The sequence below is a fragment of the Halichoerus grypus genome, chromosome 8 (genome assembly GCF_964656455.1).
Source record: "Halichoerus grypus chromosome 8, mHalGry1.hap1.1, whole genome shotgun sequence".
NCBI classification, from domain to species: Eukaryota; Metazoa; Chordata; class Mammalia; order Carnivora; family Phocidae; genus Halichoerus; species Halichoerus grypus.
Genome location: NC_135719.1, coordinates 92,541,731 through 93,465,780, shown reverse-complemented (window position 1 = coordinate 93,465,780; position 924,050 = coordinate 92,541,731). Strand labels below are relative to the sequence as shown.

The following is a 924,050-nucleotide window of genomic DNA, read 5'->3' as shown; positions in this document are numbered from 1 at the left end:
GGGCCAGAGGAAGGAAACCGTTGTTAAAAACGTGTCTTGTGGCCTCAAAGTTAGGGTTGCACTCTCCAACAAGCTGGAGGAATTGTGGTTTCCTGCTTGGTTTGTCTGTGGTTTGGGGTGAGAGGACACGGGAGAGGCGGGCATGTTGTGAAGTGATGGTTGAATGAAAAGGGCTGAAGTGGATTCCAGTTGGGTGAGCAAAAAGCAATACCTGACTCCTGGCCTGGGAATGTTTACAAACTAAAACTTGGAGGTGGTAAACTTTTTGACTGAAGTACTATAGAACGGGATCTGGATGCTTACGTTCAACTAATGAATTCTTTAAGACACAATGTTGAATCTTCCAGAATTAAACAAAGAATTAAGTCCTCAATTCGTGTACCTCTGTGTTGAAACAAGAAAGGACTGGCATAATTAAATAGCTGCTAGTAATTCAAATGTGGTTTTCTTGTTCCATGTAACAGTATTGCTTTTATAAATGTCACCTTAACTCCTTCAGACACCAAATAATTATTGAGTACATACTATGTGCCTGGTACTCTTCTGGGTGTTTGTTAAGCAATGATAATGGATTGTTTGTTTTTACACATCCCCAGAGAATAGGCATAATATGAAGTGTTGACAGTTTCCCAAGTTAATGGTTCAAGTTAATGAAAGGAACTTACACTTTAGTAAGTGCAAAAAAAAGGAAAAGAAAAAAGACAAAAAAAATTGAATATAAATTGGTTGGAACAGGGGTGCCTGGTGGCTCAGTTGGTTCAGCATGGGACTCTGATTTCTGCTGGGGTGGTGATCTTGGGTCCTGAGATCAAGTCCCCCGTTGGGCCCCCTACTCAGAAGGGATCTGCTTAGGATTCTGTCTCCCTCTCCTCTGCCCCTCCCCCTGCTCTCTCTCTAAAATAAATAAATAAAATCTTTTAAAAAATTGGTTGGAACAAAATAGATTATAATATTCACAAACTCTTGGCTATTAGAGTGTAATGAATGGAAGTGCTCTAAAGAGGTTTGTTAAAGATTCAGCTTTGAAATACATTTTTTCTTCAGTCAAGGTCTGAATCAGATATTTACAGAAAAAGTACCACTGAATATATGAGACAAAAAGAGGAGTGGTATAATTTGTTAGAGTAGATGAGAAGGGCACTCCAATCAAGAATGGCCTCTGAAAATGTTTAGGGCCAACTCAAATTATGTGCAAAAGAAAGGAAAGAAAGTTGCTTTTCCTAGCTAAGGAGTAAGAAGAAACCAGGGGGGAGAGTGACCACAACATTGAGACATATCAAACCAAATAATGGATTCATTGGTTAAATTTAGAGAAAGTAATTATACTATTTTTCTCTAGGTAAAGGTACATTAACCCTAGTTTTTTTTAAAGCTCATGTGGGTGCTAAAAGACTCCTGGGTAAAAAGAAAACTCCGTGTTTTCTTTCCCTTCAGTAACTTGTTTTTTCTTCCACCTTTGGTATCCAGTAAGTTCAAACATTAGGCCTTTTCTCCCCAGTCCATCCTCTAACTTACCTGAAGTAACTAATGTTCTTTTCCTGACTGTTTCAGACCTCAATAGCTAATTTTTCCTCAAATCTTTTCCACACCACAGTCACTCATATATACATTTCTTTATTCTTTATCCTGCTAACAGTTGCCAGTCTTTAGGAAATGAAAGAGACCAATTAGAGCCTTCTTTCCTGTTCTCAAGCTAATTATCAAAGATGTCTATGCCTATAAGTTGGGCTTTTGCAGAAATTTGGCTAGGGATGAGAGGGAAAAGAAAATGAACTCTCCTCTTTCTGTACAGAGAGCAAAAGAATGTCTGATCATGAATGCTTTCAAGTCCACAAATATCTTAAGCCTTTTGCAATGTGCCAGGTACTCCACAATCAGTTCTGGAAATAAAATAATGAATAAAAATTTTGCTTACAAGTACCTGAGGATGCCATGTGCGTTTAGTCAGGGTTCTCTAGAGAAACAGAACAAGATTTTACATATATATATATAAATCAATTGTGTTTCTGTACACTAACAATAACCAATCTGAAAAGGAAATTAAGAAAATCCATTTATCATCAATAAGGATAAAAGGATGAAAGGCTTAGCAATAAACTGAGAGGTAACTTTTACACTGAAACCTATAAAACATTGCTAAAAGAAGATACTGTTTGTGAATTGGAAGACAATATTGTTAAAATATCTATACTACCCAAAGCAATCTACAGATTCAATGCAATCCCTATCAAAATCCCAATGGCATTTTTTGCAGAAAAAGAAAATCCTAAAATTCATATGGAACCACAAAAGACCCTGATAGCCAAAGCAAACTTGAGAAAGAACAAAGTGGAGCCTTTACAGTTCCTGATTTCAAAACATGCTATAGACCATAATAATCAAGTGGCATTTTCATGTCTCTTCATATAGTCTTCTGTGCATGTCTGTCTCTGTATCTAAATTTCCCCTATTTTATAAGGATATAATCATATTGGATTAGGATCACCCTAATGACCTCATTATAATTTTTCTGTAAAGACCCTATTTCCAAATAATGTCTTATTCTGAGGTATTGGGGGTTAGACTTTGCATCTTTTTTGTGGGGACATAATTCAACCCATAACAACACCTTGAGAAACATGAACATGAAAACACAACATACCAAAAGTAATGGAATGGAGTGAAAGCAGTGCTAAGAGGGAAATTCACAGCTGTAGATGTTTATATTAAAAAAGAAGACTTCTCAAATCAACAACTTAACTTTATACCTTAAGGAAGTAGAAAAAGAGCAAACTAAACCCCAAACCAGCAGAAGGAAGGAAATAATAAAGATTACAGCCGAGAGACATGAATATTTGAAAAATTCTCCTCTTTAATTAGATCAATTAAAAAAAATGAAGATGTAAATAAAATTAGAAGTAAAAGTGGGGACATTACTAGTGACCTTACAGAAATTAAAAGAATTATACGAGATATTATGCCAACAAATAATGAGATGAAATGGACACATTCCTGAAACACACACTTTAACCAAAACTTACTCTAGAAGAAATAGAAAAGCACATTAAAAGGATTAAACACCGGAGTACCTGGGTTACTCAGTCTTGGGCGTCCTCTAGATTTCGGCTCAGGTTGTGATCTCAGGGTGGGATCAGGCCCAGTGGCAGGCTCTGACCCTACTTGAAAGTCTACTTGAGATTCTCTCTCTCCCTCTGCTCCTTCCCCTGCCCCTACTCAGGCTCCTTTTTTCTCTGTCTGTCTGTCTGTCTCTCTCTCTCTCTCTCTCATAAATAAATAAATAAATAAATAAATAAATAAATAAATAAATAAATATTTTAAAAAAGGATTAAATACTATGAATAAAGTGGGATTTATCCCAGAAATACAAGGGTGGTTCAACATAATCCATGTAACACATCATATTAACAACAAAGGAAACATACCCACATGACCATCTCAACAGATTGTAGAAAAAGCACTTGACAAAATTCAACTTCCTTTTATGATAAAATACTCAGCAAAACAGGAATAGAAGGGAACTCCCTTGACATGATAAAAAAAATTCACGAAAAATCCACATATAACATTCAATGATAAAAGACTGAAAGCTTTCCCTCTAAGGTCAAGAACAAGACAAGGATGCCTAATATCATAACTGCTATTCAGCATTGTACTGGAAATCCTAGACAGCAATTATGCAAGAAAAAGAAATAAAGGCATCCAAATTGGAAGGGAAGAAGTAAAACTATCCCTATTTGCAAATGGCGTGATTCTACATAGAAAATATCCCAAAGAATCCACCAAAAAATTAATACATGAATTCGAGTTGTAAGTCACAGATCAATATACAAAAATCAATTGTTTCTATACACCAGCAATGAATAATCTAAAAAGGAAATAAAAAAACAATTACTTTACTACAACATCCAAAAGAATAAAATACAAGTAATTAATCAAGGAGGTGAAAGACGTGTACACTAAAACCTATAAAAACAATGCTGAAAGAAATGAAAGACCTAATTAAATGGAAAGGTATTCTCAGTTCACAGATTAAAAGACCACACAACTAAAATGCACTACTCTCAAAAGTGATCTACAGATTCATTGCAATCCCTATAAAAATTCCAATGGCCTTTCTTGCATAAATGGATAAACTAATCCACAAGTTCATATGGAATTGCAGGGAGCCTCAAATAGTCAAGATAATATTGAAAAAGGAAAAGCTGGAGGATGCACGTTTTCTGATTTCAAAACTTACTACAAAGCTACATTAACCAAAATAGTGAGGTACAAACATAAGGATAGACATATAGACCAATGGAAAGAATAGAAGGCCCAGAAAGAAACCCAAATGTCTATGGCCAGTTGATTTTTTACGAGGATACCAAGACCATTCAATGGAGAAAAAAATAGTCTCTCTCTTTAACAGATGGTGCTGGGATATCTGGATAACCTTATGCAAATGAATTTGGATGCCTACTTCATGCCATATGCAGGCATACTTCATTTTGTTGCACTTTGCTTTACTGCATTTCACAGATAGTGTATTTTTTACAAATTGAAGATTTGTGGCAACTCTACATCAAGTAAGTCTATCAGTGCCATTTTTCCAAAAGCATTTGCTCACTTTGTGTCTCTGTCACATTTTGGTAATTCTGCAATATTTCAAACTTTTTCATTATTTGTTATTCAGATCTGTGATCAGTGATCTTTGATGTTAGCGTTGTAATTATTTGGGCGGCACCAAGAACCATACCCATATAAAACAACAAATGTAATCAATAAATGTTGTATGTGTTCTAACTAGTCCACTAACCAGTCATTCTTCCATCTCTACCCCTCTCGCTAAGCCTCCCTATTTCCTGAGACATAACAATATTGAAATTACACCAATTAATAACTCTACAATGTCCTCTAAGTGTTCAAGTGAAAGGAAGAGTCACATGTGTCTCACTTTATATCAAAAGCTGGAACTGATTAAGCTTAGTGAGGAAGGCATGTTGAAAAGCCAACATAAGCTGAAAGCTAGGCCTCTAGAGCCAAACAGCCAAGTTGTGAATATAAAGGAAAAATTCTTGAAAGAAATTAAAAGTTCCACTCCAGTGAACACATGAACAAGAAAGCAAAGCAGTCTTATCACTGAAATGGAAAAAATTTTAATGGCCTGGAAAGAAGATCAAATCAGACAAAACATTCCCTTAAGCCAAAACCTAATCCAGAACAAGGCCCTAACTCCCTTCAGTTCTATCAAGGCTGAGAGGGGTGAGGAAGCTGCAGAAGGAAAGCTTGAGTATAAGAAAAGAAGGCATCTCCATAACAAAAGTGCAAGGTGAAGCAGCAAGATATCCAGAAGATTTAGCTTATTAATGAAGGTGGCTACACTAAGCAACAGATTTTCAATGTGGATGTAATAGCCTATTGGAAGAAGATGCCATCTAGAATTTTCATAGATAGAAGTCAATGCCTGACTTCAAAAGCTTCAAAGAACAGGCTCTTTTATTAGGGTCTAATGCAGCTGGTGACATTAAGTTGAAGCCAATGCTCACTTACCATTCTAAAGTTCATAGAGCCCTTAAGAATTATGCTAAATCTACTCTGGCTGTGCTCTAGAAAGGTAACAACAAAACCTGGATGATAGTGCGTCTGTTTATAACATGGTTTTTTTTTTTTTTTTTTTTTTTTTTAAAGATTTTATTTATTTATTTATTTGAGAGAGAGAGAGAGAGAAACAGCATGAGAGGGGATAGGGTCAGAGGGAGAAGCAGGCTCCCCGCCGAGCCGGGAGCTCGATGCGGGACTCGATCCCAGGACTCCGGGATCATGACCTGAGCCGAAGGCAGTCGCTCAACCAACTGAGCCACCCAGGCGCCCTGTTTATAACATGGTTTACTGAATATTTTAAGCCCACTGTTGAGAACTACTGCTCAGAAAAAAGTTTCTTTCAAAATATTACTGCTCATTGACAATGCACCTGGTCGCCTGAGAGCTCTAATGGAGATGTTCAGTGAGGTTAATGTAGTTTCATGCCTAACACAACATCCATTCTGTAACCCACAGATCAAGAAGTATTTTTGACTTTCAAGTCTTATTATTTAAGAAATATATTTTATAAGGCCATAGCAGCCATAGGTAGTGATTCTTTTGATGCATCCGGGAAAAGTAAATTGAAAACCTGTTGGAGGGGCACCTGGGTGGCTCAGTCGGTTAAGCATCTGCCTTCGGTGCAGGTCATGATCCCAGGGGGTCCTGGGATCGAGTCCCGCATCAGGCTCCCTGCTCAGTGGAGAGCCTGCTTATCCCTCTCCCTCCCGCTCTGCCTACTTGTGCTCTCTATCTCTCTGTCAAATAAATAAATAAAATCTTTACAAAAAAAAAAAAAACTTTTGGAAAAGATTCACCATTCTAGATGTCATTAAGAATATTTGTGATTCATGGGAAGAAGTCAAAATATCAACATTAACAGGTGCTTGGAAGAAGTTGATTCCAACTCTCAATGATGACTTTGAAGGATTTAAGACCTCAGTGGAGGAAGTAACTATAGATGTGGTGGAAATAGCAAGAAACCTAGAATTCAAAGGGGAGCCTTAAGATGTGACTGACTTGCTGCAATCTCATGATCAAACTTTAACAGATGAGTTACTTCTTACAGATAAAAAAAAGTGGCTTCTTGAGATGGAGTCTACTCCTAATGAAGATGCTGTGAGGATTATTGAAATGAAAACAAAGGATTTAGGATATGACACAAACTTAGCAGGGTTTGAGAAGATTCACTCCAATCCTGAAAGAAGATCTTCTGTGGGTAAAATGCTATCAAAGAACTTTGCATGCTACAGAGAAATCATTTGTGAAAGGAAGAGTCAATGGATGTGGCAAATGTCATTGTCTTATTTTAAGAAATTGCCACAGCCACCCAACCTTCAGCAACCACTGCCCTGATCAGTCAGCAGCCATTAACACTGAGGCAGAACCCTCCACCAACAAAAAGATTATAACTTGCTGAAAGCGTAGATGATGGTTAGCATTTTTAGCAATAAAGTATTTTTCAATGAATGCATATACATCGTTTATTTTAGACATAATGCTATTGCACATTTAATAGAGTACAGTATAATGTAAACATAACTTTTATATGCACTGGGTAACCGAAAAAATTCATTTGACTTTATTGTGACATTTGCTTTATTGTGTTGGTCTGGAAATGAACCCACAATATCTCAGTGGTATGACCGTACAAATATAATTCAGAATTGACCAACAACCTAAATAGTTAAAACTATAAAACTATTACAAGAAAATATCAGATTAAACTTTATTACGTTGAATTTGGCAGTGGATTCTTAGTTTGACACCAAAAGCATAAACAACAAAAGAACAAATAGATAAATTGGATTTCATCAAAATTAAAAATTTTTGTGCATCAAAGGACATTATCAAGAAAGTAAAGACAACTCACAGAATGGGAGAAACATTGGCAAATCATATATCTGATAAGAGTTTAATATCCAGAACATATAAAGAACTCTTACAACACAATAACAAAGAGAACCCAATAAAAATGAGAAATAGACTGGAATAGATAGAAGATATACGAATGGCCAATAAGCATGTGAAAAAGATAGCCAACTTCATTGGTCATTGAGGAAATGCAAATTAAAGCCACAATGTGATATCACCTCCTCACACAGACTAGGATGGCTATAATTAAAAAAAAAAAAAAAGAAAAGAAGTTTGGGAGAAATGTGGAGAAGTAGGAAGGCTTTACATTTCTTTGGATATATAAAATAGTACAGCCACTGCTGGGGCGCCTGGGTTGCTCTGTCCGTTAAATGTCCGACTCTTGATTTCAACTCAGGTCATGATCTCAGGGTTGTAGGATCAAGCCCCGTGTAGAGCCTGCTTAAGATTCTCTCTCTCCGTCTGCCTTTCTCACCTCAGTCTCCATCTGCCTTTCTCACCTCAGTCTCCTAAACTGTCAAATAAGGAATCGATTAGTCTTCCAGGTTTGTCATCCTATGATTCTAAAAAGTTAAAACAGGCTTCACTTATAGGAGCTCTTTTACTTAAACCAGTGATTCTCCACTAAGGACATTTTTGCCCTGAAGGGAACATTTAGCAATGTCTGGAGACATTTCTGGTTGTCATAACTGGGGATGGAGTTGCTACTGGCAGCTAATGGGTACAGGTTAGGGATGCACAGGACAGCCTCCCACAACAAAGAATTATCTGGCCCAAAATGTTAATGGTGCCATCGTTGAGATACCCTGACTTAATAAACAGAAAATTCACACCATTGTCACATATGCAATTTGTGACATTGAAGTTAGTGCTTTTCTAACTTCAGATATATAAAATTCCTGATCCAGCTTACCAATTGTTTACCAAAGTCAAGGATACTACAAGCTACTTACTCTGAATAATTTTACATTTTCATTTTTTTTGTATGGGTAGAAAAGCTAAAATTAAAATTAGAACATAATAACAACATAGTGATTCAGAAAGAGGCCTCCTACATTAAACATACTTAGGTTCAAAGAATACTTCAGTTAAATACTTAGTGTGACTTCAGGCAAGTTACTTAACTTGCCAGTATAAGATGAGGATAATATTTCTGTCATAGGGATTTGTGAATGAGATAATGGGTTATAAATAAGAGTTAAATGAAGGCTGTCATTATTCCAATTTACTAGGCAGGCTGAATATGGCTGGGAAGTTGCAGGTTGCTCTTCACTTTTCTAGAATCTCCCTCATTTCCCCCTTCCCAATTCTCTTTTAATTTTGTCTTTCTAATCTGCTGTGAACCAAGATATTAGACATCCACCCTACCAACCTTTTTAGAATTGGGTCTAAAACTAGTTCTAAGTGAAGGCCTGCAAAGCTCCTGGGGGCAAAGTGCATAGATTTCTGCATGTTGACTGCTTAGAGGCCTTAACTTCTAGGTTCCCAGCTATGTCCCAAATAACAGAAGTCTGTTATATAAATAACCTCTAAGTGTTGTTTCTATTACATCACAATAAAATATTGAAAAAAGTTTCCCAAGTAATTATTTTGTTCATACTGTCCAGTAAAATCCCTTGGAATTTAGAAATGCTCTGTTAGATGATGGGAAAATCTAATGCACCAGAACCTAAGATCTGTCCTAAAAAATAACATGATACCTTGGTATTTGTAAGTTATAAGCTATTGTGAGCTTAGAACAGTGATAATCAGACCCACAAATTTAAAACCTGTCTTTCACTTGCAAATAGCATTTCTTCAATACTTCTAATACTTCTGTAAAAGAATATTATGGAATAATAGATCTTTTGAATAGTTCAAGAGTTATAATCTCTTCTATCCATCAAGATATCTTAATCTTATGTCCATAAACCTCTCTTTCCAACTCTTCATCCTATTCCATGGATGGATTCCACATGTGCCAAATTCTGCATTTGTGTGTCCGTGTTTTGACACCTAAATAAAAGAATCTATGGGCCCACAGTGGCTATGTATCTTTCAATGAATGGTATCTTAAAATGTGGGTCCAGTCATAGTACAAGTACCACAGGGTTTTACTGTATTTTCTAGTAGACACTGATGAAGTAAACTTTAAATTTGAGGAAAACAAAATTTTTCAAAATGAGCACATACTGTCATTTTAAAATATAGCTCTTCATTCCTAAACTTTTCTCCAAAGTGGCAGATACTGCTGATTGTTTCCCAATATGTTCTCCCCTTTTTCCATAATGTTTGTTTTTGTTTTTTTCCTAGACTCACTGACACACAGCAAAATACTACTCTTTCCAATTTCCCTTGTACCCCTTATGGCCAAGTTCTGACCAATGAGATCTATGTAATTTTCAGGGCTTTCTTTACCCTTATCTTTCTCCTCTTTCTGCTGGCTGGAACCTTATTCATGGCTTACAACTGGGCTTGTGTAAGAGGGAAACAAATTTCTATCTTATTTAAGCCACTATTATTTTGGTCTCGAACAGTAGCTGATCTAATGACCCACTACAAAACTTTATTCCAAAAAAAAAACTGAACAAATTGTCAGATATTTAAGTTCAGTGAGGATTTTAAGGCTCCTGGCAGTTTAGTTTCTAGCCATTCTGCAACTTGATAGATAAATCAATACTTTAATTATGTTGTTCTCAACCAATATTAGGTAAATAATCAATAATGTAAAAATATAAGCTTGGGGGTGCCTGGGTGGTACAGTTGGTTAAACATCCAATTCTTGGTTTCGGCTCAGGTTATGATCTCAGGGTGGTAAGATCCAGCCCTGCGTTGGGCTCCATGCTCAGCGGGGAGTCTGCTTAAGAATCTCTCCCTTTCCACACCCACCCCCCAGCTCTCCTTCCGCACGTGGGGGTCTCTCTCTTTCAAATGAATAAATAAATAAATCTTTAAAAAATAAAATAAAAATATAAGCTTGATACTTTAGCAGTTTTGCCCTAATATCAGGACATTACAGCATTACATAAAATAATAATAGAGTAATTGTGATGGATTAAGTCTAGGGTATCTGAAATAGTAGGTCAAATAAATTTTACATTTTTTTTTTTCTTTTTTCCTCAGAGCTAAACCTTGCAGCATTCCAATACTGGCCACAGGCAAATTCGGCTGCAGATAAGGGATATATCCCATAATCAGAGCTCTCAGCACAGTGGGTATTTGCTGACTCTGGATCGATACTGGCTGACTCCCAAGCTTCAGAATATTCTTATACCTAGACCCTGTATCCTAACTATTCTAGAGGTATAGGACTAGTTTACATGTGATATCAGGCTTTGCTTTTTTTTTTTTAACTCAAAAAAATTGGTTCTAGCCCAAAGAGGTTAAAAATTGGTAGCAATTTGGGCGCCTGGGTGGCTCAGTCCTTAAGTGTCTGCCTTCGGCTCAGGTCATGATCCCAGGGTCCTGGGATCAAGCCCCGCATCGGGCTCCCTGCTCGGCGGGAGGCCTGCTTCTCCCTCTCCCACTCCCCCTGCTTGTGTTCCCTCTCTCACTATGTCTCTCTCTGTCAAATTAAAAAAAAAAAAGTTGGTAGCAATTTTCTAACGATATTTGGAACTATGTCTAGGAGAGTCTTCTCACTGAATTTACAGGTGTTGAGAGACTGAGGTCTTAGTGAGCCACAAATCTGCACCCACCTCCTCAGGATAAGATATTCAGAGATTAAGGTACTCATAGAATTGGTTAAACATCTATCTTTACACTGATCTGACTGGGGGAGAAAAAAAAAAGTTATCTTTAAATCTTGACCTGGGAGTGTTATTGTATTTCCTGAAATAATCTAAGGAAGACAAAATTTTACTTATATTGCAATATGGTGGGATTTCCTTCATTAGATTATACGCTTTATCAGGGATTTTAAGTGTTACATTGCCAGCACATAGGGAAGCTTTCAATGAATGAATGTAGAATTTGGTTCAGTGTATGCCTTGGGGTTCAATAGTTGTGACTTTTTTTTTTAACCTTAAAAAAATTCTCCACTTACATATGTGAATGAATGACATTAATTTGGGGGGGCATTTAATTATTTTAGGTTTCTGTGTGACAGAACGTAGTTTGGCCTGTGGCTAATTAAATCCACAATCCCATTGCAATTAGAAGAGGGAATCCTGGAATCAAATCCCAGCAATGTTATTAAGTCATAGTGTGATCCTGGGAAACTCAGTTTCCTCATTGGAAAACAAGGGAAATGTTTTCTATGAGCTCTGAAATTCTGATTTTAGTGCTCAGAATATAATAGGTTCTCAAAGTTTGTTGAATAAGTGATTCTATATTGCACTCAAGACCTCAAATTTAATTAGTAAAAGACTGAAACATTCCTCAAAAGCTTTTACTTTAAACAGCAAAAATTTCTGAAAACTATTTCTGGGTAAACATTCCAAACTTGGTAATTTTAGTCAAATATTTAATCAAATATGAGAAAATTTATTTTTGCATATCTGATCCATAAGCAGCAAGTCTACCCAATTCCTTACTTTCAACAATTTTGCCCATATCATTATTAACAGCTTTTAATAGCTCAGCCTCAGAAATAAAAACAAAATATGAAAGTAATTATTGTATTTTGCATTTAATTGGAAAACATTTTTTTAAGTTTTATTACATTCCTGATATTCAACTGTTTTTGGTTTTCAAAACTGGCAATTCTATATGGTTCAAACTGAATATATTTAGTATTAAATACAATGTTTAAGAAATAATATGACAATAGGGGTTCCAATCCTCTCATTCTACCTTTTACTGGTATCATCTCCTACCTGTTAGGGGTGTCGCAGGTATTTTTCTAAAATTTCGTAATATTGTGTCTCTCTTCTACATAGCATTTGTAACTTGTGGTTTAAAAATAGTATAAATCATTGCATTTTGCCGAATACCCTAAAGGGCTGGTACAAATAATGAAAGTTTTTATAGAAAGAATATCCTGATAGTTCCTTAATATTCCTTGATTATTTAGCTCTGTGCTTCACAAACTTTAACCTTCTTAACAAGCACTGGAGAACTTACTCAAACACAGGTTTCAGAGATTCTGATTCAGTAGACAGGGTAGGGCCATTAATTTGCCTTTCTTACAAACTCACATTACGCTTATGTTGCTCGATCTTAAGCTCAGACTTTGAGAAACACTGACGTGGAGTACTGAAGACACTTCTTTGTAACAAGGCCTCTTTCTTTTGGTCTTTCAGTAAATAAAACTCAAGCGTGATGAAGTCCCTTAAGCCAGTCTGTAAAGGACTACATTCACTTAGTTGTAAGGTAACTGTAAATTGGATTTGCTCGGACTTGGGTCTCTACAGCCCACAACTGCAGGACCGCTAACTCCAAGGAACGTGTTCAGCCGTCCGGCCTTTAGAACCTGCGGGAGCGCGGGCTTGCCGGGAGGGCAAGGGTCGCCCCAGCCCCGCCGCTAGGCCAGGCTCGCTTCTTTGCAAGCGTTATCAGAGGCAGCGCTTCCAGCCTGACAAACTGCAGGAGGCTCCTGATAGAGAAGCGCATGGGCGCCAATCTAGGAGACCAAACCCGACCCACCGCGGGCGGCCAACCCAACCCCAGCCGCGAGTCTTCTCTCCGCCAGGGTCCTTCCTGGAGCCCACGGGGCCTAGCAGGGGCGACAGAGAGCCCTTGAAGGGGTGCAGCGGGCAGGTTCGGACCCGCCGGAGATCACGCAGCGAGTCTGCGCTCTGAGCCGCCACCTCCGAGCAGTGGCCGGATTGCCGCCTTACAGGGAGCCACTCGGCGCAAGGACCTACCCAGCGCCGGCTCTCTCTCGATCAGAGCAATTTCTACAGGTCCGCACTGAGGCCGGCGAGCTCGCCTACTCTGCTCGGCCCACTCCGTCGTGCCCGGCTTGCGAAGATGTCCGCCAAGCCCGACGCCGGCTTCGTGAAAGAGGCTTCTCGCCAGATCCTGGCCGGTGGTTCCGCTGGTAAGGCCGCCCCGCCCCGCCGCGGGCCAGTCGCTTTTCCCTTCCCTTTCGCGTGTCCCGAAAACTTTCCTCAGACGAGTCTCCCGACCGAAGTTTCTCCTCTGAATCGCGCGCTGCAAACGCAGCGCCCGAGCCCGCCGAGTGCGAGAGCAAAGGAGGCCGGGAGCGGGCGGCGGACGCCGGGTGCCCCAGGTCAAGTCGCCGCCGCCCCGCGCCGCCGCTCCCGGGTGCCCCGCCTCCCGTGTCCCTTGCCTGGAAAGCGAGCGAGGCAGCCCCAAGGCCTGCAACTTGGACGAGGCCTTTATGCCTCGCTGGTTTCTTACTTGAAACGATCCAGTTTCTGCCAGACTTAGTGTTGCTCTCAGTTGTAGCCTTCTTCTGGGTAATTCAGGTCTTCCGTGAGTCCTGCCTCCCTCATTAAAGTACATACCTCGGGATTCCGCAGGTCTTCTCCACGCAGGCTGTGCTTGCTTGGGGCTATTCGTGCCTTACATAGGCATACTAAAATTAAATGCATATGTTAACACATATAAACACATTTGGTATAATCGGCTCACGTTAATTTGTGGAGAGATGCTGTGGGGAAAAAACCTTCAGAAAAAATTTGTTAGAACTAATCGTGGAAATAGTTACTAAGTGTGGCTAGAGAAAGTTACTAACCCACGAGGTTATGTTGTGTGAATGTGTGTTAAAGATATTTTAAAACATAAATTATGAGTTAATTGAACATTTTTCATAACTGATGCATTTTTATTTTAAATTTATAATTACTGTAATTCACTCATCACCATAATACATTTTTATAAATGTAAATAGTCTCTTAATAAGTTATACTGTGGCAACTCTACTAAATCATATTAAGAGAGTGATTAGGGGCGCCTGGGTGGCTCAGATGGTTAAGCGTCTGCCTTCAGCTCATGTCATAATCCCGGGATCGAGTTCCGCATCCGTCTCCTTACTCAGCGGGGACACTGCTTCTCCCTCCCCTACTGCTCTCCTTGCTTGTACTCTCTCGCTCTGTCAAATAAATAAATAAGATCTTTAAAAAAGAGAGAGAGAGAGTGACTAGATGTCTAATGTTTAACATCGACTAGTAAAATTAATTTTCAAACAAACTTGGACTTTTTATAAAGGCCTATTATAAATTATGACTAGTTATCAGTATGTCATGAACTACTTGCCTCTCAGGAGTTGCACATACTGCCAGATGTATCAGTTACAGTCTGTATACTTTCCTAAAGATGATACTTCATTAATATGGCAATCAAGGTATTCATCTTTTATATGTGATTGTGTTTTGTCCATCCATAATTATGATGTTAGTAGCCCCACTGTCTACTTTTTTAGTTGTTTCTCAGTAGTGATGATGAATTTTCACCAATTTACTCACCATTTTGGCCAGTTTCACAATGTCCAAGACTCTGCTAGCTGTCCTGACTCAGTTGATTCAGAATCCATGACCCTGATCAAAGAAAACTTAGCTGTCCCAGTAGGAGAATAAGGCTAATTGGTGAACATCCTAACCTATGACTAATGATTCAGAAGCATCTGTAATTGGCTTAGATGATCATACTCTATGCTAGACACAGCTAAATTCAAGGGATGTTAAGAGTAGATCAAACTATAATCGTACTTACACTGTTTTGTTGGATGATAAATATTTGGCACAAATATCAGGTGTGATTCCATCATGTAACTAATGTGAATGAAAATTAGTATATTTCTAAGGTAAATTAAACATAGTGTAGTTGATTTATATAGTTAGTACTATGGAATTATTGATAAATGATGAGAATAATTTGTACTTTCATCATAGTATAGAAAAACAGTCATGTTTTCTTCTACTTGGGCAATAACATTTTCATAAAATTTTATATTTATTGGACTTTAATAAACACAGACTAATCATATTATATATACTAGGTCAAGGGCCAAAAAGAAATTAATATACAAGAAAGGTAGAATTTTAATAAATATAGAAAATGCATTTGAATCTCTAGTGCTGGAGTTCTGACTACTGATAATGTCATCAAATGCAACACCTCTGTGTGTATATTATATGACCTTTGGAGGGTAAAGGTTAAAAATACATTCTGGCTTTCTTAAGGGGAAAAAAAAAAAGCTGGGGAGGTTTATTGGAGAAATACCAGGGTTTCTCGTGGAATTCAAGGTCTTGATACCTTCCTGGAGGAGACTGGAATCAGGAGCTAGAGCACTGAGGGGAACTCAGGAAGTGAACTCTTGCCATCTCTTACCCTTCCTCACTTTGTGAAATGGTTAAGCATTTCCAAGGCAGCAGGGTGGTGGTTAATAATAGGGTCACAGGTAATCCTAATACAGTTGTTAGGACAGCTTGCCATACTTCCGTAGATTTGCCTGGTAACGAGTAAATATGCCCAAATGGATTCAGACAGCTAATTACTTATAAAGACAGGAAAAGCAAGTCATTATGGTGTCAGTTCCCTGTGTCCCTTATTCCACGGAGGACACCAAACTGAAGAGGCCAGATGATACACGGTATGAGCGGTGGGTCACTCTGCTGGTGAGGAGACACCTCAGAACCACAGCCAAACAGTCTTATCCACTTACACTGAAGGCTGCAGCTTTCCCTAAGTGGAAGTGAGGTGGAAAGTCTTGTGTTCAACTGAAACTAGGGAGATAGATGAGAAATGGCCTATGGCAGTATTCCATGAGATAACGGGAGAAACCGCTTCTCAGCGCTTTCTCACCAGTCTGCTTATCTTCCCTCAGGGCAGAGGAAATCACAGGGCATTCTGCCAAGACTCGGCTCAGACTGTGGCCTAGCCCTACCTATAGGGTTATATGGAGATGTGCAAGGTTGTCAGCGTGCCAGGCTGTGGAGGTATTTCCCTGTGTCCTTCTGGTGCTTTCATCAGTCTTTTTGCTTACAATTGACTGCTGTTTGCTGCTCTTCCGTCCACGTGATGGAGTGTGGTTCCTAACAGCTCTTGAATTTACATGCTCTTGACTTCTGTTTTGTAGAGACAGTGAGAGACTGACTTCCTTTTTTTTTTTTCAGTTCTTGTGTAAAATCATGGAAAAGACTCAAGATAACCCAATTTTGGACAGGGGCCCACCTCTGCCATCAATCAGTTGTAGCCACTGCCCATGTGGATGTGTGAGTGGGGCAGCATTGGGCATGGGGACTTCAATGGAGATTTATTTTCCAGAGAAGCCAGACATGTCATGAGATGGCCAGTAGATGTCTTCCATAATGAGAATAGGTCTGTCTTTCATTAAAAGATGGTTTGTGATATTTGTATTTAAAAGACCAAAGAGATTGACGCACTGACAGTTGCTTGATCAATATACATCTGAAGACTGGCCTTGAGCTTGTAGCTATAGCTAATATATAGTTATTGTTACCAGTGGCAACTTTGTTTTATATGATGAAAGCTATGCTCAAGACAAGTCAGTATGAATTGAAGTTTTACAGAGCGGGCTTCTAGTCTGTATTTTCAGCTTCAGGTAATCACAAGATTCACGTGAAAGAATAGAAGCCAATGATGAGAGCTTCAGGAAGATCAGCAAGGCCAAACACTGCAGGAGGGATAAGGATGTGAATGAGAAGGGGCCATCATATCACACCCTTTCATTTTTTGATGGCCGTGTAATATTCCATTATATATATATAATGTATATATATAATATATACATATATAATATACATATATACACACACACCACATCTTCTTTATTCATTCTTCTGTTGATGGACATCTGGGCTCTTTCCATAGTTTGGCTATTGTGGACATTGATGCTATAAACATTAGGGTGCAGGTGCCCCTTCAGATCACTGCATTTGTATCTGTGGGGTAAATACCCAGTAGTACAATTGCTGGATCCTAGGGTAGCTCTATTTTCAACTTTTTGAGAAACCTCCATCTGTTTTCCAGAGTGGTTGTACCAGCTTGCATTCCCACCAACAGTGTAGGAGGGTTCGCTGTCCTCCATATCCTCCCCAACATCTGTGATTTCCTGACTTGTTAATTTTAGCCATTCTGACTGGTGTGAGTTGGTATCTCATTGTGGTTTTGATTTGTATTTCTCTGATGCCGAGTAATGTTGAACATTTTTTCATGTGTCTGTTGGCCATTTGTAGGTCTTCTTTGGAGAAATGTCTGTTCATGTCTTCTGCCCATTTCTTTTTTTTTTTTTTCAAAGAATTTATTTATTTGAGAGAGAGAAAGAGAGCACATGAGAGGGGGGAGGGTCTGAGGGAGAAGCAGACTCCCTGCTGATTAGGGAGCCTGATGCGGGACTCGATCCCAGGACTCCAGGATCATGACCTGAGACGAAGGCAGTCGCTTAACCAACTGAGCCACCCAGGAGCCCCTCTTCTGCCCATTTCTTGATCGGATTATTTATTATTTGAGTGTTGAGTTTGGTAAGTTCTTTATAGATTTTGGATACTAGCCCTTTACCTGATAAGACATTTGCAAATACCTTCGGTTGTCTTTTGGTTTTGTTGACTGTTTCCTTTGCTATGCAAAAGCTTTTTATCTTGATGAAGTCCCAATAGTTCATTTTTGTCTTTGTTTCCCTTGCCTTTGGAGACATGTCTAGCAAGAAGTTGCTGTGGCCAAGGTCAAAGAGGTTGCTGCCTGTGTGCTCCTCTAGGATTTTGATGGATTCCTATCTCTCATTTAGGTCCTTCATCCATTTGGAGTCTATTTTTGTGTATGGTGTAAGGAAATGGTCCAGTTTCATTCTTCTGCTTGTAGCTGTCCAATTTTCCCAGCACCATTTGTTGAAGAGACTGTCTTTTTTCCATTGGACATTCTTTCCTGCTTTGTCAAAGATTAGTTGACTATAGAGTTGAGGGTCCATTTCCAGGTTCTCTATTCTGTTGCATTGATCTTTGTGTCTGTGTTTGTGCCAGTACCATACTGTCTTGATGATGACAGCTTTGTAATAGAGCTGGAAGTCTGGAATTGTGATGCCTCCAGCTTTGGTTTTCTTTTTCAACATTCTTCTGCTATTTGGGGTCTTTTCTGGTTCCATACAAATTTTAGGATTATTTGTTCCAGCTCTGTGAAAAAAGTTGATGGTATTTTGATAGGGATTGCATTGAATGTATAGATTGCTCTAGGTAGACATTTTGACAATATTCTTCAAATCCATGAGCATGTTTTTTTTTTTTTTTTCCATTTCTTTGTGTCTTCCTCAATTTCTTTCATGAGTGTTCTATAGTTTTCTGAGTACAGATCCTTTGCCTCTTTGGTTAGGTTTACTCCTAGATTTCTTACGGTTTTTGGAATAATTGTAAATGGGATTGACTCCTTAATTTCTTTCTTCTGTCTTGTTGGTGTATGGAAATGCAACTGATTTCTGTGCATTGATTTTTTTTATATCCTGCCACATTGCTGAATTCCTATATGAGTTCTAGCAATTTTGGGGAGGAGTCTTTTGGGTTTTCCACATTGAGTATCATGTCATCTGGAAAGAATGAGAATTTGACTTCTTTACCAATTCAGATGCCTTTTATTTATTTATTTATTTATTTGGTTGTTGTTGTCTGATTGCTGAGGCTAGGCCTTCTAGTACTGTGTTGAATAGCAGTGGTGATAGTGGACATCCCTGCCGTGTTCCTGACCTTAGGGGAAAAGCTCTCAGTTTGTCCCCATTGAGAATATTTGCTATGGGCTTTTCATATATGGCTTTTATGATATTGAGGTATGTTCCTACTATCCTATCCCTACATAGTGCAGAGTTTTAATGAGGAAAGGATGCTGTACTTTGTCAAATGCTTTTTCCGCATCTATTGAGAGGATCATATGGTTCTGGGACATCTTTTTTTATTTCTCACAATGACCGAAGGGATTGGTAGCAACCTGACAGCAGTACTGATAGAATTCCCCCCAAACTTGCTAGAGTTCCCAAGGTCCCTTAGGCCTCAGTATTTCATATCATTACCTTGTCTGCTCACCAGTAGGGCTCCAGGAAGTTCCCCTTCTATGCACATCTCTTCCTTGGATTCAGGAACTTAGCTTTACCTCAGACCCTCCCATTCTCCTTAATAACCAGTTTGGGTTCTTACATGTGTTTCCAAAGCTCACGGGGTTCTTATTTCCCATGTCATGTAGAAGCCTTTTAGGCTCACTCAGATGGGTATTCTCCCCAAGTTCTCATTGGGCTTTTGCCTCTAACTTCAGAGTTTTCCAGGGTCTCTGGCAAGTCCTCATGGATCCTTGAGAGACCCTGCTCTCACCAGAGCCTGTCAAGGTCCTTCCTGAGGCCTAGGCCTTGTCCACACTGAATTCCCTTGCACAGTGGCATCTCTAAGGCCCTCTCCCTCCTGTCTCACAGAATCTCATACTCATATTCCCAGAAGTCTGCCAGTGCCACTCAGAGGACTTCCTAGAGCATTTCCCCTCCTTATAGCTTTTACATATCGCCATTCATGCAGGACACTGATTTGTTTCCCAAAATTTTCAGGCTCCTCTCCAGCCCCACCCTAGTTCTTTGTACATTGTAGGCACACATCCCCATCATATCTCCAATCACAATTTTTATTTTGTGTCTTCCTAGAGATATTTTAGTCAAATTGTGTAGTCAAAGTGTTCTGAAAACAAGTTTTCCAGTTTTGCACTAGACATAGTTCCAGTACTTTGTGCAGTTTTTCTCATTAATCACCTTCAAGGAGTCAAATGAGAAAGTGAAACGAAAAATCTTTTTTAGGTGGAAAGAAACCTGGGATTCATGGATAGGTCTCTGGGAAGTTAACTATTGCACAGTGTAAAATGTGCATTATACTGGTGGAAGAGTCAAGGCTTTCAACCTAAAAAGGTAACTAAAATGGTATTGCATAATTTCAAATCTTATTTTTTAAACTCCTAATCTTATTATATATCTTATGTATCTTCATTTTTTTACAAGATTTCTACCATTTTTTGCTTTAACCCATAGTAGTTAAAATACAGTTAAAAGAAGTACCTTAACAGGTAGTATGTATATTAGTAGTCCTCTGGACTTTAATTTGGTCTAAGTAATAAAAGGGTCGATGCACCGGGGGGTGATCAAGGTTGAAATTTTGATCAAGGAAAAGTCTTTTTCAGAATGGGTGCAAAGGGGACACACATGTGATATGGATAAATGGCACCTTTGGAACGTCAGGATTTGAGAAACTGCAAATGTTTGATAATAAATAGCAGGTTGTAGTGAAACAGGTGAGCCTTTATGACACATCAAAGGGAGGCTGGAACCCATTATCTGGGTAATTAGGGAGGAAAAATTCCCCTTATTTCAACCACATAGGAGGAAGCAACTCTGCTGCTCAAATTAATTATAAAATACCTTTAAAGGATGCATTTTAATTTCTCTCTCTCTTTTTAAAATTTTTACTTAAATTCAATTTAATTAACACATACTGTATTATTAGTTTCAGAGGTAAATTTAGTGATTCATCAGTTGCATACAACACTCAGTGCTCATTTCTTCAAGTGCCCTCCTTATTGCCCATCACCCAATTACTCCATCCCCCCATCCACCTCCCCTCCAACAACCCTCAGTTTGTTTCCTACAGTTAAGAGTCTCTTATGACTTGCCTCCTCTGTTTTCATCTTATTTTTTGTTCCCTTCCCCTATGTTCATCTGTTTTGTTTCTTAAATTCCACATATGAGTGAAATCATATGGCATTTGTCTTTCTCTGACTTATTTCACTTAGCATAATACCTTCTAGTTCCATCCACATCGTTGCAAATGGCAAGATTTCATTCTTTTTGATGGCTGAGTAATATTCCATAGTGTGTGTGTGTGTGTGTGTGTGTGTGTGTGTGTGTGTACACCACATCTTCTTTATCCATTCATCTGTCGATGGACATCTGGGCTCTTTCCATAGTTTAGCTATTGTAGACATTGCTGCTATAAACATTGGGGTGCATGTCCCCCTTCAAATCACTATGTTTCTATCCTTTGGATAAATACGTAGTAGTGCAATTGCTGGGTCGTAGGGTAGCTCTATCTTGTCTCTCTTAAAGAAAATCTAGTTCTCAAAAATATGAATTTAAGTAAGAACAAAATATGAATTGCATAACCATATTTCAAAGCATTTCTTATTTTACTGTCCTTCAGTGAAAGACATTTTAAAAGCATAAGTATAATGTGTGGGTACATGATTCAGTTGATGTAAAAACATGAATCAACTTTAACACAACATTTTAGGAACACCTGTTAAACCAGCACTTCCTCATCTCCTTTGCCTACGCACTGTGTTCCCCTCCCCTTGACTACAATATCTCAGAGCACTGAGAACCTGGTGTTTTAGGTAGAGCGTAGTAGATGCTCAGAAATGGATGTTGACTGTATTAATGACTAAATATCAGAAGCTTAGGCCACAGAATATATTCTTAGGGTCCCACTCTGAAGAGAGAAAATTATGCTGAGGTTCAAGTCATCAGACAACGAATATTTGCAACAGTACTTTCCTTTAACAATATTTTCTTATATTGTAATCATTCGGTAAACGAAGTGAAAAAATTATCTTCAGTTCTAAAATGTCTGCCACCTTCTGAGTGAGAAGTCCATGATAATTTTTTAAATTTATGTATCATCTTTTGTTCCAGGACCCCAAAATGAAAAGAGGTGCACAAATCATTTTCAAACATCTTTATGATTTAAATAGGTGGTATCTTAAAATGGCAATGAAACCAGGTTAAGGAACGTCTATGAGATTCTTAACTGCTCTAGATTTTAACTGATTTTTCTTACCAATTTCTTTTCCTTTTGGTTTTAAATTATTACGTTTGTGTCAGTTATTTCCATACTTTGATGTGATCATGGCTTACACACATTCTAAGTATTCTATTAGATCTGTATCTTTTGATCCCTTGTATTAGTTTGCTAGGGCTGTCTGAACAATGTACCACAAACTGGATGGCTTAAAATAACAGTAATTTATTGTCTCATAGTACTGGCAGTTAGAAGTCTGAAATCAAATGTGGATAGGGCTGGTTCCTTCTGGAAGCAGCAAAGGAGAATTTGGTCCATGCCTCTCTCAGCTCCTGGTAATTGCTAACAATCATTGTGTTCTTTGACTGTCATCACATGGCTTTCTCTTCCCATCTGTCTCTGTGTCTGTCCAAATTTCCCTCTTTTTATAAGGATATCATTGGATTAGGGCCCATTCCAATCCGGTATGACCTTGCCTTCACTTGATTACATCTGTAAAGACACTCTTTCTTTCTTTCTTTTTTTTTTTTAAGATTTTATTTATTTATTTGACAGAGAGGGACAGCGAGAGAGGGAACACAAGCAGGAGGAGTGGGAGAGGGAGAAGCAGGCTTCCCGCAGAGCAGGGAACCTGATGTGGGGGGTCGATCCCAGGACCCTGGGATCATGACCTGAGCAGAAGGCAATCGCTTAACGACTGAGCCACCCAGGCGCCCCAAGATGCTATTTCCAGATAAGGTCACATACAAGAGTTTAGGACTTGAACATATCTTTCTTGGGGGGACACAGTTCAACCCACAACAGGCATTTGATTGTATTTTTTTCTTTATATTGTGATTCTCAAGTTCATGTTCCATATCTCAAGCTATGGTCCTGTGTTTCTCTTCCTTTCATTGTCAACCTTTGTGAAAAGTTCTTCACTCAGTTTCCAACCTACTATAATTGGTGTATCTGTCTTTACCTTTGTGCTCAAACTGCTAACTACTGGTTTTCATTCTTAATTTTGCCTAATCTTTGTAAAATTTCACATCTCTGACCAATTTTTCTCTTTAAAGTTGTCTACTGTTGATTGTTACTCTCCTCTTCATATCCAGTCACTTCTTTATGTTTCCTTTGCTGGTTCCTCTTCTTTCCCTTTCCTCAAAAACTGGCATTCTGCAGGGTCCTAAGTTCTCTGCTCCATACACTTTTTTTTTATGCGTTTCAGGTGTCCAACATTTATTCAACATTTATATACATTACAAAGTGATCACCACAATAAATCTAGTTACCATCTGTCACCATACAGAGCTGTTACAATGCTATTAACTATATTCTCTAGGTTATACTTTGCAGTCTTGATTCTTTTAATGTCTGCAAAAACAGTTTATTGGGTCCGTATGCTACATAATCTTTAACTCTTCCATCTTCTGTAACGTGTATAAGGCTTTATTAAGTTGTCCCATAAAAAAATGTGATGAACTTTTTCACTATAAAAAGCTTTATCTATATTGAACAGTATCTTCTCAGGATTCTTTTCAAGAAATTGGGCCAAAGGAACAAAATAATTTTAAATTTTCTTGAAGTGAAATCAGTTTCCAAAGGGTTGGGATTAATATCCTACCTGGCAATTTTGTCCTATCTTCACCAGTACTGATGATGCCAGGTTTTTAATATTCTGCTTAATTCAGTGGATCTTGTCCTTATTTTAATTTTCATTCACTTCGCTACTAGAAAGGTTGAATTTTTACCGTATCAGCTGAATTTTCTTTTACAACTTATCTATGATTTACGCCTGTTTATTTATTGGAATCTTACTGGTTTTCTTTCTTTCTTTCTTTCTTTTTTTTGATGTAGTGTTCTGTGATTCATTGTTTGCATATAATACCCAGTGCTCCATTCAATATGTGCCCTCTTTAATACCCATCACCAGGCTAACCCATCCCCCCACTCCCCTCCCCTTGCTCCATACACTGTTACCTCCCTGAGCAAGCCCATCTGCTCTCTGGCTTCAATATTATCAGTTTGCACGTAACCCCCCAATCTATATTTCCAACTTCTCTGTGTCCTACAGATTCAGATTTCTAACTTATACAGTAGAAACAACATGGGAACAAGAGTTATGTGGATTTTTAGTGATTTTCAAAGGTAATGTTTCAGAGGTAAATTTTGAAACTAGTATCAGACCATCAAATACCATTTTCTCTTTGTTATATCATTGTACTCATCCTTATTTTGAGTTGTCTTTCTCATTCATTCTTTTTGTTAACTTAGCAAGTTACAAGCGACCTTCTCTGGGTGTTCGGGTTTAGATGGACCCTCCCTAATTATCTAGTTAATAATTAAGATCAGACAAACAGGAAACAGTAAGATAAATCTTAAGTGCTCACATTAATTGATTACTATGTATAAAGCACCTTACTTTGCTTAAATTATTGATAATAATTTGTAATTTCTTGAGGATGAGGAAAGTGAAGCTCAGATATATTAAGTAACTTGCTCAAGGCCAGTGACAGAACATGAACTCAAACTCTGTTTTCTTTGCTTTTAGAGCTTTTACTCCTACCCACTACCCCACCCTGCCTCAGAGTGTGCAAAATGAGAAATCAGGCTAGCAGCCCCATACAGAATATTGCCTTCGTAAGACCTCTTTTCCTTCAGGCTGGTTTAAATACTGTAGCTGCTCTAGAAACTCGCATACTGATGAACAATCAAGATCTGCCTTTGGCATAACCAGCATTTCTTGTTTTTGCCAGCCATAGTACAAGTATAAAATTCTCCATATCACCCATCAGGGGACTCTGTCAGCATTGACAAAGCTGCCTCTTTTCTGCCATTCCCTACAGGTGATTGATTAGGAATGGGTTGAGCCCCAATCCTCGGGTAATTGTTAAACAAGACTTATACAATTAGGTAAGCTACCAGAATGACTCACTGGAGTGAGAGCAACCCCAGAGTAGACTGGGTGAGCCTGGCTGTGAAAAAGGAGGGAATTTAAGTTGCATGAAATAGGTTTGTTTTGAGCTTTTTCATTTGCATGAATCTGGTAGCTTTAAGTGAGCCACAGGGTGAATTTAGTTGAATGTCTGTAAAATCTAGAATGGACTGTTATGGGGGGGGAATATAACTTTGGAGAAATAATAATGGAATATATGTTTCAGTAGAATTGAATGACACCTAAAATAGAATTAAGCTCAAAAAGCTCTACATTATGAGAGGGAGGGAGGGAGGGAGGGAAGAAATGCCAAATGAGCTAATATTTTTAAAAAAATTATCAATATTTATGGATCATCAAACGTACCAAAATCAGATTGATACAGTTATGGGAAGTATTATTTTTGTTCTTGTTGATGTAGTTGTTGTTGTTATTATTTGGAGAATGATTGTAGAGATAAGTTAAAATACTTTGGAATAAATTATTGGTACCTCTCCAGAGATTCAATAATGCGCAAAGTTATTTTGAAGCTTCCTTCTAGGGCAATGCATTTGGTTGGCTACTGCATCACAGTGGACAGTCACATTTGAAAAGAACACCATTCTGTCCTTGTGCAGACCTATAGATGGCACTGTCTTCCTATGATTTTCGTGATTTGCTTAAAAAAAAAAGAAAAAGAAAAGAAAAGCTTTCTGCAGACAAAGTTAGATGTAGAAGTGTCTTAGCTTCTAGTTAGATCCTACCATTGTAAAACACTTGGAACAGGTGCCTGGCATAGATCATAGAGAATTATACATTTGAAAAATGTAGATGACTGGACTTTGGAATTAATTTTTCTATTTAATTATGATTCTTAACTATGAATGGAAAAATAAGTTTATGTATATGAGTCAGAGAGGTGGGAGCAACTATTTTTATTGCTATAATAGTTATGTTCTCTGTGGTGGGTGGTCTTGCTTTTGAATTTAGAGTTTTGGATCAAAAAAAATTGTTGATAAGTTTAGCATAAATGTCATATTCATTGCTTTTAGGTCTTGGAGATTACCTTATGGAAATGAAACTCCTAGAATCCATAATTTTGTGTCTCTAAATTGTCAGGGTTAGAGTGTGTATACACTAGTAGTAAATTATAAGTTTCTGTGAGCAAGATCTACAGTGCCAAATGCATAGTTCTTTTTATCTATCCGGGGCAGCCACTCAAAATGCCATTTCTTGTTTTAATATAATGACCTTTAACATAAGAAAGTGAGGGAGGTGTATAAAGAATGTATTTTCTTAAGTTCCAAACAGGATTTCTTTTTTTTTTTTTTTTAGGTTAATGCATACTGTGTGTGGAATTAATGGAAGTACTGGGAAGTCCCTGCTACTGTAAATGAACTTCTAACCACAAGATGGCAGTGTAACTTGCCCATGTTTTTTTAAAACATTTTTTAGAAAAAGGCTTAGTAAATTAAACACATTATTTCTTTCTCTCTTAACGAGAACGGTATACAGCTATGAAATTTTAAGAAAATTATAAAGAAGATGAATATTGAAAATCCTTAACATAATAAGTACTATAGACCCCTTAGTGATTTATTTTGATTAGCAGGGGCTTTTTTAGTTGAGCTAAGAAAACATTTATTTCATATTCTTTTAAGATGAAAGTAGAAATGTAATCATATCAAAATTGGAAAGCATATCAGCAACTTTCTTTTACAGAGCAATATAGTCTCATGTTTGCCTGATCAAGCATCAAGGAAGGATAAGACTCTTTCTGTTTCCTTCATATTTTTGTGAAGATCTGCATTGGCCTATACCTTCTATTCTTCTGAGCACACATATGCTGGAGAAGGTCAACAGAGAAGCAAAGAAGGGAAAGAAAAGAAAGAATAGTAGAGACACTAGCACCTAAGTTATATGGAAAGAAAGCAGTGATGATGGTGTCTGTGTGACCCTTGCTAGATTTATATATTATATACTTCAGAAATGTATCATCTGTCCATTCAATAGGGGTTTTTAAATAGCCATTATCTAGTATTGTCTGTATTTACAATGTTTTCATTGATACGTTTACATATTATGTGGTATGTTTTACTCTACATGGATGCTTTTCACAATTTCTTTTGTTTTTTTGTGTGTGATAAATTTAAAAGATTACACTGGATTTAATTCTTGCTTTTTAAGTCTTGCAAAGAGTGAGCCCCATTTACGTAGGGGCCAAAAGTCTTATTTATTTTGTATCTGCAGGACTTGCGCAGTGCTTAGAATGTATCTACTCATTAAGTCTATTTTTATTCAAATTGCATTTGCCACAATGTGATACAATTCTTTTGAGACATATGTTGCTTTTGTGCCTCTCTCTGATCAGCCTAAATGTGGCAGAGACAAAGAAAATATCTTCTATTTTAAAAGCCAAGTGCTTTGAACTCATTCGTAGCATCTTATTTTGGTGTTAGTGGAGGGAATGTTCCTTGTAGGACTGATAGTTTCTCAGAGCTGCACTGAAAATAAAACTTCTCTTTTTTCTTTTTTTTTTTTTTAAGATTTTATTTATTTATTTGACAGAGAGAGAGATAGTGAGAGCAGGAACACAAGCAGGGGGAGTGGGAGAGGGAGAAGCAGGCCTCCCGCCAAGTAGGGAGCCCGATGTGGGGCTTGATCCCAGGACCCTGGGATCATGACCTGAGCTGAAGGCAGTTGCTTAACGACTGAGCCACCCAGGCGCCCCAAAACTTTTATTTTCTGACCTAAGTTATATGGAAATGCTAAACAGTGTGATTTGCTCCCTATAATGGAATATTTGACATAAAATCAATAAAAGATGTACAGTTTCTGCTTGTGAGCAGCTATACACAGAAATATATTATAAATTCAAAAAGGAGGTCTATTTTCATTATTCACATAAATTAGAAATAGATGGCAAATTTTTTTTCTGGGTAAGTTAAAATTTTAAAAAATGACTTACTGTTACCATGTATAGGAAAAACATACAAGACAAATATATAAGGAAAAAATAAGAAATGCAGTTACCATGTATGAGAAAAAATATAGTTTCATGTAATGCCTAAATGTATAGGTCAGGGTCCAAAAATCTGTAATTTTAGGTTAGTTGTTTGCAATCAGGATATGTTTCCCCCTAGAACAGTGTTATGTACTTTGTGCGTGAGCCACAAAAATCTATAACCCCTAATAAGTGTGAAATACCACTAATAGGAATCCTGAACCTTGGGACATTTAGGACCCTTATGCCCAAATATAGGGTCCTGTGCCCTTTTGAGTTTAGCTTTCCTGAAGGTTTCAAGGGCTGTAAGTAGTGGGGACTGAGAATGAGATGCTCATATGTGGAGACAGCCTAGTAGCTTCTCCTTGGCAGTTAACCAAGAGGGAGGGGTGCTAGCAGGACCAGCAGGGCCATTTGAATGGGGCCACACATTCACAAAGGACCTCCTAACTTAAACTTGACATTTCTTTCAAATAAAGCTAGACATAAAGTCATTGCCTTTCTCATGCAATTGTGTGTGTTAAAAGCATTAATATGTGATACGTAGGCATTTAAAATAAGCTACATTTTAATAACAGTTGGCATTTCTTTATTTTTTAATATATTAAGAGTCTCATGTCTGTTTCAACTTCTGAGAAACTCTCATCCTGAGGGAAAAGTGTGATGGATTCTAGAGGTTCTCACTCCAATTGTTCCTGGCACATAGTTGTGTGTTGGATGGATGGATGGATGGATGGATGGATGTTGAATAGTCAGACAGCAGAAGAGGACCACAGAGGAAGTGTGAAGCAAAGAACTGTAATAAAGGAAGCATCAAGGTTGGAGTAGATGGAGGTCACAGTGGTTATTGGTATATACAGGTTTTTAAAAAATTAAAACCATTTCTTCATTGGAAACTATCTGTATTTTTGTTATAATTTGTGCAGTTTATGTAAATTTATGTATTCTTGCATTTGAACATACATGAGGGAAGTCACATTTTTAATGTATGTTTTATTAACATTGCAGAACTGAAAAAATATCCATATATTAAATTTTTAAAGAAATCTTAGTTTTTATATTTTATTGACCTGTAACAATGACATGTCTATTTAAATGTAAGAATGCATAATATTATTATCTAAAGCTGATGTATAATAGTGACAGATATTAAAACATGCTCTTATTTCTATCAGTTGGTGATAAGCTTCCTGAGGATAAGAATCTTAGTCTGTTTGGTACCCGGCTATATCCCTAGTGTCTAAAACAGAAAATGGCACAGGATAGGTACTGAATAAACATTTGTTGAATGAATAGATGACTGAATGAATGTTAAATTTATTTTGGTTCCCAATTTTGAATGTTAATTAATTTAAAAACTTCTAAACCTTTCAGCAAGATACTAGAGCATATATTGCTTTCTAAATGATTTGAAGGAGTTGGTGCAGTTTCCTCCATACCCAATACATGTCATTGGTAGTGCTCACCTGTCACCAAATTCAGACATGACCCCAGGAACTATACACTGTCTCAGATGCACTATTCAATTTTATTCCTAATAGTGGCAAAGGAAGAAAAAGGAATCCAAAGGGTCCTACTTTTCCTGCCCTGATTGCCCTAAGAAGGAGTCAATCTTGGAGGGACTTTAATCCTACGTAGTCTAAGTCCCATTGATTCTACAAACCTGGATCTTGACTGTGCACGGATGTAGACCTGTTTCTTCCCAACACCTGCCTTCCCAGGAATGGTTATAAGAAGCATATGTAGCCTATTTGATTGTTGAGTTGCTTACTGCTTGGGGGTAGGTTTATTTTCCCAAGCTCAAAGTCCACTGTGCTGGTTGTAGTTTTTTTCCAGTCATTTATCATATATATACACATACATATATTTCATGAAATATATATATGTATATGAATATGATTTCATATATATATGAAAAACATTGGTCTACCTAAGTTTTGTTCTCAAATCTTTGTTTTGGAATTACATCGTTTTCCAAAAATAGTTACATAGATGGCAAACTTTTGAGTACACTATGGGAGCTTAGCAATGAAATAGTTACAACTGAGATCAATAAAGAAGAAAATGGAGCACCTCATCAAAAGGTGTCCATGTTTTAATAGTGAACTTTACTAAGAGAGTAGAGGTAATATAGGGAGGTGGCATCCTGTAGGGATTCTGATGCTTTACTGACTGGCATTAGATCCCAGCTTTGACATTCACTAGATGTGTTACTTTGGGCAGCTTAACATTTCTGTGGTTTATCCATAGGATGCATGCAATCTACTTCATGAGGTTGTTTGAAGGATCAGATGGGTTGATGCATGTAAAGGCTTATCATTGTGCCTTACACTTCGTAAGCACTCAGTAAATGTTAGTTACCAACAGAGAGGGAAAATGTAAAAGTATTTAGGTGTGCTCCAGGCATTTGAAAAAATTGTCATAGATGCCATATTATATGAATATATGCAAACTATAATTCTGTTCTACAATTTATAATATAAACTGTATTTTTCTGTTTATCTTCTAGAACCCTAACCTTATTTTGGGGTGGTGGAGTTTTTGTTTTGTTCTCAAACCTGGATATAATTAACATCTTATTTTTCACCAGAAATTTTAATTTTTTATTCCCCAAATGGAGTCATTAGGTTTCATTTTCAATATTCTGTAGTGGGCCTATAGGAATGATTCTCAGTTCATATCCCAGTAGTCACCCTATCAAGTAACTTGGGTCACTCCCTTCCCCCAAAATCTACTTTAAAAAAAAAAAAAAGAAGGACATTTATATTTTTGTAGGTATTTTATTGTATTTATCATTCATAATATCTTTGGCTGTCTTAAAATCATAAAGTATTATTTGGAGCAAGTGTATCAAGTATTATTAATCAATATAAGTCGTAAAGACCTTTCCTTTAATGTGGTTTTTTCCATATCCCAGGCCAGTGAGAAAGAGACCCACCACGTGATTGACAACCACTGATTTATAGATTAACAAGGGTCTGTTAGTCCTTTTCCCAGGAATTGAAGGCAAAATTATTACCCAAGTTTGTAATCAGCCATTCTCATTAGTGTCTGTATTTTTTCTAGTCCCTCAACCCCAAGGTTCAGTGTTCTCAGGGGCCTGTCCAGGGCTTCCCACCAAAGCACCCCATGCTTTTCTGACTCTCATAAATAGCTTCCTAATCTGACATTTTAAAACCATGATTTTGTCCTAGGAAAATTTTATTCTAGTAGCTAAATTGATAAATGTAATTAATTGTATTTTATTGTGTGGGATAGGCTCCAAACTGTGCCTTTTCTCCAGAAAAAGTTTTATAAGTTCTGGTAGGCCAATCAGGAAGAAGGTTTTGAGCAACCTACAAAATAAACTGGCTTTGTCTGCTTCATTGTCCCAAATGTTGAGGAAAGCCAAAGTATCCAATCCTTGCTGCTAATGATTATGGAATTATTAGTCAAATGCCTTCTCTTGTCATCCTGGTTTCTTCCAAGCAAACGACACACACACACACACACACACAGACACACGCACGCACGGAAATACTTTCTGGCTGCGCTGTAAGCAGCTATCCTATTATTTACATGCTGACATTATTATTATGTTTCTGTGTATACAATCTTCTATTAACACTATTTTTAAATTAATTCTTCCCAACATCCATGAATTCATTCAGAAAACATTTCTTACGTGTTTTGTATATATCAGGCCCTGTGATAAGTGTGGCCGATCTGATTTTAACCATGAGGAATGTTCACAGAAAGAGTGGTAATAGTTAACTGAGTCTGTTTGCCAGAAGGCGGGTGCTTAGTTCACCAAGCTTCACTAAAATTTGATATTTTGCTTTCGCAAGCTGGTTAGAAGCGTTGCATTAAAATACTGCCAAATTCTGTCCCTTTTTGTCCAAACTTTTTTAACTTGAAAAAGGAATTTCAGTGTGTAAAAATTTCCATTATAAGGCCACCTGTAAACTTAAAACAGTCAAACTGTTTTTTCAGCTGCCTGCAGCTCTGTTTCTCAACTGACTAATACTGACAGATAAAGATGGCTTTCCCCTGAGAAGGACTGTTTTGTTTGTGGTTGTTCTGTCACTACCAGGAGGGACAGCTCCCCTGATCTGTAGGGAATGCAGAGATGCAGTTTACAGACAGAGTCATATGCTGACTAGCAACTAAAAAATAATAGTCAAATAATGATTTCATTGTTCCTTCCTGTGTCCATGACAACTGAGAGGTAGGCAGCTAGACCAGGACACTGCCTGGGAATGTTCTTTTCCTCAAATACTACTATTTTGAGAAAGTTATTAATTTATTCTGACAATCAGGCTAAGGAGAAAAATGGGCATTTCCATTATCTTACTAATTTTAGTGTTTTTATATCCCTGAAGCTAATTCTTCTGTCATTTCTTCTATTCACTAGCACTCGGACTTGCCCTTTTAAAAAAAATCTGGCTTACGGCATAGTTTCTACCATGATGTAGTCAGTGATGAAGAGTTCCTCTGGAGGTACCCAGAGCTGTCTATAAGTTCTCTTTCAGCCAGTTAACAGCAGTGGGACCTTGGGAGAGTTTCTTAATCTTTGTAATCTCCACATCTTTATTCCTAAAGTAGGAATTAGTAACAGTCTTTCTTCATAAGATTGTTGTGAATTAAATGAGATAATGCACAGAAAGTGCTTAGCCTGCTGCTTGGCACAAGTAAGCCCTCCCTAAATTGATGGTTTGTTGCTATTATTAGCAGTCTCCTATACAAGACTGTAACAACAATGGTTCTCAGCCTTGACTGCACATTAGAATCACCTGGCTAATTTTAAAATCTCCTGATGCCAGGGCCACAGTCCAGATCAACTAAATCAGAATCTTGGGGGTTGGGTCCAGGACTTGGCATTTTTAAAGTGCTTCAGCTGATTCCAGTGTGCACCCAAGGTTGAGAAATACTGTCTCTAAAGGTGGGGCCTGTATTATATTAAAGCACTCAGACAAAAATGCACGAAAAACTTGCTAATATGGATATTTTGAAAAATAAAAGTCAGTACGATCTAGAAAAAAATAAAAAGTGACACATAGTACCTTGCATGTTTTGTCATAAGTATTTTGAGTGAATAGGGCAAAGCTAAGTTGAGTGATTTTTCAAGGGCATGCTTTTTATCAACATCATAATAGAGCAAATCTACTAAGAAAGAAATGGAAAATTGTAAAACATGTGGGAACCCAAAGTCTGAATGTGAAAAAGTTATACAAATGGAAACTATACTAAAGCAAAATTATTTTTATAACTTGAAAAAAGGGAGATAATTGACAATCGTAAAGACAAATCTGTACTATTTTAACACAAAGATCAGTATGATTCAAACACATTCCACTTAGTTCATATCCGTGTTTGTTTGAATTTGAGGGAAAACCAATGGCAACACGAGAATACATGCTTTTATATTGCTTATACTGAATCAGCATCTTTAGCCATTCATTATAGTATTAAACCTTTTGGAATGGGAAGGCAAAGATCCAGGAAAAACTCAATTGTATTAACTACATAAGAAAGCTTGAATTTCTTCCTGGTAATCCAAAAGACATTAATTATTAAGTTTTCAAGATCTTATAAAGTTAAAAAAAAATGAAAGCACAGGACTTAACTTTTCCAAAGGGATTTCTTAGCCCCCCCAGTTCTTTAACTGTATTTCCAAAGTGAATTTCTCTATATTTCAACATATCACATTATTTTGGTAAGCAAGTTATTTTAATTTTAAGCTTCTTCAAAAGAACGTTTTAAAATAAATACTTCATCTCACATTCAGTATCTGTTTCTCTTTGTATATAATTGTTGATAATCATCATAATAATCACACTTGTTTACTACTGCTAGTTTTCCAGATACTTCTGTATGTATGTTTTCTTCCAGTTCTCACAATACCTCAGTGAGGACACATTTCAAGAGTTAGCCTCATTTTTTAGGTGGGAAAACTAAGGCAGTTTATTAGTAGGCAGTTTCAACTCAACTAGGGCAAAGATTCTTGTTTTCTAGTCAGATATTCCTTTCATTAACTCATTCATGCATTTATCAAGCATTATCAAGCTGCAGATATGTGTCAGATGGAGTTCTAGTCAATGGGCATCCAAGATGAGTAAGACATACTTGTTGCCTTTAAGGAATTCTGTACACAGTGTCATGAGCGGACTTTGAAGTTCTTAGCTTGTGTCTACCAAGGCAGAATCCATGACCTGAAATGGCCAAGGCCAAAGCTGTCAAGTCTTCCAAGACATAGGCAGGAAGAAGAAAAGAGTTGAGGTGGTTCAGAAACCCATAATGACCACTTTTTATAGTTATATTTTGTGACAGCCTACTAGATGCAAGATCAGCTTGGACACTAATATCCCTTGCAGATGAATTTTCTGGTGATTTCTGCCACAGTAGGGAATGCTATGGTGTTTTCCTAAGAATATATTATTCAGTGATGCTTTAATTTGTTTTTCTCCAGCTTTTCAACAGCTAATGTTCATTTTAGTTTTGGCAGAAACTTTTGAAGATTAAGCATTTTGGTTTATTTTTAATGCTAATTCATCTCAAGTAGTTAACTGGTAGTAGTAATCCTGTTGCTGAATTTAAAATAGTTGCACTTACTAGACACAAATTAAATTCTACAGTAAGATATAGAGTTTAAGTAAACTCTCCTCAGAATACATCCATTTTTTGCTGATTGTAAAGTCTTGGAGTAAAGTTATTGTCATAACTGTCTTTTGTAATTAGCCATATTCATATTACTTTAAAGCATAAAGCAGGAGTCAGTTAAATGGATAGAACCATTTTAGTTCTTACTGAGGATTCATAGTTGCCCTAAAGGAAGGAAAGTTCAGAATGAATATTAGTTTTTCAGTTACTGAGTGGAAATATTTTATGTCTTGAAAATTTTCCTTAAATATTTTGCAAAAATAAAGAATATTATGAAGAGGTAAAGGAATAGTGTTTAATGTCGAAAAGTTGAAATATAAGCATTGTTAAGCAGCAAATAAATGAAATATATCTTTTAGTCTTGTATGAAACTATTTTAAGTTAATGTCAATAAAGTTTAAATTAGTTCAGACTTTTCTTATTAGAATAAATGTTTCCTTTTAAAATGCATGATAATCATAATCAAGACGAAATTTGTCCTGTTATTTATTTTCAAAATGATTGTACATGTTTAGCAGACTTTTGATTTAAATCCCCAGTGATATATTGGAGACAGATGTTTAGATGACCTCATGTTTAAAGTAATGTTATATTTGGACACAAGATTAAATTTTCCTTAAAATCTTTCCTTATAAGTTAAACTGTGTGGTAGTATACAAAAACTAATCAATGATTTGCAGTGGATTAATGCAATTCTTGTATTTTGAATAAAATTTTCTATTTTTTATGGAGTTCCACATAGTACAAAAGAGCTGATTATGAAACAGCTGTTTACAAATGAAAATATTGTTTTTGGCTGGCCAGCTAAATGGGAAACAGATTTGAAAAGTTCCATGAATTTGAATGCAAATTTACCATATCATTTACACTGAACCAAAGAACGTTGGTAGAAGACTGCAACATAGTTTACCAAAAAAATTCAGCTGAAGACTGTTTTGTATGATATATAATATAAACATTTTAAATAGTTTTTCCTTTTTCAAAAACTAATATTTCCTTGTGAAAATCAATATAACTATAATATGTAGTTAGTATATTGGCAAGGTTTTAAAGGAGCCCATAAACGATATTTGACATTTCAATGAGGAGAAATTAGCTGTTGGAGCAATTAGAAACATATAGGTAACTGAGTAGAGTGAAATTGATAAAATATAAGAGATATTGTTCAAAGACAGTAAATTACTGTATTGTGACACAGGTGTTTAAGTCAGAGCTATATAGCTATTAGTATATTGTCATTTTCATCAATAGCTCAAATATTTTACTGGATATTACATTGCTATGGAATTGTAGATCAACTGAATTTTTCAATTTTATCCAGTTTTTCTAGCATTAGGTAGACAGGTAAATTCACTGTTTTCTTATTTCTTTTTTCTTTTAAGTAAGCTTCATGCCCAACAGGCTTGAACTCATGACCCCAAGATCAAGAGTCATGTGCTCTACCAACTGAGCCAGCCAGGTGCCCTTGCTATGGAAATTATAATTTAAAAAACATGGTCTGCAAGGAAAACCTACACATTTTTTTCTCAAATTTTAAATAATTATTAAAATTATTTATTTTGGAAATTCGTTTACATAAAAATAAGACATAAAGGCCTTATCTTTTGAATTTTGAATGACTCCTTTGAATGCCAAAGTACATAATTTACTTGAGGTTGTAGTTCATGAGTTAAAACTTCTAGGAGAACTATTCTTTCTTTTTCTTTATCTCTTCTATTGTCTTTCTCCTTATCTCAGTGTTCTGAAGGTGAGATTGTGTTTCTTCAGTAGCTTTTTAAAACTCACCTGTGGAATAAATAAATGCCTTTTCGGGGGTGGGAATATTACATCTGGTTCTGTTGTCACTTTAATAGAGTAACTCCTAACTCTCTAAGTGGTTGATAATCACTCAAAGAAGCAAGTGGAGAATGTGCAAAATATTTTAAGAAACATGTTTTGGGGCAAAATGAAGACAAAAAGAATCTAGGAATCCAACAACATAAATAAAAGGGTTTTAAATGGAATATTATTTTTTTGACATTGATGAGTGTGTGCTTATCCACCTTTAGCATGCTTGAATTGTTTTATGCATTTTCTGTTGAGTGTCAATAGTTAAGGAAGCCCTGTAAAACTAATACTTTGACATACAGACAATTAACTGGTGTAGCAGACTATAACTTTTAAAGAAGGATTGGTGCCTTTTGGCTACTTTAATGATATATCATTTACCTTAAAGAGTTAACAGAGATAATTGCCAGATTAATTCCTAGGTAAATCAGACTGCATAATAGAGATGGCTTACAGCACATCATCCATTTCTTTTTGTCTTTACTCAAGGTCCTATAATATAGCAATGTATAAAAATCAGACAGCTGGCACAAATAAGGATCCATTTGGGAGCCACTAAAGGAGGTTTTCTTATTTACTTATATTTCAGCCTAATATATTCACATACTTGACATAAACAATAAGAAAGTTTTAAAATCAGCTGATGTTTAATGCTTCTAACAAGAACTAAAATTGGGATTTTTGCATATGGGCAAAATTAAATTTTGGAAAGAAATGTAGTTGACACAAATGAATAAATAGTAATACTTAGACATAAATGTAACATTTAAATATACTGGTTTTTAAAAATCAGCTCCATACTGATTTTGCCAAATGAGTAATGCCATTTAGCTGCATTGTTACAGTGTTACAAAATAGTTTCACTGCTTGAAACTCCCTTGTGTTCCACCTATTCATCCCTGCCCCCTCATCGGACAGTCGTGGCCTTTTTACTGTCTCTGTAGTTCTTCCTTTTTCAGAATGTTATATAGTTGGAATCATACAGTATGTAGCCTTTTCAGACCGGCTTCTTTCACTAAGCAAAATGCATTTAAGTCTCCCCATGTCTTTTCATGGCTGAATAACATTCCATTGTATGGGATATATCACAATTTATTTATTGATTTATATGTTGAAAGACATCTTGTTTGCTTTCAAGTTTTGACAATTATGAATAAAGTGTTTTTGATGATATTTCAAGGTGAGATAAACATAATTTGATACAATTAATAGTTAGGTGGGTCATCTTAAAGACAGTGGAGAACATAGCACATGGTAAGATGACTACTAGAGTATAGTCAGGAGATTGGAGTGTCTTCCTAGGTTACTTAAGGTTTGTTTCTAAGGTAGTTACAGTAGAATTCAGTTCTGTGCTAGGTGCCATTCAAAACCTTTGATTAGATGTACATCCTCTACTCCCCTCAACAACCAAGGAATTTTTAAGCTGAGACAGATAACATTAATACAGATATTCAAGACAGACTAGTCACTGAACTATCACAACTATATAAATGATAGTAATAGTTATTATCTTAGTGCCTAAAATTTATTGAGCATTTACTATGTGTCAGGTATTTTCTAAGATTAGAGCAGAATCAGGTTTTGTGGGTTTTTTTTTTTTTACAAATGAGATATTTTGTAAAATACGAATATTTTATAAATAAGGAAACTGAGAAGGAGAGAAGTAATTTTGCTCATGTTGTAAGTGGCAAACTCTGGGTTTGAATTCCATACTTCACTCAAAATCACAAAACACTACTTCAACTGTTAAACTAAATATTAAATAATGTGCAGAAAGAGTTAAGTATACTTTTTGGATCAATAAAGAGAGTGCCATAGGATTCAAACTTAGAGAAGATTTGGAAGTGGGGTGGACGAGATCCAATAAAATAATGAGTGAATTTGCCAAGGGCCAGGAGGCAGGAGTCGTGAAAGAGATGTAGAATATTAAACTTGATTATGAAACTCTCTTACAAGAGAATACTGTCTTTATTTTTTCCTGGAGTATTCAGTTTTTGAGTTCAGAACATTAAATCTAATCTAAAAGAGTCAGTATACTACAGCGGGAAAAGTACTGAATGTCAGCAAGCCTGATTTTTAGTAATAATTTTGCCATTGAAGATGTTGGGAAAATTATCCAAAGGTTCTCTTAATTCTAGATTTAAAATTTGAAACTTGAAACTTGAAAAATTTTTCACATATTTCTCACATACACTAAAGTTGGATTTGGTATAAAAGGACCCATCCCAGGGAAAAGAAAAATTATTTCATCTCCAAATTTTTCTAGTACTACCCATGAAACATGAACTTTCAAATCTCCCCCACACACAAACTTTGGGTTATTCTGATCCTTATTCTGTTCTCTCATAAAAACTGTCATTAATCTCTCTGGCCTACCTCCTTCTATTTTGACCAGCATTATTTTGGTTTCTTAAAGTTTCTTGACTAGATGACTTCAATAATTATTTAACTTCTGGGTCAAGCTTTTTTCGTCCTTCCTTTAATAAACATTGATTGCATTGAGTGTCTATGGGGTGCCAGGTGCCTAAGTATGGATATGAGAAGACAACATGGAATAAAGTGGGTCCTGGGCCCGGAGGTGCCCACCAGTACTGTAAGACCCAAAAGAGGGAGCCAGCAACAATGTTCCTGAGGAAGTAAATAATAGTGGTGGGCATTGAAGGGTGAGTAGGAATTTTCTGAATGAGCAAGGACGTTCTAGGCAGAGGAAGTGGCACTTGCAGGGACTTGAAAGAATGAAAGCTTATGGTCAGCTCATGGAAGGTTGAGAAGTTTAGTGTAATTGAAGTTTAGGGTTTAGAGGAGGAGAAAGAGGCAAGGAATGGTGGGAGATGAAGTTCGAGAGGGGAGTTGGGGCAGGTGTTGTGGTTCTTTTATGCTACAGTGGGGTTTCTACATTTATCCTCTAGGCAAGAGGGGGCTGTGAAAGGTGTTTACAAAGTGGGGGAGGAGGGTGCATGTGCAGTTTTTACTGAGGGAGCGAAACTGGTGGTGATGCAGAGTTTGAATTCGCCTAAGGTGCCTATTTGGAAGGTGGTTGCCATTATTCAGAGGAGAGAGGATGAAAATTTAGGGCAGTGGCAGTGGAAAAGAGAAAGAGGACTGGCTCTGGGGAAGAATCAATTGGATTCGGTGGTATATTGGATTTAGGAAGTTGAGTGAGAAAGATTTTCACAGTTGGAGACTGGGTAAAAATGGTTTCTGATGCCATGAACGTGGTGGGGAATATCAAAGAGGGACTGAGGAATAGTGACTTATGTTTTATGTATGTGAGGTTTGAATTATTCAGTAGGGGGTTGGAAAATAAGGTGAGCTGTCCATGAAGGTTTGTCAACCAGCATATTTGTCGGTGAGTCTTACATTGTGTGAGTATGGTGGGGGGGGTATCATGGTCACCTGAGGGGATTTAAAAAAGTACCTCCCCACTTGAGATACTTAAACATATTCCTCTCAGACCCTTCATGACCCTGTTAAGAATCACAGCTATAGAGAAGCCAGAAGGGCAGAAGAGGAGTAATTCAGAACCCTGAAGAACACCAGGGTAAGTGGAGGAGGGAAAAAAAAAAAAAGGGAAGAAGAGGAAGAGGGGGAGGCAGCAGGTACATCAGAGTCTGAAAACGGAATCACCAGAGAGGTGGAAAGAGAACCAGAAAAGGGTGTCCTGAAAGTTAAAGAGAATTTCAAGGAAGTCAGTAGTGTCAGATGCTCTTCTAATCCAAAACAGATACCTGAAAAATATTTCTTTTACATTTCACCCCATAAGTATCTGTCACCCACAAGTTAAAATGTCCTGGCTTGGTATTTAAAACTTCCACCTTTAAGTTGTACTTCGTTTCTGTGCTGTACTCTTCCGCCTTACCTGTGGGTATAGTGGGATGGAAGACAATCAAACTGCCTGGCTTTGAATCCCACCTCCTCCACTTGATAAGTGACCTTGTCAAGTTCTGTTAACCATGGTTTAGTTCCTTGTGTTTGGGATTAATGAAAGAATCGGTCTCATAGGGATGCTGTGAGGGTTACATGAGTTAATATGAATAATGTGTCTGACTCGATTATTTTTATGTGTTGAAACTAAAAACATCGGTAGTACAGTATTGTCCTAAGTACTCTTAGCATGTTTCAGAGTACTTCACTAGCAACATAATATCCTTAGTTATCTTCATCATTCAAGGTGGGGAAGAGAATATAAGGGCTATTCTGGAGTAAAGAACTTACTCTGCCTACTCCCCCTTCCCAAAATCACAGAAGTCCGTTAGTCATAAATACAGATAACTACAATCAGGATGAGTAATGCTGGCCTTCCTGAGCTTAAATGAAGACTCCAAAACAAACAAAAATGAGTTCTTGTTTTTGTTACCCTGGGGTGGAAACCGCCTGAGACTTTGGGAACCACTGATCTAACCTAACTTCTCAGTATGACCCTTTGCCTCTGGTCAGACATTCTAGCTCTTCTTAATCATAGGACCTTTCTACTCATTCTCATTTTCTCTTCCTGATGTTATTCTTACCTGAAATAGCTTTGCAATAGGCTGTCAACCTAAGTCCCAACCTGAGCAGTGGTTCTCATCCTTGGTTGCACATTAGAATCATCTGGAGAATTTAAAAAAAAAAATCCCATGGCCAGGTCACACCCCAGACTAATTAGATCAGAATCTCTGGAAATGGAACCCAGGTATCAGGTGATTTTACTGAGCAGCCAAGGTTAAAACCATTGCTCTAAACTAGTTACCTATCCTCGGAGAGTCTCTTTGATTAAAGTAATCTGAATGGTTAGTCATTCTCCCTTTAGCACTTACAATCTTAATACGAATTGCATTATTCTCCACTCACTGATATGTTGTTGCTTATAGAAAAAAAGTCATTTTTATGTCACTACGGGCGGAATACTTCTCTCGCCACCCTGGCCAGGGCAGGCAGCGCTAGGCATCTACAGGGTACTCTGCAGATGTCTGCTGGCTGACAACTGCATTGGTTAGTACCAAACAGTCAGACATAAAACATCTTGTTTACTATGCACCAGTGGGCTTGGACTAATGCCACGCCAGAATGTTCACAAAGGGACCTCATAAGATGAAATGTCACCACAACATGTGTCTGACTCAATGACATGCCCTAGTGTTACATACAACAAAGTCCTTTTTGTTGTTTCTTTCATAGAAACCCACGAAGATTCTGAGGTTAGTCTGTGTGACTTTCTGTTGGGGAGGCGGGGGTCAAATTTTAAGTATAGAGTTTGACAAATTATTCAAAATGTACAAACTTTGTAGCCATGATCCCAGTCAAGAAATAGAATATTACCAGTAACCGAGAAGGGCCCCTGGTCCCTCCCTGCAATCATTAGCTTCTCCCTCCCCTCCAGTGGTAGGGTATTTAATTTGAGCTTTTTTTTAGTGGCCAGATCCTCTCGAACTTCTTTTTCAATGAGGTGTATTTTGCTTGCCCATTAGGAGAAACCTTTTACAATCTGGCCAAAGCCAGCAGCCCTTTTCTATGGTTATTTTCCCCATCTGTTTAGAATTCACATCCACATTGTATTGTTGCCTCATCTAATCAAGCAAGGGAATGTCTCAAGAGTATGTGTTCCATAAACGACTTAATTTTCATTTCATTCACTTCCAGGGGCTTAATGAGAAACCACCAAGTCTTCTTTGGCTGTAAGTCTCTCAGGGCCGTGTTTCTCAAAAGAGCCACACTGTGCACATGAACTGTGAATTTTAAAAAATTTCCTCTAATTTTTTGCTTGAATCAGAGTTCCTATCATATTTGTAGTTGTGGTAATGAGCTTTATTATTTTCCTGTAGGTTTATGCTTTAAACAGCATAACATGTTGCAGATGCTTGTTACAGTAGAAAAGTTAAAAATAATAAGAGGATAGATCCAATTTGCATGTTAATGCGGAGCAAACATGTCTTTCTGCTATCTCAAGGGTCTATGTCATGATCTCTCTGGACTCAAACTGGCCATTGTTTTCTCTGAGTAGGGACAATCTGTTACAGAATGGGTCTAGGCTGCCTTAATAGAAGGACTCAGCTTTATTTTTACTCTTTGCCATTCTTATAGGATGCTATGGATATTGAGTATTTGTTTTAAAAAAAAGTCTTTTAAAAGTTTTTGGTAATGCCAGACATTGGTCTTGAGAGAAATTATTACAATAATTCTCAAATGTATTTAGAAACTAATTAAGGCAAGAAATGTAGATTCCTTAATTATATTTATGAGAATTTTGGACCCCTATAATATAATCAGAAAAGACTCTAAACCTATTTTGAGAACTCGAGGCACACATTTGAATATTGACTGTCCGTCTTGTGAGTGGATTGTTCTGAGCACTCTTATTTAAAATGTACTTACTACAGTGTTTCTGTATCCATGATAGAATATGGGACCTGGGGAAATGCACAGCTTTCCTCTATCCAGGATCAATGCTTTCATTATCTTGAGGACTTATTATGGCTTTTGAAAGGTGCAAGATTGCTGTTGGTGTAAAATATGCTTCGGGGTCACTTAGGAACAACCCTGAAAGGAGCAGTGGATACATTTGGGTCATTGCTGAAGGGGGAGCATCATGTTTTCCATTTTCTCACCCCAACTGTGTTCTAATCCAAACAAATTGAACTGCACAAGATAACTCTTGCCAACGGAAAGATCAGGACAATAGCATCTCCAAACTAGATGCTGATCTGCCACTGTGCAGAATAAAGCACCAGTTCTTAGTGTCTCTAGGTTATAAATCCAAGAAAGTGATATTTATGGGACTGTGGAGTATAGCTGTCATTATATGAGTGTAATGAAGTCAGTGTTGGATGAGAAGCTGGGAATTTCTTTAAATAGGAAGCAGTGGTTGGGGAAGTGGTTGTTCTACATCTCATCCTTCTATGCCAGCACTTTCCAGTAGACCTTTCGGCATTGATGGAAATATCCTTTATCTGTGCTGTCCAATGTAGTAGCTGTTGAGCACTTGAAATGTGGCCAGTGGGACTGAGGAAATTAATTTTTAATTTTTATTTAATCATAAATTTAAATAGCCACATGTGGCTAGTAACCACTGTGTTGGATGGCACCATTTAGGTTATGCATTTGTGCAAACCAAGAAATAATGTTTAAAATGTAGGATAATGGGCCATATTGACTTGTATATTTACTTTGGGGGGGATTCTTTTGTATTAACACATCAAAATAACATAATCTAATTCATGCTTCACTTTAAGAGATAAAATTCTTGCTAAACAACATAATTTGGCGGGGGGAGCTTAAAGCAACAGATATTTATTGTCGCACAGTTCTGGAGGCTAGAAGTCCAAAATCAATGTGTCAACAGGGTTGGTTCCTTCTAGAGGCACTGAGGGAGAATCTGTTCTATACCTCTCTTCCCCCCTCTTGGTGGTGCTGGTAATGCTAGGCATTCCTTGGTTTAAACAACGTAATATTTTTAAACCATTGTAGTGTGGGCATTTCTTAAAGAATGTCTGTTCACCTGAAAGTAAGGAGATGAAGAACGGGCATTTCTGTTTTAGGGATGGGTGTATTTACCACATAATAGACAAGAAAACTAGTTTCTGACTGTTAAATATAGATTATAACATAACTTTTCTCTTGGTAAATTTGCTTCTTGAATTCTAAAGTCCCTTCCTGTAGAATCCAATTCTCACAGTTCTTTGGCTGGTAACAAAATATGTGGTTTCTCCTACTCCTTAAATTTTTTTGTAGCCTCTTCTCCTTTGCCAACTTAACATGGTCTTTACCAAGTGTCAGTCTATCCCATCTTTACCAAAATAATTTTACCACCATTCAAAACTAGAATAAGAAATTATGTTGGATTTAGTCCACTTCCAGCTTCCTGACCTTCCAAAACTAGTTTTGAGTTTTCCATATGCCAGTGTGTATTGAGACAAGACAATTGAATGTAGCAGTCAGTTAGAGAACTGGTCTCTGTGCTCTTGAAAAGTTACTTTGCCTTTGATCAATGAAATTTTTTGATTTTAGGATTTATACGGGTAAAAAAGTACAATCTGAGACCATTCTGACTCTGTGCCAACAGTTGGTAATTGTCGCACACTCTTTCAAGCTTTCACCATTGAGGGGGCAGAAAAGCAGTAGAAGTCAATGACAAGGATCCAACTACAGAGTGGGTAAAAACTGAGAGGGTGCTGGAACTACATTATGCAGCGTTAAAGTTCAAGTCAAAGAAATTTGTTTTGGCCAAATGATAGGTAGCCACGTAGGTATCCATAGAGATATCTCTCTATAGAGGAAGCTAATGAGTGGAAATTTCTGCTGGTTGGAGTGACACATTCCTGGATTAGAATTCTGGTTCTGCCACTCATAGCTGTGTGACCTCAGGCAAATTTCCAAAGCCCCTTGGGCCTCAGTTTCTTCATTTGAAAAACAAGGGTAAAAATGCTTACTTTGCAGGGTTAATGAGATAATTTTTTTTTCTGGGACTGTTTATTGTAATATAATTAACATACAGTGTTATATTAGTTTCAGGTATACAGTATAATGATTTAACAATTCTATACATTACTCAGTGCTCATCAGGATAAGTGTACTCTCAATCCCCTTCACCTATTTTACCCATCTTCCCACCCAACTCCCCTCTGACAACCATCAGGTTGTTCTCCCTATTTGTCTGTTTTTTTATTTGTCTCCTTTTTTCTTTGTTCATTTGTTTTATTTCTTAAATTCCATATATGAATAAAATCAATTGGATAATGTTTGTAACATGCATGGGACTTGGTTGGCACTCAATAAATGGTAGTTATTATTAGTCGTTCCTAACCTAGGGCTATATCATTATAACAAGTGCTGCCTCTGTCACTTTTTTGTTTTTCCTTTTTGTTTCACCTTAGTGGAACATACTGTTCTCAGAACCAGGAGGGGCAAGCAATTTCATTTTAATATTAGTGTTGTAGAAACATGTGTTTCAGTAGTTTCCAGTAGACCCTGGCTGCTTTCTTTCAAATCAGATAAGTTCCATGGTCTTCCTCCCAAACACAAAACTATAACAAAAATAGAATTAATTCACTTTCAGCAAAACCTGTTTCTGGGAACTCTATTAAGGAAACAAAAAAAAGAACAACAAATTGATTTTCTAAGATTTTCTTTGTAAGGGAGACTAAAATATCCTTGTAAGTTCCTTGAGGGTAGGGAGGTGATCGCATCCTGAATGTCTCTTTGTGTTCTTTATCTAGCAGCCACCTCGTAAATGCTTGTTAAATTGGATTAGACTGACATGTTTATATAAACTTTTTGCTGTAATTGAACTATTCATGGTAAATTTGTGGAAATCAATGTGGTGATAAATAGCCTCTTATTTTTATGTTGCATTGCATGTGTTGTATAATTTTGCCAAAAATGTAAAACTGTACACATGTACATTCTTTCTTTCTACAAGTTCCTCTTAATGTCTTAGTAACTTGGAATGTGAAATGTACAGTTACAATGGTAATCTGGCATCATCAACAGAAAGTGAAGGATAAATACTATATGTATAATTAAATTCACAATGATAAGGGCATTGATACTGGTCATGTTTCATTTCAGTGGCTCCAGCAAAGCACCAGTGCTGTCAGACCTTGACTGATGGTTGTGTAATGGTGTCTTATTGATCCAGTGTTACCGAATTGCTACTTCTATGACAGTCAGCACAACTAATGATTATTCTAGTCCTTATTAATGGCAAAGCTATTCAGCTAATTGTAGTATATACACAGCATGTGTGCAAGGAGGAAAGCCATCAGCCAGGCCACAGTAGAGCAATGCCTTGACTTATAATTAAAATAAAAATGTATGGGCAGAGAACTTGAATAGACATTTTTCTGAAAAGACATACAGATGGCCAAAGTGTCCATTGAGGGGTAAATGGATAAAGAAGATGTGATACACACACACACACACACACACACACACACAATATTATTTAGCCATAAAAAAGAAGGAAATATTGCCATTTGCAATAACATGGACGGACCTAGAAGGTATTATGCTAAATGAAATAAGTCAGATGGAGAAAGACAAATACTATATGATTTCACTTATATGTGGAATCTAAAAAACAAAACAAACAAAACAAAACAGAAACAGATTCACAGGAAACAAGACTCTTGGTTACCAGAGTGGGGAGTGGGGAGGGGGACAGGTGAAATAGTTGAAGGGGATTAAGAGGTACAACTTTCAGTTATAAAATAAGTCATGGGGACATGAAAAGATGCTCAGCATCACTGATCATCAGGGAAATACAAATCAAAACTACAATGGGATATCATCTCACACCAGTCAAATGGCTAAAATCAACAACACAAGAAACAACAGGTGTTGGCAAGGATATGGAGAACGGGAAACCCTCTTGCACTGTTAGTGGGAATGCAAATTGGTACAGCCATTCTGGAAAACAGTATGAAGGTTCCTCAGAAAGTTAAAAATAGAACTACCCTATAATCCAGGAATTGCACTACTAGGTATTTACCCAAAGAATACAAAAATACTGATTCAAAAGGATATATGCACCCTGATGTTTATAGCAGCATTATCCATAATAGTCAAACTATGGAAACAGCCCAAGTGTCCTTCGACTAATGAATGGTTAAAGAAGATGTGGCATATTTATACAATGGAATATTACTCAGCCATAAAAGGAATAAAATCTTGTCATTTGCAACAACATGGATGGAGCTAGAGTGTATTATGCATAGCGAAATAGTCATAGAGAGACAAATACCATATGATTTCACTCACATGTGGAATTTAAGAAACAAAACAAATGAGCAAAGGGGAAAAAAGAGAGAGAGGCAAACCAAGAAACAGATTCTTAACTATAGAGAACAAACTGATGGTTACCAGAGGGGAGGTATGTGGGAGGATGGGTTAAATAGGTTATGGGGATTAAGGAGTGCACTTGTTGTGATAAACACAGGGTGCTCTATGGAAGTGTTAAATCACTATATTGTACACCTGAAGCCAATATTACATTGTATGTTAACTGGAATTAAAATAAAAACTTAAAAAATTTTTAATTAAAAAAATAAAACACATTCTATGAAAAAATGGTATTCTACAGTTGAATAAAACAGAATTATTTCTCTTCGAAGCAGAAAAATATGTCATGGGGATGTAATGTATAGCACAGGGAATATAGTCAATATATTGTAATAAATTGATATGTGACAGATGGTAACTAGACTTATTATGGGGAACATTTTTTAATGTATAAAACTATTGAATCACTATGATGTGTACCTGAAACTAATAGGGTATTGTATGTCAATTATACTTCAGTTAAAAAATTTATTTTTAATTTTTTTTAAAGATTTTATTTATTTGATAGAGACACAGCGAGAGAAGGAACACAAGCAGGGGGAGTGGGAGAGGGAGAAGCAGGCTTCCCGCAGAGCAGGGAGCCCAATGCGGGGCTCGATCCCAGGACCCTGGGATCATGACCTGAGCTGAAGGCAGACGCTTAACGACTGAGCCACCCAAGTGCCCCCAAAATTTTTTAAAATAAATATAGACAACATTTTTAGTTTGTGTAGGATAAAAAGAGATGTGATGAAAAACTTTGGGACCACATCCTCAAATATTATCCAGATTTTTGAAAGTTATGATATCATATGTCATAGGTTGAAAAACATAATTGCTCCTAATTTATATGAGTAAAGAATATCTCTCTTTTAAATTGTTAGGTATTTTCATACCTTTTGACACTTACTCAATACAATGAGATCTTGCCACAATATTTGGACAGCCTGCAAAGTAACTGAAATACTGTATATCCCAGTTGACTCCTTCTCATGGTGCTAGACCATAAACACATAATGATGTTTAATGGGTCCATAGACTTGGACTCTTTTGAAACATAAAGGAAAAGGATTTCTAAATACCAGAATCTTCATTGAGGACTGCCTGTTCCTAGTCCATCCTCATTCAAATAGAACAACAATAATCGTAACTCATAAAGTAAATATTTATTAACTTTCTAGTTGCCAAAAAGTGCTAGGTGGTTCCGTCTTCTGGAGCTAATTATTGTATGTAAAGTGATAGCATTTGAGTAACTGATTTTCTGCCTCTTAACCTAATCATAATTGTTTTGTTTTGTTTTTTTAAATAATTGCTATCCTCCCATCAAGTGGAATGCAGGAGTTACCCTCACTTATCCCTCCACCAAGTAACACAATTAAAGAAAATCTAACCCATTGTAAAACCAAGGAAGCCAGGGAATTTCATGTTTATTGCAATTCTTCGTCTCCTCTAGACTTCTGTTTCAGTTCCAAATCATAGATTTAGAGGTAGAATGGAATTTAGAGATCATCTAGTTCACCCACCTTGTTTTACAGCGGCCTAAGGAGATCAAATGATTTTCTGAAAATCATAGAGCTAGCTAGTGGCAGACCAGGAGCTTGTAGATGATAGATTCTGGACTCTTGGAGACTCTTTAAAGCTGTTACATAGACCTAAGTATCACCCTGTTCTCTATGTGACTCTAATATTTATGCATTTGCAGCCCTCTTATTGATAGAGTCCAGTTTACTTGGACAGGTAAATTGTCTGATTCCACAATTTTACACATACAGAAACTGACCCTCTAAGAAGATGTGACCAGTCCAAGGGTCACACAGCCTTTTAGTAGCATAACCAGGACTAGGGCTTTGGTGGCCTGACTTTTACCTAGTGCAGAGCTCTTTCTTTTGTATGGCCATCCATTCAGATACCATTCACCGTCTACCCTACATTTGCATATAGGTGACATCTGTAGCCACAAGTGGTCTTACTGATATATTCAGCCTTGGAAATCAAACCCTCCAGTTAAAGGAATCATTATAGCACAGCCCTATGTTCAGGAACAGATTTTTTTTTATCTTTGCTTATAGGTCACAATAATATATTGGGAAAACCTGTTAGCGTCATATATGCCTTGTAATACCCTAACTAATAGGCAAAGGTGATATGAAATTAAAAATTCTGTTATTATTCAATGTCCTAAGTCAGCGCCCCTTGAAGGAAAAATAAGATGAGAACATCATTTTATTTTTTTTTAAAGATTTTATTTATTTGAGAGAAAGAGTGAGAGACAGAGAGGTTATGAGCAGGGAGGAGGGGTAGAGGGAGAAGCAGACTCCCTGATGAGCAGGGAGCCAGACTCAGGACTTGATCCCAGGACCCTGGGATCATGACCTGAGCTGAAGGCAGACGCTTAACTGATGAGCCACCCAGGTGCCCGAGAACATTATTTTATTTATTTTTTTAAAGATTTTATTTATTTATTTGAGAGAGAGAAACCAAGAGAGCACAAGCAGGAGAAGAGGAAGAAGGAGACTCCCTGCTGAGCTGGGAGCCCGACGTGGGGCTCGATCCCAGGACCTGGAGATCATGACCTGAGCTGAAGGCAGATGCTTAACTTTCTGAGCCACCCAGGTGCCCCTGAGAACATTATTTTAAAACATCATTTTATTATGTTCAGTTAGCCACTGTATAGTACATCACTAGTTTTTGATGGAGTGTTCAGTGATTCATTAGTTATGTGTAACACCCAGTGCTCATCACAACCCGTGCCCTCCTTAATACCCATCACCCTGTAACTGAACATAATAAAAATAAAAATAAATAAAACACCATTTTATTAAACAGGCAATACTGAGAGCCTAGTTAGAGGGAGTATGTGGTGGGGCAAATGGCATTAAGTGGCATATTGGCTTGTAACATTTTTGTTTTTGTTCTTAGTTTTAAAAATTGCTCCATAACAAGGAAAATCACATTTTTTACTTTCTGTAGACTTGAACATTCTTATCTTGTCAGTCATACATGCTTGTTTTCATTGTTGATGATTGAAATTGAAGAATTGGAAGGACAATTACTCTAAAGCAGGCTCGCTCAGCCTGGCTCCATTTCAGTGTCACTCCTTTTCAGTTCCTTCCCCCAAGCACCCCTGATTAAGTTAGCCCAAGATGTCACTTAGGGGACTTTGCAACAATCTTGAAGTCTTTTCTTTTTCCAAGTGAAGTTTTTCAGGTACTAAAATGCTTTAGAAAACAACCGATTTATATTTTTAACATTCTTCTGACTCATGATATTATAGGAGTAATTTCTCATTATCTGTGAATATAAGCCCTAAGGATTCATAGGGCACATGTTTTACCCCACAATTATCCTCTAGAAAAGAAAGTATCTATTTGATATTGGATTTCAAATACTGAAGACACAGTGGCAAATTGTCATCAGGTATATACATAAGGATTCACATTGTTTTGTAAAAAACACTTTTTGAGCAATTTTGAAATTAGTGATACTTTCATTTATAGTATTTTGGAAAATAAGTTCTCTGTCACTGAGGGAGAAGAAAGTCAATGAAACATTTCACCACTATTGGCGTTCAGAGCAAAGAGAAGGAGGGTGCAGCCCCTCTTTAGTGAAATCTTCCCTGATAGACTCAAATGGAATTACATTTCCTTTTGTACGGAGTCTAAACTTTGTTTAGGATTAAAATGTTGTACTCATCATACCATATAGTATTATTTCTTTGAATGTGTCCATTCAAAGCTTCTACATGGGGCTACTCCATACACACAATGTGCAATGTGAGTCACACTCCTGGAGATGGGCAGTGTGTCTTCATCTACATCCCCCACAGAACAGTCAGCACCTTGACAGAAGGGATTGGGTTACTGCCATTTTCGTATGCCTTGTACTTAGCACAGAGCCTAGTTCATGATAGCTGTTCATTACTTCCTTTTGAATGAAGAAAGGAAAGAATGAGCTACTGTCAAGCCACATTCCTCTCTACTCCCCAGACTATATTTAGGTAGTTGGTTGCTCAAGTTAAGAATTTAGTTATGAAAATTCACTTGCACAAGCACTAGAGGATAGATTCAGAACTGATTAAAAAATGTACTGGAAAAAATTTTAAAGAGTTGTTCTTAATCTAACACAGCATTTTCCAAAATGTGTACTGTAGAACACTAGCCCTGTAAGACGCATCTTAGAAGAAAAATGTTTCTAGTTAAATAAATTTGGGAAACCTACTACAAAATATGTCATACTACATCCCTCCATTGGGGATTAACAATGTAAATTAGCATTTTAAAGGTTTTGAGAAATCAAGCAATTCCCTGTTTCTTTATATAACTTGAGTTTTCCAAGTTTATGTGACTATATCTATTTTTTAATTTTCCATCCGTCTGCCTTTCTGTCTACCTACCTTCCTATCTATTTTTACGAGTAAGCCATGTAGTGTGAGATTTAAAAGCTTGGGCTTTGGAACCAGATACACTCAAGTAGAGTCCTGGCTCTGTCATTTACTTATTGTTACCTTCAGCAAATAATTTTTTAAAACTTCAGTTTCTTCACCTGTAAACTGATGTAATGATAGCTCTACCTTAAAGGATTATTGTGAGGATTAAATAACCGGATATATAAAACATACCTGCATGATGCCTGGTACATGCTATGTTCAATTAATGTTAGCTGTTACTAGTTTTGTTTACTATTTGCTATATATACCCTGACCCAGAGACAGGCATTTGAAGGGGAGTTTTAGGATCCTCTGACCTTGATTTAGTCTTCTTCAATTATTTCACTGATTGTTAATTGATGACTTCTCAAGCCAGGTAATTGTTCCTTCCACTGTGCTTCTGTAGTACTTTTTCACTTCATATACTTGTTATTGTACTCATATTCATTGTCTCTTACAGATCTTTCTTTCCTGTTTCTGATGGGAAGATTTGAAAGATATTGATGAAATGGAAGATAGAATTAAATGGATGACAAAGATGATAAAGGGTCTAGAAGCCATTTCTTACGGGGGGGTGTTTAGTCTGGAAAATAAAACAGAATGAAAGATTGTACTATGGGGGTTAGATTAGATTGACGCGTAACTGTAGAATGCATAATTTAGATCTGTGGGTAAGAGTTACAAGGTGGTTTAACATAAGAGTTATAAACAATTAGAGGAATTCAAGAAAAAAAGAATTATTCCTTGTCACAAGAGACATTCTCAGAAACGTCAGGAAGGCGTTTGGAGGCCTATTAGGAGAAGGCATCATCCTAGTTGTTCTGGAGATAATCAAGATGGTTAAGTTCCTCAAGAAAGAAAAATGTTCTCATAACAAGAAAAAAAACCATTCTCGTCAAAAGATAAAAAAATGTAACTGTGAAATGATGGATATTAACTAAACTTAATTGTGGTAATCACTTCACAATGTATACATATATCAAATCATTATGTTGTACACCTTGAACTATTACAGTGTTGTCAACTATATTGTAGTAAAACTAGGGGAAAAAGAAGGAAAAATGTAAGATGGAGCATGAGAAGAGGGATAGAGAGTCTGCTGTCAGTATAGATCAGAAGAATTTACTTCTGCCTCTGTGCATTGGGGGACATCTGATGAGGGACATGACTTTTGAGCTGGTTCTTGAAAGAGAAAGATCGGAGCATGAGATGAGATGGCGTCCAAGGAAGAAGGGAGTAAGTTTCTCCAGCATGAATTCCCCACTCAGGGTATTCAGTGAAGTCAGCACTGTTCAGTTACAACAGGTTATGTGCTGGAATCCGTACATTGCTAAATTGTTAAGTGCTCCTCTCTCTGTTGACATTTCCCTCCTCTCCCTGCTATTTTATTCCCACCCAGTAGGTCAGTGAGATTAGGAACATTAAATTAATTGTGCTCATGTTCACACAACTTACCTCGGGGTAAAAATCATGCCCCTTCATGTAACCAGTCAAAAGAAAGGACCAAATAACTGAAGACATGATCACTCCAACAGGATATCCTGAAAACCAGGTCTACTTTTTTCAGGAATTTTAATAAACTGTATCTAGGAGCAAGTGGGGTCGTTAAACTGTTTGCCCAGCACAAGTGTTCTGGAGTTCTGAAAAAGTTTAGAAGTCACTTTAAAAAGCGTGCGTGGTCAGGGGCGCCTGGGTGGCTCAGTTGGTTAAGCGTCTGCCTTCGGCTCAGGTCATGATCCCAGGGTCCTGGGATCGAGCCCCACATTGGGCTCCCTGCTGGGCGGGAGCCTGCTTCTCCCTCTCCTCCCGCCTTGTGCTCTCTCTCACTATCTCTGTCACTATCTTTCTGTCTCTCTCTCAAATAAATAAAGAAAATCTTTAAATAAAAAAAAAAGTGTGCGTGGTCAGCCTCAGTATGCCTTTTTGGCATTTCCTGAAGTCACAAAGGGTAAAAGGCCTTGGCCAGGATACTCTTTGCAAAGAAAGGTGTATTTGGAACTTTTATTAGCTTTAGACTGTCCTGTCCTCACTTAGCAACTCAATTCTATAACCTCTATAACAGTGCTTTCAATTTTCCCTTTATAGGAGGAACTAATAGAAGGAGGTGACTGGCAGTGCTTATACCAGTTAGAATACATTCACTCTTCAAGGTGCAGAATATGTTTTTTTTCTACTGACTTACATATGGAAAAACTACTCTGTGGTGTTCTATTATTGCTGGGCCTGCCCATGGGAATGCTGCCACTTACTAACACCAAGAAGCAGCCACTAGGTAAAACAGCCCAACTCTGAATGTTTTCCCTTGACATTTTTTGTTCCCCTACAATTGAGCCAATATACCAGCTTGAGGAATGGTAGACACATGGTAGAGTGCAGCATCTTTACTCAAGTGACCAAGGGAAAGTCACCAGATACGGTGCTCCTTGCGCGACCTCAGGGGCCTCACCTACATCCACTGCATTGCAGTTTGGCAGCTGTGCTTGGTGTCCTTTGTTTCCAACTCTGATTAAAAGACAGAGAGGACTTCAAATCAGCACTGCTTTCTCAGAGAACTCAAGGCAGTATTGAGGAGCATCAACTAAGTTCTCTTTGGTCATTTAACCACAGTCATCATTTTTTATTTTTGTGACACATTTTATAATAAATTCTTAAGATGTTCTTTCAGGTAACATTAAATGCAAAGTAAAATGTATGCTTCTCACTAAAAGGTCTAAAGCCCAGATATTTAATACACAGATTGGTTAAACTTGGAGGTGGTAGGTGAAGAGATAATTTGCTCCAGTAACTTTAATATATAAAACTTCCTGGTGATTAGAGAAAGGGGAAACTTCTCTTGAGTCTGATTCGTTTCACAGTCAGTTTACTTAAAGAGAAACTTCCTTGAGGTTTTGAATTATTGAATTTAGAGGGTGTAAAAACATCGTATCATATTTTTGTGATTAAGTTTTTTTGGGGGTTAAGTTTTAATACAATTCTTGTAGCTTATGTGAAGTGTGTTCTTCATTTGATAGATTCACAAAAATGTTTATTTCCTATTTCTAGAGTCTGAACACTGAATCTCTTTCTACCATCCATGGCGTTTGAGAATTGGTCTGATAGGACTGCGTCAGTAAGAGTGAACACATCCTCTTTTTTCCCCCTCGGGTCAATAGCCCTTCTTGAATTTGAACCTGCCTTTAAAGACATGAGCATTTTGTGTATCCGCCAGGGCAATAGAGCTGTTCTGGTCAATGAGTAACCTGTCCAATGGCTAACATGGTGGTAGCTTCCCTTGTTTCTTGTAAGCTTCTCTCATAGATCTCAAGATATCAGAGGGAGAAAAGGTGTTTTGCTAAACAGGGTGAGAGTGCTTACGGTGGAATAATGCCTCCCCTGAACCTCTCATTCTCTCAGGCTGATTCTGAGTATATTCTTCTTTGCTTTGGATCTGAGAAATGACTGCAGTAGTAGTGATCTATTCAGTTTAGGAATGAGAAATTCCAAATTAACATTTTTGTTCTTTTGGAAAAGACAAATTGCTCAAGAAATTAGTGATAAAACAAATCTGGTGCTTTAATATTTATTTTAGCTAAGTATATTTTTTACTATTGTCAATTAAGATTATGTTGCATTGCATGCTATGTGGGGTTTTTTTTGCCTGAAGTCCTATAAATGTAATACCTAAATAATTCCCCCAACCTTCCCATTCTGCTTCTTACTTTCCACCCACTTACTTTGGTAGAGGCCTCCTCCTTGCCACAATGGTCTCCTCTCTTTTGCTAAATTCTTCCCTCAAGAAGGACTTAAGACTAGGAAAATCATAGAATTTATCAGAGTAATAAAATGTAGTTTTTAATAATTATTCTGGGACAAGAGGCATCAACTGGCACTGTCCAGGAACTTACTGTCCCCCTTCCGGAGAATAATACACAATAAGATCCTTGTAGTTGATAACACATTATAAATTTACCTCTCAGTGAGCTATTTGAATTTTAATAGAGCTCAAAGCTTTAAGTTAAAGAAAACATTCTAATGGCGGATTTTCAGGTATCAATTACTAGGTAAGGAAACTATTAGAGTGAGAGTCAGAGAATGAGAGCCCTAAAATTATAGTTCAGTGAATTCTCTGCCTAAATTTAAGGCTGGCTTTATCAACTACCTTAGTAGTTGTCTCAATGCTTAAATATCATCAAAATAAGAAAATAAGTTGCACTAGTATCAATAATAGGATGAATAAATTATAAATTATCCCTATATATTTTGCCTTTTTGGGAGGGGAGAATCTACAAAAAAAAAAAGTAGTAATTTTATTGGTAAAAATATTTGTTAATTTAATAAAGTGTATATACTATCTTTAGTTGTTGGACCTTCCTTCCAAAATGACAAACATGAAAGTTATGTGTTTGGTGTATTTTATGTGTCCAGTAGCTACTTTTTGTTTTGTTATCCTATATTTTTATCTTGAGATTTCTCCTTGTATTTCAGCATTTAAGAAGGAGATGGCAGTGTTGAGCCTCAGCTAGGACTTGACACTGAAGTAGCTTAAGATTTTTCATAAAGAAGTATTACTTTAGCTAAATGCAGTTTCATCTCTTGGGATTTTATTTTCTACTCTCACTCCCTTTGTAATCCCATATGGAGAATGAAAGAGTGTGCTAATATATATTATATTGGATCTGTCATACAAAGATACTATTAAATTACTTACACCCAGTTCTGCACATCTAAGAATGCCAATTTAGGGGACCCATAGAAACAACCTCCTAAAATAAAATGAGGACCAGCTCTAAAATGCAAAAGCGTGTTTACGATATGCCTGTTTTCCTAAGGCTTTGACAGGAAGAATTAACTTGACTTTTCCAGAACACAAAACACCTTATTGAGCCACATCTTATGGTAAATAAGCTGCTCTCTGGGAATAAATTTTTTACCATTTCTTTTTCTTCGGACAGTAGGCTACTGCTAAGAAAATGACTTTTTCTAGGGCTGATGCCCTGAAAAAAAGTTTAGGTGATGGGAGGAATTGTTTACTTAGTCTCCATTCACATCCACTGTTTCGCCTGCATTCCAGGTTTCAAAAGGATGATTCATATACCTTTTAGGTCTATGTTGAAAAACAAAATAAGTAACAGTGCCCTTTGTCAATATCAAAAGCAATTTAACAGTACATTTTTTAGGTTATAAGCCCTGAGAAAGATAGAATGCTACTACATAAAGTTGTAGTGAGTTGTTTTTAAAAGTATAAGCCAAGATTAGCAAACTAAGCTGCCATGTCAAAGGATCTGAAACAGCAGTTGGAATGGCACCCAATACTACAAGTTATATTTTGAAAAGCCATCCTGCCATGCTTAAAATATGTAAAAGCAATATTTTAACACTTGAGATTATGTGGTTTTCTTTGAAATCTGGGCAGTTAAATCACATGCAAAAAGTTGTGTAATTGTTTAGCTTGATTATCATTGATAGTGGGATTTTCTTTTGTACCTTAATTTTTATATGTTTAAAATTATTGTTGAAATGTTATGTGAAGAATAATTTATGGATTTAACTAAGCCAGCAAGCCTATTTGGTTTCCATTATAAGTGAAGGACCCAACAACAACATCTTCATTTCATATTGTTCCGATAAATTTAATGACATTATTTTTTTTTTTGAACTAAAAGGAAATTTCTTCTCAGCTGGATTCTTTCACTGTAGGTTTTAATCGCAAACTTTGAAAATGAGAACATAGCTATTATTTTTTATTAAAAGGATATGTTCTGGTTAGTTTGGAAAGGTTTGACTAGTAAGGGCTTCCAATAGCATGTCTAAGGACTTAAAATGTAACGCTGACGTTAGAGAATGGACCATATGCCTTTAGTACCATTGCATCTTATGTGTTGTCAGTTGCATGCATGGCAAATGTATAAGCATGGTGAGGCAGTTCTTACTACTTTCAAAACTCCAATTAAGAGTAGGCTACTTAAAGGTTAACTACCCTGGGTAGGACATAGGTCTATACAATCAGGACTAGGCTCATCCTGTGAGGTGGGTAGAAGTGAGAGGTTGTATGTTGTCTGCCATGATACTTGAAACACAGTGTCGTATTCATAACATGTGCTCACTTAATGTTTGCTGGCTGATTGAAGTTCTATGACTATCCCTGTTCAATAATTTCAACTTTTTTTTTAATAGCTCATCTTTAAAAGTCTTTTTTGAACTTTCTTACCTTTGTGTTAGAGTAGGATTGTTCTTCTGGACAAGTTCTAGTTTACATAAATAAATCCATAATGTAAATTTCTTTAAAATATATTTTTATTACATGTATTTTTGTATTTTAATTCTTAATGTAATTTTTAAGTGGAAGAAACACTTGAAATCTTTAAATATTTTAGCTAAAGTGCTGAATAATTACAATTTAGTATCTGAAGCATTCATTGGCTTTTAGCTAAATTAGAACATGCTTTAGACGTGCTAGAGCAATTCATTAGACTTAATGTTTCTGTCATGCTTTTGTTGTCTCACCGGTATTCTAACCTGCTAAATATCTTTGAGGCTGAATGCTCTGATAGGCAGAATCTCCTTAACTCTTTTCTCAGCAGCTTGAAAAGGCACGATATCAAAGTCATACACACTCCTAACCCTAGATGGGTTTCTTTCTTTTTTTTTTTTTTTTAAAGATTTTATTTATTATTTATTTGAGACAGAGAGAATGAGAGAGAGAGAGCACGTGAGAGCGGGGAGGGTTAGAGGGAGAAGCAGGCTCCCCGCTCGGCAGGGAGCCTGATGCGGGACTCGATCCAGGGACTCCAGGATCATGACCTGAGCCGAAGGCAGTCGCCCAACCAACTGAGCCACCCAGGCGCCCCCTAGATGGGTTTCTAAGGAGGCACAACTTATATTAGGAAAATGCTGTGCACTTGAATTACTAGTGTTTCTGCATAAAGTAGATAAGCCCCGAGGAGAGACTTTGAATATTTTGGAGTTATGAAGTAACGAGATTAAAAAATTAGCGAATTTTTTCTCCCTTTCCTACCAGTCCTTCTTGTGTCTTCCATGCAAAGGGCAAGCTTTATATACTTTTGCTCAGTGATGTGTGATCCTTGATCCTTATGGAAAAAAATCCCTCTTGATGTGTATTCATTCAAATGATCGTTGGACTTCTACAAACTAGTGATGCAGAGGAGGAGACCCGAAAAGAGCTCCGTCCTGTTTTCAATACTCCTTAGCATCAGTTTTTGTCAAACTTCAGTAGGGCCTTGGCAGTCCTGCCCTCCCAGACCTGTGCTTCATGATATTGTGCTAAGAGCCACCTCTTTTAGCCAGGCTTGACAGGATATAGCCCAAGGGAGAAGACGCCAGAGAATCTAGGACATTTGGTCTTAAAGAAACTCTGCTTGATTGAGTGGTCAGGGTACATATATTAGCCAAAAACTTGATGATATGCTGGTATCTGGCCATCCCGCATTTGGAGCAGGATATTATTCTGGATAGAAACGTCATTATTTCAATCTCTTTGGAGTCAGAACGATTGTTATCTTCAGCTGAAGTGCCTGGAGTATCTAGATGTATACCCAAAAGAACTCACGTGACATAGTTTTACCAGAATACCATAGAAACTTGATTTGAATACAAAAGGGAAACATCAAGATTCATCTTCTCCGAAAAACAAAAATGAAATGAACAATATCTCTCCAATAAAATGACATTCAGTTGTTCTACACTTCCTCACAGCTATGTTCTTTCATGTGCTGCTAATTAGAATGAAACTCTATGATATATTGATAATGGGAAATTAAACAGATTGTTTATTCACTCTTAAAAATAACATGTTTTGCTAGAACAAACTCAGAGGACCATTAAAGAAAATGATTTAAGTATTGCACAGCAACAAATAATAGTGTCCAGTGGAATTGTTTTTTTTTTTCTTTCGAAGTTTCTGATATACTTGGTCTATTTAGAAAACAAACGCATTTAATTGTTTCCATCTCGTAAATATGCCTAGTGAGTTCAGTTTTTAGTTGTTGTACAAATAAATTGGTCCTAGTTGCATTGCTTTCTTTCAAACATCATTTCAAATTAGGGCTTAATGTGGTTTGAACATTTTGCCAGAATAGTCATCCTACTTTTGTCTGAGGGTGGTTGATTACATCTATCTTTTCCAGCTTACAAATGCCAATATAATTAGAAGAATGCAACCCAACCCTGAGACCATTTGTCATCACACATGTAACTCTAGGTTTTATTATGGTACATAGGAGGAAAAGCAAACAATTAAAAGTCTGAAGAAAATGAAGACATGCTAAACATTTTTATTACATCATCGTGCTTAACCAACTTTTCCCTACCACTTTTAATGCTTAATTACCTGGATTATTAAAACATGTATAAATACTTTTACATGTTGGACTCAAAAATAGCTTTCTAATATCTTAGTTGCAAATATACAAATGGTTATGAAATACACAGAATGGAAGAGGGTTTAGCATATTATTTCAAAGTGTAAGTTTTAACAATTTACGGTACACAGTATTCTCCAAATAACTAGAGAGAAGGCTCTGAGGAAATAAGGCAACCTCAGGGATAAAATATAGTTGGTTTGCGCCTACATATACACTGTGCCCTGCGTCTGTGTTTGCCCCGTTGGTGTGCACTGTCTTTGTAATCTACTCTGTTACTCTTTATTTTATTGTCATGAGGGATAGAATTAAAGAGGGAAGAGACTAGAAATATTTAGTGCTACCCCAAATCCATCCCTCTAAATGAAATGGCAAGGTAGAGATGTTTGTGTGATAGGAAATAAAGGTGTATTTTTAAGCTCCGTATAATGGGAAACTAGTAGATAGCCATAGCTAATGTGAGTATGGTGAGTGATTTCAGCCTTGTGATGAAATTTCTTTTGGCCTGTTGAAATCTGACCTACCTGAATTGTCTATGGAAACCCTCAGAATCTCTCTACAAAGCTTTCTTAGTGGACTTGACACTTTAAGAACTAAGCTTTTAGTTAAGCTTTAAGCTTTAAGTTAAGCTAAACTCAGATTTTAGCCTTCATAACATCAAGGCAGAGGCACTTACTGGGTATGGTCTCTTTGCATCTATCCCTGTATCTTTGTTTCCATTTTTAAATTATTGATAAGGCAGAAGGAGCTTATGTTAGAGTATAATCTAAGATGCTATAACAAAAAGACACTAAAATACAGTAACTCAGAAAAGAAAGAAGGCAAACCAGAGTTTCTGTTCCATAAGATCAAGGAATATAGGTTACTTGCTTTCCACTGATTTCCCTAGAATGTCATCCCTATAAGTAGGGAGGGGAAGCAACTTCCTTCATAAAGAAATGACCTGAGGAGCGCCTGGGTGGCTCAGTCGTTAAGCGTCTGCCTTCGGCTCAGGTCATGATCCCAGAGTCCTGGGATTGAGCCCCACATCAGGCTCCCTGCTCCACGGGGAGCCTGCTTCTCCCTCTCCCACTCCCCCTGTTTGTGTTCCTGCTCTCGCTATCTCTCTCTCTCTGTCAAGTAGATAAATAAAATCTTTAAAAAAAAAAAAAAAAGGAAATGACCTGAAATTGCTTACCTCACTTCCTTTCATATCCCTTTGGCTGAAACTTAGTCATCTGGCCACACCTAGTTGCAAAGGATTTTGGAAGTCTAGTTGGGGGATGGGCAATTATGTGTTGAGCTAAAAGTAAGTGGTGATGGTGGGGTGTTCTATTACTGAAAGGAAGGAAGAGGAGAATGAACACTGGGAGGACAATTAGTGGTCTCTGCCAACATGGTCTCTGATAAATTGTGATCTTCTCTAATTCAGATTTCTGATTTTCCTTATTTCATCTCCCCTTTTCTCTTCTTTCTCCTTCTTTAGTGTTACTCTTATTTGCTGATTGTCTCCTCTCCCTTATTTTATACTATAATTATGACAATGCTATTATTCAACCTAAATAGCTAGTGTTCACTAGTGGCCTGCGCCCTACAAAGGAGCCTGTAGTCTTTCTTTGGGTCTGCAAACTATAGGTTAACTTTTTTATTCTGTTGGAATACTGCCCTCATTACCTTTAATCCTTTCTGGAATAAGGTAAAATATAGGGAAGGGAGGTAGAAAAGAAGGAAAGCAAAGAGGGAGAGAGAGGGGAGAAGAAAGGAAGGAGGGAGATAGAAATAGAATGAAAGAAAAAAGAGAAGGAAGGGAGGGAGGAAGGAAGAAAGGAAGGAAGGAAGGGAGGGGACAGAGAAAGAAAAAAAATATAGGAGATGGAATGAGAACATAAGTTTTGTGAAGACAGCGATTTTTGTTTTGTTCACAGCTATGTCTCCAACATTAGAATATTACTGAGCTCAGTGTTGGTGCTCAAATTTTATTTGTTAAATGATGAATAAACAAATTTATTTTTCCATCTCAGTATTTGTCCTCAAATTTGTTTCAAACTTCTAGCTCATCCAAAATTCTGGTTTTCCACTAGAAAAATCTTTCCTGAATGCAAAATAGTGGGTATTTGCTCTGTACAAATTCAACTTACTATTGTCTCAAACTGGTTCATAATAACAGACTTAATTTTGTTTTATTTTGGATTTCATCTCTGAATAGATGGTAATTAGTTTCTTTAAGGTATGTTTGACATAGAATTATTATGTACAAGAGAAGATGTGCAGGAGGCAACCTATACCTTAAACATAATTTGGCTCTTTGAGGAGAGTGAACTGGTACAAATAAGAAATATGACATTCATTACAATAAAACTCTTTCTAATTGACTCCATTATTTGACTGCTTTGGCTTTTGCAAACCAGAAATGAGTGATACAAAAAGTGTTCTCTAAAAAAAAAAAAAAAAAGGCCCCCAGTAGCCAAAATCTAGAATCACTGAGAGATGGCCATCAATTTCTTCCTTCTCTATCTTTCTCTTAAACTCTTTTCTAGAGCCTCAGATGGCTCACTATCAGTCTTTAAAAACTCCATGTCATCCACATGGAGTCACAGAAGGGACCTTAGAGATTCTAAACTTAGTGGTTTGCAGTCTGAATGGGGGGAGGGGTAGACAGGAAGGTGATTGGTGAAGCTTGGGTTTTCTACCCTCTTTTCCACCAGAGCAGGTTCACTTTTACAACAGGTTAGGGCTCACTAGTGAAATTTGTTAAAAACAGGTTCTTAGTCTAACAAAAGATTAGAAGCCTTCCATTGAACACAGCTTCCTTAATTTGTACATGAAAATCCTAAGGCTTAGAGAGAAGTAATTTTTCAAAGATACCAAGGCAGAGCCAGGTCCAGAATTCGTATCTCCTTACGCCTGAGATGGATATCTTCCCACTAAACACGCTGTGCACTGGCTCCAAAGAATTCTTACATCAGTAATTTGTCATTGTTATTCAAAAAATAAGTAGTTTTCTTTTTTGGGGTTATATAGTGAGGTTTGGCATAAAATATGACACCAAGGGGGTGCCTGGGTGGCTCAGTTGGTGAAGTGTCTTTATTTGGCTCAGGTCATGATCCCAGGGTCCTGGGATTGAACCCTGCATCAGGCTCTGTGCTCAGCACAGAGTCTGCTTGTCCCTCTCCCCTACCCCCTGCTTGTGCGCTCTCTCTCGCTCTCTCTCTCTCAAATAAATAAATAAAATCTTAAAAAAAAATAGGAAACCAAGTTCCTCAGCAGTTTGTAGTCTCTTAAAAAACCAAGTAACATGTACAGGTGTTGGTTCAAACCAGCTGTTTCTCCATTGTGAATGTTATATTATCGATTACTATATTGATAATATATATCAATATTATAAATTATTGATAAACAGTTGTTTGCCATGGATTTTATTGACAATGCTTGAGTACCATATGGTGGGGTCCCTTACATAACTGAATAATGGTGCCCAGAGCTTGTGTGGGTGGAGTTGACCCTGGCTCAGCCCATGAGCTGGCCTGCAGAGAAATGGGTTAGGAGTGACACCCTCATCCTCTCTACTGTGCTCTTCACCCCAAGCATGTGGTGCCTTCTTTGTACCTTTATCATGAGTTGTTCCTATACATGCTGTGCTTTTGGTTCTGAGACATAAGAAGAGGATGATTCTGGCGTGCTTAGGAGAGCCTGTGTGTGCCATGTCTCAAGTAGATGTGCTTAATACTCCAGAATCACATCATACTCACCTGTTCTCTGTAAGCCTATTAGATAGTTTTGGTAAATGTGAAAGTTGCCTTCATCCTGCTATTTAGTATCTTATTTTACATTTAATAATGAAGCAAATCTCTGGGGACTAGTTTTCTGGCTAACTAATGCCTTTGCAAACCAATATAACCTCTTAACATAAAACATAAGTAATAGAAGTTCAGAGGAAATGAGCTCTTGGTTTCCCTAGAGTATGGTTAGAAAGTCTGAAGTAGTGTTCACAAGCTATTGTTTTACAGCAGTTATACAATTTTTTTTTCACAAGTATGGAAATGTTCTTCATGGAAAGCACAGGTCAACTTAAAGTCAGAAGCTCTGATTCTTGGAGTACTATGATGTTATAAAAAATACTCATAAAATAGTTTCATACTATTGTAATAGTTTACTTTCATTATATACATTTAAGCTGTTTTGGTTTTAGACATGCAGTATAAATAATCTTCACATTTCTATGAGAAATCTAACTGGCAAAATATTATTTATTAAGTTTCTGTTTTTATTTTCTTTCCTTAAAGACCTCAAATTATCTCTAAAAAAGAGTTAGTCAACCATATGGCATTTTCACAATGTGAAAAAGTTGTGATGGATTGGAGGTATAATCCCTGCCATTATTTCCCACTCTGAGAGATGCCTCAGGAACCATGACAAAACCCAGGCCTCTGAAAACTGAGTGACTTCCTTGCTTTTGGGCAGTTAATGAGAGGTAGAGCTAAGCTAGCACACAGGTCTCCTGACCGTACGACATCATTTACTTTCACAACTGCTCTTTATGACAGATAAAGATAAAAAGATTTTTCAAAAAGCCAAAATTGCATTTATATATCTTGGCTTTGTAGCTCACATTCTAATGACTAACAGATCAAGACATTAAGGGAATGCCACAAATCTGACACTTAACGTTTTTATATACCAAGAGGTTTTCTTCCTCTCTCCCTCCCTCCTTTCTTTCCTCTCTCCCTTCTCTTCCTTCCTTTCTTCCTTCTTTTCCTTCCTTGGTCCTTTCTTTTTATGTTTGACCAGAGATTTATTGTTTAACTGAAGCAGAGTTCATTGTTATTGTGATGATTCTCCCCAAGGCCAGATAGAGTCATTCCCACAATCACCATCTCTTTGTCCCGTTCCGAAGCATTTAGTCAGCTCCTCTGTCACATGATGTATTGTGATCTGCAAAGCTGTGAATTTCACAGGGATCTATAGATTGAAATTTCTTGATTTGTAGGAGAGGAAACCATGACCCAAACTCCGCTTTTGCACAGTGGGAAAAAATTTAAGAAAAAAAAATTAATAGGATGAACATACTTAAATTTCTTCCCTTATTTTCTTTTTTTTTTATTTAAATTTTTTTATTGTTATGTTAATCCCCATTCCTTCCCTTATTTTCAATCAAAGAGATGAGGACATTGAGTGAGATGACAAATTGAAGAGGAGTAAAGGAAGTGTTAAACTGTGAAATAATGGCCAATATATCAGAAATTAGTGTGAGGGTCACCCGGGTGGCTCAGTCAATTAAGCTGTTGACTCTTGACTTCAGCTCAGGTCATGATTTCACAGTTGTGGGATCGAGCCCCACATCCAGCTCTGCACTCAGCTCGGGGTCTGCTTGAGATTCTCTCTCTCTCTCTCTCCCTCTGCTGCACTCTTTCCCTCTCAAAGTAAATAAATAAAATCTTAAAAAAAAAAAAAAAGAAATTAGTGTGAGGGAGTGAAGGGATGGAAAGCAGGGAACAAAAGTTGAGAACTGAGGAAAGATACAGAAAGATAAGGATATATACTTTTACACATTTTAGATGTTCTTCCTTCTGTTTTTATGAATTTTCATACCAAAAAGCCAGAATACAAAGAGATTCTCTCTCTCTCTCACACACACACCCAGATACATCCCAATGATTACACCTTTTAAATCTCAATAAATAAGTGATTTTCTTGAATTTCAACTCATTGCTATAGCAGCAATGTCTCAGTATACTTTTTCTTTTATAAAAAGAATCCATAGCTTTTCTTTCTGTTACTTAGCAGTACTAGCCTTATAAACTGTCTTTTAAATAACAAAACAGCTTATTCTTTTTATTCTGCTCATTTTTCTTGCTTATGTGGAAATAATGAGTCAACCATAAAGTGGATATTGTATAATGAAATTAGCAAAGCTCCCTTTTCAAGTTTCTTGACATAGTTTCTGGTTCAGTAATGATGGTTAAGAGTGGCTCAGTGATTTGTTTGTTTGTATTCTATCCTGACACCAAGGTTTCTATCACAAACGCTTGTTCTGTAATAATAAAAAAGGCATTATGTACTCATAGGCAACGAGTCCATTAACAAATGTAAAGCGTCCACCTTCAGGCACTGCACAGGATGGGAACACAGCAGTATGGAAGTTCCCAATACAGCTATCTGACATTTGTAGTATGTCCAAATGTCTTACATCCAGATTCTCCATAATGCCACAGTAATATCATCTTGGAAGGCAGAAAGAGAGCAAACATTAACACTCTCATTTTATAGGTAGAGAATTTTATGGATAACAAGGCTTAAGAGCCCCACCATGGTAGTAGAATAGGGTGTTTCTAACAGGTCACCCTATAATTTATTGCCCAAACTTGGACACTAGTGAAAGTGACAAGGGATGCTATTAGTAATTACATTGGGACTATAGGTATGAATTTGGACTGTTCCCAGGAAACTGAGACTTGTCACTTTTACTAGGATCTACAACTGACTCTCACATATTTCCATTTCTCTGTGGTTCTCAGACTTCCCGTTGTGTTCTTGCTAAGTATGTGAATACATATTATAGTCATAAGAGAGGGAATCCTCGGTTTGAATCCTGGAAACTTCACTTCTTAGCTTTGTGCTCTTGGGTACACCTCAAGCACTTTGACCTTTCTCTGCTTCAGTTTCTTTCTTAGTGAAATAGGGATGAGAATACTAATACATTATAGAGATGTTATATGGAGTGAATGAGTAACATTCTTGGAATAGTGACTAGCACTTAGTAGGAATTATATGTACTTGATAAATAAAAATAAAGGAAAAATTAGAAGCTATTTAGCTAAGAACATTCATTTCCAGAGCACATTTTCTGAATCAATTCTTAGAACATTGTGTACTTTTGGTATACTTTGAATATCTATACCTGAAATTACTAATGATGTGCTAGTGCTGTTGAGTGACATGATCTTATTATTGTTTTAGTGTATAGCACTATTAACATCTACATGGTAAGACAGCATTAGCAAGTTTATTCCATCTTGGAGCATTTTGGATTTGTGATGAAATGAGCCTTCATAATAGTCTACCACTTTTTTGACTTCTACTGAGAATTCTATTAATTCTATTCTATTCTACTAGTAGACCTTTATGTCTTTCTTTATGATAAGTAATCTGTGTTATGCTTGAGATCACATGGTTTCTTCATTTTAATAATTTAGGATCAGGGTTTTTTTTCCTTTTGGAATGGATAGCTTGATTTATTCCCACGCTGACTCTCCTCATTCTTTCTTAAAATTAAAAAGCACAGTCTAAGATGGAAAACATGCAGAAAAGCATTTCCACTGCAGTTTGGTTTACATTGTGTTGATTTGACTCTGAGAAAAAAGACCCACACTTCCAGCCCCACACCTCCAGCCCCACAAGGACACATTGGGCTTCTGTTTTGTATTCTGGACGGACATCTCATTTCCTTCTAGTCCTTTAGGCTTGCACTTTTTCATTCAGACCACCTCTGACTAAAGTCATTGCTGATTTGATGTTCAGAAAACTGAGATGTTCATTATCTGTTTTATTTGGTGCATGAGTGATTCCAAACCTAACTCTTTCCTGTGCTTCGGTGTTTGGCCTCACTCTCCATTATTTGGCTAAAATGGTGGCATACAGTTCTGAACTTTTTATTTGATCCCTCTTCTATCCCCTGCCTTAAACTACCACCCTTTTAAATATTCCCCAGCCTTCCCATTGACAACAATGCACAGCTAGGGGAGGTAAAGGAGCAGGAAATCCTAAAGAACTGGGCAAAAATCTGAGAAGAAAGAGCCCCACATGTATTACAATTTTTTATACTTTTTAAACAAAGTAAATTTTCTTGTCCTAATTGCTGCAATTCATACATAAAATAAAGTTATATTGTTTTCCAATAACTTAAGATTTAAACATACTTTAAAATTTTTCAATTATTTTTGTATCTGTTATCTCAACTGATACATTATAATACTTGTGAAACAGATATTCTCATTGTCCTTATTTTACAGACGAGGAAATTGAAATGTGAGGGAATTCACATAAGGCATTTAACACAGTCAATAAAAGTCAAAACCGGTACTATTGATGATAAAGAAGAAAATAAATATCACCCATAGGTCATTTCATTACTCAGATATAAGCACTGTTAACATTTTAGTGCGTTGTCTTCTTTTGCTTTTTCTGTACATATGTAGGTGTCTATATAAACATATTTAAGTACATAATTTAACATCATTAAATGAATTTCTGTATTCTGCTTTTTAAAATTATCATTATATCGTAATGTTACTTAAAAATCTTTGCAAGCCATCATTTAAAATCCATTGTTCAACTATGAAGTTTATTACACCATTCTTCTATTACTGAACATTTACTTTTTTCAAATTTTTATCAATTAAAATTATGTCTTTGTATGTGAATAGCTTCCATTTACCTAGCTATTGCATTTTAATAGATACCCAAGGGTTTTAAAGCATAGGCTGGTATCCTTACCCACTGGCATCTCTTGTGATACATTATTTTTATTAGTAACATTAGCCAAGAATTGGGGTATATTCTGCAGCCAATAAACAGGGAACAATCTGATTTACAAAGGGAATGAGTTTATGACCTTGGCCTCATCAACATTTGTGTGATCACACAGGGTCAGAGAAGAAAACTAAGAAGAAATAAGAAAGGAGAGAAATAAAAACAAAAACATACATTTTAAGCCTTGGAAGTTTTAGAGGTGAAAAAAAGAGGTATATCTATGTTGGGAGAAATTACAGATATGAGAGTTATGTCTGGTCAATTAATAATTGTGCTTGTATAATGTCCACAATAGCCAAACTATGGAAAGAGCCTAGATGTCCATCAACAGATGAATGGATAAAGAAGATGTGGTGTATATATACAATGGAATATTATACAGCCATCAAAAATGAAATCTTGCCATTTACAACCACATGGATGAAACTAGAGGGTATTATGCTAAGTGAAATAAGTCAATCAGAGAAAGATAAGTATCATATGATCTCACTGATATGAGGATTTTGAGAAACAAGACAGAGGATCATAGGGGAAGGGAGGGAAAAATGAAACAAGACGAAACTAGAGAGGGAGACAAACCATAAGAGACTCTTAATCTCAGGAAACAAACTGAGGGTTGCTGGAGTGGTGGGGGGTGGGAGGGATGGGGTGGCTGGGTGATGGACACTGGGGAGGGTATGTACTACGGTGAGCACTGTGAATTGTGTAAGACAGATGAATCACAGACCTGTACCCCTGAAACAAATAATAAATTATATGTAATAAAAATAATTGTGCTTGTATAAAAATCCTCACACCTGTTTGGTCTGTGCCTTTTTACGTAGAATCAACACATTCTTTGTAATAAGCAATAAAAGCCTTTCACCACAAAAGTATATTTGTGAAATCATCATATTAGATTGTTTTATTTAATTTCTTATTTTATAATGGCTAATTAGATTGGGTAGCAGTGAAAGCAGAACAAATGGGTTGGTTGATACAGAGAATGGTAACAAATAGCTAATATTTACTGAACTCTGTCTTTTAGGCACTGTTCTAAGTTTACATGTAATGTCTATAATATAAATTGTGTTTTGCAACCACCCAGTCAGATAGGTACTTTATTTTCCTCATTCCATTCATGTAGAAACTGAGGTTAAGTAAATTGCTCAAAGTTAGATGGGCTGACTGCAGAGTCATTCACTTGACAACTCTATTTGACTGTCTCCAGTGCACAGCTATACTCTACTGATCTGGGCTCCAAAGGGAATATACAGATTCAGTCAATAGGGAGTGGAGAAGTAGGCCTCCAACCCGAGTAGTGTTGGGTGGAAGAGGTAATCCGCTTGTTTCAACTTGTCCTATCTCCAGTACCTAGAATGAATAATGAATCAATGAATGGCATTTCCACCTCAATCTTAAATAAGAGCTATCCAATGTGACAGACATCTGTTAAGCATCTACTCTGGGTTGGGCTCTGGGAAGACAAAAATGAGTAAGACATAACCCTGAACTCAAGAAATGCGTAGTCTAAAAGGAAAACAGACGTGAAAAAATGATTATGTTACAGTGTGATATGACAAAGAAGGATGTGTAAGAAAGCAAAGAAGATTGAAACCTTCAAAGAGGATGTGACATTTGAACTGGGATGAATAAAGATTGCCAGGGAAGCAACGGTATAAGGCCTCTATACTCTTTTGGATATAACAAAGCCTCTAGCTATGGAAGCTGGACCATCACCTGTTGTTTATTTTTAATCTAACTTAGAAAGAATGCAGTGCCATGTTTGCAGTAAGTCACACCTAGGTTCTTATCAGTTATGTGATTTTAGGCCAATTACTTAATCTCTTATAGCTTTGGGTTCTAAATCTGGAAAAGTAGGGAAAAAATTATGCTTATCTCAATGGGAAGGTTAAAGAAGATACATATAAGTTCCTAGAACAGAGCCTCTGTTGATGGCTGCAAATAGTAATTATTAACATCCTGATTATGTAACTAAAAGAATGTAAGAAGCATCTTAGAACAAAGACTTTCTTACCTAAGGTGGAGGAAAAGAAAACCTGGCAAGGTCTACCAAATGAGTGATGAATAATAAGGAGAAAGAACTATCCTTCTGGAGTTCACATTCCATTTATAACTGCTAAACTGAGACTGCTAAGAATAAAAGGCCTTAACAAGACTCAAGAGGATTCTTGGGACAACAAATGACTGTTACAACGGAATATTTTGATGTGTTAAGTGTAAATTACTCAGAAGCATATGGATTAAATTTCCTTTCAGCAATGCACGGGTTTAAACGTTAAGGGGAAAGACGTGAGAACAGGGCCCTACTGGGTTAGGAACTCTCTGATGTTTGCCCCAGGAGGGTTTTAGGTAGACTCACAGAGAAAGGCTGAGAAATGCTCCCTGGGGAAGGTAGGGAGGAGAAGGAACAGGGAAAGGATACCATACCCTCTGCCCCAGCTCTGGTGAAGTCCAAGTTATTACAAATCAGTGTGGCCTCAACGCCAAACGTTTTAAAAAACATTTTAAGTCCTCTTAGAAGTTTATGTTATAGTCATCGGCCAAAGAATGGTAGATCATCTTTTCTTCATGTGAATGAAAAAAATTAGAGCTCTTTCTGTTTAGGAGATAATATCCTGGGAAACCAAACTTCTTTTGCTGGAAAAATGGACTTGAAAAGAAATCATGGTTGTGTTCTCTCATTTTATAGACAAGAGACAGGCCCCGGTGTGTGAAACGACCTAACATTCCCCAGTGGGTTCGTGACAGAGCTAGGACTGGAAACCAGATTGTCTAAGGAATTTCACACTCAAAGAAATTACTTGACTTGATCAAGGCCACACCCTGAGTAAAGTGGGCACTAATGGGATTTCAGCCAAGGTCTGTCTGACTCCAAAGGCCACACACTTCCTATGACTGCAAGCTGCTGCTTTAAAATTAATTAGGCATTCTTATTACAAAGGTAGCACATGTATATGTTAAATTATGAGAGTATAAAAGGATATTAAATGAAAGCTAAGAGTCCTTCTCCCTCTCAACAATCTTATCTCCCCTTGCCCCCCAGAATCCCTCTTATTTCCATTCCCTAGAAGTAAATACCATGAACATTTTTTTTTTTTTGGTATTTACTTCCAGAAATTACAGGGAAGTTCTTATTTAGAAAAAAAATCAAACTTACAAAAAAATTGCAATAATTTTAGAAAGAACTTTTACCTAAACTCACTGCTGACATTTTGCCCCATTTGATTTATCATTTGTTCTCTATAGTTGCCTGTCTACCTATTTATAAATAATCCATCCATTCATCCATCCATCCACCCATCCATTGATACTATTTTTGTCTGAACCAATTGAAAATAAACTGTAGACATTGTGGGCCTTTATTTTCTGTCTTGGTCCATTTGGGTTGCTCTAACAAAATGCCATGGACAGGGTGGCTTTTAAACAACAGAAATTTATTTCTCACAATTCTAGAAGCTGGGAAGTTCTTGAGCAAAACACCAGTAGATTCAGTGTCTGGTGAGGGCCTGCTTCAAGGTTCATAGATAGCTGTCTGTCTCTTTGCTGTGTCCGCACATGGGAAGGTTTGAGAGTGCTCTCTATGATTTATTTACTTATTAAAGATTTATTGATTTATTTTAGAGAGTGCACACGTGAGTGGGGGGAAGAGTAGGGGCGGGGAGAGAGAATCTCAAGAAGACTCCCCACTGAGTGCGGAGCTTGATCTTATGACCCTGAGATCATGACCTGAGCTGAAATCAAGAGTCCAACTGCTTAACTGACTGAGCCACCCAGGCACCCCTCTCTGGGATCTCTTTTATAAGAGCTCTACTCCTATTCATGAGCACTCAACCTTCATGACCTAATCACCTCTCAAAGGCCCCACATAATACCCTTACAATTAGGCATTAGGATTTAACTTAAGAATTTTGGGAGGACATAGTCATTCATTCTATAGCAACCTCTAAATATTTCAGTGCACATTTCCCAAGAATAAGGATATGCATAAGCATAATACAGTCATCAGTTTTGATAAAATGTCAATAAATTTGTCACTGATCCAGTGTGTTTGTAAGATTGATCCAACAATGTACTTTATAGACTTTTCCCCCCCTTAGTATCAGTTTAGGACCATGTATTACACTATCTTGTTACATCTCATTGGTCTCTGTTAATCTGGAACAATTCCTCAACTATTCCATGGTATTTATAACACTGACATTTTTGAAGAATTTAATAATTTAATCTTATTTTGGATTTGCCTGATGTTTCTTCATGATTAGCTACTGGCTATGCCTTCTTGGGTGGAATACTATATAAGTGATATTGTATTCTTCTAGGATATCACAACCAGAGGCTCACATGTTCATGTGTCTCACTTGAGATGCTAATTTTCAACACCTGGTCTAGGTGTTGTTCGTAGGTATCTTTTTTTTTAAGATTTTATTTATTTGAGAGAGAGTGAGCGAGAGAGAGCACAAGCAGGGGGGAGGGGCAGAGGGAAAGGAAGAAGCAGACTCCCCACTGAGCAGGGATCCCAACATGGGGCTCGATCCCAGGACCCTAGGATCATGACCTGAGCCAAAGGCAGATGCTTAGCCAACTGAGCCACCCAGGTGCCCCATAGGTATCTTTTTTATTCATGCCCTTTCTTCAATATGTTTTTACTGAATGACATAATTATTTCAAGTCAACAATATTTACTGTGTACATATGTGGCAAACACTCTTCCTAACCCTGGGGATATAGCAGTGATCAAAACACAAAATTCCTGCTCTGATAGAGTCTATATTCCATGTTGAACATATATTTTGTGTTTCCACATGTAGAGCTATTTCGTTTTTTTTTTTTTAAACTAGACACTAGTACTCTACTTTGTTGTACTTATGTACCATAGTTTATTCAAGCAGTCACCACTGATGATATTGAGCTTGTTTCCATTTTTTATTTTTTGCTATTACCAACCATGCTACAATAAGCACCCTGCGAATATAGTATATTCATCTGGATGTGTGTGTGTGTGTGTGTGTGTGTGTGCGAGAGAGAGAGAGAGAGAGAGAGAATGTATACCTGTGTATAGGTGTGGATGTGATTGTATGTGATTGTATTTTGTGTATGTGTGAATGTTTGTGTTAAGTATGTGGGTTTGTGTACAAACTCATTTACTGTAGGATGATTCCCTAAAAGTGAATTTGTGGGTCAAATAAATTTGGTTTATATATTCTGATAAATGCCATCATTTTGCTGCTTCTGTCTCCCAAGTCTCACCAAACTGGACACTGTCAAGGTTTTCATCGTTTTCATACTAACAGGCATTCATTACTGAATGGTAATGAAGAGTCTAGGTTTTGCCCAGTCTGGTGTGTATAGTGCCTGTTTGTGTTTGATTGCTTCAGCACTACTAGTCTTGTCCTCACGGAGACCCACCAGGAGTGAACAGAGAAACCAATCAGAGTTGCTATTTATGTCTTTAGAAAAACTGCATAATTCTTTTTCTTCCTTCCAGCTTTATTGAGATATAATTGACAAATAAAAATAGTATGTATTTAAAATATACAACATAATGGGACATGTGGGTGGCTCAGTCAGTTAAGCATCTGCCTTCAGCTCAGGTCATGATCTCAGGGTCCTGGGATCAAGTCCCTTGTTGGGCTCCTTGCTCAGTGGGGAGCCTGCTTCTCCCTCTGCCTGCCACTCCCCCTGCTTGTGCTCTCTCTCTTTCTCTCTCTTTCTCTGGCAAATAAATAACATCTTTAAAAAATATATATACAACATAATGTTTTGATCTATGAATATATTATGAAATGGTTACCACAATCAAGCTAATTAATACATCCACACCTCACATAATTACCTTTTTTGGGTGTGAGAACACTTAAGATCTACACTCTTAGCAAATCCTAAGTATACAATACAGTAGTGTTAACTACAGTCACCATGTGGTACATTAGATCTCCAGAACTTGTTTATCCTGCATATCTGAAGCTTTGTACCCTTTGACCAACATTTCTCCATTCTCCCTAGCCCCCGATAACCACCATTCTACTCTCTTCTTTTAAGAGTTTGACTTTTTTAGATACCACATATTAGTGAGAACATAGAGTATTTGTGTTTCTGTGTCTGGTTTATTTTACTTAACATAATGTCCTCCAGGTTCAACTATGTAACCACAAAAGACAATAGTTCCTCTTTTTCAAAGCTGAATAGTATTCCACTGTGTGTGTGTGTGTGTGTGTGTGTGTGTGTGTGTACACCACGTTTTCTTTATCCATTCATCCATTATCCACATAGGTTGTTTCCATATCTTGGCTATTGTGAATAATGCTGCAATGAACATGGAAGTACAGATATTTATTTGAGATACTGATTTCATTTCCTTTGGATATTTACCCAGAACTGGGATTGCTGGATCATATAGTAGTTCTATTTTTAATTATTTAAGGAACCACCATACTCTTTTCTATAGTCCTTGCACTGTTTTACATTCCCACCAACAGTTTACAAGGGTTCCTATTTCACCACAGCCTTGCTAACACTTATCTTTTGTTTTTGTTTTTTAATAATAGCCATCCTAATAGGTGTGAGGTGGTATCTTACATTGTGGTTTTGATTTGTATTTCCCTGATGATTAGTGATGTTGAACCCCTTTGCATATACCTGTATATCTTCTTTTGAGAAATATCTATTCAGGTCCTTTGCCCATTTTAAATTGGGTTACTTTTTTTTTTTTCTTGCTATTGAGTTATTTGAATTCCTTATATACTTTGGATATTAACCCCTTATGAGGCGGTTTGCAAATATTTTCTCCCATTCTATAGGTTATCTCTTCACTCTGTGGATTGTTTCCTTTCCTATGCAGAAGCTTTTTAGTTTGATGCAGAACCACTTGTCTGTTTTTGCTTTTGTTTCTGTGCTTTGGGGTTCATATTCAAAAAAATCATTACCCAGACCAATGTCAAGAAGATTTTCTCCTGTATTTTCTTCTAGTAGTTTTACAGTTTCTGGTCTTATATTTAAGTCTTCAATCCACTGAGAATTGATTGTTGTATGTGGTGTGAGATATGTGTCTGGCTTTGTTCTTCTGTATGTGACTGTCCAGTTTTATGAACACCATTTATTGAAGAGACTCCTTTCTCCTTCGTGTATCCTTCGCACTTTTGTCAAAAATCAGGTGACTGTAATTGCATTTATTTCTGGGCTCTCTATTCTGTTCTGTTGGTGTACATATCTGTTTTTATGCCAGTACCATACTGTTTTAATTACTGTAGCTTTGTAGTATATTTTAAAATCAGGCAGTGTAATGCCTCCAGCTTTGTATTTTTTGCTCAAGATCACTTTGGCTACTCAGGGTCTTTTTGGCCCCATTTAAGTTTTAGGATTGATTTTTCTATTCCTGTAAAAAAAAAAATGCCATTGGACTTTTGTTAGGAATTACATTGAATATTTAGATTGTTTTGGGTAGTATGGACAATTTAATGCCTCATTCTTGATTAAAGTCTGTTCTGGAAAGAAATCTTTTAAACTCTAAATTCTACACTTGACCATATTGCTGTGATGTAGGAATGTTACCTAGGACCTAGAAACATTTTAATAGGAAGCTAATGAAATAGTGTAATTATAGATAAGTAACTGAAAAACATACATTTAGACACAACTCTGTTATGTTATTTGCTATGTGCTATGAAAAATGGGCTATGATAGTCTCCAAAATTGCTAGAGTCTCACTCAAAGATTTCTGAAATATATAGTAAACTAAAGAGAAAATATTTGTTCATGGCAGATGACCTTAAAATTATTTGAAATGTTTAGCTAGATGGCCTGAACTCTCTTTAAGGTTATTACTAAGGTTTTTTTGGTAGGACGTGGTTGGGTAGAATTCCACCACCTTGGAAGAAAAATTCAGATTAAATGGTTTGTTTATTGAAGAAACCATTAATTTTTCCATCTACCCATTATCCCTTCATCCCCTCCCCACTTTTTTCCCTGTAAGTCCTCTCCCCTCCATTCATCCTCCAAAAAGGAGGAGTGGATATTTTGAAAAGGAAGCCTCTTTCTTACACGCAATGAATTTTACCCACAATGGGCTAATTGCCAAAGCAGTTGGCCACCTGTGGGAGTAATTAGTCACTTGTCACTCGTTCTGAGGTTAGTCAATTGCAGTTGCAATTTATTATACACACAGTTTTGCATCCACAAATAACCATGGCTGTTAAAACCACCCATAGAGAAAGAAAAGGCTGGGCAGGAACTTTAAAAAGTGGCATATTATTTTACATTTATGAATGCTTGGGTAACATTCAGCTCTATTAATTTTATCCCAATTTAGAGATACTGGAGTTAGGAATCCTGAAGAAAAAGTATTCCTAAGTTATCCTGCTTTGGGGAGTGGGCCGGAGACAAGATCATGCTATCTTTGTAATTTTAGTTGATAAAGTAAAAAATGATTCTCGCTCAGTTATATTAAGGTTTTGGTCTTCTATAATACAGATGTGCAGAATGTAAATGTATATTTAAGGTAATCATAACAAGTAGTTCTCACGGGCGAGTAGCAATACGGTAGCAGCGATTCGGTTAACCATTCTAACATGGTGTACTGTTTATGATTATATCCATGGAAGGTATTCTCCATTCTACTAATTAAGTTCAATATATTTATCAGTGGCTACTATTATTACTCATGAATGCCAGAAGGTAAAGAGTATATAAAAAGATGAGCAAAAGATAATTCACGTAATTGGTGTGTGTGTGCGTGTGTGTGTGTGTATGTGTGTGTGTTAGGAACAGGGGATAAAAACTAGCACATAAATATATCAGAATTCTCTTGGGTACAAGAAAAACAGAATCTTACCCAAATTGCCTTAAACAATGAAGGGCATTTATGAGTTATTGAATTGAAAACTTTTTAAAATAGAGTGGGGATAGATGTAAGACTTTCCCCCGTAGCTCAATGGTATCACCAAGGACTCCTATTCTTTACATTTCTCTGCTCTACTTTCTGTGGTGCCTGTTTTATCCTGAGGCTGGTTCTTACCGTGGCTGTCACAGGGATGAATCATTTTTGCTACAGGTGCTAAGCAAATATCTCCTTGTGTGTCATTAGCCCAAGCTAAATCATGTACTCATCCTTAAAGGAGTCACTGTGGCTAAGCAGACAACATGCACTAATCAGCTTAAGGCCAAGAGATTACTCCTGAAGATCACCCAACATAAACAGCATGGTGAGAAATCTGAGACCTACTTAGTAGGAGGATTGGGGAGATGGCTGCTAGCAATAACAACTATTCAGCAGAGCAAATAACAGTAATTCAAGTGCTGTAATAAGGTAAAGACACCGTACACAGTACTGTGTAGGATGGGCTGGGTATGGGTTGATGCTATTATTGCGGTAGTTATAGGTGCCATCAATGTTCATGTTTCTGGGATGCTAAAAACCAGAAACATATCTGTAGGCCTTTGTGGCTTACCATGTCATCAGGAAGTTTGTGGCCACCCCCTTTATCGGTTATCTCATGAAGGCTTTGCTTTACTTTCAGTCTGTAACCTTTGCTTACAGAGAGAAGAAACTCAAAGATCTTAAGTAGGAAATCTGACAGGAGAAAATATGTATAAATGCATGTATGGTAGATCCTCATTATTTGCAGATTTAGTATTTGTGATTTTGCCTACTTGATAAAATTTATTTGTAACCTCAAAATCAATACTCATGGTGCTTTCATGGAATTCACAGACAAGTGCAGAGTGGTGAAAAATTTGAGTCATCTGAAGCACCGAGGTCCCCTAAGGTTAAACAAGATGATGGCTCTGCCTTCCTGTGTCTACTCTTGTACCAGGAACAAGTGAACCTTTCATTGTCTATTTAGTGCCACACTTTTCACATTCTCGTGCTTTTTGATTGGTGATTTCACTGTTAAAATGGCCCTCAAGCATAGTGCTGAAGTGCTGTCTGGTGTTTCTAAATGCAAGAAGGCTGTCATGTGCCTCATGAGAAAATACACTGAGACAAGCTTCCTTCAGCATGAGTTACAGTGTTGTTGGTTGTGAGATCAGCATCAGTAAATCAACAATATATATTAAATATGGTGTCTTTAAATGGAAACACATATAAAACAGGTTACATACTGGGACGCCTGGGTGGCTCAGTTGGTTAAGCATCTGCCTTCGGCTCAGGTCATAATCCCGGGGTCCTGGGATCGAGTCCCGCATCGGGCTCCCTGCTCTGCAGGGAGCCTGCTTCTCCCTATCCCTCTGCTGCTCCCCCTGCTTGTGCTCTCTCTCATCCTGACAAATAAATAAATAAAATCTTAAAAAAAAAAAAAAATCTTTTAAAAATAGGTTACATATTGATTGGCTGATGAAAAGGTTGTGAACTGGGGCTTGCAGGAACTTAATCTTGTATTTCCTCTAGGAGCAGTAGGTTCAGTATTCCCTCATTCTGCATGCACAGTAACTTTATAGAACATGCCAACTGCAAATAATAAGAATCAACTGTATGTATATGTGACTACATTTAAGCAAATGAAGAAAAGATTAGCTTGGTCCAAATCCAGGCAGGGATTTAACCACAGAGTTCTAATATGTAAAGGGTTAAATACTTTTTATATTCCTGTTAGTTAAAAGGAAGAAGTTCAGAGTTTTTAAGTCCATTTGAGGAGACATAGGCAATCTATCGCAAGCTAGATTTCTATCTGGACCCTTACAAGTACATCCTCTCTACCTTCTCTGAAATGATAGGCAACAACTTACAGGCTTCCACTGAATATAGAAATGAACAATAATACATTATGAAATCCACTGTCTTGTCGAAGACCATATTTGTTCCCTTCCCCTCTCCCAGTTGCCCCCAAAGCAAATGTAGCAAAACTTTTTTTTTTTTTTTTTTTAAGATTTTATTTATTTATTTGACAGAGAGAGAGAGAGATCGTGAGACCAGGAACACAAGCAGGGGGAGTGGGAGAGGGAGAAGCAGACTCCCCACGGAGCAGGGAGCCTGATGCGGGGCTCGATCCCAGGACCCTGGGACCATGACCTGAGCCGAAGGCAGACGCTTAACGACTGAGCCACCCAGGCGCCCCAGAACTTTGAGCTGCAATAGGACATCGTAAGAATTGAGACCGGCTAACTAAATTGTGGTGGGTAGTGTGAGGAGGTGTTCTTCTGCATCTAGGGTTCTGCTTGCATCATTCCATTTGACTTTTGCTTCACTGGAGCTTGGGGCTGTCTTGCCAGCAGCAAGTATGCTGACTGAAAACTGTCACAACAGCGATCATTACGATCCGGGAGTTGAGTTTGACTGGAACATATGTCTTCAATTTTGATAGCTCAGCTTCCCAGATGCCCTAAAGGAGAATATTGCCTGAGAAGGAGCTTTTCATGTAAGAATAATTTGTGTTAAGTAGCTCAGTGATCTGTTTGTTAGGTTAGAGCTGACAGTTTGTTTATATTTCTAAAGGGGTATGATGAATGGGGGAGAAGTTGATGCTAATTAGCCTAAATTGTTCCTAAGAATGTAGAGGGCTTTGCCAGTTTCATTGTTTCTGTTTCTTTGCACATTTTAAATAATTGAATGGAGCTCAGACCATTCATCATAATTTCAGGCAAGATAGAAATAAATGAATTTAGCACGGGTCTGCATGTGTGATGGAAGATGTCACTTTAAAGGGCAATTAGATAAGACATCAACTTGGGGCTAATGCAGACCATTCTAATCTATTTGCATAAAAATATCAAACATGAACGTTTTCATTTACACCATTAATTATCTCTGTCATCATAGGAGGATACAGCCCTTCTTTTTGAAATCCCATCTATCTCTATTAAAGAAATAATGCTGTGGTATAAAATCCGGGCCTGTGCTTCTGGACAAAAGATCTGTGTCCATACACTTTAAGAACGTTCTTTCCCCACCCCTTGATGTCATCAAATGCCTCTAAGAAAACTGTTTGAGGATGGGCTCAAGCTCTGGCCAGCTAGATAATGAAAAAGGCATCAGAGAAACATTTTTGAAAGTTGGGAATCATATAGTGGTGGGAATTCCACAATAAGAGCTAATGTAAAAGTGAAGGCATATTTTCGTTATTTCTCAAGAGTTCTCATATATTTATTTGTCATAGATGCTGAGTTACATAGTGATATGATACTAAGTCTACGATACAGCTTCCTATCTAAGTTGAGCCAGCATTTCCTCTAGGTAATAAAGTTAACATAAATGGATTATTTTATGAGTATAGGAAAATATATATGGTTTGTTAACACACATATTTTGACAGTAAAAATAAGAAAAATGAAACTAAATTTAGAAAGTCTATGATTTTTTTTCAACCTTTTAATCCTTATTGCAGGCCATTCTTTTTTAATTTATGCACATAAAATACCACAGGAAGAGATGGTATAAATTTGTGGACTGTGGAGAATGAGTGAACATTTTTGAATCAGGATCTTTAAAAGGGGTGAAATTTGAGTATGATTAAGTTAGGAAAAAGCCTCGCTTACGGCGGAAGTCGGAGACTCTGTATACATTATGGGCATGTCATGGCTTTTAAAAAGTTATGTTAGACTTCTATACAAATTGTGAAGGAATTTGTATAACCCCAAACAAAATTCTGTGTGGTTCTGAACTTTTCCAAAGAGAGAGAAATAATGCTGGTTAGTATTCCAATCAGGAGCAAACCTTACTGTCGGGTGGGCTGGTTGCTTACACCGCCTGGGTGTTTTCTTGGTCACTAGTTTTCTCGGAAGGAAATGATCCCATGGCTTATGCTTGCCACATTTGTGCATATATGCACTGTAATTGGCATTTATTAAGGAGACCTTCAGCTTGATGGATGACTGTCAGAGCCGAGCCTGCTGGCTTTGAAGAGGGTTGACTTTGCTCAAGTTTTGTTACATTAACTCGTTAGAACTCTGCACAACTTCAACCGGCTCTTTGTTTACTTTCTTATAATTAAGATTTTTGAACAATCGATTTTCAGAGACTTGACAGGGCCCATTCCCTACTCGGAGACTTTGCCTGACAGAAAAGTATGCAACAGAACAAATATTCACAATAGAACCTGTGAGTATCAAAAATAAGGGCTTTGTACTCTCTTTAGTTAGCTGCCCAGTAAATTAATTGCTTTTAAACATTAAATGGTTTAATTATCTTTACCTTTTATATCATTAGCTGCATTATTCCTCAACTTCTTTAAAAAAGTGAATTCTATAAAAACAACAGCTATAGAAATATTTTCAAATCAGGGTATTTAAAATTAGACCTTGTATGTATTATACTTTAGCAACAATGTAAGCAAATAATTAGGAAAATGAAAGACCACCTGAATCTATTGATACAGATTAATATGTGCATTTAAACATTCAACTGTGAATAATCAAAAATACCAATTGAGTTGTTAATTTTATAATATGAAAATCTCCAAAGCTGTGGTGACACATTTAAAGTTAAAACTGGTATTTCACTTTCTCTTTTGTAACCTCAAAGAAAGTGCACATAAAAATGCTGAAAATGAGGATTTTTTCCCCATATGCTTTGCTGAGACAAACTCTATTTCCTGTTTGGCTCAATGTACCTCTCACACTACCTAGAGGGGCACAAAATGTTGATGTTGTGTTTGATGTGTGTATTTTTGAAATATTCTTAGTTGATATCTACAAAAACTAAATGTTTGAAGGAAAGGGATGTGCTTTTATAAAAAGCAAATATGGTTGGAGAGTGTTTGCCCTAAGATTACAGACTTACTCATGGTTGTCTCTTTTCTGACTTGTCGTTACTAGTTGATGAGTTGATTATCTGTGAGGTATATTTACCAACGATGGTAGCTTGATGAGTAGATGCATTCATCACGTCATCCCAATATCTAAATGAGTGGGAAAGGAAAATAAAGAATGAATGATGAAGGAAAAATAAACAGTGTCTATTTATGAAAATGAATACTGTACAGGGTCTTAATTTATAGGCAGTGCTCTAAGTACGAGTTCTTACAGTAATTTTCTGGGGACTGCTACTGTAGAACGGTACTAGATCACTTGACTCGCCTTCACAGAGGGGGGAAAGGGAAAATGAAACTCAGTTGTTTTTAGGTCACAGATAATTCGACTTTCCTTATTCTCTAAAAGGAACTTGAATTAGCAGAACAATATTTAGACTTCTTTGCCAATGAAGACAGCCTTTTAAGTTTAGTGATGAAGTTGATTCATTCGTATTTCATTCAGATGATGGAAAATACAACTAATTGGCTCCTCATTTGGTTCACGATGCTCAGTTAATGTATTCAAAGTTATTACTAGATTTAAAAAAATGAATTCACAGGTCAAAACTTCTTTTATTGTGGAGGAAACTGGCAGTCATCAAAAGGGCCATTAAAAAACAGTTTAATGAAGAAATATGTGACTGTTTAAGAAAAGCGTCTAGTCTAAACTTAGCAGGAGGGCCTTTTTTCTACTAGGCTGCAACAGTATAAGAAAATATTCTTGCATCTTTCAGGCTTCTGCATAAATTTTCATTTTAGAAAGCCATTACTTTAGCTGCACAAATAAGATATAATTACACATAGAAAGCCTGAACCTAAGATAAAGTCTTCTTACTAATTTTATATTAAAATGTGTGAAATGATGTCTTTTTATTTTTAATGATGCATTAATGTTAACTAAGACTCTTTAATTTTAAATGTCTTTTTCCTTTCAACCTAAAAACAATGGCCAGTACTTTTTGATAGTGTCCTCTGTAACAAGCACTGTTCTAAATACTCAACATGGATTAACTTATGTATTCATCACAACCCCTTGTCGTGGGTACTGTTATTATCTTCACTTTAAAGGTTATAAAACTGAGGTATAGAGAAGATAAGTAATTTGGCCAGTGTCATGCAGCTAGTAAATGGTAGGTTGGAGATTAAAGCATAGGCATTCTGACTCTATAGATTTAAGGCAGTTAACTATTCTGCAATGCAGGATTTGGTTTGGTTAAGTAGTTGAGGATCTATACACAAACATCTAAATCCACCAAACTTATTATTCAAAAGATTTTTTGGAACAGTATTCCAAAGATTATTTCATTATGTTTAGAAGCTTTTTCTAGAAGGAATATTATAATAACATACCTATACATTTAAAAATATCTTTTTTTTTTCCTTAACTTTCGTATCCCAGCACATGACTAACAAAAGGTTTATAGGCTAACAGTGTGGTCAAATTTATACTATGTGTGATTGTCATATTTTGGGAAGGACAGTATTTGACCTATGGCCTACTTAAACATTTGTAATATTGAACCATATTATAACAGAGTTCTGTTTTGTTTTAAAAATACAATGATTATTTTGAAAAAGGGGTAAAGCAACAATAAGAAAGAAGTAGTTTCTATAAAAATTTGTCAAGTTTTCAGAAGTAAATGTTTTAACATTTGTCTAACAAAATACAGCATTATGTAGGTTCAATGGAAGAGGCTGGTTTTTATCACTAGACCCGAGTAATGAATTCTGGGATAATCTAAGCTGATTAACCTTTAAAAATTACGTGTTTTTTTTTAAATAACATTAAGAAAGAGACATTGCAAAGTTGAGTGAATTATAGCTTATAAACCTCACTGAAGATAATGCAAAGGCGTAAAATGCCATACATACTTTTGCAGGTGTTTCAGACTCCTAAACAAAGGGATTTTGAATATCCAGACATATAATGTGCATACAGGAAATACTCTGATGAGAGGAGTGCACAAAGATAAAACCATCTTTTTAATCTTTTATGTGAAGAAATTTAAGCAGTAGGTATATTTTTTTGGTTTTTTTATTCACCAAAAATTGATTGAATATGTACAATGCATTGAGGGCACAGGAATGAGTAAGATAGATAACCCTTTAATGAATTAATATTCTAGTGGCAGAGACAAGAGTAAACAAACAAATAATATGATATCAGATAATCATAAGAGTTATGAAGAAAGTAAAACTGAGTAAGGGGATAGATAGAAAGTGATGTCGTGGAGGGACATGGAGTGGTATCTATTTTAAATAGAGTATTTAGGGATGGCTTCTCTAAAATGCTGACATTTGAGCAAAAATCTGGATGACAATATTGAGCACCAATGACATTTCTAGTATAGTTGCCATCTAGGATAAAAAAATTTTTAACACTCCCCTCCTCTTTAGACAAAATTATTTTTAATAATAATCTTGCAATGAAAAGGATGACAATGATGGCCAGAAAAAGCATAATGAAAAAAACTTATTCAACTTCATGTGTTATCATGCTAGTAGCAAAATTAATCTAAAAAATAAAATAAACATTACTGTACCAAAAAAAGGGAAAAGTAATAGATTCATATTTTTAATTGCATCTTTTTTTTATAAAAAAAGGAAAAATAACATACCTACATAGTGTACAGTTTGCACCATGTTTCACTATTTTAAATCTTTTGTGGGGGCAGCTTTATTGAGATACACATACCATATAATTCACCCATTTAAATTGTATGATCCAATGGGTTTCAGTATACACATAGAGTTGTGCAATTATCATCACAATCAATTTTAGAACATTTCATCACCCCTGGGGCACCTGAGTGGCCCAGTCGGTCACGCATCTCACTCTTGATCTCAGCTCAGGTCTTGATCTCAGGGTCATGATTTCAAGCCCCATGTTGGGCTCCATGCTGGGCATGGGACCCACTTTAAAAAAAAAAAAGAATGTTTTGTCACCCCAAAAGAGAAACCCCATGTTCTTTATCACTCACTCCTGTTTCCTCATACTACCACCATTACCCCTGGCCCTGGGAAACCACTTTCTGGGTCTAAGGATTTGCTTATTTTGTACAGTTAATATAAATGGAATCATGACTATGTTCTCATTTGTGACTAGCTTCTTTCACTTATCCTCTTATTCTTAATGTTCATCCATGTTGTAACATATATCATTAATTCTTTTTATTGCTGAATAATATGGATATACCATATTTTATTTATCCATTCATCACTTGATGGAAATTGGGTTGTTTCCAAAGTTTTGTTATTATGAATAATGCTGTTATAAACATTCCTGTACAAATTTTTATGTGAACATGTTTATATTTTGGCAAGTATATACCTAGGAGTGGAATTGTCTGGTCATATGGCAACCCCATGTTAAAATCTTTTGAGGAACTGCCAGATTGTTTTCCAAAGTGGGCTGCAGCATTTACATTCCAACCAGCAAAGTATGAGGGTTGTAACTTCTTCATGTCCTCGTCAACACTTGTTATTATCTGACGGTTTGATTCTATCCATCATAGTGGGTATGAAGTGGTAGTTTATTGCAATTTTGATTTGTATTTCCCTGGTGGCTAGTGATGTTGAGAATCTTTTCATTTTCTTATTGGCCATTTGTATGCCCATTTTTAATTGCCTTTTTATTATTGAGTTATAAGAATTCTTTATATATTCCAGATACAAATCCACTATCAAACATATGATTTGCAAATATTTTCTCACACTCTGTGTGTTGTCTTTCATTTTCTTGATGGTGTCCTTTTAGGCACAAAAATATTTTTAATTTTGATGAAGCCTGATATCTATTTTTCTTTTGTTGTTTATGCTGCTGTTGTCATATCTAAGACACTGTAGCCTAATCCAAGGTCACAAAGATGTACACCCATGTTTTTTTTTTTCCTAAAACTTTTATAGTTTTAGTGATTGCTTTAGGTCTTTGGTCCACTTTGAGCTGATGTGAGATGAGGGTCCAACCTTATGCTTTTGCATGTAGATATCCAGGTGTCCTGGCACCATGTGTTGAAAAGACGTTTTCCCCCATTGAATTGTTTTGGCACTTCTGTCAAAAATTAATTGATTGTAAATGTGAATGTTTATTTCTGGACTCTCAAGTGTATTCCACTGACATATGCCAGTACCACACTGTCTTGATTACTGTAGCTTTGCAGTATGCTTAGAAATTAAGAAATGTGAATCCTCAAGAAATGGGCAGAAGACATATACAGACATTTCTCCAAAGAAGACATACAAATAGCTAACAGACACATGAAAAAATGCTCCACATCATTCGGCATCAGGGAAATACAAATCAAAATCACAATGAGATACCACCTCATACCAGTCAGAATGGCTAAAATTAACAACTCAGGAAACAACACATGTCGACGAGAATGTAGAGAAAGAGGAACCCTCTGTTGGTGGGGATGTAAGTCTGGAAAACAGTATGGAGGTTCCTCAAAAGGTAGAAAATAGAACTACCCTGAGACGCAGCAATTGCACTACTAGGTATTTTTCCAAAGGATACAGAAATAGTGATTTGAAGGGGCACCTGCACCCTAACGTTCATAACAGCAATGTCCACAATAGCCAAACTATGGAAAGAGCACAGATGTCCATCAACATATGACTGGATAAAGAAGAGGTGATGTGTATGTGTGTGTGTGTGTGTGTGTGTGTGTGTACACACACATATATATATAATGGAATATTATATATATTATACATATTCTTACATATTATATATATAATGGAATATTACCCAGCTAGCTGCAAGACTGTTGAATCTCAGATCTGTACCTCTGAAACAAATAATGCAATATATGTTAAGAAAGAAAAAAAGAAGAAGAAGAATGTAGCAGGAGGGGAAGAATGAAGGGGGGGAAATCGGAGGGGGAGAAGAACCATGGGAGACGATGGACTCTGAAAAACAAACTGAGGGTTCTAGAGGGGAGGGGGGTGGGGGGATGGGTTAGCCTGGTGATGGGTATTGAGGAGGGCACGTTCTGCATGGAGCACTGGGTGTTATGCACAAGCAATGAATCATGGAACACTATATCTAAAACTAATGATGTAATGTATGGGGATTAACATAACAATAAAAAATTAAAAAATAAATAAATAAAAGAATTCACTTAAAAAAAAAAAGAATGGAATCTTGCCATTTGCAATGACGTGGATAGAACTAGAGTGTATTATGCTAAGTGAAATAAATAACCATATGATTTCACTCATGTGGAGATTAAGAAACAAAACAGATGAACAGATGAACATGGGGGAAGGGAAGGAGAAGTAAAATAAGATAGAAACAGAGAGGGAGACAAAGCATAAGAGACTCTTAACTATAGGAAACAAACTGAGAGTTGCCGGAGGGGAAGTAGGTGGGGGGTGGAGTAACTGGGTTATGGACATTAAGGAGGGCACTTGATGTAATGAGTGCTGGGTGTTATATGCAACTGATGAATCACTAAATTCCCCCCCTGAAACTAATAACACACTATATGTTAACTAAATTGAATTTAAATAAAAAATTAAAAAAAAGAAATGTGAATCCTCCAACTTAGTTCTTTTTCTTGAGACTGTTTTGGCTATTCTGGCTCCCTTGAATTTCCCTAGTTTTAAATTTTTTAAATTTTATTTATTTATTTATTTATTTAAGTAATCTCCACCCAACATGGCATTCAAACTCACGACTTCAAGACCAAGAGTCACATGCTGTTCCCACTGAGCCAGGCAGGTGCCCCTTATGTTTTAAATCTTAAATACAAATCACATTTCAAGAAGCCAAATAAAATGACAGAATTGAAGCAAGTCAATTTCTTCATCTTTACAATTACTGTGCTACCAAAATTTATTTTAAATCTGTTGTTTAAACTCAGGAATATGTGGTAACACAGAGGTTAGAGACAGGAACTACCCAAATTAAGCTATAACTCTTCTGTAGCTATAACTATTCTGTAGCTATTGGGAATTTTCTCTTGAGATAAATTCAAGTATCCATGTTTGTGTCTGTTGGGGGGCCACCTATGTACGTGGGAGTTCTCCAAATTAACTTCCGTGTAGTATACAATGTTTATTAAGGGACAAGTAACAAAACATTTTTCAAGGAGGAGCAGTATTGTATCACTAACATTATTTAACGTTGCTGGTGCATGGTAATAAATAAAAAGTAAGACATAATTTTAGTTCCTTTTACTATTATTTTAAAATACTCAAAATTGCCTGTATACAGTGAAGACTGCTCCTACCAGCCCACCTTTGAAATGCCGGTGAGGAGGAGCAAATCATTCTGTGATCTAGAGGAAGAGCCTCCCAGGCAGAGGAAATAGAAGTGGTAAACCCTTCCATGAGTTTGAGATTTTTAATGAACTGAAAGAAGGCCATTATTGTAGCTAGGACATAGAAGTGGGGGGTGAGTGGCAGGACATGATGTTGGAGAGACTGATAGCCAGGCCCTATAAGGGCCACCATATGATTTTTTGGTCTAAATTATAGCACTTCTGAGAGTGAAAGAGGCCACTGTTGATTACATGATGGGCTTAATAGGACTGTCCCTGGAGAATTAGGATGAATAGTCACCCTACTTAAAGGATATGGTGCAGAGTTTTTTTTTTTAATTATTATTATGTTATGTTAATCACCATACATTACATCATTAGTTTTTGATGTAGTGTTCCAGAGTTGTATTTTAACTACCCATAGAATCCAACTGAAGGACAATTATTATGAGGGCTAGAAGTTCTTTAATGCAGATGAGCAGTAATCTGACCTGACACCATTAGTGTATTATGAAATAGGAGGACTGAACAATGTGTATAGTGAGTGTTTTAGAGTAATGCTTATCAAACTTTAGCACACATAAGAATCATGTGGAAGCCTCATTAAAACATATGGCTGGCCCCACTCCCCAAAATTATGTTTGAGTCAGTTCTGTATTTCTAACAAGTTTCCAGGTGTTGCTGATACCGCCCGTCCACAGAGAACCAGACTTTGAATAGCACTGGTTTAGACTTTAGGGAGTGGACTCTAGAGTCAGACAGATTTGGTTTGAATTTCAGCTTTCTTGGTTACTAGCAAGGTGGCCTTGACAAGTTAAATACTCTTTCCACAGCTCTTTTCTTCATCTGGTAAAATGTGATTATAATAATCCCTGTCTTATATGAATGTTGTGAAGAGTGAATGGGATAAAGCCCTTGGCATTGTTTCAGGCATTTTTTTAAAATATTTTTATTTATTTGACAGACAGAGAGAGAGAGTGTACAAGCAGGGGGAGCGGCAGGCAGAGGGAGAAGCAGGCTTCCCGCTGAGCAGGGAGCCCAATGTGGGGCTCGATCCCAGGACCCTGGGATCATGACCCGAGCCGAAGGCAGACGCTTAACCAACTGAGCCACCCAGGTGCCCTTGTTTCAGGCATTATTGTAAGAACTTAGAATGTGTTATTTTTATCTTTATTATAGTTAGGAAGAAGAAGAATCATGGTGGATTATACTCAGTAGATTAAACTATGAACACATTTCAGGTTCTGCATTGTAAATCAGCTCTAGAAGTATATAACTGCAACTACGTTCCCCAGGACAGTGTTCAGTGCCTGGCACAGAGCAGGCTCTTGATACTTGTTGACTGAATAAACAAATTTGTGAATTCACTAAATAGTGCTATGTGGACAGAAATAATTGATTTCCATTTCAATACACCTCTTTTACTCTCAAAGCATACCTTACCTTCTGATGTTCAACATAGACCAGAGCATAAGAAAATCTTGCCTCTCAGCTGCAAACAATTTGATGTGTTAAACCAGTTAGGATACATTTGAACTTGAAATTGATGAGACAGTTACACTGTGAGTTTCTTGGTGTTCGGGCATACAATGAACTCTAGACCTAATATACTGTCACCAAATAAAGGTAGAGTAGTTGTAGAATTATACACTTAAAAATGAATTTTATTTAGATTGCTGTGCTGAATTATGACTGTGTTAAACACAAAGTCACAAAATGCCCTTTATTCATTATCATGGAAGAAATACAACAAAAAACAATAACTCTAATGTCTATAGGAAAAATAATAGACCAAACTACTATAAAGAGAGACCAACAGAATGAGACCTGCTAATATGAGATCTGAATGGTTTTTGTTTTGTCCCGTGGTTGTGTGATTCCCACAGCTTAAAGTAGGTACTTGAGGGTGGGTGGAGAAAGGAAGAAGGAAGAGAACTAACTTAAAAAATATCTATTATGGACTATCATTCACCATGTGCTAGGAAATTTACATGCCCTAATTCATTGCTCAGAGCCATCATATGAGATATCATCACTCTCTTTTTGTTTCTGAGGATTAAAGCTTTAAGGAGACAAGGGGTAATTAGATGGAGCCAACTTTCTTCTTCAGGTATCCCTACAAAGGCCACTCTCTTTTTAACTACTACCTTTGGAAAGGACATCAGATAGAAAGCCACTATATGGTTTTCCAGCATTGTGGCAGAGTTGCTATATTATCAGTTTCCTATCTCATTAGTAATGGCAACTTAGGTACTGAAGAGATTCTAGTGTAGTAATTGAATTATTCTTGTTGAGTTTATCCAGTGTTGATCTAATTTATTCCATAACTTTCTCTTCTATGCAGCATCTTAATTTATAATTTCCAGTGCTGGGATTTGAAGCATCAGTAGTTGAGGGGCAGAATTAAAGAGAACACCAAAAACGTTTTAATTCCTAATTGTTACTATATTTTATCACCCTAAGCAATACAGAGCAACAAAACTACTAAGTTAGTAATGACTTTTGGTTTAATAATGTAGCCCTATATTAGTAAGCCTTAAGCATAATTAAGACATGGAAAATTCTTGTTTGATGTAACACTCTTGGGACCATTTGGAAATGGTCATATTCTGATGGGCAGCGGCAAGGAGAAGAACATTATAAGTGGCTGAGTTCATGAGGGGAGACCACTGCACGTGGCATGCCTTTTGTTTGGATCATGTCTTGATTCAACTTTGGCACAACTGAGTCATTTTCCACACTGTAGCACTAATATTACATCTTCTATCAGTTACAGCTATCTCAAGGGTTACATCTAGTGTTCTATCTAACATCAGGAAAACATAACCAAGGGTTAGAGTTAAAATAAGCTTTTTTTTTTTTTTAACTGTTCCAACTAACTTAGGTGCCATTGTAATGCTATAAACCCATGAGTTTTCTCCTGTTCTCAAAGTTGAAAAAGTTCACAAAAGCATTTTAGTACTAACATGATCAGGGTCTAAGTAGGTCATTGATGGTAGCTATCCTTACAATTAGATTCAGGGATAAAGAAGAATAGATAGGGGGGCACCTGGGTGGCTCAGCTGGTTAAGCCTCTGCTTTCGGTTCAGGTCATGATCCCAGGGTCCTGGGATCGAGTCCCACATAGGGCTCCCTGCTTGGCGGGAAGTCTGCTTCTCTCTCTCCCACTCCCCCGGCTCATACTCTCTCTCTCTCAAATAAATAAATAAAATCTTTTAAAAAAAAAAGAACAGATAGAGGTAGTAAATAACCATTTAACAGCTTAATTTATTTATTTTACCCATGACTTTTAGATTGCCAAAGGCAAGTCTGTCTTTGGCCCTGGCCAAGCTTAGTTGACCCGGCTACCATCCTGTTAATAGAATTTGGGATAAGTGATGCCTATAAATGCTATGAGATGTCTTGATTATGGAGCATCTAGAATCTTAATTTCTATCTGGGATGGCTCATATTTCCTCTGTGGTAAATGAGCCGATCATTGATAACTGTACAGCAGATCACTTTGCCTGTTGTGCTGGTGAAGGAAGAAATACATAAACACATTCATTTGTTCAATGGGTATTTATTTTATTTATTTATTTTTTTAAAGATTTTATTTATTTATTTGACAGAGAGACAGCGAGAGTAGGAACACAAGCAAGGGGAGTGGGAGAGGGAGAGAGAGAAGCAGGATTCCCACTGAGCGGGGAGCCCGATGCAGGGCTCCATCCCAGGACCCTGGGACCATGACCTGAGCCGAAGGCAGACACTTAATGACTGAGCCACCCAGGCGCCCCCAGTGGGTATTTATTTTAAAGACTTACTTATTTATTTTAGGAAAGGGGGTGCTGGGCAGAGGGAGAGGGAAAGGAAGAGAAGCAGATCCTCCACTGAGTGCGGAGCCCAGTGTGGGACTCGATGCAGGGCTCAATCACATGACCCTGAGATCAAGACCTGAAGATCACAACCTGAGCCGAAATCAAGAGTCAGACACTTAACTGACTGAGCCACCCAGGTGCCCCCAGTGGGTATTTATTAAATACCTCCCAAGTACCAGGTGCTGAGTAGAAGTTAATAACACAAACATGGTCCCTGCCCTCATGAAACTGACTGTATAGTGGAAGAGCGATTGCACACAATTGCAATAGTATGTGATGAGCTATATACTAGAAGTTAAGGTGTTCTTCAGGCTTAGCTAGGGCCTTGATCTAGTTTGGAGCAAAGAAAGATAACCCTAAGAAAGTGATATTTGGATCAGGGATAGGCAGTGAGAAGAGCATATTCCAACTGAAAGCATGGCAAGTTTTAAGGGACTAAAAGCTGCTTGGTGTGCCTGGAAGGGGAAGTGAAACCTCAGCCGTGGAGAAATAGGCATAGGCTAAATAGTAAGAGTTTCTTAGGTTAAGGTGTTTGATTTGGTTAATAAGGGTGATGAGAAATTACTGATGGGCTTTAAGCTAGATTGTTGTGATCAGAGTTGTGCTTTATGAAGATCACTTCAAGAAAGATTACCCTGAGAGCTGTGTGGATGGTAAATGTGTAGACTAGGGAGTAAGGTCAGTGGCAAAGAGACTGGTTAGGGTGCTGTTTCAGCAGTTTGTCAGAGATGATGACCACTTTCGGGGACAGAGAAGATGGAGATAAATGGTTACTAAAGTGATATTGAGGAGGCAGATTGACAGGACTTGGTCATTAATTAGATGAGACAGAAAAGCCAGAGAGATCCTTGGATTAATGATTTGGGCTACATTGGGTAGACACTGAAGACAAGCAACATAGGGGAAATGCCTAGATAGGGAGAGAGCAAAGAAGGGCATGAGCTCACTTCTGAGCATGATGCATTGGAGGGCTTATGAGATATCAAGTAGGCTACTATCCATTAGGCAGTTGGAAAAGCAAGTCCAAACAGCAGCAGAACTGACTGGAGATAAAGATAGGAGGGTGACAAGTGCACGGATGCTCATTGAGGTTCCGCAAGTCATTGCGATTATTTGAAGTGCATAGAATGAGAAAAACAGAGGACGTATGACTGAGCCTTCAAAGAAGTATTGACATTTAAAGATCTTTTGCAAAGTGAGGATTTAAAGATAGTATTAGGTGAAAACAGCTTAAAAATGTTTTTAAGGAAAAGAGGAAGGCATGCGAGTCTGACAGTATCCTTTCTTTTTCAGCACTGATTTGCCATTTCCTCCACCTCAAGTGAAGCCATACACATTCTGAATCAGAGTCTCTTTTGTTGTGGTTAAATTGATTCTTGAACACAAACCATTTTAAAACATGCAATGAAAAAAGTGGAGAATAAAGGAAAACCAAAGCATCAAATTATCCATGGCTAAAACTTTTTGAATTTAGCGCATAATCAAAGCAGCCATAAAAGGCACTGGTGCCAACATTCAGTGATGGCCAAAGAAGGACTTTGCTTCTTGTCTCTCTTACCACTTATTTCCAATATCCTAACATTTTTTAAAATCCTTCAGAGATTCGGATCTCTTTGTATTCTCTCTCCCATCTTGATCTCACAGGTGTGTGGGAGAAACCAAGAGTAATGGCTCCCAACTTGTTCTTTAACTTCTTGTAAAAGACCTTTCACTAAATGGCAAAGCCACTCTCCTTTTTTATGTGGACAAATCCATGTCCACAAAACCTTGATTTTTGGTATGATTACAGTGGAACCCTTCCTCCTTTTTAAACACATGGTGGACCTATTCCTTATCCTGACATATCATCCAGCTTTGTTTCTGTTTTCCCCTCTGGGGAAGATAATGTGGTTTACATTCTTTTAGAAGTCTTGGACACCAAGAATGTTGAGGTCAGCCCAACTGGGGAAGTGAAGGAAAGAATGTCAGTTAACCCAATGGTGAAACCTCAGGAGTGTGCTTTGTAAAGGCCGTTTTCTCCCTCTTTTTCTTTTTACCCCTTTGTATATTAACCACAAATAACCACCAGCCTTTCAATCAGCTTCACAAGAAGCCACCAACAAATGTTTAAAGCATCTCAACAACGTTTCCAAGAAAGTCCTGAATAAAATTGTGTTTGCATGATAACCAATATATTAGCTTTATATTTTTTACCCACTGTTCCCTGTTGATGCAAATTCTACTGAAATCTCAAATTTTGAGAAATCAGGAAATGTAGCAGAAGAAATGGTGGTGTTTTTCTAAGGTAACTTATTTTAAATAAAATAAATGGTTGCTTAGACAGAAGAAAGGTCAGGGAATGAGAGACTTCATGCCTTCCAAAGTAATTGGACATTAGTGTGTTTTAGGAGCAATTCTCACTGAGTGTAGAGAAATACCTTTCTTTTTAAAAATTTAGAAAACATTTTAAAAATTTCTTTGGATTTTTTTGACCTAATGATTATTCTTTTTTTAATTTTTAATTTTTATTTTATTTTATTATGTTATGTTAATCACCATACATTACATCATTAGTTTTTGATATAGTGTTCCATGATTCATTGTTTGCGTGTAACACCCAGTGCTCCATTCAGTACGTGCCCTCTTTAATACCCATCACCAGGCTACCCCATCCCCCCACCCCCCTCCCCTCTAGAACCCTCAGTTTGTTTCTCAGAGTCCATAGTCTGAGAAAAAATTTCTTTGGATTTAAAGCCTTAGGAGATTTGGGAAGAAGGGAAGCAAAAGCCCAACAGAGAAGATTAACATTGAGGATGTTGTTCCCAGCAGATTTTATTAGTGGTTTTTGTTTGTTTGTTTGTTTGGTTGGTTGGTTGGTTGTTGGTTTTTTGGGGGGTTTTTTTTGTTTGTTTGTTTTGGTCAAAACTTGGGGATTTACTCAACACAATATTAAAACTCTCATTTGGATTTGGGCAAAACACACAAATGTACTCACATATACCCACATATATAAAAGTCCTTTCTTTTCCTTTAGGAGATATTTTTAATGCTATCCAGCAAAGATTGTGAATAACATGTAAATAACCAGCATAGGATGGTATGAGAAAAATGATACAGGATTTTGAGTATTTTTATAGAAGCATCTGCTCCTTATACACCTGGCCTTTCTTTTGAGGCATATTTCCATGTACTGTGTCACAGGTTCTAAAATTCCTTTGTTATTCATGCCGTAGAGATTTTCATGGGTTCACAGATTGTGCATGGGTGTATAAGTTAGTGTGAAGATAGTTAAGTAAAGGAATAGACAAAGGGAAAGCAAAGTAATTCACTTGAAATCCAGAGACCTTTACAATGCTGAAAAGTAAGTAAAAGCAGATGTTGCAAAGTTTAGAAAATCAAGACATTATTTTCCTGTTTCCATTGAATTTTTTTAAACACATTATAAATAAGCTTTGAAGTAATACAAAGTCCTCTGTTTGTTTTGCTGATAGCATCTTTTGTGAAAAACTTTATCAATGCTTGTTTAAGTTATAGACTAAATGATATCTCAGTTGGTGAAAGAACTGACTGTATCTGCTGGCAAATACAATGCTACAATGCTGAAATTATTTACAATGTCTGAGTAACTTAGATGTCTATTTGATTAGATCTTTGGGGTTTAATGTTAAACAGCTCAAATATTTTATGCTATGAGAATTCAAACATGGAAAACCCCAATATTTCATTATTCACACACTTGACATTTAATTTTATATTTTATGAAGACTTTATGTTACTCTGCAATAGAGAGAATTTGGTCTATTAATCTTTAGAATTATTCTGAAAAGAATAGCGTATGAATTTGAAAATAAGGCTATCTATGCTGCATTCTTCCCTTCCCCCTCCCCCATTCTCTAATACATACTCATATTAAACTTCTAAAAGTCTTACAATGCTGTCTGTAGATATGAACTGTCATTCTTCAGATTTGCTTCTAAAACTTAATATCTAGAAGAGCCCAGGGGAGAGTTCATAGCCAGAGCAAGGTGTTTGCTCGCTCAGGGAAGCTCTAGGACAGGTGCCCATCCTCACATGCTCCCACTGACCCTCATCATTTAGAGGCACTGAATGTCCTCCAGCTGTTAGAGAATATCCTGGGCTCAAAACTGCATCCCTGCTGAGGATATATTCAGGGTCTAAGCCAATTCTGGAAATGATTGGCTGCTAAAATATGGAACAAGGGAAATCAGTTCCTATCAACGACATAAACCATCATCTGTGAATGTAATATTCACTCAGCTGGGTCACATATGACCCAGTAAGCAAATTACCACCCTATATATCTTGAATCTGCATGTTCATTTGACCACCATGTGGACATGGGAAAACAAAGATAATCTAGGCTGTCTTCTCTTTATTTTGTTTCTTTTAAATATGTCTTTTTTTTCTGCATCTATAAGTAAAATGCCTATAAAATTTCAAAAATTACATAATATAGAAAGCTCAAGTCCCCAGTGGTGGCCTTCTGCCCTCCCCACCACTTGATACGTTGCGAACAGTTTGGTATGTATCAATTACTTCCTAATCATTAATGAGATCTTCTATTGTTAATACTGTACTAATACAACTGTGGCCTTTTAAAATTAATTTAAGTGAAAAATGATTTGGATCAAAAAAAATCTCTAAAGGTAGATAAAATTTAAGTGAGGAAAAATAAAGCAGTCTTTTTCTGTTATTTATGTTTCAACTTCTTTCAGGAAGCATTGAAACAGCTTACAGTAAAAACTAGGACAAAGGAAAAATACAACTAAGAACATTTATAAAGTATAAATGAGAAAGAAAGAGGAATTATTTAGAGAAGAGGAGAAATGTTAAGACATGCTAGTGGTAGAAAGCTATACCATTTGATATAAAACATTGCACAGAGTTTCAAAGTGGTCTTTCTAGTCTTACTGGGATGCAAACAAAACAAAACAAAACAAAACAGAAACAGTTCGTTTAAGAAGAACTTGCATAGGAAACCTTCATCTATGGTCAAAATGTGTCCTGCACGGTGTCCATATAATTAACAATGCTGCTTTCAGGCAGGGACGATGGTCACACAACTTTGTGTTTCTGGGACCTAGTGTCATGCTGTCCAGTAGCAGGCCCTAAACACATTTTATAGAACGGCAAAGGAATGAAACAGTGAATGAAGGAATGAGCGACACAGTTTTTGTTTGCCCATTAACTTCAAGGGCATAATGTTCAGTTCACTCACTTTTTTAAAACAAATATTGAGTGCCTAGTGGCACAGTTTTAGGTGTTATAAATACTGAGGTGTGTAAGACAGTTTGTGCCCTCAGAGAGCTTATAATCTAGTGGGGCAGATAGATAAGTAGAAAAAACAGCTATAATATGGGAAATCAAATAGACAAGTTCATGGTGCTGTGAGAGCTCAGAGGAAGAGTAGCTAATTCAGGGAAGTGGGAGAGTTGCAATCCTTTACAGGGAAGCAATTCTGCGGGGTGTATAGAGAGAGACATGGTTGCAGTATGTAGCTTCCTGGTGGTCGATCTGGCCTAAAACAGGGATAACGCTTAGGCTCTTAAAGAGCGACTGACATATATGATCCTCTTGACTATCTGATGTTTCAGGTGGGATTTGAACCATTAGCAGAATGGTTAAAGTTCTTTTAATTCTCTAACATTGAAGTTACTAGCAAGTATCTGAGGAAGAAGTATTCCAAGCTTTAGACTGAAGGAAAGTTCCCTGCTAAGCATTAGGTAATATTGTAAATCCGATGCATCAGTCTGGTCCCAAGTGGACATGGCACATTTGAAACAGCAAAACCAAAGAGAGATTGATGGAAGAACTATTGACAAAACTGGACATGTTTAAAGAACCAACGAGAGAGTGCTCATCCAGGACCAGGCAGCAATGGGAAGCCATTATCATCCTGGCAGCAGTTGAAGCAGGAAGAGAAGGCTGTCTTACAGGAGCTGTGGCCTTAACTAGCGGAACCCAATTAGAAGCCATGCTTGGAGAGGAGAGGGCTGGGCAAATGAGTACTCAGTCCTCTCTCCCCTCTTCCCTTTGAATTCTTGTAGGTACCTCCCATTGGTTGAACCCAGCTGGGAGGCAGTAGGCAAAAGGGAGTACAGTTGAATCAGTCCTTAGAAATCAGCCTCCTGGGAAGAAAGCCAGGTAAAAAGTGGAGAAGAGTGGATCTAGAGAGGCAAATGAAGAATATCTAGCATAACTGAGGATCTGATTTCTGATTCCGTCAGTGGAGAACTGTCCAATCTCATCCAATAACAGTTGTAAATTATAGGTTATGAAATATAGAAAACATCGTTTTCGATTCTAGAAAAGAGTACCAAATCATAAGAAACAAGCTTCTTGTGTGTGTGTGTGTGTGTTGTGGGGGGAGGCTGGGTGGCTCAGTCAGTTAAGTGTCCGATTCTTGATTTCGGCTCAAGTCATGATCTCAGGGTCATGAGATCAAGCTCAGTGTCAGGCTCCGCTCTGGGCTTGCAGCCTGCTTGAGATTCTTTCTCTCCCTCTCCCTGCCCCAGAAAAGAAAAAAAAAAAAAACAGAAACAACCTTCTTCTTTTCTTTTTTTCTCCTTCCTTCCTTCCTCCCTCCCTCCCTCTCTCTCTTTTTCTTTCTTTCTTAACGTCCTTTCTTTCTTTCTTTTTAGAGAGGGGGATGGGGAAGGGGGGTGGGAGGGGCAGAGGGAATGGAAGAGAGAGAATCTTATGCAGGCTCCACGCCCAGCAGGGAGCCCAGTGCGCGGATCGATCTCATGACCCTGAGATCATAACCTGAACAAAATCAAGAGTCAGACACTTAACCGACTGAGCCACCCAGGAGTCTTGTACTGATTTCTTGTTTTAGTAATATTTCCAGAATGGATTCTTCTTATGACTCTCTTTGGTTTATAGTCAACTAGAAGCCTTACTTCAGATAAAGCCCCTCTTGCCCCCTATTTCTGAGCATGGGAGGCTATTGACAGTGAGGCAATTTTCCAAAATTCTTCACTAATTTGAAGCTGCCTTTGAACAGCCTGAGAATATGTGGGAATCAGATCATGGGGCCTGGATGAAGAGTGATCTGTAAATTTGGGATTCATCTGAGAAAAATATGAGAATGAAAATACTGTATTTCATAGATTTTGAGATACATTTTCACCCACACTTTAACATCTCTGAAATCAGGATGTATTTTACAATTGCTGTAGTCTTACAAATAACTAGCAGCATTTTTCTTCTTTAGTGGCACATAGAAACAGTGGTACAGGGGCGCCTGGGTGGCTCAGTCGTTAAACATCTGCCTTCGGCTCAGGTCATGATCCCAGGGTCCTGGGATCAAGCCCCACATCGGGCTCCCTGCTCTGCGGGAAGCCTGCTTCTCCCTCTCCCACTCCCCCTGCTGTGTTCCTGCTCTCGCTGTCTCTCTCTCTGTCAAATAAATAAATAAAATCTTAAAAAAAAAAAAAAAAAAGAAACAGTGGTACATTTAATGGTTGATGGCCTCTTGGAGTAGTTAAAAAACTGAACGTTGAAAAGACATGTATCATATGATCTCACTGATATGAGGAATTCTTAATCTCAGGAAACAAACTGAGGGTTGCTGGACTGGTGGGGGGTGGGAGGGATGGGGTGGCTGGGTGATAGACATTGGGGAGGGTATGTGCTATGGTGAGCACTGTGAATTGTGTAAGACTGTTGAATCACAGACCTGTACCTCTGAAACAAATAATACATTATATGTTAAAAAAAAAAAAAAGAAGAAGAAGAAGATATTAGGAAGGGAAAAATGAAGGGGGGGGAATCGGAGGCGGAGACGAACCATGAGAGACTATGGACTCTGAGAAACAAACTGAGGGTTCTAGAGGGGAGGGGGGTGGGGGGATGGGGTAGCCTGGTGATGGGTATTAAAGAGGGCACGTACTGAATGGAGCACTGGGTGTTATACGCAAACAATGAATCATGGAACACTACATCAAAAACTAATGATGTAATGTATGGTGATTAACATAACATAATAAAAAAGAAAAAAAAAAGACATTTGTAAATATAATTCAGGTATTTCTCTATCTTGAGCAACCAGAATGTATCTCTGGCACTAGATTATAACCCAAGAAAGCTGAAAACTAGTTAATTACTAGTTAATGTAATGATAATTTTGTAATGAGTACCAAAAATACTGAATTAAAAAACGTTCTGAAGCTACATTCTGCCTTAAGAGTTTTTTCCATTTATGAAGTCTTTAATGGATGGAGGAATAGAATAATGGCTGCATGTGAGCCAGGCATTTACCTTCTTTCCTATAAAGTAATTGAAAAGGAATTGTCTACATGGAGTTTATATAAAAAGGGGAATTGGAAATTGATAACCTAACTGTTTAGCATTTTCCAGGTCTTTGAAAAATAGTATCTGATGGACACATGTTGTCTTGTAATGACACTGATGTATTCTGCATTAGGATTAATGTAGCATATTTTTTTATTTTTATCAATACCATGTAAACAACTTTGCTTTTTTTCTATACTTGCCAAGAAACCTTCGAATTAGCTTTCTGGAGGATTTATGCCCTTGAAGATCTGTTGGATGTTTTGTAAATGGGTAATCACTTTGGAATGTGGCTTAGTATGAGCACAGACAGACAAATATCCTAGTCTCTTTCTTCTTTACCATTTGTATGGTCACTGTACTTTAGCTTGTCTCATAAAATTATTTCAAAATTCTCCTTTCATAGAAACTCTCGATATTTCAGAGCCTTTTTTGAAGAGGCCTTCCCCTGGAAAGACTGATGTTGCAATTTGTCCAGTGGAGAAGTCAGTCCGGAATTAAGAGGTGAATCCGATAAGGGCAGCTTACTTCTGACCTCTACACCCTATCTTCACTGACAAGCACTGTTTCACCCAAAGCCCTTCTTGATTCCAGTGTATGTGGTGATTTCACAAGTATCCTAATCATTTCCAGGCTTGCTTATAAATTGTTTTAGAATAAACAATCTTTGTACCTCATTATGCACTGCACCAGGAACATGGTGTGCAGTTCTGGTCAGCTGCCCTCAATGAAGACATGATTGAAGTGAGAGGGTCCAGAGAAAGTTAGCTAACATGGGCAAAAGAATAGACTTCTAGATTGATTAATTGGCTTAAATTTAATTCATTAATTAAATATTTTTCTGAGTGCAGCATAAAAAGAGGAGGGCTCTATAAAGGAATAAGGCTGAAAGAGGAGATATGATTAAAATCTATAAAACTGTGAAATCTATGCTTTTCTTATTTATTGAATCCTGGTATACTAGAACTCAGGGCACTCTCAGAAGCTTGAAAGAGGTCTACAATGAATAGAAACTTGTGGAATGCATTATCCAAGATGTGTGCAGATTGAAAATATAAACAGATTTATTAAAAGTTTAGGTAGGTAAGCTCGTAAACAGGTTAGGGAAACAATAACATTTTGGGGTATGTCTACAACTCTTGAGGGAAATTAGACATATTCCTCCACCATACTTGCCTCAGTGTGCCCATCAGAGAAGGGTTATTATGGTGAATGGGTCATGGGTAGGATATATATTGGAGTCTGGCTAGGCAGGTAAGGCAAGTGCCAAAATGTGGAAAAACTGGACTCACTGAATTATCCAAGTTCCAAAGCCATGTAAATAAAACAACTGGATGTGAATTCTTGGGGCATTCGTTGTGGACAGCCTCTGAAAGAGTGTACCTTGTACGCTGGAAACATCCCATCTTTGTTATCAGAGGAGCATACAAGAAGGTGCATATGTTGGACACAGTCAGAATTAGGGGTCATGTAACTTTCTGTTTCATAGACCACCATGTTGCTTGTGTCAAGCCTTTTTTGTGCAAAGAACCAAGGTTTTGTCTGTAATTAATGCATAATAAATGAGACCCAGCCATATATATAAAAAAAGAAATAAAAGTTTCCTTTAAGCTATATCCTTTTAAAATGTTCCTGGAAAAGGGCCTCTATTCTTTTATTTAAAACAAAACTGGAAATGTGGTAGAAATATTTTTGTAGTAATTTTTTTTTTTACAAATAAGTTTTATTGGCATTCTTTGTTGTCTCTCCCAGTATGAATTAGTTCCTTACATGATTTACTTCTGTTTTCAACGAAGAAGGCTGAAACTCATTTAAATTAAAACAGCCTGCAGTTCTATTAGGATGCATGTGGTACTGTTTCTCACCTTCTATCTTCACTGATGATAATAATATATTTTTTCTTTCACAAATTTGCTGGCGTGTTTTAAAAGGATATCTCCACATGTGTTCATAAGCACATATTTGTACACACATGAGGGAAGAGGCATTTACAAATTATGAGGCATAATCTATTATTGCCACAGATTCTTCATAGTATATCACAGCCAAGTAATGCTCGCAGCATTTTATCTCATGAGATGGTGGATACAGATGGGTGCTCTTGAAAACCATCTCCCTGATTGTGAAAAAGGATCAACTAATATGATTATATATTTAAGTATGATAAATAGTAATGAGAAATACCTTAAGTTGTCTTTTGGGTTGTTGTTCTTGTTGTTTTGTTTTCTTAAGAAGACTTGAATTGCTTTACTTAGCTCCTGATGTTTTGGAAGTCTCAAGAATTATAAGAAAATATAAGATTGTGCTTATAGATCTTTTTCTACCATATTATTTTTTCATGGCGTTCTTATGTCTTTTACATGGGGTGTACATATTAGGTGTTAATAAAAAGTCAGTGCCTATGCAATACATTTTTCAACTGAGGATGATGTTTTGTAACTAAGTGGGCAAATAAATTACACTGAATATTAACATCTGGAAGCATTTTTGCCAGGCGAGTGACTACATGGGTTTAAATCAATTAACGCAATTAAATCACACCTAAAATTTGATACTAAATGATTTCAGTATAGCTATGTGATGCAATTATACAATTGTATTAATATGAAAGAATGCAACCAAAACTGAGAGAGTAGAATATACAGTTGGCTTTTGAACAACATGGGTTTGAACTGCGCAGGTCCACTTATACATGGATTGTTTTCAATAAATACAGCATAGTACTGTAAATGTATTTTTCTCTTCCTTATGATTTTCTTAATAACATTTTCTATTCCCTAGCTTACTTTACTGTAAGAATATAGTTCATAATACATATAACATAAAAAATATGTGTTAATTGACTGTTTATGTTATTGGTGAGGTTTTCAGTCAACAGTAGGCTATTAGGAGTTAAGTTTTTGGGAAATCAAAAGTTATATGTGGATTTTCAACTGTGTGGGGTGGCAGGGTGGTTGGCACTTCTAACCCTTGTGTTGTTCAAGGTCAGCTGTATAACTTTCTAAAACATTCATGTAATGAAAAATCTGCAAGTAAAATCATACCTTAATTTGTTGTAGTGCTTTTATAGTTTAAGAAACACTTTATTGTACATTATTTCATTTGGCCCACAGAGAACTCTATGTGAATCATCACTCCCACTTTATAGACAGAGAAAAGCACTTCCATCAACATGACAAAAAAATCTAATATCTCCCTTTCCTCAGGCTCTCTTCTCTATTCCATTTACCACATGCCTACCAGTGTAACCTTTCTCTTGCTGAAAATCCTTTGATGAATCCCCATTGCCAGTATATTCATGTCCACTAAGTGGTGATTTTGAGCCCTTTATTCTCCTGTGCCTACCCATGTTCAAGCTCAGGGGTTGGAAACTTCTGTCAGGCACTGAATAGCAAATATTTTATATTTATGCACTATATGTTTCTGCCACAGCTACATAACTGTTGCTGTAGCATGAAAGCAGTTATAGATAATATTTAAACAAATGAGAATGACTGTGTGGTCAGCCAGATTTACAAAAACAGGTGGTCAGCCAGATTTGGCCTGCAGGCCAGTTTGCCAACCACTAGTTTTATAATACAATCTCTTAGAATGTGGGAAAAAACTGTCAGAAGTTCTATTCGTATATTTTTAATCCCATCCTTTTTTAATTTTAATTTTTGCATGTGTTTTATATTATATATAATTATATTCACTATGCTTTACATGTATTCAGAGTATATGCTTAATTTAATTATTACTGATAGGATTTGTATTTGATAAAGTTGAGGGATTAACTCTCTGCTCCACCAACCCACACCCAAGCTTCTGGCAATTCTCTGGACATACCAGACTATTTCTTGCCTCTCTGCCTTTGTTCATGCTTTCCTTTCGTGTATTTAGCACTCTTTTTGCTTGTTATTCTTTCTTGCATCTCAGACCTGCCTCTCTGGGATCCCTTTCCTTGAAGTATATCCTTCTGAAATTCCTTTAGCTATGGTTTACTAGAGGAAAAATCTCTTTCTTTACCTGAAAACAACTTTATAATAAATACTTTTGCTGGGTATAGAATTCTATGTTGGTGATTTTCTCTCAACACATTGAGATTGTAATTCCACTGTCTTTTGGCTTTCATTATTGTTTTTGTCAGCTGTCAAACTTCTGTTGTGGAAGTAATCTGCCCTTTTTTTCTCTGAATAATTTCTTCTGCCCTATTTTCTAGTGTACTAATTTCCCCCTCATCTATGTCTACATTGATGTGGAATCCATTTATTGAGGTTATTTTTTAGCCTTTCTATTTGGAAATAACTTAAAATATTTAGAACTTATGGATAAGGTGCAAAAATAAAAACAGTGCAGAGAATATTTGCACACTCTTTGCCCAGATATACCTATTATCAAGATTGTACTCCATCTGCTTTATCATTTGTGCTCTCTCTTCCTGTCTATGTATAACTTTAATATAACCTGTATGTCATAATTTATATATATATATATATATTATATATGTAAATAATCTTTCTGAAACATTTGTGGGTAACTGACATACATCATGGCCCTTTACCTCTGAGTACTTCAATATTTATTTCTGAAGAATAAGGATATTTTCATGTAATTACAGTAAGTCATCAATTTCAATAATTTTTTATGGGATAAATTTAAAGTTAACAATTAGAAACTATTGCTACAGTGCTTTTATCTAATCTGCCAAATTTAATTTTTCAGTTGACTCAGTAATATCTTTTATAGTATTTTCCCCCCTCCCGTACAGTAGAGTTAGATACTACATTTAGTTGTCATGTCTTATAAGCCTCTTTTAATCTGGAACATTTCCTTAGTTTTTCTTTGTTTTTTTTTTTTAGAAGACCATAGCCCTCATACTTAACTTTTAAAAATAGAATATTCCTAACTTGGAGTTTGATGTTTCCTCATGATTTGATCCAATTTATGCATTCTTGGCAAGAATACTAAATCAATGATACTGTGTCTTTCTCAGAGTATCACATCTGGAGGTGGCAGTATTAATTTTGATCAGTCAATTTATCCAATTTCTCTTCTGTTTACTTACTTTTTTCTCTTCTCTTGCAACTAATAAGCAGTTTGTGAGGTAACATTTTAAGTCATACAAATAGCCTGCTCCTGTGAGAGGGAAATGAGGAGTTGCCATTCAGGTGGTGTAAAGTTTTAGTTATTCAAGACAAATAAGATCTAGAGATCTGCTGTATAACATTGTGCCTGTGGTTAACAATATTGTATTGTAAACTTAAAAATTTTTGAAGAGATTAAATCTCATGTTAAGTGTTCTTACCTCAATAAAAAAAAAATATATGTATATAAAAGATAACAAAATCAGGTAAATAAGTTAGCTGTGCATGCAAAAACAAATAGACAAAAACAATAAACCCAAATATCCTGTTTCTTATAAAAATGTCCCCCTAGATTTAGCATTCAGTGATGATTCTTGCCAGATCTAATCTTTACTACAATTGTTGCAAAAACTGTTCATTTAAAATTAATTTTATTTTCCAATTCCAAAGATCTGTCTGATTCTTTTCAATTTGCTAAGGTTATATTTTGATATTTTCCCTTTCCTTTTAAATTTTATCCCATTTTTTCTTTATTTCTTTAAGTACACTAAGAATAACTGTTTTATAATATATGTCTAATGATTCAATATCTCAAGTCTTTGAGGCTCTTTTTCTGCACTCCACAGTTTCTGCTGGATCTTGCTTCATGGTACCTTTTTTCAGTGATACGGATTTGGTCTTCAAATTCAATCTAAGGCCATCGTATGGTTAAACATCTCAGGGACTATTCCTGCTAATATGCTCAGGAAGGGACAATTTTCTTATAGTCCCCTGGGGTAGGGGATAGGTTAGGGCAAGTTTACTTCTAGATCATCCTTTCCCTGCAGGTGTAGCCCTTTGGAGAAAGAGTTTAATGTAGGAATCTCTTCAATTTGTCTTTCCACCTTATGGGATGTGAGCTTTGGTTTTGTTTTCTCTCACCCTGAGAGGTCTACAAATGAAAACTCAGACTTCCCTAACTGACAAATGTCCTGGAGCAAAAACAACTACAGAGCTGTGTTCACCTCTCCGAGCTCCTGCTTGACTTAGATTTTAGCCTAGTTATTCCATATTTTCTTCTCAGCTTTTTAATGGTTTTAAGAAGATATTTTTGTATATTATCCAGTATTGTTGTTTTCATTGAGAAGACTAGTTTGAATAAATTGGGCTTCCATATTCCCCCATGCTATAATCTCTACATTAAGTGTTTTCCTTTACCTGTTCTGTCTCCCAAAAACCCCCTTAAATTTAATATCTTAGTTCAAGTGTCACCTCCTCCATAAAGATGTTTCTGAACAAATCCCTCCCCCAAGATACAATAGTTTATTTTTTTATTCCAGCGTGCCCCAGCAAATATATTGCTTTGTTACGTGGTTGGTTTCTTTTGCCTTTCTGTCTGTCTCTTCCAAAGATACCATAAGTTCTTAGAGAGTAGATACCATATCTTACTCATTTTTGTATCCACAGGACCCGGTTTTATGGTGGTTTGTAATAGACCCATAGTAGATGTTTGTCAAATGAAAGAATGAAAGCAGATCCAACTTTCCAATTGACTGTACTCTGAGAACTGGTGTGTCTTATTTGTTTTTGTGTTTTCAGTGTCTAGTACAGTATCTGTCATGTACTAGTTGTCTTAATAACTATTTGTTGACAGAAGTTTTTTTTGTCAACATGGAATTGAGATAGGCTAAGGGACAGAAGCCATGGGACACAAGCAGGTTAATTCATAGAATGGGGTATTGGTGATGATGGTAGCAATAGTGGTAGAATTACTGTGAGTCCTGAAGGGACACTATCTTGTTTGTCTAACCAAACAGAAGCAAATTTGGAATTTTGAGGAATGTATAATTCACAGTTATTCAGAGATATGGACTAGAGAGGAAGATCCAGATAGAAGGCATAATTGAAGCAGCTCCAGCCTTAGAAAAGGTAGATGGTGACACTCAGTGGCACAAGTAGAGGTGTGTCAGGAAAGGTCTTCTTTGGCTTGCATTCTGGTCTTTTTTTTAGAGGGGTGGGGAGACCACAAACTAGGGGTTGGGGGAGGGGCAGAAGGAGAGGGAGAGAGAGAATCTTATGCAGGCTCCATGCCCAAGGCAGAGCCTGATCTCATGACCCTGAGATCATGACCTGAGCTGAAATCAGGAGTTGGACACTTAGCTGACTGAGCCACCTAGGCGCCCCACATTCTGGTCTTAAGATCTGATTGTTGTGTGGGACTATTCTGTGCTTTGAGCAATACATGGGCCAATTTTTAGGGCGAGCAAACTTCTTTTGTGTTAGCTATTACAATGAAGATGAAATTTTTTGGATGGAGGTTTTACTTCCACCAGGTCTGCTTTTAAGCTTCAGAATTTGGCTTCTCTTAGCCTGACTCACCTGACTGCCCCTTTCCAATAAGTGCCAGTCAAGCTGAAGTGTCCCCAGATCCACAGTAATTGCTGCTCCCGGGCCTCCCTCCAAAACACGTTCCCCAATGTGTGCCTTTGTTGTAATGTTTCCAGTTATAATGATTCCAGTATGCTTTTTTCTATGTCTACTCAGAGTTCAAGGCTCAACTAAAACTCAACTCTGCTAAGATACCCTCTGTATTACTCCAGCCCATTGACTAATCCTATAGATTAGCTGTACCCTCAACATTCTGCATTTAATTAAATATATTCAATTTTGTTATGCTCCTTAATTATTTTCTAAGGGTTACTCCTCTGTCCTAGGATTGATTGTTGGCTCCCTAAAGACTATCGTGTTCACCCTGGTGGGCCATTGATCTAGTTGTGGTACTGGTTAGACACTTAAGAAATACTTGTCGGGGCACCTGGGTGGCTCAGTCATTAAGCATCTGCCTTCGGCTCAGGTCATGATCCCGGGGTCCTGGGGTTGAGTCCCGCATCGGGCTCCGTGCTCTGTGGGAAGCCTGCTTCTCCCACTCTCACTCCCCCTTGCTTGTGTTCCCTCTCTCACTGTGTCTCTCTCTGTCAAATAAATAAATAAAATCTTAAAAAAAAATATTTGTTGAACTGCTGAGTATAGATAGAGAGCATCCCCACATCTCTTAAATCATCCTGTCCCATATGTGATAAAATCTCAGAGAATTCTAGGAGTTGGATTGAATGAGGGTCCTTTTTGCTTTGTTTTATAATCTTTGTTTTATAGAAATATGAGAGGATATCATGTGGTTTGCCCAACTTCTGGCATTTATAGATGTAAGTCTAGGAGCGACACAGCCAGAATTACAATCTAAGCATGATGACTGCAGTTTAGGACTTACTGTTGTCATGACTCTTCTGCAAAAACAGGCGTAGCATCATTTACCGGATACTAGGTAACGTATCGTGGGGATATGGTGTTGGTTTCCTTTCCTAACTTCCAATGCCTATAGAATTTGGTTTAAATCAACACATTGGTGTAAGTTATACCAATTGGATTTGTTTAATTCCTATGTAGTTAAAATTAAAGAGTCACCAAAACAAAGTATTTCATTACTTCTGTTCTGTTTACAGGTTCTTTTCAGTGTTTTATTTAGACTGTCACAGCTACTCTGTACATAGCAAAACCTATCAGTGGATTATTGTACATGGGGTTTCTCCAGGGGGGCCGTGCTGTTTGGACCATTTTCCCATGGAAAGTTCTGCCAGCCCTTATAGTGCCCTGGTGCTTTAAGTCTTCTTTTGGAGGTGGCCTTCCCTTAGGCAGTCATTCTGAAGAGCCTTTCAAGAACCTGAAATGTTGCCATTGGAGCGTTTCCCAGAAGGAAATTGAACCACAATTTTTTGAAGTGCAGAGAACTCTCTACCAGGAGTATGTCATGTGTCTAGACATATTCTGATGTGTTTTTCATTACAATAATGCAATAACATGGGCTGCACCAAATGATAGGGTAAATTCATTAAGACTGTTTTCTTGTCCATTTCTTTCACAACACTCGGTGTAAAGGACACTATGAACTATAAGCTACCTATGTGTAGCATCTGCCTTGTTTTCTTTCCCTTCTAATCTCTTTATACTTAATTTTTTCTTTGTGTTTTTTTTTTTTTGCTCCTCACTTTTCTGAGTAGAAAAATAAGAGTTTATCAATTCTACTATATTTCTCAGCTGATTAGAGAGAAAAAAAAATCAACCTGAGCTGACTAATAGAGAGCCAGGGAATTACAAATAAATCAGCAGTTACATAAGGGAAGGAATGAAATTTAACTAAGGAAATTGGGATCTCTGCTGCCATGAAGAAAATAAATGAGACAATGTAGAATCATTATAAGAAGACTGGGTGGTCTACAAGAAAGAGGGCAGATTGTGCAAACTGACATTTGAGGAATCAGCTTGAATGTTGTTGCTTGGGACTAGTGCTGTTCATTTGTGTCATAGCACAATGTGCTTTCTTTGTGGAAGAGTTGAGGAGCCGTGGCAGACAGGAGAGGCTCTGAAATATAGGAGGGAGCTTAACCTCCTTGTCTCTGAGGTGTGCTTCCTATTTAGAATGGAAAGTTCAGGGACCCTCACCATTAGAATCTCCCTGGAATCCCAGCTGGACTGTCTTTGCTCCAGCAGGGACAAGAGCACACCTGCAGAGAGAGGGCTTTCTTTTCCAACCACCTGCATTCACTTCCTTGAGTGTACTGTGGTTCCAGGGATGGCCACCACCCACTACCGGCTTCAGTTACAGTGATAAGTAAGGGCTCTATTGGGCGTCGCCTGGCTCAGGCTGCTCTCTGTGGTTTGGATTTCTGGTACCATTGTCTTAACCCACTGAACTTCCCGGTTTCTGGGCTCTGTCCTACTTTTTTACCTCAGGATCCTTTGCTTCTCCTCACCTTGTCTAACTTGCTGAATTCTACTCTCTGTTTTTATTTCTGACCACAAGTAATCATGTTTGCCCATGTAATTGTTTCCTGTTTTCTAAATGTTGGGGATGTGGAGTCTGTGTTCCTAGGTTGCAAACTGGTGGGCTGTGGGCCAAATCTGACCTGCAGCTATGTTTCGTTTGCCACATCCAGGGTTTATTTACATTGTGTGTGTGTGTGTGTTTAACTGAATCAGTTGCTAATATTTTAAAAATTGGAAGATTTCACATTAAAGTCTGGATTTCTGATGTCCCTTGAAAAACTGAGATTTGGCAACCAATGCCTGGAACAACAGTGTATCAGTCTCTCTTTTTAGTTCTTTGTAGTTTACACCATGCCCTATTTTTCTCATGGTTGTTATTTTTTAAAAATACAGGAAAGAGAGAAATGAAATATTTCTTTTATCCTAGTATTTGTAAATGCTTTTCTAACAAGAGATCCTTCAGTCTTGTTAGCTGCCTGAGTCCCTTAAAAGTTCTTCAATTTGTAACCACTACTTAGACCTTGCTGCTTTGCAGCTTGCTAGGTGTTGGCCCCAAATTTGGATCCGGACTGTTGCTTGGTGCTCCTCTGATTTCTATACCCACTCCACCAATGCCCTCCCCTGGCCACCCCCGACTAGCTAATAATGGCCATACCTAGGGGTGGCAGTATTGGAAGATGGCATTTCAGATGCCAGATTGCATCTACACAGGACCATATTCATACTCGCTAATTCTATGAAGAATTCCACTATAGAAGGTGATGCTTGCACGTGTGCCTTTGTCGTCATTTTCTCCCAGTAGTAAACACCAAAGAATCTATTCCTCATGCTTTGTTTTTTGTTTGTTTGTTTTACTTGTTTGCTTTCTTGTTTGTTTCAGTTAATCTCTCCTAAATGGAATTATTGCTATTTTTAAAAATACAGTTCTACTTTGTATAACTCCATGTGTTATCTGGAGGCCCAGTCTAGAAACAATATGCCTCAGAAGGAGAGGAAGAATAATTTGAGTGATAATATGTATCATAGTAACATATTAAAAGGTAACATATATATATATATATATATATATATATATATATATATATATATCACATAATAATTAACCAATACATAGTAGTTAATAGTGCAGACTGCAGACTCTGGAGCCAGACTCTTTGGATTCATATTCTTACCCTGTCACTGTCTAGTTGAATGTACCCATGGACAGGTTACTTAACCTTTGGACTCAGTTTCTTCATCTATAAAATGGTGATAATGACAGTGTATACTTCATGCTGTTGGGATAAGGGTTAAAGCTGTTATTTATAAATCACCTGCCACTTAGTGTATACTTGTAAATGTTGGCTACTACTGTTATTTCAATGTCTCCTATGTGGTAGGCTCTTGTGTTAGATACAGAGATAAATAAGACATGATCCTTACCCTGAAGAAGCTCATGGTTTAATATATGAGGAGATACTTAACATGGGAATAACCACAGATGCATTCAAGTTACAACAGTGACCAGAGAAGAGGGGACTCTTATCTGGAGAGATTGTGGACAGCTTCATGGAAATGTTTAACCTTTTTTGAGAGAATAATTCTTGAGAGAATAATTTGAAGGAGAAGTCAGGGGTCACCACTAGTTCAGATACCACTCACATTTATTTGATCCAAGAGTGCAAGGCCAAGTAAGGCTCTCAGGAACAGACCAACAAATGGTGCCAGTTTGTACATTCCTCTGAGTGGAAAGTGTTGGTCTCCAGAACAACCATCAACCTCAGCAGAGCTTGACTGCAAATGTGACAGGCCCTCACATGATCTTGCTGTGGCCTTTAAACCCTACTGTCCCCAAATCCAATCAGAACTTCAGATATTGTTACTGTGCAGCATCTGTCTAGACCTGATAATACTCCTTTCTACCAGTGACATCAGAATACATGTACCCTAAAACCAGAGGAAGCCTTAGATATCATCTGGTTCAATCCCTTCATCTTACAGCTGAGAACATTAAAACTCATGGAGGGAAAGCAACTTTAACTAAATGATTGATTACTATATCTGACAGGCCTGGACCCAAAAGACATATTGAGCAGCCTTTATTATTTCATGGAAATGATATAAAACAAAGATTGCCCCTGAAGGTCTACTTTAACAATAGCATACACAGGCTGGTCAAATGAGTTGTATCTTCATGAACTTAAAGCCTACCAAAAAGTGAGGATCACCCTAATGGTAGTTGAGATATAAGGGCTTTGTGAGGTAGTATAGATTATGTTTTTCATCATTAAATTTCTCACCCTTAATAAATATTGCTGAGTTGACTTTGAAAGATTTGATTGAATTGTTTGGATATTTTAGTAAGTATGGAGAATAATTTGTCATTGATATGCTTCATTTTTCAAATTATTTAATAAAATTTTAAAAGTTTTAGATGAAAAGACTGTAGTTCTACTGTGATTTGAGTCTGGGAAATTTCTGGCCATAGGATCTCATGAACACATTCCAAATTCAAATTGCACGGATATGATCATTGCTTCATGGGTAGAAAGCTGTTCATATGCCAAACATAAAATGCAGACCATTCCAGGCACCATGAGGTTTGGCTGAAGGTTCATCTGTGCAGTCTGTGTGGGTATCTGGGTTCTCAATCTTAATTTGTTAAGATGTAAGTGTTCTAGATCATAATATGCATCTGTTGTTAAAATGGATAATGTGTTCAAAACACTGAAGGAAGCTCAAGACAGTGCTAAAAATCCAGCAATAAAATATTTTACCAAGGAAAAGCTTTTACTTGTATGAAAACTCAAGTTAGCATAATAAAATGAAAAGTGACAATGTAATTCATCAGTAGAGAAAAAAAGAGAATAAGTTTGGGTTTAGTTCCGATTGTACATAAATATTCACTAGAATGAGTCAGTGCTGTAAGCCTTTTATTTTTAAAGGATTGTTATATTTTATCTTATTGTTGCTAAATGTCTGTTGATTTAACTGGGAGAATTTCAGATCCAGTAACTTTTTGGTTGAGGATATTAAAGGGGCTAGAAAAATCAAAGGAAATTGCACAGTTCACTGTAAAAATCCTCCACTTATAACTGTATTTGTTCTTTTTGTAACTGAACTTGCTAAAATTTTCCTAACCTAAATTTATAATAAAATTGATTGGCCAGAGCAAAAATATATTTTATAAAAGACAAGGAACTCAGGACCCACCTGGAATATTGCTTTTAGGTTCCAACTGTCATTGTATCACAAATGAAAGCAAAACAAAGTTGTTTCCAAAAAATGAGCTGGGGTGAGAAATGTCAAGACTGCAAAAACTAAAAATAGGGAGGCCGTGACTAAAGAAAGGTTATTGTAGCCATGTACACATATTTGAAAGTTCTAAATCCAAAGATGAGAAAGTAATGCTACATTACTTTAGATATAATGGTAAAAATTTAGAGGAGGATTTACATTAAATATCAAATAAAAAATAAGACATTTCTGACATTTAAAATGATCTTTGACTTTCTCTTGAGATGTTAAAAAAAAATCCAACTCTCAGGGTGTGGAAATTTATTTAAACTTCCAGGGAGGGAGAATGAGAAGAATTTTAAAGTGTTTCTAGTCTTTATGAATACAGGATTAAAGTCAATACCATGTCTAGATAAAGATTTTCAGAAGTTTAATATGGGGGAAAGAAAAGCCTGGTGGTTTGGAAAGGTGTGATGGATATGGATGAATGCTTGCCTCCTGTATATAAAAATAAATTATCTTTTAGTGTTGACCTGGCTGCAGACTCCTGGCTACAACTACAAGCCTGTAGTTGGAGGTCAGTGCACAGCAGGGTGGTCAGAATGTAGGGAAGAAAACTGCGGCAAGTCCATTATGTGTGGACCTGATGGAAAAGGGTGTGAGTCATTTCATAGACTTTAGAGAATGTGTGAATTATGAAGGGGTGTGTTTTCCATTTTATGGATGTAAAGATTGGCTATATTATTTTATAGAATTTATAATACTTGTGAAGTTTCATGGTGTCTTCTCTTAGGCCATTACCTAATCTTTTAAAGATCAGAGTAAGATAGGATTCTTTACCTCTGGTCTACAATTCTGGATGTCATTCACAAGTCTGGTGCCTTGATGGGGATGATTGAAAGACTAGGCTCAGCTAGAACTGTCACCTGGAGATCCTACCCCTTGCCTGTCCAGCAGAAAGGTCTCAGATTAGTTGGATTTCCATGTATGCCAGATCAGATCTACTAGAAAGAATGTTTCAAAAGGGCTAGGTGGAAGCTTCAAGTCTTCAAAGTTATAAGAAATCCTAAGATATCACTTCTACTGTGTTCTTTGGTCAAGGAAGTCACTAAAAGCAGCCCAGATTCAAGGGGAAGGAAACAGGATTTCACTGGAAGGACCAGTGAAGAATTTGTGGCTACATATAATCTACTTCAGGCTGCCCTTTGTCATAGAGTATATACATTCCTATATTCCTACTAAATGCAAAATATAGTTATCTCTTTCCCATTTCTCCCAAACTCTGATCTCATTATGGCATCTTCCTGAAGTCTAACACTCATTATCTGCTATTGACTGAATGTTTATGTCCCCCCAGGGTTCATATGTTGAAATCCTAACCCCAGTGTGATAGTATTAGGAGGTGGAGCCTTTGGGAGGTAATTAGGTCAAGAGGTAATTAGGTCTTTGTATCTTTCAGTCAAAGCTGATACAATTTCTTTTAAAAGTGTATGGGCTTTCAGGGGCACTTGGATGGCTCAGTGGGTTAAGCATCCAACTTTTTGTTTCGGCTCAGATTTTGATCTCAGGGTGGTGAGGTCAAGCCCCCCATCATCAAACCCCTCATTGGGCACCCCACTCAGCTTGGAGTCTGCTTGTCCCCCGCCCCCACTCTGTCCCTCCCCGTGCTCATGCTCTCGTGTGTGCTCTCTCTTTTTCTTTCTTTCTCTCTCTCTCAAATAAATAAATAAAATCTTTTAAAAAAAATATGTGGGCTTCCTGTGTATCAGATTATAATCCACTTAGTTAGACAAAACCTACACCTACATTTTATTCCAAAAATGTGCTCTTCTCAACCTTGATCTGAATGTCTGGGTACTGTGGGATAATGACTTTAAAATTCTTACAAGCTTATTTTTTAGTTGAAAAGATCTATGAGGCCCACCCTTAAGATTCTTGGAGGCTTAATTATCTAGTAGAGAAGGCCTAAGAGGCCTAGTAGTATGATTCTTAGAGACTCTACTAGGCATACCCTCAGAATGTTTTTGAGGTCTCACCAAAGGGCTCTGGAGCTACACTTGACATCTTAACTCTGATTCTAGGGCATCTTTGCCCTGAAACCATTTCTAACTGGATAATATTTTGTTGGGAGAGAGTAGAGATGAGAAACTGTTTTATTTAAACATAGAAAGTCCTAGATCTTTATCCCCCCTCTAAATTCTACTAAAAAACTGAATAATTCTTTTTTAAATTTATCTCTCTTCTGCCTTCCAAATTTCTGAAGGCCACAATCTTGTCAAGCTTTCTGCCACTATATAAGGGTGCCCCTTTCCCCAAACTCCATTAGCATCTTCTTTACTGTCCTTCAAGTCCTCGCTGACAGCGTCTCAACTACTAGTCTCTAGTACTACTAGTCACTACTCCTTGAGGGTCTTCCAGTTTCTGCTCACCAGCTAGTCCTAAAACCAATGTCACTTGTTTTAGGTTTTTGTTACTGTAGAGCTCTACTTCTGGGTATAAAAATCTGTTCCAATTATCTTTTTTTTTTTTTTTTTTTGGTAAAGATTTATTTATTTGGGAGAGAGAGAGAGAGAAAGTAGAGAGGAGGGGCAAAGGGAGAGGGGCAGAGAGAAAATCCTCAAGCAGACTCCCTGCTGAGCATGGAGCCCAACATGGGGCTCCATCACGGGACCCTGAGCTCATGACCTGAGCCGAAATTAAGAGTCAGGCACTTAACCAACTAAGCCACCCAGGCAACCCTGTTCCAGTTATCTCTTAGTGCATAAAAGCTATCCCAAAATTTAATGGCATAAAACAAAAACCATTTTATTATATCACATGATTTTGTAGGTCAGAACTTTGGGCAGGGCTTGCCCGGGTGATTCTTTTACTTCCATGTGGCATCAACTGAGGTCACTCAGTTGGTCTGAGCGATGAGATGGTTTGAGAGATCCAAAATGGTCTTACTCACGTGTCTGCTGACTCAGTGAATACGACTGGGAGGCTAGACTCCGTTAAACTGTCAACTGGAACTGTCTTACAGGGATAGCTCCGGTCTCCCAAAAACAGTGTTGTAAGAGGACCAGATGGAAATTGCAAGGCTTATTATGATCTAGGTTTTGAAGGCCCAGAGTGTTACTTCCACTTCATTCTATTGCTCGGGCATGTCCCTAAAGCCAGCCTATATCAAAGGAAGGGAATTCGATTTCACATCTCAACTGGAATACAGCAGTCCTGGTGTATAGTATTGAAAAGAAAAAGAAAAAGAAAAAAGAAAGAATCTGTGGCCATATTTAATCGACCACACTTGTTATTCTAAGGTGACCTTTTTTTGAAAGAAGGATCATTTTCAATTCATGGATTTCAATATGTTTGATGTGCTTCAATCCATTGCAGCCATTATTTTGGGTTGATCCTCAAATTGTCTTATCTTTGGCTAATATGAGCCTCCTGAAGTTGGCTTCTGAATCCTTTTGACCTGATCCTAGTAGCACTTAATAGCTTCTTTGTTATCTAGTATGACAAAATATTTCAGGCCTTCTTTTGCACATTTCTTCCCTAAACCTAGAGTCAGCTATTTATTCAAGAAGCCTCAGTATCTTTTTTTTTTTTTTTAAAGATTTTATGTATTTATTTGACAGAGAGAGAGACACAATGAGAGAGGGAACACAAGCAGGGGGAGTGGGAGAGGGAGAAGCTGGCTTCCCGCTGAGCAGGGAGCCCGATGCGGGACTCAATCCCAGGACCCTGGGATCATGACCTGAGCTGAAGGCAGACGCTTAAAGACTGAGCCACCCAGGTGCCCCGCCTCAGTATCTTTTAGTGAGAAATAGTATTTTAAGACCACCAAAAGGATTGTAAAAACAACTAAGCAAATTATTTTTGCACATGCTTTCCCTATTTCCTTCATTTTAAGAAATAATTGTACTGTAGCTATATTGTCAGAGTATACAGCCATTACATACATTTTAACCTTCCCTCTTAATTCTTATTTGATCTTAGTTCTAAAAATAACTACAAAACTATTTAACTGTGTAAATATTTAACTAAATAATTTTAATGCCATAAGAGAAGGCAATTTCAGGAGTCCTCTTTGTTGCCATCTTGGACTAGAATTCCCAGAAGTCTTTTATTAAGTGTCTATGTTTATTAATGCTTTTACTGATTGGTTTTAGAAATTTGAATAACAAATTATGTCTGATGAATACTTAATTTAAAACAGCATAAAAACAAGCATGGAAAAATAAAAACATTTTTTAAAGAACCAAGATATTTAACATTTAAAAGGGAAATTCTAAAACACTAGTTCCAAAATCTGTGTGTCACAGTCCCTGTGCCCTTCCCCTGAAGAGTCAGAGTCAGGGGTAGGGTGGGCAGATCCTCCTAAACTCTTTAGGTTTGAAACATTCTTCAGGTGATTTTTTTTTTTAATTTTAATTTTTTTATTTAAATTCAGTTAACATATAATATATTATTGGTTTCAGAGGTAGAGTTCAGTGATTCATCTGTCTTATATAATACCCAGTGCTCATTACAACACATACCCTCCCTAATGTCCATCACCCAGTTACCCCATCTCCTCACCCCCTCCCCTCTATCAACTCTCAGTTTGTTTCCTATGATTAAGAGTCTCCTATGGTTTGTCTCCCTCTCTGATTTCATCTCGTTTTATTTTTTCCTCTGTTCCCCTATGATCCTCCATTTTGTTTCTTAAATTCCACATATGAGGGAGATCATATAATTGTCTTTCTATGACTGACTTATTTCACTTAGCATAATACCCTCTAATTCCATCCACATTGTTGCAAATGGCAAGATTTCATTTTTTTGATAGCTGAGTAGTATTCCATTGTATATATGTACACTAGATCTTCTTTATCCATTCATCTGTCGTTGGACATCTGGGCTCTTTCCATAGTTTGGCTATTGTGGACATTGCTGCTATAAACGTTGGGGTGCAGGTGCCCCTTCAGATCACTACATTTGTATCTTTGGGGTAAATACTCAGTAGTGCAATTGCTGGGTCATAGGGTAGCTCTATTTTCAACTTTTTGAGGAACCTCCATACTGTTTTCCAAAGTGGATGTACAAGTTTGCATTCCCACCAACAGTGTAGAAGGGTTCCCCTTTCTCCGCATCCTTGCCAACATCTGTCTTTTCTTGACTTGTTAATTTTAGCTATTCTGACTGTGTGTCTTCAGGTGATTTTGATGCTTTGCCATGTTTGAAACCACAGGCCTAAAGTTCATAGTATCAATCTTCGATGTTTTATTACTCCATCTCTGTATCAAGTTATATGATCAAAACCACATTTTTTGTGACTACTAGAAATTTGCAAATGACACATATGACCCACAGTTGTGATTTGTTATCTATCTACTGCACAACATTGGTCTAAAGTGTGTGCCTTTTAATTATTATTTTAATAATTCTTGGATCCTTTGTGATCTGTGTTGGCTCTCAATCTTTTCTCATTTGTGATTTCTTTTTTCTTTTTTGACAAGACTTACTGACTTGATTTATTCAGTTACTTTGTGTTGGAACATTGGAACACTTGGCGGGTTATGTTAATAGTTCCTAACCATGGTTGCTTTATAACCTTGTGTAGAGAGATTAAAAATAAATAAAGATTACCTTAAACCTACCCCTGCAATGCAATTTCTGATTCAGGAGGTTTTTGGGTGGGTGGGTGGGAGGAGTGGTCCAATTTTTTCTTTTTTTTTTTTTTTTTGAGCTTAGGTTAGTACCTTCTCTTTTAACTAATACCAGAGTGCAGTTTTGGATCTTTCTGTGGAGATTTATAATTAGGTGCCTGTCAGCTGTCAGATATCATAGGCAGATAGCATCTCTATGGTTACAGACAAGCTTTGCATTTTTGAGTCGGTTGAATAATGTAGATCTTTTGAGGTGGTGCCATCTCCTCACTGGAGTGCAGAGGTACACTTTTTACTGCACAAGCAGGAAGGTGAAGAAATTTAGTACTGCCTTGTCCCCTCCCCAGATCCCATGGATTTCCTTAGGTAGTAGTTGATTGAGACTACTAGTGTGTGATGACAGTAGTTTCCTACCTATGTGTTATTAGAAAGTGGTGGCTAACATATGAAAAATGACATGGCCACTGGGAGAAATATGTATTTGTATGGTCTGCGTTAATCTTGCAAAATCTAAATGTGTTACTGTTCTCATGAGTTCTCAGGAGACAGCATTTTTCCTGAAGGTTTTCCTTGGCTTCCTTTCAGATACTATGTTGAGGGAGGAATGGACGTAGTGGTCATTTTTCAAAAGAACCTAAATAAATACATAAACATTGTAAACAATGGAAGAATTTTGTGGATGGACCTGGAAAGAAGATTTTATTCTTTTTTAAGATTTTATTTATTTGAGAGAGAGAGGAAAGAGAGTGAGCACGAGCAGGGGGAAGGGGCAGAGGGAGAGAGAGAAGAAGGCTTCCCGCTGAGCAGGGATCCTGATCCCGGGCTCGATCCCAGGACCTCAGGATCATGACCTGAGCTGAAGGCAGATGTTTAAATGACTGAGCCACCCAGGCACCCCTGGAAAGCTTTTAAAGAGTACTAATGAATTGGTGAACACTACATCAAAAACTAATGATGTACTGTATGTTGGCTAACAGAACATAATAAAAAAAAACAATAAATACACACACACACACAGAAGAGTAACTTTCTGTCTAAAATATAAGAAGAATCCTCATTCCTTGCATAATTATAGTGAGTTCCATATTAATTTTAAAATTTGCTTTTTTTCTTCCTAAAAATATGGCCAAACCTATACACACAAACACATACACGGTGTATGTGTGTGTGTATATATATATATATGTGTGTGTGTGTGTGTGTGTGTATATAAATATAAAATATATATGTATTATATAAATAATAAATGTATATTATATATATAAATACCTTAGGAATGGTATGAAATCCAACACCTACAATTCTGTACTGTTAATATAGTCTTCTTTTCCCTAATAAGCCTAATAAAGATAACTTGAAACCTGGCATAGAGTGGGTGATGATACATTGGGAACCATATTTACTTTGCATGAAATTCAAGAAAGGCTTGCTTACTGTCACCACATATGGATATTGATAAAACACTTTTTGTTTTCTAAGAGCAAAGCAAATCAAAAGCACAAAATTGCTTTTGGTTTTTAATCAATGGGAATTTCTTTACTGCCCCATTTCAAAACCCTGCTGGGGCTGATTTAATAGTTCTTGTTATGTTACATATTTTCTGTTTTTCTGGAATGATTGAGCTATTTGATAAACAATTATTTAGCAGTCACTCATTTATTTTTGCATTACCATCTGGGTTTGGTGAGACCCAGGGCCTCCTGCTTTTGCCTCTTAACAAAGTTCCATCAGTGGACCATAGTCTGCTCTTTGCTCCATTGCCACTTTAGGTCACGTTTTTCTTATTGCTCCCATACCTCTGACTTTGTTCTGGTTTCGCAGCAGTTGATTAGTGTCAGTTATCCTTGCGTTAGTGCACAAAATGTACACTTCAAAACATGTCTCAGTTGTCTGGACAGAGTGTCTTATTTGTATGTTCCAAGGGTCTGGACTTGACACCCAGGCTTCATTTCCTCTAGCCCGTAGTATGCTCTTCTTAATCTCATGTGGATTGATTTCCAGATTGGTCTGGGATTAATACGACCCCCACCAGTGTGCTTTTCTTTAGCCTCAATGCCTTTCTAAATCCTTTGGCTCATTATGACTTTTAGAAGTTATTGAAGTCTTAGCAGGAAGACTAGTTAAATTATTTCATAGTTCCTGTATGAGAGATTTCTTTGTGATTAGTGCAACTCAGGAGTTGCTTAGAGGTTTTTGAACTGTAATGTCTTAAACTATAATAAGGCCAAATGTTCCAGATACCACTGTTCTATTTGGCTCCTATCTAAAACAGACCCAGGGAATCTTTGGGGAGAAGGAACCAGGGACGATGTGGGGGACAGAAGAAGTTCAACATTTGCAGCTGCCTTCAATAGCCCAATACACTTTTGATTGTTTGCTTGTTTCTGCTGGGACCTAAGAACCCCGTATCCTCTACAGTCTGATGATAGAACTTCTAACTGGTGGGGTGGAGGTAAGAGGAGTAAAGGCAGAACATAATTATGAATGTATACAGACTTTAAGAAATCAAAACAACACCTACTTCATGGAAACCCGATCAGAGAATGCCCTGCAACAGGTTTTCCTTTATAAGCTGTTCTCTTGTTTGCACTTTGAGATTAATTGCAAAGTATCTCTAACAGAAATTTCAGGATTTGCCATTATTATTAAAATAATTGTATGGAGTAATATTTAACAACATTTTAAAATCCTTTTCTATTCTAAATGTGTGCATGTTGAGAGAGAGTCCATTTCAGTTTAAAACGCCATTTTGAAGCTGTTTCACCCTCTTGTTTCTCCAACTACCTGCACCCAGCAAAGCAACAACATCCCTCTTTGGGGGAAAAAGATAGATAAGGCCAGTAAATGCCCTGGTCTCTATGATTGTGGGAGAGCAAACCTAGTTAATGTGACTAGACAGGCAATTAAGAGATTATATATGCTCTAGCCTTCCTGTTCATAGCACCAGATCTGGGAAAACCAGACAGCTTCTCTGGAGAGAGAGTACAGCATGGTGAAGAGCTAGGACTCTGGAGCCAGGCTGCCTTGTTAGAGATCTGGCTCTGCTACTTACTAGCTGTGTGACTTTAGGCAAATTACTCAGCTTCTTTATAATTTTGCTGCCTCTTTTGCAAAATGAGGATTATAATATACCTAACTAATACGGTTGTTGTGGGGATTAAGGAAGTTAATTTATGTAAAGCACTTAGAACAGGTTCAGGCACAAAATAGTCCCTCAGAGAGGTGATAACTGTTGTTGTTTTTAGGTATCGAACAATATTGGTAATAAAGTATTGGTAATAAAGTATCAGCATAACCTTCTTTAGCATATTTCCCAGTACTAGTAGATAATATAATCCCTATAACCCCTCCATCATCCAGAGGGGAAAGATCACTTCACAGATAGTCTAGAGTGGAGGAATTGTGACTCTTTGAAAACTCTGGAGTGAGTCAATCAGAGAATCCGATTGAGAACCCAGGTTTGCTAATTCCCAGTCAGGTGCTGGACCACGATCAGGATGAATGATGTCAAACAATGGCTTTGCTGTTCAGAGCCTGACCTTCCAGGTCCAAATGGGGACTCCAAAACAAACAAACACGAGTTCTTGTTTTTGTTACCCTGGGGTGGAAACTGCTTGAGACTTTGGGGAATTAAACTCATTACTTTGAGTCTCTGAATGTCTTGGGGTTTCTTCAAATGGAGTTCCTGTCATTATTTTGTGGTTCTTAATGAAACCTGCTCTTTTCACTTTCCAATTCTGAAATATTAGTGAAGTTTTTTCCCAGCAGTTTGTCTTTTCATTCAACTATACATGTCTTCACAGACTCCCTTAAATGATGGAAAGTGATAGGTTAAAAAAATAATTACAGAAACATTATAGAATTCATTAATTCTAGGATGGTTCCCAGAGATCTCTCCTTCATAACTGTAGTAATTTAAAACACACCTATATTACACTACATACTTTCATGTTCCCTACAAAGTTCCAGTATAGAGATTTGATTATTTAGCCTCTCTTCTCTAGATAACTGCATACTCAGAAGTGTTTGTGAATTTTAGAACCATCTAACTTCAGATTTGAAAGGGGTCTTTGGAGATCTCCCACACAAGTGGTTTTAAACCTCTGCTCCACTGAATTCTTAGCACTTTAGAATCAGCATGTTGTGGGGCGAAGGGAGTAGGGCAGAAAAGTGTCTCCCTTTTTCATTTCCCCCAATATTTTTTAATGTTTTAGATGTTGGCCGTCTCCATGATATTTATTTTAAAGAAAGAAAAGTTTTTTTCAGTTGGAATAATGTTTAGGAAACATTGATCTAAACCAGTTTTCTCATTTTGCCTGGTAGGAAACAAATGGCAAGTAAACACTTTAATCTTTAGGTTTGGGATTTTGCCACAAATTAAAAAACCTAAAAAGTTGGAGATCACACTCCTTAAATTCAGGTTTAGGAGAATATTCATCTTCATAATCATAATCATTCGGTAGTCATTATGAGGTTTAATGTTTTACCTTTACTTTCTCTACAAGCCTGAAGTCTCTCTTGGTTTTTAGTGTTTCATGACTGTACCCTACCTTAAGAAAGCCCAATACTGTACATAGAAACTCAAGTTTCTAAAACTAAAGAGAATGATTAGTCACTTTATACAAAACCAGTGTTCCTATAAATAATGAGGCACAAGTTCCAATGGTACATTCAAAATTGGTATTTCTAAAATCTGCTTACTTATAATCTTTAATGATCTCCTTTATGTTATATATCAAAGTATGCTTGCATTGAAATTTCTGTGAATAGGTAAGTGTATCCTTAATTTAAAATAATAAGGACACCTGGGTGGCTCAGTCGGTTAAGGGGCTGCCTTCAACTCAGGTCATGATCCCAGGGTCCTGGGATCGAGTCCCGCATCGGGCTCTCTGCTCAGCAGGAAGCCTGCTTCTCCCTCTCCCACTGCCTGTCACTCCCCCTGCTTGTGCTCTCTCTCTCTCTGACAAATAAATAAATAAAATCTTAGAAAAAAAAAAAGACCAAGGGAGAACAAATATAACATATTCTATAGAACTTCTATTAAAAAAAATAATAGCCTACTATTGCTTTTCAAAAGGAGACATGCTTAAATTTGCATTTAAATAAGAAAAGTAAACATTTTGTATTTTTGTTTTCGTTCATTAACGCTAAAATTAGAGAAATTGCCTTTAATCTTTGGCTCATGTTTCTTTATGTATTTTTATTCATGCCTCTATCTACTGAGTGTCCACTATGCGCTAGATTTTGCTTTTAGCACTGGTGATGTAATGGAAAGCCAGGCATGGTTCCTGGTCTCAAGAAGCTTGTATTCTGGAAGAGGAGACAGGCAAATGAATAAGCAATTATAATAAAGGGTGATAAGTGCTGTAGTCTGGATAAGAATAGGGAGCTTCCAGAACACACAGGAGGGCACTGTCTTCTCTATGGAAGAGGTAAAGATTAGCCAGGGGAAGCTGCTTCCTGGAAGGGGAATAGCCTGAAACAGACATCAAAGGCAAGTACCAAAGGCAATTGGGAAAGAGCTTAAGAGGGTGGAAAATTTGTGTTAGGTAGAACAAATGAAGCGACAGTGAGGGAACACACAGGGCCTGCAGGTAACTCAGAATGATTAGAGCTCAGACTGGAAGGTGGAGGGAGTCGAAAGAGATTTATCTTGAAGTGTCTCTTATGCCAGGCTAAAGAGTTAGGCTTTATCCTGGAAAATTATTTAAGAATTTAGGCAGGGAATGGGGCACCGGGGTAGGTCAGTCAGTTAAGCATCTGCCTTTGGCTCAGGTCATGATCCTGGAGTCCTGGGATCAAGCCCCACATTGGGCTTCCTGCTCAGTGGGGAGTCTGCTTCTCCCTCTCTCTCTGTTTCTCCCTCTGCCCCTTTTCCCCCCACCCCTGTTTGTGCTCTTTCTCACTCACTCTCTCAAATAAATAAATAAAATCTTAAAAAAAAAAAAAGGATTTAGGCGGGAAGATTTACTTAGATTTGTAGTTTTATAGGATCATTGGCTATGGTATGGAGAATGAATTAGAGAAAGTTACAACTGGATAGTTGTTAAGGGAAGCGGGAAATGGAGTTGGTCTAAACCAAGTTGAAAAAGTGGAGAGGAAGAGAAGTGGATGCCTTTAAGTAGTATTAAGAAGGTGGGAACAACAGGACTTTGGTTATATTTATGGTTAAAAGTGGGGAGGATTTGAGAATGTCTGCAGTGTGCTGACTTGGGCTGTGAGTGGCTAGTTCATCAGTTTCCTGGAAGAAGGAATTGGAAGAAGAGCAAGATTTGGAAGATGGAGTGATGCTGTCAGTCCTGAATCTATTGGATTTGGATTTCCATGGGTTAAACAAGTGCAGATGTCTTATAAGAAGTGTAATATATGAATCTGGAGTGCTGGAAAAATATATGACTTGGTGATACAGAGTTGGTATTCTCTGGCATGTTAGGAGGAAATTGAATCTGTAAAGGGAAGCAGAAGAGACTAATAGTCTAGTATCACGGACCCATTGTTATAAAAGGAAAATTCCCACATGCCTTGGTTTGCACCATAACCCGTTTGCCCAAAGGAAACTTTCCAAGGCTATTGGAACAAAACTTTTATAAATTATTTTTTTTAGGTTCACTGAAGAGATTAGTATGTTGATGAATCTTGTAATGTAAATAATGCTTTTAAAATGTGATGTGATGAACACTGGATGTTATACACAACCAATAACTTGTTGAACACTACAAAAAATAAAAAATAAAATACAATTAATATCTGCTTAGTTTATCTTTTAAAGAAAAAATTTTACATATTCAGTTTTCTTAAATCAAGTTATATCTAAATAATATTTCTGTAAGGAGTTAGGAAATGTACCTGGAATTTGAACTACATTGTTGTTTTCTAATTTTAAAAAGAAACTTCAAAAAAATGAGAGTCTAAGAAATTCCTTTGGAAATTGTTAGACATCTTTGGGAAATGGTAAAATTAAGTTTGTTGTTTTTATTTCATTTGTAAGGTTCTTTACCTAGAAGAAATTGGAGGGTATTTTGGAAACAAGTTTGATGATATCAAGAATAAGAATTTTTTTCCCTCCACATAACTTAATATTTTTGCTGTTCTTGGAAATCAGAACAGACAGTTTGCTATGTCCTGAACTTAGCTTCCAACTAGCCATGTGGCAGTTGAAGCAAAAAAATTCACATTCTGCACTCTATTTGCTCGCCAGCTTTAAAAACATATCAACAAAGTGAGAGTATCGAATTCACATATCTGTTTTTCTATGGCAAGTAAAGGTTACCCCTTAATGTATTAAGGGGGAGAGATCATGGAGGAAAAAAGTTACACGGGAAGCAATTTCCCTAGCAGAAATTGTGTAAATCACAGCTTCTCTACTTGATGTGGTGAGAAAAATGAGGATTGATTCACTGAAGTTTTCCTGACCTCTTTACACTCATTTACCTCTAGTTAATCTAGTTTAAAGATAGAATAATATTTACAATCTTTAGATTTAATTCAGATTAGGAAGGCTTTCCTAGTTTTGGTGGGAGTGCTATTGAAAGAATTGGGATTCTTTATCACTTAAGCAAAAATGTATCCAAGTTGTCACCTGCTAAATTCTGCATGATGTGAAAAAAACCAAAATTGATGTTCATCGTGTTGTCTTAATTGTTATTTAGTTGTATATTTAAGACCGCTGCTGGATTTGACTGTCCTGCATTTTGCTAAAGTTATATTACTGGATTTGAAACTGGAAGAACCTTGCTCTTTTATATACCTAGTTAAATATCAGAAAAATCTGTAACTAGCAATTGTTGCTCTTACTCAACAGAAATAGATCAGATCTATGTGGTGGTAATAACTCATATCCTAGTACTCACAAACTGATTGTTTTAGTATTTTAGTACAGCACATGGATTGGTTTATCAGAAACAGCTAGTTATAGACCCAGCTTCATCATATTTCCAATTTGCAAATATGCAAATAATGAATTAATTTTGAACCCCTTCTCTGTCAGAGGCACTGAGTTACTGAAAAGCTTAAGGCAAAGCCCCTTCCTTCAGGAATTTACAAACTAAGTAAGGAGCAAAAATAAATATATAAGATACATAAGCTAATTTTTCTCCACAAAGGCAGTGTTTCCAAGAGCTGCATTTTAAGCCTTTTGCCCTTTTTCCTTTCTCTATCCTTTTCCTCCCTCAGGCCTATAAATATAAGAAAAAGTGTATTTCTGTCTCTGAAATCCTGCATAATCTAAACCCATGTTAATATTCATCTAAGTTCTGGACTTTTCCCTTCGAATGTCCCACACAACCTTGAACTCAAAATGTTAGAATGAATTTATCTTCCCCAGCCCTACTTTCATTTCCTGATCCATTGTCTATTTACCTAGTTGCTTAAGCCTTAAATATGGGAATCTACTTGACTGTTCTGCACATATTTAATCAATCAGTGAGTACTTAGAATTCTATTTCCTCTGTCTCTATCACTTTCCTTCTGGTCTGTCCACTTCCCCCAGTTTCTACATCCACGATCTGAGCCTAAGCCTTTATCCCCCCCACCTCATTTGGGCTACTTTGATCACCTTTTAATTGGTCTTTCTATCTCTGGTCATCTTTCAATTCATTCAACATAGTTAAAAGTAAATTTAATTATGTCACTCAATTGCTATTTAAATGCCTTTAATAAGTCTCAAGATATAATTTAAGCCTCTTAGCCAGCATAAAATGTCCTTCTCACTAGCTTCACCTGCCCCCACCATGCCGGGCATATAAAATGACTTGTAGTTCTTTGACTCATCCTGTAACAAACTGCTGCACATCTATCAAAATCTACCTCAAGTGCTAGTTCCTCCAAGAGGTTTTGCTGAACCTTCCTCCTTGTCTGATTTACATGGTCTTTGCTGAGGTTCCAAAAGCTTACCAAACTTTGCTATAATCTTCAAGTTATTTATGTGTCTCTATATAAGACACCATTTTTTATTTGTTTTATTAGTTGCAAATATTTTAGAGGATTTCACATTAAAATCCAGTTTCTCTCAAGAAACTGGAGACTGACAACAGGGAGCATCAACACACCAAATACCAAGACTAGAGTTGCATTTCCCCCTTTAGATGTCTGCCCTTTCCTAATGCCACAGTCCCCACCAGGCAACTTCTGTCAGTTAGGCTATGTGCTTGCCTTCTAATTGAGCTTGGAACCCCAATCTGAAGTGTTCAGCTACAAGATTCTGAGATTCTGAATTGAGAGGATATACTCCCAATACAAACTCACTCCCAGTATTGCTCTTCAAACAGTCGGTGTGTTTGGCAGTGTTTAAGTTTGGGGAAAATTTCTAACTACAACTTTTGCCTTGCACATAAAATCTATTCCTCATACTCTTTATTTAAAGTCAGAAGGGAATGCCTTCTGAGTCACCAATGCTCCAGGTTTCCATGTAGGGATGTTCTTTTAAGGGTTGAAAGCTGTGTATAAGACGCCAAGTTAGATCCATTCTAGCTGGGACTTAGCGTTTAGTGCCTGTATATTCCAGTGTCTAGAATAGCACCTGCCACAGTGAAGAGGCTAAATCTGCCCCTCTCAGATAGGCATGCACAGTGGAATACTGCTCAGCAATAAAAGCAAACATTCTAGTCATACATTCAACAACATTTTTGAATCCCCAAGTAATTATGCTGAGTAAAAGAAGCCAGACAAAAAAAGAGCACAGACTGTATGATTCCACTTATGTAAACTCCTAAAAAATACACATTAATCTATTGTGATGAAAAATGGATTAGTGACCATCTAGAGGGAGGTAGGAATGGGAGGGAGGGATAATTAAGGGGGACGAAGACACTTTTGGGGTTGATTAATATGTTCATTAGTACATTGACTTGTGCCTTGGCTTCACAGGTGTATGCAAATGTTAAAAATTACCAAGTTGTACATTTTTAAATATATGGTTGATTGCATGTCAGTTATATCTCAGGTAAAAGTAATGCCAACAAGAAGGAGGAATGAATGTCAGTGAATGTTTTTTAAACTTTATTGGGGCATGCTGTCGGGGGCTCAGGCAAAGAGGCAGGATCATATCAGCTAATAACCATGGTGCTTTAATGGTGGCATCTCACAGCATGCTTGGGCTCATAGTTCCCATCCCCCACTTATCATCATTGTACCTCCCTGATGACTACTAAGCAACTGTTCCATGCTTCTAAGACAGTGTCAGATTCAGCTGTTTGGGGTATTGGAAGTAACTAGAACTTCGGATCATGGGATTATGGATTATATTCTAGAAGAAGCAGAGGGGGCTTAAGGAGGGGCATACCCCTTGTCCATGTGGTGGTAGCAGAAGTGAGGGAGGCATATGAATGGCAATAATGCTAGGAGACCCAGGCCAGTTTGGGGGGCACAGAACCCCTGGCATTTGTGAATCTTAGGCCACAGGAATATTTGTATTAAGGAAAATGGAAAGGCAGATATTCTATAAGTCTCTTAGAAAAATACACCAAACAACTGAAGCAAGTTCACTTTACAGTCTATAAGACCAGAATTAAATGCAGCACAATTTTAGAGCGAAGGAGACTATTCTATGCCTTCCTCCTCCTACACAACATTCTTCTCACTTTCTGAATATTCTCTAAACTCTTCTCTCAGGACATACTTTTATTCCATAATAGGAAATAAAACTAATAAAATTCAAAAGAGTGAATATATTTGTGATAATTTCTGTTAAAAGGATAAATATCATCACATCTTGCTGTTTTCACCTGGACAAGTTAGAAATTAAGAAGACACATAATATCTGGGTTTGAGAAAGGAGAGGACTCTCACAAATGCTGAATGCTTTGAAGACACATTTTTCAGATGTTATAATTTTGTCAGTTTTATTATTATTCATTTTTGTACTGACAAATAGAAGGTGATTATATGCTATGTCCCTCAGAAATCTTGAGCCCAATGGATGGGACTAATATACTTAGATTACAAAAGACAAGGAATGGTTATTATGATATGCTTGGCTATCACAAACCAAAGAACATGACAGCCAAAAAAACAATTTCAGACTTTAGACAGGTAGCCATATTTCTTGGTTTTTTTTTTTCTCCATGTAATATAGTGAGCACTGAACTGAAAATTCTAGAAACACACAAAAAATATTTGATTATAAGATCATTCCATACTCATAGGAGCTTTAAGGTTAAATAAAGACAAGAAGATGTATGCAAATGAAATAAGAACAGAAGCAGAAGAATCAAAGGGAATATATAAACATCTGCAGAATATAGAAACATCTTCCTAAGTGATTTCTCCTGTCAATGTGCAAACAGGATTGTTGAAGTGATTTGGTTGAGCAGAGCCATGTGGGGTTAGTTTGGGAGATGGTTCCTGGCAGCATTCTGAAGGAGGAGGGACATGATTTGACATAGATGATCTATGAAGACTTCTGGGCTGGGGGAATGTAGTTAGGAGCAAGAGACTCTAAAATTCTCTTGAAATGTGAAATACGACAAGAATCAGATACTGCTGAAATGTAAGCTAGAAATGTATCAGGAGAACAGGATCAGAACACAAGCAAGAAAAGAGGGAAAGAAATCACCAAAATCACCACTAAAGTTTGGTGAAAAAAATTGTTAAGTAATAGGACAAAAGAAAAAGATGAATATAAGCATGAAAAAGGGAGAAAAAAGGAGATGGAACCCTAGCCTTAATTGATAAATTATCAAGTAAGTAATGGCTTCTTTCATAAGGAAGCAACACTGGTGACTTTAGGCTTTCCTTTTGTAGAGGATTCAGGTAAAACTCAGAATCAAGTTAACTGATCATTTGTAGCAGAAGATCATGGTGATGGTTCATTGTAAGAATAACCAGAACTCAAAAATTCTGTCAAAGGGGGCACATCGGTGGCTCAGTCAGTTAAGCATCTGCCTTTGGCTCAGGTCCTGGGATTGAGCCCCATGCCTGGCCCTTCATTGGGCTCCCTGCTGAGCAGGGAGCCTACTTCTCCCTCTCCCTCTGTCCCTCCCCCACCACGTGCTCTCTCTTGTACGCTATCTCATAGGAAGTGTATGTATGCCAGGCTAAAGTCATATACCAGCAAAATGACTTATCTGTTAGTAAAATATTTGAAAATTTTTAACTAATTTTGTTTCACCAAGAACTCTGAAACAAAGTTCCTCACAGCCCCCCACTCAACACTTATCTCCCTGCCGCCATTCCATCCTCGCCCCGACCCACCCCCTCCCTTCTGTTTAGAGATTGTCTTTGGCTTCCAATATGTTATGATGCATGTACCAGGGCACATTGTAAAATAATTCGATGTTCATTTATGGAGAGAGAAAACATTTCCTAAATCTTCTTTCCAGGCCACCTGTAAACCAGTGACAGGGCTAGCTAAGTAAACAGGAAAGCCAGCATCCTCTGCTTCAGAAACCAAACACTCACACAAGGACTGATTCTCTGGGTAGGTGGGTCAGTCATGTCTGAACATCTGCTTTTCTTAGTCTTTCCTCTCCTTTCCCCTCCCTTGGTGTATAAAGTCCTTTCTTTATTCATGTGAAAAAAGGTTCCCTTTGTTAACAATGGAATTGAAGCAGATTTGGATGACTTGAGCTTTAACATTTTGGAAAGTATGGGGAAGGGGTAGAAAAAGAAACCACCCAGATTCATTGATTAAAGATCATGCAAAAGAATATATTATAAAGAGATAGGCATTTTGGAATTTTTTTAAGTTAAGAAAATATTTTTTAAAAAAAGAAAAATAAAATATTTCATCTCGTTGGTAATTGTTGAATATGTATGATAACGGAGTTAACTGAGCAGGTGTATTTTAAAACTACCTGCAGCAATCAAAAAGGAAGGTAGAAATCCACATATTGCATGGGAAGAGTCACCTTGAACCTCTGGATTTCACTCCATATTCCTGATGTGCAGTTACTTTTTGATTATAGCACAGTCTTGGCAGAAGAATCCAACTTGCTAAAAGTGTTCAAAAAAAAAAATCTCTGGCATTTCCTGTTGGTTGGAAGCTGTTTGGCTTTCTGCATTACTATTTAGTGTTATCATTGGCCAAGTACCTTTGCTGGGTAGAAAAATACTGGTGCAAATTTTACTGGCGAGGTGGGAGTAGAAGCCATAAAAATTCTCAGTTTCCCTTTTAAAAACTTAACTCATTTGTCCAAGAGGAATGAATACAGAAGGACAAGAGATTTTAAACTTCCCGTACATCTGGGTACAGCACTGTATTTTGACTCCAAGCACAATAAAACAACCTTACTTGCTGGTGGTATATGACATAATGACCCAAATATGTTTTTAAAAAATCATTTATTGCTGTACATAAACAGCGAAGTTAGCGCAAGGGATGATAAAATAACACGGGTAATTCTTCCTTTAGCTGGGAACCATTGGCGGCCCATTAGGATTCCAGATGTAGCTGTGTGTGCTTTTCCATTTGTTTTCCAATGTCTAGTGCTTATGCCCTTGGTACCTTGACGGTGCTTGTCAGGCATGTTGGCTTTTCAGCTTGAGGTCTTCCTTGGAGAAACACACTGATCGGGCTCTGGGCTATAAAGCACACTATTGTCTTGGGCCCAGTTTGTTGAGAATATAAGACCCAGGGCAGCCTCCTGTCAAAGGTCAAATACCAGCTTGACCGAAGTTCCTCAAGTCAACACTGGACCTCCCTAGACAAGAGACACTTCAGCTCTTCCTGAAGAAAAAAGTGTTTTTATATTTTTATCACTCTATAATAACAGTGACCGTTATATAGTACAAATAAGCTGGAATGCATTTTGATAACTTATTTATTATAGTTACTCTCATGAAAAACAGCTGACATGGCCAGAAGCTAATAGATGAAATAAAAAAAAATGTATTCCAACGTTTTGGGCATTTAAAAAAGAAGCAGTCTCTCAGTCCAAGAAATAGTCTAGTAAGCTGTAATGGAGAGTCGAGTTGTAAAACTGTACAGATAGAATCATTGTATTTTAGGCAGAGAGAGAAAGCAGCTAAAAATAGAACCATAGCTAATTTAGCGAGCTCCCTGACTGCCAAACGTGCATGTCTGAAATCAGGTGGGTGTTTCTTTATGAGTCACTTAGCCAAATGTAAAATTTATAGCCCAGTCTTGTATAGACTCTCAAAAAGATTCAGAGCATCAGTTTATTACAGGGCTGCTATTAAGGATGCTTAAAATTCCCCAGCTTTGCACTCCTCACCCCAGGGGTCTAGCCTTAGCTAGTTATGATTGGGCCTGGCCCAAATGCTCCTATTAGACAGGGATTTAAGTATTCAACAATACAGTTAGGCCCTTTCTGTTGAGCTGAATGCTCTTCCTCCTGGGGAGCTCAACTCACCCCTCCTGTGTCCAACAACAGCAACTTCCCTTCGCTTCTTACCACTTTTCACCTGTGCCCCAGCTTAGCCAATTGAGGGAAATAATGCTTAAAGAAAACAAAATAAATAGCAGATGGCTGAGTGTACTCTGGGATGCATAAATTACGGCTGCAAAGGGGGAAAGTGAGTTGGTGGATGCACACTGCTGTATTTGTCGCTGACATACAGGATGCTCAGCACGCTGACCTCAACATGTACCAGGCCCACCACCATTAATCACTCCACATAATCTAAGCCAGAAATTTAAGGAGCCCGAGGGATTGGTGAGTCCTTGGAGTGGAGCTGAGCACGCTAACTAGAGGCAAAATACAAAGTGTGAAAGTGGCTCCAGATAAGATGGCAGTGGCTTCCCAATGCCCAAGAAACTCAAGTAAATTTGGATAGACTCTGTTTCATGTGGACTGGTGTAGTGCAATCATCTGAAGAACTACTTCATCTATGGTAGGTTCATGCTCTCAAAGAAGATAATTATCGGCACCCCCATGATATCACAGTGCCATCCTGGAAACTTTTCTAAATGGAACACAGTGCTCAGCCTTTTAGAAATCAAATGCATGCTGGAGTGGTGGGGGGTGGGAGGGATGGGTGGCTGGGTGATAGACGTTGGGTATGTGCTATGGTGAGTGCTGTGAATCGTGTAAGACTGTTGAATCACAGACCTGTACCTCTGAAACAAATAATACAGTATATGTTAAAAAAAAAAAGAAGAAGAAGAAGAAGATAGCAGGAAGGGAAGAATGAAGGGGGGGAAATCAGAGGGGGAGACGAACCATGAGAGATGATGGACTCTGAGAAACAAACTGAGGGTTCTAGAGGGGAGGTGTGTGGGGGAATGGGTTAGCCTGGTGACAGGTATTAAAGAGGGCATGTATTGAATGGAGCACCGGGTGTTATACTCAAACAATGAATCAAGGAACACGACATCAAAAACTAACGATGTAATGTATGGTGATTAACATAACATAATAAAAAAAATAGAAATACGCATTATCAAATTCGTCATCAACATAAACCACGAAATACCTGTAACACCAAGTTTCTTTGGTAAATTTGGGATTTAAATGTAATTTTTATTAATTTTTTTTTTAATCTGAAAAATTTGACACTCTCCCAATCTTTATCTATCCATCCATGGTAACTTTGTCTCAGTCAGGCTACATCTCTCACAGCTATACTTCTAGACTAAGGGAGTAGAAGTATATTTATATCCAATAATATCCTCTAAATAGTTTCATCAAAAAAGGTACCAAAATAAAAGGGGGTTAGAAAACAAAAGTAGATAAATAACAAATTTAGCTTCTTTTAGATCCACCGCTAATTTCCATTAGGTGTGCCTGGTTTCTTGTAGGTCCTGGAGTGATGAATGTCAAGTGGACAGCCTTTCTTGCTTTATAAGGCTGAATAAGATACCACTGGATGTATATGCTACATTTTCTTGTCCATTCATCTGTTGATGGACATTTGGGTTGCTTGTGCCTTAAAGTGTTCATCTTAATGTATTTTCTGAAGAAACTGAAATAAAAGATGCTATGAGGAAATCTCAACTAAGCAACAAGGAGAACGAATGGGTGTGCAATAGCTGAAATGAAGAAAATCCTGTCACGTGCTATAGCATAGTGAACCTTGAGGACATTTTGCTAAGTGAAATAAGCCAATCACAGACAAACACTGTATGATTCCACTTATACAAGATATCTAAAGTAGTCAAATTCACAGAAACAGAAAGTAATGGTTGCCCGGGGCTGAATGAAGGGTTAAAAGGGGAGTTGTATAATGGGCATAGAGCACCATTCTTACAAGATGCAAAATTTCTGGAGATCCATTGCACAACAATGTGAATATATTTAACGCTATTGAACTGATCACTTAAAAATGGCTAAGATGGTTAATTTCATCTTGTGTATTTTTTTTTTTACACAATTAAAAGAAAAGATGAAGACGAAGACATTGGTTGCATTCTCCTTTACCTTTCTGCTATTGATTAGAATAGTCCTCTGGTATATGTTGGGATTTGGTAACTATTTAAGTTCCCCTAAAAGGCAGTATATAGATTCATTTTTTTTTTTAAAGATTTTATTTATTTGACTGAGAGATAGAGAGAGCACAAGTAGGCAGAGGGAGAGGGAGAAGCAGACTCCCCGCTGAGCAGGGAGCCCGATGTGGGACTCGATCCCAGGACCCTGGGATCATGACCTGAGCCGAAGGCAGACGCTTAACGACTGAGTCACGCAGGCGCCCCTAGATTCATTTTTTAAAGTAAACATATGAAAAATTTCAAGTATTCACTGAATAGAATAGTGTAATAAATCACATATATCCATTCCAGTTACAATTTTATGACAGTTTCAATTATAATGAAAGATAATTACAATTATAATTTTGCCAATCTTGTTTCATCTGTTTCTCTACCTTTTGGGGGGAGTATTCTAAAACAATGAACAGATTCATTTTTAATCATAGACTTAGCACTTGTTTCAGAAACTCAGAATGCTTTGTTTAAAGACCTTATCACATAAAAATAATTTTTATGATTTAGATGTAATATTTTCTATAGTACCTTAATTTCTTCAAATGTAAAATTCAAATAGCTATATAGGAAAGATTATGGGGAATGTCTGATTAAAGGATTAGGAATGTTGAATGGAAATGATTAAAGCCTTATGATTGAATTTGGTACCATTTAGGAAGTGCTAAAGAGTAAAGGAATAAAATGTTTAATTTTAGGAATTGAGAATTCTCTAAAGAGAACATCTTCGTCTCTTCTGGATACAATGTGAGATAAAAACTTTAGAAAAATATGGTTGTTTTACCACTACTGCCTGGAAAAGAAGAAAGCTAGTCTGGGCTCCTCAACCGAGACCTTGTGACCTTGATTTTTTTTTTTTTTAAGATTTTATTTATTTATTTGAGAGAGAGTGAGGAGGGGGAGAACACGAGTGGGGTGGAAGGGCAGAGGAAGAAGAGAAGCAGGCTTCCCGCTGAGCAGGGAGCCCGAAGACATCACAGGGCTTGATCCCAGTACCCTGGGATCATGACCTGAGCTGAAGGCAGGCACTTAACTGACTGAGCCACCCCGGCACCCTGCGTTGCTTCATCTTTCAGGGCCTTAATACCCTCATATATGACATTATGGCTTTGGAAAGGATAGTTGCTAAGGTCTTTTCCAATTCAAGAATCCTATGATTTGAGAGTAGGAGTAAATATTTTACTACAAAGGAGTAGTAGTTAATTCATGGCTGAATTAACTCTAGTAAAGGTCGTAGCTTTTAATGTGGTTGCCATTATTCACAGGTTATGAAAGTTGAGATAACATTGCATATAACATCAAGTGAAGAAGTACCTATGATACAAAGTAATGTGTAAGTTAGTATAGAATAGTTGCCAAAATGTCTTTGTAAGTCTTTTATTAAGGTTTTATAGAAATTGATATGATATACAGTATTTTATATTCTATACTCATTTTGTATTCTAAATTTTTAAAACTTAAAATGAAAAAATATATATAATGAAATAATTTGAACTAAGGAGTTACTTGGTTACTTTTAACCAAGGACTTTTTAAAAAGAAATTTCTTCCTTAGAAAATTTAAGAGGAAAAGGAAAACTGCGTGGTAAATATGCTTTGAAATTGTTGGCTGCAAGGGTATAGAACTTTGTGATTGTACAGAACACTGTTCAGTTTAAGTGCAAATGTTCTTCAGGGTGGTCTGTGTATTCCGTCTATCTGATCTCACCTTGTCTCTATACAGTGTCATTCCTTCTTTTTTATTTTTTAAGATTTTATTTTATTTGAGAGAGAGAGCACAAGCAAGGGGAGGAGTAGAGGGAGAGGGAGAAGCAGACTCCCCGCTGAGCAGGGAGCCTGACCTGGGGCTTGATCCCAGGACCCTGGGATCATGGCCTGAACCGAAGGCAGACACTTAACCAACTGAGCCACCTAGGTGCCCCCAAAGTGTCATTCCTTTAATAAGCATGTGAAAAAAAGGCTTACTACCTTGGAAGATGGTTGGAATATGGCTCTGTGTTAGAGTCTTGAGGAAAATGGGGAAGAAGGTGAGGGAGGAGTTTAAAGAATGCCAGTCTTTCAAAAATCAACAGTGTCCCGCTCATCCTCAGGGTAAAGGTAAATGCTTAAGGAAACAAAGGAAGTAGAAAAGTACCATTTGGAGTGGATTATGCTTCCTAACAGAGAGCTCCCTGGTTGAATAAATTCTTCAAAACAAAGTTAGATCAAAGTCCCAGTCTCTAGTTACAGAGGCTGAAATATTAATAGTTGATTCTGACTACCTTTGGCCACCTGGTGCCAAATTTTGCTGCTGGGATTTAGAGACTGTTGACCAAACTCAAAATATCCAGGACCTTGACCTATGTTCAACTTGACAACTAGGAGCTTCTGTGGTTGTAGGAACACTTATCAAAAAATATACTCTGAAGATATGAGGTCCTCACTCTGTCACATCAGTCACCATGGGTGTCCATTTCCTCCCCTCCTGGTATGCCCTTTCTGAAGCTCAGCCCTAGGTCAGAAACATAATCTTCTAAGACCAACAAATTCATCACTGGTGCTCATTTCTTAGATTCTACTAGATTTATTCCTGGAATTTTGTCAAGAAGAGAGAGGAAAACAGTAATATCTTAGGAGACCAATCCAGAAAAAAAAGAAAAGAAAAAAATAAATACAGGGCAAGTCTTTTTCAGTGTGGATTCTAGAAAACATTTGTTCCCAAGATGGAACTCATGAAGATGTGACAACTAAAGGATTATTCAAGGAATGATATCCCAGGTGAAGAAATATCAGGAGTAATAGAACTAGAGACAGATCAGGGACTCCAAAGAAGTATTTGAGAACAAGATTGATTTTTGGAGAGGGAGTTTCTCCTTTCAGCACAAATATATACAGCATATACATCTGGAAGTACTGCTCGGACACGACTGGTGGAAACGTGTCCACAGAAAACTGAATGGTTTGACCTTATACTTTGACTCAGCAATTAAAGGTGCACTGTTTAAGTGGCTCTAACTGTGCTCCCCATTTTCTTTATAAATTTGACCTAATGACAGTTACCTATTCACTAAGATTTATGCAGTAACAACAGTAGTCTTTGTGTTTCTTGAAAGGAAACACTGACTATGCAAAGTGGTAGGACCATTCTTCTGTGTTACCCTCCTCAGATTGCAGACAGCTAAGAATGTAGACTGGCTTCTCGTGCCCTATCATTTTTGAAGATCTCAGTTAGTAGAATTTACATTAACTGTCTGAAAGGGAAAAATTAAACCTTCCTTTTAAATATTGCTTTTCACTGAGTTCCTCTCTAATCCTTAGGTAAATTGCACACTGTTGATCTAGTTCCACAACACAGTTTCTGAATGGAAACCCCAGACATGATATATTCTTCTTTTTAAGGAATATTGACCCCTAAGAAAGATCATAATGCGGAAACATTTTGGAGAAATAACACGTTTCTCTTATTCTGATGTGCTGGCAAGCACTAGTTAGAATAATTGGCAAGGACTAGCAAGAAATACAATTTAGACTTAGGAAAGCTACAAAACTATCCCACTGGAAAGGTAAATATGTCATGTCTTGCAGCCAGCAATAATAATTATAACAAGAACATCTGAGATTTTTCCCTGGGCTTTACACCACCCTAAGTAATTTTCTTTAAAATATTAATTTTCTGATGCAATCTTTTCTTTGTTCCTCTTTCCCTGTCTCCGTTTTTTGTTGGGAAAATTGAATGGACCTAAGTGAATTAAAATGCTCTAAAAATGTCAATTTATTGAAGACATGTTATTCTATATTTTAAGTAGTTGTTAGTGTTAGAAAATATTTTAATGTTATTGTTTATTCATGTATTTAAGTATCCTTATAGTGATATAATGGAGACAGGCTTAAAAATTAACAGGGGCCAAGACTTTCAGTCTTTGTTCTCTTCAAGAACTTAACATCTTGTGTCAGATAATAGCTTTAACTTTTTTTAATCACTTAAAAATAATTATTTGGGCATCATTGAAAAACAACAACAAACTCCAACCACCTATGCTTGATTTGTCCTTTGTTATTATCATAGGCAAGCTGAAACAAATAAAGGCTCACATAACAACAGAATAGCATGAATGATGGTGATAGAAGAATGAAAAGTCCACAAACAAGAAATGAAATTTGAAGTGTCTTGAGTAATTTAATTTACTCTGAATAGTGTTAAACATAGAAACCTCTTCCTCAAGAATGGCTTTACTATGATTCTTCATTATAATTTTTTTTCTTCTCAACCACCATAGTTTGCCAACGATGAATTAAAGAAATAAAAAGACTTACACTATTAAAATAGACTTGTTTGGGGGCTCAAGAAGTAGCTATTTATTGGCTACTCTTTACAAGAAAATCTCTATATACGAAAAAATGGTCTTTATTGTTATTTAGGATTTGGGATATAATCTATCACTCCAGTAAAACTTGAAAAACTTAGTGTTTTAAAGGTAAAATATTAAAATATTTCCTCAGCATAGATACTAAAGGTTATTACTATAATGTAATTACGTATTGTGTAATTATGCCTTGTAAGATTTAATCAATTGGTATTTGGAAAGGTTTATAGGTAAAGTTTTTAGAAGATTACGTTTCTGGAATTTTTTATACAGTGGAATTTCTGATGCTACAGTAAATTAAAAAGTTGGATGATTTTCATGTGATATCCTATTTCACTAATACAGAACAACCTTGAACCACACGAGAGCAATAATTACTTAACCTAAATCAGAGACCAAGCCAGGCCAAACAGCTGTTTTCATTTTGTTAGGAGATCCATTTGATTTACTCTTTTAGTCAGCTTTCATTACTGTAGAAGACAAAACTTCACTTGAGTTTTTAACCCTGAATTCTCTGCCTTGTTTGCTGCCTGCTGTAAAATTGCATGGTTGAGCTGCCACAGCCGCTGAACACGCTCCAGAGCTACCGTAGTGTTGTGGGAGGCTCCACTTGAGCTCAGGGAAAGAGAAGCTTCATGAAAAGAGATAAAATCTAGGTCCCTCCCACTGCCCTGTAAAAAAAAAAACCGGTCATCATTATTTTGATTACAAGAGAAGCCTTCTGGATTGAATACGTGATTTGAGTTCCTGTAGTAGCCGAAACAGTCATCTAGCCGTTGTTACCAACTGTGTCATAGCTCAACCATCTCGGCAGCTAGAGAAAGGAATGTCAGAGATGGAGAGAGAGGAAATTTGAATTTGGATGCGAGTTACTGGCAGTTAGATACAGATGTATTAGGTATTAAGTCATTACCCCTAAAATTTATCTCTTGCCTGCTATAGTATGCCCTCTTTTAAATTGGGAAACCAGTTTTCCTAGAATTTCTAGAAATGGGGATGTACCAGTGTTTTTGTGGTTTGTATCATGGTTTTTGTAATTCCATAAATGTGTTGTCCCCACTCTCTCCAATGAAAATACGGTGAAACAATATTGGGACCTTGTCAGGTCATGGAAAAGATAGCTTCAACTATTTCTTAAGATTGCTGTCCCTCCGATGGACTCTGAAAAACAAACTGAGGGTTCTAGAGGGGAGGGGGGTGGGAGGATGGGTTAGCCTGGTGATGGGTATTGAGGAGGGCACGTTCTGCATGGAGCACTGGGTGTTATGCACAAACAATGAATCATGGAACACTATATCTAAAACTAATGATGTAATGTACGGGGATTAACATAACAATAAAAAAATTAAAAAAAAAAAAGATTGCTGTCCCTCGGGGGTAAAAAATCCTTGGAATTGTTGGTGCTAATTAAGTCTGTTCTTTTCTTCCCTCAAAGCAATCTGTATCTACTCCTTAAACAGAACCTGGCAAGACAATAGGTTCTCCGTGGCTACACCAATTGGCATAAGTAGATTCAACCGCACAAACACAACTCTTACGTGGTCATGATGAACTCTGACATATTTCTGCCATGTTACAGATCTACATTTCTAAACCACATCTCTTCCAAATATTTATAGAGTTCCCTGAAAAAGACTTCCCTGGTCAAATAAATTTTGTAAATACTTTCTTAGAGCGTCACAATACTTGATAGTGTTTTATAGCTGAGAAATCCAGCAGAAAAGATATCACTTAAATGTAGTTTATTTCATTGTTTCTCAAACTTATTTGGATATGAAACCCTCTTTTTTTCACATGACACCATAATATCCCACACAATAGTTTTACTCTGGATGCTAGTTTGGGTTGGGGCATATCTTATACAGATATTATCTAATTTAATTATTTGTCCAAGTGCAAAAATACGTGGAATTTAAAGCTGGTGGGAGCAAGGAGCTCCTTTGGTGCCTGTTTTTTTTTTTTTTTTTTTTTTAAAGCGAGAATGAGAGAGAGAGAGAGAGAGAGAGTACATGAGAGGGGGGAGGGTCAGAGGGAGAAGCAGGCTCCTCGCCGAGCAGGGAGCCTGATGCGGGACTCGATCCAGGGACTCCAGGATCATGACCTGAGCCGAAGGCAGTCGCTTAACCAACTGAGCCACCCAGGCGCCCCTGTTTTTTTTTTTTTTTTTAATAACAAAATAATTTGGAGATTTTCCTAGCTATGAAAGACACTTAGGAGATTACCAGTTTGGCCAAAGCTCTTCATAAACACCTTTATTAAAGGGTAATCATTTTGACAAAACCCAGGGAACTACAATGATGCCCACTTTTTCTAGCCAACTCATAATAGTTTTGGGGAAGCATCTTATTGAAAATAATTGAGAACTAATGATATACAGAAAAACAAAGATTATTTCCTGTGGTGCAATAGAATCTTTACAAAGAGCCATGGATTGCACTTTGGATGTTAGCGATCTGCAAAGAGGGAAAGCTAGTTGAAGATTGCTTCTTTACTTAGGAAGTCTAGTCTTTAGGAAGATGGCTGGTATTCTTTGGGTGTTTTCTTGTTGCCTTAGACATAGTGGATTATGTCTGGGTTAGCTCTTGACCCCCATGGTGAAGTGTAAATGACTGACTGAGTGCCTGCTCTAGGGAGTTTTTCCTTTGCTGCACATTTTGGTATTTACCACATGGTTTTGTCCACACCAGTTTCAATTTATGTATTAGTCTCTATCTCACCTCTTTTCTTTTTCCTCTTCTTTTTTCTTTTCCTTTCCTTTCCTTTCCATTCCCTCTTCCTCTTCCTCTTCCTCTTCCTTTCTTTCTTTCTTTTTTTTCTTAAGAAGCTTGGACTGGAGTTGCTAAAATTGCATCTGCAACAAGCATATCAAGGAAGCCTAGGGCTGAAAATCGTGGTCTGAAGTTCACCCTTTTCACAGTCAATTTAATAAAATATGATTGACATTTGCAAACAAGTCTGTCCTACAGGAGTAAGAAGGAAGCCACATGAGACACGGACTCCTTAATTTGAAGGATTATGAACTAGTCTTTTTCTGGCAGAGCTGTATATGTGTTTATTATTCTCTATTTAAACTAATAAACGTTGTTTTCCTCTTGGTGTTGAAACAAATATTTCAGCCTTGCAGATGGCTGAATCTGAACAAACAATAATTTGCTGTTGTAGTAATTGTGTTAACTAACAGCACAGCATTAACAGTGCATCTGATGGCAAACATCAGGCCATTACTGCCATCCATCGCCATCGACAGCCATATGCCAAATAATAATAATGTCTTTATATTGTGTAGCTTTCCATAGTTTCATAATTACTCTAATTTATGTTATCTCATGTTCGTCTCAAAACAACCTCAAGACTTAGATAAGGGTGGAACTCTTATTCTATTTAAGAAATGAGCAAAGTGTGGTTCAGAAGGGTTCAGTGACTTGCCCAGTGTCACAGAGTTCATGACGGTGAAGCTGAGATTCAAACTAGGATTTTTTTTTTTTTAGATTTTATTTATATATTTGACAGAGAGAGACACAGCGAGAGAGGGAACACAAGCAAGAGGAGTGGGAGAGGGAGAAGCAGGCTCCCCGCTGAGCAGGGAACCTGATGTGGGGCTTGATCCCAGGACCCCAGGATCATGACCTGAGCCGAAGGCAGCCACTCCAGGCGCCCCCAAACTAGGATTTTTCTGATATCCAGTTTCTTTCTACTTCTCTCTACTGTCTAAAATATCATAGTTCATTGTAGTTTTCATTACATATTTTATATGCCATTAATTAAAAAAAACTCATTCCACTTTTAAGCCTTTATGGTGTAAAAAAAAAATTTTATAAATTTGACAGTGTTGATTTCAAATATAGTTATGTAGTCAATGCAGTTTTTTCAGTTATTTGCAAAGTGAATAACTGCTTTGTTAGTTGAAAGATTTAAATTTACAAAGGCAAAGTATTTTCTGAAATTTATGCTTCCTCACGAAACACAATAAGAACTTTTATCCCCATTTCTGAAACTACATAAGGAAATTAATTACAGTCACAGAATGACAAAAGATTAAGTCAAGTATTTAAATTTCTAATCTGTTGCTTAGCTTTTTAGATAACTTTGCTTTTCCTGTTTAGATCAAGTACAGATGAGCTAGAAAAGAAAAGATGCCAACAGATATATGTATTATAAATAACAACGCTGTTGGTTTAAAAAGCAACATTCTTGGGGGCCTGGGTGGCTCAGTCAATTAAGTGTACTCTTGATTTCGGCTCAGGTCATGATCTCACGGTTGCAAGATTGACCCTGTGTCAGGCTCTGTGCTGGGTGTGGAGCCTTCTTAAGATTCTCTCTCTCCCTCGCTCTGACTCTACCCCCCCAACTATCCCCACACTCACACTCCTCTCTCACCCTCTCTCTCTTAAAAAAAAAAAAAAGGCAACATTCTTTTCTTCCTCTAATAATCCTTAAAATCCAGTTAAGATTTATCTCTGTCCCAAAGGGTAAACGTATTGACTCACCTTAGTATATATATGTACATATTTATATACTATATATATGTATATACTATGTGTACATATTTAAAATTGTAGATCATATTTTTTTATTATTATGTTATGTTGATCACCATACATTACATCATTAGTTTTTGATGTAGTGTTCCATGATTCATTGTTTGTGTATAACACCCAGTGCTCCATTCAGTACGTGCCCTCTTTAATACCCATCACCAGGCTAACCCATCCCCCCACAGCCCTCCCCTCTAGAACCCTCAGTTTGTTTTTCAGAGTCCATCATCTCTCATGGTTCGACTCCCCCTCTGATTTCCCCCCCCTTCATTTTTCCCTTCCTGCTATCTTCTTCTTCTTTTTTTTTTTAACATATAATGTATTATTTGTTTCAGAGGTACAGATCTGTGATTCAACAGTCTTGCACAATTCACAGCGCTCACCATAGCACATACCCTCCCCATAGCCAAACTGTGGAAAGAGCCAAGATGTCCATCGACAGATGAATGGATAAAGAAGATGTGGTGTATATATATACAATGGAATATTATGCAGCCATCAAAAGTAATGAAATCTTGCCATTTGCAACAATGTGGATGCAACTGGAGGGTGTTATGCTGAGCGAAATAAGTCAATCAGAGAAAGACATGTATCATATGACCTCACTGATATGAGGAATTCTTAATCGTAGATCATATTTTTTAATTAAAGTATAGTTGACACGCAATGTTGCACTAATTTCAGGTATACAACATAGTGATCTGACAAGTTTACCCCTTATGCTGTGCTCACCACAAGTGTACTTACTACTGGCATCACAAAATGCTATTACAATATCATTGACTATATTCCCTACACTGTGCCTTCTTGCCTGTGACTTATTCTTTCTATAACTAGAAGCCTGTATATCCTCCTCCCCTTTAGCCATTCTGCTCATCTCCCCAACCCCTCTGGCAACTATCAGTTTGTTCTCTGTATTTATAGGTCTGATTCTGCTTTCTGTTTATTCATTTGTTTTGTTTGGTAGATTCTACATGTAAGTGAAATCATGCTATTTGTCTTTGTCTGACTTATTTCACTTAGCATAGTACCTTCTAGGTCCATTCCTATTGTCTCAAATGGCAAGATCTCATCCTTTTTATTGCATATTGTGTGTGTGTGCTCCCTGCATGCATGCATGTGCATATACCACTTCTCCTTTATCCATTCATCTACCAATGGACACTTGGGTTGCTTTTATGTCTTGGCTATTGCAAATAATGCTGCGATTAAGGGTGCATCTATCTTTTCAAATTAGTTTTCCATTTTCTTTGGATAAATACTCAGAAGTGCAATTGCTGGATCACATGTAGTTCTATTTTTAATTTTTTGAGGAACCTCCATACTGTTTCCCATAGTGGCAGCACCAATTTACATTCCTACTGAGAGTATACAAGGGTTCCCTTTCTCCACACCCTCTCCAACGCCTGGTATTTCTTGTCTTTTTGATTCTAATCATTCTGACAGGTGTAAGGTGATTTTTCATTGTAGTTTTGATTTGCATTTCTCTGATAATTAGTGATGGTGAGCATTTGTGCATGTGTGTTTGCGACCTGTATGTCTTTGGAAAAATGTCTCTTCAGGTCCTCTGCCCATTTTTTAATGGGCTTATTTTGGGTTTTTTGGTGTTAAGTTGTCTAAGTTCTTTATATATTTTGTATACTAACCCCTTATCAGATATATCATCTGCAAAAATCTTCTTCCATTTAGTAGGTTATCTTTTTATTTTGTTGAATGGTTTCCTTTGCTGTGCAAAAGCCTTTCATTTCGGTGTAGTCCCAATAGTTTAATTTTGCTTTTGTTTCCCTTGCCTGAGGAGACATATCTACAAAACTGTTGCTAAGGCCAATGTCAAAGAAATTACTGCCTTTGTCTTCTAGGAACTTTATGGTTTCACATGAGAGAGCCACCTTACTTTTTGTCTAGAGGATTATGCAGACTTCATGTGGAGAAACCATGGTGCTAAAAGTTGAATTTGTTGTGCAACTTGCTGACTTTGGTATATAAAGAAGATACCAGTGACTCGCTATATTAGTGAGGTATGGTCTTAAAATGCGGGTCCAGTCATGAGTTTCATAAGACCATCTACACACTGCCCTCAACTGACCCTGCTTAGAACCAATGGCATGCCCATGATAGGTGACAGGGATTAGGATGCAATTTTTGTCCTATGCACAAGAGGTGTAGGCTATGTTCAACATCAATATAAAACAGATGACTCAAGTTATAACACAAAGCACAGGAGAGAATAGGACTGCTCTACTGAGATCAGATTTCCATTAGCAAAGCTAAGCATCAGAATGAAATGATGGATTAGTCCGGTTAGGCAAAATCTTGCTTACTCACTTTGCCCAAATTAGCACATTTTTTGTCCTCAGTGATCTGGATAATTACTTCATTTCACTGCTGTCCTGTTTGTGAAGGCCTGGCCTTAGCCAGTAATTAACATGGCCTGAATTGCAATTTGTCAGTCTAATTCAATTCAGCAAATACATTTAAGGAACACCTAGTATATGTTAATTACTGTGCTCTGTTTTGAAACTCAAAGGTGAATAAAACGTGGTCCCTATTTCTCAGGAGCTCACAATCTGTGTAGGCAGGGAGAAAGCAAACTCATACCACTACTGTAATACAATGTGCTTAAGTGCTATATCAGTGATGGGGGTGGACAGGGAGGCAGGAAGACAGTGTTTTGTGAGAGTACACATAAGAGAATTGCTAATCGGAAGTCAAGGAAGTACTGTTTGAAGTAAGTGTAAGCAGAAAGTAAAGAGTATTTGGAAGGGCGTTCTGGAGTTTCAGCATTCAGTATTTACATTTGAGATTGTAAATGCCAAATAAGTAGAGAATTAAAGCTCTTGCATACAAAGGCAAAGATAGTTTTAAAGGAAAGTTAACTTACTGATGAGTCAATAGATGGAGAAAAGAGAACCCATTGGTTTTAAATTTCTTTGCTGTTGCTAAGGTAAGTTAGTGCTTCTTCTAACAGAGGAAGTAACTATGAACTCTTGACCAAAGGTGCAGGGAAATTGGATCTTTTTAAACATTGATTTTTTTTTTAAGGTCCCTCCTGAACTTTAGAGATGGAACACCAATTTAAAACAAACACACTATTCTTAAACATGGGTGCCCAATTGTGCCCTAAGGCTTTTTCTTCCATTCAAAACTTCAGTCTGAAGTTTCCTGGCAGCACAGAAAAGTCCCTACATAATAATCCATGCTAAGGAAAAGGTTGACTTTTGGAACACTTTTGGAATAAAGATTGACAGTGAGATCCCTTCCAAAAAATTGTTAGAGAATGTCACTCAGGTTTTCACCAGAGGAGCAAAACTGTCCTGGAGGTGTGTTCAGCCTGTTGGTAGTCGTAGTAATCAGAAGCAATGTTTGAGAGTTAGGGTGGTAGCCTGGAGAAGTGATACTGGAGAACAAAAAGGAGCTTATAGGGAATTACATTAAATTGATAATCATACCTGTATTAAGTGTTCGATTAGGTTATCTTCTAAAATGTTTTCCAGTTTAATAATTATATGCTATTGCTTTTATTCTTAGAGGAAAATATTGACTAACCAAAAGCATTTGCTGAGAATAGTTTGTCTAGATGTGACTTGTCCCAATCCATTCATTTTCTCATTCCTTTACAGATTACATTTGTTTTCAGAATATTTGGTCATAGTCAGAGGTCATTCCCTGAGACCACAGAACTAAGTAAAGGCAGATACCATTCCAGATTTTATTAATTCATGATTAATGTTTTAGGAGGATTAATTGGAAGTACGCATAGGCCAAAGATCTGGGGGAAAACTCAAAACAAAAAGTTTAGATGTAATGAAATAGTAATAACCTAGAGTAGAGGAGATAAATCCTGGTACTAGGATGATGTAGTAGAAAAAAAGTTAAAAATAAGAGAACCACAAAATGAAAGATGGATAAGATTAAGTCACAATTGAACGTAGTGGAATAAGGTGTAGAGCAGAGTTGGAGTACTAGTTACAGAGGCAACCAAGTAGAAAAGTTAAAAAGTAAAAACAATTTGAGGAGAAAAGTAGAAAAGATGAAGTGTTGGTTTAGGATAACTGGGATACAATTGGGAAGAGATTAATGAGAAGCAGAGAGAGAAAGAGAGAGAGGGAGGCAGAGATCTACCTTATGTATTGATAATAACAATAAAAATGTAGCCTGTTAAACTCAAGTGATGGTGTCCTATATGAAATTGACTCTCAGAAACAGTCTGGTTTGGAATATTGAATTGCCTTCCCTATCCCTATTCTTCTTACTATTCTATTTCAATAAACGTTTGTTTTAACTTGAACATAATGGTTTTTTTTTATAAGGAATATTTAAAACCACATCATGTTGGATTTTTAATAATGGAAATAAGCAAGAGTCAATTTCCTAATGTGATCAGTGTTGGTGTAATATGTGTAATACTCTTATCAAAATATAAGTTTTTAATATAATTAATATGCTTTACATCCTCCTTGTTATCATTGTTAATGATTATTTTCAGTGAGACCTGTACTGTACAAAAAATAATGGCACTCTCTCAAAACCCTTTCACATCATCCATGGATTTCTAGAGGATTTTTTTTTTAATAATAAAGGTATATGAAACTCTGTAAGTAAATTCCCTATGAGCCATCTAATTCTCAGAGGTTTATTTTAAAAATACCACCCCCACCTTTGTTATATACCTTTACTCTATCTTTTTTAAGGTGCTCTATTCCATTTAAAAATCTTATCTCCAAGAAGGCATTAGCCCAGCTTATTACTTTATACTTCTGATACTCTCTGCTGAGCTTGTTAGAATCCCTTGAGAATATTCTTCTGGGGAGAAAAATCTCCTTTGGAGGTACTTTTTCAATTCTTACTATTTCTGGACCTCCCCTCTTCTGCATCAAGGCACAGTAGTTACTGGAGAAAGTTAACAAAAACACAAATTGTGTTATAAGCTCTTTTCCTGGAATTTACTTTGGTATCAAACTTTCCTTCCTCCTCCCACTTCCGACCCCACCAATTTACAGGTTGTCCCAGCCTAACTCAAGCAGGGATTTAAAATCTGTTAGAGAGCTCAGCCTGTTGATTTACAGAGTTGAAGTCTGCACATAGGAATCATCTGTAATGGGATTCTTTGCTCCCTGGAGAGACATTACATAGCAGAGCTGTAAATTACTGAAGAAATAGAGGAGGAGGAAGGGGGGTGCAGTATGCTCAGTAAAAATAGGATATACTGTTGATCAGAGCAGTTGTCTTTTAACTTTTATTTTTCACCATAAAATTAAGTAGAAAAAAAGGAGAGTGGATATTTAAGAAATTGAGTGTACCGTATTTGTTGTCCCATTTATTTACTTAGTATCAGATAGTTTGTATAAGATTTGTTTGGTTTACCAGTTGTCCCCAAGTAAATCCTTTATTTTTTTCCCCCAGGGACTTATTTTTAAGGCATTAGTTTCTTTAAGTCTATGTGACAGTGTATTTGAATCTAATTTGTAGCCAGGAATCATCATAATCCGTCCTTTGCCCTCTGCATTATCCCTGAAGCAAACTACAATACTGGCTTGATCAGAGTAATGTACAAGGTATAGGTAGTAATAGAAAGTTCTAAGTGAAAATGTCCTAAATACATTGCCAGTGCAATGAGACTAGCCAACAGAGAAATAGATGACCTCAGGAAATGTCTGGCTTAACAAATGTATATCTTTAAATTGGAAATCTAATTATTTGCCTTAGATTTGTACTGCTGGGAACCTAATGCAAGACCATGTTAAATAAACTTATTATTTCCGTTTTTCATTTAACCTGTGGGTTATAGTATGACCAATCTGTTTTATATCCTCAATCAACAGATGATTGTATTTGGTAATAATTTATCAAGAATAAAAATCTGTTTTTGAAACTAATCACCTCATGTTAGGTCTGCCCTTTTTCAAAACCACCATCTGATATTCATTTTGTCTGCAAGACAAACATACTGATGAAAATGCATATACCACAGGATACAGCCAGTGGAATGAAGCATTTCCACTCTTTGTATATATTTAGAACATTTTCCCTTTTCCCAACAGATGGACCAAATTTTAGTATTAAAGAAAAAATCAATTTTACATAGTACAAACAAATGGAACAAGTACACTGTAGAGTTCTAATTACTCAGTAACAGAATGTCCAGTGGAATTTGGGGTCAAATCAGGTCATATCTAAACTCTGATTTTTTTTAAAAGTGACTTTTTTCATATTTACTAGTTTTTTTTCCAGATTATTAGATGAATTTCTGAATGGAAAATACTGAGTTTCATGTATTTTCCAAGTCTTTTAAAAATCTTTCAATTTAAGGGCTTTTCTTTATATACAAGTACCTTGAAGTGTTTTTGTTTTTCTCTAAGTCCAGGGACCTTACTATAAAGTTTACCAAAGTGACACATGGATTATAAGCATCAAAAATTTTTTTCTATTATTATTTAAGGCAAATAACTCTGCTCCTGCTCCATAAACTAACTACATTGCTAGATAAAAGTCAGTCACAATTTTGGTGCTAGTTCCTTTGGAAAATTCCCAAAACTACATTATTTTTAAAAAGTTAACTTCTTAAAATGTAATAGAATGTATACATATTTGCATGTATTTTTTGCCTATATATTCATCTTTAATTAAAAACTATACTTATTTCATCTCATGTTTTAGATGGTATTGTATATCTTTACTAATGAGGTGAGTTAGGGCTACAGATTTGTTTATTAGAAGATAGTCTCTAGTATTTTCTCCTCTTACTCCATCTGAATTATAAATCTAGTATTTCTTCATTTAAGTTTTCTGTGGCTCTCCAGTGTTTCTAGGACCAAAAAAGTCTCCTTAGTCCTTCACCACCTGATTGTATCTATGTTTCCAACCTCATGTCCCTGTTTGGCTCAATGACCCCTTCTTGTTTCCCTTCTCAGGCCCCAAATATACAATCTTCTGGAATTTGACATCCTTTTACATGCTTTTGTCCAGCTTCACCAATTGTCCCCTTAACCCAGAATGGCCTTCCTCATTTCCTTTCCTTGCTCATTCCCTTAAGTTCAGGACTTAATGCTGTATTCTAAGAGGTCTTTCTGACTTTTCAGGCATGACTTATAGCTCCTACTACCAATGCCTTTATTATGGCTGTGTTGCATAGTACTTCCAGAGTATTAGGAAGACAGATGACAAACAAGTAAAAAACCAATTTCAACTTGTGTCAAGTGATATAAAGGAAACAAGTAAGGCACAATGAGAAAGAAGGGTAGGAGTAGGCTACTTACTGGTCAAGGAAGGACTCTCTGAAAAAGTGACATTTAAGCTGGGACTGAAAATATAAGAAGGAGCCAGCCATATAAAACGTGGAAGAAAAAATGTTGCAGGCAGAGAGGCACATATAAAGCTCCAAGATGAAGAAGAGATTGATGAAGAAGAGATTGGTGTATTTGAGCGGCGGAGAAGGGGCCACTTAGCTCAAATATATTAATTGAGGGACAGTGGCATGAGATAAGGTTGGAGAGCTAAGTGGGGGCCAGATCAGGTCAGTCTGTACCACTGAAGGCTTTTAAGCAATGGGATGTCTTGAATATATTACCTCTCATGATGCTGTGTGGAGAACAGATTGGAGGGGAGCAAGAATCTGAAGGAAACCAGTAAGGAAGATATTGCACAGGTCTGGGCAAGAGATAACTTTCAAATGGTTGATCCTGGGATAAACCCATGACTATCTTCAGAGTAGTTATTAATAGTTGTATTTCTTAAACAGTTCTTTTGAAACCCAAGTGAGGAAATATTTGACAATAATATTACTATTGCTATTATAATAATAATGCCATTGACTGGAGAAGTAGTCAATGTTGAGACAATGCAGGTCGTGTAGGCTGAAGAGAGGAGAGTAGATTTTTTAAGTGCAAAGTGATACCATGAGGGTTTTAGGCATGGAGTGACATGATCCCAATTGTGTTTTAAAAAGGAGTATAAAAATAGATTAGGAAATTGCAAGAGTAGAAGACAACAAATTCATAGGAGGCTATTGTCAAAATCAGGTGAAACTGTTGGAGACTTAGATGGGGTAATGGTAGTGCTGACAGTGAGAAGTACACAGATTTGAAATGTGTTTAGGATTGGATGGATTGGAGGTAAGGAATACAATACTGGTTTCTTGAATTGAGCAAGTGATAGAGGTGTTGTTTAGTAAGATAGGGGACAGTGTTGGGGAAAAGATCAGTAGTTCAATTTTGGAGACATTAAATTTGAGGTGTTGGGCACCTGGGTGGCTCAGTCAGTTAAGCGTCCAACTCTTGATTTTGGTTCAGGTCATGATCTCAGGGTCATGGGATCGAGCCCCAGCACCCAGCTCTGCACTCAGTGGGGAGTCTGCTTGAGATTCTCTCTCCCCGTCCCCCCATGCTCTCTCTCTCCTCAAATAAGTAAATGAATCTAGAAATAAATAAATTTGAGATATTTGTGCTTAAATATACCTATGCATGTATGTATTTGTAAATTAGTAAAAGAGCATACCATAAATATTATTCTGCTATTTGTTCTTATTTATTAAAAACAAATTGTGGGAATTTTTCCATATCTGTATTATAGGTTTACTTCATTATTTTTTAAAATTGCATGATAGTAAAACTATACCATAATTCAATCAACAAATTCTATATATGGTCATCGTTATGTATATCATTACATAGTTTTACAAGTATTTCTGTAGGATACATTTTAAAAAGTAGAATTGCTGGATCAAAAGGTATTCACATTTTGATTTCAGATAGAAATTGCCACCCTTGAAAATAACTGCACCATTAACCATATATTAGAGTGTCAATTTCCCTAACATTGGATTCTATCAACTTACGTTACGTTTTTCAGTTTGAAAGCGGAAATTGTTATCTTGGTGTTACTTTATTTTTACCTTCTCCTGATCCATGATGTTGAGCATGTTCTCATATGTTTATTAGCCATTCCATTTTTTGGGGGGGTGGTTATGTGAAAAACATATGAAATGGTTCCAGAAATGGAAAAGCAAATAACATTCAGATATTTAAGAGAAAGTAAAAAATGAAGGAAGGAAAGAAGGTAGAAAATGGGAAAAAATAAAGGAAAGAAATGGAGAACTAATTACTGTTTATCTGTTTGTTTGCTATTGGATGACTTATGAGATTTTGGAGAGTGGTTGGTGGGGTGAGGGTTAAATAATTTATAAAAATTACCAGTTACACTTTTTTTGCTTGTAAAAGTTATACATTAGCAACATATTAAAGGTAGTTTTTGGAAGGTATTTTAGAGATCACTGTTTATTTATTTATTTTTTTATTATGTTGAGTTAGCCAACACATAGTGCATCATTAGTTTTTGATGTGTTCAACAATTCATTAGTTTCATGTAACACCCCAGATCCATGTTTAATGTCCAGTTTTGTTACTTATGTATTAAAAGACTTTTGAAAAATCTGCAAATGCTAAAGAAACATCGATGGTTAAAGTAGAGAAAGCCAAAAGGAGCCTGATGGAAGTATTCTTTCCCTTGGAGTGGCCCATGTACTTCACAGAGAAGCTGTACTTCTCAGGCAGCTACAGCAGTCACAGCAGACCCAGTAGGAGGTTGCCCACAGCCATGTGTATCCTGTTCTATTAATAAAGGAAATGTCAACTAGGACACTGGGGATTAGACACAACTAATTTTCTAAAATGCCATTAAGTTGATCTTTATCTGTAAAGCCAACACAGACATATGAATAGTTAAAAAGAGCTCTTTGCCTCTCCGATTTCAGTGGGCTAAAGCCTGGTGTTTTATTTCACACCCGCAGAACAGCAGATCTGAATGGCAAGAAATCTTTAGAAATCATATTTGTTGAAGCTGTTACTTTCAAATACTACCCAAATTATTAGGGTTCCTGGAGTATATATATTTTTAATTAAAAAGCAATTTAACTTTTGTTTAAATAGACTCTGGGCTCCACATTCCACCACTACCCTCCCTCAAGAAGTCTGATACTGTGCTCTCAAAGTTGCAAGTCCTCAGTGGTTGGACCAAGCTGGCATGTCCCCAAAGCACACTGGCCTTCTTGAGACTATTTATGATCAAATCAGTTTTGTCATTCTGACAGTAGGAATGACAAGCTAAAGACAGCCCAGCTCTGTGGATTCTTTGTGGTGACCCTTCTAACTTCAAGAGCCGTTGTTTTACTGAATGTCCTAAGTGGTTGGTCTATTACGAAAATTGAGTCCTTTAAGCCAAATAACTATTATTAAAATTGGGAAAGTTGGCTACCACACACACACAGACACTATTCTAAATATGTTACATGTATTAAATGATGGAATCATGAAATAAGAGTCAGCATTTGACTAAAATTTATCAAAATTCCAAAAAATATTAAACTTCTTTCTGTTGATGCCTTGAAACTGAGGTTAACTTTTCTGTGATAATTAAGAGTTATTTACTACTTTCTGCATGTACAGTTTATGCTATTTGTGGGCATGTTAGTACTCAGACATATAATTGAGCTTCTAATTTCCTAATCATCTCATTTTAAGGATGGTCGAGGCAGGAGTTGCAGTGTTAAATTTTTCTTATAGTAGGTTATTTGCAGATGTAAGGAAATATGGGAATTCTATGGAAAAAGTACACATTTGAAGCATCAAGAAAACATAAAGAAATTTGATAGTGGTGGCTTTTAAACTTTATTCCTAAATATTACAACTGTATTCTCATTATATAGACTACACATTATGCTGTCTTCTGACCTCAACGATCATATACAATAATAGACTTTTGGATTTAGTATCCTTGATTTCACTCTTTGTGCGTGGTCCGAAAGCCCTGACAGGTACTCGTCTGTCATTTTACTGAAGCATGGATTTGAAGTGCTTGTATAGCATGGGAGCAAATCACTTTAGTCAGGGAGTAAGCCCAAACAACTACTCTGCCACAGCTTCTCAGGGCAACTTGATTATTCCAATCAAGTCATCACTATATTATAATTCTTGTGAAGAGTAGAAATTTGGTTTATTTGTGAAAAGAGTCTGGAGAAAAAGCTAAGAGCTAATTGGTGAGTATGAGATGAAGTGAGAATGCAAAAGCCTATGAAAAGTGATGTTTATTTATTTCACCATGATTTAGGTATAGGAACCGAGCCTGTCATTTGCCTCACAGAGAAATAAGAAATGGTTTGTAAATCTGTGCTGGGAATGCTCTAGCCAATGTAAGATTGCTTTTTGTGTGTGTGTGTGTGTGAATTTCTTTTTATTTTTTTTACTTTTTTTTTTATTATTATGTTATGTTAATCACCATACATCATTAGTTTTTGATGTAGTGTTCCATGATTCATTGTTTGCAACCTCTTCGATCTCAGCTGCAGCAACTTCTTCCTAGACACATCGCCAAAGGCAAGGGAAGCAAGGGCAAAAATGAACTATTGGGACTTCATCAAGATAAAAAGCTTTTGCACAGCAAAAGAAACAGTCAACAAAACCAAAAGACAACCGACAGAATGGGAGAAGATACTTGCAAATGACATATCAGATAAAGGGCTAGTATCCAAAACCTATAAAGAACTTCTTAAACTCAACACCCAAAGAACAAATGATCCAATCAAGAAATGGGCAGAAGACATGAACAGACATTTTTCCAAAGAAGACATCCAAATGGCCAACAGACCCATGAAAAAGTACTCAACATCACTCGGCATCAGGGAAATCCAAATCAAAACCTCAATGAGATACCACCTCACACCAGTCAGGATGGCTAAAATTAACAAGTCGGGAAACGACAGATGTTGGCGGGGATGCGGAGAAAGGGGAACCCTCCTACGCTGTTGGTGGGAATGCAAGCTGGTGCAGACACTCTGGAAAATTGCTCATTAAGTAAGAAATTTTTAGCAAAATTGAAAAGGCCGTGGGATTTTTTTTTTTTTTTTTGGTCATTTTTGAGAATAAATGGGTTTCTATCTATCATGCACTTGCAACAGTATTTAGCACATAAACACCACACAAGTATTGGCTGCTGTGATGATAATGACGATTGTGATGTGACTCTAGATGGAACCATGATTTGAAAGAAAACCAAGGACCACTACAGGCATTTCCACACACCAAATATCAAGAGTCTCCCAGTTAACACAAGTGTTGTCTCCCAGTTTAAACAACTATGTAAAAGTAGAATGTTTGATGTAGTTGTTTGGGGTTTTGTTTTGTTTTGTTTTGTTTTTTAAGACTTTTTAAAGTAATCGCTACACCCAACATGGGGCTTGAACTCACAACCCTGAGATTAAGTCTCATGCTCTACTGACTGAGCCAGCTAGGTGCCCTTTTGATTGGTTTTATCAATTTATTCCCATTATTGCTAATTCCTATAGAAGTTCTCATAACCTAAGAAGACAAATATCTCTATTGCTTTTTTAATTAAAGATTATTTATTTATTTATTTGACAGAGAACACGCACACGCGAGCACAGCAGGGGGAGCTGCAGAGGGAGAGGGAGAAGCAGGCTCCCCGCTGAGCAGGGAGCCCCACATGGGGCCCAGGACCCTGGGATCGTGCCCTGAGCCGAAGGCAGATGCTTAACTGACTGAGCCACCCAGGCGCCCCTCTATTACTTTTTAAATTATCTAAGTTAGAGTCACTAGGGAAAAATGTATACAGTTATCAATAACTTAATATGGGCATATAAACCATACGAACTTAGAATTTAGGCATATTTAAAAAGAGCATTTTAGGGGCACCTGGGTGGCTCAGTCATTAAGCGTCTGCCTTTGGCTCAGGTCATGATCCCGGGGTCCTGGGATCGAGCCCCACATCGGGCTCCCTGCCCAGCGGGAAGCCTGCTTCTCCCCCTCCCACTCTCCCTGCTTGTGTTCCATCTCTCGCTGTGTCTCCTTCTGTCAAATAAATAAAATCTTTTAAAAATAAATAAATAAAAACAGCATTTTAAATATTTTAAAATATTTTAGAGTTTGGCTATTTCTTTAGGTTCTGTCTGGAAAACCCCCCGTTCCCTCTCACAGGTGCCTGGCAGATTCCTTCTCTGACTCCTAAGCCTCAGTCCAAGTCCTGTTCCTCACCAGAGCCTCCCTGGCTCCCTCAGACCCTTACACCCCTCTTCTCCCCTGCTGCTGCACTGCACCACCAGCCTGCTTTGTTGTGGCAATTATACATACACCCAAGATTGAAAAAATTTGCATTTCTCTCTTACTGCTAGACTGCAAGCCCGTTGAGGAAAAAAGTAGGTCCTCACTAAATTATATGAATGAACCTCATATCATTTCACATATGACAGTAGGAGTTAAGAGAGACCTAATATTTCAAACAGTGCAGATGTCAGGCCATGGCCATATCAGAAAGAAAAGTTTTCTTTCCCCCTCAAAAAGGATTTTAAGTTCTGAGTTGATAGCACACAGCTACAGTGGAGGAAAATTGTTTGTAAAATATTTATTGAGTATCTACTGCATTTCAGGGTACTATGCTATTAGCTTTTACGTGTTTCATATTGTTAATCCTCACAAAAATACCATCATGTATGTCTTGAATTTTCCCAATTTTTAGATACGGAAATTCAGGGTAAGAGAGGCAGTATGTTCAAAGTCACAGGTAATAAATGGCAGAGTAAAATTGGAACCAGATGTTATGATTCTAAGTTGAGTTTTCTCCCCACCATTCTACTCAGACCAAATTTTTAATTCTTATTCCACCTAGACTAGACAATTATTTGAGCTCTAGAGACAGTTTTCACACTGTCAAAATTTCTTAGGTTGTTAAAACCTGCAAAGCTATGATATATTTCCTGAGCCCTGTCTCTCCCCATGATCTATAACATGGATTTATGGTTGATTTTGTCTGTGCTATCCTGTCTTTTAAACAGTAATGCCTGAACTAGTTGGACCACTGAGAGTGTAATGTCAGGACATCAATCTATCGGTAACATTAATTGAACATTCTGTGGTGAAGCTGTTGCTTTCACTGGAGTGAAAAAGTTGCTTAGAGGATAACAGATGAGTCAGAGGATTTTCATTACATTTAGACCCTAATTCAGAGATGTCACCAATTATGGTAAGGTAACATTTGGGGACAAATGGAAGCCTCCCTTTTTTTTCTTTTTTCTCTTTTCCAGATCTCTCCACGTTAAGATTTTTCTTATGAAGCCAAACTAAGTTTCTTTATTCCTTAGCATTCCCCTCCCCCCGCAACCTTAGTTCCAAGGAAAAGCATTAAGTCTGCCATTGAGGTAAATGGATATATTGGCTCTAAGCAGCTGATGGTGTGAAATTAAGGAAGAGGAAAGAGAGAAACAAGAGCAGGTGTGGTAGAAAAGGAAAGAACTAAGAGAAGGCTTGTGTTTGCCCTGCTGTGCTCACCCTTTCCTGGTCCCTGGATTCCTGCTGCATGTTTATCTCCATTCACTTCCTTCTGCAAAGAATTACTCTCTTGGATGAAGGTTGTCTTCCATTTCAATTTGTTTTTTACTGGATTTCTGGTCACACAAAACATGTTATATTAGAAGCAGTGAAATATATTTGTAGCCTTTTCATGTAAAATTATTTTGTGTTATAAATAGCTCTTTACCTAACTTCACCATAAAATAATTGAGACATAAAACTTTGAGGGGAAACTTTGAAGAGGGAGAAAAAAATAGCATTTAATCAAAGCATCTTTTTTAGCATCATCTTCTAATTGATGATAAGCTGTACCTCTTTGTGAAGCCTCTGTATTACACCAGGTGGTTAAAATTATGGGATGTTGCTCTAGCAGGTGGATTGGGTGGTTGTAGTAAACTGTCATAAGATGAAGTTAAAAATCACTGGCAGGGAGAGAGTGGTTCAAGTGTAGGAGTATCCTAAGCTTACTTCCTCCTGTATACACACACCAAATCCATAGCTATATATGGATCAGTTCTCTTTGAAAAAGACCTAAACACTAGCTGAAGAGCTCTTCCACAACAAAGGATAAAAGGGCTACACTGAAATGGTTATTAGAGACAGAGAAGTGTCTCCTCAAAAACCCCACCTCCAGCACTGGCAATCCACAATCTGGAGGGATCTCACAAATATGTAGATTCTCCCTAGGGAGTGAGGAGTTTGTACCCCACATCAGATACCCAAACCCTTGGGACCTACCCTGGAAAAATGAGCCCCCAAAACACCTGACTCCGAACACTAATGGGGCTTATATCCAGGAGACCCAAAAGGCTATGGGGAACAAAGTCTGCTCATAAAGGTCTTGTATGCAGCTTAGTTACCCTGGGATTCAGTGCAGAGGCAGCAGTTTGAAAAGTGCCTAGACCATATGTGAAGGAGATTCATTAGCTAATCTCCAAGCATCTGATGGAGATGCAGGAGCCTGGTAGGACTTTCTCTGGGGAAAGAGGTATTGGTGGATGCCATTTTTTCATGCTTACTTCACTTTGCTAGTGCCAGTAGGCTTGCCTCATCCCTACACTCTCCTACAGCCCCACTGAAGCCCGTGGGTTTGCCCTGTCCCCAGTTCCCCTGATGCCCCATTGAGGCTGGCAGGTAGATGCAGTCTACACAAGGGACATCTTTTGAACACCTGACTCTGGTGGCTAGGCGGGCTTGTGTTGGAGGCCTTGTGGGACTGAAACAACCAGAAAGACTGTTCTTGGTAGGCTGCCAACCCCAGGACACTACACAGAGAGTAGGAAGAAACACAACCCTAATCTTCCTGTGAAAAAGGCCTATTTACTTGTCCCGGAGCGCCAGTTTGAGAGGCAGGCCTTAGGTTTACTACACATGCAGAGGCTATGGAGGAGCTCTCAGGGAATGTAGGCTGGGGGATGCCAGCTTTGCGTTCTTCTTTGGCCTCACTTCAGCTCACTGGTACTTCCTCAAAAGGAACTTATAAACTTTTCTGGAGCCCTGATTTTGGCAAATGTCACCAAGGGACACCTTCAAATTGCCTGATCTAGAGGCTAGCAGGAATTATGACTGTGGTCTCACAGGACTGTATATATTTGCATACTTTAAAAGCTGCTGCTTAAAGGTCCAGCTTCAAATCAGCCTGAAACTAGGTGCTGACTGAAATCCCTCCCATAGGAACACTGACAGGGCTTGGCATGACCTCAACAACTGGAACCTATCAAGAGTAAATCAAGCTGCTTAGAAAATCACAAAAGTTCAAGTGACAACTAAGAACTATGGCAAATTTGAACAATAAGTTTTATCTTCTACACAAGACCACCCCTTCAAGACTGGGAGAAGTAGCTGTTTCACCTAATACATAGAAACAAACACAGAAAGCAAAATGAGGAAACAGAAGAGTATGTCCCAAATGAAAGAGTGAGGTAAAATCCCAGAAAAAAAAATGTAATGAAACAGATACAGTAATTTACCTGATAAAAAATTCAAAAGTAATGGTCATAAAGATGCTCACTGAAGACAGTGAGCACAGTGAGAATTTTAACAAAGAGAAAATATAGGATAGTACCAAATAGAGGTCACTGAACTGAAGAATACAATAACAGAACTGAAAAATACACTAGGGGGGTTCCACACCAGACTGGATGAAGTGGAAAAATGGATCAGCATCCTGGAAGACAGGGGGTGGAACTCACCAAAACAGAACAGCAAAATAAAAAGGAATTTTAAAAAGTGGATATGGCTAACAGGACATCAAGGATTTTAAGGTCCAAGAAGGAGAAGAGAGAAAGAAGAAGAAAGAGGCAGAAAACTTATTTGAAGAAATAATGGCTGAGAACTTCCCAAAGGTTGGGATGGAAACAGATATCCAGGTCCAGGAAGCTCAGAGAGTTCCAAATAAGATGAACCAAAGAGATCTACACCAAGATACATTATAATTAAAATGTCAAAAGTTAAAGATAAAGAGAAAATATTTAAAAGCAGCAAGAGAAAAACAATATTTTGTTTTTATGTTTATATGTAACAATATATATTAACATATATTATGTTTATATGTATGTTTTTTGTGTGTATGGAGTCTTTAGGGTCTTCTATATATAGGATCATGTCATCTGTGAATAATATAAGGCCTATGTGGGTATAAGGAACATTTGTTTTTATGTTTATATGTAACAATATATATTAACATGTATTATGTTTATATGTAACAATAAATGTTACATATAAAGAAACTCCCATAAGACTTCCAGCTGATTTTTCAGTAGGTCAGAAAGGAGTGGCAGGACATTAAAAGTGCTAAAAGGAAAACAAACAAACAAATACAACTTCCAACCGGGAATACTCTAACTAGCAAGGCTATCATTTATAATTGAAGGAGATATAAAGACTTTTCCAGATAAGCAAAAGCTGAGAGTTCATCACCACTAAGCCAGCCTTGGGACTTTAAGCTGAAAAGAAAAGGCACTAACTAGCAATAAAAAAACAAAACAAAACCAAAAAAAAAAAAAAACAAAATAAAAATCTCACTGGGAAAGGCAAACTACAGTAAAGGTAATAGATTAGCCATTTATAAAGCTAGTATGAAGTTGAAAAACAAAATTAGTAAAATTAACTATAGCAATAATAATTTAAGGGATACAGAAAATAAAAAGATGTAAACTATGATACCAAAAACAAAACATGGGTAGGGAGGAGGGGATAAAAATGTTATTAAAATGTGTTCAAATTTAAGTTGCCATATACCTTAAAAAAACTACTATATAAAGAGACTATTATATGTGTACCTTATGGTAATCACAAAATAAAAACCTATAGTAGATACACATAAGATACTAAGAAAAGAATCTAAACATAACACTAAAGAAAATCATCAAACCACAAGGGAAGAGAGCAAAAGAAGAAAGGTAGAGGGGAACTACAAAAACAGCCAAAAAACAGTTAACAAAATGCCAGTAAGTACACACCTACTGATAATTACTTTAAATGTAAATGGACTAAAGGATCAAAGTGGAAATAAACAAAATAGAGACAAAAAACAATAGAAATGATCATGAAACTAAGAGCTGGTTCTTTGAAAATATAAAAAAAAAAAATGAGAAACTTACAACTAGACTCACCAAGAAAAAACGAGAGAGGGCTCAAATAAAGTCAGAAATTAAAGAGAAGAAGTTATAACTGATATCACAGAAATATAAAGGATCATGAGACTATTATGAACAATTATAGGCCAACAAACTGAACAACCTAGGAGACATGAATAAATTTCTAAAAACATATAATCTTCCAAGACTGAATCATAAACAGAAAATCTAAACTATTGCTAGTAAGGAGATTGAATCAAAATTTAAAAAAATCTCCCAACAAACAAAAGTCTAGGATCAGATGGCTTCACTGATGAATTCAAAGAAGACTTAATACCTATCCTTCTCAAACTCTTCCAAAAAAGTGAAGAGAAGGGAACACTTCCAAATGAATTTTATGAGGCCAGCATTACCCTGGTACCAAATCCAGACAGGGATACCAAAAAACAAAGAAAATTATGGACCAATATCGTTGATGAACATAGATGCAAAAATCCTCAACAAAATATTAGCAAACTGAATTCAATAATACATAAACAGATTATACACTATGATCAAATGGAATTTATTCCAGGGATGGAAGTATGGTCAACATCAGCAAATCAAGCAATGTAGTATGCCACATTAACAAAATGAAGAACAAAAATCATATGATTATCTCAATAGATGCAGAAAAAGCTTTTGACAAAATTCAACATCCATTTATGATAAAACCTTTCTACAACTGGGTATAGAGGGAAACTACCTCGACATAATAACATAATAAAGGCCATATATGAGAAACCCACAGCTAACATTATACTCAATGGTGGGTATAAGGAACAAGAGAAGCATGCCCACTCTCACCACTTTTATTCGATGCAGTTTTGGATGTCCTACCCACAGCAATTAGGAAAAAAAGGGAATGAGAGTCATCCCAATTGGAAAGGAAGTAAAACTGTCACTATTCACAGATGACATGATCCTATATATAGAAGAAAGACCCTAAAGACTCCATACACACAAAAAACTGTTAGGATAAATAAACTCAGTAAAGTAGCAGGATACTAAATCAATATACAGAAATCTGTTGCATTTTTATACACTAATAATGAGCTATCAGAAAGAAATTAAGAAAAGAATCCATTTACAATTGCATCAGAAAGAATAAAATACTTGGGAATAAATTTAACCACGGAGGTGAAAGATCTATACACTAAAAACTATAAGACATTTATCAAAGAAATTGAAGAAGACACAAATAAATGAGAAAATATTCCATGCTTATGGATTGGAAGAATTAATATTGTTAAAATGTCCATACTACCCAAAGCAATCTACAGATTCAATATAATCCCTATCAAAATCCCAATGGCATTTTTCACAGAGCTAGAACAAAGGATCTTAAAATTAGTATGGAACCATGAAAGACACCAAGTAGCCAAAGCAGTTTTGAGAAAGAACAAAGTTGGAAGTATCACACTTCATGATTTCAAACTATACTACAAACCTATGATAATTAAAACACTATAGTATTGTCATAGAAACCAACATATAGAAAATGGAACAGAATAGAGCTCAAAACTAAACCACACATATATAATCATTAAATCACGACAAAGGAACCAAGAATACACAATAGGGAAAGGACAATCTCTTCAATAAATGGTGTTGGGAAAACTGTACAGTGACATGCAAAACAATGAAATAAGACACTATCTTATACCATACATAGGAAGTAACTCAAAATGGATTAAAGACTTGAATGTAAGACCTGAAAACATAAAACTCCTAGAAGACATAGGCATTAAGCTCCTTGACATTGGTTTTGTGATTGAATTTCTAGATCCAACTCCAAAAGCAAAGGCAACAAAAGCAAAAATAAATAGTGAAACTACATAAAACTAAAAAACTAAAAAGCTTCTGCACAACAAAGGAAACCATCAACAAAATGAAAAGTCAACCAGGGCACCTGGCTGGCTCATTCAGTGGAGCATGTGACTCTTGATCCTGGGGATACGAGTTCGGGCCCCACATTAGGTATAGCGATTACTTAAAATCCTTAAAAAAAAATGAAAAGGCAACCTACTAAATGGAAGATTTTCACAAATGATATATCTGATAAGGGGTTAATATATAAAATACATAAAGAACTTATATAAGTCAACACCAAAAAACCCCAAATAATCCAATTTAAAAATGGGCAGAAGACCTGAATAGGCATTTTTCCAAGGAAGACATCAGATGGCAAACACACATGAAAAAGTGCTCAACATCACTAATTATCAGAGAAATGCAAATCAAAACCACATTTAGATATCACCTTACACCTGTGAGAATGGCTAGAACCAAAAAGACAAGAAATAAGTGTTGTGGAGGATGTGGAGAAAGGGAACACTCGTACACTGTCAGTGGAAATGTAAATTGGTTCTGCCACTATGGAAAATAATATGGAGGTTCCTCAAAAAATTAAAAATAGAACTACATATAATCCAGCACTTGCACATCTGAGTATCTATCCAAAGAAAATTAGAATACTAATTCAAAAAGATATATGCACCTCCATGTTTATTGCAGCATTATTTACAATAGCCAAGATATAGAAATAATGCAAGTGTTCATGGATGAATGGATAAAGAATTTGTGATATATATATGTATATATATAATGGGTAATAAAATATATAAAAATATATAATGTGTCTATATATATATATATATATATATAGAATACTACTTAGCCATAAAAAAGAAGAAAATCTTGCCATTTGCAACAACATGGGTGGACCTTGAGGTATTATCCTAAGTGAAATAAGTCTGATCAGTCAGAGAAAGACCTTGTTGAATGATTTCACTTATATATGGAATCTAAAACAAAACAAATGAACAAACAAAACATAGATACGAGAACAGATTTGTGGTTATCAGAAGGAAGGGGAGTTGGTGGGAGAAATGGTTAATGTGAGTCAGTTGTATGATGGTTATTTAGACTTACAGTGATGATCGGTTTGTAGTGTGTACAAAATTTGAATTATGTTGTTTACCTGAAACTAATATAATGTTATATACCAATTTTACCCCAATAATAATAATAATAATAAATCAATGGCAGAGGAAGTGCCTTTATACTGCTGTGGTTTCAGTTGCTGCAGGAGATTATGTGAGCTTTGGGCAGCACATCCTCTATTCCAATGGCTGGATACCTCCCCTCTCAACCTCCTTTGTCAGGTTCTGTAGGGTCAGAGCAGCATCAAGACTCTCTATCGAACCTGTAAACTTTTTAAACAAATCTGAATAAAGATAGTTGAGGCAAATATCAAGAATTTGGTTCAGCAATTCTGCAGAATAAACTCTTGTTTTGGAACAAAGAATACATGCAGTGATATTTGGAACACTGAGAAGCCTGGCAAATCGGTGTCATAGTATCTTCCAGTTAGGCTACTTCCATAGCCTAATCTTTCAGTTTTAGGCTCTCTGAAAATCTGTACAGTCCTTTTAGCCTGATGGTTTACTTGAGGGTGGTTTGTGACAAATTAAAATAATCAGAAGTAAATGCAGCATCTTTGAGATGGTAAAGGCTTTATTTATTTTTAAGATGATATAAATTGAATTTGGAATATTTTTAAATGTGCTTCTCATATTTCTTTTGTTGAAAAGATGAATGATTATGTACATGAATTAACTATCAATAATTTCTTCCCTTAAAGTGTGCCAGTAAAATCAAGATAGAATAACTTTTTTTTTAACTGAGAAATAGATTTCTTGGGCAAGTTATGCTAAGTGGCCTGAAAGTTCTGGCTTTTTAATGCCAAAATAAGTTCCAGGCCATCAGAGGTAACTTTCAGCCAAGACAATTGCATGAGTAGTTTCTGGCAGTGCTATATGTAGTCTGGCCAAGGTAATATAATGGCCAATTCTTTGAATAATAATGTGTCATCTCATAAGAGAGACCCTCTGCAACAGATAATTCATACTGTCAATTTGGCAACTACCCTTGTTATTTCTCAGTAAGTTTTTGTCTCTATTAATCTATCTTCTTAATCTCCAAATCACTCTCTGGTGTCTTCACATGGTAAGTGATAAAACTACTTGGCCTTAGTTGCCATTGTAAAAAAAAAAAAAAGTTAAAAATTGATTGGTTTCAGGATTATGCCATTTCTTTGTTTCAGGAAATTGTAAGGGCTCCAATTTGGGTAGGGTGAATAGTAACCTTAACAAGTATTACTGGAAGAAATGGCAAATTAAAAAGTACTTAATTAGGAGTTCCCTTTCATGAGTAATACTATATTTATTATATTTCTGTGATTCTAAGTCTCCATCACTTGTAAGATCTGACACCAATTTAGTATAGCCCATTTTTTAAAGAGGAACTACCATAAAATATATATACATACGTTGTAAAATAATCCTGATTTTAGAAATGTCAAAATGTGGGGGGAAATAGGAAGTAACAAAATTAAGGAAATAATTTTGTCTGAGGTTTGTCTGAGATTCTGGAGCAGTGTTTTAGGAAATTAAGGTTGATAAACTTGAACAATATGGAATTTTGCAGGCCCTCTTGTTTTTCCCAGCCAGTATAGTAAATTGTTGAATAGTTGTGCTAGAGGTTCTCTTGTTATCAGTTCTGGTTTTGCACAATTTTAGTAAATCTTTTCATGGGGACCTTTTTAGCAAGTTGCTTAATAAAAACATGAATATGTATGCTATTATACACATAAAATATTTTAAGATTGGGGTATAGCTGGAGGTAAAGGGAAAAATCGGGCTATTATACTTTAAGATAAAATGCCGAAATGCAATTTTTATTGAACATTTAAAAATGCTATAAAGGGGTGCCTGGGTGGCTCAGTTGTTAAGAGTCGGCCGTCGGCTCAGGTCATGATCCCAGAGTCCTGGGATCGAGCCCCGCATCGGGCTCCCTGCTCGGCGGGAAGCCTGCTTCTCCCTCTCCCACTCCCTCTGCTTGTGTTCCCTCTCTAGCTGTCTCTCTCTGTGTCAAATAAATAAATAAAATCTTTTAAAAAATTAAAAAAATAAAAATGCTATAAAAAGTTTAGAAAAGAAGGCAGATGACTACTCTTTATCATTAATAAGACATATCAATAATGGGAAAAGCCCACACTTCCCAAATATGGTACTGTTTATTATTCAAATATTTAAACATAAACATGTTTGTTTAAACAATTTACATTGTATTTTATGTGATGGTGTTTATTTTTTTTATTAAATGTCTTTAGAATAGTTGGTGGGCTGAAGCCAAGAACACAATAAATTTACCACTGCCTAGCAATTTTTTTTGGAAAATTGCATTGTTGTTTACTCAGCAAGTAGATAATTGGCTTTAGTTTTTAAGAAAAAAAATATGTTTTAGGGATACAATGACTATATGCTATGTTTTATATAGCTAAGTTACATTCTATCTTTGTTTTATGCTGTAGTACTTTTCATTTTGTGTGTAATGTGCTTTAATTCCACATGCACTGATTTTGTATGTCTAGCTTTAAAAGTCTTAACTTTGAATCACATCATATGTATATATATGTATATATGCATGAAAGGTATACAATATATTGATTCATAAGGGAATGTAAACTGCAAAATATACATAAAACAAATCTAATCCATAAGCGCAGTATTTAAAAACTAAAATGTATGATAACTAGGTAAGTGAACTCTATTCTTAACAGATGCGGTATTAGGTTTCATAGTTTGTAACAAACCTTGTTTTTTTTAAACTTTTGTGTATCATTATACTATCCAATCATGGCTATTTAATAAAGCATAATGAATGGATATTGACATAGTACTTAGAGAATAAGTAAGAGAAACCAAACAAGATACCACATTGGCTACAGATGGGAACTAAGAACCGAAAGCAAGAGGTTAATTTTCAAGAGCTGGCTGAGCTTCCTAGTGGAAGTCAGTCAAAATGAGATTGAACCTGAAGACTTCTCTGACCTTTGCTGCCTCCAGAATGCTTTTTTGTCATGGGGGGTTGGGGGGGGTGGTGGTGGGGGTGTGTGTGTGTGTGTGTTCGTTCATGGACACAGGAGGTGCAGATATACGGACAGCTACTTAGATGGAATAATTTGGAAGATAACATTCTGGAGAGCAGTATCCTTAGGAGATTTGGTGATTTTGGAAAATGTGTCACCTGGAGCTCTGCCTCCCACTGAATGGCTGATTGAGACCCAGAGCAGGGATTTGAAGAGTTGGGTATGGATCCTAATGAATTCCTTGGCTTTCCTCCTGTTCTTATTCCTTTTTTTCAGGAGGGCCTAAAAGGTATCTTAAAATGAGGAAGCTCTATAGTGTGATACTTAATGAGATTGGACCTTGGAGTCAGCAAACTTAGTTTGAATCCTGGCTCTGCCCACACCAGTTTCTCCCCAGCAGGTGCCTCCAACTAATGAGCTATTTAGTGGGCTCTAAAGGGTGGGAGGGAGGATGTGACCTCCTAAGGACTCTGCAGCTGGTCCGTCTTCTGGAGGAGCCCTCAGCAGGCTAATAGCTGCTCATGCCAGAGGAGAGAGGTGGTTAGAGAACGGCTGAAACAATCCTGGAGTTTGTTTTTCTCAAAGGTGTTTACCTGATCATTAGCCATTTGGTGACACAGAAAATGTTCAATCCATCCATCTTCCTGTCTAGTGGCTTTTTCAGTTACCCTGTGAATTACACATTTTCACTGACTTAACACATAACATTGGCCCAGGTGCCCTCAAATGCAGCACTAACATGAAATACATGTGTTGACTCTGCAGCCATTTTTATTTCAGGCCAGTAGGTAAAACACTCTTGACATCTTTAATAGCCTTTATAGGACCTTTTATAAATAATAGTTGTCAGTGATAGTTTTTTTTTTCCCCCAAGCATTGATGAGATTTCAAAATAGAATTTGGTGGGTGGCTGCAGGTTGTTTCTGGAAAATAAAGACAAGCTATTTACTTATTTTAGCATCAAATGCCTCTTTCATTATTTTGCCATTTTAAAAATGTTGTCTTAATGCCCCATAGAACATGTGGCACCAATGAGCTAATCAGAGTCAAAGAAAACATTGATTCAAGGAGTGGCTTGCAGCAATACTCCGTACTGGCATTATGCTTACAGAAGGAAGGATTGTTAACGCTTAAATTGGGTGCGTTCTCAGAGTGGTTGGCCTTGGGTGAGGGGACACACAAAGCTAAGAAACATGTGTCCTGGGTGTCAGGACAATGAAGAGCACCAAAGCATTTGAGGAGAGTGTTTTGTTAAAAATATACACTAAGTACATATCTTAATTTTACAGTTTGATGAATTTTTACCAACTGCATGTGCCTACCTGTCTAGTGCTTGGAGCAAGAAGCAGACATTACAAGAACCTCAAAAGTCCCCCCCTTGTAACTCCCAGTTATTATACCCCCTAAGAAACCATTATCCTTACTTCTAACATCATAGATTAGTTTTTCTGATTTTGAACTTTATTTAGATGCAGTTATAGAATATGTGCACTTTTGTATCTGGCTTCTTTGCTCAACATTGTTTCTGTGAAATTCATCCATGTTGTTTCGTGCAGTTGTGATTTGTTCATTGTAACTGCTGTCTAAGAATAAGAATGTTCAGCTTTAGTAGATACTGCCAGTTTTTCATCTTATCTGTTACCTTTTAAAAATGCAAGTAATCGGGGTGCCTGGGTGATCAGTCAGTTAATTGTCTGCCTTCGGCTCAGGTCATGATCCTGGGGTCCTGGGATCCAGCCCCGCTTTGTGCTCCCTGCTCGGTGGGGAGTCTGCTTCTCCCTCCCCCTCTGCCCCTCACCCCTGCTTGTGTGCTCTCTCTCAAATAAGTAAATAAAATCTTTTTAAAAATGCAAGTAATTGGGGCACCTGGGTGGCTCAGTTGTTAAGCGTCTGCCTTTGGCTCGGGTCATGATCCCAGAGTCCTGGGATCGAGCCCCACATCAGGCTCCCTGCTCAGCGGGAAACCTGCTTCTCCCTCTCCCACTCCCTCTGCTTGTGTTCCTGCTCTCTCTCTCTCTCTCTCTCTAAGAAATAAATAAAATCTTAAAAAAAAAAATGCAAGTAATCACAGAAGCTCTGTTGATATACCATGGTTTCTGAACTGTAAACTTAATAAAAAGACTGCATCAGGATCATGGACTAGCCCTTATATCTAATAAAGACACATAATTGTATATAGCTATATTATTATAGTTTCTATAGTTACGTAGTTTTCAATTGTTTTACCCGAGTGTTATTGTATTTTAGCTAACTGCTCTTATTTTTCTTGCTTTTTAATCATCTTGGTACCCTCAGCACCAATCACTGTGCTGTAGATACTCCTCTATTAACCCCATTTTACAGGTGAGGTACAGAGAAGTAACTTGATCAAAGTTATATAATAGGAAGTAGGGAAGAATGTGTGCACCTCCTTTATATGTAAGTCATACAAGATCTTTAAAAGTCTGACAAGGACACAATCCTGAAGACCAGACAGAGAAAGCTCATAGGGTTGGTAGAGCCCTTAATAATTCCACAGAAGATAAAGCAAATATTTAAATAGTTTACATTAAAATATCTGAGATGAACTTTCTACCTTACAGTATTTACCAATGCTAAATTCATACAAACCTCATTGTGGAGAGACATGGTTAAGGATAAAGGCCTTAGAACTGGAATGTCTGCATTTAAATCCCCAACACTCCACACAGAATCTAGTTCTTTGCAGAAAACACATCAGACCCCAACCTTTGCTTTTTGATGGGATCTTGCACTGTGCTTATTTCTTCTACGTCCCTCTGCTTGGTTGAGAACTCACTGAGTTGCTCGTGCCAGGTCATTTGTAATCCCTTACTGTGCCTAGTGCTATGCCTTGATGATAAATATCAAAGTATTTAAGGAATCATGAAATACTTACATTTTACATAACTTAACTATTTATACTTCATCTACTTCCCAAAGAACCAGAAACAACTTGCAAGGAGAAAAAATACAAAATATGGTATTTACATGTTTTGGGGCAATGGAGATAAACAGATCACAACATTTAAGTAATGGCTTTGACTAAAATTTCTTGCAGTCCAATGCAAACTGGAAAGTATTTTGAGTAAAATGATTTCTATTTTCTGAGAAAAAATAAATACGTATCTTGGATTTATTTATTTTTATGTGTGCCTTCCCCTCTAGACAGGGAAGCTCTTTTGAGTAGGGAATGTATCTTATTTAAATTTGTATCCCCAAAGCCAATCACATGCTTAACATGTGGGCACATGAATGAATGAATGAACGAACAAAAGAAAAAGAGGAAGGAAGGAAGAGAGAAAATACATTTCTGGGAACATTCATGAAAACAAAACTATAGAATGACTTGTACATATCTACCATAGCAACATAAGCAGAATATAGAGCACAGAAGTGCAGACCAGAGTTGGCCTGCTTGGGTTTAAAACCGGACTCCTTTACTTGCTACATGTATGCCCTTGAGCAAATTACTTCTCTGGGTATCAATTTCTTCATCTACAAAGTAAACTAATAATACTAACTCCCTCTTAATGATTATATGAAATAATACATTTAAAGGTCCTAGCATCTGACACACATTAGTAATTCATTCATTTGACACACATTAGTAATTCATTTAGCACATTTCTTTTTTCATTCAGTGTCTACAACATGACAGGTACTATTCTAAAATTGCTAAATGCTAAAGCTACAGAATTTAGCAAAACAAAGTCCCTAGTATTATGGAGCTTGTGTTCTTGTGGAGTATAGAGACAAAACAAATAGCTATCTATAAAGTGGCAAGTGCATGAAAAAAATAAAGTAAAAAGGTGGGGGAATCATGGTGGCGAAGGCCGCTCTTTTACATGGTGTGGTTAGAGAAAGTCTCTCACGTGAGGTAGCCTCTGAGAGAGACCTGAAGGAAGGGAGGTGTGGAGTATGGGTGTCCTGGAGGAAAGAGCCCGGGATGGAGAAGCAGCGCGTGTCAAGGCCCCGGAGTGTGCTGGATGTAACCATGGAGAGCAAGGAGCTGAGAGAGAGACACAGAGGGAAGTTGAGAGGGTGGAGCAAGAGTAGGGTCTAGCTCATGGTCCTGTGAGGACTTATGAGTTTGATGGGAAGCCATTGGAGGGTTTGGGGCACAGGTGTAATGGAACCTGATTTGTCATTGTAAAGGATAATTCTGGCTGCTCTGTGGAGAAGTGGGAGCAGGGTTTGAGACGTAACAGGAAGAACAATTAGGAGGCTATTGAGATAGGCCAGTTAAGAGTTGATAGTGGCTTAGACTAGGATGGTATCATTGGAGATGGGAAGAGGAGATCAAAATTGGGATACATATAAACGTAGACTTGATTCAGTTTACTATTCAATTGGATGAGGGTGAGAGAGAAAGAGAAACAAAGGTAAACTCCAAGATTTTTAGCCCAAGGAACTAGGTCAACTGGAGTGGTCATTAAGATGGAAAAGATGGGGGGCGCCTGGCTGGCTCAGTTGGAAGAGCATGTAACCCTTGATCTTGGGGTTGTGACTTTGAGCCCTATGTTGGGTGTAGAGATTACTTAATAAAAACTTTAAAAAAAGATGGAAAAGATGATGAAGATTTCCTCTGGGTGGTGAGGGTGGGTAGAGAGTTATCAAAGATTCTGACTTGAATACAAGGTTCTTTTATTCATTTACTGTTTATTGATCTCCTACTGTGTGGCAGCCACTGTTCTAGACTTGGGGTAAATCAGTTGGGGGGAAATGACAGTCTCTGCCCTTTAGAGGTTTAAATGAGGGAGGACAATGAATAATACATAAGTATTACAAGTACATAAGTAAACTTGCTGTTACTGCCTTGTTCCCCTTGTGAGTGCTCAAATAATCTGCTTCTAAAGGCGTTGGACCACAGCCTTTTCAGTTATCTCAGATGATACTTTCAGTTTGCATCTTTTTCCTCAGCCCTGTTCAGATGAAACAGACTGCTTGTCATACAGTTCACACCAAGTGCTGACTCTATACAGTGTTTATATCTGAATTCTCCATAATGAAATACACCTGTACATACTTACTCAGACTTAATGTTGCCTAGGTATTTATGGAGGTCTGGTGGTCTAGTTTAGGGACACCAGCTCCTCTCTGCTTAAGTTGTTTCAAGTGGATAATTTATTCCAGAATCATCTTGTCATAATTTTTCTACCTCATATTTGTATTTCTCTGCCCATACTCAAAACCTGTCTAGCTTCTTGTTCACCTTAATACACATTGGTCCAGTATTTTCCAGTGCATTCCATATTACTCCAGGTCCAAGAAATAGACCATGGAAAAAGTGTTCTGTGATCAAAGAAGAAAAGCCACATTCTATATACCCCACTTGGAAACTCACTTTGTAGTCTTGGAGAAGTCTAACAGTAAGAAACTTGTTTAAAGCTGTTCAGCATGTTCAAGACTTACTTTACCATAAAATAGAAATTTGCCAACATTCCACAGAACTGGTGTTTCAGAGTTCACACTTAGGGAAAATGCTGGATGGGCCAACAGCATCATTAGCAAGAAATCCAGATAAATGGGGCCCAGTGTAGAAGATGGCTTTCTTTGTGTGAGCTTAAGCAAGGCAGTTAACCTCTCTGTTTCTTAGTTTTCTTATTTGTAAAATGGGGATAATAACAGGCTCCCTTAAGTTTGCTTTAGGTTTCACTCAGTGTTACTAAATGTGTAAAACATGAATAAAAGCACTTTATACAAGTTTAAATAATATAGTTTTAAATCTTACTTTCTCTTTAATCAAGCATTTAATTTCCATCTCATGCATATTCTAAAGTAATATTATTAACGTGCATTGTAATTTATTGCCAAGTTAAGTTTCCTCTCACCAATGGTTTAATTTGTACTTGTTATCCATATTTCAGTGTAAATGACCTCCTATAGGAAGTCACCCTCAGTTTGGCCTCCTCTCTTCCCTCTTACTCTTCCGGTGACTCATTGAGAAAGTCTGCCTCTCCTCTGGTACATAGCTCTGCAAGGGCAAGACCACGTCTTCAGTGCCTGGCACGTAGCAGAGGTTCAGTTAATATTGAGCTGAATCCTAAATTGTTCAATTTCTACGAACTACATCATCCTGTTTTCAATTTTGGTACCCACAAAACTGGGGGAAGGGAGCTCTTGTTCCTTCATCTTGAGTGTGTTTATCATCAGGGTTCCCACAACATAATCCTTCACTGACTTTGCTTTGGTTCTAGTTCTGAGAACAAATTGTCCTGTGGTTCAGGGCACTGCCTGCTTTCCTACTGGGATTTGAGCTGTTTCTTCCCTTTTATTTTTTATTCCATAGTGAAGTCAATCATAATCGGTAGAAGTAGGAACAACTCCAAGGCTTCCTTCTTTCTCCTTTCTTTTGAGTTAATTGCTCCTCATTATGAACATCTTTATTTTGCCTTCATTTCATATACTCTCTCTGTACTTGTCACTACATTTCTGTTTAGAGACACTTGAAGGGGACAGAGCCCATAGCCTTGTCATTTACCTGTGGGTCTTAAGAATATTCTGACTTCCTGGCTGACTAATTTCTGAGACCACTCTCCCTCATCATCCTACTGTTCTCTCCTTTATTCCTTCAACTAATTGTTTTGGTTTCATTGCTTATAAGTTCTCTATAAGGCCATTTCCTCATATAAGCAGCAACCTATGGGAACTTGAGGGGAAATATTCAAACAGTATAAAAGAGGATGTATCATAGCTAATGTGACTAACCAACAACTTTTATGTGCTGCTCACAACAATGTATTATTGCCCCTATTTTGCAGATGAGGAAAGAGTCGCAAACAGGTTAAATAACTTGCCCACACTAGAAAGTAGAGAATCCAGGCTTTGAAACCTGGACATCTGGCTCCAGAGGCCACTTTTTAAAGCACTATATTATATATTACCAAAATGCAGTAGGAAATCCTTACTATCTGATGCTGAGCATCTGTGAGGACCTGATCAAGGCTGGCTAACATGACTTCAATACTGTGATCAAGTGAAGCACAGAGAACTAAGATGAAGATTTGGTGGACCAGAAGATGGCAGTTAGCCAAACAAGAATTCTAGTTACAAAGATTTCTGGTGTTAATGAAGACATTGACCAAGAAAAGACATGGGGATGTGATATAATGTGAGGGCAGGGGGAGTGAAAGCCAGCTATGGTAATGACAGAGTAGTTGGAGAGGTAGTATGTAGAATGTTTAAGAACTTTGAAGATCTGGGGGCGCCTGGGTGGCTCAGTCGGTTAAGCGTCTGGCTCTTGATTTCTGCTCAGGCCATGATCTCAGGGTCATGAGATGGAGCCCCACATCAAGCTCCATGCCTGCTTAAGATTTCCTCTCTCCCTCTGTCCACCACTCCCCTCCCACCTGTGCCCACATGAGCTCTTAAAAACAAACAAACAAAAAAAACAAAACTTTGGAGTCCTGGGTTAGAAACAGGGGTCTGCTAATTTTAGCTGACTGTACATGGCTGACCTACAGTAGTGCTCAAAATGCAGTAGTTGCCTATTCCAAGATCTGAATAACATGTGAGCATGTTATTGAGCATGAGTTAAGAAAGCATATACTGCTTTCTTAAAGATTTCTCCAAATATTTAGAGTCTCTATACAGTTTTCTGATAAACTCAGCAAGTTTGGGACAGGTTCATCAGCTAATAGAGCATCTTAGTTCCCAATGAGGAGAAAAGAAGTTTGGCCCAATTTGCAGTGGCCGGCATGGACCCTACAAAAAAGTGAAGTGTCCTATGTTTCTGTAAGTATTCCTATGCCAGGCAATGCTAAGTAGTCTCAAAGTCTGATTTTCAAGACTTACTCTTTCTGCAGGCTTCAACTCAACAAATAGGAGGGTTGTTGTTGTTTTTTTAAATAATACTGTATATATGGTTCTGGTTTACATTTGGCCTGAGAGATTTGGTTTGGTTTTGTTTTGTTTTACTCAAAGAGACATAGGAGTTCTGTCCGTATCTAGACCTCTGTGATAACAAATTACTTGGATAAAGAGAAAAACCAGAAACAGATTTTCAAAATTCACATTGAACTTACGATGTAGGAGCCATCATTTCACCCCTACTTGTTGTTTCAGGTTATAAAAAGGAAATGGACTTGTTATATAATATTGAAATTGAATTAAGAGCAGGAACAGTTAGATGGTTACCCAGGACACCAACACTTTACACCCAAGATCACCTCTATGGAGGAGTTGCTTAGGTGGGACTGCAAGAGGTATATACCATAATACCAATAGGACTTCCAATGACAGTGGGTCCTGTTACCTGTGGGCCTTCTGGTGTACAAATGTGGATTGAGTGGTCCTCCTCCCCCTAGTCTCTTCCTCTCCCTCAGTGCTTAGTTCACATCAGTGTTAGGTAAATAGTTAAACATCAGTGTGTCGTGAGTTCAAGCCCCACACTGGACGGTAGAGCTTAATTAAAAAAAAAAAAAAGACTAAAAAACATCAGTTTGAAGGGGCTAAATTATTAACCTGTGTGGGCACCTGGGAAATCCAATGTTTTGGTCACATGTGTGTACCATCTAAGGGAATATATTAAATGGATAAATGTTAATCTATTAATTCAATATTGCAAAAATGCAAAATCTAACAAGTTGGCTCTTTATGATGATCTTCCTTGCTCAGACAAGGAAATAGGATGAATAGTCTAGAGACTTATGTTCTAGTCCAGAGCTTATCCCTAAAGAACTCTGGGTACTTGGGCTAGTTGTGTGACTATTCCATCAACTGCATTTTTCATTTCAGTTCCTTTGTCTTACCTGTAATGCCTTAACAAATCTTAATGACAGGAGTACTAAGCAAATGTGTTGTTTTGGAAAATCCCAAAAAGACAGACACTTCCAGGTAGAATATATACTGAGGAAGAATATATGACAATGTTATAAAAACTCACAGCCTTGACTAGAGCACATGTTTTTCATGAATCCAAAGCATTTTACTGCTGAAAGGAATCTCAGAAAATATGTAGGATCCACTTTGCTTAGTACACTGAGGCCTAGAGAGGTTGCTAAAGGCAACAGAGCTTTGCCCTTATATTTAACATTGCCAAATGTTTGGAAACCACCTTCTCAAAAAAATGATTGCACCTGGAATTGCAAACAGGAACTGAAGGAGGGACATTTAGTCCTTTCCCCCAAGTAGCCGTTTGGTTGTTTCCAGTTCCTTTTCTTTAAATTTGAAATGAAGGAATGCATTTATGAGTTTTGCTGCCTAAATTTTGCCTTGGTGTTTATTTCAAATGAAACATCAAAATCTCAACTGTAATTCTCACTACATTCCCCCCGCTCCATGAATTTGGCTCAAAAAACCACACTACTTCTTAAACATTATATATTATTATAGAAAAAGGAAACCTCAAAACTGAATAGAAAACTAGCTTGAAGGGGCACCTGGGTGGCTCAGTCAGTTAAGCGTCTGCCTTCGGCTCAGGTCATGATCTCAGGGTCCTGGGCTCGAGCCCCACATCGGACTCCTTGCTCAGCGGGGAATCTGCTTCTCCCTCTGCCTGCCGCTCCCCCTGCGTGTGCTCGCGCACGCTCGCTCTCTCATTCTATAGCTGTGTCAAATAAATAAAATCTGTTTTAAAAAAGAAAGAAAACTAACTTGAATCAATAAAATTAATTTTAAAACCATATCAGAGGCTTGGGAGGTCAAGGTGACACTGACAGCTACTCCTTGATCACAGCCAGGTTTGATGCCCAAAGGAGTTAAATTTTAGGGGAAAAGCGGCAGAATGTTCTCTTAGTGTCCTCCCAGCAGATACCAAACTACGATTAGATATGCAAGGATTTTGCTAAAAGATCCCAGTGCCAGCCTCACGGGGGAGCTACCCGAGGAGTGTCACAGGACCCTGCATTTAGAACACTTCATTGGTGTAATGCCCTGCTACCCCAGGCTTAAAATTCTTAATGATTTTTGAACAGAGGGCCCCACGTTTTTAATTGGTACTCAAATTATGTAGCTGGTCCCGGAGGAAATGCCTGTGCTAGAAAATGGGGGAGGGGCCCAGAAAGATAGAATAGCTGTGTCCAACCCAGTGCAAATCTGACCCTGAGTGAAGGTGAGGGGAAGGGTGAGGTGAGGTGGGAGTGTCCTGGACTGCCGTGCAATTGAAAGAATGCTCAAAGGCCATCACAGGATGGAGTCCTTACCGAACTGGTGAAGTCAAGAGGAGCCCTGGGTCTCCCGGGAACCCGGCTGCCTCGGCAGGGCTGCTGGCTCGGTAGTTGGCTGGGAGCAGCTGCGGGAGGCATGGTCTCTGCACAAACACCAAGGGGAGTTCCGAGCAGCAGCTGGGGCCCTGGGTCATTTATACTCCCTGCAAGATGCGCTCTCAGGACCCCACATAACATTTCCTGTTACCCCTACCTCTGCCTGAGGCCTCTGGGAGATTCAAAAATTAGCATCCGTATCTGCACTATTTTCCTATTGCTGCCCTAACAAATTGCCACAAACTTGGTGGTTTAAAACAACACAATTTTTTTTTTTTTGTACAATTCTGTAGGTCAGAAGTCCAACATCGGTCTCATTGGGCCAAACTCAGAGTGTCGGCAGGGCTGTCTTTCTTTCTGGTAGCTCTAGGGAAGAATGTTTCCTTGTCTTTTTTTACCTCCTGGAGGCCTCCTGCATTCCTTAGCTCATGGCCTCGTTCCTCAGTCTTCAAAGGCAGTGATGTTGCATCTCTCTGGGCCTTTATTCTGTACTCAGGACTTCCTCTGACCACAGCTGCAAAGTGTTCTCTGATTTTAAGAATCCATGTGATTAGATTGGGCCTGCCTGCATGATCCAGGATACTATCCCCATCTCAAGGTCTTTCACTTAATTATATCTGCAAAAATTGCTTTTTTTTGTATGATATGCTTTTTATATGTAAAGAAATATATTCAGACTTCAGGATTTAGGATGGGACCTCTCAGGGAGCTATTATTTTGCCTACCACACTATTTTTCCCTTTAAACTTGTTTTTCTTCACAAATTTCTCTCTCTTTTTTTTTTTTTTTGCAAGGGGTGTTTTGATTTTGTGGAGAGTTAGGTATGAAAAAGGTGTCATTCTGTATATGATGACTGAATGAACGACTGCAGCACTCTGTTTCACCTCAAACTAGTGGTGAGACTCTTAAAGGACAAACGACAAATCCATTAACTGTGCAGGTGTATGTTTGTAAACTTTCATTCTAAAGCAGCAGTTCGCAACCTTGGACTTATATCAGAATCACCTAGGGGTGTTATAAAGTCCTGATACCCAGGCATACGACATACAAATCAAGTCAGAATCTCTGGGGCCATAGATGGCCTTAAAAAGCTTCCAGGTAATTCCCATATGTAGCCAGGGTTATGATGTTTTACAAACCTTAAACTGTGTGACATATTCTTAACTTGGGCAATGACAAGTGAAGAGCTTTTAACATTAGACTTTTCCATAGTAGGTGGTCTTTGTATTGAATAACTTTGACTTGTAAGATCCTGATAGATTGATAAAAAGCACATAGTTTCATTTATCACACGCAACCCATCACCTGTAGTCAAATCACCAACAGTTTCTTTGCATTTTTAAAATAATAGAGGATAAAAGAGCTTGTTCATGTTCTTTCTGCCAGAGCTTATTTATGATTATAAAAACCTGAAAAGCATTAATATTATAGGCCTTAGAACCAAAATAACTAATGAACCAATCAGATATTAAAAATGCACAAAATAGGTGCTTCTGGGTGGCTCAGTTGGTTAAGCGTCTGACTTTGGCTCAGGTTATGATCTCAGGGTCCTAGGATCGAGCCCCAAGTCGGGCTCAGTGTTCAGCGGGGAGTCTGCTTCTCCCTCTCCCTTTGCCCCTCCCCCTGCTCATTCTCCCTCTCTCTCAAATAAATAAATAAAATCTTTAAAAATGTACAAAATAGAAAACTCACAAATGGAAAACTTAGAATAAACATACATAGAGAATCCACAGTTATAATTAAGAAACTGTGGGGTATTTACCTTTTCTAGTGTTAAATTTGTATTATCCTAAAATTTGCCAGCCAGTATTACTTAAAGCTGGATAAAAGAGCACCACTTCAACACACTGGGAAGAATAACGGGACAACATAAAAGTAATTTCAAAAGAAGATTCTGGCCGGACATGCAAGGGTCTCATTTCAGAACAACTTGAGGAGCCATCTGACCCAGCATCAGGGAAAACAGAAAGAGAACTTCAGTCATTTGCTTATTTAACTATTTTTAAAGACATAATTAGTTCTATTGAATTATTGCAGCGGAGGAAGGATGGAAATACGAGAACTAGTGCAAAGTAGGAGGGGAAATAAAGGCAGTGGGAACTCAACTTGAAAATTTCAAAAGATAAATAATGTTGAAAACAAGGACCACGTTGGTTTAACATCTTGTTTCCTTTTGTTTATTACTGGGCATTAGAAGATTCGTAGACCCGTGTACGGAAGCAGTATTGGTAGGTTCAACGTTCCCGCCTTTCACTGATCCTGGTGTTGCTGAGGGTAGATCTAGACAGATGGTTGATAGAGCTGGTCTCTATGTTTGTTCTCAGATGATGGGTTCGCCTACTACCCCAGGCTCCCACTCTGCCTATTGTAAAATGGATTTAGTCCCCCTCTAGAGTATGTAGAGCTGCTTAGAGAGAGAACAGTTACTCGTCCTCTCCAGTGAATGGTCACATGAAGAAACAAAATCCATTTTCCAGCCATTTTATTTAATACACTTCACAAACTCTCAACTCCCTAAATAAGGACCAGTGAAAGGGAAATGTCTGATTACTTATTCTCCCCATTCTGGCAAAGCAATTGGTTTCTCTCCTTTTCTCTACTTTTTGTTCTGGCCCTCCTCTCCTGGAGGTATCAAACAGCACAGAATGCAGAATCTTTGGGACCACCTTTAAGATATAATGCATTTTTTTAAAAGACTTCTTTCCATCCTGTGAAGCAGATAACATAACATGGTTTTTGAGAATGACATCTTCCCCACTCCCAATGTCTAGCCACTCAGGCTTAATTTATTAATCAGTCATCACTCAGGGTATACCTGAGATAAATCAGTTATTAGAAAGTGAAGTGGTTTTTGTCTTTTGGGTTGGCTTTTTGGGGGGCGTGTTGTAGATAACTCGTTATCTTTGAGGTTACTAATATTGTGTGTGGTTCATTCATCATTATGTGTAAGCAAAAAAAAAAAAGCTCTTCCCTTTACCAACACAATGCAAAAACTCTCAACTCCTTCCAGTAAATGGAATGTTTTCCTTGTAGACTGATTTTATTGTTGTTGCACTTCTCATTGAGTATAGTTGTTTTCTGGGTTTATGATAAACTTAGGTGAAAGATTGTCAAGTAGCAGTTTTGGGGGGATTAATGAGGTGTTCCTTTCTCTCTCTATAAATTCACCCAGAAGCACACAAATTTTCTGTGGGTGTTTTTCCATGCAGAGGACTGAATTAGTCCCACATTAGTTAACATTTAAGATAATAATAATGATAAAATTTATTGTCTGGAAATGAAAATATCAATCCCTCATACCCAATTTGTCTGTTGTGCTTTGGTACAACCTCAATCAAAATTGACTTAATCAGGAGTGACCTCATAGGGTCACTAACTCTAAAATTAATTCTGGTTTTAATGATATATGCCTCTAATTTATACCTAAAAAGTGTGGACCACCTGTGTTGTTGACTGGTTGTGATCATCTTGAGACCTAAGGGATTTGTATCAAGAGAAAATCCAGACATACAGGATACATGTTTCTTTAAAATGATGCTATAAAAATTATTTTCTCGATTAAATCTGTTACTCATTTTTTATTTTGTGAAGCCATAAAACTCGTGGCTTTGAAATGACTGAATATATGCTTGTGATTTGTTTTCACTAGCCTCTTTCCTTATTCCCCTTCTCCAATGACACCATTCATGTAGCATAACCACAAGTCTTTTAAAGCACATTTCGTAGACAGGGCTCCATTTGGCACCAGCCTGTAGCTTACAGTGATACAATTTTATAGAAAATAACAGTATTAATTAGATATATGCTGGTGAGCTAGAAGGAAATGTTTATGATTATTGTCTAAAGCCAAACAGGAAAATGTAAAAGCAATAATAAATATGTTCTCTCTCATTCCAATATACCAGCTTAGGCAAATTTTTGGCTGGAAAAGCATAAGTGAGTAATTAGATAATTGCTGCCTTGATTGAGCTTAATAGGAAACATTTCAATTAGGCTAAAACTACACAGAAAGGAAGTGGGTTTTTTACAAAGGGAAACATTCCTTGTCATGCAACTGTCAGCTTGTGCCCACACTAAGAGATGGGATTAAGTGGATCTCTGCAAAGGAAACAAAAAAGAAATGATTGCAGTAATTAGACCTATACTTAAACATTGTGTCTTCTGATAGAATTTCTTGATGATTCTAGCCTCGATAACGCAGCCCCTATAAATGTCTTGCCTGTAACAAATTACTGCCTTAAATCTATGGCAAAACAAGTTCCTGGAAAAAAAAAAGTTATGATTTTCTCATACTACAAAAACTAACATTCTAGAATTGCAGGCCTCTTCACGAAGCCACCTGCATGCTAGCAAATCATCAGAAAAGCCATTTGGGGCTAGTTTGCATGGTTAATAGTTTCTCCTTAGCATACCTGAGTGTATGTATCCAGTTCCTGACTCAGAGCTGGAGCCAGATGTAAAAATGCTCCTTTTGGAGAATAAATGTCCAAAGAACAGTGCTATTATTAATGTCCTGGGAGCTGAGGTAGTGATATGACCCTTTTGGCCTGTCAGCATAGGGGTTTTATCCATTGGAGGGGCACATGGTTCCACCTACGGGTGGTTAAATTCATGGGAATGATGTAATATAGATGCCATTTCATGGCCCTCAGCAAGTTGCAAATTGCCCAGCCCAACGCCTCACACATACAGACCCTCAATAAATTGTTCATGTTGTTTTAATATTGCTTTTATGAAAAGGAGAATAGCTTGAGCTCTTGCTAAGTGAGAAGTGGAGAAGCCACTGATAAAACACCAAATTACTATACCACCTCTGTAGAAATGTCATCCAGATCTTGTAAGAATCTTGTCAAGACAAACATAGGTCCCATTTAAGGTATGCTACGGCACTGATGTTGCTGAAACAGCCCAAAAAGCAGCTGATTCCTTCTGTCTTTCTGACATCCTCTCTCGGTGTCTCTGCTGTACAGGGAAAGCAGGGCGAACAGCCCAGGTTAAGAGGCAGCAGCGTTGGTGAGGCCCTTGACTTCCTGGTATTGGGTAGTGCTTAAGAGCATGGACTTTAGAATCAGTTAAGCCTGATTTTAAATTTGGGCTCTGTTACTAGCTATGGGACCTCTGGCAAGTTACCTGACTTTTTCAAACCTCAGTTTTTTCATCTGTAAAATAGGAATGATAAAGTTAGCCCCCACCCCCAGGGTTGTTGTGAGGAATTGATGACGTAACGCTGGCTAGACCTTAGCACAATTAAGCACTCAAACATTCTTGGCTCCTCTTCTTACTAGAGGGCACGAGTTCTCATAATAGAGCACAGTGCTTAAGAAGTGCATTTTAAAGTCAGTGGTGCCAAGGGATTGCCTCTCCGTTCTCTTTTCCAACCAGCATCCCAAGTTCAAAAGTTTTGAAGGGGTGTCAGGGCCATCTCAGGTCTGCTCCAGTCTGCCTGAATATAAAGCTAGTGTGAAGTTTGAGGAGCCAAAATTGAGATGAACTGAAACCTTGCATCAAGGGGTCCCCATTAACAGCCCTCCCACTTCTGGTCAGTGTTACCCAGCAGTCGGACAGATGGGCGATCTCTTATTGTGGTCAGCGGCTTCGGACAGAAAGCAGCACTCCTCGCTCATCCCCAGGTGACACAGTCGGGTGTATGATATTCTTTCAGTGCTAATGACTAACAACGCTGCATTTGACTATTTACATTATTAGGATTTTTAACATAAAACAGGCTTCAGTTGTTGTTAACTTTTTAGAGGCCATTTGAAGGGAAAACTGGAAGCCGTTGAATAGAATGATTTGCACTGATTTGTTTCCCAGCACATCAGGGTAGGAACTCCAAGTCTATGACCATAAAGTTAAAGAGCTTGGGAGATGGCTGGGTTTAGGTTCTTAAAATTAGATTGTGACAAATCAGTACTTTGCAGTTTGGAGAGTAGACTTGGTAGTGAAAGTTTCTTTGGGAGATAAATTTATAAGCATTTCATATGCCCCATACAGATTTATTTCTAGTTCTTTTTTCAGACTCCTCAAAACCAACCATGGTAGGTTCAATGAGAAAGAATTTTAGACTCTCATTTAGTGGGTAAAACCTGAGTTCATTTTTCTGCCTTTGGGGAGGTGGTCTACTAAATGAGGATGTGGAAGAGGACCCACAGATCAGTTCTGTGGAAGAAGCTGGAGGCAGTGCTTTTGGGGGCTGGGAGTTATATAGCTTGACAGGCCTTTGCTTTTCATGATGAGGTGATAGAGATTTCCACATGCCCTGTCCCCATTTGTCCTTAGGCTGTTTATGACCAATTTTTCTATAGGGAAATGCCAACCTGGAATCTCAGATGGCAGACTCCACTTTTGTGGCAAGACTTAGGTGTTGTGTGCTTAAAGGACAGAGAAATGCTTGTCTTTTCTATTAAACTCTTTCTTATATGCTTTTGCATTCAGAAATGTGGCCTTTCCCTAGGAACCCTTTTTACTGAGAGTTCTGCTTTATGACAGCAGCTTGACTTGGTGCCAGAGAAGCTGGAAATGAAGGAAGTTTAAGATAAATATCAATGGTGATTTTTTTTTCTTGGTCACTCTCTCTCTCTCTCTCTCTTTTTTTTTTTTAACAGAAAAGTCATATGCTCATATCCTAACTTGTCCCAATAGAGGGTCAATTACAACCAGTTGACTGTAAATCCAATCCAAGAAAAACACTGAGAGAAAGAACTGTAGCAATAGATACCGAGGGTCTCTAGAATCACTATAAATGTTAAGAACGTGTCAGCTGTGAACTCAGGGCCTTTAAGCGATATATTAGGACCCAGCACTTCCTGACATGGCCCCCAATAAATAAAAATTATCCAGGCATTTTTGTATGGCTAAGGTTGTTTTTTTTTTTTTTTCAAAGAAATCTTTTAAAGTTAAAGCGAAGTCATAGTTAAAATTTCATGAATAACATGATTTAAAAAGTTCATTAGCAGGCTGTCAAAATTGAACTGTAAAAAGTAGGTTTGGTTAAGTCCTTTTCCTACCCAAGATTTTAAGACCATTATACCTCCACTATTGTGTGCCTAAGCAACTTTTAACATTCACAGCCCTCCCTCCAATATCTAAAGAAGAAGCAGTGTATATTAAGAGAGGGATGTTCACAAAGTACATTGCAATAATAATAATCACATTTTAGGAATCAAAAAGAATTTTGGAGGTAGCAATCCTTGGAGAACCTTTTTGACATCTACACCTTGACCATTGTACATCTAAACAGTTTTGAAAACCAAAAAAGTTAAGAGGACTCGATGTGCTGAGGAGAACAAAGATTGTATATCGCTCACTTCTTGGTGGAAAGAAAATGGCAAAGCAAGCATTTTTTAGCCCTTCATCCAGGTGAGAACTGAAATCCAGTTTCTTCATCCTACATATACTTACAATATGAAATCTGATCATTTGAAACAAGAGCAGTAAGGACCCCTTGCCACATGGCAGTAATTTCTTTCAAAAAATTGATTTTAGCATTTTATGAGATGTTTGTCTTCTATCTAATAAGCTTCTTGAAGACATTCTGGCAATGTGCTAGAATTCTAGGTTTTTATCCTGTTATTACCAAACTATGTGATATTTAGCAAGTAATTAAACCTCTGTAGGCCTTGATTCCTAATCTATAAATCAAGGTTGTTTAATTAAAGGTTTAGATGACCAATTCCAGTTCTTACATTCCAGAATCTATGAACCACGTTATCCATTAAACCTCAACCTTGGCAGTGAATCAGAATCAGCGAGGGAGCTTTAAAAATTACAGATACCTTGGCCCCATCCCACAGAGGTTCCAATTCAGTATATCCAATTCCACTCAGCTTCTGAGAGAAGCTTTTAAAAGTTTTTTAAAAGTAGATATATAACCAGAGGTGAGATTGCAATAAACATTTAACTCCTTGCCGGGTACTTCTGTGTTCCTAGATAGAGGAGCCTGATTAATCAGTTGAAACATGGTAAAATATATCTTATGGAACCTTCCTATTTTGGCTTCTATATCCTGGATGCCAGTCCTTTGGAAGCCCCATTCTTTCATGCTGCCACATTACAAACATGTAAGCATCTAATATATCAACTCACCTATCAGATAAATGATAGAAGGGTGCACATGCTAACTAACTGTGACCTGTGAATACTTTGACCTATGAAAGAAGCAGATCCTATTTTATCTAGCTCACGAAATCATCTTAAGTGTAGAGATTCCTTGATAGGAAGGACTAATTAGAGGATAAAGAAGTATCAGGCAATTTTACATTTAATCCTTGCAACCAGAGAGGCATCAATATTACTTTTTACAGATAAAGAAAATAAGTCTCAGTGAGGATTACCTCTCTTACCCAAGATTGCACAGGTAATAGGTGGATAGATATGTCTAACGTCAAAGCCTATGATCCCCCCCACAAGGCCATGTTACCACAGGGAATGGAAGAAGGAACATTCTGCACAGCAGGGCTTTTCAGATACTTCTATGGTCATCCTTGCACAGGTCTATGTAGTTGGGGGGCTAGCTTTAGTATCCCCAGGCTCTACTCCATAATTCAAGAGCCCTTTAACTTGGAACTTTAGGAAAATAATGAAAAGGAATACTTGAGAATCCTCAAACCCATATGGAAGAACCAGGGTAAAGACAAGATGAGACCAGCTCTCTTAAACCCAGCTGGAAGTAGCATAAGTTGGTACTATCTGTCTGAAAAGTAATTTGGCAGTATGTATGAGGAATCTTAACTACATTCACATCCTTTGACCTAGTGCATCAAATTCTAGGAAGTTGTTCTAGGGAATAATTTTGGTGTGGACTAACATTGAATAAAAACAATAGAACTTCTTTAGAACATTATGTATAATAGGCAAAAAGGGAAAAATCTAAATATTTACTGAAGGTGAATAGTTCACTAAACTTAAGTACATCCATATGATGAAATATTGTATAGCATCAAAAATAATGCTTCTGAAGAGATTTTAATGAGGTGTGGACATATTAATGCTATTATATGAAAAAAAGATACAAAACTATATGGTATGATCTCAACTATAAAAATAAAGGATGTAAGCATTAAAAACTCTCAAATAAAATGTTAATAGTAGTTATCTCCAAGTAGTAAGATTATAAATACAGTTCATTTTCTTTATGCTTTAATGCATTTAAATTTTTTTCTGAAATGATCATGAATTATTTTAAGAAGTGAGAAACGTTAAAATATACTTGTGAAAAAAATGAATCATAGAGTTTGGTTAGAAAAAGAAGATTGGACAGAAATTAATTAGGAATAGTAGACCAGAGACCGCAGTTCTAAATAATCTAAGCAAGCCCACCAAATGCCATTTACTTTGGTAGGAATCCATCTTCTCTGGGCCATGTTTTCTTCATGTGTCAAATTAGGGGATGGGATCAAAGGAATGTTAATGACCTTTTTATCTTTAAAATTAAAACAAGACTTGTTCTTATCACATCCTTGCTATAAAGAGTCCGTATTTTCTGATAAGAACAAAATAGAAGTGTTACCCAGTAATTCCTCTGGTCTCCCTTTTTTTTTTCCTGCTTTGAAACAGTAACCAGACTGTAGCAAAGCTTCCCGTGGTGTTTCAAGGGTATTAATAATTTTGGTATATTGGGCAAGATCAATATAGATAAGCATATAAACACATAAAGTATGGCTGATTAGATACTCTGAAAGGCTCCATTACTTAGTACAATTAAATCTGGATAAATCAGAAGCCTAACTCTCAAAGCATTCCCAGGACTGCAAGAAGCTAAGTCTTTAAGGGAGTCTTTAAAAGCAAAAACAAAGAAATAAAGAAACAAAGAATACCTAAACAAACAAAACAAGACAAAGCAAAAAATAACAAAAACAATAAAACAGAGAACACCCCACCCTTCAAATAATCTCCCCCCCAAACATCTGAGAACTGAAATCAGAAATGGGAACAATAAATGATTGGATCAGGAGACTTAGACTGAGGGTTGCTATAATATCAGATTGCTAACCTAAAATTTCTGGATTATCCAGGATCCTCTGTACGGGAATTTACATGATCTCACACTGGTTGTGCCATGGTCTCATGGTAGAAAGAAACCCAAATCTCTTTATTGGGAAGCAACCTCACTGTAGCCGTTTGGGATTCCCACAGATAAAATCCAATTAAATGAGTTCATAAGGATTAGCCAAGCAGCCAAGTGGGTAGAGGCCCAGCAGGATCAGGGCATTGGCTACATACAGGGGGACTGAGCAAATAAGTGAATAGACTGAGGAAAATGGGAATAAAATTTCTCACTTTTGGAGATGGATGAAAAGGGAGAATACAAAGCATACTCTTTGGCATTGGAATGGAACTGCAGATATTGGTGTGAACTCATGACTTCCAATATGTAGATAGATATAGAAATAACCATAAAAGGAAAAATGTGTATATATATATTTATGTATATGTATGTACATGAATATATTTTGTTGCTCTGTCCACTTGAGAGTGCCCAAAAGATCTCTGTAGTAAAGAGCACACGTAATACTGAGACCATGGTTTCTAAATACCATTTTCCACTAAAAGGAACTAGAGTTCCTTGGAGAAATGGCTGATTTCAGGGTTGGGGCAAGGGTAGTATAAGATAAGCTTGGAGGTCTTATACCAGAAAGTAAAGACATACTCAAAGAATGATGGGGACATGTGAAAAGGACATATAAAACAGTTTGAAAGGACTCTTATTGGCCAAATCTGGGACAATGTGAGCACTAAAATAATACTAATGGCTTATATCACATTGAATAAAATAGGAATCCAGAGTCCTCACTATATAAATAAATAGATTAATAAATAAATAGAGATAAAAGAAAGTTGTTTATGTAGAATGCTATTAAATGTAGAAGTAACATAATTAGAAAATTATAGTAGCCATTTATAAAAATAATTCAGTCAAGAAATGTCGATATATGCTAACATTTGACATCATGTGCCTCCTGATATATTGCTCTGAGGTAACAACGTAATTGTTTTAGAATCTGAATCTTATCATGAAGAAGCATCATAAAAACCCAAATTGAGACACATTCTACAAAACCACTGACCTATATTCTTAAAAAATGATAACATCATGAAGGTCAAGAAAGAACTGAAGAACTACTTGAGATTGAAGGACCCTGAAGAAACATAAGAATTAAGTGCACTGTGTGATCCTTGATTGTATTATTTGCTATAAAGTACATAATTAGAACACTTGAAAAAACTCTTGGAATTTGGGGTGAAGGGTTTAAGGAAATTCTTTGTATTATTCTTGCAATTCTTCTCTAAGTTTGCATTTATTTCAAAATAAAACATTTTAAGTATTATTGCACAATTTTAGAAATTCACCAAATAAGGAATGGAAATCAGTAAAAACAAAGAAGGACTTAAACCTATAAAGATTTTAGATATTTGAATTATAAAATTAAAAAATTTAAAATAGTTATACAATTTTTAAAGAAATAAAAGATGGAATTTAAGAAGTACACAAGGAACAAGAGACTTTTAAAAATTACTATTCAGGTTAGAAAAAGAACTAAATTTAACTTGTAAAAGAGAAAAAAAAAAAGTTGATGTTAAAAATCCAATGTACAAGCCAAACAGATCAAAAAAGTGAAAAGAACATAGTGAACTGGAAGAAAGAGCTAAAGAAATGATCAGAATGTGGCTCAAAGAGATGAAAAGGATTGAAAGTAGAATTGAGAGGTTAGGAGACATCAAAAATACAATGCAAAGATCCACTATACATCTAATAGAATGTCCAGGTGATATACTAAGGAGAATGGAGGAGCATCAATATTTTAAAAAATAACTGATGTTTAAAACAGATGAAATATAAAATTACACAGGTAGGGTGCCTGGGTGCCTCAGTAAGTTAAGTGTCTGCCTTCAGCTCAGGTCATGATCTCGGGGTCCTGGGATCGAGCCCCGCATTGGCTCCCTGCTCAGCAGGGAGTCTGCTTCCCCGTGTTCCCCTGCCCCTCTCCTCACCTCTCCACTTGTGCTCTCTGCTCTCTCTCTCTCAAATAAATAAATAAAATCTTGGGGTGCCTGAGTGGCTCAGTCAGTTAAACGTCTGCCTTCAGCTTAGGTCATGATCCCAGGGGCCTGGGATTGAGCCCCACATCGGGCTCCCTACTCAGTGGGAAACCTGCTTCTCTCTATCCCTCTGCCTCTCCCCTTCTTGTGCTCTCTGGCTCTATCTCTTGGTCAAATAAATAAATAAAATCTTTAAAAGTAAAATAAATAAATAAAATCTTTTAAAAAATTCCATAAGTAAAGGTAACACTACCATATCCCAAGCAGAAAAATTTTAAAAGTCTGTACATAGACGTATCATAAACTGCAGAACACCAAAGACAAAGAGAAGATCATATTGTAATTCTATTTTTAATTTTTTGAGGAACCTCCATACTGGTTTCCACAGTGGCTGCACCAGTTTGCATTCCTACTAACAGTGCCTTACCGTATGATCCAGTAATCGCACTACAGGGTATTTACCCAAGGAATATGAAAACACAAATTCAAAAAGTTATATGCACCCCTATGTTTATTACAGCATTATTTACAACAGCCAAATTATGGCAGCAGCCCCAGCGTCCATTGATAGATGAATGGATAAAAATGCTAAGTGAAATAACTTAGAGAAAGACAAATACCATATGATTTCATTTATATGTGGAATTTAAGAAACAGTACAAAAAAAGTTAAGAAATAAACCAAAAAACAAACTCTTAACTAAAGAGAACAGAGGGTTACCAGAGGGGAGGTGGGTAGGGGGGATATGGGTGAAAAAGGTGGAGGGGATTAAGGGTACACTTATTTTGACGAGCACCGAGTAATATGTAGAATTGTGGAATCACTATATAGTACACCTGAAACCAACATAACAATGCATGTTAGCTATACTGGAATTATAAATGAATAAATAAATAAATAAATAAATAAATAAATAAATAAAATCTTTAAAAAGACAAAGAGAGGGGCACCTGGGTGGCTCAGTCATTGGGCGTCTGCCTTCGGCTCAGGTCATGGTCCTGGGGTCCTGGGATCGAGCCCCGCATCGGGTTCCTTGCTTGGCGGGAAGCCTGCTTCTCCCTCTCCCACTCCTCCTGCTTGTGTTCCCTCTCTCGCTGTCTCTCTCTGTCAAGTAAATAAATAAAATCTTAAAAAAAAAAAAAAAAGACAAAGAGAAGAGGGTGCCTGGGTGGCTCAGTTAAGTGTCTGCCTTCGGCTCAGGTCATGATCCCAGGGTCCTGGGATCAAGTCCCACATCGGGCTCCCTGCTCAGTGGGGAGCCTTCTTCTCCCTCTACCCCTCCCCCCTGCTCGTGCTTGCTCTCTCTCTCTCTCTCTCTCTCAAATAAATAAAATCTTTAAAAAAAAGACAAAGAGAAGAACCTAAAAACAGCCAAAAAAGAAAAGATGAATCATCTAAAAAGAAGTGATAGTTGGATAACAATAAATTTCTCAACAGCAGCAGTGGAGGCCAGGAAACAATGGAGAACATTTTTTACAATGTTGTCAACCTAGAATTTTGTAACCACCAAACTATATATTAATAATGAGTACAAAATAAAGATATTTTCAGATGAAAACAGAGTTTATTTCTAGTAGTGTTGTGGCTGACTTGTGCACTCCCAGAATTTATATGTTGAAGCCCTAACCCCACTGCTTCAGAATGTAACTGTATTTGGAGCTAGGACCTTTAAAGAGGTAGTTAAGTTAAAATGAGGCCATTAGGGTGAGCCCTACTCCAAACTGTCTGGTATCCTTCTAAGATGGAGAGATTGAGACATACAAAGAGGGACACCAGGGTGCATGTGTGCACATAAGTACAACCATGTGTCGTCCATATGAGGACGGAACACTCAGAAAGTGGTCGTCTGCAAACCAAGGAGAGACCTCAGGAGAAATCAACCCTGCCAGTACTTTGATTTTGAACTGCCAGCTTCCAGAACTGGGACAAAATAAAATTCTGTTGTTTAAGCCACCCATTCTTGGATATTTTGTTATGGCAACTTTAGCAAACTAATATAAGTATTTTTTTTTTTTCCATTTACCAAAAGAACTTTAAGGAAGACACTTTATATACTTCAAAGAAGAAAATGACCTTATCAGAAAGGTTTGAGATGAAAGAAAGAATGGTGAGCAAAAAAACTGATATATATTTAAATATTTAAATAAACAGTGTATAAAATAATAGTAGGAATGGGTTCTGAACACCAGGATTGGCAAACCATGACTTGAAAACCAGGTTCTCTAGTTGTTTCTGTTTTATTTCCTTGTCTATCTGGTCTACCTTTGATGCAATGCAGAGTGTTTGCTGCAGCCAGTGTAATGTTGGTGGTGCTATTTAGCAAGTCACTCAAGAGTCAAGACCATTCAGGAGGACAAGAGTCAAGGGCCTGAGTCAGATGTTCCTCCCCAAGGGAAAAATCCTTCCTCATTGTCAACCTTGGAGGATTTGGATTTGATTTTCTTGAGTGAATCCAGTTTTTTCATTATACTCTTCAACAATATGTAAATTTTAAACTTGATCAGCTTTATCTAAAGTTATAATGACACGAACTGATAAACAAAAATAAATAGGAAATTGCCCTCTTTTCATTTTTTCTTAGGGGAACATCAAGCTATGCCAGGCTTTATTCTTTCTCTTACCTCTCTTAAGCTTGACCTATCGGTAAATGGGAATATTTCCACTGGGCAAGTCCCAATTGGGTGCAGGCAAGTGTGGTTTCTTTGAATATATAACGACCTTCATCTGTGCTTGAACTATATATTCATCACTTACCTGTGTCGGTGTTAAAACGTCTGGACAGCCCTGATGAGATCCCAGAGAGGAAAGGAAATTCTGAAATGTAATACCCGCCTTTTTGGGGGCACATTATTTCATACTCTTTCCCTTAGTCTCTGTATTTCAAACAATATCATAAGCAAATTCATCTAAAACCAGAGTCATTGCAATTCTTTGTTTACAACATTGTCCCTTAAATAGCCATGATGGGGCAAATGAAAGGAAAGACATTAGATTATATAGAATCCAATAGATTTTGCCACTATTTTTGGATTACCTGGAATGTATGTCTCTTAAATATAGGGTAAGAAAGGCAGAGTTAATATTAACCTATGAGGATAGGATTTTTTTTGTCTGTTTTGTTTATTGCTATATACTAGCCCCTATGCAAATTTATATATATATATGGCATATACATATATATATATATATATATATATATATATATATATATATATGGCATAAGTAGGCATCCCCCAAAATTTGTGAAATAAACAAATCAGACTATAATAGCCAGGCTATGATTTTTCCCTCCCATATCTAATTTTAGATTAAAAATAAGAGGAAGATGCAAAGCTATGAAAATGTGCCCCACCATATAGACTTTCACTGAAAATGCACTCAATAAGTATATGATGTCTAGAAGACCTTTATACCATGTTTCAGAGTCTTATATTCAAGATTCTTGAATGTCAAGTGAAGAGAAAAATAACTTTCTTTTAAAAAACTTTATGGGTATTAAAGTCCACAAATACTTAATATGAGATGAAAGACCAAATGTTTGTTTTGGAGCATTTTTCATCCATCAACTCGATACTCAACTCATCCATCAACTCAAAACGATCTTATCGTTATTAGCTATTCCTTTGGTCTATTTTGAAAAAAAAAAATTCAGAGGCAATTGGTGTCTTTAATGTAGACTTGGAAAAGTGAAGCTACACAAACAAGTGTATTCCCTTAAATAAGGAGAATATTACTCAGTAAAGTATATTTGCATTAGCCAATGTAAAAAACTCCTTAAAAATGTACTAGAATCTCTAAACCTTAAAAATTCTATTATTCACACATTTCTGTGTTTTTTTTAATTCTGTTCTTTATGTCATGTAAGAAACACAAACAGGATGAAAATAAGGTTACTGTGTTGTGATAGAGTAATATTTTACTATTTTTATACACTTGAGTCAATTCATTAAGGAGTGTCCACACTAAGGATGATACTATGAATAATACACAATGAATAATTTTAATTATTAAATGAGTCACACTTTCTGTGACAGTATATTTTAAAACAACTTCATGGCATACATTTTTTCAAAAGGAGTTTAACAAATTCTAAAATCAGTTGTAAAGTTCAGTTTGGTGCTGAACTTTTACTGTTGCTTCTAAGCACTAAGATCACATAGTTTTGATAGTAACAGATATTCTCCATGTTTTACAAGCACTTTCCAGAATATATGATTATATAGCGTCATTACATTCATATTGTAAAAGGCACATAATCACAGGGATGGCCAATAGAAAACTTACAGAATGTTGTTTGCATGACACCGAAACAGTCATTCAGTCCAGTAACAATGCAAGAAGTAAATTCAGTTAATAAATCAGCCTGTTGAGTATTGAGTAGAGCAAATATTCAGTTCAGTGTTTTTTTTTTTAATGGTTGTTTGTCATTGTATATACCCAGCTTATGCGTTAGTAAAAAAACAGAAAACAAAGAACAACCTCTTCTTCCATGATGGTCTCATCCTACAAGCCAGGAAAAAATGTCAGTGACGTTAGAGCTGCTGTGTCCATAACTACTATTAGGTTAAAGCTCTGAGCACTGGACGAGGTCTGGAATTACACTCAGAGGATACCCTGTCCCTGCATTTGAGTGTTAGTTAGTTTTTTGTTTTGTTTTTAGGAAATCTCATTGTTTAATTGAGAAAGAATTAACTTCCAGGAAGCAGGTTAGGAATTTGTGTTTCCTTTAAATTTGAGTCTCTGTGGCCTTAGAAGTTGCTGGATTATAGGTCTGCAGATCCTTTGCCATGCACAGAATTCTTCTCTCTCTGTACAGAAAATCAAACATGAAGATGTTAGCACCACATTTAATTTACACATAAAAATTTTTAAAGTGGGTTTTGATGGCCTCGATTTTTCTCCATGATTTGTTGTTTATTTAACCAAACAAAAGATTGTTTACCTTTAGACAGTATGAGCAAGTTTTAAAAAGTACTACCTCAGTTTAGATTACCTCACAGTCCTCTACATTAACTTTCACTGAAATTTCTGGTTGACTTGTTTTCTCGTGTAGTAATATAGGCTCTGAGGGAAAAGACCCCATGTTCTACTTTGTTGAATACTTCAAAGAACCAGGTACTTGGCAAATACTTGGGTTTTGCAAGTACCAGCATCATGACATCTAAACTGTTAGAGTATATTGTTATCTTATGGCCCACTGTCTCTTAAAGTTTAAGAATAGCTGCTTGATAGTAGTGACTGTGGTAAGTTATTCAACAATGCAGTGACCCTCCCAATGTGCCTGATTTACAGGCAATGAATAGCCCAGGTACTGACATCGCCTAACTCTCTGGCGAAAGGACATTCACTTCCAATCCAGCCGAGAATAACTAAGTCTAAACAGGAAGTGATGGACAATGTGCAAAACTCAACCTTCCAAGCCAAATAACTGGAATGTTCTAGAGCATACTAAAAGTGTGTGGGTATTAGGTTTTATAATTTTACATCCTATTAGATTTTATACTCTACTTTGAAGTATGAGTATCATTATGAAATAGAATTTATTTATATACATGGATTTATTTATATGCATTTATTATTTATATACAGATCAGTATTATCCATCAAAATTGCCATCTTAGAATTGTTGCAGCAGTCCTGCCGCTGCCCAGAAAAATCTTTGTTATACTTTTAGAGCCAGTTTGAGTCATAGAAGAAAACAACTAATCACTCACAGAGTAACTTTATAATCACATCTTGATTTTAACCAAATGGTATCTAGCTTGATCACGTTATTGCCCATGGTTGCCTCCAAATGACATTTGGATATTTACAAAATTCAAATTCATTCTCAAAGGAAAAAACTTTATGACTTTATGACTGAGGAGAGTATAAAAGAAAAAGGAGAAGAAAGGAAAAGCCTCCGAGGGCGTATCCAAAATAATTCCTTAAGTGCCAAGTGCAAAGAGAATGCTAATGATTTGCATTTGTCATAACAAGACTACAACTTTGAAGGGGACAGAGTATGTTTCAATGTTTTAAATTAAGCAATATCTTTCTATTTTAAGTACTATCTTCTCTCTTTGGGAATGATGTGTGGTATGGATAATAGTGTCATAGGCTGTGCTATATAGCGATAGGATCTAAGAAAACAAATTTTATTAGAAGGCACCTCTTGCGTTAGAACATATAGAAAATTATGTTGAAACATTTTTCTTCAAAGGTTGTCTTGCTGTAAAAGAGGAGAGGTAGCGACAATTCTGTTGCCTCAAGAGTTTGGGAGAAGGCAGTAGCAGCTATTACAGAGCTTGAGGTCCCCACCAGTGTTTGTGTATCATTTTTAGGGAGAATCTATATTATTTCTGATGCTGATACAGCAGACATTTTCAGTAAGACCTTTTCTGAAGACCTTTTGTTTTTTTTTTAATTTGTTAAAACACTTGAGCATTTACTGTGTGCCCGTGGGTCTGCAAAGACAGTAAGACTGAGTCCTCCCTCTCTGATCAATAACAAAAAAAAAAAATGCCTCATTCATATCAGGAAAAGGAAGGAAGTGTTCATTTAAAAATGAGCCAAATCTCCTCCTTCCAGGTTACAAAACCAAAACGTTGAGGACATATTAGTCAATGGATCACTAGATCAGAAAAATAAGCTAGGGCGCCTGGGTGGCTCAGTCGTTAAGCGTCTGCCTTCGGCTCAGGTCATGATCCCAGGGTCCTGGGATCGAGTCCCACATCGGGCTCCCTGCTCTGCGGGAAGCCTGCTTCTCCCTCTCCCACTCCCCCTGCTTGTGTTCCCGCTCTCGCTATGTCTCTCTCTGTCAAAAAAATAAATAAAATCTTTAAAAAAAAAAAAAAAGAAAAAGAAAAATAAGCTAAAGAAGGAGGAATGGAACAAATAATTAAATGAAGTTAGAAAAGAAATAATGCCTTGAAATCAAACTCCTAAGTAGAAAAGTGTAACGTGTTTAGGAGGAAATGCAGGTCATGTAAACATTCTGTCCTCCATGTACAGAAAGGGAAAACTTAGATCTGAAAAATTCTGAATAACATTTACTCCCAAGTACATGTGTTCTTGCTGAGAAAATGACTTGAGGGGCTGCGATGATGATTAGCTAGTGGGAGGTGAGGCCCAAGGACATGCATCCAGCAGGGAAACAAGAAGAGATGACTAGTACTTTCACACAAGGCTCTCAAAGCGAGAGGATCAAGCCCCATAGGGTGGCAGGTGTGGCAACAAAGTAAGGGGAGCCTATGTGCAGTGCAAATCCTGAATGAAACTTGGTTCCTCCTGAGGCCAAGCGTCTGCTGGCCCAGCTGGTACCTGGTGGGTGACTCAGCGATTTCCTAGGGCCTGAGCTTGAAGCAGCCTCACCCTGGGGGTGAGGGCCTCTGGAGCTTGGTGTAGCAGGATTGGTGAGAGGCAAATTCTCTCACCGTGTCCTGACCCCACACTGCACAGGTCTTTTGAGTTTTTTTTTTTTTTTCATCTACAGGCCACGTCTTGTTCTCAAGGAACTGCTGATTATTTAATTTCAGTGATGCCTAAAATATGGGCTATACAAAATCGAATGACATTCTCTGCAACAACAGAGAGAAGTCTGAGAAGTGACTGTGCAGCTATGGGCCTTGTGAAGATATTTGACATAGGTTAGGGTTTGCTCACCAAAATTACTCAGGTCCTTGGGAGACATTCTGACCATTCCGTGCCCCAAACTGATCTCAGCCTTTATGTGCTCTCATGTGCCATGTACACATGAGGGCCCCCCCCACTTGTTGGGGACCTGCCTACAATCATCTCATGGGCTCACTGCCTGTTCCTTCCGTCCTATGCTGCGTGATTGGTGGTCTGCTGTACACTGTGCAGATGTTCTCCTGTGCTATTTCATGATTATTTTTCAAGTGGTCTCTTAGTCAAGGGATGGCAGGTCAGCACATGGAAACATCTGCTCTTACCATTTTTCTAAGCAAACAGCAGATGGCATTGCTGCTGTCCTTTTGATCTGGAGCAAAAATTCCCATGGCCGGGGTGTTGGTTTACACTGATGTCGCCTGGCAAGGCGCAGCCGGAGGGTCTGCCTCCCCCAACGGTAGCACTGCTTACAGATGTTTTCTCTGCAACTCACATTTTTAGTTTGTTTCTTCCTGTGACTCTACTTCTGCAGGGTGTCTTGAACTTTGATTCTTCCTCCTGGGACTATTGCTAGATCGCTTCACTGCTATCAACCACGGTCCCCAGATTTCCTCCCATTTGTCACCTGTTGGGGTTCTACTAGTGTTGCCAGAAAGGAGATAGTAAAGGTGTCTGTGTCACCTCAGGATTTGCACACTGGATATGTATGTGCTGTGCACTAAACAAGGTTATTTAGAAAATAGTTGGACCACCAAGCTTTTTCTGGGTGCTTCCTTAGCCAAACAAAACCATCTTAAAATTGCATTTTTAACAGTTGGATTTGTAAGTTTTGTTAAGTGTTAAGTTTGTACCCATTGAACAGCTGTTATCTTTATAAACAGTGCAAATATACAAAAGACATTTCTTCGACTTTGTTTTCTAGATGGAGTGTTAGTATGTTGAAAGAAAAAAATTGGGGCGCCTGGATGGCTCAGTCGTTAAGCGACTGCCTTCGGCTCAGGTCATGATCCTGGAGTCCCGGGATCGAGTCTGCTTCTCCCTCTGACCCTCCTCCCTCTCCTGCTCTCTGTCTCTCATTCTCTGTCTCTCAAATAAATAAATAAAATCTTAAAAAAAAAAAGAAAGAAAGAAAAAACTTCTTCCTTACATTTTTCCTGGATTTATGTTTGATTTCTAATGTATATTTCCTTGTAATATAAGCTTTAGTCAACTGCTCTGCTTCGTCATTCTCCAGCATCTTTCTCTGGTAGGTGATTCTTCCCTGATGTCATTAGTCAAGTTTTTTATGTACGTCTTTACTTCTTCTGCCTAGTCTTGTATATCCTGTCAGGAGTGCCAGGAAGCTTCGATTTCCTCATCTGTAAAATGGGATGATTATTTTCCTTATAGGATTGTTGTGAGGATTAAATGAGATAATATGTGCCTCAAAAGTGCATTTGGTTTTTTTTTAGATTTTATTTATTTATTTGTATGAGAGAGAGAGAGAGAGAGCGCGCAAGCAGGGGAAGTGGCAGGCAGAGGGAGAGGGAGAAGCAGGCTCCCCGAAGAGCAGGGGGAGCCTGATGCAGGACTCGATCCCAGGACCCTGGGATCATGACCTGAGCCGAAGGCAGTCGCTTAACCAACTGAGCCACCCAGGCACCCTCAAAAGTGCTTTTAAAATGGCAGTCATCCTCATCATCTTCATCATCAGTCAAGGAGTCAGCTTGCTCATTTCCTTGCTGAAATGTTGGGTACTACTGCTATTTCTTCTTTCTCACTGCAGGTCCAAGTTTGGTTGCCTTTTATTATACTACTTCATTTCTTGTTTTATGTATTCAAACTCTGCACTAGTTTTTTATATCCCTAGAGAACTATACTCAGATATAGTTCTTGAACTTTGTTCATTTTACTTTGTATAAATATTACAGCTTATTGGCTCAAAAATCCCCAGGTTCACACTTGTAACTTTAATATGGTATAGTAATCATCACATTTAAAGATTTATTCTAATCTTTGCCTTTTGTTATTGGCAAAACAAACAAACAAAAGTCCAAATTGTTACAAACTCTCACAGAGAGACAGAAATACATTGAAGCCTGCTGCAGAGAGTCCAGTGCCTTTCCATATATTCCCAGTCTGCTCACTCTCTTGTCAGAGTTACACCCCATCTGATCTGCACAGCCTATGATGGTACAAAATGGTGGATGTGCCTGCAGGCTGCGTTGCTTCTGTGTATCAGATGGCCAGGCTATGGTAGCTCCATTGAATTTAAGTTTTATGCAGCCACTGATGTCTGTTTATATTCTCACAAAGTCAGACTTCAAAATGGCCTAATTCTTTAGGGAATGTAATTTTTCATAGCAAGGTATTTGGAGGCTCAGGAAGTACAAGCTTTCAGGATATTCAGCAGCCACCGAAAGTGATTAGAAAAGAAGAAATAAGGGGGGGGGGGGGAGGAAGGGTTGGCCTGGTGATGGGTATTAAAGAGGGCATGTTCTGCATGGAGCACTGGGTGTTATGCACAAACAATGAATCATGGAACACTACATCTAAAACTAATGATGTAATGTATGGGGATTAACATAACAATTATAAATTAATTAATTAATTAATTAATTAATTAAAAGGCAAAAAAAAAAGAAATAATACATGTGCCTCCTGTTGTTTTTTTCTTTTTTCTTTCTTGGCACCAGAGTTTAGAACTTCTAATTTGTCCCAAAGTGGCTGAAACAAAAATCATAATAAAGCAATTCTGCTTTCCTTTATACCTGTCAATGCAAAAAACAAAAAAAATAAAACTATTTGTAGGGGGAGAAATGGTTTTATACATGGGAAGAAACAATATAAATTCAAAACTTACAGATAAGGATTAGCTCTATCTCCCATCTCTTTAAAAAGTTTATGTGAATATCCAGTCAAAACCAACAGGGTATCTCCCTTGAAATGTTATCTTTATGAATTTCCAAGTAGACCACAGGACCATATACTGTCTTGGAATGTCCTCAGAAGGCTCTGTCTTTGATCAGGTAACAGAGTAAAAACCCCAGATTCCTTTTCTTTCAAATGGAAGAGGGAAAGACAGAGGGATGGAAAAAACTATTCAAACTTTGTCTTCTTTACATGTGCCTTCTGTTTTTTAAGACAGGTTCTCAAATGCAGAATTGTCAAAATGAAGGTCTTGGTACATGCCACTCTTTCAGAATTATATTACCAAATAAAGAGGGAGGAGTAGAGGGGATATTTAGGAGAAAGTGTGACTCATGTTCCTAACAAGAATAGGCAGTCACCAACTTTGTGTGGAAACAATGCAGGAGCGCGTCTGTTAACATCTAAGTCATTCTAGAAGTTGGGATTACCAAGAAGTCAGTGAACTTTAAATACCGGTGATTAGTTTATGTAACGCTGGAAAAACAAATCTCCTTCTATCTTTCAGACAAATATTTCTGGTGAGCCCATCCCAGTGTCCTTTTATTTCACTTCCACTCAACTCTTTTGGAGTTTGTCAAATCCTCTTATTGAAATGTTGCTCTTTTTTCCCCCCCTCGTATGTAGCCTTAGGTATAAAGCAGTCCCAGAGTCTTACCCGTTCTTAGCTAACTTTTTTCTTAATTTAGCAGCACATTTGACTTCATCCTTGCAGATTTGAACTTGAAAATTTGATCTGCCATACTTCCTTCTTCTGCCCTAGTTAGGCTCCTGGTCTTCATTCTTTAAATGCGTTCTCTTGCCCTATTTCTTTTTCCCCCTTCCCTATGAACTCTGTTTATTTCTTCATTTACTTTGTTTCTTTGGTCTTTAAAACTTACTTTACAATCCAGTTGGATCTGTTTAACTATATGTTATAATTTATCATACTTTAATCCTCCTAGTGAAAACCTTTCTTCTTCTTTGTTATGTAATATTTTCTGAATTAGTAAATCGGTCACTTTTCAAATCTAGGAGATGGATTCCAAAATTGGCCCGGGCCTCTCTCCTGAACCCCAATCTATCTTCCTCATCCCCTGCTATATATCCATACATCGCTATCCCTCCAACACTATAAACTCATCATGTCCCTATGTTTGGTAATGGAACCACCCATTCTTCCTACCCTGCAAATTTGGTGTTTTCTTCACCTTATGCCTCCTCCCCTTATCCCACATTCAAGTGGTCACCCATTACATTGGCCTCGGGGTGTTTCTTATATCTACTTGCTCAGTTTCATGTCCATGTCACTGCCCTCACCGCTCCTCTTATCCTCTGTTGTTCCTGACTTATAACCCATCTCTCTGCTATTACCATCACCCCCACTACATGAACCACCCTACATGAACCACCCTGCCTCCTACCACATCCAACCCATTTTACACATGATCACTAGATTTTCCTTCGTAAAATGTGGCTCTAGTTTTTATTTATTTTTGCCCCAAATCTTTCAGTGCCTCTCTACAGTCTACAGAATGAATTTGACGTGGTTAAGATTGTCCACATTTTAGCCCCATTTATTCTCCCATCGTCTCCTCCATGCCTTCCATACTCACATACTCCAGGCATTTTTGAATTTCTCTGAACTTGCTCTGCCCTTAAGTTTCCTCTGATGTGTCTTTCTCATGTTCCTTTTGCTCTGGTCTCTTTAAAACTTCCTCCCCAATTCCTGCCTGCCAAGATACAGGTCATCCTTCAAGGCCTACTCAAATACCACTTCTCCATAAAATCATCCTTGATTCTGGGCTATGTTGCCTCCCATGCCTGCTTGCCAGTCTTCATTTTACTTGTTCCTTTTTTCTAGTCTGGCAGCCATTACCTATCCTTATAGCTTATTGTGTTTCTTTCTTTTTGAGGGAGAAGAATTTAAGATCCATAAAGGAAGCATGGGGATCATTCCATGAGGACCATTGCCTTAATTATTCTTGTGTTCTCCATGGTGCTCAGAATAATGCCTAATATATGCTTGGTACTTGATAAATATGTGTATACATATATACAAACATATATAATTAAAAATTAATCTCCAATATCCCCATTTATTTGTTTCCTTTTTTATTTTTTAAAAGATTTTATTTATTTATTTGAGAGAGAGTGTGAATCAGGGGAGGGGCATAGGGAGAGGGAGAAGTAGACTTTCCACTGAGCAGGAGCCCAATGTGGGGCTCAATCCCAGGACTCTGGGATCATGACCTGAGCCAAAGGCAGACGCTTAACGTACTGAGCCACCCTTATTTGTTTCCATTTTTAAACACAACCAGTATTTCTTTATTTTTGCAATACATCAAGACTCAGGACCTCCCTTTCTCAACTGGGACTTGTACTTTGAGGAGGAAAGTGGGAAAGAATCCCTTAAAAGGGATTGTATTGTCATTTCTGGATTAATGGAGAATGCTGAAAGAACTGGGAAGTTTCGTTTCCATTTGCCTTGCCTAGTGAGCTTACATATTTACCTGAAGCTTAAAAAATCTTGAAGAACTTTATTTGCTTATATATATATATCTCCTCTGTAAAGATGTCTTTGAGTACCTATGGGCAGGGACTGGTTGAATATATTCAATGTGTGAATGTCAAAAGTACAAATGAATATATAAATACAGACTGTATAAATGTAAAGAAGCTGGAAATCTTAACATATATTCTTTTAAATGTCTTCAAAGAGTAATATATTAGCAATATGCTTAACCTATTCTAATGTGTTACCTTTACTTTTAGTTCAATACACGGATACCTACAGGAAAATATTAGGTTGAGTCATATGAAACTGATGATGTTTGAACATTTTAACAAAAACAGCAATTTCACATGGCTCAATCTACATGGCATAGAGTGGTTCTGTCTTGAATCTCTAGAACTTAAATGTTAGTGCTTAGGATCTATGTACATCTCGTTCTTTCTTTACCCTAAAGTGGTTTGTTATTTTACTTTTGACTCAGCCTATGGCGATAGAGTGCTAATTAGTAATGCTGTAGTAATGCTTTAGTCATTACTAGTAATTGTTGGCTTAAATCCCTGATAGTTGTTGGCTCGTATTAGTGCATTAATCAGTTGGGTTTATTATACTAGTAATTAAAACATAAAATTAATTGAGTATGTCCTTTACTTTGAAGTTGGCCTAAAGGTATGTACATGCCATGTCATGATCTTGACTCAGTAACTTTTATGCTTGTTAGTGAATTATGCTCTTAGACTCATCCATTTATTCATGATTCCATCAGCAAATGTTTCTTGAGCACCTGCTCTGGGCATACCATCTTAAACAACATAGGACTTCTGGCCCCAAGGAGAGAAGGTGTGAAAAGTGTTTGATAGATGATCTTTGCTCAACTGACAGTCACTGTGATAATCATTATTATGATGATGATTCCAGTCTTACTGATAGTTAGCTATATTTTAAGAATTTCTCTTAAAAATAAAAAAAAAAATCACTGATACATCTTTTTTTTATCCCTCTGAGATTTTCATGGCTAAGAACAGTGAAAAGAATCCAAAGGAGATGGCTTCATTAAGTAAACACTCAATTGTGTGACTTTATAGGAATTTATGTGGACCTTTGCTCAAGGTAATCAGAGACAATGGAATCTAGAACCTTGCCCTCTTGCTGTTTTTCCTCTGTCCTGAGCCTTTAAAATACCTGAGAAGCATTTCACATGTGAGAACATGACTTAAAACTTGTGCCACCCAAACCCTCCTGCTTGCGTCTGCCTCTGTTACCTGCTTGGGATGGAAGAATCAAAGTATTAAAGTGTGTGTCTAGGGCTTCCCTGGTCCCTAATGTTCAGCTCAATTGGTGATAATAAAAGGCAGAGTGTGATTTCAGGCCCCCAAGTGTCAAATAGATTCACTGTGGGGTACAGCCTCACCAAGGCCTTCCACAGCCCGCAGTGAGAACCAGATTGCAAGATAGGATAGGAAGAGCTAAGCACAACTACTCCCATCCTGGAAAAGCAGCTCAGCACATAAGCTCTATTAGCAAGGGCCTGGAACATCAAGCTTGGGCATCAAAGGCCACATATTTATTTACCTAAGTTGTCCATTTTATACATAAGAATCATATTGCCCAAACTTTAACTGGAACTCTTATGAAAATTCTTCAATAAAGGAGAAAGCTGAATTTTCAGATTTACTCTTATTTTCCACACCACTTTTTTCTGAAACCATCCTTTGATTTTTATGTCTCTGCAACTTTGTAATTTAAAAAAAAAAACAAGTCTGAATGAACTCTAAAGGGCTTTGTTCTTATCAGACTTATTAATTCTGCTTTATTGAGAAGACTTGACCCCTTGGCTGCATTATCTTGGGATTGGGTTGTATTTCACTGTATTTCCTTTGATATATGTACAGTAAAATACCAGACCCTAAAATAAAATCCCTTGCTGGGTTTCTTCTCCCTGGGAAAGAATACACTTTATGGCCAGATGGAATGGCATCATGTCTCACTGTTGGGGTAGCACAGAAAAGACAACATCGCTGAACGCTTTCCATTCTCATACAGTGGAGGCTCCTTAGTTTTGTCAGGTGCTCTAACTTGGACCCAACACTGAGCTGCAGCTCAGGAGACAAAACAGTTGGAAAACTTGGGGAAAGGCTCTAAGGGTCAGTGAAATTTACTGTGGGCAGCTGCTGCTTCAAAGCCACTCTCTGTGCAGAAGCCTATTAAGAAGTAGTAGGTTACGTTCCTGCCGTTTCCCCCAGCATGATGGATGATGCTCTGAAAAGAGAAAAGACTTCCTGTTCCATGGAGGTGGTTTTCCTCTAGGCTGCCTCACCGTGTACCTCAGGCGCTCTCCGTTCCGTTTCTAACCATTGAATTCACTGCTCCACTACATTTAATAATAACCTGGGTTTGTCAGGAATGACTGACTGTGTCTCACCAGTGACTGCTTGTCAATCAGCAGGACCTCCCACCTCAGACCAGGGGCTTAGCTGTGCTGTCAGTGCTGCAGAAGGGCTGTGAGGGAAGAGAATCGGGTTGCATATGGACGAAGAGCAGAAGTGGCTTCAAAGTTTGCTTGACCTTTATTGCCTTCAGAAACATTTTCACTTTACCTCATGTTAAGAAATTATTCCTCCCTGGCCTTCTCTCAGGCCCCGGTGCTTGCCAAGCTCCCTCCTGCTATAGAGCTTTTGTATACACTCCTCTCACAGCCGTGCATGCTCTTCCCTCCTTACTTTGCCTTCTTAGCTGCTTCCTCATTTTTGGAGAAGCCCCTCAGCCTTCTAGCTTAGGTCAAAGCTGCCAACTCAAGGTGCTCATAGGACAATGTCCCTTCCTTGATAGCACTTGTTTGAGTGACCATTTGATGGATGTCTTTCTCATGCTCGACATAATTAAGGCCTATGTCACACACACACACACACACACACATACACACACTCATATACACATACACACTGTTGCACAAATGCTTATGCTCCCCACCCCAACTGCAAGTTCCTCAAGGGCAGGGACAATGGCTGTCAGTCCTCCTCATTGTATTTCCAATGCCCATCACTCAATGCATATTTGTTGCTGCTGGATACAGTAGATACTTAATTTATATATCATTAGGAAAGCAGAAACTTGTTATTATATCCTTTTCAAAGGCATTAATAGACATACAACATTCATAGTATGAGATACCTTTAAGAGCAAGGCTAGTTGCCTACTTAGTAACAAGCATAGCAACTCCTCCCTTTTGTGTGGGGAGAGGTTGTTCGTAATTCATGGATATTTAAAATCTCAGCATTTTCAGATCAAATGAGTATACATATTTCAAATAAAGTTCTCTCTTATTGACCTTATCAAACAGTGGTTACAAGGTGCCAGTGTGTGTTTAGGACAGTCGTTTGGTGTTGTGTAGAGATGACCCACATAGACAAGTTTCCTGCCCTCCTGACACTTATCATCTGAGGGAACATCAGATAAAAACATGAGAAGAAAGTGTTCACTTGTGGAAATGTGGGAGAATCACAAAGGAGAGGAAAGTCTCATTCTCTTCATTTCAGAGGAGGGTTAGATCTGTGTAATCATGAAGGACAAAAATGTAACTGACCCTTAGTTAGTGGTGATTTATATAGATCTACAGCCTGTAAATCTTGTGATTACATTCTAAAATGACCCCACTCTTCAGAAGGAAGAAAAAAAATCAGGATTTCTTACAAGATTTGGGAGTAGCAGTAGGTACATTTTATTGACTTGTGTTTAGATGGAGCTAAGGAATTAAATATTTAGGGAAATAAAAATTCACATCAGAGTTTTCTCTTATTGCCTAATTTAGAGATTTTTCCTTCCCTGTGAAATCCCTATAAGGACTTCTGAAGGAGATGCCAGGAAAGGAGGAACTCGGGGATAAAGCTCTGGTCCTGCCAATCCTCCAACAAGAAAGGCTCCATGTTGAAACTTTTGTTTTAGAATTTCAGGATCTCATTCGAGGGAAGAGCTCTGCTGCTGTGATTTGCTAACTTTTCTTTAAACTGCAGATTTCAAGAATTCTTGCTCAGGGCAAATGACAATAGTTGGTTTGTTTGAGTGTCAGAGGAGAAGAATGTTATTAAGTAGGGGAGTGTGAGTAGAGTGTATAGACAAGAAGAGAAGCAGTAACATTTCCTATAAGGAAAGCAAGAATTGGTAAGATTTTGACACTCATCTATTGATCAATTGGGACATTAGGTGAGGCTGTGCTGAACCCACCACCCAAGGACATACAAGGGCTCTTCTTCTTAATTAAGCAGAAAAAAAGACTCTTAAACAATTTCTTTAATCAACTCAGGAATTTCCTCTAGTTTGCTTTCACATTGCTTAGAGGTCCATTCTCTGGGGTGGAAATAGTGAGAAGTTGATGGAATGTCTGTGAAGTCATAGATCACTGTGCTGATGGGCAACCTCCTCCCTCCTTTTTGGACACTTTCTTGAAATGTTTCTTTGGAGTAGGAGATGAAGCAGAAGAGCAGAGGGAGGAGAGAAGCCACCTTGAAAATGGTGATTTGGCTGTGACATCCCTAAGCCATCCACTTTCTTATGGTCTATGTATTTCTTATCTTGAGCCCAAAGTATATTTACAAATGTTTTCAGATGGTCAGGGCTTTCTTAAAGATTGTGATTTCTTTTTATTTTTAAATATCATATGAAAATATTATATTTTCACTTATTACAATATAATATTTTCATAAGAATATGAAAATTATTTGTCATTATTTAATGAGATTCTATCAAAGCGACAGAGTAGGGAATAAACCCAAAAGGAAACTATTTCTGGTCTAGTGCACTCCAAGAAATATTGGACTTGATCCAGAATATTCTACTTTTATTTCTGATAGGGATAAATAGGAATGCTATAGTTCTTATTTGGAAAGTATGTCTATATATAGTTTGTGTGTATTTATATACCAAAACCAAAATGAGATTATTTAAACATTAGAATGTTAGAGATTATGATACTCTGTAAATATCACTATTTCATGTGTTCTTTATCTTTTGTTAAAAATGGAGAAATTTAAATATCTATTGACAATCCTTAAAAACAATAAAAATCTGTATTTTAAAGTATCAAATCATAATGAAGATACACTGATCTAGTTGAGAGGAAATTTATTTTTAAAAAGAATGTAGCTTAAGATTTTAAATTTAGTAGAATGGAAAAGATGGACAATAACTGGGGAATTGTGAATTTATTATGTTTATAGGGAAAGTTGTGGCAATTGTGATATGAAATATGATGTCCTTTGATTAAAGTATAATTCTGTTCCATTAGGGCAGGACCAAAAGGAGCATTTACAGTTTACCTTCAATGGGATCAACTCTGGGCATTCCAAAAGGGAAGCAAAGCTAACAAATATTAGCAAAAAGAATCAAATTAGTACACCTGCTAGCATCAATCTATATCCTTCGTAAGTAACCACAAACATTTAAAATTGAATATGGAGTAGATTATTGGAAGACAAAGTCAGAGCCCAACCAGGATCCTTCATTCCTCTAAGTAACTTAGAAAATCCTTTTCTCAAGTTACAGAAACATCCACGTGGATAAAAAAAAAAAAAACTAAACTAATAAAACGAGAACTAAACTGATGAGATGGATATATGAAGATCATTACCCTCCCCATCACAAGCAAGTTTGTAATGCTGATATCATCAAGCTGAATAGATATGCTCATGTTGAATGTCTACCTTTGAATGTATAATTAAATTATAGTTGTGGGTGAGCACCCTGAGTGGGCTTATGTGATTATACTGCAGGCACTGATTCTACTTTTATTTATACTCACTTTTTCTTAATACCTAAGCGTATTGTTTGAGTGTTGACAAGGTACCAATAATATTACTTTGTCCTTTTACTGCACCTCTCACGAGAGGATCTTTAAGAGCTTAACTCACATTAGTGTGTTATTCCCAGGATTATTCTTCCTGTTTTATAACTGAGGAAACTGCTTCCCATGGATATAAGTAACTTGTTCAAAGGCTGCAAACTAGGTCTCTAATGTGACTACAAAGCTGCTCCTGATTCTAGGGCTTGACTATTCCACCCTCAAGATTAACACTTGAAGGAGGCATTTGGCGATGGCTCTCACCCAGAGAATGGTCATGTGGACCCCATTAAATTAGGAATTTGTGAACATACATGAGGGATCCACTTTGTAGATTCTGTACAGAAAGGGTTTGCTGAGCAAATGAAGTAATACAAATATAGCAAACTTGCTACATGGAAAGGTTGCCAAACATTTCATCTGCATTGGCTTATACCCAATATGCTGATTATAACCAAGCTATTGATTCACAAATTAGGATGCATATACTTAGAAACATTTTATTGGCTTTTGGTTTGAGTCCATGATAATTAGTATTTATGAGAAAGCAGTAAAACTATATTCATTTAAAAATATATTTACCCATTTTGGTTTTTCATGGATTTAGACTAGGAAATTATATATGTGTGTAAGAAGCCTTGAGAAATGAAAGCACTAAGTAGCCTTTGCAAATATAGCAAAAGTGCAATTTCAAAAAGAGGCTTCAAGGGAGAGATGGAGAAGAGTATTGTGGAATTTTGAAGAAAGCAAACCTATGAGACAGGAGAAGCCATTATTCACCGAGCCTTTTGAGTGTCCCTCCACTTCAGTTAGCTACTTTCTTCACAGACAGAATACAGTGATATTCTATCTATGGTCCCTTTGGGTTGCACCATGTAACAAGGGATCACCGGGGGCTCCTGGCACTCTTTGAGCAGACTTGTGAAGTTGGAACAAGCCTGGCTTGGTTTGCAATGAGGGTAGATGCAGTTCTCTACATGAACCTTTGGCAGCTCATTTTGCAGGCCGAGTTAAAGGTTGTAGCAACCTCATTTTCAATTAACAAAGAGTCAAAGCATGCCTTCTACCAAGAGGATGGAGAATCCAGGTAGAATGGCCTGCATGATCATGCACGATGCTTCAGCTGTCTATTTTTACCACAACCCCATGCGTGTTCTTCTATCTCTTTGTGCTGAAGGAAGATAGAGCTATTACGGTCCCTGCATAAATAATCTATTATGTTAAAATGTAAATTTTCCCATTACTCTGTCAGCCAAAAATACCTTCTTCACTAGCATGCTGTTTAGAATCATCATAATCTGGGGAGGGCCATTTTATATCCTCTGTTCACATGATCTGAGCAGTATGTTCATGACTTTGGGGAATAAAACAGGAAAAAGGGGAAAATTTTTTAAATAGAATAAGCTTAATGGCTTTTTCACTTATAGTTTCTTTAACCACTTTAATATACTATGAGGGGATATGTACTAACCTTTGATGGAAAAGGGAGCCTATTTTGTAACCAAAAGAAAGTGGAAAATATTTCTGAAACGTTTTTACTTTCTTTCAACCTCTTAAATAACTTTAAAAAAAAGTATGGAATAATAAAACAAAAACTTGAAGGCTGCCAATGCAGATCTCACAATAATTTTCCTGCCAAAAACTAAAATTACTGCTATTCATATTAATAGTTCTGCCTCACTACCAAAAAGAAAATTTCTGGCTCAGTCAAAACAACATATCTACTACCTCCACCCAAAATTCTAGAATCAAGGAAAGCAGTAAAATGATAAATTATTAAAAGCGAATTTGATTGTGTTTGGTACGTCTAACTCCTAAAAGACACTGTTATCCTTAGAAGCAAGATAAGCTGGATGGATACATATCCTACTGTTATCTTTCATAAACTGGAGAATGATTTCCAGATTCCTTTCTGGATAAAACATACACTGTTACTACTTTTTTGGTTATTTTCCAGATATTTCAGCTACTGATCTAAATGTGATGCTATTTGATTGTGTTTTAAAAACATTATGCTAAAGCATAACATGGAGCTGAGTAGACAGAAACAAGGATATTGACACTAATAAACAATTTATATGTGAGAAAAGTTAACTTTGCTAACAGACTAGAGAAAGATAAGTGGCAGGAGAGAGTGGAGGCAGCAAGCCACTTTGAAAGCTACAGCAATTGTCCAGACAAAAGATGAGGAGATCTCAGACTGGGACTGTGGAGATGGAGTTGAAATACTTCTCTTTTGGAGGGCGCCTGGGTGGCTCAGTCAGTGAAGCGTCTGCCTTCGACTCAGGTCATGATCTCAGGGTCCTGAGATCGAGCCCTAGGTCACGCTCCCTGCTCAGCAGGGAGTTTGGCTGTCCCTCTCCCTCTCCCTCCACTGCTCCCCCTTCTTGTGCTCTCTCTCTCTCTCCTGTGAAATAAATAAATAAAATCTTTAAGATAAAGATTTATTTATTTTGGAGAGAAAGAGAGCGTGCGCAAGCAGGGGGAGGGGAAGAGGGGAGGGAGAATCTCAAGGAGACTCCCCGCTGAGCACAGAGCCTGATGTGGGGCTCGGTCTTACCACCCTGAGGTCATGACCTGAGTCAAAATCAAGAGTCAGACACTTAACCGACAGAGTCACCCAGGCCCCCCAAGAGTTGAAATACTTCTAGGTGATGGCGCCATTTATACCCTGGCCTGACGCTCTAATTCTCCTTCTGTTATTGTTTCAATGGGAAATTATGTTGTGAGACATACAGGAAGGAGGGAACATGTCTGTCCTGGAAATAGCTCTCACCACGGCTTTAGCATCTGGTCAATTCAGGGAGTTCAGGGAATACTTCTCTCTTCAACTCAAGGGAAGTGTTGTGCATGTCCCCTTCTGGGACAACATTCATGTGCCAGTGGCATTTGGAAGGCACTGTTTCATCGTCCTGGAAGGGCCTGTATTTCCCTGGTCCTTCCCCACATAGACTGTAGCTTTGGGTGTCACCTGGTGAGCTGCCATCTCTTCCTTACCAGCAGTGGAGCCGGGATAGCAGGAAGGGGTATGGCCTGTGACTTGTGGGATAAGACTCAGGGTTGGTACCAGGCCTGGAACCAAAGTGATTCTCTTAGAACCGTCCCATCTTAGAAGATCTTCCAACCCTTGTATGGTTTGCTAAGAAAAATAGGCTTTTCTCAGCAAAGCCTCAGATCAGTGTTTTCCAAAGTGTGGTCCTTGGACTTCCCTTATCAGAAACACCTGGGGAAGGCTTTCTAAATCTATAGATTCCCAGGTTTTACCCCAGACCTTCAGAATCAGGTCCTCTGGGGGTGAGTTTTTACAAGCTCACTCAGGTAATTCTGCACATGAAGGCTTAAGAACCATCCTCTTAAACCTCCTCACCTTAACAGATTTGATGAGTTTAAAAACTAGTACATGGGCCCTGGGTGGCTCAGTTGGTTAAGCAACTGCCTTCGGCTCAGGTCATGATCCTGGAGTCCCTGGATCGAGTCCCGCATCGGGCTCCCTGCTCGGCAGGGAGTCTGCTTCTCCCTCTGACCCTCCCCCCTCTCATGTGCTCTCTCTCATTCTCTCTCTCAAATAAATAAATAAAATCTTTAAAAAAAAAAAAAAACTAGTACAGTGATGACAGCGTTATTGCTGTCAGAAGTCCATATGAGCAATTAGGTGTTGTGTTCTAGACTGTGTGAACCTTCCTTTTTTCTGATTACTGGCAAAGAGCAGGGGTTACGTATAATGAGAGTGGCGCCATGCTCCGGTGGCTTGGAGAGTGGATTCACCACGGCTGTTTGGATAGGTGTTCCCACGGACTCTCTTGCTTATTTTGGCCATAACTGTTTGGTGCTGCTGAGCAGGGCTGTGCGTATAACTACAGCCCATGGCTTTACATTTCTCACTCTAGAGGGATTTGCTGTAAAGGTACAGGCCAGAAGAGAAACTGGAGAATAATGGTGAGGCCATCTTCAAGGAGAGTCGGTCAGGGAAGGGAGGGATGGAAAGGTCTGAGGTGCAGGTTGGGGCAAGGAGGTTGGAGTACAAAAGAAAAGAGATGGTAAGAGAATGGCATCAGCACAGAGTCTGTATTATAAGATAGGAAATTTATACCCCCCCAAAAAAAGGCACTCTTGAGAAATAGAAATAATTATGATGATGATTTGAAAAACAGGAATTTATCTAGCATTATTTCTACTTTTCCTCCTCTTCTCTCCACTCCTCATCCCTAGCCCCAAACATAAAAGTCTAGTTCTGTTTTATGAAAGCAAATTTTCTCAATCCTGGTTTGTTCTCCATTGTTATACTAGATATTCCAGAGAGCTTTCTCAGTCACAAACACACGTCTGTGTGTGCTTAAGAGGTCAAATTACTAAAATGAACAATGTGTAGTTAGATAGGAATAGGATTCAAAAGTCTAAAAATGGGAATGACATAAATTGGTCAATGAAAATAGATTATGGCCATATAAACACTTAACCATATTTGGATTAAATTACTAGTTCCCAATTTTTTCTTCTAAATTAAAAAAAAAAAAAACAGGGGCACCTGGGTGGCTCAGTTGGTTAAGTGTCCAGCTCTCAGGTCTTGATCTCCCCATCATGAGATCGAGCCCCATGTGGGGCTCTATGCTCAGTACGGAGCCTGCTTGAGACTACCCTCCCTCCCCCTCTGCGCCTGCCCCCACTTGGGCACATGCTTTCTCTCTCTCTCTAAAATCAGTCAATCTTTTAAACCAAAACAAAAAAGGCACACCTATGGACCTCTCCGCTTTAGGTTTTTGTGGGTTTCACACACACCTCATCTCGTATGATGCTTAGATGGTCCTACAGGGAAGCAGGGAGAATATTCTTGTCCTAATTGAACAGATAGGGACCCTAATGGCCAGAGAAGTTAAGTGATCTGCTAGACATTTTATAATCAGCAAGTGGTAGAAGGATTCCAGCCCATTTCTTCTGGCTCTGAGTTCAATGATCTTTTCTCCAATGTGCTGCCTTTTTTCTTGTCTTTCTATTCCAGGAGAAGATAGATGTTCAGACTGCTTCTTGGTCACTGATTATGTTACTACTAATTAGGTGCTGCAACATCCATCATGTATTGGTCTGTATACTAGCACTTCACTGAGGAATTGGGGTCTAAACTGTGGAATCTAGATTCAGAAAATTCAAATAAAGATCTAAAGATGAAAATGAGCAAAAAATTGGGTTGCCCTTCCTTTTTTTTCTATAGGTGTTTCAGGTCAGTTGGTGGCATATGCCTTTTATTCTCCATCTCTTCGGCTTTGTGGAGAGTACTTTACCGGGCCCTCAGGCCTTGGGAAACACAGGCAAAGATTGGGCATGCCCAGGTGTGGAGACCTTATTTCTCAGGTTATAAAAGCAGGTGAAGCATCATCTCCTCCACTTGCAGTCAGTGGGGGATTATAGGGGATTAGAATATTTAAAGCCAGTTCTTGAGGTTTGTGTTTAGGAACAGTGGAGCGGAGGATGTCCTGATTTGAGGGAGCAGGATCCAATACAAAGGGCTTGGTACCTGGCAGTCAAGCCAGTCAACTCTACTGGCCTCCACTCCAGCATAGGTTTCTGGTGGAGGGAAGGAAGGGAGAAGAGTGGGGGCAGTTGGAAGAGGAAGCATTGTTCAGCTGCCTTCAGTCAGTGTACCGTGGAAAAGGGGGGGACCTTTGTTGTGGCAGCAATACCCACTGAAAGCAAAACAAAACCTTGAATTCATGGCACACACTCTGGGTTCCCTCGTAAGACATTTTCAACTGATAGTCAAAGCACCCACCAGAAGCACATGGTAGTGTTTCCCTCACTCTGTGTTTGTGTTTGGTAGAATCATTGATTTACTGGGCAACTGAAAGGCCAAGAGTTTGTGGGGCCAGTATGCACAGTTTAGCAAGACGGTTTAAACAGGCCTGAAGAAGTGTGTCAATCTAACAATAAGCAGGTTGCAAAAGGCGTTTTGGAGCATGCTCTTGTTTCTAGGGGCTTCTTTCCCGTGGTTTGGCTCCAACCACTGTGCTCTGATTCATCTATATGGTAGACCCAGAAGCTCTTGAAAACCAGGTGGCCTCACTCAGTGTCTTCCTCCCTCTGGCTCCATTGCGTGTATATGTGTGTGTCTGCACACGTGCGTGTGTGAGCTTGACAGAGCCACGTGGGAGGGGATCGCCAGTCTCCCATATCTGGGTAAAGCCTCATACCCAGTGACAAGGCTAGTTAATAAGACACAGTTAATAACTCTTAATATCTCCGTGATGTCAGGAAGCTTGCCTCTGGACTGGAGCTTCATATTCATTGCGTAAAGGACCATAATAAAACAAATACCTGAAGGAAGACTTCAAAAGAGTTTAATCTTTGAGATTCCTAAAAGGACACTTTCTTAAATGGTTTTTCAATTTGAAACTTGGTTCATACTCCCTTTTCTGTTCATCATGTGAAATAAATGTGTGCACGAGACAAAATATAAAACTGAATGTTGCTGGGGCTGTCATTGCTGTGTTTCTGAGTGAATATTGTCTGTCCTAGAGAGCTGGGCATGGTTACTTGTTTGTGCCATATGGCAGTTAGGCAACGTGGGGTGATGGAGGTGTTCTAATAGTTTGACTATCTGGGCAAACACACCTGGAAACGGCCTAGTTGAATGATCATCAGTAGGTGTTTATGGGTATAATAAAGCCCTAATTGCTGAGTAGAAAATGAGCCTTCATTTCTGAAGACATTCTTCCTTTGTTCTCTGCTACCATGTAATCCATCCATGTCCTATGTTATATATGTTCAGGTTGATCAACACTCTGTCATTTCCAATGGAAAGATTAGACTTTTGCTTAGAGTTACGCAGAATATATAAGTAAATATATATATAGATGAAACATAAACAAACTTCAACATAAATGAATATCATTATGAGAACAAGTGCTATATAATAAAACTATTTTCATGACCTCACCACAAACCTATACTAATGCTAATTGTTAAGGTGAGCATAATGAATATGTTGAAAGAGAAATGATTTGCTGTTTCTTGGTGTGTTTTTTTTAAGTAGGCTCCACACTGTGGAGCCCAACATGGGTCTTGAACTCAAGACCCTGAGATCAAGACCTAAGCTAAGATCAAGAGTTGAATGCTTAACCGACTGAGCCACCCAGGCATTCCAGAAATATTGCTGTTTTAATGTGATATTTTTGCTGGCAGTTGCATTTGAAACCCTAATCAAAATTAAATTTTGTTCAGGCAATGTGATTGGCTTCTCAAATTTGGGGGGTTTATGTCATTTTTAGTTGTGGTTGATGGAAGATTCGTTCTGACTATTGGTGCTTGTCTGGGGAGGGGACTATCAGGTCACAGAACTGTGGGGCAGGAAAGATGGATAGAGATCACCTGTGGTACCCAATCCCATATCCAACCAATTGATGTTATAGGTGAGGAGATTAAAATTCAGAGAGGTGGATTCCTTTATCTGTGGTCACATAACATGTTAGTGAGTGAACCTGGACAGGAACCCAGGCTTCCAGCCCAAGGTCAGCCGGTTTCCCCCAGCACCAGCTTTGAACACTGCCCATAGGCATCCTGGTAAATGCTGAGGAAGGTACCTCTTGCTCCCTATGGCCTCTTCAGGCTTGTAATGCCTCTTCTTTGGGTCTCTGGATCTTTGCCAGCAGTAGGGGGCCCTAGGGTGAGAGGGAAGCAGTAAGTAAGATAAGAAAGGAGGGGAGGGGAATGATGACTATAGAAAAGTGTCCTGTGTCTCTAAAACAATGAGATAGACTGTCTCTTGCAACGTGCAGAGGTTCTCTGATGCCCATTTCAAAGGCAAGGGTCAGAAATGCTTTGAGCAGCAACCAGCATCATTTAAATATGCATTCAGCCTTTCACTGTGGTGCCTTTGAAAAACAGTGCAAAATTGGATGAAAAACTCTTCATTTCTGTGTGAACACATCAGAGACATGAACTTGAGGGTGCTTAAGAATTGTGGCCTTTTATTTCTGGTATATTTATACATGCTGCTTATGTCACCATGGCCAAGCCACATGGCATAATATATAAAGGAAGAGATCTGTTTTGTCATTCTAAAAAATAATTGTTAGATGATAAGGCATTTAACATGAAAGTTTCATAAAACCAAATTCCAGGTTTTTTTGTTTTTTTTTTTCAGCTCTAATGGATATCCCTGTGATTAGTGAGTTGCTTCCACTGAGACCTTTAGGGGAGCTCATAAATATTGATAAAAATGTTTTGAGGTTCCATAATTCCTCTCCAGCCACATGAAGAAGATGTGTGATAATTAGTCTATTTGTTAAAAGAGCAAATGTATGAATGAATGAATGAGGGAATGCTCAGGAGTTAAAAATGGCTGACTAAATTAACAGAGATTGGGCTGCTTTGAAAAAAAAGAAAGCATTTGGCAACATTAGCCTGATGTTATTTGGTAGACACAGTAAGGTACAGTATGCATTACTAACCTCATTAAGTTCCAAATAAAACTCTGTACTTTACACCATTTCTACAAGAGGTTTTATTAGATTTCTTTAACTGGTGTCATATTTTTTGGCCAGGGCATTTTTAACCAGCTTCACATAAATAAAGTTCTATTTTGTCACCATGTCATAGTAAAATAAACTGCTTGTACTCTGCATCCCTGCCAAAGCCAGAGCAGACGGGGAAAGGATATAAATGTGTCAGTATTCAGGGAGAGAAAACACATAAATGCACATGGCGACTCTCTTAACTCTGAGGCTCAGCGTGATACTAATTCATTTGGGTGACATTTAGAAAGCTACTCCCAACATAAATAATATATATATGGTGGGGGGTATCTCTGACAGACACAAAGTTGAAAAAAAATGCCCTGAAAGAACGCACATCAGATTTTACAGGTGCTCAGAACATTAGTGTACAGTGATGGATGACCTTTTCGTTGAAGGTTGACATAATGTTGAATGGAATGTTTTGTTTATATCTGGTACCAAGTTTATTGACCAGCACCAAAGGGTAGAAATGAGATGGGATTTGAACACTCTCTACCTCTTTTTTTTTTTTTTTTTTTGGTGTGGAAACTTTTCTATGTCCCACCCCCTCACAGGCAACAGTTCTATGTCCCACCCCCTTACAGGCAACAGTTCTTAAGTTGTTTCACAGGTATCACTCCACAAGATGGATTACTGTCTTTAAAAAAAAAAAAAAAGAAGAAGAATCTTAAGCCTAAGTATTCATTACCAGAGGTGTAATTTTTGATGGGTAAATATGAAAAATTAAGCAGAAGAGTTTTTTTTCTTTTTACCACATTTATCATACATCTTTAATCTTGGTTTGTCATCTCTAATGTGTCTACACTTAAAATTCCCATGATTAATGGTGAGTTACTACAGAGAGTGCCTGTAGATAAAAATCACAAAATCCAGAAATGTAAGCGATTAACAAGTCAGCCAGGCCATCTGAATGACAGCATAGACTTGTCCCCACAGTGCCCTTTCCAGTATGTAGAAAACAGAGTTGCAGTAAAAAATAGGAAAAACTTTTAGTATCAATCTGAGTGTTAATTTCCTTTCATCACTGAATAGGAAATTATCACAATACAAAAGTAATCCCCTTGGGAAAATTTTCCAAGTACTTAGCATAAATTATTTCTTTCATAATGTCAGCCATTACATAGTTATTATAACCTCTTGAGCAATGCTGTACAGACTTCTTCCTTGATGGTTACACCTTACAAGTCAATTTTACCGTGTTCATCTTTAGTCACTTTTTGTTTGCCCATTTGTTCATTCTTTCATTTTTATTCATTCATTCATTCAGTATTTTTTGAATGCCTACACTGTGCCAAGTTTTGAGGAAGATACAAAGATGCATCAGACAAGGAACTTTCAAATGGCTTAAAAAGTAGTAGAGTAGATAAAACAGGTGCAAAAATGCCACAAGTATAAGGTAGAATGTGATCCATATCCTTGGAAAGTTACCGATAGTGTTGGGAGGGGCACATGTAGAAAGGTCTTTAGTTGTTGCTGGAGGACTCTGGAAAAACTCGTATTTGAGGCTGCTCTTAAAGGGTGCCTAGGATTTTGTACCTCCAGAGAACAGGATGAAGTAGGGGAAAGCTGTTGCAGTCATAAGGAAAGTGAAAGAAGGCAGAGGAAGAGAAGAAAGGGAGAAGTGAAGGAAGCAGAAAATAATGGAAACATAAGTTGGGGCCAGAGCAACAAGGACCTTGAGCGTCCAGCTAAAGATTTGAGGCCTTCTTCCCTAGTTAGTAAGGGAGAACTTAAAGTCCGTAGTATGTGAAACAGACTTGATCAGAACTGTGCTAAGGAAGAGCTCTCTAGGATGGGATGGAGGAAGGGAGACCAAAGGTGAAGTTGAGAAACCTTGAGAGAGGAGAGAATTCCTATGAAAGAACATGGAGGAAGAGGAGGCCAGTTTCTACAGTGAGTAGAAACATGAGACAGAGGTCAAATCAGAAGATCAGAGACATTTTTTATTGTGGGAATGATGCATCAAGATCGACCTTCAGGTTTCTGTTGTGTGACTGGGACAGTCAGTTAAAAATGGGAGCAGGTTTAGCAGGGATGGAATGACAAATTCGGTTCTGGACACCAGTATGATAATCTGGTTCTACAAGAATCATTTTGTATACATCTTTGAATCCCTAATCTCTAACAAAGTGTGGATGCTGAATAAAGTTGGAATATTATTTAACAAATTACCCCAAGTGAAGATGTCCGGGAGGCAGTTGGAAAATTGAGCAATACACAATCTGTTTCCTCTCTCTTCACAGTGTTTGGTACATAGGAGACACTTAAGCATGCATTAAATATCTAATAACTTTTCATTCTTAACCATAATAATATTTCATATTATTATATTTATATATTTATTTATAATATATATAATATATAATAAATATATATTATATTTCTATATTTATCAAATTTCTTAATAAATTCCTCTATCATAATTTCCAAAGTGATAGATTTATACCCTCTATTCTCTGTCAGTACTGAACACAATATTCGAATTATATGGTCTTATGCTGAGAAAATTTTTATGCCAAAAAACTTTGTGCCAAAATTAGTTTCTGCTAGTAAAGAACACTAACATTTAGTTATTTGTTTGCAATACAAAATAAATTATCTAAAAGTTTTCTCTCTGTTAACTTTGTCATCTATTGAATATTAGTTTTCATTAGGCAAGGATTCACATTTTTCAGTTTGGAGCTAACCACTTACAAACTTTTATATCCTGTTGTGCTCTATTTTGACTTTTCCTTTGTATTCCATATTTCTGATGTTACATATGCTTTAAGGTTTGTGACTCAATTTTATCAGTTGTTTACACGGTATTCATGTTACGAACAATATGCATCTTATGGGTTACAAAATAGAGATATTAATACAATCTTTGTTATTTAGTCCAGCTGTTATTTATACAAAGTAGCCCAAAAGTATCCTGCCATATTTATGTGAAGTTCACAAGATGATTAAGAAACATCTTAAAGTTGAAGCACATTGCTGATTAGTAATAGCTTATAGTATGTCTTGTTATCATTACCCAAATATTTTCTGACATTCAACCCCTGACAACCAAGAGCAGTGTTTAGACATGGACCATAATACAGTAAAATGACACTTCAAAACTAAATAGGTAGAGGCAGAGAAAGAATAGCAAAATGATAAAAATCAAATTCCACAACACCGCTGAAGGATCCAGAGAACACTGGGTAGCCACAGCTTGGTGATAGATGAGTAACCAGATCTAAACGTTCTGTAAATACTGTCATTTGAGAAAAGTGTTTTGTTTTGTTTTTTTTTTAATATCCTGTTCTTCATACCTGAAACATGACAACTTAGAGAATTAGTCCAAACTATAGAAGGTGTTTTTTTGCCCAAGGCCATGCACTTGTGCACTGGATAAAAATGGGATTCATTTGGGGCGCCTGGGTGGCTCAGTTGGTTAAGCGACTGCCTTCAGCTCAGGTCATGATCCTGGAGTCCCGGGATCGAGTCCCACATCGGGCTCCCTGCTCAGCAGGAAGTCTGCTTCTCCCTCTGACGCTCCCCCCTCTCATGCTCTCTCAGTCTCTATCTCATTCCTCTCTCAAATAAATAAATAAAATCTTTAAAAAAAAAAATGGGATTCATTTGTGTTGTATTTTTGGAATTTGTCTTTTTGGGATTTATTATTATGATGTTAAGGAATCTTTGTTTTTTTGTTTTGTTTTATTTCTACCCTTAATTATTGTAGCATAGAATTTCCAAGAATTGTCAGTTTGAACTTCAAATATCTAGAAAATGGTAGGACTTCCTAAGGTCCAAACTTCTTTAGTCTACAGTTTCTAAGCCTGATGTCACTTCTGATTATTTAGGATGAAAATTCCGCCATTTATTTAGTGAATATTTGCATGTGGTAATATAAGAGTAAAATTAAGGAAGAATTCCAACTTTTAAGCAACTTATCCATAGAAATGATAGGCATAGAGTCATGTAAATATAGGAATCTTTAAGAACATCAAATAATAGACTCCCCCAACTGGTACTCTATTTGCTGCTTCAGTAGCTGTACTGACAATAGCAGAAAGGAAGTAGACAATCATTCATTTCATTGTGGTTCTCTATTATTGGTCCAAGTTTACCCTGCATTCATTGTACCTGCAGTAAGACTACCTAAAGCATGGGCAAAAATGAAGCCGTTGCAGGTTCCCCTGCCTACACTGTATGTAATCAGTGAAGCATTTTGTGGAATTCTAGAATGCTATCTTAGGTGATGAAACCTGGCTAACTCAAAAGCCCATATCAGAAGCACCAAATTTATTCTATTTTTGCATGTAAAATTGTGTTAGATGTGCACAATGGCAGATTAAGATTGATCTGTCAGCCAGGTACTGCATTTGTAGGAAGTGTCAGGTTCCCTCAGCCATCTTTTTCCACAGTAGGGAAAAACAGGCTAACACATGGAATTGAGTAAGTGTGTTTGGTGTGCCTGGGTTTCATTCATTTATTTGTTTATTCCTTCACTGATTTATTCTCCCATTTATCCTTTCACTCATTCATAAAAAGATATCCAGAATTTATTATGTTAGGAGTCAGAAGATGAGTAAGATAATTCTTGTCTACTGGGACACACATAAATGAATATGATATAATGTTATTTTTTTTCTATAATGGAATTAATATGAGCAAAATGTTAAGGGGAATGGAGAGAGAAAATACCCTGGTAGGGTAGGATTGTGGAGAGGCTTTACAGTGTAAATCAGTGATTCCCAGATGTTGTTCCCTAAACCCATGCCTATCCAAAATGGAGTCTTCACTGGTTTGTGTCAAATAAGAAAAATAAAGAATACATTTTAATAAGATTAATTCTGATCAGCCTAAATAACTGTCATTCTTAAGATTCTGTCCTTTCTACTTCTTTGCTATTAAAAATTCCCTTTCTTTCATGAAATAATTGTAAGAGTAGATGATGGTAATTTTAAAATTCTTCTTGTTTGGCAATAAAAAGTTTGCAACTCTATGTTAATCTTCAAGATTTTTTAAAAATATTTTATTTATTTATTTATTTGAGAGAGAGTGTGCATGCACAAGTGGGGGCAGGGAGGCATAGAGGGGGAGGGAGAGGGAGGGAAAGAATTTCAAGCAGACTCCACGCTGAGCACGAAGCCGATGCAGGGCTTGATCTCATGACCCTGAGACCGTGACCTGAACCAAAACCAAGAGTAGGACGCCCAACCAACTGAGCCACCCAGGTGCCCTTGTTAATCTTCAAGATTAAAAAAATTTACTCATCTGTGAAATCTGGTAGTTCAGAAACCATGTGGACCGTATTTGAGGTGGGCCTTTGCTTTGGTTTCCATGTTTTCCAGATCCTGGCAACAGTTAGAAACTACTAAATCCAGGCAGCTTTTTTTTCCCCAAGAAGGAAGACAATCTGAGAATCTAATTAGATTTAAAGAATGGAAAGTACCTTCACAAAGTCACCACTGAACAGACTTTTTGGCAAGCATTCCTTTACTCGTCTTCTTTGTCAACACATGGTGCTCTACCACAGAATTGACCTTGGTTCAATATCAGGAACAGAAAATTTTGCAGCGTGGACTAATTGCTGCCTCCATGAGATATATTTCTGCAATAAGTGGATTTGTTCGTGCTTCTATCATAATCATAAAAAAAAGTCCAAATTCATCTGCCTCGTTGATAAAAAACCATTGGCCTAGGGAGGTTTCCCAACATCTGCCACTCATCTGAAAAGCCAAGAGTTTTCCTCACTGTGATCTGTACCCACGGTGGAACCCTGAAGATGTAAGCAGTTGATTACAAGTCTCACGTTCAGGGCTCTGGTGTGTGCAAGCAATAAATATCCAAACAGATAGGCTAGGCCCCACAGCCCCACTGCCACTGGGTCCTAGGCATGTCCAGTACAGACTGGAATTAAGAGCAATAAGTGTATCGTGAATGGAATAATTTTACTCTGCATTGCTACCAAAATGCCCATTCTTACACAATCACAAGGCAGAGTATTTTAAAACAATGTGAGCATGTACAGTAATATTAAAAAAATATTTAACTGTTTTTATACAAACACACACATAGTTTATTTGTATAAATCTCAGACTCATTCCTTCCAAGAGACTGGCCTTGTCTCTATTTCTGGACAGAAAATAGTAGCACACAGTTGGCATTGTTTTGCTTTTTCTTGCTTAAAATAAAACCCGTAGCTCAACTGGATAGTTTTGCAATGGCTAAATTTTAAGTAGAACTAGCATATTTTCTTAGTGTACCATGATTTGCCTAAAATTTAGAATCACAAAATATTATAAGAGGGAATGGGATTTTAAAGGTAGCTTTACAGTTAATTTAAGTTTCAAGAAGTAATTTTTCATTCAATCATGGCTTTTTGGGATATCTTAAAGATCAAATAAACTTTTCCATTCATTCCGAGTCTGAGGAAATTGAGGCCTAAAGAAAGGTAAGTGATTTTTTTCAAGAACGTATAAACAGACCTAGACTATATCATCTTTTTTTTTAAAGATTTATTTATTTATTTTGAGAGAGAGAGAGAGTGCATGCAGGGTGGGAGGAGGGGAAGAGGGAGAGGGTAGGAGAGAATCTGGAACAGACTCCCTGCTGACCACTGAACCCAACCTCACAGCCCTGAGGCCATGGCCTGAACTGAAACCAAGAGTCGGACACTCAACCAATGAGCGCCCCCCCAGCACCCCATAGACTGTATCATTGTAATAGCAATTGAATTGTTTTAATATTACTACATTTTAATTGTTTGTTGATGCTTTTGCAAAACAATTCTTTGCAAAAAAAGTTTCTTTCTTGCACAAATATTCAGATGAAATAAATGACTGTTTAATGGACAGGTTTGTGGATAAGGAAAGTCCTATTTCTTTTATTTGCTCCAGTGACATAGCAAGTAATTCATAGGGTTTATACATTAGTAGACAGCTTGACATTTGAGATGCAGACAGTTGCAGTGATTCAGAGACAGTACTGTGGAAAGAGTAGTAGAAATAATGCAACTAGTCAGCAGTTCCCAAATTCCCTAAGTTAATTTTATGTGTTCTCACAAATTATTGCTCACTTAGAGGAGAGGGGGAATAGCATGGTGTGCAGTTTTGCCACCAAAACATTGTCTCTGAGACCGAGAGAAGGCTGCCTATGTAGGGTGTGGGTAGATGGCGTTGACTTCAGATTGCCACCTTTCTCCTTCTGCACAGTGAAGGAGTAAAAAATGCTCACAGTGTGGTTTCAGCAACCAAAGCTGAAGAAATCTTAAGTTTAGGTTATGGAGCCTTGTATTTGGGCTCCTATAGAGCTGTTGTGGTGGAATGTTCTTTCCTTGCTGCCTAGTTGGAATATCTTTCCATGCTGTATGACAGTGGCGAAGGGACTCAGGCTCTGATTCCTGGAATTCTGTGTTTTTCCAGAAAATGAGAGAGAGGCAGGAGGTCCAATTGGCCCATTTCTTCAAGTAAGAATTTACAAAACAAATAAATTTGATTTTCCCCTACAATGAGAATGTAAATTGGGAGTTTAGGTTGTGGGGTAAGTTGTTGCTAACCTTAAGTCAAGCAATTGATTAGTCTAACAGCAGAAAGTTGGTATTTCCTACATTGCCCTGAACTAGAACGCAAACTCCTGGTGGCCAGGGACTGTGTCTGTTTGTTCGCTATTTGTATCCCTGAAAACATGATAGAATCCATGTGTTAGTCTGCTAGGGTGGCACTCACAAAAATACCATAGACCCAGTGGCTTAAATAACAGAAATTTCTTTTCTTTCTTCCTTTCTTCCTTTCTTTCTTTATTTCTTTTTTTTTTTTTAAGAGAGAAAGAGAGTGGCATGGGGGAGGGGCAGAAGGAGAGGGAGAATCTTAAGCAGGTTTCACGCCCAGCACAGAGCCTGACATGGGGCTCCGTCTCACAACCCTGAGATCATGACCTGAGCCAAAATCAAGAGTCAGACAATTAACTGACTGAGCCACCCAGGCGTTATTTTCTGCAGTTCTAGAGTCCAGAAGTCCAAGATCAAGTCCACAGTTGGTTTTTGGTGGCACCTCTCTTCCCTGCTTGTAGAGAGCTACCTTCTCACTATGACCTCACATGAGCTTTGGAAAGAGAGAACTCTCTAGTATCTCTTCTTCTTCTTATAAGGATATCAGTCCTATCAGATTAGAGCCCCACCCCATAACCTCATTTAACCTTAACTACCTCCTTAAAGGCCCTGTCTCCAAATAGAGTCACATTGGGGGTTATAGCTTCAGCATATGAATTTTGGGAGACACAGTTCTGTCTATAACAAGCTAATAAATTTTATTGCGTAAATGACTGCATAATAAATGGTGTTATTCAGTAATAACACAAAAGTGAAGGGTGATATGTGATTTTGTAAAGGTATCTTGTAGCAAATTCCTGGGTCCAGGGTTTCCCCAACGTGTTCTATGGGAAACAAGTATCTCAAAATGCTCTGTGAGAACAGGATTTACATGGCTTACATAAGTTTGGAGAACTCTACATACTACATCTGTTTCATGGAGAGTGAGATTATCCATTAGTATATTAAAGTTTCTGAGATATACTACAGAAAAGAAAGCTATTTAACTATATTTAACCCAAAATTTTCTCCCACATATTGGATAGAGAACCTTCCCTCATTTTTTTTTTTTTTTTTTTTTAAGAAACCTGTTGCTATTTGCCCACTTTGGAAAATGCTTCAACCCATGCTGAAGGGTAGCATCCTCAAGGCTGGTGGGGTAGATCTCTAATTTATCCTGTTTTCCATTTAACATCTGAACTCAACTCAGACTCTCAGAACATAGGAATCTAGAAATAAGTATTAATATATAAATTTAAACTTGGTGTCATGGCAATAATAATAAAAAGTAAAAGTTTTGTTAAGGAAAGAGTTGATCCCATAGATTATGGAAATGAGGGATGGTAGAGGGGGAAAAGGGAAGGGGTGACAAATTCCCGAGAAAGAATACTGGAGCTCATGTGAAAGGTGACTTAACCTTTATCGTGCTTTAAAGACAAGTTTAAAACTTGTTTATTTTATTTTATCTATTTATTTATTTTTATTGTTAAGCCAATGCGGGGCTTGAACTCATAACCCTGAGATCAAAAGCCAGATACCCAATGGACTAAGCCACCCAGGAGCCCCTAAAATTTGTTTTAAACTGGTTTGGTTTACACACTTGTTCACTTTCTAACTGACTTACTGCATGACATGAATTTAACAATCTCCCTTTGAAATCATACATATAATTTTAACAGTACATAAAAGGCATGTCTTGGGGTAAGTGTCCACCACCAGAATCAAGAGAGTGAAGACAGTTACATAGATGACTTTGGTCAAGGTCGCAGTTTCTTACATTACATTTCAAAAGATGAGAAAAGGATTTTGAAACTGAGAGTAGAATACTTTTGGTTGTGATGATTGAGACAAGTCCCTATCTCTCTTTCATGATAGTCTTTTTTTTTTTTTTTAAGATTTTATTTATTTATGTGAGAGTGAGAATGGGAGACAGAGAGCATGAGAGGGGAAGGGTCAGAGGGAGAAGCAGACCCCCCGCTGAGCAGGGAGCCCGATGTGGGACTCGATCCCAGGACTCCAGAATCATGACCTGAGCCGAAGGCAGTTGCTTAACCAACTGAGCCACCCAGGCGCCCCTCTTTCATGATAGTCTTATGGAAAGAAAGTTGGATGATGGACACTGGCCTCTGATAGAATCTACAGCTAATTCTGGGCTTAACCAGAACCCATTGCTTTATCTATCTGAGCCTCGACTCCCTTGTTTGTAAAATGTGGGGGTTTGGACAAGATGATTTGTCAGTTCTCAACCTGTTACCACATTCTGAGACTTTATCCTTTAGATCAAGTGTTGTCAAACAGATACATAATGCAAACCACATATGTAAGGTCAAATTTTCAAGTAGCCACATTAAAAAAATAGAAAGGAAACAGTGAAATTGATTATGTTTTTTATTTAATGTAATTAATTAAAAATATTAACTTATCAACATGTAATCAATTAAAAATATTAATGAAATAGTTATAGTCTGTTTTTTAATACCGTTTTTAATATTGATGTTTATTTTATACCTATAGCACATGTCAATTCAGACTAGCCATATTTTGAGTGTTCAGTTGCCACCTCGGGCTAGTGGCTATCATATTTGCCTGCACAGCTTTAGACCTATAGCCTTAGAAAGGCAAACTTTTCATCACTTTTGGATACCTAGGAGTAACTTTACTCTGCCTTTCAGTGTTATTAAATTATGCTCTACTCTATGTCCAGTTACTTCTATTATCTTCAAGCAGGTTTTTATTAAATGATTCTTTATTAGTTTTTTCCTATCTCTTTTTCTCTTGTGACTACAGAATAGTTTTCTTTGAGTTCAGATTTAACAGTTACACCAAACTAGCTGTGATGGATTTGTAACTTATCCTCCCTGAGAATGACAAGCTTAACTGAATCCACTTGTATTCTAATTTAACATCTGAACTCGTGCTACCATGTATATATGAGGAAAGAATATAAATCTATATACCAGATAACTTTAAAAATGTGTTGTTTTCTGACTTGTAACTTCCCAGATAAATAGGATAGCAAATTTTAAAAATTGGAGCCTTTGACTTTATATATGTATTCTGCACACCTGGACATGTCATACATAAGGCAGTACTTATGGCTGTGTATAGAATTAAATATGTGCATGACGTAGATTTGAAGTCATACTTGCACACCTCACAACTGGGATTTCTAGACTGATTTGTCCACACGTCCAACAGAGTTAAAGCTCCTTCATATTAATACTACATGTTTTTCTGTGCTCTTGTAAAATATTCATACTTTTAAGTAATGATGGTCCCTTCTTAGAGGAAAACTAAATATCTAGTTACTAATCCAACATTCCCTGAGAAGCTTTCACTATTTATTTCCACTACATATTATTTAAAATAGAGTAATGCCTAAAATGTTAAAATTAATTAATTAATTAATTAATTAATTAAAATAAAATGTGTTTTGGGTGCAGTACTCCTTTAAGTTTTAAAAACAGTCCCTTCTAAGAGGAAAAATGAATATCAGGTTACTAACCCAATAAAACCTGAGATGCTTTTGCTGTTTATGTTCAGATATATATCGTTTAAAATAAAGTACCCCCTAAAATGTGTTTTCAGTGTCACATTTGAGAGGGGAAATATGTGCAGGTGACCAAAACTCTCTGGTTTTAGTGGCACAAAAGTAAATCAGACCTAAAATATCATCAGATGTGTGTGTCTGTATATGAGAGAGACCATTTTGGAACGGTCTGTGTCATGCATTTCAGAGCAGACATGGTAAATCATCGTAAGCTGAGGACCACCACTGTGTTTGTGGAGCAAAAACCTAGCCTTTCTTTGCTGGATAATAAATGATTGCAAGACTGGAAAGGAGTCATATGTTTCAGACTGGCCAAAGACAAACTATCTTTGAATCCAGTCTTCTTAATTCACCTGTACACATCCCACATTATTACTCAGGTGCTAAGCAGAAGTGCCTTTTGTTTTCAAGGCTGAAAGGCCCTTTAGTTTAAATTACGAACCTTCTCTGGTCTTCTTTGAGAAAGTAAAATAAATGCTGTAGTGGTTACTAGTTGTAAAAAGTTGTTAAAATACACAAGTTCTGCCCCATTTCCAGTGAAATGCTGTGACTTAAGAATGCCTGTTTATTGTTACTTGGTGTGCAGCTGAGCTATGCAGGTAAATGTAATTGGATTCTCTTTCCCATTCCTTTATGCATTTCATTATCACTTCTGGGCTGTTTCAAAAGGTGAGAGTTGAAACAGCCTAAGACTAAAGTACTAAGTAACTTTTAGAAACGTTTGTGGAGCATGTGGGGTGGAGTGGGGAGGGCTGGAGGGTATGGAATAAGTAAGTTGTCAGCATTTAAAAAAAAAATTATATATATATATATAAAACGAAAGAGAAATCATTTTTAGAATGGGGTTGTAACAAGATAGACTGAAAAAAGTTGCAATATTCTGCCAAATAAACACATATAAAATATTAAAATATGGCCCATGCACAGGTTGGTTTGTGTTAATAGCTCATTTCCATTATCTGTCAAGTTAGATTTCATGCTCAGGCCATGACATGCTGACAGCCTGGAGGTATTATTAAGATTACAGGGGTGGCTATCTTTCACTGGGCTGCTAGGCTGGACAGTTGTTGAGCAAAACCAACTGTTACTTGGATTTTAATTAATTAGACATTTGAGAATTGTGACAACACATGTGAAATAATGATTTATGGAAGAGAAATTTCAACTATTCAGTATTTCACAGGTCTTTTTCTTAATGCCAATTATGTCAGGCAGGCAGATGCATATATAAAATAGAAGTTTTAGGGGCACATGTTAATGTCATTGAGAGATTTAAAAACACAAATGCAGAGCTTTTGCTGGAGTTATTATCGCTGTTATGTACCTATGTGGTTGTATATTGATTGGCTTTAATAACTGATAAAATATGAATTTATTTATGGTACATTTAATTAAACTTAATGAATTACATTTAAAGGAACCACAAACACTTTCTTCCTCCTACATTAATAATGGCTATTAGCTAGTAAATACAGATATTATTTAGAAGCAAGAGGACTTGATTCTTGAATGCACCTATAATTTGTGAGATCCTAGACACTGTTGAAAGCTTTTAACTGGGTGTTTTAATAATAAACTTTTTACGATATTAGTACAGTGTGAAAATAAAGAAGTAAATTTGCATTTGTAAACTCATTTCATATATTATTATTTATAATTGATAACATCAATCCACTTGTTTCTTGTTCTTAATCTAATTTTATTTTTATATTCATAACATCCTGGAGGTATTCACTAATTTACCTGATGCCTTTATCTGGCACTAACAGAAGCATGAATATTATTCACATCATAGGTACATCATAGATCTAGAGGGTATGTTGTTACCTTGCATATAGTTATACGTTCAAACTCCTAAATTTTGAATGATGAAATTTTTTTTCCAACTTTTTTTATTGAAAAATATTAGATATGTTTTTTATTGTGACGAAATGCACATATAAAATAAAATTTACCATCTTACCCATATTTAAGTGTAAAGTTCAGTGGCATTAAGTATATTCACAGTATCATGCAACCATCACCACCATCCAGCTCTAGAACTCTTCTCACCATGTAAAACTGAAACTCTGTCCCCATTAAACAATCACTCTGAATTTCCTCTCCTCCCAGCCTTTGGCAACCACCATTCTACTTTCTGTGTCTATGAATTTGATCACTCTGGGTACCTCATATAAATAGAATCATACATTATTTGTCCTTTTGTGACTGGCTTGTTTCATTTAGCATAATATCCTCAAGATTCATCTGTGTTGTAGCATATATCAGAATCTCCTTCCTTTTTAAGGCTGAATAATATTCCATTGTATAGATATACCACATTTTGCCTATCGATTCATCTGTCAATGAACACTTTGGTTGCTTCCTCTCTTCTAGTCCCTGCTTTCTGTTCTTTTGGGTAGATGCTCAGAAGTGGATTTGCTGGATCATATCATTGAAATTTGTTTTAAACAGACTAAAAATGAGATCTATCACTTGGGTACATGGTATCAATTCACATTTCTATCTCCTTTTGTAGCAATACTCCTAACTCCAGTGTCTCTCACTTTCTTCATTAAATGAAGAGAACTTTCCCCATTACCCAGTAGTTTTGAAATCATTATGGGAGCATTTTACAGGGGGAATGAGTCACTACCTCTGCTTACACTCACAGGTAATCCTGAAGAACTAAAAAATAGTAATCTGGGTCAGAGGAAATAAGATTTTTTGTTTGGTTTAGTTTTAGTTTTTGGTTTTGGTTGTCCTGAGAAGGTTGACTGGTAAAGGCACTCCTAGAAAAATGACTCTGGAGAAACAAACATGATTTGCCTGTTCTTAGCAACTATACCAGGGACAGTATGAAAAGGAAAAAAAATGATGATAAGGGATAATGTATTTTAGTTTGAAAATTAGAATTGATTCACACAACAAAAACAAGTGGGGTGAATCAGCTCCATGCAGCAGACCTAATTTGAGGGCACTCAGTCTTTGTTCTGTGTTTTGAAGCTCACAGAAGTAATGCTCATGGTACTTGAAAAATGGCAGGAGATAGAAGGGGCTGGGACAGAGAAAATTGTGCAATTCATCATTGCTAGTGAGGCCACAGGTAAATTCTGTGAGCTTAGAAATACTTTACAAATGTGCAGTGCTTTTCCTGTGTATTATATGGGGCAGTTGTCTTCACTTGTTCCTGCCTGTGACAGAGTGGGCCACTTGGAGACCCACCCTTCTGACAGATGGCTTTCTCCTCAGGCTATATAGCTTGAGCTGGAGAAGAGATCCCGTCACCATCTGCAGTGTGTCCTCGTACACAGTTTGCTCTTCTCCCATCATGGTTTCTCAAATCCTAACCATCTCCTAAGGCATAGTTACCTCCTTTAGGAGTCCTCATCACACCTTTATCCCCAAATCCACATCCCGAGCTGAAGGCATTTTCCTTCCTCTGAAGTCTCATAACTGTCTGAGCATACTGTGGCTATGGATTTTTTTCTGCTACTTATCCATGTGTTTACCCCTTCCACTAATGGCAGGCTCTTGCTCTGGTTCATCCTTGTCCTTGTCCCACAGTATGCTGGGCCAGGGTTCTACATGTGGACAGGGTTCAGGACATGATTCTGACCTTTGGCCCACTGGGAACAGAGTCCTAAACCTCTGGTCACTTTTCAGCAAGATTACCTGAAAAAGTAGAGATGGACACTGTGGCTCTGTGATATGATTGGAGTGGGATTAGGGCAGAGGTTGTATTTATGTGAATTTGGGGTTTCTGATGGAATTGGGGTATCCTTTGAAGAAAGCCTTTTCTTGCCAGTGACCTAAGACCTATCAGTTTCTTTTTCCCCTTTTTATTCCTTCTCTTATAAATTTAGTAGCGATAAATTCATATTTAATATAAAAGTCTATTACTGTATATTTTCTCTATCAACTCATCAAGCTTATTATCAAGAGGTTTTCTAGCCAGCTTTTTAAACAAAGGATACTTGCTAACTAGAAAGTAGAATCAGGAGGTCTAGGACTCAAGTCCGATTCTCGTTTCTAAGTCTTAGGTCAGGTACTGTGTGAGCTGCATGGAACCAAAGGGAACTGTATCACTGGGTTATCCAGAAGTTCCCTACAACTTCATGAAAACCAAAGTTACAAGGAACATTAGAGCTTGTTCTTATATTGCCCCAAAGCAGGGACCTCAAAGGACAGAAACAGCCCTCCAACAGGGTGATACTTTGGAAGAGTTCATTCATGTACTCTGACAGAAATTTCTAGATGTCTAAAATACGAAATGAAACAAACCAAATTACATTAGCTAAAATACCAGTTTTTAAAGTTGAGTAACAGTAAAGTATATAGGATAAGCATTAGGCACATGATTCGGTATGAGGTATCAAATTAATACAATAGGATGAAAATAGATTATGCTCCATGATTAAAGATGAGGAAAAGGTTATTAATAGACAAGAATGTATACATGAACGTCTTTCATCATGTAGTAGTTAAAAATTAAACTTGCTACCGAAAACAATGCAGCTGCTTAATCAAGGAAAGCAGACCTAGAGTAAATAATGGAGTATACTCATATTTAATAACCCATTTCAGTATTCAGTTATGGAAAACTTGACTCCTAACTTATTACAAGATAAGTCTTGGTTTGACCTTAGTATGATTTGACCCTTCTGTGTCTCCATCATAAAAAAATTACTAATCATTCCAGGAATACCAAGAAATAAAGGTATAGATGTAGTCTTTGTAACACTTACAAGGACAGTGAACTAAAGTCCATTTCCCAATGTAGAAAATTACTTAGGAAATCATAGAATCTCACAATTGGAAGGGACCATAGAAGTCACTTGGGAAACCTAACTGATGAATGACCCTTTCTGGCAAGTAGTAGTAATTCTGCCTTTGTTTGATCACTTCGGATGGGGGACTCATTCCTTCTAAGGTAGAAGTTCTCCACCAGAACCACACCTTTCCCCAGTCCCAAAAGATAAAGGAGGCAGGGCTCAAATTTAAATTTGCCCTGATACTGAAAAATACTATGCAGAAAAAAACACTATACCTCTGCACATAATATTGACATTTGAAAATTCCAAATTTAATGTTAAGCGGTACATGTGAGTCGTGTTTGGTGATTTATATCCCAAATACAGACAGAACTTAACAAATAGCCTGTCACTTGATTCACAAAGATTCTTTGCTTGACGGAGAATAGACTAGTGTGACCAGGTTTGGCAGAACATATCAAGGGAAAAGAAAATTGCACAATCCTTGTTTTTACTATGTTATATTTTTCACCACAGCTGGTCTTGTTCTTCTCTACCACCCCCACCTCTCCACATTTTCTTTTTGTCCTTGCAGGAAATGAAAATCATAGCATTTGGTTGCATACTTAGGATGAATTACCCCAGATACTTTTCATTTATCTTATTTTCAGATGTGTGTGATAGAAAGCATAGATTAAAATAATTAAAATATGTTGGTTTTTTTTTCCCCAACATGTCTCTGAGACCAAGGTAAAGACTCTTCTACCTCCTTCTCCACTAGGTGCCAGCACAGCTCTGCTCCCTGCTTTTGCTTATTTCTGGAGATGGTTATTTCAGCCAGTTCTCCAGCCTCAATAATATGGGCTTTGCATGTATGCTGTATTTTTGTTTGGTTGGTTTGGTTTGGTAATTTTGACTAAATTAGACCAAAAATATTCGTATTAGACTGGCTTTCTAAGGCTAAGAATTTCCATCTCAAAAACTATTCAAGGTACGATGAATTTAAGTCCTTCTGAAAGCAAGATCTTTAATACTTAGTCCAAACTTTTGCTTATAAGCTCAGTATTAATTGTGAAAAAATGAGTAACTGCCAAAATAATATAAATAAATTTAAAGTGGGGTGGTATATTTCTAAAAAGGAAGAACAAAATTTTAGATGTTTACCAGTTTTGTTAATTCAAGATATTAAGCTTCAACTGATATAGTTATTTCTTGTTCAGTGTTGTAAGTGTAATTTGATGTATCATTTGTTTTGCCTCATCTAATTGTGTTTAAAATTTATTTGAAAATACTCTTATACATTTCAAAATGAAGATAATGCTACCGTATTTGCACTTTTAGCTGCTATAGCATTCTATGTGTGTAACAGTCCCCCCAAATTATGCATTTAAGTACTTCAATGCTTACCTACTCTTAAAGTTTTCATTTCTAAATTTATTTCTTAAAATAAAACTTAAATTTTTTAATAATTAGCAGTTAATATTTTAAATACTAATGAAGAATAGCATGTAAAATTATTTTGTGTGTTATATTTAATTTTGTAAATCCTAAGCTATATAAGAAAATGTAATAAAGGGGCGCCTGGGTGGCTCAGTCGTTAAGCGTCTGCCTTCGGCTCAGGTCATGATCCCAGGGTCCTGGGATCGAGTCCCACATCGGGCTCCCTGCTCAGCGGGAAGCCTGCTTCTCCCTCTCCCACTCCTCCTGCTTGTGTTCCCTCTCTCGCTGTGTCTCTCTCTGTCAAATAAATGAGTGAAATCTTAAAAAAAAAAAAAAGAAAATGTAATAAAAATATTCCATGCCATAACTAAATATATATCACAGATTTTCCACCTAGAAAATACCATCAAAATCCATATTAATGTGGTGAAAGTATTTATTTAAGTGGTGGGAACTGAATGAATCAAGATTTACATCAGAATTCTATGAATTTCAAATTTATGTGATGTAGTCATCTTAATAATGTAAGTTAAAGCTACAATCAGTACAGTTGTTGCTGTCGTTCCTGTTATTTTAAATGTCAGTATATAGTCAGAACATCCTCTGTACAATTTTGTGCAGCATAATATTGTAAAATGATGAAAGCCATATAATGTTGACTATTTAAGCTCTATGTTTAGGCAAATGGGATAGCTTGATTTCTAAAAATGTGAGACAATTTCTTTCCTCCGTTTTATGGCATATTACAGGGTCGGATCGCTGTTCTTACTGATCATACACATGATCGAAAAGATCACTGTGTGCTCCCAGAATTTGGTTTGATGCTACTTAGTGTCAATATTTTGAGCAAAGCATGGATTATTCAAATTTCAGTAACTTTCTGGACCTATGTAGATGTAATACATACTGCATAATTCTATTATTTCCACTCTTAATCTGTAGAAGTATTTTTGTGTTAAGAAAAAAGGAAAAAGGAAAGCAATGAAGTGCTGTTTAATCTGAAACAGAGGTTTTTAAGTTCAGTCTCAGAAGCAAGATCAAATGACCTATCCAGTCATTCTATATCTGTAATTCCTTCACAGGACTTTTCTCGAGTTTCTCAGATCAGCCCAAATCCTGGTTGGAATACTGTATTCTGTACTTTGTCCATTTTCAGTATCAGACAATCAGTATGGTCAGGCTTCTATCCAACTTCAAAGATGGTCATCTGTGAGTTTGAAATTCTTTGTTGCTGTGAAGTTCAATAAAAAGATTTCAGCGTTGAATTCAACCCAGACCACAGAATCATTGTTTTTGATATGTTGCATGGGAAGAGATTATGTAATTGAGTTGCTTGCAACTTTGAAACTTATTTTCTTAAAAAAAAAAAAAAAAAGATCAGGCTATTAACTATACATAGCAATTAAAGGAAAGTGCACTGAATGTCCTGGCAACATATCACTTTTTTCTGTGTTTGATTTAGGCGTCCGTAAAAGGACACCACTCATGCGCTTATAGTTAAAATGCTGTTGTTTCCACCATAAACTCCTATTTTCAGGAGTTTTGGGTTATAACTCAACCATTTTTTAAAAATCCTAACCTACACTCAGATTAATAAATTTCTTTTTTCAGTCTAGAGAGAATTTTACTAAAAAGCTAATATCAATGTAGTTTCACTCCTTCAAATTTGGAAGAAACCAAATGAAAAAAATGTCAGTGGTTTCAAATATATTTTTCTTCTTTTTCAACTCCACACTAGCTTAGCTGTGTGGGGAAAATAACGTTTTAATGTATTCGTTCAAAGGTACTTCTGAGAGTGTTTGAAGTTGACTGAATTTAAGTGTAATTATGAAACTTTTGCAATAAACAGTTTAGAGTACACATTTTAAAATTTCTTGTTAAATTTTCTTTCTCTAAAACTATGTGGGAAAGTAGGTGTGTAATAGCTGAGGTGATTTTTAAAGTCAACTTCAGTACACAGTGAAGAGCTAATGGAGGCACAGATCTGTTTTAGGAAAGTCTCAAATGAAAAAGGACCCTGCGTGTAAAAAAGAAATGCAAAATAATCAGACTTCCTTATTTCTTAAAGTTCACATTAGGAGCAAAATTGTCCATGTTTTCTATTCATTCATTGAAGATTTTGCTCCTTAAGTGTTGCAAATGGTGCCTGTTCGAAGTTTCCCGTGTCTTTTGAATTCATTTTTTCCCCTTTTGTGATATTAATAAAACACAAATAGAGTTGTATATATACAACTTATTTATATATGTTTATAAACATTGAATGCTTTCCCCTTAAAAAATTCATTGATCTTTTTAAATATAAAATACACTTTTTAAAAAAGGCTTTTTCTTCCCCCAGACAGTAAGAGGCAGATTGTTATGAAGAAGGTGTGAGAAAGGAGATGGACGGGGGTTTGGGAGACTTGACAGAGCTCCAGGTAACCTGGAGGTGCTATGTCAAAAAGATTTAGGTGGGCAACAAGAAAATTATGGGTGTGAGAAAGAGGGACATAAGTTATGGTTACTTGACAGGGCCATTTGACAGAAATGCTGTCCTAACAAGCAGTGCTCATGAATATATTCTTTTCAATCATATTGCAGTCAAACCCCTCATGAAAGGAAATATGCGTGATAAGGAACTCCTATCTACATTTACCCCCTCTGATTCCAACTTATTGGATTAAAAAAAAAAAAACCAAGATGTCCCCCTCTCTTCTTTTAAATAGGGAAACGTTGTTTTCTAGTGTTTCTCCATAAATGAGTCTGATCACAAATTTAGGTTTACTAAAAATTGTTACAAATTACCTGGGAAACACACAATTTTGCAACGAAACCTCACTTTAAGCAAAATCTGTTCTGTGAAATTCCAGCTCTACACTGGAGATGTGTTTGACAGTACTTCATTGATTACGAACAGATTCATAATTCAAGTAGTAAACTCCGTTAATGTATTAGATATGATTAGATTTGCAAACTTTTGGTTTACATAAAACTTTTTAGAAACACAAACTGAAAGTAGTGAATGACTATTATCTAAAGCACGAGAAAGTTAAATCTGAATATATTACAGGTGGTTCTATTTCAACGAGGCAACGAAAAAAATAGATTTCTGATGTGTTTTTTATGAATTTGTGTTCTATCCATCATATATGCCATGCCTAATATACACATCCCAACTTGACTGTTTTTCATCAGGTTTTTGTTTAGAAGTTTATGAGATTAACTGATTGCTAAGGAACCAAAATTTTTTCATGGTTGATCCTGTTTGGTCATTAAAATGAGTAAAATAACCAGATGTGATCTTGGTGATCAAGTTGAATTGCCTGTGCAGTGATCCAATTGATTGTTTGGCAATCGTTTGTTCTTATGTATTGGAAAAAATCAATCAAGCAGAAGAATGCCTATTTGATCCCACATACAGACAAAGGCTTAGTGGGATGCATACTGAGAAGAGGGTGACACAGATGCACCAAGAATCCTCATCCTGCTGCCCCTCCAGTGCTGTCCAGAGCTTGATGGTCGCCAACAGTGCTTCATCCTAACACACAAGGCGCTCTTTCCCTTGTGAAGAGCATCTGGCATCAAGTACACCCGCCTAATTAGAGTCCTAGATCGGGAGACTTGGTCAAAGACCTGGGCACCATGCACCCTGGGCCATGGGGACTTGGTTTGTTGGCATCCATGGGTCAATTTAAATCAGTCTAGGTATCCCTGGGAGAAGGCTTCTCTGAGAAAGATGAAGGGGCGCCTGGGTGGCTCAGTCATTAAGCATCTGCCTTCGGCTCAGGTCATGATCCCAGGGTCCTGGGATCGAGCCCCGCATCGGGCTCCCTGCTCCTCGGGAAGCCTGCTTCTCCCTCTCCCACTCCCCCTGCTTGTGTTCCCTCTCTCTCCGTGTCTCTCTGTCAAATAAATAAATAAAATCTTAAAAAAAAAAAAAGAAAGAAAGATGAAGTAAGAAAGGGTGCCATAGTGGGTATGTAGCTAACAACATGCATTCAGTGGGCATGTTTGAGAAAATAATCTAAATCAGGAATAACACTGCAGACCTCATCACACCATTTTCCTGAGCACTCAAAAGAAAAACAAGCCAAACCTTATATTGAGTTCTCACCAAAATAATAACAGTAACAATAATAATAAAGTAAAACAATAATAATAATAATAATAAAGTGTTCTTTCCAGAAAATGTCTGAAATAATAGATGGTTTTTAAAATCAAACATACTTAGTGAACCTGTACTTTTTTGTTATATACTTTTGTTTCTTTTTTTTTATGTTCAGTTAGCCACTGTATGGTAAGTACATCATACTTGTGTTTATTTCTCAGCTATCCGTTAGAAACTCAATCATCAAAACAACAACAAAGAAACCCTTTCCTCTGTACCATGAGTTTAGTTTTTGAGCATTTTCTATTCTTTCTTACCTCATGGCCTTTACATTTCTGGTACTGTGTGCCAGCTTGCTTTGCTGGCTCCTTGCACGGCTAGTTCTTTTTCCATAGAGTATCTTATCTATAATGGCCTGTCCTCTCTGCCCTGTTACTCTATCCTGTCATTTTCGTTTGTTTCCTTCCTGATCCAAAATTATGCTGACATGGCTTCCTTTCTGTCCTACTCTCCACCGCTGTATTTCCTTCATCCTGCGCAGTGCCGGATACTTAGGAGACGTAGAAAGAATCCGATGATCGAGTGCTGTCCTCTAACATTTACACACCGCAATTGCCAGTAGGCAGCCCCTGTCCAAAGGACACCCGTGTCACTCTCCACTCCACTGCCCCCAACAAGTCTATTCCAGAAAATTGGTTTTTTAGTGTTGTTAAGCAAAAATATTTTTGTTTTTCCTTTTGCTTTATTTTGTCGGCGTTCTTCACTTTAGTCTGCTGTCCTTTGGAAAGAAAAAAAAAAGGTCAGTCAGGGAACACCTGTCTACTCCAAATTAACCCAAGTGGGTACAACACTTCTGGGGCTTTTCATTGGCCATATTCTTTCTAGGCGCCCAAGACAGTGTGGGACAGTGTGCCTCCAGCATCATTCCAGTTTAGTTAGACAGCAGTTTCGACAATGCAACTGTAGGGTTTTGTTCCACGACAGGCATTCAATCAACCAACCGGCAAAAGAAAACTTAGCAGTACTTTGAACAGAAACAAATATTTAGCAAACTCTCTTGCTTTATTTTTTCTTTTGTCTCTCGATCTGGAATGTAATATCTATCTGTCCTTGTACCATAGGAAGAGTTCTGGCTGTGTCCTTGTACCTCCAGTTACACTATTTTAAATGAGCCTCGAGAAGCATGAATATGCATACAGCAGGGTGGAGAGAAAACATTATGCTCTGTTCTCCCCTTGTATAAGCATATATTAGGATTCTAAGTGAAAATCAAAGTTTGTAATTCTTCTCGCATATCAAATTGAGAAATTATATGATTTTCTTCTAGATAATCTAGAAGGAGAAAGTAGAAAAAATAAAATTTGTTTCAAAACTATCATATTGAAATTAAAAAAAAACAACAACCCAGTATGTACACCTGTACAACTGTTCCTGGTATTCCTGTGGATTAAAGAACAATGAAAGTAGATCTGGTCTTACAATTTACCCATGCTCTGCAGATCTGTGGGTGAAATCCTTGGGAAAAGGTTCCCAGAGAACCTTTGGGTGACTTCCATTTATTTTGAGAAGTTCTGGTCTGTGATTTAGTTATCACTTTACGTTGTCAACACTTCTATCACAAATCAGTGACCAAACATGGAAAAATTGTCAGTGGCTTTGAAGGCTAATGCAGAGTGGTAGTAATCATTTAAAGGGCTTATCTATCTGCCTTGAGCAACACAGAAACTGAGAAAAGGCAAACAGTACAAAAGGTGGCCAGGGTTCGGGGAAATGGAGAAGGGATGTGGGCGCCGGGCTCATGAAAAGCATTCCAGTCTGTTTGGGTCCTTCACAAATCCTAATGAGATAATAGCTCATCCAGTCAAGCCCATTCCTTACGTTCAGGAAGTGCCACACAGGTAAATGAAGAAATTATTTGAAGAGGGATCATGATGGGTGTGGACTGTTTGTGATTCAGCTTGGAAGAAATGTAGATGTGAGTTTCTTTAGCCTAACTAGGATTGATTTTCCCTGATGGGGTTTTCTCAACTTCTGTGATTGTAGGCCTGTGGTTTGCAAAACTGATAGTACTGTTAGATAAAAACCCAGAACCAGTAGCTGAAGGAAATGTGAAATAACTTACCCTGGAGTGACTATCCCATTATTTAGAAACCAATTGTTTCTTCCTTGACATTGAAACCATGCAGAATTTCTACTCTTTAAACTTTTAGGATTCTCTAAGGTGGCCCTTGAGTATCCACATACATGGGTCTTTTAAAAGAAAATTTTAGGTCATGTTATTTTACAGACACTCCAAAATTTAAAATTGAGAAGATGAAAAATCTGTGACTGTACCTACTTGTTTTTTTGTTTTGTTTTGTTTTGTTTTGTTTTGGCAGAATCTCAGAATCAGATATAAAAAACGTTTATCATGAGAGTGCTGGAGGGTTCCCCCCCCCCACCACCAACCAGGTGTCTGCTAGATTTGCAAACAGTGTTTTATTCTGTTTCAAATATGCTACAGCCTGGTATATTCAAGGAGATGGCAATGAGGAAAACTTAGTTAAACCACCTAATCAATCAGATGTTAAACAATGACAATGAAATAATGTAGCTCTATGCACTAAAACATGATGATGAATGTAGATATTCAGTGGCTCCCATACGAACCTGTTTACTCCTAAAAAATAATTTAGTTCTCACAGATATGAGGAATTCTTAATCTCAGGAAACAAACTGAGGGTTGCTGGTGTGGTGGGGGGTGGGAGGGATGGGGTGGCTGGGTGACAGACATTGGGGAGGGTATGTGCTATGGTGAGTGCTGTGAATTGTGTAAGACTGATGAATCACAGACCTGTACCTCTGAAACAAATAATACAGTATATGTTAAAAAAAAAAAAAAAAAGAAGATAGCAGGAAGGGAAAAATGAAGTGGGGGAAATCAGAGGGGGAGATGAACCATGAGAGACTATGGACTCTAAGAAACAAACTGAGGGTTCTAGAGGGGAGGGGGGTGGGGGGATGGGTTAGCCTGGTGATGGGTATTAAAGAGGGCACGTACTGAATGGAGCACTGGGTGTTATACACAAACAATGAATCATGGAACACTACATCAAAAACTAATGATGTAATGTATGGGGATTAACATAACATAATAAAATAAAATTTAAAATAATAATAATTATTATTATTTAGTTCTCAGGGCTAACCTAGAAAGAGATTTTTACTGTGCACCATAACATCACCTTTCACATAGTCCGGGCAAGAGAACCCCTTCAAAATGGTTACCATATTCGAGTCAGGGTTGGGAGACAGGGAGACCTCTCAAGTCAAGCTCTGAGCCCTGCCTGACCACAGCTTGCTCCATGCCGGGATAAGTTGAAATAGAAAGATGTGAGGGATAGAGAAATTTAATTAAGATTCAAAATTACCCTGTTAGGAGATTCCTGTGAAACATTACAAGGCTTAGACAGAAGAGTGTTCTGGATATTGTATGGGCAGTTAGAAAATCTACCCCAGCCTAAGGGTTTAGGATCCTGAATAGTCATTTGGAGGTGGCAGTGGTAAAAGAAGGAGTTAAGACTGGACTGAGAGAGGGGCGCCTGGGTGGCTCAGATGGCTAAGCGTCTGCCTTCGGCTCAGGTCATCATCCCGGGGTCCTGGGATCGATCCCCACGTTGGGCTCCCTGTTCGGCATGGAGCCTGCTTCTCCCTCTCCTGCTGCCACTCCCCCTGTTTGTGCTCTCTCGCTCTCTCTGTCAAATAAAGAAATAAAATCTTAAAAAAAAAAAAAAGAAAAAAAGACTGGACTGAGAGCATTCTGTAATCTCTTAAATTATCTTACCCATTTAAAATATGTTGATAGAATTACTCAGGGTCCTGGTGATAGCCCTCAGGAGAAAGATGAGGAACCACAACGTTTTAGCTGCTGGGTCTTGCTCGCTTGCTTGCTTGCTTGCTTTTGCAGGGGGTAGTGCTGGGTAGGCAGTTTGAAGTACTTTGTGGAATGAAAGTCATAAAAATGAAAAAACAAGGCTACTAAAATGGAAACAGTTCATAGAAAGCATAGTAGGTGCTTAACAAATCTTAATAAAGTATCTTAAAGTGTTGGAAATAAAAGGCCCTAAACATATAAAAAGTTTCAAAATCTCTGCTGAGGGGTGTGTGTGTGTGTGTGTGTGTGTGTGTGTGTGTGTGTGTGTGTGTGTGTGTATAAAATCTAATTAGAGAGCAAGAGTGAGATTTTAACAAGTATATTTTATAAACTAAAAGCAGAGCATTCTACCACCTTCTTTTCACCCTGTAAGTCCGGGAGAATTGGAAGTTAAGTAGAAATGGCATAGGAACTAGGATCATTAATTTCAGTCAGTGGTTGGTGGTTGGTGATTTATAGCTTTAATATAAATGAAGAGTTAATTCCCAAGGGATGACATACTTTTAAATTTTTTTATGTCCCAAGATAAACTAGATACAGATTTGGTGTAAGGGAGAATTTGACTCTAAGAATTTTAAGACACTGGAAGGTATTGTTCAGAAAGTTGTGTAACTTACTAGAATTTGTGGGCTTGCTTTTGCTTAGATACTTTAATTATAGAGAGATTCACCTGCCTAAAGAGATTTATTCACCTTTCAACAAAAGTGTGTGAGGTCTCCTGGATTGTAATCAATAGTAAAAAGCATTTGCTTTGCCTGAGAGTCAGACAGCAGTTCTCTACTCCAGTCCTAAAAGATTAATAATAATGTAATTTCCACTTGTTATCCAAATAAACCTCTTTTTAAAACAATTTGGGTTTAACCAAATATGGATTTTGAAAACACTGTTTTGGAACTTAAAAACCTAGTTAAAGTTTGGTATTTTTCTAACTAATCTTTTTCCTTTATCCACTCTCCTGAACGCTGGCTTGTAGTTAAAAGTAGTTCCTGAAGGCTTGCTTTCAACTTTCAGCCATGCTTAGCATCAGAGAACCTTCTGGTGCTAGATTATTGGATCCAAAAATCTCTGCACCCATCCTTACCATTCATTCCCTCTTTTGGTAACCAAAAGAATTGTAGCGAGTAAGGTGAAAAAAAGGAAACCCCACTGTGTTCTCCTTTATCCTTTTATCTACAGTGCTGACACAGAAAGAGAAAGCAATACTGTAATATTGCTGTTAGTTCCCTAATCAGGAAGCTTCCCATCCTGGGACCCAGAGGAAGGGACTGAACAGTTTCCTGATTCTTCTTGCTGAGCTTAGAGATAGTTCTAATGTGGTGGCAGGTGGAGGTTTTAATAGTTTATTTCTCTGTTTGGTGATAGCGTCTGCTTTAACTTTGAGTATCTTAGCAAGAACATTTTGTGAGTAATTATCTTCTTCAGTAATAAAAATAAAATATATAAAAATAAATACAATAAAAAATATCTGGATATTTTATAACAGAACATTTGAAAAAAACCTATGCAGAGTTTTTGAGAAGAGACAAAGGGATTTCGGGATGCCTGGGTGGCTTAGTCGGTTAAGCGTCCAACTCTTGATTTCAGCTCAGGTCATGATCTCAGGGTCATGAGATCGAGACCTGCGTTGAGCTCTGTGCTGGGCGTGGAGCCTGCTTAAGATTCTCTCTCTCCCTCTCCCTCCCCCCCTAAAAATAAATAAAATTTTTTTAAAAAAAGAGGCAAAGGGATTTCATTACAGTTGACCTCTCAAGATTAACAAATGGTTCTGCTGTGAGGCTGACATGCATCAAATATCCTGGTATTGGAAACGTCCCTGCTTTGGCGCTAGAGAGCGGGCGGTAGAACCTTCAATGAAGGCATGATTCCAATTAGGAGTGAAACCAATTAGGAGTTTCTCCTGGAAAGCTGTAAGCCAGATGAAGACTCATTTTTAGAATCCAAGAGTGGTCAACCCAGGTGGGGCTCTTGCTCACCTTCCCAACTTTGTAGACACAAACAAGATATTTTGTAAGTTCTGTCCTGTGTGAGAAACCGTCGTTCAGTCATGCAGCTAATTCCAGTTTTAATTTTAGTTTCTAATTAGATCTAATTAGGGGTGTATCCTGATTTTAGTTATTCAACTCCTGCTGCTTTCATCTTGGGATTTAAATTTCCATTAGAATAGCTACAGTAGGCTTTTGACTTTAACGTGATTTTATGTAATGCTATCAAACAACAATAGCTAATATTTATTTAGTGCTTTTTTTTTTAAGCTCGAAGTATTTAATGTGCTTTTACTGATTTAATCCTTATAATATCCTGTGAGGAATATTAGAAGTAGGCCTTATTATCTCCATTTTATAGGTAAAGAAATGGAGTCACAAAGTAGTCAGGGAGCTTACAAATAGTCTATGAGTTCCAAGTGCACTCATGATGATTTTTCAGTTTTCCTGCCTCCCCTTCTCCGGGGACCTTGTTGCCTTGCTATATACTATAAATACATTATACAGAGTATAGTTTTACTATTCTCAGGCCCATCAAGTTTAATGGGGTAGCCTGGCATGGTTCCTAGAGCAGGATCATGTACATGATAAATATTACTTTATAAGATGATGTATTTTGGCTTGAATATGGTTTACAGTTTTTAAAAAAAATGCAACAAAAGGAAGCATTTCTCATTTTATTTTTTTCTCCAGCACCTAATGTGGTGCCTGGCACATAGTAGGCACTCAATAAATATTTGTTAAACAAATGAAAACACCTTGTTAAAAAGTAGCACAATAAAGAACAGAGGACCAGTAAGACAAATAAAAGGAAGTACTACTTCACTCAGCAGGAAGTGCTTAAATAGGACAACCTACCTCCACCATAAATCCCTTGGTTCTTGTTGAGGATCAACCACTGATCTGGGTTGAATGTAGCTCCAACCAAGTGTTCTGACTTATGGAGTTATTGATCTTTAGAGCTGAAAGGGCCATTTGAAATCATTTAAACCTTCTGCTTTAAAAAAAATGTTTTAATAGAGGAGGAAATTAAGATCGTATTTCATTTTACCTTTAGGAAACAGAAATTGCCACACAGACAAATTGACTTTTAAATTGCTTCATTGAATTATCTAGGAGGCACATATTTTTTATTTGTATGGAAGAATTTGCAAGACCAAAGCATAGAAAGTTTAAATGACTCTTTGGGATCACATGGAGAATTCATGGCATAACCCCCCAAAATCAAATTTCATGATTATTTAATAGCAAATGGACACCAGTGTCAGAATCATCTCTTTGAAAACATCATGCCCCTTGTATTACAAAATGTTTCTAAGTAGCTCAAAATGCATGATTAAATTCTCAGAAATCCTTGGAAATTAATTTAACTTTCTTTTAATTTGGCATTACCATCCACAAAAGGACTCAGAGCAAAATTCTGAGAGGCATTTTAGTTGCCCATCCCTTATATCCAGTCAGTTAACAAATCCTGTCAATTCTAATACCATGTCTTTTGTATTTACCTGAATTACTGAACTAGACTCCTGAGGGCTCCTCTCTGCTTTCTATCCCTCCTTTAATCAATTTTCCATACTTCTGCTTTCTAACATGTAACCCCAATGTTTCTCTTCTGCTTAAAATCTTTTAATGGCTCCCCACTGCCTACACAATAAAGTACATCCTTTTCAGAGCCTACCATCTTCTGGCTTCTGCCCATTATACCAACCTTACATTTTGCTCTTCAGAATATGAAACATTTGCCATTCTGATCTATTTAGGTTTCCTGAACTCTGTTTCTCACTTTTATAACTTTGCCAAGGCTTTTCCTTCTGCAAGGACATCTTTGCTCTCCACTCCACCTGGCAAGCTGTCTCATCCTTGCTAAGGTAATCATTTCTGAGAAGTGGTCTCATTTGCCTTTAGTTTGAATTACATGTCCCTCCTCAGAGAAACAATTTCCTACTCACAATTAGAAGTGATATTTATGATTTTTTTCATTGCATAAATGAGACTATCATGTCTTTCAATAATCCATTTATTCTTCCAAGGAATATTTATTGAGAGCCTAATATTAGCCTTCCTTACTTTATTTTTTTAAATCTTTTTTTAGAGAGAAAGAGTGAGCCTCATGCGGGGCTCCATCTCACGATCCTGAGATCATGACGTGGGCTGAAATCAAGAGTCAGACTCTTAACCGACTGAGCCACTCAGGTGCCCCTAGCCTCCCTTACTTTAAATAAGAAGAGAAGGAAATTAACTCAGGGTTCACTGAACTAACAAGTAGAAAAGCAAATGAGTACATTGGAACCCAGAGAAGAAGTGTCAAAATTAGATGGACCAGTTCAAGGAAATTTTCCTGGAAGAGGTGATTTTTTTAGTTTAATTTTGAAAAATGGGGGATGAGGCTTGAGAGGTAGGAGGATGCTTGATCATGAAGACCCTCATGTGTTAGACTAAGGAGATTAAACTTCATTGTAACAGTTATTGAGGGCCATTGAAGGATTTTAGGGAGAAAGGTGAGAGCTTGAATTTGGTATGAAAATGTTATTATGGTAGTGTTGTGAAGAACAGATATGGGGTTGGGTTATAGATGGTAGAGCAAGGGTTTGAAGGGGGTTTAGATGGTCTGAAGGAAGGAATACCAGTTGTGTAATTTAAACAAGAAGTTCAAATCTGGGACACCTTGGTGGCTCAGCTCAGTTGGTTAAGCATCTACCTTCAGCTCAGGTCATGATCCCAGAGTCCTAGGATCAAGTCCCGCATTAAGCTCCTTGCTTAGCAGGGAGCCTGCTTCTCCCTCTGCCTGCCTCTCCCCCTGCTTGTGCTCTCTCTCTCTCTCTGACAAATAAATAAATAAAATCTTTAAAAAAAAAAAAGTTCAAATCTGATACAAGGCAGTGCAATGTGGATGAGGAGGAGTGGATAGAATTAAGCAATGTTAGGAAGGTTAGGAAGCAATGTTAGGACCATAGAGAACTTGAGGATTGGTTGGATGAGGGGACTGAATGAAAGGGGAGAGTTTAATGTGACTCTCAGTTTTCTAATTTTAGCAACTTGTGTTATAGTGAACATAAGTTAGGTTCCTACCTTATTTTATTCTAAAATCTCACCAGGTTTCAAAACATTCAGTAATAGAAGAATATTAAATATTATTCTGAAAGCTCACTAATAATGATTTTGTTTGATGTTCTTAAGCTGGCCAGAACTAGTGGCTTAAAACAACCATTTAATAATGTATCTCCTTTTTCTGGGGATTGATAGTCTAGGCAAGGGAAGTCGCTTTTGGAAAGCAGCTGAATGCAATTGAGGCTAGAGCCATCAGAAGACTTCTTAACTCACATATCTGGTGCCATGCTATAATGACTGGTTGACATTTCTCTCTCAAGAGGCCTCTTCAAACCCTGTCTTGGGTTTCCTCACAGCATGGCATCCTCAGAGTAGCTGGACTTCTTACATGGTGGTTGGCTTCAATGAGAGAGAATGTTCCAAGAGACCAGGTGGAAGCTACAAGTCTTCTTATAATCTAATCTTGGAAGTCAAAATTTAGTCAATATTCTATTGATCAAAGCAGTCATAGACCAGCCCAGATTCAAGAGCATGAAAGAATAGGCTGCAGCTCTCAAAGGAGGGATGATTGCACATACACAGGAGGAGAGAATTGATGGTGGAAGAGCTATATTACAACCTCTTGTCACAGTTCCTTTTAAGTGAATCAAGGTGAGTTTCTTAAAAAAATTTTTTTCCATATCTTAATGATAGAAGATTTATAGAACCACTTTTTATTTAAAAGCACAGGATGTTTTCCAACATCACATATTTACATGATGTTTATTCTATTTAATATTATAGCCAAGTCCCTACTTCTAACCCATACAATTCCTATCACTTTTTCATTATCATACACATGAAATCTTCTTTTATCCAATATTCTCTAATTGGAAACAGACTTACTTTTTAAGAAGAAAAAAAATAATTGCAATGTTTACTTTTCCCATTCTTCTCCCAGTCAGGGATAGCCAATGAACTAAAGCAATGAAAAACACATTAAAATATTATTAACCCAAATAAAGTATATCCATAAAAGGCCCTGTTAAAAACTACTTAAGGTGGGAAGCTAATTCTCTACCTTTTTGTTGGGAACAAATGTCCCATGAACTGTGAGTGGGCTATTCCAGTACTCATTTGACAAATATTTATTACAGACTACTATGTCCCAGGCATTATGCAGGTAGTTTATTGTTTTCCAGGAACCTCAGTATATGCTTTCTTGTTTAGAGCAGACTTTTTTTTTCAATTTATTTTTTTGTGGCGGCCTTACATGGTGTTAGGTACTAAATTACCATTACTTTGAACTTTCCTTTAAAACATGACAGTATTAATGTAGCTGTTCCTTCTATGTCAATAGAGTTATGTAAGATTGTTCATGTGACTTGAAGTTTTCAAAGAATGCTCTCCAAAATAATAAATACAACAGTTCCATTTTCTATGTGTAGTCATGTCTAACAAGCCTGCCATTATGCAGAATGAGGGAATTCTTTCTTCACTTCCCTTTAAGTGCTGTTGATATTTATAGTGTTAGTTTTTCCTGCAAATAAACTTTTTGAACAACTAAGCAAACTGTTCACATTTCTTCAGAATGATTCTTAGCCAGGAAAATGGGGTACCTTTAGGAAGAGGATTTTCTTTGCAGGGATTTTCTTCTGATTGAATAACCAGATGGAGAGTCACGGATTTGAAAATGTTTAGCTGAGCATTTCGGCATTCTCTACTGGGTTCCACAGTAGGATGCCAAATAAAAATCACAATTTAAGCTGTTATGAATTAATGAGAGTCTGCAGTACACATACCTCGTCATTCTAACCCAGACCTAAATGTGCACGCATTTTGGATAAATACGTCTGAGGATCAACACAGATCCATAGTGTACAACACTAACCTCCCATTAGTTAACCATGGTAAAGGTTGGAAAAGTGCTTCATTATTTAAACACACACACACACACACACACACACACACACACACACAAACACTATACTTCGAAGCTTAATCCTGCCATAAAAATTGATTGAAATCTGGCAAAAAACAAAATAAATAGTAATCAAATTAAACACATTTTATTTAAAGCAAAACTATCATGTTTAATGCTTCCAACATTATTCCTTAAGTAAATTAGTCCTCTTTGGAGTACCTGTTTATTTTTCACATGTGACTATTATAAATTCTTCTGTTGTGACTATTATCGGGACTTATGAATTATTCTTAGTTGTTTTAAAGATAAGGGTTTCAACTGGTATTGTCATAATGAGCCAGACTATATCAGGAGGAAAAACCTCTCCCTGGGAAAGTTTGGATGCCTTAGGAAGTCAACAGTAATGCTTCTGGGCCTCCAAGGTATCATTAAGAAATCACTGCTTTGGGGCCCTCAGCTTCCAATGCCTCAGGTTATATGCTAAGTAACAAGAATACCTAATGAAGGCTGTTTTACATAGAGTAAAGGGAATAAGATTTTTTTCCAAGCAGTTGTTCATTCTCGACTGCAGAGGCTATTAGCTGTTGGTACTGTGCTTATAGACACCACAGAGCCGATACTTCATTATTCATATTTTTGGGGACATGGACAAAGCTAGATTCCAGTCAGCATCAGTTGATATTTCCATGCTTGGATTAGGTGAGAGCACTGTGGTTATAATGAATTTGCTTTAAAAGATGATGTTTTCTCACACAAACTATATATTGCACCAACTATATACTGGGCTGACTTTCCATATTAGTAGAGTTGCCTATTTCCTGGTCATGTAGACAGAGGTAGCATGAGAATCTATATTAAAGGGCACCTGGGTATCTCAGTCAGTTAAGCGTCTGACTCTTGCTTTCAGCTCAGGTCACAATCTCAGGGATGTGAGATGGAGCCGCATGGTGGGGCTCTGCGCTGGGTGGGGAGCCTGCTTAAGATTCTCTCTCTCCCTCTCCCTCTGCTTTTTCCTGCCATCCCCCATCACGCTCTCCCTCCCTCTCTCTCTAAAAAAAAAAAAAGGGAAGAAGAATATATATTAAGTAAAACAGGGACAACACAGTCAAAAATTTCACATGCATCCTGTTGCTGTAGACTCCCATGGGAAGTGCCTAGCCCTGTTGCAGACCTGTCCCTATCCCTGTCTGCCTGGAAAACAAAATAGGAGAGAAGCCCCTTTGTCCATTCATCTTTTAGTCTTTAAAAACTCCAAATATAGATGTGACTCTTGGAAGAAAGAATAAGTGATAAATAACAGATTCAGGCTATGTCTGGATTGAAATAACTAAAGATTTATTGAAAATGTTCAGTTTTGTTCAAATGTCTAAAATATCTTTTCATGAATTCAATAATTTGACTTATTTTTTACCATCAGCGGCATCAGTACAACCTAGGAAATACTTTTAATGTGCCAAATTGAAGAAATGAGACACATTCTAGAAGGATTTGTTTATTATAACTTTTCAGTGATAGAGAATTACTACATAAATGCCCTCTTTAGATTTAGTTGAAAGCAGAGAAGATAGTTTTTACCATTCATTCTTTTGGCTGGGGGCAGGGGTGGGCAGCATACAAAGATTCAGAATGTATTCCAAATATTTCTGCAAGTGCCAAGGTAAATACCCAAACTACTGTAGGACCAGTGTTCTAACTAGTGATCTCTTCCAAATCCACTGCACTGATCCTCACTCTGGTGCTCTTTCACATACACATTTTAGTGAGTTTCATTATCTTTGTTGCCTACCCTGTCTACTTGCTCTTTTATCTGACCTCTTAGTTTTATTTGGCAATTTAAGGTAAATGCACTCTATCTGTATCCTTAGATAGTTCTTAGAAGTTCCCTCCTAGTGTCTCCCCTACCTTTACTGATTTATTTTTCTTCTTCCTCTTCCAAGGGTTTTCTTCCTCTGCTCTCCCTCAAATGTCTTTGTTTAAATTAATCACTGTTTTTTTTCTTGGTATCCTTAATGCTTTTTGTGTGTTAGCTGAGAAATTGTTGCCTATCCAAGGTCAAATTTTGATATGCTGCATTATCATTATCATTCAGATAAAACTATTTTCTAATTTCTGTACGATCTCTTCTTTGTGATATGAGTTATTTTGAATTGTGTTCTTTAATTTCCAGATAATTAGGGATTTTCCAATATTTATTATTGTTTTTTAATTTAATTCAATTATATTTAGGAACATACTTTCTCTGATTTCAATTTTATTGAATTTATTCAAACTAATCTTATGTCCCAGCATATGGTCTGTTTTGGTAAATGTTTCATGTATACTTAAAATAACATGTATTCTGCAGTTGTTGAGTGGAGGGTTTTATAAACGTCAGTATGGTCAAGTTGGTTGATGATGTTCTACTCTTCTATATACTTGCTGATTTTCTGTTTTCAATTAAGTGTATTTGTGAGTCTATTTGTATTTTCAGTTCTATCTGCTATTGCTTCATGTATTTTCAATCTCTCTAATTAGGTGAATGCACATTTAGGGTTATTGTGGGGCTTTTTTTGATGAATTGGTCCTTTTATCATTATAAAAATATCTCTATTTCTGATAATATTTCTTATTCAGAAGTCTACATTGTCTATTATTAACATAGCCATTTCTGTTTTTTTTAAATAGTGTTTGCACAATGTATCTTTTTTGTCCTTTTAGCCTATCAGTGTTTTTATATTTAGAGTGGATTTCTACTAGATAGTATATAATTGGGGCTTACCTTTTTATTTAATCTAATTTAACAATCCCTGCTATGTAGTTGTTTAAATTTTTTACATTTAATGTAATTATTGATATAGTTGGATTAAGAATTATTGTTCTGCTGTTTTTTTCTCTGTCCTACTTTTATTTGTTCCTTATCTCTCTATTCTTGCATTCTTTTGGATTGAGTATTTTTTACTATTTTATTTTATTGTCTTTCTTACTTCATTAACTATACATCTTTGTTTTATTTCTTATAACATTATGCAGTTTTAATTGATGTACAAAAAACTGCACACATTTAATGTATACAATTTGATGAGCTTGAACATATGCATACTCCCATGATACCATCACTACAGTCAAGGTAAACACTTCCAAAATTTTCCCTGTGTTCTTTTGCTTGTGTGTGTGTGTGTGTGTGTGTTTGTATTAAGAACACTTAACATGAAATGTACACTCAACAAATTTCTAAGTACACAATACCACATTGTTAACTATAGGTACAATGTTGTATGGTGGATCTCTAGTGGAACTTATTTATCTAGCATAACTGAAACTTTATATCCACTGAACAACTCTCCTCCTGCCCCCATCCCCTGGCAACTCCCAATCTATTTTCTGCTTCTGTAAGTTTGACCATTTTAGATATATTTGTTCTTCTGTGACTGACTTATTTCACTTAGCATAATGTCTTCCAGGTCCACACATGTTCTTATAAATGGTAGAATTTCCTTCTTTTTTAAGTCTGAATAATATTCCATTGTATGTATATACAACACTTTCTTTATTCATTTGTCTGTTGATGGACATTTGGGTTGTTTTCATATCTTAGCTATTATTAATAATGGTGCAATGAATATGGGAGTCCAGATATGTCGTCAAGGTCTTGATTTCAATTCTTCTGGATACATAATCAGAAATGAGATTGGTGGATCATATGGTAGTTGTATTATAAACGTTTTGAGGAACCTCCATACTATTTTCCATAGCTGCTTACAACACCATTTTACATTCCTACCAATAGTGTACAAGAGATCCAGTTTCTCCACAATCTCACCAACACTTGTTATCTTTCACTTTGTTTTGGTTTGGTTTGATAATAGCCATCCTAACAAATAGGAGGTGATACCTCATTGTTGATTTGAATTTCATTACCCTGAAGATGAGTGATGTTGAACACCGTTTTATATATTTATTGGCCATTTTTATGTCTTCTTTGGAGAAATGTCTATCCAAAGTCTTTCGGTCATTTTTCAGTTGGTATTTGTGTTTTTTTGTTTGGTTTGGTTTTTTGTTTGTTTGTTTTGCTATTGAATTGTAAAAGTTCCATATATATTTTGAAAATTAAGCTCCTATCAGATGTGTGGTTTACAAACATTTTCTCCTGTTCTTAGGTTGCCTTTTCACTGTGTTGATGGTTTCTTTTGCTGTGCAGAAGCTTTTTAATTTGATGTCATCCCAGTTGCCTAGTTTTGTTTTTGCTGTTTGTATTTTTGGTGTCATATCCATGAAATCATTGCCAAGGGCAGTGTCATGAAGCTTTCTCACAGCTTTCTTCTAGGAATTTTATGGTTTCAAGTCTTACATTTAACTCCTTAATCCATTTTGAGTTGATTTTTGTATATGGTATAAGATAAATGTTCCATTTCATTCTTTTGCATTTGGATATTCAGTTTTCCAAACACCATTTATTATAGAGACTGTCCTTTCTCCATTGTGTATTCTTCGCATCCTTGTTCAAGATTAGATGTATGGGTTTATTTATACATTGAATAATAATAGCATTGAATCTGTAGATAGATTGCTTTGAGTAGTATGGACTTTTTAACAATATTGAGTATTCCAATTCATGAACATGGGATGTCTTTCCATTTATTTGTTTCTTCTTTAATTTGTTTCATCAATCCAAAGCCAGACAAAGATGGTACAACAACCACAACAAAAACTATCATCCAGTATTCCTGATGAACATAGATGCAAAATTTTTTGATAAAATACTAGCAAGCCAAATTCAACAGTACATTAAAAGCATCATATACCATGATCAGGAAGGATTTATCCCTGAGATGCATGAATGGTTCAATATATGCAAATCAGTAAATGTGATACACCACATTAACAAGATGAAGAATAAAAATCATACAATTATCTCAATAGATTCAGTAAAAGCATTTGACAAAATTCAATACCTTTTCTGGATAAAAATGCTGAGAAAACATTCAGAAAGAATGTCCCTTAACACAAGGCAGGTCATATATGACAAACCCACACAGGTAACATCATATTCAGTTGTGAAAAACTGAAAGCTTTTCCTCAAAATCAGGAATAAAAAAGGACATTTATTCTTACCACTTCTATTCCACATAGTACTGGAAGTCCTAAATAGAGCAATTAGGCAAGAAAAAGAAATAAAAGACATCCAAATCTGAAAGGATGAAATAAAATTATCTGTGTTTCAGTTGACATGATCTTACACATAGCAAACCCTAAAGAGTTTACCAAAAAGCCTTTAGAACTAACAAATTCTGTAAGACTACAGGATACAAAATCAACATATAAAAATCAGTTGCATTTCTATGCACTAACAATGATGATCTGAAAAGGAAATTTAAAAACTAATTCCATTTACAATAGCATCAAAAAGAATAAAATAGTTAGAACTAAACTTAACCAAGGAGGTAGAAGACTTACACACTGAAAACTGTAATACATTGATAAAAGAATTAATGAAGACACAAATAAATGGGAAGGCATCCTGTGTTCATGAATTTGCTTTATTTTTAAGTTCTTGCTTAAGAATTCAAAATATGTACTTTTACCTCAATTTAGTCTGCCTTCAACTAATAGTGTACCACATTCCATATTATGTAAGAAACCACAGAATGTTTCTATTTTTTGAATCCATTCCTTTGTACTACTACTGTCACGATCCTTACTTCTGCATATGTTATAAACCCTACATTGTGCTGTTTTTTGTTTGAAGCAGTCTATTATTAAGTAAAATTTTAAAATAAGAAAAATTCTTTTACATTTACTCACACATTGATCATTTCTGATGTTCTTCTTCCTTGTGTAGATACAAATTTCCATCTGCTGTCATTTTCCTTATGCTGGCCATATTTCTTCCTTTAATATTTCTTATTATACATGGGGATGCAGGCAGTGAATTTTCTGTGGGAAAACTTTATTTTGCTTTTGTAAAAAAAAAAATTCTCTGGAAATGGAAATCTAGGTTGTCTTTTTTTTCTATCAATACTTTAAAGATATTTGTCTATTTCTTTTGGCTTATAAACTTCTGATAAGAATTCTGTTGTCATTTTCATCTTTCTTCTTCTGTATATATGTCTTTTGGGGAGGGCTGAATGTAAGATTTTCTCTTTGTCATTCCTTTATAGCAATTTGGACATAATTTGTCTTTCAGTGGATTTCATTTTCTTTATTCTACTTGGGACTTTTTGTCCTTATTAAATACATGATTTATAGTTTTCCTTTAAATCCTTGATCATATTTACTGTAGCTGCTTTAAAGTCTTTGCTAATTTCATCATCTCTCATTTCTGGGTCTGTTTCTGTGGACTGATTTTTCTCCTGGATGTCGGTCATGCTTTCCAGCATCTTTGTTATTTTTGACTGGATGTTGGGCATTGTAAATGTTACATTGTTGAATGGTTGGATTTCAGTGTTCTCCTTTAAAAAAGTAATCTTTAAAAAGATTTATTTATTTGAGAGAGAGAGAGAGAGAAAGAGAGCATGCATGAGTGGGGAGTGTGAATGAGGGAGATGGAGAGAGAGAATCTCAAGCAGACTCCCTGCTGAGCGCAGAGCCCAACACAAGGCTTGATCTCATGACCCATGAGATCATGACCTGAGCTGAAATCACAAGTCAGAATGCTTAAACAACTGAGCCACCTAGGCACCCCTAAAAAAGTATTTTTAGTTTGTTTTTCAGGCAGTTATATTTCTTATGGGTCATCTTCATGGTTTCAAAGCTTGTTTTTAAGTTTTTTAAGATGGATCTAGAGTAACTCTTATTCTAGAGCTAGTTTAGTCCTACTAAAAGGTGTGACCCTTCTGGAATCTGAACAGAATGCTCCATGTTTTCAGTGACATCTTTCTACTCTGGCTATTTAAAATAACACATGAAAAGATGCTCAACATCACTAATCATCAGGGAAATGCAAATCAAAACCACAATGAAATATCACCATACATCTGTCAGAATGGCTAGAATCAAATAGACAAGAAATAACAAGTGTTGGCAAGAATGTGGAAAAAAAGGAATTCTTATGCACTCTTGGTAAGAATATAAATTGGTACAGCCACTGTGGAAAACAGCATGGAGGTTCCTAAAAAAATTGAAAATAGAAATGCTGTATGACCCATTAATTCCACTATTAGATATTTACCCAAAGAAAACAAAAACACTAATTTGAAAAGATATATGCACCCTTATGTTTATTGTAGCATTATTTACAATAGCTAAGTTATAGAATCAGCTCAAGCGTTCATCAATAAATCAATGGATAAAGAAGATGTGGTATATTCAGCCATAAAAAAGAATGAGATCTTGCCATTTGTGACAACATGGATGGACCTAGAGGGAATTAAGCTAAGTGAAATAGGTCAAACAGAGAAAGACAAATACCATATAATTTCACTTATATATGGAATCTAAAAAACAAAACAAATGAACAAACACACAAAGCCAAAAAAGCAGAAACAGACCCACAAATACAGAGAATAAATTGATGATTACCAGAGGGTGGAGGGAAGGGTGGAATAGGCAAAATGGGTGAAAGGGAATGAGAAGTACAGGCTTCCAGTTATGGTGTGAATATGTCATGGGGATAAAAGGTACGGCATAGAGAATATAGGCAATGGTATTGTAATAGCATGGTATGGTGAGAGAAGGTAGCTACACTTATGGTAAGCATAACATAATGTATAGAGTTGTCAATCGTTTATGTTGTACTTCTGAAAATAATGTAACATTGTATGTCAGCTATAATTCAATAAAAAATAAATAAAATAAAATAAAAATCTCCCAGCCCTATGTGAGCTCTGAGAATGTGTTAGCTCCAGTTTGCCTATAGTTCTTTGCCTGGTCTTGTAGAATTTTATTATACATAAATACATCCTATAGTTTATCAAAAAACCAGGAAGACCCCATGAAGTTTTCTGGAACTCCTTCTCCACATAGCTGATTTCTCTCTGGTATTTTGTCTTCTAAATTAGAGCTGCCTTGGCCTTCGTAAACTCTAATCTTTGTGTCCTTAATTCAACAAGACCACTGTACCTTGGTTGGATTGCTCCTTCCTACATGGGTCTAGAAATTTTTTCAGGAGGAATGCAGGGGTGATCATAAAGATAACTTCATGTTTCCCTTCTTTTAGGGAAAACAGTCCTGCACTGCTGGTTATCCATTTTCTGAAAACAGCTGCTCCATATTTTATTCAGTTTTCTAGTTGTTTCTGGTGGGAGGGCAAGTTTGGTTGTTTATAGTAGGAAATCAAATCATGGCCAGAATTGGAAATTTCCATACTATAATTTTTAAAGTGACTTTTAATCAAAGTATAGCATATTTCATATATAGAGAAAAATGAACAAGTCATAAATGTTCAGCCTAACAAAATTTTCACATGAACACCTATCTAATCCATCATCCAGAATACAGTCAGCACCCAGAAGTCCCCTTTTGTCCCCTTCAAGTTATCACTTTCTCCCAGGAAGGGTAACCACTAACCCAGTATCTACTACCCTGGATGAGTTTTGCCATCTTTTGAACTTAATTGAAATGGAATCATACAATAGGTGCTCTTCTGAAGCCGTCTTCTTTAGTTCAACATTATTATCCATCCATTTTGTATTATGTGGCTATAGTTCATTCATTTTCATTGCAGTATAGTATTGCAGTGTAAATATTTATTCATTTTACTTCTAATGGTCTGGTTTGAGGCTATTACACTTCTGAACGTTCTTACACATGTCTTTTGGTGACTGTGTATACCTCTTCCTGTTGTGTGTACTCCTAGAATGGAACAGTTGTTCCACATCCTCAGGGACATTTGGTAAGGTATATATGTTTCCATTTTAGCCATTTGGATGGATGTATTGTGAAATTGCATTGTGGGTTTAATTTCAATGAATTGGAGAATGTTTTCCTAGATTTGCATATATGAAATGACTGCTAAGTCTTCTGTCCTTCCCCCCCTCACCTGACTTTTCCTTATTGATTTGTAAGAGTCATTTACATGTTCAGGATAGGAGTCATTTGTCAATATACATATTTCAAATATCTTCTCCCACCCATGGCTTTCTCTTTCACTCTCTTAATTGTTCTTTTCATAGAATTTTTTAAAAAACTTAATGCAACCTAATTTATCTTTTTTTTTCTTTATGTAGCACTTTCTGTGACCCTTTTAATCAGTCTTTGTCTACCTCAAATTTCTGAAGATTGTCTTCTATGGTTTTTCTTTCAAGTTTTATTGTTTTACTTTTGATGTTTAGATGTACAGCCCATCTGGACTTGATTTTTGTATATAGTGTGGTATGAGTCAAGATTCATTTTTTGTGTGTGTATCCAATATCCAATTTTCCCAGTACCATTTATTGAAAAGACTGTTCTTCAGTGAAATATTAGTTAGAAATCATGTGGTTCTATATGCATTAATTTATTTGTGGATTTTTAAATTCTGTTCCATTGAATCTATTTCATTATTTTTATGTCAGTATCACCTTGTCTTAATTACTATAGCTGTATGATATATCTTGATATGTAATAGTAAGTCCTTTAACTTTGTTCCTTATTAGAATTGCCTTAACTATTCTCAGCTCTTGCATTTCCATGTAAATTTTGCATTTTCATGACAAGAATTAGCTTGTCGATTTCTATAAACATATTGTAATTTTTTTCTAATTTAATGTAATTTCATGAGGGTCAAGGACTCTTTGTTTTGCATCTGTAGGACCCAGTATGTGCCTTGCATGTAGAAAATGCTCAGTATGTTCTCATAATGAACAGATGAAATCTTATACACATAACTGGAAAAAATTTTAGTTCTACCATTTTGTTCATTGAGTATGGTCCAGAATATGACTAGCTGAACTTCATATAGAAGCAAAGTCAATTTACTATCAGTGTGGGGCAAAGTTCATTGGGCCACAATTTCTAGCTTGTATATTAGAAGAAGAGGTTGCTAAACAACCTTAAGGGAGGACTCAATTTTTAAGAATTCATTAGACCTAAAAAATCTGTAAGTTGTCTTATGGAACAGTTAAAAGCAAACATATCCACTTTCCCATATGACTGATTGTTTTTTGTTTTTGGTTTTTTTAAAATTTAAGATACTTTATTTTTTAATAAAGTTAGGATACTTTATTTTTTTTTTTAAATCTTTTTTTTTTTTTTTTAAGATTTTATTTATTTATTTGAGAGAGAGAATGAGAGAGAGAGAGAGAGCATGAGAGGGGGAGGGTCAGAGGGAGAAGCAGGCTCCCTGCCGAGCAGGGAGCCCGATGCGGGACTCGATCCCGGGACTCCAGGATCATGACCTGAGCCGAAGGCAGTCGCTTAACCAACTGAGCCACCCAGGCGCCCAGTTAGGATACTTTAAAACATTTTTTTTATAAAGCTGTTTACTCATTAGCAATGTTCCTGCTAAGTTATACATGTAAGTCACAAATCAATAATTATCAATAAAATTTCTTTTCCTAGTACATGGGTAGTATGTGACCAATATGCATTGAACAAAAAGAAATGATAAGTGAATTAACTTTGGTTAATATTAGAATTTCTTTTGGATTAAGTGTCATAACATTTCCCTTAGATCTGTAGAAGTGCTAGTGCTCCTCTTTTTCTATTTTTGTAGCTTTTATCTACTATAATTATCTATGAAACCCAAACTGCAAGAATGGAGGTAAAATAATTAACATTGTCATTCTGTGTAGCATCACTGTAGAAAACATATTTGCCTTCCCCTTCTTGTGGCATTTGTCACAGAGACACTTAAAGGAAGTGTGATGGGAAGCCTCTGCTTGGGAATGGTTCAGTTTTGTTTGTTTGTTTTTTTGTTTGTTTGTTTTTTAAGACACTTGGTACCTTGGGGCACCTGAGTGGCTCAGTTGGTTAAGTATATGACTCTTGATTTTGGCTCAGGTCATGATCTCAGGGTCATGAGATCGAGCCCCAAGTCGGGCTCCATGCTCAGCGCGGAGTCTGCTTGTCCCTCTCCCTCTGCTCCTCCTCCTACTTGTGTGCTCTCTCTCTCTCTCTTAAAGAAAGAGAGAGAGAGAGAAAGAAAGAAAGAAAGAAAGAGAGAAAGAAAGAAAGAAAGAAAGAGAGAAAGAAAGAAAGAAAGAAAGAGAGAAAGAAAGAAAGAAAGACAAACACTTGGTACCTTCTCAACATGTGGAGTCTCTCAAATAATATTTATATGAGTTTGTTTAGAGATTCTGTTAAGGTAGCTATCATGATTATAAAGAATATTTAACTTGCCAATAATTTCAAAATGATATAAATATAAAAATAGTTAAAAAGACTTGAATTTATACTTAAAATTTTTTATTAAGGTGTAATTGACAGATAACATTACATTAGTTTCTGTTGTACAAAATAGTGATTCAGTATTTTATTCACTGTAAAATGATCACCATAATAAGGCTAGTTACCATCCATCACCATACAAAGTTACAAAAAATTTTTTGTTGTGATGAGAACTTACAAGATTTACTCTTTGGCAACTTTCAAATATGCCATACAGTATTACTGACTATAGTCACCATGCTGTACATTACATCCCCATGACATATTTATTTTATAATTGGAAGTTTGTACCTCCTGACTCCCCCATCACCCATTTTGCCCACCCCACAATTCCCCTTCCACTTGGCAATCACCATTCTGTTCTCTGTATCTATGAATTTTGTTTTGTTTTATTTATTTTCTTTTTTATATTGCACATGTAAGTGAGATATTTGTCTTTCTCTGACTTATCTCACTTAGTCTAATACCTTCAAGGTCCATTCTTGTTGTCACTGATGGAAAGATTTCATCCCTTTTTTTTTTATTAAGTAGTATCTCATTATATATATTATATAGTATACATAGTATAGTAAAATATAGTATAAATGTGTATATCACATACCACAAAATCTTTATCCATTCATCCACTGATGAACACTTAGGATGTTTTCTTATCTTGGCTATTATAAATGATGCTGCAATGAACAAAAGAGTGCATTTATCTTTTTGAATTAGTGTTTTTATTTTCTTTGATAAATACCCAGAAGTAGAATTGCTGGATCATATGTAGTTCTATTTTTAATTTTTTGAGGGACTTTCATACTTCTTTCCATACTGGGTGCACCAATTTATATTCCCACCAACAGTGTATGAGGGCCCCCTTTTCTCCACATCCCTGACAACACTCATTATTCCTTTTTTTCCTTTTAAGATGTTATTTGTAAGTAATCTCCATACCCAATATAGGGCTCGAACCTACAACCCCAAGATCAAGAGTCATATACTGTACCAGTATACAACTGAGCCAGCCAGGTGCCCCAACACTCGTTATTTCTTGTCTTTGTTGTAATAGCTACAATGATATCTAATTGTGGTTTTGATTTGCATTTCCCTAATAATTAGTGATGTTGAGCATCATTTTATGTGCCTGTTGGCCATCAGTATGTCTTCTTTGGAAAAATGTCTATTGAGGTTCTCAGCCCCCCCTTTTTTAAAAATCAGAATGATTTTTTTTGCAGTTGAATTGCATGAGTTCTTCATATATTTTGGATATTAACCCCTTATCAGATGTATGATTTACAGATATTTTTTCCCATTCAGAGATTGACTTTTCATTTTGTTGATGGTCTGTTTTGCTGTGCAGAAACTTTGTAGTTTGATGTAATCCCACTTATTTTTGCTTTTGTTGCCTTTGCTTTTGGAGTCAGATCCAAAAACCGATTTCCAAGACCAATGTCAGGAGGCTTATCATCTGTGTTTTCTTCTAGTAGTTTTTATGATTTCAGGTCTTACATTCAAGTTTTTAACCCATTTTGAGTTAATTTTTGTGTATGGTATAAGACAGTAGCCTTGTTTCATTCTTTTGCGGGTGATTGTTCAGTTTTCCCAGCACTATTGAAGAGACTATCCTTTCCCTATTGTATATTCTAGTGTCCTTTACTATAAATTAATTGACTGTATATGCATGGATTTACTTCTGGGCTCTCTCTTCTGTTTCATTGGTCAATATGTCTGTCTTTATACCAGTACCATACTGTTGTAATTAGTGTAACTATGAAACATATTTTGAAATCAGGTTGTATGATGCTTCCAGCTTTGTTCTTTTTTCTAAAATTGCTTTGGCACTCCTGGGTCTTTTGTGGTTCCATACAAATGTTAGGATTTTTGTTCTATTTCTGTGAAAAATGCCTTTGGGATTTTCATAGGGATTGCATTGAATCTGTGGATTATGTTGGGTAATATGGATATTTTAACAATATTAATTCTTCCAATCCATGAGCATGGGCTATCTTTCCATTTATTTGTGTCTTCAGTTTCTTTCATTATTGTCTAACAGTTTTCAGTATACTGGTCTTTCACCTCCTTGGTTAAATTTATTCCCAAGTATTTTATTCTTTTTGATGTAATTGTAAATGGGATTATTTTCTTAATTTCTCTTTCTGATTGTTCGCTATGAGTGTATAAAAATGCATAAAAGTTATGTACCCTGCAACTTTACTGAATTTATTGGTTCTAATAGTTTTTTGGTAGAATCTTAAAGGTTTTCTATATATACAATTATATCATCTGCAAATAGGCCAACATTACCCTCATACCAAAACCAGACAAATAATAAATAATAAAGGGTACATTTTATTTCTTTTTCTTGCATAATTGCTCTGGTTAGTATTTTTAATACTATGTTGAATAAAAATGGCAAGAGTGGGAATCCTTTTCTTGTTCCTGATCTTAGAAGAAAAGCTTTCAGTTTTTCACTGTAGTGTGTGATGTTAGCTGTGGGCTTGTCATACATGGCCTTTATTATGTTGATGTACGTCCCTCTACACCTACTTTTTTGAGGGTTTTATCATAAATGGATGTTGAATTTTGTCAAATGCATCTTCTGCATCTATTGAGATGATCAAATGACTTGTATCCTTCATTTTTGTTAATGTGGCATATCATGTTGATGGATTGGCAGATGTTGAATCATCCTGTATCCCTGGAATAAGTCCCACTTGATTATGGTATATGATCCTTTCAGTGTGTTGTTGAATTCAGTTTTGTCTTGAGGAGTTTTGTATCTGTATTCATCAGGGACATGGTCTGTGAGTGTGTGTGTGTGTGTGTGTGTGTGTGTGTGTATGGTGTCTTTGTCTGGTTTTGGTATCAGGGTAGTGCTGACCATGTAAAATGATTGGAAGCATTATCTCCTTTTCAGTTTTTTGGAAGAGCATGAGAAGGATATTAAATCTTCCTTAAATGTTTGGTAGAATTCACCAGTGAAGCTGTTTGGGCCTCGACTTTTATTTGTTGGGAGTTTTTGATTCTGATTAAATCTCCTTATTAATGATTAGTTTATTCAGATTTTCTGTTTTTTCATGATCTAGTCTTGGAAGACTATGTCTTTCTAGGAATTTGTCCATTTCTTCTAGGTTGTCTCAATTTGTTGGCATGTAATTATTTATAGTAGTCTCTTATAATGCTTTTTGTATTTCTGCGGTATAAGTTGTAACTTGTTTTTCATTTCTGACTTTATTTTTTGAGCCTTCTCTCTTTGTGTCTTGGTGAGTCTACATAAACATTTGTCAGTTTTGCTTATCTTTTCAAAGAACCAGCTTTTAGTTTCACTGATCTTTTCTATTGTCTTCTTAGTCTCTATTTCATTTATTTCTGCTCTGATCTTCATTATTTACTTCCTTCTACTGACTTTGGGATTTGTTCTTTTTTTTCCTAGGTTCTTTAAGTGTAAAGTTAGATTGTTTATATGAGATTTTTCTTGGTTTTTTGAGGTAGGCCTATATCACTCTGAACTTCTTTCTTAGAACTGCTTTTGTGGTGTCCCATAGATTGTGGTTGTATTCCCACTTTCATTTGTCTCAAAGCATTTTTTTTTTCTCTTTTAATTTCTTCATTGACCCATTGGTTGTTCAGTAGCATGATGTTTAATCTCCACGTTTGTGGTTTGTTTTTTGTTGTTGTTGTTTTCATCTTGTAACTGGTTTTTAGTTTCATACCATTGTGGTCAGAAAAGATGTTTAATATCATTTCAGTATTCTTAAATTTATTAAGACTTGTTGTTTTGTAGCCTAACATTTAATCTATCCTGGAGAATGTTTCATGTGCACTTAAGAAGAATGTGTATTCTGCTACTTTTGCATGAAATGTTCTGTACATATCTGTTAAGTCCAGCTGGTCTAATGGTCTTTAAAGCCAACATTTCCTTTTTGATTTTCTGTCTGGCTGATTTATCTATTGATGTAAGAGGGATATTAAAGTTCCTACTGTTGTATTGCTGTCAATTTCTCCCCTTAGGTCTGCTAATATTTGCTAATATATATTGAGGTGCTTGTATGTTAGGTGCATAAATATTTACAAATATTATATCCTCTTGTTGGATTGACCCCTTTATCATTATGTAATGCCCTTATTTGTCTTTTATTTACAGTCTTTGTTTTAAAGTCTATTTAGTCTAAGTATAGATACACAAGCTTTGTTTGGGTTTCTGTTTACTTGTAGCATCTTTTTCAATCTCTACAATTTCAGTCTGTGTGCATATTTGCATCTAAAGTAAGTCTCTTGTAAGCAGCATATAGATGGGTTTCCATTTTTTTTTATCCATTTAGCCATTCTGCCGCTTAATTGGAGAATTTAGTTCATTTACATTTAAAGTAACCATTGATAGATATGGACTTATTACTATTTTATTAATTGTTTTCTGGCTGTTTTATAGTTCCTCTCTGTTGCTTTCTTGTTCTCTTGCTCTTTTTCCTTATGATTTGATGACTTTCTTTAGTGCTATGCCTAGATTCCTTTATTACCTTTTGTATATCTACTAGAGGTTTTTGCTTTGTTGGTACCATGAGGATCACATATGATATCCTGTATATTAACAGTCTATTTTAAGTGGATAGCCAACTTAAATTTGAATACATTCTAAAACTCTACATTTTAACCACCTGCCTGCTGTTTTGTTTTTGATGTTACATTTTACATCTTTTTATTTTTGTATCTCCCACTGGCTGTCATGGGGCCATGGGAGAGTACAGGGCCAAGGCATACCTGCCCACTTTCACACAGTGGCAGAAAAGCACAGGGCCAGGGCCTACCTGTGCTATCAGGGCCAGGGCCCACCTGTGCAGGGTCCACCTGTGCTATCAAGGTAGAGGGAGAGGGCAAAAATGGCACCTTCCAGCACCTCTGTTCCCCAGAGGGAATTCCAACAGGCCCTTGCCCCTCCAGCAGACCCTATAATATTAGCAAATGAATCTTTTCCACATATACTCTAGGTACTTTTCAAACTGCTGCCTTCGTGCTGGTCTCTTGGGCGAGTGAGTCTATATGCAAGCCCTTTAAAGGAGTATCTCAGTTCCCTACAGTCCCATTGGTTTTCAAAGTCAGGTGTTTTGGAGGCTCATCTTTTTGTTGCGGGTCCCAGGGTTGGAGTACCTGATGTGGGGCATGAGCCCCCCTCATTCCTCGGGGAGAAGCTCTGGATTTGTGAGATCTCCCCCAAGTGTGCGTCGCTGAATCAGGGGTGAGATTTTTGGCAAGACCACACACGTCTCTGCCTCTCTGACCCATCTCAATGTGGCCCTTTTACTGTTTGTTGTGAAGGAGCTGATCACCTAGTTTTCAGGTCTTCTTCAGTGGGGATCGTTTCATATGTAGCTGTATATTCAGTGTGTCCGTGGGAGGAGGTGAGTTCAGGATCTTCTGTGCCACCCCCCTGGATCACCCCCCTCACATATTTAAAAAAATTATATCACATTCCTGCCACCTATGTGTGAACATAAAATTGTAAATGGAGCTTGCTTTATAATTCTAAATTTCCTATCGATATTAAGCTTTAATTTATACCAAGAATTATTTCATCTAAATCAATAGCTTTTTCATGGATGTATCTCTGTAGTAAGATAGATATATTGTTTAAAGAACATTTGCCCTACCATAAATGTAACCAGAAATATAAAGTTCTTAAAATTAACAGTCTCTGGAAGAAATGTTAACTGGTTTACTTGTCCAATACAGCAAAACTTCTAAACTTGCTTCTTCAGCCACATTTTGTGTATTTGTGTTTATCTGACTGATTTCCAGAGTTGAAATTAGCAATCAGAAAAGTTTGCAGAACTACAAAACAAAATATCTTCAGGACATCTATACGGAATAACAGCTTTTATGGTAGTGTAATTTGACTTACAGAGAATGAAATTCATTGGCAAGATCTTTACTTTCATTCATCACTATTATTTGTCTGTCTTTAAGTATGTGATATAATAATTTGGTCTGTGGTCTTTAGTAAGGAAACATTTTGATTGCAAATCGGGTGTATATCTCTGAATCAGTTAAAATTCCTACTATCTGTTCTTTGGCCTCCTGCATAATTACCAAAAATTCAGTACTTAGATATTTCAAGTCTTCGGGTATATATATCTATATATTTCTCCCATTCCATGTAAGGAATATCATGGAGGAATTTTAAAATTTCAAGAGATAGAGAAATTGCTTTGGGCTTATGAAATGCCATTGTGAAATCCTGACCCTGGAGTAATATATTATTTCAATGTCAGTTTGATATACCTCTTGGCAAGTATTCATACAAAAGTAAAATGTACTTAGAATTAATTCAGTACTTCTAAAGATGGATTAAAGTTTTTACCCAAAAAAGTGACTCCATAAATATGTTTAAACACGGATAAAGAAATCTAATGAAGATACAACCTAATAAGTAATTCAATAATTTTTAACATGGAAATAGCTGTTTAAATCTCACTCTGAAGCAGTTTAAAGTAAGGTATTATATCTAATGCCAAAGTGGATTTGGTAAAGAATTTTGGTTTAAGAAGATTTAGAGAGGACTTTATTTAGCATGTGAGGTTTTATAACTGATAAATTTATCTTCTTTTCTTTTTGAGATAAATACTTCTAGGAGTGATATGAAGAACATGAACTCTGTTTTGGTCTCTATGATTGGACTCTACCTCTTTTTACCGTCCTTTTTCCTCTGTTTTAGTTACTATCTAGAAGTTCTGACTGATCACATAAAACCTTTTTTCACAGAGGAGGGTAGTTAAAAAAAAGAGAAAGAGAAAGAAAAATTTATGTGTCTTACACTTAAAAGGATCTTTTGGCTTTTCCCTTTACAGCTTCTTTTTCTTCCCCACCATTTGGTGTTTTGTTTTTTGGGGTTTTTTTTTGGGTTTTTTGGGTTTTTTTGTATGTGTGTGTGAATGTTTTTCATTAGTTATTTTTAAAGGTAATAAAGATGTGTGACAAAGTTATAGCTTCTGCATTTTTTCTACTTTTACAGTTATGTTGGTTTCTGATCATTTACAATGAGAAAATATGAAATTTATTTATATTAAATCGAAGGTGACTTCTAAAAATGGCTCTAGATTTACACAGTTATTGTGGACGGTATTTCCCTGCCCTTGGTGAAATCACTTTAAAGTCCTCTGTGTTGGGCTTTCTCATCCTGCAATTCTGAAAACAATTCTGATTCAAGTCCAGCCAATTCCCTAGGTCCAGATCGGGAGTCTGTAGTAAATTTTGTTTTTCAGAAAGGATTTAAATCAACTTGAGGATGATAGCTTTTCAGTAAGTTATTTAGGAAACTGGGGATGTTTGAGAAATAGTTGCTTATCATGTTGAGTTTGGCATTTTGGAGGAAAACCATGGCATCCCACAATCATCCCTTGATCTCTATAGAGACATGTGATTCTGGGGTGGGTGACCCATGGGTCTGACTAAGTGTAGCAAGGCTGTTTGTGGACATCTGGAGCTCAAAGTATGTCTAACATCTGCTATACTGATGTTAAGATTTTTTGCGACTTTTTAAGCTCAATCTTTATAGTAAATCTTATGCAATAAGAAAGCTGGCGTGAACTAAGGAACTTATGGGGCTTTGCATTTTATATTCCTTTTTAGAGAGTGTACTTCTGCATCACAGTCACATAAAGAGTCTTTGTCTCTTCCCCAAAGTCTAGTGCCTTGAAGGATATAGATGGTCATACACATAAGTGATGCCAAACCATATACCTCAGACTCTGAAAACACTTATAATCATGAAATGCAAAAACTAATAGTTTTATAATGCCAGTTTCAGTTTTTCGATGAGAACATTTAATTTGCTTTTAGTCAGGTTGTTACTGAAAATGAAATCTGTATTTCCTGAAACTTTACCTTTATCTCTAAGTATTTTTAATTTTTTCTACTAATGATACAATACAAGGTGCCTCCTGGCTTTTTATATAATTAGCATTATGTTTGCTAGGGACTTCATTTTCCTCTTCTTTTTTTAAGATTTATTTATTCATTTTAGAGAGAGAGAGAGTGCGAGCAAGGGGAGGGGCAGAGAGAGGGAGAAAGAGAATCTCCAGCAGACTCCCCACTGAACATGGAGCCTGACCCAGGGCTTGATCTCACGACCCTGAGATGATGACCGATGCCGAAATCAAGAGTCAGATGCTTAACCAACTGAGCCACCCAGGCGCCCCAATAAATAATATTTAACTAATGTTTGACTAGGAACTTTATATAATGCCATTAGTTTTCCTCTGTGTTTTCTGCCTTTTGAAATATAGCTTTGAATCCAAGAATTGAAGCATCTTTCGGTGCTTTATTGCTTCATTTGTTTATTTACTATTCAACATTATTAAATGGCCTCCTGTGCACCATGCGTTATAATAGATGCTAAGGAGAGAAATATGAACAGTGCATGGATTGTTTTTTGAGGAGCTTACATTTTGGTGGGAAGAGGAATATATATGTGCAAAACTATTGTAAGAAACAAGATATAAGCAAGAAACTGTGGAAAAGAGGCTTTTCTCTGTTTAGAGGTGCCCAGGTGGCATTCAAAAGGCAGATAAGGAACGCAGGGCATCCCGAGCCCTGGTATCCAGAAGGCCAGGGTCAAACAGGATATGCAGTTACTTTTCCAGGGTCAGAAAGCAGGAGGCATACTAAGGAAAGAGAACTGAATATTGGAGGTGAAGTCCTGGACAAAAAGATGGGGTTTAGATGAATCTTTGTCTTATGGGTAGTGGGCAACCACTGAGGCAGTGGACCATCAATATCAGATATGCATGAAGAGTGAAGAGAAAGCTGAAGCAGAAAGAGCCGTAGTAGAAGATATTGTTAAAGTCCAGTCAGGAAACAAGGAAGGCCTGACATTTGATAAAGACAGTAAAAATAGAGAAGGGAAGAGATTTAAGAGAAATCAAGAAGTCCCTTAGAGACTGCTTGGAAGTGAGGGCTTCTAGGCTGAAGAGGAGGCTTCTGATTTGCATTATTGCATGTAGGGTGGATGGAGGGAGCAAGAGGAGGAGCAGGTTGGTGATGGGGCTGGGGAGAGAAATGAGAGATTCTGTTCTGGTCAGATTGAGATTTAGGTGCCCAAGAGTCATTCAGGTGGAACTGTCCGGGAGGTAATTTATAAGCTGCCTCTGAGCCATAGAGAGATCAAACCTGGATATAATAGATCCGGAAGTCAACAGTTCAGAGTTTGTAGTTATAAGGTGATTACCTTAATTTTGTCAGAGTCTGTGCCCATACTTTCAAAATTAATTGAACTTTAAATTTATGTCATTTAAACAAAACTCACAATGTATGCCATTGTGGCCTACAGTGAGATAGCATCTCTTTACGTGTTTCAGTGGACCCCACCAGCATACTCACATTATCCACAGTTGTTAAACCCTGAATTTAAATGAAGCCTCAATCAAAACTATGTTGGAAATACATTGTGTTTTGTTTGTTTTGTGTTAGGACAGTATGAGGAGCTTTGAACTATACATGTGCAGGAAAGAATGAGGAATACTTATATTTATTCTCCCTGATGGTGAGGTTTAAAATGCATTAATTTATGAGAGGACAAAGGATAAACAGCTTGAATGAGAAGTGATCTCATGAGACAACATCTGAGCTCTTTTTCATGTCATTTTATGATCCCTGGGATGCTATTAGCATTGTCAGAGGCCACTTGTATTGACAATAGTCCAGAGTTTTAAATCTCTGTTCTTTTCTTGGTGAAATTTTCTCATATTGCTGAGAATCCAGGAAATGCTTTAATCAATTGTTTTAAATCTGAAAACCACCTTTTATTTCTCAGATCTTACCAAAGTTTTTAACGTTTCTTTTTTATTTCCATAGCCTTTCCACAGATATCTTTATGGATCCACTTCTTATCTGAGAAAGGTTTTAGGTATGCAGGCAGTAATGTCTTTTGAGTGTGTGACTCTCAACTTGACTCTGACAAATTATTTAGAGATGCTGATTAGGTTACACCAGGGCCGTGACCTTCAGGGGTTTTGCTGATTTGTCTGGTGGTTACCAGTCATTTTTCAAGGTCAACAGGCATGGGGCAGCGCTAAGAGAAGCCATCATACAGTGTGTAACTTGGTTTGAGATAGAATGTTGACCTCTTGTCATTAAAGGGGATAAGGGGCAGATCACAGCCAAGGCTGGTGCCTAAAAGTGTGATGATACTTCTAGGATGTCACAGCAGGAATCTCAATAGCTGTTCAATTAAAGTCAGATGTTCCACAGAAGAAGGGACATGGCATGCATTACAATAAGCTGAAGGGCATGATCCTTTCACTTTGCAGGGGTAGAAAGTCTTACTCAGACAGCCATGTGGTTCTTAATTAGAAGAGTTTGTTCTCTGACAAGATGAACCGTATTATTTTCTAGTTCCATAGCAAAATGTTCATGGTGGATTTTGCGTGGTTTATCTTATCTTTTGGTTATAGAATTGTCTCTAGCATCTCGTCATCCAACCGTCTCCACCCCTTTTTGCTGAACTTCTGCTGTAGTTAAGTTTTGAGAGAGAAGAGAGTGTGGGAGTTTGCCCTTGTTAAAGACAGGTTAATTCTAGACATGGCTTTACATGTTGACATTTCCCAGTTAGCTCACAGCTCATAGTAGAATTCTGTTGAAACTGTGCCATGATATACTGCCAGCAAGTGGGAGTGGTGAAAAATGCTAGGAAGGCTCGTGACGGCTAAAATAACACAAAATAGTACTGCTGTCATCACCTGTTTCGGCATCACAGACCTTACCAACAGTGCAGCAAGGAGACCCCTACGTATTTGATAGTGTATGAAGGAGGAATAGTTAGCTTGCATCACTGTGATCATTTTTAGAGTGAAAAAATAGTAAGTTTTTTTTTTTTAAAAAGAGGACCTAAATCATCTTCTTATATTAAACAAGCTGGCCACCGGATGGTTTACCTATCCCCTTTATTTATTTTTATTTAAAACGTTTTGTCTCTATTATTCCTTTCAGTTTGAAATCAACTTTCAGTTTCTTTCCTTCAGGGAGAAGACAATCATTTAGTCCTTTAAAGTACTTGCTTTGTGTAATAGCCAAATTTTAGGGAAATATAAATGAAAACCACTTGCTGTGATTAAATTTGAAACTAAGAAATACTTCCATGCATGCAACATAACCATTTTTTTTCCTGACATGATTATTTGGTGCAAGATACCCTATTTGTAAAATGTTTGCATTTGGCTCATCATAAAAGGTGTTTTCTTTTTTTTTTTCCTCTGAAAAATACCAATTAGCCCTGATTATGTGTTGTCACTCACTTTATGTTCTTTTTCCAATGCAAAGAAAAAATAAACAAAACACAGAAGTTGGTCTTAAATATCAAAGATCAAACAAGACGAAGAAAAAAATCCATTACCCTATGGACTCTTGGAAATTAAAATATAAAAGTCTCCTGAAATAGCACTGCTTTATGTAATGTTGCTGTGAAGCACAGGCAAAAGCCTGTTTATATTAATCATCCTTTTCCGTAGCTTCCATTGGCAATCAACTGCTGCATTTCAGCTGCAAGAGCTTACCTTACCAATGTTTTCTGTCACTGGGTAGTACTGGAAAATGTTTTCACAAGCCTCGAATATACCAGATGGAGACTACACTGTCTCCTAAACACTGACAAATCATTTATTAATTTTCGTCATGGTGATTAAAACCAGTCAAGTATAAGGGAATCTGGAAGCAAGTTAAACACGTATTTATTCTAAGCTGGAAGTTTTCCTTAAAGTCTTTCTGATTTTCAGAAAGTTTACATTCATTTGTCCTTGTTCACCTTCTGCCAATGTCCATGTATTTAGCATTTAGCTTTTAGGTAGATCTGCCTTGGAAAAGTTGCTTATTAAAGGAAACCCTTATATAATTACAACTGTCCCATATTACTGTGACTTTTTATTACATGACTTAGCAGTATTCTGCATAATCATACATCGTAAAAGCTTAATATTTCTTGGAGTCTGTTGGTCCTTCTTAGAATACCCCTCAAGCTTTCCTTTATTGTGATAATTCAGAATATTCTGACCTATCTTTCCATTCATGTTTAAATACTTAATTTTGTATGTAAGATAATTAATACTTAACATTTGCTGTTAAGCACTCTGATGTCTTAACCCCTATTTTTCTAGCACTAATAGTGGAAAGGATTATAAACATCTACTCAAACAACACATTCTTACCTTTCATAGGTCAGTTCAGACATCACTACTTCTCCCTCTACTGTGAGGTGTTTCTTCCCAAGATAGGTTTTGAGTGTTAACTATCTACACAATACAGAGGCTTCTACAGCAGCTTTTGTGTTAGGAATTTCTCTTTCTTTTTATATCATTTTCTGGTCCTTAAATCCATATTGTATAAGTCAAACAATTTTTGAAATGGAAAGGGAAAAAAGTGACTTAAAATAACAAAAACTTAAAGTTTCATTATTACTTAAAATTACATTATTACTTAAAGTTACATTATCACTATTATCTCTCAATAGAATGAATGGGTTTTCTCACCCAGTGGGTGCCTGCTGGGGAGAAGAAAGAGAAATATTGCAGTGAGGCCTCCCTCTACCCAGGGATTTATGCTTTCACCAAAGATGCTATATGACAACATAGATTTTTTTTTAAATAGTTCTTGTTCTGAAAGTCTGCACAGTCCAGTATGAGTGGAAGAGAATTAGGAGGTAGATTGGTGAACGAACAGAACATTAGAATTCACTGTGATACATTACCTGAGAACTACCATGTGCACCCAACTTGACCAGGATAATCCAAGGGGGACTCCTGCCTGAGGAGAGAATTGAGCTAATAATTTAAGCATTAACTTTAGCCAAGCAGAGGCTTAAACTCTTTGCAACTTAACATGTAGGCAAACTTTTATGCACAAAAAAGAATTTTATGCGTTAAACATTAATCTGTGTATATTAGTTTAAAAATAATCTATAGATTTATCTTCAATTGTAGACTGTATCAGTTCAAACTGAACCTAGAAAAAGGTATTTTTGAATGTCTTTTTAATGAGACTATATATTCACTCAGTAATGATTTCAGTCAGATTCTAGGGCCTTAACTGCCATAATCCACTAAGATTTGATTAGCACCTGCTGCTTGTATGGTGACACCAAGTGCAGCAGAATGTGGGGGAAGAGGTTGGACTCAAGTAGATGAACTTGAGCCTGGCCAGGCTCTGCTGCTTACCAGCTGTGACCTCTGGCATGGTTTCTGATACATCCCCATCCCTCGTACAGCCTTGTGGTTGTGAGGAGCAAATATATGTAGACTGCTTAGCGTGGTTACTGGCACATAGTATTTGTGCAATAAATGTTAACTATTTGTTGAATGATTGAATAAGTGAGTGAACACTACTGTTATAAATCCTTAGCAAAATTAGTGAAATAGGTCTAATCCTTTCTACAAATTGGTTCTTGTGGTGAAACTGAACTTTCTTGGCAATGGATAAGTAGTTTGTTAGTTTTGTTTTTTTAATTTTATTTTATTACGTTACGTTAGTCACCATACAATACATCGTTAGTTTTTGATGTAGTGATTCACGATTCCTTGTTTTCATATAACACCCAGTGCTCCATGCAGTACGTGCCCTCCTTAATACCCATCACTGGGCCAACCCATCCCCCCACCCCCCTCCCCTCTAGAACCCTCAGTTTGTTTCTCAGAGTCCATAGTCTCTCATGGTTCAACTCTCCCTCCGATTTCCCCCCCCTTCATTTTTCCCTTCCTTTTCTTAATATCCTCCATGCTATTCCTTATGTTCCACAAATAAGTGAAACCATATGATAATTGACTTTCTCTGCTTGACTTATTTCACTTAGCATAATCTCCTCCAGTCCCATCCATGTTGATGTAAAAGTTGGGTATTCATCCTTTCTGATTGATGGCTGAGTAATATTCCATTGTATATATGGACCACATCTTCTTTATCCACTCATCTGTTGAAGGGCATCTTGGCTCTTTGTTAGTTTTTAATTCCCAGGATATATTTTAGATATAAGGTAGGAATTTATAATTAATGTAGTATGCCACACAGAGATTTAAAACCCTAAGAAGCTGTAAGTACACAGCAAAGAAATACTCAATAGGATATATATAGATATAGATGTAAATCTATATCTATCTATATATATGTATCAAATGATTGTTTAGGAAGGCAACTTTAGCTCAGGATAGCAAAGTAGTTACGAGCATAAACAGATTGGGTTTTGTTTTGTGGTTTTTTTTTTTTCACTACTGTGTAACAAATCACCTCAAAATTTAGTAGCTTAAAACAACAAATTTTTTTTAAAGATTTTATTTATTTATTTGAGATAGAGTGAGAGAGAGAGCACAAGTGGGGGAGGCAGAGGGAGAAGGAGATGCAGACTCCCCACTGAGCAGGGAGCCCTTCGTGGGCTCAGTCCCAGGCTTCAGCTTACATAACACATGCTAATGTCTCATTGTCCAAAATAAGTCATGTGGCCAAGCTTAGAGTCAATGTGAAAGGGCATGCCATGGGGACAGGAATACTGGGAGCTGTGGTTTATTGGTGACCACCAAAGTAACCATCTGCAACAGGGTTGGATCTCAACTCCGCTTCTTAATGGTTGTGGGAGCTTGGGCAAGTGATTTCTCCTCCCTGTGCCTCAGTCTTCTAATTAATAAAGTAGGGAAAATGTGGCTGTTGTGAATACGATGACATCAGCAAGGAGTTAATGAATTAATACACATAAAATGTGCAACAGTTTCTGATACATAAAAGCAGTTAATAAAGTAAGCCAGTTTTAATAGTAGTGGTGATGATAGTTATGGTAAGATTAATAATAGAATTATTATTAATAGAAGCACTAATAGCAGTAATAGAATAAATATCATCTTAGGAATAGAGCTTCATGACAGCTCCTGATTTCGTTTTACTGGAGCTTTTAAAATCTATAGTATACTATAGTATGTTGATTTTTAGAAAGCTAACAGGTTGAGTTTGGTTTCCCTTTGATCATATTGAAAACTAATAAAATTTTCTTCATAGTTCGGGGACTAGAAAACACACGCTGAAAGATAGGTACGATTCATTTAGAAAAACAAATCAGAATTTACAAAATACAATAAAAGTATCTTTGACTTAAGGATCTTTGATTTAATTTAAAGAGCTCTTCCCAGCTCAGAGTTTTACAGATCATTAACTACTTGACAGGGCTGTTCAGTAAAGAAATGACTATCATTCCAGAGTAAGTCACTAATGAGTTTTTAACACTTCCAAGATACTTCTAGGAGAGTACCACAAAAAGAGGCTAAGAAATAATATTTTTAGAGCTACCTTCTGGGATCAAAAATATCTACTCAGTTCCCCCCAGATAATCATCTCTGGATTATTTCTCAATTCCCAATTGACTTCTAAATATGTTTAATCCCTCTCTCTCATCTCCAGCACCACTTCCCAATTTCATGCACTCATCTGTTCTCATCCACGTTACTGGAAAAGTCTTCTAACTAGGTTCATGAATTCGGTCTCTCTGCATTGTAGTTCTGCTGCCTGTGTTCTCTCTCTGAAAACACAGATGAGATCCTGTCACTACCCCCACGGTATCTCATCTCCCAACATTTTGAGACCTTCTTTTTCATACCTCTAAGGTCAGCAGGAAGCTGAAAACTCTATTTTGATACTTAGTCAATGCTTAATAAGAGGCTGTTAAATGAAAGAATGACCCAATACAGGGTCTATCATAATCTATTTATGGGGAAGTATATGTTGGGTTCTGGAAAGAAGAATGACCCTGTGGTCCCTAGACTTATATTTGCATTGCCTGCTGGTTTTTATGATTACTTAAAGTGCAATAAGTAAAATCTCAATTAATCTATTAGCTGTGCTTCCTCAAATAAGAATATGTGACAGTCTGATACACCTAAAGAATTGAGAGTAGTACTTGCATACCTTTACTGTGCATGACCCCAACTTCTGGATCACAAGTAGGAGCAATGGCACCCTCCATTAAGGCTCTGTAATAAAAACTGTTGATAAAGCAAACTGCAGTTTCCTGGAATGGTATCATCATCATTTGTATTTAGCTAGGAGAGCTTGTATTATGCTTCCACTTAAAAAAATCAGTATATTCCCTCATTTTGTGATGTGATTAATTGTTAGTAGTTTATTTGATGGCTTGCCAGATGTAGTAAGGGCACTGGACATTTGTTTAATAATCAATTTATAGGAGAGAGAAACACTTGTGGGGTTTTTTTTTTTTTTGATGACTGTATTCTTACTTCTTTTAAAATGTGCTTAACTAATATAGTCTCTTACCAGTAATTTTTCTTGTTTGCATTAGAGTTCACTCTGTTGTATCTGAAATTGTGTCCTGAATGAAAAAACCTAAATTTAAAATAACATTTTTCATGTGTCAGTGTGTCCTAAAAATGGGGGTGGGGTGGGGGAGAGATTACCAAATACCGTGAGGTGCCATGGGGTGCTGAGACTGTAAGCTTGGGGTTTTTATTTAAAAGACAACAAGTGCAGATTAATGTGGCTTGCTACAATATGCAGGAATGAATATAAAACTGACTTACAAGGAGAAGAATCATGTCAGGGTGTTGGTATTCTTTGGGGTTTTGTCCTAGTCCCTCTTCTCACTTTCAGACTCTCCCTGGATGGTGTGATCCCCTCCCGTGGCTTCAGGGACAATCCACATGTGCGTAGCTCACAAATGTGTATCATCCCATTTGGATGCCTAGCAGGCCCTTCACATTCAACGTGTCTCTAACAGGACTGGTCATCTCCTCAGGCCTGTTCTTCAGTGCATGATACCGCCATCCATCATCCTCAGGCCTCATCAATCTCTCCCTCTCCCTCCCTTATTCCTAACATCTAGTCCATCCTTTTCTTCACTTCTCAAATGTCCCTCAGTTTCCTTTATTTCTATCCTTTTGGGTCATGGCATCTATTGCCTAGATTATCAAATAGCCTTTTCCCTGGCACCCCTGCCTCTCCGCAAACCATCATCCTAACCCTAATCCATCCTTTTCATTGTAGCCTGATGCCAAAAAGCAAATAAATTGATTATGTTAATTACTCCCCCCTTAAATCTTTTCATTGGCTTTTCATGTTCCTTGGGATAAATTTAATGCTCCTTAACATAGCTGAAGATCCTGCAGTGTCTAGCTATATCCTATGTAACTCTCCATCTCTATCTCACAGGATCCCCCCTCCATGCTCTATCCTGCACTATCCAGAATGGTATCTGCTATCCACATATAGCTATTTGGATTTAATTTAATTAAAAGTAAATAAAAACAAAATAATCATTTCTTCAGTCAGAGTAGCCACATTTCATGTGCTCAGTAGCCACATGAGGCTAGTGGCTATCATATTGGATAGCACAGATTATAAAATATTTCCATAATTGCAGAAAGTTTTATTGGACAGCACTGTGCTGAAATCCTTTCATTTCCTGCAACTTTGCCTTCTTCTCTCATTTATACTCTTTTTATTCTTTGCCTGGAATGCTTTCTAATTCTTCTTTCCTCCCATCGATGCCTTGTGCTTTCCAATCATCATTCTTTGATAGACTTTATTTTTTAGAGTATAAAGGAGGAAAAGGTAGAGAAGGTTCCCTTATACCTTCCACCCCTACACACACAAACACCTCCCACTATCAACATCCCCCACCAGAGCAGTGCATTTGTTACAACTGATGAACCTACATTGATCCATCATTATCACCCAAAGTCCATAGTTTGTATTAGGTTTCACTCTCGGTGGTGTACATTCTATGGGTTATAACAGATGTAAAATGACATGTATCCATCATTATAGTATCATAAGAAATACTTTCACTGCCCTAAAAGTTCTCTGTGCCCCCGATCACTTTTTACATACCATTCTACTTCCCTAAAATTCACCCCCCAACCATATCTTGTCTATCCTTCAATAACAATCCAAATTAGACTGCAAATCCTTCTCATATCTCTCTCCTCTGAAGTTGAATATAAAGTAACTAGTACTTTCTAAAATGAAGAATAAATCAGAATTTATTCACTCAATTGAATATCACCCTTTTAGTAGCTTATTTAGTAGCTTATTTCAAGGCACTGCCTTAATTAAAATATTTTTTGGATAGCCACACTTGAAATTCTCTTCAGAAATAATTTGTCTTATATAAAATGATTAATTTCATTTCATGTGGCCACATTTCTTTTGGTGTCAGCCTCTGTACTCACCATTCTTGGTTCTAACCGGTGCTCAGTTCTTTCCAGAAACTGAATCTGTCTTCAAAATTACAACTTTTGGTTTTTAAAAATTATATACCACAGGTTCAAGGGAATCCCATACAGTTCAAAAATGTTTTAAACCATGGCAATACCTTTTTAAGGTTTGTAGAAAGTGAAGGCGACAATTTTGAAAAGGATAACACTCACTTATGTACATTAGTTCTGATATGTTTGTTCAGAAACAAATAAGCCAAAAACCTATAGTATAGGCTACTGTATCATTCCTTCTCAGATGTTTACAGTTAACCTGATGATTATCTGGTACATTGCTTGCATTGTAAAGTTGAACCTATTTTCAAATTTTAATTAACATTTTTTTGTTTATGTATTATACCTCCACATACATGATAAAAACTCCTTGAAGGTAGATTCCTAATCATTTTTTTAAAAATATTTTATTTATGTATTTATTTATTTATTTGGAGAGAGAGAAAGAGAGCAGGGGGAAGGGCAGAAGGAGAGAGAGAGAGATTCCAAGCAGACTCCCATCTGAGCACAGAGTCGATGCTGGACTTGATCTCACGACTCTGAGATCGTGACCTGAGCTGAAATCAAGAGTCAGTTGCCCAACCGACAAAGCCACCCAGATGCCATGATTCTTAATCATTTTTAATGTTTTCCACAGCACCTCAATTACTGCTAATAATAGTTAATAATTAATATTTTGCAATTTCCAGAGCATTCCTAGAGATACGATCTCCTCTGTTTCCTTACACAATCCTGTAAAGTTGGCATTTTTCCTATAATCCTCAACCTTCAGTCGAGAGAAGGTGGAAGTTGGGGCATGGAGCGTGCCATTCTGGGCCATAGCAAGTTAGCTAACAGGCAGAAACAGGAGCTGTCCCATCACTCTGGGGTCTATAGAGGATGCAGTGGCTTTTCTTTTATCTGCGCTGGTGATGCATTTTTAAGGGGCCGATGCAGGCCCTGACAGCCATTTCCCTGGTGCTGATAGAGGTTACTGACTTGCGAGAACCCACACTTTTCATTCCATCATCCATGCTTTGTAGGCATGTCAGCCATCCACAGACAGGCACTGTGCAACTTCACTGATTTGTTGACAGTATATGCTCAAATTTTTTTTTCTTTTGATTTAAATGTAAATCTTAACAAGATTCTCTCAGAGGCTGGATTTTGGGGGAATTTTATTTTTTTTCTTAGATGTCTCTCGGACTTTTCAAGGATTTAGAATGAACATGTATTGCTTTCAAAATTAGAAAAACTCATTAATTGTTTTACTTGCGTTATTTAGATTTTTTTTAAAGATTTTATTTATTTATTTGACAGAGAGAGACACAGTGAGAGAAGGAACACAAGCAGGGGGAGTGGGAGAGGGAGAAGCAGGCTTCCCGCGGAGCAGGGAGCCCAGTTGCGGGGCTTGATGCCAGGACCCTGGGATCATGACCCGAGCCGAAGGTAGATGCTTAACAACTGAGCCACCCAGGCGCTCCATGTTATTTAGATTTTAATAACATTTAAAAAAAATAGGAACAATTACAAATTTTTAAGAAATCAAATAGTGGATACCGTAGGATTATCTTTAGCTTATTTTCTCTCAAATCATAGCAGAACAAGTATTGCATTTCACCTCTCAAATGTTACCTTTTATAATCTGATTACCTCTACCTCTTTATACCAAACCACTTTATTTTCAGTGTGGGAAAAGACTGCTTTACAGTGGAAACTCCAGGTGACTTGTCCCTACCCCAGGTGACTCCACTTTTGTGTGTTCTTCTTCCACATCACTTACTCCTTCCTAAGTCCCACCCTGAACATTCCTCCCATTTTTTTAATTCATATATAATTCAAGACATATCCATTTCTCAGGTTTGGCGACAGTTCAGGACCAAGGGACAAGGTCACGGAGATTATAGACTGTTGAATGTGTGACAAGGCGGCTCATAAAGAATCTGGTCAGATGTCCTTCATTTGCCTTTAATTAACTACAGCTGCTTTTTATGTTGCGAGCTGATCTTTGATCTGCTTCCCCCTTCAGACCTCTGTGCACAAGGTAGTTAAAAACAAACTAGGAGGCCAATTTTAAAGACAAAAAGAAAAAAAAAGAAAAAGAAAAGAAAATCCCTCCGGGGTAATCAAGTGACAGTTGAAGCAGCCATAGCTGTTAGCTTTATCCATTAGAGAACTTTAAACATGTCAAGAAATAGAATAATGTCCCTGCTATTAGATCAGCCTCGACAGTGAAGATTACAACAGCTTTGGGACGCATGAGTGGGCAAACTTTTTGTGAAAACAAGTTTATTGAGGAGCATTTTACTATAGTGGCACAGAATCTAGCTTACACAGTTTCATAGCAAGAATATTGGTTCAATATGCATCTGAGAAAGTTGGCCCTCTAAGAATGGCAGATTTACAGTGCAACCTTGCTCTAACCCAAATAGCCCCTGCAATTAGGTTTAGGAAAACTTCCTACAGGCCATACGACTCCAATGGACAGCCTCTGTTATACCACATCGCTTTTGCCAAAACATTTACGATAGCGCATGATCCAGCATAAATTTTAGTTTGGTAATGACTGTATAAATCTTGAAATCTTTCCCAGGTCTATGTAGCTGATACGGAGTTCTTTAAATCAAAATTCTAATGTCAGTATCAACATTTGTAAGAAAAATAGAGCATTCCTTAGAGCCAATCATCTTGGACCAGAGTCTAAGAACGGTTTTGAAAGGCAGTCCATTCTAATCATATCTAAGTGGGTTTCCTGGTATCGTTTTATCTTCTTTATTGTAATCCATAGCAGCCTATTCATTATTTGGGGGCCCTTAATAACATAACAGAATATTTTATTTAAAAAGGAGAACATCAAGGGGTGCCTGGGTGGCTCAGTCTGCCTTCTCAGTTAAGCGTCTGCCTTTGGCTCAGGTCATGATCTCAGGGTCCTGGGATCGAGCCCCACATCGGGCTCCCTGCTCGGCGGGGAGTCTGCTCTTCCCCCCTGCTCGTGCTCCCTCGCTCTCTCTCTCTCTCTCTCAAATAAATATATAAGTCTTAAAAAAAAGGAGAACATCAAGAATTTCCCAATCCTTAATTTTTCACCATGAATTTTCTCTTTTGAAAAATTTTTTATTTAAATTCAATTTAGGTAACATATACTGTATTATTAGTTTCCGGGGTAGAATTTAGTGATTCATTAGTTGCATATAACACCTAGTGCTCATTACATCCAGTGCTCTCTTTAATGCCCATCACCCAATTACCTCATCTCTCTACCCACCTCCCCTCCAGCAACCCTCAGTTTGTTTCCTATAGTTAAGAGTCTCTCATGGTTTGCCTCCCTCTGTTTTCATCTTATTTTATTTTTCCTTCCCTTTCCCTATGTTCATCTGTTTTGTTTCTTAAATTCCACATAATGAGTGAAATCATATGGTATTTGTCTTTCTCTGACTGACTTATTTTGCTTAGCATAATACCCTCTAGTTCCATCCACATTGTTGCAAATGGCAAGATTCCACTCTTTTTGATGGCTGAGTAATATTCCATTGTATATATAGATATAGATATATGCCACATCTTCTTTATCCATTCATTTGTTGATTCACCATGCATTTTTAATTTTCATAGTGGCTCTTCCTCCTCATAAGTTCCAGAGAAAAATTTCAGCCTTATGAAATCTCTTGTAACCTATGAAATTTAAGGGAAACAAACACCTTCCTATATTTCACAATTTTCTTATCCTTAAAACTCAGGTCAAAATCAAGAGGCTCTTTGAGTTGATGATTCATTTGAAGTTCTCCCAAATGATATATGAGCAGTCAATTTATTTCTCCATACTTACTGATTTGTACAAGCTCAAATTATGAGTCAGAGTCATGACTTTCCATTGTAAACCTATGGGTTTTCCCCAATCACATCACTTGCCTCTTTCTTTTTTTTTTCTTCTTTTTTTCCCCCAAAGATCTTCTATTTATTTAAGAGAGAGAGCGTGAGAGAGAGCACAAGCAGGGGGAGCAGCAGAGGGAGAGGGAGAGGCAGGCCCCCCACTGAGCAGGGAGCCCAACGTGGGGCCCGATCCCAGGACCCTGAGATCATGACCCAAGCCGAAGGCAGACACCCAACCGACTGAGCCACCCAGGTGCCCCCACTTGCCTCTTTCTTGGATCTTATACTCATATCATGGGTCTTGCCCTCCAGTATTCCTGTTAGAGGATGTTCTTTCAAAGGGTCACAATTTGCTAACAGAAAGAGCAATGTATGTGGAAAATATAGATACTCTCTCCTTAATTGCCTGAAGGTGTATTCTAAATATTCTATATTTGAAGTTTGAAAGAACTTTCTAAGAAGAAAGGGGAGGTGATACCTTATTTTATATTTTTTCAAAGCACACTAATTATACTCAGTTAAGATTTAGACTTCACATCTGTAGGCTGGGGACACTTACGTGGCCAAAGGAGGGAAGCAGGAGGGCCAGACTCACTTTGGGGATACAGGAAGCATATGTCTCTGTACTCAGCTCTGGCTAGTTGGCTTCCAGAAAGGTGACTCAGGGATGCCAGATATTTCAGTTTTTAAAGTAACCTAAAATCTGATTTTTTAAGTGAAAACCCCTGATTTCTAAATGTTGACTACCAATCCATTTTTGAGAGAACGCTGTGTGAACTGAACAAAACACATCTGTAGACTATTTTCTGGAGGTAGTGCCTCAATCTGCTTTCCAATGCTTACTGCTTGGGCAAGCTATGACATGGTTTTCAAAAAGTAGATATAAGATTTTGAGTTCCTTGTGGATGACACTGTGTAATCAGAACTGTTCACACACACTGATTTTAAAAAAATAATGGCGGCAAGTTTAGGAATAGCAAATGCTTCTATAGTGAGGACTTACAGTCTTTCACACTCTATTTAAATGGACCCTCGGAACAACCCTGTGAGGCCAGTAGGACCATTATTTTTAGTCCCGTTTTATAGAGAAAGAAATTGAAGCTTGATGAGTGTGGTTCCAGATTATTTTAAGGACACAGAATCTTTGGAGAAACTGTTGAAAGTCATGGATTTCTCTTGCCATAAAAATGAACACTAAAAAATAAAAATTTAGCATATAGTTTCTAGGAATTCATGGACATCTTCCTCTTTCCAAAGTTCAAACACAGGTTAAGAACCCCTGGAATAAGTGATCTGTGAAACTTGATACAGAACTCAAACTGAGATTTCCAGAGAGAGAGAGAGAGAGAGAGAGAGAGAGAGAGAGAGTGTGTGTGTGTGTGTGTGTTTCTGCTACATGATGCTTCCCTCCTTAGAGAAGGGCACAGTTGAGACAGCAGCCAACAGAGTAGAGTCTTCTCAGGCTGCGGAGTCGTCTGCTATCCCAACTATGTCACCATCACTAGGATGGCTGGACTCTGAGATGAGGCTGAAACTGGGGAGGAGGACCTGGGGAGGAGGACCTGGGGAGGAGGACCTCAGCAGTGCGGCTGGAACCCTCATCACCATATCTCCGGAAGACTTCTCAGGGTTATCTGAGAAATCTCAGAGTTACAAATAGTAATCACAGCAGTAAGAGTAGCCACTGTTTGTCCCATGCTTGTCATATGTCAGGCACCATGCTATGTGCTGAAGTCAGTACAGTTTTTACCTCCCATCACACAGACACGGAAATTGCTAAATCAAGATGATCATTCTGACTCTGCATCCAACACTGTTAACCACTCTGTTATTCTGCTTTTCATTCTGAGATGAGCATATGGGGGAGATGAACATGCAGAGGAGGATCCTTTATTCTATCATCATTCTTTTTTTTATTATTTTATTTTTATTATGTTATGTTAGTCACCATACATTACATCATTAGTTTTTGATGTAGTGTTCCATGATTCATTGTTTCCATATAACACACAGTGCTCCATTTAATATGTGCCCTCTTTAATACCCATCACCAGGCTAACCCATCCTCCCACCCCCCTCCCCTCTAGAACCCTCAGTTTGTGTCTCAGAGTCCATAGTCTCTCATGGTTCGTCTCCCCCTCTGATTTCCCCCCTTCATTTTTCCCTTCTTACTATCTTCTTTTTTGTTTTTTTAACATATAATGTATTATTTGTTTCAGAGGTACAGGTCTGTGATTCATCAGTCTTACACAATTCACAGCGCTCACCATAGCCCACACCATCCCCAGTGTCTATCACCCAGCCACCCCATCCCTCCCACCCCCCACCACTCCAGCAACCTTCAGTTTTGTTTCCTGAGATTAAGAATTCCTCATATCGGTGAGATCATATGATACTTGTCTTTCTCTGATTGACTTACTTCGCTTAGCATAATACCCTCTAGTTCCATCCACGTGGTTGCAAATGGCAAGGTTTTGTGTTTTTTGATGGCTGCATAATATTCCATTATATATATATATATATATATATATATATATATATATATATATATCACATCTTCTTTATCCATTCGTCTGTTGATGGACATCTCAGCTCTTTCCATAGTTTGGCTATTGTGGACATTGCTGTTATAAACACTGGGGTGCACATTCTATCATCATTCTTAAGATAAAAATATATACATATATGATAGTATAAAAATTCCTGAAAAGTCAATTGATTTTCCTTCTAAGACACAGTGATTTTTTTTTCAGGTAGCATGGCTTAAAAAACAATACCATGTACATCTAAGAAGGTAAAGGAAAGGCGTGCCTGGGTGGCTCAGTTGGTTAAGCGTCTGCCTTGGGCTCACTGGGGTCCTGGAATTGAACCCCTCGTTGGACTCCCTGCTCAGCAGGGAGCCTGCTTCTCCCTCTCCTCCCCGCTCTTGCTTTCTATTGCTATCTCTGTCTCTCTCTCTCTCTCAAATAAATAAATAAAATCTTAAAAAAAAAAAAGGTAAAGGAAAACCTAATCATAATCAGTTTAGTGGATATCTTCTTAATTATCCGTCATTACTAAACCCATTATGCTGCCAAAATCAGTGACCATCTGTGTAATCTTCCATGTCCTTTAAAAGCCAGACATGCCAAATTTATCTACAACCCAACTGAGTATCCAGCATTTCCAGATATTTTGGGAAATAATACATTATGGTTTGATTTCCTCGCTTTTCATGCATAGTGTTATATGCATCTTATAAAATGTAATACCTGCCAAATTAAAATGAGCAGATGCTAAGCATGAATAGCTTACACAAGATACAGAGTTAATCATATTTTTATGTGGAAAACTCCATTACTCAAGAGTATATCCCCTTAACAGAAGTATATAACTTGTAATGAGTTATGTAAACCTGTTGTTAAATGGGTAATCTTGGAGTTCATGGAACTTGAATAATGTTCTTGATACACACAGTGTATGGAAGGCTAATCTGCAATCTGGATGATACCTGAAATAGAAACTTAAGCTTCTAGTGAACACCCAGAATGGAGAATTTGAATTTTTAAAAATATTTCAGTGTTATTTAAATGATAGGAAATATAAATAGTAAAAAAAATTCTTGAGAGTCATTTCTACATAAAAATTTTTATTTAGCTTAAAAGCAGGATTTTATATTAGGAATACAATTTAAGTACAGCAAACTCTATCATCATTTGTTAAATACAATTCCCTACTAGATGATACTTCTAGAGCTCAAAAATAAAATAAAAATTGACATTTTATGGTTTCTTAAAGCCAGGCAAGATTTGAAAGAATGTAATCTAATTGGTTTGTCTCAGTATTAAGTATATTTTATAAAATTCTATTTACTTTAAAATGTGCAATTTATATATAGTGTTTATGCTTATGAAATTAGCTTTCACAATACATCTCATCCCCTAACATTTTCAGGTAATAGTTTACCATAATTCAGGTGACCTCAAAATATATAATTTTATTGCCTTTATCCCGTAGTAGTTGAAATTACTGATCCTATGTAATTATACCACTACTGTGAAAGTTTGTCAGCTTTCACTTCATAATTTTTTTGTTTAATTTCTGCTGTTACTCCTTTGGATCATGTAAAAGATTGTCTCACTCTCAATTTTCCCAGGGAAAAAGTGTGCGATGTCTCTTAAGCTTATCACAGATTCATTTCTAAATCTTGCAAATTAATGTGTTTCCTTTCCTATCATTTTTTCCTCTTCTCCTTCCTTTCTGCCCTACTGGTCCATGCCTCCTAAGTTCTCCTTTGAATTTTCATCTCATGACCTAATGCCTTGAGTTTTTTTTCCCCCCATGAGGCAATGTTTGCACACAGCTGTTCTGTAATGTATAGCATATATTGGCTTGAGAATGGAAATTTCACTTCTGTAAAGTGGTTTGGGATACGCTTTTGTGCAAGATGCTATGCCAAACTGAACTGTGGATTGTAACATGCAGCCAGTTACCGCTATTTGCCCCTCCAGGAAGCAGTTTACAGTTTTAATAATCATGATGCCCTGTTGCAGTGGCTTCCAGAGTTACTATGTAAACCTTTCAAGCAGGGATTTTGTCTTCCCTATTTCTGCACACCTTTCCTGATACAATAAATATTTTATAAATGACAAGTTTAGGTGAGCCAGGGCCTTATCCACAAGTTAACATAACATCTCATACAGTATATGTATATTTAAAACTTGAGCCATTTCATTTCCTTTCCAAGTTTGCTAATCTCACAGGAATATAGAATAACCAAACTATAAACTGGAGCCCCTAGTAGGAAAGTATTTTTTGAGATGAAGTGCAATTAATTAGTCCCAGTACCATTGTCATTGGATGGTTAGCAGTATAGAAAAGGAGTCAGTTAATTAGGATTAAAACTTAATTATTTAGAGAAGGAAGCAGCAAGAGTATTGTTTAAATATTTCAAACCCAGTATTATTTTTCAAATTACAAAGAAAAAGATGTTACAAAAATATTTAAAACTCTGAAACTCTCTTTTCTATAGCTCTTCATCCAAGGGTATGCATGTGACTAAAGCCTGACCAATCAAATATCCACAATCTCCTGCCCACATGATTGGCCCAGGGATTCACAGGGGACCAAAGAGAAGCCAATCAAAGCCCTGCCAGGGATTTTTCTGTTGTTGCCAGCAGAGGAGAATTCTGCTTGCCTCTTGCATCTTCAAGATTACTGGGTAAGAACAGGGGGTTCTCCCAGGCGGTATACCTCTCTGGGCTAGGAAATCTCTGTAGCAAGAGTGAATAAAGACAAGCAGAGACAAGCAGATGAGAGAAGGGGAGATAAAGTCTTGGAGCCAAGCATCCCTGCCATTTCCATCTTTTCAGTTATGAGCCAAGAAATGCCCCTTTTGTGTTTAAACTGATTTGTGTTGAATTTTGTCTCAAACAACCAAAGGAGCCCTGACAAATTATTTTTGTTGGAATTGACTTCCTGCATGAATAAGAAAGCATTGTTTCTCTCCCACAAATTCCTCCGGCTTTTCACTGGTAAAGTAAAATAGAAAACATGAAATCTGTGTTCATTCTGGAAAACACCATTTTAAAACACCAACAGCTCCTTTTAGGGGTATCTTTCAAGTTGTGTGAAACAAATAATGAATAAATTAAACTCTGCAATGGAAGAGACAGTATTGTTTCACTTTCTAGGCAATGGCATGTTAGACCTTTTGCTCATTTTAATAATTGTATTGTGGTCCAACTTGAGCCATAGCTTCCACATCAAGTTTAAATCTCTTTTTCTTAAATTCACTTTTCAATTACTGGTGCTTCAAAACCCATTCCAAAACAAGAGAAGCCTTAGGGATAGCTTAGTGAACCCAGTGAAACTCTATAGCCCTGATCTCGGCACACTTCATGATGTCACTCTTCTTCTTTTTGAGAGAGAAGGGAATTCTCTTTCCTCCTTGGTGGTAGGTTGAATTTAATTCAGAAAAGTTACCATTTGTGAATTCATAATATAGTTGACAACTCTGTGATGGCACGACTTGATTTGGCATTTGTATGTGTCTGGGTAAAGGTTAATTACTGTATCAAAGAGACCCAACAATACAGCGGCTCAAGAACGAGAAGTTTATTTCTCTTTTATGTAAAGTCCTGATGAGTAATAGTTCAGTTTAGTATAGACTCTCTGCTCCTCATAGTTACTCTGGGACACAGGTCCCTTCCAGTAGTTGCTCCACCATCCCCTAGGGCCCTGTCTTGTCATCTGTAAAATACAACTCAAGTCAATACCACACTGAAGTTCCAATTAATGGGAAGGGGAAATTAGGTCTAAAAGAGGTAGACTCAGTCTTAGGCTCTCTGCTTCTCACCTTCCATGGGTGAACACTTACATGGTCATACACAAGAAATGATGCAAAATGCCATCTTTCTGAGATATCATGGGCCATGAATGAAAGACAGAATGGATTTTGATGGAGCTCCAGTATAGTTCCAAGGATTATAAGTACCCAGGATCATAAGAAACTCAAAGTATCTGCCATTGTTTCACACGTCCTCTATATTACTTTTGTGTGTAAGAGGAAAATGAAGAAATTGATCCTTATATCATCAAAGTAGTATGTGAAGAAATTAGAGTTACAAACATTACTCCTCACTTTTTTATTTATTCAAAAACTATCTGAATTGGTACAGCCACTGTGGAAAAAAGTATGAAGGTTCTTCAAAAAACTAAAAAGAGAAATACCATATGATCCAATAATTCCACAATTGAGTATTTACCCAGAGAAGACAAAAACATGAATTTGAAAAGATATATGCACCCCTGTGTTTATTGCAGCAGTATTTACGATAGCTAAGGTATGGAAGCAGCTCATGTCCATCAGTAGACAAATGGGTAGTGAGTGGAATATTACTCAGCCATAAAAAGGTCGAGATTGTGCTGTTAGAGACAACATGGATGGACCTAGAGGGTCTTACGCTAAGTGCAATAAGTCAGACTGAGAAAGACAAATACCATATGATTTCACATATAAGTGAAAATGAATAAACAAGGAAAAGCAGAATCAGACCTATAAAAACAGAGAACAAATTGATGGTTGCTAGAGGGGAAGGGGTTTGGGGATTGGGCAAAATAGGTGAAGGGGAGTGGGAGATACAGGCTTCCAGTTACGGAATGATTAAGTCACAGGGATAAAAGGCACAACATACAGAATATAGCCAACAATACTGTGATAGTGATGTATCAGGACGGATGGTAGCTACACTTGTGGTGAGCATAGCATAATGTATAAACTTGTTGAATCACTATGTTGTACACCTGAAACTAATGTAACACAGTGTGTAAACTATACTTAAAAAATTATATGGCAGCTCAATCTAGTCCTGAGTGAATATAGAAATCACACCTCTCCTATGGAATCATCTTTTTATGGATTGACAATGCCCTTCACAACATTATGTTTACTTATCTATGTTTTCAGACTTTGTAGGCACGCTGTAGAATTCCAGAGTAAATTGTCATAGCTTACTCTTCATCTACCAAGAGATTTTTCAAGTGAGGACAAATTTTAAGTTGCTTGACAAAAAGTTAGAGCTGCTTTCCCTAGAAAAGATGACAAAGTCTTTTAAAGTATATGTTTCGTTAATTACTATCTAAGCTTTCCTCAGACTACAAATATGAATGTGTCTATGTTTGAGAACTTAATACTATAGATTCAAAATCTTTCAAAATAGTTTTGTTTTTATTCTTAAATAACTCATCTTTGGAAGGTTGTATTTTTATTATAATTGTTTTAATTAGTATTTCAATTTTTTTACATTTCTATGTGATGTACATTGGCTATTAAATACATTAGCTTCCTAAGGTGCACACATTCTGCTGATTGTCAGATCTTAGTTTAATATTTGTCAAACCATAATCTCAAAGGAACCTTGGAGATCAAATCAAAACAAAGAGAGTATCTGCTGAATCTAGTTCAGGGAGTGGAGAATGTGCTATCCATCAATGTAGTTGTTCTTCACATACTTGGTATTACTCAAATATAGGATCAAAGATTTGTTCATTCATCATTTTTATTCAATATATAGATGATGTACCATACCTTGTGCTAGACACTGAGAATACAGAGAAAAAAACCCCAAACTTTAGTTGGGTTTAAAAATAGGACTTAGTAGATATCCTAATATTAACTCCATCTCTTATCTTTCCAGCAGTCTCTTCTAGTATCCTGACTCCAACAAGACCCACAAGCCACTGTTCTTACTACCATATCCTCATCCCCATCATCTCATCACTTCCCTCCTTCCTAGCTTAAATTCTATGGCCAACTTTTGGGCACACGTTCTTTCCTTTGCCCTTTCTCACTTCATATTCATTTGGCAAAACCTCATCTTGGTTAAATCTTATGCTTCCTGCACCCACACAGCTGAATGTGGCTACAGAAAAGACACTTTATATTCACAGCTGCTGGCCTCAAGTGGACTCAATGCTACCCAGTAATCATATTACATTTTCCTGATCCATCCCTTCCTTCAGAATCCCATAGACAACTATTTCACATCTTTTCTCTAATCTCTCCAATGTCCCCTTCCTCATTCTCACTCTCAGTTGATGAACTTGCTTCTTATTCTGAGAAAATGGAAGCAAGCAGAAGAGAACCAGCATCTAGAACTATGGTAGAAAAACTATGTATATAGTAGGCACTCAAAAAAAATTTTTTTGGTGAATAAAAACCCTCCGGGGTGTGTACCTGTCCAGTACATTTAATGTACAGTAGCAAAAACACATCCAATAGTGCTCATTGGGATGGAAGCCAGGGAGGCAAATATTGTTTCTAGTGAGTTAGTAATTTAAGAATTGTAACTGAAGTCAAACATTAATTATTATTTAGATAATGTTTCTATGACGAGTAATATATTCAGTGCTACTACAACTAAATATTTGTGATATGAAATCTATCTGCCTTTGTGTTTATGTAATGTCTTACACTTTAGTATCCAAATATTGTTTTCATTGGTACTTAATTTTATATGAAGTATAATCAGTTTCATTTTTGCAAATTTTTCATATGGAAATAAAGATTAGTTTAATTTGTATGTAGTAGAAATCCTGTGTGATGAAACTGTATAAATGCCACATAGCTGAAAGAGGAGTTGTATAAGATACCTAGGAATAAACTAACCAAAGATGCAAAGGATCTGTACTCAGAAAACCATAGAACACTCATGAAAGAAATTGAGGAAGATACAAAGAAATGGAAAAACATTCCATGCTCATGGATTGGAAGAACAAATATGGTTAAAATGTCCATGCTACCCAAAGCAATCTACACATTCAATGCAATCCCTATCAAAATACCATCAACATTTTTCACAGAGCTAGAACAAACAATCCTAAAATTTGTATGGAACCAGAAAAGATCCTGAATAATCAAAGGAATGTTGAAAAAGAAAACCAAAGCTGGTGGCATCACAATTCCAGACTTCAAGCTCTATTACAAAGCTGTCATCATCAAGACAGTATGGTACTGGCACAAACACAGACACATAGATCAATGGAACAGAATAGAGAGCCCAGAAATGGACCCTCAACTCTATGGTCAACTAACCTTCGACAGAGCAGGAAAGAATATCTAATGGAAAAAAGACAGTCACTTCAACAAATGGTGTTGGGAAAATTGGACAGCCACATGCAGAAGAATGAACCTGGACCACTTTCTTAGACCATACACAAAAAAATAGACTGAAATGGATGAAAGACTTAAATGTAGGACAGGAATCCATCACTTCTGTCCAATGACCAAGGATGAAACTGGCTTTGTAGCCACATTTCCTCTTTTTAGGGTGCTCATGCCCTTGGAAGAGGGCAGAGGAAAGAAGCTGTTTTCTTGAGAAATGGAAGACTTGCTCTCATTACTAAATCTCTGTGTGAAGCATAGAAATATCTGCATGAAAGCATGGCAAATCATAGGTGTGGTTGGTAGTTTGGTGGGTTGGTTGGTTTTCTTAGATAGCAATACTTAAGGATTTCTTTAAAATTCAAATGCAGGATCACAGTTCTTCTCATTAAATTGTGGTGTACAGAAAACATAAACTAAAGATTAACTTTAGAGCACCTTTGGAAATCTACTGGCAATTAAAGTCTCTCCATATATGATACATTGAAAACTATTTGAACCTAATAGGCTAGGCAACAGAATCTGTGGTTTAATTTAGGCGGTGTTGTGCTAGCAAATGTTTAACAATGGCTCTCTGGAAAACAAAGAAACAAAAACTGATTTTTAGGCTCTACCATTTTCCTTGGTGTAAATACTCCTGCCACAGCCAATTTCAAGCTACCGACATGGTGCCACTAAGTGTAATGTTGGGAAGGGCTGCCTGCTATGCAGCTTGTAAGAGCCAGCTTCAGTACATGACTGGGGGGTGGGGGCTTGGGGTGAGGTGAGCAGGGAAGGACTGAGTTCTGTTCCTGACTCTTTGACAAATAGAGGGCTCCTTCTTTTAGGTAATTCAATAAAAGAAGAAAGGAAAAACCAATATTGTAGAGGTTGAGTGAGAAAGAAGAAATCCTGAGGCAGAGCAGAATATTTTTGTGTTTCTAGTTGATTGAGAAGCAGGAAGAAAGCAGAGTCACCAGAACTGGGCAAGTGTTCTGTGGAGCAGAACTAGCCAGGATGCCCTTCCCCCATGTCACAGAGTCCTAACCCCTCTTTCAACTGCCCTTCTGCATTTTCATACACCTCCAATATTGAATGCTGGTCAGCCTGAACTTTTTTTTTACTTTAGATAAACAAAATGCAATGCAATGCAAACTGCCTCTGAAATAATATATTAATAATATATATATATATATATATAATATATATGAAATTAATATAAGATATACATATAATGCATATATTCTATAACACAAGTGATACCTCTATTTCTCTCTCTTTTATTCACATTTCCTTCTCCTTAAAGGCATTTTATACACTTCTGAAAGTATTTTCCCATCTGCCAACTTAATCCACAGCTTATTTTTCCCCTGGTGTTTCTCTTTGCATTACTGATTGTGTTAAGGACCATATATATCACTTGGCTTTCCATAAAACACCAACATATCTGAAAATTGGTCCACTTACCCAAGTGCACTTGGAGCTTGCTTGGAATCTATTATACATGTAAATATAACAAAAAAGAAAAAGAAAAATATAATTTCCTTTGAGTTAAAACACCAAACAAAAATTTTTAAAGATGTTACATTGAGCTGAAATTGAGTTTAAAAAGTTAGTATAAAAACTGTTGACAAGTGAGATTCTCATTAGTTTCATAATTTTGAGTCTTCCTCTGCATGCAAAGTGTGATAAAAACTCACTTATTTTTAAACTCTGCCTCAACTTTTCCTCCTTCTTTGTACATGCTGTATCTGTTATGATCTTTAGACCATAATGTATGCATCTGTTATGCCTCGAAAATATATTTTTCTAAATTCTGAAGTCAATTAGATAATAAACTCTATCCGAACAAGGGATATGCACCAAGGAAATTATTGTATTTCCTTTAGATACATGCTAACAGCCACTGCTTAGTGTTAGTTTCTTTAGAAAAATACATGCTAACAGTAAACTTCTATGAAAATATTCACTTCAGATTTGCAAGGAAGGCTGTGGCTTGCCCAAAAGCATAACTTTTAACAACATCTTTCAAACCTGCCAAATCACATTGCCTATTTGGCCAATTCACTGTGCAGAATATTCATTTACTGTGCCACAAAGGTAGTGCGCCTTAACTGTTATTAGGGGAAAGCATAATATATTTGATTTCCCTTTATGAGTCTCACATTGCTTATAATTCAGTAGGGCTACCACATTTTCTGGGCAGGCTATCAAATAGGATGTTGTAATGATTTGCTTGACTAGTAGAGTAGATGAAAAAATATCAGTTCTATCTGTAGAAGTTCTATTTTTGAATTTCAAATTTGCACAGTTTGAAACCACTTATTCCTCTGTGGTTCTCTTTAAAAAATAAAAAAATTCTTTTATATTTTAAAGAGTTAAACATGTTACACAAAATCATTTAGGGTAATGGTTAGATTAGGGTGAAACTGAGAGAACAAAAGAGAAGTCTTAGATTTGATTTAAAAATGCCAAGAAAGGGGCTATAGTACATTGTGAAGAGTTTGAGCTTGGTAAAAGGAAAGCATAGGCTTTACTTGTAACTGATATCTTGGGGATACTTGATGGCCTCAATTTTTGTCTGCACTGCTATTCCTTTGCAGTTCACAGAGATGTTTAGATGTTTTCTGCTTCACAAAATGTTACTTACCAAAATTATCTTTGGAATAATCCAATTCTACTTAGAGAATAGCTATAGACTTAGAACCTATCAGTAGACTTCCTATTTTAAACATTATCATGGATTCCTTGAATGACTGGGTGAGTTCTTGTTCTGTACACTAAATTCTTAAAACTTTATCTTCTATGTACCACTAAAAAGGAATCTTATTGTAGCAGGTTTATTCTTTTATATAGTTTGGTTTCTTTTTTCAACAAATATTTATTGAGCAACTTCTAGGTGTCAGGCATGTTCTGGGTATTTAGTGCATATCAGTGGACAATATAGGCAAAGATCTCTGCCCTGGTAATGCTTATAGTCTACTGGGAGAGACAGAGAGGAAAGAATAAATGTAATAAGTAAGTAAATAATGTACTATGTTAGAAGTTGATACATCCTGTGGAAGAAGGCAAAAACTGAGCCACATGAAGAGTTTCATCAGTGCTGGGGCGAGAAAGGACAGGCCTGTCAGAGTGCTTAGGGTTACTCACTGACCATGCGAAGCTAGTTGGCCAAGTAGAGACTGGGGAAGAGCATTTCAGGCAGAGGGAATGGGTAGTACAGAGGCCAGAAGCTGAGGTAGCCCTGGCAAGTTTGGGAAACAGTGATGAGGCCAGTGTGGTCAGAGTGGAATGAGTGAGGTGGAGAGTAGTAAGAGAATTGGTAAGAGAAGGAGTGCAGGCCAGGACTGCATATGTCTTTTCTCTGGGTGAAATGGGGAGCCATTGCTAACCAGAGGAATGCATGAAATGACTTCCACTTTAAAAGGATCACTCAGGCTGCTGGGTGAAAACAGATGGAAAGGGTCAAAGGTGGATGGAGGGAGACCTGTTAATGGGGTGCTGCAGTTAATCAGCTGAGAAATGATGATCATGACTTGGACCAGAGTGGGCGCAGTAGAGGAAGTGAGAGAAGGTAGAAGTCTGGATATATTTTGAAGGAGAGCCAAAGGGATTTCCTGGTAAGTTGGAATAGGGTTTTGAGAGAAAGAGAAGTCCAGGGTGAGTCTAAGGTTGTTGGTTTTTGCTTTGTTTTGTTTTATTTTGTTTTTGAGTAGGGGTGGAGAGAAAGAGGGTACAGAGTCCAGTTTTAGGCATGTGAATTTTGATATGTCTGTTAGATATTCAAGCACAGACACCAAATAAGCAATTGGATTTTAAGTCTGATTTTGAAAGAGAAGTCTGGACTGGAAATGTAAATTGGTAAGTTGTGAGCAGCTATCCTGGACAGTGAGGTGACTTTGGGCATGGAGGGCACACACAACTCACCAACAAGACAGAAGTAGTCTCTAACATTGTGGAAATCTGATCTATCTCTAGGCATTCATGTTGGAGAAAAATGTCTGTTTCTTTTAAACTACTGCTATTTGGGTTTTCTGCGTTGTACCTGAACCTGAATCTAACTGATACGGGTGCCCTTTGTTGTGCTCCCACAAAACCCTGAACTTGTGTTATTACATGGCACTGCAACTATGTTTTCTTGCCTAAAAGCTCCATGAGGACAGAGACTCCACCTGCCTTATTCACCTTTGCATCCCGTCACTTTGCATAATGGCTGGCACTCAACTCAGTAAGCTTAATAAGAATTTGTTGAACAAATGAAACGGAACTGGCAGCTACTTATTCTGCATCTGTTTTATTGGTTTGAGTATTATATGAATAAGCAAGTAAGGACAAGAAATACTGGTAAAAAATTATATGAAATAAAGTACAGTAAGTACTTGAATACAGAATTGCAATATTGTTAATCACATACCCAGATGTTCAGCTGCTATGTAAATGTGAGAAGGCAGCCAATCAATCAGCACCGGATTGATTAGCAAATGATTCTTGAGGGCTATGTGCATACAGGGTATTGTGCTAGGTGGTGGGGACATAGCCTGAAGCACCATCAAGGGTGCCCAGCAGGCTAATGGATTTCAAAGGTGGGCACAGATAAGACACATTGAGAAGGGACTTACAGGTAAATGGAAAACATTAGCAATTCAGTTTCTGGGGGTCACATCTAGGCCTATGGCAACATGATTCATCCTGTTCTACTTTTATGCCTATCTCCATAAAAAATAATCAGGAGTTAAGATGGCGGAGTAGGGGATCCTAAATTTCTCTGGTCCCTCGAATACAGGTAGTTATCAAATCATTCTGAACACCTATGAAATCAATCAGAAATCTGAGAAAAGAAATGCTGCAATTCTACAAATAGCAAAGTGACCACTCTCTGGAAGGTAGGAGGTGTGGAGACTTGAATATGGGGTGATATATCAGAGGATACAGTGAAGGGGAAGTAGCCTGCTTAAGGAGCGGAGTGCAAAATCGGAACTTTCAGAAGTCTGCTGCAGTTGGAGACATCCCTGGCTTAAACATGCTCAGGTGGTGAAGCAGGGTGGAATCCCAGGTGGGACAACATAGTCTCAGGATCCCTGAGGTCACAAGAAGAACGGGGGTGCCTGAGTGTGGCAGAGTTCCCAGGCATCTAAGCAGGGAAGCCAGCTGAAAACAGCGAGTCTAGGTGCAGCTTTCTGCCCGGTTTTGCCATAAACTGCAAACCATTGCATGGTCCTGCGACTGCTTTCCGGGCAGGGGCCCAGCAAAAGCATGGTGAGATCCCCCTCCTGCTCCGCAGGAGTCAGTAAAATTTGGAGTTTTGAAACTCAGTTGGGTGCCCAAGATAAAAACACTTGGTCACAGGCCGGGTGAAGCAAAGTTCGGACAGAAATCGGGAGACAAGAGTGATTGACTGCTTTTCTGTGAGGGCTCACTGAAGAGTGGGGGCCAGGACTTTCAGCTCCAGGGCTAGAGAGGGGGGCGCCGCCATTTTCATCCCGCCCAACGGGCTGAAAGCCTTCAGGGAGCAAAACAGCGCCACCTAGTGCAATCCTGAGCTACTTACACTGAGCCCAGCCCCCTGGCAAGGGAGGCCCATTTCCACAAGGGCAAGTGCACCTGAGAATCAGAGCAACAGGCCCCGCCCCCAGAAGAGCAGCCGAAACAACTGGCCGGCACCAAGAATACTGATCATAGAGAGCTGCAAAGCTTCAGCTCTTGGGGAAAACAGTATATAGCATCTGTGGGATTTTTATTCTTAAGGATTTCAGTATTATTTTTTCAGTTATTTTCTTATTTTTTCAATTTTTTTATTTTTTCAATTTTTTATTTTTATATATGTTACGTATTTTTTTGTTTCCTTTCATTGTATTTTATTTTATTTTATTATTTTTGTATATATATAAGTTTTTCTTTCTTTCTTATCTTGGGATCTAGTTTCTTTTAACAAGCAGACCAAAACACACCGAGGATCTAGTTTTTTTTTTGTTGTTTTGTTTCTTGGATTTTTTTTTTCCTTGTTTTGTTTTGGGTTTGTTTGTTTGTTTTCTGGTTTGTTTTTTGTTCTGTTGTTGTGGTTATTGTTGTATTTTCTCTTTCTCTCTTCTATTCTTTTCTGGACAAAATGATGAGATGGAGAAATTCACCTTAAAAGAAAAAACAGGAGGTACTACACACTGGCAGGGATTTAATAAGGGTATAGGTAAGATGTCTGAACTAGAATTTAAAACAACGATTATAAAGATACTAGCTGGGCTTAAAAAAAAACATAGAAGACACTAGAGAATCCTTTTCTAGAGAAAAAAAAGAACTAAAATCTAGTCAGGCTGAAATTAAAAATGCTATTACTGAGATGCAGTCCCAAAAGGAGTCTCTAAAAACAAGGATAAATGAGGCAGAAGAAAGAGTCAGTGATATAGAAGATAAAATGATGGAAAATAAAGAAACTGAAAAGAAGAGAGAAAGAAAACTACTGGATCACCAAGGGAAACTTAGAGAACTCAGCAATTCCATAAAGTGAAATAATATCCGGATCATAGAGTCCCAGAAGATGAAAAGAGGGAGAGGGGGACAGAAGGTTTATTTGAACAAATTGTAGGTGAGAACTTTCCTAATCTGAGGAAGGAAACAAACATTCAAGTCCAGGACGCACAGAGAACCCCCCTCAAAAATCAATAAAAAGAGGTCAACACCTCGACATAGAAGAGCGAAGCTTGCAAATTTCAAAGATAAAGAGAAAATCCTGAAAGCAGCTCGGGACAAGAGATCCTTAACCTACAAGGATAGAAACATAAGGCTGGCAGCAGACCTGTCCACAGAGACCTGGCAGGCCAGAAAAGACTGGCATTATATATTCAGCATGCTAAATGGGAAAAATATGCAGCCAAGAATACTTTATCCAGCAAGGCTGTCATTCAGAATAGAAGGAGAGACAAAGAGTTTCCAGGATAAACAAAATCTAAAGGAATTTGTGCACACTAAACCAGCCCTGCTAGAAATATTAAACAGGATCCTTTGAGTGAAGAGAGAGCCCAAAAGTAACATAGACCAGAAAGAAACAGAGACAATCTATACGAACAGTGACTTTATAGGTAATATGATAGCATTAAATTCTTATCTTTCAATAATTACTCTGAATGTAAAAGAATTAAATGCTTCAATCAAAAGACGTAGGGTATCAGAATGGATTAAAAAAAAAACAAAAAACCAAGAACCATCGATATGCTGTTTATAAGAGACTCACTTTAGGCACAAAGACACCTCCAGATTGAAAGTGAGGGATGGAGAACCATTTATCATGCCAGTGGACATCAGAAGAAAGCTGGAGTAGCAATCCTTATATCAGACAAACTAGATTTTAAACCAAAAATTGTAATAAAAGATGAGGAAGGGCACTGAATCATAATAAAAAGGTCTATCCAACAAAAAGATCTAACAATTGGGGGCGCCTGGGTGGCTCAGTCCTTAAGCATCTGCCTTCGGCTCAGGTCATGATCCCAGGGCCCTGGGATTGAGCCCCACATGGGGCTCCCTGCTCTGTAGGAAGTCTGCTTCTCCTTCTCCCACTCCCCCTGCTTGTGTTCCCTCTCTGACTGTCTCTCTCTCTCTGTGTCAAATAAATAAAATCTTTCAAAAAAAATCTAACAATTGTATTTATGCCCTTAACTTGGGAACAGCCAAATATATAAACCAATTAATAACAAACATAAAGGGACTCATTGATAATAATACAATAATAGTAGGGGACTTTAACACCCCACTCACAGCAATGGACAGATCATCTAAGCAAAAGATCAACAAGGAAAGAAGGGCTTTGAATGACGCACTGGACCAGATGGACTTCACAGATATATTCAGAACATTTCATCCTAAAGCAACAGAATACACCTTCTTCTCAAATGCACATGGAACATTCTCCACAATAGATCACATACTGGGTCACAAATCAGGTCTCAACTGGTACAAAAAGATTGAGATTATACCATGCATATTTTCAGACTACAGTGCTTTAAGACTTGAAGTCAACTACAAGAAAAAAATTGGAAAGACCACAAATACATGGAGGTTAAAGAGCATCCTGCTAAAGAAAGAATGGGTCAACCAGGAAATTAAAGAACAATTTAAAAAAAAGTACTTGGGAACAAATGAAAATGAAAACACGACAGTTCAGAACCTTTGGGATGCAGCAAAGGTGGTCCTAAAAGGGAAGTATATTGCAATACAGACCTTTCTCAAAAAACAAGAAGAGTCTCAAATACACAACCTAACATTACACCTAAAGGAGATGGAAAAGAACAGCAAATAAAGCCTAAATCCAACTTAAATAAAGCCTAAATATCCTTAAATAAAGCCTAAATATCAACTTCAATGATATAGAAATTAAAAAAGAAAAAAACAGTAGATCAGATCAATGAAACTAGAAGCTGGTTCTTTGAAAGATTTAATAAGATTGATAAACCTCTAGCCAGACTTATCAAAAAGAAAAGAGAAAGGACCCAAATAAATAATATCATGAATGAAAGAGGAGAGATGACAACCAACACTGAAGAAATACAATTATAAGAACATATTAGGAGCAATTATATGCCAACAAATTAGGCAATCTGGAAGAAATGGATGCATTTCTAGAAACATATAAACTATCAAAACTGAAACAAGAGAAATAGAAAACCTGAGCAGAGCCATAACCAGCAAAGAAATTGAATCAGTAATCAAGAATCTCCCAACAAACAAGAGTCCAGCGCTGGATGGCTTCCCAGCAGAATTCTACCAAACGTTTAAAGAAGAATCAATATCTATTCTTCTGAAATTGTTTCAAGACATAGAAATAGAAGGAAAACTTCCAAACTCATTCTATGAGGCTGGCATTACCTTGATCCCAAAACCAAAGACCCCACCAAAAAGGAGAATTACAGACCAACATCCCTGATGAACATGGATGCAAAAATTCTCACCAAAATACAAGCTAATAGGATCTGACAGTACATTAAAAGGATTATTTGCCACGACCAAGTGGGACTTATTCCAGGGCTGCAAGGGTGGTTCAACATCTGCAAATCAATCAATGTGATACACCACATTAATAAAAGAAAGGACAAGAGCCATATGATCCTCTCAATAGATGCAGAAAAAGCATTTGACAAAATACAGCATCCTTTCTTGATAAAAACTCTCTAAAGTGTAGGGATAGAAGGAACATATCTCAATATCATAAAAGCCATATATGAAAAACCCACAGTGAATATCATCCTCAATAGGGAAAAACTGAGAGCTTTTCCCCTAAGGTCAGGAACACGACAGGGATGTCTACTCTAACCACTGTTGTTCAACATACTACTAGAAGTCCTAACCTCAACAATCAGACAACAAAAAGAAATAAAAGGCATCAAAATTGGCAAAGAAAAAGTCAAACTTTCACTCTTCACAGACGACATGATACTCTATATAGAAAACCCAAAGGACTCCAGCAAAAAATTGCTAGAACTGATACAGGAATTCAGCAAAGTTGCAGGATATAAAATCAATGCACAGAGTCAGTTGCATTTCTATACACTAACAATGAGGCGGGAGAAAGAGAAATTAAAGAATCAATCCCATTTACAATTGCACTAAAAAACATAAACTACCTAGGAATAAACCTAACCAAAAAGGTAAAGAATCTGTATTCTGAAAACTATAGAACACTTATTAAAGAAATTGAGGAAGACACAAAGAAATGGAAAAACATTCCATGCTCATAGATTGGAAGAACAAATATGGTTAAAATGTCCATGTTACCCAAAGCAATCTACACAATGAATGCAACCCCTATCAAAATACCATCAGCATTTTTCACAAAGCTGGAACAAACAATCCTAAAATTTGTATGGAACCAGAAAAAAACCCGAATAACCAAAGGAATGTTGAAAAAGAAAACCAAAGCTGGTGGCATCACAATTCCAGACTTTAAGCTCCATTACAAAGCTGTCATCATCAAGACAGTATGGTACTGGCACAAAAACAGACACATAGATCAATGGAACAGAATAGAGAGCCCAGAAATGGACCCTCAACTCTATGGTCAACTAATCTTCGACAGAGCAGGAAAGAATATCCAATAGAAAAAAAAAGACAGTCTCTTCAACAAATGGTGTTGGGAAAACTGAACATCCACATGCAGAGGAATGAAACTGGACCACTTTCTTATACTATACACAAAAATAGACTGAAATGGATGAAAGACCTAAATGTGAGACAGCAATCCATCAAAATCCTAGAGGAGAACACAGGCAGCAACCTCTTTGACCTCGGCTGCAGGAACTTCTGGCTAGATACGTCTCCAAAGGCAAGAGACAAAGGCAAGAATGAACTATTGGGACTTCATCAAGATAAAATCTTTTGCAAAGCAAAGGAAACAGTCAACAAAACCAAAAGACAACCGACAAAATGGGAGAAGATATTTGCAAATGACATATCAGATAAAGGGCTAGTATCCAAAATCTATAAAGAACTTATCAAACTCAACACCCAAAAAACGAACAATCCAGTCAGGAAATGGGCAGAAGACAGGAACAGACATTTTGCCAAAGAAGACGTAGAAATGACCAACAGATACATTAAAAAATCCTCCACATTACTCAGCATCAGGGAAATCCAAATCAAAACCTCAATGAGATACCACCTCACACCAATCAGAATGGCCCAAATTAACAATTCAGGAAATGACAGATGTTGGCGAGGATGCAGAGAAAGGGGAACCCTCTTACACTGTTGGTGGGAATGCAAACTGGTGCAGCCACTCTGGAAAACAGTATGGAAGTTCCTCAAAAAGTTAAACATAGAACTACCTTATGACCCAGCAATTGTACTACTAGATATTTACCCAAAGTATACAAAAATACGGATTTGAATGAGCACATGCACCCTGATGTTTATAGCAGCAATGTCCACAATAGCCAAAATATGAAAAGAGCCCAGATGTCCATTGACAAATGAATGGATAGAGAAGAGGTGGTATATAAATACAGTGGAATACTACTCAGCCATCAAAAAGAATGAAATCTTGCCATTTGCACCGACATGGAAAGAACTAGAGGGTATTATGCTAATGGAAATAAGTCCATCAGAGAAAGACAAATAGCATATGATTTCACTCATATGTGGAATTTAAGAAACAAAACAGAGGAACATGGTGAAGGGAAGGAAAAATTACATAAGATAAAAATAGAGAAGGAGGCAAACCATAAGAGATGTTGAACTCTAGGAAACAGAGGGCTGCTGGAAGGGAGATGGGAGGGGGGAAGGGATAATTGGGTGATGGGCATTAAGGAGGGCACTTGATATAATGAGCACTGGGTGTTATACCCAACTGATGAATCACTAAATTCTACCCCTGAAACTAATAATATAGCTTATGTTAACTAAATTGAACTTAAATAAAGAATTACAAAATAAATAAACGAACAAACAAACATGGTTTAAAGCAAAAAATAGTCATTGTCATCATCAGAGTCTCACAGTCCTTAGCTACCCAGTAGAGGACAACAAGCAGCCATTCTCACCCCGAGTCAATCCAGACTTAACTCTGAACTATTTCCATATCATTTCCAACATATCTATTCTTTCTGCTTCTGATGCATTTTGCTGCTAACTTGAATTCTAGAAAATGGTTTGTTTTGCTTAAAAACGACGATGAGGGGCGCCTGGGTGGCTCAGTCGTTAGGCGTCTGCCTTTGGCTCAGGTCATGATCCCAAGGTCCTGGGATCGAGCCCCACATCGGGCTCCCTGCTCCGCGGGAAGCCTGCTTCTCCCTCTCCCACTCCCCCTGCTTGTGTTCCCTCTCTCACTGTGTCTCTCTCTGTCAAATAGATAAATAAAATCTTTAAAAAATAAATAAATAATTTTTTTTTTAAAAAACGATGAATGAACAACTAAGAGATTCTGGACTAAACATGTTCTATTTGACAATTTAAGTCATACTTTCCTATTGGCCAAGTTATAATTTAGTTTCATAGATGGGCATTGACTCTTTCAGACTTAGAGGTACATGGGACATCGGCCCATCTATGCTGTGATGAGAGGTGGGGCTTTTACTGGTAACCAAAGGGTAAGGGTTAGAGCCTCAGTGCTCATGTGTTTTCATGTGAATATGTAATTGGGAGCAGTGGGAGGATTACTGGACATTGCTTATTCTTGGGAGAACATGTTAACTGAGGCTAATATCTCACTTCTGCTTAAAATCCCTCAAAATGTCTTCAATGAACATGGAATACATTACGAATAAGAAAAAACAACCAAGGAACTATTTTTTTAAAATATCTTTTACTGGCTCCTCTTGGCCGATGGGATGAACTACAAGTGCCTGAGCATGAATCTGACCCTGACCTTTATATATATACACTTAGAGCCTCATCTCTTGCTGTGTCCTGCCTTCAACCCTCAGCTACTGCAATGTTCATCATGTTCTTTCTTATTTCCTTCTTTTTTTTTATGTTATGTTAATCACCATACATTACATCATTAGTTTTTGATGTAGTGTTCCATGATTCATTGTTTGCGTATAACACCCAGTGCTCCATTCAGTATGTGCCCTCTTTAATACCCATCACCAGGCTAACCCATCCCCCCACCCCCTCCCCTCTAGAACCCTCAGTTTGTGTCTCAGAGTCCATAGTCTCTCATGGTTCATCTCCCCCTCTGATTTCCCCCCCTTCATTTTTCCTTTCCTGCTATCTTCTTTTTTTTATTTTTAACATATAATGTATCTGTTGAATCGCAGACCTGTACCCCTGAAACAAATAATACCTATTTCCTTCTTTCTGTGTGCAGTGTCTCCTCTATGCCTGACACTCATTCTACCCTCTTTCAGCCTCAAGTCCCTTTTCCACACCTCCCCCAACTCCAGGCTGGATCAGGGGCCTCTCTCTGCTGTGTTTCCATAAACTCTGAACATTGCACCTCTTCCCATGCATTATTGTTCTTGTGCGTCTGTTCCCCTCACTAGACTCTATCTTCAACACTAGACACGTAAAAGACAACCAATGTAAGTTTGTTAGATAAAATGACTATTTCAGGGCATAAAATAATTTTAAGTAACCCCAAAACTGTAATAATCTAATGTAGTATCTACTTACTACCAGAAATGCCCATTAGCAAACAGGAAAGTAGAACAATTTTTGCAAATAGGTATACATAAATGTGAACAGATTCTTTGAATTCTGCTATTAGTTTTAATAAACTGTTGGAATTGTTAGTTCCTATAGTAAATTTTTGAGAGATATACCAACTGGGGCTATTTGGTGTTTAATATTTTGTTTGCTTTCTAATGCCATGTCAGTGGGGAAACTGTGTACTTGCTTCGGTAAACTGATTCTGAGTGTCTTATTCCTTTATGTTCATGAGATGCATATAAGTACACTTAATAGGGGCGCCTGGTGGCTCAGTCACTTAAGTGGCCAACTCTTGCTTTCGGCTCAGGTCATGATCTCAGGGTTGTGGGATCCAGCCCCATGTGGGGCTCCATGCTCAGTAGGAGTCTGCTTCTCTCCCTCTCCCTCTGCCCCTCCCCTCCCTCACAACACACTCTTTCTCTCAAATAAATAAATAAATCTTTAAAAAAAAAAAATAAGTACACTTAATAGTTGCTTCTTGCAGTGCTTGATAAGAATGTTATTTTACAAGTCTCAGTTTCCAGGGTAAATCCTATTTATGGCATTAGAGCTTTATTCTCTTCTAGTTAATATAATAAAGTTTAAATTAGAACTATAAGTAAAACTTATAGGGGTGCCTGGGTGGCTCAGCTGGGTAAGTGTCTGACTCTTGATTTCGGCTCAGGTCATGATTTCAGGGTTTTGAGATGGAGGCCCACTGAGCATGGAGCCTGCTTAAGAGTCTCTCCCTCTCCCTCTGCCCCTCCCTCCCTCTTCTCTCTCTCCCCCTGTCCAATAAATAAATAAATAAATAAATAAATAAATAAATAAAACATATACATATATAAATCAGATTCAAGAATAAATAAATATAGAATATGAGACCTTAAGGTACTATAGACCATTTAACTTTTCCCTTTACAGATAAAGAACTGATGCCCCTAGGGGTTAATTATCATTCCCTGAAAGCATCAGGATAAGGATCTTACTTCAAGGTGAATGTGAATATTAAAGCAAGAGGAAGTGTATTAAGACTTTACGGGTTTCGGGGCGCCTGGGTGGCTCAGTCGTTGGGTGTCTGCCTTCGGCTCGGGTCATGATCCCAGAGTCCTGGGATCGAGCCCCGCATCGGGCTCCCTGCTCTGCGGGAAGCCTGCTTCTCCCTCTCCCACTCCCCCTGCTTGTGTTCCCTCTCTCGCTGTGTCTCTCTCTGTCAAATAAATAAAATCAAAAAAAAAAAAAAAAAAAAAAGACTTTACGGGTTTCAAGGAAGAAACCCACCCATGCAATCTTGAGTAACAGAGCTTATTCCTGAAGTCAGAGCAGTGCCCAGAGGCTTTGCCATTGCGCCTAGCATTTCTGTTGCTCCCGCGGTCCTACACTTGCTCCTCCCATCTCTGGACAATGAGACTCCAATTGGGTCAGTGATTTGGTTACCAACCACTAAGTAGCATTCCTGCTGGGAAACCTGTGGCACAGACGTTAATATTGGATCATATTAGTTTTAGTCAAAGTAAGACAGTTGTTTTGGGTCAATATATAAGGCTTTGTAAACTGTATAGCAGGCTTATGCAGGAAGAATTCCCTAAACTTCTGTGGAAGGAAGGCAGGACTTCAGGGAGGTGCAGGCCCTTTGTGCTTCCTGGACCTTACCAGTGTGGGGAGTAAAAGACATTTGTCTGTAAAATATGGAATGGGAAAGGAGAACTAAATCACAGCTAAGCTCAAATTGAGTTAGTTTGCAAATGGAAAGAGTGGTAAATGTTCTGCCCTTAAGAAACTACTCACAAATCCTATGGCTTTTGGGCAAAGCAACCAACACTATCAACCTCTGTTTTGCTGCTGCTGCTGATACATATTTACCTTGCCTAGTAGTTGTGCATACCAGTGATAATGTGTGTTAAATGACCATCACTATGTAGGGGCTGCAGGTAAGGTAACTGTTATGATTATTACTACTACAAGACTGCAACTATGCTGTAATTATTTGTACTACCCTAGTACATAAAACTACTTTTACTGCTACGTTGTTACGTGCCAGTAGTTTGTAATTGAGTGGTCTTCTGTGCTCAGACAACAGGAGGGAGGGCTTTGCAAGTGATTTGCAAGAAGGTATAGAAATTCTTGGTGTGCAATGGTTAAGATCATGGGCTTTATGGGGTTACTACGTACTTCTTAGCTGTGAGATCTTAGACAGGTTATTTAAACTTGTGTGCCTCAGTGATCTCATCTGTAAAATGGGGATAATAATACCTCCTATCACAACAAGCTCTTGGGAGGATTAAATGAGATAATCTAAGTACTGCTTAGAATACTGCCCAGCATGCAATGAACACTTAATACACTTTCTCTGTTAGGCTATTAATGTATTAAATGTGTGTTGGATCCTCATAACTACCTCGTGAGATAACAGGCCTCATTATCTTTATTTCATGTTCACCAAGACTGAGACTATGATTTGTTGTGAGTGGCAGTGGTGGGGGTGCTGAAAGAGCTTCTCTCCCTTCTTACCTTTTCTTTCCTCCCTCCCTTTGACATATATCTATCTGTTGGACTGGAATCGTACATAATAATTCCTGCCTAGATGATTGGGATTTCTGACGTCTGATTCCTCTTTCATTTTCTTTCCCCTAGCACCCCACCCCCATGCTTGTGGAGCACTTATACTCTTATCTTTTGCTACTAGTCTCTAACTACCTGCTGTCATTTCCAAAGCCCCAAGTTTTCATTTGAATCTTCATACTTGAGAAATCAATGGGGTCAAGGAAACAAGAACCAGTGTTTACATAAGTGTTTATTGGACTTTTCTTTCTCATCTTTCAGGTCTTGTAGAAATTTGCCTGATGCACCCCCTCGATGTGGTGAAAACCAGGTAAGGTTCTGCATGAACAAGTCTTATTGACTTTGGCTGATATCCAAATTAAGATCTGTCAGAACACTAAATGCTAGAACTTGCCCTAGGCCGGTAGCTTCTCCCAATAATGGCATTTATATTTACTTCTGAAAGAAAATGCTATTTGACAGATAAAATATGAACAGGGAAAAAGCATTTTTGGATAGAGGTCATCTGAAAGTATATGGTATTTTACTGCCTTCACATGACAACCATAAGGTATGATTTGTGGCGAAGCTGGTAAGCAAAGTAAATTTATCAAAATGATGCAAAAACTAAACTTTAGTGAATTATGACAGCAGACTTTCATTTGGCATTGCATGTAACAGATTGCTATTTAATAGCATTTTGGTGTGAGACTCCAAACTTTCAAGTAAACTCCTCAAATGGTGCTTAAAGAATTTATTCCTACAACTGTTTGCCAATGCAAAATGCCATATTTCTAGGAAAATGCATTTGCTCTTACAGGGAAACACAAATCAGGGCAATGTTTTAAAACTATTTACAGAGTGAAAAAAAAATCATGTGGGTTTTAATATGATCTAGAGCATTTTTTTAAAAAGTTAAATCTGTGGCTGAATTACTGAACTCTCTATTTTCTAAAATTAGAAGCTGTTACAGTTGAGTGAAAGTTTCCATTTATTTGCCTTGTGTAAAACCCAAGAACACCATACCTGGGTTGGCGCTCCATAGCAAACAGTGCCTTACAACAATGGTGGTCGAACAAGTTAGAAAATGCTCAAAGCATCAGGCTAATCATTGAATGGACATGTTGCTTAATTTACCTAAAGCAGCAGAATCTTCAGCTGGCTGCTGAAAGCAAGGGAAAGTGGTGTATCATGCAAATAATATACATTTCTTTTTTTTTTTTTTTTTTTTTTTTTTTAATTTTTTTATTGTTATGTTAATCCCCATACATTACATCATTAGTTTTAGATTTAGTGTTCCATGATTCATTGTTTGTGCATAACACCCAGTGCTCCATGCAGAACGTGCCCTCCTCAATACCCATCACCAGGCTAACCCATCCTCCCACCCCCCTCCCCTCTAGAACCCTCAGTTTGTTTTTCAGAGTCCATCGTCTCTCATGGTTCTTCTCCCCCTCCGATTTCCCCCCCTTCGTTCTTCCCCTCCTGCTACATTCTTCTTCTTCTTTTTTTCTTTCTTAACATATATTGCATTATTTGTTTCAGAGGTACAGATCTGAGATTCAACAGTCTTGCACACGACGTGGATGGAACTGGAGGGTATTATGCTGAGCGAAATAAGTCAAACAGAGAAAGACATGTATCATATGACCTCACTGATATGAGGAATTCTTAATCTCAGGAAACAAACTGAGGGTTGCTGGAGTGGGGGGTGGGGTGGGAGGGATGGGGTGACTGGGTGATGGACACTGGGGAGGGTATGTGTTCTGGTAAGCGCTGTGAATTGTGCAAGACTGTTGAATCTCAGATCTGTACCTCTGAAGCAAATAATATACATTTCTAAAGGAGATAGAGGAGCTGAGAATTTGGCCTCTGTCTTAGCTCAGGCAACTGTAACAAAATACTATAGACTGGGTGGCTTAAGCAGCAGACATTTATTATTGTTCTGGAAGCTGGGAAGTCAAGGATCAAAGTAGTGGTCATTTTGGTTCTTGGCGAAGGCCCACTACCTGACTTGTAAACACCTTCTTGTTGTATCTTCACATGAGGGAGAGAGGCAGCAGAGCTCTCTCCCTCTACTTATAAAAGCATTGATCCCATCACTGGGGCTCCACCTATCTAACCTCATGACATCATCTAAACCTAACTACCTCCCCAAAGGCCCCACCTCCAAATACCATCACACTGGGGTTAGGGCTCCAATATATGGATTTGGGGGGATGCAAATGTTCAGTCCATAACAGCCTCAAATCACCAAACCCACATGGAGAAAGAAAACCACAAATTACATTCAAATGTAAAATTACATGCACTCCCTGGGCCATCTTTTTATAGGGTTCAAAACAGAATGCAAAACTCACTGGCATTTCCTTCTTGGATTCCATACTAACCTTTGAAAAGCCAGAATATTGTTGCTAGCCTCTCTGAGGAATAAATTGTCTCTCTTAAGGGTAATTTCCTAAATTAGCAAAGTGTTCAAGTGAGCATACAGGAGAAATAAGAATGATTTAAATAAGACATGATATTGAAATTGCAGTTATTCATTCATTCACTCAATCATTCATTCATTCACTTATTAAGTATCTAGTGTGTGTGGGTTCCAAGCAAGCTCTGTCCTCAAAGAGTTCACAGTCTGGTGAGTTAATATAAATTTCAAAAACTATATTATTTCGTGGTACTGGATTTGAATAGAATATTTCTTGAAATGGATGTGCCAAGTTACTGGGGCTTTATATCTTCTTTGTTACATAGGTATTTTCATGAAAATGGCATTCATTGATTGGAATTAGTCACATGCTCTTGTCTAACTTCAGCAGGGAGGGAAAATATAATTCTTCCAGATGCCCTGAAGAAGAAGGGAATTGGATATGGGATTACTTTTGACCTGCATAACAATAAAAAGTATGTTGAATAAAGACTCACAATCATAGAGTAAACGAAAGTCCAAAATAATATGCAACTGACTTTGCAACAGAAGTAGAATGTGCAAAGGTTGGGAGCATTTATCACTGGGTACTTACACACAGGTGATAGGGAGTGGACAGGACAGACTAGATGTGGACAGGACAGACTAGATGCTGAAATCTTTTCACTATTATATTGGACAGGAGCTGACTGTATTTCTAAATAAGATAAACTGTAAACTGTAAGAGATAATACATGAAACCATGTAACATTAGTCATTTTAGCAGGTCACTTTCCTTAATGTCATCAAGGGCACTGGATTCTAAATTGTTGCCAGCATTGTCCAAGTTGGGGGCAATGTATACCAGACCAAACCTCACTTCCTTCACAGTTTCTTTGTGGGCTACTCTTGCCTCTCCTTGGATATTATTACTTGAAGGGTAGTACAGTGACTGAATCTGAGTATGGAAATGGTTCATTTTCAACAATATCTCATGTGCTGAAGTATATAGCAAAATATGTGTTTACTTCTTAGAGTTTAGTGTTTTCTTTTTGGGTTCTATTTGTGGCCTAATTCTTTTCTTTGTTGAATGAAAGATAGCAGATTCTAAAAATGCATTTCCAAAGTCATCCTTTACAGGGATCTCTTTCTTTCTTTTTTAACTTTGTAAATCTTTCTTTCTTTTTTAACTTTGTAATGATCAATTCTGTTACCCCAGGCTGAGGGCAAAGGGAGGTGGTGGTATGACCTGAGCCCAAGGGTCAAGGTTACCTGGTGGAAGCTAGAACTTAGTAGATCTGTGTAGTGGTAGCTGGAGCCCCAACCATTGCCATGTTCACTGCCCGAGGCAGACAGGGAAGGAGAAAAATCCTCTACTTTCTCCTTTCTCCCCAGTCTTCAGTCTCCCACCAGTGCTTCTGTTTGCTGAACCATGGAAGTCAAGAAGCCCAGCCTAGCAGAGGGCAGTCTTTCTGTATAATAAAGCAGAGCAGAATGAGGGAGGAACAAGAAACGGGTCTGAAGACAAACAGAACCAGGACTGAAAAGCTGTCATTTTAGTGAGGTTTGGAGAAAGATCTGACATAAGCAAGCATTTTCTTTTCTTCCTGTTTTTTTTTATTGAGATATAATTGACATATCATTATGTTAGTGTTAGGTGTACAACATAATAATTTGATATTTATATATATTGCAAAATGATCACCACAGTAAGTTTAGTTAACATCTGACACCATACATAGTTACAAATTTTTTTCTTGTGATAAGAACTTTTAAGATCTACTCTCTTAGCAACTTTCAAATATGCAATACAGTATTATTAACTATATCACCATGCTGTACATGACATCCTCAGGGCTTATTTATTTTATAACTGGAAGTTTGTACCTTTTGACCCCCTTCACGCATTTCACCCACCCCCCACCTCCAGGCTCTGGCAACCACCAATCTGTTCTTTTTATCTATAAATTTCATTTCTTTCTTTCTTTTTCTTTTTTTTCTTTTTCAGATTTCACATGTAAGTGAGATCATATGGTAGTTGTTTTTCTGTCTGACTGATTTCACTTAGCGTAATGCCCTCAAGGTCCATCCATGTTGTCGCAAGTGGCAGGATTTCCTTCTTTTTTATGACTAAATAATATCCATTGTATATAGTGTATATTGTATATATATATGTATGTACAAAATATATACATATATATGTATGTACATACACATATATATGCCACATTTTCTTTACCCATTCATCCATTGATGGACACTTAGATTTCAAGCATGCATTTTCAATTTAGCAGTTTTAATATGCACTCACTTTGCATTTTAAAAGATGATTAGAAGTTATAATTGATAAATTTTTTATGAAAGGATTTCGGGCACTGTGGCACTTGCCTTTATATAAGAAATGCTGTATTCTGCTTCATATAAGTGTAGCTCCAGGGATAGACCTAATGTAAGCATAGGCTAGCCACATGACAACTGCCTTGTTCCAAATGTGCCCACCTTATTTTATTTTATTTTTTGCATTTTTTATTATGTTATGTTAATCACCATACATTACATCATTAGTTTTTGATGTAGTGTTCCATGATTCATTGTTTGCGTATAACACTCAGTGCTCCATGCAGAACGTGCCCTCCTTAATACCCATCACCAGGCTAACCCATCCCCCCACCCCCCTCCCCTCTAGAACCCTCAGTTTGTTTTTCAGAGTCCATCATCTCTCATGGTTCATCTCCCCCCTCCAATCTCCCCCTCCTTCATTCTTCCCTTCCTACTATCTTCTCCTTTTTTTTAACATATAATGTATTATTTGTTTCAGAGGTACAGGTTTGTGATTTTAGCAGAGGAGATTTGGCTAAGATGCTATATACATGGCAGTTATGTAGAATCAAGTTGTCCTTTGAGATTCTTCCTAGAAACATGCATATACACTCTTTTATAGTTCTTTTATAGTTTGTATACAAGAAACTTTGTATACAATTGTGGGTGGACCCTCTGGTTAAGAATGTATAACTACAAATGATGAAAGACTCTATGCACTTGTATAATTGGGAAGACCAAAGGTAGTTTCTGGCTTTGTACTCCAGGGATTCAAATAAAATAATCAGTAATATCCATATCGCTCTCATATCCTCTCTCTCTCTCCCTCTCTCCCTTCAGCTTTCCTTTTCCTATATAGGCTTCATTTGAGGGTGGGGTGCTTCTCTTACTTGACACCAAATGGTCCCGGCAGCTTCGAGCTTACATGGGCTTTGGCATTTGTGTGTACTCTTAAGAACTCCGGCTGTAGAATTAGGCAGCCTGGGTTCAAATCCTGCTTCTTCACTTATTATCTGCATAACATCAGGTAAGTTACTAAACTTCCCTGTGCCTAAGTTTCCCAAGCTTTAAATGGGAACAACCATGGCGTCTACATCACTGTGAGAAATAAATGAGGGTATACATGTAGATGGTGTTTATATATACATATGCTTATAAGGTGTTTTATACTATATCAGCAAAGGAAAGGGGACTGCAGAGACAAATAGAGTTTGTAAGGTAGTCAAGGGAACACAAGGGAGAATAAAAAATGTGGGAGAGGGGAAATGTTTAATACGGAATCAGGCAGTTTCAAGTTCCCAAGCCGGAAGACCTGTGTTATATGAGCACTACATTTAAATCTTTTCTCGGGAGGGTGTTTGCAAGTAGATAGTCCTTCTGGGTCTGAGGGCAGGAGAGCATCAGTTTCATCTATGTGTTCCTGTTGACATCATTCCGCATATCATTTTAGGGCTATGTGCTAACATTATTTAGGGCTGAGCGCCTGGCCTCCAGGCGGTGCCCAGCAAATGCCAATGAATAAATGAATAAGTGAGCACTTGGTAGCCATCAGAAATAATAGCCCTATGAGTTCTACGGCCAAAGTTGAATGTCTAGAAAGTGAATAATATGCAGCTGTGTTGTCTTCATTTAAAAAGGTAAGATTTCATAGAAGAGGTGGGAAGTGAGAATCTGTTGAAATAAAAGAGGAGAAATTACTTGATAGGATGGTGGGCAAAAACATGTCAAGCCTGCGGTGGAGTTCCAGGGGTGCCAAATGCGAGCAGGCTGGATTGAACTAGCCCAGGGGACTGAAGGTGCCCAGAGAGCAAGTGTGACAAGCTTTGAGATGGAAAGCAAAATGCTGAACTTCATCTAGGACAGCGCCAGCTAATCAAAATAAAATGCACGACACATAGGTAATTTTAAGTTTTCTAATAGCCACATTTTAAAAAGTAAAAAGAAACAGGTAAAATTCGTTTTAACAATATATCCAGTTCAACCTCCTATGTCCAAAACACTGTCATCAGAGCATGTTAATCAACATAAAAATTAGCTCACCACAAACTTTATTAAAAAGAGAAATCTGAGGACAGCTGTGGAGAGAGGCTGCTTTGTGGGGAGCCCAGTAGAGAGCGAGGAACAAGAGCTGGGGAGCATCCACAGCCTCCCTTTACAGGGGGTAGAAGGGGACCAGCCGTGAACTTGAAAATGAACACTTAATTTAGAGGTTGGGAGAAGGAACATTGAGCAGCCATTGGGGCTAACAGAACAGCAGGGTGGAAACAAGGAATGAAGAATGTGTTTCCCCAGTAGATCCTTTTAAAAAAAGAAGAGAAGAATCCTTTCAAAATGGGAAGAGAGCAGCAGGAAAAGTTAGGATGGAGTATAGAGTGGAAGTAGGAGAGTCTATAGGATTAAAGAAAGAGGGCTTTACATTCTTTTTTGAAATACTCAATCCTTGAAATCTGGTGCATGTTTTACACTTAGAGCACATCTCAATACTGACGAGTCGGTCACATCTCAAATGCTCCATAGGCACATGTGGCCAGTAGTTCCCGGATTAGACAGCACAGGCCTGGAATGCAATGGGAAAGGAATTCTTTAAGGGGAAAGAGTGGTGGCCCTGTGGTTCCTTAGGAAGAATACTCTTGCTTGGAATGGGTTAACAGCTGCAAATGAGCAGGGTCCTAGGTGGAAGGGAATTTTACTCCATAAGCATTTGAAGGTTTGTACCCATGTGGGGAAAGTGGCAATCGGAAGCCCCAAAGATTTATCCCCGTCACAGTCCGAGGGGGGTTTAGCTTACATCCCTTTCACACTTTTATTTCCGGGAAGGGAAGTGGTTTGTTGTGCTTCAGGAAGAGAGAATTACTGAGGTGTTCATTCTGTTTCGCCCGCAGTCATTTTTAATCATCTTTGTTTTGTTTCATTTTTGAATGAGGCATAAATCAGGTGCAAACTAAATAAATTACTGATCCTGTAAGGACTGATCTTTCAAAAGCACGTCCTGGCAAAGAGCTGCAAGGCACATTTTCTGGTGGGTGCCGGGGAAGGCGAGAAGGGGAGAGGCATTTTCACATCTTACAGAGACACAGTTGCAGGCTGCTGGTGAGTGGACAGGCCGGTACATACCTTCGCTTTCATCCTCCCTCCCATCAGGACTTAACTTGCACTGAAAAGTCTTATCATACTTCTCTCAAAACATATTAATCACTGTGTGAATTCTAAAGACTCACATGGATTGAAAACTTGGCATCCACACATTGTTCTATGTGCTTATGGGGCTTTTACTCAAGTTGTTGAGATTGATTTACACTCTCTGTTAGTGGCTCCCATATCCCAGACCTGCTGAATCCAAAACTCTAGGAGTGGGCCTGCCGACATTTCTGTTTAACACCCTCCTGGGTGAATCTTAAGCAAGGATCCCAGACTGCTCACTGGGTCAGCCTTTGGGAAACATTGCTAAATGTTCTGTAAAGTCTTCATGTAAAGAATTCCTTCTCTCTCTCTCTCTCTCTCTGTTTCTCTGTGTGTGTGTGTTAAACATTTCATTTACCTGTGGTTCTCCTTGGTTTCATTTATGTAAACTGCTTTGTTAGTAATGAATGGAATTGGAAGGACAGAGGTTCCCTTGCAGAGCTCATTCTGTGGTTTGTGAGAGTGCTATGGGAGAGTGTTATCTACAGCCAGAAAAAAACACATATTGTCCTACTGAGTGAGGTTACAGAGGCAAACAATCAATGCCAGAAGATGGGAGAGGAGTGAGCATTGGTTGTTACAGAGGGAAGGTAAATGGCTGTGATGGGTAAAAATGATTTAGAGGCATTAGCCCACCACAAACTTTATTAAAAAGAGAAATCTGAGGACGGCTGTGGAGAGAGGCTGCTTTGTGGGGAGCCCAGTAGAGAGCGAGGAGCTAAGAACTGGGGAGCATCCACAGCCTCCCTTTACAGGGGGTAGAAGGGGACCAGCCATGAACTTGAAAACGAGCACTTAATTTAGAGGTTGGAGAAGGAACATTGAGCAGCCATTGGGGCCAACAGAACAGCAGGGTGGAAACAAGGAATGAAGAATGTTTTTCCCCAGTAGATCCTTTTTAAAAAAGAAGAGAAGAATCCTTTCAAAATGGGAAGAGAGCAGCGGGAAAAGTTAGGATGGAGTATAGAGTGGAAACAGGAGAGTCTATCGGATTAAAAAAAATTAACAGAGCAGCCGAGAGGGTTATTTCCATATGTTAACGATTTGTCCATGGTATAAAACATTAAGATCACATTCAGGGTTAGACCATGGTTATGCCTGATTTCTCATCATCCGTAGAAATTCAGGGCTAGACCACTGTCGTGGTTTATTTCTAACCATGGAGAGAATGTGTCTGAAGTAAAGTAAGCAAGGAGTAGAACCACATTTTTATAAACTAAATTTTTATTGGGACTTTGTCATTGTAGCTAAATCAATCAATGGCAACATATAATAGTATGAAATGGTCACAATATCCCTGAATACATGTGAGTATATATAACTCCAACTTCGCTTTTGAGGTTGCGTGACCATACTAGGGTTTCTTTGGGATTTGTTTTATTTAACTGAAGTGTCTTTTTTTTGTAGTTACTGAAAGCAAGGAAGTACTAGGTGATGAGCATAATGCGACTCTGCATTGATTGTCATTCTTTTCCGTGCAGATTTTATTTATTAACATAATCAAATCAAAAACGGTGCACAAGATGGACATTACATTTGGGAAGGATAGAGGTGAAAATTAACTATGCCCTGCTTATTACATCATAGAACTGCTGTGAATACATAAATGAATAAATATGTGCTTTAAAATGCCATTTGTGGGGTGCCTGGTTAGTGTAGTTGGTTAAGCATCCAACTCTTGGTTTCAGCTCAGGTCCTGATCTCGGGGTCATGGGATCGAGTCCTGCATCAGGCTCCATGCTCAGCACAGAGTCTGCTTGAGATTCTCTCTCCTTATTCCTCTGCCCCTCCCACTTGTGCTCTCTCTCTCAAATTAATAAATAAATCTTTAAAAATAAAATAAAATGCCATTTGCTCCCACCTAAGTGCTTTATTACAAATCAAATTCATCATTGCCAATGAGTACATGACAAACTTTAAAAGGTCCCACATTTATATAATGATTTAATTAAAAAGATGAATATAACTTAAGCGTGACCTTAAAACTAGAGGAAATAATCCTATTTTGTGCACTATTAAGAATGCTGCATGTCTACATTCTAGATTGGTGTTAACTTTCTAGAGAAAGGCAGAGAGTTTAGGGATAATAAGCCATGACCCCATGAAGAGATTTCATCAATATTACTGCTGGGATTTATTTATTTATTTATTTATTTATTTATTTATTTATTTATTTATTTAGAGAGCAAGCAGGGGAGAAGGACATGGGAGAGGGGTTCTGATGGGGGCCTCCATCTCAGGACCCTGAGATCATGACCTTAGGCAAAATCAAGAGTCAGACGCTTAAATGATGAAGCCATCCAGGTGCCCCTACAGGTGGGATTTTTACTTTAACAATGTTCTGCCTCTCTTTGGGATAACAAATGTTGTATCAGAACACCCACAAGGGTTCACAGTAGAAAGTCTTTCCCTCCCTCACATTTGGTGGTCCTTCCCATTGGACATAAAGCTGCGCCCTAGGCTGGGTTGGTTACAATAGTTTCCTTACTCGTAGTACTAGGTGCGTGTCAGTCTTTGTTGTTACTAAGTAGTTTTAATAATCTCTTTATTTGGTTTCATTTATGTAAACTGCTTTGTTAGTAATGAATGGAAGTGGAAGGACAGAGGTTCCTTTGCAGAGCTCAGGCCAATGAGGACAAGATAGAATGAGAGGACAACTAGAGACCTATTGCTCTGAGACATTGGGAGGAAAATTGGTCCCAAAGATGTTATGCAGAATAATCTTGCTACCGTATGCTAAATTATTTTTCAGATTTATTAATAAAGAGAAAATCCTTTCTTTTAAAAAAATCCAGTCAGTTCCCTCCACATAAAATAACAAAGCTCAATTATGTTAAATCCGCTATAACTCACTTTATAATCTTGAACTCATTTCCTCTTTCTTTCCTTCTTTTTTCTTGCCTTTTCTTTTTTCTTTCTTTTTTTTTCTTTTTGTAAATTGAATTCTTTTTTTAAATTACTCCCTAGAGGAGCATGCTATTTTTACAACTCACATTGTGGAACCTTTGTAAAGTGTTTAATCTTCCCTTCATTTGTGTTTTTGTCTAAATTTTTAAAATAAAGATTTGGTGTTTATTTAAAGTACAGTAGCTATTATTCCCCAACTAATTAAATGGGCTTAGAAGATTCTCCCTTAGGTAATAATATAACATGTGTTCTGTTTTGATACCTCTCTCTTCCTTCTGCTTAACTGCAAAAGCTTCTCCTTCTATAATGATCCCAGCCTGGAGGATGAGAAGGAAAAGCACCTATGCATTCTTCATGCCTGTCAATGGGCTTCTCCAAACATCTTTCTTTTTCCTTTCCTTTCCTTTCCTTTCCTTTCCTTTCCTTTCCTTTCCTTTCCTTTCCTTCCCTTCCCTTTATTTCCTTCCCTTCCCTTTCCTTTCTCCTTTCCTTTCCTTTCTCCTTTCCTTTCCTTTCCTTTCTTCCTTAAGCTGAAAGGTAAATAACTCTTAAATGGCTTTCTTATCTTTGTCATGGGAAAGTGAATTACTTCTAAAATGAGCATCAGCATGAAAACTATTTCCTCTGTTTCTCCCCCCAGCCCCAGCCCCCATCCAGAGTTTTATCCAATTGTTTTTAAATTTTCAACAGTTTCATTAATCTACTTATTTAGCCAGTGCCCAACACACTTTCCCCTATAATGATGTATTTTGCCTTAGCCATCTTAAATTCCAGTTTTTGGTTGTTAGAATTTAATAAGACTATAAAATAATAATAAAATAAACTGATTTGGGATTACTTTGGTTTAAAAACAAATGGGATATTTTTCTAAGTTTTTTTTTAAACAATCATAAAGTTTTCTCAGATAAACTTCTATTTTAAGTAAAAGTTTTGGGGGGTAGAGAACTTGGAACTAATAGCATGTCTATTTTCAGTGGCTATTCAAAGCCTTTTTGAGATAAGCCCTAGCTCTAAATTCAAGAAGTAAAGCAAAAGTTCAAACTGTTTGCTTGTATTTGGCTATCGTACTTATTTTAAATGATTTTTAGTCAAGCTCTAAGCAATCTGCCATCAGTGAAAATAAAATTGTTTTATCAAGGGTGTTTCTTCTCATCTGCATCTATAAAAAAGAGCAGGTGCTTATCTCAAAAGGACTGGAATATTCCTTAAGTGTCTTGTACCGTGGAGGAAGCTCTTCCTATAGCGTGAGAAAACTTGAAAGTGTTGAGAAAGAAGCTGCTTGCGAAGAGAAAGCTCTAACTGTGAGCTGAACCCTAGAACCTCAAGCCAGGCCCATGGGAAAGCTGCTTTGGAGTTGAGCATGTAGTGGGAATCAAGCCTAATGAAATCTAAATTGTTGGGATTGTAGCACAGCTGAAAACTATGGTTATGGACACTCTAGAAGATTGTTTTTCCTTTTTGTGAAGCAAGAATAAAAATCATAAATTTCTTTAGACAAACATGAATTCAAGGCTGATAATGTAGTATCTTAACTGTGAACCTTGACCAAAAATTGATAAAATTTTTTAACATTCCTGGGAAATCGATTAATTCTCAAAATATTCTTGTTCAGATGGCTGAAATAGCCCATATTGCTTTTGCCTTGCAGTCAGGGCGCAGCTGAGATTTGGTTTTGACATAATGAAGAAGTTTGCAAGATGATAAATAGAGCTGTACATTCTCTGGATGCAATTCTGCATACTCTACGCCAAATTCCTACAGAATAAAATTTTCCCATTTGGGGGCTATTTAATAATATTTTCTCCGGTAAAACTTTTGTAAGTACCTAACAGTTTACATACTTTCCTTTTATAGCAGAAACAATTGAAAAGTAAACCGAATATCCTCAACTTTGAGTAATCAAAGTCTATCTGGGATATTCATTTCTCTTTTTTATGAAAAAACACAACACATCCTGGTAAAAGTCTATTTTCAGATCTAATTCAATACTGCTAAATACTCAAAGAAAAAATAGGCTTCAGAATGTAAGTCATCTATTTGTGTCCTTTTAAATTCTGAAAAGTAACAAGTACATTCAAGAAAAAAAAAAAGGATTGTTTTTTTTTTGTTTTTTTAGATGCTCTAAAGTGGGAGCCAGTTAGAACTCTGACCCATTTTCATTCTGAAAGGACAGGCGAGCAGAGATGGTCCCTTGGGCACAGGCTTTCCAGGCTTTGTGGACAGTGTCAAGGGAGAATGTCATTAACACATATCAACTCAGAAAGGCAACAGATCATGCAGGAAGATGAAGACAGGAGACCAGCGTTCCAATTACCCTGTTGGCCCCAGATGTGTGAGTCAATGGAACTGCCCTGGGACTTGATTCTTTACCTGGAAATTAAGGGTATACCCCTAAGTGATTCCAGAGGCTTCTTCCAATATGATGTTCTATGTTTCCAAAGCCATGTTTTCATTGCTTAAAAATGAGATCTTAGTACCTACCCAGCAGTGGGATTTCTCTATTCCCTGAACACGCCAAGCTCTCTCCTGTCTCAGGACCTGTGTGCCCGTATCCCTTCTTCCTGAAATAACTAGCTCCTTCTCAACCTAGGCTCAGTTGTCACCTCTGAGAATCTTCCCTGGCCACCTCATCTAACATAGCCTTCTGTGTTTCTCTCTTTCTCATTACCCTATTTATCTTTGCTCTTGTCTTCTGATTTCATCAAGTTGATTTTTTGTGTGTGTCCTCATTAACTGTGTGTCCAACTTCCCCTGGAATGTAGGCTTCTATAAGCAAAGCACCTTCTTTCTCTGTTCACTGATGCAGGTATGCAGTATCTAGAAGAGTGTTGGCGCAAAGTAGGTGCTCAGTAAATACTTATTGAATGACTGTAATTGAAAAATTGACACTACATATATATTTTTTAAATTGTATATTTGGAAAAATAAAACAAAAATTCTAAGACTGAATTTTGCTCTAGTCATGAGCCAGGCTTCACACAAGGGCAATTCACATACTTTATGGAATTCACATATTTCTTTGGCTACATAATCTGGGCATTTCATATAGCCTAAGCTGTTCTTTCTTTAGTGCCTATCTTGTGGTTTATAGTTCTATACCACAGAAAATTAGAAATGATATTCAGATATTTGCTCGGTGCCAGTGAATTTTCCAGGAGCTCTGTACCAGCTGCTCCTTTACTAATCCTGACATGGAGAAGTTGTCATCTGGATTCAGGATAGTTGAGCCTCCCTCAATCCTGTGTATTCTCCTCTGCCAAGGTTTAAGCATCTTTCTTCCAGTCCAGTGCATGGATGATCCCCCATCCACTAAGATAGGAAGAGAAGACCTCACCCCCACCCCAGGAGGTGTGTATAGATTGGTGGGCATGATGCTGTTGGGCTCCATGAAGCCAGCCTGGACATTTCTTAAGGAAATGTTTTTAGTGTATACAATCTTATTTCTTTCTTATACAACTTAATGAGGTTAATCTGTGTGTGTGTGTGTGTGTGTGTGTTAATGAACAATGCCAGATGGAGTAAGTAGAGCCTGTTGTATTCCCCAAGGTAGCTCTTTTTGTTAGTTCAGTAATTGGCCTCTTAATGAATTAAAAGGTAGAAATCTCTTTTTATCAAGATTTATTAGGAATCTTAAGTTTTTTCTCTTTCAAAGACAACCAGGATTAATAGAATAGTAGTGTCAAATAGGGCCCTAGCTTCATTGCAAAACAAAAACAATGCATGACTTCCAAAAGTAATATTTTCTAGTCTCTTCTGGAATCTGAGGGGGAGAGGGAAAGGAAGAGTGAGAAACGGACATTTATTAAGAAAATGTTAAACACTGCTTCTGAAGCAAGGATTTGGGGATAATTTTTGGATTTTGGCTGATGTTTGTTTGGTCCTAAAGAATTCCAGATCAGCATTTCTATTTCTTTGTCATACACTGAAAACTTAAGTAGATTATTTATTTGATTTCCTTTTCCTACTAAAACAGGGAAACTATTAGGTTTAGATAGAAAAAAGAAAAAGAAATGACCCTGAAATTTATCCTCAGGTTAAAGAATTGGTATAAAGAACTATTGCTGTACATTGTGATTTCCCAGAGTGTGAGAAAACTGTCCCTGTCCAGATGCTTGCCAAGTTCTGAGAGAACATTTAAGAGTGTTTTTTGGGTAGCACGGGGAGATAGTCAGGGTCTTGTATGCGGGTGTTCCAGGTTTCAAACTGTAACAAGGGAATGGAAGAAAAGAGAGAAGCATTCCCAAATCAAACATAACTCTCAGGAAATGAGCCAGAACACCTGTGAGAGGTCGGGGGTCAGAAAATACAAACTCAGGGTTCAATATTTTGATCACATTACACAAAAGAAAATGGTCACAGATAGCAGACAGAAGAAAATCTGGAATTTTATGGAAAAGTTAGGGACTAAGGATTCTTTCATTCTAAAACTCCTTTCTCCCATGACTACATGATGTTTCAGAAAATATTTTCTGAATTGACACTGGAACTTTCTGGTGGTCTCTTGTTGCTTAAGCATCAGATCGAGAAGTTATTTATCTCTTTTCTCTTAACTCCCAGAGGTTCACTTCTGTGAACCTTCTGAGCTGGATTCTTTGGCCAGTTCTTAAAAGGCTCAGGGGGGGTGGGTGTCCAGCAGGCAGAGATGGAGAGACATCACAGCCCTGAATCACGGGCAATTCACTTCTGTGGAGAGAAAAGTGGTTTGCAAATGTTACTTCATGGGACCTCCTAGGGAAAAAGAGGGTGTTTTTTCCATCTCATTTCCCAGTTCCAAATTCTCTGAAATGTGCTTGATTTTTGCCAGGTGTCAGATTATAACCCTCCTTGTCAACCACAAATGACTAATGATTAGCCTAATGACTATGCAAAGTTTGAAACTCACATTTACATCTTAACTTACTGGCTACATTGTGTTTTCATAAATTGTGAAAAAAAATTTTCCTGAAAAAGCCAATAAAAACAAAGTTTTGGAGTCTTAACTGCCATGTTCGTTTGCAGTTGTTGACCCCGTAGGTGCTCGAGGAGAAACAGAATGGGAGCTAGGGCCGGCCCATCTTCAGGCCTGCGCTGATCAGCCCAGCAAATGACGCCAGTACCTCTCTCCTGGGGAGAGTTAAGTGATGTCAGCACCGCTGGGTAGAGCAATATTTGACCCTTAAACTGCTTCATATACCAGCAGCTGTTTTCCTCTTTCCTCCAGTCCCTGAAGGAAGCAGGAGGGCTGAAATATCTGATACTCTGTTTTCTCCCCCTAGATAAAGTATATTTAAAACTTTAATGAAACGATAACCACTTTGCTCACTGGCCATTTGCTGTTGAGCAGGTATGCTTGAAAAGCCTGTGCATAATTTTCTTTTCTTTGTACTATGTGTAAGAGGAGCAAGGTCTCAGCGAGTTTTCTCCATATTTACGCCAGGCCCCCAGTGTGTGCCTTGAGAGCTCATAAAAACAAATCTGCCTCTCAGCCAGGCAGTTGGTAATGGGATCTGGAGCCTCTCTCCACAAGGTCACCTGTTTAAATAGAGACTCCCGTGGTGCTGCCTGAAAGGTGTTTCCATCTGAGGGCCTCTAGCTCGCTCGTGTCTTTTAGGAAGTGAGCTTCCAGTGTGGGTCCCGTGTTGGCTGTCCAGAAGAGTCTTCCTATTGCTGATCTCCACGGCAGCTGATGATAAGAAACCTGGAGACCCAATCTCAGGCAGATCCAAACCTCAGGCATAAGAAAAAGTGTTCTTCAGACTTTAAATACAAAGAATTTCCTTGAAAATTCAAAGAGAACAGTATTCCACTCAGCTATTGGAGTGCACTGTGGAGTTATCAAACAGTGGTACATTTGAAAAGGTCCTGTGGAAATGTGAAGGCTGTAAAATCATTGTGTAAAAAGATGACAAGAGTTGTTCATGAGAATTAAATGTCCTTTTGCATCAGCAGCAAACTTCCTTGGACAGCACAGTGGACAAACCTCCTCCAAATTACGTGAGAAAAAAATATATGCCAAATATTTGTGACTCTCATTTGTTCTTTCCATCCGAGTCCACATTTTCCAGTGCCCAGCTTCCAGTCTGCACAGATCTGTCTCCTTCCTGTCCCTCTACCCCACAATGAAACCCAATTCCTGCCTCCTTCGGATTCCAGCTCAGTTCACTCGGTGCGCAGCCCTGTGTGCCCACCTCTGCCGTATCAGCAGCGTGTCAGGGCGTGGGGGTCCCAGGGCTTCCACAGGTCGGTCACCCCCCATGCCTAGTACAGCCCTACCTAGCTGGGGATCTCTCCACAGTAGTGACAGTGGCCCTCTTGTCACTGGCTTCTCCCAACTTAAGGAAGGTGGGGCGGGAGGGGGGAGGGTATCCTGGCTTCAGCATTTCAGTGAAGTTGTCTCCCCGGTACCCGCTACCAGAATTAGCAATCTCCCAAATCCCCCTTCTCTTACGAGCCCTGTCTGAACAGCCAGGACTCAAGCCTTCACCCGAGATCCAGATCAGGACTGACCTGACTGCTTTAGAATCAAAGAATAAAGTCAGGGTAGAAACAATATACAGAAGGACAGCTCAAGAGAGGGAGAGCAAACAAGGCCGGCAGTTCCTGGTTAGGGTCATAAAGCTCCTACTTCCTTTACAGACCAACAATAAACAGAGTCAGTCACCAATCAGTAAACATTCCTCACCGCACGGGTGGGGATTTGTGTTCAAAGACAGCAGATTGGATGCCGACTTCCCCACCTTGCCTTTTCCTTCCCCCAACTTAATAGAGATCCTAAAGAAACCTCTTTCTTTGTAAGGTTAACCAGGGGTTCTCAACCCCAGCTCTGTTGACACTTTGGGTTGGTTAATTCTTTGTTGTAGGGGGTCTGGGCATTGTGGAATGGTTACTACCCAGTAGCCTCTACTCACTAGCTGCCAGTAGCATCTTCCTCCCAATGTGACAACCAAAAATGTCTTCAGACATTGCCCAGTATTCTTTGGGGGGCAAAATCACTCTCCACTCTCCTGGAGAACCACTAGGTTAAATAAAAGAACAAATGCACTGATCTCATGTCTAATAGGCATAAATATTGATATGTGACAAGTGTCACAGACACCAGTGAGGAACCAGAAGAACACAGTACTGTGTTCAGGGAGCTGCTGTGCAGAGGGGGAGATCTGGGATTCTCAAACGTCAGTACGTGGCAGAATCACCTGGAGGGCTGCTTAAAGCACAGATGCTAGGCCTCACCCCAGAGTTACCGATGCAGCCCCTCTGGGTGGGAGCCAATAATGTGCATCTCTGACAAGGTGAGGCTGATTCCTGAAGTGGTTCCTGGAAAGCCCTGGGCTGGACCTTTCCGGACTGGCACTTGACCTACCTACGAGGTCACCACAGATGAGGAAGCTGTATTGTTTTAAGCCTTCTCCGTGTCTCTATCTTCCTCTTCGTCACCTACTGCCCAGTGTCGTTTGGCCTCTTTTTCCCAGGACCTCCCTGATGGTGCCTCCTCCTTAGACTGTTCTCCTTGGGAAATGCTCCAAACGTTTCCCAACTACTTGGCCCCACTAGAGTTTTCTGTCTGGCTGTTTGCTCCTCAGGTTCATTTCCTGCTCCTGAATTAACGCATGCCTAAATGTCAGGAAATACTGATGGGCACCCGGCTTCTGGGTGCTTGTTAATCCTCCTTGGATTTCACAAAACAAACTAGCAGACTGTGGCATACCAAAGAGGTGGCTTGCTCAGCAGGGAAGAACATATTTTATCACTGACGTTGTTCATAGTTGCCAGGGCATGGTGATAATAAAAATTATGTTGAAGTTCATTATTTTTAAAAAGTTCTGTACAGACAATGCACCCTCTTATTGTCTGCACCTTGGGCAGACTGCTGCCATGACTCCCCATGCCTCCCCTGCACTGAACAAATGCACTGATCTCATGTCTAATAGGCATAAATATTGGCAAGTACAAAAGACACCAATCATTCTCCTACACTGCAGGTTTCTGTATACTGTAGGTTTCCTATCGAGTGCTTGACTTGGGATTCTTTGGGATTATTATTTCCCAAACATGACCTGTAACTACACATAATAGTGGTAATAGTAGTTAAAAATGATTAGCAGCTATCTTATCGAGCATTTACTATGTGCCATGTATAATTCTTGACCATGTTGCCTATTTTAATCTTTCCAACAGCCCACAAAAGAAGCACTATGATCCCCATTTTACGGATAAAGAACTTGGAACTTAGGGCAAGAAATAAGTTAAGGAGAGAGCCAGGATTCAAACCCAGGCAGTCTGGCTCTACACATTGGACCTTTCTGGATTGGTACTTGACCTACCAGTAGTGAGGTAGCTACAGATGAGGAAACTGTACTGTGTTAATCCTTATTTCTTCCATCTTTAGTTTTCTGTGTTAAGCACTGTAGATACTATATTTGTAATGATTACTCTCTCCCAACTTCTCCTTGGGGGGATTCTCTCATCTTTCAAGACTCAATTCAAATATAGCTACTTCTATGAATACTTTTCTACCCTCTAGGTGGAATGACACTGGATGAAACTGTGTGTGTGTGTTTGTGCCCTGTGCATGTGTGTGGCTTTAATGTATATAATATGCATGTTTCAATCATAATATTATTAGATTTTTGTAGTCTTCTCTGTCAAAATACGAGATCGTGTCACATTTATATTTGTACTCCTAGCATATAGCACTGTGCCTGGTACCAAAAAGATATCATCTAAGTGCTAACTGGAATGAGTCAAGGAGTGATATAGCCCATCTTGAAATATTGCTCTAAATATACACAGGCCACATCCATATACCAGTTGTCAGACCTGAGTTGAAACGAACAGTTAAACATATAGTTCTGATTTCTATAATTTAAAAGATTTTCACCCTACCTATTTTTGTAAAAAAGAGAGGAAAAAAGAAGACAATCTATGGACTGTGCTCTCTAATCCAAGTGGAACAAAAGCACTAGATGTATAATGCAGCAGTGTTTGTTGGAGGGTCTCAGAGGACACCTAAGGCCTCTGAAAAATAGGGTGTTGGCTGATGAAAGTCCCAGGGATCAGACCATTAAAAAGCTGTGGCATTTGTCACTGGTCCAGCAAAACCCAGAGTAGCCACGCTGGAGAAACTGCTGTTATCAAGATGTGTTTCCCCATATAACCAGTTATTTAGAGGGGTTGAGGGTCTGTTTGTGTGTCCAATGAGCAGACGAGGGGCTTCTCGGGAGCAAGATGGCGCTTCTCTGCTGAGAAGTGTTCAATCTGCTGTGAAACGCTTTCCTTGAGGACAACATTGACTCGGACAGCCTCTCAGATTTTGCAATTTTAGAGTTGTCCTTGGGAGATTTTAATGGAGGCAGAGCTCTGCCAAAATATTTATCTGGACTGTGTGATTCATATCTTATCATTACAGTTTTCAAACACATAATTTAATTATACCATTTCCCCTTGAACAATTGTTGTTTTGGTTTTGGTGCCAAATTCTTTTGTAATATTCTATTTTATTTTGGCTACCAAGACAATCTTATAGTTTTAAGTACTTTGCTGCACTCCTGGTTTTCACAATAAGAATGTCACAATTTATTACCAGGGATATATGTTCTAACAGATTTACAATTTTCCTTTTTCAGAGCATGGAAGCAATTTGATCCCACTTCATGTTTATGATATTCATTATATTCAAATTCAGTATATTTGGTTTCCATGTAAAATTTTAGCAGTGTTTCCTGTATGGTTTTTTAATATATATATTTAAAGCTGAATATGGTTAGCTGTGTATTTGTCTTGGAAATATTAGAGTGACAATTTTCTTATCCAAAATTTTATGTATTATGCTAACACATGATGGTAGACTCTTAAAGAATACTATGACCATACTCTAAACACACAGACCAAAAAGCCATAGGAATTTGTAAGTTTATGTGAAGGTACACTTCCGTTTTTCTGAGTTTTTATAATCTTGTGAAAATTACATTTCTCATGTGATATATGAATTTTTAGCACTCTAAATGAGTCAAGTTCAGTTCCATAATGCTAGGAAGTCTAATTGTGCTTTCAGCTGTTATAGCTACATAATGCACAGGAATTACATTGACGTTTTAATATGCTGTCACTTTAAGATACACCATGAAGTGTGAACAGAGCACAGGGCGCTTTAAGCAGGTGTGTCTAATTGTTAGGGGCTTTTTGTTGTTGTTGTGTTTTTTTTTTCCTGAAATAGCAATAGTATAGTTAAGAAAAGGTGTAGAATCCAGAAAGAGTGTTTCAGTGCTAAAGCAAACTAGCCAGGTTCACTTTTGCTGGCTGGTGGAAACAGATTGGACTTGATCATTGTTTTTGTTGTTCTGGGTATAGGTGGATTTTTGCTTGGTAGGTCCTTCTTTCTCATGCAGTACATGAAAGGATACATAGCTCATTTGGATAGCACTGACTGTGTTTCCAGGACATTCTGGCTTCGAGTTAAAATCTGCAACTGCAAAAATAATCATAAGTTTCGGGGGAGGTAGATCTATTTTATTATTTAAAAAATATGTAACTGTTTTCACTAACTCTTCCAAATGTTTAATGTGCTTGGTATCCTTCCAGATTACCGTGTTCATTATTTGGGAATTAAGGAAACCTCCTTAAAGTAGCTGATCTATCCCAGGAAAAGACTTTCTTTTTTCCTCCGGACATGGTCACCAGGTTGGCAAATATTAAAGCAAACCGGTATATATAAAGCAACCCTTTGTAAGGTTCTGGGGATTAACAACTCAGAGAAGACTCTTAGCTGCTCATTTGAAGAACACATATTAAAATGTCTTTTTTTTATAGGAGACAAAACATTTTGAATACAAGCTATTATGACATTGAGAGTGATAATTTCCACAGTTTTTCTAGTCCCATTTTTTTTTCTAATTTGTCAGTTTATTTTGTAATCAGCCACATTCAGCTGATTAATTCTCTGAACACCCAGGTACAACATTTTGTTCCTCAGAAAATTATACTTTCCATTAAAAATAGCCTGCCTTATCCCAAGCTAATAGGTGTCCCGGCTCCTTAAAATGACATGGGTTAGAGCTATTGAATATTCCAAGGCCTTTCTGGGTTCTAAAATTTTTGCTGCTTGATTATAGAAACTCATGGGTATCCACTTGTTAGTTGGCTCTAGTTAAGGTAAAGGAATTCTGATCAGTTTGCTCAGAATTGTCTCCAGCTGTGCAGGTTTCCGTCCTTGGTTGAACAGAAGCTGACCAAACTCTGCCTTAATTGCTTGCTTCTTTTTCTTCAGCCCCTGAAATTAGGTGTGATTGGGCCCTAACAAATCATGTGACGCATATGGCTCCCAGGTTATCCTTACATACTTTATTTTGTGCATAGAAAAGACTAAGTTTAATAAACTATTGATGACTCCAGCATCTGTTAGCTTGTTCATAATAAGAATATTTTCCTTTAAATAGAGATACCAAGTAATCCATGCATGGAGCATAAGCATATTGTATGTCTTATTTAAAGAGGACTGTAGAATGTCATAATCTTTAATCACCATTTCCACCACTAACATTTGTAGTAGAGGGTAAGAATAGGTAGAAAACAGGATTCTCTGTCACCTGCTGTGGTCCCTGTATTATGCATTAAGTCTGAATTTCTAGTAGTGAATGAAGGAGTCCCGTGGAGCATAATCAAGACCAAAATATTGCTTCCTAAATATATGCGGAATCCCTGCTCTCCTTTTTGGCTGACTGGTGCTAAAATCCATTCGGAGACTTCAGTAGGCTTTTGTGCCCTGTGCTATGGCTCTGTTAGATGTCTGGAGAATGCAGGTAATACGGAGAAAGGAATATGTTATAACAAAGCAATGAACTGTCACTCAATATTCCAAGGTGGTTACAAGGTACCCTGGTGAACATCATTTTTGAGGGACTGGGGGAAAAAGGTACTCAAATCTGGGTTCTGACTAAGTTGCTTTCTGTGATTATAAGCTTTTTCTTAGCAGAGACTGCAGGCGGGACGTTTCTTTCAAAATCTTCTACTGCTTTCTGTAGCCAGTAAGCTAAGGTGGGGGAAAGAATTTTAGTTTTAGAGCAAGACAGGCTTGGATTTGAATCCTGACTTTATGATTTAGTTGACTTGACCAACTACTTAACTGATCCCCATTTTCCTAATCTGTAAAATAGAGGTCAGGATACCCAACAAATGGAATGGTTGTATCAGATGCTTTCATATATGTAAAATGTCATGCAATTTCTGGCAAAGAGTCAGTCCTTAGTAGCAATCATTACTTCCCTGCAAATATGCGTTGGTGTGATTGGAAGCATGCATGAATATCTCGCTTTCTTTCTGAGCCAGCGGTCAGGATAACGTCTGTTTGGATAAAGTTTAGGCTCTTCCCTATCTTTGGGGCTCAAATCTCCTTTGCTCTCAGGATAAAACCCACAGTCCTCAGCTCTTGTTCATGGGCCTGTCACATCTGACCCCTACATGCTTTATCCTCCTCCTCTCCTATCATTCTCCTACCTGAACTCTGTGCCCCCAAACACCATTCTCTTGTTTCGTTCTGCTTTTGCCCATGCTGGTTCCTCTGTCTTCAATAGTCTGTCTCTACCTCATTCCTTCCCCCCTTCCCCTGGCTAACTCCTCATCCTTTAGGCCTTTGTTTACCCATCACTTCCCCTGGCAGGCCTTCTCCCCCTCCTAGATTAGGGCCAGGTACCCACCTGCTACTGTGTGCCCTCCTCTAACTTTCCCTTGATCATAGCACTTCATGCACAAAGTATTGCTAATTACCTGTTTACTTACCTGTATCCACACAAGACTGAAACTTCTGTGTCTCTAAGAGCCGTCTGTCATTCACTTGATCCCCAAAGACTGGCACATAGCTGGAAAACAATAAAGATTTGACCCAATGGGTAGATGAATTACTTAAACACTGAATTGACAAGTAACTTAAAGTAAGTAAAATAAGTTCAACTTTTTAAAAAGTCTAAGCCCTTGATTCTGAAATATTAACATGATAATATATCCTAATTACATGTCTGGCATGAGTTTTAGCGGGAAATAAACTCGGGATAACTGATTTTCAAGATCCACCAGAGATATAGATAGATCTTCCCAAAGAGTAGCATGGCCCAAAGCTTCAGAAATGCTGTTTCTATCTCATTTCACTTTGTATCGCTTAGAGAGATTAGCTGAGTTTTTGTACAGGATAGGCAATCCAGAAACTTTATCGCATCAGACTGATATAAGAACCAAGTTCTTCTTCTTTTAGAATGGTATTGGTAAAATGATTTATTTATGTCAACTGGACTTAGATTGTTTTGATTTATTCTCAGACTAGTAGCAATAGTTTTTGCTTATTATGAAACATAAATATACAAGCCATTTTCATCACTATTTCATTAATATCAGATTTCTTGAATTGAGGTGTCATTTCAAAATTGTGTAATTCATCCCCCTGCTGCCCAAAAAAGCCATGCTTTAAAAATAAAAGCACTTATTATGGCACTGTCTCCTAAATTTATTCCCTTAGTCCTCTCCATATCAAATGAAAAGGGAACAAATGTACATGAGCAGATGAGGACAGGGAAGGAATAAGAAAACAATCTGGGGATGCACCTGAGTGGTCCAAAGCAAACTCAAATTCTCATATATTATCTTTAAAATTTATTTTAATCTTACATTACACTTCACACTATATCAATTTTGGTATTTAACCCAAATCTTAGAATAAATTAGAAGCTCCAAGAATATTCACCATGTTAATTTTACAACTTTGTAAACCCCCTGCCTTTCTTAGTTGGAAAAGCACAAAATTAAGAAAATATTCTAGGGGATTTGCTGTGATTGGCTGGGCCTGAATGAACAAGGAGAGAGATGAAAAGTCAGAAGTCGATTAGATTACAAAATGACCCCTCAAAACCCAAACTTAAAAAAAAAAATGTGAATTTGAGCACATGAGATTCCAGACAGCCTGATTCAATTCAATTTCACACTTGTTTATTGATCTCTTAATATGTGAAAAAGAAGTGAAGTTTCACTCAAACCAACCATGCCCTTCCTGATAAGGAAGCCATTACCAAAATAAGAAATGTGATTTGAAATATATAACTGATTTCTCAGGCAAAGGACTGATATTGATTCCATTCACAGGTATCTTTTGTAAAAAAGAGCAATCTGTTGGAAGTAAGAAGTAAGTAAGTAAGTAAGAATGGCTTTACTGCGTTTCTACCAAGAGTAGATGAGACCCTGCTCTGAGCCAAGTTCCGCTTTGGGGACCTGCATTCCACAAACCTAAATACTGCACAGAGTTCCCTGGAGATTCTGCATCCTCCCTCTCATTCTGTCCCCGTTGCAGAGTGCTGCTGACAGCTGTTGGACAGCCGAGACAACTCACCTCCAGAGTTGCATAATTTGGAAAGTGCTTTGGGATCCATTTGGTTGAAAGGTTGTTAATTATGATGATTTATGACACTGGAAACGAATCTGGGCCTTGACAGTATGGAGAATATACTTAATGCCTAATTCTTTTGCTTCTCCCACTGGAAAGTCCCTACGTACGAGAAAAAAATTTCTAATCTTTTAGTGCCTTGTGAATAGGGTCCACAGTTGTGTAAAACAGAATATTATTGACCTTCTGAGGTAAGGTGAAACTTAAAAGGGGGAACCTCTGGGGATTGTTGGGGATAATATTTAGCAATGCCATATGATTATCTCAATTCATGGTGTTTTTGTCTACCTGATTTTCTCTACCTAGTCACCCAAGTTCGACACCCTGACTCTTCCTTCTCCCTCACTGCACATATCCATTGGTCATCCTACCCTTTTGTGTATGTCTCTGAACTCTGTTCTCCTGCCCCCACTGCTCCTGCCCCAGTTCAGCCTTTATCACCAAGTCCCAAGGACCTGCCTTCCACTCTTGGTCCCTATTCAAACCTAACCTTCATTTACTGTTCCCAGCGTTACCTTCCTGAAACAATAAATGAAAGAAAGCAAAAATTGGGGAGTGCTTCACTCACCTCCGTGCCTGAAAATGTCGTATAAAAATCATCTACCCTCCTTTGCAAAGCCACAGACTGGCCTTCTTTTGACTCCAGTCTTTTCTACCTCCCAGCTGTTTACCCCATGCACCCTCTGTTACCACCACAGTGACCTTCTCACCTTTTCTTCAAACATCCCATGCTCTTCTCAAATTCTGTGAGCCTTTGAACAGAGAAATCCACCTCCTGGAGGGTCCTCTCTTACCTTCTTTGCCTGGCAAACATCTACTCATCTTTCAACGCTTCTGAAATGTCACCTCTTCTCCCCAGTTCTCCCAGGCAGAGTCAGGTGATAGTGGCATTTATCACAGTGTGTGACATTCTGTTTTCATATCTATGTCACCTACTGGATCGTAGTTTACAAAGATAGGGACTAAGCCTTATTCATTTTAGTCTCCTCAGTAGACAAAGTAGGTACCAGTAAATGAATCAATGAATGTTTGGGCCAAGAACTATCAAATATCCTGAATTTAGGTCGCAAACATTGCAAAATGTATCAATCTACTGACGGCTGTATATTTTAATATAAGAATTATCAGATTCACCTGTAAAAAATCTAAACGTCTATTTATTCATCCATTCATCCATGCATCTGTTCATTCACTCACTTCCTGATGTTATGGTATACAAATCTAAATTCCTTAACCAAAACTCTTATACACTGTTGGTTAGGAATGATAACATGGTGCAGCCACTATGGAGAACAGTGTAGGGGCTCCTCAAAAAAATAAAAATAGAACCACCATGTGATCTACCAATCCCTTTCATATATTCAAAAGAATTGAAATCAGGATCCCAAAGTGATGTCAGCACTCCCATGTTCATTGCAACATTATTCACAGTAGCCAAGATATGGAAACCACCCAAGTGACCACCAACAGATGAATGAATAAAGAAAATGTGGTATATACATACAATGGAATATAATATTCAACATTAAAAAAGAAGGCAGTCCTACCATTTACAACAACATGGATGAACCTGAATGATATTGTGCTAAATGAAATAAGCCAGTCACAGAAGGACAAATACAGCATCATTTCACTTATATGAAGTATTTAAATAGCTAAAATAGTCAAACTCACAGAAACAGAGAACATAATAGTGGTTGCCAGGGGCTAGGGGCTGGAAGAAATGGGAGTTTCTGTCCAAGGGGCATAAGCTTCTGTTAAACTAGATGAGTTAGTGCGGAGAGCTACTGTACAACGTGGTGTCTGTAGTTAACAGTATGGCGTCCTGCACTTCAGACGTTGTTAAGTGGGCAAATCTCATGTTTCATGTTCTTCCCATGAAAACAAAAGCAGAGGGACACAAGGAAACTCTAGAAAGTGTTGGATTTGTCCATTACCTTGGTTGTGCTGATTGTGGGTGTTCACATATGTCCAAACTTATCAAATTGTACACATTAATTATGTGCAGTTCTTTGTATATCAATGATACTTCAGTAAAACTGTTTTTAAAAGACTCTTGAAGACAGATATTTCATAATTCAGAAATTTTTGTATTTTATAAAAGTAGTATGGTGCACTACGTGTATTACGAACACCCCAGTAGTCTCTGGGACAGCATTCCATAATCAAATGTAATAATTCTGCAACTAAACATGTACACCGTTCACACTAAATGTAATGAAAACTAGAGATAGCCTCACTTCTTTTCAGATACAGTTTAGCTACCAAATGAGTTTGCCACAAACTTAAGGGAAAATCATGGTTTTGGATGTTTTGAGCATTTGTATTTGGGAATTGTGGAAAGGGATTAGGGCCTGTAGATGTATTAGTCTCTTTGTTTATTGTTAGTCTCCCTCCCTAGAAAGTAAACTCACTGGGACTACAGACTTTTCTCTTACTCACTCCTGTATCACTAGCATTAGAACTGCGTCTGACATTTAGTATATGCTCAATGAACTTTTGTTGAATGAATGAATGGATAGATAGATACGTGAGTTAAACAAAAGTTTGCCTTGCTGTGGAGATAATCTGGATAACAGAGACTATTATGTGTTTCTAAGCATTATTTTTTTTCATAGACTATAACTTCTTACGGGTCAGGGTACTTAGTTTTGATCACAGTTTGCTCTCTGACGCTTTGTATAAAGTTAGCGCTGTCTACATATAAGGAATTATAAATTCCTTTCACAACTAGAAAGTAGTAGTTTGTATTTTTTGAGAAAATTTAAATTCCTTCTAGAACGTTGCAAAGCAGAGTAATGCGGTTCAGGGGTTTAAAAGTAAACACGACCAGTCACTCTTCACTGGAGCCCTGGGTATAAAGGAGCAAATAAATATCCTAATCACCATGTTTTAGAAATATATTGCCTTACACTCCAGTTTACTATCCATGTCCAGTGCTGAACTATAAACTTTTATTTCCCTCAAACAAACCCCCAAACATTTATCACATTAAAAATGAATCATCTGTTATGCTCCAACCATAAACTGAATAATAAACAGAGGCAGGAATTATGATCTCTGGAAAACTGGAGAAGCGCCGGTGTGTGATCACAATATTCCGCCCCATAAATCTTCAAATCCATATTTACATTGAATTCCCAGACCTCCCTGTCAAGAGAATGTCTAAAATCCCAGCTAATTGTTTTACAAGAATAGGTGAAAGCCAATAGCAAGTCCTACTTACTGAAAAGAGGAGTTTGAGGCAAATATGATAATTTGGTAACCAGTTGGATTATATTCTTCTACAGAAGTTTTATTCAAAAGAGAGTTCAGTGTGAGGCTCTTTTAAATGTGGAAAAGTTCTCTGCATTCCTGAAAATCCCAGTGCCTCATACATGGCTTGGCACATTTTAGACTTCTGCTGTGTGCGAGCAAGAACATTTTTAGACTATGGTTTGACTTATGGCATATCTAAGTCCATGTAGTAGGTAACCGGAATATGATCTCTACTATATTTTAAAATGAATCTCAAGGACATAAGGTGTGCATCCATCCTCATGAAAGTGGCATTTGATCTTTGCCTTTTTCTATATGGCTTTTTCATGCACTCTGACAATGATCCATAGTTTTTTTCAGAAAGCCATCCATTTCTATGTTGCTATTCTAAGCAATTAGGATAGTCAGATTTTAAAATTAATAAAGGCAAATCCATGCTTGATTCTCCGGGAGATGTGAATTTTTTCCAGGGTCAGTTTCTGTTAAATTATTAGCCTGCCTTATATGCATACGCCCCTAGAAAGGTGGAGAAGCTACTTTGCAGGCTGGCTTTACACAACATTACATGATTGCAATAGGTCAGATCTGACGTGGCGTTGAAAGAAAGTTCCTTTTGCAGATAATGAATGAAATGCAGCACAAAGCATGCCATCACCTAATAAAAACATCAACTTGTGAGAAATGTTTACTGCCCTTTTCAAAAACTTCCCCTTGGATTTGGGCATATGGAATATTACATTTCACGTGCGACTCCGGCTTCCCAGGCAGCTTTCGAGTACTTGCTGTGTCCCAGCTAAAGAGAAGATTCTGTAAGGAAACTATTAGCCGTTGGCCAGTCTCACAGGCTCATGATTCAAAATGACCAGCATTCATTAAACTTTATTACTGAGCTGCATGAAGTTTCTTTGGATTAGGAGGCGGCATGACCCTCTGTCCAGATTTTTGAATGGTGCTGAAGCTTTTCATTAACCTGGAAGCCTTCTATTTACATGGTTCACAGCCTGGTCTCAGCTCACTTGGAGGTAACAAAGGGTGTCGGGACAGGAGGGCAGTGGGGGTCCCGCTCCCGTAAGGCTTCCATCTGACTCTGATCAGGTCGACATTTTTAACTCCTGCCTCATTAGGTAAAATAAAATGGAAATGATTGAGTGCTCAGGGATCATATTTCAGATCTGGCTTTGTCTCTTCCAAACACCTTCTCTGGGCAACACAGTTTGATGTGATTGGTTTGCTGGTACACCCCTGGACCCAGCTTCTAACAAGGGCACATGGAAGGGAATAGGGAGAGATGCTGTGTCTGCATAGTATCTGGAGCAGGAACAATTCTCCTTGACAGAAAACTTGTTAGAAGTAAGAAAACGCTTTTATTTCTCTCATTGAAGGGGAGTTATAAATCAGGAAGGATGTGTTCTTAAGGTGTGAAAAGAAAGTGAATGCGGGGAAAATTGTTACTTACCTGTTTAATGCTGGACTGGCGTGCTAATCGGTTAGGTGCCTTTGAAATAACTGGACTTCTTTCGTAAACGTAAAGCATCAAAATCTGTAGTTTTGCCCACCAACAGCAGACAAACTGACATGGTGTGTCTCCTGATGTGACACGTGAAAAGGATACAACACCGCCTGTGTAGTATTTTTACCAAAAATGTTTATGTTTGACCTAAAAAAACTGTAAGGAACGTCAATCAGTCAAATTCAGATTGTGGGACATTCTCCAAACAACTGGGTCTGTCTACTTCAGAAAAGTCTTACAAGACTAAATCCAAGGTCAGGGGACTCTCTTAGATTAAGGGATACTGAAGAGACATGACAATTGAATATAATATGTAGGACGGTAGGCAACAAACAAACTACAAAGGATGTTACTGGGACAGTTAGAGAAATAGGAATGTGGACTGAACATTAGATAATACGATTTTACTGATGCCAAATTTTGTGAGTGAAATGATGGCATTTTGTTATGTTGAACAGCGTCCTTGTTCTTAGGAGATATTCTGAGGCATTTAGGGAGGAAGTGTCACGATGTCTTCAACTTAATATCAAGTGACTCAGCAAAATATTCATGTTCTATAGCCATTGACATATGTATGTATACACACACGCAGAGTGAGAGAGGGTGAAGGAAAAACGCGAGGCAAAATGTTAAAAACTGATGACCCTAGATGAGTTTTACAAATGAGATTTATAATATTTACCTTGTTGTACTATTTTAATAATTAAATAAAAGTTGTGTAGGCCAAGTGAATAGCACACTGATTATCGGTGAGTGTTTCCTGCTGCCCCTCCCACTCAGGGTCACAGTAAAATCGATAGCCTCACCTTCCAGAAGGCAGCTATGGAGTTTCCATCACGCAACATCCTAGCTGATTAGGATTCTCACACTGAATTGACAGCTGTTGTGAATGTCGTTACTTGACATATGAATTTTTAACCAAGGATTTCTTTCTAGTATTAGCCAGACTCCACTCCATATGGAGTGGAGCAGTTTCTTTCCTCATAATATCCAGGGCCGGCCCCCAGAGAGTAATGGACCCGGGAGCATTAGTCTCCTATCCCCACATCTTCCTCCCTCCCCCACCCCCCGGTTTCTTTCTGTAGCACCAGGATGGGAGTGCCCTGTGGGTGCACCCCTTGATAAGCCATGTTTTCTACCCAGTTTTCAAACCTTTCCTACTTTATTCTTTTCCTGTTTATACCAAGGATTCTGATTTTCTTCTCATTTTATGCCACCTTACATGCAAACTTCTTTCTCCTTTATTGGCACCAATATAAGTTAGGAATTGTATTCAGCTATAATAGTGAGTCCTCTTTCCCAAATAAGTCAGGAGTAGAGTTCTACGACATCATCTGTGACCCAAGCTCCTTCAGTCTTTTGACTCCTTTATTCCTTGTCTGTGCCTCCTATCCTTTGGCAAAGTTACTTCACAGTGCAAAATGGCTATCAGACCTCCACCTCTACATCCAGCTTCTGGAAGAAGAATATGCTTCCCTGCGGAGTCAGCCACCTTTAAAGTCATCTCATGGGAGCCTCACCTAATACTTCCTGCCAGCACCTCACCAAGCAGCATGGAAGGTTGACAAATGTAGTCTTTCCCCTGGGCACATTGTTGCTCCAAATAAGTCAGGGAATTTATTAGGAAGAAGAGGAGAAAGAACACCAGCTAACAACAAGAAATCTGGTGCTATAGCATCTGTTAGTATATCTTTGGGTCATGTACTTGAGTATAGAGTCTGGGCTGAGGGGAAATGCATAAAAAAAAATAGGACATGTCTGCCATGCCACCTAATCCTCTAGGAGCTTACAACTTATTTAAGGAGGCAAAATATGTGGAAAAATTAGATGAAATTTGGTGCCAATCTAAATGGAACTCAGAGAAAAAAAGAGAGTCTAGATCTTTAGGTAAGGTTTCTGGCTTTGCATAAGATTTAGGTGAGAAATATGGTAAGAGAATTTTCCAAGGGGAAGAAAGAGCACAGGTAAAGCTCAGAGGAAGAAGTGAGCAAGTAATCAGGGCTCAGTGCCCTGGCCTCACTTGGACAGAGGAGATGGTTTGTAAGGTGGAAACTAAAATGACAGGTAGAATGAGGATGGATTATGGAGGCTATTGAACCCAAGACACATGTGTTTGGTCCTGATGGACCAGGCAACGGAGAGCCATTATAGATGGTTGAGCAGGGTATTAGGTGAACGTGGTATTTTAGGAAGACTGCTAGTTACAAGTAGAAGTAAGTAAAGAGGTTGGAGTTAATAAATGAGTACAATTGTGAGTTAATATAAACCTGGGTCAAGAAATCAGTGGAAATGGAGAGGAAAAGACAATGCTGAAAGATGTTTGAAAGGAAAATTGAGGGGGAATGATGATCAGGGAATGGAAGGAAAGGAAAAAAAAAATACAAGATGATTCCGAGGTTTCTAGCCCTGGAGACTAGTGGAGCCTTTGGCCAAAGGGGATAGTTGTGGATTCTGGAGGACTTTGAGGAAGAACTGTAAAAAGTGGACGGAAGAGATATTACCAAAAGTCATTGAGTAATTCTTATGGAAATGAAAGCCCCAAAGTTATTTCTACCAAGTTAATTGAGACCTGAACTATGCTTTGCATTCAGCCCTCTGTATTTTCCAGTTACAACATACCCAGTAGTTTGGGTTTGGGTTTTGTTTTGTGTGTGGGTGTGTGTTTAAGAAGGCTAATGTCCTCATGAGAAAGATAGCTGATCTTTTTGAAGTTCTTATGTACTACATATAGTAGACAAACTAAGGATATGTTGATACTTTTTTTTTTTGATACTTTTATTATACTTCAAGAAATTCAAGGCTTACTATGTTAATTCTTAAAAAAAAAAAAGAAAAGAAAAAAGAAAATCTCGTTTACCCAGAGGTCCTAAAGGGAAAATAATTACCACTTAATTAGTGCCATGATAATAATAAAAGATAAAATATTTAACTTAATGCCATACGTAATTTTATTTCATCCTCCAATACTCTTATTTTTAGACCCAGAGCAGGTAAGTGCTGTCCTCAGTTACACAGCTACATGGTAGAACTAGCATTCAAGGGGCACCTGGGTGGCTCAGTTGGTTAAGCATCTGCCTTCGGCTCAGGTCATGATCCCAGGGTCCTGGGATCGAGTCCCACATTGGGCTCCCTGCTCAGCAGGAAGCCTGCTTCTCCCGCTCCCACTCCTCCTGCTTGTGTTCCTGCTCTCACTATCTCTCTCTCTGTCAAATAAATAAAAATAAAATCTTAAAAAAAAAAAAAAGAACTAGCATTCACGCCTCAAAATACTGGTGTCAAAGCTGCTGCCATTTTGTCTCTTAGTTCTTCCTCCCTTCTCTGTAGCTCATCAGATATCAGATTTATTGAAAATTTGCTCATCTACAATTTTTGAAAGTCACAGCTTCCTGAAATTTAGAAAGATGTTGGGAACCTTGTGTATCACATAATTCTCTTTTATAATAGTAAATGGGAAAACTTTTGGAGAGCAACATTTGGTTATTTAGAGCCTTATCTAAGGAAATTGATGTTATCAAGCCATTTGAAGGACAATACTGTTCAAGAAAAGTTATATGAATAAAGTCTGTCCAAAACAAACTGATTCTTCTGTTCTCATTAGTGAAGCTAGTAAAGAATTTGCTCAGGTTACCCATTTGGAGAGTTGTGTTTTTTTTTTTTAAATGATGTTGAGAACACTGAAATATTTGTTAGATAAAAGATAACTCCAAGAAGGGATAGCATAACAGTTATTTTGCTTCAGAAATTCAAAAGATAAAGGCAAACAAATATATTTGTGGTTGAAATAAACTCTTCCTTTTGTTATCCATCAGAGAAGTTTCTTGTTTCTCATCACAGAGGATCGACTCTCATAGGTTTTCCCCAGTGAGCTCTTGGATGAGAATTTTTCTGTAAAAACTCTGGCTTTCATTCTTGATGGTGAATTCAGTTCTACTGTGATTATGACTGTGAAGGTTATCAGATGGTGTTCTTGTGGAGTTGCGTCTGTGAACCCCAGCATCCCGCTGGAAGGTCAACTGTGGTGCTGCTCTGGGCAGTTGGGCTTGAGTCATTCTCTTGCCTCTGAGGTCCCAGCCCATTCTTCATCAGCTTTGAACCATCCCCCAGAAGTGAACCAGAGCCTCTGAATCTCCAGAATACTTTTCTTTTGCTTCTTGTCCCAGCTGTATTTGTTGATGTTTGACTGGATTCAGGGGCAGATAGGGAATTGGTTTCAGATATGTCAGATCAGCTTTTCAGAGCCAACGGTTGTCACTTTGTGTTACAGTGTGGCCTTTTATGAAACTGAACCATAGGAAAGTTAATCTAGTTCCCATTGGCCAGTTCCACTTAAGCTGTGGAGACGATTTACCCACCAGAATAATCATTCTTTAAATAAAACTTGTTCTTTGCACTCCTGGTTCTGTGTTCCCAGGGAAAAATAACCCATCTCATAGTAAATACTCAATGAATGTTTATTATTTTCCCCCTAGCACATACAAATGCAAGTGTTATCTGTTTCTGAAATTTGGTTTGAGAGACGAGTTAATGTGTTAAGACTGTGGGGATGTATAATAAAATTTGTCAATATAATTTGAATGAGAGCCTCTTATGGTTGACAGCAAATGCACTTTAATTAAGATTTAATGACCTTCATATGGGAAATGGAAAATTATTATAAGTAAGTGATCTTGGATAAACTCCAGTGACTCCTTTAAAGGGAACATCAAATAATAATATAGTAAATATATTTTATGTAGTAATTATGTAGATTGTGGAACTTCATTCAGCTAAATGCTTTTTGGCAGATTACAGAATACACACTCCATAGCAAGTGAGATGTTGAAATCAGTACTAACCTGTAACAACTTGAAATTTCCAGTAAGAGACTAATAGATGGACTGGTATAATATGCTTAACCAACTAAAATGCTTTTTTTTTTTTTTTTAAGATTTTATTTATTTATTTGACAGAGAGAGATACAGTAAGAGAGGGAACACAAGCAGGGGGAGTTGGAGAGGGAGAAGCAGGCTTCCCACGGAGCAGAGAGCCCGATGCGGGGCTCGATCCCAGGACCCTGGGATCATGACCCGAGCCGAAGGCAGATGCTTAACAACTGAGCCACCCAGGCGCCCCCAACTAAAATGCTTATTAAAAGAGAAAGGTGTGTTTCTTCTGGCAGCTACTGACTACTAACAAATAAAGAAGACTTGCCACTCTACTCTGGAGAGAAGCACCACTGTTTCATGCTGCCATGAACAGGAATGCTGGCCAATGTGCCGAATCATATCTCCCTGACACAGTGGCCTGGAATATCAAAGGAATGTAACTTGCTTCGAACAGTGCTCTTTTCCCATCTTCCAGCATCCCTGAGATTTACTTTTTCCTGTCCCTAAAATTGGTCTTTCTGCAGATGAGGCCATCTTTCCGGGGTGTCAGGCTTATGATATCACATCCTGATGTTTACACCCCACCTACATTACCTCAGGTAGGCTCCAGTTTGGCAGGAAGAGGCCATGCAGTCACGCTCTGTAAGTCTGTACTACAGCCCTTGATTGATTTAGCAAAAGCTAAATAGCAAATAGTCTTAGTAGAGGCGAGGTGGCCACCCAGAGAAGGTGCAGGTGCAGCATGTCCCAGGGTAGCGCTGGGGTCCCGAAGACCCCAAAGATCCTGACAGAGTCGTGCAGCTGCCTGTCTCGGGTTTGAGAAGGTACTGTTACGCCGGACTATAGCTCTTTCATAGCTCTCTGTAATTTGCATTTATTTCACTCTTCCAGAAAAAGGTAAGAACTCTTTACAGACATCAAGGCTCCTTTATTTTCCATCCAAACTCACATCAGCAAGCCCCCGTCCTCACCCAGAGGCAAAAAGCAGAGTGAGAGCCCTGGCAGCTGGGAGCATTTTGCCCACTTCTGACCAGCTCCATCTCTTCACAGTCTACCTCTTTTTTTTTTTTTTAATATTTTTATTTATTTATTTGAGAGAGAGAGAGCATGAGAGGGGGGAGGGTCAGAGGGAGAAGCAGACTTCCTGCCGAGCAGGGAGCCCGATGTGGGACTCGATCCCGGGACTCCAGGATCATGACCTGAGCCGAAGGCAGTCGCTTAACCAACTGAGCCACCCAGGCGTCCCACAGTCTACCTCTTGACTCTGACTTAATTCTTTCCATTCCTAAACTACTCGTTTCGTGTGAGGACTGTAAGCATAAAACCACTCGCCTACATCATGGTTCCATGGGGAAAGCAAAGCTGTGGCACACCTTGATCTAGAATCTCTTCCATTAACTCTGGGATGATGGCTTGGTTCCCAGTGCTCATTGCAGACCTGGAGCCCATCTGCGGGCCCTGCTCTCCTGAGATGGGGTGGTGGAGATGGCAGTGGGTGCTGGGTCACAGGATGGAAGAGCTCGTTCACCAGAACAATTGGAAGGATGAGACAGCAACAAGGCAAATCTTGAGATCATGGTAGTGGAGAGTCTTCCAGTGTGACACAGTCCAGCTTTAGCTGGGTTGGTGAGTCAAGGGAGTGTCGTGGGGACAGAGGCCCCTGGAGCTGAGAACACCAAGGGGACATCCACTGCTGCGTCGTGCTCTCTGACCCCAGCCCAGGTCAGCCCGAGGTCTCCCTAAACTTGCTTCGCCATAACCCCCGCTCACCAGCCCTGTGCCCCTCTGCCGCTCACACCGCCTCGTCCTCTCCTACCCCTTCACCTGACTTTCTCTGATACTCCTCACAACCCTCCAGAGGAGGCTGCTGCTTTTCCTCTTCTCTGTTCACACAAGGGGCTGGCATATTCCTCACTTGCCTCTGCCATTGTCCTTGACCCTCACTCCACAGCTTTCTCTTTTCATCGCTTGGCCATTTACCAATTGCCCAGACATGACCCCACAGCCCCCCAGCCCTCTAGGGCCTGTTCCCTGATGGCATTATCGGCCTTTCACCCTCAGTGTGGCCGAGCATTTCCCCGCTTGTCCCCACAGTTCCTGCACCAGCCCCAGCCTTTCTGTCCCTGCAGGATGGTGGCTGTAAACTCCCCTCCCCAGTGTCAGATCTGAAATCCTCCCCCTTTCTTGCTCCTCCACTCTTCCCCTCTCTTGTGTGTGCTGCGCCTACTCCTCATCCCTCCGACTCCTCCTTCTCCCCATCCTCCACTTTTAGGCCTTCTCCTAGCTGTCCTGACTTTGCCTGGCTCTCAGGTTGGACGCCCACAGTCAGCCGTTTCAGCCACATGCGAGAGACCCCAGCCCTGTGTTCTCCGGTCCCACTGCAACTTGTCAGTACTTCCGACGAATTCCTTCCAGAGCCCCCACTGCACCGCCCGAAGCAACAGCGCCTCTGGCCCCCTCCCACGGCGCAAGCCTCCAGTCGCATCCCTTCCCACCGGCTTCTGCAGACGAACTTGCCTCTCTTTCTACTGAGGAAGCTGAGGACACCTACATGATTCTCTTCAAAACTCTTCTACTCTGGCTTAAACCTGCATTGCGTCTCTTGTCTTTATCCTTGTGGCTAAAGAGGAAGTATCTGGTCTCTTTTCTACCCTCAGATCCTCCCCATTCTACTCCTCTAGGACTCACTCTATCCCCTCTTTTCTTTTGCTTCCTCCATTTTCCCCTCTAACGTGATTTTTCTAACTACAATTATGCTCATCTCCAGCATCCTTTAAAAAAAAAAAAAAACCTTCCTATTAATTCCTCTTGTTTATAGTCCTCTCTCCCTTTTCTTAACTACCAAACCTTCGGATGAAGAATACGGTTACTGCCTGCACCCATTTTCTCTGCCGCTGTGATGCCCACCCCCACCGTTCTACTGAAACTGCCTCGCAAACAGGGGCTTATGTAGTGCTTCAGTCGAACAGAGCTCAGAAGTCAAAGCTTAGGTCCCTCCCTCTTCATTACAGAAGGCTTCCACGTAAGCATTCAACACATCTGTGTTTAAGAGTTACATATTTTATTAGTCTGAGAATATACATGAAATGCAATGAGATCATTATGGGCCCAAGAGTAAAGCCTTCAAGCTGGCAAATAAGAATGTGAATTTATAGAAACATTATGTACTGTACACAGGACAATATTTTGATTAGAGGTGCACTGATATGTCATGAAACTAGAGCGTGCTTTCCCATAATATTCTTGGTCTGAACCAAGTTGGGTTGTAGCAAATACCAATGGATATCCTAAACATTCTGCATTTCTCCCCCTGCTGCTTATTGGCAAGTAACGGGAGTCGCCGGTCTCAATTTGGTAGCAATTGGTCCATTCAATAACGGGTCAGCTTTTTCACAAAAGCACTTCTAATTTATACTAAACACGCCTAAATTTTAACTTCATATGTAACAGGAGCCACATATTCTGTTTATCTGTTAGCTTTCCTTTGCTCCAAACATTGTGCCATGGGATCAGCATATGGTCAACGGTAGAGGCTGGTGAGATTCTATTCTGCCAATAGGAGCTGAGTGTCCACTCTGACGATATTTGGTCAGACGATGCAAAGGTAAGTTAAGATGAACTCCCTGCCCTCAGGGAGCTCACAGTCAAGTAGTAGAAACATGACAAGCACCTAGAGACCACAATTGGAGGGAGACAATGGTAAGTGTGGTTCAGGGGGGCTTCTCTCCAGCCACCAGTGGGAGATGATCTTCTGAGAATGAAATCTGAGAAAAGGCCAACAGAATCAACGTCTGTGAACATAGCTGGTATTTAAGGAAGGGTCTGTTGAGTAAAGGATATTTTTATTGGAAAAATCAGAAATCTCTCTGAAGACATACCATTGAATTCTTATTTAGAAGATACTAGGTCCTTGCAAGTTTGTCAAAAATGAATTGTGTCATTTGTGTTTTCTGGAGAGTGCCTTTTCTGTAGGCTAAATATTTTTGTTGAGCCATTCCTACCTCTTGGCACTGTGTCCACTTAGAGGCTTTATGACCAAAGAAAGGTTTCTGCAGGGGAGGCAGGGGCCCTATGGAGATAAAATGCCTTGTGTTTCCCTGCAGGAGGTCTAGCTCTCACAGGCGAGTTGAATGGCCATTCATGCACTGAGAAGATCTTATCTCGTGTCTTATTGGTTCGGGGTCACTTGTTGGCTCACATTATATTGAAATGTGGGCAGGGAGAGGGAGTAATTTGTTAATGTCATGTAGGATGAACTTGGTTAGAAAGGGAAGTGTACCCGCTTTATAATAACACAAGTGTTTCCTTGCTAATCCCTTGGCAGGTTCATTATCTGTGCAGCCCCAGGCAATGGTTAGCCTATCATGCAAGTGAAATTTAACCCTCAGCATGAAATTAATCCTCAAAGACTTATGTCTGCTCAGTCTAGAAATAAAACATTTTAAGTGATTGTATAATCCCCGACTCTTTCTTTATGCATAGGTGTTAAATTGTTATCGAGAAGTTATAGAGCATGCTAGGAAATTGATTTTTGTTTACTTGAGCAAACCGGACAAATCTATAAGAACCAAGTAACTGATATCCTAGTTGAAGGTTGTAGTTGTAAAGCTGACATGGTGGGATGGCTGTTTTTAAGCATTAATAGAGTTACCGTTTGTTGGTGGTCATACTCATGTTTGCACGGCATTTTACCTGATCTATATATAGGAATAAAGAATTTAAAAATATATATATATCACTTGGCAAGGAGACTATTTCCTTCAGCTTCTTGACATTTGACAAGGTAAAACTGGGAAACGCCGTGAGAATGCCAAATGGGTGTAAATGGTTCCTTGTAGAGCCAGGAAACCTATAACAAGAATTTAAGAGTAAAAAGAAATGGGGCTGTGTCCCTTTTTTTGTTTTCACAGGGCTTTATTCTTAGCCTTTTCATGAATCCTGCTTTCCAAGGTGTATGGGTAATTAGAGAAAGAGAAGGGAGTAGAGGTTGGGTTGAGAAGGGGTTGGAAGGAAGCCAGTATTTACTGGGAATTTTGGTACCAAGCATTTTATACACATTATCTTATTTAATCCTCACTGCAAATGGCAAGGGTTGGTATCACTTTTCCAGATAAAGAAAGAGAGAGGTTTAAATTTCCTGTCCAAGTTCATGCACTGGATACCTGGCATAGTCAGGATTTGAATCCAGGTCTGTCTCTACCTACGTGTATCCCTACCTTGCCAAACGCCTTTATCAGATTTGTGTTCCAGATTTGGGTTTGCTCATGTCTGGCCTATTTTAACATCCTTTTTTACTACTGCTTCCTGTCAGTTGACATGGCCTGTCACTCTTCTGTGGGAGGAAATTAAATTGGTCTGGCACAATTTTCCCTTCGCAGAGCCAAGTTCAGTGGATGCCGATGCCCTTTCCTAAATAGATACAAATCAACTATCAGATAATTTACACTCACTTCTGCCTATTGTTCAGGTATTGACTTCCTTTTGACTTTACATGTGCCTTTTTCCCCTCAACTTCTAGAACAGCCCTCCTAGGCTTTCAAAAATCATGTTTACTCCATAAGAAAAGGTTTTATCAGCCCTTACTGATGTACACATATCTCCTTTTAAAACTCTCTAACAAGGCTCTTTTCTGTGCTGGTTTAGCTTCCCATCCAGCCATGAAAACACTCTGCTCACTGCCCCAGAACCGTCCTTCCTGGCATCCCAAGTTAACTGCTGCAGATAAGTTTTCTCCGTTTAACCCCATCTAGTCTCCAATCCATCAACTCACTTTGTATATCCTATCTCCTTTAAGCGTTTATTTATTTTCTCTGTGTGTGTGTGTATAAAATTTATTTTAATAGTACTGTATATTTACTTTGAATTTCCTTCTCATTGACTCTGATTTTTAAACTTCCTTGTGTGTCATGTTTTTTAGTATCCTTATGCCTGCCTGGTATAGTTTGCTGTAGAATTTATAGATGGCTTGAAAAATTAACTTTAAGGGACTTATATGGAAGTTTTACATTTTAGGGAAATATTAGCATTTTCCTAATTTTAAGAAAAGTGAAGTTATTCAAACGCTGGCAAACAATGAACATTTGTAACATAAGTAAAAGTAGACTCTGATAAAATGTTCTCTGTTGTTTAATAGCACAAAACAGGGTCGCATCCACTTTGTTTTCTGAGATTTACTTAGTTATTGTACAAGGCCACAAGACATTCCTTTGAAGTGATGATTTTCACAAGGGCTCAAGGGTAGAAACAGTCCTTTATAGTGTTTAAAAAAATAATCTTAAAGAGGCATAAAGCTGCAAACAGGCAGTAAAAAATTGTTGCAGAGTAGATTCTTTTGAGTACCCAAGAATACCTTCCTGTTGTTGTTGTTTATAATTGTTTTTTTTAATTACTTCCAAATTGTCAGCTCACAGAAAAGTGTGAAAAGGTGTAATGATCACACTTTAGATTCATTAATACGGAATATTATAGAAAATTGTTTTAACTCTCGAAAATCCCCCTACAACTATAAAAGTGCAAATGAGATTGTCCCTGCTGTTTTAGCCAGGCCTGTGAGGCTCAAAGCAATAGGATATTTATAAGAAAATTCCAGACATAGCAGTGCTGCCATGATCCATATGACCCAAACTTTCCAGTTTTTGTCTCTTGTCCTGTCTAAGGAAAAACAAAAGGACATACCATTTAAATTAGAAGATCTCAAATCATTGTTATGACTCATTATAATGAAGATATGTGTATTATTTCATAAAGTCATTAGGTTGATGTGGAAGAAAAAAGCTCTTTTTAATTTTCATTACACCCTGGTGATTTTCAAGTCACTATCTCTCCATAAACAGCTCCAACTTCTCTACAACACTGTCCTGAGGAACTGGCTATTTCTGTTTTCCAGTGAGAGATGTGATTTTCTTTAAGACGATACTGACAATCCCTTATGTTTGGAAGATTCTATTTAATTGCTAGTTTTAGCAAACTAGCGACACAGGCCTGGAAAGGACTTCAGCATATCTATGTATTGATCTTCCTCAAATTTTGTACTTGGAAAAGATCACACAGATTTCTTCAGCTGCAACTCTCAAATAGCTTGAAGGAAAAGAACATTGTGTATTTAAGAGGCTTTTCAATGTTCCTAATTTGGTTTGGAATTTAATCCAGTAGATTCCATTTTGGATTTCTCAGAAAACATTTTTGTCAGCCTTACAGGCACTGTGGCTTCATTTTAAGTTGATGCATCTTATGAAAGATTGTTCGAGGAGCATCAAAGAGATATTTTCATCTTTAATCGGTTCAAAACTGGTTAACAGTTATCTTGTGCTGAAACTTATTTTATTTTAAACCTATGTAAACAATTGAAGTAATGAGACTATGCAATAAGTAACACCAAACTTATAAAAGAGGAACTGAATTTGAAATTCAGGATGGTTTCCTAACTCTTGGATCTACTCTATTTACTAGAGATGTTTCCCCACAAACTCTGATAATGCTATGTATATTAGGGTGAAGCTATATGCCAAAAAAAAAAAAGTATTTCAGCCTTAGATCTTAGTTTTTAAGCCAGAACTTTCCGATTGAAATATAATGTGAGACATACACATAATTTGCAATTTGCTCTTAGCCACATATTAGAAAGTAAAAAGTACATGCTTGCTACAAAACATCTGTGGGGTGCAATAGATAGTTTAGTCCTAGGAAAACAATGAAGTTATATTTAATGGAAAAATATTTTACAGTTCTTTAGCTCTTAAATTTAAATCTAAATTAATTAAAATAAAATAAATTCATTTCCTCAGTTCCACTAGGCACATCTCAACTGCTCAGAAGCCACATGTGACTAGTGGTTTCCATACTGGACAGTGCAAATTTAGGCCTTTGTGGAATTTACTTAAACAGAAGTGCTATTTTAATGGTCTCTTTATAGGTGGTTCATATTTAGAAGAAACATGATAAGATAAAGATAATCCACTTTCTATATATGCACTAGAAATCAGTGTAAATAAGATGCTTTCATGCTGGACTAATTTCTAAGCTTATTTCCCTGATTTTAGCTATGCGCGTGTGCGCGCTCGCGCATGTGCGTGCTCGCGTTAGGAGGTTTCAGGAGGGGGGCAGTGCTGTGGCTGTATGATCAATCTATGACTTTTGAAAACAGATAACCATCTCCTGCTTTGAATCCCATTATGAAGTCCTAGTAAATCTAAGCTTTTGCATATATCCCAATCATGAAATTGATGATGTAGGATATTGAAGAGCAGATGGTATGGGTTTCCTATGTATGGTGAAGGGCAGTGGTAATAATATTCCTTAAGAATATATTAAGTTGGAAAAATAACTATCTTGCAATATGAACCTTATTTCAGTTTATATAAAACATGCAACTTTAAGTAGAGTGAAAAAATATGTTTTCTTCCCTTTTGTCTTCTCCCAGGGGAGGCAGGTGAGTGCTTTCTAGTTCCCCTTTTCCTGAAATTAGAAAAAGGATATGACTGTTACTACCAAAGACTTAAAATAAAATATTTAGAAAAAAATAAACCCTTAAAATGTAACATTTGGATTCTGTACCTGGATATTCGCACAATTTTTATAATGCCTTAAGTTAGGCACTTTATTAAAACTGCTTGGCTCCCCATGTGTAAGGCACTTTTCACACTGAATGAAAGTGGTACAATGTTTAATGTGGTAATTCCTGATTCAGTTGTGTGTTTATGTAGCATCTTTTGCCAGATACTTTTGACAGTAAAAAGAACGTGAATTATACAAAAAAAAAAAAAGTCCAAGAGAAAATTGATGAGCTCTTTGGATGTAAATATTGTATGATATATCCGTGGTATATCCAGGTTGGCACAAGGATGTTTCTCCCCGTAAAAAATAACATGGCAAAAACACTAATCTGTGGTTATTTCTACTTTTTTCTCCTATTTTGTTTTTATAAACATTTCCATTTTGACATCTAAAGACTTGCATTCTAAATGGTATAGTAGGAACATACACCGTCACAATACACGGTCCTGTAAAAAGCAATAATGTGCTCTCTCAGTGATAAGGCAATCCGCTAGAGAAAAAAAAAAATACAACGGAGATGACGGCAATTATCTAGCTAAACAGGAGTGAAAAAAGAAGAGAAACTTTACCAGAAGATATGAAGATATATTGTTTGATAGACATGTTTTGAAATACCTGCAGACTTCCTCTTTCTCTGCAAGTTGCCATCACTCACAGGCTCGGCTTCAGGGGTGGGCTTTGAGGCCATGTTTGCAGAATAACTCCATCCCGTGGACATGGCTAAGAGAGCCAGTGGTAGACAACTGATTCCATAGAGAATTTTAACTGGGATATGATTTTGCAGTGAAAGGGAAACAGGTAGTTCTCTCAAATTAGGATAATTGGAAGCGGTTTATAAATGGATTCACAACAAAAGTATGGGCAGGGTATAAAGAAATCATAAAGAAGAACTCAGGATCCTGAGGCTACCAGCAGCAGGGGGTCAAGCTGTCACTGTCTCTAAGCTCAAAGGCATGCGTGAAGGGAAAGGTTACCAAAACTTGAAAGACGAAAGTCATGAAGAGAGGGCTTCCTGAGAGGAGCGGCCAACTTCTGTTTACAGAGACAAGCCTGAGGAAACCTCACAGGAAGGAACCAGACAAATAAATATCCCAAATTCATCTTCCTCCCTTCCTCCTGTCACCTGCCAGGGCTTCTCATTGACCAGATCCAACTGGAAGACAGAGAACATAGGATTCTTTTGATGTAATCAATTTGGATCATCTCTCGGGGCAATGACCAGGATGGAAAAGGGTGGAGAGAGTGTCTGGAGGAGCAAACAAAAGATATTTGGCACACGTAGTGGCAGAAGGGAGTTACTGGTGGGCACCAGGTTTGTGTCATATTACACCGTGGCTGGGTAGCTTTATCAAAGTCAGTGAGTGCTGTGGGGGAGCAGGAAGCATGAATAACCAGAAGGAACTGGTCTACAGAGAGGACACAGAGAGAGACAGAGATACAGTACAAGGTTGGTCCTTGGGTCAGTTAAGGCAAATCTAATTGCCGTAACAAATAACCCCTAATGTCAGTGTTTATCCCAAGAAAGTATGTGTGAGACAGGGGTCTAGGCTCCTTCCGTCTTGTAGTTGTGTACCCATTAAAGCTTCGGTGTCCTCTGCTTCCTTCTTGCAGTTGAGACAGATTTGATGTCAGGTATAACTAGTGTTGATGTAAGATGTATCTTGCAAAGTACATTGGGTGAAACAGGAGAGAGAATGAAGAAGCCCCACTCATAAGAATCTCAGTCTGAAAGTAACACATTACATCACTTCGATTCCATTCAAAAGAGCTAGTCACATGACCTACATCTGGATGTACAGGGCCCTGGGGATGTACTTACTATCTGACTGTGTCGGTATCTCCCCAGATCAACTTCACACAATGAAAAAGGGAGCTGGAGGTGTGAGTGGACGCTTATCGCTTCCGCCACTCCCTGATGGATTCCCCTGTTCCAGTCCCGGTTCCCAGGAGACCTCATTACACTATTTTGTCACACACAGTCTCTGTAATAACCACTTCCTCCCTGATGTGAGTTACTTTGAGACACGTCAGTCCTAGCAACCGAAGCCCTTGGTGAAGCCATGTTCATTTAGGATTGGTATTGCAATATAATAAGAAAGTCATCTGTTTATGCCTTTAAATTTCTAAAATGTTTAAACTTGAGATTTTTAAGAAATTTATCTTATTTGTATCTAAGAGTGCAGTGTCTTCTACTGTGTATTTGTTTACCTGTGGTAAATTTTTGTCTTCAGTCCTACAAACTTTCAGTAATTGTACAGCTTTTTAATTCTCCTGATAGTTAGCTGAAACTGAATCTGACACAAGTAATATTACTAAAAATATATACACACTCAAACCAATCTTCACTGCAAAAAGTTCTCTTGGCATCACATTTAAAGTTGTGAATCTACTGACTTCACCATTGAAAATACTCATTTCTCCCCTTCCTTTATTCCAAAAGTTGTCTACATTCAAGGGAATGAGAAAAAAACAGGGAATACCTGCCAACTATTCTATAAATTATATCAAGATTTTTTTAATAGACATTTCAAAGTATGGAATTGCAGCTGTCTTGTGCTTTCTGCCAGAATTTGACCTAATACACATGAGTAAGAGTGGGCTTAGCAGTTCCAAAAGTATTTGTACTGGGAAGTAGAATCCTTTGCAGTGGTTCTTTCTCTTTCTTTTGGTCTTCCTTTCTATTCTTTCTCTTTCTTTCCTTCTTTCTTTTTTCTTTCCTTTTCTTTTCTCTTCCATATTTCTTTCTCTTCTCTCTCTCAAAAGGGATAGTGCAGTATCATCAGCGCCAACAGAAAACCACAGTGATTTGGTCAGAATTCTGAAAAATATAGGTTTTTCAAAAGAATATTTTCCTCAAATTTTCAAACTAAACATGCATTTATGAGAATCTAAATAACAGACACCACATAGCTCATAATGCAAAAGTGGAAAACATACCAAGAAAAAAAGAAGGGCATTTTATTTGAAGAAACAAACAGGACTAGAACTCACAAAACACATAAGGGAACAGAATGAAGGAATCATTATGGCTGGCATCAGCTGTGCCATGTGTCATCCTCCTCATCCTTATTGTAAGTTATAAATTAGTTCTTGTTCAGTTTCTAGGAGTGACGGGACTCTTTATTCAACCCGTGGAGCGGAAGGATCCCAAAGGGATAGGAATGCATGGGCAGCAGGGCTGTCTTCGCACGAGCAGGAGAGACTGACCCTGCCTGAGGTACTCTACCTGCGCATGACCACAGAGCCTAGGGAACAGGATACTTGAGGAAAATGGAGACTCTCTGCCCCTTCTCTGCCCTCAGGACAGCCCATTCTCAGGGAAAATTCAAACTCAGCCAGAGGCCCACTTATCTCAGAACCTCAACTCTGGCATAGAACTGAGAAACAAAACACATGCAGAAAATGGTCTCTGAACAGCCAAAATAGATGTCGCAAGAGCCAGGCACTGATGCTCACGGACCTGACTCATAGTGTGGCCCCTGCAGCCCTCACTAAGAGCCATGACCGAGCTGAGTTATCTCGTCCTTCATTCACTGCTGGTTTTAAGTGGTGAGTGAAAGGTCACACAAGGAATGCAGGAGAGAAAAGGGGAGGAGGAGATGGAAGCAGGGAGAGTGGCTTAGGGGCAGACACGATGATGTTCAAGAAAAGATAGCTTATTGCTTAGCAATAACGGATAGAACAAAACCATACAGAGAAAACAGAGGACCAGAAAAGTGCTGTGAGGCCATTAATGTAGGGAGGCTTGAGCAGATCACAGTGTAAGAGCACAGAGGGGTAATTCCCATTCAGAAGGCCCCCACTGACCCCAGTCACTACAAACATGCTATGTTGGGTTTCCTGTGTACTATTCAAGGGGGCAAGCAAGAATATGACAAATCTAGGAAGACTTGCCTGTTATTCATGTTTTAATGCCACATGTTTGTCTCCTATTAGAACACAAACTTTTTTTTTTTTTTACTATTTATTTATTTGAGAGAGAGTGTGTGTGCAACAGGGGGTGGGGGGGCAGAGGGAGAGAGAATCCTAAGCAGGCTCCACACTGAGCGTGGAGCCTGATGCCAGGCTCAGTCTCACAACCCTGAGATCATGACCTGAGCCGAAATCAAGAGTCGGACACTCAACTGACTGAGCCACCCAGGCGTCCCTAGAATGCAAACTTCTGTAACAGGGTCAGTGTCTGAGTTAAACAATCTTAACATCCGAGTGCCCTGTACAGAGTAGGCACTCAACAAATGTTAGTTGGCATGAATTCTTTGTAAATCTCACTGTTCCAGAACACTTTTTTTGCTCTTCTATACTCAATGATAAGGTCTTACTTGCGGAGGGAGGAGCTAAAATTCCCAGTGTTTAAATCTAATCTTCAGCTATGTCTTCTCCCCCAAGTGAACTTCCACACCTCCTACCTTCCAAAAGGTGGTCACTTTACTACTTGTAGCCTTGCAGTTTTGTTCTCTCAGACCTCTGATTGACTTCTTGGGCATTTAGAATAATTTGATAACTATCCAGCTCTGTTTGAGGGACGAGACAAGCTCGGGGTCCCGCAGTTTTCTGCACTAAATCCTTTTGCTCAATCACTTTCTCTTTTCCTGGCTCCCCTCTACCCCACCCCCACCCCATCCCCGAAAACCCTTCCTTCAGCACTACCATCTTCTTGAGCTAATCTTTCTATCATGCTCCCAACTAAACTGGTTTTTTGGGGAACAGCTTGGTGAGATGGTGAAAGGGCTGTGAAGCATCCTTAAACAAGGATTTTTTTTTAATTGTGATAAAATATGCATAAAACTTACCCTTTTAACCATTAAAAAAATCTAATTGTCATACTTGGAACTCATGATAATTAATTGACCGCAAATGAGCAGAGTTTCATTGGACACAACCAGAACTCACCCTCGCAGAAGTTTGAAGGAGGAGGTTCAACTCTTATGTGTTCACTGGAGGTTTCTCACTTGGGTCTCATTTTAAATGAATGTCTTATGTTTGGTCTTTAAAATTTTAAGGAACCTACATTAACCAAGATATCCAATTAATCTGGATCTTAATTTGTAGAAAGCTAGGTTTTTTTAGAGTAATTGTTTTATTCCAACTAGCAGCTTTTACATACATACATCTATGTGAAAGCTGCTAGTTGGAATAAGATCATCATTTTATGAAATTAAATGAGTGGAATGGTCTTGAAGTGCTTTGTTACACCAAACTACCCACCTGTAATTTGAACAAATATATTAGTTGTCTTTTATTAAATATTTGGTTAATTGGTAAAACAAAGTTTCCTGTACAAATTCTGTGGCCAAGTTAAGCCTGCTCCTGGGTGGGAATAATTCATGCATCTCTTCTGTTGCCAGTGTTCTAAGTGATTTTTAATTATTTTTAGCATGTTATTTGATGATAATAATGAAACCACACCCTTCCACTGGAGCTTTCTTGAGCATGGATTCCTGTCATGATGGAATCTTCATTATTACAAGCACATCATTGAGAAAAAGAGAGAGAGTTAGAGAGAGGGAGGAGAAAGGGTGGAGGTTGGGGGGAGAGAGAGGAGAAGTTACAGAGTTAGTTGATACTGGTCTTGACAGTCAGTGTTCCCCAGGCAGACAGTAGGCTTGGAAATAAACTCCATAGAAAACATGCTAAATAAATATAGAAAGGTGGTTTTGGGGTTTTTGTTTTGTTTTGTTTGGGTCTACAATGTATCAATCCAGTTGTCTACAATGAGGAATCACATGATGTCTTGGGAGAAATCACATGATGTCTTGCACTTCAAATAGGACTGCATCCAAATTCTTCCACAAAGATGTCCATCCCACCTCCCCTATGAAGATCCCTCTCCACCCACAGTCTATACTCCAGACAATGAGGGATCAGATCAAATTAACACAATCAATTCATCTCTGAAACCTGGCTCTCCCTACAACAGTTAATTCAGGGCTGATTTTTTTTAGAGTTCCAGAGATAAACTTCAAAGTCAGTTGGGTGGCGTGCAAATAACATTATTCCCTCTTTAACAAATGAAAAAAGCTTGGTTTTAAAGAAGTAATTTTACTGACATTCTCTGACCTAGAGACAAAAACAAGGTGAGAGACTTGAGGGAAACCTATTCCCTCTAGTCTGATGCTTTTCTAGCTCCAAGCTGATACCTTTTCTTTTTCCCTTTCTCAAGTGATTTTTACCCTACAAATACAAGGAACTGTGAAACTGAGGAGTACCCTGAGATGAGATCACATATGTAAAAATGCTCTCCAAGTTGAAAGTGATTTACAAGTAAGCAGTATGATCACCACTTTTTTAGTCATTTTTGGGTCCTATCCACCTATAAAATGCTTTTGAAAACTCTGTCCTCATTTGGAATCAATAATAACAGATCCAAATCTTGGTAACATATGAGGTCAATCTTGGTATAAAAATAAAAACTTCCCTTGAAATTTTCCTCAACTCCAATAAGCATAAGCATGTTTTCTTCCTTACTAGCCAAGTTTCTTACCTCCATTCCCCAAATTTCTTTCTAGCATAAGCATTTATGCTTATGAATGCAAAGAAACCACCCACTCTCTTAATCTTTCTCTCTTTGACATTGTTGAAAAACATCCTTCCTTATCAGTGCTAAGTAAACCATAAGATAGGCACATTTGATCAGTTAAAATAAAATGGATTGGTATATTAGGTCTCCAGAGACTCTATATTCTCTGACATTCTCCCTCACTGGGACCCTGGCTTATGGTCTCTAGTGCATAATTAGTTTATGTGAAGTGGCTCAGTTCCCAGGGCCAGTAAGAGGGTTCTGGTAGATTCTGACTGCTTTCGGTTTCCCTGTTCTGGAAATCTTTTACGGAGGCTGTAAACCAAGAACTTCAGTCTCATCCTGAGCAATGAGCTGAAGCTCAACAGGTGAGAATGGCATCCTGTGGTTCTCTGTCACCAGGCAGTAGGTGCTATTGATGAACATTAGAAAAACCTATAGACCCAAAGAGGTAGGTGGGGAGGATCGGAGAGAGAAAGAATATATCTGACTTTTTTGGGGGGTATCAAATTTTTTAAAACTATAATTATTTTGGGAATATGGGAAAACGATGATACTTGTCATGACTATAGTAATTTTAGTGTTCGATTGCTAACGCTGAAGTCACCCTCTCTACTCTCATTACCTTGCTAATGAGTTATTTTCCAACCTGTGATCCATCCTTCCCGCCCTTCCCACGTGTAATTTGATTTCATGCTAATTAACCACTGTAATGGCCAGCCTACGTCAGTGCACTTGGGAAAATGTAGGTAGGTGCATCTGGTCATTTGCTGACATTAAACATGAAGTTTATTCAAACATATGCATACATACACACATACGTATATTCAAAAAGTGGCAGCCCTATATATTATATTACAAGCATAATTTTATATTGTGACATGTATTTTACAAAGCAAAATACTGAAAGTCATGCTAGTCAGGCTTTTGTTTAATTGAGACCAGTTTATGCTTGGAGCACTTTAATTATACAGCTATGTCAATTAGCCTGTTTTATTGCTTGTGGTTTAACATTATTAGATTTAGGTTGTAATTTCTAATGATCATTTGTCTCTGACTTGTTAACTAGCATATTGTCATTAAAATAAATTTTAGAATTATATTGTCAGTGCTCTTAGTTATTATCCCATAAGTAACATAAACAACTGGAAGAACGTGTGCCAGATGGTAGAATCAACTGTCTTATCATGATTCATCTTACAATGTCAACTTTTGCACAGATTCTACATGCTAGGAATACCGTATGTCTTATAATTGTGTAAGATGTACAAAACTAGACCTATTTCCTCACATTAGTCAGGGACACATAGGTAAATGTTTATTGTAACAAAACTTGTGGTTGGCAAAACAATGAACCACTTATAGGATATTTAAGTGTATAGTTAAAGTGTGAATTGTAAAATGTACAGTCACAGAATATCAGACTTTAAATCTCCCTGGCTTGTGAAAGGAGACTGCAATTAGATGTGTCTAGGATCACAGGAAATTATTTAAAGTATAATCAGGTTATCTGGGTTGATCTGATATTTCAGAGAGATAATATTTTTGAGGCTCTGTTCAAAAGCGTGTTCAAAATTACATGGCACAGAAGATTTCCCTTGCTTTTGTGGCCTTGCCAAGATGTGTTACTTTATCTGTAGTAATTATCTAGCTGACTGAGCACTCCAGGTTACACATTTCTTCAAATTATAAACTGTTTTAAAATAACATAGAGAAATTTATTGGTCTTCTTTACAATATCATAAACACTAAGCCAAATCATAGCTCGGCCCACCTACACCTAGTAAAGATATTCAGACTTTAAACAGGCAAAATCTTAATTTTTACCAGGCATAGGTCTTTATTTCTTTTATAAAGAGTGATGACTGAGCAACATTCAGGAAAGATCTTTCTTTTCCCTGAATTTTTAGAATAATTTGATAAGCAGCCAAATATGTAAGGGTACAGCTTTTGAACTTTGGTCAGTGGTCACTTCTCAGACAGAGCCAAACTCATGACCCTTGTGGATTTGTTAGCTTTAGTTTAGGGTGCTAATTGATGCCAGGCCTAAGTCATGAACCCAGCAAGCAAAAGCAATGCTTAAGTTGCAGACGAACCTAGTTCCCAGAATCTTTAACACTTGGATTCTGCGTTATTTTTTTTAAAAAGATTTTATTTATTTATTTGTTTGTTTGTTTGAGAAAGAGATAGCATGAGCAGGCGGTGGGGGGTAGGGGGGGAAGTAGGAGCAGAGGGAGAGAGACAAGCAGACTCCCTGCTGAGCAGAGAGCCTGACATGGGACTCGATCCCAGGACTCTGGGATCATGACCTCAGCCGAAGGCAGATGCTTAACCAACTGAGCCACCCAGGCGCCCCTGTATTCTGCCTTATTTTATAATGAACTACTAACATTTCCCTGCCCTCCACCTGTTTGTTCTGTCCTAGAGGAAAGATCTGTGGCTTATTCATCTCTGTGTCCCCAGAATTCTTAACTTTGCCTCTTGTACAGATGAGGGTCTCAGGAAATGTTGAGGCAGAAATCTGTGTCTAGAACGGCAAACCGCACCCTTCCAACGTGAATAAAGGACTCCTGTGCTCATCATTGCCAAGGCAGTGTTACATGGATTATTGTTATATTTAATCTAAAGTAAAACAGAATACCCATAGCCCACTTTTTTTTTTTTTTGAGAAATGTTCAAAGAAAACCTTTCTCCCCGGCACATACTAAAGAAAACTGATGGAATTGTCTCTCAAGTTGTGGCCTTGTTCCCCCCACCCCCCATCAGATTTGCTCTTTCTGTAGGGATGGCAAATGCAGAGATCCCATCCCCCTTCAGTTCAGTGGTTAGCCTTTCATGGAAAGTGGGTATTTCTTCTATTGGGGCAGCCTTAGTGGAAGGCGATTTTTCAGAGTACAGGAACCAAATATACAAGGTGGGAATTTTTCTCAAGGTGGGCTTCCTAGGGCCTTTTCCCAAAGTCTGTAAGGTAGGTGTATACACCTAAATTTCCAGACGTGTCTTTGCATGTTCGGTGTGACTTTGGCCATGCTCAACCAACCAGTAAGAAAGCAAACATACTCCATAGGAGAAACCTCTTATTTCAGTAAGATAGGCTAATTACGGCGAATTAAAATCTTTACTTAATCTTCCTACAGTTATCCTTTTAATGTGTTCTGTAATTGCAAACCTTTAGTCTGTTAATCTCTGATTCATTAGTGGGTTTCTTAAGTGTTTATTAAGGAGCATGTGTAACATTCTGGTAATTACTAATGATCTTGGTTCATAGCACATTTGCAAAGATCTTGGCAGGGAGTTTCATTAGATTCATCACCACTTATTGTCAGTGTACAATTTTTATTAGCTGTCTCCCACCTCTATAAAATATGGAATTTGGGGTTTTACAAAACAAAATGAAAGGCTTCCTCTTTCTTATGGCTAACAAACTCATAAAATATAAGTCTCTGTGTCCCTGTCCCTTCAAAATCAGAGTGTCCTCTGCTGTCTGCTCTCCCATTTTACTGCTGAGGAGAAAGGCCAAGAAGGATTAAGCTACAAACCTCACTAGTTTTCACTGCTTCTTCGTGGCCACACTTAAATTGTAACTGGTGGCTCCTGGCATGTGTCTCTTTTCCCCCAAGTTCCTCACCTCTGACAGAAAGGTGTAATTTTTATGTAGCCTACAGCACGATGGTAGCTTACAGGTCCACTCAGGAAAAACCGTACCACTCAGGACTCTCTTCGGTGCCAGAGGTACCCTGCCTCTCCACCCGAAACAAAACAAACCTTTCTACCTCGCCCCTGGCAGCTGAAATCCCTTTAACGGGACAAGATCGAGCGACAGCATCTCAGTTGAAAAGCTACATTAAGGATAAATGGTGTGAATGCTTTTCTGAGAGTAGAGTTGAAGAGGGGAGAAGGTAGGAGAGAGCACAAGAACACTGTTGAACTGGAAAATGACGAGATGATGCGAGAGCTAAACTTCACCTATCTCGCTGCTCTGCTCGGGATCAATGGCAGCACCAAAGGGATGGTTTGGATGGCTGGCTTTCGGGCCCTCCGGAATCTCCATCGGTTCCCTACCCTAAAGCACCACAAACAATCGGATGATCGAACTAAAAAGCAGAGTGTGTGCTATGCTAACATAGCTTCAGGACAGATGTCCTCATCTACCCCAATCTGACTCTTTGCAACTCAACTGCCACCCTTCATATAAATATACTATAAATCACATATACACATACCTATATGCCTATACGTGTACTGTACGTGTGTGTCCTGAATCCTCCCTTCCCCAGTATAGATGCCATTAGCCATCAGTAGTTTTTTAAAAGATGATAGGTACAAAATTACTTTGCAGATAAAGGCACTGCATAAATTTGAGGTTTTGACATTTTCAAACAAACTCGTCCTCCAGCTTTTAAGGCAAGCGAAGTCATTTTATTTCTTACAGACGGATCTTTTTTATGGCCGTATCTTAGAAGTGCTCAGACCAGCTGAATGCCTAACCTGGCATTTCTAACTGTGCTGAGGATCAACAACAGACTAGTCTGAAATTTGGTATCACCAGCTAAGGACACAACGAAGCCAGTGGGAAAGGCTGCAGTAATGGTTCTCGACCCGTTCAGAGAAAAATAGTTCAGTGAGTGAGAACATTCTTCAGCTTTTAAAAATATGCTTGTACATTTGTTTGTGAACATTGCGCCACCCTTCTTTGCCCTGGTGGTTACCACAGTAACTCCCTTGATGTTTATGGCATGGTGGATGACGGGGCTATTGCCTCCACTCGAGGAGTGTGCAGGACTGTGCTCCCTGGCACCCCAGCGGACAGGGTTGCTGGCTCCCGGGCAATGAGGCGTACGTAGGGTTTGAACCACACACCTTTCTTTGTGGTTCATCCTGACTGCACGTCAGGCACTGAAAGCTTCTCGAGTGTTACTCCACTGTCCCATTTGCCAGTTTGGCAGCAGGATTTCATTCTAATAAGAGAAGTTTCTCAGATGGAGATTCCAGATGTGTCTAAGCTGCTTTTATTAGGACAATGGAAAGGTCCAACCTTTTCTTCTAAATACAATCAAGAGTAGTGTGGCTTTGCCTTTGTAATTTTACAAAGAGTTGTATTACGTAACTGGAAAATTGTCTCCCCGGGCACAGAGAGAATTTGTTAGCCCAGAATGCAGCTTGGAATAATGCTGACGTAAAGCTTCAATTCAAGAAAGAAACCTTTTAAGTTGCTGAAATGTAGTAGAGAGGAAGAAGGAAATTGCTGTTTTACATGATTGACCAAAATGCACTGTAATTATATCAACTTGAAACAGATTCCTTAGAAGAACTGATAACTCTGTGATCCGAACAAGTCATGTGTAGTAGAACTAAATACCGCATGTACTTTCTCTGCAAAGTGTAGACACGCCGCATTTGAGATGGGCAGTAGAAGAGACAGCTGTACTTGCCTTAGCCTGCTTAATGGGACCTCCAGCTGGTTTAGCCTAGTGAAGAATGGCGGGTGGCTTTACTGAGGAATTAGTATTTACCCTGCCTGCCTATCCTTTTGCACTGCTTTACCACACAGCTTGCGGACTCTCCTCATATAATGTTATTTTGATGTCGCCACTCCTGTTTGTAATTAACACAGCGTCACTCATCAGTCAGTTTCTAAGTGGAACACTCCTTTTGGATTCCACTCACTGTTCTTGTTGCCTGTTCTAAAGTGGGTGGGTAAAATTTAATCACAGATACTTAGCCCAAAGATAGCCTTCCCGTTTTCCCTCTTTGCTCCAGTGTCTCGACGTAGTGCTATTTTCTGTCAGCTACAGTCCACCCATAGATAGGAGATCATCTCCAAGTAGAGTTGTAATGGCATTTACTCAGTGCCAGGAAAACTCCTTGGCTGACACTGGATACTCTGAAACACTATTATTACTTGCATATGGTAATCATCTATTTGCATAGCTCCTTCACCTAACTAGAAGCTTCTAAAGAGCAGGATTGTGTCTTATTTTTTTGTAATGCCCCAAATAGTGGATACCTACTACATACTAAGTGTTCAAGAACTCTTATTAACTGAATGAATGGCAGATTAGAACTAGTATCTGTCAGATTCTACACAAAGAAAGAAATTGCAGCTAACAAGTAAAGTGCCTAGACTTCCAATAGCAAGGTTAGATGACTAGTTATGAAAGAACTGTAGTCTGTATTCATCTTGGTGTAAGCTGACGGAAGACCTTCCTCAGTGTTACCCAAGCACACAGACGTCATAGACAAAGCCGATGTCTCTAACCTCAGCAGTGAAAGCGGGGCTAAGGACATTTTTCTAGGCATTGGGATGCACTTGCTTTGGCCCCTCTGCTGACTCATCTATAGTCCTTCTAGGACCAGGGCCATATAACTGGGAGATGGCCTCACTGAAATACTCAGATGAGGAGCAGGAAGAGGTCAAATGGTCTCTACTGGGCTTTTTGACTTTATCTCATAAATTTCCTCCCCCAATCCACTCAAGTCTCCACCTGAGCAACTGAATTCCACAGCAGAGTCCTATAACACCTGTCCTGAAGGAAACGTGGGAGGTTGCCATGGTGGGGGATCTCTTTCTTCCCTTCTCTTGAAAGGACAGCTTTTCCTCACTGGCCTTTGTTTCTCTCATTTCCCCACCCGGAATGCCTTTTCCTGCTTACTCTTTTTGCCTCTGAATCCTGTAAGACCAGCTCAAATCCCTTCTCCTTCCTGAAGTCCTTTCTGACCCTCTGCAGAAAGCAGTAATTGCTCCCTCTGATGAACACCTGGGCTATTTGGGGCTGGTGCTACTTGACATTGTGGATATTTTTCTTTATATTGTAAATTATTTTCCTCATTTATTTATTTATTTATTGTGACTCTTGACAGTGAAGATGATGCTCTGAGTTTTTTAAAACCTGTAGATCTTATTTCATATGATGGTTATTTTAAAAATACTTGGTAATTTGGGAAAAAAGTATCTAGAAAGGAATTTGATGGAGGTAAGTGAACTTAATGAAATTATTACAGATATTATGAGAAAAATCTACAAGCTATTATAGTTTTATAATATAAAAGCTATTTTAAATTATTTTCCTAAAAGAACAGTTAGAGAATAATGTTAGACTTCCCGACTAAGACCTAAGAAAATGTTTCATACTTAGCAATGAATATAGGTTACAAATATGCAATTGCAGAGATGGAGATTCTTTTTCACACGAGAATCAATGTCATATTTTGGAAATCACTCCCTATGTTATTTGTAGTATAAACAAATTTTATGCAAAGTTATTTGTTGTGTAGGTGTACATATAGTTTTCTCATTGTACAGTTTTGGGTTTAGTGTTAATTCATTTGTATCCAAAGTACCAAGTTATCTCATCTATATGCAGTAGTCCAGAAATACCAAACATGGTCCATCTACCTGACCATCAAATCACGTTCTTGGTTCTAGACAGAACTGCTTACTGAGCCTTCTGGGCCAGTGGTTATGCATACACCAAATGTACCTCTAGGTCCGGAACAGTTTAAATGAGTTAGCTGTATTGGTCCATGATCTTCTGATGAGTTCAATACAGTTTAAATCTTAGAGATATAGTTCTTATCTAAAAACTAACCTTCTAAAAATGATCATGCTAATAGAGGTTTAAGTTTGGCAAACAAAACCATTATGAAGATGAATATTTAGGACGTTTTAAATTTTGGCAATAGTAGAATATTGCTTGCTGGGTTGAAGAGGATCAAGAGGGTGTCGTATTGAATGTATCATAAAACATACACACAAACACATACATGCATTTATTTAAAGAGAAAAAGGATTACCCAAGCAGCTCACCCCTTTCTTTACATTCCTGTTGCCTCCATTTGATATTTTGGCATTATCCTCACCGGGATTATTATATGGCCTTTATGATTGTTTCGCCCTCCATATTCCCATTCCAATCCACCCAATCAGGCAGTAAATATTTTTGTAGGTATTTGTATGTGTTCTGCTGGAAGAACTGTGCTGGAATACTCAACTTCCTCATCTCAGAATGGCTGCCCTCCTGCACAATTATGTTCAGCAACTCTCTACAAAATCAAATATAATCCAGCCTCACTTTCCAGTTTTATAATATACTCATTCCTTTCATATGCCCAACTGCTTCAATTAAAGCAAAATAGTCACCCTTTTCTGTGATGTAAGTGTCAGTTTTCAGCATAATTCCCTGGGGCCTAGAACCATAAAATACATCGTTCTTAGAGGTAGAAGTGTTCATATTATAAATCCAAAATCTGAGAAAAGCATCTTAAAGTAGATGATAGAAGAGGTGTTTTTGAAAAGTTCTTTTAAAAATTTTTGGTAAAATTGTGGAAGGAAGAACAGAAGGGCCTTCTTAACTCAGAATTGGGACAAGGAAGTTCAACACAAGTAGTGAGCAGACTAAAGAAACCCAAAAATGGAGAACAACTGGGGTGTAGGGAAATGAGAGTACTTGTCAGAAATCTCTTTAGAAACAAACTCCAAAGTAAAATACACAATGAATAAGTTAGGACCCTCACATTGGGAAACTCCCAAATTTTGAAGGTTAGAGTCCCGAGATGCATGATCATAACCAAAAAGAAGAAGAAAAAAGAATTTCTCTTTCTAAAATGCGATACATTTTTACTGAGCACCAACCATACCGGACACAGTGCTTCTGTGAAAATTCAGGAAACCTGAACATAATGACAAGCTCTGCCCCATCATGAAGTAGAAGTAGGGATTGTGAACTGTATCACAATACAACTGCAACTCTTGCTCTCAGCACAGGCTCCTGTCTACCAGAATGAATTCCAAATTCACAATCAGGATCAAAGTTAGACCATATTAGCTGCTCTGTATTTTTAACCTTTGTATTAAATTACCATCAAGGGGGCACTAATTAAGATAAGAAATAGAGCTACTTATTTGTTTCATATGCACCTTCAGATTTCTGAATTATACATTAAAACAATCTATGACATCTGTGTATGCTTTTCATAAAAGAAAAAGGCATAAATGCCTCAGGGTGCATCTGCCTGGCTAAGAAACAGATGAAAAAAACTCTCTCTATAGTTTCTATTAAAGTACAGAGAAATATAATTTTAAAGGCTACAAAAATAAGGTAAAGATTATATAAGGCAAATATAGCAATAAAATCTATAGCAAAACCCAGGATATTTTAGATTAACCTGAAAAGGCTAAGTTTCCTAAGACTTTGAAAAATGACGAAAGCCATTTGGCAAAATCCTTAACTTGGAATTTTTTTTTTGTTTGATTTTTTTTTCTCCTAGGTTCCAGATTCAGAGATGTGCAACTGATCCAAACAGTTACAAAAGCTTGGGAGACAGCTTTCGAACAATTTTCCGAATAGAAGGGTATGTATGGTTCTTTGTGTATGAACTTTATGTTGATATAAGCATTTGACATATTACTACATAACATGTTTTTCTCATTTTGAATGGCTCATTTTCCTAGTGTTATTAGAGGAAAATATTTAAAAGGGTGCCTTCCCACTTTTTTGTGTGTTTTTCCTGATAATACAATTGAAAACTAAATATGTATACATAAGAACTACCACAAAAATTATATTAATAATCAGTTTGCTGACTAGAAGACAATTTCTACTTTGTGCCATTGAGATTTTCTAAAGTTCTCATAACAGCAGCTATCTAAATATAATAGTTCTTTATTTTGATTCTTGAATATAGTGTCCAAATGTGTTCCTTATTTGCATTGTGGCTTATGAATATTCAAAGCAGAATTTGCTTTGCAAATTCAAAGCAAAAATTGATGTGTCAGATTTGTTATCCTATCTACTAGCTGATCAGATAAAAATATTTTTTTACATAAGCTAAAATGATCTTTGATGTATAGATTCGGTTAAAGACTCCAGCATAATTTTCCAAAGGATATTAGATTTGCTTTTTGAAGTTGTTTTCCTAAGAGAATTGGTTGAAAATAATAAGTATGTACAAAATGATAACAGTAATAGTAATAGCTGGTATATGCTTAGTCTCTACTATGTGCTAGAAATTCTCCTTATAACTCTGTGAGGTAGGTTCTATTAGAATCCACTTCAGTTGGACAAATGAAGAAACCAAGACTCAGAGGAATTAGTCATTTTCACGTATCTGATAAATAATGGAACTGGGATTCAAATCCAGGTCTGCTTGACCTCAAAGCCCATGCTCCTAACCTTTGTAGTTCACTACCTCTCTTGGCAGATTATACTATGGTCAGTTGTTTCTTTCAGTTAAACATATGTCATGGATGTCTTTCCATGACAGTATATATATTTTTAACAATACCATAGTAATTTTTGTATCTACATGCTGCAATTTATTAAGTTAAACCCTTTGGCAGACCACTAGGTTGTTTGCAGATTTTCGCTAATAAAAACAATGGTGCAATAAATATCCTTATACTACTTTTTCACATTTGTGTGCACATAAATTTTTTTCTATAAAATAAGTTGCTAGCTATGGACATACAGGATCAAATGATATGCACATTTTATAAATGTTACCCACTTATCTTCCAAAAAGTATCAGTCTTTGAGAATTCTCATTTCTCCACACCCTCTCAAACACTGGACAATACCAATCATTATTTGGTATATCTGCCCCCCACATGTATCTCCTGTTAATAATCTAACAGGTGAAAAATAAAATTGTCTACAAGCATTATTTTGATTGTAACTGGGATTGAACATACTTTTATAACCATTAGTTGTCATTTCTTTCAAGAATTTCTTGTGTTCTTTGCCCATTTTTCTTGGGTTAGACTTGTTATTGATTTGTAGGAGCTCAGTATATATTATAGGTACTAATTCTTTAACTATGATTACAAATATTTTTCCCAGTTTGTCATTTTTCTTAGAGCTACAGTGCCTTACACCTTTCAGAACCTTGACATTTTTGAAGATTGTGGTTTTGTGATCATATCTATCTTTTCCTTTGTGATATCTGACCTTGTCACATTAGAAAGAAGGATGTCTTCTAACCCCAAGATTATAAACATTTTCTTCTGGTATGTTTTACATTTATATCATTAATTCATCTGAGGATTTTTTTTAATGCACTGTGTGGCATATAGGAATTAAATTTTATTTTCAAATGGTTAGTGAGTTGTCCAAACACCACTTGTTGAAAAATCTCACTGTTACTCCCTTATTGGAAATGCTAGCTTTTTTGTATATTAAACTTCCACAAATACATCATCTAAATGTTCTAGTCTGTTTCTCCATTTCCTCTTCTGTTTCATTAGTTTATCTAGCTCTATGCCAGTATCATAGTGTTTTAATTCATTTACTTTTGGAGTATTTGGGTAATATATAAAAATATGCCCTGCAGTAGAAAGCCTAAACCTATTTTTTTTCTTTCTTTTTTTTTTTAAAGACTTCATTTATTTGAGAGAGAGAGAGCACGAGCATGGGGAGGGGCAGAGGGAGAGGGAGAAGCAGGCTGCCCGCTGAGCAGGGAGCCTGATCTGGGGCTCCATCCCAGGACCCTGAGATCGTGACCTGGGCCAAAAGCAGACGCTTAACCGACTGAGCCGCCCAGGCGCCCAGAAAGCCTAAACTTCGTACTGTGGTACAGCGCCTGTGCTACTATGGCCCTCCCTTCTTCTCCTGGCTCATTCCCCATACAGAGATCTGCTCTAAGAATAGCAGATCTGCTCACATTCTCATAGCTTTACATGCTGGTCGTTATCTTATTCCTGCAGGACCGACCCCCTCATCCACTCAAGAAACCATCCCTCTTCACTCAAGGATGCCCTCACATTTCTCTCTCTGACCATCTTTTCTCTACCACACGCTTTCTTTAGCAGTCATTCTTATGTGCTATGCAAAATACAGCATGCACCTCTCTAATGTACTGTGGCTATTTTCTGTCTCCTCTCTCCCACCCCAAGAATATATTCCCCTAAGGGCCATTTTTCATTTAGCTCTGTATCTCCCGTGACTGTGTTTAGCACTGAGTAGAGACAGTAAGTGCTCACTAAATGAATACAAGTCATCACATCAAAATCATAAGGATGCAAAACAAAACAGAGATAATAATTCTTACTATTGAGCACCCCCCTCTGAAGTTATGATAGTAATCTTGATACCTGATTAAATATTTTTAGGTGACCTAGTGACATAGAATCAGCAAATTCTTGCTAGTACTCTGGTGATATGGTAACTAAATGCCATACATTAATGATATGCCTGCATCTATGACAACTGGGATCAAAGTCATGCTCATTTTACCCAGAATATATATAAAGTTAAAGAAATCATAGTGCATTATGTAGTCAATAGCAGTGTCCCTTTCCAGTAAAACAGTAGTAGCAGCATTTCCAAGCTCTATAAGCTGCAACAGGTATCTCTGAATTGGATGTGGGAGTTCCTTAGCCAGTCTCTTTATTTCATGTGTGTTAGGAAGAATTTGATGTTTCTGCTTTGATATCAAGTAATACAACAAACATACAGCATGTGTGGTCCTTGCATAGTAAAATTGGCCTTTTCCTAGACTGTATGTATAATTGCTTCTAGAGCAAATTGACATTCTTTCTGTAATGCCTTTAGATCTGGACATGTTATTAGCCCAAAGCCGGAGAGCTCTAGTCTCAGAGATGGAAATATTTGTAAAAATACAAAAGAAAAAGCTTCCTGTTATCTTTGATACAGAGCAAAAACATTTCATAGTGTTAAGTTAAAAAAAGAAAGAAAAAAGAAAAGAAACCCTTTTAGCACATGTTCAGTTGAATCTTTTTCCTAGTGAAAGCAGTTCCTTTTCATTTTCTTATTTAGCTTTTAGAGTACACTCTGCTTTCAAAGATATTTTTCTCACTCAGGTGCATCCAGGCCAGTCTGGTCTGTGGCTACAGGAACATAGTGCAAGTCAGTGTGACCATTAGCATAGTTAAGACAATTCGTCTCTCTGGTTTTTCCTACATCCCCCAAGTTAAAGGTTTTGAAAGCTATTTCCTTTCTCTTGTTTAAGAACATTAAAGTCTGATCATACTCTTAATGTCTGCACAGATCTCCCATTTTCCTCCCCGCTGTAAGAAACGGAAGGGTACTCGTCGCCATCCTGAGAAATGCAATTCCCCACTTCTCTGCCCAGAATTCATGTTTACAAGGGACTGTGGCTCAAATACATGGGTCCAAGTCCCTTAACCACTTCTAAGGTTCTTTTAAGAAGCAAAAGTATCGATATATTGTACTTAATGAAAGACAGGGTTTTTCAACCCAGCTTTACCCCCGCCCCCCCCAAAAAAGTCTTTCCAAATGCTCTGCAAGGATTTCTATTATATGGAATCCTCATACCATATATATTTACCAAAGAGGCCATCGTTGTTTTGTCTAATGGAGAAGAGAGAACTCACAGGCAAGGAATTTGTCACTGTTGAGAGTCCTCCATTGTCACCATGATTTTTTCATCTTATTTCAGTTTGGTAAAAATAAACCCATAGGTCCATCTACTGAAATAGTGAGCCCAGAACAAATTTAGCCTAGCTGATTAGGTGCCTTTAAAACCAATTAGTTTCATTTTGTAAATTCTCCCGGCAAGTAGCAGCTGGTGTCCCCATTTACCATGTGTTCCTGCATCGCTTCTTCCTTCCTTCTGCTTCAGAGTATCTCCTGAAAGTTTTTCTAGTCTCTTTTGTACCTGTTGCTCTAAAAAGAGTGATGGAGATGCTCACAGATGGGGTTGTAAATTATGCTAATGTAAAACCAGGACTGCCTGTCCCCTTACTCTCCCTCTTCTGAAAGCACCTAGTGACCATTCTTGCTGAAACAAAGAGGAAAAAGAATAAAACAGAACTTAAGATATTCTCGTGACATAGGTAAGGACAGATGTGAAACTAATACTTATTTTTTTTTTCAGTGTAACAGGCACGATGCTGGGGACTTTTTCATATATTATTTCATATATTATTTCCAATGCAACACTATTCTGAACACAACATAGCATTATGTCTGTATTTTGTATGAGGAAACAGAAGATCAGAGAAGTTAAATAACTTGCCCAAAGTCACACAAGTATTAGTGACATGTCATGGTTTTCCCATTATATTATATCACCTTTTACTAAACACCAAATTTTGTTATATACTAAATGAAAAGAAGACAATGTGAATATAGTGGCTATAAACCCCTAAGTTTTAAATAGCTATTCTAAAACTTGCGGTATTCCTACCCTCAAATCACATAGCAATTTAAAGCAGCTTTTATCTCTTCCTTTAAGTAAAATATGAAAGCCCTGAGAGACCATATATGTTCAGTTAATCAAATCTTGTCAATTCCAAGACAGCACCACAAACCTCTGATGACTCAAGACTCTTAATCTGGTTATTGTCCCATCCCTTACAGACGGCTCCGTATCTCTGATAAGTTCATGGTTTTCCATCAGTCTGCTCCCATCCTGCATGTTCCTCAGTTTTCTTATGAGAAAAACTCATGGGCATTGATTTGCCCAAGGCAAATAACTCGGAAACAACTAGGTCGGATTAGACTTAGTCTCAAATGAGAAACATGTTGATTGCTGGTGCCTTCAGAAATATGGTATTCTTCAGAAAGTATTACTGTAGAAAATATGTGGTTACATTTGGGGAGCATTTGAACTGTGTTTTGTTTCACGATTTGTTTTCTGTAACCACTGATGCTGCCCCAAGTATCATCTTACAATCAGACCACTTGGTGATTATAATATTTTCTAGTTAAATGACATTTAAGGCCTCATTTTATGAGCTCCAGCATAATTGGCTAATTTGGTGAACTCCAGATGTGTGAGATAATGTGCCACTCGTTTAAGTGCCTTTCAGACAGCATAAATGGCACAGCCCAGGAGGTATAATCACTCCCTCTTGTTTTCATTAAGAAGGGGAAAGAGTGGCTTGTGACACAAACAAAGGAAGCGGGACGTCGACAACTCAAAATCAACAACAACCTGGTGGGATTTGGACATTTTCTTTTTACAGGTGGGCCAACTCCAAGATCTTCGGCTTAATTTGGTGTCTTAGTGGGTCCACTTTTTAAAACCTGGTTTACCTAATGTAACATGACCAGGTGATTTGAAAGCACCCTTGAAAATAGAAAGACCTGCCCCTAGAGAAAACCCCCTGGGCAGCCTCTGGAAACCCCCTCACTTTCACGGGGAGGGAGGGGAAGTACTGGACTTGAAGACACAGCGGAGGCGCCTACTCGTCCCAGGGGTCAGCCTCCTCCCCACCTAAGCCAGGTGCAACTTCACAAGGCCCCATAGTTGCTGCTGCTTTTCTCTCTCTCTCTTGTCTCTACCCAGCTTCTCATCCAACAGAAACCCACTCATCTACCAAGTACTGCCAAGCTGGAGTGGAGCGGGTGGTTCTTAGTGTCACTGTTCCTGGATCCTGAGGCTGGTCCCTCTTATCTGATAGATAGATAGACCCAGTGGAGTTCACATACAACTGAGTGGTGGGTCCCTGTGTACTCACAAGAGTTTTTGCTCAGATGGGTAATTACAGACTGGATCTCAGACCCCTAAGCAGATAATTTGCAGTGCAAATCCACTGTGTGTAGATCACTGGGTATTGATTGGGTTTGCAAGCCTGGCGGACCCAAGTGAAGTCATTTTTGGCAGATGCCAGATGTCCACGGTGCCTTCTGTGTGAGGGTCCTGGTGCCTTGCCTGTCTTCTCTCTCCTCCTTTTTATTTTACCAAAGAGGCCCTTCCTGGTACCCTCTGAACCTCCCTTGAGTGCTCCCTTGTCTTGGATTGTTTTCAGCTTTATTGAGATATAATCAAGATAGAACATTGTGAAGGTTAAGGTGTACTGTGTGATGATTTGATACACATGTACATTGCAAAATGATTGCCACAGTAGGGTTAGTTAACATATCCGTCACCTCACAGAATTACCATTTGTGTGTGCGTGGTGAGCACACTCATCCACTCTCTTAGCAGCTCTCAAGTATCCAGTGCTGTATGAGTAACTAGAGTCACCATGCTCTGCATTAGACCCCTGCTCCCTTGTTTTCCTGCGGTGATAAGGAGGAAAGTAGACCATCCCAGCTGCTCTTGCTCCCACACTACAGAGCTCCGCCCTGGCCTGCCAGGGCTTCTGAATGATGGCACAACAAATGTCTTCCATTCAAGTCGGGGAGAAAAAAAAGAATAAGAAAACATGAGAGGTGAGAGTTCGGAGAATAAATTCTAGCAAATCTGCCCGGCAGGTCTTACACGTGGTAGGTCCAGGTCCAGATTATGGCATCCAGTAAACTGAGCCATTTTCTTCTTCCAAATCTTCTCCCGTTTTGCAAAGAGAAAAAAAGAGATGATTTCAATTCAGGCATGGGCCTACTCTTATTATTCCTGAATGATCTGTGCTCCTTTTAAAAATGGCTTATCAATGCCTTAGTATATTATACTCATAAAATTTTAGATATGAAATGTATGTAATAGCTTTTCACAGAAAGTATGTGGCTAAGCTCTTTAAACTCTGATTATTTAGCAATTCAAGGTTGAAAATGAAAGAATGTAGGGTAAGGAGAAAATACTAAAGGAGAATATTAAAAAAAAAAAAAAAAGCAGAAAGTTAAACCATGGGTACATTATTTGGCATTTCTGTTTTACCAGATTCTTTTATACCACTGCGAAAGCAAATAGCTGCTGGTTTAAGCTGTTGTGGGTTGTAAAGTGGTCTTTACAATCAGGGAGAGGATAATGAATTTCCAGGGTGCTCAGATAGCAGCATCCTTATGCTTCCAGTGTCCCAGAGCTCTGTCAGAGGTCTTTTGTTCTGCCCACAGAGTGACCTTTAAAATGGTTTCAGCTCCTAGATTTCCCTCCTGTCATCACCATAGATTGCTAGCTGACAGTCACACATCGACTCCCCCAGCCTCTCACTAACAATACTTTCGGACTTACTGACTGGCCTTTGGCAAGGATTTAAGTGTTGCCAAAGAATAAGTGAAAACTTTTGCAGTGATGTCAGCTCGTCAGCAAGGCCTGATTAAGAGACCAAACACAGCCTCTCCCAGCACACAGCGCTGACAAGAGGGAAAGGAGGACCAGTTGTTTGGGTGGAAGTAGTTGTCTTTCGGGAACATGAGTGTCTCAATCCAGAGCCTGAGCAGATATTCCCCATGTTTTATAGAGTGTTAATGGGAGGTGAGGGGATTATATGGTCAGTGGGAGATGTCCAGTTAGAAATAGTTTCAAGCCTTTCTTCTGACTTACTCTGGATTTCTGATGAGCTAAATGCAGTCACCTTGGGGGGGGCGGGGAATGTCTTTACCAAAACCCTAATCCTTTTTCTAGTGGTTGTTAAACTGAACATTTTCAGATGAAAATGAGAAAGAAAAGAAAATCTCCTAAAAACTCTTCTACCTTTGTCTGATTCTCTTATTGTAGAAAATAAGTTAAGGGTGCCTGGGTGGCTCAATAGGTTAAGCATCCCACTCGATTTCAGCTCAGGTCATGATCTCAGGTTGTGAGATCAAACCCCATGTGGGGCTCCATGCTGGGTGTGGAGCCTGCTTAAAACTCTCTCTCTGCCCTTTCCCCCACCACTGCTTGCGCGCACACTCTCTCTCTCTGTCTTGAAAGAAAGAAAGAAAGAAAGAAAGGAAGAAAGGAAGAAAGAAAAGAAAGAAAATAACTTAGGCATGATTTGACATAAGTTAAAGAAGTTAATTTTTATTTGGTGGGGGGCAGGTTTGCAGAAGGAGAGAGTCCCAAGTAGACTCCATGCTGAGCACAGAGCTGGACCGAGGGCTCAATTTCCAACCCTAAGGTCATGACCTGAGCTGAAACCAAGAGTCAGGTGCCTAACCAACTGCACCACCCAGGTGCCCCAGTAGTTAATATTTTATCATCATCATTGATTTCAGCTAGCGTCTCTGATTTCATGGAATTCCATCTTTCTGTCTTCTATTAGGACATCTTCTATGCACATTTGATCTCATTTTATTTTCCTTGGAAAGAAAAGGTCACATGGATTTTTAATATTCTAGAACAGTGTTAAGAATGTAAAAGCATTCACAAGATCCATACATACATACATACATGCACACATACATGTATTTAAACTAAATTGAATTGCTTATAGTTTAGATTGCTACATTTTCTCTGTAAGTCCCATGAGTCAGATACCACTGGAGAATCTGACTATTAATTATGGTTAAGTTTCTGCTCAGTTCCTGCTTGGAAATCTGTTTCATCACCCGATTACAATGCTCTTGTCACTAGTTCATGAATTTTTCGTCTAGTCTCATGACTTTAGCTTTACCTTTTCTCCAGGTATTTCAGGTGGATTGGAAGGGGAGGAAAGGAAAAGGTTCAGACATTCTTGTTATGATAGTGATTATGTTCAAAACCATTGTTGCCATTTTGACCCATTAGTCTTTCTGAAATGTGTCCATATGTCTTACCTCACTTATTGCTCACAAGAACCCTGGCAATAGGCAGGTGGGGAGTATGATCTCTAGTTTTCTGGTTGGGAAATTGATAAGAATGTTAAGGGACTTGCCCAGCATCCCACAGCTGGTGTTTGTTGGGGTAAGTGTTCATCCGAGGTCTTCTGCATCCTGTATTGTGCTCCCTACTCTGTCAATAACTTCATCGTGTCATTAGTAATAATAGAAGCAACACCTGAGATTTACACTGTTCCCAGTAAGGCTTCAAAGCACTGCCATATATGTCATCTCACTTGGCTGGATAGCATCTGGGGGAGGGGGGAGGCAGGGGAAGGTAGCATCTCGTATGGTTGATTACATTCTGCAAACCAGCAAACTTCAGCAGAAGGGAGGTTAGTGAGATTCCCAGAATAATAGATTGGTTCCTGAGATTAGCACTCAAAGAAGACAAAGGTGCACTTTTTCTTTACATGAGATCTTGGACAATGAAATTGGACTAAAAATGTATTATGAAGTGTGGTACCATCCTCCCATGAGACCAAGATAGAGGTCCATAATCCTTTGGACAGAACCCTGTTCAAAAGAAATTAAGGATACAGTTTAAGGTTAAAACTCACTGAATGAATTTATTTATTTGACCTGTCAGTGCCTTTGCCTAACTCAACTTGAATTCTGAGTAATAACCAGGAAAACCTCATGAAACATGAGATAAGGCATCTAACCAGAGTTTCTTGGATGAATTGTCAGATGGGGTGAAAATCATCATATGACTGTAATAAATGTTAAAATATGTGGTCACCAAAATCTAAACGAGATGCCAGCCATATTCAGTGGCCTTGTTCTCCTGCTGATAAACACTGTTCGTAAGTCTCTTTGTCTGGCCACAGAGAACTTGTAGGAAAACAATGCCCTGGGTACCAGGAATTCTAATGTAGACACAGTTTCAGTGGTAACAAAAAAGAGATTAAGTGTGAGATGAGTTTTGGAAACTGTCAAAGAGAGTTTGTAAGTTTGTGTTAGATGAATGAGTTCTTTGATTTCTTTACATAAAGCTTCAACTAAATTAGAAGAATGAAGAACCAAAATGAGACGAAGGACATGCTCTGGTATCATTAACATTTTGTATCCTTACAGTTTTCAGTGAACAGGTCAACATGCATTTCAAAACTCAAATAATAGGGCGCCTTGGTGGCTCAGTCGTTAAGCGTCTGCCTTCGGCTCAGGTCATGATCCCAGGGTCCTGGGATCGAGTCCCACATCGGGCTCCCTGCTCAGCAGGAAGCCTGCTTCTCCCTCTCCCACACCCCCTGCTTGTGTTCCTGCTCTCGCTATCTCTCTCTGTGTCAAATAAATAAATAAAATCTTTAAAAAAAAAAAACTCAGATAATAAAATTCCCAGAAGTTGGCACTATTTATAAAGGAACTAAAATTAAAAGAATATTGCAAGGTAATCCATTAAGCAGTGGGTCAAGGACATAACAATTACTAGAGATTTGGCTTCATGTGTAAAAAAATATATGTGTTAGATTACAAAAATGTTTCTTGACCACTTGTTCACTCCTTAATCCCCATGGTCTGACTTCTGTCTACACCACGTATTTACAAACTGCTCTCTCAGAAGTCACCACAGGACTCCTATCCTTTTCCATGGGATCTGAGACACTTGGGATTATAAGATGTGCTATTATTTTATGTACCATTAGAAAGAGGAAATGCTGACAACTAAACTCCTTGGAGTGATTTGATAATGGATATTGGTGTTGAGTGAGAAGGAGAAGTTTTGAATGACTTTCTAGTCTTCCGTGTGAATGACTAATGATAGCCAAATTATGTCACTTACACATTCATAAATCTTTGATGATTTCCTATTGATCCATGTTGTAGGGTGCCATTAAGATGGCCCTAATGATCTCCCGGCTCCCTTGTATTTATGTCCTTGTATAATCGTCTTCTTTTAAGCATAAACTAGGCTTATTGACTCATGTGGCAAAGAACTTAGGGTAGCTCTGGTCAATAACCAATGAGAAATTGAGGGCCTCTGTTTAACAACCTGGAACCGAATCCTACCAACAACCACCTGAGTGAGCCAGATAAAACCTCAGGCCCAGCTGATGGTTTGACTGCAATCCCATGAGAGACCTTGAGTCAGAGACACATACTAAGCCATGGCCAGATGCTTGACCCACAGAAATTGCATGATAATAAGAAATACACAAAAACATCCTGAAACCCTTGACATGGTATTTATTTGGAGCTCTCCATATCTGCTTTTTGAATCTTTTAAATTTTATCTTACTTAGTGTCATCACATGCGTATTATGGTCAAGCCCTTCTGGACCAATTATAACTCCTGAAACCATTCTTCTGGGGCTTTTTCTCATGCGTATTCATCAGCCCAGAATGGCATTTTTTTTCTTTTGTCCAGCTCTGGTAGTCTGATCATCCATAAATAACCAGTGTTCATGCTACCTTCTTTTTAACGCCTTCTCTCATTACCCATAATGGAAATAATTTTCTCTGCCTGTTCTCTTATGGCATCTTCCTCCTAAATAACAACATTTCTCTTCAGAGTCAAAGAGACCTGTATTAGAATCCCACATATAAATTTGGGGACCTTGGGCAAATTACTTAATGTCATTATACTTCTGTTTCTTTATTTGTTGCATGGAATAGTAGTATCTGTTGCTAGCACCTAGTATAATAGATGGTGTGTAAGTGTGCACACAGTAATCGTTAACTGGTTCCATTATTATTACTTTATATTGTAGATAATTATTTGTAACTATTCACAGTCATTTAAATGTGTGGAGCTCTGATAAAATCTCTTTGGGACTTCTAAAATGTATCACACAATTCTTGTATATAATCATCATCCAAGTTATGTTTGCTGAATTTAATTGAATGATACCTAGTTTCACATACCAAGCTATTCTGGTCACATTAATGTAGAAAATAAATATAGTCGAATCTAAATAAATACCAAGAAAATTTTATGATGCTGGTGGTATCATTAAGACAAAAATTCTAAAGATGGTAATTTGCCTCTATCGCCTGAAGAGTAACATTTTTGTAACAGTCTCAGAACATAGTAGAATATTTTTAAGGGCCATGAAAGTGTCTGAAGGTAGGGGAGTTGGATTTTGACATTGAGTTTTTAGATTCAGGGAACTCACCATTGACAGGTGTTGTTGGGACACTTGAAAGGTTTAGTTAGGGAAACTGGAAGGGCTGATGAAGACCCAAGTGAAGACAAACAATCTACCCCCATTGCTTAGAATGTGTTCTATCTTCAGTACTGTACTTACGACACTTGCCTGTCTGGGATTTAATAAGCACAGGGACCCAGAACAGTATAAATAAAAACCAAGTATTCTGGTCAATAAAAAGGTGAATTAAAGTAAAAGCAAGCAAATGTTTAAAACATAATCAGAGGCAAATGAAGAGTTAAAATCTTAAAAGACTGTATTAACAAACTTTTGGTTCCAGCAATCAGAGTAGTTTGTATCAGAACAACTGTCCTGCTGAAAGCAACTATAAACATTGGACAAAATACACAAAACTACTTTTGAAGGCATTAGAGAGTCATCAAAGCAGGCAGAACTTGCAAAGAGCTACAAGACCTGAGGGAAGGAAGCCCACTTCAGTGAGCTGTACATTTACCCAGGCTTTTTCCATACTTTGCTAAATCTTGTGGGATAGGTTGGGGGAGGGAGTTCAGACCAAGTCTTAGTTAAGAGAAGAGTGGGAGATTGGCTTGCAGAGCTATCAGATGGCTGGGACGTGAGAAGCAAAAAATCCCAAAGAAGACCGAAACTAAAGAGAAGTGAACTTTGGGTGTATATGCAATTTCCCCTTGAGGCATTTGCCAACTCCTAAGCTATGTGTGAACAGGAGAAAACTCCCACAAACCAAGCAAAAAGCAAAACAAAACCCCAGAAGCTGAGAGGCTATAGAGAGGAACAGAAAGTTCAGCAGTCCCATGATGCTGGGGAGATAAGGGTTGGACTTCAAACTTAGCCAGGTAGAGGAGTTCTGGTAAACACAACAGGTTTTCATTTGAGACTCAGAATGTCCTCATCCAAGAGGAAGGGCTCTGCCCTAGGAATAAGGGCAAAATATAAACACATTGTTTCTACAAAGCCTAAGTCCAACCCTCAGCAAGATGAAAGTAATCTGCCATATTCCATCTATTTGCTAGGAGAACATTTATTCCTCTTTTTGGGAAAATACCCCATCATCCAGAGGATCTTTGAAATTTTTTTATGCACAATGCTCTACATTCAGTTAAAAAATCACAGGGTCTTAGGGAAGAAAAGACAAAAGAACCAAATATCAAGGCAAACAGAAACAGTAAGTGACTCAAAGTTTGAGATTATCAGATGCTGATTTTTTAGTTTATTTAATTTTTATTGTGGTAACATATACATAACATAAAATTTACCATTTTAACCATGTTGAAGTATCCAGTTCAGTGGCATTAAGTACTTTCACTTTGTTGCGAACCATCACCACCATCCATCTCCAGAATGTTTTCATCTTCCCAAATTGAACTCTATTCTCACCAAACAGTAACTCCCTATTTCTTCCCTGCCCCAGCCCCTGGAAGCCATCATTCTACTTTCTGTGTCTCTGAATTTGACTACTCTAGGTACTTCATGCAAGGGGAATCATGCTTGTCTTTTTGTGATTGACTTATTTCACTTAGTAAAATGTCTACAAGGTTCATCCATGTTGTAGCATGTGTCCGAATCTCTTCCGTTGTTAAGACTGGCTAATTTTCTATTGTATGTATATACCATATTGTGTTTATCCATCATATGTCAGTGGACAGTTGGGTTGTTTTCACACTTTGGCTATTGTGAACAATGCTACTGTGAACATGGGTGTGCAAATATTTCTTTAAATCCCTGCTTTCAACTTTTTTGAGTATATATGCAGAAGAGAAATTTCTGGATCGTATGTAATTCTATGTTTGACGGATAAGAACTTTTTTTAAAAAGATATAATAAATATGTGTGAAAAAGTAGAAGATGGGGAATTTCACCAGAGATATGAATCTTTTGCTTTTTAAAGACTCAAATGGAAATCTTGAAAAATACTATAACTAAAAATAAGAATTCAGTAGGTAGATTTTCAACCCACATGTTATGTTGTCATGTAACTTGTTAATTGTCTTACAAATATTTAAATATGATGGAACATGCTTTATCTGATTATGTTGCGGTAGTAGGTACTTCATATTGTAACTAATGGATTGAATAAGTACAGGAGTAATAACAATAACATATATTTTTGCTGAGAGAAATCATTAAAGTTTTTAAAAATTCATTTTAAGCAACTAAAATATTCATAATTTGCCAGGGGACAGGCACTTTGCTAAGTGCTTTACATACACTAATTCTGTGTATTCTCACAGCAACCTTGGGGGAGGAGCCATCATTCTTCCCATTTTACTGATGCATCAATCAAGGCCAAAATGTTTATGTACTTGTCTAATGTTTCATAGGTGGTAGGAATTTGAACCCATGTGATCTGGGTCTAGATCTTTACCTCTACATTACTTTAAAAGAAATACTCTTTTAAGAAACATAAATTGTTCTATTTTGGCTGACTGGCTAGTTGCAAATCTTAGAAACTAAATGAAAGGTTGAAAAGCCAGATTGCTTGGTGACATGTGCCAGGGCACTAAACTCTTCTTATAATGTGACCTTTCCATATTTGCAGATGTTCCTTCTGGACGACGAGATACTACTAGATATATTTTGGCATGGGCTCTGTTATGTATGTTTGACATATAAGTAACAACACCATGGTGAACAGAATGTCCCATCTTTCTCCTTGAACTGCAAATTGCCCAAGGCCACAAGATATAAAACATGGGTTTAAAGTTGACACCCTCCATTTCCTCCTTTCTTGTTTGTGGATCTCATTCTCAGGATGCTGACATTTTACCTTTTCTACATCCCTGTCTTCATTTCTTCCTTTACCCCATCATTTGTTTTAAATGTTTAATCTTTTTTGCTACACCTCCTCAGAGGATGATGGCTTTTGATGGCAGATCTCTTCTCCACTGATGGGACATTCCTTGGGAAATCCATTTCTTTCAGCCTTGGCAGGGAAGATCATACATTTATTACACAGAACAAAGGGAGTATTCATCAGGGCCTTAAGATTCCCAATATATTTGCCTTCAGCTCTCTTTTCCTCAAACTCTTTGTTCATCCAGGTTACGTTTCTAAGTGCCCCACATCCTATTTTAATCTCTTGTTTTGGACCCTTCAGTATAAAGGACCCTTTCATTGTTTGCTTGTTTGTTTCTTTTCTTTCAGGAAAAAAGAGCTACTCATTTCAGATAGAATTAAAATGAACAAAATTAAAAGAACAGCTCCTTTTGTGATAGTGGACAGTCACTTTATTATTTCTTAATGTCTCTCTGGCTTTAGGCCCAATTCCCTAAAGTTTACATAGCTTTTTGATATAAGAGATGGAGGGCAAGCAACATGATTCTGGCTAAGAACAGATTTCTATATCTTTTCTATATTTATGCTGTTTCGTTACTAGCCTTCAAAGAACACTTGTAACCCACCAAGCAAATAGTATTTAGTGGCTGCCCAGATATACACAGCCTTCTGTTAAGCAACACAGAGAGTACATTAAAAAGGCACAGCTTTGGCCTTCTAAAAGCTTAATTCTGCAATGAAATAATTGTATGAGCAAGAATTATTGTCTCAGTCACATGATCCTATTAGCCTTTGTGGAAAAAGTCCTTTGAAAAACAACTGTGAAAATGGTAGAGATTCGACCAGAAAATAGATTTGCATTTTCAATACCTCGATATCTCCTCACATCTCTTGTACAGACATTGTCAATCACAGGACAACAAACCACAAAAACTCTGAAGGGACTTTCCAGACAGAAGTAAACTGTCTCCATAGGAAATAAAAATCTTCAAAGTGTCCCTTTCATTGAGCTTGTCTCTTTTTCTACAACAAATGGACACATCAGACGTAAAATTTAATTGAGACACACTAAAGTAAGGGTCTGGCTTACCTGAGTAGGAGAGTTGACAGCATCCCATTAAGGAGACAGCAAGACACTAACCACACGTTGACTATATCACAGAATAGTGAACTTCTTCTAATCACCATCTTCTCTTTGGACTATCATTTATTTAGGATTTCAGCAGCCTCCTGTTAAACTCTCCTGTGTGCTTCTATTTTACACATCTTTTCCTGTGTGTTTGTTTTAATTTAAGAGCCAGTATGCATATTGACAATTCTTTGACAGCAAAGGTAAAACCACCAGGAGTGTATCTGTTTATTGAGGACTGACAGCTTTATTGCTAACATAAAAATAATCTAATGTTTATTGGGGCAAATGTTTAGACCGAGGATTAAGAGAAACTAGTGAATAGAGAAAACCTTTTCATCCTATTCAGACTTTTCAAATAAGGTTTGGGATCAACTACATAAAAACTTTTTGTGTTGATTTCTTTAACGCTCTTCCCTTAATTTGTGCCCCTGCTCACTCCCTTCTACTTTGCTACCCCAAATTATGTTTTACGACAGGGGTTTTGAAGTAACTAAAACCTTGAAGAGGAAGATGCTACCGTTGGGAGATTCATTGCAATAAAATTTACATGGGCCATGCAAACTTTCTAGATAACAGGAAAGCAAAATCTAAACCACATTGCTTATCCTATCAACTGTCTTTTTTACTGTTTCCTATAACTTACATATAGTAAGAGCTCTTAAATTTCTTTGGTCTTGTTTTTTGTTTTTGTTATTTTTCATCATTGTCGGTGGGGAAGGGGGACAGACTGCTCTAAACTGTTTTAAAACTGGTTTTAAACTGTTAAATTGTTTTTCAGTTTCACCTATAGCTAAATATCAACAGCATTAGGTTTTTGTTTTTATTTTAAATGAGGCATTTGAAAGGTTTCAAAAAATAAGTGATTATTTCCGTAAGTAGAAATATTACCCATTTGGAAATGATCTGTTAGATTAAAAATAGTTCACCAAATTATTGTTAGACTAATGATACTTCACTTTACTTTTTAAAACTTGATATTAGTTATAATTCCCACTAATATCTCTTTTCCTACATCTTTCCTCCAAAAAAAATAAAGAAGAATTTTATACTCCTCTAACTTACCCTAGCTATTGCTTCTCCTCTCTTTACCACACTTCCCCACCCCCACCCAGTCCTGATCTTATTTTAGGTTGAGTAAAATAAATGGGAGAAAAAAATTAGGCAACTTGTTAACGGTCGCTTGCTAAGAAGTGGCCGCGGAGCTAGAAATGCAAACCAGGTTTACTGGCTGCCTCCAGTGCCCCAAGGCAGTTATCTAAAGTGCACTAGCTCGATCTCACTGATACGAGGAATTCTTAATCTCAGGAAACACACTGAGGGTTGCTGGAGTGGGGGGGGGGGGGTGGGAGGGATGGGGTGACTGGGTGATGGACACTGGGGAGGGTATGGGCTATGGTGAGCGCTGTGAATTGTGTAAGACTGTTGAATCTCAGATCTGTACCTCTGAAGCAAATAATACATTATATGTTAAAAAAAAAAAAAGAAGAAGAAGAAGAAGATAGCGGGAAGGGAGAAATGAAGGGGGGAAATCGGAGGGGGAGACGAACCATGAGAGACTATGGACTCTGAGAAACAAACGGAGGTTTCTAGAGGGGAGGGCTGTGGGGGGATGGGTTAGCCTGGTGATGGGTATTAAAGAGGGCACGTACTGAATGGAGCGCTGGGTGTTATACTCAAACAATGAATCAAGGAACACTACATCAAAAACTAATGACGTAATGTATGGTGACTAACATAACATAATAAAAAAATAAAGTGCACTAGCTCTTTCCCTTTGGAAAAAAAAAAAATGTGTATCTCCTGACAAAGCTGATATGTGAACATTCACATAACTCAGTTCTCAGTTTCACCACCAGAACTAAATGTCCCTGTGGATACGGGTAGGTTTTTATGCAAGTGTGCTGCGTATCATACATGCGAATAGACCAGAGAAATTCCAGGGATGTCAGAATCTTGCGGCAGCTGATGATCTTAGACCAAGTATGTATCTAAAGCTAATTAGCATGTCGCCACCAGGCAGTAGTGAGCTATTGAAGGGTCAGAATCTTTCACAGCTATCTTGATGTCCCTGGGACACGACATAGAGCTTGCATCTTAGACTGAATTCAACAAATGTTTGTTGAACTCAATTAAACTAGATTAAAATTTTTAACTCTGTTTAAAAATGGATTTGCCCTTTTATTTAAAGAAAATAACATACTATTTCTTTATTTACTAAGTGGAGCACATAATTTATTCCTCAACAGATTTAATTTATTCTTAATTCCTTTCTGCATCTTGTCCATGGTGGTGATGATTGCCTACATTTTACTTTCTTTATTTTTTTTTGTTTCTATGAATTTATTTTCTTAGATTCCACATATAAGTGAGATTATACAGTGTCATTCTCTGACTTATTTTTTTATTATGTTCCGTTTTAAGGTGTTATAATATGTTATCATGCAGAGATTGCTAGTAAATTGGCAGTTATGGTGTCTATGGAATTTTCATTTTGTTCCTTGGGCATCAACTTACTGCCTCTTCCTGAGAGAGCTAACTTAGAGACTTGAGGGCCCTTCTCCTGATTTACATGGGGCGAATACTACTTAAAGGAGGAAAAGCATCTCCTCCCTTGATCAGATGCCACTGTCCTCCTTTATCACACTCCCCATGACTCCTTGGCATTTAGGCTACCCTTGTTCTGAGGGTGTTATGTACATACCGTGTTGCGTCTGTGGAGTTCTGCTCTCCTTCCCCACGCCCTCCAGGCCAGTCTGCACGAACTGCCTACTGAGTTTTCAGGCACAGTTTATGGTATCGCCACGGTTGTCTGACTTACTCTGTGAGCTTGCCTCCCGGTTGCTCCTCTGGGTGGGTGATAGGAATCTCTGAATGGCAAACAGTTGGCTGCTACCGTTGTCCCAAGAAGGGCTTCATTCGGGCATGTGACTCACACTGCACAAACACTTCATGCATCCACACTGTCCGTCTCAGATCTGTACCAGCCCCGGTTTTAGAAATCAACTCTTCCTCAGGCTTGGGCTTCTCTGACTAGAGATCTAGAGGTAACAAGTAACCTCTTGTAAATCCATCCTTCTTTCAAAACCAAAACCAAAGACCTCTAACGACATGCTAAGTCTAAGCGATTCACATTTCATTTTACGCTTTCTTTAGGACGCCTGGACCTTTGTTAGGATCTGTCAGGCAAACAGGATTGTGGTACAGGTATGCTGTACTCCCACCACAAGAAGCTGAACTCAGAACTTGACCTAAGGAATCACGTAACACAACAAAACCCTGCCCCAAGCAAAATTTTACCCAGAATGGAATTGGTTTACTTGTAGCTTCAACTGACCAAACTGATCACTTATTTATGATCCTTAGGACTTAAGAACAAAGTTAAAATCATTTTCTAAGCTATATACCACTCAGCAGCATTTTAAAGTCATGTTCTAATTTTGTTTATAAAAAGGCAGTTTCCCTCAAAGCCCCTGTAACAAAAAGCAATTTAAATAGATTATTTTTATTGTATCTTTAAAGTGATTATAATAAGCTATAGTCATTTAGGGTGGCCTGGGAATTCCCTCATTTCCCCTTGATTCACAAAGTCATAGTAACTAAAGTTTTCACCAGAAAGGTCTAGTGGCCTTCAATAATACAAGCATGGTGTACGCCAAAGACAAATGCGGTAAATGCATAAATTCTCGCTGTGAGTAAAACTGGGATTATTTGAAATTTATGAGATTCTTATATTGTTAATTTTTTTAGTCAATTTTATGTACTGAGCCATTGACATAAGCAAACCTTTAGTTTTTATTACCTGGACAAGAGTCTTATTTTACTGGGATGTTTATATACGTCGTCAATAAGTAGCTCTACAATTAAATTTTTAATTCATCATAATCATATTTTCTAATCATAATCATATTTTCTAATCAGCCTGAAACAAGCATTTTACATATTGGTGTTGTGTGTCCATTAAAAGATTCATTGCAATTCATGTTATTAAAACTTTATTAGAAGAAAGGGTTATTTTTTTTCTTCTTTTGTGGAAATAAAAACACTCTTGGAGAGAAATGAAAAAGTGAACAGCACTAACTAGGAAACAGCTTCCTACTCATTTCTACTCCCTTGTTAACACTCTGTGCACCTGCCCCTGATTATATGTATTCGTTGCCTGTGTGGTATTTTATCTACACTCGCGTTGGCCATGGACTTTTTTTACTCATTTGCCTTGATGCTTGCTGATTGACACTTCCAGCTCTGTCAACTATTTATTTTCCTTTGAGATTACATCATATTCACTTCCCAAGTCTGTATTTTTTTCATAGCCCAATAAAATAAATATGTTTCATGACCTTCTTTGATTTGCTTCTTCTTGCCAAGTTTTTTCTAGTTCTTTACTGATCCCCACAATGAGTATTTTACTCTGGTTCTCTTGAAGGTGTGTGTGAGTTGATGAAGTTCCACTGCATAAATAAAACCAAGCCAAAACTTGCCATTCAAGAGATAAAGCCAGAAGAGAATAAAGACCATGTGTCAATACAGAGAAAAAGACTGACTGCAGCTATTTTTTTCCCTGCTTAGTATTTATAGTTATTTCTATGGAAACTGCACGTGGACTTCTGAGGACTGAATTTTACCCTGGGGATGTACACAAGTAACTCTGAGAACATTTGGTCCATTAACTTTGGGCTCATCATATACTTCTGCCTGCACTTCACCCTAGCTTTTAACTGCAGATAACATGGCATGTGTGAGACCATCATGGTATTCATGCTGAGGGATTTTTGTGTGTCTTCTGGGGTCGGGGAGGAGGACAGAGGGTAAAGAGGGATGGGAAGAGGCTTCTTCTTCTTCAGGATGACTGTGAGGTAGAAAATAGCACGTTAGCCTCCTGGTTGCTTGGAAGTGTGAACCCAAGGTTCTTGTGCTGACTCTGTTTATTCAGATTTTCCCATCAGTGACTTTGCCGAGACAAAAACAGTTTGCTTATCTATCTCTGCTGCCCCTATTCCCCCCACACTCTGCCTCTGTTTTCCCTCAGAATACAGCTGTTTCGGAGATTTCAAATTACAAAGGAATTCTTTTGCCTTCCCCACACGGTACAGAGAAGTACTCACAGTATCTTCGCCTATCTGTTGCCTGTTTGTATCCAGACCTTTCAGTTTTATTTGAGCTGAACATGCGTCCATATGTGTATGCTTAAAGATGATATTTTTGGGGCACCTGGGTGGCTCAGTCATTAAGTGTCTGCCTTCGGCTCAGGTCATGGTCCCAGGGTCCTGGGATCGAGTCCCACATCGGGCTCCCTGCTCCGCGGGAAGCCTGCTTCTCCCTCTCCCAATCCCCCTGCTTGTGTTCCCTCTCTCGTTGTGTCTCTCTGTCAAATAAATAAAATCTTCAAAAAAAAAATGATATTTTTACTTTGCTCAGTCTTGAAGAAAAAGTAAGTAAAGCCAGTATAAGACCCCATTTCAGAGGGTAAGGACCCCACAGAAAGGCAAGGGTTAGTGAATAGGAACGAGAAAGAAGTTTTAGGAGGAGAAAACTGGTGAGGACCGCCTTTAAGCTGTGGGGTGTGAGATGCGGTGGGGGAACTGTGATCATGGTAAAAATATTTTTTCCTTGACAGAAGTGCTGGTGGTGGTGGACAACTGAGAACTCTTTCAGAATGCATGATACCACAGATTAATCCTACACATTGCTTTTGATTTTTTAATGACAGAAGAAATATTACATTGAGAAAATGGAAATAGTAAACATTTGTGTGCTGATGGATTAAACTTCAAAGTTTTAAATACCAGAATTCACAGAGCAGATGTATAAAGTAAGCTTTTGCTACATAAAGGTATCCACTTAATCTGTCCAATTCTAGAATTTTTTCAGGGGATCACTGGCTGGATGGTGTCCTCTGCTTGCCCTGCAGATGCCTGCACTTTGGACATTTCACAGTTTATTAGCAATTCAAACAGAGACCAATTTTTCTATTTATTTAATACTTGACCCCCATTTTGATGGAGGAGGGGTATGTTCCAGCTCTTGACTGTGGGTTTTCAATTACCCGTGTGGCCTGCCTCCCATTAACAAGAATAATTGGGAACTGGATGCACAGAATACCGAATACAGATTCAGAGCCATTGCAAAATTCTGCTAGAAACATGGATTTTACAGGCCTCTGTTAAAGTCTCTTCAAAAAGACCATGTTTTTGTGGAGATTGCAGCTATGAGCCCTCAGATACGTTCTTTCTCTCACACACATATTTCTCTCTCCTAAAGTGTAAAATATGACCCTATTCTTTGCTTCTTTAGGGCTAGCATGGGACTCATCATATGAGCCACCAGCATGATTTTTGGTCCTCTAATAATAGAGTTCTATGGGGGAATAGTTGATGATCCCACTCTACCTCAGAGTATTTAGAAGTATTTATCTAGTTACACTAATTTTTTTTCATACTATCGTTTAAAAAATGATACACAATCTCTTCTTAGAAGTTTTCATTGAAGTATAGTATCATACAGAAAGTACACATAAGTGTACGATTTCAGTGAATTTTCACAAGCTAGATACCCATGTATCCAGCACACAGATCAAAAACCAGAATATTTGCACCTCCCAGAAGCTTCCTGGTCCCTCCCTCCATTCAGTACCTCACCTGGCTGCCACCAAAGCAAGGACCATCCTGATGTTGACTCTTTTTAATTTTCAAATATCACATCGTTTTTCTCACCAGGTTTATTGGCTGATTTTTGTGGGAGAGCAAAGGGGGGTGGTTAATCCCCTATAGCTGACTTCTTTGCATTGTGGGATTTTCCTAGCTGTTAATTATTAACTTTTCCTTAAAATAAAACTTCCATTGTGTAAGGAGAAAAACTCCACAAGCACAGTACATGTGATATAAATCACTTTTATGTCTGTGAAACAGCTGAGTTTACATTTTTATTACATTGTTTGAAAAAGTATCTTTTCATCTGGAAAGAATCAGTTTAAAATGTGATTGTCAACACAACTAAACCAGTTTTCTGTTTAAAATGGCTGCTGGTGGAGCGAAGAACCATGATTAAGCCAGATTTTTCTCCATAGATATTAGTTACTAAAACCTAGAGTCCTTCAGTGAGATTTGTAAAAGAAATTTCTAGACTTTAAAGGGTGGGTAAAGTTTAGATGAGGAAGTCAGTAAGTAATGAACAAGAATCTTATTGTAAAGTACAGGGTGTTGCCCTGTGGAAGGTGATTTAGTGGTATAGTTCTAAGTTATATCCAAAGTAATGCATGCATTTATAAAGTGTTACCTAATAGGAATACTTTAGTTTGAACAAGATGCTTACTTGTTGATTAGCAACTTACAGCATAATTTTCTCTCTAAAAATTTTTAGATTTAAATAATTCTGGGAGGATCCTCTTAGAAATACACTATGGTTCAATTAGATTAACCATCCTAATATAAGCATACACAGTAGTTTTAAAGCCTGCAGTCATTTGCTTATGTTTGTTAATTTCTTGCTATTTATTTTGAAATTTTTTTAAAAAGGAAGGACAGATCTTTTGATGGTATTTCTTGCTGCATTGAATTTTGAACTCTATTATTAAATTAAAATTGATATAACATGTTCCTTTTATTACTGAAATACTATCTTTGGAAGATGTAATACAGAATTTGACTACACACATCCCCTTTTTCCCAGTACCGTGATGCCATGATACATGTAGTTTTATAATAGTCCAACCTTTCCAAATTCCTGCTTTGAAAAGTTTATTTTTCAAAATGTAGGGCAATCATCACTGTGCAATTGTGTGTGCTAGCTAACCTTTCATCTTAAACCAGATTTCCCAAATCCCATTATTTTGTGGCTTTTGTAACAAAGGACTTATTTTTGCACCCTCAAAATGTTGGAGGCATTTTGGAGAACAAAAATTCTCAATAATCCATAACTGAGTGAACTATCTGTTTAAATATGAGCAGAACAGAGACCATTTTGAATATCTAATATGGGCTTATGTGCAAAAGAATTTGGGGAATTCACAGTGCCGAATCCATAGTTTTCTGTTGTGTTTTTTTTTTCTTTTTTGTGAGTTAAAGCAGAATAAGTACAACATTTTACCTGGCAAGAGCAGATGTGGCAGAACTTCAAAGGCAGAAAGAGAGAGATAGATAATCTACAGATTTAAACAGAATAATGCACTAAAACCCTCAAAAATTAGGTTTAGAAATAATTGAAATTTTTGCACAGATTTGAAACTTTGATGATGATGATTTATTTTGGTTTGGACATTTCCTTTGAGCTAGCTCATAATTATTATTATGCTTATTACCTTAGAATTGTCACTGTAAATATACTGATACCCTAAGATGCCACCACACTTCGAAAAGAAAATTCCAGGGTGCCTGGGTGGCTCAGTCGTTAAGCATCTGCCTTTGGCTCAGGTCATGGTCCCAAGGTCCTGGGATCGAGCCCCACATCGGGTTCCCTGCTCAGCGGGAAGCCTGCTTCTCCCTCTCCAGCTCCCCTTGCTTGTGTTTCCTCTCTCGATGTCTCTCTCTGTCAAATAAATAAATAAAAATCTTTAAAAAAAAAATTCATTTTGACAAAAACACTTCTAGATGCTAAGGCCGGCAGATATTAAATGCCACCCTATGAAGTTGTGGATCTCATCTTTAAATCTCATAAACAGTACTTTGCACATGCCTTTACTTTTTTTTTTTTTTATCAACTATTTGATAGTTTCTTGGACAAAGACTGATAGAAATAGATTTTTTCGGGAGGAAAGGTGCTAGCAAAATGAAAGTATAATGACCACATATGAGCATCAAATTCCCACCGGTTTTCTTAAAAAGACATGTCATGTTCCTTCTTCATTCTAACCTTTGTCCTTTTTTCCCTGAAGATACTTGCCCCACCTGCACTCCCTCCCAAAAAAAAAACAACTATGAAATACTGCAAGCAAAACATTATCAGCAGCAAAACTTCAACATCAAATGACTCCTACTATTCATTTCACTGAATTTAATTATTGATGAGAGATTATTACAGTGATACAGTGTCAGTATTTAATTCCAAATATTTCAACTTGCTGTAAAGTTTTTTTTATTTCTGTTGTAAAGTTAGTATTTGTATGTATTCTACTTATCAGCTCATAAAGGAAATTTCATGGACATTAATAAATAAGCCAAATGTTAATACATAATTGAAATAAAATCCAACGAGGAAGCGTACCCAAGACTAGCGTTTCCAAGCGTGCCCAGGAAATGCTAGTCTTTTCCTTTGGAAGTACAGAGAGCAATGTGCTTTAAATTAGTGTTTGCAGTTGACAATAACAATAAGGCAACATTAGGTAAATATCTTTTTCTGGGAAAGCTGTAGATATTGTATTTGGTTGCAGACACAGTAAAAGGAGTAAAACCAAAACTCCAAAAACTCCTGTTTTCACCTGGAATTTATAATTTGACAAGTCCATTAAGCCATAAACCCTATGGTTGGAAAACTGATCTCTTCTAGGTAAGTAAGGCAACTAAAGAGAAAGCAGGACTTACTTTTTCGTGAGGGTCAAACCAGTGTGACAAGTCTAGTTCTCAAGGATATGAGGTCCTCTTAGGGAAGGAGAAGAAAGATAGATGACAGCAAAGCACGTACTTTCAATATTGATAGAATCCAAAGATTTCCATCACGGTTTTAACCATATGCGTGGACACATTCCTTAGTCGATTGTGAGATTAAAGAGCAGCGTAAACGCTAAGTATTTTATAGTATTAGAAAGAGAATGGTTGGAGCCTTTTTTGTTTTTCAACACATACAGACGAGGGGTGCCTGTCTTCATTTGCTGTGGCCATCCGGATTAAAGGGTGGTGTGGTGCTTGGGCTCAGGCGATCCATAAAGGGGGTGGGCTATGGGACGGAGGTGCCCCCGGCGGCCTCCGTGGCTCAGCCTTCCATAACCGCCGCTCTTTGTTGAGAATTGTTGGCAGTAGCAGCAGCTTGCAGCTGCAGATAAGAGCCGCTCTTCTCCGGTAATGCCCTCGATCAGAGCCCTGATGACAGACCGTAGAGTGCAAGTTTTTTCAGGTGCTCTGTTTGTTCAGTAATCCTTCAGTGCCAATCTCCTCCAAAGAGTGAGCAGGACCCATCGGTAATGGACATCAGCCATTAAGCTCGTAATATTTGTCATATATCAGGTTACTGCTTTGTTACTCAAGTGATGAATGGATGCTGTTGTGCTTTAAGAAAATAAAGCAATGCTGTAAATATGTCCAAACTTATAAAAGTGGCCACTTTATTTCTTCCATTTCTTGAAAAGTAAGTGCAGAGTACCCAGGAAACGCTAGTCTTTTCCTTTCGAAGTACAGAGAGCAATGTGCTTTAAGTTAGTGTTTGCAGTTGCTTAGGGTCCACATCAAACAAATTACTCTGAGTGTCTACACCGCGTGTCGCCTTGGTTTGATACAGCTAAGTTTGCGCATTGCACAAGCGTTCTGATTAAAACAGGCATGCTTGCACGAGCTATTCAAAGAAACCATTTGTCCCTGCCTAAGAAAATCCAAACAGGGAATTTAGGTGTTAAAAATAGCGTGAGACCAAAGCAGTTCTTCATCCTACTTGTTCCCATGTTAACTAGACATGTTTCGGCATCAGAGAAAGAAGTAATAATTTCTTAAAACTTTTGGATGTGTTTCAATAAGAAAAAGTTTCTAGAAAATGATATCATTTTGTACACAACATTTGCATCTGTTTTGTCGCCTATTTGTACAGTTATTTGGAATAATATTAATTCGGTTTAGTATAAAATGGGCTGTGCTTTCGCTCTTTTCATCTTTTCTAAATTAATGTCAGTTTCAGCATTAGTTTTTTTTTTAATTTTCACAAAAGTGTGTCCTTTTTAAAAATACCCAGAAATTGAAATTCTAGAACTTGCATACTAAGTATGTTTTTAAAACCCTTTGAATTTTTATCTATTGTTTTTGTAAGTTTTTTTCTTAAATGCCATTGGCCCCATTGTAAGAAAAGGAAAAGTTAATGGTGAAATTAATTTATATCCTCTCAAAGACCTGAGATAGTATAATAAGTGAGGACCCTAGCCAGGATTAGAAAAAATGAATGCTCCCCTACCCCACCATAGTTTTCATAACTTCTCGGGATATTCTAAGGAGAATATATTTGAAAGACCATTTCCTTGACTCTGTCTTAATGGCCTCTCTCTCCCCCCCGCTTCTTTCTGCTGCTTTTGCCAACTAATGCAAAACTCCTTCAAGTCACTGAGAGAGGGGGCCTCATGTTCTACATGAATCCGACTCATCCGGGGCCACCAAATAAATGTTAAAGAACACACTACCATGACACTATAACTTTTATTATCAAGGCTTCCAGTGCTGATTCTGCAACCCTCAGGCAAGAAAATTTAGGGAGGACAGTGACTTATTATTGCCAGAGAGGTGAGGGGCCCCACCTCCATCGGCTCAGCGGAGGCCCGCGGCATGGCCCAGAACATTTCCTGTACGACGCTGGAGTCGGGGTTCAGGGTGATATGCCAGACCCTTTCAGAGTTTCCCCACCCCATCCCCATTTTTCATGCCATTTTTTCCCTTCTTTTCTAGATGGCCCTTAGAAGAAGTTTTAAAGTGCAGGTCCATCCAATAGGATAAAGGGAACAGAAATTGTACAGGACCTCTGTGGTCCAAGAGAAGAGAATTAGAAAGATCTCAGGACTCAGAGAAAGAACTTCACAGAGACACTGTCAGAGGGATTAAACTAAGCATTTAAGCTCTGCCTGCAGAACGATGTTCCTGGGAATTTAAACACCATTTAGGGATATTCTGGATTCATTTTGTGACAGTTCTCCTGATTAGTTTTCAAATGGAGCTCTTCTAAACAGCCTATTATGAACAGGCCTGTCCTAATTGCAGGAATATTGCAGAATATCTTTTTTAGTGAGTTATCTATAGAAAAGAGAATAACCTCTGACCTGCCAAGCGTTTAGATTCAAGTGTTCAAAACTAGGTATTTTTTAAATGCCAGTCTATCGACTGTATTTGAAGAACAATATAGATGCTTGAAACGTGCCAAACAGCAGGGAACAGGAATAATTTTTAACGAGTGCCTACTCTGGTTCTGGGTTCTTTATACACATTACATTATGTGATCTTCACAACAACCTTTGAGGTAGATTTTATTGTCCCCATTTTATAGGTGGAAACCAAGGTGCCTGAGGTCCCACAGCTAATAAATAAACCCAGGCGTGTCTGATTGCAGAGCCCACGCTCTTGCCTGTACTCCAGGGTGCCTCCCAAGAATCAAACCCATGAGCAGGGTCTTAAATGACTAGAAATATCACATTTGTCCCCAAGAAATAACGTTCATTGATACCACATTTTTAGTTTCTATCAAAATGCTTCCCTTGGTAGCAAAATGTCAGTATCTGTTTCCAGCTAGTCTCGAGTCACATGATCTGTACATTAAGCACTTAATAAAGAGTGGTAAGATTCCCCCAACTTCACCACGGTGGGACTTTGTAACACAAACATGCATTACAGAAATGAGAGCTCAACCATGCATTTTCCACAGGTGTTCCCTGTGCGTGTCTGTTCTTGCACCTTCATTATTCTTCTTGCAGGGTGACTACATCTGGCCTCTTGAAAGTGCTTTCACCAAAAGAATGCTTTAATATAGAACCTGAGCATGCAAAGACAACTAACTTCAAATTGAACTTAAATTATGCAGGATGCTGACACACTGATCTATATGCCCTGCTTTTCATATTGTAGTTTTAAACCATTTAACAGTGGTGATGCTAATAATCATTTGTATTCCAGTAGCATCGTTTGGTCAGAAGCTCAAATAGCTTTAAAGCTCTTGTCTAGATAATCCTCTGGGGTAGATGAGGGAAAATATACATACACCTCCACTTGTCACGTGCAGAAAGCCAAGCACAGCAAGGCTGCTTTCTAGACGACTGGCAAGGGGATGTGTCAGACTATTAAACCCCTGTTGATGAAACCACCATATATATATATATATATATATATATATATATATATATATATATATATAGTGTTTGTTTGTTTGCTAGTTGGTTTGGTTTAATCGGCTTTTGTTGTCAAACCCAAGCTCCAAATGGAATCAGAATTCCAGTAAAGATCAAAGGAGCCCGAGGGCATATTGTTCACTCTGCTCCAGACTCACAAGCAACCTCCTTTATGCCAGAGAGGAATGGGCGAGTCTTAAAGGATTTCCCTGATCTGTTCCTGTAGGAAAATTGACCACATATTCTTGAGCCAGTTTTGTACTCCATGAGGGCGCAGTACTCATTGTGTTGGTCCATCTCTCTGGCAGCCACCCTTAGGCAGAGCCTGTCAGGACAAGGAATTAGCAGAATAATTGATTTCTACTTTCATCATGTGGGACTCGGGAACAGTAAAGAGAGATGATATTCACAGAGCATCCAAGAATTCATTTTAGGTACCAGTTCGATGTGGTACCTCTTTGCTCCCTCCAGAAGACATTTTTAAGAAGCAAACTGCCAAATGTGTAATGTATAGTAAGCACACAGAACCCTGGGACTCTGTTTCCTTATCTGCAAAATGAAATCATGAGAGCTGGCTTGTGGGTAAGACAGAAAGTGGCCCATGGTAAGTGATCAATCAATGTTTCTTTTCCTACCTGTCTTCCACTCTTGTGGAAGGAAGAGAGACACAAAGCTGAGCCTGTGCAGTTTGGTCCCTCACTTGCGCTAACCCCACTCTTGTCTCTAGAAGTTGTCTGGTTGGCCTTAGCTTGCAGGTCTGTTTCTAAAAGGAAGGGCTGGGCTCCCACCTGGGGACACCTAAGGTTACTAACTCAGTCTAGCTCTCTCCAACCCTGAAAGACATTATGGTTGGCCTTCAAGCTGCCAGGGGAGGCGAGCTTAGCTCCAGAAATGACAGTGTGCTGCTTAGGAGAACTTCAAGTCATTCTCACATAGAACCATCACCACCCATGAGCTAACTCTCCAGATCTCTCCAGCCCAGAGAATACAAACAACCGGGTCCAACGTTCTCATGGCACGTCAGTCATCCAGACTGCATGAGTGCGGAAGTTTCTGTCGGGAACTATTGAACTTCTTGCATAACAGGCCTGATTTAAAACACTGTCTCTTGTGCTAATAAATCATGGAGATCAAGTGTATCTACTGAATACTGTGCTGGAAAATGCCTCAAACCACGGCTTGATTTAAACATTCCTCAGATCTGCCATTAAGAACTCATGTGTGGTGCCTGGGCTTCTCTGTTACAGACTAGTAACTTTCATCAACAAAGTACCTGACAGCCTGAGTAATTTATTTTTGATGATGCAAAGAGACTTTTAACAACAACCACAAAAAAGTGAAAAGAATATCCAAGCCTTTAAATTTTCTTTCATATTCTGATTATTATTTTTTTTAATTTTGTTTGTCCCAGCAACAACAAAACAAGTTTGGGCAGCGTGTCTCACTGACTGGCTCTGGGGTAGGAGGTGGGGAACAGAACCCACCATGTGGTTCCTGATTTGCCTTATTAATTCACACTGACCCCTCCAGCCTAGGGCTGGTTCCGGGCTCCCGTGGGCGTCCATTCTAATGCCAAGGCTGTCCCTGGCTCCAGCTCCAACCTCGGTTTGAAGGTGTCTTTATTGAATCTGGCCTTCCTCTGAACAATTAGGACTCATTGTTCTAATTGCTCCCAGTTAGAGAGTTGATCTCACCGAGTGGGCTATTTGCTCTCCCCACCCACCGCCTACCCCAAATTTAAGTTCATGCCCAATTTCACTTAAAATGATTGAGCACAGTGCAGAACGTTCCAGACACTGAAATAGTTTGCATCATCCCAGAGTCACTACAGTTACCTAATCCCCTAGTTTCTACCTGCAGCTGTTACCAGGCCCAGCCTGTGTACGGCTTGGTCCTGAGGACAGTTTTGAGGCAGGGGAACCTGGAGGAGTCGTGCTGCTTTAACTGCCGCTGCCACGCCCCTTCGTGCCCGTGCGAAGGCCTGTGACCAGTGACTCCTGTAGGAGGCTCCTTAGATGCAGGTGTGCTCCTTCCCTCGATGCCCAGATCCATGGGAACCCCCGGGCGTGCCTTCATTAGAAAGTGAAGCGAGCTGTGCAAAGCCGTTAGCGATGCTGGTAGGCGTTATCAAAGCTGCTGTTGTCGAGAAGGCTTTAGGCGGCAGAAGGGAAATGTGACTAATGATTAGATGCAGTTGCATTAAAAGCAGGTTCCGCGCAGGGCACCAGCGGCTAATAGAGAGCTTCTCTGAGATGTTTTCAGTGTGGGCCTTTTGATATACATTCTGGAAACATAACTCATGGGTTTATTTTGCTTACTAGAATTTGGTAGAACTCACTGCAGGTTTTCTGGGAAGCATGTTGAATACGTGCATTGGTGTCTGGTGTAGACTCTAAGTTGGTGAAGGGAACAACTGTGCTGGTTTTAGTCTGGTGCATGGCACCCCATCCAATGAGGAAGATACCGCTGATGGTTTTGCTGCCTGCTCCACTGGTCATCCCATCTCCCGGGCTCTTTCCAACACTAGATACCTTAATCTGTCCTCACCAAATGCTGGTTCTTCCTTTGGAACATTTCTCTAGTTCTTTTCTGTCTTTCCATTCGTAACTGCTACCATCTTAGCCACTTGGGCCAGGCTTTCTGCTTCCTGTCACCTTCTCTCTTCTCTTCTTTGTGTCCACTGGTCTGAACACCACTGTCATCACATCTTTCCTCTGTTCAGAAAGGTTTAGAGCTTCCTCATTGCCTCCTGTGCTAGGTCAGGTTTGATACTACCTTATATTCCTGCCTACTTCTCCATTCTCTCAGGCATGCTTTTCAAGTGGGTCACCTTGACATCCTCCACCTCATGCTTTTAGTCATGCTCTTTCTCTTGCTTTGAATACCCTTTTCCCTCATCTATGTATTCAATCCTACCCATACCTGAACATCTAGATCAAGCCCCACCTGAACTGAGCCTTGCCAAATGACTTCTGCCCTCACTAACCTTCACAGACGAAGTAGCTTTTCAGTTGCAGGGAGTCGGTGCACACATTCTGACTGTCCTGCCTCATGATCAGCATTCAGAGAGCAGGGATCTAAACTTAGCATTCATAGACCTCAAGAGGTATGAAGCCAGCAGACGTTTTGTTGTGTCTACGTGTGTTTTTCTAGGGAAAGTTCATAGTCTTCATTAGATTCGCAAAAGAGTCCTTGGCAAGAAGGGGAAAACATCAGGTTAGAGCCACCACTGCTGTTAGAAGCGATGGAAGACATGTTAGGGTGTGGCCGCTGCCCTCGGTGCTGCTGGAGTTTTAATGAGAACCCAACCTGACCCCACATGGAACAACCGAAGGGACTGTGAATTAAGTGCTTGATTGGGTGGAGCTGAAGACGGATCTGCAGGTTTGGAGGCATTTGCAGTCCTCAGGAGAGGGGTCATGTGGGCTGCGGGGGGTGCAGTGACTACCCGACACAGATTATTCGTTCCTTCCCTTTCCATCTCCTTAGTTCAAGTGGTCATTCACTCGTTCCTTCTCTCCATGAACAAGCCTCTTCTGGGTACCACAGACAGACAAGGTAGCTTACATTCTAGTGAAAGGAAAAGAAAACGAACACATAAATGCAAAAGACCATTTCCAACAGTGATGACTTCTATCAGAAAAGCAAAAACAGACAGATGAACAGGAAGGGGGGGTGGGTACCTTAGCTACGATGGTCAGGGGAGACCTCTCTGAAAAGACTACATTTGAACTGAATACTGAATGATGAGAAGCCAGCCCTGCAAAGAGCTGGGAGAAAGAACATTCTGGGTTGTAGGAACTGCAAGTGCAAAGGGAAAAAGTAGGAGTGAGCTCAGTGGAGTGGAGAATAGAAAGGAGGCCACTGTGTCTCGAACAGAGTGAGCATACAGGACCACAATCTCGAACCTGGACGACTGCATTTGCTTCCTGAGGGAGTCTCTTTCCACCTTGAATGCTTCCTATGCTGCCAGAGTACTCTTATTAAAATAATGATAATAGAGAATGTTCATGGAACGTATCAAATATGTCAGACACTGAGCGCTTTACATATAACGGACTGTTTGATCACACCCCAGCAACCCTCTGAGGTAGTATTATTATCTGTTTTCTCCACTTACCAGATGGGAAAATAAGACACAAAGAGACGAAGTAATTTTCATGAGTCCCAAAGACAGTAAGTGATGGAGCAGTTTTTTTAATCCAAGTAGTAGTGTTTGAATATAAATCTGAATGTTGTCACCCTTCTGCCTTAAATTCCTCAATTGCTCCCCCAGACTTTCAGGATTAGAGTGTGAACTGTTTCATCATCTGTCCTCGTCTCTCTCTCCAGGCTTGATTCCCCCACACACACACCCTGTACTCTGGACACACCAGATCGCTCACTGTCCCAGAACGTGCCATGGTCTCCCATGGATGCCTTTGCATGTGGTGTTCCCTCTGCCTAGAACACTCTCCTCTTCTCACCTGGCTGTTTCGACCATTTGGTCAAGACTCAGCTGAGGTGTCGTCTGTTCCTTAACACTTCTTCACCCACCTCTCCACCCTGTGGACAGATCAACCCCTGCACTCATCATCAGCTAATGAGTCTGCCCCCTGACTAGACTGGGAATGACTTACAGGTGAACACTCCGTCAGATTTACATTTTTATCCTAGCTTTTAACATACTACCAGACTCTCACCAAAACACTGTTGAATGAATGAGCGAATGGCAGGGAGGAACCTGCCGTACTTTGAGCGCTTACTTCATGCCAGGAACGAAATTTTTTGCATACTGTTACAGAGTGTATGCTTGTGTCCCTGCCCCCCAAATTCATATGTGGAAGCCCTTTGTTAGCCCCCAGTGTGATGATATTTGGAGATAGGGACTTTAGGGCGGTAGTCAAGGTTAAATGAGATCATAAGGGTAGGTGTTGGAAGATAATGACTATGAGGATCACACTTTCAGTGACACAGTCAAGGTAAGAGACAGAGTATAGTCTCTTCTCTCAGGGAATAAAAAGATTGAAATTGTTGATAAGTAATAGGGCTTATGGGATGGAGGTGTATTTGTTTCCTAGTAGTCCTGCTGTAATAAATTACCACAGACTGCATGGCTTAAAACAACAGAAAATGTATTGTCTCATAGTCTGAGAGCTGGAAGTCCAAAATCAAGGTGTCTGCAGAAGTGGCTGAGGTAGAATCTATTCCATGCCTCTCTCCTAGCTTCTAGTGACTACTGGCAATCCTTAGCATTCCTTGGCTTGTGGCAGCATAACCCCAGTCTCCACCTCCATCTTCACATGACCTTCTCCTCTGCATGTCTTCTCCTTTTATGTCTTTTATAAGAACAACTGTCATTGGCTTTAGGACCCATTCTAACCCAGGATGATCTCATCTCGAAATCCTTAAGTTAATTACATCTGCAAAGACCTTATTTCCAAATAAGTTCATATTCATAGGTACCAGGGGTTAGGACTTAGACATATCTTTTGGGACCTCTATTAAACCCACTACAGAGGTCAGATTTTTTTTAAGATGAGAGGGATTTAAGCTAGGTTTTATGTGAGAAAAAGGATAACCGACAGATGAAAACCTTTAAGGAGGCATGAGCCAAAGGTGTCAGTGGAGAAATACACTCTAACAAGAGGAGGTAGCTCTAATTCTCTGAGACAAGATGTGTGAAGGTAAATAGATTTGAAGGTGGGGAGCTGGATGTTGACAGATATCCTCTGTGATAACCACTTATTTACTCTGTGAAATAGAAGACCAGATTATCTGCTAAGAGTGAAGAGGGAGCTTGAGAAAAGTGGTGTGAAGGTTAGAAATAACACCTGTGATACTAGAAGAGAGAAAGGGCCGGGAACTTACAGCAGGATTGCCAAGAGTCATATTGAGCTCCCATTTGGCATTGGCCACTGTATATTTGGGGTGGCACCAATCTTTAGGTCGGGTCATACTAAAACCTTAGGATAGGAGCAGCTGATGGAAAGAAAACAGTTGGAAATTTTTAAGAATTGATGGATTGAGTGTGGTTGCAAAAAATAAAATAAAATAAAAGAATATATTAAGAATAAGGGAAGAGGAGAATCCAAGAGAAGTCCTAATAGACTGCGACAAGTGGAAGAAGGGGTGTCCAGATGAGATTGAAAGACAGATATTATTGAACCAAGGCAATAAGAGGGGTGAGGCGAGGACAGAAAGATGGGTTGGTGACTTTCGTGTTTTAGAGTATCTCAATTCCAGGTTATGCGATGCCGCACCTACATTGAGGTGGTGGTAGAAAACTTTGAAAATAAGAAGTCAAGGAAATATCGGGCTAGGGTGTTTGGGTGAGGATGGGGAGACTCTCAAATATGATGGCTGGTATTGATGAGTGCAAAGCAAAAAAACTTAAATCCTCATTAAATGTGGGCAGCTGGCACACGGGTCACTCCTAGCTCTGAACAATGGGAGAGAGCAGAGTGAGTACCCCTCTGCTTGGGGACAGTCAAGAAAAAGTTATTTATTGGTTACTTGGTTATGGAATAAGAAAGGCTCTTTCTCTTTCAGTGGGTTTTATTCACATACAATCTTCCAAAGTTTGCTTTCAATGTCTATCCTGGTGACTTGTACAGTGGAGAACCCTTTGGGCCTCCCAGCAGCCCTGCGCTGAACCGGTATCTCTTCTTCCACAGCATGAGTTGACTCTTTTTGACTTGTGAAGCTTGTAGGTATTTGTCAACTTGTAACATATAAATTAGGAGGGTAAAGATGTTTTCTAGAGAGCTACACAGACTTCATATCCCTGGTTACTTTAGGTGGTTCTTATGTATAGCTCCTAGGGATAAATCTGAGAACTAAACTTAAACATAGGACTGAGTTTCTACTCTTCTCCTTTTCTGCTGTTGGTTTCCTGAGTGGCAATCATTTACCTTTCACTAAAGCTGACATACTTCTTTTTATAAGTCCTATGGGAATTAATGTCTACTCAAACAGTTCTTTGGCAAAGAGCAATTACAGAATGCTCCATACGCAGCTCTCGGATGAGGGAGGTAAAATCTCATGGATGATAAGAATGAAGTAGGTGATTAATGTTTTATTTGTCAATACTATAATGCTGCAAAAGTGATTAAAATAATTTTACAGGTCAGTACCTTTGGGATCAATTTTAAATTATTTTAAATTTTCTTTCAAATATTTTAAATAATGGTTATTTCTAAAATAGAAACATCAGCTTTTTCCTTTAATTTGCAACAATTTGTTTAAATAAAATGACAGGATAATTGACACAACTTACATTACTAAGGAGAGAAAAGTTTCTAAAATTAGTTGATGTCCTAACTGGCCAAGAAATAATCTGAGTTCTTCCTGTAACTTTTTGTTTTTCATTTAAAACTAGTCCCGAAAACGAATCAACTTTTGTTAATAAGATGGATATAGAGCTTTCCATTCATTTTAGAATTTGAAGTCCAGGATATCTTGTTATCAAAATCTATCTAGCAAACTATCAGTTCTTTTCCTCTTGCTGGCATTACTGGAGTAATCTCGGGAAAAATACTGAGAAAAACAGTTTATTTTTGTCTGCCTTTTAAGTATTTTTCCCAATGTCCTATGGAATAATATCTGCTAACATGCAAGCCAAATCAATTGTGGAGACTAACAATATAATCAAAGAAATCAAGAACACATATTAGGTGACGGCTCCCGTATCTGCTGAGTAATTCATTAGACTATTAGAATTTACAAATGTCGAGTTGCTACTAGACATAAAACAAATTGCTAAATATTGAGAAAGCAACCAAATCCTTTTTGTTCAAGAGCTTCCAGCCTAGTAGAGAATTATAATGCCTACATAAATCACTACAATAAATGGCAAAAGGTGACATGTGTTCTTAAAAGAATACAAAGAAAGCCCTCCTAGAAATTCCTTCCACCTCGGAAAGAAGGAATTTGAGCTCATAGCTGGGCATTCCCTCACCTGCTAGGTTGGGTAGACATATTAATCCAAGACACCCACAAATATCCCTCAAATGGACATTTAGTATAACTCATGTTTATTCATTGTGTAAAGCATCAATAAATACCATTGAACCTTCACCTTGTTTAACTCTGTTTTCCCCCACTGTCATATATGTATGTACGTATGTATTTATATATGTATGTACACATGTATGTATACGTGATGGAATAGTTAAAAGCATGTGCTTTGGAGTCAGAGAGACTTAGTCGTGTAGGTTATTTAACTTCTGTAAGCTTCAGTTTTCTCATCTATAATGTGCTGACAACCTTAGAACTCTACACATAAAATTATCGTGAGGATTAAATGAAATTGCGGAGTGGCAGGCATCTGGTAAGCATTCAGTAAATGTTACTACTATATTTGCTATTACTGTGCTGCTTCTTTTAAGTATGAGATTTTGAGCTCCTTTAGGGCAGGGACCATTTATTTTTCATTTTTAAAACTTATTCAAAACAGAATTCTAGATTTTGAATAAATCTTGATAGATATATGTTGCTTTGAGTTTTAAACTTTTGAACGTATTCCCTCTGAGAGTGATGAAATCTGAGGATAAGCCCAGCACAGAGTATTTTTCCATCATATATTCTATTTCTGACTTATCACATACATGCCAGTTAGGGGGTCTTTCCAAATGGATTTTAATTGGTATGGCTCTTGGTGACATGGGCACCTTAGCTGGTGAGCCATGTATCACAGCAGGGTATGGGAGACTAACTCATCACTCACAGCTGAGAAGGCACAAACATTCCACATTGTTGTTTAGCCACCCAGTGGCTGGTAGGTGATTTTTTTTTTTTCCTCTCAAAATCTGTCATCATGCATCCAACCAGGCAAAGTATTTTAAGTTTATTTTGAAAGAACATCAAATCCTCAAGAATGCTGGTAAATGTGAGATATTTTTCTTTAGCATAGTAGTTCAACAATAAAGAGACCTTTAACCAGCTTTTTCTCCTGAACAATGTTTAGCGATCTCCCAATTTCTTAATTCATAATATCCATTGACTGCATGCCAGGGCATAGTGAAAACAAGAGAAATTGATGTAGGCGATTGGTATGTTCATTTTTAAAAATGGACTTTGCTTTTATTTTATTGTGCTTTAGAATTGCAACAAAAGAAGATGTAGTTAGTGATTGTTCCCATTCCCAACAGCAGCGTGGGTTTCTCACCCTAAATTATATAACACTGAACTGCCAGAGAACTATGCAGGAGACCCGTGGTATTCACAGATTTAACACTCTAGGTTTTGAATATTTGCAATCGACCATGAAGGTTTGTGATGTGTTAATTGGCAGTTTTGCTGAGGTTCAAATTTGAATCACATGTACTTTGAAGCTAGCGTTAGGGAGTGATTGAGGAGCTAGTGGGTTAACCTAGTCAGCCACTCAACATCCCTCTCCAATCAGATGTTTTTGTTTCCTACTCCTGACCTAGGAAGTAATTCTTAGAGTGATGGAAAACTTGGTTTCTGTGAAAAAGAAAAAATAGTCCTCATATGAAAAATAAAATGAATAAATCTTTCAAAAACATTTGCTTGGTTTGGGAAGATAATATGTTTTGGAAATCCACGTCTCAAGGGGGAAAAAAAAAACAACCTAATTATTTAAAAAGTGAGAACCCTGTGCAAGTATCTCCATATTCACATATTTGGAGATTTTTAATATCTCAGGATTTATCTCCTATAAATATCAAGGATTTCTAAACATGTAGTTTAGAGGGTTTGGATGAGATTTTAAAATACGAAAAGATTTCTTTTGCTTTGATTCTAATGCTGTTGAAATATGGTGACTAGGTGCCAGGCTACAAGAGTTCTGTCTTCTTATGAAGGCTCTCCGTGGCTTGACTTGCTCCTGAAGGAGCCCAGGCCACCTGTGAGCAGTCCCTTGTGGCCAAGCCATGGCCTTGAAGTGGCACATTCTGAGAATGTGAAATCTTAGGGTTTGGCAAGCTCTTCCATCATTTGGCCCTGAGGAAAAAGGTGCTCCACCTGATGCTGCTAGTGAGCTCAGATCTCTGGGTATCAGTACTCAGCACTTACCAGATGGGGCTGAGGCCAGGGGGCCCTAACACCACACTATGTGTAACAAAGCCTTCTCTGATACACTGTAAAATAAGAAGGCAGCAGTTTTTATAAAGCTTAAGTGTGTTCAATTTAGAGGGATGTTCCTTATTAATTTTTTATGTTAAAATGTCCTTTTTAATAAAATGTTGGAGAGAGTAGCTGATAGGAATTTTTTGTCTGATGTTTCTTGCTTGGTAAGACTAGAAGTTGGCAACTTTCTGTAAATCCCCCCAAATTGTTTGAAATTTTGCATATCTGGGAACTCTGAGAGGCTATGTCTAGTTGCAAGGTTCTAAGTTCAGCAAGGGAGAAACTTCTCTAGAGAGCACAAGTTACTGCTCTCTATCAGAAAGAGACATAGTGTGGCCTCCAGGCTTTTTGCACAAGTGCATCTGATTCCTCAGGTCATACCTGAAACCAGCTCCTCTGTGGCAGCGTGTTTCATCGCCACTCAAGCTATTGGACCAGCTGTGTTTACATATATGGAGCCATTCAAAGCAAGTGATCTTTGTTCTGATAACAATGGAGGGAGTTGTACTCTGCATTCATAAGCTGCATCAAAAAAATCCATTCTTGGCTATCATCCAAAAATGACAATTGCAAAAATAAGATTGAATCAGTGATTTATTTTTTATCTTTTCTTTTCTTTTTTTTTTAGTTTTAGTACTTCTGCTTTTATAAGACTCACACAATACTTAAAGAATGCTGAGATTTATAAATTAAGAGAAACATTGGGCAATAATTTTTAAAGCCTATTAAAGATTTAAATATAGCAGTTAGGCTGAAGACCAGATGGGCTGTCAGAGAGCCATATTTGTCAGATAACAAAACTTGACCTCACAAGAGATTGTTCTTGAAAACCTACATCTTCACCTGTGGTTTATCACAGTGGAATGTTGACATATCGGTTACCGTGCTGTGGAGTCAGAATGCAGCACCTTAGACCTGATCCCCAGAAAGGGCCTTTAAATTTAGACTTCCTTGATAAAGAAGAGACGTAGACTAGAATTACATGAGAGCATAAGGTGGACATCAGAGTATAAGTTAAACAATATCTAAATAAAACAGATATGCAAAAAGTCAAGAGGGTTACAAGAGTAACAATATATCCAACACATTTTTAAGACTGATTATACATATAACATAATTACATATGGCAGAATGAAATACAGGCAGCCTCCAAATCTACCTGCATTCCCAGTAAAGGCTACATAAGTAAGAAAGACGTAAGTCAAATCTGATTTCCTGGTAGAAACAGTTATAATAGGGGATCTAACATTTTCTAGAAATCACCAGAAATCATAAATAATCAAAGCACATGCTGTGTGTACATAGTGTAATGCTTTCTGAACTGGATATAAACCAAGAGGGCAGTCCTTCAGGTCCCAGTCTTAGAGACAAGCTCTGTCTAGACTGGAGCCCCTTGACTTAGACAGGGATGGATTCTGGACAAGCTCTCTGAAGGCATGTGGCCACCGACTTCGAAGACACCAAAGTCTCTGACCTGACAGGAAATGTAGATTGTCCTTCTTCAAACAAGACCCCGTGCCAGGTTCTGTGAGGATGACACTAAATAAGGTAGAAAACAATGGTCATCCCAGAAATATAAAAGTAAGAAATCTTAGTTACAGAAATACAAAAATAGAAATGACACAACAATTTAAGTATTTCAGTGCCACTTGAGGTTTCATATTCTGAGAGATGTCTTTGGTTTCCTTGTCATGAATTCTATCTTTGTAGCAAAAACATGGGTCTACATATTTTAAAAAGAATTTTAAGCAACTAAGAAAGTTAAAACCCTAATATACCCTTGGGAGAAGAAATATGTAAACATAGGCCATCCAAAGATAAATTGCCATCCTTGTTAAACATTTGGATAATATGGAAATAATACGATGAGAGTAGACTCTCTCTGGGACTTTTACAAATCTAGCTCTGTTTTGTGATCACTAGTATTTTATTTTAACATCCTTTTCCAGTGTTGATAGGTGAAAAATTCCTGAATTGGGAATGACCTTCAAAACAGATACCGTTTTAAAAGCAATAATTTTTGAAGGGCTATTGAAAACTCCTTCAAAATAATAATAATAACAATAACAATAATAATAATAATAAATGAAGAAGGCAAGAGGAAACTTTTGAAGTGATGGATATATTTAAGAGATAGATTGTGATGATGGTTTCACAGGTATGTACTTATTTCCAAACTCATCAAGTCATATACATCAAATACGTACAGCTGTCTGTCTGCATGTCAGTCATACCTCAACAAAATGGTTTGAAAAAAGGGAAAAGAAAGAAGGTTCCTTAAAAAACAAGCTCTTCCACTCGTGAGACTATTGAAAGGAGAGGGAGAAGCATGTGCCTACCCTGACAATTCCCAGAGGGAGGAAGAATTTTTAATTGTTGGAAATATGACAGAAATGCTAAAAGGAACCAAGAGAGAAAACCAAGACAAGGAAACTTGAATTGTGTTATCTAGAGAGAAGCCCCACTATTGCATTTCCAAATAAATCCGTGTAACTGCAGACCTTTTAGTAACACCCTATCATCTATGTTCCCTGTCTCTTCAGCTGCAACTACGCCAGGTGATGTCTCATCAAGTGACATCATATTGCTTTGTAAAGGAAGGATACCATAGAGACAATCCAGCGGGTGGATTTTTATCACCTTTAATAGTAACTATCATTTGCGGGTACTTAGCCAGGCATTGTGCTAGCCTTGTGTGTGCATTACTCATCTTCTAAACAACCCTAAAATCCAACTTCTATGGCTATCTCATGTTACAAACATGGAAGCTGAGATTTAGAGCAGTCGAGTAACCTTCCCCCTGTCACAGAATCTGGAGAGATTGGGACCCAGGTCTGTCTGAAAGCAACTTTCAAGCAACTTGTGTGCTTTTGTCCTAGCCACATGGATCACAGATGTAGTATCAAAAATGAATTAATTGGTATTTAAGCCCAAGTCACCATCAGTTTACTGATTCGGGCTTTCTGTTTGTGCTTTAAGGCTGTCGGTACTAATAGAAAGTGACACAGGTGCCCCTCTCCTTGCTCATCTCGACACTAACATTGATACTGGGTACATCTCTCCTGCTTGCTGGTTCTCCAAAGCCCATGGCGAATGTACAAAGCCAGTAAACAAAGGTTATTGCCAGTGGGCGATTCCTCCAGGCCGCAGAAGTGTGAAGAGCCCATTGGAATCCTAAACATTCTTAGAGTAAGGGATCTGCAGGCAGCTACACACTTGGCCACGCTCCAAAAGTCAGTGAAACGGTGCCACAGGAGTTGGCCTAGATGTGGGTCAGGGTTACAACAGCCTCGTCACAGCAGCATTTTCAGCACCAGATGTCCAGTAGAAAAGGGTTAAAACCTCAGAGCTGAAGCCTGTTTTGCCACCTCCTCACAAAGTGCCCTGGTGAGACAATCCTCTGTGATTACCTCATTATTCATCACCTTCCAGCAGATACCAGTGGGCTTGATTTGCTGGGCTAGAAATCCTTTTGGGTGTCATGTGTCAGCTAAACAGGCTTAGTTACAATAGAGCCTGATTAGTTTTCACCTTGGCCTCATAAAATGTGGCATATGTATTAGCATAATGGATTAGGAGGAAAAGAGCATTCACTACAAGTGAGTAAGTGTAGTCCTGGGATTTATACATTTGATCTTTGGTGTATTTGACTCACTCCAACTTTTCAAGATTTGACGCCTCCTTTCTCCCCGAAAATAACTCGTTTCAAATTCTCACTTTTTACTTTTATGCCGATTTTGCCCGGGTACTGCACAGAATTCATGGACTTGATCTTCATAGCCTCTCTCTAAGGCAAATCTCTGTACCACAATCTATTTTCCACTCTAAGAGGAGGTATGTGTGGACACAGACCTTAAGTGATATATATGCAACCATTCTGTGAATGCAGAACAAAATCAAAATAAGAAGTCAGGATTTTCTCTTGGTAGGTATCTTCGGGGCCCACAGACGTGGAACTTTTCTCTGATTGGAATACAGTGTGGCAGCATTTCCGCCTTGAACTCCATTCTATTTTTTAAAATCACTTCCTATATCAAAGTTATATTACGAAGCACTATGGGAGCGATCAGACAGATTCAATTTAAAATCCCTAACCTGGGAATATCAAGTCCACTAAAAAATTAACAAGCATAGGAATCACTGAATAATAAAATAGAACAAAATTAGAAAGCTTAGACTAAGACAGAAGAAAGAACTAACACTTGAGCATCTCCAGCATGCCTGATATCAGGCCATAATTGTTTATACTTATAATGTAAGTGGTAGCTACATCGTTATAAACAGAAATGTCATCACACAGTATTGGCATGTTAGAGACATTGGCTCCTGTTCATAGATACCGACTGGGTGGCACACATTGGGCTGAAGGCATCATGTGCGTTGCCTCAGATAATCCTCATGCCAATAGGTCCCTTCTTAGAGATACAGAAATTCTGTCAAGATAAAGAAATAACTTGTCAAGGGAGTAAGTGACAGAGCCTAGAGTTGATTTTTGGTTGGTGGGACTCCAAGGCCTGACCCTTTCCACCATGCCACAGTGCCTCTTGAGCAGTGAAATGGAGTCAGTATGTGGAGGTTGGAAGAACAGGACAGGCAAAGGGAACAACATAAGCAAAGTCCCAGAGGACAGAAAGCATGGGAATTGTTCAGAGAATAGACAGCAGCCCACCCCAGTTAGGAGCTTGTGGACAAAAATAGTGAGAGATAGGGGTGCCTGGGTGGTTCAGTCAGTTAAACGTCTGCCTTTGGCTCAGGTCATGATCCCAGGGTCCTGGGATGGAGGACCGCATCAGCCTCTGTGTTCAGTGGGGAGTTGCTTCTCCGTCTCCCTCTGCCTCTACCCCATTCCGCTTGTGCACTCTCTGTCTCACTCTCTCTCTCTAATAAATAAAATCTTTAAAAACATAGTGGGAGAATAAACTAGAAAGGAAATTAGGCCAACTCAAGAACATCGTGCAACCCAGAATGAGAGTGGGCACTTCCTTTGGTTGCAGTAGTTAGTCATCAGAGACATTTGAGCAAGACAGCAATATGACAGAATTATACTTTGGGAACATTAGTCGGACAGGAATGTACAACTCAGATCATTATTTTGCCAACTTTCTTTGATCACAACCAACAGTAAGAAATATATTTTTCATTGCAACTTGGTACATACATATTTAAAATATACATTTCTAATTGAAACAAAATTTGTACTAGTTAATATTTTTTCTGTATGCAAAGGCTCATACTTTCTACTTTATTCTATTTCTGGTTTTTTTTAGATAGTACTGATTATAATTGATTTTCACAACTCACTGATTGGTTGCAGCCCACAGTAGGAAAAACACTGGCTTAGGTCATAGTTGGGAAAGATGGGAAGAGGTGGACAAACCAATGATAGGCTGTTGTAGAAATCAAGGCTACAACTAGGGAAATGGGAGGAGCATATAAAAATAGATATTCCCGAAGGGAATGAGTTAGTAATTTAAGGGACTCCAAAGCTGATGGCCATTAACAGAAGTTGGGCAGATGGGTGGGGAAACTGAGTTTGATTTTGGACATGCTGAGTTTCCGGTTCCGAGAGGTATCAAGCAGACATTTGAGAGTAAGAACCTGTGGCCCAAGGTAGACTTCGGGGCTAGAGTATCATGCGTTGCCATCTGTACAGAGTAGTAGTTGAAGTCGAAGACAGTACATAATGTCCAAGTGAAAGAAGGGAAAGTCTGAGGACAGATGTCTTTGAACACGTATGTCTGGCGAGTAACAGAGGAAAAGGATACACAGGGGGAGCCAGAAAACAAAACCACAGCAGGAAGACCAAAATGGTGCGCTGTATAAGCTTTTTCCTCTTCTTTTTTACTTTTTCATCTTTTCTAGTATAATCTTGGTTTTCCCAGGCTACCGCTGACTGGAAGCAAAACAGTAAACAATGGTATATGGTGTTAGCTTCCACTCTGGGGCACCCATCTGCTAAATCACTGGGACTTTTTTCCTTAAGACCTCTAGTCCTAGTCATCTTCTGCTGTGTAACAAACTACCCCAAAACACTGGGGCTTGAAACAACCATGATATTTCATCCACCCTTTTGTGGGCCAGGAATTTGGGAAGGGCTTGGCCTGTTGCTTCCTTTCTGCTCCATATGGTCAGGTTAGGTAGCTGGAGCTAGATGATCATTTCCAAGGTGGTCTCTTCACACACGTTTGGTGACTCAGGGCTCCTTGGCATTTAGCTCTCTCCACATAGGAGGGTTTCATCCTCCAGAGCCTCTTCATAGAGCCTGGGCCTCTCAGAAAATGGTGGCCTCAAGATAATCAGACCTCTTATGGGACAGCTCAGGGCACCAAGAGGAAGCATTTCAAAATACAGGAAGTGGAGGGGCGCCTGAGTGACTCAGTCGGTTAAGTGTCTGCCTTTCAACTCAGGTCATGATCCCAGGGTCCTGGGATGGAGTCTCACATCGGGTTCCTTGCTCAGTGGGGAACCTGCTTCTCCCTCTCCCTCTGCCGCTCCCCCTGCTTGTGCTCTCTCTCTCTCTCTATCAAGTAAATGAATAAAACCTTTAAAAAAGTACAGAAAGTGGAAGCTTCCTGTTGCCTAAGGCCTGGGCCCAAAAACTGGCCCAGTGCCACTTCTACCATATTCTACTGGTCAAAGTAGTTATAGAGCCCATTCAGATTTAAAGAGAAGGAACACAGAGTTTCCTGTTCAACTAGATCCAGAAGTCTATACAAAGGGTCTCACATGGGCTCAAGAGCAAGATGGCTAGTTAATTTGTGGTCCACCATGTTCTTCCTCCGGGTTCAGGTACCCTGAGCAGAAGGGCTCCTGCAACATGCGAAGCCACATGGGGAGCCTTGTTACAGACCCTGCTAGGGGCCCTGCCATCAAAACAACACTTACGAGCACTTCTCCCATTACTGTAAAAGCTGTTTATGTTCACAGCCACCCCGTTGGTAAGTGCTTCATCTGGGGTCAGTGCCTGAATTTTTGGAACTCCAGGTCCAACAAAGCCATGCTGAGTCTTGTGCCAGCATATATATGTATATATATGTGTTACAGTGTAAGTTTAAAATCCCTCTCGTTACGTTATCTTGGTCTCCAATCAGAAGAGGCTTGAGCTTTAATGTCTCATGAGATTATATATGAAAACCACTCCTCTTGGACTTATTTTTTTTCCTCCATTGAGTCTGTTTTTAGTAGGAGTCCCCAGGACTCAGACCCAGTTTCTATGGCCGGAGGAGCAATCTCAATGAGAGACAGCACTCTGACCCAGGGCTGAGGCATTGTTATTAGAACAAGTGAAGGTGCCTACATGGCTCCCCCCTTGGGGTGCATTTTGTCCTGGGAGGCTACACAGTGTCTGTGGTAATGGATTTGCTAGGACTGCTTTTTCTGGTCTTCTCCTTGTGCCTGAATGTGTCTGGCTCCTATGTGAGCACCACTTCAAATCCAGCGGAGACCCCACCCCAGCAGTGAACATCTGTTTCAAGCCCAACACCCCCACCCAAATACCTGAGGCAGTCCAGCAAGCATTTCTTCTCCAGCCCAAGCAGCTCAAGGTTCTTCCTGGTCTCACCTCCAGTGGTGGAGTGACTAAAAGACACATAGTTCTTGTTGAAAGCATTCATCACCTTTCTATTCATTAGTTATTTTCTACTAGTATAATATCCTCTCTCCCCCATGGACTATAAGCTGCATAAGGACAGGGCAGAGCTCGTGTGATTCACCCCAGTATCCCCAGCCCCACCCAAGCACAGCTTAGCAACACTCCGTAAATATTTGTCCCATGAACAAGAGAGAATGAACGAATGAGCAAATAAATGAGTGTTCTCTCTGTCCTAAATCTTTCCGGAGAAAAACCTTAATCTGGGCCGCTGTGGTACTATTCAATCCCATCCCAGAATCAGTGTATCAATTTTTTATTGGGTGTTTGGAAGTCTACATTAAATATAACTTAATTAGCATGTTTCACTTGTTTTATAAAATTATGGTGTTACTTTTTGAAATTCTGAGACCTAATCTCTTTGCTTTGCAGGGTTTAATGCAGGCTCTTTAAACTAAAGAGAGATAATCATGACATGATGTTTACCTTCTTACAGGAGTCATAAGCTCATGCATCCACATAACTACCAGGGTCTATATAATTTCAGTAATGGGCCTATTTTTGCTAAATTGTCTGAGTAAGTATGTTGGATTAATTCAATGACATATTCTTCACTTCTCCTTTGTGCTACAGAGATGCAATAATACTAACATTCATTGAGGGCTTACTATGCACCAGACACAGATGTAAGCTCTTTACAAACATTATCTCAATCTCCATACACTCAAAGAGAGCAGCATAACATCCCATTTTACAGATGAAGAAACTAAAGCTTAGAGAGATCCATGCACAGGGTTACACAGCTACTAAGTGGCAGAGCCTGGATTTGAACTAGGATTCAATTCCAGATTTAAATGCTTGATAACCACATTACATGATATACAATCGATTACAGTTTATGTTTTCAAATTCAAATGAATTTGCAATATTCAGGGAAGTCTCAACTTTATGAATACCCCCATGAATCTGGTTATGCACTTAGTTTCAAATTCTTGCTATCTGTGTGACTTTGAATAAATCTCACAGCTGCCTTTCCCAAGAACCAGACACAGTTTCCATTGAGGGCCCGGCCAGGGGAGCATCTCAGTGAAAGGTAGTCCTATGACCCAGACCTGCCTCTCCCCACTGCTGGCTCTGTACTGAGCTCAGTTTCCTCATGTGAAAAAATGGAATTAAGAAAATCTACCTCAGGATTATCATGAGAATTAGATGAAATAATGTGTATAAAATAACTAACTCAGTAAGGGATATGTAATAAGCACCCCAATATGGATTGGTATTGATGTGATCATTTTTGCTGTGTTGAGATTAAAGTCTTCTGAATACATGACAGATCTATTCCATACGACCACTAGAGGAGAGAGCACCTCAGGTCTGTAAGAAATCTAACTAGGATTGGTAAGATTGTCTTCACTAAGTTTATTGCCGCATGGTACCTTCTTACATATGCAAATATAACTAATTGAAATCTACCTATAATCCCTCATGACTCTGTGTATTTTGAAAGATTGGTCTCGATAAAAATGAGATTTGAGCTATACATTTTCTCCTTTCTTGTCTATAGCCCACTCTTAAGCAATAATATAAACAGAAGTCTGGCAGCAGGAAGGAAAAAAGAACAAAAATAAAACTGACCTCAAATACTACCCATACAAGGTGAATAATTAGACCTAATAACAGGAGTTAACTATGTTTTGAAGTCACTCAATCTATTGTGCATCAATTTACATATCTTTGTAATTGATTTGATAATTCGATCAAACTTTTCTAAATGTCTTATTAGTCCTCATTTTTATGTATCATCTTGTTATTATCCAGACCAATCCCATGTTAATTTTTAAGTTGTTTCTATGCAAATATATCTTAAGGTCAGGAGACCAGACTAGTGATTCACAAACTGAGCTCTTAAATTGGCTCTTTCCCAACTTGCTGTGTGGCCTCTGACAAGTCAGTTAAGACTATTGGTTTGTTACTTTATATACAAAACTCAGTTCATGATCCTCCATGAAAATTTGTGCAGATTAACTGACTTTCAGTAATTGTTACAAATCTTTTAAAAATGCTCTTTAGGAGGCTCTGCACCTTGACTGCGTCAGCTTTGAAATGAGCCAACTCTATAAAAGAGTAGCAGACATTTTCCTGGTTTGCATCTTTTGCGAGAGAGGAGCACAGTTACGGCGCCTTCAAGGAAGCTGTCTGAAGTGAAGGCTACGGTGAGGGACGTATCTGGCACAGAACAGGACACTAATGTGATATGCGCTCAAAAGGGAAGACAGAAAATGGACGAGAGAGTAGCAAAGGCACACCCCCGTGGGCTGGCTGTGCCAACCTAAGCAAGGGAAAAATGCTTCAAGGCTTCCGTGTGGATGCACAAACTGAATGGTGATGTGGCACGTATAACCTTTCAGGAGATAATGGCGAGGGCCAGAGCTGAGCCCCACAAGGCCTGAGATGAAAGGGAAGAAGAACATCTCTGTGGCTGTAATTAAAGAGATGCCTTTAAGCCTGGTCTAGACAACCAGTTGGTTTTCAAGGAACAGGCTCTGCCATCTCTAAGAATCTGCCAAACAACTTTGGCAAGAAGGAAAAATAATAATGAGGCAGAAACCACTCAATACCCTTTTTCTTTTTCTTTTCCTTTCTTTCCTCATCCCTCCTTCCCTTCCTTCTTTTCTCTTCTCTTGTGATCAACATTTCTCCCTCCCTGTTTTCCTCTCTCTCTGGGAAGGAACATTCTCCTAAAGGAACATTTCTCCTGAAGGAGCATTTCCTGAAGGGTATCCTCCCGAACACACTGGCTGGCATTCCATGTCATCAGTAGGGATAGAAATGAATGAGGGAGGTGAACACATTTGCAAAAGTTAAGTGTGAGAGAGCATTCTTGCTCTCGGACATCTCTGACTAAGCCATTCCCTTCAGCACGGAAAAATCTTGGGTGATTAGACACACTCTGGGTGTGCCGGTGTGTGGCTGGCCGTCCCTTCCCTGTGACAGGCAGGGAATGGCACTTTGTTTTGTGTCTCATTGTTCACTCCCACTAAGTTTGAGAGGGCTTGGTTGGTAGGGACCCAGCTTTTCCTTGCCTGCCTAAGATGATACAATCAGCAGGGCAGTAATGTCAGAGTAAGTGCGTAGCCACGCCTGGTAAAGTGTGATGTGGGTTGGCTTTGCCACGGCCTGTGATGATGCAGAACAAAGCAGGGCAAACGCTCCACCCCAGGGGAGGCAGCCCTCCCTGCCCCCGGAGTTCCAGCGCCCACACAAGTCGTCGATAAGCTAGCTGCCAGCGAGCAGCCGGGTTCGCTCCTCACTCGCCCAGAGAGACCACATGCGCGGGAAGATGCACACTGAATAGTTTACTCAGATGATGTGAGGAAAAAATTGCCCAGGGACTTAGCAGTTTACTTTTGTAACTGCTTTAGTCATCATCTGGAGATGAGAGCTGTGTGCTGTGAGGGGGGAAGTGGGCCACCTTTTTCTGCCCGTATTAACTGAACTGTTCTGTGATCCTGGTCTTTCCCCTCTGGGGGCGTGGTTGTCTCCAAGGTAGGACATAAAGGAGGTCATTTCAGGCCAAGCAGCAGGGACGGAGCTGAGGGCTGTAAGGGCCCACTTGTAACCCAGGCATTGTCTCTGCGACACAAAACATTTAGAGCCTGTCTGCAGAGAGTTTGTAAAATCAGGGAGTTCGAAGACAGAAGCATTTCCATGTCAGCACAACAAAATGTCCCTCTGAGAACTTTGAAATGGAGAAGATGTTTACTGGGAAAGGGTCTCCTGGTTTTCTGAGAAGGAAACTAGATCCACATATAAGAATACTTCTCCTGGATTTAGATGGCAACTTTGCTTTCGCACAAAAGAGGCCGACAGTAGGAAGGATGCCCACTCGGGAAAGCATATTCAGGAGAAAAAGAAAACATCTGAAGGGATGTGTAAGGCAGGCCTGCTGGGGCAGGTTTCCTCTCAAAGAGCTCTTGGTGGGTGTTTTAAGAAGTCCTGTAGGAGCTGCAGGTCAGGGGCTAGCAGGTCACTGGTGAGATCCTGAGCCCTGAGTCCTCTCCCCGTGCAGACCAGGCCTGCAGCTCAGGGTGCCGTCTCAGAGCCCAGTCCGAGCGTGAGATGAATAACGAAAACGCCCACTCATGTCTGGGTCGTCTGCCAGACCTCTGTTGAGCTTCCCTCACACGGATAATGCGCGCCCCAGAAGCAAAGCTGAATCAGCCTTCGATGAAGCTCATCCGCTCTCCATGTAGCCCCACCATGATTGTTAGCCTAGAGGCTTCTACTCAGGGCCTCTCTCTTCAGGACCGCTTGAAGTTCTAGCAAGACCGAAGAGTTGGTTTCCTCACTGCCTGTCAGTATATGCCTCATCCTTATGCAAGAGAACTTCAGGTCCTTTATAAGCCTTTGGGGTGGCTGAGATTACTTCTCTTCTCAACTGAAAATGCAAAGGGGAGTTATTGCCGGTTTCCCTCCATCTGGGCTAACCAAACCCAAGGCGATGAACTTCATAGTACAAACCTCCTCTTTTCTCTTGGCCCGGCTAACCCAGTAGACAGGAAAACTTGTCTTTCTGCTTGAGCATTTTGCCTTCTACCCCAAATCCTCTCCAGTATCTCCATACATGCCCAGGGACCTGACATAATTGGCTGCTTTGGAGACATCTGAAATATAAACATCAGAAACACTCCACTCCTCTCCTGGGTCATGCCCTGTGCCTGGAGCAAGTCTGCTGGGGCCAATTGCTCAGGTTCATCCTGACTAGACCTGCCTGACCGGGAGTGTAGTTTACACATACAAAGCTAACTGCTTCCACAAACAGAAATGTGAAAAATCACACAGGTAATCATGTAGAGCCCCAAATTTCCTGCTCCAGCAAAAATACTGTAAGAGAGGAATTGGGCACCGAGCTGAGGTTAGCAACCAGGCTGACCTTTCCTTCATGCAAGCTCTTTGGGAAGGTCTGAGTCAGCAAGATAAGAGCTCGCTGCAGAATGCCTGTGGTGTGTGGGACCCCCCCCAAGGCAGCCTGCATCCATTGTTGCACATTCACCTTTCTGCTACTAAATGAAAAAGGCAAAGCCTGTCGTTAAAGGATCCATCCTAACCACCTTGCCATGGATGTCTAGCCCTGTCCTCCGGAGGACGGTGTGCCTTAACACTGTGCATGGTGACAGAGCTTAGCCCAATCATTTCACCACCAACCGCTCTCAGAATGCTCAACAAGCCAGTTAGAAGGCAAAGAACCTTTGGACTGCAAAATATTTTGCTTTTGCTCGCTAAGCAGAAATTCTAACAAGTGCTAGGGGTGACTTTGGCATCAAAAGGCATATAGAATTGGGGCGCCTGGATGGCTCAGTCAGTTAAGCGTCCAACTCGATTTCAGCTCAGGTCATGATATCAGGATCGTGAGATTGAGCCCCATGTCGGGCTCCACACTGGGCATGGAGCCTGCTTAAGAATTTCTCTCTCCCTCTGCCCCTCTCCCCAACACCCACCCCCTCCCCCGCACAACGCACACGCACTCACGTTCTCTCTCAAAAAAAATTAATTAAAATGTTGATTTTTTAAAAAGACATATAGAGTTAATAACAGTCCATTTATAGAGGTCATGCCATCAAATTTTGACTATAAGCAAGATCTAGGAACCATCTGCATACCCATAAGTGTTGAGACCAGTTTTTTTAAAAATGTAGTACGTTCATACTATGGAAAGGCAGGCAGCCACCAAAAAAGCATGATGTAGATTTTTAAGGGCTAATATGAAAGATGTCAAAATATATTAAGTCAAAAGGCAAGTTATAGACCAATACGTATAATACAATTACTCTTATGTTTAAAAAAAATTATCTGTATGTTCATATGTTTGATATGTATGGAAATTTTTGAAAAATCTCCAGAAGAAAATGAATGATCAAAGTGTGGGCCACAGTGAGTACAGAAATTGAGAGTGTTTAGAAACGTTATAGCACTTTGATATTACCACGACATCCAAGTCTGTGATCTGTTGAACTAAATTTTTTTAATTTTTTTTAAAGATTTTATTTATTTCTTTGTCAGAAAGAGAGAGCGCAAGCAGGGGGCGTGGCAGGCAGAGGGAGAAGCACACTCCCCGCTAAGCAGGAAGCCCAACGACCTTGGGCTCTATCCCAGGACCTCAGGATGATGACCTGAGCTGAAGACAGATGCTTAACCGACTGAGCCACTCAGGCATCCTTGAACTTAATTTTTTTTTAAATGGGTTGGTATTCTGCATGCCTTTGGGTCCTTTTTTGTAATTGTTCTGATAATTAATTTTTATGGTATTTTACAAAAGTATTGGCTTGTGAGGATTGAAAATAAGGAAAAATTATTCCTTTACCACAGAACATTTGAGAAGCACTGTTCTAGGGACACAAAGAATCCTATTTACACTTTTACATCACACTTTCCATCCTTATGTATTGTTTGAATGTTTACTTTGGATATGTGTTACTTTTATGATTAAATATTTAAAAATGTTTAAACTTGGTTGTAAGAAATGATACCACGTTAATGGTTTTATCTAGCACGTCCTTCCTTGACTCATTTGTCCTAAAGCCTCAATCACAGCATCTTTTGTGCCTTCCTCATGCTGAGAATAGCCCAAGCTTCAAAAAGAAGCATTTCTTTGGGAGGAAGGCCAAAGGGTGCCAAGAGAAATGGGCAGGCAGTGACCAGTTGAGAAAGACTCCTCATATTCTGCAAAAAAAAAAGTTTTCCACATCCTTAAACACAGCTGGAGTAAGATCATCTCCCACAGATGAGAGTGCTGGGCTCATGTCTCATTAAAATCTCCTCACTGGATTACAGACCCAAAATCCTCTGGGGAGCCTTGTGAACCACGTAATGTTTCTCGCTTTGCATCTTCAATTATGCAACTTTGATTTAGCTGACAGATGTGAAGCAGTGTGCATAGCCAGGCAATCCCCTGGTGGCCACACATGTGCAGAGGGAAGCAACAGAGCACCGTCTTCCAGCTCCATCTGGCACGAGCTTCCAATCGCTCAGAACCTTTCTTCTCCACCCACCTTCCCTCAGCCGGTACCCTCCGCTCCTCCGCCTCAGCCCTGGCAAGGACTGGGTGGACACACCCACTTTTACTCAAGCACCTCTTCCCTTTGGAGGGACTCCCAAGGCAAATGGGAGTGGTGTGCCAATCTGAGAGACCACCTCTTTTATTATGGGATGGCACCACCCCAGCATTCCATCAAGCTTTTCAGTATAGAAATCAGGCCAAATTCTGGCTCTATCCCAAGCTATGACTGCCAGGACCATATAGAGAAACATCTGGCTGGATGGTTGGAAGCACTTGGCTCAGCTGTGCAGGAAATCCACTTTCAGCCCCAAATCCCAGGCTCTCGTTTGCAGTCTTGGTAGAAATGCCAGGCCTCTACACAGAATCCACTCAGCCTCAAGCAGGGGAGGGACAGCTCCGGGCTCATCACCAGGAACATCAAGTGGTGGATCTGTAGGACAGATATGTTGCCAAGCCCCGTGAGAGTATGAGTCTTGTAGGGATCAGTGACACCACCACAGGGCACTAACAGAGATGGAGGGGAAAAACCACCATGTGTGTGAGTGTGCTTATGTGTGTGCACATATGGGTGGTTCATGGGATTGTTCTATGTGCAAAATGTCCACTTTCTGAATACTGTATTGTCTTTCATGGTGGGCAGTAACTATAAATTTTTCTTACGTATCACGCTTGCTTTCTTCAATGAATAGGGAACATCTATCTATACCTATGGCTGGATGAAAAGTCTTTGGTGGCCACTTTTTCTCAAATGTGGTCAGATAGCAGATTTTTCCCCTTTCATTATTATTTAATATAAGTGGGAGTATGGTTTGGACCACAGTTGCCAAGGGTTAAGACTAAACGTACTTTAACAGTCATGATTATTGAGTGTGTATTATTGGGTTTTTTTTTTTAATTCCATTTCCTCACTCCTTAGCACACCTGAAAAACATGTACTTATTCCTTCTTTGCCATATATTCTGTTATCGCTGGTGAAAATTTTTTCTGTGAGAATTCTTGAATTCTGTAGGAAGGTATAAAAAGAACAAGGAGGTGAATTAATAATACCTTTGATATTAAATTTGATTTTTCTTTGTAGTAATAGTTTTCTCCCTTATTTTCCTCTTGGACGCCATCTCTCTCTCACTTTATATTACTCTGGAAATTATTTTAAATGCTGTGTGTATGCTGTGTGGTGTGGGGCGGTGGACAGACCGCAGGCTTCAAGATCAGAGGCAACTGGGCTTCAGTCCCATCCCAATTACTTCGTAACTATGTTGATATGATAACTTACATAGGCTCCAAGAGTCTTTATTTCCCCATCTGTAAATAAAGATGAAATAAGATTATATATGTTAAGCAACCCTCGTTAAATCTTACTTCCCTCCCCTTTCATGTACTTGGAACATATTTACTCCTACCCATCCCCTTTCGCCCTGTCATAGCCTTAAAGAAGTAGAAGAGGAGTAGGTTTACAGCGGCAGGTTGTGTATATGTGCGTGTGGGTTACACATAGACATAACAGAACGGCATGAATGAAACAAAGCTAAATTGGTCTTCAGCCACATGAATAGAAATATAACATTCAGAACATGGAGGCAATGGTCTTGCTCTGCTGTGCCCAGATCAGCCCATTCTAAGTGTGGATTTTGGTCCAGGGACTCCAGGGTCAAAGGATGAGAGGTCTGAGGCCCTGTCCTATGAAGAGCTGAGGGTTTAACTTATACAAGAGGGGCATCAGGGTGCTCAATAACCATTTTCAAATATTTTGCAATTCCTTAAGGGGACTGGAATTAGACTTATTCTGTATTTCCTGGTGTATTAGTCCTGGTCATCCAGAGAAACAGAACCAATAGGTTATACACATACATATGTACATACATATATATATACGTAAATCATAAAGAATTAGCTCATGAGATTATGGAGGCTGGCAAATCCAAAATCTGCAGAGCTACTGTCCCACTTCAAGTCCAAAGTCTGGAACAATGAAGAGCTGATGCTCCAGTTCAAAGGCCATCAGACAGAAGAATTCTCTTCTATTTGGGGAGGGTCAGCATTTTGTTCAGTTCAGGCCTACAGCTGATTGGATAGCGCCTACCAACATTATGGAGGATAATCTGCTTTACATGGTATTCTGATTTAAATGTTAATATCATCCAAAAACATCCTCACAGAAACACCCAGAATAACGTTTGACCAAATTTGTAGCCCAGTCAAGTTAACCCATAAAATTAACCATCACACCTAGTGAGCAGAATCAAATGAAAGTCCCCTGAAAACAGAACTGGGCTCAAGACAGGAGGGTCTCTCTCTTCAGCAGCAAAGTTATCCAGGTCAGAGGGGCACTTAGAAACAATGTGGGGTCCTGGCATCTAGCGCCTGATCAGAAGCCAGGTGATACCATAGCAGGGACATTATAAAGAGAAATCAAGCTTCAGAAGAGAGGACTAAGGGCCCTAAAGGGCCCTTCCTAGTCCAAAGATGTTGTGGTCCTATAATTCTATATTTAATATTGGCTTTGCTTCTGGTTGGTCTTAACAAATGACTTGGTTTTAAATCTTCAGTACAGTAAGCAGCTACTATGCATTCAGTTCCCTACGGGAAGAACAATGAGTCTGAAGAGCATGAACTAATTTTATAATCAGTTTTTAGAACATCCCAAGAGACTACCTTGGAAATCATGGTTTCTCCATCCTCCTTATGTGAAGAACAAAGCAAAAGCTTAGAAACTGCTGCCTTGGATTCTCCATTGCTGTAATTTTTTTCCTAAAGCTCTCCATTTCTCAATTCTCTCTCCCTTTCCAATAGATTTCCTCTTCTAAATGCAAGTCCTCAGCTCAGCAAGTATCTTTCCAATGAGGCCTTCCCTGGAGATCCAAACAGAATTAGTAGCCTCCTCCCATCCCTCACAGCAACCAGTTACCCTCCTGCTTAATTTTCCTCATTGCCTTCTCACTCTTTGGCGTAACTTTTTTTTATTGTGGCAAAATGGACACAACATAAAATTCACCACTTTAACCTTGTTTAAGTATACAGTTCAGTGGCATTAAGTACATTCACATTGTTGTGCAACAATCACCACCATCCATCTCCAGAACTCTTTTCAGTTGCAAAACTGAAACTCCATATCCATTAAATACTAACTCGCCATTCCCTCCTCCCACAACCCCTCCTACTTTCTGTCGCTCTGAATTTGACTACTCTAAGTACCTCGTAGAAGTAGAATCATGTGATATTTGTCCTTTTGTTTCTGGCTTAATTCACTTAGCACAATAATGTCTTCAAGATTTACCCATGTTGGGGCATGTGGGTGGTGCAGTCGGTTAAGCATCTGACTTTGGCTCAGGTCGTGACCTCAGGGTCGTGGGATCCATCCCCACATCCAACCTCGCTTGTCCCTCTCCCTCTGCTCCTCCCCCTGCTCACGCTCTCTCTCTCTCAAATAAATAAATAAATAAATAAATAAATAAATAAATAAATAAAACCATCCTAATAAGTGTGAAGTGGTATCTCATCACTTTTTATTTGCATTTCCCTAATGATCAGTGATATTGATCTGGCATCATTTTGTTCACTTGTTTGTGGCCTGCTCATTGTCTGGCTCCCCAAACAGGAGGTGGGCTCTGTGATTATGGGAAATATGTCTAACCTGTTCACGACTTACCTCTAACCCAGAGAGCCATGACTGGCACATAGCAGATACTCAGTTATTTGTTGAATGAATGAATGAATGATGGATGGATGGATGAATTTACTTGAGAGAAAAATTCAAAGTCCAAATATAGAATTGAAATTAATTTTCAGGCACTCAATTATTTTGCCTGAGATAATAAGTAAATGTAACCTTTCCATTACTTAGCATTCCTTGGAAAATGAGAGAAAAATATACTTATGCCTTTAGTGCCTCGTGGACAAACTATGCAAATTAATAAAACATTGTGGCTGGATCATTCTAGCATATAGACTTGATAATTGACAAAATTGTAACATGTTTGCTATTTTAGTGACCAAATTATATGTACTGTTGATAATTAGTACCAGGCATATAGTAGGTGCTCAACAAATGCTTGCTGATAAATAAGTGAATGGTCCTGAAAATGGTAACTAAAGTCATTGGTAACTAAAACTAGAGATTGTATGTGAGAGACTGGAAGCTCCTCAGGACAGAGCCCCAGATGGTGGCTTTGGTGGGAAGAATAAATGATGAGTGGGTAATGAGTACGTAATTCATTGGTCTTTTTTCTTCAAACAAGTAATCAATTGAGACACTAACTCTGTAGCTGCCCTCCCCATTCAGTGTTGCTTCTCTAAAACTCAGTCACCTGCCAGAACCTCAGAGGCGCCTGAGTTCTTTGTTGGTTCATTCCATAAAGCATAAGGGAAGTGTTTTCCTACATGTGCAGCCCCAACAGCCCTAGGTGTGGTCCTGCTAGCTTTACAGCAGCGGCTGCTTCCTGTTGTACCTGTTCCGAAAGTGTACTACTGTTAGCAGAATGAAAGAAAAGTGCCCTCATTTGAATTTCATTCTAGTATTTAAACAGTGAAAATGTGGGGCGCCTGGGTGGCTCAGTTGGTTAAGTGTCTGCCTTCAGCTCAGGTCATGATCTGGAGTCCCGGGATTGGGATCAAGTCCCATATCGGGCTCCCTGCTCAGCGGGGAGTCTGCTTCTCCCTCTGACCCTCCCCCCTCTCATGCTCTCTCCCTCTCAAATAAATAAAATAAAATCTTTAAAAAAAATTAAACTGTGAAAACGTGCTTTCTGCCCACCACAATTTCTGCTAGTCTTCATAGACAGAGGGTGGAATGAAATCTTAATTTGAAAAGATGTGGGCAAGCTAATCACCTGTCTTTGGTGTGTCTCCATGTTGTTCTAACTAAGCCAAAGAGGAAACCAAGAAGGAGCCCTCAGAGGAGCAAAGCTCCCGGCAGGTGTTGGGGGGATGCAGTCTGGTATTCTATTCAGTAGTGACTGATGGTAAGAATATCTGTAGCTTCTGGGTCTCAAAGGCCAGAGAGATGGCCATGTCAGAGGCATGGAGCACACTTGCAATTAGCAGTTTTTCACTGAAAAAAGCAAGTACACTCTAGACTAGAAAATGGAAGAAAGCGAGGACAATTTCATAAAGTTTCTAGAGGAATTACCCTATCAAATAGTACTGAGTACTCTGGCCTGATTCCGAACAGATAGACATCTAGGTAAGAGCAGCCATAGGTCATTAACCTGAGAAGCAAGTATTTTTTTTTAATTTTTCAATGTGTAGTTCCTGGACCTTCTACATCAGAATTAGGGGTAGTATTAAAAATACAAATTATTGAATATGCACTCAGACCCACCAAATCCAAATCTCTGGAGGTAAGGCACAAGGATCCTTTCTTTCAGGAAGGGAAAAAAAACCTCTCTCAAAATTCCCCTCAAGTTTCATTGTTTAGAATTCGGATGCATGCTCACATCTCATACAGTAACAAGCTAGGAGAATAAGACCAGGTGATTAAATCAATCGTGCCAGGGTTGGAGAGAGTTCTACTTCCCTGAGCACATGGCCTCAAGGGTGTGAACCCTAGAGGTAGGCTGACAGCATGCAGAGGAGATGTAGCCTATTGGGTGGGTAAAAATGAAGTTTGCAGCCCTGACTTGGTTGCTGATGAGGGATAATAACTCACATGAAGCCTAGGTTTCTTCTGTTGCCATTTCCTGAAGTCTGCTCATGTTTGCTGGATCAAGTATCCAAAACTTTCCTCATTAATAGCCATTTTGGTGAAGTCTAGGTGATTCTGAAGAAACCAGGAAGAATTGACATTTGGTAGGAAAGTGAAAAAGATTGATCTTGGAATAGTTCAAAATGCCAGCTTCAAGTTTCTATTCACAACACTGCCAGACTGAGTCAGTGGGAATACAAAGCATTTGTTCTTTTGTTCAACAAATATTTGCTGAGCACCCTATTATATGTCACCGGGTCCTGTATTTAGCCCTGGGGATACATCAACAAATAAAATAAACAAAAGCCCCTGCCCTTTCCTCATAAAGCTTGCATCCTAGTGAGAGCAACAGAGAATAAATAAAACAAGTAGATAAACCATAAAGCACATTTGAAGGGGATAATTTCTATAAAGGAAAAGAAATCAGGCAGAAAGGATAGGTAGTACGCAAGGAAGGGTGTCGAAATTCTAAATAGAAGTAAGGTCAAGCCTCACTGAGAAGGTAATTTGGTATGGAATTTAAGGAGATGAGTAGTGAGCCATGGGGATATGTGGGAGAAAGGATCCCAGACAAGAGGCAGCAAGTGCACAGGTCCTGGGATGGGAGTGTGCCCGGTCCCAGAAACAAGCAGGTTAGTAGGGTTGGAGGGGAGTGAACCAAGGATGATGTGGAATGTATCATGCAGCATGGGAGAAGCACATTGCCTGAGGCCTTTGAAGAGACTTGGGTTTTGCTCTGAGGGACATGGGAGGACACTGGAAGTTTGGGACCAGAGGAGTGATACTGTCTACCTTTTATTTTAATAGGATTATTCTGTCACTGTTTGGAGAATAGAGTATAAGGAAACTAGTTAAGAGCGTGTCACAAGTGAGATCTGATCAGGGCTTGGACCAGAAAAATAGAGATGAATAAGAAAAAGCAAGAACTCAAGTATATGCTTTCCAAGTTTCTGGCCTGAGTGACTGGAAAGATGGAGTTGCTATTAACCGATCTGGAGAATGTTGTGGGTAGAGCAAGTTTTTGGAGGAAGAATCGGGAATTCATTTTGAACATCCTAATTTTGACATCCCACATACCTATCCAAGTGGAGATGTTGAGTGGGTGACTGGAAGAACTGGAGATGTATGACAGTTGTCTACATAAAGAGGATAATTACATTAGTAGGACTGGATGACATCACCGGGAAGAGGTAGAGAAGGTCCAGAAACGGGGCGCCTGGGTGGCTCAGTCATTAAGCGTCTGCCTTCGGCTCAGGTCATGGTCCCAGGGTCCTGGGATCGAGCCCCGCATCGGGCTCCCTGCTCAGTGGGAGGCCTGCTTCTCCCTCTCCCACTCCCCCTGCTTGTGTTCCTTCTCTCACTCTGTCTCTGTCAAATAAATAAATAAAATCTTTAAAAAAAAAAAAAAAAAAGAAGGTCCAGAAACTAAGTCCTAGGACTATATTCTGCATTGTTTTTTTAAATGTCTTGAGTTCTATGTAACTTATCCAACTTGTAGTTTCCTAGGACATTGACTGCAGGGGTTCGGAAAATAGTTAACCCTTAATAACTCACTGGTGATAATGTGATATGAAGGAAAATTTTTTCAAAGCTATCTGGAAGACTGTGCACATGCATGAGTCCATAAAGTACATATGGACTTTTAATTATTGCATCCAGAAAGCTTGGTGACTAACCATTTAACTTGTGTTTAATAAGTTATGTGAGAATCCAGGCACTTAAAAAACTGGTGTAAGGGGTGCCTGGGTGGTTCAGTCGTTAAGCATCTGCCTTCGGCTCAGGTCATGATCCCAGGGTCCTGGGATCGAGCCCTGTGTTAGGCTCCCTGCTCAGTGGGGAGCCTGCTTCTCCCTCTCCTACTCCCCCTGCTTGTGTTCCTGCTCTCACTATCTCTCTCTCTGTCAAATAAATAAATAAAATCTTCAAAAAAAAAAAAAAAAACTTGTGTAAGGGACTGTGGATGACAAAGGAGCCTACAAACCTTGGCTCAGTTATTCCTCCATTCAAAACCCAGCATTTTAGCCAACTAGGCAGAGACTGGGGACTGAGCACTAGAGACGCAGTCACAGAAGGAGCACAAGAGCAGAGGTGGAGTGACATTTCCCAATGGATTTGACACTGACAACCTGAGAACACAGAACCAAGCATAGTGATCAAGAGCAGGGGTTTGGGAGCCAAGTAGACTTGTGTTCTCATCCCAACTCCTCCAGCTGTTTGACTAGTGGGAAAATTGCTAACGTCTCTAAGTCTCACTGGTTTTGCCTATGAAGTGGAAAGAGTGGGATCTATTTCATGTAAAAATTGAATAGTATAATAAGTGTAAAGCATTTAGCACAATGATTGCTATTTTTGTTTCTAAAGTTTCTCTCAGGACTCTCAATTCCATTAGAATTCCAAGGTGTTATAATACTATTCTTTTGGAACCTAATGTAGTGAAATGAAGGTCTGTTAAATCACATTATAATTTGTAACCTATAAAATGTTCTGGTCCAAGGCTTTGTTCTTTAGGGTTTAGATAATTGTTGAGTTGCATTTAACTCCAATACCACTAGGGGGCACCTCAAGAAATTAATTTTGGAGCCTACCATGATAACTGGCAGCCATAATGAGTTAATGACGACTGAGCCACCCAGGCGCCCCGAGTTAATGAATTTCTAAATGTGACTTACACTTTGGGAGTAGCTGGCTCAGTGCACTTAGTACACAAAATCTTGGGCCTCAAACATGTATAAATTGATTGTAGCAGAATTCCACAACAGGGCGTGAATTCCTAAGGTACTGCGTTATACACTTAGGTAAGGTTCTATTTGTGAAGGACATCTCTGGACTCTGAGGCTTTCCGCCCCAGCTGTGGTCACACATAGCCCTGCTAGGTCAAGCTGTTAAATCGGTCTACTTATTACAACAACCTACCAACTCATTTTCATAAGCACTTGTAGAGAGAGCTGACATTAAAAAAAAAAAAAAAAATCTCTATTCTGGCAGTACTGCTTTGGAATTAATTTGCTCACCTTTTGTGTCAATGGTTTTTCATGCTGGGTAAACAGCTAACATATGGCTGAGCCAGAATTCAAACCCAGGGAGTGTGGCTCCAAAGCCCACACTCCTGCCCACTATATCATATTGATTTACTGACAGGTAACATCAAAGTAATGCTAAATGCCAGAGGGTGGTGATAAAAAACAGGAGTGGCCATTGTCAAGCAATTTATAACCTGGATTAAATATGGTAATCGTGTGTATAATGCATACTCTCTTCAGTTAAAAATATGCAAGTCATTCAGACTATTAATATGGATCGTGTCTGGGTCATGTCTGTGTACGTGGATCTATATACATGCTTGTATATATGTATAGGTGTGTATGCATAAGTATATACAGTTCTCATTCGTATATAGTTATATTCAACATATGTTATGTGAGTGTTGTTACTGTGTGCTAAGCACATAATGTAAGATGAAAAGGCAACATCTTGGTCAAGTATTGGGGGCAATTGCAATATCAAGATTTTGTCTACCATCTCAGAGAAGACTTCTTGGAGAAAATTAAGGTCTTAACTGGTATGGGAACAATGGGACTACGTATCAGCATTTGGCCCTAGAAACTCATATTTAGCCTCGTGCTTGGAACAGAGTATATTGAATGAATGAGTGAGTGAATAAATGAATGATAGTTACTTCAGGAAAGGGAAGGGCAGAAATTAGGAACAGAGGAGGTAAAAAAAAAAAAAATGGGGATTGGTGAGAGGATGGGATAAGTAGGATGAAGCAGGGAATCCCCTCAGCGGGCCGTGTTTAGCAGAGAGCTGGCTGGTGAAGAACTTTTGACTCCCCGATCAGGACTTCTTTCCTGGCTTTCAGTCTCACTCCAAGAAATAGTGTTCCTTCTGTTGGTTTTGGGGTTTTGTCTGTTCGTTCGTTTGTTTGTTTAAGTCCTTTTCCTCATAGTTGCCATCCACACAAGTGAAAGACTGCCCTTAAATGATTCGGATTTCCTAACGGAAACGTGTTTATCTTTATAAGCAAGGCAATCTGCTGTCACTGAATATTAATACACTTTTTGTATAGTCAGCCCTAAGTAATTCTCTTCACTTATAGATTAATGGAGCAATTAACACCACACCGTACCCATATTATTTACTTCAGTCACTTCTCGAATATCTTTTTTGCTTTCTCTTTCCTTAGCGTTTTCCATCAGGGTTCTGGTTCTTATATCACGCTAATGCCTTCCTTGGGCTGAGCTATGCAACATGTTTAGTGCATCGAGCACACAGCCAACTTTCCAGGGAATCGAGCCATAGACCTACCTCCTAAATGATACTGACAGCTAAACTAATTTTTCTGTATCTTAGAAAATCAAAGTTGTAGTTTACTTTAGACATATCAACAAAGTTTAATTGACGTGGTAGACTCCCACTCAAAGCTCAGTGAAAAACTGGTGTTCGGGGAAACTTTAAAGAATCCCTCCATACAGCATATAATGAAAGTGGCATGGTTTGGGCTAACAAATATATCCAAGGACCAGATGCAGAAACTTAGTTCAATTGATTCTCTGTAATGAGAAATAATAATTATATTGTTTGTGCCTGAAGACCTGATAGGAGTTGAAGGAGGAAAAACTTGTGTTAGTCTTATGTTACAACGTTAGCTAAAACTTTTGTTGGATTGCACTTCCTTGAAGTTCAGTTGCTGGTTTTAAAAAGCCAAATCTGTGTCACTTGGTCTTTTTAAGCTGTTTTTCCTCTCCTTTGAAGGATGCATAGTTTTCCCTCTCTCTTTTGCTTACATGGAAATGGCCCCAAGATGCATGCAATTTTGTGAACTTCAGATTGCAGATTCTACATAATTCAAATAACAGAGCCATGAAACTCCACTCTTTCATTTGGATTCCGTGAACCACTGAGACTTGTGGAGTAGAAATGATGTCAGAATAATGCCCTAAAGGTGTAGTGTCAGGGCCAGAACTCTGCCCTTGGATACCATGACCCATCAAGCTATAGAAGCCTTGCACTCATAACCCAGGGCTGAGAGCCACCCTCATTGTTTTAATTACAGAGTTACAGCATGTGGGTAAGAAACTTGGACTTGACAATAGCAGAAGAAAGAGGATATTGTATGCCTTCAATCAGCTTTGTATTAGGAGATCCTTAAAGGGAAAATTATGTGAAAGAAAGAAGGAGGAAGAAAACAAACTAGCAGGATCCCTATTTCAATGTAATTTGGAGAAAATGACTGATTTGGGTTGGTCATGTTGCCAGAGCAGATGACTCAAGGCTTCCAAACAAGAAATGGAAATCAGGAGGATGCCTGAAGCCTGCAAGAAGAACAAATTGTGAAGATATGATTGACTGTAAGGCTTCAAAATCAACTGTACCAAAGATGAGCTTGGATCATTGCCCAGAACAGAACTGAATGGTGATGTTCATTTAGGTTCTGACTGTTGAAACAAAATAAAATGTAGTAATTGTGCTCTGTTAGGTACACAGACGTGTTAATGCTTTCCAATTTCCCCAACTGGGGATCTGGTGTCACTTTCCCTGTCGTTCCTATTTCATGCTTCACCGGTGAGTATTATTGCTGCTCTGGACACTTCTTGAATGCCAGGTTTTTGGCAAAGAACTGGGATCCAGGTGAAAGCATCCTTCTCAGGCTGCATGTGAGTGTGCTGCAGGTGGCTTTGAAAATGGCTTTAGAACTTGGAAATCATTTCTCTAATTGGCCTTTTCAGGCTTGGATGATGTGCACCTCGATCCTGGCATTCAGTGTTACAGTTGCTGGACCTCGGTTATGAGTCTCAGCAATTTGGGCCCCAGAACACTTCGTCTCTGACAACCAGGAAAAGCCTCAGTTTCCATTGGCAGCAGAGTTGGTGGGAAGACATTTTATTCACGGTTTTCTTATACTCATTTTCTCAGTAACCTATCAGTTGAGTTTTCTGACAATCTTTCTGACGGACAACAGGGTTTAACTCCCTCCCAAGGTTGGTTTTGAAGCAGCTACATCTTTCCCTTTCTCCTTGGGGGCCGCAAAGAAGAAAGATTCCACGTTGTTTTTCCTAACACCAAAATCCTGCTTACTAGCCCAGCAACTTCGGAAATTTCCCAGCCTCCCTGTAGGAGCCATCCAATTGCACGGTACAAATGACTTCCAAACAAACATTTTCTACATACTAAATTAGAAAAAAAACAGCAAAACCAACAAGGGGGTGATTCAGAAGGAAAAAAGGAGGGGCAGACAGAACATGTGATTTTTCCACTCCTTTTTGGTTTCTTTACCTGAGTCAAATTTTGAGAATGTTAAGCCCTGTCCTGTCTACCCACTATTTACCACAAAGTCTTCAAATTTCAGTAGCTGACTGAAAGCCAGTAACTTTTTTTCAGCCATCCAAATGGACTAAAGATGTTGTCAGGTACAAGATGTTTAATTAAGGATCTGTCTAGTCTCTTTGGGCGTCTAAAGTTTGGACCTTAAACAAGGTAACCTAAAATTAGACCCTACTAATGAGAGACAGCAGGAGGCTTCTTCAAGAGTTCGACTTGCCATAAATGAACCACCAAGATGGGACACAAACTAGAACTCAGAGGAAATTCCACATCTCCTTCCTTCATACAATCAGCATCTTTTCATTGATTGGGCTATGACCTTGGAGCCACTCAATACGTTAAAATAGCTTCACACTTTAAAAATGGGGGTGGGGGGAAATGAGGGGTAAAATTATTTTGTGAGCTTTGGCACAAACCTGTATTTCAAATAAGCTATGTATGAGCTGTGTTTTTGAGTGAAGAACACGTGCAATGCATTTTTGATCTTCATTTTATAGATGTACATAAGTAATACAAGGCCTGTTTTGATTATACAATGAAAAACAAATGGGATCCAATATTGTAGTACTCTGTATCTACTTATGTTTCTGAACAACGACTCTCATTAGTATATGAACCACCATTAATGGCTTTGGAGACCTGGAACCCTATCCTGATATTTGCTTATGAGCTATTCCATGTGTGGTATGGGGTTCTCTCATAGATAATCATCCTAATAGGACAGGGTTTTAACGTGTGATGGGCTCCTGAAAGAAATAATCTAAAACCATTTCTCAAAATGGTTCTCACAGTCTCCTTCTAAATGCTTTGCTTAACATTCAACAACTCCCTTCACTATAATTATGATTGAAGATTTCTGACTTAAGGCTTTTTCAGAAATGGGGGTGTTAAAGGCTATTTGCTAGTGAAGATCAAAACTACATTGTGCATGTTCTTTTCAAATTTTTTCAGCTGTACGTTAACAGAAGACATAGTTGAAAGCAACTCAGATAGTAAAGATGTATTTTTAATTTCACCTAACCAGAAATCTGGAGGCAGATTGCTAAGATTGACTAATTCAACAGCCCAATAATGTCATTGCGATCCGGGTCCTTTCCGTCTTTGTGCCGGCCTTCTGTGGTTTGTGGGCGATGATATCTCATTTGACTGCAGTACAGAGGCACCTCATGCCGACAGCACAACAGCTAGCAAAAAAGAAGGACTTTTCTTTCCATGGGCCTCTTTTCCTTGGGCTAGAAATCCAGGACTTCCAACATACATTCCCCTCTTCCCACCACTGGTCTCGTGGGCTGGGTTTGGATCATGTGTCCATACATGTGACAGGATTCACCAGCAAGGCAATGGGACCACCATGATTGGCTTGAAGAATGCTGTTTCACCCTTGGACTAGCGAAGGGGTTTCTTCCCTGAGTACAGGGCATGGTGAATACCTGCACCCCAAGGAACAAAGAGGGATATCTGTTGGGTGAGCAACCAACAGTGCTCCCCACTGACTTTTTTTGGATAATAACAGTTTTTACTTTAATATGTAGTATTAATATTTCAGTGTTTTAACATATTACTGAAGTATTGTCTTTCTCCCACACTGACAGTATTATCCTGGTATTCCTCTTAAGAACAAAAGTTATCCTGGGGAGAAAAATATTTATCCTTGGGCCTACTTTTTTGTTTCTCATTCTGATACAACTAGAAAATACTTAACAACCCAAAAGCTTTCACAAAAAAATGATCTTGTTCATGTCAGCCCAGATTAATCGGTTATGCAGGTAGTGTTTCACATTACTTTAAAACAGAACTGAATGGAAATGGGACTAGAAAACTGATTTTTGATCACCATTTCTGAGTTTTCCTAAAATAAGAAGTGATAAGACATTTTTGCAACATACAATAACTTTTCAAAAGTGTTTATGGAAATAATTTTTTTTAAAGATTTTATTTATTTATTTGACAGAGACAGACACAGCGAGAGAGGGAACGCAAGCAGGGGGAGTGGGAGAGGGAGAAGCAGGCTTCCCGCGGGGCAGGGAGCCCGATGCGGGGCTGGATCCCAGGACCCTGGGATCATGACCTGAGCCGAAGGCAGACGTTTAATGACTGAGCTACCCAGGCACCCTTGGAAATAAATTTATTTCAAGAAAAATTGCAATAGAGCATAACCCAGTGGTCAAGGACATGGACTGTGAGGACAACGGAACTTGATTTGAGTCACTGTGTTTGACAGTGATTGACAGTAGGCCTCACCTGCAAAGTGAAGAAAATAATCATTCCAAGAAAAAAAAGAAAATAATCATACCTCTTCAAAAGATTGTTGTGAAAGTTGAAGGAGATTAAAATATGTCCATATGCCTACATACATTTATTCTTTTTTAATCTTTATTTTTTATTTTTTTTATTATTATTATGTTATGTTAATCACCATACATTACATCATTAGTGTTTGATGTAGTGTTCCATGATTCATTGTTTGCGCATAACACCCAGTGCTCCACGCAGAACGTGCCCTCTTTAATACCCATCACCAGACTAACCCATCCTCCCACCCCCCTCCCCTCTAGAACCCTCAGTTTGTTTTTCAGAGTCCATCATCTCTCATGGTTCATTTCCCCCTCCGATTTCCACCCCGTTCATTCTTCCCCTCCTACTATCTTCTTCTTTTTTTTTTTTTAACATATAATATATTATTTGTTTCAGAGGTACAGGTCTGTGATTCAATAGTCTTACATAATTCACAGCACTCACCATAGCACATACCCTCCCCAATGTCTATCACCCAGACACCCTATCCCTCCCACCCCCCACCACTCCAGAAACCCTCCCTCAGTTTGTTTCCTGAGATTAAGAATTCCTCATATCAGTGAGATCATATGATACATGTCTTTCTCTGATTGACTTATTTCGCTCAGCATAATATCCTCCAGTTCCATCCACATCATTGCAAATGGCAAGATTTCATTCCTTTTGATGGCTGCATAATATTCCATTGTATATATACACCACATCTTCTTTATCCATTCATCTGGCAATGGACATCTTGGCTCTTTCCATAGTTTGGCTATTGTGGACATTGCTGCTATAAACATCAGGGTGCACGTACCCCTTCGGATCCCTACATTTGTATCTTTGGGGTAAATACCCAGTAGTGCAATTGCTGGATCGTATGGTAGCTCTATTTTCAACTTTTTGAAGAACCTCCATACTGTTTTCCAGAGTGGCTGCACCAGCTTGCATTCCCACCAACAGTGTAGGAGGGTTCCCCTTTCTCCGCATCCCCGCCAACATCTGTCGTTTCCTGACTTGTTAATTTTAGCCATTCTGACTGGTGTGAGGTGATATCTCATTGAGGTTTTGATTTGGATTTCCCTGATGCCGAGCGATGTTGAGCACTTTTTCATGGGTCTGTTGGCCATTTGGATGTCTTCTTTGGAAAAATGTCTGTTCGTGTCTTCTGCCCACTTCTTGATTGGATCATTTGTTCTTTGGGTGTTGAGTTTAAGAAGTTCTTTATACATACATTTATTCTTAACAGAGTGGCTAGTACAGAGTAAGCTTTTGACAAATTTTGACTATTTTTACTTATATCAATATCAACAAAAGTCCATAAACATCCAAGTTAACATTTTCCTACATAGGATAATTAAAACCAACTTCACAACTTTTAGAAATAACAATTTTGAGAAACAAACTGAGGACTGACATATAGTTCATACCACCTTGTTATGGGAGGTCTTGCATTGGTTTTCATGCCTCTTCCAAAGAGTTCTCCAGTTGGCTTGATATTGGTCAAAACTTAAAGCCAGAATGGTGGCTTTACTGTCTTTTCAGGGTAAGAACTGCTATTAATGCTACATACACATTAGAATTAGTTTCCATTCATCTAGGGAGTAGACTGGATGTGTCAGTCTCCTTCTTGAGAAGTAAACAGGATAAAGCATGTTGATATGGGTGTCACAAATCTCTCAACTTCCCTAGTTTCTGTCCTCTTCAGCCACATGCTCTGTATTTCAAGCCAAAACTACATGAAGGCAGAAAAATTTGGCAGAGTGAACAGTGCATGTGGGTATAAGCATTAGTTCTTTAGCAGAAAAAAAAAAGTATCTCCTTCATAAAACATGACAATTCCTTTTTGTTTTTAAGAATCTGTATGTTGTACTTTACCTTAGGAAAGCTTCCAGTAATTATCTAATCAATCAAGAAAAGTAGCTCGTCAGCTTGTGCCCTTGCCCACCACATTCTCTTTCTCTAATTTTAGGTGTGACTCTTCTAATTGGCCCAAGGGCCAATCTTCACTGACAAAAAGGCTCTTCGTGGGAGAGGGTGTGGCACGGAGGTCCTGTGGCAGCCACTTTGACTGTAGGGGCCGTGAGGCTTACTTTCTGGATTCAGGACTTTGGGTTGTTAAGTAATAAACCCAACTCAGAATTATTTAGGTGTAAAAAAAAGGAATTTATTCTAAGTGATACTGGGTATCTCAAAGAATGAAAAGCAAAGGGAAATACCAATATCCAAGAAAGGTTGAGATATAACTAAGTATAAAAAATGGCTGGCAGCAGGGTCGTACACCCAGTATCAGAACTTCTCTTCTCCATTTTGCTTCTGTGTTTCCCTGAATGGTAGCTTCCTTCTTTTTTATCACTGCAGATTGACTTTCTCCAAATGACAGACTGTCCCTGATATGCTAGCTTTCTGTCTTAGAGCTTCAACCACACAGAGCGAGACTTGACTTTTTCAGTTCTAATTCCCAAATCCTGGAGAAAAACTCTGCTAGGTCTAGCTTGGATCAGATTGGGGCAAAGAGACAGAATACCATTTGGATCCATTTGGTGAGGTGCCCAATCAACCAACTGCCTACAAGCGGTATCATATTGTACTAATGTGTTGGCTCCAGTATTTTAAAAAATTGGGTGAGGCAGTTCTCAACAGAAGAGGTGCTGGCCTGACTATTCTGTAGATGTCCACTATTGCAAGGATATATTGTGAAAACAGTGCAAGGAAGTAGATCTAGGTTCCCATTTTCAAACAAAGCCTGCCTATGGTCCTTGAGAATTTCCCATTAAAGCTGTTCGTTCACATTAGAAAGTTCAGGATGGTGGGATGGCTGGAGGCGGTGGCAGGGATTTGGGGGCGGGGCGGGGGGGGGATGATTACACATGAAAGGAACCAAGCAGAGAGAAGGGAAGGAGGGCGCATCAAGGAAGCATCGCCAACTTAAAGCAGAGGGCTCTGGACCTCCCAGCTCTTTTCAGATTAAATCCTTATGGTTCTCCCAGCTGCCTCTCTTCCCTCCTGCCTTACACCTCTTTTTAATATTTTCTCCCATCATTTTTAAAATGAAGACCTTCTGTGTTACTCAGAAGATTTCTGTCCTTCTCCAGAGAAGCAATACTCTACTTTAGGCAGAAGTTTGAAGTTAAGGCAGATTTTGTCTCTTCAGGAAAGCACTTTCCCATATCCTCCTGTTATTTTTCTTAGAACCACGAAATCTGAGGGTTGGAGTAGACCGATCTTGAGGGCCATCAAGTTCATCCATTGCTGTATACATCCCATCTCTGGCATCCATGACAAGTGGCCATCCAGACTGCTTGACCACTTACCATGAAGGAGAATTCATCATTTTTCAGGACAGCCTATTCCATCTGTAGATAATTCTATTAGGAGTACTTCCTTATATTAAGCTCCTACTGGATCAATAATGTGTCTTCTCTTTTTTTTTTTTTTTTTAAGGTTTTATTTATTTATTTGACAGAAAGAGAGAGATAGCGAGAGCGGGAACACAAGCAGGGGGAGTGGGAAAGGGAGAAGCAGGCTTCCCACCAAGCAGGAAGCCCGATGCAGGGCTCGATCCCAGGACCCTGGGATCATGACCTGAGCCGAAGGCAGACGCTTAATCATCTGAGCCACCCAGGCACCCCAATAATGTGTCTTTTCTTGTTCCTTCCATCTGTTGGTCCTAGTTCTACCACCTGAAAACAAATGGAAAAGTCGAAGCTCTTTCCTACATGCTCACCTTTCAAGAGATCAGTCATGTTCATCATGTTTCTCCCTATGACTGTTCTCCAGGCTGAGTGACAGTTCTTCCTGTAACTGTTCTCTGTTGTATGGGATTTCAAGTACCTCTATTATTAACAGGGACACTCTGTTCTAGAAGCTTTAGTTATTTAAATGTTCTTCTTAACTTTTTCCCCAAAAACCAGACATAATCTTCCAGATATGGAAAAATCAGCACAGAAAGAACAGAACTAATAAATCTTTCATTATAAATATAGAACTTCTATTCAGATAATCACATTTATCTTCTGGGAAGACCGAGCCTATGCTCAGTCACTCTTACGCTGAAAATTATGTAATGATTAATTTATAATGAAATGTAAATGATAAAGAGTGGTGGTATTTGAATTTTATAAGTGAATTTCAGGCATTAGTAGTTGAAATTGGAATGGAAAGGAGGTGGGAGCATGAATTCCCATAATTCTTCAAATCATATGTCTGCTAGCACTATCCATTAAGTCAAAAGTACTGGGTAGAGTAAGCCCGTATCAGGGGATCATTTGATTCCTTTCTTCCCCTTTGCGAAATCAACATGCTTAACAAACGTTTGTGTCCTGGTTACATACCCACACACAGAGAAGACTCTGGGGTAAGCACACTAATGCACACTTAGCCCTCAAGGAGCCAACAATTTAGAAGCTATAAAACAAACCCTTTGCTTCCCTAACTGAAGTGTGCTTTGTAAGCCAGTCAATCAGGGAAGAGAAAGAGATCACCACGTTGGATTGGGTGGCACAGAGGATTAGTATATATAAATTCTTAACTTGTTCTAGAAGCAGAACCCAATTTAAGGAAGTTGGAGTGAAGCTTAAGAGGTCAGTTGGAGAAGCCCCAGCTCTATGTTAAATGGACATCCTAAAATACAAACACATTGAGTCCTGCCTTTTTCTGTAGTCACTTATGGGTTCATCCGGAACAGGGTGGACAAATTTAAAAGTTTGAATCTTAAAATCTAATATGAAATAAGTGGTGACATTTTATGAACCTTATCATAAGCATATGGCACTCATTCTCGGTTTTGTTTTTTGTTTTTGTTTTTGTTTCTAAAAACATTTGAGTATGTGACAAGTCCCTCAACATTGGCATTCACAGTCATCCCAGGCCCTGTAAGACTGCGTATCAGCAAGGAAGTTTGACATTTCTTCTGCCAGCAACGTATGTCCCTGACCTTCTATCTCCATCAAGGAAGTTAAAAAGATCATTACTAACTCAGGACAGGGCTGGGAGCTCAGTTTCCATAGTCATAGAGCTTGTTAGTTCCTTTGTGTTAGTAGAGCTGAAAGTAAGGATTTGTGCCCCTTGTTAGCACAGAAAGTTCCAGTCTGTGGGCTCAGGTATAACCCGAACCTCATTTGGTTACAAGGGAGGAAGTGCAAAACTGTGGACAGCTTCGGGGCACCTGGGTGGCTCAGTCGTTAAGTGTCTGCCTTCGGCTCAGGTCATGATCCCAGGATCCTGGGATCGAGCCCCACATAGGGCTCCCTGCTCTGCGGAAAGCCTTCTTCTCCCTCTTCCGATCCCCCCTGCTTGTGTTCCCTCTCTCACTGTCTCTAAAACCTTTAAAAAAAAAAACAAAACAAAACTGTGGACAGCTTGAAGCTACCTACCATACAACTGAGAAAATAAATTCAAGATCCCTTAGAGTGAGGAAGGTCAAGTTCATCCTTTAGGTACAACTCATTGTTGTGGTTAGCAATGTACCCAGGGGATTCCAGTCTTGGTGCCATTCTTCTGAATTTCGTAGTGTTAATAATTGTAGAATTCATAATCTCTGCACATTAGAATTAAAACAAAGGAAGACTTCATGATTGGTGTGCTACATTGAATAATTGGGGATACTTTAAGATTAGTTGCTTTATCTATAAACAAAAGCAGAATTACCTGTTTCCTGATTCCTTTACATAAAATCTTTTATTTCTCCAATAGATTGTTTGGTTTTTACAAGGGGATTCTGCCACCAATCTTGGCTGAAACACCAAAAAGAGCAGTGAAGGTAAGCATTGTATACCTTTCCACCAAGTGAAAATAGACTGCAGTAACAACTTCACCCGTAAAACATCCCACAACAAACTATGGGACGTTAATGTGAATTAAAGATAAGAGAGTGAAAAATTTAATGTGGAAATTATAGCATAACTTTTATTATAATTAGGCCAGGTCACTCTCTCAAATATTGGTTTATGGATTTTTTTTTCAGGTAAAGGCACTCCCTTCTGATGAGGAGATTATACAAAAAGTACAGTAGTGAATGAAATTCACGTAATTGAACCACAGCAGCCACAAAATAACTGGACCTTTTTCTCAAAGCAATTCATCAATTTTCCTTGGTAGCAATAATTATTAAAGAGAGAGGGAGAGGAGACGAGGGAAGAGTGGTAGAAAAACCTTTTTCCCTAAATCAGTTCCATTTTATGAACAGAGCAAACTAATACACTGTATTTCTTTGTATATGATTCTCATATAACACATTTACTTGGAATGCTAACTTCGTTTCTTTCCCTACCCCCTCCACCCCGGTCTCCTCTGTTAAAATTCTCTACTCTGGTTTTTACAAAATTATTACTTCCGCTATGCTGATTTCCATTCTTTAACCACATAACTATGGGAGTTTATGTACTATTTGCTGGTTCGGTATCTGGATAGGAACACGGAGATCTGGCAGGACCTCCAGGGAAGAAAGAACTAAATCTGATCACTCTTTTCTATGTTCTCTCGAACAGAAGTCCTGATCACAGTGACTCTGGCTGTCAGTGCCCCCTCCCCCACACCACTGACTTCACCAAATATGGCTTTGTCTTTCCATAAGAAGGATAACATAACACTTAGACCAAAAGACTTCCTTTCCAACTAATGACATAAAGCTTTTTTCAGATACATTACTCAATTTGTATTCCCAATATTCCTGAGAAGTAAGATGGGACAATTTCTATACTTTTGCTCAGTAAGTTAAGAGGTAGACTAAGTTAAATTTTATGATAAAATAACCGACATGCACAGACACCATACTTCTACATTATGTCAAAATAGTAATTTAATAGGATTTGATTCAGGTCTAGAATTCAGAAAACAAAGCTGTAAAACATACTTTCTCTATAAATTCATCCCCTTTGTTGCCATAGTTTCTGTGATTTTATATTATTACTTCAATACAAATTTCATTATAAGGATCTGAATCGCAGTAGAGAATCTGGAAAAAGTTCACCAAAGTACACAAGAGGGCTGAATTGAATTATGAAATGGCCTCACTTGATAAAAGATTGCCCAAGTAAACAAACAGAGCAGAGTTCCTTTTCAAAAGGAAAGTCACTTTGTCTCCATGGAATAATATATTCATTTGTTCAGTGTTTTACATGGATAAATAGAGTAAGTTATAATTAAAGTTTTTCCTGGAATATTTTTCCTTAATACTATACATTGGAGACAATTTCATTTAAATTTGAAGAGGATTAAAGTTTATCAGTGTTGAACAGTCTTTTATGTAAGGAAAAAAAAAAGTTGAGCTTTACAAAACTGAGTTAGTCTCTACTGAAGAAAAAAGCAATGCTCGCTGCCAGAGCAATGGTTAACAGATGAACTTTTGGGCAACTGGATATGGTGTATGTGTCCCAGACATCTTGTTTCAAGTTGATTTTACCTTAAAATTATTGAGACATATGGTAAGTGCATTGGCTTTTTAAGTATAACTTGGAGTTAAGTGTATCTTTGCCAGATGGATAGCACTAGTTTTTCAATACAATTTATGAAAATATTCATAGAAAATTTTATAGATATTTATCTTAGAATTTGTGAGGAAAGCAATCATCTGATTGTAACGATTTCATACATTATAAAGTGCTTCATTGTATGGCATCAAAGTTTACTTCAGAAAAAATGTTCAGAGACCATATGTAAGTATATGTATAAATATACCCACACATACATACATATACATGAATATATGTGAATATACGTGTGTGTGTGTGTATTCCTTGGTACTGACACTTCAATCACAATCATTATTATAATCAGAAACAGACAATGTGAAGTTTTTCTGCACTGTATTCTTTGAAATGGGATTCATCATTAAAATAAGACTCATTGATGCTAAATAAATGAAACTTACCCCTTCACAGATTAAGACAGAATTAGTATTGCAGTTAGCAAAAGGAAATAAAGACCTCAGAAAGAGACCAACTGGCCCTTCAGACATGGGAGGCACCACATTCAAGTTTCCGGGGTCTGGTCTTGAGATTCACAGGTCCAAAAACAGCATTTTTCCATGGACAGACTCTCCAGGACTGCCTGATGCTAACCAGACCCACGAGAGAGTAGGAATTGTGAAGGCTATTCACCACCCCTCCTACACCTGTCATTATGTCTACACACACTAGATGCTCAATCAATGTTAGATGCACAAATGAAACATAGAGAAAGAAACAGAAAGAAAGTGTATTGATTTATCACAGGAGACATTCCTATCCTAGTCCCCAAAATTCCCACATCTACTATTCAGTTTTTGGAAGACCAAGACTTCCATTTCCAGCCAAGATAGAGTAACAGAGACCAGATTTACTCTCCTGCCTGAAACGGCAACAACAAAAATGAACAAAATATATGAAACCACAGTTTTCAGGACACTGGACATCAGACAAGGAAGGGCAGGGACAGGGAACAAATGAGAAGAGCTCTATGGTTTGCCTCCAACTTACTGCCTTGAGAGGTTTTTCCAGACCCCGGACACGCAGGGGAAATGTAAGCAGAGCCCAGTGTACTCCCTGGGTTGAGACGGAGCTGACAGGCTGGAGAGGGCAAGGCAGCTAGAGTTCACAGGACAGAGGTACTGGATAAGAGTGTCTGAATCATTTCATCCTAGGCATTCGCCAAAATCTTCCAGCAACACTGCTGATGAGTACCAGTCAGCTAATAGTAGCTTGGTTTTCTCCCAATTTTAGAGATGGAATAGGAAAAGCCTAGAATTGCCCCGACACATAGACTTGGAATTCCCTGTGAGAATTGCTACAATGACAGGCCAAGTGCCTGTCCCCAGACTTCTCCCCTGAGATCCCAGTTTGGTCCTTAATCCCTTGTAACTACAGAAAGTCAGAAATAAAGAAGAACAAAAATCAAAACCGCATCCTCACACTGGAAGAGAACAAGGTAGTGAGGCCTTTTGTGAGGTCCATCCATCCCAGAACTTCCCTGAACCCAGTATTCAGTGTTTCCAAATGTAGGTCATGACCTATGAGTCATAAAATCAATTAAGTGGGTCACTAGATGTAATGGGTCATGACCAGAATGTTTTTCACGAAACAGAATAGAAACATAGTGCATTACACATAGGGAGGGGGAAACACTGTTTTACAGCAATGTTTTCTTTCAGTTATAAATAAATACAAGGGTACACTGCCTTCGTGCGTGTGTGCGTGCGTGCGTGTGCGCGCGAACACTGCCTTCGTGCGTGTGTGCGTGCGTGCGTGCGCGCGCGAACACTGCCTTCGTGCGTGTGTGCGTGCGTGCGTGTGCGCGCAAACACTGCCTTCGTGCGTGTGTGTATGCGTGCGTGCGCGCGCGCGTGTGTGAGTGTTATCTGAATACTTTTTACATAGATTGTGCTCCAAAAGGTTTGAAACCTTCTGCCTTGAGGGACTCCGGGCTTCCAAGGTCAGGGAAGGCAAGAAGACCTCAGCAGCAAGAAGTCTCTGGGGCAGAGAATCCCAAACTGTTAACAGTCACGGCTCAGCAGTGAGCAAGCATATGTCATGTTTAAGAGCATACACAGGCTTTGCAGTCAGTCCTTCTACTCACTAACTGCAGAATGAGAACCATGATCGTACTATAACCTGTTGTCTGATGGTCTTGTATGGATTCGGCGCAGTAGCACCTGCCAAGGCCTTCGCACGTTACCTGGACCACAGCAAGCTATCGTGAGGCATACAAGTAACTGTGGTTCCTCCATTAGCCCAAAGTGAAGAAAGAGAATGAAAACTAAGATTTTCTGAAAGTCCTATCTGTGTCAGGCATGTCAGAAAATCTTACTTAAATTCTGTTATTTAAGGAATATTTTAGAAGGTAAGTTTTGTGTTCTCGAGGGCTGGAAAGGTCAGGTGACTTGCCCAGGCTTTCACAGCTCAGTAGCATAGCCAGGATTCAGTCCCAGGACTGCTCCCATCAAAACCCTAGCAAGGTGATTGTCAAAGAATAGTGATGATAGTGACCATAAAAATGAAGAAAAAAACTTATCTGTAAAGCCTAAGACAGTAACACTTTTCCTTCCATGGTTAATGGTTTCACCAAAACGGTGGCCACTGGTGCTTTTTTTTAACACCAGGAGAGTTTCGGAGTTGACACCATCCACTAGAATGTTAGATCAAGGAGGCAGGGGTTTCTCTTTATTCACTGCTGCAGGAGGCATCCAATAAATATTTGTTGAATGAGTAAATGAATGAATCCCTGATCTAGAAAAGTCTCCATCTGTAGTTGAGTTAAAGAAACATGGCACAAAAGTTATTCCTAGGTCTTTAAAAGAATCAAAATCTCTGCCCAAAGACTCATAGAGCCATGTCTACATAGAACTACCTCTTTCTAACAACAGAGTATTATTTGATCCCCAAATCTGCTTTTTTTTCTTCGCCCCTCTTATTGAGTTACAAAGTAATAGAGTAGAAGGCATTCAAGACCATAAAGTACCCATGCCTTTTCTGGGACCTTAAAAATCAGGCCCTAGCAGGACCTAAGATTGTGCCTTATCAATGACATTGGCAGCTTCTACTAACAGAGCGCCCAGGAGCAAAACATCATGATCAAGGAGAATTGTTTCCCAAATTACAGAGTACAGAAAGAGAGGAGAGAAATGTATTTGGGGCACATTACATGAAGTCTGATGACATTTGCCTCCATAGAAATTTATTTGCAGAGAAAATTATATGAAATGTTACCTCATGAAAGGAACCTACAAAATCTTCATCAGATGTTAAAGGAAGGAAAAAGCAGCTCTCTTTCTTCGTGAAAGGAGAAAGGTTGAGGACAGTCTTGCTTTAAGTCAGGACGGACTACATGACCTCATTGGGTCCTTCTCTGTTTTACCATGGCACCTTCATCATCAGTGAGGGTTTAGAAACTCCATGAAACAATGGAGATACATAAGAGTATATGCGCAAGTTAAAGATGAGAAGGGGGTGTCTTTTACAAGTGGGTTAGAAAACTGGCATTCACTGGGAAAGCAGTTCACAGAGAAAACATAGGAGACCAGAGATTTCAGGTCTCTCTGCCTATAATTTTGAATCACTGCCATAAAAAAGAAGTCTATTGATGTCTGGGGAAACTGAAAATGGTCATGGTAAATGGAAGCTGTATGGTTCATTTACTGCTATAAAGGATTCCATCAGCTCTTCTGTAGGTTATTATAGTTGCATTTGAAAATGTGAATGTTCAAGTAAGGCCCACTAAGCAACTACCCGAGACCAGATTAAAAACTGTGTTCAATGGTTTATCATTTTTCTAAAATGCTGGTTAATATCATGATTTACTAAAGAAATTTGAGTCAATTAAAGGGTTTGTTGCAGGAAATTGTTATAAATCTCTGGGTTTGGTTTTGTTTCACAGTTTTTCACCTTTGAGCAGTACAAGAAATTGCTAGGATATGTGTCACTGTCGCCAGCTTTGGTAAGTGAGAGTATTTATTATACTTAAGTGTGTGAGTTATTTTATAAACCGAAATCTGGAAACAAAAACCCTTTTGATTCCCCAAGCCCAACCACTAAAATATGAATTCGAGTTATTCAATGTTCAGCTACTTGTTGAAAGCCATCTTCCTAATAACTCACAATTTGGCTATTTTATAGCTCCCAGTGATGAATTTATGATAACAGTGATATGTGTGGAAAGACCCATATGAGATATGGTCAAGAATATAAAATAAAGAGTACATTTGTCAAAGATTCTGTGAAAGCCAAAACATGCATGTGTTTACATACTACGTACTACGCATATCTGTTTATGCAAAAGTCAGTATGCCTAAAACATTTCCTAACAGGTCACTTTTCCAGCTTTTGCTCCAGCTGTAGGAAATACAGGACTTCAGGTCACCCTGTAGGCAGAAGCAGACCAAAGGACCTTTAGTGGTTGAGGAGAACAGCGATGCTACAATGACACATCTCAGCTGTTACATGGAAATCGCATGGTGATGTGAACATTGCTCAGTGCCTGTCCTCTCCTTCTTGGTGACTGCTGCTTTTCACAAGATAAATTAGAGTGGCCAGATGGCTTCTACAAGTATGTGTGCAGCAAAAGCCCGAGAGAGAGAAAGTGCACTGATTTCTCCCTCCAAATCTGAAAAACAAAACAAAGCAAAACAAATGATACATTGGCCCTCCAACTGACAGTGGGCCTCCCAGCCCCTAGAAATGTCCTCCGGTTTACCTGCTGCAGTGGGCCTCAAAACTCAACCAGAGAGGCAGTGTTCTGAGCTTCAGCTCTTCCGTTACTTAACTTTTAAAGGTTTACTTCAGAATATTTACTCTGCCCAATAGACTGTCCAAGAAGAAATATCTGTTATTTTTTAAACCGTACATGCCCCTTCTCTAGGAAGGATCCTGTTAAGAAGCTTCTCGCCCAGACTCCTGCCTAAACAAGGTGACTGCAAAATAGCTTTGTATGGTAGAAGTGGCAGCATGAGTCCTAATATTAGCTCAGATTATTTTTTTAATGCCTCGCTGTCTTCTCTTAATGTCATTCTCAACTTTGAAAACATCTTGGTTAAGAGAGGATTAAAAACTTCCTAGCAAAAGACAATAAAATATGGTCTCCAGAGGGCCAGCTGGCTGTTCCTGTGTCGAGCATTGGTACCATGTGAGAGGCGGCAGGCTTTTGGGCTCGTGAGAATTAAAACAGAAAAGCATTTGGCCACTCCAGCTACTCTAACTGAATGCATGCAAACTGTAGACAGTTGTTCTCTTTCCTTGAATTCATTTATTCCAGTTTTTTTTTGATACAGCTAGACACTTAAACAGCCCTTAAATGTCCCCTGGTTCTCGCACATGAAAAGCCTAGGAGGCTGGGAACCCCACTGTTACCGCTGGTCTCTGGAATCATCTAAGTAACGTGATCTGCTGATAGCTGATCAATTCTTTTGACAAGGGACTGCTGAGCACTAGTTCTGACAGCAAATGTAGCTGAGTTTTATAGAAGAACAAAAAAGTGAATTACTTGGAAGATTGCATACAGTAAGTAATAAAAACCTGAACATCTGGATTTTAGCTTTCCCAGTCAGAAGAGTTTGGGACATGTGTGTGTGTGTGTGTGTGTGTGTGTGTACACATGCATGCACACACACATGTTTTGGCTTCCATGATGGAAGTCTGAGATAAATGAATGAAATATTTGGATTGTTACCCTATGCAAATGTGTTTAAAATCGTAATGAAGTGGCGTGAAAGGAAAACATGATGAATTATTCCCTCTCCTTGAATCCGTATACGATCCCATTCTTCCTCTGCATTTTTATGTGCAACAGGACCAATGGTTTTTGTAAAGCACTTTACAAAGGCCTTCACACCTTTTTTTGATCCTCATATGAGGTAGGGAGATTAGATATCATTGTTCCATTTTACAGATGAGGAAACTATGGCTTATAAAAGGCTGAGTGATTTAGACACAGAGTTGCAGCTCGCACATGTGGTGCCTTTGTGTGAATTATGCAAAGTTGCCCTTTCCCCTGGGGGATGCCTCTCCAGGGCTCCAGCTTGGCAAGTGCGGTGCAGGCGGGATCTCAGCCTACACACACACACACACACACACACACACACACACACACACACACCTTTTTCTGTGCACAAACTAATGCATATGGCAGCCCTGGTCACACAGCCAAGAAGTGGCAGAACCAGGACCTGAATCCAGACTTCCCTCTAGATCCTCCCTTGTTCTACCTTGCCTTTTCTTCCAAGGTTAGGGAATATTCCTTTCTCTTTTCTCTCTTAGTCTACTTTGAAGAAATTAGAGACTCCTAGTAAGAGTTATCTGCTCTTTATTCTTCATTGGTTTTTTTCTTCTTTTGGCTGTATATAGCGTTCCCTCTTCTCCTGGAATTACAGCTTTAGCACTAAAGAACTACTTTTTTCCAGCATCTGTTTTGGAAATTTGAGGCTTTGTTTCATTTTGTTTTTCTGGTGTGTGTGTGTGTGTGTGTGTGTGTGTGTGTGTGTGTGTGTCTTAATTGTTGTGGTTATTTTTGATACAGGTTTTCTGGAAAACCCTTAAACATTCTACTTTGAGGAAAAGTCGAGAAAGTTGTAGTTCCTTATTGCAGAAGCTCTTAACTGAGAGCAAATGAGGACCTGACATCATCTTTTGAGAGATGTTCTAGATTTTAGCTGAGCCCTTCAGAACAACCTCGCCATTTCTGATCTCAACTTTTATTCCTCATTTTTTACGTCTGGAAGAATAGGGCAGTTATCAGGGGTTTTTTTAAATAGGGAAAGGATGAATAAAAAAAATTTTTTTGTTTGTCAATTGTCTAGAATAGTGACTCTAACATCAGGGCTATACATTTGAATGTTTTCAGCTGCACTGTTTGGTTATCTGAAATTTGGCTTTTTATAAACATTTTATTTTTGGTTCTTCTTGAATTTTTTGAGATGCTCAATAATGATTTAAGTAGATGTTTTAAAAATGAGCCTCGCCTTTTATAAGTCAGACTCTTTTAATTGTTACATGTGCAGATGTTTTAGTATCCACCCTAAATCACTAAAACAACCTTTCTTTTCATTAAAGGAAAAAGTCGTTGTTGATGGGGCTTTGACATTTTATTTTGAATTGTTAGGATGTGGTTTGTGGCTTCTGTAATTTCTTCTTCATGAATTGTCAGCATCTAATCAAGAACTAAAGCTGTCTAGTAATGGTATATGGTGCATTTATATACGTTTCTCCATTCTCCACATAACATTCAGCTGCAGAGTGTAATGAGTAGGATGTTTAACTCAGTATATATAACTTGTTCTAAATTATTGATTGATTGAACTTTTCTAGACGTTTGCCATTGCTGGATTAGGATCTGGACTAACAGAAGCTATCGTGGTTAACCCTTTTGAGGTAGTAAAAGTTGGCTTGCAAGCGAATCGGAACAAATTTACAGAGGTAATCATTTAATGTTTTCCTATTGGTGAGGGAATGTAAAAGAATTGTTTTCAATATATGTATATGCTATATATATATAATTATGAACCTGGCTCTTAGTCATTTGTTAAAACCATAGCAAATTATTGTTAAGGAAGTAGCATAAGAAAAAGTCAAGTTTATTCCACAAGGGAAGCGTGAACAAAAATGTTCTAAAGTCTGATGGGCAAACACAAGTTTACAAGTTTTTATTTTAGATTTGGAATGTAATCTATAAGGAGTTATTTGGAAATGTTTCCCCTACTTTTGGCAAGACTTCTATTTCACATTACGCTAGAAGAAACTGAAGAAAAACCACAGAGGTGATAATATTGTGCTTTAAAAAAAAAAATATATGAAGTCATTTCTTAAAATTGCCTTACTCCTTTCTCCACTCCACCCACCACCCTCCCCCAAAGATTCTGATAATCTGTCAAGCTTGTCTTTTGGTTTAATCTGAATGAAGCAAGTTACTAAACCTGTGTAGACGTCACCACTTGGACAATGATGGGTCCTGACATTTAGTCACTGGTACATGATGTTCCATGAAGACAGCTGCCTTCACTTCCTCCCAGTTGCCTAATAATTCCCTTTAAACCACCAAGTCCAACTGTTCTTCTTTTATTCTTTTGGGTGCCAAGCACCAGGTAAGGGAGAAAATAAGGAGATTGGCGTGCTAGGTCCTTCCTCCCTCAGCATTTTAATTCCACAACTGGGTAGCATGTGGTATAAATTGCTTTGGAGTATCTGCTGACCTGAAGTTCTCTGTAGAATAGTTCCCCTGCCTACTACTTAGGCAGCTGCTAATGGGTGGAGACCCCCCTCGCTCCCACCCCACTTCCTGCCTGCTGATACTGCTTCAGATCTCCCTGGCAGCTTCTTGAGCAGGGGTGTGGGAAAGGAGAAGGGGGCCCGACTCACCTGTAGCTGCCAAGACCCAAGGAGGACAGGGTTGGGCTGCTTCAGCAGATGGTAGCCACTCACATGAAGTCCATCCTAATTAAGGGAGAATTTTTTTTTTTTTAAGTTTCAAAAGGTTGCCTTAATTGCTGTGATATTCGGCACTTCAGTAAAAATTGAAAGGCCTTGCATTGCCCTAGTCTTTGTTTTGTTTTCTATTTCCTTGAATGAAGGAAAAAGGTGGTGAGAAATAGGAAGAAAAGAGAAGAAACACTTTTCGAATGTCCTATTGAAATGGAGCAGCCCCCAGTGAAATCTGTTCAAGGAAATTTAGATTTATTAGACTGGGAGAGTTACCAACTAGAAGAAAATTGTGGAGCTCCTCCTCCTCCCTGGCCTCCTTTTCGTCCTTGGGAAGTTTGTCAAGGCAGCAAGGAGGGGGCAAAGGAAAACAGGTATTCAACTGCGGTCCTTTATCAAGGCAGCACGTAACCGGAGGGACGCAAATGGGACAGGGCACCAAGGAGCACTCATGGGAATGAGAATAGTGAGTCATCACAGCACCCCTGCTCATGCCTAATGTTCTTTGTCTCTCCTCTGCCCTCAAGGACGTTCCACACTGAGGCCAAGTAAGAGCTGCTAATATGTTGCTTCGTTAAGGCCTTGCTAGAACACGGGAAACACCCTTCCAGCTTAACACAAGAGTATGTGTACGTGGTCCCAGCTCACTGACAGGAGTGCGCTGTGTGTCAACTGTTTACGTATATGCAGGCAGGCAGTTTTTAAGTGCCGGGAGAACAGGCGCTTGTTGGGGTCATTTCCTTTGCGGAATCCACTGAACTGGACTCATTTTTAGGTATTAGACAAAACAAAAATTTTCGGTACCTTATAACCTTCAAACGAGTCAGACGTGGTCGCGCATGTCAGCATTTATTTCTGACAACAATCAAGATTCAGTAGCTGAACTGAGGTGGCGCTTTATAAGCAATATTGATCAAGGGAAAAGGAGTTAGTGGTACATAGTCACCCAACATAAAGTAATGGAACTATGCTTTCTGAAAAAGAAAAAAAAAATCAGAGGAACAGATGACATGATGAGATTAGCAAATTTGGATCTAGTTCTTTAAAAATAACTGGTAGTCATTTTTGGCAACTGTAGCTATTTCCTATGTCTTTTGTCTAGGACCCACTAACTCCAAAGCCTTCTTCCATTGACTAGCACTTTCTTTTATCCAAAAAGGAGATACTTTCTGTTAATCTGTGCCTGGGTTGGAGTAATCCAATTGTTAGGTGGGCTCACTTCAACATTTGTATGGTCAAGAATACTTATTACTTTCTTCACTCTGAGGCTTTGTCAGTTGTCAAGAAGTGTGTGCATTGGAGGTGATGGGTGGGGTGGGGAAGAGGAAGAGAAAGGAAGGAAGAACGGAGTTAATTTAATGATCAATGCATTTAAAGGTTATACTTTAAAAAAAGTTTTAGTCCAAGTATAAAAGTAACGCATATTTACGTTAGAAAGCACAAAAAAATAATCTTTTATATAAATAAGTGTGTAAACATATTAAAAATGATCTACACTCCAGAGCAGTGCTGGCTGATACGAATATAATGTAAGCCACATTTTCTAGTGCCTATATTTAAAAAGGCAAAGAGAAACATGAAATTAATACTGTATTTTATTTATTTATTTTTAATTATTTAACCCAATACATCCCAAATATTGTCATTTCAACATGTAGTCAGTATAAAAATTATATGAGATATTTTACACCCTTTTCATATTTGGTCTTCAGTCTCATGTGTATTTTATGCTTACAAGCACACTTCAGTTTGAACTAGGACATTTCGAGTAGTCAATAGCCACGTATGGGTAGTGATCTCCTTATAGGACTGTGCAGGTCTGTCATGCAAAGGAATTCATACAAACTTCTAAATTGTGATTACCTCTAGAGAGGAGTCTAGAAGAGGGGGAGTGGAAGGTAAGCGTTTAGGGGAAGGGCTTTGTGTAGTTGAATGTTTATCATGAGCATGTATTCAGCATTACCTGTGAACATTTACTTTAAAAAGTAACATTTTCGGGGCACCTGGGTGGCTCAGATGGTTAAGCGTCTGCCTTCAGCTCAGGTCATGATCCCAGGGTCCTGGGATCGAGCCCCACATCGGGCTCCCTGCTCAGCGGGGTGCCTGCTTCTGCCCTTCCCTCTGCTTCTCCCTCTGCTCATATTCTCTCTCTCTCTCTGTATCTCTGTATCTCGAATGAATAAATTAAAAAAAAAACTTTAAAAAAAAAGTAACATTTTCATTGTAGAAAATTTAGGAAATCCAGAACAGTATAAAGAGAAGTATGTAATCCCAAAGAAATGTTCTTTGCCTCTGCCAGGATTAAGCCTCCCTTTAGGGAGAAGTTTCTCAGCTGATTTGGGTAGGAATGACTTGCTGGCCCATCTTAAGGCTGAATGTTGCATAATTCAGTTTCTATTACTTCATTTATAGTAGCAGAAACCCCCGTTTTTTCCTGCTCTGTAATTTCTAAAAAACGTTTAAACCTTACATGCGAACTATCAAAGAACATATATACACAGAGCTGTCTAGAACAGGAAAGCCACAGGTGAACAGACAAATCTGACCCAGGGTTGGAGAGAGATACACCCATCATGCTCTTTACCATTTCCTAACATGGCCTTGAACAAGTTTCATGCAGTTCCCTCGGTGATAAAATGATGGCGATCAGTCCAGCTGTCTTACAGCAAGGCATTTCCGTGAAGTGGCTGGAAGCACAAGCTCTAGAGGGCCATCTCTGTCCCTGAGCATGTGACAAGTTCATGTTTCCCACTCTATGGTCGTTTCCAATTTTGTCAGAGAAGAATGATAGAAATAGGGTTGAGATGTGTATGCAAAGCTGTCAATGCAGCCTGTCGGGTAGTGATGGTTTGATGTGTCAGTAGGTGTTATTACATGTTTTTATGAGAATTTAAATATGATAATATATGCAAAGATCTTAACACAGAACCTGGAACATGGTAGGCAGTCAACCAACGATAACTATTTCAAGATGCAAGTTGATCTTATAAACGCTTAAGTTTACCTAAAGACATTTATCTTGAGATAGTACCCCAATTAATATTGAGCAGTCACAGCTGACTCCAGCTGTGGGCACGTAGACAGCTTACTGGGTGTGGTTTGCTCCCTCGGTCCACGTTAGGCAGTGCTCAGCTGCCAATACAATCCATTCAGCCGGAATTCTTTATCAATGCTTAAGGGCTGGGAGCCTAGTTACAGTGCCTACTGACAAGGTCTTTAAGCTCAGATGCAGATGTACTATCATGAACAGAAGTAGCTGGATCTCTGTTTGCTGTAAATAGCTAGCAGATAGCAGCAGAAGCTAGAGATTGACACAAAAAACATTTGAATCCGCTTTGGAAAGAATTCCAGCACAATCAAGATAGGCTTCCTCTGGGATAATTGTACAAAATTAATGTGTATTTTGTTTTGAGGGGAGGGGGAGCAGGAGAGGGAGAGAGAGAATCTTAAGCAGGCTCCACACCCAGCACGGAGCCCAACGCAGGGCTCAATCTCACGACCCTGTGATCATGACCTGAAGCCGAAATCGAGAGTCGGACACTTAACCGACTGAGCCCCCCAGGCGCCCCAAATATGCATTCTTGATCAAGCCCACTTAATCACTTCACATGGAAGTTTTGAACTAAGCTGATTTTCAGCCTTTTCGGTTAATTATAGCTACCAGTTGTGATGGAACACTCAGTGGATGGGCTGCAGGCAGAATGGCCACGTGGCTTGCCAACACCTTTAAGAAAAGCAAAGCAGTTTCCCATATTTTGCCTATTTTGCAGCGAGATAACTCTTGTTGTCCCCGCCAGTAGTGTGTGTTTCTCAGGCAGCCTGTCTACTATTCAGCCCCTCTCTTCTCCTGTCTTAGATACCAACCACTACAGATTCCTACACAGGCATTGTGGATTTTCCTATTTCCCCAGCCAGAGGAGGCGAGTCAACATGGTCCTTTAAAGGTGAACATCTCCCAAGAAGTTGCTGCTGCTGAGAGAAGCTCTGCAATGGAGGACAGCTGAGGGCAACCATAGTCAATGTTAATCTTAATAATCCACTTAACGTGGGGCGCCCGGGAGGCTCAGTTGGTTTAGCGTCCGACTCTTGATTTCAGCTCAGGTCGTGATCTCAGGTCCTGGGATTGAGCCCCGAGCTGGGATCCATGCTCAGCAGGGAGCCTGCTTCAGGAGTCTCTCTCTCTCCCCCTCTGCCCCTCCCCCCATGCGCTCTCGCTCTCTGAAATAAATAAATAATCTTTAAAAAAAATACTACACTTAACGTCTTGTAGGCAGTGATAGGGTGGGAAAGATGAAGGGCGGGGACTGCCACAGTCTCAGGGAACACAGGGCAAAGTCTAGAAGGAGGTTGAGGGAAGTAGGCAGATATCCCCCTCAGTCCTGTGGGAAGGGCATCGCTGGCAGAGGCCCAGAATGGGGCCCCCTGAAGAATGGGTTCCTGAACGGGGGGCCCCTCTGGCTGGGGTCCAGGAGCAGGACTGGCTGAGAGCAGAGGCCGCGTCTGTGATATTCTTGGAGCCCTAAGTGCGATTCCCATGAGGATTTCCAGGAACGGCAGGTGACTTGCTGGCTCCGGCTGCAAGGGTTCTCCCCTCTGTGATCTAGGCTTGATTCTCTAGCCAGTCAGAAGTATGTTACCCATAAAATATGCTTTCCTGCTCAGTTTAGCCATAAACTCTTCTAAAAATACAAAGAAACTGTGGTTCATTTGGTTCCTGATACTTCCCTCATCCCCTTCCAGCTTCTGTGTCAAGGATTTCAATAGGTGTGCTTGTCTTGCCTCTACTTTTTAAATTGCCAGCATATCAGTCAAAGACTATAATCCTTGCCACACTTCCTACAATTCCAATACCAGAATCTTGGCCAGCATCTTAAAATTCACAGTGAATAAAGAAAACCGGTCTCTAATTTAAATATGCTTGACCTTCTGTGGGGAGCAAAGTAATCACAGCTTTGTCATGCTCTGGTTTGGTTCAGTGGGTATAAAAACATGTTCAAATAAAATCGGGCTAGACCCAAATTTCCCCCCGTCCTTCAAACTAAACCCAAGCAAAGTGTTGTTCTGGTTTGTAGTCTCTTTGGCTTAGGACTAGGCTTGCCCGAGGATTTTTCTACTGGAGATGATTCCATATCCAATCTTGCCGAAAGTGTGACTTTATAGCTTGTTGTCCTTATAGGACCTTTCTCCCCTCTAACTGGGTGCATCGTTTTTTAATCTATATATTTATAAGACCTAGAAGTCCCCTATCACTTGTGCTAAGCCAAGTGGTGCTTGGCTGGCATGCTCTCTGCAAGCCTGGAAAATGTGAATTTCTCCCCAGGAGCAAAATCTTGGATGAATTGTTTCCCAGTTTTTCTCTCCACTTTGAAATCTACTTCAAAGTTATTATTTGGCTAATGGGTTATGTTTTCCTTCCCTTGAGGTCTATAGGATTTGTCTCTGATGTGTGGATGGGGGACAGGTTTTCCTTCTACTCATTTTTATCTACATTACATATGAACATAATCATTCTCACCCCCAAATATGAAACTAAGGCTTAAGTGAATTGCAAAAGCCTGTTTCCCTCTATTTAGTCTTTAAAGATGTTCAACCCAAGAAAAGAATAATTAGTCTTCTACCTTTATGATTTGATTGAAATTTTAAGGTGCAATGAACAGATAGCAAATGTGTCATTGATGGTAGACTCTTTGAAGATAGGGATTTTTTAAAAAATTAATTCAGGGTTTGATTCTGGTTTTGGATAAACACCACTAGATATAATTCTACACACTTTCTTCTGGGAGCTTGGTAATCTAATAGAGATCAATTAGATCATATATGAGATCACCAAGCTTAGTGATTATTTTCTCCATAGGCAATTGACAAATGTTTAAACTTATAGTACGTGGAGTCAACATAAAGTAAATAGAAGGACCGCATTTTGTGATGAATCTCTTTCAAGAAAGAGGGAAGTTGAGTTAGAGAGCGAGCGTGTGGCTCTGTTTACGGATAGTGTGAGAAGCCAGCTTCAAGGACATGTCAACGTTTGTGTTGAGGTACTGAGTTAAGTTCAGATTTTTCCTGCATTGCCATGTGAAACACTGCCTGGAAACTGTTCAGTACCTAAATTATTGCTTTCCAGTCTATGATGCTTGTGGGCAGAAAAGTGAATTATGTCTATGAATGCATTCCTATAGTTATCTTTCAACAATAGCTAAGGCAGCAGCCAAGTTGTGTCTCTATTATCATTTACAGAAAATAGACTTCAGTCTTCCATTCAGCTGTGCCAGGAATTCTAGAGTTTTGCTTGCAGAGTGGAGACTTTGAAGTAATGATAATAGCTACCATTTACAGAACATCTACTATATGCCAGATACTGTGTAAGATGCCTTACATGTTTTTTCCTTTATTTGATTTTTTCAATTTATATAATTTTTCAAATAGTAAAAGTATTAGTGTTTTTCCCCCCCACAAATCAAGCAATACAAAGCTGTATAAAGAAAAAACAGTTGATTTTCACCCACACTCCCCTCTCACCCCAGTGCTTTGGTAACTGCTTATGCATCCTTCCACTTTTTCCAATGCCCACACATACTTGGTATTTCAAATTCCGCCCCCCGACCCCTGTACGGTAGGTGGCTTTCTCCCGGTTTTATAGATAGGGAAAATAACGCCTAATGAAAGTGGTGGCTCTTAGGAACCGAACGTTAACATCGAGTTCTCTTTCTAGGCAACCGCACTGCTTTTATTGGGATCGAGAAATGTGGGTGATCGTGAAACTTAAGGGAAAGTCAGGAGTGTTTCTGGAGCCAGGAAAAAGCAAAGGCTCCCCCCGCGGTGCCAGGTGTTTCCGAGCGGTCACCGCCGCGCGGGCCCTTCTACTGCGCCACAGTTTGGGGTAGAGGAGCTGTGTGGCGCAGCGTCTGGGCAAGTTCGTTTATGGCAAATTACCATCCACTCACAGGTTGTTTAAAAAATAGACCCGTTCATCAAACATAAACTCTAGATAGAGCATAATTGTATTTGGCGTGTCTTTTTGTCCATAATCTTGCCCTATTAGAATAAGCTATAATGATGAATGAGTGAAATATCTCAGCGAAAGCGAAGTGTAACTGTGGGATTTTTGAGCCCAATTCCTCTTCTTTCACTTACATTTTGTTCTCAAATAAAAGGAAGGGGTTTTTTTCTTTTTTCTTTTTTTTTTTTTCCAAATTTATGAAAATGCTGCAAGAATTTATTTGAGTAATGAAAAACATAAGTGATCTTCTATCTCCTGAGGAACCAGGGTATTTTCCTGCCTAAATGCAGCAACTGGATCGCCTCTTTTTTAACAAAGCAGTATTTTTCTGAAGGCCCAGATATGGACACTCACTCCATTGTGCAAAGGTCTCATCCGGTTTGCTTTCCAGCCATGTGATGAAATTCAATGCAACACCCTCGTCCATTGGCTCTAAAACACAACAGAATTCACCTTGCCCTGGGAAGCAAGTAAAGGAACGCATGTGGAGCGTGCTGCCTTTTGACATGGTGTGCCTAGAGCTCTTCTCTGGCTTCGGGGATGGAGGAAATTCATGGACACACACACCCCGTGTCTCTACCTATTGGCCATACTCTGATAGCTATTTACTCAGAGAACAATGCCTGCTGCCTACACCTCAGTCTGTGGTCTCACAAGCTAATCAGAGCCAGCTATGGTCAGTAGTTGGATGGAAGAACTCCAAACAAAATAGCTCAGGCTGCCATAAGTCATCTCCGTGATTTGTTGGTAATCCTGGACTCTCCGTGAGTAAGGAATCAGTGCCCTGGAGTGGCGCAAAGAATCTTCTCTTTAATTAAGCCTCTTAAGGACTTTTAAAACAGAAATTTGATTCCGTATTTCATAACCATTGTGGAAGATTCTCATGGGTGGATCTGAAAATCATCGGCCTATCTCCCTGAATAAAAACCAAAGCAAAAGTATTTAAATTTCTAGACTATGAGCAAAGTCCTGCATGAGACATTTAGCACAGCACGTGGCACCTACTAGGCACACAACAAGTATTTGTTGAAGAAATGAATGCATGAAAGAACAGAGAGTTCCCAGAAGTAGCAGTGGGCCATAGCTAAAATGAAACCTAAAGACTTTGAGTTACGTCAAATGGAAATACTCTGGCAGGTACCCGTGAACTGAGCATTTCGATAAACCAGTGTGGAGAGCAGTGTGATATTACAGTATAAGCTACATTCCAATCCATTTATGCTCCCCCACTTGCATTCTGGTGCAGTCGATGAAGAATACATCTAGGAAAGTTTTATCATGCAATTTGGCCCACAACTGGTAACCAAATATGAAAATTGCAGTGAATCTGAATGTTGGAAGGAAACTGAACTGGTAGGTGACCTGCTGGGTTGGATAGTATTGGAATCATTTGGCTGATGATGCTAATCAGTCACCATTTTTGTTTTGAAATGGAAGCCCAGTAATCAAATAAGTTTAGTAAAATTCCTTGTGTTTACAGAGATCTAGTCAAAATGATTCTGTATTTTCCTATTTAAGCATCCCAGTGGAAGTCATGTTTTGCCTTTCTAATTAAATATTTGCTTACATGTGTGTGACACAATATTGCTGAATGAAGCAAAAAGCACCCTTCTCTTTATGGGGAATTAGAGAAGAACTCAGGTTTTTCTCTATCACAAGGCCCCAAGAAAAATATATTTGGGTTATGATGTATCTGTTACCTGTATCAATTGGATTATTAAACTCTGAAACTCTTACCACATATGTAGAACAAGAATAAGCCCACAGAATGAGAACCACACCGGATGCAGAATCCTGCTTAAGCTATTTACCAGCATTTTTACTTTAGGCCTGCTACTTAACAGTCCTTGGTTTTCTCACCTGCAAAATAAGGAAAATATACCTGCTGCCCACCTTACAAGATTGAGAAAAGCAATCAGATGTGTTACAATGGCAAACCCATGCAGAGGATAAAAGTATGGACTTGGAGCGGGAGAGGCCTCAGTTTGAGCTTCGGCACTAGCTCTGTGATCTTGAGCAAGTAACACAACCTTAGTTTCCCCATCCATCAAATGGAAATCTCACACCCTTGCTGAGAGGATAAATCACGTGATATGTGTAAACTGCCAGACAGATGTGATAATGGCTCACATTGATGAGCACTCACTGTGTTCCAGGTACCTGGTTACACACACAGTTGTGCTCTCCAGGCTGTAAGCTGTGTGAGGTGGAGGCCCAATTGGTGACTTTTTTGTTCCCAAACTTTGCTCCCACGCGGCCTTGCTTCTAGAGCCCACAGACTTACCCAGTGGAGAATTCTTACCGAGGATGTTAATTCTAAGGGATAGGGAAGAGGCCATTTTACAGGATCTACTGCTCTAGAGAAGAAAGGCCCTGGGGTGAGGAAGCTCCCTGGAGGAGCTCTCTAGCCCAGAGACTGGATTTGATTAGGCCTCAGACTAAGTAGACCTTTTTGTCTTGCATGATGCATTTCTGGTGGACACAAGGGTCCAGGGCTCTGGGAAAAGGAAAGGACAGACAGAGGAATGAAAAGGAAGAGGCTAGTTATACATGCCCTTCATGTCCCTCAAATCAGCCTCCGCCCTTTTTAATGCCATTGTCTTCAGCTAACAAAGAAATTACCTATTATTTTATTATTTGAACTATTTTTATTATTATCAGCACTATTGCCGTTATTATTATCAGCTAATATGTAGTGAATGCTTACAGAGGACAAAAATCCATTGACTTAGTTACCATCACAGCAATCCTACAAGGAAGATTCTCTTTTTCTCTTATTATTCTTACTTTACATATAAGTAAAGTGGGGATAAATCAGAGTGGATAAAATCCTTTCCCAGGCTAGCAGGTGGGATTGCTGAGACTCAAACCTGGAGCAGTCTGGCTCCAACCCCCTATTTCTTTTTTTTTTTTTAGTGTTCAACGATTCATTAGTTGTGTATGGCACCCAGTACTCATCACAAAACATTGCCCTCCTTAATACCGGTCATCCAGCTACCTCATCCCCCCATCCCCCCACCCCCCTCCCTTCTGTAACCCTCAGTTTGTTTCCCAGAGTCCAGAGTCTCTCATGGTTTTTCTCCCTCTCTGATTTCTTCCCATTCCATTTTCCCTCCCTTCCCCTGTGGTCCTCCACGCTATTCCTTATGTTCCTTATTCCTTATATATTCCTTATATAAAGAAGATGTGGTCATATATACAATGGACTATTACTCAGCCATCAGAAAGGATGAATACCCACCATTTGCATCAACATGGATGGGACTGGAGGGGCTTATGCTAAGTGAAATAAATCAAGCAGAGAAAGACAACCAGCTATTTCTAACTACTGTGCTACTCTCTGATTTTACTTAATGACTCACAACTAGAGTTCAAGCTCACCCGGGCACTTGAGTTCAAAATCTGCCCTCTGGCTGCCTTCCTCCAAGCAGGGGAGCAGAGCCTAGGCAGTTTGCTCAGCACTTCCAGAGTCTTTCCAACAGAAATGAACTTCTGCTCAACTTATCCCCAAGTCTATTTTGAAAACCAAAATAATTTGTGTTGATAGTCAATGTGCCAGAACACAAACAAAAAAAGCCCCATTTTGTAGAGCAGAGAGTGAACTTTAACCTTCTGAGAATTTTTGGTTTTCCTATATGAAATGTTTTTTTATTATTTTAAGATATATTCTCATGTGTTTTTTTTCTGTTACAAAAAAAGGTTTCCTTAAAAGCTTAATGCAATGTATTGTAATTAATCTTCTTAAGTGAAAAGATGAAGTTGAGTGTAGTATTGTAGTTAAGAGTTTTTAAAACATTTATCAGCAAAAACTATAGGATTTACTATATAAACAAGCTCATTTAAATGTATCATGTTAATTACATAGCTATAAATACAAGTTGGATGAAAAGGCTTGATTGGATTTGTTCTCTGTTCTGCTGATACAACCTTAATTGCACATGATAAGAAAACACTTTTAGTCAGAAAGCACATCAGACTGCAGACCACTCCAGCAACCTGCTCCAGGGAAAAATCAAACAAATGCCACGTCAGTGCTTGCCTCATGGGAAAAAAAAAATTAAGTACTGAGCATTTTCCCTTATTTCCTATTCAGTCAAAATTTAACAAGTAGAGATATCCCTTGTACTGTGTCTCCGAAAGGACGCAATCATTCAGCTTTTTATTGAACCCCACGTGAATTGTTGTTCTTGTAAACTCTAGTAAGCTCTGTAGTATGTTCCAAAAGTAGCGATAGACTGGAGTCCAGCAGTCAGGGTATTTCAAGTTTGGGTCGTCAACTGGAGGGCTGGAAAGAAGTAAATTAAAGGTAACCCACGACCCCCAGTGCCACTGATTTGTCATTTATCACAACGAGTGATACACACATTAATTGTACACCCTCTTGAGGAAGTCTACAGACAACTATCCACACCCGATTTCTTTTTTTTTCTTTTTTTTTTTTTAAGGATTTTATTTATTTGACAGAGAGAGAGCACAAGTAGGCAGAGAGGCAGGCAGAGGGAGAGGGAGAAGCAGGCTCTCCACTGAGCAGGGAGCCCGACGTGGGGCTCGATCCCAGAACCCTGGGATCATGACCTGAGTTGAAAGGCAGATGCTTAACCGACTGAGTCACCCAGGTGTCTTTTTTTTTTTTTTTTTAAGATTTTATTTATCCACACCCAATTTCTAACCTAGTGCCAGTTTAAACTCTTGAGGCAGTGAAATCAAGACTACTTGTAACATTCACTTCAGAAAAACATAATTAGAAAAGTAGCTATGCTGGATTCAGGAACCAAATGTAAATTCCTTTTGGATTATGCAGTTATGGATTACCAGTTTACCTGTATGGCTAATCCCCTCCATTACTTGGGTAATCCAGAATTGGATACAGCTATTTACATGTAGGTAGTAATGATAGGTATTACATGACATTAGTTTCACTAATTCCACCAAAGGTGTGGTTTTTTTTTTTTTTAACAGCAATCTTCCCTTGAAGACCTGCATGCATGCAATTTTGTTTACTTTTGGGGCTTCCTAATTTTAAAAGCATGGATCTAGGCATGATTATTCATGTTGGGGGAAAAAAAAAGTCCCTAATAATTCCGGCTTGAAGGGAAGCTAAAATGGTAATTTACTCTATTTCACGGTCTCAAAGATGATCTCTCTGGCTTTGCTTCTCTCTCCTGCAGCAACCATCCACGATGAGTTATGCAAGACACATCATTAAGAAGGAAGGCTTGGGACTCCAGGGCCTCAACAAAGGATTTACAGCAACTTTGGGACGTCACGGGGTTTTCAACATGGTTTATTTTGGCTTCTACTACAATGTCAAAAACATTATTCCTGTCAATAAGGTAACTATTTAATAGATTATAATCCTGGAGGAACAATCTCATCAGTGATGATAGCTACATCTGTAGAGTACTCATCATGTGCTAGTCACTGCACTGAACACTCATATTGAATCTGATCCCCCCGTTAGCCTTATTCATGGGGTGTCATTATCCCTATTTAGGAATTGGAAACTGAGGCTTAGAAAGATCAAGTAAATTGTTAAGTAGTTAAGAGCAGAGACTTGAACCCAATTCTGACACCAAAATTCATTTCCTTGAAATATGCACCGTGACACCTGAATGCTTCCCATTTATCACTAACAGAAGCTTTTAGAAACTGTGTTATCACTTACTTTTTTTAACCTCAGAAACAACTTTCCCAAGAAAGTTGAAATTTTCATATCCTAAATAAATTTTGAGCTCTGGGGGGAAATTATCAGCCTAAAATTTAAATTTTACCTAGATATTAATTTTTAAATTCACCTAAGTTAACTAGGGTAAGGGGTAACCAACTCTTTAAGGATCATCACTTTTCATGCAAAGTAGTAATAATTATAAATATATTTTAATGGTAATTTACAGATGTTAACAGCCTTTCAACTTCTGCAAGATAAAAGTAGCACATGATGTGCTTTAAACCCAGCCTCTTTTCATCTATAACAGCACACTTTCCCCCCACCATCATATTGCTTGCTTGCATTGAAAATTGCGATCCTGGAAGCACCAACTGGTGACACATTTTGCACATGCAGACAATTTCCCACAGGGGTTCAGTTTTTTATTTTGCTTAGTACAAAACTATTGATGGATTTTTACAAACCATAAAAAGATTTCTAATACGGCTACCACCAGACTCTTCAGTAAAGTTGATTATACCTACCTTTGCCCAGCGATCCCCCATATTCTGGGTCAGGACTTATCTTAAGTAGCAGCTGAAGCCAAGGGATGTTCCACATTAACCATCTGTTGGTTTGGCCTCATCCACTAGCCAAAGTTGTTAAACACATTTCACTGTATTTGGAAATCTCAGTTATTGAGTAGAAGCTTGTTTGGTTGGCCTGAAATCTGTGATTGACCACAGTATATAGACACCCTTCCCTCACTGACTGACAGTTCTGACTCCAGTGGTCCTCAGCGCCCTCCTTCTGTCGAGAAATCACAGAAATCAAATGCAATAGATACTTTGGGCTGAATGACATGAGAGAGTTTGACTCTTAATACATTGAGATTCTTTTTAGCAGGAATGGGCTAAACAATTTGTGGTACCCAGGACAAAATGAAAATGTAGGACCCTTGTTCAAAAATTATTAAGAATTTCAAGACCAAATAGTAAGGCAATAAACCGAGCTCTTCTAAGTGCAGGCCCTGGGTAACTGCACAAGTCACAAATGCATGAAGTTGACCCTGTTTTTTAGACTCTGAGATGAGTACTCCATACAACATGGGAGAAGAGTCGCTGCCTCCATCTCTTCGGCTATCTAGTCTTGAGACAGATAGAAATCACATACACACAATGAAATAAATTATATAAATTATTATATATTTTATTACATATATTTGGGCATGTATTTTAATTCCTATCATATTATAAAATGAATTTGTTCTATTTAAGAAAGAAGTCACAAAGATCTACATATGGTTGTATGTTAATAATGCTTTAAAAAAATCTACAAGTGTAAACTTCATTCTACAATTAATCAGTGCACTTAAGTCATTAAATGTTATGCATTATATAAACACAGAAGCTTAACTATTCACTTATTTTTTTAAATACATCATGATATCCTGAAACTATGGAAACCACTCATTGATCTTGCCAGTTGACAGGGTCAGATCATACCAGCTCTTATAGGCCACACTAAGGATTCTTATCTTTATCTGAAGAGCGCTAGGAAGCCAACAAAAGATTTTAAGCAGAGGAATTACCTGATCAGTCTGGCTGCCAAGTGGAGAATGCGTGGAGGGGAGGCTGTGAGGGAAGGGCAGGATATAACATGGAAATGATTTCAAAGCGAGATGCTAGGGCCTCAGACTATGTTGTTCATGATGGAGACAAGGAGAAGTGCCTCAGACTATGTTGTTCATGATGGAGACAAGGAGAAGCGGACAAATTTGAGAAATCTTCAGAAGGCAAAATATACAGGATGTGGTGATGGAGCATACATAGGCATGTTGAGAAAAAGGGTTGTGGATAGAAATGCTGCCTAGGTTCTTGGCTTGAGCAACCAGAAGTGTGATGGCGCCATTTACTGAAAAAGAAAAGCGTTGAAAGAGAAACAAGTTTATGGGAGAATATTATGGGCTCAGCCTGGAAACTGAATTTAACTGCACTTGGAACTAAAATGCAGATGAGTCGGAGATTGGATGTGGGTCCTGGAGCTTTAGAGGAAAGATCTGAGTTGGAGATACACACTTAGAAGTCATCACAACCCAGGGCGCCTGGGTGGCTCAGTCAGTTAAGTGTCTGCCTTCGGCTCGGGTCATGATTTCAGGGTCCTGGGATCAAGCCCTATGTTGGGCTCCCTGCTCAGAGGGGAGTCTGCTTATCCCTCTCCCTCTGCCTCTCCTTCCTGCTCATTCATCACTCTCTCTCTCTCAAATAAATAAATAAAGTCTTTTAAAAAAAAAAGTCATCATAAACCTGGGCGAGTGTCCCTTTACTAGGTGAAAGATCTTGGGCCAGTCACTTCACTGCTCTGAGCTTCAGCTTTTTTTATTGTATATTGAAAAGCTGCCCAACAACATTATTTTGAGGACTGACAGAAATAATATGTGAAGTTGTTTGTGAATCTTAAGGTGCCACGGAAGTGTTAGGTGTGCTGGTGCTGATGACAGCGATGAGAGGAGTGAGAGGGGGAGGCAGGTGGTGGAAACAGCGAGCACTTAGAACAGCATGAAGAATTTTTCCCCAGGACTGTTCCTTTTGCACTTAAATGAACACTGTGTTTTTTCTTGCCTAGAACAAAGTCATTGATTTTATGTGTTCTGTAATCTAAGCCTGATTCAAAACTGGGAAACCAGTATTCTTTAAATCTAAACCATAATAAATCAATCCTTTGTGAAGGGGAAGGTATGATAATCATTAAAACATGTTGAAGAACGTCATCAAGTTGTTAACCATGAGGAGGAGGTGGTGTTCCTTGAAGGCTTTATTCCATCTTCGCCGTGGGCTGTCTCTAGCCGTATACTTTGGACGATTTGTTTACAGGTTATTGTTTCAGTTCCCTCACCCAGCAATTGGTCATTCTGTTGTTCCAAGAGAATTCGAGATTTCCCCAGTCCTGACTGGCATGAAATAATTTTAGATTTTCTCTTTAATGTATTTTTTTTAATCCATAAGTGGTCTTGCAATGTTTTCCATTTTCAAAGTATTTTATTTTAAAAGAAACTTCATAATGATTATCTCTGGAGGGGGAAATGGGGAATCGTGTGTGTGTGTGTGTGTGTGTGTGTGTATGAATGAGTGAGAGAGAAAGAGAAACAAAATAAGCAGCAGTGGAGGGAAAGTCCTTTTTCTTTATATCATTCTGAGCTGTTGGAAGCTCCTGCAATAAGCATGTATTAATTTCATAATAGGAAATAAATCAGTGAAAAGTTTAATAGAGTCTCATAAAATAGAATACCTAGTTAACTTTTTCACATTTTATACAACTCTGAGGCTGTCTGTAGAGGTAAAATAAGAACTTTAAATGGGAAGCCTGGAGAACTCAGGTCAGACATGCACCCCTAAAGTTTTTAACTCTTCAGATTGGTGATCTCTCCGTTAGATATATTTTTCAAGTGATCACAGAAATATCCTGAACTTCTGTGCCATGTGATACTATGAAAACCATTTTTGTAGACTCCACAATTTTGCCTGATCCCCATCACGATAACCGTCATTTTCAGATAAGAAAACCAAATGAGAAGTGACGGCCCAGTGCTGAAAGTTACTGAAATAGTTTATCTGAGATTATACAGCAAGGGCAAGGGAGTGAACCAGAGGCCAGAACTCTTTCCACTACACCATGCAGTGCTTTAACCCTTGTGTTTTGTCACACATAAATGACCGCTTAAAAATGATTACTGAAATTTAAATACATGAAATAGCTAGAATATCCAGATAATATGACCAAATTCCTCTTCTGTCTCCTTCAGTCCTGTAACCTGGCCCTCCCTTTCCATATCCTTAGTCTATAATTTATAGAAACCAAGAACGAGAAGTCATGGCCCTGGAAGAAGCAGGCTTTAGCCGTTTGAAAATGGTGCCCTGGGTTAGATTCTTTCAGATTTATTTTTAGGCTCTGGCTGTTCCTATGGTGAATGCGGGGCTACAATAGAGCAAAGACTGCTTTGGATGTTAACTGACCATGGAATCGATTTAATGGAGGCATTCATTTACATCTTGCAGTGAATGGAAAGGAATGTCAGTATAAAGAATTATCCCTTCTCCCCAGAAAGAGGCATCACTTCTCAAAGTAAAGCCCACTGGAAGCAGGTATTGATTAACTTAAATGCTGACATCTTTTTCAAATATCCATGGGAGTAAGCTTTCGTTGCAAAAATAATTTCTTTCATTCCTGTTACAAGGTGGGGCTGTTGGAAGCCTATTATTTGTGATGCTGACACAGAAATGAGAATCATAAGATTCAAATGTTACATCTCTTTAATAACCTTGTCCTCTAATTCCATATTTACTGCTTTTCAAATGTTTCCATAAGTGAAATAATAATAATAGTAGTAGAAATCACTGTCTGAAGCTCATGGCTGTCAACAGTATTAAGCTGTGCTTTCAGTTTGCATCCTAATTAAGCATGTTTGCAAGTTATTTTGCCAAAAACAATAGACCTTTTGTGTTGAATTTTGCCATGATATAAATTACATGTGTGGGTTAGAAATATTCTAGGAGAGAACAATTTTTCATATGTTCAATTTTTCTTACTTAATAAACCATTTAGACCTGTCCCTATGGTCATTTTACTACAGACAGCATTAAGTCAAACATATTTTATTTTCTCCTAAGGTAATATTTGTAAAAGTTAGCCTTTTTTGAAATACAAATGTTTTTCTTTTTCTTTTGATTTTTAATATTTTCTTCATTTTATAAATTCTGTAGAGAGTCACAGGGCGGTGCCAGATGCACTTAGTTTATCAGAAGAAATGTGGAAATGTGTTCGTTTCATGATTTAAAGCTGTATCCTTCCCTAAGGTGTGCACTAAGCTGAATGAAAAATGCACCTTTGGGTTCAAGTGGAGAACTTATATAGAACTGTTTGTATTTTGGAAAGAAGAATCTCAGTAGAATTAGATTATAGTAGGATTTAATTTATGGCCATTTATTTTTCTGATTCTCTCTTACTCGATCATTAGTCTTACCAATCATCCGGTAATGGGAAGGGCAAGAGCATTAAAGTTTCATTAAGAACAACTCTCCTTTCTGGGAACCACTGGGGTAAAACTACAAGTATGTATTATCTATAAAATTCCCGGATATGTGACAAGATTCTGTGGTAAAAAGCAGTATCTTTCATTGGCAGTTTTCACAGACTCCCTGGGGTATGTGTGCTGGGGAGAAGGAAGGCATGGGGGAGGGCAGAGAGAAGGGGGCAAGAATTCAGACACTTTCTTAAATAAAACGCAAGCCAAAAGTTTCCAGTCAGGCACCACCCAGGTGGATGGAAGCGTGGTACCAGTAGCTTTAGGTTCTCCGTGGGTTCCTTCTGTGCATTCATTCTTTTTTTTTTTTTTTTTTTTTTTTTTTTAATTTTTTTATTGTTATGTTAATCCCCATACATTACATCATTAGTTTTAGATATAGTGTTCCATGATTCATTGTTTGTGCATAACACCCAGTGCTCCATGCAGAACGTGCCCTCCTCAATACCCATCACCAGGCTAACCCATCCTCCCAACCCCCTCCCCTCTAGAACCCTCAGTTTGTTTTTCAGAGTCCATCGTCTCTCATGGTTCTTCTCCCCCTCCGATTTCCCCCCCTTCATTCTTCCCCTCCTGCTACATTCTTCTTCTTCTTTTTTTCTTTCTTAACATATATTGCATTATTTGTTTCAGAGGTACAGATCTCAGATTCAACAGTCCTGCACAATTCACAGCACTTACCAGAACACATACCCTCCCCAGTGTCCATCACCCAGTCACCCCATCCCTCCCACCCCCCACTCCAGCAACCCTCAGTTTGTTTCCTGAGATTAAGAATTCCTCATATCAGTGAGGTCATATGATACATGTCTTTCTCTGTTTGACTTATTTCGCTCAGCATAATACCCTCCAGTTCCATCCACGTCGTTGCAAATGGCAAGATCTCATTCCTTTTGATGGCTGCATAATATTCCATTGTATATATATACCACATCTTCTTTATCCATTCATCTGTTGATGGACATCTTGGCTCTTTCCACAGTTTGGCTATTGTGGACATTGCTGCTATAAACATCGGGGTGCACGTAGCCTTTCGGGTCCCTACTTTTGTATCTTTGGGGTAAATACCCATTCATTCTAAAAGCATTCACGGCACATCTACAATGTCCGGGGCCTTGCCTCCCTGAGTGTCAACACTGTCCCTGCCTGACCGGGGTTTACAGTCGACGAGAGGAGCCACACAATAAACGAGTCACCACACGAGGCCCTGGACTGTGACAGTCATGATGAGAGGAGAGCCATGAAAAGACAGACTACCACGCTGTGGGAATTTATAAACCGGGATCCTACTCTAGACCGATGGCAGGGCAGGGCAGGGCAAGGACATAGAAAAGGACTTCCTTCAAAAATGATGTTGAAGCTGAGGCTCGAGGGTGAGGATTAGCCAGGCCAAGATGAAGAGGATGAGTGGAGACCAGACAGATCTTTAGTCAGAGAGAAGAGGATGAGTGACCGCCCTGAAGCTGACAGAGGCTCGGGGAACCGGGGAGAAGACAAAGAATGAGGATAGCTGGTGTATGGTGAGCCAGAGGGGAGAGGAGGGAGTGGAGGCTGCAGAGGGGAACTGGGCCAGAGTGTCTGAAGCATGTACTAAGTCACTAGACTCCTCTTAAATGATGTAACTGAGGGGGCATGTCAAACAAACATATTACATAAGCAGGACTCGATGGGCATGGGAAAGTTTCATTTATATAAGCAGCCCAGAAGTAGAATCTCATGAAATAAACTTGGTTCAAAGACTTCTTGATCATATGCCTACCTCCATATCAAAGCATCTCAGTGCGTCCTTGTCCTAACTTCCCAACCTTTAGAATTTTGTTTTGGAAACCTGGTTTGTTAGTTTTCCTTGGGGTCAGTGACTTTATTGAGGCAAGGAATAAACGGAGCACACCAAAACAGAAAAATCTTACTTACTGAGTTCCCAAGGAAATATATTAATATATTCCTGCATTCTGTATGATAATACTCAGTGATACAGTTGACTCTTAGAAGGTGTTATCTACCCATGTAAATATTTATAGAGAGATATTTAAGGAGAGGGTGTGTGTGTGTGTGTACATATATACGAAATAATCAAGTGATAATCGTTATGCTTAAACCCTAACCCGTTTTGACATTGTATGTGTTTTATAATTTGAACTAAGTGGGTAAGACGTTTAAAATTATTTTACATTTCACAACACTTTAAAGAACAGCTAGCTCAGGGGGAAAAAAGGAATTTTCATGGCTATTTTCTGAATGGCTACATTTAGATGCTGAGCTTTTAACAAGACTTTGATTTCATTCCAAAGCCGAGAGCCCTGCAAGGATAGGATCTTGGGAATACTCTACATTCCTTAAAGAATGCTTATCAATTAAACCATCTCATTTTAGTTGGTGACCTTCTGTGGAGTGAGGAGCTAGCATTTCCCCAAATTATCTCACATAAAGAGAAAACAAACACAGTAATAGATTCTTCTGATAGCTGTCAAGTGGAAACAACTGTATTTTTTAATTAAGCTTTAATAGCAGGTATTTTCATTGGAGGACAAAACAGCATGATACCATGACATCAGGGCAAAAAATGCTTTTGTCAAAGTTTGTGAACAAAACAACGAAAGAGAGCCAACATTAGAGGAAATGAAAGATACCGACTGTGAGCTGACTCTGCTCCTCATTGACTTGGACCCACAGAAACTAACAATGTAGAAAATGCAAATTTCTTCTGAAAAAAAAATAAAAGGCAGTTTACATTCACTCAAGCTGCCCCCTTGTTCAGTTGCCGGGAGGCAACTCTGATTTCAGCTCACCACATCATTTTCATGACGACCATTGCCAGCTATGGGGAAGGCACTGATGAGCTGCTCTTATTCGCCTTCCAGCGGCTACCAGGTGCTTGAGCACCGCCTTTGTAATTTGCTTCTGAGACCTTAGTTCTTTGTGTACTGTGTCCTTATAAAGGAGCGATAAAACATTTATTAAACACCAGTGATGTGTCAGGCCTGTTATACCTACAACATGAATATGACATGGCACCGTCCTCTCCTTTGAGAGGCTTTGAAGGACTCTTCCCAAAGAACATCAGAGTTTGGTGCCCATCTCCTACTAGATCCTGCGGACGACTGAGCCCAGGCCATCTGACACCAGAGTCCATACTTGTAACTATTGTACTATACTTCTTCAAATGTATGGATAGGTGAGCCTTTGAGTCTTTCCTTCTACAAAATACATCCACAGTTCCTCAACTCCCCTTCAAATGATGTGGTTTCCAGTCCTCTGTATGGTCTATCTCTCCCACTATAGTTGCATCGGATTGGTCAATGTCAGTGTCAAAACTGGACATAATACTACAGTTGTCAGTCAGTCAACTCAGAGTACAGTAGTCTCAACCCTTCCTGTGATCTGAATACACGCCTTTCTTAATGCAGCCAAAGATTGTACAGAGATGAATTCTTGGGGGATTTGTCAGGGTAGAGGGGAAAGAGAATGGGTGTTGCTTTTACATCAAGATGTTGGTATGTATAAAATTCTGTGGTCAATTAAAATCCCCGGATTACATGAACTGCCAACAAGTCAAGTCTCCCTCATCTTGAACTTGCGCGGTTTGTATGCACTGTGCTTAAATGTAATCCTGGGGGTTCAGTCCAGTGCTAGAGCTTAGGATGATAAATTTTCATGCTGAGGGCCTCATCTGTCATTCTAGCTTCCCCTCCTAGTCTGGGTCACCTGAGGATCCGAGAGCAGGCCTTCCACATCTTCACCCAAGTTCATCCAGCCCGTTTTCAGGCTGTCTTATGGACACACTTTCACAGATGCAGATCCCCAGCTGTACTTTCATCCATCCTCCTTTCGGTTCTTATTAATTCAGTGTCTTATTAATCAGGATAACGTGGGAGACTTTTTCAAGTAACTTTCTAAAATCAAAGCGTGCAGGGTGATTTAAAAGGAAATTAAACTTTCAAAAGGGTTGCCTCTCACATGTCTCATGTGAGAGTACATTGCGAACTTCATGTTTGTATCACCTCTTGCTTGGCAGCCTTGAGGAAATGAAAGGCTGCGTCACAACCAGCCCTTCAACCGCTGATGGTGATGTGCTACAAAAGGAATAAAATGAATTATAGAATGTGTGCTGTTAGCACAGACTGACCATTTGTAAGATTATGGAGATAACTGTGAGGGAGCCCACTAAAATTGGTTTTGACCACATGTTTATTATGTATAATCTGATAACTGAGTAATAGATTTATTAAAATGTTCAATCCCTTTTGAGTCATCCTGTTATGGTCGTGACGTGCTCACCATCAAACAGTTTATTAGCCTACTTGGGGGAAGAGGAAGCAGAATAAAAGAGTTCTGTCAAGAAGTAATTTGTGATACCCTGAAAATCATGTGACTCTTTGTAGGACTGCCATATTGTCTTTGTCTTACCCAAAGCAATTTATAGCAATCTCTTTCAGTCCCTTCTGAACAATCATTTTAGTTCTTCAAATGGCAAACTTATTTTAGCAATTTTTGACAAGCAACAATAAATCCATTCTAGCATCAACCAAGGCCAATCCTGAATGGAGAACATTCCTCTCCCTGTGTTTACTGAAGACTGTCTAAGACAGCCAGGGTATACTGACTTCAAGTTAGGTCAAAACTAGTCAGAGAGGATCTCAGATGCAGTGTGATACCAGGAGAAATGAAAGGGTACGTGAATTGCAGGGAGCAAAGGAAATTTAATTTTGGCTGATGAGGTAGGACGATTCTGTGACTAGGCTTTAATGTGAATATTCGTGCTGAGCTCCTTGAAGTGAAAAGCCCATTGCTACACTCTGCTCAACGTTGCTTTGTGGGGAGCAACACGCTTCCTGGCCAGTCTCCCTCACCACCCCTAGTCCTCACTAGCTAGCAAATCTTCCTTCCCCCATCTTCCTTACCCCCTCCTTCTGGCATGTCTCTCTGTGGAATGTCTCCTTAAGGACGCCAGACCCTAATCACAAAGGCCTGTGAGATGTGCAAAGGTTCTCTGTTTATCAAGCTAGCAGCCAGCTGGCCAGTCACTAAGCAAGACATCAAAGCCCATGCCAGGGAAGGTAAAAGGAGAGGCATATGCTTCTTTTGATCAAGACATTTTGCCTCTCTGCATATTAACTTCTTAAGTGCCATTGCCTTAAATTACTGGTACTGTCTTTAGCTGTGAATATAATGTTTGCATGCGATGGTTAAATTAGTTACAAATATGTAGTATGTTGATTTTGAGTCATATGATCTCATTTCTGATGACTTGGTACCTTCTGTTGACTTTTTAAAGGTTGTGGAACATCATGGCCACCAGTGTTTTGGGATCACTTATTAGTGTTTCTCATTAAGCTGTGGAGAGCCTATAAATAATATGTCCTGTCAGGGAAACTCATTGATCTTCCTAAAGAGGGACTGGTAAACACATCTATGCAGCTCCGCACTCACACAGGATCGCAGTGTGATGGAAACAGCCAGAGAGTTCTAGTAAGAGACCTGGTATTAATTCCAAATTCTGGTTCTTACCTAGTTAGCCATGTCTCTTTGGCAAGTTATACATTTTCTCTGTCTCTGTTTTCTCATTTGTGAGATGAAATGTTAACATCAGCCTTAAAAATGTTTGCAGGGGAATTAAATAATTTTTTAAAACTATGAATATTGGCTTTTGTATTGCTATCACAGAATAAGGTCAATGCACGTAATATACATTAACGTTTCAGGTTACTTAGCTCCAGTTTAAAGTACCATATTTTATAAGAAAAATTGGAAAATATTTAGAGGAAAAGAGTAAAACTCATCTGTGGATGGGGAAATAATACATCCTACTTATAAGTAAATATTTTAAAGGAACTGTGTTTTTAAGCATGAGGAAGAAAAGATTAGTTCAATAACGGTTTTTAAATCATGATGAATTACATCAAGAATGGTGACAGTTGATTGCCCTTGCAATTGAGCAAAAAATTGGAGTAAAATAGTTTAGGCTTATGCGTGAGGAATGTGGGTTAGGAACACAGGAATTTTCCTGATTGATGACAGTTGGAACAAATTATGGAAGTAAGTTGGAAATTTTTAATAACAAGATAGATTTTTCATCAACATTAATATCCATTTACACAATTAAGGTGTGATCCATCCTAAATATTTTACTTAGGCTAAATGACATATTTTTCCCTCAAATTTTTTTCATTTTTATTTTATTATGGTAAGAACACTTAACATAAGATCTACCCTCAGCTAATTTTTAAGTGCACAATACATTATTGTTGACTATAGGTACAATGTTGTAAAGCAGATCTCTAGAGCTTATTCATCTTGCTTAACTGAAACTTGATTAGTAACTCCCCATTTCCCCGTCCCCCAAGCCCCTGGCAACCACCATTCCACTCTTCAATTCTATGAATTTGACTATTTTAGGTACCTCATATAAGTGAAATCATGACATATTTGTCTTTCTGTGACTGGCTCATTTCACTTAACATAGCGTCCTCAACTTTCATCCATGTTGTCACATACTGCAAAGTGTCCTTTGTAAAGGCGAAGAGTATTTCATTGTATGCATAGGCCACGTTTGCTTTATCTCTTCTTCTGTCAATGACATTTAGGTTGTTTCCAAATCTTGGTTATTGTGAATGGTGCTGCCATGAACATAACAGTGATATCTCTTTGACATCCTGATTTCAGTTCCGTTGGATAAATATCCAAAAGTTAGATTGCTAGGACATATCATAGTTGTATTTTTAATTTTGGAAGAACTCTATACTGTTTTCCATAAAGGCTACACCATTTCGAACCTCCACCAACAGTGTATGAGGATTCCAATTTCTCCCCATCCTTGCCAACACTTGTTGCCTTTTATTTTTTGATAATAGCCATTCTGACAGATATGAAGTGATGTCTCATCGTGGTTTTGATCTACATTTCCCAGATAATTAGTGACGTTGAGCATTTCTTCACATACCTATTGGCCATTTGACCATGTCTTCTTTGGAAGAATGTCTATTCAAGTCCTTTGCCCATTCTTTTTTTAAATTTATTTAATTTTATTTTATTTTTGAGAGAGAGTATGTGTGTGCAGGGGGTGGTGGGGGGAGGTACAGAGGAGAAGGAGAGAGAGAATCTTAAGCAGGCTCCATGCCTAGCACAGAACCCGACTCAGGGCTCTATCCCGCAACACTGAGATCATGACCTGAGCCAAATCAAGAGTCAGACGCTTAACTGACTAAGCCACCCAGGTGCCCCTGCCCATTTTTTAATCAGGTTATTAGTTTTCTTGGTATTGAGTTGTAGGAGTTCCTTATATATTTTATATATGAACTCCTTATCAGATACATGGTTTCCAAATATTTTCTCCCATTCCATAGGTTGCCTTTTTACTCTTTTGTTTCCTTTGCTGTTTAGAAGCTTTTTAGTTTGACATAATCCTATTTGTCTATTTTTGGTTTTGTTGCCTGTGCTTTTGGTATCAAGTCATTGCTAATACCAATGTCATGAAGCTTTTCTCATATGTTTTCTTCTAGGAGTTTTGTGGTTTCAGGTCTCAAATTTAAGTCTTTGATCCATTTTGAATTTATTTTTGTGTATGGTATAATATATGGGTTCAATTTCATTCCTCTGCCTGTGGATTTTCAGTTTCTCCAGCACCATCAAAGACTCTTCTTTCCCAATTGGCGTGGCACCCTTGTTGAATATTAGTCAGCCATATATGCTTGGATTTATTTCTGGGCTCACTGTTATGTCCCACTGGTCTATGTCTGTCTTTATGCCTGCCCCATACTGTTTTTATTACTATAGCTTTGTGATATACTTTGAATTAGGAAGTGTGATTCCTCCAGCTTTATTCTTCTTTCTCAGGATTGATTTCGCTATTTGTAGTCTTCTGTGATTTCATACGAATTGTAGAATTTTTTTCTATTTCTATGAAGAATGCCATTGGATTTTTATAAGGATTGCATTGAATCTGTAGATCACTTTGGGTATTATGGAAATTTTAACAATACTAATTATTTCAATCCATGAACATGGGATGTCTGTATTTGTTTGTGTCTTCTTTAATTCTTTATGTATTTGATAGCAACAATGTGAAACCATCTGGTCCTGGGCTTTCCTTTGTTGTGAGGTTCTTGATTGCTGATTAAATCTCCATACTAGTTATAAGTTTATTCAAACTTTCTATTTCTTCATGATTTAGTCTTGGTAGGTTGTATGTTTCTAGGAATTAATCCATTTTTTCTAGGTTGTCCAGTTTGTTGACATATAATTATTCTTAGTAGTCTCATTCCTTTTTAGTTCTGTGATGTCAACTGTAATGTCTCTTCTTTCATTTCTGTTGTATTTGAGTCTTCTCTTTTTATCTTAATTAGTCTTGCTAAGGGTTTGTCATTTTTATCTTTTCAAAAAAATGAACTCAATGTCATTGATTTTTTTTTTAATTTTTCTAGTCTCTATTTATCCCTGCTTTAGTCTTTATTATTACCTTCCTTCTGCTAATTTTGGACTGACTTTTCTTCTTTTTTTCTAGCTCCTCAAGCTGTAAAATTAGGTTGTTTATTTGAGATATTTTTTAATGTAGGTGTTTATCACTATAAAATTACCTCTGAATACTTCTTTTACTGCATCCCATAGGTTTTGTATTTTCATTTAATCTATATTGTCTTTTCATGTATATTTGTCTGAAGGTATTTTCTAATTTCCTTTTGACCAATTAGTTGTTTATTTCTTTTCTTTTTTTAAAGATTTTATTTATTTGAGAGAGAAAGAGCACAAGCAGGAGGAGGGGCAGAGGGAGAGGAAGAAGCAGACTCCCCACTGAGCAGGGAGCCCAACAACAGAGGGCTCGATCCCAGGACCCTGAGCTCATGGCCCGAGCCAAAGGCAGATGCTTAATCAACTGAGCTACACAGGTGCCCCTCAGTTGGTTGTTTAATAGTATGTAGTTTCCTCAGGGAGAAGCAGGCAGCTGCCATTTTTGTCTGCTCCCTCTCTGCTGAGCAACAAGAGGGCTATGACACCTCATTTCTCCCCCAGGTAGCTAGATTGCACTGGACCTGTCAGAACTCCAAGACTGGCAAGACAGATACCAGTTTTTTGGGCCTCCATAAAGAAATTGGGGTATTGGACACATAGATCAGGAAGTGACTAAGTTTTTAAGAGGCAGAGAAGCTAGGTACTATATCACAGGACTTTGATAGTGAAAGCCCAGGAGTAACTTCCTTCTCCCTACTGCATGTTTCCCTTGCACTTTGTTCACACTCCCACTTCATTACTTATCACATTGTACCGTGATACTTAATAATACACCCGCCCCAATCCCTCTCTGGATCATTTACGTCCACATTCAACTCTAGCACCCAGTGTAGGACTAGGCATATATAGACATCCAATAAATGTTTGTTGAATGAATAAACAAAAAATGAATGATGGATAGAAACCATTATCATATAATGGTTATGAGCATATGGTTGCAAATCAGAAGAACCTGAGTTCAAGTCCAGGCTCCGCTTCTTATAAGCAGTGTGATCCTGGACTTAACTTAACTGACTTAACTTTCTCAGTCATGTGTCCTTATCTGTAAAATGGTGTTACATACCTAATCCATAGGGTTCTTATATAATATACATGTTCTGTATATATTTTTGCATGTAAGATGGTGTCTGGCAATAAGTATTATTAATAGTATCATTATTTCTCATAATGAAAGTTATGAAAAATAATATAAATATTATAAAATATATATTATTTTGTTTCTATTTACTTTTGCTATTAATTTCATTGTGATGTGTTGTTATCATTATTGACAGAAATGCTGGAGTGATTCACTGATAGCTGGTACAGAATGACCCATTCAGATTAGGTGACAGGTATCACTCATACCCAAAACCTCACAAGTGTGCATTCTTGCTCTGGACTGGGCTAGGGGTAGGAGAGGCTGATAAGAGTTAACAACATCACTTTTAGTTCTGCAGCCTTAAAGAAACAAAGCCGTTTCCACCAAAGAAAGCTTTATTAAAGATTTATTTTTTATTTTTTATTTTTATTTATTTGACAGAGAGAGGCACAGTGAGAGAGGGAACACAAGCATGGGGAGTGGGAGAGGGAGAAGCAGGCTTCCCGCCAAGCAGGGAGCCAGACGCGGGGCTCGATCCCAGGACCCTGGGACCATGACCTGAGCTGAAGGCAGACGCTTAACGACTGAGCCACCCAGGCGCCCCCAAAGAAAGCTTTAAAATCCCTCCCAGCATATCCAGAGCATCCCAGTGCCGCTTAACCAACCCAACGATACAAAGAGATGAACCATTATCTTCCTGTTAACCAGGGGTTCTCAGACTTTAGTATCCATCAGACTAAATTTGGAGGACTGTTTAAACAGATTACTGGGCTCCATCTCCATCAGTAGGCCTGGGATAGAACCCCAATTTGTATTTCTAATAAGTTCCCACATGGTACTGATGATGGTGGTTCCAGCACCACACTTTGAGAACCACTGAGTTCATAGAAATGGTTGAGGTATGAGAACCCAATGCCAGGGCAGGAATGTGTGCAGAAATCTTTTCATGAAGTTGAATTGCCTGATAACCCCTGTAAAAATTAGGACTTTCTTTTTTCAGCCCCAGTGTTTTCAACCCTGAACTCCCCTCTTGTTTGTAAATTTATTGGTAGGGGAAATAGTTTTGTGAAGTTGTTTTTAAGCTTTTATGAGCCTCATCAAACCTATAGACACTCTCTACAGAAAAGCCCATATACACATACACAGAAACATTGCTTACAACTTCAGGAGGTGCCGGGACACCTCTTCCACCAGCCCACCCACGGACACCAAGGAGTATCAGTAGAAAAACTATGCCCTAAGGCAAAGTCTTGGATTCACATGGATGTAACAAAAAGTCCCTTCTTATACTTAACCTTTCAGTTAACTCATTTTTAAAACAAGAATAATAATATTCTTGCATCAAAGTTTGTGAGGATTAGCTGATGTAATACATGAAAAGGCATAATTTGATAACCAGAAACACTAAATAATACCTTTTTTTCTCTCTTCATAGTCTTGTTACAATAAACTCTCATTCTTCAGGCAAGTGGATGCCTCTCCCTACTAAGGAAAGATCAGGAAGTATAAGAAAGAAGAGCCCTAAGTGTAATAGTTCAAGACCTTACTCTACTCCCATCACATTCTTCTGCTAAAATCTGGTCACAGGTTGCCATATCATGGTTCTCTCTGTGAGTCACTGAGCAATGGGATCTAGCAAGCCCAGGCCTGGCTCTGTGACCTGAGAGTCTCAATTTACTTGCCCTGAAATACTCCACTTTGCAAATGTCCAATGTCTTGTCATGTCCCCATGTTAATGCCTCCTGGCAGAAAGACAGAAATGTAAGGTTCTAATAGGGGTTTGTTTCTAGGCTAAAAGATGCTGAGTCTTGAGAAATAGTGATTAAGAGTAAAGCCTGATTCTCATTGTTTCTACAAAAGTAAATAAATACATTGATAGACCAATCAGCAGGCATTTATTTAGTACCTACTGTGTACACTGTGTAATAGATGACACAAAGAGGAGTAACACATGTTCCTATGCTATGCCAACTCACAATCCAGCAGGGAAAATAGATGTATGCGAAAATATACCAAACACAAAGTGAGCCTCGGCAAGGGCAATGATTGTGGTTCATACAGAGGTTCAAAAGTACAGGAGGGAGAAATTAATTTTAACAGGGATCCATTAAAGTCTCCTGGGCAAGGGGGGATTTTTAGCTGGCCCCTAAGGGAGGAGTGGGACTGTGTTAGGTGACTATAATGGAGAAGGACTTTATAGGCTGTGGAAGTAGTTTGAAGAAAAGACTTAGAAAAGTGCTTGGTTTAAATTTGCATAATTATGTTTTAACAAGTGTGACTGTAGTATAGGGGTGGGGTGGAGGTATTGAACTTGAGGCCAGAGAGAGAAGTTGGAAACATGTTGTGGGAAAGAAACCAAAGGCCAAGTGAGGAGCTTTGGCTTTACTCATCATGCAGCGGGGAAGGATTGAGGGTCTTTGATACCACAGGCAGGTCTGTCTTTCCAAAAAGAGAGCTGGTGTCACTGTGAAAAGACAATAGAGAGCAAAAAGCAAACATGACCTGGTAAGGTGTTGGGAACCTGAACTAAAGCCAGAGCAGTGGGAGTAGCCAGGAGGGCACGCGGAGCAGACGTGTGTGAGACGCTGCATTTTGAGAATGGTTGATGACACGTAGCAAAAAAAAAAAAAAAACAGGGGCAAGCTGAGAGGGCACACCCAACCCCAGGCAGGGTTGCTGCATGGAGCAGACCATGGGCTCCAAGGAAGAAACTGGCTGGGGGCCCAGGGACTAGAGGGTGAGGAATACCTCCTGGCTGTCCCAAGAAGACTTTTGTCCTTCCTAGAATTCCCAGAAGGGTAGCAACTGACCATCTGAATCACTGATGCCTGGACATGGGTCCTCAGCCCGGCAGCTTCAGGAGTCCTGCAGATCTTTTAAAATAACTTTCAGGCCCTTTCCCATGGGATTTTGATCTGGAAACCTGAGGTGGGGCCCAGGCATCCATTCTTTGTAAAGCTCTCAGGTGAATGTGATGCACATCTGGTTTGGGGAACCGCTCTGGGACCTTACTATTAGTCTGGGAGGTGTATAGAGACCCTGGCTCAGTACATACTTGTGCTGATGAAGACTGTGATGAGCTGAAGACCTTGAGCTTTAGTATTCAGCAATGTCTCAAGCACAGTGACCTTCATCGAATGTCTCAGGAGGGAACCCCTCCTCCAACTCTAGGCCTCAGTGACCACACCAGGAGATGGGAGAGGCTGCATGCTTGATGGGTTCCCCTGAACGACCCAAGAGGACAATGTACATACAAGTCATCATTTTCACCCTTGTCCTCAATTCAAAAAGGAGGGCTTGGCTGTGTCACAGGGATCCCATAAGAGAATCTTATTACAGGATGCTTTGAGACTTTAGAAGACAGGCTACATAATAATACTAGCCATTTTCTGCCAGGCTTATACAACATTCATAGTACTTTCACTGCTATTTTTGTTTTTATTTCTCAGAAAAATAATGCAGTACAAAGGTAAGGCTGGTTAAACGGATCCCTTCTGGACACTGGGCTCTGTGTGATTTGGTGACTCGTGCAAGGTCAGACAAACCAGAGCCAGTTCTGAACCCGCCATCCTCCTGAGCTCCGGTTCTGCTTCTGGGCCATAATGGAGAAGGGTAACATAAAGGCATTTTTCTCTCCTTGTAAAAGAGGGAAAAAATGGGGGGAAGGGGGAATTATTTAAACACACCTCACTCATACTGCAATCACTGCATTGTTTTTCCTGTTGAAACACCCTGTTGGTTTTTAAATCCCTTTAAACCTACCCGGCACCTGTATGGCCCAGATCCAAGAATTATTACCGAACCCTTCACTTTTTATATTTAGCCACATAGGGGTTTCTGTGATGGTATCTGGCTCTTGGTTCAGTTGAAAATTTCAGAGCTTCCAGAAGTTTTCTTCTTCCATAGAAGCTAGAAGCATGCAATGCTCAGACATGATTTCTTAAATTTTTTATTTTTATTTTAATCAAGTATGTCTCCCCACTTCGGTTCTCCTGCTGGGTAAAATGGTATCATGGCACCACCCTGTATTGTTCCCGTGTGAAGATCCTCCTGAAATATTGACCAAAAGAAAGGGCAGGGGAGGGATGGGGGAGGGGTGGGTGGTCTCCATCAGCAACTTATGGTTTGTGGGATGACCTCTCTTCAGGGCAAGAACTGAGGCTGAAAACATAATGAGAACTTCCCAGCAAATTCATTATAACACAGCATAATGTGAGCTCACTGGGCACAAAAATAGGCTGAAGGAAAGTGACTCCCACATAAGACCTAATTAAATACTTTGATGTCAGAAAGCAGAGCAGGGAGGGGTGGAAAATCAAATCAGACCAAAGTGAAGGACCTAAATTCAAATGAAAAAAAGAAATATTTCTCTCTCTCTCTCTCTCTTCCCCCTCCACCTCCCCTATATGCACCCCCCCCCCCACTGCCTCTTTCTCTGTGCCTCTGTCTCTCTCTCTCCTTTTCTTCCTTTGCCATGTAGGAAGAATAAGATTCAGGAACAATAGGTTGTAAATTCTTCAGCCAATTAGTCCAGTAACTTACTACTGTTTATAATGCACAGAATGTCACAGGCTGGTTTGCAAACTCCCCAAGTTGGTTTGTTAATAACAGGAAGCTAGCACTTCTCAGTACAGTGGATCAGCTACACGGGAAAATAAATGCAAAAAACCTGGAGGGGAATAGCAGCAGACCAAGAGTAGCCTTGATTTAATTTAACATTTGGGGGTCCACACACAAATGAGCATTTTAGTAGGCTTCATGGTGGAAGTTGCTGTCATTTGTAAAATATTCTGGCCAATTAGCTAATAGTGTGCTTGGATTTCTCCTGTTTTGATACAGTAATACTAAGTACATTGTGAAGCCCAATTATACAAATCATCCCCATATGCCATACCAGTCTTTCTTTATGAACTGTGTTTATAAATCCTGTGTGAGGAAATGTGTACTTCAGCAATTTAGACCATGTGTAAAAACATAGCCAATGGGATTGTCAAGAAAACAAGTTCCAGCCTAGGAAATCCTAATGTGTTCCGCTGGAATAACAGGAGGGTGCCGGGGAGTGCAATGCTCTGCTTAAATACATATTGCTTTATAGTGTTTAGCCAATTTAGGGGCTTCCGCTTCCCTTTCTGTTACTTTATTCTTCTTTTCTTTTAGGATCCAACCTTGGAGTTTTTGAGAAAATTTGGGATTGGTCTTCTCTCAGGCACAATAGCCTCAGTCATTAACATCCCTTTTGATGTTGCCAAAAGTAGGATTCAAGGGCCTCAACCAGTTCCTGGAGAGATCAAGTACAGAACCTGTTTTAAAACAATGGCAACAGTCTACCAGGAAGAAGGGTAACATTCTTATTTTAATAAATGTGCAGGACTCAAGTACTGTTAAAAGTATATCGTACTTCCATTTTGCTGAGAGCCATTAAGCCCTCCTAAATTGGGTGTGTGTGTGTGAAAAGCTGTAGAGAATAAAGACAAACTTTGTGAGATAACACAATGATGAAATGTTGGCAACATGTTCTTACACCATCCAGAACCTCGGGCCACCATCATACAACCTGCTGCGTGTTTATCTTAGAATCCTCACATGAACCTTTTTCTTGTCAGTTTGCATAATATGCTATAATACACCCTGTTAACATGTGGGCAGGAGAATGATTGTCTTCCAACTGTAAATCTAATCAAAATGTCACCTCATTATAGCCCCCTGGGAGAATTAAACATGAGAGTTCTGTGAAAGTAGCTTTCTTTCAAATATCTGAAGCACATGTTTTTTTCTGCTAGTCTTTTTTTTTAAGTGTTACATCTGTCTCTTCATCCCGCCTCACTCAGATCTTATTCTCAAGTAAACAAGTAATATTATTATTATAATAATATTATTATAATATTATTTCGGTCTACACTATGTCATCTTTCCTTTTGTGAAGACCGAGTTTGTGGTCTTTTAAATTCAATTACAAAAGTCATTTTGTCCATATACATAGCTGTCTTGAAAGTAAGACCTGTGTTCATAGCAAAAACCATCTCGCTGAGGAAAGTCATATTTCTGGTTGGACATGATCAGCATAGCTCGGGCAATAAAGAAGTCATTAACTCTTTCCCTTTGTCCAGTTTGCTGCAGAAAATATACAGCCAGATATTGCCTGGTTTGGGATATGTGTGATTTCAAATAAATTTTCATGTAGATGCTGGGTCTACATCTCAATAAAGCTGGTCCATTCTATTTTCAGAATTCAGAATTAATTTCAGAATTAAGAATTAAAAATGTTGCTCTTTCCCTTCCTATTATAGGATTTTAGCTTTGTACAAAGGCCTGCTTCCCAAGGTTATGAGGCTTGGACCAGGTAATGATGTCTTTATTACTTCTATCCTTCCTTCTTTGTTGTTCTGCTGTCTCTTTTTTTCATATCTGTGTCGATCAGCAACATGATATGTTGATCACACTGTCAAAGATGGAAACCGTGAGGATATAAAGTTGTCTATGAGTATGCAAGACACTGAAGACATCTGTTAGAAATGTTTTCCACCTTTGTTTATAAGGTACTGTTTAAGACTTTGCTGGAGGCTGGTTGAAGCCAAAGCCCAGCTTAAGTCAATAGGAAAGGCTCCCCAGCCCGTTGGAGTTTGAGTGAGCAAGGAGGCTGTGGGGGAGGATTTTCACTGAGCCCATAAAACTCTCCTGGTGCCCCCCCCAGTTCATTCTTGTTCCTGCCTCAACTTCATTTCAAAAACAAAAAAGAAAGGTAACTTGCCTCCACGAAGCGCAAGAACCTCTTGTCCTCACGGTCCCCCGGGGGGGCTGTGGTGAGTGTAGCGCCCAGGGAGTGGCGGCGGGGCAGTCTGGCGCTCACCTTCCTGGCGTCTGTCAGCATGATGGTGGAGGCTCCTGGCTCAGGGCCTCACCTGCAGACGCCAGCCCACAGAAAACCGGCTGCTCTTCCCACAGGGAGAGTCAGCTGCCTCTGTGTAAATAGATAAGAGCATAACTGCTGCAGACCCAACCGCCTTGGCAAACAGTCTTGGATTAGAAGCAACCCTGTGTCTCAGTACAGCCAGGCTCACCTACTTCGGTGTCCCGGTGTCCTCTCCCGAAGCTTCCCCTGCCCCTCGCCCCTCTCCCCTTCCCTTCCTCCCTTTTAACACCACGGTCCTCCTGCCCTGCCACACTCACACACGGGCACAGTCACCGTCCTCGAACCTCAGCTCAGTGCGCCAGCACTTCTACCATCCTGAGGTAGAGGACAGCTCACCCTCTCATGTATTTAGAAAACACTTCCGCAATTCTTGGTCCCATCTATCCCAACCTTCCCAGGCATTTAAGCATGGATTTGCTTCACATTTGAGATGGAGACTTGCCTCCTGCTAGTCATTGGCCCGTGTGTAAAAACAAAGGCAATGACAAAGAATATTGGTGATTTTGTGCAACTCTTTCTGCGACTTTGTGGTGTTTTCCCTTCACCACCCAGTAAAACCCTGATGGTAGACCTAGTATTAGAGAAAATCATAGGAATGACCCTAACCCAGCTTTCTCAGGAGGGGATGGGCCTGAAAAGAGTGGTGATCAGGGAGAGTTTACCTAAAACAGTAATTGACTGGAACCTTAATCCAAAACTCTTAAATAATCTGACCCCAAGTTTTGTTAGAGGCTTGCAAATGTTTGGTTGGCTTTTTAAATGTTTTTCTATGAGGCGTCCTGAGTTGCTATGGTGGTAAATACAATGAAAAGCGTTGTTGTGAGTGGACTGTCCAGGCTAAACAAAACTGTGAATGACTGGAAATCTGCTTCAGGGACCTGGCCTCCACTCACATGTAAGTCCTGCAAACATGCAAGTCCCAGCAGCTTTAAAGGAAAGAAAGGTGGACAGAAAAGCAGGACATTTGACTTAAGGATAAGATTTTTTTTTTTTTTTTCAAAGAGAGTAAAAAAGTGAAAGAAAGGGTAAATCTGGGATTTTCATCCTTCATTGTAGGAAGCATCCATCCCATCTTCTTTTCATAACAGCCTCGGCAGCTCTGTCTTGCTCACAACCAGTCACCTGCCATGAAAGGAGGCTCTTGAAGTCTGTGGTTTAAACTCCAAATATCACCAGGCTGAAAACTAACCCAATTCTGCATGTTCTTGTCTTACGCTGAGAATAGTTAATAAAAGTAAACACTGCAATTACATAGGTATTAATAACCCTCTGTCAGTGGGTCTTTTTTTGTTTGCCAGAGTGCCAAGAGGATTACGGCAGCAGAGGGGTCTAATAGAGTATCTTCATGGGTTAAAAATGAAAATTACAGGCAGATGATTATCTTTGGTATAAGGTTACACAAACGTGTGGTCTGTAGATTAAAACACACACACACAAACACACACATGGCAGTGTGTACAAAATAACTAAGATCAAAATCAAGTTATATTTCTTTTCGTCAGAAGTCAATCTTCTGTTCATGCAGCCAAGTCTTCTTGAGGTTGTGCTCAGGATATTTGTCCACATTTTGATTTTGTAATATTTTTCACACAGACATGAGAGGATAGATAGATTACATTAAAGAGCATGGGATATGTGCCATTTTATTGCATCAGGTAGAACACACATGCAAAGGCCTCTCCAGATTTCTAGGTATTCTGCAACCTTGGTGTTTGTTTGTCTGTATCATAGTCATGTTGACCTTTCAAGACAAATACTGGTCTGTGATACCCAAACCCCACCACCAAATTTTCTTTTCTTTTTTTTTTTTTTAAAGGCCCACCACCAAATTTTCAAGTGCAATCCACTCATATCTGAGGCAAATAAAAGGAATAAAAGCAAAAGGAGGTTGAAAGCTAGCTATATTTTGTAATACACATATTTTAAATATTCTGAAGCTATTTTTCACATTGCAATCCAGTTTGAAGGCTGTTAGAGAAAATCAGATTCATCTATCAAGCACCCTCTTAGAGCTTTCTTTCTTGAATGCAACTAGGACAGTGCTAATTATGGACTGAAAAAGATAAATCCTTTGCCTACATATGAAAAATATGAATGGTTTCTGTTTGCAGGAACACCACATGCCCTTACATGACTAAATGTGTCTATATTTATATTAAAAATTAAAATTAAAATTAAAAGTGCCTGAAAAAGAATCTGATGAGAAATGATGAAAGTTACAGAAACTCCTGGGGAAAAAATGTATTTGGAGACTCAAGATGGTCTTGATTTTGCTCTGAGAATTTTCCACAATAGCTTTATATCGATGTATTAGAGCCCAGGGACTGATGAGTCTACACAGCCCCTGCCTGATAGGCTGCGTGGGACTTCGCAGATTCAGAAACCCAGTGGGGGAAAATGACACTATTTTGCAGGATTTGAGATAAAAACCAGCTCTTTTCTTTTCTAGGTGGTGCAGTGATGCTGCTGGTTTATGAATACACCTATTCCTGGCTTCAGGAGAACTGGTGATTGCCTAGGAGATGTTGAGATCATGGATGTTTGCTCTACAACACCATGAGGAGAGACTAGCAGCTCAGCTGATAGGATTATAAATTATAATTATACAATTATGTACAATTATTAAGGGGAAACAGTTTATTCAAGAACAAAACCTATTTTGATACTTCAAAAATTATCTCTACACAATTTGAGACTAGTTTTGTCTATATCCATAAATCTGTGCAAAGAAAAATAGTTTGAAGTAATGAGGTATATAAATCGAACACAGAAAATAGCTTAGAAATCAGATATATTTCATAAAAGCTATATAAATTTTGTGATCTGTATTCCTCTTACACTGCTTCATGAAGAAAATTCATTGTATCGATAATTATTTTTTCCCACGAGGTCAAGAAATGCTTAGAGTAATAAAAAAATTAAGCCAAAATTTGAACAGTTTTTATAAGGAATTAAATTCTCCCATAAATAATATTTAAAAGGCACAAGGAGATGTTTTTAAAGTACACTAAAATGGCATTTTTAAAATGTTGAATTTTATGTTAAAATTTAAATCTGGTGGTGTTCTTTGAGTAATAATACATTATCACAGCTATATTTTCCCAAAGCTACTTTATATTTTGCACTGTTGTTTAAAGCAGGTCATATTTCTAAATCCTGATAACGTGAAGTTTTTTATGGCAAATAGAACACATGAAATTTCCTTCACATAATTCCCTTTGAAAACAATTTTTGTTGCTGAAATATTTTCATGTTAAAACACAAATTGGAACCACTCCTTGGGCCCATCTGTGCTGTCTGTATTTGCATCCAGATATCTTTGTTCAGAACTCTTACCTCTGCCATTCTTAAAAAGAATGTTTAGAGTAAAACTACATTTCCAGGTTATTAGTTTTAAGTGACAGCTTCAGGTGTGAAGTCAACTATCCGGAGTGTTAAAATATATACTATGAAGGGGAAAATGTTTCAAAATAGAAGTACATTCTTAGCATTTCCACAAACTCCTGTCCCAACACGCACTCTCAGAAATATCTCCTTGGCACTGCTATCACCAAGCTTGATTTTATATCTGCATCCTGAAATGATGCTACTTCAGTAGCTAAAGTCAACAAAAATATCTGCCCGTTCTAGATGACACCTGTTCTTAACTACTACTGAGGGCTATTTCCACCAAGAGACTAGGTCACTAAAGCATTTTGAAAAGAGAAAATAAAAGATAACATGATAATTATTACTTTTTATTAATTTAGAGCATTTGAAGTATAAAAATAAAGGCTTTTTAACATACTGTATATACATACACAGCCTTCGGTTGTACATCCTTTCCAACGTGTTTTTTAATTTATATTTCAGCCCAATATTTCATAAGAAGGTCATTAAAAGTAGAAGAAAAAAAAACCCAAGAGAAAGAAGAATGTGTCTGTTGTACAACTGCATTCTATCCTTGCAGGTAATGCTCTTGCATCCTGTGAGGGAGAGAAACGCCCGCATAGAGGCCATGAAATTGAACCTTTAACCTCTCCCTGTGAATGGGATGGAAAAGGATCTCTGAACAGTGCATTTGCCAGTTTAAAAACAACACTTTTACCCCCTAAGAAACAAAGGAAATATGTCAACATTAGCCAATAATAATAACGTTTAAAAATCAAACAATCCCAATCCCGTACCCCATCCCATTTTCCTTCTCTTATTTTTAAAAGTAGCTTTAAATCATATTTTGCTTTGAATAGCAAATTGTATTTTAGCTTTCTGTTGTCTTTCTTAAGTTACGCCATGTGAATTCACTGTTGCTAAGAAAAAACCTGGGGGAAAAAGAGAAGAAAAAAAAAATCTTGATATCATTAACATTAGATTTTTAAAAATACAAGAACCAGAAAAAAATTATAAATAGCATTAACAAGAGATTTCTTAATTTAGATAAAGAAAATATTTCATTGTGTTTCCATACAAATGATTGGTATTTTTTTTTTAAAGACTCTTAGTAGCCATCTAAAAACTATCTGATAAGGGATAATTCTATACCTTATGTCAGCTTTTCTGGACGGCAGGAGAGTCCCTGTATGGTTATGGTTTTAAAGTCTCCACCAAAATATTGGACTGGTATCTTTGTTCCATTCAGTTTATAGTCTATTTTCTCACCAGACTGGGAACTCCAGATGTCAATAGGAGTTTTATAAGATCAAAGGAAGACTATGGCCCTGAGAGTTCATCTGCTCCTTCTGCTTATTCTTCTCCTGAAGTTATAATCCTCTGTTTGTAGCACTGAATTTTGGTTGCTTTAGAAATAAATGCAGTTCAAAGCTCTCTCTATAAGATATCTGTTGCTTGAAACAAGCAATTCCTCGAATATAACTTACGTGTCAGAAATCTGCTTACTGTTTATATGCTAGTGATCTGAAAGCCTTGCTCGTCTAGCCATCTGAGTTTTAAGTGAAGCCATGAAACCGATGTGACGGAACTGGATTGCCGTGTAGACTGTGCACAGCACAGATAGGAAGAAAGCAGGATCACCTCACGAATGCATCTTTAACATCCACATCTAGTGATGTGCCCTTTTAGTTATTGCACAGAATTAATACCAAAAAAAAAAAAACCCCACAATATATTAATTTTCCAATAGATGAATTGTACCAATGTTTTTAAAATGTAGTTTCAAGCCTACATATTGCCAAGCAGGAAGAACTTTCTAAACAGAAGAGAAAAACTGTAGAATTTTGCCCAAGAAAAGCAGTTGTTTTAAAATACAACACATAGCACAGGCTCACACACACACATATACCCCACAGCGCTGCTATTAACATTAAAGTGAAAACCCCATTGGTCTAGAAAGACTCATCAGCTAAACTATGTCCTGTAACTCCAGAAATGAATAAAGGGAATTAAAAAAAAATTAAATAGCATTTGTATTTCTAATACCACCACCAGTTTACCTACATGTGAAACATGCTTCTGTACAACAATGTAAACTTCACAGCAAGCCGTTTTTACATTCATTAGAGCAGAATTTTCCATTTTCTTTAAATTACAACATAATTTTGGGCTGAGATTGCTGAAGACACAGGTAAGCCAACAATAACAGTACAATTTAGTTTCACAGTGGTTTTCTTAACATAAAGTTCATTTTAAGTGTCTTTGCAAAGCATTTCACATTAAACTTAAGTTTCTAAGTGACTTCCTTTAAAGCCTTCTTGTTCAGATATTTTCCACCCTCATGTCTTTATATGCTTGGCATGTGTGTTGTTTGATTAGGATACAAAATGGGAGACTGGCTTGTTTAATCTGTTTTTGAGTCCTCTGCTGTAGAAAGAAAATGTCCTTCATAAGGTGTTGAAGCCTTCACTGCACACACAAAATTTGGGGCAAGTCCAGGTCCAGGAGCCCGAGCAGCCCACCACCAAACAGAGACAAAGACGTTGCCAGAAAGTCACCTTTGCAAAAAGAAAGAAAAAAATAGATGGGGGTGGGAGGGAGGGGGGATGTCCCATGGAATGAAAACACAAATGCACCATCCAGAGTCCGTATTTACAAACTAATAGAAAATATAAACATTATTGTATTTGGAACCAAGTCAAAACACCAGGAGGAGCTAAATTCAGATATTGCTTGTGTCACACATTATATTTTCCAACAAAATAGGTCATCTCTTAAGAATAAACAAAGCATCACTCAAACAAGTCAATTATTGATTAGTTTCCTAATGATGAATTAAAGCTTATTTGGTCACCTTATTTGATTAGAGGGTGTAGCATAACCTTTTTTCTATATGTATTTTCCTTTATTGATTTTGCAAAATCTCAACAATTGCACGTTTCAAAAGTTCAGGTTGATTTAGAATAAATATACACATGTGGTTTTACCAAAGACTAGCTTTAAAAGTTCCTTAAGCCCTTTGAGGGGTGCAGGTTTCTTTGCTACGTTAAAACAGTGTGTGGGCAACACAAATGTCTCATTCAATCCTTAAGATTGCTTTTGTTTTCAAATCCTAAAGTCATGTCAGGTTTTCTGTAAGAGAGAAGTTATGGCAAGAAATATTTAAGTGTCATCAGCACAAAGGATGTGAGTCCGTAAAGCCAGCTTTGGGGGCAGGAGGGCGGGAGGGGTGGGATCCGAGACCAGGGAAGAGGGGGAGGGTGTGCTGAGGGGAGACGGGGTGAAGCTGCCGCGCGCGGACAGAATTTCCCATCAGAGTGCAGAAGCCGTGACAGAGTGACTACCTTCTCTGGCTGCCTGCATTCCCTTGAACGCCAGCGATGCGGGAATGTCACAGTTGTGGGGGGAGAGTGGGGTGCCACTGGCATGTTGCCACCCGTGTCCAGCCACATAACCGGAAGGAGCGGCGCTGTAGGTCATGTAAGGCGACACCTGGGCCGGGCTGGGGTAAGGAGCCATGCTGGACGCAGACACAAAACTGCTGACAGCGGGTAGACCATTTGGTGCCTGAGAGTAGGAAAAGAGAAGAGGTGAAGGTAATCACATTGTAGGAGTTGACATTTCACCGGTTTTCAGAAAGTGGCAGAATGTAAGTTCTGAGTAGTAGTAGCAGCAATATTCTGACTCTACTTTCTGATTTTTTTTTTATTTGAACCTTACATTCTACACGCATCCCCAGGCTTGCTCCTTAAACATAATGCCAAAAGTCAAGACATTATTCCTTCCACAGACGTTTTGAGGAGGCTACAACCAGAAAACTCACAGTATTTGCTTTGCTATTTGGAATTATAGGAAGGAAATAGAGGGTGAGGAAAGAATTAATGGTGATTAAATACTCTCAGAAGCTGTTCAGCTATCCGAATGCCTTTGTCAACCTTCCCTGTACTTTGGTTTTGTTTGGCTCTTTTGTTGAAGCATTGGTGAAGGGCCTGGTTGGTGTAGCTTTCATTTCCAGTAAAGAAGGGCACAGAGTGTAGGCTGTCACTTTAGAAACTCAAAATGAACACGACCTTTGTTAAATAAAACATGGGCCGTATTTTAAAATGTCAGGTTGAAAATGCCTGTTGGACAAAGGACATGCAAAATCAGGCAGTTGTCTTGTAAGAGTTTTTACATGAAGATTGGGGGTATTTTTTCCCAGAGCTGTTTTATCAAAAAGGAAACTGTCTCTTGGAATAGAAAAGAACTGCGTATGTGTGGTTTTAAAATTGGAAAATTAGTTTGCAAAGTTTTGGGGTCCTGTGATAGGAATTTTTAAAAGCTACATGGATAAATCTCTTGAAATGAATTGAAATGTAAAATCTTAGTTTGCAAACAAAATGCAGCAGCCCTGGCAAGCGATTCTGCCCAGAAACCAGCCCTCTCTTGGCATCCAATAAATTATTGTCGGTATTGTTACTATCAACAACAACAAAAACACCCTGATTTCTAATCCTGATTCTGGCATGAACACTTGGCATCCTCCTCCAAGTAACTTATTTTTTTCCCCTCAATTTCTACATTATTTAGAAATAAAGAGTAAATCTTTTCCCTGATAGTGATGTGAATTAACATATCAACATATTTCCTAGTGAGAGTGTAATGTAAATACTAGAATTACTAGTAGTAAAACTGATTCAATCCTTAGAAGTAAGAAAAGCAGACGTATGTTAATTAGATACTTTTCCCAATTCGACTGCAACACAGAAATTATTTTCCAATTTAATTCATTTGGTTATTATTTTCACTTCCACATCTATGAGTATGCAATGATGGGCTCTCAAAAATGATTTTGTCAGTTTAGGGTAATACACAGAGTAGAATAAACACATGGGTATGACTTAACACTGCTCATGGATTTCTGACGAAATAAGAATAAAAGTAGAGGGATTATCCTTATGTACTCAGTCTGTAAGAACACATACCCCCTGTTCTGGTTGTCAGAGGAAAGGGAAAGGACACTAAGGCTTTTCGAGTATGTCCTATGTCCCAGGCACCAAGAAATATCCAACATATTTTATGGAATAATGAAGACTGATGAATTGTAACTCATTATAAACTACTGGGTTTATAATAATGATAAGATAATATGTAATGATTACAATGCAATGTTCAACTGAAATTAAAATGTATAGGATGGTGCTCTATTTTTTAACAAAGAAATCATTGCACATCACTTTAAAATATAAATGAAATCTTAGCCTCTTCTTATACGCAAGAATGTAGATTAAGGAATTTAGCCATTTACCCTGGGCCAATTGGCAAGTCAATGGTCATGTGTTAAAAGAAGTTATCACCCCTGTCTGACACGGGATCCTCTGTAGCAGATCTTTTCCTGCTTTTTCCAGGACAATTAAAAGACAGACACAATTTAATATCAAACTAGAGCTTCTTTTGAGATAACAGCTTGTAAAAGATTCTCCTTCTAGAACCCCATTCTCATTGTTAGATCCTCATTCTGTTTAACTTCTAAAAAAAAAAATCTTTTCTCCCTTTCTGAGGATGGCTCATCAGAGAATGGCTCAAAGGAGACACACTCTAAGGCTCTCAGAAGATGAGTAAGATAGCTATCAAATTGCAGAAGAAATCTAGCATTGCATAGAGATTATAGTTCCAATCATGTTTGTGGACGATTTTCCCAATAACCCATAAGAAATGAGTTTAAAAAGGAATTATTCTAGTCCACTCATAGAAACGTATTTGCATCTGTATTGGCCTCTTCCACTCTAGATTAATTAATATTTTATACTGTTGACACCAATGTCACCAAGAATCATAAAATAAGAATGTTAAGGTTAAAATTATTTTTGAAATAGTGAAAACCTTTGCTCAACACTTTATAAGTACATAAGGTTAAACTATTTAATATTATACATGACAGAAACAATGCTCTAGTTAGGCAAAAAAATGTGTTGACGAATTCTAATTTTCATGACAGCTGAATTTTTCCTGCCCATTCTTTTTTCTTAGCATTTCTTCTATCATCCGCAATTACAGTTTCCTCTGAAACACTTGCTTTGTCATCTTCCCCTTCCTCCCCCTACACCTTTGCCCTTGGAACAATTGCTCCTTGATGTGCCCCCTTTATTTGGCTGTTCTGTTGCAATGTCTACAGTCCCCTTATGTGGACCCACTTCTTTTTGCCCTGAAACATCCCCCCCTGAGAAACTGGGCTGGATTGGACTCTCATCTTACATAATGCTCCTGGGATTCAGGGGGAGGTAGAACCCTGGATTTAGGCCTGTGTTACCTTCAGGTGCCTTACTTATTCTGTGACTACATTTGTTTGTCGAGCATAAAATAAACACTACTAATTTTTTCCATATTTGTCCAATTGCTCATACTTAAGGCACCAAATTTGCTTTTATGTTAGTATTACTATTAGTATTAAGTATTTCAAAGTTCTCTAAAATCCACAACATATTTAGAGTCATTTTAGTGATGCAGTCCCTCTGTATTGCAGAAAGGATGAGTAAGAGGGGAAGCTTAAGGAGGTCTGATCTCATCTTGCCGAGGAGGCAAAAGCCTTTGCTTAAAAGAAAAAAAAAAACCCACAGAAATCTTCAAACAGTATAAAAATAACTCTTAGCTTTCCCTCAGGTTAAATTATGACCCAGATTTGGGGCTAAAAAGTTTTGTCTTAATTTTCCTTTTTACTTTTAAAGGTCAGATTCAGAAATTTAGAAAAAGCAGCATAAGAAAGATGAAATGAAAAACATGCTTTAAAATGTACCTGCCACCTTCACTATCCATTCATTCTAATGACTCAATAAACCTATCGATTTTCTATTAATTTTGAAACATGACCTCGGTAAAAGATATAAATCTCTACTGGATAAAGTAATTGTTATTTATGAAGCAATCACCGAATAGTAAAATTTTCCACCACAAAGGAAAACAACTACAGGTAGCATTGGTGTTTGTTTATTCTTTCCAGTAAAAGAGTACATGACTTAAACTTCCCAAATCTGTTTAATGTTTTCAGTGAAGGGCATGTAATTAATCTGAAAAGCTAGTTAGGCTAAGTAGAGACTACCAAATGTACACCATAAATATAGTGGGAGCAAACATGCTAAATTACTCTATTTAATTGGATTGTAAATATGATTTATAAATCAACCAACATATGGAATCCCCAGAGAAGAGTAAACAAATTTTCCAAATGAAACCCCAGCAATGGGCATGTAATGGAAATCTCATTTTTGAAAATGACTTTACCTAAAGATTCCATAAATAAGACCTCAATCCATCAACCCCTTTTTTTATGTGGATCTTCCATAAAAGCCATGAGAATCCTCTCCCCCCAGAGAACTATACAAGGATCCTCCCTGAAGCAAACTCTCTTCTACATAATTTTGAGAATGAGATTTACGAATTCAAAGTAAAATATACCAAACTGCATACCCTAAAAAGAGTAAGTTACTTGCTTTGTTGAATGTTTTTAGAAAAAGACAGATTTTATCTCACTGTCATTAAAGGAAATAGTCTAGAAAAAAACACATAAAATACAATGTCCAGTTAAGGTTTGAATGAAAGCATGAGTTTTCATTTTACTTGTTCTAAAATGTTAGAAATATAGATTTGTCACTTTTTAAAAATATGTTTTTAAATTAGTACGTTGAGAAGCTGTATTAGCCGAGAGCTAGACTACAAACAGTTTGAGGACAGGAGCTTGCCTTAATCATTTCAACATCCTCATAAAACTGGACACGTCATAGGTGTTTCATAATCATTTGTATACCTAAGTTAGTGCAGCCTTTTGAAAGCAGAAGATGCGATACTCTTGCTTTAAAAAAAAAACAAAACAACAACAGGAAAACTAGACACTCTTTATCACAGAACTGGTGTTACACCTTAAGTAAGCAACATGAGTAAAGCTGTTGAAAAAAGTAAATAAAAAGTTCTAACGTAGCTCTTCACTATTTGATTTATGCTTGTTCCATTTATTCACCACCCCCCCCCCGAAAATGGAAATGCATTAATATCCAAACACTTCTGACCACAAGAAAAAAAAAAAAAAACTGGTATGACAACTGTCTGGAAATTACAAGTTATAGACCAGTAGTCTTCACATTCAGGGCATTGTCTACTCAACATTTTCTCTCTTGAAGAAAATGCAGATAGCGCTGCCAAGTCCTATACCCACAATCTTTCATCCACTCGTCAGTTCTACCTGGTCCTCCTCTTATGATAAAATGAGTTTACTTTGGCTTTATCATAAAGTAGATTTAGCCACAAATTGAGATGTGCTTCACCTAGAATTTAGCCTCCATGTCATTAGCAAGAAAGTTTCAGATTGGAGAATAAACAAGATTTTCTCCCTTTTTTTTCGGTGTAATCTTTTTTGTTTGACTGTTGTTCTACCCTTCCCAGTTCATTATGCAATGACCTAGTGAAACAAATCTCATAAAGTGAAATGACGGTTGTAAAGTATGGTTTCAACATTCATCCAAAAAGATCTTATTTATACTGAGTTATCACACTGCAGATCTAAATGTCTTTAGGTAATGGAAAGCTGCTATTTAAATTTTTTTCCTAAGTTTTATGTTTCCAAAATATTGAAATTAAGGTAGCCTTGAAAAAATTTCAAATTACTTTTTTTTGTATTTTATATGACACATTTTACTACTACATAATCATTAATCTTGTTTTAAGACACAAATAGTTAAAAGCAACCCAGGTCAAGGAATGTTTTTCATAATAGATAACATCATGAATTTCAAGTCTCTCTATTGGCATTTGCCAACAGTTGGATTCTCTACAAAATTATAAATTATTTAAGACAAAAATTAACTTTATTTCATATGATGAAAAATCCAGTGCAACTTCATTTATATTTTCATGAAAACAGTATGTCTGCAAGGACAACCAGTGTTTAAAATAATGCACTAGAAAATTATATTCATGATTCTGAAATACTATCTTTATTTCAAATACAATACACAAATGAATGTTCCGTAAGAATTCCAGATTAATTTGCCTCCGAATCCAACCATTTTCACAACTCGTTTAACTCTAAAACTAAACTTTTTCTTAAGTTCAAGTTTGTAGACTATTCCCCATCTCTGACATTTCAATCTGTAGCTAATGTTATATTAAACTTGCTGTCTGAGTTAACATACACTACCCAAAATTGGAGATACTCAAAGCTTGTAAATCTAACATTCAGATTATTTCAGTTAGAGTACCAGATATGCAATATATTTTTTCTGAGAAAGTATGCCCAATTGTAGAAAATGTTTCAAGAACTATACAACTATTTATAGACTCTTTAAATTAAATGAAGCATTAATTCACTAAGTACCATGTAAAAGGGTAGATATATTCCAATCTCCCCCTTTTCTTTGCCATGCAATTGCATTCAGTAGAGATTTTGTTTTCAACAGAAGAGAACCAGCATTAAGAACCAGAGAACATGGTTGCCATTCAGAATTAGATGAGATTAAGGATTTCTGGCCCAATATTAAATGCAGGTGAAAAAAGCCAAACAAATAAATATTCTTCTTCTTCTATCCCAAAGGGTAGATAATAAGTACTTCTGAATGGTAATATAAAATATTGACTTCAATGTAATATTGATCAGTAAGACAAGTTTGAATATTCTATATTAGTATTTTAAAAAACAAAAGATAGGTGTGTATACAGCTGAAATGTGCATAAGGTTCTAATTACTAGCGATCAGGCATCTTTCTTTTTCTTTTTTCTTTTTTTTTTTTTTTTTTGCAGTTTAAACTGAAAATTAGAAACTCTAGATTACAGTAATCACTAGTACCTACAATCAGTTGTCAATTCAGTCCCTTTGGTAATTTTACAGGTGTCTTCTGGGAAAAGATTATGCTCTAATTCCTAGGATTCTGAATTCTCAATTTCCTCCTCTATATACTAAATTGAAACTGGGATCAGATAATATTGCACATTTAATAAAAATTATAAGTGCCCTGAAAGTATTATGTGCATAATTTTTGACAATTTGTCAAAAGCTTTCAAATTTTGTTCATAATACAAATAGAGGAGAAATGTTTCTTAAGTTTACATTTTTGTTGTAAAAGTGTACTTATACTGATAACATTCTGAAAAATAACTTTTAAAAATAAAGCTGCCCTTTGAATATTGGTAAGAGAAATGCACATATATATACACACAACACACCTTACCATTGCTTTTTTGTTTATGAGCAAGTATTAGTATAGAATTTTACACTCAAGGAAATCAATGTCTAAATTCCACAACTGCTCACAAAATGACACAGCCTCAATTTCTGCGCCTACTCAGCACACCTTCATCATTAAGCACAATTTTGATAATTATAATAGAGTAACCACTGATTTAATTGTGCTTAGAAACTTTTCAAGTTTTGAAATTTTACATCATCTGAATTATATTACTACATGGCAATGCAGAAGATTAGCATACTGCAATTAAGAAGTTTCCAAATTTGGGGCGCCTGGATGGCTCAGTTGGTCTGCCTTCAGCTCAGGTCCTGATCTGAGGGTCCTGGGATTGAGCCCCCCTGTCAGGGCTCCCTGCTCAGCGGGGAGTCTGCTTCTCCCTCTGCCCCTCCCCCTGCTTGTGCTGTCTCTCTTTCTCTCCCTCAAATAAATAAATAAAATCTTTAAAAAAAAGAAGTTTCCAAATTTAAGATATAAATATCTTTTCCTTCTGGAAAAAAAATTAACTTGTTCTCTTAGTATTTAGAATAATACTTATTTGGCCACTTATGTCTTTCATTTGCTTGCTTTTATAAATCTCATAATTTAGTGATATAATATTTAGTGTTTAAATGTAATCAATTTTAATGTTCAGAATATACAGAGTAGATTATTTGCATCAGTCTTCTATTTTTATTTTAAACCTGTCTGTGTGGTTTTGATATGTGTGTATAAATTAACCATTTCTAAATGAGTATAAACACTAGATCTATAATTCGAGGGAGAAAAAAATGAAATAACCAAGGATTTTTGAATTATGACACTGCTTTATATATAAACTGGGTTTATCAACTATATGTGAGAATTAAAAACTATTTTTCAACTCTTTACTTCCTGTTATTATAGCAAATGATGACCCAATAAAAACTACTGAGCACCTATTAAATGCTTGCTACTATGCTAGGTGCTTTAAAAACACTCCTTCTAATGTTTGTAACAAAATGCCTTGGCACTTTTTGGCTATGAGCTCTCTGAACAAAGTATATTCTCACCAAAAGAAAAAAAATTGCTTGTTTTTAAAAGTCAATCTCCAACCGCCATTTGTAACCACAGGTACTATGGAATGGAAGCTCACTATGTGCCGTACGGCTGCATTATCTCACTGAATCTTCACAACATCTCCTGAGGTTGGGACTATTATTTCCCCCTTTTAAAGATGAAGAAATGGAGGTGCTAAAAGGTTAAATAACTTGCTTTAGTGACAATGGTACCAGAAGATCGCAGTTCCTAACCACTGCTATACTGCCTCTTCTTTATGAATGAAGGGCTGTTTATAAAAGAAAATGGCAAGTTTTCATATAATTTCTCCTTGGCATTCTTTGCAGTAGAAACATACTCGGGAAAGGGACTCTTTCTTCGCTGCTATTTTCTGGGATATTTGTCATGGGAGAGCTACTAATATGTATCTGACTCTGTTTTAGCAAAATAAGGGAGAGAAAAGGAAATGGAAATGGGGTTTGTTCGAGAAAACAAGGATTAGGACTTTTTCCCAAGTGAACAAAAGTAACAAGTAAAACGCTGATTTTGACAGATAAGAAAACACTAAGAGTTCTATGACTTCACAATAATAAAACGAAAATTGGGTATTTTGAGGCTTTGGAATTAGAATTTGGTATTAAGAAATTTGCAAATCTACCCAGATCTGCTCTAAGAAACCTTAGGCTGCCTTAAGATCTGTGTTTGTTTGCTTGCTTTTCAGAGCTTTGAGCTCCGGACTCCATCCTGGTGATGAATTTAGACTCAAAACTCTAGGACTTTTGTGGTGGTGGTTGCTTAGTTTTTCTCAGGGGGAAAAAAAAAAACACGAGTGTTTTAATTTTTCTTTTGCAGAGTCGGGGGAGGAACAGAGGGAAGGAAAAATTAAACGGTCCACAGCCAGTCCGTATAATTTGAGGTTTTTCTCACAAACCTCCCGTGGGAGATTACACCGTGACCTTTAATCGGGAAATGGTAACTTTATTAAGTTTATCTGGTTGCCCTCTCTTCACTACCGCAGGGCGAGCGTCGTTTGTTTGCTTTCGGGGAGCCACGGCCCGAGAAATGTCCGAGCGTGCGGACCCCGCAGCCCACAGACCCGCAGGCCGCGACCTCGGGCGTGCGCTCGGCGGGCGTGGAGGCCGCTCGCGCGGGCGCCGCCCTGAGAACCCAGCGGGGTCGCCCGGCCCTGCGGACGCGCCTCGCGTGGGTCACCAGCCCCTGTGCGAGCAGCGCCGTGGGCTTCGGGCGCGGCCTCCCGGCGCTTGCGGAGGCCACGCAGGCCTGGAGGCGCTTCCACCGCCCCAGGCCCCCGGGCTCCTGGGCCCCCGGGCTCCTGGGCTCCTGGCGGGGGGTCCGGGCCTCGGTCCCGCCTCAGCCGACCGGGATAGGACTCCCGGCAGTGACGGGTGGTCGGCCTGGGCTTCCCCTCGGTCGAGGCTCCGAAAGGAACCGGGTCCCCCGTCGCCCAGACCCCCGCCGCCAAGCGGCCCACCCGGCGGGGCCCTCGCCTCCTCACCTGGCCGTACTTGGCTTCCTGCTCCAGGGCTCCCTTCTCCAGCCCGTTCACCGCGTGCGGGGCGGCGGCCGGGAAGTTGTTCCGGCCCAGGCTGCTCCACTCCTCCACCTTGGGGCTGTGGTAGGGGGAGCTGTCGCTCACGCCTGGGGAGGAGGAGAGGGCGTCAAGCTGGAGATCCAACCCGCGCGCCCCCTCCTGAGACGCGGCCCGAAGCCGCGACCCGCGAGCTCCAGGGCTCCGACCCCTGCCCTCGACCTCCCGGGGGCGCCGGGCCCAGGCGCGGCCTCGCCGGCTTCCAGGCCCAGGGCCCGGCGAAGTTTACTCTCCTCAGAGTAGGCCTCTCCCAGCTCTTTCACCCACGCCTGCGGGAAGATTTTTTTTTTTTTTTCCCCTTTTTCAACAGCCTTTGATTTCCCCCTCCCCTCCTCATTCCCCCGGGAAATCGAATGGAAGGAACCTGAGAGTTTTCCTAAATCGAGGAAGGAAACACGTGAAGCTGGATGCGCTGTTCGTCCCAGTCCTAACCCAGGGTCGACTCGGGATTGACGAAAACGGGGACTGGTGCGGACTGAAAAGGGAGAGAGGAGCGCCCTTGGCCTAACCGTCCTTGGCCTGGGCCGGTGCTCAGAGACATCCAGAAAAGTGCTCACCGTGCTGTGGGGATCTAGTACTTATGTCAATAGATGAGACAAAAGACCTGCAAAGTCCTTTGCAAACAGGTAACTACAAGATGCCCACAGTGCACATGCAAAACATACATGCATAGTTTGTCTTGTGTGTGCATAATTTATATGTGACTACCTTTGATGCTCTATGTCTACACATTAAGTATGTGAGGTTATGTGCATATAACTTAAAAAGTAAACACTACAATTACCACTGTAAATGCCACCAGCGTCAGTGGTAAGGTTATAGAGAGAGAGTTTTTTTTTTTTAATGAAATCAAAAGTTAAGGAAATGAAAGCAGAATTAAGTGTTTTTAAAAAGGGAGTAACGCTGTCATTTATCCTTTATGTTCTTAATAGAGATACAAAGAAAATTATATGCTGTAAACTGATTACCACAATACCTGGAAGTGTGCCTATTGAATCACTGCCATCTTTAAATGACTAAGTGCAGTTTTAAAGAAAAGATATTTGAAGACTATGAGCAATGTGTTTTTGTCTTTGGAACCTATAGGTGGAGGACTGAAGTTTTGACAAAGCCACTACAACCTGATTTTAAATACTTCCATCTGACACAGTGCTTTGATTTGTAGAAATGATCATTTGTAGAATTGATCACTTATAGAAATAATCATTTTATAGTCACAGATTTGTCAGAAAACAGGTTGTTTAAAGCTGGCATCCAGAATCAACAACATCTAGAATGAAAAATTGCTCTTCTGCATATAATCCATTACTTTTCCAACTGATACTTGGTCTGATTGTAGAATCCCCAGGGAAGATCAACTCTGTCAGTCTTTTTTCCCTATTTCCCCACGCCCCAAAGAATTAGATTGTGTTCCAATTTGCACCAGGAAACTGTGTTTTGGCAAAGAACTGCCAGTCTCTCTTTGCCTTCCCAGACAAAAGGCAATCGGTGGGCACAAGCCTGAAGTTATCTTAAGAAATTGAGATCCCCCTGTGAGCCCCCATTTCTGCTGATCTCACACTTTCCCATGAACAGGGGCTTCCTTTAAATGTCAGTGAGGTCAGTTTATCCTATAAATCAAGGGCAAACTCTCTCCAACTAAAACTCCAACCAGCTCCGAATAAGACAAAACTGAGCTCCTCGAAGAATCTTGTAAATTCACAGGCAGCAAACAAGAAGATGAGAAATCAGGGCTCTGCTTTAATTACTTAAAAAGATAATTGTGCCAATGTGGTGGCAACAAAAAAAGGCAGGAAATAATTAAAGGAACTATTCCCCCCCCTTTTCTCTACTTAATTTTTCCCCTGCACTTTTTAAACTTTCAGCTAAGAAATTAAAACGGTGGCCTCTGATCTCTGTATTCTTTAAATTCTGTGTCTAAGACATTTTGACTTTTTCCCCCTACCGAGAAAGAAGTTAATGCCAGTTTCTTTGCTGTTGTTGTTATTTTGTTTAATTATGAAGTAAAGGAAAACAAAGTCTGGTCTGCGGAAGCCCAACTGTGCAGGAGGGCTCAGGGAATGGTTCTTACCAAGCAGAAAAGACACTCGCTACCCAGCAAGGTCAAGGGTGAGAAAGGAAAGGAACAGTGGGGGTGGCACCGCCGAAAATGCAGGTACTAGATGTCCACTCGCATCCCCAGGGCCCTGAAGGGAAGCCGCAGGCTTGCGGAAACCAGGAAAGAAGAGAGGAGGTGATGAAATCACCCTGCATTTTGTTCCCAACACAGCAGTGGTTGGTGCCACTTCCTAAGATACATATAGTGAAGTCTGTTAAGGTAAAGGCCAGAGGTGGGGGCGATAGGAAAAAGAGAGAGGGGGAGAGAGAGAGAGAGAAAGAAAGCAGAAAATTAGTCCCAGAAAGAGCAATGCAGTAACATGCAAGTTACTAGTAGTAACTTCGGGACCTCCGTTTCCGAGGAAAATGAAGTGAAGCATAAGAATGAAACCAATTAGGTGACATTTGAACTTCCTGCCTGAGCAAATTTGGCCTGATTGCCAGAATCCAAGAATACTGCAATTTCCACAGGGTGCCCAACTCCTCGCGGCCGCATCTGATCCGCAAACAAGCTGCCCGCAGCGGTGTCTGCAGCCAGCAGCCCCACGCCCGCTCAGGCCTCCCGGGCTGCGCCCCAAGTCCGACCCGGGCCGCGCTCTCCAAGTGAGCGAGCCGGTCTAAGGCTGCAGCGGCGCGAGAGGCGGGGGAGGGTGGAAAATGCGAACCATGTGTTGGGGATGGGGGGATGTTATGGGTCTGGTAGTTTGAGATGAGGCAGGAGACTGTGTGTGGCAAGGAAACGGAGGGCATGAATTTCAAGTTAATGAGATCAGAACACCCCCTGGGAGGACTCCTTAGTTTCCAAAGGAAAAAGCCTCAGGTGGTGGGATAGACCCGGGCCCGGAGGCCGCAGATACAGAGACACCAGCGAGGGTGCAGAGGGAGGCTCTGCACATCCACACCATCCGGCCCCTGAGCCCTTACCTTGGTCGGTGATAGAGCGAATGCCCAGGATGTCGGTGACGGAATGGGAGGAGGGCCAGGTACGGGGCATGGCCACCGAGCCGGGGATAGCAGGCACCCCGGGCGGCGTGGGTACCTTGGCTGCGGCCGCCGTGATGGGGCTGGGGTACGAGTAGATGTGGTTATAGGGCAGCGCCGGCTGGGGTGCCGGCTGGTGCTGCTTGTATGAGTCGTAATGGCCCTGTTGAGCCAAGTTGCCGATCTTGTTGCGCAGGATGCGGCTGATGGAGCTCACCGAGGGCACGTTGTACTTGTCACACACGCCGTCCGCCAGCAGGCGGTCCCGGATTTCCCAGGCAAAGATGCCAGGGTCCCTTTGCTTGTAGGTCCGGATGTGCTTCACCACGGTGGGGGTGGTAACTCGGGGCTTGCTGCCCCCAATGGCTCCTGGCAAGATCGAGCCAGTCTCGTTGTAGCGCGCCAGAATCTTGCTGACGCAGCCGTGCGAGACCCGTAGCTGGCGGCTGATGTCACACGGTCTGATGCCCAGTTGGGCCAGTTCCACGATACGAAGCCGGATGGCGTTGGGCAGCGGCCTCCCGTTCACGAATACTCCTCCCAGCTGGTTCACCTCCCCAAAGGCTGGCTCTGCAAAACGAACACACGGCGCGCGGGGACGCGCACCGGCAGTTTGGGACAGCCGTTTACCGCTCGGCCTCCGCCCACGTCAGAAGGCAGGGCAGATGCACCCACCCGGGACTGGGGACCTAGGCTTTTCCCAAACCCTACTGCCCCCGAGCCTTGCCCAATGGCCCCAAACCACTAAGGTCGAGTCGGACCCCCTCCCCCCATTCCAGTGGTGTCTGCGGCCACTACAAGCAAATAAAGTGGTGAGACGCGGGGCCGCTCCAAGTGTTCAAAAGCCTCCGAAGCAGGCGGGGAAATCGGTCTTGACGCCTGCAACCAGCTCCTTCTCGGCTTCTCGGCGCTAAAGTCTCTGGGCTGCTACCCCTTGAGCCCCAGCGCCCCGCCTGGGGCCTGGAGCAATTAGACAAGGTCTAGGAGAAACTACAGTTGGTTTGGATTTTTTTTTTCCTGTTCTGAGTGCGTGAGTTTGTGTGAAACAAAACTTGGTCCGCACTGAGACTACGGAGCTTGCTGATGCCACCGCTCTCTTCCTTTAATATCAGAAAATGGCATCAACAGCAACCCAGTAGCCAGCGTTCATACTGAACTGCTGTGTGCCCTGACCCTTAGCGTGTTTCTAACAACTTGTAGGAACACGAGCAAAGTCAATAAGAAGAGTGTGAGCGCTCAGTGGTGCGCGCCCTCGCGCTCCCTCCCTTCCTCCCTCGCCCTCTGGTTCCCTCCCTCCCTTCCCGGCTCTGACAGCGTCCCCCGCCGCCACTCACCCATTGCTCCGAGCTATACACCAACGGGGCCCCAGTTCCGAGCTCCCAAAAAGAAACTTTTCGCACAGCCTCAGTGGCCCGGCTTGTCGCTGCCCCGGGCAGCCGGTGCCTCCGCTTCTTCCCGGGAGGAGGCGGCGAGAGTGCAGAAGGAAGGAGTAAAAGGAAGTCTGTGCCCCGTTGAAAGAGGCTAGAGTTCTGCATTTCAATCTAAGCAGCAACGTGGGCTGGCCTGAGCTGGGCCGGGCGGCTCCGTCTATCACTCACTGGGGACACGCCCTCAAAGAGGAGGGCCCGAGGTCAAGCTGCGTGGTGATTGGTGCGGGCCGCTGAGCGACAGTGCAGTCCGGGAAAGTCCTTCCGCTGTCTCTTTCAAGCTTTCTCTGCACCTGGGTGACTAAATACAATGAAAATGGGTGTTTGACACCTTCCTAGGGGCAGCGCAAACAGACAACAAAATCAAGCTGATAAAAATGCTGAATAAGCAAATGAAAGCATTTGGTCGGAATATGAGAGACTCTAAGGGGGAAGGAGTTGAGGAGACTTGGGGGGAGGGGAAAACAGACGCCTCAGAATTTAAGTTAAAACTCTAGGTGGGAGGTGGGGGCCACCGTCGGGGGGGGAGGGTGGTGCTTCTTAGAATAGCCTGTCATGCAGGCCTCCAGGGGCTGTCTGGAGAAGGACGCTATTACCGGGGGATGATACCTCCTCACTCCAGCCTATGCCAGGTGGCGAGAGCTCAGGTGTGAGACGGTAGGCCGATCGGAGAGACCAGGAGGTTAAGGGGAGGCCGAGCCAGAGGTGGAGGCCACTGTGACCGCCAGGTGGAGACCCCTCTCCTGCTCCCGGGACTAGCCTCCCCTCCCCCCAACGCAGTTTCTGGTGGGTTCATCCAGGAGCGCGGGGCCAAACCTTAGCCACGCAGACTCCAGGATGTGGCCGCGCGCGATATGCGGAGAACTTAAGCACACGCGGCTAAAGCTAGCTCACAGCCAACGTCGACGATTGCCTGTGCTTGAGGCACTCTCCCTGGAGGCCAGCGCGCCACTGCGCTCAGCCGGGTTGCTGGTCTGCTGGTACTTGATGCCAAGGTTTGCCGGCTTCCCCTCACCAGCGAACCGCAGCAAAAGGGGTTTGTTTAATGAAAGAGACTTGGTCCCAAGAAAGTTGAACACCGAGCCTGCACATTTATGTAATTCCCCCGTCTTCTGTTTAGCTACCAGAGGCCCTGAGAGTCAACCTACTTCTGAATTTTCACTTTCGATCACTAAAGTGATCACTAAGTCTAAAGTGTACAGTACTCTTTTTGGCAGCCAAAGTTAATCACATTTTGAGTATGGGTTATGGAGAACGTTAATCAAGATTAAAAACAAGATGGGGAACATCTTTAATGAACTTGGGTGTGTGGACTGCTTCAGGTCGAGGATATTGATACTGCTACTTCTTGTGCACACAGGATTCCTGTTGATCCTCCCACAGTCCTGAGGGATGTGTGTGTGGCTCTGGTCTACTACATACAGGGAAGCTGACTGGGCCCAGATTCCGGGCCAGTAAGTGACAAGAAGCCAGAAAAACGAATGATCATCTGTGCTTTTTGAAACGAAGAGCCACCTCCAGATCCCCATGCTTCTGTGGTCGGGGCGGCAGTCTGATTTCAAGTTTATAGGTAAGAAGAATGAAAAGATAAAGATGCATTCAAACACCCTTAATTCTTTTAGAAGTCTCACAGCTAGAAATACTTGAACTTGTCTTTTTATTTGTTTGTTCCAATTGTTTAAAATCTCGCAGTTTGACTTGATAGCGATTTCACCCGGGTCTGACCCCAAATACCTATTGTTTGGCACCGCCTGGTATTTTACCACGCAGAGGTCCTTGGAGAATCCAAGATTTTTAATACAGCAATTCTTTCCTGGGGATTGGGTGCAAATTAATTGAGACTGAGATATCAGAGAGGTGCCTACGACTGAGGTTTCTGTGAAAGATTGAACATGCTGGGCTTCTCGATCAAGAAGCTCCCTGACCCCTCCCCCCACAGACACTCACAGCTACCTCTAGCGCGGACTCGACTCAGCTCGTGAGCTCAGTTAGCTCCTCGCGGAATTTGCTGGGTGGCAGTGTCCGTAAAGGGCGGTTCCACCTTCTGGCTGGCAAGACCCGGTGCCCGGATGTGGGTCTATGCGCTCTAAGAGGGTTTTAGTGGTTCTACAGCACCAACACGGAGCGATCCAAAGACTCGCCCATTGTTTAGAGCTCCGGCTAGGTGGACCCAAACACAAATCCCTCTCGTTTGCCTCTAAACTCCTTCAGCTGCCTGACTTGTCCCGTGCTCTCAAACAGGTCTGCTACTATCTCTCCATTTCCACCTGTTGGACTTGGCCGCGGCCGCGCATTATCTTTGTAGCGCACCCCTTCCCCCAGTTCCTTGGAGCCCCGCAGGCGGTCATCACGCCCGCGGGTTGCGGGTGTTCGGTGCTCTCAGCTCAGCGCATTCCCAGCAGCCCACGAAGAATCGTCGGTGCTTGGGGACACTAAGAACCCGCGGCAAACTGAGGCCCAAGCTTGGGCGGCAAAAAGAGTCGAAGCTTCAGGGGACAGATCGAGGCGAGGGATCCTAGAGGAAGGTGCTGATGCTGAACCCTCCCGGGGCCGCACACTGAGTGCTCTGGTCAGGTAGCAGGCAAATCGAAGAGCCCGAGCGAGAGATACGTGACCTGAAAAGGGGAAAGAGGACTCGAGGGCTAGAGGCGGGCAGGCGGGCCGGCGGGCAGGCGGGAGGGAGAGAGAGAGAGAAACCTAAAGGGCTGGTAAGCCTCGACGGTGGGCCTAGGGATGCAGGACTTCGAGAAAGAGCCAAGGGGCAGCTGGGGTTAGCGCTCCCTGGTTACTGCCCGCTGCGGACCCGGAAGATTACAAAGAGATCGGAAAAAATGTCTACTAAAGGAATTTCTTCTAAAAGACCAAACCAAAACACAACCAGTAAGGCCTGCAGCTGACACAGGCCGGGGAGAAGCCAAAAGCCCTTCCCAGGGTGCTGTCGAGGCCTCCTCCAAGAGGCTACCCGTTCTCTGGGTAAATATTTACTCAGTGGGAGACTGGAAGCCAGCGGGGGAGGGTGGGAAGGAGAGGGCTACACCGGGTGGAGAGAAACCCTACACTCGACACCGGCGGGGACAGACGTGTCCACGGCCCAGAGGGGAGCCAGGGCCGGGGACTGCAGGGTCGGCTCGGCCCGGGCACGCGGCTGGGGGAACTTTAGCTCGCAGCGCACCCCTTGGGCTGGACTCCTGCCCTGCCACTGCGGGCCCAGGCCAGATGCTGTAAAGTCTTCATAAATCTGTCAGCGGTCGCAGTGCCGCGGACGGTAACCTGTGGCGCCCCCCTCTCGGCACTAGCGGGATCTGAGGAGAGACAACCAGAAGGAACAGGAATCTAGCTCTTTCCGAGGCCGCCCTCGCGCAGCCCGGCAGACGGCGCCCGCCCGGGGACCGCCAAGGTGGGACCCCGGCGCTACAGGCTGTTGAGGGAGGAGAACTCTTCCCCAGCTCTGCAACCCTGACCGACGCCCTGGGCTGCTACCCGGGGTCTGCAGGTCAGCTACGACTGCGGCTGGGGGCTAGAATGAGAGAGGGCGTGCGTGTGCGCGTGAGAAGGGTCCTGCTGCTCCCGGTTGCATTTATGGAGAGCAGAGTTGGCAGAGAACAACATTAAGGGGCAGATTCTAACAACTTGCCCTCCTCTTGGGGACAGGACCCCGGGCAGGCACAGGCGACGGTGCCCGCTTCTCGCCCTGCCTAGGAGCTCCAGGGAAGGAGAGGAGGCAGGGTCTGAGCTCCGGGACGGGTTTTCGGAGCACAGTGACTTCTTCCAGCCTTGTGAGGAGGGAATGAGATAGAAACAAGATCTCGAGTCCGGTTCTCCCAAGGGAGCTGTTTCAGGGTAAGTGAAAGATTGAGCGCGGCGTAGAGAAAAAGAGGCCGGACTTCAGTCCTCGCCACACTGCGCTGCTAACGCCGGGGCCACGCGTTCCAACCCCGATCTGCCCACTGCTCGGTCCCGGCCCCTCGGGGTCAGCGGCCGCTCCTCCGCCTACTCGACCTCCCAGCGCCCGCTGCGGCACGTGGCAGCCGGAAGCGCACCCTGTGCCCAAGGCGAGCGAGGTCCACCCGGAGCTGCGGGCCAGGCGGGATCTGCGCGTGGAGCCGCGGGCGGAGTCGGGAGCGGCGGCTAGAGGGAAAAGCTTTGGGGCGAGGGAGAGACAGCCCGCCAGGGCCCTCAGCCCCAGCCAGGCCCCCTGGGTTGGGGTGTGGGGGTGCCCACACACTGACCTGCAGGCCTGGACTTAGCCGGGCTGCGGACGCCGCGGGACGAACCAGCCCAAGTGGAGGCGGGGGATGGGGGAGGCGGCCCCCAGAAGGAGCCCAGAAGATTCTCCGAGAATCGCCAAAGCCTCCCTGTCGCCTCTCCGCCTTCCTGCCGACGATGCTTACGATTCAAGACCCTTTCCCCAGAGGGCGGCAGCAAGCAGGGTCCCGCCAGAGCGCGGAAATCCCGCTGCGGGCCGTGGGATGGGCCCCCGGGGCCGAGAGCGCTCCTCACCCGCTTTCTCCTTCCAAGGGCAGGGGAGGGGCCTGTTGCCGCCCGAAACCCGCTTTTAATTCCCCGCCTGCCTGTTTCCGATCACCCGGGGTTGGTTTTTCTGTTTGTTCACTCCTTCTGTTACAATAAAAACAATCGACATTTCTTTTCAGTTTCCCCATATTAGCGTCACTCAGTAATTGTTCTCCACCACCCCACCCCCCGCGTTGAAGGCGAACTGGATTGCTGGTACCCTCGCATTGGAAGGTTTCCGAGTATATAAGCAAATCTTCCCTAAAGACTTTAAAGTAAAAATAAATAATGGCCCGGGAAATTGCCATGACCCTAACATCACTTTCTGAACGCAAATTACACCCATTTTTCAGTTTTCAACAGCGGAATTGCTTTCAGAAGGACGGCGCGGAGCCCCATGTGATATGGTTACATTTGTTTATTAAATCCGCAAATGAAAGAGAACACATTTTTTGTGCAAGGGGCAAAACTTGTGGCTGCCGCCCCGCAAGTGCGATCAAGGACGGGTCCCGGTTGGGGGCAGGGGCAGGGAAGATCCCTTCGGGGAGGCCAGGCTGAGCCTCCAGTCAGAGGGAGGAGGCACTTCGCCTTGCCTGGGTCTAAGCATCTGTAGAAGCCACACCGCTCGGTGACGAGAGGAGGACACCGCCCGCCGTCACTCTACAGCCTTGAGCTGAAGCAGCTCAAGAAAGTTGCAGCTGCATGTGGGAAAAGCAGGTTTGCGGGGCTCTTAAAGACCCTGCCCTCAGGGTCCCTGTGAGGGCAGTGGGGCTGCCTCCTTTCGAGGACCCAATTGGCCCAAAGGCTGTCCGGAAAAGATAAATGCGAACCAGGCCGCACCTCTAAGCCTTGGTTTCGGCTCTGAAGCACACCCTTCGGGGTCCCCATCTCGGTCAGATTACGTTGAATGCAGCTTTCTTGCGAGGTTGGGGTTGCCTTGCAGGCTTCAGGGAGCCAGAATCAACCTGTGGGCCAGTCTTGGAGCTAAGCACGAGCGTTCTTCCCATTTTCAGTGATGCAGAGAACAAGCTGGCTCACTTCGCGGTTTCCTCCCGGGGAGTCCTCGCACCCGGGCAATGGACAGAGATTGGTGGAGCTGCCCAGCTTGGTGCGGTTGAGGTGCGGGATTTCCAACCTGTCTCTTTCTCTGGACGAAGTCCACCACCAACTAGCCCTGCGCGGACCGTGAAAGCAGATAATCTTGCTGCACTGTCCTCACCATCCCTCGGAAAACAGGAAGCGGGGGCTGGGAGCAGAGTCAGGGTCGGAGTCACAGAAAATTTGCCGCGGTCTTGGGAGTCCCTGGCTACCTCTCTCCCGGCCGAGTCACCTCGTCATAGCGACACCTACAGGTGTCAGATTTGATCGCGCTCCCACAGTAATTTTTGCAAAGGTTGGGAAAGGCCTTTGAAAATCCATGGGAACTTTGATTGCCCGAAGTTTTTAGTTTCCTCTTCCAGTTCCTCCTCCACCCTCAACTCCTCACTGGGTTCCAAATCCCCATACCTTTCTCTACCACTCTCCAAGGCAAACTCGACCATCAGTCTTTTCATGATCCACCCAAAGCTCATCTTCCAAGCACTGCAGAATGGATCTTCTTGGAATCCCCAGGGGTTACTCAGGACCAGGTTCTGTGACCGGTCCCTGCTTTGGGGAGGGAAAACCAGAAACTGCAAAGAGGATCCTGGAAGGGAAAGGGAGTGATGAGACCACGGTTCTCCAGCTCCTCCCACCATTTGCTGAGGGTTCACAACATCCAAGCACCACAATAACCATATAAAGGAGATATCTTCCCAGTGCTACAAGAGATAAAACAGAGACTTACATTAAATAAGAGCCCACAAAACAGATTAAATGAGATCACACTGTTAATTAAGTAGATGGGAATGCGAACCCCACCGTGCTCCCAGTGTCGTTGTTCTCCCCATTTCCCTATTCTGCTGGAAGAGCTCTTGCTGAACCATCAAGAAAAGCCCCCTTACCGCAAGTGTCAGCAAGGAAATTGGACGCTCCCCTTTCCCCTCTCCATCAATGGGTGTGTGTGCTGGGCGGGGGGGACGGTGAGAGCCTGCGGGGAAAGAGGGCCTGCTCTCTACGCTTCCTCTCTATAGGCATAGACTCCAAGACACTCCACGCTCTCGCCGAGGATGTCTGACTGACCAGGTGAGCACAGGAAATCGAGATCAGGCTCTGGCTGGGCGCGTTGTCTTCTCCTGACCCAGGCTACTCCAGGGCATCTGGGAGCGGACCACAGCTACTGTGGGTATCCGAAGCGTCCCCCGGGAGCGCCGCGGCCGAATTGCAGGAAGAGGGGCACTGCGCGGGCCGAGAAGAATCGGGAATGAGCTGCTCTTTGCTGGCATCTGTTCCCGGATGCCGGGACATGCCCTTATGGTTCCCCAAGCGCTCTGGAAGTATCAGCCCCCAGGCAGAGAAATTTACCTTTGTCTTTCTAGGGGATCCATTGTGGCGTGTGCCTGTGGGTGTTTCTTTTTAAGACCATTATAGTGGGGACAAACCAGGAGGAGCCGAGCTGCAATAAAATTAGAACCCATAATTAACACCACTAGCTGGGCCCAAGTGGCTCCGAAGTGTACGTGGTAGCTGGCCATGCTCTCTCCCTGGAGTCCGGACTATATAGTTAACATTTTTCTTGCTCTTGTGTGCATCTGTAGTCTAGCTCAACTCTTTTCGTTATTCTGGATATAGAGGAGAAATAAACCATCTCACTTTAAAAACTATAATGTTAAAAGGATTTCAGTCACTCTGGAAGAGGTAGTAGCCAGGATAAGAGAAAACCACCAAGTTATTAGGAGCAGGGGTCACTTTTACTGTCTTGGAAAAATGCTCTCTCGCTGTGGCCCACGAGGAATTCACTCGGTCGTCCTTGAGTTGGGAGAGATCCGGTAGGGGAGGCACCTCCCAGTAGGGACTGAGAACCTGGGCTGCAAAATTCCAAGCTGGTGTTTTCAGGTTTTGGAGAGAAACTGTGGTCCACACCAGAATCTGGCTGCTCCCATCTTGGCTGAGGTCACCAGAGTTCTGCAGGCCAAGAGGAGTCTGACTGTATTCTTGTAGCAAGGGTCCCTATCCTAGCAACCTACAGCGCAGGGCACCTGGGTCACACGCTGAAAGTCTTCTTCCTGGTTGGGCTCAGCCCTCCCTAGGACTGGATGGTCTCAGGTAGGCCCCTCTGCAGAAGGCTGTCAGCCGCAAGAGGCCCACTTGCTGCATCCAGGGGGGCGCACTCTCTCCTCCTCTGCCAGCGCAGTATTCTAAAAACTCTACCCCCACCACGACCAGTGAAAGAGCCGGCAACCCATCTATCTCCTCCTTCATATCAGTCACATTTGAGTCAAGCTGTGTGTCCCTGCCAGTGGGACACAGACTGTAACCACTTCTCCACAGACACGACTGGAGGGTAGTTCTGGAAAAATTGCCAAGAGATTCAACAGTGTGGTTTTCAGTGGGAACATAGACTCTAAGGAAGAGAAATGTAAAAAAGAAATAAATGTAACCTCTCAAAAGAGTCATTTTTCTAAGCCAAGAGAGATAAAACAGGTACATCTTTGCAGAATAAACGAATCACACACACACACAAATCTGAAGAGAGAAAGAGGAAAAAATCTTATGGCCTCTTTATGATTCACCTTTTTTTATTCAAATGAAATGTTTCAAAATTAATACAAATGACTCCAAATTCTTTTTCAGGAAAACCCAAGTAAGTGCTACTGGTTTTGTTCGGTACATGTATGTCCTTTGTGCAAATGTGAAAAAATAATTTTTAAAAGGTTTGTTTATGCTATAAAAGAGTAAGCACATCCAAAATCTCCTGACATTTTAAAATGTGTACAAAGGGGCGCCTGGGTGGCTCAGATGGTTAAGCGTCTGCCTTCGGCTCCGGTCATGATCTCAGGGTCCTGGGATCAAGCCCCGCATCGGGCTCCCTGCTTGGTGGGGAGCCTGCTTCTGCCTCTACCTCTACTGTTGCCCCTGCTTGTGCTCTCTCACTCTCTCTGTCAAATAAATAAATAAAATCTTTAAAAAAAATAAAATAAAATGTCTACAAAGATGTTTAAGTACATATCTTAATAATGTAGATCTACTTTGGTAGTGCATTTAATAAGAAAATTTTGGGGGGGAGAGCTTTTAACAAAAACCATTATAATTAGTAAGGATGGATAGTGGAAACAAAGGAAAAAGAAATTTCTTGAGGGGAAAACTTAGGAAAATAAAGAAGTGTTTTTAGACAATACCAATGCTTTGTATTTTATCCCAATTTCTACAATTCTGTGTTATCACAGTTCTTACATATTAAGGTATTGTTGTTGTTGTTGTTGTGTTGCTGTGTCATATCCAGCCTGTAGGTTTAACGGCTGCAGGGGGCAGAAAGAGGGTTGGCAACAACCAGAGTAGCACCAGAAATGCTGGGCCAGGGTTTTATGTATGATGTGGAGGCTACAACCGTGTGGCTGCCATTCTTGAAAGGCTCCCAGGGTAGATAGAGGATTGGGAGAACAAGGCTGGTTCTGTTCCCTGCAGGATCAAAAGGCTAGCCCATGACAGTGGCTGACCGGTGAGCCATTTCTTGTAAGGATAGAAAGCCAAGGTCATGGCCACAGGGGACCTTTAAAAAGTCCCCTAGCACCTTCCTGCAGAACCAAAGGTGTGAATCTGATGTTCTGGCAAGCTGACAATACAAATTCCCTAAGTAGTTTTTATTGCCTGAGCGATTCCTATGCAGTTCCCTTTGGGATTGAATTCTGCCTAGCCACATGGTTCTGTTCTTGGAGGAACCCCTTTCAGTGGGGAGAGAAATAATGATCCCATTACTCAATGTAAAAAACCTTCAATAATGCCAGTTTAGGGCTAAAAATTTAAACCCCTGAAAGTCAGGAAATAGAAAAGTTAAAGTTCTTTTAGTTGGGTTAAATCACCCTCTCTGCCTAGGCTGTATAATACATGGAACATTTACAAGCCTCCCCAGCATGGCCATTCCAGCAGCCAGGAGCAATGTTTAAAGGGAGAGCACTGTAGCACCGCTTGACTGGGTAGATTTTCCATTCGTGTTTGAATGTCTCACACCAGTAGATTTCAGTGGTTACTTGCTAGGTGAAAGTTATTGCACTGCTTGTATGGGTAAATGGGTTTAAATATTAAAGGAAGCAAATTTACTTGTAGGTAACAAAAAGTCAATTCAAAACAAGATAGAAACGTGCTGTAAATATTTACATACCTCCCAAATCTTCCAGATACTAAATCCAGAGAGTTTTATCCTTCAAAGCCAGCTCTATACATTCTTCAACTCTAACGTAAAATGAAATCCTCAAATGGTAATTGATATGAGTGGGTGTATTTTCTTCATCATTTCCTTATATTTTTTTTGGTTTGTTTTGTTTTAGAACTAAATGAATGTATCTATACGTTTCCCAGGAGGAGAATACACAGTAGAAAGATGTGTTGTTATTTAAGTTCTGCGTTGGAAGTCCAGACATTGCTAATTTATATATGAATTATTACTTCCAAAGTCATCTCCAAATTGTCCTCTTTCAATGAATGGAAGGGTAGACAAAAAGTGTGCATGAGTTTTCCTTTAGAACCAGACTTGTTTACATTTTAGCTGTGAAACAAAAATCACCTTAAGACTTTCTGTTTCTCAAGGATGCCCAATACCAAAGAGAACCAAATAAATAAATAAATAAAAGCAGAAACTAGAGGGTTAAATTTGTAGAGTTGTGTGTAAGATGAACTATAGCTTCTGGAACTTATAGATCTGTGTGTTTCATCATGGAACTGCTAAGTCACATGAGAGTTTTTTGGGGATAAAGGTATTAGGTGCAGTGAAGGCATTATTATTACGATTAGAGCAAATTAGTCTCATTGGGGAAAATATACCCTTGGGGTACAATATATATTGAATTATACAAAAGGAATGAATAACCTACACTTGGATGATGCTACATAAAAGCTGCATTTTCTTCCTCATATGGGAGAGTTTCTTGTGTCAATAGAAATGATGAGGGCAAAATTATGCAGTCTGTACATGTCATCTCTACAGAACTCAAGGCATAATTTGGGATTTCACAACTCTATCACCCAGCTGTCCCAAAAAAACTTCAAAGATATTTGTAAGCCTGCCCCCCCCCCAGACGTGCTTCTCATCATGTAGTTAAGCCTTAATGAATCAGATCACCCAGAAAAGCAAGTGTGGATAAAGTATTGGGGAATGTCTTCTAATAACCTGCACATCTCCAAACAGAGGAGAATATAAGAAAAAGAAGTATGAGCATGATGAGTTGCCCTTTCACAACTTTTTGACATGAAAACTATTTTTAAAATCTACTTAGGTAATTTCCGTGCTTTTCTTAGAATATGGTGTAAGGGAGAGCTCTGACAGGTGAATCCAAATGGATGCTTCTTTGGTAACCAAGCCTTCCTAGTAAACACACTTAAATAGAGCTGAATGGGGATCATTTGGGTGAATATGAATTAGTGAACATCTGTGTAGAGTCTAAATGACCTTTTTGGGGGGTGAAGAATGGTTATTTTGAGAAGGAAGATGGAAGAAGAGTGAAATATTTTTGTTGCTGATTAAAATAAAGACACTTTTCCCCTTTATACCATAATACCCTTAAGGCATCTGGGAAAAGCAAAATGAATGTTGGAATTAAGAGCAGAAGGAATGCAAACAGTATAAATTCACTGCTGCTGTTGCTGCCACAACACATATCCTAACACATCTGTGCATGTATGTATCTCAATAAATACATTTAATGAAATCAATTAGAAGAACAATTTGCTAACTTATCTCTGAATAAGTTCTCTCTTAGAACTGTGTGAGCTTCTCCAAAATGTCCTAAGCCCAAAAGAATGAATTTAGATCCTTCATTTGTTTCTAAAGTCCAGTAAGTACACCGTGTTCAGCCAATGAGCCCCTACATAGATCACAAGCACCTTCACCTCTATCCTTCCTGGAAGTCAGTGCTAAATTGGGGAAACACAGAATGTTTTGATGCATGGCATCACTGTGCCTAAAAACATGAGAGTATGAAGTGGCGAGTCAAATTATTGCAATTTGTACCCACCAACTAGGGGAAGCTACGGACACCAGGAGAGTTTGCCCTTTAATTAGTACCGTGTCATATACTTCTCTCTTCCTTTAGCTCCATCTCTACCCCCCTTTCTCTGATATAGTACTTTCCCCTCTCAAACACACACACACACCCCTATACACTCCCTGGAAAAAGGCAGCATTTTACATAAGATTTTGCTTTTTTAAATGTTCTTTTCTATTTAAAATTCCATGAAATCCCTGAAATAGTTGAAGGCACACAAGGAAACTAAGCATAACATTACCAAGATGAGTTCCAGTGAGGTCATAAAACAGTTAGCATTCTTCATATTAGATTCCCAGACCACCATAAATGCATATATATGCCTGGATCTATCTTAAAGCTTATATTTTCAGACAATCAGTGAAAAGTATATCCAGACCTTTACATGGTTGGGAGAAATTAGCATGCAGCTAACACAAGGTCAACCTTTGCCATTTGTACTTGCTCACAAATCTCTTTGCCCTAAAAGCAGGTAGACTGACCTTAGTTGTAGTATTAGGGGAACGTGAGCCTTGGTCAAGTGAAAGAGGAACATAGGATAAGAACCTACTCAAAGTCATGAGTGTTCTGTCGCCGGTTCTTTCTGTCATCGGGGGTTCAAGTCCATACATACAGTTGTACCAAAAACAATGATGATTTTGACAGAGCTCAGACTAGTTCTCTCCTGGAGCTTTTTTTGGAACATCAGTTTGGCTTCTTTTCTGCAGTACAATTCTAAGTGATCTCAATTAGGACAGCTGCATTTCTTGACTGGAGGTGTGGAGGAGATGGACTATTTATCTGACTTCTCAATAGCTCTAAACACCAATTGAATATTTTAAACAATTCACTCCTCAGGTCACATGCCAAATAATGTGTGGCTATTTGCTTCTTAGACTTCTTATGCATAGTTCAGGAAGCCAATACTCTTTAATAACTCTTAAAGATATCCCGCAAGATCTTCCAAAGAGAAACAACTCTCCATCCAAATTCAAATCCAGGTTATGTGCTAAAAATGGACAACTGGACCAAAAAATAGCTATTATTATTCTCTTTTCTACAAGAATATTTACACAAAAGAACAGAAATGTGGATTTCACTGTTTTATTTGCAGGGATGAAGGTCAGAGAGTCAAATTGCAGATCTTGGGTTCTCAATAATGGGCCACTGTGTCGAACGTCCTCAATTTCTTTTCCCCACTTATAGGAAGGAACAAAATAAAATGTTTTGTGGAAGTTTATATTGAAATGAGGTCAGGTAAACTAATGACTGCTTGGTATTTTATGGCAAGTTTTATAACCTTGGAGTTGCCATAACTTTCAAACGATCATCAATAAAGTTTTATTGCGAATGGGTCGCCATGTGTCTGAATGCTTTTGCACATAGTAAAGGTCTGCTGCCCCATTGGCTTAGCTCACCAGCCCCTTTTCACCCCAGTCATAAAGTCCTCTTCTTTTTATTGAGGGTTGAAAAGTCCTCAAGTCTTCTCTTCCATTAGGTTGGCAATTCCGGGACTACATGGAAATTATTCATAATTAAATGATGTGTACAACTAAATTTGCAAGAATATGTAATGACTTTTAAAATATATTTTAAATGGACTCAATAAAATAAATAATATGGGAGGGGGAAGTGTCTGACAAAAGTGTACTCCAGAAACACGTGTTTGAATGCTAGGCTATGTTTATCTGTATGCCCCCAGAGAGCGGCTATTGCATATTTAGGCGCTGAGGGACGGACAATGGTCTCAAAGATAAAACAAGTTACCTAAGGTTTTTCTAACTGACCAGAGGATCTTAACGATTTAGGAGACCTCACATTTCGTTCTACCCTGAATCGTCCCAAAGGAAGAAAGCTGGATTGGGCCGGGTCTCTTGCTTGTCGGATTGCCCCGGCAATTTCCAGAACACATTTCCAGAAACGCTCCGCAGGGCTGAACCATGAACTCCCAAGTGTCTAATGCATAGCGTCAGCTCTCAGGTTCAGATTCAAGCCTGCATACACAAGTACTTCTTCGTCTGCTGTCAAATATGTGCAAATGAAGCCGAGAATAACGTCCTGCGATTTGGATGAACAGAGCTGTAACGAAAAATTGTACAAAAACGAAGCCTCTGCTGTCTGCGCCCTTCAGACAGCTACTCTCCTTCAGGCGAAGGTTGTGACCCGGGCGGCGAGAGTGGCAAGCGTGCTGCCAGAGTGGCGGATGGAGACGGAGAGGCAAGACGAAACTTAGAAAATTGGACGCGCCCACTCGTCCCATCCCCGGACCGGAGTTAAAGAGCCTGCTCTGGTGTCCGGCAGGCCCCCGGGTAGGAAAGCCCTCGATTCTCGACTTTCTCGTACCAACTTGTGCAAATCCGCCACCCCTAACCATCCCCAGTTTGCAAGGTTACTCTAGGGGAAGGGATTGGTAAATACCGCCCTCTCTCGGATCTCCGGTAACTCTTCCCAGCGCGCTGAATCCTCTCCTCTCCAGGCTTGGCGTCCAGTACCCGCAGCGGTGCGGGACCTCCAGCTCAATGTGAAGGTACCCGCTGCGCGTCTCCTTCCCGCCGGCCGAGGTCTCCAGAGCCCCGGATCCGAAACCCGAGCGCTGAGCCCGATCTGCGGAGCTAAGGGGGCCCGAGCCCCTGCCGGACGCCTCAGCCTGGTTGCGAAAGAGCGCGGACACCCGCGCGGTTCTTTCCCCGGCAGTGCGCCCCGGACCCTGCTTGGCTTTGCGAGCGTGGCTGCGGCCGTGTGGTCCGGCCGCGGAGTCCTCCGCAAGCGGGAAACCCGCAGACCTTCTAGGACTTACGAACTGCCTACTCTGAATCCCTAAAGAGCTCAGACCTGACGGCCTCTTGATGATATTTGGTGGCCACCGCGAGCGGGCTCGGGGTTCCCCAAGGCAAAGATGTAGTGGGGGAACTGGCTCCCAGCCCACCCCTCATCTACCAGTCACCAGCCGAGGCCTGCCTGACCGCTCCCACTGAGGCACCAAGGGCAGCCATGGCCCAATAAATGGCTCCTGGGTCATCCCGGGGAGCCCCGGTCGAGGGCGCGCAGGTGCCAGGACCCCGGAGCACGTCGTCTGCGCCCGAGAGCCGCAGGGTGGGGTTCCGAGGCGGGCCTCAGACACCCAGACCTCCACGCGCCGTGGCTCAGAGCGCCAGGAAGCAGTGCTCCTGGGGTCCCGGCCGCGGCGCAGGCGGGGGCCACCGACTCGCTCCATCTGAGGTTTGCGCAGCCAGAGTTCCGCTGGGGAAGGCGGGCAGCTGGGCGCAGCCACGGGCTGTGGCGCCATCTCCCGAGGAAACCTCGCGGGAAGTGCGACTCCACAGGTGGCCCTTGCCGCGGCTTCTTCCTGGTAGCGCAACCCCCGTCCGCGCCATTTCCCCTAGTAACGCCCTGAAATACCTCCAGAAGTGCCTGTGGTAACAATTACTAAACCGATGGCCGGTGTCCTCCCCAAGTGAGGAAAGGTCCTAGCTTCCCGGAATGGTCTACACACACCCACGCACGTACCTGCTATGGGTCCCCGCCTGGGGAAAGGGCAGGGGGCTGCAGCCTCTCCAGCACGAGACGGCCTTCTGTCACCTGCGAAGGGATCTCGGCCCCTCCTCACGTCCACTACAGCCAGGTGCCCAAGACTCCAGCAAGAAGTAGGAGGAGATGACTCAAGATGGAGGGTATTTGTGGCCCCCGAGGCAGGCTTCAGGTTGCAGTGGGATCGAGTCTTCCGGAAGGGATCCAGCTCTGCTCCCGGGACTTGAACAGAGCCAACCTGTCTGCGGTCACTTCCACTCTGTCACGGGGGATGAGCCCAGCCGCTCTCTGCACCGCCACAGAAAGAGAGGAAGCTTTTACTGTTTCTGCCATCAAGGTTAGAGATTTTTGAAAGTGACGTTTTTAAAAAGAACTTAAGTCAGAGAGTGGGAGCAAAAGATACAGAAAGAAACAAACGTTTTCAGAGTTGGGTTCCTGGTGTTAATTACAGCCGAGCCCCCCTACCCCTGCGCCCCTTCAGGGGCACACCATTCCTGAGTTCCTTTCTCTGGCTTCATTCTTGGACGTGGACTTCTCTGTTAGTGAGCACTGTTCACTTGAGTCTAACAACAGAGTAGTAGATCATTTCTCTTTATACATGAATAGCTACTGTAACCCCACCTTATTAAAATCAGCCAAGGATGGCTGTGAAGGGAGAATCTTCAGGTAGAATGCAGGAGCTAGATCCCCCCAGTCCAAATAATCTCTGGTGAATTGCTCTGGGTCATGCTCTTGCTGTAATTATCCTACTATCTTAACATTGACTTGCGGAGGTGTTGCTGCCCTTTTAAAACTCCGGCCAAGGGCCCTAAGTACCTATCCTCATTAGTCTACAATGGCACACTCATATATTCAACACCTTTTTAGTGAGCACCTGCTATGTGTGTCAAGCATTGTGCTAACTGCTGGGGGTACAATGACAAAGAACAAAGACATGGCCTTACAGACGAGCTGGACCTTTTGGCTAATAAAATACTGCTCTCAGCTTGGGATTTGCTCTAGGGCTGGCTATTTCCTCCTGGCAAAGGCAGATGTTTTTCTTTTCCGTTTTTAAGTGTTCTCAAATACAATTACACTGTTTGTAAATCAAGGAGAGGGGTGCCAACAAGAAAAGTGGATTCTCCAGCCAACCTGAAACCTAGCTTCAAAATCCAGGAATCCAGGTGGCTGAGACCTACCTCTTGTTTGGATGATTCACCCAATGTGGTGTGGTCTTTCTTTATAGCTTCAGTAAGACAGTAATATCAAAAGTAGGGAAATGCTCAGACAGAAAAGGAGATACCCATTAACGGTGGCAGGCAGCTGGTTCCTCACAATGATATCCTGTTGTAACAGAGCAAACCCTAAAAATGCTGCTATTCATTCAGCAGGGCAGGGGCACCTCTCTGCTTATCTCCTGGCCTTTCTCCCTTCTTTCCTAGGGCAAAGGAAAATTCCCCTATTCACATGGTGTAAACTTTGATAGCCAACTAAAGAAGTTCCAGGGCCCACCCAAACAAAGATCTGAAGGAGAGCCCCTCTAGACCCTATAACACGGAATTTGGAAAACCCCTGAAGACCAGCCAAGAGAGAAGACCCTGTATGGGAGGCATAAGTTTCCATCAGAGCCCTCCTCTACAGGGAGCTAGAGGGGGGTGGATTTGGCTCCAGGCTTCATTCCCTGAAACTTTCCCTGCCACTCTTTTCAGAGCTCGGCTTCTAAATGAAAGCCACAAGCCACAAGCTCTTGCAAGGTCAATAAACATAATTTCCTTTTTTTGATAAGGTTGCTAGAATGAGGGAATGCTTACATCTTACTTTTGCACATTTTGCAGTTTTATAAAACACTTTTATACATATTTCATTTATTAACGTTTATAAGCTCTGACAATCTACATATGGGGAATCTGAGGCATAGAGAAATAGTGACTTTTAACCAAAATGGAAAGAACATGGAAGGTAGCAAAATTGGTACAGTTATAGATTTGTTTTACAGTAAGCATTTAACAAAGTTCTTTATAGTAGCCCTAGCGCTAAGATAGAGGAATGCGGCCTGGGTGATATAATTAGTTGAATGGCTCATTTACTCCTTCATTCTTCAGACTAATCAGTTTTTCTTTTAAGCATATTCTGTGTGTCAGGAACTGGACTCAGCAGTGGAGATACAAAGATAGATAAGCCACAGTCCTTGGGGAGCTCACAGTTGAGTGAGGAAAGAAACACGTTAAAATAACAATAGTGATAGTAAGGCGATAATACAATGTGGTAATGGAGTCAGACACAAAATGTTGTAGAAATGCAAAAGGGCTCCAGAGGGTGGTCTTCAAGCCGATGCCAGCTTATTGGCATGCTCTCGCATTTGTGGAAAACATGGCACTTAGAAAGGATAAGAAATTTGAAGGAGGACACAATCAATATAGAGAAATACCTTAAATAGACAGAAGTAATTGACCATAACTCGGGTTAATCAATATATGGTAAATATAAAATTCTACATTCAGATACAAAATAATTGCATGAATATATGAAGGGACTGTTAGGGATGGCAGCATAGTTAAGCTCAAAGGCCTCCATTTGATTGCAAACTTAACATAATCCTAGGATGTTAATGTTCTTAGCTTGTGCTAAATGTCCACCATAAGGGTGGTGATTCTGCTCCCCTGGGGTTGGAACATGTCTTAGTTCTGCTTTCCACCCATAGTATGGTGAAAGACCCTCAACCAAGTATAGTACTGACTGATGGAACTGAGATTGTTGATAGAGACCGGAAGACTCAGGGAGGACAGCAGGGCTGTTTTCAAATACCGGAAAGGCTCTCATATATGAAAGGTGTGTGTGTGTGTGTGTGTGTGTGTCTCTAACATAAATAAATAAAACTTTAAAAATAAAAACGGGGATGCCTGGGTGGCTCAGTCAGTTAAGCCTCCAACTCTTGATTTCTGCTCAGGTCATGATCTCAGGGTATTGGCATCCAGCCCCATGATGGGCTCCCCACTCAGCAGGGAGTTGGCTTGTATTCTCTCCATCTCCCTCTACCCCCCCCCCCGCTCTCTCTTTCTCTGTCTCTCTAAAATAAATAAATCAATCTTTTTTTTTTAAAGTGTTAAACTTACTCAATCAAAGGAGCACAGTCAAGGTTTTCTCAGTTTGTAATCCAGAGGTTGATGGAGCAAGGCATGCTCTATGAGCTTGACTGTCCTTTCCTGGTAGATGCTCCATGAATACAGGGCCCATGTTTGTCTTGTTCATTTGGTAACCTCAGTGCTTTGCTCAGAGAAGGCAGCCAATAAAGTTTTGTTTTAAGAATGAATAAATGAATTATTCCATGGGGCTCCAAAGGACAGGGCTGAGGCTCAAGGGCAAAAGTGTAAAGTTGGGTGATAAATGAAGTCAATTAATTTGCCTACTAATTAGGATCACCAGTGTAAGGAAAGATGCATGATTCACATTTTTAATTTCAACCATCGCTCACCTAATTATATTTACTACTACTACTATTATATTTTACTATTATCTTTGTTCTTAAGGTTATTTATATCTCCTGTGTGTGTATGACAGAAATACCATATAACTTATATTAGTAAAATAGTGTGTTACTATGTATCTCTTTCCAACTCCGTGTTCAGTGACAAGATGGTAGCTTTAAATTTGCCATGTTGAAGAATTTATATCACAGAAATCAGGAATTGCTCCAAACAGGGCTCTTTCATTCCCCCGAGAGGGCTTGTTGTTAAACATTGACACACCACTGTACAGACCTCTAAGGCCCGGCACTGTGAGCATGGAACCTGAAGAACCTAAAGAGAGATGAAGTGAAAAATATTTTTTTTATTTTTCATTCTTTTAAAGACTTTATTTATTTGAGAGAGAGAGAGAGAGAGAGAGAGAGAGAGCGCATGAGTGGGGGGAGGGGCAGAGGGAGAAGGACAAGCAGACTCCTGCTGAGCACGGAGCCCGATGTGGGACTCGATCCCAGGACCCCACGATCATGACCCCAGCCGAAATCAGATGCTTAACCGACTGAGCCACCCGGGCGCCCGAAAAATACTTTTATAGAATGGTTGTGAAAGTATGGTTCTGGAGACAGACTGCCTGATTTGAATCATGGTTTGTTCACTTATTGGCTATTAAAAAATTCTAATGTATTGCCTCAGCATTTTGAGCTCCTATCCTTTGCTAGATTCCAGGCAGAGTAAAAGTTAAATTCAGGTTGTTTTCAAAACAAGTCTACAAGATAGAAAAGACTCTGAGGTGACAGTTAACTATACCTTTTTTTAAAATTTTATTATGTTATGTTAATCACCATACATTACATCATTAGTTTTTGATGTAGTGTTCCATGATTTATTGTTTGCGTATAACACCCAGTGCTCCATTCAATACATGCCCTGGGTTAGCCTGGTGATGAGTACTAAAGAGGGCACCATTTTTTTTTTTAATGCAGCTAGTTGTAAAATCTTTACTAAGTTTTACCTGTTTTAGGATTTAGTGGCAAAATTTAAGCTTCTATACTGGAGTTGTATGTAACATAAATCATTGATGACTACATTAGATTATCTTTTTGAGAGTGAAGGAAGAGATGTCCAAAAGATGTGACTTTGCCATTTTATTCATTGATCTCATTCATTCACTCCCCTATGTGCAAAGTATAAGAGGGCAAGGAAATGAATTTGACAGATGCCTGTGATCCAGGATCTTACAACACATGGGAAGACAGCCACGCAAACAACTAATTACAATAATGTAATGATGAGTGCAAACCTTTAGGATTATAAAGAATGCAATGATTATCTTGAAGAGACAATATGCTAGATGAGAGGGTATAGGAAGACATGATTAATTCTGACAGGCTAAAGTCAAAGGCCTCTTGTACATTAATCCAAAGATGTTCTCAGATTTAAGTATTTGTTGGTTATGGATAATTATAGCAGAGTCTTATGGCTGTTCTTAAGGGAAAGATGGCTGTAGGGGGGAGGGGTGGCTCTTGGGATTTGTTTTGTTTTACGCTGCTTTACTGAGAGGACAACTAAATTAAGCCCAATGTAAGATAGCCTATCTGTAAGTGATCATGAAGTGCATGGAGCTCATTGTAAATAGCTCTGGATTTAGGAGATTTAGGGGAGAGCTGGACTCAGGTCTGGTTTGTGTCACCAATTACTTTGGGAAGTCATTTTTCCCTCTCTGTATCATCTATAAAATCTGGGGCTTAAATGATCCGTAAACTCCAAGGCCCTGAGATTATCTGGGGAGAAGGGTAGGGGAAAAGGAAGACACTTGCATTGAGAGACTTTTTTTTTTATCTTGTAAGTTTCCTAGACTTGACTGCTTCTGTTGAGAAGGGAGGACAAGCTGGAGATGTTGGAGCTCAGGGTTACTGGCTATCCTGCTGGTGAACTGTTCTATCAGAATCTCTCCTGGATCTAGTGGCGATAGCCTGGCCCAAGACACACCTGAATCGTGGTAAGACAAGTGAAACTCTAAGAGAATCTCAGGGTTAACTCTATTTCAAGGAGATCTTAATGCTTTGGAACTGCACATTGCATTTGCAGAGGAGGGCTATGGTGTTGAGGTTCTCCAAATGTGAGGATTGGGAAAACCTATTCAGTGCTTTCCTCTCACTACCTCTCTTTCTCATATGGAACACCTATCTTCACTTAAATCTGAATTCTCTTAAAATACATTATTCCTTCTTACCCACACTATCTCTTCCAGCATCCCCACAATCCAGCACACATCTCCCGGGACTTATTAATGCGTTGCCGCTTCCAGCTATGTGACTTTACTTACACAAATTCCCAGAAGACCAAACATTGGTATGGATAACATGAAAGATTATTGATTAATTTTGCAATTTTTCCCATCTTTTTCCTCCCCATATGGAACTCTCATTGGTTTCAAAGAGTTATAAATACACTTTTGTTCTTTTGTTTTTTGTGAATACTTGGGAAAAAGCTGTTTCAAAAAAAGCATACCTTTAACATCCCTGGTGTTGGAAATGCTTAGGGGTCAGAGTCAAGTGTGGGTGCACATGTGCAGCTCACATTGTAAGGCGAGAGGGGCCTCTTGCTAAGTCTCACGTGCCATTCAGAACTAGTTATTTTCTCTGACAGAGGAAGCCGTAAGGTTTCCATCAGTTATTTGTGAGCAATAGCACAAGAGATGTTAAAGTCCTTCTTAATTTGGGTGTATTGTTATGATCCGAGGAATGAATGTGCTGTGTCTTAACCCTCATATTCATGCATCCCCCATGGCAAGGCTGAGAAATTAAAAACACAAGGTGTACACATGAAGTCTGAGTCTACCTAGACCAGGGTGAATTTCAGAAGACTCCCAGTGATGTGACTTCCCAGCCTTAATTACCCAGGTTACTTATCTATATAGCTCTCTATTTCCAAGAGTGAAATATTGATGGAAAGGAGGGAAAATGTTGATGGAGAGGAGGACCCATTCTGTTGTTCATGGGTTAGATGTGGATAGAGGAGGAAGGGATCCAAGATCCAGGCAAAGGAAATAGTACTCATAAAGTCAAGTCTTGGGGAATTTTATAGCCTTTTACTATTACAAAAGCAATACATATGGTAGCAAATCAGAAAATAAAAATAAACATACATTTTAAAAAATTAAAACATATTTCTACCAACAAGAGACAACCACTGCCAATTTTTAATGTATATTCTTCCAGATCTCTTTCTTTCTCTGTGTGTGTGTGTGTTTGTTAAATGAGATCCCACTGTACTTGCTTTCTTTTTTTTTTAAGATTTTATTTATTGGGGTGCCTGGATGGCTCAGTCGGTTGGGCGGCTGCCTTTGGCTCAGGTCGTGATCCTGGGGTCCTGGGATCGAGCCCCATGTCCAGCTCCCTGCTCAGCGGAGAGCCTGCTTCTCCCTCTCCCTCTGCCTACTTGTGCTCTCTATCTCTCTGTCAAATAAGTAAATAAAATCTGACAGAGAGAGACACAATGAGAGCAGAACACAAGCAGGAGGAGTGGGAGAGGGAGAAGCAGGCTTCCCGCTGAGCAAGGAGCCCGACGCGGGGCTCGATCCCAGGACCCTGAGATCATGACCTGAGCCAACAATCTCTAACTTTCCATATCGGGGTGTTTTCAGTTTTCATTCCATAAATTAACTATATCAAATACAAATTTCCCAGTGACCCCAAAAGGTCATTTACAGGATCTAACCCAGTACCACTCTGGAATCTGGTTGTGTCCCTTAAGTCTCATTTTGAAAGTAGCATAGCTACAATACACTGAAGAGGCTAAGCCAGAGGTCCTTTAGGCCGTCGTACTTTCTGGTTGTCTACTCATGATGTTGCTTAGCTTGTTCCTCTACCTCTTATGTCTCCTCTAAATTGGAAGTTTGACATTTGATTTGAAGGTTTGGAGTTGGAGACGAGAAGTATCTGAAGATTTTGTGAAGATCAAGAAATGATTGTCATTGGGCACCTGGGTGGCTCAGTCATTAAGCGTCTGCCTTTGGCTCGGGTCATGATCCCAGGGTCCTGGGATCGAGTTCCATATCGGGCTCCCTGCTCAGCGGGGAGCCTGCTTCTCCCTCTGCCTCTGCCTCTCTCTCTCTCTCTCTCTCTCTCTCTCTGTCTCTCATGAATAAATAAATAAAATCTTAAAAAAAAAAAAGAAATGATTGTCATTAAAAATAATGTACAGGAATACATCATATACCAAGAAACAGGAGAGAGAACACAGTAAAGGAATCATGGTGGCTGGAGCTGAAAGATTTTACTGTGGTCCTGTCAGAGAACTCTTTTCGGCAGTTCCCAGAAATAATAGGGAGATATCGAGTGGGAACTAAATTCCCAAATGGGCAATTGAAGACACAGAACCATTATACTTTGGGCATAAATATAAATGTGATCTCAGTTATATCCACAGGCTGGTGACATTTGGGTTATATCTAGAAAGATGTCCAAAATATATAACTATAAATGTAATGATGCATGTGGTTAAAAAAATTATACTGTAGGGGCACCTGGGTAGCTCAGTCAGGTAAGCATCTGCCTTTGGCTCAAGTCATGATCTTGGGGTCCTGGGATCGAGCCCAGCGTCGAGCTCCCTGCTCAGTGGGGAATCTGCTTCTCCCTCTCCCTCTGCTCCTCCCTCTTGCTTTCTCTCATTCTCTATCTCACTCTCTCTCAAATAAATAAATAAAAAATCTTTAAAAAAATTCCACTGTATAGGGATATGTAAAATAAAAAGTAAATTCTCACTTGCCCTGATCCCACTGTCCCCCCTCCACCATGTTAATAGTTTCTGCTTCTGCTTCTAGCAGTTATTATTGTAATTTTTAAAAATACATATAATTATTCTTCTATTTCTTATTTTTATCAAATTCAGGCATTATACATTGGCCTCTGGGTAAAAAAATATGTGGAATTTGGAACTTGAGGGGCTTCTCATTTCTCCTCCTGTTTAACATCTTTTTTTTTATTGCATTAGTATTTATAATGATTACAAGCTTCTTAAACCATAACTTCATCGTCTTTCCTTTATCTGTAGGTTGATTCTAATAATTAAAAAACAATGTGAAGCACTTAAAAATTATTATTACATGAATACAAATCTTTCTAGAGAAGAAAATGTAATCCTCAATCTTGAATATTTTGCCACTCAAACAATAATCTTCCACACACCCCTGTCTAAAGGTCTGCCTTTGATTTCCTTTCTCACGTCTGTAAATCTTCCTGGGTCATATCAGAGAGCTGCACCCTCTCATATCTCATCTTTTCTTCTTTCTTGACTTACTTTTAGATTTTTCTGGGTTACTTCTGAAGTAATTTTTTCTTATTGAATGTGTGGTTACTAAACTTAACTGAAATCTTATGTGTCTGCAAGTGCCTTCTTTTAGCCCTTGCACTGGAAATTTGACTGGGTATAGAAAACGGGGTTCAAAATAGTTTCCCCTCAGAACTTTGGAAATGCTGCTCATTGCCTCCTGGAGTTCCATGGTGTCACTGTGAGTCTGCTGTCAGGCTTGAGTTCCTTGACAATTGCCAAAGTCAAACAAATTGCCAAACCCTCTGGGGTTGAGGTCTTCAGGGTTATTCAGTTCTGGGTGGCTCTGCCTCTTTTCCTGAGCTGGTGTGTGAATCCAGATTTATCTCAAACTTGGTGTTGCTTTTCTTTCAGAGGAAGAGAGAGTGGGCCCCACTTGCCCCAGCTCTCCCAAATGCAGTTCTTTAACATCTCAGACTAATTTATAAATTGGTAGCTAGAATCATCTGGAGGACTCCTCGGCAAAAGTCAGCCTTCATCTCTGGAGTTTGGGCTCCTGTCACCTCTACTGAAACTTCACTTCCTGGATACTTTGTCGTTCTATTGATTTGAATCCTTCACATTTTCTGACTCACTGAAGACTCTTAGTCTTGTTTTCCACTGCTGTAATCGTTTGAATTTTAAAACTAACCTTTTTTTTTTTTTAAATCATCTCAGTGGGGCATTTGGAGAGAGAGTGGGTAGATGTGTGCAGAAATGCAAGACACATTGTTAACTGGAAAGTACAAAACAGTATGTACACACGCACACACACACACATAAATACTGGAATGATAGTGTGACCAAAACATAACACTAGTCATGCTGGGTAGAGGAAAATGCTTATTTATGTTTACTAATTTTTTTTTTTACAATGAGTATATTTTACTTTTGTTTTTTTTTTTTTAAAGATTTTATTTATTTATTTGACAGAGAGAGAGAGACAGTGAGAGAGGGAACACAAGCAGGGGGAGAGGCAGACCTCCCGCGGAGCCGGGAGCCAGATGGGGGGCTAGATCCCAGGATCCTGAGATCATGACCTGAGCGGAAGACAGACGCTTAACGACTGAGCCACCCAGGCACCCCTATACTTTACTTTTGTAATGATAAAGAGGACAAGGTGTGTGTTTGTGTGTTTGTGTGTGCATTTTAAAGAAGAAAATAATGCTTTGTCCCATAGAGATAGGGAGCAAGAGTATAAATCTACACAGGAATGGAAGTTTTCAGTTGGTCCGTAATTCTCCTCCTTTATGATGCAGTGCAATGCAAACTGTTTACAGGTGCACTGACTTTGCGTGAGCACCTCTGCAACATCAAATCAAGAATATGAAATATTTCCTGAGCACTGCTATGTACAGTGCTAGGCAGTGCAGTCTAAGGGGGCTGCTCCAGATGAGAGTAGACCTCAGGAGGGGCCAGTAGCTAAAGGTCGGCTCTGAGTTAGATCTGTCCAACAACAAGGTCTACCAGAGGGTCCCCAAGAGACTGGGTAAGTTCTGGGCCTCCTTCCAGGTATTCTAGTCTCTGTGACTATAAATGTCATGTTACCCATTTAATCGGATTCCAAAAGGGCTTCTTGGCAGAAAAATATGGGAACTACTGTGGCAGATCAACTACAAAGACAAACCGGTTTATTGGTTTAGGCTTCAGAAGAAACACTAGATGAAACTAAAATTTGCTGTAAGAAAAATGTGATAAATCTAGTATTACTTAAAAGCTTCTAAAGCAGTGGTGAATAATGATAATAATAAGTTGCATACCTCTTCCACGTGCACAACTTCTGCCCAGGGACTTCAAAGAAAGCTCTTCGAGTCCAGAGGGAGATGCACAGCTCTGCCGAGGAGATATTTATGGGGCTGTTACGGCGCCTAGGATGTTCCTATTATACTCACCATTCGAACCTCCAGATTCCCAGGACCACAGAAGACAAAAGACTTGAGGCATTTTAAAAGGGGGAGTGCTTTCTCCTATAATACAAATGATCAGGTTTGCATTGTTATCAATTTTGAACTTTTGGCATTAGTTCTACTTGTAGTGTGCTTCACCCATTTTAGTATGGAGAGACAGAACTGGAAAAGTCCTTTAAGCAGTCTTAAGTGGAGTAGAGAGCTGGGAGCTCTCTGGTTAATTTAGTAAATGTCACTAGATAAAGAATAACAATGGAGCTTAGCAGAATAAGTGAAATCTGATCATCTGGTTTGGTACAGAGAGGGCCATCCCTTTAGTACATCAAGCCTGGGGGATCCCCAGAGCCAGACTCTTTAGCAAAAAGTCGGGGAGGAGCTGTGTTGCCGAGGGGAGTATTCTGTAAAATGCCCAGAGGTGGTGAGTGAAGGAGAAAGCAGTGATGGTGGTCGAGCCAGTATTGAGGTGGGGGAATTATTGCTGAGTGCGTGACAACAATGGCCGCTTCTTCTCCTTTACATGCTCTCAGGCTGCAACAATGCAGAAAACAAAATATGTAGGAAACACGGTTTTGACCACTGGAGAGTATAAAAGTCATTATTAGGAAAGGTTGAACATATCAAGATCAGGATATTTTAAGAACACCTCTGGGTTAATTCTAAGTTTACAGAGAGATAGGGCTTTGAGAGACTATTAGAATTGTTGTCTTGTACCTTCACATTTTCAGAGGAGGCAGTGATTGCTGACACTGAAAGAAAGAAGGAAACCGGGGCGCCTGGGTGGCTCAGTCGTTAAGCGTCTGCCTTCGGTTCGGGTCATGATCCCAGGGTCCTGGGATCAAGCCCCGCATCAAGCCCCGCATCAGGCTCCGTGCTCGGCGGAGAGCCTGCTTCTCCCTCTCCCACCCCCTCTGCTTGTGTTCCCTCTCTCACTGTGACTCTCTCTGTCAAATAAATAAAATCTTTAAAAAAAAAAAAAGTTAGAAAGAAGGAAACCTGGAGTGGAGGTAACTAACACTGAGGTGGTTTGATGTCCACCAGGCTGATATGTCTGCAGATCTGGGTGGGTGACTTGGGGAAATTGTGCACGTAAGGCACGCTTTTTCACGCTGTGACTATTTCAAGACCAAATGCTCTTCTGAAATTAGCCCGTTGCAAGTTGCTTCATTTCTCCAGACTTTCACACAAATGATAGTAGTGGCATGGTCCTTTGTAGTTACTCTTTTTGATGACTATCTAAGTCTTCGATTCTCAAACTTTAATGACCGTATAAGTCACCTGGGGATCTTGTTAAAATGTAGATTCTGATTCAGTAAGGCTGGGCTGGATCAGACCTCGTGCAGCTCTGACAAGCTCCCAGGTGATGTCACTACTGTTGGTCTGAGAACTACACTTTGAGTAGTGACAGTTTAAAGACACTACAAGTCACACATTGCTAGCCAGTCTGCCCTAGGGAAGCAGAGACACAAGCCTAGTTGAAGTAGCCAAACTAAAACATCTGCCTTACTGATTTAGATCTACTGAGTCTGAAAGCACCAAATCATTTGTGGAAGGATTTGACTACCTTTACCTCCTTCTACCCACTTATCCACCCACCCCCAATTTTGCAACCATACTGAAGCCAGGCATAGGGCCAGAAGCACCCAAGTGTCCTTAGGCAGTTCGAGTCTAGCCTCCATGAGTTTAATGACACCTATTATACAGAAATAAGTTTAGAAGCTTCCTTTCCTATGTTCTTTCCCCACCCCAAAATAAACTCAAGTAATTGGGAAAAGTGTTTCCACTTTGAAGAGTTTTTGTAACCTATTTTGTGTATCAGAAGGGGGGGGGGAAGAAAGCGTGAGTAATGCTGGCCTTAAGATATGGCTGTAAGATGTGTCTTTATATGCACATGTTTGTTTGTTATGTAATTATCCTTTTGTTATTTACTATTTTATTTCCTTAAGTTTTTATTTAAATTCCAGTTGGTTAATGTACAGTGTAATATTAGTTTCAGGTGTACAATATAGTGATTCCAAACGTCCATACTACACCCGGTGCTCATCACAGCAAGTGCACTCCTTCATCCCCATCACCTATTTAATCCATCCCCCCACCCACCTCCCCTAGTATTTTATTTTATAGCAGTCAGACATTAAGTCATTTCATTTCTACATATGCCAAAAAAGCATGGGGCATTTCTTATAAACTCATGTTGCTATTATCATACATAACAAAAATTATCCTTAGTATCATCCAAAACTCAGGGAATATTCAAATTTCCATGATTATCTCAAAAATGTCTGCTACAGGTGGTCGTTTAACCCAAAGTCTACACATTATCTGGTTGTTGTATCTCTCAAGCATCCTCTAATACTCTCACTTCTTCATGCCATTGACTTGTTGAAGAAATCAGATCAATTGTCTAGTATCCCACCTTGCAGTATCTTTTTAATCTATCAAATTTAGAACAAGGGCACCTATCCACTTAAGAGAAATCCTTTGAAGCACATAAGACTTGTGCTAGCCCATTCTTACTGATGGAAAAACAGGGGTACAACGACTTTGAGTGATGTGCCTAAGGTCTGAAACTGAATCTTCATCTCCTAATTTCTCATCTAGTTATTTTTCCACTAAACTTTCTTGATGGGGTGTTTGGGTGGCTCAGTCGTTAAGCGTCTGCCTTCGGCTCAGGTCATGAGCCCCACGTCGGGCTACCTGCTCAGCACAGAGTCTGCTTGTCCCTCTCGCTCTGCCCCTCCTCCCCCACTTGTGCACGTGCGCGCTCTCTCTCTCAAATAAATAAATAAAATCTTAAAAAAAAATAAACTCTCTTGATTCTGTGTTTTTGTGTTAAAGGGTAAGTATGGTGAAATTTTGTAAATATATGTGTTTTCAAAAAGTCAGCTTACCTAGTTCATTTTGCAAGTAACTTGTTAACAAACTTGACTGTAAGTTCCAAGAGGACAAGGTCAGGTCTGTCTTCTTCGCCATTAGTATTCCTAGGGTGCGGCAGAGTCTAACATAGTTTAATGCTCAAAGACTGTAGAATCAATGAATGGATGGATGAGCATGGGTTGGGTTTTACCAAAGTGGACAATGCCTTAAATTTGAATAGTGCCTCACCCTTAATACATCTCCTGTTTTTAGACTCTCATTTGATCATGAAAAAACCACATAAGACAAATACTGCAATCCGCATTTACCAGATAAAGGAATGAGATAGAAAGCATCCCTCAAGCATGTGTTAGGCGTAAATAAAGGTGAAGCTGGGTTCTGGGGTGTTTTCATTTCATCAGCTGTCTAACTCTTTATGCAACTGTTTTTTAAGTTTATTTATTTTTAGTAATCTCTACACCCAATGTGGGGCTCAAACTCACAACTCCGAGATCAAGAGTCGAATGCTCTTCTGACTGAGCCAGCCATCCAGGTGCCCTCTTTATGCAACTTCACCCTCTCTGATAAGGCAGACATGTTTGATACTTTACAACTTGCAAAGCCTCTTAGCTCCCTTGGTCTCTTCAGCAACCATCCAAGGTAGAAGTGATTATCTCAGCTTTATGGATGAGGAAAGCCCAAGCCACATGATTACCAAGAGGAAAAGCCAAACTTGACCCTAGACTTTCCGACCTCAAATACAGTTTTGTTTCTACAACACCCCTTCCCTGTCCATCGCCTGCCTTATTCCACTGCCAGACATAAGTCCTTCATCTTTCCCAGCTCCCTGAGTGTATTTCTATTCATACTTCTCTGAATAGCCGTGGTGTGTTATGCACATGGGATATGTTTTATCTTCCTCCCGTTTATATCACACTGACCAATTTCCTATCATTGCCCTATGCCCTCCCTTGATACAGAAGCAGTGTTTTCCCCTTCAGATCCCTAATTCTATCCTCTTAGTAGATGATACTTACTGACTAGACATCTAACTGGTCAGTATTTTGGATGCCTCTTATTTCTAACAGGAATCTAGAAAGAAATGAACTAGGAAATTTTGCTATCATCTGGCATAAAGAATTATGTATCTAAGATGAGAGGCCATTTGAAAGGCTGATATAAAATCATTTATATTTCCAAAACCAAATAGAAAAAAAAAAAGCCCTCAGCATTAGCAAATGGTTGGAGAAACAGGAGTTGCATAGATGTTAACAGGATGGTGAAAATCTGGCCATTTGGAGAATACATTCATCACTTTGGGCATATGCTCCCATACACACATACCCAACCCTTTTATTTTTCCTTAAAATAAAACAAACTGTTCACCAGCCATTTAAAATTTATTTTTTTTTCCGGGGCGCCTGGGTGGCTCAGTTGGTTAAGCGTCTGCCTTCAGCTCAGGTCATGATCCCACGGTCCTGGGATCGAGCCCCGCATCGGGCTCCCTTTTCCACGGGAAGTCTGCTTCTCCCTCTCCCACTCCCCCTACTTGTGTTCCCTCTCTCACTGTCTCTCTGCCAAATAAACAAATAAAATCTTTAAAAAAATTTTTAAAAATTATGTTTATTCCTGGGTTCACTTTTAAGAGATTCTTTTTAAAGGTGCTGGATACTTGTACTTCTTCCATCTGATCTTGAACCCATGTCGCAGTGACATGAGAATATAAGATTTGGGGTATCTACCCCCACTACACCTTTGGAAAATTACTTTGAAACATTTGGAAGGTTTGCATTGGAAGGAGGTTTGAGGGGTGAGAGCAGTTTTATTATGCACGTTCGTTTATGGGTTGTGGCCAGATATTTTCAATGTGCTATTATTCTAGTTTTATGGAGTTCTTGGACCCTGTGGATATAAACATCTGGGAATAAACGGTTGAGTGAGAGCTATATGCTATTCTGCCTGGGAAGAAATACATTTGTGTTGCATTTAAAATTTAATGAATTATTCACAAGGGAAGTAATAACTTAATAAGTATACTAACTATACATAAGCGAATTGAGAGACTTTTTTTTTTTAAAAGCCTTCCTACTGGCTGTATACAAATGTTTTATTTGCATTTTATCTTCATGTACGTGATTAAATCGTACTGACTCTTATCTTCACAAATGGCCATGTCTATCTACCATAGGAGCTTTGGTGAAGGAGACTAATAAGCAAATGAAGCAAAGATTCTTACACTAAGTCCTTCCAGGGACTGGGCTGAGAGAGGGGACCTGAAATTGGATTTCATGGTAGTCACTTTGTGAGGGGAGAGAATCAGTAGGTCTATGATGCATTCCTCTTTTCAAAGTCCTTTTGATCCTATTCTTTCTCAGACTTCCATACTGTAATCAAAGACCTCTAAAAATGTTCTTTTAGTATTAAGTCCTTTTCTTCCTCTAACTGTACTTTCTCCGTCTCTCCTTCTCTATCTTCTTTCCTTCTTCTTGTCCCACACTCTCTGTGAGGAGCTGACACATCTCAGCATGTAGGGATCCAAAGGACAGGTGTCCCATGTCACCGCCGAGCCCCACATATTCCACTAATGTGAGTTCCAGCTACGATAGCCTGTCTCATTTCTGTGTCAATTCTGATTTGAGTATGGGCAGTGATCCTTTTTCTGCAGGTGGGACAATCCCTCTGGTCACAACGTTACCAACTTCCCAAGGACCAGTGTCCTTTGTGTGTGCCCTTTGCCTGGGACAGGCTTTCTAGGAGCCTGTGAGGATGGAGCTGGAAGAAGCTAGTGGCTTCTCTCTAGTGGCTACAGCTCTAACAGGGAGCTCTCATCATCTAATAGATCCCAGGACAACAGCAGCTGAGATGCTTAGGGGAGAATTGAGACTGGGTTATATCCAGCTTTGTTTGCTCTTTACATTAAAATTGATCCAAGTTGAGGAAAGCAAGGGATGATAGAAAAGGAAAAAAAAAAACAGGAGAAAAGGAAGAGAAAGAAAAGGAGGTTGAGAACACGTGTGCATGTTCAAACCCTAATAGGATTGGGTGAGAGCCATTGAATACCTGGTCCACTGCTATTGTAAAGTCTGCTTTCACCATCAGGAGTGGGGTTTGGCATCTGGAAGTGATTTCATTCTGTGATTACCTTTGGACTGCAATGCTTGTTGGTTCTTTACTAACAAGCAAGCACAGACCCAGAGCAAGCCTTTCATGCTAACAAGCAAACAAGCCATCAGCCTGCAGATTTCAAAACCAGAGGCAGGAGGCGGATATGAAGTGGGTCAAAATTCTGTGGCTTCTTGGGGAGAAAAAAAAGTTGAGAAAGAAAGGGGAAAAAAAAAAGTGCCTTTGTCCTCCTTAGCTCCTTCTCAAAACACATGGAAAAGTCAACAATTATTTCATAGATCATATGTCCACTCATTTATTTATAAACTTTTGGAATGCAACTAATACTGCCTGAGGCAAGCAGTAAAAGACGTTCAACTCTGCTCCACTCCAGAATATAATAGTGGTGAGCAAAGTGTCCAAGGGCCATCTTTCCTCTGAAACACTTGGGGCCTCCAACCCCAGAGAGAGGATCTGAGACAGTATTCTCCTTCCCTGCACAGATTCCCTCAGAACACACCCATTCAAAATGTGGGCAAAGATTAAAGAGGTGAAATGTGGAGAAAGATCCACTTCACTTCTCCTAATCTATAACATTTTGTTCCCTGCCAACTTCTGTGATAACCTGTTCTATTTCTAAGATGCCTCATTTGGATGGAAGCCAACTACCAACATAAGATCTCCAAAAACTATGATTATAATTTCCAAACATGACCAAAAAAACAAACAAAAAAAAAAAACAAAAACAAAACAAAACAACAACAAAACAAAACAACAACAACAAAAAAACCACTGTCCATGAGTTTTTAGCATTGACCAGTTTTTATGAATCCTAAGGGGAAGCAAGCCAGGCTTTAGGAGCAGCAGGTTTGAAAGAAAATACGTTCAAGAAAAGTAATGGAACAATAATGATAATGATAATGACAGGCACCAAACTTTTTTCAGTACTCGTAATGTGCCAGGCACAATGCTAGGTCTTTATATGTGTAATCTTTTTTATTTAATCCCACCCAAAACCCAGTGGCATGAATTCTGTTATTACCCCCAGTTTATGGATGAGGAAATAGAACTTTAGGGAAATTTCTTGCCCAAAGTCACACAGCTAGTAAAAGGCAGAACCAGAATTTGAACCCAAGGATCACAAGAAAATGTTGAGAAAATAAGCTGGATTTATGTTTTAGACTCACTGTCCTCAACAAACTACAATATAAGTCAACTTTCCCCAGGATCGGTATATGGTGTTTGCCCATGATGCATGTGTCTTATATCAGTGTTCAGCTTTTGTAGGAAGATGGTTGATAGGGGACAATTATGTGTATGCCTCCGCTTATTCAGAGAGATGAGCCTGAGTTATGTCCAGAAGAATATGACCACTGCATCACTGCCCTGAGTTTCAAGGCTAGATTAAAACTTCCAAGGATTCGCACCTCCTGGCATTCAAGCCCTATGGATGGCCTTCTCCTTGAGCATGGGATGCACCTAGTGACTTACTTCTAATAAACTAGGGCAGAAGTGATGGCATGTCACTACTGAGATTAGGTTAAAAAAGACTTGCTCTCTCACCAGTTTGCTCCAAAGGAAGCCCTCTGCCATGTTGTGAGCTGCCCTTTGGAGACACACTTGGCAAGGAAGCGATGTTTCTGGCCAACAGCCAGCAAGGACCTAAACTTGCCAACAGCTAGGAAAATCAGCTTGGAAGTGGATCCTCTCCCAGTTGAGCCTTGAGATGACTGCAGCCTCACGAGAGACCTGATGTTGGGGCACCCAGCTAAGCTGTGCCCAGATTCCTGACAATCAGAAATAAAGATAAACACTTCGTTGTTTCAGATCACTAAGTTTTGGCATAGTTTTTTTTACATAGCATTGATAAGTAATATGCTTCCTAAGGGTGAAGGGAGGAGAGTATGACTTGTCCTCTATGAATAATTGCTGGGAGAGCTGACAGAAAGCTGGTTCAAGGAATGGGGCAAAATATGTTTTCTTCAGGCTACTTCCTGTCCCTAGAACACCAGCCTAGCTGGAGCCAGCTTGTAGCACCAGGAGCAGTCCACTCTCCTGTCATAATCAGTGGATTTCTCTGCTTTCTCCCACTCTGTTTATTATATTGTGATTGATTATGTTGATTGGCCCAGAGGAAAGTGAAAGTGAATTTAAACTCAGTTTGTATCTCTTGAAAAAAGAACCAAGACTACGACAGAGGCATTCATTTAGCAAATAGAAGCAAAAGAGGCCCTCATCCTGCCCTCAGGGGGCTCACCGTGTGGTAGTGGCCACAGCCCATAGTGGGAGTCATCCACAGGGAAAGCTGACAGCCACCAGCTCTGCATGACACAGTCACCTCAAAACAGTAACACAGTCTGCCAACCAAAGAATAATTGAAAGAATTAAAATCTTTTTTAAATTTTTATTTATTTATTTAGTTATTTATTTTCATCATGATTAGTATACTCTTTAATCCCCATCCCCTATTTCACCCATTCCCCCCACCCACCTGCCCTCTGGTAACCATCAGTTTGTTCTCTAGAATTAAGAGTCTGTTTCTTGGTTTGTCTCTCTCTCCTTTTTTTTTTTAACCTTTGCTCATTTCTTTCTTAAATTCTACATATGAGTGAAATCATATGGTATTTGTCTTTCACTGACTTATTTTGCTTAGCATTATACTCTCTAATTCCATCCATGTTTTTGCGAATGGCAAGATTTCATTCTTTTTGATGCCTGAGTAATATCCCATTGCGTATATATACTACATCTTCTTTATCCATTTATCTGTCAGTAGATACCTGGGCTGCTTCCAAAATTTGGCTATTGTAAATAATGCTGCAATAAACATAGGCTTGCATGTATCTTTTTGAATTAGTGTTTTTGCATTCTTTTGGTAAATATCCCATAGTGGAATACTGGATCATGTGGTAATTCCATTTTTAGCTTTTTGAGGAACCTCTATACTGTTTTCCACAGTGGCTGCACCAGTTTGCATTCCCACCAACAGTGCACGAGGGCTCCTTTTACTCCACATCCTCGCCAACACTTGTTGTTTCTTGTGCTTTTGATTTTAGCCATTCTGACAGGTGTGAGGTGATATCTCATTGTAGTTTTGATTTGCATTTCCCTGATGATGAGTGATGTTGAGCATCTTTTCATGTGTCTGTTGGCCATCAGCATGTCTTCTCTGGGGAAATATCATGAAGGAATTAAAATCTTTATTCAGTTTCTCAAGGTAACATCCAAATGGGCAGCCCATTAACGCATAGCAGAATATCTTTAAAATCACCTCTCTCAGTTTCGGCTGCTCTCCAAATCCTCCTCACTATTAGCAGCTCTCAACTCCCCATTGAAGATACTTTGGGACCTAACTTTACACTGTGCTGTCCCTTCCCCCTCCTTCCTGTTCCTTTTCAATGCACCTCATCTCATCCAGGCATCACACACCGGAGGGCACAAGCCACACAAGCCTCAGTTGTTTTTTGGTCCCACAACAATCAAGACATTTTGTACAGAAATCCAAATCTGGGTTTTGCCTTGAAGAATGGTTAGATCAGTCCAAGGGGCGGGGGGGGGGGGGGGGGGGCTGTATTCCAGCAACTGTTGGCTGGGCAGAGCTGAGTTCAGGGCTTTACATCCTTCTGCTTTACAGGCCCCAGCTCTCTGCTGCTTCTGCACTCTCCCTGCACCGCTGCCCCCTGCCCTGCCCTGCCCCTGCAGGCGTGCCACCTTGCAACTCCTCTTCTGACTTCATGACGAGCTCCCCACACTGGTCCCAAGAGGGAAGAGAAAGGAGTAGGGCAAGTGGACAACACCAGGATTGTCTTTAGGGGGCAGAGTAGAGGCAGAGAACACACACAGTGTAAAAATGTCTGTCACTGTTACATGTCCACTTGCAAACTTCCATAAAGTGCCATGAAGGAAAAGGATAGATTCTTGCTCTGTTTCTGCAAACACCATGACCGTGGTAGCAAAGCCTGTGTCCGTAACCATCAGGCTGCCGGGCCTTAGCGGATAGTGTCCTGGTGGCCTGGGCCGAGACCACAGACTGAAGGACACTTAGGGTCTGCTGTGCCCATGCCAACACTGTAACAGGCCCTGAGAGCTGCTCCAAGAGCCTGGAAAGAGCTGCCTGAGAGTATTTGCTCTGTGGAGTGTCATGGCCCTGCTCTGTTTTAAGAAGGAAACCAGGAATGAGCTGATGGGTTTGCTCTGGCAGCAAGATGCGGAGCTTGCTTAGGAAAGGAAGACTAAGGTTTATTATGATTGGGTAAAGCCCTTAATTGCCACTTCGGAGGGAGCTTAGTTTTAAAATTCATATTCTGTAGCCAAAGGGCCTCTCCTCACACAGAAGTACTGCAGCTAATTAGCGGCTGGGCATCTTGTAAGAAATGGCTATTTACTTTATTTTTAGTAAAAGCGTCTTGGAATTTTCCTGACTACTGACTTCCTTCAGTGCCCCTGGCCTCCAGAGGATGTTAACAGGAATGAACAGGGCTGAACTTTACTCATGGCCAACCAGCCCTTTTCAGGGACCTGTTTCTTCTCTTTGGGGGAAAAAGCATGGCTTCTGGCCATGAACCTTTTGGCAGGTTTCACAAGCTCTTCCAGTCTGTCCTCCCTGGTGGCCCAGCTGCTGTGGCAAGAGCCAGATCCCAATGATGGGCCCTTGGGTTCTACTCCAGAGATGGTGAGCCTTGGAGCTTTTCCTCCTAGGGAATAGATGTCAAGAAGGGCATGGAAAGATACAGTTGCTCTGTCAGCGGGGTCTGGGAGTATGGGAAAGGCTCTGATGTACACAACTACTCACTGGATGCCTTCCCATTGTCCCTCCAGATTCATTCCCTACTCTCTTCTACCCTCTTCCACTCTGCTTTGGACCCCAGGAAGCTCACTTGTGTGGACCACATCAACCTGCTTCCTGGCCCTCTGGTTTCTCTTTTGGTTCAACCAGTGTGGAACATCAGAAGGAGACTGAGGTGTGTGGGGGCTATCATTCCCTGGCCACCATCCTGTGGGGTAGCAGCTCTTGTCAGGAGACCCTCTTCATACAGTTTGCTCCATTTAGATTCTGCAAGTCATGTCTTCCTCTCTTCCCTTCAGACTTGGGACAGTAATGGAGCCCCATTATGATTAGCCCTAGAGGGTGGTCCTAATTTGAGTGCACCATCTGTTTTCTGCAAGAACCTTGACCAATAAAGCTATCTTCCTTAACCATATCTTCGAGAACAAAGTTGCCTTTCTTCAGGAGCAGGCAGGAAATCATCCAGGATCAAGATCTAGCTTGCTATGTGCAGAGACATGCCAGACAGAAAGGATGGACCCCACTTTTCATTGGTAAAATTGAGTAGACCCAGATTCCCTTGCTCTGGCAGGACACACCTTCCTTGGACTCAGATGAGAGCCACTCCGGGACTGGACACCAAATCCTCTGACTTGCATGCTCCTTCCATGGTCTGAGCCCTAAGGCCGGTGCTGGTCCCTGTGGGTGAAGAGGATTTAGACATACCCCAGTATGGAGCTAAAGGCACATGTCCTTATTGAGTCTTCTCTCTGCTCTTCTGTCTTCATTAAGCAAGGGTGAAAATGTACATTTGTGTAGTAATTTTCCTCCTGCAGGAATCTTAGCTGGGCTCCCATGTGCTCCCCAGTAAATCTCCAAAAAGCAAATGTCACCTGTATTAGCCTTCCTCCAGAAGTTTCCTCTCTGCAATGGAGAGAAAAGCTGGAAGGTGAAAGAGGGTAAAGTCCCAGACTTACACAAGGCCTTTTCATCTTCTGTCCTCTTCAATGGCTTCCCGTCACTTGTCTGGTCTCTGGCAGGTTATGAGGCAATAGCAAAACGTATGGGTTCTCTAAGAACTCACCTGTGTGTTTAACCCATGTTCAAAAGTAAGTTTGTTCCAGGCCTGAAGGGTTTGGGCTCACTGAAAAATTTTTGATTGCAAGGGAGAAGGCTCTGGAGGGTAATATGAGTCAACGGAACCACACTTAGAAAGCAGAAAGCAAGGATTTGCTTTGGCATTACATGCCCTCATCTTGCTTAAAGGAGTGGATTTTGATATAATGCCCTTCTCCTCTGATAATAAGTAACCATTGTCCTCGTGAGGCTGTGACACATGGTGACTTACGTTAGTTTCCTCCAAGGCTTAAGACACTCTTCCTTTTTCTCTCCTGTTACACAGTAACTCTTAGAGAGAAGCACAGGAACACACACACACACACATACACACACACACACACACGGCCTTTTCAAGGTATTTGAATTTCTCGTATGTATAGGAATTCCTTGTCTTCTTGGTTCCACAAAGAGAACTTTAAGATTTTTATTTATTTATTTATTTATTTATTTATTTATTTATTTATTTATTTATTTATTTGACAGAGAGAGACAGAGAGAGAGAGGAAACACAAGCAGAGGGAGTGGGAGAGGGAGAAGCAGGCTTCCCGCTGAGCAGGGAGCCCCATGCAGGGCTGGATCCCAGGACCCTGGGATCATGACCTGAGCCGAAGGCAGACGCTTAACGACTGAGCCACCCAGGCGCCCCCACAAAGAAAACTTTAAAGTACTTCAAAGAATCATGTACAGAGGACCTGAGGTGAGGTTGGAAGTTCAGGGGCAAAATGAATAGAAATAGATGAATTTAAAAACGCAGGTTTTGCAAGCTCTTCCAGAAAATAGGAGAGGAAAAAATACTCTCCAACTCATTTTGTGAGGCCAGTATTACCCTGTACCTAAACCAGACACGGACATTACAAGAACACTACTGAACAAAATCCTCATAAATATGTATGTCAAAGCCTCAAGAAAATATTATTAAGTTGAATCCAGTAATACATAAAAATGATAATACATCAGGGCCATCAATAAAATAAGATTCATCACAGATAATGCAAAATTGGTTTCACATTTGAAAATCAATCAATGTAATTTACCACATCAACAAGCTTAAAAAGAAAAATTATGGGGCACCTGGGTAGCTTAGTCAGTTAAGCATCTGACTCTTGATTTCAGCTCAGATCATAGTCTCAGGGTTGTGAGATCCAGCCTGATATCGGGCTCCACACTGGGCATGGAGCCTGCTTAGGATTCTCTCTCTCCCTCTCCCTCTGCCCCTCCTACCTCCCTCTCTAAAAATATTAATTAATTAATTAATTTTGAAAAGAAAAAGAAAAATCATACCATCATCCGAAAAGAGGCAGAAAAAAAAACATTTTATAAAGTCCAAAATTCATTCATAATAGAAACTTTAAATAAACTAGCAATAGAAGGAAATATCCACACCTGAAAAAGGGCATCCACGGAAGCCATCATACTTGGGCGCCTGGGTGGCTCAGTCTGTTAAGCATCTGCCTTCGGCTCAGGTCATGATCCCAGGGTCCTGGGATCCAGTTCCACGTCAGGCTCCCTGCTCCACAGGGGGTCTGCTTTCCCCTCTGCCCCTCCCCACCACTCATTCTCTCAATCTCTCTTGCTCTCTCACTCTCCAAATAAATAAATAAATAAAATCTTTAAAAAAATAACATCATACTTAATGGTGAAATAATGAATGCTTTATCCCTAAGGCTGGGAATAGGGCAGGGTTGTCTACTCTTGCCATTTCTAGTCAAAGTTATACTGGCAGTCCTAGCCACTGCAGGAAGACAATGAAATTAAATGAGTCATATTTTTTTTTTTCTTTAAGTAAGCTCTATGCCCAACATGGGGCTCATGATCCTAAGATCAAGCCTACTCTACAGGCTGAGCCAGACAGGTGACCCAGTTTTTCTTTTTTTCTTTTTTTTTTAAGTAATCTCTACACCCAACATGGGGCTTGAACTCATGACTCCTAGATCAAGAGGTGCATGCCCTACTGACTGAACCAGCCAGGCGCCCCTTAGAGTCATATATTTTGGAAAGGAAGAAGTCAAACTATCTTTATTAGTAGAAGACATGATCATCTATATAGAAAATACCAAGTAACTATAGCAATTACTGAACTGCTATGTGAGTTTAGCAAAGTCAAAGGATACAAAGTAAAAATAAAAAATGAATTCTATTTCTAGGTACAGTGAACACTTGGAAATCGACATAAAAAATATCATTTATGATAGCATCAAAATGAAGTTCTCAAAGATAACTTTAACAAACTACACACATGACCTGTAAGCTATATATTGCTGGGAAAAAAAAAAACAGAGAAGGCCTAAATAGAGTTATACACTGTGTTTATGAATTGGAAGCCTAAATATTGTTAAGATATAAGTTCTTCCCCAGATTGATCAATAGTTTCAATGAATCCCAATAAAAATCCCAGAGGCTGTCCTTTTTTAGGAATTGAAAAGCAGATCCTAAAATTGATACGGAATGCAAAGCATCTAGATATCCAAAACAGTTTTGAAAAGGAGTACAAAGGTGTGAGATCCATTAATACCTGATTTCAACACTTAATGTAAAGTTACAGTAATAAAGACAGTATGCTATTAGTGTAAGAATAGACATATACATCAATAGAGAGCTCAGAAATAGATCCACATATATGTGGTCAATTGATTTTTGACAAAGGTGCTGAGGTAATTGAAGGAAAGAAAGTGTCAATATTTTTTTTAAGAAGCGGTGCTTCTTAAAAGAACAATTGGAATAATTAGACATCCACACGCAGGAAAAAAAAAAAAAGAACCTCAACCTTTACCTTGCCTCATACACAAAAACTAATTTGAAATGGATCATAGCCCCGCATTTAAGAGCAAAAACTCTAAACGACTTCATCAAAACTAACAACGCCCCTTTAAAAGACACTATTAAGGAAAAGAAAAGGAAAACCACAAACTAAGAGAAAATGTTTTCAAAACATATGTCTGATGAAGGACTTGTATCCTAAGTAGAAGGGCACATATAAGTCAATAATAAAAAGGCAAACCATCCAAAAAAATGGAAAAGATTTTAATATACATTTCACCAAAAGAAGACATGAATGGAAAATAAGTATATGAAAAGGTACTCAACATCATTAGTGTTTAGGGAAATGCAAATTAAAATTACAATAAGATTGACAATAGCAAATGTATACAAGAATGTGGTACAATTAGGGGAGCCTGGGTGGCTCAGTCGTTAAGTGTCTGCCTTCGGCTCAGGTCATGATCCCAGGGTCCTGGGATTGAGTCTCACATCGGGCTCCCTGCTCAGCGGGAAGTCTGCTTCTCCCTCTCCCCTACCTGTGTTCCCTCTCTCTCTGTGTCTCTCTCTGTCAAATAAATAAATAAAATCTTAAAAAAAAGAAAAGAATGTGGTACAATTGGAAATCCCATCCATTGCTGTTGTGAACACAGAAAGGTTTAGCCATTTGAAAAACAGTTCAGTTAACATCCACTCACCATACAGTCCAGTAATACCTTTCCTGGGTATTTTCCTATAAATACCTGCAGGCACATGTTCATAACAGCTTTATTCATAAAAGCCACAAATCAAATGTTCATCAACTGGTGAGTAGGTAAACAACCTTTGGTATATCTACAAATGTGAATTCCATCCACAATGGTATTCTACTCAGCAATAAAAAGGAATGAACTATTGATATTTGCAACACCATAGACGAATTCTAAAAGCATTGTGCTAAGTCAAACAAGACACACACAAAAGATTACATACTGTATGATTCCATTCATATGATAGTCTAAAAAGGCAATGCTGTATATTTGCCAAGGATTAGTGGGTCAAGAGGAAGAGATTCACTGCAAGAGAGCAGGAGGAAAACTTTTTGGGGTAATAGTAAGATTCTGCATCTTGCATGATAGTAGCTATGGAAATGTACACATTGATCAAAACTCATCCAACATTTTAACCCCTACATTTTAAAGAGGTAAATTTTATTATATATAAATTACTCCTCCGAGTAAACCTAACTTTTAAAAAAATAGTAAAGTACAGGTTTCTGCTTGTTACCCAGCTAAAATCTAGCCAAACTGGCTTGTCTTACAAGTTAATGAAAACACAACCTCACTTTTTTAGCCCTGGGTTGGGAATCCAGTAAAATATTTCTTTTTTGTATTTTGTCTGCTTTCTTCTTCTACTTCCATCTCTGCCTCTGGTCTAAGCTGTAGCTTATGCCTCTTTCAAAAAGGAGAAGGAATGATGGTGGAGTTCTGCTCACTCATTTAGTGAGGCAGGACAATGTCCTGTTAAATGGCTGAGAGATCCTACCCACCCCCATACCCCATCTCTATTAGAGAAACGAAGGCTTGGGGTTTTACTGGTACATGTCATTGTATCAGTTCAAAGCCATAGAATGATGACTCTTTTAAAGAGTGAAAGAGCAAATAAAACAGAACAAAATAAAATAAAGAGTGAAAGAGCATAATGTCAAGGAGTGGGCAAACTGGCACAGAGAAAAGAAAAGGAGCTTAGGAGAATTCCAGTTTTGGGTCTGTCACTTACTGATGTTACCTTTGAGCAACACTTCAAACCTCCTGAGCCTTGTTTTTCTCTTTTGTAAAATGGGGAAATAACACCTGCCTTGAGAGGGGGCTTAAAGATTAAATGAGACCCATGTTAATATGTCAAGAATCTCACACATAGACTCTCTTAACCAACAGTTATTTTTGTTGTGGTTGTTGTCATCATCATGATTAATGATTTAATCAGGCTTGATAAAGAACGTTCTAAGAAGTCAAATGAAATGTATGGTTAGGCAAGGAAGGGGTGGAACTGGAGTTGAGATGGCTATTTCATGTTATTTATAGCCAAGCCCTGGTCTATGAAAAATTTAAGGTAAGTTATAAAACAGGTACAAATAAAAGCATTAAAAATATATAATTTAAGGGGACTATGACAAGGAAATGAGCAGAAAAATAGTAATATTAATAACAAGAAATGCATGTCTGAAGATCTTAATAGTTGCTATGGGTGAGTCACAAATTTGGCATTGACCTGTTTTGATAATTCAATGTAAAGAGGAAGGTAACACTGAGCTTCAAGATTCACACTTTCCGCCAGCTACCAATGAGCTAGGTCATGAGGAAAATGCATATTCTAAGGTCTTGGTAATTGCTCTCACAAATTTGGTTTTGAAATTTTTGATAACTCATTGTAAAAAGGAAGATATGTTGATTTTCAAGATTCATACTTTCCACTAGCTACCAATAAGCTAGGTCATGAGGAGAATTACCTATTTTCCTTACACCCAACAGATGTCATAGAGAGGATGCACAGTCATGGAGGGGATGGTTTTCCAACCACAGCCCCTTCCCCCAATAAATTCAAAAGTGAGTCTCTTATAAAATCCTTCAGTGTAGGCCAAAGTACAGATCCACACTTCTACAAAAAGCATGAGATCACCTGGTCTAGTATAATCCTAAGGTAAATTTTAAAAATATTTAGAGGATTGCCTGCCTGCCTTAATAGCCACCTCCTATAAATACATCTTGAAACTTTTGATAAGTGTTGCAGAGCAGGGAGTTCAAAATTGTAATGTTTGGCAAGAATCTGAAGGGTGAATATTTTGAATGGCTAATTAAAGGAAAAGATAATCACTGGCTAAGAGTAGATTTAAGAGCCTTTGAAAATTAAGGAGTCTAACCAAAACCCACCTCTGCATGGCGGTGGGAATAGAGACAAACTATGAGCAGGGTCAGAAATAATCCTAAGAAACAGTGCTGGGGCCTGCTCTGACACACTGAGGGACAGGCAATTGAGATCCAAAGTTCTAAGCTATAGCATAAGGCCATAATGATTTTAGCCTGGAAAATTTTCAAAGCAGATGTTAGCAATCACCCACCATGGGCACTGAAAAAAATCTCAATAAAATACACATAGCATTTCTAATTTTAAGCACTGTAGGCTCTGGTCAAACACTTCAAGATGAATTAGTTGCAAATCATATTCTCAGATAGTGAAATGATTTGACCAGTGGTAGGGAATTGTTGGATATAAGCCAAATGAAACACAGAGCACATCTGCCAAGGATCATGAATTTGGTTTAGAGAAGTTGATCTTTCTTTCTGGTAACATTTAGATAACAGGGTCCACAAAATTTTTTTGAGACCACTTCTAATATATGCTAGAAAAATCTCTGGAGGGAGTTGGTCTGAGTCATCTTGAAAGCAGCTCAGTCTAAGAGGGCTACCTGGAGGGGTGAGAAGACCCCAACAAAGAAGCAGACTGGGAAACTGGGAGCCGAAAGGAAAGTTGTTGGGCAACTTCAGCCAGAGGAGATAGAACCCAAGTCAAGATGAGCAGTGTTGATCTGTCTCCAATGAATTAAGAAGCTCTAATGCAAGAGAAACAATTAGCATTTGGAATCTACCACACCCAGAGGGTACTAGTGCTGCATCGCATACACCAATTGAAGTGGATGCTGTTGTACGCTGCTCAGATCCTCCTTTTAGAACCAAGACATTCATTCCCCAGCTCACAGTTGAGTCCCCCCACACCCCCAGGAATTGTTCTTGGAGGAAGATGATGTCTTCTCCTGGAGGCAGCCTGAACCCAACTTCCTTTATAAGCAGTGCCTGGACCCTGTGGTATACCTGAAGACCATCCCAGCTTCAGAACTCCCTGCGGGGTTCCCGGGACCTCTGTGGCCACCACAGTGCAGTTTACCTGCTCCCTCTGCACATGGGCACAAAATGTGACATAGAATCTTGAAGGGTCTCTTTCTCTTGACCCCCTGAAGGTAAACTAAAGGTTAGGAACCTCTGTCTCACAGAGTGAAAGGATGACTAAGTCCCCTGATACAATGGCCCTAACTAATTCTACCAGCAAGTGGGAATTACTGGCAGAGTAGAAGTTACGGAAACATTGAGAGAAGATGACCATGCTAGGGGCTTTTGTGCATATATGTATATATATATGTGTGTGTGTGTGTGTATATGTATATATATGAATTTTATCTCAACAATATGTTATATATCATATTATATACATATATATAATTGAGATAAAATAACATAACATAAATTACATAACATAAAATTAACCATAAGCCATTTTGAAGTATGTCCAATTCAGTGCAAGTTAGTCATGATATTGTGCAACCATCACCTCTATCTAGTTACAAAAAATTTTCATTATGCCAAAAGTAAACTCTGTGTCCATTAAGCAGTCATTCCCTCTTCCTTCTTTCTCGGCCCTTGGCAACCACTAGTCTGCTCTCTGTCTTTATAAATATACCTGTTCTGGATATTTCCTATAAGTGGAATCATACAATATGTGACCTTATGTGTATAGCTTTTTTCACATAGCATAATGTTTTTGAGGTTCATCTATACTGTATCATGTATCAGTATTTCATTCCCTTTTTTGTGTGAATAATATTCCATTGTATGGATATACCACTTTTGTTTATCCATTCGTCAGTTGATGGACATTTGGGTTTCCACCTTTTGGCTACTATGAAGAGTAATGCTATGAACATTTATGTCCAGTATATGTTTGAATACCTGTTTTAATTTCTTTGGGGTATATATCTAGGAGTGGAATTGCTAGATCATTTAGTAATTCTATGCTTAACTTTCTGAGGAATCACTAAACTATTTTTTTTTTTCACAATGGCTGCACCATTTTACATCCTATCAGCAATGAACAAGTTTTCCAGTTTCTCCATGTCTCTACCAACTCTTGTTATTTTCTATTTTTATTATGGCAAAAATTTGTGGGTATGAGGTAGTATTTCCTTGGGTTTTGATGTGAATTTTCCTAATAATGAGTGATACTGAGCATCTTTTCATGTAGTTTTTGGCTACTTGTATATTGGCAGGGGGGTGGGCAGGAATGTCTATTCAAGTCCTCTGCCCATTTTTAGTTTTACCTTTTTAAGGTAAGCTCTACACCCAACGTGAGGCTTGAACTTACAACCCCAAGACCAAGAGTCATTGCTCTACTGACTGAGCTTCCAGGTGCCCCTCCTCTGCCCATTTTTAAATTTGGTTTCATCTTCTTGTTGTTGAACTATAGGAATTCTTTATTTATTCTGGATGCTAGACCTTTATCAGATATATGGTCTGTAAATATTTTCTCCCATTCTGTGGGTTGTCTTTTCACTCTCTTCATAGTGTCTTTTGATGCACAAAATTTTGACAAAATCCAATTGATCTTTATCTTTTTTTTTTTTTGCTTGTGCTTTTGGTGTCATATCTAACAACCCATTGCTAAATCCAAGGTCATGAAGATTCACCCTCATATTTTCTTCTACAAGTTTTATAGTTTTAACTCTTATATTTAGGTCTTTGATCCATTTTGAGTTAATTTTTGTATATGGTGTGAAATAGGGGTCCAACATCATTCTTTTTCATGTGGATATTCAGTTCTCCCAGCACCATTTGTTGAAGAGACTGGATCATGTCTATTTGAGGATGTAACAGGACAAGACTTTGAGTATGGTTGGGTGTGTTCCTAGGCCAGAAGCTCCCACATTTTCTCAGTCTATCATGCCCCAGTATTTCAGTACTTTTTTTATGGTTCTCCTAGACCAAAAGAAATTGTTAATAGTTTTATGTATTATAAGTAGATAAGGCCAAACAACTTAAAAAGTATTTATGCTCTAACAAGCTGGTAGCCATTTGAAAAAAATATTGCACATTAATTAAAAGAAAAGATCATATTTTTATTTTATTCTTAAATAACCAACAATTGCTAAATGTGTGTACCTATTTGGCACTGCACAACTTCCCAAACCCCTGAATTCAAATAGGACATTGCCATCCTCATTTCCTGGTCGATATTGATTTTCACAATCTTGTACTTGGTTTTTATGGCAGTGATCACTGAAAATACAACTTTGCAAAGGTATGATGTCAACAGAAAGAATGTAATGTGTTCTAACATTGAAATTATAAACCGTCTTGAGCTAGTAGTTCATATCATATCTGGTAGAGGTTGGATATCCCTGTGTTTTCCTCAGAAGTTTAAAATACTCTGCAATGAGACTGTGAGTTTGCTGTAGTGTTCAGGGAACCCCAGTACACAATTTGGGAACCTAGATTTGTGGAAAATTGATTTTAAAGCACAAGGCAAAAGAGACATATTACCACTACAGGAAACTCCAGAAGGGAAGGCCACTTAAAAATGCTGAGGCACCTGACTGGCTCAGTCGGTGGAGCATGTGACTCCTGATCTTGGGGTCGTAAGTTCGAGCCCGACGTTGGGTGTAGAGATTACTAAAAACACAAGTAAACTTTAAAAAAAGAAAGAATGCTGAGAACTCTGAAAAATGCTAATTAGCCCAGACTTAAAAACAGTATGTATGGATGATGGCAATGTCGGGGTGGAGGGGAGGCATGGTGCAGGGATGGAGACATAATGTTAAGTATAAACATGAGAGGGTAGCTCAGATATGTAATGGCAGGGCTGGAAAAGTTGACAACCTAAGTGAGGCAAATCTGTCAAAAAACACTAAAGAGAGCTAAAAGGAAATTTAAATTTTAAAATAAGGAAATTGTTTTTAGAGTAAGAAAGATCAAGGCAGGAGCAGGCCAAATATTTCAGCTGTTGTCATAATGCAATGTTGTTGTTGGGATTTACTGAGATCAGAGAGAAATATGAGCTTCTGATTGCTTCTGTCTCTCTCAGCAAGGTAAGCAATATTCAGACTGAAAAGATTCAACTTACAGTAGCAGGTAAGCATGTACCAGTCAGGAGAGCCTGGATATGCTGCAGTAACAAACAACTATAAAAAAAAAAAACACAAAGACAAAAACAAAAAACAGTGGCTTAAATAACAAAGGTTTGGTTCTCACTCATGTAAGGTCCTTTACAGGTTGAATCAATTTTCTAGGCAGCTGTCCTTTGTATATTGGCTCAACATTCCAGGTTACTCTGGTCTGGTGACAATGTGACATTGACACATATTTCCGTGCAAGGGATGAGGGCCATGGAGAATCTCACATGCTCTTAAATGTTTCCATACAGAAGAGATAAACTTCACTTCCTCTCACATTTCACTGGGCAAAGCAAGTTATAGAGTCACTTGCTTGTAGGGAATGGAAGGGGCAACCCTCCTGAGCACATGGAAGGAGAGGGCTTGGAAACAGCAGTGAGCAGCAGTAACACCCAGCATAAGCGAGCGCTACCTCCTTTCTCCATTTTGCTACAAACCTGCATTTACCAGTGCTTATAATCATTTTTTAGGTCAAATACAGAAAGAGATGCAGTAAACAAAGGGTTCTAATTCACCCCTTTACTTTTGAGTGGCAGAAACGATTCTGGAGCCTCTGTGGTTAGATGACTGCTCCACTCGGTCCTCCCTAGTCATCATGGTCTCGGTGGGTAGAATGAAGGATGCCCCTAGACCACGCCAGGGCGAAGGCGGAAGGACTCTGGGGCAGGACATGGATTCTGGGAGCTTATGGCCAGCAACAGACAGCAGGTTCTTGCAAACAGACTAGGTTACTTACTATTGTCTGTTCCCTGGGGATTTAAGGGTGTCGCACCTGGGGCTAAACAATGGAAACTGCTACGTTGCTAGGTTTCCCAGTAGCTTCTTGATGGGTAAGCAGAAAAGCCAAATTTATGTGCAGTCCCTTTAGAGTTACCATAGACACTAACGATCCTTTAACCACTGGAAGATCCTTTTATAACTATGAACAGTGAAGAACATTTGAAACTCTGGAAATCTCTCTCTGATGCTTCATCCACTCCTTGATAAATTAGTGCCTCAAAAGCTTTGTATAGTCCCCACTGTGTCTGACTTCACACCCTGCAGGAGGCTGGACCCCGGAGTGGATTAGACTTTGAATGAGGCTATAGATCAAGTAAGGAGGGGTCTTGGGTCTCCCTTTAGCAGTAACCCTGAAGGCCATTGCATATCCTCTAGGTATCCTAGAACTGGTCTTATGGAGTGTTTGAGTTTATAATAGGTCACTACCAACACTTTAATTTCTGGCATAAATTTTGATACATATCACTGCTGTTCTAGCAACGAGTAAAAAATCTCAACTGAACTGGAATGCTCTTGCCTTAAATGGAGATGTTCCCAATGTTAAGAAAGATGAAACCAGCGGAAGGCATTGTTTCCACTTTTCTGTAAACTATCCTTCATGTACAACTCACCAGTTAGCAGACTGGATGGAACAAAGACTGGCTATAGTTCTGAGAAAATTCAGAACTGAATTATAATTCCAAATCAAAGTGGAAAATATGGCTCCTGTGCTGACTCAGCTGGTGAACTTCCACCTGCTGGTCCCATGTTTCATGGCGTTCTTATGTTGTCAGTGCTGTGGAGGTTTTGGTGTACACGTTTCTTGGACGTGATACAAGAAAAGAGCCTGGGATCATCTTTATAAGCATCGGTTCCGTAAATTAGGACAGATAATCCTCCCTGCTGCCACCGTACAACTTACTCAGAGGAGACATATTTATGGAGCAGAGAATCCTTTAGAAAAATTGACCCGTTCTTCCAAGTAAATGATGTAGGCTTAACATCTAACAGCCCAAAGCCATAAACAGGAAGAGTTGGGAAAGAATTCTAGAATAAATGGTTGAATTGAACTGAATTGTATCAGATGTATATGAGCAAGAATGGAAAGAAAGAGTAATATGTTGCGGAAAAAAATGTGCCTGAGACTGCAGGCCTCTGCCAGGATCTAAAACTCAATCAAGTAAGCCAGTTTCTCATTTGGAGGATCTTTGTATTAAATTCATGCAGATTTCAGGCAGAGCTCTAGAGGGCAGCAAATACGTGGTTTCCTTGATGAAGAAGGTCACATTAAGGAATGCAGGGTACCAACTTTTTTTGCATATGGTGCCAATTTTTTTTTTTTTTTGACTGATGTCTGGGTTAAAATAGAATCTAGTTATTATAGAAATACAGAATTTTAGGGCTTAGAAGTCTTGTAGTGTTGTCAAGTCAGTTCAGTCCTCTCATTTACATAAAAGGAATGGCCCTGAGGGCTTAGTGATCTTACTAAGGTCATCTGGTTAGATGGTGGCAGTTAAGACCTCACCTGACCCTCTCACTCTCACACACAGGCATACTCTCCCTCACATTTAATCGAGGTTCTAGAAATTTTTTTCTATCCTGAAATTATTTGGGCATTACAAAGGACTGAGTTCACACACTTAACTCATGTCCTATGAAAAAAAGGAATGATTGGCATTCTTAAGTCTGAAGCTGGTGGTTTTTAAGTGCTATAATTAAACTTGGACAGAGAGATTTTTCCGGAGTCAAATCGATTTAAATTTCCTCAGCCAATACTTCCAGGCTTTGGCCTCTAGATGGCAACATAGGACCTTTGGTTTGCTTTTGGGGAGCGGCTGCAATCTGGACAAATCTTGCAGGAGGAAACCTGTTTATTGCGGTTCTTCTTGACCCCAGTGGACTAATAGCACTTTTTCTTAGCTAAGCTAATGATCAGAACCTGGGTGCTCACTTCTTAGATGCCATAATTATTTTTACTACAATCCTCCAACAACAACTGTTATTTAACAGGTCATACTCTGTTATGTCCTGTGTTTGGCAGGGTTCTGTCTAGAGAGAAGAGTGTTTTTATTGATTTTTAAACTTCATAGCGTTTATGCAGCTGCTGCCCCTCTTCTTCACTGAGACACCCCTGCCCCCCCCACTCTCCCCAGCCCACTCACAGTGGCTACCCCCTAACTTTACCCTTGTGCAACCCCCCCCAATATTTTAATTCAGTGGAATCTGCTTTAAATGGGCATAAAGACCATTCTGAAAGAAAAAAGGATTCAGAGGATGGTCTGGTAAGTTGGGAAGGGAGAGGATGACATTTCATGCATTCGTTTTCTGAATCTGTAGTATCTCTAGGGCAGGGTTTCTCAAGAAATGGTCTAAAAACCACGTTGGATGTTTGTGAAAATGCAGGATTCCTGGGCCACACTTAAGACCTACTGGGCCACAGCCCCTGGGGGTGGGTCCCAGAATCTCTCTGTTAAGCTCCTAAAAAGACTATACGGTGAACCACAGCTGGAAAGAACCTGCAGAATTTTATTTATTTATTTATTTATTTATTTATTTATTTGATCAGCTGGTGGTGCCATTTCCATCTCCCTCACAGCCTCTGGTTTGCTGGCCCGGTGTCTGATTTCCACCACTGAACTTGGAGTCTTAGAGTTCATGAAGAAAGATAGCCACCCATCTCCCAGTACCTGCTTGTTCCTCCTTTTCCCCTAACAGTGACCTGACCCCAGAGCCCCTAGGGACACGTGACTGGAAAGGTGCTGTGGAAGGGAAAGAACTTGAACTTTGGAGTCTCAGAGAACCACAATCAAATCTTGTCAAGTGATTTAGCCCGTAAGGGCTTCAGTTTCATCAAATAACTACAATCACACTATTAAGAGATACTCAACTATTATTATTATTATTATTATTATTATTATTATCTCTTCTCTCCTACTTAAAATTTTTAAATTACTCGATATACAAATATATTCTCTTCAACGTGGGACTTGAACTCATGACCCTGAGATCAAGACCTGAGCTGAGATCAAGAATCAGACGTTTAACTGACTGAGCCACGCAGGCACCCCTGCAAGTATGTTCTTATTACAGAAACTCAAGTGATACAGATGAGATTAATGTACCCTTTAACTTTTCCAACCCAAAGTCCCAGCTAAGTAGGATTGTGCTGCACACTGTTTTGAGACGTGCTTTGACAATGTGATGTCACATTTTAGGAATCATTCCATATTAGTACATTTAAATCCATTTCATTCTTTTGAACTGTGGTAGAATAGCCTTTTCTCCAGGACTACAGATTCTCAAGAAATTGTACATACAGTTTTATACCCTGTTTTTTCATTTCACATATGTGAATATTTCCCCGTCTCATTATACATTTTCCAGAAAATGTGATTTTAATTATTTCATTGTTTTCCAGCATATAAATATACTAAAATCAGTTTAATAATTGATTTAATAATTCTCTGACTGCTGGATATTTAGGTTGCTTTCAATTTTTGATTATTGTTCCTATTAAATAATTAACTCAATGCCTCCTTACACTCACCATTCCCACGGCTCTCTTACTTAGGAAATATATATTATAGCCAAGTAATTAAGGTCCTTGAAAAGTGGGTGATGCGGGTCAAGATTGATTTGTAGTTTCTGCATTTACCTTAGGCACAAATTTCTCTAAGAGCGAGAATGAGTGTTGCATTCTTACTTCTTAAACTTCCATTGAAACTCCACTCCTCTCAGCCAAATAACCGAAGCAAAAGGAAGGTATCTTTCCAGAACTGTTTACTTTAAGCAGGTGAGCATTTTCACAATTAGAAGGGAAGTTTGCAATCAGTTTCTTTAATGGAAAAGGCACTCTTATAGAATTAATCCATGCATGGCTCAGAAGAAGTAAGACTCTCTGAAACTGATTGGATTAAAATGCTCCTTAAAATCAGAAATACTTGGGTACTCATCTGCTCTGCTAGGTGATTGACAGAGGTCTTCAAGCCATCATCCTTCATGGGAGGTACTTGGTGTAGAATCATGATTTCAGAGCCTGCTGGATTAGGATCAATTAAACCCATAAATAGAAATGAGCTGCCATTATTATCCCTAAAATGATACCCCAACATGTTCACCTGGCCCACTCCTGTGTCATGCAGGAGTTACAAACAGACTTGCTGCACTTGAAGGGGCACAGCTAAATGCAAATGCTGGGAGTAACCATCATGGGAAGGATGTGCTGGGTTTTAAGTGAAACATGAACTTGAGTATCTCTATTGCCCCTCTAAAAATACAAGGGGAGCAGAAGATATAGCCTCTATCCTTGAGGACATGTTAATCAAATATTGCTGCACTACCAGCAACATTTAAAGCACTAAACTCGAAGGCTTTACAGGCAAAATAAAATGCAACCGTGACTCATGGCAGTTGCAGATTTAAAACAACATTGAGAAGGAAATGAATAGCATCACTCCACAAAAGTAATGTGGATATTGCAAGTATTCAGTGTTTCTCCTAGAATGACAATGCTCTGTGACTCAGAAAAATTTAGGTAATTTGGGGTTCTATTTAGACTGCACAATTTTCATTATTTAACATCTGCTATCTTGGGGAGTGTGATTAGGATGGTCCCATAGCTGAGAGGAAGCTGATCTCTCTCTTTCCCTTCCTTTGTCTCTGTCTCTGTCTCTCTCTCCCTTCCCCTCTGCCCCTTGCCAGATTCATCCTGTCCAAGGAGAAAGAAAATTAGGACTCTGGATTTACACAGCACCGTCCGTCATTTGTGGCATCTGTGATTTCTTAACACCTTCCACGATGCTGGGAACAGGAATTGCTGTCTCCATCTTACTGAGAGAAAGTGAGGCAGGGAAAGGTGAATGGCCTATTGGCCACCCAGCAAGACTGCAGCATAGCCAGGATTAAGACACAGGACTTACGAATTCAGAGTATTCCTCCTTCCTCTTTACCACTCCTTTACATTTTGGACCAAATATTTGTGTGCTTGCTCTCCGGTTAAAATCATTTCTTTCACTTGTCTAACCACAAGCGAAAACCTACCCTTTGGCCATCTCCTGAGTGGAACTTTGTTTTCAGGCCTTCAGTTCTAACTCCACAGGGCGATAAGACACTGGATCTCCAGGGAATTTGTGCTGGGAGCCCAGGGGTGAAAGGTCATCCCCTTTACCGGCCCCTGTTCTTCCTTTGGCGAGTTGTCAGGCAGCCTCTCAACCATTGATCGATCAACCCCGACCACAGCGGCCTGCCTTCCATACAGCTATCACGGATTCTGTCAAACAGGCCTTTTACTCCCCAACCCAGCCGGCCTCTCCCATCACCTCCATGTCTTCTCCACCATTCTCTCCCTATCTTATCTTTCTCCTTTCAACTCCTTGGTCGTCGCAGCTGTATTGACTCTAACCTCAGGAATTAGGCACCACCTTCTGCTGACTTGGAGAGGTTTCTGTGAATTTGCACTTGGCACCTCATCTAGAGCAATCAAATCACCCATAAATGTGGGGTTTTGTGCATATGAGATAAATAGTGGATGAATCAATAGCTAAAGACCAGAGGTTTTGTTAGAGCTTTGTTAGAGGAAAGATGAAGCTCATCTGATTCAACTAATTAATTTTTATAAATGAAGAAACTTAAAAAGAGGTTAAGTGACTCTCTTGCGTTATACAATTACTGACACGAATACTATTAATCAGATCTTCTGACACCCAAACTGCTTTTTTTCCCCTGTGAAACCAGCCAACTTCTACTTATTATAACTCTTATTATATATTTGTCTAATTCCATTCATTTTTTGTTTCAGAGATAATGCTATATTTTTCATTTAATTAAGAATTTACATATTAACGCTCAACTTTATTCATTGTTGATAATAATATGTTACATCCCATGCAGTATTTTAAAAACTTAAAATTTTTTCCTAAAAATTAAAGTAATACATGCTCAAGGTATAAAACTTGGGGAGTAAAGGAATCTATAAAGAAAAAAATAATAATGACCCAATTCACCAATCAGACATAATCGTTGTTAATGTTTTAGTATAATTCCTTCTAGTTTTCATACACTTTTTCCATTGTTGAAATCATGCTGTTTATAGAGTTTTATATTCTAGAGTGTTTGTTTGCTTGCTTAACAGATCATGAGCCTTTACTGTGTCATTACAAAGTCTTTGTACACATGATATAAATAACCGCGTATAATCCATCATCTGATGGTAACACAGTCTTCCTAACCACGCTCCCAACTCTGGGCCCTTAGGTCACTCGCAACTTTCCATTTCTTAAGGCAATGCTGCAACAATACTTATGCATACATATTTCTATATATTTCTGATCTTTTCTTGGAAAAAAAATCCTGGAAGTAAATGTGTCAAAAGCTATTCATATTTTTAAGGTTTTGATATATTTTACTGGGTAAAAATTGCTAGGTAGGCGGTGTCAACTGACACACCTACCAGTAGGCTTCATAGTAAGCTTTTAAGTATTTTTTCAAAAATAGTATCTCATTTTTATCATTAATTCAGGTTTTACTGGCTCATGGTTTAAAACAGTTGCTGCCAAGCACCAGTTCCAGATCAGATTCGAAGCCTGCTCTGTGAAACTGTGTTTCCTTAGATTGTCATGCTCCATTTGGGGTAGCCCTGTCCCCACTGTAGCACTGTGAAGGGAAGGTGGCGGCTCTTTTTTATTTGCTTCCTGACTGTGCATCTTTTACCGTGTTAAATGTGTTTGAAAGCCACAGACAGTGGATCGTGAGCTCTAGAAACCAGAGGCACAAGCGTTTCTAGCCTCAAGCTGTCCTCAGTGTAGACTGGGAGCCAGGCACAAAAGCCAGCAGGAAGGACAGATTGCTGCGGCTATACTGGATGTCTGCACAGGGCGTGTGGGTGCCCAGACCAGGCCCACGGAGCTCAGCCCCTGGATGCATGGACAGCTTTTCAGGAGAAACAGCGCTCAAGCTGCATCTTCAGGGGTGAAGACCTAAGGCGACAACTGTCTCCACCGGGGGGAACGTCCTGAGCGAACTGCACACTGTAGAGGTCAGCCTCGGGCTCTAGCCCCTTTGCAGACTCGTGACCTTGGGACAGTTACTTAACTTCTCTGTACTTTAGATTCCTCATCTATAGAAATACTACTAAAATAAACTGCTGTGGGCTGTGAGGAATAATGGAGATAACTCAGGCAAAGTGCTTAGAAAAGAGCTTGGTGCATCAGCAGCATCTTCTTCATCATCGCCATCACTGCTGACGCACTGAACTCGCAGGAGGAAGTGGTGGGAGATGTGGGTTTGGCAGAAGGGTCGGCGCATGAAGGCCCTCTGTAACATTCTGAGAAGGATATACTTTGCCCTGATAGCCTTCATTCCCTTTGGGGTGTTTGCAGTTTGGGAGTTAACTGTCTAGAGGCAAGAGGCTGAACTGATCATCTCCTCAGATCCCTTCCAGCTCTGAGACATGATTCCCACCTGCGAGCAAACAAACTCAGTTTCAATCTTGGGCACACAGTCTTACAGAACATGGCTCCTTCCATTTAGCTTTGTGCCAATAACCAAAGGAAGGTGTCGTCCCCACACTGGGATTTGTAAAGGCAAACACGCACCTACTGCGAGTAATTCTTTTATTAATACCAAACTATTTAGTTAGAGAATAAATTCCTGGGCGGGGAGAGTCTCTAAAAGGACTCCCAGCCAAAAGAAAAAGATCTTGGGAATTTTCACCTCCTGTGAGGCTTGATTTTAGTGGAAGAGAATGTGAAAAAAGATGGACTGATTTTGTCGGGTAAATAGAGACTCTCTGTTCCCTTTCCCTCTTTTCTCTTGCAGCTTAAAACACTGCAGCAGCAGGGGGGCAGCAGGGGGGCAGCTAGACTACAGGTTGGCTTCACTTCTGACTACCTGGATGGTACAGGAAGTCAGCCCAGGTAGTGCTCCCTGCCCCCTCCCTCCTGCCTCTCTGCCTTACTCTGCCTGTCCCCAACTTCACACTCTTCATGAAAGCAAATACATCTCTAGAGATGCATTGTTTTCAACTTGACAGACAGGCTGGGAGAAAGGAAATAACTATCCCCCCTGGTTTGCACATTGTCCTGGCATAAACATCAGAGTGCCTCTTTTCCCTCTCAAAGTGTCCTCTTTGGATAATAAGTTATGTGCAAACTCTATGGTCACATGTATATTAAACGTTTACCCTATCAAGTCAGGGACGGGGTCATTTTTTATTATGAAACCTCCAGCACAGAGCCACAAAAAGCCATCCCGGTAGTCTCCTGGACTCTCCGTAGTTTAACCGGGGATAACAGTCCTGCCCCCATAAAAGCTCTGGGGTCCAAGCATCAGTTTTGACATCTGCAAAGTGGAGCTGATAACACTCACCTTCTGGAACTGCAAACAAAACCAAGCGACTACTGATTTTACAGTCTGGAAATTGTAAGACATTATGGAAATGTCCTGTTCCAGAACTTAACACAGCAATTGTCACAAGGCAAGCATTCCATAAATGCTTGTTGGTTCAATGAATAGATGAATAAACTAGTTATAATGAATTAACAACCTTCAGTGGGGAAATGATTGATTCTCCTAAAATTGGAATGCTATACTTAGCAATCAAAACTTACTTAGAATCTTACCCTAAAGCTAATCTATAGATAAGATAGCAAAATGAACCTCTCCCACAGGCTTGCTGTGAGGACTAGAAAGGAAATAAGTAATCAGGAAATACTAGAGCAAGGGGCAAATGAAGCTGCAGCCCAGCTAAAGGAGACACAAGGAGGTGGGTCCCTATAAGTTGGCCCTTAGTGTACCTTCAGGACTGGCAGGTGCAGGGCCTACCCTACCTGATTCTCTGGTAAAGTTCATTACCCCTAGACTGTGCTGAGCCAGGATGGTGATTCGATCTGAATCTCTTGATTCTTGTTTAACTGGGGAGCATAATAAGGAAAATGCATTGCTTGTACCAGGGTGCAAATTCCACAGCCTGGTGCACTTTTATGACCAGTCCCTCACTAATAGGTACCATAAAATGCTAATTCATCTTCTTTTCTGATTGGAAAGGGAAAGTTCAATTAGAAAACAAATTTGTTTTCGGCCTGGGGGTTAGAATGTATGATTCCAGAATCAAAGAAGTCTGACTTCCACATTGGATTTGATTTTTAATAGAACTAACAAAAAGGAGATCCTGACAAAGGCAGGAATCTCAACTACATAGCACTACATACTGATTCTGCATATTTCTCCTAACCCTGGAACTGGCCCTGACCCTGTCATTTAGCATTTTGTGGCATTTGAGCCCCACATAAATTATAAAGGCTATGGGATCTTCTATGGAGTGATAGGATGTTGGATATGTACAAAGCATGCCTTTTCTTTTAGAAGCAAAATTTTTAACTTGGAAAAATTAAAACTCAGCTCATCAATGAGTGCATTTCCCATTTATTTATGCTTATCAGATGTGATCCTCTCTGAATGTCAATGACTGGAGACTGGATGAGGTCTGAGAGCCTGATGGGCACCATTGGTACCACAAGGAGAGCAAGAGAGGAAGACCATTTCCTCAACAAGCTTGCTGTCCAATTGGGCTGACAGGACACGTACATGAGAAATAAGTAGTGACATGAGGCGGAAATGACAACCATTCCACTGCTCTGGGAACCCTAGTGAGAAGCAGAGAGGTGACATAATAAAAGAGAGAGAAGCAAAACCCTACCCAAACAAGCCGAGAGAAGATGCAGTACTTTGGGGCCATGAAGTTGAAAATTTAGGCATGAGTTTTCCGTAGTTCTTTCCTGCTTGGTAAATACCATTACATACCCCCTGTTGTAGGACAGACCCCTTACCTGCCGCTTCATCTCAGGTCTGGTGATCTCATTCATATTTTTGGTCCTGCTCACGGAAGTCTATTACCAACTCCTGTGCCTGTGCTAGGGTTCTAGGGCTTGTTTTCTCACCTCTGAATCACTGCAGTACCCTGATTTCTCCTGCTTTGATTTCCTCAGGGGCCCATTGGTCGGGTCTTTTAAGAGATGATCACTACTTCCCCCTCCTGATCAATTTCAGTTTCCAAGTTCCTTCCCCAGTCACATGGGCAATGCATCTTTCTAGGAACCAGAAGCCACTTAGAAGTGTAACAACAAGGCAAAACCAGCAGTGCTGATGCAGCACAGAAAGCACTCCTGCACAGGTCTGCGAGGAGAAGACACAGCCAAGGAAGTGACTGCATGTAGCCACACACACTGGGATGCCCTCCAAAGACATGTGGCAACGACACAAGCTTTAGAGGCAGGAAGATTTGGATCCGTATCCTGGTTCTGCCACGTAATAAAATGGGAGTGTCATAAAACACAACTCCCATGGTTATGAGGTCTGACGGAACTACCTTTTATAAAGTGTTGAGCACTGTGCTTAGCATATGGTAGCTTCTTTTCTGGAAGCGGGAAGAACTGCATAAAGGTTGCACTGACCCCTCAACGCAGAGGAGATTTAATCCCCCCTGGGGAGACTCATCCACACTTAGTGGCACAGTAACAGCAATGAGGTCCTTGAAGAGAAGCATTAATACCAAGGAAAGATGATGAACGTCTGCTTGTCAAAAATAGTGGATGCACTGTTAACTGGCTATTTCGGTTAAGAGAGTGTTCCCATCACATTGTTTTTCACATAAAGGAAACTGAATAAATGTTTCTTGAATATACTATATAGTAATATGAGTGTCCTCCCGAAAGATAGGTTTCAACCTTGGTTACCTGTGAATGTGACATTATTTAGAAATAGGGTCTTTGCAGATGTAATTCGTTAAGAGGAAGTCATATGGAAGTAGGATGGGGCCTAAATCCAATGACTGCTGTCCTTCTAAGAAGAAAAGAAGATACACAGACACACAGGGAAGAAGACCACAGAGGCAGAAACTGGAGTGTTACACTGTACACCAGGGAACACCACCAGATGCTGGGAAGAGACGAGAAAAGATCCTTCCCCAGAGCCCTCAGAGGGAGCGTGGCCCTGCTGAATCTTGATTTCACTTCTAGATTTCACCTCCAGATCTTTGAGAGAATCCAACTCTGTTGCTTGAAGCCACTAAGGTTATGGTGATTGTTTACAGCAGCCCTAAAAGATGAACACACCAGGATACACCTGAGTGGAAGTTTCGATGCCCACATTTTATTACTTGTTCTTATAGAAGCAGAAGTTAGATTTTAATAGGAGAAATATTCCTTAGTACACTTGGAAGCATACTCATTTAATCATCCCATACTTGAAAAAATAATGATATATTACTGAAAAATTATGTGTACATCAAATTGTAGCACCTAAAATAATATGCTAAACACCCTGAAAGTATTCACCATTAAACACTCATGTGCAGTGAAAACACTGATGAGGCATTTCATCATCTCTACGTAGCAAATTTTTAGGAGTAAAAGTAGCAGAGTAGTGTGACTTCTTTTATTACTTCTAAGCCAGCCACGTTTACTTTAAAACTTTTGCTCTTTTCTTATTAAATTAACAATTACCTGGACCTGCTAAAATTAACGAAATTAAGTACCATTTTGAATAAAATGCTCTTTTTCCCTGTTAGATAAAAACTTAGCATAAAACTCCCAGCCTGAGAAAGTTCAGGTTGCCTTTTATTTACAGTCTTTATCAAGCAAATAATATTCATATTTTGAATTATGCAAATAAGCATTTACATGATAAATCGTAATTGCTCTCAGACAGCTGTTTATAATTGGGTAAATGAGACACACTTTTAAATTGTCTAAATACGTACTTACCCATGTTTACATATTTATACACTAGACTCTAACTGTTCCGAATCAGCTGTTAGCAACTATTGTGCCTTATGCAGACCAAGGGAAGAGAACTTTTCACAAAAAACAGCAAAATCCCTTTTAACTTGCTCTAAGATGAGAAGGATTTGGTAAGATGACCGAGTCCTTCGCATCTTCTCAAATAAGGGGTGACCTCTCTCTGCATACCCCTTGCCCATGGCATTGCACATTACTTCACGCAGGAAATGATTTTATATCACTTTGGCTGGGTGGGGAATTAATCCTGATTCATATTCTTATCTGATTAGGTACGCCGTTGACAAAGGAAACATGTTCCTTCTAATGGAATGTCTGTATACCTTAAAAGCCCAATTGTCTTATATTTAGCAATGTACTCTTATGTCAATCAAAAAATATCAACAAGTATTTCTTTTGAAAACACAGAAGCAAATATAGAGCACCAGCGCCTGTCCTGGAAAGGCACCTGGGATTAGCACGTCTGAAATGTTCAGAAAGCAATTAAAAGGAAAAGCGGATGGTACTGACTCCCAGAGCTAAGGGAACTTAGAAAACAAAAGAAAGGGTAGGGTGCACGGTCTTGGGCAAAGCAGCGTGGGTTTTGAGGATTCTGGGAGCTAGCTCACTTCTCCCTGTAGAGTAAGGACTGCAGGGCTGCTGTGAGGCAGGCCTGGATGAGGATCACAGAGCCTGTGGAATCGAACACACAATCCTCTTCCCAGCACATTCACATGCACCCCCTCCCCCTGCCCCACGCCTTCCCCAGGAAATCCAAGAGCTTGATGTTGAGTGACACAGCCTTGCTGTGACCATTCTCTCCTCTCCATTTTTCCCAGTAGGCAAAGAATCCTCCCCTGACCCTGGCCTTACCAAAAAAAAAAAAAAAAAAAAAAATCTTAATGCATTTCCCTTTGCTTTCTTAAAGCAGTCAATATTTGCCTTGTTCTGCTTCCCTCTAGGCAAATGCATTTGTTTCTAATTCATCTGATTCTGTTCTTACCTGGTGTTTTATATGTGCTAGAGAGAGAGAACTTTTACAAGATGCTCTGGCTGAATTAAGAGGATTCAAATGCTACTTCAAGGATTCACACACTGGGAAGAATGAATCCTGAAGCACAGACACTGGGGGGAAAAACACCTCGAGGCAGCTGTAGAGGCACCAAGAAATGAAAACATTAGGGCTTGGGAGGCTGAGCCTTTATCCTTCCATTAAGTACAGTGAGAGCCTTTGCATTGCGAGCAGAGATTTAGCCATAGCAGCAAGTAGGCTGAGGCCAAAGCTCTGAAACTGGAGGGTCTGGATAATGCTGCCGAGTTTAAGGAAATCTCTTCTACAGGCAACTTGTTCCTAACTCTGTTAGAGGAAAAGCTACTTCAGCGACTAGTAGCACAGAGCATGGTAAAGTAGAAAGATGCCCCGATTAGGAAAATCTGGTCTTGAAGCCAAACTGTGAGATGCTGGGCAAGTCACCCAAACTCTCTCTGTGCCTCAGTTTCTTCTTCTGTGAATTGGATGAAATTCAACTCAGCTCTGTGACCGCCGATCCTAAACTTATGATAGCACAGCCTCCAGCTGCTGTATGAATAGAAAACTCCGCCTCTCCACCTCCCCATCATACATTATTATCAGAGCAACAACTGCTGTGATAAACAAACCTACTAACTGTGGGCAAGGACCGTGCCAAGCACTGTACATGAAAGATCTCATTAATCCTCACAACACCCATATGAGTGACTATTTCTATTTTATAGATGAGGAAACTGTGACTCCAAGAAATTACCAAAGTTGATCCAGGTCACCCAGGTTATTCAGAGAGCCGGACTTCAAACCCAGATCTGGTGCCGTTGGTCTGATCCCCAAATCTGGTGCATGTTGGAAAGAAAAACCAGGTGTTCCTTGAATTCTGCCTTATGCCTGAGTCAGTCAGCCTCAGTGCTTGCTGAGTGCTTGGTATTCATGAGTTACTCATATATTTGTGGATTTTAATTTTCTCAAAAATGTTGCCCCTTGAGGGACTTGCATGCTACCAAATATAAGGCTGGGTGGATGGGCAGCCTTGTGGTGGGGGCAGAAGGGGGTTTATATTTGTGTAATTCAGTTGACTCTAGTTAATATTCAGTCATTATCTTTGGCAGCCTTCTAAATCTACCAGGAGTGTGACTACTGGCCACAGAAGCCAGAGTGCAGACCTCCTGCCTTGTGGGGTATATTTGGAGGAAGAAAATTGGCTGCCGATACAAGTGTGGCATGGAACAGGAATACAACAATTCCCCACCACCTTGGCTCCCTCCTGAGCAGGACTCTGGGTGGCTGGCCTGTCCCCGCCCCTTCTCTGGCTCCAGGTCTCTGTCTGTCTCCAGAATTGACTCAGATCACCTTGGGTGGTCGCTCCCATGGCCATTATGCACGTGCAGCTTTCTGCCTATTGACATTAGGGGATGTGCCCCCACCTTCCCTTTGTTTCATCCTCCATTTAAGACACATTTGTTCTCACTGGCTTTTAACTGGTTTTCAATCTATGTTCATTGCTAGGGTGAGTTATCTTTTTTAAAAAACACAACTTGCAATGGGTTTCTATGCTGTCCAATTAGCATTGTTAAGCTGTTTGGAAACAAATACAACTTAGAGCAGATGAAATCACACTCTGCTAGTCACTGAGATGCTGCTAAAAAGCAAATCACAACAGGATTCCTAGAAATTAGCCTTAGTTCCCAACAAGGACTTTTAAAATGCTGTAGGCCTTCAAGTCTTAATTGGTATCTGAACAAAACCACCTGTTCTCCCCTACACTTCCCGGTGTGCTGCTCCAGAGGTGATCAAATAAACTCCCTGCCTTCCTTTTACCAACTTCCAGCTGGTAAGTCATAGCTGGATAGAGATGGGTGATCACCAAGGTGAAATGAGCACTCACTCTCCCATTTTCTCTTAACTTCCTCCCTCCCTTCACCCAGTCACTTTCACCTCCATTCAGTGTGGACACCTTGGATTCACTTAGAGACACTAACATGTTTTCTCCCCTATTCTGCCTACCCCTTGGGATGCTCCTCTGACCAATCAGCTGATGGGAGAATTGGTATCCCACCAGGATTTGAATAATAGAAAAATCTCAACAATGCATTAACGAGTGTGCATCATGGAAAGAGATACTCATATACTTTTCCTAATTGTTCTATAAAAGAAATTATTAAGATGATAATTCATGAAAACTTGGTGGTTTTTATTTTTATTATAGAAGAAACCAGAATGCTAAATTTACTAGAGATGACCTGCTAATTGTATTGTCTAACCCCCAGCATTCTGACATCTGAGCTTTCGCGAAGTTCATCATTTGATAATCATTTCAGTAATATGTAAGAAATAGAATGTCTAACTTTAGGCACACATATTATTTCTTAGATTTCCCCCCTCGAAATTTGTTTCACAGCCCAATCCTTTTGCTTAAGGAGAAAGGCTTTCTTTTTTTCTGTTTCTTGTTAAGTAGTCAAAAACAAAGAAGCAACTAAAATCCCATGTGTAGCCATCCATTTCTTTTCTCATGCTACCAACCATCCAAATATACACATACTTCCAGTGCCTAAGAACTAAGTTTCAACTATGTAGCCCCCCCCAAAAATGCACACATCCCGATGCCATAACCACCCAGAAATATATCAATCTAGCTTTTATAAACTGCCTTGACTTGAGGAGCTGATAATGAAAACGAGCAGTGGACACATGCTGGGTCAGACAGTCTTTACAGCTGGTTCATGTGGACCATGGACAGAAGAAGGCTGAAAACAGACTTGGTGGAAACAGTAGGGGAATGATCTGGGACTGGTTGTAAATTAAATGAGAACTTGACAAGCAGGTGAAATTTAAAAAAAAAAAAAAAGACAATACAAGTTTTGTGAAGCACTGTCTTAAATTTCTTCAGGTTCATATTACAAAGCAAAATATTTTAAGGATAAGTCAACAACAGTTTAGTATAGATCTTTTAAACAAAAGAAACTTAGTCGGAGAAATTTTTTTCTGTCACTTAATTGAAGTTTATAACCAATTAAAAAATACAAATGTGTATTAAAGATGAATCTCTCATCTTGGGGATACTCAAGCTATTATTTAAAAAGTCACCTAGAAAAGTACAGCTTTATCATACATAGTGGTGTTAAATACATAGCATACATATGCTAGTATCAGAATGTATTTAAAGTCATTTCTTAGTTGTTTCCCAACTTGAATAAATCCAATTTATGGGTTTTAAGATTCAGAGCAAGGCAAATACAACAATAAATTTCTCAAGAAATTCTAAACACCCTTCTTCATACCCTGTTGTTGAGCTAAAGCTAAACCTAAAATGCCCAGTATTGAGCTTTGTCATTTATGTATTTGTCTGATGGCTCCAGAAGTAGTTTCCATGGTAAGTTCCCTGTGCACAAGAAGCAGGGTGAGTGGAATGTCTCCTTCCAATGAAGAACTTTTCACTGACAGTGATAAAGGCCAAGAACCTCCTTCACACAAATGATTGAAAAACAGAACACGAAGGACATTTTTATTTTGTTTTGTTTCCTTTGTGTGGTATGTGACTTCAGTGCAAATACCCATTTAATCAAGAATACAAAGACAGCCACCTTTGCTGGCTAAGGGATTTCCAGAGACTGCAGTAAACATACAGCTCTTTTACTTTTGTGTGTGTGTGTGTGTGAGGAAATTCCTGCAGGTTGTCATTTCATGCTCTTGTTATACAGTTTTGCCTCCTCTTGGGAAAAAGATTTTTTTCCAAAGAAACATTTAAAAGTAAACTCAATAGAATCTAGAAAAACTTGAATGCTTTAGAGGGTGAAATTTACTTATTGTTGTTGTTGTTTTTAATTTTCTTATTGAGACATGATTGACATATAATATTGTATTAGTTTCAGGTGTACAACATAATGATTCAATAATTGTGTATGCTGCAAAATGATTACCAGAATAAGTTTAGTTAACATCCTTCACCATACATAGGTACAGACTTTTTTTTTCTTGTGATGAGAACTTTTAAGATCTACCCTCTTAGAGACTGTTAAGTATATCATACAGGGTTGTTAATAATGGTCACCACGCTGTGCATTACATCTCCAGGACTTACGTCATAACTGGAAGCTATTGTAATTAATTTTTAGAAATATAAATACTTTGGGAAAGCATATAGAAGCCACTGTTGACTGGAAATTTCTGGTTCGTGTATTTTTTTCTCTCTGAGTCGATGAGATCAAATTGAACCCATTGCTCTAAGCCAGCCCAGACTCGCTTTCTCTTTCACCTCTTAATCATTCTTTTCTAATACCTTCTATTACAATGGACTTTCTTTCTCCTCTTTACATCCTCTTCATCCCCCCCCCCCAATTTCTTCAATTCTAGGGATATCACAGTCTATCTGCCTTCAAGCCTCTCCTTAAGCTTTGCTCTCCTAGGTCATCTACCCTGACTCAGGATGCAGTAACAAATGCGAGTGTACATTGTAACATTCTCAAATGTATAAAATGTAAAGTGGTATTTTATTACTACTGCTGTCATCATCACTGTAAGAAAATGGAATATTTGATTCTTTAGACCTCTGATAGACTATGGTCCCTGTCTTCAACAGATATTAACAACTACTTCTCTAGCCTAATAATTGGTTTAGTGCTTAAACTGCTGCCAAATAAGACAGAATAATATCTCATTTTAATAATACAACCCTTTTAAAATCCCAAAGTTAACTCAAAGTAAAGGTATATATATAAAAAAAAAGAGGCCTTGTTATAATGCTTGGGTAAGAAAAAATACCTAATTTGAAATGAAGTGCTGGTAGTTATAAGCATGCACTGCAGGCAGGCCTATGTGAGGTGCTAGGGCAAATCTCACAAAATATGTTCCTGGGGTCAGTCTACTCTGTCAGTGTCTGTATGTGACATTAAATGTGACTTAGGGCCTGGACTTTTATTGTGTAAACATCAACTAGGATACTTTTATATATAAACTGTATCTGTTTCAGTCAAGCAAAGGAGGAGTATAAAGTAGCATCTTGAAAAAAGGATTAGACAAAAATGAAGAAGTTCAGCTCTGAACAAATAAGATTTGTCACCCTCTCCAAGGTGTGTTATTATTTCTATTCGGACAGCTTACATTCCATGCTAGCATTATATTATACCATTGTAAAGTATGGGAAAGACCAGAAATACTTAATAAACTAGTTTAAAAATTTTTTAAGTTATTTGTTGGCTCTTTAGGAACTAGAGACTATAGATATTTCATTAAATACCTTTACTTTTTAATTCACTGAACCATATTACTCCCTACATTTTTTTTCATTATATATCTAAACAACTAGATAAACATAGTAGAAGAGAAAAATTTTTCTGCTAGAAATCAACAATGACAACAAAAAGTCCCTGGAAAGTCAATATTTCAAGGAACTTAAGATGGGACCTTTCAAATCTTGTTGTTTGACCTTAAGCAATAAAATCTGAAGCCCATTTCAAAGATGTACTAAAACCCCAGTCTGAAAGTAATTGTCGTTCCTTGTCCTGTATGTATATATCATCAGTACAACTAAGAATGAGTTGCAGCGAGGCCTGGACCACCGCCAAGCAATTGATTATTACCTATTAAAAGGGAAATGTTTACTTATTCATGGCAACTAGGTTTCAGAAGGAAAGGCAAAGAAGTCTGATTTTAAATGCTGCTTTTTCTTTCTGTCCTAAGTCTGATCAAGATCATTCACTTCTTCTTAGAGGTATCAAAAGCCCATTTTTATTTTTCCTTTTGCTATTTTAACCAGAATACTGATAAAAAGGGGAGAGCAGTTGCTATGAGGCAAAGAAAAGTGTCCTGGCAGTTGAGGGCCCTCCATCTATCAAGGGGAATTTGCAATGTTGCCTCTCTTCAATACTGTATAGATTTGCAGGATTTTGTGAAACACTTAACCAAAATGGAAGGATTTAAAAACAGAATGCAAGATATAGATGCAATCATTTTTTAAAAATCAAGATACTTTAGTTTTATTTCAGAATTTTCTAGTCTTAAATTCTTAAGCACGCAGCAGTGATGATCATCTTGGATAATACTTTTGAAAAGGCGATTAATGCAGACTGCTTAAATATATTCACTATAGCGCAGATGCCTAATGATTAAAAACTCTTATTAGGATTGAGATGCACTACATCCAATTACAGAGAAACAAATACTTATCTAATTAAATAATAATATTCCCAAGCTATGTTGAGGTGCAAAATAAGTTCAAATGTCCAGAACACCAAGCAATATCTTAAAATCTAGAAAGGATATTCAGTTAGATGGTTTACTTGTGATACTAAGAATCTCTTATGAATCAGAGGCAATTTATATAAAGATTTCCAATATGTGTAAAACTTATTATCTGGCCTAGTTTTTCCAATTGACCCCATATCAAAATAATTTTCTCCTCCCCCATCTTTGAGTCTGTCAGATATGAAGAGGCAATAAAGAAAGCATCTTTCACTAATAATTCTGGCTGTTTACCTCCTTCCCTCCATTACTTCAGAAGGCACAGTTTACATGGAACAAACTCCTGGAGTCCCCAGGCTCTGGCTCTTCAGAGATAATTCAGATAAAGTCCCAGAGCCCAGCTGAGAGGAAGACTGGACTAGCCTACAGAGGCATTGAGGAAACCACAATGACACAGGGAAGTTGCAATGCTTTCTAGAACCAGGAGGTACAGACTTTTCCTGGGATATTTAGAACACAGACTGGGACCCAGGAACACTGTTGCCAGGTTAGGGAAGGTAAGGCTAGAAGTAATATTGGGAGCTAATCCCAGAGCTAGATCCTTCTCAGAGCAGATGTGGGGGGCGGGGGGAGGGAATAGCTCTTCTTTGGGAGCCAAATACTAAGAGTAAAAGCAAATATTTGATGCTGAAGAGCTCTTAAGAATTGAAGAGTGCCATTTACTTATTTCTACATGTCAGTGTGGGCTTAGGATGTTAAATAGATTAAAAGGCTAAGAGAGGTCAGTCACTCCAGGAAAGACTCTTCTTTTGCATCTCCTGACTTGGTTCTCTGGTTCTCTTTCCAAAACTGTTATCTACCTCATCCCTACTCTTATGGCGTGTCCTTTGGAAACTCGGAAGATGGCACATCCTCTCCTAGAACATTGTGGAGAATGTAGAGTCAGAGTCCTGGGGATGAGTACCAGAAAGGCAGGGCCGGGGGTAGACCAAAGTTGCTGATTAACTCAACAAAGATAGATTTAGAAAAATTCCAGAGGTATGTAATCATAAAACTGGTAGGGTCCTTAGAAGTTACCATATCTGTTCTCTTCTGTTTCAGATAAGGGGGTGGGGAGAGAGGTTCAGAGTGATGAGGCCATTAGAGCTAGGTAGGGGCTGGGCTGGGATGCCAACTGACTCCTAGGCCAGAGCTCCTTCTCCCTCACACAGCCAAGAAGTTCAGATCCCAAATGGGAGTCTATCCTAATGCTGCCCTAGGATAGTCTTTGCCAACGCCCTCCTTCCACCTGTCCCGGGAAATGGGCTAGCAGAGGTTGCCAGGCATCCGGCTCTAGCTGGAGAGAAGTCCAGGAAGCCCTGGATCAGTCTGTGACCTGCCCAATCTCTGAGACGCTGGAGCTTAGGTGCTGGGGCGCAGTGGGCACCGAGTTTCGGGCTTCTGCCTCCCCCTGTCTCCTCCTGGCTCCCTCTGCCGCCCATCTCGAAGAGGACAGCCAAGTCATTTCAATTTAATCTTATTTAAAAAGACATAACTAATAAATCTATTGCCGGGGCGGCAGAGAGACGGCCAGCAGAGTCGATCGTGCTCCCAATCCCATTGAACCCCATTGAAAACCATGACAACACGGGACAAGCTCCGATTTATCCCGGCGTGCTAAAGAGCTTTGTGAGCAGGCGTCAATCACGCATTATTTCGGACTGAACAAATGCAAAATCTTGACTGGAACAAATGCTTCCAACAGGTCCGGGGCGTCGAGCTCCATTTCCCCTTTGTCCGCGGCCTAGCAGTTGGCCTGTATTGGGGTTGCCTCCGCCCGACCACCCAGCGCGCTGCGCAGCCCGGGGCGCCTTGGGCACGCATGACAGGGAGGCTGATGGGGAGGGTGCACCGGGCCAGCGAGCCCGGGCCACTGCACAGGAGCCAGGTCCCAGTTAAGCTCAGGTGGAGCTAGGATTTCGGGTGCGGCCACCCAAGCGCCGCGTCCCTCACTAGAATTTAGCAACCAAATACCCAAACCACGGCTGCAGAGGAGAGGCCTCTAAAAGTGCCCTCAATGAGCCCTAGACTGAAGCGGGACCACGGGGGAGCCAGTGGGCCAACAAAATGTATCCGCGCCTGGCTCCCTGCGCCTTCTACCTTGATCATTCGCTCGGGTGGGGCTGTGGGAACTAGATCTCAGAAAACCCCCGCAGGGTGTCTTTTCTGCCCGGCGGGCCCAGTCCTAATTCTCGCAATCGGTCCAGTACCGGACTAGGCCTGGCAGCTGCCTGGAGCGGGAAGCCCAGGCCGGAGGCCTGCCCTGGGGCAGAGGCTGTACCCCCGGTACCGGGCCTGACATTGAGGCCATATAGCTGAAGCTCACAAGTGGCGCCAGAGGGTCTGGCGACGCCAAGGAGGCCGCAAGGCCTTCATGGGCTCCCGGGGAAACGCCGCCGCCCGTGGGCCCTAGAGCGGGCCTGGGCTGGGCTCTGAGGAGCGCGGCCACGGGGGCTGGGCCCACGGCCCGCAGCGGCCAGGCGGGGCTGGGCTAACGAGGGTGGCACTAAGGACCCGAACAGCTTGGCCGGATTCCGCCTCCGTTTTGCCGGTCTGGGGAAACGGGCGCCGAGCCGGGGCTCCTGTACTACTGCCAGCCCTTTCCCAGCACACCTTGAAGGAAGGAACGTTTGGGGTGTGGTTCCTAGAGGCTTTCAAAACCCTCGGCCCAGATGCCGGCGGAACCAGGCCACAACTCTGTGCCCCCCTGAAATTTCTCGCCTCTGAATCCTTAGAGCGGCCTAAACCAAAAAGAGAAAGAGCGCGCCAGAGTTTAACGCCGCCTTGTAAATCACTTTCTGGATAATTGCGGGAAACGAACACTCTAGCAAACAAGCTCGAGGAATAAAGCAAACAGGGAATAAATTCCTGGGTGCTCATAAACCCACCCATGCCGCCCCCACCCTAGCCGGCGCTCTTGCGGGGCCAGGCCCCGTGTCAGCCCAGGAGGAGGAGGAAGCTGGGGCTGGGACGGGCGGGTGGTGACCACCGCTCGCCACCCAAGATGTTATTCATTGGTAACAATCCCCATTATCTGTCCCCACTTTGGGCTAATCAGACAGAATCACTAATGCCGTAGAGCTGCTTCCTGCCGCCTCTGGGAGGTAACGGGGCGCCGAGGGGCGGGGGACGGGGCGGGGCGGGGGGGGCGGAGGTGGCACTTTCCGGGCTCGCTCGGTCTTTGGTCCAGCACTCATTCAGGTACTTAACACCCTGGAGACCCGGACCTCGGCTTTCAAAGCATCCCGGGTGGGAAGAGCTGTTTATATAAACAGATGCCGCTGTAAGCGCGCTAATATCCCGGCAGCCAGCGCATGGCGTGCGCCTCTGGCGCCCACCCGTAGCAGCGGCGTCCCCGGCCGCCCCTCGGTTCCCAGCCTGCCCCGCCCCCGCCTCCTTCCCCTCCTTGGCCATGGCCACCTCTGGACGCCTCAGCTTCACCGTGCGCAGCCTCCTGGATTTACCCGAGCAGGACGCACAGCACCTGCGGAGGCGGGAGCCGGAGCTACGCGCTCCCGGGCCCGGCCCCTGCGCCACCTGGTTGGAATCCGAGCGCAGCCACTACCCCTGTGAGTAAGCGGAGGACCACGGCGGGAGTGGGGAGGCGGGAGCAGAACCACGCACCCGACCCATGCGGGACTGGGAAGTCAAAACCAGTCTTCGAACCAGAGGCTCTGTCCTCCATAAACCCCTATGCCAATAGTTCCCTAGTCAGCACATCCTGAGAGCAGATCCTTGCGCCTGGCACTGACGCCCGGGATCTGGGTTTCTGTTTCTAGAGGTCACAATATTTAAATATTTAAGAAACAAGCCCTTAAATGTCTGAAAACGGCTACGTTCTCAGGCCTCGGTCTGAGATGGGCAGCAGTGGCGATCTAGCTCTCCAAGGCTTTGCAAACCTCAGCAACAATTGCAGTAGACCTGGAGGTGGCCAGGGTTGGTGCCCCAGCTTGCGGTAAATTCGTCTGCTAGCGCAGCGACCAGTGTGGACTTGCTTTAAGAGGGCCCTGGTGAGTTTCTTAGGAGGCGCGGTCTCAGGTTGTGGTATAAATGAGGTCACTGAATTTGGAGAGGTGGGTGTCCAGATGCGGGCCCAGGGAAGGAAATGGTCTCAGCCCTAAAGCCGCGGGCGAGTGGCGGCGCCCTCCGGCCAGTGGTTCCACGCGCGCGCGCGAGAAGCAGCCGGCGTCTCATCAGGCCGTGTCTCCTTTGCCGCCCCTAGCCTCGGACGAGAGCAGCCCGGAGACCAGCCTTCCCGACTCGTCGCAGCGGCCGTGCACTCGGCCGGTGTCTCCCGGCTCAGACGCTGAAAAGAGGAAGAAGCGTCGGGTGCTGTTCTCCAAGGCGCAAACGCTGGAGTTGGAGCGACGCTTTCGGCAGCAGCGCTACCTGTCCGCGCCCGAGCGCGAGCAGCTGGCGCGCCTGCTTCGCCTCACGCCCACACAGGTCAAAATCTGGTTCCAGAACCATCGCTATAAGCTGAAGCGCGCGCGCGCACCCGGCGCGCCGGGGGCGGCGGAGTCGCCTGACCTGGCAGCCGCTGCCGAGCTGCGCGCCGCCCCGGGCCTGCTGCGCCGCGTGGTGGTCCCCGTGCTGGTGCGCGACGGGCAGCCTTGCGGCAGCGGCGATCTAAGCACGGCCTCCGCCCAGGACAAGAGCGGCGCGTCCCCGGCCGCCACCTGCCCTCTGCCAGGCTATGCCGCCTTCGGGCCTTGCTCGGCTCTCGGCCTCTTCCCCGCCTACCAGCACTTAGCGCCCCCAGCCCTGGTCTCCTGGAACTGGTGAGGCCGTTGCGGGGCGCGGGCACCTGGGGCTACCCCGGACTTTGGAGTGGCTCTGCGGCCGAAGCAGGGCTGGAAGCCGAGATCCGGAGTGTTCCCCCGGCCCCACCTCTCTTCGGGCCCCATCTCCTTCGGCGCAGGGGTCCCCTGCCCCGCGCTCCCCCAGCCGCTGAGCAGGGAACTTTAGCCAGCATTTCCCCCTCTCCTCTTCCCTCGACCGCCAGCCCCAGAGCTAGATTTTTATTGCTTAAACCTTATTTGTATATTTTTAAATAGCTATTTGTATGGGAAGCAACTTATTTTTAAAGAAATAGAATATTTTTCCTCCTTGTGGTGCGAGAATAAAATGTGTAGGGTTGGGTCCCCTGAGCGCCTGCCGGGAACGTAGATGGAAGCTGTGCTTTCCGGACCGGAGTTCAGGGCGCCCGTCCACTCTCCCCACCCCGGGCTGGGTGGAAGGGCAGGTCTCAGTCCCGACGCAGCTCTAGGAAGATGTTGGGGAAGGGGTGGAGGGAGGGAGGTGCGGGGATAAAGCCAAGGAAACCCTGGGATCCCTGTCTGCGGGAGGTGGCGGGAGCTGACTTGGAGACCCCTCTGGGCTCCCGAAGCTGCTGGTGTTTCAGACACCAAAAGTCAACCCAGTTGGCCAGGATAAGACATAATAAGCTTCCCCACAAGGACTCTCTGGAGACGGGCCAGTTGGGCTGGGGGCAGAGCGTACTGCGTTGGAGCAGCTCAGGCCTGGTCGCAAGCTGTCCTTTTCTGGACCCGAGGAGCACCCGAGCACCCGTAGAATTTGTAAATCCCAATTAAGCCTGCGAGTGCCTCGCTTGACATCTGTGATTTCCTCCCTCTTCTTAGCTCTACACCTGGCTGGAGTGGAATGGGGAGGGGGAGGGTAGCGCAATGAAGAAATCAAAGGGTGGTGGGGAAGTGACCCTCCTCCGGGCTGCCAGCTGCGGGAAGACCAATTTGGAGAGCCAGGGTGGGCCGACATAGGTGTGGGACCTGCTGGTGGGTCTCATTTCTCCCGCGGTCCTGATACACTCTAAGCTCGGAGATCCAGGGTTCCACCCTTGGAATTTGTAACTGCCCTTCGCCTGGGTATACGGAGCTGCAGAGCTTCCTATGCAAGTGTTTCCCCTCTTGGTGAAGTGACGACCAGCCTCCCTGGTGCCCACTGCAAGGAGATGTGCTTAAGGAGAGTAGGTTCAGGCATGGGATCCAGGGAAGGGAGCAAGGGCTCAGTGAGGCCTGTGTGGAGTAGGCACTGGGCCAGTTTGAGACCCTAGTTTTCTTCCCCTCTTTTCTCCCCCCGCCCCCAGGTAGGGTGGCTGAGGCTGTGTTATCACCTGGAATTTTGGGGGGTGGGGAGAGAGAGGACAGAGGGGGAAGGGAGTGGGGTGTTTGGGTCTCAGCTGCTGGCCACCTTGCCTTCCATATGGATGCGGTTATCTCAGAAGAATCTCGATCCTTAAACCTCCTTTTGTCTTGGGAACTGAAAAGGGCATTGTCAGGCCTGAAAAGGACCTAGACAAAATCCGCACTGTTTCAATTCAGGACTCTGTTTAATCAGTCCCTGGTGACAATGTCGTGGGTGTTAGAGAGGACAATAGTATCTTTTTAAACCTTTTTAAACCTTGTGGCCTTCAGGAAGACAAAGGGCTTGAATTTTATGGGCTTACAACTTCAATTAGAACAGTGCCAGTGTGCATGGGAGATTATCAAATTTGTATCATAAAACCTCTTTCTAATAAATGATTGCTGGGGAGGGAGCCTGGACATTGTTAGACATATATTGGAAACCACCCTGGGGGCTTCCCAGTTGGCCCTGGCAGAACAGATGGGAAAGAAAAGGAGGAAAGGATTTCTGAAGAAGGCCCTGGCTGGGACTTGCCCCTGTGGTCAGCTGGCTGGGTGCTTGGCTCTTCCATGCTCTTCCTCCAGAAGGGGTGTTTTCTCCAAGAATGGAGGTAAAGATCTGTAGCTTTGTTTTCTGCTATTGGTGGTGGCAAAGACCTGAATATTCAGGAGAAAGGGCAAAATCACCACCTGTTTAGTTTCTTGCCTTTTCTTGTCCTGGAGTTACAGAGGAAGTAGGTCTTGGGGTGTGCAAAGTGGAGAAAGCCTACTGAAGTTGAGGTCCATACTGAGGGGTCTGAATCATGGAGCCCCTCTTCCCAGGAGGCTCTTTGGGAGAGCATGTCCTCAGCCAGATTCATCCAGAGGTCCAACCCCAATAAGAAAGAGCTGCTTCCCAGTGAGGTGGTCAAAGCCGTAGCAGGATGCCCACCAGCAAGCCAGCTGGTATCCTGGGCAGGAGGGGGGCAGAAATTTCCTGTGACATTAGCATCAGGAGCCGTCGTGTAGAAACTGTTACCTGCTTCCTCTTGGTCCTTTCCTTTAAGCCCCTTCTTTTAGAGAGGAAAAACTGCAGGGAAGAGTTAAAAATATATTCCCATCACCACTGACCCATTTTAAAGACTCAGGCTGTCATTTTTCTTCTGTTCACACTTGAGATAAGCTGCAAAAGGTAAATGTCAGTTTTCTGTGTGACCTAAAAGATCAGTTCTTCTAGGCGCTGACAAGAGAAGCTAAACCCAAGGCCTCTCTACAGGCAGCTGGGAGAACAGTTAGGCTCTCCCTCCCTAATGAGAGTATTTTAAACCTGCTGCCCATGACCAACCAAAGGGGATTCACACTCTGTTTTGAAACTTACTGTGTTCCAGACATTGTTCTAGACACTTTCACAGTTCATCTCACGGAAAGCTTACGTATTGTATATATCATACCCCCATTTTACAGATAGAAACCAAGGCTCAGTGGGTGGGAGTAAGTGACTTGTCGGAAGCAGTTGTAAACCTCATAAAATGTTATCATCATCCTTTGTTTAACCCACATTTAGCCACCCTGCAAACTGCCCTAAGGAGGACAATTGTGATTTTGATGTGACAAGGTATATACTACCCAACCATCATAAACTAGTCTTTTTTTATTTGAAGATTTTATTTATTTATTTGAGAAAGAGCAAGAGAGGGAGAGAGAGCACAAAGGGAGAGGGAGAGGGAGAAGCAGGCTTCCTGCTGAGCAGAGAGCCCGATGCGGGGCTCCATCCCAGGACCCCAAGATCATGACCTGAGCCGAAGGCAGACGCTTAACCGACTGAGCCACCCAGGCGCCCCCATAAACTAGTCTTATGGATACCTCAGGGCCACTCACAGAAGCTGATCACATGATATCACAGTAGTTTCTAACATTTATTGATGTTTCCTGGATACCAGGCAATATTCTAAGTTCTTTCACTCAATAAACTCAGTTTTCACAACAACCCCATGAGATGGAACTGCTAGCCCCACTTTACAGATGAGGAAACTAAAGGCCAAAGAGGTTATAAGTAAGCCGTCCAGGGTCACACAGCTAGGAGGTGACAGAGAGGGTCTGAACGCACGCATTCTAGCTCCAGGTCCCGCATATTTCACTCACTGCACGGTGGGAATGATTTCCCATTCTTTATGTTTTATTTCTCCCAGTTGGTAGTCCCGGTTACCTTACAGATGGTTCTCTAAGAGATATGTTCTTCAGCCTCTTTCTGTGTCTCTGTTTTTTCCTTCCTCCCTTCTCTCTTTCCTTCCCTTTCCCTTCTCTCCTGTCCTCCACACCTCCAGCTTGTGCGCACAGCGTCTGCATTGCCCCTACGTCTGTCTGTGTGCATTCTTGTCCTGCAATCAGTGAGACACAGCTCCTGTTGCAGGGGACAGTGTTTTCCCGTGACTATCCTTCCACCATTCTTCTTCCAGAAAAACATCTGCTGCTTCTGCCTTGGCACCAGTTGTCCACTCAGCGTTCGGCAGAGTCCCGGCTGACTCTGATAAGCTCCTCTAAGCTTTCCCAACCCCCAGGCCCAGACCCCTGTGGAGCTTTATGACTTTGGCTTTGCTGGCCTTTTCCCCAGTCATCTTCCTCCTTCCTGGGTCTCCAGTGTTATCTTTATTATTAAATATCATCCTCTTCACATTTTCCCTCTTTTCTTCCATTGTAAACACTTTTCACTTCATCTCACTTAAGTCTCTTGTGGGTGGAGATTGCAATTTTCACTTCAATTTTCTTTCCTCATTGTTCAGAGGATCCTACATCTTAGCAAGTCTCTTATCTGACCAATTTAGCACTTTAGAATCTTAGATAATGTGCTACTGATGGGTTAGAAGGAAGTTATTTGAGCCCAGGTTAACGTACACCTTCCCTTCTAACAATGGTGTTTAGATGTTTCTTATTCCCTTGCCTCTTACACACACAATTAACTTGCCTCTTACATACACACATGCACTTTACTGCTTTAAACCATCTTAGACTTAGGAATAAAATGTTCAGGCAGGCTAATTTTGGGCTTAGCATGGTTAAATAGTTTGTTAACCAAGTTTATCTGTTCTACGTGTGTCAGTCAACCAGCCTAGGCAGGTAATCTGTAAACAAGAACAATAGAGAGAGGAGCTTTTGCAATGCTGAGAAAGTAGTCTCCCTCCCCCGGGGCACGATCATTTCTACGGATGTGATTGCATCGTTTACTGTTCAAGATCTGCCTGAAAAAATTTTCTTGCTCCGGGTCGCTCATCATTTTTCCAAGTCATATGTGGGAGGGAATTTACTAAATGGTTCCTTAATTATTTTTAGAATTCCAATTCTGCATCGTTTAACTCACCTCCAACCCCCCAATCCAGACTAATAACTGAAGGTATATGACATTCCCCTTTCTCCTTTTTACCCACCATTCATGCTACTCAGTCTATAAGCTCACCAAGAAACAAACAGTACTCCCTTCAATGCTGACCCATATAGAGTGGGCATTTAACGAGGAAGAATCGATTAGACTATGAAACAGTCACACACATACCCCCAAATTTCAAAAACATGGCGTTCTTATTTTTTCCAACCATGTTCAGTGGGAAGTTTTTATTGTTTATCCAGAAAAGTAGCATCATCATGTTTTAGAGGTAAAAGAACATTTTCTCAATACCCTGCCCTATGGGCCAATACAAATCTCCAGGTCTTATTGAGGTCATGTAATTTCAAAAGCTGCTGTAGTTTCACCATAGCTTCTGTGAGTAGAGCATTATGGGAAGAACATTTGAGGGGACCTTGGTCATGCTTAATTTCCTTCTGCATTCCAACTGGGTGGTCCTTTATGAGTCAACAGGTTTTCAAATGGATTTCCTAGCTAAAAGCTCTGAATTGGACTGTCCCTTTTCTCTCCTTCCAATACCAACTGTCCCCCCCCCCCCTCCTTCTTTCCTAGGGGCTGGATAGCATACTTGGCAGAATTCACTTGATGGGGAATGGAAGCTGTTTGCAAATTAAACTAGAGACGAAAGTGCCAAACAGTCCATTAAAAGGGCCCTTGAATCTCTCACCTGAGATGTCTGTTAGACTTTCTTCCTCCTGCTTTATTGAAGGATAGTGTGTTGAGCAAGCCCCTCTTCCTCTTAAAGTTATCAGCTTACATTTACATTAAACTTGGGAGGTAAATTCTCAACTAGAGGCAACCTGAATCATCATATGTCAGGATCTGAAATTGTCAGAGAAGCATTAGTGCAATGACAAGAGAGGTGGTTTTTTGTTTGTTTGTTTTACAATAAAATTGAAATACAGAGCAAGAAACACAACATACCAGGAAAAGACAAAAGAAACCTGGTATGGTGAGTAAAGAAGTAACTGCTTTTCCTGGGAAGCTGTTTTTACTGCCTAATCACACTGATGGATTCAGTCATTTGTCTGACCAAGTGTTCAATGGTGCTCCTAATTCACTGCAGGGAATGTTACATATAAAGTCAAAATGTAGAGAGAGCATAGGATTCCCTTATTTTCTATATTTGTAGATGAAACATTACCTTAAGGTAATCATTTTATCAATTTGGGTGTGTGGGGGGACTACAGGGGACTAAATGAATAAAATAGAGCTCCCAGAATTTTGTTGTCCTGGAAACATTACAAGAATGTTCTCTTTTCTGCATCTAACTTGTCACTGATTGAAAGGAACATGAATATATACTCAAACACTTCAGGTATGCCCAACAACTGAACAACTTGATTCCACAACCGTCCTATTAACCTTTAAATTTTAAGTAGGTAAATATTCTATACATGCATGTGATACATATATAAGTGGGCATGAAGCAGATTTGGGGAATGTTCAGTTCTTTTCTCTTAATGAGAAAGAAAAACTAATTTATAATCTCACTTGCCAGACCAATGTAGGAAGGATATTGGCTTTCTCACTCTAAAATTAACATATTTTTTGTAAGATAATATGGAAAATACAGAAATGTATAAATAATTATTTCTGTATTTTAAATAAGCTGTGCTTTTAAATATAGTTATTTTCATATGACACTTGATCTCTTGTTAATGCAGTGGTGTAATGAGCAGGAGACTCAAGTAAATGATTAAAAGTGCAGGGGGAAAATCTCATTTGTATCATTGCAAATTATAACTACAAAGAAAAATGACAGAGATCATATATGTTTGGAAAGAACAATTCCCCTTTATCCTTCAGTTTTTTCTTCCTTGCAGCCTCACACTGTGCCTCCATCAAGAGTCATGCATTGGGAACCACAACCATTTCTGCCGTTAGCAAGGTTGTGGGCTATGAAGCAGGACAAAAGAACATAGACAGAAGAAGCTGTTTGTTTCAAAGTTAGCATGAGTTCAAACAGGGCAATAATGTTTCCAGGGAAGCTATAATTCACCAGCTTGTGGGAAATCATGGACTTCTGAAACCTCACCAGCTAAAACCCATGTGTGTGAAGCCTTGGAAGGCAGAGGAATGATTTATTCTAAATTGATTTTAGAATGTTTAGTTGCTTTCAGTCCCTCTGAAAAGGCACCTTTGCAGACTGTTTAACATGAACTTTCTCCCATCGTTATCACTATGTGATGCCTCAGCCAGCTAATTTGTAGACAAGAGAGGGAGGCTGAGGAACTTAAGTGTAGGGATTCGGGCTCCAAAGAAGGTGAGAACTTTAACTTCTTAGCAACTAATAAGTTCTAAGATAATAGTTCTGCACAGACGTGATAACAGATCATCATTGCATGTAAGAAAGACGAAGGCCAAAATATTTACTAAAAAAATCCAAATTAATTCTCTTTAGATTGACCCTTAACCCTGTGAACATAGCTACCTATGGTTACTTTAACAAGGTCCTTCTTTCCCATAACCTCATGAGTCTTGTTCAGGACTTACCTTCATCCTGTTTTTCGGAGGTCTTCAGCAAGACTGCCTCCCTCCCCACAACACACTAAAGCTTGGAATCTCAGAGCCCCTCAAAGCAGTCTGTTGGGCTTCATCATCCCGCCATCACATTTCTGCCTTGGAACTCGGTTTTAGACTATGATTTGCTAGGAAATGCCCTTCTCTATAAGTCATTAGCTCTTCTTCTTTCTGGAAATGGTTCCAATTGTAGAACTTCGACCTTGTCTACAAAGTTTTCCTTCACTGTATTTGGAATACAAATAAAGAATTCACCTGGGTCCATCCTATCCAAAGCTGCAACTAAACTCAGAATTCCTTCACTCAGAAGGCAGTGTGAGAGAGTGGAAAGAATGTGGACTTGGGAAATTGATTGATCTTTGATTGGGGAAGAATCAGTTGAATGTTGGCTGTCACAGTGTGTGAAATTACTATTAGCCCTGGTTCCTTCGACATTTGTCTACAAATAATACCATGTATCATATATGGTTAATATGAGTGTTAAATGCACGAATAACGTGTGATAGTTAGCACTGAATAAATGCAGTCCTTATTCCATTCTACTGAATGCACTTAAGGCTTTTACATACATCCAATGTAGTGTTCGGTTTGTTTAGTTTATCATAGCAGTCAGCTTGGACTAAGTTTTACAAAACACATAACCCCAACACCTCAGTGGCTTAATTACAAAGTATTGTTTCTTACACCTATGTTACATGTCCCTGCAGCCCTTCACTGTTTTCCTTCTGAGACCTAGGCAGAAGGAATACTCCCCCATATAATACATTTCAGAGGAGAAAGAGAACATGGCAGAATCATACAATGGCTGTTAAAGCTTCTGATTGAAATGGGCATATATCACTTCTCACATTTAAGTCTCTAAAGCAGTCTCATGTTCAAGCTTACTATCAACAGGGAGGGAAGGGCAGCAGATATTTTAAATAGTGATACAATCTACCACATTTGTGTTCTTAAATGTCTAGTTTATGACCAAATATGCATACTAACAGATATTATTCCTTTACATTTCCAGAAGAAGAAACGTCACACTGTGACATTTCATACTATAAAACATACGCTACATATACTATACATTTTATGCTACAGTCTCCAGAAAAGAGGAGCTAGCTCTTTTCCCATTCCTTTGAACATTTCTACCACAGCTCTTGCTGACATTGGGGAGAGTGGTCAACACCCAACTTTACAGGCAGGTAGGAGGGCACCAGAATACTCCATGAGCAGTGATCATCAGGAATGAGAAAGGGCACTGTGTTTACCCGCTGAATTTGAGAGCAATTTCTGTGGAGACTACTCTTCCATGACTGATCTATAGGTGATAAAAACCACTGCAAGGACTAATTGCATTCTCATTTACTTTATTATTAATTATTCTAAGGAGTCTAGTTATATAATCATATGGGTATTAGAGCAATGGAAGGACAAACAACAGTAATTTGGAATGCCAGAGAATAAATTCATCAATCCAGCTTCCAGCTAAAGCCACAGCATAGCCTTGTATATTACCTGACAGATAATCACACAACTACACAAAACCTGTTTTCATTTTATTTATTTATTTATTTATTTATTTATTTATTTATTTATTTTTAAAGATTTTATTTATTTGACAGAGAGAGACACAGCGAGAGAGGGAACACAAGCAGGGGGAGTGGGAGAGGGAGAAGCAGGCTTCCCGCTGAGCAGGGAGCCTGATGCGGGGCTCGATCCCAGGACCCTGGGATCATGACCTGAGCCGAAGGCAGACTCTTAACCAACTGAGCCACCTAAGCGTCCCTCTTTTGCCTTTTCTTTTTTTTTCTTTTTTATTTATTTGACAGAGAGACACAGCGAGAGAGGGAACACAAGCAGGGGGAGTGGGAGAGGGAGAAGCAGGCTTCCAGCCGAGCAGGGAGCCTGATGCAGGGCTCGATCCCAGGACCCTGGGATCATGACCTGAGCCGAAGGCAGACGCTCAACGACTGAGCCACCCAGGCGCCCCACAAAACCTGTTTTTAACTGAGGACCATGATTTGTTTAAACAATTCTCAATTGATAAGTATTTATATAATTGTATTATGTAATATAAATTTTACTGTTACATAAAATACTGCAATGAACATTCTTATAGGTGTTGTGCATCTGCATCAATATTTCTTAAGGAGAGGGGCGCCGGGGTGGCTCGGTCGTTAGGCGTCTGCCGTCGGCTCAGGTCATGATCCCAGGGTCCTGGGATCGAGCCCCGCATCGGGCTCCTTGCTCAGCGGAGAGCCTGCATCTCCCTCTCCCACTCCCCCTGCTTGTGTTCCCTCTCTTGCTGTCTCTCTCTCTCTCTCTGTCAAAATAAATAAATAAAATCTTTAAAAAAATATATTTCTTAAGGATAAATTTTTAAATATGGATTGTTGACTGAAGTGGTATGTACATCTTTAAGGCTTCTGATTCTAATCCATTGGTCCTCCCACCCTTCATTATCCCCCAGTCCTTTGATGCCCTCACTTTCCTGCTTACCCAACTTAAGTTCCTCAACAAGCATTATCATCACTCATTTGAACATATCCTCAGCCCCCTGGCCCCTCTCACTTCATTGTACTCAAGGCAAAACTGTAACACCTGTTGAATCCAACTCTCCATCTACTCTGCACTTGAGGTCATCACAATATGGCTGGAGAAAAACACAGAACCACATGGACTGGCCTCACTTTATGGCCACTAACTTGAAATGAGTCTTAACGTTTCTAGGCAGTCATGCTAGGTATCTCTAGATCATTCAGTCTCCTATTATCCTCCTTGACTCTTTCATACCATGTTGGTTCTTGTCAACTTCCCATCTCTGCCTTGGCCCCCATTTTATACTCAGGTTCCTATTTCACTGTGAAAACTGAAATAACCAGAAGAGAGAAATCCCATAGATTTCTACCACATCACTGCCTTAACAGCAGGTGCTTTCTTATATTCTATCTTCCCAGCTGTTACCATAGTTGAATGGTCTCTGCTCCAGTCTGCTTCAAAGATATCATCACTCCAGCAACTTTGCTCTTTTGCTTCTACATTATCAATTTTTTTCTCTCAACTGCATCATTCCCACCAGCATATAAACATGCTGCTGTCTCCCCATTTCAAAAATAAAAATATTTTCTCTTGACCCTCTTCCCTTGCCAACAATCATCCCCTTTTGGCAAAACTCTTTAAATACTCGCTTATGCTCACGGCTTTCAATTTCTCTCCTCCCATTCTCTCTTGTTATCATCTTTATTGAGGTAGAATTTACCTACAATAGAATTCACCAATTTGTTGAGTTTTGAAAAATGTAAATAGTCATATAACAGCCACCACAATTAAGATATAGAACATTTCCATCACCCCCAAAATAAATAAATAAATCTTTTTTAAAAAAATATTTTTTTAATTAGAAAAACTTTTATATTTATGCACATATTTACCATCTCTGGCATTCTTCATTGTGTAGATCCAAAAATTCTTTATTATTTCTTTTTGCATAGGGCTCCTGCCATAAACTTTCTCAGCTTTTGTTCGTTTTAAAAATGTTTTTCAAACAGAAGTTCTCGCATCATTATTACTGAACCAACCTACTAGTAGGGAAGCATAGAAACAAAGAGAAAAATTATTTTCCCAATAAAACATGTCCAACTGTTCAGATAGCGGTGATGTTTTCAGCTCGTATGGTAAGATACTAGTGACTTTAATACAGCATAAATATGTGTGCCATCTCATGTGCTATTCCTCAGAGACCCAGGCTGGTTCTTCTCCAGTGTTTCCTCTTGGAACCCAGTTTGCATCCAAATCCATTAGGGAATGGGATGATTCTGCTTTTGTTTCTTGGCCAGGAATTGCTTGATCCTAAAAGTCTTGTGAGAAAACTATGCTGAGGAGCAGAGTCAACTGCACTCACCAAAATGGTGGAGTCATTGTGGTGAGCACAATTTAAGAGCAGTCCTAACTTTTTTAAATTAATTTATTTGAGAGAGAGAGAGAGAGAGAGAGAGAGAGCCCACGTGCACACGCGCACGTGCACATGAGGAGAGGGGGGGCAAAGGCAGAGGGAGAGAGAGAATCTCAAGCAATCTCCCTGCTGAGCACAGAGCCTGACACTGGGCTCGATCTCATGACCCTGAGATCATGACCTGAGCTGAAATCAAGAGTCGGATGCTTAACCGACTGAGCCACCCAGGTGCCCCAGTCTTAAAATGTTTTTATTTTGCTTTTATTTTTAGAAAAATATTTTCACTCAGCATAGGATTCTGGCTTGACGTATTTTTGTTTCTTTTAGCACTTTAAAGATGTGCTGTTTGTCTTCTGGCCTGTGTGGCTTCTGGTGTTAAGTCTGCTATCATTCTTTATTTCTCTTTTTGTAATGTGTCTTGTTTCCCTGGGCTGCTTTAAAGATTTTTCCCATTATCACTGGATTTTAACGATTTGATTATGCTGTGTTGTTTAGTGTCTTTTGCAATGTCTTAGAGTTCACTTACATTTTCAGTATTGCATTTTTTATTTCTAGAAATTTTATTTGGGTCTTTTAAAATATATATCTTCCATTTCTCTCATCAAGTTTATGTTTCTCTTGACACCTTTGATCATGTTTATGAGATTTATAATACTTGTTTTAAGGTCCTTGTTTATGAATTCCATGATTTCCTGTCATTTCTGTTTCTGTTTCTATTGATTGCCTTTTAATCTGATTGTACATCATTTTTCGCTGATTCTTTAAGGGCCTGGTAATTTTCAATTGGATAAAGAATTGCGTATTTTAATTTACTTGTTACTGTGTTGTGTTGTATTAAAGATTGTTGAATTTTTTTCTGGCATTAAGGTATTTGTGGATAATTTTAATCCCTTTCAGGCTTGATTTTAAGCTTTCTTAGAGTAGGTCCAGAACAGGCTTTATTTTGGAGTAATTCAGCTCCATCCCTAAGGCATGACCCTTCTGAGGACTCCAGCCAATGTATTATGGGATCTCTTCATTTTGGTTGGTGGAAACATGCATACCTTCCAGCACTGTTGATCTCTAGCAATTGTTGATCTCCCGCAATTGTTCTGGCTACTACTCCTTTCCCAGCCTTGGGGAGTTTCCCACATTGATGTGCAGATCATTATTTAGCCAAAGACTCAAGGAGACTCCTCTGGATATCTTCAGAGCTTTTCCCTGTGAAGGACCTGCTTTTCAGTATGTTGCCTTCTAAATTCTAGCTATCTTGATATTCTCAAACTTTATGGTGGATGACATAGTAGGGTAGCATGTAAGAGCAGTAAATGAAGACCTTCTTTAGGTCTAAAGAAAACTAGTCATGGATTCTCAAGACTTTCTTATCACAGGGCTCACCTAGGTGAGATACAACTTGTTTTAAAACGTACCCAGGGGGCCGCCTGGGTGGCTTAGCCATTAAGCGTCTGCCTTTGGCTCAGGTCATGATCCCAGGGTCCTGGGATTGAGCCCCACATCGGGCTCCCTGCTCCATGGGAAGCCTGCTTCTCCCTTTCCCACTCCCCCAGCTTGTGTTCCTGCTCTCGCTATCTCTGTCAAATAAATAAATAAAATCTTCAAAAAAAAACAAAAAAGAAACAAAAAAAACGTACCCAGGATTTTGTTTTTGTTCAGGGATGGTGAAGACAACAGATCAGGAGACAATTGCCATTGAAAAGATGGTTCATTACTGACTGGTCTGAAGAGGACATGCCACACCACACAGGGCCATGTGGGCAAGCGCCAAGGTAAGGCAGGAGGCAAGAGTAGCAAGGAGAAACATGGGCAAAAACCTTTCTTTATGGTTTGTGTGGGAAGAAATGAGTAAGGCAGGATAAGCAGCCGATGGAGCATAGGGTTGGATGGTCCGACTAATTTCTGTAGGCTCTGGGCTGTAGGGGTAGTCCCTAGTTGTCCAGTACCTGGCCCTAGGGTGATGAGGGCAAAGGAATATTGCCTCCAGGAGTACAAAAGTGAGATAGAGGAGGTGGTTTTTGACAACAGGCTCCGGAAGGGTTAGTTTGCCTATGAAAGGTATGCTTGGAGGCAAGTTGCTATCTCCAGGAATTAGCAAAACCCCGGAAGGGCAGTCCCTCCCCTGTCCGCAAGGCCCCAAGATGTCAAAGCATCATAAAATACATATAATGAGAAGCATTAATATACATCAATAACAGATTGACCCACCCCACAGAGATTTATCTTCATCAGGGAATGAAAGAGGGAAGACACAGTGATTCCCGGAGACTCTGGTCCAGTCATGGCCGCTCGCTGTCTTCTCTTAGCTGGGTTACTGCAGCCTCCTTGCTTCTATGTTTCCTTTTCTTCTCCACCCAGTACTCACAGTGATGTTGATATGATACATGTCTTACCACGTTGCTCGTCTGCTTACCACCCTGCAGTAGCTACCCACTACTCATAGAATCGTGCCCAAACTTCCTTATGTGGGATATAACTATTTAGTCTCATTTCTTGCCATGAATCACGCTTTCCTCTCAATGCCCTGCACTCACCAAATCTCCCCTCCCCTCCACACATAGGATAGTCAGTTACACTGGACCTCCCCCAGTTCTTTAAAGACATCAAACGCTTTCTAGGTCTTCACACTTGTTCCCTCTTCAAAGTATCTTTCAGACCTTGATTCAAACATGTCCTCCTCAGAGAGGTTTTTCCTGACTGTCCCCCGAGCCTAGCTCAGCTTCAGGGGATCAGCTCTATGTTTGCAGAGCACACCCTGTTTCCCCACCACGGCATAGTCTAACTATGTTTCTATGATGGCCTATTTACTTCTCTCACCTGCCATGAGGACAGGGACTATGTAAATTGTTCACCTCTGTCCTATCAGCACCTAATACAGTGGACGACACATGAGTCTTTCAGGAAATGAATGTGAAACGTGTATGTAGTCATGAAGCAACAGCGCTCTAAGACCAGGCCTGGGTGGACTGGGTGTGGACATTCCCAGAGGGGCCTGAGCAGAGACGTTGGTTCTAACACTTTTTCCACTGGGATGACTGGGGTTGGGCCTGGGTTGGGGGAGTTCATAAACCTTCATTCCTGGCCCTGAATTAGAAACAAACCCATCTTCAGGGGAAGAGGCAAGAGGAAATCTAGCATTTTCTTGGGAAATTTCTTCTCATTAAGTTTACTCTGGGTCATTTAGTTCTTTATGCCCAAACAGGTTAATATGCTCATCAGTAACAGTGAGTGCTCTGATCTTATACTGGTTTAAAATAAAGACAGGGATGACTATACTTGACAGAAGAAGATGAGCCATAAGAATTCCAGTGTTAAGAAACAATAAACATTCTAACACTTTATAAACTTGAGGATATCCCCCTTTAATTTCATCATTAGATAGAAGTGATGAATATTACATCTCCATTTTTCTGAAGCCGTATTCCCCAGAAAAAGATAGTTCAATTTATAAAAGATTTGAGAATGAAATCTCGAAAGGCTAAGGGAAACTTCCTATGGGAAAATAAAGTTCCTCAAACACGGACAAAGGAAGAAGAGATGGGAGGAAGGTGTGAAGGTGGTAAGTGGCTGTCTTCCATTTTGACTGTGGTCTGGACTAGAACTGGCCTGAAACTGCTGCAGGATGTATTAGGTTAGGCACGAGGGAAAGTGAACAATTGAGAGACCCAACTCACTCTTTCTCTCTCTTTACACACACACACACACACACACACACACACACACACGCTAGCAGATCGATTTATATCTACTTTGTTTAAAAGCAGCTCCAATTCAAAAGAGAAGAGGGAATGTCAGACCACTTTCCGAGGCAACTTCAAACATTAAATAACTGAGACTTTTTTTTCTTCCTCTAGCAGTTCCTTTTGCAAAAAGAAGGTGACCCTACACGGTTGGGTTGCTCTTGTTCAGAGATTTGTCAGCATTGTTTTTTCCACTTTCAGAGATGCTTTGAGAAACTGTGAAGAAAGAGTGACAATCACTGATAACACCAACACCATCATCGGAAAAGGAACCACGCCGGTATGTGTGCCCTCTGTACCGTGTGTTAGTAAGAGGTGGTGGGACTAGAGGGGCAGCGAGGGCCGAGGGTTTCTCCCTGTTATTATGTATTGGGAGCCAGGCTTTAGGAAAGATAGATCTTACTGTAAATGTTTGCTATTCAATTTACCAGCACCAGCCAGAGCGAGGACTAATGGATTTCAAGCTAAAGGCAGATTTAAGCGAATGTAATTTAGGCAAGGAATTGCTAAAATTTAGAGCATTTGACCAGGGAAGCTCAGACAAGGATTTGTGCATTTTAGATAGCTGGCTTAGAAAACCAATTGGAAATGTCCTTTTCAAACCTGAGATTCCGTGATGCTGTGATTTATGTGCATGGGGGGGGGGCACACTGTGTGCACGATACCAGCTGCGGCCGTTCACTGCTCGGAGAACCCCCGTTCCCTGGGCTGTGGCTGCCCACTCCGCAAGCTCTCTGTCCGCCGGCACAGCATCTGCGGCGAGAAGGGTTTTACGGCCTGCCCTGACCTTTTTGTTGCTGATGTTGTTTAGAGTGGGCTGGGGGCGGGGAGGCAGGAGGAAAGAAGAGAAGTGTCCCAGCTGGGAGCGCCCTCCAAGGAGGGAGCCCTTATCCCACCTAGAAAGGTCCACAGTTCTCTGACTCGTGCTTCTGTGATGGAGGAAGCACTTCAGCTGCGCTATGCCAGAATGTTACCGTTTAACTCTTTTCTGCCCTTTTTTGGTGTAGTCTACCCTGTGCCTGCAGTTTTCTTTTCTATTGTTATTGTATGTTTTTCTAGCCGTTCCCTGAATCTTTAGGACCCGAATTTCTCCCTCTGGCCCTTGGCCTCTACCACAATACTCATTTTTCATCATGAGTTTTCATTTCTAGGCAAAATTGAGGTTTGGGGTAAATGTGTCACCAAATGATAAAATGTATGGTTGTGGTATATTTATCTGTCAGTCCTTTCATTTATTAAAAAAAAAACAAAACAACACTAAAGCCATGATTATTGTAAAAAGAAAAGAGTTAAAAAGTTGTTTAAAAGCAAAGTGATGGGGGCACCTGAGTGGGGAAGTTTGATTAAGTGTCTGACTCTTGATTTCCGCTCAGGTCATGATCTCAAGGTGGTGAGATCGAACCGGACTCAGGCTCCCTGCTGGGCATGGAGCCTGTTTGGGATTCTCTCTCTCTCCTAAACAAACAAAAAAACAAACAAACAAATAAAATCTTTATATATATATAGGCGCCTGGGTGGCTGAGTCAGTTAAGCATCTGCCTTTGGCTCAGGTCATGATCCCAGGGTCCTGGGAGAGAGCACCATGTTGGGCTCCCTGCTCAGTGGGGAGCCTGCTTCTCCCTCTGTCCCTTCCCCTGCTCATGCTAAATAAATAAATAAAATCATATATATATGATTTTTTTGCTTATATATATATGCGCAAAGTGATGGCCAGTTGTATTTTTCTGGTGGCAAAAAGGAAAGCGCGCTGATTTTGGAATGAGGAAAGTTGGGTTCAAAGAGAGGTTCTGCTGTTTGTTGACTGTGGGTCCTAACAGCTCAGTAACACTGAGAGTTACCTGTGGCGGCCTGTGGAAGGGCCTGCAGAAAGTCGTCACCAATAAAGGGGAGGAGACTTTCGCACTGGATAATTAGGAATAGGGGGACGATTATGGTTTAAAAATGCCTACACATGGGGCGCCTGGGTGGCTCAGTCGTTAAGCATCTGCCTTTGGCTCAGGTCGTGATCCCAGGGTCCTGAGATCGAGCCCCGCATCCGGCTCCCTGCTTGGCGGGAAGCCTGCTTCTCCCTCTCCCACTCCACCTGGTTGTGTTCCCTCTCTTGCTGTGTCTCTGTCTGCCAAATAAATAAATAAAATCTTTAAAAAATAAAAATAAAAAAATAAAATAAAAATGCCTACACATTTTCTCTTTGCCCCCACCAATACCCTCCCAAATACTAAATCTTAAAAACACCATACTGAATCTTAAAAAAAGAAAAAGAAATAAAGGAAATACCCCAGGAATATATCAAATCTGATGCTGCTTTATTTAAGGCCTTTAGAATAGATGATACATTCTATGAAATAAATTTTTTCTAGAGCTGAAATGCAAAAACACTGCATCATTTTTATGAAAAATCAAACTCATCTAGGAAAGCTCTTCCTTCCCTCACACAGGGCCCTCGCCCCTCTGAAATCCTCCCCTCTGCTGTGTGCTTCAACCCCTAGAGGGCAGCATGCCCTCAAAGAAACTCACCCAGGGCCCAATTAGAAGCCATTTAAATGGCAATTACCTTCTGGAATTGTTTCTTAACAACCTTAAAAAAAGATCTTAAAAAATCTCATTAGAAACACTAAAGAATGAGAGTATTAGCAATTTCTAATGACTGTCACAGAAGTATGTTTTATTGACACCATCACATAAATAGTATTTCGATTCCTGGGAAACTAAGAGACCTGGTGAATCATCCTTATCTTTACTGAAGGAATTCGGCTCAGAAAGAAGCACCCCTGGTTTCTCAGATGGGGTTGCTTCTTCTCAAGTGATTTCCTGTCATAACCTCTCCTCGCAGCCTCTTTTCAAAGCTCAGAGTGATATGGCGAGAATTAGCCGTCCCTGCTCTTCCTCATCCCACCCACCTACCTCCTTCACTTTCCTTCATTCTCAGCCCATTAAACATAGGGGCACTTCATACACTTGAGACTGGGTTCTCAGTCGCCCTTCCTTGGTTTCTAGGATTCACTTTCGCTTTCCCTCACTGACACCTTCATCACTGCCTCCCCTGTAGTGGAGAAGACACAGGCCCCACCACACCCGGACCCCAAGCCGCCCAGTGATACAACACAGCCCCACTGCACACGGCCCTCAGAGACTCCAGGCCAGATCCACCCTGTTCTACACCGGGGGCTCCGCTCAGCCTCCTCGGCACCTGCCCTCTCTTCAGAAGCCCTGGGTTGTAATCCAGGTTCAAACACTAATCGAGACCTTGTGCTTCTAATGTGCAAGATGAAGGATGAAGCCAAGAGCCTTCACACACCTTCTAGAGAGGCAGATAGGGATTACCAGTTACTTTGACACCAAAATCATCTTGGAGAACAGGTAACGCAATTTCTCCCATTCATGGGAACTTACTAGTGAAGCGTCTATGCTAATTCTGCTTTGATTTTGGGGTTTTTGGTGTCTCTTTCCATCTTTTCTCAAACAATGTGTGGGTTTAGGCGGATAAAACAGTTTTCATCTATGTATGGGATGTTGTCAAAACAGGACACCAGAGGGGGTTTTGTTTTTTATTGATGAAAAAAATCCCCCCAATATTGAAAGGCAGTATCCATTAATTCAATCGAACATTATTTTCATAAGCAAATATGTTTGAAAAAATTAGCAAGTAAATACATAAATAAATTACCTACATTGAAAGCTGTTACTGGCAGATATGATAACATGTTTCCTGTTAACTAGTTTACATTTCTTTTGAAGTGAATTTCTGGCTGACAGTGTTTATGTCACAGATGGTATCCTCACCTGCTTCATTAAGGCCTGTTTAGAATACAGTTCTAATGTAGGTTTTATTCCATGTAAAGCCACCTAGAGATAATTTTAAATGATCATATCGACTAACAAACACGTAATCAAGAAGCTCTTAAAATTTTATTAAAATTCAAGTCTTTCACCATTAGCAAACCCGCTTCATTAACATATTGATAGATAATGTTCCAGCTCATAATTAGCGTGCATTTTCTTTGCCTCATTGTAGTTGAAAGAATTCAGGTGGAGTTTGATAAAAAAGTTTTTTTTTTTTCTGTCCACAAAGCACCTGGGGGAAACAACAGAGGCTCCTGACCACCATTTCCATTTTAATCATTTGCTTCCTCCTGCTCATAATTTTCTCTCCTTGAAACTCCGTCTTTTATTTTCCTCAAATTCAGGCCTCTATGGATTATAGACATGATAAACAATGAGCTACTTGCCAATGGGCATGGATTTGGCCTACTCCCTGAAGGGTCAATTAGTACCTGTGGGAGAAACCCCAGGTACAAATCGTATTTTCATTTAGAGTTTGAGAGAAGTGGGAACATTAACCCTGAAAAGAAGCTCATCTTTTTCTTTAAAATAAAAAAAAAAAGATTTTTTAAACCACTTATTCAGAATGTGAGTGTGTAGAACAGAGAATATAGCCCATGTCTAAGTTTCTGTTAAAAGAGTGATATCCATGTCAAGGAATGGTATCTTACAGAGAGGAATGATTTCGGGAGCCACCTAGGGAGGTTTTGTTTTTGTTTTTAATGATCACAAAATTAGATTAAGGCTATCACTGAGATCCTTGGAATAAAGCCACAGTATTATTTTTGAAATATTCTCACTTAAGTGATGTACTAGTTGTGACACATTAGCAATAAAGAATGGAACTAGTTTTATCTCTTAAGATCGTAATCTCATCTTAAAAGGGAAAATGATATTTATACTAAAAATAGCAATTATAGTCTAATATAGTCTGAATGTTTATTAATTCTATTTCCCAAAACTGTTTGGAAACCACACCATTCTGTAACTTTAGAGCTTATCTGTGACATGAGGCAGAAGCTGCTCACACATTCTAGGCGTATTGGAACCTCTTGTATTGGTTTTACTGATCAGGAGTACACATTATAGTCCTGCTGCACTTCCAATGTCTTAGGCCTTAGGGAACATCTATCTGGTCGCCCCATTCGTTTTATCCAGGAGCCAGTTCAGGCCCAGAGAAGTTCATTGACTCTGTCTAGGTCTCTCAGCTTGTTAGGGGCAGAATTGGGGATAAACTTAAGGTCTTCTGATTTTTTTTTTCTTACAATTTTCTGGCCCTGATTTTCTCAATAATAGAAAAAGTGAAATGATATCTATGAATTATTAAAATGATATAACATGCTGGCTTTGAGGGGACAGTTGGTTGAATGTGATAACAAAGAACGTTTTCACCACCCACCCAGGACACCACCTAGACAAAGGGAGGATTCAAACACACTACTCAAGACTTAGCTGGGACCGGCAGGAGAGATGCTGGCTCTTGGCCCTTTAACAGTGTGATCCTGAGCTAGTATTTCTACAGTGATGATTTAAACTTACAGGATATAGTCAAATACTGTCCACTAGAATTTTCTGCTATGTTAGATACTTCTAGTATTTCTACATTGATGATTTAAACTCACAGGATTTAGTCAAATACTGTCCACTAGAATTTTCTGCTATGTTAGATACTTCTAGTATTTCTACATTGATGATTTAAACTCACAGGATTTAGTCAAATACTGTCCCCTAGAATTTTCTGCTATGTTAGATACTTCTAGTATTTGTACATTGATGATTTAAACTCACAGGATTTAGTCAAATACTGTCCACTAGAATTTTCTGCTATGTTAGATACTTCTAGTATTTGTACATTGATGATTTAAACTCACAGGATTTAGTCAAATACTGTCCACTAGAATTTTCTGCTATGTTAGATACTTCTGCTGTTAGAGTCCACTGTGAGAACCACTGGCCGCATGTGGCTATTGAGCACTTAAAATGTGGTTGGTGCAACTGAGGAAGTGAATTTTAAATTTTATATAATCTGAACTAATTTAAAATTAGATAGCCGCATGTGGCTGGTGGCTATTGTATTCGCACAGATTTAGTATATCCCAGGGAAGAGTTAGATTCAGATAATGTCAGTGAGCTAGAGACCCCTGGTGGAGGGGACTGTTATCTGCAGGACACCAGCACAACTTACTAGGAAGGTGGTTGGGTTTTTTTTTTTTTTTTTTTTTTTGCCTAAGATGCAGATATTTCGGGATTGTTCACATATTTTGATGCTAGGTACCAAATTCTCTAGGTATTACAGGATGGAATAATGAGGAATTCAGGGACCAATTATTAAATTGATTGATTTTCACCGTGGTCATATCAAGTTTCCGTTATTAGCTTTAACAGGACACTTGGCAGACAGTGAAAACTGGTTTTTTTTTTTTTTAAGATTTTATTTTTATTTATTTTTGAGAGAGAGGAGAGAGAACGAGCAGGGGGGAGGGGCAAAGGGAAAGGGAGAAGCAGACTCCCCGCTGAGCAGGGAGCCTAATGTGGGACTCAATCCCAGGACCCTGGGATCATGACCTGAGCTGAAGGCAGACCCTTAACCGACTGAGCTAACCAGGCGCCTTGTGAAAATTGGCTTAAAAAACTGCATTTGGGTGTCTGGCATGAGTAATGGAATGTCCTAGGTCCCTAGGTAGGCCAAGAAGCATTTGTCAAGATGGATGGTAGTCTCAAGTTGTATTATATCAATTAAGAGATGATATAGCTTGGCCAAAATCTGCACTAAATTCAAGATAATGGCTGTTTGATCACTTGACTGGAAAAGAAATGACAGTGTTCCTTCTACCCCCTCACTGACACACAACCACACATAGTTGCCCCCATAAAGTTAAAGTAACCTGGTTATCTTTATATCAGCTTAAAAGGGGGAGATTTGGGCCTTTTATCTCTCTTAAATTGTACTCCTTAAAATGGAGTTAGCTGATATGTTTGGTTAATTTCTGATCCCACTGCTTTCTATACTGTTTGTTTTCCTCTTTAGCCATCAAAAGCCAAAATCACCCAAACCATGGTCTTTATATGTTCGCTCTCCAGGGGATTGAGGGCTCCCTTTCCTTTCCCTGGCTGTTCTTAGCTCTTCTCACATTCCATCTTTGCTTGGCTTCAATCCTAAGACTCCTGATTTCTTGACTGAAAACTCCCAAAGTACCTATGACAAAGACCAACTTTTAGCTAGCATATCCTGAGCGCATTCTATGTATAAACTTCTTATAAAGATTTTATTGGGGCGCCTGGGTGGCTCAGTCATTAAGCGTCTGCCTTCGGCTCAGGTCATGATCCCAGGGTCCTGGGATGGAGCCCCTGCATCAGGCTCCCTGCTCGGCAGGGAGCCTGCTTCTCCCTCTTCCTCTCTGCCTGCTTGTGTTCCCTCTCTCGCTGTGTCTCTCGCTGTGCCTCTCTCTGTCAAATAAATAAATAAAATCTTAAAAAAAACCTTAAAAATGAAAAAAAGTTTTATTTACTTATTTGTTTGAGAGAGAGAGTGGGGGGAGGGGCAGAGGGAGAGGGAGAGGCAAAGAACTTCAAGCCGACCCCGGGCTGAGCGCAGAACCCAACGTGGGGCTTGATCTCATGACCCTGAGATCATGAGCTGAGCTGAAACCAAGAGTCAGACGCTTAACTGACTGAGCCACCCTGGCACCCCATCTATGTATAAACTTCTTAAAAACAATGCTCAGTGTATGCCAGCTGCTATTATTATGTAGAAATTTTAAAATCCTATGTAGCCTGGCCCATCACGTATGGCTTTTGATGTTTTCTAACTTACACAAGCAGTTCTCCCCCAAAGTTGTCCAAATACCTTCCTAAATACCTGCAGATAATTTGATAATATACCTAGAAAATCAATGATATTCTATTATAAATAATAAGAATTAATAAGAATAATTAAATTGGGAAAGTGGCTAGATATAAATTTTTAAAGAAAACATAGTAATAGGGGCTCCTGGGTGGCTCAGTCTGTTAAGCGTCTGCCTTCAGCTCAGGTCATGATCCCAGGGGTCCTGGGATCGAGCCCCGCATTGGGCTCCTTGCTCAGCAGGGAGCCTGCTTCTCCCTCTGCCTGCCGCTCCCCCTGCTTGTGCTCTCTCTGTGTCAAATTAATAAATCTTAAAAAAAGAAAAGAAAACATAGTAATAACTAAAACTGGAACTGAATTTTAGATTTTATTTAATCTTAACTAATTTAAATTTAGATAGCCACGTGTGGCTGGTGGCTATTGTATTGGGCAGCACAGATTTAGCATATTCCCTGGGAAAGTTACATTCAGATAATGTCAGTGAACTGGACAGTAAGTTAAAACATACTCAGGTATGACTTGAACAAGAAAGAACATATAGAGAAAAATCGTAACATTGTATTAAAGGACATAAACAAGAGGTGAATAAATGTAAAGGCATACTGTGTCCTGGATGGGAAGATGACAGTAGGATTTCCTTAGAGCTAAAAAAATATATATGTATACATACACACATATATGCATGTGGAATAATAAATGCATCATAATTGCCATGGCAGATTTTTGAAGAAAGTAAAATGTGTCCCAGATATAAAACCTACTATACAGCTACTATGATCAAAACAATATGATAATGACACATAACTAGGATAGTCAGAGAACCCTTTAGAAAGTTCAGTCTTAGATCCAAGTTCATGTGATAAATGGGTCATTTCAATTCACTGAGAAAAGAGTAGTTTAATAAATGGTCCTGGCAAAAATCATCTCTCATATAAAAGAAAATGCAATTCGATCTCCATCACATACCCTGCAAAACATTTTTAAAATCTGCCTAGGGTTATTTTTATTGATTCTCGATAAATCACCAGGAATCCCCAATTTCAGTGTTTCGCTTTTTAATATAAAGTGTGTATCAATTAAGAGAGGCCAGAGCTAGGGAAATCCTTTGTATAAGGTTTTTAGTTGAAATTTCTATTTCCCTTAAAAAATATAAGATATATCTTGTATCTTATTTTTTAAAAAAGATAGAAGCACCTGAAACTAATATAACATTGTGTGTCAACTATACCCAAATTAAAAAAAAAAAGATGTGAGTTAGACCCTAATATTCTCACTTTTTAGATGAAATGTTAAATTGTCTTATTCTAAATAACATAGAGACAAAAAGTGACATTAGAGACCTAGATTTTAAAAATTCCACTACTCCATTACGTAGCCCCTTACTGTTATAAATTTTCCTCCTGTTCTGGTTTTAGCACCCTAAGTCTTGCACGCCAGGGAACCTGCAGTCCTGGGCAACTGGACAGTTGGTCATCCTTCAGAAGATCTTCTCTTCTACAACCTAAGACAAACCATAACAATAACAGGGAAAAAAAAGGGGGTGAAACTATTGAGCCATAACTTTGATGAGGCTTCTAATGTGAAGAATCATTATCAGCTTAAAGAATTTCTAATACTTTTAATTAAAGGCAGCACTGTGTAATATATTGAGTATGATGCCCTGTACAGAAAATTAGTAAAGTGTACACATGAAATTGCCATCCCAGCTGACAGGGATATGTGACAAGTAAAGATATAAAACAAATAAATGATAATTATTTATAAATAACCAGGTTTAATGAATTGGTCCGTTACTTTTCCTGTCCATGTGCATGTTAGCTGCCAAATTGCTAGAAGCCAGCTAGCTAACTATCTAGATGAGTGAGAGATCAATATATGCTAAATCTTGAATCTTGAATTTAGGAAAATCGTTTCATTTTCTTTCTTTATTGCTTTTATTTACTTAATGTTTGATCATCTATATTTAGTGTTCAAGTAAGTAAAAAATTATAATGAGAAAGTTTGACTCTTCAACAGTTGAAAAATTTTTATACATTATCGTAGACTTTAAACAGATTCCTTTTCCCTTTGAATCAACAAATTTTACTCTAGCTCTGTACTGGCTGTGGTGGAGGAAAAACACTGCACTTTGGAGTTAGACAGATTTACTGGTCGTGTGAGCTTGTGCAAGTTACTTAGCCTTTCTGATTCTAGTTTCTTCCTCAATAAAATGTGTATAATACCAACCATCTCAAAGAATTGTGGGAGGGGCGCCTGGGTGGCTCAGTCGTTAAGCGTCTGCCTTCGGCTCAGGTCATGATCCCAGGGTCCTGGGATCGAGCCCCGCATCGGGCTCCCTGCTCGGCGGGAAGCCTGCTTCTCCCTCTCCCACTCCCCCTGCTTGTGCTCTCTCTCTCGCTGTGTCTCTCTCTGTCAAATAAATAAATAAAATCTTTAAAAAAAAAAAAAAAAAAAAAAAAAAAAAAAAAGAATTGTGGGAGAATCAAATGCTATTATATATAAATTGTCTGGCAAATGGAAGATTCTCAGGAACTAATAATAGTATATGTGATGATTAACAGTTAAACAAAATAGATGTTAACAGGCAGTTAGAAATACCACTGAACCAGGCATCAATATTTATTTATTTATTTTTAATATTTTTTTATTTATTCAACAGAGAGATACATAGCGAGAGGGGAACACAAGCAGGGGGAGTGGGAGAGGGAGAAGCAGGCTTCCCGCCGAGCAGGGAGCCTGATGCGGGGCTCAATCCCAGGACCCTGGGATCATGACCTGAGCCGAAGGCAGACGCTTTAACGACTGAGCCACCCAGGCGCCCCCAGGCATCAATATTTAGATTAAGATCAAACTTGTCACTTACTAACATTGACCGTGAAATATACCCTTACCTGTGATGTTCAGTTACCTCATCTGTAAAATGGGAATGATTTATCCCTGTGTCCCCCAAAGAACTTGAAGCTCATTTTGTACTGCCCTTGAAACTCAAATTAGATAATATTCCTCAGAGTGCATTGAGGTTTGAAGTCCCATAGCTTTGGTTATAATTTAAAGAAATATAAAGAAAACGGAGATTTACAACAAGGGGTTTTATACCTGATTTGCTCCCACAGTTTTAAGGTTGAAATGAGTTTATACCATGGGAGGATTCTTCAGCTCAAAAGTGATATTTGGTATTGAATTGTCTTGTGTAATATTTCACACTTTCTAATTGCCTGGACAATAGAGTAATGAGAACACTTATTTCCATGAATGAATGACTATAGTAAATGGACAAAACTGTGATATGGTGCTGATTTCACACTGTTTTTCTTCTGAAACTGGATGTATGTTGGCCTCTCTTTTTAAACAGAGCAAATAATTTTTCCTACAAAAGACCAGTAATAAATATTTTCAGCTTTGCGAGCCATATGGTCTCTCTGTCTACTACTCAACTCTGCCATTGTAACGTGAAAGCAGACATAGACAACAAATAGACTAATGGGTATAACTCTGTTCCAGCAAAAGTGTGTTTACAAAAACAGGCAGCAGAGGTTGGCCTATGGGCCATCGTTTTGTTTTGTTTTGTTTTTGTTTTTGAAGATTTTATTTATTTGAGAGAGAGAACAAGTGGTGGGTGGGGAGGGCAGAAGGAGAGAGAGGAGCAGAGTCCCCAGTGATCAGAGAGCCCAATGTGGAGCTTGATCCCAGGACCTGGAGATTATGACTTGAGCCAAAAGCAGACGCTTAATTGACTGAGCCACCCAGGCACCCTGGGCCGTAGTTTTAAACCTCTCAGAGATTCATTGGTTGGCCATTTGGGCCCTCCAGACTGTTGAGTCAGAATAATGGAGTAAAAGTTACTAACCAAGGTTGTTAAAGCAAGAAAGACCAGAAGGAGTTGAAAATCATAGTAGCAGCTCATTGATCCTTTTTAGATCAAATCCAGCACTGAACATTTAGAACTACCAAAATGTGGCAAGATACCGATATATTCCTTAGTTCTCCTATATGTTCATGTCCACACATCAGTTTACCTACCATAAGTTTTGCCTCCCACATCCATTAGTTAGGTACCCATGACCTCCAAGCTTGGCCCTTATTTGGCTATGATGTTCCTTCCCGGCCAAGACGGAGCTCCTAGTCACCAGCTCAGTTCCTTGCCCTTTAAATTGGTCCCTGGCAGGGCCAGCTGCATACTTTTTAGGGCACAGTGCAAAACGAGAATGCCAGGGGCACCTGGGTGGCTCAGTCAAGTGTCTGACTCTTGATTTCGGGTCAGGTCATGATCTCAGGGTTGTGAGATGGAGCCGCATCAGGCTCCATGCTGGATGTGGAGCCTGCTGAAGATTCTCTCTCTCCCAGGCCGCCTGGGTGGCTCAGTTGAGCATCCACAACTCTTGATTTTGGCTCAGGTCGTGATCTCAGGGTCTTGGGATTGCCCTGTGTCTGGCTCCACACTCAGAGGAAAGTCTGCTTGATTTTCTCTCCCGTTGCCCCTCTCCCTGCTTTCTCTCTCTCTCAAATAAATAAATAAATCTTTTTAAAAAAGGATTCTCTCCCTCTTCTTCTGCCCCTCCCCTGCAGCTTCTGTGCTCTCTCTCTCTAAAAAAAAAAAAAAGAAAGAAAAAAATTAAAAGATGAAAATGCCAGACACTTTATTCAAAAAGCAGGAATACACTAAAGGTACTAAATATAAAACTAATACTCTCACCATATGATCCAGCAATTGAGCTCCTTGGTGTTTACCCAAAGGAGTTGAAAACTCATGTCACATAAAGACCTGCACATGGATGTTTAAAGCAGCTTTATTTGTAATTACTGAAATTTGGAGGCAGCCAAGATGTCCTTCAGGAGGTGAATGGATAAATACACTGTGGTACATCCAGACAATGGAATATTATTCAGCACTAAAAAGAAATGAATGGCCTCAAAAAGACATGGAAGAAACTTAAATACATATTAGTGAAAGAAAGAAGCCAATCCAAAAAGGCTACATGCTATATAATTTCAACTATATGGACATCCAGAAAAGGCAAAACTACAGAGATAATGAAAAGATCAGTGTGGGGGCGCCTGGCTGGCTCAGTCGGTAACACTTGTGACTCTTGATCTTGGGGTCATGAGTTCAAGTCCCACATTGAGGGTAGGGTTTACTTAAAAAATAAATAAGTAAAATATAAAAAGGTCAATGGTTACCAGAAGTTAGTGGGGAGAGAGGAATGAGTAGACAGAGCATGAAGGATTTTTAGGGCAATGAAACGGTTTTGTATGACACTATAATGGTAAATACATGTCATTATACATTTGTCCAAACCTGTAGAATCCATAACACGAAGAGTGAACTCTAATGTAAACTATGGATGCTGGGGGACAAGGATGTGTCAATGTATGTTTATCACTTGTAACAAATGTACCACCAGCTGTCAATAATGGGGAAGGTTATGCATGCATAGGGGCAGGGGATGTATAGGAAATCTCTGTACCTTCCCTTCAATTTTGCTGTGAACCTAAAACTGCTCTAAAAAATAAAGTCTATTTTAAAAAATGGGAAATGAGGTTGTCCTCTTGACAAATTTTGCCCACCATTCTTCCTTGAGCAGACCATGACTCATCTTGTATTAGTTATTGATTCATCACATTTCTTCCAAGAGTTCATGGAAACTTTCAGCGCTGAGATTTCACTATCTAGCACCCACAAAGAGGCTCTCATCACCCTCAGGGGAGGGGCGCCAGGGTGGCTCATTCGGTTAAGTATCTGCCTTCAGCTCAGGTCATGATCCCAGGGTCCTGGGATCAAGCCCTGTGTGGGGTTCCCTGATCAACAGGGAGCTTGCTTCTCTCCCCGCTCATGCTCTGTCTCTCTCTCTCTCTTTTTTAGAGATTTTATTTATTTACTTGAGAGAGAGAAAAAGAGAGCAAGCGAGAGAGAAAGCATGAGCCGGGCAGAGGGAGAAGCAGACTCCCCGCTGAGCAGGGAGCCCAATGCGGGGCTTGATCCCAGGACCCTGGGACCATGACCTGAGCTGAAGGCAGCTGCTTAACAGACTAAGCCACCCAGGCACCCTCATGCTCTCTTTCTCTTGCTCAGTCTCTCTCTCAAATAAATAAATAAAATACTTTAAAATAAATAAATAAAAATATAAAATCAATGGATATGAGCCTCAGTTGGACATAAACTCTAATTCCAGCTCCCTCTCTTCTTCACCTCTCCTCTTCTCTTCCTTTTTGTCACTTTCGATTTTTATTCCTTCTAGAATAGCCTTCTAAAACTCATCCTGTCCCTTTAGAACCAAGAACATCCCAAGTTTTCTTTTTAAAGGTGTAGTAAATACATGAAAAATCTGAATAGAGACAATTACTAAAGTATAAAATTATGACTTGTTTTATGATATTGTCCCTAGTTTCCAGAAGTTGGCCAATTTGCCTAAATAGATTTTAAATATACCTGTATGTGTGGAGGGTTTCTTTAGGCTTTCATGAAAGTTTGCTCGTTTTATGAAAACCATCCAGGCAGGGCTGGAGAAGGCAGTTGGCCCCAAATAAGGGCTGCTGTGGAGTGAATGTTTGTGAGCTCCCCAGATTCATATGTTGAAGCCTAATCCCTAACATGACGGTATTTGGAGGTGGGGCCTTTGAGAGGTAATTAGGACATGAGGGTGGACTTCCCATGAGTGGGATTTCTGCCCTTATAAGAAGAGTCCCCAAAGAGCTTCCTTCCTCTCTCTGTTCTCCACCACGTTAGGATACACAGAGAAAATGGCCATCTGTGAACCAGGAAGCAGGTCTCACCAGGCACGGGATCTGCCGGCACCTTGATCTTCGACTCCCTAGCCTCCAGAACAGTGAGAAATGTTTGTCGTTTAAGCCACCCAATCTGTAGTCTGTTTGTTAGGGTCGCTCGAACTAGACAGCACCAGAGTCCCCCGGAGTTCACAGCACTGGGACGAAGTTGCGGCCAATATTAAAATGTTGGCTACATCAACAGTCCCTAACCATATATTATTTGTCAGGCTGTAGGACCTGAAGTGGGAAAAAGCCGTAGAGGAGAACTAAATGCAAGTTAATACCAACAACTGCCATTATTGGCCATTGCTATGCACCAGGCACTGTGCTGAGTGCTTTACACACATTCAGTTAATCCACACAACAATCAATCCAATGGGCTATTATTATCTCCAAAATACATCTAGAAAAACTGAGACTCAGAGAAGTTAAATAACCTGCCCAAGGCCTCACAGCTAGTAAACTAATCTCCGTATATGTAATCAGACCTCTCATTCAGTGAAAGACCCCAGAAAATTACTTGTACAGCCTAAATCCCAGAGAATAGGGGGGACCCAGGTTCCATTTGAGAACCCACTAGTTGTATGGCATAGAATTAAAACTAGAGTTATCATCAATGAACTAGTTGTTTTCTTCGCAATGGCCTGTTTTGGGGTCAGATTGCCTCTTTCCTAGAGAATAAAAATGTGCTTTAGAGCTTTAACTCATAACAAAGGAAAATATGTCCTATTACTACTTATTTTAAGCCAACCCCTGGAGTGCTGTGATTTGTCTATCTTTGATCAAAGGTTCTTCCCAAGCAGGCTGATTTTATGAATTTTCCTGAGCTGTGTTAAATGGCATCCCATTAGCATCCACATGAATGAGGAGCGAGGGGGTGGGCTCCGCACAAAAGCATGACCTCTTATTAGTTGCTATTCTGATACTTTATTTGTCAGCACTGATTCAATGGCAGGGAGAGAAGGCTCATAGGAGATTATGTAGAAAGACTATGCTACACTTTATAGCCTTTCTCAAGCCATCAGGCTAAAGAATTGAATGCTACTTACATCCATAATTATATGTGGCATTTTGGCTCTGTAATTAAATTCAAAATAAATCACATGCAGCAATTTGTTAAATTTAAATAATGTTCCAAAAAATAAAAAGATCAGTGAATGAGATGAGCTTCTGAACTTAGGGACATGATTTGAGGAAGGACTCATTCACTCAAACTAGCAAGGGTTGTAGCTGCAAAAATAAACTCAGTAACACTTAATTCTGCTGAATCTGGGATGTGATGAGGTCATTAGAATCTGTGCCATTGGACTGGATTATACAGGAAACAACTGCAATAAACCCTTCCGTACAAAAATTCAAAATAAATAATGTTCATAGCCTGGTTTCAATTTGTTATCTAAATGATTTAATGTTCTTTAAGAAGCACATAGAATATTTATTAAAATCTAGTAGGATTTTCCCAGTCCTTCAGAAGGACTAAGGTACAAAGAAGAGATTTATTCAAATCAGTAGCAAAAACTGGGACAAATCAAAATTGGTATGTATAATAACAACAACCCTGCATGCTTGCTGAATATTTTTTGGTTAAAAAGCACTTTCATATAGGTACAGATATCCCCATAGAGTCCAGAAAAAGACTTGATTTGTGATCACTTTAAGCTGTCGTCAGTTGGAGGAAACAGACAAGGCGGGACAGGGAGAATGGGGTACCCCAGAGCCAGACTTGCCCAGTGAACATGATGGAGAGTAAGGCAGGTGTTGATAAGGGGATTTTTGCCAGTGTTGTCATAGAAAGAACTTCAACGTCCAGAACCTGGATATTAGGCATGGATGATGTAGCGGAATTACCTCCCTGTGGGGTAGAACATAGTGTGCTGGTGTGGTTGGAAATTTAAAGGTCTTCACTTCTCTAGTTGGGTTAGCTCGGTCAACACTTACAAGGAGGGGATTATACAAGGCAGAGATCATTGGATTGCCTGCCTGGCTGCCTGCCACAATATCCAACCTCACTAATAATCAATGAAACACAAATTACAATCTAAAAGTACTGGGGTGCCTAGTGGCTCAGTCGGTTCAGCATCTGACTTTGGCTCAGGTCATGATCTCAGGGTCGTGAGATTGAGCCCCTGCTTAAGATTCTCTCTCTCCCTCTGCCCCCCCAACACATTTTTGCTCTCTCTCTCTCTCTCAAAAAAAAATAAATAAACTTAAAAGTACCATTTAATTACTTATAAGAGTTTTAAAATGATAGTATCAAGCAATTGCCAAGCAATGATGAAACATGCTTTGTTGGGAGCAAACATAAGCTGACACAGTGTTTTGAAAAGCAATCTATAAATATGCATTAAGAGCCATTAAAATATTCAAATCCTTTTAACCTTTTAGTCCCACTTTTAAGAATCTATCCTAAGGAAACAATTGTTAAAAAACCAAAACCAACAAAAAAAGTCAATAGGCATGGATATGATTATTACAATATTATTTATAATAGTAAAAAATTGAGGGGGATGATAAAATAATATCCAGAAAGGAATGGTTAAATAAATAGAGGCTCATCTACTTTACAGAATATTACAATCATCATTTTAAGATCATGGAATAACATTGTGAAATGCTTATGATTTAATGTAAAGTGAAAAGATAAAGATACAAAATTCTTTGTAAATTAGTTACTAATAAGTAAAAATATTTATAAGAATAAAAGACTTAAGGGGCACCTGGGTGGCTCAGTTGGTTAAGTGTCTGCCTTCGACTCAGGTCATGATCCCAGGGTCCTGGGATCAAGCCCCACGTTGGGCTCCCTGCTCAGCGGGGAGCCTGCTTCTCCGTCTCTCTCTGCTGCTCCCCCTGCTTGTGCTCTCTCTGTCTCTCTCTCTATTTCTGACAAATAAATAAATAAAATCTTTAAAAAAAAAAAGAATAGAAGACTTAAAAGATCATTCCCAAATGCTATCAATAATTGAGTCTGAGTGATGAAATTATAGATAATTCCTATCTTGATTCATTAATATACATATATAGTTATGATTATAGGAAACCAAACCCCTCAGAAAAGTTGTAGGCTTTGTTTGGCCGAATTATATTTTCTGTGAATTTAAGTATCCCTTAAACCTGTTTCACCCAATGGTTTACCTTAAAGATGTCACCATACATCTATATGTAGTTACATGGTGCTTTTATAATTTTCCAAGCATTTTACCACTATTCTTCACTTTTGTGTCACTACATTCTTTTATTTATTCTTCCTGTTGCAGAGATTAGGATTTGAGTGTGAAGAGTTGCTGGCGAGGTTGCAGAGCAAATGGAATCTCATATGCTGCTGGTGGGAATCCAAGGTGGTACGCTACTATGCAAATGGCTTGGCAGTTTCTTCTAAACTTAGATATAAACCTGTAATATGACCCAGCATGCAATCCCATGCCTAGAGATGTGCCTAAGAGAAATGAACACTAATGACCAAGCACACACACACAAATCAGTATTTACATGCTTCTGGGAGCTTTATTCCTAATTGCACACACACACACACACACACACACACACACACACACACAAAACCTGGAAACAACCCATATGTTCTTCAACTGGTGAATGAATGAATAAACAAGCTATAGTACATCCATACAATGGAATACTCCTCAGCAATAAAAAGGAATGAACTGGGGCGCCTGGGTGGCTCAGTCGTTAAGCATCTGCCTTCAGCTCAGGTCATGATCCCAGGGTCCTGGGATCGAGCCCCACATCGGGCTCCCTGCTCCGTGGGAAGCCTGCTTCTCCCTCTCCCACTCCCCCTGCTTGTCTTCCCTCTCTTGCTGTGTGTCTCTCTGTCAAATAAATAAATAAATAAAATCTTTAAAAAAAAAAAGGAATGAACTACTGATACATCTAACAAAATTGATAAATCTCAAACATATAATGAAAAAGAAAAGTAAAAGAAGCCACACTCCGAAGGCTATATATTATGTGATTCCATTTATATGAAATTCTGGAAAAGGTAAAATTATCGGGCCAGAAAACCAATCTGTGGTGGCCAGGGGCTGGGGGTGAGAAGGGTTAACTGCAGAAAGAGTAGCGCAAGCGAATGTGGGGGGGTGACGAAACTGTCATGGCTTCCACAGGAAGGACCCTGGAACATAACCACATGGGAGGGTGTAGAGTGCCTGGAGGAATAGATTTGGAAGTCATTTCAGTGGTGTCTCCTCCCTGCAGCTCTCCTGAAGACAATGAGCTCCAGCTGCTCCCGCAGAAAGGAAGTAAAGGAAAACTGTTTTATTGAATTCCCGCTATGGGGCCTGAAGGAGCTGAGAAGAAGTTTTACACATATTTTATCATCGCAACAGCTTATCATTCCCATTTTACACATAAGGAAACGGAGGCTCAAAGTGATTAATCCATCCTCTGAGAGTGAACTCAGGCACCTCTATGCTTAACTGGATCTCAGCTTATTTGAGCACAATTGACTCTTACACTTGTTAGTAACCCTTCTTTCCCACTGTAGAGTCACAAGAATTTTCTATACCTAGAAAATGGAACTACATCTACATCTATTCTGGAGGCAGAAGGGAACGTCTTTGTCTAATTTGCACAAAAGTGCGGTGAGGGCAAATGGTGGACCCTGAGCCTTTCACTGGCCCTGACTGCCTACGGCGCCTGTCTCCACAGACCACCCCGTCCACTGTGACCCACTTTCCTCCAGCTTCGTGGGTGCGAGTTTGGGCTGCTATATCTGGGTAAGGGAGAAATTCTCTGGAGCCTGGGGAGGCAGGATGGGTAGGCCAGGAGGGCAGAAGCAGAGGATAAAAAAAAAAAACTAAGGAAGTAGAAGGGCGAGGGCAACAGAATATAACCGTGGGCCACCAGGAAACTCTCTAATTGCTTTGTCTTGTGCAATCGTTGTGTAAGCTTTCAGAGTTTGCTTACCTTAGAGAAACGAGGTCTCTGGTTAAGCAATCTGGCAAATTAACATCCAGGCCAGAGTCTTAATAGCTCATCCCCTATAGACTGAAGTTTTATCCCAGTTTTTATATCCAGGAGAAAAGTAGGAGCCAAAATTGACGATAAGGTTTGTAACTGCGTGTTTTGTCTGCCATGTATATGCCTAAGTTGCTTTTTCACTACAATCTTCCAGGCACTCCCTTGGGGTTCTGCCAGTCTAGTCACTACTACTATAGACTAATTCCCTGGTCCCTGATGGAATAGAACTGATCCTGAAGGAAATGACAACAGCTCTGTTGAATTGAAGTTCTGTCCCAAAACCTACAGCCAGGAGTGTCTATTGTGGTCATTCATGCCGGTCACCAAATATTTCCACACATCTGGGAACATGTTAGGAATGTCCATCCTGGCCCCTTCATGGTTCAGTGAGGCCATGTGTCTAGTTCTGCTCTGTGAATTGTGAGCAGGAGTGAAATGTGGCACTTTGAGGCCTAGTGCTTACTTGTCCTCTGGCCCGGAGCTGGGCTCTGTTAGAGATGATGCCCGCTCTGAGAGCCTGGAATTCCGGGGATCACAGTGAGCAGAAACCCCTGCTGAATCACGATGGACATGTTTTAAGCTGAGATTTTTTGTTGTTGTTGCCACTGCATAATCTGTTCTGACTGACACAATACCTTTTTGGTTTTATATAATGTTTGCTGGTTTTTATGTTTTTGCAGGCTAAGAATAGTAATTTATAGCCTATATTTCTAGTTAAACGAGGAATGTTCTCACTGAGCTATATAGTAATATGATATAAAATTGTTCAAGACAAAAATATGGCTCTGTGTTTAAGACTGTCTAAAAATAAATTGTCTAGAATTACCTTAATAAAATTCCATCAAAGTAGGAAGCTAGTCAAATTAATTGTTTATCACAAAACCATCAGGCTAATTAAACTTTTGTATGTCTCTAATACAATGTTCCTTTAATAAAAACTCAGTGGGTTTGCAAATAAATGTTTAATTTATTTAAAAACAACATTTAATGTTGACTGAAACAAGTTTGAAACCTTATTAATTTTCATATTAACCATTTCTTTATCACTTATGTTATCATCTGATCTGTTTTTAAAATTTTAAAAACTAAATTTTAAAAAACTAAATTAAGACAAAGGTTCTTAAATGTTCACAGAAAAAAGAAAAATATTAAAACCATTAGAACTGTAAGATTTTATTACCATCTTTCAAAAATATCTTTAGCTTTTAGAATGTTATGTACTGTATAAGCATGTAAGAAAATATATTCACAATGGAACTCTTTTTTTTTCTTAAGATTTTATTTATTTATTTGACAGAGAGAGACACAGCGAGAGAGGGAACACAAGCAGGGGGAGTGGGAGAGGGAGAAGCAGGCTTCTGGCCGAGCAGGGAGCCCGATGCGGGGCTCGATCCCAGGACCCTGGGATCATGACCTGAGCCGAAGGCAGACGTTTAATTGAGCCACCCAGGCATTCCTACATTTTACATTTTACCAATAACTATTTTCCTCTAAATTCTGTAGATATCACCCTACTATCATCTGATACTTAATATTATATATCTGGGAATAACATGATTTTTATTTCTTCAAAGACAACTAGTTCTATCTAAATGCTTCTAGAGTTTTTTGTTTATGGTTTACGTTTAGCAAGTATTTTATATTTAGCAGAACACCCCAAAATATAGTGGCTTGAAGATGCAATGATTTATTATTTGCCATGATTCCATGGGTGAGCTAGGGGGTTTCCCTGCTGGTTTCACACACACCCCTGGACAACTGCATTCTGTTGGATGATCAGCTGGGCTGAAAGCTACGCACTGACCTCACTCTCACATCTGGTGGTTGTTCCTGTCAGCTGTGGAGTCTCAGTTTCCCTCCATGTGGCCTCTCATCCTCCATTAGGTTAGACTGGACTCTCTTCATGACAGTGTTCACTCCCATCACATTCTATTGGTCATTACAAGACACGCCCAGATTGAATGGGTGGGAAATAGACTACAGTTCTTGATGGGAGATTCTTCCAAGTATCTGTGACTGTATTTACTCCCATCTACCCTCTGGCCATAATTACTGACATTCTCCATCATGCATAAGACAACTTAATTCCCTCCCAAGACCTCTAAAAGTTTGATACAACTGTAACATCAGATCCAATATTTCATTATCTGCGTCTGATTCAGATATGAATAAGACTCCTCCCATGTGCCAGCCCATGATCTAAAGATCAGTAAACTAAAACAGGGGTCCAAAAATTTTTTCTGTGAAGATCCCCATCATAAATATTTTTGGCTATGTGGGCTGTATAGTTTCTGATTTTTGTGTTTTTTGTGTTTTGTTTGTTTTTTTAAAGATTTTATTCTCAAGTCATCTCTACACCCAATGTGGGGCTCAAACTCACAACCCCAAGATCACGGGTCACAGGCTCCACTGACTGAGCCAGCCAGGTGCTCCTGTATGGTCTCTGGTGTAACTATTCATTTCTGCAATTGTAGTGTGAAAGCAGCTATAGATAACATGTACATAAATGAATGTGGCCGTATTCCAATAAATCAGTTATTTATAGAAATAGGCAAAGGACTGGTTTTAGCCTGTGGGCCAGAGTTTGTGCCCCCCGATTTAGAGTATGAGAGACCCCACAGAGGAAAATCAAGATGCCCTAGCCAACAGTCTGAACCAACTGTCTGACATAAGAGTGAGATGATTTGTGACCTTTAGTCCAGAAAACTCTCTTACTGATTTAGCCCTTGTGAAATCAGCAGAGGAACCTCCCAGTCAACCTACAAAATCACGAGAAATAATTTACTGCTGTGTTTTAATCCACTTAGTTTTGGACATTCCATTATACAGCAGTAGTTAACTAAAAGAGAAATTGGTACCTGAAGGGGGTGCTGTTGTAACAAAACCATGTGGCATTTGTTTAAAGAGTAAATATATGCACATTTTTCTAGGGCAAAGAGCAATAACTTTAATTAAATCCTTATAGGGATATATGACCTATAAAAAGGATTAAGAACCTCTGATCTTGACATATCTCAAAGAAAATTTTAATGTCAAGATGTTGTAGATTAAATACGGCCACAAGTTTGGTGTGTTTTGTTTTTTTTGTTTGTTTGTTTTTGCTCTGATTTTAAAATTTCATTAATACCCCAAAACTCATCTGTGGAGAACTTCAAGTTGAGAATACCTAGCACACATATTAGTGTATTTTCATTAATTTTCAGTTAACCCTTTCCATCTGCAGACGCAGTTCTTTCTTTAGCTTATTAAAGTCATTATTCATTGTTATGTCTTTGATTATTGCTTGTTCAAGTGTTGATGATTTATCTTTATAATGCCAACTACCCATATGTAGGTTCTCTATTCTATCTTACATTATCACTAGCTTCTTGCCTGTCATTTTCATCTCTTTATCCTTTCCTTTGTAATTTTAGCAAGCTTCTCAGGTATTTCCTCCATATTACTATTTTGGTTTCCTTTGGTGTCAGTTCAATTCTTTATAGACTTAATTCTTTATTACTTTATTACTTAAAGGTAATGTGTGGATTGGGTTTGGACTCTGATTAAATAAACCAAATACTTTAAGAAATAATTGTTGAGACAGTTGAGGAAATCTGAACATCATCCAGGTATTAGATGTACTAAGTAGTATAAGTCTTATTCAGTGTGATGATGGAATTATGGTTACAGTTTTTTAAAAAAAGAAAAAAGAATGACTTCATGTGACAGAGATACTGAAGTATTTACAGGTGAAATTATATTATCTTTGGGATTTGATTTAAAATATTTTAGTCCAAAAAAAAAGAGGGAAAGGTTTTTGGTTTTTTGGTTTTTTTTTTAGAGAGAGCATGCATGCATCGGCACGCACACACACACACACACACACACACACACACACACACACGAGGGGGCAGGGGAGGGGCAGAGAGAGAATCTCAAGTACGCTTCGCACTGAGTGGAGCCTGACGCAGGGCTCAATATCACAACCCTGGGATCATGACCTGAGCCGAAATCAAAAGTCAGTTGCTTAACCAACTGAGCCATCCAGGCACCCCTAGAAAGAGATTTTTATTTTTATTTTTTATTTTTTTAAAAGATTTTGTTTATTTGACAGAGAGATACACAGCGAGAGGGGAACACAAGCAGGGGGAGTGGGAGAGGGAGAAACAGGCTTCCTGCTGAGCAGGGAGCCCAATGCGGGGCTCAATCCCAGGACCCTGGGATCAGGACCTGAGCCAAAGGCAGATGCTTAATGACTGAGCCACCCAGGCACCCCTAGAAAGAGATTTTTAAAGTGATTCATAAAATATTGGTAACTAAGTGGAATGGTGATTAAATGGTGATTATTACATTGATCTTTCCACTTTTTTTAAGGTAAAATATTTTTTAAATTATAAAGCATCATGAGATTTCTAGTTACTATTTTTTTTAAAAAGATTTTATTTATTTATTTGACAAAGAGAGACAGCGAGAGAGAGAACACAAGCAGGGGGAGTGGGAGAGGGAGAAGCAGGCTTCCCGCCGAGCAGGGAGCCGGATGTGGGGCTCAATCCCAGGACCCTGGGATCATGACCTGAGCCGAAGGCAGACGCTTAACGACTGAGCCACCCAGGTGCCCCTCTAGTTACTATTAAGATCTTTTACAAAATGAAAGAATATTAGAGTTCGAATGATCCTGGGAATTATTTTGTTTCCTCACAATAATGACATAATTGCCAGGAAAAGATCCTTAAGAAAATTGATACCCTGGCATATCGTGCTTTGTCTTTTTCTGGTTGGGTAGGGTGGGTTGCTTAAGCTTTTGTTTTATTGTATTTTATTTTTTTATTTAAATTCAATTAGCCTCCACTTTTGCATCTATTTGAAACATCCCAGGGGCACCGTTAAGCGTCTGCCTTCGGCTCAGGTCATGATGCCACAGTCTCAGGTTCAAGCCCCACATCAGGCTCCATGCTCAGTGGGGAGCCTGCTTCTCCCTCTCCCTCTGCTGCTCCCCCTGCTTGTGCTCTCTTGCTCTATCCTCTCTCTCAAATAAATAATAAATAAAAGTCTTTAAAAAAATAAACACCCCACAATATAAAGTATCAAATTGTAAAAATAAATCTGAACTTTACTGCTTTTAATACAGATTTAATATATGTCATTTCACTGTTTAACTATTTTTTTCCTTAAACCATCCACTCCCTTTACATATTTCTGCCTGCCTCTCAGTCAGCTTCTTTCCATCTCAATCTGCTATTTTATATCATCTTTTACGTCTTACATAGAATAAGATTTTTTTAAAAACACTAAGCAGATGTCCTGTTCTTGCAGAAAATCTTTTTTAAAACATGTTCTTCTTACCCATCTTAAAACTATTTTCTCCATTTTTCATTTTTTAGAATCTTTTCATATCCCCTTGTGTTCACTTTCTTTCTACTTATTGTTCTTAAAGAAAAAAAGGTCCTCTGAGGCCTGGTTTCCCCCCATAAACAGGGACGGTATATTCTACTTGGTTCCCTCATTGTCCCCAGGTTGTTGTTATACTTTTCTTTTCAGTCGAAGTCTGGTTGATATAAATTTTGGTAAACCAGAATCCTAGGGCCCATGAGAAGAATATTGAAACACTGAAAAATCCAAGCAGAAGAACTTCCTCTCTATAGTGTCTCTCCACTGCTTCTCCCGAAGCTGCTATACTGGAAGCTAAACTTCTGTATCCAGACTGCTAATATTCTATTTCCATTTGGCCAGATATTCATGTTAAGTACAAATATTTTGCAGGTTCTCCTATCAACTACTGCCAACTTCATGGGACTCAAGTTCCTGCCATGTGACTAGCTCTGCTCTTGGTGGTGTCCCATTGCCACTGCACTTAATAACTGCTGGTTGCCCTGGTGAAATGGAACCAAGTGCTCCTGTGTGGTTTTTTAATGTATCAACTGGCTGGGCTGAACTACATTTCCCAGAATTCTCTTCATGTTTCCAGCTAGGGCGGACCAAAAGAGACATTCTTGTATGAGATTTAAAGGGCAAAAATGAGCATGGTTTTTTTTTTTTTTTTTTTTAAATAGCTCCCGTACATTTGCACTCACCTGCCAGCTCACCTTGTTGGTCTACAACAGCTCCATCTTCCCCTCCTCCTTCAGCTTTTCCAACTCCTAAGCCAGGTGCCAGTTTCTCCTGTGGGACACTCATGCCATCAAGACCAGAGGCAGTGAGAACTGACACAGTTTTCAGTTCATCCTTGTGGGTTTCATGTCATGCTTATGGGGTCCAGTTTGTCCTTCCTCCCCTGCACTTTAAATCTATCTTCCCTTCCCAGCTGCCTACCCTGTGAACTCCAAACTCTAATGTCAGGTAAAATCCACAGCCTTACAAAGACTTCTGGACCAGCTCCTATAGTTGAGGTCAAATTCCTGTAACAAACCACTCTGTGTGTGTGTGTGTGTGTGTGTGTGTGTGTGTGTGTGTGAAATATATCTCAGTATAGCTATCTATACCTATCTACCTTATCCCATCCATCTACCTACCTACCTATCATCTATATTTCCTAGTGATTCTGCTTCTTTAATTGAATCTTGACCAATAAAGCCTCCCATCTGATACACGACCCACTTCAGATCCTGTTATTTCACTTCAAAGTTTGGAAATCCTGGTTGGTTTCTCCCAAAGTCTCTTCAATTTAACTTCGTGGTTATTTTGTTGTTTCTTAGGATGGGGCTTGCACTTCAACAGTCAGTGACTTCCTTTAGTCCAGTTGAATGTGTACTTTATTTAATGGAACCTCCCTTACTTTTTGGGCACATGATGTTATCTTTGCCTAGTAAATTAGAAGCAGTGATTGATCCGTGAGGGATTTAGGCACAGGGGTTTATGTAACCATTTTCTATAGCTACTTCCTGGCAGGAAAAACATTGTCATCCCAAATCTAATTCTATGTTTTATGTCACTCTACTAACTCTAGCTCTTGGTTTGAAGATTGCTGAGAATTAAAAAAAATAGATCACTGGTCCCTCTTCTAGCCATGACTGACTGGTGCCGAACATGCCTTCTCACCGGCTGCAAGTAGACAAGATGTGTGAAACAAATTTTCGGACATTGGACCACAACTAGTTCAGAACTGTGATCCTGAAAAAGAAATAGAAGAGGAGAGCTCTCTGATCACCCCAGCTTTCTGTCTGCAAGGACAATTCAGACAAAGACACAGAGAAGGGATCTCAAGCAGCATGTAGCGTTTTTGCTAAGCTGAGACGGAGATTAAGTTTGAGGAGGAAAAAAAATGTGTGAGAAGGATAACGTAGCTAGAATGTGCGGAACAGTTCTAGAGAGAAAGGATCTATGACAAACAAGAGCTCCAGAAATATGCATAACATATCCTTGAGTTTTTGACTGAATGTAAGCAGCATATAAATAGAATGAGATTCCAGAAGGCTAGGCAGTGAATGGAGTTGCCAACTGAAAAGTTTCCAGAGTTCACACTGGATGAGGAAGTTCTAATAAGTAGTGGAATGGGAGGAGTTTCTGACCTTTATGGGTTTTTTTCTTAAAGAGAAGCCACAGTTACAACTAAAACTTAGCTGGAAACCCACAGAATTTCTATGATGAATCATTATATCTGGGAAGCATCTACCATAGCAACCAGCCTATCCAATGTGATCATGTATAAGGGAAACTTATTTCTCCTTCTTGAAGACATGTTGGAAAATATCAACTAGCCAAAGTACAGACAGATCTTGTGGAGTTATAGCTATATCCATTGTACTGGAAAGAAATCTTCAGCCACAATTTCAAGACAAAAAAGTAGATCTAGACAAACTGGTGAAAGAAAAATTTCATTAGTTTCAAAAAATATGAGATTCAACTAAAGGCAGATGGCAAAAAAAGATGATGTGACTTCCTTTTACAACACTCTTCCCAATCCTCTGTGGGGGGAAAGCTAATTTATATATATAGAAGTATATATAAATATAAAATATAAGTGCATTATATATATTTTAGAGCTACTTATCAAAAGTTCTGATGAATTTTCTGCTGGAAGGAGAAGTCAAGTCAAGCAATAATGAGCCATGTTTTGGTTAGCTAATGAAGCAGATGGAAGAGGCTTCATTGAGACACATTGCCCAGAAGTGTAAGTTTTGTTGTTGAAGCTTAACCAAGGCATCCACAATTTAATGGACTGATCATGCTGGTGAGGTGTTTGCCACACTGTTGGTGGAATGACTGGACCTCTTGAACGCTATAACCAATCTAATAGCAAGAGATACCTTTATTCAGGGATAAAAATTCTGATGGGTCATGCCAGAAGCAATAAAAATCTTCACTGAATGATAGAAATATTTTTAAAACAGAAAATTCCCCTCCTTATTTAATGATCAAAAAAGGCATGAAAATGAATCTTTGCTTTGTTTTTTGATCACTTGATATTGTCTCCCAGGTCACTGCGCTCTGCTTTTGTTTCTAATCATTTTTCTCTCTGCTTTTCAGATTGAATAATTTCTGTTGATCTGTTGTCAAGTTCTGCTATCTCCAATTTTCTCTTCAACTCATCCAGTGATTGTTTTCCCATTTCATATATTGTGACTCTTTAGTTTTAAATTTTCCTTTTGATTTTTAAAATATTTTCCATTTCCCTGATAATGTTCCCCCATTTATTCAGTTATTATTATATTTTTGTAATTTGTATTTGAATGTATACATATTTTATTGTATATATTTGCCTCCTTAAATGTACTTTTCTGCCAATTCCAACATCTTGGTTATTTGCAAGTCTGTTTCAATTAACTGCTTTCTCTTTTGACTTTAGGAACTATCTCCTATGTCTTTACATGCCTAGTTATTTTTTTTTTATATAATCTGGCCATTATTAATAATACATGTTAGAGTTTTTAGATTCTGGATTCTGTTATATTCTGTTATTCTTTGAAGAGTGTTGACTTTTGTTCTACTAGGCAGTTAAATTTCCTAGATGATTTCTCTTGAACTTGGGGAGCATTGGTTTTACACGTTGCTAGATATATTTATTTGCCCCTCACATTGGGGACCAATCTTTTAGTCCTGTGACATTGTCTTTTTTTCCAATGCAACCTTTCTTTCAATGGTGTTCACTGAATCCATTTAACTTGGTAAGATCAAACTCCAAGTTCTCCTGCTCAGCTTTCACATTCTTCCACGTACTATTTTTGGCTGAGCTCCTTGGAATATCTCCTGTGCATATGCATTTCAGGAGTTAGCCTATGATTTGAGAGGCATTTAAATCCAAATTTTGGGTCTCCCTTCCCCACTCACACTCTCATCCTCCCACATGGTTTCCTCTGTTCTGGGATTTTCCTTCCTTTATTTTCCAGATATTCTTGCAGCCTCTGACTCCATCCTCTGATACCTCAAGCTCAAAACACTGGGCTTTTCTGCTTGTCTTCTATCTGCCCTGTGCTATGTGGTCTGAGTAGTGCCCTCACAGGAAGAGCCTTGTAAACTTGATTCTCACCCTGTGAGTCCATTAAAGACTAGAACCGCCTTCAGTTTCCATTTCTGCCTGCTTTATAAGATCACTTTCTGGTGCCTTCAAATAATTGTGTGTGTGTGTTGTCCAGAGTTTATTATTGTTATCTGAGAAGGTTTAGTCTGATATAAGCTACTTTCCATTACCAGAATCAGAACTCCCATTCAAGAATATACACTTCAAGCAAGCTTTTTAGGTGATTCTTACACTCTCTAAAGTTTGAGAGCTACCGTCTTAGATAAAACTTCTGTGCTTAACTTTATCTTTTAAGAAGTCATCTTCTTCACTGCAAAAAAGAATTTAAACTCTTTAGGTACATTAGTCATGCTCCTTTCATAGTGAAAGTAAAGTCCTACAAACAGGATAACTATACTCTTCTCCACAGTGTGTTCCTTTTTACCATATTTTCCTAAAAGGACTGGAACCTCTTTGTTGGAAATCAGGGAACATTGTCATAAGTGGAAAGAGTAGAATGTGGTCCCAAAGTACTCAGTTGTTAGGTTTTAAATGTGATCATGTTTAAGGTAAAAATCTAATGATATCAAAATTACTCTAGATAATCCTATAAAATGGTGACACAATTTTGTGTATATAATTTGATACAGTAATTTTTATGCACATTAAAGTTTGAGAACTACTGGGCTAGACAGAAGGGGGAAATACAAAAAATTTCTCTAAGCAGGTGAGTGGACATTCAAACTATCCTGCTGTCAAAATAACAATATAATTAGAAGATATGAATGGGAGATAGATAGAAAATTCTTTAAAGTCCCTGTTTGTCTAGACTATGACTCCTCTTATGTTTTGTAATACAGCATGCTGACAATCAAAACTTAGCTCTACTACTTACTAGCTATGTAATTCAGCAATGTATTTAACCCTTCTGAGCCTTTGTTTCTTCATCTATAAAAATTGGGAAAATACTACCTTTCTCTTGTAATACAAATGCCAAAATGACTGGAACATTTCCTGGGATGTGTCCAGGACTTTCCCTTTATCTAAGAATGCTCCCCAAACTTTGTTCTCAAATTGACCAGGCAAATGAATTTCTTATAATTGGTCTGTAATTCAATCTATATTCTCTTAATATCTTGTTTCTAAAGAGGGCAAGATTTTAATGAACAACTTCAACTGAAACACAAGGTAACCTTTTGAAAACTTATATTGTAGTTTCCACCTCATTTTCTCAAGAGAATGCATCTTGATGGATAATTTATAAGAGACTTAGGAGGAGAATAAGAGAAGAATAACCATGATAATGTCATTCCATTCTGGGAAAGGCTTAAAATAATGATTATAGAATGTCTAACTCTAATAGTTCCACATAGAAATATACCAACTGCTGATCTGGAAGCAATCAGTGACAGTTTCACAATTTCTATATAGGATACAGTAAGAAGTAACAATCTTATATGCCTTTTGGGTAGATGGGAGGAGGGGTCATGAAACTGTACTCACACAAGGTAATAAAAATAAACTTTCCATATCAGAGTCTGGAGGGAGTTTATAGAGATTGTTGGAGGAGGGGTGAAACCTTCCCAATGCTCCTCATTTTTGTGCAGTCCCTGGAAACAGTGTAAGCCAGAAGATAATAGAGTAACATTTTTTAAATATTGCAAGGAAAAAAAAAACACTGTCCACCTATAATTCTATACCGAATGAAAAAGGTATCTTTGAAAAATGAAGATAAAGACATTTTCAGATAGGTGAAAGCTGAAAGAATTCATCACCATCAGAACTACAAGAGATGTTTAAAAGAAATTCTTAAGGCAGAAGGAAAATAATACCAGATGCAAATGTGGATCTACTGAAAAGCACCAGAAATAGCAACTATATGTGAAATATAAGACTTTTTTCCTTAGTATTTAAATCTCATTAAAAAATAACTGTGTAAAACAAAAGTAACAAGCATTTATTATGCTGTTTATAATATGTTTAGAAGTAAAATATATGACAACAATGGCACAAAGGCCAAAAAGCAAATTAGTTGGTATAATATCATTTGAAGATAAACTGTGATAAGTTCAATCAAATCTTAAAGCAACTACTGAAATAACACAATGAAAATTATAGCTAATAAGCCAAAAGAAGGAGGTAAAATGGAATCATAGAGCATTGATTATCTAAAAGAAGGCAAAAAAAGGGAGGGAGGGAAAAAGAAGTCTCAAGTAGACTACAAATAGCAAGATGGTCAATTTAGCCTCAACAATAGCAATAATCACATCATAAATGCAACTAGTCTAAATATCCTAATTAAAGGCAAAAATTATCTAAATGAATTAAAAGCAAGGCCCAGGTATATGCTGCTTCCAAGAACCCACATTAACAATAAAGACACAAATGGGCTAAAAATAAAAGAAGAAAAATAGATATATGACGCTAATCCAAATCAAAATAAAGCTATATTAATATCAGGGGGAAAAAAAGACTTCAGAACATGGAATAATACCAGAGAGGAAAAGAATCATTTTATAATGATGAAGTGTTGAATTCAAGAGGCATAGCATTCCTAAATGTTTCTGAACCTAGTAACAGACCTTCAAAATACACGAAGCAAAAGCTGATAGAACTGTGAGGAGAATAGAGAAACCCACAATTATAGTTGAAGATTTTAGTACCTCTCTGGTCTTAACTGATAGATAGGACAAGTAGATGGAATAACAATAAGAGCCCAGAAGACTTGAATAACATTATGAAACAAGTTGACCAAACTGACATTCATAGAACACTCTGTATTAGCTGTGTAAACATTCTTGTCAAATGTATGCATAGATTTACCAAGAAAGACTGTATACAGGGCCATTAACTAAATCTCAATAAATTTAAAAGGATTTGAGTCATACAAAATTAGTACTCTGATCACAATAGAATCAAGATTATAACAGAATCACAATATATCAGCAAGATTCTGGGAAATACCCAGACATTTGGAAATTAAAGAACTTAAGTCTGTATAACCCAACAGTCAAAAAAGAAATAAAAATGGAAATTAGAAAATATTTTAACTGATTTGAAAATGAAAGTTAAAACACAGCCTATCACAGTGTATGGGATGTGGCTAAAGCAGTGCTTATAGGGAAATTTGTAGCACTAAAATGTCAATATAGAGAAGAAGGTCTTTGCAGTGGGTTGACCTGTGGCCTCCAAAAAGATACGTCCACATCCTAATCCCCAGAACCTGTGAATGTTACTTTATTTGGAAAAAGCGTCTTTGCAGATATAAAGTTAAGGATCTTGAGATGAGGAGATCACCCGGGCTTATCCAGCTGGGCTCGAAATGCCATCCAGGCATTTTAAGAGAGAAGCAAAGAGAACCACAGAGGAGAAGACCTCTGTGAAATGGAGACAATGCCAAAACAGAGAGAGATTTGAGTTATATAGTCACAAGTTAAGGACTGTGGATAGCCACCAAAAGCTGCAACAGTCAAGGAACAGAATCTCCCCTAGAGCCTCTGAACAGAGTGTGACCCTGCTAACACCTTGAATTCAGATGTCTGGCCTCCAGACTGGGAGAGAATAAATTTCTGTCCTTTAAGCTTCCAAGTTTTTGGTCATTTTTTACAGCAACCATAGGAAACTAATATAGTCTCAAACCAATGACCTCAGCTTTCATGTTAAGAAACTAGAAAAAGAAGAGCAAATTCAGCACAATGTTAGCAGAATAAAAGAAATAATAAAGATGTGAACCGAAATTATTGAAATGGGAAACAAAAACAATAGAGAAAATCAATGAAACCAAAAGTGGATTCTTTGAGAAGATCAATAAAACTGGTAAACTTCTAGCTAGACTTATCAAAAAAGAGACGAGAGAAGACACAAGTTACCAATATCAGCAATAAAAGAAGTGGTGACATAACTATAAACCCTACAGGTATTAAAAGGAGAATAAGGAAATAGCTTATATGAATAATTATTTCAACAACTTAGATTAAATGGACAAATTCCTTTAAAGACACAAACTATCAAAGATCACTCAGGAAGAAATAGATAATCTGAATATATTTTTATATCTTATTATATATTATATAATCTTATATATATCATTTATATTATATTAATTATACTATATTATATTAATTAATTATCTTTCCACAAAGGAAACGCCAGGCCAGCTGGCTTCACTGGGGAAGTCTACCAAACATTCAGAAATTTAGGGAAGAGAGAGATACAAATTCTTCGGAAACCCTTCCAAAAAATTGAAGAGGTAGGAATAGTTCTCAGCTCATTCTTATGAAGCCAGCATTACACTGACATCAAAAATAGACAAAGCCATTATAAGAAAGAAAAATTACAGACTAATATGCTCATGGGTATAAATAAAAAAGTTCTTAAAAAACCTTCAGCCAATTGAATATGATAATATCTAAAATGGATAACAAATGATGACCAAGTGGAATTTATCCCAGAAAGGCGAGATTGGTTTAACCTTCAAAAATCAATCAATGTAACTCACCTTATTAATAGACTGCAAATAAAAAATGAAAAAAATTTAAATTTAAATTTAAAAATGACAGGTTCATCTCAGAAGATGCAGAAAAAGTGCTGGACAAAACATAATATCCATTTCTGACATAAACTCTCAGCACACAGAAATAGAAGGGAACTCTCTCAAACTGATAAAGAGCATCTCTATAAAGCTTATGACTGACATCATCCTTAATGGCAAAAAATTGAATGCTTTGACACTCACACATGGAAGCTATTCCACTCCTAGGTATTTACCCAAGACAAATCAAAGCATGTATCTTCATAAGACTTGACATAAATGTTTATAGCATCTTTATTTGTAATAGCCCCAAATTGGAAATAAACCAAATGTGCATCTACAGTTGAATGGATAACACGTTTTGGTATATCCATACAACTGAATACCACTTGCAATAATAAAAAAAAAAACCTATGGATACATGTCATAACATTAATGAATCTCAAAATAATTACACTAAGTGTAAAGAGCCAGACAAAATAGAGTGCAAAATAGTTTTTATGTAAAATAGTGTTTATGTAAACTTCTAGAAAATGATGACTTACTTGTAGTATCCGATAGAAGATCAGTAATTGCTTAGTGACTGGGATGGGTACAGGGAGGGGAGGAGAGGATGCTTACTAAGGGTCAGGAGAAACTTGTGGGGTTAGATATGTTTATTTCCTTTATTGTGGTCATGGTTTCATGGGTGTATATATACATCAAAACTTACTCAAATTTTATACTATAAATATGTACAGTTTATTGTATGTCAGTTATACCTCAATAAAACTGTATAAAATGAAAAGAAAGGTGAGAAGTTGTTGGTTTGCAACTTCCAGAGCTTACCAGGGATAATCTAAAACCAGCCCCCCATAAAAGGAGGGCAGGGAGAGACTGCAGAAAGAGGCAGACCACTCCAGATTAGTAGGTGGCAGGTTTAGTGAGCAAGTGAACTTAATTACAAGGCTTCTCCCGGAGGCTGCAAGAGGAGTAGTTTTCCCCACCAGTCTGTCAAATCCTAAGTGTCTATATAGAGACCTTAACTGAGTTCAGTTATGTATACCATCAAGGCAGTCTCAACACCACATCACTATCTCAAGGTTGTATCCTTGGGGCAGCTTCTGGGGGCAGAGAAAGCAAGCAGAATGTTCATTCCAAGGACAGGGGAAGGGGTGAGGAGTCTCTGATCGCCCAATTTCAGCTCACAGTTCAGCCAGCGGTCACATCCTCTCAGTGACCTCCTTCAACAGAAGTTTAGGGTAGCTGGAGAGTAAAGTGTGGAGGGGTAGGTAGTGAGGCAGGGAGAAATTAGTTTGGAGAGGTATGTTGGACTCTGTCCTGTGGTCAAGGACCATAGACTAGACTGGAGAGAGCCTAAAGGTAGAAATAAGAGCTACATGATTAGGCAATAGATGATGAATGGCCTTGATGGAGGCAGTAAAAGGAGAGAAGAACTGATTATGAAGAAGTGAGGCTGGATTTGGAGACATCTAAGATGTGGAATTGATATGACTTTATGACTAGTTGGATGAGGAAGAGGAAAAGGATGATATTCAGGTATATGGCTTGGGAGCTGGTTTAGACTGAATTTGTCCCCCAAATTCATATGTCAAAGCCCTAACCCTCAATGTAACTACTTGGGAATAGGGTATTTAGGAGATAATTAGTGTTAAATATGTTAAATGAGGTCATAAGGGTGGGGCCCTAATCTAGTAGGACTGTGGCCTTATAAGAAGAGGAAGAGAGAGAGAGAGAGATCTCCATCCTGTGTGTACACAGTGAGAAGGTGCTGGATACAAGCCAGGAAGTGTTTTCACTTGAAACTGAACCTGCGAGAATTTGATCTTGGACTTTCCAGCTTCCAGAATTGAGAAAATAAGTTTCTGTTGTTTAAGGCCCCCCCCCCCCAGTCTATGGTATTTTGTTATGGAAGACCAAGGAGACTAATACAAGAGCCAAAGGGGGTTGTGGGGAGGGGAGATACTCATGGCATTCACCTAGATCTAGAACACAGAACAAGAAGCCAGTTGGGGCAGGGTTTGAGTTCAGGTTGGGATACATTAAGTTTGGTGGACATTCGTATGAGGAGGTAAACAACTGGAAATATCCGGCCGAAGCTCTGGAGAGAGTTTGGCTGGAAGTACATACTTGGGAACCATCAGCCATAGATGGTAATCGAAGCCATGGAGATGGGCATGCAGGGGAGGAGGAAAGCCCAACAATGAAGAAGAAAATGGCCAGAGACAGAGGAGGAGAACCATAACTGAGTGGTGACTTTGAAGCCAATGAGAAAGTTTTGAAAAGAGATGATTAACAGTATCAAATGCTGCAGTGCTCTGAGCCCATTTCTGGGGACATGTCTAAGTGTCTGGCGTAGCCCTTGAAATCAGGGACCCAACAGTCTAACTGAAAGGAGAACACAAACATATGAAACAATTAGGAACTCAATCAATTAGAGTGAACAGTCTTATTAATGTAATAGACGAGTGCAATATAGATCCATCAATTTTTTTTAAAGATTTTATTTATTTATTTGGGAGAGAGAATGAGAGAGAGAGAGAGCACAAGACCGGGGAGGGTCAGAGGGAGAAGCAGACCCCCTGCTAAGCAGGGAGCCCGATGTGGGACTCGATCCTGGGACTCCAGGATCATGACCTGAGCTGAAGGCAGTTGCGTAACCAACTGAGCCACCCAGGCGCCCTAGATCCATCAATTTATTCTGCAAACATATTGAGCTCCTACTGTGTGTCAGACATTTAATTTTTGGAAGAGGCAATTGGACTTTTTTAAAAGAAGGGTATGACTTAGTCATGGGGGTGGAAATGATGTTCTTTCTGGCTAAGTGAAAAAGAACAAAAGCAGAGTAATTTAGGCACATGAGGAAGGGGGTGGAGAGCATGCAGTCTTGGCAAGGGCCCAAGGAGGGGGAGTAATTGGTAAGAAAGCCTGGATGGGTGAGTTTGTGCCAGAGATTGGAGGGCTGGAGGGCACCTGTCATAGTGTAACTAGTTCCAGAAGTATTCTTGATCCTACGCATTTTCCAGGTGCTAGCCACCTACTTCTGCAATAGGAAGCAGAGCCCCCTTGTGTCGAGCTAGTTGGGCCACTGCTTTCTGAAGACTGGCGTGCAGAAAATGTGAACTGCCACACTGGCCACCAAACACGTGTCCAACTGCCGTCTGATATGAAGGGGAAATTATAAATAGATTTCAAGGGAAAATATAATTAAAGGAAAGCTTTAGATATCACAGCAGTTTCCATGGCCCTGAGCTACACATGAGCTTTTTCAAATAGCAGGTGCAGGAGGCTGGGGGATCCCAAGAGTCTCTCATAACATCTCTATTGCAGTGGCTTTGGGTGGACCGATTGGCAGCCAGGCAAACGGTCGGGTCGACAGTATGATGAATAATTAGATGAGCAAATTCGTGGCGGATGAACCACTACCAGTGTCTGAACACTACCAGTCTTGTCTGGCGGACCTGGGAACAAAGCTTTCTTCCCCGGGACGGCCCTGAAGATGCAGTTCTCCTGATGGCTGGAAGAGGGCGCTGCGGATCGCATCGGTCCGCAACCGTCCGAGACAGACCCAGAGTCCTGGGAGGTGAAGGGTGGGGAAGCCAGCCGAGGTCAAGTCCCAGAAAACCCAAAGCCGCGGAAATCTCCCGGAAAGAGCCTGGGGAGAGGGGGAGGAGAATGCTGGTACTTAAAACTTTGCCCGGGCCCAGTGTTGGGATTTGGGGAAGGGTGGGAGATTGGAGGGGGAAAGGAGCGGAAAAAATAAACCCCAGAGCGCTGCTGGCGACTCAGAGGAAAACGCGACTACTATAGGCCCATGGGCGAAAACTTCGGGTTGATGGGAGATGGAAGGGAGGAAGAGCTGCAGGTTTCAGCCGTCTCAAGTTGTATGCTCCTGCACAGGTCCTGGGGCGAAACAGCCGCGCCGCCGCGAGGATCCTACCTGAATCTGTCCTTTCGGCTTCATCAGTGGCTCCAAAACTTTCCTGCTAACTGCACGCGCCTCCTGGGGTGTTCCCGTTCCTTAGGAGGGCGGCTTCCCGTCTGTCCAAAGTGGGACGGAATCACCACCGTCCACTCTGTTGCCCACTTACAGGCTCTTAATTTAAACAGGAACGAAGAACTGGGAGGAAACCAGCCAATTCGCTTTAGGGCTCAGGCTCTACTTGTGCATCGGTCCTCCGGGGCTCCTCGCATCGGCCTCGCTGGGTCTCCCAGCAGTTGCAGGCCAGCCTCCCCTACTTCCCACCCCTGTCTTGGTTTCTCCGCATTTCAAAGGATGCTGCTAGCGCTGAGTTCCCCCTTTCTCTCTACTTTGTAACCCAGTCACCAAACTCGCGGCTACCCTAGATCCCTTCCCGCCAGGGGGCGCCCTGACTATAGGGGCTCTGACTATAACCTGGGACAAGTTGACTCTAGGTTGAAATATGTGACATGAAAATAGGCAGGTTCTGAGACCACAGGCGTCAACCTCTTGGAAGGCTTGACCTGACAGAGGAAAGGGTTCTTCGACACCAAAGGCCGGAGGGTGGACTCTCCTCCTCTCTGGGCGGACTCTGGCCTTCACACACACGACCTCATCTGCCACTCCAACCCCAGAGCGCGCCAGTGCACCGAGAGGGCGACACTGGAGCACTACTCTCAGACGTCCTAGCGTCGCCTCCCACCCCCATCCCCAGGGCCTGCCCAGAGGCCATGGTTTGAGGAGAGCGTCCGCAAAAGGAAGGTGGCCGTCAAAGACCCTAGACGCTCAAGCCAGGACCGGGAGCAGCAGAGGGAGCGCGCCGTAGCTCCGAATCTGTTCCTGGAACAGCGCCTTGCGAAAGCCTTCTGGGGAAAGCCGCCCTACTGCAGGCCCCGGGCTTCGCGCAGATCTTCCAGAGGCTCTCAAGTCCGGTGCCTGGGGAAAAAGCGCAGCAGGTTCCGGTGAGATCCTTCAGGGAGAGAAAGACGCCTTCCAGAGGGGGCTCCGGATTCTGTTCCTTGGATCTTGGGACTGGGGAACAGCGACCCCCCCCCCCCCGCACCGCCCCGGGCCTGGCTGCGTTCCTGTTTTCCTTTCCCTGGGTGGAGTTGCCTCGACGGCACCCGGGAGCCCAGCTCAGCCAGGCTCGGGAGACTGCGCCCGGCTGAGGAAGGCTAGCCCACCGCCGGCCTGTGCGCAGGAACAGCCAAGGGCCCAGAGAGCTTCGTGCAGAGTTAGAGGCCTGGAGCACAGTTTCTATAAACTCAAGATAGAGAACCATAAGTAATAACCCCTTCCATTTGCTAGCGATTTTTGTGCTTTACAGACTCATGCACACGATCTCATCCTTAAATACTTGGATCCCTAGTACAACCTGGGAGGTACACAAAGGAGATTATGACAGTTTTTGGTTTGGTTTGGTTTGGTTTGGTTTGGTTTGCCGCTCAGGAATCAGGTGCTAAGAGGTTTTGTTTCCTTAATTCAACATTTCTTGAGGCACTGAAGATTGAAGGATAAATAAAACAGGGTTTCACTGTAAAGGAGGGAGGCCAGTAAACGACACCATAGTTTTCTGATTTCTACTCAAGTGCTCTGCCTACCACCCCTGAGCATTTTAAGTTCAGAAATGGTGAAGAACCTTCCCCCCTCCCTGCTACACACACACACACACACACACACCTTCATCAAAACCTTCTCTATCTCAGTTGGATCCCAGAGTAACATTGCCACAGAGTAACTACATGCATATTATTTGGGTGATTTATTGTTAATTTATAAGCTCTGTGTGGGTAAGAGCCACATCTAGCTTGTCTAAAGCTGAATTTTTAGGCCCGGCACAGAGCCTGGCACAGAGCCAGCACTCAATAAATATTTGTTGAATAAATCACGAATTGCGATGAAACTCGGAGCAAAATATCAGCACCAGGGAACATGGTCTCTCACCGTCCTCGAAGAGGTGTGAAGGACCATGAAGAGAACTAGAAAAATGTGGTGGTGAGGACTGGGGAGGACTTTTCATTCCTCTCGCAGTCCAAGCGACAGGCCCTGAGTCATACAGCTTTCTGTATGAGACCTCTGTTCTAAATTCTCAAAGAAGTGACTCTGGAGGGACAGAAAGACGTTTCCCTTCGGCCACACAGGTGGTGAGCAAAGGTTGATGGCAGTTCCGCTTGTCCCCCACCCGGCCTGGGCCTGAGCCTGAGCCTCCGGGGCTCCTTAGATTCCAGACCAAGCTGCAGAGAGCAAAGCAGTGTGGCGGGGATTGGGGTGGGCGCCTGCGGCCCCACCAGGGAAAGCTCCTTGAGAAACCTGAACTGGGCCCCACTGCGACCACTCGGCTGGGGAGAGTTACTGAAGACGCAAGGGTCCTACAGGGGGGACAGGGTTCCCAAGTATTCCCTGCAGCTGTGAAGACATTACTAGTTTAACCGGGGTCGCCCTACTTAAGATGACTCTGGGAGGCAGCTAAAAGAAAGGACACTCCTTGGTTAGGAAGAGGCCTTGGTTAGGAAGAGGTGTTGGGGCCAGGGGAGGGACTCTCAAGGCCTCTGCTTGATCAAGCTCAGAGACTGAGGTATCAGTCTTCCCACCCCCACCCCTCCCGCTAGACGTTTTAGTCTTCAGGCTTATTCCTGGCAGTGCAGCACATCTGGCAAAGAGTGTGGGGCGGTGTGTGTGTGTGTGTGTGTGTGTGAGAGAGAGAGAGAGAGAGAGAGAGAGAGAGAGGGGCAGAGGTAGAAGGGGGGGTGGGGGCTGGGGGCGGGCGCCGCAAGGTGCTGCAAAGGCCCAGGTGAGGTCTAGCCCAGAGCTGGTGCGGGTGCGCGCGCCTGCTGAGGGAGGTGGCCGCACGATCTTGGTTGGGGGGGAGGGGTTGGGTGGAGCAGCAGCCGTAGCCCGGCGCCGCCCCCACCCCCCAACCCCAGCTCGGGCATCTGCTCTAGGCGGTGACTAAACGCCTGCTGTGTGGCTGGGGGTCACGGTCTGGTCTGCAAGCCTTGGGCGGTGGCGTGGGGGGGCGGGTGGGGAGCTGCTAGCCACGTGCGCGGAGCCTGCTGCGGGGCTGGCAAGCTGGAACGCTGCCGAGGACGAAGGCCGAGGCTCAGGGACTGCGCAAGATGCACCTAACTCTCCCCTTCAGTCAGATTCAAGGCCTTAAAGGCAGGGCAGGGTGGTGGGTGTACGAATGACGACAATACAGAAATCTCGAGCTCTGGCAATGGAATTAACAATTTTCCAAAGCTTTCAAAGCGCTTTTATGGGCCCGATCTTATTTGAATCTCAGAGAAACCTTGTGAGGAATGACCTCCATTTCTAAATGGCATTGAGACTGGGAGAGACGTACAACATTCTATACTTGGTGTTTCTTATACTTACCAATAATATGAAATAATGGAGAGGGAGAAAGAGAAAGAAGACAGGGGATTGGGAAACCCACCCCGCCTTGTCATGAAGACCCCAGTCAAAACACGGCCCAGGGGCTAGGGCCGCTTGCAAACAAGATCCGTATTCAGTTTTGTCCGCTCTCCTCGACGGTTCACTTGAGCCCAGCGTCGTCTTCCCTCCTTGCTCCCTGGGCTTTGACATCACATCGACCAAAGCTCAGTTGGGAGTCTGAGTCTTCCTGAGAGCGCCCCCCAGAGAAGCCCCCCGGTAAAAGGGCAAGGAACCGTCTTGGTGCTTGTCCTTCGCGATACAACCGACAAGCAGGTCTCTGTGCCCAAACGCAAGGTTGCCTGCCCCAAAGCCGCCAAGGGGGATGCGTGAAAACGTGGGCCCATGCGGGAGGAAGAGGGTGCCCTGGGCTTTCTCTCCTCTGTTAAGCGACATAGGTGGTGAGGAAAGCGAATGTTAGTATAGAAGTTGCCTTTGTATTGAGGGAGTACAGAGCACTTCTCAAGGAGGGAACTGAAATGTTACAATAACAAGCCAATAAACAAAACAACTTTCCCTTACTACAACTGCTGTTAATGGGAAAGGCGCCTAACCTGCTGAATTAAATTGTTCAAAAGTGCCTGTTCATCGTTGGGAGCTCCTTCTGTACAAGGAGGGGAAGGAAAATGTGAAAACAAAAAACAAATTCGAGAAGCCTCCTTAATCGGCCCCCGCAGTGTCTTGGAGGCCCCAGCCGGGCCAGGGAGCGCTCCACCCTCCCAGCCCCTATCCCAGAGAGGAGGCTTTTTAGCCAAAGAAAAACCAAACCAAACCAACAACAAAACGTTTAGAATCCAAGGGGGGAAAGTCGGAGTGGGTCTCGGGATCTGCGCCACGCAGGGCGCGATACTGTAGTCCACTGGACGGGAGGCCGGGGCCTGGCCGGAGCAGCACGGCGGGTGCCTCTGGCCCGGCTGGGGAGCGAAAGCCCACAGCTCCCCCTCTCCAGGCGCCCAAGGACCCTCAAGGCGCGGGGCTCACACTTGAAGCCTGGGAACGCGCAGACAGGAAACCCACTTCCTCCTAAGCAGTTTCTTGCTCGCCGGATGAGAGGCGCCCAATTGAAGCAGAATGATCCTCATCTACTAATATCCAGCGTGGCCACAAAGCGACTGGCCATTTACGCCGCCACTTTAAACAAAGATATTTGGTTATTCCCGGGGAAGCAAGTGCACTTTTGCATGGCTGAGCTCCGGGCGGAGGCGAGCCTCAGCCCAGCCTCCCGCCTGCTGGGCTGCTCGCGCCTTGGGATTCGCCCCCTCCCGGCCAGCTGGTCCCGCCGGGGTTCAGGCTCAGTTCCGCCCGGCAACAGGCGGGCGGGTACTCACGACGCTCCCTGCCCGCGCCCTCCCTGAAGCATCAGAGGGGAAAACAGCGTGGCCCTGGGCTCGGGTGCTGGGGCTGTGATGTCCTCGGAAAGTCAGCTCCAGCCCCAGAACCCCGCGTGTCCGGGCGATGGGCGAGGGTCGGGGACACCAGGTTTGTTCGAGGTGGGGCAACTTCAGCAATGGCCCTTCGTGTTAGTGCCCCCCAGCTTCCCAGCACTAGCGGCCAGTAGTGTGCTTGCCTTGGCCGGGAATGGGGGTGGGGAGAGGGAGCCGCGTGTGGGTTGGGGGGGGGCGTGATGTAGGGGGCCCTGGACCGCTGAGAAGACCCTGAGGTGGGGGGAGGGGGACGCGGGGATCTGGGACAGCCTCTCGGAGGCAGCCGATCCCTTGCTCAGCGTCCCCTCCGCCCGCTGGGATTCTCTCTCGGGTAGGGGGAAAGGGGGCGGGGAGCAGAGGTGTCCCTCTGACGGCGGCAGAAGAGGCAGACAGACGGACAGACACGCAGACCAACAGTGCGGCCCCAGGGTTCGTCCCCAGACTCGCGAGCTCGTTTGGTGGCGACTGGGGCTCGGCGCCGCGAAGCCCGATGTGGTCCGGAGGCAGTGGGAAGGCGCGGGGCTGGGAGGCCGCGGCGGGAGGGAGGAGCAGCCCCAGCAGGCTCAGGTGAAACCCCTACCCTGTCCCTTGGCCCCCTCCCTCTAAAGACTTGTCCCCGCCCGGGAACCCCGGCTGTATTGGAAAGTGGTTCACTTTGTAACTCCGAAAGTTGGTTGCAAAGCAGCATTCACCTTCCTTCCTCCCCACCATCCCTCCTCCTCGGCTACTCCTCACCCCACCTCTTGCCCTCCCCTCTCTCGGTTCCCTCCTCCTTTCCCTCCCCCCCCCGTCTCCCCCCGCGCGCCGCCCGCACCCCACAAAAAATGGGGTGGGGGTGTCCGGGGAGCGGGGGAAAGAAATGCTTTGGGTCGCGTCTCTGCCTCTCTCTCTCTCTCTCCCTCTTTGAGACCTAAAAATCTTGACAAGTGAAACTTAAAGGTGTTTACCTTGTCATCAGCATGTAAGCTAATTATCTCGGGCAAGATGTAGGCTTCTATTGTCTTGTTGCTTTAGCGCTTACGCCCCGCCTCTGGTGGCTGCCTAAAACCTGGCGCCGGGCTAAAACAAACGCGAGGCAGCCCCCGAGCCTCCACTCAAGCCAATTAAGGCGGACTCGGTCCACTCGGTTACGTGTACATCCAACAAGATCGGCGTTAAGGTAACACCAGAATATTTGGCAAAGGGAGAAAAAAAAAAAAAGCAGCGAGGCTTCGCCTTCCCCCTCTCCCTTTTTTTTCCTCCTCTTCCTTCCTCCTCCAGCCGCCGCCGAATCATGTCGATGAGTCCAAAGCACACGACTCCGTTCTCAGTGTCTGACATCTTGAGTCCCCTGGAGGAAAGCTACAAGAAAGTGGGCATGGAGGGCGGCGGCCTCGGGGCTCCGCTGGCGGCTTACAGGCAGGGCCAGGCGGCTCCGCCGGCCGCGGCCATGCAGCAGCACGCCGTGGGGCACCACGGCGCCGTCACGGCCGCCTACCACATGACGGCGGCGGGGGTGCCCCAGCTCTCGCACTCCGCCGTGGGGGGCTACTGCAACGGCAACCTGGGCAACATGAGCGAGCTGCCGCCGTACCAGGACACCATGCGGAACAGCGCCTCGGGCCCCGGATGGTACGGCGCCAACCCGGACCCGCGCTTCCCCGCCAGTAAGTGAGGCCGCCCCACTGCCGGGCCGCGGGCTGAGTACGGGAGGCGCGGGGAGAGCAGCGCAGCAGGCGCAGCGCCTGCCGGCTGCGCACCGGGCGTCAGGGTGGGCGGCCCGGAAGCCGCGCCAGGGAGTAGGGTGCGGGAGCTGGGGATTCTTCCCTCTGCTGGACTGAGGGGTCCCAGAAGAGACACTTGGTAACGCTGGGGTCTTGCGGGCAGGTGCTAGTATTCGGCGTCTCCCAGATGCGGCCGACTGGCAGCTCTGCTCGGCTCAGGAGACCTCAGAGTGCCCAGGGATCGCCCTCCCACCCCCCCAAAAAACTAAGGGAGCTGGGGGCAAGCAGGGAGCAGAGAGGTGCGGCCTGGCCGGGCGGGAGGCTGCCCTACTGCGGCGCGCTGAGGGGACCGGCCCGGCTGGCTCTCCAGTCTAGGCAGGTGGAAGGGCGCGCGGCTTCAGAGGGGGCTCTAAATGGGCCGAGCAAGTGCCCTCACTGGGGCTGACAGGAGAGAGCGGCCGAGAGGCAAAGCGTCTGGGACTTTAGCTTTCGAAGGCGAACACCCCACTCTCCCAAACTCCCAAAGTTGGGGTCTACGGCGGGACCCCAGCTCTTGGTCTGGGCCCAGTTCGCCGCCTGTGGCCCGCTCACCCAACGACTCTGGCCAGGGCTGGGCAAGAAAGGACCAGAAGCGGCCTTTCTCCACTTTGCTTTTGGGCTGGAGCCCTGTGACTGAGGGAGGCAACCGGGGTTGAGGTGGGGAGCTTTCCAGCAAATCCCTCGACGGCACGGCCTGGGGCAGGCGCTAACTCTCCTTGGAACTTAGGCCTCTCGGGGCGGAGGCGGCCTAGGTGAGGAGGGCGCCGTCGGGGTGGGCCGGGCCGGCCACGGGCGCGGAAGGCCGAGGTGGCCTGGCCCGGCCCGGTCCCCGCCGACGCTGTGCGTTTGTCGCTTACAGTCTCCCGCTTCATGGGCCCGGCGAGCGGCATGAACATGAGCGGCATGGGCGGCCTGGGCTCGCTGGGGGACGTGAGCAAGAACATGGCCCCGCTGCCAAGCGCACCACGCCGGAAGCGCCGGGTGCTCTTCTCCCAGGCTCAGGTGTACGAGCTGGAGCGACGCTTCAAGCAACAGAAGTACCTGTCGGCGCCCGAGCGGGAGCACCTGGCCAGCATGATCCACCTGACGCCCACGCAGGTCAAGATCTGGTTCCAGAACCACCGCTACAAGATGAAGCGCCAAGCCAAGGACAAGGCGGCACAACAGCAACTGCAGCAGGACAGCGGCGGCGGCGGCGGCGGCGGGGGCGGGGGCGCCGGGTGCCCGCAGCAGCAGCAAGCGCAGCAGCAGTCGCCGCGCCGCGTGGCCGTGCCGGTCCTGGTGAAAGACGGCAAACCGTGCCAGGCAGGCGCCCCCGCGCCGGGCGCCGGCAGCCTCCAGGGCCACGCGCAGCAGCAGGCGCAGCAGCAGGCGCAGGCGGCTCAGGCGGCCGCGGCGGCTATCTCGGTGGGCAGCGGTGGCCCTGGCCTGGGTGCACACCCGGGCCACCAGCCGGGCAGCGCGGGCCAGTCTCCGGACCTGGCGCACCACGCCGCCAGCCCCGCGGCGCTTCAGGGCCAGGTGTCCAGCCTGTCCCACCTGAACTCCTCGGGCTCGGACTATGGCGCCATGTCCTGCTCCACCTTGCTATACGGTCGGACCTGGTGAGAGGACACCGGGCCGGGCCGGGCCCAGCGCGCTGCCTCATCGCTTTCCCTCCTGCCGGCCACACATCACCAACCACCCGCCGCTCCCTGCGCTTCGACTTTTCTTAAGAATCTGTCCCGTTTAGACCAAGGGAAAAAACACAAAAGCCAAACTGCTGGACGTCTTTTTCTTTTTCTTTCTTCCTTTTTTTTTTCTAAAATTTGTGGGAATTTTTTTAAAAAAGAAAATAAAAACAACCAAGTGAATCCAATTCTTTAAGGAGTCTTTAAACCGAGAAGGACATAACAAAAAACAGCTTTGGGGGTGTCTGTTAGGTGATTGAAATGGGTTTCCCTCGCTCAGGCAGGGTGCAGTTTGGAGAGGGCTCTACAGTGACACAGCTCTGGACTCTAAAGATCGCAAACTTCACTCTGGGTACACTGTGCCAGCAAGGTGGACTCGCTTGTAAATACCAGGATTTCTTTTGAAGGGGAGTTGGGGGCTGGGGAGAGGAAAGACTCTACGACAGGACCCGCATGTCATTGACACAAAGGAAATGCCCCCTCCCAGCGCTCGCTGGCCGCCGAGGCTCAGCCCCGGGAAGAGCCCTGGCTAAAATTGTTTTATGTTTGATGTGAACTTGTAGCTGTAAAACGCTGTCAAAAGTTGGACTACACGCCTAGTTTTTAGAAATCTGTACATTTTGTTGTAAAAAAAACAAAAACAAAAACAAAAACAAAAACCCAGTCCCTGTCCCCAGCCCATTATATTTTTTATGGGCATTGACAAATCTGTGTATATTATTTGGCAGTTTGGTATTTGCAGCGTCAGTCTTTTTCTGTTGTAACTTATGTAGATATCTGGCTTAAATATAGTTCCTAAGAAGCTTCTAATAAATTATACAAATTAAAAGGATTCTTTTTCTGATTAAAAGTCCACCTTTTGTTTGGTTTTGATTTGGCTTTAAAAGGCATTTTTTTTTTTTTTTTTTTTTTTTTGTGGTGGTGGGGGTGGCTCATCATTGGCCTGATGGGAATTGGCATTGTTTGGGAGCTAAAAGGATCCTAAACCAGCTAAGGAGCTGGGCCCAGAGTCCTTGTCCCATAGGGAAATGGAGTTTTGTTCTGTCTCCGAATTGAGTAGAACCAAACCTTGAACAGTCCTGGGACTTGGCAATATAGAGGTAAAAAGCTAAACTACTTCCATCAGGAGGGTAAGGGAGAACAGAAGAGAAAGAGACCAAAGGACTAGTTTTTAGATCCAGCCTTCTGTTTTTTGAAACCTCAGAAGTGTCTACTGTGGTCTTATACAGCTAAGTCAACAATTAAAACTTTAAAACGTTTTAAATAACATAATTTTAAATAATCCTGAATGAGAGATAATTTTTATGGAACAGATGGTCCCTGTAGATTTCAACACCAATCCTTATTTCTAATCTGCTGCAGAGCCTCGTCGGAATTAGAATCTGGTGGGAGGCTGTTTTCAAAAATGGGGAAGTCTATCTGGGTCTCATTTCTGCTCTGAAACAACTATCCCCACTCAGAGTTGGACATGGATCCCCAGGCTCTCAGGGTCCTTCTGGCTCTGGGAGATTTTTTTGACTTGGCTACTGGCCTGGAGACACTGAAGGCAGGACTTTGGAAGCTGGGCTTTCCCTCTTTGTTCCACCAGTTTCCATCTCTGGGCTCCTAAATATCTTTGTAGTAAGGAATCTTTCTCCTGTTCCCAACTTCCTACTTCTCACTGCCCCGGCCACCCCCGCCACCCCAGCAAAAAAAAAAAAAATCTTCAATCTTTCTTACTACTTTGAATTTCCCGGTCTCTTTGGTACCCAGATGTGGTTGTTGGGGAACTCTCAGGGTTGCCCTAGAGAAGGGAGGAGGGAAGAGTGGTTCTGGACAGAGAGAAATCATAGCCCCTAGATGGGCTGTTGCCCCTTCTGTGTCACCTTTGAGAAACCTTCCTAGCAAAAGTGGGTCCCTCTTAGCCTGAAAGTGTTTGTGGGGGATTGATTCATACTTGCCTTGTACTCAATTCATGCCTAGAATTTCTTTCTTTTTCCTTCTCTTCATCTTTTCTTCCTCTCTTTTCCTCTTATTCTGTCTCCATCTCTCTCTGTCACCCAGCTTCCACCTTACCCCACCCCTAGGAACTTGTGAGGGAAATTGCCTAGGCCAAGGCCTTGCTCCAGACCAGCAGTTCCTGGGAGGCTCCTCACCCCTGGTGCCTTACGAGTAGGGGCCAGGGTGGGCTTCATCTCCTGGGTCTGGCTACTGAGATATGGTTTCCAATATCCAAAAGAGACTCAGAGAATCCGAGGATGGTTGCTTGGGTCTACGGAGTGTGCTGGTGGGGGAAAAGCTCAGGAGGCCTCACATTTTGGGAAACCAGCAAAACTCAGTGAAGTTGGAATACTTGCGTTGGAATGAGCAGCTGTGTTCCCCGGACAGGTGGTGCAGGTGGTCAAATCACAGCTCAGCCCGGAGCCTTGGCGGGGGAGATGTTTGCTCTAAGGTCCCAATTCCGTGGGCATGGGAGCTTCCGCTTAACCTGCCCCAGGCCCAGCACAAGTCTGGTCTGGAGCGGGCGGGGCGCGCGGTGCCTACAACTGCAAGGACGGCTGCCCCCTCCTCCCGCATCCTGGCCCAGAGGGGGCACCTGAGAGTCACAGTTTTAGTGGGTTGTGGTACCCTCGGCCTTAACACCCTTGCGCTGGATGGAGTTTTATGAAATACATTCTTCTCCCTGCCACCTCGAGCCGGCTTAGTTTGAAGTCTGTTTACTTGTTGGGGATGGGGGAGGAGGGGGGAACGTGAGTTCAGCCGCGTCTGCGGATGGAACCGAGACTGACAGAGACTTGGCCGCTTCTCTCCACCCATCACCCCGGGTCCACCAGCTCCAGCTCCTGGCCCGGAGATTGTAGTAACTTCAGGAATCGGCCCTGGAACGCGAGCTGAAGCTTTTTGATAAAGAAATATGTGCGCGCTGGGCGCAGCAAAAGACCTCAGGCTGGGGACATTCCCCACCCCACATCTCGGTGACCCCCTGCGAAGCCGATTGTCGTCTTCGCCTGGAGTGGCCCTCCCCTAGGTCTCCAGCATCTCTGGCCCAGGTTCCGGCCTGGAGAAATCAGCCTTTTGGGGATGTCCCTGGCGCTGAAGTGCTGGAAGGGCCAGAAGCTTCCCCACGTAGGGGGGCAGCGCAGTTCGCTCCAAGATCCCAGAGAAGCTGAGCGCCCCCGCCTAAGCACCCCACCCATCCCCAAGCCCCGAGGGCTGCGGAGAGTGGGGGAGATTTTGCAGACAGCATCCCCCCTTTCCTCCTCTCCCCCACCCCCACCCTACCAAGTAAACACGGGGACTTTCTCGAGAGCCCTGGAGTGCGGCTCTAGTGGCTTCGGGGCCTGAAACCCCAGGCTTGGCTTGTTTGATGTTTAGCATCCCAAAGCGGCACGCCACCCCCGCCCCAGCCTGGGAACCTGGAGCTGTGGGTCGGAGAGGGAGGAAAGCCGCCCTCTCAGTCGGCCAGGCCAGGGGACTGGGCTAGGTTCAGGGAAGGCGGGAAGAGCGGGACAGAGATGCGCTGAGCGGGGGAGAAGGGAGTCCCGGCTGCCGCCGCCCCCAACAGAGACACTTGTGGGTACAGCTGGAGTCCTCAAGGCCGGGAGGCGGGTGGGGGCAGGGAATGCCTCAGCAGCCGGGGCAGCGGCTCTGGGATAGGGGCTGGCCCTGAGGGGGGTAGCTTGGGGCCCGCGAAGGAAAGCAGACCCAGGCCGGAGCCGACGGTGCGAGAAACGCTCGGGGCACTTACTCCTGGAGGCGGAGGAGGCCCCGCGCGCTCCAGTCCCTGGGCCTCGAGGAGGCAAGGTCTTCTTCCCACTGCTTAGGTCTTGGCCTTTCAAAAGGGAAGACTTGCTCGGGAGCCTTCCCAGGGATTTGAAATCCTCCTGGGGGCAGGGTTAGGCCTGGGGCTGGCATCGAGGTCTCCGATTTTGAGACCCCGGGCAGGAATTCTCAGACTTTGAGGCCGCACACTCTCGAGCGCGCTCACCGGCGTGAGTAGGCGCGTCCGTGAGGGGCTATCTCCAGGCGCGAGTGCACAAAAGGTAGCGCGAGTCTCTTCTCAGGCGACTCGAGATAAGAGGAAATGAGAGCGGGGTTTTCTGACTTCCAACTCATTAGGGACCAGGTAAGGTCAATGCTTTCTCTATTATGTCTTTATCTTAAAAGCGGGTCAATTTAAGATAAGGGAAAAAAAATCCAGGAACGGTGTGAACCGTGCTGATAAAGACTGACCCCTTTCCAGAACTAAAAGCAAGCCAGGCAGACATTCATTTTCTATAAACAAGAGAGTTGTGAGAAGCTGCCTTGAATTCTGATCGAATGTCTCCAGTCTCTCTAGACATCGCTCACCCCCTCCCCCAATTATTAGAGCGGGGAGCAGAGTGAGCGGGGATATTATTTGTGGAGAACTAGAAAGCCTGTTGGGAAATGTGAATCTGAGATGACATGGTTCTTAGGCATGGTTTGCTGGCTTGTTTGTTTCAAATGCGTCTTTCTTTTAGAATGGAAGGAAAGTGACAGATATGAGTATTGGGAGGGCTGACGCTGAATGTTTTCCTTGTTCAGCCAGGTTCCTCTTAAGAGATGCTGGACACCACCTTCCTCTGGCCCTTCCTGACTTCCTGACTGGTGTGTTTGTGGTTGTGCAATTGTGTTCTTTTTGGCTCCAGGCCACACTCTGTGGGGCCGGATCTGGGCTCCTGCCTCAGCTTAGAGCACAGAAAATTTTCGTGCGCTCCTTTGGGCAGTAGCTTCTGGAAGGAGTATCCTATCCCCAGTCACCCTCTGTGCCTGGAGGCATTGGGTACGGATAAGAGTAGTGGAAAGAATGTGTTTTATTGAAAAGGAGGCCCAGGGTCTGTATGCTCCCTCTCCCCATGTAGTTGTGTTTCTCAACTTGATGATTGTCAAAGGAGCAAAGGAGGAGCAGGCTCAGCAACTTGACAGCACAGTTTCGGCCTCATCTGAAGCCACAGCTGAAGTGGCAGGCTGTGTTTCTCTCTGATAGTGACCTAATGCCCTACTTGGAGGGCATCTAGGCACAGCCCCAGGCTTCTCATTTGATGTTTCCCATTTGCTTTCTGCTTCCTAAACATTTATTGTCTTTGTTATTATGAGTTGTAATGAAGTTTTGGAAAGGATGAGATTTAAATCCATTTTTTCTGTTTTCTTTCTTTTTTAGTTATTTGCAGGACACTACAATATAAATTGATTATTGTTATTGTTCTGGACAATAACATGGAAATAAACGCTTCTTTAAAAAATTGAAGGCAATAGGTCTCGTTAAAGAGGACTCTTTCCTCCAATACAATATTCACATCTGATTCTGCCCACTCCATTTGTAGGTATAAGTGGATACATACAGACACCTGTCTCTGTATGTATTATAGAAGTATACACACATGTATCTATCTCATATATCTAATTTACATGATATTTAAAAAATTAATGTAGGATTCTCTTCGTAGAGGATCTTACTGAACTTGTTAGATGCAAGAAAGTTGAATGTATTCATTACCTCAATTAAGATGCCACATGAAACCGAGTGTCCCTTTAAAAAGCAAGTAAAGAAAAGCTTTCTTTAGTTTTGTCTATTTTAAATTGGAATATTAATTTATTTTCCTGTAAAATTCTGGAGAACTAATTGTTTTGGGGGAAATATTAATATTTGTTCTTAAAGGAAATGAACTTGCTGTCTGAGACACACAGCTGTAGCTGAGACTTCTTGAAGCTATCTATAACAAAAATTGTCACTTGCGACACCTACATTATCCACTAACAGATATCGTTAGTAGGAACACTATTGGCCAGCTAACAGAATCAAATAGAAATGTTTCTGCCCCTCATTTGTAGCAAACGTCCCTCCTATTCTGGTCTTCACAGAGTCGTGGAAATAAGAGGGCAGGTCTGAGTGTAGTCAGACAACATGAAAAAAGGGCAAACTTTTCTCCTCTCTCTCCCTATTTCCCACATTTCCAGAAATCCTGTCTTTGATTGCGAGATGAAATTGTCAATAACACCAGGCTGTTGGTAGAGGGTTAAAGGTTGCATTTCTCGGGTTTTCGGTGATTGTTGATAATGTCATTTCTACAAAATCAGAGACGGTAGGCAATGAAAAGTGTCCTTGGATACCCTTGCCCAGTCACTATGCCTTGGAGCCATTCTGTGGAAAATCACCCAGAATGGTAGGGCCTCCACCTTGCCTAGCATTCTCCCTCTCAATACTGCTGCTAGAAGGTGTCCAAAGCTCTAGGAAAACATGGGTTTATTTAGTCCGCGCGCCCCCGATTTACCTGATCTCTCCGGCACACACACACAGCTGAGTGTGCGCGCAGATGTAAACCTGGGAATTACCGTAATGACGCGAAGAGGACTGAGAGCTGGTTCCTCTGAGCTGGCTGCTCCCTCGGGTCTAACCTAGGAGAACAGGTCAATGGTTTAACAAATCTGGCTATGCCTGTGTATACAGCAAACCTGGCATGGTGAGGGTCCTTGCAGGCGCCTCCAGAGCACTGGGTTTCTTAAACAGACTTGGAGCGACAGGTTTTTTTCAGAGGAAACTCTGAAGCCAAAGAGGCTTAAACCTCTCTCCCCGCCTGGCCACTCGACGGTGCCTCGAGGCCTGCAAGGCGCCGTTTTCTGGGTGGGGACTAAGTTGGGGGAAGGTCTCGAGCTAGGCAGTGACGGCTTCTTCCTCCCCTTCTGAGTGTGCTTCAGAAAGAATCGCAACTCTTTCACCAAAGGCGTGCACAGAGTATACATCCCTGCCCTAGCCAGGGCAGACAGAAGTTGTAGCTAGTTCATTACTACTCACCAACCTGCACTATGAACTGAAATGTTGGTTACTGTTTCCTGGCTGGATGCTGAGGCTGAGGCCTGGGTGTAGTAAACTTTGGAAGTACTGCTGTGTATCATACCTACAACTCACACAGCAGGGAAAGCTCAGATAGCTATATGCACTTCACATTGGCTTCATGCTGAAATCAAATAGAAGAATCTTTGGAAATATTCCACAAAAAGCCAACCCATCCACTAGCCATAATCTAGCACTGGATGAGGGTAAAGGGAACATCTTTAAGATCTATGGTAGCATAAGGAGCTTCATGCATCCCCAACAGTTGACATTAACCTTCCTGTATGAACTGTTTTCTAAAATCTATAATGCCACGCCAATGCAAAATTAGTTGTTAAAAATTCTCCACGTGGCTAAATACTTAGATTCTGTTGGTTGGGTGTCTGTGGAAGCTGGAGGGTTCTGTGTATGTGGTTCTGCACAAAAGAGAAGAGAGGAAGGGAGAGGGGACTGGAAAGGAGGGGAGAGGAACAACGGCCCAGTGCAAGTGTGCGGAGTTCTGTTGGTGTTTGTGACAGCTGAGTCATGCTGGTTAGAGCTGGTCTTTGGGTCCAAGTATTGGGGTGGATGGATAAGTAACTGGTGTATGTGATTTTTCAGGTTTGGTGCTAGTGGAGAGGACAGGGGGACCGGCTGAAAGGCAGTGTGTGTACCACCTCTGCGTTGGGCCGGTGGTAACACAATGGGAATGTAATCATCTAGCTGAAACAAGCTCAAATGGCAAAAAGTTGCAAAATAGATCGACCTCCCTGAGAAGAGAGGGAGCTGGTTGCAGAGGTCTGCAGCCATCATCCTTTTCTCAATACATTTTAAACAAGAGGATCTAGGGAGTGATTCCGATTCAATACACATAATCAGTTTGCAAGTCTTATTTCCATTTGAAAACAGGGCCATTTGCAATCATAAGAGCCGGACACGCTGAAAGATACAGAGCGCTTTCCGAGCAGATGATGGGTGACAGAATCTACAGGCAAGCACTAAATATTTTCTTCTAGCCTCAGACCGCATGCATCAATCTTTAGTCCCCGTGTATTTGAAATCGAATATTCCTGGTGTATATATAGCTTAATTGCTTAGAAAATTGAGACTCCATGGTTGGAGAGGGGAGAGAAACAGCAAGAAAGGTGAGAGAGAAACCATGTTTGTGCTTCTCCTCGGTGCTGGTTAATAGTCATTTAGTGAAGAGTACACGGGTAAATGTTTGATAGAAAATTTAAACTTGTTTTTAAAAGAAGGGCCGCCAGAAGAGGTTGCTCGGGGCTAAAATTTCGCGGGTTGGAGTCGCGAAGCCCTGCCAGGGTGTTCCGGGGGCCAGCAGGGTGTCTGCGGGGCCCAGGAGCAGTGGTGACCAAAGCCCTAGGGGCGGCTCCGCGGCCTCCCAGTTGCACCGCCAAAAACCCAAGGGCCCCTAGCGGCCCCGCGGTTTCAAATTTGCTGTCAGGGGACTCAGCCAGCAGTGTGGGCACTTAAAATCTCGAGCTATTTTATGGTCTCTCGTCGTAGAAAGTTTCAATTCTAGAACCAAGAGAAGCAGATGTACGCGACCTCCCCCCTTCGCCCACGGCCTCTGCACTCCCCACCAACTTCGGCCTCCCCGCCCCCCCCCCCCGCCTCCGCCTACCCCAGTCCACGGCCTCACCCCGCCCACCCCGCGGCCTTCCATCCCGCGCTCAGCCCACGGCCACACTCTGTCCTCCCACCCAGCCTCGCGACGCCCGCCCCCATCCCCACCCTCCACCTCCCCCCACCCAAGGCTAGCAGGTGACTCTCCAGCCGGGTTTCAGTTCGCTCCCGGAACAACCTCGGCTCTGAGCTGTATACCGACCGCCCCCAGCCCCTTCTGGAGACCACACTAAGTCTGGTGTGCGGATGAGTCGAAATTTCCCGTTAACTTTGACCCCAGAATATATAGATAATTAGTTCACTGGGTCAGGATGATGATCCAAACACTAACCTGAAGGGATTAAAAAAAAAAAAATCTGAAAACACGATCTTTCTTTAGACAAATAAACAAAATCAAACAAAGCCAGCGAACTGTTGCTGTTTCTCTGATGAGTTTTCCTACGGAAAAGAGAGATTCCGCTCAGATACGAACATCTAACGAACTTTCTGGTAGGAAGAAACTCAGTCTAATAATAGTATGTGCTTAATGCCAATTCCATTTTTATTTCAAAAGGGGATAATTTATTAACCTCCTCAAGTTGGTGTCTCTTAGGCAGGAGTTGTGTTTTCAAACGTCCTTGCAAAGAATTTTCACCTCTGGGAAGATCTAAGGAGAACCAATAGATGGGCGGGAGGGGGAGAGAGGGGGTGAGGATTCTGCACAGCTCCTGCCGGCTTGCTCAATTTTCTGCAAAACTCTTCCTAAAAGCCCCAGTGTTCTCTTTAACAGATGTCAAGTTATAGAGACCACAAAGATCTAAAGACATCCTTCATGCGTGCACACACACACACACCCCAGCTGTAAACTCACTAGATTTTTTTTTCTCTCTAGAATTCATTTTGTGTGGTTAAGCAAGAGTGAGTGGTCCTGAGGCATTAATCCATCCTGAGTGGAGGTGGGAAGGTCAGGCAGGCCTCCTACAGCGGGGAGTGTTCAGGCTCACTATTTCTGTAAATAGGGAGGACAGAACTCCTACAACTGACAGGAGGTGAGGGTGAGGCTGGGACCAGTAAGACCCAATCTGCTAGGGTGAAGGTGAGCTAGCTCATCCAAGCAAGGACAGACCCCAGCCTAGTCTTGGCTGGGTAGACAGAGGGGGTGCACAGGAATGTGTTCCAGAGCAGCAGAGAGCCAAAGCAGGTTCCCAAGGCAGGAAGGTCCAGCCACCTGACAGCTCCACAGAGAGACATGGTGACCATGTGGCTCATGTGCAGGGACTCCTTCCCACCCTCCGGGACCTCCCTGGGGACCAAGGACACACAGGCTGGGGATTGCTGGCCCACGTCTTCAGGAGCAATCCCAAAGGGGGAGAAGAAACTTAGCCAGTCTTCCTCAGGGAGCCCCCACCCTGTCTCCCAAGGCAGATGTGGGACACCTTCATTAGGACCCAAAGATCACCGGCAGGAGCATCATATTCTTGTATTTATAGTCTGATGTGACTCTATCAACTACTTTTTATTTGTTACTTCATCCTACTTGTTTTTTTATTTCTTCATTTCAATGCGTGTGTTTTACTGGCTTGCTTGTCCAATTCTAGCCTCACCACTGCAGGCACACGGCGCAGGCAATTCGGTATCATTTTCCTAATGTCGGTACTAAAAGGAAAAACAAAGTGGATGTGCTAAGCCATATAGAGGGAAAGCCAGTAAAGCCCATATGGGAGGCCCGCTGTGTGTGTGTGTGTGGGGGGGGGATAGTAAAAGGACCAGTGAACCACCAAGGTCAGCCTATCAGAGGACTAGCGAGAAAAACGACAGAAGCAAAGAGAAGCAGCCGCGCAGAGAAATTCAATTAACGTCAATAGATGCGAAGGAAGGAATACAGCCCCGACCTAAGGCATACGTCTGGCCTGGACAGGCACAGAAAGGGATGAGGAGGAAGCAGATGTGTGTACTGTGTATACGGTGGTCTGTCTCCGAACTGAGAGGCAAATCTAGCAACCTCTTCCTTTCCTCCTGCTAGACCTTAAGAATAGAGACTTTCTGCCAGAGCAAATCAAAGGGCTAGGGAACTGAGGGGCCAGGGACTGTTGTTCGCTTCCGAAGCTCCAGCCTGGCCATTTGGGCTCTCCACCTTGGAGAGGGAAAAAATTCAGGGGAGCCTGGGGCCAGAGGGCGAAGCCACTGGCAGTCGAAATAGTGGTTTCCGGAAACTTCCGGGAAAATAGACAAAAATCCCTTCTTTCGCACAAGTGCCCCACCCCTCCTCCGTGCAGTTGGAGAAGGAACTTTTAAGCAGAAGGGGAGACTCTCGGTCTTTTCCGACCCTGGCTGTTGGACAGCGCCCTCTTTTGTCCCCGCCAGCGCGGCCTCGAAAGAGGTACCACGTGGAGAGAGCCCCAGCTGCCTGGGAAAATGGCAGGGCGATTCCGCTGGGACTCAGAGCCGAGCCCGCCCCCCAGCTCTCATCTTCGGGCCCTGAGCCGCTTCCCACGATGGAAGGCGGATCCTGAGAAGGCGACCGGTTCCCTGCTACCCAGTCGGGCCCCATCCTCCCGCGGGCGCGCAGCGGGCGGGGCCGCGTCTGCCCTCGAGATCCCTCCGCCGAGCCGGGCTCGCCCCCCCACCCCCCGCCGGCTCCCCCCGCGGATCAGGCTCGGCGGGGCATTCCCAGCCTCTGGGCCCCGCGACTGCGGCGGCGCGGGAGGAGACCCGGGCTCGCCCCGCCGCCGGGGCTCTGTGCCGTGGAGAGAAGGGAAACCAACCCCCTCCCACCACCCTCCAACACACACAGCCTTCCAGGACCGGTCCTTTCCCTCCATCCACCCCCACCCCGCCCGGGGCCCAGCCCGCTTGGGGCTTCTCCGAGGGGCCTGGAGCCCAGGGGCCCTTACTTTCTTAAGAGTCTCACACGCAGTGTGGTGTGTTTTAGCTGCGACATATTAACCCTTTTAATACCCCAGCATGGCACAGGTGTTAGTTTGGGTCTCATTTGGTCGGTGACTGCAGAAGGGCACATTTGAGACGCGTCCCGACCTGTGAAGCACAGGCCGCCTCCCCAGGGGCTCCGGGGCCCGAGGGTGAGGTCGGGGAGAGGGACGTGGGCCGAATGCCGGCCAGTCGGGGAGGGAGGGCCGCCGCCCCTCGGTGCCAGCCGCAAGAGGCCGCGCGCAACCCGAGTCCGCACCTGGCGGCGGCTCGGCCGTCGGGGCTTTTCTCGGGAAGGACTAGGTGCTGCAGCGCGAAGTCCGCCCGGCCGGTTCCAGAAGCCCGGGTCCTCCCTCTTGGACCCGCGCGTTCGCATGTCTCTCCCCTTTATATTCTTCGATAATTTCGGAGGCAAAGATTTCAACTTTGGGGGGAATTTGTTTCATCTCTCCCAAATTCAGAAACGGAGTCTTCAAAAGTCTTAATGTGTGTGTTTACTTTTTTCTAGCGTTCAAATGAATGCGAAGCCACGGATCGAATCCCGTCACTCATTTGGGGTTAGCTTCTCCCGATATTTCACACGGAAAACAAAACTGGGTCCCTCTTATTTGTACTTGTCCTTAACCTTTGCAGCAACTGCTGTAGATGAGGCTCTGTCCATTCTCTAATAGATTTTACTAGGGGCTGGTGACAGAGAACTGATTTCTTTTCTATTAGGGTTTAGCACATCTTTGTTGAAGGCCCGTAGAATGACCAGGGATTAGATTTGCATCTCTTAGGCGCCCTGTGTGGTCTTTGTGCGAAGCTTGTAACTGTTAAAAATGACTTGTTAGGAAGCGTGTGGGCTCTCATCGCTCTCCTTTTGACAGAATGATTGTGAAATTCAGATTGGCCCTGTAGGATTTAGCCCGCAGATTCCACCTGAACCCTAAGCAATTAGACCCTAATCTCACTGCAATCATATTTGAGTTAGGATTTGTTGCACTTTGTTTACTTCAATTAAAAGCAGTGGAATATTTTTTTTTTTTCAGCCTTTAAAGTGAAATCTCCAGGCGTAAAACCTCAGGACTTCTCAGAAACGGTTTTGGTGGTAATGGGGATTTCTTTTCTGTACGGTTTCCTCCTACTCCTCCCGCCCGCCCCTCCCCCATTTAAATAATCTTCTCCCCCCCCCCCCTTCTTCTTCCCCTGTTACTCGCTAATGCCTGGAGCATCTTCACAGGGGTTGAATTCAGGTCGCCTGGGAAGAAATGCGTCGAGATGACTCCCAGCTGCAAGGGGCGCCCAAGCTCCGGGAGTCCCCATGTCCCCGACAGAGCGCCTACGTCCCGCTCCGGCGCCGAGCTTTCCCACACTCGCTGGCCACGCAGCCTGCGTGGGCTCCCGGCGGTGGGCGCCGGCCCGGCGTCTGGCTTCCTGCGGCCGAGTTTCTTCTAAGGCGCCTGGCGCCCGCGCCGCCGCAGGGCGACTGCCGAGACGGCGTGGTCAGCCCGAGCGCGGCGTCCGTCCGGGAGCTGCCCCTAGGGTTCACTGCGGCCTCCGCACGGGCTTCGCTCCGGCCCTGCGGCCTGCTGCGCGCACAGTCGGCCCCGGGAGGTGGGGGGGGGGCGGTGGCCTCTCCTCGGCCGGGGCTTCCTCTGCGCGGGTACCCGGCCGGCCGGCGTCGGGCCTCGAGCGGCCTGACTCTGGCGGTGCTCCGGGCCCCGAGCGCCCGCGGCCGGCCTCTAGCCTCTCCTCGCCAGGCCCCTGCGGCCTAGAGCGCGCGGGCCTCGGCGCCGCCGGCTGACGGACTGCGGAGGGTCAGTGGCCCGGGTCGTCCGGATCTCGGCAGTTCTCAGGGCATTTAACCCCGATGCAGTTCCTAAGGGTCGCCTGCGGTTACTGTCAAGTCAGGTCACCTTAGTAGTATTGCTTGATCTGTGGTGAGTTTATCGCCTTCATTTATTTATCTGGTGCGACTTTGTTACTTTTTATTTTTTTCGGAAAATCTCATTTGGGAGACACATGATGACAATGAGTCTGGGTTATCGTTTTTCCATTTTGATTTATAACCACTTATTTGCTCCTAGTGAGTTTGATTCGGTTCCCTAAAATACTGCTTCGCCTTTATCAGTTAATACAAAGGTGGGAGCCAACATAGGATGTAAACTAGAGAAATTTTCTGGCACGGGAGGACCTCAGTGCCATTTATTTGAGGGGGAAAGGGAGATGCCACCTTTTAAACTTCCCAATAAACTTTTTAATAGCAAGTGTTCTCATTGTCACGTGTCAGAGACAAACGAATTTTAATGTTCTTTGTATTTGATTCCGTAAGAATGAAAGCTAGCCTACAACCTCACTCTGTCTGCCTTTGTAACTAAAACATTTTAAATGAGGAGAAAGTACTTTTTCTGACGCTAAGTACTATATAAATGTGAGCAATGCTAACTAGTTTAAGCAAGTGGTGCTCTCTTCCAATATTTTCTGGGATGGAGTCTATTTTAAACAGGCTCATCTTTTTGGATAATTCTAATTGCTAACTATTCTTAACTTTATTAAGAGTTCGTAAGGGTTCAAGGGAATAAAGGAGATTCTGTCTTGCCATGGATGGGAGGGGGTGGGAATGTGGTCTTGGGGTAAGGAAGAAGGGAGAGCAAGACTGTGATAATCTCTTCGAGATCTACCCAAAGAAGTCTTGATCTATAGATTGAGGCTCCCTGCTTTAAATCAATCCTGTGTGCAGTTTAGGGCAGTTTTTCATTTGTGAATAGGAACTGTATCAAAACCCTAGTGTGACCATGACAATTGGGTAATCACACACAAGGCATCTTTGCTAATGGAGAGATTCTGTAAATATGTTTCTAGTGAATACACAGATAACAGTCACAGTGGAAGGGTCAGGTGCCACAAATCACAGATTACTCTGCCAAGGGTTGCCAGCCATCTGAGGCTTGGAAGGACATTAACTGCCTTTGCATTCTCAGAATACTCTCCTCAGTTCGTGATTTCACTTACTTGACCCTACTTCTGTTATTTAAAACCTGGCAGGCACAATCAAGGGCAAGCAGGTTGGCTACCTACCCTTCTGGCAGCTCGCCAGTATTCCCATTTAGCTGCCAGCAGACAAGGAGAGGAGTGAATTAGTCATGTAATCCTACGGTAGCATCTAGAAGGTATCAGGAAAACTTTAGTGGCAGCAGGAGGGTCCACCAATCAGCCCTGTTTCTAAATTCTCCACTTCATATCTGTAAAAAATCCCTCTGGGGGAATTCACTAGTGAGAAGGGCAGGGAGGCGAATGACACAGGAGCCCTCAAGCAGTTTCCTCGAAAAGTAAGTTGTAAGTGCTTTACTTGATAGTCCCAATTTTGAAAACGGCCAATTTTGAAACGGATTCTCATTACTAACAGGGGCAAAAATCAGGAAAAGTGTCCCTTATCAGTAGTAGGGGGGAAAAATCAAGAGCTTTCAATAAAATTTGGAAGATTATAACTTCTTGTCATAGAACAAACTTTTTTTTTTTTTTAAAGATTTTATTTATTTATTTGACAGAGAGAGAGATAGCAAGAGCAGGAACACAAGCAGGGGGAGAGGGAGAGGGAGAAGCAGGCCTCCTGCCGAGCAGGGAGCCCGATGTGGGACTCGATCCCAGGACCCTGGGATCATGACCTGAGCCGAAGGCAGACGCTTAACAACTGAGCCACCCAGGCGCCCAATAGAACAAACTTTTGCCTGTTCACGTTTGCTTTCATAGAGAAATTATTGCTAACTTAATAAGGCTTAGGCACTCAACTTTCAGAGAAATTATATAAAATTGAGATTATATAAAAATAGTTTTTTCCTGCCTCAAATTGAAACAAGTAGGTATTTGGCATACAGGGACAGTGTAAAAGCAAAATACATCTCACTCTAACATTAGCATTTTTTTCCTTGAGGTTGTAAAATCTAGAAGTCTAACATAAAAGAACCATAGGGTGAAACGAGACTTCCTGGGTCTCCTTTGTTGGCAGGTTAGGCCCTTTTCTCATACTCTTCCATCAGAAACAACTTTGGGATCTGGAATGAACTATCATGATTGAGGATAAAGCCATAGCTTTTACCAGTAGGTACCATGAAAAGTAAGTAGACTGACTTCATCAATGAAGTTTTCTCCAGGGGATTTGCCTTTGTGAGAGGCCCTTGTTGCACTTTTTGAACAGATAGGTACAATTCACTGAAGTATGAGTGTTCAGGAAGGCTAGCAAAGTGTACTTTTTAGAAGAATATTGTATTTTCTAATATGTCAGGACATCTCTTGATGTGAGATATAAAAAAAATAATTTAATTTTTTGCCAAAATTAGACTATCATTACATTAGTGTATTCTTAAAGAATGAAGGTGGACGTTACTCATCTACAGTAGCAAAGGGGAAAAATATTTAAAAACCAGATGACTGATATGTGCCTTATAATTTAAACAATACTGAATGATGAACAATCTTCCAAGTTCATTTAAGCAGGAATGGGAGAGAATCTCTATAAAAATGAATAAAAAAAGATCTTGTACAAATATGCCTAACCCTCCATTTTATTAGCTTATAATGCAAATAATTACTTGCTCTTGCTACTAAGAGCCATTTTAATGTAATGGATTCATTTCAGACCCTCAAGAAAACCAAAGCCAATGTCCTTTTACAAGTTTGGGAGGAACTTTCAAATGGCTGCACCCAACTTGAAGACATAGATATATTTTTTCTTGCTTATTAAGTTATAAACTTAGAATTTATGCTGATGAACATTTTCTAACTTGACTAATACCTCCTGCCAGAGACGGTTTTCTTTTAAGAGAACAGATAGCAAGTGGGTAGAAGGAAATTCTAAGCCTGTGTGATTTGATAGTGGTCACATTTCACATTGGTAAATTTAGAGCTGTAAGTAGCCGTGTTCTTTTTCTTCCCTTGTGTGTCTCTTGGTCGGTATCTCGTATATTGCCTTGCACATAATAGTTGTTCAGTAAGTTTGCTGAACAAATGAATTTGTGAAACATTTTTACTATTTACCTTATAATCTTTTCTGAGGTACAAAAAGAAAAAGAAAAAGGAGTATTAACATTTTCTTTTTTTTATGTGAACAAAAAATTATTAAAATTCTACGTGGGTTTGACTCAAAATGCCAGAAAAGAAGCCCCATTCTATGCTAGTTAGCAAGAGACGAATCGCTTACATTTCCCTGCCTATTCAAAGAAAACTGTTTGGGGTAATACTGCAATGTTTAAAACAAACATAAACCCCCAAAGCTTAGATGTAACACAAAATGAACCCTAAAAATTAGTGACTTGGAAAATCCTTAGAGTTAATCTCTTTTTACATTCCAGACTACAACTTTCTATGGCGCACTCACTTTTCAAGACCTTTAAAAATGCTAAAGGGTAGCCATCTTCTGAAGGGGTTAGGGGACCAGAAGGTCGCAAAATCCTATCATTTTTTTGGGAGTGGGGATGGGAACTGGCCAGTGTGGTCTCATCTACTAGAAAATAATTTAAGAACTAGTGTTGATTGTTAATGATAAAGCCACATAGGGCCGCTCTAGGGAAGGTGGTACAATGGCCAAGAGGCATCTATTATGCAAGAGCAATGGCTACTGTGTTCCCAACTCCTATCCCTTGGAGAGCACCCCTCACATTTGAGTAGGGGCTGCAGCTTTGGGGCACCATGGAACCAATGGAGTGGAGGTAGGGGGAATCAAAAGATTGAAAGTAGCTTCAGGGTTGGGATGTCCTCTGCCTTATATTGGTCCAAACAATACTGGAGTCTCTCTTCATTGATTTGGGGCCCTGGCTCAAGATTATGTACATGTTAAAAAAGACTAGACTGGCAGATTCTGTTCCATTTTGAATGTGAAGCCTTTCATCAATGAGTATGAGGGTATTATTTCAAGAGGAAATTGTGCGCTTATATACCAAGGACATTCCCTGGCTTCCCCTGAGCAGGCTCCCTAGGAGATTATTTGCATCTCGGTAGCATTTGCTCAGCAAGATGAGGAAGACTGGAAGGAGTCAAACAGCAACAGAACCCTAAATAAGTTAAATCTCAAATCTAAATTCCATTTATTTAAGACTAAACGTCCTCTTTTAAAGCACTCACTTGGCGTGAAGATACGGATATTGCTTCCTGTATATCCAAATATGCATTTATACTCTTAGCGGGTTATAGGTCACCCTTCGACCTGTGTTCCTAACAAGAAATGGATCCCTAAAAGGAAATGTACTTTAGCACTGTCTGGAACAATGATGACACACTGTGGTCCCAAGAATTCTCTTTTTTATTCACATGTAGATAGGAGCTGGTATTTTGTCACCAAGTTCATGCCAAAGTCAACTCACTATAGTGAAAGAGTATTTATAACATTATACTTTTTTGATAGAAACCAAAAATGGAGGTTGATACAAATATCCTGCTGTCAATGCATATCCAGTTTAAACATTATACGGAAGAACTAGGCGGTATCACCCTAAGACATAAAGATTTTATGATAAGAAAAATGTATGGCCTATTTATTGATTTATTTATTCAGTCAGTAAACATTCATGAGTGCTTACACCAGGCAAAGTTCTACGCATGGAGAAAAAGATACGTCTCTGACCTCAAAGACAATGTGTTTGGAGAGACAGGCATGAAAATAGACAAGTACAGTTCAGTGCAATGAGTGGAGTAAAGTGAGGTCTGTGCAAAATGCAATGGGATCCCAAGGGAAGAAGCAACTGTATGTGGCAGAAGGAGAAAAGGTAACACTTGAATTCACTCTTGAAGGAGAAACAGAGGTCCAGGTGGAGGAAAAAGTATGTGCAAAGGCCCAGAGGCAGTGAAAAGCATATTCCGTTCAGGGAATCATACCTAGGTTGTATTGCCAGAGTAGGAAGTGTGAGGAGACTGTTGGGAGTAAAACTGAAGGGGTGCTATGGGCTAAACATTTTGAAGACCCTTGAATGCCAGACTAAGAAGTGTAGATTTATCTTGCAGCAGATGGAAAGTCATTGAAAACATTCAAACATAATCAGATGTGCATTTTAGAAAAACCATGCAGTCTGCAGACAGGAGAATGGATTAGAAGTGGGACAAACTAGTAACAGTGAGACTTTCTGGTGGTTGTTTTTACCGCCCCCCCCCCCCACCCCGGTAGAAGAGTTCTAACGAGTGCTATTTTATTAAACAGGTACAAATCCTCAAACCCTAAGCAAAAAGGAAGGCATAAAGATATTTTCCAAAGAGGCATCTTTTTAAGGAAGATGATTGTGAGCACTGGGTAAAGATCACGGATTAATTTTGTCTGCCCTGTGGATACCTTTTCGGGTGAAGAGAGCATTGCTCATTGTTTCATTTTACTGTATGATTGACATCCACCTGAGCTGACCCTTCTGTTACTCAATTCAAAGACCATGTGGTGTTGTAGAAAGAGTGCTACCAAAAGTCAAGAGACTTGCCTCTAGTTCAGCTTTATGTCTTAGTCTTTGAAAGACCTTGGGGAAGTCACTTTACCTTTCTGGGCTTCATTTTCCTCAGCTGTAAAGTTGAGGGCACAACGTAAGTTATTTGTAATGTCACTTTATATCATTATATGATTTACGACTTGGCCCTTATTAATCCCTCCTAATGTTTATTTCTCACCTTGTCTTTATGCTTTCTCACAATTTCAAGAGAGACAGAAGTATTTGGAGGATAATCCCGGGGACATGTTATTTAGGGCAAAATTCTGTCTTTATTGCACTTTACTTAATATACTTAGCCCTCCTCCTGGAAATATTAGGATATTGGTAGCTGTTTTGAAACTGTGGCATTTCTGCTCACCTAAGCCACATTTTATCCTAATATGCACAAAAGAAGGACTATTTAATCACTTTCAACATCTACTAGGCTAAATTAATAATTTAGCTCTAATATTTAAGTTATAAATTTTCCTTTCCAAAAGGGTTGTTTCTTGGGTCAGATAATTATATGTTCTCAGAAAGCTAGTGTACGGATAAAATTATGGCACTTAAAATTATAGAAAGTGTACTGCTTCTAATAATACTCTATTTTAAAGTCTGCATTTCCTTGGAAACTTCCTGTTATTTAATGCTCTTTTTTTTTTTTCACTTAAGAGGCTGTTTACATTAGTAATATATCTTCTAGAGCTCTGGGAGTTCAGAGGGTTTGTACTTACAAACCAGCACAGCGCTGTTACTGTCCTTTCAGAGACATGCAGGGGTCCCAGGGCAAATCAAAATGTTTTTAAATGTATGACATGTGTGAAGTTGATGAAAATTCATGACTTCTCTCTGTCAGGGCTGCTTGAGCTTAAATCATCAGAGAAAGGTGAGTGCAAAGAATTTTATTTAATACTTTTAATTCTGAAATCCTTCCCATCCCCTTGCTTGGGTCCTATGTTTCAGATCTGTGCTACTTAATAGTCTGCTAACAAAAACTAAAAAAAAAAAAAAAAAATTAAAAATTAGCCGCATGCTCTAAATTGCTTTTCAGAATTTCCTTCTTAAACCATCGCTCAGATGTATAACTTTTAAAGAGGAATTGAAATGTGGTTTGAGAATGTAATCACGTACTATAGAACATGCAAAATACATGTGAAAGACCACACGAGTGCTGTTAATTTAACTGATTATACTTTATGCTTTAGAAATGTTTTCAAATTTATCTTTTAAAACTGAAAAGAAAATATTCCAGGAAAATGTTAAGAGATAAAAAAAAAAAAGCCAAAATGCTGTGGATATTGAGATCAGCTGTTTTTAAGTAAAAATCCGTTCAAAGCAAAATAAAAGGCATTGTGTAGTGTATGCCGGCTAAAACTGGGAACACAAGAGCATTGCAGTTAATTAGAAGCAATCAACAGGATGCTTTGCAACATTTCTCACATCAGTGCACCATCTGATCGCTGTAATAAAAATTTCCCACAGTCTTGATGCAAAAAGGAGTAGAAATAAATATTTGAGTCATTAAAATATATGATGCATTTCAATTGCTCTTGCCAATAATTATTTTTACTAAGTTATTGTTACAAAAATAAGATCTTGAAAATCCTTAAAGGTTGTTCTATTTGTGTTTTAGGGGATAATCTTAGTTACGCGTTTTTTTTTTTTTAATTTTATATGCATTTGAATATGGGAAAAATATCAATTTTTGAAAATAAAATTTAGGGCATGAATTTGAGTTGTTATATGATTCATGTGTGGTTATTGTACTTAGGAAAGCTAGCTGGGCTTTTCCTGGACCGTTGAGCCATATATTATGAATGATCAGTTATTATATTACAAATAATGAAGTACTACATTATAGCTCTTTTCATATTAACAGAATAGTGAACTAAGGCAACTATATTGACTGTATCATAAGTCTTAAAAGAATGTACAATATTTAACACTATTATTTTTCTACAATTCGTTCAATGGTTCTACTCAAAAGTTTTACTTTAGTTTCGCTTATTCTACAACAGAAACTGTTCTACTAGGGCAAAAATGTTGCTTTTGTTATATTTTTGTGAAATTTATAGTTTGTTCATTAGAAATAACATTTGTTTTCCTTCTCTCCCTCCCCCTCACTGCAAACTTTTTGAAAATTTTGGTGTGTGTGTGTGTGTGTGTGTGTGTGTATGTGTGTGTGACAGACTTTTTGTTACCTTGTCTTCTCACATTAAAGGTAGAGCTTGCTCTGGGCCACTGAGGTGCTTCGAAACACATTCGTAAGGTAGTTTGTGAAAAATGTTTAACATGAATCAGAACTATATACTCTTGGACAATAGTTTACAACTCTCGCCCTCAAAAAGCAAATCTGTGGAAGTCTAGGAGGTGCCCTTTTTGGAGGCAAAAATAGTGGCAACTCTGGTGCTATGAATAAGAGAGTTGTCTTCCAAACAAGTCAGTGATTCGCTCTCCTGGATTTATAAAGTGCACCTTGCTGATCAGAGGAATTTACTCACACGGTGGTCATCTCTTGCTGAAAGAAAACATGCTTTAGAAGACAACAAATTTGGTTGATTTGGGCTGTTTTTGTTTGTCGTCCGTTTTGTTTTGGTCTGTATGTTTTCTCCTCTCACATCACCCAGGATGTTTTTTTCTCTCCCCACTCCCCAAAAAAGCTTTTTGCTAAGTATGTTCTTTCTTGAACACACATTATATGTATCTGTAGAATAATAATAAAAAAAAACTTTCAAAGAACTATCTTCTCTTTGGTACCCAACTATTGCTTTGTACTCTTCTTTGCACAGATCTGATCTACTTCATTGCAGGAGGGTGTCCCTTAGCTAGGTTCTCTTTAGGAAATTTCCTCTTTCTGCTGCTTTACAGAGAGAAATAGCTTTGATGATAAATACTTTAGAACACACATCTCACAAGTCCAGAAAGAGGCTATGTTAGGATGTAAATATTTTTTCTTCTGACTAAAGAGCCTAGTAAAGGCAGAGTACTATTGGTGTTTAAATTTTTAAGCTCTGATATTTTTGCCTGTCAAGATTGGAGCTTTAGCTACAAACGTTCACTGCTCCAATGAAAAGCAGTTTCGGTAAATAACAGCCTGAAACTGGCTCTGTTGCATTTAGTTTGGTTTACAGGAATTGGAATAATAATGCTCTAAAAATGCATATTATAATAATTTTGCTTATCTCTAAAATCCTTATTTCTTAAAGCAAACAATTTAGACAGAAAAGTCATTTGACAAAAATAATTGATTCGGGCAAAATAGTATTCACATTCTTCTGCGAGATAATGATTCAGCAGCTACTCTTACTTCAGTGGTACTTCATTAGACACAATCCTCATTCATCTTAAAGACTTAAGAAAAAATCCATGTTCTTTATTTTTAAAAACTACTTTATTTTTAAAGAAGTGAACAAATATAGGAAAATAGAATAAAATCTCTAACAGAATTCACTTGCTGTTATTCAGGTCTTTAAAATTTTTCTTAAGGGACAGAAATGTCATATGCTTAGTTTCAGGACAAAGGCACCTTTTTAAATGAAGGGCTTAAAGAAAATCGATAAAGAACTTTGTTTAATAGAAAGCAGGCTAACTAAGCTTTTGGTTGTAAAAATTATCTAGATTACAAATCAAGAAAATAACTAACATTTAATGAACTTCAGAACTAATATAAGGCTAGTCTTTAATAAAGAGTATCTTTTAAAAAAAGCAATTATGGGCAACTTCTGAAATTCACTTTGGGTAACATGTCTAAGGGGTACATTGTTTTACGTTTTTTCTAGGGTAGAGCCGATTTAACTTGGGAGTTAAGAAAAGTTAGGTAACTTCAGAATGTTTCCAGCTAATGGTTTTATGCAGGACTAGTGTTATGCAATTAAAAACAAAAACAAAACTAAAAACCTTATAGTCATACAGCATTTGTTAACTCATTTAGCAATGATGGATTGTTATTATTACAATTATTATTTTGCTTGAAAAATGACCAAGCTATATTGGTCAGGAATTAAAACAATTCAGGTTCTTAGCAATGTTATAAAGTGTTCTTTTACTAGGTTAGCAATTAATTAAAAGCCCCTTGCATTTGATTCATTAATATTCATTTTTATATTTTGAGACTTACATGTATTTAAAATTTCCAGATCATTAAATGCTTTTAGCTGAATATTGTGTTAAAGTAAAAAAAAAAAAAAAATCTATTGTAAACTGGTTGAATTCTTTTAAGAGAGTGTTTACATTTATATTTCTTTTTAATAAACAGACATAAAGTTGTTACATTTAATAGGTCATTTTTTTTTTTTGCTAAAGTTGCAAGCATTTTGTTAAAATGTTTTATTTGGTAATAAAAACAATTTCATAAATATTAATACATCTTCACTTTTTGACTACTTTCTATCAATTTTTGATTTCTTTAAAAATACAAATATATTATTTATTTTTAATGGAATGAGTAACTATGTTTTGAATTCAAATTCACTGTAATGAAAGAGAGTTTAAAATCTTCAACAGGATAGTGAACTATTTACTTGGCTTCACTCTGTCTGTCTCCTACATGATTTGACAGAACTGACTAGTGAAAACTAACCAAAACCAGAAATCAACTGAGAGAATACTTAAGAAGGAAAAAGGAAGAGTTGCAGGAAATGATATTTTCCCATCAGTGGATAGGCATGCATATATTAAAGAAATAAAAGGCAGCTAGGGGAGAAACAAAAGCTGTATACTGGGGATTTTGCAAGTCTGAATTAACTAAATGGAAAAAAAATGAAATCATTCTGCTTAAACTTGTTCACTAATAAAAGGAGAATTGCTTTTGTTAAATATGCTTGGTGTGATTATCAAGCAAAATTTTTTTCTCCCAGACATCTATGAATAAAACATGCGTTTGAGCATTAGGTAAACAAACAATAAATGGATGAGTTCAGTTGCAACATAATAACATTTTATTTAGAAAACATATATAATCATATTTGTATTGGCAATCCAAATTTAATGACTTCTTTCAGTAAAATTAAAGTGCCTCACAAATAACATCTTATGCATAAGGATTGCTTATTCTTTGCCCATTTTTTCTGTTTTTTCAAAGAAACAGATTTTTAAGGTCTCTGTTGAACCATACATAAACCAGATGAAGCATGATTTCTCAGAAAAAAATTTTTTTTCTTTTGGATCATCTTAATTTTAGGTTACAGATGTTGTAAAAAAATTTTTTTTAATGTATTTCTAGGACTGAGGGAGAAAGTGTTCTCAAGCCTGGGATAGCTTGGTTTGATTTAAACAAGGCTCTGTGTGTAGCTGAACCAGTCTTTGGCTTATTAGGCATTTCATTAACACAACATCTTCTGTAAACTATGAATGAGGATAAACTATTTACAATAAGGAAAGCAAACAACAGAATGAATTTCCTCTGTTGGTGTTTTATAAGACTGTTAAACAGAAAATGGAGGGAAGAACTCTCTTTAGACGATATCACTTAATTAAGTAAAGCATCCTAATCAGAGTCCCCTCCAATTGTAATGACTGTAGGGAGTCAAGTACATTTCTGTCTATATTAGAGTATCTAACTGCAATGATTTATTGATATTTATTTTAGAAGTACAACACAAAAGCAATAAAACAGAAGAAGCAGGGAGAGAGGGAACATGCCATTGCTTACTGCAGGTTCAACCAGAGCACTTCAACAAAATTCCTGATCTTCCTGTGGGAGGCTTTCCTTTCTAAAATCAGAGCACACCTTTAGATGAGAATGTTCCTTTCCCGCATTTGACTTTTCCAAATAGTCGCTGTGACGTTTCTTTGTCCACTGGGTGAATCATTGATTCACTTTCTTCCCTGCAAGAATCACCGCAAATGAGTGGATGAGCACCTGCTGTTTTCTGCAGTGACATTACTAGATGCATTCTACACTGATTTGAGTCGTAAAGTACAGCTTCTTTGTATGGGAGAGAGATTTGAGGAAGGAGAGTAAATATACTGTATAGGCAGACAGACATTGGCTGCCCTCCAAGCTGCACACAGCATAAACCTGTTTATCTGCCACATTTCACAAATCTCAAAAACATGTGAATAAATCAGGCGAGCAACTAGATAAGTGATTCACACTAGGGAATCCAACCAATATTCTGATGAGAGGGTACTATGATGCTAAGACACTGGGGCAAATAGACTTGTATTGTAGAAACTGCACATAATAAAATTGATTAGTGGTTCAAAGGAGAAAATATTCTATACCAAGATGAATCTCAAGAGGTATCCCAACCCTGTGGACTTTCGTTGGGTATTTATGTGCAAGGTATCAGGAGAATTGAGTTCACAAATACACTTTCACCCATACCATTCCAATAATTGGGGCCAATGTGCACGTGGACTTCAAGTTAGTTACCAAGGTAAATTATTTCTGGATACCTGGATCTAAATGTTGGAGGCTAGTGCCTTAAAACCCCCAATTACACCAACACAGATATTTGAAATTAAATTACCAAACATGCTTAGAACTATTCGCTTGGTGAAAGCAAACTTTTCTTAGAGAGTTACATTCTTATAACTGAAGATGAATTGCTAGACAATAAGTGAGTAGGGCAAGCAAAGGTATAATTATTGCTATATTACTACTTTATTTTTCTCTTAATCTGTTATTTCTAACTCATCTGCCGATCTTTTTAGTGGTTATTGTGCCTTAGCATTTAGTTGTAAATGGAAGTTCTGAAAGGTTTGGGGGCTAACCTCAAACGTACGCTCTGGTTCTGAATATCTCTTAAGATTATGAATTTCGGGTTTGGATTATTTCCCTACACTAGACCTGGTTATAGTCACAGCAAGATGAATTATCCATTTGCTTGGTATTTTTATTGGCTTCCAGTATAGACCTACCATCTTACTACCAAGAAAATGTAGTTTTCTCTACATCTGCAAACACAAAATACTATTCTGGAGTGAAGAGCAATCACACAAGGCATTTAAATTAACATTGCACACCCCACAACTTTTCTCCCCCTGCATCGCAGAAGGAAAGGCAAATTGCTAAAACTTTCTGGCCCTGCAAAACTTTGTTAGATTAGTAACCTAAGACATCATCATCTTAGCAACAGGAAGTCATGGAAAAAGTAGGTGGCCTGGAAATTCATGTCCCAAATGAAATTTTGGTATGTTCAAGATTCTTGCTTAAAGCCTTGTTTCAAGAGACCCCATTTGAGTCTATTGCCAATTGTATCTACCAATTTGTCTTCTTGTCTTGGTGTTTTCTCATCTTCTTGCTTCTTATCTCAGGTTCTGTTTCCTCAGGATCAGGCAGAGACTGATTGAATGGCTCCAATTATCAGGATTTGAAAACCTAGTATCAGAATCTGCCACTGTGTGTATGTCTGCCCTGAGCGGTCTCTTCTTTAGCAACAGGACACGTGCACAATATGGGAGCATCTTTTCTTCTTCCCTTGTCCCTGATCTTGTAAAATATGAGACAAAGATTTTGTCATGATTTTTAAGTCTTGTGCATGGGAAATGTTGCACTTAATTTTGACATATGGGTCTGAGTGGTGCCAGATGCACTTCTTGGTCCTCTCTTTAACTATCTTGGCCTTCACCAGAGGTCTGAGGGCGGCCGTGACCCCGAGTAGGAGATGGCTCAGCCTCTGCACGCAGCCCCGATGGAGAGCTGGAGGATTTTTAAAGTAATGCTTATTCTGAGTCAAAAATGATCACGAAACCCTAAAATCCATACACCAGAGGAACTTAAGAATTGATAGACTGACTACAACTGAAGGTTTTAATTATAAAATCCATATAAACAGCATATAAAGTTAAAAAAATTTACTTTCTTTGCTCCTAGCCCCCACAATCCCATTCTCCAGGAGTAACCACTAATAATAGTTCCTCATATATTTTAATAGACTTTTAAAATTTTTCTTTTTCTTTTTTTAAAGTAATCTCTACACCCAATAGTGGGGCTTGAACTCACAACCCCGAGATTAAGAGTCGTATGCTTTACCGACTGAGCCAGTCAGGTGCCCTAATGAATAGACTTTTTAAGTTCATATGCAAGCATATGTTATTTTAAGTCACAAATAAAATCATATAATATATTTACTATTCTGAATTTGCTTTTATTCACTTAGCCATATGCTCTGGCTATCATTCCATTCCCTACACAGGGGTCTACTTCATTCTTCTAGCACCTGCACAGATGGATCTAGCGTGCTAGATCCACGCTATGGTGGACATAACCATTCCCATATTGATGGATACTTAAGTTACCTTTCTAGTTGTGTTTTTTCAAATAATACTTCAGCAAACGTATGCATATTTTTGTGTGCTTTTATAAGTGCATTTGTAGAATTAATTGCCCGAAGTGAAACTGCTATATAAAAACACATACGTTTTGAATGCTATTGCCACCTCACTGATACAACCAAAGAGGTTGCATCAACTTACCCCTCGCTGAAAGTTTTTGAGGGGGGGGATTTTGAAAAAGGGCTTCGCTGAGTTCTGTGTGTTACACATCTGCCTGCCATTCCATCACTTCCAACTTGACTAATCATAGTTGAGTAGCAGCTGGGATGGTTTGTGATGACCTAGTGGAGAGCGAGCACTCCTGTGACTTCTGTGCTGGGGCAGCAGTGAAGGCTGGGGAGGGGACAGGGGACGGGGATGCCTAGGGGAAGAGCTGGGAAGTGTGGCTGCCTTCAGTTGAGGGATGCTCTGAGTTTTCGCCATGTCCCTTTGCTAGCTGCCTTCCTGACAGAGCACAATCAGGAGCCATTCACGCGATTGTCATAAAGATGGAGAAGAAGGTAGATTAGAACCAGGTTACACACACACACACACACACACACACGCACGTACAGTCTCCCTCTCTGCTCAGATTCGAATCCGGGGGTTCATTTACCTTTACGGCCTGTCTTAGCTGGGCTGCTAGGGAAGTACTGTTCTCTGACATTCCTGGCTAATCTTCACCAGGCAGGAGTCCTCCGGGCTTCCTCCCTATTTTACCATTCAGCTTCTCTGCGTGTGAATAACCCAGAAAATACACCTGACATTGTCCTAGATCCTGCATTTGAAGAGACATCCTCATCCTTGAAACCTCCACTCCTCATTCAGTATTTTCATTTGGGCTGGCATTTTATAAGTCCTATTTTCATCCTTAAATAGAAACTTAGAAGTGCCTCTTGATCTATACCCTAGATCTCAGCCTTTTAAATTGAGGGGTTACTTTAATGTTCTCAAGGTTATAGTTACATTGGGAAGTTTATTTTGTATTCAGCATTAACATGCTAGGTACTGTGGTAGGGGCTGTGGATGCAAAGATGAATGAGATACAATTTTGCCTTCTAGAAGCTCATAAAATAATGAGGAGACAGACAGCACTAACTAAATACAGGCCACTCATTGATAAGCGTTCAAACAGGTATTTGATCAAAATTCTATGAAGTCCCACTTCTGGAAATGTATCCTGCAGATACACTTGTGCATGCACAAAAGGACACACAGACCAGAGGTGTTCCCCACAACATTGTTTGTGATGGTAAGAGTTAAATAACATCCTGAGCGTCTATCAACAAGGACACTCTGGGTGGTTTAATAAATGCTCTCTAGGTACTGATTTGGAGTAATCTTCAGGATATATTTTTATATGGAAAAAAGCAAGCTGCAGAACATGTGTAGTATCTGTTGCCTTCCATATAAGAAATGTAGAAAAATAAGAATATGTATTAATGTTTGCTTGTATATGCATAAAACATTGGAAGACCCGTTAAGAAACAATGCCAAGTGCTAATCTATGGGGTGGGGGTGGGCATCAGGGATTGGTGGGATGGATGGGAAAAGAGGGTGAAACAGATTCTCAGTGTATACCTTTGTATGTCATTTTCAGTTTTGAACCATGTGAATGTATTATTTAAAAAATATATTAAATAAATGTAAGTTATAAAATAAAATCCCCTCTCTCAGCACTTTGCATTCTCTGAGGCATTTGCACATGCTAAGCTACACTTACTTGGGATAAAGAACATAACATGGGATTGGACAAAGAGGCTCTGAACAGGAGAAAGAAGGCTTCTTAGAGACTACTGGATTTTTCTTACCACAATTTTAGACCCAGTCTCTCACAAAAACGATTTGGAGCAGAGCTAGAGGGAAGAATACCATTCTCTACAAAGTTCTCAGAGATGGAATATCTGATAAACAGGACATATGCCAGACACGGGAACATTTTAAAAGTAGATTTCATTCTTTAAACCTCCTCCAGATAAGGCTGTTGAGAGTGGCCCCCTCTGGTTTTTCATGAGCCCTTTGTAGGAAAGGCATGATTTGCGCATACCTTCAGTTGATCTGCTTAAGTCATGAAACTGAGCAATGTGAACATTTTCTTCTTTAAGCTTTAAATAAAGGTCTTATGCTGAGTACAAATAAGAGATATCAGCTGCCTTGCCCGAGAAATGCTACTTTTCTTTGACGAGGACGTGGCTCTGTAAATTCGCCAGAACACCACATTCAGGTGACTTGGAGAAAGACAGTGGGATAGAATTAGATTTTGAGAATTCTCTGGTCACTTCTGTGAACTGAGACTATGAGGTTATGAAAGAAGGAGGTAGAGAATAAGTAACTTGAGAGAAAAATGATGATGATTTCATTATTCTAAAAGACAGTGTCAGAAGTTTGTGGGAGAGTGACATAATCATCACACAAGACACCCGGGGACAGAAAAGGCCACTGGTGTTGAGTGTTGAGGAGGGACTTTACTTCCCTGTATCTTGTGGCCCTGATTCTCCTCACCACTACTACTGTTACTGTTACTGCCCCTGCCTTTTCAGCTCAGTGTAGCCATGTTTGTCCATAAGACACCCAAGCGATAAGCTCTGGTTACCCGGGAAGCTGGGGGTTAACTGGGTAGAAACATGGAGGTGGGTGAGCATGAAGGCAGGTGACTCACCATCTTCCTTTCGCCAGTTTCTTTAATTGCATCCTTTCTATCCCCCCTCCCCGCCCACCCGCCCCAGATATCATTTACTCTCTCAGCTGGTTTCGAACATGTGAACATGGTAAGGAAGCTAGAGCCAGGATCAGGGCCACTTATGACATCACATCAGTAAAAGGCATTCAGGTGAGAGAGAATAATGATGGTAGGTATTTAGCCCAAATGGACATCAGTTGTAATTCTTTGTATTTTTTTTAGCAGCTAACTGAAATACTTCATCAGTGGAAGTCTTGACCCAACAAACATACATGTAAGAACACGGGGAAATTAAATAAGACTTATAACATACACCTTAACAAAACAATGGCTTTATTTGTACTCCTTTTGTAATTTTAACTAAATATTGCAGTGAGTAGTTCTTATTTCAAATACTAAGTATAGGGTCATTTATTACCTATGATGTGAAAATACTTTAGGGGTCTTGTGAGTAATGCCATAGTATTTAGGCATGATTTATAGAGACTTTCAATCAAAGACAAAAGGCCCGAGCGGTTGGTGAGACACACAACAAAGTTCTATCTGTGCTACCTGGGACTTAATCCAGACTTGCTCAGATCAGCCTAGGTCTGCTCCTGGCTTATCAGGAATGTCCCCAAGCAAACATTCTCTGCACCTGGCCCAAGGCTGCCCTATGAATTAACCTCCAGGGTAGGGTTACCAGAGAAAATACAGGATGCCCGATTAAATTTAATTTCAGCTGAACAAAGAATATAGTATAAATATGTCCCAAATATTGCATGCAACATACTTAGGCAGACATATGCCCTAGCTCTTCTGCACTTACTCTCTGAGGCAAGATGCCTCACAGGTTTGAAACCCACAAATCCAGAATTCCAATCTAGCTTCATAGTTTGATTCTCTTATTGGATACTGTCTCACCCTCTATTGCTTAGGCTTGCTTCCTCTTAATAGGGCATTTTACTCATACTGCATATTTTCAAATAATTTTTTAAACATTAGTAATGAAACATTAGCTGCCTGGAACAATTATAATAGAATTTTAGAGAAAATTCAAAACCCCACTTTATTCCCCACCCCCAACCCCCACCCCAGCAATTTTGATTTTTCAAAGCATGTCCTTAGGATTTGATGCTAGATTCAAAAGAGGGGACAGATGTAGAATAAGACAGGAGGGCTCCTTTCCGACTAAGTATACCCCTGGCTTGTTCTCTCGGGGTTGTGGTAAAGGTAGCTACTCAAAGGTTTAATTTGAAATTTTCTAAGTCAAGCCAAATGCTACCACCACTAAAACCCAGCAACTAAGGAAATGGAATAGCAGTGTGGGAGAATAAAGAGTAAAAAATGTAGAGCTGGAAAGTTTGGAATTGAGGCCTGGCTCTGTACCTGAATTAGCTGTAAAAATCCTAGGAAAGTCATTCAACCTCCAGCAACCTCAGTTTTGCCCTCAATAAAATGGGGATCACAGGGCAACTATGACGAGAGATACTGTGTGTAGGAACGATTTGGAAATTTTAAGTCCAATCTAGATGTTTGCAGTGGTGGTGACGGTGATGGTAAAAATGGTGGCCAAGGGGTGTCTGGGTGACTCAGTCAGTTAAGCATCAGATTCTTGGTTTCAGCTCAGGTCATGAGATTGAGGCCCACGTTGGGCTCCACACTGAGCATGGAGCCTGCTTAGGATTCCCTCTCTCCCTCTCCCTCTGCCCTCCCCGCCATCTTACTCACACGCACGCTACCTTCCTTTAAAAAAAAATTTTTTTTAAATGGTGGCCAACATGTAAAAAGGCATTACAGAAAGTCAGTTATTAAAGAGATATTTTAATTCAGATCCTAATACGTTTAATTCCAACTCAGAGGAATTATATACATAAGAGTATTGTTCTTATATGGATTAGAAAAAGGAAAGAAAAACAACACCAAAAGCTAATCCAATTCCGTATATTTTTAGAAGAAAGCTTACTCAAAGATTTGAGTCTAAAAATGGGATGTTTAGAGTAGAATATTTTATTTATTTAAGATCACATTGAAAAATGGATAACAGAAAGGCACACTGAGAAACATTGGTTTAAAGCCTTTTACTTTTATTTTGGGTCAGCACTCAGCCTATTTATTTTGTAAAAGCCTCAGACACATTATTTATTATTATTATTATTTAACATAACAGCTGGGAGTGTTCAATGCACAGAGGAGGCTTTCATGAGGTCCCAAGGGTATCCATTCGCTCAGTGTTAAAGCAGGGGGAGCGAAAGAAGAGATTTGACCAGAGGTCGTCTGACTCCCTTTAGCACTTCCATCCTCTGCTGGAAGAGAAGGGTGGAGGCTGCAGGAGGACTGAGCCATCAGGGCGCAGGATGTCAACTCTGATCGAAGAGTATTCGTCCTTGTTTAATTTTATTTCACTTTTTAACCACACAACCAATACATATGTGTTAGAGAAAATAAGAGAATGTGGCTAGGCCAAAAGGTGAATATAACAATCATCCCTAACTCTAGCCTCCAGAAATTTGGAATGCTTATTTGTGTTGCTCTGGGTCCCCCCAGGGGCAAGGAATACCATGAGGGATCAGAATTTATCCTACTTTGTCTGAACCCCACAAAGAAGCTCTTGATGGTGTTCTGCATGGCTGGATTCCTTAACAAATGCATTTCAACCAAGGCTTTAAAGTGGTAGAGCAGAGGTGCCTGGGCGGCTTAGTCGGTTCAAGGTCCAACTCTTGGTTTCAGCTCAGGTCATGATCTCCAGATCAGGAGATCGAGCCCAGTGTTGAGCTCTGCGAGGAGGCCCCCCAACACCACCCCCTCCCTCAAGCCCACATGGAGCCCCACACTTGGTGGGGAGTCTGCTCCACACTCCTCTGCTCATGCACTCTCTCTCTGAAATAAATCTTTAAAAAAAATAAAGTAGTATAGTAAGCATAATCTCACTAATATTATTCTTGTAATGATGGGACAGGATAGAAATTAAGCCACTCAATTTTAAAATTGCACTTCTCATACCTTTTTTATTTCCCTTTATAGAACTCCCTAAAGCTCTTAACAAAATACGAAACTTTCCCACAGAGACTCAGAATATAGTTAGTGCTAAAAGTCTTTGTGATCAAGAGTTCACCAAATCCTGAGCTCCATCTCTTACAGAGCCTCAAATTGTTTTTCTGTCACTTATTTCCACACTTGGTCCTGAGTCTAAGTGAGATGGAGTCCCAGCTCTAGGCTAAAAATGTCCCCACCTTTAGAATTCAGAATCAGCTGACCTTGCCTGAGAGAACAAGAGGAGGAGGGTCAAGTGGGAAGAGCCCAGCTCAGTTACAAACCTCACTGCTGGAGCAGAGTAGTTACTCAAGTACCCCAGGGTCAGTCACACTGGCCCCAGGCCCAGATTTCCATGGACTCCGTTCTGGTCCTGGAAGAGAGAGAGGACCGTGAATAGAAGCCAGAAGACCTATCTTTACCCAAACCTCTGGAGACTTCAGAGAGCCAGCCAATATTGCTTTGGTAACATCCGATGCGGAGAGAAAATGGAGAGGTATTCTCCCCCACTGTACCACAGGTCACTGAGCAGCATCGGCCCATCTGGTGCGCTGGGGTTTTGTTGGCAGCGCCCAGCGTTATCTGCAGGGGGGTGCCCAGGAGAGGGGTGGGTGCCTTGGGGACTGTGCGGAAGGCTGCGGTTCGCAGAGAGGGACAGGCACGGTGGAGCTCTGAAGTGCAGCGGGCCCCAGCCCGGAGGCAGCAGGCTTCTACTTTAGAGTAGATACTGTTGTACCTGCAGGACCCAGTGCTACCCCACAGAGCATAAAAGCATAAAAAAATGGCATCTTCCGCAAGAATTATAACCAAGCATATACGACACACAACCCAAGATGTGTGTGTACGTGTCCGCGTATGAGGCAAACTCGAGAGCAGGCTCCATTTCAGCCATCACAACCTAGTTCCTCTTCCCTAAAACTAGTCCCAGAAGTTGTTATTAGAGTGATAAAATGATGGTCTCTCCTGGCATTTGACTACGCTACTCGTGGACCCAAAGTTTTCCTCAAAGCCTATAATACTTAGATTGAATTCAGGCATCACCCCTTCCCACTCCAGAATTTCTGGCTAATAGTACTACTTCCCTTGTACGGTTGTTAGGGGGACTAAACAATATAATACTTGAAAAGGGCTCAGAACAGCACTGGGTACGTAGTGAACCCTCCTCAGTAGCAACGCGAATATGACTGCTGTCTAAATTTGCCTCCCAAACAGGCCCCATCCCCTGCTACCTAGTGGGCGGTGAGGGAGGCTTAGGCTGCAATTGTGACTCCTCGTTTACTAGCTATATGTCCTTGGACAGATTAATTAGCTCCTTGGTAATGTGAATTAGTGGAGCACATTGGATGCCAGAGATTGTCCTAGGGGCCGTAGGGCCACGGACGAACAGCCCGAACATCACCCTGCCTGCAAAGCACTCAGTGCCTGGGGGTGGGAGACAGGCAACTAAATAAGCAAAACCAAGCAAAAACAATGGAGCTGTAAGGATAGCCCACTTCTCCAGCTGGAGTTAGACCAATAGTTAACAGACTGATCAAACAAGTCAATAAAGTAGAGAATCATAAAAAAAAAATGTTATCTACATGTTTTAAATGTTCTGTTTCAATATAAACAGATTAGAGGTTGCCAGGGAACAGGGGAGGGGAGGATGAGGAACGACTACTTAAAGGGTACAGGGTGTTCTGGGGTGATGAGAAAGTTTTGAAACTAGAGAGACGTGGCGGTTGCACAACATCATGAATGCGCTAAATATCACTGAGTGGTACACTTTAAAATAGTTAATTGTAGGTTATGTGACGTTGACCTCAATAAAATATTATATAAATGTACATTATTTTACCAATCTTTTGATGTATGGCTAAGGACTTTTTAAGTATGTGCCCATAACTGAAGCCCCAAGGCATCTTTCTGGCATAAACCACACCCCCTCCCATAAAAAAAATATTTTATATATATATTGTTTTCAGCTTAAATTTCTTTAAATTGGGACAAGAACTTAGGTACCTACAAATCTATCTCAGAGTAGAATCTCTTTAGATTTATGGGTTTTTTTCCATTTACAGCTCTTACATCCATACATAACATGACAACAATTTTTTAGCAGCTCACACTTAGGAGCCTACATTCTTTTTCTTTTTCTTTTTTTTTAAGATTTTATTTATTTATTTGAGAGAGAGAGCGTGTGAGAGAGATCACAGGCAGCGGGGAGGGGTAGAGGGAGAAGCAGACTCCCCGCTGAGCAGGGAGCCCGATGTGAGGCTCGGTCCCAGGACCCTGGGACCATGACCTGAGCCGAAGGCAGACGCTTAACGACTGAGCCACCCAGGTGCCCCGACTTTGAGGTTTAAAGACACTGTGGGATGTCCATTGAAGTAGCTAGACACGTGACTCTAAAGCTGAATTTCAGTCGTGAAATGTGGAAAGTCAGGTAAGGGAAGGCATGGAAATATGCAATTACTTGTAGCAATGAGGAGCCCCCAGGTGACATGGGTGAAAGCAGTTTGAGAAAGAAGGTGGACATGGGTGCCAGATGCGGGTGGGTTGAGGAGTGTATGGGAATGAGGAAAGCGAGTGTGTCTAGTTGATCATTTAGAGAACTGGGGCTTTGAATGGGAGGATGGAGTAGAGGAGTGTAGTAGCTGCAAGATGAATAGGAGGTAAAGAAGAACCCATTTAAATGTTGCTGAGAGAAGTCATTAGAAAGGTTAAGATTGCAAATAAAAGCAAGAGGGACTAGGAGAGGCTCGAAAGGAGAGAGCATACTTGCAGAGCAACGCTGTAGTGAGAGGGTCATGCATAAGCCCGTATCAAGCACCGAGCGCCAGGCGTGCGCGTGACTGTAGTCCCTTCTATTCTCTATGCTCCGGACCTGCCCTCTTTCATCTCGTTGTGTTCTTATCCACAACATGATCTGGCCACTTTGGCTTGTGCCTTCTTGGCTGCACATCTATAGTTGTAGAAGTCTTTCTACGTAATTCTGGATGAGGTTTAGGAACTAGAATAGACGGCCTCGTGTCTCACCTGTCCCCACTGTCCACATATGTGCACAGTGCCTACAATGATTCCCCTTTGGCCAATTCCTACTCTCATCTTCACTGTCACGTTCAGCTGCTCGGCAGAGGTGATGGGCTCCTAGCCACCTCCGAGTCATCCACGTCCTCACTGAGACTTCACTCCCAGCCTTCCTGTTTCTTTCACTATGCCAAGATGGGAGGCTTCTGTTCGTTGTGAAGAGGTTCTCTTCTCCCAGGGGCCTTGTTTCAGTGCTTATCCTTAATAATTTTTTAAAAGATTTTATTTATTTATTTGACAGAGAGAGAGAGAGCACAAGCAGGGGCAGTGGCAGGCAGAGGGAGAGGGAGAAGCAGGCTTCCCATTGAGCAGGGAGCCCAATGCGGGACTCGATCCCAGGACCCTGGGATCATGACCCGAGCCAAAGGCAGACCTCAACTGACTGAGCCACCCAGGCGCCCCTATCTTCAATAATTAAAAGCAATTTGGCAGAGTTAAGTGCTTAGCCCCTTGCTTGCACATAGTCCGTGTTCAAAAACATGTTCGTTTCCCTACATTGGTTCCTGTTTCCTCATTGCTCACCTCGAAGCCATTGCTCCGCCATCACCTCCCCTCACCCTTCTTTAGCATTTTGGTGTATTTCTTTCCAGTATTTCTATGCTTGAGAAAAACACAGTTGAAAACATACTGTAGGTGCTTTTTTTACTTGTTACTTTAATGTGAGCATTTCCCTGTTATATCATTAAGCCTGATTTTTGATGACCGCTAGATAGTCCATCTTATGGGGGTACCAAGCTTCACTTGGCCACCTTCCCACAGTTAGGCATCCAGGTGCTCAACAAATCTCTGTTCCTACTGCTGACTATGTCTATACACCAGGCTTCTAGAAGTAAACATCTGAGGAGGAATAAGAAAGCTAGTTTCACATTCGGGGCTGGGAGGGATGCTGCTCAGGACTCACTTTTCAAGTCCCATTGGTATTAGTACAAACAAGAGTCTCACTCCTCTGCTGCATTTTGTAAGTGGCGTCATCTCCTTCATCTTAAAAATACTAACCACCTAACCACTTACAGCTCACATACTGTTCGTAGAGAACTACATAGATTCGGTTGCTGCATGCATTCTGAAATTTTACGGTCCAAGAAAGACATACTGATGGCAGGCGTGCATGCTTCAGATCCACCCGCCGCAGACAAACCTTGTTGAAACTAGCCCAGACAAGTCTAGGACAATCACATTTAAAAGATCAGGACCAAAGTACATTTATTACATAGACTGGGGAGGGAGGGGACCAGTGGAGACCAGCTGGGACATCCAGCCCTCACCTGGGCCAAACGTAAAGAACAAAAGTGTGATGTGCTCGTTCCCTCTGAAGGGCTCTGTCCTAACCTCCTTCCTCCTCTCTTCCAGTGCGTCGAAACTTGGGGTTGCTCTCAGAAATGTACTGTACCTCCGCCTGCCTGGTTCTTTAACTTTTCTCTCCGCTTTCCCTCTTGACCCACCTTTCCCATGTTACCTTCCTGCCCCCCAGCCCTGCCTCGGGTCCCAGACTGACCCTGCCCTTGATCCGTGGGGGTGAGGGGTGGCACTGGTTTGAAGAGCTTCCCAGATCTCCTGGAGCTGGTCAGCCCGGAGCTGTGTTTGGAAACACGGGCCCTGACTGGGGCTGTCAGGCCACCCAGAGACTATCTGCTGCTCCTTGGTCAGCATCATCTCCAGCTACTGTGCTCCTCGGACTGGGCCACCGCCTACCACCCCCGACGACCACTGTCCCACCTGTGCCTGCCTCCCTGACACCAGGAGAGACCCCGTCTTGATTCCAGGAATGAATCCATCCTTGTCTGCCTCACTCCCACCAAAGATAAAAGACATCACTAGCAACAACATGTATTTAGTGAGTGCTTACTGTTATTCATTGAATTGTTGGCCCTTCCAATCTGAGCCATGACGAGACACATGCTATAACCTACTCCTGAAGAGATCTGGTGACATATGCGTGGTCACTGGCATCAAAACTAATATCCCCTGTGTACCCAGGACAGGCCTAGGGGAGAGGGAAAGGCAGAAAACCTACCTACCTCACGGCTTCTGTGCCAAGTCCAGGAATGGTGTTTGCCCTGTGACGTCCGGAGAGCCAGCAACAAAGGGGGTCATCAGAAGGCAAGGTGTTGTCTTAGGAATATTCATTAAAATAAAGGCACTGGCTTCATTCTTGGGCAGATTCGCCTCCTGTGGAGTATCTAGTCCCTTTGACTAATATTCTTGTTCTTCTTGAGTCTGATCTGTAGCTGTTTTACTGTGTTTCAGCTATGAGGGTAGTAGAAATAAATTAGAAACGGAAAATAAGTTTTTTGATGATCTGGCTGGTCATCCAGACTAGCTTTCACACCACTGACTGAGAGTTAGTTATCATCAGATATCCACCCACCAAGGATGAGGAACAGGTTATTGCAGGTGTTTGGCGAATAATACTAATGCCATTTATTTTACTATTTACTCTCTCATGTCAGAGTAATCAGCTAGTAAAGCAAGGATTATAGATTAGTACTTTAAACATTTTTGTTTGTGGGGTGCCTGCGTTGCTCAATAGGTTAAGGGTCTGATTCTTGGTTTCAGCTCAAGTCATGATCTCAGGGTCGTGAGATGGAGCCCTGTGTTGGGCTCCATGCTCAGTGCAGAGTCTGCTTGGGATTCTTTCCCTCTCCCTCTCCTTCCGCTCCTCCCCCTGCTTGCACTCACTCACTCTCTCTCTCTTTCTCAAATAAATAAAGTCTTTTAAAAAAATTTTGTTTCTAAGTCTTCTGTCCCATCCATATTAGATTTAAGCTTTTTTTCAAATTTAATTTACTAATTATATTTCCTGTGCATGAATCACATAATTATGTCCTTTGCCCATTTACCCACTGAGGTATTGGTAATATTCATAAATATGTTTGAATAAATTTTCATATGTTTGAAGATGGTAACTATTTTGCATTTGTGGTGAATATTCTTCTTTTGTTTTTATTGTTAGTCATTTTTATTGTTTAGAAGTTAAAAATTTTTTGTCTATATTTGACCATTTTATTTCACTTCCAATTTCTTCTCTTGCTCTAATTAGCAGAAAATTATCACCTTAAAGTGGGACTAAAAGTCCTAATTTTCCCTTAGGGTTCCATTCCCCACCACCCTTGAGATCTTATACTGACATTCTCTGGACCTCAGAGCCCAGGCCCCCTAAGTCTTCAATACATTATTTTCACAAAGGTTGAACATTTGTGTTATGCCTTCAACAGAGCAGTTACCTACAGAGTCCATTATTCACCTATTTATCCTGGATTTAGAACTATTTCTTATATTTGCTGATGTCTGAGAGGGTTATGGCTTACTTACTCCATTCATATCTAAGTCGGTATCCACATTCACTCATTCACTCACTTGTTTGTTCATTCATTCACACATTTATTCATTCATGCATTTGTTATATGTGGCACACGGCTCACATGTAGCTCCCAGTGAGTCCTGCTTTCTGGGTGTTCACCCATGAGTGTGGGCAGGACCTATGACTTGCTTCTAACAGTAGAATATAGTAGAGGTGATGCAATGTCCCTTCTGTGATTGTGTTACATAATAAAGACTCTGTCTTGCGGAAGACTCAACCTGGAGACTGACCTTGCCGGCGTGATGAAGTAAGCAGCCATGTTGGAGAAGCCTACATGGTGAGGCACTATGGGCAGCTTCCAGCCAACAGCCAAGAAGAAGCTGGGATCCTTGGTCTTAGAGCTGCAAGGAAATGAATTCTGCCAAGAATGTGAGTGAGCTTGGAAGGGGTTCCTTCCCCAGTTGAGCCTCCAGATGGGAGCACAGTCCAGATGACACCTTGATTGCAGTCTTGTGACACTGTAAGTAGAGGGGCCATCTAAGCCATGCCCTGACCTGAAGAAACTGTGAGATAATAAATGGGTATTGTTTTTAGCTACTACATACATGGTAATTTGTTGTGCAGCTATAGAAAATGAATACATTGTGCTATGCTAAATACCATACAGGCATTCTCTCACTTAGTGCCTGAAGTAACCTCATGAGCCTGACATTAATATTATTCCCATTTTACAGATGAAGACACCGAGGCTCAGGAATTGAACTCCAGAACATTCTACTCTCAACCACTGAACTCTCATGGCATATTTCATTTTAATGTATTGCATTATTTCATAAATTCAAGTTTATCATGGTTTAAAACTTATCTCCTGATCACGCCGACTATATTTAGGAAAAGCTCTACTAGGCACATCTAGTACACAAAGTAAGTGTTTTTATAAATTCAACATTACCAGGAACTTTCCTCTAACTCTTTTGTGCTATATTTTTACCACGTATCTCACAGAAATATTATTAGATTCAAGAATAGGGAAGTTTCTCTTTTGTGTTAAAGCAGTGATAGACTGTAAACTATTTAGGAGGGAGAACAATTATGGCTGATATGACCCACATTCCTGGGAACTGATCTGGAATTAAAACACCCAAGGAAACATCCATTAGAATGTGCTGGATCTTGGATTGTGTCTTTAAATTTGCTGCAAGACAAACACACTTCATCTTGTGTCCTAACTTTCCCATTTTTGGTCAGGTATAGAGAAAAATTAGGAAGTAGGGAGATTTAGACTTGCTTTTTTTCTTTTTTTAACAACTATTTGGTTCAGTGTTCTGAGAAACTGAGATAGGATTATGACCCCACTACTGTGTCTTCTAATGAGAATTCTTCCTATTCTGCATTTATCAGATGTTAATTATTCATACTGCATGATTGAGGATTTTGGAGTCAGAGATTCACCTGCAATATTTGGAATACCAGTGGAGGCCTACATCAACACAGAATTTATAAAGCAGCTGGTGCTAGTCAAAGCTAATGATGGAATTTCAGTTTAATAAAAAGACCCCCAACTGAGCACACCATCTTGAAAAAAGTATACTTATCAAACGGCTTTCAATCAGTTCAAGAGAGACACCTTAATTGGGAAGAGGAAGATTTGCAGAGTAGTTTGTCATTGTGCCAATTCCAGATCAATAACTGCATATCTGCTCTTTGGTAGACATAGCTTTTGCTTTCTATGAAGTAACCACATCTACTTCCTCTCCATTTGGGTAAACTGTTTCATTTCATAATGTTAAATAAAATATCTTCTCTTTTTATCCCCCCAGATTTTTATTTATTTATTTGTCAGATAGAGAGAGAGAGAGAGAGAGAGAGAGAGAGAGAGCACAAGCAGGGGGAGGGGCAGAGGGGGAAGCAGGCTCCCTGCTGAACAAGGAGCCCCATGTGGGACTCGATCCCAGGTCCGAGCTGAAGGCAGGTGCTTAACCGACTGAGCCACCCAGGGGTCCCAATAATATCTTCTTTTAATTCACCTCTGTGTCTTCATAATAAATACAACCAAAATTAGATTTGTGATTATAAAGGTCATTTTAAAAAAATTTTTTAAAATAAACTTGGTATTTTGCAACAAGAAAGCAATGCATATTGAGTTCTAATATTTTCAAAATTGTTGTGTTGAAAAAATTAGATGGGTAGAACTAAATTATGGTGGTTTAACTATAAGAAGAATATGCTGAGCAATGATAATCTGGATTCATATAAAATTGTTTGGAGAAGACTGTACAGAATCATCTACTAATAAGAAACAAAAATAAAATGGGTTTACTTTTGGAGGGAAGGGTTTGGAACACGAAAGAATGTGACTCAGTCACCAGGTCTTAGTTTCCTTATTTGTTAAAAGGAGATACTCATTCAAAGTGGTGACTTTCAAACTGGTCTCAGTGGTACATTAGAGGGCATTATGGACCAGACAGGGCAGGAGGAGGCAGAGAAGGTGATGGAGCAGGGGCCCAATGTGGAGATCAAGGCAAAGCTTGGGGGTTGGGGGAGGGCTCTAGTTCCCTTTGTCACTTCAACTAGGGCAGATCTTTTCTTTCCCTCCCTCGCTCCCTCCCTTCTTTCCTCCCTCCCTCCCTCCCTCCCTCCCTCGCTCCTTCCCTCCCATCCTTCCTTCCTTCCCTTCTTTCTTGTTTTCTTTCTCTTCCTTCTTCTTTGGTTTTTCTCTGTCTTCCTCTCTCTCTTCTGCTTCCTTCCTTCCTTTTTTCCTCCCTCCCTCCCAAAAGCTATACCTAGTTATATAGATATAAATTAACATATAGAAATATCAAGTTTCTGCCTAAGATTTCTTTTTGAAAAACAGGGTTCTACTGCGAAAATACAGTTTGAAAATCAGTGGACTATACAATTCTAAGTCCTTTTCCTTCTCTGAATTTCTCCCTTCTAGTAATTTTTCAATTACTGTTGGGATTCCAAGATCCAGGAACAAAATAGCAAGGGAGATTGAAAATATTTTAGAATCCACAACAAATATCTATCTTACATGAACTATAGTTCTACTAAAAGCTATGGATGAAATGGCATCTTACAGACCCCTACAGAGATATGGGATTATGACTAAAAGGTTTAGTTTATTGCAGAGTAACTACACAGAACAGAGCCATGCTCTCTTAGGCATTTCATCTACTAGATGATGTGTAGGCAGAGTGACAGAATTATGGCCTAATTTAAAAAATCAAAAGTTTTTTGCATTTAGAGAATCATATACAAGAGTCAGTGGGGTACTCTGAGATCATTTCTTTCATTTTATATATTCATTTATCCATTAAATTAATAAGTTTTTATTGAAACTTAGGGTGTCAGCCACTATGTTAGGTGTTGAGGTTATAGTATATTGTCCCTATCCATATAGAAATTATGTTTTAGTGGAGGAAAGAGCAATTAAACCATAATCATATACATAAGCGTGTAACTACATATTTTTATGAGTGTTATTAAGTAAAAGAGCAGGGTTTCCTGAGATCACATGTCAGAGAATACATGAGAACACTAGGCTGTAGAGGGTGAAAGTGACTTACCTCAAGTCACTGAGGGGAGCACCACAGAGCTGGCATAGACTCGATCACGTGTTCTCCATCTCACCAACTTCACTGTGAAAGTTTAGGCTTAGTGATAGAAATCCAAAATCCATGAGCTCCTTTCCTGGCTTCTCCACTACTTTGAAATGTTGGGCAGCCTTGAGAGACACCTAAATATCTGCACCAAGAATGGATGCTTCAAATTTTTGAAAATTGTTTTCTTCTTTGGTTAAGATCTCTCTCTGCTTACAGTGTGGTTGACTAGAGGCTGAAAATAGTTGGCAGAGGTAACAACGTCCATGATTAAAGAAAAGAAATTCCTTAGTAGCCATAGAAAGACTACTAATTATTAAAACTCCCAGGGTGCAATGACGTTCAACAGCCTCTTTGAGTCTACTTTGTTGTGAAGCAAGTGGTTTTTTTTCCTTTCAAAGGTCCGGTCAAAATGTACACCAATTTCCATTACAAACTTTTTTTAAAAAGACTTTATTTTTAAGTAATCTCTACACCCAATGTGGGGCTCAAACCCATGACCCTGAGATCAAGAGTCATAGCTCTTCCAACAAAGCCAGCCAGGTGCCCCTCCATTACAAACTTTTGCCCAGATAAGTTTACCAGACCTATCAATTAGAAGAGAATCCAAGTAAAATCATCATTATTAAAATTATTAGCTGGGCGCCTGGGTGGCTCAGTTGGTTGGGCGACTGCCTTCGGCTCAGGTCATGATCCTGGAGTCCCGGGATCGAGTCCCACATCGGGATCCCTGCTCAGTGAGGAGCCTGCTTCTCCCTCTGACCCTCCTCCCTCTCGTGCTCTCTCTCTCATTCTCTCTATCACATAAATAAATAAAAAAATCTTTAAAAAAAATTATTAGCTAACAGCAACTAAAATGAGCCCATTCTCCTCTTTGGAAACTGAAGCAATTGGGATATGGATAGCAGCCCATACAGATAGCAGAGTTTGAGGTTATTTTCTCTTGTAAGAACCTGAAGAGCAGGGATAGGATTGTTAGTGGCAAATCCATATACTTTGAAGATCCAACAAACACACAGCCATAAAGCCTCCTTTCGGGAACACTGAGGACCTCTGCCTGCCTACATGGATGCCATCTACCTCTGGGAAGCACCAGCCATCAGGTGGTATAGTTTAAGTCCTTTCTAGTGTTTAATGGGATAAGTGATTGACTTTCCTCAATCTAGAGCCTCCATCATAGTAAAGTGCAATTCCTTTGAAATGTTTTGTTTGTTTTTACATCTTTTTATTATAGCCAGAAATTATTTGCACATATATACTATACATAAATCTTTGCATTAATGAATAAATGGGATTATAGCATACATGTTGGGGGTTTTGGGGTGCAGACTAATTTTTTTCCTTTTCCTTTTGCAAACCTCCTCCCTCCTCTTCTGTTTTCATGTTACTCTGAACCCCACCACAACCATGTCATCAAACTAGCTTGTATCTTTGCATATTCTTTCTTTTTTAAAGATTTATGTATTTATTTTAGAGAGAGAGAGGGAGAGAGAGTGTGAGCAGGGGGAGGGGCAGAGGGAGAGAGAGAATCCTCAAGCAGACTCCCTGCTGAGTACAGAGCCTGATTTAGGCTCCCAGGACCCTAAGACCATGACCTGAGCTGAAATCAAGAGTTGGCTACTCAACCGACGGAGCCACCCAGGTGCCCCGTCTTTGCATATTTTTTATCCATGCTCATACAATCTTATGTAAGCATATATATGTACGTAAAAGTATATATAGTCCCACATACGGGTTTTGAGCACCATTTTTTAGAAATCATATTATATGCCCTTTTGACATCATATTATATACCCTTGTCCTACATTTGTCTTCTTGCTAGGAAATACCTCAGTAGAATGTCTCCAAGTCAACTAATGTAGCTCCGCTTCATTTCCTACTACTTCTATGGTGTGCCATGTACCATGACTTATGTTGTTTTCAGTTTTCTGCTATATTGAACAATGCTGTGATTAACTCCCTTGTACATTTGTCCTGTGTACCAGGGCTCTTATTTTTACAGGAGAGCTTTCCAGAAGTGAGAATTCTGAGTCAAAGGATGTGGCTATTTAATTTTAATAAATATTATCAGATTGTTTTCCAAAAAATATTATAATAATTCCCATTTCTGCCAGGAATAATGACATCATTTCTCCCTGCATTTTTAAAAAAAATTTTACTTTATTATGTTACGTTAATCATCTTTTTTTTTTATTTTTGCCAGACTAATGGGTTTAAACCTCACTGTTACTTTATTTTCACCCTAACTACTGGCGATTTAAATCTTTTCACAAATCTAGAAGCTATCTGGTTTTGCTCCTCTGCAAAGTGGGCTATTTTCTTTTTATTTTGGGTTGTATGTTGGAAGAACTCATTGTATAATAATATTATATTTTTCATTTGTGTACATTTTTTCTAGATTTCTCATTTGCCCATTTTTGTTATCATTTGAAATACATATTTTAATATACCTAAAAGTGTATATCTTCTCTTTCACAGCTTCTAGGTTTACTGTCTTAGTTACAAAAATGTCCTAAAACATGGACATTCTTGAAACATTTTTATTCTTTTATTTTTAAGCGTTTATCCCATCTAAAATCATTTTTGTATAGTTCAACTTAATTTTTCTATACCATTTAAAGATAACCCACCCTTTTCCCACTGAATTGGTCTAACATCTTCATCATATATTAAATTCTCATATCTATCAAGATCTATTTCTGGATTCTATGTCCTGTTCTACTGATTTATCTATTCTTATGCAAATACTTGATTTGTTTTTAATGCCTTTATGAGTTCTTCTGATATTTGATAATGCATGTTACTCCTAACTATTCTTCTCTTCCTTCTATTTAAAATATGATTGGACTGTCTTGGGCACTGTTGCTGGGAATGCAAACTGGTGCAGCCACTGTGGAAAACAGTGTGGAGGTTCCTCAAAAAGTTAAAAATAGAACTCCCTATGATCCAGTAATTCCACTACTGAGGATTTACCCTAAGAATACAAAAACACTACTTCAAAAAGATATGTGTACCCCTATGTTTATTGCAGCATTATTTACAATAGCTAAATCATGGAAGTAGCCCAGTGTCCCAGGAGATGAATGGATAAAGAAGATGTGACACACACACACACACACACACATACACACACACACGCACAGGAATATTACTCAGCCATAAAAAGAATTAAATCTTGCCATTTGCAATAACTTGGATGGATCTAGAGAGTTTAATGCTAAGTGAAATAAATCAGTAAAAGAAAGACAAATCCCATATGATTTTAGTCATATGTGGAAATTAAGAAACAAAACAAATGAGCAAAGGAAAAAAAGAGAGAGAGAGGCAAACCAAGAAACAGATTCTTCACTATAGAGAACAAACAGATGATTACCAGAGGGGAGGTAGGTGAGGGGATGGGTGAAATAGGTGATGGGGATTAAGAGTACACTTATCATAATGGGTGCTGAGTAATGTATAGCATTGTTGAATCACTGTATTATACGCCTGTAACTAATATAACACTGTATGTTAACTATACTGGAATTAAATTAAAAAAAATACAATTCTGTTATGTTTTCAAGTATTTGTCCCTCTAAGTAAACTTTAAGGCCAATAAGTGTAAGCAAAAGTTGTGTTTCTTGGACAGAAGCTTTAGGAGCCAGAATATGATGTGCCTCATCTTCTTTTCCTATCTGGGTGATGGCAGAAGCACTGATTGAGATGAAACTTCTTTCAGCCTGGGTCCCTAAGTGACAACGGTGAGCAGAGTCGCCCTCATGATCCATGTTGGACATGTAGAATCAGTGAGAAATAAAGTTTGGTTATGTTAAATCACAGAAGCTGTGGGTTGTTACTGTGTGTCACCTAGCTTGTTTTATCTCATGGGACTGTTGTGAGGCTTGGGTCAGATAACACACGTACAAACACATATTCTAAGATAACTTGGAACCAAGTTACAGATCAATAAACATTAGGCAGTATAATTAAAATTACTAGCAAATAGCAACGAGAATGAACTACTCTCAAGTCTGGAGACAAGGCTTTCCGGCCATAGGGTTTCATTTCAGGTGATTATGAAGATACATGTACCAGAAGAAATGTCTGACTTGCCTGCTAAATACTGTAGTTAAAAGTTTAATGCCTATAAAAATGCAAACCATTTCACAATGATAAGATGATAGTCCATTACTATAAGGAAGGAAACTTAGAACACATTTGAAGATGATGAGTTATACCAGCGATTGCAAACTGATGGCCCATTGCTCCAAACCTAGGCCGTAGATGTATTTTACTTTGATCACAATGTTTTAAAATCAGGGAAACACACACACACACACACACACACACACACACACACTTCTGGCTTCTCTTGGAAAAACTGGAAGATCTTGCCACTGTGAGATTATATTTCTGCATGACCCAAATCTCCAGAGCTGAGTAACGGCATTTTTGGCATTTTCTAATTCCCCAGTGCCCCCACCCACCTGTTCCCTTATACCCAGTCCACTTTGCCCATTTACATTTCCTACTGGTCCAGGGTTGTGTATGAAGGTGTGACCCCTGGCTGTAGTGAATGAAAATTTGATGATTTCTCGAGTAGTGGAGTACAGTGAGGTCACTACGTACAGTGAGGTCACATAGTAACTCACTATGAAGGAAGGAAAAGTGAGGTATTGATGCCTAAGCCCTTTGGTATCTTTTTGATAAAACTGGTTCATGGAAGAAGAGACATTTTTCTTCCTGCAGAAAAGAATAAAAATAGGTCTTTGATACCTCAGCAGCAATTTTCATCATCGACTCAGTTCCAGACCACATGGGATAATTAATTCTCTCAGCCCCCTCATAGAGGGAGAATTTCAGAAATACCATTAGTCAGAAAATGAATTTAGGGAAACGTTTGCAAAATCTTGTCACCTTGGAAGAATCTTAATACAACAAGATACTGAATTGTCAATAAAACCTTCAAACTGAACTTCCTCCATCTTGTTCATTTGGGAAGCAGTATCTAACACAGAAAAGGGGTAGGACAGAAAGGTCTAGAATCCAGATCGTTCAGTGTATAACTCCTATGCAGTTGTTTCAGCATTATCTAAACTCCTTCACATTCATGTCCCTTAAAATCCATCTAATGTTAATCACATTCATCATTTTGGCTCCATTTTCATTAAAAGAGAAAACATCTTCATACCACTACCACCTTGCAATCTGCTAACTGGCCTAGTTTTCAAAGGCAGAATCTCCCAATAAAACTATGCCTCTTGTTACATGTGCAACCAATAAAACAAAAACAGCCTGTACAATTTTTTTTAAGATTTATTTATTTGAGGCGGGAGGGGCAGGGGGAGAGGGAAAGAGAGTCTTACGCAGATTCTGTGTGGAGCGCAGAGCCTGAAGCCCGACATGGGGCTCAATCTCACGACACTGAGACCATGACCTGAACTGAAACCAAGAGTTGGATGCTTAACCGACTGTGCCACCAGGTGCCCCCCAAAACAGCCTGTACAATTTAATGTAACCTTACTGTAGATTTCCACAATATCAGTAACTATTTTATTAATGTCCTAATTAATTCAATGTATTGGAATTTAATTTAATTTAATTCAATGCATTGGAAGCCAAGGTGAGATCAGATATTGCTCCAAAGTAATGACTGTGTCTTTTGAATTATCGGAACTCACAGTGGGTTTGAAGGTGGGGCCTCCTTGGATCTTTAATGAGATACTTCTTTCTGTTTGCTGATATTTTAAAGGTCATGAAGAGTTCATTGAGAAAGAAGGCAACGTGGAATATCTGATTTTAGATCACCCAAAACTCCAATTTATCTCATCAACACAATGCCATTCAGTTCTGCTTTTTTGTTGGACAGGAAAGAGGTGGAAATTTAAAAAGGCCTGAAGTAACCTCGTGGACTGAAGAGTGAGAGACCTCAAATCAGAGATGAGGACTTTTCCATCTGATTTTTTCAAACATAGACTTTTTAAAAAATTACTTTAACTTTTAATTTCAATAGCTTGAGTACCTTAGAAAACTGCATTCACACTGATAAATTTCATTTATTTATTTAAACACTGATACATTTAAAAATATCTTTTCTTCTTCAGACAAAATAAGGATCATTTTCATAGATCTGTTGTATAGCCTCAGATGAAATAAATACACTGGAGAAATGAGCTGTTTCCTATCTTCATTCTCATTATAATGAAAAAGTTTTTCTGGATTCTGGATGTTAGTAGTTTCCTTTATAAAAATACTCTGGAAACCCCACCACAAATGAAAGGAATGTGTATAGTATGCAAATTCAAAGTGTGCTGTCCTCATTTACCCAGTGGAATTCAAAATAAGCCCCAACTTGTGAACATATTAAAGCAGATTGAAATGGATATTAGCGGGATTTGTAAGGAGAAGCACTCCAGTCAGTCAAACATGCTACGCACGAGAACTTTGATAATGTTGTTTTACTGATAATTACCTGCCGGCTGTCACCTCCAAGTGGAGTTTCATGCAGGTTCCAGTATTTAAATATTACATCCAGAGCCAAGCCTGCAAAGACACTTATGCTGATCCGGCCATGTCCATTTTATTTCACAATTATCTGTGTCTTTCTTCATGAAAAGCAATGCAGTTAACTCTCTTTTAATTGTGTGTGATCTGTGTGGGCCAGAGCACATCCATAGCACACCCCCACTTCCACGGTCCAAGCAAGGCGCTTCTGCCTTCTCTCCCTCCCAGATGCCAGCGCCAGTGGGCACCCCAGAATTACTGGAAAGCAGCATGTCCAGACTGAGCAGGAATATTCATCTGATCTCAGAAACTCATCGCTGGGGCAAAGCAAACACCCCACACTTCCATTAACTAAAGGTGGTTTAAATGGAAAGGACCAACTGACGTGGTCGTCCCGGGCAGCTAGTGCCTGGGGTCTCCAGTCCTGCAGGAAACTTCCTTTTCTCTGCGCCGCCCCCCCCCCCACTGCCCCATCCCACACAAACACCCCCCCCCCCGCCACATACTGAACTCCTAATTAAATTTAACAGTTTCAAGAGTTTAAACTGTATATCTTTTTAATTGTGTCCTACTTTGTATTGGCTGATGCGCAAGTCTGAACATGGATATTACAGCTTTTTATGATATAATATCACCCTAATTGGTGCTTCATAGGCCGTGGTTGAATTCTTTTCAATTAAGCTCTAACATACAGTAACTGTTTCTCTCTGCAAATGCTGGAAAGCCATTCACAAGAGAGGACTGGTACTGCACAATTCCGAAGTACCTTAATGTGTCAAAAATGTTTTGTGAAGAAAGCTACACTGTAAATGCAATCACCTACATTGGTGTTCCCATTGTTAACTGGGAGTAAAAGTATTGCTAATTGTCCTGCGTTTTAGCTGGGTTTTTAAAGCATTATGTAGCAAGTACACCGGAGGGTCAATTTGTGAAGTGAAATACTTAGCATGCAAAGCGTAATACAAGATGCTGTGTAATACTTGACCTCTCAGCATAATAAATGTAGCAGTGAAACGCCGTGCATTCAGTATTCACTGAATAGAGCCTTCGCAGTGGAACAAAACCAGAAAATGTTCTCTTCATTCCTTTTTTTTCACTAAGCGAAAATTATTCTTTATAATGGCCATTGCAGCAATTAGCTGGCATTTGGTAGAATAAATGTGCAGAAATAGCAATTTCTTATTTTAAATGAGATTTTGTATGGAGCCTGCAAATTACTTGAGGTATATGAATAATTGTGCCTTAGCTTTATGCTACAGAATAGGGTGTGGGTGGGTATAAAGATTTCCTATTTGCAGTTAAATGTTTAGACATTTTATTATTTTAATTTCACTCGCAGTCTGCCTGGATTGACCCTGCTTTCCCATTGATCATTTTATGTGCGCCTGGAAGCAAGTGTGCAGATGGCGGGAGACTCCCAATTAGTGCACTATGTTTTTTATGAATGTGACATGTGAGTGCAATCAGGTCTCCTCTGGAGGCAAGGGCGGTATTTAGACTTTGGGATCCTAAATCGATACAATTTAATAATCTGCATGGAATGAACATTTATCAATATTCTCTGTAGTCAAATGCAATTGGAAACTTCATTAAATTTTTATCCAAAGTTTTTCACCTTATTGAAATGCATTCTTCCAGGCATTCATGATTCATCTAATTAGCCTTAAGTAGGGTATTTTTTCCTCTCTCAAAGTGATTCAGTTAATTATGTCCATATATTCATAATTATAAGGTGGATGAGTTGGGTAAAAACTGAAATTATGAAATCTGCAGAGAGATTCTATGAGGTTCAGAATGTAGAATATAAAAGAGAGATGAGTAAAAGTCAGAGCAATGAAATACTTTGTTTTAATCCCCCTCAGCCTACTGCACCCCAACTGCCTTCTCACGGAGTTTTGCGTATTTATTTATTCACTTGTCATTTGTAATCCAACAATTTCCAAAAACTGATTTGAGGCAAGCGCATAGCAAATAATATATATAAAAAGTAAACACTACAAATACCAAGAACACCAGACTAATTAATGTCTTGGAAGTCATTTTTAATTAAAAAAATTAAAGAGAATATACAGTCATGTAAAATTTAACTATTCAAACAGTTCCCTTCACTCACTGACCACTATCCAGATACTATCACTTTAAAAAAATATATTTTATTTATTTATTTGAGAGAGAGAAGGAGAGACAGAGATAGCAAGAGAGAGAATGAGCAGGGGGCAGAGGGAGAAGCTGGCTCCCCGCTGAGCTGGGAACCCGACGCAGGACTTGATCCTAGGGCCCTGGGATCATGACCTGAGCTGATTGCAGATGCTTAACCGACTGAGCCACCGGGCATGTGCAGATACTATCACTTTAACCAGTTTCTTACATGTTGTCCTTCCACATTTTTAAGTCTTTTCTTCTAATTCTAGTCCTTCACACACTTTGCTTGCATATTATAATCATACATCTTCTATGTAATATCTTAAATTTCAAGAATTTTTATTTCTCCCTATGCAACTTTTCTAGTTCAAGAAAAGTTGTCTTTAAAATTATATTTTTGAATTGTTGTTTAGCTAATGAAAGGACAGTCTACCTTAATTTTTATTTTACCTAAGACCTAAGCACATACAACTTTTTACTCAAACTAATTTTCTTTCTGTCATTGAGTGATGCCAAAAATTCTTCTGCCAATGTTATAATGAAGGCAACCCATTATCAAATGACATAACTCATCTGTTAATGCCAACCCATGATACTACAAAATTGGAAATAGCCCCGATTAGTTATTGTTCCTCTAATCTGGGTAAAATGATGTTCTCACACAGCAAGCAGCTACGAATCCATCACTCTACAGACAAGTTGTGTCAGCTATCCTCCTTCACAACAAGCCCCAGGGAGAGTGCTGGGTCATTATATTACTGTCTGCCTGATGGTCATGCTCAAGATCTTTAACGAATTGCATAGCCACCGACCAGAGAGAATTGTACAATTTCTGTCTTATTTTAACTCCTCCTGATTTTTTTCCAGTGGGGCAAATAACAGGTCACAATCATAGTTTTAACATTTGAAAATGATTTATAGTAAACTCAGGTAGCTGCCTACCAGGGAAAATCTAATTTTTAAAATTGTATATATGAAATGAAAGAATGTGAGTTATAACATTTTTCTAATTATTCCTTTCTTGAAATGTTCCTCTTGAAACTTTCCAAAGGGGAAGAATGTGGTGGACTAAGGGTAAAATTTAATCCACATCTTTGTGGGGTATATGCAAGTACTGTATATAACCATATGAGCAAAGGTATTGGTATGTTAAAACAGAAAGAGAGAAATGTCAACTGTGTTTTCATATTGCTGTTATTAAAGAATAATGCCCTGGCCATGGTGATCACTTGGATCATTCTTTTCATAAGATATTTCATGTCATTATGATCCTCTAACAAATCTTCACCATATCCCCAGAGGTGAACAGGCAGCTTTACAGTTCATTAAAAAAAAAAAAATGACACAAGTAGTGAAAATCTGTCGTATATTGAACTGTTAGTCTCAGCATCATTGGAAGTTTTATTATATCTCTGCCATAACATCTAATAACAATATTTTCACCTGGAACATGCACCAAGGTACAACCTTTCTCTTCCAAAAATGGAATACAGTACCTTTGTAGGGGCTACTTCCTGTTTTGAGTGTCTACACCAAGAAAGAACCTTTCTTTTCCTGTTACCCAAGGGAAGTCCCAAGAGAATTCCTAAGAATTTCCTTGGGAAACGTCAATAATGCAGAGGGCTCGCCCTATATGACTGCCCATTTCCCGTATCTATTCTTGCTCTCCTATATCCTGCTTTCAGTTGGGATGAGCCTCTTCCTTCGGGATCTTCTCCTCACTCCCACTTCTGGTTGTCCAATTCCCTCTCCTCTTTCAAGGTCTAGGTCAAACATTCTCTCCTCCATGAAGCTTTCTCTGCTGTCCTACTTATAAGGAATCCCTTCCTCTTCTGTACCATGAGAGCAATTTACCTTTATACCTCATGGTTATTTATGTACACTTTATCATTCCTGCTTCACTGTAGGCTTCCTGGGATTAGGATCCATGTCTGAACCAATTCCAGTGCCTTACACATTGTAAAGCGTTCAATAAATATCTCTTGAGTGAACAGCTTTTACCAGCAAGATTCTGGTCAGTGATACATGATTATATATGGCAAAGAGTTACAAACAACCAAAGAAATGTAAACATTCTAGGAATGACCTAATCTATTAGCTGGAACACAGCATTGAGCTTTCCTGATATTCTTGTAAGTTTCCAGATAGGCAATTTCTGGTGCCTTTGCTTTGTCTGAATCAGAGACAAACTAGTTTGCAACTCAGCTGGGATCTTTTGCTACCCCCAGGGCTACTGTGTAAAGCAATCTGGAATATGAATTCATTTTTAACCAGCCCTCAATCATGAACATTGCATATATGGAGCTTTGTGAACTTAAACAAGTTGTATAATCTTTCTAAGCCTCAGTTTCCCCATCTGTAAGTAGGGAAAAATAATGCCTTCCTCACACAATTAATCCTTAAGATTAAATGATTAAGTGCCTAATAGATAGAGAAATGGTACCATTGTGGCATGACTGTCAAGAGCCCCGTGACGCCCTTTGTGTTTATTAGAAAAAGGCATCCTTTTCCCATCTACCTAAAATTATCTAATAAATGTACAAATCAATCAACGATGTCTACAAAGTGACTAGTGCCCCTTAGAATGTGGTAATCTTTTATACTCAACTGTGCCTAAGTATCTTGCTGATAACAATGATGATGATGTATCCTTATTTTTAACTATCTGAGAAAGTTCTGGCATTATTCCTGTAAACCTTTGTTCTGAGGAATCAGACTACTTTTGTTAATACATATCTCACTGTACTATAATGACTGGAAAACACTTCTGCCTTCATTACTAGACAGTGTACAAGATAAGGGCAGGAGCCAAGATCTTATTTATCTGTGTATCCCCAGGGCCTAACTGGGGTCTGGCACATAGTAAGTGATCAATAAAAGCTGGTTAAATGAATGAATAGTTGAGTATGTATCTCTACCACACTTTAACTACTTGTTTCTTCTCAACGTACCCAAGAGCTGACAGGTTGAGATGTGGTATCAAAAGACACATCATATGCACATGTGTATCCACCACAGTGAGAGCTCATCCACATATTTAGGAAATTTTAACCTTGGATTATTGAGATATGGTGTCATTGATGAAAATCAGTTTCTCCTATATTGAGTATACATTAGTGTGACTAAAGTTTTTAAAAAGTTTTATTTATTTATTTTAGAAAGAGAGAGCGCAGTGGGGAGGGGCTGAGGGAGTGGGGGAGAGAGTCTGAAGCAGACTCCCCGCTGAGCGCAGGGCCCACACAGGGCTCCATCTCATGACCCTGAGATCACGACCTGAGCAGAAACCAAGAGTCGGTCACTTAACTGACTCTGTCACCCAGGCACCCCTAAAGTATTTTTTAAATGTACTAAGGGCTGTGAATCTTTGAGAGGTAAAAAGAAAATCTGCATAGTACCCTGAAAGGATGGGGCTTGCTGCCTCCTTGTCCTGAGGGGACAAGGATGATTCTCTTATTTGTGGCATTCTGGACACTTCCCTGGTGTAGGACTCCTGGAAAGATACCAGAACAAACTTTTGTAACATATTAAGAATGAAGCTGTGAACACATGCAGAGGAGACTTGTCAAATGGTCTCCCCACTTGGATCAGCGTCCTAGGCTTTGAAATTGTTTTTCCTTCCTTCAACATTTTTTTTAAAGATTTTATTTATTTATTTGACAGCGAGAGACACAGCGAGAGAGGGAACACAAGCAGGGGGAGTGGGAGAGGGAGAAGCAGGCTTCCCGCCAAGCAGGGAGCCCGACGTGGGGCTCGATCCCAGGACCCTGAGATCATGACCTGAGCCGAAGGCAGACGCTTAACGACTGAGCCACCCAGGCGCCCCTCCTTCCTTCAACATTTTAAACATTAAAAAAACCCCAATTCCTTTACATTGAGTAACTACAATATAAATTTAAACTTCCCCCCAGTTCTTTCTTGATGCTTATGCTCTGTTGAGCCTGATTTTTCACATTTGTTCAGAGTCCCCAAACTTAAAGGTTCACATAAAGTTCACTGGGCTTTCCTTGTGCCTCATTGTTGTGCCTGGAGACATGGCCAGGTTCTCACAGTGCCCCTCCTCCTATGGCAAAAGAGTTGGTGTGCAATATGGGGTGCCATCATGGGATTTCTTACTTTGTCCCATGTCTGGTTAAAGGTAGATAAGCTCTAACTGACCACAGCGTCTTTCAGGAACGTTTATTTACCATTCTCTTATGTGGCAGAAAAAGTCTGTTTATTAAAAATACATTTTAAAAACCTACCACAATAAAAGGTAACCAATACTTTTTTTGAGGGTTTTGTGCCGGGAGCTGTGCTGAAGAGTTTGCAAACATTGTCTTGTTTGATCCTTACAACACCACATGAGGGAGAAACTATTATTACCCCACATCACTGGGAGGGAACTGAGCTGAGGGATCTGCCCCCTTAGAATGTTAGGTGGCTTTCCCAAATTACATTACACTTCTGGGAAAGAGCAAAATCAGGACTTAGGTCTGTTTAGATCCGTAAGCTGAGCTCTGAATCTTATTCCTTCTTTCCGGCTTCACGGTTTCCTTAGTGAACTTCCCATGGCATTGTTGAACTGCACTGGTTTTGACACCTTTATGGGAGCTGCTTACCAAGAGCAAACCAAACCTGAGGGCCTATGGGCAATGATGCACAGGGTGTCCACAAAAACCACCATTTTCAACCAAAACTAACTGATCGAGATCACATTTCTATCTAATTTTATGTAGTGTGGATTGTGTGGGCGACGATGATGGGAATGAAAAGAGGCTGACTGAAGGCACAAATGTTTCTCTTCTCTTCTGATGGAGGGAGTTGTGTGGAGCTCCCACACAACTAAGCAACAAAATGGGCTTACGCCAGGGAGGTGGACTGAGGGGTGAAAGACAGGATCTCCCCAGCCTACCTGGGAGTCGTGGCTCTGGACCTGAAGCCCCAAATACCCCAAGCTCCAGGGTGTGCAAGGTGAATCCATGCTGATATTTGGAGTCCAGAACGCAGGTCCTGGAGAAGCCTTCTGCCTGGTGTTAGGAGAGAGAGAACAGTGATGCCCCTCACCCTGACATACACGTCCCAAAATACGGGAGAGAGTAAGACTAAACAATTTACTCAGAAAACAGGAAAACACCATCTGATAAACCCACCACCGTATTCTCTTCAAGTTTTATTTATTCGGCACTTGTGCTAGCAGTTCTCAAATTCAGGGTGTCAAATAATGGGAGGAGAGGAGTTGTTAAAATGCATATACCCAGGGGCACCTTGCCGGCTCAGTTGGAAGAGCGTGTGACTCTTGATCTTGGGGTCATGAGTTCGAGCCCCATGCTGGGGGTAGAGTTTAGTAAAATAAATAAAGAATGAAACAACTTTAAAAAAAAATAAAATGCATATACCCAGATATACCTAGATCTCCTCTCCTAAAATTCTGATTCTGTAGGTTTGGGGTGAGTTCCTGGCCTCTGTATTTTAGACAACACCCAGAGACATCCTCATGTCCCTGATCAGAGAAGTAAGCTCTGAGAAAATAAGCCTGGAGTTAGGCAAGTGCTCAGAGAGCTGACGTCCTGTGGGGTTATTTAGGACGGAGCTCGCCCAGGACTGCACGTCTTTGGAGAGCTGGTGACGGCGGACGATGCCTGCAGCTACTGCCAAAACGTTACCTGTACTCCTTCAACACCTGCGTCTAGGAAAAGGACAGGACTGAGGGTGGGATGAGGGGCACCAATGTGCTCCCTGCTGGTCTTAGCTGAACGGGCCTTCCAGGCACACTCTGCGGGAGGCAGGTAGAAGGACCCCTAGGCTTCAAGGAGGGCCATCTTTTGCGGGAGAGCTCGGAGTATCTGAAGGCTCTTACAACAGATCATTCATTCGTTTAATAGTTGTAGAGGCCTCATGTATCTGCTTTAGGCCCTGGGCCATGCACAGACTTTTCTCACTTTCTGGAAGGCCACTATCCCCCAACTTCACTTAGTTAACTTTACTCTTCAACACTTGGCCTCCCTAATGAGCTCAGTTCCCCCAGATACGCTCTCATGGCATCATTAACCTACGAAATGGAGTTCCTGGATTAATGCCTGTTGCCCTCACTTGTGAGCTCCATGGAAGCAGGGACCATGTTTTGGGGTTTTTGTTTTTGTTTTAGCACTGAGTCACTTATAAAAATAATTTCCTGAAATTCAGTTTTCTGAATGACATTTTGCCACATTTAGCAATGTACCAGTTAACAGAGTGGATTATTTTTCTGTTTATAAATTATATGGCAAATTGTGTTAGATAGGATGTTTTAATAGCTTTGGATGATTTCTGTGAAGCTTTAATTTCGTCCTCAAAATAACACTTTTTTGATTAACAGCTAAAGGACACAGTATGGTTTAGCCTTTTAGAGTATATATATATTTATTTATGTAATTTTTTAAAAAACATAATGACTATGTTTATTATTTTTTTTAAGATTTTATTTGTTTATTTGAGAGAGAGAGAGAGAGCACAAGTGGGGTGAGGGTCAGAGGGAGAAGCAGACTCCCTGCTGAGCAGGGAGCCTGATGTGGGACTCGATCCCAGGACTCCGGGATCATAACCTGAGTCGAAGGCAGACACGAAAGGACTGAGCCACCCAGGCACCCTTAGAGTATATATTTAATATTCAGAAAAGGGTCTTTAATAATCAGTAACCCAACTTTAGTTAAAATTAGTACCTCGATTCTAACATTCATTCCCTTAAGTATGAAACTGCTATGCAGAGATTTTAGACATTAATCGCTAGTCATATAAAATCAAGGCTGATAAGCCATTGGAGGCACTGGTAAAAGAATGAAATAATGCTTATAGAGAAATTCTAAATGACATGAAGAAAGATGGGGAAAAACTACATCAACTGAAACAATCTCATCCCCTGTGTAACACGGAAATTTAAAAATTGCTAGAAACAAAAATTAAGTCCACCATGCCATCAAGCAATTGCAAAAAGAATACTAATTATGTTTATAATTTGAAAACAACTAGAAAAGTACAAAAATCACAAGTAGGTGCAGATGAAATGCTCAATTTTTATTTCCTAGCAAGGAGAAATTGAGATATTTTTACCTGGTTGTATGCAGGTAGAGGATCTGAAATGAAAGGGCAAACATGTTCAAAGATCTGTAAGGGAAGTAAGGAGGCTCAGAAGGGATTGGCATAATTAACTGAATGATAAAATTTCAAATTTGATTTATATATTACCATAAAACTAAAATTTGCAAAAAAGGATTTAAAAGATTAGCTAAAAATTCTAAAGATGCTAAAAGATAGCTAAGATATACTAAGGCCAGTATTTCTCTTAGAAATTAGACAATCCTATGGATGCTAACTAGTTGACAAAACTGTAAATCACTTAAAAAAAGAAATCTGTAGAAGACTGATTAAAAGAAACATGTATTTGGTAAATTTGACAAATCAGTGACTCAATAAATTGATTATTTGATGAGTTAATTTCGCAGGGTTGATTTTTGGCCAATTGGCCAGTTTCTTTTTTATTTACCACGGTATCTTCAAAACCTGTTGCAGTGCTGAGCATGCAGAAGGTACTCAATAAATAGTTGATGAATAAATGAATGAATGAATTGTGCTGGGTGAGGGGAACTGAAGGGAAACAAGGCCATCGGGGCTCCTGGCTTCATGGAGCTTACATTCTAGCATGAGTTGTAGTTCAACAATTTTCGATTATTGGTTATACAACTATAGTGTGACTTCATCTATGGTGTACTTGCTCTTAAATTCATAGGAATGGGTCTCTTTTACTGTTATGCTGTATATGGAAATGTAACTATTCCACAGACAGGTGAAAAAGCGTTTTCAAATAGGCCAGAGTGAGGCAATATAACACAGAGCTGTTTAATGGTGAAGTTTCTAATAGGTTAAAACTCTAAAGGTAAGTTCTTGTATACGTGACATTCACGCGGTACTTCATCCTGAAGTGACTGTCAAACAGATGTGAGTGAGAAAAGCAGAGAGGAAGGAAGAGCCAGGCCCACTCTACTCTCTACTCCGGTGAATCAAGGAGGAAATGATCATGCAAATACCATCCCCAGGAAGTCACAGCTGGGCTGAAGTCTCCCCACCCCCCACGCCCCCACCCCCGCCCTTCACCTTGTCTCCTTGTCCGTGATCAGAAATGAAAGGAAATGAGGTAAAGGTAAACTTAGCCCAAGCTTCACAGAGTTGACGAGAGGCAGGTAGGACCTGTGAATGGAAAGCCGGGCACCTTGGGCGCCGTGCATGTTATTCTAAGCTCGTGTGGACCCAGTACAGTAAGAGCTAGAGGCTTTTCCTGTGCAGTGAGTTGGAATTAAACATGCTAATTTGAGGTCTCTTTCAAGTATTTTGTTTAACTCCATTGGCCTTTAATTCCTTTATATTGCATCATTTAATGTAATGTTATTTATATATGAAGCATGTTATGCTTATTAACCAATGTGCAAAAATCCAAAGTACAGATTTTCTGTAATGGGCTAATTACAGGACTTTAAAGCCACCTACTGAGTTTTGCTGAGCTTCACAACAGGTTCACTGAACTGGATAAATTTATTCAAACGTGTGGAAATGAACCCCATTCTATGTGCAATGGTACTGGGAAAACACACAAATTATACCTCAATACCAGTTTAATGGGTCAAACAGTGAACCTGAATACTGAACTTATCTACATCTTAAAATAGTGGGGAAGCCTGTGGTAAGAAAGGAAGTGCCCATTCAAGGGGGTTTCTCCCTGTTTGTAAACAGTGGTAATAAAACAATAAGCCTGGCAATGAGGAGTAAGTTCTCCACACTCAGAAAACAGAGGTGTGTTGCCTTCCAGTGACCTCTGAAAATACACAACTCTCATAACTGAACCTAAGAGTGGGACGGAGTGACGAAAGCTCGGCAAACACAGAGCTCCAGCACAGCCCTTTAATCTTTCCTGTTGAGAACAAGAGGCACATTTTCTCATGTCATGGTTTAGGAAGAATTCAGCACAGAGTGTTCAGAGTTAGAAATACAAATAAGGTATAAATATGTGGTGGAATTGAACACTCTCTTCAAACCAGCTTTTCCCCCCCTGAGCTTAATCAAGACAATAGGGATATGCTGATCCTGTTAATATTAATTCTTCATCAGTCCATTCTCAAATGCTGTTTTTTCATTTGAGAATTCCAGAGAACTTTAGACTCAAGCTCCATAGCACCATATTTAGAACTATTATCCCATTTTAAAAATACAAAGATTATGTTGGTTTGTTGCGGGGGCGGGGGGGGAGAAAATGGAGGCAGAGAGAGGTTTGAGAACCTTGTCAGAAACAAAGTTGAAAGAAAAGACCCTATTTCTTGTGTTGCATCATTGCCAATGGAAGCAATATTTTCCAGTAAAACACACACACACACACACACACACTCCGACCCATATACGATCATTCATATGTCTTAGAGGAAGACAGACGTTGCTTTTAATCTTTGATAGGTTCCTGGGGTAGATCTATTAATTGTGTCATGAAAGGGAAAAGAATGTCATTTCCAAGTCTAAAAGAGTTCCAGACTTGTCTTCAGGGCAACGTATTTACAATGTACAATCCACCCAGTGGCTGACAGTTGGGTGTTGATAACCTAATTCATGCTCATCAGGGAGACACTGGTGTGCCCAGCTCTCAAAGCAACGAAGCCTAGATTTTTCGAGCGCTCTTTGCAAGTGCCACGTATACCAATAAAAAGAGAGTTCTCCAGGAAATGAGGTGTGACGCAGGCCAGCTTCACCAAGACTCTCGGACCAAGAAATAAGAATTTAAATATGAAATACTAAAATTTAATACATGACTGAAACAAAATAAATGGTGTACCATTGAAAGCATTTGAGGTAATTAATCAATGCTGTGTTTGTACATATCATTAAATATATTATACTCAGTTTAGATTTGATTTCTATGCTCCTTTTATAAAGAGTTAAAAGAAAATACATTTGAATTCACGCTGATACCGAAAACATGCTCCTAGCTTCTAGTTTTTTGGATTTCAAATCATTTCCATTAACAAACAGCTATTTGCCCTCTAATAAAATATGTCATTATGCTTTATTCACATCACACAAAAGAATCACTGAAAAATCGCCCCAATGATGGCCAATAATTACACATTTTGCTCCTGTGCTAGCGAAGAAGAAATCTGTTCATTGGAGAAAGCAGGTGCCGGGGCATCAAGCTAATAGTCAATGTGTGCCGTGGTAATTAGCCACTGCGATTGCTAAAATTAACAATTAGCTAACATGCAATTCTCTTTTTTGCAGGCTGCAGTTTACTTTGTATAATCCTTGCATGTTCTTAGTAATTATTCTGACAGCTTATTATTTTTATTTTTTCTGGTTTGAACACAGCTTTAACACTTGCATCGGGCGACCCAAATGTTCAACAGGCAGGGGTGAGACAACTGCCTGACGAGGCACTTTTCTGAGGCACACATGTGGTTGTTTTCTTAACTTTTCGTCATTGGGGAGCGCAGTGGTGGGGGTGAGATCTCCGAGTCTTTCAGAGCTATTGTCTTCTTTCCCAGGGCAGCGCCCTCGGTCATCCTAAAGCTTTTAGAAGGAAAACTGCCCAGTCAGCGGCAATTTAGACTCAAGGGAACAACTCCAGGGATGAAGTGCTACAGTCAAGCTGGTCAAAACATCTTCTTTTCATTCTTCTTCCCTGGAGCGTGTTCTTTGGTTAATGCATTCGCCGCCCCCGCACACAGCCCTCCACCCTGTCCGCCTTACCGCGCAAGAAGATGTAGCATCCTGTGAGGAGTGTTCTTGTCTGGGGCTATATGCTGAGATAATATTGCTAGAGCCTTTCAGTGATATAAGCCTGAATAAGCCTCAGCCTACATGCGACAGAAAAAAAAATAAATAAATAAAAGGCAAAGGAGTCATTTGTTTCCAGAAAACCTCTGGGAGAGGGAGATGTGATGAAAGCTCTTAAAGCATTCAAGTAAGATAAATTGTAGCAACAAATTTAACAAACTGCTATTCCAGACCGTATTTATTCCTATGGCGGCCAACAAGGTACCACAAACATGGTGGTGTAAACAATACACGTTTATGATCTTACAGTTCTGGAGGTGAGAAATCCAAAACAGGTCTCACGGGGCTAGAATCCAGGAGTCTCCAGAGCTATGTTCCTTTCCGGAGGCTCTGTGTCCTTGCCTTTTCCAGCTTCTAGAGGCTGCCCGCACTCCTAGGCTCGTGGCCCCTTCAAAACCGGCAACATTGCATCTCTGTCACCATTGTTCTGTACTTCATGTCTCCCTCTGATCATAGCTGGGAAAGACTCCCCCTCCGTAAGGACTTACGTGATACATCGGGCCCACCTGGATAATCCAGGATAATCTCTCTCAAGGCCCTTACGTGAATCACATCTGCAACATCTCTTCTGCCATGGAACGTAACGTATTCACACGTTCCAGGGATTAGGATGTGGACATTTTTGGAAGACCATTATTTTGCCTATCAGACAAACCAATGCAAAATACACATACGGTGAATGTGTTTCTACAGTTGTGAATGAGTCCTCGCACATGTAATGTCAGGGAATTAGATTCTTTAGGAGCGGTGGGGGCCAGGATGGGGTTAATGGACTTCCGTGGCCTCCACAGACAATGACTCCTTACGGCCCTCCCCGACCAGGTTTCTTAACTCGCCTCACAGTGCCAGTGTAGGCCATCCTTTGTCCTGTCGCTCTCAGGCTTCTGAGTTTGGAGGGCCTTTCCACCCTCTTGATGAGAGCGCTGACTTCTGGAGTGCAGGCTTAGCCCGGCTAACAGCTGTGGGCATGTGGACGGTGCCTTCGTACCGTGCTGGCCTGCGGGGTGCTGCTTGCTGTGTGAACAAGCCACACGGACGGCTGTCCACAGAGACTCTCAACTACACAAAGAAACACCGTGCACTGCAGCCCTGACTTCTAAAGTGCAGTGATGGGGGAGGCAAAATGCTGCATTCCTAAGAAGTGCTGAGCCCTTACCTGCACGTCAGCGTGAGCTGAACGTCGGGGCTCAGCAGCCATGATGGTACGCCCAGGGAGCTGGGCCCTCGGGCCGGCTGACCAGCTGCAGGCTGCAGAGGCTGAGCAGGGCCTGGCTGACTTAGCAGCAGAGGTCGGGGAAGTGAGCTGTGGCAGAGGTTGGGGCCAGGCTAGTGGCAGTACATATAGCAACATGTTCTGTTTGTTTAAGTGAGAGGAAACTGGATGAACAGAGTCTACCCAGAATAGTTAGGAAGGCAGGAGTCAAACATCCAGAGAACAATTCACCACTGAGTTTAACTAAGGTGGATCTCACATGGTCTCAGAGGCCCCTTGCCAAGTGGCAAGAAGAGATGGGTTATTGAGGTGTGACTTGCCTCAAGAAAATCTACTCTTCTAAATAGAAATGTGTTGGATTTTTTGCTTTACAAAATAATTCATCAAATAGGTTGTTGATATGGTGAGCTCCTCTTATGTGTTTAAAACGGAATTCTATCCACAAAAACATGTACTGTCCTCCCCCAACAGCATATCTGTGGTATAAAGTAAGCCCTCCACTCAAGCCAAGCCTCTTGAAAAACAGTAGACCAAGAAAACTTTTGGGAAACATGGAGCCAAAACTTAAAAATGCTTTGCTAAAATCTCAAGGTGTTGGCCTCAACTCAAGAGGCTGGCCAAGATGTGGGGATGAAGTTTGGGAAAGACTGAACCTCTCTAGTGGTAAGGCAAGATCATTAGAATGAAGGCAATAAAGCTGGGCAATACACTTAAGGAAAAATGTGTTCCAATAAGGAGACATCTCACCAGAGGACTTCCCTTAGTTCACATAAGAACAACTGAGGCTTACAGAGAGGAACTCTGTTGGCTTAGGGCATGCATATGGCCTTCATTATCCGTGACCTGGCACTCTTTTTTTTCACCACTGGCTTCTCACCAGTATTCAGCATTCAGGTCATTATTTTTTTGATTTACAGATGCCAAGATGCAGTGTGTCAGAAAATAGTTTGGTTTCTCAGAGGCAGGCCTGGTGGAGTTGAGAATAGAGCCTAGAATACCCGACTGTACTCTGATGTTGGTCTCCTTGGTTTGCAATGTTCACAATATAGGGTAGGAGTAAAATGAGGAAGTTGGAGGGGGTGTGGACATGGAAGGTGTCAGAGTGAGCAGTGGGGGAGTGACAGGGGAGAGAAAGAGACATCTGTTAGGAAACAGTAAATCATATATGCTCCTTATGGGGCAGGGGACCATGCAACCCAGATCTTGAGCATCATGGACAATTCTCAAAGACAGGCTTCAATAAATAAAAATTATTAAACCAAAGGCTACCTTGTGGTCAGGGGTGACTAATGAAAGGGAAGCTGTCAAAAGTCATTATAAAGGAAATGGAAGGACAAGGAGCTAAGTAGCCAGGGAAGGGATGACTGTCCTCATTCTAGATAGTTTGTGTAAGTGGGGCAATAAAGAGTCAAGTTTATTCATGTTAAAGTTACTTAATCAGCCTACTTGTCAAGTGCAGCACAGGATAGAAAGTATATTCCTAAAGTTCTCCAGCGTAAGAAATTTTACACCCAGCCTAGAGCATTTTGTTGGGGAATGCCATGCCTCATAGGTATGCAACTGGAACCATTCCCACCTTTGCCCCCCCCACCTCCAAGATGCTCTGCTGTCATCCTTTAGCCTCAATAGCTCATCCCTCTATACCAGAAGATAGTTCACTGTTAGAAGACATAGTGGCATTGGAAGTCACTTTAGGGAAAGAGGGCAGTATAAATGTATTATGGGTCCATTTAGATCAATGGTAACCAGTCCATGGCAAAATATCAAATAGAAAGAACAAGAACATGGAGGAGAAGGTGTATGTGTGTGTGTGTGTGTGTGTGTGTGTATGTATGTGTGTGTTCTGGGGACCTTCAGAAATGCTTGTTCTCTTGATTCTTTTTCATTTGATGTCAATCCCACTTTTTATGGGAGCTTAGTTTCCTCTGCTTCCATTTGGAACTTAGATTGGTAAAGTTTCATTTGCTCCTTGGTTTAAGCCAGGATGACAGAACAATGTCTTGTCTATGGATTCCACTTTTCCAGTGTGCTCATGCCACCTTCTTCTTTTCCTCCCAACGACTACTTTCAGAACAAGACATCCAGCACTATGCCATATTCTTAGGAAGATTTTCTGCATCTTGAGGTTACTCGGGCGTGGAATCAAGGTCAGCGAGCTCACTGGTTCCCTATCTGGCCCATGGCTTGTTTGTCTGTGACTGATGGACTTTTTCTGGTACATCGATTGTCCAAATAGCGTTCAAGAATCCCGGGTTCAAATGAAGATACATTAGCTTCACAATAAAGCCATATTAGAAGGAAGAGCACCACAAAATTTGACTACTGTAGGAACGGGAAATACTACTTCTATTAGATCCTGTGATAAAGAATTTAAGCTTGGAGGCACCAACTCCGTAGCTCCTCATTCAGGCACTATACAGGCGGCATTGATCCCAGGCTACATAACCTTGGCTTTGCAGTAGCTTGGTGAGAAGCACGGTCCCGCCACATAGTCAAATCCCACTGATTTCATGTCTCCCTTTAAAAACTTTAGGCTGTCAGGGTATTTTAATGACACTTCTAAATGTAGAAATCTAATTTTAAATCTTACCATTAAATGTCTCCGCACTAGTGTGTTGGATGATTTAATGAGCGGCACCATTTATAGGACACAAGGTTATAATCTGAATTTATGAACTGTAAAGAAAGTACCAGTATGCTGACTAACTAATGAGCTTTTTAATGATGAGAAATAGATAAAGCTTAAAATGCAGAATGCTTATCAAGGACCTCAGACAATAGCAAAGTGGAGCAATTTAGAAGTACTTAGCAGTGCTACTGCTGTGACAGCGAGGAGTGAACTATTTTCTTTCATTTTAAAGCACTGCTTTTCATACATGGGAGTAATTTCTATATTTTCTTAACTAAAATTAAATGTCCTGGTATAATCCTCTTTTCAATAGAGTTCAAAATATAAATAACCTATTGATACCACTTGTGATAAAGCAAGAGAAAATGCCTCTACAAAGGGGGGAAATATCTGAATATCAACGTGGGATGATGGGATCCCAGGTTAAGAGGAGGTCTGTTGGGTGAGACTTCAGTCAGGGAGGCTTTCCCTCGGAGCAGCTTTAAACACAGGCAGGCCTCCTGCAGAGGCCGGCAGGCCCTGGTTGAGCTGACATAAGCACGACCATCTGCGGAGATTTCTAGCAAGTCTGGACTTCCAAAGAGAGAGTCCGAAGTTCGCTGGGGGTTGCCTGTGCCCTTAGGCCCTGAGGCATAAGAAGTCTTAGACTAACACTTTCCCTTGCTGTAAGGGCTCTTCATCTTGGGGCTTCTAGAACGTGGTTCCCCAGACACTTCTGGAATGGAGCATCATCGTGGGAGAGATGGGCCATTTCACAGGTCAACAGACAGCTATTGAGATCTGAAGTTGCCCTCCTCAATTTTAAAACTCCAAATCTAAATTTCCTGGACCCAGGAATAAAGGAAAGGCTGGGATACAATGTCGTGATGGGACTTTGCTCTGTTGTTGTCGGTGTTGTTGTTAAGAAGGAACTAGATTGAGCTTGCTTTTTCCTGCTCAGGAAGTGAGCTTTCCAGCTGATTAATTTAATTGCTCTCCCTTGGACAATGGAAAGGCCTCTGGAGAGTGGGGCTTTCATAGTTTTTGACATACAACACAAACTTACCAGCCCTGACAGTTTCAGTCCTCTTCAGTAAGTAGGCAATGTAAGGCATAGGGAGAAGAAAATCCTGGGTATTAATTGCTGGAGAGCTACGGATGTATGGTGGCAAGCCTGAAGGCTTTGGTGTTTATGGTTAATTGCTTAACTTCCCTGAGCCTTGGTTCCTTTATGTATTGTGAGGATGAAGCAGAAGCCTGAGCAACCTTGGATCTCTCCATTTCAAAAGACTCACGGCAGAGTACAGGTCCAGAGAGAGGAGGAGGTCACTTAGTAGGTCCCCCCAGAAGCTGACTTGCCCGAGAATCTCAAGCAGGATAACTTTCTGTGCTTGTCTTTAGCTATCCTCCCTCCTGCCTTTTGACTCATCTCATTCCTCCTCCTCACCTCTTAACTCCTGCTCATCTCTTTACTTCCCTTTTGATCCTGAAAATCCTTTTTGATTTTAAGACAAATCACCAAAAACTAAACCTGCCACTTCTGAGTTCAGTTCAAATTATTTGGCCAGTGAAACGAAAGTCCTCTCACATCACTTAATTATAATTTACACTTAGATTTACTTGCCTTATACAATATGTTAATTTAGGATTTTCAGATCAGATACAGAACAAGCACTTAAATCTGAATTCCAGGTAACAAGAAATAATTTTTAGTAGAAGTCTGTTCCATGAAATATTTGTATTTTTATTTGCTAAATCTGCCAACCCTAGTTAACTAAATGTGAGCTGAGTTCTCCTTGATGATATCTTTGCTACTTTCACCAATCCCCAGAAAGATTTTATTTCTTAATTGTATGTCTTGTCAATTTGTATGTCTTGCAATTAGACTCATATAATAAAAAGATGCACAATTCATGTGCTTGTTCTATTTTGCTTTTGCCAGGTTCTCCTCTCTCTATGTGTCCATGGTGCATGGCCTTGACTTCAACAGACCCGAGTTTTATAGATGGGGGACACTGGGAGGAGCAAAAGCCTAGGAAGGCATGGAGAACATTAATGATCCATGAAATTCTGTATACTCATATGGTGGAGGGCTCAGATCCGGGGCACCACCAGTTGGGCCTCCCCAGGGCTCATTTCTTCTCTCTTTCCCCCTTCTAGAACTGTAATGACAGGTTGCAGGGCACCTGATTGAACATTGGAAGAGGCCATTACTGTAGATGACAGGGGTCCTGTGGGTTTGTGGGTGGAATTTAGGAAGTCCATGAATTTGTATGGAAAAAATATATATCTTTTTTTAAAGATTTTATTTATTTATTTGAAAGAGAGAGAGAGGGAGTGAGAGCACACAGGCAGGGGGAGCAGGAGAGGGAGAAGCAGGCTCCCCGCTGAGCAGGGAGCCCAATCTGGGATTCGATCCCAGGACCCCAAGATCACCACCTGAGCTGAAGGCAAATGCCTAATAGACTAAGCCACCCAGGTGCCCTATATCTCTTTACTTTTATAATCCCTTTCAATTATAGGTTCAGGCAACAAAAAACAATAACTATCAGTACCTGTGATTGTATCATCAAGAGAAATCACAGATTTTTAAAAATAACATATTGAAGTTATTATAGATATTCAAAATTTAATTCTCACTATTACTTCAAAATTGTAGGAGTGGCTAGACCTATCCATAGATCTTATTATTTAAAGCAACTAATTAATTTAATTAATTAATGTTATTATTTAAAGCAACTATTAATTAATTATTTGAAGCAATTAGTTAATAATAAACTGCTATATTTAAATTGGGTTTTTCTAAATATTTTGATAACTTTATTTCAGTATAATTGGCTTTCTTTGTAATCCTGGGTATTTTATTTTATGAATTAAAGAATCTTTTTTTTAAGAGAGAGAGAGCACACACCGCAAGTGGGGTTCGAGGGGACAGAGGGAGAGGGAGAGAGAGAGAGAATCCCAAGCAGGTTCCATGCCCAGCACAGAGCTCAACGCGGGGTTCGATCTCACAACCCTGAGATCATGACCTGAGCCAAAATCAAGAGTCAGATGCTTAACTATCTGAGCCACCCAGGAGCCCCTAAAGAATCAATTTGAGAAGAGGTCCACAAGCTTCATCAGATTGCCAAAGGATTCCATGGCACACACGAGAAAAAGTTAAGAACTCAGATTAAAGGAAGACCTGAACTCATGTATATATAATTTACTTCCCCAAATCAACTGTCTTCAAAGCAAAACAGGCAGAACTATCCACATTTTCTCTTCTAAATGCACACTTCAAACTGCAGACTACCCTGTCATGACTTCCAAGTTGCCTTTATTATTCCTTTTAACTTGAATGTTACCTGCTTAAAAATTTGCTGGGGGGCAGAGAGATTTCTGGAGAAGAAAGACACAGGCTTCAGGAAGACTCACAGGAGCAAAAACAGTAAGAGAAAAAGAACTAAGAACCAGAGCCCAGGTTTACCTGCTTGGCTCCATTTCAAACCCTTGCAATCAGGATCGCTATAAAATCCATTACGCACAAAAACTGTATTAAATAAAGATATTAAATCTATACATGCCTTGGGTAGTATGGCAAACTGTGCTTATTTGAAAAGTTTGGAGGCAATCCCTGGGCATTTGCTACTCTGAATGTAACTCTTCTCTATAACCCTGTTGGTGATGTTGGGGGCTCAGGAAAAGAGGGGCTCTGGCTTAGGAAGGAGGTAACTGATGCAGAGAAAGGGGAACCTTTTACTGCCCACACCCTTTTGTCATCTGTGAGCTTCCAAGGGCTCTGGGAAGGTGGTGGGGAGGCAAGGGGCCTAGAGATGGGGAACTGTGTACTGGAAAATGGGTTGCTTGCTGGGTGGGAAGTGGGGGTGCCTGATCCTGCCTTAGAGGCAAGGGGGACTCGAATGAATGCCTGGGGGTTGGACTGGGAGAATAAAGCCACGAAGGGACCTGTCTCATTAAAGAATCCATTTCCCATTTTCAGCAGTTGGCTACATTAACAAGCTGAGCCGTGAAAGGATTAGATCCGCTAAGTGAGTGCCTGTTCCTTGCACCATTGCAAAACACATTTCAGAAAGCAGTGGATTCGCCTTAAATGAGTATCTGCTGGAGGAGCAAAGCCCTAGGAAAACAAAGGGGCACGCCAGGGTAAGCTAATAATTCCTGCTGTGCTTTGAGGGCAATGAAATGACTGCAACCCTGAGAACTTTTTCTCCCTCCCCTGCAGTTGGTATAAACATAAGGGCCATTTTGATGATCATATCGACACCTCAGCAACAAGTGCTTCCCAGGTGCCAACAAAATGTCACTTTCCAAAGGGTTAAATGAACCACAAGGCCTCGACCTCAAATATTCTTTTTCTGCACCCATTTAGTATGCATACCTATTAAACAAAACAATGGGCGCAGATTCATATCCTGTCTCCAAATAATCGAATGATACAAGAACAAATCTACCACCAGCTGCTTCATCCCATGCTATGCTTTGACTGGGAGGGGAAAGCCAAGTTTCGAGCCAGGTCTAGCCTGACTCAGGCCCTAACTTGTGAGTCCTGCTATTCTAACCCTTTCTCTTGATCTGCTTTTCAGCCTGTCTCAGAGCACACAGCTCAGAACAGCAGGGAAGTTGCTTAGCAAAGGGCCACCCACTTGCCTATTATTCCTTCCTTGCCTGTGACATGACACAAGAACAAAGTAGACATTAACCGCTACATTAAACCCAGAAAGAAAGTAATCAGTAACCTGTTATTCCCTTAATAAAGGGAAACACATGCAGTGTGAAATCCAGAAGACTAATCAATAGCTGTGGACAATGCAACGTGCCAAACAAATTGCAAATCAATTAGAATCCTTGTTTTCTTTGAAATGGTTCACTATATCTAAAGCAATTACTCCTTCATTAGACCTAATTTAACAGCAGGACTGCCCTGGCTACAACTGGCAGCGTCTGGCTATCAAATAGAAGAATGGCAGCTTATTTCTGTCTGTCTGTGAGTCTAGCACCAATCAAAAAAAAAAATTGAATTCCTTTATAGGAGAGAAACTTTTAATGAATACGTGGATATTTGTCGTAATCAAAATATCGATACCAGAATGAAGACGTCACCCTCCCCAGGGAAATCAAAAGAGAAGAGAACTGCAAGAATTATAGAATAAAAATCTGTAATTGAAAAAATGTATTTATTTTCTTCTTTTTATGCTAGCCTCAAATAGATAAAAATGGCATTTAAGTAGGTAAAGTCCTTTCCGCTTTTCAATCTAACGCATTGCTTGATAACTAGTTTAAGGACTTTTGAAAAGAGAATCCTCCTGATTGTTATAAAATTTAGAATATTCACGTACATGATCACCCAGAAAGTACTAGTTTACTTTATGTTTAAAGCTACTGAAAAAATAGATTTATTGAGGCATGATTTACGTACAATAAAATTCACCCATTTTAAGTGTATGCTGATGAATTTTGACAAATGTATACAGTCATGTAACCACCACCTCAGCCAAGATACATTTCTACCACCCCAACAAGTTCCCAGGTACCCCTTTCCAGTTGGTCCGCTCCCCCATCCCTGGCCCCAGGCAACACGGATCCTCTGTCAGCCCATTTCGCTCTTAAGAACAGTTTCCCATCCTGTGGGGGGACTGGAAAAACTACTGAAATAAGATTTTTCTAGCCAGTTCAGAGGTAAATGGTTTCGCCCTTGTTTGAGGCGGCAAGTGGCAATCTCTTAGAACTGAAGGAGGAGATTACAAACTTTCTTGAAAGTAGGTATGTTTAAAGAGATCAAAGCATTTCTGGAAGCTGAGGTAAATATTCCTAAATGAACTGAAAAAATTTTAACAGTCACAACTTATTATTGAATCGCTAACCCTCAGAGGCTGACATTTCTCTTTTTTTCTATTGGTAAACAGTCACAGCTCCAAAAGTTGTTTCTTAGTTTAATGTTGCTTCATTATTTTTTTTTCTGACTATAAAATCAGTCCGTTTTAATTATATGGAATTTCAACATTACACAATTACAAAAAGTAGCAAGGAAGGCCCTTATATTTCCCTTTCTCCCAATAATTTTCAAAAGGACACAAAGCTATATGCATAAGGATGTTCTTTAATAGCATTGTGGTAATAGCAAAAAATTGGAAGCTCCGGGAGATTGAGCCTTAAATTAAGTCACACATGTTCCTGCTTCCCTTCTTCCTTCCTTTGCTTCCCTTTTAACAGCTTTTACTCCCCCTCCCCTCCCCCTAATCCTCCCTCTTCACCTCACATCAAATGGCTTTTCATTCTCTGCATCCTTTGCCTTTCTTCTTTTTTTCTTTAGAGCTCAGTGCAGGAAAATTCTTGCATTGAGGATACCGGTATCTTTTGCAGGCCAACCAACCCATTTCCCATCTCCTTCTCCTCCAAAGAAAATTACTCTGCCAAAGCTTTCACATTCTTAACATAAATCTGTGCTACCCCACAGCACACCCCATCTTGCTCCCTTTACCCTTTCGCTGGTAACTCAGTCAAATTATTTTTTGTTTCTCTTGGTTAGACTAACAGTCATAATTTACCATAGTCAATCAATCAATGACTCAAGGAGCATTCACTGAAGGCCTGCTTCCCAGTAAAACCTGATTGGCTGGGTCTGGGAGTTGATTCGCAGCTCCAGTGAAAATCATGTGTGATGGTGGGGGATGGCATGAGGACATTAAGAAGTTTAATCACCTCCTAAAGGTGACTTAGTTTGGTGCTTAGACTAAGCAAAAGCTGAGGTGAAAGTAGGCAAAAGAGTGCATTACTCCTTTCAGCTCTCTCTACACGCTAACCTTAGAGTGGACACAGCAGCTGCTTCAGTCCCATGGCTTGGGTAAAAGTGGAGTGGCCTTCGGAAGGAAGATGCTATAACTATTTGAAGAGTATTTATTATTACGTAGGTAAAACCCTCCTTAACCCATGGATATTTATGCTCTCCAAATTTGTGTGCAGAGAATGTAAAGACACTGTTGTCTCGACTATTCACGTGCACCCCCTCCTGGTGCTTTCCCATGGCTCCAAGACAATTATCAGCCGACCAGTAGGTGAACACTTGGGCCAGCCCCGGGGGTAGGGGACTGGTAGTTTAGGAAGAGATAAGGGTTGGTCTCTGACCAATAACATGCTGACCACGACCTAATTAAATACTGAATAAATCAATGTGAGCACTCCTAAGGAGAGGAATGGCAAATTTTATCCTTCGGAGGCAAAGAAGCAAGGAACTTTTGAGTTTTCAGGCAGTTTCCTAAGGAAGATAAAAATAAATTGGATTTTAAAAGTTCCCACTAGAGAGTCTTGACAGAAAGCCCTTCAGTCATAATTTTATCCTGCCATATTCACTGGTTGTCACTGCTGGCAATTTCTGAATTGTTCGTAGTCATTTAAATGTTTTGTTTTGTTTTGTTTTTTTGCAAAGCAATGTCAGACCAAAATGAACTATCTGATGGTCCTGGTTCATATGCTTTGCCTCATTTCTGCACGTGGCATGGAGACCTGATTCTCGCTGATGCGCAGAGCAAAGCCATAACAGAATGGAGACGGAAGCCCATCCTTCAAAGTGAGCTCAGCCCTTTTGTTTGTTCTGCTATAGAAAAAATGAATAGACGGGTCTTTTGCAAACTTTCCGGGTACCAACTTTTTATCCCCTATCCCTGTTCCTGGAAATACTCATTTTGGTTATTGAGGTTTTTTTTTTTTCCTTGAATTTCATATTGACTATTAATATGAGAATTTTATCCATATGGATGAATGTTAACGAATACAGTTCTTCATACAAATGCAAACTTCCTCTTTACCAGCCTCTGGTGACTCGGCGTCTCCCACCAGTGTGGTATCATTCAGCTTCAGTTGCTATAGCATTTTCAAGAACCTCTCTGTTCTTGTCATAAATTATCTTTAAGTGAAAAAAGCTCAAAGGAGGTCTGCAGCAAACTGTATCAAGTAATGAATTTGTAAGCGGTAGAAGAAAAACACTTATCTTACTTATGCTCTTCTCCCATCGATTGTTCAGTGACCCTTCTTTGGGATACAGATGAGCATAACCCTGAAAAATGTTTGTGTTGTCTTTCTTTAACTGGCAGCCTGCGGGCTGCATGATCTAATAAATATTGGCAGGGCCAAATGAAATAATATAGAAGAGCTTCTCTTCTTTAAAGTCCACAGACCAAGAGACTCTTGTCACTTGTTAATATCTCCATCAAACACTGAAGTGTTAACATATGTGATACGACCACGCAATCAAGTAAGGACCGATTTGTTGACTAATTAAACCAACACAACAAGCTCTTTAGCACCTACAAGTGACAAGTTTAGAGCAGGCAAGTGGAAACTCTCAATTGAGCCCCCTTTTATGAGACTATCATGCCAAATTCAATTCTGACTGAGTAGTATTTGAATGTACTTGACTTCCACCATGTGCTGACATGCTTACAATAATTCATCATGGGTGACAATAGCCCAATATTGGAGATTTATGATATAGACAAAACAGTTACAAATGAAATGTAGCCCTAACATGGGTCTGCTTTCCTTACCCACTGCCTATTGATATTATAATTAATGGTCAATTACTCAGGGAAAAGAAAATAGAAAATAGTCATTACTCGTTTCAGTCACCATTGGATTTTTTTTGGCAAATTTTGGAGGTAAATGAAACCATTTCCACAGCGTTTGGCGGTTGCTTCAAAAAAAAAAAAAAAAATGGACAGAGAAGCCTGATGTTCATGACTCATTTTAGCAGTGAGAATGAGCTAGTGGTAATATTTTAAAGGAAACTGAATGTAAATTAAGTTGCCTGAGGAGGGGAAACCATCCCAAGGTGTATCTTTGTGTGAGCAGACAACACATACGTGTCATGTCTGTTGCATATGTGCACCTTCCTCCCCCCACCACACAGATATTTTATATTCAGTTTCCTTGTTTGTAAATTGAAGCCGTTCCACCAATTTATTTCTAATGTCCTTCCGATCCCTAAAATTTCACAGCCTCTGATCTGACCTCTCCATATTGGGGTTAGTGAAAGAGGCAGAAGGCTTTCAGAACGGTTTTTGGCACGGAGTCAATCCCTCTCCCTGTCTCCTTCTTCCTCTAAACACACTTTTTTTATTCTTTCCATGCACATATTCAAATCTTCTGTACCAGCCCCAACCCTCTTTTGACTGACCCTGTCCTTGCCAGCTGGACAATTCTATTTGCAGAAAACCATCGAGTGTATCCATATTAACATAACACATATGCCTACGGATATATGAGTCACATTTTCCAGTCCTTTCATGCCTATAACCACATTACCACATAAAGCACATTAGCAGAGGTAATTCCTCCGTGGGCTGCTGAATTAGCAGGGGAAGATACAGGTCAGAGCTACATAATCTAGAACTGGCCTGTTTCCTGGGCCCAGCTCTGGGTGTTCTACTATAGATAGACCCCAGGTCTTAAACATCCCAGAGCTGCAGGTCGGTGGTCTGTATCCCAGGTACTGAACGCCTCATTGTGTCCTACTAGTGGAGAATCACTTCTCAGCCTTTTGGTTATGATCAAGTGTGTCCTACTAGTGAAGGAGTAGCTCTGGGCCCAAATACCTGGCTGGGAGCAAGGGTGAGAACCTGGTAAGATACCAAATAGGTTCTCATCAAACTTTGAGGTTGAACCTCCACACCCTATGTGGCCACATCCCATCGTCAAAAGAGTTGTCTGATAATTCCTCCACCTTGTGATGAAAATGACTGACACTAAGCTACCTGACAAGTCCTCCTGTCCCCTGTCCCCCATCCCCTCAAAGAGACAATCTTCTTCTTATTCCCTTAATCTCTGGCTGGATTTTACCTATTTTGAATAGATAATACAGTCACATAGTTCAAAAATCAAAATGACATAAAAATACATTCACTGAGAAGACCTGCTCATAGCTCCGTCTCTGTCTGCCCTGTTTCCCATCTCCCTTTTAGTCAATTCTTTTATTGGTTTTATGTATATCCTTCCCACGTTACTTGAGGGAAATGCAAGCAAATATATTTCTAATTTTATTTTTTCCTCCCTTGCTTAACCAAAATGTAGCATACTGTATGTTATTCTGCCTGTTGCTTTTCTTCTTTAACAACATACATGGGAGGTATTTCCAAATCGGTATAGAGACTTCGGCATCAAAGTCTTTATTCCTCAATAGGGCTTCTTTTAGGAATCCTGGCCTTTCTTTCTCAGGGAACTGCATGGAGCATAGTAAAGGGAAACTGGAATCTCTTCCTTAAGCCCGGTACAAGCGTGTAAGCCCTTCTTAAGCCCTTGAGACACCCTCTCCTGTTTCTGGGCCCCTAGCTCTCCATCTGCCTTTTCTCTTTTAAGAGACCACAGGACTTTCTGAAAGGTCACTACAGGAGAGGATGGTGTAGGTCAAGGTACCACAGAAGGCATGAGGGGGAGTCCAGGTCTTTAAAGTAGTCTGACATTCTCAGGATTTCCTCTGGCAATGATAACCTGTTCTTCTGAAGGTCATTTTTCCCCTCAAAACATGTCACTAAGTTCAGGGGCTGGGCTCCCCCAGGCTTGAATTTTCTCTATCTGGTTCCTATATCCTGGACTATTCTGAGCTACTCGGGGCTTTAGTTTCTCTAAACCTACCCCCACTCTAGTTATTTTTTAAATAATACTGCTTGTTTAATTTTCTTCTTTGGATTTTAAAATTACTAAATAGTTGTCATTTGGAAATTTGGAGAACAAAGAAATGTATAAAGAAGAAAGTTAGCATCACTCATAATACTGAAAGAGAAAACTACTATGAATATTTTGGTATATGGTCTTTTGGTTTTATAAATAGGGATTATAAAAAACATACTGCTTTGTAATGTTTGTTTATTTATAGTTCATAAAAAAATCGACTTTATTTTGTAGAGCAGCTTTAGGTTTATAGCAAGATAAGTGGGAAGTACAGTGTTCCTATATGACCCCATAGCCTTTATTTTTCACTTAACTATGTCATGAACATTTTTGCAAGTCCTATAATTTGATTTCTTAAATATCTTCATAACATTCCATGACATGTATGTATACCACTTTAATCAATCTCCTATAGTTTAGATTGTGTTTCATATTCCTTATGTTCATTATTATAAACAACGCTACAGTCAAAATCCCTGTAAATTAATCTTTGTCCAAGTCTCTGATTATTTCCTAGGGTAGAGACTTAGAAGTAAAATTGCTAGGTCAAGGACATATGTATTTTTAAGCCTTTTAACAGGTATCGCCAGGTTAGTTCAGATCTATTTTAAAAGAAATATAAGGTAGTTACAGACACTGGGAAAAGCAGGCCACTCAAGTTTTCTATCTTACAACTCAGAGACCCCAAGTCACCATAAGAAAGTGAGACCCTTATCCAAGTGAGTGGGAATCCCTATCCTGGGCAATGAGAAAATGCAGGTGGGGAGAGCTGCCGGTTGCAGACCCACTCTGAGAATGCTGGGAAATATGGTCCTTTACACCAAGAACTCCATGTGGGGCTTCAGCCTAGGAGACTGTGGACTGAATTGCAGCCCTTAATGTAGTTGGAAGGTGGGGGATAAGGCTTATTCACAGACTCCACATGCAAACAAGAAGACTTATGTGACACTTAAAAAAAGGGCAATGAAATTGTATTAGGGTTCTCCAGAGAAAAACGATCAATAGGAATGAATACAGATATTATATACATTCTGTTCATTCATATTATATATATATAAAATATGTATTATTGAAAGTACAAAATGTTCTCAAGTTAAATTGCTTTAAAACTTGTAGAGAAGGTAATTAATTTAAAAAACCTATATGATTAATCTTTTTTTTTTTTTTTTTCCAAAGATTTTATTTACTTATTTGAGAGAGAGAGAATGAGAGAGAGCACATGAGAGGGGGGAGGGTCAGAGGGAGAAGCAGACTCCCTGCCGAGCAGGGAGCCCGATGCGGGACTCGATCCAGGGACTCCAGGATCATGACCTGAGCTGAAGGCAGTTGCTTAACCAACTGAGCCACCCAGGCGCCCTAAAAAACCTATATGATTAATCTTTTTGTAACTTGGGTCATCACCATAATATCGCACTTTATTGTAAATGTCCCAAAATCTTATGTTTTGGCTTCAAGATGCTTCAAGAGAAGGACATACATATTCCAGTTGAGAACCCTAACATAGGGTTGGAGGGATACCTCATGAGTTTCTGCACATCAAAAGCACGGAAGGCACATTATATTCCTTTTTTAAAAAATGATGCACTTTTTCTTAAAGTTTATGCAGTTTGAAGAACTTTGGGTTTATGGGTTGATAAGATATTTCAAAGAAAATTTTAGCATGTTTGAAAATATAGCAATTCTCTTTAATAAATAGAGAAATCAGAAAGTTCAGCACAAGAGTGAAGTATTAGGTTTTTTTATATGTACAGACACGCACACTTTCACTTTTGTTTTTAGATGTAAATTACTAGGAGAAGGGATCTTTTCATGTTCAAAAAACTGAGAGCTTAGATTTTTAAAAAATCCATTAATTTTAGTTTCTTTCAAGGTCCAGAGGATATTTTACAGACTGCTGTTGAGATCAGATGGTCTCCAAAGAAATCAATCCAATTTCAATAGAAGAGCTATGCTGTGTTGGGATTTTTCATATAATCCAATTGCTAAATGATATCAGGGCGACTTTGATTTAAAAGAAGAAACAGAGACAACTCACTGTTCTCAATCCTCTACATTCTCACAAGATCAGCTGACCAAAAATGCTTCCCTAAAGAGAAAGAATGCATTTTTTCCAAATAAAGGAAAATCAACATTAATGAAATAATATCTGTACTGATCTAGGATGTTATTTATTTGGTGATATCAAACACAGTGCTAATGCCATAACTGGAAGCCACAAGAGTAAGGATGAAGCATTTGAAACATTTCTGCACTGTTCCTGAAATGTGACTCGATTCCTAAGACCTATAGGTGCTTCTTTAGCCTCTTGACTTAGAGGAGCCCATAACGATACTCTCCAGATTTGGCAGATAGCAAGAGAACAAGGTCATGAATAGAGAGGGTCGTCAGTAAATTTAAATCTAAGAATGCGCTTCTATTGCAAAGGCAGGGGAAGTGAATTTTTATTATTACAAATCCTCCTAAACAAAAAGTTTAGAGTTCAATCTAGCAGATGCAACCAAATCTTATTATTGACAAGTTACACTGGTTTACAAGATAAAAGAACAAAAAAGAAATGGGTTTCTCTTCTCAAGTTGCTCACTTGTAATTTCTATTAAATATTCTTCACCTCCTTCACCTGTCTGTCCTTCCCTGCCCACTCCAATATATGTAATCAGTTGTCATGAAAAAGCACTTTCTAGAAGCCTCTAAATGATGGCTGTGATTTGTAATTTTGAAAATGTCTACGTTGGGTTTCATAAATTGGATTTTTTGGAACACCAGTCCTTTATGATGTTAACTGGTGTTTGATGAGAAAGGATTCAATGTAAGACCCAGGATGGGCAAAAGGCATCCCTCAAACCCCTAACAGATGCATAGTTGAAGGAACAACTTGGAGGGATCTCAGGCTGCCTTTTGCTTAAACCCATCCTGCCTGATGAACCAAAGTTAGGATGTAACTATCTGGTGTAAAAAATAATTTTGCCATATTTTTGTCTCCTTTAATTTGTGTGTCAAGTAGTAAAAACTATCTAAACAACACATGTTAATTATACACAAATAGAAAATATAGGTATATTTTTAGAATAAAAACCCTATATTCAACACCTAGAAATAACTACTTTAAAAATTTTTGTCTATGTTATTCTTGTATTTCCTAAGCACATATATATATACACACATGCACACACACGTGCACATGCACGCATTTAAAAAAATGTAATCATGTCATGTCTGTGATTTTACAATTTAAGTTTGTTCATTCAATAAACGTTTTACAGTATCTTCAATGACTTTATAGTGTTCCATTTACAAATGACCCATAATATATAAACTTATCTCTGACTGTTAGATATTTATGGCCTTTGAAAGTTTTAGTAGCTTGAAAAAAATGTCATCAAGTTAATGAATCTAAGAAATAGGTTACAGAAGAGTTCAAAGTTAAAAAGAGGAAAACTGTTTTCTCCCTCTTTTCTGCCTTGTGATACCAAAAATATGTAACTAAAAAATCAGAAATACAGGACACTATTATTTATAACTTATACCCCATCCAGGTCCAGAAAGAATTATAATAAAAGACCTGTATCTTCCATTATTACTTTTAAAGTAAAAGCAATCAACGTACACTCTGCCTATGGACACCATGGTGTTTTTTCCCCATCTTCATTTTTTCTTTTTTTTTAAAATTTAAATTCAATTAATTAACATATAATGTATTATCAGTTTCAGAGGTAGAGGTCAGTGATTCATCAGTCTTATATAATACCCAGTGCTCATTATATCACATGCCCTCCTTAATGTCCATCACCCAGTTACCCCATCCCCCCACCCCCTACCCCTCCAGCAACCCTCAGTTTGTTTCCTATGATTAAGAGTCTCTTATGGTTTGTCTCCCTCTCTGATTTCATCTTGTTTTATTTTTCCTCTCCTTCCCCTATGATCCTCTGTTTTGTTTCTTAAATGCCACATATGAGTGAGATCATATGATAATTGTCTTTCTCTGATTGACTTACTTCGCTGAGCATAATACCCTCTAGTTCCATGGTATTATGGATACCATGTTTTGAAAGGGCCTATATACCAGACAAATAGCATTTAGTAAGTGTTGGCACAATTTCCACTTGAACATTAAGTCAAGTTTTCATCAATAACCAGTGGTTATCAGGGTTGCATAATAATATAAAATAATAATCTACAATGTGAAAAAGCAACGAAGTTAAGAAAGGATAGTTAAGCACTGTTTGTTACCAGGTATCCACAATCGTGTTTGCCACACAATGACAGGTCCCTGTGAAATGCTCTCTGTGCAGTGACTGCTCAGCCTGTAGGTCTGATAACACAGCCAAGTGGCCCAGTCACAGCCCAGAAATGCCTACGTTGCCAGTGACAGTCAAGCCAACCTTCTTATCCATCTGATCTAACCAAGGTTTCCAAAAGGAAAAAGTGCTATGTAATTCTTACCAAAAGCAAAGAAGCTTAATATTTTAAACACTCTGAAATAGTGACTATAGCTCATAGACTGAAACTAGTCCCCACTTCCCGTCCTCCTTTACTTCCTTTGTGGATGATAAGAAATCCTGGATCCCAATTTGGAGGAACCCACTACCACACCAACCCACTGCTTGGCATTCCAGATCTTTTACAAACTGGCTCCACACTATCTTCTGAGGCTATTCTCTTCCTTCTCTTCCCTTCTACTCTTGATCTTGACCTGGTTGGTCTAGTCAAAACAGTTAGAGCAATCCTTATTGAATATGTAAGTTAAACTGCCATTCTTCTGTTCAACACCCTCCAGTGGCCCCCTCTTTTGACTGAGTAAAAGCCAAAGGCCTTAAAACCCACAGCTCCCCATTATCACTTTGAGTTCATCTGCTCCTACTCTCCACATGGCTCATTCCACTTTAGCCATGCTAGCCTCCTCCCTCCTGCTGCCTGAGTTTCTGGCTTCTTCCACCTCAGGATCTTTAGAAGTATTCGCTCTGTTTGTATTGTTCTTTCCCAGGATATATACATGGCTTGTTACCTGAGCCCCTCAGGTCTTTATATAAATAACATCTTTTCAGTGAGGCCTTCTCTGGCCACCCTACCTATAGTAGCTTGAAAAAATAGGGTCACAACATTTTGTAACTCCTCTCATCAAGAGCTGGAATCTGTTTCCCCATGCCTTGAATCTGAGTTGGCCTCGTGACTAGCCTGGACCAACAGAATGTGGTGGTACTGATGTTGGTGAGTTTCAGAGCCTAGGCCTCCACAAGCTTTGCAGGCCTGCCTTCTCTGTCTTGGGATGCCCCCACTGCCATGTAGAGAAGCCTGGGCTACACAACGAAGGATGAGAGCCCATGTCAAGGGAGAAGGCTGACAGGCAGCCTGCATCCTGGCCCAGACACATGAGTGAGACAATCTTAGACATTCTAGCCCCAGGTAAGCTGCCAGATAACTGCTGTCACATAAGTGACCCCAGGCAAGATCAGCAGAAGAACCTCCCAGCTGAGCTCAGACCTAATGGTTGACCCACTGAATTGTGAAAAACAACAAATGCTTCTTGTTTTAAGCCACTAAGTTTGGGGTGGGGGTTGTTATATAATAATAAATAAGTGAAGTACTACTTAAGATTTTACTACCCTCCCAGATACTTCTTTTATTTGTATGTCTGCCTCTATTAACTAGGCTGTATGAGGGCAGGGTTTGTTTTTTTTTGTTTTTTCTACTTTGTTCACTTTTCTATCTCCACTGCCTAGTACAGAATCAGTCAATAGTCTCTCACTAAATATTTGTTAAATGAATGAATGAATAATTGGATAAATGGATGAATTAAATGCACATTTGGAAAGGGCCTTACATATCCTCCAATAGAGCTTTTTTTTTTTTTTTTTTTTTAATAAGAAAACTGAAGCCTAGAGATTCAGTGACAATATCAGGACTAGAATCTGGAATCTAGTACAAAAAAAAAAAGCTCTATTTTTTTCACCACATTTTTGTATATTAAGCTCCTCTGTGTATTAAGTGGAACTACTAGGATTGCAAGTGACAGAAACCAGCTCAATCTAGCTTTATTATTTTTTTTAAAGGATAGATTTATGAATTCATGAAACTAGCAAGCCCAGAGGTGTATTTAACTGCAGACGTGGCTGTATCCAGGGGCTCCAATGACATCTTTGAAGCTCTGTCATTTTCTCTCCATTTCTTGGGCAGACTCTATCTGCTACCAGATTAATAACTCCAGAGAGGAAAGATGGTCTTCCCTGACAGTGATTCCAGACAACTCCCAGGGTCATGTCTGGTACCCATTTCTGAACTGATCACTGGACCAGGGGCATGGCTATCCTCTTACAGGCCAGGCCTGGGTTAAGGGCCTATCCCTTTGGATGGAGTTGAAAGTAGGGTCAACTCTATGTTCATCAGATGGAATGGGTTTCCCTGGGCAAGAAGGGTTCTGTGACCAGGAGAGTGGAGGTAATGTGTTCCAAACATGATTAAACTCTCGATGTCCACTTACATTCTATTAGTAGCTCTAGGTAACTAACTCTAGAGAAATCCTCCCAGATAATAGAAAATATAGATACCATGGATCTTCCCTTATAAAGAAGGACTTCCTTTAAAAAGACATAGATACTATTGATTTTTCCTTATGAAGCAAGAGACATTTCACATTGGATGGGAAAGCAGACAGAAGTGAATGCCAAGCTTGCTTTGGTTCTCTTGCCTGGCTCCAACCGGTTTTCCACATGGCACGTGTAGAATTTAAAGATGGGGGTGGGGAGGAGGCCACCGTGTTTGCACTCCACATCAAATAAGCCTCCATAGCAACATCTACAACCTGGAATCAAAGTGAAGTGTTTCAGAAAACCTTGCCTTGAGGAGAGAGATGGTGGGGAAAGGCACTCCATTTTATCAGGAAAAATCATCATGTTTAACAAAGATTTTGAGAACAAGCTAAAATGAGAATATACAATGTCCATTATAGGGCAGAACTGAGATGAGAGAAGGGAATCAATATGCCTCAGCAATACTTAAGAGATGTTTTTCATCTGGAAAATGATCTTAGGACCACTTTTGCTATTTTGAAATCCAGCCCAAGCACTTGTGAGAAGATGACCTTTTATATATTGCATTTTGCAGAGAACTATATATAGTTGGATACAGTATCTTGACCTAAAGGGGAAAAATGAAATAGAGAGGAAAGCGGTGTTTCCGGGTTTTCAACCAGAAAGCAGTGCATAGCAGAAGAGAGGGAGCAGGGGTTGCGAACTTGGCCCCGAAGAGTAGCTGGCTGAAATGTCATTATCTGAAGGATTCTAGACATCTGCATTATTTTGCATGAGGCTCCCTCAGCAAGTGACTTAGGGCAGGGGATGGAGAGCATTGTTTTTTTCATTTCTTAAAACCAGCTTGTTTCCAATTCTTGGCTTCACACGGCTTTGGGGTGGGGGCGGGGAGGTGCTGCGGAGGAGAAAAGGTCACTGATTTCCAAAAGTTAAAGATCCATTTTTTCCTTTAAAGAACAACATTTCAGCTTGATATTATGTTAGTATTTGCCACTCTGTATTGTCTTAGACCTCATCTTGGCAAAGGGCTCAGAAACAACTGCCACTTTCCGCCTTGCTGCCAAAAGGCGCCTTTTCACAATAAAGCATGCTGTGCTTTGGCAGGAAATCAATAAAGTGAAAATCTGTTCTCATCATCCATACATTTACCATCACAATCAACAATCAAAGGCAAGACCTGGGTTCTTTATCCACAGGCTCCAGCCTCCCAATTTTCTGCTATGAAAGGCAGCATAAATTAGAACCCTTGGTTCCTGTTAGCTGGGCTTAATGGGTATGATTTATGAACCATTAAATGAGGTTATGTAAATTGATCCTTAGCAAAATGCTAGCGCCCAGGTGACAGGTGCAGCGTGCTCGTCCACAAGGGTTCTGCACAAATCAGATTTCAGTGACATTCAGTTTGAGGAAAGAGAAATATGTTGTCAACAAGGAAGTGATTTAAATAGTGCCCTGGGTTTGTCAGCAATTAGGCCTTTCTTCTTAATTGCTGCAAACTATATAAATTCTAATAGGAAATAAATTAGTAATTTACCATTTAATGACAAGGGGTATAAAGGAGAAGAGCTTATATTTTAAAAGCCATATTACCAGTGAGGCCATACACTTGGGTGATTTCACTTATGCTGTTAGAGTTGAAGAGATGCTTTAGAGCAGGAGTATAAACTTTGACACATGACAACTAAAATTGCATTCATTGCAACAGAAAAGAAAACTGAATCCACATAGAAAATGCCCTTGCAGAGCGGCTTCATGTGTTCCATAGAAATGGAGATGTCACCAGGGTTTCATATTTTTCATCATTAACACTCTAACTTGAAACTAATGGTCTTTTTAACCCAGGTGCAAAAAAACTTGCTCTATCTTTAAAAACTTTTGGGAAACCTGGCATCTGATCGACCAACTCAAAAGCACGCAATTGTAACTACATCATGAGAGTGAAGGTGAGTGATGTGGCTCGCGTGGCGGGGCTTTTAGCTCGCCTGCCTTGTTTAGACAATAGGTAGCAATAACATACTTTCTGCTCTACTCTGCAGGCTTGGTGTGTAATGATGATCCCCTCACTTTGAGTCTGCACACTGGAGGCCCAGGTAAAAAAATTAAATAATAATAATAATAATAATAATAATAATAATAGCCCAGCGGAGCATATACAAATTAAGTTCATTAGCTTTGAAAATGAAAAAAAAAAAATCTCAAATCCATTCCTCCTCTTGGGCTTGCTGCTCCTCATAGAGAATGTGGTGGCCTCTGAGAAAGGTTTCTTCTGGGAAAGTGAGTTCAATATTATCCCCGGCTTTTGTCTGGAGCTATTATTGTGCCTGTTTCTGTGAGGCTGACCTCGTAAGAGGACACATATGGATGTGATAGTAATGTTCCCTGGTCTTTGGCTGAGCCTATTAGAGGTCCCAACAGGGAGTCTCTACCACTCTTTTTAATAGTCATTTCTGCTTCACGAGTGCAGTTGTTTATGGAGAGGGGAGATGATTTGAACCACTGTGTGCCAAATGAGAGAGTGACGACGGGGCAAAGGTCGTACATTTAAAGAGGGCTGTAACTGCGGCCCACTAGGAGAGGCTCTCCCTAGTAAAGAAATATATCAAGATGTCCTTTGTGAACCTAGAAAAGAGGGCTGAGAGGCCACAAGTGAAGAATTACATGACCAGTGACGTCTGCAGATGACTTTAGTGCTACTGGGAAAAATAATTTGGGGGTGGAGAAGGGTGACGAAAAGTAGTTTTATACCTAGTACAGGAAAAAAAACACTTGGTGACCCATGCAGCAGTAAAGGCCCACCAGCTGTTTCAAATACTCACACCACGGTTTATTAAGCATGTGGCTCTGAGCAAGTTCCTTTAGATTCTAAGGTTCTGGACAACGACCCTTTCTCATAGGATTCTGTTGTGAAGATGAAATACAACAATGCATGGAAAGGACCAACATACAGAAGTCAGTAAGTGCTCAACATATGATAGTTTGGGGTTTATGGTGTATGTATGTATATACATATGGAGGTGGAGAGAATGAGAGAGAGAGAGAATCTCAGATTTCTCTGCTCTAGAGCCCTGAGCTACCTGCTCTCTAAATGTCTGACCATGTAAACATGCCCTTTAAAGCCAGGTCTCATGTTCCTCTCACCCAAACCAACCAAGCCTCCCCCACCATAACCCCCACTTTGGTCCTCCCTTGCCTCCTATCCTGCACTTTTGCAGAAATGGTATGTTGATTTAAGGCACTGGTTCTGAATCAGATAATTGGCATTTACCTCACAACTTCCCTACTTAACTCTGTGACCTCAGACAAGTTACTTCATCAATCTGGGCCTCAGATTCCTTCCCTGTAAAATGGAGATAAAAAAAATAGTACATACTGCATGCAGTCGTTCTGAAGATTAAGTGAGTTAACACACGTGATGTGCCAAGCACGGAACGTGCCACATTAAGTGCCACGTGCAATTATTATTATCAATATTATTGTCTTCATGTTCAAATATTCAATTGCCTGCACAGAAGAGAGCACTAAAATATACTGAGCCCAGACCACACGCCAGGCACTTTCCATGCACTGCTAAGATCTAAAATGTGCATCTTATCACCATTCAATAAAGTGGAGGCTCAGTGAGGTTAAATCATTCGTCAGGAATAGAAGGTAAAAAAGTAGAGAGCTGCATTCAGACCCAGGTTTGTCTGACGCCAAGCTCATGCTCTTTTCACTGTACCTCACAGACAAAACACCCACATGGGATGCATGGGAACAAATGGACAGGAATACCTCTACCAGGACTTCCCCTTGTTACATGGAAAGAGCTCTTGGCTCTGTCTGCCACAGCCTTTGAGTTTTAGTTTCCTCACCTATAAAAACAGAGGTGCTAGACTGGAGGCTTCCAAACCATGCTCCCCCAAGCACTTGAGTTTCTTCGAGATCGCTTAGGGGCCACTGCATAGGGAAGGCATGGCAATTCGAACAGCACCCTTCATAAGGTGATGCTCATCTCATCTAAACAGAGTAGGCACTGAGACTCTGGAGAAGATATTTGTGAGACAATATCAAGGTCCTTTTCAGCTCTGCTATTCTGAGTATCTTTTTCAAATTATAAAGAGTGAAAAATATCCCCATCTGTACCGAAATAACATTCAATTCAATTAACATTCTCTGGTTCTATGACATGCAAAACACCGGGTTGGATGTTGAATAAGCAACCTCCCTTTCCCCTCAAATTGTCTTCTAAGAACTCCTGGCTCTACGCTGAGTGCACTCTCAAGATGCATTTCTTTCACAAATTGTGTTCTCAATTCACTTAAAAGCCAGAATGTGAAATGTTCCCCTAAATATGTTAACCTTTGTACTTTAGACCCCCATTTCCCTGAAGAATATTTTTATCCCTTCCCTTCCTCCATGTTTTATCAGTGTTTTTTTACCTTGGGAACAGAGCCCTGTGTCCTGAAGAGCCTAACACGTAGCTAATTTTTCAGTAACAATGATGATAAAATGAACAACCACTGATCTTTGGTTGCCAATATTTTTTCTGTTTGCAGTCCAGGCACCAGACCTTGGAGGTCCCCCCACCCTTACTAGTGGGAGAAGTTTATTCTAGAAGGCATCACTTGCTAATTGAATTAGCCTCCCTCTTTGTGTTTTGATTCAATGGAGATTACCTCAGGGAATTCAGCGGCTCCTCTGTGACTTTGTTCCTTGGAGGCTAATTCTTCCCCAATGGCTCCAGAAACTATCACCCATCCACCCCCACTTATTTTTGGGAAGGGATCAACAAGGAATGTGGATTTCAGCAAATAGGGCTTTGGGGATGACAGAATGCAAATGAAGAGCTGGCTTTAAAATGAGGACTGCAAGAAAAAGTTTCCAGTTATCCCACAAGGCAGTGAGTGAGGGCTCATCTTCGCTTAGGAAACCTGCTTTTTAAGAATGTCATGGTATTTGAGTATTTGGGAAAGATGTTATAGTGCATTAGTACTCAGCTTTAAGAAAACCTAGGAGACTCATCTTATTATGGATTAAAGAATTTAGGGATTCTGAGAGCCTGATAATCCCAGAATATCTGTGAACACTTCTGTCTGTAAGAAAAAAAAAAAAAAAAGGGCAACCTTGACTGGCTATTGCAGAAATATGTGTGTGTGTGTGTGTGTGTGTGTGTTTTTGCGTGTATGTGTACACACGTACACTCGCGTGTGTGGTGTGTGTGCACCTGTTTTGTGTGAGACCATTTCGGCTTTACCATCTAAGCCAGTGGTTCACAGCTCCAGCTATGTGCCAAAGCATCTGGGGAACCTTAAAAAAAAAGGTGACTTAGGCACAGATAAAGTTAGGCTGCGTTCTTCAAGATTCAGATTCTGGTGAGAGCCCTGGCAGCCCCTATCTTTGAGAAGCTCCCCAGGAGATTAGGATGCCCAACCAGACTCAGAATCACTAGTCTAAGCAAGAACAGGCGCTGGAGGCCGTCATCATGATGTGTTGGGCTCCACTTGTGGTTTTGGGCCCTGCTGAGTGTCAGTCAGCCCCGTGCCACACGATAGTGACCAGGTGTCAGACAGACTGATGCATACACAGAATATGGTCATCACTTCCTCGGGTCTATAGATTCACTGCTCAGGGTTTATTTCTAAAATAATGTTATTTTTGGCCAAAACACTGCTAACTCCGGCAAAGGTAGAATGCTGTCTTAATTAACGCAACTGATCGCTCTTGTGAGGTCATTTATCCCCTCTGGATAAATGTCCTGCTTTAGCAGGGTCACAGACTACCAGCAGTCATCTTTAGCAAACCTCAGGCCCTATAGAAACATTTTATTTGACATAATGGAGGACACTGAGAAGCCACAGTGTTTTGTCTTTTTTAAAATCAACTATTTCTTTAAAGCTTTTATTTATTTGTTTGAGAGAGAGAGAGCACAAGCAGGGTCAGAGGGAGAGGGAGAAGCAGACTCCCCGCTGAGCAGGGAGCCCGATGCAGGACTCGATCCCAGGACCCTGGGATCATGACCTGAGCCGAAGGCAGAAGCTTAACCAGCTGAGCCACCCAGGCACCCCGAGCTGTGAAACTCTTATTCATGCTTAATGTTGGATGATACCCCCCAGCCTGGGCCTTGACACCCTTTCCATTTCTGCCTTGAAATTGGGTGGCTGATGCCAGCAGTCTATCTGTGAAGCGTATTTCCAGAGTCCGTTTTGACTCCACCCCAGGAACAGCTGCTCTGTGCCATGGCAGGATGAACCTCCACCCCCACCTCTTCCTGGTTTGCCCTTGGCTATGTCCGTTTTGGCCCCAAGAAGTCCCCTGTCCCCATGTGAGTCCTCCTCTAAAGCATGGCTCAAAACTCCTACCTTTGAGGAAACGTCCCTATGATTAACTTCATTCCTGCCTGCGACTGTTCGCATTAACTTTACACGGCCCTAGGTGGTGGTCTGTCCCACCTTCCACACCACTAACTGGATTGTCACTCCTACAGCGCAAGCATTTTGTTTTATGCTACCTCTATATCCCTCTAAGTCCCTCTGAAGTTTGATGAAAATAAGCCAGAACGGCTAATGCTCTTGTGAGGGAAGAGGCCCACAAGCCCTGAGTAGAATGAGCTCTTGGATGCTTTCCGTCAGCTTCTGGATGCTCTCGGGAGCTCTAAGAATGTGGCCCTGTCCCTCTCTGAGATGAAGCGGAGGAAGAGAAGGTACACGGTTCCGATGCCGGTAGTGGTGCGAGGGCCTCCAGCAGCACGGACTGGACTCCGGCTCTTCCCCTCCCTGGGCCTCACTTCAGGGAGGCTCCACCCACTCCCCTCCGTGACTTCCTTGCAGCCTCTTCTGTTACTTAACCAAATCTACTTCCCATATTTGGAAAGAGAAAGAAAGGAGATTGTTTGCCCCGCCCCCCCCGCCTCGCCCCCCCATAGGGTTTCGTATCAGCTTTTTAGGGAATCAGACTTTTCGATAAACCCCAGCCAAAAACCTACTTTGGTTGGCTTGGGCACCCAAGCCACAATATTTAATTCTCTCTACTGCCTTCTCCGAAGAGAGAGGTATGCTGCTCCCTACCCCAACCCTTCGTGCTGAGCCTGCAGGACCTTGGGGTCTTAGTAATGATAACACTACTTTTCCCCAAGGAGACTGCTCAGGCTGCTATTTACGAGTATTCCAAACTCAATAAACCTGTGTGGTACTGTGGAAAGTGGGTACGGGATTCCCTCATTTTCCAGAAGGGAAAGGGAGGAGTGAATAACCATCAGGACACTTGTTGGGGCCAGAGGGGAGAGTAATAATATGCGTTTTGTCTCTCATACCTTCTACATTTCAGCCTTGATTTTAAAACCAAATTATTCTGTGAAATTGTCTCAAACCAATATTCAAATACCCTACACTCCACTCATCATATGCTAAAAAAATAAGAGGAATATGTTCTTTTTTGTGACTTGACTTAAAAAACATTTTTAATAAACAAGGTCCACTTTTCTGTTATTTCGAATTCAATCAGGTAAATTGGGAGGCTGTGATTTTAAAGGAAAGCAGTCAACAGCTTTCACTAAATTGCAAAAATCTTTGATGTATTTCTCAACCTTGCCATCCTTTCTCTACTAACTCTCCTTCTTCGTCCCCCTTTTTAAACATGCAGGCTGACCACTGTTAATGTAAGGATATAGAGCAGGACGTGGGGAAAATGCCTGTCTTCCCAGCCACTCAGACAAGGCTTCCCTAGGCTGGGTGTTAAACACCTCCAGATGAAGTCCACGGAGCCTCATAAGGCCCCCTTAGCTCACTGAACCAAATCATACAATCCAAGACAGTTCCCCTGAGACCTAGCTGCTGCCTCATGGCTCTTAATGTTGGTAGGGAAGGGGACGCAAGAGAGGGCAACATCTTTCTTTTCACCTTCCCGATACGGAAGAATAACTACTTTCATGACTTCCCCTTGTTCTGTCTTCATATTTCTATGTAATACTATTCACATCAGACAACATTCTCAGACACACTGCTAATATCCTCATGCAATTTTCCATGGTTTCTGAGGTACTGCTTCCTAGTTCCATGGCCATGAGGACTCCACCTTCCCGGGTCACACACAGACTGCTTGCTGGTCTTTACCCGAACTGACCCTCCTGACCACAGTTCCAGCACAGGACAAACAGATCTGCGTAATGACCCCTTCTCATTTCAAATATGTTTGCTCTTTCGGGGTAACTGGTGAGAATGTGCCAATGTGCCCTTTCAAACAAGTCTCTTTGTAAGAGAAAACAATAACAAGCATATCTGGAAGATGCAGTGACAAAAAATCAGAACAAATACTTAATTTAAAGCTCTTGTACATTGGAGGGGATGGCTTAGGCTGAGAGAACAAAGGTCTTGTGAATTAAGGAAAAAAAAATCCCTTTTATCTAGTGGCTTCCTAGGATATTATCATTATGGTGTTTCAAACCTGGCCACAGTTTTGAGCCTGGGCTGGTTGGGTAGCGGGTGAAGCTACACTGTGAGTGGCACAGAGACATTTCTTCTGCAGAAGGCCGATGCCCACTTGTCAGGAATTGTGAGCTGGAGGGTTTTGTTGGGAGAATCAAACTCTTTGACTGACAGTATCACATTACTTTCACCCTTCCCAGGGAATGTCATTCAGGTCATTGAGAACAGTATCAAAGTTAAATTTATTGATTGTATTTATTAAATATGTGAGAATTTAAAAGGATATTGACTCTTAATGGACCAGATGCTAGTAGAATCAGCTAGGGTTTACTTTTAGGAGCTTATAAAAAAAGTTAGGGAAAATATGGATAAGTTCTAGAAAAAAAGTTTTGTTTTGTTTTGTTTTTAAATGAGGGTATACATGGTATGGAAATAGTAACAAGTCTTCCTAACACACATAAAAATTGCCTTCTGGCAAAGGGCACTGAAACTGAAGATTTTGGAAACAATGTAATCTCTCACTCCCAGCTTCAGCTTACTTTTCTACCTTCTGTTATCCCTTTCCCTCTACTTCCATATTTCACTTTCCATCTGATTGCATTATATACATAGATCATCTCAAATTCTTGAGATTCAAAAGTAGGGTGTACATGAAATAAACAGGGCTCATGCTGTTGATGACTTTAGGACTAGTATAAGAAGCTTTAAATATATTTCAGTGGGAATATCCTTCACAAGCCCCTCTGGAATTTAACACTGAAGTGGTTTCCCACCTTCTCAGATCATGTGAGTAACCTATGGCAGCTACTATATTACACTCTTCTTTGGTCTTTTCTGCATATGCTAAATAGCAAAGTGTTCAGGCATGAGGTACCTGTTGACGAATAAATCACTAATTTGCATTTGATTACCTCATGGCATTTCTGCTCAGAACCATAAACAGTTATTATTTTAAGGTCTGGTCTCAAGAAATCTACAAGCATATGAGTTAAAAAAAAAAACAAAACAGGGGCGCCTGGGTGGCTCAGATGGTTAAGCGTCTCCCTTTGGTCATGATCCCAGGGTCCTGGGATCAAGCCCTATATTGGGCTCCCTGCTCAGTAAAGAGCCTGCTTCTCCCTCTCCCTCTGTCTCTCCCCCTGCTCATGCTCTCTCTCTCTCTCTCTCTGTATCTCTATGTCTCAAATGAATAAATAAAATCTTAAAAAAAAAGATATGCTTTAAAAAAAAAAACAGATGTGAGTATACAAATACGTTGTCGTGTTGCTGCAAACCAGTTGCTTTAGGAGGGGCCTGGTTACATACACATTTTAGTGGAAGAAGATGATAGAAAGCATTAGTTCACTGTAGCAGGGTATTAAGCATCTTAGATCAATTTCCCCACCTTTGGATTCTGTCTGTAAAAGGTTGCTATCAGAGGTGAATGTCCTAATTTCTTTTTTCTCTGTGCTTAGCTTGGGAATGGGATCTTAGGAAGTTGGATTCAGTTCTCTTCCTTATACTGCTTGCAAACTCCAAATAGACTTCGCTAATGTTAAGACATTCTAGCCATACTTTACTTTGTCTTGGAGTTTACTTAAGGAGGGTGGTCTTTTGATACATCTGTAACCACTTTGAATAAGAGCCTTGACAAAGCCATCATTCTTAATATTGTAATGGCAAGGTACAGAGTACTTCATCCATGCATGCAAGAAGAGTTTTAAAAGATAATGAGTCCATTGTAGGACAGTTTGAGATCCTCAGCCAAAAAATAGTTGATGGATATACTGTTGACCACACCAACAGTAGTCATCACCCTGAACTGCCTTCCTAGAGGTCTGAAGTGGGAGCAGTGACTGGAATTAGGCACACAGGAGCTAAGGGGCAGTGTGAATGACAGCAAAGTTCTCAGACACAGGCTTCGAGAGGCTTCATCAGAGGAACTGATGTTTAAGCTGAGGCTTCAAAGGTGAGGAAGGACTGATGGAGTAATGGGAAGGGGAAGGATGTTCCAGTTAGCAGGATAGAGAGGGAAGTCTTGCACACTAAAAAGCATGGTGCATTCAAGGAACCACAAGAAGGTCAGTGCAGAATGAGAACAGTGGGAACAGGGGAAGTAGGTAGAGGCCTGAATGTGGAAGTTTTTGTAAATCATGTACAAATTAAGATGTTTGAACACTGAAGGATAATGGGAAATCATGAAGCTCTTTAACGACCGAATCATACTTATATTGTAGAAAGGGCATTCATGCACCTAGATGGGGTGCCTTATTCTTATTTCCACACATTTGCTCTATGTCCTTGAGGGTAGAGGGGCACTGACTGCCTGTGGTTATGGGGAATGACTCAGCTACACTGGTATTCTAGATTCTCAGATACTTCTTTCCTCCTAAGGCCTCTACATCTGCCCAGCATGCTCTTTCTCCTCTCTTAGTTGGCTCATTCTTCTCCTTGCAGTCTTAGTTTGGCAGTCACCTCCTCAGAGGGGTTCTCCCTGACAATCTCTTATACTTACAAAGCTCCTCCCGCTCTATTCTCTAGTTTAGGTTTTTGCTTACTTCTCTATATAGCACTCATCACAATTTGCAAATTGGGGTTATCTTGAGGACCGTTTTTTGGGGGGGCCTTTATCCCACTAATTTAAAAACTCCACAGCATTGGAATATTATACCTTGCCTGTGTTACTCACTGAAGTATCCACAGCACCCACCTGGGAAACCAGGGAGCAGGCATTCAGGTGAGAGATACCAGTGGTCTGGACTTGGATAACGACAGTGGACTAATTCTAGCAATAGGAAATAGACAAAACAAGTCAACAACTGATTGGATAGTTCGAAAGAAAAAGATTAAGAATAATGCCTGGGTTTCAGGGACTCTCAGAGTTCTAGGTGCCCAAAAGGATTAAAAAAAAAAAAATCAATGGTTACTAATGGAAATCATATAATAAACAATCTCAGAAAAAAATGTTCCGTAGCTATATAAGGGTTTTTAAAGCTATTATTTATAGCCAAACTAAAACAGCGGGTAGTACGCAGGGGCAAAGCATTGATTTATAGCCTGCAGAAGGATTTCAAAGTGTTGTGATAAAAAGCGAATGATAAATCGTTTTTAGAAATATAGCAATCCCTTAGTGACTAAGATTGCTGAACTTAAATGATAATCTTCAGTTACAAAACAGTGTAAAAGTAGGTTTACAATTTAAGTAATACTGTATCAGTAGAATTGAGTGAAGTTTTAAAATAATACTAATGAATATGATTTATCTATGTGTATAACTATAAATACCAATAAAAATGTCTCTGTGAGGGGTGCCTGGGTGATGCAGTTGGTTGAGCATGGGGCTCTTGGTCTCGGCTCAAGTTGTGATCTCAGGGTCGTGAGATCAAGCCCCGTGTCAAAGCTCTGCACTAGGCGTGGAGCCTGCTTGGGATTCTCCCTCTCCCTTTGCCTTTCCTTCCCCCATATACGCACACTCTCTCTCTAAAATAAATAAATAATTTTTTTAAAAAAGTGTCTTCTCTGATACTTTCAAGTCTTGGAAAAAGAAATGATAATAATAACTTTATAGATATATATGGCAACAATCAGTTTACAAACCACTTACTACATAACATTATTCCGACTATTGCATCCTCTTTATAGTAATTTGTGTAATGGGTTTTACTGACCCTATTTTAAAATTGGGCAACTAGGTTCATAGAGATCAAATGACTTGCATAATGTCATACAGTTAATGAATCATTCAGTAGGATCACAGGCAGGGCAGATACTAAAACATTTTACAGATGAGAAAAAGTGCTCCAGAAACACTTGCCCAAGGCTACAGGGATTGTGATCAGTGGAAGCAGAACTAGGAAATAGCTTTTCCCTTCAGCCTGCTCTTCCCTCTGTGGGTCAGCACAGTGCAAAAAAGCAAGGTCTGTCACACTGGGGTTTGGGAGGCTCTCTGGAGGCAGGTCAGAGCCCAGTATTGCCTCTGCCCACAGAGGCCACTCTTTGTTGCTCAGCAATCCTCGTGCCCTGCTTTCTCTCTGTTCTTCTTCTCGGAGGTCCCCCGATACTATTACCAGTCTGCCTGGGACTAGTGGGACAATGATGGAGAGGAGTCCAGGCCATGTGCTACCTGGGTGACACTTCTGGTCTCCCCATCTCTCTCATGTCCACACAGACTTTGACTCATCACCTTTTCCTTATGGCATCTCTACCCTATGACCTTTTAGCAATAGCAGCTTCTGACAAGTGGCTCATTCTATTTGTATTTCTTATTATGAATGAGAGAGACAGAGAGAATCTAATGAGCCTAATTCATCTTTTTTTTTTTTTAAAGATTTTATTTATTTGCTTGAGAGAGAGAGAGAGAGAGTGAGGGGGGAGAGAGAGCACGAGCAGGGGGAGAGGCAAAGGGAGAGGGAGAAGCAGGCTTCCCGCTGAGCAGGGAGCTGGATGTAGGCTTCATCCCAGGACTCCGGGATCACGACCTGAGCTGAAGGCAGATGCTTAACCGACTGAGCCACCCAGGAGCCCCCTAATTCATCTTTTTAAATGAGGACATATCATGGATTACTGGTCTATGGGTGGGCTGCCCGTGTATCATGTGCTGCTCCTGGGCCAACAGTTGTGAGGTGATCACAGGATCTATGAATGGCAGAGCTATGGGGAGAGCAGTTTTCCTCAAAGTGGGATGTAGGCATGGCAGGTATTTTGAGGCCTGGTCAGTCTAGAACTGTCCAAAGGGGAGATACTTACAATAAGTACCACCTAACTTTAGAGGGATGAAGGGTCACTGTGTTTGGGGGAAGGCTAGGAAACTTCACAGGGAGAAAGGAGTTTGAGTTGGATCTTGAGGTGTAGACTTTTGACTGGCCTAGTAAGGAGAGGGCTGAAAGGACGGTGCTGTAGACAGAGGAAATAGCAAGAGCAAAGGCAGAGGTTTGGCTTGAGAGAGCACAGCATGCACAGGGCGAGCAAATCATTCTGTATGGCTGGAATGCTGAGTCTGTGGAGGAGCTTAGTGGGAGATGGGGCTGGAAAGGAAGGTAAGGTTGGACTTGTGATTCTTAGCTAAAGGCAGTATTACTCCACCAGGAGCATTAGGAAATGTGAAGGGTCTTTTTTGGTTTTTAGTTGTCAGGTGACTAGGGCTTTCATAGGTGGGACTAGGAAGAAGAAGGGCAATTCTGCATAGAGGAGAAAATTGTGCCCCAGCTCTCAACAGGACCTCTACTGGGAAACACGGAGGCTAGACTATGAAGGCCCTTCAAAGCCATGCCAAAGAATTTAGATTTTAGTCTTGGGAAAGTTGGTGGTGAGAATAAGAAGTCTAGAGTGGCTTCCTGGTTTGAGGTTGAGCAGTTGGGTGGGAGGTGGTTCTAACGACTGAGGTTGGGATTGTGGAGAGGGGAGCAGAGGTGAAACATGATAGGACGATGAGCTCTCACACTGCATATGCCACATACAGAGTCAGCTGAGATGCACTGCGTAGCTCAGGAGAGAGGCTGGAGGAGAAAGATTGATTTGGAAGTCCTCAGAGCATCAGGGGTAGGTGAAGTCATGGGCACGGATGAGGTCATTCCAGAGTAAGTGTGAATTTTGGATGGTTCCAGGTCAATTTTTAATTTCAGGCAGATTTTTCTGCTTCTTATTCAGTGTGTTCACAGGAAATACCAATTAAAATTAATTTCAACCTAAGTAAAACATAATTAGGAAGATAAATTTGCTGCCAAAAGTATAATGAACTCCAGAATGAAATGTAAAATTGATTTTAGCTCACTTATCTGATATGTTTAAATGAAGCTTTATCTTTCTTGATTCTACAAAACCTAGTAAGTTAGGGCAGGAAATACTTTAGAAATTTCAAGGAGATTAGGAACAGAAAGAAACATAACAAAACAGAAGTGAGCTCCTGCTCTTCCTTCTTAGGGCTCTCTTCCATTTTGCTGGGTGATTTGCACCGTCAGTGTTTCTGGTCCCTCATTTAGCTGATGGTCTTCTGACATACCACAGAGGGAAGTCTCCACTTGGTTAGAAGTTGGGAATATACCAGGACACAAACTTCACTTCTCCTTCTTGCCATAGAAATTATATTTACCCACCATTGTTAGTCTGAAGCATACCTGCTTAGACAGAAGGGGCTGCATTGTGTCAATTCTTTTATGATCTAGTGATTTAAATCTTAGGTTTCAGTGGAGAAAATCAAGCGGCCTGCATTATTGGCCCATTAACCTATAAAGAATAGAGTCATTGATTAAGATCATCGATAGATGTTATTTTCAGTAACAGTAGCCATGTGTTTCTCACCACTCCTAGAAGCACTTAGAAGTTCTTGGGAAGAAATGCATTACTGCAGTTCAGACTAACTTAAGATTTTCAGATTGATTTCCACTGAATTGATTCAGATGGTATCACTGGGTTTAACTAGACTGGAGCCGAGATCGTTTCCTAGCACAATATTTGGCCTGCTTTTGGGTCCTCCCTGGAGAAGGTGTGAGCACAAGACTGATTAGGAGGTTTTACTTTCCTTAGATGACCTGTTATTCAATTGACGGTCACAGCAAAAGGTCCATTTTTAACTGACAGCACAGAATATTTGCACTCCCAAATTCTTGCCAGAGGGAATAAAATGGAACACTTTGTGGACAGATTCTTATCAAGAACTTGGTTCTCGGAGACAGTATTCACATAGGGTTGCCTGAAGATATACAGTCCATAATTTCCCTAGATGACTGTTTCCTAAACTGTTTCCTAAACTAAAATTAGTTTAAAATTTCCCTGAAATGTAAACAGATACTATATTATAAGAGGATCAAATTATTTTGGTAAAACTCTGGGTTAGACAAAGTTTCTTTACTGAAATATTTCTTAGAGCATTTAATATATGTCAATATGCATGCAAATATCCTAAAAGACAAATCTGATATGAATATGCAATAGTTTCTAAATACACTTGGCCACAGAAATCTTTGTTTTAGGTCATACCGTAGGGAATAATCATGTTCCTCAGAACACATCTTGTTTTAGATATTCTGAATTTTATCCTTGGATCAAGCCAGGTCATCAGAATTCTGGGCACTTAGTTACATTACCCTGGTCTCCCTGTCATAGAATTACTTTAAATTGAAGGTATGTGGTTAACCTATATTGAAGGACATTGTAAAAAATAGCCCTACAGCGTTTACTATTGTATCTAATATACAGATACCCTGGAACACATTGTCTATAACCCAGACAGTAATTCTTTGTGAGAATCCATGGAGACACTTCTCTAAGTCAACACAGGAATAAGCTGTGTTTTACCTGAGCAACTTTTCTTTTTAAATTCAATAGGCACTATACATTTTGTAACCGATTTTTTTTCTTTGCTTTGACCTCTAGGAAGTTCATGATGCAATCTGTAGCCCACCTCTAACAGAGCTACAGCACTGTATGGCAGGCACCTGGTACAAATTTTATCTTGGTTTACATATGATTCCTTTCTCATACTTTCCACTTATTTGACTTCCAAATTTAAAAATCTGGTTCATTCATTCTTTCAACTAATATTTCTTTAGCCTCTTCTATGGGACAAGCCCTGGTCTTGGTGTTAGAAATTAAATGGTAAAAAAGATATATATGGTCTTTACTCTCCAGATCTTATAGTCTAGAGTTGAATATAGACTAGCAAATATACAATACACCATATCCAGGGTGATAATGACTTGATGAGGAAGTACAAAGGGATATCTAAACCATGTGGAGAGGGGCACCTGGGCCGTGCAGTAGGTTAAGTTAAGCGGTCAATTTTTGGTTTCAGCTCAGGCCGTGATCTCAGGGCCCTGATCTCAGGGTCGTGGGGTCGACCCCCAGTTCGGGCTCCATGCTCAGCCCCAAGTCTGCTTAAGACTCTCTCTCCCTCTGCCCCTCCCTGCTCTCTCTCTCTCAAATAAATAAAAATAAATAAATAAATAAATAAATAAATAAACCCTGTGGAGAAATCAGGAACACTATTAAAACTGCTACCTAGAGCCATCAGAAATAAGCTTCTTCAAGTGCATTGGCCTACAGATTGCTTTGGACCCCTCCCCTTTATCTTACTGTTTAGCATCTTGGTGTCCATCCCTTGGCCGCAGCCGACCATAGCATTGCTATGTTGGTTCCTCCTGCTTGGGTGCTTGGGCTCTCATTTTCTGGTAGGAGATTCCACAAAGTCCCATGGCTAAACATACCTAGCCTTGGACATTCTGTGTTTCCCACAACACACTGTCTCATCCAATTAACTAGACAGGGAGAGGGTATAAGGAGGGAGGAGAAGGGCAAGAGGACACACACTCTGGGCATACCTGCATTTAGGGGGAAGAAGGAAGATTAGCTAAAGAAGGATCAAGAGGAGTTGCTGTCAGAGAGACAGGAAGCCTAGAGGGGTTCATGGTCCTGGAAGCCTTGGGAGGAGAGGATTTTTAATGCTTCCATTGCTACAGAGAAGTCAGGGATGTTAAAGACTGCTATGCAGCGTTGGATTTGGTGATGCAACGGGTAATGACAACCTCCATAGAGCAGTTTTAGCTGCATGATAAGGACGCAAAGAGTAAGGATTATATAACCAATGTGATCATTAGTGGTGAGGCAACGAAAACAAGTACAGACTTGCTTCTGGACAATTTGGGGAGTAGAGGGAAAGTGAGAGACAGGGTGGTACCTTAAGGGAACAGCAGGGTCAGGAGAAGGTTGATGCTTTTTTGAATGACCAAATGCTTCACTTACATACATCGCTCATCACAAAAGACTGATGAATGTGGCTATGCCACGGTTGCTGGGCACTGGTATAATGCATACAGACAACATTCTGAAATGCTTCTTAAAAGAGCACTTGAATCATAACCTAAATTTTTAGGAGGGGCAGTGATTTCTTATCCACCATATCTTGATCAAACATCAGATAGCCTTAACCTAATATTTGAAAAGTGAATAGTTTAAACTCATTTGTTGAGTTGTTCTTTTGCAGTGGGGTAATAGCCAAACAGCGACAACCAACCAGAGGATTTTGCAAGCAGAGCACTTCCGCTGGCAACAGCAGCCCAGGGTGGCAGCTGCTCTGGATGAAAGACTTGGGTTTGAGATTGAGAGAACAGAGGGAAGGCTTAAAGGGTGAGGATGAGGATGGGCCACAAAGTCTTCTTAGACTAAGTATATAACACAGAATAGCACTTTAGGTAAAAGGGCAATGGAGCAAAACCCCTGTCACTTCTACACACACACACACACACACACACACACACCTGTACTACTGGTCTACCTCCATGTGTGCCTGCTGAGGCTCAAGCTTGCCCACACTCTGAGATTGTTCTTCTTCCAGGGAAAAAGCAGAACTGTTTCCCCAGATTCTTTGTCTCACTCTAAGGGTCTGCTGCCCAGATGGTTCCTGAACCTTTGCTGCCTTCTCATTTACTCCTTCATTTCTGAGTCTGGGCTTCCTCTCATTCCCCACTGTTGATGCTTGCCCTACTGAGACTTGTTTCCTTCATTGCTCATCCTTGGGGCCTCTCCTCACCCTGCCACTTCACCCATCACCCTTGTCCTGCCTGCCTCTCTGGTAATAATGTCAGCTAACTAGTGTTTACTATGTGCCAGGCATAGTTCTAACTGCTTCATATGAATTATTTCATTTTATCATTTTAACAACTCTTTGAGGTGAGGGGTTTACAGATGAGGAAACAGGAACCCCAAGTTTAAGCAACTTGTCCAAGTCACACATCGAGGGAAGTTTCAGAGCTGAGAGTCTGGCTTCAGAGCCCATGTTCTTAACCCTTATATTATATTGCCTCATCCACAAGTTTAGATGAAAAGGACCAGAAACACAGACAATTTGTCTATACCACAAGGGATCAGAAGCCTAGGCAGATGCTGGGTATCAGAAGCATAGAAATCCAGGCCTAGAATCTGGGTAGCAGATCGAAAGCCTCACTAGACAGAAAGAAGCTCCACACCATAATAGGCCAAGAGGGACCTTCCTTCAGAAAAGCCCTGCCCAGATATGGCTGAATGAGGCAGGGGAGGAATGGAGAATGGAGGAATGGAGAATGGGGAGGAATGGAGAATGAGGCAACATCTCATGGGGTGGGAAAACAGGGTCATTAGGGCTGTATCTGTCTGGTCCAGTGGTTCCCAATGTCTTTCTTGGACCCACATTAGAAGCTCTATTGGGGAGTGAATAATGTCCCTCCCAAAAGATGTTAAAGTCCTAGCCCCCAGTACCTGTGAATGTGACCTTATTTGGAAATAGGGTCTTTGCATATCAGACAGACACATGAACAGGAAGAACTCCATGTGAAGATGAAGGCAGAGGTTGGCGTGATGCATCTACAAGCCAAGGAAAACCAAAGATGGCCAGAAATCCACCAGAAGCTAAGAGAGGCTTGGAACAGTTTCTTCTTCATAGCCCTCAGAAGGAACCAATCCTGCTGACACCTTAATATTGGACTTCTAGCCTCAAGAACTGTAAGACAATAACTTTCGGCTATTTGAGCCACCCAGCATGCGATACTTTGTTATGACAGCCTTGGTTAACTAATGCCAAGATCTCAATTCCATGGAACCTTTCCATGAGACGTCTGGGCTGTAGTTCACACTTATAAGTCACAAGGCTCTCTCAGGACCCCTCTTTCCCATGACAGAAACCCTGGAATAAACGAGAAGGGAAGGGAAATGGAAGGATATTTGTTTTTTTTTTTTTTTTTAAAGATTTTATTTATTCATTTGAGAGAGAGAATGAGATAGAGAGAGAGAGAGCATAAGAGGGGGGAGGGTCAGAGGGAGAAGCAGACTCCCTGCTGAGCAGGGAGCCTGATGTGGGACTGGATCCCGGGACTCCAGGATCATGACCTGAGCCAAAGGCAGTCGCTTAACCAACTGAGCTACCCAGGCGCCCCAAGGAAGGATATTTGTAAGGAACTGCAGCCTTCCAGAAGGTAGACGCACATTGAGGCAGTATTTTTAGGCTTAACATGAACTCAACTGGTACTCTGCCAGGTTTCAGCTGGTAGATCCTGTCATCTGTCCCCAGCAACACAAAACTGCAACACTCTCATTTGAAGAAATAAACATACTGCTTACAAATCAGCATGTATCAACATCCTGCACTGCAGAGTAGGATGGGCTGTGTGTCATTCTAGAGAACAGGCCTTATCTTCATGTATACCTCCACCTCCCAGACTGGACTTTTCAAGACATATAGAGAAGTGGAAAATACATTTACATCTCTAGGAATTAGCAGCCATGGAAAAACCCTGTGAAATGAAAGTAAGAAAGGTTGGTGTTTTATTTTAAAACTCTCTATACCACTTGCATGGCTACGCTTGTAAAGACGGGAGATTTTTTACACAAGTGACCTGCATGCTGACCTCTCTAGTTTCTCACGCCCCCACCCCCACTCTTCTAGGACATTGAAGTATGCAGAGCCAGACCTATAGGGTTAGCCTTAGCAGAACACAATTCAGCTCTTCTTAGTAGAAAAAGGTATCTATGCCATCAGTTTGTGAGTGTGTGTCATTATGTGGGAATCTGGGGGGGGGGGGAAGGAACGTTGGGATCTATAAGCATATTGGTATCTTTTAAGAGTTTTAGAAGTCTTGGGATGCCTGGGTGGCTCAGATTGGTTAAGCATCTGCCTTCGGCTCAGGTCATGATCTCAGGGTCCTGGGATCGAGCCCCGCATCGGGCTCCCCGCTCAGTGGGGAGTCTGCTTCTCCCTCTCCCTCTGCTGCTCCCCCAGCTGGTGTTCTTGCTCTCGCTCTGTCTCTCTCTCTCAATTAAGTAAATAAAATCTTTTTTTAAAAGAAGAAGTCTCACTGGGTGCTGCAGTCATAACCACTCTCTAAGGTCTGTGAGGATTCCGGCCACAATGATGTGAAAGCCAGCAATGCCGAAACTCCCAGCCTGAGCAGTCACACAGTGATAAGCTTCATCAGAGTCCAGGTTAAGTAGTCAGCTGGGCCTGAGACTCAAATTAAGTTGGAGTTTGGTTTTCTCTAGGACATAAGAAATAATCCTGGATATGGTCTGGTCAAAAGCTATCTAGACTTTCCTTTTCTTTTAGTCAAAAAAATGTGCCACCAACATATACGGACAATATTAATAATCAGAGCCTGTGTTTCTTCTAGTGGAAAGAAGACTGCCAGAAAATCAGGAGACCTGGATTCTTGTCCTAAATATAATACCATGGGCAATTCCAGTTCTCTGGGACTCTTTTTTCATTTGTAAAAGTTGGACTTGTACCCAGTAACTTCAAAAGTAACCTCTAATTCTAAAATTTCACAGTTTTGTCTCTAACTCCAAAATATTCATATGATTGAACAAATAATGTGTGATTTTTTAGCATATTCTCAAGTAATCATTTCAGAAATCAGAAAGAACAAAATTATTGTTGTCACAATGGAAAACACTTCATTTTTTCCTTCCATCACTTTGTGACCTAATTTAGATTATGAACATCTTATTATAAATTATCTAAGTGACTATTAATATTGAATAAAAATTCTAGTAATAATAATACAATGACAGAACGTTTTTCAATATCCTACTAATTCCATAAACATGTTTGCCAGCTATCAGTGGATGTGAATTGGGAGTAGAATGAGAGGGGAGAGCATACTTACCCAGGTTGGGGCCAATTCTCTGTTTCAATTGTTCTTGTAATTTCAATAGAGCTTTTGTAATATTCCTGTCCAGAACTACTATGTCATTTTCTTGGGCATTGTCAAAATGGATGCCTTGCTCCATCCCAGAAGAGAAAATGTTTTACCAAAGTTCAAAACATCCTTATCTACAAAGTCTATGGTAGCATTTTCTCTATCACCATCATCACAATCACTATCGAAAATGAAATGTGCAATATTCAATATTTTCAGTGGTGTAAGCTACAGGAATTTTTACCTTATGACAAAGAGGGGAGCACAATATGGCTCCGATTACCTGCTTCCTGCATGGGAGAGCCAAGGCTTTCAGTGAATGGACTTTGTGCTGACAAGCTCTTAAAAGGTTGTATGCTTGGCCCTTAGCCTTTGAGCCTGGTGAACATTTGCCATGGATAGCAGCCTTGAAAACCCTAGGGCCCACAACAAAAGGATACTTCCCCCTTTTACAGGGTCAAACCTATACTGCATACTTCCCTATCAGCCCTGGCACCACACACAAGTTCCTTTCATAGTATGGCATGCATAAAGCCTATAATTATCAGCTGCGGGTAGTGGCCACCTGCTCATGGAATACACAGAAATGGAAAAAAAAATGGAAGAATCTGTAGCAAGAATTCTCTTTTTGAATTAGCCCTGAGAGGCCCTGCCTCTGAGAGTTTGAGAATAGATACGGCTTTTAATCAGCCTCCTTTCGCTTACTGAACTGGCAATTTCAGAGTCAGAAGGTAATCATACACAGACAATTATGGCTTCAAGAACTTTCCTAACATATTCAGCCAGAGCACAGCTCCATCAAATTTCATACTACCGTATTCTCTGGGGCTAACTGCATGCTACTTTCAGAGCTATGATGCATTTGTTGGTATTCATTTAGGTGTTTGATTATGTAGTAGATGCTATTGTGTGTTGCCCAGATCTCCTTTGTAAATCAAAGTAGTTATTCTCTCAGCTACCAAGAGTGTTTTCTGCTGAAGATCCATAACGGAGTCCCTCCCTAGGAATTGCGTTTAGTCCAAGGGAGCTGTCTCACACAGGTTGCACCCCCTTCCTGTGGTAGCCCAAATCCAAAGGTGGGTCTATGCAGGAATAGAAGACCCACTCCTTTATCTCAATTCTGGAAAGCTCCCAAGAGCCACCCCAGGTTCAGAGCTCCCCAAGGGATCAACTGAACCCTCTGTTGTGACTGAATTAAATTCAAACTCTCCTTTTGCCCCATCCTGCCTCCCTCATTCCCTTAAATCTTAAAATACTTCCTGGATGAAATCACATCTGCTACAAGAGGAATATGACAGAAACCAAGCTGCCATTTATCCTGTTTCCAGGATGCTAGGGAGATGAATCTGAACATAGAGAAGGCCTAATGTCATGTCCAATCTATTCTCATCTTGGGGTGAGCAGTTGGGGGTGTCAACCCTTGGTCATCTCCAAGCCAAAGAAAACTGAGAAAACCAGTCACTTCTAGGATGGCCTTGGAGATTTATTCTACCTTAGGACATGCTCAGGAATACTTAGAAAGTAACAAAATAAGGCCAGCAAAGTTCTCAGATTCCATAAGAACTGATCCGAGCTTCCTCAAGTCACTTGTATTATGAACTATGTGGGAGTAGGCTAGGGCAGGTTATCCACTCTCCAGGGCTTGGGTTAGGAATGTGAATGAGGGCACAGCTGCTTACTTACTTACTGCCCTCTATTTTATGTTATTAAGTAGAGATTGGAGTTGATGTCAACTAAACTGTGCCCCCAAAGGTTCTGTTGTCTTTTTAGGACTCAACAAATCACATCAAAATGGCTTCTTGCTCTTCTTAGGGATTCTGTGTGGCAATCTTTCCTATTACTACTAGACATCTATTGAGTTCTAGCTGTATGAGAGAGAAAGCCCCTGACCCCTAGGTATGTGTAGTTTGCAAGAAACAGGACACATAAAGCTCTATCAGTTTCCGCTACCAACTGATTGCTTGCAGACCATTGCCCAAATTGCCTATAATGCTGGGTGTCTGGGATTACCAGATTTATGTGAAATACTCATTGACCTAAACATTCCTCTGGAACAGGTTCTTTGTTTTTCTGTTCTTTCGCAAAACTATTTTATTCATTTATTATTTTTTTATGATTGTTTACCAACTATTGTTGCAAAACACCCTCTCCTGCTCATCAGGAAGGTTACTCGTATTTCTTTTTTAAAAAATCACTCATCCAGGGGCGCCTGGGTGGCTCAGTCGTTAAGTGTCTGCCTTCGACTCAGGTCATGATCCCAGGGTCCTGGGATGGAGCCCTGCATCGGGCTCCCTGCTCCATGGGAAGCCTGCTTCTCCCTCTCCCACTCCCCCTGCTTGTGTTCCCTCTCTCGCTGTCTCTCTCTCTCTGTCAAATAAATAAATAAAATCTTTAAAAAAAATCACTCATCTGTTTTTAAAATTGACAATATAGTAATATGGTCCAAACATCAAAAATTACAAAAATATATATAGTGAAATCTCTCCTCTTGTCCCTATTTCTCATCTGCCCAGTCAAAATCTTCATTTCACCTCAAAACTACCAAAATGAGTTAGTTTTTCTAACCTTTTGACACGATAACATATATCCACTTCTCTGTACTTTGCCTTTTTCATCTAATAATACAACATAGAGATCTTTTCTGAGTTACTGAACATTTGATAGAAGTTATATTCTTTAAGAGTAAGAATATGCACTGAGGGACCTTTAGGAATTGCTGGGACCTTTCAAAGATGGCATAATAAGGAAAAATTGGGAAGTTTCTTGGGGTTGGGTTGGATGCAGATGGAGTGTGGCATCTTATTTTTCTCAGTAGAGATTTAGTAGGAATACTGAAGAGGAAGAAAAAAGATAACAGCAAATCAGCCAAGGACACAGCATGAGAAAAACCCCCAAAAACAAACAAACAAAAAACAAAAACAAAAAAAAAAGGAAAAGAGGGATCTAGAGCCAACTGTGCCCATGGCTGTATGGAAGCCACATAGTTTGGGTTACGAGCAAGATAGTTGACCAGGGCCAAGTTGGCCTGTAGGGAAAAGGTAAGGTCACAGCCTCTGAGCAGCTCTAGACCAACACGAGATAGAAAGGAAGAAGGGAATGTTCAGATTGCCCCAGATGCAAGGAGATAATGCTGGATCTATATTCAGAGAGAGTGGGATCAAAGCACACATATAAACTTGGAAATCAGAGTTGCATTTAAATCCCATGTGAGTTAAGCACTTTTAGGCAAATTACTTCATTTCCCCTAACCTGAGTTTTCTTATCTGTGGAATGAGAATAAGAATAATAATCATTTACAGGGTTATCTTAGAGATTAAACAGGGTAATGTGGCACTGTTTGAAATGTAAATTATTCTTGGAACATTTTCAGTGGGAGTTGCATTGCCCCTTTAGTGCTTTAATTTGAAAGAATTATTTTACTGCCATGACTAAATATAGAAGTTTCAAAAGAACATATTTTTTTTTTAATTTATTTATTTGAGAGAGAGAGAGAGCAAGAGCAGGGGCAAGGGCAGAGAGAGAGGGAGAGAGAATCTCAAGCAGACTCCCCGCTGAGCGTGGAGCCCGACTCGGGGCTTGATCTCACAACCCTGAGGCATTCAACTGACTGAGCCACCCAGGTGGCCCCAAAAGAACATATTTTTAAAAAATTATGTGTCAGTGGGTTTTTCATTCATAATTGGTTTGATTTAAAATATTCGAGGTTTGTTGGACTTTCATAAGTTGAGTACAATCTTTGCATTAAACTACCTGCTACAATAATGAACGACTTTATAAAATTCTGCAAAATATGAATGTTACATCAACATAAAAGAAAATCATGGCAATGCATCTGTGATGTTTTCCAGTTAACATAGGAATTACCAGACAAATACTGTTATACTCTTTTGCGATAGCAAGAGTTGATTCATATGGGCGGTATGATTTATTGTTTATTTTTTAACCAAATACCTCCTCAGTAATTTCTAATGGCTTTCCAGTAATGTGTATCAAAGAAGAAGCACTGGAGAACTCAGTCATCTCTAGGATGACATGCATGTTTCAAGTGGCATTGAAAGCCACGCTGATGGATATGTAATAATAAACATATCTGTTATTAATATGCTAATGACTTTGTGTTCATTTAATGAGAAATAAAAGTAATTTATGGACGGATACCTTTAAAAAACTTAAGTAAATAGGGTGATGTGTAAAAAATGCTTAGCACAGTGCCTGGCTCACAGTAATGGATCAGTAAATTTGCACTTGTATTATAAGTGTTAAAGTGAATAAGGGAGAAGAATATTTCCTAGAGGCCAAACAGGAGACACCAACCGTCAGGTGAAAAACATTTCTGCCTCAGCTAGTGTGGTGACATCAGGGCCTTGGGTGAAGAGGCCCCTTCTTCAAGGGCTAAAAACCATGAGGCACCAAGAAGTGATGGAGTAAGAACAGCCTGAGGGCCAAGCACAAAGGATCTTACTTGACCCCTAAGATGGAAGTCACCAACTAGAGATAACCAAGTCTTCCTCGGACTGGAGAGCTAGAGGATAACTTTAAAAATGGGATGCCTGGAAGAAGCAAGATTTTTTGCTTACATTAGATTGCTTAAAGCTGTTTGAAAATCTAATTTAAGTACTAATAGCTGCAAATGCTGATGTAATAGGGAAAAATGCTATTTTGGGGCGCCTGGGTGGCTCAGTTGGTTAAGCGACTGCCTTCGGCTCAGGTCATGATCCTGGAGTCCCTGGATCGAGTCCCGCATCAGGCTCCCTGCTCGGTGGGGAGTCTGCTTCTCCCTCTGACCCTCCCCCCTCTCATGTGCTCTCTCTCATTCTCTCTCTCCCAAATAAATAAATAAAATCTTTAAAAAAAAAATGCTATTTTAACACATCCCCCCACTATCTTTGAAAGGCAGGGGTCTGCTGTGGGCTTTAATAGGTGTGGGCATGGAAGTCTGGAGAAAGAAGCTGGGGGAGGACTGAACCGTTCTTATAATAGAGGGAGGAAGCTTATGAGGTTAAGGCACAATGGGGAAGAAGGGACTAAGGGAATACATGAGTTTGACAATCAAGGCTTTTAAGTAAGTTTACCCTTGCCTAATATCCCTACAAAATCTTCAATGAAATCAACATCGTTCACTAATGCTTATGCTGTGAATGGATCCTTTCTGGGGGAATGTAAAGTGCTGAGCTCTGTGTTAGTTAATATGCTTGAAGGATGAAAACAGAGACTGCACTTGGGGAAAGCTGCCATCAAATTTCCTGACTTTATGTTGTGACTGTATATCTATCACTTAAATTAGGCCACCTCAGGAGTTTGCTTCTTTGACTGAAGGTTTAGGGGAAATAATGCTCCTGAAAATATTCATTCAAGCAACAAATATTTATTGAGCACTGATCATGTGCTATGTGCTGTGCTCTGAACCCAGGGCACAATGATAACAGAGCAATGGTCTTTGTTATCAAGAAACTCTCAGTATAATGAGGAAGGATGAGAAACAGTGAGACAAGGGATGTGGCAGAGGTATGCAGAGGTTATGGGAGCACACAAGAGAGGTGCCAAGAAAAATGCGAGAACAAAACAAAACTCAGTGCTGATGAGCAGATCATATGAGTAAAACCCTTTTCAGAGTTTTAAAAATATATGTGTTTACACATTTTTTAGCAGAAATGGGACACATTGGGGTGGCTGGGTGACTCAGTCGGTTAAGCGTCTGCCTTCAGCTCAGGTCCTGATCCCAGGGTCCTGGGATCAAGCCCTGCATCAGGTTCCCTGCCCAGCAGGGAGTCTGCTTCTCCCTCTCCCTCTATGCCTCCCCCCAGCTCATGATCTCTCTCTCTCTCTCAAATAAATAAAATCTATAAGAAAAAAAAACCTGGAAAGATACACCCCAAACTATTAACAGTATTTAGTGGGGGGAGGGAGATGATCATGGGAGACTTTCATTTTTTAAATTGTATATTTGTGTAATCTGAACTGTTTAGCATGAGTATGTACACGTATTTACTTTTGTAGTTAGAAAACAAGAGGAAAAAGAGAGGGGGGAAATATTACCTCCACATTCTGAAGAAAATGCTAGTAAAAGGGGATTCTAAAATGTTTTAGGCAGGGGCTACATTCAGAAGTAGTTAGTGTACATTGGGAGTCTAATGCTCCTTTGGAGAGCATAGGGATCCTGGTATATTGTGAAAGAATCAGGCCTGTCAATTTAGAGCCATGTCCAATGTTATGACTACTCCACAAACTCTGGTTTCATACTGTACCTATATATGCAATCCATACATATTATAGACATACTACAGTTATTCCTTCCAGGTAAGACACAGACAGTGGTATGTGATTTAGGGGTCCCTGGGAAGGCCTCCCTGCAACAGCTCCCTTACTAGCTTGTTAGGATACCCGAAATTCCATTATTAAGGAGTTTCATTTCTTCAGCTTAAGGAATTCTCTGATATTAAAATTCTGCACTAACGGTCCTTCTCGTGTGTTCTGTCAGCATGCTCTATGCCTCTGCAAGAGAGTGTATATAGATTTTAATTGTCTGTTTTCTATTCCCACAAGACTCAGCTCCTCCCAGAAAGAACTATGTTTTGATAGCTCTGTTCCCCAGTGCATTCCACAAGGCCAGACACACAGAGGGTCTCAGTACTTTCGCCAATTGAATGAATGTTTCTAGAGAGATTCACATGAATACTGAATACTAGGAATATTCATATGAATGCTGAACCTGTTATTCCTACTCCAACTATTGTGAAGTTCAATTGAGGAAATACATGTGAAGGTATTTTGTAAACTACGAACCATTATACAAACGCACATTATTATTACTATTATTGGAATGTAACTTTTTTTTCTCAGATAATTTCCAGGGGGTGTACTTCTATGGATGGAGGTATAATATGGAGCTCCTCTCCACCTGACAATGGCAACAATTCCTGACCCGTCCTCCGGCTGCTTGCGTTCCAAAGAGTTCAGCAGGAAGGAGGACCACAGTGAAAAATAACTACGAAGGAAATGTTTCACTTCTGTAAAAACAGGCAAGAGTGAATGGAGGGCATGGATTATATGGGAGTAAGATATAGGAAAATACAGAAAACATGTACTGAGAGCCTCAAATAGCACTTTTCATCTATTCCAGAATTTTTGGTCAATGACACTTTTTGACATGAGATGGAGTTCTTTGGCTCAGGGCTTTTGTCCTTGTGAAAGGCATGGCTTTGCTCTCTAGGTTGCAAAGAAAATGTTTTAAAACTGGGATTTTTATCATGAGTTTCCCAGGAAACCATTTTGGTTCTGATGCTAATTTGGGTACCTGACTGTTTAATTGAAAATGAGGTGGGGGAAAGGAGGGAGCAGAGGGAAAGACTGCTTTGGGTTCCTGCCCAGCAAGAGGGGGCCAGGCAGGGAGTGCCAAGTGGATGGCGGGCTCCACCGCACACTTAGTGCCAGTTGGCACCAGGCTTCTTAACTGAGGTCACCAGAGTATGGGGCAAGGAGGTGGAGATTTATTTTCTTTTCTTAGTGCTGACCTGAGAGGCTGAGTAGAGGTTGAGCCCAGCACTCACTGAGGTTGAGATCGAAGGAGCCAGCAGACAGGCCTGAGCAAGACAAACAGCTCAGGTCTTGGAAGTGTTCTAAGTTTCCTGCTTAAGACATTTTTTAAATCTCCTCCCTCAGATGGAATGATGTCCCTAGAGGGTGTGGATACCTGGAGCTTACCTCTACCAAGGCATCTACAAATGAACTGTATTTACATTTCTGTGGCTTTTTCTTTTGGTGACTAGAGCTTCTGTAATGATGGCAATAGAGGGTGAGGCTTTGCAAACCAAAGAATGCAGCCTTCTTACTTAAAGCCTTTAATGTTCCCTAGAGAGGCGGTGTATCTGGACATTTCAGCTCCAAATGCCTGGACGAGAAGGAGGCTCGTTAGCTGCTGAGTCCTGAAGGTTCTTTGCTGGCTGTGGACAGCCGGGATGCAGGACCTTCACTGTCAGACCTGCACTCACAGCTCTGCGCAGCGAATGAGGCCAAGGTTAACAGTCTTGGTAAAAACCATTCCAGTGCCATGTAACCAGCAAGGGTGAACCCTGACCTAGACTGCATCTTTTTTCATGGGCAAAAGTTCTCGTGTACACCTCAATCGCATCCTCTCTCGTCTTGAATCCCGCTGTCTAATGCAGTGACCACTAGGCACATGTGGCTATGGAGATACGCTAGTCTGGTGTGCGATGTGTTAAGCATAAAATACACACTGGCGTTTTGAAGACTTGGTATGAGAAAAGAATGTAAACCATCTCAATAGTTTTTGATGTGGATTATATGTTGACATGACTATTTTGGATAGACTGGGTCAAATAAAAATATGAGAATTCATTTCACTTGTTTCTTGTTACTCTTTTTACTATGGCTACTAGAAAAATTTAAATTACATAACGCTCACATTATATTTTGATTGGACAGTGCTGGTCAGAGTGAGTACCGTTAACACTCATTCATTCCCTCCGTCAATGCTTACTGAACACTCCAATGTGCTGAAATAAATAATACCCAGGCTCTGCTCTTAGCAGGTCCCATACAGGAGGGGGGCAGGTATTTACAGAGCAATAGCCTGGGGCGAGTGCTGGAACAGAATACCATGCACCGTACTGTGGAAGCCCCAAGGAAAGAAAGACACGCTCATGGAGAGCATCATCAGGGCAGGCTTCAAGGAGGAGGTGAGTTTTAGGATACACAGGGGTTTTAGCAGTCAGAGGAAAAGAAGGCAATGATCAAGAGGCAGAGATACGGGACATGCCTGGCATGTTTCAACAAAACATGAGTCGTTCTTCTGGGTGCAGCTTTTAGGACATATGGGGAGTGACTGGTAGAGATGAGGCCAATGTCCCAGGTTCTGAAGGATCTCTGGTGCCACAAGGAGTTTGCACTGACAGTGGATCAGGGGTTGTCCAACTGTAATGTGCCAAAGAATCACCTGGAGAGCTTTTTAAAATTCCACACATCCAGAGACTTCCATTTTGATGAATTAGGCCTCAGAATTAGCATTTTAAAATCAGCATTCCAGATGATTCTAAATCAGACCCCACTTTGGAAAATGCTACTGCAGGTAAGGGGGTTTAATTAAGCAGTGCCGTGATCATGCCTGCATTGAAGGAAGATACTCGGAGAACAGAAGGCGGGTGGGTGGAGAAAGTTCTCCTGGGTCTGCTTCAATTATCTAGGTGAAAAGTGATGAGGGTAGGGCAATGTAAATTCAAATGGGAATGGGAGAGGACTGCCAGAGACCCTTAGATAGTCAAATTGTCAAGTCTTACTGACTAACTTGGTCTTTGCTTATACCCTTGTTTCTATCCCCTGTATCACACTGGAGTACTGGTTTTCTTGTTTATTTTCCCCAAACATTTTAGAACACAAATATCTTCTTAGTGAGGCCTTCCAAAGCAAAGTGGATACAGGATTCAGTTTCTGAGAGGGCCTTCCTATTATATAGGCATTTTTAGGGGATCTAAAGTAAACCTTCCTCTGACACGTTTTCTAAGTTGCCCCTGGCATTCCTGATCACAGCTGCATAAAATGGATAGAACCGGAGTGGACGTGTCCCCACCTTCCCAGAGCTTCTTGGCTGACTTTGATTCCTTACCAAGTGAAAAAAATACTTGGCTGGCTTACATTTTTAATAGAAGAGGGAATAAGGATACTTGCTTACCCTATAAACATAACAGATTTTAATGTTTGTTTGCTTGTTTTTTTGTTTTGGAAACGCTGTATAACCCCATCATAGAAAGAGACAAGCTTATTAAGTACTGGCATACAATATAAATGGCAAATGGACTGCTGTCAAGATAATACAGACCTGAGTTTCAAATGGGCTTTTCAACTAAGGAAGGGTTAGTAATGCCCACATAGATCTTATCTACTTTGTTTACCTGAAAGTCTACTTTTTATTTACTATTTCCTTGAGAGGGCTGTCTTTAATCTCCATTTCTAAGATAGTTGATTTTCTCCAAGCAGTGGGCTCTAAGAAAAAGGAGAGGAACTGGAGCTTTGAAGCTTAGTTATTTGGGGAGTTAAACTATATGTGTCTGCTGTAAGTGAAGCATCATTTAATGGCCTGATAAACACACTCAGAGTCCACTATCTCTGGTGCCCCTTTTCTGGCCTAGGGACCCAATGTACTTGCAACTTGGCTGTTTTTCTGTATGTCTGTCTGTGGCCATTCCTGTCTGCATCTCTTGGAGTTTCTTTGCCCTCGAACAGGAACATAGTGGATTTCTCTAGCCCTCTCAAGCGTGTATTCTTGCTAGCGTTCAGGTTGGAGTGCATGTACTTTCATATTGGGAAGTTTCTACCTAGTAGGCATTTGAGAAAGACAGAAAGGTGATTAATTTCCCAAAGTAATGCTCAGTATACTTCTACCCTCAGATGACTGACACTCTGCCAGCCACCTTCTAGTCAATAATTAATTTATTCATATCTCAGTGGCAACTGATGAAATTCAACATTCATTCCTATTAAAAACCCTAATAAACTAATAAACCTTTAATAAGCTAGAAACAGAAGATGGGACCCCTGGCTGGCTCAGTCAGTAGAGCATGCGGCTCTTGATGTCAGGGTCATGAGTTCCAGCCCCACACTGAGTGTAGAGCTCACAAAAAAAAAAAGAAGAAAATGTTTATAAAACAATATAAAATATTTATCTGAAAAGAACCACAAACATCAAACTTAATGGTAAAAAACTTCGGAGGCCTTCCTTTTAAATGGCACTCTTCTGGGGAGCCTGGGTGGCTAGTCGGTTAAGTATCTGACTCCTGATTTCGGCTCAGATCATCTCAGGGTCATAAGAGCTAGCCCCGAGTCCGCTCTGCACAGGGCATGGGGCCAGCTTAAGTTTCTCTCTCTCCCTCTCCCTCTGCCCCTCCCCACCTCCCTCTCTAAAAATAAATAAATAAATAAATAAATAAATAAATAAATGCAATCAGACTAGTAAAATTCAGTAAAAGTAACAAACAATAAAAACATAAAAATCATTTTCTAATAAAATGTCAAAAATAGAGAAAAATTCATACACAATAGCCTTCCTCCCACATGTGTAAATGTACATCACAATCTATATCAAAGAAAACTACAGAATGTTTCTGAAGTACATAAAATGAAAGTTTGGATAATTGGAGAGGAATATCAAGTTCCTAGAGGGGAAAACTTCATGTTGTAAAGATAGCACCACTCTCTGAATTACCCTATAAATTTAATGCAATTTTTTTTTTTTTTTAAGATTTTATTTATTTATTTGACAGGGAGAGACACAGCGAGAGAGGAAACACAAGCAGGGGGAGCGGGAGAGAGAGAAGCAGGCTTCCTGCGGAGCAAGGAGCCTGATGCGGGGCTCGATCCCAGGACGCTGGGATCATGACCTGGGCCGAAGGCAGACGCTTAACGACTGAGCCACCCAGGTGCCCCTAAATTTAATGCAATTTTAATAAACATTCAAATCATCACTTTTGGAGATTAGGGGATTTATAAGTTCACTTTAAGTTTTATCTGGAAGAATAAATGGGTGATAATCATCAAGTAGTTCTGAGGAAGAACAATACATACATTGAAAAATAACTTCATAATTTCAAAATAGCAGGGTATTGATATCAAAATAGACATGTGGATCTTCAGAACTTAATGGGAAGTCCAAAAACAGATCCATGTGGGGGCGCCTGGGTGGCTCAGTTGGTTAAGCGTCTGCATTTGGCTCAGGTCATGATCCTGGGGTCCTGGGATTTAGCCCCGCATTGAGCCCCACATTGAGTCCCGCATTGGGCCCTGCATCGAGCCCTGTGCTCAGTGGGGGAGTCTGCTTGTCCCTCTCCCTCTCCTTCTGCTCTTCCCTCTTGCTTGTGCTCTCTCTCTCCCAAATAAATAAATCTTAAAAACAACAACAGACCCATGTGTATACTGGTATACTGGAAATTATACTATGACAGAGAGGCATTTCAAGGTAGCAAGGAAATGATGGCCTATTCAGTTAAAAATATTAGATAATTAATTATAACTTTTGAAAAAATGAGAGTCCTACTTCATATCATCCCTAAAATAAATGCCAAATGGATTGAAGATTCCAGTATAAAAGTACTGAAAATGGGGTGCCTGGGTGGCTCAGTCGTTAAGCGTCTGCCTTAGGCTCAGGTCATGATCCCAGGGTCCTGGGATCGAGCCCCACATCAGGCTCTCCGCCTCGCAGGAAGGCTGATTCTCCCTCTCCCACTCCCCCTGCTTGTGTTCCTGCTCTTGCTATCTCTCTCTCTCTGTCAAATAAATAAATAAAATCTTTAAAAAAAAAAAGTATTGAAAGCTTGCATTATTTGAAGTATATATATTTTCCTCCTCCATTTATTTAGTAGCTGACGTCACAGAGGACATGTGCTAGATGCTGCAGCGTACTGCCTGGATTCCTGCTTCAGGGCCCTGGCACTGTTCCCTCCGCTTTCAGGGGTGTTGACTACTAACGGCTCAAAGCTACATTCTTTGTGTGAAATGCCCTCAGCTCAGTGGCTCTCAACTGGGGACAATTATGTCCCCAGAAGATATTTGGCAATATTGGGAGGCATCTTGATTGGGGCGGGGGGCGGGTGGGGAGGAGAGTGCTACTGAAATTTAGTAGGTAGAGGCCAGGACTGCTGCTGAACATCCTAAAACGCAGGACAGCCTCTCTCCCCCAGCAAGGAATTACCCAGTCCAAAATAGCAATAGAACCACTGTGAAGAAATCCTGACTTAGCCAGAGGAAGCTGTCTTGCTCAATGTGACACCCCCTCCTGACTGCAGTGGTACGAAAACCTGGCCCCTCTGCCTCAATTCGGGGTCACTCAGAAGGACCATCCCAGCAACAGTACTTTTTATGGGATCGCCTGAAGTTTCTATTGCAACTACATTCACTGCAGTTCTATTTGTCCTTCTGCCTATTTCTGCTTCCTGTACTTTTTACAGGTGTTATTTCAAGAAATCCCCCCAGTAAACATCTTGCAAGCAAATATGTGTCTCGGTTTGGTTCTCAGGAACCTGACCTAAGACAGGTGGCTAGGAATGATCCCAGGAAACGGACTGTAAAATAGAACTGTGAGGCTGGCTTCTGCACTGTCCAACTGGCAGACCCCACAACTGGTGGTAAGTGGAGAACAGACAGGCCCTGGCATGCCATCAGGGTCAGGCCAGGACTTCATTTTAAGAGCAGAAGAGTCAGAGACAGGGTTCATTTTTTAACCCTAGCAAGTCTCCTTTACCAAGATCAGGCCCTGACTGAGGAGTGGGATTCTGGGACTTGACACCTGTACCATTGCACTCAAGAATTTTAAAAACACAAATGAGTCTGAATCCTCTAGATCTTCAGAAGGGAACCGCTCCTCCCTGCCAAAGGCTAGAGCCCTTGCACCTCACCTGAAGATGATGCAGAGGCCTCTGCTAGCTTAATCAAACGGGTCCTCCTTGGGATCGATGCCCACCTCCTTCCTGGCTACCAGATCAACAACCAGGATCAAGTCACAACACAACCCAGCTAGGGAAATGCTTGGGACTGTAAGGGAGGAAAGGGATTATATGCTGAAGGAATTTGTGAACTGACCTACAAATGTATTGGCAGAAGCCAGGACAGTGTTATGGGATTGGATCCTAAAGATTCTGGATGAAAGGAGGTGAAATGGAAAGTTAGATAAAGGAGAGTTTATTAGTATACGAATACTTGCCTGGGACACAGGATTTAATTCCTGGCAACAACCCCAGGTGTCAGTGCTAATAGGCTGTAGGAAGCTTAAAGAAAGCGATATCCCACATTAGAGGAAAGAAGTCCATCACAGATGGAATCAAAAGTCACAGAGTAATGGGTATGTCAGAACAGATATACTATGTAAGACTAGAAATCAGCACTGATAGACAGGGCCTGGGGGACACTGCGTTTGCCAAAGTGATAAGGAATGTACTCATGAGGAGGCGACCAGCATTGTTGAGAAGCCTAGTGATGGCTATCCTCTGTAGGCCATGGCTCATGGCAAGAAATTTATTACAACACTGGTGATAGTAGAATGGGGCTAATTATATCCTGAAAATACAGAGGCTAGATGGTGGCATTTAACTCTCAAAAGTAAGGTGAACACAAAAGTAATGAGCAGTCATGTCAGAGTAGCAGCCAGCAGAGTGTGACCTTCAGAAAAGTCTGGAGATGGTTAATAGAATATGGTGTTCCCAGGGGCAGGATAGATGTCAGCTACAAGGGTATTACTTAATTTATATACTCAAAAGAAATCAAGAATGAATGAGAGCAGCCATTCCAATAAAACCAAACCAAACCATGATCCTCTGCCTAGTTTCTGGACCTGAGCCAGTTCCCAGACCCTAAATCCATTCACTGAATGAAAGACTATGACCCTGCAGTGTCACAACTGGTAGATGCAGTAATGATCCCCATCATCCTTCCCCAGTGAGACCTATGGCCCTTTACTAAGGTAACTGTAGAGTGGATGATGAGGAACACACAGATACTTCAGTGACAAGAATAGAATCCTGACCAGCTCAACCTAGGACCGATGGAACTGTGATCTAGCTAGCGGTCATTTTGCTAGTCACTGAATGTTTATTTGTAATGAACATATTTGGGAGTTGGAAGAAACTTGACTTTGTTTCATTCTTTTCTGGAGTAAGATCCATCATAGTTGGAAAGGCCAAGTGGAAGCCTCTAACCTGCTTCCCTACCTGCCAAGCTATTAATCAACTACATTATCACATCCTGGGGGAGGGGGAATGGCAGAGATGAGTGTCACCCTTAAAGACATAAAGGATGCAGGGGCAGTGATCCCCAAAATATCCCCAAGTCTGGCTCAATACAAAAAAAAAAAATAGGTGAATTCTAGAAGATGACAGTGGACTATGGCAAACTCAACCAAATAGCAGTCTCAACTGCAGCTACTATGTCAGATACAGTATCTTTGCTGGGAGAGACTAACACAGCTTTGGGTACATGGTATGAAGCCAGTGATCTGGCTAGAGGGATCAAAGTAGTGTGCATTCTTGTGGGACAAATAATGGTGTCATTTACATTCTTGGCCCAGAGTTATGTTAACTCTCCCACCCTCTCCGATAATCTGAAAGTACCTGGAAAATCAGCATAGTCCACAGAACATCATAATGATTTACTACGTTAATGGCATCCTATTAACAAGACCATTTGAGTAAAAAGTGGCAAATAATTATAGAATTAGTTAAGACAAATGCAACCCAGAGGATGAGAAATAAACCCTATGAAAATTCAGGGGCCCACCCAATTAGTGATGTGTTTAGGGGCCCAGTGGTCTGGAGTATGCCACTATATCCCTTCCAAAATAAAGGACAGATCATAGCATCTTGCACCTTCCATCACTGAAAAGGAAGCAAAACATTTGATAGGCTTCTTTGGGTTCTGGAGGCAGGATATTGCATACGTGGGAATACTGTAACAGTCACATACTGGATGACATAGAAGGTTGCCAGTTTTGAGTGAAGCCCAGAGGAGTAAAGGCTATGAGGCAGTTCTGGGTTGAGATGCAAGCAACTCTGCCATTTGGGCCAAACAACATGGCAGACCCTATGGTATTTATAGTTGGAAAAGACACCATGTGGAGTTTATGGCAACCACCAATAGAAGATTTATAATGTAGATCTCTAGGACTATAGAGCAAGGACATGCCATCTATAGCACAGAACTCCATACCATTTAAAACTAGCTCCTGGTGTGCAACAAGGTCCTGGTAGAGATGAAAACCATGAGATATAAATTGACCATATGGCAAGAGTTAAACCGGATTTTGTCAGAACCACCAAATCATAAGGACCCAGAAGAACTCTATCATAAGATGGAAGTGGTATATCTGAGATTGGGTATGAGCAGGGCTAGAGTGCATACGGTAAGCTTTTAACAGCAGTTGACCCAGAACCCAGGTCATTCACCACTGTTGCACCAGAACTTCTCCCTCAGCTCATACCTATGTCAACATGGAGGGGCTCCCTTATGACCAGGTCACAGAAGAGGAAAAAAAGGACAAGCTTGGTTCATGGATGTATCACCTAGTATATGGGTACAAGCCAAAAAATGATGGTTTCTATAGATTCCTACTCACATATGGTCCTAAAAAAGAGTGCTCAGGGTAAATCCTCCCAATATACAGAACTTTGGGCCTCTACCGTGTGTGGAAAGAGAAGTGGCTTAATATAAGAATATTAATAGACTCATGGGAAGTAGCAAATGGCTTACCTGGCTGGTCAAGAGCCTAGAAAGAAAGATTTTTAAGATTTTTAAGATCTGGGATAAGGATATCTGGGAAAAAACATTTGGATGAACTATGGGAGGGCATGTGTCTTAGCTTAGGCTACATGACAAAATACCATAGATTAGGTGGCTTAAACAACAGAAACTTATATTCTCACAGTTCTGGAGGCTGGAAGACCGAGTTCAGGGTGCCAGCATTGATCCAGAGTGGGTTCTGGTGAGAACTCTCCTTTTGGCTTACAGATAGCCACCTTCTTGCTGTGTGCTCTTCGTATGTGCAGAGAGAGTAAGAGTAAGCTCTCTGGGTGTCTCTTCCCATCAGACCAGGTAGGGCCCCATCCTCATGACTTCATCTAATCCTAACCACCTCTCAAATGTCCTATCTCCAAATGCCATCACAGTGGGAATTAGGGCTTCAACAAGAAGTTACAAACATTCAGACCACAACAGCATGAGTGTGAAGATATTTGTATCTCAAGTTAATACCCACTAGTGAGCATCAGTAATGAAGGGCACTAAGCACCCAGAGAGAAGACTCAACAATGAAATCAGTTAATTTCTGTTATCCTGATGCTGGTACAATGGGCTTATGGGTAGTGTAGCTTTGGGGGCACAACTGGAGATGTTATGGGCCTACCAGCATGGCCTCCCCCTCACAATTCAGGCCAGTTATTTCTGTTGCTGAATGTCCAACCAATAACAGAGACCAGAGCTGAGTCTCAAATAGGGCATATCACATGAGGAAACTGCATTGTGGGGACCTGATTACACTGGCCGTTTCTACCGTGGAAAGGGCAGCAATTCATCTTGATTGGAAATGATATCTATTCCAGGCACAGATTTGCCTTTCCTGCCTATGAGGCCTTGGGACGTACTTCTCTCTGAGGGCTAAGAGTGATCTACCAACATGGGGTCTCACATAACATTGCCTTGGACCAAGGGTCTGTCTTTACAGTGAAGGAGAGATATCAGTAGGCAAATACCACACCGTCTGTAAGATGCTGTCCGTAAAGAGTAAGGTAAAACAATAGGTAGAGCAGCCTTTTCAAGGCTGGCTGAAGTCAGCTTCTTTTGAGGCCAGCTTAGCCTCGATGCCCTGCAACTATGGGGCAGCATCCCCTAGGACATGGTATATACCAGAAATCAATCATCACCATGTAGTTATATGTCCTTAATGGATAGAAAATATTGAACTGGGAATGAAGAAATAAAACTAGGGGTGGTTCTGCTTGCCAACACTCCCAGTGATCTGCTCTGGTTCTATGAAAATAAGAGTCCTAATTCCTAGAGGGGAATACTTCTACCAGGGGACACAATAAGAGTCACTTCAAGCTTGAAGCAATAGCTTCTGCTTGGTCACTTTGGGCATCTTGTAAGAGACCAGTAAGCAAAGAAAGTCACCATCCTGACAGACAATTGACTTTAACCATTAGGAGAAAACAGAGCTGCTATTATACAATGGGACTTTTAGAAGTTTGTTACTCAGATGAGTCAACAGGATTTGTTTTTGTATTCTCCTGCCCGATTTTGACAATAAGAAGACATATGCAGTAGCCATGGTCTAAAAAGTGCATGGTGACCAGGAGTTCATACCCCTCATGGTTGAGGGTCTTAATTACCCTGCCAGTTAAGTGATCTAGACCAGCAGAGGTGCTACCCAGGAGTAAAGGAAATCTAGAATGGGTAATACAGGAGGAAGACATGAGTATCAGATATGGTCCTTGAGACCAGTGACAGCAGCAGGGGTTGTTGTGTTTTTTCTACTAATATTCCCCTTGGAAATGTAGCCAAGAAGCAACACCAACCAGAAACCTGGAGAAGCCGTTTCCAGATGAAGTGAACTTACTGTAAAAAGCAAATGGTTCCAAGAAGCACATAGCTGAGACTATCGTGGATGCTATAGTGTATTACCCAGATTCCTCCCTTCAGAACCAAGATACTCATCCCCCAATCTCAGATATTTGTATCTCAAGTTAATACCCCCCACCCATTCCTTTCTGGAAGTTTCCCTGGGCCAAAGAGAGCTGCCCTACCCAAGGCTATGCTCCCTCCATGGAGGCAGCCTGCATCCAATGACTGGTCAATGCAGGGACATAAAAGCCAGATCCCCTTGCCTCAATTTGGGGCAACTCTTAAAGACTATCCTCATCCCAGAGCACCCCAGAGGATTAGCCGAGACCTCTATTACAATTGCATCACAGCTCAACTTCTTCCTCTGCCAAGTCTTGCTTCTCCCACTTCCTCACACTCCCCAAAAAGTCTCTTGTGTACAATCTCCAAATCAGAGTCTGTTTCTAGAGAAACTGACTTTAGCCAGCATTGAAGGCACTTACATAATAGCAGGGTGGTGTTTTCTTCCAGACTTAGACCTGTTAGACTATATGCTCCAAGATTACAATATTTTATTTTCCATTTATTTTTTTAAGCTTCTCATCACCTACCACATTATATTACACTCAACAGGTACTGCATAGATGATTCACAATGAGTTAGCTCCCTAATTAGTCAACTCTGCTTGATTCTCAATGGGATGTATGGAATCTATGCATTTTCCTGGATATCTCTGGAAATCTCCATTGTCCTTCAAATGACTCCAGAAGTTTCAGCTTTATAGAAGCTTTTAAAAGTCACACATAAAGCACTGTTAACCTGGAGGGAAGGAGAAGAGAATAGGATACTTCTTTTTTTCTCTTCTGCCAGATTAACCACTTAGAAGAAAGCTTTAAAGAAAGCAGAGAGTCAATCTCATAACTGAGAAAACAATCTTAAATGAAAAGGTAAGCATATTTGTTATCTGGAATAGAGAAAGAATTGGTATTTTATAATCCTTCCTACCGCACTCATTAAACCATGGAAATTATTGAGATACCTCAAATTTGACAGACATATCCCTCCAAAATTTATTCTGATCCATAATCAAGACTGATTAAAGTTTCCTCACAGACATGGTATTGTGCTGAGGGCTGTACTATGTGAGTCAAGCAAGTTTGAATGTAGTAACAGGGAAAAATCCAAGAGTAAAAATGCAGTCAATGAAAATCGCTCTTTCCTATTTGCTCACACCAGACCTGCCTCTAGGATAGAGTCTAGACTAGCACTGTGTATCAGCCCTGCCAAACACCAGAGGCTGGCCCCACTGCTGCCCTCACCAAGTCTGCAAATAAGCGACAGGTGATCTCCACAGGCTTCTAACAGGCTATCAGGTCACACACAGTACTTTGCTCGGAAAAACTCACTTATGTATCTCATCGCTGATCAAATTTAAGTACTTCATATTTACAGTTTAAAAGCCTAAAATGGGTTAGTTTATCATAGCCCAGCTTCATGACACTGATGCATGTGCTTGTACCGAGTGGCTATGAGCTTGGTGCTCTTTGATTTAGGTGCAGGAAGCTTTTATTTTTGAATCTCTGCCTACTCATGGCAATACATCAAACAATCAGTTTTAATATCTTTAGGGTTAAGTGCACTCATGTAATTTAGAATTAAATGATTTTTATTAAGCACTTTTATAGACTATCTACATGCTATACAACTACACTGATTAAGGATCATGGTGACTGGTAAAACAGCAGTCCCTATGAATTAGGGAAGCATTAGTGAAATGCATTTTCTGAATGCATTCAGTACTAAGTAACTCAAATGTCACATGAGAGTCCAAATGAAAATTTCCCTCCACAAAGCAAACACACAGATGAACCGAGTGGGCTATACTCGATTCTAATAGTGACATATCACTGGTGTGTGGTCTTTCTGCTTCTCCTGTCCTATATTCTCCCCCTACTGTACTCTCACTTCAGCCCCACCCCCCTCAACTTCTAAGTTTGATTATTTCTCTTTGAGGCTGCTAGGAACGGGGCTGGAAGTGGGGCAGTAGTCAACCTACCCAGGCCCCCTTCCCCTTGTAAAAAATTTGCAGGAGAGCTGCTCACCAGCAGAGGGCAGCATAAATCTTTTGCCATGCACATGCTCAGAGAGGCTCTGGACATCAACAGCCTCTAGAGGGAAACTGGGACCTGGGGTTGTCCGGTAGGTGCCATGGGGTCACCATGTGATTCTTTGTGCTGTTGAACCCAATCACCTTTCCAGTTCATGGCTACTTGATCAAAACTAATGAAAGCTTCTCTTGTCTACTCTTTCAGTTGGGCATGGTTGCAGAGGCCATGGGGAGACACCTGGGTTTACTCTACAATTCTCTGAAGAATCACAGAATTTCATTTTTGACTCAAGAGTTTTTTGTTTGTTTCCTCTTTGTTTTTGTTTCTGGGGTGTGTGGATGGGAGGAGCTTCCTCCTGAAAAAGGCAAACCACACAAATTCTTGAAAGAGAAATTCAACTAGTGGCTATATAAACTGGCAAACCTTTTTCCTTACCTACATCAGAAGGATATCTGAGTCAAAGGGATCTTATTAGATGTTATTGTAACTTATTCTTCCAACTAGCTCAAGTGGTTGCTTTTGTAAAGCTGTCAGGTCTCAGTTGTAAGAGGAAAATGTCTCTCAGCACAGTGATATGGGGTTGATGATAGCAGTAGTCCCTAAAGGTCAAGACCAAACCAGGCAAATAGGACAAATATTCTTTCCTTTATGGGGAATTAATCTGATAAGGTGAATGTTTGTTGTTACACTTACTTTACCAGTGACACATCTTTCACCAGTGGGGATGACTATACTCTCATTACATTCTCTTCAAGGAATGAAAGTATTCCTCCTGATGCTATGGACTGAGTTGAGAACTTCAGCTCGTATCTAGATCAAACCTGAGGCCTTGCTTGAGTTTGGAAGTGCTGGAAGGAGCCAGAAGAAGCTTCCTCCCGAGGGATGAGGGATAGTTGCACCCAGAGAGAGCAGTGGGGATCACCTACCTGGAAGTCTTGAAGAAAGGTTTGAGATGGGGGCTGGGGTAGGGAGACCAGAGCAGGGAGAGGGAACTAGATTGGGAGGACACCTCTGGCAGAAGTGAGCAGTTCAGAGAGCTGGGGGGGCACTGTCCTTTCTGGAAGGCCCTGGCCCTTGGTTGGTACAAGGGAACATCTAAATTAAACTTTTATTTCTCCCTACAACACCATTTAGAGAACTGCCTGACTCTTCAGTAAAGAACTTTGTTTTCTGTATTATAGCCCGAAGGGCTTGGCTTCATGAAGGCTGATAGGCTTGGGGCAGCAGAAAAACTACACCTTTGAAAGCCTTCAGGGCTAAAGGACAGGAGGAACACTGTTTCTTCTCTGTGGATTGCCTTTGACTATCAGAGGCACGGAGACCAATGACTCAAAATGGTCACAAGCATGAGAAATGCCAAGACTAATCTTTCTCAACTCTGCTGCTCCCTGCCTACTTCTTTGAGGTCACTCCAAGTTAAAATCATATTTTGTTTCTGACTTTCCTTCTAACTCAACCACTTCTCCCCTGAGGGTTTGCCTTTTTTGGGTAGGTGCCCCTTCTCTGCACTTCCACACCATGTACTCACACTTGCCATAGCACTTATCAACAGTATGGAAATTTCCTTTCTAGACTGTAAGCTGCGTGAGGGCAGGGATGCTGTTGGTTTTTTCGGCTCTAGCCCTACTGCATATCATTGTGCCTGTACAAAATAGGTAACCAAGAACTACATATTAGATAAATACATGAGTAGATTTACTTGCCTTATCACATCTAATCCTTACAACTTTTATTATTACCACCCATTTAACAGACGTGAAAGCCAAGGCTGAGGCAGTTACATAAATTTCTCAAGATTACCCAGCAAGTATATAATACAGGAGGAGGTGGTATGTGAATTGAATTGGGCCTTGAAGGGTAGGTAGAATTTTAACTGGTAAAGATGTAAAAGGGACCTTCTAAGAGGAGGTAAGCACGTGAATATAAGTATGGAAACAGCAAAACAAAGAGCATATTTGGAGACTGGTTATGATTCATTTTGGGTTGCAAAAAGGTATGGAGATTAGAGTAACAGTAGAGTCACAATATGAGTGGATAACGTTGAGCATTTAATACATGTCAACACAATTCTAAGCACGTATATGTAAAAAATACATTTGTGAATAGTAAAAAAAAAAAGTTAGAGGAACAGAGGGCACAGTGAAGGGTAAGACTCCCTCCTCTGCCTGTATCTTCTTCTACCTCATTTCCCCTCTCCTGAAGCACCCACTGCTGATGGTTTTTTGTATATCTTTCTACAGATTCCTATTCTATGCATATGGAAACATATGGATATATTTTTTTACAGAGTCAGGTACTAATCTACTTTTCTACTCCCTTTTTGTTTCACATTTAATGCATTAGAGATCAACTCATATTATGGAGCTGCCTCATTCTTTTTAACTGCCTCTTAGTATTTCATTATATGGATGTGCTATAATCTATTTAACCAATTCCTTCCTAATAGACATTTAGGATGTTGCAAATCTTTTGCTATTACAATCAACTACATCAAATATCTTTATATGTTTTGCTTTGAACTCGTGTGTGAATATATTTGTAGGCAAATTCCTAGAAGCAGTATTGATGGGTTACAAGGAACATACACTTTAACTTTGCACGGATATTATAAAACTGCTCTCCAAAGAAGTTATACTACCTTATACTCTTACCCACATCAAACTTTTTGATCTTTGCCAATTCGACAGGTCAAAAATGGATTTTCACTAGTGTTTCTAATTTGTATTTTCTCCTACTATGAATAAAATGAGCATTACTTGATATATTTTAAATATAATGAAATCTTATTTTGTAAAAATACAAATAGGATTTATAAAGTATATATAAATTTAAATATTTATTTAAATTAATTAAAATGTAATATAAAGTTTAAATATACATAATATTTTATAAAAATAAGCATTACTTGATATATTTTTCCTTTTTTCTGTAATTGTGTTCATTTTTTGTTTTTGAAATGTTGCTTTGTTGGTCTTTTTTATTGATTTGTATGGCCTCTTTATATATTAGGGGAAATTAGCCCCTTAGTATTACATGTCTTGCAAATATTTTTTCCGTTAATTTGTCATTATTCTTTTGATACTGTCCGTGGTGTTTTTGTGTTTTTATTTAAAAAAATGCTTTATTTCAGAAAATTTCAAACACATACAAAAATAAAGAGAATAGATTAATACATTTGTATGGACTAAATACCCAGCATTATCAATATACATACAAACTGAATTCATTTATTGCCATGCCTCCCTGTACTACCTCTCTTCCTCTGCCCTGCTGGATTATTTTAAAATAAAATATATCATTTTATGTTATTTTTTATCTATGGTAATTATAGTCCTGTAGTGACTTTAATTTTTGTGTAGTCAAACTTACTAGTCTTTCTTCTGTGGTTCTGCTATTTAGATCACCAGAAACTCCCTGAGAATATATATAGTCACAACAGATTTCTCAGGTGAATATTTTAAGATGAGTAAAACCAAGCCACGGAGAAGTTAGGGTACCTTGCCTAAGAGGACATAGCTTCTAAAGGGTAGGACTTGGGACCAAATCCTGGCCACCTAAACCAGGGTTCCATCTCCTGACCATAACACCATATCCCTGCCCAGTGAAGGTGTAATGGCCACGCTGAGCGAGACAGAGACCTCGCACTGGCATTCCTGTTCAGTCATGGCTGAACCTTCATGACAATCACATGTGGGCCGTCTGCTCCACATTGGCTTCTTCCACATGAGCTTTCGAAGGCGGTGCACTTTGGAGGGGAGGTGGGTGTCCCAGATCCCCCTGAGAATCTCATGAAAGAAAGTTCCCGGACCCTGGTCATAGGAAGCATGCATATTTACACACACAGACACAAACACATGTGCATGTGGGCACACGCACACACACACACACACAACCATGCACCAGCTGTAAGCACAGCCTCCAGGGATCTGCTTATCTTCATTCTGTCATCTCTGCATTAGGCAAGGAAACAGGCTCTTAATTATCATGAATCTGGATTGGATACTTACCAAGGTTTTTTGCCATTCAGTTCCCTAGAGAACAGTGCAGTTTGATTATATTTGTATTTATGGGCAGGTGAGGATGACCTATTTAATCAATACATCTAAAGGCTAAGAGGTAAGCTATATTATTCAGACTCAGTAACAAAGCTTATGCTAATTTAACCTGACATGTAGCATGTTAGGTTAATATGATTTGGATTACATGTATCATTTTTAGAAATTGATGTTTTTGTTGCTGGTTTCTCCTGACATTTTTGAACTATAATATGGAATGTAATACTCCTCCAACAAAGAAGGTAATTCTCACTAGTGAAGGTAATTAATGGTTATTTGATCATATTACAGCATAGAAATGATGTTTTTGCTACACAATAGGTTTTCTAATTGGTGATCCAAGGATGACCATGTTCATTTTCTGCCGATAGAGATTTCCTACTGTGCACGGCATTATCTCTTAATACTGTGATAGCAGCAAATGATGGTCATAGCCAGTAAGAAAATTAATTTACAATGCTTCAACAATCATTATAAAAGACCTAATAATGCTAATTTACGTGTAGGATGAGTCATCTAATTAGTTAATTAAATAGGACCTTGCTGCCAGTCTCCTACAATGGAGCATACTGTGTTACAGGTGTTTGATAGAGCTGAACAATGCCAAGGGAAGGTAAATGAACACATGCTGACCCCACTAATGCCTGCGATGTTTATAGTGATGAAAGCATGAGCAAAAGCAATTGCTTTACTCAAAGGAAGAACCAAACAACCAAATTTTAAATATTGTTATTTTGCTTCTATTTTATGAGGAAAAAGCTTTGTCGGCTTATTTCCTAGCTTTACAACTTCCAAAATGTCTTTAAATCTTGATTTGATTTCTGAAGTTCAAAATGCTCTCACAGGTTGATTACCCTTTGGATTTCCTTAAAGAAAATAATAAAATCATTGCCATCTATTGAAAACTACCACTATCACCCTCTCTTTAATTACTCTTAGTTGTAGTACTTGTATCTAATTTATAAAACTTGTATGCTCATGGAGGCCATAAACAAAAATGGGTTGCTAATTTTAATTAGCTTGTCTAGCTGGTGGTCCCACATAGCTGGGGATTCAGAAGTCCCAGTTACTTCTCCCCTTTCAGCCTTTGTTATTTCACACTAATAGGTTTTTGTATTTTTAGTCTGCCTTCATGTGAGAAGTACCCTGTCCCTTCAGTGAGTTTAGCTGCTTTTCCCTAGGCCTTGCCAGATGTCCTGATTCTTTTTTTTTTTTTTTTTTGACAGGGGTAGGGGGAGGACGAGCATTGGGACAACCAAAACATCACATATGTCTCATTTGAATGCAACATAATTGCTCAGAAAGAACATCTATCTTTACCAATAATGTGAAATACTCCTTTCTAACTGCCAGACTGGAATAACTAATTTTAAGTGTTTTGTATTATAGAGTTGGAATGGTTTCTTTTCTAAAAAAAGGCATTGAACGTGATTACAATAAAAGCTATCTAATGACTAAATGGAAATTCAACATTTTCTTAAAGAGTTTACAAAACCACAATAGATTTTCTTTCCGTCAATTCAGATATTCATAGGTCATCCAGTCTGGCCTTCTGTCACAGTACACCTAGAATTCCTTATTTTAAAATATTAATTAACTTTTAAACGTAAGTCTTTTAGCTCTGGATACAGTACTGCCTATATGAAGGAAATAACATACTGAGGTGAAGAATGGTGTTTCTTGGAATAGGTATTGTTTGCCAAGCTGTATCCAAGAGCCCTACAGAAAGTAGAAAAAGACATTATAGAAGAGTGAGCAGACATTTTTACAAGGTCACTTCATTCAGACTGGAAAGTGGCCAGCACAATGTCATTATTTACAACAGGATCTGGGAACACTTGAGGAAATTACAGACCATTTAGTTTTGATTCCATTGTGGGGGGCAAAGTCTTAGGAAGTATTTTAGGAGATTAAATGGGGAACACTGAGAAAAGCACAGCTTGATTAAAGATAGCCAATGCAGTCTCCGGAATGAAAAAGTCATGCTTCGATAATTTTTTGACTTCTTTAAGGAAGTAAATGCCAAGAAAAGCAAACGAATGCTTCAAAATTTTGTATTCTAAATTTCCAGGAATTGTTTATTAAAGTTTTGCTTGACAAATTAGCACAAAGAAGTGGTTCTTAAAATTGGAGAAATGCAGAGACAAAGATTGATAGTGCATTAAGTTGTTTTTAAAGTGAAAAGAAATCAGGCAATTATACCTTAGGACCAAAAGAATTTTACTGGAATAAGGACAATATAATAGTCTAAGTCGACTCCATTGTATTTACTATCAACATCAGCATCATATTGTTTTGGCATTTATTATGTACTTGTACAGAATTTTCCCTAAGACAGTGGGAAAACATGAAAACCCCTTTCAGGAATATACAGTCTAACAGAGACAACATTGATTCAGATAAGTAGACAAAAAACTAGAAAAACATATAATGAAAATTTAGTAAGGCTGACTCTTAGATTGCTAGTAGTGAGGAAAACATGTTGGTTTTTAAAATTCAGGACAAGCAGGGCGCCTGGGTGGCTCAGTTGGTTAAGCGACTGCCTTCGGCTCAGGTCATGATCACAGAGTCCTGGGATCAAGTCCCACATCGGGCTCCCGGCTCAGCGGGGAACCTGCTTCTCCCTCTGACCCTCTCCCCTCTCATAAATAAATAAATAAAATCTTTAAAAAAATTTCAAAAATAAAATTCAGGACAAGCATTCATAGGGTTTCTTTGGGCAGCACAGGGAGAGCTACCATGAAAAGATGTTTGGTGGAAGGGTAAATCTAATAACCACCAAAGGAACAAGCACACCAGGACATTTTCTGGGTGTGAGAGGGATCCTGGAACCATCTGGGAGGTCATCCAGGTTGCCCAGTCTAAAAAGAAAGTAGGAGGGAGATGGTCCCAGAAGGGTAATATACAACTATACATGAATAGGGAGCTAACTGAAAATGAGTAAGAAAGAGACCAAAAATAAGAAAATGACATTAGGGTATTCGACTATATACCCTTAAGTCCTTTTCAAATCTAAAATACTGTGATTTCCTAGGAGAGACACTGCAGGGTTTAGTAAGGACAGGACTTCAGAGAATCTCTTTTAGTTAGCAAAGATTTCCTGGAAAAAGTGACCTAGAGATAAACAACATCCTCTACAAGGCAAGACTGCAGATATAAATAAAAGGGGAAAAGAGTTCACTATACAGCTGATGTTTACTGAGGGCTATGTCCCAGATACTATGCTAAGCATTTAACATACATTATCATTTACTTTAACCCTCTCTAAAATTCTAATAGTTGTATATTGTAGTTATCCTTATTTTACATTTGAGGAAACTAAATTAAGATTCACATAGCCAGTAAGTGAAAGGTACTAGAGCCAGTTATTTTAAACCACTATATGAAGTGTCCCAGTTCACCTGATCATAAGGTTTAATCAGAGGTGCTTGGTATAAAAACAGATATTCTAGCCCCTCCCCTGAAGCTTTTAGGAAGTAGATTCTAGGATAGGGCCTGAGAATAAAATTTTTTTACAAACACCCTGAGTCAGTTTTATGATCAGCCTTGTTTGAGAAACAGTGCTCTAATACCATAAAGCTTCTTAGGAAACCAGGTTTACTATATTCCAAAGCCTAGAAAATGCCGGAAGCTGGAAGGCTGTGTGATGGAAGGTATGGAATATCTACCCTTAACGAAGGCTGGAAGCCTAGAGCCCCCACAGCAGCATTAATCTATGAGGCTGTAGCCATATATTTGCCTGCAAGACACACTCACCCTCCTGGCTCCAACCCATGTAAGCACACTCTCCCTGGCTTAAAACAGGTCCTCTTATAAACCGCAGTTCAGAGAGATCCAGCATTCTTTTAAAAATGCTTACATGAAGTAAAAACACAAAAAAAATAGAACCATGTGGAATTACCTAGGAAGGGATCCTTTCTGACCAAAAGCAGGGAAAAGGGAATATGAAATGGAACAGAGAAGATCTTAAAATATTTAATTTTAGGGAGAATGGAATTGGTTAATACTTTGAACCCAGTTATTTCTCTTCTTTGTTGTCTTTGTTAACTGAATACTGAAATAGATAAAAAGGTCTTTTTTTTTAATGAATGAACACATTATAATATGCAATCTATCTTCTCAATACAAGAACTCTGAAAAGATTGCACAATTAATTAAATGCATCAAACTTCAAAGAGCTGCTAAGGTATCAACACACTCTTCAAGGGATCCATGGGGAAACTACCAATTACATGTTCAAATAAACATACCTATAGCAGACTAGGGCTTATTAGTGTTCATACTTCAATCAATTCAGCAAACATTTATTGAGCCCCTACTATGCGTCAGGCACTAGGACTATGCTCTATGGGGAACACAAAGATGAATACAATAGCCTCTACTTTAAAGAAACTTGTGATCAAATAAATAAGATAAAATGTAGACAAATGACTCTAATATAAACTGTAAATATGAAAAACTATAAACAAGTGTTCAAGGAGCTCAGATTTCTTCTATGCTCTGACAAGTCCTCAGGGAGAAGAAAACATTCGAGCTAAGACTAGAGGATGGGCAAAATTTGTAAAGAGAGCTTATAAAATTCTTTTTGTACCTCAATGTTCTCATCTATAAAATAGGGGTAATAATAGTTCTCACAGATTATTCTGCAATAATTATTACAGGGTCAACCTAACTTCATGGATAGTTCAGAAGCAATGGTTACTTGTCAAGGAATGTATACCCTTGCCACCGCCTATTATTAATGCATTGTTTGGATTTCCAGGATCACCTTTCAAAACACTTCAGAGTGATAAAGCATAAGCCTTCGAGCAGAAAGGTTACCTTTGGCAAACTCCACAAAAGTGTACCATAAGGATGAGTGCACAGTATAGCTGTGTACAAATCGCTGGCTATTTGTATACTGGCTGCTATGTTGAGGTGAACCAGTTAGTTAAGCTCTTTTCTATGGGTAAAGTGTAAAGAACATATCATCCTCTTGACTTGCTCAACAAAATGCCTCTCACATCTGTCTTGACTTTTCTGGTTCTATGGCCATACCTTGGTTAAGGCCCTTATCCCTTCACTACTAGAGTACGAGATCATTTCTTCCAAATAATCTCTTGGTATCTAAACTTCCCTCTTCTGTGCTTTTACACGAACCACTATCAGACTAACTTTCCTAACACAGTGCTCTGTTCACATCACTGCTTAAAAGTCCATCAGAGGCTCTCTCCTGCTGTCCAGAGAGAATCCAGACTCCATGGATTGCCATTCTGGACTCTTCACAACCTGGACCCAACACACTTGTCTAGTCTTAAATCCCACAACACTCCTATGTCTGTGGTTTTGCTTATGCATCTCTGACTAAAGCACTTAATCCTCATTTTCATATATCAAAATAGAAACCATCCTTCAGTGCCTGCCCAGCTCAACTCCAACCCTCCCCCAACATTCTGTGCATACTTCTTGGTACTGCACATATTTGAATACATGGCTATATCCATCAGGGTAAGTAACATTAGCTGCTTACAATTATTTACAATAGCCAAATTATGGAAACAGCTCAAATGTCCATTGACTGATGAATGGATAAAGAAAATGTGATGTACACACACACACACACACACACACACACACACACACACACACACACACTGGAATATTACTCAGCCATAAAAAAGAATGAAATCTTGTCATTTGCAATGACATGGATGGAGCTAGAGAGTATAATGCTAAGTGAAATAAGTCAATTGCGAGAAAGAGAAATACCATATAATTTCACTCATATGTGGAATTTAAGAAACAAAACAAATGAGCATAGGGAAGAAAAGAGAGAGGTAAACCATGAAACAGACTCTTAACTATAGAGAACAAATTGAGGGTTACCAGAGGGGAGGTGGGTGAGGGGATGGGTTAAATAGATAGTAGGGATTAAGGAGGGCACTTGTGATGAGTACCGGGTGTTCTATGTGAGTGCTGAATCACTAAATTGTACACCTGAAACCAATATTACACTGTATGTTAACTAACTGGAACTTAAATAAAAACTTTAAAAAATTAGCTGCTTACAATAAATTACAATTTCCTGTGTAGAGTTTTGCTTATTTTATGCACTCAATAATTTGTTTAATTATACAAATATTTAGAAATAATATGATTTAACATTTATTAACTACTATGTTGCAAGTGCTGTTTAAATTCTTTGCATGTATTACATCATTCTGTCTTCTCAAGAACTCTCTGAAGTAGGTATTGTTATTACCCCTATTAAGGGATGAAGAAACTGAGGTACAAAGAGTAATTTGCCCAAGGTTACACAACTAATAAGCTGGACTCAACTGATACTCTTAATGAATATACTATGCTGGCTCTAATGTTAAGGTGTTTTACAATTTATAAAGCACTTTTACTTACATGATTTTCATTTCAGATACGGAAACTGAGGCTTAGTGGCAGGCCCAAAGTTATCCAATGAGTTACAGAGTGAGGACCTAAACACTAGAGGCCATTCCTTCTTCCTGCTGCAGGGAGTCACAGCAATATATTCCCACAATAAAAACAAAGGTAAGCAGATACCAAAAAACTGGAAATGTAGATGAGGAGCTTTTCAAGATCAGTGTGTGAAACTGGTGCATTCCTGGTGCCAAATGGCCATCTGGCAACATGACCCAAGTAACAAAATAGAGGAGTCACACCCACTGAGCTTGCCTTTCCAATACCCCTGCCATATTCAAACTCATATTGGTTTGGGGAAGAGTATTTGCTCTTCAGTTTCTGGGAAATGCCTCTTAGTTTGGGTTACCCCCAGATAAGACAAGAATTTGGGTGAAGGAAGTTTAACTTGGAGATGATTCTAGGAAGCAGGAGTAAATGAATTGTGAGAGTGGGGCAGGGAAGAAGGAGATAGCAATAAAACATGCATTATCAAGATGGTTGCTGGGTAACGGTAGCTCCATTATACCTGGATCATTAAGAAATATACAGAATTGCTCAACCCAAAAAGAGAAGGCTAGAGCATTTAGCCACTGCCCTTGCCCCAACTGGATGAGAGTGCCCTGGAGGCATTAACTTCTCCCACGTCTGGACAGCCTTTGAAAGTAGGTCCAGCAAATATCTTTGGAGAAGATGCTGAGGCAGAAAGATGAACCACACAGTGCATGCTTGAAGTGAGTCAATATCAGCCTGAGTCTGCATTTGCATCTATTGTCCACCAAAACTGTGGTTGTAATCAGAAGTAGGCTGAGAGGATGCAACACAGGGCACCAGAGACCTCTCTTACACCAACTGAATTTTTACCACTGAAGAATTTTTAATTCCCTACAAGTGACCTTTGGGTTTATTTCTTTGGATCGTAACTCTTTGGCATATACTAAAAAATCCTAGGGGATGCCTGGGTGGCTCAGTTGGTTAAGCGTCTGATCTCAGTTCAGGTCATGATCTCGGGGTCCTGGAATTGAGTCCCACATGGGGCTCTGTGCTCAGCAGGGAGTCTGTTTCTTCCCCTCCACTGCCCCTCCCCCCACTTGTGTGCTCTCTCTCTCAAATAAATAAAACCTTTAAAAAAATCCTAAACAATCAAAATATATATCCTAATCATAAAATCATACCTTCAATTACATAGATCTTAATCTTTTAAAGACTTCTGACTTAAAGACTGTGACCAATATAGCCTATACCACGATAGCTCAGAACTAAAGTTACCAGTTTAGATATATCAAGTTTATTAGATTTTATGATAAATGCCTGAGGATACTATTAAAAGATGATGGTTTAAAAATAAAAATTTATAATGTAGGAAGCAAAAATAAATTTATCAAGACACTTTGAAAAGGTTTCAATTAACACTAGGTTTTTTTTTTCCTTGTGAATATAGTTGAGTTATAGTAGTATGATAAAAAATAAAGAGTATAAATTTTAGAATCAGACAAACCAATTAAATAAGTGGATGAATTTGAGCCAGTGTATCAGTCAGCTATTGCTGTAATAATGTTATGTAACAAATAACCCCAAAATTTCAGGGGCTTATGACAATAACCAAGTCTTCGGGCAGATTGTGATTCTGTTCAGTCAAGATTGGCTTGGATTGGCTCCAGGCTTTGAATTAGGTTCAGATCTATTTTAAGTTTCTCCTTATTCTCTTCAGAATAGGAGCTGTACAGGTAGGTTCTTGTCATGGTGAACAGCAGAAGCACAAGAAAGAAACCAATTCACATAAGCACATTTAATCTTTGATTCACATCACTTCTGTCCACATATACTTGGTCAAAGTAAGCTGCAAGACTAACATCAACATCAATAAGATGAGGAAATATACTCTGCCCATTCTTGTGGGAAGTAATGAAAAGTCATATGGCAGAAGGAAGTAGTGCAGAATTGGGAATGACAATCCAATCTACCTGATCTATAAAGTAGGGATAATGACATTTACTTTAGCATGTGTTAGAAGGATTAAATGTAAATAAATCATGTGAAGTGGATATTATAGTTCTGGCACACAGTAATTGATTACCAAATATTAATTCCCTCTATTTTATCCCCTTCCCTACCCATTAGGAGAAAGGCAGAAGGAAGCAATGCTTCCTTTCTTTAATTAAGTAGAAAAATAATCAATCTTGTCAGGCAAAGTGAAGAAAAAATACCTTTATGAATTTTTATTTCATCCTTGAATTTTTAATGTTTATTTCCTACTAGATTTCCTCCTACTTAACTGCAAAGTAATCATCAAAATCAGGAAAATAACACTGACACATTGCTACTGCCTAATTCTCAGACATTGTTCTAGTTTTCCAAAGAATTGTCTAAAGGATCCAGTTTAGAATCATGCAGTGTGGGGGTGCCTGGCTGGCTCAGTCAGTGAAACATATGACTCTTGATCTCAGGTTGTGAGTTCAAGCCCACATTGGGTGTAGAGATTACTTAGAAAAATAAAATGAAATGAAATAAAAAGAATCATGTATTTGGTTGTCTAACACATTAATATGCTTTAATCTGAAAGTTTCTTAGTCTTTGACTCTCATAACTATACTAGTTTTATACACTGTATAATAATTGCTACAAACTTAGCAGTTTAAAACAATACACATTTATAATTTAAAAGTTCCTGTGGATCAGGAATCCAGGCCTGGCTTAGCTGGGTTCTATGCCTCAGGGTCTCAACAGGCTGAACTGTATTTGTCAGCCAATGCTGCGGTCTCATCAGAGGCTATACTGGGCAAATATCTGCTTCCAAGCTCCCTCAGGTTGTTAGCAGAATTCATTTTCTGCTGCTTCAGGACTGAGGCTTTAATTTCTTACTGGAAGCCACCTTTACCTCCCAGAGGCAGTCCACAGTTCCTGCCATGTGAGCTTCTCCAACATGGCCACTTACCTCATCGCAGCTTACCTCAAGGACAGTAAGTGGGAGTGTCTCTGGCACCTCTGCTAATAAGATGGAGTCTTATATACATCATATATAATTATGGAGCGACATCCCATCACCTCTGCCATATTGTATTGGTTAAAAGCAAGTTGCAATCCTGCTCAAACTGAGGGGAGGACATTACAGAGAAGTGTGAAGACCAAAGGACAGGGATCTTTGTACGTGTGGAGTGGTCACCTTAGGTTCTGTCCACCAAAGTGACCTTGACACTTTTGAAAATTACTTTGTAGAATATTTCTCATCTTTCATATAAGATGTTGTTCAATTTGGATTTGTTTCATGTTTCCTTATGATTCCATCATGATTAGGTAAATAATCTTTTTCTAAAATATTACAGAGATGTTGAACTCTTCACATTGCTTGGTGTCTCATGATTTCAATTTGCCCTATTACTGATATTCACATTGATAATTTGAATTAAGTGATATCTGCCATGGCATCCTCACTATAAAGTTACTCTTTTCCCTGATGTAATTAGTGTTTTGTGGAAAGATACTTTAAAACTATGTAACTATCCCCTTCCACATCTTACTTTGAATCAATTTAGGTATTTAATAACTAAATTAAAAAACTCAGTTACTTATTTAATCAGAATGGACTTATGGTTTACTGTTTGATTAAATGTGCTATAAATAATTACTAAAATTATTTATCTTGGTGTCCATTTGTCCCAGATTTAGCCAGTGGAGTTTCCTTCAAGTTGGCTTATGTGTTCTTTTAACATGACACCATCATTCTTAGAGTACTTCCTTACTTTCTGACATAATAAGATATCCAGGCTCATGCACTTTTCTTGCCCTAGTGGTGACATCAGCCATTACTCTAAGGAGCCCTTTACCAGTGCTCTTCCTGCAGATTCAAATTACTGCCTGGGATTACTTACTCTCAGCCTGAAGAACTTCCTTTAGTATTTCTTGTAAGGTAGGTCTGCTGGCAACAAATTCTCTCAGTTTTTGTTTATTTGGGAGTCTTTATTTTGCCTTCATTTTTGAAAGATAACATTGCTGGATATAGAATTCTTGGTTGAACTTTTTTTTTTTTAATCTTTGAGTATTTTAAATATTTTAACCCACTGCCTTCTGGCCTTCATTGTTTCTGCTGAAAAGCCAGCTTATAATGTTATTGAGGTTCCCTATAACTGACTAATCTCTTTTATCTTGCTGCTTTCAAGATGTCTCCTTGTATTTGACTTTCATCATTTTTACTATGCTGTGTCTGTGGTTTTCTTTGAGTTTATCTTATTTGGATTTTGTTGAGCTTTCTGAATATGTAGGTTATTGTTTTTCAATATATTTGAATTTTTGGCCATTACTTCTTCAAATATTTTTTCTTCTTATTCTCCTTTCCTTCTGATACTTCCATTACTTGTATGTTGGTGTATCTAATGGTGTCCGATATCTCTGAGGCTCTGTTCATTTTTCTTCATTCTTTTCTTCATTCTTTTCTTTCTCTGTTCTTCAGCTGGTATGATCCCTATCAATCTAACTTCAAGTTCACTAATTCTTTCTTTTGCTAATTCAAATCTGTTAAGACCCTCTAGTGAGTACTTTATTTCACTTATTACACTTTTCAACTTCAGAATTTCCATTTAGTTCATTTTTATAATTCCTCTTTATTGATATTTCCTATCTGATGTGACATTGTCATCATACCTTCCTTTGCGTCTTTAATCATTCTTTCCTTTAGTTCTGTGAATACATATATAAAGGCTACTTTGAAATATTCTTCTATTAATATTTATTAAAATATTTTTAAAATATTTACGTTTTTTTATTAATTTGACATCTGGTGGTTCTCACAGGTTGTTTATGGTGACTGATTTTTTTCCCTGATGTATGAATCACATTCTCTTATTTTTTGTATGCCTCATAATTTTTTATTGGAAACTGAACATTTTGGATAATATATTGTAGCAGCTCTGGGTACTGCTACTCCCTCCCCCACAGTGAGCTTGTTATTTCATTATTTGTTTACTGACAGGCTGGGTTATTTTAGCGAAGTCTATTTTTCTCTCACATTGTTACACTGCTGATGTTGTTCCTCAAGGAGGCACAACTTTGGGAATGCTCATATTTGCTCTCTCTCAGACCACACCCAGCTGTTAAACTCCACTAATTGCAGGCTGATTGCTTTATTGTTTTCAATAATGCCGTAAGGGATTAATTCCTGTACAAACAAATCTAATCAAACTGTGGCTCTTTTGAAGGAATAGTTTTTGATGTCAGCATTTAATATTTGTTCTAACCCGAGGAGGGTTCCTCCCAGCTGTCTTATTCTCCTTTCTCTCCTGCAAACTAACCATCCTCAGTCTTGGCTATATCTTCATAGATTCATAAATCAAGTTTCTTCCCAGCTGCCTTTTACTGCACATTTACTATTTTAAAGAGTATCCTTAGGCTTAAATATTTCCACTCTCTGTTGCAAATGAAGAGAGTTACTTTGGGAAGAGATTAGGAGATATATGGTTCATGGCCTGCCTCTTTCTTAAGACTAACTCTCTGAGTCAGGGCTCAGGAGCTGAGAGCAGGGACAACAAGGTCCTCTTAATTTGCATCTTTTGGTGGGGAACTATCATGTCAGGAGCTGGGGGAAGGGTTATCAGGACCTCAGTACTTCTAGTATGCTACTCCCAAGGTAGAGACTCTGGGCTACAAGCAGGGATTGGGCAGAAGGGATCCCCTATATCTTTCTGCACTCACTCAGGAATCAGCCTGGGCAACAGGCAGTTGGGGGCAAGGTGAGAAATGCTAGGGTCCTGCTAGTCCTAGGAAGAAAGCCCTCTAGCTGGGAGCTAGGAGGGCAAGGGTGTGGAATCTGCCTGCCTGATTTGGGATAGGAAAGAGAGGGAGTGGTTCAAATACCATAGACTTGCTTTTCCTAGGTTGTTTTTCTTTTTTTAACCTAGGTTTTCTTGAGTGGATTTTTTTTTTTTTTCATTTGCCATTTGCCTTAGGATCATTTCCAGAAGTTTTGAATGATCTATTTTTGTTTGTTTGTTCTTTTGTTATTTTGACAAGTTTTTAAAAATAATTTTGACCAGTTTTGACCAGTTTCACGGGAGCAAGTCAGAAGAACTCATGTTGTCATGCCAGGAATTAATCACACAGCATTTAAATTTTTTTAAACTAAATTTTTAATTTAACTGTGTCATTTTAGTGTAGGCATGACCCACAGCCCATATACATTTCAGAGTTTCTACATGTCAGAATTCTTTTACATTATCTATAACTGCAACTTTTCCCAGACCTCTGCATTGTCTGTTCTCTGCCTAGAACTCCCTTTCTCCAGATATTTGCAAGACTTACTCCCTCTCCTCCTTCAGATGATTGCTCGAGAATCATCTTTTTAGCAAGGCTTTCTTTCACCATCCTATTTAACATTGAATTCTCCCCCATAAAACTGGCATGCTTATCCCCTTTTGCATTTTTTTTCTTTTTTGGTCAGAGACTTTATTTTTATTTATTATTATTATTATTTTATTTATTTATTTTTTTTTAGAGAGGGAGAGAGTGAATCTCAAGCAGGTTCCATGCCCAGCACAGAGCAGAGGGTGCTTAAAAATCTCACAACCCTAAGATCATGACTTAAGCCAAAATCAAGAGTCAGATGCTTAACCAACTGAGCCACCCAGGCACCCCCAGGGACTTTATTTTTAAATTTTTTTGTTCACTGCTGAATCCTTAGCACCTTAAAGTGTCCTGCACATAGTAGGCACTAAAAAAAAAGAAAGTTGTTAAAACAATATTCTTAACATCTTACGTGTATTAACTCATCTAAAGCAGACCAGTGATTGTAAACTGTGATAATAATTGATAGATAATAATAATGCTTCCTACTCTCCAGACATGGAAACAGAGGTACAGAGAATGAATACAATGAGGCCATGGTAAAGGCAGGATTTAAACCCATGACACATGACTATTAGATTAAACTTCCATTCAGTCTAATTCTCCTCACTCCCAGATACTGGTTTCCTTTCCAGAGCACTAACTCAACTAATTCCAGTTAACATGTTAAAAAGACATTGGTTGATACTAGTTAGGATTAAGATTCCATAATATTCACATTTTAATGATGAAATCTTAAAAATCAAATGCCTTCAGGGTTTTTCAAGGTAATAATTCCAACAGGAGGAAGAGAGAATTATTTCTTCAAAAAAAGAAATTTCATTGGTGCTTCTCAAACAAGGAGTGGCATATCTGTCCTGTTTACGAGTATCCAGCAACATGCACTAAATTAAATGAGGTATAACAGCTGTGAAATGTATAGTTAGTACACACTTTTAATTTCTAGGAATCATGTTAATGCAGCTGGGTGTTATATCAACCAATCTCAATATAAATGATCAAAAACCCAATATGAAAAGCATCCCCCATAAAGCTAAAGTGGAGTAGAAACTTAAAAAGACGTATTAAAATCAACATTCTCATACTTAGCAAAATGGAGAAATAGGACTTACTGATACTACTGTTCTACTTAACAGAAATAAAAATTGTAAGATTATACCATAAACTAAATAATAAATATTATCACTGGGTATATATTGATAGTGCAATTATGGATGATTTAATTGTTTCTGTATTTTCTACATATTCAAAATAAATGCATCCTTTTTGAAATCAGCAAAAAAAGTTGGTTAAATGTTACAAAACACTAAAGAAGCTTGTGTTCATAAGAAGACGCTTTAATTGCTAAACGTGTAACTAAATCTATTTATCTCCATGTTGTGTGTGTTTTTTTTTTTTAAGATTTTATTTATTTATTTGACAGAGACAGACACAGCGAGAGAGGGAACACAAGCAGGGGGAGTGGGAGAGGGAGAAGCAGGCTTCCCGCAGAGTGGGGAGCCCAATGCGGGGCTCGATCCCAGGACCCTGGGATCATGACCTGAGCCAAAGGCAGACGCTTAACGACTGAGCCACCCAGGCGCCCCTCCATGTTGTGTTTTTCTATGTGCAAGGGATAATAGGATGTTTCTACATATGTAAATACTTTAACAATTTATAGATTCATTCTATACAGGTACAGTTAAGATCTACTACTTCTGAAACATACTATATAAATAACACAAATGGATGACTATACTTTACCTTTTTAAAAATTTTTATTTTATTTAAATTCAACTAATTAACATATAGGGTATTAGTTTCAGAGGGATAGTTCAGTGATTCATCACTTGCATATAACACCCAGTACTCACCACATCACGTGCCCTCCTTAATGCCCATTACCCAGTTATCCCTTCCCCCCACCCACCTCCACTCCAGCAACCCTCAGTTTGTTTCCCATAGTTAAGAGTTTCTTATGGTTTGTCTCCCTCTCTGATTTCATCTTATTTTTTTATGTAAAGACTTCTTGGTTTAAAGTGTTAGTCTTTACCACCAGAAGTGGCAATAGAATAGAGGTTAAGAGCTCAAGCTCTGGGACCACACAGCTCAGGTGCAAAACTCAGCTCCATCACTTAGTAGCTGTGGGACAGTGAACAAGCTACTTATAGCCTCTGTAATTCAGTCTCTTCATCCATAAAATGGAGGCAATACTAACTCCTGTTTTATAGGGTTGTGGTAAGGATTAAATATGTCAAGCACTTAGGACAATGCCCACATATGTATTTGCTATTATGATCATTACCAAGTTGGCAGGCTCTTCAAGGCAGAGGAGTTATTTTACTTACTCCTCTGTTGTACTTACTATTATCCCTTGCATATAGAAAAAAATCAATAAATGATTCTAGAATGAATGACAGATTTAATTAATCTGAGAACTGAAATTAAAATGCTTGCTACATAGTCACTAAAACAAAAATTAGAAGGTTTCATGGACTGTCATGTGTGAACTCTCTAGTGTGAACTCTCAGTATTTCTCTTTGGTTCCCTAGTAAAGGCTCTGAGAAGAGGAACCTACTTCTAATTTTTAACTGTAACTCTAGAGATTTTACTGGATACACAAACAGGAAATTTAGAATGTTAGCCAGGACTCTATATGAAAAATAACAACCCCAATTCTAAGTAGTTCATGTAAAAGAAGAAAAGGAGAAGCAGGTGGCTTATTTAGCCTTAACACAGGGAGAGGTGCTGAAATTGGCCTTTGGGATACCTAGAATCAGATGGGTCAGTCTGTCTGCCCAGCTGTTTCTGGATGTATTCTCTCTCTTAGTCTCTCTCCTCACTTTGCTTCTTGTTCTATTTCTCTCTTCCATGTTGCCTTTGTTCTCTCCCACTACAGGCAGTTTCTGTGTAGGATAGGTGACGTGGCTACCAGCAGTCCTAAACACACATCCTCAGATCTTCTCATAAAGGAGAGAAATCTTACCCAACATCTCCCATTATAAAACATGCCATGGAAGGCTTTCTTGGGCTGTTTAGGTATTGTGCCCATCCCTAGAGAGAAGGATTATATAAAACAGGCACTGGTCTCCCAACTCCAAGGTTTGTTATTGTTATTTGCTTGTTTATTCAGACTGTTAGGATTACTTTAGTGAATTCTTTATTCCCCCAGTGTTAAGCCTCTGATTTTATATCTCAGGGTATGCATATAGTTACTTTTTCCATGACCACACCCAGCTGTTAAAATCCACTAATGTCTAGAGGTGGAAAAGAAGTGGTTCCCCCCAAACCATGTAGACAGATAGCCCAGACAAACTTCAGGAATGCCAAATATCAGGCAACTACCTCAGTTTGTGTCTACTATATGAAATAATTCAAGGGACTGTATTAAATTATGGAATGCATTACTAAGGTAGGACATAGACACTTAACTGAAAATATTCCAAAGCAGGAATACCTTAGCTCTCTATGAGGGTTATGTGCAGTATTAATGTGATCAGCTAACCTCTCCCACTTCTTTAAGTTCAATGATTACAGTTATGGTACTCTACCTGGAAAAAGGTAAAGTCCAACAATATTTCCAAGATTTTCTATTAAAGGAAAATGTACATTATTCTAGTATCAATGCAAAACATAGAAATTAGTGCCTTAAATCTCTCTCTGGTTCTTGTGAGTCTTCCTGGATTAGCCTGGGGGAGGATGAGGAAAGCTTGGAATAATTATTATTTGAAGCATGGTAAGAACTGAGGTACCAAAAGATTTCTAAGACACAGTGAACTCAAGCCAAAGGCATCCCTAGACTGGCTCACTAACACCACAGTAACCAAACACTGCCCACAACAGGCAAAGAGAGCCACTGTAGACAACTGGACTGAAGGAAAAAGCAGCTCAGCTACAACAGCAGGGCACACACATCACATGTGGGAGACATCCCTGAAGTACCAGGTTCTGATGAATAGGAAACACTGCACGGCAGGGCACTATAGGACCTCTTCTTCATAAGGCCATTACTTTCAAGTACAGGAGATGTAGTTGTCTTTCCTAATACACAGAAACAGACCTAAAGAGACAGAGGAATATGTCCCAAACGAAAGAACAAGACAAAACCATAGAAAGAGACGTAAGCAAAATGGAGATAAGTAACACACCTGATAGAGAATTTAAAGTAATGATCATAAAGATCTCACTGGACTTGAGAAAAGAGTGGAGTACATCAGTGAGACCTTAACAATGAGATAAAAAAGAACCAGAGATGAAGAACATAAAAATGAAATTTAAAATACACTAGATGAAATAAATGGTAGACCAGAAGCAGCAGAAGAACAAATCAGTGATCTGGAGGACAGAGTAATGGAAAGTCATCAAGCTGAGCAGCTGAGAGAAAAAAATAATTATGGAAAATGAGAACAGACTTAGGGAACTCAGCAACACCATCAAGTATAAAAACATTCACAGTATAGGGATCCCAAAAGGAGAAGAGAAAGAAAAGGGGGCAGAAAATTTATTTGAAGAAATAATTGCTGAAAATTTCCCTAATCTGGGCAAGGAAATAGAAATCTAGATCTAGGAGGTATAGAGATCCCCCCCGCCCAAATCAACCCAAGAAGGTCCACACCAAGACACATTATAATTTAGATGACAAGAAGTAGTGATAAAGAGAGAATTTTAAAAGTAGCAAAAGAAAAGAGAGCAGTTACATAGAAGGGGACACTCCATAAGGTGATCAGCTGATTTTTCAACAGAAACTTTGCAGGCCAGAAGAGAGTGGCATGATATATTCAAAGTGCTGAAAGGAAAAAATCTGCAGCCAAGAACACTCTATCCAGCAAGGCTATCATTCAGAACAGAAGGAGAGATGAAGAGTTTCCCAGACAAACAAAAGTTAAAGGAATTCATGACCACTAAATCAGCCCTCCAAGAAATGTTAAAGGGAACTCTTTGAGTGGAAAGGAAAGACCATAAGTAGGGGTAAGGAAAGTAGGAAGCACAAAAGCAGTAAAAATAAGTATATCTGTAAAAATCAATCAAGGGACTCAAAAAATAAAAGGATGTAAAGTATAACACCATATACTTAAAATGTGGGGAGGAGAGGAATAAAGAATGGGTTCAAGCTTAAGCAATCGTCAACTTAATACTGACTGCTGTATACGTAAGATGTTATATACAAACCAAATGGTAATCACAAATAAAAAATAGAGATGAAAAAAAATAAAGAGAAAGGAATCCAAGTATGCTGCTAAAGAAAGTCAACTAATCATGAGAGATCAAGAGAAGAAAGGAATGGAGAAGAACTACAAAAACAACTGTAAAACAAGTAACAACATGGCAATAAATACATACCTATCAGTAATTACTTTGAATGTAAATGGACTAAATGCTCCAATCAAAAGACATAGGGTGACAGAATGGATAAAAAAACAAGACCCATCTATATGCTGCCTACAAGAGATTCATTTCAGACCTAAAGACACATGCAGATTGAAGTGACCAGATGGAGAAGCATTTTTCATGCAAATGAAAGTGAAAAGAAAGCTGGGGTAACAATACTTACATTTGACAAAATAGACTTTAAAACTAAGATTGGAAATAATCTAAATGTACAGTAATAGCAAATTTAAAAAGAAAGTATGGCATATCCATGTACTAGAATATTATATAATCAGTAAAAACTGTGTTATGAAAGAATATACAATAATATATTCTTAGTATATCATAAGGTTTGTTTTAAAAGATAGTTATAAAATATTCAAATCCCATTATTTAAAATTCCATTATTTAAAATGCACATATACATTTTATATGCATATAAATGCAGAATGAAGAGTAAACATGATCCAAACCAAAATACTAATAATGCTTTTGGAGTCACTGTAGTAGAATTGTGCATTATTTTGTTTTCTGTATCTTATATGTGTTTTCTAAATTTTCTATAATAAAGAAATACTACATTTATGTAAGAAAAAAATAAAATTATTATTCACTTAAAGTGAATACTGAGGCTTAAGTTTTAAAAACACTTGAACATTATTGAGGATTGTAAGGAAACATTTGCCATTAGCAGATTACTTGTTCTCCTTTGTGGTGATTTCTCTGCAACATTTCATACTATTTCACAATTTGGTCCTGTACTTTGTCAAAATCCATGAAAATATATGATCTGAATAAAAATTAACAGAAATCTTCAAAAGAGGGTGCCTCAGTAGCTCAGCTGGTTAAGTGTCCAACGGCTCGGGTCATGATCTCAGGGTTGAGAGATCAAGCTCTGTGTGGGCTCCATGCTGTGTGTGGCGCCTGCTTAAGATTCTCTCTCTCCCTCTCCCTCTGCCCCTCTCCACTCACACTCTCTCTCTCAAAAAGGAAAGAAGGAAGGAAAGAAGGAAGGAAGGAAGGAAGGAAAGAAGGAAGGAAGGAAGGAAGGAAGGAAGGAAAGAAAGAGAGAGAGAAAGAAAGAAAAGAAAGAAAGAAAGAAAGAAAGAAAGAAAGAAAGAAAGAAAGAAAGAAAAAGAAAGAAAGAAAGGAAAGAAAGAAAGAAAGAAAGAAAGAAAGAAAGAAAGAAAGAAAGAAAAAAAGAAAGAAAGAAAGAAAGGAAAGAAAGGAAGAAAGAAAGAAAGATCTTCAAAACAGCTATGAGGGATATTGCTTTTGTGAACTAATGGTCAGCACTCTGGGGACAATGTGTCCGCTTTCTTTTTTTTTTAAGATTTTATTTATTTAATTGAGAGAGAAAGAACATGAACAGGAGAAAGAAGCAGACTCCCTGCTGAGCAGGGAACCCAATGCGGGGCTTGATCCCAGGACCCTGAGATCATGACCTGAGTGGAAGGCAGATGCTTAGCTGACTGAGCCACCCAGGCACCTGAATGTGTCCTCTTTCTTATCTTAGATTTACTGCTGGGCTTAACAGTGCTATGCTCCTGCCAGTGTTCATTCATTCATTGAATCACTGTTAAACGAATATTGAACTCCTGAAGTCCTCCCTAATTGCTGACAGCACCCTACAGAATTTGCTGTGAGATGTACATAAACTGTAACCTGCCAAAATGAGACCCCAAAGCTGATTCGGGAGATATAATTAAGGACAACTGCCTTTGCTTTTTAGCTCTGAATTAGGTTTAAAATAAACAGTGTTGATCCCAGAATGGAATGTGTATAAAGAGTTTATATTTGTCTTATTCGGGATTTTATAACAAGATTTTAATAGGTCTTCCATTTTGATCTCATTTGCTGTGATCCAATGTGACTACAATAGATTAGACAAATTGTAAAACTCCTAAAAGAATGGAGCAGTGCGGAACAACTGTCGTGATTTCAAGTGACATCCCTTTTGCCTAGTCCATTGTCTAATTGTATTTCAGCTGCAGACATATTTTCTAACTTAGATTTATTTTTCATCCGCAGGATATGCACGGGAGCCCTTATCTTCAGGCACACTTTTTGCCCTATCACTTTGGTAATTTGAATCACCCACACAAGTTCAAGGAAAGTACTGCGAACATAACAAGTCCTTATCCAAGTCCAGAGTATTTTGTTCACCTAGTTTACTGCCTTACCATCTGCCCTTCACTTCTGAAGGACTTGCAATAAAGCAGGAGCCAAAGTAAAAGCAGATACCCCACTGCTATCTATTTAACTTTCATTAAGTGAGTTGGTGCAGTGCTCAGGCGCCTTCTCAAAACCAGCCCATCATCTAAGAGTATTTACATAAGACTCTTTGCATTATATTCCGACCTCTGCAACATTAGTATTAACTACTGACATCTGCCAAGTCTGACTGGTAAGTGCTTTACAGTATCAATTCATCCCAAGCAAAAAGCATTTCTGAGTGCTGCAGTGCTCTTGTTAATGCCAATAAGAAGTATCAAGGCTCATATGACACCTAGCAGAAATTAGTACCCACATTCAAAGAAAAGTCTTTGTTATTTCCCAGAGTATTATGTGGACTTTATTGAGATGACTGCATCTGACACCTGCTGTAATATAAAATGCAGCTATAATTAGCCAACTGATGCTCACTGCAGTTTAGGTCGAATCCCTTCTGTGGGAATTATGCTTTAAAATATTCAGAACTCCAAGTGGCTCTCATTACATTTAATTTTAACTTAGAATTAGGTGGTCTAGAAAAAAAAATTTAGGATTGTAATAGCCCCCTGCTGAATGCCACACAGCAACGTGAAAACCCATAGGGTTTTTCCCCCCTCTAAATTTAAAAAAAAAAAAAAAAAAAATGAGAACAGCAGACTACACTAGAGCCTTCCATTGAAGTCTGGCTTTGCTTAATTGTACTTTTTGCACTCATCAGTCTCTCCTCTTCAGAGCAAGCTACAAAAATTGCCTGAATAGCCAAAGAAAAGTTTCCCACAGTCACTGGCCACAGAAAAACACTATTGTCCTTCCTCACAGTTTGATGGACAACATTTCTATAAATGGGTAGCCAGGCTGTCAATGGTACCCTTGCTGAAAAGGCAAAAGAAGAGAACGGATTCTGCCAATATCTGACAAAGCATGTTAACGCATAATCAGGCATTCACTAGTCAGGCAGCTGCCCCTGGGACCTTCATCATACAGGTGCCTTTAAGCCATTTCCTATTCACAGATAAAGGAAACAAGCAGGAGATACCTGGGAAAGGAGCAGTCCATTATGGCTTGCCAAATGTCCATCTTCTAGGCTGTGTGTATAAAAGTAGAAAGAAGAAAAAAGGAAACTGTGGTTTCCATTGAAAAACTGTAAAACAGCAGAACATTTACAAAACCTATCATTTAAGCTGTGCTGTTTTTCCCCTTTCCTTTTCTCTTTATTTTATTTTTTTAGAAGGGGTGGATGTGTTTGTTTGTTTGTACAGCATAGAGCACTCATGTCTAATAACAGAGGTCTGTTTTCCTCAGTGGTTTGTCAAATGCATTTGTCCAAATGTCCCTTCACATGCAGGCTGAAATACTTACCTGGTCTAATTGAGCAACAAAGTATCTACTTTGTCACCTTAAGTGATTTTTTTTTTCTACACACACACACACGCACCACACTCACACAAACATACACACTCCATTTTAAGATCTGTGATCAGTGATGCCAAAGTGGTAATGGGGTAGATGATTCTCCAGTAAAGCAGAAACTCTGGACAATCTCTTAAGGGGCCACCAAAATAAATATTCAGGAGAATGATTACCACTGTTCATTTCTTCATAACTGCTTAGACTAAGAACATTAGTATCACACTGCTCTGATCTACCCAGTTAGAGAAAGTATCAGACCTTAATACTCCATTAAGCCAAAGGCCCTATCAGCCTATACATAGCACATTTTCAAATTAAAATTTAATAAGACAATTTCAGATTAAAATTTCATGATTACCACCTTAAGGCTGTTAAATATGAATTTCTATTTTATTTCTTCATTTTCATTTTATTTATTACCATACTCTCAGATTTCTTATACTCAATGTATGGTACAGATATGGGAAAGAACCAGGAGTACAATTTTGGGAAGTGATTAGATCCTCAGGGACCTTAGATTGACTAAATGTGGTCCTTGTGATACAGTCTGAAGATCTGACACACTCATAACCGTATTTTCCTCTAAAAGGCAAGGTACTATAAAACCACTGGGGAACAACAAAGTCAACACAGTGATATAAACCAAATGTCATGAATTAAAGTACTGCTTTTTCAACTAACGTCTTGAGTGCTACTTATTTTCTATAGCTTCCTCATCTGAAAAATAGGAGTGCACTGCTTACCACAAACAGTTCTGGGGAGTAGTCACTGATGAAAATTTCTGCCTTTGGTGTAGGAAGAGAGAACATCTGCTAACTGGAACAAACCCATCAAGGATCATGAATGCTTTAGAAATATAACATTGCATTCTCTGACCTAAAATTTATTTTCTTCTATTTCTTCTTTTTACTTATTTCTAGAATAGAAATAATAATAATGAGGTAAAGTTTAGTTAATAAATCATTAATAAATTAAGATTTATTAATTTTATAATTTTTACAAATACATGAAGACAGGAAATTTTCCTTAAATTTAACTCAATTCAATAATATTTAATATTTGCTTATAGATAATCATTGCCATTACTGCTACCATACCTATTACATGCTAGGTACTTTATATATGTTTCATCATTTAATGACAACTCTGAGGTAAATATAATTATTATTGCCACTTTATTTATTTATTAAAAAAATTTTTTAGGGACTCCTGGGTGGCTCAGTTGGTTAAGCATCTGCCTTCAGCTCAAGTGATGATCCCAGGGTCCCGGGATGGAGTCCCGCATCGGGCTCCTTGCTCAGCAGGGAGCCTGCTTCTCCCTCTGCCTGCCACTCCCCCTGCTTGTGCGTGCTCTCTCAATCTGACAAATAAATAAATAAAATCTTTAAAAAAAATTTTTTTAGGGGCACCTGTGTGGCTCAGTCATTAAGTGTCTGCCTTCAGCTTGGGTCATGGTCCCAGGGTCCTGGGATCGAGTCCCGCATCGGGCTCCCTCCCTGCTCAATGGGAAGCCTGCTTCTCCCTCTCCCACTCCCCCTGCTTGTGTTCCCTCTCTCTCTGTCAAATAAATAAATAAAATCTTTAAAAAATTAAAAAATTAAAAAATTAAAATAAAAAAGATTTTTTAAAAAGTAAACTCTACCTACACATGGGGCTCGAACTCACAACCCCAAATCAAGAATCGCATGCTCTACCAACTAAGCCAGCTAGGTACCCCTATTATTGCCATTTTATAGTTGGGGAAATTGAGGCTCTAGAAGATACAGTAGTTTAACCTTCTCTACTTCTCTATCAAGATGTAGACTTTGGATATGACTTCTTCCAAAGACCATGCTTTCTCTATGAAACCATGGTTCATGTTTTAATTAATAGGACAAAATGAATTTTTATTTTTTCATGATTTGAAAACACAATATGCTCTCTTATTAGGTAGCATATGTACATATTTATACTTTATAATATATGTGTGGGTTTCTTAATCATTGTAACATAAATTAAATCAACCTCTAATCTCCAGGTAGAATAACCAAAACTTTTTTGGATAATTGAATTTGAGTTTATTTTTCTTAACTATTTCTAGGGAAAGCATTTTCATCAGTGACTAAATTTATACGTGAAAATTTTAACCAAAGACTACTTTTATCTCAAAGGCATGGTCTATCTCACCAGCCAAACTGAAACTCCTTAAGGTCTAAAAGAAACCCAGTCTTCAGCTTTCTCAAAAAAATTTTTGTAATAAAACATAATCTCTTAGGAATTTCTTCTTCAGATGTGCCCTTAAAACTCCTATAACTTAAAACACTCTTTTATTCTGGTTTTGGTTGAATCCACAGTTTCTTACTATTTCCCACCAGGTCAAATATAAATATTTTGGACTGGTGTTCAAGTTCACAGAAAACTAACCCTAATGTGCCACTTCAACTTTTAATTTTACCCTTTACTCCAGTTGAGCAAATCTCATCTCTGCTTCTTCCTTGCTCATTCCCATTTCTGACTTCTTAGTTGCTATGTTTCTTATTAGAAATACCTTATTTCTTCCTTTCTTTTTCCTTTCTTTCTTTTCTTCCTTCCTTCCTTCCTCCTTCCCTCTCTCTCTCTCTCTCTTTCTTTCTTTCTTTCTTTTCTACCTAAACCTAATATTTCATGTCCATCTAATGGTATACCTTCTTCAAGGAAATTTTAACTCACTCAACACTGATCTTTCACTTAATTTCATCAACCCTTTTGATTTTATTATGTGGCCTATCACCATTCACTAGAATGATATGATAGTCTGCCTCATCCTCAGTTGTTTCATGGGGCCTAGACCTATGTTCCCCACCAAATTATAGCTTCCTTGGGGGCAAAAGAAGACCGTAAGTCCATAAACAAATGAGAGAAGAATAAAAGAGTTTACCCTAATGCTCCATATAACATTCTCTTATATTTCATCCTTGAAGGAAGTTATCATCCATTGATATCCTTCTAGTTCTGCAACTAGAAAAGGAAGCAACACTCCAATCTGGCTTGAACAGAGAATGAGTTAAAAGAGTTGCCATCTCTAACCTTTTCTAGGTGGATGTGGAACTTATTAGTGCATAGAATATTTCTGGCTTTTCTCCTTCTGAGCACATGAGGGGAATATCATTCTTGACCCCATTTGAAGTTAGCACAGCCATATCCTTTGCATTAGTCAATTAATGTGATCAGAAGCAATAAGTATCACTTAGGGAGAAGCTTTAATATTTTGTGCTATTTTCCATTTTACTTTTTCCTTCCTGCAGGAATTGTGAAAGAATGGAGGTAGACCCCCTTCCTCAGCCAGGGTCTCTAAATGAGGATGACGTACAGCAGAGTCCCCAGCCAACTAATGACGTACATGTAACAGGAGCAAGAAACAAACTTGTTTTAAGCCACTAAGGTTTACCACTGAAGCCCAGACTATGCTGCCTCATGTTATAGCTTTCTTAGGTCAATATGGGACTCAGAATGTCAAGATATGAGAAGACTGAAAAACTGAATGACTAAATTAAAGCATCTTAAAATATAATCCATAAATATATAAGATTAGGCATTTCATTTTTTAATCTGGTGGGTGAAGAATCAAGCTCAAAAGATCCTTCAAACATCTTACTGAGTTGTTTACAATTTCTTTTCTTTCTCCTCTTTGACATCCATTGTACTTTCAAACTCTGTACATTATTTTGAAATTTTGAAATTTTTTACTGACCGTAGACTCCACTAAAAATCTCAACCATCACAAGATTTAGTGTTAGAGTTCTTTAACTTTTATATATGTAATATTTCTGATTGAATATTAAATACCATTTGTGTCCTTGTAGCTACAGCTACAAAACGATATGCATATTTTGGGCATTATTTTGCTATTGGGTATTGTCCAGGCAGTCAAAATAAGAAATCACAGATCTAGCTTTATTCATCTACATAAAAGTTTCTTTTACCTAGTTATGGCATAAATGTACACTTTAAAAATTTTATTTATTGTTTTCTTAGATTTGTTTCAAAAAGGAAAGCCAAAGTTTCAAATATGAAAGGTGAGGACCTACTGAGTATGCTTGTTTTGTTTTTACTTTTATTCTTTTTTATATACTAATATGCTGATGAATACATTCCCCTATGACTACATTCTTCACCACACATAAGTACTATATAGTTACGAATAATGAAATTTAAAAAGCACAATGAAAGAACAGAACAACTGTTTTTTTATTTCTCACTCTTGAGGACTCATTGCAATATTTCCTGCTCTATATTAAGTTTGAGAGCTTCTGAGAAGTATTCTTAGAATTCGGATCTTTTGGAAAGAATAATGATTCAATCAGAGTTTTTTTTAATCATGATGATTACTTTAGGATAATGATCTCATACGGCTAAGATGTTGCACTTATATTGCACTTAGATGCAGCATTTCATTTTAGCAAATACCAAGAATCATCCATGACTTCATTATTGTACCTGATTTTTACAAGTTCTTTATCCAAGAACCTCTTCATTCTCAATTGAAATGGGGATGCTATTTGATAAAGTGCAATGATAACCAGTACCAGCTGAAAAACATGACAAAATGAAGAATGTCAGAACCATTTGAGAGCAAACCAGAAATTCCCATTTGTAGTCTTAAAAATCCAGCTTGGAATTGGTTCAGAAACCAGTCTTTCAAAGGTGGCTCACAATTCCCTTTAAGTTTCATTGGAGAAATCTAGACTTTAGTAATACACATGATATAAGGCATTAGTTTCCTCCCACAATAAAGGCAGAGAACCAAGAATATATCACCATCACCATTTCTAATAACATCCTGCTAGCTAAAAACTGAAACTAGCCAAATTGCTGACAACCTCATTCATTGGAGTGGCAAGACATGGATAGAAAGAGCATTTAAAAAGAATTATTAGAGTGATTAAAGAAAAAAGTTTATTCTGTAAAAAGATTAACCATTTTTTCTTTTGCCATCCCCATTTAAGGTATTCAATTTACCAATGCTCATTCAACCAATATCTACTGAGCCGTGACTATGTTAGAGAAATGAAACCCATGGCATTGCATAGAAGTAGAAGGCAGGTTAGGATATACGTCATAGGAGCAGCACAGACAATGCTGGCCCCCTCAAGAAAGCTTCCAGTGACAGGGGCCAGGGAAGGCTTAGTGTGAGAGGTGAGTCTTAAAAAATAGGTGAGATTTAAAAAAAAAAAAATAGGTGAGATTTTAGTTGGTGTAGATGAGAATAAGAAAACAGAGAAAATGAATGAAGAGGACAATAGAGGTGACAAGGAAATGAGTATACTGTAGTAATTGCAGAGCACTTAAGCAAAAGGGAAGTATGAAAATGGGATGGTTACGGTCAGCAGGGTCAGAATTTTAGTTGTTGATGATGGTGATGGGTTTTGGGGGGGGTGTATATATATAGCGAAGTTGTCCTCCTTTGAGGGAGTCGAATCACTTTCATAGAGGAAGAAGAAAGGAATGGTATGAAGAGTCTAGCCCTGGAAATAAAAAAAACACCTCTTTCTTTGAGATAGGAAACCATCCTTCTTTATTAAGAAAGAACATCTAGGATCACAATATCTAATGTGCTCTTCTTTTCTTTCCTTCTCCTCTACCTGAAGTATCTCAGCCTCTAAACCTATCTTTTCATCAGCACATACATTCATTTTAACACTTATTGAGCACCTACTATGTGCCAGGAATAAGCACAAGAGCCTGCCACATGGTTGATACTCAAAGTTTCCTGCTTTAAAGTAGAGAAAAGGAAAAATGAAAGAGCACTAGGTATCTGTAAATTTCTCAGTAAAGTAGGATGGATATTATCTAGTGAGAATGGAAAGGGTAAGTAGTGAATTAGATGTGTGAGCAGAAAGATCTGAAGCACCTGCTGAGGGAAGTGTGCTGGGGAATAAATGGGAGATCAATATCAAGATTGTGAAGCAGCAATGAGAACCCAGTTGGAGTAGGTTAGATTGATTTTGCATTGGGCCAGAGGAACAGATAGTGGTATGACCTTCTCCAAGAATACTATTTGAACAAAATTCTCTACAGAACAGGAAAAGGATGAGTGAAACATATAAGGGTAGGGTGGTGACTAAAGGTCAGGTTTGGCATGGCAGAAAGATAGGGTTTAATAAATGCAAAATGGAGTTTCTCACTTCCCAATAATCAAGCCTTCTCTCCTCCAAATAATGTGTTACATGACATTTCTCTCATATTCTTAACCCATAAAAAATGAATTAGAATTATATTCTAAACTTTCCTATTCTAAAATCACATTCTAACATGACTTCTGAAATAGTTGTATGATTAGTAAACCTGTTTTAGAATGGTTTTATTTATGTCAAAATGTCCACAGAAGTGTCCTCTTATGATAAACTTCTGTCCTAATTTTCATAAAACTATACAAATATTAAATGTAAGATGTTATAAAATTGATATTACATAAATAACATTTACTTTTCCATTGTGAGATTTTGTAGGTGAGAAATCCCATACTATAAGCCTTATAAATTATTTTTAAAAAATAAATGGGAGATCCTTTCTGATGACATTAAATCTACACAAATTAAAGAACAGCCTCTACTGATTTAGCTATTATCACATTCACTTATGCTGCTCATTAGCTAGTCATGTATATCCCATATGTCTGCATATCTGAAATGACCATAAGAAAATATGGCACAACAGCATTAGCTTATTCAAAAATGGTATGATTGAATACAACACAATTCTAAAACTCTATGGCAGAATTAGTATCTTTTACTTTAAATCAATCTTCTGACACCTGGATTTTCCTCACTTTAGATGGGTTCCTAGTCTTAGATGAAAATACGCCGACTGACTCTTGTTATTCTCAATTCTTCTCTTTCAGAAGTCAGGTAAAGTCAAAATAAGCTATTATGTAGCAGTCAGGAAAATACCATGCTAGAGGGTGAGAACTCAAAAGCTCTTCAGTATATACAGAGTATCTTTTCCTTTGGGAACCCTAAAATTCTCACGATAGGGTTGGGTACACACTAGACACTAAATACTTGTGTGGCTAGACGCCATACAACCCAAGGATGGATCTGTATCTGGCCTGTTCATAGCTGGATCTCCATTGTCTACCAAAGCATCAGTCACATTACTGATACTAAGGAGGGAGGAAGCCGGGAGGCCCAAAAATAGTTCAATTTTAAGTAATAACATTCTCCTAGGCAGTATCTTGAGAGGGTCAGACACTAAACAAAACATCTGCATTTTAACAACTGTCTTAATAATAGCACGTTATTAAACACCAAAGAACTTTTGAAACTACTCACATTAAAAAAATTTAGAAAATTGCATTCAAATTATAGATAATCTACATATGAAATCACTTGCAGTTAATGTGTTGCTTAATAAGCATACATTTGTTCCTGTAAATTTGGTATTTTCTTTGCCCATGATTTAACTAACTCACCTTTTAGAGAAAGTTGTAGATTTTAAATGTCAATAGTTTTATCTTTTCTTCTTCTTTTTTTTTTAGGGAGATACTGCTACTGCCTGGGTAAAGAGCAGGAGGTAAAACAAGCTTAAAGAGTTTTGTTCATTATTATCACAGTAATAGTTCAAAGCAATAACAAAAAAATATATAATTTATTATCCTTAGGGAGATTTTCCAAGTGTTTTGGAACCCCATTTGTATTGACAAAAATAAATTAGATGAAATTGGCTGAAAAGAGAGCTCTCCATAAGAAGAGTTCAAAAGATGAATTATATTACTCTTCAGTTATTGATAATAACAATAATTTAGCTTACTACTTCAGTTTATAGTTTACAACATGCTTTCACATACTCTATCTCAATTGATTTGAACAACTTGTAAGTTAAGTCATGCAGCTAATATTAGACCATTGATTTTTTTTTCCTATTTCCTTGATTTTTCAAGCAATTTGGTCATTGTAGAAAATTATAAGAAAAATTGTTAGGAAAGTATACAGAAAAAGATTACTCTAAACCAATCGTGGTTAATATTCTGGTGAATTTCCTTTCAGTCTTTTTTCTGTGCATTATTCTAGTGTTTGAGTTAACAATCTTTACAATTTATCATATTACATTTTTCTTTTGACATTATAACAAGCATGTTCCCATTTTGTTTGAGTCTTTAAGTATCATCTGAATAAATTCACAAGATACTTCTAGTTTTTAAACACGTATAAATAAAAAGTATTTTGGGAAAAAAAAGAAAGGTATTTTGGATATCTTTATGCTCAAAACTTTGTGTGTTTTAGAATAATTTCTTAGAATAGATGACAAGATTACATTTACCAAATACTAGAAGCAGCCACAGGATCAGAAGGGATTTGATTTTATGTAGTCAATGTTACTGCTTTGGAACAATCCTATTTTTATAATCCTTAAAAGTTATAAAAAATTTTCCTTGCATCTCCCTTAAATGTTAAAGACAGAAGCCCTCAAATCAGTTTTCATTTTGTCTTTTCATTATGTTCTCTGGTGAAGAAAGAAAACAGTTAGTTCCTATCTTAGTATAATAAGATATTTAAAGAATCTCATCAATTTTAATCATCATTCTCTTTTCAAAAAGATAAAGAAGTTAAAATAATGATCACTAACTTTACTGAGAACTCACTATGTGCATGGCACAGTGTGCTAGCATTTCACATGCATTAATTTAATAAAGATAATTACACAATTGAGAAAGGAAATGAAGAGTCATCACTTCAACAACTAGGTTTGGCGAGCCAATTTATCAACACATGAAGTAGGTTTAGGCTTCCCTTAAATAAATGTAGAATATAAGAAAAACTGCTGCTAGTCAACCAGGAGATATACCAAGAGACACTTTCTGATCTTGGGGGATATTATAGAATCTCCAACTAGGGAAGATCAAACGGAAGAAGAAAACAATTGGGAGAAGGAATGAATGATGTGTACTTTTAATTTCTTTCTTTTTAAAGTAATAGATGGCTGAAAATAGAAGAGGTAAGGATGGGAATATCAACGAGAATCAAAGAACAGAACATAGTCAAGTGATGAAAAAAGTGCTACCACTGTTCTGTGAATTTTTTTATATTATCTAATTTCATCCAACTCTATGAAGTCAGTGGGATTATCCCCACACAATCCAAGGAAGAAACTGACCAGCAAATGCTTGACAGAATATAGAAATCTGGTTTAGAAATATTAAATGAATACACTTTATATTTTCAAAGAGATAAAAGAGGAAATCAAAAAACAAATAAAAATAGGTGATGAAACACACACAATAACCTAGTAAAGAAAAATAACCAGTCAGACAGCTTAGAAATAAAAACTGTAAAAAAAAAAAAGAAATAAAAACTGTATTTTATATTTTAAAAACTCAGAGAATGGGCTAAGTGGCAGGGAAAATACAGATGAAAGGAAATTAATAAGTAGGAAGATAGAACTGGGGAAAGCTCCCAGCACGAAGATAAAAGAAAAATGTAATATATATAAGAGAAATGACACTAGGTTACATATTTTCAGGAGGGAAAATAGAGAGAATGGTAGGTGGGCAATGTCTTAAAATAAAATGACTAACAATTTGGCAGAATTCTTTTTAAAAGACCCATGTGTACAGATTTAAAATACTTATCAAATGTTGATCAAAATTAAGTTTAAAAAACTCGTATCTAGGGGTGCCTGGGTGGCTCAGTCGTTAAGCATCTGCCGCCGGCTCAGGTCATGATCCCAGGGTCCTGGGATCGAGCCCCGCATTGGGCTCCCTGCTCCGCGGGAAGCCTGCTTCTCCCCCTCCCACTCCCCTTGTTTGTGTTCCCTCTCTCACTGTGTCTCTCTGACAAATAAATTTTAAAAAATCTTAAAAACATAACAAAACAATAAAAACTTATATCTAAATTCATGGTGAAACTTGTGAAAAGTAAAGTGTATTGTCAAGCTTCCAAAGAAAAAAAAAATACTGAATGCTATAAAAAATGAGAAAATATTGTCATCCTATTTCTCACCAGTAACATTAGTAGTAGGAAAAAAACAAAACCCAGAAAAATACTTTCAAGGTACTGAGGAAAAATAATAACAAAAAAAACTTTGAACCTAGAAACCTTTGACAAGTCAAACTATCACTCAAGAGTGATGACAAAATAAAGATTTTTCAGACATATGAGAATATAGAAAGTTTAACACCCACAGATCTTTAAGATGTTTTGAGAAGTGGACTTGTAATTGTAGTTCTTGAAACAAACAGAACCACTCTTTAAGGGGTGTTAAATCAGTCAGAGAATGAACTTTTAAAAACAGTGGAAAATTAGAGGTCGCACCATTGTCAGGGACATCTGGGAATCGTCTGTGCTTTGCCCAACACCCTCTCCCTACAATGAAAACGTAGCCTTGTTGGTACTAATGGCTTAGCACAAATTTGGCTTTCTCGATTCTGAAGGGTGTTACCTGTACCGAGTGTCACAACCACTGCATGACCCGTAAGGGAATCAAAAGGCCTAATAAAAGTGACAGACCTCTACATCTGACCAAGATGGAGTAATAGGGTCCAGATTTATCCTCCCACTTAAACAACTGGGCGGGGGTGGGGGGGGGAAGCTAAAACAGAAAAAAAAAAAAAAAAGCAACTGTTTTTAGCTATTGGATAATAGGAAGTATGGGACTATGATCCCTGCGAGAAAGAAAAAGAACAAGTTGAGCCCAATAATTGCACCAGTTTACTGCCTAGAGACAGTTTCCAGTTTGCAGGTCAGGAAGGCAGAATGCAAATAAAGTCTGGTTGTCTCACTGGGTTGAGGAGACAGCAAACAGAGTTTGGGGAGTCAAGGCAGTGAGAGTTGGTGGAACAGAGTACCAGAGAAAAGGGAGCTCTGCAGAGAGAGTTCTGGAGATCTGCAGAGGGTTCTCCTTGTGTCTTTGGCTGATTCAGGTATATGTGAGAGGAAAGTAGTCAAGGCTGGAAACTAATAGGCAAAACAGTTCCCAGTGTTCATAGAAGGAAAGGGATAAGAATACTTTGTTTCACCAAAAAGAGTGAAAAGCTCTTGCAATACAAAGAACATTAACTAGAACACTCAGAATGGGTATCACCTTCATTGTGGGGCTAATTTAGCCCTGCCCTAAGGCTACTCTAAACATTCCAAGACAAAGCTTAAAACCAAGTATCTAGCCCATTACATGTAACTCAACTGTATATCAAAATAAAACCCTATTTAAATGAATGCTTCAAAATCCATAAAGCAACAATGTAAAATTTATAATGTCTGGCAATCAAAAAATCAGGAAAATATGACCCATAACCATAACAAAAATGAATCAGTAGAAACAGACCCAGAAATAAGTGGTATAAATAACAAAGATATTTAAAATAGCTAATATAAATATACTCTATATGTTCAAGAAAATATGAGCAAACATGACCATGATGAGAAGAGATATGGAAGATATAACAACAATTCAAATGGAAATTTCAGAGAAGTACAATATAAAAAATGAAAAGTACACTGAATGGAATTTAAAACAAATTAAACACTTCAGAAGATAATACCAGTGAACTTGAAGACAGCAACAGAAATTATCCAAAATGTAGCACCAAGAGAAAAAGACTGGAAAAGAAATGAACAGACTTCTGGGATAATACCAGGTGGCCTAACAGATATATAACTGGAGTCCCAAAAGGAAAATAGAGACAGGAGGTTATAGAAAAAATATTTAAAGAATAAAAGTTAAATTTTCTAAAATTGATGAAAACTATAAACCCACAGATCCAGGAAGCTCAATGAACTCCAATTGAAATAAAAATAAAGAAAACTATGCCAAGGCACAGCATAAACAAAATTGCTGAAAACCAGCTACAAAAAGAAAAATATTAAAAGCAGCCAAAGGAGGGGCGCCTGGGTGACTCAGTGGTTGGGTGTCTGCCTTTGGCTCGGGTTGTAGTCCTGCGGTCTGGGATCGAGCCCTGCATCGGGCTCCCTGCTCTGCGGGAAGCCTGCTTCTCCCTCTCCCACTCCCCCTGCTTGTGTTCCCTCTCACTGTGTCTCTCTCTGTCAAATAAATAAATAAAATCTTAAAAAAAAAAAAAAAGAAAGCAGCCAAAGGAAAAAAGACACATATACATCAGACTTCTCAACAAACCATGCAAGCCGAAAAAATAATGGAGACACATCTCTAAAGTACTGAAAGAAAAAAAAACTCAGATTTCTTCGCCCAGTAAATATATTAAAAATTGAAAGCAAAATAGTTTTTCAGAAAAACAAAAACTGAAGAGAAGTCATTACCAACAGATCTTCACTCAGGAAAAGTTAAAGGAAGCTCTTCAAGCAAGCGGGAAATGATACCAGATCAAAATTTGGATCCACACAAAGGAATAAAGAGCAGCAGAAAGGATGAATATGTGGATTAATATAAAATACATTTTTTTTGTTTCTTTAAAAGATAAATGACTGCGTAAGGTTCAATAATAATTTTTTGAGGGAGCATAACATATGTAGATTTTCCTGACTATTCTTGTCTGTTTATTTTTCCATATTAACTTTATTTTTTTATTTTTTTTTTAAAGATTTTATTTATTTATTTATTTGACAGAGAGAGAAACAGCGAGAGAGGGAACACAAGCAGGGGGAGTGGGAGAGGGAGATGCAGGCTTCCCGCCAAGCAGAGAGCCCGATGCGGGGCTCGATCCCAGGACCCTGGGACCACGACCCGAGTTGAAGGCAGATACCTAACACCCAGGCGCCCCTCCATATTAACTTTAAAATGAACTTTCAAGATCCAGAAAAAAATATGTTTGATATTTTTATTGGAATTGTATTAACTTTATACATTCATATGGGAAGAACTGTCAACCTCATGATACTTAATCCTTAGGCAAGAATGTAGGAGATCTTTTAATTTGTTCAAGTCTACTTTGTATTTCTCAGAAGCACTTTACAGTTTTCTTCATATAGATTTTGTACCTTTATTGGGAAACTTAAATCTTAAGAACTACTGACTTCTGAAAATGAATTAGAAATGAAGACTCTCTCTAAAATTAAATTACAGGTCAAAGGGGAAAAGTGGGATTGAATTTGTAAAGCTTGATTTACATGACTTTTCAAGGAAAAAAAACCATTTTAATATAAGGTAAGCATTTATAAAAATAAGTAAGGTGATTAATAACTATAATAAAATAAATGTAAAATATGCCTTTCTTCCCTTGAATGAGTCAATTTTCTTTTAGTTGGTATATCTTCTACTAAAATTAGCAACCCACATACTGTTTTTCTATATTTTTTACCAATTATTGACAGAAGGGTGTTGAAGTCTCCAAATATAATTATGGATTTATATCTTTCTCCTTTCAGTTCTATCAGTTTTTGCTGAAAGTATGAAGTATTTTGGAAGAACTGTTGTTGGTACACAAACAGTACTGTTAAGTCTTCTTGGTGAACAGACCCTTTTAAAATTATATACTGCTCTTATGATACCTACATTGTCTGATATTAAAAATAAAATGTAATCATATTTTTGTTAGTTATTTTCTATTTGCCCCATCTCTTTTTTGTTTCTTTCTTCTTCTTTTTCTGACTTTTTTGAATTATTTTTATGATTCCTTCATATTTCCATTATTAGCTTATTGATTATATTTCTATAAAAATATTTTAGTGGTTGCCTTAGGGCTTACAATTTACATCTTTAATTTACCACAGTCTATTTCAAATATTATATTGCTCCATGTACAAGGTAGAAACCTTACAAGTGTACACTTAAAATTTCTCCCTCCCAATTTTCGTGCTATTGCTGTCACACATTCCTTTTATATATGCTACAACCCCACAATGAATTTGCCACTATTTTTGTTTTAGACAGTTAGCTATCTTTAGAACAAGTAAAAATAAGGAAAAATTATCCTTTTTTTTTTTTTTTTTTTTTTTTTTAAGTAGGCTCCACACCCAGTGTGGAGCTCAACATGGGGCCCAAACTCACGACCCTGAGATCAAGACCTGAGCTGAAATCAGTTGGGACATGTAACTGACTTAGCCACCCAGACACCCCAGGAAAGAATGTCTTTTATATGTCATTTTAATTTAACTATTTCTTAAGATCTTTATTTCATTGTGTAGATACAAATTTCTTTCTGGTATCATGGTCCTTTTGCCTGAAAGACTTCCTTTAACATTTCTTATAGTGCAGTCTGCTGATAATCAAGTATCTTCGTTTTGTTTACATAAAAAAGTCTTTATTTCTCCTTCATATTTGAAATGGAGGTGTGGAACCTAATTTCCCTCCTCTTGAGTATGGGCCAAACATCATAACTTGCTACTGACAAACAGAACCAGATGGAAGTGACAGTGTGTGACTTGAAAGACTAGGTCCTAAAAGGCACTATGGCTTCTGCCTTGCTGGCTTTCTCCACAGTGGGTGGCAAAACCACCAAGCAAAGCCACTCCTAAATTTCTGACCCACAGAAACTAGGAGACAAGAAATTTTTGTTGTTTTAAGCCACTAAATTTGGGGGTAATTTGTTACACAGCAGTATACAACTACTACTGAAGTTCTCTGGGTTTCTTGGATCCGTTGTTTGATGTTTTCATTACTTATGGAAATTTCTCAGCCATCACCTCTCGAAATGTTTCTTCTGCCCCAATCTCTATTTTCCTTTAGGGATCTCAGTTGCATGTATGTTAGACTGTGTAGTGTTGTTCTGCAGTGCTTGGATGTTCTCTTTGCAGTTTTAAACACTTGCCAAATCAGCCTCATCATGACCCGTTACCTCTTAAGACATCAATCCCAGCTGAGCACCACCCCCTTCTCTGAGGGACTCCACAGTGATGTGCCTCAAAGCTCCTAAATTTTAATAATTCCAAACTCTTCCCTTTGTTCCCCCAGCCCTAGAGGGGTTAGCTGCTTCCTGAATTTGCTAACTTTGTGATATATTATTGTTTTCTTATTATCTCTTGAGTTAACAATTTACCCTAATAACAATTTTTATTAACATTTTCTCTGTTCAAATAACAGGTATGGTTTCTGTTTTCTAACTAAACCCTGACTGACTCAGAAATTGGTATGGAGAGTCCCAGTAAACATATCCTCAAAGATGGGACTGTAGTATTTGTTTAGTTGTGTCCTTGGACTTGATTGTAGTGCGATCTCCTTGCTAATAGAAAGTGGAATGTTGTGATCCATTTCATGACATGGTAACACAATTAGTTGATATTACTCCAACTTATTTGGCCATGGAAACTTTTGTTAAAAGAAGCATCTTACAGGACTAGTATTCAGCAGAATAAACTTTGGGAAATGCTGGCTTAGCCATACTTCTATATTCAGTGTATCCTCCCTAAACACATTAAGCATGTTCAAGTTGCTGCTCATGCTTTATCTAAATTGAGAAATTTATACTCATCATTTGAGCCTCAATCCATGTTATACATTAAGTGTTTAGAGCTTTTCCTGACACTGAATCCAAACACCTCCCCACAGGAACTAACTGGTTGTATTGCTTTATACATCTAAAATGATCATTCTCACATTATATCAGTTGTTTGTTTACAAATATGCCTAGCCCACTAAAATTGGAGCTCTTTGAGAGAGTCCTTGTCTGATTCATCTTTATGTCTCTCATGCTGATCAAAGTGTCTAGCATACAGAAGGTACAATTAATTGGTATGGCTATCATTCATGAGAATGGTTATGGAGGCTAGCTATATTTATTCATTAAGAAAAATTTGGGCACTTTGCATTTGGTATTATTCCAGAAGAGGATAACAGACATGCTTTGTTATTTGAAATGAATTTGTATATCATTCTTACCATGTGTTACAATTTCCTCTCAAGGGTAGAAACTTGTTTTTGTTTCCATTTTACATATCTGTTCACCCTAGACAGGCAAATAAATTCAGCTCAACAGCATATACTAATTGCTGTATGCCAGGTACTATAGCAAACCTTAAATACACGAACATGATACATATAAATGTTCATAGTTCAATGGGGAGACAGACTCAGAGTCAAGGAAATTTCAATATCAATATGATAAGTACAATAATGGAAAGTATATACAATTTGTAGTAGTTTAGCAGAAAAGATAAACTCTTTATGAGAAGAATTAAGGAAAAACTTCCCAGAGATTTCTGAGCTGTAGTTTGAAGGAGGAATAGGAGTTTTACAAGCTGACCAGAGGCAAGGGCATAAATTAAAAAACAAACAAACAAACAAAAACAAAAAAACACGGAGGCAAAAAATAGTAAAATTTTGAAGAACTAAGAGCAGTTTCAGGAGCATTAAGCACCAGATGGTTTGTGGCAGAAAATGAGGCTGGAAATTTAGGCAAAGGCCAGATCATGACAAGAGCCTAAGATGCCATTCTAAGGAACTTACACTTATCCATCAGGTGACGGGGAGCCAGAGAAGATAAATAACATTTATTTTTCCTTTGCTGAATTAGTTAAAATTTGTAATATATACATTGAACAAACATCTGTTGAGCACTATTAATACTACAGGCATTTTGCTGTGCACTGGATTATGTAGTGGAGTTGTGCCTTTAGGCTCTTCATAAAGGACATTTTTTTTTTTAAAAGATTTTATTTATTTATTTGACAGAGAGAGACACAGTGAGAGAGGGAACACAAGCAGAGGGGAGTGGGAGAGGGAGAAGCAGGCTTCCCGAGGAGCAGGGAGCCCGATGTGGGACTCGATCCCAGGACCCTGGGACCATGACCTGAGCCAAAGGCAGACGCTTAACGACTGAGCCACCCAGGCGCCCAATAAAGGACATTTTTGTTGATAAGATAGATAGCCCAGATTTCATTTATACTTTCTATCCTCTCAGTTAATTCTTATCATAAACTTGCAGGACAGTATTTCTAATTTTGTTGGTAATGCTAAGACCAACACTTTGAATCATTTCTGCCAGGTAGCAGATTTTTCAGGAACCCACTTTATAAACTATAATTAGTCTTCTATAAGGGGAAAATTATTTCCTTTATTTCCTTTCTAAATGTTATAGCTTTCATCATATTTTTGTTATACATTACTATCTACATATTTCTATTTAAAGTTAGCCCAAGGAAATCCACATCTTTTTAGCCTATGAACTCTTCTATTTAAGATAAATAGAAGAAAATAAATTTTCTAAAATGAAGGTAATAAGCATCAGGAAGAAGTAAGAAAGGTCCCTAGAAAGTAGAAATAATGCATAAAAGAGTTAAATTCCAAGTATTATCTCAGTAAGCAATACGAAGATATAAGTGGAAGTCTGGATATTGAAACACAGAATTACATAGAGAACTTATATAAAAATCAAATGGCCATCATTTCTATAATAGAGGCTCAAGGGAACAAGTAACACTTGAAATTTCAAAATCAGTGATGGCATAGACAGGAATGAGCAGTGCCTTATTAAAGATGGTATTCTTATAATATACAAAGCATGTCCCCAACTGTTTCCTACCAGTGTCCTGAATATTGGTAAAAAAAAAAAAAAAAAAAAAAGGTAAAAAACAAAAACAAAAAAACCTTCACACCTAGATGAAAACAAATGATCTGAAACTGGTTGCTGATTTGTTACAAAAAAAATTCTAGTTACTGTTTTAATTATTCTCCTCTAAAAAGAGAACCAGAGGCAAAGAAAATTTGCTAGCACTGCAAAGAATCATGAATTTTAGTTAGATATGGAGATGAGTGCCTTGAGTGAGAAGGCTGCTCAATTTGGGATTACATATTGGGAAATCTTTTTCTGCATGTTTCTAGACACAGGCGGGATTATAAATTGTATATGTTGCTGTGAGGAAGGGAACAGACAAGATTTCTCAAGACCCTGTCAAGCCTGGTGATCTTTGGAAATGAAAGCCTAATTAAGAGGCTCCCTAGGGACAGGTCAAAGGCGTTCTTTTATCTCTACTGCCCCTATTCCAGTTCCTTGATGCTTATTCTGCTCCTTTCATTCAGCCTACTCTAAAACTGAAGAATACATATTGTGCAAGTTTCCACCTTTGCTTCCTCTACTGTAAATGCATTAGACTATTAGGGTTAAGAATTTTAAATACCTCATCCCTTATCTATGAACTGATGGGTTTTGTTTTGGAATAGAGCTTAACATTTAAAATTCTTCTATTTTTTTTCAGTTGGACAACAAAACTTTTTAGACTTGGACTATAAAAGTCCTTCAAATATCTTTTAATAAATCTGATGAATAATACGTTGTCAAATTTCACTTCGGATTTATGTCTTCCTTCTAGTTTCAAATACTGTGTCGCATGCAATTACTTACTTGGGTTAAACGGTTAGAATCGTATTGACAGTGTCTGACTTCTTTGAAAGCTTTAGGGCGAGTGTCTCTACAGTATCACCCAGATACGAATAGCAACTGATGTACGTTTTAAAACTTAACATAATTATTTTGCAGATTTAAAGTAATTAATGTCATTCCCTTGATAGTACACTAGGAAGAGTAGGGCATTTTATTGTTCTTTCATATCCTCCGCTCCCTCACATGAAAAATTAGTGACGTTAATTTATGTAAGTTTTAAACAACCCTGTAAAGGTGAAAATGTTCTAAGTATGACAATTCTATGTGAAAGAGTTTTCCAAAGTTTACAAGCAGGTGTGGATACTGCTGCATCCCCGACCAGCAATCTTTCCTCAGACCACTCCACAGCGCCATGTTAAAAATTTTAATTTAAAAATTTAACTTCTAAAACTCTAACATTTAGCTATAAGTTTCCTCTTACCAACACTCATAAGCAACATCTAAAAATCAAGATAGGCTTCGGATGCTAACCCTCAGTAGACCACCTCCCCAATCACCATCCCAAACGCTGTACACAGCCTCGCTCAGGTCAGCAATTACCGGCTCCTGCTCCTTCGCGTGACGATATAGCTGCACCTGATTGGTGCACCGTCTTGTCAGTCATAACGAGAGGTGGTCCTCAAAGGCCCGGTCTAAATGAGACGCTGTGTTTTTTACGTCATCTGCCAGCGACGAAAGCAGGAGGGGGGGTTGTGAGCACAACTTCGTGGTGGCGGGGGTAGCCTGCGAAGGTGTCATGGCTGCTGCCGTTGAGCTTAGTCGCTCGAGCAATGGTGACAGGAGTCTGGAGCGGAGCTGCATCCCTAATCTCTCCCAAGAGGTGCTCTGCGAATTCTTTCGCTCTCTGCATAGCCTGGTGGGACAAGTGAGTGGTGATCTGTGGGAGTAGGGGTGTGGGAACTATCCGGCCCCTCCCCCCTTTTTTCCTCTAGCGGAGGTGGGGGGCTGCGGAGGGCTGCCGGGGGGCTGCGGAGGGCTGCTGGGGATAAGGACAGACTAGCTGAGGCCGGAGGAGGAGCCCGAGCCCAGCAGTCTGCGGTCGGAGTGAGGATGGCCGTACGGGCTTAGTTCAGGATGGGTTGCAGATGAGATTTCCTTGCAACTCTTCTCCCCAAGAGTGAGAGAGCGTAGTGTAAGTGAAAAACCCGCTCCGAGAAGAACAGGCTTGGAGAGAATGAACGTGTAAAAAGCTTTGTGGGTTTGGAAGGTGCCTGGCGCTCACGATCCCCTTTCCTTCAGTGAATTCATTATAGAAATTGATAGGTTTGTAACGGCCTGAGAATTTTGGAAAAGCTCTCCCCGCCTTTTTTGGGTGATTTGCTTTTAGGAGTCACTTGGTTTCTTTCTTTTTTTTCCTTCTGGTTGTTGTGTGCATCTCTTACCCTTTCATATGGGGAGGAAAATAAAAGGAATTAATGTAAATACTTCTTGCATAAAGTTGGATGAGTTATCCATGGTTGATACAGTTTGCATCAGAACTGTTGTTTAATCGTCGTTTAATTATTAACTAATTTAACTGGCTGATAAACAGCTTCTGCAGAAATGTCATAATAAATTGGATTTGAATAAAAGTACTCCTTACATTCTATTCCAATCAACTCACTACTTCGTTTCATGAAGTAAAATGCAAAGCATACTATAAATGAGAAACAACTTGAAAATAAGTTTGTTTGCTTTTAAAAAGGAAATCTTTTCTCTTGTATCTTGGAATATTTTCCAGCTCTAAAAGTTGGTTATGGGGTTGGTACTAGTGCATGTAGTAGGCACAGCAGACTTTTATGTCAAAGATAATGTTAACTTCCTTTATGAAAGCAGAACATTTGTCTGATTTGTAAAAAAACTATTTTTAAAAGCCGTGGGTGGATGAAGAATAAATTTTTTAAAAGGTTATTTCAGTATTTTTAAAATCCTAATATGTTTGTCGTGACTTAAAAAAAGCATTACTCTAAGTTAACATTTTGTTTGGTGTAACAGAACAATTATTAATAGAATCTGCTAAAAGTTGTAACTTTTGAACTCAGTTGTTTGCTATGGACTTACTAAAATTTTTTAAAGACCTGGGGACATTAATATTTTAGTCTTATCACCCAACAGCTGTAATGGTTTAACGGTTTAAGAACGTTTTATGTCCTGGACATTGGAGTTTTAAGGTTTATTTGTATTTTAATGTCAGGATGAAAAAAGTGTATGCTCACCTATAATTTACAGAAGTTTTATTTTCAGTGGTAAGATATTTTTTAAAGTAACATTAAATAATTTAAACATTTCTTTTGAAATATATTGCATACTGAATTTTTAAAACTCATTTACAAATTTTAATACATATTTTGTGATTATGTCACCTGTCAAAAATGTTTGGAGTAAATATTTGGAAAGATTACGTGACACAGTGAAGGAGCCATCTATATAAGTGTCAAAAAATTAAATCATTGTCTCATCGATTAAATACTAACCATTTTGATGTTACTCTTTATATTTTGAGATGTATTGTTAAAAGATAAGAATGAAAGCCACAATACTTATAAAATTGCCCCTGGAGGAAAATCACTATTTACTTTTGCAACAAGTTTACAAGATGTTTTTTAAATGTAAGTTTCAAAAAAAAAAAAAAAAAAAAGTTTCCATACGCTTAATTTCATTCTGCATAGTATCATTATATTGTTGGCTCTCCTCAATAGGAAACATAAAATTGAATGTTAAAAAGTATCCCAGATTTCAAATTTACTGGTTTTAACCTTATTGCTTGCCTCTGCATGGCTCATTTTACCAAGTTGAAGCATTATTTATTGTTAGCTTGGATTTTCATATTAATTTAAGTTTTTACTGAAAGCGCATATTTAAATAGTCCTTATTAATGTCAGACTAATACATTTTTGAGTGAATGGTTTACAATTACAAGTATAAAGGGTAAAAATGCATAGAACTCATATTACTAATAGGGAATTTCTTGAATAAATAGTTGGATATATTGGGATAATTTTAAAGTTCATTAATATCATTATTATGTGGTTTTCTTAAAAAAAACAAGTATCTTTAATTGTGCTTGAAAGGCTTACATAATTATGTTAAATTGAAAGAATATGATCCCAACATTAAGATTTATTTTCTGTAAGTTATTATTTTCTCTAGAAAATTTGATGCTTTACTTTGGTTGAGGATTTGTCTGTGTTATCCCTAAACTATTCATAAATTTGTTATCAACTGATTTTAACAGTCTTAAGAGGACTGTAGAAGTACAGTAATAGTTTACTTCCATACATAAGTTGTTGTCTAATGAAATTTTTATGGGCATTAATATAAACTAAGATTAATGCAGTAATCTTAATGTAAAACCTTAGTGATTATAAACTGATCTTTGCCAGTGCAGCCTATCCAAGACTTCCTGTTTCTTTATACTTATCGGATATAGACTTTTAATGTTTCTTGTCTCATGTAAAGGGTGGTAAATTTTTGTCATATAGTATTCAATATAGTGCCTTTTTTGGTAACTTTGGATCTCTGGTTCTTTGTACAGTGATTCATCTTTTTGTTTTATTATAACCACAACTCATAACATCTGTATTTGAACTAATGTAATACTTGCCTTTATTTTGTAGAAAACATGACTTTCAATAAATGATTTCTGAAAAAAACAATAAATTTAATTCTACCATGCAGCATATCTTTATAGTATGCTATAAACACATATACCTAGAAAAGTTTATGGAGGTTCACTTTTATTCACTTGGAAGCCTAGAGACGGAGGCTTTCCCTCTAAAATTTTCACTGATTTTGATATTAATTTTATATTTGGGTTCTTGGTAGTTTTCTGTATATAATTTATTCTAATAGGTCACATATAGCCAACTTATAAGAAGTTTTATATGACAAGCCCTCACAAGTATTAGAAAATACTATTTAGCGAAAGATCTAGCCATTCCATTTAGTCTCTGACCATTTATTTCACTATTGTGGAAGACTATTTGTTTTTCACTTTCAGATTTCCACAGCTAGATTACAGTTTTTTATTTAAAGTATATAAACATGTTGCCATTTATCCCTAGGCTTTATAATATGTATGAATGTTGATTTTTAAATTATTTTAAAATTGGTTAAAGTTGAAAACGATAATGTGATTCAGAAAACATCAGAATAGTGATATATATCAGTTATGTCTTTGTGTACATATTTAACAAAAAGAAATGTTTATATCAGAACTTTCATAAATGTGCTTGCCCCTTCTGTTTAGTGCTCTGAGCTAGAAATACTTGGCCCTCATCCAAAGGTTTTAGATAATGAAGTATCAAAAAAGTCTCATCTTTCCATCTTTCGTGGATGGTTTCACCTGTAAGATGGTCCCATTACACAGACCCAAGAATAGAATTAGAATGAGATATCATTGTTTTTTTTTCTATGAAAATTACATCTCTCTTGGCCTTTTAAAATGGTAACTAGGTAGAGCATTTTAATGTATCATTAAAAATCTGATAACTTTGAGCTAAATAGGCATGTTACTCTAAAGAAATATTATTTTTGTGACATCCCATATACACAGCTTAATCGTGTAATTTTTGTGATGTTGCTGGTTTGCCCCTTTGAAGCTTAACCTCAGAGATGATGTGGTGAAAATTACAATCGATTGGAACAAGCTCCAGAGCCTCTCGGCATTCCAGCCCGCTTTGCTCTTTAGTGCACTTGAGCATCATGTTTTATATTTACAGGTAAATTTCTTGTTAAAAATGTTAAGTCAGTGTTGAGAATAGAAATTAATGATAGTTAAATTATAAGCTAGAGTATTTGTCAGTTCTTACCACTGTATTAATAGTGTTATCAATAAAAGGTTACTTCAGCCACTTTAGATCCAAATCTGTTAATTTATATAGTGATCTGGACAGTCTCAGGAATATAGTTCAATAGGCCGATGTGGCTATGAAAACTGAATGAATGCAATTCTATTCAATTCTAGACTTGCACTGAAAATTCAATACAGTTGCATCTATGGTGGGTTATAATTAAGCAATAAGACACGGCAGGTGTGTGTCATGCTATGATAATGATTCCATGCCTTGGGTGAGTTTGGAGGCTCATGGAGTGCTTTCAGTGGTTCAAGAAGTGGCATTATCCCAGCATGACACATCCTGGAGTGTCTATTGCAATTAAACAGTTTCAGCATAGTTTTTAAAAAGAAAGTAATTTCTGTGACATTAATGTCTCATCTTAGTAAGTAGCCAGTCACTATTTTATCTTTTCTTTTTCTTAACACTTTGAAATAATTCATCCTCTATATTAGAAATCAACATTGAATTATTTATAATAGTACTGCTATATTTTTTTAATATTTCAGTTCAGTAATTGAACAGTATTATGACCTTGCTGGTTTCCAATTGAACATCTCTGCAATTATAATTGTAAGTTTGCAGTTTATCTCTAATCAAAGTATAAAATACAGAGTGTCAAAAGGTAAGTGGAAGAACTATTTGGATTGGTCATTTTACTGCTATTAAGATGTTACAAGGTTTCAGAAGAGTACCTGGTATAGTAAACAACGGAAGCAAAAGTACAGGTATGAAAAAATAACTGGAACATTGACAAGTATGGGTGTGCTTTGATTAATGGAATAAACATTAATTTTCAGCCCTCTGTTCAGTGACTTTATGGGAAATTTTAACTCTGTTTCATGTTGAAATAGTTAACCCTAATATTAAAGGACAGAAATAATGAGTGATAGAACTCAGTTGAGGCCTGATTAATGGGGGAGGGAGGTGAGTAGTATAATTTATATTATACAATAGGGTTGTTTTTTGTTGTTTTTTTTTAACCCCCTCTAGTATAGTGATAGGCATATATCTCTTTTCAGCTGTGGATCTTGGTAGTTTTTTTTTTTCCTTGTTCACTTTCTTTTTAAAAATTTAATTTCATGACCTAAGAAGATACCTTGCCATGTCAGGAAAAGCCTGAGTGTTCACTCAGCATAACACCTATATATTTCATGTCTATGCTCTCTCATTCACTTTGGCCAACTGCAGTTTCAAGTGGAGAATCTCCAGTGATACAGTGATAATGCAGGGCTTTGCTGAGTGAGAGCACTGGCTCTCATGTTAAGGAGGAAAAATACTAAGCCTTAGTGTTCTGAGGAGGCATTTGAATGACATGTTAATTAAGTGGCATTGGTGCCAGAGGCTGAGGCTTTGATTTGGCACAAAATAGAAGATGAGTGACAGAATGATTCCCTCAAAGAAAATTTTAAATTTCCTCAGGTTTTCTTTTTTTTTTTTTTAACAGATTTATACCAAATGATAATGTCACAATAGCAGAGAACAGCAAACACTTACATGTGATCAGATCTATGTATCCTGATATGCCAACATTTTATATGTAGTTAATTGATATTAAATAATGTGTTTACTTAGCAGAAATTTATATAAATGTTAAATGTGTAATTAATTTTGATTAGTTTGAACCTCTGCAGATGGAATTGTGTTCTTCTCAGCCTTTTTTAGCAAAACTTCAGCCTCTGATTAAAGAGGAGAATACAACTGTTGTTGGAGAGATAGAAAAACCAGAAACGGGGAACAAGAATGAAGTAAATGCCAAATTTCCCATTAGTGACCTACAAGAGGAAGAAAAGCACAAAGATTGTGATTTAGGAGATGTGAAAAAGACACAGATCCATTTTGATCCAGAAGTAGTTCAAATAAAGGCTGGAAAAGCAGAAGTAAGAAGGTTTTATTGGGGGCGGGGGGGAAGAGTATTATTTTAAATCTTATGCTCAAATTGTTAAAACATGCGTTATTGTTTATAGATTGACAGACGAATATCTGCATTTATTGAAAGAAAGCAAGCTGAAATCAATGAAAACAACGTCAGGGAATTTTGCAATGTTATTGATTGTAATCAAGGTAACTACCTGGAAGAAGTTAATTTTCATAGGATTTTAAGCACAGTTTTTAGAGTTGCTCTGATTTTTCATTTGTTTTTAAAAATGAGTAACATTAAATCACAATTTATTTCACAGGTTTATTTAGAAACAGGCAGCAGAAATTCTATTTAATAAGACTACATTGTAAAAATGGGCTTCAGGGTGCCTGGGTGGCTCAGTTGGTTAGGCGGCTGCCTTCAGCTCAGGTCATGATCCCGGAGTCCCGGGAACGAGTCCCGCAACGGGCTCCCTTCTCGGCAGGGAGTCTACTTCTCCCTCTGACTCTATCCCGTCTTGTGCTCTCTTGCTCTCTCTCTCAAATAAAAAAATAATAAAATAAAAATTTTCAAAAAAAAAATTTTTAAAAATGGGTTTCATTTTGGTTAGCAAAAATCTAATAAATGCAGACATAAAAGGGCTCATGTTTACCACAGGTGAAGATTCTTTTTTAAAGTTTCTTTGGGAAATGAAGATGAAGTATGGGTGGCAGCATTTTTCAGTCTCACTAATAAGAAGGAACTAAGTTATATAAATTTCGAGCCTGTAAGTGTACTTTTGAAATTGTATTAATATATAAGTAAACTTAGTAAAGTTAATACTCCTCAAGAGGGAGCAGTTTTCTCACTACTCCTGAGCTTTTTGAAATGTTTTCTGTCATGATAAAAGCAATCTGTCATCAAGACTGTGGTGTCTTATGCTTTTTTCCTTTCTCTCATAGTGTATACATTTGCTGTTTTTCATCAGATTCTCCTTTTCCTCTTTACTTGATGCTATAGTGTATTTACAGATCTGCAGGTATGCTGCAGAATACAGAATACTGCAAAACACTGGCATAGATCGTACTCAGGCATCATAGTAATAATCAGAACAAGTAGTTCTTAGAAAAAATTATGGAGAAGAGTTCCTAATTGGAATGAACATTTTTCTTGTTGCCTCTAACATCTCTTAGCTAATTATTATGAATACAGAATTGTCAGATGAACCTAGAATTGACTCTTACATTGGTACACTGATTCTCTTAATAATGAAATAATACAGGCTCAAGTGGGTCCTAAATTCAGCCTTTTCTGCTGTTAACATTATACATGTGTCTCTCTAGACTTAGTATATTTTCCTGTTAGCTTTTTAAAACAGGTACAGTAGTGGCATAATCTCAGGTACTACAATCCATCCAACTGCAAGCAACCCATGAGAAAGGGTTTGTTGAGGGAGCAAGCACATGTGTCACTAATGTTATTCCTCTGTTCTCCCTGCTAACTCTATTATTATAAACCACCAGGGGATAGAAATTGACAAGAATTGAAATGCTCAGCAGGATTCCTTGGCCCATTCAATCCCTTGCTGGCTCAAAACAGTGCTAGCAAGAATTGCTGTGGACAGGGACTAGCACTCATACATTCACTATCTTCACACCATGCTGAATTTCTCACTGATGGGTCAGTTAATCTATATACTTGGAATATAACTCTGGAATGGATGATAGCTTCTTTTTTTAACCCTTAGCCCCATGAGATGGTAAAAAGAGAATGGAGAAGTGATGGCCCTTTAAACGTATATTGATGTGTCTCAAAAGAAAAAGGAAAGAAAAAGAAAATGATTCTGTTTAGTATCTATATATAAAAGATGAATTTGGAATTATATTCACATAATTTGATTTGCCAGCAGAACTATTAAGGAAACTTAGACTGAAAAAAATATGAATGTACTGTAATGTGTTAGTGTATTCCTTTGATACCTGTCAGTCTGACTTAAGTATAAACAATAGATTTTTTAAAAAATTCCATAGGGAAAAAAAATTTTCTTCCAGTATCTCTTTTACCATCTATTTTTTATTATAAATCAGGGGAATTTTTCAAGAAATTTACTGCAATACATAGTTTTACTTAATGTCATTTTAAATATAATATTTGAAACATTTTTATATTATGTTATTAGCATTATTCCAGTTTTCCCCCGGGTTTGTAATTTATTTGTTGATACCTAATTTGAAAAAAAAAAAAATTATACCTTTCAACTTAGAAAAAAATTGGAACAAATTTTTACAACTTATTTTTACTAAAATTGCATTTTTTGAAAAGAGTGGTCTGGAAAGAGATAGATAGCTTTTGTTAGAGATTTTTTAAAATGAGCACTGGAAACCTAAATAAAGTGGAAAAGTATGTTTTATTCTTGAGGTTTCAAGATCTCTTTTGTGTGGAGTTCTTTTTTTTTTTTTTTTAAAGATTTTATTTATTTATTTGACAGAGAGACAGCGAGAGAGAGAACACAAGCAGGGGGAGTGGGAGAGGGAGAAGCAGGCTTCCCACGGAGCAGGGAGCCCGATGTGGGGCTCGATCCCAGGACCCTGGGAACATGACCTGAGCCGAAGGCAGACGCTTAACGACTGAGCCACCCAGGCACCCTGTGTGGAGTTCTGAAATAAAAATGTGTTAAATGTATAATTAATCCTTTTTATTAGATGATCCTTAGTTTGATCAGTAAATAATACTAAAATGCTGAATTTTTTAAAAAAGGTTTTTCAGTAAAAGTAATGAGTTCTATTTATTTCTATGATGAAATGAAGGGAATAATGTCTCTTTGGCTTAGAATTAAAATGCTCTCTATAAAATATATTTTCTCCAAAGACCCAGATGGTTTGGGGGGGATATTAGTATTTATTAAAAATTAAATTATGCCATTTAATGCTAAGGACTTTTCTATATACAAATCTGAAAATTAGATAAGATTAAAGATTATAAATTTTAGAGGGGAAAGTTCGCTATATTTTATCTTGTATGAGATGGTGATTTAATTACTATTATTTAAAATAATTTTCTTATTAGTAGTATGTTAATATGAATTATTGGAAATTTATCAGAATCTCATACATTTAAAGTTAAGAATGTACTTAAACTTATACTCATCTAAATTCTCCTTAGAAAACAGTTGTGCAAGAACTGATGCCGTTTTTACTCCTTACCCGGGATTTAAAAGTCATGTAAAAGGTAAGTATCCACTACATATCTTCATCATTGTCAGAAGCTTATTCTAGATTATAAGCAAAATGAAGTAGAAATCACTTGCTATCTAAATTTTGTTTATTTTAAAATAAAATAAAAGTCTTGCCTTCGTACTTGGCTTGATGGTCAGATGGATTTTATAAAAAGAATATGAAATACTGTTAGGGAGATAGAATTTCTGACTTTCAAGCCTATTAAATTTATATTTCAAAAGTTTCTTAATTTAGTTTCTAGAGTTGTGAATACATACGGACCACAGACTAGACCTGAAGGAATTCAAGCGTCAGGTCATAAACCTAACAGCTTGCTCCGAGATTGTGGTAATCAGGCTGTCGAAGAACGACTACAAAATATTGAGGCTCACTTGAGATTGCAGACAGGTAAGCAGAATGCTGGGCGGTGCCCCATAAATGTACCTTTGTCAGTAGTTAAACTCCAATTTATTTAGTTACAAAATTTTCATTGAGCATCTGCCATGTACAAAACATTGTTCTGGTTGGTACAAAAATGAATAAGCATAGTCCCTACTCTCAAGGAATCCACAGTTCATGTGTTTATGCTCTTCTTCCTCCTCTTACACTTCTCACCAGCTTGAGACTGTTAGTAGAATGGGAATAGATTCCAAATAGGTCCTGACATTCTCAGTTTATTAAGTCACAGCTGAAAATTAATGTAATCTTTTTCCTGCCACCAATTTCATAACTTAACCACGACTGTGTCTCATTCTTCTCACCCCACTGTGCTAGGTACAAAGTATTGCTAAGTGTGATCTTAGTCCTCAAGGATCTTTCAGTCAGAATAAGCATATAAATCCGTAAATGCCATAGGGGAAGTGAACTAACATTTATCGAATAATACTAAGTGCCAGTCACTCTCAAAGTATTGATACATGTCAACTAACTTAATATTTAACAGTACCCTCAGTACCCTTGTGAGTTGTTGGTGCTGTTATTGTCAGATAAAGAAACTGAGTTCAGAGAGCTCAAGCAACATGCCCAAGGTAGTAATGACAAGTAGAAATCAAACCTCAGTCTTAACTGGCTGCAAAGCCTGAGTCTCCCTCCCCATTTAGTCACCAGATCCTGTTGATTCTGTCTTCTAAATATCTCCCACATCTACCTACTTTTTTCTACTTCCACAGCTACTACTCCAGTTGAAGTCACTGTGTTCACTGCCTTGGACTGATGGAAGCATATCAGCTGGTTGCTTTGCCCCTAGATTTCTTCCTTAAGACCAATTCTGTACAGTGGCCAAACTGCTTTTCCTGAAGTTCTGATCTTACTGATCTTGCTACTCCCCAGCTAAAAATTCTTTCATGGTTTCCTGTTACCCTTATGTGCATACCAAACTTAGTATTTATTCATTTATTCCACAAATAGGTATTAAGTTGCTACTATAAGCCAGGTGCTATTCTAGGCACTGAGAATGCATGTGAACAAAAATTCTAGTATATAAATTATATGCTACACAAGAAGAGCTACAGATAAAAGCAGCTTGACCAAGAGAAGAGAAAGGAGCTTGGGATGGGAGGGGATTGTAATTTTAAGTAGCATGATCTACATCTATAGTTCCAGCCCTATCTCTGGGCTTCCCAACTCCCACTCATTTTGCTGTCCTAGGGCCTTCACCAAGGCTTTCTCTCCTGCCCACACTTTCCCGTCCTGATCCCAGACTGGTATGGACTCCCCTTTCATGTAGTCTCAGTAGTACCTGGTACTCCCTGCCCTCCTTTATAGCAGTTATCACAGTTGTGTGTGTTTAATGTCTGTTCCCCTTGATAGATAGTAAGGTCTGCGAGAGCAAACTCATGTTCATTAACTCTGTGCTTAGTGCAGTGTCTGGCACAAAACAGGTATTCAGGAGTTTTTAAATGAGCTCATTTCACCTTTTCAGATCATATGCAAAGTACAGTGGGTACACAAAGTTAGTGTTCAGCTCTTTCAGGGGAAGTCAAGAGATGGTACCCCTGGTGAAGTGACATTTGCATCCTTGAAAGATTAGTAGGAATTTGTCAGCAGGCAGGAGCAAATTATTCCAAAAAGAGGGAATACCATCTGCAAAAAGCACTAAGGCACACAAATCTGGTTGGGGAATTTCTGAGTCCAGTCTAGCTGGAGTATTTGCTGAGTGGAAGTAAAAGAAGATGGGACTGAGTAAAACTTCAAGGGTAATAAGAGATTAGCATTAAAAATTAATCCCCTCCCCCATAACTAAATGGATTAAAAAAAAAACAACTGAAAAAAGGATGGATTGGCTTATTAAGTCTAATAGTATCAGGGTGCCTGGGTGACTCAGTCAGTTAAGCGTCCGACTCATGATTTTTGGCTCAGGTCATGATCTCAGCGTCGTGAGATTGAGCCCCGTCAGGTTCTGCACACCGGGCATGGAACCTGCTTGGGATCCCCCCTCCCCAGCCACATCTCTCTCTTTCTGCCTCTCCCCTCCCCTGGCTTGCACGGGCTCTCTCTCTCTCTCTCTCTCTCTCTCTGTATATAAAGAAGTCTAATAATATCAGGTGGTTAATTATGAAAAATATCTTTTGAATGCCTGCTATGTGCCAAGTGCTATTTTAGACACAAGGGATACTAAAATGATACAGTTGCGGTCCCTAGCTTCAAGACCTTTATAATCTGGAAGAAAGAATAATATTGAAGTGGAATGTTACGGGGCTATGAAGGAAGCGTATGGTGGGGCACAAGGAGCCTCCATGTGAAGAGATTTCAGGCAGTGCTTCACTGAATCAGTGAAGCTTGAACTGGCTCTTGAAAGATACAGAGCTGAGCCATAGGGCATTCTAGGTAAAGAGGGCAGCAAGAGCAAAGTCAATTGAATAAGTTACTCATTTTACCTTACTCAAGAGCAAGAATGACCCAGACTCTAAGGTAAACATTCTCAAAAAAGAAACCTACTTCTAGATTTTTCGTATTTAACAAGTTGATACTTTTGATATGAAAATTTGCCCATATGCTTTAATTGAATAATGATTATCTAATTATGTATTCATTCAGTTAGTAAATATTGAGCACCTGTGTAGTTTGTGAACTGATGGTTCCTAGGTTTGTGCAGTGCACAAGCTGCACAGCCATACGCAATGAGCAAAACAAAATTATGCCCTCTTGGAGCTTACATTAAAGTGGAGAAATGGGCAATAAATAAACAAAATATAGGACTATCCAGTAGTAGTAATGGTTTGGAAAAAAATTACAGAAACGATAGGGATTGCGGGGGGAGGGGGGGTTGTAACACTGGTATTTTTTAAAGGGTGGTCAGAAAAGGCCCTGGTGATAAGGTAACTTTTGAGCCCAGACCCAAAGCTGGTGAGACCAAGCCTTGTGAATATGGAGGCAGAGGAACCACAGGTGAGAGTACTTGGCCTACTTGAATAACAGAAAAAAGGAATCAAGTGGCTAGAATGATAAGGGTGTGGAGAGAATGTCCAAATCGTGTAGGACCTTGGATACTACTGTAAAGGCTCTGGTTTTTAATCTGAGTGAGATGCAAAGGTACTAGAAGGTTTTGAGCAGAGAAATGACACTATCTGACTTTTACATTTTAAAAGGGTCACTGCTGTGTTGAGAATAGACTCTGGGAGCAAGGCAGAAACAAGGAGACCAATTTGAAGGTTGTAGTATCCATAGAGAGTTGGTGGGGGTCTAGACAGAATGGTCACATTGCGGTGCAAGAAATAAGAGGATTTGGAATATAATCATAACCTTGAAATTTGAATAACCTTAATTTATCTTCCCCCTCCACAGAAAGTTTGTTAATTAAGAATTATGATAAAGCTCTTCTTTAATATTCTTTTAGGTTAAAGGAGGAAATGTGGCATGTAAGGAGAAATATGAATTGAAGAAAGTGATAAAGACATACTGCAGTCACTGAATTGAACTGTTAGGTGTCCCTGTGCATTTTTCTCCTCGCAAGGAACTATCATATTCTCAGAAGTACAAATTGTTCTGTACAGGAACTCTTCAGTAGCTTGTAATGAATTTAACATAAAATAAAACTCCTGGCAAAACAGGAAGCATAAATGGGGCTTGAGGAGCGGTACAATAGAATAATATACCCCATAATGTATAATATTGAAAATGTGAGCTAAGGATTTCATTTTATTTTACTCTTGTTCATTATCTTCTCAAGCTTAAATATTTCGCATTCCTCTGCGTATCTTCTTTGCATGTGTTTGTTTTTGTTTTTTTGAGAGAGAGCAGTGGGAGGGGCAGAAGGAGAGAGAGAATCCTGAAGCGGACTCCTGGCTGAGCAGGGAGCCTGACACGGGGCTCGATCCAAGGATCCTGAGATCATGACCTGAGCCAAAATCAAGAGTCATCTGCTTAACAGACTGAGCCATGCAGCTGCCCCTGCATGGTATTTTAAGAATAAAATTTGTAAGAAGAATTATTCAATAGTATCTCAGAATTTTTTCTTAATGTATTTAGGTGGTCCAGTGCCAAGAGACATTTATCAGAGAATTAAAAAACTTGAGGATAAAATCCTTGAACTGGAAGGAATCTCTCCTGAATATTTTCAATCTATAGTAAGTATAAGCGTCTTTAAAAATATAATACTGTTTATTTTACGATGCTTCATCGTTACCACAGTTCACTCATTTATCTGCTACAGGCGAAACACCGTTTTAATAATTCAATGATGAACATAGTCCTATGTAGGAGTTAACTAGTTTTTTTAAAAAATTGTGATTCCGAGTATTACATTTATAAGACTCATAATTATTTTAAAGGGGGTACTTTTATTATATATCACCCAAATTCTCGAACTTGAGCCATTTCCATGGCATAATAAATCCGCCTAGGTAGCTGTCAATCCTGTCACTGTGACCATGCTATCTTGTAGAACAAAGGCTTCCTCTGCGACCCTGCTCTGTCAGTTACCCTTTCTGTCTCTTTAATCCCTCCCTGTCCACAGACTCCTTCCTTCAGCTCATACATGTTTGCATTTCTCCTCCATACTAGACAAACACCTCCATCTGCCACCCTTTTTCTTTACCTTAACCAACAAACTTTTTGAAAGACTAGTCAGTATTTGTCTAATTCCTCAACTCTAGCACTTCTTTATTCATTCATTCTTATCCCCTTTTCCAAGGACATTAAGAAACAATGTTGTGCTGATAAGTCTCTATTTTGTCATATCAGCAGGTTTTAGACAAGTGATCCTGAGGTCATTGTGTTATTTTCCTCAGTCTTTTGGGGTGATTATACATAACACCTGCTTTTTCTGAGGTTTGGTTTTCTTTTTGGGGGGGGCGTATTTTTAAATTTTTACTTATTTTTGGTTTTCTTTTTTCTTTTTTAAGCAGCGCCATATTAGAAAGAACTAAATAATATAAAAGTGAACAAAATTTTTTAATTCAGTAACTTTTTAATTTTAAATTTTTTTTTTTTTAAGATTTTATTTATTTGACACAGAGAGAGCCAGAGAGCAAGCACAAGCAGGGGGAGTGGCAGGCAGGGGAGAAGCAGGCTCCCCGCTGAGCAAGTAGCCCGACGTGGGGCTCTATCCCAGGACCCTGGGATCATGACCTGAGCTGAAGGCAGCTGCTTAACCAACTGAGCCACCAGGCGCCCAGTTTACTAAATTTTTAGTGAAAATTTTACTAAAACTGCTATCTGAAAAACTATGTAAAATAACTCATGTTAGCATGAATCATTACAAGTCACTGGTAAAAATACAATTAAAATTATTTTAGGTATAGCACTTAGTTTTTCCGAAGTGGCAAATTGGGTATTAGAGTAAGGTACAGAAAAGAAGTATTTCCAGATGAAGAAGGCAGGTTACATAACAAATGTGAGCAGTGAAACCCAAAGATCAAAAATTTAGAGAAAGAGTTTTAGTGATTTATTCCCCTCAAATGTAAAATGAGGTTTACTAAAGTTCTAAGGGCTGAAGCAAGGATTAAGTGAGATAATACCAGTCAAGCACCTAACACACTGCCTAGCACATGGTAAAACCTCAGTAACTATTAGCATTTATTTAGTTTCAGAAACCATGTATGAAGTAGCTGTATAAATGTAGGTAAGTCACAAAGTTCCTTTGGCTTTCAGTTGTCTAATTTAGAAGATTTCTTGGTTGTACTAAATAATTACAAAGGTCTTTCCAATTTTAGGATTATTCTTTGAAGGTATCTTCCTAGAAAACTTGATAAAGATTTTATGCTTTTTCCTCTAACAGTGTACTGTATGTTGTTCCCATTCAAGCTGCCTTCATTAAATAATCCCTAGCAGGTTATTTTTCTATTTCAATTTCATACTTCGTTAATATAGTCCTTGTTAACATAGAATTGATCTTACAAGAGAGTATCTTAGTATTAGATACCTCCAGAGAGATCTTGCTCCTTCATTAATCTCTTTGATTTTGACTTATAAAGCTTAACATCTACCTATTATTGAACTTGGTTAACAAAAGAACAGCCCTTCAAATCATAATCTTGTTTTGGGGGATCTCTTATAGATAGCATAGAATGTTTAGAGTGTTTGGTTAAAGAGGTAGAATAGTCAGATTATAGAGGACCTTAAACGCTATACCCGGAAGTATAAAGTATTTAAAGTTTAAATGCTGTTGAAAGCACTTGAGCAGGGAGGTAACTTGTGCAAATTATTTAGAAGATTTATCTAATACTGTTCTGGAAGGTAAATGAGAAGGGAGAGACTAAGATTAAGGAGACAGTATTATACTAGCTTAGAGTGAAGTGAGATCCTAAACGGAGGACAAGAGAGTGAGAATAGAAAAGATTAACACAAGAGATGATAGGAAATAAAGTTGACAAATACTGATAATTGATTGGCTGTGGAAAGAGACATAGAGCAAGGGTGAGTCCACTTCCTGATTGGAAAAATTATATACCATCATTGACAGAAATAAGAAAATCTGAAGGGGGAGATACTTGGGGAGAAAATATGAATTTAAAGTCCTATCAGGATATGCAGATAGAACCGTCAGGTAAGCTTTTCAAGAGTAGGACTTGTATAACTGGGAGAGTCTGTGTAGAGGTGATAGTTAAAACACAGAATGGGGAAGAACACTAAGACTATCAGAGGCCTAAAGTCTACAACTTGGTAGACTGTTCAGCAGCAGGAAGCATTACAAATGTAAATAGAATTGGCCTGGATGTGTTAGGTTGCCATACCTGTGATAAAACTGGTACTTCAAAAAAATATTTCTAATTCTATTAAACAATATATATTTGATTAGAAGAATCACTTCTGGATTAGTATTGTAAATGACATGTCCAAGTTAATAGTGAGCTACAAGGAAGCACAAAACACTGAAAAAGTTTAAACATTCAGATTAACTCTGCCCTCAAGGTCTATGAATAAATATGGCACAGGCCCAAAGGGAAAGAAGATCTCACACTCACTCACCCGTCCATAATAGAATGAATGTGCCACCTTTGGGAGCTGCACTCCTTGCTTGCAATAGATCCAGAGCTAGGAATGTCCGTGCATATGAGAGGAGTTACACACACCCTGCAGAGGACATAGCATGTTATTTATCACTCTCACCATCCTCATGCTGGGAGGACACACATGGCAATTACATACCTTTACATATCTTTCAAAGGTGTACGAAAAGACTACATATGCTGTATAGTCTTCTAGCTTCTAAAGTTAGTAAGGGAAATTTGAGCCCATTAAATTTCTTAAGGATTGAATTTTTGTAGAAACTGAATTCTGAACTCTGAAAAGATTTTAAATGAAATGTGTTTAATTCAGATTTACATGTAGGTGAATTCTAAACACAGGGAAGACTCGTAGTTGAATAGAGATTTGTTATCATGGGTAACACTGAAGCACAGCATATGAAAAGGGAAAAGCTAACAGAAAAATATGGAAATTGTATTTGGTTCATAGAACAAAAATAGACTATGTGAAGTTCTTTTCAGTTATGAAACAGACATAAAACTCCAGAAAAATGTATATAAAGCAGGAATTATAACAAAGATATAAAAGTAGACTATGTGAAGTTCTTTTCAGTTATGAAACAGACCTAAAACTCCAAAAAAAATGTATATAAAGCAGGAATTATAACAAAGATTAGTATTTTGTTGCACCATGGGCGCCTGGGTGGCTCAGTTGGTTAGGCGACTGCCTTCGGCTCAGGTCATGATCCTGGAGTCCCTGGATCGAGTCCCGCATCGGGCTCCCTGCTTGGCGGGGAGCCTGCTTCTCCCTCTGACCCTCCCCCCTCTCATGTACTCTCTCTCTCTCATTCTGTCTCAAATAAAAATAAATAAAAATCTTTAAAAAAAAAAAAAAAAATAAGTATTTTGTTGCACCTTTTAACATAATAGTTGAAAGATCTTTACTGTTCACATTCAACATGGAAAGACTTGAATGTGGTAATGTTTTAAAATTTTTAAGGGCATCACTTAATAAAACTATTTAAGACATACAATCTTTATGCGTATTTACAAAGAATTACTTACTGATTTTAAATTATGACCCTTGAAACAGTAAATATGCTTCACAAGTACATTTTTATAGCACCTTGTTCATTTTATAGCACTTATCACTTATAATCATATGTTTACACATCTGTTTTTCCACACATATAGAACCTCCGAAGGGCAGGCACTGTGTCTTGTTCATCTTTGAACATATAGACCATAGTAGGCACTCAATAAATGTGAGAATGGATAGGGTTTGGCTGATAATTCACTATTGGACTTTTGAAGGTGTGTTAACTTTGTTCCAAAGCACTGACTAGGTGGAATCTTAGCTCTAGTCTATAATGGTAACTCCTGGTTGTAAAGAATAGAGAGAGGGGAGTCAGCTGCATGTGCACAGGCCATGTACGTGTCCAAGTGCATGGTGGGCCTGACACATGAGGTGGCAGCTGGATCTGGCTGGAAAATTAAATTGCAAACGTATTTTGGAGGGCCTTGAAGGCCACACTAACCAGTTTGCAATGCCAGTATCACTAGTGCACAATTAAGTTTTTGAGAAAGAGAAACCTATAATTTAGGTTCCTGTCTGGTGGCATTATGAAGTCTGAGTTGGAGAGAGATCAGAATCAAGGAAGAGAGTTTAGGAAACATATCATTGTCCATACTGGGGAGAAAGGAAGATCCGAATCAAGGTGGTGGGATGGGACTCAAAAGGGAAGAAATATTTAAGACACTACACCTAAAATAAGCCCCCAAAGATCCCATTTTGCTGTTTTCAAGTTACTGAATCACTGATGTCCTTATTCTCCTCATTCTGATACTTTTTACTTTGGTTTTGTGATATAGTAATAATCTGATTGTTCAGTGACATGGAAACTATCAATATAGACTAAATTCTTAGGCAAACAAGGGGAAGTACATTTTATTTAATTAATTTTTTTACAGGGGGAAGTATATTTTAATCAGGTACGTGTAAAAAGGCACTTCTTGGGAAGGTAGAAGACTGAGGAGTCTTCTCACCAAAATTAAACATTAAGCCCTTACCTGCCTATGGGCCCCATCACAGCTATCCAGCTCAGTTTGGCAAAGGAAGGAACCTGTTTATATAAGCACCTTTCCCCCCATATTTAATAATTCCAACACTTAATGATTTCCCACTTACAGTAACTACTGATAAGAGGCACACCTTGAAATTCTTTGAAACACCTTCTGACACAAAGGGAAATGTGAATTTTTACCTTATCTTCTAAATCTCAGTGGTCAGAAATGTTCATGAGAACATTTTTGCCACCTACATTGACAGTGTGTTTGTCAAATGTACCAATATACTAATTTGCCATTCAGAAGTTTGGGGTTCTGTGAGACTAAGAACAAAATCTAAAAAAATTCATTTGGTCAGGGTTTAAAAGGCTCAGCAGCATGTCACTGAGAATGTTGTCAGCTTAAGTTGTAGACATTTAAACTCAAACTGGCTTAAACAGTGCGCAAGTTATCTTATAAAGTAGCAAGTTCAGCATAGTACACCCTTCACAGTAATAGATTCATTGGCTAAATCATGGTTGTCGAAGAATTGGGACCTTTCCCCCTCAGTTCTGCTTGGTGTTGGCTTTTTCCCCAGGCAGATGGCAAGACAGCTACTTTCAGGTGTCCTATTTGGATACAGCAGTGTCCAGAGGAACTGCCTCCTTTGAGGGCTTTCTCTTAGAAGTGAGGAAGTTTTTTCCAGAAGCTCTCCCCCTAATCCCCAGCAGACCTCTTACCCATTGGCCAGAACTGGGCCCATGCCCATTCTAGTCACTGACAAGACCAGTGGGGTACGATCAGCATTCCCGTGAGTCCCGTGGAGAGGCACACTTGCACAAATAGCAACAGTGATCATTAGTCAGTCAACGGTCTGTGTGCATGTGTGTCTTTTCACCCCTTGGCCTGGCACTCTAAATTGTGTTTTCCTCTGTCTAATGCTGCTTCACTTCACTTGTTCAGTATTCTGGGATGAAAGGCTATAAAAAAGGAAACTAAGTAAAAAACCCCCAGAGCATCTCCTTCCATAATTACCCTCATTAGAAGCTGGGAAGGAGCCAAGAGGAGCATGTTGCTTCGATGTTACTACTATGTACTATTAATATCATTGTTTGGAAGGTACCCTCCAAGATACAAGAAGACAGATGTCAGTAGCAGCTAGTGTTTGGGGAGAGTTGTGGGCTGTGTTTCTGCCAGGGTTCTCCGTATTTTGTTTAGTATTCTATAAAGGAAAATTGTTTCAATTTTCTAAGCATTGATTACTTTTTTTACTTTTAATCTAGAGCTTTTCTGGAAAAAGAAGAAAAGTTCAACCACCTCAGGTAAGTTACTGAATTTTCATTGCGGCTTCTGAAGTAGTTTAATTAGTTTTATACCTCTCTTATCAATAAAAGTTACTACTCCGGTTGCTTTTAGATCATACCCTGGCATTTAGGACTGAAAAAAAAGGGCAGTATAAATTTATGAATTTGAATTAAAGAAATAATTTTATTTCAAGGGCATGGAATCAGAGGGGTCAAATATAAAAGTGTCTAGCTGTTACTTGTAGCAAAATATGTCAGTTACAAAATGCTGAAAAATAATAAATGCTCAGATAATTTACCCCCCCTTTTTTAAAAGATTTATTTATTTATTTGAGAGAGAGCACACAAGGAGGGGCAGAAGGGGAGGGAGAGAGAATCTCAAGCAGACACCCCCCCCCCCCCCACTGCTGAGCACAGAGCCCAGAGCCCTATGCCCCTGGGGTTTGATCTTACGACCCTGAAATCACAACCTTGAAATCACAACCTAAGCTGAAACCTAAGCTGAAACCGAGTCTGACCTTTAACCGACTGAGCGACCCAGACGCCCCAGCCCACCCTCTCCACCTTTTAAGTAATCTCTACGCCCAACTGCGGGGTTGAGCTCAGGACCCCAAGATAAAGAGCTGCATTCTCTACCTACTGAGCCAGCCAGGCGCCCCACCCCCTCCCCACTTTGCTGACACTACTAATTAGCAGCATCTAAATCAGAAAAGGGTGTTTGGCAGAGGTTGACTTCAGCCCACCACTGTCCATAGTACTACTATATTAATTAGTTGAATCTTAATTAGTGAGGTTCTGGTAGCTGTTAATGGCAGTAATGTAAAATTTGAGTTGGAGAAAACTTTAAAATTTTTTTTGTTTTTTTTTTTTTTTTTCTTTAAAGATTTTACTTATTTATTTAACAGAGAGAGAGCATAAGCAGGGGGAGACTGAGAAGCAGGCTCCCCGGTGAGCAAGGAGCCTCATGCAGAACTCCATCCTAGGACTCTTGAGATCATGACCTGAGCCCGAAAGCAGACACTTAACCGACTGAGCCACCAAGGCACCCCTTTGATTTATTTTTTAAGAGTAGCATACTACTTATTTTTTAATTGTAAAATTTTGAGTAAATTTTTGAGAGCATCCATTTTTTCCAGGAGAGGTAGTTGATTGCAGTTGACCCATCAAAAGAGAATTTCCAGCAGTTAAGCTAATCCTAAAGTTTAATTTTTTTACTATTATGAGAATAGTAGGTTAAAGAAAAAGTTTTTACAATCCTTTCAAAGTATAAGAGGTCCAGGAAAGCTTTGTCATTAGGAAAGAGAAAGAAAGTAAGAAATATTTAAGCCTTATTATTTTATGCCTTTAAATTTATGATATAGTCAACATATATAGTTCAATTTAAAAATTATTCTCATGAAGGAAGAAAAAGACATTTACCATATTTTAAATAGTTATAGTTCATTTAGCACTTTATCTGCATTAAGATACTTCAGAGTCATATTCAGCAATCTGTATTCTTGTTGTTCACAGCAGAACTATTCACTGGCTGAACTTGATGAAAAAATTAGTGCCCTCAAACAAGCCCTGCTCAGAAAATCAAGAGAAGCAGAATCCCTGGCTACTCACCACCTTCCGTGAAAAACTCCTCTCATTCTTGTCATTTGACTTTTTTATATACATGTAACTTACACTGCAGTTAATTAAATGGATATGTATTCATCAGTGTAGACTTCCCTCTGAAGTCAAGGTTTCTTTTCACGTGAGTCCAGCCTGCACAAAGTTATCTTCAGATATTCCAGTGAATTTTGAAATGATTAAGGCATTAAAAACAGCATTGTCAGAATGTATTCCCTTCTGTTTTAAAGGAGGTATTTTGGAAATTGAAAAACTTAATTTGAAAGCACATATTTGTGTGTGTGTATGTACCACAGAAAGGAAGATTTATTTTGAATAGTGATTATTTAAAAGGACTTTATATTTGTAACATCACCATTAACCAGTTTATTAGTTTAAATCCATACTTTGTACATAAGAGGCATTCAACAAAAAGTTATCAACTGAAATGAATTTTAAATGAATGCATACACTTTTTTTTTTCTAATGTCAATTTTAATGCAAATAAACAATAGATCCCACCTTTATTCCCTTACTGGCTGTGTGTCCTTAAGCAAGTTAATGTCTTTGTGCCTTAATTTCTGTATCTGCAGAATGGGATTGATAGTAATAAAACCTAGAGTTGTCCTGAATAGGTGAGATCATTCATGCACAGCTTTTGAAATTGGCCCAAGGGAAGTGCTCAGTAAATGTTAGCTATCATTACTGTATAAAACCAAGTCTGTTTTTGGAAGTCTTTAGATGTTACCAACAGTCCCTCTCTCGAAAGCCTCCCAGTTACGTTAGGCAGTATATGTATTTCCATAGTTGCAAATTAAACATTTAATAAGATGCAGCTACAATCAAGGAGCAGATATTTAGGTCAAGAATTGTTTGGCTGCAAGAATCAGAAATCTACCTAAAATAGCCTGTAAACTGGAAGTTGTTAAAAAAGAATCCAAAATCTGGAATTTAATTGCAAGAAGTATAGCTGGACATTGTGGTGTCTAGGAGGTCACCAACAGTTCATAACTTTCTCTGTGTCTGCAGTTGCCTCTGGCTGTTTCTATGTCTAGTTCTGTCTCTAACCCCTACCTTCCTTCTTCTCTGCTCACCCTCTTCCTCTGTGCCTCTTTCCCTGTCTCTCTCCCTTGTTCTTTTTCTCTTACACCTAAGCATCTATGTGTCTGCTTTATTCTCTGTGAACTGATTTCTCTGAAGGCCTCTTCATTACTGCTCCTCCGTACAGGGTAACATATTAGCCCTGTCTCCATAGTCTTGGCATTCATGCCTTTGAGTCGCCATGATGCAGACTCTGAACCCAATTCTGTAGAACCTCACAACTCCACTGACTGCTACTTACCTCTTGGTAGCTCTTAGTTCAGCTCCTGAGACTGAGGCTCACTCAGTGTGATCAGTGGTCTCAGTCAGCTGTGGCCAGGATGATGGGGCAGGACCTCCTCATAGAAACATGCAGTATGCACACATCCTTGCACAACTATTTGTAGAAGCCTTGAAAGTGGGGTCACCTGATAAAAAATGGGGGCTTTGGAATCATTCCCAAGAAATGGATGTGGACTAACTAGGTCAGTTCCACTAACATCTTTCTCTTTTCTGCAGAACAACTCATCCTTCAAGATATATAGTCTTGCCTAACGTGATCCAGTATTCTAGGTGCAGCTACAAGCGGCTGCTGCTCAGTCCCCATCTGGTGACCATAATCACCACCCTGCCAGAATGACCTCCTCTGGGTCTACTGGCACATTTTACTACCACCACGCCAAAAATACAATAGGAAAAACGTCAATGAAAATGATCAATTAGAAAAAGAGGTTGACTTAGAGGTAGGGAAAAAACCTAGAAAAAAAGGATCAAATACTGGTCACTAGTCTGCCCCTAAATAATAAAGATCCTGAGTCTGTTTCTTGACCCTCTTGGCAGCAGAGTAAGTTCCTAAATCATGCCTGACGGTCCCAGGATCTGTCCATTAGAAGGATTTCCTTTTCCCATTGTTCTTCAGGCGTGAAGGACATTCGAGTCAACCTCTCTCCACCTGAGTAAGTATTGTCTGGGGCCAGCATCCTTTCTACTTGAGTCAGAGCCTCCAGAAGAGACTAGGACTAAACGCCATGTTGCTGTGAGTTGGTATAGGTACTTGTTCAAGACTAAGGTTCTTCTGATGATAACTACCCCAGAATTTTAGTGAGCTTTCAATCACTGTCTTTCTTGAGTACATCCTTGACTAAAAGGCAATGCCAGGAATTTCTGTGGGGGTAAGCTTGCTTCCTTAATTACCAGGCTACCTAATGACCATTCCCTCAGGATTTTTGTTAATTCAGCTCTTCCTAGACCCATTGTTCTTAATGGCCCTGTCCTCAAGAGAATAAAGGAGAAAAGTGGGAAAAGGCTGCAGAACAGAAAGCACTTCTTCCACAGTCTACCCCTAAAAATCCCTTCCCTCCACAGATTACATTCCAGTCTAAGGAAGTGATTTACTAGGGGTGATAGTAATCAACATGTTTATCCTGCAGAAAAGGGCTAGGTTTCCCAGACTATTCTAGCTACTGCTAGATACCTTCAGTTAGGCTCCTGAGCCCTGAGCTTTTCCAAATTCCTAGGGAGTATCTGAACCTCATCTTCAACAGTCGTCTCAGTAGAAGACTTCCCTTTAAGAAACATACATAATTCCTGCCTTTCCCTATCTGCTTTTAGCCAGACAACCTGGTATAGAAAACTTTTCACCACTGCATTTTAATCATGTCCACAGGGAATTAACCCACTCCTACATTTCAACATTTGACAACTTTTAAATCTGAAGCTTTGCCTTTCTTGACATGTGGTTTGGGTGCCAAGAGATTTTAGACAATTGTTTAGTTATTTTGCCATCTCTTACCTCCATTCTACCAGTTTTCCATGGAATAGGGAATCCTTTCTGTCACTCCTGCCTTTACCCCATCCCTCTGCCTTGACTCCACAGCTAGTTCTTCATTTGCACTCAGAGTCTATTACTTGCAATCCCACTGCTGGCACTAATTTCTGTTTTAGGGATCTGTCATTTTCAAGAAACAGAAACCCAACTCTAACTTACATAAAGGGGTATTATAAAGAATTATAAAAATTCAAATTGCAGGAAGTTCAGCCAGGTTTTGTCACCATCTCCCCCTCACTGGGTCACGTTGTTTGGATTCTGAATATCTACTTCATTCTGCTTGTAGCTTGATTTCTCTGAAAATGTCTTCTTTTCTGCTGCTTTGCAATCTAGTCTTGCTTAAGACTTTGGGGTCTGTGGTACTGCTATCTCTGACCTATCTCTTTAGCTCCAGTGCCCCATGTTTGTTTATTATGATTCAAAATCTGAAAAAAGGAATTTGTATTCAAAACTGTTGACCCCTGGACCAATTACCTGTGGCCTGAGTGTTAGGATATTCTAGAACAAAGAGCGCCACATGCACCCAGTCCTTTGAGGAATGAGGAGCACTTTCAGCAAAGAAAGCATGGGCTGAAACTCTGCCCCTGCTGATCTCTGATCTCTGATCTAGGCCTTTATAAAGTTTTTCGTTCTCTAAGAAATACTTTTCTTCCCCCCCCCATGACTTTATCTGAGATACTACATGAGCCCATGGAACAAAATTTTAGCCCTGCATTTCTTTTTCTGAGCAGTCCTAACTATATAAAGATTGATTATTTCATGACTTTTAGTCTTAATATTCTCCAAGGGATAAAGAGAAAATGTGCTTTTTAAAAACAATAAAACTGTTATCTTTCAATTCCCATATAGGTCCACTGGACCCTTTTATAACTCTAAGATACATGATGGGATCCCAGTGATTTAATTCTTCCTACATGTTTTGAAATACGTTATTTCATCATCCCAGGAATTATTTAATCATTACGAATCAATTATTTCCAACTAGGCTTTAAAAGACTAAAATAGTAAGGAAATGGAAAAATGATGGAATCCCCTAGAAGAATGTAATAGTATGTAATAGTAAAATAAATGATCATCCTTCAGTTTTCATATAGCATTGCCCAAAGTACTGCATTATCTTTCAAGAAGATATAAAAGTTTGGAGAGACACCATTTTTAGAATTTGTTGTTTTGGGTTTTTTTTTTTTAAAGGCTTTTGATGATTATGGTTAATAGTTTAGAATTCTTTGTTTTGACTACAATGGCAAGTAGAAGGAAATTAACAGCAGAATTTCTACAATTATTAAAGGAATCAGAAGGTAAATGCAAAGAGACAGAGGGCAGTACTCTGGACCCTAATGATGCTGATGGGATTGACCATGCAAGCAAAATATCAGACCATGATTCTAAATCAGTTCTCTGAAACTTAAGAATGGAGGAGTAAACCATATATTTCTAAGGACAATTAGAAAATCTGGTATTCTCATCCACTTATTCAACAGGATGGGCTTCATCATGCAAATTTTACAAGGACCTGCACTATTTAATTTTGCTAGATGGGTGGTGTGGCTGTATTCTTTCACTTTTTATGATGTTTATGCACCAAAATTTACTTTATAGTTCCTAAGTTGAAAAACGCTGAAGCAACTATGTATACAAAGGTGATTGAAAAGAAGTGATGTGGAAATGAAAAAATTATTGGATTAGTCATTGTCATTGCTTATAAATCTAAAAATTAAAATGTTTTCCAATAATTGCCATCCTTCTTCAACAAAATCGTGTCATCAGTTTTGCATTTTCAGGATGCAAGTGCAAGAAGAACCAGAAGTAAAGATAAGCTTGAACCTAATAGAAATGTATTTGGAATCTAGAGTTACTATTTATAAGATGGATATGTTCCAGGTTCACACACGGCAAGTGATGAGCAGTTGGTCACATTCAACTGACATTGCCTGTTTCATATTTATGTAACTCTAAAATATGTGTGTGCATATATATATATATATATATATATATATATCTTCAAAGCCAAAATATATGAAATAAAAATTGTGTTTACAATGCTTAAATTTTTATTAAAGTTTCTAACTGAACTACCCCTTTATACTTGGTAAATTACTCATAAAATGAATTAAATATACATATATTTTTATTTTAATTTTAAGATTCACTGGACCCAGATGGTGAATGGCAATGACTATTTTTCCTGGTATATTGAAAGTTAAGATGCATTTTTAAAATCTGAAGATCTTTGTAAAATTCATATATGCCTAACATTAATTTTTTATAATAGTACCAAAGTAAAAAAAAAAAATCATATACATAGGCAAGCTAAAATTACTTTCAAAGATTTAATTTTTAAAAATGGTTCCAAGAAATTTAAGACCTATGAGATCACTTTCTCACACACTTCTAGGAAACTTTAGTCAAAAGGAATGAATAAAACAGAAAATCCCTAGATTGCAAAATGTTCGCATGCTTCTGCTTTTTAAAAAAGTAATTTAAGTAGCTGGCACACTGCTTTCCCTGTGTAAAAAGCTGGGATCATTTCAAAAACAACCCATCCTTATAGGACAAAATGCTTCAAATGTAGCTCTTAGAACCTGCAGCTCTTGGTAAGCACAGAGCTGTCAGAGGAATTTATTACCGTGAGTACTATTTTCGTGTCTTTAAATGGCCTTTCTAGGATGACCTTTACACTGCTTTAAATCACTAGGAAACAATGTTTTTCCAAGTTTTCTTAAAATTAAAAGCAATGAATATTGATATAAGTTTATATTATCAAACAGAAGGGGTTATTAATAGATTTTGCCACTCTAGAATTGTGGAATTAGCTCTTTTTTTTAAAGTATGAACTATTTCAAACATACAGAAGAGTATAGGCAATAATAAATATCAGACAACCACCCAGTTTTAACAGATGCTAACACTTGCCATATATATTTCAAGTTTTTATTTTTAAAGGAACAGACCAAGTACAGTTATAGCAAAACCCAACTGCCCCTCCCTCCCTCCTTAGTCCTCCCTTTCCTCCCCTCTCTCTGTCTCTTTTTATCAGAGGGAACCATAATCCTGAAGTTCCTGTGCATCATTCTTAAGCATTTTTTACTATTGTTCTGTTTTTAACATATTACATTAATTGTATCATGCTTGGTACTTAACTACTTTTCACTGAACATTGTTTTTGAGTTTTAACCACATTGATTTTTGTAACTATACTTTGCCTATTTTAACTACAATTTAACATTTCAAATGTATAAATAAACTAGATTGTGTCCTTCATTTGGGGGACTTCATGAGGGACATCTAAATTGTTTCTTCTGTTTTTATTTCTTGGATGGTACCCTGAGCTTTGCAATGCAGCCTCTGGAGTGGTAGCTTTTCATGCGCATAGCTTCCAACCTTGGAAAACAAACTACCCCAGAGATTTACTAGAATCTTATTTTTTTAAAGGGATGCAGATTATTTATAAATAAAAATATTACAGATAGAACTAGACATATCTAGTGGCTGACAGAAAAGTATAACCAAGCATAAAACGTATGTTCATGTTTGTGACAATTCTGTTTCTTTCCTGTACCATCTCAGTTGATTTTAACATTTAGGGCTTAATAGCATGGGAAGTACGCTTTGAAATTCACTGTTGCTAAAGAACTTTAGCCTTCATGTGGCAGCCTATTAAATAGCTGCTATTCACTGCCTTTTTTTTCTTCTTCTTCTTGCTCTTGGAATCCTGATCTCAATAGAAAGACAAGCATAGATGAACTCTCATGCCAATTAACAAATCTGGAGAAAAAAATATGACTGATGCTTGAAAAGTCCTGACCTCTGACCTTTACTTGCCTTTATAAGGTAAAGTTGGAACAAGGGAATTGAAAGGGCATCCTGTTAACCTTAGTCTGTTGCCTGAAGCTATCAGTCCAGTGTACCAGGATGGAAAAACAACAAAAAAGGAATTATGGAAAATTTATTCACTTAACATTTATTGAATAAGAAGCACTACAATGGGGCTGGGTACACACAGATACATAAAACAGATGGAATCTCTGCCCTCAAGCCTTAACCAATGTATGCCCTTATCCACAGCACTGACAACAGCCCTAGTTGCTCCTTTTCAAGAAAACTAAGGGTATCTGGAAATGCTCAAGAAGCATAACTAACATAATCAAGAGTTTTGTACACAAATTACAGAAAACTTCTACTCAACTGGCTTAAACAATGAAAGCGTTTACTATTACACAAAGAAAAAAAAATCAAGGTTGGTTAATTCACTAGTTCAGTAACTGTCACTGAAGACCTAGATTCTTCCCATCTTTCTGCTGTCACCTCCAAGTCTTCATGGTGACAACATGGCTGCCACACTTCCAGGTGTCACATCTTCTGCAGCAGGACAGCAAAAGAAGCATTGTGGGACAATGTCGGCACTTCTTCTCAGGTATCTCTTTTCTTATGAGACCCCCTCTTACATCTCATTGGCCAGAACCGTATTACCTGTGCCTTCCTAAACCAATCACTGGCAAGGGGAATTACATTTCCATACCTGGCTTAGGCTACTTAAGCTTAATTAAAACTATTGAGCACCCACATGCCAAATATTCTCTACTTTTAACTGAAAAGACAAATACAAACAAACCAAAGGACAAGTATTATGTAAAGCTCAGGAATACGCCGACAATGATATATATGCAAAATTTAAATCTCTGTGTTAATAAATTGATCGACTAATTTGTTTTTAGTGTTCCCATCAGACTACACTAGCTATCTGCTACTGGGAGACAAGATCAACGTTGGGAGTTGCCTATTCCCCCAATAAAGTCTTCCTGATAATTTCTTGCTCTCAGCAAAATAACTACAAATCTAAAATTTCAAATGGGAAATGTAACAGAAATTAGCCATCACTCAATATTTAAACTCTTGCTCATTTCATCAATGAAACACCATTACTGAAAGAACACTATCTTCTTTCAAGAAATACAAGTACATCTCTGACTGTTTTATATTTTGCCAAGAGCCAAATTTTATGTTTTATGTCGATGATTAGAAGGAATTCTTCTTGGATTAAATAATACTGCTGACAATAGGGAAATAATCCCTTGAATTTGTAGAGTACTTTATGCTTTCAAAGTGCTTTCTCATATGTTAATCTGAATTATATCTCATTCTTACTCTAGGAAGGGGTAAACAGCTGCAAAATTAATTCCTCATTTTTCAAATGTGAGAACTGGGATGTGTCAAAAGTTAAAGACTTGCCCAAAGACTTCACAGCTAACTAGTAAAATAATCAGGATTAAAACCAAATTACTTCATTCCTAATCCAATGCTTTTGGAGCTATTTAACAAACTTTCATGTAACTTAAAATTATGTGATACTGTAAAAACCCATTTAAAAAACTGTAAAAAAAAAAAAAAGTTGGATCTCTCTTGTGAATAAATTAAAATATAACATCTTCTTTTAGATCTTATCTTCTCCAAGCTAGACCCAGTTGTTAGGTCCTTGAAATCTCAGGACCTTAGATATATTAGGTTCAAAATGTTCCTTTTTTCAAATGGTCCTATCACCTCTCCTATTAGAAATTGCTATATATTTCATATAAACTCAGAATCCAGTAGGCCTTGGCCTAGACACTTGTGTGACTTTAAATTCTATTTATATCCTGATTCTGAAAGAGCCAAAGTCAAATTTAAAAAGAACAAGATTACAAAAAAAAAAAAGAAAGAAGAGAAAAAGGAAAAAAAAACAGGATTCTCTAGAATGAGATCCTCAATGACAAATTTGAGAAAAATCTCACTAGAAGGGACCTTGTGTAGGAAAAACAACTCTTCCCACTTCCCTGGATTTCAGGAGGATTAAAAAATGAAGAAATGTTTTAAATCTATCACCCTTACCTCAATATTTGAAAAGTGATGGATAGGTGACAGGAAATGACCTTTTCCTAACAACAGCTAGCCCCCTCAAGGTCCTAGAAACCTTGCTTCCAAAATTCCTTAGAGACTTACGCTATCCCAAACCCCCTCCCAATTTGAAAGTATATAATCAGTCACCTGTCGTCACCACCACGCTCCCCACCCACCCATGCTCACGGGTCCTGTCCCCGTGCTTTAATAAAACCACCTTTTGCACGGAAAGACGCTTCAAGAATTCTTTCTTGACTGTTTGCTTGGAACCCCAACGTTTCCACATCACTATCACGTCGGTTTGAGCCACAATCACACTATTGTTCTAGATTACACCAAAATCCTCCTGCGGTCTCCTTGCTTCTGGCCCTTGCCCCTCTGTTCTCTATTTACAGCAGCCAGAGTGATCCTTTAAAATAAGTCCGTTCACATCACATCTTTGCTAAAAACCCTACAATGGATTTTTACTTAGTTCACTCAAGAGAGACAGCAAAATCTTTCCAAAGGCCTGTAAGGTCCCATGATCTGCCCACTCCCTTCTTTCTCATCTCGTTATTACTCCTCAGCTCCTTGCTGCCGGGAATGCACCTGCCATACTCCCACCTATCTTGCCCTAGACTGCTGCCCCATATCCCCTTCATATCTTTGCTCAAATCTCACTCTTAATAATGGGGGGGAGGCAGTTGTGCCAGCAAACCTACAAGGCACCAGTTACATTTGAATTTCAGAATTTCAGATAAGCAATGAATAGCATCTCAGTGTAAGTACGTCCCAAATACTGCATGGGACAACTGTATATTTAAAAAATTATTGTTTATCTGAAATTTACATTTAACTGGAAATCCTGTTGTTTTTTTTTTATTCTAAATCTAGCAACCCCACAATGGGTTCTAACCCGACCCAAGTATATCATGTCTTCCCTCTGCCCCCAGACTCCAGATTCCTCTCACCTGCTCTATTTTTTTTTCTTTCCTCATAACACTCAGTTTCTTCTAACCAACTACATAATTTACTTAAATATCACATTTACTGTCTGTCTCCCTCCTCTGGAAAATCATCTCCATGTAAGCAGTTCGGAGATAAAAGGAAGATTTAATTTGTGGTCAAAGAATTTTATTTTTCAGCACATTTCTTTTCCACTGATTTGAAGAGTTCAAAGCTTTCCATGAAAACACTTGGGGAAACTAGGCGCTTCTCTCTCTCCACTCTTAACTATTCTTACACATCTGATGCATATACACATATGTTAATGTCATTGATTTCCATTTAAAGCTAACTCTTTGCTATAAATGTAGAAGTTTCTCCTCCAGAAAATACACCAGACACATAACTGACAAGATAGAAAATTCCCATGGGGGGAAAATTACCTTTAAAAAAAAATTCAAACACGGTGGTACTTCCCAATTAGATCCTTTCTTTGAAAGCAGTCAAATATATATTTTTTTAACAAATAAACCTTTTTTCTGCAGCAGCAAGAAGGCCATCTGTTGAATTCTATAGTTCAATAAGAGCTCTAGAATATGTAACCACCTTGTTCTTTGTTGATTCATTCCTTTACTTACTCATTCAACACACTGTCCTTGTTTAGCCACCTTGTGCAGAGCACTGCGTCATGCATTGGGGAGGGGAGAGTGGGAGAGAGATCCGTGAGAGGGAAGAAGAGCCCACGTACAAAGGGCCTGGTAAATCAGTTTAAAGAGCCAGTGGGAGGAGCACGCGGATGGCCCCATCAGACTTGCATGTTAGAAAAAATTACCCTAGCTTCTGGCTACAGCGTGGAGAAGAGATTACTATGCTTAGGTACATTACACTTCATTAAGAAGTTATTATCATAAACAGGGTCATAACCTTAACCTGTGGGCCTCAAAGTAAAAATGTCAGAAAAGGACCCCTTTGAAGAAACCACAGTAGATCTGTTTTAAATATTTTATCATGGTGTGTTTAAATGTACTTTTTAATGTTAGCATATGTAGAGCAAACATCTGCAATTGCATTCAGTCCTGTGAATTTCCACTACTGAACAGAGAAAAAGAGCCGGCGTGAACTAACAATTCTGAGTGCTTCCTCAAACCACACAAAGGATAAAGGCCTTCTCATGCATTATTTCATTTAATCTTTACAATAAGCTGAGAGGTTATTGTACTATTATCCCTATTTGCAGATCAGGGATTTGAGACTCAGAAAGGTGAGTCCTGCCCTCCATAAAAGACAGAGTTGGTTAACCTGCCCTCATGCTCTCTCAAGCCCATGTTCTTGCCTCTACAAAAAGCTGCCAATATATTTACAGGACAGCCATGTTAGACAGCAGCTAGGCAGGGGAAAGGCTGAGGTAACCTTGAATAAAAATAGAATAAAGAAAGAAAACGGTCAGCTAGAGCGAAGGCAAAAAATTAACTGGAAAAATAAAATTGAGGAATTACGCTTTTGAGAAGAGCAAAAAAAGGCAATTTGCTTCCCAAATGGAGAGATATAAAGCTCTGAAGATTATCAACTTTGCAATTTTTGGACTACCACAAGTACAACCACAAACATACTTTCTACTGAACTACAGAATTCAAGAGATGGCCTTCCTGCTGAGGTACTAATATTAAAGATGAAATGCTACAGAAAAGAAATCCACTTATTAACTTATTTAATACAACCTCTCTCATCTAGCCTGGTATTTGCTTTTGGCCAAGAAAGCTTGATCAGCATGCAGACCCCTGAAAGCCAGCTACTTTTAGTAGAAGGGAACAGAGGGGTCTCCTGTCACCAAAAAAACAAAACGTTCATCCAGGTTTGTGTCAAAAATTCTAGAAGAGCAACTGTTTTTGGAGAGAGATCCAGTCACTCTGAAGCACTGCTTCGTGCCCTTTCAAAGACACGGGGTAATGCGGGGCCAGTTAAGTAGCCAATGGTCACCCACATCCTGAGATTTGAGGAACACAGGCAATGTCTCCTTCCTCAAATTATCTTCCCTATGACTTGGTAGAGATCCTGGATTAATGTGCATGGCTGTGTCATTACCCACTTACCTCATTAATTGGCCAATCACCTACCAAAAACTACAGGGAATGGAACACAGATGTGGTACACTTTGACAGGGGGATGCAAGGGCAGAATGCTGGCCCAGGGTAAATATATCTCAAAGAGAAGGCTAGCTAGCCAGGAGGCGGGTGAATCTGTTGAGGTAAAGAGGACAGGGTCTGTCTATTCAACATACCATGGAATGTTCTGTCCACAGTCACTACTCAATGTTTCTTGAATAATTGCTGAAGTGTTATGAGAAGTAGGGATGAGGGGAGAGCCTATTTAACAAGTTTTCTGCTGCCTATATCTGAACAGGCAGAAAACTGCTTAGTCAAACAAAGTGATGACGCAGTGGAAGTTTTACACATATAACTGTATACACACCCCCTCTCCGTGGGGCATGGTGTGAGTTATGTGGGGGCTTTTTTCTTGTTAAAAAGAAACAACAGGTCCAAGATGAAATGGAGTCACTTGTGCTGAGCTCCACATCAGCAAACCAAGACTTAACACCTAACCTAATTACAATATCAGTCCCTCCCAGGAATGTAACCTTAACTGGTCAGTGTGGAATTTCCTGGTCAGCACTAGTGAGGTAATCTGCCTGATAGACCCTTTTCATCCCCTAAAAGAAAATGACCTTGCCTGAGACAATCCACTCTTCCCCCCTTCTGCCTATAAAAGCCTTCCATTTCGTACAGCTCCTCAGAGCTCCTTTCTCCTTGCCAGATGAGATGCTGCCTGATTCATGAATCATTGAATAAAGCCAATTAGATCTTCAAATTTACTCATTTGAATTTTTTAATACTCTTCTAAATATGGGTAGATGTTTTTGTGTCCTTCTATTATTATTAACAAAGAAGCAAAGAAAAAAGATGGACGAGAAGGAGGGGGAGAGAGGCAAGACCAAATTTAGTAATTCTCTTAACCCCGTCTGGCCTCTTCTTTGGGCTTGTGGATAGAACCACTTAGGCAGGCAGGTCAAGGGCAAATCAGTACACCTTTGTCCCCGGGGTGGACTTTATTGAGGAATATATTTTTTTCTGAGAAACTCAGAGTCAAACTGGGATTAGCTACCTGGAAATGGAAGTGGTAAGTCTTTGAAAATTCTGATTCAATAAACCAACAGCCAGTACCCTGGATAAGAACAGGAGGGAAGAGAAACGTTCCCACTGCCAGAGCATTTTGCAGATAATTAAAGCCAAGACTGACTCGCAGCAGGATGATTTTAACATACCTGACACAGGGCTTGACTAGAGCTCTCTCAATGTCTCTTCCAGTGCAGTTATGCTATTAGCTTTCAGAATATACTATGTAGGGAAAAACACTTTTCCTTGAGCTATTTCATTTTTCAATTACTAAAGAGCTTTGAGTTTAAAAGTTCACCAAAAAAACCATCATGTTCCCATCTCGGACATACCCCTTGTCTAATGGGTAGTAACGAGATCACCCTTTCAGATACTATCGTCCACATTACTTAAACATTAGGCTGCCCTACTTCACACTTAGAATAGGCTATGCAATAAATCTATTTGATCTTTTCTTTATTGTCTGTCTCAGGAATGGATGCAGGATTTTCTTCTTTGCTATAGGAACAGATTTCTCCTTTGCTGTGTAGGAAGTGATTCACCTCTAGGAGGCTAATTTCTTATAGTTGAGTGCAGGATCTTAATAAATAAACCAAAAAGTGAAGTGCTATTTTGAACAGCCCTCACACCAGCAGGAAGAATCAGTGAATGAGGAACCATGGAAGACTGTTCACTACATACCCATTTACTCCAAAATATTATTTGGATCAGCATTGGATATTTTTTAATAAATTATAAGTGATTCTTCTTTCTGTATTAATTAAGAACATACACTACTCCTCAAGTGTTTTAACTCCCCCAGTGCCAAGTTTAAGTCCTCTGGATTATTCGTGATGCATGAAGAGCTCTGAAAACATAACAATGGTAAGCAATAACCCAGGGTGATTAAGAAATCAAGATGTGTGCAGATGCTGGTAAAAAAAAAAAAAATGCAGAAAGATGGCAAATGGAAATTAGAAAGACTGCCCAGACATATTGTCAGAACACACTAAAAGTTTAAGGCTTTGAGTATGCTAGATTTGTATCACATCTCACTTTAGAAGAAAGTGTGGGAGGGAGTAGGGTATGAAGCATATGAAAGAGGCAAAGCTTTTAGGATAGAATAAATACTCAAAACAAGTTAGCATGAAACAAATGAAAAATAGTGACAAAAGATAGAGATGGAAAGAGAATAGTTTTTCTGTGGTCATTATAAGTAGAAGTGCAGCACAGAAAAGCATTTCTTGTCCAAGCCGGTAACATCTGATGAGGTATCTTAGGCATGTGTATTAGTCAGGGTTCTCCAGAGAAACAGAGCCAATGGGAGAAATAGACAGACAGGTAGGGACTTATTCGGAGGGACTGGCTCACATGATTATGGAGATTGAGGTCCAATGATCTGACCTCTGCAAGCTAGAGGCTAGGAAAGTCAGTGGTATAGTCCTTCTCCAAACCCAAAAGACTGAGAACCAGGAGCAATTATGTCCAAGGGCAGGAGAAGATGGATTTCCCAGCTCAACAGAAAATAAATTTGCCCTTCCTCTATCTTTTAACTCCTCAAGAGAATGGATGATGCCACCGAACAATGGTGAAGATGATCTTTACTGTCTACCAATTTAAATGCTAATCTCTTTCAGAAACACCCTCAGAGATAGACCTAGAAATGTTTTACCAGCTATCTGGGTATGCCTTAGTCCAGTCAAGTTGACACAGAACTAACCATCATAGTATTACTATCAACTTACAGTCTATTTCAGTTTAATCAGTCAAGCAATCAAATCATTCTTCCTATGCCAACATAATACTCTCTTTCTGTAATACAACCCTGTTTTTTAATGCGTAGGCCTCTCTCAGTTGGGAGAACTTGTAGCCAATGGCTTCCTACCAAAGCATTCTGAGAAGATGGCCACTGGAATTTTCAGTCCAGATCTTGTGAACGGGAGGCTTCCCTGACAGGGGAGGGGGCAACCAACATGTAGTGATACTGAAGTGTTTCATATTACAGAGAAGAGAGAACCAGGACCCAAAATCTGTCCCTCAGGGCTCCCTAGTAATGATCTCTGCAACAGTCTCATGGCTAGAAAAGTAATCTCAGTAAGGTTTACTTTTATGGAAGAACAGTCTCAGAAAAGTTAAATGTTTCAGATTTTGCCTAACTTCATACCAACATGCAAGTTTTCTTCATTGATAGGTTTTTCATAGCAGTGATAAATACTTTAAGACTTTCTTGACAATATCTAATTGAAAGCTTAAACAGTGTTTCCTTTGGCCTCTTTCAAGGTAAGCCCCTGCCCACAAGTTCAGTGCTGATTTCTTTTTTTCCCTTCCCTTCCCTCCCTCCCTTCCTTCCTCTTTTACCTTTTTATAGAGACAGGGGTGGAAGTACAGTGCGAGAGGGAGAGAGAATCTCAAGCAGGCTCCACACTCAGCGGGGAACCCGATGTGGGGCTTCATCTCACAACCCGAGCCGAAATCAAGTCAGACACTTAACTGACTGAGCCACCCAGGTACCCCAGTGCTGATTTCTTTACATGAAATACATACTTTACTCCTTAGATAGCCAATGTTCACTTTTATTTAGGCAACTGGATTTTTAGCTTGAGTTCTAAAATGAAAAACAAATACAAGCTAATTTTATGGAGCAATCACTCTGGGAAGGAACAAACCATATCAGAACAATCCTCTTTGTAGACCTCCTATTAAACTATGCTGTGTCACAGACAAAATACTCATCATAACCGGGAATAGAGGGGTATTGTTTCAAACCTATTATGTACAAATCACCTAATTTTTCAAGGTTAATGAGTATAATTTACCCATCTTTGGTTACTAAAGGGGTTATATATGATGAACAAACTTAAGAGTTCATTTTATTTTGTTGTTGATTCACCTACAGTTGTTTGGCTTTTATGTCCATGTAATTGATTTTGTATAATTCTGCCCAAAGCAGATGGGCAACCGCTCATGACCACTTGCAAACCATTTAGATTAATTTTGTACTGATGTTTATTCAAGGCCAAATGGAGAGAACATAAAAGGTGTGATGTTCAACTTAGCATAACAATATCATGAAAAATCTATTTGGTCTCAGCAGTAAAATAGATTCTCTCTACCAATCAGTTTCATAAGTGCAAGTGAATTACTTCTGTCTATGCGCCTGGACTAGCTACCCAAATTAATTATGGCACAGTGTTCTAGTTCTACAATATACTGTAAACTTTCCAAGAACATAATAAAAGGTCATCTCCAATGCTACATGATATTAAATTTCACACTGAAGACTTATACTTCTCATACTTTCAAAGCAGAGGATAAAAAATTATAATCACCTGTTAAAAATAAGTAAAGAGACATACACTTGATAATCCAGAGAGCCATAGTCTACTGGAATAGTTCACAGGTAGTAGTGATTCTAATTTTTTTCAGTTAATAGATTTTTACCTACTTTAGTAATGTTGAACCTCACACCTTTATAGTCTTGCTTTGACTTATAATTAGTACCACTGAAATGCCACAATGTCTATTCAGAACATTACACTATACTTTTTTAGAAATGGACTTATACAGATTATATATATATATATATATATATATATATATATATATATATATATATATATGGGTTTTTTTTTCTGTGTTTAGACTTGACGTTTGGATAAATCTAAGTTTAAGAGTCAGTGTTTATTAGGTAAATAGCAGGACACTTTTTTCTTTATGCCACTAAGATGCTAATTAAAGGTGTTTCCCTAAAATCCAGATCACTTAAAAATGCTTTGGAAGAACTCAGTGTTTTAATTTTTTCTCCTCAAGTGATAATAATCAACTCAGTCTACGAGACAGACCAGAGATGTCAAGACACTTAAGATGTATGCACAAAAAGGCTAAGCTTGGAAATGTGAAATGTGTATCCCCAAGTGATTGGGAGAAAAAGCAAATGACCTCTAATCTTTTGCTAAAGATCACGGTGGCTGAGATCTGTTAGAGATTTACCAATATCATTTTATTTCTCTGGGCATAAGGGAAGACGACATTTTTCAGACTCCTTGCAGTTAGTAGGGACCATGCAACTGAGTTCTGGGTAAAGGAATGTGGGTAGAAGTGATATAAGCCATGGACACGATATAAGCCATTTTCTGTCCGGGCATAACCCTCTTCTCACCAGATTTTCTCTGAGATCAGTCCAAACATACATGGGGAAACTTAGGTCTACTTTAAAAATCAGATAGAATTTTAGGCTGACATTCTCTAAACCAGAAAGCCTTGGAATCCTTAAAGAATTAAAGTTGTTTAGGTCAGTCTAATAAAAGCTATGAGCAACACAATAAACTCCCATTTTTTAAAGCCTGTGTACCTTGAAAATTGAAAGTTCTACTTATAATGCATTACTGAGTGTCAAGGATTAAGATACAATAATGTAAAGAGGTTTTTCAAAACTCTACCAGATATAATGCAATTTTTGATGACTATGCAGACAAGTCAGAATTCTAAACGCTGTTCACCATTCTGCACATCAGTGTTCTTTAAATAGTACAACTGATGCAGAAGGTAAGGGTGACTTGGCTCAATCTAGAGCAGCCCATGACATTTTCTAGGTTGTATTTTTAAACAAAACCCTGAAACGCAAGGTTTTTTTTTTTTTATTGCTTCTTTCTTTCTGTGACACTACCCAGACAAAAACACTTTGGTTATTTTAACTTTCCTATGTATTTATTGAAGATGAATGGAAATTTATTAAATATATATTAATTCAATTTATTCATATCATAAGATCTATATTTATGTCCTTCTCGTGAACACCTGTAACTAGCCTCTTTCTCTAAGTGAAGGATTATTTAGCTTTTTGGCAATATGAGCAATGCCATGTTCTGTACATATTAATATTTAAAACTTCAATTTGAAAGGCTACAGGTTTTACAAGGAAAGATAAGATGTTCAACAACTTCCTCTAAGCTGTACTTTAAGTCTCACATTTAAGTATAAAAATTATTTTCTTTTATTCACTTGAGTATTTATAAATGCAAATCCTTTGAAATGTTTTTCTTCTTGTATTTAATATAACTTCATCTTTTGCTTAGAAAAATAAATTGCAATATTTATCAATCTTCTGTGAAGTTCCAATAACTTTACCTTATAAAATGCTAAAACCACAGTGTAATGAAATTATGTATTTTTGTAATCCTTTTCCCTTACATGAATAATTATTGGTTAAAGAATAGTTTCTTCCTAAGAAGGTTTTTGAATGGTATGGTCCATAATGCCACACGATAACCTCAGAGGGTGAATGAGCTTGTCACTAAGGCATATAATCCTCCAGGCAAAGAAGAGGAAAATGTGTTAGGACATAATTAAATACTTACTTCTGGGGAAAATATAGGAAAAGAAACTTTATCTTTTGTCAAACACACTTTTGTTAACCCAGATTTTGCCAGATTTGCAGCATGTCAAAACTGGTCCTTTCCTTAGCCATTTAAGTACCAAGAATGCACACTCATTGTTCACGACTAGTTTCCGCTTGCTTGTGACAAAACAGCTAGCTGGAGAGTCAGCCTCGGTCAGTGTCTATTTAGGGCAAAATGTCAAAAAAGAATGTCCTGCATTTGGGGCTCAACAATAATGAACATGGCTAAATCTGAAAATTAACAAAAGAAAGTGAACAGCTTTTTAAATTCTGAAGAACATTAGATTCTGGTGTCCTTTTTGTTCTGATTGTTGTGGCTTAACATTCTGAAAAGACCACCTGTTGGGCAGCCATTTTGTGATTGTATTAAATGCAGCGACTGCATAAAAGAACACTTTCCAAAATAACCTGGCATTATTATTCACTTATTTTATAGTAAATCTGCATTTAAAACCTGCATTAAAATATGAGGCTTTTCTCCTCAGTGAAATTTAAGCTATAAGTTTGATATAAATGCATACTCAACTGCAAATGCATGATTTTATGGTCAAATGCATTATACTTAAAAATGAGTTCAAGTAAACCTTTGATATGGCAATTAGAGAGTACACTGAATGAAGTGAAACAGTCAAAAGTGGTGCACAGTAGACAGGGAAGCCCGGAGGAAATGACACAAAACTGATAGCATATAATTATTAGACTGACACAGAGAGACATAATGTAGATGGAGAAAATTACTGTTGCCTATTAAGAGAATATGATATCCTCAGCAATCCTGAAAGCATATTTTACTGGAACAATACCTCCGAATTCATGAATAAAAGAAAAGCCATGTTCCAAACTCACAGGCTCTGCAATTCATTTCTGCTAAAAATCCCTCCCGGAATGTGGTGGAAATAAAAATATTATTTTTTAAGTCCAACTGATGAAAATGAAAGTTGATGCTTTAAGTGACAACTAAGAAAATACAGGTAGAGAATACTAAAATGAAAAAAGAAACTGTTCCTAAGACAAAAAGATAATTTGCCATAACTTTCTAGTAAGTTTTTAAAAATACATACTTTGATGTTAAATATGACACTTGGATCAAAAAAATCATATGAGATGCATGAAAAATATTCTGGATGCATGACTATTTTTGGCTTTGTGAGTACTTTAGAATTGTGTGGTGGAGATCAGTTCTGAATTCCATGATTTTTAGGGGTACATGAGCCTGCAGAATTAATGCATTTTCTGAATTTGGAAAATGTAACTTTCAAAATGTTTTTTAAAATCCTACATTAAATAGTTTCTAGGATTTCCTAAATATTTCACATTTCAATTTAATTCTGATTATAGTCTTTTGCTTAAGATGAATTATTTCATTTATGTTAAATTTGCTCTACTTAATGACCTAAAGTAAGTTGGGTGGAATTAATGACTGTATTGTCACAAAAATAACCTTCCTTTGTCACTGAGATACATCCAAAAAGTTTTTCCCTAAGTTTTTCAAAGTTTCCATTCACTGACGCTTTACCTCTATAAATGTTTTACAAAATAAAGATTCACTTCTATGTTGTATTAAAAACAAATTTTGCCTTGGAAGAGAAAAAAATAAAAGTGCTCTCCTTAAGCCTTACTTCCAAGTGGAAAAGACCACCAAAAAAGAAATTTCCAAGTTAAATGTGTAAAAAATTTCATTGTTGATTATACAAAATATACTGCCACATTCATCAATGTTTCAATAAGCTCCTCAACTCGCAGACTCTTGTGTTATACAAACTGAATATTTTAGTCAAAGTTAAAAAAAAAAAAACCTCTCTGGGTAGATGTAAAGGAAAACTTCTTTTCGGATAAATAATCACACTGGGATTTTACATCTCTGACTTTATTTTTATTTTTTTTCTGACTTTATATTATATTATTTTAAAAACGTACAACTTCCATATCCACAAGCAAACTCCCTGGTTTTTAAGAACATTTTTTTTCCTTATGTTTCAGAGTGTTGTATAGAAAAATAAACATCAAAATATAAACTTGTGGAAGAATACAACAAAAAAGCAAATATTCACAAACAGGGAAGGTACTGTAAATGAGATAACTCTCCTTCATAAATTTGGGATTTTAATGGTGAGAAATTATAAATGTACCCAAATATCATGGCCATTTATGTGTCTGGATGAAAAGCTTAAGATATTAAAATTATCTGGCAATTTAAAATTTTAGTTCATCTCTCATAAGTTTAGCTTCCTAAAGATCTGTTTTCCTGACATAAGTGACACTCAATGGGATACTCATCATCTTCGCATAAGAAAAACCGTATGAAAAAAATGACAGAGGACATCATGTCAATTTCAAATCATATCACAATCCAGTATTATTAGAAGTCAGTATAATTGGAAGTCAGTGACTTAGCAAGGTTATACAATATTTTATGGAGCTGTTCTATGCCCAGACTACAATATGCTCTATTCTTCTAAGGAAAAAAAGTATCTTACAAACACCCTCATAACAAAATCAAAACTATGTAATATATGATAAATTAATAGAGGAATTCCCTGTTTGCTAAAAAGACTGAATCCATAAATCTAGTTAATTAGAATCATGGATAGAAATTTGGGTGTATGTAGAAAAATAGGTTAGGCTTGCAAAAAAAAAAAAAAGAGAGAGAGAGAGAGAGAGAAGTGTATCTTTACTAGAGTCACACTATGCCTGGAACTGCAAGAGTTAATAAGAGGTGAGGAGGAGGTGAAGGGAAAGGAGAGATGAGGAAAATAAGAAAAACTGAGCAGGTGAAAGAAAAGATTCAATGGAAGGTATTGTTGGTCACAGCTAGGTGTCAGAAACAAAACTAGAAAAATGGGAACTGCTTCAACACTGGAAGGGAAATAAAAAAAAAATGAATGTATACCACATAGTAAAAGAAAAAAGAAAATAAGAAATAATAAAAAGGCTTTCAGGCATTCCACAGAGCATATCTGTGAAAAAAATAAAGCAAGCAAGCAAGAAAAGAAAACAGTGAAATTGAAATTTTCTCCAAAGGTATCTCATCTAGAAGGCTTCATTGTGCCTTCCCTTTCACATCAAGAATTTAATTTTGCATTCCCTTTGTCTGTCTAGAGGCATATTTCTAGTTTATTCCATGGATTTCTTTTTCTTTAAAAAAAATTCTCCTTATTGGCTAAAAGAAAGGAATAAAAATCAGATCCTTGCCTAATTTCTTTTGACCCAAGTTTTGGAAAGATGGGAATATCTTAGTCATCAACTTCCATATTTGCTCATTTTCTCTGCTGCACAGATAACAAGCACCATTTTCATTGTCTTTAAGACACTCTCCTTATGATGCTAATACTAACAGACTCTCTCTTATGAATTTACCATTAATCAAGAAAGCTCCTTCTATATGTTCATGTAATTGAATATAGTAAGTTGAACTGCTCTTTTCAACGCCAGGATTGTGGTTCTAATCTGAGCACACATTATATTTCTGGCCATCTGGGGTCGACCAAGACTGCGGTGGGAAGTCCCAACCATCAGGAGGGGTGATTTATTCGGGCCACCCTAAGCCTCTTCTTGAATAAACTCAAATTTCAGATTTGACTCTGGAGCAATCCAAATCCTTCCCTGACTCTTTTGCTGGTTTTGGCCCAGGGCGCGTAAGCTTATCTGATTCTGTCCATATTTACAGCCTGGGGCTAATTCTGACCTGAGCTAACCTGCAATCAGGAAGGACACTTGGCCAGTCACGTCCCTAAGCTACAGCACTTGGGAGCAGAACTAAGACCTGGGCAACTGAATCCAATCACCAAGTGATTCTCACATTACCTGGGCAAGGAACCTCAGTTTCTCTCTTTGTAACTTCAAGGGCATCAATTATTTCTCACTTTACCAGCATATTACAAGCATAGTGAGCCATTCTCTTCCCCTGACCAACAGTACACAGCATTTGTAGAGGCTCATGGAATGAACAAACTACCGTCCAGCTGATGATGCCAGACCCCATATATTGTGCCTCCTGCTTATGCCCATCCCCCACAAGTAACCTCAGGGAGTAGTCCGGATCCTGAGCTGCTCTCTGGTGCCCATGGCAACCCCATCTATTAATGCTGAAATGTTACTGCAGGTTTTTTTTTTCTAGAACAGTTCTGAAATGAACTGTTGATGCTGCAGTTTTTGCACATCCTTCAACTTATGTAGAATTCACAGCCGGAACTTACCAGCCTGAATCCAATCAAGTTCTCTAAGACACACCATCTAAAAGCTGACTTATGCATTCTTACTGATTAAACCTGCCATTTAACAAAAGCGTTTTTGTATTTCAAAATTCACTTTCCTCCTTTCACTATTTTTTCTTAATTGCCATAGTAGAAAACTACTTTTGGGAGCAAACTCTCTTGCAAACTCTTACCTTAGATTTATGTGAACACACACACACTATGTAAGCACACGCATACATGCAATACTTGGAAGGAATAAGCATTTTAAAACTCAGACATATTCTGTATCTAGAAAGTTCTATGTAGTTTCTTTTCAATTTACCATTTCTTTGGGTTATCATATTAACCAACTGATATTGGTTAAGGACAGAACCTTATAAACGCCCTCTGCAAAATATTTTATAAATCACTTATTTGCAAATTCTTTATTATCAGCTTCTAAGAAAAATAACACAAACATCAGTTTCTGTGAAGAAATCTGCTAGTGCCCAAGTAACATTTGATATATTTGATAACATTTCCTGCTTTAACTTCTTCCCTGTAGCATCCTTCTTTAGGGTACCCTCACTTTCACTGGAAATTATATATTTACTCATTTTCCCATTCTTGCTTCTCTAATAATTATTCTTTTAGCTTTTTTTTTTTAAAGATTTTATTTATTTATTTGAGAGAGAGAGAGAGAGAGAGAGCACAAGCAGGGGGAGTGTCAGGCAGAGGGAGAAGCAGGCTCCTCGCTGAGCAAGGAACCCGATGCGGGACTCGATCCCAGGACCCCGGGATCATGACCTGAGCCGAAGGCAGTGGCTTAACCAACTGAGCCCCCCGGGCGCCCCTCTATTAGCTTTTTTAAACCTTGTTTTAAGGGCTCCCGGGGGGCTCAGTCGGTTAAGCATCTGCCTTGGGCTCACGTCGTGATCCTGGGATCGAGCCCCGCATCGAGCTTCCTTCTCAGTGGGGAGCCTGCTTCTCCCTCTGCCTCCCTCCTACCCTGCTTGTGCTCATTCTCTCAAATAAATGAAATCTTAAAAAAAAAACCTTGTTTTAGAATTATATTCATTTAATGTGTCTGTCTTTAAGAGTTTAAAAACCCTAAAGCTCTTTTATTTGTATGTCACCTGTTAAGGGAATATCTTTTATAAACTGCAATAGAATGCCAAGTTAGTTGGAAGAGCCAGAACTCTGTCCTGGAATCACCCACCTGAAATTCAGCCACTCCTTGGATAAATAGCAGCAGCTGTGAGAAAGCACAGTGCGGCTAACACTGCACACCTGGGGAAGGCAGGAAATAAATGGAAATTCTCTACCTGAATTTGCAGGGTAGGATGGGCGGAAGGGGATGTTTAAGAGCTGGAATGCAATGACCCTACATGGGAATTTGAACCAAAAACTCAGGGTTAAATCTTGCCTTATAATAAAAGATGGATGAGGCCATTATCAGAGAGAGGGTCTGGCAAGCAGCAGGCGAGGGCATGTCCTTCGGGTGGAGAGAAGGTGGCCTCCTACAGCATTACTGAGGGTACCAGCGGCAAGGTAATTACATTCTCTCTGTGCAGACCCAAGCAGAACCTACCAGGAATATACCCAAGAGCTGGTGGGCTGCTGCAGCAGTTGTAGGGAATCGGTTAGTCATTCCGAATGAAGAGGAGCTTTCCGGCTGCTTTTAGGAAGGACTGGCATAGGCAGGAAGAAGTGAAACCTGACAGATTTGCTAAGCAAGGGCCAGGTAGTTTCAGTAAGAGATGGTCTTTTCTTGTGAAGTGCTCTATTAATTATCCATGTGGGCAGGAATTGTTTCTCTTGAGCAGTTACTGATATAGATATTCAAACAGTTAATGAAATTGCATCTGTATAGAGCTTGCAAGTGAGAGTGCCGGCTGAATTCATTAATTTCAGATGTGAGGCTTTTTTCTTTTTTTTTTAAAGCAAGGAGAAAACCCACAGTTTGAACAAACAGTATTTGTAAAGTTCTGAAAAGACAGTGTTACTGGAAATGGGGAGAAAAAAATGCTTTCGAGCAAACCCTACTGTGTTTAAAATGAAAAACAATGGTAAAGGTTTCCATATGTAATTAAAATCTCATTCTGAAGTTAGCACTGTCACTGGCTTCCAAAGGACTCAATTAACAGGAAACTGCAAAGAATATGACATCTTCTTTGAGTTGCTTTAAGAAATGCTCCTAAGTAGACAAGAGGTTGGATAGTAGCTTTTACTCCCAAATGACAAGCAATTGTGGTTCATTCCAGGGTAGAAGAAAAGGCTAAGAAAAGTAGGTTTATAATATGCCAATAACATTTTCAAGTGTGCATATTTATCATTAGACCTATGCTAAAATTCAGACTGAAAATGATATCTAACTTTACTTAGCTATAGAAAATTACTTATTTCTTTAAAAATAAATACAACCACCCCCACTTCATCTGAGAAAGGAAAGGTGCTCACTCCACACACACTTGACCAATGTCTCCTTTTCAGACAGAGGCTTTCTTACAATTGAAACCTAAATGCAGTCCTGGCGCTCATCTAACCTTCCGAGAGTTGGGTTTCCCAGGTGCCTGGCGCACTATCAGAGTTTCATCTCAAAGTCCTGAATGAGGTCTCCACTGGTTTGTGGAAATGGTAGCAAGACGGGACAACTTCAGTCACTCTACATGTTAGTGATGTTGACAACCAAGCCAGTCAGCCATGGGTGATTTGCTTAAGCACTGTTTCAGGTGTCTGCCTCTTCTAGTTGCTGAAGATTGGGTCTGAGGAATTCAGCATCTGAAACAACCCACCGCATACCCAGGCACTGAGAGACTAGGGCTCCCCCGCCCTGAAGAAAGTAGACCATGTGGACACTTGGGAAAAGGCAACAGCACTGCACACTCAGGGCGAATGTGCCAAAGCAGGGGCACCTGGGATGTCAAAATAATTAAATTATAAATACCAGCAAGCTATCTGTTAGCCTTTACCTGTGAGGACTAAGAAAGCTAAACACCTTAATTTCTGGACTTTCCCTTTGATCACAGAAGCAGACCCTGGGAATTTTTCGATTCCTTCTTTTCTTACAGGCTTTTTTTTTTTTTTGGTCCTTAATGGAGATCTTGAACTGCAGAGCCGCCGTGTCAGAACTCAGATGGTTAACATTCACTTCTTGCTGTTTTATTGCATATTACTGTGCGCGCCTGAGCAGCGGGAGCAGATTCGGGCAATTACAATCAAGTCAGGGCACACGCCGCGGCGGAGCAACACGGGCATGATGAGGATACTGATGAGGCACTTATCGAAAACCCCACATCATCCACACTCATCAGCCACAACATGTCACCCCAAATGAGGCATCAGCTGCCTTCAAAAGGCTCATTGCACAGTGTTTACCGCTTCCCTCGGACCCACTTTTGATTTTACGGTCAGAGCTGGGTTCAAACAGCAGCTGTCTGGCAAAGACAGGTCTGTGGCTTCTAGCAGCTTCCCCCAGAATTCTGGGGCTTTGTCTGGGGAGCTTTGGGGAGCAGGGCCTGGTAAGGCGAGAGGACGCGGGAAGGCAGAGAAGTGTCCAGTTCCCTTTCTCTCAAAGAGGAATCTCTTTCCCAGAAGGGGCCCTTGATTAATTTCAAGCACTAGCACACAGTGGTGGCATAATGGGGGTGGGGGTAGGGAAGCAAAAGAAGGAGCCTTTCACAGATCTCCTTAAAATAGTAACAAGGTAGGTGGGACCTCTCAGGAAGACAGTAGTCCTAGAAAGGTCAATCCCTTTGGAAAAGACAGATCCAACCAGGAGAGCCATTCAAGTGGTAATTTTTAATTCTTTCATCATCAACTCATTCTTGGGTGGTTGGGGGTGGCACTCATTAGCAATTTAAAGGAAGATTTTATTTCAAAAACCCTCTTTTTCTGCTATAGAAGGAAGTAGATATATTCCTAGGAATACTCCTTCAACCTATGTTGCTTTGGGTTAGTGCAACTTGCAGCTAAACACCTGGGGGAATCTATTTGTTTACTTTGAAAAAAAAAGGAATATGAAAAGCCACTGCCATCTATTTTTGTGATTTCTGGCTGGGAGAGGGAATTAGACTAATACTTCTTTGCACAGTTTTTTAAATAGTTGGATTGTCAATGCCATTTATTTTAAAGCTAAATGCTCTTAATTTTGTAAAAACATCCTACTGTAAAACACTTTCTCGTTAGATCTAGATTACTGATCCAATACCAATAAAAGCCGCACAGACTTTAAATTTTTCACTCTTTTTGGCTGCACCACCCCCTCCAACCAAGCCCTAGAGAGTGCCATCTCAACCATACAAAGTGGTCAGAATGAATGGTAGCACGTGACATCAAGCTTCACGTGAGGCAAGCACGGAATAAAGGTGGGCTTCCTCTCCCCAAACATTATCTGTCTTGGAGATAGTGCCACGTCCAGATCATCATTCAGCAAGGGGCTAGGGGAGATTAGATGGGTTCAGAGTGACAGTGTGGGCATGGGCCAGGCCACCAGGCAGAGCCATAGACCCTGATAAAGGTCCAGGATCCTGGGACTTAGGAATAATCCCAAGTACCTGTCAGTCTGAGGTGTTCCTTTCCATACCAGGTAATGGGGGTCATGAACTCTCTTTTCAGTTTAAGCACAATCATTTCTAGTTTATTTGCACGATTTTTTAAAAAATAAACTCTATGCCCAATGTGGGACTCGAACTCACGACCCTGAGATCAGGAATTGCATGCTGACTCAAGAGTTACATTGACCGAGGCAGCCAGGCACTTCTATTTGCACTATTTTTATATGTGATTCTAAAGCAGTTGGCATTAGGCTTTTAATGGTATTTTAACATCTTTACAAAAAGTGTGGAGCCAAACTCAATACTTTGGAGACTTCTGAGTTTGAATAACTGTGATAATTATGATAAATTAATCTACTTTTTCTGGTAAGTCATTTTCCTTGCTCTTCAAAAATTAAATTAAACCAGAAGTTGCCAGAAATTTCAGGAAAGGGGCTCCTCATCTCCATTCTGTCTCAGACGTTGTGTTAGTTTTCTCTCTAGGTCCCTTTCTCTTCTAAACCTTCTTAAACTCCTTTCATGTCTCTTACCTGATAATATTCCAGATTGGTCCCTTCCTAAATTTAAGTCCACAGGTTTGTATCACATGCTTGGATTCAAGGGAAAACACCATGACACGGTCTCGGATGGTGGCCACAAAGCTCAGAGTGGCACTAGGCTTTGTTAGCTCCAAAGGAGCTGAGGCAAGTATGTTCTTACATTTCCCTTTGTCAACTTAGACATCTCAGTGCCTCCAGTAAGAAAGAGGGGATTTGATGTCCGAAGAACCTGTTTATCAGACTATGGTAAGTGAGTACTAAAAGCAATATGAAATGTAAATGCAGAAAAGAAAATGGGTGGGTACTATGGAACGGTGAATAATTTTGGAAGCTGAGGTTAAAATTAGCTCAAGAATCTCAAATCCATCTTGGTCCTTCCAAGTTTTGCTTATGACTAATTTTCACTAAGTCATGTCTTATCATTTGGAGCTCTTGAAGTAGGTGGCATCTATCGATGATACATAGAGAGAAAATTGGGTATTAGAGTTCAGCAGCGGTTATAGAGAGGACTCATTAAGCAATCAGGTACATTTGCATGGACATTAGCAACCTTCTAACCAGCAACAGCACCTGCCTTGGTTACTGGTCCTAGGGGTTGCCAACATTCCTTAGAATTCTTTATGAAATTTTAATATCATTGGTTGTGTGTGTGTATGTGTTTAAAATTTCTACATATTGGATACCCTTCTATGTCTTGCTACCGATAGAAGGGGTGGGGGGAAGGCAGGAGAAGGACTGCAAATTAAAATGCAGCATAATAAATTCTAGGCAGTTATCCAAACCAAATGAAAAGGAATTATTCCTGTAGAGTATTCAAAGGAACTCACTGGTCAGATGGCTACTGAGTCTTCTAGTTTTCAACCTCTGGTTTAGGAATAGACAGAAAATCCTGCAGGATCCTTGCTGGGAGCTTCAGAGAAGATCCAGGCAAGAAAGAGGCGGTTTGCATGTGTGTATTCACATGAGGCATGCACGTCTGAAGAGTGTGTGTGTGTGTGTGTGTGTGTGTGTGTGTGTGTGTGTGTGTATCTATCTCTTTGTGGGGTCATCATCTAACGCTCTTTGTGATGCACATTCTAAATTAGGCAAAAGGGATGAATCTTTCAAATGCAGATCATGTTTGCATTAGAAGAGCAATGAGAACACTTGTCAGTTTCAGAACATTTATGTGCTAGAAGTACTGTTAGCAGAAGAGCAGTTTAGATAAATTCAAGACTTTTTTTGCTGATCACAAACATTAAGCTTCACACCTGAAGCCCTCAGCCCCCCGCTGTGCTCTAATCCTGGCACCATTCACCCTTAGAGACTCAGAGTGCTGTGCCTCAGCTCTCAAACCTTTGATTGCCCTTACTTTGAATGCCACCACCTGCAAAAATGCCTTTTTATTCCCTTTGAGCCTCTTGAGAAGGAAGTAAAAATGATAATTCATGACAAACATTAATTAATTGTTTACAAGATGATCTTTTCTTTTTCCAACTTCTGTTCAGCAGACATGTTGAACTGCAAGATTCCACTCGCAACGCCAGCATTCGTCAAGAGGCCTGCATTGTTGTTTCTCACTGAGGCATAGGACCGACTGCAGACCATTGTTTCTAAAGCTCAAGTGGGCCTGTCTGGTTCGTGTTGGAAGAATAGGGGTGACATGCGTGAGTTCCCCAGTATAAAAGAACTACCAGTTCTAGAAGGGAATGGGAGTTTAGCCACTAATGCAGAGTAAATAAACATTTTTCACCACCTCTTGCTCCATGTGATTTTTTTTAAAGGTCAAGAGCTGCCATTACAGTATTTTAAAAGCTTCAAATTATGCTTAAAGAACGTATCACTAAACTCACAGAAACCTTATCAGAATTGAGGAGCCTACTGTGATTGGTCCTTGAGTTTATCATCACTGGGAGGTGGATTGTAAAAGGAATGCTGATGCCCCATTGTTTCTGATCTCCTGCAATTTGCTCAAAGTGGATGTTGCCCAACTTCTTCCAAATTTTCTTCAAACTATGGAGAGTGCTGAGACACTTCAGTTCCAAAATTTTATACGGTCCACACTGCAGGTCACACATTCTGGACAGGCAAGAATAAAGTGCAGGGACCTTTCACCACAAACATGTTCAAAATGCAGAGAATGGGTCATGTCCCTGTGAAGCCTCCAAATGTGTGTGAAAGAAAGAGAGAGGAGTAAAAGGCAGAGGGAGATTTCTTTTTTAAATTAAAGAATAAAAAGCTTACTTCAAGGAAGTGTAGAGTAACAGCAGAAAGACTTCCTCGGCAACTGAGGTTTTCAGATTTCAAATTAGGAGCCCTTAGATCACAGCTGCTAGGCTAAAAATCAATTCTATATTTTCTGAGTTAATACTACGGATTGCACTTAACAGACATGGAGACTAATAAGGTATGCAGAAGGAGTAAAAGCAGCGCACACACACAAATTCAGGCCTTAGTTTTGGCCATGATCCAGCACAATGATGTTTCAACCAGATTTGGAAAAAAAAAAATCAATAACATCTGTGGTATAATGGTTAATTAAAGCAGCTCTTCAGCAGAGCTCAGGAGGAGAGGCTCGGCCTGAAATTCAGACAGCTGAAGCTTGATTATCAGGAAAGAATGCTTTTTTAGCTACGAGTGGATAGGCCAAAAGCTGCAATGTGCCGAAATGGGGAGAAAAATTGCTTTTATTTTAACTTTCTTTTGGTAATCAATACATGCTTTTCACCTGTATTAGGACACTGCTCCTTTCAAAGCCTGTTACTCCACTTCAGCATAAATTCTAGCTACTGTCTTTTGAAACTTAGGTTTGAAAAGGAGCCCCCATCCCCTGCAAAGAAACAAATATGCAGGTGTGGGTGCTTGTCCTTAAGACCAGTTAAAGATCAGGCTGATGGTCTGAAGGCTTTAATCAATAAGCTATGAGCAAAGCTGACCTGACCTTGAGGTATACAAAGGTCAAAGCCAAAGTACTAAAGGTGACACAATAAAACTACTAAAAATTCTCAAGGAAACTGTGAAGAGCAGGGTCAAATTTCCTCCCTTTTCCTATTGTTCTGAGTACTGTGCTAGGGATGTTTTCCTCACCTTTTTAAGGTCAAAGGTCAAAAAATCAACACTGATGTCTCCTGGCTAGACAGCAAGGTCAGTAGGTGACGTCTCTAAAGAAAAAACTATTGGTAACAACCCATCTGACTATTGGCACCTTGCTTTGGCTTCTGTCTTGACTAGAAGTGTCAACGAGGGCTACAAATTTCAAAACTCCCTCTAGTCAACTGTGCTCAGAAAAGGGGCAGAGTGAGGGTTCAGGAGCTTCATGGCAGAGTGACACCGGAGTGGAATCTTAGAGGATGAGAAAGAGTTTCCATAGAGACAAGGTTGAGAAAAAGGTAGAGAAGGCATTCAGAATTTATGTACACTTGTGTAAATTATAAAAACTGTTCAGATAGCAATACAAGCCTTTCTCAAGAAACAAGAAAGGTCTCAAACACACAACCTAACCCTACACCTAAAGGAGCTGGAGAAAGAACAGCAAATAAAGCCTAAACCCAGCAGGAGAAGAGAAATAATAAAGATCAGAGCAGAAATCAATGAAATAGAAACCAAAAGAAAAGTAGAACAGATCAACGAAACTAGGGGCTGGTTCTTTGAAAGAATTAACAAGATTGATAAACCCCTGGCCAGACTTACCAAAAAGAAAAGAGAAATGACCCAAATAAATAAAATCATGAATGAAAGAGGAGAGATCACAACCAACACCAAAGAAATACGAACAATTATAAGAACATATTATGAGCAACTATATGCCAGCAAATTAGATAACCTGGAAGAAATGGATGCATTCCTAGAGATGTATCAACTACCAAAACTGAACCAAGAAGAAATAGAACACCTGAACAGACCTATAACCACTAAGGAAATTGAAGCAGTCATCAAAAATCTCCCAACAAACAAAAGCCAGGGCCAGATGGCTTCCCAGGGGAATTCTACCAAACATTTAAAGAAGAATTAATACCTATTCTTCTGAAACTGTTCCAAAAAATAGAAATGGAAGGAAAACTTCCAAACTCGTTTTATGAAGTCACCATTACCTTGATCCCCAAACCAGAAAAAGACCCCATCAAAAAGGAGAATTACAGACCAATATCCTTGATGAACATGGATGCAAAAATTCTCACCAAAATACTAGCCAATAGGATTCAACAGTACATTAAAGGAATTATTCACCACGACCAAGTGGGATTTATCTCTGGGCTGCAAGGTTGGTTCAACATCCACAAATCAATCAATGTGATACAATACATTAATAAAAGAAAGAACAAGAACCATATGGTCCTCTCAATAGATGCAGAAAAAGCATTTGACAAAGTACAGCATTCTTTCTTGATCAAAACTCATCAGAATATAGGGATAGAGGGTACATACCTCAATATCATAAAAGCCATCTATGAAAAACCCACAGCGAATATCATTCTCAATGGGGAAAAACTGAGAGCTTTCCCACTAAGGTCAGGAACATGGCAGGGATGTCCACTATCACCATGCTGTTCAACATAGTATTAGAAGTCCTAGCCACAGCAATCAGACAACAAAAAGAAATAAAAGGCATCCAAATCAGCAAAGAAGAAGTCAAACTCTCACTCTTTGCAGATGATATGATCCTTTATGAGGAGAACCCAAAAGCCTCCACCCCAAAACTGCTAGAACTCATACAGGAATTCAGTAAAGTGGCAGGATATAAAATCAATGCACAGAAATCAGTGGCCTTCCTATACACCAACAACAAGACAGAAGAAAGGGAAATTAAGGAGTCCATCCCATTTACAATTGCACCCAAAACCATAAGATACCTAGGAATAAATCTAACCAAAGAGGCAAAGAATCTGTACTCAGAAAACTATACAATACTCATGAAAGAAATTGAGGAAGACACAAAGAAATGGAAAAATGTTCCATGCTCATGGATGGAAGAACAAATATTGTGAAGATGTCAATACTACCTAGAGCAATCTACACATTTAATGCAATCCCTATCAAAATACCATCCACTTTTTTCAAAGAAATGGAACAAATAATCCTAAAATTTGTATGGAACCAGAAAAGACCCCGAATAGCCAGAGGAATTTTGAAAAAGAAAAGCAAAGCTGGTGGCATCACAATTCCGGACTTCAAGCTCTATTACAAAGCTGTCATCAAGACAGTATGGTACTGACACAAAAACAGACACATAGATCAATGGAACAGAATAGAGAGCCCAGAAATGGACCCTCAACTCTATGGTCACCTAATCTTCGACAAAGCAGGAAAGAATGTCCAATGGAAAAAAAACAGTCTCTTCAACAAATGGTGTTGGGAAAATTGGACAGCCACATGCAGAAGAATGAAACTGGACTACTTCCTTAGACCACATACAAAAATAGACTCAAAATGTTGAAAGACCTCAATGTGAGACAGGACTCCATCAAAATCCTAAAGGAGAACACAGGCAGCAACCTCTTTGACCTCAGCCGCAGCAACTTCTTCCTAGAAACATCGCCAAAGGCAAGGGAAGCAAGGGCAAAAATGAACTATTGGGACTTCATCAAGATAAAAAGCTTTTGCACAGCAAAGGAAACAGTCCACAAAACCAAAAGACAACCAACAGAATGGGAGAAGATATTTGCAAATGACATATCAGACAAAGGGCTAGTATCCAAAATCTATAAAGAACTTACCAAACTCAACACCCAAAGAACAAATGATCCAATCAAGAAATGGGCAGAAGACATGAACAGACATTTTTCCAAAGAAGACATCCAAATGGCCAGCAGACACATGAAAAAGTGCTCACCATCGCTTGGCATCAGGGAAATCCAAATCAAAACCTCAATGAGATATCACCTCACACCAGTCAGAATGGCTAAAATTAACAAGTCAGGAAACGACAGATGTTGGCGGGGATGCGGAGAAAGGGGAACCCTCCTACACTGTTGGTGGGAATGCAAGCTGGTGCAGCCACTCTGGAAAACAGTATGGAGGTTCCTCAAAAAGTTGAAAATAGAGCTACCATACGATCCAGCAATTGCACTACTGGGTATTTACCCCAAAGATACAAATGTAGGGATCCGAAGGGGTACGTGCACCCCGATGTTTATAGCAGCAATGTCCACAATAGCCAAACTGTGGAAAGAGCCAAGATGTCCATCGACAGATGAATGGATAAAGAAGATGTGGAATGTATATATACAATGGAATATTATGTAGCCATCAAAAGGAATGACATCTTGCCATTTGCAATGACGTGGATGGAACTGGAGGGTATTATGCTGAGTGAAATAAGTCAATCAGAGAAAGACATGTATCATATGACCTCACTGATATGAGGAATTCTTAATCTCAGGAAACAAACTGAGGGTTGCTGGAGTGGTGGGGGGTGGGAGGGATGGGGTGGCTGGGTGATAGACATTGGGGAGGGTATGTGCTATGGTGAATGCTGTGAATTGTGTAAGACTGTTGAATCACAGACCTGTACCTCTGAAACAAATAATACATTATATGTTAAAAAAAGAAGAAGAAGAAGAAGAAGAAGATAGCAGGAGGGGAAGAATGAAGGGGGGGGTAATTGGAGGGGGGAGACGAACCATGAAAGACTATGGACTCTGAAAAACAAACTGAGGGTTCTAGAGGGCAGAGAGGTGGGGGAATGGGTTAGCCTGGTGATGGGTATTAAAGAGGGCACGTTCTGCATGGAACACTGGGTATTATATGCAAACAATGAATTGTGGAACACTACATCAAAAACTAATGATGTAATGTATGGTGATTAACATAATAAAAAAAACTGTTCAGGAGAATATGTATATAAGAAGTGATGCAAATGTTTTATAAAATCTTCATAATTAATCTTCATATTTTATATCGGCTCTCCTTCCTTATTTTAAAAACTATCAGGATCAGAGATTCCAATGCCTTCCTTTACAGCTATCACAATCAACTAGTTCTTTCCTTCTTCCATTTGACCACACTCTCTCACTGGAGATTGGAAAATTTATTGGTGTTTTCTCTAAATTAAATGCATTCAACATCTTTGGCTCTTAACCAGGGGTCCAGAATTTATTTGCCAGCATTTAGTCGTATACCTAGCAACATGGAACTGGGAGATGTAGACTTTATTCTACAGTCACTTGTTCAGCCCAAAAGTCATGTTAAAGTAACCATATTAGGCCTAAGCAGTAGCTGCTCATGCTGAGCTCAATGTTAGCAAACCAAAATTTCACTCAGTTTCTATGCTTGGCTCTCCCAAAAGAGGAAGGCTTGGGTCAACCAATTAGTGCTTGCCTCTCAGCATAAGTTAATATTATGAAAATATTATATTTTTCTAAAGACTTTATAAATCATGAATTAACTATAGAATTTTTTTTCATTTGGCAAGGAAAAATGCTATGAATATATATGATTCAGATATTTTTACAGGAAAAATACACACACAAATGAAGATCAAATGAATAGATATGAAAAATGCTTTGAAGATGGCATTAAGTATTATGTAAACATACACATAAAGGGTTGTATTATGTTTGTTATATTAACACATTTTCATTAGGATTTCCAAAGAAAGTAAAGGAGGTACCACTGGGGAAAATTTGAATGCAGACTGGCATGATAAAAACATTTATACTGTGTAGAAAGACAGCTCATAAATGCTGAGGAAGCATTTTAGTTGAGAAATGAAATAATATATATGATGGAGTATAACTATTTCATTCAACAATGGTTATCTGCAGGAAATGACAGGGAAACAGTAAGGAATATTAAGCTAGAATGAACTGAATAATACAGCAAACGTGATATTCACATGACATAAAATCTTGCTGTTTGAATATTCAAAGCCTGTAGGTCAATTAAACTCTAAATCCAGTTTCTAAGTGAAACTCATTTAATTTTTATTTTCTGGGAAATTACACTTGGGAGAATACTAAAATTACTCATAACCATTTAGGTAGTAACATCACCAGCTACATATTACAGGGAATTTCAACCTTTTCTCAGGGTTTTTTCTTTGTTTTATTTTGTTTTGTTGGAGTAGCCACTGTGCACTAAATACACCATTAGAAAAACTAATATTAATGCCTAGAACTTTACATCTTAAGCCTTTTATGTACATCACTAACTTAATTCAAATAACATTTAGCAAGGTAGGTACTATATAAAGTCACGCCCATTTTACAGATAGCAGAATATGGCAAAATTGCTTAACTCAAGGCAACACTGACACCAGAGAAAGGTGTGGGCGGAGGTGGTTATGGACACAGTGAAATGAAAGAAATTCTTGGGTCCCCAAAATGTGTTCTGGACAGTGTGTCTTTTATTTCTAAAATGCTCTTTTGAGGCGCCTAGGTGGCTCAGTGGGTTAAGCATCTGCCTTCGGCTCAGGTCATGATCTCAAGGTCCTGGGATCAAGCCCCACGTCGGGCTCCTTGCTCAGCAGGGAGTCTGCCTCTCCCTCTCCCTCTGTCCCCACCCCAGCTTATGCCCCCCCAATAAATAAAATCTTAAAAAAAAATGAATGCTCTTTTACCACTAGACTAAACTCAATAGACGTACGGTGTCTGATCTGCAACAAGTACTAAGAACCTACTGTGCTGTGTCTAGCTCATAGTTAATTATCCTTCAGCATTGTGCATATGTCCTGATTTATGACCATTTGTCTTCTTTATCATTTGGTCTCTCCGGCTCTCAATGTCATCATATGTAAAATTTGCAGAATAGTTTCATACTTATTTATTAACCATACATACTTATCTCACATGCTTATCTGAGATAAAGGTGGTGAATGTTTGAAAACTCAACTCAATTTCCATTGTCTTCTGCATAGCATACTCCAAACTCCCCTAAACACAAAGAAAGGAAAATTTACGCTGACTAAAAAACTAACAACTCACTGCTGGCATCTTAGAGAAATTTTTTTACTAAGTATACGACTGAGAAAGCTATAATGAGATAAATAATAATCAGCCTATGAAATGTCTCAACGAACTGAACAGCCCCTTCTCACCTATGGCCAACATTTCTGACTGGCTTATACAACACTATTTCCAAGCCCCTTCTCCCCTGCCCCAGAAACACTTTCTTTGTAGACTTGCCAATGCAGCCTCCTCTTCCTTCCTTGTGCCTTCACCGGAAAAGTGCCAGAGTGGCTGTCTTAAGACCACGTGGGGACATGCATGTAGATACAAAGCCAATACTCCAAGGATCACAGAACAGAAAGACAGAAAGCTGGTAATAAGTTGAACTGCCAGGCCAATCCTGAAATTGCCGACCTCCAGACATAATGGGTAAACAAATGTTGTTACAGTCTTTAACTGTAAGATTTTCTGTTACTTGGAGCTGAAAATATTTCTGACTGAAACACCACACAGAAAGTGGTGGGGAGGAACATGGCCTCACCATGGCTATATTTCCTCTCTGGCTCAGGACAGATATAACTGGGCAGCTCTCCACTATTGTGCAGAAACTACATTTTAAAATAAATCATTTTTATATCTCTGATAACACAAAAATAATTAGTGTATACTGCAGAAAATATATAAAGTCCAGAAATACACAAAGAGAAAATCACCCATAATCTCACTACTTAGAGATATAACAACTATAAATATCTTCCTATATATACCTTTCTTAAATTGTTAAAAATCAGAAACAGACATTTCTAGCTTCCCTCTGTGAAACTACAGATATATAAACCATGCATAAATATGTACACACATTATTTCACAAAATGAATTCATTATAATCCATGCAACTGTATTTTCTCTTTTAATATATGTTGAAGATATTTCCATGCTAATAAACATCTATTTGCATAGATATACATTTGACTGTATAGATACCAAAATTTATTTTACCAAAAATAAATACCAAATCTATTTTATCATCTAAAAGTTTTAGACATTAGGGGCGCCTGAGTGGCTCAGTCATTAAGCATCTGCCTTCAGCTCAGGTCCTGGGATCAAGACCCGCATCAGGCTCCCTGCTCCACAGGAAGCCTGCTTCTCCCTCTCACACTCCCCCTGCTTGTGTTCCTGCTCTTGCTATCTCTCTCTGTCAAATAAAAAAATAAAATCTTTAAAAAAAAAAAAAAGGTCTTTGGCATTTGATTATATACATAAAATACATATATTTCTCTTGGTATAAAACCATAAATATATACTTCTTTTTGTGTATAAATACACACATATCTTTTCAAATTTTACATAATGCTGTACTTGCAGGTTTGATATCTTTTTCTACTCTATAATTAATATTTTATAGTTACTTAAATATTTTTTGCATTATTTTTTAAGTATTAGGTTCTAAAATTGGTATTTTTTAAAAATTTTATTTAAATTCAATTAATTAATATATAGTGTATTATTAGTTTCATAGGTAGAGTTCAGTGATTCATCAGTTGCATATAACACCCAGTGTTCATTACATTATCTTAATGGCTTTATGATACTTCACTATCTAGGAATATTAGCATTTAATCAGTATCTCTGTTAGTCATGTAGACTATTCCCAACTTTTGTTACAAAAAGTCACCAACCCCAAACAAAATTACTTGCATATGTGCAAGATAATTTTCTTAAGGTATATTCCTAAAAGTAGAATTACTGGGGCCCAAAAGGACATTTACTTTTTTTCTTAAAAGATTTTATTTATTTATTGGTCAGAGAGAAAGAAAGAGAATGCACAAGCAGGAGGAGCGGCAGGCAGAGGGAGAAGCAGGCTCTTTGCTGAGCAAGGAGCTCGATGTGGGGCTCGATCCCAGGACCCTGGGATCATGACCTAAGCTGAAGGCAGACACTTAACCAACTGAGCTACCCAGGCGTCCCTACAATTTTTTTAAATTAAGTTTTTAATTTTAATTCAAATATTGTTAACATACAGTGTTATATTAATTTCAAGTGTAAAATATAGTGATTCAACAAGTCTATACATAACTCAGTGCTCATCATGATACATGTACACTTTGAGCATTTACATTTTTAAAGCTTTTAATGTGTATTTTGAAATGGTTTTCCAAAACCATTGTAATAACTTGCACTCCTGCTAACAGTGTAAGAGTATTCATTTCCCTTACACTGGACTGCATTTGCTGGAAGCCAAAATACTGTCCCCCACTGACCCCATATATCCTCAACTATTCACATTTACAAAATGCCTTTGCCAGAAACCTGTAAGAAAGAAACAAAGTTGAAGGTGTTGGAAATTCCCATGGGCAGTGGTAGGCAGAGTCCTGGGAAGGGCACTCCCTCTCAATAAGCAGTCAAGGCTTGGGCACAACAGGGAAAGTGGGAAGAACAGAACCTGCTGCAGAGAGCGATGTCTGGGGGTTTCACGATTTGCACTGTCAGCAAAGGGTGCTGCAGGGTGGTACAAGAGCCCATCTAAGTGTATCAGGGCTAAAAAAAAAAAAAAAAAAAAAAGGCCACTCTTTGATTCATCCTTCATGGATGATATCCAAAACACTCTTCTCACACTTCTTCAAATCAAGAAAGACAAAATTTTCTACAGAGAAGAAAAAAGAGCATGCAGATTTCCATTCTTCAAAGTAAATACTCAAATCATACAGAGTGAGAAGGGACAGTAGGTTATGGTCCAAGTAGATTATATTTAATGAGAACCAAATTGTTTTTCATATGTGAACCTGATAGAAAGAATCTTAGATCAAAAGTATAATATGGTGCTGCTCTAGAAGTGACAGATCCCAAATTATATAAGCATGCAATACATATTATATGCCTAGGGTCATCTTTATCAATGAGAAATTCCAATATGAACTCCATCAATGATTTCTATTATCAGATTTTTAAAGAAACAATAAAATTACAATATTCTAATTTAAAAAATGTCCAGGGGCGCCTGGGTGGCTCAGTCAATCAAGCATCCAACTCTTGATTTCGGCTCAGGATATGATCTCAGCTGTGAGATCGAGCCCTGTGTCAGGCTCCACACTCCGCACGGGGTGTGGAACCTGATTGGGATTCTTTCTCTCCCTCTTCTTCTTCCCCTCCCCCTTCCTTAAAATAAAATAAAATAAAATAAAGTCTATTGAGGAGCCCAGCTAGACATGATACCTAAAAGTGGGAGACATTAGTTAGGTTCACAGGTACTGGGGGCCACTGGAGGAGCTAGAGCTGGAGCCCTTAGCGACACAGTTTGTATTTCTCTTTATACATTAGAACTTCATGGGAGGGGTTTAGGCTGAGCCCTCAGGTACTGGATCCATGCTTCTGAGCTCTCCGCTGGCTGGCAGGGGTCCCACTCCACTAGAAGATTTTACAGTTTCTAGCCAACACTGATATATCCAGTGAGCACAGTAGGCACAGTGCCTTGGGACCACAATACTTTTAAGGATCAACAAAAATGTTACTTTTTAATTTCTTTGAAAATCAGGACTAAGACAGGGTCTGGCAAAAAGAGAACAGTCCTGGGTTCTAGGCCAACTCTTCCATGAATTGGCCAGATAATCCTGAGTTCAGGATCACTTTAAAGATGCTTTAGGAATTCAGAGAACTGTATCCCTGTGAACTAAGAATGTTCAATATGCACTTGCACAGGCCTTGAAGAAATGCTAGAATCTAAACTGGTAGCCACTGAATGGCATGCATCTACAGAATAGTTAGCCTTCTCATCATCTGATTTATTGCTTCTACTTTCCTTCAGTGCCTTTTGTCAATACCTAATCTCCCTATGTTAGATCTGGACATTATGTGTATATTCTAAGCAGGAAGCACTTTAAAAATGAAGCCATGCCTTTTAGCACCAGTTATTCACTAGAGTTTAAGAATTTCTCCTTTTCGTTGAAAAGGAACATACAGTTCTCTTGGTAGTGTAGCCTAAAGGAAAATGGGCTGTCAGCAAAAAGAGGTAATTTAGCCAGAATTCCTGTGCTCTGTACTTGAGCTATAAACAGGGTCTTCATAAGGGCCTTGTGCACTTTTAAACTTTAATAACTCAGGTTGTGCGTGTTAGAGAAACAATCTGTAAACGGTACTCAAAAGTAAATGTATTAAAGTTTAGGACAACTACATTACACAATTGCACACAATATGTACTCATTTCAGATCCTGTGACAAATGAAATATGGCCAGCAGAATTGAAGTTCATGACAGCTCTAAGAAGAAAATTGAATTTGCCTTTAAATTCCATTTACAGTATACTATCATGTCTAACTCATATGCTTTTGAAGTTAAAAGTTTAATAATGGCACAGAGACTTTATAAAGATCCTGTACTTGAATTCAGTGATAAGTATAGTTTGAGAGAACATCACACCATCTCTTAGCAAAGATAATATACCTGCTTACTTTGGCTGCTTTTAAAACAGCTTCAGAAACAGAAAGTAGAGTAAGTTTCCACAGTTGGTACAACTCAGTAAACACAATAAAACAGAATATCTGAAACCAGACGCTAGTTCCAAGCTTTGCCAATAGCTTGGCCGAGTGACGCAGGAAAATCAGTTCCCTCTCCTGTCCCTCAGGTTTTTTCATTCAGTGATAAAAACAGAGTTACATGGGCCACCAACTCTTTGTCACCTGGTTTTTATGAGCCTCTGTGTGTGTGTACAAGGAAAGGAGTTACTCTCTTACCCTCCACATTTTCCTAGTTAAAGGTCTATTCCAGTGTATCTCAATATGAGGACAAAACACTGGGAAAAAGCACAAAACAAATGGAGTTACTATTTTCTCCTAGTTCCCCAAACTGAAGGTTGCAAATCTACCAAAAAAATCTGGGTGTGTGCATTTGAGAGGGAGAACAAGAATGAGGTTCTCTTAAAGTCCTTGCTGAATACATAGAGCCGAGAGCTGGGACAGAGTTACACAATTTGCAGATTGCTTTGGCTGGTCTCTGTGTGCTTTGCAAAATGATTCATTTCCTTTATTTGGTCAAGATAGAGAGATATTGGGCACATACAAATTTGATGTGGTTTTTGATTGGAATAGTTTATCAGATAAGTAGGTAAGATTTCATGATAGAGATGGAGAGCATTTTAACATTTAAGACCAAGGGCAGCTGGAGAAAATGGTGTAATCCAAAGGTGTCATATTCCCAGCTTCCCCTCTGGGAAAACTTTGCTCCTCCTCATTGTTTTCCCGCTTTCCTGGAGGGGCACAAGTACTGTTCTGCTCCATCACAACTTTCTTCCTAAGGGAATCTGATAAACATCTGCACACTAAGTTGCAAGTTGCTATTAACTCCACCAGGGGTATTGTATTTTAACAGAAGCCAAGTTCAAGAAGTAAACTGACTGAATCATCAGTTTGATTGAATGACTGAATGATTGAATGATTTCAGGCAACCCTGGATGGAGTTGGAGAAATACTTAAGGGAAGCAAATGCAAAGAGGCAGGCAGTCTTGCTTAGGTCCCTGAAATTCTGGAGTGGGCAGTCTTCTCCCCAGTCAACTCTGCCCTCAGCAGTTAGCTAGGCTTTATCTAAAGTCGGCCGTGGGTTGCGCACAGAGTTTTGGAGATAGTTTGGAAATGAAGATTTTTGGGTGAGCTGATGGGCTTCAGTATGTGGAAAAAGTGGGGATGACATTGCTCCCCCTGGAGTTTTTTCTTCAAAGTCCTTAGATAAGGCTGTGGCAACTGGGAAAGCTGAAGCAGCAGCTAAGACACCAATTGCTGTTGACTGAAGAACAGGCAGTGGGCTAGCCTCTTAGTTCTAGGGCTGCAGCAGGAGGGGTCCTTGGCTCAGTAAAGTCAGGATTTACTCCACTTAATTGAACTTAATCAAACAAAGAAGTACTCTATTCTGGACTGTTTATTTGTGGTTTGTTTTTTTTTTTTTTGATGTAGTGTTCCATGATTCATTATTTGCATATAACACTCAGTGCTCCATGCAGGACGTGCCCTCTTTAATACCCATCACCAGGCTAACCCATCCTTCCACCTCCCTCCCCTCTAGAACCCTCCGTTTTTCAGAGTCCATCGTCTCTCATGGTTCATCTTGGACTGTTTATTTGTAACTTTGAAGGCATGAATTAGAAAAAGTCATCTATGCTGGTATTGGCTTTAAAAGATTTTGTAGAAGGTTCTCCAGTTTTGGAATAGAATCTCTTTTCAAAGTAAATATTTTGGACTACTGAAATATGTTGTTGCCTCCACCCATGGTTTTTCATTAGGAGCTTTTCAAAAATGTTAATACTACTTATTGTATTGTTATTTGATTTGTGGTAATGTATTTGCACACTCACTCCAAACTCTCTTCCTTGGCCTATCTTTGATGCAACTGCCCTCTCTTTATAAATAGGGCAGGCAGCCAGAATGTCTCAGACAAAAAAAGTCCCAGTTTAAATGGAGCATCAATCAAAAGTACAAAAGCCAAAGCTCTTTCTTCAAGTTCTCTGCTATCATTTGGGAAAAAGAGAACACCAAATGTATCATCTTGGATGCATATGGTCTTGCCCTCATAGGAAAAAAGCTTTTAGAATGCTCAAGGCAGCATTTACAGCATTCAGACATTTTTAAAACTTTAATTCAAGTGTGTATTAGTACTCTTGATTTGTTTCTTGTATCTGCTGGCAAACCTAAAGGATTTTATAGGTTTGACTGGGAAGTACTTTGAGTAATGCTGGGAAAAATCTGTTCTCACCTATATTTCACCAATAGCACTGGTGTCACACCTCTAGTCCTGGCTCCTCTACCTAATCTCTCTGAACTTCAGTCTCCTCGTCTACAAAAAAATAAAGACAGAAAAACAGAGACAATAATATCAATGTGCATCACTAATTGACAGGAAAAGCCCCTACACACCAAAACACACACCTCCCAGAGGCTCTCACACAGAGCAAGAGCAAAGGCACTACATCTCTGTTCGGCGTTTCCTTTATCCCCAGGTTCCTCAGGGGGCATTTAGCTAATACTGGCATTCCTTCCAGACAAAACTGCTAAAAGGGCTGAGGAAAAAAACCACAAATTTTTATTATACTACTAAGCCAGAAAAGCCTACTTGAATGAACTTTGTGCATCTCTTTAAGAAAATGTTTACAAACACCAGGATTTCTTAGTTCCTGAATCAAATGCAGTACCAACAAGGACCACTCCCATATGAGAGAAGGAAACAGTCAGTGCTCAGGTGTCCCTGAACAATCTTGCTGCCTTCAGCGTTGGAAACCACATTCCCCCCCTAACATGACTCAGGCTGTCATAGACTTAGATGAGATAATGTTACAGGGAAGTGCTCCGCTCACTCTAAAACACTCTGCAACATGAAGCACTGTTATGACTCTACCATATCTACAGCACAGCTAAGATGTTAAAAATAACCCTGATTTGCCTTTCCAGTTATATACTGAATCAGGTTGTATGTATGCTGGTACAGGAAGTTTAGACTAGCATTTTTATTTGCAAGAAGCAGTACTGAGTTTGGAATAGGTTAGGAAAGCCCAGGAGGTCTTTTCATTTCTATAGCACTTTGTTTCACATATAGGTCTCAGAATTTGAGGCTACCTTAAAATCCTCCATACCTTGCTAAACCCTCTCTAAAATATTTCCACCTAGGCTCTTCCAGCTTGGACAGGAGTCCTTGGGGAATGGGAAACCTTCCTACCATCGCAGAGGTCCGTTCCATCTGTATACAGTTCTGACTATCGGAAAGTGTACCTCTGGGCTCTAAATTACAATCTGCCTCCTTGAAACTGTTTTAAGAGTGTTAGGTGAAAAATCTTTTTTTCGGATAATAATAGTCATTCACACTTATTGTAGAAAGTTCAGAAAATGTAAAGAAAATATAAAAAAATAAAAATTACCCATTATCATAAAACCCCAAGATAACCACTTTGCTTTTATTTTAGTGCTTTCTTCCACATCTCTCTAAACTATATCATATTACATATGCAACATTCTATTTTGCTTTAAAAATTTTTGGTAAGGTGTTTGAATTTCTCTGAAAACATCATTTTTTCCAACATATTATAAAAATTTTTAACCAATAGAAAAGTTGAAAGAATTTTATGGTGAAAGGCCATAAACCCACCACTGAGATTCTTCCATTAACATTTCACCATGTTTGTGTTATCACACGTTTAGTCATCTGTTCACCTCATTAACCCATCTTATCTTTTTGATGCACTGCAGACATTGCAGATATCTCTACACTTCCTTCTAAATACTTCAGCATTCGTATTTTTAACTACAGTCCAACTATTAGTCCAACTAATGCTTTTCTATGTAAAATTTACATACAGTGAAATACATAGATCTTAAGCATATATGCATTAAGTTTTGGCAAACGCACACCTGTGTAACCCAAGCCCATATTAAGATACAGAACATTATCCTTACCCCAGAAAGTTCTCTTATGTCCAATTAATCCCTGCCTGCGTCGCCAAACCCTAGTTTTGCCAAGTTGTGAATTTCGTATCATTGACTCGTCTGAAATTTGTACGGTTGGGATCATACAGTATGCACTCTTCTGTGTGAGGGTTATGTCTTGCAGCATTTTTTTTTTTTTTTGAGATTTATCCATTTTTCTGTGTTATACACAAACAAGCAGCTGTTTGTTCCTTTTTACTGCTAGTTACTATTTCATTGTATGAATATACCAATTTATCCATTTTCCTATTGGACACCTGGGCTGAGCCCAGTTTTTGACCATTATGAATAAATATGCCATAAACATTCTCAGACAAGTTATTTTGTGAATGTAAGCTTTTCTTTCACATGAGTAAATATTTAAGAGTGGAATTTCTGGATCTAGGGTGAGTATATGTTTAGTTTTTAAGAAACTGTGAAACTATCTAAACTGATTGCACCATTTTACATTTCCAATAGCAATGTATGAGAGTTCCAACTGGTCTACAACCTTGTCGACACTTCATACTGTAGCGTTTCTGACTACAGACATACTGGTGAGTATACAGTGGTATTTTATTATGCTTTCAATTTTAATGTGCATTGCTCTGATCACTAATGATGATGAGCATTTTCTCATGAGCTGCTCTGCTATTCATACTGTTCTTTTTCTAACAGGTCTTCTAAAATCTTTTGCCTATTTTTAATTGGGTGGTTTGTCTTTTTATTGTTGAGTTTAGGAGTTCATTATATATCCTGATTACGAGTCCTTTGTCTGACATATGTTTTGTGAATATTTTCTCCTGGTCTGTGGCTTCATTTTCATTGTAATGGATTTTAAAATATAATTGTTTAATTGCAAAAAATTCAATTTTATGAATTTGTATAGTTCATTTCACCACTTCTCTACTGTTGGATACTTAGGGTTTTTCTGTTTCGTTTACAAATAACATTGCAATGAACATTTTTGTACATCCTTATATATTTTAAACACTTACCCTTTGTCACATGTGTTAAACTCTTTTCCCATGGTTTGCCAACAGTACTTCAAAGTTTTTAGTTTTGAACTCTAAAAATACTTGTGAGCAGAGACTGCATTTAGACAGGCCTATACCCAATAAATTAGCTACAGACTTGAGCAAAGTAACTTCTCTAAACATCAATCTCCTCATCTTCATGGGACTGTTGTTGACAGTGAGTTACAGAATTGTAGTCCTTGACATAATACCTAGTATATAGTATGTGCTTAATAAATGTTAGATATCTTGATGATGATTTTTACTATTGCTTTTATATTTTTTAATGCATTTGTTTATTTTACCAATTTCAAGATCACTGAAATATTCACTTATATTTTCTTCTAGTTTTTGCCTTAAAAAATTTTCACTCATTGATTCATATAATCTTCAAAAATCATTGTTTTTGTCTCTCCATTCCCACAGTCATAGCTCATTTTATTAATTATGTAATTGATTTGATATTGACTAGAACTGTCTAAACAAGGGTATATTAGTTCAACATTGCTGTGTAACAAATTATCCCCCAAAACTTAGCAACTTAAAACAATAAACATTTATTATCTCAGTTTCTGAGGGTCAGGAATCCAGGAGCAGATTAGTTAGGTAGTTCTGACCCAAGTGCCTCATGAGATTGCTGTCGAGATATCAGGTAGGATTACAAACCATGTGAAGGCTTGACTGAGCTGGGGAATGTGCTTTCAAGATGAGTTTCAAAGAATTTGTGGACACATTTAAAACCATCAAAAATGATGAAGAAGTGTTAACAGTTAGCATTCTTTTTGTCCCCTATCTTTTATAAAAATATCTCTAGAATTTTTTTAAATACCTCTAGAATTTTTATCATGACTTAGTCTGACAGAGACATTCTTCATCATATTAGATGCAAAATATTTAATTCCCATAGTTCTAATAATTTCCTTATTTTGAATAGTTTTCTTAGATTCTTTTTGACACAATTGTATTATTTTCTTCCTTTAACCTGTTCATGTAACAAATAGCACTGATCCATTACCTAATGCTAGACCATTCTTGTATTCTCAAAGTAAACAGTAGCTGATTTGTTGACATTTTAGTCAGGATTTCTTTTTTCAGGATTTCTGTTTCGATATTTATATGTGAGTCCATCCTCTTATGGGTCCCTATTTTGTTTCACATACATGTCTTTTAAGCAACATGCAATTAGAATTTGATATCTGACACATAGCACAAAACATGCTTTAGCTATTAATATTTTCTGTGGCTTTAGACCTGGCTTTACATTAAAAATTATTTTTTACAATATTTTTCTTTCAAAAAATGTTTTTTTTTGTTTTGTTTTGCTTTTTTTGCGAGCTGTACCCCCAACCACCTATGCCTCCACTCCCTCCCCGCACATGCTCGCCCTTCTCCTCAAAAACATGTTTTATATATTGTACTCATTTCAAGGATCACATTTTTATTGATCATTTAAACTTAATTCTTTAAATGGGTCAGATGTTTATTGTTAGTCCTTTCATGGCACAATTTCTCCTATTTTTGATCTATTTTTAAATCACATTTTGTTAATTTTCATGTTAACTATTCAAAAAGGATGTACAGGTTTAGACAACTTTGCTCAGCAACACAATGAGGAGTCTCTGAGTCAGAGAGCTCCAAGGCTGTAGTAACCTGGAGTCTTAGAACCACAAGGCTCTGTCTTACCAATGGGACCAACTGTCCAATGAGGTTTTGCAGAGAATGTGAAACAGGCAGGTTCTAAATCGTTTAAAATTTTGCTTGTTTGGGCCATGTCTAAAATAAATGGATATGTAAAAACTTGAGTGTGGTACCAGTGGGCTTTTGAGCTAACAAATCTCAGTCTCCAGGGAAGAAATAAATAACCTAGGGGCCAATGTACGAGGCCATCTTTGGCTCATTTATATAACATTTTTTAGTGATTTCCCCAAACTAATTTCATAAAGTCTGAATTCTTTGTTATGTGTGGCCACTGAAGTCTCTGTTCAGTTGTTTAGTGGTCAGCTAATGACTGGATAAAGATTTCCTTATGTGTCTGGAACCAATTAATCTCTAGCTTGTACTTTATTCCCATTCTCCTGCACTAATTTCCTACCTTTTGAATAACACCTTAAGATAGTTTTCTTTTAAGGTAAACTAATAAACATTTATTTTAGAAAATTTTGAAAATCAAAGAAAATATGTTGTTGATTATTGTGTTTTTTCTTCTACTTCACTGTCCATTCCTTTGTTTCTTTTGGCAATTATTTTTTCATCTCTCCAACCTCTAAATACCCAAAAGTGGGAGGGCTCAGTCCTTGGACTTCCTCTTGATCCACACTCACTTTGTTAGTGGTATCCAGTTTTACAACTTCCAATACCATCTACCTGCTGACAACTTCTCAATTTATATCTCCAGCCTAGATCTCCCCTCAATTTGACACTTGTATATCCAGTTGTCTATGTGATATGTCCATCTAGATATCTAATAAGTAACTCACATTTAACATATATGTTCAAAACCAAATCCTCACCCGCAGCCATACTTGTTCTCACAGTCTTCCCCATTGCAGTGAATGTCAACTCTATTCTTCCAGCTACTCAGACCAAAAATCTCAAGTTGTCCTTGACGCCTTTCTTTCTCCTCTCATATTTAATCTGTTAGCAATCATGCTGGCTCTCTCTTCAGGATTTATTCAGAATCCTGTCATTTTGCACTACCTCCAATTGCTATTTCCATGGTCTAAGCCACTGGTATTTTTTGTCTTGACTATTTAAATGGCCTTCTAACTGATCTCCCTGCCTCTACCATTGCTTTCCTCCCTCCAAAGTCTATTCTCACTAAAACTGCCAGAGTGGTCCTTTAAAAATCCTATCAAGTTACTCCTCTGTCCCAAACCCTTCAATGGCTTTTCATCCTTCTCAGTAAAAGCCCAAATTCTTTGAATGGTCTACAAGGTCTAAGTGGTCTAGTACCTCATTATACCGCTAACCTCATTTCCCAAATCTCCCCTCTTCACACTCTGCTCCAGCCATACCTGTCTCCTGGCCAGGGATACACTAGGCATGCTTGAACTTGCTGGTTCCTCTACTTAGAACTCCTGCCCCAGATGTCATCATGGCTATTTTGGGTCTTAGCTTAATACCACCTTATCGGTGACATTTCCCTGGCCATCATTTTAGAAAGTGACCTTCCTCTTCCCATTCCAGACACTCTTTATCCCCCCCTTCTTTATTTTTCTTTGTTGTTCTTATTACCATCTAAAATACTACAGTTTTGGAGTACCTGGGTGGCTCAGTTGGTTGAGCATCTGCCTTCGGCTTAGGTCATGATCCCAGGGTCCTGGGATCGAGCCCCGCATCGGGCTTCCTGCTCAGCGGGGAGTCTGCTTCTCCCTCCCCCTCTGCCTCTCTCCTGCTCATGCGCGCACACACACTTTCTCTAATAAATAAATTCTTTTAAAAAAAATACTACAGTTTTGTTTATATGTTTATTCTTAGTCTCCCCCAGTCTCAAATGTGAGCTCCAGAGAGCAAGGGTATTTGTTTACTGCTTTAACTTTACTATCTAGAACAGTGCTTGGCATATTGTAGGTACTTAATAAATATTTGTTTTGAAACTGGATTTGACACGTCTGCAAGAAACTTGGATTTTAGAAAATACAACATCCAATCCAACCCTAACCTGTGCCAGTCAGTTGTCTTCTCTCTTCAGCTTGCCAAGCAACATAACTTGATCAACATGTGCAAGTTAGTCCTTGATTTCAGCTAAGAGAGTAGTGCCCGGTCTCTGCGACAAGGATGCATTTAGATAGCTTTAAGATAGTACTATTTGTTCACATACATCTATATACATCATCATTCCTTCAAGTTCACTGGCACTAATTTCCTACCTTTTGAATAACACCTTAAGATAGTTTTCTTTTAAGGTAAACTAATAAACATTTATTTTAGAAAATTTTGAAAATCAAAGAAAATATGAGGAAAAAATCACTGTCTCCCTATGCAAGTACAATCATTGTTAGCATTTTATATTGCCTTATGGTCTTTTGTTGATTCATAAAATTTATATCGTTCATGTAATCATAACTATACGGATTCTTACATTTTTCATTTGAATATATCACAAGTGAATAAAGTTTTCAAGTACTCTAAGGAGCTACAATGATTTGGGGAGACTTACATGCTGAATTGGTAAACATTCAGCTAACCATGGATCTGTTTTTGGACTTCCCATTCTCTTGAAGGAAATCTGGATTGAGCAAATTGCTTTCCCAAAGGCAGTCTCTCTAGGACAGCTGCTTAAACCAAAGAGGCTAATAATTACATTGAAACCTGTACTGGATGGTCTTGTAAAAGGGTATCTGGTTTGCCATTAAAAATTAAAATTGCATTAACCTCATGCTTCCGGCGGTTGAAGCACTAAGGCTGACCTTTTGCATTCCTTACTCATACCCACCTGTAACTGTGACTTTGCAGGGAGGGGGCCTACCTCTTGGAGGTGAGTTAAGAGGGGACTCTCCAGCTGTCATGAGTGGAATTACCACTTTAATTTAATTACAGGTTTTCTTCAATGGGCCGGATGTTGTTAACGTGATTTTGTCTGTCATTTCTCCTGAAAGTTTGTGATCAGTTTGGTTAGTCCTTAGAATATTAATAGTCTCTTTCTTGAGTCTAATTAAGTTACTAGTACCTAAGCAAAATAGCCATTAAGAGCTATGGAAATGTAATTGCTCCACCAACTGGTCAGCTATAATATTTTATTACAGCAATAGAAATGAAAACAACACTGTTTACCTATAGGAGAACTTATAAAAAAGTAATTACAAGTAAAAATAGGAACAGGTTTTTAAGAAAAGGTCATTCTTTGAAACCGTAATTGTGAAGTTAATTGCTTTTTTTTCCTTCTTGTTGAACATACTTTTTAAAACTTACTTTTCTAAGTTATATTCCAAATTCCAATATGTTTATTAAATTCATGTTCTTGTTCCTTGTGTGAGCTACTGACTGAAATAGACTTAAGATGGGACATTTCCCAAGAGTATTCAACATTAAAAGGGAACTCTTAGTTAACCCCAATGCATACCAAATTTGTTAATCTAAAATACAAAACAAAACACCACCTGTTTAGATATGTGTAGTCTTCACAGATACTGCTCTGCTCATGGCAATTTAAAAGAAAGAATATTCCTGACAATTTTTTTTTTTACATCTTTCTATTTATTTTTCCCATCCCATTAAGTCATAAGCCCTCTTCTGTGAAAAGAAAATAGTCTATTATGTTTTTGTTCCTTGGAGCTTTTCCCAAGACAGACTACTCTCAGCACTGTGACAATCCTCCATAAGGAAAAAGCTGCTCAGACATGGCTGGAGAGGAGGCGGGAAACCTGGAAGTCTGGTTTCCCCTTTGCCATCAGGCTCCTGTGTGGATTTGGGAGCCCATGGAACTTTTCTGGGCCTGAGTCTCCTTATCCATAACTTGAGGCCCTCCTATAGATCAACCTACTTCTAGCTCTAACCAATCCATGACTTCATCTTGTCCATGAGTTGCAATTACACTTATGAATAAAAAGGCGTAAGATTCTTCATGAAATGGGGATGCTTTAGCCCTGTATTGAGTATTGATTATAAAAGAATTTCCGTCAAATACCATGTGAGGGATGGTTAGACTTATGTGTGTTTATATGGTGGGATACACAAGACACACACACATTTTTTTTACACACACCATCCTTCTTCTTCAATTCACCTCACACAATGCTGACAGTGGACTACGGTATTATTTTTTTCACTCAAAGTTCTCTGATGGCATGTCTTTAAATGTTTAAGGCCTACCAACTAAAGGGACTTCACAAAGTCAGCTGTCTCCATGCCTCTAGAAAGCATGGTGGTTAAACCACCTCACAAAAATTTGTGTTTGAACTGACCATTCATTTATTCATTCATGATATATTTATCGAGCACTTAATGTCGGCCAGCTCCTGTGCAAGGAACAATATCCTTAAAGAAAGAGGGAAAGAATGAGGAGGAGGAGAATTCCTTAGGAAATGATGACAGAATTAGGGCAAATTATTTGGGAGTTCATCCACTAAAATTGTGGTGTCTTCAAATGACTGACTTTAAATGCTGAACTTGCAAAAAAAAAAAAAAAATTGAGCATGAGAATGCCTTTTGCAAATTTTTGGTTACCAGAGGGGGTGTGGTGGTAAATAGGAGGTGGTGGTGGTGTTTTAAGGTATCGAGGATATCATAATATTTGTCTGGAAAATAGAAGGTGATAAGATGTCACTTAAACATGAGGCACTAAGTAAATGGCTATGTCTCAGGAATCAGATGGGAAACAGTCACTAAAGAAGAATAAATCTGGATAAACCAAAAGTCAGAAGAAATATAAGTGCCCAAGCATTCGGCAATTAGACTCTGAAAAATGTTATTTCATCACAAAGGAGTATTGTAGACAGCAGGGGAGAAATCGTGAAGGCTCGAGGCCCCTGATTTCCTCCTATTCTTTTGTTACCCGACTTACTACCCACTAACACGAATTCCGCCTCTCCCACTCACACCATCCCTCACACCCTCTTTATTTTCAGTGCGCTGGCCGTGACTCGTCCTACACCCCATCTTGCTCTCAAGCCTCCCTGCACAATACACTCTTGCCACTACTTCAGGGCTCAGTTGAGCACACAAGACTGAGGCTGCTTCCATTTTCCACGTTTCTCTTTCATCACGTGAGGACCATCACTCGCCCGCTTGCTCTTCTGCAGCAGCTGGATCTGGGTGAATACCAGGGCCTGAGGGGCAATGATTGCTTTCTCTTTCTTGCTAAATTTTGGGGGCATTTCCAAAGTTCTCACAGGGCTCAGCCCACCTCCCCTCCGTGCTTTTCCACAAAGCAAAATGTTACGCTGTATTGCCAGAACTGCTCTTGTAGAATCAGGCCCCGAGGAGGCGTGGAAGCGCCTGCAAATTGCCTCGGAAGCCCACGCTTTTCAGGAGCCCACGCACAGTGGTAGGCGTAGCTGCCACTGCTTCCCTCTGAGCCCGCGCTGCCAGGGGCGCAGGTGTGCTTATGCGGCCCAGGCTGCTGGGTGTGACTGTAGTTGTTTTTTTTTTTTTTTCCCTTCTAAGCTTCCCCTTTCAAAGTAATCACTGCAGGAGCTTACACATGTATTCTAGTGACACTAAGCATATTTTTGAAATTCTTCTTTGGTAATCTGAAGAACAAATTTATATCAAGAAAATCAGGATCAATTTACAGCTGTACCCCTTTCCAAAACCAGTCCTACTCAATTTGGCTGGCCTCTGCATGAATTTCTTACTTCAAAAATCAAACCTATTTTCTCTGAAGATATTCAAAAGAGATGTAGGCTTTGACTACCACCCCGAGAGGGGTTCCAAAAGTTTGTCGAGAACTGTAACACCTAGGTCTCCCAGGGATACCATTTTGATTTATTTGGATGGATTAAGTCTGGAATATTTATTTTAAGGAAATCAAGCAAACCACAATATTTGGTTTCCTGGTAGAGGATCTCATTTCTCCAAGGAGAGTCACATATCTTGGAAAAACCCCCAAGTTTCTCATTGTCTCAGAATTCCTTACACTGAAATTTGATCACTAAGTAAAATGACAGTTTATTTTTAATCAGGTTGGTTCACTTCCAATATGTTTATGAACTTGACCTTTGAACTTCTGCAACCTGGACTAAACATTCACCTAGTGTTTACTCTGCTAGGTACTATGGGAGATATATAAATGAAACTGGCCATTCTCCTTCCCTCTTTCTCATGTTTAGTGAACTTCTATTCATCCTCCAAGAACCCAGTTTGACATCTTCCAAGACAATGAACTGACATTTGACAACAAAATTTTACATATGACTCCACATATAATCTCCACAAATTGAGGTATCACTGAGAGACAATGCAGTATATGTTTTACAACTAAAATCCTTATTATTTGACATTTGATTTCTCGAAAGGATTCTCTTTCCTCTTCTAAACAAGATAAACAAAATACAAACATGACAAGATGAAGCAAAAATACAGAATCCTATATTGTCACCTCCTTTGAATTTTTTCATATTCTATAGGAGAAAAATCACAGAAATATCTTAAACAGATAAAATTAATGTATGATTAATGTAGCAGTGATTATAGAAAAATATAGGTCAGTATTGTGGATGAATAAATGTTGCTTTCTCCCACCTCAAAACTAGTGTTCTCTATCAGTGTGTGTACAATGGAAGAAAGGCATCATTTCCATAAAGACTTTTTTTTAATCTGGAGATGACACAGGGCCAGGTGATATTTCTTAAATACATTTAAAATGTTGCTTAAATAGAACAGTAATGAGTTGGATAATAATGTTTGTTTTATGAGCCAGAATAACTGGGATATTCCAAAATGACAGCAGTTGGCTGATGGACGATATTAAATTCTCTCAACAATGACTTTTCCCAACATTACTAAAATTTTCAAACATAAATCAAAGTTCTAAAACTTTTACAATGAGGACCCACTTACCCACCATCTAGATTTTACCATTAACATATTTCTATACTTGCCTTATCACATACTATTACCCATTCCTCAGTACACCTTTTTGAAGTTTTTCAAAGTAAACTGCAGTACACGTCTGTCTAAATACTTCAGCATGCATATCATTAACTGCAGTTCTATATTTATGGTTTTTCCCTTTTGAAATAAAATTTATACATGATGAAACGCACAAAACTTAAACGTACATGCACCGAGTTTTGACAAATGCAGACACCTGTGTAACACAAACCCCTACCAAATATAAAACATTATCCTCACTGCAGAAAGTTCCTTCATGTTCCTTCTGAGTTAATCCCTGCCCCAATCCCCACAAATTAGTTTTCAACATGAAGGCTTTGAAAAACTTGATGAAATTTTAATAAATTACTCTCCTCTTAACAATAATGTACCTAAAATATTTACATCAAATATGATGCAGCATGCTTGGAATTTACTAAAGTATGAGACTTGAGTTTTACTTTGTATTGTTGGTGGTGTACATCAAGAAAGAACAAGGTTAGCTTAGTGGTTAATATCATTTTCTTTGCAAGATTACCAAGTAAAATATGTTGTCCCTACACTGCACCATGCCTATAAATCTTATATGTAGAAACAAGTGACCCTGGGTCTTTGTGAAATAGATTGTTTGGGAAACCTCACATAGTTGCCTTCCCCATTGCTTGGGGGCCACAAAGCGGAAGTGAGGCTGTCACATCCTTTAGCCTATTCCTCCCTGGGGTGGCCTATCCTTGCCTCTGTCAGCATGAGGTTTTTTGCCTTCTTCCATCAGTTTGGAAGGGAAGGACAGGACAACTCAAGAAGTGTCTTTCAGTTGGGTTAAATAAAGGGTTCTAGGAAAGGGAAGCGTTAATGTTGAGAAAGCTCTTCTAGCTGAAATGGAATGAGGGAAGGAGCCATGAGTGTGTGCTTTGGCATAGTTTTGGGCCAGAGAAACAAAGGGGAAGAGGGTGAAGTTGACAGCAAAGAAAAAGGAAAGGAAAAAAAAAGATGAACACTGAGAAAACATTTGGGAGAGATTTCCTAGTTCTCTCTTTTATCTTTCAGCAGCTAATGTTCAGCCCAGAGGGCTGCTGACTACTAGGCTCTAACTCCTAAGACATCTCCCAGCGATCTCTGTGTTTGTCCCCTTCATGCAGGATAAACTCACCAAAGCCTAGGAACTCTGGCCCCTTTCTCAGGGGGATGGGGTGACCTGATGGTTCTAGCCACAGAACAGGACAGGATAACAAGGAGCTGAAACTGTCTGGCAGTGCTTGGCATTCTACTAATGGGATGGTTTATGTTTATGGTTGCCAAAAACTTTGCTTAGAATGAGCAAAAATATAGAATTTTGTTATACCCTCATTTTCTTTATCTTAGCTTTAAAACACATATATTAGTTCTAATGTACATTAACAGATTTCTTTTTTTTATTTTATTTATTTTAAAATTTTATTTTTAAGTAATCTCTACACCCAAAGTGGGGCTCAAGCCTACAGCTCCAAGACCAAGAGTTGTATGTTCCACCAACTGAGCCAGCCAGGCACCCCTACATAACAACCAATTCCTGAGCTTTGAATTGTTTGCCTTTGTAACTGTTCTATATAGACAATGTTATATATATAGACATGCATAGACAATATCAATGCCTGTATATATAATGCTATAATCATTCAAGAAACTTACTTTTAATTTATGAATTGCTTAGGTCCGTTAATGTGCCAATTCTTTTTTTTTTTTTAAGTAAGCTCTACACCCAAAGTGGGACTTGAACTCACAACCCTGAGATCAAGAGTCACATGCTCTACCAACTGAGCCAGCCAGGCACCCCAATGTGCCAATTCTAATATTTACTTTTCAAAAAGATAAGACAGACTCAGGAACAGAAATACGACTCAAAGTCATCAAACTCCCACGTTGGATGAATTCAGAAAGCTACTCTTTGGATTTTCATTACCTAGCCTCTGCCTCTTGAAAATACAATGTATCTGTCCCTGCCTTAGTCAAAGCTGTTGACAATGAACTTTTTCTTTCATTTACTATTTGCCAAAAGGTTCTGTGATAGGAAATGTTATGCAGATCTCAACTCAACTTCCCTCACCCTGTTCAACCAGTCCCCCACCACAAAAACACTCTGACTTTCCAGCAAGCCTCCTCCTGTCTCTTTTCCTGACTTGTATTTCAGACTTCCCCGAAAAAGTAAATGGGAGGAATTCACAACTACCTACCACATCCAAGTCCAAAGCTCTAGATTAGAGAGCTCCTGGGCAATGCAGGGTTTATGAAAGCAACCAAGCCTTCCTGAAAGCAATACGATGAGCCCACTGTCTGGAGTATATGAAGTACTTGATGAAAATATAAGGAATGAATGAATGAAGAATGAATGAATGAGGTCCAGCGGGCACTTAACAAAAGAAATAAAGACAATCCCTGCTCTCAAAGGGCCTATAGTCTGTTTGGAGAGAGAGAAAACACTAATTAAATGGCTGAAGAGTACTTAGAGAAATAACCTTTCAACACTCAAACTAATTTTGTACCAACTTGGCCCATTAAGACCAATGAGCAATACCACAGATGAAGTCAATCATGAAAGAATACCTAAAGGAAGGGGATTTTGAGAGGGGTTTGAGGGTAATGAATTATGGTAACTGTTGCGGGGGGCGGGAAGAGGAAGCAATAATAAAATGTGTAAAGGCTTAGGAAGAGGGGATTTGTTTATTGGAGCAAAAATTTCATTAAGAAATAATAAAAGCGAGGTTGGTGAGATGAAGAATAAAAAGAAAAAGGGATATGTCTTGATGAATCTTGAATATAATGGCTCTGTAAGCTTGCAGGTTGGGAAAAAAATCCTATAAAAACACTGTTTAAAGAAAGAAACTTGTTACTCTGTTGGTTATCATTAGGGAGGCAAGCCTAGGGACAGAAAACCAGCCTTAAGTCTTTGGGATAAAGTTAGCTCCAGGGGCGAGGTCCAGAGGAAGGAGATGGGAGATGGGAATGGAAAGGAGGATCCGCTTCTACTAAGTGAATACTGACAGCACAGGCCAGGTCATATTTAAGCAAGACCTGAAAATTACCTCTGACCTACAGTATCTATCACTTTAAAACTCCCAAGCCTCCAGGTATAGATTTGTATAGAATGAACATAATGAGGGTATGCTTTCCTCTCTGCTTGCTAGATCTTTCTCATACCCATCAAGAAAAGAACCTGCTTACACTACAATTGTATCTGATCTTAGCCAATCTACTTTCATCTTCCGTAAGAAGTGAATGAGAGATTTTCTTCTGGAGTCAACCTATTCAAATTATTTTTTGATTCCTCTATGTTTCTTGATGAAGATTTTCAAAGGCCATTTTAATGAACTCTTAAATAATTACAGATTTTAAACATACTGAAACTTAATGACATAACCATTTAAGACTTTTTGAATAGTTACTTTAACCAAACCAATGTGATCAAGAATGCTTGAATTTATCTGAAGACTGATTTATCTCAACATTTCTGGGCCTTTGGTTACGAGTTTAGAAGAACGTTTCATTCTGGCAGTGCTACCTGGTGGTTTGGGGCCACCCAACTTGGATTTGAATCCTGGCTACACAACTTATTGGCCACGTAACCGTATTTACTTCTCTAAGCCTCAGTTTTTTTATGAGTAAAATGGGGACTGACAATACTTACCTCACAGAACAGTAGTTCTTAAAGTGTCGTCCTCAGATCAGCCTCATCATACCTACATCTAAGAACTTGTGAAAAATGCAAATTCTCAGGCCCCACGCCAAATTCATGGAATCAGAAACTGCAGGCGGGGTCCCGCAATCCATGCTTTAACCATCCACCAGCTGATTCTGATGCTAGTCACAATCTGAGAACCACTAGTATAAGGTAGGCATTACATACTTACAGGGATTGTAATGAGTAAACAAGATAACACACCGAAAGTATCTGGTGCAGGCTTGGCACAGATTAGCTGCTCCATAATTGTCAGAGATAATTATGGAGGTGGTAGTGGGCCACAAATGGGAACACTATTCTCAGAAAAGGGAAAACTCATCCAGGTACCTCACAGGTAACCGAGCAAACGTCTGTTTTCTAAAACTGCTCAAACATGAATCTGGCCATAATTCCCATATCAACCTGTATCTGTCAATGACTTAGCATAGATCCCCTGAACACAAGCTAATTTGAAGTCCCAGAAAACAAGATAAAAATAAATTAGTTACAATTACTTTTATTGTTGATTCCAGGTTACCACTCTTTCCCTGACGTCCTCTAACATCTATTGTCAATTTGGGATGCTTATTGTAGTTACAACTTTTATTTATTCTTTTTTTTATTTATTTGAGAGAGAGAGTCAGACAGCAAAAGAACGCAAGCTAGGGGAGAGAGAGGGACAAGCAGAGTCTGTGCTGAGCACGGAGCCCAACATGGAGCTCGATTTCACGACCCTGAGATCACGACCTGAGCTGAAATCAAGAGTTAGATGCTTAACCGACTGAGCCACCCAGACGCCCCTCACTCCCCTTTTCAGTAAAACTTTCATTGCTCCATTACATCATTCTTGCAGCCAGAGTGAGAAGCAACCCATTAAGCAAGCAGCCTAGAAATGAGATATTCTCTGATTTCTATATGAGGAATCAAGACAACAAAATATAGGGCGCCTGGGTGGCTCAGTTGGTTAGGCAACTGCCTTCGGCTCAGGTCATGATCCTGGAGTCCTGGAATTGAGTCCCGCATCGGGCTCCCTGCTCAGCGGGGAGTCTGCTTCTCCCTCTGACCCTCCCCCCTCTCATGTGCTCTCTCTCTCTCTCAAATAAATAAATAAATAAAATCTTTAAAAAAAAAAAAAACAACAAAATATAGACAGATTCCATGACTCTTCTGTCAACTTACTCAATAGTTTGGAGCTTCTACAGTGTTCCAGTCCTGGTGCTACAATGAACAAAACAACCCCTCATGAGAGGGGTGGGGGAGATAGAGAGTAATCAAATAGTCATTTAACTAAGTTAAAATTACAATTGTGATAAATGCTATGAAGAAGAGGTATATGGTACTATGAGAACTTGTAAGAATGAGATTAGACCCAATTCTGGCGTTGGAGGAGGTTTTCCTGAGGAAGTGAGTTAGAGTTAAGATCTATGATAGGAAGAATTCTCAATATGGCCCCATGACCTTGGCTCCCTGGTGTTGTGCCTTTATAATCTCTTCCCCTTTAGTGTGAACAGGATCCAAGACTTGCTTCTAACCAATGTAATACGGCAAAAGTGATGGGAAGTCACTCTTGTGATTAGGTTGTAACATTTATTAGAGAGGTAACAGTGGAAATGAAGACAAACAGATGAACTTGAGAAAAATCCAGGAAGTAAAACTGATAGGTTTAGAGATAAGGATATGGAAGAGGGAAGTATCAAAGTTAACTCTTTGATTTCTGTCTTGGTCATTCTCTGGCATGGGGAACATTGAAAAATGGTCAGATCTGAGGGAGGGGTCAATGCTAGTGAGTTTTGTTTGGGCATGCTGAGTGCCAGGTACCTTTGACACATACAAGAGATGTAGTAGTTGTATGCAGCAGTCCAGGGCTGTGAGAAAAGCTCTGAGCAGAAGATGTGTATCTGAGGGTCTTGGTAGCAACTGAAGCATTAGTGGATATGGACATTCTTGCCCAGGGAGAGATAAAGAGAAAAGAAAAGAGACCTCTACTCAAATCTTGTAAGACTCCTCCAATTAATGGCTGGCAGGGGAGGTAGAGGTCTGGTAATAAACCAAGAAGGAGCTGCCAGAGAAAAGGAGAAAATCAGCAGTGCAGTGACACTTGCTTGCATGTCTCTCCAGGTGTCTCTCTTAGGTGTGCAGGTGTCTTTGACACAAGGATTATTTCATTCTCCCTCCTAGATTAACCTGGAAGCACTTGTGGTCTTTGCCTTTCACATTTATTATAATTCACCAGTTCTAATAGTGTCTAGGGCACATAATAGGCACTGGCTACATATTTCTTGAATTGAATCATTTCCTTGTTGTTCAAGAAAGGGTGGAATGAATAGATGTAGAAGCCCAGTTCCTTTAAGCACATAAACAAATGAGCAGAGTACAGGATATTGTTTCATTGCATAGATGGTAAATATACAGCTACGTGACTAAAATGGTTCAAAAGCCATTTCAGTAGTTTCTGTTGCTGAAATATGTTTAACCAAATGTTTAATCTCTTAGAGATTCAGAGAACTGATAACAAAACAGGACTTTTTGGCTGTACGCTGCAATCAAAAGTTAATTATTGTTCACACTTTTGGTGTTCCTCAGGTTCTTCAAGAAGGCGAACTCCCAGTGGAAAAGGTGTTAGAGACTATTTGTTTACTTACTCAAAAAATGCATAAAGAACTTCTTACATTCATAATCAGTCCTTTACCAAAAACTTCCAGCTAGTGTCCTGGATTTGGGGTCTTTTCTAGAGTGAGTTAAAACATGCTGATGCCTTATCAGGTGCCAACAGAATATGATATAACTCTAACCAACCAACTAAATCCAAACCTCTCAGAAAATGACGCTAAGTAATACACATTCCCAAATCAATCTGCCACCCTAGGGGCACTTATGGTCATGAACCTGAAAGAATGTGCTTGGATTCATTTTCTTGGGCTACTAAAACAAATCACCACAAACTGCCTGTCTTAAAACAACAGAAATTTATTTACTCAATGATGCTGGAAACCAAAAGTTTGAAATCAAGATATAAGCAGGACTGAGCTCCCTCTGAAGGAACTAGGAGAGAATCCTTCCTTACCTCTTTCAATTTCTAGTGACCCTAGGCATTCCATGGCTTGTGCCTGCAAAACTCCAATCTCCATCTCTGTCTCATATGACATTCTCCTCTATGTTTCCATGTCCTCTCCTTTTCTTTTATAAGGACATTTATCATTGGATTTAGGGCCAAACTGGTAATCCAGAATGATCTCATTTTGAGATCCCTACCTTAATTACATCTGCAAAGACCTTTATTTCAAGTAAGGTCACATTCTGAGGTTCTGGGTGGCACAACCTTTGAGGGGTTACCATTCAACTCACTACACCACTATAACTTCCTAAGAGCCCATTAAGTTAAGCAAGCTCAATTATTCCCATATTAAAAGAAAAAAAATAGACTTTCCAGAATGTATTTTTAAATTATCTAAAGTAACAGGGGGCTTGATTCTGAACTTTCTAAAAGGCCTGAAAAGATGATTTTCTGGATCTAGGTAAGAAGTCCCTTCTAGGAGAGCACTTGGTGCCTGTCAAAGTGTCTTCTGACAAAAGATATCTTCAGGAACTTGGAAGCCCACCATTAGCATCACCCCTTGAGGATCTTTTAGAAACAGAGGCAAGTTAACTAAGCAAAAGGATGTGCCTGGAAAAGATGATACATTTCTGGCTAAAGCTTTAGCAGAGATCAAATTTATTTGATTAACTTATCTCGCCAAATTACCTAAATTACTATCAAATAATAAACTACGTGTTTGGGAGAATCTAGTTCATGCTACCACTAATAAATTTTTTAAAGAGATATAAAATCTAGGGGCACCTGGGTGGCTTAGTCGGTTAAGCGTTTGCCTTTGGCTCAGGTCATGATCTCAGGGTCCTGGGATCGAGTCCCATGTCAGGCTCCCTGCTCAGCGGGGAGTCTGCTTCTCCCTCTCACTCTGCCCCTCCCCTCTGCTTGCACATTCTCTCTCCTACCCTCCCTCTCTCAAATAAATAAAATCTTAAAAAAAAAAGATATAAAATCTAGTCAAGACTAACTCAGTTCGCAAATCACTCATGCCTATGAGATCCACTCACTTCTTCCTAATCTGGGGTGTTGTATTCCTGGCAATTAGTTTTCACCAGAGAAAGAGCCTTATAATGGCCTGATAGGATGAGTCTGTGCCTGTGATCCCCAAAAAGTCAAATAATCTACCAGCCTGCCACTGAACCTGTACTAGAAGATACAGCTATCACCTGATCACCTGTGTAGATGATAGCATGATGATTCAGTACGCATTTTTCAAAATAACTTGTGAGGTCATAGCGGCAAAGGATTGGCTTGAACTTGCTCCTCAGTGACTCATAACCTTTACAGCAATATCATAGCCCAGTTGGAAGCAACAGAGTTCAGAGTCTACAAAACACACCTTCATGTCCCACTAATTGTGAAGAAGAGGTAAGAGCGTGTAGATCATTCCTGAAAACAACCAGTTATGAGAGTCAGTTGCAGCAGAGGAAAGGAGAAAGAATGAAACTTTCTCAAGCCGTTAAGAAATGACACTGCTTGTAAACTAAATGTAATTAGGCATCCTGGCTCCTGTTGATTGCTCCTATCAGTAAACATTTGCACTGGGTAAAGAGGAATAAGTCACTGCTCTGAGTTATGGTACAGAAGATTAGATTACAGGAAAGCAGAATGTAGGACCTTAAACTTGGGCCATGAGGCATAATCTTTCTGACCCCTATCCAATGGGATTGGTCACTCTGGCCCCTAACTGGAAGGCTGAATACAATAATGGCTTCAGAGAGGTAAGAGCTCCATAAAAGAGTGACATAAGTTGAACTCTGAAGGCATATTAACTGTGATCTGCTCAGTAGCTGGTGAGAGGGCAAAGACAATTTTGCACTCCACCATTACCTTGAATTTCTGGAGGCTCCGGCTCTCATCATGTCACTCTTTGGTCTAGAAATACCAAACTCTTCCATCTCACAAGTCAAGTCCAAAGATCTTTTCTTGATAACATCAATTGCTGTTACTGTTATTAATCTGCCAAATTCTAAAAGCACAAAGAAAAAAATATCACTTCCAAATCCCAGCATCCATGGAGAAAACCAGTGTTCCACATAACATTTTGGTATGTTTCTCTGGTACTGTTGAAATGCAGAAATGTATCCAATTTAGAACAACAAATAAATGGAATTTTTAGAGTCAGTTTTCACTTACTCTACAATATTTAATAAGCACTTACTGTAAGCTAAGCCACCATGACAGACACTAGGAAGACAAAGATGAGTAAGACCACGTCATTTCCTTAATGTATTTCCCAGCTGAAAGAGAAAGACATATGGACAGAGGGTGGTAATTCAATCCTGTGTGAGTCTCAAGAATCAGAGATGCTAAAACTCAATTCTTCAGAGTTCTTCTCTTGGGGCCTTTCTTCCTGGTAATATTATATAAGATCACACGGATATTCCTGAGCACAAAGACATTTCTCTCCATCTTTGTTCCTGTAGACCCCTTGTGTGAACAGTAAAATCATGGCAAGTGTCACCTTAGGTCTGAGCAAAAACTCTGACAGGGTATAGATGGCAAAGCCAGCCAGGGAAGGAAGGGAAGAGACTTTAATTCTAGATGAAAGCAAACAGCCCCAGAGGTCCCTCCGTGTAAGAGAAAGCCATAATGAAGATGATGATAATCATATTTTACATTTGCTGAGCATTTTATGTGCTCAGCACAGTGCTAAGCTTTATATACACAATCTCATTTAAGCCTCAGAATAAAGTTATGGGGTAGGTATTAGCATTCTTGTTTTACAGATAAAAAAATCATTAAGGCCCGAGAGGTTAAAAAATTTTCCTAAGATCATCCAGGTAAATGTGGCAAACTTTGCCTTGAACCCCAAATCAGTGCTCTTAATCTGAGAAAATCACAAATCAGAGGACAGGAGCTAGTCAAGAGAAGCAGCAGTGTGGAGAAGGAATTCTACAAATGGCTTCATATTCTGATTCTATACTTTCCTCTGTGAAGTCCCTTTATAATTTTTTTGCTAGTTAGTTTTTCCATTTCTTTGCAGGGAGCCATATCTTATTTATCACTGGGTCCTCAACATCTACAACTAGGTCTACTGGCCTGTAGCATGGGTTCTCCAAACCTGTGTTGAATGAATGACAGATTAATACAAGAATTCAGGCAGGACAAGACTACCTATTTCTATAGGGCTGCAGCGAGAGTTGGCAATGATGTGAGCGAAATGACTCAGCTGGTACCCGCACAGTGTAGACCCCATAAGTGTCAGCCTCATAATCCTACAATGAAAACAGTGTGCATGGGGGCTGCTTTTTCCCTTAGTCTGAAACCTCAGTAGAGGCCTCATCTTAAGACATATTCCAGGATGTAAAAGGCCACTGAAGGGAAATAAAAAGAGGGAGAACTAGACAGGAATGAACTCTGTTTGGGATCCCCACAAACTGTCGTACTGCAATGCATTTCCGAGAATATAAAGTCTCTTGCCTTGATGCCCATGCACAGCACCACTGGCTCCCTAAAGCATTTTCAGAGCTTACTGCAATGCCGGGCTCAGTGTTTGCATGCCTGTATTGTTCTCCTGAGGCACAGCAAAAGTCCTTTTTGATTCCTGCTTCATCCATAGGAAAAAAAAATACATACTGGAGAAGTCCTGAGTGGAAACGGCATTGTCACCAAGCATAATAGAAACATTTTAAAGATAAATTTCTTCCGATTGCTATGGCCTTTTATCTGGCAACTCAGAGAAGGGTGTTAAAACTGATAAGCAGATTTTCTTTGCAGTACAGTAAAATATCGGGGACTGTGTAGGAAGAATGATCACGCTTATGTTGTCTAAAATAAGATCTGGCTTTTGTAAAGTGTGGTCTACTCAAGATATCACTGTTTATCTCCTACAAAGCTCATTTAGTTGTTTTCTCACCTTTTCTCAATAATCTCATAAAAAACTCTCATTTTTCATTCGAATGTGGCATGAAATCTGGCAGTAGCTCAACTGGCCTTTTTCTGGGACGAGGCCCACCGCGGCTGATGAGCCCCTTCCAAATATCCAGTCATCAGCTGCTTCACCTTTAAAGTAAGAAGCTCTTTGATTAAAAAACAAAAACAAAAACACTTTGGTCAAATTCAAGTCCTCCTCTACTCGTTGGTTTCCAAACAAGCTGTTTTAACTCACTTTCAGGGGATGTGGACTCTTCTTTATTGACCAGAAGAGTTCGTTCTTTTTCTCTTTGCTCACCTCTCCCTGATCACAGAGAGGAAAAGAATGATTCTACTTTGCTCCTGGCTCAGGATGCACATCAGCCAAAGTCAGAAGGACAAATCCTCCTCCAGGGGGGCTGACGAAAGCCATCTTCTTGTGAAAATTCACTGGCTGCCTCTCACACACCACTTCCCAGGACAAATTCCAGCTGGAGGAGTTCAGAGACAGTAAAAGGTTGTTACTCTTAAAGAACTAATATGATTTTTACGATAAGCCAAGGAGGGCTCTGTAATTCATAGAGTTTCTCTCTTTGCGTGGCTGCTAGAAAGCTCAGAGCTGGAAATTGTACTCTTTTTGGGTAGGATTTCTTGATATCAATTTTTCTTCAGCTATCACTTCATGTTTGTTTGCTGCCCTTTAGTTTCTATCAATGAGTCTTTGTTTTATTAGAATTCTTTTCTTGCATAACTTGCCTTAATCTCTTTTTGAGAAGTAGATGACTATGAGTAAAAAAAACATTTAAAGTGGCTATCATTATTCTGACCATGCTGTTCTTCTTACCTGCGCAACAGGAAAATTAACCCAGGAAAAACGATATAAAATCATCTTCCCAGTGAGCGATTTCTAGCTGGAAACTGTTGGCCTAACCAAAACCAAAATGAAGAGAATAACTCACTCATTTATGTAGAAAAGTCCTCATCATTAATAAACATTTACTTATAGGTTCAAAGTAAACTCATAAAGCTGCCTCCTCTCCTTCCCTGCTGGCCATTTAAAAAAAATAGCATGGAATAAAAAAGCAGCCCATTTTAGATAGGTCTACTGAGTCACAGAAGTCAAAATAATCAGATTAAGAAAATATCCTAGGTTCTAGAACAGGTGACAACTGGAGATGTGGTAGTCTAGGAAGTCTGCAGAGACAGAACTAGTTCAAAGTTGCAGACTGCAGCCTTTACAGCCCCACCACAACACAAATAATTTAAATTCAGCATTATGAAAAGTTAAGTCTCATTCCTCTTACCTCCAATTTCTCTGTGAAAATGACAATATTACAAACATTTTACTTTTTTTTTTTGAGAGGAGGTTATCAGTTCCTGTTTATGACTTAATAAAATAATCCTAATTAGATTTTTTTCTGCTTAGGGGAGTGGAAGAAAAAATTGTCTTTGATAAATCAAAACCAGATAATGTGATTCATTAAAAACATCCACCAAAAAAGCACAGCACTTAGAAAAGTACAAAAATTGTGGGAAAAATTTAATCAGAAAAATCAAGGCTGAGGTCAGTGTATGGAAAATTTATTTACAACCCAACCACTATATCTGCAATCAAGAGGTAATGTCAATATAAAGGCCATTTAAAAGAAAGACATATACAATATGTTCATCTCCTCGGGGATGGCAAGAATTGTGTCGGAAGTAAACCGAGGCAGTTGTGGAGGCAGGAAATGAGTAGAACATGTAGCTGTACTCCTAAACTCCTGTTATCCGACCCACAAAACCGTCATGCCCTTTAAGAGTCCTTCTCCAGACATTAGAACGGACACTGCTGAAATCATGGTGCTTGATTTTGTCAAAAGGAATCGATATACCTCAGAAACATGTTAAGAGGCGTGAATCATGTATGTTCCTGACATGAAGGTGGATTTAAGACAGTGGCAGCCACTAACCCAAGAGCATTCTCCCTTTATTTGTGCCTATATATTTGAAAAAAAAAAAAAGGGGTATGGATGGGGGGAAACATCCCCAAGTTTACTTTTTTAAAACTAAATAATGTTGCCTTGTGGCACTCATATTGTATCTATTACACATTTCACTTCAAAACCTCATCTCCCCTAAACCCTCTTCAATGCGCTTGAAGTAGCACAGCCAAAGGAAAGGAATTTTCTATTTAACTAGAGCACTGACATTCTGTTACACAATTCGATCTTGTCTATTTACCTGCTCTCAAAAACACAAGACACTAAACACAAAATGCTGAATGCGTGGAGTCTGCAGTGCCATAGGTGTCTGAATGCATCTGCAGCTTCCCTCTCACTCATCAGGGTAATTGTTGCCATGTTATTCCATTTTTTGATTAGTCTAGTCCCTCAAGCTCAATGCTTTTTTCTGGCCCAACGTTCTTCTGCTGGTTGTCATGGTGATTGAATTGTTAGAGAGGAGAAAGGCTCTGTTGTCTGTCATTGTTCTGTTGTGGTTTAGGTAACGCAGGAGGCAACACAAGTGAAGTGGATGGACCTTTTTTGCTCTGCATCATTTCATAGTATTGAAAAATCTCACATAAAAAAGGAGCAAATAGGCCCAACCAAAGAAATAACCAAGCTCTTTCTAAAGGAAAGTGCACATTATTATAAAGAGGCAAATGGCACTAATGATGAACTGAGTAATCTATGAAAAATGCTGCTGAATGTTACATTTATTACTAGAACAATTGCTGCAACTTAAACATCACATACAATACCCACCATTTTTGCAATTTAGAGTAAATATAGTTTTTAAATATACAATTGTAGCATCAACTCTGATTCTCGAGGCTCTCCTACTTTAACCTTATGTTCTGTTTAACCCAAAGATAGCAAGTTGGAAGTTAGGACTGAAGCAGAATTAAGAGTTGGGCAAATTTTTTTTTGGTGGTAAGATAGCATTACGGTCAATTTCTACTTTGAGAACGTGGAAGTGATTTTTTAAAGATTAGAGCTGACTACAAAGGAGAACTTTTTATTCAAAAGGTAACAAATGTTTTTGAAGCCAATCAAAATAAATATAATCATTCCTCAATTTAATTTTCAATTTTCCAGATTTTTTAACCAGAAAATGGAGAGACATACCACAGGTACATGATACATGAAGGGATATTACATACACAGGGACCAAATTAGTAATAGTTCCTATGAAAAACTGCTCTTAATCTTCTTTCATCACTGCATTGGTAGACGTATACCTGATTAATCAGCAATTACTTTCATTAGTATTGGTATAATTTTTGTCACTACAAACTTTTTCATTTGTTTACTTGATTTTGGAATGATTTAATTTTTATTTAACTGTTTCATTTAATTATTTTAATGATACAAATTTTTAAGTAGGTAACATTTAGTAAAATATGATTAAAAAAATTTAAAAAGATGAAATAGTTTACTCTAACAGGTTTCCCTCCCACCCCCTGAAATCTATCTATCTAGTTCTCTCTTAATCTTCCACATACAACCATTGTTGTTAGATTCTTTTTCAATCTTCCAGAATTCCTTATGCAAATATTAGAAAATACTACTAGAGATTCTTATTCTATCTCTTCCATAGTCACCACTATGCTATTCAGTGGTGATATGCTATTCAGTGCTCTACACTTTTCACTTAACAGTATATTAGGTGGTCTTTCCATATCAGAACATAGAAATCTTCCCCCTTCTCCATTTTCTTCTTTTTTACAACAGCATAGTATTCTCTTTTACAACAGCATAGTATTCCGCTGTATAGCTGTACTATAATTTATTTAAGCAACCTCTATTAATGGACACTTAGGTTGTTCTCAATATTTTGCTTTTTATAACAAATAATCTTGTAATTTGTTATTTTTTATGTGCACAAATATAGGTAAAAGATAGAATCCCAGAAGTGAAATTTCTAGATTAAAGAATATATTTACATTTGTAAATGTAATGAAAATTGTCAAAAGGCCCTCTGTAATAGTTCCAATCTACATTCCCTCAATAGTGTACAAAAGTACCTGTTTCCGCATACCTTGCCAACAAAGGATAATATCAAACTTTTGAAATTCTGCCAATCCCATAGGTAAAAAATAGTACCATTTTATAGTTTTAATTTAAATTTCTGTTATGAATGAGGTCAAGTATCTTTTCATATATTTTAGAGCCTGTTGTGTTTCTTTTCCTGTTAATCCTCTCTTTAGATACTTTGCCCATATTTCTTTTAGGGTGCTGTTATTTTTCTTATTTATTTCTAGGAGCTCTTCATGTTTTTAGAAATGTGTCCTCTGTTGTGTTATAAGTTGGCAAATATTTTTCCCAACTTATCATCTCTCTTTTAACTTTGCATAGGAAGGTTTTTTCCATCAAGGAATTCTCATTGTTCTGTTGTGGTTTAGGAGGTTTATGTAGTCATACAAACCTTTTGTGGTCCTGTCTTTTTTCTCCATCCCCACTCCAAGGCTATGAAAAAACCCTCCCATGCATTTTTGTAGTACTTGTATGGTTTCTTTTTTCAACTTTTTCCTTTTTAAAATATTTAGTATTAATATTTAAACTTTATCCTTGTGGAAGGTATAAGACATAGGTCCAACTTCAGATTCTTCCAGATGGCTATCCAGTTATCCTATCTCCAGTTCTGGAATAATCCATCTTTTCTCCCCACTGACGTGATATACTCCCTTTACCAGATGCTAAAGTCTATGTTTTTGGTCTATTTCTGGACTTCCTATTCAGTTACCTTGACCTGTGTGTCTGTCATACATTGAGTACCAGTCCATCTAACATAACAAATACAAACACAATCAAGAGTATACTACAACGGGGCGCCTGGGTGGCTCAGTTGTTAAGCGTCTGCCTTCGGCTCAGGTCATGATCCCAGGGTCCTGGGATCGAGCCCCACATCGGGCTCCCTACTCAGCGGGAAGCCTGCTTCTTCCTCTCCCACTCCCCCTGCTTGTGTTCCCTCTCTCGCTGTCTCTGTGTCAAATAAATAAATAAAATCTTAAAAAAAAGAGTGTACTATGAGAACTGTACTTACTCTTAAACGCTCTTAATGATATTTGTATTTTCATATTACAAGTATTTTGCTGTATTTAGCCACTGCTCACTCCAACTCATCATCCAAACATATACCCCTTCCTTAACTGCCCCAGGAAATATATCCATTATTACGTTGAAGCAGACGCTGATTGTCACTCAAGTTCTGGGAAAATACAGCTGAGACATCACCAATTTTTCAATTAAAACTACAAATTGAAGAATATGTATGGCAGAGAGCTGTTTTCTCTTTCTGAATATGCCTTTAAGGTACAGAGTGTGGGGTGTTCGTACATCTCAGCGTGCTTTCACTCAGCATCTCACAGTGGTTTACAGCCACAGAAATCTGTGAAACACGCTGCTCTCCCTTTCTGAGGGTACTCCACGATGACTTTAAAGCCTAGCCATTAAAGGCATTTGAAAGGGCACTTACTATTTAGTACCCTGTAAACATATATTTTGATTTTCTTTCATACTGTTTAATGGCATAATATTCGGCAAGGATCTGTGGAAACCAGCTAGCAATCACAACAGACACACTCCAAGGAGGAGTACCAGCACTTCCTAGATTGTGTTTCTCTCCCTTCCCACAGCAAAAGGGCTGCAGCCGATTTCATCACTGTGTCAAATATTCATAAGCTTGTTGTCTGTTATTGGTTTAATGTAGTACATTCACACAGATTGAAGTTGATTTTCAGTAAAGGTCTATAAATAACACTCTTCGACTGTGATCTTGAGGCTTTTGAGATCAGTTTTCCAGCTTCCACCCCTCCTTCTTACCAAGCATTTCAACACTGGGGAGAAGATTAATGTCCTCGCAACAAAAGATAACTTTTGGAGCAGAACCTACCCAATAATCAGAAGTGGCAAGTAAAAGAGGGAAGGTGGTGACCTCTCTCAGTGACCCGGACAAGAAGAAACTGGAGGAGCCTTTCCTTTTGCTTAGAAAGTGCCCAAACCACTCACTGCAGGAAGCATTGGTTACCAATCGCTTCTCAGAGACCCATTACAAAAGGTGAGCAAATCTGAAAGCTCTCCCCCTCCCTCCCCAATTAGTTCAGATTGCAGTCGACCTTCAAAGATATCCATTGCAGGGGTGTTTTTCTGGTGATGATGCTTTGAAAATAATTTTCTTTTTGAAGGGCTTTCTTTCTATTCTCTCCCCAGGGCAACTTCTGAAAATTTGTTAGAACGCACACAAACCTCTTAGGCTATCTACGAGCTCTCTAGGTGGGTGGAGCAAACGGCCGCCTTACAAAGAAGTACCCCCCCGGGACAACTGCACGGTTCTGATCATTTGGGGATCTCTCTCACACAGACGCCCCCTGCAGCCCCCAGTGCAGCGTGAGGAATTTTTTTAAAGTACACAGTGAGATTAGTTAGGTGGATACCAAGTTGTTTGTTTGCTTGTCTAAGTACAAAGTAGTCTGGCTGAACTGCTCTTCCAAATCGACAAGACAGATTTCTTACCGCACCAGTATCTACATACAGCAATGGAAGAAAGAAAGCTAGAGCACTTGTATCTTCCGGGCACACTGACACTAGAAACTGACAAGAGAGGGAATTGGTGGGAAAGACAGTCCCAAGGGTTTAGGGGAACCATGGGTTATTCAGAACTGTTGGGATATACTGGCATTAGTCCTAGCACCCAAGCCAGGGTAAGACTCATTACATCAACAGAAACCTCCCCACATGGTGAAAGAAATCATGCACACTTCACAGTTTGGGGTAAGTACTTGCCTCATTTCAAGCACTATAACTTTCCACTGATGTCTTTTCTGGAGACCCTTATTTTAAAATGCTCTTTAAATTAGGTATAGAGAAGAAAGCAAAAGCTACAGTACACTTCAGTGTGGTATAATTTCTGGGAGTGAAAAAAAATAGCTGTTTCTATTTTATCTTTTCTGCCTCAACACCAAGTGTCATGCCGAGAATTACACGAGGGCTAGGATTTAATGGCCATGCCAGGAATTGGAAGCAGCACCTGTGGACCAGAATTTAAATCCCATGGACGATTTTTCTTGATGCTTTTATAGAGCATGAATGAGGATGTAATTTAAAAATAAGCCCTGCATCCTATTTAAAAAGATAAGAAGGAGCTGGATGTGTGTAAATGTTTGGATTAAATATGACCAAAGACTGCACCGTATTTAAATGGCTTGGCACTTTAAACATGATGGAATCAGGCTTCATAATGGTGCAAGCATCTACCTAATGGAACTAAATTTGCAATATAGGTGCATAGTGGAAAAGAAGGACAGACAAGTGGCACTGAGAATCTAAGTGAGACGGCATCAAAGAATGAAACATATTGAGTTTAATGATTGACCTTATCGGAGGCTTTCTGCTCTGACAATGAAGATGTGAATTATCCTATTATTCTAAACAGATGGATCACCTTATTAATGCACCCTAGCCTTTCACATTTTTATTTAACTTGAAATTAAATTGAACAATCAGTAACATCCCTTCAAGGAAACAGAAACCGATTCTAGAAATATTTTCTGTAGAGCTACAATATATTTTTTTCTTTCCAGAGACACATTTTCAGCTCTGCCACACTATAATGCTTTGGCTTTCATTTGGATATAGCTGAGGTGTCTTGGAAGTTTCTCTGTAAATTCCTTCAAATCCAGAGGAGCTGAAAGAGATTCTAGGAGCCTGTGCTTTTCTTAATGACTCCACATGGAACAGCATCTTTGGAATTCTGATTTTGACATTGTCAGCCACTTGATAGCCCCTGCTACAAGGAGCAGCACGTGAGCCATAATCAAATGTTTTCTGAATTCATCCTCAGTTCAACTCTCCCCTTAAACCGAAATTAGTAAAGTAATATTTGTTTAGAAACACTTACTAGGTACCTGCTTAATACTATAAATGCTATCCTGGCAAAACCTTCACACACGAAAGAAGTATTATACTGGAAGGTCAATATCTGTAACTACTGAAAGGAAAGGAGCTATTTCAAACTCACCGACAGAGGCTTCTGTCTTAGCCCCCATTCCACTCTCTCTTTTTTTTTTTTTTTTTCCCCTTTTTGGTTTTGTTTCCTTTCAGCATATTTTAGGAACTAATCAGCTTTATAAAAGGTACCACTGTTAATCTACTGTTTGTCTTGGTCTTCATTGCAGCTCCTTAAAAGATAGAGTGCAAACAAAGCAAGAATTAAGGTCATTCCATTTAAATCCTTCAGAGAGGAAGACAAGGGCTAAGTTATTGCTGAGGACTACAGAGAGGAGGGCTGGAGGAATCCAGGATAAAACAAAACAAAACAAAACAAAACCCTCATTGTTTATTATTTGCCAGCCTCAGAGCAGCCCCCATTCCCATATTTGTGAAGGGATTACCCTCCCACTTTCAGAGATTAATGGGAAGCCCAGACAAGTTCCTAGCCCATAGTCCACCCTGCTCCAAAGCTCATTCTCCAGGAAGGTGGACCTTGGAGTGCACTCACTGGGGAGACCCAGAGGAGGACATGGCTCACACCCTGCACACAGCCTGATGTGATTCTTCCTCTGGCTGCTAGAGGAACACAAGCAAACGTAACTGTCAAGGGGATTCCATGCTTGCACAGAGGCAAAAACCACATCTTAGCAGGTGGTAGCTATATATGTGAAAATCTTAGCATGTATCAGACTTAAAAAGGGGAGGGGAGCAAAAGTAAAAATAAAAATAATAATCCACGTGAAAGCATCGCAGTGGCATGTAATACTGGGCCTGTTTCTTCTACAATCCTGATTGCAACCCTACTACCAATATTTTATTTGAGACAAAGTCAGTTTAAGTGTACTTGAATTTCTTTTTTTTTTAAGATTTTATTTATTTATTTGAGAGTGAGCAAGAGAGAGAGAGCACAAGCAGGGGCGGGGGGTGGAGAGGCAGAGGGAGAAGCCGACTCCCCACGGAGCAGGGAGCCTGATGTGGGGGCTCAACCCCAGGACCCCGGGATCATGACCAGAGCCGAAAGGCAGAAACTTAACCGAGTGAGCCACCCAGGTGCCCCTTGACTTTACTTGTTGCTGCTATAGTTGTTCATTAAATATCACTAAAATATATTAGTCTTAAAAATTTTTTTTTAATCTGGCAATGGGTTGATCTGTTTAAGTGAACGATTCACTGTAAAGTTTTGCCTTTAAAGAATTGAGGTCAGGAAGCAGAAAGCACGGTCTGTAACCAAGAGAGAATTCTCAGTATTTAGTAAGGCTTGACACATAGTAAATGCACAATAAGAATTTGTAACATGAAGAAAACCTGGGGTATTTTTGACTGCTGTAATAATAATAGCAATAATATTAATAATAATTGTTAATGTTTACTGAATATTTACAATGTAAATATGTGCTAAGCACTTCACTTATTTACCTTACTTAATCCTAACATCAACATCATGTGGTTATTATCTCCATTTTACAGATGAGAAAAACCAAAGCTCAATGAAGTTAAGTCACTTGCCCAAGGACACATTAAGTAATCAGTAACAAGGCCATCCTACAGGGCCAAACTGTCTTACTCAAAACCCTCTGTTCTTAATGCTCTCCTGCTGCTCCTTCAAAGCAGCATTTCTTAGCTTGAGTTTAGAAAACACTCTGTGACTGTTGCTGAGTCAGTGACATTCTGTAGATGAACAAATTACCCTCAGAGAGAATAAGGGTTCCATCTTTAACCAAGATATGAGACAAGAAGAGACTTCCTTCATAGTGACTTAAAGTTTTATCCTCATCTCCCTGAAGAATTTAACTATTCACAAAATACAGTGACAATTTTGGTGCTGCTTTGTCGAGAGTCATATGAACAAATTTCCTGAAAGGGGTAATGCTCCTTAATAGATATTTTACCTCCACCAGTATTACATACGCACACGCACACACACACACAGAGTGTGTCAATTTTTCCCCAGACAGAATATCTATTTGCAAAACCCTTGGCATATGGTGGGTCTGCCTGGCTTTCTACAGTGTTTGATTATGACTGGCCTAGCTAATTCATTTCATTGTACGTTCGCCCCTCTTTGGAAACTGAACAGGATTAAATTGCATTTTTGAAGCTTTAGCAAATCACCGTGTGATTTAAATTAGAATAAAGACAAACACTGAGATAATTTTTTCTTGAGAAAACTGTGATGGCATTTCTGGCCCAGCAGGAATGTTTGTCCAGGGACTCTTACAGTCTCTCTTGGTCATTGGGATGCCATGTTCTAAGTATATTAACCATTCAGTAATAAATGTAGAATCCATAACCAAAGACTAAGCAGAATGAAAAGCCATACATGAAATTGACGTTTCCTCTTGAAGAATCCTAAAACCCCATCTTTAATAACAGTCCAATTTATTCTCCCTCCAAACTTTATTAGCTTACAGACTAGGCCAAAGAGGACTGAGTTATATCCATGTATTTAATAACTTCTCCTCTTCTGAGGAAAGTGCTAAAAATATGGTATTCTAAGTCACTAATAATAAAGTAATAGGTCCTGGAACTAAAAGCTAAGGGACACCTCTGTTGTTTTTAAGTATATTTTACTGAGCTGTTCAATAATTAATTTCTAGCATGATTATTTACTCAGTCTCATCTGCACCATAGGTTGTAACACTACTGGCCCTTTCAAATAAAATGAGTCGATAAAATAAAGAGCAGGAATTAAGAAGGTGTTCTCCTTTGTAGAATCCCTAGTAGTTCTATAACAGAAAAGCTTTAAATTACAGGGGCCATTTAACTTACCTAATTTCAGGACATGGTGTTTTGCTTAGAACCTCTGGATGCTTGTTTCATGCACAATTTTTGTAGCATTTTAATATTATGAGCACCAAGCTTTTGAGGATGAGAAACCAGAGCCCACCATTGAAACAAGCATGTTTTATCCCTTTTCATTTTCAAATATAAGTCTACAGATTCTGCCATGAGTTTATGGTGATGGTGACTTGGTCCTATATTCCATAGGCAGCATGGAAGTGGTCTTCATTTTGCAGTGAAATTTATCAGGCTAGTCATTAGATGAGCTTCCAGGGTTTTCCTGCTGGACAGGCAGTCACCCCTAAAGGTGAGCTGAATATAAAATAAAATATGTTGCTATGGTAATGTAAAAGCTTCCTTTAATGGACATTTCATCTTAAAGAAAACAAAGACGATTCTTCTACCCTCATTCCCCATCCAAAATAAAGGAAAATAATAAAAAATACAGTAAACTGAACTTCTGCTTATAAGTCCTAGGCATCAGTGTTATTTAAACATCACATTTAGGAAATTTTGTATTGTCCGAAAATGACTAATTTAAAAGAAAATTTGTTTTTTAAAGAAACTGTCCCCAAGGTGAGACAAGCACACAGAGTGCAAACACACACCAATTTGGGGGGAAAACACTTTGAGAGATACTGAATTAGTACTTCAGGATATCAACATTCCTTTCTTCAAAATAAGGCCTACAAATGAATTACTATGTATCAAAGCCACATGCTTTTTACTATTGAAAGATTTCCAGAGGACAGAATGGTTATTTGACAATGAATCAACCAACCCACGGCTATATTTTGTTTGCTTTATGAAGGACAACCAATCGGCCACATGTAAATAGTTTTGTAAGTATCCCCCTAGGGAAGTGTGGATCAAGATGGCAGACCAAACACATGCATGTACTCCTAGCCACACCCCCTGAAAACACAGATATTTTAACAGAATAGATTCATGGGTATACAAAGAAATAAAGGAAATTTTCATCTGCAGACAAAAAATTCTAAAGAACCTAGAAGACAGAAAAGCAAGGGGTATGGTACTGACTGAAAATAAAACCAGAGAGAAAGAAACACAGTCAAAACCGGGCGCAGGAGAGAAGTACAGATTCAGAGAAGTCTTACGCTTAAGAGTAGGCCCTAGAAGAGTCTTGAAGGTTCAGTAAAGAACTGCTGTTGGAACAACAAAGGCTAGTAGGTGTTCCCTTTCCCCTTGCTTATACAGCGCTGCTGGCAGGAACTGCTTTTAACCCCTGGCTAAACCCTCAGAACATCTCTCTCAAGAAATATCTTGCCTACGGGCTCCCCATGTGGGTGCAAGGCCCTGAAACAGGAGGACAGTAGAGTGTAACTCCTAACTAGAACAGACAGGGAAAGAGGTGTGCTAAGGAAGCACCTCCGCCCAGGAAGAACATGCGCTACCTGCCTCTGCCTCAGAATTAAGCCCTCCTTATTCTGGCAGTGGGGAAGGGTTGAAGGGACTACTCATCTATAACCTGCGGCTCCGCGCCCAGGCACCACAAAAGAAGCCTGCCAGTCTCAGTCAACCCTCTTTGTCAGGGGATAGGCTTATTTATAGGACAAACCAATAAATACCACTTCAGAGGAGAGGTGTATTGGCTGCCTACATTAATGAGCCTAGTCTTTCATCATCAATTATGTTAAATGAACAAGTGAAGTTTACGAGATATTGAAGGAAAACTAACAGCATTTTAACAACAACAGGAATAATGATGAAAAGCTTCCTAGAGGATTAAAGATAATTAAAGGAATAAAAGAAAACTGAAAAAATAAATTCTAGTTTCTTCAAAAAGACCTAAGAGGCTATTGCATCCATTAGACAAAAATAGAATACTATCTAGTGCAATAAGACCAAATAAGAAAACTATTAAAAGAGAGAGAAAAAGAAATGAGGTGCATCTACCTGAAAGGAAGAGACAGGCTGTTATTATTTGTAGACATACAATCTTCTACCTAGATGATACAAGGGAGTCAACTGAAACATTACTAAAATTAATAAGTGTTTAGCAAGCCAGCTGATATAAGATCAATAAACACAAATCAATAGCTTTACTACAAGCCAAGTGGGGAGACACCGTGGTGTGGCTAACCGAACTTTCATTCATCTCCTCCTTTCCCCTTTCTGCCTCCCTTGGCACTTGAAGGTGGTGATGTGACACAGTTCTGGCTAGTGAGGAGTGGGCCAACTCTCCTGAGGAGCTTTTTGCATTCCTGATACAGGAATCACAGCTTTCCCATCTCCTTCTCCTTGTACAAATGCTGACATGGGGCTAGACCTGCACTGAGCATCTTTTGAAGATAAGGCCACAAGAGATAAAAGAAGAGACACATACCCTGCTTAACCGAGCTGCTAAACCAACACTGGCAGCTGCTTACCTGTGGACTTTTTGTTATGTGAGTAAAATAAGCTCCTGTTTCTTTAAGCCACATTTGAGTTTTCTATTGTTTGTGGCCAAACACACTCCTAAATATACGTATGTAATAACCAATGCAATGGAAAAAGTATTTCATGCGCAAAGGAAGTAAAAACTGTAACATTAGAAATAAATACAACAAGAAATAAGCAAGACCCAGAAGAAGAAAATGACAATAAAAAAAGGCTACAAGGGCGCCTGGGTGGCTCAGTCGTTAAGCGTCTGCCTTCGGCTCAGGTCCTGATCCCAGAGTCCTGGGATTGAGCCCCGCATCTGCCCTGCGGGAAGCCTGCTTCTCCCTCTCCCACTCCCCCTGCTTACATTCCCTCTCTCACTGTGTCTCTCTCTGTCAAATAAATAAAATCTTAAAAAAAAAAAAGGCTATAAGAAAATGGATGGACCAGTTTCTGATTGGGAAGACTTCCTATGATAAAGATTTTAATTTAAAACCTAATGTAATATTAATAAAAATTCTAATAGGATCTTTAATGGAACATGACCAGCTGATACTAAAATTCATCTGAAAAGGAAAATGAGCAAAAATAAACCTACAAAAGTTTTGGAAAAAAAGGAAAAATGAAGACAATTTATTCTATCAGCTATCAAACATATTGTGAAATTCCATTATTTAAAACAGTGTAATCTTAGTGCAGAAATATGAAAATATACTAATGGAACAAATAGAAAATCTAAAACAGACTCTTGAATATGTGGAATTTTGTACATATAATAATGGTGGCATTTCAAATCATCAGGAAAGAATGGATATTTAATATGGTGTTGGAAAAGTAAAGTATCCATTTTATAAGAATAAAGTTTGTTCACTATGTAACACACATAAATTCTAGATATAATGAAGACCCATATATAATAAAATTTAAAGCACTGGAATAAAATAAATGAGAATTTAAAAAATTTTATAAAGATTGACATATATGATTGACATAAAGCACCGTAAACAAAATTAAAACACAAACCACAGCTTGAAAGAAATGCTTTCAAATGTTTTCAACATGTACAAGCAGAAAAAATATCAATATCAGTAATTATAAAGAGTTCTTACACATCAACAAAATGACAAACTCAACAGGAAAATGGACAAAGATTTTAAACAAACAAGGGTGAATAAATACAGAGAGTTAAAAAATACAAAAAGATTTAATTTCATTAATAACAGAAAATTGCAAATTAATAGCAAAAGTTGGAAAGAGTGTTAATATACACTTGTCAGGGGCGCCTGGGTGGTTCAGTCAGTTAAGCAGCTGCCTTCGGCTTAGGTCATGATCCCAGGGTCCTGGGATCCAGCACGGCATTGGGCTCCCTGCTCAGCAGGGAGTCTACTTCTCCCTCTGCCCCTGCTCTCTCTCTCTCTCTCTCTCTCATGTGCACACTCTCTCTCTAATAAGTAAAATCTTTAAAAAAATATACAGTTGTCAATGGATAGAAAATTGTATACTCTCATACACAATTGTAGAAGTGAATGGATATAACCATTTTGGGGGAAGGCAATCAGACATTTCTACCCATGCTGAAAATGCACAAGCATTTTGGCCCAGTGATACCATGAATTCTCTTTTAGCTCTATCACTCATCTTACTATCACAGTCAATGTTCCTGGAGGAATATTCTGTAGTCACTTTGAACAGTATAGCTTATTACCTTTGCCCACCCCCAGTTCCACTGGAACTCTTCTGGTGGGAATCATAAATAGCTACCTGTCATACACAATGACATCTTTTAAGTGCTTGTTCTATTTGTCCTTGAAATATTTGATGCTGTGGACCATTCTTTCCTTGATATTATTTCTTCCTTTGGCTTCTAATCCTCTTCATTCTTGTTTTTTCCTTCTAACTCTCAATCTCTTTTGCTCACTCCTCTATCTTTGATCCTTCAAAGTTAGTGCTCCCCAAGAATCGTTGCCTGGCCTTCTCTTTCTTACTCTACCTCAAGGATGGGTTGAGCTCAACCTATGGGTTTAATTTCTATTTACAGGCTTGAGATTCTAAAATAACCACATCTTCAGTCCAAACCCCCTACTGAACTCTAGATCCTTATTTATACCTCCCTTCTAACATCTCCACCAGGCTCTTCCACAGGTATTCCACCAATCTCAATAAGATGTTTCTCTTTATATATTCTTTGTTTTGGCTGAAGCTCTACTGTCCACCCAGTTACAGTAGCTAGAATCCTGGGATCATCTAAGACACTCTGCCATCCCTCACTCTCATATTCAATCTGTCAAACAAGTCTTATAGCATCTTAGTTATACCTCTCATATCCACCTGTTTCTCTCTATCCTCATTGCTACTATGTTTGTTTATTCCCTCAACATCTATTCAAGTTCTTAACCTGGAATGCATGGGCTCACATGAATCCATGGATGGACTTCAAGAGATCCATGAGCCACTTAGTATTATACGTAAGTATTATATGTAAGCCACTTAAGTATTATATGTAAGTCTGTATATGCATATGTAATTCTAAAAAGGGATCTGAGGCCCCCAAAAGGTTAGTTTAATCATTGTTATAATCTCCTAGTTATTCCTCCTGCTTCTAGTCTCACCCTTCTAACCTATCCTCCATCTTGCTGTCATAATGTTTTTCCAAAATATAAATCCAACCATGGCCCTGCTATTCAAAACTGCTGCAATATCTTACCATTTTAAGATTAAAACCCAAACTCATTTGTAAGGCCACCTGTGATCTGGCTTCTCTTGGCTTCTGCTGACTTCTCTTGACTTCTGGAGCCTTTTGTATCTCAAGGTTTTTTCCTCCTTACTCTAACCCATGATAAATTTTTAATACTTAAAATGTCCCTAATATCCTGGTTGTTTTATACCTCTTTACTTTTGCTCATATCACTTTCTTTGCCTGGATGCCCTTCTTCACAAAGCCTTTCCTGTGTTTCCTTTGCCTCTAAGCCCATCAAGGTAGAATTGACCACTTCTTCCTCTACACCCAGAGTATATTATTATACAGCGTATTATACAGAGCTTTACTATGCTCTCTATATTCCTTCATGCCACCTACTTGAGGTTACAGGTCAACTCAACTGTACTCTCTGAAGGCAGGGACAGAGTCTTGTTTTTGTCCTCTACAGCAAATAATACAGTGTGCCCTGTAAGGCCTCTCTATAAATATTAATGACTTTAAAGGGAATACCAGGTTGGCTGTTTTGTTAAAAAGAAAAGAAGTGGAAAGAGGGATGAAGAGAAAAATGCATCTTAGATAAGAGAATGTGACTGAAAAACTTTGCTAGGTTCTAAACAGTATCTTATGAATATCATCACTTCATTGCAAAGACCAAGAACTCTAAAACAAATATGAAACAAAGAAGATGGTAGAGAAATTTTCAACTTTTTTTTCCAAGTGGGCCCCACACTAGGCATGGAGCCCAATGCAGCGCTTGAACCCACAACCCTGAGATCAAGACCTGAGCTGAGATCAAGAGCCAGATGGTTAACCGACTTGAGCCACCCAGGCACCCCGAGAAATCTTCAACTTTTGTTGGGAGCTCAACATAGCTTTCTATTGCCTTCATTCAAATATTAATTTTTTAGATTTATTTCTCATAACCCTTCAGTAAAATTAAAAGATGCACAGTCCGAGGTCTATAGTAGAAAGTAGAATTAAGACATCAGTGTTTTGAGTTTACAAATCAACTAAGTGAAGTTTAGAGGATAGAAAGTAGGACTACAACAAGCAGCTTTTATATTTAAGGTATAAAAATAAAACAGCCAATTCTGATTCTAGGATTTTGACATACTACATGCAAGATTGTATCTTTATCAAAATTCCTTTGCACATAAATCTTGAAAAATAATGTGGGATCCTGAAGAATATGTATCATATTGCATTTGTGTGTGGTCAAATGTTGAAGGCAGGAAGGGAAATGGAAAGAGATGAAAGAAAATATGCTATATATGAACCTGAGGGTGGAGGGGAAGAATTTCTAAAAAATACACCAAGTTCTTGAAAAGGAAGTTTCCTACTTGCTTCAGTGAAATAACAATCTAACATAAAGAAGGCATTATCGTTGCATCATGCAAATATTGACTGACTTGGCTAATCAGGGCTGTATATCCACAGCTTTTTCCCCTGGAGTCTGCAGCGACAGCTTTGTGTACTCTGCAGTCTCTTGCGCCTGAGCCAACAACTGATAGAGTATCAGATCAAAGCCTGGATACACAGATGCCAGGCAATTTGGTATTAAACAAGTGATAAGAGTACAAAAGAAGTCTCAATGTACTTTCACCACCATTTGAACAGCAAATAGTTAATTAGGTTGATAATACATGTCAACATTTCATATGATGTCATAGTTCTAGAAGGTATATGCTCCAGTCTCAGATGAAAAACTAAATTATTTTTTTAAAAGAAGCAAAGATGAATACTATTTCATTATTTGTGATTTTTCTCACCTGAGGCATTTAGTTAAACAGTCTTATTTTTCTTCAAGTTTTTTTTTTCTATAAAGGGACAGAACAGAATTTTTACCTGCATAATTTAAGTGAGGTGTTTAAAAGGTGATATGATGAGCCAGTAAAGTTTGCATTCAATGCAAATAATCAAGGCTTGAATTCATTAAGAATTATGGAGATGCTGCTATTTCCAGGGTGGTTTTTTTTTTTTTTGAGATTTCTTTTGTGTGTGATTTATAAACTATCTTACCCACTCATTCCAAAAAATACAAAAAATGATGTCATGAAATAAGAAACATTTCTATCCTCCTGATACTTTTTCTAAATGAAAATTATTAACTATCTAGTTATTTTAAGCAACTAAATCAAACATCAGAAAACTGAATGCCTTAAAAAATTTTTCTGTGTGAGTATCATATTAAGAGGTCAAAAGTATGAAATGCTCTCAAGTGTATATATATATATTTTTAAAGATTTTATTTATTTATTTGACAGAGAGAGACACAGTGAGAGAGGGAACACAAGCAGGGGGAGTGGGAGAGAGAAGCAGGCTTCCCGCGGAGCAGGGAGCCCAACGCGGGGCCGATCCCAGGACCCTGAGATTATGACCTGAGCCGAAGGCGGACGCTTAACGACTGAGCCACCCAGGTGCGCCTCAAGTATATTTTTTAGCTAAAAAATATATAAAGGTTATTAGAGAGACCATATATCTTCCCAAGTCTCCAATATCAAGCATGAGGTAAATAAATGCCTTTCCAATACTAAATGAATTACCAAACTCTTGGAGCAAAGTTTACAAATTGTATTAACTGTATGTGCCAAAAAACCCCAAAACACAAAAACAATCCAAAACCTCCACAGCCAGATCATGTCAGGAAAGATGAAAATAAACATCACAGAGATCACAGAGTTGGTAGGACTTTACCAAGTAAGTGAAGTGTCACTAGCTTTAGTTGGAACAACCACATAGTAAATCTCTGGAATACTACTTCCCTTTTCCAGATTTTATAATAAAATCAATGTATATTAACAGTGCCATCTACTGCTTATCAGTAACACTACAGTGCCCCAAAGTGGCCCACTGAATCCAAGACAGTTATTTTTATTTTCATTAGGGGCATCATCATTGGAACTGGTCCACAGTGCTCTTCTGAGGGCACTATAAAATATGATAAATACATACAGTCATCGACTAATTGCTTTCTTTATTTTTTTTAAAGCCAGATTTGCTTTCAAACAGTGATTCATGGGAACAAAAATGTAGTGAAAAAGTACTGGAGTACAAGTCAGGGGAGCTAGGTTTTTGTTTTTTCTTATTCCACCATTGTTTGATCTCATTTTCTGGTTAGCCTTCACAATACTTTCTAGCATTATGTTAATGAGGTAATCTTTAGAATTTATTTCTTTCAGGAAAAAATATACCATATGGGCTCCAGAATGAAGGCATCTAAATCTTCTTCGAAATATTTTCCAAATGCTTTTCAAACTTAACTGAGATTTCTTTAGTTGAGAATCGGAATAGTTACTTTAAAACTCTCTAACATGCAAATAAAATTATTTAGATGAAAACTAAAATATACAGGCAATCGGTTTATTTAATACAGAGAATTCCAGTATCTGGGTAATTTAGTAAATATTTTCATTTGTTTATAGTCTTGCAGACAGAGCCCAAATCCAATGAGAATAGAGAAATTTACCCCCACGAAATTCACATCTTAAAAATATTTTAACTTCATGGTATCCTGTGCCTCTTGCTGTGATGCACTGAGAAGAACACAATATTACTTAGTATAATATTCCTGCCAAAAATACATAACCTGAATAGAATCATGAGGAAACATCAGGCAAACCCAAATTAAGAGACTTTCTACAAAAAAAAATGGCCTATAATTTTTTTAAAATGTCAAGGTCATACACAACATAGAGGACTGTTCCAGATTCAAGAAGACTAAAGAGACATGGCAACTATATGCAATGTGTTATGCTGAATTGTGTCCTGGAGCCAGGGGGGAAAAAATCGACATAGAATATATTATTGGGACAACTGACAAAATTTAGATATGGACTATTTATTGGATAATAGTATTGAATCAATGGTAATTTTCTTGGATTTGATAAATAAATCATGGCTATATAAGAAAACATCTTTATACTTAAGAAATACATTCTGAAGTATATGGAGGTAAGGGAGCACAGTGTGTGTAACCACTCTCAAATGTTTCAAAACAATAATTATATATGTATGTATATATATAAATGATAAAGCAAATGGTAAAGCTATATATATATATATATATATAAAGCACATGAGGCAAAATGTTAATAACTGGTGAATCTAAGTGAAGGGTAATCAGGAGTAGTTTTGTACTGTTCTTGAAACTACTCTGTAAGTTTAAAACTATTTCAAAATTAAAAAGTAAAAAAAATAATGGTAGATACACTGCCTTCCATTTTAAAACATAAATTTTAAAGCAGGAAAAGACTTAAAAAAAAAACAACCATGTAGCTCAAGCATTTTATTTCATCTAAGAGGAAATTGTAGCCTAAAGGGCTAAAGAAAACTTCGTTAAGGTTGCAAAAGCAATGAGACAACTCCTATCTCCAGAGGCCCCACCAAGTATCCTTTCCAGCAAACCACACTGACTCTATAAAAAGATGATACATCACAGATGCCAACATATCATTTCACTGGCTAAGTCACTGCTGCCAAAACCTCCCAGGTTCCTCACAGTACAAGCAATTCATCCCCAAACAGTCTGTGCCAGCAGCTTGCTGGGCATGAAGAAAGACAATGGAAGACCTGGGAACTCAGAGACAGTGCAGCGAGAGGTGTCCCAGTGCATACATAACCCCAGCTGTGGCCCTTGATCTTATTTTAAACCTGAAATTACATGTAACGGGATCAACTCTTGGATTAACAAAGCAGTTATAGGCATTTTTTTTTAGATAGTACATTTTGTTGGATTTTATGTCTTTTGTTACATGATAAAAGATGACAGAGTCAAAAGTACAAATGCTGGGGTTCTTGGAATCCAACATTAGCATGCCTTTCCATATTACAGGTTTTCTTACACGGTACAATCAAAGCTCATTAGAAGGTAAGATGAATGAGCCTATTTTCTACATTAAAGTGCCAGCAGTTACAGAGAAAGCAAAGGGAGGGGAGAAAGAAAGAGGGAAAAAAACACATCAAGAAAATAAGGGAGAAACAAGAGTTCCTTTAAGTAATCCGCACACTTGAATTTTTTTAACTTACTAATCAAACAGTGAATTGTAAATAAATTAATAAAATACCTTTTTATGTGAAAACCAGCCTTTTTGTCTGTACCATAATATATGTATTTATGTTACCTATCACAGCCTCTAGTAAGGTATCAATAATTACTTTTATATTAGCTTATCCATTTAAAAGGCAATAATTGAGTGTTAAAGGAAAATACTGTTTTCATAATGCTCAAATGTCTGATTAATTAATTTTTTTTTTTTTACAGATTTTTAATTTATTCATTTGAGAGAGAGATCATGAGCAGAAGGGAGGGTCAGAGGGAGAGGGAGTAGACTCCTCGCTGAGCAGGGAGCCCGAGAGCAGGATTGATCACCAGGACCCCGGGATCACAACCAGAGCTGAAGGCAGACACTTAGCCCACCGAGCCACCCAGGTGCCCAATGTCTGACTAATTTAGTCAAAATTCTGTTAATCAACCAAAGTTTCATCTGTATTTGCTTCAGCAGCATTAACATTTGAAGCCATCAAATACCAAAAATCTGAATGATGATCCCCCATCCCCAAGTAATTTTTTTCCTCCTGAATTGGCTAAATTTTAATCAATATATAAATCAAACAATGAACAGTTTTAGACCTTCTGTGTATAACTGTATTTAAACCTGTGTAATAACAGAAATAACCGTGCAGGCAGAATTCCCAGAAGCATCAAGTTATCGCTTCTGGAGTAACCACTGAAAGCCGAGTGGTAATGGGAAAGGCAAGATAACATGTGGTCAAGACAGTGGACTATGGGTCAAGCCACCCAGTGTTGAGTCCTGGCAATGCTATCTACTATCCTCTCTATGCCTCAGTTTCCTCATCTGGAAAATAGGGTAATAAGGCAATCCAGATCATGAGTCTGGGGCACAAAATCTGGTAAATGACTGCTAGCTATTACTATGCAGTTTACTAACAATTTAAACTTTTCTTTTGCACATATTTTACAAGACCCCTTCATGAACACTAATGTTTCTCTCTCTTTTAAGATTTTATTTTTAAGTAATCTCTACCCCCAACGTAGGGCTCAAAGTCACAACCCCCAAGATCAAGAGTTGCATGCTCCACCAACTGAACCAGTCAGCCCCACCCCCCACCACCATGCTTCTTAAAGTAAGATCCATGGACCTTCTGCATCTGGCACCTGAATTTGTTAAAGTGCAGATTCTGGGCCTTAATGCCAGACTGAATGGAATCTTACAGGGTAGGGGGGGAAGAGCTAGAGCCCTGGACACTGCATTAAACATTTTACCTAAGAGTTTGAGAACCCAGATGTTATTCACTTATAGACCTCCATTTACTTTGCTCATTTCCAATTTAAATTTAATGCCTCACAAACCACAATGCATTATGATAAGAAGACAAAATGTAAATAAATCATCCTTGCCAGGGAATATGTATGACATATCCTAACCTTTTAAAATTGGTGCCCTGGCCAGCAAACATTTAGACGGTGGACTGATTAAAAGAACTTCAGTTAAATCTGTTCCCTAGGTTTCTGAGAAGCTCTGCATTGGGCTATAATAATAGCTGGTGTTTATTGCCAAGAATGGCATTACTCCTCAAATAAGTTATGTTCTCCCCACAAAGTAGCAAAGCTAGTCTAAGAAATGCAGGGTTGCCAGTTCCCACCAGAAAGCAACAGAGTAATAGATGCTACAAAAACCCAGAAGCCTAGTCTCTGGCTCCTCTAGGGCACTTCTCACCTGTCTTGCATTTTAGGGTTCATTCATTCATTCATGCATTCATTCACTCAAAAAGTGTTTCCTAAGCAATCCATTATGTGAGGCACTAGTCTTATGGATGGTGGATGCCCTAAATTTGTTGATCCTGCTCTTTTGCCACCACATTTGTAAATTCAACTTCAGTTCTATATGAGAAGTTTGTGGGAATATGGGGGGGGGGGTGAGTAGAAAAGTAGAATATTTAAAAAGAAAGCATTTGCAGAACTGAAATAAACTGACATTAAGATCTGTTGTATCTTCAACAAATGGTGTGGGATAGCAACATACAAAAGAATGAAAATGGACGCAAAAATAAATTCAAAATGGATGACAGACCTAAATGTGAGACAGGAATCCATCAAAATTCTAGAGGAGAACACAGGCAGTAACCTCTTTGACCTTGGCCACAGCAACTTCTTACTAGACATGTACCCAGAGGCAAGGGAAAATGAAAAGTAAAAGTAAAAATGAACCACTGGGACTTCAACAAGTTTTAAAGCTTCTGCACAGTGAAGGAAACAATCAACAAAACTAAAAGGCAACCAATGGGAATGAGAGAAGATATTTGCCAATGACAAAGCTGGTCAAGGGTTAGTATCCAAAATCTATAAAGAACTTACCAAACTCAACACCCAAAAAACAAATAATCCAATTAAAAAATGGGCAGAATACATGAATAGATATGTTTCCAAAGAAGATACCCAGATGGCTAACATACACATGAAAAGATGCTCAACATCACTCATCATCAGGGAAATGCCACCATGAGATACCATCTCACACCGGTCAGAATGGCTAAAATTAACAGCACAGGAAAAAACAAATTTTGGCAAGGATGCAGAGAAAGGGGAACCCTCTTACACAGTTGGTGGGAATGCAAACTGGTGCAGCCACTCTGGAAAACAGTATGGAGATTCCTCAAAAAGTTAAAAATAGAATTACCCTATGATCCAGCAATTACATTACTAGGTATTTAGCCAAAGGGTACAAAAATACAGATTCAAAGGAGTACATGAATCCCAATGTTTATAGCAGCATTATCAACAATAGCCAAACTATGGAAAGAGCCCAAGTATCCATCAACTGATGAATGGATAAAGAAGATGTGGTATATATATACAATGGAATATTAATCATCCAAAAGAATGAAAACTTGCCATTTGCAACAACACGGATGGAGCTAGAGTGTATTATGCTAACAGAAATAAGTCAGTCAGAGAAAGAAATACCATATGACTTCACTCATATGTGGAATTTAGGAAACAAAACAGATGAACATATGGGAAGGGGAAAAAAGAGGGAAGCAAACAATAAGAGACTCTTAATGACAGAGAACAAACTGAGGGCTACTGGAGGGAGGTGGGTGGGGGATGGGCTAAATGGGTGATGGGTATTAAGGAGGGCACTTGTTTTGATGAGCACTGGGTATTATATGGAAGTGATGAATCACTAAATTCTATTCCTGAAACCAACATTACACTGTATGTTAATTAGCTACAATTTAAATAATTTAGAAGGAAAAAAAGATCTGTTGGAATCATATGTATTCTGGTAGATTCTCATCCTTTCTCTCTAATCATAAAAGAAAGAAAACAGATACCCAGTGTTGTATGGAGGACTACACACTTATAACTTCAGAGGCCATGGTGGAATTCTGCTGATAGCATCTTTGGGCAGGAATGAAGAGTAGAGAATTCCAATGGAAATATGCCATTATGTCTGCCCCTCCCAAATTTTGACCATATTCTCCTGCTGGATTTCCCTCATTCAGAAAAACAAGAACTCATGAGATCAAAGTGAGAAACTATCATCTATCCAACCCCAAATTCTGACTCTGACAGTGGCACCAAGGAATATTTGGAGGGACACCTAATGTTGACCTCAAACGTGAGGAATAGACCCCTATCTAAATCTTATTAAGGGAAGTTTAAGCTGTTTTTAGAGGACAGTTTGCTCAGTCTACAAGAAATAAACAATATCAAGCTTTTACTGTTTGCTTGGATTTTCCCTAGGTAAATTCATTTATCTGAGCTAGAGTGCATTGTGTTTGTTCCTTCAAAAACATGAAATTGTGACGGTTTTATTGAAAGGATGATTTAGATTCCATTTACCACAAACATTAAGTACTTTTCCTATTTACTTTTTTCAGCTGTATTTTTAGCTGTCACTGCAAATCCCCAGTAGACTGACCATGCCTTGAATTAAAACACAGTAACCACAGTCCAAATAACCTAAGGTTCAATGAATTTCAGAAAACACACTGGAGAGGCTCCATTTCCCTTCTATCTCAGTTTCTGAAATCTTGGGACAAATTTGTTTTAGAATAGCAAAATTCCAGAAGGGCATGTTGGAATTAAACTAACACTTGTTGGAAATAAAATTATGTAAGAAAAGCCAGTCTCAGTATTCAGTTATTTAGTTACCTATAATTCTGTCAGGTGGTATTTGTAACTAGGACCACCCTTGTTCTCTGAATAAGTTTTTTTTAGCCCTTCCGAAATCAATCTTTATCTGACATCAACTTCATGCTTTCTTTTATAAAACTTGGCAGCCAGTTCTTACTTTCAACACCACATGGTGTATCACAAAATCATTCCTCGACATACGAAAGCCTCAGCTGTATTTGTTTCCCCTCGTTTCATTATTTTTTTAGGGGATATATTTCACCTCCATACCATTTCAGTTTGCTCATTTCTTTATTAAGGACTCTAAGGTATTTAGCAGGATTTTCATTTGTACATAGTCAACACACTATCTGGTTTTGCAACAAGAGTAAAGGAAAAAAAGTGGGATTTTATTACATAAAGCCAATAAAATTATAGAATTGTGTAGCCACATTTCTCCCATTTCATCTCCAAGGAAGAAGACAAAGAAGGGACTACTTGCACCTGTTCTTTTTCTCCTCATCCACAGAGAGTTCAGGATTATTTTGTCATGTCCTCCATGGAGCACTGACTGATAGAAAGAACCTGGTCTTTCGTAACTTCATGTATTTCTCTTGGGGACTAGATACAACAGAGGTGTGCCTCAGGTCTATGAAAGAAATGGGAGGAAAATGTGAGAAGATTTAAAATGGAAACTGAGATTTCTTAATCTGGGATATGGAATATCAAAAGGTAATTTAATAATAAATTTTAAATATTAAGGTTAGACCCAAAAGATATAAGCTGAAACAGTGGAATAAGAAATTTAGATAAAAAAGTAATTTGGGGGGCACCTGGGTGGTTCAGTTGGTTAAGCATCTGCCTTCGGCTCAGGTCATGATCCCAGGGTCCTGAGATTGAGCCCCGCATTGGGCTCCCTGTTCAGTGGGAGGCCTGCTTCTCCCTCTTCCACACCCCCTGCTTGGGTTCCCTCTCTTGCTGTCTCTGTCAAATAAATAAAATCTTTAAAAAATTTTAAAAAGTAATTTTCATAGATGGAAGAGAAATTACCCAAGAGGGTAGACTATTCTCCATTGTTGGTGTTCAACGAGAGGGGGGTTCACCTACTAGAAATAGTTTAAATAGAGCAGAGTATTGTGCAAGACAAATTTTTAAGATAAAATCTATGATTCTCTGATGACAGACTAATCAGAACTTTAATATCTAGTTTAACACATCGTAATCACAATATGAATTCTAAAGCTAAGATTAGGAATAAAAGCATAATTACTTCCTTCCCAAATGGAGTTAATCTGTATCCCAAGGCTACGGTTTGGTATAACTGGGAGTGTCAACTGATTCTGTCTTTAACAAATTGAACCCTATTATTTTCTATTATCTATTACCTAGTACCTCTATTTTTTATTCTTTATACAATATAGAAAGCAAAAGAGAATGATTTGAATACACTGATGTGAAATTCTTTTGGACATCAACCAAATACCCATTTTCAGGTAACAATGAAATGTATTGTGGCATGGTCTTGGTAAGCACATTTTGTGAAAGACAATGAATAAATCAGTATAGAAAAGAAATGATGTTTGCTATAAGACTAGTGAGCAAAGAGTTCCAATTTAATGGCTTTTGAATAAGATTAGCCAACAATTTGATTCAACATTTTAAAAAATTTACATCATTATGAGTTAGTAAATAGTTTGTCTAAAAAACCTCTGGCATTCATTATTTTTATTTCCTTCTGGTCACACAAGTAATAGGTTTATTATTCAACCTGGAGATTAAAATAAAGTATAACAAATAAAATAAAAATCATTCATACTCCTACTACCGAAAGGTAACTATTAACATTTTGGACTCAATTTCTTCCCAATGTTTGAGATCATGTTTTTGGTGTTTTTTTTTTAAGATTTTTAATTTATTTGTCAGAGAGAGAGAGGCAGGCAGAGGGGGAAGCAGGCTCCCTGCGGGACTCAATCCCAGGACCCTGGGATCATGACCTGAGCCAAAGGCAGACGCCCAACCAGCTGAGCCACCCAGGCATCCCTTGAGATCATATTTTATCAGCAGGTTTTTTTCTTTTAAAATCTCTCTCTTCTCTTTTTTTCCCCCATGAGATAAACATCTATATCATTATGTCTTCCTTCCTTCAGAATGTTATTTTTGATGTCTGCAAGATAGCCCAACAAAGGGATATACTATATTTAACCTTTCATTATTACTGGAGATTTTAGCCAATCCTCATGAAGAGTCAGGAGACAGAAACCTCTCTACCTATGTTAGGCAGAAAGGCATTTAATACAAAGAATTAGAACTCTAGGCTGGGTCCTGGGAATGATTCCTAGAACACCATGACAGAATTGATGGATCTGGGAATCAGGATATTAATCCTATAGGTAAGGGATATTAGCTTTCCAGTCTCTGCAGAGCAGAGGGGCCGACAAGAACAAGGTTGGAAGGATGTTGAGCCTTAACCCACATGTCTACTATAACTATTGTTAATAAGGCTACAAGAAAAGTCTTTGACATGGATCTTTGTCTACACTCCTGTTTACTTCCTGAGGGTAGATTCCTGGAAGTGAAGTTACTAAGCCAAAGAATAGAAACTGTTTAGACTCTTGATGTATAAATATTGCCAAATTGCTTTCCAGAAAAGCTGTACCACTATATACACATAAAGCAAGACGTGAAAGTGCCCATCTCACCATACACTTACCAGTACCAACTACCGAATCTCTTTTAAAAAATCTTCAAGATCACGATCAATGGTGGAAATCTGACCCTAATAGTCTGGTTATCCTGGTATCAGTAAGAGAAACCAAGACTTTCTCTAGGATATCCAAGGGACTTATTAGATTATACATATTCTTTATATATATATATCCATTATGAATGAACTCCCCAATGACATAGTCAATCATATGGTTTACCTTTAGAAAAGGCACTTCACAGAAAGCCTGTGCAGGACCTCTGACAGAAAAGAACCCTGGTCTGGGATGCAAGCAGAGACTGTACAATAATGGTCATCGCTGAGGTAAAAGGCAAGGGATGGCACAGAGATATTTGAAGCTGTTTTTCCTACTAGAAACCAATAGCAGTGTTGAGGTGTCAACCAGGGCTTCATTATCCATCTACCTGTAATTTCCATCAGCACTTCTAAGTTACATCTATTAGACAAACAATCTAAATAAAAACAGTCTCTTGCTAGGCAAATAGAACTTCACAGCAAGTCTTTCTGGTTGCCTCAGTTCTGGTCAGACTAAAGCCCTTAAGTCACTCCTATATACAAATCCTGTAGCTGCACTCTTGGGACATATATTACCACTTCTACCCCTGTCCCAGAAGAGGAGAGTGTAAAAGATTCTTAAAGAACCTTTATCTCCACCCCTGGGTAGGTTCTAATAGCTCCAACTATATACAGCACATAGAACTAACAACGTTGTCCTGAAAAATGACCATAATCATCATTTCTCTGTAGGGTGGGTTCATTTCGTTTCATGAATGAAAGCCCCTCAGGTGTGGTCGATCTCTCTCACACCGGCTTCCTCTCTCTCTCAACCATACTCTGTGTTTCTGAACACATTCTCCTCTTGCTAATCACTGGCTAATCCCCTCAGATGTCCACTCTGGACCAATCAGCGGCCACTTCTTCCCAAAGAAAGGTCTACCACTGCTTCTGAGCTGAGGGCTTGGAGGCTGTTTCCGTAGAACAGTTGTTCTCAAAATGTAGCACTGGACAAGCGGCAGCAGAAGCATCTGAGAACTTTTTAGAAAAGCAAATTTTCAGCCTCTACAACAACCCTACTGGATCGAAACTAGTTGGGGCCCAGCCATCCGTGTTTAATAAGCCATCCAGGTGGTTCTTCTGCACATTAAGGT

The 924,050-nt window shown here is 39.4% G+C and overlaps 5 protein-coding genes and 1 long non-coding RNA gene across 18 annotated transcripts; 4 read left to right on the top strand and 2 right to left on the bottom strand.

The window, feature by feature from the left end:
• Window positions 1-12,906: 12,906 nt before the first annotated feature.
• On the top strand, window positions 12,907-489,351 carry SLC25A21 (solute carrier family 25 member 21). The gene is made up of 10 exons (XM_036103885.2): window positions 12,907-13,396; window positions 309,264-309,312; window positions 368,160-368,243; window positions 442,032-442,098; window positions 447,687-447,746; window positions 451,109-451,216; window positions 464,381-464,545; window positions 484,683-484,864; window positions 485,813-485,865; window positions 488,885-489,351. The coding sequence occupies exons 1-10, from the start codon at window positions 13,327-13,329 to the stop codon at window positions 488,944-488,946; spliced, it is 900 nt and encodes a 299-aa protein (XP_035959778.1). The 5' UTR covers window positions 12,907-13,326; the 3' UTR covers window positions 488,947-489,351.
• Window positions 489,352-491,632: 2,281 nt separating this feature from the next.
• PAX9 (paired box 9) lies at window positions 491,633-507,206 on the bottom strand. Its single transcript, XM_078053582.1, has 4 exons — window positions 507,051-507,206; window positions 505,638-506,286; window positions 502,546-502,681; window positions 491,633-493,371 (listed from the first exon to the last, which is right to left on the bottom strand). The coding sequence occupies exons 1-4, from the start codon at window positions 507,052-507,054 to the stop codon at window positions 493,117-493,119; spliced, it is 1,044 nt and encodes a 347-aa protein (XP_077909708.1). The 5' UTR covers window positions 507,055-507,206; the 3' UTR covers window positions 491,633-493,116.
• Window positions 507,207-577,691: 70,485 nt separating this feature from the next.
• On the top strand, window positions 577,692-579,176 carry NKX2-8 (NK2 homeobox 8). Its single transcript, XM_036103873.2, has 2 exons — window positions 577,692-577,848; window positions 578,502-579,176. Exons 1-2 carry the CDS (start codon window positions 577,692-577,694, stop codon window positions 579,062-579,064), a joined length of 720 nt encoding a protein of 239 aa, XP_035959766.1. The 3' UTR covers window positions 579,065-579,176.
• A 15,026-nt stretch (window positions 579,177-594,202) lies between these two features.
• Window positions 594,203-640,306, top strand: NKX2-1 (NK2 homeobox 1). 3 transcript variants are annotated; one of them, XM_078078736.1, is made up of 3 exons: window positions 594,203-594,275; window positions 637,421-637,806; window positions 638,762-640,306. In XM_078078736.1, the coding sequence occupies exons 2-3, from the start codon at window positions 637,434-637,436 to the stop codon at window positions 639,508-639,510; spliced, it is 1,122 nt and encodes a 373-aa protein (XP_077934862.1). In that variant the 5' UTR covers window positions 594,203-594,275; window positions 637,421-637,433; the 3' UTR covers window positions 639,511-640,306. The 3 variants fall into 3 exon arrangements, with proteins under 3 accessions (XP_077934862.1, XP_035959780.2, XP_035959782.2); XM_036103887.2 differs by lacking the exon at window positions 594,203-594,275 and adding an exon at window positions 636,651-636,727; XM_036103889.2 differs by lacking the exon at window positions 594,203-594,275 and having other exon boundaries at window positions 637,375-637,806.
• Window positions 640,307-765,512: 125,206 nt separating this feature from the next.
• LOC118543125 (uncharacterized) lies at window positions 765,513-794,282 on the bottom strand. Its single transcript, XR_013450172.1, has 4 exons — window positions 794,191-794,282; window positions 790,479-790,551; window positions 789,362-789,410; window positions 765,513-765,608 (listed from the first exon to the last, which is right to left on the bottom strand). It is a non-coding gene; the product is annotated as an uncharacterized LOC118543125 (long non-coding RNA).
• A 14,367-nt stretch (window positions 794,283-808,649) lies between these two features.
• Window positions 808,650-830,724, top strand: MBIP (MAP3K12 binding inhibitory protein 1). Of its 11 annotated transcripts, XM_036103898.2 has the most exons (11): window positions 808,702-808,841; window positions 810,459-810,564; window positions 812,557-812,676; window positions 813,300-813,363; window positions 814,446-814,670; window positions 814,758-814,854; window positions 817,793-817,858; window positions 818,101-818,253; window positions 822,313-822,410; window positions 828,581-828,619; window positions 830,114-830,724. In XM_036103898.2, the coding sequence occupies exons 3-11, from the start codon at window positions 812,660-812,662 to the stop codon at window positions 830,219-830,221; spliced, it is 867 nt and encodes a 288-aa protein (XP_035959791.1). In that variant the 5' UTR covers window positions 808,702-808,841; window positions 810,459-810,564; window positions 812,557-812,659; the 3' UTR covers window positions 830,222-830,724. The 11 variants fall into 11 exon arrangements, with proteins under 11 accessions (XP_035959786.1, XP_035959784.1, XP_035959783.1 ...); XM_036103899.2 differs by lacking the exon at window positions 810,459-810,564 and having other exon boundaries at window positions 808,662-808,796; XM_036103896.2 differs by lacking the exon at window positions 810,459-810,564 and having other exon boundaries at window positions 808,701-808,841.
• Window positions 830,725-924,050: the final 93,326 nt, after the last annotated feature.

Coding starts and splice junctions, on each gene's coding strand:
- SLC25A21 (XM_036103885.2), top strand. CDS start 13,327: ATGTCCGCCAAGCCCGACGCCGGCTTCGTGAAAGAGGCTTCTCGCCAG. Junction 13,397..309,263: donor CCTGGCCGGTGGTTCCGCTG/GTAAGGCCGCCC, acceptor CTCATCTTTCAG/GTCTTGTAGAAATTTGCCTG. Junction 309,313..368,159: donor CTCGATGTGGTGAAAACCAG/GTAAGGTTCTGC, acceptor TTTTTCTCCTAG/GTTCCAGATTCAGAGATGTG.
- PAX9 (XM_078053582.1), bottom strand. Junction 502,682..505,637: donor AAGGGCTCAGGGGCCGGATG/GTGTGGATGTGC, acceptor CCCAGGCGTGAG/CGACAGCTCCCCCTACCACA. Junction 493,372..502,545: donor AGGAAGCCAAGTACGGCCAG/GTGAGGAGGCGA, acceptor TCCTACTCTCAG/GCACCAAATGGTCTACCCGC.
- NKX2-8 (XM_036103873.2), top strand. CDS start 577,692: ATGGCCACCTCTGGACGCCTCAGCTTCACCGTGCGCAGCCTCCTGGAT. Junction 577,849..578,501: donor CGAGCGCAGCCACTACCCCT/GTGAGTAAGCGG, acceptor TGCCGCCCCTAG/CCTCGGACGAGAGCAGCCCG.
- NKX2-1 (XM_036103887.2), top strand. CDS start 636,651: ATGTGGTCCGGAGGCAGTGGGAAGGCGCGGGGCTGGGAGGCCGCGGCG. Junction 636,728..637,420: donor AGCAGCCCCAGCAGGCTCAG/GTGAAACCCCTA, acceptor TTCCTCCTCCAG/CCGCCGCCGAATCATGTCGA. Junction 637,807..638,761: donor GGACCCGCGCTTCCCCGCCA/GTAAGTGAGGCC, acceptor TGTCGCTTACAG/TCTCCCGCTTCATGGGCCCG.
- MBIP (XM_036103890.2), top strand. CDS start 808,713: ATGGCTGCTGCCGTTGAGCTTAGTCGCTCGAGCAATGGTGACAGGAGT. Junction 814,671..814,757: donor TAAAGGCTGGAAAAGCAGAA/GTAAGAAGGTTT, acceptor TATTGTTTATAG/ATTGACAGACGAATATCTGC. Junction 817,859..818,100: donor ATTTAAAAGTCATGTAAAAG/GTAAGTATCCAC, acceptor TTCTTAATTTAG/TTTCTAGAGTTGTGAATACA.